The sequence below is a fragment of the Eleutherodactylus coqui genome, chromosome 3, assembly GCF_035609145.1.
Source record: "Eleutherodactylus coqui strain aEleCoq1 chromosome 3, aEleCoq1.hap1, whole genome shotgun sequence".
In the NCBI taxonomy this organism is placed as follows: domain Eukaryota; kingdom Metazoa; phylum Chordata; class Amphibia; order Anura; family Eleutherodactylidae; genus Eleutherodactylus; species Eleutherodactylus coqui.
In genome coordinates, this window is record NC_089839.1 from 62,096,073 (window position 1) to 62,989,715 (window position 893,643).

At 43.0% G+C, this 893,643-nt stretch overlaps 2 protein-coding genes across 2 annotated transcripts; both read right to left on the bottom strand.

Moving 5' to 3' along the window:
* Positions 1-194,785: 194,785 nt before the first annotated feature.
* PLCB1 (phospholipase C beta 1) lies at positions 194,786-825,199 on the bottom strand. The gene is made up of 32 exons (XM_066595662.1): positions 824,952-825,199; positions 796,063-796,140; positions 640,344-640,412; positions 493,719-493,859; positions 477,760-477,839; positions 453,528-453,581; positions 446,092-446,167; positions 433,508-433,608; positions 430,067-430,233; positions 393,217-393,363; positions 383,601-383,758; positions 378,861-378,943; positions 370,311-370,395; positions 368,169-368,346; positions 341,472-341,545; positions 323,404-323,500; positions 320,477-320,561; positions 319,116-319,240; positions 317,235-317,389; positions 315,028-315,192; positions 314,050-314,149; positions 312,832-312,936; positions 303,278-303,390; positions 289,960-290,092; positions 289,614-289,676; positions 286,119-286,338; positions 283,236-283,416; positions 273,364-273,440; positions 273,185-273,274; positions 269,762-269,819; positions 251,341-251,427; positions 194,786-196,998 (listed from the first exon to the last, which is right to left on the bottom strand). Exons 1-32 carry the CDS (start codon positions 825,048-825,050, stop codon positions 196,762-196,764), a joined length of 3,681 nt encoding a protein of 1,226 aa, XP_066451759.1. The 5' UTR covers positions 825,051-825,199; the 3' UTR covers positions 194,786-196,761.
* Positions 692,476-696,065, bottom strand: LOC136620720 (uncharacterized). Its single transcript, XM_066595663.1, has 2 exons — positions 694,830-696,065; positions 692,476-694,184 (listed from the first exon to the last, which is right to left on the bottom strand). The coding sequence occupies exons 1-2, from the start codon at positions 695,443-695,445 to the stop codon at positions 692,590-692,592; spliced, it is 2,211 nt and encodes a 736-aa protein (XP_066451760.1). The 5' UTR covers positions 695,446-696,065; the 3' UTR covers positions 692,476-692,589.
* Positions 825,200-893,643: the final 68,444 nt, after the last annotated feature.

The following is an 893,643-nucleotide window of genomic DNA, read 5'->3' on the forward strand; positions in this document are numbered from 1 at the left end:
GGCTCAGGTCAGCAGCTTCTAATGACTGTTCTCTGGAGAAGAGTTGTTTCATTACACTGCAGTGTGAGCACCTGCGGCACATGAGCGTCCGCGGAGTTCACGAATAGATACCTAATCCAAATAAAAAGACAATAACTGAATCTCATTAGTGTGCTATGACACAAGTGTTAATGGCCGCTGCTTACGCTAATTTTCAGCTGCGCACTCCCATAGCATTGTTAGGCCACAAAGTTTACCACAGGCACCCGGGAGCCTTTGTTAGCCCTCCAACTGCCATGGTAACCCATCAGCACCCGGCTTATGAACTGTTGGTACTGAATATCTGCCTATTGATCCGTGCCATATTTGGAATTGCCACAATTGTAATGAGCTGTAGAATAAATATTATTTATACCCCACGGCGTAAAAAAACAAAATAATGGTGGATTTGGTATTTTTTTCCACTAGCCTCTTAAAAAATAGTTAGAAAAAACCCTTAACGTAAAACTGCAGGAGGCACAGTTGTGGCACACAACCAAGCCAGCCCTATGCCGTAACACCGCGAGCTCTGGTTTAGCTAAACAAACCTTTGCCTAGTTAGGGAGGCTAAAGGGTAACTACCGTAGAGAGCATTAAATGATGAGACATGTAAGGGTTGGTCACTTTCTTGCTACTATTCATCAATAAATGAATCTCTCCTTTACCTCCTACATCCAACCTCCTGCCTGAACAGGTCAGCTGACCATATAGGTGCACTCCCTAAGGAGAAAAGATAGATGCACCTCAAGAACATCGCAAAAATACGCCCTTTCCTCACCGTCGACACGCTAAAAACGCTCACTGTTGCCCTCATCCACTCTCAGCTCTATAAATGCAACTCGCTGCTGATCAGCCTCCCCTGCGACAGACTCTCCCCCCTCCAATCCATCCTGAATGCGGCAGCCAGGCTCATCTTTCTGTCCAGCCGCTCCTCAGAGTCCTCTTCCCTGTGCCGGTCACTGCACTGGCTGCCCGTTAAATACAGAATTCAATTTAAACTCATTACCTTCATCCACAAAGCTCCCCATAGCACCGCCCCACCCTACATTGCCTCCCTCATCTCAATCCACCACCCAGCCCATGCCCTCCACTCCGCTAACGAAATCAGATTAGGCGCCCCTTTAATTCAAACCTCTCTCCCACCACCAAGACTTCTCCACCTTCTCCTCTGGAACGCGCTACCCAAAACTATCCGAACAATCCCTGACTCACACAACTTCAAGCGTCATCTAAAAACGCACCTCTTCAGGGAGGCATACCATATCCCCTAAACCAAACTCCTCTGTACTCCTCCTGATAACATGCTCCCTGACCTACTGACTGCAATCCCTGCTAGCTGCAATCAACCGCCCCCTGCAGTCATACTGATTCAGTCACTATACGGCCTGACCATTATCTATGTGTATAGACTCCCTCACTCTCCACCTCGCCATACGGTGCACATCTCCAGCCCTTTACCTTCTGTATCCCCCCATTATCTGTAGTATGTAAGCTCATTGGAGCAGGACCCTCACCCCTACTGTCTCCATCAACGGATTGCTTCATGTAACCGTGGTTTTTGTATCTTTGTTTTTTGTATCTGCTCTCCCCTGTATTGTAAGCGCTGCGGAATATGTTGGCGCTATATAAATAAAGATTATTGGTAATAAATGAGGATTATGCGCCACACGCTAAAGCGTTTTTGTAACCACGTTATTGCTGCAATGTACCTGAAATAAAAAAAATATATATAGCCCTGATTAAAAGTCTCCTGCTGTTTCATATCTACAACTCCTGGGCTTTGCATATGTGCGGTATGTACGGTCTAAATCAGCTCTTCTTTGTATTTTAAACACATTGACTTTCCTGTTTCATTTTATTAGAAAGGTTCAACTGCAGCAACAAAACAGCAATGTGTGCAAAGTACTGGCTTCTGCTAAGTGGGCAAATGTCAGTGATTACCCCCAGGCAGAAACTGCAAGATCACCTATAAATGTAGAAATGAATTCTAATCTTCCATTCGGAATGAGAGATACAATTAGACTGTTGTGACTGTTTAAAGGGGCTTCTGATGCTATAAAAGGTATTTCAAAACATGCTTTCTGCAAGGTAAATCTTCTAATAAATAACTGTGGTACCTCCATTCACCGTAATACTTGCCCTGCCTTCTCCCACCAGTACCGACGGGATTGTTTACTACCTTAACTTCCATCGCTGCTTCCTGCAATTAAGTATGCGCAGTTTGAAGTTTGACTGTTGTGACCGCGCATGCTCACGACTCGCTGCAGTCTCCATCGCTGTTCCCCGTTCATCTCACCAGCATTCAGACCAAACATACAACAGGACCAGAAGTTTGCATGGACGTGATATCAGCGGAAACAGTGATACTGCGTGGGACCTGAGTCACCTGAGAAATACTCAGAAATGTAGAATACCCCTCCAAGGGACATTGAAGATAAACCCTTTCCAATCCACTGTCTCAGGTCTAAAGACATTCTGATTGAAGGCTATACAGCTCTGATGTCGGAAGACATCCGGCAGGGTATTTTTACTGTATGTTACTGGCTGCTCTGTTGTCGTGGGCCTCTCCAGCATGTCCCATACGGCAGTACTGGCACTAGCCAGCAGATGGCGCCATTGTATAATGGCAGAAAGAGAAAGCCCCCTAGGAAACCCTGAATCCAAAATTGGATTGGATTGCAAAAGGCTAAGGCTCCTTTCAGACGGCACAATCTCATTTACACGAGCGAATGACATCATCACTAGCTTGTTCGCTCTCGTGCAGCCTGTTTAGACAGGCAGATGCATTGTTGACTCATCCAATGAGATTCATTCACTTCTTGCTCAGTGTTCACATTCCCTATGTGAAACGAGAAGTGTTTAACCCCTTAACGGCACAGGGCGTAAGTGTACGTCCTAGCTGCAGGGTACCTAACGCAACAGGACTAACATTTACGCCCTGGGGATAGCATCTGGCAGCGGGAGCCGACTGTCACCAATAGCCAGCCTCCTGCTGCAAAAGCATGGTGCATCGGGACAGTGACCCCTGCTGTTAACCCCTTCCCTGCCGCAATCTATGTAGATCATGGCATGTAAAGGGTTCGCAGAGGGAGCGCGCTCCCTCTGTGACCTCATCAGACTCTCATGATAAAATCGTGGAGGGCCGACGGGTTGCCATGGCAAAAGAATGCCAGATACAGGCGTCCTGCTTTGCCATTGCCTATGATCGCTAATACAAACGATAAGGCATTGCAGGAATGAAGTCCTGCAATGCTTTATCATAGCAGCTATGCTACAAATCCCCAACAGGGATATGAAAAGTGTAAAAAAAAAATTAAAAATAGTGTAAAAAAAAAAAAGGCTTTTTTTGTGCTTTTTTTTCTCTATTAGTATAAAAAATCCTGCACAGCAAAATGTGTAAAAGAAACGGAGGCAAAATGCTTATTTTTTTATTTTGGCTCCCAAAAAATGCAATAAAAGTGATTAAAAAAGCCATATGTACCGCAAAATGGTACCCATAAAAATTAAAACTCGTCACACAAAAAACAAGCCCTCATAGCGCTCGGTCCATGGAAAAATAAAAAAGTTATAGGACTTTGAATGCAGCGATTTAGAAAAAACAAATAATTTTTAAAAAAAGGGGTTTTATTGTGAAAAACTGGAAAAACCTAAAAAAATTAAGAATTTTGGTATCTTTGTAATCGTACCGACCCGCAGAAAAAAATTATTGTGTCATTTATGCTGCATGATTAACATTGTAAAAAAATAACAACCTAAACAATAGCAGAATTCATGTGTTTTCTCTCCCTGCTATCATAAAAAAATTAATAAAAGTTTTACAATATTGTCTATGTATTCAAAATCGGCACCAATAAAATCTATAGTTCAACATGCAAAAACATAAGCCCTCATTGGGCCGTGTCAACGGAAAAATAAAAAAGTTATGGCTTTTGAAAAATGGAAATGAAAATCCCCCAAAAGTCGTTGCGTCCTTTTTGAAGGATAATCGTTACATAATAAAGTACCTTTAGTGGTTAAAGAAAATAGTAGGGCGGAGAATCCCTTTAATTACACACATCCTTAAAGGGGTTGTCTCGCGGCAGCAAGTGGGGGTATACACTTCTGTATGGCCATATTAATGCACTTTGTAATATACATCGTGCATTAAATATGAGCCATACAGAAGTTATTCACTTACCTGCTCCGTTGCTAGCGTCCCCGTCTCCATGGCTCCGTCTAATTTCGCTTTCTTCTGGTGTTTTTAGACGCGCTTGTGCTGTGCGGTCTTCTTCCTGGTGAATGGGGCCGCTCGTGCCGGAGAGCTGGTCATCGTAGCTCCGCCCCGTCACGTGTGCCGATTCCAGCCAATCAGGAGGCTGGAATCAGCAATGTACCGCACAGAGCCCACGGTGCACCATGGGAGAAGACCCGCGGTGCATCGTGGGTGAAGATCCCGGCGGCCATCTTGGTGAAGGAAGAAGTAGGAAGAAGGAAGACGTCGCAGAGCGGGGATTCGGGTAAGTAATATAAATTTTTTTTATTTTAACACATCCCTTGGGGTTGTCCTGCGCCGAACGGGGGGCCTATGGAAAAAAAAACAACGTTTCGGCACGAGACAACCCCTTTAAGTTTAGTGCTGTTAAGCTATCCTTCCGCAGATTGATAATTCTGCCTGATGGGACAATCAGGCTGTGCATAGTCAGTTATGTGCCTTTGTCAATCCATTTAGTGTTTCGGTGTCGGGTCTCATTGACATGGGCACCATTGTGGATACCACATTTGATTGTGTCCATTAGTGATAAGCGAGCACCCAAATGCTCGGGTCTGCGTTATTCGAGTCGAGCTTTTTGTAAAATTCGAGAGCTCTACTTGCGTAACGAACCCCATTGGCTACAATGGGAGACTCGAGCATTTTTGTATGTGGGATGCCGGGTGCACAGCTTTTTTTTTTTTTTCTAGGTAGGTTCGTCCGTCTCTCTCTCTCTCTCTCTCTCTCTCTCTCTCTCTCTCCCCCCTGCCTGCCAGACAGTAAATTTGCCATTGGCGCTCGCTGCGTTGCGGCGGGGAGGGGCCAAAACAGGCACGTCACAGCGGGGAGGAGCCAAAAACTGGGGCGGGGTCGAACACGACTTGATGCTCGTTCGAGTAACGAGCACCATCGAGTACGCTAATACTCGAATAAGCATCAAGCTCGGCAGAGTACGTTCGCTCAACTCAAGTGTCCATCATATAGAGGATTCTGCACTCTATTTATTTTCATTATTCTGCGCCTACAATGGTGTTTCTACCATAAAAAGTACCTTTCTCATAATTTTTGTTTCCATATGTGCTCTTTAATTCTGCTGCTAATCTGTGCCGCTAGTGATGGGTGGGGGACAGAATCAGTCTCCTTCCCTCTATGGCAGCTGACAATATGGTCTCTTCTCATCTTCCCCATTAAAAGAGTCTTCTCAGCTATTCTGTCATGTACCTCAGAAACTTTGCTCCTTCTCTGACAAGCAGAGCAGAAAGTTATCTCTTCGCCTTTCTGCAGTGAACAGACGATCAACTATATACAGACCTGTATGGGGAGAGTGACTGAGCATGTGTGTCCTCCAGCGGTCAGCTCATAAGTTGGATATGCACAGCTATACACTTTCAACACCAGATGGCAGCACACTATGTAGGTAAATTTCATAAATCTTCAATGGATACTGTTTTAACAGCATGTCATTTTTAATGACCCGTACAATAAATATGATATCTAATGTTGGAACAACCTTTATAACTAATATACAAAAACTGAATTAGATATGGCTTTCTACTATATTAAAAACTGGGAATTTAAATGATCACTGTCTTTTTACAAACTTGTGCTTTTGTAATAGCCAATGTGGTAAGTAGCAAATATGCAAATCACTTGATTTACCTGAAGAAAAAAATGCTGGCCACTAGGGGTCTCTCTTCCTGCTAATTTTCTGTCCACTGCCTGTTGTCATGTGAAGCCTGTCTCTAGCAACAGAGACACAAATATAGATTATAGGAAGCATGACTGGACTGAGTGTCATCTCATGCTGTCCATAAGTTTTTACTGTTTCACACCTACTGGAATCAAATCTATGCTGCTCAGAACTTCTGTATAATGTCCTCTATGATGCTGTTATTTATGTGTGTGCAACAGAGTTAGAGACGTGGCAGCTTATTCTGAAAAGTCGCTTGAAATGACAGGTGCGCTTTATAGCTATTTTCTGGTAAATGTTGTATATTCTAAGCGTATTTTGGCATTTATGTAACAGGAGGCCGACGCTTTCAACACGGGTAATATTCCAAATAAAATAATTTGCTTAACAGATATTTCAGTTTTTTGTTCTTTATAAGAGTTTAAGAGTTCAAGACCAAATAGCTGCTTCCACCGTCCGCTATTCATTCTGGACAAACATTGGTAATTCAGTCTTCCTTTGTAGGTGGTAAATATATGTGTGCCCACTGCCTAGGTAATCTCGGGTACCATTATATCATGCTCAGAATGTGTTGACAGCTAAAGAATAATAGGTTTAGATCTGAAGCTTTTGTTTGTCTCTAGTCTAAAAGTGATACAGAAGAGATATTGATTTACATAGTCAATGGGTGTAGATGGAGAAAAGAAGAGGTTCAAGGACAAAACACTGAATGATATTAATCCACAGGCATTGATATACAGAAGAACATGGAAAAAAGGTTTGTGATGAGTGGGGGAAAAAATGGAATAAGTAAAATGTGTCCATGTGATCAACTGCAGCTGATATATGAAGAATGGAAAATTATGGACGATTTAAAGGTACATTTTTGTGGTTTATGGGAAGGAAATTAGAGTTGGTTAGGAAGTAGTCGAGATGAGAATTAAACAAGGATCAGAAGGGAATACAAGTGAAAGTGGGAACAGTGCAGGACTGTGCAAAAGTTTTAGGCAGGTGTAAAAAAAATACTGCAAAGTAAGAATGTTTTTCAAAAATAGAAGTGGTCTAATTGGCTCCAAATTTATTCTGCAGCAGGACAACGACCGCAAACGTACAGCCAATGTCATTAACTATCTTGAGTGTAAAGAAGAACAAGGAGACCTGGAAGTGATGATATGGCCCCACAGAGCCGTGATCTCATCATCATCCAGTCGGTCTGGGATTACATGAAGAGACAGAAGGATTGGAGCAAGCTACATCCACAGAAGATCTGTGCTTAGTTCTTCAAGATGTTTAGAACATCCTCACTGCTGAGTTCTTTCAAAAACTGTGTGCAAGTGTACCTAGAAGAATTGATGCTGTTTTGAAGGGAAAGAGTGGTCACACCAAATACTGATTTGATTTAGATTTCTCTTTTGTTCATTACTTTGTATTTTGTTTTCACAAAATAAACTATTAACACTTATATTTTTGAAAGCCTTTTTACTTCGCAGCATTTTTTCCACACCTGCCTAAAACTTCTGCACAGCACAGTATTAGTGGATAGAAGACCTCTTCATAAAAAGATTGTATCAACTATCTCAGAATGGAATATCAGGCGAAGGGTTGCAATGCTGTTAGAATTTTCACTGCATTCGAAGAGAGTTACTGTTTCTAATTGTGGATAGTGCAACAAGGGTGTGGGGAGTCTTGTAGGCCATGCAGTGCTTCCTGGGTAAAAGGTATGCAAATCATAAAATGGAAAAGTGCCTCTACAGCACAACCTATTGGAAAGTATCTACCCTACAAGTCAATGCCCAACCTTTTCAGATACCTTGCAATAGGACTATGGATGTAAGCGGAACCAATGTAAACACTGCTGTTTCAGGGATCTTGTGCACCATCAGTGCAGGATAGGGTCCTGGTTGTCTGGGTCTGTAACGAATACTGTTTCTCCTAGTGGAGAGAGCGCCAAGTAGGCATAGAGAGATTAATAAGCCATGCAATGCTTCTTGGGAAAAGATATGCAAATGTAGAGGAAGAATGCCTTCATAGCGCCACCTACTAGAAGGTAGGTGTGACCTAACGTGCAGCTAGTTTCTAATGGTAAGAACCCCAAACTAACCTATTAGAGCGGCTGCACACTCATGTATTTGATGTTTTTGCGCACACAAAATATACTCTTGCAATACACAGAGAATAGAACCCATTGATGTCAATGGGTTCGTTATCATTTCCTTTTTTGCGTGCACATTTATCACATACAAATAAATAGAACCTGCTCTATTTTCCTGCATATTTGTGCAGTTCTATGGGGATGCACAAATGCGTGCACAGCATGCAATGTTATATGTGAAATGCTGCGCAAAACCAAGGGAAAAACAACACATCTGGACCTCATTAGGCTACATAGCCTTTTAAATCAAGGTGTGTGTGTGTGTGTGTGGGGGGGGGGGGGGGTGCAGCACGTGCAAATGAACATGTCCTGTGTGCGCAAAAAAATACAGGACTATGCGCCAACACACACGCAAATCAACCTAGTTCACTGCGCTGAGACGAGCGTATTTGCGCATACACTCGTCTGAGACCGCCTTTTGGGCCTTAGATGAGACTCTATGGTCCTCCATATGGATGCATATGTTTATGGACCTGGTGCCAGAGGTATAACATTAGTAACAGATGCAGAGCGTGGGTTACACCCAGGTCCTGGAATCTTATGGCCCCACGAGCTTGCTCTTCCCTATATGGGGAGACCAGTACTATAAACGAAGCATTGCAGTGGGTGGCACTATTACAGATCTTGCATTGGGACCCCATAGCTTATAGTTACATCTCCGCCTGCTGCATCCATCTCAGCTTCAAATTATAGCAGCATGCAAATTAGAAAGTTTCAGCACTTTTGATGAGGAAACTAGCGGCGGAGTCCAGAACACTCGTACCATATTACATTTGCTTCTCATATGCATTTCCTGTTCTTTTATTAATGTTCTGATTCCAATGTTCTAAAATAGTAATATTGTAACACTCATTTCTGAGAAAACTCTCTAAACCTCTGAATAATAGGTCAAATGAGAGGAGTTTGAAGATTGAGTTCCGCAAAAGCTTTTTATGCTATTAAAATGGAAAATTGGACAAAAACATCAGTAAAATGCTTTGGGCAAGGCTTAATATCGTTAATGATTCTATAAGAGCAAGGTTTGCATGTAAATCCTGTCATTAATTTGAGTGCTGTAACTGCGACAACTTCTTTACAATAATGCATGTGTCATGATAAATGTCTCCCGTTCTGCAGGTTAGAAGCTCTGCTCCGCATCTGGTCACATGGCTCTGCTCCGCATCTGGTCACATGGCTCTGCGCTGGTCACATGGCTCTGCTCCACGGCTGGTCACATGGCTCTGCTCCGCATCTGGTCACATGGCTCTGCGGCTGGTCACATGGCTCTGCTCCACGGCTGGTCACATGGCTCTGTTCCGCGTCTGGTCACATGGCTCTGTTCCGTGGCTGGTCACATGGCTCTGTTCCGCGGCTGGTCACATGGCTCTGCTCCGCGGCTGGTCACATGGCTCTGCCCCGCGGCTGGTCACATGGCTCTGTTTTGCGGCTGGTCACATTGCTCTGTTCCACGCTGGTCACATGGCTCTGCTCCGCGGCTGGTCACATGGCTCTGCTCCGCGTCTAGTCACATGGCTCTTCTCCGCATCTTGTCACATGGCTCTGTTCTGCAGCTGGTCCCTTTGTTCTGTTCTGCGGCTGGTCACATGGCTCTGCTCCACGTCTGGTCACATGTCTCTTCCCCGCGGCTGGTCACATGGCTCTGTTCCGCGGCTGGTCACATTGCTGTGTTCCGCGGCTGGTCACATGGCTCTGCTCCGCGTCTGGTCACATGGCTCTGCCCCGCGGCTGGTCACATGGCTCTGTTCCGCGGCTGGTCACATGGCTCTGTTCCACGGCTGGTCACATGGCTCTGCTCCGCGTCTGGTCACATGGCTCTGCCCCGCGGCTGGTCACATGGCTCTGTTCCGCGGCTGGTCACATGGCTCTGTTCCGCGGCTGGTCACATGGCTCTGCCCCGCGGCTGGTCACATGGCTCTGCCCCGCGGCTGGTCACATGGCTCTGTTCCGCGGCTGGTCACATGGCTCTGCTCCGCGTCTGGTCACATGGCTCTGCTTCTCTAGGTCACCATAGTATATGGTAGACATTTTGAACTACAAAAATTGAAAAATGCCTTAAAGTACCTTATCCCCAATGCACACCACACCACAGAGGTGTTTCTAGGGCCTTAACCCCTTCAAGACCAGGGACTTTTCATTTTTTTTACTTTCATTTTTTTGGCCCTGCCATAACTTTTATATGTGGTGAAGAGGAAAAAAAAGCTATTGTGCCATTTTTTTGGGGTGTTACAAGTAGTTTTTGCATATTCATGTTGCAGTAAAAATTACATGTGCCCTTTATTCTATGGCTCAGTACAAACATGGTGATACCAAATTTATAGTTTTTTTTATGTTTTACTAGTTTAAAAAAATGAACTTTTGTTTACAGAAACATTCCTTTTCCTCGCCACATTCTGAAAACTTTTTTTGATTTTTTTCGTAAATTGGACTGAAATAGGGCTTGTTTCTTTTCTGGCAAGCAGTGGTTTTATTGGTACTGATTTTCGATGTACATACATTTTTTTGTAATAGCTTTTTTATTCAGTTTTTTAGGGGAGAATGGGTGAACAAAACTAACACAGCTCTGGCATCCTGTTTTTTTTTTTTTTAATAGATTGCCTGTCAAAATGTGGTATAATTAGAGATGAGCGAGCATACTCGTCCGAGCTTGATACTCGTTCGAGTATTAGGGTGTTCGAGATGCTTGTTACTCGTAACGAGTACCACGTGATGTTCGAGTCACTTTCATTTTCTTCCCTGAGAAATTTGCGCGCTTTTCTGGCCAATAGAAAGACAGGGAAGGCATTACAACTTCCCCCTGTGACGTTCAAGCCCTATACCACCCCCCTGCAATGAGTGGCTGGGGAGATCAGGTGTCACCCGAGTATAAAAATCGTCCCCTCCCGCGGCTCGCCACAGATGCATTCTGACAGTCAATGATGTCATTGAATGGCTGTGATTGGCTGAAGGCACGTGTGTTTTCTGGAGGCGGGGATTTCAAGCCCTGCGTCCAGAAAGCAATGCTCTGCCGGGGACCAGGATGGAGCGACAGCCTGCAGCAGCGCCGCAGAACGCCGGGGGAAGTGAGTAATGATTTTTATTTTTTGCTCCGCTGTATTCCCGGCGTATAAGGTGACAGTTGGGGGGGTCGTCTTATACGCCCCGTCGCCTTATACGCCGGTATATACAGTATATATTTTTATTTTTACACATTTCTGGATAAATTGCAGGGAAGGGCTTATATATTTAAGCCCTTCCCGACAATTCATCCCGCGCACGCCGGCAGCCCATTGCTTTCAGTGGAACCTGCTGTACTGCCGGCTCCATTGAATTCAATGGGCTAGCGATCCTTATGCTGACAGTGCGGGGGGGGGGCACTCTTGCTGCTATTGTGGCTTAATAGTGGGACCTGTGAACTTGAGATGCAGCCCAACATGTAGCCCCTCGCCTGCCCTATCCGTTGCTGTGTCGTTCCCATCACTTTCTTGAATTGCCCAGATTTTCACAAATGAAAACCTTAGCGAGCATCGGCGAAATACAAAAATGCTCGGGTCGCCCATTGACTTCAATGGGGTTCGTTACTCAAAACGAACCCTCGAGCATCGCGAAAATTCGTCCCGAGTAACAAGCACCCGAGCATTTTGGTGCTCGCTCATCTCTAGGTATAATGCGATACTTTGGTACGGCATTGCATTTTACTGTATGAGTTATCAAACAATTGCAAGTTCAAGTCCCCCGCTGAATGTGAAGGAACACACTCAAATCGATGGGTTCTATTGAGCCAAATTGCCCGTGTGCAGAAGCCCTTACTGAAGCATTCTGGATTGTATAAGCAAATTTAGAGCTTAAAGAGATAGGCGTGATTTTGTCCCGTTTTGCGGCTGTGAACATCAAGGCCACAAAACGGGCGAAACGATACCATTAGGGTCAATGGTTTAGTTTTCACTAGCGGGATTCTCGTGTGTTAATATTACGTGTGAGTAAAGATAGGACTTGCCCTATCTTCCCGCTTTTTTTTTAATAGTAATGGAGAAAAAAAACTGGTTCTTGGGCTTATACGCTCCGTAGCGGTAAGCGTATTAACTCATACACCCATTAGTTCAAGCCCTCAATATTGGAATGGCACTGTTTCTGAGTAAGAGCTCATTCACATGGGCAGTTTGGTTGCATGAAAATCGCATTGTTTTCACTGCATGTATTTGTACATATTTGGTGCATATGCATTTTTGCATTCATATTCATTGCATTTTTCATGCATGAACAAAAATGCACAAAGGACCGATTTATTTATTTAGACTTTCTCTTGGCTTCATGCGTAACAACCCTGTGAAACACATGTAACCTGCGTATTTGCTGTGTCTTTTTTATCGCTCCTATAGATTTAAATGGGTGATTTTGGTCCATAATATAGACTGAAATAGGACATGCTGCAATTTTTTTTTTCAAAAACGCATGTGAGAATTCCACCAAATGGAAGCCAATGGTGTGCTATGCTGCCCGTAAAAATATAGTCGCGAAACGGACAAAGAAATACGCCCATGTGAATGAACCGTAAGGGCTATACAAAAATTTTAAAAATTCTGCACGTTTCATTTGTTGTACAACCCAGTTTTAAATGCTGGGAAAGAGAACATGGGACAAAAGCCTCTGCGGTGCCGTACCCTCCCTCTATATCCTCCTATTTTGCATTGTTACATTGAGGTTGACGCTTCCTGGTATTTTTCTGCTGTTATTTTTGAATATTCTGAATAATAAGTGTTACTTCTGTCGAATTTTATATGCTAATTCATGAAATCGCTGTCAGCATCTGGGCAGCGCCAAGAGATGGTATCAAATCCTTTAGGCCTCCTTCACACTGGCGAGTGTGACATCACCGCTAGAGAATCTTGGCAATATTGCATTTTTGTTAATGCAATGTTTGTGCTTCAGATATGCTTTTCCCTGTAACAACATTGGGCATCGCAGCAGCCTGCGTTTTTCTCGTGCGATAGACGACGACAGGTGTTGCTAATGTTAACCCTTTGCAATCCAATTTTGGATTCAGGGTTTCCTAGGGGTTTTTCTCTTTCTGCCATTATACAATGGTGCCATCTGCTGGCTAGAGCCATTACTGCGGTATGTGACATGCTGGAGAGGCCCCGGCAACAGAGCAGTCAGTAATCTACAGTAAGAATACCCTGCCGGACGTCTTCCGACATCAGAGCTGGACAGCCTTCAATCAGAATGTCTTTAGATGTCAGACAGTGGATTGGAAAGGGTTAAAATAGCATCGCACGAACATAGCAAGTTCGTGTGTTCAATGCGATAAATCGGAGACTCCATAGGGAAACATGGGTGAGAAAAAATAGCAAAACGCAGAAAGATAGGGCAGGCTGCAATTTCCAAATCTCATAACATCGCATGATAGAAAAGATCGTGTTTTTTTGCATTCTCGAATCGCTCAAAAATCGCGCCATTTTCTCGCCAGTGTGAAGGCGGACTTATCTTTTTCACTAAGACTTTTATGACGTCAATCAAACTATAAAGTCATATCTCTGGTGGCTGATTGGCACAGAAAATGGAGAACCTGGAGAATAGAACCCATTGATGGGTTCCTACTCATATCTTTTTTTGCACACGCAGTTCTAGTGCACGCAAAAAATAGGTCCTGCTCCACTTTGTGCACATTTGCGCAACAAAAAGCCCCATAGAGTTCTATGGGAGGTACACAAATGCACGCGTAGGAGCGAGCATATTTTGCAATATGCTGATGTGAATCCGACCTTACTGATTATTGTCATGCTGTAAGGTTGCATTCCCACACAGTAAAAACCTCTTGCAAATAAAGCTCCGCCCCATCGCGGCGGCCAATAGCCCTACAGCCCTTGATTTTATGCTGCACTCCAGGGTCACTTGTCTAATTTCCATCCAAGGAAGCTCTCTAATAAAGTGGCCATTCAGTGTAGATACTTTGTTGATCATTTTGTTCACTATATAGAAATGATGACTGTACAGATTTTAACCCCTTGAAGGGGTTGTCCCGCGAAAGCAAGTGGGGTTATACACTTCTGTATGGCCATATTAATGCACTTTGTAATGTACATCGTGCATTAAATATGAGCCATACAGAAGTTATTCACTTACCTGTTCCGTTGCTAGCGTCCCCGTCTCCATGGTGCCGTCTAATCTTCAGCGTCTAATCGCCCGATTAGACGCGCTTGCGCAGTCCGGTCTTCTCCCTTCTGAATGGGGCCGCTCGTGCCGGAGAGCTGCTCCTCGTAGCTCCGCCCCGTCACGTGTGCCGATTCCCGCCAATCAGGAGGCTGGAATCGGCAATGGCCGAACGGGGGGGCTATTAAAAAAAAAAAACGTTTCGGCGCGGGACAAACCCTTTAAGGACACGGCCTATTTGGGCGTTGGGGACCCAATGACTTTTGGTATTTTTTCATCTCCATTTTTCAAAAGCCATAACTTTTTTACTTTTCAGTCGATGCGGCCGTATAAGGGCTTGATTTTATTGGTGCCATTTTTGGTTGCATAGACTATATTGTAAAACTTTTATTATTTTTTTTATGATCGTAGGGAGAGAAAACGCATCAATTCTGCCATAGATTTTAAATTTTTTTTTAAAGCGTTAATTATGCAGCATAAATGGCACACTACATTATTTTCTGCGGGTCGGTACGGTTACAGCGATAACAAAATTCTTATATTTTTTTCAAATGTTTCCACTTTTCCACAATAAAAACCCTTTTTTTTGAAATTATTATTTTTTTCTGAAATCACTGCATTCAAAGTCCTATAACTTTTTTATTTTTCCTTAGACGGAGCTCTGAGGGCTTATTTTTTGCGAGATGAGCTGTAGTTTTTATTGGTACCATTTTGGGGTACATATGTTCTTTTTCATTACTTTTATTTCGTTTTTTGGGAGGCAAAATGCTAAAAATTAGCATTTGGCTCAGTTTTTTAGTGTTTTTTTAATGCTTTTTGCCGTGCAGGATAAAAAGCATGTTTAATTTATTGTACGCGTCGATACGGACGTGTCAATACCAAATATGTGGGATTTTGCTTATGCTAATATGAGAAAAAGCATAAATAAGGGTTTTTTTGACTTTTTTTTTTTACATTTTTATTTTTTGTACTTTATTTTTCTCTTTTTTTTTTACACCACTTGTGTCCCTCTGATGGACTTACACTGCAGCACTAATGATCGCTACGATAAGGCATGGCAGGACTTCTCTTCTGCCATACCTTATTGCTTATTATAGCGATCTTAGGCAATGGCAATACAGGATGCCGGCATCTGGCATCCTGTTGCCATAGCAACCAGCCGGGCTCTCGCGATGTTATCGCAAGAGCCGTCTGAAGTCACAGAGGGAGCGAGCACCCTCTGTGAACCCTTTCCCTGCCGCCATCTGCTTAGATCGCGGCAGGGAAGGGGTTAACAGCGCGGGGGGGGGGGGCGCATCTCCGATGCCCCCCGCTGTTGCAGCGGGAGGCCGGCTACTAGTGACAGACAGCTTCCGCTGCGGGATAGCGCGAGATCTGCTATGATCTCGTGCTATCCCTATGACGTAAGGGTACGTCATTTTGCGGAAAGTACCCTGCTCCCATGACGTACCCTTACGTCATGGGGAGGGAAGGGGTTAATGGAATATTGAAGGAAGAATATGAAGTTACACAAGTTAGGGTGCGCCCAGACCTGCGCCCGAGGTTCCGCTTTCCTGCTCCGTTCTGTTTCTGCTCAACAGCCTGGCTTTTTGGATGGAAGACAAAGCGGTATCTTGAAACGGAGAACCTCTAACCGGAGGTTCCAACGCAGATGTGAAACCCGCCTAAGGCCGCCTGCAGACGAGCGGGTCGGATCCGGCGGTAAGAATTCTCGCCGCGGGACCCGACCCGAGCGCCTGCAGGGATGAGCGCGTACTCACCCGCGCCCGGCGGCCCCTGCTCTTTCATGTGCCGGCTGCTGGGCAGCTGGCGCATGCACAGACCGGAGCCGCCGGCTGCATGAGTGACATTTCTGTCCGAGGCTCTGCGAGCCCCGCACAAAAATAGGACATGCCGCGGTTTGTTTGCCGCGCGACATTTCGCGCGGCCAAACCGCGGCCGTCTGCATAGGATTGCGTTTGTTAACGCAATCCTATGCAGGCTTTGAGCAGCGGAAATCCCGCGGGAAATCCCGCCGCGGGATTTCCGCTCATCTGCAGGCGGCCTTAATACATAATTTTCTTGCCCATTGTTTATTTCGAGACTATTTAAATGGAACTATTATAACACCTGTCAGCAAAGCTTAACGACTGGGTGAATCACGGTGAATCATTTTGGATGGGCCTCAATGTTACTGCCTACTTTCTTCCTGGGAAATTATTGAAGTTGCAGCAAAGTCAGTGAATCTGCCTCAACTTGCAGTTGCAACTATCACATGTCAGCTATATCAACAAGACATATCATATCAGTGAGGAATATAGGACTAAGAAAAAGAATCCCCACAAACCTCAGCTTGTTTAGAAACTTCTTTGGTCAATACTAACTAACAGACTGATAAAAGACACACATTGTAATAATGCAGCACACTACACAAAACAATTCACACGTACAACTTTTTCAAACATTTTAAGGTTATTTAGGAAGACCTACCTTTTTGATTGAAATTATAATAATGTAAGTGGATGATAGAGGAAATACTCAGGAAGCATTGCTTGCTGTTGGATGTTAGTTGCCTATAGGGATCAGGTCCACATTCACAATAACTCCCTTTGTTAACTGTCACAAGTAATCATTCAGATATATGTTATTAGCCTGAAGGTCCATGACGTCTCTGCATGCACTGAGCTGACACAAGGTTCTTCAGGAGCCAGAAGGCAGGTTATATTCTTGCTGGGTGTTATTTTCTGTAACAGTTGAGCTTTTGAACACTTTATCAGTATTGCCTTTACCAAAATTAATTTACTTTAATTTTTGGTGTTCTGTGGCATCGATAGAAATGTGTATATGATCACAGTCTTCCTTACTTAAATGGGAAACTCTTAAGAATAATGTTTTTCATTTTTTAATATATACATTTTTTAATGCTATAAGGAAGATGGAACAATACCTCTGCAGTGCCACCTATTGGATAGCATAATTCCTTCAAATCAATGTACGATTTTTTAACAAGTCTGTAAAACAATGGTTGGGAATAGGAAACCAAGCCAGAAAATCATGCACAGACAGCTGTTTCAGGGTGTTTGCCCCCAAAGTAGGTTTCCGGCTTGGCTGGTGAGAGGCCTGTGATGTGGGTCAAGAGGGGTGTCATCTCTCCTTAAGGAGAGCACCCAAAAAGTGTGTGGAGACACCTAGGGGGTGAGTGGGTTCGGGGATGGCATTGTCTCTCCCTAAGGAGAGCATCAAGAAGGGGTGTGAGAAGACAACTGAGAGGTGAGTGAGGAGACTTATATGGCCATGCACAGTCCTCTGGGTAATTTATGCAAATAAGAAAGATGGAACAATACCTCTGCAGCTCCACGTTCTGGATGGCAGCATTCCTTCAAATCAATGTCAGACCTTTATACGGGTCTTTATAACAATGATTTTTAAGTATAAGTTAGCAGAAAGAGGCTTTATTAAGTTTTCCCTCCCATTACAAATAACCCATTTCAATCCATATCTCTCCAGGTTTCATATAGAGCAAAGTAGTAAGCTCTTATGGAAAAATAGTTATCAATAACAACATGGCTATTAAGAGGAAATATGACTTGCCTATCCACGGCGGCATATCTACCACTAAAGAAGGCCACTCCACTGATATGAGGCCCAGGTGTTGTGGCGTGACAGCTGCAATCAGGGAGTAGAACCAGGATGACGTCTCTATGGCCGCCTGGACCATTGGATTTCACCTTGGGTGCTTATAGAAGGCCTCTTTCCAGTCCCTGCAGAAGGTCCTTTAGTTGTCATCTGTCAGAAATCCTTCTGGGTATCCTGTCATTGCAGAGCTTCCCTTAGGAGTTGTCCTTTGGGAATCCCTCAGTGTATAATGTTTTCTTCTTCTCTTCTTTAGTGTCTTAATTAACCTGAAGGTCCATGACATCTCTGCATGCACTGAGCTGACATAAGGTTCTTCAGGAGCCAGGTTATATTCTTGCTGGGTTTGATGTGTATTTATTCCAGCCCTGCCCTCATAAGGGTATGGGTTATACTGCAGTGTGCATGAATGCTGTTTGAACGTTTGTCTGGTCTTATCTTTGTTTAGTCTAATAGCCCTTTTACACAGGACGATTATCGATCAGATTCTTGTGCTTCTGCGGGAATTTGAACGATAATCATCCTGTGTAAATGCATGCAGCGACTGAATGAGAATTGTTTAGTCATTCAGTTTCTACATGCAGAAAACTGAACAACAAGCCATTCAATGTAATCAGCAGTCATTCACTTTTGAACAACTATCTGCTTACTGAGAATGGAGGCGGGTGGGGAAAAGACTCCACGGCCCGCTTCGCCTTCATGACGGCAGCGCTGTGAGCAATGTTAGCGATACTCGCTCCTGTGTAACAGCACAGGAGCGAGTATCACTGGGACAAGTGTCAGGCATTGTTTGCTCCACAGCTTATCCGTTGTAAAATTACCCTTAGTCGTGTCTTAGTTTTTCCACCCGTCCAATGGTGTTTGGACATCTGATTCTAATTCTGTCTGTCTTCCTCTGTCCAACGATGCTCGAATGTCGGAGGAATATGTCTTGTCTGAATCCCCTCCGTCTGTGCTTAGATGCTTGAATCCCCTCCATCCATTGGTGCCTGAGCTATGTTCTGTTTGTTGTGTCTGGTGTAATTGTGGACTCCTGTCTGTTATGTGTCTTTTTTTAGCTCTTTTGGCATTTCCATCTGCTGTACATCCCTTCCCATCCTCCATCTAGAGATAGGCTTAGGTTGGAGATGGGAGGATTGCATTCACATTCCTGTCTGTTTGTGTATCCCTTGTTTTGGTAATGTTATATGTGTATATTTTGGTCCATTATGGATATCATAGGATCATGGTTTGTGGAGCGTATCATAGTTGTGCCCTGCATGAATGTAACACCAGGAAGTGACATCACAGAGTAGCTGAAGGGGAGTATAAGTATTGAAAAATGTCCCTGAACACACCCCTAAAATATAACCTTTATTATAACTGTCTAAAATATCAAATAAGGGCTGATAAATACCAAATAAATACAAAAGTATAGAAATGTACCACTAGACGGACAGGGGTATCGGTATGGAGGCAACCCCTGAACCTCTAGTCACAACTAAATTGGACTAAGGTGCAACGGTATGGGTCAGCCAAAAATGGCCATCAATGATGATGTTTGTGGGATGGAAAAATTGCTGACCAAAGTCGTGCCCCCAAAGTAGATGGTAAAAGGACACACATTGTGTGAACCTAAGAACGTTTGTAATAGATATTGTGGAAAAAACACCTATTCCTCAGAGGAAAAAAGATACAAATGCTTTAATAACTTAAACCACTCCAAGAGAAGGCCCAGATCCTAAGACAAATTTACTGGGTCCCAAACTAGGTGTGGAAAACACCAGGAAGTGGAGGGCCAATGATGTCATAGTACCCATTCACCTTATACAATTCTAAGTTCCCAAACCCGTCATAGAGGAGGACAATTTGTTCCCTATCCTGCCTCTGTCTTGGTTTTTCATGCGGCAAAGCATTTGTGACTGGATGAAAGATGACAGTATGGACATGAGGTGGTGACAGCACATATGGAGGAGAGATATGAGTGGGCTGATCTACGGTTTACATCAAAAGAGAGGCAAGATTTTTATTTGCCCAGCAGCATGATGGTACAATTGCCATCACACGTAATTTAATGATGTTCCTACTCAGGTCTAAGGCCAGAGTCACTTGGAGACTTTTTGTAGTGCAAGGTCCAAATTTTAAGCAAATGACAGCTGCAGGCTACAATACTCAAGTATTCAAATAAAGAGTGTCCCTGTCATTCTGGCCTAAGGCTTCTTGTACATAACACTTCTGCCCATTCACAGACTCCTCTTGCACAGTAACACTCCTGGCCACCCGCTGTGCTGAGAACTACAACACACACTATTCACAGTCCCCTGCACAGGTGGTGGCCACGAGAACTGCTGTGTAGGGAATAAGGGGAAGGGATCTCAGTCCTTTGTACTTGTAATTAACAGGGGTCTTACAACTCGGACCCAAACTAATCATAATGCTATGACATATCCTAAACATATGCCTTACCATTATAAGGGCTTCTACCCACTAGCGCTTTTTTTAATGCTGCGATATCGTTGCGTTTTTTAAAAGAGACTTTTTAATGTTAAAATTGCATCGCACAAAAATCACAAGTTTGTGCTTTTGCAATTTTTGTGCTATGCGATTTTAACATTAAGGCCTCATGTCCACGGGGAAAATCGGGCCCGCTACGGATTCTACATGTAGAATCTGCAGCGGGTCCCTCCTGCCCCGCGGACATGAGCGCTGAAAATACAAATAAATGACAATAAACTCACCTCCCATCCGCTCCGTTTCTTCTCTTCGCGGCGGCGTCATCTTCTCTCGTCGCGGCCGGATCTTCATTCTTCGGCTCGGCGGATGTGCACGATGACGTCGGTGACGTGCCCCGCACATGCGCCGGGCCGAAGCAAAATGATCCGGCCGCGGCTGAAAGAGGATGGCGCGGCGCCGAAGAGAAGAACCGGAGCGGGTAAGTAAAATGTGATTTTTGTGTCCCGCGGATCCGGACGGCTTCCATAGGCTTCAATAGAAGCCCGCGGGAGCCGTCCCCGCGGGAGACCCGCATGAAAATGGAGCATGGTCCAGATTTTTTCATGCTCCATTTTTTTTAAAATCACTTTTATTGACGATCCGCGGGTATTTATCTACCCGCGGGTGGTCAATGCATCCCTATGGGGTGCGGATCCGCGCGCGGGAGAAGAGTTAAAATCCGCTGCGGATTTTAATTCTTCTTTTCCCCGTGGACATGAGCCCTAAAGAGTCACATTGAAAAAACCGCAGCGATATCGCAGCGTTAAAAAAAATCACTAGTGGGTAAAAGCCCTTAGAGGGAAATAAATACCCCTTTTATGTTGCAGCCTATTTGTACTGTTTGTATCTCTGCTATGCTTACAAGTTAAAATCTTGGAAAGGGGATTTCCAAGATTTTACTATTGATGACTTATGTTTGGATAGGTCATCAGTCTCTTGCAAAGTCTCTCGATATCTTGTCATGGTGCTGAAGTTAGAACACCTCAATGACGCCATGAGCGAAACCGTGAATGGACACCCAAGACGGGAAGGTCACGACGGAGAGGTCAGAATAAATACAATCCGTGGGGAAGGTAATGGCAACCCACCCCAGTATTCTTGCCATGTAAACTAAATGGATCAGTACAACCAGAGATATGTTGGTATACCATCAGAAGATGGGACTCCCAGGTCAGAAGATGGTCAAAATGCTACTGGGGAGGAACAGAGGATAAGTTCAACTAGCCCCAGTTGTGATAACGCAGCTAGCTCAAAGCCGAAAGGATGACTAATGGCCGACAGTGCTGGTGGTGAACGATGATGTTAAGGAAATTGTAGATCAATATATCATTTAATTGCTTTTGCATTCTGCTAGGTTAAGTAGTGAAGGGGTTAAATGTAACCATTTCTATATACCAGTGAGTGTATAGGACAGAGATAAGATAGTCCTCCAGACCCCCTCCCTTCCTAATGAAATAATAACGGTTTCTTTGTCTGTTATAGTTACACCTTAAAAGGTGTGAACTTATGTAAAACATTTCAGTTACAGCCTATCATGTATTCTTATTAGTTTTGGAGGTATTTACTTTTCCTGTGATGTCATTTATGATATATAAACATGCAACTTTGAATACGTTAGAAATCATTTGATACCGCAACAAGGCTCGTGTGATTTGTATTTCAGACGAATTTGATGTTCTAAAGATACACTATAGGAACCTGGAATGTAAGATCAATGAACCAGGGCAAATTGGACGTGGTTATTGGTGAGATGTCAAGATTAAATATAGAAATTCTGGGTGTCATCGAACTAAAGCGGACTGGAATGGGCCACTTCACAAGAGATGACCACCAGATCTACTACTGTGGACAAGAGGACCACAGAAGAAACGGAGTAACCTTCATAATTAATAATAAAGTGGCTAAACCAGTGCTTGGATACAATCCAAAAAAAGATAGAATGATCTCAATTCAAGTTCAGGGTAAGCCATTTAACATCGCAGTGATCCAAAAATACGCCCCGACCTCAGCTGCTGAAGAAGCAGAAGTATATCAGTTCTATGAGGACCTGCAGCACCTACTGGATAATACATCAAAAAGAGACATTATTTTCATTACATGAGATTGGAATACTAAGGTGGGAAGTCACATGACACCTGTGATTACAGGCAAGCATGGCCTGGGACAATTTTGCCAGGACAACTCACTGTGCATAACAAACACTCTCTTTCAACAACCAAAAAGAGGGCTTTATACATGGACTTCACCACATCGAAATCAGATTAACTACATTCTTTGCAGCCAACGGTGTTGGACATCTATTCAGTCAGTGAAAACAAGACCTGGAGCTGACTGTAGTTCAGATCATGAACTTCTTGTTGCACGGTTTAGAATCAGACTAAAGAGAATAAGGAAGACACACAGATCAGTTAGCTACGATCTCACTAATATTCCTAATGAATATGCAGTGGAGGTGAGGAATAGATTTAGGGGACTAGATTTAAGAGATAGGGTCCCAGAAGAACTTTGGACAGAAGTTCGCAAAATTGTTCAGGAGGCGGCAACAAAGAACATTCCAAAGAAAAAGAAAACCAAGAAGACAAGATGGTTGTCTGCTGAGAAACTGGAAGTAGCCCAAGAAAGAAGGAAAGCAAAAGGAAACAGTGATAGGTGGAGATATGCCCAATTAAATGCACAATTCCAGAGGTTAGCCAGAAGGGATAAGGAACTATTTCTAAACAAGCAACGCATGGAAGTGGAAGAAGACAATAGAATAGGAAGGACAAAAGACCTCTTGTAGAAAATTAGAAACATAGGAGGTAAATTTCAGGCAAAAATGGGCATGATCAAAAACAAAGGTGGTAAGGATCAAACAGAAGCGGAAGAGATCAAGAGCAGGTAGCGAGAATATATGGAAGATCTGTATAGGAAGAATAATAATATCAAGGATAGCTTTGAAGGTGTAGTGAGTGAATTAGAACCAGACATCCTGAGGAGTGAGGTTGAATGGGCATTAGGAAGCATTGATAATAACAAGGCAGCAGGAGACGACGGTATGCCAGTTGAACTGTTTACAATCTTAAACTTTCAAGGTAATGCATGCCATATGCCAGCAAATTTGGAAAACACAAGAATGGCCATCAGATTGGAAAAAATCAACTTATATCCTAACTCCAAAAAAGGGAAACACTTCAGAGTGCTCTAACTATCACACAGTGGCCCTTATCTCACATGCCAGTAAGGTAATGCTCCAGATTCTGCAAGGTAAACTCCAGAAATTAATGGAGTGAGAGTTGCCAGATGTACAAGCCGGGTTTAGAAAAGGTAGAGGAACTAGAGACCAAATTGACAATATCCGCTGGAGGCAGGCCGGGAATTGCAGAAAATCGTCTATTTCTCTTTTATTGAATATTCTAAAGCCTTTGACTGTGTGGATAATAATAAATTGTGGCAAACTCTTAGTGGCATGGGGATACCAAGTCACCTTGTATGCTTCCTGAGGAATCTGTATAACGACCAAGTAGCAACGGCAAGAACAGACCATGGAGCAACAGATTGGGAAAGGAGTACGGCAGGGGTATATACTCTCACCCTACCTATTCAACTTGTATGCAGAGCACATCATGCAAAGAGTGCGGCTTGATGAATCCAAGGCTGGAGTTAAAATTGCTGGAAGAATCATTAACAATCTTAGATATGCAGATGATACAACTTTGATGGCTGAAAGCGAGGAGGAGCTGAGGAGCCTTATTACCAAGGTGAAAGAAGAAAGCGCAAAAGCTGGTTTGCAGTTAAACATATAAAAAACAAGATAATGGCAACCAGATTGATTGACAACTGGCAAGTAGAGGGAGAAAATGTGGAGGCAGTGACAGACTTCATATTTCTAGGTGCAAAGATTACTGCAGACGCGGACTGCAGCCAGGAAATCAGAAGATGTTTACTTCTTGGGAGGAAAACAATGACCAATCTCAATAAAGTAGTCAAGAGCAGAGACATCACATTGACAACGAAGGTCCGTATAGTTAAAGAAATGGTATTCCCCATAGTAACCTATGGATGTGAGAGCTGGACCATAAGGAAGGCTGAGCGAAGGAAAATAGACCCTTTTGAACTGTGGTTTTGGAGGAAAATTCTGAGAGTGCCCTGAACCACAAGAAGATCAAACCAGTCCATACTCCAGGAAATAAAGCCAGACTGCTCAGTGGAGGGAATGATATTAAAGGAAAAACTGAAGTACTTTGGCCACATAATGAGAAGACAGGATACCTTGGAAAAGATTCTGATATTGGAGAAAGTGGAAGGCAAAAAGAAAAGGGGCCAACCAAGGGCAAGATGGATGGATGGTATCCTTTAGGTGATAGACTGGACCTTGGTGGAGTTGGGGTTGGCGACAGCCGACAGGAAGCTCTGGCATGCTCTGGTCCATGAAGAGTCGGAAGCGACTGAATGAATAAACAACAACAGGTCATCAGTACTTGAGTGGCAAGGGTTCGATGCTCAAGAGTCCCGGTGATCAGCTGATATCGAGCCAGTTGTCAGTTGGGATGGATTTAGAAGCTGACAGGTCCATCTATATGCGTTGCAGTGGCTTGGGTTGGTAATTGCAGGCACAGCTCCCTTTCAATTCAACAGGAACTATGCCTGCAATTTCCAATCAGGTGAGGTTGCACCTTGAGCGCATAAGATCTTTTTTAACTACTTCCTCTCTGTTCTCGCCCGAGATATTGCATATCTTGTGATTTTTCATGCCTGCTGTCCTCTGGACATCCCCAAGACAGGGTATTACCTTCACCAACGTCTTCTTCTTCCTTTTTGCGAACCGGAGGTGTAACGGCTAACCTCTTCAGTATGAGCTGTTCACGCCAGGTGAGTCCTTCCCTATTTCTGTACATCTACATCTGGTACCAGCATCCCAAACCAATGGCAGAGGCGCTGTCCGGATAACCTGTCATTCTGGGCTGCTGCAATGTGGAGGGAGCTGAGCTTATATTAGACCCCTGCAAATCAAGCATTTTCTGAGTTAGGTCATCAATTGTTAAGTCCCAGAAAGCCTCTTTAATTTTGTAGAGGCAGCAGGAGGTAGTCTGTCTACTGATAAGTCCTGTCCAGTGTCTCCCTACCTCCATTGGATGAGGAGACAAGCATGTTATCATTGGGAAAGGTGGTGGGGCGGGTTGTTAAGTCTTCCAGACCATGTGATTAATTTGCTGGTAAGGCATAAAGAGATGAGCTACAAGCTTGAGAACAAGTACAGTAAATGCATTCTTTGAAATATTAGCGTTGTTAATCATTTTGACTGGAGAACCTCATTAACTTGTTTCTCCCATTAAACAAATAACTAGAATTAATACTATGTGCCAGGAACAAGGATTTCTAGAACTGTTTCTTGGAGGATGTTAGTATATTGCATATTCTGCAAAACTTTGTTACTAGGTTATATTTTGCATACAAACGAAATAGAATGCTAATATTTCCATCTCGACTTCTATGGCATATGCCAAGTCAGATTGCTGAAGGTCCCACCCCTTGGATCGGCACTTCGAGTTGTGAACCTCACTGCTCCCAGTCAGGCTGTATGTGGTGGTCTGGGGTGGTCAGGAATTATAGAGAGAACCAAGCCGGCTTCGCTACGCTGTTTCCATACCTCCCACAAGAATCACTGGGAGTTGCTCTCACAGAGTAGCTATGCTCATACGGGAACTCATGAACTGCTGTAGAAACAGTTAGTTGTGCTTTACAGTTTGCATAACGCCTTCAGACTTCTATGGAAGCTATGGAAACAGTGTAGCCCAGCCATGATCGTCTGTTTCTGCCCTCCTGGCCACCTCCTATTCAGCGATGTTTCTATTGTGACCATGTATTGTAGAACAAAGGTAAGCCTTAAAGGGGTTGTCTCACGCCAAAACGGGTTTTTTCTTTATTCAATAGGCCCCCCGTTCGGCGCGAGACAAACCCAAGGGATGGGTTAAAAAAAAAAAAAAAAAAGTTTATTACTTACCCGAATCCCCGCGCTGCGGCGACTTCTTTCTTCCTTTACCAAGATGGCCACCGGGATCTTCACCCACGATGCACCGCGGGTCTTCTCCCATGGTGCACCGTGGGCTCTGTGCGGTCCATTGCCGATTCCAGCCTCCTGATTGGCTGGAATCGGCACACGTGACGGGGCAAAGCTACGAGGACCAGCTCTCCGGCATGAGCGGCCCCATTCACCAGGGAGAAGACCGGACTGCGCAAACGCGTCTAAAAACGCCAGAAGACAGCGAATTTAGACGGATCCATGGCGACGGGGATGCTAGCAACGGAGCAGGTAAGTGAATAACTTCTGTATGGCTCATAATTAATGCACGATGTATATTAAAAAGTGCATTAATATGGCCATACAGAAGTGCTAAACCCCACTTGATTTCACGAGACAACCCCTTTAAGTAATTACTTTTTGATGATAAGGAGGGGGTTTCCAAACAGTGAGGCCAAGAGTTGATATTGGTACTGTATTTACAGAAGGAAAATTGTTACAATGACTGTCTGGTTTATGTTCAAAAGATTTTTATTGAAAGCCTTGGAATAAGTACATTGAACATAAATGTAGATACAATAAAAAAGAAATGGTACAAACTGTCTTATCATCTCTTTCTGTATATTGTATCGGCATATTTGTAAGAAATTAGCAGGTATCATCACCTCAGGGACGCCATCTAATTGATCCATAAAGTTGTGAAGGTCAACTTCAAGAAGAAAGTCTATCAGATGTAGTATTAGTCCCTGTCATGGTAGCGACACCTGGACAAGGTATAGAATTGAACCATTGAACTAGAAGGCGTAAAGAAGTAGAGCAGGAAAGTAGGAAAGAGAAGAAAGGAGGTAAGGAATGTAAGGTGCCCTGTGGACGTACCTCCTCGATTTAGAAATAATCAAGTCTTCTATGGGATAGAACCATTCAGCAGCCAGTCAGGGAGAGAGGAAGAGTCTTGAAAGTCTATCCATACTGACCAAGTGGAGTAAAAACTCTATGTTCTCTGTTCCTTCATGTCTGTCTGGATTGTTTAATAAAGACCAGGTCAGGGATCGAACCCAGGACCTCCTGTGCTCCAGTCGGCAGCTCCCTTGCTGGACCTTAGCCTGGTTCCCGCATCCCTGATTCCGTTCCCAGTCTTCGCTCTGCCCTGATCTTGATTAGCCCCTTGAGTGGCACGCCCGGAAATTTTCCGGGACGAGCTCCACTGCTCATAGCGTCATAGCCCGGAAGATTTCCGGGCTATGTATCACTATGGGAGCTGCAGAGCACAATGCCACAAGCTGTGGCAGTGTGCTCTGCCTGCACAGACCCACATAGAGCAGTGCAGGACTTTGAAAAACCAGCAGAAGATATTGCCGGCATGCCGGCAATCTCCTGGTTTGTTTACAGGTTGCCATAGAGACCATCGGCTTGTCAGAAGCAAGCCGATGGTCTCTGTGGCAGGGAGAGCTTGGTGCTTGGCTGTGAGAGGACAGCTAGGTACCTGCTCTTACAGCAGAGATCAGAGAAAACCTCCGATCTCTGCTGTGTTAACCCTTTACATGCTGCAGTCTATGTGACTGCAGCATGTAAAGGGCTGTCACTGCAGCATGTAAAGGGCTGTCACCATCGGACCCCCGGAATGTGATCAGGGGGTCCTGATGGGTCCCTGTGGAAGTCCCCTAAAGGGACAAAAAATTAAAATAAAAAAAAAAGTTAAAAAATTATTTAAAAAAATAATAAAAACACTTGTCTCCCTTTACTTTGTAAAAAATCAAAAATACAATCACACATGTGGTATCCATGCGTCGTAATGACCCAGAGAAGGAAATTAATACATTATTTAACCCCTTAATGACATGGCCCCTTTTTTTCTTTTTTCCCCATTTCTTTTTTTCCTCCCCCGTTTAAAAAAAATCACAACTTGTCCCGCAAAAAACAAGCCCTCATATGGCCATGTCAATGGAAAAATGAAAAAGTTATGGCTCTTGAGACGCAACTGCAAAATTAGTTGAAATTCAATGATTAGACCATTTTAAAAAACCTGCCCTGGTGGGCACAACAGGGTGGTAGGAAACCAGCCACTCAAGGGGTTAAGCAAACTATAAAAGTCTGTCCTTCACTCCTTGCATGATTATTGTGCTCCACAAGCCTTGATCAAGCGCCACTTCTGCCTGCTCCTCAGCTATCAAACTGAGACCCCCTGATACTGACCTCTGGCTTACTTCTGACAACGCTACCTGCCTCCTCCATTTATCCGTGACATGAGAACTCCTGATACTGACCTCTGGCTTCCTCTCTCACAACACTACCGACCTCCTCCATTGTACTCAAACTATGACTTCCTATTGCTGACTCCTGGCGTTTCTGTGACTACTCTCCAGACCTACGGCTACTACATCCAAGGCTCCAACCCGGTGTCTGAAACTGCAACAGACTGAAAGCTTTTAACCCAATGCTGGACTTTCTCCATTTTCCTCTGCAGTTAAGTTAGGTTTGGGTGCAATGGTGTTAATATAGCTGCATAACTGAAAAAAAAGTGACCTTCTGGTTTCATGACAAAATTCTGTCACGGCACTGAAGGAGAAGGGGGATATATTACCTTCAGTTTGTCTTCTCTGCCGCCCCTCCAATCTGGTTTCAGGCCCTGTTTTTGGCTATCCAAGATGGCTGCAGCAAATTTCTAACTACCTTGTGCACATTGTGCACTGCTCTCTGATTGGCCAATGCTGATCACATGAGCAACTCTGGCCAATCAGAGAGCAATTATAGTGCATTAGTAGTCTAACACTACCAATGCACTGTGGGGAGTAGTTAGTCTAAACACTGTGTTGACCATCTTGGATGGCCAAAAGCCGGCGAACAAGAAAGATGACAGAGAACAACTGAAGGTAATATACCCTCCACCTTCTCCCATCTCAGAACAGAATTTTGTCCTAATAGCGGAGGGTTGCTTTAATTAAAAGACATCTAGATGTAGCAGAGTTGACTATATCATTTAAAGGTAAACCCCAGTAAAAAAACATGACATCATGGAGTGTCAACAAATCCAGCCTTGTACATTGACTCATCTGTCAATGCATACAGTACTGCTATATGGGTGACCTGCATGTGAATTGCTTTCTGTATATTGACCACGTTTATATACGTCCTTAAACACATTTCCTCTTTACACAGAGTGAATTTTCTCATAAGATATGCCATATTTTTCGCTTTATAAGACACACTTTTCTTCCCCCCAAAAGTGGAGGGAAAAGTCAGTGTGTCTTATAGAGCGGACGTGCCGAAATTCAAGCTGGCTGTCATGATCACAAGTTTAACGCGTGACTGTGAGCTTAGCGTGAAATCACCTGAACTAAATCGCGGTTAATGGAAACAAACTCATGAACGCACGAACAAACGCGCAATCATTTACTGGTTCTCTCACCTCAGCATTGCCACCGCTTACGTACTACTGCTTGGTGTTGAGCGCTGGCGGGAACTGCAGCTGCTCTCCCACCTCCACCAATTGGCTCCTTCCCTTCCTCACCCCGTACAAGAACGCCGCTGTCACGGAGATCCCATGTTTCAACCCTCTGCTGCTTCTTCTGCTCCGTCACCCAGTACCATCCCATACACTCTCCCTGGATGAGTTCAAAATATTTTTTCCCTATTTTCTTCCTCTAAATTGTGAGTGCATCTTCTAAAGCAAAAAATACGGCATGTGAAATAACAGAACCACGTTAACATTTGTTATTTTATAGTATTTTGCGCACTCCAAAAGATTTCATTTTGATTCTATGATAACAGTTAGCAGATTGAACAGATTGAGGAGTCAGAAAAATGGCTAAAAGGCTTAAAGGAGTTGTCCATTTTAAGACACCCATTGTCATACAACCTATTTGTGAATTCTGAGTTAATAGGCCAGAGGGGAGAACAAAAAGCATCTCTGACTCCGGAGGACCCGTCCTGTCCTGCTTTACACAGAGAATCCATTGATGTAAGTGAACACTGTAATTTCACCTGTAGGGGTGCTGCACTGCAATTGAACACTTACTGCCAGGGTTTCCCACAGATTACAGCTGATTGCTTTGAGTCCCAACAGGGGATACTTTGCAATCAGCTTATTTTCAAGAGTGCCCATTTTTTCCTATGGTAGACGAAAAATAAAATTTCTGTGGTTATTGCTGAAAAAACATGAGATTTTCATTTTCGTGAATACCAGGCATAAAATTCACAAGTGCTGCGATGCCATGCATTTTTCTTATGAAGGGCATTGCACTTGCAGGCAAAGATCGTAAGTTTGTCATTGCGGTATCAGTCCGTGTTTCTCAGAGCAGTATCGCACGTTTGAAAGCATCTTAATCTTTATGTAAGTGTTGACCTTTCAGTGTAATCCTGCCTGTGATCATAGTGAGTAGTGTTGCTTGTCGTCATCGGCCAGGCGATAAAATGAAACTACTTTTGCAAAATCGGGATGAGCAGATCTAATTTTCTGCAAAAATCACTATAAAATCATTTTATAAGAGAGGTGTGGATGTTCTTCTATTAGGGCGGCCTCACAGTGGAGTAAGCAAGCGATTGCAGGCTATTGCACCCTTATCGGCGCATTTTACCATACATTATTGCGCTGCGCCCACTTCGAAGTGTGCCCCAGCAGCGCCATGTTTGAGTAGGTCAGGGCAGCCTACTTAGTAGGCGGGTCAGCTGACTCGGTAGAAGGGTTAGCTGACCTAGTAGGCCCAGATGATATCATTTAGCCCCACAAAATCCCGTGATTTCGTGCAAATGGGGGCCTTCGGTGCTTCTGTGCTCGAAATGCTGTGCATTGCAAATGCAAATTTTGAGATATGTCTCAGTTGTTAATACTGCTGCATTTCAGTGCTGGGGTCCTAGGTTCAAATCCCACCACAGATAACATCTGCATGTACTTTGAAAACCCCCACATGGAACATCCAGATGGAGTTTTTCAAAGTCCATGCAGATGTTATTCTTGATGAGATTTGAACCCAGGGCCCCAGCACTGAAAGGCAACAGTGCTAACAAAACATAGAAACAAACACACATGCGCACAAGTGCACATTAGTGCAGCTAATTTATGCTCCCATTGATTGCAATGGAAGTCGGAATTGGCCACCAGTTATTTTTTGAAAAGTAGATCGGACACTGTTGGATATTTCAATAACCGCTCAACACTAATAGTCAGAAGACTGCTGAGAAGTTTTCTCTACACAACAGGATGTGTCAGAGTATTATTGGTCCTTTTACATGATTGTCGGGTGCTTCAGTGCTTGACAGTCATCCCAGCAACAAATGCTCCTGTGCTTTCACACAAGGGGGAATGGAGGCAGAGCGGGCCGTAAATCACTTCCGGACACCCGTCTCTATTCAAAGTAAGCAGGACTTCATTCATAGATGAAGAACATCCCATTTACACAGGTCGATCGTCTTTGTTTCAGTGTAAAAGGGCCCCCCAGTGTGAAAACTGCAGAATTTTAGCAATTTTTTAAAGAGGTTTTTCCGAGTTATGTTTTTTCAAGTTTTTTCTGAATGCAGTAAAAGAACAAATTGGCATATACTCACCTCTCCCCTTACCACCACTGGGTCCTCCACTACGTCACAGACACTGCAGCCAAAAACAGAGTTCAGCGATCGATGGAGAGAGCCGGAGCGGCGCACTCAGGACACAGCAGGAGTAGGGAGAACAGGTGAGTATATTTTTATTTGGTGTTTTACTAAAAAAAAAGAAAAGCTCAGGACCCCCCTTTAAGTATAGATCGTGATGTTGAAATTAAAAATCACCAAAAACTCTTAAAAAATGTTTAAAATAAAAACTTGATTTATACAAAAGGTAATTTTCTGCTCTCCTTATACAACTGTAATTTGGAATTATCATCAATGGAAACTACTGGTTTATGGTAGACGGTGCCTGCTGTGCTATAGGACGATTACAGTCCACTGTTTGCCCCCATTTATAGAAGGTGACCTTGTGCTTTTAGTTCTGTTGTTACAGTGTCAGTCACATTAACAACAGAAACATCTTAATAACGAGGAATGTAATCCTCAGGCATTCTACAGAAATAATGGAAAACGTAAACGATGAGAGCATATCCACTCAACGTGTCAACACTGGATTTACATAACTATGCCATGTGCCATTCTCTTACAGCTAAGCTTTTAAGGCAGTCGCGATTGTGTGCTACTCGTTTCAACAGCTCTTATTGAATTACTTAGCTACTGTCAAATCTTTCAGCACTTAGTGGCCGTTCTTTCATTTACGAGTCCTTTTCTGATTTAGCATAAACAGCAACAAGCAAAGTGTCCCTGCCAATAGGGGTGTTCCCCCCAAAATTGCTAGTCGCAGTGCTTTGAGCCAGTGCCAGTGCCTAAAAGGAAGTATTCTCTGCCCTGTGTGTTGAGAAAGGAAGTGTGACCAGCACTGTATGGAGTATTTGCAGTTGGTACTGTTGTTGGAGAAGGGCAGGGCGGTAAATTGTAAATGTCAATATTTGGTGCCACTGTGACAGTCATTGCGATGATCGCTGTGAGATGCCATGCACGTGGGTGTGGGGAACGTCCCAAAATATAAGAGCAAATGGTAACCTAACATAAGAGCAAGTGATAACCCAACATATGAGCAAATGATAACCCAACATAAGAGCGAATGATAAAAGCCTGAAAATGTTTAGGAGGGCATCCCTCCACACCTTCCAAGAGTCCAGAGGAAATATAGCCAGCACTGCATGGGACATTGGCTACTTGAATTTGACACCATATGAGGGTATTTTTGACTTAGGTTATGTTCAAAAGTAGAAGAAATGCTGCAAATTTTCCACAGCATTTCAACATCAAAAACCTCATCAAAATCTACATCGTTGGTGTGGATTTTGACCAAAAATTAGTTGGGAATCATCAGCTGATTTTCACCTGCTTTGTGCTCCTCTCACCACACAATACTGCGCATTGCTGTAGCCAAAAGACAGCACACACCAGTTACAGATTCTGAGCACCACTGCTGGCGTTCATGTGATGTGTCGGTTATGTGATGCCACTTCCAGATGGCTCTCAGTAGTAGTTGCTGGTGGGAGAAGCGAAGCACAGCACAGGCTGAAATTAGCTGGGGAGTCAAAATCAATGGGGTCTCAGCAGCAGTGGCGTAGCAAAGTCAGGTGGTACTCGATGCAGAATTTTTTTTGTCACCCCCACAGTGATAGCACCCAGGGTGGCTGGCACCTGCTGCACCCCACATCCTACACCACAGCTCAGCAGTGAGATGAGGGATAACCTTAGATTTTGGGATAACCCCTTTAATAACCACTAGCTGCTGAATAGAAATGTGCAGATCTCGTTAAATCACTGATTGATCAATCGTCATTCATTCAACTCCACTTTTTCCAATCCCAACAGCTGTTGCAGGGGTGCAGCCATACCACATTTGTGTTTTTGCCAGGGATTGCGTGGGCACAGTAACAGTGCATCAAGGTGCTTGAACTTTTTTTTAGGTCCTCTCCATACTGTTAAAGCAAAGTGCATGAGTAGAGATGAGCGAGCACCAAAATGCTTGGGTGCTCGTTACTCGAGTCGAACTTTCAGTGATGCTCAAGAGTTCGTTTCGAGTAACGAACCCCATTGAAGTCAATGGGCGACCCGAGCATTTTTGTATATCGCCGATGCTCGCTAAGGTTTTCATTTGTGAAAACCTGGGAAATTCAAGAAAGTGATGGGAACGACACAGAAACGGATAGGGCAGGCGAGGGGCTACATGTTGGGCTGCATCTCAAGTTCCCAGGTCCCACTATTAAGCCACAATAGTAACAGCTGTGGCAGAGAAGAACGATGTTAGCCCATTGAATTCAATGGAGCCGGCAATACAGCTGGCTCCATTGAAAGCAATGGGCTGCCGGCGATCGCGGGATGAATTGTCGGGAAGGGCTTAGTATATAAGCCCTTCCCTGCAATTCATCCAGAAATGTGTAAAAATTAAAAAAAAATATACTCACCTTGTCCCGGCAGAACGATGTTAGCCCACTGAATTCAATTGAGCCGGCAATACAGCTGGCTCCATTGAAAGCAATGGGCTGCCGGCGATCGCGGGATGAATTGTCGGGAAGGGGTTAAATATATAAGCCCTTCCCTGCAATTCATCCAGAAAAGTGTAAAAATAAAAAATATATATATACTCACCTGGTCCGGGCAGACGGAGTTCAGCGTGGCCAGCGGCAGTCCTCCTGAACTGCTCTGAACAGCTGTGAGTAGTATTCAGCAGCCGGGGATTTAAAATCCCCGCCTGCTGAATGAGCTGCCTCTAATTGGTCACAGCCTGACCAATCAGAGGCAGATTCCACTCACACACCCATTCATGAATTTATGAATGGGTGAGTGACTGCTGCCTCTCATCTGATTGGTCCCGCTGAGCCAATCAGAGGCAGCCGGCTGTATTGCCGGCTCCATTGAATTCAATGGTCAGTGCTCGTTTAATCGAGACGAGTACCGCGTGGTGCTCGTCTCGAGTAACGAGCATCTCGAGCACCCTAATACTCGAACGAGCATCAAGCTCCGACGAGTATGCTCGCTCATCTCTATGCATGAGGTTACTCTGTCCGTACTATGACTAGATGAATCCCCAGCTGCTTCACACACAGGTCATTGTACGAGAAAAGTTGGATGACTTGAAATCAATTACATCGTTCCGTTTACGTGTGGGTAGCCACACGTTAACATCGGTCTCTGAACTTCGGGTTTAAACATTTAGAAAACAGAGGTGGCGGTGGTATTTTTTGGGTCTGGGTTCCTTGGGCTTAACCTGGACTTTCTCTCAATTTGCCCCTGAATCTACCACACCACCTTGCTTCAGCCAACTATAGGCAGAATTTCTGGGAAGACTGGAAACTTTGCTCCTCAGCACTATTCAGCGACGTGTGTCACAATGCCTCCACCTGTCTCACATTTGCTCTGTGGCCCTATACTATTTGCCTTCTCTTATAGAGCCTTTTTTTGTTCAAGTCCACCAATTATAGGGATAATTTGCATCCTCAAACATCTCCTCCATTGGGGAGATACAGGCTTATGATAGGCCTTCAAAGGATGAACACAATAGTGCTTTGCCTCTAGCATATAGCAAAAGATTCAAGGCTTGGTAGACGTCTTTAAATAATTTAGACATATCTATCTTGTTTTTGCTAGACTATATATAACTAAACTGGCCTGCCAAGGTTTACGGAATCATCTAATGTCAACTCACATTTCCTTAGGCAGTAAATGCCTGGAGGACGCCTAGCAGATATGTAGAGCCGTTTGCTCCATGAGTATATGTTCAGTACTCATGCTTGTCCCCTATGCTAACATTTCCTTCCCCTCTTGTGTTCAGTCATTAGTATATCTATAAACTATAAATAGTGCTAACTTATGAAAATGAATTACCTTTGTCAGAAAATGGTATTGTCATGTAACCGAGTCTAAGTCATTGTAAATTATATTAGCCACCCACTGCAAATTAAGTAGTCGTTAACTGTTGTCGTTGTCATTTGAGTAATGAGTAAGTACATTTATTAATCCATTCAAACCAAAATAAGAATGGATACTTCCGCAGGAACATATTACGGTTTTCAGTATTCTTTGAACTAGAAGATATTCTTGCTTCCGATGGGGAATAAAATGCAGAAGTCTATGAACTCGTTCTTACAAAGGTGTACAGTTACAGGAAAAAACTAAGGCTGCTTTCACATCTGCGCCAGGGTTCCGTTTTTCTGCTCCGCTGAGGGAAGAGGGAAGGGGAATCCTCTGGCCCCTCTTATGGAACCGAACAACATTGAACAGACCCCGATGGCTATAATGGGATCTGTTTGGTTGCCACTCAGCTGTCTGGTATTTCAGGGTGGGCTTACATGGGGCGGAATTGCTGCAAAGTTTTTGTGCGGATTTTCAGCATGGAAATGCTGCAAAAAATTTCCGCCTGCCCGAGATTAAGCAGCAAAGTGGACGAGATTTGCGAAAAACCCGTCCATACGCTGTGAATAGTCTGTTTTGGCCAAGCTGTGCTTAAACTGACATGCTGCACAAAAATCAAAGCCGTGGCATGCCAATTGTATCGTCGTTTCTGCAGCGGGCTCTATCATCTCTTTCAAAACTCACTGGACTTCAGCTGTCGAAATCTCACGGAATTTCCGCGTGGTCCCGCTCCGGACGTTCCATGAGATTTTTGCAGGATTTTCGTCCCATGTGAACCCTGCCTTACAAGCATGCAGCGCTTTTTCTTCCATTTTTTTGTACCAGATCTGTGACGGAACCTCTGAACAAAGGTTCTAGTGCAGGGGAACACAAAAACATATTTCACTAGAAAAGAGCCCAAAATGCAGTACCTGATAAGGTGCAGAGCAGGCACAATCGCCATAAGGCTGGCACAATGGCCGTAGACCCTAACAATATGCAGCAAGCCAGCCTATAAACCAGGGGAGCTAAATTATCCACTGCAGACTTATATGCAGTCACCCACTCAGCCCAGCCCAGATTGGGGAGGAGCAACTGCAAATAGTCTGGCTTGCTGCATATTGTTAGGTTCTACGGCCATTGTGCCGACCTTATGGCGATTGTGCCTGCTTAGCGGCGATTGTGCCTGCTCTGCACCTTATCAGGTACTGCATTTTTGGCTCTTTTCCAGTGAAGGAGGTTCTAGTGCAGATGTGAACCTTTGGCGTTACTTTATGCATTGATTACTAATAAAATGTGGTCTGATTGTTATCTAAGTCACAATTATAGACAAACGCAATCTAACTAAACTAATAACACTCAAAGATTTATACCACTCATGTCTTTTGGTATCGCTACATCAGTAAAAGTATGATCTATCAAAGTCATGCATTACTTATCCCACCTTGTGAACGTCAACCCGGAAAAAAAATACATACCGCCAGAATTGCGTTTTTTTTTTGGACACCTCTTTTTCAAGAAAAAATGTAATAAAAACTGATTAAAATGTCGTATGTACTCCAAATACAAGTACTAGTAGAAACTACAAGAGGTCATGAAAAAATGAGCCCCCATACAGCTGTGTTGATGGAAAAATAAACAAGTTAGAAGAAAATAATTTTAGTTTTTTTTTTTAAATGTCAATTTTTAAAAGTTTTACAGCAAAAAAAAAAATAAATAAAATCTGATATTGTAGTAATCGTACCGACCCACAGAATAAAGTTATCAGGTCATTTTGCTGCAGTTTGTATGCAAAAACAAGACCCAAACATGGTGAAATGTTGTTTTTTTCCATTTCACTCCACTTAGAAATTTTGAAAAGCTTTTTTGTATATTTTATGGTACTTTAAATAGTACCACTGAAAATGCAGCTCGTCCTGCAAAAACAAGCCCTCAGACATCCATGTCGATGCATAGACAAACGTGTTATGCTTTTTTGAAAGGGGGGTGGAAAAAACGAAAATGAAAAAATGGACGCGTCCTTAAGGGGTTAATGACTACTCTGAGAAATAATTGCCAAAAAGTGTTTAAAGGGGTTGTCCGGCCATAAACATTAGGTCTCATTACTTCTGTTTGCCCAATACAATGCACTTTGTAATATACATTGTGCATTGTAAATTAGGCAAACAGAAGTTATTCTGGTTGCCATGGTTCCTGGTTCCGACAAGTCTCTTGTCCTCTTCTTGTCGGGATGACGGGGACAAGCTTCTCCAGCACAGCTCTGCGCATGTGCAGAAGAACTTCAGCCACTGGGAAGCTCAGTTCTGCCTGCAGGGGAGGCGTGGCTGCTGGCTCTTCATCTCCAAGGTAAGAATGAGTGGAGGGGCGGGCTCTCGCGGGGGTGGGGGTGGGGGGTGGAGAGGGAGAGATGGATGGATGGATGGATGTGTGCAGGGGGGGTGCAGTGATGTGTGTGTGCTAGTGGTGTCTGGAGACCCGGCTGTCAGAAGTCCCGGGGGAAGGGGGGGGGGGGAGAGGGAGAGATGGATGGATGGATGTGTGCAGGGGGGGGGTGCAGTGATGTGTGTGTGTGTGTGCAGGGACCCGGCTGACAGAAGTCGGGGGGGGGGGGTCATTGTGAGAGGGGTCGCTGTGGGAGGGGCACTATGAGGGCATGTGTGTGTGGGGAAATGTTTTGTTTTACTTTACTTTAGCAGGGTGGGGGGGGGGGGGGGGGCAGTAGGTAGCTTTGCAGTGGGGGGCTGCAGGAGAGTTCTCTCTCGGCTCTCCCCAGCCCCTCTCCATTCACTATACACTCATGGTAGGATTTTATCGTGAACCATGAGAGTATAACAGTCTCCCCTGGCCACAACCCCTCTGATTATAGTATGCAGCGGGGGGGGGGGGGGGGGGGGGAGAGACTGCAGCGGGGAGAGACTGTAGATCAGTTCAATAGAGGTGGGCGTGTCGTGGGCGGGGCTAGGACGTGAGCTGAGGGAAATCCTGCCTTTTCATGTCTCTTACTACCATCAAGAGTGCGCACACAGAAGAGGGAGAGCGCAGAGCATTGTGGGAAGGCAGCACAGAGGCGCCATCTTTGAAAGCTGCAGTGAAGATCAGATTCTAAGGTAAGAAACTGACATTGCAGCTGATCTGCCGGCCGGCTTGAGCCCCTGTATGCTGTCTGTTACTATCCTTACTGAAAGGGAAGCAGCAGCATTATAAAAATTTTTACCCTGTGTGGCCGGACAACCTCTTTAATTTAAGGAGATGACACTGGAAGCTTGGGATCATATGTGATTTTTCATTAAAGTGACCCTCCAAGCCTGGACAAATAAAGATGGCCACACCGCTGCTCTGACTAACTGATGCATACTGTGTATTAGTATGCACTGGTACTATAAGGCTAATTTCACATGGGCGAGTGCGCTTTTGGACCGTGAATCACAGCCCAGTATCGCGCTTGCCAACATGTGGATGCAAGATGTTATTTATATCAAAACTGCCTCACATCACTTTAGGGAAGTAGCGATCCTCCGGAGGACCGCAAAGTGTCTCCCATTGTTTTCAGAGGGGAGACATTGCATCCCACTTGCATGCACCAAGCACGCGGTGCGATGCTATCGCTTGCCCCATTGGAGACAATGTCTACCGCATTGTGGTGCATTGGTTATGTGTATGACCCCATTCAAAAGTATGGGGTTCATATTTGCACGAGATTTGTGAGTCTCACAATGTAAAAACGATTTGACTGGTCAGCAACACTCATGTGGTCAGCATTCAAAACAGGTGTAGTGTCTTATACTAATGATGCATACTAATACTCAGTATACACCAGGTAGTCAAGGAGGTTGGTGTGGCCATCTTTGCTTGACCATGCCCAGAGGGTCGCCTTAAGGCCTCCTTCACACGGGCGACACCGCATCGCTGCACCGTGCGATATCGCTGCGATTTCCTAGCAGCAATACCGCGATTTTGTAGCGCTACAATGTCGCATGTGACGCTACAAAATCGCGCTACTTTGTAGCATCACGTGTGAAGATTTTCGTGGGGGCTTGAAATATAAGCCCTACCCCGAAAATAAGCTGTAACTAAAGGGAAAAAAAAAGTATACATCACCTGTTTCGCGCTGTTCGGGGCGCCGCTTCTCCCCAGGTCCCGGCACTGATCTTCTTCTTCATCTTCTGGTCGGGGATTGAAAAATCCCCGGCTGCTGGAAGAGCTGGCTGTGATTGGCTGACACTTAGCCAATCACAGCCAGTGCTCAAAGAATGACTGTGATTGGTTCAATCACTGCCATTCATCGAGCACTTGCTGTGATTGGCTAAGTGTCAGCCAATCACAGCCAGCACTTCCAGAAGGCAGGGATTTTTGAATCCCTGGCCAAAAGAGAAGAAGAAGATCAGTGCCGGGACCTGGGGAGAAGCTGCAGCTGGGCTGACAGCTTGTCTAAGGTGATGTATGTGTTTTTTCTTTTTTTCCGGCAGTTAGGGCTTAGATTATAGCTTTGATAGTAGCATTTGCTACTGTCTAAATTGCATCGCATCACGTTTTCGTGCGATGTGATGCAACAGAGAGGAATGGTCCATAGGGAAACATGGGCTACAAAACCTCGCATGTCGCAGTCATATCGCCGGACCTGCGAGGTTTGTGTGTCGTTTTCTAGTATGCTACAAAGCATCTCATGTGTGAAGGAACCCATAGGAAACCATGGGCTTCACATACATGCGATTTGTAGCATTGTAGCAATGCTACAAAATCGCGCGACTTTGTTGCCCGTGTGAAGGAGGCCTAAATAAACATACAGTATACAAAGCTACTGGAAAATTTCTCCATCTCAGGAAAGATTGGGGAGTGTGAACCGACTCAATTCCCAAAATTTTTCATAAGACCTGAGAAGACGTGTCATAGAGATGCGTGAAGCTGAAAAGGGCTAGAAAAGTATTGCTAAAGCCCTGTGTGTACATCAAGTCATGGGTAGACAAATAATATACAAAAGGAGAAAATTCAGGACTGTTGCAACTCTCTCAAGAAATGGGCATCCTTTTAACCCCTTCCAACTAAAGCACTTTTTTATCCCCCCCCCCCCCCCCCACACACACCTCACCCCTCACCACCCCCACTTCCAAAAAACCATAGCTCTTATATTTTTCCAGTTACATAGCTGCATGTGGGGTTGTTTTTTTGTGGGACCGCACCTCTAGTCCCTGTATGCAAACAGAGGAAGCACTTGTAAGACCTCAAATATCCATAGAAAGGGGAGAGCGTCTGGGAGGGTCCAAAATGCAAAGTAAATGGCTCAGTATAACGAGAAATGAATATAATAAATAAAAAAATCCCCTGCGCCCCGGTCAGTGCGGTGTATGCAATATACTGCTCCAACAATAGAAATTTAAAAAAGGCACTTACTAAAAGGAGGGGTCTGATGTAACTACAGATCTCCCCCAATGTGGAAGCCAGAGGTAGAAGGTACTGATGTAGATTTACGTCAGGAAATACTTTAATAGCCACAGGCAATGTACAGCCAGACAGACATGATGGGAATGCAACACGTTTCAGGGTGCAAATTCCGCTTCTCACACATTTACATGTGAGTGCGGCACGATTTTGTTTTTCCTTCCATAGGAACTAATGGGAGATTCCTGAACAGAGTAACCCAAAAATAGGACATGTGATTTTTCTGTCTCAGATCATCAGTCTGATAGTAACATTGCTCACATAAAATAATACATTGTGACTCTTTCACATGTGAGTTTTGTCCATATCACTATCAGACAGAACTTGTGCTTGAATCTCGCCTGTGAACACACACCACCTAAACAAATGCAATTTTTGCCTGTTTTTCCTTCTACTATTACCTTGGAGGCACTGCTGATGTTCTTTGGCTCTCTTTTCAAAAGTGGAAACCAATTTCAGTAACTCTGTCATAAAGAGACTGTGGAAATCCAATTGGAGAGAACCAAAGTTATTAAAAAACTTGAAAACACATCCCGTTACATATGTGAAGAAAGAAGTATGACTGTTTTGTATGGAAATCCTATTCACCCCATCTTCATAACAGTTCCAACAGTTCCAATGTGAGTTTATGGTGGCTCAGTGGTTAGAACTGTTACCTTGCAGTCCTGAATTCAAATCTGCCAAAGGGCAACATCTGCATGGAGTTTGTATTTTCTCCAAAAACATACCAATATGTGAACCCCAACACTACATTTAGGGACATGATAGCTAATTTTTAGTAGGGCAACCTTTCAGCCAAATATTTGAGTGACCGAATAGCAATCTAATCGAACCAGTTCTGTTGGTAAAGATATTTTACACTTCTCTTTGGAATTATGTGTTGCTACTTGTAGTTGTTGTGAAGTTGGATGGTAAGAGGACTTAAGAGTTGTTTAGAGAGGCTACTTCAAGAAAGGCTTGAAATACATTGTTGCTCGCACTCGTCAATCTGGTTTAATTAGCATCTACTATAACTTTTTTCATCTATTGATTAAAAAGGTCTTCTGGGCCTTTGATTCACTCTCCAGACATTATTGGTACAGATCAGAATTTAGTATTACATAAACTATTCTGGAACCCCCAACCTGTTAAAAATGCAATCTCTAAAATATACAGAGCCCTGACACAGAATGATCAACAACCCACCTTCATCCACCGATGGGAGACAGACTTTAATACCACTGTTACCGCAAATGAGATAAAGAAAATTTTATGAAATTTGCACTCGTCAACTTCCTATAGATTCCAAGAACTAAACTATAAAATTGTATCTAGGGGGTACAATACTCCGGTAATGCTAAACAAGATTAATCCATATTATTCCCCTCTCTGTTGTAGATAACCAAGCATGCATGGCTTTCATGCCCACTTATACGACTATTCTGGGAGGAGATACAAAGAATACTCTGCCTTTGTCAGGTTTGTGCTGCTGGAGTCTGTTTTTCTTCAGGGTTCCAGGAGCCCCCCCTCACAGGTGAGGGATAGTTTAACTGGTAGGGTGGGGTTTGCTCTTGCCAGCCAATCCCCAGGGTCTGAGCTCATATATAAATACAGGCCTCTTTCAGTATCTGTTTGCTGTCCAGGGTGAGCAGTCTTGTTTCCTTGTGTGTGGCTTGTGTTGTGTTACCTTTGTGTGCAGCTTGCTGTATGACTTGTGTCCTGTTACTTTGCTGTTGCAGCTTGCTGTGTGAACTGTATCATGCGCTGCTGGATCATGTGTTTCGTTAGAGTAGGGATCGCGAGACCCGAGGACCCTTGACTGCTGGGCTCTCAGCTTAAGTGTCTTGGCCAATTCACGAACTAATCCCTCATTTTTTTATTACAGCTATTCCATCTGCTTTAGTGTGCGGGAATATTTGGTAAGTGCAAGGGTCATTTTTCAGTTCTTTCTTGTGTCTGTCCGTGAGTCCAGTCCGCACTTTGCAGTTCTCTGTCCTGTTTGGTGTTTCTGCCAGTATGTCCAGTCTTTGTTCGTTTTCAGTCCCTTGGTCCTAACCCATGTCTTTGGGTCACATTCGTGTGGGCCCAGTGCCTATTTGCTCACACGAATGTAACACTTATCTTCAAAACTAATATCACTCTATCCCCCAACATCATCCTCCTAAACTTGGATGCACGGGCTCCTTAATTAAGAACAGTTCAATTTTTTTTGTCTCTTATGAACGCAGTTAAAAACCTTGATCCTCAGATATTGGAAAGATAGTACTATCGCCTCTGTTCTAGAATAGTATAATAAGGTCAACACTATCTGCTCCTTTGAAAAGATCAAAAATAGGCGAGAAGGGGACATAGAAAAATACCAGAATCTTTGAAATGTGTGGCTTACCTTCTTCTATGGAAATCAAGGTTCATCACCAAGGATTAATAATACCCCATAGCCAATGGATTATTTCCCCTCACCATTTTACTTGATCTTACTAATTTTAAGGGGCATAGCTAAAGCTCATGGGCCCAGCTGCAAAAGTTTATCGTGGGGTCCTCCAACTTCTCTCAACCCCTTAACACAGAGGCGTAACTTGAAGTTCCTGAGCCCCAATGCAAAACCTGTAACGGGGCCCCCAACTATAATGCTTTATGCATAGTACTGAGCTCCCTATATGGAGAGAAGAGGCCTTATGGGCCCTCTAAGGCTCCTGGGCCCGGGTGCAACTGCATCCCCTGCATCCACTATATTTATGCCAGTGCCCTTTAGCAAATACAAGGGGAATGGAAGATTCTAGTTGCCTATTTTTTTAAACATGTCCAGTGGGAGGAATGACAAAACACTAAGGGGAAGATTTATTAAGACCGGTGTTTCAAATCCCAGTCTTAATATGATCCCCACCGATGCACTAGGTGCCTAACGTATGGAAAGGTTGACTTCTCTTCATACATTAAACACATCTTGGCACCTCTGTATGTCAACAAAGAAATCTACACCGGCTATGAGCTATGTAGTTATGTAGCATAAATACAGGATAAGTTACTGTAGTATAAGTACAGGATGGGGTTTCCTATAGTTTCTCTCAAGATAATGAACATGTACATGGGGGGAGCAACAATTTTAGCATCTCCGGCTATGGTAAATGCCTAATATTACTAACCATTCCGCTGGATGGTTAGACTTGATAAATTGGGCACAAATTAATTGTCTTCTGCAAAAGCAGAAATGGAAATACAAGAAGTCTGTGAATGTAGAATGCATCCTGTACCTGGACTGCTTTTGAAGCTCTGGGAAGAAATCTGACCGTTAAGGTTAATAAACCTTCCTAAATATGTAGTGAATGTTTAATGACTCTCTGGCTGTGACGTGTGTGGCAGGGTCAGGATCATGCGATGCTGGAGAGCATTTAATCAGAATCATGATCAAAATTCAAATGTATGCAGCATCAGTTTTCATTTATCAAGAGCAAGGCCTCCAGGAGCTATCGGTATAATGTGAACAATATTAAGCATGATCTGTGCAGGATCATCCATCTCAGAAGCCTTTCCTTTCCTTACAAGAAGTAATATTACACCTACTGACAGCGCTTAACTTCCCTGGACTTTCAGAATAATAATGTTTTCATATAATGCCCTGATATTTAGTGGATGCCAAATGCAGGCCAATCTTTAAAATATCAATATAAGTGTATAGGTTATATTTTTTAACCTCTGACATGATTGGAAGACTTGATATGATATGAACACATTCATATAATTTCGGTAGATTTAGTACAATGCATTGCATGTAATAAGGTATGATAAAAATGAATAAAAGCAATGCAAAAAAAAAAGTATTATATCCTACCTGCTGATCTAAAATTATGACACAATGGGAGGTATTTATCATCAAGAGAATTTTTGATGTTTTTTGGCAAATTCTCTTCCCTTCAGCATTTTAAATATGAAACAAATGTACCAAATGTTGCAATTCAATGAATGGCCGAGCGCTGCTTGTGATTGGCTGAGTGCTGTGACCAATCACAGGCAGTGCTCAGCTGTCATTCAGTGAATGGCTGAGGGCTGCCTGTGATCGGCTGAGTGCTCAGCCAATCAGACACAGCCCTTTTAGGAGGCGGGGATTTAAAATTTCCGCCTGCTGAAAGAACTTTATTACAGTGCTGGAGACCAAGCGGCTAGACGCGCCTGAGCCCTGGCAACGGCGGAGAGGTAAGTATATATATTTTATTATTTTTTACTACAGCTAGGAATGATTTTCAGGGAAGGGCTTATATTAAAACCCCTACCGAAAATCACTGCAGGGGGTTCCGGCATACTATTACTTCATTCACGCGTGTTTTGGCACATTCATGGATGCGCAGACTTGTGCACACACACGCACGTGCAAAACAATGCTCATGTGAACGAGGCCTTATGATATGGAGACATTTTGTACACCATTCAGCTACTAAAGTGAGATTACAACAAATTTTGTAACTTTATAAAAAGTTGCATGTAATAAATGTCTCTAAAAGCATCACTTCTCTCAAATCGCACCTCCTTTTGAAAAGTGAGGTGAGAAGCATAACAATCATTCTTATTTGCACAAATCAATAGTAAATTTGTCTAAACTGCTTTGCAGAAAACACCAGTAATAAATGTGTCCCACCTCATGGAGCCCATAATAAAGAGGCTGTCTAGGACTTTGGGGATTTTTTTCTATAGATGACCTTCAGGAAAGGTCATGATTAGATGATTGGTGGAGCTCTGCCACTCAGGATCTCCACCAATTAGCTGATTCTTGGTGCCACTGTCGGTATATGGACAGCAAAAGAAGTAGCTAGTGCTATCTGTAGTGCAGTGGCCTAGGTTGGTATTGCAGGCACAGCTACTATTGAATTCAATGTAATATTGCCAAAGCTATCTGCTTCCAGCACTGACCATATTAACAGTGGTGCTGGGATTCAATTGAGTAGTGGAGATCCTGAGTGTCAGATTATCTATCGATGATCTTATGACTAGAGATGAGCAAGCACCAAAATGTTCGGGTGCTCGTTACTCGAGTCGAACTTTTCGCGATGCTCGAGGGTTCGTTTCGAGTAACGAACCCCATTGAAGTCAATGGGCGACCCGAGCATTTTTGTATATCGCCGATGCTCGCTAAGGTTTTCATTTGTGAAAATCTGCAAAACCCAAGAAAGTGCTGGAAACGACACAGAAACGGATAGGGCAGGCGAGGGGAAACATGCTGGTCTGCATTTCAGGTTACCATGTCCCACTATTCAGCCACAATAGTGGCAAGAGTGGCCCCCCCTACCAATTTTTACTTCGGACAAACCCTCATTAGCAAGGCACACCTTAGCTAAGCACCACACTACCTCCAACAAAGCACAAGCACTGCCTGCGGGACACACCCCTGCCTCTTCTCTTGGGTTACATGCTGCCCAACCCTCCCCCCCCCCCGCACGAACCAGTGTCCACAGCGCACACCAAAGTGTCCCTGCGCAGCCTTCAGCTGCCCTCATGCCACACACTGGCCTCACAGCCACACCACCCTCATGTCTATTTATAAGTGCGTCTGCCATGGGGAGGAACCGCAGGCACACACTGCAGAGGGTTGGCAGGGCCAGGCAGCGACCCTCTTTAAAAGGGGCGGGGCGATAGCCCACAATGCTGTATAGAAGCAATGAGAACTCCAATCCTGTGCCACCGCCATCAGGAGCTGCAAACGTGGGCATAGCAATGGGGAATCCATGTGCCACCCAGTATTCATTCTGTCAAGGTGTCGCATAGCTCAATCCACACTGCAAGGGGAAAGCCGTCAGCGCTCTACCCTCTACCCAAGTCAGTCAGTGCCTTTGTGCCAGACAGGTCAAACACCGCGATGGGAACTAAGTTTGCACCAACAGCATAGGGGGGTCCTAGGAAGCCCAAGACATGAACCAAAAATTGATCTGAGCGGCCAAACATGGCAGACTTGCACCACGCCCACGACATAGACCTCGGCCCACAGCTTCAGCAATCCTAGGCAGGAAGCGGACTTTCACTGCATCAAGGACATAGGCCTCTGCACAAACCCTCAGCAATTGAGGGCCTACAGCGGACTCCTATGCTAGCGTAGCTGTGCACGTGTCATTAGCGCTGTATTGCTCCTGTAGTTTGTCCCAATGCAGTGCCCCGGATAGTAGAGCTGACGTCAGATTAAATACAGGTGGGCTTCGGCCCACACTGCATTCCCCAGTCAGACAGGGGTTTTTAATACATAGACACATGCAGGTACAACTCACTAATGTGAAGTCCGTGTGGACCGACAGCATGGGTGGCTCCCTGGAACCCACCGGCGGTACATAAATATATCCCATTGCAGTGCCCAGCACAGTTGAGGTAACGTCAGGTTTAATGCAGGTGGCCTTCGGCCCACACTGCATGCCCCAGTCAGACTGGGGTTCTTTATAAGTAGACACATGCAGTTACAACTCCGTGTGGACCGACTGCATAGGTGGGTCCCAGGAAGCCACCGGCGATACATAAATATATCCCATTGCATTGCCAAGCACAGCTGAGGTTATGTCCGATTAAATGCAGGTGGGCTTCGGCCCACAGTGCATGCCCCAGTCTGACCAGGGTTTTTAATACATAGACACCGGCAGGTACAAATCCCTAATGTGAAGTCCCTGTGGACCGACAGCATGGGTGGCTCCCTGGAACCCACCGGCGGTACATATATAAATCCCATTGCAGTGCCCAGCACAGCTGAGGTAACGTCAGGTTTAATGCAGATGGGCTTCGGCCCACACTGCATGCCCCAGTCAGACTGGGGTTCTTTATAAGTAGACACATGCAGTTACAACTCCGTGTGGACCGACAGCATAGGTGGGTCCCAGGAAGCCACCGGCGGTACATAAATGTATCCCATTGCATTGCCCAGCACAGCTGAGGTTACGTCTGAATAAATGCAGGTGGGCTTCGGCCCACAGTGCATGCCCCAGTCTGACCGGGGTTTTTAATACATAGACACTGGCAGGTACAAATCCCTAATGTGAAGTCCCTGTGGACTGACAGCATGGGTGGCTCCCTGGAACCCACCGGCAGTACATAAATAAATCCCATTGCATTGCCCAGCACAGCTGAGGTAACGTCAGGTTTAATGCAGGTGGGCTTTGGCCCACACTGCATGCCCCAGTCAGACTGGGGTTCTTTATAAGTATACGCATGCAGTTACAACTCCCTGTGGACTGACAGCATAGGTGGGTCCCAGGAAGCCACCGGCGGTACATAAATATATCCCATTGCATTGCCCAGCACAGCTGAGGTTATGTCCGATTTAATGCAGGTGGGCTTCGGCCCACACTGCATGCCCCAGTCTGACTGGGGTTTTTAATACATAGACACTGGCAGGTACAAATCCCTAATGTGAAGTCCCTGTGGACCCACAGCATGTGTGGCTCCCTGGAACCCACCGGTGGTACATAAATAAATCCCATTGCAGTGCCCTGCTCAGCAGAGCTAACGTCACATACAATACAGGTGTGCTTCAGCCCACAGTGCATGCCCCAGTCAGACTGGTAATATGTACCTTAACAGTGACCGCGTTGGTGGGAATGTGGTGGCGACTGCGGACCTAGTAGCGCGGTTTTATTTAGTTGGTTTTCGGAATGTGGCCAGGATTAAGTGGGTCGTGGTGGGGGAATGGTGGGGGAGGCTCTCTTGTTGTGTCGGGAAATTCCTGGACTGCCACCAGACGGACCAATGCAAAGGTATTTGTCAAGAATGTTTTCATTGTTGGAGAAGGAGGGGGATGTTTTTGAGGCACTACGTGTCCTCTCCACGTGTCCGTGGTTATATGCACCTTAACAGTATCCGCATTGGTGGGAAATGGCCTCGCCACCATCATGTCTTTGGGAAGCCTCCATTTCCACACCCCAGTGACATAGCATTAGCAGCGGTATAGGCAGAGCCCAGAATAAGTAACATTTCAGCGGTAGCATTAGGGACAGGCCCAGTAACATATCACTAGCAGCATTATAGGGGGCGCACAGTATTAGTTCCATTTCAGTAGTAGTAGCAGTCCAGACAGGCCCCAGTAACAATTCCGAAGCAGCAGTATAGGGGGAGCACAGTCTTAGTTTCATTTCAGTAATAGTAGCAGTCAAGACAGGCCCCAGTAACAATTCCGAAGCAGCAGTATAGGGGGAGCACAGTATTAGTTCGATTTCAGTAGTAGTAGCAGTCAAGACAGGCCACAGTAACAATTCCGAAGCAGCAGTATAGGGGGAGCACAGTATTAGTTCCATTTCAGTAGTAGTAGCAGTCAAGACAGGCCACAGTAACATTCCCGTTGCAGCAGTTTAGGAAGATAACAGTCTCTTTCACATTTCAGTAGTTGCAGTATAGACAAGGCCCCAGTTACATTTATGTAGCAAAAGTGTGGGCCAACCCCACACACCTTGCTGTAGCATGAGTGCAGGCGAAGCCCATAAAAATTACTAGGATTACACTGTAGGCGAGGGCCCAAAAAAATTGGTGTACCAGCAGTAATAATGTACCTCAGAAAAATTGCCCATGCCCAACCAAGAGGGCAGGTGAAACCCATTAATCGCTTTGGTTTATGTGGCTTAATTTGTAACTAGGCCTGGAGGCAGCCCAGTTAAAATAAAAATTGGTTCAGGTGCAAGTTTCAACGCTTTAATGAGAATTGAAACGTATAAACATTGTTTACAAAAGTCATATGACTGAGCCTTGTGGGCCTAAGAAAAATCGCCCGTTCAGCGTGATTACGTGAGGTTTCAGGAGCAGGAGCAGGAGGAGGAGGATGAATATAATACACAGATTGATTAAGCTAAAAGGTCCCCGTTTTTTATGGTGATAGAGAATGATGCTTCCATCCGCGGGTGCAGCCTACGTATTGTTTAGGTACCGCTGCTGTCCGCTGGTGGAGAAGAGAAGTCTGGGGAAATCCAGGCTTTGTTCATCTTTATGAGTGTAAGCCTGTCAGCACTGTCAGTTGACAGGCGGGTACGCTTATCCGTGATGATTCCCCCAGCCGCACTAAACACCCTCTCTGACAAGACGCTAGCTGCAGGACAAGCAAGCACCTCCAGGGCATACAGCGCGAGTTCAGGCCACGTGTCCAGCTTCGACACCCAGTAGTTGTAGGGAGCAGAGGCGTTACGGAGGATGGTCGTGCGATCAGCTACGTACTCCCTCACCATCCTTTTACAGTGCTCCCGCCGACTCAGCCTAGACTGGGGAGCGGTGACACAGTCTTGCTGGGGAGCCATAAAGCTGGCAAAGGCCTTGGAGAGTATTCCCCTGCCTGTGCTGTACATGCTGCCTGATCTCCGCGCCTCCCCTGCTACCTGGCCCTCGGAACTGCCACTAGCGCTGTCGGATGGGAATTTTACCATCAGCTTGTCCGCCAGGGTCCTGTGGTATAGGATCACTCTCGAACCCCTTTCCTCTTCGGGTATGAGAGTGGAAAGCTTCTCCTTATACCGTGGGTCGAGCAGTGTGTACACCCAGTAATCAGTAGTGGCCAGAATGCGTGTAACGCGAGGGTCACGAGAAAGGCATCCTAACATGAAGTCCGCCATGTGTGCCAGGGTACCTGTACGCAGCACATGGCTGTCTTCACTAGGAAGATCACTTTCAGGATCCTCCTCCTCCTCCTCCTCAGGCCATACACGCTGAAAGGATGACAGGCAAGCAGCATGGGTACCCTCAGCAGTGGGCCAAGTTGTCTCTTCCCCCTCCTCCTCATGCTCCTCCCCCCCTCCTCCTCCTCAACGCGCTGAGATATAGACATGAGGGTGCTCTGACTATCCAGCGACATACTGTCTTCCCCCGGCTCTGTTTCCGAGCGCAAAGTGTCTGCCTTTATGCTTTGCAGGGAACCTCTCAAGAGGCATAGCAGAGGAATGGTGACGCTAATGATTGCAGCATCGCCGCTCACCATCTGGGTAGACTCCTCAAAGTTTCCAAGGACCTGGTAGATGTCTGCCAACCAGGCCCACTCTTCTGTAAAGAATTGAGGAGGCTGACTCCCACTTCGCCGAACATGTTGGGGTTGGTATTCCACTATAGCTCTACGCTGCTCATAGAGCCTGGCCAACATGTGGAGCGTAGAGTTCCACCGTGTGGGCACGTCGCACAGCAGTCGGTGCACTGGCAGATGAAACCGATGTTGCAGGGTGCGCATGGTGGCAGCGTCCGTGTGGGACTTGCGGAAATGTGCGCTGAGCCGGCGCACCTTTCCGAGCAGGTCTGACAAGCATGGGTAGCTTTTCAGAAAGCGCTGAACCACCAAATTAAAGACGTGGGCCAGGCATGGCACGTGCGTGAGGCTGCCGAGCTGCAGAGCCGCCACCAGGTTACGGCCGTTGTCACACACGACCATGCCCGGTTGGAGGCTCAGCGGCGAAAGCCAGCGGTCGGTCTGCTCTGTCAGACCCTGCAGCAGTTCGTGGGCCATGTGCCTCTTCTCTCCTAAGCTGAGTAGTTTCAGCACGGCCTGCTGATGCTTGGCCACCGCTGTGGTCCACGCCGCACGACACCGACCGCTGCCGACGTGCTGCTGCTGACACATCTTGATTGCGAGACAGAGGTTGCGTAGGAGGAGGAGGAGGAGGAGGAGGGTGGTTTAGTGGAGGAAGCATACACCACCGCAGATGCCAGCACCGAGCTGGGGCCCGCAATTCTGGGGGTGGGTAGGACGTGAGCGGTCCCAGGCTCTGACTCTGTCCCAGCCTCCACTAAATTCACCCAATGTGCCGTCAGGGAGATATAGTGGCCCTGCCCGCCTGTGCTTGTCCACATGTCCGTTGTTAAGTGGACCTTGGCAGTAACCGCGTTGGTGAGGGCGCGTACAATGTTGCGGGAGACGTGGTCGTGCAGGGCTGGGACGGCACATCGGGAAAAGTAGTGGCGACTGGGAACCGAGTAGCGCGGGGCCGCCGCCGCCATCATGTTTTTGAAAGCCTCCGTTTCCACAAGCCTATACGGCAGCATCTCCAGGCAGATCAATTTGGCTATGTGCACGTTTAATGCTTGAGTGTGCGGGTGCGTGGCAGCGTACTTGCGCTTGCGCTCAACAAGTTGTTCTAGCGACATCTGGATGCTGCGCTGAGAGACATTGCTGGATGGGGCCGAGCACAGCGGAGGTGAGCGTGTGGGTGCAGGCCGGGAGACGGTCGTGCCTGTGTCCTGAGAGGGGGGTTGGATCTCAGTGGCAGGTTGGGACACAGGGGGAGAGTCAGATGTGCAAACTGGAGGCGGTGAACGGCGTTCGTCCCACCTTGTGGGGTGCTTGGCCATCATATGCCTGCGCATGCTGGTGGTGGTGGCTCCCTGGCTGATCTTGGCGCGACAAACCTTGCACACCACAGTTCGTCGGTCGTCTGCACTCTCAGTGAAAAACTGCCACACCTTTGAGCACCTCAGCCTCTGCAGGGTGGCATGGCGCGAGGGGGCGCTTTGGGAAACAGTTGGTGGATTATTCGGTCTGGCCCTGCCCCTACCCCTGGCCACCGCACTGCCTCTTCCAACCTGCCCTGCTGCTGCCCTTGCCTCCCCCTCTGAAGACCTGTCCTCATTAGGCTTAGCAAACCAGGTGGGGTCAGTCACCTCATCGTCCTGCTGCTCTTCCTCCGAATCCTCTGTACGCTCCTCCCTCGGACTTACTGCCCTTACTACTACCTCACTGATAGACACCTGTGTCTCATCGTCATCGTCCTCCTCACCCACTGAAAGCTCTTGAGACAGTTACCGGAAGTCCCCAGCCTCATCCCCCGGACCCCGGGAACTTTCCAAAGGTTGGGCATCGTTCACGATAAACTCCTCTGGTGGGAGAGGAACCATTGCTGCCCAATCTGGGCAGGGGCCTGAGAACAGTTCCTGGGAGTCTGCCTGCTCCTCAGAATTTTCATGGAGTGAGGAGGCTGGGAGGAAGGAGGAGCAGCAGCCAGAGGATTCAGAGTTGCAGCAGTGGACGGCGTAGAAGACTGGGTGGTCGATAGATTGCTGGATGCACTTTCTGCCATCCACGACAGGACCTGCTCACACTGCTCATTTTCTAATAAAGGTCTACCGCGTGGACCCATTAATTGTGAGATGAATCAGGGGACCCCTGAAACTTGCCTCTCTCCTAATCCCGCAGCAGTCGGCTGCGATACACCTGGACCAGTAGCCCAGCCTGTGCCCACACCCTGACTTGGGCCTCCGCGTCCTCGTCCCCGTCCACGTCCTCTAGGCCTACCCCTACCCCTCAGCATGGTGTATTACGACATTAGCAGAAACAGAACGCTGTAATTAAATGTGCCGCTTATTGGCCTGTGGTTGGAGGCTGACTTCGCGTACGTAACGCACTGCAGAGGCAGGCAACAATTATGCGCAAGGCTGGGTATTAATTCACCAACTACTACCCCCAGCAGAGACGCAGTAAACTGAAGGCAGTGACAGGCAGGCCTAATATTGTATTTTTTTGAAGTTTTTGGGAACAACCACACTGCCTGTGATATACACTGTAATTCGATTTCCCTGTTGGAGGCTGACTTCGCGTACGTAACGCACTGCAGAGGCAGGCAACAATTATGCGCTAGGCTGGGTATTAATTCAACAACTACTACCCCCAGCAGAGACGCAGTAAACTGAAGGCAGTGACAGGCAGGCCAAAAACAGGTTTTTTTTTACGTTTTTGGGAACAACCACACTGCTTGTGATATACACTGTATTTCGATTTCCCTGTTGGAGGCTGACTTCGTGTAAGTAACGCACTGCAGAGGCAGGCAACAGTTATGCGCAAGGCTGGGTATTAATTCAACAACTACTACCCCCAGCAGAGACGCAGTAAACTGAAGGCAGTGACAGGCAGGCCTAATATTGTATTTTTTTGAAGTTTTTGTGAACAACCACACTGCCTGTGATATGCACTGTATTTTGATTGCCCTGTTGGAGGCTGACTTCGCGTACATAATGCACTGCAGAGGCAGGAAACAATTATGCGCAAGGCTGGGTATTAATTCAACAACTACTACCCCTAGCAGAGATCGCAGTAAACTGAAGGCAGTGACAGGCAGGCCAAATACAGTATTTTTTGGAACTTTTGGGGAAAAAGCCCACTGCCTATATAGCCAGTATACCTCTTTCCCTGTACCACTGTCCCTGCCTCACCAGTACTGCCCCTATACTCAGTAAAATGACTGCAGACTGAGGACGCTATGGTCTGCACGACCGATATACAAAAAAAAAAAATTGTGCAACACTGCTAAAATCAGCCTCAACAGTACTGCACACGGTCAGATGTGGCCCTAAGAAGGACTGTTGGGATTCTTGAAGACTAAAATCACTCCTAACACTCTCCCTATAGCAGCAGCAGCATCAGCAGCACTTTCCCTGATCTATGTCAGCATGCATCTGTGGCGAGCCGTGGGCGGGGCAGATTTATATACTCGGGTGACACCTGATCTCCCCAGCCACTCACTTAAGGGCGGTGGTATAGGGCTTGAACGTCACAGGAGGAAGTTGTAATGCCTTCCATGTCTTTCTATTGGCCAGAAAAGCACGCAAATTTCTCAGAGATGAAAGTGAAAGTAACTCGAACATCACGTGGTGCTCGCCTCTAGTAACGAGCATCTTGAACGAGTATCAAGCTCGGACGAGTATGCTCGCTCATCCCTACTTATGACCTATTGAAGATAAGGTGATCAAAAGAAAAAAAATTCCCAAAGTCCTGGACAACCCCTTTTAAAAACTATCAGGATACATAAAGAATAATATATCTTTCTAGTTTTCTCAAATTTCCATAATCAGCAATGCATTCACATTTTACAATGATATAAGATTAGGAACAGCACTGAGATATAGTTATATCCAATATATTTGAATAAAGAAGGGGGGGGGGGCTCACCTAGTGCCCACAGTCCAACCAAACTCATGGACGTCGACCACCGCACCTTGTGAACGCATGTCCTTCCCAGATAGAACTTGCTCCATTTAAACCAAGATATGGCAAGCAGCTGGACGCCTTCACTGGATGCCTTCTGGAAAATGTCCTAGACCTCCTGTGATTGCCGGTGAAAGTCACCAGCATGAGATAAGAAAGCCTGTATTCCGGGATTTGGGGGGTCTCCATAGAGGGGGCCTCCCAAAAAAGTAAGTGATGTATACATCTGCAAATGAAAAAGCTATAACTTGCTCCTTGAGAAGCGCAGCATCTTTTTTATATTTGTTTTTGTGTCAGTTTTTACAATGGCCGTTCATAATGGTGTTTAATTTGGCATATTGTGAGAGTCTCCAATGACTCCATCTGTTCAGAGTCTCCATCGACAGTCACGGCAGACTTCATGGCAAGAATAGTATGCAGTGCTATTCTTTCCATCCAGAAAATATGGCAGCCTCATTTTAAGTCAGTGGGGTGCATTGCACACTGGTAGTTGCCGTCTTGTGAAGGAGCCAACAGTTTCTTCCTATATTTTGATTAGTTAGAAAGAGGTTTGAATTTAGCAGAAACAACAAAAATCCAAAAAAGACTTGTCCAAATTTGTTTTTGGCAAAATACATATGGAGGGAACACAGAACACAGGCATATATGGGCATACTGTATAACACAAGTTTTGGAGATGGGGTAGACACCATAGTGGCCCATAATGGAAGAGAAAGCAGAGGAGCTCTTCTGTTCTTTATACAGTACATGAGTAGAGCACACAGCGCACTCATGACTGACCATTAAGGCTGATTTAGACACAATGATTCTCGCTTAAAAATCGCTTAAAGCCATCTTTTGAGCGATAATCGTTATGTCTAACTGCACTGACATCGTGCAGTTTTCGTTAAGGAGTCACTGATCATTCTCTTTCAGCATGCTATCCAGTTGTGTTTTGCATACCCCGCTCAGAGCGCTCAGCTGTATAACAGCTGGGTGCTCTAAGCAGAGAACAGTTGGACGCAGAAGACAAGCGGCGCCACTTGTCTTCTACATCCCCTGCTCGGAGTGCTCAGCTGTATACCAGCTGGGCGCTCCAAGCAGAGAACAGCTGGATGCAGAGGACAAGCAGCCCCACTTGTCTTCTGTATTTCCCGCTTAGAGCGCAAAATGATTGCTCAACGTTTGAGTGATCACCTTGCGCTGTAAAGGCACACAATGATTATCGCTCAAGTCGCTCAAAAGACATCTTTTGAGCGATAATAATAGTTGTGTCTGAACCAGGCTTTATCCATCATTGGCCATATGGATTTTCCTAGTGGGCTTCACTGTTCTGTAGCATTTCCTTTATTATGTAAAGAACTCAATGCAGTCATAGTTTGAGTTACAGGTCCCCAAGACCGCAACATTGAGGTAGCAAAAAACCAAACCCATCAAGACCTCTCTCACCATTTTGATGGAATTTAGATCTAAGCTTTGGCTCAGCTATTCAACAATCCTAAAACTCAATTTTTTTAATCCATTTCTTGGTTTTGTTGTGTTATTATATTACATGGTCTGTGTTTTGCTTGGTTTCAGTCTTCTGAGAGATACAGTAGTCTTGCATTATTCTTAATATCTCTGTGGTACAGTGAAGAATTTGTAGTGGACTCCATGCTGGTGTGCTGCCCATGTGCTGATGCAGTAAAGCAGTTTCCAACATTTCCACCACTATGCTTTACAGTGGATATCAGGTTCTTCGATTGAAATGATGTCTGCAACCAGTAGGCCACTTTTTGAGTGATGACACTTTAGTAGCATGTTTGCAAGTAGTGTAAACCTATGTGTATGTTTGCATACCAATCACCAACATGCTATTGCTAATGGGCTGTATTTAATGTAGTAAGCCCGAACACCCCCTTTCCCATTAAGGGCTTGTTTACACTCTGCAATCATCATCAGGATTCAATGGCTCTAATAACCGTAATGATAACACTGGGAAACACAAATTTTGGTGACTAAGATGTTAGAACATTTTTTGGATATTTCTGGGTCGTAGATTCTAAAAATGGCATTTGTTTTTCCCCATCTGGTTTCATTTTCTCCGCAAACTATTTTATTTCAATATTATACCACCATTAAGGATATTATTTTAAAATATATAGTATTGGAAGGATATATTTAATGAAGCTTAGAAAAGTAACTACAAACAGAAGTTTCTTCATTGGGGCACACCACTGAACCCTCAGTACTTCCCTGCTGAATCCAGCATTGAAGATTGTGCTGCTGGCACCCTATTTGTTTTCTGCACCTTCATTTCCATGATTTCCTATGATGCAATGTTCCTGGACATTCGCAATGTATACTCCGACAGCAGTCTGCCATCATATGTGTATCCCATCGTTCACAGTACTGTTCTTCATTGGTCCTTATTCTGTTGAAATCATTCCCCTGTTCATCACTTACCAAGACACAATGGAAATCGATCCAAATGACTGTACAGATAGTGCAACTTGATACTCATGTTGCAACCAAGTGTACAAAATGTAGTGAGCATATTCTCTATGGGGGCACTGTAGTTAGCGGCCTCCTCGTTTCCAAGAAAATACTTTACAACGCTACAGACTGATGACCACGCACGGGGGTCAATATTGTTCATAGAATCCTGAAAATGCTTGTCATTCATGAGTTCTCTGATTTGCGGTCCAGCCGTTAAAATATGGTATTATTAAAGGGGTTGTCTGGAGGCCACAGTGATTTTTTTTTTGTGCCCAGTCCCCCTTCTTATGCATACATTACTATGCACCAGTGTAAATGGCTTTTAAAGCTGGTTTCTACTCACAGTTCTTGTGTTTCATCAACTTATAAAACGTTTCCCAAAGATGGCCGCCGGTTCTTTTCCCAAGGATGCACTGCGGTTTTCTCCCATGGTGCACCGCGGGTCTTCTCCCATGGTGCACCATGGGCTCTGTGCGTTCCATTGCCGATTCCAGCCTCCTGATTGGCTGGAATCAGCACACGTGACGGGGCGGAGCTACGCGATGACGCTTAGAAGGGGGCGGAGCCAGAACGCCGCTCGTGCCCGGACGAACCAGAAGAAGAAGACCCTTCTGCGCAAGCGCGTCTAAAAAAGCAAGCAGACAGCAAAATTAGACGGAGCCATGGAGACGTGGACGCTAGCAACGGAGCAGGTAAGTGAATAACTTCTGTATGGCTCATATTTAATGCACGATGTATATTAAAAAGTGCATTAATATGGCCATACAGAAGTGTATACCCCCACTTGCTGCCGCGAGACAACCCATTTAATAGCTTGCAAGCCTGCATGGTGCACTACATGTATTGTGTGGCCTGACACCCTGTATATGCATTTTTGTATGCAAGAATAGTACTAAGCAGCCGCCCCCCTTCATTTAAGGAAGGTGTGTGAGTGGCTGTTCATCAGTACCTTGTACCAGTGAGTTGGCTTCTCCATTTAGCAGTTTTGCTGTCTGCATGTTGAGGAATGTGGTGTTTCTACCTGCCCACTTGTATTAGTATATCAGTACATGCATGGCCGCTTTCTGAGATTTTTTTTCCTGTTTAAATTTTTCTCTTTTGTGATTTTATTGATGTTAGTGTAGGGACTCACAAGTAAGTGAGGACCCTTGACGTGGGTTGTGAGCTTATGTATTTTGGCCAAAATATTAACCAATACCTCATATTTATCAGTAACATGCAGTGCGGTTTTGAATGCTGCGGGAGCCCAGGGTGCCAGTGTGATTCACTTATGGGGTGCAGGGCAGCCCGCTGGAGTGAAATATGGTGTCATGAATAGGTTTCAAGCCTGCATGATGCACTACACGTACCATGCGGTCTATCACACTGTATATGCCTTTTTTGTGCAAAAATAGTACTAAGCAGCCGCCACCCTCAATATAAGGAAGGAGTGTGAGTGGCTGTTGATTAATACCTTGCACCTGTGCAATGCTCCTCTGTTTAGCAGTCTGGCTGTCTGCATGTTGAGGGATGTGGTAGTTTTACCTGCCCTCTTGTATCTGTATATCAATAAGTATATTGCCACTTTATGTGATTTTTTTGCAAGTTTATATTTCCTTTTTCTGTGATTTTCATCTAATATTGATAGACAATTCTAAGTATAGACCATTAATTTTAATTTCAATCTCAGATAACCCCTTTAGTAAGTCCGAACTCTAAAATAGGGGTGAATGGGTAGAGTCATCTAGGGAACAGTGTAGCAAGGAGAAGTTGGCATCTAAAGATTTTTTCTCCATTAGGGATATCATCCACAATATTAGACTATATGAAATGTACAATGATGCTTCTAGAAGAAAATATTTCCATAATTTGTCATGTAATGTGGCATGCTACAATTGGGAACATGAATTCAAAGGCTTAGTATGTGCCCATAGTAGGCTGCGGGCACTGTATAGTTAGGGTGCTTTTACACTGGATGACCTGTTGGATGCACATGTCCAACAGGTCGTCTCAGCAATGATTGTTGCTGTGCTTTTAGACAAGAATGATCATTGCTCAGCCCGCCCGCCAACATTCACAGCAAACAGGCAGTTGTTCAAAAAAGAATGCCTGCCTATTTACATGGGCCAAAACATCCTTCAGTTTTATGCATGCAGAAATTGTAGGCCAAAGAGAAGCAATGCAAGGGTGAAATTCCCAGCAAATCTACACCATTAGGTTTCCTGCAGATGAGCAGTTTTGCACACATTTTCGCGCCCGCAAAATCACTTGCGCAAACCGTAGAGAGTAGAACCCATTGATTTCAATAGCTTCCCTTAGATTCAGCATTGTTGCGCTCGATTTTTGCATGTGCAAAAATATACGCGACATGCATTTGCACACCTAAGGCACCATAGGAGTCTGTGCAATTTTGCAGTGTTAACCCTTTGCAATCCAATTTTGGATTTAGGGTTTCCTAGGGGGCTTTCTCTTTCTGCCATTATACAATGGTGCCATCTGCTGGCTAGAGCCAGTGACACAGTATGTGACATGCCGGAGAGGCCCCTGACAACAGAGCGGACAGTAATATACAGTAAGAATACCCTGCCGGACGTCTTCCGACATCAGAGCTGTACAGCCTTCAATCAGAGTGTCTTCAGAGGTCAGACAGTGGATTGGAAAGTGTTGAATGATAACATTGGGGACTAATTAGACTGCTCAGCCAGTTCAATCATGGTACGGGTGTGTCCCGCGCTGATGTGAACTGGCTAAACAGCATGGAAAAATACAGTAGAACGTACTGATATGCACACAATAGCCATCGAGACCGATCCCTCCATAGCGCAATTAAGTCACACTGTCCCAAGCGTGTCTACACATATACTCGTCTGATGGAGCCCTGAAGGAGTTTTTTTTTGCACCCGTGCCTATGCAAATACTAAGCGTATTTGCCAATTACTCAGCCAATGACAGGCAGCACTCAGCCATTCATTGAATTCAATGAATGGCCAAGCACTGCCTGTGATTGGCTGAGTGCTGTGACCAATCACAGGCAGCACTCAGCTGTCATTCAATGAATAGCTGAGTGCCGCCTGTGATTGACTGAGCGCTCAGCCAATCAGATACAGCCTTTTCAGCAGGTGGGGATTTTAAATCCCCGCCTGCTGAAAGAGTTTCAGAGCAGTGCAGGGAGAAGACAGGCTAGACACACCTGAGCCCCAGCAGCTGAGGAGAGGTGAGTATATATATTTTTTATTTTTAACACATTCTAGGAATGATTTTCAGGGAAGGGCTTATATTTGAAGCCCTTCCCTGAAAATCCCTGCAGGGCTTGCCGGCAGCCCATTGCTTTCAATGGGACTGCAGAAGTGCCGGTCCCATTGAAAGCAATGGGAGAACAGTGCTGTCACAGTGTTCAGTGACAAGGGGACTCCCTGCAAGGAATATTGACACACACTACGGACCTATGGTGCACGCATGTCCTATGTTTTGCAGTTGCACGCTTGTAAAACATGGACATGTGAACAAACCATAGGAAACTAATAGGTGCGCCTTTTTGTGTGCACAATTGTACACACATAAACACGCTCCTCTGTATCCACCCTAATACTGTGTTTTATTACATCCATGTACACTTTCCCCATCCCAGCAGCTCATGGCCCTCAGGGAATATCTGGCTGCACATTTCACACCATGTTTCATGTGGCCTGCTTTCCAAAACAATGATGATTTTAATGGCTTTTAGCACCAAGCTAGCGATGCATTATTTAGTGTGTGTTCAAAATCTGCTAAAAACAATAAAGGTCTTTGCATGGTTTTGTATGTTTATTTTCTTTGCAACATTGTTTAGGCCTGATTTAGGAATTGGAATATAGGGGTAAGCCATTGTTTAAGGTTTTTGTGCAACTAGTCGGCAGGGGGCTTAGTAATTTTCTTATGTCTACTTTGCTCGTTCAGCTATTTTTTTCTCATTTTTCAAGAGAATTGAAAATGATAAAATGGAACAAAAATGCTAACCGTAAGCATCTAATAATGTATGAGTCTGAAAGAAGTTCCCTTATGTTCTAGTACTTTGGGACAGTTACCATGTCATGGTGCTATAACTCACATTCTACATTATAGTATAGCAGGCAGTAGAGGTGGGGGAGTCTATTAGAAATAAAAAAGAAAAGACCGAAATACATGGAAAAACTATTTTTAACCCATTCCCGCTGCAGGGCGTAAGTTTACGTCCTGGGAGCGGGGTACTTCCCGCAACAGGGCGTAAACTTACGTCCTGGAGATAGCGCTGGATCATATGTGATCCAGCGCTATCCCGCAGCGGGAGCCGGCTGTCAGTCACAGCCGGCGTCTCGCTGCAGCAGCGGGGGGACATCAGAGATGCGCCCGCCACTGTTAACCCCTTCCCTGCCGCGATCTAAGTAGATCGCGGCAGGGAAAGAGTTCACAGCGGGAGCGCGGCTCCCTCTGTGTCTCCGGCCAGAACTCGCGATGTCATCACGAGAGCCCGGCCTGTCACCATGGCAACAGGACGCCAGACACTGGCGTCCTGTATTGCCTATGCCTGAGATCGCTGTATGAGCGATAAGGCATGGGAGAGCAGTAGCTCTGCCTTGCCTTATGACAGTGATCATCAGGGCAGTGATTAAAGTCCCTCAGAGGGACACAAACCGTGTAAAAAAAAGAAAGATTTAAAAAATGAATTAAAAAAAATGTAAAAAAAATGAGTAAAAAAAACATTTTTTATGCTTTTTCTCAGATTAGCATAAAAAAAGGTTAAAAAAAAATAAAACCCCACATATTTGGTATTGTCGCGTCCGTAACGATGCGTACAATAAGTTGCACATGCCTTTGACTGTGCACCGAAAAAAACGCTAAAAAAAAGCTAAAAAACTGAGGCAAAATGCTCATTTTTAGCATTTTGCCTCACTAAAAACGCAATAAAAGTGATCAAAAAAGTCGTATGTACGCCAAAATGGTACCAATAAAATCTACAGCTCGTCTCGCAAAAAATAAGCCCTCATAGAGCTCTGTACATCAAAATATAAAAAAGTTACGTGACTTTGAATGCAGCAATTTAGAATAGAAAAAAGATTTCCAAAAAAAAGGGTTTTTATTGCAGAAAAGTGGGAAAACCTAAAAAAAATGTTAGAATTTTGGTATCGTTGTAACCGTACCGGTCTGCAGAAAAAATGGAAAGTCTCATTTATGCTGCATGATTAACGGTGTAAAAAAAAAAAAAAAAAATCTATGGCAGAATTGATGCGTTTTCTCTCTCTGCTATCATTAAAAAAAAAATTAAAATTTTACAATATAGTCTATGTACCCAAAATTGGCATCGATAAAAACTACAGTTCGCCACGCAAAAAACAAGCCCTTATACGGCCGCGTCCACGGAAAAATAAAAAAGTTATGGCTTTTGAAAAATGGAGATGGAAAAATACCAAAAAATCGCTTGGTCCTCAACGCCAAAATAGGCCATGTCATGAAGGGGTTAAAGACCATGAACACCTTTGTACTCTATTTTTTCATTCAATGTGTTTTTGAAAATGAAGACTATTTGTAATTGCTTTTCATGAAAAATATGTGATTGCTTGGTTTCTATGCTTGCATTAGTTTTAAAGGCACTGCAGACTGGAGGACTGAAATCTTAAAGGGGTTTTCCAGTGAAATACTATTGGTGACCTATCATCAGGATAGGTCATCAATAGTTGATCGGCTGGGGTCCGTCGTCTAGGACCCCGACCAATCAGCTGAACCGGCGCATGCTGTCAGGCCCGCAAATACATAGAGGTCGGAGTGGAAGCAGCAGAAGTCTCTGCGCCGACCTCCGTGTAGTGACGGTGCTTGTAACTGCAGCCACGACTCTCACTGAAATCAACGGGAGCGATGCCTATAGTTATAAGCGCCGGCCACTACATGGGAGGTTGACATGGAGACTTCAGCTCCAAATACACAGAGGTCCTGAGCGATGAACCCTGGCCGATCAACTATTAATGACCTATCCTCATGATAGGTTATAAATAGTATTTCACTAGAAAACCCCTTAACCCCTTGAGTGGCACGCCCGGAAATTTTCCGGGACGAGCTCCACTGCCCATAGCGATATAGCCCGGAAGATTTCTGGGCTATGTATCACTATGGGAGCTGCAGAGCACAATGCCACAAGCTGTGACAGTGTGCTCTGCCTGCACTGTCCCACAGAGAACAAAGCAAGGGCTTTGAAAAATCAGCACAAGATATTGCCGATCTGCCGGCAATCTCCTGCTTCTAAGTCCCCTGCTTTGTTTATAGGTTGCCATAGAGACCATCGGCTTGTCAGAAGCAAGCCGATGGTCTCTGTGGCAGGGAGAGCTAGTGCTTGGCTGTCAGAGGACAGCTAGGTACTAGCTCTTACAGCAGAGATCAGAGAAAACCTACGATCTCTGCTGTGTTAACCCTTTACATGCTGCAGTCTATGTGACTGCAGCATGTAAAGGGCTGTCACTGCAGCATGTAAAGGGCTGTCACCATCGGACCCCCGGAATGTGATCAGGGGGTCCTGATGGGTCCCTGTGGAAGTCCCCTAAAGGGACAAAAAAAAAAAAAGTAAAAAAATTATTTAAAAAAATTATAAAAACACTTGTCTCCCTTTACTTGGTAAAAAATCAAAGATAAAATCACACATGTGGTATCCTTGTGTGTCGTAATGACCCAGAGAAGGAAGTTAATGCATTATTTAACCCCTTAATGACATGGCCCCATTTCTTTTTTTCCTCCCCCCTGTTTAAAAAATCACAACTTGTCCCACAAAAAACAAGCCCTTATATGGCCATGTCAATGGAAAAATGAAAAAGTTATGGCTCTTGAGACGCAACTGCAAAATTAGTTGAAATTCAATGATTAGACCATTTTAAAAAACCTGCCCTGGTGGGTACGACAGGGTGGTAGGAAACCCGCCAATCAAGGGGTTAAATCAAATTAAATTCTGACAGCATCCTTTATATTTCCAGAGTGGACTTCATGGGTCCCGAATGGCCCCTCGCAATTAGATTGCAGGGTGCTGCCATGGCAGCCAGGGGTCTTCTGAAGAATCCCAGGTCTTTAATTGCAGATTGCCTATGAAGCTATGCCGATGGCATGGCCTGATAGACTGCCTGTCAGATCACAGAAAAATGTATACTGCAAAAGTGATCAAATGATCGCAAGTTCAAGTTCCCTATGGGGACTAAAAAATAATGTATAAATTAGTAAAGAAAAGTTGATGAATAAATAAAAAAGTTATAATTTTTTTGTAAAGTTGGAAGGAAAAATTGAAAATGAAAAAAAAAAAGGTTTGCGTCCTTAAGGGGTTAAACAATTAATTTAATAACTGAAATGAATTGCTGAATATAATTGCTTTTTATTAGTTGACATCTACAACTCGCCAAACCAGTTGCACAACTTTTTTTTTCAAAACACAAAAGAAATAATCTCTGAAAAGCGAAGCTCACCGTGAGTCACCAACACATTTACGTCCCTCGGCTCCAGACGTAAATGAGGGCAGGAGCTGCTGGTTATTTTTGCTGCGCAGTAATCCTACAGACAAACCTGTTTCCATTGCGTCTTCTTTTACCATGCAATACCAATGACATGATATTTATGTGCTGCTGTTTTTCATATAAGCACGGTATAATGAGACCAATTATTCAAGTACAATTAATTTTCAGAGCTGAAATTCATGGGAAAGCTGTTCACTTTCACTAGCAGATACATGATTTTGCTAAATCCATTAAAAGTGACTGAGCTCGATCCTTCTTGAAATCTAACATGACAGATGATAATAGTTTTGGTAACAATAAGAGAGCAGAGATGTTGTTTGCAGCATGGTAAAATGGCCCACCAGCTGTATACTTGATTACTTGACTGTGTAAGTCTATTACAACAGAGAGAACTGCGACAGCATGGTACTGCTACACTGTTGCCTCCAATATGCAACATACACCAATTAGCCATGACGTTACTTAATTGTGTAGGGCCCCCTAATGCATTCAAAGCAGCTCTGACTTGTTTTTTCAGTACACCCCACAGACGATCAGATTGAGATATGCAAACTTTTGAGGCCAAGTCAACACTCTGAACTCTTTGTCATGTCCCTCAATCCATTTTTGCAGTGTGGAAGGACACATGATCCTGCTGAAGGAGGCCACTGCCTTTAGGGAATACCACTGCAGGGAAAGAGTGTACTTGTCTATCCTTTTTTTTATATAGGTAAGTGGTACATGACAAACTAACTTCTATATGGATGCCAGCACCCAAGGTTTCCCAGTGGAACATTGCCGAGAACATCACACTGCCTCCGCTGACTTGTCTCCTTCCTACAGGGCATTCTGGTGCCATCCCTTCCCCATGTAAGTGACATACACACGCTCAGCTGTCCACATAACATAAAAGAAATATAATTAATCAAAATAACCTTCTTCCATTGACCAGTTGTGATGCTTACATGCCCATTGCAGGTGCTTTTGGTCGTGGACAGAGACACAGATTGGCCTACGGCTATGCAAGGTGTCATTCATAATGTGTTCTGAGATCTTTCTATTATAGCCAGCAGTAACTTTTTTAGCAGTTTATGCTACAGTGGCTTTTTGGTTGGATAGGACCAAATGGACTTGCCTTCGCTCATCAAAGAGGGGGAATAAGCCCAGGGCTACATGTAACAAGTTATGCACCCAGACATTGTAATATAGCCCTGCCAAGACATAGAAAGCTCAGAATGCTCTGTTGGGACAGGCTCTGATGGAGAGATTAAGAGAATGATCAGGAGTAACTAGAATAACTTCAAAAGTTTATTCGTAAAGCAACGCATTTTGATTTTGATTGTGAATCTTCATCGGGTATATATGAAAATATGTTGTCTTGTGAATAAGCTTTTTAGATACTCTAGTTACTCCTGGTCATTCTCTAAATGTCTCCAGCAGAGCCCATACCCAACAAGCATTTTGTGTCTTCTATGGCTTGACTCTACACCAAGTACTTGGCAGGAACGGCGGTGGATCTGTAAATTGCTGCAGCAGATGATTACCACGCAGAATATATAATCAAAAGCTCACACTAGTATTGCTCCTGATTAAAGGGAACTCGCCACATCTTATAAGCACCATAAACTAAACTATGGTGCTTATAAGTCTCAAGAAAAAGCTCACCATGTTGGGATTCACAAAGGTACTTCAGCCAGAGTATAGGTAGGGTACACAAGACAGCTGTCGGTGATCAGCTTGACAAACACAGGCAGATGAAGAAAGTTTGAAACATACAAAGTTCCATAAAAACTTCTTCCTTTATTATAACATGTTAAAATCAGTCCATGAGAGGTATCATGGTGCAGTGATCAACACTTATGTGCTGTAGACCCTCAGGGTCCTTGTTCACAGCATAAATGATCATAAAAGCAGTACACTATTTAAAACAAGGCTAACCAATCACAATGTAATGATTTACATATGAAACAAGTGCATACTAATTAGCAAAGTAATTAGCATACTTAATCAGCTAAAAAAGTGGTAAGTTACATAAAACTAAACTAAAATGAACCCAATGAAAAAAACTAAAAATAAATAATTAAATATAAAACATTAAGAAAAACAAGTGGTAGGGGACATGGTGGTGGTGGAGGTGGTAGACGACGGGCCAAATTAGCACTTCAAGCAGCTCACACTCAGGCAACAGCTTCACGTTCTTCAGAAGGCAAGGCAAGCTCAATGCCATAAGTACTGGTTCTGCCTATGTGTTTCAACTGCAGAACACAGAACAGGTTGTAGAGATGATGACACAGCATGCCTCATGTACCACCACATCCTGTTCCTCCTAGTCGCAGACACACAACAGTCAGGGCTCAGTCACACGGGCGCATACGGACGTTGATGCGCCCATGTTACTGCAGGATAAGATGGCCGCACTGCAGGTGTGGACAACTCTTCGCACCGCCGGAAGAAAGAACACATGACCGCCTACATTGCTGGTCATGTGTTCTTTCTTCCAGCGCGGAGAGTCGTCCTCACCTGCAGTTCGGCCGTCTTCTTCGTGCAGTAACACGGGCGCATCGGCACCCGGATACGCCCGTGGGACTGAGCCCTCAGTCTGCACCAGTCAGCCATGAACATCCCCCCTCTACTTTACCCTGTGCCAAATCTCCCACACCCTCTAAAGCAGTCCACATGGATCAGTCTGAGGAGCTATTTGATCATTCAGTGTCATAGATGTGTAGTACACCAGAGTTGGGTACTACCGCACTTCTGTGGTTATGCAAAGATTTAAATCATGTTTATTGTCATGCATTGTAAAGTTAATGTTTTCATGTTATTGGGATCTTGTTTTATGCCTCACTGTATATTTGCCACATTCTGCAGTCACCTGGTGAGTTCAGGTCACCTAGTAATAGCCGGGGAAGTGCTTAGCCAGGCTTAGCAAGAATAGAAGGCCTGTCGTTGGTAGAATAGCATCCCCTTTACAGGTTGAGCTGGTGTGGTATAAAAGTGAGGAGTAAGCAGAGCTAAGTGAGTGTAGCCAGATCAGGGGAGTCTGAAGGAGACCGGGGAGAAGGAGAAAGCCTCTCCTAAGTCATCACAAAGCAGCCAGTGCTGTGGGAAGGAAATAACATCTCAAGCATGGGTTTTCAACATTCAGATTTTTCCTCAGGGAAAACAGAGGGAAAAGGAGAATAAAAAAGAGAATAAGCTAAGGAAAGGAACTAAGTTGGCCAAACATAGGTCCAGCCAGGGAGTGAAGCTGGAAGAGCAGAGGGTACAAAGCAGAGGGTACAAAGGTAGTTTTCTTGTACCAGTTTCCTGAGGAAAATTCAGAAGAGATAAATGCCTTCAAATGTAACTGTTTATCACAAAGTCATCTTATGTGAACTGTGGAAAGCAAGTAAATCTGAACTCTCATCTGCTCTTAAGGAATAAATCTGTTTTTGGTTTACTTTGCAACCTGCCTCCTGGAGTCCCTTTCCACCAACTTAACACCTGCACTGAGGTACCACACTACATGCTCCAAGGGAATAGAAGTTCTACTGTTATATTTATTTCTCCATTTTTTATCATTATTATTTTGTCCGAAATGGGTCCCTACCTGTAAACTGACTGGTGTCATGATAAAGTCACATCTTCCCCTACCCGACTACATGGGAAGCACCACACTGGGGTATCACCATCTTACCCTGTCCAACCCTGCGGGCAGTGCGCAATAATAACTGCCAAATTTACCACAACAGCCGTGCCACCATGACTACCACCATTCCACTGCCCTCTTTTTGGTCTGGCCCACTGCAGATGTCAACTTGTCAGACCAAAAAACCTGAAGGTGAAGACTAAGACATCGAATGCACTGATGTCCAACCATTTTTTTCCTCTGAAGAAAAAGATGAGGGTGGGTCAGTGTGCATACGGTCAGCCCCCCAAAGGGAGTATGTAATCAGGGGCATGTGGAAATAGAGGTGTCAGCTCCCAGTGCTCACTGTGAAATACAGTCCACTCAGGAGGGAAATGATGATGTACTTAATTGATCCAACGTGGACAGACAGAGAGTCATTATAGCAGCTTACAGGGGGGGAGGAAAAGGTAGACATTGGGGGCAGCACCATACTAAGACAGGGAGTAGGGTGTCGCAGACAAACATAAGTTCTGTACGTTTACCTAGTACGAGGGGGTGCTGATTAGTCTTTGGCTTTACCCAGAAAGAAACGAGATAGGAAGACGAAGCTTTACATTTATTCCACATACTCTCCACTGATGTCAACACACTTCTTCCATTGATATTCCAAGTTCTGTAAGCCTGGCAAAAAGAAGGATTTCGGTTGTGCCTCAAACCAGTCATCCGTAGCAGCCATGGCATCAGAAATGGGGTGAAATCTGGTACCCTTGAGTTGTTTCTTCAGGTTTAGAGACATATGATAATCGGAGGGAGCTAGATCTGGTGAATAAGGTGGGTGGTCAACCAGTTTTGCCGTGGTCGCTTGTGCAGTGTGAGCGGAGGCGTTGTCTTGCAGGAACAAGATTCCTTTGGACAGCTTGCTGCGCCTTTTGGCATTCAGAGCTGCCAAATAGGTCCAAAAGTTCAATGTAATACCTTGCATTGATGGTGGAACCATTTTGAAGGTAGTCCACTAGCAGCACGCCCTCCTTATCCCAGAACACAGATGCCATCACCTTAGTGGCTGATTTTTGCACCCTGAACTTCTTTGGACAAGGAGAACCACTGAGCCTCTTCTCTTTTGACTGCTTCTTGGTTTCAGGGTCATACAAATAAATCCAGGTCTCATCCATAGTGACCAGTCCATCCAGGAAGTTCTTATCAGTCCGGAAACGCTGACAAATGGATCGGGAAGTTTTCACTCACATGCTTTTCTGATCTGTTGTCAAACATTTGGGGACCCACTTTGCAGATAGCTTCTTCATGTTCAAATGTTCATGGATAATGACACAAACACGTTCACAAGAAATCCCCGTGATGTCTGCTATTCCTGCAGCTGAAATTGCCCTATTCTCCAGTATGTGGTTGTGCACAGCATGGACGATCTCCAGAACAACAACCTCTCTCGGTCATCCAGGACGTTCCTCATCATTGGTGCTGAAGTGGCCCGCTTTAAATTTGGCAACCCAGTTCTTAACTGTAGAATATGAAGGGCATTGATCCCCCAATGTTTGCGACATATCACCATGAATATCCTTTGAGGACTTTCTTTGCAGAAACAAGAATTTTATCACTCCTCTGCTCTCATTTGCTGTAAATATCGCCTTAGACTCCATGCCGCAAAACTTTATTAATCAAGTAGAATGTACACCAGCGACATTTCGGCTCAACACTTAGCCTTTTTCAAGCAATCAACAAGGGCACAAATAAAACTATGTATACAGTAGCAAAGACAAACATACATCATAAATGCATGAACAAATGTATCATTCCACAAATCATTATCACCTGGTGAATACACACAAATATTAAATCATAGCCACGATCCATTATACGATTGGACAACACCTAATCTCTGCGTCTTTGTGTCTACAAGCTCGTGTTTGAGCTCACACTGTTCACTTTCGGATCCCATGACATCATGGTATTTCCACCCTCTATCTCTGCGGCTTCATCGATCGCTATTTGTGCATGTCTTGCCCGAAATTTGATTGGAACATAACTCTCAACCTCCACATATCTACTGCAAATAAATTACATGCTACTCAATATCAATATAAAATACCTACATCCACAGATATCAAATGGGCAATTTACTTAAGATGTCATGTATACAATATATATCTACATCTAAAGTGGGATAGAAAAAAGGGGAAAATTCCCCAACTATCCCATGTGCAGAGCCAAGAGAAGGTAGAGTCCGATTGTTCAGAACTCCAGGCGAAGACAAAAATTTCCATAAACATCCATACAGATTAGATAGAATTTAAAACCATATCAAAATATACATATCAAAATTAATAAATTACAAAATCCCCCCAGAATGAAGAAGTACAAATCCTTGTTTCCCCTTACATGCCTATATCCCACTCAAGTTAAATTCTACATTTAAACCCTTGGGATACAATGTCTCCAGTGTATGGATCCATTTCAGTTACTTTTTCCTTAACTGCTTTCGCAATCTCCACTTCTCCCAAGGGGTGCTACATGGTCACTCACTCTGACAAAAGAAATGACCAGCTTCCAAAAAATGTCTGGAGAGGGAAGTGTGGCCTAGCCAATGGCCAGATAAGCCACGACATTTTGCTCTTCGGAACACCCCGGCAAATAACTATAAGACATCTTCTGCCCCAATGGCTGAGGTGGATGAGGATCCCATCGGCATAGTGGAGTATTTCAGACCCATCAGCAGAGTCTCTGGCAAATTTACAAAATAATGCTGGCCACCTCACCTGCTGCAGCTTCTGCTGCACCTCGGGGGCCAAATGCCTCAGTGGAAAGAGTCTCTCCTCCCGGGATGGTAGAGAGGCATGACACCCCGCCCAATCTTCTGCTGGAGGGCCAGCGAGAACTGTGGTGGTGGGCAGCCTGCACTGTCCATCAGCCTCTTCTCCAGAGTGACATGGGACCTGGGGGACTGAATCAGCTGAACTCTCTGGTATATATCTGGTGCCTGGAGGGAGCCGGCAGCTGTGTCATAGGGGGATTTCCTGTCAGCTTCTCCATGAGGACAGCGCAAGGTCCAAAGGTCCAGGAGAAGGCCTCATCAGGCACCATCAGTCCAAATTCAGGAGCAGCATTGACAACTGCGGCCTTATTAGATTCTCTTGCAGGGTGAAAGACAGATCAGGAGACTCCACCACCAGGGATCACAGGGCCTACAGCAATGGAGGGGGTGAGCATGAACTCACCATGCTTTAATCACACACAGGATAGTCCACTTTCATCATCCCTACAGAAGTCTCTATCCTCCTTAGCTAGCTACTTGTTACCATCTCCTCAAGTTAGAGGGAATCACATATATAATTCAGCCCCACCGGTTATGGACGATTGGGACTGGAAGACTCATTTAAGGGCCATACCTACAAAATTAGAACTAAACTGCCTATTTTTCCAGTTTGAAACGTCTCATAAACGGGCCACGTCATCCCTACAGAAGGAGATTCAACATATAGGTCACTGTATGTCAGAGGCTGAAGAGGCCCAAGACCAGATTTTGGAACATATTAATGTTCATCATAATATTCTACAGGAGTACTCCAACTAAATAAGGGACATATTAACACATCTGGACGACATTGAAAATTGAAATAGGCAAAATAATATCTGTATTAGAGGACTGAGCGAGGAGGTCAGCGAGGAGGACAGCGCACAAAAGTGCTTTAGGGAACTCTTACAGCGCCCTGTGGAAAAACCAGTGGAGATAGATAGGATCCACAGATAATTGGGCCTGAGATCTGAGGACCCTGCCCGGCTGTGGGACGTGATTTGTAGGATTCACTTTTAAAGGAAAAAAGAAGCCATATTGAGAAAGATTAAGGACAAAGGTCCCTATTAACTTCAAAGGAAAAACACTTACCATCCACCTTGTTTTGGCTAGAAGGACTCTCCAGTTACGTAGGGCCCTTAGTCCATTTACTCTTTACTCTAAAAGAGAAAGAGATCCCATATCGGTTACCCCTTTCAACTAAGCGCCAGACGGGATGGAAAATCGGCAACTTTTAAGAACTTGGGTGACCTTCCTAAGTTTCTAGCTACATTTGTATTACCCATGATCTCCCTGTTGGAGTGACCGAGGCCATTGGCTCCGCCTTCCCTGTCACTAAGGGTGCTATGGTATACTACAAATTCCACTATAAAGCATAACACCAAAAAAGTCCATTCTAATTCCACTTAATAGCCCCCAACCGATGCCCAAGAAAGGGCCCACAGGCTGACTTATCCTGATCCAAAATGTTAACTTCTTAGCCATAGTTATAAGATGTTCATATATCATGGGATGATTCTGATATTTAAATTATATTTGAGTATCTATACATATTCTATATATTTGCTGTTTCAGAATGCAGTTTACTGCTTTGGGTTTTGGTTGGGGTGGATCTGGCCTAGGCCTGGGAATTCTGGATTACTGATCCTCTCTCTTCTCTTAAGGAATGAGGGGTCCCAGGGAACCACCTCACTGGAACATACCTACTTCCCCCCCTCTTTTATTTTCTTCTCTATCTGACGTCATTGCACTTAGATGAGGGTGTGAGGTCCTCAATTTACTCTTTTGCACATCCTTGGAAGCCAGGGTCAGTAGGCAGATGTGGCAATAGTTATTGGCTTCTTCTTAGGGTTTACAACACAAGCGTTGTAGAGACATGAGTCACATATTAAGGCCCATCTAGATGGGACGAGTGTCGGGCAAAGATGCCTGACACTCATCCTTGCACATACTAGCTCCCGTGCACCTCAGTTTGAATAGCAGCCATTCAGTACTGAATGGCCGCTATGTTAAGGCAATGGAGAGGGGCAGGGGAGCACGTTGAGAGAAATCTCCTGCCGCCCCGCTGTGAGCCAGCAATACTAGCTCCCGTGCAGGTGCCTGACACTCGTCCCATCCAAATGGACCTTGAAATGGGGCTACATCACTTTAGCTCACTGTTTTGTTAAGTTAATTTGGTTTGTCACTTACTTATTTTCTTTCTCGCTTCTTTTTTACTCCCCACTTTCTACCTTTTCACTTACTCTTTTATGTTTCTATCATTCTAAGTTTTTGGTGTTCTTTTGGAGATGGTCCACTTATTATATAATCCATTCTTTGACTAGGAGAAAATGGAGTCTCTGACGTTTTGTACATGCAATGCTAGAGGCCTTAATAAACCAGAAAAACTAAACCAAATTTTATATAGTTTCCACCAAAAGATAATTAAGATAGTTATGTTCCCAGAAACTCACTTTGTGGCTTCTGGGATTCCCTGTTGTAATAATAAATATTACACCTCTTGGCATCATGCTTCTAATCCATGCTGTGAACTATCAATAGCATTCCACAAACCCTTCAATATTAGACCCACAAGTTGATACAGAGAGGAGCTATATTTTTTCTAAAAACTACGATTTCAGGTTACATACCGTATATGCAATTGCTAACCTTTATTTTTTCAATCAGGGGCAGATTTCTTTCAAGTCCAGAGTTCTCCAGGAACTCAAAAAGGTTTGTGGAGGACTCTAGTATTATACTAGGTGGAGACTTCAACCTTGTATTTGACCCTGACACATGTCCACAGGCAGATCATCGGTTTCTAATTCAGCAGTTCGATGATTGAGGAGTTCCCTGGTAAGTCTAAAGCTAATACATCTCTGGTGGGTATTACACCCTAATACCAAGGACTATAGTTTCCACTCTCTAGTGCACAACTCTTATAGTAGATTAGACTACCTTTTCATTTCCCACAACCTTTTAGATGCTACCCCCCAGGGTGCTCTCTAGATAATTTCTTATGGTCTGATCATATCCCGGTATATGGGTCTTTCGGATCTAGGGCCAAGGATCAAGATACTCGAACTAGCGTTTTAATGACAATTTACTGAAAGGCACAGCCTGTATGGCCGATATTAAAAAAACTATTACTAACTTCACATAAGATCACCAGTCAGATTCCACTTCCTCTCCCATCCAACAGGAGGCATTAAAATGTGTCTTAAGAGGGATATTCATCTCTCACTGAATAAGATTAAAAAAAGACAAGTCTCACAAACTTTCGCAATTATTACTAACACTAGAAGTTCAGGAAGCAGCTAATGAAGCACATTTCTCTGTTGTCCTGGCAGCAGAGATATCTTCCATCTGCTTTAAAATTTTATTACTCCTAGACCAAAAAACACTTTACTAATGGACTCCTGCAAATGACCGTAGACATATGTACTCTAAAAAAGATCATGACGTGATTGTGCTGTGAAGGGAGCGAGTATCCGCACATTCTACAGTGCCTTTCCCTCTGACCCCCTTGGTAGGCAACCCTCAGTTTCCATCTACAGTGACACACTCTCACTTATTATCTCTTCCAGCAGTAGATTTTCCTAGGGTCTGGGATGTGGTTGGGGCTGCTAGGCTTCATGCTGCTCTTTGACATGGGGGAGGCGAGTGGGGGAAGTCTGTTGCCCATATGGGTTCATGGTTGCTGTATTTCTAATTCTAAATAACCTTACCCCCCTATTGAACTTAAATGCAAAACCCACTGTCTGTGAGAGGCTATGCATTTCTCTTGAGCCCCCTAGACATGTGGTGTCTTTAGTCTATGGACTATTATTGAATGGACAGCTGATGGGATCTGAGCCTGGTTGGATTAGGTCATGGGAGAATGCTCTGGGCAGGTTATTTCCTGGGAGCTCTGGTCCAAATCCTATGTACTTACACATGAAATGTCCAAATCCAGTAGGTTGCAGAAACTGAATTATAAAATTCTTTTACAGTGGTATAGGACCCCCGCTAAACTACATAAAATACATCCTTAAACCCCAGATACTTGCTGGAGATGCTCTAGAGTATCAGATTTGATGCTAGACATATGGTGGGAATGCCCACTAATTTTGCAACTATGGGAAGATACATCTAGTTCATACAAATCGTTGTGCAGATGTTCATTTAACATTACTCCAGAGATTGCAATTCTATGGATGTTCCCTGGTTCACTATCTACGTGCAAAAAGGGCCTATTACGCCACTTTATAATGGCCAAGCGCCAAGTCATTCCTAGGTTCTCGAAACAGAGTATTGCAATTCCAAGACTAGCTTGGGTGGAGAATATGGATCATCTGAAATATATGGAGGAACTCAGATGTTTAGGCTTGAACGAATATGCGGGGAGATTTTTGTCTACTTGGTTAGCATGGATAGATTTTAGAGGCTCTTCCCCCTTCTCTGGTTGGATTCTAAATGGTTCTTTGCCATAGATGGAACCGATTGTTCGAGGGCCATGAGCTGTCTCCAGTGGGTACACAATTATGTTTCTTTCTTTTTCTTTACCCTTTTCTTCTACTTACTTTACTATGTCTCATTTCTTTACTTTTATTCTTCCTCTTCCTACTCTTCTGAGGTCCTCCATTTTCATTTTTGTTCCAAGTCGGTTAATTTCAATGTTATGGTCGGGTGTCACCTTCCATACAGGAATGGACCTTTCTCCCGTATTTGGATGCAACTTAGATGCAGGGATGGTGATGCCTGATCATGTTATGTGTTACTGTTGTATGAAGAAAGTTGATAAAGGTGTCATGACAGAGGAATCGATAATATGATAATTTACACAATTTTTCACTTTATTGTACTTTACATACATTTCAATTGTGTATAATAAGCTTTCAATAAAAATATTTTGAACATAAAAAAATGTCTGGAGACTGGTAAAACCATAATTTTCCTCCTAATAAATCTATCTTTGATTCTATACACTGAATCTTACATACACCACAGCAGATAGTTAACTCACAGATACATCACTAATAGAGATGAGCGAGCATACTCGATAAGGCAAACTACTCGAGCGAGTAGTGGCTTAATCGAGTACCTGCCCGCTTGTCTCTAAAGCTTCGGGTGCCGGCAGGGATCTCTCCCTCTCTCCACCCCGCTCGCTCCTGCTCACCGCCGCAACTCACCTGTCACCCGCGCCGGCAGCCGAATCTTTAGAGATCAGCGGGCAGGTACTGGAATAAGGCACTACTCGCTCGAGTAGTTTGCCTTATTGAGTATGCTCGCTCATCTCTAATCACTAAGCTTAACACTTATTTGGGGCCCTGATCATCCTTTCTCCTCCTTTCTTTTTGGTGCGGCATTCTGAGCCACCGGAAAGCAGATTGTGTCATCAGAAGTCACCAAAGTTGGAAGTAGGATGTGTAGGACATGTTCCATACTGTAGAAAGCATTGGAAGTATCTTATGTTCCATTGCTGGAATGCCCATATCATAGATGCAAAAATCTAACAATAGACAGACTCTGCAGCACGGAATGAATAGAGAATGCACAGCGTTCCCTGACTAAAATGTGAGCCACCTAATCATTAATAAAATATATGCATCATCAAAAACAATATACATTTATGATAAATTCTATATAATAAAAAAAGACTATAATTGTTGTAGTTAGCCGTTTAGTCGTTCACGACCCTAAAGGCGAGCTTCCTCAATGTTTTTCCGTTTTGCACTTCTTTCAGTTGTGTCATATCCCTGCCAGTATCAGCTCTGACAGTATCAGCCATCGTGTTCTTTGGCATCTGAGTCTTGCTGTCCAAGCAATATAAATTTTTCTAGCGACTCTGCTTGCATTACATGGCTAAAATATTACTACTAAATATGAATTACATATAGTAAGGAAGACATTAAAAATATTGAAAATTCATAAAATAGAACATTCAGTATATACAAATAATAATTACTCGAGCGAGCATTGTCCTTATCGAGTACCTGCCCGCTCGGAAGAAAAGGTTCGGGTGTCGGCGCAGGTGAGCGGTGAGTTGCGCGAGTGAGCAGGGGGGAGTAGGGGGGGAGAGAGGGATCTCCCCTCTGTTCCCCCCTGCTCTTTCACGCCGCTCCCCACCCCCCGCCGGCACCCGAACCTTTTCTTCCGAGCGGGCAGGTACTCACTAAGGACAATGCTTGCTCGAGTAATTGTCCTTAGCGAGTATGCTCGCTCATCTCTAATGTATATATATATATATGTATATATGTATAAATACCCTGAATATAGACACTGTATATTCTAATGCAAAAATATGAAATAAATTTAATTCATTCCATACTAATCAAATATAGATAAAAAAGCACATCTTAGCCCATGACCATTCTAGCTATCTTTATCTGCTTAGTCAGGGCGGACTCTCGGACACTTTATGGATCAGCCCTCCCCTGGTGGTTTTGTTTTGTGCCGCTTCTTTCTGTTTAATTAATTGCATGTTGGTGTCGGCTTTGATAGTATCAAGCCAATGTGTTCTTTGGCGACCAGGTCTTCTTTTGCTGCTGACCACTGCAAGCATTATCGATGTTTCTAATGAATTAGCTCGCTGTATGTGGCTGAAGCATGAGAATCTCTGTTTCATAATTTTGCCCTCGAATGAAAACTTTGGCTTGATGCGGTCTAAGACTGTTTTGTTTGTGATCTTGGTGGTCCAAGGAATTCGTAGGAGTTTGTTCCTGCACCAAAGTTCAAAGGCATCAATCTTTCTCCGTTTTTTTCAGCATCCGACTTTTTCAGCTGTAAGAAGTGATTGAAAAGATGATTGAGTTGACTATCCAGTTTTTTGTTGCAATGCTCATGTCTTTGTTTTTCCAGATCTTATCCATACTTTACATTGTGCTGAGAACTGGCACAATTCGTCATTTTATTTCAGGTCCTGATTCGCCATTGCAGTTGATTTTCGATCCGAGGAAGATGAAGTCTTGAACTGCTTCGATTTCTTCATTGTTGAGTTTGACTTTTGCTGTACTGTTACCGACTGTTGTCATGATCTTAGTTTTCATGATATTCAAGTACAGTCCTGATTTTTCACTTTCTTCCTTAACTTTTAGTATCAGTGGTTCAGATCTTCCTGACTTTCTGCCAGCAAGGTTGTTTCATCTGCATATCTGAGATTGTTGATGTTTCTTCCACCGATCTTGACTCCGATGTTGGATTTGTCTAAATTGCATTGCTTCAAGATAGTCTCTGCATACAGGTTGAACAATGCAGGGGATAATGACCATTAGTCATTCAAATTGGCCATGCATGTTCAATGAGACTAGGCGAAGGGCAAACGATCTTTCACTGTGGCAAAGTTCTTTCACAGAATGATTGTTCGTGTAATGTAACGGTATACATTGAAGTACTAGTGACTACCTGCAATAATTTTATAGCGAGCTTCGTTCATTGTTAAAGTTCACCTCAAGATTGTGATTGAAATCATCCAATTTAATAATAATAATCTTTATTTGTATAGCGCCAACATATTCCGCAGTGCTTAGATAGACAGAGGATACAGAAAGACAAAAGTACAAAGATTACAGAGCCCCAGTTACATAGTAATCAGCTGATGGAAACAATAGGGGTGAGGGTCCTGCTCCAACGAGCTTACATACTACAGATAATGGGGTGATACAGAAGGTAAAGGGGCTGGTGTTGTGCACGGTACGGTGAGGTGGAGAGTGAGGGATTCTATACACATAGACAAGGGTCAGACATTTAGCCGTGTGATGGCAGAATCGGTATGACTGCAGGGGCAGATCATGGTGGCTAGCAGGGATTTCAGTCAGTAGGTCAGGGAGTATGTTATCAGGTGGAGTACAGAGGGGTTTGTTTAGGGAATGCGGTATGCCTCCCTGAAGAGGTGCGTTTTTAGAGCACGCCTGTAGTTCTGTGAGTCCTGGATTGCCCGGGTATCCTTTGGTAGTGCGTTCCAGAGGACCGGTGCTGCTCTGGAGAAGTCTAGGAGGCTGGAATGAGAAGTTCGATGAAGACTAATGTGTATGACCACCTTAAGTTAATTGGTACGTATAATCAAAATGTGAAAGCATATTCATGAATAATTTAAGTCTATGGTTTATACAAGTGTAATATATTGACACATTTCAGGTTATAAAACTTCATTTGGGGGGACCTAAACTGTTACTAGAACCCAAAAAATTGTTCCTTCAGAGCTGTCTTATCTGTTTTCTTATTTATTAAATTGTTGTATATCATGCAATGTAGTCCGCACTTATCAATCATTATAAAAGTGTAATTTTTTTCAATAAAAGTTATATTCAAGCATCATTTTTATATTAGATTTTCTCCTCTATCACAGCTCTTTTTTGAAAGTTTGAAGCTTTTATTTACTCTGTTCATGAAGTGTAATAAATGTATCAGTCTGCCACAAGGAAAGGAGACCTTGAGGGAAAACACAACACAGCATTTAATGACGCCAAGTACTCCCACTCCGTCATACAGTAGCTGGCTCGCTCACGTGGACCAGGAATGAATTGGATTGCTGCCAGTTATTGACAAATGGGACAAGTGCAATTTAAAGACAATTTCTATTTTATGCTTAATGTCAAAGGGATCCAATTGTATAATCGTTCATTATCTCATTAATTGACTTCCATCATCATATCAGTTATTGGCAAGATGGCTCGTTTTGGCATGTGGGTTGTTGTTGGAATACCTTGTATCTATCTTGTATCATTTATAATCAAAGTTGTGCCATGTGCCTTATCTGGAGGAGTTAGCTTAGGGGTCAATTACATTAAGGGGATTTTATAGCTAAAGACATTTATCTCCTATCCACAGGATTGGCAATAAATGCCTGATGGCTGGGGATCCCAAGACCAGGACACTCATATGCCCCATGTGGACAGAACGGCGGTGAACATGCACACTTACTTCTGGGGTCTGGAAGCAGAATGCTGATCATGTCAATCTCCACTTATTCCATAGAAGTGAATAGGACTAATAGCCCAAGCATGTGCACCGCCGCTTCATACAGATGCTGCATTCAGGTGCACCGCTCTCAGGATTGTGGGGGGATACCTGCAATCGAACCACTAGTGATCGGACATTTATTCCCTATCCTTGATAGGAAAACCCCTTTAAGGAAGATCAATTTAGATAAGCCCCTTTCCACACTGCTCTTGTTGGATCTGACGAAGTATCCATAGAGCCACATTTACCATCAGGCTGGCATATACATTCAAATAACGTTTTCAGCTGTGTAGATTAGTTTGGTAGACTGTACTATGTCGCACAGAGGCATTTAATTAATAAAACAGTACCTCAGCTTTCAAGTGACATTTCAGAATAAGCTGCTATGAGTGTGTACATGAGGAGTAGCACTATTTCTGAGCATTATAGGACTTGTATCCTGCACTTATCACCAGTTTTCCCCATCTGCAGGCTCTACATCTAAGTCTCTGTTTTCCCTGAGCTGGTGTGTGAAGACTAGCGGATATGATGTCTTCCATACACTGCATACAAAGAAGATGAGATCCTGCTCACCCATCTCTCTGTAGCACACCAACAGCAGCAACAACATCAGCAGATCATTATAAACAGCAGTATTAGCATTGTGTATATACATAAATCTGACACTGGGCTGCTAGAAACTGCAGCCATATGTGTTTGTGTCGTCGATTTCCACAAATGCTCTTCATAATTTTTTATGGGCAGCATTTTATCTGATCTGTCAGTTAGGTGTTAGTCTGTCTAGCTGAATTTTAGTAGGTTTCCAGAGTCCCTTACATTAGTTTAAGGCCTCATTCACGCAAACACTGTGTTCGCGCAGTATAGGTCTGTGAAAATATTGCGGCTATACTGCACTAAAGATAGCTATTTTAATTAGCCCGTTCACACAATCCGAGGTGCACGGTGCATGTTTTCCAGCACCTATAGGAGTCTATGGAAAGAACGCACAAAAGATAGGTTGGGTCCTATCTTTTCTCGCACCACCAACCTTAGATGCAAGCTTTGCAGTTGCATGTTCTATCTTTGATTGGTGCGAGGATTTAGTGTGTCTAAAATGTCTTCATGTGAACGCATCTCGTGCTCGCGTAAACGAGGCCTTAGTGAGACCTGCAACATGGTAATTGGTTTAAGGTAGTCGATCTCCTCAAAACTATAATTGATTTACAGTTTGTCCCTATCTTAAAAAAGGGGAGAAGGGGGATCCAGAAAACTACAGGCCTGTGAGCCTGACTTCTATACCGGGAAAGATCTTTGAACAAATTATTAAATAGCATGTATGCAAGTACTTGGATAAAAATTGAGTAATTAATCAGAGCCAGCATGGCTTTCGTCAAGCCAGACAAATCTAATTTCCTTCTATGACAGAATCACCGACTGGGTTGATCAGGGAAATGCGGTGGATATAATATATCTTGACCTTAGTAAAGCATTTGATAAAGTATCTCATACCAGCGTCATTGAAAAAATGACCAAATACGGGATTGACAAGGCAGCTGTTAGGTGGATTCACAACCGGCTGAGTGATCGTATTCAAAGAGTGGTCATAAATGGCTGCACATCCAAGTGGAAGAATGTATCAAGTGGGATACCACAAGGCTCTGTCCTAGGCCCAGTGTAGTTCAACATTTTTATAAATGATCTGGAGGAGGGAATTGTTGGGAAACTGATCAAATTTGCCGACAACACAAAGCTAGGAGGGATAGCTAACACTAGGGAAGAGGGAGAGTATTCAAAAAGAAAAGCTTGAACAGGGGGCGGCAACTAACAGAATGGTATTTAACAAGGAGAAATACAAAGTCCTACATCTGGGCAAGAAAAATGAAAAAGCACATACAGATGGGAGGAATTGGGCTAAACAGCACATGTGAAAAACACTTGGGTATACTAATAGATTATAGACTGAATATGAGTCAACAATGTGATGCAGCAACCAAAAAGGCAAACACAATTCTGGGATGTATTAAGAGAAGCATAGAGTCTAGATCACATGAGGTAATTATCACCCTCTACTCTGCCTTAGTCAGACCTCATCTGGAATATTGTGTCCAGTTCTGGGCACCCCACTTAAAAAAAAACATAGACAAACTGGAGCAAGCTCAGAGAAGAGTTACCAAGATGGTAAGCGGTCTGCAAATCATGTCCTATGAGGAACGGTTAAAGGATCTGGGAATGTTTAGCTTGCGAAAAAGAAGGCTGAGAGGAGACTTAATAGCTGTCTACAAATATCTGAAGGGTTGTCACACTGCAGAGGGATTGACCCTATTTTCATTTGTACATGGAAAGGCAAGAAGTAATGGGATGAAATTGAAAGGGAGGAAACAGATTAGATATTAGAAAAAACTTTCTGACAGTGAGGGGGATCAATGAGTGGAACAGGTTACCATGGGAGGTGGTGAGTTCTCCTTCAATGGAAGTCTTCAAACAAAGACTGGACAAATATCTGTCTGGGAGGATTTAGTAAATCCTGACCCGATGACCTTGGAGGTCCCTTCCAACTCTACCATTCTATGATTTCTTTCTTAAATGCCTTTAAAGGGACGATATCATGTACTTTATGCTTTCACCATATACAGCATAAAGTAGTAACACTTTGCTCTACTGACTAACACGGTACCGAACTTTTTTCAAAGTAGTAACAGACATGCAGATTCCAGCATTTTGTCACTTATGGGGTAATATACATGTACAAAGGTTTGTAAGACCTTAGAGCTTATTTATGCAGCTCCTAGTAAGGAATAAGCCACACTTATTCATGAAATGTTGCTATGCCCACCCCATCCCTCTCATTATGCAGTGTAATAGATAGAAAACTGTCAATCATGTTGGATGGGTGGGGGTAGCAAGACCTCATGTATAAGTGTGACTCATTTCTTGCTGGGAGCTCCAGGAACAAGCTGTAAGTTCTTCAAGGCGTTTTCCCGACAAATTCTATTGATGATCTGTCCTCAGGATAGATCATCAATAGTTGATCAGCTGGGGTCCGTCACTTGGCACTCTGACCAATCAGCTCATTGAGCACCTGCTGTCAGCACCCCAAAACAGACGGTACAGAGCGAAAGCAGATCGCTCTGACCCCTGTTTAGTGGGCAGCGCTGAAAATTGGAGGGGCAGACTTAAAGGGGTTGTCTCGCGGCAGCAAGTGGGGTTATACACTTCTGTATGGCCATATTAATGCACTTTGTAATATACATCGTGCATTAATTATGAGCCATACAGAAGTTATTCACTTACCTGCTCCGTTGCTAGCGTCCCCGTTGCCATGGTTCCGTCTAACTTCGGTGTCTTCTTGCTTTTTTAGACGCGCTTGCGCAGATGCATCTTCTCCCTTCGGCTGGTCTTGGAAGCATCGGCGTTTTGGCTCCGCCCCCTTGTACGCATCATCGCGTAGCTCCGCCCCATGACGTGTGCCGGTTCCAGCCTCCCGATTGGCTGGAATCGGCACGTGATGGGGGCGGAGCTACGCGATGATGCGTACAAGGGGGCGGAGCCAAAACGCCGATGCTTCCAAGACCAGCCGAAGGGAGAAGATGCATCTGCGCAAGCGCGTCTAAAAAAGCAAGAAGACACCGAAGTTAGACGGAACCATGGCAACGGGGACGCTAGCAACGGAGCAGGTAAGTGAATAACTTCTGTATGGCTCATAATTAATGCACGATGTATATTACAAAGTGCATTAATATGGCCATACAGAAGTGTATAGACCCACTTGCTGCCGCGAGACAACCCCTTTAACAGTAGAAGCATGTGAAGGAAATTTCAGAAATCTCCTTCACATAGTATGGAAATTTTCTGCAATGAATCCTCAGCGTTTCTGCAAAACGCTGCACATTCTAAATCCACAGCATGTCTATTTATGCTGCAGGATTCATGATGCAGAATTCTAACCTTGAAATATATGAGTTATATTACAAGCAGTCCCTTACTTCAACTAAGGCTGCCTGCCAACGGCCGATAGTTCATTGCGTTATCCGCTGCGATAATCCGGCCGCGGGTAACGCATTGAATGCTTTCCATAGACTTACTATGGAAAGCGCAGCCCGGACGTCCACAAGCAGAAAATCATAGCGATTCTCCGGAGTGAGCCTAACAGCTCTCCCCTTTGCTCCCCCATGGCGGAATATCGCTAGCGATATTCCGTCACGGCTGTGGACAGGGGGCCTAAAGGGACTTCAGTGCTCCATAAATGTTACTTTTTCTGCAACAGTGCTTCCATATATTGCATTGATGTAAGTAGTCCTCCAGTGATTTTCTTGCAATTGCAAACAGACAGATATCCAGGTGGAGGGATATACAGCTGCATTTCCAAAGTTGATCATGTTTGTGGGTACAAGGCAATGCTCATATAATGTTTAAGTGCTGAAGAGGTTAATAAAAGCTAATTGCTTCAGAAATATATTTGGTAATTTTTCACAATGCACACAAGTACTATATAACGGCAAGTTCGTTCTGTTATATTTTCATAAGCAACTGCAGAAGTAGAAACATCCATAAAATCTTCATAGAGAATACATAACATTCAGAAAAAAACTATTTTTGCTATTAATATGTTAATTTCTGTTTTATGGTACTATGTTTTATACAATATCTTTCCATGTTGTGCATCATCTTCCTCTACATCTATATTTGCTCTGTAATTATCCCATCTACAATAGTCACCTCATGCAGACCCATACATTGCAACAATTCAATGTTAAATGTAGCAATTAGCTTCCAGCAGATTTTCCGTGCTACTCCAGTACTCACACATCGCTTCCTGTTGAGACTTCAAAATCCCCTCCTGCACTTAATTATGTATATGCTATGCTGCATTTTATAGCATTCTGAAATGTGTGCTTTTCCTCCATTACAGATCTGCATTATTAGAACATTTTGTTAAAAGAGGAACAGACGCTTTGAAATATAGTATCTTAAAGGGGTTTTCCAAGCAAAACCTATTGATGACCTATCCTCAAGATAGGTCATCAAGATTTGATCGCCAAGGATCCACCATTCGGGATCCCCGGGGATCGGCTGATCACCAGGCTCACTGTCAGCGCAGCAGGGCTGGACGTCATTATTGGGGTCAGAGCCGAAAGCGTAATAGACAGCTTCGCTTCCATTCAATGATTTCATTTTTATTTAATATTGCCCCTAAAGCTATATGTGCTTTGTATGTTTCCTATATAGAACCTATATGCATTCCTAGTAACTGCAGAGATATAGCAGTGACTGTAGCTATGGTTTCCCAATATCAACCTTTGGAGTTGCTGCAAATGATATATTACAAATAGAGATGAGCGAACGTACTTGTCCGAGCTTGATGCTCGTTCGAGTATTAGCGTGTTCGAGATGCTCGTTACTCGAGACGAGTACCACGCGATGTTCGAGTTACTTTCACTTTCATCTCTGAGACGTTAGCGCGCTTTTCTGGCCAAAAGAAAGACAGGGAAGGCATTACAACTTCCCCCTGCGACGTTCAAGCCCTATACCACCCCCCTGCAGTGAGTGGCTGGCGAGATCAGGTGTCACCCGAGTATATAAATCGGCCCCTCCCGCGGCTCGCCACAGATGCCTGCTGACCGTCCTGAGTGTACTGCGTCTCTGCTGGGGGTAGTAGTCCTAATTAATACGCAGCCAGCTAAGTGTTACAGCAGGCTTGCGCAAAATTCTTTCCTGGCTCTGCGTTGCCCGTCACATCACCGCTGTGCGTTACACATCACCGCTGTCATCCCGTCCAGAGGGAAACAGTCTGCAGTAATTTTACATAGTCCAGGGCCAGTAGTGGTGAGCCAGGGACAGTAAAAGAGATATACTGTGTATATAGGCAGTGGGCTTTTCCAAAAAAATTTGGGAAAAAACATTCTATTTGGGCTGCCTGTGACCGTCCTGAGTGTACTGCGTCTCTGCTGGGGGTAGTAGTTCTAATTAATACGCAGCCAGCTAAGTGTTACTGCAGGCTTGCGCAAAATTCTTTCCTGGCTCTGCGTTGCCCGTCACATCACCGCTGTCATCCTGTCCAGAGGGAAACAGTCTGCAGTAATTTTACATAGTCCAGGGCCATTAGGGGTGAGCCAGGGACAGTGAAAGAGATATACTGTGTATATAGGCAGTGAGCTTTTCCAAAACAATTTGGGAAAAAACATTCTATTTGGGCTGCCTGTGACCGTCCTGAGTGTACTGCGTCTCTGCTGGGGCTAGTAGTTCTAATTAATACGCAGCCAGCTAAGTGTTACAGCAGGCTTGCGCAAAATTCTTTCCTGGCTCTGTGTTGCCCGTCACATCACCGCTGTCATCCTGTACAGAGGGAAACAGTCTGCAGTAATTTTACATAGTCCAGGGCCAGTAGGGGTGAGCCAGGGACAGTGAAAGAGATATACTGTGTATATAGGCAGTGGGCTTTTCCAAAAAAATTTGGGAAAAAACATTCTATTTGGGCTGCCTGTGACCGTCCTTAGTGTACTGCGTCTCTGCTGGGGGTAGTAGTCCTAATTAATACGCAGCCAGCTAAGTGTTACAGCAGGCTTGCGCAAAATTCTTTCCTGGCTCTGCTGTGCGTTCCGTAAGCGAAGTCAGCCTCCAACCACAGGCCAATAAGCGGCACATTTAATTACAGCGTTCTGTTTCTGCACTACTGGTAATACACCATGCTGAGGGGTAGGGGTAGGCCTAGAGGATGTGGACGTGGATGCGGGCGAGGACGCGGAGGCCCAAGTCAGGGTGTGGGCACAGGCAGAGCTCCTGATACAGGTGTATCGCAGCCGACTGCTGCGGGATTAGGAGAAAGGCACGTTTCTGGCGTCCCCACATTCATCTCACAAATAATGGGTCCATGTGGTAGACCTTTATTAGAAAATGAGCAGTGTGAGCAGGTCCTGTCGTGGATGGCAGAAAGTGCATCCAGCAATCTATCGACCACCCAGAGTTCTGCGCCGTCCACTGCTGCAACTCTGAATCCTCTGGCTGCTGCTCCTCCTTCCTCCCAGCCTCCTCACTCCATTACAATGACACATTCTGAGGAGCAGGCAGACTCCCAGGATGGGCAGCAATGGTTCCAAATCCTCTCCCACTGGAGGAGTTTGTCGTGACCGATGCCCAACCTTTGGAAAGTTCCCGGGGTCCGGGGGATGAGGCTGGGGACTTCCGGCAACTGTCTCAAGAGCTTTCAGTGGGTGAGGAGGACGATGACGATGAGACACAGTTGTCTATCACTCAGGTAGTAGTAATTGGAGTAAGGCCGAGGGAGGAGCGCACAGAGGATTCGGAGGAAGAGCAGCAGGACGATGAGGTGACTGACCCCACCTGGTTTGCTACGCCTACTGAGGACAGGTCTTCATTGCGATGATTGCGATGCTGCAATCATTAGTGTCACCATTCCTCTGCTATGCCTCTTGAGAAGTTCCCTGCAAAGCATAAAGGCAGACGCTTTGCGCTCGGAAACGGAGGCGGGGGAAGACAGTATGTCGCTGGATAGTCAGAGCACCCTCCTGTCTATATCTCAGCGCGTTGAGGAGGAGGAGGTGGAGAAGCATGAGGAGGAGGGGGAAGAGACAGCTTGGCCCACTGCTGAGGGTACCCATGCTGCTTGCCTGTCATCCTTTCAGCGTGTATGGCCTGAGGAGGAGGAGGATCCTGAAAGTGATCTTCCTAGTGAGGACAGCCATGTGTTGCGTACAGGTACCCTGGCACACATGGCTGACTTCATGTTAGGATGCCTTTCTCGTGACCCTCGCGTTACACGCATTCTGGCCACTACGGATTACTGGGTGTACACACTGCTCGACCCACGGTATAAGAAGAACCTTTGCACTCTCATACCCGAAGAGGAAAGGGGTTCGAGAGTGATGCTATACCACAGGACCCTGGCGGACAAACTGATGGTAAAATTCCCATCCGACAGCGCTAGTGGTAGAAGGCGCAGTTCCGAGGGCCAGGTAGCAGGGGAGGCGCGGAGATCAGGCAGCATGTACAGCACAGGCAGGCGAACACTCTCTAAGGCCTTTGACAGCTTTCTGGCTCCCCAGCAAGACTGTGTCACCACTCCCCAGTCAAGGCTGAGTCAGCGGGAGCACTGTAAAAGGATGGTGAGGGAGTACGTAGCCGATCGCACGACCGTCCTCCGTGACGCCTCTGCCCCCTACAACTACTGGGTGTCGAAGCTGGACACGTGGCCTGAACTCGCGCTGTATGCCCTGGAGGTGCTTGCTTGTCCTGCGGCTAGCGTCTTGTCAGAGAGGGTGTTTAGTGCGGCTGGGGGAATCATCACGGATAAGCGTACCCGCCCGTCAACCGACAGTGCCGACAGGCTTACACTCATCAAGATGAACAAAGCCTGGATTTCCCCAGACTTCTCTTCTCCACCAGCGGACAGCAGCGATACCTAAGCAATACGTAGGCTGCACCCGCGGATGGCAGCATCGTTCTCTCTCACCATCCAAAACGGGGACATTTCTGCTTCATCAATCTGTGTATAATATTCCTCCTCCTCCTCCTCCTGCAATCCTCCTGAAACCTCACGTAATCACGCCGAACGGCAATTTTTCTTAGGCCCACAAGGCTCAGTCATATAATTTTTGTAAACAATTTTTATACGTTTCAATGCTCATTAAAGCGTTGAAACTTGCACCTGAACCAATTTTTATTTTAACTGGGCTGCCTCCAGGCCTAGTTACAAATTAAGCCACATTAACCAAAGCGATTAATGGGTTTCACCTGCCCTCTTGGTTGGGCATGGGCAATTTTTCTGAAGTACATTAGTACTGCTGGTACACCAATTTTTTTGGGCCCTCGCCTACAGTGTAATCCAATTAATTTTTTGCCCATCTGCATTAAAGCTGACGTTACATCAGCTGTGCTGGGCACTGCAATGGGATATATTTATATACTGCCGGTGGCTTCCTGGCACCCACCCATGCTGTCGGTCCACACGGGTTGTAACTGCATGTGTCCACTTCTAAAGATCCCCAGTCTGACTGGGGCATGCAGTGTGGGCCCAAGCCCACCTGCATTAAACATGACATTACCTCAGCTGTGATGGATAATGCAATGGGATATATTTATGTACCGCCGGTGGGTTCCAGGGAGCCACCCATGCTGTTCATCCACACGGACTTCACAATAGGGAGTTGTACCTGCCTGTGTCTACTTATAAAAAAACCCAGTCTGACTGGGGCATGCAGTGTGGGCCGAAGCCCACCTGCATTTAATCTGACGTTAGCTCTGCTGTCCAGGGCACTGCAATGGGATGCATTTATGTACAGCCGGTGGGTTCCAGGGAGCCACCCATGCTGTGGGTGCACACGGAATTCCCATTGCGGAGTTGTACCTGCCTGTGACTATTTATAAAAATCCGCGGTCTGACTGGGGCATGCAGACACCTTGACAGAATGAATAGTGTGTGGCACATAGGTTCCCCATTGCTATGCCCACGTGTGCAGCTCCTGATGGCGGTGGCACAGGATTATATTTCTCATTGCCTCTGTACAGCATTGTGGGCTATCGTCCTGCCCCTTTTAAAGAGGGTCGCTGCCTAGCCGTGCCAACCCTCTGCAGTGTGTGCCTGCGGTTCCTCCTCATGGCAGACGCACTTATAAATAGACATGAGGGTGTGTGGCATGAGGGCAGCTGAAGGCTGCGCATGGACACTTTGGTGTGTGCTGTGGACACTGGGTCGTGCGGAAGGGGGGGGGGGGATTGGGCAGCATGTAACCCAGGAGAAGTGGCAGCGGAGTGTCATGCAGGCAGTGATTGTGCTTTGTTGGAGGTAGTGTGGTGCTTAGCTAAGGTATGCATTGCTAATGAGGGCTTTTCAGAAGTAAAAATTGTTGGGGGGGGGGCACTCTTGCCGCTATTGTTGCTTAATAGTGGGACCTGGGAACTTGAGATGCAGCCCAACATGTAGCCCATCGCCTGCCCTATCCGTTGCTGTGTCGTTCCCATCATTTTCTTGAATTGCCCAGATTTTCACAAATGGAAACCTTAGCGAGCATCGGCGATATACAAAAATGCTCGGGTCGCCCATTGACTTCAATGGGGTTCGTTATTCGAAACGAACCCTCGAGCATCGTGAAATTTTCGTCCCGAGTAACGAGCACCCGAGCATTTTGGTGCTCGCTCATCTCTAATTACAAACCATTTCAATAAACTATATTAGTGTCTTGGAGAATAATGCTACTGCAAGAGATATAGGGGATGAGCAAAAATATTAGCTAGCAAGGTTGTAATAAACCGCGTCCCTAGGGACTTTTCACACAGGGCAGAATTATTCGCAGGACGCAGCGTAGATGTGGATTTTGTTCTTAACTGCAGAATGCATTCTGCGGAATGTCTTCCAGAACTTCTTGTTTTTTTACCCAGACTTTAATTGCGGAATTACAGGTCCTGTATGTTAGAGATCCGCAACAATAATTCTAGTAATTAAAGGGGTTGTCTCACGCCGAAACGGGTTTTTTTTTTACTCAATAGGCCCCCCGTTCGGCGCGAGACAAACACAAGGGATGGGTTAAAAAAAAAAAAGTTTAGTACTTACCCGAATCCCCGCTCTGCGGCGACTTCTAACTTACCTTACCAAGATGGCCGCCGGGATCTTCTCCCATGGTGCACCGTGGGCTCTGTGCGGTCCATTGCCGATTCCAGCCTCCTGATTGGCTGGAATCGACACACGTGACGGGGCGGAGCTACGAGGACCGCTCTCCGGCACGAGCGGCCCCATTCACCACGGAGAAGACCGCACAGCGCAAGCGCGTCTAAAATCACCAGAAGACGGCGAATTTAGACGGATCCATGGCGACGGGGACGCTAGCAACGGAGCAGGTAAGTGAATAACTTCTGTATGGCTCATAATTAATGCACGATGTACATTACAAAGTGCATTAATATGGCCATACAGAAGTATATAACCCCACTTGATTTCATGAGACAACCCCTTTAAGTAAAGACGCAAGGATTTTATAAGGTGCGGAATTCAAGCACCATAGGGATAATGTTATAGCGCAAAAATGTCTGCACAGACTAATTCTGTCCCGTGTGAAGGCTCCCTTACTAGGAATTATTCTGCAACAGATATAATGGCATAACTGGTATTACACTGCAGAGTCAGGGCAGTTTCTAGAGAGTTTGGGCAACAGCGCAAACATCAAAAAATCCCCCCCCACATTAAATAAGGTTGACAATGTCAATAGTAATATTTCATAATTGAATCAATGCAATGGGACTAGAGATGAGCGAGCACCCAAGTGCTCGGGTCCGCGTTATTTGAGTCGAGCTTTTTGTACATTTCGAGAGCTCTACTCGAGTAACGAACCCCATTGACTACAATGAGAGACTCAAGCATTTTTGTATGTGGGACGCCGGGTCCCGAGCTTTTTTTTTTCTTTTCTTGGTTTGTGTGTGTTTTCTCTCTTTCTCTCTCTCTCTCTCTCTCTCTCTCTCTCTCTCCCCCCCTGCCTGCCTGCCAGCAAAAAAAAAAATGCCATTGACATGCGCGCTGCGTCGCGGCCGGGAGGGGCCAAAATAGGCACGTCACAGCGGGGAGGAGCCAAAAAGTGGGGCGGGGTCGAACACGGCGTGATGCTCATTCGAGTAACGAGCACCATCGAGTACGCTAATGCTTGATCGAGCATCAAGCTCGGCAGAGTACGTTCGCTCAACTCTAAATGAGACACAAAACCATCATATCACAAGAATATGGTAACAATAAAGTAAAGTGTCAATCTAGTGTAATTGGCCACACAAATATCAAAAACCACCCAAAAAAATGTGCACAAAAATGTCATACTAAAACAGTATTTTATTGTAAACACATAAAAAATAGGCTTAACAAAGGCTCCTGAGATAGGAGCCGAAACGTTGCACTCTCCAAATAGGTTGTGGGAAGAATTAAGTTTCTAATTTTACCCCGTCTACTGTCAGACATCTTTCATAATAGTTAAATATCAGATGAGATGCAGAGTGATAATGTAAACTCTCCACTAAATATCACCCATTCCAAACAGAGGAGGATCAGAAACGCTACAGCTAAGTGCTATATTAATCTTAACCTAAGTGAGCATGCAGGTTGAGTGAGTGTGCATGGCTGTCTTATAACTGCACTTTGTTCTAAGTATACTGTGTCATACATGTGTGACTTAAGATTAGTGACTTTGGAGTCAGAGATTTTGAAAGAGTAACCTATTTAATTACTGCTTATTTGGAATTTTTGCATACATATATTTTTAGTTTTTTTTAAATTTAATCTATCTGTACGATCTCCATTTGGAATGTGCTTCATGATTGACAATACCGTCCAATGTCCATCTTGTGCCATGTATTCAGTCCTTAAACAGCCGGTCAAGGGTGCATACTGCTATACAAGATGTTAACGTGTTGCAGATTTGGAATCCCAGATCCTGGATCTAAATGAGCGACTGGCAACACTGGGATCCATTGACAGTATGGAAATGAGTTTGCTGCTCACTGAGCAGGCACTCGCTGGGGTAGATGTGAGGGTGGATGATAGTTTGGGATTGCAGGATGAGCAGGCAGTAAGCTGGATGACAGAGTGGGTAGAGGGAAGAGATCCAAGGAGGCTAGTACTAAACTGGCACAGCCCAACAAGTATGCAAAGTTGCCAGATGAGGGATATGCCATTACAGGGTTAGCACTGCTGCAGCACGACATGCTCTTTGAACGCCAGGGGGTGTCTGCTCCAGTAAAAAGGGGCATTGGAGCACAGTGCAGGCTAGACAGGTCCTGGAAGTGGGAGACTTAATTATTAGGGGACAGATAGGGAAATCTGCTACAAAGACTGGGATCGTTGAACTGTGTGCTGTCTTCCTGGCGCTCGAGTTCGACACATCGCGGATCGGATTGACAGATTACTAGTAGGGGCTGGTGAGGATCCAGCGGTCATAGTACAAATTGGCACCAACGACAAAATTAGAGGTAGGTGGAAGGTCCTTAAAAATTATTTCATGGAACTAGGATGTAAGCTTAGAGGAAGGACCTCCAAGTAGTACTTTCTGAAATATTACCTGTACTAGGTGCCACACCAGAAAGGCAGCGGGAGATTAGGAAAGTAAACAAGTGGCTCCAGAGTTGGTGTATGAAGGAGGGATTTGGTTTCCTGGAGAACTTGGACGACTTTGCTGTTAGCTACAGATTCTACCATAGGGATGGACTGCATCTCAATGGGGAGGGAGCAGAAGTGCTGGGGGAGAAGATGGCTAGAAGGTTAGAGGAGATCTCATTAAGGTAACAACTTTCTGTCGATTACTAAAAATAATTACCTTACCCAACTTGTACAGGATCCGAGTAGAGTGACAGCCATTTCGGACCTAATATTAACCAACAGATCTGTCAGAATAATGGGAGTGTAGGTTAGGGGACACCTCGAAAATAGTGACCATAATATAATACATTTCAAAATGTCTTTCAAGAGTTGTATAGGGGAGCTGTAAAAATACTGAATTTTAGGAAGGCCGAGTTCCATCAGCTTAATGATGCCTTTAACCTTATTGATTGGGATAATGTCCTCAAAAATAAGAGGACAAAAAATAATTGGCTTAATTAAGATGTAAAGGGGGCAATAAATAGGAAAAATAAAGCGTTTCAACTACTAAAACAAGAAGTTATGTACAAATCGGATAAAAGCAGCAAAGATGGAACCAGAGAGACTTATTGCCAAAGAGAGTAAAACTACTCCTAAACTGTTCTTCAACTATATAAATAGTAAAAAGATTAATATTTAAGGGGTGGTCCTTTAATAAATAATGTAGGAGAGATTTAAGAGGGCGATGAGTAGAAAACAAATGTATAGCTTATTCTCCAGTGTATTCACAGAGGAAAATGAATTGTCAGTGTGATAAGGTAAACTCTTCACTAAATGTCACTAGTCTAACCCAGAAAGAAGTGTAGAGCCGTCTTAAAAAGATTTAAAAAGACAAATCGCTGGGTCCTGATGGCATACAGCCCTTGGTTTTAAGAGAATTAAGTAATATGGTACACAGACGCTTGTTTCTTACATTTAAGGACTCTATAATGATGGTGTCTGTTCCATTGTATTGGCGCATAGCCAATGTGGTGCCTATATTCAAAACTGAGTCACAAAATGAAACGGGAACTTACAGGGCGGTAAGACAGGGAAGCTTGTGTACGGAGATATTCTTGTCAAGAGTACCTCTATATATACAGAGTCCATATAAAATCAAAGGCATGTAACAATACAGTAGAGGAGCTCATGAACCTCTATGGCTTCCTATACCAACTGGATCCCTAATATAGCTGTGTGCTTGAGTTGTCAGGGTATAGGCAACTGTGCTTCCACCGTGCCACGCAAATAATTGAATAGATATAGTTGTATTTGCAAAACATATCACTTTAGGTTTGCATTTGCCAATTAATATCTCAAAATGCCCAGAATTATAGAGCTGGAAGTATTCTACTACCATATAATCAGCAGTCACCATAAATGAACAGGGATACGCAATCTCCTTCCTCCACTGCACCGTTAACAAGTCCACTGACTCTATCCTTTGTTGTTGGGGGCTAGGATTATCTCCCTCTTGTACTCACTAATAGATTACAGTGTGCGGTTTCTATTTAAGAACACTATTGTTGAAGATTCTCATCACTCAGTGACTTAGTGGTTGTATTTAAATCCTTCCACATCAAAGTAGCTGAAGACTAACGTCAGATGTGAACAATGACTGTAACAAATGGCTGTGAGGGGCTAAAGAATAGATGGCTTTGTAAATGTCATCATTGTCCCTTAACTTCATCACTGACTATTGAAAACCCAAGTATACTCTGAGCGTGTAAAGTAAATAACTTAACCTCTTGTGAAGATCATGGATTAGTAATAGATAATATAGAAGTAATATTGTACATGATTTAATATGAGTGTTACATAATGCAAGGATTGTAATATACTAAAAATTGTATCGTTTTTTCCTATTCAAAAGGCCACATTAATCACAACAAGCTCTAGCAAAAGTGGCCAAGGATCATCAAGATAGTTGTTACATTAGGGTTAGGACATTTTAGCTGAGAAGGATTTGATTCATTTTAATTAGTGTTAAGTGAACCGAACTAGTTGAATTTACTAAAATTTTGGTTCATGGTAAATCTGAACCTTAGTCAGTTTGTGGATCTCCTTTGGCTAAGCAGTTAGCACTGTTGTCTTGCAGCACTGGAGGGAACATATGTGCAAACTCCATGCAGATGTTGTCCTTAGTCAGATTTGAATGCAGGACTCCAAAATGGCAAGGCAACAGTGCTAACCACTGAACCACCATGCTTCTTCTACACCTTTCTATTCATTCTCTCTCTCCTCCTTTTTCCTCCCTTCTTCCTCCTGAAGTGATCTCCAGGGTCATCAGATCTAACCTCTTGCTCAGTGCAGGATCACTAAATCATCCCAAACAAATATTTGTCCAGCCTCTGTTTGAATACTTCCATTATAGGAGAACTCACCACCTCCTGTGGAAACCTGCTCCACTCATTGATCACCTTCACTGTCAGAATTTTTTTTGTAATATCTAATCTGTGTCTCCTCCTTTCAGTTTCATCCCATTGCTTCTTGTCTTTCCTTGTACAAATGAGAATAGGGCTGATCCCTCTGCACTGTGACAGCCCTTCAGATATTTGTAGACAGCTATTAAGTCTCCTCTCAGCCTTCTTTTTTGCAAGCTAAACATTCCCAGATCCTTTAACCGTTTTTCATAGGACATGATTTGCAGACTGCTTACGATCACTGAGCGTGTTCCAGTTTATCAATGTTTTTTTAAATTAATATGCCCGAACTGGACACAGTATTCCGGATGAAAAATGACCAAGTCTGGAGTAGTGTATTATTTAGTTGTTGCGGTAGGTCTTTTGTGGGTTTAAACCAGACAGACTAGCCTTTGCTCCCATACACTTCAATGGACCTTGGAAGACCATGACCTTGTTGTTGGATCATCGGTTGACTTACCTGTGACCACTTTTGATAGGTACTAACCACAGCATACCAATAACTCAAGACCGGCTGTTTTAGAGATCCCCTGACCCAGTCGGTTAGTTATCACAATATGTCCCTTGTCAGAGTCCCTCAGATCTTATACATCAACTTCTAGAACTATCTGTTCCGTAGGAGGAGGAGTAGGAAGAAGCACAATGGCTCAGTAGTAAGTATTAGCATTGTTACCTGAGCGAGCACCCAAATGCTCGGGTCCGCGTTATTCGAGTCGAGCTTTTCGTAAAATCTGAGAGCTCTACTCGAGTAACGAACCCTTATTGACTACAATGGGTGACTCGAGCATTTTTGTATGTGGGACGCTGGGTGCCGAGCTTTTTTTTTTTTCTTGGTTCGTGCTCTCTCTCTCTCCTTGCCTGCCAAAAAATTTGCCATTGACGCACGCGCTGCGTTGCTGCAGGGAGGAGCCAAAACAGGCACATCACAGCGGGGAGGAGCCAAAAACTGGGGTAGGGTCGAACATGGCTTGATGCTCATTCGAGTAACGAGCACCATCAAGTACGCTAATACTCGAAGGAGCATCAAGCTCGGCAGAGTATGTACGCTCAACTCCATTGCCTTGCAGTATGGGTGCCAAGGTTCAAATCTGGCCAATGACAACATCTGCATGAAGTTTGTATGTTCTTCATAATAATAATCACCTTTATTTATATAATGCATGCATTTATTGAGGAGAAGAAAGAAGCAGCATGGTGGCTCATTACTGTTGCCTTGCAGCGCTGGGGTCCTAGGTTCAAATCTGACCACGGGCAAAGTCTGCAGGGAGTTAAATAAAGATGACTATTATGAAATACAGGGGGAGCATACAAACTCCATGGAGATGTTTCTAGATTTAGAATTAGGACCCCAGTACTGCACGACAAGCCGGTGCGAACTGCTGAGCCAAGGTAGAAGAACCACCACTCCTGTCCTTAGGCTGAGATCATTATCATTGGTGAAGCTAATTCTGGCAGAAGTCAACCTTTTTTATGAAATTTGGTGAACCAGCCAAACCGAGCTTTTCAAAAGTTCACACATCTCTGATTTTAGTATTAGTAAATTATATACATTATATGTTTTTTCACTCAGAAGGTTATATAAAAATGTTTTTAGCTATGTTCCTTTGTCAGTTATATGGAAATACTTGAACAGAACCTGTCACTCTCAGTTGTTTTCCTTAATTATTTACATCAGCCTAATATCCATAATATCATATTGTTTTTTCCAAAAGTACTATCCTTGCAAATATGTTCTTTGTCAATCACAAATATTCGAAGGCTACCAACATTTTCAATGCTTTACAGCAACCGTCTGGGTCTGGAGAAACAAAGATGGCCATACTAGATTCTCTGACTACCTGATGCACACTGTGCATTAGTATGCATTATTAGTCTAATGACTCTTTTACAAGGCACAATTCCTCTTTACTGCAGCGAATGAGCTAGTGACGTAATCATCAACCCGTCCACGCTGGGGTAGTGTGTTTAGACTACACGATTCTCGTTCAGTCGTTGCCTGTGTTTAAACTGAATGATTATCATTCAGTTTCACTAGGTTGAATTATTTTCTGTACTAGTCATCTAGTCTAAATACAGCATAAGGGCCCCATCACATCAATGTATTTGCGTAGTATTTGCATGCACAAAATTTGCCCGCACAATACACAGAGAATAGAACTCATTGATTCCAATGGGCTCATTCTCACTACCTTCTTTTGCGCGTGCAAAAAGAACACATCGCATTTGTGCACCAACGGTCCCCCTGGGGCCCTGGAATAACTCCCAAATTGTACTCCAATTTCATAACACCCAAGGACAAACTCCCCTACATGTGGAGATGGGAAGGGGAACTAGATGAGGAATTGTTATTTTCACAGTGGCATAAAATTGCAATATCAACTGCAAAACTTTCTATTAACGCATCAATTACAGAAGCGGGTTCTAAACTTCTAATGCCTTGGTATCCTGTTCCTAAAAGAATCTCCAGTATGTTTCCAGGGACCTTAGGCCTATGTTTTAGGGGATGCGGAGGGGAGGTTACCTTTCTACTAGAGTTGAGCGAACGTACTCTGCCGAGCTTGATGCTCTTTCGAGTATTAGCGTACTCAATGGTACTCGTTACTTGAACAAACATCACGCCGTGTTCAACCCCACCCCAGTTTTTGGCTCCTCCCCACTGTGACGTGCTTGTTTTGGCTCCTCCCCGCCACGACGCAGTGCACGTCAATGGCAAATTTTTTGTCTGGCAGGCAGGGGGAGGGAGAGAGAGAGAACACGAACCAAGAAAAAAAAAAAGAGCTCGGGGCCCGACGTCCCACATACAAACATGCTCGAGTCTCCCATTATAGTTAATAGGGTTCGTTACTCGAGTAGAGCTCTCGAATTTTACGAAAAGCTCGACTCGAATAACGCGGACCGGAGCATTTGGGTGATCACTCATCTCTACTTTCTACGTATCTGGTGGAACTGCCCTAGGCTCCGCAGGTTCTGGATTGAGGTATACATCCTTATATATTCCATTACTAATATTTTGTTACAAAAATTGTCCTGGGAAGCGTTACTGGGCAAGCGTATTCCTAACATCCCCAAACACACTCAGAAATGGATATCTTATTGTTTCCTAGCTGCGTGTATAGCAATCGCTCGCTCCTGGAGGAAAACATCAGTTACTGTTGATTTAGTTAATACAAAATTGTCATGGATTATGGTCAATGAGAAACTAGCGGCTTTCCCTGCAGACCGAGAAACGGTATACGAAAAAACCTGGTCGTTCTTGTATCAATACTCGCTCACTATGCGTCTATGGAACCCAACGGCCACATCTTTGACCCTCCTACGGGAGTCTAGCTTACCATCAAGCATATTCTCTACTCCTCCAACAAATTTGTGAGGTACATATCAACAAAGCTAATCATCAGAAGAGTTCACCTTTTCAACACAGGTGCACCGAAATGTCAAGCTACAAACATGTGTTTTCCCTACTGTCTTCTATAGTCGTCTTTCCCTAAATGTTACTTTTGTTACTGGTTTACTTATGCTGATCCTATTTTATTTTACTAGGGGCTTATCTAGTAAAGGAACAGAACCTGGTATTTTACTTTAGTCTATTCTATAAGAAGTAATACCTGGTATGTAAGTCTGGGCATTTTGCTCAACTTTGTAACCCCCTGACTATATGCATGAATGTAATGTTGAAAGTCATAATTAATATGTTTTGACCTTTCCAAAATCGAACTGGCCCTGTAAGCACAAAACGTACAGTAATATGCGCAAAAACACATGGAAAAGCACACCAATTACGGCGTAAATGTGTTGCGCTTACACAAGCGTTTCAGCGCACGCTTATGTGAAGGGTTCCTAAGACACTACACCTTGAGAGACTATTATGCACTTGTGTGGTGGGCTGCTCGAACGGAATAGTGCACGGTTTTAGATGGATGTAATTAGAGATAAGCGAGTATACTCGCTAAGGCACATTACTCGAGCGAGTAGTGCCTTAGCCGAGTATCTCCCCGCTCGTCTCTAAAGATTCGGGGGCCGGCGGAGGGCGGGGAGCGGCGGGGGAGAGCAGGGAGGAACGGAGGGGAGATCTCTCTCTCCCTTTCTCCCCCCCGCTCCCCGCCGCAACTCACCTGCCACCCACGCCGGCCCCCGAATCTTTAGAGACGAGCGGGGAGATACTCAGCTAAGGCACTACTCGCTCGAGTAATGTGCCTTAGCGAGTATACTCGCTCATCTCTAGATATAATGTATGATTACTATTACTAATAGCAGTTTGAGATGTTTCATTAATCACTATTCTTGTTACCATATTTGTTACAAGACAGAGCTCTAATAATAATCGTACTGTAACGACTTTTGCATATTATTTGTGCCCCTGATTGCATGAGCCGAGGCTTTAATCCCACACTGTACATCTGCTATCAGATTAGATTGGTTGTCCCACCAGTACATAGCGCACACAGTGGTTTAAATATGTTATATCCCGTTTTTCTCAGTCAGGCTTCCACAGAAGAGATATGCAGCTTCTCAACGTGCTATGTTTGACTTGTCTGAAGTAAGAAGCAAACTTTTATAAGAAGGCCAGATCAAGTTTGTAAGATCTTCAATGCCTCCAAGCATATTCTCAACCACGAGGATTTGCGAGGCTTTGCAACTTTACATCACCAATCCTGGTAAATCTCACTTATTTTCTTCAACTCTGTTTAGCTTGTAATTTAAATGTATACAAAGTAACTAAATCCATTCTGTGATTTTAACAAAACCCCAGCTACACCAACAATCCCTACACCACCGCTTTCTGAGACAATGAGCAACAAGCAGAAGCACAACCAATTGCAAAAAAAACACACCATAGTCATTGTAATAAATAATTATAAGCAATTAGAAAAGTAAGGGTGATTTCATATCTGCGTTGGAACCTCCAGTTGGAGGTTCCTCTACAGATCGGGCACAGAATACCGGAAGCAGATGCACTGTATGCAGGGCTGTTTCTTCCTGCTGAGAGCCAGGTAGCTGAGAAGAAAGTGAACGGACCCCATTACAATCAATAGGGGCCAAAGACAGAGCCATTTGGCCACGGGGATTCCTCTTTTCTACTTCTCAAGAAGGAAACCGGAATCCCCGACGCAAGTGTGAAACAACCCTAAGGCCATGTAGTTACCAGAGAAATTGTAATCATTACTCACTAGCTAAAGAGATATTACATTATCTGCAAATAAAGATTATGCTTTGTTTAATTACATTTTATCCAATTTACCAATGTATTTCTGTATCAATTCCTTAGAGTTTTCAAGATTTCTACTTGCTGTCACTGAGTACAATGTACACTGAATGGGCACTTTATTAGAAACCCTTTGTCTTTCCCTATTGGGAGTTCCCTGTATGGAAATTAGACACATGACACCGGAGTGCAGGACAAAATCAAGTGAGCTAGTTTTCTGTGGATCCATTTCATATGAGGCTGCATTCAGACGAACGTATATCGGCTCGGTTTTCACGCCGAGCCGATATACGTTGTCCTGGTGTGCAGAGGGGGAGAGGATGGAAGAGCCAGGAGCAGTAACTGAGCTCCCGCCCCCTCTCTGCCTCTTCTCCGCCCCTCTGCACTACCGCGTTTCCCCGAAAATAAGGCACCCCCTGAAAGTAAGACATAGTAAGAAATTTGCAGAAGTCCCAAATATAAGGCACCCCCCGATAGTAAGGCATACTAAAGTGTGCAGGCAAGTCAAGAGGCCTGTTCCCTGCTGCCATCCCCGTTGTCTCCTACCTCCAGATGTATAGGTAGATCTGCAGACAGTCTGCTGTTATCCTGTCCCTGCTGTGCTGTACGAGTGTGCTGTTGTGAGCTCCCCTTGCTGGCTGCAAAAGTCCATACTGTACGTTCTGTTCCTGCTGTACACGTCTGCTGTGATGAGCTCCCCCTGGTGGCCGGAAGCTGCAATACCATCCCTGCTTACAAGTGGTACAGGAACTTCTGTCTGCAGACAGGTACGTTACTTTACAGCCCTTATTTTTTTATGGCTCTGTGTGTGAGTCAGGCACCCTGTGTGATTCTTAAGGCTGGGTTCTCACAGAGCGTATTTCCAGCGGAAATCTCGCGGTTTGGCCACAGCGATAAACAGCGAGATTTCCGCCGGGAAAGCGCTGCTTCAAAACCCACGACACTTAGCCGATTTTTTTGAAGCGACCTGGCCGCACGCTTTTCCGTTTCTGTGGCCGCGGCAAAATAAGACACCCCCTGAAAAAAAGACGTAGCGCATATTTGGGAGCAAAAATTAATATAAGACGCGTCTTATTTTCGGGGAAACAGGGTATTTGCAATGGGGAGAGGCGGGACAGGGGCGGGGTTAATTCTCAGAACTTAGCCCCGCCCCCATCCCGCCTCTCCCCATTACAAATAGTGCAGAGGGGGTGGAGAGGAGGCAGAGAGGGGGCGGGAGCTCAGTTCCTGCTCCTTGCTCTTCCATCCTCCCCCCCTGCACACGAGGACAACGTATATCGGCTCGGTGTGAAAACCGAGCCGATATACGTTCGTGGGAATGCAGCCTAAGGGCGCCCACCCACTGGCGTTTGCGATTTTCGTGCGTGAAAAACGCAGCATTTTCGACGCGTTTTTGCCGCGTTTTCCGTGCGTTTTTTGCGGCGTTTTCGCGGCATTTTCGCGGCTTTTCCATTAATTTCCATTGACATTCATGGGTGCATTAGGAGAAAAATAAGGACACATATGCAACTGACAGTTCCTATGTTAAAAATCGCAACGCACCGCAAAAAAACCCGCCAGTGGACAGGAGTACATTCAATTCTAATTGCTCTTGAGAAAAAACGCAAAACGCAAAGAAAAAAAAATCGCCAGTGGGTGGGCGCCCTTAGAATGTGAAAAATTAGCTATTTCAAATGGCTCATGGTCATCAGTGCTAGAGTAGTCAGGGTGACTATTTCAAAAACTGACAACCTTGTGGGTTTTTCATATGCAAAGGTATTGGAAGTATACTGAGATGCAAACAACTCATTGACAAAAGAGGTCAGAGGAGAATGTCAAGAGACGTTCTGATGAACCAGTGGAAGAGAGTCAAGAGAATTGCAGCAGAATCCAGTGCTAGTTCTCCAAATACCATGTCCAAATGTGTAACTCATCATTTATTAGCCAGGATGGGCTATAACAGCAGACAACCAGTTTGCGTGCCATTGCTATCTATGGGCTGGTTGAACCAAAGTTTTGATGTGAGGTCAACAAGAGTTGATCGTAAGATTAGGTAGAAAAACTTTGCAAATTTAGGTTTAATTTGATCCCCTGATTTTATCGCCTCAAACTAGTTCATCTAAGTTCAACTGGAGAAATCGAGCACTAGGGTGGCCTGATGAGCTATTTCTGGTGAAATTACATCCATGTTTGCCCCGTTTTTACTATCACTATGAATCCTGGGAACATCGCTATGAATATTTAGAAGATTGCTAAGAAAGCTGGTAAGATCACCTACAGTAAACAATCAACCTGTGCAATACATTTTGTCCAGGTAGACGCTTTGATCTTAGATCAAGTGAACTTGGTTTTGCTAAACTTAGGTCAAAAAGTGTTGGTTCAACACCTTTTCCTTAAACCAAGTTCAACAGCTGATCACAGTTTAACTAATCCAGGATCAATATCATATTTGGTACAACTTACCCTTGGAGAAACACAGGTAAGACTCCAGAGGGCAAAAAACTGATTAGGAGAAGAAGAAGGAAGTTGAGGAAGAAGTAGTGGGAAGAGGAAGAAGAAGAAAGAGGAGGTGAAGAAGAAGTATAAAGAACAGGAGGAGGAAGAAAAAGGAAGAAGAAGGAAGAGGAGGAAGAAGAAGGAAGAGGAGAAAGAAGAAGAAGGAAAAGGCACGTGCCAGGGGGAGTGGGTGCTCAGCTGTTGGATAGCAGCCTGGCACTAGTTCAAACACTGTGGACTAGAGAAATCTCTGATCACTGCTGTTTAAAAAGTTATGGCTCTAGGAGTGCGACAATGAAAAAAACAGAAAAATTAGTTGGTCATTAAGGTGCAAACAGGCTTCATCACTAAGTGGTTAACTAGTGTTGCACACATGGACAGTCCTGACTTGTCAGAGCAGCACATAGCATCTTAGATTACCAATGCACAATGTGCACCAGATAGTCAGAGAAATAGCTCGGCCATCTTTGTTTTTCCAGGCTCGGAGGGTCACTTTACAAGTTAAGCACTGTATGTATCTTGGAAATACAGTAAACAATGCATCCTCATATTGTAGCAGTGAGGGATGACCTGGCCCAATCTTGTAGAAGTTTCCTTTTCCAATGCTCATATAGCAAATTGGACAACACTGATTCCTATGGTAACTTAAGCTCTTCATTTGAATGTCTCAGGATATACTACAACTATTTCTTTTAAACTTGCCCTAAAGTTTAAAGCAATTAAGGGGTCCGTCTGTTACAATAATGATAGCTGTAGGCCATGTATGTTTTCTAAATGAGTTCTGACAACCGCTGTTATTTTTTATATATACAGACAAATAATGAAGTCAATTCAGATATGACCATGTGTAGTGGGGAGCATTGCATGTATTTCATATCATAGCCACAGACTTCAGTAATACTCCATCCAAAGTGCAAAGACAAGGGAGTTTCAAAAAAACTGGAATTTGTTATGAACTGAATACAAAAAACAGAGTAATGGGCCTCATTTATCAAAACTATCAAAACATTGTAACTTTTATTCTTCAAACTGCTCTGCTACTTTACCTTAGTTGGTTGCAATGGACGACGACATTTTTTTCCTCTTAGACAGCTTAACCCTTTGCAATCCAATTTTGGATTCAGAGTTTCCTAGGGGTTTTTTCTTTCTGCCATTATACAATGGCACCATCTGCTGGCTAGAGCCAGTACTACGGTGTGAGTCATGCTGGAGAGGCCCCCGACAACAGAGCGGCCAGTAATATACAGTAAGAATACCCTGCCAGACGTTTTCCGACATCAGAGCTTTACAGCCTTCAATCAGAATGTCTGAAGACGTCAGACAGTGGATTGGAAAGGCTTAAAAGAGTTCCGCACTTTGGACACTCCCTACCTGTTATAAGAGTCGTTTGACTGTAAGCCGATTCACGGTGAACAGCTGTTATTTCTGTGGAACTTGTGCAGTAGGTGTTTAATTTTTCTGCAGCACCACTACTGGGGAAATTAAGAATTACACAGTGCTCATTGGCTGCCCATGTAATGCAGGACAGAACAGGTTCTCCATAGCAAGAGATGCTGCTTATAACTACTCTCTACTGTGTCCAAGAGATGGGGATCCTGAAAAGAGTACCCTCTCTAGTACCCTACCAGACACCATTTCTGGAAGCATATGATCCATAGCAAGAAAAAAGGAATGGGAATGTTAAAATCTAGTATTGAAGATCACTTATGTTGCATTCGCCCTGAACATAAGATGCACCATGCCTCTACCATGCCCAGGTAATGTTCACACAGGGAGAGAGAACATGCGTACATAACAACACAAACACCGGAGCACAACAACAGACTATACTGTAATGCTACGGGTGAATGCACACGGACGGATTTTGATTGCGATTTCCGGAAATTCTGCTGTGGCAAGTGGTAATAGAAGTAAATAGGTATCCTTAGCTCAATGTAGACAAGCAGACTTGTATCGCGGAAATCTCGAGCAAAAAATATATCATGGCATGTTCTATTTTAGGGCGATTTCCGCACGAGAGGGCTCCATTGATGTCAAGCGATTGGTTTAGATTTGAAGCAATTTTATTGAAGTACATCCACTGTACATTGTGGATGTACTGCGATTTTGTAGGTGTTGACTTGACCCGTTGCTAGGAGAAGAAGGCAGGGAAGTGGAAGTGCTGAGCTGTAAATAGCAAGGTTACAAACATTTTGGCAAAATGATGAACATGGGGAGCTTGGTTGTTTTAATGCAAGATTTCCCAGCAATCTGGGATAGGAATAGCCAGGAGTATCAGGACAGGAACCTGATGGAGCGAATGTGGGAGCAGCTGGCTCGCCAGATATATGGGGAGGAATGGGCATCTGGCACACTTCAAGCTAAAAAGAACCCTAGAAAGTATTGTTGTCTCTTATATTTTGCAATTGATTGGCATTGAGTTTTTTGCATGCTGTTTTTGAACCTCGCACCCACAGGCAAGACAGATCTATGCAGCCCCATCTACAAATGGACCGAGTAGGCGGGCTACATATGACAGGTAAATTGCTGCCACATATGCCTCTCCCAGTTCAGAACCAATAGCAAGGTTTTAGAACCTTTAGTTTGAATTACAAACTGTTTAATTTCTCAGTTCTCAACAAGTTTTAAAAAGTGTTAAAAAGTTCTATACAAATGTACAATTCCTTAGTAAAGTTATTATTGTTTATACATATCTTGTGTTGTTTTTGATTTTTCCTGATGCATTACACACAGGCAGTATCCACAATGGGTACACACGCTGAATATGCACTATTGTTACTACACCCTATTCCCGTATCCTTGTTGCCTTCCAACAAGGATACTGGAATAGGGTGTAGTAACAATGGTGGATATTGACCGTGGATACACATTGGGGTTGTCCATTTGCCGAAGAAATACATGAATTGTAACTTCTTTATTTTTTAAGAAAAGGTCAGCCCTGCATAATATCAGTGCATGCATGGATGTACACTGCTACCATATGCATCCATATATCCCATGGTACCTCCTTGTTGACCTTTCCTTAAAAAATATTGAATTACGAAATCACTTAAATTGTTTCACAAATTTACCATATGGCGTGTGTAAACGCAAATGACAACCCTTGTTTCCACCAACCAGTAAAATAAAACACAGCACACGGTTTTGGTCCAAAATACATTTTAATATATTGCCTTTTGGCATAGGAACACAGGATAATGAGGTATTAGTTTATAATCTGGCCACATTTTGCAAATGCAAATGTACGTCAGCTAATTGCGGCCATTTTATGTAAGCCCGCAACCCACGTCAAGGGTCCTCATTGTCTTGCAAGTCCCATAAAAAAAAAATACTAACTGAAAAATCAATTTGAAAGCTGGAAACAAAAAATCAAAATGCGGTTTAGAATGGCTTCATGGATAGAGGCCAGCTGCCACAGAATGTTTCCCGAAGATGTAGGCGTATTCGTTTGGTTCAGATCAACGCTTGTAACTGGTGTGGTTGTGGGCAGTGGATCATCCACAAACATCTAACCCTCATCATTTATCTGGCTAAAATTATGCAGAACCACAGAGGCTGAGCATGTGCTTTCGGTTTCCATCAGAATAGTGCCCAGAAAAACTTGCCATTTACTGGTAAGAATTCTGCAGGCACATTCACCAGAAACGCTGAGTCAGTCGGAAATTAAAGACTCTCCATTTAGTGTCCAACTTTCTGCAGCTAAATGGCAGAACATGGGTTGACAGGCCAAAGCCCTCATATGTGACATTTACGAATGGGGTTTTTGGACCTGAAGAACCAGGAAGCAACCGTGGCTCTGGTAGGGCTAGCTGGTTGGAAAGAAGCCACCTGCCCACTCTGGAAGCACTGAAAATGTGGGCATCTGCAGTGCTTTCATGGGCCCCGATATCAAGCAGTAGAAATTGGTAGTCACTGTCAGCTACCGCCAACGGGACTACCGAAAAGTACTGCTTGTAATAAAAATATCGGGACCCTGAGTGTGGCACTGTGCTTACCATCCAGGGCCCAATGCAGTTAGGGAACTACACCGCTAACTCAAAACCTGCAGCAATCTGCAACCATTGCTGCACAGAGGGAGGCAACATCATGAACCACCGCAGGTGCACCCAAATGACGTTGCAGGTCCTCCTCATGATCCCACTGACAGTGGTATGGCCCAACAGGAACTCAAAATGCAGTGATGCAAATGGGTTCCTGGTGGCAAGGAATCTGAAACGACAACAAAAACAATAATTTAGACATTCCTACAGAACAAAAGGGATAAGCAATGTACAGAAAGAAGGATCAAGGTACACACAGACAAAAAATATTTGGACATTCCTGAACAAAGGGAAAACAGGAAATAAGGAGCAAGGAGCACACTGCGATACAAAGATTTTGAGAAACTCAGAAAAACACATTCTAGTACAAATGGAACAAAATGTTAATAAAACCATGGTAAAACACGAGAGCTTTCCATTGGGTGACCAGCAGATGCTCCTCGGATTGATGCAACACCTCATATTCATTTTGGCGTAGGTCATTCTGGGTCACAACTCCCCCTGCATCTTATCAAAAGCTTCCACAGATGTGTGTGAAAGCTGAAAACTTTTCTGGGTGGGCAGCATATAGATGACTGAAGTGTCCTTTTTGTTGTCACTGTGACACTATAGGGTGCACCTGGAACCTTCTTGTCTTACTTACCAAAACACCAACTAACATCAGCAGATGGAATACTAGGTATTAGTTAGTACTTTGACCAAAGTATGAAAGCTCACGAGCCCACGTCAAGGGTCCTCGTTATCTCATTAGTCCCTACACTAACAAGACAAGTTAAACCTCAGGAATCCTGTCTACAAGCAGGGGGATTTCACCAATAGGGATAGCCACAAAAACCTAGGGCCTGGCTCATCATAGATGGTATACAACATATAAGCTGAACAGAAAAACTGCACAGTCAAGGGATATGCACCCTGAACGGGTAACTGTTCACACCTAATGTCTGGTCACCTCACTTTTCACACCAACAGGCAAGGGAATCTCACCCAGAACTTCATGCATGCAGGCAACACCGGAGCAGAACATGCGTGACTACAAAAAGCAGAGTATAGAGAGGGAATGAGGAAAATAGCAAAAGGGGTAAATGACCAGCACACTCTATAAAGAGGAGCTAGTATTTTCATGCAGAAGACTGGTGGTGATTGCCTGGCTTGAGTACTCCATGCCCTCAGCCAGTCAAATCAACCACACCTGAAAAAATGGAAGAGATTACTTCAATAAGTGTATTTTTTATGTATTTGTCACATTTGATTTCCATTTTATACCTTTCTGGAAAAATAGTAACAGCCCCGAGCAGGTAGCAGAATGATGAAATCTCACTAGAGTTGCTCTCTAAATAGATCAGGCAGTCTTAAGTGTATGTTTTACTTTTCACTTAGGCTACATTTACTTTCCAAGTTTGTTGTATGTGCTTCTTTGCCTACACCCACAGTCTAAATATTTACTGGGAACATCATATTTCATTGCATTTTGCTGCTAACTGAAACAAGCTACAGTATTTGTGCATTCAGATTCAGTTTGGTCTCCTAGTTCTGCAATATATCCATGTTCCCTAATGACTGTGATTTTGTTCACTAACACATCTTAGACAAAGTGCAGGCCTTTGTAGGGCTGAAACACAAGCTTTTGTAGATGTACTTCAGAAGCACCTACAAACCCTGTAACATACAACTTGCATCACAACATCTACCGTCAAATCACCACAGGACATCAATACAATGGCCCCGAATAACAAAACCATTTCGTCCTGAAGGCTGGCATCCAGGAACTCTATTTCTCGTATTGTCAACTTAAACAGGAGATGGCGACACCAAGGATGTACAAAAATTCCTGGAAAGTCCGAAAAAACTGGACTTTTTTCCAGTGTTTATGAAAATTATTAGATGCATCTATGAATTTTTTAAAGTTTTTGATACTGGAGCAGGTTATTATGAAAGTAATTATCATTTTACAGCTCATAGTAAATGCTGGTGATGAGTTCATATCAGTATCTGACCTTTAGATATGTATTACTTCTAATCTTTTTCATTCAATATCGTTTTTCCCATGTGCCTGTAGAAAATGTTGGTTGTCCGTAATTTTTGGATAAGCTGCGCATTGCGGCAGAGTAGCTTCAATTATGCATCACAAACTAGTTTTCCTAATCAACAACAAATACAAAGCACACATTCACTAGGGCCAATTCAATAGAATTCCAATTAACTTATTAGAAGTTTAGAACCACTTGGTCTGTTTTAAAGGCATTATTGCCACAGGCTTGTATGGGAAAGTGCCCTCATAGGACTCTAAAATAAGTCAGATTTTTGTGCCTTGTGCAGACTTTAGCTGCGGGCACTGCAGGAACCAGGAAGCAGGTGAGTATTAAAAAATACATCACCTGGCTTCCTGTCACCTTGTCTCCAAAGGTTGGTGCCATAAGTTAGGTAGATGACTGGTTCCCTTTAATGTTCACCATCAGAAGGACACTAAACAACAATGGTGTGCATGGATGGTAGGCTTGCAAGGAAAAAGCTGCTACTCTCCAAAAAGAACATTGCTACCCATCTGCAGTTTGTTAAAGATCAACTGGACAAGCTAGAAGGCTATTGGAACAATGTTATATGGACGGATGAGACCAAAAAACAGCTTTTTGACTTAAATGAGAAGCGTTAAGTTTGGAGAATGAAAAACACTGCATTACAGCATAAAAGCCTCAAGCACCACTGTAAGTCTGCAACACCTACATGTTTATAAGGGTTAGGGTTTACTGGCCAGAACTTTGCTCATAATGTATAAGCAAAAAAGAATGCATCTAATCCACTATAATGCACAGTAGACAAGCATTTGTTAGTAATATGTGTTGTACTGGACAGCACAATAGGGATAATTTACTAAGCCCAGCATTTCCTGTGCCAGGCATAGTAGGATTTTCCCCAATGCATGGTGCCCTTAATGCATGAAGAGGCGCACGCCTCTTCATGTATTCAGCGTAACCCTGGTATCTCCATGCACCACCACTTATATGCACACCCGATCTTGACCAGCCATACATATCTGACATAATTTACACTAGTTTTCGTCTTAAATTACACCTAAATTGGTCAGTTCTGGGTGGTCATGCCTCCTCCAGATAAGCAAGCCCACTTTTTGAAAAAGTCTGGTTTGCACAAAAAATTGTGACTTTTCTACAGCAGTAGAACACATAGTAAATGTCCACCCATGTCTTTAGAGATGTATTGAAAAGCACAATGACTTTCCACTTGGCACTATCATAGCATGTCACCTTTGCCACAAGTCATTTAATTTCTATGCTGTTATTGTGAGATGACAGCATTTATGAATAGTAGGCGTTTTTCTGCCAGCAAACAGTCAGCTATGCGCACTAATTTCCTGGTGTTGAAGCACTTGGTATAGAAAAATTGCCTATTCTTCATTATATCACTCTCTTGAGAAACAAACTGCCTCTAAAAGTGAAATTAGCGCAAGTACTGTGCATCAAGAACTCCATGTGGGGGGATACAGCTTGCGGAGAGTGCCAAGTTGGCATATGTAGGCCATGTCATTCTTCCTGGGAAAAAAAATATGCAAATAAAGGATGGAAAACTATCTCCAAAATGCCACTTATTGGAACGTACTTTTCCACCCATATTTGCATAGTTTCATTTCCAAGGGAGCATTGGATGATTTATATAAATCTCCATACGCCAACTTGGGCTCTCCATGACTTCATTCCTCAGACTCACATCAAAGGCTTCTCACACTGCATTTGGTATCCTACCCTGCACTAATGATAGGGGAAAAGTCCCGAAACAGCCCGTCTATAGATGGGTACATTTTCCATCTGGGGAAAACTCTGGTTTAGCTTATAGCTTTAGTTTTGTTGCAAGGTCAGACATCGACTTACAGGAAAGCCACATTTTAAGAGCTACATGAAATAGATTTTGATGGTTGAGCAGCTCCATACAAACCTCATACCACCATGTGATCCAGCACTGCAAGACAATAGTGCCAACCAATGAGTCAATGAACCAAGAATCATTGACATGTCTGGGATCCAGGGCTAGCCTGTCTGATCCAATTCCAAAAAAGAGCTACTGTAACACAAATGGGTCTAATGGGTGCTTAAATAGATGTATAGATGAAGTAGCCCCTCTTACCGTACAATCCCGCTTGATAGCCAGCTAGAGAGAGATGGTGAGTCTTGAAAGGCTATCCTTACCGCCCACCTGGAGTAGAAATCTGCACATTCCTCTGCAAGATCAGAGCTAAATATTTGTCTGGCTTTTAATGTAATTTTTTCTACACAAATATTCATATATCATGAAATGTTCCAGTTTTCACAGTGACCGCTCAAGGACAGACAATAGGCTGACATTTACTGCTTTTTTGCAGATCACTTTTCAGTTTTGCTATGTAGACTGAAACTGGGTCAGCAGAGTCATCTCATTGTTATTAGAGGGTAATGAATTTAATGACAGATGAGAGTGCAGATAGGAAGTATAATATTTTGCCTCCCCCCCAAAAAGCAATAAAAGTGATTAAAAAAGCCGTATGTACCCCAAAATGCTACAGATAAAAACTACAGCTCGTCACGCAGAAAAAAAGCCCTCACAGAGCTCCATCCATGCAAAAATAAAAATGTTATGGGATTTTGAGTGCAACAATGTGAAAAAAAAATGTTTCCCGAAAAAAAAAGAGTTTTCATTTTGCAGAAGTAGAAAAAAACTAAAAAAAGAAAAAATGTTGGTGTCCTTGTAATCATACCAGCCCACTGAAAAATATCTATAATGTCATTTAGGGCTCATTCAGAAGGACGTATATCGGTCGGATTTTCAGGCTCGGCCGATATACGCTGCCCTCTCTGCAAGGGTAGGAGGCAGGACAGGATGGGAGCTAGTGCACTGATCTCTCGCCCCCTCTCCGCCCCTCGCCATTGTTTGCAATGGGAGAAGTGGGATGGGGGTAGAGCTAAGTTCTGCCCAGTTCCGTCGCTCCCATTGCAAACAGTGTTAAGGGGCGGAGAGGCGGCAGGAGCTCAGTGCACTAGCTCCCGTCCCACCTCCTCCCCTTGCAGAGAGGATCGGCGTATATCGGCCGGGTGTGAAAACCTGACCGATATACGTCCGTCCCCCAAAAAAAAGATTCATAAAAGTTCTACAATAGATTCTATGCAATCTATAAAAACTTCCATGATGACAGACAAATAAAAACGTTATGGCTTTTTGAAAAGTGGATATGGAAATCCCCCCCAAATCATTGCCTCCTTATGGTGAACAATAGGCCCTGTCCTTAAAGAGTTAATCAATAGCTGCAGTATTTAAATAACACTTAGCAGACTTAAGTGTAATTAAAGAAAGTCAAATGAGCTACATTTCACGATATTATCCAAGCTGTGTGATGTGCTAGGGAGGTCAGCAGGATTTATTGGATGCGGTGACTATTCTGTGTTTGAACAGGGTTAGCGGTTCTATTTGTACTCCCGTATAATATGTACCTGCGCTCTGCTTACACTGCACACGTTTGTTGTGCTAACATTCAATGCTAATCCTTGGCTACACAGGTGAAGCAGGATATGGGTTGTAAACTTACATTTAAACTACCCTTGCCATGTGTTGCATAAGGGAGTTTTCCGGTAATGTTTTAACAATACCTATAAAGAAGTCCCTTCTATTTAACCTACATACTTGTATCGGTTGTAGGGCTGAAAAAGGGCACATGTCCGTGAAAACATAGGTTCATAGGCATGGGAGGAGGGACCTCTGAGGGCTTAGACACATGGGTATATTTAAGTCCCGTTATGGGGCCGTAATAACCATCACCGCATAAAGGGACAAAACAAAGCCACCGATCTCAATTGATTTCAGTGGTTTCATTTCCCTATCAGAATTCTCGCCCGTTAGTAGCACGGGCAAGAAAAGATCGGACTTGCCCTATCTTTCCAGCACTTAGTATTAACTACTTGCGGTAAAGATGGGGTAGGACCTATCTTCCCGCAATTGTTTTTCAAACTCATGCACCTTTTGAATGGCCGGCGAGAAAAAAAAAAAACCGTGCACAACTATGCTCGCTGGTATAGAGTGTGGTTGTGCATGAACAAGGTTTTTTTTTACTTGTTGGGCTTTTCAAACTCCGCACCACTCTTCTATGGGACCTTTTGGTGTGCAAATATATAGGAAAATAGAGGTGGTCCTATTTTTTTCGCACAACCGAATTGCGCACAAAATAAAATGTTAGTGTGAAACAACGCATTGGCTTCAATGCGTTCTATTCTCTGCATATTGCACGCATATATTTTAAGAGGCATGCACATAGGTCTGTCTGAAGGAGCCCTAAGGTCAGAATTACATGAGGGTAGTGCTTTTGCGCAAAAAGCAATATTATTTTGTCAAGCCTTGGCGTATTTTACTGTACTTTTTCCTTGCGCAAGCCAATTGAAATGGCTGATTAGTGTAATAAGATGTGTTATTTTTCCTGTACACTTACGCAGTGTTTCATGCATCTCCTAGCAAATATTGCACACATTTCAGCATAGCTATTATCTTTTATGGAGACTTTTGGTGCGTGAGAAAAGTTGGAAAATAGAGCAAGCTGCGTTTTTTTTTCTTTACACGACCGAACTATGTAGATACAATGTGAACAAGTCCTTTGACATCAATGGGTTCTATTCTCTGCACAAATTTTGCAGGTGCCAATACGCCCATGTAAATCCGACCTAAGGGTCCACCTGCAATGTATATAAAAACATCGTATTGCATGTGCAGCTTTGCAGTTATTCTACTTATAATTAAAGGTCACACTAAATATTTTCCAGGAGTAATGAGGAATGGGGTAAGATTCCTTAGGAACGTTGTCTGTATATTGTTAGCTACAGTTATAGCAGCGAAAGGTGCTCTGATATGTACTAAAGACGCTTGTTGTGAGGAGTGCTGAATAATTGTGAAACACGGTAGCCATTAAATGTGGTATTTTGTGTTGAATTTTTTTATAGAAACCACTTGTTATATTGGTTGTGTGTCACTTGCAACTGGGATTGCTGCCCGAAAGAGTAGTCTCCTTAAATACTCAACAATCACTCTTCATTCTTTCAAACTCGGCAACGCAGTCTTTAGAAGTTGGCAACCCTACCACCACCTCACAGCCCATGTGGGCTCCTATACCAGTCTCTATATTTGTGAGACCTTGATCTTCCCAGCAGCAGAGCGGGTCATCAACCAGACCTTCCTCAACTCCTCAATCATGAGGCTCCAGGGCTCTTTCGCGGCACAATGCTTCTTGCTGGATCCAACCGCTTGAGGGTCCACTTGATGGTTGCATGCAACCTCTTCTTCCACAGACCTCCCATACTTCCTTGCGTTCTCCACATCAGTGACTCACATGACCGTCTTGACAAGATCAACAACCTTGCGTGTCACTCCATCTTTTTTTGGGCCTTTGTTGCTCTCTGGTCAGGCAAATCACTGATATTTACTTGCTCAGGCCTCCCCTGGCTCCTCTCACCTGGCACACATGCCTGCTCTGAGCCACACTGTAGCTTCTAGTTTCATCTGCATAGCAGTCGTTGCACTGACCTTACACAGAAGCCTTGCTTTTATGCCACCTTGAGACCCCCTGGTTAGTGATGACAAAGGCAGCCCTATCTGTACATACGAGATGCAAAGATGGAGAAAAAAGAAAAGTTGGAGCAAAACCTATATGACTATAATATGACAAACGAAAATCTAGGGTTTTGGAAGTTTTACTAAGGTGCATCTAGACACAAGAATGATCGCCCAAAAGATGGCTTTTGAGTGATCATTTTGCATAATCTACTAATTGGTACTAATGCCTATTAGTACCAATTAGTAGCATGTGAGCCTCTGGGAGCTGAATTTATTCAGAGGACCGCCCGCTATTCTCTGAAAAAATTCTCTTTGTTCGGCTGCACTGATTACAGCTGAGACAATGTAATCAGCTGTTATCAGCACTCCCCGGACAGAACATAGCGTGCTATCCGTCTTATCAGTGGTTCTACTGAAAGATGGATTTCAAGCCGAACAGAAGTCCATCATTCGGCAGAGAACTGAAAGACAGGCACATTGACATGCAACGATTATCGCTCACAAGACGGCTTTTGAGTGAATTTTGAGCGATAATCGTTGTGTCTAAATGGGCCTTTAGTGCTCAGAATAATAGACATGCTGCCGTCAGCGCTGTGATTGGCTGTGAATGATCGAACGCCAGCTGTGATTGGCCAGCGTTCAATCCAATCACAGCGCTTCCTTCCACAGCGCTGTTGGCGGGGGATTTGAAAGCTAAGCAGGGAGATGACTGCGAGGAGAATTCTAAAGCAGCTTGTCGCACCGCCGGGCACACACACAGGTGTGCAAGGAGGGTTTTTTTTTACCCAGCATATACTTGAGCATAGCTGCTTTAGAATTCTTCCCGCTGTCATTTCCCTGCTTGGCTTTCAAATCCCTGCCGTCAGTGCTGTGAAAGGAAACGCTGTGATTGCATCGAGCGCCAGCCAATCACAGCCGGCTTTCGATCATTTACAGCCTATCACAGTGCTGATGGCGGGGAATGACAGGGCAGAGCAGAGAGGACAGCGGGGAGGATTCTAGTAGCTTGCCGCACCACCGCCGGCCATACAGACACCGGCTGGGAGATGAGCATGGAGGTTTTTTTTTTTTTACCCAGCATATACTCGAGTATAGTTCGGCTTATACTCGAGTCAATAAGTTTTACCAGTTTTTTGTGATAAAACTTATTGACTCGGTTTATACTCGGGTCGGCTAATACTCGAGTATATACGGTAATATTTGGTGCTATATCTAGATATTTACATATATTTCTCCTTCCGACGAGCAAATGTTTTTGGTACAGGAGGTGACTCAGGTAGAAATAAAACCCATGGAGGAAGGTAGAAGTTGACAATTTAATTTGATAAAGGGACAGCATTATGTCCTTCTTGTTGAGTAATGTCAGAAGAGCAGAGGTTTTCAGCCATAATCAGAAATATCATTTGGAGTGTTATATTACATTGCACCTCCATGTTCCGCATTACACCCACACACAGGAAAGCTAACACTAACACGATACCGTTCCAGAGACAAAAGCAGATCATAGGATATTTCTCCTGCAATCGTATTAGCATTCTCCTGCCTACTGACTCTTACAATTAGGCAGAATAATTGCACTTGCTGGTAAACCAGACTGAAGGAGCATATTATGCCTCAATCTGTGTTGTAGTCTCAGCTGACATCCTTCCTACCCGACTGTTTCCATACAGAATGAAACAACAGATGGTTGCTCTTACATGTATATGAAATGATGATCAAATAAGAGGATAATATTGTTTATTACTAACAGAAGAAATGAACACAAAAACATACTGGTCATTTAAAACAATTGCGCTTTTATTTAGGGTTACGCTCTAGCAGTTGTCCGCCAGTTTTTAAAAAATGTTTAAAAGCAAGAAATGTGACAAAAATAAAAAATAACCATTACTCATATGTTAATCCCTCTAGCAATGATACTCTGTTGCTCCCTGCCATGTCTTTCTCATTTGTCCTCCAGCAATGATGCCCATGTGACTGTTGGAGGCAAGCATTGACCTCGGCATTCTTGTGCCATACATGCAACTATCACCGCTGAGGTCAGTGGTCTCTGCTGGCCAGGGATCGGCGAGGACCACCGGAGCATTAGATCTGGAGCATTGGGAGATTTACGTAAAGGGGATTTCCGGGCATTTCCTATTGATGACCTATCCTCCGGACAGGACATCAATAATTGCTTGTGATCCATGCAATTAGCTGATCCTTTGGCTTGCTATCAGTGCCGCTAGAAATCTACATCACTAGACAAGGCTGGAAGTGTAATTGACGATGCCTTCCATTACAGTTCTGGACCCTCAGTGTGTTCCGGAAGTGTAACAAAAGGCATCCCTCCCACTGATTTCAATGGGAACAAAGCCATCTATTATACTTCCGGCCTGGACTACCGATTTGCTTCAGGCCCCGCTGCATTGACAATTTGCTCCACAAGCCCTCAAACCGCCGAATTGTCAAAAAAAAATATATTAGGTTTTAGAATATTGGCTGTCTCACATGAGCATATGGTAATAATTAGAGATGAGCGAGCACCAAAATGCTCGGGTGCTCGTTACTCTAGTTGAACTTTCAGTGATGCTCGAGAGTTCGTTTCGAGTAACGAAGTCCATTGAAGTCAATGGGCGACTTGAGCATTTTTGTATATGACTGGTGCTCCGCTAAGGTTTTCATTTGTGAAAATCTTAGCAAATCACCAAAGTCATGTAAAAAACACAGAAATGGATAGGGCAGGCGAGGAGCAACATGCAGGGCTGCATTTCGGGCTCCGAGGTCTCACTATTAAGCCACAATAGTGGCAAGAGTGAGACCCCCCCCCCCCCCCGCACTGTCTGCATAAAGATCATTCTCCTCTGCCACAGCTGTAACAGCTGCGGCAGAGAAGAACGATGTTAGCCCATTGAATTCAATGGAGCCGGCAATACAGCCGGCTCCATTGAAAGCAATGGGCTGCCGGTGAGCGTGGGATGAATTTTCGGGAAGGGCTTAAAAATATAAGCCCTTACCTGAAAATCATCCTAAAATGTGTAAAAAAAAAAAAAAATGTATACTCACCTTTCCGCTGCAGCCGGAGTTCAGCCGCGTCTGGCTGGCAATTCTCCTGAACTGCTTTCTGTAGTATTCAGCAGGTGGAGATTTAAAATCCCCGCCTGCTGAATGAGCTGCCTCTGATTGGTCACAGCCTCACCATTCAGAGGCAGCTCTCACTCACCCATTCATGAATTCATGAATGGGTGAGTGAGTGCTGCCTCTGATTGGCTCAGCGCAGGGACCAATCAGAGGCAGCTCATTCAGAAGGTGGGGATTTTAAATCCCCGGCTACTGAATACTACTCGCAGCAGTTCAGGAGAACTGCCGGCCTGCCGCGGCTGAACTCCGTCTGCCGGGACCAGGTGAGAATATTTTTTTTTTTTACTTTTTACACATTTCTGGATGAATTTCAGGGAAGGGCTTATATTTTTAAGCCCTTGCTGAAAATTCATCCCGCACTCGCCGGCAGCCCATTGATTTCAATGGAGCCGGCTGTTATTGCCGGCTCCATTGAATTCAATGGTCAGCGCTCGTTTAATCGAGACGAGCACCGCGTGGTGCTCGTCTCGAGTAACGAGCATCTCGAGCACCCTAATACTCGAACGAGCATCAAGCTCGGACGAGTATGCTCGCTCATCTCTAGTAGTGATGTATAATGTGCTCAGGTTTTGCACGCGTAATATGCGCCCATGTTGCCATTTATATGAATTGCGTAAATTGTGCATGCAAGAAAAATCGCAGCATGTTTTATCTTGGCACATTTTGCGCACGCATACATGACAAGATAGTACATGATGATGGGTGGCATAAAGCCAATACACAATGTCACTTCATACTTTCTGCATGACGCGTATGTATATCTCGCAGTCCACACGCTGCTAGATTCGTTGGTGTGAGCCCAGCCTACGGGCACTGGATAGCAATCTTTGTTTAAAAAAAAAATCTTTACTTTTTAAAAGTAGCAAAACATAAAAAACTATGTAAAATAAATATTGCCTTACAGAATAAATTGCAAATGTCATTTTTACTGCAGTGTAGTTATAGCCTACAGGGCGGATTTCCGTCGGAAATCTCGCGGTTTGGCCGCAGCAAAAACCGCGAGATTTCCGCCGGGAGAACCGCCGCGGTTAAAGCTGCGGCGGCTTTGAAGCGGCTCGGCCGCATGCTTTTCTGTTGTGGCCGGCTCTCCCATAGAGGAGAGCGCGGCCGTGACATAAATAAACAAAAAACCGAAAGTAAACAGACATGCTCAATCTTCGGAAACCGCGGCGGCCGCAGTCGCGGTTTCAACCGGATTTATCGCTGCGGATTAGCCGTCCCGTGTGGAAACCTCGTCCACATGGCTCGCTAATCCCGAGATTAGCGGCCGCGGGCGGTTTTGCCGCGGGCGGATCTGCTGCGGCAGAACCGCGGCAAACCCGCCCTGTGTGAATGCAGCCTAACTGGCCCAGAAAAATGCTCATTGGCAGTGGTTAAAGATGAGCGAACGTACTCGGCCACGCCCCTTTTTCGCCCGAGCACCGCGATTTTTGAGTACTTCCGTACTCGGGCGAAAAGATTCGGGGGGCGCCGTGGGTGAGTTGGGGGTTGCAGCGGGGAGTGGGGGGGAGAGGGAGAGAGAGACGGCTCCCCCCTGTTCCCCGCTGCTACCCCCCGCTCCGCCACGCCTCCCCCGCCCCCCGAATCTTTTCACCCGAGTACGGAAGTACTCGAAAATCGCGGTGCTCGATCGAGTAATTACTCGAAACGAGTAGGTTCGCTCATCTCTAGCAGTGGTCCCTTGCAATGGATTCCCATCAATCTCTCATTGATGACCTATCCTATGGATCGTCCATCAATAATTTACAACTAGACAACCCTCTAACCAGTAGACCACAGGAACACTGGGAAAGTAAACACGCTCTATGTAGATATTGCTCTTGCTTGGATTTGAGCCTGGCACCTCAGCACTGCAAAAGCAGCAGTGCTAACCACTGAGTCACTGTGCTGATACCATGGTATCCGATTGTACATGGCTCAGTTTTTGGCATATAGGAAAACCTTTGTATGCTTCCATATGAAATTGCAGGAATACATAGGTACATTTGGGCCCCATATACGCCTATAGGCACCGGTCATGGCTTCATACAAGAAGGCTTGGTTTTCACTTTCCCTAACTTTACTACATGTAGTTAATACTACGTGCGGGAAAGACAGGGCAGGACCTATCTTCCTGCTACTTTTGAAGGGTCGGCAAAGTAAAAAAAAACCTTGTTCATAGAATCATAGAATGGAGTTGGAAAGGACCTCCAGGGTCATCGGGTCCAACCCCCTGCTCAGTGCAAGATTCACTAAATCATCCCAGACAGATGTCTGTCCAGCCTTTGTTTGAATACTTCCATTGAAGGAGAACTCACCACCTCCTGTGGTAACCTGTTCCACGCGTTGATCACCCTCACTGTCAGAAAGTTTTTTTCTAATATCTAATTTGTGTCTCCTCCCTCTGAAACCGCCATTAAACAGATCAACGTGTTTTAGTCCTGTTATGTGGCCGTGTTAATCATGGACGCATAACAGGACAAAACCAAACCATTGATTTCAATTGATTGATGGTTTCACTTTCACTATCAGGATTCTCGGCAGTTAATTGTACGGGCAAGAAAAGATAGAACTTGTCCTATCTTTCTTGCGTGTACTTAATACTATGTGCGGGAGAGATAGGGTAGGACTATCTTTTCAAGCAATTTTTTTCAAGCTCCTGCGCTATGGGACGGAATTTCAAAGGCCCGAGAAGGGGAAAAAAAGTCATTCATGTGAAACTATGCTCCATACTGGTAAGCACAGTTGCGCATGCAGCTGTCTGAAACTGTCCTCAGTTGCAGAATGGAAAGTGTTGGGTGGCCATTTAGGGCTAATGCCAACGGACGGATTTCTGGCGCGTTTTACGCGGTGGAAATCCACAGCATTACCCCAGAGCTATTAGGTTCTATTGAACCTTATAGCTCAATGTCCACACTGTGGAATTCCACCGCGGAGTTCCACAGCGTGAAAAAAAACGCGGCATGCTCTAATTGCTGCGGGAATACGCGCAACCAGCTTCCATTGTAGTCAATGGAAGCCGGCCGTCACGCTATACTTCCACTGTAGCACAGCGGAAGTATCGCTTAAAAAAGCGTCCCCGCCCAACGCTGGCCGCATCATCCCGCACTGCCGGCGCGTCATGCGCTGTACTGCGCATGCACACTGGCTTGAGGGATGGGAACAGTGTGGCGGATCTGGAAGGTGAGTATGAGGGTTTTGGGGGCGCCATGGCAGACTCCGCTGCGATATTCCACTAGTGCAGTCCACCACAGCCGTGGGCATACGGCCTTAGGCACTTACACACTGAACAACTCATGGAAGAATACATTGTTAGATACTATTTCCATTCACTGCAACCTATTTTAGAAGTATGTGAAATATTCAAATGATATGTATATATAATCTTCTTAACCATGTATCAGAAATCTCCATAATTACAGCTATGACCTTCGGTATTTTATATGTAAGCATTTGAGGTGTGAATACATATGCATGTACCTAGAATCTGCATACATAGGAACCATAATTTATCACTTCTCATACTGAAATGACATGGCGTGTGTTATTAATAGGACACTTAGCAGATTCAGATTACTGTTGTTTAGATTCACATTTCACATCCACTCAGACAAAAGAGGCAATAATTCTTCGTAAATATCATCTCTATGTAAATTCTAGGTCCCAATTTGAATTGGCCATTTCTATTTGTATGTGCAGAAAGTAAAGTGAATAATGTATTACTGCATCATTCCCCATGTAAAATATATTTTATTCTTTATATCTGGCTACTGGGAACTACCTGGCCATGATTTGTTTCCTGAACATAAAAATTATAGTATAAAACATAATCACAAGCTGCTAAGAAAAAAACTACAGACGTGCCATTCCCTAGCTTTTCTCTTCTAAACAATTTTGGCGGGGGAACAGAGCAGGGGGGTGCAGAGGGACAAAGTAGGGTTAAAAATTAATATATAGCATCATATGGGAACAGCTGTGCAGGCTCAGCAGGAGCGCCCTTTTCTGCTATGCTGCTAGCTGAATATGGATTTCCCTAGCAACTTCCTAGCAGCGTCTTCACCTAGCTGCATAACAGAAGATGGGTTTTAAAACAAAAATGTACAGAATAGGCTGATAAAACATGTAGCAAAAATGCTTAAAATTGCCTATTCTGTACATTAAAAAAGAAAATTAAAGTTAAGTGACAATTACACTTTCAGGGTGACTACCCACTACAGTTTTTTTTTCCCTGCGAAATTTGCAGCATTTTTTTTTCTGCAGTGGTCTATGGGACTTGTAATGTTAACCCTTTCCAGTCCACTGTCTGACCTGTGAAGACATTATGGTTTAAGGCTGTACAGCTCCGATGTTGTAAGACGTCCGTCAGGGTTCTCTTACTGTATATTGCCAGCCTCTCTGCTGTCGCAGCCTATCCAACATGTCACCCCATGCAGTACTGGCTTTAGCCAGCAGATAGCACCGTTGTATAACAGCAGAAGAAGAGTAAGCCCCCTAGGAAAACCAGAATACAAATTGGATTGGAAAGGGTTAAAATCGCGATCGCGCAAAATCGCAATTTACCGCAAAATCACGATTTTAACATTACAAGTCCCATAGACCCCTGCAGAAAAAAAAGCAAATTTCGTAGTGAAAAAAAACTGTAGAGGGTAGTCAATCTAAGGGCTCATTTAGATGAGCGTGTTTATGTGCGTACAATAGTACGCACATAGCCACGCGTCTTTTAGAACCATTGGTTCCCTATGCCGTGTTCACCTGTTCTTTTTTTAACCCCTTCATGACATGGCCTATTTTGGCGTTGAGGACCAAGCGATTTTCTGGTATTTTTCCATCTCCATTTTTCAAAAGCCATACCTTTTTTATTTTTCCGTGGACGCGGCCATATAAGGGCTTGTTTTTTGCGTGGCGAACTGTAGTTTTTATCGATGCCAATTTTGGGTACATAGACTATATTGTAAAATTTTTTTTTTTTTTTAATGATAGCAGAGAGAGAAAACGCATCAATTCTGCCATAGATTTTTTTATTTTTTTTTTACACCGTATATCATGCAGCATAAATGAAACTTTCCATTTCTTCTGCAGACCGGCACGGTTACAACGATACCAAAATTCTAACATTTTTTTTAGGTTTTCCCACTTTTCTGCAATAAAAACCCTTTTTTTTGGAAATCTTTTTTCTATTCTAAATTGCTGCATTCAAAGTCACGTAACTTTTTTATTTTTTGATATACAGAGCTCTATGAGGGCTTATTTTTTGCGAGACGAGCTGTAGATTTTATTGGTACCATTTTGGCGTACATACGACTTTTTTGATCACTTTTATTGCGTTTTTAGTGAGGCAAAATGCTAAAAATGAGCATTTTGCCTCAATTTTTTAGCTTTTTTTTAGCGTTTTTTTTCGGTGCACAGTCAAAAGCATGTGCAACTTATTGTACGCATCGTTATGGACGCGACAATACCAAATATGTGGGGTTTTTTTTTTTTTTTTTACCTTTTTTTATGCTAATCTGAGAAAAAGCATAAAAAATGGTTTTTTTACTCTTTTTTTTACATTTTTTTTAATTCATTTTTTAAATCTTTCTTTTTTTTACACTGTTTGTGTCCCTCTGAGGGACTTTAATCACTGCCCTGATGATCGCTGTCATAAGGCATGGCAGAGCTACTGCTCTCCCATGCCTTATCGCTCATACAGCGATCTCAGGCATAGGCAATACAGGACGCCAGTGTCTGGCGTCCTGTTGCCATGGTGACAGGCCGGGCTCTCGCGATGACATCGCGAGTTCCGGCCGGAGACACAGAGGGAGCCGCGCTCCCGCTGTGAACTCTTTCCCTGCCGCGATCTACTTAGATCGCGGCAGGGAAGGGGTTAACAGTGGCGGGCGCATCTCTGATGTCCCCCCGCTGCTGCAGCGAGACGCCGGCTGTGACTGACAGCCGGCTCCCGCTGCGGGATAGCGCTGGATCACATATGATCCAGCGCTATCTCCAGGACGTAAGTTTACGCCCTGTTGCGGGAAGTACCCCGCTCCCAGGACGTAAACTTACGCCCTGCAGCGGGAATGGGTTAAAGTCATGCAAATGTGCATACCTGCAAAACATAGAACATGAGTGCACCATAGGTCCGTGGTGAGTATCAATATTCCCCAGCGGGGAGTCGCCTTGTCACTGAACACTGTGACAGCACTGTCACAGTGTTCAGTGCAAAGGGGATGTCCCGCAGGGAGTAAAGAATCCCCTGCCATAGCTGTTGTGACAGTTGTGGCAGAGGATCGCAATGTTTGCAATGCAGAAGATTGCAATGCAGGCAACCACTGCAGTGATTTTCAGGGAAGGGCTTTAAATTTAAGCCCTTTTCTGAAAAATCATCCCTGGCTTGTTTAAAAGAATAAAAAATATATATACTCACCTTTCCACCACTGTAGGGGCTCAGGCGCATATTCTTTACTTGGTCCTCGACAGTGTAGTAAAATTCATTCAGCAGGCAGGGATTTTAAATCCTCGCCTGCTGAAAGGGCTGTATCTGATTGGCTGAGCGCTCAACTAATCACAGGCAGCGCTCAGCATTCATTGAATTACAGCTGAGCACTGCTTGTGATTGGTAACAGCACTCAGCCAATCACAGGCAGTGTTCAGCCATTCATTGAATTCATGTATTCATATTCATATAATATAAGAAGTACTAAGGGTGCACTGTGTAGCCATGTCTGGGTCCTCTATATATTAGGATAACTACTAAGGGTGCAATGTGTAGCTATGTCTAGGTCTCCTATATATTAGGATAAGCACTAAGCATAGGCGTACTGGCAGGGGGTGCCGGGGTCGCAACAGCGACCCGGCCCCTGCGCTTGAGAGGGCCCAGAGGCCGCCCTCCACCACACACTTCGCACTGCACTGTCGGCGGCCGCGTGCTTAGTGCGGTCCGGCCGACAGCACCAGCCAGAGAGGAGAGTAGGAGAAGGGAGGGGGGAGGACTTAGACACAGACTCACCGGCTCAGCACAGCACAGCATCGAGTGGACCAGGGATGATAAGGTCATCTCCCTGCTGCTTCCCTCCTGCTGACACAGCTGCTCTCCTCACCAATGAAGTAGTTCGGGCACTGTGGGTATATATCTATCTATCTGCTTGTCTGCCTATCTGTATGTCCTTCTATGTGTCTATCTATCTATCTATCTATCTATCTATCTATCTATCTATCTATCTATCTATCTATCTATCTATCTATCCATCTCATATCTATCTATCTATCTATCTCATTTCTATCTATCTATTTCATATCTATCTATCTATCTCCTATCTATCTATCTATGAATCTCTCTAATATCTATGTATCTATCCATCTATCTATCTCTCTCACTCCTAGGCCTCATGCCCACTTGCACGCACGGATTTCACTGCTGAATCCTGTAGTGAAATCTGTGCATGCCCGCGGACATGGAGAGAGAAAATACATTATATTCACCTCTCCGGACGCTGGGGGGCTCCCCTCTGTGCTGGCCGGATTCTCTTTCTTCCGGTCGGTAGACATGCTCGGCACGGCGGCAGCGTGCCACGTGCATGCGCACCAATTTTTAAAAAAATCTCCTGTTTTCCCACTTATCCGCGGCACAGCACAAAACAGCTGCGGTTGTGCCGCGGATATGAACGGCTTCCATAGGCTTCAATGAAAGCCACGGGAGCCGTCCGTTTGGTAGATCCGCAGGAAAATGGAACATACTGAGATTTCTTCCTGTGCGTGTGACCCGCACGCCAAGAAGGAATCCCATCTGCATGCTTTTAGCTGCCCTACTGATGCTAATGCATCCCTATGGGCAGCAAGACGCATGGATCTCTTGTATGGGGACCACGCACGGATTTTATAAATAAAATCCGCACGCGGACATTGGCCCCCAGGCATAGGTATGGGGCGAGGGGGAAAAAGGGGGGGGCCCAAGCTGAACTTTTGCACCTGGGCCCCTGAGCCTTTAAGTACACCCCTGGCACTAAGGATGCACTATGTAGTCATATCTGGGTCTCCTATATATTAGTATGAGTACTAAGGGTGCAATGTGTAGCTATGTCTGGGTCCCCTATATATTCGGACAAGTACTAAGTGTACACTGTTTAGCCATGTCTGAGTCCCTTATATATTAGGACAACTACTAAGAGTGGACTGTGTAGCCATGTCTGGATCCCCTATATATTAGAAGTTGAGCTCTAGACGGGCAACTTCCATATACTACAACTAGCTGATATACCCGGCTTCGCCCGAGTTAATTTGGTACTGGTGTTTATCTGGTGGTCACACGGAAATCTTATAAAGTCGTGGTTACTTTAGAGATACCGGAAAAACATATGTTCACCATTTTGCATAGTTCTCTGCGTTACCCAGGAAACACCACGGGAGGTAACCATGCGACGTTTCCTTTATATAAAATGACATCAGGAAGTGAGAGAATTAGATTTCATACGTAAAATGTGGACGCTAATTCTTTTGCGCTTAAAATTGAATAATCGAGGTGGGACCCATTAGCTTTTCCTATGTATGACATAATCAATGCTCGTGCCAAATTTCACGTTGTTATGACACTGGAAAGTGAGAAAAATACATTCTGTACGTAAAATTTGGACGCTAATTCTTTTGCGCATAGAATTGAATAATCAAGTTGGGACCCATTAGCTTTTCCTATTTATGACATAATCAATGCCCGTGCCAAATTTTAAGTTTCTATGTGAGAAAATTACATTCCGTACGTAAAATTTGGACGCTAATTCTTTTGCACATAGAATTGAATAATGGAGTTGGGACCCATTAGATTTTCCTATTTATGATATAATCAATGCTCATGCCAAATTTCACGTTTTTATGACACTGGAAAGTGAGAAAAATACATTCCATACGTAAAATTTGGACGCTAATTCTTTTGCGCATAGAATTGAATAATCGAGTTGGGACCCATTAGCTTTTCCTATTTATGACACAATCAATGCTCCTGCCAAATTTCGAGTTTCTATGACACCGGGAAGTGAGAGAATTAGATTCCGTACGTAAAATTTGGACGCTAATTCTTTTGCGCATAGAATTGAATAATGGAGTTGGGACCTATTAACTTTTCCTATTTATGACATATTCAATGCCCATGCCAAATTTTAAGTTTCTATGACATTGGGAAGTGAGAGATTTAGATTACGTACGTAAAATTTCGACGCTAATTCTTTTGCGCTAGAATTGAATAATCGAGTTGGGACCCAATTACTTTTCCTATTTTGGAGATAATCTATGCTTGTGCCAAAATTCATGTTTCTACGACATCGGGAAGTTGGAGAACTTTTGGCGAGTCAGTGAGTCAGTGAGTCAGTGAGGGCTTTCGTCTTTATATATATAGATGAAGGGTAAGTTTCATCACAGAAAATCCTGGTCAGGATAAGTCTTCTCAAAGTTTCCTTGTATATTCATAAGACCATTCTATGTAGAAAATTAGCATTTGGGTGATGTTTTTCACAGAAGCCTGCATGTTGTCTATGAGAAAGAGCCTGCTTATAAAGAGGGGAAATTACTAAGAATGAAGATATTTTGATCACTTGGTGTACTCCATTGTCCAAAGCTTATATTCTGCAGGCATATCCAAAGAGCAAGTTCAAAGGATCAAAATGTGGTATCATTGTCTGTAGGGAACAACTCTACTATACCATGATATTAGGAAATTGCTGTTTAAATGTATGTAACGGTGGCTCCTAACTGTAAATACAATGGACAAGCTATGCTAAATATCTAGAACGTCTCCGTGCAAAAAATAATAAATCTGTCATAACAGAGAATGGTGGAGAGCAAGAAGAGTAGTTACACATAAATGTTACCATTAATAATTAATACTGGTGCTTATAAATAGACGGGATGGTTGATAGGACGAGAGAAGAGATCAATGAGTGCATTGAACCCAATCAAACCCAAAACCCCACACATTTCATTCCTATAGAGATATTTTTTTTTATTCCGTACTATTATTGCATTTTAGATGATAGCATTTCAGCTGTTGACAACCCATGTCAAGGGAATGCATCAGAGGAAAGAGAGGAGCAAACCTGAAAACACACACTACTTGTAAAAGACTATTCTTTAATGGTTCAAACAGCAATGGAAAATTGCTGCTCAAAACAGCCATGAAAACCAAAACCAACATAGCAATTAAGTGTTCTGCAAAGATGAAGCTGTCATAATACGAAGAGTATATTATCTACTGCTCTGACAAACTGTGTGATTAAGATTATACAAATATGTTGGCAAAAATGTACAGGTACATACAACCTTGACATAAAAAGAGTGAAAGTATAAAATCAACCCCAGGCATTCACAATACATCAGTGAACTTCTTAAAGGGCCTCTTTAGGGAAAACACTTTTTGCATTACTGATTGCCTGGCACGCTCTGGAAGTCTTCTTTGTGTATTGCAGCCATTTCCATGCAGTGCAGCCTCCTGTTTGATGTTTATCAGTCACCCTCTTCATGGTGAGGTTTTTTGGTTTCACTTTCACATACGTCTCATGATACATCAACACAGCATTAGCAATAGGCTATACCATTTCTGCCTGCTAGAGGACATTTAATTATCATTAGCTTCTATATTCGGATAAATAAGCTACAGGCCATAAGTATACAGTCAGGAAGATGAGCTGTGATCTCCTCTATTATAAATGTGTGACAAGAGCTGTGTGATCATGATCAGTAACTGTGAGTGTCTGTTTCCCCTTCTAGGTAGTTTTTGTGGTAGGGTCCATATAATATCACACAAGCTGAGAAATTGACTAGTTTCACAAAGTAAATCTGAGCTGGTCAGAATTGAGAAAAGATGACCTTCAAAGGAGAAAGAGGCTGGGAGTTTGATATACAGGATGGTGCAAAGGTATGGAGACACCTGAATAAATGGAAAACGGTGGTTGGAAATGCCATCCTGTGTGTGACATGTTCCTAAGGGGAAGGCAGCAAATCTGTTAGGAGTGGTGTCCAATATGACAGCCATTTTTCCAGCTGCCATCTTGGAACCAAGTTGATATTTTCAAATGGGACGGGGTACATGTGACATATATATCATCAAGGCTCTCCCCTTCTCCCGTTCACGGTGAGAGCAACACTTTAGCAGAAATGCTTGCACAAGCATCCAGGATCTACTGCACTATGGATTTTTACTGCACAAACCATGGACCTGACATCACCCCACAGGTAGAGAGCGAGACCCAAGGGGGTGTGATTCAGCGAGCGCAGGGGTCACTCCACTGTGCCATGATGTCCAATCCACTTCCCTGGAAACTGTTAATTCAAAAACTTGCTAATATCACATCCATAATATGAGGGTGCGAAGGGGGGGTGGGGCAGCATCCTGATGAAAAAACACTCGGAATCTGCTATCTTCATTGCACAGAGACAGGAACACCTCATCATGTAACAATTGAAGATACTTTGCAGCAGTAAGATTACTGCCAATGAAGAATGGGCCTACTATTTTAATACCCCACACACCACACCATGACTTTCTGTGCACCAACCATCTTGGACGGAATGATCTACGCAGTGTAAGTTTGTGTCCGACCAGTAGTGAAGGTTTTGTTTGTTCACCTCCCCGTTCACATAGAACTTTGCTTTATCATTGAACAGTAGAGTAGCTGTAAAATGTGAGTCTCGTTGCTGTGACACCCATCGTGCAAATTCAATATGGTGATTGGGATCGTCCTTATTGTGATGATGCAACAAATGGATCTTGTACGGGTGCCATTTGTGTGTAGCAAGTATTCACTCAATGGGGGTTTGACTCACCATGCTCTTCTGTGATATAAGCCAGGTGCTATGATGTGGGCTCCTACAGAAGGATGTCAGGACGCCTAATGCTTTGTCTGTGGCAGTTTTGTTACGTCCACTATTTGGCAGGTCCAACATGAACCCTTTCGCCAATGGTGCCATGGTGGATGGCTGGTCTGTTAAGGTGTCGGCTGTTGAAAACTTCTGCAAAGACTCTGGTAATGCACTTCCTGGAGAACAGCACAATCTCTGTTAACCTCACAGCCATATTTGTGTCTGTGATAAAAAGAAAATTTATAGTACCTTTGACAGGAATAGAGGTACATCATATTTAGGTAGATATTTGTATTTGTCATCAAATTCTCTATCAGATACATATAATACATGTGCCTCTTCCCATTTGAAAATATTGAATTGGTTTCAAAATGGCGACTTTCAAAATGGCCACAATGTTGGCTACTGCCCCTCATAGATTTGCCCCTGCCCGTTAGCAACATGCCACACACAGGATGACGTTTCTAACCACTATTTTCCATTTAATCAGGTGTCTCCATCCTCTAAAAAGGAATAACTAAGCAAAAAAACACAAGCTCACTTATATATACTCTGGGAATAGCTACATAGAGAATTTTTAAAAAATCACCGGCTTTTTAAGGTATAATTTAGGTCTCAACATATTGTTAAATCACAGAAAAATGTTAAGCAATTACATAGAGAGCAATTCCCTCATATATTAACAATATAATTAGAGCTGTTAGCTGTAAGAGAGGTTCTAAACTTAAGCCCCTTGGGAAGTTTAATATAAGAAATGTAGAGGGACAGCTGGATATCTAGTCTCTATTCAAATCTGTCGGCTTTGGTTAAAGTTCCGTAAATGATTATTTCAGGGATATCATTTATCATCTCTTATTTTTATTTTATACCTATAACCCTTTTTGTGCAGAATTTGTTCCCACCTGGACATTAGGGGCAGTTTATGCAGATGACCATCTCTTTTTTTCTTACATCCCCACGGACCTCCCTCCCTAGCCTTAGGGTGGATTCACACAAGCGTGTGCGTATGCGTACATAAGTGCGTACAAAACCGGGCACCCACGTACACCCTGTGAATGCAGGTCCATGCCCATTGAAAACAATAAACTGCTGGCAACCCCTACAGTGATTTTTGGGGAGGGGCTTGAAATATAAGCCCTTCCCTGAACACTTTTTTTCTCGGTTCGTTAGATGTGGCAGTAAAATAAACATACTTCCCCATATCTTTATACCTTTTTCAAGAACTACCAATTAATATTCCAAACTCCTTTTTCAGGTCTGTGTATTAAATGTTTAATACGTTTATCTAGAAGGGTAAACCGGCATATATTGCTTGTCACATACTACCCCTAAAAAACAGGGGGGTAATAGCTTTACCAAGCATAACTACTTATATCATCAAGCCTCTATCTTCTGGGGATTGTTGATTGGTGCAGACACGCTGGAAATAAAATGGCTAATGCTCGAACAATCATTTCTTTGCATTCTTTTAAAAATGCTACCTTGGGTTTTGGACTATACAACCTCAAAGACCACCTACATCTGACCAGAGACCCAACAATGAAGGTAACATCTAGAGTATTTCCCAGGGCAGATATCTCACCAACACCATCACTCTTATATCTTATCTTAGGTATCCCGTTTTTCACCCGCGGTCGGAAAATGGCCCATTCCATTCTTGTATTTTAGACAATGAGTTTAGAGCTTTGAATTTTATTCAACATGGGTAACTGAGTTAATTCTGTCACATATTTCTGAACCATGTCCCCTCACAATTTAGCAAATCAATCAAGTTCATCACTCTTTTATGCCCATTGCCTCCGGCTGAGAATTCTGATCAATCAGAGCTGCAGTTTGAAGGTATGTGCTCAACTTCAGGTTTTATTTTACATGCAGTCTTTGAAATTAATAGATTACATGTCTCACCAACAAATATGGCCGATCCAGCTTTTCTTTCTAAATGGGAGTGGGCTTTAGGACTAGTATTTCCTGAAGATGAGGAGTAGAGATGAGCGAGTATACTTGCTAAGGCACATTACTCGAGCGAGTTCTGCCTTACCCGAGTATCTCCCCGCTCGTCTCTAAAGATTCGGGGGCCAGCGGTGGGCGGGGAGCGGCGGGGGAGAGCGGGGAGGAACGGAGGGGAGATCTCTTTCTCCCTCTCTCCCCCGCTCCCCGCCGCAATTCACCTGTCACCCACTCCAGCCCCCAAATCTTTAGTGATGAGCGGGGAGATACTCGGGTAAGGCACTATTCGCTCAAGTAATGTGCCTTAGCGAGTATACTCGCTCATCTGTAATCAGGAGATTACCTTATATACAGTAACTCACAAATTATCCATTTCTAGTAATATACATGAGGCAGGTTATAAGGTTTTATCTCATTAGTATAGAGTATCTTCTAGAATACATGTAATTTTCTTTCATCCCATCAATGTGTTGGGCAAGAGGAGGATACGCTATTACACATATGTGATTTCATTTAGTTTTGTGGCCGTGAAAATCAAGGCCGCAAAACATGATGAAACTTTTTGACTAGCGGGATCCTTGCATGTTGATACCACGCATGAGAAAATAGAGGACTTGCCCTATCTTTTTCGCACATAGTCTTTCTCTGTGCAAGAAAAGATATGGTAGGTTCTGTCTTCCTGCTTTTATTTTTTTTAACTCACGAGCAGTAGCACAGGGTTTGAATAGTCAAAAAAAATCACTAGTTCATGCGCAAATACACTCTATAGCGGCAAGTATATTTGCACATCACTTGAATGAACTACAATACCAGACACAGCTCATAGTCAGAAATGGCGCTGTTTCTGGAAAACAGCAATCCATTATTCCTAGTCCTGGAAAATCCTTTTAAGGCTGAAGTCAGGCAAGCGATTTTTTGTGTGCACCTATGTGCGCAAAAAAAAAAATCACATCTATTAGTAACATTGGTTCCCTATTAAGTGTTCACATGTCCATTTTTTACAAGCGCAAAATACGTGCAACTGCAAAATATAGGACATGCGTGCACCGGAAAGGTCTGTGCTGCGCGTAATATCTTGTGATGTTACAGGGAGTCCCCTCATCCCTGAACACTATGACAGCACTGTCACAGTGTTCAGTGATAAGGGGACTGCAGTGAGGATGAAAGAATCCCCTGCCACAGCTGTGACGGTTGTGGCAGAGGATCGCGATGTTCTACCATTGCTTTCAATGGGGCTGGCGCTGCTACTGCCCCATTGAAAACAATGGTATGCAAGCAACCCTCACAGTGATTTTCAGGGAAGGGCTTCAAATATAAGCCCTTCCCTGAAAATCATCCCTAGCTGCTGTAAAAAATAAAAATAAATATATGCATCCCCTCTCCGCCACAGTGCAGCTCCGGCACGCCTTCTCCCTGGCTCCCTGGCACTTTTCTGAAGCTTTTTCTGCTGGCAGGGGATCTAAAAATCTCCGCCTCCTAAGAGCGCTGTGTCTGATTGGCTGAGCACTCAGCCAATCACAGGCAGCACTCAGCCATTCATTGAATGACAGCTGGGCGCTGCCTGTCATTGGTCACAGTGTTCAGCCAATCAGAGGAAGTGCTTAGCCATTCATTGAATTCAATGAATGGCTGAGCGCTGCCTGTGATTGGTTGAGCACTGTGACCAATCACAGAGGATTCGGCAAGTCTTCTCGCTGCCTCCCTGACACGGTTCTGAAGCACTTTCTCCTGGCCGGGGATTTATAAATCCCCACCTCCAGAAAGTGCTGGGTCTAATTGGCTGAGCGTTTAGCCAATTACAGACAGCGCTCAGCCATTCATTGATCACAGCACTCAGACAATCAGAGGCAGCACTCAGCCATTCATTGTGCGCAAAAAAAAACGCTTGTCTGACTGAGACCTTAAGGGGTTGTCTAGGGTTATAAAAACATAGCTGCTTTCTTCCAAACACAGCACCACCCTTGTCCATTGAAGTAAATGGGAGCTGAGATGCAATACCAGACACAAGCTATTTTTTTCACAACCTCCCCACACCCTTTTTATGGTATTTGTTAGCCCAGTTGATACTACAGACTTTTAATACAAAACGGTGCAATATATTAGGTAATGAGAGTGGAAAGTATTTTTTCAGACCAGCATTTTAAAAAGTAGTAAAAGCAACATTCAGGAAATCGAGCATCAAAGGGGACTGAAATATTACATTATGAGATGGACATAGAAAAGTATATAAAACTTACAGAGGAAATTTGCTTTATAGCCAGTCATTTCCAGTTGGTCATCTTAGCTCTGTTTAGTCTTTTCTTCTTGTATTGGAAACAAGTGCTGGATTAACAAACCTTGTGGAATATCAAATGCTAGCTTAAAGAATACTTAATGTATTAGTATTAGTCTTAGATTAAGATGAAATACAAAATCAATGCAGGATAAAAGCCTTAGTTTCAATTCCACATTCTCTGCCAAACATAACCCTGCAGTATAAAGATTTACAATCCTACCATGGGATAATAAATATGGATGTGTGATGCTTTCCGTCCATTTAGGCGTTATGTGCAGCACAGTGTATATTTTAATTTCAGCATTTCTACACATTCTTCTATGAAGTTATGATCTCTCAGATGCTGCTAACAATGCCAAATAGAGGAAAATGTACTTTGTGTCTGTCTACTTCCACATGTAGATACATGATAGTTAAATATTAATGACTCCATCCCTGCAACACTGTAAATACAGAAATATTGATCTGTAGCATACACAACTGCTCCTACCAGGCACTGAATACGGTGGATGCTCTTGATTGTGCAATTAAAATGAAAAGAAAGTCATTAACATGCTATCCGCATACACTTGGTGGTCAATTTAAAGGGCTATATTGTATATGAAACCAAGATACACAGAAACTCCCAAATGGGATCTCTTACCTCCACTGTCCGAAGATCTGTGGCTTGAGGATTGGAGCTCTCAGCCATGATAGGATGCACAAATAATCTTGTGACTCACAAGGTCATACTGTATTTATACAGGTCTGATGTCCTTCATTTGCGGACAAGCTAGATAACTGGGTAGGAAGCCATTTGCACAGTAGGCTCTCTGATGGAAGAGTTTACTGCAAAACTGCAATAATAATGTGACCGGTGGAAAGCGCCTAAGTGCCACCTACATTACCCCTGGGCGTTGGTGTGTATCCCTTGGGTTATGTGCACCATGGGTTGAGAATCACTTAACTAGATGACTGGAGATGGGTATTTGATAAAAGGATTTTTCCGACTGCCATGTTTGGAGTTGGGAAATGGGTCCAAATAGCTGAGCAGTGATGCCAGTAGAACGGCATGTGACTGCTGTGGCCTCTGATTGGCTAAGGGTTCAGGTGGTATCTATTCCAGAATAAATATACCAGTCAACAGAGCAAGTGACAAAGGATAATTGCCATAAAGCCCACTGCACACCAAAACAATAATGCAGTATGATAGGTCCATATAACACTGTATAAACAATTGGTAATAACATAAGACATAGAAGAGCTGCCATTGGGTTTATAATATATTTACATACCAAACATATAATGAATGCATTTTCCAACCAGAAAAAGAAGAACTGTAGACCAGATAGGCAAAGAAAATGAGAAGAGGAGGAGAAAAAAAAAGAAAAAAGAGGCGAAGGCAGTCTTCAATCAAAATTTGCAGAACCTATCAACATTAGCCAATACTACAGCATTAATTCCTATCCGGAGATGATTTTATGGCTACATAAGAAAGCTTTTGCCTATTGTTCCAAGGAAAATGGGAATCCAGTTGATGTTCCCAGGCATCTATGAACCAAGAAGCGGACATGTCAGAAGCAGATTGTTTGGCGCCATAGAGCTTAGATATAAACCGCTGTGGGTATGAGTTCTGTAAGAGGAGAGATTCAATGGGGGAAAGTTTTCAGGAAGGAGTGCAATTGTAAGTAGTAAAACCAAGAAAAAGACTCCCTCGGGCAACTATTTCAAAGATCAGCTAATGTGAGCGAGAGAGAGTGAACTCATTAGGATATTGTGAATATCAAATAAAGTGCGGTATTCAAGCCAAAAAAACGAATTACTCCCATGGTGGCTGGGAAAGTCTGGGTTATCGAATAATGGAATGAGTGGGCCTAGGGTTTGGGAGATTGCCAGTTCATTGACTAAACAGTCCCAAATTGTTAGCAGGTCAACTATAAAAAAGGGCAGAGGCTCTCTATTAGAGGGATACACTTTTCCAAGCCATGGCAAGGAGTGAAGGGCTAATGGGGAGAGAGAGGCCTCAATTTCAACCCTTTGTTTCAGACCTGGTCCTGCTTTTGTTATTTTAACACATTTGAGCCTACACTTAAAAGATTATCTGGCAACCGAACAACCCCCTTAAGTTTCTTGTGGAAATTGCATGTTAGAATTTTCACCTCCACAATAATATTTATACAGAAATGTATTCTATCAGTTATGATATTTGTATTAACAATTCAGAAGCACAAAAACCAATCAAGTGAATACCAGGGCCCAGAACACAATAAGCCAGGAGACCATTCTTATTGTCCTCGGTGATCATGTAAACGCACTATCACTGCTCCAGAGACTTTGTGTTCTTATGCAAGAACCAAAGAAATCTACAAAAGGTTAAAAAAACAGCTTTGTACGTCTTTGTGATTCCAATCTTTTCTAGGCAATTTTAGTAAAGCCCAGCTGACTTTTGAGAAAATAGAAATATCAGAAGTAGGAAAATATGTCTAAAATGTTTTTCTTGGCTACAAACAAAGGTTTCCCTATGTGTAGCGTCCTGACGTGTAAAGATATATGTAGCTGTGAGGTCATTACTGTGAAAGGCTAAGCAAATATTAACAAATATATATGATTTCTGTGCTGCATACCTTTTTTATTTCTCTGTCATCATGGCCAAATGAGGGCTTGCTTTTTCGTTGGACACATTGTAAGCCCTACGCCACCATGTTATTCATTTTTTGGGGGTGGAAATGGGAAAAAAAACTTCAATTGCTCCGTTTTTTCTTTAAAAGTGTTGGTGTGTTTCTATGGCATGGACTATGCGGTATGTATAACTCAATACATTTATTCCCTGGGTCAATAATTATGGCAGTTTCACATTTTTATAGTTGTTTTTATGATTTATTGCTCTTGCACAACTTAGAGACTTAAAAATATATTCCAAGACCAAAACTATTCTTTTGTTTTGAGGGAGCTTCACAAGAAACTGCTTTTTTTTTCTAGGGGGTTGTAGTTTTCATTGATACCTATTTTGGGGTATATGGAACTTTTTGTTTGCTTATTATTCCAATTTTGGGAGGCAATCTGATGTTTCTCTCGTGAGATCTCTCTAATCAATATGAAATCTTATGGTTTGACAAAAAGACTGCTAATTGCTGCCTTAATAAAGTTGTAATTGATCAATAACAATTAATTAAAAGATGTCATCACTTGTCAAAACTATGACAGGGGCTCAAAGTTGAGAAAACGGGAAATCTGGGGAGTTGCTTTTCATACTCACCAGGTTCCCTGTTCCTGCAAAGTTGGCACACGCACACTGAGTGACTCTTTTCGCATGGCTGTGTGCATGCGCTGTCTGTTGTCTTTTATTGATTTTTTGGACTTTTATTTTTTTATTTTCACTTTTTTTTTAAGTCCCAACAGGGGACTGGAACTTGCAATCATTATTTATACAGTACAGTGCAATACTATGGTATTGTATTATACTGTATTATTAACGGGATTCCTATCAACATCTTAATGGGATCTCGTGCAGTCTTTAAAAGGGCCTAAGTTGCTATGACACGCAGACTGCACCCCGGCAATTTTATTGTCAAAGAGCCCATGAGATAAACAGCATATGCCATTGACCTCTATATACATCCGTACTGCACAGGGCATATGCAGTCAGGACATATATAGCCATATGGCTGTCAGGAAGGGGTAAAGCAAAGCATGGTGTCCATTGAAATGAGGAGGATGACTGTGTAATGTATGGACATGTTGGGTCCTCCAAAGAATGAGATGGATGCTTTTAGTATGTCTCCTTCACTTTGACCGATAAATGGACATCCTTAATGAGGGACGTCATTGTTTTAACTCAGAATTTCAGGCTCTGAGGCCGCCTGCACATGTCAGGGCTCTATTCCGCAGCAGAATCCAGCGCTGGGAGCAACGGCATCCACGCATACCTGTATTTTCTTTTTCAATCTGTACTGTGATTGGTTCGCACAGCGAGTTGGACATGCGCAGTATGGATTTTTTTTTAAACTCCTGCTTTTCCGCATCATCGCCTAGCGATGACGCGGAATCCGCAACCTTTCTGCAATGTGATTGCGGAAGGACCACAGATTGGACGTCTTCCATTGACTTCAATGGGAGCCATCCACATGGAATCTGTAAAAAAAAAATAGAGCATGCTGCGATTTCCACAGCAAATATCCACCCATGGGCAGGAGCCATCAGGCTTTAAACACAGTGATGCGCGGTCTGTTCTGTCCACTATTTGATTAAAACAGATTTGAAAATCTTTTTTACATTTTACATTAGACTTCATTTACATTTCAGAACTTTTACAATCAAATTGGCGCATTGTAAAGCTACCTCGCTTGCCCTCAGATAACAGACTCTGAAATTACAAAGAAATCTGTAATTACACACGTGAGTTGGGCAAATTGCGCTGCCAGTAAGTACTAGGCATTCATGTAAACTATATGAATTACCATAATAATGCCAACAATATGCATAAAATAGAGCAGAACCATTATAGGTACGAATATAGATCAGTAAAGCATTGCCACATGATTGCGCAGCAATCACAATGACTGACTACTTATCCCTTGACGTAGATCACGGTTAGAGATTGACTTTAGCACGGCCCGTGGTGAGTACAACATTTGTACAGTCTTCATTACCTATTTTGGAAGCGTACACGGTAGGTGCATTCACTTCAAACCACATTGTTGCCTGGAAACAAAAAATAAATACTTGCTGGAAAGTAATAGACTATAATTTGACAGACATCCATTTAATTTGCATTATATTTTGCAATTTGTTTTAAAATAGAAACAGAGAAAATTAAACTCTGGAGTCGGAGAATATATATCCCCGGGGTCCTGCTTTGTGATGCTGTGGCAAATACACATACATATGTAGTAGAAAATAGTTACAAAAAGCTTCATTGTTTTATCAATTCTCTGTTCAGACTAATATCATCTTCTGTAATGACATGACTCATGAGAGCGCAGATGGATCCAGTGCGCAAATGATCCCAATGGATCCAATGCACAAATGATCCCAATGGATTCAATGCGCAAATGATCCCATGGATCCAATGCGCAAATGATCCCATGGATCCTGATGGTCTCTTGACTTAGAATGGGTTGTTTTGTTTCTTTTCTCTACTAGAGGTAATAGCACTGTACGCTATTCTGAGTAATGGAAACCCAATGGAAAAGACCATAATGCTGGTGGAAATGGAACCTTATATATAATATTGCAAAGAAATGGCTGTAATGATGTTCTAAGCAACTTAGAGAGCTTTACTCAGACCATCTGCAGACTTTCCTTTAACCCATGTCATGGGAGGGAAGGGGTTCCCGCATTATGCCATACATTTACAGCATGTAGAGGGCAGGGGCTGAAAAGCTAAGCTTAAGCCATCCACAGCAGTAGCCGGATCTAACTGACAGATACTCATACTGTTGCAATGGCAGGGGTCGCAGAGAACTTTGATCTCCTGCAATTAACTACTTAAATGTATGGAGTTACCAGAGATAGGGAGCACCCTGTGTGACTTGACCACTATGTATTCGCAGAGGACTGATGGGTTGCCTTGAAAACCAGACTCTAGTCAGTGGCCTCCAGGTTTGCAATAGCACGTAATGGCAGGGAAACCAGAGAATACAGTGCAGTACAAAAATATTGTAGTGTATTAGCTAAGCAATCATAGATCTGCTACAGGAACATTTAAAAAAATGTAAAAGAAAAAACATTCTTTTGCATTTTTCCTTTAAATAAAAAGATATAAAGAAAAAAATATTTTTGGTATCGCTACATGCTGTGGCAAGTTGAGGTTACTTGCCCGGGATCTCCTGCTTATTTTCCCCTGCCCAGGAGTGTATAAATAAGAACAAAGTATGGAATTCACTACAAAAAATAATATTAATAGCAAAATATGACTTCCAATATCAAGAAAAATGATATAATAGACCTCAGCCAAACCCCATGATAAGGGCTAAGGATGCTGCAGGGGAGAGAAATAATAAAAAAGAAAATATACAAAGATAGCACAGTGAAAAAGTCTCCACGATGATCACTATACTCAGGTAGCTTCCTCAGGGGTCAGGGGCGTACATCTGTTTTCTCATTCTGACTGCCCACTTTTTGCATATTGTGTGGCTTTGTCTTTTTTTTTGCTCACCCATAATGGTACCAGCCAGCATAGAAAATTTTTTCATGTCATTTATGTCGTATACTGAATGCTCTGATAAAAAAAAAACAATGGCAGAATTGGTGTTCTTTCACCTTGCTCCACCCAAAAATTTAAAGTTAAACATAATATATACCCCAAAATGGTACCAATGAAATGTAGGCCAAGGGGTGCCATTTTCCTGTTCCCTGAATGGAGCAGGATAACTCAATCCCCTAACGGAGATGTGACTATTTACTTAGATGCTTTGTGATTCAGCATGGTGAATAATTTAGATGTTTGGTGGATCTAGAATGCCCCTGAAAAATGGGCACCCAACAGACAAGTCCAGCCGAAACAAAGGAAGTAAAATTACTGCGAGTGAGTGAGACAAGCGAACAACATGACCAATGACTAAAGAATTAGAAGGAAAGAAACACTATATGAATGGCTGCAGAGTCCTTGATATACCATGAGGCCAGAATAAAAAAAAACGGGAAAAGCCAGGACATCAAGGGCTGCAGAGACCTTGGAAGAGCATTCTGTGTAAATTTAAAAAGAGAGGGGAAAAGCCAGCTCATCAAGGGCTGCCCAGACCTCGGAGGAGCATGATGTCCAAATTCAAAAAGAGAGGGAAAGAGCCAGTGCACTCCGGGTATTAGAAACCACAAAACAGAGTGAGGCCCAAGTCAAGTATTGTGGGAAAGAGCCACTATATCATTGGCCAGAGAGACCCCAGATCATTATAAGACAAGGATTTAGAAAGAAGGGGAATGAGCCAGAACATCAAGTGATACCCAGGCCAGGTATGTAAAGTAGTATATGCTGAAATGGCATTTATTTGGAAAACACCTTGGTCAATTTCATCACACATAAAGTGAGTTATTACTGAACCGCTCAGCTGATTTCTAGTTACTGTATAACAATATCATTATCAACATCATTCTTGTTTTTTTACCTTTAAATAGGCTTTTATTTTTCTGCAACTGGTGAATATTATTTTTTTCTGTCTTATGAGATCCCAGTTCTGCAACCTCATCCCCCATAGTTACCATCTCTGACTAAAGCTCTTTGCAGATGGTCTAATTATCAGATTTTTCTTCTTTATATTGCTACATTCAAAAAGATTTGTATTGAATTGCAGCGTATTGCTTGCTGATAGTGCTATCTTTAATGTCATGGAAACATCTAAAACCTTTTATCGTCAGAGCAGCCATAGCACTCCAGTTTCTGTGTTTATTCCATCCCTTTTTGTATTTCTACAGTTGGCTCAAGTACTAAATATCCTGTTTTAATGACTGGCTTCAATTCATTCTAGGCTTGTGGTGACAAAAAAAAAACTATCTCTGATGCTAAGAGTGGGGAGGCTTTACAGATCAGACATAACCTTGCATTGACCATCCAGCAATGTCTAGATAGATATTTGTGAGGGCAAAGTTCACACAATAAAGGAAGACTGTAGTCAATGTAATTACGCTGCCTTCTGACTGTGTCTGATTCAGCCTCACTCATTATTGATCTACCAGGCGGCTCCATAACGACCCAACTCTGCAGGTTTAAAATATATATATTGAAAAGGAAGTTAATGACCTCTCTCCTTCTGATATGAAGGTAAAGTACTCAACACCAGTCTTGTCATCTAGTTATCCCAAAACGTTGAGAGTCAATTATGGAGCTCATCAAAGTGTTGCCACTAAATGGAATTACGTTTTAGTAAAGGACGGTCTTACTGAGTTGTAAAAACTCTTGCCAACTGTTATAATGACTTTTACTAAAAACTTCATACATAAACGTTTGCGGCATCAGTTGTTACAAAAGCAAAATACAATAGAACACACAAATATGTTACATAACAGAGATGGAAAGAGCGGAAATGAGAAGAACAGCTATCTTCCAGAACAAGAGGTTGTATTGATCATGACACATGAATAGTGCTTACCCTAGAAACGGAAGTAATGAGTATCCCTCTCTTAGACAATTTCTGACATCACAAATCATCTACCCTTGATTCCTTCTTTAATATTTTCCTCAGTTAGGCCCAATGTCCATGGGTGGATTTAAATTGCATAATCTGTGCGGGGCAGTTCAAGCTGCTCATAGGGAAGCAAGGGTGTCCGCAACTGAATTATAGCATGCAGATTTGATTTGCGAACCTTAGGGTGCGGAAATCAAATCGCAGTATGCTCCATTTGAGTGCGGTTGAAGTCCAAAACTGGTTACAAACAGCCCAACACCATAATACCAGTAAGGCGGGACCCAGTCGTTACATGCACGCCGCGGAAGGAGTCCGAATCCAAGGCTCCAAAGGAATAGCAAGCAAAAAATGAGTCCACGGCAGCATAAGCGGATGCAGATAAAACCAAAGTTTTATTTCTCCATGAAACAAATAGCTGCAACGTTTCGATCTACTCTGAGATCTTTGTCAAGCTTTGTATCATGGAGGAATAAAACTTTGGTTTTATCTGCATCCACTTATGCTGCCGTGGGCTAATTTTTCGCTTTTGAGTGCGGTTGAAGTCAATGGAAGCCATCCGATCCGTGGCCCATCCGCAATCGACATTGTGGATGGCCCGTGGATTCTGCAGGAGAGCAGGAGTTTGAAAAAAACCAAAACCCTACTGCACATGGACGCTGGCGTGCCAGTCGGCGGTTCTACACATATCTGCAGTACAGAAAAAAGAAGACCCGGGTGGGTAAGCAGGGTTCTTGGCTGCGGGCAGGGTCGGATTCTGCTACAGTCTCCCGCATGCGGAATCCAACCCTCCCGTGGACATGAGCCCTTAAGGTGGCTAGAGAAAGATTCATGCTTCTAACTAGTGATGAGTGAACTTTGGTAAGTTTGATTAAACTAGTTTGTTTAATCTCTGCAAAAAGTTCAGTTAGGTCCGAATTAGTTTTAACTGAATCAGAAGTTCACTAAAAGCCCTAAAACTGGTGTATAGCACTGGATAAGGGTGGCTTCACACGAGCATGTTTTTGTTTTTAAAATCCCCACCTGCTGTTAGCTCTGATTGTGATTGGCTGTTCGCTTCATCCAATCACAATCAGAGCTACCAGCAGTCGGGGATTTTAAATCCCCGCATGCTGATAGCTCAGCACAGCAGTGCAGAGCCGGGGACAGTGCGAGGAGTCGCGGCTGAGCCCCTGCAGCTGAGGGGCTTTCAGAGAAGGGCTTTAAAGATAAGCCCTTCCCTAAAAATCCCTTTAAAATAGTGTAAAAAAAAATAAAATACTCACCTGCCTTCAGCTGCCGGGGCTCAGCCGCGACTTCTGGCGCTGTCTCCGACTCTGTAGTTCTGAGCCTCAGCAGCTGAAGGAAGGTGAGTATGTTTTTTCATTTTTTTACACTACTTTTATTGGATTTTCAGGGAAGAGCTTATGTTTAAAGCCCTTCCCTGAAATCTAATGACGACAGCAGAATCCTCTACCGCAGTTGACATGAGTGACAGCGGCGGTAGGGAATGGAAGAATGGATCTGCCACAGATGTGGCAGATGTAGCAGCAGGGAATTCTTTTAACTAGCGGGGGTGAAGGAAACATCTGCCGCATGCGGCACATGTGTTCTCCATCCCCGCGGGGGACATGGCAGCGGCGGAGGGTAAGTTTTTTTTTGTTTGTTTACACTAAAATGATTGCTTTTCAGGGAACGGCTTACATGTAAAGCCCTTCCATGAAAAACAAGTCAGGGGTGCCTGCAGAGCCTTGCTTTCAATGGAGCCGCCAGCAGCAGCCGCGGCTCCATTGAAAACAATGCACGCAGCTGCATACACGCGTGTTTTTGCTCATACGTAGGTGGGCACCTATGTACGTGCAAAAACACGCTTGTGTGAAGCCACACTAAGAGGCATAAAAACCCTGTACAACACTCTGGATCTATAACATAATATTGTTACACTCAAGATATGTGTCCAAGTCCTTCAAACTTTTTTAGTGAATTCACCTTACACAAATCTGATATTTCCAAACAAGGGCAGATTTTCCCATGTAGACCATTCATTTATTATCACATGCATTGAACTTCCAAAATATATTACTAACATAATCTTCAGTGTTTGGAGAACCGAAGCAGTCCAAACCTATTATGGGTTTAACTTTGCTAAAGACTCGATTTGGTGTGAACCCGAACCTCAGGTGGTTCACCTCAGTCAAACCCTCTAAAATAGTGTCTGGTAGCTGAAACTATGCAGTCAACTTGCACAGCTTTCAAACAATGCCACAAGCCTGTCTGACTGGGGGGACCAAGCTCTGCTTCCCACTGAGTCAATGCTCCAATGCCTCTGCTAGCGATACAGCTCCAAAACATAGCAGCAGTGGCCTGTTCAGTTTGGAGAATCTGATTTGCCGACCTGACACTATGCATTAAGCCAACCTGACACATCATCATCATCAACATCACTAAGAGGATGTTCACCACCACCAGAGAGGGCATGCAGCGAAGCAGGTGGCATCATCACCACTAAGTGAACAAAATTCTCTGCTAAAAGCTTGGAAAAGTGTTGCTTATGAAAATGATTCAGGTGTGGATTGCTAAGGATATTAAAACCCCTGTGTCTTATGCCATTGATTAGATCTGCTATTGCAGCTGTTGAGTCGCTACTACTACCACCACCACCCCTGCAGCCTCCACTACTAACAGACCTACACAAACACTGATCTGTCCTGTTCCTTGTTTAATACTGTGCTGCAGCTGATGCAGCTACTTCTCTCACCACTTCTGCTCCCTGCTGCTGCTACTACCAGGCCTACACTAGCGTAGGTCAACCAAATGATCCCAAAATAGGGATCATTTTTTCAGCTTTTCATTTGTAAAGTAAGTCATTTCTTCTTCACCTTCCAGGATGTCAATCTTATTCCTACTCCCTAAAATGGGATATGTTTGTGACAGCTTTCTTTTCACTTTCAAACATGTTTGCTGCTCCCAAGACGGGATAAGCACCAACAGGCATCTGCCACCAAAAAGTGTTAAAATTTGGACATTTTTTTTACTTTTAAAAAGCACAAAAAAATCCAGTAGTGCAGTGTGTTTTTAAGCAAGCTGTTATTTACCACTGGGTGCCTCCATTTAAACATAGCCAATACATGTGGCCATAACTTTGACATTAAAACCAGCTCACAAGTACGTAGATACACTGCTAGGTGACCTAAGAGTGTTATACAGCATTTGTATGGCTCTTAGACAGTGTTATGCACTAGTTGTAGGGGCATTGCTGAAGTTCGGGTTCCGTGCTAAGGCCTCATGTCCACTTGAAAAATACAATCCACACAGAATCTGCCGCAGATTTCCGCGGCAGATTCCGCGCAGATTTGCTTTTCATGGTATTTTTTTTGCATGCAGATATCCACACACATTGCTATCAATGGGATAGCAATGTTGCCGATCCGTGCGGAATCCGCGGCAGAATGGAGCATGCCGCGTTTTTTCTCCCGCGCGTGAAAAACGCAATTCTTTTAAAATGCCATCCACGGGTGCAAAAATCAATTTAATCGACCGCGGATGGCCAATGATTCCCTATGGGCAAAAACTGCTGCGGAATCTGCAATTCCATTTAGCTAGTGGACATGAGGCCTAAGTAATGCAGACTGAACCAAACTTTTTGCCATAACTTTTTTAAAAGTTTGCGCTTCCTAGAGATGAGCGAACGTACTCGGTAAGGGCGATTTTGCAATTGAGCACCGCGATTTTCGAGTACTTCACTACTCGGGTGAAAAGTACTCGGGTGCGCTGTGGGTTGCAGAGGGGAGTGGGGGGTAGCAGCGGGGAACAGGTGGGAGCCCTCTCTCTCTCCCTCTCCCCCCCACTCCCCGCTCACCCACAGCGCACCCGAGTACTTTTCACCCGAGTAGTGAAGTACTCGAAAATCGCGGTGCTCGATTGCGAAATCGGCCTTACCGAGTACGTTCGCTCATCTCTACGCTTCTCTATTCAATAATAAAGCATTAATAATTATATTGTGTTTTTGTTATTATCAGCTTTATGTTGGGAAAATATACTCACATAATGTAGCTGTTAATTACCACTGGGTACCTACCGTTTACCAATAGCCATGCATGTTACTGTAACTTTAACATTGACGTTGCATTAAAGTGAACCTCCAGAAGCCTGAATGACAAATGAGCATTTGTTTGCTATTCATTCGTCGTTCTGTTCCTGGATGTAGAAAACCGAACAACAATCTGTTTACTATAAATGGAGATGTGGGCTGAAACGATCCTCGGCTCACTTCACCTCCATTCACTGAGCGACGATGGTTTCTGTGTAAAAGCACAGGAACGTTATCGCTGGGACAACCTGTTGAGCATCTACACCTGACATGGCACCGCATGCAAAAGGGCCCTAAGACACTACACCGGCTTTACCAGTACTGCCTGAACGAGCAGTGCTGACCAGTCAGAGGAGCATGCAGTGTCCTAGACTACTGATGCATACTTTGTACAGTGTGCATCAGTTAGTCAGGAAAGTGTGCAGCCATCTTTGTTTCTCCAGGCCCGGAAGGTCAGTTTAAAAAAGCTTGAAATTACTGGGTGATCTAAGGCTTTCATGGCTCTTAAACAGTGTTATACACCAATTTCAGGGATATTGATGAAGTTTCTATTTGATTTGAACTAATTCAGACCGAACTTAACTTTTTGTGAACCAGTTGAACCGAACTTTTGAAAAGTTATCTCATCATTAATTCATATTTCATCTCTCTCATGTGCTATTGGACATAAAATTGATCTACTTTCCAACTTAGAAGCTGCTTTGAGGTTTAGACTACGCAATTCACACTTATTAGATGTGTTATACAAGAAAGCCATTCATTATTTACTGAAGTCAATTATGTAACGATGATAGGATAGTGTGAACTCAGAGTATGGACTACATAAAGCAGAAGAGATATAACACGCTTTAAAGTGGTAGAAATATGACTAGGCACAAATCACTGGCACCTTCCAAACATTCTGCATGAACAGGTCCATTACGGTTATACCCAATGATGTTTTAAAGAGATATTTTCCAGTTGATTAAAGTATTTTTTCGCCTAATTTTAGAAAATGTGCTTTTTGTTTTTTTAGAAACCATATCTTTATTAAATGTTGACAATTTTTGATACAGAAAACAAAATAATACTTGAGTTTAGGCATATAAATTAATACAGTCTCAAGTTTCAATGCTTAAATTAAAACAGAACAAACATTCTTAATATAAAACTAAGTAAAAGTGAACGGGTCAAGTTGTGGATTCTCGAATCTTGTATAATAATTATATCAATGGGACAAATGGAAACTAAATATCATTACAGTATCAGATCAGGGAAACAGCAGTAGGAGCTCTGGAGGCAAACTGACCAATCACATCTGAATCTCCTTTTTTTTATTGAAAGCACTGGAATGCATGCCCTCATGCCAACAAGGACTGGAATGCATGCCCTCATGCCAACAAGGACTGGAATGCATGCCCTCGTACCAACAATTATTACCTGCTTTAATTATGTCAGAGATAGAGAAGATGGAGTTACCATTCCAGTGTTGGGTGATACTTGATCTACAGGCAACCAAGATATGCAATGTTGCGGTGTGTAAAGAGCTTGGGAGTTGGTCTGCATCTAGATTTAGTAGAGCCAAAGCTAGGTTAGGTAACATTTGAATGTTGGTGAAGTTTGTGATAAGCTGGCCCAGAGACTAGAGATGTAGTCCCACCACAAATGCAGCATGGTGCCATCCGTTGCTCCACACCTCGTGTATGTAGCCTATTTTAAGCCTATTTCCAATGCAAACTTTAGTTCTCATCAAGCTGAAGTGATAGGTGTGAACAAGGACTAATGCTTTATTTCTCCTGTACCACATATAAAGATCAGCGGAATCACCTTATGATCAGCCGATTCTGAGGCTACTTTCATATTTTAACTATTTAGATATTGAATGGTATGTCTCTTTGGACTCGTCTATCTATAACTGACTGAAAAGTGACTACAAAACCTACATTAGTAATCTCTTGTATTCCAAATCCCACACAGACCATCTACTGAAGAGGCATCACTAGCTTTTTAATGGGACAGCCACAACCAAATCTGTGGCACTGTGCCTGGGTTAACAAAATTGTTGATCGGTGGACCTACAGATGGGGTAATTTTTACTTTGATTGCGATAGGAAGTTATCTTATCCTAAGTCATTTAAAAGAAACACAACAAAACCCACTGCAAAGTAATTAAAAGTGTAAAATAAATCAAAGTGTGTGTGTGTGTGTATATATATATATATATATATATATATATATATTCCTCTTAGCATTAACCCTTTCCAATCCACTGTCTAGCGTCTGAAGACATTATGACTTAAGGCTGTACAGCTCCGATGTTGGAAGACGTCCGTTGGGGTTCTCTTACTGTATATTGCCAGCCTCTCTGCTGTCAGAGCCTATCCAACGTGTCACCCCATGCAGTACTGGCTTTAGCCAGTATATAGCGCCGTTGTATAATAGCAGAAAAAGAGTAAGCCCCCTAGGAAAACCAGGATACAAATTGGATTGGAAAGGGTTAAAATGACTCAGAAGTGGAGTGCATAAATTTAATTATCCTGTTTCAATGGCACCTGACAAGGTGTAGGGCAGATAGTTAACTTGTAAGCAGTTAGTTTTTGAAGTTGATGTGCTGGAAGGAGGTAAAATTGTCAAGTTTGAGTAAGTAGGGACTTTTGGATGTAACTTCTCAGAGAGCCAATATTTTGCTAATAGTGTGTCCCCATGAGAAGTCTTAACTCTGTTTGAGTTATGTAGTGTTCGGCCTGCAGGGCTCTGAGATGTGTCACTTCCACTTTATAGAATTATTTCTTAATCACTGAATTCACACCATCAGGCAGCTCTGCATCCCAGTGGAGAAACGGCATGAATATTGCATTACGGGATTGCTTTGCAATTTTTGATCTTGCTTTCATGTACAGTATGTATGTTATAGTAGCAAGCATGCATGTAAGAGAACCAGACTGACACATGCTAAATAGTGATACAGACAGACAGATGATAATTAGTTGCATTCGATTGCTATGCTGTTTGCACACTATGCTGCATAGCGCCGTGATGAGGAACAAACAAAAAGCCCCTCTATTGGAAATCCATCATGCTAGGTCTATAGACCCGTTCAGGGTATGTGCTAGGAACATCTATCAGTGCACACGCTGGACATACGCACTGAACACATTGTGGGGTCATCCAAACTAGGTTTTCTTTTTTCATATCTTCTTAAATAACACTGGTAAGCAAAGAAACTAATTTACTTCTCTAGCAGGTAAAGTTAGAGCCATTCTAGACTAAGGCCTCCTGCACATGGGTGGATTTGCATTGCGAAATCTGGAGCGGGATTCCGCCTCTTGATTCTACAGCAAATCCAGCTCATAGAATGCTATGAGAAAGCGTGATTTTCTGCCCATGAGCGGAAATCGATTGCGATTTTCCACTTGCGGGTGAGAAATCGCAGCACGCTGCGATTTTGTGCGGGCTACGCACGCCAACTTTCATGGAAGTCAATGGAAGCCATCCGTCCGGCAGCCATTCTGCAATTATAGTTGCAGGGGCCGCATCATTGCCATAGCAACGGCACAACATCCTCTTTACTTCGCATGTGCCATGGCGCCTCAGCTGGCACATTTGCAGTAGAGGAGAAGATGGCGGAGAGGTAAGCTGAGGTCACCAGCTGGGCACTGGGTCGAACTCCACTGCCATGGCCTAATATTGGAGTGCTGAATCCAAATCTGATTTCTAATTTGTTTTATCATATTATGTTTTTGCGCTTTCAATTTATCCCATTTTCATGGATTTTACCAGTAATATTATCTTTTCGTTACTCGTGATTGCAAGTTATTATTGCATAGCTCAATTCATAGGATTTTTTAATTACTAGCTTTTCTGAAGGACATGCAGAGATATGGTGACACCTGGCATTTTGTTGTGTTTTCCAATGGTTCAATCGCTGTAGGGCGTTTGGTAAAATCAAAGAAGAATATGCCAGCTTCAAGATTGTTCTGGAGAGGATGAAATATTATGTATCTGGATGGGTAAATTGTGCGGATTTGAAAATGGGGAACTTACTGTTGGACCAGCAGGCAGGTTCCACAAAATACCCCCTGTTTCTTGTGCTATTGGGTCAGTAGGGCTACAGCAGACCGCTGGGTGAAAAAGGAATGGGCACCAAATATAACTTTGACACTAGGTGACAAAAACATTTTTGATAATCCTCTGGTAGACAAAAAAAACCTTTCCCCCACTGCACATAAAACTTGGTTTGATGAAGCAAGTTGTCAAAGCCCTTGATCACAGTGGAGACTGCGTCTACCACAAGTGTTTAACCTTTCCAAGTCTGAGTGATGAGAAAAAAAGGCAGGAATATTTGATGGCCCTCAGATAAGAACGCTCCTCCGGGATGCCCTCTTGGTTACAAGAATGAATGTGGCACAAGCCAGAGCTTGGAAGGCTTTCCCCAATGTGGTGCGGAATTTCCTAGGGAACAGCAAAGCTGACAACTACCAAGAGATTGCGGAAGAGCTGCTCTTGAGTTTTCAATCTCTTGGATGTAAAATGAGTATCAAGGTGTACTACTTAGATTGGCACTTGGGCGAATTTCCAGAAAACATGGGGGATGTTAGTGAAGAGCAAGGTGAACGCTTTCATCAAGATATTAAAGAAATGGAAGAACGCCACCAAGGCCGATGGGGCTCCAATATGATGGCAGATTACTGCTGGAGCTTGATGAGAGATGTTCTAAACGCTGTGCACCACAATGTCAAAGAAAAGGAAGTTTATACAGTTGTAGCGTGACCAAAATTAATAAACTTTTTGTACCTCTCTATTTTTACTTCTTCCACTAAAATTACAGTTTCTAGCGAAAATGCAATATCTCATATCTTGAAGACGTTATGTGATGGCTGAAATCCGATGACATATTTGGATTCAGCACCCCAAAATTAGCTAAAATCTGTTGGAAAACCTTGTGCCAGAAAAATTGTGTTGACAGGTATAGAAAAACACATATTGATAGCTTTTTCCTTTTAGTTGGAAATTAATGTCAGCGATGGTTGTTGCTACTTCCCCAGCAAGGTGAACTATTGCATTACAGGGAATTTCAGCCATTAGCTGTTCTATTTATCAGTTACAATGAGATCATGTCACACATGTTCCAGTAAATTCTTCCTAATTGAATATTCTACTTTAAGTCTTCAAAAGATCATGCCCTTCTAGAGCAATCTTTTACCCATAATGAATTGGGGTTGAAGAAAATTCCTTAATTTTATGAATCTTTTAGAGCTATTTGGCCTTCAACACAGAATCAAATAAAACATCACAACAGTTACATGAAAAATGCATCTTCTTGAACAACAATGTACTGGTATTACAAGCCATGCACAATAATGTGTAGAGAAAATGTTCATAGGCTGACACCACCCGGAAGAGAAACAAACCTTATCTAGACTCTACCCCAGCCACAGATGTTGTCTCTTTAACATGTAGCATCAATCCATTTCCTTCCTGACTTTCTCTTTATTCACTCTCAGCTTTTGACTAAATAAGAGTTGCTTCACACCTGCACCCGGGTATTCTGGGTTTTCAGGTATTTCAATCCAGACCTGCAGTGAAACCTCGGACGAGAGGTTCAAATGCAAATATGAAACCAGAATAAGTCTCCAGATACTCTTCTAGCCCTACTACCTGCATTAGTGACCCTACTTCCTCACACCTCATTCATTCTCTCTCCGTGACTGTCATTACCTCACTACAATATTTAAGCTCTCTCTTTTTTCTGCTATCTTTCTTCCTCTTCTTAAAATGCACTCATATTCCCATTACTTAAAAAAAACATCTCTTGACCCGTCCTGTGCTGGTAACGACCGACTCATCTCTAAGTTCCCCATCATCTGTAAACTTCTGTAACGCTTGGTCTACTGCCACCTAATCAGCTGCCTATCTGCTAACTGTCTGTTTGATCATTGATGGTCTGGTTTCTAAGAGTCTTTTTACACCAAACGATTTATCGTTTGAATGAGCAAACTCTGATATTGTTCGCTCAGCCAGCCTCTTTATACAGGCAGATACATCGTTGGCTCGTTCAAACAAGAAATCGCTGAGTCGTTCATATTTACTGTACTAGTATTTATTCTGGTGGCACATCACACTCACAGTAGCTTAATTACCGCAAAAGACAAACACAGCTTGGCTCCTCCCACAGCAGTTATATCACCACAGGTCCTTCGGCCCACCGGATCTCTGTGTTGGTGGCAGGTCAGTGTGTTCAGTCAGGACTGCTGAGTTGTGTAGGAAATTCTAGTACCAGTGTTTCTGGTGGCGCAATGCACCATATAGCTCTGCTACATGGTAAATACACACACACAGCTCTGCTGCACCCCACACATCACACACACAGCTTGGCTTCTCCCACAGCAGTGACATCACCACAGGTTCTTTAGCCCATCGGACTAGTTTTCATTTAGTTTTTTTTGTCCTCCCCTTCCAAGAGCCCTAACTGTGTTGTTCTTCTGTCGGTCAGACTCTTTACTTTATATATGTTGTTGGACCTTTGATGGTGTCACCAGGGGGCGGAGCAATGACGTCACCAGGAGTACAGCATCAGAAGTACTCACATACTCACTGACAAGTGGTCGTTAATAGTTTGATAAGTGACTGAGAACGACTGGACGATTGGTATTTAAACTAAAAGATTAGTGAATGAGCCAACGATGGTTTTTATGATTAAGAAAGATTAAAATCTTCAAAGAAAGATGAAGGATTATATCGTTCAGTATAAAAGGGGCCCTTAACACTCTACAGAAACTGCTCTCACTAAAGCATCAAATTATTTCTCGTCAGCAAAACACAACAATTAATCTTTTCTGATTATTTTGTCTCTCTTTACAGTATTTGACGTTGTAGATCACCAACTCCTCCACTCTATTGGCCTTCAAGACACTGCTCTCTGCTGGTTTTTATCCTATGTTTCTGCACATTTAGTGTATTGTTTACTGGCTCTATTTCTTCTCATTGCTGATGGGTTTCTTTGGAGTTCGGTCCCATTCTTCTCCGCCTTGCTCTCAACACAACCCTTGTTTGACAAACTATCAGCACATCTGGCTCTTAGTACAATCTCTACACTGATGTTACCCAATTATATATGACTTCCCGTAACATCAACCCTGCACTACTACAAAACACCTGTGATCGTCGATCCGCTGTCTCTAACTTCTTGTCATTTCTCTATCTGAAACGGAATCTTCGAAAAACTGAACTTCTTGTGTTTCTCCCATCTACTGTCTATCTTAACTTGATATTATTATTTGTACCCACTGGAGGAGAAAAAATGGCTAATTTATTTGGCTTCAAATTCAGACTGCACAATCAACACAAAATCCACGCATAGTTGGCATGATTGAAAGAAGACATACTGTATACCTGTCTAGTTCAACAAGAGAGGAGACGGATATGGACAAGTATATGTAGTCTTGATTCAAGAAATAATCTGTCTTTCTTGAAGTGCTCAACTTTTTCTGCTTAAACTTTCTTCTAAAATGACTACGTCAGAGATCCACAGCATTTACAATAAAGGTCCCTAGACACCTAAGAAGAGTGAATCTTTTTATAAAATTCAACTCGCTTTTTCTCACTAGGAAGAGTTCTGCCAGGGGTGGAATCCATGAGGCCATGGCTGGAGTAATAGAAGCTGCATCTGTATGAGCAGGGATGTGACTGCTGAAAGGTACGCCATCAGTCATGGCTGATAAAGTTAGTCACCTGGTAGCCTCTCAGTGATCTTGATCTCCTCCTGAGAGATTGATGCCTTCTACATAAATGTGCTGTCCCATGCAGGCATGAAAGAGTTTCCACAGGTGCCGGGAAACAGCTGTTCCAGAAGGAGAACAAGGATGGTGTCAATGTGTAGTACTCCAGAGTTGGGTACTACATAACCTATGAGGTCACTTCTTAATGGGCTGTATATTACTTTAAGAGGTTTATTGGTTATTTGTTTATACCCATGTTTTTCCTTCCAACCTAACTTAGTATAATTCTGGTAAGCCACCCTAGCATGCTCTCATACCTGTCAATTACCCAGAACCAGCGTAGATATTGGCTAGCCAGTTAACAAGTTGTTAGGAGACCTATGATTGAAGAATCAGCCCTCCGCATTGGTTGACTGAGAGGATGCAGATAAAAGGTAGAAGGGGTGGAGTCTAGTCAGTCTGAGTCCAGAGATGGAGTAAGCCTAAGGAAGATCAGAGAAGCTGGTGCGGTGGCAAGAAAGAAGAAGTGTGAGTACTAACGTCAGTTTATGTTTAACGCTCAGAAAGTCAGCAGGACTGAAAGATATCAAGTAAAGAAGAAGATAGCAAGAAATTGACAATCAGGAAAATAGTGTAAGTAATAGAGAAGGAGTAAAGAGAATCTTTATAATTGAAACCAGAAAACAAAGCTGGAGTATAAATCAATGTGGACAAAGGTGTGTTCCTACCATTATTTCCTAAATGTCTAAAGAAGTGAACCTTGCATTCAATTGTAATCCCCTATTTTAAGCAAACATAATGCAAACTGTATAACTGACACAAAGTAAAGATCTCACTTTGCAAATAAAACATTCCATTGTTTTACTGTTTAGCCCTGTCTTCTGGAGCCCCTTCCCACCACCGAACCATGTGCACTGAGGTACAACACTACTCTCCAGGAAGATAGGACAATTTCCCCTTTTTATTTTTACATTTTGCTTATTATTTTATCCAGCACAGGTTTCGGCCTGTGTACAGACTAGCATCACGAACTTCACACCCTTACCACCCTACACATCCCAACTTCACAGGTAGCACCAAATGTCAAACTAGAACACCATTCACACTGCAGCATTTTACCGCAGGCATGGTTCATGCGAGGGGGAATAGCAGAGACACCGCCGCTGCTATTGTTGTCACCTGAACCCCTCTGTGGTCCCGCCATCCGGTGGGGTGCTACACATGGAGCTGGCTCTGTCATCAAAGCAGGCGTGCAAAAGGACGATGCCTGTAGGGTAAATGGTGATGGTAACCTGTAAGGGCCAGGCTGCAGTTGCAGAACTTCAGGTCTGCGTCTTCTCTCTTCAGCTGCCTGACTTGCTCTGCTCTCCAGTTGAATACCAACCAGGGGTTGCAGGAAGGGTGGAAGAAGCACCCACAAGAAGCAATACTCTCTCCCCTTCAGGTCCCCCAAATTCTATTCCTCTTAAAATGATGCAATCTTATACAAAACAAACATGCCCCAAGCAATACCACCTTACAAAAGAACTGCTCTATTTGCTACGATGTGATACTATGAAGTTATATTGTATCTCTTGCGGAGTATATACTGTAGAGTGTCATAGTTGTTGGACTGGATACAACCTATTTCACAAATAAGATAAATAGTAAATGAATGTTGCATCTGGGCAGCTCAGAGGTTGGTGAATCTGGATCAGGATCTTGCCAGATGTTATTTTTGCCTGTTTGTTGTGTCCCTGGATAACACGATACTGCATTATTTTGGAGGTTTTCCATGAATTTATTTAAACTCAAACCAAATAAATCTTTTTTAGTTCTTATAAACTTCTTAAACTATTCCGCTCTCTGCAGCCAGAAGGAATGTCCTGGGGTTTTTGTTTCTTTTTTTAACATGTCATTAACCCCGCGATTTCAGTGGGAATCCTTGTCAAACTTTTATTAAATGTCAGATTACAGGCTATTATCTGTCAAGGTCTAGACAATCCTCCCAGCATTTTGGAAATAAAGCTAAATTTAGTTTTAGCTGATATTAGGTGGATTATTTGCATCATAAAGAGACTGAAGGGCAAAAAACAAGGAAGAGTTATGTAAGAATTACTGACATGAGATAAAGTTCAATGTATAAGTAAATAGTAGAGAATGGTGTGATCTAATAGTATGGGGAATGACTCTTGGCATCTCTGGGGATTAGTTTTGTCTGATGTTCTTTCTTAGTTATATCCCATATAACTTTCTTCTTCACTCAGAGCTGCAAGAGGCTTGACAAAGGGCATGTGTCTCCGAAACACTGTATGACGTAGGGTATCAATGCGAAAGCTTCAGCAGTCTCTGCTTGCAAAATGCAAATGCTAAATAACGGAAATATGCCAATAAAAAAGGATTACATCCTGGTTGAACACATCCATTCACAAACTCATTTATAAGCCTTTTATTTGAACATGATGGATTTTAACCATGAACTGCGAGCTCCAGGCATAGCCTGAGGCCAGGATATTGTGTGCTTTATGGATTAGGTGCCCAGTTTGTATTCTTTTTTTTGTATCCCATTGCCCAAAACCTAATTTCTTGAATTTTTATGATCACAATAGGATAAGTAAAGTCAAAAATTACTGGTGCCTTCAAATATTTCATATTTTATACTACAAGCTGAATTTTTTAACCTCTTAAAGACATGGCACTTTTGTTTCTCATTTTGGGTTTATTAATCTTATGTGAACTTTTTTTTCTTAGTCCCCACAGGGGACAACAACTTGCAATGCTTTGATCGCTCCTGCAGTATGATGTAATGCCATAACATTACGTGATACTGCAATCAGGCAGGCATTTTACCAAGCCACCCCATGGGCATGGCTTGATCGGCATTCTGCTATGACAGCCCTGGGGCCTTTCAAAAGGCCCCTGGCTGCCATGAAACCCGCACGGCTCCTGTGATCTCATCGTGGGGGACCGTATGGGACCCCCGGAAATTAGCTGGAGGATTTAAATGCCGATGTCAGAGTTGACAGCAGCATTTAAAGGGTTAACAGCTCTGATGAGCTGCGCAGCTTATTAGAGCTGTTGCCAGTGGGTGTCAGCTGTAAGAAACAGCCGGCGGCCGTGTTGTATGGAGGGAGATGGCCGTGCGATCTTACTTCATACATACCCCAACACTGTAGGGCATAAATGTATGCCCTGTAGCGTTAAGGGGTTAATATTCTAATCTGTGACCATCTTTTTGTTTGATATATTTTCTAAATACTTTAAATTTAATAATCAAATAGGCAAAGATTTTCAATTGGTGATTTTTTACTGACTTCTATTCTCGTAGGCTAGTTTTTTATTGCAAAAGTCAATAGGACTCTCAAATGTCAAAATTGCATCACAACACAAGTTCGTGCATCGCGATAAAAAGGAGGCTCCATAGGGAAACATGGGAGATAAAAAATAATAAAAATCGCACATCACAGAAAGATAGAGCATGCCGCAATTTTTTGTTGTTGCAAACATTGCATCAATGAAAAGATCGCTAATGGAAAGGAAACCATTAAAAAGCATTGGTTCCATAAATCAGATTTTTTACTCACTCTCTCATCATGCGAAAATTGCTGCAAGAGTCAGTGAAAATGCATGATTATTGAACCAATGATTTTCAATGGTTTCATTCTCATTTGCGATGTTTTTCTCCGGTGATGCTTCGTGGAAAAAAAAGACCGCAGCATCTCCTTTCTTTTTGCGATATCGCTCATTGCTTTCAATGGGATCGGTGACAGCAGTGCCGGCCCCATTGAAAACAGTGGAGAACATCGCGATCTCCTCCGCAGCTGTGACACCATCGGCGGGAAGGAAGGAAACCGCCACTGTGATGTGAGGCGCTTTCCTTGTGAAAACACCTTACATCCAGCGGTTTCCAGGACTGCAAGGGCAAAATTGGGCTGTGATTCATATCACTCTTGCCAGTATGCAGGAGCCCTTAGGGTGGTTTCACCTACAGCGTTTTTAAGATAAAAATGTCAAATTGTAAGGAGTATTTTGGCTGAGTTTTTTTAATGAAAATAAGCAGAGCCATATGTTACCTGGAAGTCAATAGGAAAATATTACATGTGCTACAAGCAGTTCCTTTTTTGGTGGCATTTACGGTACTTTCACTTGTTGTGTGCTTTTAGGCATTTTTTTTGCAATATCAGCAGGCTGTAGGTTTGGTATTTTTTTAATTCTGCTTTTGTATGAGCTTCTTTATACAGAATGAGAAAAACAGGTTAAAAATCTGTGAAAAAAAAAACACCACCCAACAAACACGCTGGTAAAAACAGCGCGCACCCTTTCGAAAAAAACACACCAGCTATTATACATGCGTTTTTGAGCAACAAAAAGTCACAAAAAAGTGTGTGGGAAGGAAGCCTTATTTGGTATGCCCATATTCTGATATTATGGTATGTCACCAGGATAGCATTGTGATCGGTGAAGGTCTGACTCACCGATCTCAAGAACGAAGATACAAAAGTTGTAGTTGGTTGGGAGCTTGATATTGCAGAAGACCACAACACAGCTCCATTTATATTCTTTGTACAGTGTGTACAATGCTTGTAGTGGGTTGTTAGGTACCTGCAAAAGGTTTTCACGCTCAAGGGCTGAGTGCTCTGGTTCAGTCAAGATGGCCATTTTGTAGTTAGGGGTTACATACCCTGCATAATATTTTCCCCCAATCGGGGTCCAAGGTACTAGCTGATGTATAAGAATGATGATGTATTATAACAGAATGGATTTACTTCTCAACTGCAAAATAGAAGGTATAGTCTCTTGTGGTACCCTCAGAGTTTCAGGCCTAATGGCAATGGTGGTGGCAGCAGTTCAGTCCCCTCTTTGAAACACTAACTCTTGTGATAAGCTGTTTCTGGTAAATCAGTAGATACTTTGTAGTTTCAAGGACTAACATAGCTGACTACTAGTTCCCTACAATTCTCTACTTGGTGAAGAGGTCTTCTCCATACCCAACAGATATTTGTTCTTTATCCCCCTCTCGACTATGATCACTACTTCGTGCGCATTTCTCTTTACCATTTGGGGCTGTTCACAAACTACCAACCACTCCCCTCACTAGGATCATCCCCGTAGACATGCAGCCTTAATGTAGCTGATCTTTTTTTCCATGGTGAATTAATTACAGTTTGTCAGGTACTTTGGCATACATTTTCCATTCTAATGTTGTTGATTGGTTGCAGTGTCCCATAGGGAGACCCCAGATACCTTACATACGTGGGGAACCGGGAGAGTAAAGTGATGGCTTGTCACGGCAGCACTTACCAGGCTCCTTCCTGGAGGGAGAACATGCAGCCAAGGCCAGAGTATCACTGCAGGCCACCAAAGACACCCCTAGGATAGGGAATGCCAATCACACAGGAGGATGGGGGTTGCAGTTGTCACGGGTGATGCCACCATTCCTACACACACCGGTATGACCCTCGGCAGGGAATAAATACAGCTACAGTTAATTCTTGAATACCATGGGTCTCTAGGAATGACTAGAGCCTGGTATGAACTTTACTTGAAAACCTTAAACAGGAAATTCAAGGCAGTTCTATTAAAGACTTCACAGTGCAGGCAAATAACTTCTGAACATATTACCTCCACACGGCTCTCATAGGCTCAAAGACGTGAACACAGCTAGTTAACTTGCAGTACTTCCACCCCGACTTGAAGACACGTGGGTGTGAAAATTTAAAGGGTGTACCTCTACGTGGTGATCCAGGCTCAGGACAGCCGCGTAGGAAACGTAAACAATTCAGATAGTACCTCTGCACTGGCCTTGAGAAGAAGTAGTTACTCACAAGTGCTCTCTCTCTCTTAGGGGGGCTCACTCCTCTTACATCCAGCACACAAGCAACACCGGAAATCTCTGCTCCTTTTCCATCTTCACCACAAGAAGACTAAAGGTGTCTCCATGCGGCTCTGTGTTAGGTGGAACTCAGGTGGTAGACAAGATGGAACTCGTGATACTCCAGAAGATGAAACTCTTTTCCTGCTCTCAATCACTCCTACTTATACCTTCTCTCATACCACTTAACCCTTCTAGCTCTGCAGCTGTGCAACACACATACTGGAAATGACAAGACAGCTTTGCACAGTGCATCTACATAAGACAAACTGCACTTTTCTGACTACATAAGACAAATATGTATGACATTTATGGAGGGGACCAGGATGATGTTCTGGGACACTACATGGTCATAATGACTACAGATTACAGGTGATCAATAGAGGTCACAGCAGTGGGACACCAGCTGATCAGTGTATCTTCTGGGGACCCTTGTAAAAAAAAGCAATTCTCTAAAGAGAACAAGCTCTTTAAAATATTGGATTGTGGGTTTAGATTAGACAACCGTTATCTAATGCCATTGAGTTTCACTCCACATGACCCTCTTCTATAACCGCTGAACCATGCTCATATAAACGTTATGTCTTTTTCCACATTATAAAGCTAACACCCTCCAGGCTATAAAATATAGGTGCAAAGGGACTCCTATGTATGGTCTGATTAAGAAATGTTACCATCTCTATGTTACAGTTTGTTTCCTGAAAAAGAATAATGTATTGTGTACCAGCCAAGGAAAATGGCATTTGCAATACTCCGAAGGTCCATGGTGAGTAAATTGCTAGGTCTAAAATAAGAACAATACAGCTCTAAAAATACAAGGATCTAACCTTTAGACACCACTTAACTTTTTTGATACTCTGATATACAGTCCAATATCTGTCAAGTTGCCCTTTGTTATATATGTGCACAGTTTAATATGATACATTTCTAATAGATACAAAGTTTAATTTGAATATGTTAAGGAATAGAAATGAGCGAGCGTACTCGGAAAAGCACTACTCGCTCGAGTAATTTGCTTTATCCGAGTATCGCTGTGCTCGTCCCTGAAGATTCGGGTGCCGCTGCGGCTGACAGGTGAGTCGCAGCGGGGAGCAGGGGAGAGCGGGCGGGAGAGAGGGAGAGAAAGATCTCCCCTCCGTTCCTCCCCGCTCTCCCCTGCAGCTCTCCGCTCGGTGCCGGCACCCGAATCTTCAGACCTGAGCACAGCGATACTCGGATAAAGCAAATTACTCGAGCGAGTAGTTCTTTTCCGAGTACGCTCGCTCATCTCTATTAAGGAATATTAGATTAATTTACATTACATTTTTATTTAAACAGAGTCCGAGTGTTTAGAATTAAAGGGGTTGTCTGAGTTATGTAAGGTGCATCTTAAATGTTGTAAAATAACAAAGCAGCTGATACTCACCTCTCCCTGCTCCCCAGCTTTGGGTCTCTGTTTGCTTACAGACTTAAGTCAGCCTGTGACGTCCCATAAACCCGCTGCTATAGCTTTAATTGCTGAGCGCTGTCATTGGCTGCAGCAGCTTGTTTGAAGATTGTTCAGGATGACTGCAGCCTGCAATGATGACATCAGCATTGATACAAGCGGGGAGCGAGGAGAGGTGAGTATCAGCTGCCTTGTTATTTTACACCATGGGGGACCCGTTAAGATGCCCTTCACATAAATCAGACAACCCTTTTAAAGTATCTCTACTAGAGATGAGCGAACGCGTTCGTCCGAGCTTGATATTCGTGCGAATATTAGGGTGTTCGGGATGTTCGTTATTCGTAACGAACACCATGCGGTGTTCTGGTTACTTTCACTTCCTTCCCTGAGACGTTAGCGCGCTTTTCTGGCCAATTGAAAGACAGGGAAGGCATTACAACTTCCCCCTGCAACGTTTAAGCCCTATACCACCCCCCTGCTGTGAGTGGCTGGCGAGATCAGGTGTTCGCCTAATATAAAAGTCGGCCCCTCCCGCGGCTCGCCTCAGATGCCTGGTGAGTTAGATGAGGGACAGTGCTGTTTATACCAGAGCTGCTGTAGGGAAAGAATTGGTAGTTAGTGTAGGCTTCAAGACCCCCCAAAGGTCCTTATTAGGGCCACTGATAGCTGTGTGTTGGCTGCTGTTAGCAGTGGCATTTTTTTTCTTCTCAAAATCGCCTCTGCAGACCGTTGCACCTGGCATTAGGGACAGAAGTGCTGCATAGGCAGGGAGAGTGTTAGGAGTGAGTGTAGCCTTCAAGAACCTCAACGGTCCTTTCTAGGGCCATATTTATCCGTGTGCAGTACTGTCCAGGCTGCTGTTAGCTGTGCTGCATTTTTTTGGGGCTTCTCAAAATCGCCTCTGCAGAGCATTCCACCCTCCATTGATACTGCAGGGAAAGAATTGTATAGGCAGGGCCACAACACAGTTATTATTCATAGAATATACGCAGTGCTGCCTTTTGGTGGAAAAACAAGTGAAAACAAATCTATTTGTCCAGCCTCTGTCCGTCCTTACGGGCGGTGGACACGTGTGAGCTGCGTGAAAAACATTGCTAAATCATACGCACCCAGCTACGCTTTACTGCTGGCTTCGCCATTTGCTTTCCTTAATTGGGAAAAAAAATACCTGCTCTGCCAGAGTTATAATAACTCTGCTACCCTCACGTTCTGTGACACATTAGCAGGGACACAGCACAGTTATTAAACTTCTCATGTTCATTGAATATACGCAGTGCTGCCTTTTGGTGGAAAAACAAGTGAAAACAAATCTATTTGTCCAGCCTCTGTCCGTCCTTACGGGCGGTGGACACGTGTGAGCTGCGTGAAAAACATTGCTAAATCATACGCACCCAGCTACGCTTTACTGCTGGCTTCGCCATTTGCTTTCCTTAATTGGGAAAAAAAATACCTGCTCTGCCAGAGTTATAATAACTCTGCTACCCTCACGTTCTGTGACACATTAGCAGGGACACAGCACAGTTATTAAACTTAGATTATTCATTCACTAGAGGCAGTGGGGCCTTTCGTTTTCCAAAAAGGGAAAAAATTATATTTGGCCTGCAGTCTTGCGCCAATTTATTTCCTGCCTGTGAAATCAAATCACTGGTAATACAGCATGCTGAGGGGTAGGGGTAGGCCTAGAGGACGTGGACGCGGCCGAGGACGCGGAGGGCCAAGTCAGGGTGTGGGCACAGGCCGAGCTCCTGATCCCGGTGTGTCGCAGCCGACTGCTGCGCGATTAGGAGAGAGGCACGTTTCTGGCGTCCCCACATTCATCGCCCAATTAATGGGTCCACGCGGGAGACGGTTATTAGAAAATGAGCAGTGTGAGCAGGTCCTGTCCTGGATGGCAGAAAGTGCTTCGAGCAACCTATCGTCAACACGCAGTTCTGCGCCGTCCACTGCTGCAAATCCGAATCCTCTGTCTGCTGCTCCTCCTTCCTCCCAGCCTCCTCACTCCACTACAATGACACCTGCTCAGGAGCGGGAACACTCCCAGGAACTGTTCTCGGGCCCCTGCTTAGATTGGGCAGCAGCGGTTCCTCTCCCACCAGAGGAGTTTATCGTCACTGATGCCCAACCATTCGAAAGTTCCCGGGGTCCGAGGGAAGAGGCTGGGGACTTCCGCCAACTGTCTCAACAACTTTCTGTGGGTGAGGAGGACGATGACGATCAGACACAGTTGTCTTGCAGTGAGGTAGTAGTAAGGGCAGTAAGTCCAAGGGAGCAGCGCACAGAGGATTCGGAGGAAGAGCAGCAGGACGATGAGGTGACTGACCCCACCTGGTGTGCAACGCTTACTCAGGAGGACAGGTCTTCAGAGGGGGAGTCAAGGGCATCAGCAGGGCAGGTTGCAAGAGGCAGTGCGGTGGCCAGGGCCAGGGGTAGAGGCAGGGCCAGACCGAATAATCCACCAAGTGTTTCCCAAAGCGCCCCCTCGCGCCATGCCACCCTGCAGAGGCCGAGGTGCTCTAAGGTCTGGCAGTTTTTCACAGAGACGCCTGACGACCGACGAACAGTGGTGTGCAACCTTTGTTGCGCAAAGCTCAGCCGGGGAGCCAACACCAACAGCCTCACCACCACCACCATGCGCAGACATATAATGGCCAAGCACCCCACAAGGTGGGACGAAGGCCGTTCACCGCCTCCGGTTTGCACCCCTGCCTCTCCCCCTGTGCCCCAACCTGCCACTGAGATGCAACCCCCCTCTCAGGACACAGGCACTACCGCCTCATGGCCTGCACCCACACCCTCATCTCCGCTGTCCTCGGCCCCATCCAGCAGTGTAGTTCAGCGCACCGTTCAGCCGTCGCTTGCGCAAGTGTTCGAGCGCAAGCGCAAGTACGCCGCCACGCACCCGCACGCTCAAACGTTAACCGTCCGCATAGCAAAATTCATCAGCCTTGAGATGCTGCCGTATAGGGTTGTGGAAACTGAGTCCTTCAAAAGTATCATGGAGGCGGCGGCCCCGCGCTACTCAGTTCCCAGTCGCCACTACTTTTCCCGATGTGCCGTCCCAGCCCTGCACGACCACGTCTCCCGCAACATTGTGCGCGCCCTCACCAACGCGGTTACTGCCACGGTCCACTTAACTACGGACACGTGGACAAGCACAGGCGGGCAGGGCCACTACATCTCCCTGACGGCACATTGGGTGAATTTAGTGGAGGCTGGGACAGAGTCAGAGCCTGGGACCGCTCACGTCCTACCCACCCCCAGAATTGCGGGCCCCAGCTCGGTGCTGGTATCTGCGGAGGTGTATGCTTCCTCCACTAAAGCACCCTCCTCCTCCTCCTCCTCCTCTGTCTCGCAATCAAGATGTGTTAGCAGCAGCATGTCGCCAGCAGTTGGTGTCGCGCGGTGTGGCAGCACAGCGGTGGGCAAGCGTCAGCAGGCCGTGCTGAAACTACTCAGCTTAGGCGATAAGAGGCACACGGCCCACGAACTGCTGCAGGGTCTGACAGAGCAGACCGACCGCTGGCTTGCGCCGCTGAGCCTCCAACCGGGCATGGTCGTGTGTGACAACGGGCGTAACCTGGTGGCGGCTCTGCAGCTTGGCAGCCTCACGCACATGCCATGCCTGGCCCACGTCTTTAATTTGGTGGTTCAGCGCTTTCTGAAAAGCTACCCACGCTTGTCAGACCTGCTCGTAAAGGCGCGCCGGCTCTGCGCACATTTCCGCAAGTCCCACACGGACGCTGCCACCCTGCGCACCCTGCAACATCACTTTAAGCTGCCAGTGCACCGACTGCTGTGCGACGTGCCCACACGGTGGAACTCTACGCTCCACATGTTGGCCAGGCTCTATGAACAACGTAGAGCTATAGTCGAATACCAACTCCAACATGGGCGGCGCAGTGGGAGTCAGCCTCCTCAATTCCTTTCAGAAGAGTGGGCCTGGTTGGCAGACATCTGCCATGTCCTTGGTAATTTTGAGGAGTCTACCCAGGTGGTGAGCGGCGATGCTACAATCATTAGCGTCACCATTCCTCTGCTATGCATCTTGAGAAATTCCCTGCAAACCATAAAGGCAGCTGCTTTGCGCTCGGAAACGGGGGCGGGGGAAGACAGTATGCCGCTGGATAGTCAGGGCACCCTCCTGTCTATTTCTCAGCGCGTACAGGAGGAGGAGGAGGAGCATGAGGAGGATGAGGAGGAGGGGGAAGAGACAGCTTGGGCCGCTGCTGACGGTACACCGGCTGATTGCCTGTCATCCTTTCAGCGTGTATGGCCTGAGGAGGAGGAGGAGGAGGAGGAGGAGGAGGATCCTGAAAGTGATCTTCCTAGTGAAGACAGCCATGTGTTGCGTACAGGTACCCTGGCACACATGGCTGACTTCATGTTAGGATGCCTTTCTCGTGACCCTCGCGTTGCACGCATTCTGGCCACTACGGATTACTGGGTGTACACACTGCTCGATCCACGGTATAAGGAGAACCTGCCCACTCTGATTCCCGAAGAGGAAAGGGGTTCGAGAGTGTTGCTATACCACAGGACCCTTGCGAACAAGCTGATGGTAAAATTCCCAGCCGACAGCGCTAGTGGCAGAAGGCGCAGTACCGAGGGCAAGGTAGCAGGGGATGTGCGTAGATCGAGCAGCATGTACATCCCAGGCAGTGCAACAGTCTTTAAGGGCCTGGCCAGCTTTATGGCTCCCCACCAAGACTGTGTCACCGCTCCCCAGTCACGGCTGAGTCGGCGGGAGCACTGTAAAAGGATGGTGAGGGAGTACGTAGCGGATCGCACGACCATCCTTGGTGACGCCTCTGCCCCCTACAACTACTGGGTGTCGAAGCTGGACATGTGGCCTGAACTAGCGCTGTATGCCCTGGAGGTGCTTGCTTGTCCTGCGGCTAGCGTGTTGTCGGAGAGGGTGTTTAGTGCGGCTGGGGGAATCATCACAGATAAGCGTAGCCGCTTGTCAACCGACAGTGCCGACAGGCTAACACTCATCAAGATGAACAAAGGCTGGATTTCCCCAGACTTCTGTTCTCCACCAGCGGACAGCAGCGATACGTAAGCAATACGTAGGCTGCACCCGCGGATGGAAGCTACGTTCTCTCTCACCATCCAAAACGGGGACATTTCTGCTTCATCAATCTGTGTCTAATATTCCTCCTCCTCCTCCTCCTGCTCCTCCTCCTGAAACCTCACGTAATCACGCTGAACGGGCAATTTTTCTTAGGGCCACAAGGCTCACTCAAATAATTTTTCAGAACAATTTTTATAAGTTTCAATGCGCTTAAAAGCATTGGAACTTTAACTTGAACCAATTTTTCGTTACACTGGGCTGCCTCCAGGCCTAGTTACCACTTAAGCCACATTAACCAAAGCGATTAATGGGTTTCACCTGCCCTCTTGGCTGGCCATGGCCAATTTTTGGGATGTACATTAGTACTGTTGATACAGCAATTTTTGTGGGCCCTCGCCTACAGTGTAATCAAATTAATTTTTAGCCCACCTGCATTACAGCTGACGTTACCTCAGCTGTGTTGGGCAATGCAATGGGATATTTTTATGTACCGCCGGTGGGTTCCAGGGAGCCACCCATGCTGTAGGTGAACACTGAGTTTTTAATACATCTGTACACTTCTAAAGAACCCGTCTGACTGGGGCATGCAGTGTGGGCCGAAGCCCACCTGTATTACGCACGACATTACTACCTCAGCTGTGTTGGGCAATGCAATGGGATATTTCTATGTACCGCCGGTGGCTTCCTGGCACCCACCCAGGCAGTGGGTCCACAGGGAGTTTAACCTACATGTGTCCACTTGTAAAGAACCCCAGTCTGACTGGGGCATGCAGTGTGGGCCGAAGCCCACCTGCATTAAGCACGACATTACTACCTCAGCTGTGTTGGGCAATGCAATGGGATATTTTTGTGTACCGCCGGTGGGTTCCAGGGAGCCACCCATGCTGTAGGTGAACACTGAGTTTTTAATACATCTGTACACTTCTAAAGAACCCGTCTGACTGGGGCATGCAGTGTGGGCCGAAGCCCACCTGTATTACGCACGACATTACTACCTCAGCTGTGTTGGGCAATGCAATGGGATATTTCTATGTACCGCCGGTGGCTTCCTGGCACCCACCCAGGCAGTGGGTCCACAGGGAGTTTAACCTACATGTGTCCACTTGTAAAGAACCCCAGTCTGACTGGGGCATGCAGTGTGGGCCGAAGCCCACCTGCATTAACCCTTTCCAGTCCACTGTGTGACCTGTGAAGACATTAGGGTTTAAGGCTGTACAGCTCCGTTGTTGGTAGACGTCCGTCGGGGTTCTCTTACTGTATATTGCCAGCCTCTCTGCTGTCGGAGCCTATCCTACGTGTCAGCTCATGCAGTACTGGCTTTAGCCAGCATATAGCGCCGTTGTATAACAGCAGAAAAAGAGTAAGCCCCCTAGGAAAACCAAAATACAAATTGGATTGGAAAGGGTTAAGCACAACATTACTACCTCAGCTGTGTTGGGCAATGCAATGGGATATTTCTATGTACCGCCGGTGGCTTCCTGGCACCCACCCATGCTGTAGGTGCACACGGAGTTTTTACTACATCTGTACACTTATAAAGAACCCCAGTCAGACTGGGGCATGCAGTGTGGGCCGAAGCCCACCTGCATTAAGCACGACATTACTACCTCAGCTGTGTTGGGCAATGCAATGGGATATTTCTGTGTACCGCCGGTGGGTTCCAGGGAGCCACCCATGCTGTGGGTCGACAGGGACTTCACAATAGGGAGTTGTACCTGCCTGTGTCTATGAATTAAAAAGCCCGGTCTGACTGGGGCATGCAGACACCTTGACAGAATGAATAGTGTGTGGCACATAGGTTCCCCATTGCTATGCCTACGTGTGCAGCTCCTGATGGCGGTGGCACAGGATTCTATTTCTCATTGCTTCTGTACAGCATTGTGGGCTATCGCTCCGCCATTTTTAAAGAGGGTCGCTGCCTAGCCGTGCCAACCTCTGCAGTGTGTGCCTGCGGTCCCTCGTCATGGCAGACGCAATTCTAAATAGACATGAGCGTGGTGTGGCATGAGGGCAGCTGAAGGCTGCCCAGGGACACTTTGGTGTGCGCTGTGGGGGGGGGGGAGGGGGGGCGGTTGGGCAGCGTGTAACCCAGGAGAAGTGTCAGTGGAGTGTCATGCAGGCAGTGATTGTGCTTTGTTGGAGGTAGTGTGGGGCTTAGCAAAGGTATGCCATGCTAATGAGGGCTTTTCAGAAGTAAAAGTTGTTGGGAGGGGGGGGGGGCCCACTCTTGCCGGTATTGTGGCTTAATAGTGGGACCTGTGAACTTGAGATGCAGCCCAACACGTAGCCCCTCGCCTGCCCTATCCGTCACTGTGTCATTCCCATCACTTTCCTGAATTGCCCAGATTTTCACACATGAAAACCTTAGCGAGCATCGGCGAAATACAAAAATGTTCTGGTCGCCCATTGACTTCAATGGGGTTCGTTGTTCGAAACGAACCCTCGAGCATCACGGGAAGTTCGTTCCGAATAACGAACACCCGAACATTTTGGTGTTCGCTCATCTCTAATCTCTACTCATACAGACATTAGTAAACAATTTGGACACCATTTACATGAATGGATACACAAGAATCATACACTGAAATGCAACTTTATTGGAGGCGCTGGACCATAATTGCAGCTTGCATGTATGGAAATTAGACATGAGTGCAGCATAAACTCAACTAAGTAATTTTTCTGTGGATCAGTTTCAGTGTGAATCCACATTAGAATGGGAACATCAAGGAATTTGAATGACTTTGAATGAGGCCTGGTCATCAGTGCTAGACTAGCCTGGGCCAGGATTTCATTCACTCTCAACCTCTTGGGGTTTTCTCATGCAATGAGAATGGGGTGATCGAGGAAAAAAATTTAGTTAAATCTTGGGGCCATACCTAACTCCTCAACGAAAGGGGTCAGAGGATGAAATCAAGAATCATTCTGAGGAACAAGTGGTGCACAGTCAAGCACATAACATCCATATACAAAGCTGGTGCTCTAAATATTGTGTCTGAAACGGAAAGGGAAAACTCCAGTTGGAAAAAGAGCACAAACATCGGACCACTGAGCAGTGGAAAACATCACCTGGGCAGGTAAGTCCACATTTCTGTTGCACCGTGCTGATGAGAGGGTGAAAATTTGGGGCAAGCAGCATGAATCGATGAACCCTTTTGTGTCAGCTGGTCAAAGCCTGTCAGGGCTTCCATCTAATTTGCAACCAGAAGCTCTCCTGTCCGCAGGGGCCGATATTCCTGCAGAACCATTTTAACACTCAATGGAATCTATGCCGCAATCAATTGTTGAGGATCTGATGGCCAAAAGAGATTCAACACACTACGAGATGGGTGTATATAATAAACCAGCCATTCATTGTTGTAGCAAATCTCATAATGGAATCCACTGAAAGCTACCACATGCAAAATGTTACACCTTTAATACAATTAATATAACTAATGACCACCTTTCTGTTTTTAGATCTATCATTCTATGCTAAATAGTTTCAAAAATCAAAATAGGACAACTTTGTTTTTTCCAATGATAAATTATGTAATTCTGGTTTCCTGTAGCACCGCTAGCAGGAGATAATGGGATATGTATTTATACAGCTACTATGTGTAGGGATCTGTATAGCATGAGCTTCTCCCAGTGTTGGCTGCAAGTGGCCACCATGACAGTAGGTAGGGGATACAGTTAAGTGCACACCCACCATGTGCCCCATAACAGTTGTGTGCCTTGTCTTTATTGTAGGTATGCCATTGTATTTAAAGGGGTTGTCTTGGACTTTTATTATTGATGACCTGTCTTCAGGATAGAGCATTAACAGTTGATTGGCAGAGGTCTGACGCTCAGCATCCTTGCCGATCAGCTAATCCCCGAGCCAACTGTCAGTATGGACAGTGTTGGAAGCAGATAGCGCTATCAACATTGCAGCTGTTCGGGTTGGTACTACAGACACAGCTCCCATTGAATTCAGTTGTGTTGAACTACAACTCTCACCTTATCCTGAAAATAGAATGCTTATATAACATACAAGGAAATATTTGCTGACCGAGGCCTTTTATAGAAATTTGAGGACTCTTCTACTGCCCTGTTTTTTCTTTTCTTTTCTGGAAGGATGATTAATATTCCCAGTAAACAAAAGACGAAACCCAAGGCATCTTCCTTGGAGTGATGCTCTTACACATGTACACAACATAAAAAGTTCTTTAGTGAATAACACTGATAAGAAACAATTGCACCGAGTTCATCCTGTTATTTTTAGGCTGCGTCTTTACAGAGGAAGGCAAAACAAAATCCTTCTAGTTTAAGACAGTTGCCAATGTTTCCGCATATAAAGGGCAAATACTTTTTCTACTCTAAATATAGAAATCACAATAAATCCTTGGAACAGTTGATCATATTATTCAATCTAATATAAATATGTTATATCATAGTTTCCAGAAATCCATCCAAACAGAGGTGTAGCTTAGGTGATCTGGTCGCTGGTGAAAGAGTTACAACTGACATACGACAAGCACAATGACATGAAGGGATGGAAGAGCCCTTCAAGTTTTTAATGCACCTTACAGATATTCGATGTGGGTGTGCATTGTGGCCCAGCAAATGTCAAGTCGGTAGTCCATTCTGCTCAGATGTGTCCTGGCATATTCTTTGTTAGTAATTCTATCAGGGAGAGAGAGGGGGGACCCTGACCGATCTTGCCTCTATCAGCGATTTGTCACAGATTGACTGCTCTGACCGCTATAACTTCTTGTCACGACAGAACCTCAATCGATCACTCTAGCAGGGCTGCAAGCCTGGAGTCGTTAGCATACAGGTAGATTTGTACCAGCTTTCCCAGATGTCTGCATGCATGCAGAACGAAAGCTCAAATCACCCCCTGATCCAGTCCAAACGCCTCCAGCACTCTACAATACCCCCACACACTGCCACCACCAGCTTTTTGTTTCCCAGGTAAACTGCAACCCATACTTATAAATTGTTAACACAATCTTTGGAGCTATGGTTCGTTTTAAAACGGAGAAGGTTTGACTAAAAAATTGCAGATGTAGTCTAAAAAAGACTAGCAATGCAAAATATTTATATATATATATATATATAGAAAAAAATGTTAGAGTAAAGATAAGGTTTACAGATATATACAACAGGCAGTATTTAAAATAAAACAAGTAGAAAATAAAATAAAGATACCAGATTTGGGATGATCGGCCCACGGTTCTGTTTGTGTGGAGTCACGGGAAGCAAACAGGAAAGTCCTTATGCTGTGGCGTATCTTTGAAGGTCTGACAACTTGGTCTCTCTGAGCCCTTAGTTTTAAAGGTTTCCCCAGAACACACCTCCCCTGCCCCCTCTGAGGTCATTCAGAGAAGGAAGGGGTAAATGCATAGGTACCTGTGAAAAAAACATATTTCCCAATTTTGGCCATATCTCTGCAGGAGATATCCTGATCGGGAATATATGCCTAGCAGATTTCCGGTCATGATTTTCAACTATTCATTGGTACACCATTTGGGCCCTGCACCCCAATGAGTTTAGATGCGTTTTGTTCACCTGGCCCGCCTGATTCTGAAAATATAAAACATATCGGGCTAGGACCTTCACACGACCAATAATCCTTATTAAAAGATTTTTCCCTAATTTGAATGTCGGAGCCAGCATGCCTGTGATAGTCCAGCTCCTAGGTGAATCATTTTCCCTAGACTTCATTAACAAGTAAATGGTCACACAATTTGGTATCCTCATGCTAATTATAAACTAAACAGACAGGTGAGGACAGGAGCAAAAAAGAATGAAAGGGGCTTATTGACATCACAGCATTTATCCAAGGTAAGGTGAGCCCAGTTGCCTTTCTAACTGCGAATATTCAACAGGCAGGAGTGAGGAAATGGGTGAAAGGTTGACTGAAAACTACCAGTGCAACCTAATTACACACAAAATGGATGGCACGCATCAAAATGGTTGACGCTCCACCAGTCTCTATATCACAGATTCCACTGTAGGGGAGATGCATTGTTTTAGGACATCTAGTGTCACCAATGGCACCCACAACAACATCTGTAGGGTGCAATAAAAACGTGAAGAGTTCTTCTATCTTTTCATGTCATTCTGACTGTTGTATGTCACTTCATGTATGAATAAATCAGCTTTATTTTTGCACCATTCTTTTTGTATCGCCCTGTATACAAAATGATTTGTATTGTGTGATACCTCTGTGCAGAATAATTGCATTGGTTTGCAATGATAGTAATGTTTCTCATGTGGTTGAGGGAGCTCTGGGCCCTCATGATTTTGGAGTTAGTTATTGCTGCTGTACCTCCGCGCTGCCTGCATCACTGCATCCAAACTTTTTGAAAGGGGTTATCAAGGAAGAAACTTTTTTCAAAAACTCGCTAAGCCTGCTGTAGTAAAGCATCAGAAGACATATTCACCTTCCCCGTTCCCATGCCGCTGCCATTTCACTGCTGCTTGGTCCCCACTTGATCTCGCAATGCACAAGTCGTGCATAATTTTCTTGCCCGTGTTAAGTGGGCCTAGGTCACATGAGCACCTCAACTAATCACTGGCTGGAGGGAGTTGCTAATTGGCTTCAGCAGTCACATGGATCTTTTGTCTGGAATCTTATCACCGGCTCCCTGCACCCGGAAGTGTACACCAGCAGGTAAGTCCTATATTTTCTCGCCTGTACTATTAACCGACAAGAATACCGCTAGTGAAAACGAAATCATTGAATTTGATGGTTTTGTTTCGTCCCGTTATGTGGCAGTGATTATCACGACCGCATAACGGGACAAAATCATGTCCATCTGTTGAAGCCCTTAGGTTTATTATATTGTAAAGGAATGCAGACAGTGGATTTGGGGGCTTTCCTGGTTTTCTGGGTCAATGTCAACCTGATGGGCATAGGACACAGGAGTTGCCATTGCTGACCAAGCAATGTTTTATTAGCTGTGAAACAAGAAAATGGCAACTGTAACGGGGTATCTCAGTCTGCCAATAAAGTTCAAGAATCCATGAGAACGAGAAACGTGGAAGGAGAGGGAGTCTCATTTCCTGCACAGAATTGGTCCCTGAAGTAGCAGACATCGCCACTAGGGCTTACACAGCATGCGCTCGTCTGTTTACACCCTCAGCGGGGATTTGATGATGATGCCATGGACGTAGATGCAGCAAAGCTGCACGTTACGCAAGTCTGGTCCAATGATTGTTAGCTGTGCGCACACGAGGAACTATGGCAGAGCTCCACTCCTCTGTAAAGAGAACACACCAATGCTGGCTGTGTGTCCCCAGGAAGAGGCGCAACGGCCCCGAAATGCGTCTATTACTATATGCTGGAATAATTCTTAATAAAAATAGGGGAGTTAAGCTTAAAAACATGTCTTGTTCTTCTTTGTGAAAAGCGATTGCGCCCACAACCACATTTCTTCCTACATTTATTTAGTCTTCTATGGAGTGTAACCAGTTGACCTCTACCAGTTCAGTCAGTAAAGGTGGTATTTTTGTAAACAAATGCTGCCTCTGCCACTATGCTTCGCCATACACAATATCAGCACCGGCTTTAAATCACCAGAGGGTAGGAACAGAGGAACTGCACCTTCAGTTGCTCTCTACACACCCTGCAATCTTCTCAATGGCCTTATCTCTTTCTGCAAAAAGGGAACTTCCTTTAGGATTGTATCTGCAACCCTACAGTACACCAGGAGAGACTCCTGCTTCAACCTCTGTCCTCCAACGAGCACCTCTCTTAACAACTTCTTGTCTTTTCATCCGGCTGGGCTCTGTTCCCCTGTTGCCGCCTCTCTTAAAGAGACAGTACCATTACAAAGAAAACAAAATCCTACTATTATTAAGCAGTGACAAACCTTACCCATCTTAAAACCAAGTGTAGTTGATTTGTAAAAATGTTTACAGGTTCCAAAGCGATCAGAAACTTTTATCTGTTCTAAAAGAAAATACATTACTTCATAAAAAAAGCCAAGAACACCGTGCAATTATCTCAGACTTCAGAGTTACTGGAATGTCAAACTGATAACTGACTGAAGTAACTAAGTGCAGAGCTTAAATGGGGCCTATCACATCCTCTAATATGGGGGCCTCTACAGCCGCATCACTGCTGACTCCATTACTGGTTTTCTTTTTATTCTAACCCGTCTCCCCTGGTTTGCTTGCTCCAACTCCTGTTACGTATGGAGCCCACCACGAGTATGCGGTCATACAGGCAGTCTCCACTGCTCTGTGTCAGTGGCTGAAGTCATGTTTGATTGACACTGAGTGGTAGAGAGTGACAAATGATAGAATGCTATTGCTGGGCTATTTAATAGGACTTGTTGCAGGTGAGCAGGGGGGGTGTAGAACAAAAAGAAAACTGGCCTAGGAGTCAGCAAGGGCGTAGCTGTAAAGGCGTGCACCTGGACATGGAGATCTGAGGATGTGTCAGGTCCCCTTTAAAACTTTTAGAATCCCTTTTCTTACCCTCAAAGAAGCAGACCTTTGCAGAATGTTTACAGATGCTACAAAACTGTAATTAATGCAAAAGAGGATAGACTGCGGTTATAAATGGATCCAGATAAGTGGAGGGCTCGAGCAGAAAAGTGGCAGATGAAGTTTAGCACTGATAAATGTAAGGTTCTGAACATGGGCAGAGGATATACATGTCACCATTACACACTAAATGGGAAACCACTGGGGAACACTTACATGGAAAAGGACATTTAACTGTAAATGTAACTGGAGCAACCAGTGTCAGGCAGCTGCTGCTAAGGCAAATAAGGTCATGGGGTGCATCAAAAGAGCTCTAGGGGCACATGATGAGAACATTGTTCTTCCTCTTTACAAGTCACTGGTCAGACCACACATGGAATATTGTGGACAGTTTTGGGCTCCGGTACTCAAGAAGGACATATCAGAGCTTGAGCGGGTACAAAGGCGGGCAACTAAAGTGTTAAATGGAATTGACGGACTACAACACCCAGAGAGACTATCAAAATAGGGGTTATTTAAAGGGGTTGTCCCGCGAAACAAAGTTGGGGTATACACTTCTGTATGGCCATATTAATGCACTTTATAATGTACATTGTGCATTAATTATGAGCCATACAGAAGTTATTCACTTACCTGTTCCGTTGCTGGCGTCCCCGTCTCCATGGTGCCGTCTAATTTTCAGCGTCTAATCGCCCGATTAGACGCGCTTGCGCAGTCCGGTCTTCTCCGTGTTGAATGGGGCTGCTCGTGCTGGAGAGCTGCTCCTCGTAGCTCCGCCCCGTCACGTGTGCCGATTCCAGCTAATCAGGAGGCTGGAATCGGTCATGGACCACACAGAAGACCTGCGGTTCACCGAGGGTGAAGATCCTGGCGGCCATCTTCGCAAGGTAGGTAAGAAGTCACCGGAGCGCGGGGATTCGGGTAAGTACTATCCGGCCTTTTTTTTCAACACATGCTTCGGTTTGTCTCGCGCCGAATGGGGGGGGCTATTGAAAAAAAAAAAACCCGTTTCGGCACGGGACAACCCCTTTAATTTAGAAAAAAGACAGCTCAAGGCCGACCTAATAACTATGTATAAATATATCAGGAGACAATACAGAGATCTCTCATATCATCTATGTATATGCCTTTCTTGAGTGTCACAATATTACATGCTATGGTCATTGATTATTTCAGAAGGGTCGGTGATCCAAGAATTATTCTGATTGCCATATTTGGAGTCACAAAGAAATTTTTTTCCCTAAGATGTTGTTTTTTGCCTTCCTCTGGATCAACATTGGGGGGTAATAGGCTGAACCAGATGGACATATGTCTTCTTCCAGCCATACACACTATCTTAGCTCAGAGCAAAAGATATTTAGCAGCTGTAGTAGTACATAGGCGTACGTGTAGCAAGAACCCAGATAAACTATTGGCTGGATCAGACTTGTGTTACACAGTGTAACACATGATGTAAAAACTGTTACTAATAGTATGGGCACTGACAGGCAAGAAGAACTATCATGGATGGTAGTCAGAGGGTAAAATAACTGAAAAGGCGTCATAACCATGGTCAGTAGCAGCTACCTATATAGTGTTTCTTCTTCCTGACATCTCCAAATGTTAATATCAACCAAGTTAGGAAGACGTGAACTAATTTTTATGACCTTTATTCCCATACGGTATATAGCTAGGAGTGTGCATTATGATTCTGTATGCTCTTTTCAATGTTATTTCCACCATTTAGTCCTTCGTGAGTCATGGTGACTCAACTCCTTATTTACAAACTGTCAAGATCTCAGGACAGATCCTCGTGTTTGTTGATCTATTCAAATCTTCACATTTTCTTAAGCTGTACCTCTCCTTGAGCTTTAATATCGTTATAATGTTACAGTGTCATTGTATAATAATTGACCATTTCAAGTATGTATAAATAGGTTCTATTAACATTTTGCTTCATGCCAGAGAGTCTCAAAGAGGCCTTTTGAGAGCAACAATCAAACACAAGTCCGGATTTAGTAAAAATCTGATTGTGAACACCTGGGATTCAATTAAACTAACTAATTACTCAAGTCTTATGAATTATGTATGTGATGGCTCTTACATGATATTCATAGATGAAGCTCTGGTGTATGAGATGATTTTGTATAGGTTATTTGATATTAGGTTCAAAGACCTTTTCCAGGAGCCCTCAAAGATTACAGGAGATGCAGCATTGCTAAATGATAATTCTACGTCCTCTGCTTAAAGAGAACCTGAGATTTCAATAGGTTTTCTAAAATATACCAGGTTCTCCTTGCCCACTCATTTGCTGGTGTTTGTACCCTGTTAAATGTTTTTAAATTCTCATTTTCAGGTGTTCTTAACCATTTTCTGTTGCCCTGCTTTTTACAGTCTACCTTTAGGCAGGGGACATTTGCAAGTCTACTATTCTGCCAGTAGTTCACTGTCCTTTAATTCCTTTCCCTTACTTCACTATTCTTTTGCTGAATTGCTCGGTCACTGGTATAATCAGCAAAATCTGATTGCCTACCCCTCTGCTGTCCCAGGATAAACCCAAATTAATGTGCACACACATGTGCAGTAACAGCATGGGAGGCAGATAATGTGGAGATTGTTTACACAGTGTCTGCAGATCTGTTTGCCTATGAGTGTACACTAGCAGCTAAGAAAATGGCCATGTTACTAAAGAAGTTCAATGCCTAACAACAGGCAATGGATTGCAGAGGAGCTGGAAGAGAGACACCTAATAGCAGTCACTTCAACCTAGATTTACAGCGGTAAAGCCAAAAAATAATAAAAAGCTCTTTGTTCAAGGCAAAACAATTTCCCAATTAAATAATACAGTCACAAAATGGTATGCTGTAGATATCTTCAAGCTTTCATTCTATAAAAATGGGTATGGCAGCATAGGCATACAACATATCACCCATGACCACAAGGGATATCACTGTACACTTTGATGTTTCTGATGCATTAATGTAGTGTTAGAATTTGTAAAAAGGTTCAGTTTTTTATGTATAGCCCTTGACCCATGCGAGGATGTTGCAAAATTAAGGTGTTCGCCAGCAGGATCCGAAGAATGCTTTATTTCATAGGAGGTGCACAGCTTCATGGTTACAAAGACTGCAAGCTTGGCAGTTACAAGACTTTAAATGGTACGAAACATGGTGGTTACAAATAGATCACACAATATCATGATTACAATCATTAATCAGGGCACACAGCTTGGTGGTTACAACAAGAACACAGTCTCCCCTTGAGGGCATACAGCTTAGTGGTTATGATCTCAGGGCACTGAGCTTGTTGGTTACAGTCTCTGTTATTTTCACAAGACACTATTTGGGACAGAGCAAAAACATAACAACAGTTTATGCCCAGAAACTTGGTCCACTTGGTTGCTCTATCAGGATAGACTATCCCACAGTGTAGAGTTCCAATTAGCGCCCCTTGCTGCCCCACTTTATGAGGAACTCTTGCTGAAAGGGACGTTCTTCTGGCTGTAGCTCCATGCAAGGCTGCAGTACAAGTCCAAGAGGCTGGTACAGTGGATCACTACCCACAGAATTTTATTCTCTTTGGTTTAGTTTTAACTTCCCTTGACCCAACCCCAATTTCACAGGAACATGTATATATATATATATATATATATATATTCAGTGCCAAATGAGCATCCAGCGTGCCAGAGCAGGGTTTTCAATGTGTCGAATGTTCAGTGTCTTATATAGCCCATTGTAATCTATGAACTGCTGAGGTACTCAAATAGCTTAGGCGTATAATGATAATTAGGTAGCACACCACAGCAGCTACGTTGGAGAAAAATACATCTTTATGACTCTCACATTGTAGTCAGTCTTGGGCCCACTGCCACTGCCACTGCCATACAAACTGCCACTACATCACAACCACAAGAAACACAAGGCATGTAATGCAGCCCCAGTTAGGTCTCATGTCCATAGGCGGGTCGGCCTGCAGCGGAATCTGACTCTGCCCACGGCTGACGACCCTGCGTACCTGTAGGCGGCGGAATCCGGGCGGATCTCTATTTTTCCAGGACATCTGTACTGTAGATGGTTTGCACGGCTCGCCGTTGGACTGCTCTAAACATCGCGTGAACGGGCTAATTCAAGCTACTTGATCCGAGGTGCGAGCTGCGTGCTTTCCAGCTTCCATAGGAGCCTATGGAAACTACGCAGCAAAGATCTTATCAGGTCCTATCTTTGCACGCATCACAGGGATTACATGCGACCTGCAGTCACATGTCCTATCTTTGCTAGATGCGCTAATTTAGCGCGCCTAACAATCCTTCCTGTCCTGTGCGCGCCTCTGGTGCAGGCGGACAGCGTTCATCTGAAAGAGCCCTAAGGGTGGTATCACACGGGCGAGAAAATAGCGCGATTTTTGCTTGATACGAGAGTCAGTAAAAATGCAGATTATGAAACCAATGATTTACGACGGTCTCCTTCCCATCTGCGATGTTTTCACTGATGCGATGTTGAGAGAACAAAAAATTGTGACATTCTCTATTCTCTTTCTGCGATGTGCAACTTTTTTTTATCTCCCATGTTTCCCTAAGGAGAATTTTTTTATCGCATCGCAACAAACTGCCCCCCATGTTGATCTAGAGGAAGGCAAAAAACTCCAATGAGGTAAAAGCCAATTTTCTCCATTTAAGGGGAAGAAATTCCTTCCCGGCTCTAATCTAGAAATCAGAAGAATCTGGATCACTGACCCTTCTGAAGTAATCAGTGATATAACATGTAATATTGTAACGCTTTTGAAAGACATCCAGGCCCCTCTTAAACTCTTTATTGAGCTCATCATTGTCTAATGCAATTTTCTAGCTTCCTGATGCACACTGTGCACTACTCTATGATTGGCCAGCAGTGATCATGTGAGCAGTGCTAGTCAATCAGACAGCATGTATAGTGCATCGGTAGTCTAAAACTACCAATGCACTGTGGGGAAGTGGATAGTCTGAAGATTGCATCAGCCATCTTGGGCAGCTGGAAACGGGATCTGGAATTGGCAGATCAGTGTCGCATCAGCACAGAAGACCAGTTGGTAGTGTAACTGCTCCCCCCGATCCTGGGACAAAATATTGTCCTGAAACAAGACAGTCACTTTAAGATGAAGACATAGGCTGAATACAATATTGAAATATTTTACACAAGCGGAGACTTTAGGGCCGTATGTAAAAGGGTTTCTTTTATATGTTTTTAATTTGGCTTCATACTACTGTATGATTCTGCTAGGCCAAGGTAAACTTTTAACCCTTTCCAATCCAACTTGTATCCTGGTTTTACTAGGGGGCTCACTCTTTTTCCGCTGTTATACAATGGTGCTATCTGCTGGCTAAAGCCAGTACTGCATGAGGTGACACGTTGGATAGGCTCCGACAGCAGAGAGGCTGACAATATACAGTAAGAGAACCCCGACGGACGTCATCCAACATCGGAGCTGCACAGCCTTACATCATAATGTCTTTAGACGTCAGATAGTAGATTGGGAAGGGTTAATGGAATTGGACATAAAATCCAAGTAAGCTCTCTTTATATGATACTGTGTCAACAAAACTAGAAAAATCAACTGATTATACATCAAAATGCAATGATTTTTACACAAACGGTAAAGGAATTAACCATGTGGAATTGAAACACTATGTTATGCCCAGTGCAGGCCCTGAGGGGGCGCTGTACAATTCAGAGACAATGCCATGCATCCCTCCTTCAGGCCCTGCACTGGAAGTCTTCCTTCAAAAGGTATAAAACAGGCTCAAAAATAATTCAAAGTGGCATCTTAGAGGGATGACATGAAAAATAAATATTTATTTCTCTGCCAAACAAAAGGAAAGAACATGTTTGTCCAACTGTTTACATGAATGGCTTTGTATAGATAAAACTCATTCCCCAGATTGCATCTATGAAGCTTCCATAATAAGCGCACATCACCTGAAGGACACTTAGTAGGAGACAGCAACAACAATGTGATATGCTGATGGCTCATACAAATGTTATCTTTGCTTTTATGTTTGTGTTTATCCAATGTCATTGAGTTTGATGTGCGGCCTCACTTACCTGAATGTCCTTCGACTAGTGAACAAGAAAGAGAAAAGTAGTAAGTAGAGGTGCAGTTTTTATGCTAATTTAACCTGTTTGATGGACCTATTCAAAGATGCTTTCAGTAACAAATGCTGGCAAACCATGTACAAGCTGTGTGCCACCATATGGTAAGGATGCCTCTATAATATACCGTGTTGGAACTTGACATGAGTAAGTACAATACGGCCCCACAGCATTTTACGAGCAGCATATCAAAATACTAGCGACCATTTGTCCGTGAGTGAGTTACATGCTCCGCCCTTGATCACATGATGGTGATGTCATTACAGGTCCTAAAACTTGAAACATGCAGAGCCTGACAGCAGCTAGGTGCTTGCAGAACCTGTAATGATGTGACCGTCATGTGATCAGTCACCTGAGCTCTGACCTCCGCCCCTGATCACATGCCAGTGACGTCATCACAGGTCCTTCACTTTATTAACAACCTGCAGAGCCAGACAGCAGCCATGTGCTTACAGGACTTGTGATGATGTCACCAGCATGTGATCAATCATCTGTGTGGGAGGAGTCCGGGGTCACATGACAAGGGGGTGATCAGTGTGTGCAGGACTCTGCTGTGCTGGTTGTAATCCCTAACCTACAATTTACACAGAAATATTTTGACCAACTCCATTGCCTTTCACTATATCATATTAGTAAGTGGTGTATTGCATCACCAGAAACACTGGTACTATAATTTCCTAATAATTACTAGTCACATAATAAGGCGCTCATATTTGTCAGGTTGACACATTGTTCATTATCTTTTATTGGATTTATTTATTTTATCTACTTTATAATGTTACATCAGTAATGAGCACCATCTATACCAGTGGTTCCCAACTCCGGTCCTCAAGGCACCCCAACAGGTCATGTTTTCAGGATATCCAATAGTAAGAACACTGTGGCAATGTCTGAGGCTCCAACAATAATTACATCACCTGTGCAAAACTGAGGAGATCCTGAAAACATGACCTGTTGGGGTCCCTGAGGACCGGAGATGGGAATCACTGATCTATACTAATGGATACAGAGTACTGCAGGAGTTGGTGAAAAGGAAGAAACCAGATTATGCCTTCTTGAACTTTGACCCAGGCTTCTTTCTTCTTCTTTTTACTTTTTTAACTGTATTTATACCTTGCTATGTATAGGTATGTTTTACTGTGTGACAACTTGGGGGCTGTTAGCTCATCAAATCTTTCCTCCACCAGATGGATGGTCGCACACCGGTAACCACATCCAAGCCAGAAGTTTAGTAAAACTTTATAAATCCATCCTTTTGTGGCAAACATAACAGTCTTCACACTGTTGTTACTCGTCACAATGTACATGAATACATGCAGGTCCCTGGCCGCTACGTAGCATTAAATTGATCAGGTCTACCATACAGGGTTAGTGCCTTAACATATAGTGTGAAACTCCATAACATCATACCCATCAAGGGTGTCAACCTTGGGGCGGTCTATCCCTATCAAGTTTGTGGCTATTCAACTGCCGGCAGGAGCTCATCCCCCCCCCCCCAGTGATCTTCCAATGGACCTCTCTCAGAGACCAAGTGGACAAGGATAGACCCTAAGTTTAGCAACTCAAAGGTATTTCTGCCTTGCAGATACACCCACACCTATGTCTGCCATTAATTAATTAAAATCTTCTTGCTGAAGATTTCTTTCTGAAACCTGTTCATACGCCCACTACTGGCCAATACTGACACTGCATGGCTACAACAGTTATGAACTTCTGAAGCTGCTTGATCTGAGCACAAAACACATGTAGGCCCATTTGCATGGCTCTGTATTCGGATTGTGTATTGTCCATGCAGTCCATGGACTGCACACTACCCCATAATAACTTATGAGGCTATTCAGATGGTCGATTTTTCACAAGAACCAATGGTCCTTGTAAAAAATATTGCTGCATGCCTTATTCTCCGTTCAGGTCTGTGCTGAAAGTTCAATCCTGTACAGACCTGAACCAAATTTTTTGCAAAGTTCTATCTGAAACAGGGTTCTACTGGCTCGGCTCACTCAACACTAGTCCTGAAACATGGTGTAAAACATTATCTAGGAGCCTTAAAAGCACAGCATAACACTCTCAGGGTGGACACCGACTGGCGTTTTTTTCTCCACTGCGCTGCGAGAGTGAAGTTAAAGTCTCGCAGCGCAGTGCGAGAAGAAAAACGGCATCACGCCGGGATATCGGCATCACGCCGGCATATCGCCACTCTTTTCAATGGGGCCAGCGGCAGCAGCGCTAGCCCCATTGAAAATGCCGGGGACTTCTGCCACAGCAGGGATCCCACAGCGGAATCCGGCCCTGTGCCCAGCCGGTGACCCCAGCGTACTTGTTATTCTTCCTTTTCTTCTGTGGTGCAGATGTGCCGGCTGTCATACATGCGCAGTACAGATTCACCCGCACCATCACTAGGCGATTACGCAAGTCTCGCGACCTTTCCGCAATGATGATTGCGGAAGGGCAGCAGGATAGACGGCTTCTATTGACGTCAACGGAAGATGTTTGTGCACAAAAAGAGAGCATGCTGCAATTTTTTCCCCGTGAGCAGAAAATCACCGTTGCTTCCGCTCTTGGGCAGGCAAAAGCGCTTTTCCGTAGCATGCTATAGGCGGTATGTGCTGCGGAATCCGGAGGCGGACGCCCGCTCCTGATTCTGCAATGCAAATCCGCCCAAAAACTTTTTAGCACCTTCATCACAAGTATAGATGTGCAAGAAAACATTTTTTTTGTCTGGAATTTAATTATCCAGCAATTTTTATGGGCGACCATCTACAAAAATGTGATAGTATGGTAGATGCTAATTCAGATTTGCCTAAATTTTCAAGATTTTATTGGAGTGGGAATACAAATCTAAGTGGAACAAATGAGGGTGAAAGGAGATATTACAGGTCAATTAAAGACAGTGCTCAGAATGACCAATAAAACCACTAACTGTACAGTAGCCACCAGAGGTGTAACTTCCTGAAATAACTGAATAAGCAGTCGGATTCCCTTGGACATCCAACATTTTGATTTATGAAAATTCGCCAGTTTGGAAGGGAGATCTTTTTTATTCCAGATGGGGGCGTTATCTAATGGGCATCCTATCTTTCCACTATCAATATTTTCCTCCATACAAATGTGTTATTTCTTAACTTGACTCTAAACCCCACAAATCCCGAGCTTTATGGTGTAAGATGCTAAACAAACATGAAAGAACATGTATGTCTGACGGATATCATCCATTGGACATCCATCAGTATTCTGTAGGCTCCCAAGTTTACAAAAGCATAAGCATTTAATGTATAGTGTATGTTTTTATCCTAGATGGCTGTGATGGACGCTATCTATCACACATGTTACCCATAGGCTCCCATGTTTAAAAAAAAGAAAGTATACGTTAAAAATGCTTTTTTACTGGGTGGTGCAAGATTGTATTGAATTGATATAAAATGATGTATGACTTTATGCAATTCAAGAAAAGTTAAGGGTAGAAACATCTGTATTAAGGATGTCAAAGCAGCAGTGAGAAATCAGCTAAATGCAGCTTTGCTTAGTTTTCCCAGATTCTACTTTTCTAGATTTTCTAGTTCGAATAGATTAAGAAATTCCGTTTGAATATACACCAACATTCCAAAAGTCCTGGGACAGCAGTATGTAAATCGATTATGAAGTGGTGTTATCTCAGGTGACAACTTGGGAACACCCACTGCCATGTAAGTTGTGAGGTGTTATCTTGTGGGCAAGGTTGAACACTGGCCAGCATACGCATGGCAAGGTGACATGAATTGGAGTTTGAACCAGGCATAATGAGTGCCAGACGGATGAGACATTCAACTTCCACAGTTGTATGGGCATTTAGCATTTTTTTGAGCCACAGTGTCACATGTGTAGCATCAATGAAAGGCATTACCACCCATAGTGGACAGTGCAGTGGTCAACCATGGGTGCTTAATGATCGTGACTGGCCAGCAACAATTGACTTGAATTGTCAGTATGAACAGAGAAGTAACTCTAGCAGAAATCACTTCCTTATTTAATGCAGTAGGCCTAGATGCAACAGATCATTGCAGTGTTCTTCAGCTTCCATAGAATATGGGAGCAGAAAATACACCAGAATGTATCTGTTAACACCACATCACTGGACACAGTGCCACACCTGGGTTCTTGAGGGTTCTAACTTGACCCTAGAGAACTGGTGATATGTGGTGTGGTCCGATGAATCACACTACCAACTGTTTCTTACTGATGGTAGAGTTTGTGTGCGGCACAGAGTCCATGAAGCCACGGACTGCAGTTGTCAACTTTGCAGGCTGGTGGTGTCTCTATACTGGTGTGGGGTGGGTTCTTGTGATTTGGGTCGGATGCACTGGTCTGCCTTTACACGCCAATGAATTGTGCCTGCCGTATTTCATTGCTTGGTGACTATTTGTAGCCCTTCATGTACTTCATGTGATGGAATATTCCAGCAGGATAATGCATTGTGCCATTGAACGCAAGTTCTCCAAAATTGGTTAGAGAAGTATTCTGGAGAGTTTCTATGAATAGCATAGCCTGCATATTCACCTGACATGAGCTCAACTGAGTATTTATGGGATGTGGTGGAGATGTCCATTTGAACCTGAGCACCTATAAATACCACAGATCTGTGGGTGACCATCCAGATGGCATGGCTCAACATCGCTCTAGATGCCTATTGTCCACTTGTCGAAGTAATGCCCCATTGAGTTGCTGCACTTTGCCAGGTTAGAAAAGGTCCTACACAATATTAGTTCCTATCCCATAACTTTTGACATGTCAGTGTATGTAATAGAATATGTATACGATCCTTATGATTTATTATGTCAACTGACCAAAAATGATAGCTGACAAGCAAAGATATATGGCCTAGAATCTGAAAGAGCAAGACCACCATCTTTCTAGGAATAGATAATATACGAGGGGGTAGCAAAAAGAAATAGGAAACTTCTTCTGGTGGTCAGGGTGTTACTAGTAGAGGCTTCTGTTACTAGGTGAATGTATGCAAAACCCTTCTGAAGCGGTGTACAGGCTAACATTGTTGGAGAAGGTTGCGTTTGGCTCCAGTGATTTTTTTTTATCAAGTTATTTCGATTTTTGCCCATTTTATGATAGCTGATTCATATGAACAACGTACAGCTGTAAAATTTAGTTTTTTTTCCCCCTGCTCAAAGTACTAAGTGAGATGGGGTGAGTACAGAAGGGCGGTGTGTCATGTCGTTTTTCGTTAAAAACTGCTTAACACTCGGCTCTATGTGGGCAGTTGCATTGTCATGATGGAAGAACAGGATAACGCCCTCGCCTCACCTTCCATATTCATCCATTTGTGCTCTACGTGACTTTCTTTTACAAGTGCTTTGTGCAGTGGGAAAGGAAACAAAATTTCACAGCTGCACGTTGTTTGTATGAATCAGCCATCACAAAATACACCAAAAGCTAAACAACTCGTTAAAAAACAAATCAATGAAACCAAACGCAACCTTCCAACGTCGGCTGGCATACCGCCTCAGAAGGGTTCTGCAGACATTCACCTACTAACAGAAGCCTGTATTGGCAATACCCCGCCTACCAGAAGAAGATCCCTGTTGCTTCTGGGTATCCCCTTGTATTTCTATTTAATTCTAGGTTGTTTACCTTTCCATATTAAGTCCTTATTATAGGATCTATGTAAACTATGGTGTTCTATAAAATCTAGGGTAAAAAGACCTTTTTCGAAAAAAATAAATAAATAAGTGATAGTTAGGCCGGTCTCACACGGACGGGTTGGATTCCACATGCGGGAGCCAGCAGCGGAATCTGGCTCTGACCCCAGCCGGCGACCCCGTGTACCTTATTTTGTCCGTACTGCGGATGGCCGTGGACGCTTGCTTTCAGTCATGCGCAGTAGAGATTTAAAAAAAAAAAGTTGGTCTTTCCAGCTAGGCAATGATGCGGGTACCCGTGCCCTATCCACAATGTCAATTGCGGATGGGCCGCGGGTCGGACGGCTTCCATTGACTTCAATAGAAGTTGTCCATGCAGAGTCTGCACAGAAATAGAACAGATTATGATTTTATTTCTGTCCACGGAAATCGCATTCGCTATCCGCTGATCTGAACGAATATGGGAATGTTCTATTCTTTTAATTGGTGTGGAATACCGCAGATCGTCAGTGCAGATGACAATCGCAGATTCTGCAATAGAAATCCAATCGTGTAAAACCGGCCTTACTTGCGAGATTTGACTTTATCTCACATTTTTTTTTGTATGAGGAATTACATTTTAAGTTGAAAATTCAACAGGTTATGACTAGAGATGAGCGAGCACCAAAATACTCAGGTCCTCGTTATTCGAGTCGAGCTTTTCATAAAATGCGAGAGCTCTTTTCGAGTAACGAACCCCATTGACTTCAATGGGGGACTCGAGAGTTTTTGTATGGGACCCGCAGGTTGCCAAGCTTTTTTTTTTCCCCTGTATTTTTTTTTCTCTCTCTCTTCTCCCCAAGCCAGCCACAAACTAATGTTGGTGTGCGCAGAGTCGCAGCGGGGAGAGGTCAAATCTGCACATCAGCGGCGGGAAGGGGCCAAAACTGCGGCGGGGTCGAACACAGCGTGATGCTCACTTGAGTAGCGAGCACCATCGAGTATGCTAATACTCGAACGAGCATCAAGCTCGGAAGAGTACGTTTGCTCAACTCTAGTTATGACATGACCACCTCTAAATATCCACCCCAACATATATAAAGTTCTCTAAAACATTTATGTCCAAGTCAGTTGCAATATATTTAGCTACTGTTAAGAATATAGACTTTCCTATTTCATCTTCACTCCGAGCAAGATGCAAAGTTCTGGAAAGATGAAAGGGGTTTTGTCATTTAGAAAAAAAAAATCAAAACTTACCTATTCCTCCCCAGGCAGTCTTCTAACCACATTCTACTCACCGATCTTCTCCAGTCGTCCGGGACACCTAACCTCCCGCCAGCTGAATCCTCTTCTTCTTGTTATAATGCATTCATTACTGGCATTCTTCCTCCTGCTGGGCAATGTATGTCACTAGTGATGTAATGTTCATAGCCTAGCAGGGAGAGCTGATCTATTGCACAGATTGTGCATGCATGCAGTCCCTGCAATAGCTTGGCACTCCCTGCTAGACTATGAACACTACGTCACTAGTGACCGAGTACATTGCCCTGCAGGAAGGAGACTGCAGAGAACGGACGCTTCATCACTGGAAGATGAAGAATCGGCCAGCTGGAGGTGAGGTGGGAAGACTGATGGGTGAGGAATAGGCAAGTGTATATTTTTTGTTTTCTAATGAAAGAACCCCTTTAAGCAATGATGTAGGTGTACCTCTTAGAATGAAAATGAAAATCATCAGACATAAACAGATTTTGTCTAGATTATTTTCAGTATTTACTCTGTTGATATCTACAGCTCTGTACACAATAGGAAGTCAGTTTTCTGGGGCAGTATAACGGAAAAAGATCTTCTGTTAGTTAATCTTCTATGATTAAGGATGGCTTCACACCTGTGCCAAGGGTTCTGCTTTCTATTCCATTCAGGGGAATAAGAAAGGGAAATCCCAGCTGTCGAACAACGCCAAATGGACCCCATTGACTATAATGGGGTCCATTCGGTTTCTGCTCAGCAACCAGACTTTTAGATGGAAAAATAAGTTCTTCATGCTAAAGGTTCTATAATAAGGCAAAAAGAGCGTTATAGCGAGTATTGCATTTGAAGAAGGGAGATAATAAAAAACTGACTGAAACTCTTGCACAGGGGTTGGCATATAGCAGGTGGGTCCATGCTTTAAATTCAGTCTTTGGAAATTACACAATTGTATCTTTAGATGCAGCTAATATTTTTGATTGCGTACAGATGTAGCAAAGTTTAATTTGACAGTAATAACGGTATGTGACAAGTTTTCGTAGCCATTGACAAGCTATTGCTCTCTTGTCTTAACACAACCAAAACCATTGTAAAACATTTGAAAGAACAAAAAACTGTGGTAATTTATTTTAACGTGTTACGTCTTAAGTTACATTATGATTAGAGATGAGCGAACACGTTCGGCCCCGCCCCTTTTTCGCCCGAACACCGAACTTTGCGAACACCTCGGTGTTCGGGCGAAAAAGTTCGGGGGCCGCCGTGGCAGCGCGGGGGGGTGCGGCGGGGAGCGGGGGGGAGAGGGAGAGAGAGAGGGCTCCCCCCCGTTCCCCGCTACTGCCGCCCGCGCCGCCGCGCATCTCCCCGCCCCCCGGCGGCACCCGGACACTTACGCGCGAACACTCCAGTGTTCGCTAAAGCCGGTGTCCGGGTGCGGATGTGTCCGTTACGGACACGTTCGCTCATCTCTAATTATGATACATATGTACATGTTGGCACACTTTTGTTGTGAATAGCATAGTTGACACTTCTACCATTTTTTTTTCACAATGGAAACCAACAGTAGACAGTTGCAAGCACTTCAAATATGTACACCAAATGTAGAGCCAATATAAAAGGGGAAATAAATTGTTGCACAGAAAGTTATCTCAATGCGTTAGGAGTCAAGTTAAACATTGCTACATCTGTAGAATGGAATTACCTGTACAAGGTGTTAGATTTCCATCCTTTTAAATTCAAAAACTAAACATTCCACTAAATATAATTTTCATATTCTGATAAAATAATCATCATAAATCATACTTGTGTTAACATTTTTATTTGTCCTTTGGATCTGTGTTAAAAGCACAAAGTTACAACTGGAAGAAACACCATGCCACAAAATTGCATAGAATTTTTACCCCAAAGTAGAATTAAAATTGTGTACTCTAAACCAATTGGAAATAAACCATCTAATTACATAGGTAACTTTTATTCCTATGCCTTTTGACATATAAATCACAATGTTCATTAAACCACAATATTAATACTTTGTTGAATATAACATTCATTTCGCAGTTTTTTTAGACAATGTCCCTTTCAGTGAGTGAGTATTTTGAAATGTAAAAAAAATGAAGAACAATAAACATCAATATGGCGGCCATTGGTTAAGAGATTAGTGTCAAACTGGTTTTGACTTAGAAAACCCAAGCTAATTTCAGTAGTTTTCAGATAACCAAAGTATACAATCTGGAATATTCACTGTATATATGTGTACATGACATAAAATTCACAATAAACAATTTCAAACATTCAACACATAACAAGGCAAACACAGAAAGGCACAAGACTAGTACATCAGAAAGACCTTCCATAATTGTTTAAAATCTAATTCAAGTATTATTAAAATATACTGACCCTTACATACCAAGAAGGCAGCCATCTTGTTTTCCGAAGCAATATATATGCTATCATCTCAATAATGTCATGAATTTCCTGCCTATAGATAGCTATGATCTTACATACAGATGTAGAGGTGAAGAATTTGTCATTGCAGAAGAGCTCAGAATTTGTCAATGAAGAAGAGCTGAGTTTGGCCCTAACCCATTGTGTTTTTCCTTAGGACTAAAGATAGTTTACTGTATTGCCTTGTCATGGTGTTGGTAGACTGTAGCACCATGGCACAGTGGGGGAAGTGAAGGATATAGACAAAACTGAATCCAGTGATCATTAGTGCCACAAAAGAGAATGACAAATGGCAAATTCAACACTACTACATCGGTACACAACCGGCATAATGGCTGCATCGATCCTTGTAGGTGCCAGGAGTTCTTGAAAATTGTTACTAATCTTTGTTACACGGTCATAACCAAATCAATGTAAGATGTGTAACACATTACATTACTATTGCAAAAAAAAGTGTCACTTCATAGATATAGTATAAAAGTTTATGTACAGTTAATGACTTTTACGTCTGCTTTTTTAAAATTACAGTCAAAAAACACGTCTCGTGTAGTATTTGCTTAGAATTAAAATAATTGAAATTTGCGTAAGTTGAACAACTGTTACATTAGAAACAATTCTGTGTCCAGCAAATTGCTTATACATCAGACATTACTAAAAACCAAACCCTGCTTCATTAGACTTGCCAAAAACATTGTAACAAACATACCCAACTTCCCCTATTGTAGATCCTGTATTGTATCAATATATTACAGAAATGTTCCAAAGTAAACAACTTCTGGAACAGAAACACGATCAATGTCGGAAGTAGACAAAGACATCAAGCTACTAATGTCGCTATTCCTTAATGGGAGAACAACATTTCCAGGAATTACTGTACAGTCACAGGAGAAGCAAATCTTCTGCACTCAATTTTTGCTACTGAAGATCACTGTTAGGGTATTATGAGCATTTACATACTATACAACATGATTGAAATGCACTTCGCCATTTTTTCTTCATGATCTCCATGGCCGGTGTCAGCATCAGGCAATGATGAACAAGTGCCAGAGCCCAATGAGCTGGGGGAAAGCATGGAACGTTGGGTAAACCTGTTCTAAGGTGGTTAACGGGTTGAGCAGGGCTAGAAAAACATGGCTTTCTTCCAGAAACAGTAGCAACACATGTCCACAGGTTGTGTCTGGTTTCACAGCTCACTTCCATTAAAGGGAATGCAGCTGAGAGATTATTTTTTTTGTGACTATTGGCCTGTATAAAAGTACCCTAAGCCTAGGGAGTAGATAAGGGGGCTTGTTAGGGTACTTTTACACACCGCTGCAACAATTATTGCTTCTGTGTTTTCACACAGGAGGGGTGATCACTCATTGATCGAGGCAGGGCATTCTGGAGATCTATTTCAGCCGCCCGCCTCCATTCAGTGTAAAGGGGCAGTTGTTCATAGATGAGCAGCAGCTTGTTTAAATGGGCTGACATTTGCTTAGCTTTTAATTGAGTTACACCCAAGTGGCTTTGACATCAAGATACAGGATGATGACCTAAACAGCGTTTTTCCATGCTAGAATATATAAAGACTTCCAAAACTATTTGCATGATATATAGAGAAAGTAAAGCAGTTTATGCTTTGAGAACTCTATCATTAAGTTTTGCAAGGTCCGCTATATTCAAGATGTAAAAAAACTGTGCCACAACCACATCAGTGCCACATGACATACAAGAATATTGGTTACTACTATTTTTGGAGGCACTGTGACTGTTACTTTGGGGGTCATGAGGTATCAATTTAAGTGGGTAGTGTGTCTGTTGATAAGTGCTGTTGCACTGTGATCATCAATGAGGATACCATGCCCATTTATCTATTAAGGAACTGCTATACTGTAGCTGTCATAGTTTGGCACTGTGATTATTGTTAAGAGGACACACTGGCACTATCCCTTAAACTCAGAACTAACTCAGTCCACTCCATAATCATTAGTATAATTTTATAGCATGACTGTGACTAGGAACTGTGTGGTGCTCTCGATTTATTGGATAGCAAAGCCTCCCTAATTCTTAAATGGAAGAAGTTTGGAACAACGAGGACTTTTACTAGAGTTGGCTGACCCACCAAGCTAAGTAATTGGAGGAGAAGGGCCTTGGTAAGAGAGGTGATCGAGAACCCAATGGTCACTGTAGCTGAGCTCCAAAGATCCTGTGTGCAGATGGAAGAAACTTCTAGAAGGTCAACAATCACTGCAGCACTCCACTAATCTGGACTTTATGGCAGAGTGACCACGAGTGGCCTCTCCTCAGTAGAAGCCACATGAAAGCCCGTCTGGAGTTTGCCAAAAAGCATCTAAAGGACTCTCAGACTGTGAGAAGAAAGATTATCTGGTCTGATGAAACCAAGATTGAACTTTTTAGACTCCGTTCTCAATTTTTGAAATCTTTGGTCTCAAAAAATGTTATTTCTGGAGGAAATACCATCCCTACAGTGCAGCATGGTGGTGGCAGCATCATGCTATATGAGTGTTTTTCAATGGCTGGAACTGCGAGACTGGTTAGGGTTAAACAAAAGCTGAATGGAGGAAAGTACAGAAATATTCTTAATGAAAACCTGATCCAGAGCCCAAGGCACCTCAGATGGGCCAGAAGGCTCACCTTTCAACAAGACAATGACAACACTCTGTGAGTTTCCTTGAGAGACCCAGACAGAGGCCTGACTTGCACTCAATCAAACATCTCAGGATGCCTGAAATGGCTGTACACAGATGGCCCCCATCCAACCAAGCAAAGTACTTTTGTTTTACTTGCAGGGATATTAATATTTTGATTTATCACGTCTGCCATTTTTCGTAAAAAGACAATACGAATTGCAGCCATACCGATTATTATTTTGTCAACATGTTCTATCAATAACAAAGCGATGGTATTATAATCAGTTATTAAGACGTCAATCCCAACTTTACAGTTCCAGCTTCTGATTTTGTAGTATTTGGCCTATTTTACATTTTAAGGTGGAAAGCCTCTTAATTCTATTGTTACAGAAGACCTTACAACCCACTATAGTTTACTGTGAAAACCTTGTGACAAAGGATAAACCACACTTTTTGAATGGCCTGGAGGAGCTTCCAAGGTGGCAAAAAAACCTACAAAAGACTATTTCACAAGTAATCCTAGTGAAAGTAAAACATATGTAGAGCCCCATGTGGCGCAGCCTCTGCTAAGGCAGCAGAAATGCAGTCCTAAGCTTTTGCTCACGGCCTGAAAGTTGCGAGTTCAATCCCTGCTTGGTTCAGGTAGCCAGCTCAAGGTCGGTAAAATGTGTACCCAGCTTGTTGGGGTAATAAATAAATTACTTGAAAGGGCTGTGGAATAAGTTGGTGCTATACAATATAGAAGTAAATATAGAATGTATTAAAATAACAAGATTTAAATACTTCTATATTAAAATAACCTGATCAGATATAAAGCCACAATCTAGAACAGTGAAATCAATATTTTTGACATCTTTCATATACTATGATCAAATGCATTTTGTTGCCCATAGCAAACAAACAGCTCAACTTTCATTTCTTTAGAGGGATATTCCCATTACTTACAATTGCTTCACAACCATTTTGTACTTCCTGGTTGCTGCTGACCTGGACATGTGACTACTGCAGCCAATCACTTGCCACAGCAATGACCTTTTTTAGGCCAGTAATCTGAAGACCCCTGCAGCCCCGCAGTTTATACATAAAATATATAAGACAGTGTATGATGGGTATTTTGGCAATTTATAAATACATAGTGTTCAGTAATTCTACACTGGCTTCATTTTTTAGAAGCCACGTTTCCTCAATATCCCAGCCACAGTGCTTAATAGCACTGTTACTCCGTCCTACAAATGCCCATGATGGAGAGGTACATAAAGTGATCCAATTTAACAGCACATCCCATCTCCTACAAGCTGTGCCTGATCCAGTTTATTGCTTCCTCAGAGCTGTGTCCAGGAAGGAGACTGTTACAAGTGCAGAGCACCTCAGTGGGTGCTGATGGACAGGTTTACATCATGTGCCCCTCCATCAGTGGCCATGTGTAGGACATGGTGATAGCAGTGTCCAGCAAATTTGGGTGGCAGGGGAACGTGGTTTGCTTAAAAAAAGAACCTAGCAGAGAATTACTAAAGACTCTACAGGGTGCTTCAAAAAGAATTGTGTAAAAGTAAAGCTGATTTATTCATACATGAATTGACATACAATAGCAACAATGACATGAAAAGATAGAACTCTTCAAGTTTGTATTGCACCTTCCAGATATTCAATATAGACACCGTTGGTGACATAAAACAATGTACCTCGACTGCAGTGGAATTGATAACAGAGGATATGTCAGGACCCATCAGGACAGAATAAGACTACAAACTTGATAACTGCAGGGTCAACAACAGCACCCACATCTGCAAGGTGCATTAAAAACTTGAAGAGTTCTTCTATCTTTTCATGTCATTCAGGCTGCTGTATGTCAATTTATGTATGAATAAATAAGCTCTATTTTTGCGCCATTCTTTTTGAATCATCCTGTATATTGAGTTGTTACTATATCCATCATACACTATCTTGTACATTTTAGATATAAGGTGGTCAACCTATGTAATGCTGTATTGACATGTTGCAGAGGTGTGGCCGCAATGAAGCAAAACCGCCCCATATGCAATTCAGCACAGTAACTGAGAACATCTAAAAACAGTTTCATTGTAAACTGCCACACAATATTGCGGGTATTAGCAGCAATATCATGCAGCTCCACTAATAAAGTGAATGGAAACGCAGAGTTGTTAATTTTATTTATACATTTCCAGGAGGGATAACAAAGTTATCCAGAATTGTTCAACCATTTACTAAAACAGACATCTAACTAATAAACCAAGACAAAAAAAGTTATCGTCTTACTTGTTGGCAAGTATATCTGTATAAACCTAGCCATGCACATGGTATCATTGCTAGAAAGCCGCTGGCTCAAGCACAGCTGCAATACCTAAAAAGAGTTGTACCAGTCCAGAAAATAAAATCCAACACTTTCTTTCACTCAATAAGAACAGAATGGTGGCAAACATACTTCAGGTTTACATGTTTTTCCTACGTGTTTCAAGCTTTACTGATGGCATGGTCTACATGTTTCGAGCTAAGTTTTTCTTACAAAGAACAGCTTAGTTTGAAACTGCAGTATGTTTTGCACTATTCTGTTCTTATTGAGTGAAATAAAGTGTTGGATTTTATACATTTCCTGGACCGGAACAACTCTTCTTTTTCATCTAAAACAGATGTTCTCTTTATGCTCCCAATTTTACCAAGAAAAAGTCTGTCAATTCAATGGACAGTGTAGTCACAACGACTAGTAACTTTATTTCCGAATACAGCACAATAGTTTGAACATACATTTCTCCAGGCTTTCCTATTTGCACTGTGTACAGTTTTCAGAAAAGTTTACATAAACTATAATAGTTTAAAATCAATATTTTTGATCCTGCAAAATATATATTTTTATATAGATCTATATTTCTTAAAATTTATATCCAAAGACTGATTTAACAAACATTACAGCACTATCTAATACCACAGAAACACAACGCTGTTTTGTTACTAATTTGCAGAATCTAACCAATACGTTAGAATTCTTTGTTCTGACATGCACACTTGACTTCCTGCTTCCTAGGGAGATCGGAATCCCATAAAAACCCACATGTCCAACACCTTTGTGTTCATGTGATATGCTGTGGGTATAAGTGTACGTCAATAAATATTTGCTCCAATGGTCTCCGACTAGGGACCATATTGCCCCAATAAACATCATTCACTTATATTACAGATACAGAAAATATAAAAAGAGCAAGCAACCAGTGCTTGCAAAGCAAAATGTTTAATCTCTCAGTGCAACATAAAGCAAATATTGAGCAGTTTCGGTACATACAGAACTAAACAACAGGGAATATCATTGAAAACTGTTCCAGTGGTTTCTGTTACCAATGGTAGCATCGTCCATCGAGACCAATCGGATGAGTGAGAGTCCCTCATCAGAACAGACTGGTAGATAAAGGATACGAATGGATTGCTTGATATGGGTGACACGTCATCTTGAACACAAGGTAAAAGAGTCTTCATCACGTCCTTATGTTTTGGCCTTACACAGGGGCTGAGCTACCGGTATATCCCTCAATGTTAGGAGTCTATAGAGAAAGAAGGTCTTTCACCTCCATTCTTTACAGTGTGTATGGCCTGGAAGTTACTTTTTTGTCTATTTAGATACACCAACAAAGAAGCATTATATGGTTATGCAGGTATGTTACGTCTTCACAATAAATGCACCAAGACTCAGAATAATAATAAATACCTAAAAAATTGACAGCTGAGTGCAATAGAAAACTGCTTCTCTTGGAAGTGTGCATTCAAAAGAGCACTGTAAACTTCCGTCGTATAACACTATACAGAGGCAGTATCAGATTGCCAAGGATAAATAACAGGCAACGTGTAAGCACCCCTCTGACAGCACAAAGACATATTGCAACTTCCGAGTCCCAGTTAAAGTGATGTATCAAATGCCTTTACTGGAGCTTCTTCTTCACCTTCTGCTTCATGCTCTGGACTTTTGTGATTTCCCGAGTTCCCCACTGGAGACTTCCCACTATCAGGTGTTAAGAGAGAAGAGCTATGTTCTCCATCTTCACTGAATTTTCCCTTCATGGTCTCTTGGACAAACTCCTGAATTTCCATTGGAAGTCTTTTAAATTTGTCCTGGTATTCCTGATCAAGTTCAACCTGAAACTGGAAAGAAAGAAAGAAAATGTAAAGAACCAAAAGTTTCAACAATTCTATTAGCAATTGTATAGACAAGGATTCACGAAGCAAAGTTCTACATCGGAAGTGAGCAAATATTAACCATATGTATTTGGCATTAGAGATGAGCGAGCATACTCGCTAAGGCTAACTACTCAAGCGAGTAGTGCCTTAGTCGAGTATCTGCCCGCTCGTGTCTAAAGATTCGGCTGCCGGCGCGGGTGACAGGTGAGTTGCGGCGGTGAGCAGGGGGAAGCGGGGGGGAGAGAGGGATCTCCCCTCCGTTCCTCCCTACTCTCCCCCGCCGCTCCCCGCCCGCCGCCGGCAGAATCCCTTTAACTCTCTCACAGTGAACCTACTGTAAAGGTTGCTGGGCACTCAGGCTGTGGGGTGATGATGTTGAACAACCTTGTGCCTGGGCTGAACATATGTCATTGCAGTTAAAATGGAGTAAGCAAGAGACTGCGGGGTTTGGCAAGCTGCATCTTCATCCATCAGTCCATCCGAGAACACATGGGACAATGCTGGTTCATCCCATTGTCCCATTAGTGTGGCCTTCGAAGACAGATAAAGCAAAGGCTGTACAGTACCCCTCCCATAACCCATTCACAACCGTAGAAAATACATCTATGTAAATCGATAGCTTTTATTGCAAAACACAGACCATATACAGAGTAAAAAAAACGCTCTTCTAAAAGTGGCCTTAGGTTAAACTTTGCTACATTTGTAGATAAACCCAAGTGAAGGCATTCTTATGGCACAAAGCCTCCAAGACAAGCTCAGGGAAACATGCGTCAATGTTATATGCATGTGGCATGTCCATTGGATACACTTTATTAGACTGCAGCGAAAGCTGAACTATTATGCAATGTAATGTAGGTACATTTCTCAGTCTCATGAAATAATTACAATCTGCAGTCCTGATTAACTCTGTAGTGCACTTCTCTGCCTCGTCCAAGGTAATATAAGGAAAAGATGCTCCTACTAAATTTAGCTTAATTAAGTATCCATAAAAGGTAACAGTCTGAATGCTGTAAAAGCTAAACTACTTCCCATATGCAACACAAACACAGCTAGTGATAACTGAGAGGATTCCCACGACCGCTCGGCAGTTATCTGCTCATACAGATGCAGCAGAGCTGAAGTTAGTATTTAAAGGGGTTGTCCAGTTACCAGACACCATTGCTGCTGTAGCTCCAACTGTCTTAAAATAACAAAATGAAGTACTTACCGCTCCAATGTCACAGGGATCCAGCTCAGTTTCCCCACCATCCTTCTATCCATCTCCGTTTCCCCGCCATCCTCCTGGTGATTGTTGTGGAAGATAACGTCGATAGAAGTCACCTGATTGCTGCAGCCAATTTGAGGCTACAGTGCCACCACCTGTTCTCCGGGCATCATCGCTCACATCCTGGGTGCCATAATGCCAAGAGTTCAGAATAGTGATACTACAGCCTCTTATTGGCTACAGTGGTCAGGTGACTTCCATTGACATCATCTTCCACAACAATCATTGGGAGGATGGCCGGGCAACATTGATAGATCCTCCCAACAGGGATATTAATATTTTAAGACAGTTGGAGATACAGCAGCAATATTGTCCGGTAACCAAACGGTGCCGATTTTGACATAAATTTTGGAGTGCATTTGCTACAAATTTTGTTCAGCTGTGAAAATACATATCAAATCAGCTAAGTGTGGACACATTCTTAGACTTGATTGTAGCTGAATTTTGTAGCAGATCCTATCCAATAACCTAAAGTTTATGAGAGCCGCCAAATAGTCCAATCAAAATAAGGCCTAGGGGACTAACTGGAAGCTCTAATGGACCTAAAGGAAATATGAAATATAACTTGTTACATATAACCTACAGTATAACAACAACATGTAACCAAGCTGATAATAATTCATGGTCAGATTCTCTTACACAACAAAAGGAAAGAGGACCGCTAAAGAGACAGGGCTGCCGAAGTTCTACCAAGCTTGCCTACAAGCCAACAAATGTCCAGAATTATGTATACCCTAGCATAAAACATAAATCTTTATTGTAGATAGTATAAAATCAGGCATTCATGTGATGTAAAAGCCCAAGGATGCTGGGAGTTCAAGTGTCCAACAAGTTCCATATAGAAGGGTTAGAGCCTGTACTGTATTCATACGTATAGTTAGTATGATACTAGTATCCTAAACTAGAAGTAGAAGAACGTGAATCTAGTCTGCAGCACAAGAGTCAACTAGATAGTGTGTACTACAACTAAGGCCTCATGTCCACGGGGAAAATCAGGCCCGCTCCGGATTCTCCATGGAGAATCCGGAGCGGGTCCCTCCTGCCCTGCGGACATGAGCGCTGAAAATGAGAATAAATAAGAATAAACTCCGGATCTTCTTTTCGCCGCGGCGTCATCTTCTCTGCGTCACAGCCGGATCTTCTTTCTTCAGCCCGGCGGATGCGCAGGGCACGTCGGTGACGTGCCCCGCGCATGAGGCGGTCTGAAGAAAAAAGATCCGGCCGCAACGGAGAGAAGATGGAGCGGGTGCGTAAAATACGATTTTTGTCTCCCGCGGATCCGGATGGCTCCCATAGGCTTCAATAGAAGCCCGCGGGAGACCCGCACGAAAATGGAGCATGGTCCAGATTTTTTCATGATCCATTTTTAAAAAAATCACTTTTATTGACCATCCGCAGGTATTTATCTACCCGCGGGTGGTTAATGTATCCCTATGGGATGCGGATCCGCGGGCAGGAGAAGAGTTAAAATCCGCTGCGGATTTTAATTCTTCTTTTGCCCGTGGACATGAGGCCTAAGCAATCCGTGAAGTTAAAAGATCAACACAGCCCGCTCAACATGTTTCACCACAAACGTGGCATCCTCAGGGGAGGAGGGCTATATGTTCATGAGCCGGTCAATCCCAACAGTTAAATAGACATGAAGTGGTACCCCATTGAATACCATCTGCACTCAGGGGGCCAATACAAATATCTGCAAATACAACATTTCCTACATACACATAAACCCTCACTTCTCTGGGGCCATGCAAATATTTTTCAAATACTTTCTAAAGTAACCAAAGGTTTAAAACCTCTATATACATTACTACACGATAATGCCAAGTCACAAAAAAACAGGCCCTCTGGTTGAGTAGGAAAGGGGGTGGGGCAAAAATTCAGCAATAGGGAATGGAAGCATGATATTATATGTCAATCCATCTGTCCAAGATATACCCTGATTGCTTGGTTGACTGTTGGAGATATTGTGGCAGCCAGAGTTCAGTACTACATATATTGTGGAGCTGGCCTTCTCTCTCTTTACATAGTCCCAATATTAGTTGTTATAATCCCCAGAATCTGAAGTAATGGCATTCCCACCATGGTAACTATTGACATGTCTTGTTACTGGGGTGTCATTATTTCTTCGCACACATACCTGAGATGTTTAGATATACGTTTTCTAAACTCTTGACAAGTTTTCCCACATAAAGTTTGGGGCATGTACGCAGCATCCTGTATATAATGCCCATAGTTTTGCAATTAATGAAATGTCTGATATGGTATTTCCTGTGGTCTGTATGGTTGACAAAATTTTAGATCAGGCAACCACTGTACAACTTGAACAAGTACCACATGGATAACATCCTACACTCAGATCCCGTAACCAGCTCCCCCCACTACCACTGGTGTTATTTGGGTGGCTGTGTACCGAAATATCTTTAAGATTGGATCCCATCTTGTATGTGACATTGGGGTAATGCTGAGATGATTGACTCCAGATCAGGATCTCCCCGTAAAATTGGCCAATATCATCTCATAATTCCTAAGGCCTGGTCAGAGTAACCATCATATATTCCCACATATCTTAAAATTTTGTTGGTATCCATCTGTTTACTATGGTTACCGAGCACAGTTTCCCTGTGTTCAGTTTTTGCCCTACAACAGGCTCTTCTCAAGCAGCTGGATGGATAACCCATCTGTAAACATTCTACAGAGGTTACAATACTCATGTGCAGAGGCGTAACTTGAAGCTTCTGGGCCCCAATGCAAAAGCTGTAACAGGGCCCCCAACTATAAAGCTTTATTCATACCACTAGGCTTACTATATGGAGAAGTTAGGCCTCATGGGCCCCCTAAGGTTTCTGGGCCCGGGTGCAACCGCATCCCCTGCATCCTTTATAGTTACGCCCCTGCTCATGTGCAAAAGATTAATTACTAGAACAGTTTCTTCTAGCCCTTAAGTATTATCCAGTTGGTTTCACCCTTTTAGGTGAGGCCTGGTACCAGCCATTCCATGATAGAGGGCCAATAGTGGTTGTAGATTTTCTAAAGGTGATCGTTTGTATCATGTGTCCTCAGGGCTGATAATGATAGAGAGATTGAGAAAGTCGATAGTAGCGTCATGTATATCCGAAGTGAAATGCAAGCCAATATCCTTGCTGTTTAACAAGGTGATTAGCCCGGTCTAGTTGATTCGTGTGTTGCAGACTAGAGCCACTAGTATCATACTAACTATACCTATGAATGCATTACAGAATCTAAGCCTTCTATATGGAACTTGTTAGACATTTGAACACCTAGCATCCTTGGGCTTTCAAACCACATGTATATCTGTTAGTTCATTCCATACTATTTACAATAAATATTTATGTTTTATGCTAGGATAGACCTAATTCTGGGCATTTCTTGCCTTGTAGGCAAGCTTGCTATAACCTATTGCTGTACTATAGTCTATTCTATTGTCTTTCATTCTGGCAGCTCAGTATCATTGCAGAGACTAATGTGATCTATATATAATGCCAACTACCATAACAGATGCAGAATTGAATAGACTCACCTCAATGGCAATGAGGACCAGTGATCATTATAGGCTTACCTACTAACACAGAGCTGTAACTATAATGAGCTCAGAAGGTGCAGTTGTACCCACGCCATGGAACCTTGTGGGCTTCACAAGGTCTCTCTTTGCCATATGAGGAGGCCAGTTCTATATATTAAGTATTATAGTTGGGGGACCCTGTCACAGATTTTGTATTAGGGCCCAGCCCAGAATCAAGCTGGGGAACACATGCTTTTGCAAAAAAAACTTAAAGGGGTTGTCCCGCGGCAGCAAGTGGGTCTATACACTTCTGTATGGCCATATTAATACACTTTGTAATGTACATTGTGCATTAATTATGAGCCATACAGAAGTTATCAAAAGTTTTTTACTTACCTGCTCCGTTGCTAGCGTCCTCGTTCCCATGGAGCCGACTAATTTTCGCCCTCCGATGGCCAAGTTAGCCGCGCTTGCGCAGTCCGGGTCTTCTGCTCTCTTCAATGGAGCCGCTCGTGCAGAATGCCGGCTCCGTGTAGTTCCGCCCCGTCACGTGCCGATTCCAGCCAATCAGGAGGCTGGAATCGGCAATGGACCGCACAGAAGAGCTGCGGTCCACGGAGGAAGAGGATCCCGGCGGCCATCTTCACCGGTAAGTATAGAAGTCACCGGAGTGCGGGGATGCAGGTAAGCGCTCCGGTAAGCTTTCTTTAGGTCCCCTTTAATGTGTTTTTAAAAAGTCTTACTTTTAATAAAGTGCTAATGACCTGCTCAAGTCAAAGAAGTGTCACCAAGAGGCCGCCGAGTCAGTACATCATTCTTCAAACCCAGGCCATTTTCCAGCCGGCTGCTACTCCCTAGGTCTGTACGTCAGCCCTGATAGCGCTGAGATCCCACTCATGCATGGAACACAAGTACTGCAGTGTCTTCTCCGCAAGAAATGAGATGCATTCACCTTGACTTCACCAGCACACTGTGCATGCATCGGAAGACAAGGCAGGAATAATGCACCATGAATGGGGCCCATGTAAAAAAAATAATAATAAAATACAGCCTAAAAATATCTAATTATTTGCAGTGTTGTGATTTATAGAAATGTTTGTATTATTAGAGGCAAATCCAGATCAAGAAATTATTTACGTAGTTGTTACTGCATACTTGGATCATCACTCAAAGCCAAACTAAGCATATCCTTGTGCTAGACACTATAAAATGTATTTTTGGCGTGAAGCAGTTGAGAAAATAGAAGTTTTGGAAGGATATGACTGTATCTGGCTTGCACAATAGAGCCTACTAGTTCTTCGTAGCCAGTGTTGGCGAGCCGCAGGTGGCCTTTGCTATATATACATGCTATGCTCACCTTGATTGTCTGCTGAAATATGCAGAATCTATGATATAGATAGCACAGATGTTTTAACATACATTATATTCATTCCCTACGTAGCTTTAGGTATACAGGGTGATTCAAAAAGAATGGAGCAAAAGTAAAGCAGGTTTCTTCATAAATGAACTTACATATAACAGCCAAAATGACATGAAAAACTAGAAGAACTCTTCAAGTTTTGAATGCACCTTCTATGTGAGCGGCATTGGTGACGCGGCAGATGTCAAGTCGGTAGTCCATTTCTGCCCTGACACATCCCAGCATATCCTCTGTTATTGATTCCACTGCATTGGAGATGCATTGTTTTAGGCTGTCTATTATTACCAATGGCGCCCACATCCAACATCTGTAAGGTGCAATACAAACTTGAAGAGTTCTTCTATCTTTCCATGTCATTCTGGTTGCTGTATGTCACTTCATGTATGAATAAATCAGCTTTACTTCTGCACCATTCTTCTTGAATCCCCCTGCATATTAGACATAGTGTATCCAGACATGTTCATATACAATTTTCTTCTTCCATGCTTGCTGAGTGGGCAACCTATTCCTTGTTTGATCTCAGAGCTGTTCTCAGGAGGCCTAAGAAAACCGCCTACTGCACCGCTGTGAGTCAGAGTACCTTTATAGAACAATGCATATCTACAGCACTTTCTAAATAAAGAACATTATACGCCTAAACACGTGAAAGGGAAGTGCCGCATATAGTAAATGAGAAAGTCTCTGCAACCACCTTGTTATCCAAGACAACATCAAGAAGGTCGTGAATATGCAGCCCACTAAGGGTGGCCAACATTGTCCTTGACTCTGTCCCTCCTGCGGATATTGTAGTCTTAAAAAGATTGTCTGATTTCGGAACAAATTTCAGAAACATAATACACTGACATGTAACGGCATAAGGAACGTAAAACGCGTGGCTTACCTTACAGCCCACATTGTGAGCGCTCCGTGCCTATGGATACTGCTTGCAAAGCGCAGCATCCATGGATTTCTAAAGGTGCCTTTACACAGGAAGACTGTGGGGTGGATAAGTGCCTGACCGTTGTCCCAAGGGCTACGGCTCTAATGCTTCCAGACAGGAGAGATATTCAGTGAATGGAGGCAAAGTGCGCTGGAGATCTCTTCCGGTCCGCTTGCCCATCTCCATTTAATGTTAATTGAATGACTCCTGTTTATGGTGGCTTCATATGGGCATATGTGGTTTTTGCGCGCGCCTCATTGCAATGCATTAACAAGACACTTTTGCGCGAGTATTGGCGCATTTTACTGTACACCTTTGCGCACGCAATGCATGTTTACATGAGCACGGGACACCCCTCGCCGTGATTTAAAAGGCTATTAAGCCTACTGAGCTCCAGATGTGTTCTTTTCCCCGTGGTTTTGCGCAGTATTTCATGCATCCCGTTGCATATTGCGTGCGCTCCCATAGACTGCAAAATAGAGCAAATATGTGCACCCTTACACTGAGGGCTCCTTCACATGGGCGTATGCGTTTTTGCACACGCCTCAGCATAACATATTTGTGCCATGTACAAGGCTTTTTTGCACGCCTATTGGTGGATCTCAGTTTTAAGAGATTATTTGGGCAATAATGGCCTTATGTAAAGATACCTTAAGATGGTGGCGGCTGCATCCTCAACTGGGCAGCTCTGAAGGTCTTCAGCACACATATAGGTAATGAACATTGTCAGCGCCTGCGCGACAGTGGACACAGCCGATGCAATCTTGGAAACAGAGGGACTTCAAGGTGTGGATTAAGGTAAGCCTTCCAGTGTTTTACCATGTCATATATCATTACACATCAGTCTATGGGGGAAAAAGAAAAAAATGACCCCAGCGCTCACTGGGGAAGAACTAGAAGATTTTACCATATAGAAGAACGTTCTTCCCCAGTGAGCGCTGGGGTCATTTTTTTCTTTTTCCCTCATTGGTGTATATTCCGTTTGGGTCCCCTGACATTGGGAGGACACAAGGATCCTAGCTGCTCTCCATCTAAGGATTGGGAGGAAGAACTTTCCATAATATAGGCACCCCTGGACCTGGAGGTACTAGTGAGGTACCCTCACCCCAACGGGGCCTCACTAAGTACCGGGTAAATCCAATCCTATTATTTATCCATTTCCTATAATTCCATGCCTGTAGGAGCGCTAATCTGATCTCTGCATACCCATTTACATCAGTCTATGGGGTTTCTGAAATTCGCTTGGAAGCATACAGCCCCTTTAATATTAAAGGGGTATTCCAGTCGGCAGCAATTCTCACCTATCAATGGTGCACAGCACTCGGCTATGTTCTTCAGTACTATAGACTTTCAATGAAACTGCAGGGCAAGAGTCTTGCAGATGGGGGAACAGGGGACTGGGGTCAGTCAGTCATGGGAGTCCCAGTAGTCAGACCCCCAATGATCTAGCACAGTGGATACATGATAGTTGCTGCAAGCCTAAAGAGCCCTTTAAGAAGAATCTGTTTCTTTGCTCAGTTATTTAGAACATCATACTTACTCCTACTTTAGTTATCATATGCTGCCAAGTTCAACAACTCTGAAAGAGTCTCATCCACTTCAGAAGTCAGCAACTTGGGCTTCATTAATAAATTCTCCCTTCCCTGCCCGTAATAACAGCTCAGCTCTTATGCTTTTGTCTGAGTGTTTTATTAGCTAGCATTCCTTTCCTTTATCAGGGTGTATGCACTATGTGGCTAATTTATAGACGGACGGTCGTCAAGGCGTTGGAAGAAAATAAGGGTCACTGTAACAATATTCTCCTACCAGACAAGAAATGATGTTTAATGAATCCATCAGGACTCGGTGATTGCATTTCAGTCTATACGGATCAATCTGCTTTGGAAAAAAAGCCAAAAACTATGTATTTTCTCTTGCTACTATACAGAGGTAGATCCTGTAGATTTAAAGTTATAGCATTGTTTCAAAAACCAGTTTGCAAACTCTCTTGCTCAGGAGGACTTAGTATTTCCATTGATTTCAAATGCACATTGTGTAATGCTTCATTATGACAAGGGTGGCGCTGCAGGGATATTGAACACTTACTACCAGTTGCCACACAAATTACAGCTAATCAATGTGGGTCCCAACAGCATGAAATCCTGAATTCAGTGACATTGGAAAGCCTTGAAACAAAAAAGAGACTGTCCAAAGTGAATAATTAAAAATAGCATTTTATTACTATGGTGTGTTTTCCTTTAAATCAGCAGTATATAGTGTAGGTAAAGGTGTAGTAGATGGGCTTGATGTCTATATAAAATACAGGGCTGTATCTGACGATATAATAGGTTATATGCTGCTTGCAATAGGCTTAAATTGTCACTGAGCTTTTCAAAAACTTTCAAAAACTTTGCACAAATCTATATTACTGGCAGATACAAGAAACTTCTGAGGAAAATGCCTTTTTCTCCACTCATCAGGGTTCTTTCCTCCTCCTCCTCCTCCCTCCTCAACTGTTTGCTCACCTGCTAGGATCTATCTTTGTAGGCAATATGGAGTAACAACTCATTGGCATATCAAATAACATGCAGAACATAGAAGTCTATGGGGAAGTGAGGGGAAGAAGAGCCAAGTGAGAAAGAAGCAAAGAGACACACACACAGATGCTGCTGCAATTAATAGTAAATGTTTACTGTCTCACGGCTACTGTAATCACATCTACACTGCTCGGTACTGATCTATAATGTCTTCCATGCTTTTGTTACTTATGGGAGATAGTGATAGGAGACAGTGATTGGTTCTCCTCTTCTCTGTATGGAAGACATCATAGCAGCTTGTCTATACCCACCCACTCAGGAAAACCTGAGAATTACCAGGTTTGGATACTGTAGAGGGGAAAAATTGCTACAAAATGCAAGATATAAATCATATAATCACCAGGAATAGTGTTATTTCTCATGTACACGCACTATAGCTTAATCCATAAGGTTAACCGATCAAGGCTCAGGTTCTTACGCTTGCCTATTTTGTCTGCTTACAACACATCAACTTCAAGAACTGATTGTTCACTTGTTGCCCGTTATATCCCATCCATTGTCAGGGGCTATTGTACCGAGATAATCAATTTTTTTCACTTCAACTGCCAGTGGTTTTAATGTTATGGGTGTTTGATGGAAGTTGTCCTGAAACCTGTAAATCCAGTTTTATGAGCAGAGAAAACACTTAAAAGCAGAAAGCCCGCACTCCCTCTCTGTAAACAACCACACTGCAGTTAATGATTTATTGTGCAATACAGTACAAGCAGGCCTTCATATTAGGCAAGTATTAGGGGAGGGTGAATGTCAATTCTCTGTCTCGTCTTTTTACTTCCATTTGCAGTAACTACATAACTAGGTATAGCTTTATCAAAATATTCCAGTTTTATGTACATTGAAGCATAAATGGGTTGTGCTAAGTTATAAAGCTATCATCTGTCCACAGCGAGGGCTCTATTACTAAATGTGACCATAGCGGGTGCACTATTACTAATTAGGGCTCAGTCACACGGGCGCAAGATGGCCGTACCTCAAGACGGACGTCTCTCTGCACTGTCGGGAGAAAGAACATATGACAGGCTTCATTGCCGGTCATGTGCTTTTTCTTCAGAGCTGCAGGGAGTTGTCTGTCTTGAGGTACGGCAGTCTTCTTCCTACAGGAAGGCCTCAGTCACACAGGCGCATCGGCCGATGCGCCCGTGTGACTGAGCCCTTAGAGTCACACATGGGGAACTATTACTGATAGGGACCCCAAAGGGAGCAATATTACAAAATGGGGCCACAGAGGGTGCACTATTATTAAATTGGACATAGAAGGGGCACTATTACTAGATGGGGCCACAAAGGAGCACTATTAGTAATTGGGGGTACAGAGGGAGCACTATTACTAAGTTTAAAATGAGAACTATTACTAATCGGGGCAACTTAAGAGGCACTGTTACTAAATTGGACTACAGAAGGGAAACTATTACTAAATGTGTTCATAATTAGTAATTAGGGTCATAGAGCCAGATCTATTACATGATGGGTCTACATAGGGGGTATCATTAGTATTGGGGGCCACATACAGCCAATATTACTAAATGGGACCATAGAAGGGGCACTTATTTAGAGTGGAACTATTGCTACAGGGGGGGTTTAAAAAGAGGGGATAGTGGCAGGATGGGAAGAGTCATGGTTGGAAGAAGTCTTCATTGTGGTCTAGGCCCGGATAGAGAAGTACCATGAAACAGACATCACCAAACAAAGAAGACATCTTCTGTGATCTCTGGGGGTAATTGCACTATAATCACTATCACTGGATATAACTGCACTGTGATCATTACCACTGTGTTAAGCTGGGATCGGGGCTGCATTAACCAGAGGGATACTAAAGCTATATCACTGTATTTGAGACTGCTATTCTAAAAGTTATATATATATTATTTTTTTTTTTATTTATTAATTATTATTATTATTTTTTTAAAGGCATCCAGTTCTGAGTTTAGTTATGTAGCCCCATGAGGTCTATGTATGCCTTTGACTATAGTAGGTGATGAGTAGCCCCTGAAACAGCTGTGTATTTTTATGAAGGCATCAGCAGCTAGTGCCCCAATATCACAAGCTGGCAAAACAATACTGGAGGCATTGGTAGCTGGCACCTTAGTACAAGGGGTGATGCAACTGCAAGCCAGGGTGATGCAACACCACCATCAGTACAGAAATTGTTCAAAAGTGCTGCTTCTGCACTTTAAACATCAGTTCAACCTGCTCCCCCGTCTCCTGGACTATCACTCGGAGTTGCACAACACTGAACACCATGGCCATTGGACACTACAACCTGGTGCACCCCAACATTTCACTGTAGTAGGCAATTGGGGAGCAGGAAAAACAACGCCCGTCATGTTGCGGGACAAAGACCAGGTGTGACTCCATCCACCTAATTACCATCTCCATCCCCAGGTATTACATTTCCTAGATTTCAAAACATCAAAATCATAAAAAGTGTCAGGGAACCTCATAACATAACAGGATTTGTATCATATGGCCTATTATAAGGCTCAAACTTGGCTCTCCATCCAGTGCTTTGAATTGTAAATTCATGATACAATTGCCATGACCAATGAACTCATTCCCCATGAGGCACTACAAGGGTACATGCATTCTGCACACAGCACTAAATTCTCAGAAGGAAAAAGTCAAACTCTGTTCCCGAAGGAGAAAGATTTCCGAATCAACAGTTGGCCTTTCCCATGATTATACATAACACACGGTATGGTACAGTACGAGCCCATGTGACTTCAATTAAAAGCAATCATTTATTACTTCATTTCTCATGGCTAAAATAAAAATGCCAAATATCTGTTAAATACACAGCTGCCTGTTAAATATCAATAATTAGTCTGATTTTTCTTATCAGAGAACACACTATGGGAATTTTTTTATAGCAATCCTCAATGTAAAGATCATTCTCGGAACTGCATTAATGTCAAGAATGACATGATAGTATCTTAAAGGGGCATTCCCATCTTGGCAAGTTATTCCCTATCTACAGGCTAAAGTATAAATAGCTGGTTAGCGAGGGTCCAACTGTTGGGACCCCCCACTGATTTAGAGAAATTGCCCTGAAATTTTAACAGTGCCATTCTCTTCAATGGGACTGCTGGAGATAATCAAGTTCAAGTACTCAACAATCCATGATGGTCCAATTGATATGAATGGGACTGGGTGAGATCAGCAAGTGCTTGAATTCAGCCATGTACGGTAGTTCCCTATGGAGAGAATGGCGTGGTGGCAAGCATGCCTGGTCATGGCTGTCAATATTTAGGGATGCTCCAGGGCATTATTTCTGGATCAGTCAGGGTCCCAGCAGTCAGGCCCCATCAACCGGCAAGTTATCCCCTATCCTATGGATAAGGAATAACTTGCCTAGATGAGAATTCCCCTTTTACCACACTAGGTGGCTTCAAGGGGTAGATATCATTTTGATAGGTCAACGTTTTTAGCAAGATGATCAAGGGAGTAAATACCAAAATGGCACACCATAAGTTTGCTATGGGCCCCTTGGAGAGAAGGGAGCCCAGCCGTGGTTGGACCTGTACCGTGGAACTTCACCTTTAGCAAACAAGGGGGTGAAGAATTTGCTCAAGGACCATGGAATGGGCATAAAGGAGGAAACAAACACCAGGTCCTTCTGTTCTGGTTGGTACCATAATAGGAGACCCATTTTGATGTTTGCTATGAGGGCCCTTCTTTTTTATGCAGACCACAGCTTAGCATATTAATAATGTTGTAAAATATATCAGGCCAGGATCCAATAGCAGGTGAGATTTAGTAGGACTAACCTTTGCCCTCCCACCAGCTTTCTCTATGGTTTATTGGTAGCATTTTGCATGTATGGTGCAAATTATTATATAATGTAGAGATCTTGAGTTACAGCTGTAATTCTTTTCAAATATGGGCCTGTCTCGCCCCTGAGTGTTTCTCTCATGTACATTAATTTGGAACACATCATTGCAGTGAAAACCATATTATACATCATATAATGAATACTAGGAATATTTCCTAGAACTGCTTGCTAAAAGATAAAATTAATGATTGAATTTTGAGTCAGTGGAGAAAGAAATTACATTTTATCCTGAAATGCTGCAGTGACAGATACAGATTACAGCCCTGTATGAAAACATCCAGGAGCCAGAACCCACTATGGACCCTGTAACGGCTAGCAATAGGGGTTGCAGCTCAACACCGTTACATGTATAGAAGACCAACAAATAGTTGAATAGACTTGTAAAAGTTTTCACAATTTAGAGACTTGCACTGATCAGCCATAACATGGGTCAAAGTTTTTAGCAAAATGATATCAAGGGAGTAAATACCAAAATGGCCCACCATGAGTTTGCAATGGGCCCCTTGGCTAGACAGCCCCACATGTAGTCAGCTCAGATGGGCTGTGTGTTTGAGACCATCATAACCAGTAGAAACTTTTTTCAGCAATTTGACCTACTGAAGCTCTTCTGTGGGATTGGACTAGCCTTCACTCCCCTCAAGCATCAATAAGCCTTACATGCTCATGACCCTTTTACCAGTTCACCAATAGTCTTTTACTTGGACTACTTTTGGTAGATACTAATCAGTGCATACCAGCTATATCCCACAAGGCCTACTGTATTGGAGATGGCAGATCCTTGCACTTGCCTATTTCTCCTGTTCGAACACATCAACATCAAGAACTGAGTGTTCATTTATGCTTAAAACATCCCACCCCTTGTCATGTGCCATTGTAATGAGATAATCAGCGTTATATACTTCACCTTTAAGTGTTAATGTTATGACTGATAAGTGCATATTAGCTCTAATGTTTAGTATATACCAATCCCCAATTATAAGTTTTAACTGATACTATATATGAAACTTAAAGTGTAAATTCACTTTTATTTTTTTAAATGCACAGAATAGGTGATTATAAGCATTTCTTAAAATAGATTTTATCAGCCTATTTTGTACAATTTTTGTAAAAAAAACCAAAACAATTTAGCCATGTAGCTAGGAGAAGACAGTGAAAAAAATCTATGTTTAGCTAGCTCCCTGCATAGCTGATCATGGAGCTCCGACTGTGCCTGTACTTCTCTCTTTAGTGCAGACACAGCTGTTCTATATAACAGTTTATTTATAACGTTTGCTTTATATAGTATTTTACTATAGTTTGATTTTCAGACACATTTCATCTGTGCCCCTAGAATCTCTCTCCCAGTGCCACTTTTATTCCTCTCCTGTCTACACTGCTCGGTCCTCCTAAGGAAAAGCTATTCTGTGCTGCAGACAGCTTCTCCCCTTCACAGGGCTTATTCTCTGCTGAACCCGAACCACTACCAGGGTCTCAGTGCATTGGATATACAGTACTATAGGCTTTAAACAAAATGTAAGTAAAGTTACTCTTTAACTTTTTTACATTTTTTGGTGGGTCGGAGGGTTTTATTTTATGACAGCCATCTTCTCAATGTAAAAACATAACATAAAAGGACAACGATATGAAGTACAATATACAATTAGAAGCACCAAGGGGGCAATTTACATTAGACTGACATTTTGTATGTAAGTAAAGACAGATTTGGAATGAAGTATTGAAGTTTATTAGGAGGAACGCGCCTCTTAACAAACTTGGCACATGTCTGGCAGTAGATGCGTCAGACTGCAATATACTCCAACTGTGTGTTGGCATAGGCTTAAGATATACTTTACACAAGTTTATGGCATATATTATAGTAAATCTGATGGGATCATGACACCACTCCCCCTTTTTGTTTGGCCCCACCCACTTTTAGTAAAATCGAAAGGACTTGAGCAATAAGTTTGTGAACTCTCACCTCCCCATATGTTTCTGCAGTAAACCTTAATTCGGTAATAGACATCAAAAACATTCTCTTTACATAGTAGGAGTGGCATATAACATGAAGCTTACCATATGATGATTGTTCATTATAAACTTCGCTCAAACAGGATTTTCATGACCCATATGAAAGACAAAACAAAAACACAAATATTATAGCATTTTGTTATTTGGGTTGATTTTTCTTACTTATTATAATTGACAATTGTGTTATAAACCAGTTCTGGATCGTAGTTTCCACCATACATTCCACCATTTATATCCTATTCGTATAGTTGCAGTATAAAAAATAATGTTGCATTCTAACAGCCGGACCAGGAACTATGCATGCAGGCAATAACTATCTCATGTAACTGGAGGCAGACTGACTGAACTATGGCTGGGGCATCATAATAGCTCTTAGGTTACCCACTTACACAGTCAACTTGCTCAGTTCTCCTATCGCCTGGTTCCTGCATTCTGATTTGACCCCTGTATTTCTGTTTGTCTTACATTTTGTGTTCTCATCTTTTATCTATTGTCAGTCTCTGTTTGTTCCTGGTTTTCTGTATTCTGGTTCCCCTCTGACCTTGGACCTGTCCAAGTGGAAGTAGTGGGGCCACCCCTTTCGGCATGGATGCTCCGTTGAGAGTTGGGTTCTGTCGGAGGGGTTCAGAGTGCCCCACTACCTCTCATTTCTGTCTGCTCCTGCATCTAGCCACCTGTGTAGCAAGCTAATACGTCCGTCCTGACTGCTCCAGTGCCACATCACCCCATGGTTTTGTCAGCTGTCTAGGAGAAACATAACATAATAACTGGTCCAATAAAAATACGCTAGACAAAGTATGATCCTGTATGGGGCAGAGTGTTAAGGCAGCAGAATGTAGTCCTAAGCTCTCGCTCACGACCTGAAGGTTGCAAGTTCAAGGCTCAAGGTTGACTCAGCCTTCCATCCTTCCGAGGTCGGTAAAATGAGTACCCAGCTTGGTGGGGGGTAATAAATTGCCTGAAAGCTCTGCAGAATAGGTTGGTGCTATACAAATAACAAGTCCCTTCCTCCTTCCCCCACTTACTAAACAGGTTAAAGCTATGTCTATACAGGATCTAATGCAAGCTCTAGTTCAGCAGACATTACGCAACAGCTGCCTGCATTATTTGACGTTTCTGTGCAATCTGAACTAAAGATTGAGTTACCAGATCGTTTTTCTGGAAAACATATATTAGGGAGAAGTAGCACTACTCCTTATGTACACGGCAGCTTATTCTGAAAAATCACCTGAAAGTGCGGGGCGTTTTTGAGACCCATAAGTGCAGGTGTACTGTATGTATACATGGAGGTTTGGTAATATGTCTTTGTCGATTATGCTCTATATACATGATCTAGTGTACATAGGTCTAAATGGATGGATTCAGCATCCTAAGCAATATGTAAGTGTGGCAGGTAGGTGGTACCATGGCACAGTGGTGATAGGCCAGAGGCGGAAGCAGCACTTATACAAAAATGGAACTTTACTAGAACAGAAATAATGGTTTTATTTCATAGAAGGGCACAAATAGTTAAACATAAACACTGCATTGTAATTATGATATAACATAAAAAATGACATTTACCGACTACATACAACAACGTTACATCTTGGCCATAGGCCAATTTCAACTCCTTTAACGTGTAGTCGAGACCTGTTTCCATCCTGTAGGCAGGGGCTAGCTTGCAAATTTTAGCCTGAGGGGCAAGCACTCAGCACTGACCCATGAATAGAGGCCCATCCTAAAGGTGGAAAAACAGGGTGCGGATGACCACAAAAAGCCAATCAATGCCCACCTACAAGTGGCCACACAAATTAAGCCTCACTTACTGAAGCCCTCCTCGTCACCACCTAAAGATAGGTTCCGGACCTGGGCCACCTTTGTCAGGGCCATCGTCCCACTTTTAGGTAGGGAAAAACTCATTAGAATGTTAGCGTGAGATCCCTCCTTTTTGTTTAGTTTTTGGCACTTTTACTTCTCTACCTTATACACTGTGTGTATATTCGTCCTTTTAGGATAACTATTACGTTTGATTCGGATGAAGTGTTTGCTGTCCAGCTCGAATGTTACAATAATACATTAAATTTGATGGACGTATGACACATATTAAAAGAATTGAATAAAAAGTAAAATAAACTGTAACAGTGAAAAACTCTCTCAAATATATAAAAACTATGTTTTCACAAAAAATACAAAAATTACATATGTATGGAAAGATGCCAAATAATAACTAATAGTAAGGTAAAGGACCAAGTCATGACTGACTCCTAGGGTGACATCACATCGTGACATTTTCTTGGTGCACTGTGTTTGCAGGATGGTTTGCCATTGCCTTTCCCAGTCATCTTTTACCCACCAGCAAGCTGGGTACTCATCTTACCGACTTCGGAAGGCTAAGTCAACCTTGTGCTGGCTACCGTACCCAAGCAGGGATTGAACTCTCAGGTCGTGAGTGAGATCTTAGGACTGCATTTCTGCTGCCCTAACATTCTGCACCACACGAGGCTCATTAATGGTACACAACAAATGGTACAATATATATATATATATATAGACACATGTATATTTTCCTTATTTGTGTTTTCAAGAGTGATATTGTCCGGGTCTATACCGGGTTAAATAGTATTATCTTCTTAGTACATTATTTTACTGCTCTCTTTAATCTCAATAACTCTTATGTAATGACGGTAGCTTTGTTTGCGGCGCACCCTACTTCACTATGAACAAAATGAAGAAGAGTTGGATCACACAGTGTTTTATGAGATCAGATTATGAGGAGCAGCAATGGGCACTTAGTAGGTGCGTGAGGGCTCATATTGTCTTTTCTGATTCTAACACAAATATCCCACAAAGCACTGCCATTAGTATAATTACACGGCAGACAACAGGTTTGTTGTATTAGTTTAGTGATAATGGAAATTTAATTAGACCACAAGATGGGCTACAGTCATCTGTAATCCATCACGAAAGATGGAGCTGACTGTCTCCAATGGTTGTTGTTCTTCTATTTGCAATAATCTTTATTTTAAATCGCTGTCATATCATAGAAGTAATTTATGTATATTGTACATTACATTCTGCCAGTAACTTGAATGTTGCAGGTTAGTCATAGACATGGCAGAATAAACACCTTGGTTTGTGTTACGGGATGGTCTCCAAAACAACAAAGTTTTAGATATCCAACTATAGAAACTCATACAACGTGATTTACTGCCTCGCCCAATCAAATCTCATCCTCAAATCACTAGGAACCAATACGCAGCCCTCACACACAACAAATGGTGGCCCACGTGCTATAGAAATAACCAATAAAAATTACTTGTTGCCTACTCCTTTAATGGACAACTGTGACCAATCCTAGTGGTACATTTTAGCATCATCAAAAGATATTAGTTATCCAATGGTTAATGAATGGTGCAAGGTGGATAATTTTTGGGTGTTTCTCTAAATATGCCGATGCACCAATAATAGGAGCCGGCTTAATGCTCATTTGGATAGCAGCTATTTTTCTGCACTCCCACGTACACATGAATGGCCCATTTACACCAGCAGATGATCGCTCAAAAGTCGCTCAAACGACAGTTTGAATGACAGCTTTGAGCGATCATTTTGCATAAACTATTAAGTAGCTACTCAGCTACTTAAGTGCCAATTACCGTATATACCGGCGTATAAGGCGACGGGGCGTATAAGACGACCCCCCAACTGTCACCTTATACGCCGGTATTCAGTGGAGAAAAAAAAAAAAATTTTATTACTCACCTCCCCCGGCGTCCTGTCGCGCTCCGGCAGGATGTCGCTCGCTCCGGCAGGCTGTCGCTCGCTCCTCGTCCCCGCCGCAGCATAGCTTTCTGAATGCGGGGCTTGAAATCCCCGCTTCCAGAAAGCTAATACACACGCCGGCAGCCATGACATCATTGAATGGCTGTGATTGGCTAAAGCACACGTGGCTTCAGCCAATCACACTATTCAATGACATCATTGAATGGGTGTGATTGCTAACACGTGCGCCTTCAGCCAATCACAGCCATTCAATGATGTCATTGAATAGTGTGATTGGCTGAAGCCACGTGTGCTTTAGCCAATCACAGCCATTCAATGCTGTCATGGCTGCCGGCGTGTGTATTAGCTTTCTGGAAGCGGGGATTTCAAGCCCCGCATTCAGAAAGCTATGCTGCGGCGGGGACGAGGAGCGAGCGACAGCCTGCCGGAGCGAGCGACATCCTGCCGGAGCGCGACAGGATGCCGTGGGAGGTGAGTAATAAAATTTTTTTTTTTTACACTTTTTTTTTTTTTGTATTACCGGCGCATAAGACGACCCCCGACTGCAGAGCAGATTTTTCGGGGTTCAAAAGTCGTCTTATACGCCGGTATATACGGTAGGTGTAGAAATGAAGCCTTCCCTGAATGCAGTTAATAGCCCGAGGCTATTATCTGCACTCAGATCCATTGTTCTTCATGAGGAAACAATGCTATCAGCACTCCCCGTGGAGAACTACTGATAAGAGTGAACAACCATTTTTAGGTTAGCTTGAATTTAACAATCAGCTAACAGTGTCCGAAAAGCAGATGATGGGGTGCGATTAGACGCACCCATTATCACTAAAATGGTCGCCGATTAGCAATTTTTTAGTGATCACCGGCTGGTGTAAATGTTGTAGGTGGGGATAGTGTAGAAAACTAGTCAGACCACTTTGGTAGTAGCTTATCTCCAGGTAAGGCAAAAGTATCATCCATTGAAACTCATCACGCCATACGAGAGTTATCTGATCCCACCTATATCAGTAAGTTCAGACCACCATTGTCTAATGTGAACAGAGGCTTTAAGACAATTAGTTGTCCTTTGGTTTGCTGACCAAGGAAATATTCATTAGTGAAAATGAGCAGGTGAATCCTTCATATGGGGCGGTTGTACCCAACTTATGGCTCTCCAGGTGGTGGAGACAACAACAACTACAAGTTGTAGGACAGTACAGTCTGTTACATTTTTGAGGTGTTGTCTTCGATATTCCAATTAGGGTGGTTCAACATCTGCGTTGTGGATTCATGTTTCCTGCTCCTTTCGAGGAGCAGTAAAGGGGAATCCCTGGCCCGAACAGCCCTGCCTTATCATGGAACTGAACAGCGCTGAACAGACCCCATTGACTATAATGCAGTCCGTTCACTTTCGACTCAGCTAGAAGAAAAAGCGTCGCATGCAGAACTTTTCCTTCTGGTATTTTGTGCTGGATCTACGACAAAACCTCCCACCGGGGGTTCCAACGCAGATGTGAATCCACCTTGACATTAATCAGAATAATCAGAATAATTATATAACATAATAAATATACTAAAAATAAAGATAATTAATCATATTTAATAGTAATACTAATAAATACTACTGCAAACAAGATTTCCCATCTGGACAACTCCATGCTATATGTCCTATGTGGGCATATGCATGCAATAAGGCATGTTCCACACTTAAGATTCCCTACATGATGTAACCTACTGCAAAGAGCATCTCTTAGGGCGCCCACCCACTGGCGATTTTTTTTTCTTTGCGTTTTGCGTTTTTTCTCAAGAGCAATTTGAATTGAATGTGCTCCTGTCCACTGGCGTTTTTTTTTTCGGTCCGTTGCGATTTTTAACATAGGAACTGTCAGTTGCATATGTGTCCTTATTTTTCTCCTAATGCACCCATGAATGTCAATGGAAATTAATGGAAAAGGCGCGAAAAAGCCGCAAAAAACGCCGCGAAAAACGCGCCGAAAACGCGCCAAAAACGCTGCATTTTTCACGCACGAAAATCGCAAATGCCAGTGGGTGGGCGCCCTTACTCTGGAAGCCTCAACACATCTATGCATTACATGCTTGCCCACTTGAATGGATGCTATCATAATTCCACATTTCTCTTGCAATGGCTGCTATAATGGGAATGCATGGCTGCACAAGCTTTATCGGGCACTAGATAGCAATAATTTAATTCATACAGCAATATATTTGCATCTCCTTTTTCAGTTGATAGAAAGATCTAAAGACAATGGTAAAACAAGACCCAGTCATGCATTTAACCCCTTCCAATTTAATCATCATGGCATGCTAACATCATGGCTCACCTGTAGCTGGACCAGTGGTCGGTTGCTACCGTCTCCCTTTTCCTGCACACCGGTCTCTTTCCACACTGCCCTGTGCTTGCTCCTCGTCTGCCACCCGTACGGCACATGCACGTTCCCAGCCCCTGTCTTAAAGGAGCAGCATGCATCTCCCAATTCTGCCCCCTACCAATTCCCAGCTATCTCCTGCTATATTAGACATCCCTTCTCCCATGGAGGATGGCTAATCAATCGGTCAAACTTAGCCATTGCGGCAAAGCTCTATTTCATGTATTCCAGTTTTTGACTCCTGCTCTGACTCTTGACTATTCTGACCTCTATGCTCCTTGACCTTGGCTCTGCTTATCGGACTATGCTATTGCTCATAGCCCGCCCTGACCCTCTCCCTGGATCTTGCTCCCCCAGTTCTGACCTTCACCTGTCAAGCCACTAGGCTCCCGTACAGACCACGCCTCGCCCCTGTGCACATCAGCCAACACACCAATGGGACTATCTGCATGACTAACAGCTTGGGGACCCTGCATCAAAACTGTTTCTTGCTTGGAGGGGTCAAAGCTGAAAACAGGGTTTCCCTAGGTGCTGCCTGCACAGATAGCCCCAAGCCAAAGTGTGTTGCAGGGAAGGTCCACATGCGTCTACCTGGCAGATTGTCATCACATTTGTAAGATATCGAATAAAATAAAGGGTGATGGTTTATAGTTACAATGGGAAACAGGGAGGACGTATTTTACTCGAGTGTCTTTTCTGCTTTTTTGCTTTTATCTGTCCGACTTTGTTTCTGTATTGTTAGGCTTTAATGTGCACCAATTAATATACAACATTATGTCAAACTAAGTTCTGTCAACTCCATCCCTGAGGTCAGCAGGCAAGCAAAATAATTGCCACAATTATTACTAATAGGCAACATGTTTTATAAGATGTTCAAACATACACATCAAAATCCTCGACCAATTGTAAGGGATAAAAGTCTATTTCCTCGCGCAGTCAGTCTTAAAGAAACATCTTTATTCTATGCTGGAACCATTTAAATGCCTACAATAGAAGACATAATGTTCAACCTAGGAATAACCGGCAGGCTGTACATTTGTCATCTCCATGCCAGACAGGTGCGTAAAGCTTTTGTAAAATGTTTCTGTAATCCTGAGAGGCAGCTGTTGTGGATACTACAATACACCGGGGAGGTGATAAATGTACAACTCATTAGTGCAGGCTTGCTCCTGCCTCCTGTATCTATGACATAGCCATGGTCAACTTTCCATACTTTGATTTGAGTTAATCGGATGTTACTTGTGTTGCCAGATGGCAAAAGGATAAAGCACTTTCAGCCTATACAATATGTGACCTACTTAAAAGACCAACAATCTGCCGCTTACTGCAGAGCTGTGAGTAAATGTAGTTTTGATTTTTGATTTAGATGACTTATGCTGCAGTGACTGTAATTTCTAGGTCTGGTTACTTATCACAAAGCGCCGATTATATAACTGTGCCATAAACATTTCATCATCGGCCTCATACGCAATAAGGTGGAAAAGTAAATGTGGCATCATGTAAAATTACATGAATGCATAGTAAAGTATAAATGATCTTTATATATCGGTGTATACATTTATACTGGTATACATAACAGTAGTCTCCAACCATTAGCTTGGGAGCCACATGTGGCTTGCCACTCTTTGCAGAAGTCTCCTAACCACCAAACGGTGCCAAATAGTATTAAATGTAATACTTTCTCCACATGTACACTAGGTCTGCATGGAGGCTTTTGGGCATCATGTGGTTAAAGGTTGTCCTGTAGCCCTGCTACATTGCATATGAATGAAGGGAATGCAGTCATCAGGTTTGAATTTCTTGCAATTGTTGGGTTGTAGTCATGATATGACTACATTTACTTACATTACCTTGCAATGTAGGAGGGTCATGATAAAAAAAATAACTCATTTTAGCGACCTCCAAAGGATGGAAGTCTGAGTTGACCTTGAGACGGTTACCTGAACCATGCGGGGGTTGAACCGCATGGTAAAACTGTAGCCGCATAACAAGTGTTGCACTCAATTATTCCATGTAGCCCTAGCCTAAAAATTTCTCTGCATCTTTGACAAGAATGTAGCTCCTGACCATTACTCAAATTGAATGTGGCTTACATGGCATAAAAGGTTGTAGACCTCTGATACATAGCATACTTGCCAACTCTGCTGAAACGTCAGGTAGGGTCCTAGAAAAAGAAGAGACCTTCCGCACTCCTGGTTGAGGTGGAAAGTTTCTTTACCAGATAGGGGGAAGAGAACAGTCTGAGTTGATGTATAACAGCTTTGAATATTTTTTGGAATAAAATGCCTGAATGCTGTAAAATAAATAAATTAACCTACTTTGCTCTCCTCAATCCCCTGGTCATCATCCCGTTGGTTTCTGCCAACTTCCAGGAATTATGATCCCATGCTGGTACAAACACTGAAGCAAGATATTGGCTGCAGCTTCAGATGTGCAGAAGGCATGTGACGTCCTGCCGCTAAGTGAGCTGAGACCACTGTCCGTTCCACTGAATTGGTGCATAGCCAATGTCGTGCCGATATTCAAAAAGTGGTCAAAAAGTGAACCTGGAAACTAAAGGCTAGTAAGTCTTACTTCTATTGTGGGTACAATGTTTGTAGGGTTTCTAGGAGATGCTATCTTGGAGTACCTCAAGGAAAATAGCTGTAAAACTCCGTATCAGCATGGGTTTGTGAGAGATCACTTCTGTCAAACCAACCTGAGCAGCTTCTACGAGGAGGTAAGTCCCAAACTGGACCAAGGAAGGTAACTGGATCTTGTGTATCTGGACTTTTCCAAAGCGTTTAATACTGTGACGCATAGAAGGTTGGTATATAAAATGAGAATGCTTGGTCTGGGCGAGAATATGTGTAAGGGGGTAACTAACTGGTCAGTGATAGAAAGCAGAGGCTGCTTATAAGTGGTACATACTCTGAATGGGTCACTGTTACTAGTCGGGTACCACAGGAGTCGATTTTGGGTGCTCTTCTTTTTAATATATTTATTAAACTTTTCTACTACTATTATGTCAAGATTGCGACATGACTCCCAGTGCTAGAAATACTAACTCCTCTTAGGGTTTCCGTAGTTCCATAGTGTATCGCTGGCTGGTTGTACATACTGTTGAAGAGATAACCATACAATACTGGAAGGCCATCCTATTTAGTACTGCCAAATAAGTTGAGAGCAACTTTGGAGGAACACTATAATTTTGATGAGTTGGTCAAGCACAGTGTGAGAGTAAGGGCTTATACCCACTAGCGTTTTTTTTAACACTGCGATAATGCTTCGTTTTTTTCAAAGGGGCTTTTTAATGTTAAAATCGCATCTCAGAAAAATCGCAAGTTTGTGCTTTTGCGATTTTTGTGTGATGCGTTTTCAACATTAGAAAGTCCCATTAAAAAAAATGCAGCGATATTGTAACGTTAAAAAAAAACTACTGGGTAGAAGCCCTAAAGAGGTATAACACATGACATGCAGTTTTTAGAACACCTCAATGGATTATTTTGTGCAGCTGAGATCTCCAATCTCCCAAGTTCCTACTAGTAGCAGCTATTATAATTAGAGATGAGCGAGTGTACTCGCTAAGGGCAATTACTCGATCAAGCATTGCCCTTAGCGAGTACCTGCCCGCTCGGAAGAAAAGATTCGGCTGCCGGCGGCGGCGAGCTGTGGGGGAGAGCAGGGAGGAACGGAGGAGAGATCTCTCTCTCCCTCTCTCCCCCCGCTCCCCCATGCTCACTGCCGCAACTCCCCTCTCACCCGCGCCGGCAGCCGAACCTTTTCTTCCGAGCGGGGAGGTACTCACTAAGGACAATGCTCGATCGAGTAATTGCCCTTAGCGAGTATGCTCGCTCATCTCTAATTATAATACGAGCTGTTCTTCAAAATTTGTCATTTTTCATTTTAAAAATTTTGCTTAAATCGATCACTTCTGACACAAATTACAAAAACTAACTCACACATGGGACAATTTCCCTTCAACTCGGAAAATCATTTTTAACTTGACTTACAAAATTTGCCAATGGCCGATTGGGATCTTAGTATCTGGGACCACTATCAGTGTAACTGCCTTGCGCCCCCGCAGCAAAACCCAGATCCTGACTGGTGAGTTGAAAGGGTGAAGATCAGGGTTCCTAAAGTATTGCCTCAGGTATCGCAAACTCGCATGTGGGACATTGGATTCCCATCCGTTGATCCTGATACTATGGGCATTTTCACTAAAAAGTACATAAATGGAGGTTCTGCACCAGACTATATTAGTGTAATGGGTGATGCACTAGAGTCTAGTCAAAAAGGTGGAGCAAAGGCGAAACAGTTTGCCAGCAACATGTATTGGCTATACAGAACTTTGCTTATTCTTTCCACTGTGGTAGATGAAATATTACTCAGCAGTTGTTATAAGCCAAGTCATTGTGAGCTACATTGAAGATGATGTTGTGTGCATAAACCAGGTACATTGACCATATGCCAGTGTATATCCCACCATGCAGTACCATATTCTCCCCTAGGAGCAATACTTCTAGTAGAGAGTGCCTCTATAATACCTGGATGATAATCCATGAGAAATCACTGAGTACTTATTTTCGAAATTGGAGATATGGTATGGGTTCATAGTATGCTACAGGCGCAGTATTTTGTATCCATATCACATAGATTCATACATGCAAGTGCATGAGGCTTTACTCTCAATAAAGTATCCCAAAACTATGAAAATGTTAGAGGCATTTATTAAAAAAGCCTCCTTCTCATTTCCACGAGGGAAGGTTTACCTAAGTGAATGCAATGGAGTCTGCAAGCCGCCTGAATACATAAATAACACTACTTCTAATCTCTCTTTGTATATATACAATGAAGGTGTTAAAAGATTAATTCACAATAATATTCCAGTATTAGAGCTTTTTTCCTTATAGCTTCACAAAGAAGAAGTAACGTGTGTCTACATTACTGTTGAGGTATTGATTAATCTTCCCTCCCGGTTAAGAAGGTGTCGGGGCTCCCTTGCTTCCCTCTTTATGACTATAGTACGTAATGCTAAGTTCAGGCTGCCTGAAGCCTCCCCTAGGCAGAGATTACTTAAAGGTGTAGTCCGAGATTGGGCAAAAGTGGGACATGATGGGATGATGCAGGATAAGAGATGGTGCAAATAAAGTAAGCATTACTTGCCAGCTGAACCCCCACCTGCTGCTCCAGTGCTGCCTCTTGGCTGAACCCTATTGGTCCTTGTTTACGGACATGCAATGGTGATGTCATGTCAAAAACACTGTACAGCTGAGCTCAGTGATTGGCTGTTGTCAACTTGATGTCACCACTGCAGCCCTGTAAACAAAGACCGGTGTGGAGCAGTGGAGAGGCAGCCGGGGATTCAACTAGTAAATAACACATACTTTGTTACATTGCACCAGTCCCTGTCTTTGCCCTAGCATTGTCCAATCTCAAACAATCCTTTTAAGATAGGTTACCACAACTATTATTCAACGGAACAATAATTCTTCCTTGAAGGGGTTTTCCCACTCTAAAAAATGGTAATTTTAACAGACGGGTATGGCAGAAAATAAAAAAAGACTATACTCACCTAACTTCAGCCTCCTGAGACACAGCTGAATGGCTTTGACATCTCTAGCTGCCGGTATGTATGTTCAGTGGAAGTCAAGTGACACCTGCAGCCAATCAGAAGCTGCAGTGTCACCATCCGAATTCCTGTCATCAGCGCGCACATTCTGGGTAATTATTGGAGTTCAGAAAGGTGATGCTGCAGGTTCTGATTGGTTGCAGAAGTCACCCAACTTCCACCAGATAGATGTACATACTTGAAGAATAGCCGGAACCGCTGGAGCTATTCAGCTGTGTCCTGGGGACCAGAAGACCACTGAGTATGGTCTTTTCCACAGTGGAAGATCTGTCCCAAATCCATGTCAAATTCCTCATCAAAATTGGATTTTAATGCATATTCGCTTCTGTGCGCGCAAAAAAACATGCTCGCCTGACTGTGGCCTGAAGAGGCATACCCATCTTGAAGCTTTATGGCACATCCACAGGATGGTGTACTAGCGGGGTCAAGGTAGCATGTCCCAACAATCCATTCTCCCTTGGGTAGGGTATGTAGATACAAAGGTAGCCTACAAACAAAATCATTGCCCCAGCTGTAGGGACACCTATCTACAATTCTGGCGCAATGCTTTCCTGCTTCTCCTACCTTCTGTTCTTTCCTGTTTCCCTCAGGAGAGTTCTCAATATCTCTCTCTATTATTTGACCATTTGAATGACAGCTCAGTATTGTGTTTTCCTTCTATTCACTTATATAGCACCATTATAATTATCTTCTTTGTAACATATAGCCCTGGATGGTTTTGTATTGGTTTAATGCTTGATGTATAGAAAAAAGAGGAAAAAAAACCTTAACAAAAAGTGAAATTTCGAGAAAAAAAACCATTAATTTCCGGCACTGTGCTGATTTTCAGAATATATTTACCATTCCGAGCCTTATCAATAAAAAGCAATGCTCCTATTTAAATGGCTATTCATAAACTAAACAATACGTGGGTAATCTGCTTGTATTCAGTAGCTAAAATACCTACTTTCCCATTAGGAATATATTTCTCCAGCATAGTTGAGTGCATTTTAGAATAAGTTGAAAGCTTTAAAAAGTAGGTCACACAGCACTTTCATTTCCCTCTTTACATAAAGTAACTCGTTTTCATATGAATCACTGGGCAATGTTGTGCAAAAGTCATTATAAATATATTCCTATGGAAAATGCTTTTTAGTTTAGTAAGAAATTGGAAAAGCTCATAAGCAATAGGAGCAGTTTAATAAATCCTACTTATCAAAGATGATTATTTTGTGTTGCTGTCCTCCAAATTTACAAAGTGACCGAGAGTGGATAAAGATTTTGATGCCAGGACATAAGCAACAGTCGAGTTTGTCATTTAGCCCCCGTCATCAAATATGTTAATTGCCAGTACTGCCTCATAAAGCTGCAGGTACACCCTAACGAGTTATCTTTTCTCCGCGGTGCATAACATATTTAGTGCTGCTATAATTGTAGTTGGCCAAATGTACTGTGAAGCAGATTAATGCATTTCTCCCTGTGACAAATTTAAAGGGGTTTTCCTACTGCAAAGTATTTTTTTCCTCTTTTGCATTGTACCGCCAAGCATTACAAATCCCTTTAATACCATTCACACCTTATTTTATCTCCTTGTACTCTCTCTACTGCTTTGTTACTGTCCTGGATGATCAGCCGCTTCACTTCTGGTTTCACCCAGTAGGGTCAATACCTGTGGGCAGGGGCGTAACTAAAGGCTCAGGGGCCCTGATGCAAAAGGTGAGCTGCCCCCCCCCCCCTCTATCTGTATCTGTATCTGTACCCGTACCCATACCTAAACCATGCTGCACAGAGGCAAACCTTGAAGCTTCTGGGCCCCAATGCAAAACCTGTAACAGCGCCCCCAACTATAATGCTTTATTCATAGTACTGGGCTCCCTATATGGAGAAGAGAGGCCTTAAGGCTCCTGGGCCTGGGTGCAACTGCATCCCCTGCACCCTCTATAGTTACGCCCCTACCTGTGGGTACTACTGATAGCACTACTTCTGCCTTCCGCATGATCCTATTGGACGTGTTCTTGGTGGTCCTCTTCGATACTGCGCATGTAACTACAATGATGTAGTTAACCAGTGTGTTATGATTTTTGTTTAATTTTTATCACTTTTGCTGCTCTGAGGCTACTTTTTAACCACTTCACAACCACAAAAAATAAATTTATGTCATGCGGTTATCAAGGGTGTATGGCGCAGGCTCAGGAATCCAGTCCTCTCCATCTCTGGTGGCTATCAGCTGTTCTTCACAGCTGACAGCCTCTAACAACTGCTATGATCAGAGCTGATAACTGTTAAGATGCCACAGTCAAAGATGATTGACCACCTGTCTAAAAAGTTAGAGGCTCACGTGCAATGTGAGCGTGGGTTGGCTAGCATGGTAGACTAGAGCCTAGTGTTAGCTCACAGAGATGTCATGCATGGATACCTATGGCAGGGCTTCACAGATGACATTAAAAATCAGTATATGCTGCAATACTTAGGTATTGCATTAAATAATAAAAGCGATCAAGTGATAGGAAGTTTAACTCTCCTTTGAGGAATAAATAAAAACGTACAAAAAGGTTTTTAAACAGTAAAGAAAATGTTAAAAAGTTAAATAAAAAACCTTTTCCCCATTTTCTCATTAAAAATTTAAATACTTGAAAAACCCACAAATGTGGCAGTGCCATGTTTGTAAAAGTCCAAAATATTAAAATATTTATCCCACATGGTGAACACTGTCAAAAAAGCCCAGAATGCTAAAACTGCATTTTACTTTGTTATTCCAGCTTCCAAAAAATTGAATAAAAAGTGATAAAAACTATGTATTTACCCCAAAATAGTACTAATAAAAACTAGAGCTCACCTTGCAAAAAACAAGCCCTCACACAGCCCAATTGACAGGAAAATATAAGCATTATGGGTCTCAGAATATGGTGATAGAAAGCAAATTTTTAAAATTATTTTTTTTAAACTACTAAAACATATAAAACTATATGAATTTAGGATCACCGTAATTCTACTGACCCACAGAATAAAGTTAATATATAGAGATGAGTGTGCATACTCGAGCGAGTAGTGCCTTATGCGAGTATCTGTCCGCTCGTCTCTAAAGATTCGGGTGCCGGCGGGGGGGGGGGGGGGGGGGGGGGGGTAGCAGCAGGGGAGAGCGGGGAGGAATGGGGGGAGATCTCTCTCTCACTCTCTCCTCCCCCTCCCCCTGCTCACTCCCGCAACTCACCGCTCTCCCCCGCCGGCACCCGAATCTTTAGAGACGAGCGGGCAGGTACTCGCATAAGGCACTACTCGCTCGAGTAGTTTGCCTTAGCGAGTACGCTCGCTCATTTCTATTAATATATAATTTTACTGCATCATGAATGCCCTAAAAACTTCCATCCCAAACAATGGCACAATTGAATTTTTTATTTGATTTCACCCCACTTAAAAACTTTTTCAGTACATTATATAGTACACTAAATAGTAACATAAAAAATATATATAGCTATGTTGATTGAAAAAAAAAAACCCGCTATGGGTCTTAGAAAGCGGAGACGAAAAGATGAAAATACAAAAAATGAAAAATCTCTGGTCTTGAAGCGGTTTAAACTTTTGAATAACCCCTTTTAATCATGAAGTTTATAAAACGAAGAACGCTTTTTACATTGTATTTCCTGGTAAAATGCCCATGATTCACAAAAGTCTTCTACTTAAAAATGTAAGTGGGAAGACTGCAGTAGAAGCTTTTAGAAAAGGTAAAGTCCTTGTTCACTCGCTGGAATGCTCATCGTTTGTTAATGTTATCCATCATACCCACCCTGAATCATGATTGAGTAATTCCACCCGAACACAAATAAAGTCTGTTAACCCTAAATTCTTAATACTAAAGAAGTGGTTTCCCCAAGCTGAAACTTTACTTTAACTACATACTGCACATGGCTCTCTCTATGGGAAGGTTGAGATGTTGAGTTGATACTCTGCTCTATCGTCAGGCTCCTACAAACATCAAGAAGAGCTGAAACATACTGCACTGCACTTGTACTGTTGGCTGTGAATGAGGAAGACAAACCATAAGTTTGATGGGGGTGTCCCGAAATTGTCCTGGCTCTGTAGTTGTATCAGATCCCAGGTCCGCCACATCTCAGTGAATTAGGAACTTGACAAGAGATAACGTAATCTCCACATTTTAAAAAAATTATGGTGTCATGTAATAGTGTATAAATAGTAAATGAGCCATGGAGATAGAGCAGGTTGGTCCACACATGGCAATCTGCTACATTTTCTTCCCATAAAAGACCTTCCAAATCTTCTTACTATACACTCAATAGGATTGAATATATCTTCTACCATTTTACAGCATTTTACAATGGATTTTTGAATTTCTCTTCTCAACCTGCTACTGCTTTTTGCTTGTACTAGACTTTATCTCAGTGCCTGCTCAGCTGTTTCCAGGATTCCCATAGAAGTGAGTGGAGAGGCCTGTGTGCACGGAAGACCACCAGCCTTTCATTCTCCACTAGGATGTGAGAACCAGTATCCACCTTCCAGGTGTAACAGGGTCTGGGGAACCTTAATTTGAAAATAGGCGCGGGTTTCCGATGGTGGGACTGGATCTATCAAACATAAACATATAGGATGGGAATACCCTTTTAAGTCCTGTGACCTTTTATCTTGACTCACACTAAGCTCAACATAATTAAACACAATACTTATTAGACATGATGCTTATTCTGTAGAATTCAGAAAAGACAAACATCCAAAATATGTCCTCATTTATTACGGTACATTAAGCATTAAAGTATACAATGGTATAATTAGATTTGCCCTTAAGGATATAATAGCACCTGCATTAGACTGCATTATTCATGTATGAAATCTGAAAAACATATTTTATATAACACCACGAGGTAATGAAAGCTAAAACATGGCCTCTCTTTTGTTAGTAGACAACTTTTAAAAAGCCTCTGTCACAGATTTTATGAAAATTGGCAGAAAAAAATTGTACAACTATTACGGCTTCGAGGCACCAGTCTGGGGTGACATCCCAGCATCAGCTCTGAAGCACGTGATGCACTGACTGGTGCATGCACAGTGTCATTGGGTGTGGGACATGGAGGAAATAACATCTCTTTTTGGTTCCAGAGCTGATAAGTTGAACAAAGACCATACATTATAGTCGAGACGTTGCTTTTAGTGGCCTGACTAAAGATGTATCTGATGATCTGATGATATACTAAGAAGATTCCCGTGTGTGCTCCTTATAGAACGTCTGCTTTGATGAGTGTTGGTGGATTCCTTGGAGTCGGAGTCCAGATGATGAGCGCGCACCCCTCTAGCTTTCCCATTCATTTTGGATTAATGGTTGTGCTGCTGAATATTACAACTGCTATAATCAGGATAGGTCATCATCAATAGTTGATTGGCCAGGGTCCGACGGACCCCAGCCGATCAACTATTGATGACCTATCCTGAGGGTAGGTCATCAGTAGTATTTCCCTGAAAAAAAACTTTAACTTAGAATAATTTAGTTTTACTGGCGTTTAAAATTGTACTTAATGTCTTGCAAAATTTATCAATGACTGCTAAGAATGTACTTTTTGCACCTGTATGCCAAAAACATTACATACCAAAGCAGATCAAGCATGTGCATCCTATGGAAAATACATTCTTTGTCAAAAAAACAAATGAAGCCCCTAGAAAGAGTTGTCAATTTGCTGCAAAACTCGGCATACAGTTACATCTCAAGCAGATATGCAAATAATTAAAGTTGTAGCCTAATTAGATGAATGGTCTTGCCACCAGAGGCCCTAAAAGTGGTTCCACCCTTGGCCTATAAGGTTTTCAGAGGCTACTTGTGTGTAGCGACCTCATTTTCTGCTTATGTAGAGCTTGTTGATCACTAGACGCCTCTACGATGCAATCAAAGAGCTTTCGCCCAGTTAAAACAGTTTAAGAAGTGGTGCATTATTAGAAAAGGAAAAACTGGATGATCGTATCGGTAAATTGTCCGCCACCTTGGCCATTCTGACCATACTGTTAGAAGGTGTTGGTATCAGTGGATGTGTGAGGGCACATACACAAGGTGATTGGGCTCATAATGCCCTTGATAGATCACCAGTAGAGAGGATCATTTGATAAGCAGCTCCAACTGTTTAGTTGTCCGCCATCCAAAGTCAGGTGGCCCCATTGCTATAGGTCCCTGTGTCTATTGGAACCATTTCCAGGTGCTTCGCTGAAGAATATTTTGTCTCACGGTGTCCATTATGTGTACTGCCTTTGACATCCACCTACCATCACCTCCATGTGCAGTGGTGTCATGAATGACAAAGCTGGACTGCTACAGAGTGGAACCAGGTTGTCTTCAGCAACAAGTCCAGGTTTAGTTTCGGCACTGATGATGGCCGTGTTCATGTCTGGAGACCTAGGAAAGAGCACCTCAATCCTGCCTTTGCTGTGAAACGGCAGACTGTCCGTGCAGCTGGTGTGATGGTCTGGGAGGCATCACATAAGACAGTTGATCACCCCTAGAAATTGTACAAGGGATTATGACAGTTCGTTGATATGTTCAAGACATCCTGAAGCCACATGTGTTGTCTCTCATGACAGGGCTTCCAAGAGGCATTTTTTAGCAGGATAGTGCTCGGCTGCACACAGAAGGGTATCACAGCAATGCCTCCACAACATTGTCACACTGCCCTGTTGCCAAATTTATGGCCAATTGAACATGTATGGAACCATCTGGGACACCAACTTTAACAACTTAAACAATGGGTTTGCATGATCTAAAGGCTCAGTTACAGCAAATGTAGACCAACATACCTTCACGCCCATCCATATTACATCTTGCATCCAAGCTAAAGGTGGCCCAATAGGGTACTAGAGCCTCCCTTCAAGGGATCAGTTTTCTACAATAAATGATCCTTTTGCTCTGATATTGCAACCACTTACTTATATCAACGTTACAACCACCAGAAAAACTTTCATTCCTTTCCAAGAACTCCTTCTAGGTGCTTGATTTTTTTTCTGACAATGAGTGTACATCAATGTAATTACACAAAAGTAAAGATAAAAAAGCATCGTGTCAATGGGAAAAAGTCATCTTGTAGACTCAAGTCAAGCTGCTTGATATAAGGAAGAGATTTGTTGTTTCTCTAGAATAAAATGCAACAGCCCGGTGTGGAAATAATCAAATGCCAGAACCTATTCAAACACCAGGCAAGGACAGGGTGGAGGTTTAAGATATGAAATCTTTAAAAATAATAGCGTATACACTTGGGAGCTAAGTGTTGAAGTAATGACAAGGCAACGGGGAACTTTCTGTTTATTTTCTGCTCCGTTTCCTTTCCTTTGGTAAGTTATTATAACTCTACCTTCAATGGTGGGAAGTTTCTCAACTCACTTAATCTTTGGTCTGCTTCAGCCTTGGCAACACAAAAGGAAAATGCCCATAGAAAAACTAACAACAGAATCTAACTAGAACACATACTGTAATGTTGGGTTCAATTCAACTGTTATTTTCCACTTTTTGAGCCCTATTTTAGATTCTGAACTAATAGTAACATTAACAAGTGTGGTCAGCACAATCTCTGTCCTCTCCTCACATGCTAATCTCGCACCCATATCTGTGACAAGGAAAAAATTGATAATAACTTTGGCAGGAATAAAAAGGTACATAGCACGCCTTCCTATTTGAAAATATCTATTTGGTTCCAAGTGGTGACTTTCAAAATGGCCGATGTGTTGGACACTGCTCCTCACAGATTTGCCCCCTTCCCTCTAGCAACATACCACACACAGGATAGTGTTCCCAACCATTGTTTTCCATTTATACAAGTGTCTCAATATTTTTGGACCACCCTGTACATTGGTATAGCCATATGAATGAGGGTTAATTGCTTTACTGCATGCTTATAATGTTTTTTTTTTGTAGAGCAAATTTTCATTCTTATGCCTAAATCAGATTCTCTTATGAGAAGCGGGTCTCTTGCAAGTTATGAGCAAGGGGGCCTAACAATTTCTCTTCAGTCTACTGTGTAATAGATGCCATGGATGCATTACCAGTATTACCTTATATTGCAGGCATCAAGGCTATGCACATCTTTGTGTAATTTTTATTTCTTCTAAATCAATGTGTTTTGGGAAATGAAGGATTTTTGTAAGTTTTTTCATTTAAAAATGTCTGATTGTTTGATTTCTATGCTTGTATTGTATTTCAAGGCCAAGACTGAAATCTTGACAAAGTCTATCAGTCAGAGTAAACGGACGGGTTTCTTCTCAGCTCCTCCACTAGCCTGCTTCCCTGTTGTGAACATGCATTTACTACCTTTCCATTGAGCTATTAAAAAGGGCTTTATGACAGTGCTAAGGGATAGTGGAGAAGATCAGGACAACATTGAGAAGAGAAAGCCACTATTATAGAGGTCTGTAATGCACTCTGGGTGAATTTTCTGCTCTTTTCAATAGAGAGGGGAAACAGGACCAGCAGCTACTCAGAGAGAGAGAGGATGAGAGACTGAAAGACAGCTGTGCAGTATTGAGTGGGTGTGGTTATGCTACACAGCTTCAGAAAGAGGAGAGGTGAGGGTTGCTGAGCTCATGCAGGTTCCTGAGAAAGACCAGCTGATCAGTGTTGGGAACTTTCCTGAGCCATAAACCTGAATGTAGGACAGCCTTCAAATCAAGTATCCAGCTTTATAAAATGCATGGGAAGGTAAACACAATGCAAAAACAATAAAAAATCAGATAAATACATCATTTTTTCTGCAGGGACTTATTAAGATTTGTGTGTATTGATTTTTCAAGCACAAAGATTTCCATAGCCTTTAAAAGGTTGGAGAAATGGCACAGATTGTAATTGTAATTTGTGGCATTTTACTTAGTTAATCCCCTCCAATGTCAAACATGTCCACCGTTAGGGTGCATTCCCACGAACGTATATCGGCTCGGTTTTCACGCCGAGCCGATATACGTTGTCCTCGTGTGCAGGAAGGGGGGGAGGATGGAAGAGCCAGGAGCAGGAACTGAGCTCCCGCCCCCTCTCTGCCCCTCTGCACTATTTGCAATGAAAGGAGATGGGACGGGGGCGGGGCTAAGGTCCACGAATTATCCCCGCCCTGCCTCTCCCCATTGCAAATAGTGCAGAGGGGCGGAGAGGAGGCAGAGAGGGGGCGGGAGCTCAGTTCCTGCTCCTGGCTCTTCCATCTTCCCCTCCCTGCAGATGGAGATTCCTAGCGGCTTGTTTATTCCCATTGCTATTATCCCTGCAGTTGGCACTTTGTTCATTGCATTATCCATTGCTCAAATGTCTACAAGACTATTACCCTGGTTCTCATCTTTATAATATGACCGATATTTCGACTCTAGGTATCTCAGTCCCATTCATTTGCAATGTGTGTAGGGATGGGTGGCATAGCTATAGGGGTCATAGCAGTTATAATTGCGACCAAGAGTCCGGCAAAGCCCCTGGCTGCTAATACTGCACTGCCGGGTCATCAAAAAACAGCAATGCAGCTAAATACATGATCGCTGAACTTTTTGTACCACAGCCAATGAGTCCTTATCTACATCTCTGATAGGGCTAATCTTCCATCAATGACATATGGATGAGTTTTTTTAAAGTATTCCGCCCTTAGAGTGGGTTGCTTTTAGAGATATTGCAATAATAGCACGTCATTCCCCATATGGTGTACAAAGTACTGTAAGCATGACATAAAACTGATGGGTGCTAGCAAGAGTAATATTTCTAATTTTTATGACAAACTAACAGATCAATATATTTAATTAACCATAATATCCAGACTGGTAACATCATATAACACAATGAGATTGTAATTCTACAAATGTATCATTTTAGTAAATTAAATTAGGGCCGCTATCTGATGTCCTCGCTCTTGTTCTAGTGATCAGAAGGAAATTAAATTGCAGAGTTAAATTACATGTATATCGATTGCTTTGTTAGTTTAGACAGAAACTGGGAAGGAGGAATATGTCAAGGAAGCAGATTGTGTCCACAGAAGGGGGATCATTAGCAATGTATTTAATGCAGTGTGGGATATTACGGCAGGTAGTGCAAGATCATCAAGGTATTGGGCCATTTCAAAGCAAACTGAGATATTAAAAGGTTATTCCCCTTATTGATATTTATGACATATCATACATATGTCCAAAATGGAGGTCTTCCAACCCTTGGTGAGGCGGAACACTTGCTCAGTAGTTTTTGCATAATACAAATGAATGGAAAGAGCCATGCAGAAACAAGGCCAAGTTTACACATTAACGCCTTGCTTTGATGCAGGCTGGACCAGGTCTGTAGTACATTTAGAGCATATCCTGTGAGATAATGGGAATAACCTTTTACCCTTTCCAATCCAATTTGTATCCTGGGTTTCCTAGGGGGTTTACTCTTTTTCTGCCATTATACAATGGTGCTATATACTGGCTAAAACCAGTACTGCATGAGGTAACACATTGGATAGGCTTGAACAGCAGAGAGGCTGGCAATATACAGTAAGAGAACCCCGATGGACATCTTCCAACATTGGAGCTGTACAGCCTTAAATCATAATGTCATAAGATATCAGACAGTGGATTGAAAAGGGTTAAATATGCTCCAACTACAAAATTCTAAAAGTCGGGGAGGAATTTTTTCCCCTAAAATGAGGAAAATTAGCTTAAACCTCATTGGGGGTTTTTGCGTTCCTCTGGATCAACATTATAGGATAATAGGCTGAGCTAGATGTTCATATGCCTTTTTTTGGCCTGACGTAATATGGTACTATGTTAATTATATCTTGAGCTCTTAGTCTAATTATGCGGTAGTAGAATATATATTAATGGAGCCCAATACATTGATACTTTTGATAAATGTACACAGACACTGAATGGCTACTTTATTAGTGACACCAGCCCTTTCATGATTGGAGCTTCTTTGTATAGGAATTAGACACGTGACCTCGGAGTGCAGCATTACATCAATGGAGCCAGCTTTCTGTGGAGCAATGTGGATTGAGCTATCTGAACAAATTTGAACAACTTCAAACAAGTGCTGGTCATGGGTGCTAGACTAGCCAGGGCCAGGATTTCAAAAACTGCCAACCTTGTGAGGTTTCTTGTGGGAAAAAAACATTCAGCAAAAGGGGATCCTATGGAGGTAGAATCATAGAATCATAGAATGGTAGAGTTGGAAGGGACCTCCTGGGTCATCGGGTCCAACCCCCTGCTCAGTGCAGGATTCACTAAATCATCCCGCCTTTGTTTGAACACTTCCATTGAAGGAGAACTCACCACCTCCCATAGTAACCTGTGTTACCAAGGTGAACAACTTGTCAATGAAAAGGGTCAGAGGAGGATGTCAAGAATTCTGCTGATAAACCGGCGGTGCACAATTAAGCCAACTGCAGCCGAATACAATGCCGCTGCTGCAAGTAACATGTCTAAATACGCAAACTGAGGTTCAATAGCACAGAGGGACTATAACTGTAGTATAACAGCAGATGATCAGTACAAACACCATTACTAAGAAAAACAGAAAGGCTAGAATCCAAAGGCCAAAAGAATGCAAAAATTGGATCACTGAGCAGTGTTAAAACATCACCTGGTCAAGTGAATCCAGATTTCTGTTGCGCCATTCTGATGGAAGGGTTAGAGTTTGGTGCGAGCAGCATGAATCGATGAACAGTTTCTGTAAACTGCTCAGAACATGATCTCTATATAATTTATAGCAACTGCAAGAAGCTCTCCTGACCTCATGGGCCTACATTACTGCAGAACATATTCAACACCGAGTGGAGACTTCGCCGCAATTAATTTCTGCGCTTGTGAAGACCAAAGGAAGTCCATCGTGCTACTGGATAGGTATCTCTAATAAAGTGCCCATTCAGTGTATACTGTATATCTTTCTAAATTTCCCCATAAACATTAGTCTACAGTCAACTTAACCCACCAATTACGACAGGAGCAGATGATTATCACATGTATATTGAGGCCACCTGAGTTTCCCTCCACAGTTGACATGGGGGCAAAGAAGGATCGAACATGTTGAATTTCAATGCCTGATCCTGTCATCCTTGAAGATAACCTGCCCAATTGCAGGTTTCTCTACTCTCCCTATGGAAGATACATGAACTGTCAAGCCAAATGTGCATGTATATGGGTATCTAGGAGAAATGGCTGTAGGTTGAACAGTTCTTAAAGGTGTATGGGCACCTTGTGTCAGTCTACTATTTTAAACCACCCATAGTGATACAATAGGGCCATGATACCTTCATTCCTATACTCCACAAATGCAGAGAGCCCATTGCCCACTACTGATGCTGCAAAATAGTCTAAGAGATGGGATGCAGAAGGGGGCTAACGAGCACCAGGCCCTTTTGTCTTAAGGCCCATTTAGACACAACAATTATCGCTCAAAATTCTCTCAAAAGCCATCTTTTGAGTGAGAATTTTTGTGTGTGTAAATGTGCCCATCTTTCAGTTTTCTGCCGAATGATGGGACTCAGTTCGGCTTGAAATCCGTCTTTCAGCAGAACAGCTGATAAGACGGACTGCACTCTGTGTTCTGCCTGGGGACTGCTGATAACAGCTGATTACATTATCTCAGCTGTAATCAGCACGGCAGAACAAAGAAAATTTATTCAATGGACAGCGGGTAGTCCTCTAAATAAATTCAGCTCCTGGCGGTTCACATGCTACTAATTGGTACTAATAGGCATTAGTACCAATTTAAAGATTATGCAAAATGATCACTCAAAAGCCATCTTTTGAGTTCAGACACTTTTTTTTTCTGTAGAGCCGCTTCCACTATATTCATCTCTGCCCGCTGCTAACCGTTACACAGCATTCAAGATGTGAAACAGGTATCACATAATAGTTTATCCCACAGCAAATCCTGTAAACAAGCATTAAGAAGGATTTCTTCTATCTAAAGCTTCATGTAAGACTATCTACTCCGCAATACAGTCTCTTTCCATATAACAAACTCCTGGCCTTGACTGCTGAACAGTAGCAATGGAACAAGGAACGCAGGAGATATCATTTACCGGGCTCCATTTTCCATCACTCCAAATACAATCTGCGGCTCAAAAGTAACAAAATGTTAGCCATACATAGAAATGACCTAGATATTTTAGAGGCGAAGAATTCTACACTTTCCCATCATTGTCACTGCAAAACCTTATTCAAGTAATTCCATTTTCAGTTACATGAAATAACATTTTTGGAATTCCTGTTTCTAACGCTGATGCGGAATAAGTGCAACATATTGTAAGTCCTCACTTGTGTTTACTGCTTTGCCTTGTCACTTTCCTCTCTTGTAGATGAAAGTGTTTCCATTGTAGACTTGTAATTGTCATCCAAAAAGGGTCTTGAACAAAGGTTGCGAAATGTGGCCAAGAACTCCTAAACTGCATATATTTACAGCTTCTATATGAATAATGCCCCACAATGGTTACGTCTACATTGTCAGATTCTGTATTTTCGGATGGTAGAAGTCAAAGTGTTGGGGCATTTCAAAAAGAGAATTTTATTCTCATGAGTCGAGCATACAAATATGTAGTTGAATATGTAAATCAGAACATAGCTGAGCATACTCCTCCCACTGTGTTAGGGGTACATGTGTTGGAACAGAGTTGCATTTCCGAAGTGTGTGCAACTGTCTGTTATTGACTTCCATTGTGGAAAAAAAATCCAAACGGTCAACTATGCTATACAATACAGTTGAAAAATAGTTGTACCAACATAGACCAGTCAACTGCGTCAAAAGGGCTCTTTTTGCATATGGCCAATAGAAATGTATTGGCAGAGTAGACATCTAAGCTGAAAGCACTTCATATGCCAAAGGCAGCGCTCGAACAGTAGGTATGCATATCTTTATAAATATTACAGGTGAATATCAACGTTGAGCCCTCACTAATCAGATATTTATGGCATAGATATGAAATACATGTCTATGATGGGAAAACCACTTGAAGTATTTTCAAATGTTATATCAGTTTTGGTACTCAGCTACTGTTACATACATGGGTGTCCAGTAAATACAGCCATAGACGGTGCAGGAAGACTGTGGAAAAATGATACTAACTGCACTATGTAGCTTTTCCTTTGTATGAAAGATCTGATATATTATTCTACAATGCTTTCCTTACTGCTTTTTGCATTACTACAGTTTGTCACCCAGGCAGGGTCGCCTTAATCATAGATCAAACATGGGTGCATCTGCATCGGGCCCCTCCTCTGTTAGCAGGAGCACCACTTTCAACTGTATTTGCATTCTTGGGACAGAAATACAGTTAAAAAGTATTGAGGGACATAAAAAATTGCAAAATAAGTTATTCTCACCTCTTGTGTTTCCCCTCTTTACCGGTCCCAAAAGTCTTTGCACACTTCTAGGTCCATGTGTCTGTCTCATCATGTGACCACTGCAGCCAATAACTGATCTCAGTACTCACTGAGGCCAGTGATTGGCCGCAGTGATCATGGCCTTGGACTGGTGGTACGTGACCGTGGGTCCAGGAAGTGAGCATAATGAGGAGTGCAACTTCTTGGATTAGGCGAGTATTAATGTTTGTTATATTTTCCCAGCAAAAGGTTTGGGAAAAAAGGGGGACAAGGTGATGTGTGTATGGGGGGGCATGTACTGGGCCTGCTTGGCTATTAAACTAGCCCTGCACCCAGGTGAGAAGTATTTTCCTAAGTTTGCTGTTAAACCCTATTAATTATATTTCTTTGGCCTTGTGGCCACATGATTACTATTGTTATGAGAGTATAGGCGTAGCTTACATTGCCTTCAATGGTGGAGCTTTACTTTATGAGAGGGTTGTGGATGACAAAAATCTTCAGGTAGAGACGAAGTCTGGAGGAATGTCATCTGTGTCAGAGTTTGTGCACTTAAAGGGGTTGTTTGTAGACATACTCAACTCACCTGATCCCCTACTGCTCTCATTCCAATGGTGTCAGGTGCCATGCTGCTCTCTACTTCCTACTGTAGTGATGACACAGGGACATGCGAATTCTGTAGCCAATTATTGGATCGCTTCAGCCAGTGATTAGCTGCACCACTCACATGTCCCACTGTCATGACATCATCATTGTATCAAGCAGTAAGTAGGGAATGACGGGAGCACCATAGGAATGAGTACAGGAGGGGATCTTGTGAAGTTTTTTCCATAATATTCTTGCATCGCATCAGTAGGATTTTCTAAGGTTAAAATCGCATTCCAATGAAAGTTTGTGCGTTACGATAAAAAGGAGGCTCCATAGGGGAACATGGGAGATTAAAAAATTCACACATCACTGAAAGATAGAGCATGCTGCAATATTTTGTTCTCACAACATTGCATCAGTGAAAAAAAATCGCTAATGGGAAGGAAACGATTGAAAACCATTGGTTTAATAAATCAGCTTTTTTCCTCACTCTCACAGCGCTCAAAAATCGAGCAATTTTATTGCCCTTGTGAAACCACCCTAAGGGCTCCCACACACTTGCGTTTGCGTTTTATGTTAGCGCGATTGTCAATGGGACTTTCTAATGTTAAAAACGCAATGCAATGCACAAAAAACGCAAGTTGTATTGCGTTGCATTTTTAACATTAGAAAGTCCCATTGGCAATTGCGTTAACAAAAAATGCAAACGCAAGTGTGTGGGAGCCCTAAGACCTCATGTCCATGGGGAAAAATCAGGCCCGCCGTGGATTCTTCATATTTGAATCCGTAGCGGGTCCCTCCTGTCTCGCGGACATGAGGCCTAAAAATCAGAATAACGCACCTGCTCCAGGCGATGCAGATCTTCCTTCCTTCGCGGCCGGATCTTCTTTCTTCGGCCCGTCGGATGTGCTCGGCACGCCGGCAGTGTGCCGCGCGCATGTGCCGGGCACATCCTTCGTGCCGAAGAAAGAAGATCCAGCTGCGAAGAAGGGAAGAACCGCATCGTCCGGAGCAGGTGAGTTTAATTCTGGTACGGGTCTCCCGCGGATCCGGACGGCTGCCATAGGCTCCAATAGAAGCCTGCCGGAGCTGTCCCCGTGGGAGACCCGCACTAAAATGGAACATGTCCATTTTTGTCCCGCACGCGGATCCACGCCTGACGGGAAAAATGACATCCGCAGGTATTTAACTACCTGCGGGTGTCCAATGCATCCCTATGGGGCGCGGATCCGCGTGTGGGAGAAACGCTGCGGATTTTGAGCCCATGGACATGAGGCCTAAGACTTGCAGTCAGCCCTTCCAACAAATAAATTAAATGTGAAGGTGCACATAAGCCATGACTGCGACAAATACAGTAATAGAAACTCAGGATTCAGCATTCATACACATTTAAAGTTTGAATAAAATTGCACAACTGTTGCTTATACTAACTACATAAAAATGCAAGGTTCATAGCACGCATTTTGATCAAAATATGTGGGCCCATCCACCACGTCCAGGTTATCCTTATTGGATGAGTTCCTAAGTTAACACAAAAGCCATCTTTCCTTTGGCCAGAGGCCTCAAAATGAACTGAGGGAAAACAGGATATCTAAATATACTCTCATTGAGGCACCTTGGACAGATCGGTGAATGGAGTGCACAATAGAAATGCAAGCAATGACTCCTACACAGATGCACATGCAACAAGTCTAACCTCTAAGAAGCTGCATGTAAACCATGGCTGCAACAAAGACAGTAACAGAAACACATGCCTTAGCACTGATATACATTTAATATCTGAAGCCGAGAATCCTGCTTCCCTTTCCCCTTTCCCTTTTTACCCCAACACTGTCGGCACCTCCCTGTCAGTATAGTTAGCATAGGACTGACATGCACGGACCATGCAATCATGGAGAAGCTGAAAGACGACTTGAATCAACCTTACATCATACAATCTGTAAGGTACATTAATATACATTGACTCTAATCAGACTCTCCTTTTCATTCTGCAATTTCCTTCCAGGATGAGTTGTTCAGTCGTTGAAGATGGTCCAATGCCAAAGCCGCAGGTTATGTCCTGCTAGGTTTCCTGAAGAGAATCTATAACCTAATGACATTATAAATACTCAATTTGATTAAGGGCTATAAAGTAGGAAATTAGCTAGTGAGGGCTCTCAGATAGGAAGTAAAGTCTGGCGGTAATATAGCATTTCGGTGCATAGAAAACATCTATTAAGTATAACAGTAATACATACCTTTAAATAGTTGTAGAATATTAAAATAATTTGTGTAAGCCGGGTTTTATCTATGGCAGACATAAGATTTGGGCCTTTCTCTATGTAATCCAATATTTGTATATCATCATACTACAAAATATTATAATACGTTTAAAGGGGAAATTCAGCTAAACCTATTATGTAATACAGCGATTTCGGAAGATAACATCTGTGGATGACCATAAAGTTAATTCCCTTCACTAGCGGATGTATTAACCTCTTAGTGACCAAGCCTGTTTGTGCCTTAATCACCAAGCCAAGTTTTGGAAATGTGTCACTTTAAGGCCTTAGTCACACGGGCGTTTTTTCGCGCGATTTGCGAATCGCATGACGGATGCGCATCCACAAATCGCGTGACCGGGGCCGAAAAATCGCCCGAAAAAACTGCTCCTAGCCGCGTTTCAATAGAAACGGGCCGGAGCTGTCCAGTGCATTAAATTCAATGGAGCCGGCAATACAGCTGGCTCCATTGAAAGCAATGGACTGCGGGCGATCTCACAATGAATTTTCGGGAAGGGCTTAAAAATATAAGCCCTTCCCGGAAATTCATCCAGAAATGTGTAAAAACAAAATACTCACCTTGTCCCGGCAGACGGAGTTCAGCGCGGCCGGCCGGCCAATCAGAGCTGCCTCTGATTGGTGAGGCTGTGACCAATCAGAGGCAGCTCATTCAGCAGGTGGGGATTTTAAATCCCCAGCTGCTGAATACTACTCAGAACAGTTCAGGAGAACTGCCGGCCGGCCGCGGCTGAAATCCGTCTGCCAGGACCAGGTGAGTATATAAATATATATATATTTTTTACACATTTCTGGATAAATTTCCGGGAAGGGCTTATATTCTTAAGCCCTTCCTGAAAATTCATTGTGCGATCGCCGGCAGCCCATTGCTTTCAATGGAGCCGGCTGTATTGCCGACTCCATTGAATTCAATGGACAATCATCATTCTTCTCTGCCACAGCTGTTACAGCTGTGGCAGAGGAGAATGATTTGTCTACTATATGTTCTCAATGGGGTCGGTGCTGCTGCCGCCGGCCCCATTGAGCGCATATAGAGAAGAGAAGAGAAATCGCAGATCGCACCTATCTGCGATCTGTGATTTCTGTTCTATAATTTATCGGACGAGCGCATAAAAAGCGCTCATGTGTCCGATACCATTGCAAAGCAATGGTTTTATAAAATCACCGGACGCATGCGCAAATCGCGCGAAAAAACGCCCGTCTGACTGAGCCCTAATATAGAATAACTCTGTAAAGGTTTTGCATATTCAAGTGATTCTGACATTGTTTTTTCACCACGTATTATACTTCATTTAGGTGGTAAAAATAGACCGATAGAATGTTTGTATATTTATTAAAAGCGCCAAAATTGGGAAAAAAATTTTAAATTGAATTTTTTCACATTTTCAATTGCAATATCCCAAATATGTGCAAACATACTGTACACATTTTTGATAAGATATATATTGCCATCTGTTTACTTTATTTTGGGCGCACATTGAAAAAACTGTAGGTTATTTTTTAACCATTTAGGAGACGTATAACTTTAACATTAGTTATTAACATTTTGAGGAACATTTTGTTTTCCTACACCAAGCCAAGATTGAAAAGGCTCATAGGTGTCAAATGAAAGGAGCAGCCGGTGGCCTTCAGAACAAAAATTTTGCTTGAAGGCGTTTCAGGCCCCATTGCACACTGTTAGAGCCCTTAAGCGGCCAAAACTATAGAGAACCCCCACAAATGACCACATTCTAAAAACTAGACCCCTTAACGAATTCATCTAGGGGTATATAGTGTATTTTGAACCTACAGTTTTTGAATTAATCTAAGCAAAGCAGAAGCAAAAAAGTACGATTTTCATTTTTTTGGCAATTGTGTCTTTTTAAATGAAGACTTGCGCCCCAAAAGGGATACCCCCATTTGTTCTGTGTTCAGAAACATACCTATTGTGGCTCCAATCTACTTAACAGGACACATGGCTAGGGCTGTAATGGAGGGAACATCTATTGGATTTAAGGCACAACTGAATAAATTTCAAGCCCCATTGCTCACTTGTGGAGAAAAAAATTAACAACCTAAAAATAATCCCTCTTTTTGGCATTCCCTAAGGGTTCATGTCCACGGGCAAAATAAGAATTAAAATCCGCAGCGGATTTTAACTCTTCTCCTGCCCGCGGATCCGCACCCCATAGGGATGCATTGACCACCCGCGGGGTAGATAAATACCCGCGTATGGTCAATAAAAAGGATTTTAAAAAAAATGGAGCATGAAAAAATCTGGACCATGCTCCATTTTCATGCGGGTCTCCCGCGGGGACGGCTCCCGCGGGCTTCTATTGAAGCCTATGGAAGCCGTCCGGATCCGCGGGAGACAAAAATCGGGATTTACTCACACGCTCCGTTTCTTCTCTTCGCGCGGCGCCATCTTCTCTCCGCCGCGGCCGGATCTTTTTTCTTCGGGACGGCGCATGCGCGGGGCACGTCACTGACGTCATCATGCGCATCCGCCGAGCCGAAGAAAGAAGATCCGGCCGCGACGCAGAGAAGATGACGCCGCGCGAAGAGAAGAAACGGAGCGGATGGGAGGTGAGTTTATTCTTATTTATTCCTATTTTCAGCCCTCTTGTCCGCGGGGCAGGAGGGACCCGCTGCAGATTCTCCATGGAGAATCTGCAGCGGATCTGATTTTCCCCGTGGACATGAGGCCTAAATCTTAGATAAAAATCTTAGCTTAGCGATAACATGGGTACCCGCAGCCCTTACACAATGTAGTTGCGTATGGGCTGCAGGTATATCCACGACCATAGAGCACAATGGGCTCTATGTCGCAGATATCGACGGTAAAATAGAACCTGCTGCGTTCTGTTTATTGTGAGTGGAATTGTGTAATCCACTTGGATTGTTCTGCGTATTACCGTGAATCAAATGCATGCGGAATCCGCAATTTCTATCCGGCCGTGTAAGATCGGCCTAAGGTAGAACGCTACCTTTTTATCATGTGAACGGGGACTGCTCAATGAGGCCACTGCTCACTGCTTCAGGCTCTTGGCTCTTGGTAGCCGGGAGCAAGGACATTTTAAATTTCCCGGGCTCTCCCCGGCTTCTGGGCTTGTGTCCAGCATTCTACCGCCGGACGCATGCGCAGAAGCTGGGAGGGTCTGTGGAGGAGAATCACATTAGGGTTCAAATGTGGAGGCCTTTCAGCTCCTCTCACTGATCGCATCGGTTAGGAGAGATGAAACTTCAACTTTTTTTTTTTTAACTTTTACGTGATCGCCATTATCCATTGGAGAACGGCAATTACGTAACCAGGAACCGCATACCGCAGCCCCCCTGTGACATCTCCAGGCTTGGTTAGCCTTCGGTAGCCAAGAGTAGGAAGATTTAAAATTTCCGGGGCAACTTTTGACTTTTGTGCATGCGTCCGCCACTTTGCTGACAGGCGCATGGGGAACAAATCCAGGGACCTTAGGTATGTAATTTCATCTCCCCTCACGGATACGATCCGTAAGGGGAGATTAAACTTTAACTTTTTATTTTTACTTTTTTTTAACTTTCCATGATTACCATTATCCAATGGATAACGGTGATCATGTGACCAGGAACCGCATACAGCTATCACTAACAACCGGGTGCAAGAGGATTTTAAATTTGCCGGGCTCTTCTATCAGCGCATGCGTAGAAGCCCACGGGACATCACGGAGGACAGGGGCGAGTATTTTCAGCTGCCCCCATGGATCCGATCCATGAGGGCAGCTGAAACATTTACTTTTTTAAAAACTTTTTTTCCATTTTTCTATTGGATAACGGGGATCACGGGACCGGGGACCACTCACCGCCTTTTTTGGTGACATTTCCAGCCTACCGCCTACCTTCAGTAGCCGGAAGACAGGAGATTTTAAATATCCCTTGTCGATCTGGTCTTCTGTCCATGTGTTGCCATTTTTCCTTTGACGCGCATGCACAGAAGACGACGGGGTGTCCGTTCCAGACCAGATCAACACGGGACATCGAGTCGTGAATAGTTTCAATGCCCCTCATGGATGCAATCCGTGAGGAGAGCTGAAAATCTAACTTTTTTAGCTTTGTATTTAATTTTATGCGATCGGCATTATCCATTGGATAGTGCTGATCATATGACCGGGGGGGGGGGGGGGGGGGCTTCCTGCGGACCCCCATGACAGCTCCAGGCTGTTGGCTACCTCCAGGAACCGACAGCATGAAGCTGTCAGGTCCAGAGCCTGCAGGACTTTTTAATCCCAGCAGGAAGCATGTTTTTACGTCCCTGGGGATTAAAGCCCACTTAGGCAGGGCGTAAAACACTATGGGGTGGTCACTAAGGGGTTAAGTAGAGCCCAAAAGCAGTATGAAGGCCCCTTCATACTGAGAATTGTAGAGGATCTAAGCTGCTGGACTTCAGTTAATTAGACATATGAAAAGATGAATTGTTCTTATCCACTAGGAAAAGAGAGTTGACTAATAAGTCATCCAAACATCAGGAAATCATTTTTTAGCCTGCAACAACAGTTTAATTATAACTTTTTTTTGTTGTAGAGGGCATTCCAGATTATGTGCATCTCAAAGAATGCATACAAGGATGCAACAATTTAAAGAGGTATTCTCATCTTTTACTATTGATGACCTATCTTTTGAATAGGTCATCGATGGTTAAATCGGTGGGGATTTGCAGCTCAAAATCCCTGCTGATCAGCTAATCCTCGAGCCCGCTGTCAGTGCAGTAAGGACAGAAGTGTAATAGATGCCTTCACTCTCTTTGAAATCAATGGAAGTAATGCCTCTGATCGCAGTGAGGAGCCGGAAGTGTAATAGGAGGCATCGTTCTTATTGACTTCAATGAGAGGGAAGTCTTCTATTACATATCTGGCTGTGACCAGCAGGCCTGAGGATCAGCTGATCAGCAGGGATCCCAAGCAGTGGGATCAACTATTGAAGAACTATCCTGAGGGTAAGTCATCAATAATAAAAGCCCAGAATACCTTTTAAAGCTTTGGATATCACCAAACAAGAAAGAAATCTGATTGTCCCTTTGCAACTGGCATTTTGGGTATAAGATTGAAGCTCGGTAACCTATCCTGAACAGGAGTTCGGGAGTGTAAGACAACCAGTGACACATCATAAACTGTGAAATGTTAAGTGTACTACTCACTTCTACTGCAGATAAGAAGTTAAACAAACTATTTCACCCACTATCTACTGTTCGGCCTAAATCATGTTCCCATTTAAGGTCCTTCTATACTGTACAAATATCTGAAGGGCTGTCACAGTGCAGAGGGATCAGCCATATTCTCATTTGTACAAGGAAAGGCTAGAAGCAATGGGATGAAACTGAAAGGGAGGAGACACAGATTAGATATTTGACAGTGAGAGTGATCAATGAGTGGAACAGGTTACCATGGGAGGTGGTGAGTTCTCCTTCAATGGAAGTGTTCAAACAAAGGCTGGACAAATATATCTCTGGGATGATTTAGTGAATCCTGCCCTGAGCAGGGGGTTGGACCCAATGACCCCGGAGGTCCCTTCAACTCTACCATTCTATGAAAACGCTCATTCACCTGACAATCAAGTAAAGAGACCAACAATCAACTGACAAACGAACAAATGATTGTTCATTTTCTGATCATTCAATTTCAGCCAAGATAAAAATGCTTGCTGATCGTCCATCCTTCTACACATGTGAACAGGGAGCTGTGCAGCCGGCCTATGAGGACGAACATATCATAGTGAAATAGCATTGTAAAATATCAGAAATGAAATGAAATGTGTACTGATCAACATGTATGTCATTCGGCGTTCCTTACGTCAGCCCATGTAAAAGGGCTATCACTTTTAGAATTAATTCTTAAAACCATGAAATTAATAATTTACTAATTTATTATCAATTTTACATGCGATTCCATTTCTCACCTTGCTTAATCTAATCAAGTCCAGTATTTCCCATGACCCAATATATAATTAATTTCTTCTAACGTGTGAGAGTTGTAAATATAAAAAAGTTCATCCTAAAGTGCATAATGTGATTTATACTCGTCAAAACTCCTGAGTGAACCAACTAGTTTCATTCATTAGCCTGACGAAGGGGCAAGATATCCTCGAAAGCTCGCTGTAACATCATGTATTTTTGTTAGCCATTAAAAGGTATCATATCTACAAGATTACTTGGTTTCTCTCACTGAGAATGATAACACCCTTCTCTAACTGACTTTCAGAAAGCTTGTTGAGGAAGATCACACAATACTTTAATATTAAGGTTCTAACAATGAGCTGTAATATCCTGCAACGTACAAAAATGTTGTATACCTTTCGCATCGTACCACACTTGTGATAGTAAAATAAAGGGAATCTGTCATCAACTAAAAGCACCATGAACAAAGTTTCACATCTGCGTCAGAATCTCAAAGTTTCATCACAGATCCGACTCAAAATACTGGAAGAGAAAGTGCTGAATGCAGCAATATTTTTCCACCCAAAGGCCGTGCAGCTGAGCGAAAAGAGGACAGACCCCATTATAGTCAATGGGGTCCCTCTGGTGCCATTTGGTTTCATCCAGAGACGGAGCCATTCGGCCATGGGTATTCTCCTTTCTTGCTCCCCGAACGGAACAGGAAAGCAGAACCGCAGATGTGAACCCCCCCTTATAGTGCTTTAGGTGACATGGAGTATGGGGATCCTCTTTTTATAGTCAACTGGTCCCCCTTTCTTGCAGACTCTTTTCAGTCGCCTGTGCATTCGCACCTCCCATAGAAATCCTTCTATTACTTGCGCAGAGACTCATCTGAAGGGTCGCCACATAATACTACATTTCTCCTACAGCAGCCAAAATATTTGTATACTAACTTTAAATTAACTATCTGCAGAAAGGAATAGGAATTTTTCGGACCTAAGAAGCTAAGATGCATGGCTGTACAGTTTTTAGATAGAGGGATTTTTTATGGGCATTTCGGTGCCTGGCAATATGCAATTTATATAGTGCGGATAGTAAATGTTCATTGTCTTCTGCTCACTGTCATTTCATATTGGATTCGCAGTGCAGAGTTTCTGAGTCCAAGTTTTGGCTCAGTGAAGAGTTCATTATTTTATACCACACAAGAGTAGCTGTGACCATAGATCAGATGAGCAGATACAATATAGTCGGCAACTTACAAGTTATATATCAGGAGAGTTAAATGAATTTAGTGAGCAGGCTGTGCTGGCTTAAATACAGCAGCCAGTGCTAAAATGTATAAAGAGTTCAACACGGGAAGGTAAAAGGTCCATCATTTATTTTAAGCTAGTCTCTAACATAAATTTTTGTTATGACGGTGTAAGTTGAACTAAGTAAGTGGGGTCTTTGAGGTCAACAAGCGAGGAAGTTTTCAATGTACGGTTTACTATATGTAGTACTATATTTCTGGTTTACTTTAAAATAGACTATGAAGGCATTTAGTATGAGCATTTTACACAGCTCAGTGCTATACTGGCCAAGTATCCAAAGTTTGTGCTTACTTAAAAGGGTTGTCCAGCCCCAAAGCCTAATGACCTATCCTTAGAATAAGTCACCAATACGTAAAAGACACGGGTCCGCCTCTGAGCGCCATACATTTGGCAGTGGGCTGGCATGCTACTCCAGACACAGCTTCCACTGAAGTGCACTGATTACTCTCTCTAAATTTACTAATAAAATCTGTACACAGAAGTCCATACACTGAGAGATTAGGTTACAGTTGCAATCCATAGAAGTCTATGAAGAAGACAGAAGGTGGAAGAGGAAAGAGCTGATAGGGGCAGACAGGTACAGAGAGATATATAGAGATGTGGTTGCAGCTTATAGCAAGTATTTGTTGATAAACTTCATAAAAAAGTTATATAATGGCCAGAGATAGTGCTACTCATCCTAAACACACAAATATGTTTTCTGAAAAGCTGTCTGAAAATTTAGTTAAGCTATAAGGAAATGTTTATAGCTTACCAAATGTATGAACTAAAATTACAACAACTTAGGGCTTTTGTTGTATAAAGGGAATGTTCTTGACAAGGTTGCCCTTGTCAGGGTGGCTACCCTGTGGTAGGTTGTAGGATCAAGATAGTATTTGGCTCTAGGACATAATAGGGTCAGTTCTGGATCCTGTGTCATTCTTTTGGATTATGTGTACCCTGGTGGACAACCATTGATAATACCCTAGAATATGGCAAAACTGCTCCATTTTTTTAATATAGGACTTATTCAACTTTTGGCATTTAGGTATTTTTTGTCTATGAGAAGCTGCTCTTTTTAATGCATGCCTATTAAAGGTTATGTTTTACTTTATCTCATCTTTTTGTTGGTGGAAATCAATAGCAAATTTGTCTAAATTGTTTTCTGCCAAAAAGAAGGTACAACTTTTTGCAGAATTGAAATGTAACATCAATAGACAATGTGTCTTAATATGTTTATTGTGTTTTCGGATCTGTAACAAATCTGTGTGTAGCAGTTTCAGTGGGTGGTCCGGATGCAAAGCTAAAGGCAAAAATGTTGAAGCAGATCTGTAAGTAGAAGGCGCTGCAATGGTTAATGGTGGCATATTGTACATCCAGGTCCAACACGTTACTAGGAATGAGGGCATAAAAAATATTGCACCATTTTTCTAATAACCCTGTACAATAAATATGTTGGACTCATACGTAAGAGTCTAAAGAATTCTTCAGAAGTCAGATACCGCTCCCCACCTTCTCTCACCTACCTTACAGTTTAATGACAGTAGTCACTTTATAGAGGCAGTAGTCACTTAGTAGTGAGGAGGGAAGATGATGACATTGGAGTGTTCTGCTCATTAATATGTCCGACTCATAAGTATGCGTCCAACGGACAACCTATCCTTTGTACTGGGTTATTATAGTATAGTAGGATATGGTACAATAAATTTGTGTGGGATTTGACTTATTAATCTTTTGGACCTAGACGTCTTTCTAGAGCGCTATGATATTACAGAATATAGACATTAGGTTACCAACGAGTTGTTGATCCGGGTCTACAGACAGGTAGGAACTATCAGAGGTTGATCCAGGGATTATTCTGACTGCCATTATGGAGTCGGGAAGGGATTTTTCCCCAAAAGGGCTAATTGGCTTCTGCCTCTTGGTTTTTTTTGCCTTCCTCTGGATCAACAAGGGGGTTGAAACCGGCTGAACTACATGGACTTTGTCTTCATTCAGCATAGCATACTATGTTACTATATAATAGGTTAGAGTTAACTAGGACAACCTATTACACCAACAGATGCATGCATAGAGATATCTGAAGTAGAACTGATTACAGCAGGCACATATGCATCTGAAAAGCCAACTAGTACAAGACTACTGCATAAAAACTCCTTTAAATAAGCAACGGACAGCAAATCAACAACACAATAAGCATGACAAGTAATAAAATATAACAGGATAAATATAAGTGGTGCAATATATGGAAACTATGGAGCAGAACTTAGAGAGAGACTAGTAAGGACATCCAGTAAGGTGATGATGTGGTGGGATGAGGAAAGGTTTTTGGTTGCCTTCGTTCCATCACACTATGAGTAATCCAAAAACATTCTTTTTGTGGCCCTGGTTGCTTCAATAATATCTACAAGTTGCTTAAAAATAAAGCTGTATTACTTTTTTATAAAGAATATAATAATAAAATGACAACGCATTTCAGTCCCAGTCCGAGGTCTCACACAGCCTCCATCACATCGTGACCTTACTAGATACCCTTACCAGTAAGGATCAGTGTGACCTAGCTCTAAGCCATGATACCAGCTACTATTCTAGCTGTATAAGGCACACCTTTTACGATGATGGTGTAATGTATAAATGACTCAGATATAAAACTAAAACCTTTCTTAATTGTCATTTCTTATCATGTAAAAAAAAGAGCTTCAACTTAGATACAAAACACTTTACCTTCGGCTTTTCATCCAATATTTGCTGTCGAATCTCCTTGTGTTTCTCTATAAGTTTTTCCTGTCTTTTGCTTTGCGCATCTTCTAACTGTTCAATGTAAACAAAGAGAGTTTAGGTGAGTAAAATAAAATCCAAAAACATTTCAGTAACGATTTTTATATTACAAAATCTAAAACAGATTACAATAAAAAAAAACACAGAAAATGGCCGCCTTCTATTTCCTTTTTATTTCCGTCTTAGAATATTTCTATGCTCATCGCATGTATAGGGAGTTGATCTTATTGGACTGTCCCATTCTAGACATTGCTTTTGTAACCAAAGAAAAACTCATTACTGCTTTCAACCAGTCATTGGGTATTTCATCTAACCTGATTATATGTATGCAGTGTAAAAGCTGTCTTCACTTTGAAATAAATGTGAGCGATGCCTCCTATTAACCCTTTCCAATCCACTGTCTGACGTCTGAAGACATTATGATTTAAGGCTGTACAGCTCTGATGTTGGAAGACGTCCGTCGGGGTTCTCTTACTGTACATTGCCAGCCTCTCTGCTGTCGGAGCCTATCCAATGTGTCACCTCATGCAGTACTGGCTTTAGCCATCATATAGCGCCATTGTATAACGGCAAAAAAAAAGTAAGCCCCCTAGGAAAACCAGGATACAAATTGGATTGGAAAGGGTTAAACGTCTGGCTCTGTCCGCAGTGATGAGACAGAAGCGTAATCGAAGACATTGCTCCCATTGATTTCAATGAGAGCAAAGCCTATCTATTACACTTCTGGCTCTGACCACCAATAAAGATGTCTGGCTTAACTGACTGACAGCAGGCTGAAGATCAGCTGATTGGCAGGGATCCCAAGAGGCAAACCCCCACAATCAACTACTAATAACCTACCTTGAGGATAGATCATCAATAGTAAATGCCTGGAAAACCCCTTTAATCCCATATTTTTCTAAGGGTAATGGATGTCACGGTTAGGTTATGGTCACGTCTGCAATATTTTGCCAGAAACTCAACGGACCCCATTTTACTGAATGGAGTCCATGAGGCACTGTTCATGTCCAGCATGTGCCGGATCTGCATATTCCATTTTTTTCATTGCTGAGCTCCTGTGATGAAACAATGGAAACCTAAAGAGCTAGTATGAACCCAACCTTAGGTATCTGCTATTTCAGGATTTTGCTGAGTGAGGTATAAAAGACAGGCTGTGGCACACAATTTGGGTTGCTGTGTTGCCATAGTGGTGAAGATTGAACAAGCATGAGCAGGTGCTACAAGGTTGGTCGTGGCCAAGTCGGGAGTTGCATGTGAAGTGATTGGGAGTAGCAGAGTCATGTGAGTTGTGCCTGGAGTCCCTTTAGCCTCTTATGTGGAAGGGGAGTCCGGACAGTTGATTGTGAAAGCTGAGGTTGCTACAGTCATTTCCCCCTATTTTCCTGAGTCTTCAACAATAAGAACTGTGAATGAAAAAAAGCGGAGTTGCCATATTGAGTGCCTACAGCGCATTGCCTAAAGTTGAGAGACTGTATGTTACGGAAGTGACCAGCAATGTAACTAAGCGATTATGAGCATAACTTGCAATGGGCCGTGTTTGTGCTAAAGCCCGTAACTTGTTCTTGCAAGGGCTAACAAGATGAAACACTGTTGCCAGAGTCTTCCACATTGTGTAACAGACATATGTCGAGCTCAAGTTAATGTACCGCTGATCCCGTTAAGTAAATGTATCACTGATAAAGCCGCCAAGTAAGGTGAATTGTTGACTTTTAGCTTCTGCGCTCCTTCTCTTATTCCACCTGCACCTTAGGGTCCCCCACGAGCTCAATAACAGCTCTATTTGTAGGCAAAATTTGCGATTTTTAACCAAACCATTTCTAGAATGCACAGCTTAGAGGGAAAAGTGCAATAAGCAATTTTGAAATAAGAAAAGACGTCTTGTGAATTTCTAGTTTTAGAAGAATGCAAGAATGTACAGTATAATTCCTTCCAAGCATTGGATATTATGTCCGTCTAGTCTTGGTGCAGTTTAACCAAGCCAGGCCATGTCTAGGAGGTTCTCAGACATTTCCTTCCAAATTGTCCATAGTTACTGATGCTTCCTGTATTTAATTTATTTCCTTTCCTTTACTAGTTTAAGGACATGGAATGCTGCAGCTGACTAATGGTACTGTCAGTGTAATCTAGTTCCTTCCGCTGACTGAACAGAAGATTCCACAAGAAATCAATGTATTTGATTAATATAATAGAATCTTAGCTGTAATCAATCTTGTATAACACAACCTGTTCCAGCTGCCAGTGTCGACCATGCCCCACAGCAACCACTAAAGGTTTCCATCCTAACCACCTATATGTATCAGACAGGCACTCAGTAATAAATCTTGGAAATACAGTGAGCCCTCAAGTTACATTGGCCTCAGGATACAATGGTATAGACATACAATTGTCTTTGCCGGTCGTCATAACTCGAAACTAGACTTAACATACAATTAGACAGGCAGTCCATCTGAGGCACATGCTGGAAAATCCAGCTAATCAGCAAGGGCATTTCACTGGTAAGACTGAAGTGCCTGAAAGTAAGTATCTGTCTATAACAGTACGGTAATACATGTACTGCCCTTTACCTGTCCCAGGATGATCTGCCCCTTTGGACAACAGGTGAGGGCGGCTTCATGTTATTGTTTCTGATGCCCTTTGTGCTCTACAAGATCCTGAAGAAGCCTACGTTCTCCACATAGGAAGTGAATCTTCCAGCAGCTCTTTTTGACTTGCAAGGACTTTTCATATCTGTATGAGTTGTCTGCTTTATTTTCCTCAATTTCATTTTGTATTCTTTGAAGTTGAAATTCTGGAAACTTCAGAACCAATTACCAGTAATGGATCATAAAATAGATGGATTGGATGGCTTCCCGGGGCCGGAGTCTCCCGGGGGTCCCCATAGCCATCCAAATGTCCCATCATTCAGTAGCCTCTTAACTCTTTGAATCAATGAAAACCACTCCTACACACACTACCGCCACACGACCGAGTTTCCCCGATAATAAGACCTACCATGAAAATAAGCCATAACTACACTACAAGAAAAAAAGCAATACTCACCTGGCAGGCGCCGTCCGGGTCCTTACTGCTGGCCTCCGGCGCTCCGGCAGGCTTCTGTGTAGTCCTCAGCACGGACAGAGCATTTCTTGCTGGTAACGGGGCTTGAATACCCCACCTCCAGCAAGCGATTGCTCTGATTGATTCATGAGTGCTGCCTCAGCCAATCAGAGCTGGCACTCGACGAACAAATCACAGCCATTCAATAACAGCCCTGAGATGCTCTATCAGCGCTGAGGACTACATGGAAGCCTACCAGAGCGCTCATTTCTTGTATTCTATGCTGCAAAGAATAATATGGTCCACCACGGCATAGAAGGTATCAATATACTGTAGTAAAGGCATAGACGTACCAGCATTGTTAAAGAATACAGTACTGCATGTTGACCATCTATATTCTTATACTATTTAGACTCGGCAGAGTTGGCACAAGGTATGGCATTTGGTATATGCCCACTGGCCCCTACTTGTAGATTCTACATTCCCTCCGGTGCCTTTGGTTTGAGACTGGTTTATAAGTATGCCGGATTTATTTCCTGATATGCTTTAAATTACAGCCAAGTTATGAGGAAACATTTCCTGGCGGTCTATGCAAATATTAGAATGATTTGGTGTAATTAGAATGCTAAGAAATAAAAATTGGCTTCAAGTACGTTATCTACTTATCAAATTTCATAATTATAAAATGCTAATTTCCCTGGAAAAGAACATAGCACACATTGCATCAAGCCAGGTCTTCCCAGTAGGAGGGATGCGCCGTAAACCCTTCTTAATATATTTATGTCACAGATATAATTGAAGCTCCGGCTTCTTCATGCTAATATCTGATATTGATATCTTCATGTCACAGTTATTCATCTATGAAGAATGAATTGTGATAAGCAATGCCGGGAATATTGGTAAATCAACATCATTCTACCCGTGATGGAAAGCCCTCCCCGCAGCTTGCTCACTACGTTGTATATTCAAGACATTGATGGAAGCCAAAAGAATGAGGCTGTAAGAGCAGGTGGCGGTAAAAGAAATCATGGATATACTACTACGCCTGTTCACAGCCAGTCTACGCAGGGCCCACATGGGTGGAATTTTTACTCAAGGACACAGAGCTGCAGAATTCTGCCCCAACATTTGCAGGTCTATTTGTGGATATTTTTCTAGAATTCTCAACTTCAGGGCTTATTCAGACGGGTGTATATCGATCGGGTTTTCACGCCTGACCGATATACGCTGCACCTCTCTGCAATGGGAGGAGGCAGGACGGGACGGTAGCTAGTGCACTGAGCTCCCCCTCTCTGCCCCTTGTCATTGTTTGCAATGGGAGGTGGCGGTATGGGGCGGAACTTAGTTCTGCCCCCTCCCACCCCTCCCATTGCAAACAGTGGCGAGGGGCGGAGAGGGCGGGTCTCAGTGCACTAGCTCCTGGCCTGTCCTGCCTCCTCCCCTTGCAGAGAGGGGCAGCGTATATTGGCCGGGCGTGAAAACCCAACCGATATACGCCCTTCTGAATAAGCCCTCACAGACATAAAAAGATTAAAAAAACATGGCTGCTTTCTTCTAGAAAAAATGGAGGAAGTTTATTAAAATCGGCATTTTAAACGCCGGTCTTCATATGATTTTTTCCAGCTTACGATAGAAGAAGAGGCGCAAACTCCTTCATATATTAGACGCATCTTGGCACCCCCATGTGCCTATACTGAAATGTAGACCAGGTCCGATCTTCTGTACATTTCTGGTATCTTTTACAGCAGTTTTTGACACAAATTCTACGTAAATGTCACAAATCCACAGTTGCACAAAAATTTGTGACTTGTCAGAAACGGGTGTAAAAGCTTTTATAAGTGCCCCCCGCATCTTTATACCGATGTCTGGTATTACAACTTAGCCCTATTCACTTCAATGAAGCCGAGTTACAATACCAGACACAATCCATGTGTGGCATTACTTCTTAAAGAAAACAGCCATCTCTTTCAATTCCTGCACAACACACAAGCGAGATTTGCCTTAGGCCACCTTCACACAGGCGAGAAAATTGCACAAGATTTGTGCGTTGCGAGATGCACAAATGTCGCACAAATATCAACCCCATTCCTTTGAACGGGGTCATACACATGAGCGATGTTATACTGCATGGCACTGTGATGCGATATACAAATGTTCTATCTTGCATAGATTGTTTTTAACGGGGCTGACGGCAGCATCGCGCCACATGCTAGGTGCTCGTGACAAGAGGTCTTCAATTGAAAATAACGGGAAAAACTCTGCGATCCTCCACCGCGGCTGACAGCCGTGACAAAGGATCGCTACATCCCCGAAATGATGTATGTCAAAACCGCATCTGCAGGGAATTCATATGTTGGCAAACGCTACATCAGGCCGCGATTCATGGCCCTATATCGCACTCGCAAGTGTGAAGTTAGCCTTACAGCAGATGTGTATGAAGAGCGACCATAAAGCTTCTGCACGAGGAGCGCCCATAGAGCCTCTGTACGAGGAGCGACTTATCAGCTGTGTCATGCTCTGATGACAGGGGTTGGTATTTGGTAGGCATCTGATACGACGGCTCCCCCATACAAGGACTTCCCCGGTGCGGCCGGTTTATGTTTAATACTTTTCAGTAAATCATTACAGAGCTACTTCTGTTCCCATTGTGCCTCATTATCTCTCTGTGACAATCCCAGGAGGGCGACTGCTATTGATCCTCTAAGGAATTACCATACAGAAGCTACTGTAGATAACTTGCGCGTTCAAACCAAATCCATAAGAATTTTATTGGAGGGGGTATGCCGAATAGATAGGAACAATGAATGGATTTATTTCTAGAGAGCCGCGTGTACAATACAGAGCAATCTGCCTAATAGAATTATTGCGTATTGTAGCAGATTCCAAAAAAATATGTGCACAAAGCGAAGCTGCCAGGCTGAGGAACAACCTGGTATGAGTATATAGGAGGGAACAGTATAAATGAATCTCACTGTTTTCTGATCGTTGCTGCTTGGCAAAACCCACAGTTCAGTATGTTCGGGGAAAGTTTTTGCAAACTTTGTGAAGTTCACTGTGGATATTACTGTTTGTGTGGGATGAACAAAGTGCATAGTGTGAAAACTAATACATGGTCCGGGGACAAGAAGCCGTATTCTACAGTACATATGAATGCATGGAACATAATGTTCTGTTATGACAGGAGAATTCTCTACAATACATCAAAAAATTAGAACAACTGTCAGTAAAAGTGCAAACATGCATGTAGCATTGTTTCCCAGCCAAGGCATAGCATTAAGCTAATCAAACATTTCATACTGTACTTGAATGGCTTCATATTAGCAAGCAATTAAAAGGCTCATTTAAGCTGTGGCATTCAGGGATATTGAATCTGCAGATGGCATTAACCCCTTCATTTCGTATGCTGCCTGTGCCAGCCGAAGGTTAGAAGGCACCCTGTGCTAATTTTTTTGCCCCTTTCATCATAAGAAAAAAACTAAATATATTGTACTGCTAGCCAGTCTGCCTGTATTTTGCAAAAAAGCAGGATTGCAGAGCACACACACAAGAACAAATACCTCTTTATTTAGAAGCAAGCTCATTACATAAATACAGTACCAGAACTAAGTAGAAGCAAGCTCATTACATAAATACAGTACCAGAACTAAGTAGAAGCAAGCTCATTACATAAATACAGTACCAGAACTAAGTAGAAGCAAGCTCATTACTAGAGATGAGCGAACGCGTTCGTCCGAGCTTGATATTCGTGCGAATATTAGGGTGTTCGGGATGTTCGTTATTCGTGACGAACACCATGCGGTGTTCTGGTTACTTTCACTTCCTTCCCTGAGACGTTAGCGCGCTTTTCTGGCCAATTGAAAGACAGGGAAGGCATTACAACTTCCCCCTGCAACGTTTAAGCCCTATACCACCCCCCTGCTGTGAGTGGCTGGCGAGATCAGGTGTTCGCCTAATATAAAAGTCGGCCCCTCCCGCGGCTCGCCTCAGATGCGGTGTGAGTTAGATGAGGGACAGTGCTGTTTATACCGGAGCTGCTGTAGGGAAAGAATTGGTAGTTAGTGTAGGCTTCAAGACCCCCCAAAGGTCCTTATTAGGGCCACTGATAGCTGTGTGTTGGCTGCTGTTAGCAGTGGGATTTTTTTTTTTCTCAAAATCGCCTCTGCAGACCGTTGCACCTGGCATTAGGGACAGAAGTGCTGCATAGGCAGGGAGAGTGTTAGGAGTGAGTGTAGCCTTCAAGAACCTCAACAGTCCTTTCTAGGGCCATATTTATCCGTGTGCAGTACTGTCCAGGCTGCTGTTGGCTGTGCTGCATTTTTTTTGGGCTTCTCAAAATCGCCTCTGCAGAGCATTCCACCCTCCATTGATACTGCAGGGAAAGAATTGTATAGGCAGGGCCACAACACAGTTATTATTCATAGAATATACGCAGTGCTGCCTGTTGGTGGGAAAAAACTGAAAACAAATCTATTTGTCCAGCCTGTGTCCGTCCTTACGCCTGTGGAGACGTGTGAGCTGCGTGAAAAACATTGCTAAATCATACGCAGCCAGCTACGCTTTACTGCTGGGTTCGCCATTTGCTTTCCTTAATTGGGAAAAAAAATACCTGCTCTCCAAGAGTTATAATAACTCTGCTACCCTCACGTTCTGTGACACATAAGCAGGGACACAGCACAGTTATTAAACTTCTCAGGTTCATTGAATATACGCAGTGCTGCCTGTTGGTGGGAAAAAACTGAAAACAAATCTATTTGTCCAGCCTGTGTCCGTCCTTACGCCTGTGGAGACGTGTGAGCTGCGTGAAAAACATTGCTAAATCATACGCAGCCAGCTACGCTTTACTGCTGGGTTCGCCATTTGCTTTCCTTAATTGGGAAAAAAAATACCTGCTCTCCAAGAGTTATAATAACTCTGCTACCCTCACGTTCTGTGACACATAAGCAGGGACACAGCACAGTTATTAAACTTCTCAGGTTCATTGAATATACGCAGTGCTGCCTGTTGGTGGGAAAAAACTGAAAACAAATCTATTTGTCCAGCCTGTGTCCGTCCTTACGCCTGTGGAGACGTGTGAGCTGCGTGAAAAACATTGCTAAATCATACGCAGCCAGCTACGCTTTACTGCTGGGTTCGCCATTTGCTTTCCTTAATTGGGAAAAAAAATACCTGCTCTCCAAGAGTTATAATAACTCTGCTACCCTCACGTTCTGTGACACATAAGCAGGGACACAGCACAGTTATTAAACTTCTCAGGTTCATTGAATATACGCAGTGCTGCCTGTTGGTGGGAAAAAACTGAAAACAAATCTATTTGTCCAGCCTGTGTCCGTCCTTACGCCTGTGGAGACGTGTGAGCTGCGTGAAAAACATTGCTAAATCATACGCAGCCAGCTACGCTTTACTGCTGGGTTCGCCATTTGCTTTCCTTAATTGGGAAAAAAAATACCTGCTCTCCAAGAGTTATAATAACTCTGCTACCCTCACGTTCTGTGACACATAAGCAGGGACACAGCACAGTTATTAAACTTCTCAGGTTCATTGAATATACGCAGTGCTGCCTGTTGGTGGGAAAAAACTGAAAAGAAATCTATTTGTCCAGCCTGTGTCCGTCCTTACGCCTGTGGAGACGTGTGAGCTGCGTGAAAAACATTGCTAAATCAGACGCACCCAGCTACGCTTTACTGCTGGGTTCGCCATTTGCTTTCCTTAATTGGGAAAAAAAAATACCTGCTCTGCCACAGTTAATAACTCTGCTACCCTCACGTTCTGTGACACATAAGCAGGGACACAGCACAGTTATTAAACTTCTCAGGTTCATTGAATATACGCAGTGCTGCCTGTTGGTGGGAAAAAACTGAAAAGAAATCTATTTGTCCAGCCTGTGTCCGTCCTTACGCCTGTGGAGACGTGTGAGCTGCGTGAAAAACATTGCTAAATCATACGCACCCAGCTACGCTTTACTGCTGGCTTCGCCATTTGCTTTCCTTAATTGGGAAAAAAAAATACCTGCTCTCCAAGAGTTATAATAACTCTGCTACCCTCACGTTCTGTGACACATAAGCAGGGACACAGCACAGTTATTAAACTTCTCAGGTTCATTGAATATACGCAGTGCTGCCTGTTGGTGGGAAAAAACTGAAAAGAAATCTATTTGTCCAGCCTGTGTCCGTCCTTACGCCTGTGGAGACGTGTGAGCTGCGTGAAAAACATTGCTAAATCATACGCAGCCAGCTACGCTTTACTGCTGGGTTCGCCATTTGCTTTCCTTAATTGGGAAAAAAAATACCTGCTCTCCAAGAGTTATAATAACTCTGCTACCCTCACGTTCTGTGACACATAAGCAGGGACACAGCACAGTTATTAAACTTCTCAGGTTCATTGAATATACGCAGTGCTGCCTGTTGGTGGGAAAAAACTGAAAAGAAATCTATTTGTCCAGCCTGTGTCCGTCCTTACGCCTGTGGAGACGTGTGAGCTGCGTGAAAAACATTGCTAAATCATACGCACCCAGCTACGCTTTACTGCTGGCTTCGCCATTTGCTTTCCTTAATTGGGAAAAAAAAATACCTGCTCTCCAAGAGTTATAATAACTCTGCTACCCTCACGTTCTGTGACACATAAGCAGGGACACAGCACAGTTATTAAACTTCTCAGGTTCATTGAATATACGCAGTGCTGCCTGTTGGTGGGAAAAAACTGAAAAGAAATCTATTTGTCCAGCCTGTGTCCGTCCTTACGCCTGTGGAGACGTGTGAGCTGCGTGAAAAACATTGCTAAATCATACGCAGCCAGCTACGCTTTACTGCTGGCTTCGCCATTTGCTTTCCTTAATTGGGAAAAAAAAATACCTGCTCTCCAAGAGTTATAATAACTCTGCTACCCTCACGTTCTGTGACACATAAGCAGGGACACAGCACAGTTATTAAACTTCTCAGGTTCATTGAATATACGCAGTGCTGCCTGTTGGTGGGAAAAAACTGAAAAGAAATCTATTTGTCCAGCCTGTGTCCGTCCTTACGCCTGTGGAGACGTGTGAGCTGCGTGAAAAACATTGCTAAATCATACGCACCCAGCTACGCTTTACTGCTGGCTTCGCCATTTGCTTTCCTTAATTGGGAAAAAAAAATACCTGCTCTCCAAGAGTTATAATAACTCTGCTACCCTCACGTTCTGTGACACATAAGCAGGGACACAGCACAGTTATTAAACTTCTCAGGTTCATTGAATATACGCAGTGCTGCCTGTTGGTGGGAAAAAACTGAAAAGAAATCTATTTGTCCAGCCTGTGTCCGTCCTTACGCCTGTGGAGACGTGTGAGCTGCGTGAAAAACATTGCTAAATCATACGCACCCAGCTACGCTTTACTGCTGGCTTCGCCATTTGCTTTCCTTAATTGGGAAAAAAAAATACCTGCTCTCCAAGAGTTATAATAACTCTGCTACCCTCACGTTCTGTGACACATAAGCAGGGACACAGCACAGTTATTAAACTTAGATAATTCATTCACTAGAGGCAGTGGGGCCTTTCGTTTTCCAAAAAGGGCAAAAATTATATTTGGCCTGCAGTCTTGCGCCAATTTATTTCCTGCCTGGGAAATCTAATCACTGGTAATACAGCATGCTGAGGGGTAGGGGTAAGCCTAGAGGACGTGGACGTGGACGTGGCCGAGGACGCGGAGGGCCAAGTGAGGGTGTGGGCACAGGCCAAGCTCCTGATCCAGGTGTGTCGCAGCTGTCTGCTGCGCGATTAGGAGAGAGGCACGTTTCTGGCGTCCCCACATTCATCGCCCAATTAATGGGTCCACGCGGGAGACGGTTATTAGAAAATGAGCAGTGTGAGCAGGTCCTGTCCTGGATGGCAGAAAGTGCTTCGAGCAACCTATCGTCTACCCGCAGTTCTGCGCCGTCCACTGCTGCCAATCCGAATCCTCTGTCTGCTGCTCCTCCTTCCTCCCAGCCTCCTCACTCCACTACAATGACACCTGCTCAGGAGCGGGAACACTCCCAGGAACTGTTCTCGGGCCCCTGCTTAGATTGGGCAGCAGCGGTTCCTCTCCCACCAGAGGAGTTTATCGTCACTGATGCCCAACCATTCGAAAGTTCCCGGGGTCCGGGGGAAGAGGCTGGGGACTTCCGCCAACTGTCTCAACAACTTTCTGTGGGTGAGGAGGACGATGACGATCAGACACAGTTGTCTTGCAGTGAGGTAGTAGTAAGGGCAGTAAGTCCCAGGGAGCAGCGCACAGAGGATTCGGAGGAAGAGCAGCAGGACGATGAGGTGACTGACCCCACCTGGTGTGCAACGCTTACTCAGGAGGACAGGTCTTCAGAGGGGGAGTCAAGGGCATCAGCAGGGCAGGTTGCAAGAGGCAGTGCAGTGGCCAGGGGTAGAGGCAGGGCCAGACCGAATAATCCACCAAGTGTTTCCCAAAGCGCCCCCTCGCGCCATGCCACCCTGCGGAGGCCGAGGTGCTCTAAGGTCTGGCAGTTTTTCACAGAGACGCCTGACGACCGACGAACAGTGGTGTGCAACCTTTGTCGCGCAAAGCTCAGCCGGGGAGCCAACACCAACAGCCTCACCACCACCACCATGCGCAGACATATGATGGCCAAGCACCCCGCAAGGTGGGACAAAGGCCGTTCACCGCCTCCGGTTTGCACCCCTGCCTCTCCCCCTGTGCCCCAACCTGCCACTGAGATGCAACCCCCCTCTCAGGACACAGGCACTACCGCCTCATGGCCTGCACCCACACCCTCATCTCCGCTGTCCTCGGCCCCATCCAGCAGTGTAGTTCAGCGCACCGTTCAGCCGTCGCTTGCGCAAGTGTTCGAGCGCAAGCGCAAGTACGCCGCCACGCACCCGCACGCTCAAACGTTAACCGTCCGCATCGCAAAATTCATCAGCCTTGAGATGCTGCCGTATAGGGTTGTGGAAACGGAGTCCTTCAAAAGTATCATGGAGGCGGCGGCCCCGCGCTACTCAGTTCCCAGTCGCCACTACTTTTCCCGATGTGCCGTCCCAGCCCTGCACGACCACGTCTCCCGCAACATTGTGCGCGCCCTCACCAACGCGGTTACTGCCACGGTCCACTTAACTACGGACACGTGGACAAGCACAGGCGGGCAGGGCCACTACATCTCCCTGACGGCACATTGGGTGAATTTAGTGGAGGCTGGGACAGAGTCAGAGCCTGGGACCGCTCACGTCCTACCCACCCCCAGAATTGCGGGCCCCAGCTCGGTGGTGGTATCTGCGGAGGTGTATGCTTCCTCCACTAAAGCACCCTCCTCCTCCTCCTCCTCCTCTGTCTCACAATCAAGATGTGTTAGCAGCAGCATGTCGCCAGCAGTCGGTGTCACGCGGTGTGGCAGCACAGCGGTGGGCAAGCGTCAGCAGGCCGTGCTGAAACTACTCAGCTTAGGCGATAAGAGGCACACGGCCCACGAACTGCTGCAGGGTCTGACACAGCAGACCGACCGCTGGCTTGCGCCGCTGAGCCTCCAACCGGGCATGGTCGTGTGTGACAACGGCCGTAACCTGGTGGCGGCTCTGCAGCTCGGCAGCCTCACGCACGTGCCATGCCTGGCCCACGTCTTTAATTTGGTGGTTCAGCGGTTTCTGAAAAGCTACCCACGCTTGTCAGACCTGCTCGTAAAGGCGCGCCGGCTCTGCGCACATTTCCGCAAGTCCCACACGGACGCTGCCACCCTGCGCACCCTGCAACATCACTTTAAGCTGCCAGTGCACCGACTGCTGTGCGACGTGCCCACACGGTGGAACTCTACGCTCCACATGTTGGCCAGGCTCTATGAACAGCGTAGAGCTATAGTCGAATACCAACTCCAACATGGGCGGCGCAGTGGGAGTCAGCCTCCTCAATTCCTTTCAGAAGAGTGGGCCTGGTTGGCAGACATCTGCCATGTCCTTGGTAATTTTGAGGAGTCTACCCAGGTGGTGAGCGGCGATGCTACAATCATTAGCGTCACCATTCCTCTGCTATGCATCTTGAGAAATTCCCTGCAAACCATAAAGGCAGCTGCTTTGCGCTCGGAAACGGGGGCGGGGGAAGACAGTATGCCGCTGGATAGTCAGGGCACCCTCCTGTCTATTTCTCAGCGCGTACAGGAGGAGGAGGAGGAGCATGAGGAGGATGAGGAGGAGGGGGAAGAGACAGCTTGGCCCGCTGCTGACGGTACACCGGCTGATTGCCTGTCATCCTTTCAGCGTGTATGGCCTGAGGAGGAGGAGGAGGAGGAGGATCCTGAAAGTGATCTTCCTAGTGAAGACAGCCATGTGTTGCGTACAGGTACCCTGGCACACATGGCTGACTTCATGTTAGGATGCCTTTCTCGTGACCCTCGCGTTGCACGCATTCTGGCCACTACGGATTACTGGGTGTACACACTGCTCGATCCACGGTATAAGGAGAACCTGCCCACTCTGATTCCCGAAGAGGAAAGGGGTTCGAGAGTGTTGCTATACCACAGGACCCTTGCGGACAAGCTGATGGTAAAATTCCCAGCCGACAGCGCTAGTGGCAGAAGGCGCAGTTCCGAGGGCCATGTTGCAGGGGATGTGCGTAGATCGAGCAGCATGTACATCCCAGGCAGTGCAACAGTCTTTAAGGGCCTGGCCAGCTTTATGGCTCCCCACCAAGACTGTGTCACCGCTCCCCAGTCACGGCTGAGTCGGCGGGAGCACTGCAAAAGGATGGTGAGGGAGTACGTAGCGGATCGCACGACCATCCTTGGTGACGCCTCTGCCCCCTACAACTACTGGGTGTCGAAGCTGGACACGTGGCCTGAACTAGCCCTGTATGCCCTTGAGGTGCTTGCTTGTCCTGCGGCTAGCGTGTTGTCGGAGAGGGTGTTTAGTGCGGCTGGGGGAATCATCATCGATAAGCGTAGCCGCTTGTCAACCGACAGTGCCGACAGGCTAACACTCATCAAGATGAACAAAGGCTGGATTTCGCCAGACTTCTGTTCTCCACCAGCGGACAGCAGCGATACGTAAGCAATACGTAGGCTGCACCCGCGGATGGAAGCTACGTTCTCTCTCACCATCCAAAACGGGGACATTTGTGCTTCATCAATCTGTGTCTAATATTCCTCCTCCTCCTCCTCCTGCTCCTCCTCCTGAAACCTCACGTAATCACGCTGAACGGGCAATTTTTCTTAGGGCCACAAGGCTCACTCAAATAATTTTTCAGAACAATTTTTATAAGTTTCAATTAGCTTAAAAGCGTTGGAACTTTAACTTGAACCAATTTTTCGTTACACTGGGCTGCCTCCAGGCCTAGTTACCACTTAAGCCACATTAACCAAAGCGATTCACCTGCCATCTTGGTTGGGCATGGCCAATTTTTACTGAGGTACATTAGTACTGTTGGTACACCAATTTTTTGGGGCCCTCACCTACAGTGTAATCATAGTAATTTCTATGTTCTTCGCCTGCACTCATGGTACAGAAAGGTGTGTGGGGTTGGCCTACAGTTTAGCTACATAAATGTCACTTGTGCCTTGGCTATACTAAGGCTACTGAAATGGAACGAAGACTGCGCTCCCGCTATACTGCTGCTTCAGAATTGTTACTGGGGCCTGTCTTGAGTGCTACTATTGCTTACATGGAACGAAGACTGCGCTCCCGCTATACTGCTGCTTCAGAATTGTTACTGGGGCCTGTCTTGAGTGCTACTATTGCTTACATGGAACGAAGACTGCGCTCCCGCTATACTGCTGCTTCAGAATTGTTACTGGGGCCTGTCTTGAGTGCTACTATTGCTTACATGGAACGAAGACTGCGCTCCCGCTATACTGCTGCTTCAGAATTGTTACTGGGGCCTGTCTTGAGTGCTACTATTGCTTACATGGAACGAAGACTGCGCTCCCGCTATACTGCTGCTTCAGAATTGTTACTGGGGCCTGTCTTGAGTGCTACTATTGCTTACATGGAACGAAGACTGCGCTCCCGCTATACTGCTGCTTCAGAATTGTTACTGGGGCCTGTCTTGAGTGCTACTATTGCTTACATGGAACGAAGACTGCGCTCCCGCTATACTGCTGCTTCAGAATTGTTACTGGGGCCTGTCTTGAGTGCTACTATTGCTTACATGGAACGAAGACTGCGCTCCCGCTATACTGCTGCTTCAGAATTGTTACTGGGGCCTGTCTTGAGTGCTACTATTGCTTACATGGAACGGACACGTGGAGAGGACACGTAGTGCCTCAAAAACATCCCCCTCCTCCTCCAACAGGGAAAACATTGTTGGCAAATGCCTTTGCATTGGTTCGTCTGGCGGCAGTCCAAGAATTTCACCTTTACCGACACTACAAGAGAGCCCCCCCACCATCCCCCCGCCACGGCCCACTTAATCCTGGCCACATTCCGAAAACCAACAAAATACAACCGTGGTACTAGGTCCGCAGTCACCACCACATTACCACCAACGCGGTTACTGTTAAGGTGCATATAACCACGGACACGTGGAGAGGACACGTAGTGCCTCAAAAACATCCCCCTCCTCCTCCAACAGGGAAAACATTGTTGGCAAATGCCTTTGCATTGGTTCGTCTGGCGGCAGTCCAAGAATTTCACCTTTACCGACACTACAAGAGAGCCCCCCCACCATCCCCCCGCCACGGCCCACTTAATCCTGGCCACATTCCGAAAACCAACAAAATACAACCGTGGTACTAGGTCCGCAGTCACCACCACATTACCACCAACGCGGTTACTGTTAAGGTGCATATAACCACGGACACGTGGAGAGGACACGTAGTGCCTCAAAAACATCCCCCTCCTCCTCCAACAGGGAAAACATTGTTGGCAAATGCCTTTGCATTGGTTCGTCTGGTGGCAGTCCAAGAATTTCACCTTTACCGACACTACAAGAGAGCCCCCCCACCATCCCCCCGCCACGGCCCACTTAATCCTGGCCACATTCCGAAAACCAACAAAATACAACCGTGGTACTAGGTCCGCAGTCACCACCACATTACCACCAACGCGGTTACTGTTAAGGTGCATATAACCAGTCTGACTGGGGCATGCAGACACCTTGACAGAATGAATAGTGTGTGGCACATAGGTTCCCCATTGCTATGCCCACGTGTGCAGCTCCTGATGGCGGTGGCACAGGATTGTATTTCTCATTGCTTCTGTACAGCATTGTGGGCTATCGCCCCGCCCCTATTAAAGAGGGTCGCTACCTAGCCGTGCCAACCCTGTGCAGTGTGTGCCTGCGGTCCCTCGTCGTGGCAGACGCACTTCTAAATAGACATGAGGGTGGTGTGGCATGAGGGCAGCTGAAGGCTGCGCAGGGACAGTTTGGTGTGCGCTGTGGGGGGGAGGGGGTGCGGTTGGGCAGCATGTAACTCAGGAGAAGTGGCAGTGGAGTGTCATGCAGGCAGTGATTGTGCTTTGTTGGAGGTAGTGTGGTGCTTAGCAAAGGTATGCCATGCTAATGAGCGCTTTTCAGAAGTAAAAGTTGTTGGGAGGGGGGGGGGGCCCACTCTTGCCGCTATTGTGGCTTAATAGTGGGACCTGTGAACTTAGGATGCAGCCCAACATGTAGCCCCTCGCCTGCCCTATCCGTCACTGTGTCATTCCCATCACTTTCCTGAATTGCCCAGATTTTCACACATGAAAACCTTAGCGAGCATCGGCGAAATACAAAAATGTTCTGGTCGCCCATTGACTTCAATGGGGTTCGTTGTTCGAAACGAACCCTCGAGCATCACGGGAAGTTCGTTACGAATAACGAACACCCGAACATTTTGGTGTTCGCTCATCTCTACTCATTACATAAATACAGTACCAGAACTAAGCTCATATCATAAATACAACACGAGAACCAAGCTCAGTACAACAATGCAGAACCAGAACTAAGCTCTTAACATATAAAAAGCACCAGAACCAAGCTCAGTACATAAATGCAGTATGAACAATCCTCAGTACATATACAATAGCAGAACCAAGCTCATAACATAAATAAAGCCCCAGAAGCAAGCTCAAAGCAAATATACTGCACCAGAACAAAGCTCAGTACATAAATATAGCACCAGAACCAATCCTAGTATATGAATATTGCACCAGAGCCAAGCTTAGTTTATTAATACAGCACCAGAACCAAGCTCATAAGATAAATGAGAACAAAACTCACAACATAAATCAAGCACCAGAACAAAGCTCAGTACATTATGCACCAGAATCAAGCCTATAGGATAAATACAGCATCAGAACTAAACACATAACATAAATAAACTACCAGAACAAAACTCATAACATAAGTACAGCACCAGAACCAAGCTCAGCACATGAATACAGCACTAAAATCAGCCTCAATACATAGATACAGTCCAGGAACCAAGTAGCAGAACTAAGCGAATTTACTGCAGGGCTGCTGATGGGCTGACAGCAGCACCTTAAAACTGAGTAGAAAAAAGAGGTTCCCAGCAGCACAGCATATATCCTCACATAGAGCCAGGCAAAACAGTGTGCAAAAGCCAGTCAGGAAGCCAAAACCAGAGAGGCTCCAAGGGTGCAGTCAGGAATAAGGAAATAGTGACTGAATGCTGCCAGTCACTATTTCCTTATTCCTAACAGCACCTTAAAACGTCAGGGAGGAGACAAAGCCAGAGCCAGGAGGATGATAATTCATGGAGCTCAAGAAGATGATATGGAGGAAACAAATCATCTTCTTGGCAGCCCCAGCCTACATTTTCCTATTGCCCCCCATACGAGCTGGTAGCTGGCGCCCTGTGTGACCTCACAGCTCATACATAGCTAAGGCCAACCATGTATGATGCAAACAGAAGTTTATACCCCCTATGCAAAGGGAAACTCTATAACAATAAGCCTGTTGAACAAGTAAACTTAGGTTTGCTGCACTTAGTTTTCCGAGTCCTGCATCAGCCCTACTCTAAGAGAACCGGCGGGTTGTGAACCACGTTGGCCCTTGTCCCGTTTCACTTTGGCTATTCCAAACAGTCCACTCTAATGAGATAGACAGACAGACTGAGTGGAAACTGCTCACAATGCAGCACTACTTGTATATCTTAATATCCAGCAATATACACAATATTTCATCCTCATGGTTCTCCGGATACATTTCCTGCTCATTGTCTTCTATTAGATTTTTATCCCATTATTTTTCTCCTGCGACCTCTATTACTTTGCCACTACCTAATGTACTAAAGTCATTATCCAGCTGTAGCTGCTGTAATTAAAACAGAAAGTATAATGTCTATCTGCATTGGATCAGTAGCCGCATATTTATCACTGAGTGGAACATGGATATTCGGTGTAAATGCAATGAGCTCGGATACCGTACCCTTTTAAGATGCTGCACCACTTCCTGGATATAGGTTCTGATCATTTCGGTCTTCTCCCTGTGGAAAAACATAATCACAATGGTAGAGATTGGAGTTTACTCTAAATTATTACTGCAGAATGGACATTTCTCATATGTTACTCCTGACAAGAACAATTAAAAAAAATACTGCAGCTTTAATTTAGGAGGCAATCAACCTCAGTATAAGTCTAGGCAATGTAGCAATAAGCCGAGAAAAAGAGTCTGCAAACATAAAGGCTATAAACAGAGGCGTAACTTTAAGCTGTTGGGCCCCAATGTGAAACCTGTAACGAGGCCCCCAACTACAATACAGTACTGGGCTCTGGGGGATGTAATGGTAGGGGATGCAGGGGATGCGGTTGCACCCAGGCCCACAAGCCTTAGGGGCCCATAAGGTCTCTCTTCTCCATATAGGGAGCCCAGTACTATGCATATAGCACTATAGTTGGGGGCCCTGTTACAAATTTTGCATTGGGGCCCAGGAGATTCAAGTTGTACCTCTGCTGGGCTCCCTATATGGAAAAGAGATGCCTTATGGGCCCCCTAAGGCTCCTGGGCCCAGGTACAACCGCATCCCTTACAGTTACGCCAGTGGCTACAAACATAAATTCTCATTCAAGCCAATATAAAATCTGCATGTGACCTGTTTGCAATGCACAAAAATTCACAATGTAATGAGTAATGAGGAGCAAACTTTTAAAAAGTTTGGTTTGGCTGGTTCGCCAAACTTGCACAAAAATTTCGGTGTTGTCTGAATTAGTTCTAACTGAAACGGAGTTCACCAAAACCCCTAAAACTGGTGTATAACGCTATCTTAGAGCCATGAAAGCCATGTATAACACTTTGAAAGTGTTATACATGCTTTTTATGGCTCTAAAACAGTGTTATACACCAGTGTTGAGAAACTCGAACCAGTAGAACCCTTGCTAAACTTTTCTAAAAGCTTGGTTTGGGTTCATGCTAAACCAAACTTTTAGCAAAGTTCAAACCGAGAAGGGCTCTACTGGTTCAATTTGCTATTAGAAAATCTGTACCATGCCCTAAATTCTAAGCAGATTTTTCTGCTACATGTGGATGGGTTTCTAAAACATGGTCAAAGCATCTAATACTGTACATTGTTGGGAATTTTCAGTGCAAGCGAGCCAAGTAGGTAGGCACCACATTATACCTACCAATGGTAGAAGCAATGCTGCAGAGCACATCTCTAAGACCATGATGTATGCCCCAATTTTAGTGCCACAGCTTTCCTTATACAAAGGTGCAGTATGGCCCATTGACTTTTTTGGGGTGCTGTATTACAGCTTCATACAATTTGGAGCTTGTACAGAGCTGTGTAATAGCTGTATATATGAGTCTTAACCCTTTCCAATCCACTGTCTGACATCTAAAGACGTTCTGATTGAAGGCTGTACAGCTCCGATGTCAAAAGGCGTCCTGCAGGGTATTCTTACTGTAGGTCAGTGTTCCCCAACTCCAGTCCTCAGGGACCACCAACAGGTCATGTTTTCAGGATTTCCTCAGTATTGCACAGGTGATGTAATTATTGTCGGTGCCTCAGACATTGCCACAGGTGTTCTTACCATAGGATATCCTGAAAACATGACCTGTTGGTGGTCCCTGAGGACTGGAGTTGGGGACCCCTGCTGTAGATTACTGGCCGCTGTGTTGTCGGGGGAATCTCCAGCATGTCACATACCGTAGTACTGGCTCTAGCCAGCAGATGGCGCCATTGTATAATGGCAGAAAGAGAAAGCCCCATAGGAAACCCTGAATCCAAAATTTGATTGCAAAGGGTTAAATAAGAAGCAGTACAGTAAATGTCATTCAATGATGTCAATGGGTGGCGATTAGAGATGAGTGAACGTACTCGGATAAGCACTACTCGTCCGAGTAATGTGCCTTATCCGAGCACCGCTGTACTCGTGCAGAAAGATTCGGGACGCGCTGCGGAGCGGGGAGCTGCAGGGGAGAGCGGGGAGGAACGGAGGGGAGATCTTTCTCACCTGTCAGCAGCGGAGAGCCCCGAATCTTTCTGCACGAGTACAGCAGTACTCGGATAAGGCACATTACTCGGACGAGTAGTGCCTATCCGAGTACGTTCGCTCATCTCTAGTGGCGATGGAAATCTTGTGAAGGCCCTCAGGCCTACCATGGATCTCAGCCTACTAAGCCATGCCTGTGGCAAGGCTTGGTAGAATGCTGGAAAAGGTGGGATACTGAACCATTGCAGTAAATCGCACAAGCATTTAGATAATCACAGGCACAAGTCCCCCCTATGGAAACTAAAAAAAAAAAAAAAATAAGCTTAATACATTTTGTTGAAATATTACAAAAAAATATATAAGTTAAAACATACTCCCCTTTCCTATTTCTAACATGAAGGGCAAAACAAAACAACAAAAAAGAAACATATTTGATATTTTCACGTCCATTAAAGTCTGAACTTTTAAAAGCTCACATTATTTATAGCGACTGTTGTAAGAAAAAAATCCGCAATTCCAGAACTGCAGTTTTTTGTCCCATTGCCACTTTTGAATAAAATTTGAATAAAAAGTGATCAAAAAGTTGTATGTACATAATAATGATACCAATAAAAGCTAAAGCTTGCCCCAGAAAAAAATCAAACCCTCATACAGCCCCATTAAAGGAAACAGAAAAATGTTATAGGTGCCAGAATGTGGCACCAGAAAGTAAATTAAAAAATATATTTTTTTATTTAAAGTAGTAAACCATAATAAAAAATGCATAAATTTGTCATTGCTGTAATCCCATCAACCCACAGAATAAAGTGAATATTTCATTTTTACCACACTGTGAACATTGTAAAAACAAATCCCCTACCCTATAAAAATGGCAGAATAGCATTTTTTTCCATTACCCCCTACTTAAGAAAACTTAGTATGTTAAATGGTACCAAAAACTGCAAAAAAAACAACAACCCCATACAGCTCTATTGATGGAAAAATTGAAAAGGTATGATTTATGAAAACGGGGATGTAAAAACAAGAACAAAAAACCAAAAGGTGCTGTCATTAAGGGGTTAAGCGTATAGACAGAACAGATACATAGGTAATTCAAATATAAATACGTCTGCACTCACATTGAGCTGATGCTAAGATGATGCTAAAATATTTCTAATTATCGGGTAAAAAAGCATAAGCCGAAGGAGTTTGATGTCTGATGTTTCCATCAGTGATGGCCAATCATGTCGTTAGCATAGAGACACACGGCAGTGGTAAGAGATCTCATTATCGGTTGAGCTAAAATATCTGCAGCGGAACAATCCGAAATGTTTGCTTCCCCGGCTTTAATTGGTGAGACCACAAGATACAGAACCCAGACGGTGGTTAGTTCTATGATGTCTACGGAGTACATTGACATGGTTTAGTGGACCGTACTTACTCCTCCATTTGATTCTTATCTTTTGATTTAGTTTCTGTAACTTTTTCTTGCCGTTTCTTGTCCATCTTCTTTTTTAACTCTTTCTTTTCCCTTCAGGAATACAAGAAATAATATAAATATATAAATATAAAGAACATTACAATCTACTGTATTCTATAGACAATGACAAGTAGTTATACTTTTCAGATGTTTCCTTGAGCTTTTTCAGCTGGCTGTTCTGGCATTCCTCGGCCACATCTGTCAACTTCTGGATTAGCTGCAATGGAAAAGCATTAATGTCAATAGGGGAGACAATGAAGAATATTGGAGAATCAGCCACCATTTCCTGACCCTGCAATACTATGCTGTATCCTGCGGTTGTACATTTTCTGTAGGTAAAACTTATTTTCTGTATAATACACTATCCTACCAAAAGCGGTTGAACACCTGAGCAAGAATAAAAATCAGTATTTATTTCCATATGTTAATACCTAGTGGGATCCATTTGGCCCTAATGACAATGGATATTCTTCGTGGCATACTTTCTATTAATGTCTAATACACTTTAGCTGGTATTTCCCTGCATTCATCCTGCAAACATCTGGCATGTTTTCTCAAAGAAAATGGACGCTGTTCATATTTACTAACCCAATGTCCCAGTTTGCCCCAAAGATGTTCAGTAGGGTTCAGGGTGCTACTCCATATCCTCAAACTAACGTAAAACAGTATTGGATTTGCGGCAAAATGTGTTTTCTAGTTGGAACTATTGCTGGCCTTTTCCATTGTCAGTATCACATTATTGTCTAGAATGTCAGGGTACACCTATGTGATCATAGTTCTCGTCACCACAACCAACAGACCGAGACCATGCCACATAAAACATCCCCAGACCATAACGAAACCTCCACCGTAGTTAACTGTTGGCTCAGCAAACTCTGACAAAAAGCGTTTCCTAGGCTCCTTCACACCCAGGTACATCCATCTGGTTTAAAGATGGAGTAGTGTGATTCGAAATTCCATGGAACATTCTTCCATTGCTCAACTGTCCAATGACAACACTCCTTGCACCACTGTAGATGAGCCAATACACTGCGCTTTTCTGATGGACAGCTTGTGTGCAGTGGTATAACCTATGTATCTAATAGTATGCAGTTCCCGTCTGTCACAAACTATGTCTGACACCACCAAGGGTCGTATCTTATGTAGCATGGTTTAGGACACATAACATGCTAGTAAGACATGATCCATTCTACTGATGGGGTGTTCAAATACTTTTGGTAGGATAGTGTGGCTATGTGATGATCACACAGGTTCACAGTTCGTTAGATGATACATACAATTATCATACCATAATACCCCTTTCGTATTAACGACGTTTCAGAATTCCAGGCAGACCTTAACCTTGGAAACTATTGTGAGATGCTACTGGAAGCCAGGGTTTCATATCTTGCACTAATGAAGCATGACACAGCAGTAGACAAGTCGGATAAAAAGGTTCAGCACTTAAAGGATTTGTCTGGCTTACAAAACTGACTTTCAAACACACTATAAAGCGTTGTATTAATGGAGAAGGGTCCTCCATTCAAGACCTCAATCAATTAGCTGAAAGATAGAACAAAGAGTGTCTGTCTCAGGAGGAACTGACATATCTATGCATTACACGGATAGCCCATTGACTTCAATAGCTACCATGTAATCTTTCATTACCCCTGCAGTGGCATTTAGCATTACAGGTGATCACTGGTTTCCGAGCAGCAGAACAACCTGTCTTTAGCTTATTTTCATGGTACCTTTGTAACAAAGATGAATTATTTATATAATGTTATCCTATCACTATGTTGGAGAAATCCTTAGCAAACACAGAGAAAGCATACAGACTCCATGTCATTGTTGCCATTGGTTGACATTTTATTACAGGTCAACACTGCTCTTTATTGTCCAATGTACATATCAATTACAAGACTTGAACTTATCTAACATTGTCAATTTCTTCTAAGCTATTGTATAACAGCGCATAATACACTTTTCGCACCTAGTGTGTGACCCTTAGCTTCTGACGTCCCACATCATAGATGCTTTGAACATATCTATCAGTAGCTTTAAACTTTGGATTTGTTTCAAAAATGCTGATTTCTTTAAAAATTCCTATTACGCAATAAAAATTGTGATTTTTTTTTCTTATTTGCATCAAATCAGTAAATCTAATTCAAATCAAGCATCAGTAATATATATTCATATACACATATAAGTTCCGTATCCAGACTCGGCACTTTGGCCTGTCTCAAGGTGTGTTGCACCAGTGTCACCGACCCTCATGGGTCAGCCGCCAACTACATCGGGACTACTGTGTAGTGTCCCAGAACAAGATCCTGGTCCCCTCCATAATTGTCATACATGTATTGTCTTATGTGGATGCACTGTGCAAAGCTGGCATGTCTATTTTCTGCATGTGTGTTGCACAGCTGCAGCGTCTGAAGGGTTAACTCTATTAAAATTATTGCCTGTGAGCTCTGCTGCTGCTGAATGTATCTATTCTACTGTGTCATGTGATGTCGTGTGGATGAATCTATAAATATGAGTGACTGGATTGCAGAGAGGAGTCTAGAGTCTGGAGAGGCGCCCATCTTCCACCTGAGGGTTTGCTATTACAGAGGCGCATGAGGGCACCATTAGTCCTTATGTTGCTGAAGATGGAGGAGAAGGAAAGACCGCCTAACCGTATGTGAAGCGCATGGGAGTGAGTGAGCCTAAATGTTTTTTTTCCCCAAAGAGCCCTATTATCAGAGAGCCTTTGTAAGTAACTGCCTCTTCTAGTGACTAAATAGTTTCCTACAAGATCAGTGCAGAAGTCTACCAAACCTCTGAAAATAATCTTAAGTCTGTTTATGATTCCTATGCGGCCATCTGAGGATCACCATATAGTGGTGCACCTTTAACTGAAACCCACGCATGCTGAAGTCTATGAGAGCGGGGTGATAATTACTGCCATTCTGTGGCATTGACTTTCATGTCAAAATGTCTAAATAATACTAAGTTTGTTGTATCGTGTTAAAAGTCACTAGTAAAGTTTTACCGGGCCTCCAACGTTCCGGAGGACTCGAGGTACTATACACTTGTCCAATGTGATTAATCCGCCGTGTGTGAATGCCGGTTTATGGAACGGTGGCGTCATGAACTGACAACTACTACCCCCTCATCCTGAGGACTACTGGCCCTATTCTTTGCTGCGGTAACTCCTTCCGTGACCAGGAGTTGGTAAGTGCCACCGTGACAGGTCCATGCACTACACCCTCCCAACTCCAGACGTATGCTCGGATAGAGAGCCATATCCTTCCCTCCGGGAATGTTACAATGCTTGGCGTTCACTAACAGGATATATATATATATATATGTTACATAAGATATATATAAAAGTTGCCGTGTTGCAACTCTAAGAGGTAGCGGCTTGGTCGGTTCCCTGCAGCAAAGGCCAGATCCCTGTACAGGGTGAATACTGGGGAACCACCAGGATAACGCCCTCAAGTTTAGCCCAAAGCCAAACTAGTTAATAGGCGCAGTGGGTCTACACCCGCTGGTCATAACAGCTGTGTACACCTTCACAACCATTTAACTTTATTTTGCATTTTTAATTGGGCAAATTTGCATATTATTATATATAGCATCTATATAGGTCTATATGTTTCCATGACAAACAAACCCTGTCTGATCTTGCAGTGAGATTGCTTTCTATATGTCTGCTACTTTTTGCTTACCTACCAAATGAATTGTGTGTTAGTAGGAATAAGGAGATCCAAAGAAATGACTGTAAGGTCAGACTACATGGGGTTTGTTTCCTGTTAACATGGAAACATATTGACCTGAAAACATTTTAATTATGGAGATTTGCAAGTATACGGGGACCTCAGGGTTGCTGGATTGGTTGTATGCTAAAAGGAGAGATGGGATGGAGCCATTAGGTACCTCCAATATGTCTGGTCAGAAAAAGGCAGAGGAGTGACCGGCTAGAAACATAGGTGTTCAAGGTGCAATGGATCTGCATAATCCTCAGGTCTCACGAAAAATAACTTGATCACATCTTACTGTCTGAACACCAACTTTACCAAATGGTAACAGCTGTGGTATACATAGAAGAGATGGGATGCCACAGCAAAAGTTATAAGGCCTCCCATCATGGTGTTCAGTTTTGCACTCAGGACAGGAGGGCCTGGTGTAATTTTCCCATTTTATGACCTTTGGGACAATTCTCTACCTCCTTGCTTATTAGCAATGCAGTTTCTCTGTAGAGGAAGGTCCTGCTTATATTCTCACTACTCAGTAGCTAAAGGGGTGGTGCAAGCAGAGGTGGAGCCCTTTCTATCCAAGGGTCACCATAGCATGGTGTGCTTCTGCGGTATGTACACCCTTGGGTAACAGGAACACTTCAGCATCAGTCGGCACTAGTTTGTGTTCTTGTTTTGAGAGAAGTTACTTCCAGCCAACGCTTCCACCATTTCTTTCTAGAATCTGCATGATAGAATTTGTGTCTTTCTTTTCTTAGATGCCTAATGCCAGAAGCATTGTACTGAGCACTCTCTATAACACCTCAGGTCTATAAGACTCCGCCCTCCTATATCTCTATGGTCCAAATACAGCTCCACCTCCCAGCATGTGACTACTCTCTCTCGCGGTAAACGGTCCTGTGACTACTTAAAGGTGCAGTGCTTAGTAATAAAACTTACAGTACAAGAAACAATATAGTAACAAGCATAAACACTTCAAGAGGGTTAATTCACCCCCATTAGACACATTCTTTTTTTTCTTAATTTAGATCCACTAGAGCAATAACAAAATTGGACATTATCATTTAAGTAGATGCAATAAAAATACAATTATTATGCAGTATAAAGTATATTATCCTAGCAGTCCAATTTCGCTGCTACCTTGGAGCACAGATACACACAATATCCTTTACAATAGAGTACAATGTACCATAACCTTATGATTCACCCTCCACTGTGCCTTGTAAATAAGGCTCAATGGCTTGAGGCTCTGGAAGTGGTGGTGCTTACAATATTGTTTAAACTGACAGCATCCCTTATAGCTTCCACCATAGTGAAAATGGCAGTTATTATTCACGGCATGGATCTCTGCAAGGAAATGTTTCCACATTCCTTACATATGGAAATTCTAAACTGTGCAAGAAAGGTTGAAATGAAGCAATAATTAGCCCAAAGCTTAAACGCATGGAGACTGTAATTGCCATATTGTTATTTGTAAGAGCAAAACCTGTTAAACAATGAACACTTCATCAATGGAATACCTATTTCAGGAACACTTGGCTCATTCATGTGTGAAGTAGATTTCATTCTGAACAAATATTAATTTAAATGGAGCCCTGGGGAAAACTTTAATTGTACCTTATCCCAAGTACATTGCAGAAACACGGAGGATAATTAAGCAATCCGGGAATGTAAATTGCCTTAAAATACTTTTAAATTAATTGCGAAAAAGTTTTGATTGCTTTTTTAGGTAAAAATAATATGTGGTGACTAACATATAGAATATGAACGTTGCATTCCTACTAACCCACAAGAACAGGTGATTTACTTAATATGACTATTATTAAGTCCTAGAGCATCAAACTGTGTCTTTGTGAATGAAGCATGGACGGCCTCATGGTCATAAAATAGCTCTGAGCGCCTAGTCTCTACTGCTCTATATTAGTGTTACGGACTGTGAGTGTGGACGCACTGTGCCAACCTACCGGTTAGGCTTGGCAGCTGTCCCTCGGTGGTCAGAGGGGAAATCTCACCCTTTACTAGTCTTAGAAGGTGGGGGTACCCCTGCCTAAAAGCAGGGTAGCTGCCCATTCAAGGGCGGCCCCACAGTCTTCCTCTTGGGCCTGTCTATCTCTGATAAACCACAGAGACGGGAATGGTGCAGGAACAGAAAGGCAATAATCAAGTGCACACAGACAAGGGCAAGAGACAAAGGGACAGAGACAGGATCTGAGCAAAGACTGGGAGGCAGCAAACAAACGAATACAGATATGAATCCTGAGTAAGTGCAGACAAAGTAGTGGGAGAAAGGACCTATGCAGGGTGTCTGAGACAAACACACACCAACACTGAGGCAATGAGGGAGGATTCCCAGCTCAGAAAAATAGGGAGGTAATGGCTCATGCCCTACAGCTGAGCTGGGAGCACTGGAGAAGGCAATGCCGGTAAGAAATGTGCGGCAGTTCATGTTATGGAGAAAGCAGGATGGAGCCCGCGTCTGCCAGAAACAGCAGAGGAAAAGCGAGTCTGAAAAGCTGGCCTAAGAGCTGGGAGCCACAGTATGGTATGCAGGCAAACACAAGCATATTGTGATTTGTTATGGGGACCTTAAAGCATACCAAACCTTTCATGTGACTTTTCAAAATAAGTGGCCATGTTTGTACATGAGAAATAACACTATATCTGACCATTACATGACACTTTTCACCAGTTTTTCCTTCTGCAGGCTCGAAGTCTAATTCTCAGTTTTCATTCGGCTGGTGGCTGACTGCTGTTATGATGTCCCATAAAAAGGATAAAAGGAGATCCTGCTCACCTACAGTAACTTTAGCCAGCAGCAACATAGAACATAACACAGCTGTGCTAAGCAGTGTTGACCTGAATCAGTAGTGGGGTGAGATAAAATACTTAATAGAAGCTGCATCTTTCTCCCTCCCGGAGCTTCTTCTTCCTCCCCTTATACAGACTTCTATGGGCAGCATGGTCATGAGACCCTCCTAGTGGCCAGCACTTTGTTTTAGTTATTTTTCAGTGCAAAATGTAATTTTAAGTAAACAAGGTGATTTGCACTTTTGCTAGCTATCACAAGTTTATTGAAGAGTTAAAGGGGTTGTTAGAAAAATATTACCTTAAATGGTCATTAAAGAGGTTGTCCAGGGTTAAAGAAACATGACTGCTTTCTTCCAAACACAACACCACCCTTGTCCATAGCATTGTGTGTGGTATTTCAGATCAGCTCCATTGAAGTGAATGGGAGCTGAGCTGTAATACCAAAACCAAAGCACGGACAAAGGTGGCGCTGTGTTTGGAAGAAAGCAGTCATGTTTATTAAACCCTGGACAACCTCTTTAATGACCATTTAAGGTAAATATCCACCCTTGATCCTCATGTTCTTCTATGTTAAACATTCTGTGCTGAGTAATATAGTTATGTATCTTCATAGCTTCAAACTTCCTGCCAAGACACAGACGTAAAACATAATGTTCTGGCTATCTGTTGCCACCAATAGAGGGAGCTTACTGGTTCCTCTATTATCATTGCTTTTAGGCCTCCTTTACACGGGCGACGCAGCATTGCGGCAAGAAAATCGCTGCGATATTGCATATCTGCACTGTGCGATATTGCTGCATCTTCTCGGGGCAATACCGCAATTTTTTAGCGCTACATAGTCACATGTGGTGCTGCAAAGTTGCGCGGCTTTGTAGCACCGCATGGAGGATTTCCGGTGAGGTGGAGGTTGAAATATAAGCCCTACCCCGAAAATATACCCTAACTGCAGACATTTTTTTTTTTAAAAAGCATACATCACCTAGACACACTGTCTGTGGCTCTGCTGCAGCTTCTCTCTGATACACTTGTCTTCTTCATCTCTTCTGGCCGGGGATTGAAAATCCCCGCCTCCTGAAAGTGCTAGCTGTGATTGGCTGATGCTTAGCCAATCAGAGCTAGCGCTCGGTGAATGGCTGTGATTGTTTCATCAAGCACTGGTTGTGATTGGCTAAGCAGTAGCCAATCACAGCCAGCGCTTCCAGGAGGAGGGGATTTTCAATCCCCGGCCAGAAGATGTTGAAGGAGAATAATGCCAGGATCTGGGGAGAAGATGAGGCCGGGCTGACAGCGCTGGAGAGGTGATGTATGTGTTTTTTTTAAAATTATTTTGCAGCCAGGGCTTAGACCAGGGCTTTGACAGTAGGATTTCCTACTGTCAAAGTTGCATCGCATCACACGAAAATTGCGTGTTCGTGAGACACGAAGCATCTTGTTGCATGCTACAAAACATCGCGTGTGTGAAGGAACCCACACAAAATCATGGGCTTCACATACATACGATTTGTAGCATTGTAGCAACGCAACAAAATAGCGCAACTTTGTCGTCCGTGTGAGCGAGGCCTTAAAGTGTAACGGTACGCCGTTAGCTCCCAAGCACACTCTAGTTGAGATTGCAAACCAGCAGAACATTCTATTTCTTCTATCAGTCTTAGAAAAAAAAATCTGAGTGAAATGTTAAAATGCACATAATTCTCAATAAATTTGGCACATGTGTCTGAAATTCAGAAAATGCAATCTACACTGGCTATGAGTAGGCGTAGATTTCAGACTTGGAGACTTCATCTGCCTCCTGAAAACCAGGTCAGCTTTTCTCTACACATTTCAAAAGTGACAATGGCCAAGAAAAGCTGCAAATGTTTGAGCATATATGGTGTGGGCCATGATGTGTGACTTTTTAAAGGCACGGTTTACACCAAAGACTGATTAATTAACCACTATGTCTCACTTTTGAATTTTACAGAGACAGCATTGGTGAAGGTCCCAGCTCACAAAATTTGCATCAAAGTAGCCCTATTACGATACAAAAGCTGTATCTCTAGACTTAAAGGTGTATTCTGGTTACTTATAGTTGCTTTCATATGAATGAATCAAAGGTTATTAAAGTTTGCAATGTGGTTCTGCTTTGGCTTTTTTGTCTGACACTTTGTAATATACATCGTGCATTAAATATTGGCCATACAGAAGTTATACACTTACCCCCTCCGGTGCTGGCATCCCCGTCTCCATGGCGCCGACCAAAGCCGCCTTCTGCCTGGATTAGACGTGCTTGCGCAGTCTGCCCTCTTCTGTCCGGCTCTGGCATGCTCGCGCCGCAAAGGTCTTCTGCGCATGCACAGAAGACCTGTGCGGCGCGAGCACGCCGGAGCGGCCCCTTCAGCGCAAACGCGTCTAATCCAGGCAGAAAGCGGCTTTGGTCGGCGCCATGGAGACGGGGACGCCAGCACCGGAGGGGGTAAGTATATAACTTCTGTATGGCCAATATTTAATGCACAATGTATATTACAAAGTGCATTAATATGGCCATACAGAAGTGCTTAACCCCACTTGCTTTCGCGGGACAACCCCTTTAACTTCTCTTGGCACTTTCAGCATTCCAGCTCTACAGGTCCAGCTTGCTCAGTAGGAACGACCAAGAACAGCTTTTGTTCCAGATTGCTGACCAACTGCAGGAAAGCACTTAGGGCTTAAACTCACTGTCATGGGTGCAACTACTATGAAGGATAGGATAAGAAGGTAAAGGCTGCCCAATTTATACCCATAACTAGTTGTGTATAAACATGGCACAAATACCTTTCATATCTGGAATTTATGAAAATTTGCTTCACAACCGTTATACTACTTTAGCATGCAGTCAACATCAATAGATAGGGACACCCAAAGGCGCTTCATGTAGCTAAAATACCATGAATGTGTTACTTAAAGGCCCCAATGTACATAATACAGCTGCTGTCCACACACATGTAGTTTGACATATGGAAATCTCCAAATAATTACTCAAAGAGGTAAGTTATAAGGATGGGACTACTGCATTCTAGTGATCAGGGGGAGCCCAAGATACAAGACAACCACCAATGTGTATATTCTGACATGATATGGAAGGCAGCATTCCTTCAAGCCAAATTTAGACTCTTTATACAAGCCTTGTAACAATGACTGGGAATTAAAGCAAAGCCAGACTCCAAGTACTTTGCTTTTAATTCCCATTCATTGTTACGAGGCTTGTATAAACAGTCTGACTTTGGCTTAAAGGAATGCTGCTTTCCAATAGGTGGCACTGTGGAGGTATTATTCCATCTCCCTTATTTGCATATTACCCAGAGGAGCATGCATGGCCATTTGAGTCTCCTCACTCATCGTCTAGGTGCTCTCCCTAAGGAGAAAAGAGAGCGCTTCTATTCTGACATGACAATCATAACTGTTAAAGACACATCAGAAAATAAGTCAATGTGGAAGTAGAAGTGTTTAGTGCACACCGCCCTACCCACCTGTTTGATATGCTCTCTTTTCTGATATTTCTCACTGTAGTACTGTTCTTGACGGAGATTTAGAAGCTGCTGTTGTTGTTGATCTTTCAGCTCTACTAATTTCTGGGCCATTTCAGCATCTAGAGAGGCTAAATCATGTTCTACATTCGAGGAATTATGATCTGGACTCCCAGATTCACCCCTGCAAGAAGAAAGTAAGAAATATATCATACATAGGATGATACATGAATCTTTCGAAGTAACTTTCTACTTTCTTTCTCTGCATTCAAGTCCCAAATCAAACGGATCTTACACTCAAAAATGGGGTCATAATAGGGTTAAAAGTTAGGTCAGATATCACATCATGAATGAAGCCAGGGTCAAACTCAGACTAGGAGAACTCTATTCCCCTTCACCAATGTCGCAGTAAGTAGTCTGATGAAATCCTCTGCCACAGCTGTCGCAGCTGTGGCAGAGGAGAGCGATGTTCTCCCATTGAATTCAATGCAGCCAACAATATAGCCGGCTCTATTGAAAGCAATGGGCTGCTGGCAAACGCTGCAGTGATTTTCGGGGAAGGGTTTAAAATATAAGCCCTTCCCTGAAAATCAATCCAAAAATGTGTAAAAAAAAAAAAAGTATACTCACCTCTCTGCAGCTGCTGGAGCTCAGCCGTGTCCAGCCGGCTGTTCTCCTGCACTACTCTGAGGATTTTTCAGCAGGCGGGGATTCAAAATCCTCGCCTGCTGAAAGGGCTGCCACTGATTGGCAGAGCACTGTGACCAATCAGAAACAGCTCTCAGCTATTGAATGAAAGCTGAGAGCTGCCTGTGATTGGTCCCTGCGCTCAGCCAATCAGAGGAGACACTCACCCATTCGTGAATTCATGAAGTGATAAAATGAGTTGAGCACTTTGTGGCATTATTATGTGAGCACTGTATTATTTGGGCTCTGTATAGTATGTGAGTCATATAAGATGGTATTATATACGCACCATGTTCATATCGATCAAATTAGATACCTGTATATGTAAATTTGGGTGTACTTGTGCAATGTCTTAAGTTATGAGTACTTCATTAGTAGTTTTATGTTTATCAGCCATAATACTGCACCTCGCCACATTCATCATCTCCTTTATTGCATCGCTAGAGATCTCTATAATGGAATCCATGAAAGAAATTGTCATGTTTTCATTACAAGGCTCATAAGACTTCCAATTTCATAATTCTCACTGTCAGCAGTTCCTCCTTTCTGAACGGTGGCAATATCACCAACAGAAGCAGTAATAAGCCTTCATTCGTTCCAAAATCCATCAAAATGCTGAGCGTCACATTGTAGCTCATGCTACTTTCTGCTACAAGAATCATTATTAATATCCATTGATAAACTAGAGCTGTACTTTGTATGCAGCTGCCAGGGAGAGATCTATCTAGGCACAAATTGCTTTTTCCACCCTAACGGGAGAACCAACCTGATCTTTTGCTTTACTGCTGGTTTAGATTGCTGCATATTCAACGTCTTGAAGCTCAACGTTAGAAGGTGCATCATTTTAATGTTTGGAACAAATTTGAAAATGGTCTTTAACAGCTGTGAACCTATGATTTGTCTTATTTTGGGAAGGAATTTAAAGCATACCTGTTTCGGGTTGAACTTTGCTAAAAGTTTGATTCGACATAAGCCTAAACTGAGCTTTTAGCAAAGTTTTACCCGAATCAGGGCTCTACTGGTTCGGTTCCCTCAACACTAGTCCTGAACACTGGTGTATAACACTGTCATAAAATCCATGTATGACACTCCCATTGGGCTTTTATGGCTTTTAGACAGTATAATACCACAGTTTTTGGTGAACTTCATGTTCAGTTCCAACTAATTCAGGCCGGACCGAATTTTTTGCAAAAGTGCGGAGAACCGGCTGAACCGAACTTTTCAAAAGTTCACTTAACACTACTCAGTACCAATGAAGTGAGACACCAAGTAGGTCTTGAAGGTAACGAACACAGAAAATAATTTTCCCATGTGTCATATAATGGACTTGAGGAATTAGTGTTCATTGTAAGAGAATAATTGTGTATTCTCTAAATAAAATTATTACTTAAAGGGGTTCAACACGATATGGAAGTAGCACCTCATAGACTACAATCTAGAGAGCACCCCAGTCTCATACTGCCTCTTGGGGGGCGTCTAACGACACTTTATGCCAGCCCCATCCAGGAAGTACTAACTAAAAGCACCCATGTTACAAAATAGGGGGTTCTTCAAACAATACTAACTATATTAGCAGGTTCCTATAGCCTATATAATTGCCATTTAGCATAGGTTCCCTTTAAGGAGGATCTGCCATTTTTCATGTCAGCAGGGACCTGAACAGGTTGTTGCACAAGTTGGCAGCCATGACCCTGCTGACTCTATTGCAGCCTTTCTTTTCTTCACACAACCCATTTTCCCCCATTCCTCTATACCAGTTCTCATTAAATTCAGCTCCTGGCATATGTAATGTGCCGAGTTGGCAGTCTCAATGATTCACTGTCAATCAAACCTGACATTACCCATTGACAGTGAGCACTGGGGCCACCCACCTGACTCAATCCAAGTGTTGGGAGCCAAATCTAAGAAGACCATCTAAAGTGCCATCTTCAGTGGAGAATGTGACCGCGCAGATGGCACACCCTTAAGGCCAGCATCCGACCAGCTCCGACATAGTGGATTCGCTTCGACTATAATATATAATATGTTAAATGCTTTTCATTGCTGGACCAGAAGATGAATCAAGCATCCTATTCCCAGTCTGCCTTATTATGTGGCATCATTTATTGAACACTGTAATTATGCTATTAGAGTAATACCTTCTAACACAACCTCCCCGGACTCCTAGTCAGCTGATTGGTCAGTGCCCGCTTTACTTACTTCTTTTTGCTGTCTCTTCTCGCTGTCTTCTCCAGGATCGCCCGCCTCCTTAAGTAATCATTCTGAATTTCATTGTATTTAGTGGTGTGCTCCTTGATCAGGTCAGTGGTTTTCTTATGGTGTTTTTTCACAAGGTCCTTCATTTCCTTGTAATGTTTCTTCTGTAATTTAACAAAGGACTTCTGCTGCTTCAGTTCATCAATAGTCTGAGCTTCCACTTCTGAAAAGAAAAAGGATTTTTTAGGTACCTTCAGTAGAACGATCGGTGGCATGAACTCTAAGAGCCCTTTTACACGGTCCGATCATAGATCCAGTTCTTGCCAGATCGCAGGAAGCTGCACCATAATCCTTCGGTGTAAATGCCTGCAATCATTGCAGGCATAAAAATTCAAATTGTTATCAGCCCGTGCAAACAGGAAGTCATTCATCTATGAAAGGCGGCCCATTTACTGTGAATGGAGGTGGATGGGCTTCAGATGATTCCGACACCCTCCACTCCCCTTCACTAGGAAATCCTCGCTCAGCACAGCAGCGATTATCGCTGGGATGATTGTCGGGCATGAAAGTGACCGACAGTAATCTCATGTAAAAGGGCCCATAAGAGTAGTGATGTGTTACTTGGCTTTCTATGAGATTGTCCCTAGTGTGTAAGTGTCTAAGATGAGACAATTAGACAATGAGGTCTATTATGGATAATTGATTAAGTGGGATATGGACGAAAGTGGCAGGGCCCTTAGATGAGCCATACAGTACATATTACATCCCTATCAGCAGAATAAGCAGATTTCGATGGGATCGGTTGATCATCTAATGCGTATACGAGCTTCTAGAGTCTCCCCCATGTCAAATACACGGAAGATAAGGATTTGGCATTAGATTTCCACTCCCTGATCTTTTAGTTCTCTGGGAAATAAGCTGGCCTTCTTCCCTATTTGCATTGAGAAAACATGCATATGTATGGGGATGTAGGGAAAGATAGTTGACAGCCCTATTGCAGCTATATATATGGCCACCCTTAGTATCTACTTAGATTTTTTTTACCCCTTAGTGACCAAGCCTGTTTGAGACTTAGTGACCGAGCCAAATTTTGAAAATCTGACATGTGTCACTTTAAATTAGAATAACCCCGTAAGGGTGTTGCATATCCAAGTGATTCTAAGATTCGCCACATATTATACTTCATTTAACCCTTTTCAATCCACTGTCTGACCTCTGAAGACATTATGATTTAAGGCTGTACAGCTCCGATGTTGGAAGATGTCCATCAGGGTTCTCTTACTGTATATTGCCAGCCTCTCTGCTGTCAGAGCCTATCCAACGTGTCGCCTCATGCAGTACTGGCTTTAGCCAGCATATAGCGCCGTTGTACAACAGCAGAAAAAGAGTAAGCCCCCTAGGAAAACCAGGATACAAATTGGATTGAAAAGGGTTAAGTGGTAAAAATAGACCAATAGAATTAGTGTATATTTATTAAAAGTGCCAAAATTGGGAACACTCCAACACTCAGGGGAAACGGAAGAGAACATCACATGCAACCGGAACGTAAGGATCTGGAAACTGGATTCCTGAACTTTGCTAGATATAGAAGATTTATGCGTTAAAGTACAAATCCCACGTCTCTGCTCTGCTGTGAGTGTAGTCGACCTTCTCTTTCCCAGTTCCGTATGACTGAGGGGGCTAGTGAGTCAGGCTCGGCATTTAATAGGTTATAAACACCCGATAGCGTATGTCTAGATGGTCCTTCCCCAGACATATCATCCATTTTTTCATCCCACAAGGTGAACAGGGTAAAAAAAAAGGTAGAATACCAGAATTGTGTGGTTTATTTTTTTAATTACCTCATCTCCTAAAAGTAAAAAGTAATCAAAAAAAATCTATGTACCCCAAAATGGTACTAAAAAAAAACTACAACTTGCCCCACAAAAAAACAAGCCATCTCACAGGCCAATTGACAAAAAAAAAAGTCTGTGCGTCTAAGTCTTAAACAAAAAAACGACTCAATTTTGATATTGTCATAATAGCACTGATATATTGTAGTGAATACAGTTAGTCCCCGACTTACGAACGGGTTCCGTTCCAGGAGCCTGTTCGCAAGTCGATTTGTTCGCATGTCCGAACAAATGGTTGTATGGAGGGGATCGCGGGTGGATCCCGCTCCATACAACGTCGGGTGCAGGCTGTTCTTACAGCGGGCACCCGGCGGCAGCAGTTCCGACGAGCCGCGCCGCTTGTCGGAACTGTTAACACTTTAAATACTGCTCTGACAGCGGTATTTAAAGTGTTAACAGTTTTGACGAGCGGCGCGGCTCGTCGGAACTGCTGCTGCTGGGTGCCAGCTGTAAGAAACAGCCTGCACACGACGTTCAGGGGGCCCGTACAGCGTCACACGATGTGCGGTTGCTAGGCAGCCAGGGACCTCCTGAAAGGCCTCAGGGCTGCCTATGCAGAGTGCCCATCAAGCGCACGGCTTGATAGGCGCTCTGCATAGACAGCCCTAGGGCCTTGAAAGGCCCCCGGCTGCCTAGCAAACGTACAGCGTCCCGCGATCTTACCGGACAGGCTACTATCTGTATTTGTATTCTCTATTAACCCTTTGCAATCCAATTTTGGATTCAGGGTTTTCTAGGGGGCTTTCTCTTTCTGCCACTATACAATGGTGCCATCTGCTGGCTAGAGGCAGTACTGCGGTATGAGACATGCTGGAGAGGCCCCCGACAACAGAGAAGCCAGTAATATACAATAAGTATACCCTGACAGACGTCTTCCGACATCGGAACTGTACAGCCTTCAGGCCTCAGTCACACGGGCGCATCGGCACCCATACACCGGCGCCGACGCGCCCGTGTGACTGCAGGGAGGAGACGGACGTACCTGCCGACGGCAATGAAGCCGGTCACATGTTCTTTCCTCCAGCGCTGCAGAGAGACGGCCGTCTGCAGGTACGTCCGTCTGCTGGTGTCAGTCACACGGGCGCATCGGCGTCGGTGTACAGGTGCCGATGCACCCGTGTGACTGAGGCCTCAATCAGAATGTCTTCAGATGTCAGACAGTGATTGGAAAGGGTTAAATAATTCTTTTCTTAGAATTTTGGGTTGCAATGTTCCTCTGTTATCCCTCCGGGAAATATATTAATAAATTGTCTTATCTTTTCTTAAACAGTCTGATACTATCTAATCAGCGATGGCAGTGTTAAGGTATTCAAGGATATGCTAAATTGGCAAGGGAAATATAGAGACCCAGTTGCCAATTCATACATTTCCAGGAGTAATAACAGAGGGATAGCACAACACAGAGTCTAAGAAATGATGCTCAAGGATTACTTTATGGGAGAACACATATTTACAACAACAGAGCTCACAGGTCCTTCTAAAAAAGGGAAATACTATGGAAATGAGTAGGGGTCAGCGTGTAATATAGAGAATCATGAGATGGTTAACATACTGTTTAGGATGACTTCAGCTCAGGCATTTTGCTGCCATATCAGCTATCATTTACCTGTTAGAATACTCAATATGAGGTCCTCTGCGGGGGCAGTTTTAGCAGGAACTTTTACTGAACCTAGAAGAAAAATACATTTTTGATGTATATTTTCTAAATTAACATCAATATCCTGCAGTCCCCGCCCCCATCTAAAAGTTTACCCCATTATTCCAAAGTTTGAGATTGTATTGCAAAAGGGTTCTTTATGTATCAGTTATCTACGTTCAGGTATTCAGATGTTACTGAGTGCAACATAAGGAGAAAATGGTAAAAACTATTCCATTTTTAAAAGATTTCGCCTTGACATTTTCAGCTATTTTGCAGCCGATTACAAAGGATATGAGACATCGCACTTCTGTACCTGGAGCTGGCTGGCTGTGAACAGACTGAGATGCTGGCTTGGGAGTTAATGTGGAAGCGTGATTCAAGCCGTTTTCTGCTGGTGCTGGCCTGGGTTCACTGTTCGGTTCTGATGGAGCATCACCAGCTTCTGCCTGTAAGAGATGGCATTATGTGTGGTTAATACGTGCCAGATTACCCGGCGTACCCTGCTGGCAATGCTTTCACAAGGTATTTCTTCTCTTTACATTGTCCTTGACTATACTGCAACATTATGTATTAGTACTACAGACTATTTGTTACTACCTGGGCTGCATTGGAAATTGGGCCGAGTGATGCCTGGTGTGAAAGTTAGAAGAAATAATGCAACCTAGGTTGAGTTGAGCTGGGTGGCTGCATGTTAGTCTGTACTGAGCATTTAGCTCGCTCATATGGCAATCTGGCTCTCTGCATACTACCAGGGTCTATGGGGATTGAGCCGCCCTGCAGTTTAGGTGCATTTTTGGCTCCTTTTTCTGTGAGTTGTGTCTTTGTACATGTTTTCTCTCTCCTCTGCAATCTTGTTTGACTCAATAATCACCTGCACATCTGAAAAACACTCTGCATTTCGGCGCATTCGCACAAACGATATTCTCAAAGCGATGTGCAGAAATGGTCCACAAATATGAAATTCATTCTTTTGAGTAGATTCATTCACATGAGCAATCTTTTTTATCGCAGCATTGCTGCAAGGAAAAATAATTGTAGCATGTTCCATTTTTTGGGCATTCCCTTGGAACAAAAATACTCTATGTACAATAAAAAAATAGTAAAAAAAAATCGAAAGGTATATTCTGTCCATAACGGCGAAAAATACATATGTGTTAATAGTAGGAAGGTGGCCCAGTGATTGTGATGCGATAATTGCTATATAACTTGTGTAGAGCAGTGAATGTATGACAGGCGATGATCTTTTAGGTATGCTATGTAAAATATTATAACTGCAGCTGTGAACTTGTACTTTATAACTTCTATTGGAATCATGAAATAAACTTTGGCGCCATCTAGTGGTTGTGACATGCATTTACACATCTGCCAAGATACAGCTCTAGCTCTACAGTCATGGCAAAGTTTTCATTTTCACAAAGTTTACTGCTTCAGTGTTTTTTTCGCTCTTTTAGTCGGATGTAAGGGCACCCACCCACTGGCGATTTTTTTCCTTTGCGTTTTGCGTTTTTTCTCAAGAGCAATTAGTATTGAATGTGCTCCTGTCCACTGGCGTTTTTTTTTCGGTCCGTTGCAATTTTTAACATAGGAACTGTCAGTTGCATATGTGTCCTTATTTTTCTCTTAATGCACCCATGAATGTCAATTGAAATTAACGGAAAAGGCGTGAAAAAGCCACGAAAATGCCGCGAAAAAGCCGCGAAAAACGCACGCACGAAAATCGCAAACGCCAGTGGGTGGGCGCCCTTACTGTGGTATATTCAAGTACAGCGATAAGTAATCCATATGTTTTTAAACTTTTATTGACAAATATGCCAATTTTAGGCAAAGACTAAGTATTTACAGTATTTACCCTTTTTTCAAGACTTCAGCAATTCGCCCTGGCATGTTAGATAGCAGCTTTAGGGCCAAATCCTGACTGATGGTAACCCATTCCTGCCTAATCAGTGCTCAGAGTTTATGACAATTTCTGTGTTTTGGTTTCTTCACCCACTTTTTGAGGACTGACCACAGGTTCCCAATGGGATTGAGATCTGGGGAGTTTTCTGGCCACAAACCCAAAATGTCAATGTTTTGTTAACTGAGCCACTTAGTTATAACTTTTGCCTTGTGCCATGGTGCTCCATCATGTAGGAAAAAGCATTGTTTGTCACTAGAGATGAGCGAGCATACTCGTCCGAGCTTGATACTCGTTCGAGTATTAGGGTGTTCGAGATGCTCGTTACTCGTAACGAGCACCACGCGGTGTTCGGGTTACTTTCATTTTCTTCCCTGAGAAATTTGCGCTATTTTCTGGCCAATAGAATGACAGGGAAGGCATTACAACTTCCCCCTGCAACGTTCAAGCCCTATACCACCCCCCTGCAGTGAGTGGCTGGCGAGATTAGGTGTCACCCGAGTATTAAAATCTGCCGGCCCGCGGCTCGCCACAGATGCCTTCTGACATAAATCAGGGAAAGTGCTGCTGCTATAGGGAGAGTGTTAGGAGTTATTTTAGGCTTCAAGAACCCCAACGGTCCTTCTTAGGCCATAGAAATCGCAGATATCACCTATGTGCGATCTGCAATTCCTGTTCTCTTCTCTTCTCTATATGCGCTCAATGGGAAGACAAATCATTCTTCTCTGCCACAGCTGTAACAGCTGTGGCAGAGAAGAACGATGTTTGCCCATTGAATTCAATGGAGCCGGCAATACAGCAGGTTCCACTGAAAGCAATGGGCTGCCGGACAGCGCTGGATGAATTGTCGGGAAGGGCTTACATATATAAGCCCTTCCCTGCAATTCATCCAGAAATGTGTTACAATTAAAAATATATACCAGCATATAAGGCGACGGGGCGTATAAGACGAGCCCCCAACAGTCACCGGGAATACAGTGGAGCAAAGAATAAAAATCATTACTCACTTCACCGGTGCTTCTGCGGTGCTGCTGCAGGCTGTCGCTCCCTCCTGGTCCCCGGCAGAGCATTGCTTTCTCTACGAAGGGCTTTAAATCCCCGCCTCCAGAAACACACGTGCCTTCAGCCAATCACAGCCAATGACAATGATGTCATTGAATGGCTGTGATTGGCTGAAGGCACGTGTGTTTCTGGAGGCGGGGATTTCAACCACTGCGTCCAGAAAGCAATGCTCTGCCGGGGACCAGGAGGGAGCGACAGCCTGCAGCAGCGCCGCAGAACACCAGGAGAAGTGAGTAATGATTTTTATTCTTTGCTCCGCTGTATTCACGACGTATAAGGTGACAGTTGGGGGGTCGTCTTATACGCCCCGTCGCCTTATACGCCGGTATATATTTTTATTGTAACACATTTCTGGATGAATTGCAGGGAAGGGGTTATATATTTAAGCCCTTCTTGACAATTCATCCCGCGATCACTGGCAGTCCATTGCTTTCAGTGGAACCTGCTGTATTGCCGGCTCCATTGAATTCAATGGGCAAACATCGCTCTTCTCTGCCACAGCTGTTACAGCTATGGCAGAGGAGAACGATCTTTATGCTGACAGTGGGGGGGGGGGCACTCTTGCCGCTATTGTGGCTTAATAGTGGGACCTGGGAACTTGAGATGCAGCCCAACATGTAGCCCCTCGCCTGCCCTATCTGTTGCTGTGTCGTTCCCATCACTTTCTTGAATTGCCCAGATTTTCACAAACGAAAACCTTAGCGAGCATCGGCGATATACAAAAATGCTCGGGTCGCCCATTGACTTCAATGGGGTTCGTTACTCGAAACGAACCCTCGAGCATCACGAAAAGTTCGTCCCGAGTAACGAGCACCCGAGCATTTTGGTGCTCGCTCATCTCTATTTGTCACCAAATTGCTCCTGGGCCGTTGGGAGAACTTGCTCTTGGAGGATGTTTAGATACCATTCTTTATTCATGAAGTTTTCATAGACAAAACTGTAAGTGAGCCCACTGCCTTAGATGAAAGCCACCCCACCCAAGAAATGGTCTCCGGATGCTTTACTGTTGGCATGACACAGGACTCATGTAGCGCTCACCTTCTCTTCTCTGGACAATCATTCTTCCAGATGTCCCAAACAGTCTAAAGGGGCTTCATCAAAGAAAATACAGTTCCGGAATTGGACTGCAGAGGACTGGGGTAAAGTTATTTCCTCTGATGAAGCCCCCTACAGACTGTTTGGGAATTCTGGAAGAATAATGGTCCATAGAACTAAAGGTGAGAGCTACCATGAGTCCTGTGTGGGTTACTTTTCATGTGTGTGTTGTTTTTCATCCAAGGGAGCGGGCTCACTTACAGTTTTGCCTAAGAACACTCCATGAATAAAAAATGGGATCTAAACATCCTTCCAAGAGCAACAAAAATTTGTGTCAGTATCAAAATGTTTGGCCACAACTATATACTGATGTATAGCAAAATGTAACGTGTACCGTGCTAGCTAGAAAAATCTATGTAAAGTTAAATAGTCTTGCGTCAAAAGACAAAAGTATTATAGAGGTGATGTCTTTATTGGCTAACCAGAAAACTTATATGTGTAAGCTTAAGAGCACAAAGGCCTCTTCATGAGGAATATAACAAATGAAGAACAGCATTATACATGGGGTGAAAAGGTGATAGAAGGGTAAAAAGTGATGACTTATAGTCACAGATCTGGAGTCACTGATTGAGGTGTGAAGTGTCCATGTAATGTTTCTGCTCAAGATGTTGATCTGAGGGTTGTATGAAACCCCTAGGGGCACCCTACTGTTCTCTTCTTTCTGTACGGTGGGTGGACAAAATTATGGAAACACTGTACAAAATGCATGCCTTAAAATCGTTCTTTACATGTTTTATTGAAATATCCCGGCTCGATTACTGCAACTCGTTGCTGATCGGCCTCCCCTGCACCAGACTCTACCCTCTCCAGTCCATCCTGAATGCGGCAGCCAGGCTCATCTTCCTGTCCAGCCGCTACTCGGACGCCTCTGTCCTGTGCCGGTCACTGCACTGGCTGCCCGTTAAATACAGAATTCAATTCAAACTCGCTACCTTCATCCACAAAGCCCTCCACAGTGCAGCGCCACCCTATATAGCCTCCCTCATCTCAATCTATCACCCAGCCCGGGCTCTCCGCTCTGCTAATGAAACCAGACTGAGTGCCCCTTTCATTCGAACTTCTCATTCCCGCCTCCAAGACTTCTCCAGAGCAGCACCGGTCCTCTGGAACGCACTACCAAAGGCTACCCGAGCAATCCAGGACTCGCAGAACTTCAGGCGTGCTCTAAAAACGCATCTCTTCAGGGAGGCATACCGCATTCCCTAAACAAACCTCTCTGTACTCCGCCTGATAACATGCTCCCTGACCTACTGACTGCAATCCCTGCTAGCCATCATAAACCGCTCCTGCAGTCACACCGTTTCAGCCGTCACACGGCCAAATGTCTGACTATTGTCTATGTGTATATCACCCCTCACTCTCCACTTCGCCATACCATGCACATCTCCAGCCCCTTTACCCTCTGTATCACCCCATTACTTGTAGTATGTAAGCTCGTTGGAGCAGGACCCTCACCCCTATTGTTTCCATCAGCTGATTACTATATGTAACCGTGGTTCTGTAATGTTTGTATTTTGTCTTTCTGTATTCCCCCCTGTCTATGTAAGCGCTGCGGAATATGTTGGCGCTATACAAATAAAGTTTATTATTATTATTAATCCCATGTAACTTAAGTGGAGGCAATATGACACAGATGCTGCAGGGTAGAAGTGACCATCTTCCCAAGCAACAAAGTTTCATTAGTTAGGGGTTTGAACCACTCAGTTGCTGTTACCTGATGTCTCCAAAAACCACCCAGAGCAGGGCAAGAGGTGAAGTAAATACAAATTTGGCAGAAAATATCTCAGTCAAGCAGGGGTCAAAAGGGCAGCTCAGTGCTAATGATTAAAATCCTATGCATTTCATATGGTGTTTCCATATTTTTGTCCATTCCCTATACACACAAATATTTAACTATTTTGTCAGACTACCTGATATAACAATTGAATATATTATGTAATTATCTGTGAAGGGTTGTTTTTACCAAAGTCTATTTAATGGAGCTTAGCGTGCATTATTATATGACTGAGTAGAGGAGTTATTCTGAAACCGGTAAGCAGCCAGTTCTAATGACATCGTGTGCATTTGATTTATTTTTTCAAGCCTTAAAAAAAGACCACAATTTTCGCAAATTTTTTTTAATGTTTTCTTGAACTATAACATTTTTTACTTTCCTGCTGACACGGCTGTATGGGGCTTATTTTTTGCAAGATAAGTTGTATTTTTTAATAATTCTATTTAATTATCATATATTGAAAAACTTTAAAAAGTTGGGTAAAATAGAATTAAAAAACACACAAAATGGTTACATGGTAACTTTATTCTCTGGGACGGTATAACTGTGGTGGTACTAAATGTATACAGTTTTTAAAAGTGTAGTTTTACCTCTAAGAATACAAGATCCTTTAAAATAAATTGCATCTGCTGCTATAATCTGAGACTTTTTGCTTTCCCTTTCATGTGGCGGTGTGAAGGCTTGTTTTCTTGTTTGACAACTTGTAGTTTCTATTGGTACCATTGTGGGATACATGTGACTTTTGATTGCTTTTTAAGGAGATAAAATGCAATTCTGGAATTATGTATTTTTTTTTAAGACATTAACTATGTAAGACAAATAATTATATAATTATATATTTTAAATAGCAATTATATTTATTTATTTATTTTTGACTTTTTTTTACATGAGAAATGGGAAAATGAGTTTGTTTTTAACTTTTTTGAATTGTAATTTCAACAATAGCCTGTTAAGGCCTGCCTGTGGCATAGCTTAATAAACTGCAATACATGACAGCTCTAAGAGCCTTCCCTAGGCCACAGGCTGCCAGGTGACCCCAACATCACAACACACAATTGCATTGTAGGGAGTGCAATGGGGCACTAAAGGGGGCCTCCTTCCATCCGGCTGCTTAGATGCGCTGTCGCGTTTGACAGCAGCATGTAAACATTTAATTGTAGCTACCTGCAGTTGCCGGCAGGCATCAGCTGTCAGAAACAACCGGCACCCACCAGGAGTGGAGTGGGTTTAGCTCTTGAGTCTGCTCAATTTACTAGCGGGGACCGCCCACCATATATTTAACGGGTGAATAAATAGGAAGTCTCATTGCCAATGTGTTCCAGTGCTGTAGCATATTCTTCTGCTGTACTTCTGGATCCCTAGCATTTTGGGCCTCCCCATGCATGTTACTCTGATGTCTCCAGGTGAGCTGATTACCATTGGACTTTGCAAATATATGTGCAGTCTTTGGATACGTCCACATGAAGTATATATGCTGTGGATCTTCCACTGTGGCTATATATGCAGAAAAATCCATTGGGTTTACAGTACAAGCCATGTGATTTTCAGAAATCGGGAGGGGTATTTAGGAGAGCACCTAGAAGGTGAATAAGGGCATTTATAAGGCCAAGCATGCTCCTCTGGGTGATATGCAAATAAGAAAGATGGCAGAAGCATTGTTCCATCTTCCTCATTTTCAGAAATGTAATTCACAAATTACGGAAAAAATGAGTTTGGAATGCATGTATTATGGCCATATGCTTATAAACCTACTTATAATACCCAGCAGTCCTGTGCGAACACACCTGCTGCATCTCTGGACATTCCAGTTTCATTGAATGGCTCAATATCACACAGAAGGTCCATGCTGATGGCAGGTTGCTATATAGAGGCATTACCAGCATATCGTGCTCCATATTTACTGCACATCAACAAGTTCTCATTGTTTTCAGCAAAGAAAGGTCAGCGATGAATAATGTTCTCCTAATACAGTATCTGCGGTGATGGATGTCCTAGATAGGGTGGTCTTCGGAGACCAGTGCAAGTCAGGTTTAGTCTTATGCCCTCATTCACACTAATGTTCCCGCTTGGAAGGGCGGCATTTCTTAGAATAGAACGGTTCCGGTGTGTATATCTTTACATTGCACCAAATGTAGGTCAAACTTCGACAAGTCATTTATAATTTAAGGGAAAGTTAAGTGTATTTTTATCCTTATAATTAATAGGAGTCAATCCAGTGCATGGCTGCTATGAAAACTCTTCTTAAGAGCAAAGCTCCATCTCCAGCAGTGTGTGGGCGGATGAGAGCTCAGAATACATTATTTAGTAGGTTTTACACTAAAGCACAGTCATGCAACTTGCATCTCTCTAGCCATTGTAGAAGGGGTATATACTGCTAATAGGTGGCTCACGTGGTGGGGTACTTACTGTACCATACTGCTCCATGTACCGCTGGTAGGTGGCTACTATAATAGGCTAGCACACAATATACTGCTGGTAGGTAGTTAGCATGTATGCAAGTGTATCATATACTGCTGGTTGGAGACTAGTATGGAAGGGTATTGTATTATAGTCTGCTGCTAGGTGGCGTTCATAGTGGCACACTGCACCATATACTTTGGGGTGATGGTTAACATAGAAGGCCAGAACAAAGGTTTTAGACAGTTGTGGGAAAAATGCTGAAAAGTAAGAATGCTTTCAAAAACAGAAGTGTTAATAGTTTTTTGCTCAATTGACAAACTGCAAATTGAATGAACAAAAGAGAAATGTTCATCAAATCACTATTTGGTGTGACCACCCTTTGCCTTCAAAACAGCATCAGCTCTTCTAGGTACACTTGTACCAGTCAGGGATTTTGTAGGATTATAGTCAGTTGTATGATTAACCAATTATATCAAACAGGTTATAGTGATCGTCATTTTCATACACATGTAGCAGTGGCATCCTTAAAAGATGATGCACTACATCTATAAGCCGTGCTACACTAATTGTATAGCATGGTTGTAGTGACCCAGTTTGGGCAGTACAGAAATTTGGTAATCACTTTATGCAATCAAGAGTGTATAGACTTTAATAGATAAAAAGTGTGTGTATGTGTCTTTAAATGGTCAATAATGTGTTAAATAGGTGTGCTAATGCAATCTACCCCTGCATGACTTTGCAGAAGACACCCTAACCCTAACCTGCTCCTATCTCTGTCAATCACCCCTAGCTAGTACAGGAATTGGATAGTTAGCTTTCTCTAGCCTGGGATTGATAGCTTAGATCCCTGTCATAGGTTTAGCTAGCTGGGCAGTAAAGGTTAGAGAGTGGGTGGAGTCAAGCTAGTCTAGTCAAGGGAAGCCTGAGATAGAGACTGGGGAGGAACATCTTTACTGAGACTTCCAAGTGCAGAGCTAAGCTTCAGCTTGAGAGAGGCCAGACATCTGGAACATCTAAAGTATAATTACTCAAGGGGAAGAACGTTTTAGTCACAGAAGAGAGAGAGAAGAGGAGAGTAGAAAGAGATCTAAGTCAGTCATTCCTAAACTGGAAGTAAAGCAAGTTGGTTAGAGTCAGGCCCAGCCAGGGAAAAGTGCTAAAATGCAAACACACAGAGGATAAATATATTTCACTGCATTGAGTCCCTGAGGTACTGGAGAAATCAATGCCTGCAGCTGTAACCGTTTCTACTAAAGTCTGTCAATGTGAACTGTATGCAACAAGTCAAGTTTATCTCTCAATTGCTCTTGAACAATAAAACAGTTTTGGTTCACTGTACGACGCGACTCCTGGAGTTACTTCCCACCATCTATTCCATCTCCACCATCTGCACTGAAGGTACCACACTATACACTCCAGACAAGCACTTCAGAACCCATTTTTTTGTTTAGTTCTCCAAATTTTTGTATTTATTTTTTTGATCAGAATGGGTCCCTACCAGTACATGGGTTGATATCACGACAAACAACATCTTACCCTGCCCGACTCTGCGGCCAGCACGCAGTGAGAACTACCTGATTTCACCACTGTGCACAGCCAAGCCAGAACAAGTTTTACCTTCTGAGAAGAGCAGCAGAGCCACCGTGACTACAATCTCGTCTCCCCGCTGTCTTCCCGCCTAACGTATGCGCCCAGTCACCACGTGGTCACTGCCCACACTTGGAAAATAGCTTAGCAGCCGAGTTACACTTAGCTACGACTCATTAACTCAGTAGTTCTCTAAAATTGCTGCATTGATATATACACTGAAACATGGTAATTAACTGAAATAGAAACAGCTGTGCAGGAGGCTTAAAACTGGATGAGGAACAGCCAAACTCTGCTACAAAGCTGAGGCTGTGGAAGACAGTTTCCTAGACAGGTCATGCACCATGGCAAGATTGAGTACAGCAACCAGACACAAGATAGTTATACTGCATCAACAAGGTCTCTCCCAGGCAAAGTCTTCGAGGCAGACTGGGGTTTCAAGAAGTGCTGTTCAAGCTCTTCTAAAGAAGCACAAAGAAACGGGCAATGTTAAGGGTCATAGACACAGTGGTTGACCAAGGAAATTTAGGGCAGCAGATGGACACATCATGCTTACTGCACTTCAAAATTAAAAATGTCCAGCAGCTGAAAACTGGCAGTAACCAATGGGACCCAGGTACACCATCTATTTTTTGGAGGAGTCTGGCCAGAAGTGATCCTTACAGAATAATTGCAGCCAAAAAGCCAAACCTTCCCCGTAGAAACAAGACCAAGCGACTCAATTACTGTATGTACAAAAACATAGGAATTTGGGTGCAGAAAATGGCAGCAGCAGGTGCTCTGGACTGATGAGTCAAAGTGTGAAATATTTGGCTGTAACAGAAGAGTTTGTTTGCTGAAGGGCTAGAGAGCTGTACAGTAATGAGTGTCTGCAGTCAACAGTGAAGCATGGTGGTGAGCGGTACAATAATGAGTGTCTACGGGCAGCAGTGAAGCATGGTGAAAAGTGGTACAATAATGAGTGTCTGCGGGCAGCAGTGAAGCACAGTGGAGAGCAGTACAATAATGAGTGTCTGCAGGCAACAGTGAAGCATGGTGCAGAGTGGTACAATAATGAGTGTCTGCAGGCAGAAGTGACTCACAGTGGAGAGCAGTACAATAATGAGTGTCTGCAGGCAACAGTGAAGCATGGTGGAGAGCAGTACAATAATGAGTGTCTGCAGTCAACAGTAAAGCATGGCGGAGTGCGGTACAATAATGAGTGTCTACGGGCAGCAGTGAAGCATGGTGGAAAGCGGTACAATAATCAGTATCTGCAGGCAGCAGTGAAGCATGGTGGAGAGCAGTACAATAATGAGTGTCTGCAGGCAACAGTGAAGCATGGTGGAGAGCGATACAATAATGAGTGTCTGCAGGCAGAAGTGAAGCATGGTGGAGAGCAGTACAATAATGAGTGTCTGCAGGCAGAAGTGAAGCATGGTGGAGAGCGGTACGATAATGAGTGTCTGCAGGCAGAAGTCATGCACAATGGAGAGCAGTACAATAATGGGTGTCTGCAGGCAACAGTGAAGCATGGTGAAGAGCAGTACAATAATGAGTGTCTGCAGGCAGAAGTGAAGCATGGTGGAGAGCAGTACAATAATGAGTGTCTGCAGGCAACAGTGAAGCATGGTGGAGAGTGATACAATAATGCGTGTCTGCAGGCAGAAGTGACGCACGATGGAGAGCAGTACAATAATGGGTGTCTGCAGGCAACAGTGAAGCATGGTGAAGAGCGGTACAATAATGGGTGTCTGCAGAGAACAGTGAAGCATGATGGAGAGCGGTACAATAATGAGTGTCTGCAGGCAGCAGTGAAGCATGGTAGAAAGCAGTACAATAATGATTGTCTGCAGGCAGCAGTGAAGCATGGTGTAGGGTGGTACAATAATGAGTGTCTGCAGGCAGCAGTGTAGCAAGGTAGAAAGCATCATGCAATACCATCAGGGACACATCTGACTCCACATTCATTCTGCAGCAGGACAACAACCCCAAACATCCCGCCAATGTCATTAACTGTCTTCAGTGTAAAGAAGAACAAGGAGTCCTGGAAGTGATGATATGGTCCCACAGAGCCCAGATCTCCTCATCATCCAGTCTGTCTGGGATTACATGAAGAGACAGAAGGATTGGGGCAAGCTACATCCACAGAAGATCTGTGCTTAGGTCTCCAAGATGTTTGGAACAACCTCCCTGCTGAGTTCCTTCAAGAACTGTGTGCAAGTGTACCTAGAAGAACAGATGTTGTTTTGAAAGCAAAGAGTGGCCACACCAAATAGTGATTTCTTTTAGATGTATTTTTTGTTCAGCCACTTAGCACTTTGGTAATTGACAAATATAAACTATTAACACTTCAGTTTTTTATAGAATTCTTACTTTGCAGCATTTGTTCTACACCTGCCTAAAACATTAGAACAGTACTATACAATACACTGTACTGCTGGTAAGTGGCGAGTATAGCAGGCTAGTGCACAGTATATTGCTAGTAGGTGCTTGGCATATATGCCAATGTACTATTTATTGCTAGCAGGAGAACGGCATGGCAGGGTATTATATAACAGCCTACTGTTAGGTGGCTATCATGGCAGGATACTGTATCATATACGTCTGGTGGCTACCATGACAGGTGCATGCTGTACAACATGCTGCACTGCTGGTAGGAGGCTAGCATGCCATTAAGAGCTTACTTAAGAGGCGTTGAGGCTAGAGTCTCCAGCAATATGCAGCAAATCCACAGCATTGCCGCAACTCACAAGCGACTTCAAAGTTTCCTTATGTGATAAAAGAGTTGCAAGCGACCTTGTAAATGTTGGAAAAAGTTTGACTTGGGCATGGAGTATGTTTACCTATGGTGTATACGCTGTGAATATTGCACCACCATTTCCATGTGGAAGGTATGCAGCAGATTACAGTACAGGTCCAGTAGACGGCAGCTGAAGACATCAAATCCATGTGCGACTGGAAACAATCTGCAGCATAGTTTGCCCTGGGTTGCAGCATTTGAATCTGTTCATTTCTACTGCAGATTTTCCCAGTGGATTTCATCGCTTTATATGAGACTGTGAAATCCATGTCAAATCTGCACCAAAAGCCGAGGCAAATTTGCATGGAACGTGTAGATTTTGCATGGCATAATCAACAATGGATACAATATGTCCCGTGTATGTTCCCTTAGGGTGCCCATATACCCTAAATAAGTATACGGTGAACAATCATTCATCCAAGAGTTGCTTCCTTTGGCTGCCCAATACACATGAACTTTGGGCTCAGCTGAATGATCCGTGTTTAGGCAAGTTAGCTGGCAGCAAGGCAACTCTGGCAGCGGAAAAAAGGGTAGGGCGTTGAAATCCAATGTCCCCGATCCTTCTTCTCCCTGATGAAAGTTGAGCACCCCCATACACATTGGAGAGCCATCCAACCCAACCAATCTACTGTCTCCATTACATATATCTGGACCCAATTCGGGAACTTTCACACAGGATGGAATATTCTGCAGCAGCATTGTGTAATATGCCCTCCCGTGGAATATTCAGCACCATAATCTGCCTTGCTAACACACGAATGCTGGTGTGGAATTCAGGGACGGCATATACTGTTGCGGATTATTCCTTCCCGTGTGAAAGGTCCCATGCAGATGTTGCAAAGTTTAACCCAACACTTAACGAGTGACAGAACTTTTTCGTGCGCCTCCAATAGCTTTTAAATGGCTCTTGCTGTGGTTAGATCATTGCTAGCAGCGTTGGGTAACACCTTGCTACATCTGCACTAGTAGTACAGTTATTGCATAGATGGACAGTAATGTGCTGTCACTGCTGCTGACATAATTAACCCTTACTCTACCTCTTTCTTCACTTCTTCTTCTTCTTCTTCCAGTGTGAGTGCAGCCAGCTGTTTGGATCTTTGTTCCATCAGATTGACATATTTAATTGGATTTGACAAAGCTTCGATCACATCTGCAAGAACCGAAAATAGGTAAAAGTCGCATTAAATGAAATACATCAGGGAACGTTAGCAATCTGAATAGGCCAAAAATTGATGTAAATATGGCGGATTGGACAAATTGCAACAAAGTGGCTTATTTACTATTAAACATTTGACAGTTTTGTGGCACAATTCATGCCACCAAACTGTCACACATGCTTTGCCATGTGTTTTAGATATTTTTTGTTGTGTTTGACAAAGGGGCGTTTCTCTATAAAAAGGGTCCGGTGCAGAGTCGTGTCTCCTTAAGAAAAGCACCCAAAAAGTGTGTGGAGACATATAGGGGGTGAGTGGGTGGTACAGGTTTTCCTAAGGAAAGCACCCACATCATAGGCCTCTCACGAACTATGCCAGAAGCCTGCTGCACACTGAGGAGGTACAAGCACCCCGAAACAGCTGTCTGTGCATGGTTTTCTGGCGTGGTTTCCTATTCCCAATCATTGATAAGACTTGTTATAAAGTCACTTTGATTTGAAGGAATGCTGCTGTCCAATAGGTGGCGCTGCAGAGGTATTTTTCCATCTTTCTTATGTCTGCAAAATGGAACGTGGTCTAAATTGTGGTATTAATTTAGCCAAAATTTTTTAGCAATTTTTGGCATAGATTTTTTTTTTCTTTTTTTAATCATTAGATTTTTTTATTGAAAATGTGCTACGGTACATACATTAACAACATCCAGATACATTTCCAAGGAGGTGGAGTTTATACATTCAGATTTGTAGATTGAGATTAGGATGAAGGAAGTACATTTTAACTAAAAGCACATGTCATAGTTTTTGATTTACATTGAACAGAACATAATGAAAAGTGGGATGAGGAAGGTTGTAGAGGGAAGAAGGGGATTGGTAAGGAGTGGGGGAGGGGGGGGGTAGATTTAGGAAAAGAATATGGTGAAAGGGGGGAGGGTGGAGGGGGTACATTTTCTGCAGAAGAAAATCTAAATTGTAGGACCCTAACGAGGTCCTACATTTTTTATATAATTGTCGAATAAGTGATTAACATGGAAACATATTTAACTACGGACTCCACACATCATAGTAAAGTTGGATATCATTGTTTCGAAGTGCCAGAATCTTTTCAAACATACTGTGTTCTGATATTAATTGGGTCAATTCTGTTAAATTCGGGTTTGTGGTTGATTTCCACCTTCTGGCTATTAGATTTTTGGCTCCTAGTAATATGTGTCCTATGAGCATTTTAAGAGGTGGGTGTATTTCCCCTGGATCCAGTAGTAATAGGGCCAGTTTTGGTGTGGACGGTAATTTGATGCCTAATAATTTGTGGATGAGACTATATATGTCTGCCCAGAATGGGCGGATCATTGGGCACGACCAAAATATATGGAGTATAGATCCTGTCATTCCACATCCTCTCCAGCAGAGATCACTTGTTGATAGGCCTCTTCTAGCTAGGGTCGTTGGGGTATAGTACCACCGTGTCAGAATTTTTATGTGTGTTTCTACCAGTGAGACTCCCTGTGAGGCTCGTCCCACCCATCTGAAAGCTTGTAGCTAGTTTACAATAGGAATTTTTTGTTTTAAGTCTTTCTCCCAACTGATAAGGTGACACTTTCCCGGGGTTTTTAAGTTACCCAAAAAATTGTCGTAAAATAGTCTAGTTGGAAATTTTTTGTTGGAGGGATTTAAGAATGAATATATCACTTCAGGAAGTTTAAAGTTTAAGAGATTTTGAGTACGTAAAAAGGAGGTCACTTGGGTGAACCTGAAAAGTTCACTTTTTGGTAATTGGAATTTTGTCGCTAATGAATTGAAGGTGTGGAGTTCTTTTTTTGAGTATAGGTCAGAGATGTATTTTATATTGTTTTTTAACCATGAATTTAGGTTTAATTCGGAATAAAATATTCCAAGGTCTCCGAAGGGAATGTTTAAAGAGTTGTTTTGTGAGTCTTGATTTACGTTACGTATTAGGTCTGTCCATGCTTCCACCGAAGCCTTCATTGGCGGTGATATAGACAAGGTCTTCAAAGGCCTTGACAGAGAGGGTATATAGGTGCCTATAGTAGCTGCCATCAGGAGTGACCTTAATGGCTTTTGTTTATTTAATTCCGTTTCTATTGATAGCCAACTAAGTTTTGGATTTTGGCTTTTCCATGGGAGCAGATGGCTTAGTATAGTGAATTTATGGTAGGATTCTATATTAGAAAGTCCCAGGCCTCCTTGATATCTGTTTAGAGTCAGTATAGATAGAGCCAATCTCGGTCTTTTGTTTTGCCAAATATATTTTGACAATTGTTTCTGAAAGCTATGTAAAGTTTGCTTTGGTATGGATATAGGGAGTGTGCGAAAGTAGTGGAGGATCTTTGGTAGAATTATCATCTTATATAATGCAACTCTTCCTAGCCAGGATAGCGAGTATGACTGGTATTGATCTAGGTCTTTTTGAATATCAGCAAGGAGTTGGGGGAAGTTAGCCTGTATCAATTCTGAAATTGGAAAGGAGAGATTGATTCCTAGGTAGGGGATGGTTTTTATTTGCCATTGGAATGAGAATTCAGTCTGTATGTCTTTTTTTAAGTTTTCGTTCAAATGTATTCCAAGAATTTGGGATTTGCTTGTGTTTAGTTTATAGTACGAGATTTGTGCGAATTTGGTCAGAATGCTTTGGGTGGATCTTAGTGAGTGAAGGGGTTTGGCTAGTATAAGTAGAACATCATCAGCAAACAGACTGATCTTGTGTTGTCTATGTGCTGCTGAGATGCCATAAATGTTTGTTTCAGTTCTTATTTTTTCTGCTAGAGGTTCCATTATTAGTGTGAATAATAGGGGGGAAAGTGGACACCCCTGCCGAGTTCCATTTGTTATTGGGAAAGGGTTAGAAAGCATGCCATCCCCCAAGACCCTTGCCGATGGGTTGGTGTAAAGCGCTTTGATTGCATTAAAGGGGTTGTCCCGCGCCGAAACGGGTTTTTTTTTTTTTTCAACCCCCCCCCCCGTTCGGCGCGAGACAACCCCGATGCAGGGACGTACAGAAAGCTTACCGGAGCGCTTACCTTAATCCCCGCGCTCCGGTGACTTCTATACTTACCTGTGAAGATGGCCGCCGGAATCCTCTTCCTCCGTGGACCGCAGCTCTTCTGTGCAGTCCATTGCCGATTCCAGCCTCCTGATTGGCTGGAATCGGCACGTGACGGGGCGGAGCTACACGGAGCCTGCATTCTGCACGAGCGGCTCCATTGAAGAGAGCAGAAGACCAGGACTGCGCAAGCGCGGCTAATTTGGCCATCGGAGGGCGAAAATTAGTCGGCACCATGGAGACGAGGACGCCAGCAACGGAGCAGGTAAGTAAAAAACTTTTTATAACTTCTGTATGGCTCATAATTAATGCACAATGTATATTACAAAGTGCATTAATATGGCCATACAGAAGTGTATACACCCACTTGCTGCCGCGGGACAACCCCTTTAAGAATGTTCCCTGAGAAACCAAATTTATGGAGGGTGGCAAATGCATACTCCAACTGCAAACGGTCAAATGCTTTTTCAGCATCAAGTGTGACCAATACTGCTGGGTTTCTATCCTGTTCAAGTTTGTATAAAAGATTTAGAATTCTTCTGGTTGCGTCAGAAGCTTGCCTACCCCTCGTAAATCCGACTTGATCAGAATGGATTATCTCTGGCAGGATCTCCAAGAGTCTTTGTGCTAAGGTTTTGGCGTAAATTTTAATGTCACAATTTAGAAGAGAGATGGGTCTAAAATTGGATGGGGTAGTGGGTTCTTTCCCTGGTTTGTGGATTGTTACAATTGTTGCTTCCAGTGTTTCTTTAGGGAAGAAGCCCTCTGCAATTCCTTGATTAAATGCTTGGGCCATATGGGGGGCAAGCAGGGTAGAAAATATTTTATAATAGTCATTTGAAAACCCATCGGTTCCAGGGGCTTTTTGTGGCTTAAGGGTTTTGATGGTTTTTATGACTTCAGAGTGAAGTATTGGGGAACTTAAGGAGTTCAAGTGGGTTTGGGAGAGAGATGGGAGTTCTATATCTTTCAAGAAATTTTCAATAGAGGCGGTGGAAGGTTGGGGGTTGACTCGTCATTTTTCAGATTGTATAAATTTTCGTAATACTGTCTGAAAGAGTCTACGATCTGAATGGGGTGAGATATTTTCATTGAGGGGTTTTGAGGATCTAGGATGTAGGGAATTTAGGGTTTTTGGACCCTTTTTTTTGTCATTTTGGCCAGCATGCGGGATGGTTTGTTATTGGAGGCGTAGAATGTAGCTCGAGAGGACCTTAACTCATTATCATAGTTATCTATTAGGGTGTGTCTTAGAGATTGTCTCAGGTTAAATAGTTGTTTATGTAAAGAGTCAGAAGGGTTTGCCATGATCTGCGATTCCAAGGTGGTTATTTGATTTATCAACTTGTTGATAAGTTGAGTTTTTTCTTTTTTGTGTTGGGCGCTTATTTTAATTAGGATTCCCCTAATAACTGCCTTGTGAGCATTCCAGATAGTTAAGGGAGAGACATCAGTAGTGCAGTTGTTTTTAAAATAGTCTTCCAAAGCTGATGATATAATGCTGGAGCATTTAGGATTTTTCAGTAGAAAAACGTTGTTTTTCCATTTTTTGGGTTGTTGTGGCCTTTCGGTTAGTGAGATAGTAATCTCAACTGGTGCATGGTCAGACCATGTAATTTTGCCAATCTTGGCCTCTCTGACCGAGGAAATTGTAGATTTATTAACTAGAATTAAGTCTATTCTAGAAAATGACCTATATGTCTGTGTGAGTAAAAAGAAAATTCCCTAGAAGAGGCGTTAAGACATCTAAAAGAGTCTAGTAGTGCTTCTCTGTGTAGCCATGGCACTAGGGGAGGAGTCGATCTCAGGGAACCCCTTGTGGCATCTAGTAAGTTGTCGGGAGTGCTATTGAAGTCCCCACATACAATAAGGTTACCCACCTCGCATCTTCTAATCTTTTTGATTATTTTGTTCAAGAAACATATTTGGCCCCTATTGGGGGTATATAGGTTTACCAGCGTAATTGGTTTTTGATTCAAAAGGCCAGTCAATATCAGGTATCTGCCCTTCGAGTCTGTCTCTTGATGTTTGATATCAAATTGTACTGTGTCTTTAAAAGCGATCAGTACACCTGCTTGTTTTTTAGTTGAAGAGGCTCGAAAAATTTTGGGAAAATTTTTGTGGGTTAGTTTTGGGGTGGCTGAAGACGCAAAGTGGGTCTCCTGAACACATATAATGTCCACTTTGGATCCCATGGCTTCTTTCCACAAGGAGGATCTCTTATACGGTGAATTTAGTCCGTTGGTGTTCAAAGACAATATTCTAGTCGTCATTCTGATGGTTTTTGTCGGAGTACGGATCTGTGGAGGTTTCCGGGCCAACAAGAAGTAACTTGGTTGGATTTCAGGAGGTTTTGCTTCAAGACCAGAGGTGAACTGAGATTTGTCTCTTGCAGTAGGCTTAACTTTTTCTTATGGCTCGGTCTTGGTGCGGGAGGGGGGGGGGTATGAACAGTTGAAGTTTAGAAACTGTTGAGCGATTATAGATAAAACTGTGAAGTAGAGAAACAGAAGGAGTGACGGATTGTCAGACCCGTTTCGTCTAGTAAAGGAGGGGGGACGAAAAGTTCGCCTGTGAGGAAGTCCTCTCATTCACCCATGTATATTAGCCTTGAGAGTGATTCCGGGGGTAAGGTTCATCTCTGCATTCAATCTTTGGGTTGTTTTCTTGGAGTTTTGGAGGTTCTCTGCGTACGAGGAGCAGGAGGCATACCGACTCCCCATGTTTTTAGTAGGTGAGCTGCGTCTTCTGGTTTAAACAAAGCATGGGTCTTCTGGTTTAAACAAAGCATGGGTAGAGCCATCTTTGTGAATCAGGAGTTTGATAGGAAATCCCCATCTGTATGGGATATTGGCTTGTCTCAGTGCAGAAGTAATTTCTGAGAATTTTCTTCTTTCAGACATGGTGGTTTGAGATAAATCTGCATATAGACGTATGTCTGAATAGGGAAATGGAAGTTGTTTTAATTTTCTGGCAGCGGTCATGAGCGCATCCTTAGTGTGGTAGAAGTGGATTCGGGCTATTATATCCCTTGGAGTCGTCTCGGCAATAAATTTAGGTCTCGGGAGTCTGTGTGCCCTGTCGGTAATAAGATCTTGTAAAGGAGCTTCCGGCAGAAGTGTACGCATTAGTTGGTTTAAATATTTAGGGATTTCAGGTGTTGTGATAGATTCTGGGATGCCACGAAACTTAATGTTATTAAGCCTGCTTCAATCTTCTAAGTCTGCCAGTTTTGATTTAAGTTGGGTGACTTCATCCGCCAAATTATAGTGGGCATCTATGAGGGAGTTATGAGATTGGGTGAGTTCGCCCATTTTATTTTCTGTATGAGCCACTCTTTCTCCAATGGACTCTATTGTGGCTGTTAGAGAAGAGTTGAGAGTGGTAAAGCTAGTATAGATTGATTCACTTAGAGCCACCATCATTTTCTTTATGAAAGCTTCAGAAGCCGGCTGGGCTGAAGACGGTAAAGCTTTGATATAGTCCTTCATAAATGGAGTATGAGGGGGTGAGTGGTTCACATCTCCCTTTCTGGATTTTTGTTTAAGAGGGCTATCTGATGGAGAGGGAGCACCTCTATTGCAGGAGGATGTTAGTTTAGGAATTGCTGAGGGTGAGCATGGGTTGTGACATTTCCCTCCTGTGTATCCCTGAGTTAGGACATCGGGGTGACCATCTGCCCTCTCTCCTGCTTTATCTTTTGATGGGGAGCTGCTAACCTCACCACGAGGATCTGCAGGGGTCGCCAACTTGGGGCTTACATTAGGTGAGTGTACGCTGCGCGGTAGCCCTTCTGTGTGGCCATGTGTCTGGGTGTTCATTTGTACACTCACCCCTTCTTCTTCTCCCTTCTCCGGAGGTGAGCCAGCTGTCAGATCTGGAAGAGCGCTGGCAAGTTCTTCTTCCTCCGCGGTTGTAGCAGAGCCGGTCGGGCTGTGAGCGCGCGGGATCTCGGGCGCCGAGAAAAACTCCTCCAGGCGCCGCGGCTGTGAGCGGGAAGGTCTGCGGCGAGACATCGCTAGATGCAGGGAAGGTAGAGGAGCTGTTTCGGAGTGGTAAGGGTCCCCGGAGTTGTTGTGGAGTAGCGGTGGGTGTTAGAGGTTAGCGGAGCTTGCAGATTACGCCGCCATCTTCTCTCTCGGCCAGGCCACGCCCCCCATTTTTGGCATAGATTTAAGCCAATTAAAAGGTGGTCTAAACTTAGACAAGGCAGTCTTAAAATGTGACTAATTTATCATTCTGCAGAGCTAATGTGATAAATCTGGTGCATTTTAAGTCTGTCTATTCTAATTTGGTGTTGTCTCATTTTTAGAGAGTATTAGTAAATAAGTCCCAATGTGTCTCATCGACTACTGTTGATACATATGAAAACCCCTGTGTTTTAGACTGCATTTACACGGACGATTTTCCTGTGCGAGTCCCGTCCGATTCCGAGATGGACACAACGTGCACGGGAGAAGAACCCGTTCATTAGAATTGATTAATTCACTCAAGCATCTTTTCACACAGAGCGATAATCCAAGTTTGAAAAATTGCTGCATGTCCTATTTTTGGGCGACTCCTGTTCAAGGACCACGCATTATTTTCTACGGAAGAGTTAAAAATCACATTGCATGTGCATACCATGCGATTTGCATGTGAGTGTGATTTGCTAGTAAAGCAGTTTACTCTTGGAACCACATTCGATTTTTCTTTTTTCAGGCGTTTTTATTACACAAACCATCCATGCATGAAAATCGCAGTGAAGTCTCAGGTAAAACGATCCGTTTTTCACTAACCTACATCGCACTCACATGTATGAATACAGCCTCAGCGATATACTAGCTCTGCTGAGAAGCTGAGCAGCAGCTGCCACCTTGTGGTCGTGGGAGGGAAGTTAAAGAGACAATGTCATTCTGTATAACTAGAGAGTTTTTCTTTTGTGGGGCTAATAAAACATACCGCGAAGTTACATACAACCACTGAAGACCTCACATACATGTTACATCCATGAATGCTCATGCAGATCTATGTGCATCACACATGTGCTCATGAGAAATGTTGCTTGAGCCAACTGATGTATGTGATGTCGGTGCTTACAAGTACTATACATCTGGGGAGGAAACCAGCCAGCAAAGATCAAGTGTCGGATGTACGGCACAAGTGAAAGTGGAGGGATGGCGTCACGTGAACACGATTAGAATCGGTGGACCGGTTAGAATATTGCAAACTTCTAGGAAACTGGGCTTGGAATTGCTTTACCAAAAGAATGTAAGACTCCTGAACTCCTTCAAGATCAAAGATATGAAGAACTTTTAAACATTTTTAGTGATTTGAAATACAAAAATTCACTTGCACCATTTTTGGGGGGAGGTGTGCGTGTGTGGTGTGTGTGGGGGGGGGGGGTAGTTTCTACAGCATTCCTGTTACAGTAGAATTACATATGAATTTTCTTGTTGTTTTTTTTTAATTTGTAAAGTTTTTTAATGTTTTACTACTCTTAAAAAGCAAAGAAATTCTTTTTTAAACCATGGCTTGCTTTTGCAGGGCGACCTATTATTTTTATTAACACATCTTTTTGATCACTTTTTATGCAATTTTTGGGGGGAGCAGAAATAACAAAAGATGCTATTCTGACATTCTGTACTTGTTTTTTAGAAAATACCAAAATACCATTGAATAAGTCAAGCTAATTTTTCAGTATTTATTAAGTGCCAAGTTAACAATTGACACTCAAGATTGGGACCAAAAGCTCGAATTCAATGGGCTCCATATATTAGTGATAACAGATGGACCTTAAGGTGCATTCACACACAGATGATCGCCCAAAATCTGTCAGAAACTGACAGTTTTGAGCGACCATTTTCAATTAGGTACTACTGGGTTAATCAGCCCTTTAGTAGCTAACTAGCTTCATTTGCATGAATTTAGAGAACAGCAGGTGGTCTGTTCTCTATATACATCGCTATTGTTCTCCAGCTGGACAGCTGCTGAAAGAATGTTATCAGCGCTGATTTCAAGCAGACCTGAAGTCAGCGATGGACGAAAAGTGGACAGTAAGTGCACGATGGGCACATATATACACACAACGATTATTCCTCAAAAGATGGCTTTTGAGCTATTTCTGTGCGATAATTGTTGCGTATAAAAGGGCCTTAATGTGGCACCCCATGATTAATTGTAAGCTGGGAGGCCTACCACATGTGCAGGGGTTGGTCGTTCTATTTAGGTGCTGTATGGGGAAATGGAGGCAACAAAAACTGCAAGTGTTATTTTATCAGGAACTGTGGAGTTGTCACCTTCTATTTCAGGTCCTGAATTCTAGTTTTTGATTGTCCGGTGTTGCTCCATAATATTCCTTTTTTCTTACCTGAGTGCAAAAAGCAATAGAGGAACTGTACCTGCGAATGTGTCGGGGACGTAATCCTTCACCACGATGTACACGAAGATCGCTGGTAGAGTGAGCGCCACGTTCTTCTCATTTCTCAAGGAGATATAGCGATAGCCTGCGAAGGAAAATGATAGATGTCTCATCAAGTGTGAAGAAAGGGCAGAGCTACCGGGAGAGATCATTCTTTCTGAATGAAGAATAGCAGCCGGTAGCTTCATGCTTCCAGATCTTCAGAAACATCAATCAAAAATGAGTCCAAAGCACAATACTTTGTGCTTTCTTAACCCCTTGTACTTTAAGCACCAGACGCTTTTTAGGGGTTTTACCCAAGTGGTGGTTTTACTACCCTATTTCTTTTCCTACAGCTACCAAAATCATTTTTGCTGCTTTTTTTTACCGTGACATATAAGGTTATTTTTTAAAATATCTTTTTTCACTTACTTTTTTTCCTGTTTTTTTTGTAAAAGAAGGGATAAAAAGCTACAAAAAAAGATTTTTTTTCATTCAGGGTGGCTTCACACGAGCGTGTTTTCGTGCGTACATAGGTGAGTACATAGGTGCACACCTATGTACATGCAAAAACACGTGTGTATGAAGGTCCGTGCATTGCCTTCAATGGAGCCACAGTTGCTGCCGGCGGCTCCATTGAAGGCAATGGTCTGCGACAGATGCAGCAAAGGATTTCTTTATTCCTGTGGGGAATAAAGAATTCCCTATGACAGCTGTCACAGATGATAGCTTCGGTAGGGTATCCAGCTGTGGGCATCTTGTAATTGTTTTTCAGGGAAGGGCTTTAAATATAAGTGGTGAATTCATGAATGGGTGATGCTGTCTCTGATTGGTCACACTGCTCAGCCAATCAGAGGCAGCCCATTCAGCAGGTCAGGATTTTAAATCCCCACCTGCTGAATACTCCTCAGCAGAAGAGCCGGCAGATGTGTTCTTTATCCCCGTGAGGACACAGCAGCGGCGGACAGGTAAGTATTTTTTTACACAAAAATTCTTGTTTTTCAGGGAAGAGCTTATATGTAAAGCTCTTCCCTGAAAAACAATGCAGGGGTGCCGGCAGACCATTGTCTTCAATGGAGCCGCCGGCAGCAGGTGACTAAATATCAGCCTGACTAACATATCTCGTTATGTATGCATATTTTAGATATACCTAAATTTAGTTAATTTATTATCTTTATCCTATTGTTTGATTGGATATTTTAATCTATATCATCCTTACCTGGTCGGATTGCAGAGACTGGTAATATCCGGTGACCGATAAATTTTCCTCCTTCTTCATATGCACTTATTCTCAGACATGCAAGAGAGGGAAGGACTACCTAAAGAAAACACGAAAAATACATCGAAGTCAGTAGGATACTATATAAATGTAAGGATCACATTACTCTTAAATGAAAGGGGTTCTTCAGTTTCTGGGTCCCCACAAGAACAGGATATCTACACCAGTCTCTAATATAAAATACATTCCATTCCATATGATACTCCATGTGGCTCCATACATTAATACTTCCAGAGGAGAGTCAAAATACTAATGACTAGCTGTTTGTGAGTGACTGTGTGAGTTACATGTGATGATGTCACCATCATGGGATCAGTCACCAGGGCTCTGAGGCCTGCCCCTGATCACATGACAGTGACATCATCCCAAGTCCTAAAACATGCAGAGCCTGAAAGCAGCTGTGTGCTTACAGGACCTGTGATGATGTCACCATGATGTGATCAGGGGAGATCTCAGAGTCCGGGTGACTGATCACATGACAGTGACATCATCATAAGTCCTGAAAGCACACACTTGCTGTCCGCCTCTGCTGGTTTAGGATCTGTGACCAACTCCAATCCCTTTCACTATATTATATTAGTAAGTGGCATTGCGCCACAAGAAACACTGGTACTAGTACTTCTATAAAAGGCATGAGATGGAACATGCCACAATATTTTTTTTCTGTCTACTTCATATGTAATCCCGTAGAATAAAAAATTTCTGTACCTCTGTATAACTAGAACATGTAGGGAGGTACAATACAGGTCTTATACATTTCTATTGCACTGGATTACAACTCAGTTCAGCTCCTCGGTAGTATGGGGTATCATACAGCCATGTGCATGAAGTCCCAAGAAAATACTACATGAAAATGCTGCATGATTTGCATCTTTGAAAAATATAGACTTGTTGAATGTAAAAAATCCAGTGACTAACCTTCTTAAAGACAATGGGCTCCTCTTCCCATACGGGGTTCACCGCATTGCCTTGTGATGTCTTCGTTTTGAATGCTTTTCTCCGGGTGTCAACTGGTAACCCAAACATGTCCACCTCCACATAAGTGCCAACCTTCTTATCTGACAGGAACTGTCCGGAAATGATCTAAAAGGTAAAGCACATCAGAAGGTGGGTCTAAGACAAGATACTATAGAACAAGCCCCGAGGTTATCAAAAACACAAGAAGAATTTTCAGCTATCAAATTACATTATTCAAGTGAAATAGTGAAAAATGCAATATAGCATAGAACAGGGGTGCACAACCTGTCGCCCAGGAGACATACGCGACTTGCAATAGCATTCTATGCAGCCGACAACAATTTGGTCACAGATATGATTGTCTGACTGATGGCTGCTCACTTGTTTTCCATGTCAAAGGCATGTACAGCGGGAGCAGAGACGGGCAAGGACTAGTGGTGCACCATGTAGCCATCTCTGGGAGTCCCATGAATTGGCAGAACGGGGGTCTTATGACACCAGCATAGCACTACAGAAAGGAGTAGATGTCCATATTGAGCAGGTAGGTGGTGTGTGTTATGGCACTGTGGTGACAGATAGAGCCAGATGCAGCACCCATTTTTACATAAACCAAAACGTTACTTAACGGTAGTAATTAAATACTTCCGCTCCATAGGAAGGCATGAATTACTTGACCGTCACTTTTTAACAATTGTCTTGGACTGTCAGTAACAAATCACCTGATCTACTCAATCTGGCAGACAACGACCCTGCTACATGTAGGGACCGTGTCCCTTCTTCCAAGACGTACAATGTCATAGAGGTCAATTATTCTCACAAGGTTCCTCTCCAGCTTCGACACACTTCCTAAATATACTTAAAGGTAACTTAAATTTTATCATACTAAATGGCATTACAACTCCTAGCAGAACACACACAGTCCATGAATAAGGAATAGTCCTCTGCCTTTTGTGGTTTCTGTTAACCGTTTACTTAATGATAGTCCCCTTGCAATCAGCTCTGACAGCAGGCCTGCTGATTACCTAACAAGTCTCCCGTGGTGTGAACACCGAACAGTTTTTAACAAGGCCGACCTCACTTACGTCCACTGTGTGGCAGTAATGGCTTCATCCAGTTCTGAATGGTCCAGATTGGAAGTGTTCCTTAACCGTGAGCCATCAAAAATCCAGATGGTCATCATGTCTTTGAAGCCACAGCGATGACTCTTTCTCTCTTGCATCATCGATCATTGCATTTCTGTAGACACTGCACCGCAGATCCTGGCATCTCTGGTCTTAGACTTCCCAGTTATCATGTCCTTTTTGCTCTCCAGCATGGAGACAATGCAGCTCTAGCCGCTCTCCTGACACAGTGGCCACCACCACTTCAATAACAGTCCTCTGCGGGTGCCTCTGTCTCTCTAAGCTGGTGCTGCAGCTTCTCACATACTGCTGCGGCAACACCTTTTCAATGCCGGGCTGAGCTGTGACGCAGATCACAGGCTTTTATACGTCTGAGGAGCTGAGAACTTTCCTGAACATTTCTGGGATGGTGGGGCTTTCATCTAGCGCTGAAAGCACCAGAATAATTGCACATGCAACTAAATCTTCGCACGTGTGCCTAAATATTCGCCCATGCATTTGCATCTCTCCGCAGCTCCCCTCTTACACATGCAGGAGAGCGGCTGCTTCTATTGTAGCTTATGGGAGTAGTGAAACATTTGACTGTTTCACAAGTCATATAAACTATGATGAAGAGAGACTAATGGATGGTCTCTTCCCATATGGAGTACACTTATGGCATATACTTTTGATATGCCATAAATGTCTCGGATAGAAATGCCCCTTGAATTTTTATTGCGTCTCTGAGATAGATAGATAGATAGATAGATAGATAGATAGATAGATAGATAGATAGATAGATAGATAGATAGATAGATATGAGATAGATAGATAGATAGATAGATAGATAGATAGATATGAGATAGATAGATGTATAGATAGATAGATAGATGTATAGATAGATAGATAGATAGATATGAGATAGATAGATAGATAGATAGATAGATAGATAGATAGATAGATAGATAGATAGATAGATAGATAGATAGATATGAGATAGATAGATAGATAGATAGATAGATAGATAGATAGATAGATAGATAGATAGATATGGATAGATAGATTTACCTTCACAGACAATGTGTTTGCAACTATCCCATCTACTGTTGATTCAGTAAATGGATCAAAGTGTTTATCCGGTCTTCTCATAAACTCTGGCTTCAGCCTGTATCCACATTTCCCATTAGATTCATACATCCCCATATTAAGTTGCATAGAAAAATCTGTAAATGAAAGCAAAAACATCAGCATTTTACCAATACTCATAAATCTATATTAGGCTGGAGGGCTGTGGACTCTACTACACTAATGACTGCAATGTTGGAGGGATGATTTCTGTCCTACTTATTGCATTCACTCTTTGTATAATGCTTTGTGTTTGGTTTAGACCATTCAATACTTCATGTTACACCATTTAATATCACATTTTGCCCCCTGTCTGGAAACACATTTTGTCCTTGTTGTACTATTTTGCTATAATTAAGCAGATTTTACTGTAAAATTCTATAAGTATTGGGAACATGTGGCTTAGGCTGCTTTCACACCTGCGTTAGGCTTCAGTTAACAGTTTCCGTCAATCTGCTCTGTTCTTGGAGGACAGAAACTGAAATGAAATGGATTTCAATAGAATAAAAAAAAAAAAAACGGTAAGCTAGCAGAAAGGCTTCCACTTGCTTCCATTCAGTGAGGTTTTCATTTTTTTTTACGGAAATATAATGCTGCAGACTACATTATAGTCACATCCAAAAAAATCAGAAACCTAACGGAAGTGAACTGAATCCTAGCACAAATATATGCAGATGTGATACAGCAGATAAAAAACATGACATTGTATAAAGCTGTAATGAGGACTCATGCAAACAACAGTGAAAACCTCAAGAACAAAGTTCTGTTTCTTATAGTATTGATAGAAGTCTGTCATCTTGGAGCACCAACAGATTTGTAGAGGGAAAGAAATCTAGCAATGGTGGTGATCTGATGGAAAGAACATCATGGTAGTGATAGATGATTACACTGCAATCCAAATGTTTGCACAACAGCAGTTTCCTGGTGGCATCTACTGGTCACTGCTGATGCTTCTACTAGTGTTGGCTTTGATTAACAATTCTTAGGTTGTGAAAGCAAATAACACAACAACCATTGTACCCGTAACCCCTAATTCTGTCTTCCAACCTCTTCCCGTTAACAGTCATGGTTCTTTTTCACAAGTCGACTATCGGGTCCGAAAGTTCCCCCAAACACTTGTTAACCCAACCATTGGGCCATGTAAAGTGACCAACAATCAGCTGATGAATGAGCGAGCGCTCGTTTGCCGTCTGATCAGCACTATTTATGTGAGCATAACAATGCTCACTGCTCAGTTGCACATCTCCCTACATAAAAGATTGGTCATCCCCGCAGAGCAGATAATCTACCTGTACGTGGAGTAACGACTGCTAGCAGACATGCTCATAGTCAGTCAGTGGCCGTTAGCAGTCGGTCAGTGTGGATTGAAGTCAGAAGATGGTAAGGCTACATACTTTATTCTTCACAACCAAAATGATGTCCAGCGTGACTGAACTCAACAGACCTTAGTTCAAGTCAGCGAGGTCCATTGGCAACCATTGGTATCAACTCTACTATAAATCCAGCAATTCATTACAGTTTCTGTTATAATCGGAAACCACAATAAAAGTGTGAATAGAGCTTTAGAAACAAGTCATGGATAGCAGACGATGGGCAAAGGATGAAGTAAAGTTTCTGGCAGGGTGTTTTATCTTCCATTATGAAATGTAAAAACAGATGCTCACCGTTAGCAGAATTGACTATATCATTCCTCTCCATGTTTCTCTATGAAATATATAAATAAAATGTGCCATATAACTATAACCCTCCCCTATACTGATGCCCACAGCTATATATGTCCATAGACTAATGACGCCAACATACAGTACCAGCCTTTCCTCTTACCTATTGTTTGGAAGTTAAGAGCTACCAATTGACAACCAGCGTTCCAAAAGACCTGAGGCATGTAGTTCGATGAATCCACTCGGGTTCCTTTTGGATAAATTCTACTCAGCTGCATTTTGTTATATCTGTAAGTCCAAAGTTAAGAATACTAGACATGCTAGTATCATCGCTGAAACCAAGAATTGCCAACAGTGGTCACTAGTAAGTAGGACACATCATGGCTGTAGGGAAAGTAAGCAAAGACTATTGAGGACCACCGGAGCATCAGCACTAGAGCAGAAGTAGTACAATAAAGTAAAGGGCTGGGGGAGGTTAGGGGTTGAATCTCAGATGCACAGGTCATACTCCCCTTATCTTCTTTCACTGGTGAGAGGGTCATTAGCGACTTATGCCAGACCGGTTCCAACGACGGTCGTATGTAAAAGTTAGCTCGGTTGCTTGAGAAGTATTGGAGTGTCCAAGGATAAGAGACAAAACTCTGATGTGTAGCCATCTCTGTTTGATAGTACTAGTCTCTATTTCAATGGCAAACGACAAGCCTGTGTCTCAAGCTCTGTGCTCATTGTTACGAGTTTTCTAGGATGAGGGAGAGGAACAAAGGAACCAGTTCGAGTATCTGCACTTCTATCCGATATCACCATAGGAGTAGGAACACCATTTACATGGCCTTGCTATCCAACCTGTTTCCAGGAGGGTCACAGTCCAAAGGGCTATGGGTCCTCTTACACAGGATGATTGTTGGGTATTTAAGCACATGTAAATAGACCCGTTGAAGATAATTGGGTCTAACTTCGCATGAGTTTTGTGCGTCTCACAACGCATAAAACTTGTGTTAGAATCTCATCCATGTGAACGCACCCTTATACACTCACACAATCCCCTTTAATTTTTTTTTCAGACAAATAGGCAATTTGGTAAATCCCTCTCTTACCAGAAGAGCTGTGCTTCCGGTAATCTATATAAGTGCACATGTACATCACCACATAATGCTACATTCACACGGGTGGGTTTCTCAGCCCAATGTTGCACTTGCCATCATATGATTTTTAAAGAGGTGTGAAGTGTTTTTGATTAAAAATCACATTACTTCTATGAAATTGTGATCCTCAAGTATGTGCTTTATGCACGTGATAGCATCACAAGTCTTTCCCATTCACTTCAATGGGAAACATTGCATTGCAGGGCATGTGAGTGCCATGCGATGTTTTTTAAGGTTCCATTGAAAGCAATGGGCGAGGCGTTCCGAGGTAACGCCCAAAGATAGATTTCCTATTCGTACAAGTTTTGCGGGCATCGCATTGCTAGAATATCACTGGTGTGAATAAGCTCTAGGAGTCAGAATCCACTTATGAAAAGGATACTCTACAAACTCTACCGGAGATTTTGTTAGCTGCTCAAGACCCTTCGTTTCCACAAAGGAGGACATTTCATAACTCTTGTTTCTTTCTGCAAATGAAAAGAGAACAACTGATTATATTACTTGACATTACATTATTACATCACATTCAATGACATTAATATAATAGTTATTTTTCAAAGACCTTAAAGGGAACCTGTCATCAGTTCTAGCGCTATTACACCCCTACCTTGAAAAAAGCTATATCATTCACATTTACGAAGTTATGTTGCTAGTAGAGATGAGCGAGTACGCTAAGGCACATTACTAGAGTGAGTAGTGCCTTAGCTGAGTATCTCCCTGCTCGTCTCTAAAGATTCGGGGGCCGGCGGGGGGGCGGGGAGGAACGGAGGGGAGATCTCTCTCTCCCTCTCCCCCCTCTGCTACTCACCTGTCACCCGCGCCGCCCCCCGAATCTTTAGAGACGAGCGGGGAGATACTCGGCTAAGGCACTACTCGCTCGAGTAATGTGGCTTAGCGAGTATACTCGCTCATCTCTAGTTGCTAGCCTACCTGGGCAAAGTATACCTAAAATTAAGGTATTTGCATTTCCTGCCCTGCATGCAAATTCCTGCTGAGCAGTCCAATGGGTGGGTTGGACCGTCTCTGCAGGCCTGTGTTCCTACCCTAACACTGCCCCTGTCTGATACTGGGATATGGACGTCCTCCACATTATCAACGTCACGATTAAACTGTCAAGCATGTGTTGGGATCTCTCGGATCGGGGCATGCACAGTTCATCTGTCCTCTTAATGGGCAGATTCATTAGACTCAACTGCGCATGCGCCGTTCCCGGAGTATGTATGAGAGTATGATCATCATGTTGATGACCTGGATGACATCTCATCTAGTACTATTCTGTACTATAAAATATTACCTATATAGCCAATAAAAAAGCAAAATGCCAAAATAGACATTTCCTAGTTATCTCGCTTTCCCAAAACAGGAAAAAAAGTCATGAAAAAGTCATATAAACCTTAAAATGGTACCAATAAAAACTACAAGTCATCCTGCAAAAAACAACCAGCTCTGTTAACGGAAAAATAAAACTGGTGCCACACAGAAAGTCTATTTGTATAAAAAGAAAGATGTTAAATTGTGAAAAGTGGTAAAATATATTAAACTATATGATTTTGGTTTGGTTAGAATCTTAATTACGTCCAGAATACAGTTTTCCCACATGGTAAACCCCCCCCCCCCAAAAAAATCAGTAATCAATGCTGAAAATGCTTTTTATTACCATTACTCTGCAGCGAAAACTAATAAAAATTAATCAAAGTTATTTAATGCATTCTATAGATCCAAAATTGGTTCCTATGAAAACTCGAACTTGGACCTTAAAATACAAGGTGTCATACAGCTACATCGATGAAAAGCAATTCAAAACTTATGACGTCTGGAACACAAAAGGGGAAACGATTTACTGGTTCTTAAGATTACTTAGATCACAAAGAGGTTAAATATTAAGGCGATCGAGTTTTGCATCAAATATGTTTACAATTGACATAAATTCAGAATGTACATAAAAAACTGACATTTTCGGGAGGGTTTTTCCAGTCAATGATGACTGCAATGGCTGATTATATGGAACATTTTCGTAGGAGAACCCCATAAAATAAAACTAAGGCCTCATTCACATGAGCAATGCATTTCTATGATGGCCACACTGTGGCCGAAAACTGCAAGGATGGGAAAAAGCCGCGACTGAGTTGTGGCTAAAATTAGCGTTTTCTCGTCTATTCCAGTTTCTGCCATACAGTTTGCCAAGTGTGACAGCTGTCTGCAGTCATGCCCCCCTAATGCTTGGCCACCCACTTTTTGAAAAAATGTCAGGGTATGATATAAATGAACAAAAAATAAGAACTTTGGTGTGCAGGGTATAATAGATATGCTCCAAAATTCCTTGAAGTGATGTTTCAAATGTATGAAAAGGTATACAAGTGTTAATAAATGACACATCTGATCAGTCCATGTGTTAGAATGTCCGATCTGCGCCAGCTATGAGTAGGTTTCCATCATAACTTGCGTCAGTGTCTGACATTAATTATACTAAATATACTGTGATATGGTAGGCAATGCCCAATTTTGCTAAGTCCACCCACTTTTCAAAAAAACGGCAAGTGGAGAGCAAAAAAGTCAAAAAAAATAAGTATAAGTTGCTCAAAAATCTGAAATTTTTTATACCAGGAAACTGACATAATTTAGCACATAAATTCACCCTAATATGTGTGAAGGAAGCAAAAATGTAATTATCGCCTAGTTCTCAGTCCTCTGCCTAAGCTACATGGAAAGCTGAAGCAATCAGACCGCCAACAAGGCATGCGTGCCAGTTTTTTAGTACAACTTGAGCTAGAATTCTGATGCATTTAGCTTAGTAAATCTCCTTCAATGTTTTAGCATTTGATGTTCTGACATGTATCATTTATTAGTATCAGCAAAGAATTGTTTTAGAATTAGACTCAAATACAACAGAAGATGCCCTGACATACAAGACAGTGGCACTTGGCTAGCTCTAATACTAACTGGACTACTTGATTAGCCATATTTCCCCCATACACTTCTAGGTGTCATGAGTCCTAGCGGGATTGCCATGTGTGAATCAGCCTTGTACACTGTATACATTATATGTTCTGGTTCACTGGCTCAGTAATAGGACATACAGTCCTGTGAGCCGCAACAGCTTCGACCTTACCAGATGTAATTAGTCTGACATTAAAATAAAACATTCCCCTTTATTATGTACAAATGACGTATTCCAGAAGTGACATTGGGCTTGTACTAGGAGTGCTTCCTGCATAATGGATGTGCGCTACTGCTATTTGTAAGAATCCCACCTCGGTCCCCCAGTGTCCTGTTCAAGGCAATGATCTGTCATCTGAATTTGTCACTTACTTTTAGAACTCTCGAAAGACTCAAACTTCACAGGCTGAATGTAGTTCACCAGGTTAGACATTTCCTCCGTAGCGCTGGCTTCATTTCCAGCTGTGCCCTACAATAGCAAGGAACAAATCGTGTTAGCTTAGAAGAAAAAAATTGCTTGTGAAAACATGTATTTCACCTGTAAATCCCCACAAAGAAGAGGAAAAATAGGGAGGGGTAGGCAAGGAAGGAAAGAAAGAAAAAGGGAAGAAGGGAAAGAAGGAAGGAAGGTCGGTACCATGAGGGAAGGGAAGGAAGATAGAGAAAGAAGGAGGAAATGGAAAAAGAAAGAAGGAAAGGAAGGAGGGAGAGAGAAACAAATAAAAGAGGAAAGGGAAAGGGGGAAGGCTGGTGGAAAGAAGAAGGATGATTGAAAGAAGTGGAATGATGAGAGTGGGGAAGGAATAAGGGGAGTCAAAAAGAATGGAAAGAGTGTAAAAGAAAGGTGAGAAGTAAGGAAGAAGGAAGGGGAGGGAGAGAAGGAAAAAAAGTTAAAAGAAAGAAGAAAAGTAGTAGAAGGGAAAGAAGGAAGGTGGGTGGAAGAAGAAAGGAAGGGAAGGATGATACAAAGAAAGGAAAGATGATAGTAAGGAAGGAGTAAGGGGAGTCAAAAAGAAAAGTGGAAAGGAAAGAAGGGGGAAGAGAAGAAGGAAGGAAGGGATGGAAGGAAAAGAGGAAGAAAAGAGAAAAAATGAAGAAAATGAGAAGAAGGGAAAGGAGGGAGATGGGTGGATGGAGGAAGAATCAGAAAGAAGAGTGAAAGGAAAGAAAAGAGAGGAAGGAAGGAAAAGAAGGTCAAGAAGGAAGATGGGTGGAAGGATGAGTGAAGGGAAGGAAATAGAAAAGGAAGTAATGAGGAGAGTGAAGGAGTAAGGAAAAAGAGAAGGAAGGAAAGACTCAACCAATGACTTCCATTCTGATAGTGACAGAGATAAGGACAATACTCCAGCACTTTGTGTTTTATTAATGTTTTATGTATTTTGTTGGTACTAAAAAAATAAAAGAAAGGATAAGGAAGGGTGAAAGCAAAACAAAGAAACTACAGTGTGTGCAATATTAGAACCAAATTGCATATCCTGTAATATCACTGCCATATACAAGTCATATTCCTTCAGATCATTTGCTGCTGGCTACTGCACATAATATATGGTTGCCTACAGTTGCTCTGGGGCAAAAAAGATGGGGGAGGGGTTAAGTACCACCTCAATGTAGTCCTATCTACCTTGTCCAATTCATAAAACTAGATGCTCAGAACATCAGCAGATGTCATACCAAACATTCTCCATTCTGAAGTGTCCTAATGCTGGTCATCACTGGGATGAATGCACTGTTTAGCATGCAGAACGCCTCGGAGAGGTGTCCAAATTAGTTCTGTACTGTTCAGTGGTTTCACAGAGGTAGAGGAATCAACTTCAATTTAAACAGAACTTCCACTGGACTGATCCCTAATACTTAACTTTTAATAATAATATAATAACATAATTTATTTCTGGGCTTCATATAAGGACTTCAACAGACATATAGAAAACCACCACCCGTGTCAAAATAGAACACAACCGTGTAGCAAAGAACAAAGTAGGTTTACTTGAGGTCATGAATAAAACAGAGAATAGGTTATACTCTGTCTACTTTCAAAATACCCATAGGAGAGAGTGTACCTATACCCCTACACAGTGTCGCAATTCAGAGTGTAAGGGCTTAGGTGGACCCATTCCCTTTAGTTTAAAGTTATGGGTCAGTTAGCATGTTATGCCCAGGATAGTTACAGCCGCTCCGGATCCAGGTGTTGGCTATGTAAAGTTAGGGGGTCCCACCTGGGGAGGTAGGGATTCCAGCCGTTAATGTGGTAGAAGAATAACGCTCTCCCCTTATTTCATTCAGTCACAATAAATAGATGACTGTAGGATAGATCACTGCCTGCTTGGTGATGATAGGTTGGTGGTAAAGGTTCACTGGTAACCACTGTATAGTGTTGTTACACCAATCGTGACTCCTCAACAGATGCAGGAAGCAAATTAGTCCCTGAACTTATCAGGTTCTAGAGTCTCCTGCCAGAAGGCCTAATCTATGGTAGTATAAGAGTTACTTGGGTTCCAGATCTTAGACTCCAGTCTGGATTCTGAGTAAATCCTGTGTTCGGGAACAATAGTAGTTCCTGGATAAATCTTAAGATACCGGTAGTCATATGCTGAATTTAGAGGATAACCATAACTAGAAAAAGTCTAGTTAAAAGAAGAATCTCCTACAGAAATTCGTAGAGCAGACCCATCAATTTTTAGAATATGCCCGTCTATGTATGGGAGTACCTTCAAAAATAGCCAGAAAGTGTCTATCTGTTGCTAAACCCTAAAGTGATCTTTGGTTTAATAACCTAGGCTCAGTAAAGCTACTCTCTAGAGAGCAATGAATCTGGACCAGAGAGTCCAGAGCCACAACTACAAAATAAAATAAAGTAAATGTTAAAGGAGCTTAGCAAAATCCCTAGCCTTGATGGTAGGCTGGAGTCTAATGGTCTGTCACACAAACAGCATGCTCTTAAATAGCCCAGATTGCTATCATCCCTCCAGAGAGCTTGACCTATAAGCACCAATTGTCAGGATTTACGTCACAGCACACATCCCCATACACAAAGTGGGGGCGTGCCACAAGGTACCATGGATTCAGCCAATTACAATGATCCATCCCAGATCCCAAGGTAGAAATAGAAGCAATCTCTTCAAGTATACACATCAAGCCACATCCATTTGATGTGTCCGATCGTCAAAGGAGATGACTATACACCTGTTTGGTCAAGTCCGTGCTTCCGTAATAGGAGGGGTCGTGGCCTCGTTTGCCAGATGTCACGTGACCACAATAGCGTCATACGACACGCTGCTCAGGACGTGGTTAGTGCCGTCGCGTGTACTGTACTGTCTTACTAAGGGCCGCGTCTGTTAAGCACACCTGATCACGTGGTACAGTGATGCAATTGGTAATGCTTCGGGACATAGCTACAGAGGTATTCCCATAAAAGTTATCAAGGACATAAACAACCCTAATACTACCGGATAGTCGTAATCGGTAAATGTTAAGTAGACATAGCAGTATTCTGGCCACAGAACATATACCTAAACATGAAAAATATGTCACTGACTCGATGCCCTGAAATGGAATCTGATCTACGTCCCTGTTGTGGTACTGGTTGGCAAGGGGGGTACTGTCTCCTCTCCTAATATTGCCAATATGCACCAGTATTCATCTCCTAAACTGTTGAGTGGGTTTTCCCCCATAAGTTTTAGGGTAAGAGCACGTGGCAACGTAGACCAGATTTGAAGAACAACAATTCAGGAACTCTCAGGTTTTGTAGCATATTTTGGTGTAGGCGCTTGTAAACATCTCCCCTTTTTTGATGAATTTACATGCCAGGCAATAAGCGTATGGGAAGGTACCACAAATCTGGAAGCGATTCAACTATGTCTGAGTCCTGCATGGGTGGGTGCAAGTGACTTTTAGCAACTCTATCCTTTATGTTCCATCCCCGTCGAAAAATTAACAGGGGGACATCCAGGAAGAAATCTTTCAGGTCCTTGTCCTCTTTTAGTCTGTCTCTCTTTTAGAATATCCCAATACCTAAGCAACAAACTCCAGAAAAGTTCAACATGGGCCCCCCAAATTTTCCACTGCATGATTGTATTTCTCTTAAGAAGCCCATCAATGCATCTCTATCAGCTGGGGACATTCCTAGAATCTTAAACGATTAGGCAGAGGTTAAATATAGGGGGCCCCAATGCAAGGTCTGTAACGTGGCCCCCCAACCATCCATGTGCCATTTATAACACTGGTGTTGTCTTGTATGATAGAGGGGCCCTTGGGCCTGGTAGCAACTGCGACCTCTGCACCCTCTATAGCTACACACCTGTGCACCCTGTCGAAAGCACATTTAAGAAATGTCCTAGTTCATAAAGGAACGTCATACGACAGATCCCCTTTGTTTTCTCATTGCATGAAAAAGTCCTTTCAGTGTTTCAAACCCTTCAGAAATGAACCTGGTTATACGTTAAAAACTAACTGACTTTGTACGTGTTTTCCATAATTTTCAATTTTTGTGACTGTACGTTGGAAACAATTGGGGAGATGTTATTAATATTGATGCACTATATGATTAACAGGGTATTTTCTACCTAAGGGCTAATGCCCATGGCCAGATTTCTGCCATGTTGTACGCGGCGGAGAGCCGCGGTGTTGCCCTGCAGCTATTAGTTTACCACAGCGTGAAATAAACAGCAGCATGTTCTAAATGCTGCGGGAATCCGGCCGTCACGCTATACTTCCACTGTAGCACAGCGGAAGTATCGCGTGAATACGTGGCCCCGCCGGCCACATCATCTGACACTGCCGGCGCATCACGCGCTGTTCTGCGCATGCGCGCTGGCCCTCTATGCGGGACGTGTACGGAGGATCCGGAGTGGTAAGTATGGGGGTTTTGGGGGTTGCCGTGGCAGACTCCGCTGCGATATTCCGCTCGTGGAGTCCATCACGGCCGTGGGCATGAGCCCTAAGTGTGATTTAAAGGGACACACACTGCTCTGGGGAGAAATCGGTGTAGTCTTTAAACAATGTCAGGTTACAAACTATCAGAAATGTTTGATAAATGTCATATTCACCAATGCTTCCCAAGACTTCAGTATTTGGCAGAAAAACTGGCGTGGTATGTGGCAGATTTATAATAATGGTGCTTTCCCGAAATACCTATTTTTCAATTAATTCAGACCGGGAAACTGAGCTTTGCAGTGTGATCATATTGAGGTGCGGTGACTGCAGCATGATAGCAGGCAGGTAAGTAATGTATAACTTAGGGAATCACAGAGCAGCCGGTTGGCCGAGCAAAGGATAGTGTAGAAACTTGCAGCTAAGTAGTTGTCTGAGATTAAGAATACATGAAGAACTTGCGGAAAGTCCAATCTTACCGAAAATTGGTCATTTTTATTTGAATGGTTCAGAACTCGTCAGCCGATAGTATTCAATGAAATGGAATATTGATCCCTGTAATTACGTGTAGAACACTTGTAAAGGTGAAGACATGGCTGACAGTTCTATAATAAAACAAACCATTTTTAGCCTTTCCTTAGTCATCATCTGGAATATTGACCGATTGTGGTAAATTGTCATATTCCATTGTCAAAATCTGCTTCAGGGTCTGCAGATCATTGTCCTCCCAGCCACCATGTTTTCTTGCACGGCTCTGGAACGGACTATGATTATTTTATTGTTCATCTCCCTTCACCGACGCATTCTACAACATGAATCTACAAAATGGCAGGTTCTGCTTAAAAGCACAAAAAAAGTGGACTTTGATTGTTCTTTCCCCGAGCCTGTCATATATAATTGTACAAGCAATTCATCTCTGCACTCAAACACCCTTAGGAGTTACTAGTTTACTGTTCCCATGAAATAGGGGGAGAGGTCGCACCTACAAGCCCCTCTGCCATGTATGATGACACCAATATTTTTTGTACCTCCCAAGTGTTTCTCTTTTGGAGGGACAGTGCCTAGTTTCGACCCAAGTCCCTTTCGACTCTTAAGGCTGGTGTCATACAGACGTAAGCGCACTTACAATTACATGTGTTATACTTTTGAGTGTATGTCTGTGTGTTTTACTGTACTTTTGCAACCGCAAAAAGAAGCACGCAACCATGTTCCCATTCATTGAGCAATTAAGTTAATTAGTTCATTATGTGCTATTTTCAGGTGCAAATATGCAGGAGAACAAAGCATGCTGTGTATTTTTTCGCATGAATGAATGCGCATGCAAAATATGCTAATGTGAACAAAGCCATTAAAATCAAAATCAGTGAATGACAGCTAAATGCTGCCTGTAATTGGTCACAGCGCTCAGCCAATCAGAGGCGGCGCTTTCTGGAGGCAGGGTTTTTTCAATCCTCAGCCACCAGAATACAGAAAAAGACTGCTGGGGACGAAGAGAAGAGCGCTCCCAGGTAAGTTTTTTTTTTTTGTTTTGTTTTAACAGCGAGGGATGATTTTCGAGGTAGGGCTTATATTTCAAGCCCCTCCCTCCGAAAAATCATCGCCGGCGAGGTTGCCTTCATCCCATTGCTTTCAAAAGGGTGGCCCTTTTGAAAGTAATGGGAGAGCATTGCGGTTCTCTGCCACAGCTGTGGCAGGAGATTCTTTAATTCCCGCGGGGAATCCCATCATCACTGACATCGTGTGATGTTCCGTTAATTCCTGGAACATCATCCCCTGGATAATGTTCTGGGGATTAACGGAACATCACATGATGTCTTTACGTGCAGCAGGGACGCTACCAGCGTGCATTATAAGGATGCATGTCCTATCTTTTGCAGGTGTGAGCATTTTACACCTCTAAAAAAACGGACATGTGAACGAACACTTCATAGGAAACTAATGGTTCTAATAGACGTGATTTTTTTTTTTGCGCACATAGGCATGCAAAAAAAAAATCGCTCGTCTGACCGCGGCCTTATGTAGAAGACACATATTCTGCAGCGCTGCACAGCGATTATATCAGTCTGCTCCCCAAGGAGGTTCACTAAAGTTACAGGCAGGTGTGGAAACAATTCTGCAAAGTAAAACATTTTCAAAAAAAAAAGGCATCTGATTGGCTGCAAATTTATTCCACAGCAGGACAGCGACCCCAAACATCCATATGGCTTTTTTGGTCACTTTTTATTACATTTTTTCTTGGAAACGGGGTTGACAAAAAAAAGCTAAATTCCAAGGGCGCCTACCCACTTGCGTTCCCGATTTTCGCGTGTGAAAAACGCTGCGTTTTTGCGCGTTTTTTGCGCGTTTTCCGCGCATTTTTGCAGCCCTCCATTGACAATCATGGGTGCATTAAGAGAAAAAAAAGGAGACATATGCAACTGACAGTTCCTATGTGAAAAAACCCCACGAAACAGAAAAAAACCCAGATAGACAAGAACACATTCTATACTAATTGCTCTTGAGAAAAAATGCAAAACATCACAGGAAAAAAAATCGCAAGTGGGTAGGCACCCTCAGGCCTTAGTCAGACGGGCGATTTTTCGCGCGATTTGCGCATGCGTCCGGCGATTTTATAAAACCATTGCTTTGCAATGGTATCGGACACATGAGCGCTTTTTATGCGCTCGTCCGATAAATTATAGAACAAAAAATCGCAGATCGCACCTATCTGCGATCTGCGATTCCTGTTCTCTTCTGTATATGCGCTCAATTGGGCCGGCAGCAGCAGCGCCGACCCCATTGAGAACATATAGAAGACAAATCATTCTTCTCTGCCACAGCTGTAACAGCTGTGGCAGAGAAGAACGATGTTTGCCCATTGAATTCAATGGAGCGGCAATACAGCGGCGTGCGCGGGGTGAATTGTCGGGAAGGGGTTAAATATATAAGCCCTTCCCTGCAATTCATCCTAAAATGTGTTAAAATAAAAAAAAATTGTATACTCACCTATCCGCTGCAGCCGGAGTCCAGCCGCGGCCGCTGTCAGTTCTCCTGAACTGCTTCTCGGCACTATTCAGCTGGCGGGGCTTTAAAATCCCCGCCTGCTGAATGATCTGCCTCTGATTGGTCACAGCCCTGACCAATCAGAGGCCGGTTTCACTCACACACCCATTCATGAATTCATGAATGGGTGAGTGACTGCTGCCTCTCAGCGCTGAGCCAATCAGGGGCAGGTCTGACTCACACCCCCTTCACACCCACTGCAGGACGGCCGCACGGAGCTCCGGCTGCCGGCAGGTGAGTATACAATTTTTTTTTATTTTAACACATTTTAGGATGGATTGCAGGGAAGGGCTTATATATTTAAGCCCTTACCGACAATTCATCCCGGGCTCGCCCGCAGCGCATTGCTTTAAATGGAGTCGGCTCTATTGCCGTCTCCATTGAATGCAATGCGCTGGACAGCTCCGGTCCGTTTCTAATGAAACGCGGCTAGGAGCAGATTTTCGGGCGATTTGCGGGCGACTTGCGCGCACCGGTCACGCGATTTGCGGATGCGCATCCGTCATGCGATCCGCAAATCGCGCGAAAAATCGCCCGTCTGACTAAGGCCTCACATTGTTGTTTTTTCTGATGATGTTCACTGTGCGGTGTTAATAAAGTATTAGGCTTCTTTCATAGGAGCACATATCGGCCGGCCATGAAAAAGTTTGTGTGCCCGTTCATATGGCCTGGCGAGGCCAGCACAAATGCGCCAAGCTCACCAGGTCATCGCCCACTTCCCCTCCCTCCCCATCGTACGCTCACCTCCCTTCCTCCCCGCTCGTTATATGCAATGAGAGGGGACAGGGCAGAGCTAAGCACCGCCTCCTCCCATTGATGGCTATGAACAAGGGGCTGGGAGAGGGCGGGGGCTTAGCTTCGCCCCCACCCCTTATCCATAGCATCAATGGGAGGAGGCGGGGCAGACCGGAGCTTAGCTCTGCCCCGTCCCGCCCGAGCAGCATGCAGGGGGGTGGGGGGCGGCGTGAGATTGAGAGAGATCTCTCTCTATCTCCCCCCGCTGGCCCCACCGCATGCTGCTCGGGCGAGTACACAGCTACTCGATCAAGCAGCAGCCTTAGGGCGCCCACCCACTGGCGATTTTTTTTTCTTTGCGTTTTGCATTTTTCCTGCAGAGCAATTAGAATTGAATGTACTCCTGTCCACTGGCGTTTTGCGTTGCGTTGCGTTTTTTAACATAGGAACTGTCAGTTGCATATGTGTCCTTATTTTTCTCCTAATGCACCCATGAAAGTCAATGGAAATTAATGGAAAAGCCGCGAAAAGGCCGCGAAAAACGCGGGAAAAACGCCGTGGCGTTTTTCACGCACGAAAATCGCAAACGCCAGTGGGTGGGCGCCCTTAAACGAGCGTGCTCGCTCATCTCTAATAATAAAACTTTTTAAAACTGATTTATACATTTTGTTTAGTTTTGGGAACTTGCGATGGTTTGATCGCTCATGCAGTATGATATAATACCATAGTAGCACATTATACAGCTATTTGACAGGTAATGTGCAATGGCAGCCATGGGGGCTCTCAAAAGATCCCACAGCTGTCATGGCAACCAAATGGCACCCCCTAGATCCCCCTTCATACAAACCCTGAACCTTCATGGCGTAAATGTATGTCCTGGAGCATTAGGGGGTTGAGAATTATCTTCAGTGTAAAGAAGAACAGGGAGTCCTGGAAGTGGTGATGTGGCCCACAGAGCCCAGATCTCATCATCATCCAGTCTGTCTGAAGAGACAGAAGGATTTGAGCAAGCTACATCCACAGAAAATCTGTGCTTAGTTCTGCAAAATGTTTGGAACAACCTCCCTGCTGAGTTCGTTCAAAAACTGTGTGCAAGTATATGTATAAGAACTGATGCTGTCTAGAGTGGTCCCACCAAATAGTGATTTGATTTACATTTCTCTTTTGTTTAGTTTAGGAGCTTCCAGTTACGTCTCCACATACAGTTCTTCTTTAATGAAATATTTTTGGAAAAGTGTCATGAAATGAAGAACCTTGGAGACATTTTCACATCTTTAACACTAGATGGCAGTATAACACAACTTTTAACACTACAGTACCGTTCTGCCAGCCAGTAGATGGCAGATAATGTTCATGTTGTTATTTTAGTCATATGTACAGATGAAGCAGGGTTGAGTTTGTGCAGTACAGCAGACATGAGTTTGTCATGTATTACACTCAGATGATGTAGAACAGTATAGCTGCGGTATCTCTGATTTCACATGTAGTCTGACTGAAGGATCTTACTGTAGCTCAAATCCGCTATAAGATGACATAATAAACTCTGCTACACCTCTAGTAAGATCCACTAAGATGTAAGAGCTGAGGTATAGCAGTGTGTTCTTCTACAAAAAGTGTTAGAATTCTCACATCTATAAGAAAATTAGAAACGTATTTCCCATTATCGGCACATAAGAGATTCATTAGTTATTGGTAGGTGACCGGCGTTCTTTACATGAGTGCAAAATGCAAATAATCCAGTATATCAGTGCCAGAATTAAGTGCGGATACACTGATTATAAGTCAGCAGTAAGGGGTCACTATGAGGCTTTAGTATGAAATCAATGCTTCTCAAAAGCCACAATGTAGTTTCATAACTGCCTCCTTCCCCCTTAGGTCATGTGAGGTGAAGGAGCTATAGGGGTGTCTTAATATGGCAAGATCTCTGATCTCAGATGCCTAGGTCTTGTAGAGGACTCATCCCTCCTCCTCATCATATAACCAACACTGAATAATAAAGCCAGGTAATACCTAAAGACAAACTATGGCCATAAAGTGCCTACATAATGCTGGACACAAAGCTCAAAATTAATACCGCCATATACTGCCCATTGGATCAGTATGTGTGCACCATGCAGTCTTTGGAATTAGAGGTACTTAATACGTAGGTGATACAGCTGTTCAATTAGCGAAAACAGGAGACGCCAAAGCAAGTATATGGTCCATGCAACTGTGTGATATCATGTAAAGCTGGTTCCACATCTACGTTGGAACCTTCGTTGGGAGGTTCCGTCGCAGATCCAGTCAAAGTACTGGAAGAAAGAGAGCTGCATTATAGTCAATGGGGTCCGTTGGGCGGCTGTTGTGTATATAATTTCTAATGTATTGTGATTGAATGTGATACTGTTAGTCAATAAACCTGTTACATTGTAACCAGTTGTTGTATCACTGTACACACTAGAAGATAAACAGTAACAGAACTAGATAAAAGGTGGTAGATACAAAGTAACAGAATAAGGGTGCGGGCAGACGAGCGTAGGCGTATTTACGTTCGCACGAGCGCAACGTATAATCGCCCGAGCGATCGTTTTTCACCGATCACGACCAGAGCTAGAAAGCGTATTTTCGTTTGTTCCTACTTTGCAAACGGTCTTTTCGGCGATCGAATATGCGTTGGCGCGTATTTCGGTCGCATATGTTCCGTTTTTTTTCGAATTGCCGTTTTTACGCGCCGTAAAATCGCCCATGTGAACGAATACATTCGAAACCATTGCCTCAGATGGTCACGTATATACGTTTGGTCGCAAAAAAGCGCCGTTTATGCGCTCGTCTGCCCGCACCCTTACATTAATACAAGAGCGGGTGTGGGGGGAGGGGGAGGGCTAGGTAACCTAAAGTGACCCTAATAGCCAGTTGTTATTATTACTTATTAATACTTAATAATCCTCCTGGCCCTTTAACCCCTTCAGTGGCAGGTTTAGGTAGTCTTCAGCACATTTCAGTGCAGCAAGCCCCGGAGATTTTCTGGGCGTGGCACTAAAAGGGTTAACAGTGCAAATCTTCTAAACTGCATATATTTTATCAAAACTACAGTATTATAATACATTTTTAATTATAATTATTGTTTTTACTCATGTAAGAGACCGTAAGTGTCTTAATTTTCCAGCGCTATAACTTCAGTGTTCTGCTTCAGCTATGCATCAATTTCCATAACCGTCTATTTGTTACTGGATTATTCAGCAAATGCATTGTGGTGGAAAGCTCTCTTTAATTTATGAACATTGCACAGTAGATTGAGACGCGGTAACAATGGATATTTACTATTCACTTATTTCCCAGCTCTGACCGATCCTCTTACTTTGCCGCCAAGAACACCCTACGTTGCACCTCATTGGCACCACTACTGGTATGGGGAGATGATTGGGCAATCCCTAATTAAGGATTGACAGGTGTATAGCTAAGTTGAGATGGCTGAAGAGATGTGTGATGGATGCAGCAGCGTCTGACATTGTGATGTGTCTGAGGAGGGCGAGGACCTGGTATTGAGGCCAGCACTCTTGGTCTACAGAAGAACGAGACATCTGGCATTCACAGGAACAGTTGTGTGGCAGTGATGCCCATAGGAGCGTATGCATCCCAATGCAGCCACAAGAGTGGCACACAGCACAAGACTATGACAGTCGTTTTGCAATGGAAATGACTGCGTAAAATTGATACTGGAAGTCTAAAAGGATTTGGAAAGAAACTGAAATGAAAAGCAAGCTCTGATCAGTGTGACAATTATAGCAATAATGCAGGTTTTCTGGGGCAGAAACGTTTTCACCATCTTGGATTTACTTGGGCTTTGCTTTGAAATAATTATCCTATTTAAAGGGGTTGAACAAAAAATTGCAAGTCGTCCCCTATGCATATCACCGCTGAGCCCCCTGCCGATCTGCAGAATGGGACTCTCCCACCGTAGTGATGTCACCGTGAATGGTGAGCTGGCCGAGCATTCGCTGATGGCACTATATTTATTTCAACGAGGCTGACTGAGATACCCAAGTGGGCGCCGCTCTGGTATCTCAGCAATTCCAGTGACAGTAAATGAGCACTAGTGCGCTTGCGTGACTAACGCTCATTTCAGTCCCAACCTCACAGCAGGAGGTGCAGTAACCCTGCAGTGAGGAGGATGGGGGACACAGGAGCCACCATTCTCAAGATCCTCGGGGGTCTCTGCAGTGAGACCACCGTGGATCAGCAAGTTAAATTAATTTATTGTGCTTTAAGCAGGTGACAGTTTCTCTTTATATCTCTTTAATCTACCTTCATCCACAAAGCCCTTCACAGCACAGCGACACCCTATATTGCCTCCCTCATCTTAATCCATCACCCAGCCCGGGCTCTCCGCTCTACTAACAAAATGAGACTGCGCACCCCTCTAATTCGAACTTCTCACTCCCGCCTCCAAGACTTTTCCAGAGCAGCACCAGTCCTCTGGAACGCACTACCATAGGCTACCCGGGCAATCCAGGACTCGCAGAACTTCAGGCATGCTCTAAAAACGCACCTCTTCAGGGAGGCATACCGCATTCCCTAAACAAACCCCTCTGTCCGCCGCCTGATAACATGCTCCCTGACCTACTGACTGCAATCCCTGCTAGCCATCATCAACTGTCCCTGCAGTCATACCGATTCTGCCATCACACGGCTAAATGTCTGACCATTGTCTATGTGTATAGCATCCCTCACTCTCCACCTCGCCATACCGTGCACATCTCCAGCCCCTTTACCTTCTGTATCACCCCATTATTTGTAGTATGTAAGCTCGTTGGAGCAGGACCCTCAGCCCTATTGTTTCCATCAACTGATTTTGTCTTTCTGTATTCCCCCTGTCTATGTAAGCACTGCGGAATATGTTGGTGGTATACAAATAAAGATTATTATTATTATTACTTCCTGTTCTCAGTTTTTAACCAACATAGCTTTTTAAATGTTCTATAGGTGGTGTTGTGTGAAGGCTCGCATTGTTAGAGGGGACCTGTAGACTTGTACTGGTACCATGTTGTGGTACATACACACTATTTGATTGCTTTTTATTCAACTTTTTCTTGGAGATGGGTAGCCAAAAAGCAAATGTTGCCACTGTGGGAAAAATAATAATTTAATAAACTGGACTTTTTACAAATGTAGCAAGTCTATTTATATTATTAACTTTTTTGATGTGATGACTTGGAAAGGTGTTTCTTTTAACTTTAAGCAGTTTATAATTGTACTAATCATTAAAAAACTTTTCTTTTCTTAAATCCCCATAAGGGACCTGCACTGGCCTGATCACATGTACAATATACTGCAGTACTTCAGTCCTGCAAAATTACAAGCATCCTATAAAAGGGGTTGCCTGACATAAATGATTATCTTAAAAGCCTGTCCTCCATGCATTAACATAACAAACAGTCATATAATCACTTGTTCCCGTTTCTTGCATCTCAAGCACTGCTGCTTGATACTCTGTGCCGGTGTTTGCTTACAAGCTACAGCAGCCTATCCAAGGGGTGTCACAGGCTGCTGCAGCCAACCACAAACCTCAGGCCTGTGATTGGCTGCAGCAGCCTGTGACATCCCATAAAAAGGCTGCTGCAGCCTGTAACAATGATATCACAGCCAAGACTGGAACTGCCAGTGCGACATTCCATAGTAATTAGTGTAGAGTGAACGAAACAGTAGAACCTTGTTTCAGATTGAACTTTGTTTCAGTGAGAACCCAAAGCTCAGGTGGTTCATTTCTGCTGAATTGGTAGTTCAGAAAAACCTCTAACACTAGTAGTAAACACTGTCTAATAGCCCTGAAACGGTGGTGGTGGTTCAGTGGATGTGGCTCAGTGTTTAGCGCTGCTGCCTGGGTTTACATCTGAACAAGGACAACATATTCATGGACCTTGTAAAACTCCATACAGATGTTGTCCTGAAGACCCCCACTGCAGTCATTTCAGGGCTCTTAGATAGTGTTCAATACTAGTTTCAGGGTTTTTTATTGAACTTATGGTTCAGTTTGAACCACAATTTTTGACGAAATTCACCAAACCGGCTGAAGCAAACTTTTCAAAAATTTACTCATCTCTAATAGTATTTATGAAATTGGGAAATGCTTTACCAAGGTACAACTTTATCCAAAAACAAGAATCTGGGCGAAAATATGGAGTGAACTACTTCACTCTTCAGTTATAATACTCTAAGGTTGGAAGCTGGAGATGACGGGGTTTGAATAATTGGAAGTATCGCATCTTTGGCAGACATTTCCTCTTCTTGGCTGCAGCTGCAGGTCACACATTTCACTGTTCTAGAAGACACAGTACTTCAGTTTATTGATAATAATTCTTGATGCACTTCAGTCCATTAGATGTCTGGAAAGTAGCTGCCTAAGGTAGAAATCAGCGGACTTCACTTACTGTATATGGCAACGACAATACCTCTAAAATTGGAAATAATGAAGATGCTTCTGAATTACACTTGACGAAATAGAATTACTATTTTGTGCAATTTGAACGAATAACTATATATAGCATAATAATATAAAAATAATCCTAATACTGATACTATTATACCGATGATCGCAATTGTGGATTCATTTAAGAGCAAATCTAAAAGACCAAAGCATCCACTAATCTCCAATATCTTTATTGGTCACCCGTGTAAGAAGTTTTGGCTCTTCTTCACCACTTCAGCACTGCCCACAGACTATAAATGTCCAGGCAGTTCCTATCTATATCTGCAAGGACGTTTTAATATGGTTACAGCTAATTTTTCCAAATTTTCTCTAAACTTTCGATTTTTCTCCCCAAAATGCAAAACTTACCAAACAGAATTTACCATGGATATACATTAAATGAGTCGCGAAAAACAATCTCAGAGTTACTTGAATAAGTAATGGCATTCCAAAGTTATTAATTACCACATTAGTCAGGTTTGAAAAACTGGGCTTGGTCACATGGGCCAAAACGGGCTTTGGGGGTAAGGGAGGTTGTGGTTAAGAAGCCGAGATTTACATACTTTGATTATATAGCACAGCTCCTCAGCCTTTCATACAATTTCATGTGCCAACTTGTCTGTGAAGAATGGGTCTTGAACCATATTATTCAATTCAGTAGAAGGGAACCATGGTAAAAGGTGAAGAAACGCAAACTATGCAAAACGTCAAAGGGATCCAATACTGAGTATTCAGCTCACAAATGGAGGAAATGAAGCTTTAGGATTGATTCACACAGCCTGCATATTGTGTGCTTTGGATCTTTCAGGTCAGAGCGTGTTAATATTCCCCAAGCGGGGATTTACGGGAAACATTACTATGTTGTCTTGGTGGGAGTCAATGTCATTTTTAGAGAAAAATATCCAACTGACCTGCAATATGTCAGTATCTCTTAAATGTCGAACCATTAAAACCAGGATTAAATTACAGAAAGTAATTGGAAGCAAAAGGGGACATCATACACCCATTGATGAGGGATGGTTTCCCAGCTGTACACAGGAAAACTTGGCTCAGACGTTTTTATGTGCCTTCTGTGTGACAAACTCCCTGGCATCATCTCAATAGCACTAAAATTTGTGTTCTGCCGATGAGCCAGTAAAAGCTTACTAAACAGTTAAAGGGATTATCCAGCCTTTTAAAATTGAAGACCTATCCTTAGCATAGGCCATTAGTATTTGATCAGTGCAGGTCTGCTGTCCAGGATCCCCAGCGATCAGCTGATCGAAGGGACGCAGCGATCATGCAAGTGCTGCAAACTCTTCAGTCTGAGCACAATGATGTTTGTACTCCAAAAGCTGTTATTTATTGTCACATTCACTTCAATGGGACAAGCCTGTAGTAATCAGAACAGGCGCTGTAAATAATACGATGTTCTGAGTATGAACACAATCGTGCTCAGATGTAAAGACTAAAGAGGCTGCGTCACTCGCAAAAGTGCCACCGTCCCTTCGATCAGCTGAGTGGCGTTGATGCTGAGTAACAGACTCCCACTAATTAGAAGGAGGATAGGCCATCAATTTTTAGAGACCGGATAACCCATTTAATAGTTTTAGCCTCCTTGTATCAATAACTGGCAACAAAGGATCAGGCAACTAAGATATATGAAAATGTCTGGCACTTATATTACAGGTATAAATGATCTAGAAAAATCTTTAAAACCAGAATTGCCCAGGACATGATATTTGGATTGCAGTCCTGTACAAATAAGAAGAGAAAATAGAATAGGTCAAGTAAATTGCAAAAGACTAAGCTTCCCATAATGACCAAAATAAAGCTTCATAAGATAAAATGCAACATGGCAAAACCCAATAATTAGGAAAAAACAAATATGCTGCAAAGAACTACCAACAACAGTATGACTGAAAAACAATAAGACCCATGCGGAGGACAAAAGGCCTTCTGAAGAAAAAGACTCATTGTCATATCTGACCAGGCCTAAGCTGAAACAAAGGCTGAGGTCAGAGAAAGTCTGGAAGACACCACTTATACAAGAAGGTTAAGTGGAAGCAGGATGTGTGAGACAATGGATATAGGGAAGCAATGATCTGTCCCTGTTCTTATTGTGGGAAACCTGCCTATTTGGCAGAGCACCTGCCCTTACAAGAGTGACCCTGCAACAAGAACATAGAGGACTTCCCTGCACTACTCAAGCTGGATTAAGGAAGAGAGGGAAAAACAGAGAAGGACTGAAAAGGACAAACAGAATGACTCACACTATAGATAATATACAGAGAAAGCTAAGACAGTACTATGAAATGGGGCAAACAGAAATGTACCGGAGATAAAGCTGGCTATGACCTAAGTTATACCTAAGTTATACTAAGAGATGCAAGGCAATGCCACTCAACACTGAATATGGCCAAGCATACAAGTGTAAATCCGGTATTCTCTGACAGGAGGAACCTGAATAAGAACCCCCAGCAGGACACTGGATGTTTTAATACGCACAATATTAGCAATACATCTGTTAATAATAGTAATAATAGTCTATACTAGGGTAAACATTTTCATATTTGACAGCTAGAGGCAATGTCTCCAATAGCCTTCCATGACTACAACTTTGTTAAAGTCAAGTAGGAAATGCTACATTATAGTTATTGGTGCTTAATTTGACTTAAAATGTTAAAATCTAATTTTATTTAGTAGCTCACATGAATGGCTGAGGATCTGTCAGAGAAGTCTACTCTTATGTGAAGGGGTAATCCAACCATTGCCATCTATGGTGCACTTTATATGGGATGAGTGATAAACGTCTGATAGGTGGAGGTCCTAGTTATGGGACTCCCATCTATGTTGTGTCAAGTAAAATGGCCGATCAATTATTATGCGCACTGCTTTCTCTCCATTCTGAGAGATATAGAAAAATCAGTAGACTTGGCTGTTTGCTCTCATTGACTACAATGCAAAGAGCTATGGCCTATAGCAAACAAGATACAGGTGTATGCTCCTTGTTGTAACTGCCTGCATTGAGCTAGCAGTATAAGTGCCAGACCCCAAAAATACTAGCGCTAACACACTGAGCCTTATGTAATGAAAATGTCTTGGAGACAATTGATTTTGGTGCCCACAGCAAGATGCGGTCAAACATTACATTTATCCAATGAAATAGAAAAAAAAGTGAATTGGTTGTATAACACTAGCCTAATATAAAGAGACTTCATAGGTTTCAGATTTCATCTTTGACATTAAGACATTGAGACAATACATGCCAAGCAATCATCAGCTAATTCCCGGAATTCTTTCTGAGGAAGCAACGGGCACTTGAAGTGTCAATAATAGTTATTTTACAAAAAATATATACAAGTGCTCTTACTTCATCCATAGAAGATTTCTTACAGTCATCATCATCGTCATCATCATCTTCCTCGCTGTCAATGTCGGCCTCACCTGTAACAAATATGGAACAAAAAGACAAATTAACAACTTTCTTTCCTTTCTTTACTTTTAGAGCTCTAGATATATGTATTCACATAAGTGCTGAGGAAGAAAACTTAGAGCCGCATCTATAAATACATTTATTTAACTGACCTGATTAAGACTGTGTTCACACTTGCATTAGGGCTTTCTGTCTCTCTGTTCCATTTCTGGAGCAGAGAAACGTTACTAAAATAAGTTTTTTTTCTCCATTATTTCAATGGGTTTTCAAAAAACAAGAAAGCTGTCTGTTGTGGCACACCAGCCACGACACGAAAGGAGGTCCGGTGTAATGTCATGGCCATCATTATAGTACATATTGTATATTCTGTCCCTTCCTCTGCCAGTTGGAGTTCTGGTTTAAACAGTCTAGTCAGTGGTGTAGGAAGGGGGGTGCAGCAAGTGCGGGCAGCCCCAGGTGCTGTCACTGAGGCAGGCAACAGCTCAGCTGCAGTCTTGCCCACTGTCCAGGAGGAGCAGTCCATAGAAGTGCACATTGAGTCCTTGTCCTACACGCTCTGGACGGAGGCGGCAAGGCTCAGGATCTCCCCCTTGGACAGGAATCCCAGTTCCGTCTCCCGCTGCAGAAAGACCCACAGCCCTTCAGGACCCCGGACAGCAACTCCTCCAGTACCATGCGATAGGCTTCACTGTACTAGTTCGGAGTGTGTGTGTGGGGATGACAAAAATTTTTTGCACCAGGTACCACCTGATCACTTAGTTTAGGCACTCCCAGGTTCTAGACATGGGTCACCCTTGTCAGGACCATCACCGTGCTTCTAGACAGGGTTTTCCCGTACTTGTATGATGATTTTCCAATCGCCCATTATTTAGTTTTGTTATTGATAGTCGTGTTATTTGAGTTTTCAAATTAAGTGTATATCTGTCCTTTGGGACAACTTTTACATCCGTCCGGATGAGGTCTTTTGGGCGTCTGGATCGCACGTAACACTTTCAGTTTGCTTATGTTCTGTTGTGTTTTGGTTTCTTTAAGGCCTCATGTCCACGGGGAAAATAAGAATTAAAATCTGCAGCGGATCACCCGCACGCAGATCCGCGCCCCATAGGAATGCATTGACCACCCGCGGGTAGATAAATACCCGTGGATGGTCAAAAAAAGTGAATTAAAAAAATTCTGGAGCATGAAAAAAAATGGACATGCTCCATTTTAGTGTGAATCACGCGTGCGGGAGCTCATAGAGCACATAGCTCAATTGATCTCCCGCATGAAAAATAAAAGACAATTACAGTGCATCCGCAGCCCAAATCCGCGTTACAAATCCGCAGCGGATCTGATTTTCCCCGTGGACATGAGGCCTAATAGAATTAATAGTGCAGTTTGCAAGTGGAGCAGAGAGATATAAAGCCCTAATGCAAGTGTACGCACAGCCCAAGTCCGGCTTCACATGAGCATATGCGCAATTGTGTGCACCTCAGCATAACGCATTTGTGCACCGGACAAAGCTTTTTTGTGTGCGTATCGGCATATTCCACTATACTTTTTTCTGCCTGCAGAGGATGCGAGGGGGACACAAAAACACACCAGTTGAAATGGCTAAATCATCTAATGAGTTCCAGATGTGTACCTTTTCCAGCGGAATTAATTCTCCATCAAGAATATACCTATTGTGGTGTCTACAGCTCATATGCAAGTCTATATGTATCCATAGTAACAGACTACAAACAAGCCGCGTGTAGTCTGATCCTGCAGTCATACTCAGTTCCATTTGTCCCCTACATTTTACTAACCAACCAAATGATATATAAGCAATACGTTTATGACTGATGGAAGTGAATATAACTGCAGAGTCAGACTACACATGGCTTGTTGCCGGTTACCATGGATACATATAGGTCAACATATGAGCTTTAGACACAAATGTGGTATATTTTCAATCAAGACTAATTGCAAAGGTGCTTCATTTTTCTTTTTTAGATGGGCCGGAACAAGAAAAAAAGGTTTCAAAGGTAGAAATACTTTACTGTAAGCTCCTAGGCTGATGATTGCTATGCCTTAATATGAGATAAAAGTAGGATTACTAATAAGGGATAAACTTAGATCATTTACAATTCCAATTATCATCTGAAGATTACAGATGTAGCAAAGTTTAACTTAAAAAGTTACACTCTGTCACAGAACTCCTTTGCACCTTTTCAATAGTTTTTCTGCATTAAAGGGGTTTCCAAGCGATTTTTATTGACCACCTATCCTGAAGATAGGTCAATAACAGTTGATCGGCTGTGGTCCACCACTCAGGACCCCAACCGTTCAGCTGTTGAGGCACCCTCTACCCAGGAAAACACACGAGGTCCGGAGTGGAAGCAGACAGCTGCAACTCCTATGTAGGTAATTGAATTTAATGGGAGGTGTACCTGCAATTACCAAGGATCCCAAGCGGCGGACCACAGCCATAGTTGATCGGTTGGGCTCTGCAGCTTGGGATCCTGGCAAACCCCTTTAACCCTTTCCAATCCACTGTCTGACGTCTAAAGACATTCTGATTGAAGACTGTACAGCTCCAACATCGGTAGATGTCCAGCAGGGTATTCTTACTATAGATTACTGTTGTCGGGGGCCTCTCCAGCATGTCACATACTGCAATACTGGCTCTAGCCAGCAGATGGCGCAATTGTATAATGGCAGAAAGAGAAAGCCCCCTAGGAAACTCTGAATGGTGGTGGTGAAAGTTTCCACTGAATATATAAACTGTAAAGTAGTATTCAGAAGTGAATATATGCTGTTAATATTAGTCCTTCATTATCGTAGTGATAACAACTTCTTTTCAGTTCAATCTCAGTTACTATCTTATAGTCGAATGCCACATTTTAGGCAATTTGGTTACCACAAATGTTCATGCCAAGTCAGTAACAGATAATGTAATAGGTGCTTTACAAAAAGTGAGAATGAGACATATTGTAACATTGTTTATGCCAACAGAGCAACATATGAAAGGTGCTCAGACCTTGTGAGCGCTAGGAACCATCTATAAATCACAGCTCTGGTTTTCTGCTTCCAAGTTTAGATGTAAGCCTGACATGTAACTCTGGGAAGATGTAAACATTTAGACCTTTGGTAAAACCCTTAAATACTAGAAGAGCTCCGTAATGTGTTACAAGATACTTTAAAGGAGAAAAAGGGACTATTTGACTGATACTCTAAAAAAGTCTCCATCCCTCCCCGTTGTCACCACAACAGCTGCAAAGGACAGTCATGTATTGTACAGTAAAGTCATTCACAGTGGTTTATAGGGTTTGTCATATGGATGCCTTTTGGTGGTATTCCAAGCTTGGGGCCCTCCTTTATGAACTGGAGCATAGAACAGCTAACACACAGGATCACATCCATCCAGTCTTGTCGAAAGATCCAACAGATTCAGACAAAGGAGGGAAGAACAGGGTCAATGATATGTAGAATACAGGTGGCTGCTAGGTTGCTAGATGTCCGAGACAGGATAACTGACAAGGGTAGAAATGGAGGTGAGACTAGGGATCTTTCTCTACTCTTCCCTGATTGGACATACCGAGATAGGATAACTGACAAGGGTAGAAATGGAGGTCAGACTTAGGACATGCCATTGAAGCAGAGCAGCACCCGCCCAGAAAAGGGTGATACCACATTCGGAACCTACAGTGATTCCCTACACAACCTTTAGTGGAAATATGGAGGAGAGAAAATATATGGGGAGGGTAGAATAGTCAAATAGAAAAGCTGAGAATAGAGTTGGAGAGTGACAGTAGTCAGTATCAGAGAGTGTAGCCCACTGTCATAGTCTGAAGTCCAAACTCCACCAAAAAGAATAGTACCAAGAAACACTCAGAAGCACAAAGGCAAACACACATAAGCACTGCAAAGAGGAGCCGGAATAAATACCCCAACCAACCACGGATATGTTGCCTGAGAAGATAGACAGGTTAGGTAGCCTTTCAGTCATATAACAGAATGGAGATGTTTCTCCCCCGCTGTCCAGCGCCAAATGCCACTGCGCTTGTGCCTGCAAAAGCATCACATGGTTTGGTGCTGACATCACACTGGATCAGCGCATGCGCTTAATCCTCGTTGGTGCCAGTGGCGCTGTAACAAACAGCAGGTCTCGCTCTGACAGACTTGACTTATTCATGTATTGCATGGGCAATCATTCGAATGGCTAACATTTAATAGCTGATGGAAACTTCTCCCTGCAAAAGTAGTAGAAAATGAAAAGCCTGACCTGATATAATGCAATATGGCCGACTCCAAAATGACACGTGTCTACTTTGGGATAGTTGTCTAGCCTGTACAGTTGTCAGGTACATCTCTCCCTGAAGAATATGCTCTTATGATTGACAGGTCATGAAGGTGTATGACCCAAAATCGCCTTTAAACTCCCTGAGGGTAAATGATATTTCTCACACTGAGAACAATGGTAAATTGATTGATACCAGAAAGCCGCAGTCTGTTATTATAAAATAATGGTATCTAATTATGGGAAGGAAGTCAGACGAGGCCTGCTGGAGAATACAGAGGAGCAAGGATTGCTTCGAGCAATGATGTTGTGATGAAGAGTTCAATAACTCTAATGTCTGCACAGTGATAAAACCCTCACCTAGAACATGGGTCATGCTTCCACAAAATGTGTTTGGATATCTCTAGTAACAACTCAGTAAGTAAACCCAGTAAGAACCTTGGAGGTTCTCTATTTAAATTACTTAAGAGGAATAACGCCCAAAGAGAACCAGTTATCAAAATTGGGGTTATTTGGTTTAGAAAAAAAGATGTCTGAGGGGCGACCTAGTAACCATGAATAGAGATATCAAGGAACAATACAGAGATCTCTCCTATCATCTATTTATACCAAGGACTGTAGCAAGGGGGTGTCCTCTACGTCTAGAGGAAAGAAGGTTTCTACACCGACATAGAAATGGGTTCTTTACTGTAAGAGCAGTGAGACTATGGAACTCTCTGCCTGAGGACATGGTGAATCAGAACTCAAGAGGGACCTGGATGTCTTTCTTGAGCATTACCACATTACATGTTATGGTCACTGATTACTTCAAAAGGATCGGTGATTCAAGGATTATTCCGATTGCCAGATTTGGAGTCAGGAAGACCTTTCGTTTTCTCTAAAATGAGGAAAATTGGATTCTACCTCATTTGTTTTTTTCGCCTTCCTCTGCATCAACACTAGGGAGAAATAGGCTCAACTGGACGGACAAGTGTTTTATTCAGCATTACACACTGTTACTGTGTTACTGAGGCCTCCTTCACACGGCCGCAGGTGTTTTTATGTGCGCCATAAAAACGCATGAACAGGCGCACAAATCTTATGTTTGTGCGCCTGTTTAGACGGCATGGGCCCCGGCGCATATAAGCCGAAGCTGCAATGCCATTGGGTGTGGTGACTCCCCCTTCCCTCTCCCTCGCTGGCTCACTTCCTCTCTCCTTCCCTCTGTCTGTTTGCAATGGGGGTGGGCAGGGCGAGGGTGGAGCTAAGCACTCGCCCCCTCCCCGCCCCTTGTCCACAGCCAGAAATGGGAGGAGGCAGATCTTAGCTCCGCCCCACCCCATTTCCCATTGCAAACAGCTGGAGGGGAGGAGAGAAGAGAGAGTGACTTTAGCAGTCACACTGCTAAACTTTCTCCCACCTCCCTTCTCCAGCCGCTGTCATTGGCTCCAATAGGAGCCCATGCAGCGGCAGACGTATTCCAGCCGGAAAGATAGTTGCAGGACCATCTTTTCGGCCCGGAGTGAAAGCGCCTGGTGCTATATAGGCCTGGCCAGAGGCTATTTCACACTGCGAGAATACAGCCATGTGATCTGATGCATTGGAATCCAATCCATCAGATCGTAGCATGTATCGGCCGGCCGTGAACACGGCCGCCGATATACGTTCGTGTGAAAGAGCCCTTCAAGAGGTATTCCATGGCTTCTCTAGCCTTCTCTATTGATGACTAACAGGTCCCTGCCGATCATTTATTGATCTGTCAGTTACAGAAAGCTAGCGAAGTCCCTTTAAGAAATTGCATCATTTTGCATTTAAACTTAAGGAGATAAGTGCATATCTGGATGTTTCTCATGTGGTTAATGTAATATAGCTAGATTTTCCAAAAACATTTGATACTGTACTGACCCACACAACAGCCTTGTATGGAAACTTCAAATGCAGGGACTAGGGGACAGTGTATGCACATGAGTAAAAAACTGGTTGGGATACAAAAAACAAAGTGTTGTAAATGGTACATACTCAAAGTGGACTAAAGCCAGTAGTGGGGCTCCACAGGAACTGTTCTGGGCTCAGTTGTTGTTTTTAATTGCTTTATTAATGACCTTGTGGATGGGATCGAAAGTAAAGTATCAGTTTTTGCCAATGATACAAAACTTTGTAGGATACTTAAAACTCAGCATAACTGTAAAATCTTACAAAAAGACCTGGACAAGCCGTCAGCGTGGGCAAGGACATGGCAGATGTGCAAAGTAATGTATCTAAGCCGCAGTAATCTAATTGCTGCATATACATTAAATGGCGTAGAACTGGGACAACAGAACAAGGCAAGGACTTGGAACAGAACAAGACAAGGGCATCCTGTTCAAATTATCTATGTGACCATTTACATTTGCGTTGGAAGTTTTGTTCTGAGCCTCTAGCGCAGATCCAGCAGAAAATCCTAGATGAAACAACATAGCATGCTGAACTGGTTTATCCGGGAAAATGCCGATCAGATTGCCAGCATGTAGTCAATGGGGTCCGTTCAGTGCCATTTGGCTCTGTGTGTGCCGGTACCCATGGTTCGGGTATCTTCGCTATTGGGCTCTGAAGACAAAGCTGAACAATGGAAATCAGCCAGAGCCCAGGGCACAGATGTGAATGGAGCCTAAGGAGCAGTACTCAATGTCAGGCTGCAGCTGCAAAAGCAAATAAGATTTTGGGGTGGTCTCTACAGTAAAAGGAGATAAAAACCTGTTATCCCAATGTAATGTTACCCCTCTATAAGTCTCTTAGTATGGGATTCAGTTTTGGATTTCACATTCTAAAAGGATGTAGGTGAGCTGGGTGGAGTTCAGAAGTTGGAATAACTAGATTATTAAATGACAGTGACAAGAAAAAGATTATTAAATGGGACAGAACGTCTCTTTTATTATGAGAGGCTATAAAAGTCAGGCTTGTTCAGCTTGGAAAAGACACATCTTAGAGGTGATCTAATTTACATTAATAAATATATGTGTAAATGAAAAAAAAGGTTCGGTACGGTGTTAGCCAGTAGAGCAAAATGTGATGGTTCCCAGTAAAAAGCAACAAGTAGTCTTGTAGATATGATACCTTTTAACGGCTAATAAAAATACATGATGTTATTGCGAGCTTTCGGATCCTCTCAGAATCCTTCCTCAGGCATAATGAAACAGATTTGGATGGGACATGTATAAATACAAATGTACACACATGAAAAGGCACAGAAATCGGAGACTAAAGGCCCATTTAGACACAACGATTATCGCTCAAAAGCAGTCTTTATAGCGATAATCGTTGTGTGTAACTGCACTGACATTCTGCAGTTTTCGTTAAGCCGTCTCTCATTATTGTCTATCAGCTTGCTGAAAGACAACGATGAGCCTTATCAGGGATTCACAGCGGGATACAGCTAATACTATTGTTTCAGCTGTATCCGGCTCCCTGATGACAACTGAGTATGAAGAACAGAGCGATCCAGCTCTAATTTCCATACTCCGCTCGAAGTGCCTGCTGTATAACAGCCGGGCGCTCCGAGCAGAGAAAGGCTGGATGCAGAAGACAAGGGGGGACACCCCGCTTGTCTTCTGCATCCTCCGCTCGCAGTGCAAGGTGATCTCTCAATGTTTGAGCGATCATCTTGCGCTGTAAATGACACAACGATTATCACTCCAAAAACATCTTTTGAGCGATAATCATTGCGTCTAAATGGACCTTAATTTGTACTTTAAACAAAATCAGACAAGATGAGCAGAGAAATAAATACTTAATCAGTCCACTGGCAAGGAATGTGACAGTTTTAAGATCGCTACATGGGTGCAAGGATGTGATAGGCCTGTGTGTTACCTCTCCTTCAGACCTGCACATAAGGAAGAATAAACAATTCCTCTGCAGTGCCACCTATTGGATGCCAGCATTCCTTAAAATCAATGTGCCCCCTTTTCTGTCTCTTCTGCACATAACAACGCCAATTATGTGTACTCCGATTAACTCATCATCACTGGAAGACCTGGGAACAATGGTGGCCATAATTATTGTTGGTTCACCTGTCATTAGCTGGTAATTCGGCTCGCTTTGACCGCTATGTTCATCACTCTTCATTTATGAGAGCCGGTCATTATAACCCCCTGTCACTTCATAGGGCCTTATTTCTATGGGCTGTATTTATTCGGAATGATAGCACACCTGCAAACAGCAAATTTTCCCTGCGATTGCGATGCATTATGCGAGAAAAACACATTGCATCGCATCTCTGTACGTGTGATTTTTACGTGTGATTTTCACATGTATGAAAATCGCATGTTATTTCAATAGGAAAACGAAAAAATCGTATTGCACTCACATCAAAATTGTATCTGTATATGAGTGTGAGGCCGTTTTCTTCGCTCCCATAGAAATGGACAATATCTGCCAAAAAGTAGGTCGTGTTATGATTTTTCTATCTCGAGAGAAAAATTGCGCATGTGTAAATACACTCATATACTCATTGTAAATAATGGGTTATTATTAGAGATGAGCGAGCACGTTCAGATACAGCAGTTACTCAAGTGAGCGACGCTCTTATCTCTCTCTCCTCCCCGCCGCTCACTCAGGCCCCCCCCCCCCAAAGCATGCTCACTCCAGTAAGCAGTTACTTGAGAAGAGCAATGCTCGCTCGAGTAACTGCTCTATCTCTAGTTATTATATCACATGAGTGCTGCGCATCTCACAATCGTCCAGAACTATACATGTAACTACATTTTTTTCACACCCGTGTAAATACGGCCTTAGAGTTGAACTGATAAAGTGCCGGCCCAATCTCTTTACTGTCTGAGTGATATACAGTGAGACGTGCCAGTAAAGGACTTATATACACGTCCTAGTTGCATGGTGCAATGACAATTAGGCTGTATATATACAGATAGTGGACATGAAGGGGTTATTGACAATCCTTTGCACACAGTATGGCCCTCATTGGGGAATGTGCACAGGAAAATGGTCCAGTGTGGGGTAAAAAACTCTTTTCTCTTTATTGAAAAATCCAGACAGACATAGAGGAACAAGAAGCGTGTGCCGTTTTACATATTTCAGGCAAGCATGTCTATGATTAAGGACAACATTTCTGCCTGAAACATGTAGGATGGCACATGCTTCTAGTTCTTCCATGTCTGTTTGAATTCTACAATAAAGAGAAAGAGTTTTTACCCTACACTGGACTTACTCCCTTTTTTTTCTTGTGCATCTGTTTTCCAGCCAGTCCATAGTCCCGGGTCAGGTATCTCCCCAGTTCAGCACAGAAGCTGGTCTCCACTGTCCTAGTCATGTGCCATTCATTGTACATACAACCACTCAGGCAACCACAGGTTTCGGCAGGAACATGTCAATTCATGACATTTGACCTGTGAATATAGCTTATTGTTTTTTTTTAACCCATTCCTTGCCCATAGAATTTATTTCACTGTTGGAAAACTTCTTTGAACACTGATGCGCTATCCTTAGGATAGGCCATCACTTTTCAACCACTGGGGATCCGACTTCATGAATACCTCTCAATCAGTAGAATGAAAGAGATGCAATGCCTCAGCAAGTGAAGACACAGGAGCTTGTCTGTATGGATGACTTTCACTGGTACTGAAGCCCAGTCCCATTCTAGTTTTTTGTAGGGACACTAGGGTTCAGTTTCTATGCAGTACCACAGAAGCATTGTCAACCTTCATTACAAATAGCTCAATGAGGCATGGGGGGGGGGGGGGGGGTAGTGTAATGTATCTCCTTGTGGAGAGCACCACAAAAATGTAGGGAGTTTTAGGTAGGCCATGCAATGCTCCCTGGGAAAAAAAAACAATACAAATGAGGGATAGAATAATCCTCGACACTGCTAACTATTGGGATGATAGCTACTCAGAGTCAATGAGTCAAGTTGGCCTTTTAACAGGTTTGGCTTACATTTCTAGTCATTGTGCAAGACCTGCTGTGTCATCAGATATTGACTCATAGGGTAGCTACCATTCCAATGGGTGGTGCTGTGGAGGTAGGGTACCTACCATTCCAATGGGTGGCGCTGTGAAGTTAGGATACTTCCCATTCCAATGGGTGGTGCTGTGCAGGCAGGGTACTTACTATTCTAATAGTTGGCACTGTGGAGGCAGGGTACTACCATTGCAGTGGGTGGCGCTGTGGAGGTTTATCCCATCACTCATTAAAAAAAAATCCCAAGAGATCCTTACAAGATGATGTGGATCCTATGCTACAACTTCACCAACATGCATCATGACGAAGAAAAAGGTGAATAATGACAAGTATAAAATTTGTCAAAATCCAGCCAAATGGACAAATGCCAAAAAAGGACATTGCTAATTGTCACATGTATAACACCATAGCACATGTATGAGGAAACAGATCTACAGAACAGCCATAAGAAGATGAGGTATGGCACAACATTTAGTGATGCTAAAGCTGATAATAATGATGGTAATAAAGATGGATCACCCTATGATGTGTATTGCTGGCTGCCAGCAGGAGTTTCCTCTTCAGGACCGGCAAAACTATCCCTAAATATGCCTAGTAGCTAAATCACCCCATAAGGTGAAGATGCTGCCCCTTTAAGGAAATCAGACATGCATGGATTAGTAGTATATAACAGCATTGCCTAAAGTTATATGAAATTCTTGAAACTAGTGTAACATTTGGAATATAACTAAGAGCAATAGGAAGCTGAAGAACTGAAGAGAAAGCGAACCCAGGAATACAGCGGGGAAATAACACAATATACATTCCCTGCAGCAGCACAGAGGAGTTTAGGTAGTTTAGACAAAGAGCACAACTGACAAGTAAAATGCTTTCTCCTTAACCGAGCCGCCAAATAAAGGGAAGTGTAAAATCATCGGAGGGTCCGCCGCCGCTGAGCATTTCAATCCTCAAAAAGGAAATGCCAGAACAATGGCCTCTTTCTTGGCACTAAGATTTATTACATCAAACCTCCTGTCTATAAAACAATGTATAAAGAAAAATAAGAGGAGACGCTACATTTGTACAATTACTTCAGTTATGGCTCTGAAGTCAACGGGCTAGAAAGGACATTGGAGGAAAAAAATGAATATTGCACTATTGGGACTATAATACATTCGTCATATTGACGGGATAGACAAAAAGAAAGATGATGATTAAAGAGGTTCTCCGTGTAGGACAATCTCTTCTTGCTGGAAGGGCCACTTGACAATAAGCTCACTACAATATGTCCCCCTGGTGGGAACGCCAACGATAAACTGTAATCTGTAGGAAAGTTGGCAGTTTTTAATTCCTCTCCAGTTGCTCCAAAGGGGAAAGTAAGTATCACACATTGCCCATTCAAATAAATGAGATGTTTGTGTAATACAGGATTGGACAGGCTCTCCATAAGCAGAAGAGACTGACCTGGGAAGACTCAACCGGCTCCTCTAGACATGCTCCAGTCCTGCCCTGACTTCTGGGGCATTGGCATCTTCACAGGCTTGCAGGACATCATCCACATCGCTCAGAGGCAGAGAGGTTGGATTAAGCCTCTGGGTGGCTGGAACAGTTCGGGTACGCCCTCTGGACTATTCAAATCTAATTTGCGTATGGCAAAGGAATTTTAAAACATCTTATCTACAGCTATGAAAACATAACTTGCGGTAACATATACATGATTAGAATGATGTCACCGAACCAATTACGCCGTGACTTCTGGGTTGCCGGCACGAGTCCAGAGTGACGTCGCTACATAAAAACCAGGTGATGCACCAAGGTGGCGCATGCACAGTATTATTCTGTGCTTGACACCAAGGGAATAGCATCTCTGGTGCCAGCATTGACAAGCCGGCTGGGTTGTCTTTCATCCTAGTCAGCCTATTAGTTTCTACTGGTAATTATTAGGAAATTATAGCACCAGTGTTTCTGGTGGCACAGTGCGCCACACAGCTGTGCTACATAGTACATCCATTATGATTCCCACACATCACACACACAGTTCTACTACATCCATCCTGATTTCCACACATTATACACACAGCACATTACACACGCAGCTCTACTATATGCCACACGCAACTCTACTACATCCATCCTGATCCCCACAGATCACACACACAGCATCCATCCTGATTCCCACACATTACACACACAGCTCTACTACATGCCACACACAGTTCTACTACAGCCATCTTGATTTCCACACATTACACACACAGCTCCACTACATCCTGATTCATACACAGCTCTGCTGTATGGTGCATCCATTATGATCCTCACACATTACACACACAGCTCTACTATATCCATCTTGATTCCCACACATTACACACACAGCACATTACACACACAGCTCTACTACGTGGTACATTCATTATGATCCCCACACATCACACACAGAGCTCTACTACATCCATCCTGACCCAACACATTACACACACTGCTCTGCTACATCCTGATTCATACACATGACACAGACAGCTCTACTACATCCATCCTGATTCACACACATTACACACACAGCACATGACACACACAGCTCTGCTATACCTGATTAACACACATCACACACACATGCAGCTCTGCTACATCCACATCCATTCTGATTTCCACACATCACCAGACTCGTGGATACAGTGATGAGCCGCTTGTCATGTGATCTCAGACTTCCCTGTCACAGGTGATCACACTATGGGGACGTCATCCAAGGTCCTGGCTGCTGTCGGCTTAAGGCCCATTTAGATGGAACGAATGTCGGGCAAACGATGCCCGACACTTGTCCCCGCACAGTCTTGCTCCCATGCTGTTGCACAGGAGCTAGTATTGCTGGCTCGCTCACAGAGCGGCCAGCAGGGGGGCTGTAGGAAATTTCACTCCTCGTGCTCCCACGCCCCTCTCCATTGACTTAACATAGTGGCCGTTCAATACTGAACGGCTGCTATTTACACTGAACAATAATCGTTTAGCTCATTGTCCATCGTTTATGCAGCATAAACGATGGACGATGAGCGGATCGCTCAGTGTAAATAGCAGCCAATTTGCATATACTCCAAAATGGTACCAGTAAAAATCACAAGTTGTTATCGGCATAACAAAAAGGAAAACGTGATGGGAGTCAATAAAGGGTGGCAGAAAGCAATTTTTTTATATTAAAATGATATTTTGTTTAGGTAGTACTACATAAAAAATGATTAATTTGGTATCGCTGTAATCGTACTGACGCACAGAATGAAGATAGCAAGCCATTTACTGCACCAAGAATGCCATAAGATCCCCTAAATGGTGAAAATGCCTATTTTTCCTATTTCTCCCCAAGTTTTCCAATACATTACATGGTAGGTTACAGAGTACTATTGCAAAATACAACTCGTTCTATGCAAAACAAGCCCTCATGTAGATATGTCACCGGAAAAATTTTAAAAAGTTATGATTTTTTGAAAGCGGGAATACCAGAACTGCAGAATGTGAGCCGAATACAGGAGCATCAATGACTCCTGGCCATGAAAGGGTTTAAAGCATTGCTCCACTTCGGTAGTTGGGCAAATGTTGCATGCCTCTAGCTCACAGAAGTACCAATATCGTTCATTCATTCAGATGGTTTACACTGTAATGCAAACCGAAGTTATTTGCTCATTTTATTTTGCAATACTTCAAATTGTCATATATAATGAACTTAAAGTCCATCACAAAATATTGGAATATGTGTGAAATATATATGTGTGTTCCCATTAGAGCTGAGCACATTTTGATATTGTCTGGTTAAGAATTCCTTTCCCCTCTATGAACATGAGTGTCATCCTACATTTTCACCACCGGGTGGCGACCTCACATAGCTATTGAGACAACTTCAAATTAAAGCCAGCTTTACAGATGGGACGAGTTCTTCGCCTGTTTATAGAGGAAATGATTAGGAGACATAAATAGTTTGCGGTGTTACATTATGACGTTACATGGGGCGCTTGCTCATATCTTACACAACTTGAGAAGGAATCTCAAACTTTAACGATCAAAAATAGAGGCGCGACAATTAATGATTACTGATGTACCGCTGAAAGATTCGGAGCGATGGATCTGTTTATGCCCATAGGAATTGGAAATAATACCCCTTTAACATCTTCTTCAGCGATTTGTAGATGTACATTACAAAACATTCGGTTGCTTTCTGCTGCTTCTTGACATCATCATATTCAACAGAAGGTCCTGTTCGTGACCCGAAAATATTTTGCCCCTCTGTCTGTGGACACTACATCCCTGAGCTGGTTCTTAACGCCCATTTAGGGACAAGACTAATGTCCCTTGAATGAAAAGTGAATGGTTATCATTCGTTGTTTGGCCGTTGGTTTGCGTTTCAGCTGAACGATTCATTCACTTTCACTCGTTTGAATGATTTTTTTTGATAATCGTTCCATCTTAAAAACACCTTAAGCCATGCCGTTTGTGTCACTTCACAGTAATAGTGCCCCTCAGTGACCTCCTCACCATAATGGTGCCTCAGCCACTGATTGGCCACATGATCACATGGTCCCACTACCAAGAAGGGAGCGGGGAGTAATAGGAACGGCGTAGACCAGTGTGGCAGCGAGCGAGGTGAGTATAAAATTGTTTAATTCACTCCATCCATGGTGCCAAACAGGTTTCCTACCTCCCAGGAAGGTAGGACAGCCTCCAAAATCTGGGACTATCCCTCTAAATCCAGGATGGGTGGGAGAAATGGATTTGACTTTCCAGGAGCCTCATAGCACCTGCATGGACTGTCTCTAGGGTACATATGCCCTTGAAGTGCCAGGATGTTTTTGGGTCAGAAATGCTATCTTTTCTCCTTAGGGAGAGCACCTCGACGGTGCGTGAGAAGACTCAAAAGGCCATTCATGCTCCTCTGGGTAATATGCAAATAAGGGAGATGAAACAATACCTCCACAGTGCCACCTATTGGAAGGCAGCAACACCTAAAGTCAATGTAAGACTCTTTATACAAGCCTTGTAACAATGACCAGGAATTGAAAGCAAAGTCAGCGCCCAAACACAGACAGCTGTTTCAGGGGTTTTGCCCTTCCTCACTGTGCAGTAGGAGTCTGACTTTGCTAGAGAGAGGCTTTAAAACTTGAATGCCCCTTAGTGTCGTCATAGCATGACATATGATTATCTCCATATGCAACCAGGAAAAATGGCAGTATGAGCTGTAACACATCTGTAGATGAGCCCTAAGCCTATAAGCACTTGTGTCAGGGAGCACAACCCCTTTGAGAATGCAGGGCTCAGGGTGATCAAGTGATCGGCCCCAGTCCTGCTCTTGGCACCCCAGGCAGACAGCTAATGTTATAGACCTTATAGGCCTTCACATAAATGGCTGTCCAGTAATAGGAAGTGGACCACCCTATCAGCAGCCACTATTACTGAGTGACATAGAAGAGGGTCTCGGGGGGCTACCGTCCTCTATGATGGTCATATGCCCCAATAGAGTGTATGAACAGGGGATGACATCTTGGCCCAACCCCTTTAAAGGGAGACTCTTAAGGGGTCGTTCACACAGATTTAAGCGCATTTTGGAAGCGCAAATAGTTATGTGTTTGCACGTCCGAATTATACTTATGCCCATGTAAATGAACGCTTTGAAATCAATGGGTTCTATTCACTGCGTATTACGTGATACGCTTGTATGAATGTGCCCTTATTGGGTCACCCTGGGTGTTCAGGCATTATGAGCATGCCTGAGGCCTTAGTCAGACGGGCAATTTTTCGCGCGATTTGCGGATCGCATGACGGATGCGCATCCGCTAATCGCGTGACCGGTGCGCGCAAGTCGCCCGAAAATCTGCTCCTAGCCGCGTTTCATTAGAAACGGGCCGGAGCTGCCCAGCGCATTGCATTCAATGGAGACGGCAATACAGCCGTCTCCATTGAAAGCAATGCGCTGCGGGCGAGCCCGGGATGAATTGTCGGTAAGGGCTTAAATATATAAGCCCTTCCCTGCAATCCATCCTAAAATGTGTTAAAATAAAAAAAAATTGTATACTCACCTTCTGCCGGCAGCCGGAGCTCCGCGTGGCCATCCTGCAGTGGGTGTGAAGGGGGTGTGAGTCAGACCTGCCCCCTGATTGGCTCAGCGCTGAGCCAATCAGAGGCATGCCTCACTCACACCCATTCATGAATTCATGAATGGATGTGAGTCAGACCTGCCCCTGATTGGCTCAGCGCTGAGAGGCAGCAGTCACTCACCCATTCATGAATTCATGAATGGGTGTGTGAGTGTTTTCAGCCTCTGATTGGTCAGGGCTGTGACCAATCAGAGGCAGATCATTCAGCAGGCGGGGATTTTAAAGCCCTGCCGGCTGAATAGTGCCAAGAAGCAGTTCAGGAGAACTGACAGCGGCCGCGGCTGGACTCCGGCTGCAGCGGAAAGGTGAGTATACAATTTTTTTTAAATTTTAACACATTTTAGGATGAACTGCAGGGAAGGGCTTATATATTTAACCCCTTCCCGACAATTCACCCCGCGCACGCCGGCAGCCCATTGCTTTCAATGGAGCGGCTGTATTGCCGCTCCATTGAATTCAATGGGCAAACATCGTTCTTCTCTGCCACAGCTGTTACAGCTGTGGCAGAGAAGAATGATTTGTCTTCTATATGTTCTCAATGGGGTCGGCGCTGCTGCCGCCGGCCCCATTGAGCGCATATACAGAAGAGAACAGGAATCGCAGATAGGTGCGATCTGCGATTTTTTGTTCTATAATTTATCGGACGAGCGCATAAAAAGCGCTCATGTGTCCGATACCATTGCAAAGCAATGGTTTTAAAAAATCGCCGGACGCATGCGCATGCGCAAATCGCGGCTAAAAACGCCCGTCTGACTAAGGCCTGAAGGTGCATTTAGCATGTTACTAAGCCAATCAGATCGGTGGTCAGGAGTCGATCCCGCTTCATGCATTCCGGATGCGGGCTGTCCTACAACTAACACCTGCCCACAACAGCTCCAATCAGCACCACTGCTGATCGCTGCTGTTAACCCTTAAATGCCCCAATGATGTTCGGGGTTCCGACTGTCCACCTGCGATGAGATCACAGGGTGTCATTCGGTTGCAATGACAGTCAGGGGCTTTCCAAAAGCCCCTAGGGATAGATTTCCTGTCAGATCGCAGTAGGATGTAATACTATGGCATTACATCATACTGCAGAAGAGATCAAAGCATTGCAGGTTCTTGTCCTCTATGAGGACTAAAAAAAAAAAAAATTAATTTAAAAACTTTTTATTAATTATTTTAAAAAAAAGGTAATAACAGTTTTGCCATACTTAGAATTTTAAAAATCTAAAAAAAAAAATAAAAAACATATTTGCTATCGTTCCGTCCATAAAATCCTGATCTATTAAAGTAATGCATTAGTTACCCCGCACGTTGAACGTTGGCAGAAAAAAAATACTTAATGTCAGAATTGCGCTTTTTTGCTCAAGCCGTCTCTAAGAAAAATCCAATAGAAGGTGATTCAAAAGTCATATGTAGTCCACAAAAAATGAGCCCTCACACAACTATGTCCACGGAAAAATAAAAAAAAGTTATGGCTGTCAGAAGATATACTTTTTCCCCAAAGATATTATTTTAGTAGTCCCGCAAAAAATAAAAAAAACTATACAAGTTCGGTATTGTAGTAATTGTACTCATAGAATAAAGCTATCGGTGTGTACATCGTAGACGGACCCAAAGATGGCGGAATTTGATTTTTTTCCATTTCACTCCACTTTGAAATTTTTTAACGTTTTGCTGTACATTATACGGTACATTATATAGCACTATTGAAAAATACAAGTCGTTCCGCAAAAAACAAGCCCTCAGACAGCGACATCGATGGGTAAATAAAAGAGGTATGATTTTTTTTAATAGTGGGGATGAAAACCCAAAAATGAGAAAAAAAAATAGCTCTGCGCCCTTAAGGCCTCGCTCACACGGGCGACAAAGTCGCGCAATTTTGCAGCGTTGCTACAATGTTACAAATCGCATGTATATGAAGCCCATGGTTTCCTGGGTGTTACTTTACACATGAGATGTTTTGTAGCATGCTACAAAATGACACACAAACCTCGCAGGTCCAGCGATATGCCCGCGAGGTTTTGTAGCCCATGTTTCTCTATAGAGCCTTCCTCTCTATTGCATCACATCGCACGAAAACACGGTTTGCATGCAATGCGATGCAACTTTGACTGTAGCAAATGCTACTGTCAAAGCTATAATCTAAGCCCTAACTGCCGGAAAAAAAAATACACATACATCACCTTAGACAAGCTGTAACTAAAGGAGAAAAAAAAAAGTATACATCACCTCTTCCGCATTGTCTGGGGCGCCGTGGCATCTTCTCCTCAGGTCCCGGCACTGATCTTCTTCTTCATCTTCTGGCCGGGATTGAAAAATCCCCAGCTGCTGGAAGCGCTGGCTGTGATTGGCTGACATTTAGCCAATGACAGCAAATGCTCGATGAATGGTAGTGATTGAACCAATTACAACCATTCTCCGAGCACTGGCTGTGATTGGCTAAATGTCAGCCAATCACAGCCAGCGCTTCCAGCAGCCGGGGATTTTTCAATCCCGGCCAGAAGATGAAGAAGAAGATCAGTGCCGGGACCTGGGGAGAAGATGCCGCGGCACCCCAGACAATGCGGAAGAGGTGATGTATACTTTTTTTTTTCTCCTTTAGTTACAGCTTATTTTCGGGGTAGGGCTTATATTTCAAGCCCCCCCCCCCGAAAATCCTTGCACGTGATGCTACAAAGTCGTGCGATTTTGTAGTATCACATGCGACTTTGTAGCGCTACAAAATTGCGATATTGCTGCGAGAAAATCGCTGCGATATTGCACGGTGCAGTGATGCGGTGTCGCCCGTGTAAAGGAGGTCAAAGGGGTTACACTTTCCGTTTGTCTAGATGACCTGCACAAGGTGGGTGACGTTTTGTTGCCACTTCTGTGCGTTCTAATTTTCGGAGTCACATGTGGCTGAATATTTATGGGGATATGAATAGGCGCGGGCTCCTAGGCACTATCATTAGTCGCCACCCTCTGATAGAAATACAATGTCCTTGGCTAGGATGAATGATCAGCTTCGGCGTGTGCCGCCACACCAGTGTTTGCTTTCTTACATGTGAAGGGAGTCGCCTGCATTCTCAAGTACAAACAGTTCCTGAAGTCTTTAAGTAGAGCTTGGCATGCAGCTCCGCACTTACGGGCTGACGGTCACGTCATGTTAGTTACTACAAACTGATTGCCCTTTAATTACTCTCCGAATGACTTAACGTGCTGTTCTCTCACGTCCATCAGGATTTGGTACGGCCAAACGTGGCTGACTAATATTCTGCACAATACCCTATCGTATCAAGAAGCCAATTTGTAAAGCCTAAGGGTGACTACCCACTGGCCTTTTTTCTTCTGCTGCAAATTTGCTCCTATTTTTTCTTCCAATTGTCAATGGGACTTTCTAATGTTAAAAACGCAAAGATGCGTTGCGTCGCGATATGTCGCATTGCGTTGCGTCGCGTTGCGGCTTTAACATTAGGAAGTCCCATTGACTTGAATTGGAAGAAAAAATAGGAGCAAATTCGCAGCAGAAAAAAAAACGCCAGTGGGTAGTCACCCTTAGTCCGGCGTCACATGGGTATATTTGCGCACGCAAAATGTACACATCCAATACGCAGATAATACAACCCATTGATTTCAAGAGACTCATTCACATGTGCGGATTTTCCCTGGGCAATCTGGTAGCGCAAAAAAAACAAACAATGAAGCATGACGTATTTTCTTGTGCAGCTGCGCATCAAACGTTCCCATTGAAGTTAATGGGGATGTGTAATTGTGCACAAAATCTACTAGGAAATGCGTGAAACACTGCGCAATTGTGCAGGAAACAGAACACATCTGGAACTCATTAGACTAATTAGCCATTACAATTGGTGCGTATCTTTTTGCGAGCGCGAATGCACATGCCAATGTATAGTAAAATATGCCAACATGTGCGCAAAAAAATAATTCAATCCGCAAAAACGTTACACTCATAAGAACGCAAATGTGCTTATGCCCGTGTGAATCTGGTCTGAAATTGTAAAAGAGTATGATGATCCTACACGTTTGCTACATTGTATTTTATACACTGAATGCCACTTTATTAGAGACCCCAGCTCTCCCATGATTGGAGCTTCCCTGTACGGCCATCAGACCTGTGACCACGAAGTGCAGCATAAGATCAAGTGAGCAAGTTTTTCGTGAATTATACATAAGAATGGAAAAATCAAGCAATCTGATCAACTTCAAACGAGGGCTGGCCATCGGTGCCGGACTAGTCAGGGCAAAGATTCCAAAAGTTGCCAACAATTTTCTCGTACAAAGCTGAGAATGGTGAAGTGGGAAAAACATCCCAGGGAATAGGATCCAGTGGCAGATGAATATCCAGCGCCTTCCAGGAGAAGGGGCTGGGGAACATGCAGTTCCATTCTGGTTGTCTGGCCAACCCAACCAATCCCCACAGCAGCAGATAACGGTGTACATGTTGGCGCCCAGTGCTGAATGACAAGGCACATGCTCTCGGATCCCATGGGCCAGGGATGATGTTGTGATACCCCCGTGGCCCCGATCCCGAGTTGCGACAGGTATGCCATAACAGAGATCTGTCTATAGTTACTATGTTACTACATTATAATGCATACACTCGTGTGAAGGGGCCCTTAATGTTAAAATTAGTAAGTCAGTGCATATACACACGCTCACGATGGATCTAAGCTGCTCTACCGACCTCAATAGTTCCCTTAGGATTTGTGATAATTATCACTACACTGGGGGGCAACGAAAGTTCCCGTTATCTTCATTCTCATGGAAGAAGACAAAAAGTTCCTTCCACTAGTCATATAGAGCTGAAGAGACTCTTATGGATCCACTTCTCCCATATATCTCACAGTGGCCTGATATAGATGGCAGATATCCCACATACCTCTTCTTCATCCTGCCGGGCTCTCCGTACTCACAACACGCTATTCATAAAGGCATTTTATTCTACATGCATTTGAAAGCACTCATGGACGCGGGATCATTTTCTGGTTCACCAGGCCCCTCCACCAGTATGTGACACCCACCATGGTGCCGCTCTTCGACTCACTTAATAGCTATTTGACGCTGATGTATGTGCAGCGCCGTACTCAAGCTGCCTACTTTAATCTGGTCATATTTCTAGGCTTTTAAAGGCAAAAAAAAAGCCATTAGGCAAACTGAATGGGAAACCTAGGAGGAATAAATTGTGAAATGATGATTATCATTTATTTATAACCAGGAGAGCGCAGATGGCGAATAATAAATACATGACTATCGTGGCTGGTCTGGCATGCACTTACAGTCACAGCAGGCATTCTTCAGTGCCGTCTATGTTATATATATACACACACACATATATACATACATTCAGTATTATACATACAGTACTATCACAAACTAACCTATTTGAATAGTTTCATACTTCTACAATCAGTTCTACCATACATACGATATATATATATATATATATATATATATATATATATATATATATATATATATGGCAGAGCTGATTGTAGAAGTATGAAACTATTAAGATAGGTTAATTTGTGATAGTACTTTATGTATAGTGTGGCAATCTGGGGGTCTCTTGCTCCTGGGGAACACCATCTTCTTCCTTAAGCTGGTTGGCACCACTCTCATAGAGATACGGGACAACCGACTTCATGAAATCTTTGGCTTTGCCCAACTTTATTGCACTCACAGCAACGGAATACAGCATCAGCATACTGGAAGCTAACACAAAATTCAGGCTTTCCAACCATCAGTGTCCTTGCCACCCTACACAACAAGGGCATCTAGGGGACGTCCTTCCCTGTCAGACACATGATGAACACAGTCTGGTCCACAGCGAAGCGCAGGCTGTGCAGCTATGAAGCTGTCTCCACAGCCTCTTCCCCTGTCTTTCAGCAGGGAACTCAATGTGTCTGGAGGTTTTAACTCCTCCAGACACACCCACACGGCTGTCCCTGCTGATTAGCACACAACATGCCTGTCTACAGCCCCCTGCAGGCCATTCTGTGCACTACCTTGCCACAATAGTGAGAGTGAGCTGATAGATCAGACATAACCTAACATAATAGACATAAGGACAACGAGTTGTGTGATTTGTATACCGACATTCCCTCCTGCTCCCTGGGCAGAGCTGCAGATAAACTATTTGCAGAATGTTGATGCATAGAAAGGACTAGTCCTTTCCATTCTCTGCGCATGTTCAATAGTCCATGCTAAACAAAGAAATCCTGGCAGAGAGGAAACGGTAAGGGATATACAAATAACTGTACCGTTACACAGGGCAATTATTGCATGAATAGTTGCTGGAACTTGACTATCAGCTGGAACCAAGAGACTATCAGCCCTTGTATACAGGCAGTCCTTCATCTTAGAATGACTGTCTGTTTGCAGTGAATGGAGGTGAGCGGCTGGAAGAGATCTCCAAATTGCTCTGCCTTCATTTGCAGAATGGCTATTGCGGAAGTCGGTGGGACAGTTGTTGGGCACTCATACGCCCAACAGCCGTTCCGTGTAAAAGTACCTTTACAAATTTGAACCCATTTGGGCCTCTTTTATCATAACAGGCTAACAGTAAAACTGTCTTTGTTGCCCTAAGCAACCAATCAGAGCTCAGCTTTCATTTTCCATAGCAGTTTAAGAACTAAAAGCTAAGTTCTAATAGGTTGCTACAAGCAACAAAGACAGTTTTACTGTTAGCCAGTTTTGATAATTGAGGCCTGAAGTCTCTTTCTACTATTCACTCATGACATCCGGTTCCAGGGACCATCTAAGGTGATAGATTTCCTTTAAAAACTAGGGACACCTTTTAGGGGCAATTATTTCTTTCACTTAAATGCATGTGCTTTGAGCTGACCATCATTTTTGCAATAGGGTTTCCTTGGAATTTTTGCATTGTTTGTATTTTGAGGCTTCTATGTATCACTGTATATAGAAACTGCAGTCTAAGGCTTTAGTCAGACGGACGTTTTTTCGCACGATTTGCGCATGCGATTCGCGCATATATAGAACCAATGGTTCGCTATGGTATCGGTCACATGTCCGCTTTTTATGCGGATATGCGATAAATTATAGTACACAACGATTCGCAGATCGCGCCTATCTGCGTTCGGCGTTTTATGTGCGCATTAAAATCATTTACTGCAGCTAGCTGCGTTTTTTCGCCGGCCAGTCTAAGCTTCATGCGCATTTTGATGCGCACGGCGATTTTACTCCGGTCAGACGGGCGTTTTGCTGCGACCATAAACGCGGCTAGGTGCTGATTTTTCCCGCGATTTTTCGCCCCCGGTCACGCGATTTGCACATGCGCATCTGTCATGCGATCCACAAATCGCGCGAAAAAACGCCCGTCTGACAAAGGCCTAAGTGTGGACACCCACTGGTGTTTTTTTCTCCACTGCGATGCGAAAGTAAAGTTAAAGTCTCGCATCACGAGAAAAAAAATCGGCTTGACTCCGGGATATCGGCATCACGCAGGCATATCGTCAGTCTTTTCAATGGGGCCAGCGGCAGCAGCACTAGCCCCATTGAAAAGAGATGGAGAATGCTGGGGACTTCTGCCACAACTGTGACAGCTGTGGCAGGAGTTTTCTTCATCCCCACGGGCACCGTGAGGATGAAGAATCCTCTGCAACAGCTGTGACAGTTGTGGCAGAAGTCCCCGGCATTCTATTCCATTGCTTTCAACGGGATCGGCACTGCTGCCGCTGACCCCATTGAAGAGTCATGCCGATTTTTTTTCTCACACTGCGATGCGAGACTTTAACTTTACTCTCGCATCGCAGTGGAGAAAAAAACACCAGTGGGTGTCCACACTTATTGATGATTATTGGGGAAGGGTCTATATTTCAAGCCCTTCCCCAATAATCATTCAGCGGGGCTTGGCAGAAAGCATTGATTTCAATGGGATCGGCAGCAGTGCCAATCCCATTGAAAGCAATGGAATAGAATGCCGTGGACTTCTGCCACAGCTGTCACAGCTGTGGCAGAAGTCCGCAGCATTCTCCGTATGCTTCCAATGGGGCTAGCGCTTCTGTCGCTGGCCTATTGAAACTACTTGCGATATTCTGGTTCTATACCGGCGTCTTTCTTGCGCTGCGAGGCGATAGTTTTCTTGTGCTCTCGCAGCGCAAGAGAGAAAAAATCAGAAGTGTGCGTCCACCCTAAGTCTCCTCTCCTGCATCTTCTTATCAGCTAATTGATGACCACAATAATGTTTATCTTTGTTGTGGTCATAAATTAGCTGATAAAAAGTGCATGAGAGGAGAGCCTCACTGACAGATCTCCTATTGTGACTAATGACCCATTTAGGCACAATGAGAATCGCACAAAAATCGCTCAAAGCCGTCTTTTGAGCGATTCTCAATGCGTCTAAATGCACTGACATCATGCAGTTTTCGTGCACGAGTCGTTGATCCTTCACTTCAACTTTTCTTGAGTTGAGTGATCAGCTGCTATCAGTGCAGCCAGCTGTTATCACAGCTGGCTGCACTGATAAGATTCTCTGTGCCTGTGTCCTGCTGTGAATTCACAGCAGGGCATGGGCAGTAAGCTTGCAGAACAATATAGCTGTTTGCTTATGCAAAACAGCTGTATTGCTCTATTAGAGGCCGCGGCTGTGTCCCGCTCCAGCTGCATAATTGTATGGTAGCTACTTAGCTACTATAAGGTATGCACAGATGATCACTTAAAACTGTCACTCAAACTGTCGTTTGAGCGACTTTTGAACGATCATCTGTCTGTGTAAATGGGGTCTTAGACTGCAGTGTTTACATACACTGACTGATCTCCTGCTGACACTCAGGGCTTCTTCACACGGGAGTATGAGCAACTACTCTCGCCACTACGGAGCATAGTAGCACATGAACAGTGTTTTTTTCTTGGAGTATTCAAACTCCACGCAATAGCCAGCGAGTTTGAAAAAAAAAAAAAAAGCGGGAAGATAGGTCTGTGTACGAGCGACTAACAGAATCAAATTTGGTAAGACAGTCTGCAGTTACAGTAGTGGATATGTGAATACAAGACAGAGTAAATAACCAAATCAATAACTGAGTAAATAAATACTACTTTCTTTTTTTTATGTTTGGTAAAACACTATTGCTCTGATTTTTACTTTTTTTTAGTCCCCACAGGGTACAACAACTGGCGAAGCTTTGATCACTCCTACAGTTTGATGTAATGCCACAAGATTACATCATACTGTGATCAGGCAGGCAGTCTATCAAGCCACCCCACGGAGACGGCTTAATAGGCAGTCTGCTAAGACAGCCCTGGGGCCTTCCAGAAGGCCCCTGGCTGCCATGACATCCGCACGACTCCTTGTGATCTTATTGTGTGTGTGTGTGTGGGGGGGGGGGGGGGGGGGGGGTCATACGGAACCCCTGAAGATCATTCGGGGGATTTAAATGCTGCTGTCAGAATTGACAGTGGCATTTAAAGGGTTAATAATAGCGCCGATTAGCTGCAAGGCTGAACAGAGCAGGAAAGTGGAACCACGGGTGCAGATGTGTAACAGCCCTTACTTACCCCAAAGTGCATTTTTTTTGCTGGTTTTGTCAATAACAGAGACATTTTGCATTTTGTCTCAAATTATCCACATTGGAAATTTCTGCTGCTGCCTGTTTTTTTCTCGTTTTACATCTGATGGCAGCAGGAAAAAGCAAGGCTCAAAAAATGCTAAAACACAAGACTTATACAGGCCGGGCCACAGAAAGTAGCAGGCACCACATTCTTATGAAAGTTATCAAAAAGAAAATCTGTCTCTATTGCCCTTCTCAACCAATCACAGCGCAGCTTTCATTTCATATACTGCTGAGATACAAAGAAAGCTGCGCTGTGATTGGTTGTGATGGGCAACAAAGACAGATTTTCTTTTAGAAAGCTGGCTTGGTGCCGGCCTACTTTTTTTGCGGCCCAGCCTCCTGGCTGATGCCTATTGCTGATTAAGCCTAACAGAGAAGCAGCGCCAGCACAAAAAGACCAATTTGCTACATTGTGTTTCAGTACAGATATCCTTTAAGAGCCTTCTGTCCCATAGACTGCTTGTTATAAGTTCATTCCTAGTAGTGTATATAAAATGTGAGTCAGGAACGCTATGTTTTCTTCTTAGGGAGAGCACCCAGGAGGTGAATGAGTGAGGAGACTTATAAGGCCATTCATGCTACTCTGGGTAATATGCAAATAAGGGAAATGGAACAATACCTCTGCGGCGCCACCTATTGGAAGTCAATGTTAGACACTTTATACAAGCCTTGTAACAATGACTGGGAATAGGTGGCGCTGCAGAGATATTGTTCCATCTCCCTTATTTGCATATAAAATGTGAGACACGTGTAACCCCTACCCTAGCTCCCAACTTACCTGCACCAGGTGATGATGGTTCGAACACACTAGAAGAGTCGCTACAAGCATTGGATGCCTGTTCTGAGAGCTTCTTCTTTCTACTTCCATCAGCAGACTTGTGAGATTTCTTTTTATTTTTCACAAGAATTTTATACTTCAGTTCCATAGGGCTGGGAAGAGGGACCCCAGGCTCAAGCTGTATTAAAGAATAAATCACATCAAGCCCTCATCAATGACAAAAAAAAATATGAAAAGTGAGAGAGCTAAAAACAAATACTGTAATAACATGTGTGGCCAATAGATGGGGATAGAGAGCCAAATCATTCTCCATTCCTCTTCTATCAGACCACTACTGACTGCAAACTTTGAAACTGTGTTCGTATGGAAGCAGAGAGATCATCACTGAAGTCTATGGATGCTCTATTGTGGCTCTATACAACTCTGTCATAGAGCCATGGGTATTGTCAGGATGTGCTGCTGGGATCTGTTGAACTACTGTGCTTCTAGCAGTACAGCCCCTCAGGTGGTAATTGATTGAGCTAGCTGGGTGTGGTACTTCCTGCTAGCCAAACCTCTGGGTCTGTGCTCACATATAAACCCAGCTCCTGTCAGTATCTATCTGGGTTCCAGGGTGAGCAGTCATGTTATTTCTGTGCAACTTGATATCTGTTCTGTGCAGCTTGCTCACACTCAGATCTGTGTTGCATGTAGGTCTGTTATGTCTCTCTGCTTCCCCAAGACAGTCCTCTGTAGTCCTTGTCTGTAGTACATATAGTGCCCCTTTTCCCTTCCCCTGTCAGGTGTGGCCTCCAAACGTCTTTTGTCTTGCTCTGTGTGTCATTTGGTGGATCCCTGACACAGTTCCCTTTGTCAGTTCTGTGGCGGACTGTCTATTCCCCCTGGTATGAAGACACATAGACTTGCTGTGAGTTTCATCTGTGTTCATGTGAGCTCTGGGTGGAGTCTGTCTGGTTTGCACTATATGTTTGAGTCTGTGCCGGTAGAGTCTGTGCCCTGGTTGTCTGTCCTGTTGCAGCTTGCTGCGTGACCTGTGCTCTGCTCTGTCCTGTTGCAGCTTGCTGCATGATCTGTTACCTGTGCTCTGTTCTGTCCAAGTTTGGTGTGTTTTTGTGTGAGACTCACAAAATTTGTGCGAATATGAACTGTATTCTTTTGAATGGAGTCATACACATGAGCGATGCTTTCCATCACTGCATTACGGTGAGGGAAAAAAAAAACACTGCATGTTCTATCTCTTCACTTTCCTTGGAATACACCGCCCATTGTTTTCAATGGGACAATAAGACACATTGCACGCCGCACGATGTGCACGCGAGTGTGATGCTTCTGTTAAAAATAATGGGAGACACTTGCCGTTCCTCTACTTGTGCTGGTTGATTGCTACTTCACAGAAGTGATGGGAGACGTTTTTTTACCCGAAAAACGTCTCGCATCCACATAAAAACTCACATTGGTGAGTGCGATATCAGGCTAAGTTTCTCGTGTGTAGGTAGCCTAAGGGTTATAATTAGAGATGAGCGAGCATGCTCGGTTAACCCTTTCCAATCCACTGTCTGACGTCTTCCTACATTCTGATTGAAGCTTGTACAGCTCCAATGTCAAAAGACGTACGACAGGGTATTCTTGCCGTCTATTGCCAGCCACTCTGCTGTCGGAGCCTCTCTGGCACACACACACTGGCTATAGCCAGCAGATTGCACCGTTGTATAACAGCAAAAAGAGAAAGCCTTTTAGTAAACCCTGAATCCAAAATTGGATTGGAAGGAATTAAGAAAATTACTCGAGCGAGCTTCGGCATTTTCGAGTAACTGCCTGCTCAGAGCGGGGGGTGGGGGTGGGGAGATCTCTCTCCCCCCCCTCCGCCCCCTGAATCTTTTTGGACAAGCAGGCAGTTACTCGAGAATGACGATGCTCGCTCGAGTAATTTCCTTAACTGAGCATGCTCGCTCATCTCTAGTTATATAATCTATCTGTCTGCTTTGGTTAATTGCCTTTTTATCGCCACTATGATAGTAATGTTCTCTGTCTTGAAGGAAGCCCAACAGGGAACCCCATCAACTAGGGTTGTCTACATAATACAATCCCATTATTTACTGGAAGGACGCAGTAAAAGTACTGAAAACTGAAACATTTACTTACCTGGTACTTCTCCAGCACTTCTGTCAATAGTCCATCCCCGAAAATTTGCTTGCAGTATTCAGCCATCTTTGCCTGTTGCTTGGGCCTGTACAATAATGCAACATGGACATCGTCAGAATAAAGTTCATATTTGTTTGCGCTGCATTAATATAACTTTAATTCAGTGATCAGATGTGAACATTATACTTCAGTCCTGCTTTGTGATCCTTAGTCTGGGCAAGGAGGAACTAACCTGTGTTCAACTCTAACCCCCTAAAGGGTTTGTCCAAGTTGTAAGAGCTCAGGAAAACCGCTTCCCCAATGCCAAATAGCGATATACTCACCTCCTCCCGCTGTATCCCATGCCAGTGCCTGGTCCTCCAGTCTGGTATGCATTATAGGGGCTGCAGCCAATAACAGCTCAGCGATCAATCTCTGACCTCTATGACTGGCTGCAGCCCCTGTGACATCCCGGGCAGGACTGCAGGTATAAACACAGACCGGCACAGAGAGAGCAGGGAGGGGTGAATATATATCGTTATAGGTTATTTTACTGCACGGGGAAGGGGTTTTACTGAGATGTTACAACTTAGACAACCTCTTTAAGGACGCGGCTCTTTTATTTCTATTTTTGGTTTCTCCTTCCCACTTTCAAAAGTTCATAACTCTTTAATTTTTCCATAGCTGTCTAAGGCTTAATTTTTGTGGGACAAGTTTTATTTTTCAGTGGCCCTTTTTAATATACCATATAATGTACTGAAAAGCTTTTAAAAATTTTTAAGTGAAGTGAAATGCAAAAAAATGCAATTTCGCCATCTTTATGAGAGGAGGTGGGGAGGCTGCAGGGTACACACTGCAGCAAAAATGACAGTAGTTTTTTCTGTGGGTCAGCACAATCACGATGATACAAAATGTATTTAGTTTTTTAAAAAATTATGTCGGCATTTTCTGACTGCCAGAAGTTTTTTATCCCTCCCTCAATAGGGTTGTGTGAGGGCTTGTTTTTGGTGAGATGACCTGAGGTTTCTATAGGTACCATTTAGGAGCACATAAGATGTTCTGATTACTTTTTATTACATTTTTTTCTTGTAGACAAGGTGACCAGAAAAAATTCACTGTGCAGGATAGATTCTGCATTATTTTGATAGTTCAGACTTTTATGGACTTGGCAATACCAAATATGCTTTGATTTTTTTCATTATGAATACAGGAAAATGTTTTTTTAAAACTTTTATGATAATAAAAAAACTTTATTTCCCACTTATTTTAAGTCCCCAAAGAGGACTTTAACTTGTGATCCTTTAATCGCTTATTCCATATACTGCAATACTTAAGTATTGCAGTATATGGTATTTCTATAAAAGACAGAAATACATGGTAGCCCTGGTGCCTTTCAGAAGATTCTGAGCTGCCATGATAACCAAACAGCACCTTGCGATCTTATGATGAGGTAGCCGTTTCAAAACCCTGAACACTGATTGGGGCATTTGGGCTTAGTCACACGGGCGCTGATCCGCCCGTGTTTCTGTACAATTCTGACCGCTGCACTGCAAGTGCGGGCGACTCTCCGCACTGGATGGTGAAAGAATACATAACCCACAATGGAGTTGGTCATGCAGAGAGTCGTCCGCAAACAGTGCGGCCGTCTCATTGTGCAGAAACATGGGCAGATCGTCGCCCGTGTGACTGAGCCCTTAAAGAATTAAGATTAGCGATCAGTGTAAACAGTGATCATGGCTGTTATGGGCAAGTCTTAGCTGTTAATGACAGCCAGCATCCACTGTGTTTGGAGCGGGTTCGGCACCCAATCCTTCTCCATACAACCTCTGTACCTGAAGGCTATACATGTAGTTTCTTTAGGACAAAGGGGCTAAAGAAAAAGTGCAATCACTGAGGATTTATGATAGATAAAAATATATTACGACTACTTGTATCTATAGGAACCTACACCACCATACTTTATAAGGCGGTGGGCTGTAATCTGCGCCTGTTCACAAAATTAGGAACTACAACTCTCATCATGCCCTGACCTTTTGTAATTCAAGATAAGTAGAAATGTTTCCAAATATACAGATTTGTGTTGCACCATATTAAAAATGATGAGTTTCATTCTATCATGTCAGACACATTACAGGCAGCTTATGAGTTTACTATCCCCTCCAGGCTCCATAATCTCCAGTCCAGCACATTGTGAGCGCTACATGAAACTGACACTGTTTGGCTTGGGGATCAGGAAGCACGTCTCTCTGCTGACCACATAAGACTACAGTATATGGTAGGCAGCTGTGCAAAGTCATTCTGACAAAATCCTCCAGGGAAGTTCCACTATTCATGGCTGCTAAATCAACTTCCTGGGAGAGTACAGATGGATCTCAGAAATTCTGCAAATAGGTTCTTTTTAAGTCCAAAAGTCCTCTCCAGTCGCCTCTCCTCTGCTCGGTCTTCCTGGAAGAATGACTGAAATGACATGAGCTCAGACTCAAGAGGAACAATTAAAAGATGTAACTCGGCTTTGCTTTTGTAGCTCTTGGCTTTATGCAACTAATCCTGATGAACAGACAGGTTGTCCCATCGGAAAGTAGGCAGCAGATGGGCACATATCTGAATATTACATAATATGTATGCACATACAATATGTTTAACCACTTGTGTCATCTGAACTACAAGTCATCTTATTGGCCACAATTTGTAAGAAACTAGAGCCTGGGGGAAAAACAGTATTAATTGTGTATAGAATCAATATGGGGAAGTAGCAAACAACCATTGCTCAGCTTTTAAGGGGGTTTAACAATATTGCAAGTTATCCCCTATCCTAGGCTGATCTCTGGGGGCATTGTTTTAAAACAAAAGAGCCATGTTTTTCTAATCTTGGACGGACACTTAAAATACAGCTAATTTATGATAATATTAGGGCTACTGTTGAGTGAACAAAACCAGTAGAACCCTGTTTCTGGTTGAACTTTGGTGAAGTTGGGTTCGGTGTGAACCCGAACTTCATGTTTGTCACAGCCAAACCCAATAAAAGACATGGTGGTGGTCCAGTGGTTAGCACTGTTGCCTTGCAGTGCTGAGGTTCAAATCTGACCAAGAACAACATCTGCATGGAGGTTTATTAGTGAAGTTCTGGTTCAGATCCAAATGATTCGGACCAGCAGGGGTGTAGCTAAAGGCTCATGGGCCTGGGTGCAAAAGTTTATCTTGGGGCCCCTCAACTTCTCTTAACTCCTTAAAGCAGAGGCGTAACCTGAATCTCCCGCTTCCCAATGCAAAATCTGTAACAGGGCCCCCAACTATAATGCTTTATTCATAGTACTGGGCTCCCTATATGGAGAAGATAGGCCTTATGGGCCCCTTAGGCTCCTGGACTTGGATGCAATCGCCAGTGATTCGGACTGATCCAAACTCTTTGCCAAAAGTTGGCAGACCAGCCGAACCAAACTTTTCAAAGTTCGCTGATCTCTAATTAGGACATTAGGACAGTCCCAGTACCCTATACCAAGGGTCACAATATTGAATAGAGATTTACAGTTCAGTCATCTCATAGTCAGTATGCTGATCTCCTTCTTTATTTCTATTGGTATTTGTCAGTCTGTGCAATGTATCTGTCGGTCTCTGCCTCATACCTATTTCCCAAGGTTACTTTATATGCGTGACACAGTACAAGTGAAATGGAATATTTCAGAAAGGCTTGGAGCCTCCGGAATAAAACATCAAAACAGTCTGATGTACAGAATGGTAAAGTTTTCATTTATTTTTACATTGTCTTCTCATTCTCTACCAAAAATAAGAGGCATATGGCATCTCGACGCATTTGGCAGTTTAATTACCTATTCCTTCACTTCACAAATTTAAGACGCTCTCTAAATATACTCACAGCACAAATACGTCATAGAATGAAGCATATGCTCTGATGTATAGCTCCAAACATAAATCATACTGAAAAATTCCCAACTAATACCGATGCCAAATTAAAAGAAAATGGTGAATGTAAATACTTATAAAACTAGCAGAGTAGAGAAGATCTATTTGACATGAAAGCACCATTTCTGAATAAAGGCAGCGACTTGTTAGATTCATTTCTTTGAAGCCACTGAACTTGGCTTGTAGGAACTTGTTAGAAGCTTTTGATTTCTAGTCACTGAAAGGCAAAATGTCATGGACTGGTAGACTTGACAAGCAGCATACAGAAATGTCTCCAAAACAAGAAAAACGTAAATGAGTTTTTTGTGGCTTAATTACTGATGGCCTATCCTTATGATAGACCATCAATATAACATCAGTTAGGGTCCAACTCCCGGCAAACCCCATATCAGCTGTTTGGAGGGTCTGCGGTGCTTGGATAAGTGCTGTGGCATCTTTGGCCTTGGAAGTCATGTTCATCAGTCACCTGGCCTTTCTGAAGCTTAGTTCTATTCAAGAGAAGGCAATTGCGTTAGAAAACCAGCCATAGCCACTATGTAATTTATGGCTCTGTGTCTGCTACACAATGAAGAGGCACCTTCAAAGAGTTGATCGGCGTAGTTGGGTATCTACTTTTCTGATATTGATGGTCTCTTCTAAGGAGAGATATTGATATTTAATTAGATTGTTCCACCAAAAGAAGTTATTGTCTATCTACAGAATAGGGTATAACTATTTAACTGATAGGGATCCAACCATTGAGACCACCACTGGTCATGAGAATGTCCACAAATGACTTACATTCAGAACCCCAGGTCTCGTGATTAGTGGGAGTCAAAGCAGTTGGACGCCCACCAATTAGATATTTATTTCCTATCCTGTGGATAGAGGATAATATCTTCTAATGGGACAACCCATGTAAGTTCCGGAAAACCCTTTAAAAAATGCTAAACTTATAAAAGTGACTTTTCTCTAAAAAAAAAAAGGTGTTACAAGCCCATAATTAATATTTGAGACAGTTATTTGGGGGTACCTAATGATATGATTGGAATAACAATCCATGAAATGCCATTCAGGTTGGTCATTTCCTTGTATAGAAGAGACAGGAAAAAACTGAAATAGCTTCATATTTGTCCATGGAATGTTTTGGGTATTGCAGCACAGCCCTATGGACTTGAATGGGGATGAGCTATATTTCCAGACACAGACCTTGGAGACACGAAAGGGATAGTTTCTTGAAAAAAAAACACTTCTTTATAACCCTGGCCAACCCCTATTAAGTATCTTGTGATATGTCACAGTGAAATGTCAGAAGATGACATCAGTGAAGTTTGTTCACTGCCAATTCCAAAACTGAAGAGACTGTGCTGTTCTGGGAAGGAAGAAGACTATAGCATTCCATCCAAACTTCTATGCATTTGTCCAAATTGCTTTAAATAGTGCAACCTTTTAGCTGTCTCAAGCCCCTATCTGTATTATTCACTTCATAAAATTGTACTATGTGAAACAATTTGGATGAATTGTAAGTTTGGATGGGATGTTGAGTACTTGATGGCTGACATTGGCCCTTAAAAGAGCTTGTGCCAAGAACACACCCCTGTGAATATGTCCTATTAGTGAACGTTACAGAACAGGGTCCCCTGCTTGTGACCTCTCTCAATGACCCAGAACTGGCAGATTTTGAGTCATCCTTATATTTCGAGATTGTCATTCAGTTTCCATATATTTTAAGATGGTGTTGCAGCCGTTTTGAGGTTCCCACCTTGCTTTCAGGCCAGACCAGGGTTTAGCAGCATTCCTACCTCTCCTGGAGCTGAGAGGTGTGGTGGTTGCAATATTAATGTCAGTCAGCACCTCGTGCTAAGTAGCTCTGCTCCTATTTAAGCAGTGCTAACTGTGACTTCTGTGCTGGTCAATCACTTCAGTCCTATGTTGGACAGTGGCGGAGCAACACAGAGTGGTGGAAGCTCGCCATTATAAGCTAAGTTCTTTGCTGTTTGGTTTGGTTTTGTTTCTCCTTTTGTTTTGTGCTAGGGCTCCCAGATAGGGACTGGTTAGTGGCCCAGGCACGAGTGCAGGCTCACACTTATCAGTGCGGTCAGTCTGCCGAGCAGGCAGGGCCCCCCTCCCGGGCTAGGGGAGTATAGGGAGAGAATTCCCCCATTTATTTTGTGTTTTCTTTGCACGGTTGTGCCTTTCATTTATGTTATTGAGGTTGCACGTTCATTGGACGCAACAGATGGCCATTCAACTGAATGGCCATCATGTAATATACAGAGTGTTTCATTTGAAGCACAACCCTTATTTCGGTTTGTGTAGACCTGGACTCATTTCCTGGCATCTACTCTTTATCGATGATTGATGTCCTGCTTCCCATCCTGGTATATCGTTCATCAGCGGGCAGCAGCTTCTGGCATGCAGTTCGCATTTCCGAAGCAAGTGGGCTTACTTATAAAACTATCAATGGTAGGACTGTCATCAATGCAGGTTCAGAAGTGCTTGGAGGGTGGTGATAGACACTTTCAACGTCTTCTGTGATGATCTGAGCGCACCAAGAACCAAGATTGGCGTCGGTTTTCAATCTTGTGGGATATCTTTGTGTTGAACACAAGTTTTGCATAATTACTGGGTTGAGTATTGAGTGAAACATCCTGTACATTTTCTCCATAGTGGCTGCTATACATATAAACTGATACAGTGAAGCCAGACCAAATGTCCTGTAACATATTGTTATCACATACTATACATACTGGCCATCTTCTTTGAGACGCACACCCCTTTAGGACAGCATTTTTCCATGCAGTTTTAGGTGGTTGTCTCAAAGAGGTCACACTGTATTCTGTATTTACTATCGGATCACTGGTGAATAAGAGTTGTGAGTAACACTGATTACTACAGTACTTATACCCTACATAGAAATGAGAATCCCAGCAGAAAATCCAATTCTTAAAAAAAAATTCTGCCGCCATCTTCTGAAAACCGTAATGTTTTACATTTTTGTGTCAATATAGCTGTGTGAGAGCTGGGTTTTTTTGCAGGAGATCCTGCAGTTTCCATTGGTAGCACTTTGGGGTCAATAATTCGGCACTTTGATGGACAGACTTTTATGGCCGTGGTAATATCAAATACATTTTAGTTTTTTTTCTTTTCATTTTTTTTTATTATAAATACTAGCTAAACCTTTAATAGCCTTTATTTTTCACAAGAGTAAAAATCTTTTTTTTCACTTATTTGTACTCCCCTAATGGGACTCCAACCTGCGTTTAATTACTTATGCTATATACTGGGACAGGGGGGTGTTATATTCCTGACATTCTGTGAACTTTATGCTAAATACTGCAATACTTAAGTATTACAGTATATGGTATTTCAGCCGGCATTGTATTAAAAGGGTTTTCCATGTAGCACCTGTGATACACTGTGCTGGGATACAACGGGGTTGTAGTGAAAACCACAATGGCTATAGTAAAAGCCACTGCTCTGACTCCTGTCTGTGTAGTGACTGGTGCTTGTAATTGCAGGTACATCCTTAATAGATTTTAAAGGAGATGTCCCGCGCCGAAACGGGTTTTTTCTTTTTTAAACCCCCCCCCCGTTCGGCGCGAGACAACCCCGATGCAGGGGTTAAAAAAACCACCCGCACAGCGCTTACCTGAATCCCGGCGGTCCGGTGACTTCAATACTTACCGCTGAAGATGGCCGCCGGGATCTTCTACCTTCGTGGACCGCAGCTCTTCTGTGCGGTCCACTGCCGATTCCAGCCTCCTGATTGGCTGGAATCGGCACGTGACGGGGCGGAGCTACACGGAGCCGCTCTCTGGCACGAGCGGCTCCATAGAAGAAAGCTGAAGACCCGGACTGCGCAAGCGCGGCTAATTTGGCCATCGGAGGCCAAAAATTAGTCGGCTCCATGGAGACGAGGACGCCAGCAACGGAGCAGGTAAGTAAAAAACTTTTTATAACTTCTGTATGGCTCATAATTAATGCACAATGTACATTACAAAGTGCATTAATATGGCCATACAGAAGTGTATAGACCCACTTGCTGCCTCGGGACATCTCCTTTAATGAGACCCTAGCCTGCAATTACACAGGAGTCAGAGCAGTGGCTTTTGCTCCAACTCCACGGTATACCGGCTCTGACAGCGGGTGCTACCTGGAAAGCCCCTTTTGGGCAAGATGCAGGCCTATCTAAACAGGCAGTAATACATGACAGCCTGGGGCCTTCAAAAAGCACCCAGCTGCCATGATAACCAAATGGCACCTTGAGATCTCATCGCAGAGAAGGAAGGAGGGGGTTGTGCTTGAGACAGTGAATGATGACTGGGGCATTTAAAGAGTTTACAGCCCCAGAGGCGTATATGGAGTGGGCTCAGCTCCCTATCCCGCTCCATACAAATCCTGCCCACACAGTATGTACACACACATCCTGGGACGTGAAGGGACTATAATTAAGCCTTATTATTTTTGATGCAAATTTAAAGTTCTCCTAATGTTTCCTCACAATTTAGATTGCCGCACACTGAAATATAATTTCCTAATTCAGTTGCACGTATAACATTGTACTATAAAGTAGCTAAGTGTACGCAGCACCACAATATGTATGTGACACAGAACGAAGCATAATTCCAGGTCAAGTTATAAGTATCTGACGGTAATTGTACTACTTACGAGTCCACGTGATTTTCAAAGGACAGGAGGATTGGGTACGGAGAGGTCTTAAATGCACATTCAGCAATAGCTTCAATAACTTCCTAAAATGAAAAGACATGGTGAAAACATTTGCCCTAAAGCATTAAATGTTAATTTAGATCATTCTGTCTGTGCTACAAAAGGCAATGGCAGGAGTAGAAATTAAATGAAATCCAGGTACATGCACTGTAGATAAACAGAAGAAACAGCACGGTCAGTGACTTTCAGAGGAATGAGCCAGAGGCATCCTATCATAGAACATGAACTTGTAGTTTATTCCAAAAAAGCTTTTTTTCTAAGGCATCTGAAACCACCGTTTATGACTTTTACTGAGAAAACATCCACAATGCGGGGAGCAAATGTAAGTGAACCTCTGACATAATGACTTCTCCAAGAACCCCATGGCAAAGGGTGTTTCAATGAAGGAAATGAGATTAAAAGTGTGGGTTTTACAGGTGCTTTGCCCATTAAATAAAGACACACAAAGTCTGGTTACTGACAAATTGTCATGGCGCATAGTCGCTACCACTCTCCCTGCTTAACTGTTACTGGGGTTGCAGTTTGGCGCTGTTACCGTCCACACGCTGTATGCAGTGCTTTGTCCTTCTCTGTCTCCTCGGTATCTGGACATAGGGCTCATGTGTGCTCCCACATCCTTTTTAAAAAAGGCCAATGAACATTCCCCTATTCTCTTCCCCTTCAATCACCAGCCAGCCCCAGATATATTAGGCATCCTCCCAATTTTGAGAAGAAATCAGTCTCCTATAGCCATTGTGACAATGTCCCATTTAGTGTATTCCAGTTCTGACCTTTGGCTGAGTTCTTGACAATCCTGTCTACTAAGCTCCTTGACCATGGCTCTGTATTCTGGACTTCTTTATTGCTTAATTCCTGCCCTAGCCACCAGCCTGGACCTCATTATTACACCTGTGCCACCAGCCCTTACCATAGCCAGTCCTTTGGATATGCACCTGTTCATATAATCACATATTGGATTCTTGCCTTTCTGTTTTTCTTAGACAGTAATGGTAATCGATCTGGTCATCTGCTATTATAGTCCATTCATGCTACGGAATGGCAAGTTTTGTGTTCTGGCATACTATTTGCAGTTCTAGCATTGTGTTTCACTGCAATTTGCCTTACTATGACCCATTTTATCGATTACCTATTTATGTTCACAGGATCCTTATCCTTGATCACACCATTCTCAGTGTACACTCCACACCATTGCGTGAGAAAACTTCACTAGATTGGTAGAGTATGAAATCCTGGTCCCAGCTAGATCAGGCCACATTCAAGCTTGCTCAGATCACTGGATTTTCCCACTCTAGTGTGAATTCACAGTGAAACTGATCCATCAAAAACTTTCTCCCTGTTAGGTTGTGCTGCTGGGACCTATTGTTCTATGGGTTTCCAGGAGCACAACTTCACAGGTGTGGTATAAATGAGCTGGCTGTGTGTGAATTTCTCCAGCCAGCCAATCCCCACTGGTCTGCTGCTCATATATACCAGCCCCTCCACTAGAGGATGCTGGATTCCCAACACCCTGGAATTTTGTTTTCATGCAGGATGTGTTGGGTGTCTGTGCAGGTGTCTGCATATGTATGTGAATAGTGATGTGTTCTGTTTGGTCTGTGCTGGTGGCCAGACATGTGGTATGAACAGTCCTGTCCTGTGTTGCATGCAATCCCTGGTGTGTGGGTGTGAATGGTGTCCTGTCCTGCTTTAGATTGTTTACCATCTCTGGACAAGTTAGGCCCCAAGGTTCCAGCGTGGGCAATCGCCCCGCTTACAGGGAGGACTCCTGGGGAAAGTTGTCTTGTAAGAGTAGGGACCCATGAGACAATGAGGACCCTCGAAGTGGGCTCGTGGGCTTAAATATCTTGGCCAAAATACAAACTAATACCTTGTACATTCTATAGTTATTTTCTTTGGCTATGTGTGCAGGTATGCTAGTCAGTGTTTTGAGTGTTTGGAAGTCATGATTTTTTGTGCGTCCAGTTCGCAGTTCACTACCTATCGGTGCTTAATGTGAAGATTTCAGGTTCCAGAGCCAGGGCGTCCTTGGTGAACGTGACACTCCCTCAATTTTATGCTGCACTCACGTATCTAATTTCCATAAAAGAAAGACCCATTTAGGAAAGAGCCTCTAAGAAAGTGTCTATTCAGTTTAAATGTCTTTATTATATAGTACTACTTCGATGCTAAGAATTGATTGCTTATGGATACAAGATTGGATTGCACAACTGAAAGACTTCTATAATAAACCTCTATACAGGAAGATAGCCTATGGGTACAACCAGTGAAGCTAGGATGAAGAAGCAAACAGTAACACTGATACTGAATATCCCTCTGTTCAGTAGGTATAGAAAGACATCACCAATAACAGCTGTGAAATGATAACAGACACGTGTAATACAATCCACATAAACCAGCTGATGAGACGCAGAAACACATCATAGAAAAAGTGCACGCTGTAATCAATATTCAAGGCCGGTGTTGTTCCGATTGCTCCTGCAAGAATCGTAACAAGTAGCTCAAATGGAACCATGCGTGACAAATTGGTTGAATCTTTTAGCTGTTTCTTAAAGCTCCAATTATGTTTGAACTTGAAAGGAAGAAGTATATAATGATTTTTGGAATTCAGAATATATTGTTTTATATTAGCTATTGATGTGCTTGTCGTGGTTTGAGGCGATACTGAGCCCTCTACATCTTCACTGAAATGAAAATGTTCCGCTTCACGCGATTTTAGCAAAACGCCATGCTATTTGCAGCTGCTAACACAGAACAAGTGGAAATGTGTTTCATTTCTTGAAAAGCCCGTTGTTTTTCAAACTTAATTTTACTTGGCATGCTGGGTGATGCCAAACCGAGGATGCTTCATTCATTCTACGTATCCGCTACCTACAAGGGATTTTTGCAGGAGGTGTTCATTTTAGTTGCCTTGACTAGTCTACTGGCAATACTTACACATAGACTTGGATTTGCTATGAAAAATATAATAATAGGTGGCGTTTTCCTTAAAGGGGTATTCCAGGACTTTTAAAAAACATTTTCTATTAATGACAGACAGGTCATCATTAGATGATCAATGGGGATTGCCGCTTGGATCCCCACCAATCAGCTGATTCCTGGGGTTGCTGTCACTGTGGTGAGGAAAGGAGCAGAAACGCTGACTGTAGCACAGCAGTCTGGGTTGATAGTTCAGGCATAGCTCCCATTGAATCAATGGGAAACGGGTTGTGTTCTTGACACAATCCAATTAAAGGGGTTATCCAGTTACCAGACAACATTTCTGCAATAGCTCCAACTATGTATGCTCCATTTTTGACGGTCTGACGTATTTACGTGCCGTATATTCACCCATGTGAACGAATACATTGGAAACCAATGCCTCAGATGGTTGCGTATATCGGTCAGGCGTAAAAACGTCGCCGTTTATGCACTTGTGTGAATGAAGCCTAAATGTGGTACTGTAATAATATTCCCTATTGTAAGGCAAGCTTCACACGGGCGTATATACATGGCCAATACACAAAGAATAGCACTTATTGATTTCAATGGGTTTGTTTAAATTTTCATATTCTGTGAGTGAATTTCAGTTACGTTAAAAAAAATAAAAATAGAACATGTTCTATTTTTCTGCATATTTGCACAGTAAAGATCCCCATAAAAGTCAATGGGGAAGTGCACAACTGCAATACACACGGACATGCTTGAAACACTGTGTAATTGTGCAGGAAAAAGAACACTCATAAGACTAATTAGCCATTTCAAACATGCAAATGAACGTGCCTGTCGCGGCTTGTCAGTCAAAACAGCGTCGAGGCATGGTGGCCTCGACGCAGGTCAAGACCTGTCACCTTGTTATGCATGTCAAGGGTTAATGCACTATGTGCAGAGACTGCTGGTTGCTGTCTCTCTATGTTTCATGGGTGCATGCTGACTATTAGTCATTCCCAGGAGAAGGTTGGGGGTGTGGTTCTCTAATTGCTCTGCCAATCCTCAGGTGTGGGAAGCCTTTATATTCTTACCCCTACCTTTCAGTTTCATAGAGGAGTAGTTGAAGAGTTCCTCTGTGCTGGATTTATTGCTACTTATCCAGAAAAGTGCTGCGGTTTTCTATTAGTTGTATTTCCGTGTTCATTTTTATATTGCTTTGCTGTGTCGGTTCATCACTTCAGGGGTTCCTATAGGGATAATCAGGGCCCAGGAAGAAGACAGTGGGGCCACCTTTATTGAGGCGATGACTCCACTTTTAGGCAGGGACACTTCATCTCCCTGATAGCCTAGGGCCAGGTTTTCTTCTTCCTGGAGTGCTGCTACTGACCAGCATAGCGTGGTGTTTTACCTTTTCCAGCAGTGTGTACATTATCCTGCGACGTTCTGTGCTTGGTCCTTTTGTGCCGCACAGGCTTTACATACTGGCTTTCATATTTCTGGTGTGGTGCGCACTGTTCTACAGCGCATAGTGTTAACAACTGCAGTAGTGTGAACATCACCCTGCGTCTGTGATGAGCATTGTCCTTGTGTGCCACATGGACATGACAGTGCCCTGCTGAAGCAAAAAGTCAGTAAAATGCGCAAAAAAACATAATTCATTCTGCAAAAACTCTACGCTCAACGCAACGAGCATCTGCTCTTGTGAAGGGCGCCTCAAAGTCAGAGCCAAAAATCAGTTTGGTAAATATTCTCATTCCATAAGAGTTCATGTACCTTAAAAGATATTTCAGTGGTCATGGTGAATCCATGTGTGATTACCGGTTCTTCCTCCGCAGTCCGCCCCTTCCAACAATCCAACTCTACACAGCGGCAACCGGCTAACAGCACTTGCCGATACATCTCCACCGAGGAGTTACCGGCCAGCTGCCCCGCTGAAATACAAAGGAAACAAGAAAAATTATAATATTTTATGAGACTTGGGTCATTTATTTGGTACATATTTGGTATTGCTGTGTTTAGACTGACCAGTAGAATAAAATTAGCAAGTTATTTATACCATGCACACAAAAAAAATCAGTAAAAAAATTGTGATGAGATTGTTGTTTTTTTCCATTTCTCCCACATTCAATAAAAGTTACATTGATAGGAAGATGAAAAAGCTCCGACATGTTTTTTTTCAATGTGGCAATGAAAGAAACAAAATACGAAGGCTTGGTGCTCAAGGCCTAAAACTGGCCAGTTCTTAAGGGTTATATCATCAAATTACTGCCAGAATTCTCATTATCCCATTGCTTTAAATAGAATTACACATGCTGAAAGGATCTGTGAAAATTGTAATAAAAACCAGCCCCGATCTACAAGTCCCAGCTCTGATTTCATTTTTATTACCATGATTCTCATCTATTTATGGAAGAACACAATCTATTTCTGACAATATTAAAATGTTCGTTTTTCACCTATTCATTTCCTCCAATTACATGGCAGCTGACTGGTGTTCGCCGGCCGGGTGTAGAGTACGCTCAAGAAATAATTTGGGAGAGGTTTTGCCCAAAAATGTTATGTTCTACACAGGATAAATGTGACTACAAGAGCGCCAGCTAAAAAGCGGGCAGATTAGTCTATACCCTGATGAGATAGCTGCCCGCTACAAACAAGATGTAACATGCTACCACTTAGTGATCTGGATGGTCATTATTCTAAAGAGATGAATCATTGACCACGAGCCCTAATGGAAGAATATGTTGTAATGGATGCCCTGATTACTTGTCTGTGACTGAGGCCTTATTCACATGAGCGTTTTATCGTGGCGATTTTGCCGCGATAAAACACTGGCTGAAAATCGCGACCATCTGAAGCATTGGATTCCAATGCATTTGTTGGATGGGCAATTTTCCGGAGTGTAAAATCGGCCATCTGGCAATGATAGCGCATATGGTGCGCATTCTGGACGGTCGCTTTTACGCCATCCAGAAAAGATAGGACTTGTCCAATCTTTTGCCGGAATACACCAGCCATTCTCATAGGCTCCTGTAGGAGCCTATGAGAGCCATCAGGAAAGGGAAGGCGGAGGGTGTTTAACATCGGCTCGCGTTGCTAAAGTCCCTTCCCTTCCGCTTGCTGGCAGCTCTGATAGGCTGGGGAGGGAGAAGAGGTGGTTTAGTATGCTTAGCTCTGCTAAGCTCCTACGCCATCCCACTCCCTCCCCTGGGTGGAGAGAGGGAGGGAGTTTAGCAGAGAACGATTTTTAGCGGCGATCAGCTGAGCGTAAAGACACATACGTGAAAGAGGCCTTAGACAGGTTATTGAGCTAATATGTCATTATACAGTACACTTGTGAACATAGATAGATACTGGAAATCTGTTCTCTCTCTGTATATATTTAGATAGATAGATAGATAGATAGATAGATAGATAGATAGATAGATAGATAGATAGATAGATAGATAGATAGATAGATAGATAGATAGATAGATAGATAGATAGATAGATAGATAGGAGATAGATAGATATGAGATAGATAGATAGATATGAGATAGATAGATCGATAGATAGATAAATAGATAGATAGATAGATATGAGATAGATAGATAGATAGATATGAGATAGATAGATAGATAGATAGATAGATAGAGATAGATAGATAGGAGATAGATAGATAGATAGGAGATAGATAGATAGATAGATAGATAGATAGATAGATAGATATGAGATAGATAGATAGATAGATAGATATGAGATAGATAGATAGATATATACATACAGTCACATTTCTGAAGCTGTGCCTGAGCTAAATTTAAATGCTGAGCGAACCGATCCAGTAGAACTCTGTTGCAGGTAAAACTTTGCTAAAAGTTGAGTTCAGCATAAATACAAACCAAGCTTTTACCTGAAACAAGGTTCTAATGCACACAGATGTAGAATGTAATGCTCTCAGTGTGCCATACAGGGCTTTTATGGCTTTCGGACGGTGTTATACATTAGTTTTAGGACCTTGGTGAACTTCTGGTTCAGTTTAAACTAATACGGACCAAACCAAAGTACTTGCATAAGTTCAGCGAACCGAACTTTTCAAAAGTTTGCTCGTCATCACTAATTGTAACACTCAGAATCAATGACTGTAGTCTTACGGATAACCACAGAATATTAAAATGATTTATACCCAAAAACAAAACCGGAATACATAGTGTTGCTGGGTAAATGTAGCATTACATGATGCTACAATATAAGGATGGGTCCAGTCGGCTGGCCTCTCCATTTTGGCTCATGAATGGGGATCCGGGGCAGAGGATTCTCATCTATAACAACCATATGCCCTCATTATAGGATAACCCATCTCATGAATATGAATCACTAGTATGGACTGGAAGCTCTTCTGCTGTTAGTTTTATTAGGGCAGTTGCACTTAAAGGAATTTTGTCACCATGAATCTGAGACCAGTATGTTAATTACCCCTGTGAAACTCTGTGGCATTTCAGAATTCAAAAACTTTGAAGTTTGACTTGTTATGGAGGCAGGTGGCACCGGCTAAAACCCCGCTGCATGAAGAGCAACAGCACACTACCTATACACAAAAGGGGAGTGAACTGTCACTCTACAAGGTGCGGGCGGGGAGAGGCTGGCGCTCAGTTCCGAGTCAAGCTTTAAAGTGTTTTTATTCTGAGACGGTGCAGCGGGGTACAATGGGGTAATGAGCATCCCTGTCCTGGGTTCACGCCCCCTGTGGTCCGGGCAGCATGAGCCTGGTGATAGAATCCCTTTAATAGTCAGTTTATTCCAAGTTTTCGGTTTACAGAGGAGTTACTGACAGGTTTGAAGTTGTTGATTTCGCTGTGTTTACGATATATTTATATACTGTTGGTATTTTTAGCGTGTCCCCGAGGAGATATTACTGTGAAAGTGTTTGCTTATAGGCAGCCGCAGACCTATTAGACCTCTCCAGTACCACAGAAGCTTTTTGTAGGCTGTGCTTATACATAGGAGCAGGTGGGCTGGCTTTATATTTTGCTTTTTCTTTTAAAGTGTTACTTTCGTTATATTGTTTTATTATGTAAATGAATAGCCAGTAGAGATGAGCGAGCACGCTCAGATAAGGCAGTTACTCGAGCGAGCATCGCTCTTCTCGAGTAACTGCATTCTCATCCGAGCAGGCTCGGTGGGACAGCGTGGGGTTGCGGGGTGAAGAGAAAGAACTCTGTCACTCTCCCTTCCGCTTCCCCCCCGCTGCACCCCGAGCCTGCTCGGGCGAGAATGCAGTTACTCGAGAAGAGCGATGCTCGCTCATCTCTAATAGCCAGGTTTATATAATGCTATAGTGTAACAGTTCTCAGATCTGCTTCTTTTAGGGCATATCATCCATTCTTTTCTAAAAGTGCAAAAAATAAAATTGCATCGCATTTGCATGCAGATGCGATTTTCATGTGAGTTGGATGCAATTTTTATTCTTCCTATTGAAATGACATGCGATTTTTACATGCATGACAAATCAGCGAGAAAATGTGGCGATGCAATACGTTTTTTTTGCAGTTGCAAGGTAAATCAGAGGTTTACATACACGATATCAGTCCAATATCGCGCTTGCCCATGTGAATATACCCTTAGGCTTCATTCACATGAGCGCATAAACGACACGTTTTAGCGGCCCACCGATATACGCGGCATTCATTTCCAATGCATCTGTTCACACAGGCGAATATATGCCGTGTAAATACGTCGGACCATGAAAAATGGAACATACGCGACCGAAATACACGCCAACGCATATACAGCGGGCAAAAAGATAGTTCTGGAACTATCTTTTGCCCAATATATGTTGACGGCTCCCTATGGCCTCATGTCTATGGGTATAATACGGCCCATGCGGATACTTGATTGGGATATCCGCAGCGGATGATCTTTTAAATTGTCTTTTTTGGGCTTGCAGGAGATCGCGGATTGTGGTTTTTTCACACGTAGATGCATTGTGGTTCATCCACGAGTGAAAAAAACACCATCCCACCTCCCAGTCTTTACCCCACCTTCCTAATTCAATTCAACCTTCAAATCCACAGTACATCTGCAAAAGTGTTTGCGGATGGACTGCGGATCTCCCGCACCCATAGAGATTAATGGGGCCCATCCACGCGTGATCCGCGTTAAAATGCAGCATGCAGCATTTTTTTTCCCGTGCGTGAAATCCGCAAATCGAAATAAATTACATCCGTGGCTGTTAAATTAACCGTGGATGGTCAATGATTCCTTATGATCTGCGGATTTCACACGCAAGAGACACACCCGGATTTGCTAAATGAATTATGCCCATGGACATGAGGCCATAGACTCCTATGAGAGCTGAAAAATAAAGGGAGGGGGAGGCATTTAAGCAGCATTATGAAAACCTTACAGGTGCCTCTATATAGGCATTGGAAGGCATTTTGACTGAGCGAGGGTTTTCTGGGGTGCGACGTATTTTTTCGCTAAAAAAACGTTGCTTCCGGTTGTATGAATGAGTGAGAAAACGCTGTCCGTGAGCGCGCAAAAACAGCCGTTCATGCAATTTACGGTGCAGCCGAGAAAATGTAACAACGCATACGGCCGTGTGAAAGAGCCCCTAGATGTACACACAGCTGCGGTAATACAGACGCATCATTCTTCTTCTTGGATATATATATTTTTTGTCTAAGACATTGCTCTTTGTCTATTTTTCTCCACTTTTCCTTCCTCCTGCCCTTTAGCTCGTTTATCTCAAGTATACGTTGATTTATTATTAGCAGTATTCGTTTTTTCTCTGCCTGAATACTCCTTACACGGATGCCACAAAGCCGTCTCTCTATGTAGGCCATTTACATTTGGGGTTATCTGAGATATCGCTGTCAGATGCCAGATGTTGGAGCATATGTTCACTTGATCTTTGGTTTTATACTATTAATGTCATTATTGCTTCAGCTTCGTACCTGAAATGCTTTAATGTTGAACAGTTTGCCTGATTCACAGCGCCATTTTATATAGAGCTTTTCACAGAATTCTAGCTTAGTGGAAGGGTTCTCTATTTGAAGACCCCCGTCTCTAAAGACCCTTTTAAGCGGAATGATTCATTCAAAATATCGTTCAAACTAGCAAAAAACCCCAAATCGTTCAGTGTAAACGCAGCCAACGATCAAACGACGAACGATGAATTGTTCGCTTTTTGCTGGCGGTTCAATTTATGCTGCATATTAATGATTGTTGATCGTCTAGTTTAAATAGCGCTCGTTCGGCCGTCCTCAGTCACTTACACAGCGAAGGGGCACGATTTCTCGTTTGAACGAGGCAACGATGTATCTGCTGGTATAAATGATCAAACCAGTGAACTCTGACATAGTTGGCTAGTTCAAACGAGAAATCAACAGGTCTATACGGACCCATCAGGCTTCTTCACAAGAGGGTGTGCGCAATCGTGCACGACTCAACGCAATGTATTTGCGCCATAAAAGAGTCTAGTTTGCACGCATATCTGTTTTTTCTGTACTTTTTCCATGCGCAAAGTATGTTTTTTTAGATGTGGAATCCTGATTTAAATGGCTATTTAGCCTAATGAGTTCCAGATGTGTTTGTTTTTCCACGAAATTGCGCAATCTATTATACATCGCTTTGCATATTGTGCGTGCATTTCTGCGCCGACTATAGTCTTCTAGGGGGGCTCTTGGTGCACAAACTAATGCAAGCTGCATTTTTGTTTTGCGCATGCTAAATGTATGCACAAAATACAGTATAACGGATGCGCATCCGCAAATCACATGACCGGGGGGACAATTCGCCGAAAAATCAGCACCTAGCCGCGTTTATCGCTGCAGCAAAATGGACATCTGACCTGATTAAAATCGCCGTGCGCATCAAAATGCGCATGAATCTCGGATCGGCCGGAACTTTCTAGAAGACTATGCACTCGCGCAGATGACAGGAGTACAGTGCGGCCTGCTCGCCAGCGAAAAATCGCAGCTAGTTGCAGTACATGTCTTTTGTGCGCACAAAACGCAGATAGGCGCGTTCTGCGAATCGTCGGGTCCTATAATTTTTCGCACATCCGCATAAAAAACGGACATGTGACCGATCCCATTGCGAAGCATTGGGTCTATATATACGCGGATCACATACGCATACGCAAATCGCGCGAAAAAATGCCCGTGTGACTGAGGCCTCAATGACGTTAATGGGTTCTATTCACTGCATAACGTACATGCAAATGTGATGCACATAAATACGCCCATATGAAGGAGCCCTTAGACAGGCTGTTGAGCAGCGAGGAAGAGTGCATCTGATTCTAAAGGAGTTGGCATGCCCTTGCATTGCTTAGATAATCCATTCATTCTAGTGGACACTGTAGAATACCTAAAGGATTATCCAGCCCTCTAAAAAAAATTTCAAACTTGCTCAGGGTGGGGCAAAATTTTTTTTAAAAAAGTCTTAAAGTAAGGCACCTTACCCATGGCAGAACAGAAGCAAAAGGTGATTGGGTGAGGAAGACTTTTTTCAATGTTTTACCATCACTCGAAGGCCAGCTGCACATGAACGGATTTGCATTGCGGAATCCACGGTCGGTGTCCACACCGCAGATCCACGGTTCGTAACATGCTAGGTAAAAGCGCTTCTTCCTGCACACTCACGGAAACCAATTGCGATTTCCCGAGGGAAAATCGCAACATGTTCTATTTTAGTGTGGATTCCGCATGGACAGCTTCCACTGAAGTCAATGGAAGCGGCCCGACTCGCGGCCCATCCACAATTGACATTGCGGATAGGTCACGGGTACCCGCATCATCGCCTAGTGACAGTGCGGGAAAAAGAAACATTCTTTTAAAAAACTTGTACTGCGCATGACTGACGGCGGCTACCCGCGGCCATCCGCAGTACAGAGGAAGGATAATGAACACTGCAAAGTCACAGTACAGGAAATATTAACACAGTGACATCACAGCATAAATATAATTAAGAAAGTGATGTCATAGCACAAAAGTGATGGCCAAATTAAGGTAACAGCAGAGGAATTCTAGTTATAGTGATGTCACAATGTGGGTGTGATGCATAGTGATTATCATGGTCACAGTGACAGGGATAATGCACTAAGTGATGTCACAAAATAGAAATAAAAAGAGAGATGTCACAGTACATGGGTAAATAAACACTGTGAATACATAGGAAAGTGCTATTGTACGCAATGATGTCACAGTATGGGAATAAAACATGCATCGATGTCACAGAACAGGGACAATAAGCATTGTGGTGTCACAGTTAGGCTGCATGCACATGGGCGGAATCCGACCCTGTGCCTGGCTGGCATCTGCGTGTACCTGTATTTTCTTCTTGTTTTCTGTACTGCAGATGGCCCGCACGGCTTGCCGTCAGACATGCACAGTACAGATTTTTCTTTCTTAAGCTCCTGCTTTTCCTGAGAAATCCGCGGCCCGACTGCAATTAATGTTTCGGATGGGCCGTGGGTCAGATGGCTTCCATTGACTTCAGTGGAAGCCGTTCGTGTGTAATATCCATGAAAATGGAGCATGTAGCGATTTTTTTTTACTCACGAGCGGAAACCGCAATTGAATGGTTGAGCGCTGCCTCTGATTGGCTGAGCGCTGTGACCAATCACAGGCAGCGCTCAGCTGTCATTCAATGAATGCCTGAGCACTGCCTGTGATTGGCTGAGCGCTCAGCCAATCGGACCAGCACTTTTAACAGTCGGGGATTTTTAGATCCCCGCCTCTTGAAAGTGCTTTAGATCAGTGCCAGTATTGCAGAGAGAAGACGCCTCAGAGCCTGGACAGCGCTGCTAGGTGAGTAATGTTTTTTGGTTTGTTTTTTCTACACCTAGGGATGATTTTTCACGGAAGGGCTTATATTTAAAGCCCTTCCCTGAAAATCACTGCAGGGTTGCCTGCATCCTTTTGCTTTTAATGGGGCCGGCGGCAGCAGGGCTGGCCCCATTAAAAGCACTGGGCACGGAGCTATGGTCACACGCATTTTGCTAATAGGTGCACAAAAAAAACCCACTCGTCTGACTGAGACCTCGGTCACACGGGCGTTTTTTCCCGCGATTTGCGGATCGCATAACGGATGTGCATTCGCAAATCACGTGACCAGGCCGACGATTCGCTGAAAAAGCTGCACCTGAGAGCTGCCTCTGATTGGTCCCTGTGCTCAGTCAATCAGAGGCAGCACTCACTCACCCATTCATGAATTCATGAATGGGTGAGTGAGAGCTGCCTCTAATTGGTGAGGGCTGTGACCAATCAGAGGCAGCCCATTCAGCAGCAGCATTTTAAATCCCCGCCTGCTGAATACTACACAAAGCAGCTCAGGAGAACTGCCGGCAGAACGCAGCTGAACTCCGGCTGCACGGACAAGGTGAGTATCCTTTTTTTTTTTAATTTTTACACATTTTAGGATGGTTTTCAGGAAAGGGCTTATATTTTTAAGCCCTTCCCGAAAATTCATCCCGCGCTCGCCGGCAGCCCATTGCTTTCAATGGAGCCGGCTGTATTGCCGGCTCCATTGAATTCAATGGGCAAACATCATTCTTCTCTGCCACAGCTGTAACAGCTGTGGCAGAGGAGAGCGATCTTTAAGTATATGTTCTCAATGGGGTCGGCGCTGCTGCCGCCGGCCCCATTGAGCGCATATATAGAACACAGCGATGCGCAGAAAGCAGATAGGTGCATTCTGCGAATCGTTGTGTCCTATAATTGATCGCACATCCTCATAAAAAGCGGACATGTGACCAATCCCATTGGGATGCATTTGGTCTATAGATCTGCAGATCGCAAGCGCGTCTGCTGATTGGACCAAAAAACGGTTGTGTGACCGAGGCCTGAGCCCTTAATGATAACAAAGAACAGTGATGACATAGGATAGGAATAACGGCTCTCTTACTTGAGAGTTTTCCGCGTGCATATCTCCCAAGCGGGAGCACGCAGCAAGTACACAATGAACTACATATTTTCTTTGTGCCAGCAATCCCCATATCTTGGTGTGTATGCGTGTGCAAAACCCGCATACATAATATGCGGCAACATACGCTCGTGTGAGAGAGCCCTAATGAACACACCATTATAATATCGGGATAAGGAACACAAAGTGAAATATAAATATTCCTTTGACATCATTATGTGACCAAGTGGCCACTGGGTCTGCACAGGTGTGACTGTAACGTCTCCACCCCTAATCAGCTTATTGTCAGTAGATTTATCTAAAAAAGTATGGTCTAAAATGGACAACTACTTTAACACAGATATTTAATGCTTGAAAACTTACAAAAATCACCCTCTGAATGTCACCAGTACAAATGATGTAGGTACATAATTAGGGAAAGTACACAAATGTTTATATTTGTCACACACAGTAATGACAATAGGTCACAGAGAGAATAAAACAGCCTCACCTGTGAGGTAGGTGTTGTGTGAGGAATTAATAAAATAGTGAGAGAGGGGTTGAGACATATCTTCATTTAAATCCAGTTTCTCAGGTGGAATAACTCCGTTTTCTTCTCCGCTCAGATATGCCATAAATCCTTCAACTGAAATTTGACCTGAAATAGAAAACATTATTTAACCAAAGTTAATGCCTACCTTCCCAACCAATTTGTATTCTCTCAATAACATCTGAAATGCAATTGAAGCTAGTTTTGCAAATGATTTTTAAAAATACCATTTTGTGTCCTCAGTTCCTATGCAGACCAATGTGTCTCCACGGTAACAGACTACAAACAAACTCTGTGTAGTCTGATCTCACAGTCATACTTCCCTTTATCTGCCTCTTACTTTTTGCTACTTTAACGTCTGTCACTATGAACTATATAAGTGTTGTAGACATAGTAAAATAGTAGGTTAGGCTGAATGAAGACAATGTCCGTCTAGTTCTTCCTATTCCAACCCCCTAGTTGATCCAGAGGAAGGCAAAAACCCCAAGAGGGAGAAGCCAATTAGCCCATTTGTGGGAAAATTCCTTCCCAACTCCATAATGGCAATCAGAATAATCCCTGGATCAACCTTTGATAGTTCCTACCTGACTGTAAGACCCAGGACTACAAACCCGCTGGTCACCTAATGTCTATATCCTGTAATATCCTTCTACTCTAGAAAGACGTCTAGTCCCCTCTTAAACTCCGCAATGGATTTTGCCATCACCACGTCCTCAGACAGAGAGTTCCACAGTCTCACTGCTCTTACAGTAAAGAACCCCCTTCTATGTTGGCGATGAAACCTGCTTTCTTCTAAAAGTAGCAAATGACCTCTTGCTACTGATCCTTAATGACCCTTAATGATATAGTGGGAAATATTTAAATAAGACTATTTGCAAAGAAGTTTCAGTTTTCATTTTAGATGCATTGGGGTTGAAAATGGTTTCAAAAATAGATATAGCTCTCAGGTTTTTCGGCAGATGAACAGTCCGTCCTTCATCAGGACGACTTTGAAGATTAAAAGAATTTCACCTAAAACCCGATTATTTTTACAAGAGCAGTAATGAGTGTATTTAATAGAACCTCTTATTATTGAGACCACCATAAGCATTCTTCTGTTTTTTATCATCCATATACTGTATCTTACCTCAAAGAGTCTATTCTACAAAGACTTTTGAAGTTTCGAGAGCTTAGAATACATCAAAGTGAGAAAGAACGACGTCTTCTATATCAAATTTCAAGTTAATAACGTTATCATAGCAGATCACAGAGATGTTTAACCTATATCTTTCCCATCCACTTTAGAGTTAGGAATCTCTTTCTTCGATTCTTCTTTTAAACATCTCTTAGAACACGATATTTCTGGATAAGAGTCATTTAAGTGATTCTATCTTCTAAACATAGAACCACCAATCAGGTCTCAATAACAAAACTAATCAGGAAAGACTCAACCCCTTCCTGTCACACAAACGGCTATATGCATCCTAACTGCATATGCCCCGAGCAGTTAGGACATCTATAGCCATCTGCAGCATATGCTGTATATGGAGCAGGTTGGGGAGCCAAACACGGTCCATACACATGTGTATCAAATTGACAGCCAACACCTGCCCACAACAGCTGCAATCAGAGATAACTCTGATCCTGGCTGTTAACGCTTTAAACTGGATTGGGATAACCCTTTGGAGCAAACAGGATTTAAATGCCTTAAACGGTCTTGCCATGATAAAATTGCTGGGGTGCCGTTTGGGTGTCATGGCTTCCTGGGGCCTTCTGAAGCCCCCCAGGACTGCCATGTATTTCTGCTTATTAGATGTGCCTATATCATGTCTTTAAGATGCAGCCTGTTAAAATATAGTATAATGCAATTCCATAGTATTGCAGTATACTGTATTAGTGTAGTGGACCAGAGTGGGCACTACATAAGGTTATATATAATTGGATTCAAATATGTGTATGTAACTTTAAATTTCTATTTATTGGTACAAGATTTTGTTTATTGGAGAAGAAAGGTTTAAGAACAATCTGCCTGACAACTCTCTATTTCCCCATTGGCTGTCAGCTGCCCTGGCTTCCATTGGCCATTAAGCTGGATGGCAACAGCTTTATGATTGGCTGGCAGACAGTGGAGTGATTATGAGAAGATGTCTGTGATTGGTGGAGAAAAATAAGGCAAAGTCCCGCAAGGGATGGCAGTTGGGATTCAGTCAGGAAACTTCGCTGGAGTTAGTAGTTAGAATACTACAACCCCCAAAAACCCACTCGCTTACAAACTTTCTTCATAGCGGGACCAGGGTGGGTGAGCGATTACCTAGTAGCCCCTCGCTCAAGCCTTGCTATGGAGTGGCATCACGACCATTAACATCATCATTCATACTCGGCTACGAGTAGCAGTAGCTTTGGCCAACTGCGGTCGCCACCGTTTGGGGGCAAAGCGTGGACTGTGAACATGTATCTGGCCTAAGATTACCACTCGCATAGTCTGTGAAAACACAACCTCAATTCTGGCGCGCATTACATTAGGGATCAAATGGTTACAAGTTTACGTCCCCTATGGGGACTAATAGAAGAAGTGAAATAAAGATTTTTAAATGATTGTAAAAATAGAACATATTAAAAGTATAAAAAAACACTACTTTTCCCAGCCATTGCATATAAAAGAACACAAAAAATGCAATAAAATTATAAAAATCTAAAAATTGGTATCCCTGCATCCACAGATGTCTAATTTATTAAAATATCACAATATTGATCCTGCGTGATCAGCTGTGTCAGAAAAGAAATATGCAATGGCAGAATTGCGTTTTTGGTGACTTTGTTTCCAATAAAAAAATTGAATAAAAAGCGATCAAAAAGCCATACTGTATGTTCCCCAAAATGGTACCAATACAAACCACAGGTCACCCCACAAAAAAACGAACCCTCAAGCAACCTCATCGATGGAAGTGGGGGTCAAAATATGGGGTCAAAATATCTTTTCTCATTAGGGAGAACACCTTGAGGGTGTTTCCCCCTATCAGTATGCAGATCTGAAGGAATGCTGCCTTCCAATAGGTGGTGCTGCAGAGGTATTATTTCATCTCCCTTATTTGCATATTACTCATAGGAGCATGAATGGCCTTTTAAGTCTTCTCACTCACTCATCATCTAGCTGCTCTCCCTAAGGAAATAGCATTTCTGTCCCACATTGCAGGCCTCTCTCTAGCAAAACCAGAAACCTACTGCACACTGATGAGGGGCAAATACCCTGAAACAGCTGTCTGTGCATGGATTCTGGTTTTGCTTTCAATTCCTGGTCATTGTTACAAGGCTTGTTTAAAGAGTCTAACATTGATCTGAAGGAATGCTGCCTTCCAATAGGTGTCGCTGCAGAGGTATTGTTCCATCTACCTTATATGCATATGACCCAGAGGAGCATGAATTGCCTTTTGAGTCTCCTCACTCACCGTGTAGGTGCTCTCCCTAAGGAGGAAAGATAGTGTTCCTGACCCCACATCACAGGCCTCTCACATGCCAAGCTAGAATCCTACTGCACACTGATGATGGGCAATCACCTCAAAACAGCTGTCTGTGTATGGATTCTAGCTTCACTTTTAATCCCCCGTCATTGTTACAAGGCTTGTATAAAGAGTCTAACACTGATCTGAAGGAATGCTGCCTTCCAATAGGTGGCGCTGAAGAGGTATTGTTTCATCTCCCTTATTTGCATATTAGAAAGTAAACACTCAAACAAGGGGGTATCTGAGATTAATTGGGGGAAGATTAGAAACAATGTAAGGAAACATTATTTTACTAGAGGAGTAGTAGATACTTGGAACAGGCTTCCAGATGTGGTTGGAAAATCAGCAATAAATGAATCCAAGCTGCCTGGGATAAGCATAGATCCATCCTAAGAGAGGAATACAAAGGCAGTAATGTAAGTGTAGACTAGATGGACCATGTGCTCTTTTATCCGCCAACAATTTTCAATATTTCTATAAAGACAGTTGTGGATCTTGGTCTCCTAAATACTAGAGGTAATCAGTGCTGGATGACGGCCCGCATTGTCCCAGGGAACCCTGTTTGTCTGTGCTAAAATCAACCCATGCAAAGTATATGCAAAAACAGAGCATGATACATTAAGCTTTTGCTTCATTAACCTCTTTAAGAAAAGTCTGGGTACACACTAATGAAACAGTACACTTTTTTTATACTTTATGAAGATAAATTACACAAATATCTGGGAAATGATCCCAAAATCACTTCTCATCTGGAAAACGTGGTGATATTTAAAAACACACTTTTGTTGCCAAGGTCTGCAAGAAAAGAAAAACTAATTTTGATTCTGCTGAGTTTCTTGTATTTTTTATGTTGGGTCGCGTTACGCTGGAGTTTGACATTTATTCTACTTCTGTTTTTCTTTTGTTTTGATTAATAATCCCATTAATAAATTATGAAATGGAAATTTGTGTTCTGTAACAGTGCAGGAATTAGCATACATATTTATATAGATAAAATCAATGAAGTAACCAAGAGAAGAATATTGAAAAGAATATTACAAGTTGCAAGAAAAGAAATACTGAGGCATAACACTGTAAATATGCCAATCAGTCTTTCTTACTTCTTCCTCGTGCCATGTTAAAGCATCTACTTTAGATAACTCATTTCTTATGTTCTATTACAGCTCTTTTTTTTGTAATCCTGTGGCAGCATTCCCACACAGCAAAAAACCTTTCGTGGCTTAAACCCCGCCCAAATGCGGCAGCCAATGGCCACACGATCTTGCCGACATTGGCAGGCACGACTGGACAGAGTTTCGCTGTGTTGGAACTCAGCCTAAAATACGCATTTACACTGTAGTTCCCCCCAAAATATTAGCAAATCGTAGAGGATCCCAGCATCAAGACCATAATGCTTAGCTGATGGTTTGGTGATTTTAAAGTATGATAAGGGTTTCAAGGACAAGGGCACTGGTCGGGACACTTCAAAAATTGGTCGGTCTCATGAATTTGAAAAGTGTCTCCCCAAACTCCGTGTCACCTAAACAAAAAAGCTTCTCCAGAAAAAAATAAAATGTCTCTCTAGTGCCATTTAGACCCTATATAGAGTTCTGAAACATGACTTGGGTCATCGGTCAATCCAGAAATACCCATCTGTAGACAACACTGTTCAGAGAGGTTGTTCCTTGGCAGTCCAGAACAGGATTCTGGTTGATTGGACAAAATGCCTTTGCAGTGGCTCATGGAATGCACTCATCTTCTTTGAAGAGTCCCAGATCGTAGGGAATCTTAAAGGCAAAGTTTCCTAGGCAAAATAGCTTTCCTCCAGAAGGATGAAGAATGTTGGTCTTCAACAATTCTACAGATTTCGCAGCATTTCTGGACCGCTGAGGTCTAGGGTTCACTGATGGCTCCCTTAATGACTGCAACAACCAGTCCACATACATTAAAGAAGTAAAGAAAATATATACTGAGTGGCCTCTTTATTACATACCCTGGCCCTTTCATAATTCGCGCTATTCTGGATGGAAATTAGACAAGTGCCCCGGAGTACAGCATAAAATCAAGTGACACGTTTCCTGTTGATCAGTTTCAGTATGAATCCACAGTAGTATTGGAAAATAAAACAATCTGATGGATTGTTAAATGGAGACATGGTCATTGGTACAAAACCAGGTGGGGCAAGTATTTCATACACTGCCAACCTTGTAGGGTGGAATGGTGTAGAGAGTAAAGAGATTGATGTGATCAAGGAAATGCATGCAATGAAAGGGGATTCTGTGGACGTAAATAACTCCTCGATGAAAGAGGTCATTGAAAGATGTCAACAATCAGTCTGCCATACACAGTCAAGCAAATTGCAGCCAATTACCAATGCAATTCTTGTACAAAAACTAACGTGTCTGAATGTACATCTCATCACTCCTTAGCATAGATGGGCTATAACAGTAAGTGACCAGTTGAAGTGCTAATACTGCCTACAAGAAAGACACCAATAGGCAAAGGAGTACAACAATTGAAGCACTGAGCAATGGAAAAACATTGCCTAGTCAGGTGAATCCAGACTTGTATTTCACTATGCTTTAGGAGGTCAAAATTTGGTATAAGCAGCATGACTCGATGAACCCTTCCTGTCAGGTGTCAACAGTTCAATAGGTGGAGGTGACGTTATGGTGTTGGGAATGTTTTCTTAGCACACCATGAATCCAATATTCCTGAAGAATATTTTCAACACCCAGTGCAATCTATGTCATTAAGGGAGATGGAACAATAACTCTGCAGCGCCACCTACTGGAAGGCAGGTTTCCTGCAAGTCAATGCTAAACTCTTTATACAAGCCTTATAACAATGACTAGGAATTGATTGAAAGCCAAGTCAGAATCCATACACAGACAGCTGTTTTGGGGTATTTGCCCTTCATCAGTGTGTAGTAGTTTTCTGTCAAAGGCCTCACGCTAGCCAAGCCAGAAACCTACTACACACCGATGAGGGGTAAATACCCCAAAACAGCTGTCCGTGTATGGATTCTGACTTTGCTTTCAATTCCCAATCATTGTTACAAGGCTTGTATAAAGAGTCTAACACTGAGTTGTAGGAAAGCTGCCTTCCAATAGGTGGCGCTGCAGAAGTATTTTTCCATCTCCCTTATTTGCATATTACCCAGGGGAGCATAAATGGCTTTACAAGTCTCCTCACTCACCTTCTAAGGAGAAAAGATAGCATTCCTGATCTATGACATGACACGTGGCAGAAGGCCAAAGGAAGTTCAACGTGTTCCTAGATGGGTGTCCATTCAGTTCATATTTGTTGAACTTAGCTAACTATTCATCCAAATCCAGTTTGATTAATTAATAACGAGGAGACTATAATATAGTTATTATGGGAAGGATTAATTGAGTATCCCCAGTATTAACAACACTTAAATCACAAGTGATGTATCATAATTAGGAATCTCTCTAAATGGCAAACAGCACTGAGGAGAAGATTAATCATTAAAAATGACTGTTTGCTACAGATTGTATTTATGGGTCTGTCCCTGAAGTACAGGCTGAACTTGTACAACACTTGGCACATCCTTTAATTACTAACTTTTACTACCACTGACAACTGATGGCAGCTAACACTATGAAACAGTAATTATCTCATTGGGCTGAAATAAAGAGTCGGGATAATAATAAAGAGTAATAACACATCCAGATCATTTACATTTCAGACCCCCATCATCGTAACAAATCCCGGGGAGATCCATAAAACATGCAGACGGTGGTTCATTACGTAATAACCTACCGTATCATGTGTGACATATGCCAATAGCATAGCCGTAGAGTGGCAATGAGGAGGCAGATATGTTCCAAGGGTGGGGTTTATACTACAATAGGGTCTGACTAAACAGCACAGAAGCAAATAGTTACAAACTATATATCCTTATCCCTAGACGTGTACATAGTCAGAGCCATCTTGTTAGGATAGCTACTAAATGATGATGCATTTCCTGCTGGATGCCCCATTACAGTAACTTCACATTGGCAGACGTGTTTACCAAGATTAATGACTAAAGAAATAGTCAGTGACAAAAGCCGCATCTTACAAGGAGATCTGTGCACAAAGAGAGGTGGAAGAAATTCACCTTGCAGATGTCATTGACTTAACATCTGCTCCATCCTCCAAGCGTCCCTCTTATATGTCTGACCCAATTACCTCCCTAGTCAGTCACCATCCTTACCTCCCTACTATTCATGTTAGCTACTTTTAGTAAATATCCCCTGTTTGCAAATGCTAAATAGGCTATCAGTAATGAATGTACTATTGCATTCTACTCTAGAAAGCGTCTGCATGGTTCCCTACTACATATTAGACCCCAACTTCCAAGCTATTTCATTGATGCAATTTGGAATTTTAGAAAATGTCTGTACTCAAATGATTTTTGTGTTTTTTGTCTACAGGTGAGAAAGACTTTTGGTTTGACAGAAACGTCTCCTTTATTGATGCTGCTTATGCCTTGAATAAAGAAACATATTACTTGCATAAGACCTGAGCACAGGTATATATTGTTACTTTGAAGATCGGACATTGGGGGAACATCCTAGTGATGCCACCAGCTTCTACTAAGAGGCAACCCTCTAATTCTAGCTATCTATCTATCTATCTCATATCTATCTATCTATCTATCTATCTATCTATCTATCTCATATCTATATATCTCATATCTATCTATCTGTCTGTCTGTCTATCAATCTCATATCTATCTATCTATCTATCTATCTATCTATCTATCTATCTATCTATCTATCTATCTATCTATCTATCTATCTATCTAGATATCTATCTATCTCAAAATTGTCAATCTGCTCTAACAGGCAGTTTCCTGGTGGGTCTAGCCACTGAAACCGGCATTTTTTAATTCTATGATTGTTATCTTAACAATTGATACTGTACTAAAAAAGATCTTTTTCCTGCTATTGGTCCTGGGGCCATGGTGCTTGCAAGTTTAAAATCCTCCTCTTGACAAGTCTACGGCTGACCAGCATTCTGAGTAGGCAGAGCAATGCTGCCTGCATCTGTCTGCATTTTGTTGACTTTGCTGGCTGGCTCCCTTCTCATCTGGTCTGCATATGTTGCCTACAGTGATTGGGTCAGCGAGTGACAGCAAGTCAGTCAATGAGACTCCCTAACTGAGTCACTGAGTTCTGATCTGGTCTACCAGTGCAACAATGGACACCATCATCTAGTGGCTGGACTGATCAATCCATAGCTGGTCTAACCAGGCCTGATTAGTGGACTACTAGGCTGACTAAAATAGGGCTTCAGGAAGAGCTGAGATGACCAGTCCAGCGTTGACTAATTATGGGCTGGGCAGACTGAGCTGACACTCAGCCCCTAGTATGATGACTTATAAATGCAGGCCTGGACTGGCAATCTGGCCTAGCAGGCAGATTCCCAGTGGGCTGGGTTAGTTAGCAGGCCACCTGCCATAGGTAGGCGATGGAGACAATTTATTTTTTGACTTTATCTTGATGAAAAATTAACCTCCTAAGTCTAGGTAGGGGGATGTGGCCTAATAGGAGAGAGACTTGTGCTCCAGAAGCCAGAAACCTTGAGTTCCACAGATTGGCGGACTAGTGTCAAGGCTCTCCAGCAGAAACACTGAAGGTGGTGCTTAGCTGGTAAAATCATGGACATGTCTTTGCGGTTAATAGCTTGATCCACAGGATCTTGAGATGCTGGGGCATGAGAATGACCTACCTAATATGCTAGCCTACTTGACTCCTTTTCTGCCCTCCTGTTGTGCAATACTTTCCATCTTCAACTAGAGCAACATTTTGTCAGAACTTTCCTAGCAATGGTGACCCCTGCTTTCAACTTAGCTAGTAGTGACCTATCAAGGACACAGTACAATGGTGGCCTGTAGAGTAGCAGTTCAGCACACTGATGAAGCTTAGGTGACTGACTGTGGGCGGAAAGGCGCATATTCTGGCTTTCAATACCCCTGCAGTATGCTATCAGGGAAGCACTCCAGCCTGTATATCTGTGCTGATCCCTCTTCGGCCTGGTGCTATAGGAACTTCTACCAACCAGAGATGGCATTAGGGGGTACAAGCTGGGCTACTGCCCAGGGTCCCCATTCTCAAGGGGACTCCCAGGCAATCTGCAGCAAAGACTGGACTTGCCAATATGCAAGTGTACAGACACATTGCAGCACCCTTCTTGAACAGTGGCGTAGCAATAGGGGTCACAAATGAAGGGCCCATAAATTAGTATATATATAAACGTAAAGGGGTTGTGATATCAATCAGAGCCCCCTTAAGAATGTGTCTCCCAGCACCTCTGGCTAACAGCTGATTTTTAAGGGCTAAAACCCATAGCCGGATTTCTGCCGCGTTTCACGAGGCGGAAATCCATGGCATTATGCCGCAGCTATTAGGTTCTATTACCTAATAGCTTAATATTCACACTGTGGAATTCTACCAGCGGAATTCCGCAGCATAAAAAAAACCGCGGCATGTTCTAATTGCCGCAGGAATACGCGCGGCTGGCTTCCATTGTAGTCAATGGAAGCCGGCCATCATGCTATACTTCCGCTGTAGCACAGCGGAAATTTCACGTGAATACACATCCCCGCCCACTACTGACCGCATCATCCCGCACTGCCAGCCTGTCATGCACTGTACTGCGCATGCGCGCCAGCTTGCTGGGCGGGACGCACACAGCGGATCCGGAGAGGTGAGTATGGGGTCTTTGGGGGGCTTTGTGACAGACTTTGCTGCAATATTCCGCTGGCGGAGTCTGTCACGGCCCTGGGCATGACGCCTAATAGGGGAACCGTGGCCAGCTAGACAAACTACAATATACTTGATTAAAAAGTTTAGGAGTCTGGTCGAAGGTCGGAATAATTTTCTTTATGGCCTGGAGTCTCAATTTAGATTTGGTCTGGGGTTTTCATTCTATAAAGAGGACAGGTATTAGCAATTTATTTCAGGGTTTGGACTAGTATGTGGTTTGGAAATGTATTTGTGTTTGTGTAACTATACAGGCAGGAATGCCCCATCTACGAGGTGAGATGAGTACTCCGCCTCTGGCAGTATGCCCCTTTTCAAATGCAGGGGAAATTCCACTGACTGCATTCAGGCCTGTACTGGCAATCTGCCAGACCTGGGAGATTGATACTGAGCTGCACTGCCGCCTGATATAAGTGGGCTGCCGGTGAGTGACCTTATTATTTAAATATGGGGGACAATACAGCTACCACTAGAGGGGAAATTATGACTACCTCAGCAGGGGATGTTATGGCTACTACTACAGGGTACATTATGACTACCATAGGGGACATTATGGCTACTGTTATGGGGACATTATGGATACTACAAGGGTCATTATGGGTACTTTTACAGGTGACATTATGGCTGTTACTACAAAGGACATTATGGCTATTGTTACAGGGGACATTAGGCTATGACTACAGGGGATAATATGGTTATTAATATTGTGAGACATTATTGCTTTTCATTACTACAGAGTGACAGTATAGTTATATATTAATACATAAGGACAGTGTGGCTGCTTTTTATTACTACATGGGGGCATTATGGCTGTTTATTGCTACAAAGGGACAATATGGCTATTTATTACTACAGAGGGGCATTATTGCTATTTATTACTACAGGGGGACAGTATGGCTATTTATTACTACAGGGGGGCATTATTGCTATTTATTACTACAGGGGGACAGTATGGCTATTTATTGTTACAGGAGGACAGCACAGCTATTTATTACTACAGGGGGACACTACAGCTCTTTCCTGACAGTGCGGATCATTATTTATTACAGAGGGGTAGTGCGGCTTGTTGTTCATTATTCAGGGGGTATGGTGATTTGCACAGTATTTAGGGATAATTCTGTGTGGCACTATTAAAGGTTTATCATGGGATAATAGATATAAAAATTAAAAGAATCAAAGACTTCTGTGTAGCAACCTTTGAAGAGACAAGTTGTGTCTAGGAGAAGTTGTCATGTCGGTCTGGACTGGATGGAGAAGAAGACAACAACAGTAATTAGAGATGACATGTTACTGGCTGCCTCTGATCAGTCCTGTAGTCACTGTGATCTGTAGAGTGATGATAGGTAGTAGCAATCTTGTTTCTGAATTGACAACATCCAATCATACTTTTCCCCATTGTCAAGGTTATGTTAAGAAATGTGAACCTAATTAGCAGTTTAACCCTTTATTGATCTTGGTTCTGGTGCTGTATTAAGCTTGGTTTTGGTGCTTTACTTGTGAAATGAACTATTCTACTATTAATGATTACAATAATATATATTTGGAGTGTTCTAATTGTTTTATTGGATTACTAGATTAGGGATAATTTTCTGTGATGTGCTATATCATGGGCATTTCACATGCATAATTTAATCACCTCGGTAGGAAATGTGATGTTAAAAACAGAGTGCCACCCTCTTGCTACTTTGTTTGTGTGTATGCACTTTGTCATTAGTGAAGTAATGGTTTTTATTTTTGGAGGGCACTATTTTCCTAAGGCAGCAGAAAGGCTAGGAGCACCCCTGTATACAGGCTGAGGACAGTTGCAGAGGCAAAAAACTAAAAACATCTCAGCACTAAACTCTGCAGTCATCAGGAGATGCCATTATGGAGGTCTGGGTCGGATGCAGAATAACAGTGGCGAACAACCACAATCAGAGAAGACATCATTTGTGAATCACTGAATTTATGTTGACACGTCTCTTGACTTTTCTTTTATAGTAAATCATTGTATTATTAATTAAAACGAAATTCCCTGCAATGTGCTGCTATTTCATAGTGATATCTGAGGGTATGGACAGTATTGTATGTGGGCTGGTGGTATTTGTGTGCCAAGGCTGCTTTACAATCTAATCCGGCCCTGAGTACAAGCCTTATCTGAATTATCAAAGAACTTCAAAATAATTTTCATTGCTGTTTTAAAACTATTCACTATTTCAAAACTTTATTATTGGAGCCTATCCAACGTGTCACCTCATGCAGTACTGGCTTTAGCCAGCATATAGCGCCATTGTATAACAGCAGAAAAAGAGTAAGCCCCCTAGGAAAACCAGGATACAAATTGGATTGGAAAGGGTTAACCCTGGCAAGTGCGGTACATTTTATATGTATCCTTCATCAAACAAATTCTCACTCTAGTCCTGGAATCAATTTTAAAGACATTAGACCATGTACGCTCAGCAATGTACTGTGACTATGTGCAGGCCTCTCTTGACTTGATTGAACAGCCCTCTGCATAAGGAGTCTGATTGACTTCGGCTATGATAAAGCATGAACTGAATATCCTCTTAGTACTTGATTAAGAGAAGATTGAGCTAAATGTACTTTTATAACCCAATATTCAGAGGAAATATACTGCAAACCAGGCAAGTGAGATGAGTCACATGATGTCTTAACTAAACTTGCAAGAGGTAGAGTTGATAAATTATATCATACTCCTGGATCACTTCCTGGGATCTGAATGATGTCTTCGTCTAGAGGATTATGTTCATCTTCTTTAGAAGAGAATTAATGTAACCTGTTTGCTTTTGCTTTACCTTGTAGCTATTTTATTTTATTTTATTCTGGGTTTAATATTCGAGGTACCATACATATTTTTCCCTCTTCTATGGTCTATATATACAGTGCGCATATTTGGTATTTCAGACGCACTTCAGTAGCGGTGAGCGATTCCAGCGACCTGATTGGTCGTTGGGTACACCCCCCCCCCCCCTTTGGAGCTGTGCACGAGTGGCCGGCCCGTTAAATAAGCAGCAGCAGGGCCGTAGGAGGGTCGGCAACTAAGGCCAACTCTAAACCCTAAACCCTAACCCTAACCCTATACCCAAACCCTAAACCTAACCCTAAACCATAACCCTAAACCTAACCTTAACCCTAAACCTAACCCTAAACCCTAACCCTTAACCTAACCCTAAACCTAAACCCAAACCCCTGCTGGTCTCCTGAAGTAGCACTCCTGCACATCTCCAAAGGGGGGGTGTACCCAACAACCAATCAGGTCGCTGGAATCGCTCTCCGCTACTGAAGTGCGGCTGAAATACCAAATATGCACACAGTGCAGCAGAATGGATGCGCTTTATGGCAGCTGAAATAAATGGGGGCCAACTGATAATAGTGTTAAGGTAGCCATACAGATTAGAAAGAAGGTTGGTGATTGAATAACATTTTTCAAAAAATTACTTAGCTAAAACATTAATTAAACCACTTTGCTCCATAGGAAGGTTTGAATACATTAATATTACATCATCACTTTAGTCATCAGTGTGAACATTTTTCTTAAAGAACCATTACTTATTGCCCATTGTAAGTGAAAACATTGTTTCCATTACCCAGTTTCTCACACCAACACATATATTGCCTTATACATCTCCTCCAGTAGGCAGCAGCAAGGCATGTGACTTGCCAAAATTATGCTTTACACTACTGCAGCACAACCATAATACTGAACTTCCACTTCCGTAGACGCGCCCTCTTAACACTCCGTAGGAGTTGCCTCCTTCCTACAATGGACGCCCGACGTTATAGACACAATGTCTAGGTTGTCACATTTGACTTTAGATCCAAAGTGCTGCCCTCTATCCAGTTGGTTGGTGCACCATTACAAATGTCATAAACATCATGCATTACATCATACATATATAATGTGATTGTTCCCAGTGGGAAAAACCAAGTAATCTTGTAAACATGATACCAACAAAAATACATGATGTTAATGCAAGCTTTCAAACCTACGCATGGTTCTTCTTCAGGCTTAAAGCAGAACCCTGCATAGATTAAAAAGCTTGCTATAACATCATGTATTTTTGCTAGCCATTAAAAGGTATCGTATCTACAAGATTGCTTGGTTTCTACTGCTGGGAACAATCACATTTTGCTCTACTGTCTAACATGGTACCAAACTTTTTTCATTATCATATATTTATTATATACACAAATTACTCGTATTAACCCCTACGCAAGGCATTGCAATAAACTAACCAATAACTCCACAATGCTCGCTAGCATCACATGTCCATGAACCCTCACACTGGTTAAGGATTTCACACCCTTTCCTCCAACCATTCTTCACTCCACTTCACTGCTCTTCTTCAGGGCCTCTTGCATTCAGTCACTCGGCCTCCTGGCCTCCACTCAGTATGGAAAAATGGCAGCTCTTGCAGCCTGCACTGCTATTAGTCTTTTCAACGGTTGCAGGCTGCCTCTGGCTGCTCTTCTGGTAGGAAGACTGCGACCTACACTGCTATACTTGACGTTCGGTCTGCACCACTTCTGTTGCTGATGCTGCAGCTCTCTCTGCGCTCTGTGACCTGCTTCTTTTCTACTGCATCACACCCTAAGATGGCTGTTGGCTTTCCTCCACACTATCACATGGGGCTACACACCCAATCAGAGCCCTTTTCTTCTGGAAGTTTCTAAATTTTCTCATATGGTCAAATGCCCACAGACGGATTTTTGATGCGAAATTTGCAGCCAGACACCCGCCACAAATTCCACAGCAATGTCCGTCCATAGACATGCTATGTTAAAAGATTCTTCCCTGCCCACAAGCAGAAAATCAACTGCAATTTTCCGCTTGCAGGGGAAAATCACAGCATGCTGTATTTGGCCAGGAAATCTCATGGACAGTTTCCATTGGAATCAATGGAAGCTGTCTGATCTGTGGCGATTCCAAAATGTCAATTTTGAAATTGGCATGGATCTGCGTTATCTCCGGCGCAACAGCTGAGACACTCGTGGCAGATCTGGACAGGTCAGTATGTGTCTCTGGCTGGGAACCGAGTATGATTTCGCTGCAAGAGTTCATGGGCATGAGGCCTATAGCTTCATTGAGTTATTTTAGCAGCTAGTTATTTTAGGAACTTTGGGCTTCTGCTTGTAGTCATCTCTAATAGTACAGTCTGTAATGTAATTCTAGAGCTATATCCAAAATGCCACTGGTAGAAGGTGGCCAATGGAGCTGTCATCAGTCACTGCTCACCCTTCTGCCACATCTATACATATATTGAATATTACAGTCTTTTAAACTAACCATACATGTTCAATGACGCTATGAAGGATGAAGAAGTTTTCTGGAAATGTTCTTGCAAATGAATAATCTTTTGTAAAAACAAAAGCTCTTTCATCTATTGGACAAAAATTTAATACGTACTGGCTTATTTGTAGACAATAACAGTCAGCTAAAACAATAGTTAATTGTTAAAGTTCACCCAACAAACAATCAATTTTGAATAAATTGCCAATTTTCATAAACTTTAGTCTAATATGCATGGGTACGTTTACTACCTTGTTTTGTCTAGGCCTCCTGTAGTACAATAGTGCCGTCATTAAATCACCCACCCTTTATTGATAATGAAATGACTTTGCTCATTTGTCCCAGTCTATGCAACAAAGTTGACAATTGAGATACAGAAAACAGGAAATGTCATCCTATAGAGTCTGTACTAATGGTCAGTGTGAAAACTGGATTTTTTTGTTTCAAGTACCAAAAAAGTAGTCAATTAATGAAAACCTATGACAAAAATATTACTATGCTACGCTCCCTTTAATATTTTCCCACCTGTCACTGTAGCCATGGTTAGGCACCACCGTTTCTCTTGTCATGCCTGCCAGACTTTGTCTACTCCATGCTATGTGTCCTCTACTCCCTCTCTGCTGTCCATAGGGCGCACATTCGCTCCCGCCCCCTTTATTAAAGGGCCTGCACACACTCCCTTTTCTGGTCCCTACTAATCCCAGTTAACCTCTGGCTATATTTGGCATCCTCCCCTTATAGAGTATACTTAAAGGGGTTGTCCCGCGATAGCAAGTGGGGTTATGCACTTCTGTATGGCCATATTAATGCACTTTGTAATGTACATTGTGCATTAAATATGAGCCATACAGAAGTTATTCACTTACCTGCTCCGTTGCTGGCGTCCCCGTCGCCATGGTGCCGTCTACTTTCAGCGTCTAATCGCCCGATTAGACGCGCTTGCACAGATGGGTCTTTTCCCTTCGGCTCGGTCCGGCAGCAGCGGCGTTCTGGCTCCGCCCCCTTGTACGCGTCATCGCGTAGCTCCGCCCCCGTCATGTGTGCCGATTCCAGCCTCCTGATTGGCTGGAATCGGCACATGTGACGGGGCGGAGCTACGCGATGACACATACAAGAGGGCGGAGCCAGAACGCCGCTGCTGCCGGACCGAGCCGAAGGGAAAAGACCCATCTGCGCAAGCGCGTCTAATCGGACGATTAGACGCTGAAAGTAGACGGCACCATGGCGACGGGGACGCCAGCAACGGAGCAGGTAAGTGAATAACTTCTGTATGGCTCATATTTGATGCACGATGTATATTACAAAGTGCATTAATATGGCCATACAGAAGTGCATAACCCCACTTGCTGCCGCGGGACAACCCCTTTAAGCAATTGGTCTGCATCAGCCATTGTGAAAAAACCCCATTAGTGTTTGCTCTAGTTCTGACTCCTGCTTGACTCCTGACGATTCTGACTTCTGTGCTCCCTGGCCTCAAAAATGATTATTGGCTATAGCTCACTGCCTGCACTTCATTACCGCAACTGTGCTGCCAGCTGTGACCATCGCCTGTCTATATACCAGGTCCACCCCATCAGGTGCCATGCCTTGGCCCTGTGCAGTTTTGGCAGAAAAGTGTAGGTTCACCAGAATATCTTCCATAAGTTTAATATTCTTTTATTACTGAGCCCACAAAACTTTGAAGGATCTGAGAGGAACAAAGGATGAGGCTAAGGGAAGCAATTGTTCCCCAAGCTCTTTAGCATATCATTTCTGTGATCATGAAGCCGATAAAATAGTAACCTGCCCATGTAAGCGTCTACTTATAGTTCCCTTCTGGAAAATGAAAAATTACTGAACACTGTAAAGAAAAGGGATTACAGGCAGATAAAAAATGTCAGGGAGAGAAGGCCTCTTCTAATTATAAAATCCATCTTTGCTGATAATGGTGTAGAAGGCAAGACAATTTACACATAATATGAGTTAGGAGCAAAGCAGCTGTGAGAGCCAGACGCCGGTGATAGAGAAAATGTCCACTGACTGCAGCTGAAATAAAGACTGCGGTTTCATTCACATAAGATGCTTCTTGACTAAAGCAAAATGAAACTCAAGAAACAAGCCAGGAAAACCGTTCAAGCCAGATCTCTGCTGCTAATGCAAGTGAACGGGGTATTTGCTGTCCCAGTGACCACCAGTATTAACATCGATTACGGTCCTTTTACACAGGCTGATTATCAGGTGGAACGTTCCTCAAAATGCTCGTTTGTCTGACAATTGGGCTGTATGAAGGAACCAATGATCAGCCAAAGAATGAGCAAATACTTGTTTGTCTGCTGATCGTTCGAACATAAAAATGCTCACCAATTAACGGTACATCTCGTGTGAAAAGGGAGATGTATGTTAGGTTGGCTACCTTGTGTCTACCACTCTCTTGCTATTCCATGTATGAATGGATTCTTTGCTTCTACTTTCTATAAGTACTGCAGAAGTTAACCGTCCTCTGTGCTCAGAGCCCAACTGTAGCATAATAGGCAATTTCCCTCCTATTTAAGTGAACTGGAAACCCTCCCTCTTTGCCTGAGTGTTGTTGTGTGTTTGTCTCAGACACCCAGCAAACATACGTTGCCTGTCTGCTATTCCATGTATGAATGGATTCTTTGCTTCTACTTTCTATAAGTACTGCAGAAGTTAACCGTCCTCTGTGCTCAGAGCCCAACTGTAGCATAATAGGCAATTGCCCTTCTATTTAAGTGAACTGGGAACCCTCCCTCTTTGCCTGAGTGCTGTTGTGCATTTGTCTCAGACACCCAGCATGCATAAGTTACCTGTCTGCTCGATCCTGAACTTGTATCTGTATCCTTTATGTTTGCTGTCCTACTGTCTTTGCATCTTATCCTGGTGTGAGTTTGCCTCAGTCAACCAGCATAGGTCTTCTGTCTGTATTTATATCTGTATACATTTGTCTGCTGCTAGATCCTTTCTCTGACTTATTGTCTGTTCTTATCCTGTAGTTATGTTTGTCTGCTGCCACATCCTGTTTGAAGCCGGGTCTGTTTCACAGTGGCTTGTACTGATGTTTTTGACTCTCGGGGTTCAGCTGCCAACCACACCAGGACTATTCCAAGAGGTAGCGGTCTGCACGGTTCTCTGCAACAAAAAGGCCAGATCCCTGTACAGAGGTTAAAAGGTGAATTCCCGAGGAACTGGCAGGATAATGCCCTTAGATTTAGTCCAAAGTCAAACCAGTTGGTTGGCACAGTGGGTCCACACTCGCTGTCCGTAGCAATGTACTACCGGCCTAAAGGGACAAATGACTGTAGTAGAGATTGTTCATCCTCATAAGTCAATTCTTGGTCCATGTAAAAAAAAATAAAAAGAGCGCCTATTGATGGGCAGTCAATCGGTGCTCATTACATCTTGCCAAGAACTCAGCTCATCTAAACGAGGCACTAGATAGTTGTTGACCACGGGGTTTACACTTGGTGATAGTGATGTGGTAGGTTGAATCATTAAACTGAGGCATAGCGTGAAGATGTCCCACAGTTTTTTTGCCCAATGGCCTTAGTGTCGAAGGTTGGATTGCCCCTTTCAATTGTCTTCAGAGACATTCACACAATATGTACTCTTCTAAGAACCCATGGCAGGAATCTGAGCCAGAATTTGGCAGATGTGCCAGTGGATCTGCACATGGATTAGTCACTTAATGGGGCTAATCTGCAGCTATATGGAATCCACACCAATGAAGAACATGTTGTGGATTTTAACTCTTGTGTGGTACCAGTTTCAAAGTGCAGGACTGCAAGGAACAAGGTTCGGGTTAAATAGACCCCGTTGTACCATACGAGGTTTAAAATCTATAGCATATTCATTTTTCTGCTACATGTGATTGCGGTAGAAAATATCCCATTCACTTGCATTAGCTGTCAATTTTTAGCAGATTCTGTAAGAATTTAGATGCAGGAAAAACACTGAAAATGCCAATGGAAACAACATAGAAAACACAAGTGCTATGTTTGAACCCAGAGTTTTTCTTAATATTTCCCATTGGGCTTCTGTTTGCAGATTTTCTATCCTGACAATTGGGTATTTTCTATGACTAACTCATCAGAATGCATGGTGCCAGATAACAGGAATCAAACTATGTAAATACATACATCAAGAAAGTATCAACATGGTTTATTTCACTTCTCGTATCTTGACACCACAAATTGATATCCTATTTCACTACGCGTTGCTATCTCCGCACAATGTTTCAATTTCAGACTTGATTGTTCCATTCATCTATTCATTTTTGTCACATATCTTGCAAAGACACAGAGATGATTATTTCAGCAGCTAGGACATCGAATCCTCTTATTGAAGTCTCCATGCCTTTCATACTCGTTCTGTGGTCACATGACAGCTGAATTAGTGCTTGACGCCGATAAGAGTGGTATCAGTGAGTATGCGCAATCTGAGCAAATATATCCATAATATGCTTCTAGGGTGATTAAAACAATTGTAACAAGGAGACAAACCTTTTATATACCTTATTAGGGCATATAACTTTACAGAGTGGGGTCCTCTGACCAGAAACCCCGGCCGTGTTTGCGTTTGCAGACCTCGTGGTGAGTGCCTGTATCCTGCCTTTACTCTGAAGAGGCACACTGCCCCCACTGCTGGTGTGATGGTTTTGGGGGGCATCACATACAACAGTCGGTCACCCCTAGTAGTGGTACGAGGGACAATGACGGCTCAGCGTTATGCTCAGGACATCCTGCAGCCACATGTGTTCCTCTCATGGCGGCTTCCAAGAGGCATTTTCCAGCAGGATAATACTTGGCCGCTCACAACAAGGGTATCACAGGTAGCCCCTACAACATTGTCACACTTCCGTGACTGCCCGGTCACCAGATTTAACACCAATAGAACATGTATGGGACCATCTGGGATGCCAACTTTGACAGATGACAAGTTTGCACAATCTAAGGTCTCAGTCACAGCAAATGTGGACGTATATGCTGCAGGATGTCATATGGAACCTGTATGCCAACAGGGTACTAGAGCCTCCGTGCCCGCCCGTTTCACATCTTGTATCCAAGCTAGAGGTGGTACAATAGGGTACTACAGCCTCCATGCCCGCCCGTTTCACATCTTGTATCCAAGCTAGCGGTGGCCCAACAGGGTACCAGAGCCTCCATGCCCACCCATTTCACATCTTGTATCCAAGCTAGAGGTGGTACAACAGGGTACTAGAACCTCCATTTAGTGGGGATTGTGACCTGCATCTGCAGCAGATTTTGGCGCTTTAATTCAAAGAATGAATTGTGCAGCTTTTCAGAATAGCTCATACATGTGAGCAATGGGCACACCTGTCCCAGCTTTATGCTCTTGGTGGTTCGGGCAGCATGAACCCAGTGACAGGTTCCCTTTCACATATAGTAAAATTTTAGCAACACTAGCTGTGCAGCCATTATTATATCTTAAAGAAAATGTATTTGTAATTGCAGTAATTAAGCTGCTCTTGAACACAAACTGTACAATGTATGACTGGTCACATGTAGTACATTTATTATGTACAAGTAAGCTGAAACCCCCATTACAGAAAAAAGTAATAAACAGGTAAGTAACATAAATGTGCTCCTTCTTCTTAGCGCACGCACCGCCTGCATTATCCGTGCTCGCGTTATGAGGCAGTAATTATATCATAAAGCTGTTGTCATGATCAATTAAAATAATACAAATGCATGCGCTGTGAGAATATTATTTTAGGAGAAGGCATTGAAGTAGTAGCGGCAGAGATTCTTACAGTGATACTGGCATAAAGCCCAGATGAACAAAAGTATTTAAAAAAACATAAATAAAACTAGCAAAAAAAGCGTAACCAGACGACTGGCATCTTCGAAAAGGAAGAGAAATTATCACACAACAGTGGCGTAATTCTTCGTTCTACGGACAAGTATTCCATTCTATTGGGGGGGGGGGGGGGATTTAGCAGTACAGACTTTAGTAATATGAGGCATCCATCCATATGCCATCACTTTGTGACCATTGCCTTGGAGGAGCAACTTTATCTTTTTTGGCTGTAAAGCTTATAAACCTAGAGTTGCATAGTAAGAGTTGTAACGATGGGGGACTCAACAACAATATGGCCTTCCAGTTCAATCCACTAATGTATTTAGTATTTTTAATCAAAAATACACTGTGTTCTGGCCACATACTGAGCACATAGACTTGCTCGCAACTCCCCATTCTGGTATCATACGTCTATGTTTTTGTGGAGGTTGTGTTAATAGGCATTCCATGTATGATATAGTGGTCTTGGCCAGGACACCGTGAGATCCAGCAAGCATGTTTTTTTTTAGTGTGGTAATGCAATGGTTAACTTCTTGTATTTGAAGGCTGTTGCCAGGATGGTCCCTAACTGGCTCATTAGCTCAACTTTTTATACTCTGGGACTTCATTCTTGCTTTGCCTGATTATCAATATAATTTACTCCTACTTGTGTTCATTGGAGCTGCCAAACGAGGCTCAAGTCTTTTCAGCTCTGTTACTACATTGCTAGTAAACTTGCTTGACACTGCTGTATCACAGCCAACCATTGTCCAATGGTCTGTGCTACCAAGCTGCCTCCTGATCATTAGTCAGATTGGGACTTCTAAGATCAACTATATGCACTTACAGTGGATGTCATTATAGCTATCCCTAGTCATTGTTGAACTGGAGTCTCCATCAGAGAACATGCACGACATGTATGCCTCTACTTTTAATTGCATGGTAAGCTTTGCTGATACCATTGTATATTGGGCATATCATCAATAAATTCCAATAGATTATATGTGAATCCATCAAAAAGAAATAGTCATTTGTTCTAAAAGTCATTATTGTTCTAGAGCCTCGGCCCTTTGTAGAATCACATGATAGTTTGGGTGGCAAATCTAATCCTGTGTCTAATACACTACCCAAGGAAGTGCTGCATGACTTAGATCCTCCTTTCGTCTTCTTTAAATCTCGGTGTGTAAAACATATTTACCCACAAGGAAGAAGGCTAGCTCTGTAGTGCACATCTATTAGATAGCAACTCTGTAAAGGGTTCAGTTTAGTTTTGGTGGGGAGCCTGGTAAAGGGTTCAACAAAGGCTTATACAGTTACTATTCACCTGTTCATCCTTCTGGATGAAAGCTATTTTGCATACCCCTTTTCCCAGGGGACACTGTCCGACCTCCATAAAACTCCTTATGGAAATGTTGTGGCCTCTGCAGAGAAACAATACCTCCTAGAGTCAAATTTCTATGTCAGGAGCTATGCTCTTTGGTTCTGAGCTAGGCATAGCAATGACTGTCCTTCAATATCCAATCCATGTTGGCCAAAACTAAAAACATTTTCTCAATTGAACAATAATCTTTTAGGTTGACTGTTAGGATTACTACACTATGTGATGCTTCAATGCAAATTATAATAAGATATTGTATACGACTACGCAGACCTTTAAACAGACTCCTTGGTCTCTCTCTTGTCCCCTCAGAATCTCAGGCTGCTCCCCTTCAACACTTTCCCAGCATGGTGACATGGCCTCCGCCACTTTAAGAGCCTGCTCTGTGCTCCTGCGTCATTCCCCTGTGCTGCATCACTCTATTTACCTATGAAGCTATTTTGCCTTTTAAATAGCACCTGTTGCACCCTAGAAGGTTCAGGCACATTTCAAGCACATAACTCCTTTAGCCCTTTTGCACCCTAGAAGGTTCAGGCACATAACTCCTATAGCCTTCGCAGTGCCCATTCTCCTCTCTCCCCTGCCACTACTGTGCTTGCAGCAGGGCAGGATCTAGTCCAGCTGCCATTGGAGCTGCTCTCAGAGTGGCTTTGCTGGTTTGCCAGTGTGGAGGAAGCGAGGAGCACTCCATCCCCCTTCTTACCTTGTCTCAAGTGGCAGAGAGGCCATGAGATCCAGGGCCAACTGCAATCTATGCTCCCACTATACTTATGTTCAGATATGAAAAGTCCACTGGGCTACTTTATACTGTACTTCTCTTTATTGGAGCATGTTGTAAAGTCTGGAGGGGATTGTCACTTGAAGTAACTGATTTGACTATTCATACCAATGGCCAAGTATGATAGAATAGGACAATCCATAGAGATATTGTCCATTCATTCATATGCATGGTGAGTGAATTAACTAAAATACAAATGTTCTAAAAGATGGTATCTGCTCAAACATGGACCAATTATTAGCAGACTTGGCTAATACTAGCCTTTTCTTGATTCGTGTATAGACTGAGAACTTACTAAGGTTGAATATTGTGTTTCATATAAAGACGGTACAGGTAGTAATTTTGTGGAGAGAACTAATATTCCTAGGAAGTTCGCAGACGGTTTACTAAGAGGCTCAGTGGTGTCTCACTGATGCATGAAGCTTAATTTAAGTATAGGCTTTGAATTCTCTATCATTGATCTCACAGGGACACTGCCACTTCTCATCTCTCAATGAAGACGAGCTGCATTGCTCCAAATATCGCAATAGGCATATATAATGACTCAAATGAAAAAAATTATGAGAAATTTTAATCAAAATACCAATAATACACTTTATTTAAAACATCTTTACTTTGTGATTAACACAACTTATTTTACTACCAGTGCTCCATTGGGAATGTATCACCTATACTTTTTTTACTAGTTAAAACCAGATAGTGATACATATTCCATTGTTCTAAGCTTTTTTATGGTCTGAACATGACTATGGGGGGTACCATCTTGCCTGAGCTGCAGTTAACAGGATTTAGAGATATGCTTTACAGCAGCCTCATGGGCCATTTACATAATGACTAGGACCTGACTCCTGACTCATTAGCTTCTATGGGAGACTGCTGTGGTCAAGCTTTGTGACCTGTGCAGAGGCCATTGTGTGGGAACGGGGAGGAGGGAGTTGTGACAATCAAGTATTGGGAATGGTGTGATCTTATTATTTATATATAGAGTTTACCTTTCATTGTAATCCTGCCTGTGATGATTATGACTACTGAAAAGTTTTCTCTACAGAACAGGAAGTGTCAGACTATCAGTGTCAGACTCAGTGATCAGTGTAAAAACTGCAGGTTTTTTAGAACTTATTGATTGACCCCACTAATGGGCTTGGCTGACTACTGACAGCAAGACTCCTGCTCTAACTGCTAGGAGAGGAGAAACTGCAGATCCTGGCAGTATAACCCTTTATATGTCACAATCAATAGCAAATGCAGCATGTAAGCAGATTACAGGGGGTGGGGGCTCCTTCTATCACCAATCGGCACCACCGCAATGCGATTGTAAGGTACCAACAGGTTCCCATGACAGCCGAAGGCCTGACAAAGGCCTCTGTGTCTGCTATGTAACTACGTCTCACAGGCTACTCTCATAGGTATAGTACTATGCACTACATAATTAATGCAGTGTACTATCCTAGTGATTGAATAATCACATCTTCAAGTCCCTTTGAGGGACTAAAAAATAGTGCCAAAAAAGTTCAATAAGGTTCAATTTTAAGAAAAAATACATGTTTTTTTCCCACAAAAACTCTTTTTAAATGGATAATATATAAAAAATAATTTAAAAGCCACACATAATAGGTATTACTGCGATTGTAACTGCCAATACAATGGAAACATTTTGTTATTTATCTCACACGGTGGATTTTGTAAAAATGCTTTTAAAATTATAATGCTGGAATTGCCCTTTTTCTTTGGTTCGCTTTCCAAAAAGGCAAAAAAGAGCAATGTAAATGTCACATGAATCACAAAATGGTACAAATAAAAACTACAGTTCTTACCACAAAAAGGAACTCACATAGCTCCATTGCCAGAAAAATATAAATGCAGTAATGCAGATTTAGTAGTTGTTCTTAAAAAACATGTTTTTATAGCGTAAAAGTAGTAAAAAAAAAAATAGATCTATATAAACTTGGCATCACAGTAATCCTGCTGATCCAGATACTTTTACGGAATGGCGTATGCCATAAAAACAAAACTTAAAAAAAAATGGAGGAATTTCTGTGGGGAGGGGTGGATTTCAACCCCTCCTAATAAAAAAAATTAAAAGCTATATCACATATTATATATACTCCGGGGTGGGGCCACTAAAAAATACAACTTGCGCCAGAAAAAAAAACAAGTCCTCATACGAATATCTCAATGAGCTATGGTTCTAGCAATGTGACAATAAAAATCATTTGGTTACAGAAGTGACCAAATAGGTTAACTATGGATCCTGACATCAAAAATGTAAAAAAGAATCAACAAAAAATAAGATGAACATGAAAACTTGATTTATGGGGCACTGTCTGATAACACATTTTATTTAATTCATCTGAAGTGACTAGTGACTGTTTTTCATGTGGAGTCTGTGCATGGAGTCTGGCTTTGCTTTCAATGCCCAAACATTGTTACAAGCCTTGTATAAAGAGTCTAACTTTGGCTTGAATAAATGCTGCCTTCCAATAGGTGGCACTGTGGAGGTATTATTCCATCTCTCTTATTTGCATATTACCCAGAGGAGCATGAATGGCCTTTTGAGTCTCCTCACTCACCATCTAGGTGCTCTCCCTAAGGAGAAAAGAGAGCGCTTCTGTTCATGTTTTGTGACATACAATTTCATCTTATGACACAAAGTTTAGTTTTGTGAAAGTTGACTTCCATTAGTCTCCATTCGCGTATTTGGTGTTAAAATGCTCATTACGATCCATGTGCTATTACTTTATATACTGTAAAAGACAATGACATTTTCCAATTTGAAGAGCGTTAAAACTCAGCATGATGACATGAAACGTCTATAGAACCTGCACTTTTGTTCTGCACATCAGCAGGACTAAAACACTTTATTCTCAGATCCAACTTTTCTTTTTCTCTGCAGATTTTACATTTCACATTCAAGTCAACTCTTGCTAAACTCCCTAGGCGCCGGCTTAATGTTCACAATCCTTTCTCAGAACAGTTCATTGTATCTTGACAGTGGAATCCAATGGGAAATAGGCTGAATCAGAAGTAGAATTGGGAATACTGACAAACATCACAGATCTATGTGAGATGTCAAACCTTGTCTAATGGTGCTTTTCATCAGACTATCTCCCCTGGGTTACGCAGCTCACACTCAGTGTGGTGCTCTTTATGCTTTACAGTTCACAGAGTAACATGCAGAGCATCAAAGTGTCGATACTGGCTATCAGGAAATTGGATTTATAAAGAACATGTATGGGGCAACCTGATTTACGTGGCAGAGATGGAAGACTTGCATTAGCAAATTCCAGTATAATGAATGAAATATGAATGTCTACATTACCCCACTGTAGCCTATTATAGATATTATTGTCAACATCTAACTCAGGATGTAACACATACAGACAATCATAATACCAATCACTTGCTTTTTAAGGGTCATATTAAAGCAACTGATTTCAGGGCAAAATTTTGTCCCAGGACTGGAGAAGATGTGCAGTTGTTGTTTTCTGCTGTCCCTCCAATCCTCTAGTTCCAGGTCTTGTTTTCAGCCATTCAAAATGGCTAACACAATCTTCAGACTAGCTGCAGTAATCCCCACAGTGCATTGCTAGTGTAAGACTACAAGTGCACTATATCTGCTTTTTGATTGGCCAGAGAGGCTCACATGATCAGTGTTGGCCAATCAGAGAGCAGAGTGCATTACGTAGTGCTGCAGCCATTTTGGATGACCAAAAGTGGGGTCCGAGACTGGCAGATTGGAAGGACAGCAGAGAAGAATAACCTCAAATAATATACTCCCCTTCCCCTCCTCTCCCAAGACAGCATTTATTTCCCGAAACCCAAGGGTTGCTTTAAGAAGCAAGAACAATGAAAAAGAAAACCAAGCATGGTGGCTTAGTCATTAGCACTGTGGGTTTGCAGTGCTGGGGTCCTAGGTTCAAATCTGTCTATGGGCCACCTCTCAATGGACTTTGTATGTTCTCTTTGTTTCCTCCTCCAGAGAAGGAAGACTAGACATGGTTAGTATTGGAGATCTAGGTTCAAATCTGTCCAAAGGCAACATCTGGTTGGGATTTTTATGTTCTCTTTATGTTTATTTTTGTTCTTATTCCTCTCCTCTGGAGCAGAACAGATAGGTATGGTCGTTCAGTTGTTATCTTTGCAGTGTTGGAGTTCCAGGTTCAAATCTGACATCTGACCAAGGACAACATCCGGATGGAGTTACCTTGATGGGATTTGAACCTAGGACCCCAGCACTGGAGGGCAACAGCGCTAACAACTGAGACACATTCATATAAAAAACACACACTTCCCCTTCTCCTTTTTATTTCTAAAATGACCTTCTGCCAATTTTTGCTAAAAATCAGGTCGGGATGACATAATCCAATTTTGCAAAAATTAAGCTGCCCGGTCAATCAAACACTAGAGCTCGACCCTATGGCACGAGATATGCAAATTACCAAACATTTAGGTAGGTCCCAAAAGACCCTGCTTCCCAACCATTATCTTATGAGAATTCTTTGAACCTCTTTAGGGGCCCCCCGAAATGACAGTAAAAAGAGTTACTATCACTTTAACATGAGATATAGGGTGGCTGTATAGGTTCCATAAGAAAGAAACATTTCTTTAGGGGTTCCCCATGATAAAATAGTTGGAAAGTACTTCAATAAGATGTCAGTTTTCTCTTCCAGTGCACTTTTTGATCAATTATCATCTGATGAGAAATGCTTAAATTGTCCACTCTTATTTAAGAGTGGACAAACCTTCCTACAGCAGTTTCCTAGTTCCCTTCCGCCTAGATGAAGTAAGCCTTAAAGGGGTTGTCCCGCGAAAGCAAGTGGGGGTATACACTTCTGTATGGCCATATTAGTGCACTTTGTAATATACATCGTGCATTAAATATGAGCCATACAGAAGTTATTCACTTACCTGTTCCGTTGCTAGCGTCCTCGTCTCCATGGCTCCGTCTAATTTCAGCGTCTAATCTCCCGATTAGACGCGCTTGCGCAGTCCGGTCTTCTCCCTTCTGAATTGGGCCGCTCGTGCTGGAGAGCTGCTCCTCGTAGCTCCGCCCCGTCACGTGTGCCGATTCCAGCCAATCAGGAGGCTGGAATCGGCAATGGAACGCACAGAGCCCACGGTGCACCATGGGAGAAGACCTGCGGTCCACCGTGGGTGAAGATCCCGGCGGCCATCTTCGCAAGGTAAGTAAGAAGTCACAGGAGCGCGGGGACTTGGGTAAGTACTATGCGTTTTTTTTTTTAAACCCCTGCATCGGGTTTGTCTCGCGCCGAACGGGGGGGCTATTGAAAAAAAAAAAACCCCGTTTCGGCATGGGACAACCCCTTTAAGAAAGAAACTCCACAGAAATACACTGATTTACTATGGAGCAATGGAACTTATGTGATCAACGGTTATAAAAATGTTCATGTTTTTACTATCATAATTAATTATTGTATTAAACTCACTAAAAGCTCTAAATCCCTGTAAAATGATGTCCCCATTCTTTTACGTGTTGATATAGAGATTTATTTTTTGCTTTATTCATGCAGAATAGAATGTTAATCTCCCATCCTGCTGGCAGGTATATATGCATTATAGGATGCAATTAGCACACAGTTAGAAGACTTTGCTAAGCGTGTCGGAGAAATCTACATTATATCTAAAAATATACTAGTACTTATTGTAATAAGAGACCCTGATCGGTTGATAGAAGAACATAAATATATGAATTATAATAAAAGCAAATTAGGCAAGAAAAAAATAGACTAATAATTGCTTATTGCTCCATTGAAGGAGTTGTTTATAAACGATATTAAAAATGTAGCAGGGGATCTATCATGAAATATAATGCTCAAAAATCTGCACACTTCCATAGAGAATAGTAAAATGGGAATTTTTAGATCTTTTCTCAATAGATATGAGCCCCATTGTATTAAACTACGTATTTCATAAATAAAGGCATTAGAATGAGGTTATCAAATGAGAGGAAACTGAGAATTAAAGAGGGGCTCTAGAAAAACCTCAACACATCCTTAGACCCAGAGGTGTAGTTAGGATTTCCTAAATCTGGGGCAAAAAGTTAGTTTGGTGATCCCCTCCAAGCTAAAACGTTCTAAGTTTACTTCTCGAAGAGGAGCTCTAGGTTACCTTTTTCTCAATACCCTGGCCAAGGTAAAGTATTAGAGTCAACATTACAAACGTATGTACTGTATGAAGGAAAGGTGCTTTCATCGATGATATACAATGAGATTTTTATAGTAAGAGTAAGACAAACTATGGAATGACTGAAGAGATAGTAATAATGGCAAAACAACAGCAGAATGTAAAACCCATCTACACATATAGTAGTAATGTGTAATAAACGTTTTAGGCAGGTGTGGAAAATAAGGGCACTTTCATTAACAGAAATGTTAATAGTTTGATGTTGGCAGTAGAGATGAGCGAACGTACTCGTCCAAACTTGATATTCGTGCGAATATTAGGGTGTTCGGGATGCTCGTTACTCGTAACGAGTACCACGCGGTGTTCCGGTTACTTTCAGTTTCCTCTCTGAGACGTTAGCGCGCTTTTCTGGCCAATTGAAAGACAGGGAAGGCATTACAACTTCCCCCTGTGACGTTCAAGCCCTATACCACCCCCCTGCTGTGAGTGGCTGGAAAGATCAGATGTCACCCGAGTATAAAAATCGGCCCCTCCCGCGGCTCGCCACACATGCCTTGTGACTTAGCTGAGGGAAAGTACTATCGTGCTGGAGCTGCTGTAGGGAGAGCGTTAGGAGTTAGTGTAGGCTTCAAGAACCCCAACGGCCCTTCTTAGGGCCACATCTACTAGTGTGCAGTACTGTGTTAGCACAGTATTTTTTTTTTTCTTTCCAAAATTGGATCTGCAGAGCATTGCGCCCTGCAATAGGGACAGAAGTGGGGGTTAGGCAGGGAGAGTGTTAGGAGTTAGTGTAGGCTTCAAGAACCCCAAGGGTCCTTTCTAGGGCCACATCTATCCGTGTGCAGTACTGTCCAGGCTGCTGTTAGCAGTGTTGCATTTTTTTTTTTTTTTCTCAAAACCGGCTGTGCAGAGCATTGCACCCGGCATTAATACTACAGGGATAGAATTGTGTAGGCAGGGCCAGAAGACATACATTATTCATTGAATACACGCAGTGTGGGTGTTCCTTGTAAAAAGCAGGGAAAAAATTCTATTTGGCCTGCCTCTGGCAGTACTCAGGGCTCTGTGTACGTGTGTGCTGTGCGCTGAACGTTCAGAAAAAATCAGACGCAGTCAGCTACGTTTTACCGCAGGCGTGGGCAATTTTTTTCCTGCATGGGAAATCCCTGATATGCTGTAGGTAGCGAATTACTTTGCATCACTGCAGTTCTGGGACAAATTGGCAGGGCCACAACACAGTTATTAAACTTAGTATTCATTGAATACACGCAGTGTGGGTGTTCCTTGTAAAAAGCAGGGAAAAAATTCTATTTGGCCTGCCTCTGACAGTACTCAGGGCTCTGTGTACGTGTGTGCTGTGCGCTGAACGTTCAGAAAAAATCAGACACAGTCAGCTACGTTTTACCGCAGGCGTGCGGCAATTTTTTTCCTGCATGGGAAATCCCTGATCTGCTGTAGGTAGCGAATTACTTTGCATCACTGCAGTTCTGGGACAAATTGGCAGGGCCACAACACAGTTATTAAACCTAGTATTCATTGAATACATGCAGTGTGGGTGTTCCTTGTAAAAAGCAGGGAAAAAATTCTATTTGGCCTGCAGGCTTGCGCCAATTTATTTCCTGGCTGTGAAATCACTGGTAATACAGCATGCTGAGGGGTAGGGGTAGGGGTAGGGCTAGAGGACGTGGACGCGGCCGAGGACGCGTAGGCCCAAGTGAGGGTGTGGGCACAGGCCGAGCTCCTGATCCAGGTGTGTCGCAGCCGACTGCTGCGCGATTAGGAGAGAGGCACGTTTCTGGCGTCCCCACATTCATCGCACAATTAATGGGTCCACGCGGGAGACCTTTATTAGAAAATGAGCAGTGTGAGCAGGTCCTGTCCTGGATGGCAGAAAGTGCTTCCAGCAAGCTATTATCCACCCAGAGTTCTGCGCCGTCCAGTGCTGCAAATCCGAATCCTCTGTCTGCTGCTCCTCCTTCCTCCCAGCCTCCGCACTCCACTACAATGACACATGCTCAGGAGCGGGAAGACTCTCTGTTCTCAGGCCCCTGCTCAGATTGGGCAGCAGTGGTTCCTCTCCCACCAGAGGAGTTTATCGTCACTGATGCCCAACCATTGGAAAGTTCCTGGGGTCCGGGGGATGAGGCTGGGGACTTCTGCCAACTGTCTCAAGACCTTTCAGTGGGTGAGGAGGACGATGACGATGAGACACAGTTGTCTTGCAGTGAGGTAGTAGTAAGGGCAGTAAGTGCGAGGAAGGAGCGCACAGAGGATTCGGAGGAAGAGCAGCTGGACGATGAGGTGACTGACCCCACCTGGTGTGCAACGCCTACCCAGGACAGGTCTTCAGAGGGGGAGGCAGCAGCAGGGCAGGTTGCAAGAGGCAGTGCGGTGTCCAGGGGTAGAGGCAGGGCCAGACTGAATAATCCACCAACTGTTTCCCAAAACGCCCCCTCGCGCCATGCCACCCTGCAGAGGCCGAGGTGCTCAAAGGTCTGGCAGTTTTTCACAGAGACGCCTGAGGACCGACGAACAGTGGTGTGCAACCTTTGTTGCGCCAAGATCCGCCGGGGAGCCACCACCAACAGCCTCACCACCACCAGCATGCGCAGACATATGATGGCCAAGCACCCCACCAGGTGGGACGAAGGCCGTTCACCGCCTCCGGTTTGCACCGCTGCCTCTCCCCCTGTGCCCCAACCTGCCACTGAGATCCAACCCCCCTCTCAGGACACAGGCACTACCGTCTCCTGGCCTGCACCCACACCCTCACCTCCGCTGTCCTCGGCCCCATCCACCAATGTCTCGCACCGCACAGTCCAGCCGTCGCTAGCGCAAGTGTTGGAGTGCAAGCGCAAGTACGCTGCCACGCACCCACACGCTCAATCGTTAACCGTCCACATTGCCAAATTTATCAGCCTTGAGATGCTGCCGTATAGGGTTGTGGAAACGGAGGCTTTCAAAGCTATGATGGCGGCGGCGGCCCCGCGCTACTCAGTTCCCAGTCGCCACTACTTTTCCCGATGTGCCGTCCCAGCCCTGCACGACCACGTCTCCCGCAACATTGTACGCGCCCTCACCAATGCGGTTAGTGGCAAGGTCCACTTAACTACGGACACGTGGACAAGCACAGACGGGCAGGGCCACTACATCTCCCTGACGGCACATTGGGTGAATTTAGTGGAGGCTGGGACAGAGTCAGAGCCTGGGACCGCTCACGTCCTACCCACCCCCAGAATTGCGGGCCCCAGCTCGGTGGTGGTATGTTCGGCGGTGTATGCTTCGTCCACTAAAGCACCCTCCTCCTCCTCCTCCTCAACCTCTGTCTCGCAATCTAGATGTGTCAGCAGCAGCAGGACGTCGCCAGCAGTCGGTGTCGCGCGGCGTGGCAGCACAGCGGTGGGCAAGCGTCAGCAGGCCGTGCTGAAACTACTCAGCTTAGGAGATAGGAGGCACACGGCCCACGAACTGCTGCAGGGCCTGTCAGAGCAGACCGACCGTTGGCTTGCGCCGCTGAGCCTCCAACCGGGCATGGTCGTGTGTGACAACGGCCGTAACCTGGTGGCGGCTCTGCAGCTCGGCAGCCTCACGCACGTGCCATGCCTGGCCCACATCTTTAATTTGGTGGTTCAGCGCTTTCTGAAAAGCTACCCACGCTTGTCAGACCTGCTCGTAAAGGTGCGCCGGCTCTGCGCACATTTCCGCAAGTCCCACACGGACGCTGCCATCCTGCGCACCCTGCAGCGTACTCCTACTGTACACTGATGATGGGCAATAACCCGGAAACAGCTGTATGTACATGGAGTCTGGCTTTGCTTTTGATTCCCAGTCATTGTAACAAGACTTGTATAAAAAGTCCCACTTTGACTCGAAGGAATGCTGCCTTTCAATAGGTGGCACTGTGGAGGATTTATTCCATCTCCCTTATATGAATTAAAAAGCCCGGTCTGACTGGGGCATGCAGACACCTTGACAGAATGAATAGTGTGTGGCACATAGGTTCCCCATTGCTATGCCCACGTGTGCAGCTCCTGATGGCAGTGGCACAGGATTCTATTTCTCATTGCTTCTGTACAGCATTGTGGGCTATCGCTCCGCCCCTTGTAAAGAGGGTCGCTGCCTAGCCGTGCCAACCCTCTGCAGTGTGTGCCTGCGGTTCCTCGTCATGGCAGACGCACTTCTAAATAGACATGAGGGTGGTGTGGCATGAGGGCAGCTGAAGGCTGCGCAGGGACACTTTGGTGTGCGCTGTGGGGGGGAGGGGGGGCGGTTGGGCAGCATGTAACCCAGGAGAAGTGGCAGTGGAGTGTCATGCAGGCAGTGATTGTGCTTTGTTGGAGGTAGTGTGGTGCTTAGCTAAGGTATGCCATGCTAATGAGGGCTTTTCAGAAGTAAAAGTTTTTGGGAGGGGGGGGCCCACTCTTGCCGCTATTGTGGCTTAATAGTGGGACCTGTGAACTTGAGATGCCGCCCAACATGTAGCCCCTCGCCTGCCCTATCCGTTGCTGTGTCGTTCCCATCACTTTCTTGAATTGCCCAGATTTTCACACAAGGAAACCTTAGCGAGCATCGGCGAAATACAAAGATGCTCGGGTCGCCCATTGACTTCAATAGGGTTCGTTACTCGAAACGAACCCTCGAGCATCGCGAAAAGTTCGTCCCGAGTAACGAGCACCCGAGCATTTTGGTGCTCGCCTATCTCTAGTTGGCAGTTAACAAAATGCAAAGTGAATGAACAAAAGAGAAATCTAAATCAAATCAATTTTTGGTGTGATCACCCTTTGCCTTCAAAGTACACTTGCACAGGGATTTTGTAGAATTATAGACAGGTGTATGATTAACCAATTACATCAAACAGGTGATAATAATCCTCATTTTCAGATGTAGGTTAAAACACAGTCATCAACGGAAACAAACGCAGGAGTGCAGGAGGCTTAAAACTGGATGAGGAACAGTCAAATTCTGCTGCAAAGGTGAGGTTGTGGAAGACAGTTCTATGTCAGGCAATTCACCATGGCAAGACTGAGTACAGCAATAAGACACAAGGTAGTTATACTGCATCAGCAATGTCTCTCCCAGGCAAAGACTTCAAAGCAGACTGGGATTTCAAGCTGTGCTGTTCAAGCTCTTTTGATTAAGCACAAAGAAACAAGCAATGTTGAGGGTCATAGACACAGTGGTTGGCCAAGGTAAATTAGTGCAGCAGATGAAAGGCACATCATGGTTACTGCCCTTTGGAATTAAAAGATGTCCGGCAGTCCTATCAGCTCAGAACTAGCAGAAATCAATGGGACCCAGGTACATTCATCTACAGTTCAGAGAAGTCTGGCCAGAAGTGATCCTTATGAAATAATTGTAGCCAAAAAGCCAAACCTTTGACATAGAAACAAGGTCAAGTGACTCAATTACTGTATGTACAAAAACATAGGAACCGTGGTGCAGAAAGTGGCAGCGGATTCAGTCAAAATGTGAAATATGTGGCTGTAACAGAAGACAGTTTGTTCACCGAAGGGCTGGAAAGCAGTACAATAATGAGGGTCTGCAGGCAACAGTGAAGCATTGTGGAGAGCGGTACAATAATGAGGGTCTGCAGGCAACAGTGAAGCATTGTGGAGAGCGGTACAATAATAAGTATCTGCAGGCAGCAGTGAAGCATGGTGAAAAGTGGTACAATAATGAGTGTCTGCAGGCAGCAGTGAAGCATGATAGAGAGCAGTACAATAATAAGTATCTGCAGGCAACAGTGAAGCATGGTTGAGAGCGGTACAATAATGGATGTCTGCCGGCAACAGTAAAAAATGGTGGAAAGCAGTACAATAATAAGTATCTGCAGGCAGCAGTGAAGCATGATAGAGGTTCCTTGCAAGTCTGGGACTGCATTTCAGAAAATGGAGTTGGGATTTGGTCAGCATTAATGGTGTCCTCAATGCTGAGTAATAGATACCCCTAATGCATTGCCATCAGGGAGGTGTCTAATTGGCTTCACATTTATTCTGCAGCAGGACAAAACCCCCAAACATACAGCCAATGTCATTAATAACTATCTACAGCATAAGGAAGAACAAGGAGTCCTGGAAGTGATGATATTCCCCCTCATAGAGCCCTGATCTCACATCATCCAGTCTGTCTCGGATTACATAAAGAGACAGAAGGATTTGAGCAAGACTACATCTACAAAAGATCTGTGCTTAGTTCTCCAAGATGTGTCAAACAACCTCCCTGCTGAGTTTTTTTCAAAACCTGTGTGCAAGTGTACCTAGGAGAACAGATGCTGTTTGAAGGCAAAGAGTGGTCACACCAAATATAGATTTAATTTAGATTCCTCTTTTGTTCATTCACTTTGTATTTTGTTAATTGGCAAACACAAAGTATTAATACTTCTCCTTTTGAGAGCGCTCTTACTTTGCAGCAGTTTTTCCACACCTGCCTGAAGCGTTTGCACAGTGCTGTATATCATATATCTAAGGGTATGTTCACTTGTAGTAGAAACGCTGTGGATTGTCCAAGGGGACTTGTCTTCTTCTGGATCAAACATGCAGTTATAATAAAGGCTGCACTTAGTGAACATACATTTCAACCTGCATAACTGGGGATAAATTCTACTTGGAGATTCAAGAAAATGAAGGACTTGACCCTTGTCAGTAGAGTAGGGGGTTGCTACACTGGGGAAGTATAAACCATTATATACAATGTTATGGCCGTTAGCAACAGCTGGTGTTTCTACCTCTGATCGTAGCCATCAGCATCATCAGGATCTTCTATGCAAATGACGCAACACTGTCCTCCCAGGTTTCTTCTCCAACTATTTCTTAAAGGGCCACAGAACACACCCATTTTTTCTGTCTCTGGCCTATTCATATGGCTCCTGGGTTATTTAAGGCACCCTACCTCCCTGGAAGGTACCTGAGCAATAAGGTCCGTAGTGTTCCAATTGAAGGTTTTCCTGAGTTCTGCTTACTTGGTTCTGACCCTTGCCTATATACCCAGCTTTCCCAAATTCTGCCTATCCTGACCTCGACCTATTTTCTGTCCATGTCTTACATGATTGCCACCTGCCCTGAGCTCCCGCCTGATTTATAAGATCAGAGATTCTTCACATCACAGATGTATTTTCTAATGCAATGCTGCTATCTAAAATGTTTCATACCATAATTACGGAACTGCATGCTGTCTGTTGACATATAATTGTCTCACCTTTTGATGCCAAGCTGGTGTTAGGCTCATATTTCTCAATTAGCTGCTGGACTTGTTCCTGTTTCAGTGGTGGATAGAGAATTTCATTTAGCCGTGGATCCCGCTGCTTGGAGTTAATGAATTCTGTCATCTGGTCAACAGTGAGGTATGATTTACTTTTTGTGCCACTGCAAAACAGCAATATAATTGTATATATAATTGACAATAAGTTATGTTAAGAGATAATAATAATTAACACTACAAAGGCTAATGACAGGACAGGCTGGACATTATAAAAGAAAAGGTTGCGATATGCAAATTCCCAGGTCACAACTTGGCACATTAGAAATACAAACTGAGCAATTATACAAAGATTATATTAACATTAAATTAACACTTAAAAAATGAGAAAGAATAGTAAAAGACAATATAATCTTGCCTCCTGTTTAATTTTATTAATCTGAGATGACAGGGCAGAGACAAAGCATTAACGAGTGTCTAGTTAAGATTTCCTGTTTCAGCATTGATAGGCTTACGTTCCCCATTCATCAACCTCAGGCCTATTTCACCCAGCCGTAGGAATTTTTATGTGTGCCCGCCGGCACAGTAAAAACGCGTGAATGGGCTCAGAAATCTAGCGTCTGCGTGCCTGCTCACACTGCACAAGCCCCGACGCATATACACCGACTCCACAATGCCGTTGCCTCCCCTTCCCTCTTGCTCGCCAGTTCACCTCCTCTCTTTCCTTCCAGCTGTTTGCAATGGGAGTAGGCGGGGAGGGGGTGGAGCTAAGCACCACCCTCCCCCTTATCCGCAGCCAGCAATGGGAGGGAGCGCAGCTAAGCTCCGCCCCACCTCCTCACATTGCAAACAGCCAGAGAGGAGGAGAGAAGAGGGAGGGAGTTTTGCAGTCACGCTGCTAAAATCCCTCCCACCCTCCCACCTCCCTTCTCTGGCCGCTGTCATGGCTCCCATTGGAGCCCATGCAGTGGCCGATGTATTCCGAACAGAAAGATAGATCCAGGACTATCTTTTTGGCCTATCTCTTGGGCTCGGCATGAAAGTGCTCGGCGCCATATTGCCCCGGCCAGGTGCTTTTACAATGCGGTAATACAGCCATGTGATCTGATGCATTGGAATCCAATGCATCAGATCGTAGCGTATATCGGCCGGCCGTGAAAACCGGCTGATATACGCTTGTGTGAAAGGGCCCTCATCCACATAGCACTAAGATATTAGCATCAGATCTGTTAAAGCTGTCCATATAGCTTCAACAACAACTACCAGACAAACAAAAATTTGCCCAACGGATAATTCCGCCATACGCACGAATGTTTGGCTTGGATGAGTGTTTGGATGTTTAGGGACTTAAGCTGTCACCAAACTGCTCTGGCAGCAAAAGGAAGCAAAAGGATCAGGTGTTAAAAATCAATGTCTCTGACCATGTCAGGGAGAAGTTGAGCGGTAAAGAGTCATCCAGCCTTGCGGTTATTGGCAGGTTCAGGTAACTCGAATGTGTATGGGGACTGTAGGTCCTGTAAATTGTGACATCAGTTTTCCATGGTCAGATATGCTTTTCAAGCACATTTCACAGATGTTCAGTCGGATTGAGATCTGGAAATTTTAGGCCAAGTCATGACTTAGGAATATGACAAAGAGTTTAAAGAGTTTCTGAACAATTTTTGCAGTGCGGCAGGGCACATTAATTCTACTGAAAGAGGCCACTACTATTAGGACATATTGTTGCCGTGAAGGAGGGTACTTGATCTGTACAATATTTAGGTAAGTGGTACATATCAGATCCACATGAGTGCCAGGACCTAATGTTGCTCAGGACATTACACTGCCTCCATTGGTATGTCTTCTTCCCACAGTGCATTCTGGTGCCATCTCTTTGGCAGCTCAGTGACACACATCCACCTGACCATCCACAAGATAAAAAATACAACGTGATGCACGAGACCAGGCTGTTTTACTCCATGGTCCAGTTCTGATACTTGCATGCCTGTGCACTCTTGTAGGTCTGTGGCTACGCAGCTCTATACGCACCAAACTGCCATGTCATGCTTGTTCACCTTTCCATTATAGCCAGTAGTAATTCTTTCGGCAATCTGTGCTACAGTATCTTTTCTGCGGTATTGGACCAGATGGGCTAGCCTTTACTCCCCATGCTCATCAATGAGCCTTTAGCATCGATACCCTGTTGTGGGTTCATTAGTTGTCCTTTCTTGAACCACTTTTGGTTGGTACATTGTCCTTTCTTAAACCACTTTTGGTCAGTACTAATCACTGTTACTGGGGATACCCTTCAGGTCCTGCCATTCTGGAAAAGCTCTGGCCTACTCAACTTATGATCACAATTTGGCAAAGTTGCAGAGATCCTTACACTTGCCCAGTTTTCCCACTTAAAAGACAATGACTTCAAGAACTGACTCTTCACTTGCTTCCCAGTATATCCTACCTCTTGACAGTTGCCATTGTCACAACATAATCAATACAATTCACTTAACTTGCCAGTGTTTTAATGTTATGGCTAATCAAGCTACTGCTAGTTCAGTTTCAATTAAGCTTTTTAGGGCGCAGTCAGACGAACATGTTTTAGGTCCGTGGGAAATGAACACTTCTAAAAGAACCAACGGGGTTGTCCTTGTCAGGGTGGATGCTCTGTAAAGCCTATAGGTATAATTCATTCTAGACTTCCCTATATGTTCCACTTTTTCTTCTACCGACTTAGGTGTCTGGACTATTTGCTTGCATCCTAATACATGTGTATTTTTAAGCATCTATACTAAAAGTGAATTCCGCACATCTTTCAATGATATGATTTACAATTAAGAACCTGACAGTTTTGTCAATTTTACACCTTCTAAAATACATTCTAGGGATTATCCCATACTTAAAATGAACCTATCAGGTCCCCTAAGCTGCCTGAGCTGTGGTCAGCAGAGTATAGTGCCAGACACACTGATTCTGGCCATCTGCTACTTATAGCAATTAGTTTAGTGGTTTTGCAAATCTTACTTTTAAAAACTTTGCAGGGCCGGAATGGAGATGAGTCCGATGAAGCTCAGGATAGTCATATATACACCCCCACTTCCCCTGCCCTTCAGATGCTGATTGATAGGTCCTTCTGTTTGCACAGCAGTATAGAAGGACCTTCCAATCAACATTTAGAGGGAGGAGAAGATCGGAAAGGGGAGTGCATATATGAATATGCATGAGCTTCATTGGATTCACCTCCAGTCCAGTCCTGCAAAGTTTCAAAAGTAAGATCTGCAGAACCTCTAAACCAATTAGTATAAGTGACACAATGCTGAATCAGCTTGTCTGTCACTATACTGTGCTGGCTGCTACCTGAGCAGCTTAAGAGACATGGCAGGTTTCCTTTAAAACGAGTTCTGTGTATGTAAAACATCCCCACAGCCACAGACAAGACAGGAAGAGAATGTAAGAGTTCCTTACAACTCTGCGAATATATTGTCAATCTCAGGTCGGTGACATAGGTTATTTACGAAGGCTCTGTACGATTCTGATGTGAAGTCATCCTGAGGGATGGAATCGCTCTGTGGAATAGAAAAACAGATTTAGAACAAAATACTTGTTTTAAAGTATGGATGATTTGTAGATCACATATTATGTTCCCAAAGGTGTGGGTATAGGAGGTGCAGAAGTATTAGTCACATACTACCCCTTTGCCACCTAAGTATTATAAATGGTACATGATAGCATTAGGGCCCAGAGCTTCAAGCTATACCTGTTGCCTATTCTATTTTACATGCAAGCAAGACATCAAGATGAAGTAAACATATCATAAACTCCTTTACAATCTTAACCTAAAGAAAAAACCTTTCGTTACCCCTTTGCAATCCAATTTTGGATTCAGGGTTTTCTAGGGGACTTTCTCTTTCTGCCATTATACAATGGCGCCATCTGCTGGCTAGAGTCAGTACTGTGGTATGGGACATGCTGGAGAGGCCCCAAACAACAGAGCGGCCAGTAATATACAGTAAGAATACCCTGCCGGACGTCTTCCGACAACAGAGCTGTACAGGCTTCAATCAGAATGTCTTCAGACGTCAGACAGTGGATTGGAAAGGGTTAAAAGCTTCCTCTATTACATTTTAAACACTTCATAGAATAATAAAATCCATTATTAGAAAATAAACCCCTCAAAAGCACCATTATAGTAATCACTCGGCGGCCTACCGTATATCAGCTCTTTTTCTGAACTACAAGGAGAAGGATGTATGATTATTACAGGCATTGTCTAGTTAAGAAAACTCAATTTCATACATCCTACAATGGAATTTTTGGTTTAATAGAGGGGGGGAATCTCCTTATTCATGATCCTCATCTCTTAGTTGGAGTGGACAACAGCTACGAAGAGATATTTTTGCTCTGCAGAATGAACCTGTACTGCATTTCATAGACAACCCATTGATGGTTTTGTGATCAGCTGCTTATTGTAACGGTACCCATCTAAAAAGTAGAGCTTGTCCAAAACGAACAAGAAGAAAAATATACAACTATTCTAAATGGCAGCCAAAACTGTTTGTTGTAGATGGAGGACATCTCATAAAAACATTGTTTTTTTTTTCTTTGCCTTATTACTTTTTTGGAAATAAACTTTATGACTGTTTGCAAAAAAAACAGTAGTTTAACCCCTTGAGTGGCAGGTTTCCTACCACCCTGTCGTGCCCACCAGGGCAGGTTTTTTAAAATGGTCTAATCATTGAATTTCAACTAGTTTTGCAGTTGCGTCTCAAGAGCCATAACTTTTTTTATTTTTCCATTGACATGGCCATATGAGGGCTTGTTTTTTGCGGGACAAGTTGTGATTTTTTTAAACAGGGGGAGGAAAAAAAGAAATGGGGAAAAAAGAAAAAAAGGGGCCATGCCATTAAGGGGTTAAATAATGTATTAACTTCCTTCTCTGGGTCATTATGACGCATGGATACCCCATGTGTGATTGTATTTTTGATTTTTTACAAAGTAAAGGGAGACAAGTGTTTTTATAATTTTTTTAAATAATTTTTTTTACTTTCTTTTTTTTTTTTAATTTTTTTTAATTTTTTTTTTTGTCCCTTTAGGGGACTTCCACAGGGACCCATCAGGACCCCTGATCACATTCCGGGGGTCCGATGGTGACAGCCCTTTACATGCTGCAGTGACAGCTCTTTACATGCTGCAGTCACATAGACTGCAGCATGTAAAGGGTTAACACAGCAGAGATCGTAGGTTTTCTCTGATCTCTGCTGTAAGAGCAGGTACCTAGCTGTCCTCTGACAGCCAAGCACCAAGCTCTCCCTGCCACAGAGACCATCGGCTGGCTTCTGACAAGCCGATGGTCTCTATGGCAACTTGTAAACAAAGCAGGACATTGCCGACATGTCGGCAATATCTTCTGCTGGTTTTTCAAAGCCCTTGCTTTGTTCTATGTGGGTCTGTGCAGGCAGAGCACACTGTCACAGCTTGTGGCATTGTGCTCTGCAGCCCCCATAGTGATACATAGCCCGGAAATCTTCCGGGCTATGTTGCTATGAGCAGTGGAGCTCGTCCCGGAAATTTTCCGGGCGTGCCACTCAAGGGGTTAAACCACCTGGGATCCAACATCTCCCACTAGTGCTGCACGAAGAAGCAACCAAGCAGATATAATGAAGTATGCCTGATCTCCAGTGGCTTTCCCTGCACATCACCGTAGTGTGTAGGATAAGCAGAAGTTTAATGAGATGAATGAAATTGTACTGTTTATTAATGTTATACACATTCATTGGGATCACCATTTGTATTCAGCTGTCCACTAGGATGTACAGTAACGTACAATGTTATTATTTTCATAATTTGCAAAGGTTAAAAACAACATTAAAAAGTGCCCAAATCCTAATATTTTTAATCTACTTACCTTTAGAATTCATCACCATTCCCTAGTTCGGGTTCCCACCATGTCCCTTAACATACTTAAAGTGATCCTTTTGATTCAGGACAAAAGTTTGTGCTACTTATATGCCCGTTCCAGGTCCCATTTTCAGCTGTCAAAAATGGCTGAAGCAATTTTCAGACTACCTAATTCCCATGTTGCATTGGTATTATTAGACTATCAGTGCACTATACTTACTCTCTGATAGGCCAGCACTGCTCACGTGATCAGTGCTGGCCCCTTAGAGAGTAGTCCACAGTGTGCATTAGGTAGGTAGAAAATCTTATTGGCCATCTTGGATGGCTGAAAACAGGATCCTCAACTGGTGGATAGGAATGACATTGGGAGAGAAGAAAGCCAGCAGGTAACGTATTCTTTCCACCTTTGGTGCCGTAGCAGAATTTTGTCCCAAAACCAGAGGGTTGCTTTAAAGGATTCTAAAGTATATTGAGAGTTTTATCAACTTTGAATTCTGACTATTTTTTTTCCTCTGGAAACCTTCTTTAAATATTTATTTCCAGGTTTTTCAAATTAAGGAATACGCTATTAATTTTTTACAAATATTAAATTATGCCCCAAGAGCAATAAAGAAGTCCTTGCATATTTCTAATGTGTGTTAGTTGGGAAGCTCTAGAATCTTCTGTACTTTTTCAGTTCTCAAAAAGTAAGATGGTAACAATTAAAAATTAATGACATAGATGCTGTACGCCATATGTAATCCCATATGGTAATGTCATTTCACTACATGAGAAAAAAAAGAACAAGCTGCTATTTTTCCTTTTCATACATTTTAAATGTAACCACTTAAAGAGAAAAGTTACCGCAAGGAAGATGTGCAATGTTAAAACAAAGAAGAAGCAGCTCTTCTTCAAATGTTTAAGAAAATATTGCAATGGAGATCAGATTACTCAAAATACATCCTTCTTAAACTGGACCAATTGCTTCAGAACTCCAGAATTCAGTGTTGATTACTTTCAAAATACTGTTATTTTTGTACAGCGTTTAGCACTGTCTTTTCAGCGCTGCGCTAAATGCTATACAACGCTGCACTTTGAGACCTTAGTCGGACGGGCGTTTTTTCGCTCGATTTGCGGATCGCATGACGGATGCGCATTCGCAAATCGCGTGACCGGGGCCCAAAAATCGCCTGAAAATCTGCTCTTAGCCGCGTTTCATTAGAAACGGGCCGGAGCTGTCCAGCGCATTGCATTCAATGGAGCCAGCAATACAGCCGGCTCCATTGAAAGCAATGCGCTGCGGGCGAGTGTGGGATGAATTGTCGGGAAGGGCTTAAATATATAAGCCCTTCCCTGCAATTCATCCAGAAATGTGTTAAAATAAAAAAATATATATATACTCCCCTTGTCCCGGCAGCCGGAGTTCAGCGCGGCCGGCCTGCAGTGGGTGTGAGTGGGTGTGAGTGAGAGCTGCCCCTGATTGGCTCAGCGCTGAGCCAATCAGAGGCAGGTCTGACTAACACCCACTGCAGGCCGGCCGCGCTGAACTCCGGCTGCCGGGACAAGGTGAGTATATATATATTTTTTATTTTAACACATTTCTGGATGAATTGCAGGGAAGGGCTTATATATTTAAGCCCTTCCCGACAATTCATCCCGCGCACGCCGGCAGCCCAATGCTTTCAATGGAGCCGGCTGTATTGCCGGCTCCATTGAATTCAATGGGCAAACATCGCTCTTCTCTGCCACAGCTGTTACAGCTGTGGCAGAGAAGAATGATTTGTCTTCTATGTGTTCTCAATGGGGTCGGTGCTGCTGCCGCCGGCCCCATTGAGCGCATATAGAGAAGAGAACAGGAATCGCAGATCGCAGATAAGTGCGATCTGCGGTTTCTGTTCTATAATTTATCGGACGAGCGCATACAAAGCGCTCATGTGTCCGATACCATTGCTAAGCAATGGTTTTAAAAAATCGCCGGACGCATGCGCATGCTCAAATCGGGTGAAAAAACGCCCGTCTGACTAAGGCCTGACAGTGATGCATGTTCCATCTTTGGCCGTTTTCAGCCCTGCGTCGCACATTGAAATGAATGGCCAGCGGTTTCAATGCTGCTAAAAACGTGGCACAACTTGGCACCACGTTTTTGGTAGCGCTAAATGGAAGCGCTAGCTAGACTACCTAAAAAAAATCAATACTCACCTAGCTGGCACCGTCCGGGTCCCTGCTACTGCTCTCCGGAGCTCCAGGCAGGCTTCTGGGCACTTAGCATCGCCGACAGCATCTTTTGCTAGTGACGGGGTTTGAAGACCCCATCTCCAGCATGAGATTGCTCTGAGTGGTTCCTTAAGCACTGAGTGAGCCAATCAGAGCAATCTGTTAAAAAAATGCTGCGTCTCTCCAAACGTCTGTGTGAGGGAGGCCTAAGATGCATTTTTTGTTAAAAAAATATTAAAATCCTTTCCTGTCCATAAACTTAGCCAGTGCCTTTTCTCAATTTCCCAACCTGCCGGTCATAGACATTAGCATCCTCCAAGTTTTCCCTTCAGCAGACATCTCACTGTCGATCCATCTCTATCCTCTGCCCATATGGCGCATGCATAAGCTAAGCCTACCTCCTAAAGGGCCAGTCCTTGTTCCCAGCTTTCAAACCCAGCCTATCCAGTTGCTTCCCAGTTTATTTAAGGCACCCTCCACTACTGGTTGTAGTTCCTAGCGATCAAAGTGAAGGTGTTCCAGTACCTGCTTGATGCTTGGTTTGACCCACTGCCTGTGTGCCCAACTTTCCCAAACTCTTCTTATCCCAACTTTGGCTAAACTCTTGACTACAATCTGCTCGATTGCGACTGCCATGACTTCCTGCCTGTTTGCTGTACTGCAAGAACTCCACCAGTTTTGACCTTCTGCTTGTCTATTGTACAGCATAAACTCAGGCTTTCCTAACTTTGGCCAGTTATACCGATGACATCCTTTCCTGTCCCTTCAGTATCATGCTTCAGTTACTTCTAACCTCTCTGGGTTAGCTGACAATGTACTGAGACTACTTCTAGGGAAACAACCCAGAGGTTCCATTCAGCAAAGGCCAGATCTCTCCAGGTTAAAGGATAAAGACCAGGGACCTTTTAGAGCAGCACTCAGGAGCAGTCCAAAGTCGGTAGCACAGTTGGTCCATGCCACTGCATTACAAGGGGTGTCCAAGATTAGAAAAACATAGCTGCCTTGTTCCAAAAGCAGTATGATCCAGAGCAAGTGGCAGAGTGAGACATAGAGCTATAGACACACACTAAGGTCATTTTCATTGGAAGTCACTTAATGTCATAGTTTGCACAATCTATATACTAAAATGAAAATTTGCTTGTTTATTTTGTTTGTTCTTCATAGGCTCATACATGTCTTGATGGGTCTCAACCAAACTTGGAACATACTCTTCATGATCTAACTTAAAGGGGTTGTCTCGCGAAATCAAGTGGGGTTATACACTTCTGTATGGCCATATTAATGCACTTTGTGATATACATCGTGCATTAAATATGAGCCATACAGAAGTTATTCACTTACCTGCTCCGTTGCTAGCGTCCCGGTCGCCATGGTTCCGTCTAATTTCGGTGTCTTCTTGCTTTTTTAGACGCGCTTGCGCAGATCCTTCTTCTCCCTTCGGCTGGTCTCGAAAGCATCGGCGTTTTGGCTCCGCCCCCTTGTACGCGTCATCGCGTAGCTCCGCCCCATGACGTGTGCCGGTTCCAGCCTCCTGATTGGCTGGAATCGGCATGTGACGGGGGCGGAGCTACGCGATGACGCGTACAAGGGGGCAGAGCCAAAACGCCGATGCTGCCGAGCGGAGCCGAAGGGAGAAGACCGCACAGCGCAAGCGCGTCTAAAAAAATCAAGAAGACACCGAAATTAGACGGAACCATGGCGACCGGGACGCTAGCAACGGAGCAGGTAAGTGAATAACTTCTGTATGGCTCATATTTAATGCACGATGTATATTACAAAGTGCATTAATATGGCCATACAGAAGTGTATAACCCCACTTGATTTCGCGAGACAACCCCTTTAAAATACTGGGGGAAGGGGTTCTACTACTTTTTGCTCATAGCAACCAATCACAGCACAGCTTTCATTTAACTTGACCAATTTAAGGAATGATGATTAGTTGCTATGTGCAACAAACTGTTTTTACAGTTTCAATAAATGAGATCTATTATATAATCTTTCTGAAATAAGAAGCTTTGTCATTCAGCGTAGTGAATAATTTACTGCTTCCAAAAAACGAACACCCATTGGATAAGTCCAGCCTAAAGCAAAGAAAGTTAAATTAACATGAGCGAGTGAGACAAGCCAACAACTACTTAACAATGCCCAAGAAAGAGCCAGGACATCAAGGGCTACAGAGACCTAAGAACAACATGAGGCCAGAATTCAAAAAGAGAGTAAATGAGTCAGGACATCAAGGGCTGCAGAGACTTCAGAACAGCACGAGGCATGAATTCAAAAAGAGAGTGAAAGAGCCAGGACATCAAGGGCCGCAGAGACTTCAGAACAGCATGAGGCATGAATTCAAAAAGAGAGTGAAAGAGTTAGGACATCAAGGGTTGCAGAGACCCCAAAAACAGCAACAGTCTCAAATTCAAAAAGAGAAAGACAGAGCCAGTGCAACAAGGGCAGCAAGGAATTCCAATTTGTTGCTGGAAGGTTTTCAATATGATCCTCACAAGGACTATCATCAACATCCAGATTTTATTATTGGGCGAATGGACCAAATATGTTCCTACTGTCACGCCAAGAAACAAGTTATAGGAGTGGAAACACGGGCAATACCGGGTATATAAACTAGTCTATTATAAAACTGAAAAACTTCAGCCCAAGACAAATGTACATTTTCAATACCGAAGTGAAACTTTCAGAAGTATGGGAGTTATTAAATTCAAATAACTAGTGAGATACGATTATAGTATTAAAAGGTCAAAATTTGCACCAAAGGGTTCTGTTCTCTCAGTTATAAAGTGTCATTTTACTCTATTAAAGTTCTATGTGGAGTTACTAGGTAACAGATGACGGTTCAGATGTATATTACCATAGTAATATAAGTAATGTAAGATCTAACCCTGGCAGCTGTGATACGCTACACATCATAAAAGCAAACTATTCTTCAGTTCAAACCATTTAACTTGTTCTCTACAAGCTGCAGGTAGCAATACAGCTAGAATGGCTCTACGTCCCTCTTCACCTGATGTCACTCTCAACGCAGCTGCAGAATTATGCTTTATTTGCTTCTAAAGTTTTTACAAGTGCCTTTGCGGCTGCCTAGAGAGGACGAGTTATAGAGTAGAGTGAAAACAACCCAGAACTGACTTCAAGTAAGGCCGCTTTCACAGGGCCACAAAATAAGTCCAATACTGTTCATTTGAACTGAAATGATGTCATCGTGGAGGCCTATGGTGATCTAACTCCACTTCATATGAACTGTTAGAGGTCCATGTCTTGTGACCATAATAAAAAAATACTGCCTTAAATGGATTTTCTCACCAAAGCCTATATCAGGACTGCAGCCCCAATGGGCCTCGAAGTGTGAGTAGAGAAGTATGTGAATGTACATCTTCGCTCCATTCACTTCAAAGGGACCGCCGGTGATAGCCAAGTCAAGCCTTCGGTTATCTCCAGTGGTTTCATTGAAATGCAGCTGCTCGTCCTTCGCTGCCCACACTTTGTGACATATTGGGCCTGCATTCTCGATATCGGCTTTGGTGAGAAAACCCCCTTAACAGAGGCATAATTTAAAGCTCTTGAGCCTCAATGTAAAATGAGACGTGTAATTTGTAATACTGGTGTCTTCTTATGTGGTAAGGAAACATTAGTGCCTCCTTGGGACAACAGGGGCCTTGTGAGGCGCAGAGTGTTAAGGCAGCAGAACTGCAGTCCTGCTCTCGTTCACGACCTGAAGGTTGCAGGTTCAATCTCCGCTTGGCTCAGGTAACCGGCTCAAGGTTGACTCAGCCTTCCATACTTCTGAGATTGGTAAAATGAGTATGCAGCTTGTTGGGGGAATAAAAGATGACTGGGGAAAGCAATGGCAAACCACCCCGCAAAAACAGACTGCCAAGAAAGCATCATGATGGAATGTCACCCAAGGAGTCAGTCATGATTTGGTGCTTGCTCCAAGGGACTTTACCTTTACCAGGCACAAAGGTGTGGGTGTGACTCTTAGCTCTACCCTCTCTAGAACTACGCCCTTAGGCGCTTACAAGTTACACTTTTAGGATGGATCCACAAATAGCAATTTGGTCATATTTTTTATTGGCGGTAACCAGATGTCTATTGTGACCAAAGGGATAGTACTACTTAATTACTATCTAATACTATCTAATAGCATTACTATCTAATGTTCACACTAGACATTTTTTACTTCTACTTTTTTTATGCCCTTTTCAATACAATGGCTTTTTTCAAAACTATAGCATGCTCTACGTGTTGTATTATAGCAGGTGTTTTTCTCCAATAGAACACAATTTTTCAAAAACATTCATGTGTTTTTGCTTTGTGGTCTTGATGCAGCTCCATTGCCGTATTCTGATGTACAATGCTAAAATGCAGAAAAGAAATCCTTGTTTTAAGGAGGCTTTAGGCCTTAGTCAGACGGGCGTTTTTTCGCGCGATTTGCGGATCGCATGACGGATGCGCATCCGCAAATCGCGTGCCCGGTGCCCGAAAATCGCCTGAAAATCTGCTCCTAGCCGCGTTTCATTAGAAACGGGCCGGAGCTGTCCAGCGCATTGCATTCAATGGAGCGGCAATACAGCCCGCTCCATTAAAAGCAATGCGCTGTGGGCGAGTGTGGGATGAATTGTCGGGAAGGGCTTAAATATATAAGCCCTTCCCTGCAATTCATCCAGAAAAGTGTTAAAATAAAGAATATATATATACTTACCTGCTCCCGGCAGCCGGAGTTCCGCGCGGCCGTCCTGCAGTGGGTGTGAAGGGGGTGTGAGTCAGACCTGCCCCCTGATTGGCTCAGCGCTGAACTCCGGCTGCCGGGAGCAGGTGAGTATGTATATATTTTTTATTTTAACACTTTTCTGGATGAATTGCAGGGAAGGGCTTATATATTTAAGCCCTTCCCGACAATTCATCCTGCGCTCGCCGGCAGCCCATTGCTTTCAATGGAGGCGGCTGTATTGCCAGCTCCATTGAATTCAATGGGCAAACATCGTTCTTCTCTGCCACAGCTGTTACAGCTGTGGCAGAGAAGAATGATTTGTCTTCTATATGTTCTCAATGGGGTCGGTGCTGCTGCCGCCGGCCCCATTGAGCGCATATAGAGAAGAGAACAGGAATCGCAGATCGCAGATAGGTGCGATCTGCGATGTCTGTTCTATAATTTATCGGACGAGCGCATAAAAAGCGCTCATGTGTCCGATACCATTGCAAAGCAATGGTTTTATAAAATAAAATTGAATGTATGTCTGTCTGCGTGCGTGTCTGCGTGTCTGTTTGTCCTTTATGCGCTACTACACCATTCATCCGATCGCCATGAAACTTTGGGAAGTTGTTAAGTACACTCCTGGGAAGATTATAGGCATAGTACAAATATCCTACGATAAATGGCGCGCAAGCGTCGTCGAAAGTTACGCCCCCCCCACGTAGATCGAATAAGTAAGCCACCTGCTATTGTGATGTCATCACTGATGTCATCAACATCGGACGCCCTTGAACATGCCCCAACATGTTCTATAAAGCTGCATTGTGATGTCATTAAGGCTCTATTATGACACGTACAGCTTGGAACCACTAGAGCACGCCAGCCAATTACCATTGGAGTTGGAAGTGGGTAAACAAGTACTAGGATATCTTCCTAAGAAGCCACAGCAGCCGGATAAATTGTATGTTCCACCCAACGGCTATTTTATTCAGCCCGCAAGGGGGAAGCAGCGGTCTACAAAATCTAATTCTCTCATTTCCTGATGTCATAGATAGATAGATAGATAGATAGATAGATAGATAGATAGATAGATAGATAGATAGATAGATAGATAGATAGACTGTATGCAATAACCCTGATAGATAGATAGATAGATAGATAGATAGATAGACTGTATGCAATGACACGTACAGCTTGAAACCATAAATACTAGAGCATGCCAGCCATTTACAGTCAGTCTCCATTGGAGTTGGAAGTGGGCAAACATGTACTAGGCCAGTGATGGCGAACCTTTTAGGGACCGAGTGCCCAAACTACAACCCAAAACCCACTTATGTATCGCAAAGTGCCAACACGTCAGGGGACGGGGCTTATCACAACGTATGATTTTACCCACGTCGTTCTAAAAAGGACAAGGCTGTTTCAGAATAGACCGGGTGCAGATTCTGACTGCTTTTTGGACGCGGAAATACTGCAGAATGTCCTCAGCGGAGATTTCTGTGGAAAATTCTGCAGCATTTCCGCGCTCCCCCGCCAGCGATTCTCCCAGCAGTCAGAATGTCTCCCACCCCCCCACCCCCAGCGATTCTCCCAGCAGTCAGAATGTCTCCCATCCCCCCCCCAGCGATTCTCCCAGCAGTCAGAATGTCTCCGATCCCCCCCCAGCGATTCTCCCAGCAGTCAGAATGTCTCCCATCCCCCCCCCAGCGATTCTCCCAGCAGTCAGAATGTCTCCCATCCCCCCCAGCGATTCTCCCAGCAGTCAGAATGTCTCCCATCCCCCCCCAGCAATTCTCCCAGCAGTAAGAATGTCTCCCATCCCCCCCCAGCAATTCTCCCAGCAGTAAGAATGTCTCCCCCCCCCCCCCCCCAGCGATTCTCACACAACGGCTATTTTATTCAGCCTGCAAGGGGGAAGCAGCGGCCTACAAAACCTCAGTGGTCGCTGCTGCCGTCATCTAGATATATAAAAACGAAGTATGTATGTATGTCTGTCTTCGCAGCAACGCGCGACGGGTACGCTAGTGGTTTTATAAAATCGCCGGACGCATGCGCAAATCGCGGCAAAAAACGCCCGTCTGACTAAGGCCTTAATGTGACTATATCTATTAGTGTTCTTAATATAAATCTTTCTAAATAACTTGCACATTGAAGCAAAATCACAGAACTAATGACTCCCATGTTTCTCGATGGGAAAAAAAACTGGAAAGCGACCTTGTGACGTAAATGACAAATTAGACCACCCCATAGAAAACACTGGGTTTGCATTGTAGTGCTTACAGGATTTTACTGCAACACTAAAATGTGCAATTTTTTTTTGCAATAGTCCAACGTCACTTCCAACTTTTTCCTACAGGGAAACATGAAGGTTGCTTCATGGTAATCTCATGATTTTGCCACTTCTCTTAAGGAACAACATGTTGTTATGAAGTCCTAGCCTTAAACGGGCATTCCAAAATCAGTACCTTCCCCACAGGAGGTGTTGTAGCAGGGAAGTGAAGAAGAACGCATTACACACTGAGGGATTTCCTTTAGACAACACCTTAGGGACCTTCTGCAGTAACACGAAGAAGGCACTCTTTGGCGCCCAGCACTAAATGGCAGGGCATATGTGTCAAAAGGTGCAGTCATTTGGGCTGTCATCCCAGGTCGAGTTTCTGATGGCGGTTGGCACGCCACAACAAAACCCTTGTTTTATCCTTTACATGTGTTTTATTAAATGTTTCTAGGGTTTCTAATTATTTCCGATATGTAAGATGGGAGGGGGAATCATATTCTGCACTCCCTATAAATAAACATTTACCTACTACCGATCTCTATGGCAAATAACAAGAAGCGAGAGCTTGCAAATGTAGATTAGGCTGACGTCTGCTTTACTTTCCCTTTAAATATGTACTTTCAGAGACGGTTAACCATAATTTGTAAAATTGTCTTGTTATATTTGTTTATGTGATCTTATGTAGGCGAACTTGCTTGAACACTTTTCATAACGGCTGAATCGGAGTTTCTTTATTCTAATAGCAATTTCCATTCCCAGACAGAACCACATAGTCCCAAAGCGCGGCTGATAGTATGCTCTATTGTTTCCATATTCACAACTAAACCAGGATGAGAGGAACATTTATGCAATTATCAAAGCCGAGATCATTAGGAATGTTTTATCTTTTACATTTCACTTTATTGTTCCGTTAGCTTCCTTCTTAACAACGCATGCATATAGTATATCGCGTTCTGCGCCTGCCTCTCCGATACTCACTCTGCCAGATGGAAGATTACAAGACTCTAATGCAGTTTCCACTCGTTTTCTGTCTGCAGAGAATAGACGGTATATGCTAGAAAGAAAAAAGAGAAAAAGTAATGAAGTCTTTATATATTGCTTTATAGGAACGAAAATCTATCGGAAAATGAATTAGTTTCATCCCGTCCTAATACGATTCCACAGTTTTGTAGGTATTAAACCAGCGCAGAATCAACAATGCGTTTCTCGAATGTTGTGTGATCTGCATAATACCCTAAAATGCGAGTTCTCTCTCGCTCTATGATAGACTCTTAGTCGATATTCCTACATTATCATTATAATTTCATTTGACCTACTAAAAAAATCCAAAGCTTGCCATGATCTGATTTGCCTGAGACAATTTTCACTTTTCCTTTCATCTTCGTTCCTTGCTTGTTAAGCATATCCTTGCTGGTAAATTCCCAAATGATATTAAAAAATAGATCTACATAATTAATTATTTCACTTTTGCAACACTTTGGGCATATTTAAGTAGCTACCTCCATTTTTTATGTTTTCATAGAATTTATTTTAAAATTTAGTTCAGTTTAACCTAAAGTTGTAGCAATAAAAATGACCCTGAATTCTATAAACAGCTTAAAGGGCTACCCTGCCGAAAAGACATCCATGCCCCCCTCAACTAATTGCCTGTCACACTCTGGACATCTATGTATATTTGGGTCACTTTCATACAGTGTATCGTTCTGTCTGAAACTAATTAGGCACCATCATGATGCTGGGATTTTTCCATGCTCACCATCTCTCTGTTAACACTTCCATGATGCATCAGCACAGCATCACATCACCAGCTAGAACCAGTACCAACTCTGCCTGCAGGGAGGGCACTTCAATTACATTCTGTATTTTACATTTACCTAAATAAACTGCAGAGTATAAGTATACAGTCAGAACAATGAGCTGTGATCTCTTCTATTATAACTGTGTGACACGAACTATATGATCATCATCAGTTACTGTAATAGTTGTTTTTATGTCCCACTTCAAAGAGCTTGTATGGAATTATGCTGAATACAAAACGGACTAATTTGAGAATACATAAATGTAAGTAAATCTCTACTAGTCAGAACTGAGATCATATGACCACCTGAGAAGAAGGACTCAAGGAAGTTTCATATAGAAAGGAATAACTCACCAAGCTAATACTAGTAGACATATATACTGGGAGGGAAAGCTACATAATGCATAATCAGTGGGTGTTGACTTTCAGTAACAGAGATATAAGCTCTCGCTCACAACCTGAAGGTTGCAAGTTCAATCCCTTCAGGTAGTCGGCTCAAGGTTGACTCAGCCTTCCATCCTTCCGAGGTCGGTAAAATGAGTACCCAGCTTGGTGGGGGGCAATAAATAAATTACCTGAAAGCTCTGCAGAATAAGTTGGTGCTATACAAATAACAAGATTTTTATTAAGAGACATGGGGCTAAATATAAGTTTAACTTCAAATGACTAATCCCAACAAAATCATTTAGCATTTATCCACAGGATAGATGATAAATGACTGATTGTTGGGGGTTCAACTGTAGGCATTCCCAAGGATCACAAGAGCGGTGCACCATGCAACTGCTGGATGATTGGAGCAGTGGTGCATATGTGTGACCCCCGCTTCTGGTGGCGGTGATGATGCAATAACCCCCTTAAGGGCATGTGCACACATAAAAAACGCAGGTTAGAGTACAGCATTATTCCAAGTGAGTATATGGACTCAAAATGTAAAATGATCGGCAGATCTGCCACATCAGTGTGCAGCGGCAGGCGTGACAAAGCCATCTCTTTTTCAAAGGAACAGTATAGGCATCTCGGGTGAGTCATAGGATATCACAGTGTACTGCTGATGGGAAGCACACAGTCATTTTTATCTGCAGTTTAATGAATTCAAAATAAGAAAATGCAATCATGCTGCAAGGAAACTGCATTTCTCTATGAGAATAGTTACATTTTTCATATAAATGTTCAAATAAATGACGGGCAGTGAAAGTTTTCCCCCTGATTTAGGACTAGTTCGCATTTTAAATACACCAAAAACCAATAAAGTAAAAAAAAAGAGAGCCAGTTATTTTGTTAAGACCGCTTGCTTCCAAGAGTGGAACAACGTATCGATCGTCAGTTCAAAATGGAAGCTGAGAGAAACGGATTGTTATTTGTTTAGCTTGCTATTCCTTTTTATCAAAGGAGCTGATCTTTATAAACAACCCCTTATTATTGGTGGCCCCCAGAAAAAAGCTGGGTCCAACAGAAAAATTAGTTAACAGTTATCTGCTTGGGAACCCCTTCTACCAACTGAACTTTAAGAGCAGTTTCCATTTTAGCGAACCTGAGCCATTCTTGTATTATAAGGATAGCCATTCATCGGAATGGTTGTAATGTAGTATTACATTTTCTCAGTAGTAGCCACTGTAGGGAAAATACTTGGCTGGCCTTGGATTTCCCCTGCACAATATTTACTTGGGTTACTAGGAAGAGCAGGTTCTGGAGAAATCAACTGATCGCTGCAAGAGCCACATTCTGAAAGGGGTTGTCTCTTATGAGACAACCCGTTTAATTAGAATGGAGTGTGATAGTGAGGTGCATTCTTGGTCATCCCACTGATTTAAATAGGAGATACAGGAACCCTCTTCTCATTATGAGTGGGGTCCCTCTACTAGTGTTGAGAGAACTTTTGAAAAAGCTGGCTCAGTCAGTTTGCCAAACTTTGGCAAACGAAGCTGGAACTTCACCAGTAGCATTAAAATAGATGTATAATGCGCTGAGGTCCTAGGTCCAAATCTGACCAAGGCCAACATCTGCATGGAGTTTGTATATTCTACCAGTATTTTATTACCTTTATATATATATAGCACATACTTATTGTGCAGCCATTTTCATCACTTGATATTTTCTGACCCTGGGCTTAAAAGTGGAGCAAATCCACATAAATATAGAGAGAACATACAGTTTTCTTTGGTCAGATTTGAACATAGGGCCCTAGTGCTGCAAGGCAACAATGATAACCACTAAGCCACAGGAGCAACACCTCCAGCTTCTTCTTCTTCTTGTGGGTTTGGCCAGGATGAATCATTCAGATTTGCTCCAAACTTTTAGCAAAGTTTGACCCAAGACGGTGTTTGACTGGTTCGGTTTGTTCAACATTACTCTCTACCAATCTTCTAAAGGTGCCCAACCATACACCTTCAATAACTGTCAAATACAGGCTGGCTCGGCCAGCTGCTATTTCTCCCAGCTTCCTTAGACATATGAACACTTTGTTTGGTGGAACGTTTCAGTGTTTCACATGGGGACAGTGGACAAACCTGAAGCCAATCAGCTGTGTTGGTTGCTTGTGTCCATCGGGGTTAAAAGGGTTGAAAGCAAATACACCCAAAAACTTGTTTCCCAGGGGAATGTCAGGAGGCCTCTATATACATAAAAGCACTGGCATAACTATAGGGAATACAGGGAATGTGGTTGCACCTGGGCCCAGGAGCCTTAGGGGACCCATAAGGCCTTTCTTCTCCATATAGGGAGCCCAGTACTATGAGTAAAGCATTATAGTTTGGGGCCCTGTTACAGGTATTGCATTGGTGCGTAGGAGCTTCAAGTTGCACCTCTGCATTAAGGGGTTAAGAGAAGTTGGGGGGGCCCCAAGATAAACTTTTGCACCCGGGCCCATGAGCCTTTAGCTATGCCCCTGCATACAAGATTTATACGGTCCCACCAAAATCGGTTGGTTTCAATGACTTTAATCCAATGTGCATGGAGGCTTTTAGATGCCAAAGTTGACTACGTCATGGTTCTGGAAAACCATGTAACATCTATAGGCTTGTCACTGCTGGGCTCTGAACTTGAAAGCACAGAGCCTTCTACTTCTAAAATGAAAATAAATTAGCTGTCTTCATGCTATTGTGTGTTACTAATGAGAAACATTTTCAAAAAGCCTCTACCCTGAATAATTCTGTTTATCTCCAGCTTGCATTGTATAAGCGGTTCACACGGAGAAGAGGTCATCTACTGTACTTCTTATTTATACAAGTACATGACAGGTTTGTCTGCATTTTATCACATCTGCAGATGTTTGGATTGACTAGCACTAATCACATTACAGAGTAATTAAAACTCTTAGTACTGTACGAATCAATTTTACAGATGCAGAACAAATGAAAAACTGGTAAGCAGTAACATAAACTCTAAGTGCTCTTATGAGCATGTCTTCCCTGTTGTAAAATTAAAGGAGTTGTCCTCTTTAGACAATCCTTACTTTTAGAAGTATAACTTGACAATACGTTTATCGTAAAGTGTCCCACCCCAAATGAGACCCCCCCTCAGTTGTTATGGCAGTAAGGTTTCAATATTCCTACAGCACCACCAAAGGAGAAATGAAGCATTACACAGTGTACAATCAAATTAATGGCTTGTCTGTGTAATGCAGAACAGGAAGGTCCTCCAGATGCTGTCCACTCTGGCCAAGAAATGAGGATCCTTAACAGAGGACCATTCTCTGTATTTGCTCCTTAACCTCTGAAGGACCAGGCTGTGTCGTATCTTAAGGACCAGACACTTTTTAGGGTGGTTTAACTGCCCTATTTTTTTTCATTCAGCTGCCAAAATTATTTTTGGGTTTTTTTTCCCATGACATATAGGGCTATTTTTTAAATATCTTTTTCAGTTACTTTTTTCCCCGTTTTTTTTATTTTATTGGGGGTAAAAAGCTAAAAAAAAATTTTTTTAACATTTAGAGTTATTTTTTTTAATTAGTATATTTACGCTAAAATACAGTATGGGAATTTCTTTCTCTCTTCTGCTTTCTTCTTCTTCTATGTCCCCTTTTTTACTTTTATGTCTTTTTTCTGATTCCCCGCTCTTGCTTTCTCATCTTCCTTTCCCGTTCCTTCTCTTTCACCCTACCCCATTCTCCTCAGGAGGATCTCCCCCCTGGGGTTACACCTTATAGGTGGAATAGTTTTGAAAATGTTACAAGCAGTGTTAGGGAATAGACATTCCCCATTTATTTCATGCAGCTCATTTGAGCATGTACCAATTTGAGGATATTGAATTAACCGTAGAGACATCTTTAGAAAACATTTTATTTGACAGTTCATCTGTCAAAATGTTTTACTTGGGTAACGTTATTGATTACACTACAGTGATAAATAATTGTGAAACTGATATTTCTCTCATTGTCTGCACTATACAAGTCTCTAATAAAATACATTTTAAATTAAAATAAAGTATAGGAATGGGTTCCCTATTTTGTTTTGGACATTTTGATATATAATATGTATGGTTTTGGATGTTTCTCATGACGTCATATAAGACCTAAGGGGGGCATTCACATGTTTTTTTTTTTTTATTTGACATCCCCTGTAATGACAATAGTCACTGGCAGAGCTGGTCAGGGTCTGCTAGGACCCTGTAGTCCTGCTGTGCCAGGAAATCCCAGTGGTCACGTGACCACCAGCTTGTGTAGTGGAAGTGGAAGAAGCACTTTCACTTGTTAGTACATAGCTCTCATCAAGTGCTGTGTATTTGAGAAAGGAGAAGGCAGAAGGGGTTAAAAAACACTCCTGCCTTCTCCTTTGGGTTCTTAGCTGTGACTAACAGCTGAGTACCCGACCTTCTTTTGATTGATTGCAGAAGCAGGGGCTTTAATCCCCCCAACGTATTTTTACTATTGGCTGGGATTAAAGCCCAGGACCAAGCGCCGTAAATTTATAGTGGTTTGTACTTACTGGGTTAATAGGGTTTAAGAAAATGTTTTTTCTCAACTTGACAATTCTACTGATATACAAGTTAGTGCAGATTACTTAGTGTCAATGTCAATGCCAATTTGTCAAGGTTCCCTCAAAATTTGGTTAATAGTCTAAGCATTTAAAAAGCCACTATTTTGTTTCTCAGCCTAGACCTTCTAGCGATTGGGCCACAAAGATGAGCATTTATAAGCAACTTTTATTCTTTTAAGTTCCCAATCTGCCTCATTTATATATGGATGCCTAATATATAAATACTTCTAGGGTGTCATTATAGGGAGAAAACTGACTATTGACATTTAGTCTTCCACATACCTTATCGGATCATTAAGTAGACAGGCTCAGCAGAATAATGTAAAGGCAGATCAGAGCCGCTAATGGAGGACGAACATGGGAGTGGTGAGTAACTCCTGATTTTTTTTTAATATCACAGGGAACATAGTGACAGGGTGTTCCGTAACTCGGACAGACCCTTTAAATTTACCCTTTCTCATGGAGTGTTTTTACAGTGTTTTTCACATATGAAAAGAAGAAACCCTAACAAGTGAAGTTTGATGCAGCCTGGGTTCCCAACACATTTGCTTTATTCAGAGAAGTTTGACTTTTATAATGAAGTCTACATGGTGGCTGTTTTGAAAGCTATTGGTTTACACTAAGAAAAGGACCACTAGAGGTCAAAATATCTTTGAGAAGGATCAGGCTCTTAAACTGGAGTGAGACCTAGCCACAATATGGCCCATAAGGTCCACCAGTGGTCATCCCCATCTGAAGTTAACAGTACAGGCAATAGTATGTAGTATCATGCGATATTGTACAGTATGCCTAGAATTCCAAGAGGTCGTCTTCCATCCCAATACATCCCGATTCAATACTAGTTCTGTGCAGGGCACTCAGATACAAACAGGTGCCGTTACACTTCTGCTTCACCTCATTTCCACTCATGGCATTTATTTTACAGACAAAAAGAAAATTTGCTCAAAAAAGTGTATTGTTCAACATTCGTCTCACACCTAAGCTAATTTTGCTTTGGGCCTGTACCCCTAGATTTCGACATATAAAGCATAACCTTATGACCTCCCAGACACTATCTACCACCTAACAGGGATTTGAAAAAATTCATCATCTTTACAGGTTTTAGGATCCCATGGCTTGGGAAAATAATACCAGGGGCCAATTCATCTGTGTTTGGAGCATGTGGGGTGCATTCAGCCAATCATTCTAGTAACTTTTCCATATATTCTATAGGCCTGATATAATGCAAATGTATGGGTATTTTTGATTTAGGTCTTCCTTTACCTTTTAGATGCTTCCTTTTCTAGCACTAAATATGTTATTTTATGATAGTTTGTGTTTTTTTTCTTTTCTGGTTCATAAAGGACATTTGGTCCATATTAATTATGTTAAGTAGTTGTAAAAGGTGTACTTTTGTGCTTTTAATGCTGCGATCTTTCACTGTATACTGAAAATAACCTTAAACATGCATTTGAGAAACTGCAGCAACATCCCCCTTCTCCCTGCTTTTCTCTGTACTGTATTACCTGGGGGCTTAGAGCTATAGAGTTGAGAAAGCTGGCACTTTCCTCTAATGAGATATATTACACTTTCTGGCATAATCATGTACTACTGACTTATACAAACAATATACAATAGTAATGCCTTAGATGCCAAAAACTTACTTTTTCACAGGAATTTTCCCTTCTTGATTGACTTGAAGTTTCAGCTTGGTGTATCTGAAAAGGTTTAAGAAGACAATATTTCTATTATTTTTTTTTCCTTTAGAATGTTGGGTAGTAGATACATTTTTCACAACCAAGGCATACTGAAAAGCAAACCTGAAACATAATACTCAGGGCTCTTTCACACGGGCGTAGGCCTTTTTACGTGCGCCCGCCGGTGTCGTAAAACCATTTGAACGGGCGCACAAATTTAACGTTTGTTCGCCCGTTAGACGGCACGGGCACTGGCGCATATACACCGAGGCCGCAATGCCATTGGGCTTCCCCTCCCTCCACCTTGCTGACTCACCTCCTCCGGTCCGGCTGTGTGCAATGGAAGGGGGCAGGACAGGGACGAAGATAAGCTCCTGCCCCTTGTCCACAGCTCCCTCCCATTTCAAACAGCCAGAGGGGAGGGGAGAGGAGGAGAGAAGAGAGGGAGTTTAGCAGTCACACTGCTAAACTCCCTACCACCTCCCTTCTCCAGCCGCTGTCATTGGCTCCTGTAGGAGTCCATGAAGCGGCCGATGTATTCCAGCCCGAAAGATAGTTCCAGGACTATCTCCACGGGCCAGAGTGAAAGCGCTCGGCGCTATATTGGCCGTCCAGGCGCTTTCACGCTGTGGGAATACGGCCATATGATTTGGTGCATTGAATCAAATGCATCAGATCGTAGGGTATATCAGCCGGCCGTGAAAAGACGGCCGATATTTGCTTGTGGGAAAGAGGCCTCAAATTGTGATTGTTCACAGTAAGAGAAACCAAATAATCTTGTAGATATGATACCTTTTAATGGCTAACAAAAATACATGATGTTATAGTGAGCTTTCAAACCTCACAAGGTTCTTCTTCAGGCATAATGAGAACAATCACACTGGTTAACACGGTACTAAACTTTTTTCATAATACTCAAAGTCATATTATAAGATCAGAGGGTTTTTGTGTGCAAATATTATTGATGATCTATCCTCAGGACGGGGCATTAATAGTTAATCAGCTGGCATCGACCGCTCAGGACCCCGGCCAATCAGCTGATCGGGCACCCCCTGTTGGCACCACAACACACAGGGCTACGAAGCAAAAGCAGTTAACTCCGACCCTATGTACCGGCCAGCGCTTGTAATTCCGCTTTCACTCCTGTGTGTTATGCCTAATCTGTTCATTGGCCAGGATCCCGAGTGGTGGACCCCAGCTGATAGGATAGGTCATCAATTCACAAAGCAACACCCCTTTAACACAGCAAAGCATACAACAATATAGATGTCAATTTAGGAGAGCCCTTCACAGGGTAATACTCAGGCAGCAGAATGTGGTGAGATGGTAGTGGACTTTCTGAGGATGTAACTTACATAAAAGGGTAGACTAATCTACAGCAGGAGTATGATCGAGGCATGCAGGTAAAGTCCAGTGCCTCAATTAAAAGTAAGACTTTATTCTATCACATTGAACCATGTCGGATAGTTCCTTCTACAGTAGCAATTTATTAGTCCAAGCACTAAGCGCAAGATTAGCTCAAAGTTACTTTACACGACTCCCTCCCATACTAGAAGTCACAAGAACTCATAAGATCTAGCAAACGTTAACTTAACCTTTAACTTAACTACAATTTACTGCAATGCCGTAAACTGAGTTATCACAATGCTCCAGTCATTTTAATGATGGCCAAAAAAAAAGCACAATCTATCATTTATAGGTCAAGAAATTCCAATGATCTATGGTAAGGAATACATTATGCTTCAGCTGCTGCAGAATCTCTTTCTGTTCATGGTTAATTGATGCCCTAAAGTTTTAAAGAAAAAACACCCAGAAATGTATAATTAAAGCCATAGGAGCCGAGAATGATGGTTAAGGACAGGACAGTCGCTGTAATTACTGCAGTATTTACATTCCTCAAGAACCCAGAGGTATATGTTATCCAGACGGACTTATTGGTTGGTTTTGACAAGGTGACATTCCATGGCAACTTCATCCTTACTGATTTTATCTATCATAGTAGTTTTCTCTGTAAATATAGTCCAAAAGATTAACTCTTTTCCTTTTATACAGATGTACGGCACAGACCATTAGGACTTAACGTTCAGCACTGCACATTGTAGTTGTGTCTAAATGATCACCCAATATCAGCTGTGATTGTCGACTAAGCTGTTGGGATCAATAGAGATTGGGGTAATTATTGAGCTTTTACTCAAGTGCTGTTCCAAGAATGGCTATACATATCAAACGTGACAGAAGTTGAACATAAGAGATATATACACTGCCCAAATAGTTAACTTAGTTATGTGTATAGGACATTACGTATGGGAACGTTTCTGATGTATTATATTTAGGGTTGGGCTGGCCCATCAGATTATCATAGGATTCTCTGGTAAGGATTCCTTTAGACAATCTGATTCTTGTGGTGCCACAGCTAGCTTATTCACTCTCATGCAACCTGTTTAGACAGCAATTACATCGTTGGCCCGTTCAAACTAAAATCGTTCAGTCCTTCACATTCGCTGTTTAGGTGAATGAGCCAACGAAGATTTTTATGCCTGCAGAAAATGAACGAACTAAAAGTGAATGATTAGTGATCAATAAAGATGAGCGAGCACCCAAATGCTCGGGTCCTCGTTAATTGAGTCGAGCTTTTCGTAAAATTCGAGAGCTCTATTCGAGTAACGAACCCCATTGACTTTAATCAGAGACTCAAGCATTTTTGTATGGGACCCGCCTATTGTCGAGCTTTTTTTTTGTTTTTGTTCTCTCTCTCCCTCTCTCTCTCTCTCCCCCCCCCCAAGCCAGCCACAAACTACCATTGATGTGCGCAGCGTCGCAGCGGGGAGGGGTCAAAACAGACATGTCACAGCGGGGAGGAGCCAAAACTGGGGCGGAGTCAAACACAGCATGATGCTCACTTGAGTAACGAGCACCATCGAGTATGCTAATACTCGAACGAGCATCAAGCTCGGCAGAGTACGTTCGCTCAACTCTATTGTTTAACATTCAATCATTGGCTCGCATTTAGACCAAACAATTATTATCCACTTTTGTCGTTTGAACGATTTTATGAACAATATCGTTCCGCCTGAAAACGCCTTAAACTCTTATCGGACACAATAATAGGATCCTGAGTTTGGCGGTGTCTGTTCTTATGGCAGTGGTCTCCAACCTGTGACTTTCCAGTTGTTGCGGCACTTCAACTCTCAGTATTCCCTGAGTGAGATTTTTAATGGAGGCCAGGACTGATTTTTTGCAGGACTGACAATTTTTGTGTTCCCTGACTTGGTTAACGACGGCACATCAGCTTTTCTCATCCTTTAAATATTTGTTTCTTAGTTAATAGGAGAGACTTAACTATGTTTCAATGGAAATATATATGGCTGAAATAAACCACTCGGCAGCTCTACATTTCCTACTATACTCTCTAGGCCTATTAAAATTTTAGAGCTGACCTTGAATAACTGCAGATCTAGAGAGACGGTTCATGTACAATTGTCCCATTTATATAGATGAGATACACAACTCTATAAACACATCCAAATAGTTTTTATGTGGCTGCATTACACCAGCCATCACTTTTATTAAAACTGGCCATATGTGGGCCTGTTTTTTGGTTTAATAGAACCATTTTGTGGTAAATATACTGATTATTGATTAACTTTTATTTTTTGTGGGACCTAAAAATTGCAATTCTGCTGTTGTTTCTTTTCTTGCGGCTTTTTATGGCAATTACCGTGTGCCTGGAATAACACTAGTTATATAATACAGGTCATTGCAATTCCAACGATGCCATATATGTTACACAAAGTCTAAAGCTAACAAAGCCCCTCTTTATGGAAAACAAATATTTTTTAATGTGAACTCTTTAAAATACATTTTATTAGATTGTATGAGATTAAATTTTTAGTCCCACTAATGAACTTCGCTCTAAGTGACATGTAACAGCAACCATAGAGACCCCAACAAATTGCTCCCTTCTAGACTCTTTTCTTTATACGTAACATCCAGAAGGGATGGGGTCTTTTTTCATGAGACTGATATTCTTCTCTATACCCGGCCGTAGCTAAGAGACCATTTATACTGGTAGACTTTCTGCTAGGAATGATCACCGACTGACGTTTGTGCAAGTGATTCGGCACTCGTTCAGCTCCATTTACATGGAGCAATCAGCACTACTGTATATCGTTAATGCAATCATTTATCCCCATTGACTTCCATTAATGTCAGCAACACGACCTTGTTTACTCCGAGTTGCTGACAATCAATGATTTTTGGTGTTTTCTAAAAGATGCAATCACCCAACAAATCAGTGTTTGCTCATTTGTTAGCTTACGGCAGTTTTTTGATGTTCCTCTAGGGTGTTTATGGCTTCCTCGATGATTTATCACCAAGACCTTATGATAGTGTGGTATGCAATCTACTCCAAAATGATATACAATACTACGATGTAAAACTTTTAGGCAGATGTGGAAAAAATGCTGCAAAGTCAGAATTTTTTCAAAAATAGAAGGCATCTGATTGACTTCAAATTTTTTCTACAGCAGGACAACAACCCCAAACCTACAGCCAATGTCATTAAGAACTATCTTCAGTGTAAAGAAGAACAAGGAGTCCTGGAAGTGATGATTTGAGCCCACAGAGCCCCGATTTTAACATCATCGAGTTACTGGAATTACATGAAGAGACAGATGGATTAGAGCATGGGTGTCAAACTCATTTTCCCCGAGGGCCACATCAGGCTTATGGTGACCTTCAAAGGGCCGATTGTAAGGCTGGGTTCACACAGGGCGGATTTGCCGCGGTTTTGCCGCAGCAGATCCGCCCGCAGCCGCTAATCTCGGGATTAGCCAGCCATGTGGACGAGATTTCTCAGAAACCTCGTCCACACGGGACGGCTAATCCACTGTGGTAAATCTGGCTGAAACCGTGGCTGCGGTTTCAGCCGCGGTTTCAGAATATGCAGTTTTAGAATAAGCAGCATGTCCATTCTTTTTTTCATTCCGCTGCGGCCGCGCTCTCCTCTATGGGAGCGCCAGCTGCAACGAAAAAGCAAGCGGCCGGGCCGCTTCAAAGCGGTTCTCCCGGCGGAAATCTCGCGGCTTTTGCTGCGGCCAAACCGCGAGATTTCCGATGGGAATACGCCCCGTGTGAACCCTGCCTAAGGCTGCCTGCAGACGGCCAGGTCGGATGCTGCTGTGAGAATTCTCGCAGCGGGACCCGACCCGAGCCCCTGCAGGGACCAGCGCGGCACTCACCTGCTCCCGCGGCTCCGGCTCTGTGATGTGCCGGCTGCCCCGCACAGTAATAGAGCATGCCACGATTTGTTTTCCATGCGAGATTTCACGCAGACAAATTGCAGCTGTCTGCATAGGGTTGCGTTTTCTAAAGCAATCCTATGGCAGGTTCCACAGGCGGAAATTCTGCGGAAAATCCCGCCGCGGAATTTCCGCCCGTGTGCAGGGAGCCAAAGACAGTACAGTAAGGACTTGTTCACACAAGCGTATTTGCGTACATAACATGTAGTGAATAGAAGCCATTGATGCATACGGCGCACCCCAATAGGCCATTGAAGTGAATGGGCCGTGCAAATACGTGGTGAATGTGCAGGAAACCTATGTATTCACTGCATATTTGCGCACCATTTCAGAGTGCCCACCTGCGTTCCTTTTTATGTACGCAAATATATAGGCTTAAGCGATTTTTGATTGCGCAAATACGCAGCGCATTTGTGTGACCGAAATACAATTACCCTTGTGTGAACAAGCCCTAATAGTGACCCTGATAGTGGCCCCAGTAAAAATAACAACCTTCACAGTGGCCCAATTAGTAATATTAAGCAATGTTATAATTATAAGCCCCCCTCCCCCCAGTAATAGGCCCCTCCCTCAGTAATAAGCCTCCCCTCAGTATAATAATAAGCCCCCTCAGTGATAAGCCCCCACCTCAGTAATAATAATAAGCAGCCCCCCCAGTAATAAGCAGCCCGCCCAGTAATAAGCAGCCTCCCCCCCAGTAATAAGCAGCCCCCCAGTAATAAGCAGCCCCCCACTAATAAGCAGCCCCCACCCCTCAGTAATAAGCACCCCCCCAACCCATATACGTACCTCTTCCTTCCTGTCAGCGTCGCTCCCTCTCTGCTTGCCCTGAGCCCGGATGCACACTGACGTCAGTGTATAGCCCGGCATGCTTCCTCCCCGAGTCCTCTCCTGCGGAATGGATGAGCAGGGGACTCAGGGGAGGAGGATCCTGGCTGCACACTGACGTCAGTGTGCGCTGGGATCAGCGGTAACAGCGCAATTACCAGCGGGGAGCTGCGGCACCCCAGCTGGTAATTGCTTCAGTGGTGAGCGGCGTCGGCATGCCGCAGGCCACATAACACAAGGCAGCGGGCCGGATTCGGCCCGCGGGCCTTGTGTTTGACACATGTGGATTAGAGCAAGCTACATCCATAGAAGATCTGAGCTTAGTTCTCCAAGATGCCTGAAACAACAGCTTTGCCAAATTGATGTGATTTACATTTCTCTTTCGTTCATTCACTTTGTAATTTAATTGACAAAAAAAACTATTAACACTTCTATTTTTGAAAGCCTTCTTACTTTGCAACGTTTCTTCCACACCTGCCTAAAACTTTTACACAGTACTGTATCTCGACTAGGTTTTTACACCTCTCCCTAATTGCAACTGGTGCTTTTATGTAGTTTTCTCATGGTACAAATATTGTATATAATGCGGACTAGTCATTATGAGGAAATTATAGTACCAGTGTAACTGGTGCGCCACTTACTAATACAATATATAGTGAAAGGGATTGGAGTTGGTTAAAATTAGTCTGTGCAAATAGTAAGCTATTGCCATTATTTGTAATTTTGCTAAACAGTATGCAGTGTCCCATAGGGTGACGCCGAAAACATGGCATACATTGAGGAGCTGGGAGGGCAAGATGCTGGCTTGTCACGGTGGCACTTACAATGCTCCCTCCCGGAGGGATGCACATAGCCTAGGCCATGGCAGCACTGGGCCTCTTCCGGACATCACCGGCATGGGGATGCCCAATAAACTGGGGAACAGGGGTTGTGGTCATCACGGGTGACGCCACCGTTCCGGTACCCACCGGCATGAACGTTGGCGAGGAAATAAATGAGCCTCAGACAGTTGTATAATACCTCAAGTGCCCAGGAACAGTTAGGGCCTGGAATAAACTTTCCTGGAAACTTTAGTGGTACAAGGCACAAATGACAAGTTTAGAACATGCAGGAATGAGATGAAGCAAAGTGCTTCTACATGGCAGACCCAGACTGTAGACGCCGTGTGTGATTCTATAAAGATGCGTACCTCCACTCAGCAGGACTCAGACTTTAAGATGCTTGAGTGTGAACAATGAAACTGAAGTACCTCCAAGTGGCGGTCCCAGACCGTCAGACGCGCAGGTGTGAATTGATTAGCTAAGAGTACCTCTGCACTAGGCCTTGCCGCAAGAACACGCACGCTTAACTCACGCTCTCTCTCTCGGTAGGCTTACTCCTCTAGCAGCATTTCTGGTGGTGTGCGGGAAGTCTCTCTTGCTCTTCCATTCTTCACTACATGAGGACTGAAGATACCCCCATCGAGCCGACACTCTTTTACAGGAACCCAGAAGACATGGACCGACCTTTCCTGCTCTCATGCACTCCTATTTATACCTTCTATCATCCCACGTGACAGGAAAGAATTGTTACATTTACAGACAGACATCAGTTACATTTATAGACAGACAGACATGCACATCACACACACACAGCTCTGCCACATACATCGCTCATCCCATACAACAGGGATCACAACCAGCACAGCAGAGTCTTGCACACACTGATCACTACCTAGTTATGTGACCCCGGACTCCTCCCACATAGGTGAATTGACATCATCACATGTAAGGCACACAGTCACTCATGACTTCGGCACTCACAAACAGGTGGTTGTTAGTAATATGATTTAGTAAAAGGGATTGGAGTTGGTCAAAATATTTCCGTGCAAATAGAAAGCTTTTGCCATTATTTTGCTGACCACGTGATTTATGAACTTCGGCTGCTCACCGAGGAGACATGTTCGCTTGTTGCTTTTGCATATGAGCTGCACTTGATTTACAAGCTTCAGTAGCTTGCTGATGAGACATGTTCGCTTGCAGCTTTTACATATCTGCTGTATGAAATGTACAAACTTCAGCTGGTGGCTTGTCTCTGTGTCATGTAAGCTGCATTAGCTTCACAATGGTGTTGAATTTTCTGTGGTGACATGTTAGCACAATGGCGATGGGTTTGTTTCAACAGTGGACAACGTTTGACGAAGGTTAGACTGGTGTTGGCGGCATTAGCACTTGAGATGACATGTTCAGGAGATGTGCAGATAGTGGGGAAGGACTATGCTTCAAAGTTGATGGTCAATAGGCGTCGCAGGCTATGTATCCACACAGGTGTGCAGCTGTCTCACAACCACCTACAAACTGCCAGACTGAGTACTGCTGTATCCAAAGCAACTGAGGCCACAGGGTTTTGTGTGGGATGTAGTCCGCCCGTAATCCCTCATTCAGTGCATAGGGATGGACTACCTGTGATGATGTCACCGTCATGTGATCAGAGGCAGAGCTCAGAGTTCAGGTGACTGATCACATGATGGTGACATCATCACATGTAACTCACACAGTCACTCATCACTCACAGACAGGTAGTTGTTAGCATTTTGATTAGATCTATTTATAGGAAGGTGAATGAGGTTATAATTCAAAAGTCATTTTCCTCTACGGATCCATTTATCTAATATTAGTTTTTTAAAGGATCAGCCACTAATACAGGACAATTGGAAACCTGTTCAAAAAACTTTTCCCTTAAAGGTGAAAAAAACCCCAACTTTTTAATACCTTTAATACTAAAGGGCGTACATGTGCTCTCCACACGCGCCGGGTGCTGGCTGTCTTTCATAGCTGCCAACTTGTCCCCCCCTCTTCTTCAAGACCCCTTCCTCCAGGATGAGATCCACCAGAACTGCCATGTATTTCTGCCTATGAAGACAGGCCTGTGGTCTCCGAGGAAGAGGCAAAGATAGCCTTGAAACATGTTTGGCATCCCTATAACACCAGAATATCAGAATTCAATCACATTGCAGTATTGATGCAGGAATTATTTACTATTCACTTTTAATATCTATGGTTGATCATAAACGCCTTCTTATTTGGAATGATTATACCTTGGATTACATCCCCATTGTGTTGTATCACCACCACGCTCCACAGTTGAGTGTACTATTTGAGCTACAAGGCTCAGCTAGCCATTTACCGCACGCTTGCAGTGTTATCCTGCATGAGCTCCATACTTGACTACTATTGGAGCTACAAGGCTCAGCTGGCTGCCTGCAGAATTACCGCACATGTGTGGGATACTTGAACTTTTGTAGTGCTAATACAGGTATGGGAGGAGGTGCTGAAGATGGTGAGGAAGGCGAGTGCCGGAGTCCAGCGGTGATCTTGAAATATTTTACATCTAAAAGAAAAGTTCCCCATTTGGAGTTCTCAATCTGAAACGTGCAATAATGGAATAATGGGATACTTGATTATAGGAGATATCACCTGGAATCGAACAGGACATTTGATTGCAGTCTGTGGCCATTGATTGCATAATATACATTACAGCTATACAGCATATACAGAGTTGAGTCACATTATTATGATCAGCAGCTAATATCCATAGTAACCGCCATGTTCTGCACGGACAACAGATAGACAGACTGGGAGAGACTCAATAAGGTGCTGGAAGCTTGTCTCAAGTCATGCTGACTTATAGTCCATCCCACAGAATGTTCATAACACAATGATTGAGGTAGTCCCACAGATGCTCAATTGGGTTTAAGTCTGGGGAATTAGGGGGCCGCAGAATTATTTGGAAGCCTTGGTGTGCTCTCCTAACCATTGTCAGACATTTCTAGCCATGTTGTATTGTCCTTCTGGAAGATCCCATCACCTCCAGTCAAGATAAGTAGCATGTATGGGTATACAGGATCTGCAAGGATGGATTCATAATCAAATCGGTTCAGAGTGCCTTCCACATGAATGCCCAGAGAATGGCACGGAAAAACTCCCCAGACCGTAACTCTTCCGCCCCCAACTTGTGTTCTTCCAGCAAAGGTAGCAGGGTGTTTGTTCTCTGATGTTTCTCGCCTGACACATTAACGTCTATCTTGTCAATGAAGCAGAAAATGTGACTCATCAGAAAAGGTAACCATTTACCCATCAGTGGTGGCCCAATTCCGATACGGCCATGCAAACTGAAGCTTTTTCTTCCAATGTACCTTAGTTAGCATAGGTGCAGTAACCATCTGTCTACTTTGGAGCCCCGTATGCAGTAGGGTTGACTGAACTGTTGTTTTAAACACATCGGGTGGCCCTCTGGTTCATTTTTACGGTGAGCTGCTCCACTATAGCATACCTTGATAAGCTGACGTTCATCTCTTACATCAATGGCATATAGTGCTTTACAGTTTTCATGTGGGTTATTCTCAATAGTGCTATTTGTCCACTCATGATACTTTTATCACAGCAGCATGCGAACAGTTCACAAACTGTGCTGTTTGAGAATTATTGCCACCCTTGACCCGAAAGCTAACAGTCATCCCTTTTTGCAACTCTGATGGTCCTTTTGCCCATGACGAGTGATATGTGAGCCGACAACCTTATATACCCACCAAACCTGCCTACGACACACCACATCCTTCATGGGCTATGTGCTACCGACATCGAAAGTAGAGGGTAGTTATAATAATGTGACTCAACTGTGTGTGAGTTTATCTATTCCTATAGCTTATCTGTATAATTTACTATCGAGGCATACATAGCTTCTACGTAGGCCCTGCTGTAAATAGCCTTTAAGGTATACTATCTGTATTTGATTTTAATGTTATCATTTGGGGCTGTCAATTACTTGTCTTCAAACAGAGACATGATATGGAAGAAGCTACTGCCAAAGATCCAGTATAAGGGTATATTCACACGGCAGATTTAGGGACTGAGTCTGCCCCCAAATCTGTGTCCATTCATTTGGATGGGGAGTTGCATTGCGGATTTCTCCACCGTGGATTTGAGATGAGCGTAGGCAGCCAAAAAAAAAAGTAACATGTCACTTCGTAATGCGGAATCTGCAGCAAAAAGAAGCATGCCACAGATTTAGAATCTATGCAGATTCTGGAGTGGATTTAGTCGGCGATGTGTGATCACATCCTAACTACACTTCCTGTCTCAGGCCAAGTGATCGCCTGAATACTTTCTATCCACTCAATGTCAAGCAGCTGCTTCAGTCTTCTTTTTTTTGTACCCCGAAGTGACTGCCTGTCCATGACTGTGCTCAACTAGGAAAAATTCTTTCTTTCCAGCAAATGATGTGTATTCTCTACACGGCCCTGCCAGACACATTTCTTTGCCTGTTAGTAAAATCACTCCCCACCACTATCCAGCACTGTCAGTCATAGAAAAATGTCTAGCGACACATAAGATTGTCCCTTATATGTTTTCTCTCCAGAGCCCTCTGCACTGACAAGGCACAAATTGCACATAATGACTATGGGCATACAAGGCGAGGGCTGTATACCCAGGAGTGCCAGGCTCTGGCGGTTGACTGTGTATGTAATTATAGTAGGCATCTCCATTGTAGATTCCTCTGCTCGTAATGGGACAGTCTCTCCGTTCTTGTTTAATCTCCTCTTGATATATTGTTTGTGAGTTGAGAATCCCTATGTTCTTCTAAAGCATCTGTAAGCCTAAAGATTCTGGCAGCACACTGATAACGCTCTTCATAATGCAAATATTTACATATAGTCGGCGATTTATGTAAATTACAGAGGGCACAGCAAGTTTATGTAAATTTATGTAAATAAGTAACACAATCTTCAATCACATTGGTATTTTTTTATATCAACCTTCCAGTTTGGTTCATTTCTTTGCAGCGATTTTGTCCATCACTGACCTGCCCAAGAAGGTAACTTTCGATACTACTGCATGTGTCATATGATATTCCACTTTAACATCATATGTATAGATGTAGCAAAGTTTGTCCGGACTGCGACAACTCTCTGCAAAAAAGCTATCTTAAGCCATTTGAAAGCCATTGTGATCATACACACATCAAGGCCATTGAAAAGGTATTGAAAGGGCAAATAAAGTCTAGCACAGAACCTTTTCTTAATGTGTTAAGTCTCAAGTTAAACCCTGCTACACCTGTATGTGTACTTGTTGAATGCCTCGTTCCAGTACCATAAACTTTCATTTGGTGCTAGCCTAAAGTTTTACGTTTCTGAGGACTTGAAAATTCACTACAGAATCATTAGTTTGGTCAAATACTGATTTTATGCAAAAAGAGTTGGTTTACATTCAGAATTTGACATCATTCCACAAGGGTTTAATGGAATTATAGTAAGCGTTCTATATGGGCTGCTTATGTTTTTCTACATTTAACTTGAAAGCTTGCATAGATGTTACCATTAAAGGGTTGTCTGACTTTAAACAACCTTTGCCCATTTAATTTTATGTTACATGCATGGGAACTTTGTAATGTAATGTCCTTGAGTAGAGTGTTAAGGCAGCAGAAAGGTTGCAAATTCAGCCCCTGCATGGTTCAGGTAGCCGGCTCAAGGTTGACTCAGCCTTCCATCTTTCTGAGGTTGGTAAAATGAGTACCCAGCTTGCCGGGGGTTAATAAATAAATTACCTGAAAGCCCTGTGGAATAAGTTGGCACTATACAAATAAAGATTATTATTATGTCCTACCAGTAGAGATGAGCGAGCATACTCGCTAAGGGCAATTACGCGATCGAGCATTATCCTTAGCGAGTACCTGCCCGTTCGGAAGAAAAGGTTCGGCTGCCGGCGGCGGGTGGGGAGCAGCGGGGGAGAGCAGGGAGGAACAGAGGGGAGATCTCTCTCTCCCTCTCTCCCCTCCGCTCCCCCATGCTCACTGCCGTAACTCACCTCTCACCCGTGCCGGCAGCCGAACCTTTTCTTCCGATTGGGCAGGTACTCGCTAAGGACAATGCTCCATCGAGCAATTGTCCTTAGCGGGTATGCTTGCTCATTTCTACCTACCAGCCATTTTCTAGATCTTCAGATCCAAGACATGGTCACATGACTTGGATCTTTCATGATTACAGGCTTTCCGGTGACGTCTCGCATGTCAGCTTCATTCAGTAGTCACTAGTGATGTACGTTCATTGGTCGGCTCACTGCTCTGTTTGGGGCTGTATAATCCCTGGCACACACCCAGCCAGGAATACAACCTGCGCATGGGCATGCCATTATACAATCCATCTTTTGCGCCTGTGCCCACCAAGATGCCAGAACTATCATTGGAGTTGAACTTTGCTGGATCGGGAAATGAAATTGGCAGGAAGCTAACAATGCAAACAAACTGGCTGTTCATCAGAAAAACTGAACAGCTGTGATGGCAGAGATGAAATCTTGCAGTATAGCAATGAAGGTATAAGGTAGATTATTTACGACATGCGGTAACATTATGTTTTTTAGGAGTGGGAAGACCTCTTTAACTGGAAGTTTACAGTTGCTCATTGTTATGGTATATGGTCGAATTAGGATTTTCCTTCATTGGTACCAGACTAAACTCACCAAGTGGTAGAATGGAGATCTCCGAATGATATGTTCCCGCTTGGCCAATGTAAACCCAGAGCTTGAAGATCCCAACAAGCTGTTATTCCAATGTAATTGCTGCCAGAGGTAGTTTAGAACTCAGAGTAAAAAAAGACTAATATTTGTGCAACGCTCTTCCACCACAGATCCGGCACAAAATACTGGAGGAAAAAAGTGCTGGATGCAGAGGATTTCTTCTAACTAAAAGTAGGGCAGCCGAGTGGAAATTGAACAGACCCCATTATAGTCTAAGAGTCCATTTGGCACTGCTTGGCTCTGAGCTGTTCGGCCAGGAGATTCCCCTTTTGCTGCTCCCTGAATGGAGCAGGAGAGCAGAACCCCGGGCGTAGATGTGAAACCTCCCTCTAAATTACTTATTTGTAGATAAATACACAAAGCACCCATGTAAAACACATGCCAAAATTTGAATTTCTTTAAAAAAAATCACCCATAAGGCCACTTCTCATGACTCCAAAATCAAAAGCACTTTAAAATGGCCCCGTGATATGGTGCCTTTCCTCCCGCTCCTTGATTATTACCAGTGGTGCCCTGAAGAGTTACCCATACATTAGGACAATTTTGGCTCCACAAAAATAACATAACGTTAACCCTTTAACAGTGCACAAAAAGTTTTTGGATGCATTGCTCTAAGTTCAATGTAGTTGTATTGGACTTTTTACATTTTGGGGTAAGTAAGTTTGTTTTTCATACAACATGTTTAAATTTTTAGGTATATGATAAAGTATTGTTAAATAATATTTAAATCGTAGAGAGAATTGTATAGGAAAAATAATTGTTATATCCAATGTTTAAGGATGGGCTTGGAGGAGCGTATGGGCACAGCATATTACATGCGTGGGTTTTGTGTACGTAATCCGCTGTACCAATGTCCCATAGCCTCCCATGTTGGCGCTCAAAAAAAATTGCAGCGTGTTCTACCTTGGTGCATATAACGCGTGCATACATGCCAAGATTACGGCTATCTGAGCCCGGCCTTACACAGTTGTAAGAATCCAATAAAGATGTGTTCACATTGTTGTACAGGTTAGGGCTCCTTCAGACAGGGGGATATTCTCACCCAATACGCAGATAATAGAACCCATTAATTTCAATGGGTTTGTCCTAATTTGTTTTTTTGTGCGTGTGCGTCAATAAAACCGCAGCATGCTCTATTTTTGTGCACATTTGTGCATGAAATATAAGTTAATGGGAGGTGCGGAAATCAGCACTCAATTGTAACAGTAATCTACCCTGGATACGCCAGCCCGGGTTACCCTGGATCTTACCTGCAACCCCTATCCCTGCCTACTTGCCTCCACTCCTGATTAACCCCAGAGGAGCAACTGGGCGACGGTCCCTACGCTATCTAGGAACCAAGAAGGAGCGCTGGCGTACCTGGAAGAAATGGGTAGACTACCGACAGGACAGGCAGATGTAAAAGAACCAGCACGAAAAAATACTTGATAGGACCGAGATAGATGGAACAACCTGGCAGATGGAAACCAAATAGCAGACAAGCTGACAGAAGAAGAAGACCTACAGATGAAGACTAGCTATGAACCTGAAGGAAACCAATAACTGACAGTGAATGTACCTCACTGCCAGCCTTATAAACAGAAGCCTCCGCCAAAGGGCGGAGAATGGGAGGCACTACCTCCCAGCAGAATCCAGTATACAGGAGCTCATGAACGGATCGTGATCACAGGCGCGCGGCGCCGCCCGGACCCACGAGCGCGCGCACCGTGCCGACCAGCCACTCGCACAACCGACAGACGGACAACAAGCCAGGGCCACATGGTAACATCAATATGCATGCAAATGCGCAATACGCTACGCAATTACATGAAAAAAAAAATATATCTGGACCTCATCAGGCTACATAGCCTTTTAACTTAAATCATGGCAGATGGTGTCCTGTGCCCATGGGAACATGCCATGCGTGCACAAAAGTACAGTAAAATGCACCAATACGCTCGCACAAAATCCTCGTCAACAGTGCAAATACGTTGCGCTGAAGTGTGCACAACTGCGCATGCGTCCGTCTGAAGGAGCCCTTAGGCTCTCCTAACATCTGCATCTTGTCTCCTGCTTATGAAGAAGGGCACAATGCAGTAACAATACATTATATAACCTATACTACTAGTGCCAAAAAGGCCTCATTGACTTAAAAGAAGGCCCACTTGAGTTCTGCCATGTCCATCGTCTTAATGAAGAACTATGCCTCTAATCCAATGTAATGAAATTGGCAACAAAGCCTCACCATAATGCCTCTGATACCGATGTGCCTACAATCTTACTAAGATTCTAGTGTTTAAATGTAAGTAGACTATAATCATACTATGCTTGCTATATTTTTGGTTTTTGCACAGAGCCGTGTGTACTTTGGGTGCTGCCATATTCTGTATCCCACATAGTGTTATAGAGGTGTTTTCAATGGGTCCATGCACACTTTCACTTGTGTGCGTGCATTTCGCAGGTGCAAAAAGAGGGCCGTGCTTGATTTTTGTGCGCATTTGCGCACCCGATCCCCGTGAAATTGTACAATGAACTACGCAGTTTCACAAAGTAATCAGAGCTAATTAAGCTGCACAGCCTTTTCAATCCTGGCATAGTCCCCATGGAGTTAGGGCTGACGGTCACAGGCAATTTGTCATAGCGTGAACCACGGAGATAAATCGCACGCCTAGCACGCATGACACGCCTTCCATAGGATTACTATGGAAAGCGCATCCCAATATAAACGAGTAGAAAAAATCCCTCGCGACTAACAAAACACGGCATGACGCGATTCTCCATGATAAATCTATCAGTAAGATAGGTTCATCACGGAAAAACGTGCGGAAAATCGCGGTAATATTAGTGATCCCCCGCGGCAGAATATCGTTAGTGATATTCCGTCCTGCCCGTGGACACTCAGCCTGATATATGTGTGATAGCATGCCCATAACAGCGCAAAAAGCTGTGCTATCGTGAGCGTATCTGCGCTTACACTTGTGGGAAGGAGCCCTAACTGTGTGATCAAGGCTTTATGTTTCTTTGGACCGGTCAAGATTTTGGCAAAATCTACCAGGCGCTGATTGAAGCACATGTGGATTGGCGCTCATTTCCTTTTTTTTCATGCGGGCCTAGAAGCGTCCTATGAGGGCAAACGATTTTAATTATGGTCATTCGCCCCCGTAGGCTGGCAGTACATCTCTCCGTTCACATCGGGAACCGTACAGCCGGTCAGAAAACAATTTTATACTCTCTGAAATTGAACAATCAGCCAAAATCAAAGGTTTGCTCAATCACTGGCTGATTGTTGGACCTTCCAAACGTCCTGATTGTTGGGTGAAGAAGTGTTCTAAGAAATGTTTGGGACCGTTAATTGGCCCTTAGAAAAGGACCATTGGAGCTGAATTTTTTATTTAACCGTTTCCATGCGGAGGTTTATTTGTAGAGTCATAGAAGGCAACAGTCATCACACAGTGGTAGCACGGCACTACGGACTCGGCTGTTCGGCATTGATGAACTAGAACTGCTACGTTTGTTGAAGGGCGCTTTCTCATAGTTTGTGTAACCCGCTGACTGTGCCATCTTCAACCTGTTCTTCATAATTGACCTTTTAATCATGTACAGAAAGTAGGACAGGATATGTGTTACAAAGCCCTGCGTTATTTCATTGTGGCAGGGAAATAGTTGAGTCATACTTAGAATGTCACGAAAGCACAAGGCGGCCAGTGTCGGATGCCAGCTTAGATTTCACATTCATGTCATCCTTGAATTCCAGCTTTACTCAATACAATATAATGGTGTAACTATTATAGTCCCCCTGAGAAGCCTGCATCTCTTTATAGTGGTTTTATGTTCGCGTACAATAGACCAGTAGAGTATTTCTCATATTACTGGTCTTCTTGCAAAAAAAGTGCACTTGATGAAATAAAAAAGGGGGAAAAAAATCATGTATGAACATGTAAACCGATCCGCAATAACAAGTTTTGTGATAACTGATAACTGTCACATGTTAATAACTAGAGCCTTGTGTGGCACAGAGTGTTAAGGCAGCAGAAATGCAATCCTAAGCTCTCCCTCACAACCTGAAGGTTGGTAGTTTAATCCCCACGTGGTTACGGTAACCAGCTTAAGGTTCCATCCTTCTGAGGTCGGTAAAATGAGTACCCAACTTGGTGGTGTGGTAATAAATACCTGAAAGCGCTGTGGAATAAGTTGGCGCTAAACAAATAACAAGATTTATTTATTTTTATTGCTTCTTCAGGTCATTTTCATATTTGGCGGGTTTGTTGCAGAAATTTCTACAACTGAAAATCCATTCAATACATAATCAATATGGTCATTATTCAATGAATGGCTGAGATTGGTTAATCGAGCGCCTGCTCTGATTGGCTGAGGCGGTGTTCTTGAACCAATCACAGCAATCTCTTGCTGGAGGCGGGGTATTCAAGCCTTGTTACCAGGAAGAGAATGCTCGCTCAGTGCTGAGAACTACAAGGAACCACCTGAGCACTGCAGCCAAGCGAGAGGGACCCAAGCAGCGCCTGCTAGGTAAGTAATAAGACACCCCTCGAAATTAAGAAACTGTGATTTTTTGGGGGGCAAAAAAAATAATATAACACAGTGTTTTATTTTTGGGGAAACACGGTAGTCCCTCTGTATAAACCCTCGGTCTGAAGTAACTTTGGTGGATATTTATAAATCCGGATTACATATGAGGATATAGATATATGTTTTTTTTTTTTTCTTGAGTTGCAAATGCGAGTGAAAACACACGCCTTGCAGTGCAAAGAAAACTCTGCAATATTGCTAAATGCTTTCGATGGGGCCGGCAGCAGCAGTGCCAGCTCCATTGAAAACATAGTGAGTATATCGCGGACTTCTGCCACAGCTGTGACAGTTGTGGCAGAAGCCCAGGATGCTATCCCATTGCTTACAATGGGGTGGGTGCTGCTGCGGCCCCATTGAAAGTAGTGGGTTGCAGGCAACCCCTGCAGGGAGGATTTTCGGGGAAGGGCTTGAAATATAAGCACTTCCCTGAAAATCATCCCTAGCTGGTGAAAAAAAAATTATATACTCATCTCTCTGCCACTCAGGCACATCCTCCAGCTGAAAGGTCTGTGCTGATTGGCTGAGCACTCAACTAATCACAGGCAATGCACAGCCATTCATCAATTCATCAGCGCCAACCCCATTGAAAGTAATGGGATAGCCTCCTTGACTTCTGCTACAGCTGTGAGGGATGAGGGAATCCCCTGCTACAGCTGTCACGGCTGTCACAGCTGTGGCAGAAGTCTGTGATGCACTCCCTATGTTTTCAATGGGGCTATCGCAGTTTTTTTTTCTCCGCGCTGCGAGGCTGCAGTGGAAAAAGGCAAATGAGTATAAAACCATAGAAAATCATTGGTTTCATAATTATCGCTCTCGCATCGCAAGAAAAAAATATCGCTAGTAGGTAGGCACCCTTAGTATATTCGCCCTTTTTTAATCTTAGAATAATGAAAGTTATATTTTCAATTCTTTTTCAGTGATTTGACCTCTCCATGCCAGAAACCAGAGCAACATGGCAATTTTAGCATATGACTGATAACGTCATACCGCGGTCAGACTCTTGTTGCCGGGTATATTGGTCCTCTTTACAATAAGATATTTAACACTTTCGTTGTATGGGTTGTCTAGAAATTATTTTGATTTTAAGACTTTAATTTTTTTTGTAGCGCTCACTGGCCCGCGTGAGGTACTGAAACTATAGACGTATTCTACATCAATAAAAACTCAAATGCACAAATTGAAAAATTGAAATGAAGAATAAAACTAAACAGCAGATAAACTTCAATCTGTCCAAACTATTTGTCCAAACTTCAATCTGTGGGATGTTTTTCATGTTCATGAAGCAAAGAGTCTTGTAGAAATCTTGCAGAGAACACGCTAATTTCTTGGCAGACACTTTAGAGCTGGCATTCAGCCATGGGTGGGGCTTACTATTGTTCCTCTCTGCTTGCAGGCAGAGCAGTGGGGAGAGGCTCCTTCTGCAGCCACTTCACTTACAGGCAGATAGAGGATCCTGAAGAGGAGAGGGGACATGGCTAATCTCCTCAAACATATGTAGACAGATTATGCATTTCTCTGATTTGATTGCAATATGATACAGAGTAGGAACAAATATAAGAGGGAGATTATACAAGCATTGCTGGGAATATTTTGTCACCCTGAAGTGTATCTGTCAAGGTGCATTCACACGAGCATGTGCATGTGCCGTATATAGGTGCGCACAAAGTCGCACATGCACGTATATGCACAAACACGAGTGAATGCAGGTCCGTACCCATTGCCTTGAAAGCAATGGGCTGCCAGCAACCCCTGCAGTGATTTTCGGGGAAGGGCTTTAAATATAAGCCCTTCCCTGAAAAATCATCTCTGTGTAAAAAATATTTTAATAATATACATATACTTACCTCTCCGTTGCTGCCATGTACATATTCCCCAGCAGGGAGTCCCTTTTTCACTGAACACTGTGACAGCACTGTCACAGTATGCAGTGACAAGCGGGCTCCCCGTGGGAAGTAAAGAATCCCCTGTGACAGCTGTGGCAGAGGATCGCCACTTCTGCAGTCCCATTGAAAGCAATGGGCTGCTGGCAAGACCTGCAGGGATTTTCAGGGAAGGGCTTTAAATATAAGCTCTTCCCTGAAAATTATTCTTACAATGTGTTAAAAAAAAAATATATATATACCCACTGGTCCTCAGTTGCCGGGGCTCAGGTGCGTCTAGCCTGTCTTCCCTCTGCACTGTTCTGAAGCTCTTTCAGCAGTCGGGAATTTAAAATCCGCATCTGCTAAAAAGGGCTGTATCTGATTGGCTGAGTACTCAACCAATCACAGGCAGCTCTCAGACATTGATTGAATGACAGCTGAGTGCTGCCTGTGATTGTTCACAGCACTCAGCCAATCACAGGCAGCACCTGACCATTCATAGAATTCTATGAATGGCCAAGCCCTATTGAAGTGAATGGAAGCCATCCGATCTGCGGCACAGCCACAGCTTTCACTGTGGACGTGTCGAGGATCCGCGGGAAAGCAGGAGATTAGAAAAAAAAGTGCCGTAATGAAGAAAGAAACGGCCGGCATGGAGGAGACCAGTGCCGGATCTGCACAGGTAAGAAAATTTATTTTTCTGTCCATGTCTGCGTGCACAGCTGGTTTCCGCTGTGGGATTCAGCAGATGGAATCAGTGCGTGCCCATGGGCATTGGGCCTAAAGGCTGCTATTAACCACTGCCCTAATTCTGCTTAAGGGTACGTCCACATGTAGTACAATTGGTACAGATCTTCCGCAGTAGAAAATCCGCACCAGAAAGCTCATCAAAATCCAAACAACTGGTGTATCTGTTGAAAGGGTGAAATCTGGCGTGAATCCGCATCAACATCTTAATCAAATGGTGCAGACTTTGATGTGAATTTTGGTGTGGATCTGCATTAAAATGCTATGTGTGAACCTACCCAAATGGCTTTTCTAATTTATTTATGTTTTTAAATTTAACTCCATAGTGCCCCAACTAATAATTCATTAAATAGCTAACTGTTGCACCAGAGCACCCATTCGGCACTCTAACACCACATCATGTGATGCGTGAGGTCAATGGGACTCCTGGCCCTGGTGACATTTTGTAAACAGGGCACATGGGCTTGTAATGTAGAGTCCTAGGCTTGTTTACAGAACATCCCTGATTATGTTCCAACCACGGCCTGTCATTGGCTTCAGCAGTCATTTGGGTAAACAAGCAAATGTCCGCCATAGCCAGAGTAAAGCAAAATTGATAGGAGGATGACAGTGGCAGTGGGAGAGCAGCGGGTCAAAGAATAGGTGAGCATAGTTTTTTAAAAATGTGATTCCCACCCACTGCCCCAATATGTAATATATTGAATAAATCCTTTAAGGACTCATACAGCGATAGGGATCTACTGTACCTTCCTTACTGCAGCCTAGTCCTCTTATCATTGTTGTTCTAACTCTATAAAAGGATTACTTCTAGGACTGCAAGGACCAGGGGGGTAGCTAAAGGCTCAAGGGTCCGGGTGCAAAAGTTTATCTTGGGGTCCCCCAATTTCTCTTAACCCCTTAACACAGCGCCGTAACTTGAAGCTTCTGGGCCCCAAAGCAAAACCTGTAACAGGGCCCCCGACTATAATGCTTTATTCATAGTCCTGGGCTCCCTATATGAAGAAGAGAGGCCTTATGGGTCCCATTAGGCTCCTGGGCCCGGGTGCATCCTCTATAATTACACCTGTGGCAAAGACATATCATGTCTTTCAAAAGAAGCAATGAAGGAAATGCAAAATCAACTGTACTACATTACTAACCTATACATAAATATTGCGCACATTATGACTGCTAAGTATTTTAGGGAAGACACATGTACACCAGAATGTACTAATAAGCCAAAGGGAAGACATCATAGATTGAGCTGGGCAATATAAGTTGACTAATATCTTTTTCTGAGAATTGTACTTGTATTATTTCCCAATGCGATTTTCCATTTCCTCTGGCAGAATATTCTAAAAGACCCTTTAGCCTTTCCCAATTTTACTTAAGAACCTGTAGGCCGTTTTGTACACAAATAGCTACAATGGCCTTAGTTACTTGGCAAGTTCAAATCCAAAGCAAGATCTTCTCTGACATACAACGAAGGTTTGATATTACCTAAATTTCACTTTTGACACTTACATGGGATGCGCACTTTGTGAACACTAAGGAGACTCGCTGATCATTTATTTCAGAAGATGCAGTTACTACTCCATACATATGGTAAGGATATATTTCTGGAAACGGTTGATGTTACATCTTCGCCACTGTCTTCCGTATCACTATGAGTTAAGGATTTTGCATAGAGCCTTTCCTGAGAATGCCCATTATAGAAATTGAGGTCTTTGCTCTGTTGCTGTGAATTATCCCTCCAGGCACTCACACCTTATACAGAAGCAGTGATACCAGAAGCCTATTAAAGGGATCATATCATTTTTCGCAACTTATTTTTGACTCGCCTTGAGGGCATATGTAGCCAGAGAGTAACAGTTTGCACTGCAGCATATTAAAGTAGCAATAATGTAAGCAATAGGCAGCATGATGGCTATAATGTTGAAAATGAATGTACGGCAACATTATGTTATTTCATATTATATCAGCCAGGTTTTTGCTAGGGCAAATATATTTGTGGTACTTTTCAATTTTTTATGTCAAAGTACTGTAAATATTTAATGAAATCCTGCAAAAAAGTCCTTTTTTTTCAAACTGACCACTAGAACACATATAATAGGTTGACATTTCCTGTTTTCTGCAGCTCATTTGTCAGCTTTGCCGTGTAGTCTGGGACACAGTTAGCAAAGTCAGGGCAGAGATTCCAATGACAACTCTATGGAATAGCTGGAGGCCTACATAATAAATGATCTCCTCTGACACTTCCCTGGAGGGCAGTATTTTATTTTCTCATCAACACTACATTAAAATGCTTTTACCTTGTATTAAGGTGCTTTTACAATAGCAGATTTTCTGCCAGGATCGAGTGCCGATCTGCATTTTTGCAAGTCGATAGGCATCAGTTTAGCCCCATTTGGATAGCACAATCAGCACTACTGTATGTTCCACAAAGTTCATTAGTGTAATTGTTGGGGCACATACAGTTGCATTATTGTCCGCAGGGTGATTCACTGCTGAAAACAAATGATTTCTGGTGCCACATAAAATATGTGATCACCTGATAAATGACCATTTATGGTACCACTGGCACCCTCACATGTCAGATAATCAGGTGAACCAATATTTAGATGAATGCTCATCACAATCATTTGACCATGTAAAAGGTTCTTTAGTTTATTGACATTTTAATGACAATTAACCTCAAACATTTTGTGAATTAAATTGGTTGTCCAGCTGTAAATGTACTGATAACCGTCAATAGTAGATAAACAGGTCTGCCACCAAGGAACCTTCCAATCAGCTGTTGATCAAGCCAGTGTGCTTCCACACTGAGCTGATTTCTACAGGAGGCAAACAGCTTTGTTCCCACTGCAGTGGCCAGACTTGGTATTACAGGCAAAGTTCCCATTGAAGTGAATGGCCTGCAATACTAAGCTTGGCCACTACAGTGGAGACAGAGCTGTCTGCTTCCTGCAGCAATCAGTGCATGAGCATACCGGCAGGGGTCCTGGGCGACGGAACCCCACCAATCTACTATTGATGGTCTATCCTAAGGATAGTTTACAACTCTTTTAAGATTGGCCATACACATTAAGCTACTTCCATTTCTACATCCAAAACAACCTGAAAACAGCACTTCTACGTTCGTGCATTAGTAAAGTTATCCATTTCTCAGGCAAATGCTCCATTTCACCATATCTGTCTGCCTGAAACTTCTCAAACTCTCAGATACTTCCAGGAGGAAAAATGATATTTATAAAAGTGACATCTTATTTAAGGATAAACAATGGAGTTTAAAACATTCAACATAAGAACCAGGAAATTATCTTGGAAAGTAGCAGCCTTGCTTGCAATAAATATTGAAGCTACTTACGCTTTTTCCAGAAATGCATCCCGGGACATGTTCTGTGCCAGCAAATTTGTTGCCAGACTGAAAATCTCATCTGTCCACTCCTAAGTAGAAATAATATAAACATGCTTTAACTAAAGTACAAAAGCCATAAGATGTTTAGTTTGATCTGTCCTTGTAGCCAGCCAAACATTTTTATGTTGCATGGAAAGGAGAAAACAGTGCTGTAAACATAAAGTTGGGATGCCACTATTACCTGTGAGACAACACAAATATCCATGATGAAGAACCTGTCATAGAGACTCCACGGGAATACTCACACGCAGCAGATTTACTAGCAGTTTCTGCAACTGTCCCATTCATCTGGATGGAGCTTGGAGAAATCTATGTACACACTGCAGAACCCCATTCAGATGTATGAAATAGATGTCTCAGTTAAAAACTTTTTGCAATAAATCTGCCAGTTGTGAGCATACCCTGATGGTCATTGATTAAATGCAAAATGCCTTGGTTGAAATTCAGTCAAATAAACCCATTAGTAATATTTTAGCTACGTACTACTATTATGCAGATCCTACTTTGTCCATAAATCAAGATGATGGACAGCACTCTCAAGGGTTGCATTTCTCAATGGAACTTTGTTTGGCCACTGCAATAAAACTTGCTGGCTCATACAGTCATGCATCCCATTTAATCAAGAATGTTCTGACTCAAATACCCTTCATCAGGCTCCTGCTGTAGTAGGTAGGAAGAAGAGACTAGTGGAGATGCTGCAGTTGGTCTACTCACTAACTGTCTACATCAGATACTATTAGAAGGGAGATAAGTAGATGGCTGCATTTGGTATGTCCAGTGTAGATTACAAAAAGCTGCTGCTACGTCCGTCCCGGACAGCCAAAGGAAACTTGAGAACACTTGGAATGGGGGCAGCCAGGATGGATGGGTCAGCTTGTTATACAAGTGGCTAGGTGCAGGAACAGTCAGACAAAAAAGGCCCTACATCTGCCTACCAACGGACGAAGGAGACAGGAAAGGCTTGTGCATCTGCCCAGCAACGGACGGGTAGGACAAACTAACAAAAACTAAAGGATGAGTGGATCAGACATAGAATGAAAAACAGACATGAACCAGACTCACAAATGTCCAAAACACACTCCTGGCATACCTGCATGCATAAACAGATGGGATAGATATGGTACAAGATATTGGTTTATATTTTGTCTAAGATACTTAAGCCCACAAGCCCACTTCAAGGGTCCTTGCTGTCTCGTGGGTCCCTACGCTCACATGACAACTTCTACATGAATTCTGCCTGCATGCGGGCCAATTTTTCCAATAGGGACGGCCCCATGGTGGATCCTGAGTACCTAACGTGCCCTGGATGGTAAATGATCCAAGCAGCGCAGGACACAGTTCACACCAACAAGTCAAGGAATGCATGCAACACAAAACAGGACTGTGATGACATTGGTAGGGGTCTGTCTGCAATGAGTTTTCCTGTTCAGCAACTCTCCTGGCCCCCAGTTGAACAGGGAACTGTGGCAAGGCAACATTTACTTGAACCGTGCTGTACTGCAATGTCCTATACAGCCGATGGCCAGAAGCACTGCAGTGCTGAGAAAAGGTGTAAATGGGATTCTCAAAATTGATGGAGATCCCCACAGACAGACCCTTCTAATCACAAAGTGATGGCATATCTTAGTGATATGCTGTTTCTTTGTGTGATGATAGTAACTCTTTAAATTGAAGGGATTGTGCCTACATTTAAAGATATCGCCTAGCCACTTATGATCAATGGGGGTTCAATCTTTGGGAACCTCCATCATTCCCAAGAACAGGGTCCCTGAATTAATAGAACATAGGTCGAGTATGCACACAGATGCTCCATTCATTGATTTTGGACAGCCTGAGAGAGCCAAGTTCTTGAACTTGGTCATGTATGGCAGTTCCAATGAAATGAATGGAGTATCGATTCACATGTTTGACTGCCCTTCCATTCAAGGGTGGACCTTTGGAGCCCCCATTCTTGGGATTGTAGGGGTCCCAGTGATCGGAACACCATCGTTCTGAAAGCTATCCCCTATACCATGGATAGGGATAACGTTACAGTGATCCTCCAATTTCAGGACAAAATTTTGTCCTGGGACTGTAGGGGAATATACTATCTGCAGTTGTTCTACTCTGCCGTCTCCCTCATTCTCTGGTTCCAGGTCCTGTTTTTGGCTGTCCAAGATAGACGATACAAACTTCAGACAACCTAATCCCCACAGTGCATTGGTAATGTTAGACTACTAAAGCACTATAACTGCTCTCTGATTCGCAAGAGCTACTCATGTGATCAACACTGGCCAATAAGAGAGTAGTGTAAAGTGTGCATTATATACTTTCAAAATTGCTACAGCCATCTTTGGCATCAGAAAATAGAGAACAAAACTGGTGAATTGGAGGGATAGCAGAAAAACATCTGGAGGTTAATATCCCCTCTTCTCCGATGCCCGGACCAAATTTTGCCCCCAAACCGGAGGGTCACTTTAAGGGCTCCTTCACATGGACAAATGTCTTTTTTACGCACGCCTTAGCACGCCTATTCTTAGGAGTTAAACAGACGAGCATACAATGCAATAGGCTCGCTGCTGCTTACTTTTTTTGTGCAATAAACAAGTGTATTTTGCATGCATGCCCACGCGAATACAAAGCGTATTTGTGCAGACACCACTCATTCACATGGAGGCGAGGGAATCACCCTGCAGTGATTTAAATAGCTAATTAGCCTAATGCCATGCTGGTGAGCGCGGGCATGCACAGCGTTTAGCGCAAACGCACGCGTCCAGATGTGCTTTTTTTACAATCCTCCCATAGACCTCTAAGGGGCTCTTTGGTGCAAACACACACAAAATAGAGCGGGTGCAAAACAAATGAAATCAATGAGTTCTATTCTTCGCGTTTCATGTTCTGTTTAAGCCCTTATCTATTTTCACGTACGAGTATAGGATGTGCACTATCCATGCTGCCGGGTTTCTATATGCTGTTTTATGTGAGTTGCGTCCAAGATTCTAGAGCGCAATTCGCAATAACGCCCAACAGATTTCTCACTGATGATAGGTAGACACTACCCTATAAGAAGTACCCAACTGAGCTTAACTACATCAAAGCCAGTCAGCTCTTCTATATTTTTACGTAACTGTAAACTGAATGTTCAGAAAGTAGACTTTCTAACGGAACGGTAGAAGTGAGTCACGGAATCTGGACATGTTCTGAACTGGAACAGTTTCAGATGGGATAGAGAAAACCAAATCTTTAATCTTCCCTTTTAATCTGGAAGTAAAAACTGGGAAGTAATTATATGTGATACATTGTTGATAGATACATTAGTGCAGCATACAAACTAGTCTGGAATGAGAAGTAAAGTCGGTCGGGGATTTATGACTCCAAGTTCCCATTTCCAGAAGGAATATTTCTCACCCTTGTTTATTAGACCTTGTTTCTTCCAGACTGGAAATGCAATTCCAAGAAAGCAGAATCATTTTAATAATGAGAAAGCCACAAATTGTCTCTCCATTTTTCTCTAACGGGTTCAGTAATTCAAATTTATGTCCTCTTCAATACAGACTCCGGTAAAGAGCGAAGACAGCCCTAATAACAGGAGCCGCGAGAGGACCGTCAGGTACAGGAGAACAGAAGCCGGGCTGTCATGCAGGAAGACATTAATCATCACAAAAAGACTTTAACGCAGGAGTTTCAATTTCGTACACGGGCAATTTAGAAACTAAATAGCAAACATTTACCATAACAAATATGTGAAATTCACAATGTAAACAGGGGTAATGAATTGAATAATCAGCCGAAAACTTGGCACAATGACTGAGTCTTCGTTAATGATTGCTGGCGTATGGGGAAGTTAATTCACAGCCCTTTCCAGAGCAGTTAATCTCGGGTTATCAAGCCTAAAACAGACATTTAAAGGGACACAAAACTTAGAAAATAATGAGAAAAAAATTGGAAAATACTAATATCTGTTTAGTTTGTTTGTATGAAACAAATAGTTTCTCTGGCAAAGAAAAGGCGAAACCATTCCTTCCAGTCTTGCTCCACATTTGGCTGCAGACAGAACGAAAAGGGTGGGGTTAGCTAAAGAAGCCTTTTATAGTGTATCTTCATTGCAGACAGAACAATGGGGGGAAGGTTTCTGCTGAAGCAAGCTGCCTCCCAGTCCTTGTAGTAACACTGGGAATAGAGGAGATGAAATGGAAAATACTTCACTCATTTTTGATTCTTTAGATAGTAAAAATCATAGCTCAGAAAGAAACTTTGAAGCGTTGGGTGGCAGTGCCGACTTTACATGGGCGCATTTGTGTGCATAAAACACAGCGAATAGAGCCCATTGATTTCTGTGGGTTTGTTCACATCTGCGTATTTTCCCTGAACATTCCTGGCAATAAAAAAGGCAATATGCTCTACTTTCCTGCGCATTCGCGCACCAAAAGTGACTCCAATGGGGATACGCAAATGCACACAAAGTACGTTAGAAGATGCGTGAAACACTGTGTAATCGTGCAGGGAAAAGAACACATCTGGAACTCATTAGACTAATTAGCCATTTCAATTAGTGCACAAATGCACATGCCTTGCGTGCAGAAAAAGTACAGTGAAATACGCTGATGCGCAAATACTGCCAAAAAAAAAAAAAGGTATGGGATAGAGCCGGGAGAGGATCAGCAGGAGCTGACAGATTGCTCTTAGGGTCCTTTTACACAGGCCAATAAATCGTTCAGATTCCTGAATCTAGCGGGAATCTGAACAATTAGCATTCAGCGTAAATGCTGCCCTGACTGAATGATGAATGAGAATTTGTTGGCTTCTCATTCGTTGTTCAGTTTCTGGATACAGAAATCTGAACAACGTATTGTTCCATGTAAAGAGGCAGTCATTCACTTAAGAATGACTGCCTGTTTACTGTGAATGGAGGCGGGTTGGCCAGAAAAATCACGGCCCACTCTGTCGCCATTAAGTCAGTGATGCCCTATCCTGTATACAAGCATAGGATCACTTGGACAAACTATTGGGCATCTGCTCCCGAAGGACCATCCACTTTAAAAGGGCCTTTAAAAGCATATTCCTGTTTCAGCCCTTTCTGGTGGAGATAAGTAACCTGTGTCTGGTTCCTCAACCATCCCCCCGGGTGTTGCAGAAACGGCCTTACGCCGTTTCCAGAACTTCCATTGAAGTTAATGGGAATTATGGAAACAGTGCAGCATAGTGCTTAACATCATTTAATTCAATGTGAATTACAGAAACGGCATAAGGCTGCAACATCGGCTGTTTCCGCTAGGTGGTCAGGAAACCAGCTTCATAGTAACATAGTTCGTTAGGCCGAATGAAGACAATGTCCATCTAGTCCAGCCTGTCTATCCTCCTGTGTTGTTGATCCAGAGGAAGGCAAAAAACCCCAAGAGCAGAAGCCAATTAGCCCTTTTGGGGAAAAAATTCCTTCCCGACTCCCTAATGGCAATCAGGCTAATCCCTGGATCAACCCCAAATAGTTCCTACCTACCTGTATACCTGGATTAACAATTAACCTAAGATTTATATCCTGTAATATCCTTCCACTCTGGAAAGACATCTAGTCCCCTTTTAAACTCCTCTATGGATTTTGCCATTACCACTTCCTCAGGCAGAGAGTTTCACAGTCTCACTGCTCTTACAGTAAAGAACCCTTTTCTGTGTTGGCGATGAAACCTGCTTTCTTCTAGACGTAGCGGATGCCCTCTTGTTTCCGTCGCAGTCCTGAGTATAAACAGATCATGGGAGAGATCCTTGTATTGTCCCCTCATGTATTTATAGATAGTTATTTGATCGCCCCTTAGCCGTCTTCTTTCTAGAGTAAATAATCCCAATTTGGATAGCCTCTCTGGGTATTCCAATCCCGTCATTCCATGTATTAGTTTAGTTGCTCTTCTATGAACCCCCTCAAGCACTGTAACATCTTTCCTGAGCTCCGGTGACCAGAACTGTACACAGTATTCCATGTGAGGCCTGACAAGTGCCTTATATAGTGGGAGGATAATGTTCTTGTCCCTCGCCCCTATACCTCTTTTAATGCACCCCAAGACTTTATTAGCTTTTGCAGCAGCTGACTGGCATTGATTGCTCCAGTTAAGTCTACAGTCCACTAGTACCCCCAGGTCTTTTTCCATCTCACTTTTCCCTAGCAGTACCCCATTTAGTGTATATTGGTGACATCCGTTCCTCCTGGTATGACCATTGGGCACAGATGACCGATAGGTCATTCCAGCAATAATCATTCCCAAGCTTATGCACAGGAACGATTATCGCTAGTGAATGAAGGCAGGGGATTGTTGCCCCCGTCCATTCACAGTAAGCAGGCAGTAGTTCATAAGTGAATGACTGCCTGTTTATATGGGCGGATTCAGAGTTTTGTTTTCTGCATGCAAAACTGAACGACCAACGAGAAGCGAACCGATTCTCATTCACCGTTCGGTTGGTGCTTGCATTTATACTGAACGACATTCATTCAGATTCTCACTGCATCACAGGAATCCAAACAATTATAGACCTGTGTAAAAGCACCTTTAACCCGTTTAGGACCAGCCAAAGTAAAATTACGGCGGTGCTTTAAGTCTCCTGCTTTGCAATCAATCAGAGACAGGAACGGGTTATCAGCTGTTAGTGACAGCTGATAACCCCGAGCGGAGGGCAGGAGGGGTTTTTAACCCGTTTTGCCTTCTGCTTCCCCGATATACAGTGCTCAATGAGCACTGTGTGGGGAAAGTGAAAGTAACAAGCACTTTCACTACGGGAGCCTCGGGGGGTCATGTGACCTCCTGAGATTCCCTGCTACTGCAGAGCTGGAGGGTCAAACTTGACCCTGGCAGCTCTGCAAGTGATTAATGTCACTACACGGGTTGCTTTCCCCTGTAACTGGGGCTCCTATGGATGCATCAGCTACAGTAGGAAAATGTCAAATAAAGAAAAAAAAAAGTGAATGTCCCCCAGAGGTCTTATATGACGTCATGGGGGACATAAATAGTAAAATACACAATTCCATAGATCAGTAAAACAAAATAACAGAATAAACAACAATATATACATAAGAAAGAGAATAACACAAAGCAGACACCAACAAAAACCGTCGCAGTATGCGCCCTGTAAACCAAAGCCATACATACTATATATCAAAATGTCCGAAATAAATAGTGGAACCCATTCCCATACTGTATTTTAGTGTAAATATAAAAATAATTTTAAAAAAACTATAAATGTAAAAAAAAAAAATCTTTTTTTTAGCTTTTTATCCCAATAAAACTAAAAAACGGGGGGGAAAGTCAGTGAAAAAAGACATTAAATAAATAGTCATATATATCATGGAAAAAAAAACTCAACAAAAATAATTTTGGTAGCTAAAGGAAAAAAATAGAGCAATAAAACCATCACATGGGTAAAATCCCTAAAAAGTGTCTGGTCCTTAAGGTACAAAACAACCTGGTCCTTAAGGGGTTAAACATCACAGTAGAACCCCAAGTCACTTAAACTTCAGGGATATCAAATTGTCCAGTAAGCATAAGTGATTGTTAATCACTTTTACCTGCTGTGGTGTAAATGAAATTGATAACAAGAGCACTGGAGAGGCAACAGAATTTCAGCAGGGTTGGTGATCCCGGCATTATTCCGATTTCCAGACTTTGAGTCGGAAGGAATTTTTTTCCCTCAAATAAGAAAAATTGGCTTCTATATCATTGTTTTGTTTTGCCTTCCTCTGCATCAACATTGGGGGGCAATAGGCTGAACTACATGGGCATATGTCTTTTTTCAGACTAACATACTGTCATGGTCTGTCGGCTGTGATTGAGCCATGGCACGGTGGTCTTGGCGCGTTGACGGTCTGGCTGCACTGTCCTAGTCTGTCCGACAGGTTGATGTTTATGTTTCTGTGGTTTCTCAGTTATTTAGTTGTTACTTTGGTCGTTTGTTTGTTCTCTCTCAGTGTTTCCCCTGTCGCTGATTTTGTTCTCTTGTCTCATATGTGGATTTTACCTCGGTGTTTGTAGAACTCTGTCTGTCCAGTTGCATTGCCTTGGTCATTATTTAAGTCTTCAGTCTTCTGGGTTTGGTTGTTGCTGATCATTTTCTCAGTCTTGGGGGGGAGAGGATGTATTCATGGTGGAAGGGTTTTGCTGTAAAGCTAAGTGGCGCTCTTGTTTTCTTCATTCGTGTTTTCCTTCTTTTAGTTGCAAGAGTTAGTGGCTGAGGCATGAGACGTGGGGCTGCCGTTATTGAGGCGATAACCTCGCGATAACCTAGGCAGGGCGGTTCTTGTCCTAGTAGTCAGGGTGTCCCTTCCTCCTTTTGTTTAGATTGTATATTTTACCCCGCTCTGCAGTCTTTTCCCTCTGTGACCACAACCCTACATTCATCATGGGGGTGGTGCGTCTTGTACTCATTGCAAACATGACACATATGTTACTATGTAGTAGCAAGAATTCAAAAAAGGGAACAGTGGTGGCCTCTCTCCTTATCCTTCCTGACTAATTCTTTTTTTTAAGTTGGCATTTGCTAGTGTCCTTGTCATTATAGAAGCATTTGACAGTACCCGCAGCCTAGTCAGGTTGTACAGGTAGATCTACTTCTCCAGGATGGCACATCCATACGTGCCATCGCAAGAAGGTTTGCTGCATCTCTCACACCGTCTCAAGAGCATGGAGTAGATACTAGGACACGGCTGTTACACAAGGAGAGCTGAACAGGCCCATAGAAGGGCATCAATGCAGCCTCAGAACCAGTATTTGCTCCTTTGTATGAGGGGGATCAGGAGAAGCACTGCCAGAGCTCTACAAAATGCCCTCCAAGGGGCTAAATAGTATCATAGTACCATGTTTACCTGGAAACAAGACCCTGTCTAATAATAATTTTTGCCTCAAAAGAGGCACAGGGTCTTATTTTTGGGGGTGTCTTATACTCACCTAGCAGACACCGTCTGGGTCCCTCCTGCTGGTCTCCAGCACTCCAGCAGGCTACCGTGCAGTCCTCAGCACTGATAGAGCATCGTTTGATGGTTACTGGGTTTAAAAACCCCGCCTCCAGCAAGCGATTCCTCTGATTGGTTCTCGAGCACTGCAGCTCAGCCAATCAAAGCCGGCGCTCAATGAATCAATCAGAGCCATTCAATGCGATGCTGTGATTGCTCTTACCGTAAAGAACCTACTTCTGTTTCGGTGTAGAAACCTTATTTCTTCTAGACGTAGAGGGCGCCCCCTTGTTATAGTCACAGTCCTGGGTATAAACAGATGATGGGAGAGATCTCTGTATTGTCCTCTGTATTGTCCCATGATATCAGCCATCCTTTCTCTAAACTAAATGATTCCAATTTTGATAACTTCTCTGGGTATTGTAGTCTGCCTATTCCATTTATTACTTTAGTTACCTACCTTTGTACCCGCTCAAGCTCTGATATATCCATATTGAGTACCGATGCCCAAAGCTGTACACACTATTCCATGTGTGGTCTAACCAGTAAACAGGAAGAACAATGTTCTTATCATGTGCCCCTAGACCTCTTTTGATGCACCTTATAATCCTCTTTGCCTTGGCAGCAGCTACCTGGCACTGGTTGCTCCAGTTAAGCTTACAGTTAACTAAAACCCCCAAGTCCTTTTCCATGTCAGTAATACCCAGTAATTTCCCATTTAGTGTGTAATGGTGACATGTATTTCCTCTGCCCATGTGCAAAACCTTACATTTATCAGTGTTAAATCTAATTTGCCATTTTTCTGACCCAAACTTATCCAGATCCTCTTGCAACCTCCTTGCACCCTCTTTTGTGTTTATTTCTTTACTCAGTACATGAGAGTAGTATGAGGGCCCAACGTCCTGTGGTGGGACTTGTGGTCAAAGCCCAGCACCATACAGCTCAAATGGCATTCACCCAGAGAACACCAGAATTGACAAGTCTACCAGTGGTGGCCCGTTGTCTTCACAGATGAGAGCAGGTTGGCATTGAGCATATCTTTAGTTCATGGAGATCCGATGTGATTTAAGTGTTGATACAGTAGAACCTCAAATGTCTTAACTTCTGCATATAATAAAATAAAGAAATAAAAAGTAAAAACTGGAAAGTTCTAGCTTTACCACAATTACAGTATATGCACATAACATAGCAAAGTGCAGAGAAGTTGAAAATATCACAAGTGACAATAACCCACACTATGTTCAAATCTACTGAGATAAGTGCAAAATTTTACTGCAATTTCCCAGGAAAATACCGCTGACTGTAATTTGAAGTCCTACTTATCCATTACTCTTACATTTCAAATCCTTGAGAGTTGAACATAAAAGACAGTTCTGTCTATTCAACAATCTTACAACAATTTGATGAGTGACTTGAATGTTACTTCCTAATGTCAGACACTGATCTTAAGCAATTTTGATGGCGTATGTCACCCAAGCAGACGTCAGGTTCAACAATATGACATACTGACGACTGGTGCTGCAGAAGATCGAGCTGTCCTAGAAAGCTCTTGAAACTTTCTACTCATTGAGGTTTGATCATAATTGATCATATAGAGGGAACTTGTCTTACATCTTATTACTGAGTTAAGGAGATATACGGAACTGTAAAAAGTAAAAGGCAAGCTAAGAATTCACACTACATATACAATGCCCAGTCACTAGAGATGAGTGAGCATACTCGATAAGGCAAACTACTAGAGCGAGTAGTGCCTTAGCCGAGTATCTCCCCGCTTGTCTCTAAAGATTCGGGTGCTGGTGCGGGTGAGAGGTGAGTTGCGGTGGTGAGCAGGGGGGAGCGGGGAGGAGAGAGGGAGAGAGAGATCTCCCCTCCGTTCCTCCCCGCTCTTCCCCGCCGCTCCCCGCCCCCTGCCGGAACCCGATTCTTTAGAGACTAGCGGGCAGGTACTCGAATTACGCACTACTCGCTCGAGTAGTTTGCCTTATCGAGTATGCTGGCTCATCTCTACCAGTCACCTTACGGTCAAATGCCAAATGATATTCAGGTAACCTCCTACTATTATAGCTATATGTGGTGTAACATTGTTTTTCTTAAGTTATCCTTTATTTTGTTTTGAAGGAGTTGTCCAAGTTTTAAATTTTTTTTAAATGGCTGTGCATGCTATAAAATAACAAAAGAATCAAGAAATCAGCTCTGGTGAAGCTCCCACTGTCAGGTGACCACTGTAACCAATCAGAGGCTGTAGCATCCCATTCCGAACGTCTGACATCATGGCACCTAGGATGTTGAGCGCTGCTGACAAGAGAACGGGACGTGACACTGTGGCCTCTGATTGGCTGCAGCGGTCACTTTACTTTCGGCCAATGCTGACAGTTGGGGTTCACCAGAGCTGCTCCAGTAAAGAAGGGAGGTAAGTATCACTTCTTATGTTATTTCATAGCATGCCCTGCTGTTTAAAGGAAACTTTTTTGTACTCATACAACTACTTTAAACCCTGTTTGCTGACGTGGGGATGATGACAATAGTTCTTTTGAAGTATCTGAATTTATGGTAATAAGGTAAAAAAATCAATGAATACGAGGTTAAGGCCTAAGTGCGCCATTGCAACTGTTTTTCTATAATGCCCCAGTGCATCTGAAATAGAAACTAAGCAATTTTACAAATCGATTTCATTAAAGGAGTTGTCCCACTTCAAGCTGTTTTGCGGCAGGAAGCAGATAGCTCTTTACATTGCACAGAGGCCTGGTTAGTACCTATTGAAATGAGTTGGACTCAGTCTGCAGTACCGACCAAGGCCACCGCACAAAGTAAGGAGCTGTGTGTTTCCTGCCGCAAAACAGCTAGAAGTAGGACAACCTGGTTAAAATACCTTGCGTTATGTATCCACAGCTTCAATGAAGACCTCTGTGTCTCTCTATGGTTACAGACAAGAAAGAAGCCTTGTGTGTAATCTAATTCTGTAGTCAAGTTAAGATGCCCATACACATTAGACTGCTTAGTTGTCCAAACCCGCCAATTTTGGTTGGACCTGACAACTCTCTAATGTTAATGGGATCCTCTCAATTTGCTGCCAACACATGATATCACGGAGAAAGAAAGTTTGGGCAAATTGAATCCTTTTGTCCCCCCTGGTGATAAGCCAACGCAAGAGCTGCGTGGTTATAGCTTTCTCTACTGTCCACATGTACAACACAAGAACCATTGACTTATCTGATCAATCTTTGACAGCTGACACCCTCTGGCAACAGCTACAATCAGCATTCACATTGATTCACTGTTAATTCTGATGGCGGCATTTAAATGTCAAGATTGATATTTGGAGCTTCTGAACGGCCCCCCTGCAATGCTATCGGGGGTGCCATTCACTTGTCATTGCAGCCTGGGGCCTTCTGATGCCCTCCGGGGCTGCCATAAAATAATTTCTTGTGGCACATTTTGATGGACTGACTGTCAGAACTTGGTATAATGCAATACTATGGTAAAACGTACGACCCTTGAAAAATAAAATATCATTCTTCAAGAGTAGTCTTCTGACTACAATAACTGTTTCATTTTTCCATTGATATAACTGTGTGAGGGCTCATTTATAAAATTACCATTGGAGACAGAGTGACCAAAAAAAGCGCAATTCTAGTGTGTGTATTTATTTTTATGACAACATTCATATTGCTGAATAAATAGTTCGATACTTTGATAGTTCAGACTTTTACGGACACAGCGATACCAAATATGTTTAGGGTTTGTTGTTTTTGCTCAGATTTGCTATAAATCTGGAAACAGCGTGTGGGGCGGGGGGGGGGGGGGGGGGTAAAACTTTTATTATCCTGTATTACATAAGCATAATAAAAAATCATTTATTTTTACTTTTATCTTCATCTCCTAAGGGCACTTGAACTTGTTTGATCACTTGCACCATATACTGCAATACTTCAGTGTTGCATTATATGGTATTTCGGCAAGCATTATATTAAGACATATAGATGGCACGTCTTAATAGGCCGAAATAGATGGCAACCCTAGGGGCCTTCAGAAAGCCCTCGGCTGCAATGACACCCTGATTGCACCATGCCATCTCATTGCGGGGGACAAATCAGGACCTTCTATCTCTGATTTAGAATTAATTGTAATTTATAGGAGGGATAGCAGAGAAACGAGTTATAGGAAAAGATACTCCAGAATTGTTATAATACGGTAAATACTAGTATATACTAAAGGAAATATGTCAGGAGAGGTGACTGCTCCTCTTTGAGGGTACATACACAGGCTTTTTTTAAACTCAGGTAACTAGTCCTAGTAAAAAAAATGGCAGCATGTCCTGCTCTTGTCTGATTCTCGCATGACCATAGCACATGCCAATGTGCAGTGTTCAGCACATCGGACAGCCGGTGGATGGGATGTCCATGTGTTGACTGATGCCAGATGTACCCAAGAATTTTGGGCGCCACTTTTTTTTCATCCATGTGCTTGTACCCTATAGGAGTTCTTCGCTTTTCGTAAATAAAGGTAACTGTAACAAGTCCTTTGTACTTTGCATGTTCTCAAACTTGGTGATCTATGTTTCGGCCTATTTCCCTCCCTGAGAGGAGATCTCTGGGACAATGTTTTACCTCCTATATTCGTCATTTTGGACATCACTGTCCCCATAGCCGTAGCGCCCATTTCATTGTCGTCCCTTTAAGTAACATAAAAATATACTGCAGATTACATTCTGTACAAAATGCTGTCTCCTGTGAAATACAATGTAAACATTGGAACGAGCGTCTGTTCTGTGGTTCGTAAACATGTAGTGAAGATTCCCATAAGCCGGCTATTCCTTGACAAACTTAATTACTATAAATCTGCATGTCACCGTGGGGAAAAAGCCATCAACAAAGACGTAAATGTCAGACGAAGTCACTCAGGATTATGGCTTGATTAATAAATCAGACATCACACTGTAAGTCAAACAGTCGATACCTCAGAGGTGTTCGTACCCGATGCATGCAGAAATATTCAACTGGCTGCTAGAATTCTAAAAAAAATAGAAATTGCTAAAAATATAAATATGAGGAGACGAGGAGGTACACGTTATTCTCTTACTGAAGGATAGAGGTTACAATACGTCTAACACAGCCTGTAAACATGGTGGATGCTCACACGTTTAGAATCTCCACGGTTCTTTATCACAGCAAAAAAGTATTAATAGTTGCAATTTTTTTTATTACCTTTATCTGTGAAATATGTGTTATATATTAAAAAGAGATTTTCTGAGACTATAATATTTATAACCTCTCCTGCAGTACCAGGCACAGCCACTACAAGCTGCATGGCACTGTGCCTTGTAAACAATGAAGAGATTTCTGCAACCACCAATCCGCCTGAGGGGTGTAAAGGTTCAGGGGCCCGAGTGCAAAGGTTCAGCTTGATCCCCCACACCTGTACCCTTACCCCTACCTAAACCGTACTGGCTACTCCATTATAGTCAATGGAGTCCGTTCAGTGCTATTTAATGCTGTCCAGAGACACAGCTATGCAGTCCTGGGGATTCCCCTTTTCTGCTCCCCGAATGGAGCAGAAAAGTGTTATCCCCAATGCAGATGTGAAAGCACCTTTACCTGGATATCTCCTGTACATAATTGTAAATGTATGGCTGCTATATGCTATACATCCTGCATATATTGATATAACAGGTTATACCAGTATGGTCAATATCACTATATACAGGAAGATGCACATGTCCTGTATATAGTGATATGGAGGATGCTGGTATAACCTGGGTATCTCCTTATATAATTATATATGTACAGCTGGTATACTTATACTAGCTATACATCCAAGATTACATGCGGTATATACCTCACTGCACTACATGGTTTGCTGACTCCGCTCTACTCTTCCGCTATCAGCCACTGCTGTCCGGAACAATCACATGTTGGGCAGTGCACTGAGAGACTGCATTTGTGACCAATCACAATTAATGCCAAAACTTTTATGGCATTTACATAGCGCCCTTCCACTTTTTAAAAAAAGTGGTTGGGGCCCGCCCATAGTGGCTCAATACTTGGTGCTTTCCAGACAAATACTATTGATGATCTTTCCTAAGGATAAATGTACAAAATCAAAAAAGAGGCTTGGCGCTCCAGCAGGAAAGGAGCGGTAAAATCCAAAAGACTAACAGTTAAGTCTTTTATTCCAACATCAACTCGTACAACGCGTTTCGTCGCGTTAGTCTTTTGGATTGTACAGCTCCTTTCCTGCTGGAGCGCCAAGCCTCTTTTTTGATTTCGCACATTTCTTCTATATACGGACCCCCTTTGGGAAGGGGGTGTGATTGGCTGGGCAGCTCTCCTGTCTTCCTTGCCAGGATACAAGGAAAGGATTCGGGGACCCATCCATTTGTGGATTTAATACACGCCTACCAGGACATGGAGGGGTCAGTGGGGGACCTACTCCTTAGGTTACCCCACTGACACCAGGTAAGTCCTGTTTCTTTTATTGGATACTTCTGTGTTGGAAGGGCTGGAGCGCTGTCCCTTATTTATTATTACTTTCCTAAGGATAGGTCATCAATACTTGATCACCAGGTATCAGGAAATTGGGATCCCTGGCAATCGTCTGGAAGTCTCTGAGGCAGCTTCACTGCTATTAAGATCAGAGGGAGTGAAGCTGCCTATTACTTTTTTGGGACTCATTGCGGTCAGAGACGGAAGTGTAATGAGCAGGTTTGCTCGCATTGATTTCAATGGGAGCAAAGTCACCTATTAGACTTCCTGCTCTGACCCCAATAACAATGTCCGACCCTGCTGCACTGATAGCAGGCAGGATAATCAGCTGATCATCGGGGATCCCGAGTGATGGATCCACTGTTATCACCTATTGACAACCTACCCTGAGGATAAGTCATCAATAATACAGTATTTTCCCGGAAAATCCCTTTAATCATTAGAGCCTTTCCCTTGCAACAAATATTACATACTGCAATATATAAATGAAAGCTAAAACAATAGTGAACACAACCTACCTTTGCAATTTCTTCTTGAAATGCTACTAAATTGAGATACGAAATGTTAACCATATCTGGTCCATACACGATGGTAAACATCCGAAATTCTAATCGACCTCCAAAGTTCCCAATTTCCAATTGCTCTTTCAGCTTGGGGTCCTACAAACACAAAGAATAGCAGTATAATAGGGTATCAATAAAAAAAAAAACATTTAGTGATCTTTATGAAACATTCTAAAAGAGAAACTGTCTATAGTCCATAGTAACCAATCACAGCACATAAAAATAGCAAAACTAATAATGGGGTTGCATAAGTGTGAATGCCTTCTTATATTTGGGGATGTGGTTGTGTGCAGAATTGGCCAATCCCATTTAACCCCATGGTAAATAGTCATCAGTACTAGAGATGAGCGAGTGTACTCGTCCGAGCTTGATACTCGTTCGAGTATTAGGGTGTTCGAGATGCTCGTTACTCGAAACGAGTACAACGCGATGTTCGAGTTACTTTCACTTTCATCTCTGAGACGTTAGCGCGCTTTTCTGGCCAATAGAAAGACAGGGAAGGCATTACAACTTCCCCCTGCGACGTTCAAGCCCTATACCACCCCCCTGCAGTGAGTGGCTGGCGAGATTAGGTGTCACCCGAGTATTAAAATCTGCCCGCCCGCGGCTCGTCACAGATGCATTCTGACATAGTTCAGGGAAAGTGCTGTTGATGCCGGAGCTGCTATAGGGAGAGCGTTAGGAGTGATTTTAGGCTTCAAGAACCCCAACGGTCCTTCTTAGGCCATAGAAATCGCAGATCGCACCTATCTGTGATCTGCGATTCCTGTTCTCTTCTCTATATGCGCTCAATGGGGCCGGCGGCAGCAGCGCCGACCCCATTGAGAACATATAGAAGACAAATCATTCTTCTCTGCCACAGCAGAGAAGAACGATGTTTGCCCATTGAATTCAATGGAGCCGGCAATACAGCAGGTTCCACTGAAAGCAATGGGCTGCCGGCGTGCGCGGGATGAATTGTCGGGAAGGGCTTAAATATATAAGCCATTCCCTGCAATTCATCCAGAAATGTGTTAAAATATACATATATATATATATATATATACTTACCTTGTCCCGGCAGACGGAGTTCAGCCACGGCGGCCGGCAGTGGGTGTGAAGGGGGTGTGAGTCAGACTCAGCGCTGAGCCAATCAGGGGGCAGGTCTGACTCACACCCACTGTAGGCCGGCCGCGCTGAACTCCGTCTGCCGGGACAAGGTAAGTATATACCGTATATACTGGTGTATAAGACGACTTTTGAACCCCGAAAAATCTGCTCTGAAGTCGGGGGTCGTCTTATACGCCGGTAATACAAAAAAAAAAAGAAAGTGTCAAAAAAAAAATTCATTACTCACCTCCCCCGGCGTTCTGCGGCACTGCTGCAGGCTGTCGCTCCCTCCTGGTCCCTGGCAGAGCATTGCTTTCTGGACGCAGGGCTTGAAATCCCCGCCTCCAGAAAGCTACTGTGATTAGCTTACACACGCCGTCAGCCAATCACAGCCATTCAATGACATCATTGTCATTGGCTGTGATTGGCTGAAGGCACGTGTGTTTTCTGGAGGCGGGGATTTCAAGCTCTGCGTCCAGAAAGCAATGCTCTGCCGGGGACCAGGAGGGAGCGACATCCTGCAGCAGTGCCGTAGAACGCTGGGGGAAGTGAGTAATGATTTTTATTTTTTGCTCTGCTGTATTCCCGGCGTATAAGGTGACAGTTGGGGGCTCGTCTTATACGCCCCGTCGCCTTATACGCCGGTATATACGGTATATATTTTTTCTTATTTTTACACATTTCTGGATGAATTGCAGGGAAGGGCTTCTATATTTAAGCCCTTCCCGACAATTCATCCCGCGCACGCCGGCAGCCCATTGCTTTCAGTGGAACCTGCTGTATTGCCGGCTCCATTGAATTCAATGGGCTAACATCGTTCTTCTCTGCCACAGCTGTTACTGCTGTGGCAGAGGAGAACGATCTTTATGCTGACAGTGCGGGGGGGGGCACTCTTGCCGCTATTGTGGCTTAATAGTGGGACCTGGGAACTTGAGATGCAGCCCAACATGTAGCCCCTCGCCTGCCCTATCCATTGCTGTGTCGTTCCCATCACTTTCTTGAATTGCCCCGATTTTCACAAATGAAAACCTTAGGGAGCATCGGCGATATACAAAAATGCTCGGGTCGCCCATTGACTTCAATGGGGTTCGTTACTCGAAACGAAGCCTCGAGCATCGCAAAAATTTCGTCCCGAGTAACGAGCACCCGAGCATTTTGGTGCTCGCTCATCTCTAATCAGTACTCCGCTGCCATTACTTACAGTGATTCTGATTTACCCCATATAAAGTTCGGCTCTTCTAGGAGGATTTTGCTGCCACTTTCTAAGTTGCATTTTTTAGCAAAAGCCGTAAAGAGTTTACAGCACATCAAAGGGATCTAATTGTTGACAGGTATCAGTCCGGAGACAGGCACCAAAAATTTCTTAGGCGTTACATATACCATGGAACACAGTGAAGATGGTCATCAAGAAGTGCATTAAATTTGGCACAACCAAGAACTGTACGTTCCTCGAAAATTGATGAAAATTGGTTTAATAGAGCTGATAGGATGGCTGGACTGTCATTCACCAGAGTCAGTCTATCAGTATATTTCTGCTATTACTTGTTCTGGCGCCTCCTAGCTGGTTATACTCTTGAGTTACTGGAGTTGATCAGTTGTGTGAGGCACTTTGCCTAGTGCACTTTGTTATTCCTTAGGTATGTATCAATTTGCCTTTCCACTTTGATTCATGATCTGTTCCTTTCCGAGTACTTCTTAGGCTTCTCACACACAGGACCCGATATCGCGCTGGTGGACATGTGATTTATCCGCAAAAATGCCTCACATGGCAACAATGAAGTTCTGATCCTCTCATGCGATAGAGGATCAGAAAGGTTTTCCATTGATTTCAACAGGAAACCTCACATACATATTGCACGGCATGTGAGAGCCATGCAAGGCATTAAAGCTCCTGTTACATCTGCACATGATATACTGGACCAGCAACTGCAGATATGCACAATACTTGCTCACAGTGCAGCGGCCAAAACAAACAATAAATGGGAAGTCTTTCCCTAAACACGTAATGAACGAGGGAGAGGGCCCTGCCTACCATGGCAGACTGATCGCATTGATAAGATGTGGGCCTGCACTCTTTCCTGGGACATAAATAACCCTACTTGGCAAACTGATAAAGGACAAAACAAAATAAAACACAGCACTTAGCTGTAATAGAATAAGCCGCAGCACACAGAGCCAGCCGGAGTAAGGAACAGTGGACACCATGCTGTCCACGGGAGCCACTAACTGCCAGCTCAGACAGTGAGCAACTGACAATTTACAGCACCTTTACTTCCTCTACATCCCAGCTAAATACCTAGCTAATCATCCACAGATGTGAGCACATTGCATCACACCTACTCAGCTAGAAGGTGCAGAACCATGTCTAAAACCTACACTTGACTCCGTCAACCCGGCAGCGATCCCAGCCCTACTGCAACAGCTCCCTTTGAAATCAATGGGTGTTACGTTCCACTGTATGCAAAAAGTTAGAACATGCAGTGATTTTTTTTCTGCACTGCAAAAATCGCTCATGTATATGACTCCATTAAAAGAATGGGGTTCATATCCAGATGAAATTTATGAGTCTCGCAAATCTCACACAATTTTCTTGGCTGTGTGAAGCCAGACTTATGCTTGTCTGTATTCTTTGTCTGCAGCCTGTTCATCTGTTTGTCAGTGCTGAACTGTCCACTCTTCTTGTACTCCATATCCCCCATCTTCCATCTAGAAACATACAGGGTCGCCCTTGTCAGGGCGAGTGCTCTGTCATGTAGGCAGATCCTATTATGATAAGATCAGGAATAGGGCCTAGCTCCATTTATAGTCATTGTTTTGTTTTTTTACATTTAGCACTCCATTTTTTCTTGCGTGTCCCCCAGCCAGGCCCTGTCATCAGTCCTTGTTTCAATTGGTAATCAGGTCTGATCTAGAAGTGACAACTTGCAGATGATAATTATACAATAAAATCACAGTATAGCCAAGGGAAGTGTTAAAAGAGGACAAAATCACTTTAATTATACAATAAAGTGAAAGTGCCCAAATGTTTTTTTATCAAATAGATAAAAATATAACTGCATTAAAAAATAACACTTCACCCTCATGTGGCTTACAGGTTAGCAATAAGTGGGGTTTGTTCATCAACCGCGCCACCAATTTTTTTATACTGATTTCAGTCAGGATCTTGTGGACTCTCTTGGAGCAATGGTGTTGTTAGAGAATATGTGTAATTGTGGAGAGGAGAGCACGGCCCCAGCGGAAGAAGAAAAAAAATAAACATGCTGCGGCCGTCGAATCTGCGCCGCAGCGTCGGCTTCTGCCAGCTTTGCAGTCTCATAACCTTTTTATTTTTCAATGGACAGAGCTCTGTGAGGGCTCGTTTTCTGTGTCACGAGCTGTAATTTTTAGTTGTACTATTTTGGAGTACATATGGCTTTTTTGATCATTTTGCAGTTTTTGGGAGGTAAAAGGAACAGAATAAGCATTTTGCCTCCTTTTTTTAAACGTTTTTTGCACAATGAGTCCAGGGTACAGACATGGGTCTGCTCTTACATCAGAGCATCGGCACCGGACCATGTCATGTGCCTGCCAATGCATGCATTGTGTTATTTGGCGCTGTATATCAAGAGAGTAACATCTCCCTTCTGTCATTGCAATGATAGGCTGACTTGAGTTGAACTTTCTGTGGGTATTTAAACTGGTTCTCTGAATAGTTGATGCTGATTATACTTTTGGTTTTCCTTTCTATACTGGCCTTGTGTTCGATGTGACTTTGCCCATGAGCTTAGATGAGCAATACATAAAGTATTTAGGATTTTAGTTTATATTGCAGTTTATCTGTCCTTTTTGTTTTTGCACCCTGTCCTTGGTCTCCTATCTGTCTTGCTTCTTCCTTATATCTACTTCTTTGACTTATTTTATGAAGGGATGTTAAAGAATCCAGCCTGGTTCCAGCTGTGGGGTTGCCCTTTTCAGGGCGGCTGCTCCACTTTTGGCTCTGCTTCAGTTAGGGCTGATATACGGGAGGAACTTAGGTTTTATGTGTTTCCATTTTTACTTTCCTGCGCCCTTGGCATCTCTGTTTTCCTCTGGGTCTTACACATCACTCAGTCCATCTCTATACCTTGCCTTTGTGTCTGTTTGCCAATAAGGCCAACAGGCCTAAAATAGACGTGACACATATATGACCATATATGACCTATTTTGGGCCAGTGAACCGTGCCTTCATATAAATTTGATCTGTCGTCTTGCGTCACAATAGGTTGCATTATTTTACTCGCTAATGAATTATTATAAGTGTTCATTGTGTTAAATTACATGTGTTACGATGTCATGATTGCCAAAGGCCAGGAATCTCTGATAAAGGGAAATGATATAAAAATAGATCAATATTTATAAAGTGGGAGATTCCCACGTTACCTGTCTGAATCATATGGAAATCAGTCAGAGGATCCGTTACCTGGTAGGATTTTATACACATCTGAGAATTTATCTGTCTATATAGCCTGAAGATACCGTCACTGATCACATGACTAAACGTTATAAATGGAAATATCGGTACAAATGCCCTTCGTAATCCGTTTGCTTTTGCGCTGCGTATGTATGAAGGTAATGCTAATCCGATTGCTAATCATATATCTGCACTGTTTAGGCTCTGCGGCTGCACCGTTCCTGATGTAATTTGAAGTCTTCTGTCATGCCGTATGTTTTGTTTCATTCTGTGGATAACAAGATGCGGCTCGACAGTAATAAGTTTATCCCAAACAGCAAAGCAAAGAAGACAGAAAATGATACTAAATATAGCAGTGTTAGAATACAACTATGCCGAATATTAGATAAAATACTCCTATAATCCAAGCCTGTTATATAGGTAGATCTGTTGTACATATTAACTAGTCAGAGGTATAAAGAGACAGATACTGAAATATAAATGGGACTCTTCTACACTTCCTGGCATAGTTCTACCCTTATACTGCTGCGGATGCTAGAACAAAGGCTAAACTGCCCCTTTAACGAATCTCAGGTTCTCCATTCCAAAATGATGCTTGAAGGGTTGGGGTGTTGGCAAGGACATGGCCCAGTGCAATGATTAGGTCTATCTTAGGCAAGAACACTATAGTTACTAGTTTGATTTATTGACTTACAGATGCATAATGTGTTATAATAGCTTAGTTACAATGTACTACAGTGCTGTAAATTGAGTTATCATGATGCACCAGTCATGTTAACAATTGTTACTCCTGTACTATTGGATTTGAAAGTCACTTTTACACTGAGAAGCACAATTTGTGTTCTTGAAAAGAGGTTGGACTTACTTACGGATTTCACAGTATCTCACAAAAAGGTTCGTGGCAGCATCCAGGGCGTAATGCAAAAATAAATAATTTATTCCTCCAAGAAGGAGGAATAAATTATTTATTTTTGCATTACGCCCTGGATGCTGCCACGAACCTTTTTGTGAGATACTGTGATATACTTTGGGGGGTCTTCTGAGGCTCTGACCCCCACATTGCTGGCGTGCACCCGTTGGACTTATTAGTCCCCTTTTCGGTTTGGTTTGAAGAACCCTGAGGTGTGCTGCGAGTTAAACCCGTGTGGATTCTTACTTACGGATTTGACATCCTATTAGGAAGTTATGTTTAGTCATGTTAGCGTATGATTTAGGCCTCGGGCACAGTAGCCGTGAGTGCGAGTTGTGTCCAAGAGGGTTGGGTGTGACTCGCATTGGACAGCACACAGACACCAGTCCAGTTAATATGGACACATCACGTTCACATGTAATGGCATGTTCTATTTCTTATCCGTGAAAGAGACATGAATAGGGCATGGTGTGAGTTTTTTTCACGCAGGCCATGGGTTAAGTGAAAAAAATGCCGATGTGCATAGCATTAAAGGCCTATAATGGAGCTGTGTGCTGTCCGTGGATTAACATGGACAGCACATGGTCCCCAAATACGAGTGTATTGAAGGCCTCAAAGAGCTCGGTGGTTTCTGTCTGCCCCTTTGAAATAAATGGAGCCACACTGCTCTATTCATTTCAATGAATCAGACCGCTAACAAAAGTCGAGCACAGCGCTTGGCTGTCTGCTTGCGCCATCGAGAGGAATGGAGCTGCTGCTGCACTTGTGCGACCGGTGTCTGCATTCCCCACTACACTACAGGAATCGGACAATGTATGTTGAACTGTGAAATGGGGAGGGACAGGTCCTCCATTCTCAAGATCAGTGGGGGTCCCAGCAGTCAGACTTCCGCTGATCTATCAGTTTTCGAACATCCAATGGAAAAAGGGTCCCATCGCCGTAATACTGCTTTAAATTATATCATTTTTGTATAGAATTTTTACTTTCGGTGTATTTTGTATTATTTTTCCACAATAAATTGTATATTTCCATTATAGCGAATATTTGTATTGAAGCTGCTTGCACTGTGGAGCACCCCTCCACTTATGTCTATGTCAAATATTTTATCCCCTGGAAATTGCATTGGACGTCTGAGTGCCAAAGAGTGGCTTAATGGTGTTATGTGAAGGTCTACTGTGCTTTCAGTTTTCTCAAACACTAATATAAGAGACTGGTTGAAATATTCTACCTGCCACATATTATCAGCCACTTTAAGCCTATGGGCTTACAATCAAAAGACTGGAAAGAACGTTTATTCCCCCACCCCCCACACACACTCACCCCCCGCCCCCCCCCCCCATCACCAAATCTCTATATTTTGTTTCTCTTAGCTTTAATAACTCTGGAAAGCCTAGCTAAGCTTTATTTGTTTCTAATCCGTTTTTTATAGACTGAAATAAAAAAAATAACTGCTGCGCTAAATCACCTACAATTGTGGATAAAAGGATTTTATATATGTTTCATTAATGAAGGAAGATTTGTAGCAAGGAGCTCAGAAATATTCCCCAGCCTAAGACAAAAGCTTCCCAGAAACGTTCTATTTTCTAAGTAAAACCAACAAAAAGTAGATGCATAAAATTGGCATCAAGACAGTACTATATTAGCATAAAGTCATTTTCTTCAGCCACTTTTAAAGGTGTTTTCTGATTCGGATAATCAATTTTTGCTAGAAAGGTTTCCAAATAGGCCGTGTACACAGGAGATTCCATTGCCACGAACAGCTGTGATTTGCATGGAACATAACAGCAACTTTTAATTTCCCCTGCAGCACCCCCACGGGGGAAATGTGGTATTGCACGGCCTCAATCGAAATTACAAAAGTGGCAAGTCCTCCAGAATAAGACACTCTTTGTAGCTGCTCTTTGCTCTGGCTATTAAGTGGGGGTTCTGAGCAGGGGACCGCAATTACCATCCTGAATTTCCTAATAGAGTATTTTAAAAATGGGTTTTCTAAGCAAGACAACGCCTTCGACATTCATATTAACATTTTTCATGGTAAACATTATGGAGGGAGCCATTTAGATTCCCAAATAATTATTTATTCCCTCATGCCATGTTTGTTATTCAGCAGTCAAATATATTCAACTTTTTGCTCATGATGAGTGATGAGCAAATTTAGAAAAGTTCAGTTTAGCTGCTTCACTGAATTTTTCTAAAAAGTTCAGCACAGTCCAAATTAGTTCTAAACGAACCAGAAGTTCACAAAAACCTCTAAAACTGGTGTATAACACCAACATAAATAAGGTTTTTCAACTATTGGGCCAACAGCACCAAATAAATACCACAGTGCAGGCCAGCTGAAGTTATAACCCCTCCCATCAGCAGGACCCCATGGTACCCGCTTCATCTTATTGAAGTCATGAGCCCTGTGCGGTTGCACATGACGCACATCCAAAAGATAGGCCATGGTGTAATAGATTGTAATAAAATATGTAAAATGCCTATTGCAATATGTGCCTTTTCTACATTTGCTAACACAGCTGCCTGCTAGAATGCTGACTAACTACTCTCTTCACTCCCTCCCACTGTGCCACTCACGATGGCGCATTGCTCGTCCAGGAATTCCAAGATGATAATGTTAGCTCCTGGAGGAAGAAACCCATATAAGGCAATAACCAATCAGCTACAGATTCGTACTTCATGACGTTTTAACTATGCATTCTATCTATAAAACCTCATGCAGCTTGATTAGAATAAAGGAAGTTTCATTCAGCTGAACAGCATGTGTCACTGTGATTCTTCAAGTGCATGCACAGTCCAAGGAGCTTCTAATCAGGAAGGGGGCGGATATTCATTAGGTACATTCGGTACCAATCCATAACAATGCACAGTCAAACAAAGCAACGCAAAAACAATGGTGGGGCTCCAACTAATGTTTCTGAATGCACAACGATGAGTTATTAGAGCAGACAATGAGTTGGCAGGTCCATTGATGTCTAAGAGAAACAGGAAAGCAAGTACAAAAATTGGATCACTGAGCAGTGGAAAATCCAGATTTCTAGTGCACCATGTGGATGGCAGATTCAGATTTGACACAAGCAGCATGAATCGATGAACCCTTCCTGTCAACTATCATCAGTTTAAGCTGGTGGAGCTGGAATAATAATATGGGAAATATTTTGATGGCACAGCCTGGGTCTTCTGATACCTGTGGATGGACATCATGACAAATTGTTGAGGCTCTGAAGACCCAAGACTGTCCAATACCCTGCCAGTTAATGTAATTATTGGAGATATCTCCCTATTAACAACTTTCTTCTGTAATGTAATTATAGGAGATATCTCCATATTAACAACTTTACTCCATTCTGAAATCTATCATGTATTTTGTTCCTCCTTTGCAGCTATTTTCAAAGGAAAATGTTTTTAAAAAATAATAGGAAAATTGCCCTTGCATACTACTTTTACTCAATTTCTGTATGGGAAAAAGTTTGCTTTAGTTTTCAAGACATCATGAAATGTCAACTGGAAAAACTTTCAGCCCTATTAGATGTGAACTTCATGTGGTGGATTCAATATGATCTCAGACACTGCTTGTCATTTCTTTTATTCCAAAAACTTCATATCCGTGAGCTTCAAAGATTTCGGTTCAGAAATGGTGCTCTTTGTGCAAGTGAACTTCGTAAAGACTTGGTTACTCGGCAACAGCTTCTATGTTCAGTCTTCTGGCTTTGAATTAAAAGTTACTTTTTGTTATCAACGCAGTAAACTATACGGCCAAAACATGGGCGGTTATGTTCAAAAACGTTTGGAGTAAACAAAAATAGTGTGACCAGACCCTTAATTGCATTATTTTCAATAGCTGAACAGGACAAATAATGATATGTGAAATACAAATGATAATGTAGATCAAACACATAGATACAAATATCTGGAATAAGTGAAATAATGGTCTCAAAAAGTTACACTAAGACACAATGTATATTTAAGGTATATTCAAAAATATGGCCATAATGATGATCCCAGCTCATGTCTATTACATGACATATTCTTACCGTATTGCCTACATAATTTACTGTTTAGCGTGTTCAGAAGTATATTTTTCCTGGAGCAGGTGCCCTAATAATAATCTTAATTTAGCAAGCGCCAACATATTCTGCAGCACTGTACAATTCAGATGGAAGGCTTCCATCTTCCCTTGGGGGCCTTCTATAGGCTTGCCTCTTTAGGTGGTTCTTCAGTCTCTTCCTTTTAAGTGCATTGTTCATTTTAGACTACTTCCTCAAGTTAGAAGGGTTTCCCTACCACAAGATGATCATAAGATGTCCTGCTGCTGGGGTACCCAGGGATCAGCCGTATTCAATGGTGGAACTTGGCAGCAAGTGTTCAACTCCACCAGGAATAAAAATGAATTACATAGGAATCAGTGGGCTTGCAGTAGCTTTAAAGAGACATCCCACTGCTCTAACAGGACAAAAGTAGGCTAAGGCAGACATCCCCTTTAAGGTTATATAAACTAGATTCACATTTTACATAAAGAATGAGTTGGAAAAATATGAATCTAGTCTAAACTGTGAAAATTGAAATATGCAACCCCTTATCTGAGTTGAACTTAAAGGCCATTTTTGGGACTGATGGGGGTAAAACTCCCAGCACCCTTGTTGGTCAGCTGAATAAAGGGGCCATAGAGTAAGTGGGGCTGAGCTGTAGTACAAGGCATAGCTGCAACTATATATATGACACAGTTCCAGAAAGCCCATTTCGGCTATGTGCACACAAGTCAAACCTGCAGGGAGACTAGGGTGCAGCTATTAGCGGACACCATGGGCTGTCTGATAAACACAGACACAGCACATTAACATGCATTGGCATGTCCTATTTCTTGTCCGTGAAACAGGAATAGAACATGCTATTAGTTTTTTTTTTACGTGGATCATGTGTGCATGTGAAATACTGGCCATGTATATTGCCCGCAGGCTATAAATCAGCACATGGCCCAAAATATGCTAGTGTGTCTGAGGCTTTAAATATACACTGGAACAGCAAACCTGACACCTCACATCAGAAAAAGTACAGGAAATAAGCAGCATATCTACTGCTCTACTATCTTCCTATCAAGTACCAACAGAATTGTTTTTTGTTAAAAAGAAAAAGGATAATTAAAATGCCTCTCCAGCTTTGGGTCAAAATTGTGTCCCAGATTCACAAGGCAAGACGGTGTATATTATGTGCTGCTGTTCTTCTCTACTGTTCCTCCAATGCACTGGTTCCAGGCCCCGTTTTTGGCCATCCAAGATGGCCAATACAATCTTCAGACTATGTAATCCCCGCAGCGCATTGGGAGTGCTTAATTACCAGTGCACTACATCTGTTCTCTGATTGGCCAGAGCTGCTCCCATGATGAGTGCTGGCCAATCAGAAAACAGTGTACAGTATGCATTAGGTAGTCACAAAATTGCTGCAGCCATTTTCTTTAACCCTTTTGTTAAAGAAATGTGTCCCTACCCAGTGTGATGCTGTCATCCCTCCAACTGGTAACACCCAATTGTCCATATAGCCATACATTTCTAGAAGGAATAACAGAAGAACGGCACAATGTAAAGCTCTAAAAAAGATGCTCCAGAATTGCTATTTAGTGGGGAATACAAGCATTTACTAACACAGACATGTCAGTAGAGGTGACAAACGGTCCATTTGTTTGCCACACGCAAATGACCATGCCCTGAGGGCAGAAAAAGTACAGTATAATACGTTGATACGCACGCAAAAAGCACTATTGCACTACGCCCGTGTGAAGCTGGCCTTAGGAATGACACTAACGCTCTAATGTGTTAAAAGGCAATTTCAAATCCCAACATCAGAAGAATTTAGGAGTACAAATTTAGAACAACCTTTGACATTGTCAAGACCGGAATGAACCTCAGAGGGGGCTTCTTGTGTCAGTGGAGCAGAGATAACACTCAGGCCTGGTGACCCTCTAACACCAATTTAGAGACCATAAAACTTTCACATCCCTTACCAGTGGAATAGTTAAGTATTTACTCCTTTACTCAATCTGTTCTAATATTGTTTTAAGTGTAAATTAATCATACCATGTCAACTTGTCATATGTATGTGTGTTTATATATATATCCTCTGATCTATTCCATTTAAGCCTGAGGAAGAACCCTGAGTAGGTTGGAAAGCTCGCTGTAACATCATGTATTTTTGTTGGCCATTAAAAGGTCTCATATCTACAAGATTACTTGGTTTCTCTTACTGAGAACAATCACATTCAATTACTTACTGACACTGATAATCAGCTTGAATGTATCACTCCTATGTTTTACTGTTTATCCGTAACACGCTATCGCTGCCTCTCATCGTTGATTTGCAGATGTGCTGCAGAGCTGCACTTCCCTCCCTTCTTCCCACCCGCCATCTTATTGCCCTTAAAGAACTGATACATCACTCACAGCCAACAAAGATATGGATCTGACATCCTGCCAGAAGTAAGTTGATTCTAATTAATCTTCCCACGTTGAGTAGGTGTGATGTATACATTTTATTATCACACTGCGCTATAGTCTGGTGTCTGTGAAATAAAAGTGCCACCTGTCCTATATCAAACAGAAAGAAAATCCATTTAAGTTTTATTGTATCCATGGAAACAATAGCAACAGATGGGAATAATGAAGAAGGGGAAAGCGAGATATGTTAAGGTCCCAATCACAGGTTTTTTTTTTCCACTCTACTGCTCAACTGGGGAAATCTGGACACATTCATTTTTAACAAGGCCTTTAATTGCTTGCACTCCATGTTCGGAAATTATGTTATCCACAAGTGAGCTGTATGAGGCTGTAATTACTAAGAAAGCCCTTGATGAATCGCTGAAAAGTTATATCAGCCATGAAAAGTATGTTTACGTCTAAATGCGCTGCATGTTCATTAGAAGCTTTTAGACCGCCGTATTATATGTGAGATAAATAAGAGAAGTGTCCTGATGACAATAAAACGGAGGCCGAGTGACATAATGGCGCGGTCACTGCTGGCTGGGATGTGATACAATGTAAAGTGATGGCATACAGCGGGAGAGAGATCACATTTTATTTCAATTATACGTCATTATATAATGAAAAGTTCTGCAAGTTTGTAATGTACTTTGTTACAATTCCTGGCCATTTTCAGGGTCTTCGCTTGTTGTCAGTGAACAGGAACGATCTGATCATATCCGAATCGGACTGAATCAGAGGCTCAGAGTGATGGCGATTCAGAACAAAATAGTGATATTTGATATTTTGTCCGGTAGAATGATGGAAACCGGGCTCATGAGTCCGGGTTTATCTTGGGGCCCCCCAAATTCTCTTAACTCCTTAACGCAAAGGTGTACCTTGAAGCTCCTGGGCCCCAATACAAAATCTGTAACAGGGCCTCCAACTCTAATGCTTTATTCATAGAACTGGGCTCCCTATATGGAGAAGAGAGGCCTTATGGGCCCCCTAAGGCTCCTGGGCCCGGGTTAAACTGCATCCCCTATAGTTATGCCAGTGATGGAAACCCAACAGACCCCATTATAGTCAATGGGGTCCATCAAGTGCCATTTGTTTCCATCACAGGATGGATCAGTTCTCCACTGCGACTGTAGTTTCATATTCATGTGAAATAAGAAGAGAGCAGAAAGCCACAACCCTGACATGAACTCAACCTTACACAGCGGTACAGCTTGGTAGAATAGAGCATTCTGAAACATTGTAACAATAGACCCCACGCAGTGTACTCTACATGGACACCATGAGTCTGAGATGTGCTTGAGATGCAGTCAAAAACTCCTGATCCCTAATAGTTTTATTGGTTACTGATTGTTTATTGTTAAAGGGGTTGCTTAGGAACATTTGATGAGCTATCCTCATAGTAGCGGAAAATCACAGTTGATTTCCACTCAAGGAAAAAGCGCTTTTCCATAGCATGCTATGGGAGGTATTTGCTGTGGAATCAGGAAGCGAACGACCGCTCTGGATTCCGCAATGAAAATCCGGTCGTGTACAGCCGGTATTACTATCGAAAATGCAATAGTGTTCTGGCGTAAATTCTGCTAGAAAATTGTCTTCCATGCTTTTCACGATATTTATGATGTGTTTTATACACTTTTTTTGCCATGTCCAAAAAAGACGGGGCTTCGAGGGAAATGGGGGCATGTTCTTAATTTATATATTTAACATATATATAGGTATCCATCATGTCCCTCCTCTCCACCTGTAATATATATGTAATATATATTTAAAGGTTTCCATCATGTCCTCCTCTCCCTTCTCTCCCCCTGTAACATATATAGGTTCCCACATGTCCCCCTTTACCTTCTCACCTTCTGTAATATATATATATATATATATATATATATATATTGTGAGACAGTGACTGGCAAAGTGCTGGAGGGCCGTTACATTTCGCCTAGGATGCTCTCCTATGCGGCTTTAGGGAGCACTTGGGCAGATACGTGCCACCGAGCAGCCTGGGCTCGGTGGAGGAAGTTGGCAGTATGGTGTCAGTAACATTAAGTTACTGACACGTTGTAGTGTGTAAGTGGCTCCAAGCCACATAATCCGGGCCGGCTTTTCCTGGAGTGGTCAAAGCGAAGGGTGGGATGGTCACTCCCACGTACCAGGTGAGGCTGGTACCAGGCATTATAAAGCCTGGGCCTACAGGTCCTGGAGGAGAAGAGCTGAGACCTTTGCAGGTCTAAGAGCCTGGCTGGCTGTGCGCAGGAACCATTTGTTTACAAGTGTGTAGACAGGGACGCTCCATGTTTAGTAAGTGCTCAGACGAGCAGGATTTACTTTATGTTGGCCTGAAGTTAAGGCTTGTATTTTGCTTTGTTTGCACAGAAATAATCCCAGGCAAAGCCTGGACTAAAGACTTTATCCCATGTGTCACTGTCTCGGACTGCTTATGTCCAGGTTGCTACCGATCCTAAACGCTAATCCCTCACAATATATATACACATACATACAGGTTTCCATCATGTCCCTCCTCTCCACCTGTAATATATATTTAAAGGTTTCCATCATGTTCCCCCCTTCTCTCCTCCTGTAACATATATATATATATATATATATATATATATATATATATATATATATATATATATAGGTTTCAATCATGTCCCCATTTACCTATTTTCCTCCTGTAACATATATTAAGGTTTCCATCATGTTCCCCCTCTCCTTTCTCTCATCCAGGCTATACAAATTAAGTTCTTTAAATTTTAAGTCCTAAGTTTTGTTCTTGAGACCTTCCACTATTTTTGTAGCCCATCTTTGGACTTGTTCTTTTTTATGAGTGTCTTTCTGAGGTCTCCAGAACTGACCCCAGTATTCCAGACGTGGTCTCACCACAGCTCTATACAGCGGGATCACAATCTACCTCTTTCTACTGGTAATACCTCTAGCTATGCAGCTGAGTATCCTACTTGCTTTATTGCCTCACTGCACTATGGACTCATAATACAGAACAGCCATACTATACAAACTGGCACGGCATCCTGGAACTACAGTAGTCACAGGTTACAGACAGTTCATTGTATATACATTCTAGAAAAATCTGATCAAAATACAAGAACCAGATTGTTTCATGCCAGAAATGAAAAAAAATCTTTTGATTGCTGCAGTCATTGAGACAGTGGAATTTTTTATGTCACTTTTTTAGCAGATTTTTTCCCCTTCTTCAATGTAAAATGTGACAAACTTATCAAATGTTGATCTCTAGAGATGTGGAGTCACTTTGTATGCCGCTCAGCTGTAGGAGTGAAATTGCAACAAATTTTGTAGCTTTTTAAAATGTTGCAATTCTAAAATCTGTCTGCAAACCTCACTTCATTCAAACCCCGTCCCCTCTTCTAGACCTCTAATAAACGTGCTCCAATGTCTTTATCGCGCCCCTATGCTATTTGCTGCATGTGTGTGCATGCCACCTAAGACGTCTTCTTTTTGCTAACCCTACTTAAAGGGGTTGTCTCGCGGTGAAAGCGAAAAAAAATTTTTTTCACTTACCCCCGCATTCTGCCCTGTTAAAAAGACAGCATAGGTTAGTTTTTAAAAAGCACATTGCACTTACCTGCATCAGCGTTCTGCAGCTTCTTCTATTCTTCTTTTAAAGATGGCGCCGCTGGTCTCCCACGGTGGACCACGGGTCTTCTCCCATGGTGCACCGTGGATTTTCTTCTCCTTCCTTGCGTTCCATTGCCGATTCCAGCCTCCTGATTGGCTGGAATCAGCACACGTGACGGGGCGAAGCTACGATGACGACGCGGTGAGCAGCTCTCCGGCACGAGCGGCCCCATTCACCAGGCAGAAGACCGCACAGCGCAAGCGCGTCTAAAAAAGCAAGAAGCCAGCGAAATTAGACGGAGACGTGGACGCCAGCAACGGAGCAGGTAAGTGAATAACTTCTGTTTGGCTCATATTTAATGCACGATGTATATTACAAAGTGCATTAATATGGCCATACAGAAGTGTATACCCCCACTTGCTTTCGCGAGACAACCCCTTTAAGCTCATTCCTCAAGCTGAAGTGGTATTATGGCCTGGGCATGTAGGGAACAGTGGACATCATTTAGCTGCTTTCTGAACAATCCATTCATTTTCCATTTTGATACAATTATATCTATATTATTCTTCATACTTTATAAATAGTCACCAAAATGTTTCAGTTAAAAATACAGTAATGACAAAGTAGAATTCATTCAAGTGCCTGCCAGGAGCTGGAGTTGTAGACTGCATGATGAAAGGGCTGGTGCTATGGTAACAGACCTGACTTTGTTCAGCTGTTTTAAGCAAAAATCTTGAAAGAGACTCTAGTAATTTCTAAAAAATCATCAGAGATTGACAGCGCTAATAGGTACTAAAGGACAGATCATTAATGCAAAGAGCAACCTGCTGTCTGTCTATCTATCAGGTTCACTATTTATCCCACTATCTATTTATCCCACTATCTATCTATCTATCTATCTATCTATCTATCTATCTCATATCTATCTATCTATCTATCTATCTATCTATCTATTTATCCCTCTATCTATCTATCTATCTATCTATCTATCTATCTATCTATCTATCTATCTATCTATCTATCTATCTATCTATCTATCTATCTATCTCATATCTATCTATCTCATATCTATCTGTCTATCTATCTATCTATCTATCTATCTATCATCTATCTATCTATCATCTATCTATCTATCTATCTATCTATCTATCTATCTATCTATCTATCTATCTATCTATATATCTATCTATATATCTATCTCTTATCTCTCTCCATCTATGTCATATCTACCTACCTGTTGGGCTGAATCATATTTGGCATGTGTCAATGGGACTTGCCACCCTTTGTATGCCTTGTCTAAGTGCAAATTTAATACTAAGCAGCTGCTCCTCCGATATATGGTAGGCATGTGAATGGTTGTTCATCAGTATTTTGCCCCTTCACAATGCTCCTCCATATAGAAATCTGCTTGTCTGCATTCTGTTGGAAAATGGTGTATACCTGCCCTGAAGGGGTGCCTTTCCATTGAGGTCTAAAGCAGCTATAAAAAAGCTGATAATTGCTTGCTCAGCTCTTTACATATTTACATAGACTTCAATGGGCCACCTCCCCATTGCAGTCCACGGGGAGTCATTTTTCCAGATTGCTTCATTGCTATTCAGCACATTCTCTAGCATAAGTGTACTGCATGTTAATAGTATTATACATAGTTATGCATCACCATGATGCAATACTTTGGGGATATTACAGGGGGTGGGCATTTTTAATCATTGCACTCAAAACTGGTAATAAATACCAAAGTTCATATGGAGGTAATTAATTATTGCTCTGGGCTATAATCTATGCAGGGAAGCTGTCTGCAAAGACTATAAACCATCTCTTTGCAGTCATTGAGCTCTGCCTAAATAAGCCGAGATTGACACAAGGTAACATTGTAACTATCTTGCTTATCATTTTTGACTGTGTTGTTGTTACTTTATGGCTGAAATGATAGTCCAACATTCACTACATATTGTATTTCTTCAAACACCTTCCCTTCGAACCAGTTGACTATATTTGAGGGTGAACTTTGCTAATAGTTTGGTTTGTCTTAGCCGAGCTCCCTGAGGAGGAGGGGGAAGAAGGCCGTGGTTCTCTTGGGGCTCTGCAGTCAGCACTGTTGCCTTGCAATACTGGGGACCTAGGCTCAAATCTGACACCACCTTCATGGAGCCTGTATGCTCTTCCTGTGTTTCTTATATAGCTCATGCATATTGCACAACACTTTACATTGGGGCTCACAATCTATTCACCTATTAGTATGTTTTTGGAGTTTGGGAGGAAATCCACACAAACACAGGGAGAACATGCGAACCTAGGACTCCAACACTGCAAGGCAGCAGGGCTAACCACCAAGCTATAAGAGAACTACCACCACTTGGCCAGGATCATTATTTTAGGGGTACTGGTAAAGTTCTTGCTCAGTTGAAACTAATTCCTACCTAACCGAACTTTTTTCTGAAATTCGGAAAACCGGCCGAATTGAACTTTTTAAAAGTTTGTTTATCTCTAACCTTTGCATTACTCTAGCTAATTATGAATCATAAACATGCATGACTTGGGAAAATGGTCACCAAAGCAGTTACCAACACACATCTGGTAATAGGCTTGTAGTTGTATCTGCAGTGCGCTCTTTTAGGTGATTTATGTTTTGTATCTTTTAGTAGACCACAGCCTTCAAATGTCACCTAAAGTAAAAATCACGTAGGTTCAAACCTGATCTGCTTACATTGCTTTAAGACTGCTATTCCTCTAAAATCTAATGTCACCAGATAGATGCTCTTGGGAACGTCCTCTGTGTCTTAACACAAATTCTGTTCTGTTTAAGGGCGCCTACCCACTAGCGATATTTGTTCTTGAGATGCGAGAGGGATAATTATGAAACCAATGATTTTCAATGGTTTCATACTCATTTGTGATTTTTACTCTTAAGTCTTGCAGCACAGAGAAAAACTCGCTCAGTGTCTGCAATAGGGCCAGCAGCAGCAGCTCCAGTCCCATTGAAAATATTGGGAGTACATCGCGGACTTCCGTCACAGCTGTGACAGCTATAGCAGAGGATTCCTTCATCGCCACGGGGACCGCAGAAGTTCGTGATGCTATCCCATTGCTTTCAATGGAGTCAGCACTGCTGCAGACCCATTGAAAGTAGTGGGTAGCAGGCAGGCCCCAATGATTTTCGAGGAAGGGCTTGAAATATAAGCCCTTCTCTGAAAATCCCCCCTAGCTGTAAAAAAAGAGTAAAAAAAATAATTATACTCATCTAGAAGAGCCGTCTGGCTCTTCCCTCTGGCCCCAGCAGTCGTTTTCTGTCCTCTGGCGGCCGGGAATTGAAAAATCCCCTCCCCCAGAAAGCGCTGGTCTCATTGGCTGTGCGCTCAGCAAATCACAGGCAGCGCTCAGCCATTGCCCCATCGCCTGCAACCCTCTGCTTTCAATGAGGCGTCAGCAGCAGTGCTGACCCCATTGAAAGCAATGGGATAGCATCATGGACTTCTGCCGTGGGGATGAAGGAATCCTCTGCCATTGCAGTCACAGCTGTCACAGCTGATGAAGGATTGCTTCACCCCCTTCCATAGCTGTCACAGTTGTGGCAGAAGTTCACGATGTATTCCCTATGTTTACAATGGGGCTTCCACCGGCCCTGTTGAAAACACTGAGTGATATTGCAGAGTTTTCTCTACATTGCGAGGCACTCGGTCTCACAGCGCACAAAAAAATATCACTAGTGGGTAGACACCCTTAGTAATATGTGCTATCTTCCTTATGCGGAAGTTAGTGTATAATAATAGCATATTCATAGAACAGATTATTTAGCTCCCTGTACTAAATAAATTAATACATAAAATCTTGTTATTTGTATAGCACCAACTTATTCCGCAGTGCTTTCAAGTAATTTATTTATCACCCCCACCAAGCTGAGTACTCATTTTACCGAGCTCGGAAGGATGAAAGGCTGAGTCAGCCTTGAGCCGGCTACCTGAGCTAAGCAGGGATTGATCTTGCAACCTTCAGGTCATGAGCGAGAGGTTAGGACTGCATTTCTGCTGCCTTAGCACTGTGTACTAAAAAACAATCCATAAAGGTAACCTGTAAGAGGTAACTCACCTATCAAAAAAGTAGCTCCTACTAATCTTCATACTACAGTACACTATCTAAAGTAAGCAAGTAGACATAAAAGGCATACAGTTTTCTAGTGTACAAAAGTGGTTATTTCAGTGTAAGTGTCGGAAAAGTGACTCTATCAGAGTTTACGTCAGGCACTGATACCGAAAAATAAATATCAGGGAGCCTTGCCGTACACAGACTGTCGGATTTGCTATAATTTATACTACACACTGGTCTAAATTAAAGCTAAAACCTACTTCTGTTCACAGAGGTGCCAAAAGATACAACAAATGTATTAAGAGCCTTGTACTTCTTAATACATTTGTCATATGCCAGCGCATTCTTTACATAGACTATCATATGAAACGCAGGTCTGAGTAAATATGCCCCAAAGTGCTCTGCTAACATACCCATAAGGAGGTCAGAAGTAGTCCTCTATTGCCTAAAAATCCAAATGGGTCAAGCAGCAGATGGAAGATGTCCACCTTCCCTCAACCAAGAAAACTCTCTGCCATTCTAGTTTCAGATTTACTGGATAGGGAAAGAAACATACTATATTAAAGCAACAAGAAATTACTGATATCTAATAACAACTGAAACACAGAAACGTAAAGTACAGATGTAGCAAACAATAACTTGACATTTTGATGTGCTGTGCTAACTTAACTATAATGTACAACAATTCTGTAAATCAATTTGGGTCAGTCATTTAGTGATTGCTACATCTGTACATTACAATGGATACACAAGCCGTTTTATTACAATACTGGAATGGCTTATGAAATCAAATTCGCTAAATTAGAGAGATGGAAAAAACTGACCACATCTTCTTTGAATTCTATGGCTTTACATATCAGGATATAATAAAAAAAATGTCTGGTTATTAGAGGGTATTGACATTAGATAACTATAACCTCAGATGAACAACAACACCTAACAAAATTACACCGTGTCGATATGTATCTAACAAAAGCTAAGCCAAAATTCTCAAGTAGTGTATCAAAAAATTACATACACCCTTACTACTTCCATGGGAATTAAGAGGATATGTAGCAGCCAGGTGCTCCTAATTACATCATCTTGATTAACTGATCATCAGCAAATGTGACCTCCTTTGTAAAAGCAGGTCACATTTGCTGATGATCAGTTAATCAAGACGATTAAGTTTGCTGGTCTGGAGCACTCAGTCATGTGTTATCACAATGGTAAGAAGGAAAAACATCAGCAATGATCTCACAGAAGCAAATGTTACTGCCCATCGATCTGGGAAGTGTTAAAATGCTATTTCCAAACAATTTGGAGTCCATCATTCTATAGTAAAAAGGTTTTTCACAAGTGGAAAACATTCAAGATAGTTGACAATCTTTCAAGGAGTGGAAGTCCCAACAAATTTACCCCAAAGTCTGACCATGCAATGCTCAGAGAAACTGCAAAAAACCCAAGAGCTAACCCTCAGACTCTAAAGGCCTCAACTATCATGTTAAATGTTCAGGTTTATGATAGTACAATTAGAAAAAGACTATGGCTTGTTGGGAAGGGTTGCCAGGGGAAAAAAAACCTCTTATTTTTAAAAAGAACATGGCAGCACGACTAAAGTTGGACAGAAGAGACCAAAATGGAGACGTTTGGCAAAAACCAAACACAGAATAACAGTACAAAAACCTCATACAAGCTGTCTAGCCCGGTGGTGGAGGGGTGATGATTTAGGCATATTTTGTAGCATCAGGACCAGAGCACTTGGCAGTCATTGAGTCGACCATGAACTTCTCTGTATACAAAAGCATTCTAGAGTCAAATGTGAGGCCATGTGTCCAAAAGCTAAAGCTTAGCAGAAACTGGGTCAGGCAACAGAACGGTGACCCTAAGAACACCAGCTAATCTACATCAAAGTCACTGAAAAAGAATAGCATCAAGGTGTTGCAATGCCCCAGTCAATGTCCAGGCCTCAACCCAAATAAAACACCATGGCAGGACTTTAAGAGAGCTGTGCATGAGCGAATGCACAGAAACCTCAATAAACTGAAGAAATGGTACTAAGAAGAATGGGCAAAAATTCCTCCAGAACGATAGAGACTGATAAGCTCATACAGAAAACGATTGCTTCAAATTATTTCTGCTAAAGGTAAAGGTCCATTAACACGGGGCAAATGTCAGGGAAATGATGCCCGACACTCGTCCCCGTGTCTCCGTGACCCCATGCTCCTGCATGTGAGCTAGCAGAACAGGCTAGTTCACAAATCGGCCAGCAAGGGGGCGGGGCAGTGCAGGAGATTTCTCTCCTCTCGCTCCCCCTCCCCTCTCCATTGAGACAACGCAGCGCCCGTTCGCTACTGAACGGACGCCGTTTAAGCTGCACAATGAGCGATGAGCTGATGTTCCATCGTTTATGCAGCATAAAAGATCAGCGATGAAGCTCATCATGCATTTTAAACAGCAGTCGTTCAGTAGTGAACGGCTGCTGTGTTATCTCAATGGAGAGGGGCGGGGGAGCGAGAGGAGAGAAATCTCCTGCCCTGCCTCACCCCTTGCTAGCTGCTCCGTGAGGGAGACAGCTCTGCTAGCTCCCGTGCAACAACACAGGAGCGAGGCAACACAGGGACGAGTGTCGGGCATATATATATCATTACAACTGAATGAGATGTAAAAAAATATCACAAATGGCTGGGAGAGAGGTTGTATCCCTTTCTAAAATATTCATAAAAAATAATTAACTAGTTATACAGTAAATTCGACAACATTGTGCTTGTCGCATCTATCATGAACAACACAAAGACCACAATGATAGGGAGGTTGTTCCAAACATCTTGGAGAACTAAGCACAGATCTTCTGTGGATGTAGCTTGCTCAGATTCTTCTGCCTCTTCACGTAATCCCAGACAGACTGGATGATGCTGAGATCAGGGCTCTGTGGGGCCAAATCATGACTTCCAGGACTCCTTGTTCTTCTTTACTCTGAAGATAGTTCTTAATGACATGGGCTGTAGGTTTGGGGTTGTTGTTTTGCTGCAGATTAAATTTGGAGCCAACCAGATGCCTTCTACTTTTCTTTGCAGCATCTTTTCCACATCTGCTTAAAATTTTTTTACTGTATATCCAAACTTCCCAATGCCCCTGGTAATAAGTAGGGCAGATGTGAAGAACTCCTATTCCCCACATCATCAGCAGAATACATCCTTCATATTGTGTTGATGGATCTCTCATGTCTGCTCCTATCTGCTACCTGAATTGCTTCAGCGGAAGCAATCTGGATAATGGTGACAATTCTAATCTTTGCCAACTCTGTTTAACTGAAGAAGAGAGAAAATAGGGACATGCCGTCCAACACTGCAAATCAGCGGTCATTTTTAGAAGTGTCCATTATACTTGATGAATTTATCTACAGACAGGATTTTGCTTTAATTATCTTCTTCTCAGCAGATTGGATGCGGCCGTTGAACAATTAAGGGCCACATGTGATTACATTGAAAAATGATCACTTACAGCATATGGTCCTCGCTAAGAGTGCAAACACTGTGTCTGCATCCAATATGTACACAAACATGTCAATCTTTCTAAATGTTCCCCTGGGACCAGCAATTATTTGTATCTCTTCTGCTTTGATTTATCTATATATGTAAATGCTATCTTGAATAAAACATCTAAAAGCATCGCTAATCAAAATGCACTTTTATCAAAACTTGCTTTCATGTGCAAAATGTTGGTCCCGGCTTATGAGGGGGTTTATTAAAAAAAAAGGCACATAACTCAGATAATCATGTAAGATGCTGCAAGGCAAGGCCAGTTTTCAGATATGCACATCAATTGATTCATCTCAAATCAATTTCTAGCAAGTTGTTGTTTACAGATGTTAGTGTCGGAGGCTTTGTAAGAGTTGGGATGCAAGGGAACATCTCCGTACGTTTTTGCATGAAAGCCCCGAAACATATTGTGAGTCTCTACATTTAAAGTTAAAGCTAAACTCTATTCTGAGAGAAATGCAACCCAGTTGTCCATTGTCACTTCGAGTATTGTGGATGGCCAATAAGCCTTTTTACTGGCCCCAATAATGAGCTTTAAACCTGCACATACATCTTTTTAAGGCAGTGGCTTAGCTGACTACTGACAGCCCAGGCTCCTGCTGTAACTGTCAGGAACAGAAAAACCTCAGAGCCTGCCAGTTTAACCCCTTACATGCCACATTAAATAGCAATAGCAGCATGTAAGCAAATGACAGGGGGAGTGGTCCTTTTGTCAGCCATTGGCACCCTGCAATGTGATCCCAAGGAACTAATGGGTTCCCATGGTAGCCAAAGACCTCATTGTCTGCCTTGTAACTCAGCCTATTGGACCCGCATCCAGCAGACTCTAATAGGCTGATGTAATAGGCATAGTACAATGCACTACATAAGTAATGCAGTGTACTCTCCCGGTGATCAAACAATTGTAACTTGAAGTTCCTGTGAAGGACTAAAAAATAGTATAAAAAAAATTCAATAAGGTGTTATTTAATTAAAAAAATCAATGTAAAAAAAATACACATTTTTCCCCAACAAAATTCATTTCTAAATAGATAAAATACCAAGCGAATTATGAAAAAGCAGCACATAATAGGTATTTGCACATTCGTAATGATGACCCAAACAACGAAAGTAGTTTGCTATTTTTCTTGCATCGTGAATTCCATAAAAATAACTGTTAAAAGGCATGCCAGAATTACTATTTTTCTTTTATTTACCTCCCAAAGAATGCAATCAAAGCAATCCAAAAGTGAGATGTACTCCAAAACAGTACCAATAAAAATTAGAAGGTCGGCTGCACACAGGTGGAATTGCATTGCGGAATCAGGAGCGGGTGTCCGCCTCAGATTCCGCAGCAAATACCGCCCATAGCATACTATGGAAAAGCGTTTTTTCCTGCACATGAGCGGAAATCAATAGTGATTTTTCGCTCGCGGAGGAAAAATTGCGGCATGCTCTGTTTCTAGGTGGATTCCGTGCGGAAAGCTTCCATTGAGGAAAGGTCGCGGGAATTGCGTCATCACCTGGCACAGTAAAATCTAAACTGCCCATGTACGCTTTTATATTCCATCCTGTGTCCATTTATATTGGAATTCTTTCTTAACCCTGAGAAATTCCACCATTTTTTGTGGGGGGGGGGGATTTGTTTTTATGGCATTCACAATTTAGAAATTCTACCATTATTTTTTGTGTTTTGTTTTTACGATCTTTACTATTCTGCACAAATAACAAGATAACTTTCTTATCTCGATGAGCATGATTACTGGATACCAAAGGTAGGACTATAGTCAGGTGTATGACTAACCAATTATACCAAACAAGTTATAATGATCACCATTTTTTATATAGGCATATAGTCACTAACTGAAACAGCTGTGTAGGAGGCTTAAAACTAGGTAAGGAACAATGAAACTTTGCTACAAAAGTGAGAAGACACTTTTATGTCACAGATCATACACCATGGTAAGACTGAGGACAGCAACAAAACACAAGGTAGTTATCCTGTATCAGCAAGGTTTCTCCCAGGCAAAGATTTCAAAGCAGACTGGGGTTTCAAGATATGTTGTTCAAGATCTTTTGAAGAAGCACAAAGAAATAGGCAACATTGACGACTGTGGATGCAGTGGTCAGCCAAGGAAACTCAGCACAACAGATGAAAGACACACCCTGCTTACTTCCCTTCAAAATCGGAAGATATCAAGCAGTGCCATTCACTCAGAACTGGTAGAAAAGACTGGGATTTAGTTACACCGATCTACTGTTTGTAGAAGTCTGACCAGAAGTGATATTTATAGAAGAATTATAACCAAAAAGGTATACCTTCGACATAGAAAGAAGGCCAAGTGACTTGACTGTGCACAAAAATATACGAACTGAAGTGCAGGAAAATGGCAGAAGGAGCTCTGGACTGTTGAGTCAAAATTTGAAATATTTGGCTGAAACAGAAGGCAGTTTGATTGTCTAGTGGCTGGAGAGCCGTCCAATGATGAGTGTCTGCAGGCAACAGTAAAGCATGGTGGATGTTCCTTGCAAGTCTGGGGCTGCATTTCAGCAAGTGACGTTGTAGATTTGGTCAGGATTGATGGTGTCCTCCTCAATGCTATGAAATTCAGTCAGATATTTACCTATAATTCATTACCATCAGAGAGGCATCTGATTGACTCCAAATTTATTCTGCAACAGGACAATGACCCCAAACATGCAACCAATGTCATTAAGATATATCTTCAATGTAAAGAAGGACAAGGATTCCTGGAAGTGAGGATATGGCCCCACAGAGCCCCAATCTTCTCATCATCCAGTCTGTCTGGGATTACATGAAGAGACAGAAAGATTTGAGCAAGCTACATCCACAGAAGATCTGTGCTTAGTTCTCCAAGATTTGTGGAGCAACCTCCCAGCAGAGTTCCTTCAAGTACTGTGTGCAAGCGTACTTAGAAGAACTGAGGCTGTTTTGAAGACAAAGAGTGGTCACACCAAATAGTGATTTGATTTAGATTTCTCTTATGTTCATTCACTTTGCATTTTTCTAATTGTAATAAAATAAATTATGAACACGTCTATTTTTGAAAGCATTCTTACTTTGCAGCATTTTTTTCACAACTGCCTAAATCTTTGCACAGTACCGTATATGTTATAGCTAGAGTTGAGCGAACGTACTCTGCCGAGCTTGATGCTCATTCGAGTATTAGCGTACTCAATGGTGCTCGTTACTCGAACGAGCATCAAGCCGAGTTCGACCCCGCCTCAGTTTTTGGCTCCTCCCCGCTGTGATGTGCCTGTTTTGGCCCCTCCTCGCCATGACGCAGCACGCTTCAATGGCAAATTTTTTGTCTGGCAGGCAGGGGGAGAGAGAGAGAGAGAACACGAACCAAGAAAAAAAAAAGCTCGGGACCCGGCGGCCGACATACAAAAATGTTCGAGTCTCCCATTGTAGTCAATGGGGTTTGTTACTCGAGTAGAGCTCTCGAATTTTACGAAAAGCTCGACTCGAATAACGTTGATCCGAACATTTGGGTGCTCGCTCATCTCTAGTTATAGCTATTGACAAAAGCCACAATACAACAAGTCTCAAATTCGACAGATTTTTATCTAGCATTGATCAGTCGTCGTCACTAAAGAAAGTTGCTACTTTTGGTATACCTTTTTAATTTTCTACTCCATCATAAGAGCCAAACAATGAAAAAACCCTGAAGTGTCAGTTCCCAGACATGATGGACAAGAATGGCACTCAATGGACCACATTAATTATAATGGGATCCATCAGGTTTCTGTCATGCCATCTGGCATTCCATGCCAGATCTGCACTGGAGGCTCTCAACGAAATCCCCAACACAAACATGATGCAATGCATTGGGATGAAAGAGTCAAATGTCTATGGCTACCATAATCAACGACTCTAAACGCAACGTAACAGATGTATTCTGATGTTCACACTATTGGGGTTTGAGACTTGGGGCCCATATCAATGTCCAGTGTCAATGAATCCAGCATTGATTGAATTTAATAGATGATTTCTGTAGAGATGTCTCCTAGAAAACCCATTGATATAACTCTATGGACACATCTCATTGACACATCATTAAATACTAGCATTGGAATAACCCATTAAATCGTATTCATCCTTACTATTATCAGCCTCTGGCTGTAGAATAATACGTGAAACTCTTCAATGTGTTTGAATTATTTTCCCCTTAACACAAAGAATAGAGAAATGGCAATAGTTATACTCCACTAATCTCACTTTACATGAGGTCAGACAGCAGTGCAGAAGAAATCTCATAATAGCATAAGAAGTAACTGGACTTAAGAGAATGGGTGTCTATTAAACTAATGTTTCAAAAGTATTCATGACTTCAACAGGATAGAGACAGGAAACGTATTTCAGGAATATGTTCACAAAGAGCCGCCTAATGTGGGAAGTAAAAAAGGCACTAATATATGGCTGATGTTTAGAATAGGACTATATTATTGTAAATGTTCTGTACAATACTATAGGCAAAAAGCTGAATCGTAGTCACGTCATGGACCCAAAATTCACCACCAGCACCCACTCTACTTTATTGCTGTCATTAAAGGGATTCTCTGGTCTTAGGATGGAATATCATTGTTTGTCCAGTGGTGGTCTAGCCTATGGGACACCCACCACTGAAGGGGTCTTCTTCTTCGTTGCTTATGTAGGCACAATGACTTGCCTGTACCAATGGCTGTAGATGGTCCATTCAAGTGAATTCGATCAGTAGCAGTACCAGGCATATCTAATCATAGGGGCAAGTCAATGCACTTGTGTACGTCCATTCATTGTACTGTTCATTGAACCTCCACTGGTAAGACACTGATAACCTATACTGAGGATAAGCCATCAATTTTGAAGTCCCTAAGAACACATTTAAATGCCCCATGACAATATTGCTGCAGAACCAAGAATGGATACTTTGTCTTTCAAGAGACTAAGAAAGTTAGATTATAACTCACACCCTGGGCTGCTTTAACATAGTGCCAATGGTACATCTTCATCGGGCTCCATGGTAGCGCTAGGCCCATTGGCAGTGGCACCACTTTCAACTGTTTCCGCAACTTCAGGATGTGAATCAGTTAAAAAGTATTGAGAAGCATAAAAAAATAATGAAATAAGTTTATATTCACCTCCTGTGTGCCCCGACAGTCTCTGCTCACTTCCAGGTTCCGCAGTCATATATCTATTTAAGCACATGACCACTGCAGCCAATTAGTGGACTCAGTACAAACTAAAGCCAGTGACTGTCCATAGCAGCACAGGGGTCAAGTTCTTATGTGACTGCTGGATCTGAAAGTGAGCAGAGACTGCGGGAAAGCTGCACAAAGGAGTGTAGCCTGCTGAATTAGGTAATGTTTATTATTATTTTTTTGCCACAAGATATTTGGAGACTGAGTGGGCAAGATGACGGTGGAGGGGTAGGAGCCTGTTTTAGCACCTGTGCACTGGGTCCACTAGTCCATTAAAATGGCCCTGTCCATGTCAGAGCTGTAATAGTAACCATGTTGGTTGTCAGCTGATTTTCTAAGAAACGGCTGTGCTATCCTGTTATGTGCTGCCTCTTTAATGAGAACATAATGCACCGTACATATAAATCCAATTTTTGTTGTTCAAGTAGACCTGTTATGTCCATATGTCAGCAGGGCCAGCTGTATAGCTTTGCAGAAGCGGTGGTATGGACTCCAACAATCTATCATTTGCTTATACCAGGGGTGCCCAACCTACGAACCGGGGCAACATTTGCCCTACAATGCCATTCTGCGTGGCCCGCAACCATCTGGACACAGAAATGCTTGTCTACGTAGTGACTTATGTGTATTTTCCATGTCAGAGAGAAGAGGAGCAGCACATAGCTCAAGAGCATGAGAAGTACCAATGTGCACTGTTCTATTCATCTCTGGGTCCCCCATAGATCAGGAAAAAGGGGGTTCCCTTATGCCCGTTTGACACTCCAAAAAGGAGCATATAAGTTATCAATGAAAGTCTATACTTGTGGCTCTTAATTGCAGTTTATAGGGTTTGTAAAATGCTAAGCAGTTACCACAAAACCCAGCATCTACAATGGAGAGAACCGCATCCATTGAAGGGCCCGCTTTCCTCAAGAGTGTTGACTGGGAGAGAAGGTGACCCCCACTCTCCTGATAATATTAGGGTCCACTTCTAGGACTGCCACCTACAAGGCATTTATGGCATATGCTTTTGATACGCCATAAGTGCCGAAGACAGTAGTATCCCATTAAGTATTTTTGAGGTCCTTTGGAGCCGTTCAACATGGCAGTGTGACCCTCGTACCAGAAAATACTTTACACCTGTGGTTTCTACTCACCTCCATTCCCCTATACTGCCTCTTCTTAGATTTTACTCCTGGCCCTGTGAATGTGTCAAGAGGATGATCCTCACAATTCAATGTCAATTGATTGACTGTGAGCGGTGGGGACCACCTACTTGATACATTCATAGCGCTAAGAGGCAATTTTAAGAAGACCCCAAATGAGTTAATGGGGGTGAGTATGAACAAAAGAAAGATATTGTTGAAGTCAGCAGGGCTGCGGCTGTAAAACTCTGCAGCCGGCCCCGCTGATATGAGGACATGACAGGTCCTCTTTAATTAGGAGCTGTTTTGCTTTTCTTTGTAATGTTACGAAAAGATACAAGAATTGTGAACTCATATTTTGAGCTGACAGAAAAATAGTGAAGCATGGCTTCTTCAGACGTTTCCTCTGACATTGTGATTACATGGCTGACTTTCCTTCTGACAGCCCAAATTTATCACTTGACATCTTCAGATTTTACCTACAGATAGCTTACAGAGCAAAAGAAGGCTGCATGAAGCTCGCAAACACATCAGATGGGACCATGCAGAAAAGAAACAACAATCATATACCCCGACTATTAATCCACTATAAACATTGGAATTACATACAGGAAAAATTAGAAAATTACCTCTGAAAAGTTTTAGTTCAAACCAGAAACACTGTATGAAATGCATTGCAGTGTACAAACTATTGGCAAACTATTTTGAAGTCTCCATTTGTACTCAGTTTTTCCTTATAAGACTTTGTAACTTTTATTTTGAAAAATCCAACAAACTTTTTGGAATTAGAAAACCATGCTACAAAAAAAAAAAAAGCAACTTTCTTAAAATTTTAACTTTCTTGATCCAATTATGGCAATCTCTCTTTATAGGACTTTTGCTTATATAGTACAGAGTTAGTCATCATCACCCATATTTGTCCCTGTCCACTATATTTCCTATCTTCATACATAGCTTGAACCAATTTCATAAAGTTGGAACCCTATTAACCAATTAGTATATATTTAAAATCTGGATGGTAACCCATACAAACATGATGTCATACAAACCAACTGTTGCTCTTGATCAACGTTCAACCTAGGACCCTGGGGGTGCGAGGCCACAGTTCTATCCACCAAGCCACTGTGCTGCCTGGCAATCCAAGCTCTCCTCTGATTGGCTGTGATCACATATAAACACATGAGCTACCGTACGTCCCAGCATGTAAATGGCCTCCTACCAACTGCAAATTGTACGACGCATATGTGCTTGGTAGAAGTAAAAGATTGTGATCTGTGCAAAAACAGCACCAGATCTACTGGATGAAGCACCCATGTAGACGAGGCCATGTACAGGCTTAGCTAAGACTTGTATGCTTACATGTGCTGATAAGTAGCCAGGAGTAAGGCGATTATTTTGGCTTATTTTTTTTATGTCTCTCACCATGGATGGTGTCAATTGGTTTTAGGCTCACAAAAATAATGTGCACGTTTGGCCAAGCTGACAGTTTATGAAGATGTTGATTGTGATTGCCAACTTTCCCAGGCATTGCTTGCTTAGGCCATGATTAGGGACTAGAGATGAGCGAGCATACGCGCTAAGGGCAATTACTCGATCGAGCATTGCCCTTAGCGAGTACCTGCCCGCTTGGAAGAAAAGATTCGGCTTCCGGCGGCGGGCGGGGAGCAGCTGGGGAGAGCGGGGATCTCCCCAGCCGATCTCTCTCTCTTCCTCTTTCTCCGCCGCTCCCCCCTGCTCACTGCTGCAACTCACCTCTCACCCACACCGATAGCCGAACCTTTTCTTCTGAGCAGGGTGATACTCGCTAAGGACAATGCTCGATCGAGTAATTGTCCTTAGTGAGTATACTCGCTCATCTCTATTAGGGACCTATACAAAGCAAAAGTCCATCTAGAGCTGCTCTAATTCTGTGCCCCGTTTACAAGCCAAGTGACTGAACCCACAACCAAAGAATACACTATCAAAAATTTATCATATAGAGAAATTAAAACATTTGTGGTAGTTCACTAGCCTGAAAAATGTAGTTTTTTTTTTTTTTTTTCTTTAATCATTTTCACAATTGGCCTTAGCCATGGGTGTCTGGTGCAGTCGCACAGAGTTCTGGCCATCAGGTGGATGTGGGCTTAGTGTGAATGCCCCACTTAGGTCTTCATCAGTGTGTCAGTATCTTGTGAAGCTGCCTGAATTATCGTTCTCCTGGCTCTGTCTCCTCTCCTCTGATGTTCCAAGGTGCACTGTCAGTCTGTCTGCATCCATGCAACACAATTACTTCATTCTGCTATTGTGTTTATGTTAGTAGCTTAGTTCTGGGGTTGTATTTATGTAATGAGCTTGGTTCTGGTGTTTGTGTTCTGAGTTTGGTTCTGTGCTGTATTTATGCTATGAGTTTGGTTTTTGGCTCTGTAATATGTTATGAGTTTGGTTCTAGTGCTATATTTATGTTTTGAGCTTGGTGGTGGTACAGTATTTTTTCACTGAGCAGTTCTGGTGTGGATATGCTGCTATCCCACTGTGTAATATATATAGTTACCTATCTATAATAAAAGTTGCTGACATTTTTGATGTTTGTCACTCCAGATACCATGTGTAAAATGTTGCTGATTATGTTTAATGCAAATTACACATCACTTACGGAAATGTTTAAAAACTCTTTGAATATACTCTTTGCCCTAATTAATTAGCAGAAAACCTTGCCTGCTTGAAAAAAAATATGTCCGTAGGTATATACTCAATCACAGTCAATGAAATCTCCTCTTTCAAAATTGAAAACTTGTCTTGGAATATAGAAATGTTTGAATAATCTACATAGATCCAGATGATAGTCATGAAAGCTACTGAAGCTTCAAAGTGGTCGTTCCATCATGTTAATAAATAGGAACTGCATCCCTTTGACATGTCCTCCACAGGAACCCATCTGTACTTGAAGCAAGTAGTTATTACTGCCTCTTCACAACTTAGTTCTTGATGCAACCTTTTTTGCACTTCTTACTCAAGAGATAAGAGACTGCATAGACTGTAGTTCATATCTAGTAGTGATAACCTTTCCTCCCAAGTCTGTGCTTTATCCTAAAGCCAAGGCAATCGTACATCATGGCCATACATATAATAGTACTTGTGATTGCATTACTTTTTTGGAAGCTTTCAAGGATCATGCTAATCTGTCCAAAACAAAGTGGAATGGTAGGAATGAGCAAGCACTAAGTTCTCCTTTATTAAGGTGGAAAGAATGTAGTAGGATATACCAATTCAATGAGCAGGGCAGCATTTTAGAGTTTTCTCTGAGACATTTCAAGAATGCGATGGGCCAACAAGGTACCAGAGGTATTAGTGTAATATGTCGACACCGAAAGTGTGGGCGTGCCCAGGCTGAGCTAAGGTATTACCCAGATCACACCCACAGCTACCGATTGGCTGCAGCATACTCAGATTGACTGAGAGCTCAGTGCATCATAGGGATGCCGGTAACTGCTTACATGCTGCGATCTATGTTGATCGCGGCGTGTAAAGGGTATTTCACAGAAGGAGGGAGCGGTACTGGTTTATCTTGATGCTACCAGGAAGCTAGGGGATTGACAGGGCTGACATGGAGGATCGCCCCTGTCACACCCCTAGCTTCTGATTGGCTGCCAACCCAGCAGAGGGCGAAGAGTAGTGCGCACAGATTTTTTCCTTAGGATCGAGGGTTAGGGTTAAAGGTTGTTTCAGTAAGCCTAAAACTTAAAAAGTACCCCTAACCCTCGATCCCATCGCAAAAGTCAGTGCAGCCTCCTGCGACCTTGCCCTGCATTTACTGTCTGCGGACACGCCGCCACCACTACCACCTTGCCGGCCGCTTTAGCTAATGTCACCTGAGGTGTGAAGTCACCCCCGCCAGCACCACCATGCCACCTGCGGCCGGCGCAGCCACTGCAGTGGCACAGACAGCTGAGGCAGAAAGGGGGGTGGGGAGGTGGGAAGCGCTGCACCTGCGATGCCCTGGCCGCTGCACCGTCAGGTAATGGGCCACAGCTGTCAGCTACTGAGGCTGAAAATGGAGGGGGAAGGGGTTGCTGCAACCGGGAGGCCCTGCACGCCTTAAGGGGAGAGAAGAGCAGCCGAGCACAGCCCTTACTCACCGCTGCCACCAGGGAACATTTACTGTGGGCCACCTGAATCCACAGCGGCGAAAGGGTGAGTCCAGCCTATGAGCGACGTGCAGCCAATCAGACACTGGGGGCCCGACATGGCTATCAAGCTCCTTAACTGTTGGCTACACCCAACACTTCCGGTGGCGTCAAGGTACACCAGTACCGGAGGGAGCGTCTTCTGTTTTTCATCATCGAACCCCCGCGATAAAAAAAATAAAGTAAAGGAGGCCAGAGGGGTCGTCATGGCAACAAGACGCCAGATACAGGTGTCCTGCTTTGCCATTAGCCCCGACATTGACGATCTCCGGCAGCAGCAGGAGAGCTGGCTCTCAGTGATAGCCAGCCTCCCACTGCATCAGCTTGGGGGTGTCTCGGAGCAGATACAGGCGTCCTGCTTTGCCATTGACTCCACCGAGCTATCTCTCTACCTCTCTCAGCAGCTCGGTGAAGGCGTATACGTCCTGCAGCCAATCGGAACTGTGGGCGTGACCTAGGCGTTACCTCTAGCTCAGCCCGGTCATGCCCACACTTCCGGAGGAGAAATATTACACTAATACTGGTACCAGATGATCCCCTGGTGGGTCAGGGCTTTGATACAATAATGGGCTCTAAAAGACCAGCAGGAGACAAACCAATCAGTAAACGACTTTCAAGTCAATCACTTCCCACTAGGGTTTGTTTCTGATTTAGATGGATCACAAAAAACCTCTTAGATCTTATTGGTGACTTACATATCTTATGTGTGCAATGATAACATTAAGATTGTGATGCTATTAGAAGTGGATGTGCACATGTTCTGTATAATTTGAAGGTTGGCACTAAAAAATAATTTAATCTGGTGCACTTAAGCACCACTTGTGTCATACTAGGCATCTTCTTTCTTGCCTCTGATTACCCTACGCTGTAGAATCAATGTGTAAACACTTAAAGGAGTTGTACCGAAATCAACTTTTATCATCTATCCACAGTGATAAAAGTTTGATTGAGTCCCCCTGTGGCGAGATGTATCCCGAGTATACTGAGCCATGTGTGCATCCTCACTTAAGTTCACACCAGAGTTGGTGAACTCCTATCTATACTCCTAGGATCCAATCCCTCAGCCCAAGCAGGGTCTCCTCTTTCCTCTATTGACCCCCTTTTCCTGACTCTTTTTCTTTTCACTTTCTTTGGTTTTCTTCTCTAAATGTATGCATATGATTTCATATATATTTGGAATGAATGGGATGTTGAGGGGGGACAGTGTGACTCTCTCTGGGGGGACAACTGAGGGGGCTCGTCGGATGGGAGTTCAGTGGGTGGGATACGGAATAATGTTGAAATGTTTATTCCCTATTTTATATATATGCATCTGAAAGTAAAACATTCGTTGTGACGGAAGACGACATCAAACCTAGTAATGTGAATACTTCTGTAGACAATGTCTCTGTTACTATGAACAGTTCTGTAATTAACATTCTATTTCTAAAATCTGAATGTAATTCTCATATGAAAGTTCAATAAAATCCTTTTGAACATAAAAGCCTAATTGGTTGGGTTTTCACCCCAGAGACCCCCACCAATCCCGATAACAAAGGCCCCATGATTCCTTCTTCTTCTCACTGTGGGCTCGTTGCACCTACCTGCAGTGACATGGAGAATGAATGCAATGGCCGTTCCATTCATTTAAATAGGGATGATGGAAGCAGCAGAGGACGAGCACTCAGCTATCTCTGGCACTGGAAATTAAGCACTACCGTACATGCTCAACCGCCGCTCCATTCAATCTTCTTCTCTGCGGGGCTGCAGTGAGCTTGCAGTTAAGAGAAGAAGGGGACATGGGATCACCATTTACAGGATCTGTGGGGGTCTCAGCGGTGATAACTCCACTGATCAGATTGTATCACTTATCCTATGGATAAAAGTCAATTGAGGAACAACTCATTTAAGTTCTCTGAACGATGAAAAGCCCTCTGGAGAAATGGGGTAAAATGAAAACATATAATACCTTGATGAGGTCCATTTAGATAGTTGCCTCTTGACTCTCCTAGTGTATATACTACATACATGCCATTGTTGTACACTATATATCATTTTCTAGGTTAGTTCCTTTCTTAGTTCCTGTTAGATTTATTTAATGGCTGGGACACTGGATGACGAATCATAACAGGAAGTTTATTCCGATATCCAATATCACAAATGTTCCTCATTACTTTCTGCCATTTTCCTTGTACATTTGTTAGGCAGATGGTTGACAATCTGTGCGTAGTCGAATACAGGAAGCTGAGAATGTCACACGTGTTTCCCTTACGGCTTCAATATTGGCGGGGGATATAAAGGCTGTAAAGGAAGGTCATATGTCCGGGTGGGTAGAGTAGAAGGAGGTTCAAGATGCGGAATCACTGCGTCACTGCCTTCATTTGACACATTATCAACCTTCTACTTATCCAAGGGGATTGGGCTTAGGCTTAGAGTTCTTCATCAGCCACAATCATGGCACATTTCTCATATGACTTTAAGGCCTCTTTCACACGGGGCGACAGCGATATCGCCACGAGAAAATCGTGCGATATCTCATCTGTGTTCAGTGCAATATGGCTGTGTTTTCTTGTGGCGATATTGTGATTTCGTGTCGCTGCAAAGTCATGCATGGCGTTACAGAGTCGCACGAATTGTGGGATTCAATGCAATGGCTGTGATTGGTTCATTGAGTGCTGGCTCCGATTGGTTGAGCTGTGGGGTTCGAGAGCCAGCGCTTTCTGGAGGCGGGAATTTTGAACCTTCAAACCAGAAAGCGCTTGCTGAAAACTACAAGCAAGTCTGCCGGAGATGCAGAGGAGACGTGCGGCGGAGCTGACAGAGCCAGTTAGGTGATGTATTCATTTTTCTTTTTTTTTTTTTTACAGCAGCTAGGGCTTATTTTAGGGCTTTTACAGCAGGACCTCCTACTGTAAAAGTTGGGAGGCGAGCAAATCTTAACACAATACGCAGGTAAATGCTCAATATGCCTGAAAAAAACCACACCAGGAAGAATTAGCCATTTAAATCAGGGCATGACTGTGTCCCGTGCGCAAAAAAAACTTGCCCTGCTCGTGCAAAAGCAGTAGTGGAATACACCGATATGCACACGAAAAAAACCCTCTCGTTTATAGCTCTAAAAATAAAGTAAACAATATTGTTGCTTCAATGGGCAAATCGTAAAATGTTCCTTCGTACTAGTTGTAAAAGGGATGTTCAGTTGAAAATTATTGATGGTCTATCGTCAGAGAGGGTCTGTTGCCAGGAAACCCTGCAATCAGCTGTTATCTGAGCCAGTGTGCTCCTGCACTAAGCCAATTTTTGCAGTAAGCAGACAGCTCCATTCCCACTCAGTGGACAGGCTTGGTATAGCAGGCCAAGTTCCCATTGAAGTGAAATATAACTTTGCCTGCAATACTAAGGCATGCCACTGCAGTAGGAACGGAGCTATCTGCTTCCTGCAGAAATTAGGTCATTACATGTGTGCATTGGCCCATAGAATAGGTGAACAGCAACAGAACCCCAACAAACTGCTATTGATGACCTGATCAGAGGATAGTCCATCAATATTTACAACTGGGCAACGCCTTTAATAAATGTCTAAAAAAATATCCTTTTCAATTTGTAATATTATAATACAGCTAAATCTCTATAGAGACTAGTTTTTATCCTTTGCTGTCTATTTTGAGATATTTCCACAGTATTCATCTCTATAAAAGGCATTCTTAGCATTTCAGGAAAGATATGTAATAGTATTTATAGACATGCTAAGCTAAAATTCAATCGCAATCAAGTATAAAATAATGTCCTTTTATCACATATTAACTTGAATTACTTCTAAACGAGGGCTAATTAAGGGTAAAACAAACTTGTGATGCAGCATGCAATCTTCCGATAGGTTTACAGTCCTAAGTGGTTTTATAGATGTTACAGAGAAGCTAAAGAAGAAGAAGAAAAACCCCTAGCGATACAGGATTTGAAAGATCCATAAATAACAGTTTATAAATTGGGATTTTGGGGGTTAAACGGATTAAATGGGTTGTCCGGGATTAGAATAATGGGTCTACTCTTATTTTTTCAGAAACAGTGTCTATCCAACCATTTGTCCATGTATAGTGCCTGGTAATGCAGTTCAACCCTATCCATTTGTATGGGGATGAGCTGCATACCATACTTCCCTTTTTTCACTTCCTTGACAACCACTTTAACCCCTTGACCCACATATACACCCTCCAGTATGCAACAGAGAAGCTTTCGGGTTCCTTAGTGGCCAGTTACAGACAAGCGTACTACTGAAGCATTTTTGCTTCTGTTTTACAGACTAGTGATGAGCAAACTTTTGGCCGGTTCACTGAAGTTTTACAAAAAGTCTGGTTCAGTCTGAAGGTTCACCAAAATCCCTAAAACTTTTGTATAAGAGTGGTTTACAGGACTTTTATGGCTCTTAGGACTACTGTTGAATAAACCGAACCAGTAGAACTCTTGTTTCGGGTAAAACTTTACTAAAAGTTCGATGCAGGCTTAAACTTTGAGCAAACGTTGACCTGAAACAAGATTCTGCTGATTTGATTCGCTCAACACTATTAGGGCTCAGTCCCACGGGCGCCGATGTGCCTGTGTTACTGCATGATAAGACGGCCGCACCGGGTGCGGAAGTCTCTCTGCATGACTGGTTCATTGCCGGCCATGTGTTACATCTGCCGGCCGGTGCGGACAGTCGTTCGCACCAGCAGTGCAGCGGTATTATCCTGCAGAAACACGGCGCATCGGCGCCCGTGTGACTGTGCTCTCATATGCAAGTGACCTGGCCTGACTGCAGGTCAACTGACCTCAACTCACAGCATTATATGAATATATGAGATTGTGAGTGCAGGTCAGTAGATTTGGGTCAAAAAAGTAAAAATACACTCATAATACTCTCATCTGAAATAGCAAGGCCCTTGGGGGCTTATTTGGTGTGCAAATGCACCTGCCAGCTCACTATAATTAGGCCGTTTTGCAGAATCCTGCTCTAAATAACTCTTTCTTATTCAATTTCTAAGTTATGATTGGGCAAAAATAATACATAAAACATTAAATTAGAGCTGCATAAATTATATTAGAAGAGTAAAAGCTACAATGCAATTAGCAGAATATCCTTTAATGTTTACTTACTGCACATTGTAACGTGAAGCATGATGCCAGAAAGTGTAGAGGAAATTCATGTATATAAACCTTAATCTCCTAAAACGGGCAGTCATGTTTAATTGATGCATTGTATAATGTGCTTTGTTTCTGCCTAACTTCTAATTGCTTTTCTGGCAATTTAAAATCCAAATTGCTTTATGTTTGATTGTTTTCGCCTTCATTTGGAGCCAAGAGGAAAAAAACAACTCGTCACCTTCATAAAAAGAAACATTTTCACGAAGAAACAATTAATGGAGCGATGTGTACTATTCCTCTACTCTACCTACGTACTACACATTCTGCTCACACTAGATAACTCGGTTCAAAGTCATCAAGGATTCAGCTTTCCAGGTCTTTGTGGATTGAACTGGCAAGAGAATAGAATGTTTGACATTTATGGACTCACTGAATCTGATCTTCTCAGCTTGCAACTTTTATCACCACGTTCTCCGCATGGCACAAACACGTAGCATTGTACGACAAAGAAAGAGGGGTCAGCACAGTGTGACAGCAGAACATTCAGCCCAGACACTGACGATCTCGCTGTCCTAATGAGAAGACTAAAAGGTATGGGATTGGTGTCGTCTTGCCATAATGCTTGTCTTGCAGCTCATTGCTTTGTGAAGGACACTACATATGCTTCTCAAGGGCCTCAATCTGTTTTTTTTTTTCTTTTTTGGAGGGGGTGATTCAAAAAAGAATTGAGCAAAATTGAAGGTGATTGATTCATACATGAATTAACATACAACAGCCAGAATGAGCTGGAGAGATAGAAGAACTCTTCAAGTTTTTATTGCACCTTACAGATGTTCGATGTGGGTGATGTTGGTGACACAGCAGATGTTAAATCGGTAGTCCGTTTCTGCCCAGATGCGTCCTGGCATATCATCTGATATTGATTCCAGTGCATGGAGATGCATAGATTTAGGACTTCTAATGTCATCAACTGCGCCCACATCGAAAATCTGTAAGGTGCAATAAAAACTTGAAGAGTTCTTCTATCTTTCCATGTCATTCTGGCAGTTGAATGTCAGTTCATGTACAGATAAACCAGCTTTAGTTTTGCACTGTTATGTTTGAATCACCCTGTATTATGGGAAAAGGCAGTTACTATAGTCTATGCTATTAAAGGGATTGCCTGGTTGTAAACTATTGATGGCCTTTCCTTAGGTTAGATCACTAATAGTAGAGCAGCAGGCATCCACTGTCTGGGACCCTCCCAGCAATCAGCTATTCCCTTGAGCACTGAGCAGATTTCTGCAGAGAGCAGACAGCTCCATTCCAACTGCAGTGGCCAACTTGTATTACAGGTACCCATTGAAGGCAGTAGCAACTTGGCCTGCAATACCAAGCCTGGCCACTGTAGTGGGAATGGAGCTGTATGCTTCCTGCAGAAAACAGCTCAGTGAATGAGTGCACTGCCAAAGAGAACAGTAGACCCCACTGATTTACTACTGATAGCTCATCCTATGAGTAGACCATCAATAGTTTACAACCGGACAACCCCTTTAAACACAAGAGTAAATGTAAAATATCCACTATCTATCCCTTCTATACATAATAAAACTTTTATATGAACATTGACAGATGTTCCAGACAGCAATAAAATCGGCTCGATGGATAACTTGCATAGTTTTATCTACTTGTCAATATTCCATATTAGAGGAGTTAATCTGAAAGATGTTGACCCCTACTCCTACTATCATAGGACCGGGTTATTGGGATCTCCCAGAAAATAACCACATGGTAGTGGAACCTATAATATGAAAAGGGGCTGTCAAAAAATAGACAACTACTTTAAAGAAGTTATCTGAGCATCACAACCTAGTTCTATATTGAAGTTGGTTTGGTAATTGGCTGGTCATTCTGAGGAGAGCTTCAATAGTCCCTACAATCAGCGGTTTAATGAACTGTGCAGGGTTAGAAAAACATGGCTGCTCTGTTCCGAAAACAGCAAAACACTTGTCCACGGGTTATGTCTGGTATTACAGATCAACTACATTGACTGCAATGGAGCTGAGCTGTAATACCAGACACAATCCATGGACAGCTGTGGTACTAGTTTTTGGAAAGAAGCAGACATAGTTTTCTATTCTTCTACAACTTCTTTAATGCCAAGAAAGCTCTGGCTGGTCATATATTAGTATCAAATGTAACTTTACATGCTGGCCATTCAAATATAGAAATGTGTAGAGGGGAACAACAATTACAGTTTTAAAGTGGTTGTCATAAGAAGAATGAACCCCTGTTCATTTTCCCTACTAGGGCATATGGATATCATAGAGTGTGTCCCCACCTGGGATCCACACCATGAGCTAGAACGGAATGACACTCTTTTAGATCGACTGCTATTCTGGCGGAATTGAGACATCCTTTTATTTCAAGGACAGCCATCGAATCAATTTGATCAACTATATTCGAATCAACTATAGGCCATCAATAGTTGATTGGCTGCGATCCACCACTCAGCATCCTGGCCTCTCAACTGAGCAGACATCAGCCGTCAGCATTGCTACGAACAGGAATTGGAGCAGAAGCCACTTCATTCCATTGATTTCAATGAGAGCTGCAATTGCAAGCGTCGACCTCTAGACAGGGGTTGGAGCAGTGGCTTCTGCTCCGATTCCTGTTTGTAGCGGTGCTGACAGCTGGCATCCACTCAGTTGATAGGCCGAGCAGTGGTCCTCAGCCGATCAACTATTGATGGCCTATCCTGAGGATAGGTCATCAATGGTATTTTGCATGGAAAACCCCTTTCAGTATTATGTGCCTGATATTCAAATGAATGATCTATCATGTAGTACATGGATGAGCTGGTTCCAGCAAAGTGATACTCTTTGTGATCATCTCTCCGCTATGGCTAAACACAGAGCTCCCGATTAGTGCCCCCCCCCCCCCCTATGATGTCTACAAGCCCTAATAGGGCATATAATAGAGACTGTCTTCTTGAAATAATCCCTTTAAAGAAATAAAAAGATACATATCCAATGATTTATGTCATTGTGATCTGATAACTTTAGCACATCTAAAATTGACACTAAATTGCATAACTGTCTTAGTCAGTGAAAAACTGATGATAAAATTAGAATGATCATTTAGATTTCTAGTGTCTCATGACATTTATAGATACTGCATCTTGGCAAAACGAAAGGATAGCAAAGGGTCAGAGAAAGCTATGTCAAGCTGATGGCAAATAATCGTTTGCAGAGACGGATTTACATTGCTAAATCTTTTGGATGGACAGACATTCCGGCATACCCCATGCACACACTGGTATGTTTCTGGTTACTTTATAAAGTGGGATATAGAATTACTTCACTAGTGAAGATCTGCGGTGCCAAATTAAAAATTAAACTGTGACATTGGAGAAGTTATTCACACATTTAATCATAGCAAATTGCAGCTATACTTCAGGCCATTATAGGACTTATAGCAGTGATAAAAGATGCGAAGCAGCCCAGTCATTACACTAGGAATGACGCCTTTATTGGAGACACCCACCCCGTAGTGCATTGGACCTTCTTTGGTCTTCCAAACCAAAGCAATAAGTCTACTATGTTATGATCATTAATGACTTCAGAAGGAGTGGTGATTTGGGGATTTTTCCGATTGCCAGATTTTTTCATTAAAAATTTGTTTTTTTTGCCTTCTTCTGGATCAACATTGGGGGCTAATTGGCTGTATTTTTTCGGCCTTACATACTATGTTACTAGGAATTGGAATTGTTCTGCAGGAATATTGCTGCCTGAGGCAGGATAGCAACAATTCATATTGCTTGTGCCAAATTCTGACCCTTTCATCAGCATGGTGCAACAGAAATCTGGATTCATCTGACCAGGCAATGTTTTTCCACTGCTCAGTGATCCAATTTTTGCACTCTTTCGCCCACAGCAGTTTTGTCTTTCTTTTTCTCTTAGAAAGCAATAGCACTCGAATTGGTCGTCTGTTGTTACAACCCATTCATGTTGAGGAGTGCCAAGTTGAATCTTCAGACACGTTAGTTGAAGCACCAGTGTTGTATTCACCTGCCATCTCTTGGACTGTACAAAGCCTGTTCATTAGATTGATTCTTGACATCCTCCTCTGACCCTTTTTGCCAGTGAGTTTTTACATTCACAAGACCCTCCTTTACTCAATCATACCATTCTCGGTATGCTCTTGGCACTAGAAAACTCCGTAAGTTTGGCAGTGAAATACCGACCCTGCCAGTCTAGCAGCAATGATGATCAGGATCATGCCTTGTGGAAAAGTTGCTCAGATCGTTGGATTTTCCCATTCGAATGAGGAGTCACACTGAAATTTATCCACAGAAAATTTGATTTTACATTTCACTTTTGGGTCACATGTTTAATTTCCATACATGAAGGCTCCAATCATGAAAGGGCAGAGATTAAAGTGACCATTGAGTGTAGGTCCATCAAAAGGGCATGAGATATTCTGACAGCTTTAATGTATTATTACCGATAGGATACAATTCTGATGGCAAACTTCTCCACAATCCAACCTAAAGTAAATAAAGTGTTATTTCCTAACAGGATGTCAAACATCCCACCAGATCGGACATAATTTATTGTCCTAAAAGGATGGATATACTTATAAAATACTAAAGTGGAGAAAACAATATATTAATAATGAAACTAAAGAGTGGAGAAATGGGAAATTTGACTCTAATTTACTGATGCGAGAAGATCCTACCTAAAAGTGGAGCACTCGCCCTGATGAGGGAAACCTCACATCAGGAATCTGGGGCAGTCCTTATTCTTCCAAATCGGAAACAGCGATAAAGGTAGTAATAATATGTGCGGAGTACATGTTACACATAATGTTTCAGATATAAAACCAATACAGAACAGCAATAGTCAGGAGATAGATGCTACCCAGGATAGCTTACATGCTAAACACACTTATCTGAACTGTGAGACAGAAAATGAACTGCCAACTTGACCATAAATATCCAGAAGCATAACCGGTGTCCTAAGCAAGGAGGAGCCCGAAAAAATGTCTTAAGACAAGCACTGATTAGCTGGCTGGGACACACACCTCCCAGCTGACCAATTCATCCACGCACCAGCAGAGAAGTGCTCCTGTCAACGTCCAATGCCAGAATAACACTGAGCATGCACCAGTGTGTGGATCACATGGGCTAGGGTTGACGTTGTGTCATCACCCTGGTCCCAATCTGACATGGTTTGCAAGCTGTGATCCAAAGAAGTTAACATGTAATTATTATTTTATGAATACACATAGATACAAAGCCCAAATCAATGAGAATTCAATTCTAAAACATACCCAAGGGACTGATGTTATGAGGTGAGAGCTCCTACCAGACCCAGCTCAAACAATAAAGATGACAGATCTGCTTGCTAATTGATAAGATTAAATAAATACTACCTAACAAGCATCTCCAGATCAGATATTCTAGTCCGTGAAAGGCAAAGAAGCAAAGGTCGCTGTTTACAAAAACTCATCATTTTCACAATGTTTACAGTGGTGTCAATTCGAAAATGTGTCTATACAACCTTTCCTGGTAACGCATAAGGCAACGTAACCTAAATGTCAAAGCTTTATTTTCTAACACATCCAAAAAAACAATTACTGCATTTGTTGAAGATCTATCATCTGTGTTAATCAAAACATTCCCAACTTCATGTAAGCTTTGCTGCTGACTTACATTTTTTATCGAAGCACCAATTCACCCTATCTTTTAGTTAAGTCATCTCGATAAGAACAAAATATTTGTATACTTGCTATTCTCTACATGGGAATGATGGACAAGTTCTCAACCAAGTCAAGGAACTGGTGGCACATGGTTGGTTGGTGGTCATGATATAGTTCAGTTGACAGCATTTCCACCTGTAGGGGAATTTGAGCGTATTTTCCTCAGAATAGGTCATGAATATTTGATGGACGGGGTCTGACACTTAGGATTCCGGCTGATCGTTTGGCCCATTGTCTGTGTAGCCATTGATTTTAATGAGAGTGAAGCCTTTCTATTACACTTCCAGATCTTACAACCATGTGGATGTCTGGCCAGGCTGATCTGGAGGGTGAGCTGAACAGTGCGGATCCTGAATGGCAGAGCTCTACGATCAACTATTGATGACCTATCCTGAGGATAGCAACCTTCTTGATCAGGCCATGTGCCTCTCACAGCGCACGTGGAAGAACAGAAGTTCAGCAAACAATTCCAAAGAATCCAAGAACTTGCTTAATGCTCAAATAGTATCTTTTTTATTGCATCTTAGCAATGTATAGTGTTTAATTCAGGACTTGTTTCAGCTCATCCAGCATTCAATAATGCAAATTACTTTTTTTCCTAAAATTACCTTTTTTGTGCTGAAAGATCAGTCTAAAGTGCTGGCCACTGCGGTCTCCTATACTTCTAATTTGTTGTTCACTGCCTGTTGTCAAATGAAGTCCATTTCTCGTAACAGAGATAACAAGATGAAGTAGAGAAAGGTGAAGACTTGTGCTGCCCATAGAAGGGGAGGGTTAGAATGAGCAGTTGGAGAGAGCCTCACACAGATCTGGCTGCTGGGGGTAATGGTAAATAATATACTGTCCCACAGCTACTGAAATCACATCTCAACTGCTCAGTATTTCTCTAATGTCCACCATCCTGTTATTTCTCCATGTGTGCTACAATTAGTTAGGGAGCAGAATATTCATTTTCTCCATGTTCAGTATGTAGAAAACAGCATAGCAGCTAGTTTCCACCCACCTGCTCAAAGAGAGCTGAGAATTAGAGATACAGCCTGCAGAAGGTGAAATGGTGAAAAAAGGCTCAAGTCAAAAGACAACCAGTGTTATTCCTCATGTATACACACGACAGCTCATGCAGCAATGTCAACTGAAAGTGCAAGTGCACTTTATGTGTTACTATCCTTCCTTATTAAGGCTGCCTGCAGACGGCCGGGTCGGATCCTGCTGCGAGAATTCTTGCAGCGGGACCCGACCCGAGCCCTTGCAGGGACTAGCGTAGCACTCACGCATGCGCAGACCGGAGCTGGCGGCCGGGGAGTGACATTTCCGAGCCCCGCACAGGAATACAGCATGGCGCGATTTGTTTTCTGTGCGTGATTTCACGCAGACCAATCGCGGCCGTCTGCCTAGGATTGCATTTTCTAACGCAATCCTATGGTAGCTTCCACGGGTGGAAATTCTGCGGGAAATCCTGCTGCGGAATTTCCGCCCATGTGCAGGGGATCTTAAGTGTACAAAAAAGCAGTCCTTTAATCCCTCACCCTCTGCTCATTCTGTCCCAGTCTATACAGCAAAACAGGCAAGTGAGCTGCAGAAAACTGGACGTGGGAGACTATTGTGTGTGCTATAGGTGTCTCACATAAAAACTGCAATATTTCAGGATTTTTTAAATATTAAAAGTTGCATAACAAAATCACAAAAAAAGTTTTAAAAGTTGTTTAAAGTTAAGCACCTAATTTAAGTAGCATACAATTTTCTGTTGATACATTTCCCTTTAAGAAACTACACTCTGTGATTTACGGTGAGGTACTTTTGCTACCATTATTTCTTGGTATATATTTCTGTTTCAAAGATAAAAGTGACTCTGACTTCTCTAACTTAATCAGGAAGATCCATAAAAGTTGACCTGTTTGTACTCTTTGAGGTCTCACGTTTCTAAAAGTTCGAGATTTAATTTAGATTGCTGACTAAGTGCGCACTTGATGATTTGAAACAAGCGAAAATGGTTGAATAGACTGATCGGTTTAAAATGACAGGATGAGAAAGCTGCTGTTATCTAAACTAGATATGTGCTGAGAGCAGGAAGGTTAAGAGAAGGTGATAGTGCCCTAGGGGACACATCTTGGATAAAGAAAGACATACTGATACTGCACAGCATATTGCCTGGGAACCATTATCCATCTTTTTCAGTCTCCTGAAGACCTGACAGTTCATAAATGGATGGAGCAGCAGTTCCATATCATCCTTACTCCATATCAGCCTAGCCATGCGGAAAACACATTATATATATATATATATATATATATATATACACACACGTGTATATATACACCGTATTTTTTGTTCTATAAGGCCGCAGTCAGACAAGCAATTTTTTCTCCAGCTTATGTACACAAAAAAATCACGTCTATCAGGACCCATGGTTTCCCTTGCAGTGTTCACATGTCTGTTTTTCAGAGGCGCAAAATACTTGCACCTGCAAAAGATAGGATATGTGTGCTTACAATGCAGACATTGTGTGATGTTCCATTAATCCCCGCAGGGAGTTCCCCATCACTGAACAATGTGACAGCACTGTCACAGTGTTCAGTAATGATGGGACTCCTCGCGGGGATGAAAGAATCCCCTGCTACAGCTGTGGCAGTGGAAAGAATCCCCGGCCACCAGAATGCAGAAGAAGACTGGCGGGGATGGGGAGAAGAGCCAGACAGCGCTTTTTAGGAGCTAATGATGATTTTTGGGGTAGGGCTTATATTTCATCCCCCCCTACCATAAATCATCGCTGCAGGGGTTGCCTTCATCCCATTGCTTTCAATGGGGCGGCAGTAGCGTGGCAGTAGATACCCTTCAGTTTGTATTTCCCTCCATTCATCCTGAAGACGTCTGGCGAGTTCTCTGAAAGAAGATGCATCAGCCTGTCTACAGTGGTACAGGGAACATCAATTGAGCAATCGAAGAATGTTCTATAGAATGATGAATAAAGCTACTTTATCTTCAAATCATATGGATGTACCTGGGTGTGTCGGATGACTGAGGAATGCCTTTTGCCTGAGTGTGTTGGGCCAACAGTTAGGTACAGCGGAGGCTTCCCTTATGGTCTGTTGAAGTTTATGTGGCTTGGTTTAAGTCCATTGGTTGTAGCTGCAGAAACCATGAACACAAAGGTGTACCTTGACATTCTAGATTAGCGTTTCCCAAACTCCAGTCCTCATAGACCCCAACAGGTCATGTTTTCAGGATATTCTATAGTAAGAGCACCTGTGGCAATGTCTGAGGTACTGACAACAATTACATCACCTGTGCAACACTGAGGAACTCCTGAAAACATGACTTGTTAGCATCCATGACGACTGGAGTTGGAGAACATTCTTCTAAAATATAATGTACTACTGCCAATGTGGCAATGCTCTGGGAATGGTCAGCCATACTTTCAACAAGACAACCCGCCCTGTCACAAATCCTACGCTGTTTTACATTGGTTTGAGGATATGGATGTTCCATGATTGGATGGCCTGCACAGAGTCTCGACCTGAGCCCTACTGAATATCATTGGGATGAAGTGGAAAGTTGGGTCAGGAAATATGAACGGCGCTGATCTTCTTTGAGAGAACTAGCCAGACAGTTACTGGATGAATGCACGTTAGTAGAAAGTATGCCATGGAGAGTATCCAATGTCATTAGGGCCAAAAAAAGCCCCTCTTAAGTATGAGCATATGGAAATAAACACTACTTATGATTCTTGCTCAGGTGTCCAACTACTTTTGGTAGGATAGTGTTTTTTAACTATAAGCTTTTCAAAGATTCGCTCTGATATTCTTAAATTATCTACAAAAGTTGAAAAAAATGCCAATTAAACTTGGTGACCACCATTATGGGCTGCCACACATCACACATCCCTTCTGCTGCACTATACATAACACAGTGGATCAGTTTTACCCCGAGTGTTCCTTCAACTACATAAAGTCACCTCCTCACCTCTGCACTCATTTCACATCCACTAACATCAGTCAGCCCAGCTCAATACAGCGAGTAATAAAAGCATCCGATGCCTTTTAACATATTTTTGCAAGCCAACAGAAGAAATGTTGTAGAGGAAGAAACTGATCTCATTAATTCCTCTCCCTATTCCTGACTACTAATTAAAAGCATAAATATCCAGCCGAAGACTTCGGACTTGTGAGGACATTTACAGCTACTTTCATGTGGTTGGCTCAGCGTGCCTAATCTGTTTGGTAATCGGTGTGGGACCAGCACTTCTCTCTATCATTTAACTTCTAATTTTTTATAAGCAATTAGAAAACTTCTGCTCATTTCCTCCACAGTGAGCCACATTTACTGTATAATGGATAATTACAACTTACTGTAACTGTAACCCACACTAATACAGTACTATAAACAACACTTTCCTCATAGAGAATGGTCTTATGATGGCGCATTTGTTACAGTTCATTACTAACATCCTTAGGAGAGTTCCTCAATGGTCCATGGTTCCTTCACTCTGTCGATGGGAAGTTCTGAAGATTGGACCTCAATAGATCAAACATGAATAACCTGACTTAAGTCTTGGAAAACTTCTCAAAATTTACTATACTAATCCTGTTGGGCTCTCACCATAAGTAGCACCAGATATGTCAGGTGGTCCTCCTTGTACTCACACCGGTGATATGCGAACCTTTGAAAAGTTCAGTTTGGTCAGTTTGCTGAACTTTTTGAACAAGTTCAGTGTGGTCCGAATTAGTTCAAAACCAGTCTGAGAGTTAACAAAAACTACTAAAACTGGTGCATAACACTGTCTAAAAGCCATAAAACACCCCTGTAATACTTTAAGATTGTTGTACCAGACTTTTATGGCTTTTGGAGAGTTTTATACACCAGAGCTCAGGACTAGTGTTGAAAGAACTGAAACAGTAGAACCTTGTTTCTGGTAGAACTTTGCTGAAAGTTTGGTTTCTGGTTTGTGCCAAACTAAACGCTTAGCAAAGTTCAACCTGAAACAGAGTTCAACTGGTGCAGTTCACTCAGCACTAACTTTAACCATAGAAATACCACGTTGACAGAGAAATGTTTGGCCATAGTTTTCTTGTGGCTAGCTAAAGTGTCTTTCTTTGAGAAACCAAAATGAAATACTGTATTGTGTCCTATTATTAGCAATATGCCACCATTAGTAAAAAGAGCAATATTATTCATAGTAAACATGTGTCAGGCAGTTACTATTTATGCAGTTCCCTAATATGTTAAAAAAAACTGTGCAATTCAGGCTTCTTTGTACACCTATTCCAAGTTTTTCCTTTTGGAATGGCAAGTTAGGGTCCTGACCCTACCCTTGCTGTAGTATGATCTGAAGAGGGCTGTGTATGCAAGGCATCCCAGAAATATTTTTGAAATGATGCTCTACTACACAACCCCCTTGTACGAAAGCTGCAGGAACTAGAGGACAATGTAAGCGCCTGGGTAAATAATTGGTTGAGGGGCAGAAAAGAAAGACTTGTTGTGTTACATACATAAACAAGGCTAAAGCCAGCAGTGGGGCTCCACAGGGATCTGCACTATTTAATGTCTTTATTAATGACCTTGTGGATGGGATTGAAAGTAAAGTGTTAGCTTTTGCTGATGATACAAAACTTTATAGGATACTTAAAACTCAGCACAACTGTAAAGTAATATAGAAAGACCTGGATAAGCTGTCAGCGTGGGCAAGGACATGGCAGATGATTTTTAATGTTGGTAAGTGGAAAGTGATGCACCTAGACTACGGGAATCCTATTAGTTGGTATACATTAAATGGCATAGAACTGGAAACAACAGAACAAGACAAGGATATGGGTATTCTGGTGACAAGTAAGCTAAGCAGCAGTACTCAATGTCAAGCAGCAACTGCAAAAGCACATAAGATTTTGAGGTGTATAAAAAAAAAGGGGGGGGGGGCTCAGCTCTACACTCAGCTCAGCTCTTATGAAGGGGACTGGAAAAAAATATGGTCCCAGCCATTTAACCCTTAAAGGGGTTGTCCCGCAAAGGCAAGTGGGGGTATACACTACTTCTGTATGGCCATATTAGTGCACTTTGTAATGTACATTGTGCATTAAATATGAGCCAAACAGAAGTTATTCACTTACCTGTTCCGTTGCTGGCGTCCTCGTCTCCATGGTGCCGTCTAATTTTCAGCGTCTAATCGCCCGATTAGACACGCTTGCGCAGTCCGGTCTTCTTCTTTTCTCAATGGGGCCGCTCGTGTCCTCGTAGCTCCGCCCCGTCACGTGCCGATTCCAGCCAATCAGGAGGCTGGAATCGGCAATGGACCGCACAGAAGAGCTGCGGTCCACCGAGGGAGAAGATCCCGGCGGCCATCTTCACCAGGTAAGTAAGAAGTCACCGGAGCGCGGGGATTCAGGTAAGCACTGTCCGGTTTTTATTTTTAACCCCTGCATCGGGTTTGTCTCGCGCCGAACGGGGGGGCTATTGAAAAAAAAAAAAACCTGTTTCGGCGCGGGACAACCCCTTTAACTTCCTGTGGTCAATATAACCACAGTATGTAAAAGGCTGAAAGAAGGAGGCGGCTGACTTTGCTACCCATTGGACCCACGCAATGTAGTCACAGGATCCCCGTGATGTTATGGCATCCAAAGACTTGAAGATGGCCTCCGAGTCTGCCACCTACGATTGCCTATGAGGCTCAGGCTCTGGTTGAGTGTCATAGGAGCATACTGAAGTATTAAACGGAATTATATTTTGTCCTAGTGGGATAAAAATAGAAAGTTACAAAAGTATAAAGAAAAGTAGTAACAAAAATATTAAATAAAGAAAAAAAAAATTAAAAGCTCACCTTTAACCCCTGAGACTTCCTATACACGGCTGAACGTGATATCGAGCCGTGAAACTTGGCCTGATATCGCACTCATGAACGTGCAATGTCCCTGCAAATGCGAGTCATTTTTGTGACAAAACGCCTCACATCACCTCCATACAGTTGTGATGGGAAGCCTTACATGCTGTGCGATGGGTTTTCTGGCCCAATTGAAAACAATGGGTGATATGTTTGAAGGGAACGCCCAAAGATAGGACATGACGCATAAACTTAGTTCATTAGTTATTGTGATGCATGTTGTAAAAAAATATTTAAAAAACCCATAGTGATAATAGCTAGTTTTGCATATCTTGCCTCACAAAAAGCAGAATAGAAAGTAATTAAAAAGTAGAGATGAGCGAACGTGCTCATTTAGGACAATTACTCGATCGAGCAGCGCTTTTTTTGGGTAACTGCCTAATTAGGCGAAAAGATTCGGGGGACGCCGGGGGCGAGCGGGGGGTTGCGGTGGGGAGTGGGAGGGAAAGAGAGAGAGAGAGCTTCCCCCCTATTCCCCCTGCTACCCTCCGCTCCACCCCGGCGCCCCCCGAGTCTTTTCGCCCAAGTAGCAGCTACTCGAAAAAAGCGATGCTCGATCGAATAATTGTCCTAAACGAGCACGTTCGCTCATCTCTATTAAAAAGTCATTAAATTATGCCATTAAGAAGTACAGCTAATCCCGCAAAATAAAACCCTTTGAATGTGCTTATAGAAAAAAAAGACACCTTCTAAAATAACAAAAAATGTGTGAAAAAGTAGTAAAAAATAAAACTACATATGTTTGGTTTTGACATAGCTGCAAAATTAAAGGGGGCAGCAGGGGGTAGCGGGGGGAGAGGGAGAGAGATCTCTCTCGCTCTCCCCCTGTTCCCCTCTGCTCTCCTCCGCCCTCCAATGCCCCCCGAGCATGCTCGGACAAGAAGGCAGTTACTCGAGATGAGCGAGGCTTGCTCAAGTAACTGACCTTACCGAGCGTGCTCGCTCCTCTCTACTGATGACGTATGCGTGTGGTTTTCCACGTGGATGTACACGTAAGGACAGCATATCGTCCACGCGGAAGAATGTTCGCAAGCAGGGAGTGACATCAGAAAGTAGCCGAACATCGCTCAGGCACCGGCCCTGGCGACATTCTCTTGTGCTATCATGGTGAGAGTTGAGAGAGAAATTAAAACTTACGGCTCTCTGAATGCAATGATGAAATAAACTGAAAAATGAGTCGGCCATAAAAGAGCTTTGGTACTAAGGGGTTAAAAGATTTTGCCTTTTCTGTCTTTTTCGACTTTACCTTTGCAGATCATGAGGAACACATACAAATCACAACATAGAATACCCTAAAGCTGCACTCTACTTTGTGACACTGCCATTCCCAAGCAATCAGCTAAACTCCTTCTATCTACTTCGCTAGTAGTCGGAGTCCAAGGTAAGTTAAACAGAAATTACATTCATTATATGACATTCAATCATGGCCCAGTTATAATTATAATTAGGCAAAAATACTGAACTCGTCACTCCCATCACCATTATGGGATGAATTCATTATTTGTCATGGTATAAATGCACAAGGTCAAGAATGAAAATGATACACATGATTTGTTGGCAATCCCCTTGATGCATTCAATCACAGAAGGCGAATTATAAGAAAATCTAATTTCGTGTGATGAATATGTTTATTATAATTAGAGATGAGCGAATGTACTCGTTTCGAGTAATTACTCGATCGAGCACCACGATTTTCGAGTACTTCCGTACTCGGGTGAAAAGATTCGGGGGGCGCCGGGGGGCGGGGGGAGGCGTGGCGGCGCGGGGGGGTAGCAGTGGAGAACAGGGGGGAGCCCTCTCTCTCTCCCTCTCCCCCCCACTCCCCGCAGCAACCCCCCACTCACCCACGGCGCCCCCCGAATCTTTTACGGAAGTACTCGAAAATCGCGGCGCTCGGGCGAAAAAGGGGCATGTCCGAGTAGGTCCGCTCATCTCTAATTATAATGTAAGAATAGGTTTTTGGAAAAGGCAAGAACAATGATTGAGATGCAGAATGTCACATGTACATACGTAGTAACATACTATGTTAAGCTGAAAAAAGACATACGTCCATCCAGTTCATGCTATCCCCCCTCCCACCCCCAATGTTGATCCAGAGGAAGACAAAAAAAAAACCCAGCAGATTGAGGTAGAAACCAATTTTCCTCATTTAAAGGGAAAAAAATCCTTCCTGATACAATATAGGAAAGGACTGTTAGGCATAGTCTGGTTTTTGACCTGGGTCACTTGCATTATCTAGTGAAATATGCTCCATATAATAAGAGGCGACTATAACGTGACCTCTATCAATCCAATCATACAATGCTAATTCACAGATAAGAGATTTCATCTTTTCTCAATCTAAATACAACTATTTTCTTTCTTCCATGTTAAATATAATCAGTACTTTTTGGATAATCAGTTTTATCCGACTGGAAGTGCAACCATAAGAAAAAGCCCATGGTACTATCACAGCACAGGCCTATTTAAAGACCACCTGTCAGGGTCAATAAGCAGTCTGATCTTTGGGCAGCATGTTATATAGAGCGGGATGAGCTGAGCAGATTGATATATGGTTTTATGGGGAACGATTCAGAATATGTTATTCAGGAATTAATTCATTTAAATTCCTGTCCATATTGAGGAGTCCAGTGGGCGGTCCTCCTTAGTGATTATATAAGCCGAGGATCTGTTGTGTTTGTGCAACTCTCCGAAGAAAGGGGGTTAGATAACGGGAAAAAATATCCAACTTCTCTTTTATTTATTCAATTAAAACCAGCAATGAGACGGGAGTCTGCTTCTCCACCAGAATCGCCACTCAGCTTCCCTGCTCTCGGTATCCCTCTCCCATCCAGTGGGTATATATATTCCCTCTACTGAATCGAGTAATGAATCCCCCAGCATGAATGATGAAGGGACTCACCCTGAAATGTGTTTTCTTTCAGCCTTACATACTATGTTACTATGTAATAGTTGAAAAAGAAAAAAGCAGAAGTTGGATATTTCATACTGTTGTCTCACCACCTTTCTTTGGAGAGCTGCGCCAACACACCAGATCCTCCACTCATATATTCCCTCTACCCACCTTTTGGTGGGTCTCCTAGAAGGCAGTACCTCCATTTTTTGATCCTGACACCCATCCTAGAGTCTTATCCCTGGGCTTATGCCTGTTACGGAGACCTTCAGAGTTCATTGGGTTTGCCCCACCCCTTATTTTTTCTATGTTTCTCCACTATTTAGTGATTGACATTCTTCATTTTACAAGTGTACATAGAGAGACAACTATCGATCACTAATTAGGGCAGCAGGGTGGCTCAGTGGTTAGAACTGTTGCATTGCAAGGCCAACATCTCAATTGACTTCCCTTGTATGCGTGGGTTTCCAAAAACATACTAGTAGATGAACTACAGCACAGTTATGGTACTACTAGTTATGAATCCTCATGGGGACATTAAGTGAAGTACAGCACTGCAGAATAAGTATGCACTGAATAAATATATAAAATAAATAAAATGGGACCACCCACTGGACTCCTAAACTCATAGTGAACAGGAATTAAAAGTTGTGTTGATTCTTTTTCAACAAAACTGTATAACAATCTGCTCAACTCTTACTGTTCTAAAGGTGAAGGGTCCCTGCCTAGAAGTGGAGTAATCGCCTCGATAGAGGCGGCCCCATGGTCTTCTTTATGGGCCATGACTGTCCCTAGAGAGACCCCTGGAGAGATGAACCAAACAGCAAAGCAAAAACAAATAAAAACAGAAATACAACTGAAAAGTAAACCACAGCAACCTAACTGGAAGTAGTAGTACACTCAATACAGAGGAACTCCAAACTCAAATACTCCTCTGTGGAGCTGATTAAGCAGCACTGAGCACAAGTAGGGATGAGAATATAAAGCTACTCCACACCTCTGAGGACTAGCACAGCAATTAGAGACGCACACCCCCAACCTTCAACTAGGCATGACTAATCCAGCATGCACCATGCAGCAAAGAGAGACTGCACCAGCAATCTCAACACATTGACGTCAGTGTTGATGACACATATATTCAGGGAGGAAACAAGAAGGCCTACATCATGTGCTGGATATACGGTCTGTGATCAGGCACCACTGCGAAAGAGGGGCGATCGGATCACATGACTGTTGTCAGAAACATTGGATCTGTGGATCGATTGAGAAGCAACTAAATTACAAATATGTTTTAAGTTCGAGGTTATATTGGATTAGTTTTAAAAAAGTCCCCAAAAAGCCTTTTAATTCCAAATAGGAACTAATCAATACGTTACTGTAGAAAAATGCTACAAAGTAAGAAGGCTTTCAAAAATAAAAGAGTTAATAAAGTGAACAAACAACACAGAAATGTACATCAAATCAATATTTGGTGTGACTGCGCTTTGCCTTCAAAACAGCATTGGTTCTTCTAGGGACACTTGCACATAATCTTTGAAGGAACTCAGCAAGGAGGATGTTCCAAACATCTTGGAGAACTAAGCACAGATCATGATGTCGGCTTGTTCAGAGTCTGCTGTCTCTTCATGTAATCCTAGACAGCCTGGATGATGCTGAGATCAGGGCTCTGCAGGGCTATATCATCACTTCCAGGACTCCTTGTTCTTCTTTAAGATAGTTCTTAATGACATTGGCTGTATTGTTAGGGTCATTGTCCTGCTGTAGATTCAATTTGGAGCCAATCAGACGCCTCCTTGATGGTAATGCATGATGGGATTTTTTACACATCTGCCTAAATCTTTTGCACAGTACTGTTTATTCATGACTTGCGTCATCCAAATATTGTAAATTTGGACACAATTCCAGTTTATGAAAACATATTTAATTATCTGCATCTAGAAATGTTATTGTATTCTTGTTGCTATGTGTAGTATTCCTCGTACACAACGCAGCTTCAACTTCCTAACTAATCAGAGAGGCTTTCAATAAACACTGCTGATTATGGCAATTTTTCTCTCTGGGGAAAGACACTTTGGATAAAGACGTTTTCGCATAGAGTGTCAATATTTGGAAATCCTCCAAATGTCAAAATGTTGTTTGCTAGAAAACACTCCAGCATCAGACTGTTAAAAGTTGTCTTAGTTTGGCTCATCAGATGTCTTCTAGTCTATTTGAAATGTTCTTCGCAACTATGACACAATGCAGTAAGAGGTGGAGTGCCTTCCACATACGCAGACGAGTGAGCAGGTATACTAAGGTTGGTCTACGTAGACTCCAAACTGTTGACTAGAAACAAATCTTTGTCCCCAGGTAGCACAAGCTCTTGTCAATCGTGGCTCGAGGGTACTAATTCTGCTGTAACAAGTTGCATTAGTAAATATAGATACCATTAGTTAGACAAGCAGGTACCTGAAAGGGAATCTTCACCATATAATTAATTGGACCCCATGACCCTGGTGGTCCCTTCCAACTCTACAATTCTATGATTCTATAATGTCTATCTAAGGACTCCGTCACACTAGCGTATCTGGGCTGCCTGTATCATTTTATGGACAGCACATATCCCATTACAGCCTATGGGGCTATGCAGATTGATAGTCTATGTGAAAAAATTAATTGAATGGAAGAAAACAAAGTAAAAACGAATCCCGCACTCTGGGCTTGTGTTGAAAGAGGCAGGATGAAAGTAACAAAGCTAGTACTTACTTCGTTGAGGGGCTCGTTGCCACAGTGAACCTCCTCACAAATCCATGTTGGCCTTTCACAATCAAATGAGCAATGGTCCTAGTGTCCAACCTTTATTCCATTCTTGGTAGTGAAATAGGATACAAATGGTGCAGTCAGTGCAACGCGTTTCAGAGGTCTGTGTGGCAAAATACTCCCGTATCTTGGACGTATCCCAAATGCTCATTGCAGACACCAATGGGGATCAGATGTGAAGTGGAAGGTGACCATTATTTTACAGGCGAACTAGGACCAGCGGGGTCCTGTCAGCCGACCGGCTGCTAACGCCAGGTTAGTCCCATTTTTCTACAACATTCTTTACCACATTCTGAGGCACTATCCGTTTTTTCCAATTGCATCAAAATTAATTGCATGTCGTATCTCCAGAGACAGTGAATGGAGAGGTGGTCATGCATGCACAAAAACAGCTCCATTCCCAGAGCTCAGACCCCCAGCGCTCATACTTTTATCACTTGTGGATAGCTTACACTGTATTTCAAGGGTAAAAATCAGTGTTCTTATATATATTCAGGGTGCTGAATCCAAACACAGCAAGCTAAATGGTCTGTCAAGCAAGATAATGAAGTTACCATAAGAAAGTAGCATAATGAATATTCTATCATTTTGTTACAGCATATTGACCATTAAACCATGGCCCTCATTTATCAAAGCTGTCTAACAATAGAACTGTATTTGTTGCCCATAGTAACCAACCACAGCTCAGCTTTCACTTCCGAAACTGCTGACAGTTTTGATAAATGAGGCCCCATATTTTCCCAGTAAAACAATATGGCACCTCATACATGCCGAAACGAACCAGACAGCTTTTGCTATATAAGCGGTGAATTAAGATTTGAGAGACCTAAGAAGAAGATGTCGTCTGTAATATGGAAGGCCTACAAGCGTTACTGTGGAGGTGACGTCGGAGATCAAGCAGTGCATTTCTGTTGTGCCACTTGCTATGCGAAATGAATAAACTGGTGGAACGGTCCAGGTTCATCAATGTCATTTGAGTTATCTATGATATGGAAGGAACGAAAGGACCATGTGATAGATTCTTACTTTTGCCTAACAAACATCAAGCACTTCACAAACAGTAAATCTAAAAGTCGGATTGTGCTTCCCAACTTGCCATCTGCAATGGGGCCTGTAGTTCACTCTGAAACTATTCTTGTCCCGTTACAACTTTCAAGTGAAGACCTCGAAGATAGTGATGATGATGATGAGACAATGCAGGAAGAGGACAAAGTTCCATCAAGTGAAAGAAATTATTCTACAATTAAACCTACAGGACATTCAACTCCGCACTTCATAGAACACGCAGATTTAAATGATTTAGTCCATGATTTAGACCTAAGTAAAAGAAAGGTAGAACTTGTGCACTCCAGGTTGTAAGGATGGAATCTTCTCCAAACCGAAACAAATGTAACAATTTATAGACACAGAGGACAAAGTATTGTGCTTTTCTTCACTTATGATGGGATCCTAACTTTTTGTAATGACCTCTGGGTCACTCTTATGATATCCAAAAGTGGAGACTTTTCATAGACACCTTGAGAACCAGTTTGAAAGCAATTTTGCTTTACAGTGGCAATGTGCTGCGTTCTGTTCCTTTCAGTTCAATCCACCACTCAGCCTGTGCCTTCTGCTCCGCTAACAAAATCAGCTTAAGTGCCCATTTAACTCGAACCTCTCATTCTCGCCTACAAGACTTCTCCAGAGCAGCACCTGTCCTCTAGAATGCACTACCCAAAACTATCCAGGCAATGCCTTACAGAGACACAAAATGTCAGGCGTGCTCTAAAAAAACACCTCTTCATGAAGGCATACCATATCTCCTAAACCATACCCCTCTGTACTCCTCCTGATAACATGCTCCCTGTCCTACCGACTGCAATTCCCTTGCTAGCCACAATCAACCGCTCCCTGCAGTCACAGTTTGACCATTGTCTGTGCATAGAATCTCGCACTCCCCACTTCACCATACCGTGCACATCTCCAGCCCCTTTACCTTCTGTATCACCCCATTATCTGTAGTATGTAAGCTTGTTGGAGCAGGACCCTCATAACTACTGTCTTCATCAACTGATTACTAGACGTAACTGTGGTTTTGCTTCTGTTCCCCCTATTTTGTTATCGCTGCGGAATATGTTGGCACTATGTAAATAAAGATTATTATCATTAGTTATGCCAGTCTTGGAAAGGAACCCTGTGAAATGCTGCAGCATATGCTTCACTCAATTAAATACTCTGAACATAAGTGGAAGATCTGTGGAAACTTGAAGGTCATTGCTGTGATATTGGGAATGCAGACAGGGTTCACAAAGTATTTCTGTTCTCTGTGTGAGTGGAATGGCTGTGACAGGCAATCTCCCTAATGGACTGGCCAGCTAGAATTTGGGGAGTTGGGCACGAAAAAGGTTCAACGGGAAAGTCTTGTGTCCTCTGAAGACATCCCGCTTCATTCACTGCATATTAAATTAGACCTTATGAAATAGTTCGTCAAGGCAATGGATAAAAGCGGCAGAGGATTTACCTATCTCAAGACCAAATTTACCAGCTTTCAGAGATAAAAGAGGGGGTTTTCATAGGCCCACAGATCAGAAAACTGAAACATGACAACAGATTCAATGAATCTAAGCTAAGACACAATTGGTAATCAAGAATGTGACAGACAAAACCAAGATTAAATGACTCTAATACAGATTGTCATCGACATGTTGAAATCATACAAAGATTTGGGACAAAACAAGTCAAAATATGAGCATAAATTTATTATCAGCTCCCAAAACTCTGTAGGAAGCAAACACATTTTGTCCAGAAAAAAATAAAAAACATTTTTTTCTAACACAGTGTTATTTTTATTTATTTAACTCATCTATATAACACTTACATCTTTTACAGCGCTGTATACAGCTTTAATCATTTACATTAGGCCCTATCTAGAGATGAGCGAGTATACTCGCTAAGGCACATTACTCGAGCGAGTTGTGCCTTAGCCGAGTATCTCCCCGCTCGTCTCTAAAGATTAGGGGGCCGGCGGGGGGCGGGGAGCGGCGGGGAGGAACGGGGGGGGAGGAGATCTCTCTCTCCCTCTCCCCCCCCCCCTTTCTCACCTGTCACCCACGCCGGCCCCCGAATCTTTAGAGACGAGCGGGGAGATACTCGGCTAAGGCACAACTCGCTCGAGTAATGTGCCTTAGCGAGTATACTCGCTCATCTCTAACCCTATCCCCTCACAAGCTAAAGTCACAATTAGCTGTTTACAAGTGTTCCTCTGATGGGAACTCCAGTGATGAACTGGAATCTTGTTTAATTTTACTCCAGTGCCATCACAGGGGAAAGTAGGTATTACACATTGCCCATTTATTTATTTATTTTACTCATTTTATGTAGGGCATACATATTCTGCAGTGCTGTACAGAGATTGTTATCACTTATAACAAGCCCTGTCCCCAGTGGGGTCCACAACCTACATTCGCCTATCAGTAGGGTTTTGGAGTGTGGGAGGAAAGCAGAGTACATAGAGGAAACCTGTTCAAATGCAGTGAAAACTCAGGCCTAATGCCCACGAACGGATTTATGCCGCGCTTCATGCGGTGGAAATCCGTGGTGTTATTCCGCTGCTATTAGGTTCCATTGAAACGAATAGCTTTTTGCCTTGCAATGTTCATGCTGCGGAATTCTACCACGGAATTCCGCAGCATGAAAGAAATTGCGGCATGTTCTATTTGCCGTGGAAAAAACGTGCAGTTGGCTTACATTGTAGTCAATGGAAGCTGTCCGTCACAGCGGACGTCGCTGCCCACCGCCAGCACGTCATGCACTACAATGCGCATGCGCAGCGCCTCCCCAGACGGGACTCTGACGGCGGATCTGGAGAGGTGAGTATGGGGTCTTTGTGGGGCACCGTGTCGGACTCCACTGCGATATTCTGCTGATGGAATCCGACACGGCTGTGGGCATGAGGCAATACAAACTCCATGCATATGGGGGGGGGGGGGTTGGTTGGAAAAATAGAGAAAGAGGGGAGAGGAGAGTGGAAAGCAGGTAGGTTTAGTTTTGTTAACCCTATACCCATCGTGCCTAAGAGAACAAGTCTTGGCACTCTGTGGAGGACTCCAATTCTATCCATGGCTGCCGTACTGACAGAAATGTAGTGCCTATATTTTAGAGGGTAAAAATGATTGTATGGCAAGATGGGGAAGAAATCTGAGGAAATCATTTTCACTAGAAGGTTCCAACATCGCTACAAGATATTTGAATAATATTTCTTTATGTATTAATCATGTAAATTGCTACTAAAATGGTAATATAACTCAAGTATTTCCTAACTTCATCCTCAGCTATATTAGAGGAGTGGCAGCGCAGCTACATTAGCACACATGGTGGGAATGATCTAAACTGACACTTTATGGAGATCCGGTTTACGACCTTATATTACAAGCGACAGGTAGGCTGAAACTAGAATTGGCTTCATTGAATATTGAAGTTGCAACACCTGTTCAAAAATGTAGACCTATAATATAGTCCTGAATATGTTTATAGCAACGCAAATATGCATCGCTAAAACGGGGCGAGATACTTCAGTACCAAATTTAATAGTCATTCTATGGATCATAAATCAACGTATGCTTCACAAGACTTCTTCAGTGTGGGATCATAAGATATACCGTAAAAATTGAATAACCGGTGGCCTTCGATGGAAATTGTCTATGTTGCTAAGGATAAAATCTAATGGTCTCCTTCCCTTCCAAATTTTGCGCTTCTGATCTTTTTTTTTTCATTTTTTCCCCTCTTTTTATTTATTTATTACTACTTGATAAGATGTTGCCTTGTTGTATCTGTAGAGGAAAAACCTTTATATCCTATAGCTGCACAATCCCAGCTTATCACTCAGCCTCAGACCAGCTCGAAAGGGCTGAATTTTTACACCGTTTGGGTTAGCAATTGCCAGTCTTGCACGTTTTCTGTAATGTGAGCCCAACTGACATCCAAGCATAATATTTCCTTCAATGACAGCAATTTATTTCTTGGATTACATACAAGCTTGTCAGTCAAACTGATTTAGATTAAACATTCCTGACATTCACACTCATAAACATCTGCTGTGGTCCTGTTGAATCTCATTTATTTGATATGTTTCGAGGTAAAGGGATATTTGCAGGCAAGCACCTGGCTGGACGTGTTCATCAAGAAAGGCATATCATTTAGAAGTGATCTAGAAGACGACTTCTTCTGTATGCAGTGTATATAGTTCTATACTGCATTTAGATGGTCAAAAGGGGAGCACAATATGGTGATCAAAGAAGAGTTCAGTAGAAGTGTTGGACGTCTTGGTTTTGCCCATAGGACATGGACAATGGCAATATTAATAATATGAGGCTCATTATTGTCATTTCATCATGGGATACTGTGCATAGGGAAAGGAGATAATGCTGGAAAAGTATTGCGTCATCCCTAAAAATGCATTTACACGTTCACCAGCTGATCGTGTGCAGCTTCATATGGTCTGATGATCAGGCAAACAAACATTCCTACAGACATTGTTGGTTGATCATCATGCTGTGTACAAGTCCATTAATGGGTAACTAAACTTTTTAAAAAATTCTCACATATCATGGTGACTTCGTCAGACGGTTTAATCGGTGGGGATCCAGATGCAGAGATACCCATGGACTGCTCAAAAGAATGGGCAGAAGCATTCACCTGTTCCCATCACTGTTTGGAGTGGTGTACATTCTCCACAAAAAGTCTATGAAGTCTATACACTGCTCATGATGACAGGTGCAGTGTATGGTTGGGTGCTTCTGCTAAATCACTTTTTATGATCGAAAGGGATCTCAGCACCTTGATCCCTACTGTTCAAAACTTCTCTATGACAAGTTAAAAGTTTTCAAAAAGTTAAGTTGTACTTTAAGCCTTTCTCTCTATGAGGCCAAGATATACTACTGTATCTCCTATGACAGCCATGGTGACTATAATGTCATATGCTACACAATTGTAGAAAAAGACATGGATGATACATCCATCTGTTGCTGCTTAGCAAAAGTTTAAGGAAGGACAGAAGGTTCTTAGTGCACATTTTGATCAAACTGTATAAACCTGGTTGCTACTGCACGGTGATCGCTTTTAAGTGTGTTCCTATGCTATTGGGTGCAGCACTACATGGCAACCACCCCCAAATCCAATACCTACAGTGGAGCCAACCCAACAGCCCAAGATCCCTTGTGTTACATCCGAGCCAGATGACAAAGACCTTGTCTGGATCAGACGTAATACAACAGTTGCCCTTAAAGAATGAATATACACATAATTTATAATGCAAAGAACAAAAGTATGAATAATGAAACAGAAAAGAGGGGAAAGGGAGAATCTAGCAGTAACCTGCTAATACAAGAACACCCTACCTAAAGGTGGGGTGATGGCCCTAACGAGGGCAGCCCGACATCTGGAACATTTGGAAAGACCTTGACTGTCTCTAGGTCGTGACAAAGTGGGTGACAATTGACAGATGTTGCTACAGTTGACAAAACAGTACAAGAATGCAGATATTCTAAAACCAAACTATAGGTAAAGACACCGCAGACTAAGGGCAGCTTCACGTGACCATGTTTTGCACATGCAAAATCGGTGCACGCAAAACACAGAAAATAGAACCCATTGATTTCAATGGGTTCGCTCTTATGAGCGTGTTTTTGCATCAGGGGAAAAAATAGGATCTGCTCTACTTTCCAGCTGCTTGCTCTGCAAAGACCTTAATAGAAGTCTATGGGAGGTGCGCAAATTTTAAAGGGATGCGTCAAACTGCGCTAAACTATGAAAAAAGAACACATCTGGACCTCATTAGGTTATATAGCCTTTTAATCCATGGAAAGAATGTGTTGCACACATATGTGAACTGGCCATGCGTACGCAAAAAGTTCAGTACTATGCCTAGACAAGGGCACAAATGTACCTCATCCAACCTCGTTCATGCACAAATATGTTGCATTGTGACGATCGTTTTTGCGCATATGCTGTTGTTAGAATGACACCGACCCAACCAGAACTCCACCAGGCTGAGTAATAATAGGCAACCTCTGAAAGAAGGGACTGGAATAAGTGTACTACAATCATGATTGATTGGTCAGCTAAAGGAACCGCCTGCCCACCAACCAATCAAACCCTACATAGGCAGATATACATGCACATATCGGCAGGGTGCATGCACTGAGATCCCATGGGTTGCTGTTGTGATGTCACCCCGGACTTGCTTCCAGCATACCATGTTGGGTATGTCCCCCACAGGCACAGCACTTGCCGAAACATACAAGATCCCAAAGGCAAGTCCGAATAGTTCATGAAACAACCTGAGACTTCTTATAAAGAACTTTCCTCTAACTTTGCCTAAAATGATTGCATAAAGTCATCGGAGATGTGGACATTGTAGGAACTATTTTTGGGTCACTCAATGTTCTATATTCCTCCTATTTGCATAACCTGATTACAGAACTGTATGATGTTCTGTAAGAAAAGCAGCCTGTATTCTAAATGCTATCATAGTTGAAGTCGCTGCCGCAGAGTTTCCTCATTTCCATGTGAAGAAAATATTTTCCACTTTATGATTATGAAGCAAATTTCAGAGGCAGATAATTAGATTAACTCTCATGTATTAGTCATCATGCTCGTGGCCATGCCAGGATTGTTATATGTGAGCACGCATATTGATATTGTTAATGAATTCATTATATCTCTTCCATTAACCAACAAATATTGAATATCTCCCATTTTCTAATCAGTTTTCCTAAAAGTAAACATAAAAAAAAGAAGTCAATTCTGCACCAAAATCAAAGCCGAAATGAAGAATTGAAAGTCAACGTAGCATCAAGTGTTACACAATGAATTTCTATTATGCATAACATTTTGCACAAGACTATTTAACCCCTTAGGCCTTGTTCACACCACGCAGTTTAGATTCAGCTTTTGAAGCCAAAGCCACGAGCGGGAAGAAGCAAAGTTCAGTATGTACTTTCTACAGATGTGTCCACCCTTACCCTGCAGAGAATTTCATGAATACAGTGTCCTTATAATTACAACCTCCGCTGCCAGAGTCACATAGCATACTAAGGAAAGTCTCAATCTGATAGCTATTTTTTTGCGTATTGCACATGTTTTGTGCGCAAATGTGCATGTGAATACGTCTATGTGAATCCAGCCTTACTCCGACTCCTGATTGCAAATCTGACAACTAATTCTGATGCCTATGGGCGGCTTCAGACGGACATATGTGGGTGCGCAAAATATACACGTGAAATCCACAGTGAATAGAACTCATTGATGTCAATGGGTTTATTCAAAGTAAAAACATTTTTGAGCACATTTCATGCACTCGCAAAAAAATAGAACACGCTCGATTTTCCTGTGTCCATGCACATCTCCAGGAATCTGCTGACAATCTAACGTGTACCGGGCCTTGCAACTGTTTTCCCGACAGCAAACTTAAAATGAGCATCGGGTGTGTTGGATATTAATCCCTGAAGGAGACGACCTACTTTGGCCATAAGGATGCAGCTATTTTTTGGGCATTTTTCAAAAGCCATATTTTTTTTAGTTTTCTGTCAACAGAGGGTATTATGGGGTTTTTTTAAGTGTTTTTTGCCATGCAGGATAAATAGTATGTTAATTTTATTCTACAGGTTGTTACGGATACAAAGATACCAAATATGTGGGATTTAAAACTTTTTATTTGTACAAACCGAAAAATTTGAGTTATTTTAATTTTTTATTTTACATTTTTTATGTTTTTTTTAGGAGACTTGAACCATAAAAGCTCTAATTACTATGATAATACATTGCAGTACTACTGTACTGCAATGCCTTAACACTTACAATAGCGATGATAGGCTGTAGCAGGCTTGGACACCAGTGGACTCTTTACATGCCATGATGTACATTTATCATAGCATGTAGGGGAATAACAGCGGGGATCGCTGTTCTTATCGATCCCCGCTGTTGCAGCGGGAGGCCATCTATCAGTCACAGCCGATTCACGCTGCAGGAGGCATGGGCTCCATGGACATAAACTTATGTCCTGTGGCATTAAGGGGTTAAAATAACCCATCCTTTTTTTTAAATAAGCTGCTGTTAGTCAAGCCAAAGATGCATTTTTATGGGAAGGTCGGAAGAAATATTTTACCAATAGCTATCTTTAATTACAGTATGGTCAGCTTTAGGAAGTGATGCATTATAGGCTACCAACAGTGATTTTTATACCACGTCTACATAGATGCATTCTTTCTTGGAATTTTTATTTTTTTTGCTCTTTTCAGTACATTGTCCTTGACAGCAATTAATGCTTCGGATGATGTACCTTATGTCTCTCGGTAGAGAGGCAGCTAAACTACTTGAAATTAGAATTTCAGATACACCCAATACTTCACGATTGCCCCATGTCTTAATAGATTCATTTCACATAATGACATTATGTGAAATTAATTAATGCAATGCTCATTAAATACTGAAGTTCACTAATAATTTCTTCATAGTATCTCCAACATTATAACTTTCCTTTAAGCGATTTATATAGAGTTCACTCAAAGACAAGCTTTATTCGTATGTACTCCTCCAGCACTACACTAATGTTGACCTACAGAATACAGAATTAGAAGACAGAGGGTCCTAGATCCCTTCTGCCACCCAAGTGACAGGGAGGATATAATTACTTTAGAAAATATCTTCACTAAATCAATTATTTTACACTCGGAGACATAGCTAATTAGTTTATAGTTACAGGTCAAGGATACAATTGCATAAAATGTCATATTCCTCAAGACAGAGCCAAAATAAGAACTGAATGGGTTCACTTTGGGATACACAGACATTTTGTTCTAATGAAACCCTTCCTTTTGGGATATTTTAGAAGAGTTAATTGTAATGTCATTTGTCTACGAAGAATGTGAAGATTCTCGAAGATAAAACCTGACTATACCCCAGATTGTTAACATAAGAAACCATCAAAGAGACAAATTAACACCACATTGTACCGACACTTGTTTATAGATGTAGTTAAGAGCCTTTCCAAAGCCTTTGCTAAGAATATGTCATTAATAATAGACGACAAAAGGAACATGTTCCCAAACAGAAGACTTGAAATAAGGACGCAGCGTATCTTTAGAAATGCACATTAGACACAAATTCACGGGGTTTGAGGAGGACACTTTCAGTGGACATCCATATAAAATTATCTCTTGATATGTAGTTAAGACACGCCAGCATTGAAGCTAACTGCAAGAGATCCCATCTCAAGGATTGTCTTCACCAACATCTTAAAAAAAGGATGAAAGTCAAGAAGGTACATTTTGTTTTCATGAGTAAAACACATTTATTCATTATGAGAAAAAGTTCAAACACAAGTTTTGAAAATGTACACTATATTTAACACTAAAAACTATATAGAACAAACACATAATGCCCAATCCTCATCAGTGGGGGGAGGGGAGGGAGGGCATGGGCAAGGGTGGCATGGCTGGTATCGGTTTTTACAATTGACTTGATCAAAACACAAAAAAGTCTTTCTGGTGGTCCACTGGTAAGACTAAATTGAAATGGTCAAGGAGATAGAATGACCTTCAAAATCCCAAGAGTTCTGCAGCAGTAGCTTTGTTATTTAGGCTTTGTTTCCGGAATATTTTTGCCTCTGATCTGGGAATCTATCTAGATCAAAGGCATCAAAATGGATCCATGGGCTTTCATTACTCAAATGGAGGCAAACAAGGTCTCCGTTTCAGGAGGTTTCTGTTCTTTAGTTGACACAAATGTCCGACATGAATGGAAACCTGTTCTTGAGTATGAGGAAACTATAGTTCCATCTAGATGCCATTTTAACGGTCCAGACAGATTCCAGGAACAGAAACCTGGGACGGGCTGAAAACATTATATGGACGAAGCCTTACTTGCACTGGCGTAACTATAGCGGATGCAGAGGATGCAGTTGGCCCCTGGGCCTAGGAGCCATAAGGCATCTCTTCTCTCTATATGAAGCCCAGTACTATGAATTAAGCATTTTAGTTGGGGACCCTGTTACAGGTATTGCATTGGGGCCCAGAAGCTTCAAGTTATGCCTTTGTGTTAAGGGGTTGAGAGAAGTTGGGGGGCCCCCAAGATAAACTTTTGCACCCGGGCCCATGAGCCTTTAGCTACGCCCCTGCTTACTTGTACAAATACAGTAGTTCACTAGGGTTTGAATTAACCTACTCTATCTTCATAAACTGGACATAGACAACCGTATTGAATGTTTTTTTTATGTAGGTATGTTACAAAAAATGTTTTTCCTAGGAGACGCATTTGATAAATAGGAGGTCATTTCTTTCAGCGAGTAGAAAAATGATTAAAGAGGGAAATATTAATATGTAATTCCAAAATCTCTAAATGCTTTTTCTAGTAATTGTTAAGATTTTGCAGATGAACAGCAGTTTTACTTGCTGTTTACTTGTAAAACTGAAAGGCGCTTAATAACCAATATAGTTCTCAGCTGCATGTGGCTGTCAGTCCATGTATTTATACCCCTAGGGTTCACTCACACAGGCGTATGCAGCACACGTGTTAATTGCATATTTTTCATGCACGTAATACACGGTGCTAAATGCCCATTGATTTGTACTAGAACACCCAAAACTGTATTTTTTTTTAATGTGCGTGAAAAAAAAGATGCAACACGTTCTATTTTGGTGCGAATTATGTGCAGAATACGCACCAATATTGGCTACGGGGATCTAACATACGCAGCAAAAATTCATATTTTCTGTGTACTGCATATTTTATGCACATGATAAATATGCGTAATACTCAGGAAACATACGCCCGTGTAAGTCAGCTCTTTAAAGTACTGCTAAGGGCAGCTTCACACGAGCATATGCGCAAACACACTTGCTGAAGCACAATGTATTCATATGAACGAGGTTGATTTGTGCACGTATCGTCGGATAGTACTGTCCTTTTTGCGCATGATGGGCCAGGTCCAGATGCGTTCTTCTTCCCAGCATTCTGCAACATGTGTATATATATATATATATATATATATATATATATATATATATATATATAGTAGGCAGTTAAAGGGTGAGGTTGTGGATGGAGTATATCTCCCTCCCATGCTTTTAGTCTGGACAAGGTGGCGGTCCAGTTTACAACTTCACCCTAGTTCTAAGGAAGCTCAACTGTTGGCACTGACCCCATTGCTGGAGCACAATAGACTGCAGCTCCAGGGAGTCAGTGACTAACAGCCTGAGGGCTTAGTCAGACGGGCGTTTTTTGCCGCGATTTGCGCATGCGCATGCGTCCGGCGATTTTTTAAAACCATTGCTTCGCAATGGTATCGGACACATGAGCGCTTTTTATGCGCTCGTCCGAAAAATTATAGAACAAAAAATCGCAGATCGCACCTATCTGCGATCTGCGATTCCTGTTCGCTTCTGTATATGCGCTCAATGGGGCCGGCGGCAGCAGCGCTGACCCCATTGAGAACATATAGAAGACAAATCATTCTTCTCTGCCACAGCTGTAACAGCTGTGGCAGAGAAGAACGATGTTTGCCCATTGAATTCAATGGAGCGGCAATACAGCCGCTCCATTGAAAGCAATGGGCTGCCGGCGTGCGCGGGGTTAATTGTCGGGAAGGGGTTAAATATATAAACCCTTCCCTGCAATTCATGCTAAAATGTGTTAAAATAAAAAAAAAATGTATACTCACCTTTCCGCTGCAGCCGGAGTCCAGCCGCGGCCGCTGTCAGTTCTCCTGAACTGCTTCTCGGCACTATTCAGCCGGCGGGGCTTTAAAATCCCCGCCTGCTGAATGATCTGCTCTGATTGGTCACAGCCTGACCAATCAGAGGCCGGTTTCACTCACACACCCATTCATGAATTCATGAATGGGTGAGTGACTGCTGCCTCTCAGCGCTGAGCCAATCAGGGGCAGGTCTGACTCACATCCATTCATGAATTCATGAATGGGTGTGAGTGAGGCATGCCTCTGATTGGCTCAGCGCTGAACCAATCAGGGGGCAGGTCTGACTCACACCCCCTTCACACCCACTGCAGCACGGCCGCTCGGAGCTGCAGGCAGAAGGTGAGAATGCAATTTTTTTTTATTTTAACACATTTTAGGATGGATTGCAGGTAAGGGCTTATATATTTAAGCCCTTACCGACAATTCATCCCGGGCTCGCCCGCAGCGCATTGCTTTCAATGGAGACGGCTGTATTGCCGTCTCCATTGAATGCAATGCGCTGGACAGCTCCAGCCCGTTTCTAATGAAACGCGGCTAGGAGCAGATTTTCGGGCGATTTGCGGGCGACTTGCGCGCACCGGTCACGCGATTTGCGGATGCGCATCCGTCATGCGATCCGCAAATCGCGGCAAAAAACGCCCGTCTGACTAAGGCCTGAGGAGGAATCCATCTGAGCACCCTGCGTGGTGCAGCATTACATCTGTTTTCTGCATGGACTTTTGTGTTGCTTTTCCTTGTTGCCTGGAGCACACCTTAAATAAAGACCGAAGTAAGTTTTTATGCACTTTTGGAGTCCAGAGTGTCATTGCCGAACCCACCCCCTGAAAGACATTGCCACTATATATATATATATATATATATATATATATATATATATATATATACACACATATATAGCTAAGCACACATACTGCATGACCTCATACACGTGCATGCAAACATATACACACAATGTAGCTATGGAAATATACTGTATATCTGACCCAATATACATTATGGATTTTATGGTGCTGCAGCTCACTTTTAATAATGCACAAGCCACTGATAGAACTGAAAGGATTTGTTAGCATGAATACATTACAATGGGAAAACTGACATTTTGGGCTGGCTGAGTCACAAAAGATTTCCTATGGTAAAAAACACATTATACATTCCACAGATCTCCGGATCTTTTATATTTAAGAACAAAAAGAACTCAAAGAACACCTAAGTATTCATCAAACGGAATAATTCTACTATTTGCACATCAGACATTTCTTTTGAGTTTGGTTTACAAAATTTAAAGGGAAGGTTAAATAATAAATATGACTAATATTTATATCTCTGGGTCTTTGAATGTAAATGATCAGTAGAGAAATTCAGAACAAAAATGGGGGAATTCGAAAAATTCTTTCCATCACTCTTTTATACTAAAATTCCAAAGCAAAATATTGGGCTTTAAGGTGTATTCTGAACTTTTACAGACAGGGCATCGTCATTAGTGGACAAGGGAGGAAATGTACTAGTTGGCTTCACTCCCATTGTAATCAATGGCAGCACTGTGCTTCTATTACACTTCTTTTCTTACTCCTCATGATGATCGGGGCAGGACGTCTTTAACCCCCTTACAGGGAAAGTCCTATTTTATAAACTTAGGGTTCATGTTTAACATATTTTTTTAGAATTTTTAGCATGTTTTGTATTTTTGATATCCCTATCTATAGTTTAAAAAAATCCTAAAGTCTTGCAGTTTTCACTCTGACCATTAAGCCTAATAATAGTCTAATACTTTGTGTTCAGTAGAGAAACCTTTTCAGTGGTCAACTGATTAGTATTACAGACAGGATTACAATGAAAAGTGACAAACATATATACAGTACATCACACAGGATCCACCATTCACAATAATTGATAATCACAGCTCACCTCCTCCACTCCACCTGCCTGCACAGCGTCCTCTGCACAGGTCACAAGTGTCAGGTTGTGCTGCTGAGACATGTTGTTCTATGGGTTTCTATCAGCACAACTCCACAGGTGTGGCATTATTGTGCTAGTTGGGTGTGGAGTTCTCCAGCCAGCCAATCACCATAGGTCTGTTACATATAAATAACTGCCCATCTGGCTAGAGAGAGCTGGTTTCCTCATTCTCCCTGGTGTTTGCATTCATGCATGTAGTTCTATAGGTGTGAACAGTGATGGGTGGTGTGTGTCTGCACAGGGTGCCGGACATGTAGTGTGAACAGTCCTGTTCCGTTTTGGATGCATTCCATGCTGTGTTAGTGTGAACTGTGTCCTGTGCGACTAGATCATTTACCATCTTCTGGTGAGTTAGGGCGTTAGCTTTCAGTATGGGGCCGTCCCTATCAGGATGATCACGCTGCATGCAGGCAGCATTCATGTGGAAGTTGTCTTATCAGAGTAGGGATCTGCAAGACAACGATGACCCTTAAAGTGGGCTCGCAGACTTAAGTGACTTGGCCGATTCACAAACTAATACGCCATACTTTTATAGCTTTTCCATCTGGTTATGTGTGCAGATATGTATGCTGCATGTTTTGGTTGGCAGTTCAGTCTTTCTGTTATATTTGCTCGTGAGTCCAGTTCCAGTCCACTATCCCTCGGTGTTCTGTGTGTGCCTTTGCGTAGTATCTCAGGTTATACAGCCAGTGCGTCCCTGTTGTGGACGTGACAACAGGACATGTTTAGAACACTCTCCTATAGAAGTCAATGGGTCAGGTCTTGTCTATTGTTTCTATGATCCATGTGACTGTTGTAAAGCATCTGTAAATGCTGTTAGCTGCAGCTCAGGCAACATGGCCGCCCCTATAATCATATACAGAAAATAGGATTTAAAAAATCTACAATTAGAAAAGTTTCTCTATCTGGTTTTAATTAGTAAAAAAATTTGGGTGATGCATCCCCTTTAAAACTGACCCTACAAATGGATTTCAATGGTTGATTGCACCATTGGCCACGATAATTCTTCTATGGCACAGGAGAAATGGCTCATATATTGATCAAATTTAATAGTTCTGTAATTAAAGTGTTAAAAATGGATCCCCACAGTTTGAGAGACTGGCGCCACAGTATGAATTCTTAACAAGAGTAATTGTTAAAGGGGTTGTCCCGAGGCAGCAAGTGGGTCTATACACTTCTGTATGGCCATATTAATGCACTTTGTAATATACATTGTGCATTAATTATGAGCCATACAGAAGTTATAAAAAGTTTTATACTTACCTGCTCCGTTGCTAGCGTCCTCGTCTCCATGGTGCCGACTAATTTTCGCCCTCCGATGGCCAAATTAGCCGCGTTTGCGCAGTCCGGGTCTTCTTCTTTTCTGAATGGGGCTCCGTGTAGCTCCATGTAGCTCCGCCCCGTCACGTGCCGATTCCAGCCAATCAGGAGGCTGGAATCGGCAATGGACCGCACAGAAGCCCTGCGGTCCATGGAGACAGAGGATCCCGGCGGCCATCTTCAGCAGGTGAGTATGAAGACGCCGGACCGCCGGGATTCAGGTAAGCGCTGTGCGGGTTGTTTTTTTAACCCCTGCAGCGGGGTTGTCTCGCGCCGAACGGGGGGGGGGGTTTAAAAAAAAAAAAAACCCGTTTTGGCGCGGGACAACCCCTTTAATTGTCAGGAGGCTAAAAGGGTCTTGCCGACAGCTATTCTAGGTGTATGGGCAGCCTAAGGCATTTCAGATGGGACCCCTACACCAATTTAGCCTCTTCTAAAATGAAATAGAAAAAGTTAACAAGCCATTTAAGAATAAAAGAGCCAAACGGTGTGGAAATTACACTGACACCTAAATTCTGTCTCGAATGAAAGGCTGCCATGCAAATCTGTTCCTGTTAATTAGAAGAACTGACAGCCAGCCGTATTTTTATCCCGCTATTACTGATCTGCATCGTTATTTCATCCATAATAAGGAAGCCATTGTCTTCCGCAGAAGCTAATAGTGTAATAACATATATAAATATCAACTGCCTCTCAAAATGCATTGCAAACCGGTTAGCTTTAGAATGTGCCCTTCCCTAGCTTTTAGCAATTCTAGAGCGCTACACAATGCATGCTGACAGCTCTCTGACTACAGGGCAAATGATTCCTAATGGCAGCAATATACAGCCATCTGTTGCAGAATCCATTTGCGCATTATATGGCGGAAAAAGCATAGATGGCACCTCCTGTATAGTGTCTGCACATCTTCACTGTCTGTAACTCTGAACATAGTATGTAAGGCCGAAAAAAGACATATGTCCATCCAGTTCAGCCTATTACCCCCCTAATGTTGATCCAGAGGAAGGCAAAAAAACTAAATGTGAATTTTCAAAAAAATGCTGTGCGAATCAACCCTTAGGCCCCTTTCAAATTAGCCAATTATGCGTAATATTTTGCCCCCGTATTATGGACAAGTGTGACAGCTGGATCGTGAGACTACAGTTCATCATAGGGATTAAGGACAGCTGGCCTACTGGCCCCGAATTCACAGTCTCATAGGGATCTATGTTGCTGTGAATTGGGTTGGGGTCAGCAGATCCAAGATCAGGCCAGGACACTCTGTAATATAGATGCAAAAACATGCGGATAATACACTTGTTTGAAAGTGGCTCCAGACTGGGTTCACACTTACAGTAGTGGCCGTGTACCATGCAGCCAATTACTAGGAATTGCGGCAGCTTTGTGAGGCAGTTATTGGCCAGGAGTTTTTATAGACAAAGCATATAAAAAATGTGTTCCATCTGTAAAAACGACACTGCTAATAACCACATCACAAATCTACACCAATTTTTAATAAAGCGCGTGCAGTTGTGCTGTGATTGATCATACGGCATATTAATACGGTTTGTGAACCCAGTCTAAAAGGGAACATGTCACTAGGACTGATCTCTTTAGGCATGCGTAAAATGCCCTAAATGTGCTAAAATAGTGGTAATAACTGCACTAATCAAACAAATCTCAAATCACCAACTGAAAGAAAAAATGAACTGTACCACATAGATTTGGATATCTGAAAAATCTGATTTGAAACCATTTTCTGTCCACCATTGGGTACTTTTTGTGACACAAATGAGAGTGTCAGATGCTGACCACAGACAAATAGTTGTTGAAAAGCTAATCTGCCTTGCTGGATCTTTTGGTCATTGTCAGATGTTATAGTTGAAAAGTCATTCATGTCAAACAGATCTACTGCTGAGGTATTGTTCCATCTGCCTTATTTGCATATTACCCAGAGGAGCATGAATGGCCTAATAAGTCTCCTCACTCACCATGTAGGTGCTCTCCCTAAGGAGAAAAGATAGCGTTCCTGAACAGATCTACATCACATCAATGTAAGTCCAGACTAGCCTCCTGATCATCACAAAGACTGATCGCTGATTTGTCATTTTAACTTATGACATTGTTGCCCAAATCATCAACTTTCATAGATCAACTATGATCAACAAGTCCATGGGAAGCCCATGATCATTTGTCAGTCTCTGGTGTGGAAACCTCATTTTTGTTTGAAGAGGTCTTCAACCACTAAATTATACCATCTTTTTGGGACCACCTTATCATAAGCTGCCATGGGAAGCTACTATTAATTCTTCATTTCACCTTGGGCATGTCTGAAGGGTAAATCAACTGTTATGCAACATCATTGACATTAAAAGACCGCTGACATAATGTACAGATGCACTTGGTCTTTTCGAGTTAGGGCACTGTGAAGCAAGAAAAGGGCATTAGGGCCCTTGAAAATGGACAGTTAAGTCTGACAGTCCCTTGTAGTAACTGGGCAGTTGTTATATTCTTATTTTCCAAAACCTGCAATGGCAATATTTACTGTATATACTCGAGTATTAGCCGACCCAAGTATAAGCCGAGTCAATAAGTTTTACCACAAATAACTGGTAAAACTTATTGACTTGAGTATAAGTCTAGCTATACTCGAGTAAATACTGGGTAAAAAAAAACCCTCCATACTCACCTGCAAGCCCGGATCTGTGTCTGTGCGGCAAGCTGCTTGAATTCTCCCCGCTGTTTCCTCTGCTCAGCTCTGTCATCTGTCAGCACTGTGTCAGTAAGCACTGTGATTGGATCGAGTGCCAGTCAATCACAACCGGTGCTCGATCATTCACAGCCAATCAGTAAATGTCATTCACTGATTGGCTGTGAATGATCAAGCGCAGGCTGTGATTGGCTGGCGCTTGATCCAATCACAGCGTTGACAGCGGGGAATGACAGAGCCGAGCAGAGAGTACAGCAGGGGATGACAGCAGGGAGAATTCAAGCAGCTTACCGCATCGCCGCCAGGAACACAGGAATTCAAGCAGCTTGCCGCACCACCGCCGGGGACACAGACGCTGGCTGGGAGGTGAGTATAGTGGGGTTTTTTTAACCCTTCCCAGATTCCAGTATAAGCTGAGGGGGGCTTTTTCAGCACAAAAAAATGTGCTGAAAAACTAGGCTTATACTCGAGTATATTTGGTAATCTAGAAAAGTTAATGAAAAAATGGGGGCAGGAAGTAGAGCACTACTAGCTTACAAAAGTTTTTCTATCTGTGAGGAATACCTACGGTATGTTTCCCTAGTTTATGGTGAAACAAGCACTACCACCCCCTGGCAGAACCCTAATTTTATTATCTTCCATTATTCATTCATTAGTAAAAGCAGTTGAAGTAAACTATAAAGAGAGGAATATTTCAAAATTCAATTCCTCAATATAAAAAAAAGTTTACAGAAGTTTATGGGGTCTCCCGGGATTAGAAGACTGTGCCTGCTTTTTTCCCAGAAATTGTGTTATTCTTGTCCATAAGATGTATCTGGTATTGTAGCGCAGTTCAGGCTCAGACTGGCCTACAGGGGAGGAGATGAATCCCTCAGTTGGCCCTGAGCCAGGAGTGGACCGCCAGCCCATCAGTGTGCACAGCACAGTATACTTGTTGCAGTACTTACAGATATGGAGCAATTCAGACATCCTATAAGTCCAAGTTCCAGGTTGTTTTGTACCTTAAGGACCAGACACTTTTTGGGGATTTGTTTCTTCCTGTAGCTACCAAAATAATTTTTGCTGCGTTTTTCTTTCCGTCACATATAGAGCTATTTTTAAAAATCTTTTTCACCGACTTTTTTTCCTGTTTTCTAGTTTTATTGGAGGTAAAAAGCTAAAAAAAATGTTTTTTTTTCAACATTCATAGTTTTTTTTTTTAATTTAGTATATTTACACTAAAATAAAGTATGGGAATGGGTTCCTAATTTTGTTTTGGACATTATGAAATATAATAAGTATGCTTTTGGATTACAGGGCGCAAATGGCAACATTTTTGGTTGTCGTTGTCATTTTCTATTTTTTGTGTACATTTTTATTTTGTTCTGTAATTTTTTTTGTACTTATTCCTGTAACAATTTTTTTACCACATATGACACCTATGACATCATATAAGAACTCTGGGGGTCATTCACATAGATTTTTTTTTAATTACACACTTTGCCACAGTAGCTGGGGCATCCATAGGAGCAGCATTCATAGGAGCCCCAGTTACAGGTGAAAACATCCCCTTGTAGTGACAATAGTCACTGGCAGAGCTGATCAGGTTCTGCTAGGACCCTGCAGCTCTGCATAACAGGGGCCACACAGCGGTCACATGTTCGCTGGGTCGCGTAGTGGAAGAAACACTTCCACTTTCACTTCTTAGTACATAGGCCTCATTGAGTGCTATGTACCTGGGATAGGAGAAGGCAGAAGCGGTTAAAAACCACTTCACCTCTGGGTTCTCTGCTGTGACTAACCGCTGAGGACCCGACCTGCTCCTGCTTGATTGCAGGAACAGAGGCTTTAATCCTGTGTTAGATTTCTGCTATCGGGCAGGATTAAAGCCCAGGACCAAGTGTCGTATATTTACTGCATTTGGTCCTTAAGGGGTTAAGGAGAGCACCTAGAAGGTATGAAGGTATGTGAGGAGACACCTAGGAGGTGTGTGAGGATACTTATAAGGCCATGCACACTTCTCTGGGAAATATGCAAATAAGGAATATGGAAGAATACCTCTGTAGCGCCACCTATTAGAAGGCACCTATTGGATAGACATTTAGCCTGGCTGTGATAACAAGTCAGGATATTGGCAGGTCTGCTAGCATCCTCTCTCCATTGGCTGGACTCGGCTTCTCTTTCCATAGATGTGTATATGGCAGTCAGGAATTTGACTATGGGGATCAGGTAATATCTGTAAGTAGCTTTACCGGGTGCTCCCAGTATGAATTTTAATGGTGGGCCTCAGGCACCACAGTTTGACACTAGCACAGTCCCATTGACCTGACTTGAGCGGCACTATTTCTGGAAAGAAAAGACAAACTTTTCTAACCCTGGAAACCCCTTTAACCGTCACTTTAAATAACATTTGAATATTTGTTTATCAAGTAAGCACTTCTTTATCGTTAGTTCCAATTTTTTTCCATCAAGGCATACAAAGGTGAATTTGAAAATCAGCCTGTATTTGCATATTTGGAAAGACCGGGTTTGACATTCTTGTTGACTGTTTCAAAATGTAAGAAAAATGTTGAAACAGTAAAAATATAAGAAGATTAATAATAGGAATAATAACCTATATTTGCAGAGGTCTTTCGAAATCAATAAACAATGTTGTAATAAAAAAGGCTTCCTCTAAAGAACACATTTAATATCAAAATGAAAATTCTAGTTCTTTATTGTCAGAAGGTATGACTATAGCTGTGCAAGGAATTATAAAGACTCCCGTGGAATCTAGAATAAGAACACTAAAAAGTAAATTTCCACAGAGAAAGCTGGTTGGATATTACACTTCATCCAAAAGCTTTGTTCTCGCTTTTTAATAGAGCGTGAAGCATTTACAGCCCTTTTCTATCCAGACATATAGGACTAGTCCAAATCAGTCAAGTTTAATGGACTATTCTCCTCCAATGAGTAATGTATTGTTGCCATGCAACCAACAAAACCCAACACAACTATGCCCAGATAGAAAGCCAATAACAAGAGTTCTCCGCAAGTCAATGCCAGTCCAAGCAATACATAGAAGAAGCCAACAATGCTGTTGACGGAAGTCTGTAAAGTCCATTGAGTTCCACTAATCATGACCTGTCAATGTATTTGGCATAAACACTGATAATGGTAATAAACTTACATGATTTACCAGCCTCTCCAAGACTCATGCTGATAACATTATCCTAGAGCATTGGGCTGTATCAGCAGAAATCAATCTCTATCATTCTCAACAGAGTTTAGCATACATCATAAAAATAATGCTAATATGTAGAATCAGCATCTACCCTGGTTCATTTATGAAGCCATAAAAATCAGCCTTGTGTAGCCTTGATGCCATAAACCAAGTTTGGCAGAAATGTATCAATTTATATACATGGATCGGTGCATCCAGATGGCAGAGGGGTGCAAGAACCTAGACCTTCTGATAATAGGAGTCGAAAGAATGAATAGACGGATGAGCTCTGATGGGTCCTCAAAATGTTCTTATTTATGGACAGATAATAAATTAAGATAAGAGAAGGAGGGAGGACTTTGAATACTTTTATATTATACTCGTTCCTTGTACTATTTTTACATTGCTGTTGTCCGCACTACACAATCCTTTGTATGTAAATACCTTTGTATCCATGAGAAAAAAAAGCCATCTATTGGATAGTAGCCCGATAGGTCAATGCCCAACTCTTTAACATGCCTTTCCACACGACTCAGGATATAAGCCAAATCAGAATCCTTTCCAACAGCTGGCATTCTTCCTCCTGTATATGACATATGAACTTATTTGCATATTACTTTTTCCAGGAAGCACTGCCTATGCTAACTTGGCAGTCTCCGCAAAGACAAACTCTATTCCCCTAGAGAATCCCATTTTGAAGTGCTTTACTTGGGTATATCACTACTGTCACTCATGTCACGTCAATCCAGTTGTGATCTGTGCTGCACTTTTTCAACTGTTCTATGCACAATGGCTAGCTGTGGTTACCACCATGGCAACTTTCGCTTCCCAATGCCAATAAGTTGGGCTAGTGAACTTACCCTTGTGTTTCAGAGTCTTAATGCTTTGTGCTTGCCTCTGGTCCTAATTTACTGTATGTCTGGCTGTTTATTGTAGCAGCTGTAGCAATTGCTCCATTCCTAGTACCTGTTCCTGCGCTGCTCTTTGGTTGTAATGTCTTGGCACTTGGCTTCCAAATCTGACCCTTCATTTGTGATTTTGACTCTTCTCAGCTATACTGTTCCACTGCCATCTTACCTTCAGAGCTTCAGCAAAGCTAATAGGTCTGTAATGTGGTTAAGGATGAAGAAATTAGCTTTTTTAGACTCCACACCCCAGTTTAGTCTACACCAACCCAATTGTGGTTTAGAGGGTCCATTATGTGTGCACCTCTGACTGGAGACTAGCTTCAAGGCTGGGACCTAAAAAGTACCATGCAGCAAAGTTAATAATTATGTGATATGGTAAAGGGTGAGGACTTGGCCAATCCAGGTTGGCTTGTGCCAGTCCCATAGCAGTATAAAGGGTCCTTCTAACAGTTATCTTTTATTAAGAATTGTTGAGCTTATAGAGTGCTTTCCCTGCTCAAGGTTCCCCACCCCACACAAACACACATTTATTATATGTTTAAACAGCAATGTGCATTACACAAGGTAGTAAGCTGAGACCTAGTACATTGCAATGTATTCTATAATGGTTGTAAAAACTTGCTGGTTGACCATGACGGACAGTCATTGAACAGGCTGGACAGCTAACAATGAAGGCAATGATGATATCTCACTCCGGGTAGGTTTCAGCAATCCCTCAGTAGGCTTGGGCACTTATATCGATACACACTAAATCTGTCTTACTACTTCCATTCCGCCTTGCTATCAGACAGCTGGATCCTGGAACTCTTCAGTAGCCTCCTGTGCACCTCTTTGGATTTAGGACTGCGCCTCTACCCAGTCGAGAAACAAAGTCATCTTACTGCAATGCCTCCATGCTGTCTTAAAAAAACTCTATAGTCAGTAGTCTACTAACACACACACACTGGTGGGACCCTCTAAATATATGATTTCCCCACAACATGGGGGATGCCACATTGTATGTCACTTGAGTTCCTAAGCTTCCCTGACGCCTTGATGTCCCTTGGCAGTAACAACTGGGCTGTGCCTACCCTTATACCCTATGATACCACCATGCAACTAAACAATAGATAAAAAGTCATTGTGAACATATGCGAACATCTGCTCAGTAAAAAAGTTTGTTGTACACACATTATAAGGACATATAACTTTTCCCTGGCGGTGCTACTCACTCCCTTGCAAGACAACTCAGTTATTTGATGCCAGAGAAATCTGGTAAAGGCCCTTTGGTACGGTTGAAAGAGATCCATGGTGCTTTCTGGCCACTTCCACATATACTGAAGGGCTGCTTTCTAAATCCAATGAATACATGTGGCTTTTCAAGGTCATAAATGCTCCCCGTTGACCGGCGGATCACTGATCTTGTCACTTCTATGTCATTTCTACACAAACAAGGACCATGACTGTAGGTATTCTGCATACATCTCAGCATTGGGAATCATTGTGACTATCTTGGAGCAGAAACTTAAGGGATATCTACAGTCAAACCAAATTGTCACGATTTCACTTGAGATACCGTAGGCTTTATTGCTGAACATCTCATCTATTATGTTCCCTCAAAGCAGTTTAATCCCTCGCATCAATACGGTCTCCGAGAGATAAACAGGTTCGGTGTGTTCCGAAGACGACCTATTAATTATTACTGAATGCATTAAAAAGTAAACAATACTAATTTTAAAAAGTGCTAAACAGATGTTTGCCTATGATTTTAATTACTAGAGCATTTCAATCAAATAATCGTAGAGCTCTTATTTGTGAGAATTGCCAAGCAGATTAAAGTCTAAGACGCTGCATGAAAAATTCAATATGTTGATTGTTTTAAAAGTTAGTTTTCCAGGTCCACCAGACAAATGCTTCAATAATTCATGCTTCATTTGTAGTAGCTGCACTAAGTTATTGGATCTCTTCCACTGATCAGATAATTCCATATATTTGTACTCAGAAAACTTTTGGTTATAGAGAGAAATCTGCCATCCAGTATCCATGATACCTCAATGTCAGATCAGAAGTAGGGTGGTAAATTTCCAATTAATTACCTTTTTAAAAAAATAAACAACTCATAGTAAAATGAGCATAGAAAGCTGGCTCAGTGGTTAAGACTCTTGCCTTGCAGCACTGGGTTGAATTTGGCCAGAGACAGCATCTGCATGGTGTTTTTATGTTCTTGCTGTCTTTGTGTGGGCTTCCTGTGCATCAATCCATTTCACGTAACATAAAAAAATACCGTTGACTTTTCTGAAGCTGTGTACATGTATGTGTCTGTAATAGGGATTGGAGATATATAATAATAAGATAAATCCGCGGCACTCTTTAGGGCATCAATACAGGCAATCGACCCTTCAGGTCTCTAATCCATGTCAGTTAAAAGAGTCAGAGCCCATGACTCATATGTACAGTCCACCAAATAAAGTAGGAGTGACAGCATATCTGGCAAGCAAAATCCAATATAGTTTTAATTCTTCTTTAATGCTACGTTTCGACCCTCTTGGGGTCTTTGTCAAGACCTGAAATTTACCACCAGTCATTCATTAAGTAACATACAATTTTTGGATGTAATGATCATCAAGAAAGAAGGGAGATTACACACTGACTTGTTTGTGAAAGAAACCGATAAGAATAACATTCGATTGTTTAACAGTAACCCCCCCAGGAAAACAATTGAATCCCTACTAGAGATGAGCGAGCATACTCGCTAAGGACAATTACTCGAGCGAGCATTGTCCTTAGCGAGTACCTGCCGCTCGGAAGAAAAGATTTGGGTGCCAGCGGGGGACGGGAACCGGCTGGGGAGAGCCGGGGGGAATGGCGGGGAGATCTCTCTCTCCCCCCGCTCCCCCCTGCTCAATCCCGCAACTCACCTCTCACCCGTGCTTTTCCGAGCGGGCAGGTATTCGCTAAGGACAATACTCGCTCGAGTAATTGTCCTTAGCGAGTATGCTCGCTCATCTCTAATCCCTACCTTGGAGCCAGTGCCTCAAAGCCCGGAAAATTGCAGATGACGAATTTGTAGATAGTCGACTACAACAAATGGCGAATAAATTCATGATGAGGGGTTATCCTAAACCCTTGATTGATAAGACAATCGAGAATGTTAAATTAAAACCAAGGTTGGAAGCACGTAAACAGCATAGCTCTAAGCCACGAAGCGATCGTAGAATTCCACTAATAACTACGTTTGGCCCAGATAGTGGAAGGATCAGTAACATTATTAGGAGACATTGGCCATTACTCAGTAGGCGTGGTGACGTAATTGAATTTAAGTCACCCCCAATCATGGCGTATTGGAGATGCCGGAGAAGCTCGCTCCACAGAAAAAAAGAGAGTTCCACGCAACAGGTTTTTGCGCCACCCAAGCAGGGTAATTTCCCATGCTTATCATGTGCGTGCTGCGGGAATTTGGTAAAGGGGGATGAGTTTACAAAATTCAAAATTAAAGGTAGATTTACCTGCGCTTCGTCATACGTGGAGTATCTTATAACTTGTCCTTGCGGTATTGGATACGTAGGAAATACCACACGAGAAATGCGGGAAAGAATCAGTAAACATAAAAGCACAATACGCAGGGCAACAGGGAACTTCTGGTACCAAAACATTTTTTAGAGAATAAACACTCGATAAGTTAGCTACGCTTCAGGGTTATCGACTGGGTACCACCTCTGGAAAGGGGTGGGGATAGAGTCCAGATGTTGAAGAAACGTGGATTTTTATGTTAGACACTATTTCACCTAAGGGTCCTAACCTGGAGTATGATTTTTTGCCACACATATAATCACTCTGCTCTGAATCGATAGAGAATATTGCAGTGGATAAAAATAGGATTATTACCTACTACTGTAAGAGGGATTGAACAAAGACTGAAGACAAAGGGGCAGATTTACTAAGTAAAATACAATAGTTTTATTATACAAATTACACCAATAAACAGTCTTGCATGCTATGTGCCACATTTACTGTGTTTCTAGACACTTTCAGACTCTTTTTTCTGACTTGTATGAAAGAGGGGCGTGGGTTTGGGAGAACGGGGCATGGTTTGAATTGCATCAAATTTTACCAAAATTTTTATTGCAATTTTTTTTTGTGCTTAAACAAAGCCTACTAATAGGTATGGATTTTAACAGAGCTTGGGAACACAGGCTCTGAATAGAACCCCATTGATGTGAACAAATACAGGTAAAACAATCTTCTGAGCAATTTAATAAGCTAGACTCTACACTGAACCATTGTAACAGACTATTTGTGTGGCTGATGTCTTTGTGGTGGTATTGGCATTTTTATCTGCGCTAATAAAACATGCGTTTTTGAAACTGCGCCTGCAATTTGCATTTCAGAGTAATTATCATTGACATTTCTCATGTTTGTGCAATTAAAATGACTCAAAAACACAAAACACATGCACAGATTTTACATGAGGTTTCAATGTGCCTATGTGTTTTTTTTGTGCAAAAAGAAAATGCTAAAGTGTAATTGTACCCTAGGCGAGAGAATTATGTAGACTGGGTACAACTGTAACAAACTCTCCACTGTGAGCAATATTGGTATTGTATGGTTTTCGAGACCATATTTCAACACAGCAAAAACTGCCTACTCCTGAAAATCCACCCAACCACGGGAGCCAATAGGTCAATGAGCTAGCCAATAATGTCGTCAAGATCATGTGGCCATTGGCTGCTACAGCTGGTTTGAAGTTCAGGTGCAAGCATTTTTTGTTGTGTGAAAAACGACCATAGGCCATCAGGCTAAATAGCCTTTTAGATCATGGCAGGGAGTGTCTAGTGACCATGTCAACTGGCCCTGCAAGCGCAAAAAGTACAGTAACATACACCAAGATGCATGGAAAAGCACATAGTTCATGGCACAAATGTGTTGCGCTTAGGAGCGTTTTTGTGGTTGTGAATAGAGATGAGCGAGGATACTCGCTAAGGCAAACTACTCGAGCGAGTAGTGCCTTATTCGGGCACCTGCCCGCTTGGCTCTAAAGATTCGGCTGCCGGCGGGGGGGGGGGGGGGAGATCTCTCTCTCTCACTCACTCCCCCCCGCTCCCCCCTGCTCACTCCCACAACTCACCGCTCACCCGCGCCGGCAGCCGAATCTTTAGAGACGAGTGGGCAGGTACTTGAATAGGGCACTACTCGTTCGAGTAGTTTGCCTTAGCGAGTATGCTCGCTCATCTCTAGTTGTGAACGAACCCATTGAAATCAATGGGTTTTAATTTTTGCGCCTAGTGCCGCAAAACACGTACTCCAAATACGCCTATGTTAGGGGCCCCAACTTTATAAAATACCTAAACACAAACAGCATAACAACATAGCGTCCCATACGTCAATTCGGCATTACATAACGAAGCCTCGTTCCTTGGCCGCGGCGTTCGCTTCCCACACTTTTTTAGCTATTCACTGTTCTGCTACAAAAGCTGCTGTTTTCCATAGCAAAGTTGGACTGCCTCTGTGTTTTCATGGCATCTGAACTTAGCCATTCAGATGCCAACCTGACTCTTCCAGCATCTAAAATAGTGACTCACGTCAAGAGACTTGGCTGCACAAAACTGCAGAAAAAAAACGAAAAATAGAACCGAACAACATTTAATGACTAGAAGCATGCTGCGAAGAAATGTACTATATATTTGTGAGACGTAACTGGAAGTGTATCAGTGTAATCTATCTCTTGTCATAGGAAGATAATAAAGATTCATTTTATACTGTATTTAGTTCCAAAAATACTTCTCCCAAAAAATCAGCCTGCTGGAGGGGAACAGAATTGTTACAACACAGTGTCCCATTGTGTGGCTGTGAATGGTTCTCTGGCAGCCACCCTGCACTTTGGGATATAAAACAGGCCCTTTTCTTACATGCTTTCAAAAAGTTGGTGCAGGAAACATGAGTCATTAGAAGTACAGATGCTTAGAAATAAATGAGAGGGACGGAGATGTACTCTGTAAGAATGACATAAATCATTTCCTCGCAGCAATTACTCAATGAATAGTCTCATAAATACCAGATGATATTAGAGCTGCAGAACCGATGATGGAACTTCAGTTTAAGGGCATAGCACACGTGTGTCAATTATCTTCTTCCACCTCTCTATGGTACGACTGATCCTTGAGTCATGCACAGAGGCTATTGCTATACTATAGAGTCCATAATGCAGTAATAACCTCTGCTCAGAAGGCTGCTTTCACATCTGCATCCCAACCTCCAGCCGAGGAATCCGTCAAAGATCCGCCCCAAAATACTAGAAGAAAAAGCACTGGGCGGAAAGCAGACAGGTCTCATTGCAGTCAATGGGTCCATCTAGTGCTGTTCGGTTCCATCTACATTCGGTCATGGGGATTCCCGAAAGGAGCAGGGAAGTGGAATCCCCAATGCAGGTGTGAAACCATCCTAACTCAAGGAGCAGTGGTACCATGCACAGATGTAAGATAAGAAATGATATTCGGCCCATAAGCCATGAGTTCGACACCACTCAACTTCTGGAATGATTCCATCAGTGTTGCCTTTAACAAAATCCTGCAAATCTCTTGGGAAGACAGGTGGACAAAGGTCAGCATTCTGGAAGAAACGAAGACCACCAGCATTGAAGCGATGATCCTTTGCTATCAACTTCGCTGGACTGGCCACATTGTGCGAATGCCTGATTACCATCTCCCAAAGCAATTACTATACTCTCAACTCAAGAATGGAAAACGGAATGTTGGTGGACAGCAAAAGAGATTTAAAGATGGACTTAAAGCTAACCTAAAAACTGTGGTATAGACATTGAGAACTGGGAAGCCCTGGCCCTCGAGCGCTGAATTTGGGGGGCAGCCGTTACCAACAGCATTGTGAACTTCGAAGAGGCATGAATGGAGGATGAAAGGAAGAAACATATCAAGAAGAAAGCACGTTAAGCCAACCCTTGTTGGGTCCGTTTTCCACCTGGTAATCAATGTCCTACAGCGAAAGAACCCGCAGATCAATAATAGGTCTCTATAGATACCTACAGACCCACCGCAAAGACCCTATACTTGGAAGACAATCATACTTGGCCACGAGTGATAGCCTATGATCATGATGATGAGCATATGGATGTGTAAGAGATGAGGGGGATAAAACTGAGGAAGTATCTGGTTGTACAGTAGATCACCGCAGAGTATAACTAAGTTGATTTGTTCTTCTACAGCAGGTGAGTATAAATCCACATAACCTCTCTTTGAGGACATCAGCAGCAATGGGACATTATATATGTGGCTCCACAGACAGATTAGTGTTGGAACCTGATGAAAGAACCTTTAGAGCTTCGAAACACATTGTTATTTACGACTTTATCCAATAATAAATAAAAATAATTTATACTGTTCAGCTAGTGACACATTTACTACAAACAGGGTCCTAGGAGAAATCAGAAGAAGTATGGTAGTAGCATTCCACTTCTACATTTTCTTATAGAGTAGTTGCACCCAATTTCAATGTCTGACCCCTTAATGGTCAGACATTGAAAAGGTTCAGCCACACGAGAGACGTCTTTATACAGAACAGAAGTTTCTGCTTCATGGGAGATAAAATGGAAAAGAAGAGTTAAAACTATTCAATACACATTATGCTGCAATGTGCCCCAAAACAGAGATCATCCAACCAATCTATGAAGCCATTGCTTGCATGCTAGGGAATGCTCTTAGCGACCTCTCCCTGATATTAAAGAACATGGCTGGGCAACTGTATCATAACATAGTATAATACAATATGTTCTTCAGACCCATTTATCGCTTTTACATGAGATTCTGTGTCAAAAAGTGATATGTCCGCTCATTTCCATGTCGGAATTCCACATATGAATATTGGCCATAGAAAGAGTAAAATCCGTTGCAGATCTGCGCCAAAAAATTAGGTAGAAAACACGTATTCTGATGCTTAGAAGCAGAATTCACCATGGAAAATTCAGCAGTAATTCCACCGTGTTAACATACCCTCAATGGGTCAAATCATTGGGCAAATTGGCATTCACAGGGCAAAATCCACATACGGATTTTGATGCGAATAAACAGGTACCGCCACCATGGAACTCTCCACTTAGCTGTATCCTCTGCTGTCCTCAGTTCTAGAGGACCAACAACCAATGGCTCCACCATGAATCAATGGCTTCCAAAAGAGATTATTAATAACTTTAGTTACAAAACAATACTTTATATTCCAACTGGAAGGAAAACTCTGGGCAATAATAAATTTACAAAATGGGCTTAATATGTGTATGTGACACTATTAGTGTCCCTGTCATCCCATAGCACCCTTAGGCTAGTCGTAGTACCAGCAGCGGAGCTGTGGGAAAGCAAGTCATGCTATGATGTTTACTAGCATAAAAAAGCTTTATTGGTTTCATATTTAATTTTTTTCTATCCGTTCCTTTACTAAGAATTAACCTGAAGAAGGTCTAACTAAGAATTCATCCATAAATAAAGACGTGTGTTTAAGAAAGTTTACACCCTGAACTTTTGTTGAGAATATGTATCATCAAACTTTACAGTGAAGGCTTTGGGGGTGGATACTGTCACAATGCATTTCAAAGAACCTTAAAACACTTAATGCATTTGTGATGTCATCATGAATAAAACATAGGAGTACTTGTTGGACTATCTTTGCATCTGTACCATTAGTAAACTAGTGTTTGCCCTCCAGGAGAATACAAAGACGTTCTTTTTCTCTCTAAAACAATGTTGAGAAACCAGCGGCTATACAGCTGTTTTGGGGACACAAATACCAGCATTCCCTAGCAATTTACCTAAGGAAGAAATTAGGGATAAGTCAAATTAACCCCAAGATTCCCCTTACTCTGGTTCTTTTCCTCTTTTTCTCATTGGCCATTTAGCACCTTGTAGTTTATAAAACTTCAATAGGGGACTTCTATACCTCCGTAGGTCTCTGACAGAGGCATTAAAATTGTGGCATGCGACATCATCGTATTCCTTTTGCGTGAGATCAAACTTGCAATAAGGTGCCATAAAGCAGCACACTGAGAGTCTTGCACAATAGAATGTAATATAATCAGTGCATGAATTCTTAAAGCTTCCTTCTGGTTTCAGGATAAAATTCTGTTCCAGGATCAGAGGAGTGGGGGGGTATATTACCTGCCATTCCTCTGATCCGCCAGATCCATATTCCATTTTTGGCCATCCGAGATGGCCAATGCAATCTTCTAACTACCTAACGCTCAGGGCTTAGTCGCACGGGCGCATCGGCGCCCATGTTACTGCAGGAAGGAGAAGGCCGCACTTCAGGATGGACGTCTCTCTGCAGTGCCGGAGGAAAGAACATGTGACCAGCTTCATTGCCGGTCATGTGTTCTTTCTTCTGCGCTGCGGGGAGTCATCCGTCCGGAAGTAAGGGCACAGTCACAAGGGCGCATCGGCGCTGATGCGCCCATGTGACTAAGCCCTTACAGTGTGTTTCTAGCATTAGACTACTAATGCACTATACCTGCTTTCTGATTGGCCGGAATTGCTCACATGATCAACAATGGCCAATAAGAGATCATCAGTATTAGGGCTCAGTCACACAGGCGCATCGGCACCCGGACACCGGCGCCGATGTGCCCGTGTGACTGACAGTTAGAAGACGGCCGTACCTGAAGACGGCCGTCTCTCTCCAGCGCTGATGAAAGAACACATGACTGGCAATGAAGCCGGTCACATGTTCTTTCCTTCGGCGCTGCAGAGAGACGGCCGTCTTCAGGTACGTCCGTCTTCTTCCTGCAGTAACATGGGCGCCGATGCGCCCATGTGACTGAGGTCTCAGGTAGTTAGAAAATGGCAGCAGCCATTCTTGATGGCTGAAAACAGGGCCCAGAGCCAGCGGATCAGAGGGGAGACAGAGAACAACCACAATAGGCAATATATCCTCTCCGCTCTCCTGTCTTGGAACAGAACTTTGTCCCAAAATGGGAGAGTTGCTTTAAAGGTTTTATCCCTTTTTGCCCTTTTTGGTAGAAGGATCGTAGAACAATAGGCTGATAACCAGATACTTGGCCCACCAGGAGTGAGCTCTAAATTGGGGGAACTTTGCCACAAGTATTCAATTCCCTTCCAACACCAAGACAGAGGAAAGAAGTGTAGCACCACTGACATCAATAGAGTGTCCAAGTAATGGGAGGTCATGATGTCCACCTTGTACCCATTCTAGCTCACTGATGAAGGATCGTGAATGAGGGATTCCGCACTAGATTTCTCAAATAGGATATTCAAAAAATTGGTTCTTTGAACCAGGCAACACCTTAATATTGTGTATGAAATCTCACAAGCATAGATGAAGTTATGGCTGGAATCACATATGCAGGTTTGGGGCCACACAGAAGAGTAGATTCAAAAACACTTCTCTAATAAGTCCATCTTTTATAATTCTCTTTCGGATGCACTCCTGTGCTTGGCTGGAAAAAAAATTACATCAAAATCTGCATGCGTGACTCTGTAACTGCATTGGATGAATCCTCAGTCACAGAACACGTTGTCATACTTAAGACGAATGACCACTTAGACTCCATGCTGGAACGGTCTTCTATTTTCAAACAAATGCTCCAAAACTCAAGAAACAGTCTCTCCACTTTCTGGTTCTTCGGGTTACAAATATCGGCTGTGGTGGTGGCACTTTTGGAAACTTTTGGCAGTTTCCTTCATTTACACTTCAGTTCTATATTCTGCTGCTGTTGCTCATTGATTCTCAAGGCATCTGACTCTGGTTAGAAGTGAACACTACTTCAAGTCTCACAATGCACAAACCTTTTTCTCACCCATGTGAATGCACCCTAACAGCTAGCTAGCAGATGCTTATAGGGGTATACCATCATAGGTATTTGTAGTATTACCAGAGTGTATGCTATAAATGCTTCAAGCATGTGCATATTGACAAGAAGACCAGGTTTTAAAAGAAAGAAGCCACAATAAACAAGACAGACTTGTACTCTGCTGCATGTCCTCTACTGCAAAACAGCCGTAGAGTCCTAGCCCGGATCTGAAATATCAAGATACGGAGTCCAAAACATTCCAATTTTGTTCTTGCCTCTCTTTCGTTATATTAGGGGTTGAATAAAGAGCAATTTCCTAATAAATGGTACAAATATTAGATGAAATGTTCTGATCACTAGATATTGCTTAACTTTTTATGCTACTCAGCGGCAAATGTTGTCCTTGACCGTCAGGCAGCCATCATTTGCAGTCTTTGCTTAAAATTGAATCTTCAAACTTTCTTTAAATGCAGAAGATCTACAAAACTTTAAATCCAATCAAGGTCTTCCAAATTTGACCTTCTTTCACAAATGTGGATAGAAATGTCACTTAGACATTATCATTCAGACCTTTCTGATTATATAAGAGGGATGCTCTGGATTAATTGAATTCCTCAATATAAATGTGCAGTATAATACAAGAGCTGACTTTGTACAAACTGTTACAGTGACCCAGAACGCTGACCCCATTCGTTCTTCCCCGATAATAGGCTGAAACAACGCCGTTAGAATAAGAATCTCAGATATTCCTACAAACTGAAGTTTTGACACATACCATAGGATTTTTCTCTACACATCGTCGAGAGGATAACTAGGTGTTGTGTGGACAGGTGTAATATTTGGTGTGTGGTCTGGAGGATGATAGACAATTAGCTGTGAAGCCTCCTGTGGGGTGTGATATGTGTGTTACAGCTGCCTTCTTATTGTAGACTATCTATCTATAAAAATCTCTACTGAACAGCCTATTGTGAAACGGATAAACTTACATGATGCAACTATCATCTGAATAGTCACTTGAAATAATCACAATAGAGCACAAAAGATTATATTTTGTGTGCAATTGTGATTCACTTGTTCAATAATTGTTGGGAGAATTTACAGAAGCCAAGATATTGTTCATCAACTAGTTGGTGGGTTCCTTGGCAGGTGTGTATTTGAAATTTTGCCACCTCCCTAATGCACCCTGGTTGCCGAGTACACGAAAAGCACATAAATATTTGTGAGTGGTCTTTGAGTAAATGCTTGCTGCTGTAGTCTCTTGCTAGACCTAAACCAGCCAGAGACCTAGCAACCAGCGCTCTTTTGAAGACCAGCATGGACTGTTCAGTTGATGATCACTCATACGGATTTATGTGTCTTTGAGAACCAATGAGAGTTAAGTGGGAGTTCAAAATGTTCAAGAAAAAGGTGGGAGTCAATCAGCGTTCAGTGGATGGTGTGTGCCGAATAAGTGAACAACTCTTTGTAAAGTTGTTGGCTAGATGTTGAAAGACAATGATTGCCACTTTACACCAGACAATAATTATTCAACCAGTGACTAAATGGTGGTGCTGTGGAGGTATTTTTCAATCCCCTATCTGCATACAGTTTTCCTAGGGAGCATTGCATAGCCTATACACTACACTAACATTGCACTCTCCAGAAGGAGAAACAGTAACTTCCTTGACCCACATCAATGGCTTTTCACTCAGCCAACCTGATCCCTACTCTGCACTGAAGAGGGGCAAGTACCCCAAAAAACCTTTTTGCAGATGAGTGCCTTATCCTTCTGAAGAAAATGCTGGTTTGGCTTATACCCTTAGTAGAGATGAGTGAACTTTTCAAAAGTTTGGTTTCACCGGTTCAACAAATTTCTTCACAAAGTTCAGTTTGGTCTTAATTAGTTTGAATTAAATCAGAAGTTCATAAAACCCCTAAAACAAGTACTGAGCACTGTCTAAAAAGAAAAAGATTACAATACCTCTTTAATAGATGTAGCTCAGTGGTTAGCACTGTTGCTTTACAGTGATGGGGTCCTAGATTCAAATCGGACCAATGTGAAGATTTGTATGGCATTGGATAACCCTTACAGATGTTACCTTTTGTCAGATTTGAGCCTAGCACTTCATCACTGCAAGGCAACAATGCTAACTACTGAGCCACCATGCATCTTACTTCTCAGGAGGAGGAGTTGAAGAAAAGGAAACACAAAGATAGCATACAAGCTCAATGCAGATGTTGCTCTTGGTCAAATTTCAACCTAGGAATTCATCACTGTATGGCAGCTGTGTTAACCACTGAGCCACCATGCATCTTCTCTGGAGAAAGAGCAGAAGAAACACAGGGACATCATACACACTCCATACAGATGTTGTACTTGGTCATATTTGAAACGAGGACTGCAGCATTGCAAGGCAACAGTGTTAACTGCTGAGCTACATCCATTGAAGAACTACCAACACTTATTTCAGGGCTCTTGGGCACTGTTCAGTAGTTGTTTTAGGGAGTTTTATGAACTTTTGCTGTAGCAGAAACAAACGGCCCGAGGCTCTGTTTCTCGCCAAACTGGATTTTGGATTCTATAGACTGGGTTCATCCATCTCTAATCCTTAGTCACGTTGCAAGGCCTGTTACAAGGTTGAATACTGACTTCTAGATGGCGCTGTGGAAGCATTTTTCTATCTTTCCATTTGTATTATTAGTAGAGATGAGCGAGTATACTCGCTAAGGCACATTACTTGAGCGAGTGGTGCCTTAGCCGAGTATCTCCCGGCTCGTCTCTAAAGATTCGGGGGCCGGCGTGGGTGACAGGTGAGTTGCAGCGGGGAGCGGGGGGAGGGAGAGAGGGAGAGAGAAATCTCCCCTCCGTTCCTCCCCGCTCTCCCCCACCGCTCCCCACCCTCTGCCGACCCCCAAATCTTTAGAGACAAGCGGGGAGATACTCGGCTAAGGCACCACTCGCTCGAGTAATGTGCCTTAGAGAGTATACTCGCTCATCTCTAGTTATTAGGCAAATCTGTATGATATATTAACTTGAAAGGACAAATACAGCAACTTCCTGAACAACCTTCATTTTTCTGTGAGATACTATGTATTATTGTATTTCACTTATTGCAAAAAAACATGCAGATAATTAAGGTCACTGTAGTAGTTTTACAAATTAATCGTGTTAATTCATGTGATTTATGAAGTTATTCAGTTTTACATTTGCATTTTTTTTGCGAGGATTTTCAGTGTTTACAGAATTTCTTCTGCTTTGTCAGCTCTGGGAATATAACATTTCTGTATAATGATCCCTCACTTGCAGTACATGATGGCATTCATATTAAGTTATTGTTGCTAGGCAACAGCATCAACTCTTCAATATCCCGGGGAGTTGGCATTGCACTCAATAGGATGCTTTCTGCACTATTTTGTTGCGGTTGTTTGCTTATAGTAGAACTTTAAAAGGATCAAGGCGGTAAAATGTGACGAATTCATCAACGGATGCTTGCTGTTGACAAGAAGCTGGTGCAAAATGGAATTAGACCCCCTCTCGGCAACATGAAATGATGTAAATCTGCTACTTGCAAAAAAACCAAGCCAATTGGAAATATTCTGCAGCAATCATGAGAACAGTGCACCCCAATGGAATGGAGCATGTGTGACCACATAGACTTACTGTCTATGGAAATAGTTGAGCACAGCCCTTAGCTATCATCAGTCCCATAGAAGTGAATGGAGCGATGGTCACACATGTGCACCACTCACTCAGAAGACTTAGGGAATGCCATTCTTGTGATCACTGGGAGATCCTGCAATTGGACCACCAATCTATCTAGTGGAGCAACCATTTTTTACAGAGCCATAATATGACTACCGTGTATATATATATATATATATATATATATATATATATATATATGGGCCTTAATGGGCCTTTTCAGGCCTTTGATTTCATAGGTGGCATGCAATACGTGGCATGCTCTATCAGCTCTCTGCTACAGAGGTAATGAGGAATAATTATAAAGATTATTATGTACATTACTAGTATATATATATATACTGTAGTACTGAGCCATAATTACTTTTTATGTCTCCATATAGTCTTCTGGACATAGACCTACTATTTGCAAAAACCATATGCTGAGAAAAAAAAAAAACCAACCCCCCCTCCCCCAGAAAGTATAAAATGACATAAATAAATCCCTTTTATTGACTAAAAAAAAAATATGGGCCAATGTTTTGTAATTTTTCTTGACAGCTGTAACTATTGAACAATCGAAACTATTAAGAAGCTTGAGAATGGGGCTGAGCTGCAATACCAGCTGCAACCACTAGAAAATGTATTGAGCTGATCGGCGGTGGTGCAAGGAGTTGGACCCCACTGATCTGATATTTATGACCTATTCTTCCTAAGGGTAGATAATATCAAAGTCCCTGAAAAACACTTTAATTCATCTTCATAAACAAATAAATGTCATAACATGGATACTGTCAGTAGTGGCGCTGCATCGCACTATTAAACCCTCTTTTTTTGTGAAATACATATCTAAGTCATTCCAGTAAAGATGAATTTTTATGATGAGATATATTGACCCTATCAGTTCTATAAGTAATCGTCTTCAGTCAGTAAGTAAGTGATTGGTCAAGATATTAGGAGGGCGGAGTCATCCAAGTGCTATCACTAGGACAAGTTTAAATCAGATAATGGTACATACAATATGTTTTAGACTTGAACTAAACCGACACGACAATATACAGACCTCCAGGACTAGGATGGGACAGGGAGATGGGAAACACACCAAAGCAAATAACATAGAAGGGAATGAATCTATCCATGATCTAAAACTGGTTTCCTAATAAATAGACCACCCAACCTGAAAGGGGCAACCCAGCGACAAGAACCTGGGGTTTCCTTAAAAGACTTTGGATGGAATAAGGGAGAAAGATAAACCACTGGAATGGACCAGGTGAGATATATCTAGGAAAGCAAAGCACACCAGACAGGACACACACAGAAAAAGCAGAAAAGAACAAATGAAGAAGCCAACCCAAACTGACACAGAGCAAATGTCCGCATACACACAGAACTCCTCAATGAACAAAACCACTGCCTCACAAGACCAGGACACAAAGCAGTATAACCAGTGCCTTCTACTCTCTGGAGTCAGTAAATAACTGACTAACTAGCTGGGCTGCCAATTACCCCAGCCAGCCAATTAATCAATTAACAGAAAGAAGCACCAAATAACAATGAGCATGCACTGGCTTGGTGAATCACATAGACTGGGACTGGCGATGTGTACATGACCCAAGACCTGGGCCTGTCCACCAGTCTTCCCTTGACAAATGCCATAATCATTCTTAAATATCTTCACAGGTTTCCGCCCAGGTCAAAGGGCAGTGACATCATATACAGAGGCTCTGTTTGCAAATAAGTTTATCCACATACATATCCTGGTGATTATACCCGGATGGCTCTATTCACCTCGAATTTTGACAGTTCTGACGTACCCCACATCCTCAGTGGAGCCGGCAGCAGTCTTGGATGAGTTTTCAGCTACTGATAAGCGCTATTGTTGCTGTGATTACACAGTCCTAGTTAGGCCCCGTTCACACGAGCGTGCATTAGCACGTGCGTAGGTGCGCACAAATCCGCACATCCGCGCACATGCCAAAGCACGCGTGAACGAAGTTCCCTGCAGCATTGCTCTCAATGGGGTCGCCGATGCTTCCCACTGAAAGCAATGGCCTGCCGGCAACCCCTACAGTGATTTTCAGGGAAGGGCTTTAAATATAAGCCCTTCCCTGAAAATTATTCCTAGCTCTATTAAAAAATAAAAAAATTACCCTCCTCAGCTGCCGTGGCTCAGGCGCATCTAGCCGCTTGTTCTCCCTGCACTGTAATGAAGTTCTTTCAGCAGACCGGGATTTAAAATCCCCGCATGCTGAAAGGGCTGCATCTGCTTGGCTGAGCGCTCTGCCAGTCCCAGGCAGCGCTCAGCCATTCATTGAATGACAGCTGAGTGCTGCCTGTGATTGGCTGAGCGCTCACCCAATCACAGCCAGCGCTCGGCCATTCAATCTTTTGAACAACAATCATTGCATATCAAAGCACCTTCACTCCTTTAGGAGGACCTACACATGAAGCTCTTTTATTGTCTTCTATTTTACTTCCTCCAAAAATCATCTGTGATAGTTCTCTTCTGCAGAAAGATGCAGAGTGCCTACACATGTGGAAAAGGTTGAAGGCGCATTCAAACGAATGATATTCTCACACGGGTTTTCTGCAATGCTCATAAAACGCGCACAAATATGAAATCCATTGCTTTTGAATGGATTCATTCACACGAGCAATCTTTAGGCAGTATATTCTATCTTTGGGCATTCCTTCAGAATACCTCGCCCATTGTTTTCAATGGGACCTTGAAATACATCCCATGGCGCTCGCCTGCCGTGTGATGTGCATGCTGGTGCAAAGCTATGTTTCCAGCTTAAATCAATGGGAAACACTTTTCGATCCTTGATGATCGCAAATTCACAGAAGCAACACGATTTTTAATCAACAACGCTTCGCATGGCTGTGAAATTGCAAATGGCTAATGCGATATTGAGCAAATTATCTCTGACTTGATTGTGATAACTTTCTGCAACAAGTTATCTTGAACAACTAAAAAGCTATCGTCGTGACCGACTCCTAGGGTGACGTCACATCGTGACATTTTCTGGGCAGATTGTTTTTGCGGGGTGCTTTGCCATTGCCTTCCTCAGTCATCTATACCCCCACCAAGCTGGGTACTCATTTCACCGACCTCGGAAAGATTGAAGGCTGAGTCAACCTCGAGCCGGCTACCTAAACCGATTGAACCCACAACCTTCAGGTCATGAGCAAGAGCTTAGGACTGCATCCTGCTGCCTTAACACTGTGTACTAAAAAACAGTCCATAAAGGTAACCTATAGGAGGTAGCTCACCTATCAAAAAAGTAGCTCCTACTAATCTTTATACTACAGTACACTGTGAAGTAAGCAAGTAGACATAAAAAGGCACACTCTGACATCAGAATGGGATGCCTATACTAATATTACAGTACATGCCAAAGGAAAATTTCAGTTGACATACATACAAAGTAATAATGTACTTGCATACACTACGGAAAGGCAAAATGATAAAGGACACACTTAAGACTAAATTAAATCTTTACTAGGTAACAGGAAAAATAATAGGCAATCCGATATTCATTAAAAAAGGCACATAATAGTAGTTTTCATAAAAGGTGCTCAATTTGCACTTCTCTTTATTTCTCCAAAACCCAATGTAACATTACAGCTATGTAATCAATTATGTTTAATCTCTGTAAAAGCTGCCTAGCCATTACCAGCGCGAGGGTAATGATTGCATTTAATTTCTAAGTTTATCATCTGCTGTCTTCTAACAGGAAGATGCTAATATATCATAGGAGGAAATCTGCCTCACTATTCTCCAGCACATATGGTTTAATCTATTTCACTTTATATTATGGCCTAAATATCTCCCGAGAGACTTGAAACGATACTTACACCTAAAGGCAATTTCTCCTGGTATTACTACAGTAGACGTCTACGAGGCGTCTCGTATAGAATTAGAAGGAGCATGCATGCTGAGTAATGATATGTTGCACTCACTAATCATTCCTTATGACTGCTTTCACATTATTTTAAGGGCTCATCAACTTTAATTATACAAATTACATTAAAAGTGCAAACATAATGTAGCACTTCAATGACCAGGGATCTCACACTCTTCTAATGATGACCTCAGTTGCTGTATTAGACAATATTTGCGGCTTACATCTATATATATCTTCCTCGTGGCTTCATTTTTAGCTCGGGCTCTGCCAGATCCGTTATTCAATGGATACCAATGGTGCTCAATGGACACTATTGGTTCATATTGGGGATCGGTCTTGGTTTCTGCTGGTGACAAGTTTTTGATGTAGCTGTCAGATGGAAATGCAGTTGAAGGAGCTGTTCATATCATCTTCTAACCATCCGTCAAATGTCTGTTATACCATAAAAATTGAATTAAAATGTATTGCTCAACATACCCATTGACTATAATTGGTCAAACATAGTTGAAAACATGCAAATATTTAACTATGTTCGACCTCCGTAACATTTGTGTACTTTTTTTTGTAGAAAAGTATGCTTTTTGTTGTTTTTTTTACATTAGTCAATGGGAAACATGTACAAACACAAAGCTTTACTTTTACGCTTGCAGGGTGCAAATATGTCGCCCCTCAAAGATGTCTCCAGAACATCAGATGTAGATGTAATTAATGTCCACAATGGACCAATATAGACATATATTACATCACTAAAATGTGGGGAAAACACAATTGGGCAAGTAACAGCAACAGAAATACCGGGATGACAACTCTATCCCTAACAAACTTTGGTCTGACAGACTCTGTCTAGAAGCAGGGCGGTCGCCCTGATAGGAACAGCCCCACGTCAGGAACTGAGGGGGCCTAGTCTGCTCCTATATGGAAGATGTTTAATGCAGATGGAAAGAGCAATATATAAAACATGGTATTTGGTAGAAGTGTATTAGCCTGACACAGAATAAAAAGCCACAGATACTTACTGATGGGAGTCGCTGCCTCGACCAATGAGGACAATAACCGGCGCCCATGTAGAGGCAGGCCCAGAATAAATACACATATGACATAATTCTACTTCTCTTCATTTGTTCTAGAATGGGAAGAGGTTAAATCCACAGCAAGTTTGTGTCCTTGATCACACCATTCTCGGTATATACACAACTCTGTTGCATAAGAAAACCCCACAAGGTTGGCAGTCCTTGTAGCACTGGCCTCGGCTAGTTTAGCACTGATGACCAGCCCTCGTTCAGGGTTGCTCAGTTTTCTCAATCTAATGGGGGGTTCACACTGAAACTGTTCCATGAAAACTTGGCTCACTTGATTGTATGCTGCCCCCCCCCCCCCAACCTGGGGTCACTTGGTACAGGGAAGGTCTAAATGTGAAGGGGCCGGTGTCTCTAATGAAGTGGTCATTCAGTGTATACACAGTATATATCATTTGAGAGGATGATCTCTGAATATACTGCAAAAAAAAATTCTGATGGCACGCTGCAGAAGACAGCAGTAGGTATCTTTCGCCTCATATTGTCTGGCATGAAAACCATCACACAATGCCCGTGGGTTTCGACAGCAGGCATGCCACACGGTGTCAGAAGGAAAACTGTAAGTCTTAGGAACTGCAAGAGATTCTTGTACCCTGTTCATAAGTGACTGGTAATTGTGAGGGATATACAGTATAACCTCTCATTTTTGCCATCTGTCTGCTGAAATAATGCCAACTAATTGTATGAGGTCTGAAGGAACTTGGAAAATCTGTTGCCATATATAGTTTATAGCATCGCCAGCAAATGCTTCCATATAGACCCGTGCCTCTGAGTATTAAAATGCAACTTTTAGTTTCTCTTTATTAGATAGCAAGTCTTATGATTTCTGTAGCTGTTTGCAGCCTGCCTGTGCCTGGAATGGAAATGAGGAGGAATTACCCTTTAAGGTACGTATACAGTGATATCATACAAAAGAGCATCATTTACTCTTCCATATCGGACAAATAAGTATGTGACAATTACAGCACTGTGCAAAAGATTTAGGCAGGCGTGGAAAAAATGCAGCAATGTAAGAACGCTTTCAAAAATGGAAGTGTTAATAGCTTATTTTATATCAATAAACAAAATACAAAGTGAATGAATGAAAGAGAAATCTAGATCAAATCAGTATTTGGTGTGACCGCCCTTTGTCTTTAAAACAGCATCAGTTCTTTTAGGTACACTTGCACACAGTTTTTGAAGGAACTCAGCAGTGAGGATGCTCTAAGCATCTTGGAGAACTAAGCACAGATCTTTTATGGATATAGTTTGCTCCAATCCTTCTGTCTCTTCATGTAATCCTGTAATGTAAATGAGGGCTCTGTAGGGCCATATCATCACTTCCAGGACTCCTTGTTCTTCTTTTCACTGAATATAGTTAATGACATTGGCGGGATGTTTGGGGTCGTTGTTCTGCTGCAGAATACATTTGAAGCCGCGTCCCTGATAGTAATACATTATCAGTAAGTATCTGCCTGTATTACTCAGCATTGATGACACCATTACTCTTGACCAAAACCCAACTCCATTTGCTGAAATGCTGCCCTAAACTTGCAAGGAACCTCCACCATGCTTCACTATTGCCTGCAGACACTCATTATTGTACCGCTCTTCACCATGCTTCATTGCTGTCCGCAGACACTCATTATAGTACCGTTCACCATGCTTCACTGCTGCCCGCAGACATTCATTATTGTACCGCTCTCCGCCATGCTTTACTGCTGCCTGCAGATACTCATTATTGTACCGCTCTTCACCATGCTTCATTGCTGTCCGCAGACACTCATTATAGTACCGTTCACCATGCTTCACTGCTGCCCGCAGACATTCATTATTGTACCGCTCTCCGCCATGCTTTACTGCTGCCTGCAGATACTCATTATTGTACCACTCTCCACCATGCTTTACTGCTGCCTGCAGACACTCATTATTGTACCGCTCTCCACCATGCTTCCCTATTGCCTGCAGATACTTATTATTGTACCGCTCTCCACCGTGCTTCACTGCTGCCCACATACACTCATTATTGTACTGCTCTCCACCGTTCTCCACTGCTACCTGCAGACACTCATTATTATACCGCTCTCCACCATGCTTCACTGCTGCCTGCAGACACTCATTATTGTACCATTCATCCACCATGCTTCACTTCATTGCCGGCTTGGCTTTTTAGTCACGATTCTTCCATGAAGACCACTTCTGGCCCAACTTCTCTGAACAGTAGATGGGTATACCTAAGCAACACTGGTTTCTGCAAGTTCTGAGCTGATAACACTGCTGGACATCTTCTGATTTCGAAAGGTAGTAAGCATTATGTGTTTTTCATCTGCTATATTAAGTTTCCTTGGCTGACCACTGTGTCTATGTGAACATTGCCTGTTTCGTTGTGCTACTTCAAAAGAGCTTAAACAGCACATCTTAAAACCCCAGTCTGCTTTGAATCTTTACCTGGGAGACACCTTGCTGATGCAGCATAACTAACTTATATCTTGATGCAGTGCTCAGTCTTGCCGTGGTGTATGACCTGTGGCATGAAACTGTCTTCCACAACCTCACCTTTGCAGCAGAGTTTGGCTGTTCCTCCATGAGTTTTAAGCCTACACAGCTGTTTGTTTCAGTTCCTAACTTTGTTTGATCCTACATATCAAATGATGATCCCTATCACCTGTTTGGTATAATTGGTTAATCATACACCTGACTACAGAATCCCCGAGTTTGTGCAAGTGTGCAAATGTTCCTAGAAAAGCTGATGCAGTTTTGAAAGCAAAGAGAGGTCATACCTAATATTTTTTTTTTTCTTTTTTGTTCATTCACTTTGAATTTTGTTAATTAACAAAATAAACTATTAACACTTCTATTTTTGAAAGCATTGTTATTATGCAGCACTTTATTCACACCTGCCTAATACTTCTGCACAGCACTGTATGTCAGTGTCATTTTCGGTCCATGCAGCCCATTCTCTACACCAAATTATATGCAGTCAGTATCCTTATCTTACACATTTATGGATGCTGCAATTATATACACACTGAATCTGCTTCATCAATTATCCAATTATGTCCAAACCCACCTGGAGCTGTCAACGTACAACTACTTTTCCCTCATCGACAATCTTATTGTGATGTGAGTGTGCTTATGTATAGCGGCTTGCAAAAATCAATTCCGCTAGATGTCTGCATTATTTTTATTGTTTTGATGCTGCCGGAGAATATTGCGCCAGCTGAATCTGGGAGCCGGCCGGCTGTTAATGTGGTAACTAGGTTGCAATAAGAGTCATTTTTATATTTCTTAATACACTTGTTTCTATGGAGCTTTTCTTATCTCTGTATCCAGCGCTGTCTTGGGACTGGCCAAGGATTGCTTGTTAACAATAAAACATTAAAGCGGAAAAGCTTCAGTCACTTTATTTGGCTTCAGTAAACTGTATTATAATTTTTGACATATTAAAAGTGTTTCAGAAAAGTTAATATTAACTCTAGCTAGAAAAAACAGGGTGGAGGATTGCATGCCTGGTTTTGATCTATACTCAATATTCCATTTTTAGGGTTAAACTAAAAACTCAACACACCCTTTGGCCCTCTTCCACATCACTTATTTATTCAGTGGTGCCACCCCTTCTGTCCATCTTCCACATCAATGTATAAAGTCCTCCCAGGGGTACCTCGTCTGGCCTTCTTCTACATCACTGAGATAAGTTCCTTGGTAGTTTCCCTCAGGACCCCTTTACCAGCACTGAGATACGTCCCCTAATGGTACCTCCTATGGCCCTCTTTCACATCGTAGAGCTGTTGCCTTGTGGTATCTCCTTTGGTCATTACCCACGACAAATTAACAAATGACATAAATTACTTAATGGGCTTGTCTGGTCACTTTTTGACACTTTAATGCCAGGTTCAGATGTGTAAAAAAAAAAAAAAAAGCCCAGTAGTACTTATCCATCCTATGATCTGGTGATCCAGTTCTTCTGGTCTCTCTTGACAATAGAAAGTACTTATCCATCCTATGCTCTGGTGATCCAGTTCTTCTGGTCTCTCTTGACAATAGAAAGTACTTATCCATCCTATGCACTGGTGATCAGTTCTCCTAGTCTCTCTTGACAATAGAAGTCAGCTGACTGCTGCCTGCCAATCAGAAGCCACAGCGTCACCATTCCAAACTGCTGACATTATGGACCCCAAGATACCAGAAGAATGGGCAGCGATGCTACGGCCTCTGATTGGCAAGCAGTGGACATCTGACTTCCACTGTCAACAGAGACCGGGAGAATGACGGGCCTGTAGCACTGGATCACTGGGGCCAAGATGGATAACCACTGCTGGATTTGTTATTTTCGCACATCTGCATCTCACATTAGAATGGCAAAAGTAACTGGCAATCCCTTTGGCAAAGCCACAGAAGGCTAGGAGTTACATCCAGATACAGAATGTTAGATGGGTCCTATACCCCCATCTGATTGAGGACCACTAATAGCGGTCATTAGGTGGACTTCAAAAAACTTACACGCACAAAAAAGCCTCATTCAGTGCACAAAAACATTGCGTTGAGGCGTGCACAAATACTCATACGCTTGTTTGAAAGGGGCCTTGGACTAATGATACATACTAATGCAGTCAGAGAAGCTGGTGTGGCCACCTTTGTTTGTTCAGACCCAGAAGGTCACTTTAATCTGGTGATTGATTGTTGAGCCATGTTATTGGCTGCAGCCCCTGTGACATCCCATACACTGGGCGGGACTACAGCTGTAAACACAGACCGAAGAAGGGGACCGAGCACCGGTGCGGGACACAAAAGCAGCAGAGAGAGGTGAGTATATCACTATTTGTTATGTTAGTGCATGGGGAAGGGGTTGTCCCGAGACGATACAACTTGGACAACCCCGTTATGTTTCACTGTACTAGAATGTTACCTTATTATATATTACTGTTATTATATCATTAATCTACATTATACTCATCATGTATAAACTATATTTAATCTGCCTTTTATTTTAAACACTCCCCATAATATTTTCCACTATATACGCTTACTATTAAAATGTCAATTTAACCGTGTCCTGGCTCATTATGGCGTGAAATATGTTGCGGCGTTGATAAGCGCTGGAGCTTTTCTAATACTGTACTTCTGAATACCCTCCAGCTTTGACACACAGGAATTCACAAGATATACTGTGAGAAGGGCTGCAAAGACCAGATTTCTGGGAAGGCCAAACAGGCCTTGGCTTAGAGCAATGAAACTTGATGCAGAGAATAACTTTTTTAATCATTTATTTGTTTTTTTTTCATAGCCAGCATAAAAGTAATATACACTCTTTTGTAGAAGCAACTCTGACCTAACAGTTAACAGTTTCTTAAGGATTTGCTGGATGGGTGGGGGCACTTACCAGGATATCCTCGCCTAAGATCCTGCACTCTCTAATACTGCACATTAAAGGCAACTTGAGCTCCTTAAAGGGGTTGTCCCGCGCCGAAACGTTTTTTTTTTTTTTCAATAGCCCCCCCCCCCCCCCGTTCGACGCGAGACAAACCCGATACAGGGGTTTAAAAAAAAAAACGGATAGTACTTACCCGAATCCCTGCGCTCCGGTGACTTCTTACTTACCTTGCGAAGATGGCCACCGGGATCTTCACCCTCGGTGGACCGCAGGTCTTCTGTGCGGTCCATTGCTGATTCCAGCCTCCTGATTGGCTGGAATCGGCACACGTGACGGGGCGGAGCTACGAGGAGCAGCTCTCTGGCACGAGCGGCCCCATTCAGAAGGGAGAAGACCGGACTGCGCAAGTGCGTCTAATCGGGCGATTAGACGCTGAAAATTAGACGGCACCATGGAGACGGGGACGCCAGCAACGGAACAGGTAAGTGAATAACTTCTGTATGGCTCATAATTAATGCACAATGTACATTACAAAGTGCATTAATATGGCCATACAGAAGTGCTTACCCCCACTTGGTTTCGCGGGACAACCCCTTTAATCTTTTCTAAACTTGTTAAGGCTCTCTTCACATTTGAACAGGTTTAATGGAAGTTATACCCATGTACTAGATCTATCGTATGACGTAGGTGAACCGCACATGACAGACCCCATTAGAAGGGTCGTCCGGGCGTGAGACCAATTTTTAAAAATGGATCCAAATCTGTTAAAACAATAAAAGCAGTGCTACTTACCTGCCCTCTCGCCTGGCGATCAAGAGCTGCAACTCCCACGGTCCTCCCTGTTTTTGTTTAGCAATCGCTACAGTCAATCAGAGGCAGCAGTAGTCAATTGCCGTTCTTCTGGCACCATGGCTCCCTGCACTTGAGCTGTGATGCCAGGAGAATAGCACTGCTGTGCCATCGGATTGAATACAATAGTCAGGTGGTAGGCATTCATAAAACAGAAATAGGAAGACCATGGGAGCTTCAACTCTGGATCGCCAGGGGAGAGAATACAGTTACTTTTATTGTTTTAACAGATTTGGATCCATTTTTTAAAAATCGTTTCACACCCGGAAACCCCTTTAACTTATATTGTGGTCAACCAAGGGTTCTGTTGATATTTACGTCACTTTTCATGGCAAGACTAGACTAGCATGTGGGACCCAGATGGACACCATTATAAGGTAATTGGGACCATCAGGCACCATGATACGGACCCGGCACAAGTTCCATTACAAACAGGAGCCATAGAGCATATGTGAATTAAGACTTTAAAATGGAGGAGTTTATTCTGCTGGCCGGCTTGTCTTTTATCTAATAGGAGATGAAGAAGGCATGAAAAGCAATACCTGTTTTTTTTTTACCTGCCCGATTTTTGCTTGAACATTTGTTTAACACATTACGAGAAATTCCTGCAGACTGATTAATCATTTTGTTTTTGTTCTCCATTTTTTCCTAATTTATTTTTAGGTTTAACGTTCCTGCAAAAGTTCTATCAGAACCCAGAAATAGAAGACCCTGTTACGCTGTCTGCTTCATAAGAATTTAGTGTAAGATACTGTAGGCTGCTTTCTTTTGCAGTCCTCAAAATTAAAGGGGTTGTGCCAAGATTGCAAGTTATCGCCTATCCCTGGTCCCATTCTGCCTGTCACTGCAGGGGGCACTTCTCACCCCACAGTTATGTCAGCTTAAAGAGAGCGCTGGCTGAACATGCACAGTTAGGGCACCATTCACTTCAATGGGGCTGATTAAAATATCTGCACAGGTGCCAGTCTGGTATCTCCAAAGCTCCAATCTAAGTGGAAGGAGCGCTGGTGCACTTGCACAACCAGCACTTCCTTCAGTCTCCTCCTCAATGCGGGGGGTGCTCTAGAGATTGGTGTGATTCTCAGCAGTGATACCCCAACCAATCAGCAAGTTATCCCCTATTCTACAGGTTGGGGATAACTTGCAATCTTGGTACAATCCTTTTAAGAGTAGCTATGCACATTAAAAGATAGATCAGCTGAACCCACTGATTTCGTTGGGACCAGCCAAATGTCTATGCAGAACTTTATAGACCACTCAATACCAGCCAACCTTTGGCTATTGTTCTAGGAAATGTAGTGAAGCTGTTCTTCGAATATCCCAGCACAGCTCAGTATCAACAAAGTGGTAGTCCTTCTCCAACTTTGTCATTGCCTTTTGAATTCTAGCCTCTCCCTACAGAAGGGTAATATTGGGTTCCTAATACTACTCATACTTTACCAATCCTCAATCAACACTGTATGCTTTAAGCTACAATGAGGGTGCATGTTAGGAATATCTTCTGCTTATTTTCATTGGTTAACATTGATCTTTTTGCAAGTATCCGTGGATTGACAATATTTATGAGCCGAGGTGAGAGGGCCGCTTTAGATACAAAGCTGCAACGAAATTTAAATTGATACCTAACATATATAAGCCAATGAACAAGTCAAGTTAATGTTTGCTGAAGTTGTGCATTTTCACATGTTGCAGGGCTTGTTCCAGGATAGAATGTTATCCTCTCTCACAGGACAGAGGGTAACTTGCTGATCAGTGGGGGTTTTACTGCTGAGACCCCTGTGGATCTCAATAATGGCAGTCCTGGGTCCCGTGCCTTTCTCACTGTTGGGGTTACTGCAGCCCTGCAATGAGAAAGGAATGGAATGAAGTGCTGGTCGCACAATCGCACTAATGCTTCATTCACTTTCAATGGGACCATCGAGTACCAAGCTGTATTTTCCTCACTCCCATTGAAATTTATGAAACACAGGGAGAACATACAAACTCCATGCGGATGTTGTCAGATTTGAACCTAATACCCCTTCACTGCAAGGCAACAATGCTAACTGCTAAGCAGTCCATTCACTGCAATGTTATGATAGGTAGAAGCAGCCTTGCATTGAAAAAGAGAGGGGACACGGGTCTACCATTCTCGGGATCAGTGGAGAACCCACCGATTTATCAGTTGGGGTCCAGCGAATGGGTGAAATCTCACGCTACCGCCCGACACTCACCCCTCCCCCCGCCAGCCCCCCCAAGCACGCTCGGACCAGTAAGCAGTTACTCGAGAAGAGCGATGCCCGCTCAAGTAACTGCTGTATCCGAGCGTGCTCGCTCATCTCTAGTAGGGGTTTCTACAAGTTTGGGGACAGTGAACAAGAAAAATTCAACTTTTCCCAGGGGTATTAATATATGTATTTCACTCACATTGAAGAGCCATTTTCATGTATCTCTTCCCGCTTATGACTATTTAACGGCTATTTATAAATCCTGTTTGTTTCTCTTATTCTTTTGGCCACCACTGAAAATCTAAGAATAGTTATTTTCATTGGAAACATTTTTTCATTGGAAAACAATTTTTCAGAATATTACAGAGCAGCGCAGCATACTACAGAAGAGATGAGACACTACATTAGATTCAGCAATCAATAAACCCTGTTAGCCCCTGAAATGAAACCACCAGGGAAATAGGATCTCTACACCGTTGGGTTTTTATGTGAAAAATTGATTTATTGCACTGTAAGGTACAATACTGTAGTAGAATTTGCTCTTCTCTATGGCTTCTGAAACACATAGGAGAGACCTACAGTATAAAGGAAAGTTTCATCAAGAACAAAACTCACAGTCTAGTAGTATGATCCATACACTATGTTGATAAAAGTATTGGGACCCCCCACCAATCCTGTGCTGTCAGGTGAAGGGGTAATGCAAAAAATATGTGTGAGCATTAGGTATAAAGAAGAGGATCACACAGGTGTATTCCAGTACAGAAACTATCAGAATTCCACGGGCTGTGCTGATTACGGGTATGGTGGTAGGAAGACACCTGAGCAACCAATCGGTATGAGAAATCGCAGCTCTTTTGGACCTTCCAAAGTCCTCTGTTGGAAATGTTATTTGGAAATGGAAAACATCTGGTGTGTGCAGTGCAGCCGAACGAGATCCTGTAAATTAACAACATGTGGACAACAAAGCCTTGTACAAGCTGGGAAGGAACATCCATAAGTACCAGAACCATGCGTAGGGAACTGCTTGTGGTTACCATGGACAAGTAGCTGCAAACATGCCCAACATCACAACAATGAATGCACAGAGGTGCCTGAGATGGTGCTTGGAGCATCATTCTTACGAGTGAAAGCAAGTGTTGTGAATAGCTGAATCACGGAGCACCACCTTTTCATCAGATGTCCACATTTGAGTGTGGCGGTTGCCTGAAGAGCAGTTTCTACGCAACTGCATCGTCTCAACAGTGAATAACCTATATTGAGTCCGCAACAAGTATGTAGGAGAACATGTTATAGTCTGATGAGACCAAGGTGGAAAATTTTGGCCATAATTCCCAAAGGTTTGTTTGGTACATGGCCAACACTGCGCATCACCCGAAGAACACCATACTGGCAGTGAAGATGGTGGAGGCAGCGTTATGCTTTAGGGCTGTTGTTCTACTGCTTAAACTGAGGCTTTAGTCAGACTAATCATGAGAACGGGGGTCCAGTGTCCCCCTGTAGGAATGGAACAGTGGCTGAGCTTAATTTATCTCTAAGGAACTGCTAAAATTTGTTGAGTGCTGTACTTAGCTTTTCTTCGGTGGTCCCATGGAGCATGTTCAGCCGCAGCTACATTCATATGTTGGGACACAGGACCACCATTTTTTTAAAATTATGGCAGTCCCAGAAGTTGGAGGCACATCAATCAAACAATTATCCCCTATCATTTGGGCTTTGGAAGGTTTCAGTCCACCTTTGCTGCCTTGTTTCCAGGACAATACGTATTTGATCTTCAGAGTGGAAGCCCAAGTCTTGCCAATTGTTGCTGCACCTCACCACAAATATCTAAATAAAATCAATCACATCACAGAGGAAAATTTAATTTGGAAAATATACTTACCAGAGTCATCAATTTGACTCCACATTACTCTGCACATAATATTGATTACATTTAATATTAAATCTTCACGAAGGAGCAAAGCACTTAGTAGTAAATTAGGCAATGTTTAGACAGGCAAGTAGAACAAGTTCTATGTCATCTTCTGCCAGGCTATAATGAATTTTCTAAACCCAAGGGCTTCTGTACAGAGTTAGCAGCACGGAAACATAAAGAACATTTTACGAGTGAACTGACCAGTGAACTACAAACTTTGCCTTTGCTTAACCCCTTAGTGACCAGCCATAGGTGTTTCTAGGGCAGTCATGAAGGTACCTAAGACTCGGCCACTGTGTTTTTACAGTTACCTAATCTCAAGTTGGCACAGGAGCCTACTGTCTACTGACAGCTGGGCTCCTACACTAACAGTTGAGAGTGGAGAAACCTTCTGTCTCGACTGTTTAACCCCTTATATGCCATGATCAATAGTGATTACAGCATATAAGTGGTTGACAGGGGAATACTCTCTCCACTGACATCCTGCAATGCAATTGTGAATAGGTTTTCATGGCAGCCAGAGGCCTCATCAAGGCCTCCAGATCCGCCTGGTATTCCAGCCTATTAGACCCTGTCCTTTCAGAAGCCTAGACTCAAGTTCAGAGTTACTGGACCTAAAAACAAAAATTAATTTGAATGTGCTCTTTTTATTTCAATATATTCACCTACTGGAATAGATCTGATCGTATAGGATGGATGTCAAGATGGATCGTGCAGACTAGCGTTACCTGTAGAGAGGTCTGTAGAGAGATGACAGGACACATGCCTCAAACACATTACCAATCAGGGTAAAATCCAAGATATTCACTTCATTGGCATATGTCATACCTACAAAGTTCAAATTGAAAGGGTCATAATTTAGGTCCTCTATAAATGGGGGCATGGGTGCCACATCCTAATCCCAAATAATCAAGACATTGTGTATGTAGCGTCCATAACTAACCCTATGCATTCACAAAACTAGATAGAGGGAGAGGAAATCAATAATTCCTCAAATAGTGCAATCACCAATTTTGCCAGCCAGGCTAAAAATTTTGAGCCCATTGGTGCTACTTCTATTTGTAGAAGTAATAAAATCTGTCAAAAATGAAAAACAATTGTAGCCAAAGTGCGGACATCTTTTCAAAAGAAAAATGACTGACACAACCAGAAATTGCTTCAAAGCAGGAGAATAGTTTGTATAATAGCCGACAAAATGTTCTAGAGCTCTGACCCCAACCTCATGATGATTGCATGAATATAGGGATGTAACATCCAACGTTACCCAAGTGGAAGATGGTCTCCCTTTAATCTTAGACATGATTTGCAGAACTTGCTTGCTATCATTTAGATAACCCAGAACATTCTGTACCAAAGTCTGAAGGTAAAAATCAACCCAGGAGCTCAGACTTTCACATAAAGAGCCTATCCCAGATATGATAGGTCTTAAAAGTGGTGGACATCTATTCGTATGAATCTTAGGAAGGCCAAAAAACATTTGGGAAACAGGATGCTCAACCAATGATCTCTAATTTTAGTTGATAGGGTCCCCAAAGCTATACCGTCTTCCAGGAGAGAAACTAGAACATTGGAAAATCCATTGAAGGATTAACATCTAATTTTCTATAGCATTATTAAATATGGACAAAACTAGAGAATAACACAAATCTCTGTCCAAAATAACCACCCTCATCAGAATTCTGAATAGAAATACTAGGATTTTACCCTAGCACACGAATTCCCACAGATTATTTACCCCAACACCATGTGTAGTCCGTACACATTCATTCAGAGCTACAATATCTCTGTCTATCAAACTTTGAAACTGATCCATAGCTGTAACCCTAGAATTAGCTGGATAAAAACGAGGTTAAATGTTGGAAAACTAAAGGCTAAGTGACATTAACCTTTGGATCTACATTAAGACTTCATTTCTGATCATGTAGCAAGCACAAAGCAACCTGGTCTTGAAAATTACTAAAGTCCAGAAGGGTTTGAAACAAGTTAAAAGAAGAGGCATAGACAAAACCTCAAACCTGGAGCTGTTCGTATGTTAAAACACAGGGGGAAAGAACAACAACACTTTCCAATAAGTCACCTATTTGTGGTTCTTTTTGCGATGATTTGGATATCTCTAAGGTCTTGCATCTCCGCCGTCTCCTTGGCTTGATTCGTTTTTTGACACCTGTTGTAAATTAGTGTTAGACATTCTTGCAAGGGTCAGTCTGCTCTGCAGCAAATTTGGCCAGTCACTCTCAGAAAATTCTGGGTTAGAATCCATAGTTTCAACATCTGAGGATGTGAAATTCACATGCAGGTCTGAATTGGCGAAAACCCTTTCTTTTATGAGATTTATTTTAAAAGTAGATTTAGGTGATTTACCGTATTTTGATGTTTTTTATTTCCAGCTATAAACTGAATGACTTCCATAATCTGCAACATCCCATTGGTTTTTTGATTTTTTCACAGCCATAATTCTTTTTTCCACCTCAGAGACATTGGACCGCATCCTCGCCAGCAGCATATTGTAATCTTGTAGAGCAGAGAAACTTTCCACAGCTGAATGGACCTCCTTGATTTCCACCTCTATTTCCTTCAGCTAAGTTTCTTCCTGAGAGATGATTAATTGCATAAGACTTAAGGAACACTGTGTAAGAATGGCATTCCAAGCTTTCAAAAACTCCACAGAGTATGTTGTAGTTGAAAGTTTCTTTACCGTTAAGCCTCTAGGAATCATGTCTCCTTGGATATACTTTTTGACTGTGTGAAAATCCCACCACACCTTTTGTTTATTGCATAATAGCTTTTCCAACCTATGAAGTGAAGACACATTTACACACAAAGATAATCTATCAAACGATTGAAAGATTGAAAGTTTTAGCGATCTTTTTGCATAAAGTGTTAATGGCCACTGATGGCCATTAACACTTTATCATCTTCATTTGCATGTAAATAGGCCTCAAAGAGCTGTTTGCAGAGCACAACGTGTGATTAATCACTACTTTATCTCCAGTAGCCGAACAATGGATTTTAAGCTCACTTTAAAATCATCGTTCAAATGAAAAGTGCCTGATGCCCATGTTTACATGTAATGATTATCACTCAAATTCGGTCATTTGAACACATTTTCAGCAATAATTGTTGCGTGTAAATGGACCTTTAGTCAGTTTAGTCCAAAGATTCTGAGGTGGTTGCACAGAAGGGACCCAGCACTTGTGTTGGTTTGGATTGTTGGTCCTGTTCAGACAGATTTTATTACTTGCAGATGCAGGGAGCGCCAATGAGCTCAAAATGTTTTAGTCTCGCTGGCAAATTTGGTGATGGCACTATTTGAGGAATTATTTATTTTCTCTTCCTTTAACTAGTTTTTGAATATATGCTATGGCATAGACAATTTCTTGATTATTTGGGATTGGCATGACATATGCCAATGAAGTGAATTTCCTGGATTTGACAGGTTGGTAATGTGTTTGAGGCATGCATCCTGTCATCAATCTACAGAAAATCAGCTGCGGGTAACACTATTCCGTATGCTCCATCTTGCCATCCATCCCATACGATCAGATCCCTTCTAGTAGGTGAACAAATTGGAATAAAATCTTCATCTAGGCCAGTATCTCTGATTTTGACTCTAGGCTTCTGAAAAGACAATATAAATTATGGATGATCAAACGTGCTGACAGTGTGGTTTGTAGAAGTTCCTGTGAGTCTTTATTATGAAATGCTCCAAAGGTGCAAAGTAGAGTTTCCTCACAGGGTTACCTTTTTCTACAGCAGTCAGTTGTAATTTTAAGGAGGGTAAAAATAGTTTTTTTCAAATGCTTACCTGTAGTGTTCCAAGATGAAAAACTCCTCTCTTAAAGTCCTGGATAAAGGTTGCCGATATATAGTCAAAAAGATTCGTATTCCTGGAAATATTTTGACACCTTCTGGCTTCTAAGCCAGAAGCCCCCACAATAATTCATCTGCATGTAAATAGGCCTCCATGAGCTGTTTGCAGAGCCCAGCGTGTGATTAATCATAGCTTTATCTCCAGAAGCTGAACAATCGATTTTAGGTTCAGCTTAAACACTTCCCGCAACAGGATGTAAACTTACGTCCTGGGGATAGCGTGGGATCACATATGATCCCGCGCTATCCCGCAGCGGGAGCCGGCTGTCAGTCACAGCCGGCGTCCCGCTGCAACAGTGGGGGGGCATCGGAGATCGTGGCAGGGAAAGTAGATCGTGGCAGGAAAAGAGTTCACAGAGGGAGCGCGCTCCCTCTGTGTCTTCGGCCGGCGCTCGCGATGTTATCGCGAGAGCCCGGCCTGTCGCCATGGCAACAGGACGCCAGACACTGGCGTCCTGTAGTGCCAATGCCTGGGATCGCTGTATAAGCGATAAGGCATGGCAGGGCAGTAGCCCTGCCATGCCTTATCACAGCGATCATCAGGGCTGTAGTGAAAGTCCCCCAGGGGGACACAAATGTTGTAAAAAAAAAATAATTCAAAAATGAATTAAAAAATAATGTAAAAAAACCTTTTTTTTATGCTTTTTCTAAGATTAGCATAAAAAAGGTAAGAAAATTAAAACCCCCACTTATTTGGTATTGCTGCGTCCACAACGATGCGTGCAATAAGTTGCACATGTTTTTGACTGTGCACGGAAAAAAGCGTTAAAAAAAACGCTAACAAAATGAGGCAAAATGCTAATTTTTAGCATTTTGCCTCACTAAAAACACAATAAAAGTGATCAAAAAAGCCATATGTACCCCAAAATGGTACCAATAAACACTACAGCTCGTCTTGCAAAAAATAAGCCCTCATAGAGCTCCGTACATCAAAAAAGAAAAAAGTTACAAGACTTTGAATGCAGCGATTTAGAATAATAAAAAGGATTTCCAAAAAAAGGGGTTTTATTGCAGAAAAGTGGAAAAACCTAAAAAAATGTAAGAATTTTGGTATCGCTATAACCGTACCGGTCCGCAGAACAAATTTAGTGTGTTATGTATGCAGCATGATTAACGCTGTAAAAAAAAAAATCTTTGGCAGAATTGATGCGTTTTCTCTCCCTCCTATCTTAAAAAAAAAAAAAAAGTTTTACAATATAGTCTATGTACCCAAAAATGACGCCGATAAAGACTACAGTTAGCCACGCAAAAAACAAGCCCTTATTTGGCCGCGTCGACGAAAAAATAAAAAAATTATGACTTTTGATAAATGGAGAAGAAAATCCGCCAAAAATCCTTGCGTCCTCAAGCCCAAAATAGGCCATGTCATTAAGGGGTTAAAATCATGGTTCAAATGAAAAGTGCCTGATGCCCGCATTTACATGTAATGATTATTGCTCAAATTCGGTCGTTTGAACAAATTTAAGGCTTTTATAGATGTGCTAGTAGTAATCGGTGTGGGGTTTATACTTTAGCTTTAAATAAAACCGTATTTTTTCCAAACATAGACAGATCAGTCCCTTTTAAAGGGGTTGTCTCGCGTCAGCAAGTGGGGTTATACACTTCTGTATGGCCATATTAATGCACTTTGTAATATACATCGTGCATTAAATATGAGCCATACAGAAGTTATTCACTTACCTGCTCCGTTGCTGGCATCCCTGTCGGCATGGATCCGTCTAATTCTGATGTCTTCTTGCTTTTTTAGACGCGCTTGCGCTGTGCGGTCTTCTTCCTGGTGAATGGGGCCGCTCGTGCCGGAGAGCTGGTCATCGTAGCTCCGCCCCGTCACGTGTGCCGATTCCAGCCAATCAGAAGGCTGGAATCGGCAATGGACCACACAGAGCCCACGGTGCACCATGGGAGAAGACCCGCGGTGCATCGTGGGTGAAGATCCCGGCGGCCATCTTGGTGAAGGAAGAAGTAGGAAGAAGGAAGACGTCGCAGAGCGGGGATTCGGGTAAGTAATAAATTTTATTTTTTTTTAACACATCCCTTGGGGTTGTCCTGCGCCGAACGGGGGGCCTATGGAAAAAAAAAAAAACGTTTCGGCACGAGACAACCCCTTTAAGATTAATATCTATTTAAATCATAACTCAGATCACATTATTTATGAGCATTCACAAACACCTCACCAATATCTCTTAAAAATGTACCACATTCTAGCTCTATGGGATAGAAACAGTTACGCAACCAGCAAGAGGCTGGGACTGGCAACTTTACAAAACAGAAGCTTTCTGGATTCTGCATTTAAACACAAAACGTCCTTTTGATCTCAATTTAAGAAATGATTCATTGTATATTTATTAATGGGTCACTCATTTTATTACTTTTCTACAAGTAGGACTTTTTAATATACTAGACTGACGCGACATTCGCTACACGAACATTAAATGTTTGGAAGAATGGTTGTAAATGTTTTAGGAACTGATGAGCTGAGAATTCGGTATGAAATATTTGCCATCCACGGCTTGGTCTTCCACGTTTTGGGGACATGGCAACAGTCAAACTGGTAAGCACTTGATCTGAATGTTGCTTAGCAATACTTGACTCTCCATAGTGGCGCTGTTGGCTGAAGCACAACTCCGCCACTAGACTAAACATAGGTACTTTCACCTTGTTTGACAGGTTACTCAATGTATCAAACTCAAATTTAATGATTTTACAGCGGTGGTGAAGATGTAACTAATCTAATGACACCAAAATCATCCACCAAAAGTCAGGCAAAGGGGTCAAAGTGTGGTGCAAGAAAGAGCCTGTAAGGTTTTTTTTATAATAGATTTAAACATGTGTTTTGAATTCCTGTGATCTATAAGCTTTCCATTGGCAACTTATAGTTTTAAATTCCCTCCCATTGCCAATTTGTCTCCATGCTATGAGTAAGAACCAGTAGGTTTGAAACGCGTAACCAGGATGAATGGCGGGTCTATCTTTTTATGGACTAAAATAACGTTTTTTTTTGTTATTTCATGACGTGCAAATTTTTCCTGTTTTTTACAGTTGACTACTCCTTCCTGCTACAATTTCTCTCTTCCCTTGGCTTCACCGACTTGGCTCTCTTTTGGATCTCCTCATATCCCACTGACTGAACATTTAGTGTCTCCCACCCACACACCACATCCTCAACTTATCCTCTCTCCTTTGGTGTCCCTCAACGTTCAGTCCTAGGACCCCTACTCTTCTCCATCTAAGCTGATGGCCTAGAACAGCTCATAGAATCCCATCACTTTTCGTACCACCTTCATGACACTCAAATCTACTTCTCTACCTCAGATATTACCTGCTCTGACAGACATACAGGATGATCATAGTTAAAGTATCCCTATTTAGAGATGCCTACTGGGTGTAACTGAACCACATTTGGTAATAATACTATCCAGAACATGAAGAAGCAATCCAAGAGCGTGGATCTGTGAAAGCAATCCATCTAGAATGCTAAGAGAATTACAGTGAATTCTTTCAATGTGAAGAAGCCCAATGACACCAACCGCACTGAGAAGAATGGAGGCGAAATTTGAAGAAACAAGAAGTTTGAGAGTTCGACTTGGAAGAGTATGGGAACCAATGTCTCAACAACAAACAGGAGATGTTGCTAAAGCTGTTCTTGAGAGGTCTGTAGAGGATCTGCAAAGGACAAGCAGTGCACATGCTGTTTCAAGACAGTTAGACATGGCCCAGTCCACAGTGCTGAAAATGCTGTTTTTCATGTTGAGATTTATAACTTATTTTCTTTTTACGTGGATCACTTCCAAATGTCCAGGACTGTATTATTACCAGATTTGGGTCAATTAGACATCTATGAATAGTAATACTTTAACCTCTTAATGATGCTGCCCTTTTTTTTACAGTTTCAGTTTTTCCTCCCAATCTTAAAAAAATCATAATTCTTATTTATCCATCAACGTCGCTGTATGAGGGCTTGTTTTTTGCAGGACATGTTGTATTTGTCAATGGTTCTATTTAATGTACTAATAAATAATGTACTGAAAAACTTTAAAAAAATTTCTAAGTGGAGTGAAATGGGAAAAAAACTAAATTTCGCCATCTTGGGGGATCTTGTTTTTACAACATACATACTGCAGCAAAAATGACATGATAACTTTATTCTATGGACCAGTATAATTACTACGATACACAATTTATAGAGTTTTTTTTGTTATATTACTTTTAAAAAATAAAATATATTTGGAAAAAAATTTAATTATTTTCTGCCGCCAACACCTGACAGCCATCACTTTTGTTATAGCTTCTTTGACATAGTTGTGTGAGGGTTTGTTTTTTGCAGGATGTACTCTAGTTTCTATGTGTACCATTTTGGAGGACATACAACTTTTCTGATCGCTTTTTATTCCTTTTTTTTCTTCGAGAAGGGATGGCCCAAAAAGCGCAATTCTGGCATTGTATATTTTTTTTATTTTTATGACGATGTTCACTATGCAGGAGAAATAATATGTTACTCTGACAAATCAACCTTTTATGGACATGGTGATACCAAATATGTGTTTTTTTTAAAAATGCATTATATATATATATATATATATATATATATATATATATATATATATATATATATATATATATATGAAAAATATTTTTTAAAACTTTTAATAACTTTTATTTTTCCTAATAATAAATGCTACTTTTTTTTTAACTCATATTCATAATTTTTTTTTTCTTGAACTTGCGATCATATTTGATCGCTGATAGAGAATAATGCAATATTGTAGTATTGCATTATACCACATTCTATCAGCCATTTTAGCCCTGGGAACCTTCAGAAGGACCCAGGCTGGCATGGCAACTGAATGGCTCATAGGAAGGTAGCATTTTGTGACCCCGGAATACTGATTGGGGCATTTAAAGGTTAACAGCAGTGATCAGCGTTCACACCGATGGTGGCTGTGGGCGGCAGTCAGCTGTCAAAAACATCAGGCACCCTCATTGCTAGGAGCAGCATTAGTTTTCAGTCCCACTCCATACAAACCTCAACCCCCCATGACGTAACTGTATATCCTGTAGGGTGAAAGGGTTAATTATGATCACTTTGCATATAAACATCTCCTGACAGAGTATCACGAAATATTTTTTTTTTCAAAGCCGGTAATCTCAGGATATATCAACCCAAGAGGAAAGGTAGTAATGGACAAATCTGTACATGAAGCTACCTTGTAGCAGTGGCATTTTTGGGAAACGCAAATTAGTAAATTCATTAAAATCTTATAATCCATTTTCTTAACAAAAGAATTACTTTTTAAAGATTCAACATTATGATAAGAAACGTGGTGTCCGATCTGTGCGCCGCTGGAAAACAATGCAATCAGAAAGAAAACTTCTAGCCATTACCTCGCTGACTCAGCAAGTGACGGAACGCTGGTGGTAATTAGAAGCTAAATTAATTTAGCCCAATAAATTTGTCATGTCACATCTTGATCCTGAGAAGCATTTTTTTCCTCCTCCGTGCCCCTTCCTACTCGCCTTGGATTCCCTTCAAACTTTAATGACAGTATTTCAGCTTCACTGCCAGCTTCTTAGCAAAATCTGTTTTCCCCCTGATTGCATGCAGTGTAAAATGTAAATCATTTTGGAAGCAGAATCCCATAACATAATGTCACTGTACGGGTCTGAGCTCTGTCTTTCTACAATGGAATATATATTATTAATCCTAATATAGTACATGACATGCTTGCAAATAATATTTACATGCTCATCACATAATGAGTGTGAACCTGATGATTATATAGAGATCAGTGGTGTTACATAGGTGCTGCTTATCTCTTCTTGCAGTAGCAGTCTTGGGCAGATTAGTGCAGCAGAAAGTTTCTTCCCTGAGGTCAACTAATGATTAACTGACATACAGTTCAAAAAGAGGTTCAGCAGCAGCTGCAATTTGCATTAAACCGTTATCTATCCCTACTGCTGCAGAATAATTTAAAGGGTTGTCAAGTTAGATCGGAGGGTGTCTAACCATTGAAACCCCATAGGGATAACTATCACCACTGAAACCCCCGCTGATCTCAAGAACAAGGGTCTACTGTCACCCTTCCTTCTCACTATGGCTCACTGCAGTCTAAGGAAATTGAATGGAGCACTGGCTGTGCAAGTGCGCTGACGCTCCATTCACATTCAATGGGACTGCCAGATGTAGCCAAGCGGCAAGTTCTCGGGTATTTCCGTCAGCCCCACTGAAATTAATGTAGCTTCGACTGAGCATGCTTGGCTAGCACTCTATTCGTTCTAATGTCACAGCAGGGGAAGAAGTGACAGGCAGAGGGAGACACGGGATCCCCGTTCGCAGGAGTCTCAGCAGTGAGACCCCCACCGATCCTGTGGATTGGCGATAACTTTCGATCCTGGTACAACCCCTTTAATGGAGCATTGGTCATGCATATGTGCTGCCATTATTAATTTTAATCGAAACACCGTAGATAGTCAAGTTGAAGCTATCGGCAATCTCTTGCAGTCCAACTGAAATGAATGGAGCAGCAGTGCACATGTGCAACCGCCGCTCCATTCATGTGGGAACGTTCGGGAGATTGGAAGGGATCCCACCAATCAGAAACTTTCTGTGGATAGGTGATCAATAGTAAAAGTCCGGGGGAACTTCTTTAATACAAAACCTCAAAGCATCTTTATAGAGAGGATAAGGGTCTTATTTATTAGTGAATCAATGGTAGAAGTGCCTACTATTGAAGAAGAGGTTTAGCACCAGTACTGCGGTTTATTATAAGGGATAATGTATTACTTCTATAAATTATAAGAATATGCAGTAAGCTAGCTTGCAGTTCCTTGACTTGTATACATGCGGTCTCCTACTTTTATATGGTTGTGAAAACTTCTTGGTGACCTCTAACATTCTTAAACATTAGTGGGTGTAATCCCATATACAAAGTACACAGCTCCAAATTTACAGCGTAATGCATATTATTTCCTTCATTCTTCTTATTTTCAGGCATCCATGGTCATTTCACATATCCATCCACATGTTAACAGCCTGCGTCACTTTATAGTGCATTATGCAAACTGCATTGGCAAATAAATATGCCATTGTAGAGTACGCTAACGTCCAAGTCTCAAGAGCATCGTGAAGTTAATGAGGATTATGAAAGATAAGTAGAGCATAAAGCAGGAGCACAGGTACTAGCAAATATCCCTGAATAATATATTCATGAGCCTGGGATGGCACTAACTGGTCTGCCAGGAACACAACTGACCCATTTATTTTTACTTACATGTTACTGATTACAAGATATTATTAGAGTCGAGAAGTTCTCATATAATACTTCTTGGTTTTATTGATTACGTTGAGAAATAATTACCTTTCAATCCCATTTCTAAAGTCTACTAAATTATACTGTATCATTGTGGGGCTTCAAAAGCAGTTTAGATACCAGGAAACATCACACATCACAGTACAGCGGTAGACACATGTATGACTTTTTTCATGCGGTTGCATTGGTGGTTGACTGTCATGGTGCGGTTGGCTCTGAGATGTGGATACGGGTCTTGGGTGATGTCATAGCAGTAACATTGGCCTATATGATGCATGTGCTGGCGAATACTCAGTGTGATTTGACGCTGGATGCCGAGAAATTAACATCTTCCTTCTGTCTACTTACTGATTGGCTGGCTGGGCTGTCTGCTATTCCAGACAGCCTATAAGTAACTTGATTTAGATATTTATATTGGCTCCTTGTACAGAGGATAAAGGTTATAGTATTCCATTTCCCTGTATTCTTGGTCAAGTTAAAGGGGTTGTCTGCCTTGTGACATCCTCTGTAGTTGATGGACAGGGGTTCACCGATTGGACCCCCGCTTATCAGCAGGCCGGATGTTGTCATCAGCAGTCACAACAGGAATAGCCGACGCTGGCTTCATTCCCATGGAAATAAATGGGAGCGCTGCGCTACTACGGCATTTCCTGTTTCTTTACTAGTCATCACATTCAGTCCTGATCAGCAGAGAGGCAGGATGTGCCCTAGTAGCGTGGTTCCATGGGAGTGAGGCTGCTACTCTCTCCTCATCAGGCTGGACGATCAGCTGATGGACGGAGGTCATGTGCGGCGGACCTCCATCCATCAACTACTGATGATCTATCCAGAGCATAAGTTCCCCGTTAAAAAAAGGCAGACAAACTCTTTAGGTGATGTTGTGGAGTTGCTAGGTCACTGTCTTGTTTTGTCTCTTTTTTAGTGTTAGGTTGTACTCTTATCTTCTGGTGTCTGTCTCTTTCCCTTACTCACTAGAGTCATTACAGGGAAGCCCAGGTTCCTGTCGTGGGGTCGCCCTTTTCAGGGCAGGTCTTCTGCTGGGCTACTTTAGGAAACTTTAAGAACAAAAATAGGTTTCAACCCCTCCTCATCCTTTGCCATGGTGTGTATCCCCTCTTCCTGTCCAAACTTGTCCTTGTAGTTCCTGTGTCGCCTTGTCAGACGTGATATTAACATTTATTTATATTTGTTATCCTAAAAACACATTTGGGTTTAGCCTGGGGAGAAAAAAAAAACTAAAAAATATGTTTTCCAGGATCTGTTCTGGTTTTTGGCTAGATACAGACAAAGGGGACATAAACAATATGCATGTTAAATAGCCTATACAGAGAAATATCTACATTATCATGACGTAAATTTTGAAGCTGTAATCAGTACCACAGTGTCACATAACAGAGGCGCTCTTCAGTTCTACATGGTTGGACAGATCTGCGAGTGTACAACAGTGGTAATGTCTGATCTTAATTCTGGAGACAGCAGCTAAACCCTGGTGCATTTTGACACATCAGGCACTTAAGGGTCGCGATCGGCATCTGTGTACTATACAGATATGCCGGTCCTCCAGAGGTACAGAATCTCTGTGTAGCGGCAGTCTGCTCCAGTTAAGACATGCAATGAATAGCGGACTTCCTCACTATTAATTCAGAGTTTCCTAATAGGATATTCTAAATTTTACATTTTCTAAACCAGACAACCTCTTTAACTCCTTCTTGACCACACCATATAAATATTTGTCAAGCGGTCATGAAGGGTGTATGGAGGAAACTTGAATCTACCGAGTCAACTGCACATCCAGGGCTATCAGCTGTTTTTGACAGCTAACAGTTGTCGGCAACCATTAACTATTTAACGTCTGTGGTCAAAACTGACTGCACATCTAAACAGCCCTTCGACATCCCATAAGCCCCCCAGAGATGTAATTGTGGGATGTCTATGAGTTAATATAGCAGCCTGGAGCTTAATAAGGTCTCAAATGAAAAAGCCACAGATATATGATGTTGTTGTGTTTTTTACAAATCCGAACTATTAAAATATCACACTATTTATCCAGAATGATGAATGCCATAAAAAAAAAAGTACAGAATCCCTAAATTGTGGGTTTTTGTTACCCCGGTTCTAAAACAATTTTTAAAAAATGACCAAAAAGATCTACCCCAAATTAATACTAAAAACTACAGCTTGTCCCACAAAAAAACCCAAATCCTTATAAAGGCTAATCAATGAAAAAATAAAAACTACAGATCAGTACATCTTACTTCTATTGTGGGTAAATGCTGGCTGTGTGTCCCCAGCTGAGGAGGGGGCACAATGGCCCCGAAATGCCTGTTTTGCATGCTGGATTAATTCTTAATTAAAACAGAGTCGTCAAGGTTAGAAATACGTCTCATGCCTCTTTAAGAAAAGGGACTCCACCTACAACCACTTTTTTCGTACATTTATTCCATATATTTGCACGTCCTCCTGGGAAGGTGTGACGTTTCGTGGACTGGCTGCACCCTCTCAGACTCGTCAAAAATCAATCTCACTCCCATATATAGAATAAAAGAGGAGAAAATGGAAAAAAAATCCCTAAACCAAAGGCAGAGAAGTGACTGCCTCTTCACCATTAAAAACAACATCAACAAGCCTTGTGTTTAGCTATGCTAGACTGTGCATATTGCCCTGTGGAGCAAGACCGCGTATGCGGAGACATATAGCCAAGTGAGAAGGAACACTGATATATTAAAAAAGCGGTGCTCATGCTCCAATGTATAAGAGCAGAAGTATAGGAGGCCATAAACCAGAACAACTAGGCACTACGAAGCAAACTTCATGAGGACAACTGAGAAACGCTTGTTTTATCATAAGTGATAAAAATTGCAAATATTACATTGGTCAACCAACTTTTTTCATCCGAGTTGGTTGCCGGGGGACTAGGTAGGTTATTTTTTTTTTTTTTCGGGGGGGGGGGGGGGGGGGGCTGATTTCACTTGCACTTTGGAATGATTCCATTCCTGGTACATTCTGAAATATACATAAAATCTGTAAAAATCATGGCTGGTCCTATTTCAAAAACTGAATGTGGTAGGAGAAAACGGAACGCATATTTGGAATCAGCATGAAAAGTTGGTCTAGAAAAATTTATTTTTGTTTGCGATGAAAAAAAAAGTTTTGAGCATTGATTGAGGTTGTGCCAAGTTATTCTATCCAGACAATGCATGATCTTTTTTTTTTTAAGCAGGTCATTTGCCCTTATGTAGATAAGGGGAGGACCTGCTCTGTACGATGTCAAATCTTATTGCCTTTTACAATATTTTCGGCACGGCTCCAATAATGCTCTGAAGTCAACAATAAACAGCATTATAATGAACAGCTGCTAGAAATGTAACAACAACCACGCTTACGTTCTAAGCTTCCAAGTTGAAAGATCACTCAAAATTTCCGATTACTGTCACAAGGCATTTTCAGCCAAGTCACCACAGTGTATTTATTCTATCTTCTTACAATAAAGGAAACGGTCGTGTGAAATCCCAATGTCAAAGAAAACAAACATCAACTCGATGTACTAACCGACCTAATCCCAAATCACAGGCTCGTGGTTCCTTTATCAGGCAGTGCCTTTATTTGTAGCTCTCTATGAATTTATCATCCTGCTACTGTTACGTCTCCCAGAACATGCTGACTTAAGAGAAAACACAATCCAGGACATTAAAGGTTAAGTCCTAAAATACAATTGTATGTAATTATTTAACGTGTTTACGGTAACCTAAATTTATTGTCTCTGTTTTAGACTTTTAAGATAAATTATTAATGCCTATTAGTGTGTCTGAAGACATAATGAATTTGGGGGCATTTTCATTCATTCATTCATTTTTAGGATTATCCAATTCATCCACCCCATTGCAACTCGAAAGTTTAGAGTTTCTACTGCTAAAGGGGGTTATACTACCAAAAACATTTATCACCACGATAGCTTATACCTTTACGCCGCTGGCAGCCTGACTTCCTGGTTTTCGATGGCTCCGGGGTGATATCAGTGTATCATTCCAGACTGTGTGATGTGCTGAGTTGCACATACACAGTATTATTCAGAGCTGGTCGCTGAGAGAGTAACGTCTCCCTCTGATGCCAGTGTTGATAGGCTGGCTGGGTTAGCCTATCAGCTGTAGTTAGAGCATATATGAACCAGCCCCTTGATACTATGGGTGCCGGTTGTACTGTTTAATAAGTGGTCCTGCTTTGCCAGAGGTTTTTTCCTAGTCTCTAGTGTGTTCAGTGTTAATTAGTTAGTATACTTGTATATTTAGTGTCAGTTATGTAGGGTTGAGAGTAGTTGTTGCCAATTTTGTCTCAAATTGGTTTCAGGTCTCTGTTCCATAGTGGGTTCACCATTTTTGAGGCAGATGCTTCACTTCAGGGCTGATCACAACCTATACAGCTGCCATTACAATTATAACAAGGTTTGTCTTGAGCCTCACATCTGCCTACTAAGGCCTCATACACACAAGATTATTAGAACTCCTTATGGCATCAGAGTTGTATGAAGCCATAAAGACTTCTATTAGGCCTTACTTTCCCTTTATACTGGTGTGATTTCATACAGAATTACGCGGGGTGAAGGTTGTGCCTTATGAATCTAATATTGAAAAAAAAACTTCATTGGACATCATGTAAATTTCTGGAGATGGAGATGAGAATAGCTGGATAATATGAGGAGGCATACCAAGACACACAGAGTGTCTATAGCTGTGTTTTGTGGGGTTATAAGGACTCTATGTGCCTCCCCATAACCCTCACGTGGCTCGGCCATATGCATGATGCCCTTAGCCAAGGAACATTATATCTTCAGCAGTTTACATCCAGAAGCATGCAGGGCAGCATTTAACCCAGCTAATTATGGCAAGCCCTTTTATTTAGGAGGATGTAGTTGTAGGTACAAATACTGTTAGGTATGCTCAATATAATGCAGATAAGTTATCTTCTCCAGAAAATACAGATCTCTTGAAATCCCATTTTACATTTCTTAATCGTGTGCCATCACATCCGACCAGACCTGACGTGGCAACAAACTAACAGAAACAGGGAATGAGGACCGCTGCAGGCTTGGTGACGTATATGCTAGAGGAAATGGAAAAGCTTGACATTAGAGACAATACAATAAAGGAGGGAATTAGTATCTATCCCTATTCTTGTCATGATAGAACTTACTTATTAAACAGAGCAACCGCCCTAACAAGGACAACCCCGAGTGGGGAACCTAGAAGGAGTCCCTGCCTGTCCCTGTGGAAAAATGGAAGAGAAAAGCTGCACAAAGGGAAGACTGAATGGGACAGGCAAACAGATGTACAAATGTACAAAGTGGGGACCAAGGAGGACAGTAATGAGCACTAACAGAGTAACACATAGATGTAGATCAAGGTACAAAGTTAAAGAGATCGGCCAGATAATAAAACAGAAAAAACAATATGTTCACTTATCTTCAGCCCCCGGGACACAGCTGAGCTTTTCCTACTACACTGTTCTTGTCCCCATCCACCCACGGAAAGCTGCCAGAGGTCAGGTGGTTGCTGTGGCCAATCAGAGGCTACTGCGAACTCCTGGCATAATGGTGGTCACCTGACAACTGGCAGCTTCCCATGGACAACAATGGGGGAGTGGGAACAGCTCATCTGGGTCCCAGGGGCCAAAGATAGGGGAATATTGCCTTATTATCATCTGCCAAGCATTTAAAAAAAATTCTTATAATCACACAACTTTAACCCTTTCTAATTCCCCGTCTGAAGCCTTCCTACATTCTGATTGAAGCTTGTACAGCTGCAATGTCAGAAGACGTCCAACAGGGTATTCTTACCATCTATTGCCAGACACTCTGCTGTCGGAGCCTCTCTGGCGCACACACACTGGCTTTGACAGCAGATGGCACCATTGTATAACAGCAAAAAGAGAAAGCCTTTTAGGAAACTGAATCCAAAATTGGATGGAAAACAGATACACTATAGAATAATATCCAGGAACACTAAGCATAGAAACTCACACTCCTGAAGCGGACCAGTACACAAAAAGTATAACCGGCACCATCTGTTCAGAGGAGCTGGAATAAGTACCACCATATAGGCACAGAAAGGGTGACTGGGCAAATTATAGCCTATCAGCACTAACACCTGAAAGCAGATGTTTCGCCCTTGGCGTCCAGCACAATATGACAACGCGCATGGTCAAGCAGGTACATACCATGGTTGGGCACTGATGTTGCTTCACAGCGGTCCGTACTTGCGCCCAAAAATCTCCAGTATGGGTGCCGTGATTTGCACAGTGCATATTAAATATAACTGAGATTCCATGAGAGGTAACTTATAAGGGTGCAGAAATGTTCTGTATTCCATATTGCAACAAAGTATGTTCAAAGACAGAAAGTAATACTTTTGATTGAATCACCGGTATACAGTATATTCCATCAGGGACCACTATGTAAATGAGTCAGATCATTAGTCTTCAGATGGAAGGTTATATTCTACTGAGGTAGCATCCCTGCTCTCCCAATATGACATAATTAAAATGCAAAAATAAAAGTGATATTTCATTCCGAAGGGAACCAAATTTATTTCAAAAGTGCTGGGACTTTTCAATATGAAAGCTGCGTTTCCGCAGTTATAATTAAATCCACATTTAATGGTAGATTTCAAGCTCTCTTTAATCATTCTTTACAATTGCCTGTAGCATTGAACGTAAGAGAGAGAAAGAGTCATGTTGGAAATTTTGGTTCCAGCTATAAAGGAGAATTAGGAACAGATATATGTATATTTAAAGCGAACCGTATTTAAAGCTTCAGTTGCTTCAGATGAATGCTTCAAAAATAGAAATCTCTCCGTGACGAAGACGTTGACAGAGCCGATCTCAGGCACAAAAACTTTAATTTTCCTTCAATAATGTTTTAAGCGTTTGTTTATTTTTTCATATATCATACATACAAATGCTCGTTTAAGGCTGATGCTCGATCGAGCATCGGTCTGGTCAAATAACTGATAACTCGAACAAGCACCATGCAGGTGGGCTGTGGGGGGGGGGGGGGAGTGAGAGAGATCTCTCTCTCTCCCCCCCCCCCCCCCCCCCGCATGGTGCTCAGTCGAGTAATCAGTTATTTGATAGATCAGCCTTAAACGAGCGTGCTCGCTCATCTCGACTCAACTACAAAGTACAATGTAACTCAATTACAATAGTGTAAGTTAAGTTATCGGCATGAACCAGTCATGTTAACGATTGCTGCATCTGTATTTGAGACTCATGCATTTTCTTACGTCGCTTAAAAAAGATACATTGGGTCCTTGTCTCAAATTTTTGTTTCTTTTTTTTATGACCCTTTGTACTTTTCCCCCTCTTTTATTTTCTTTAGGTAGTTGTTAGTGTACATAAAGCAGGCTATATGTGCTGTAGGGGCAATGAACAATACAGTATTAAGGCTATGAAGAAGTTCATACAAGGACTTGACCGCTGCCTCCATGATATGGAACCAGGATCAAAGGTTTTATGTTCAGACGTGATGCATAATTAATGAGATGTAGCTAAAGTTGGAAACAAGAGTTAAACATGTAAAAGTAGCCCAGGGAACAACTTCCCCCTTTTATCTATAAAAACGACCATAAAACAGCAGGTCAGGGGGTCTGGGATTATAAGCCTACCGTATTGTATCTACATTGATCCCTGTGTCAAAAACACAAAGTCAAATTCGCAATTACTGGTGGGGCTTCTGAAGAGCTTGGTACTCAATAAATTGTGACATTTGAAGATTTGTGTTTACTAATTTTTTGATACGTCAATTACTGTATTTATAGCCAGTCCTTAGAGGGAATAATCAGCAGAAAATATATTTTTGATACTTAGTAGTTTTAATAGTTTTTTTAATGTTACATACTAATGTAGCAACACTACTTGTCCCTTTTCATCATGCGTTTTATACGCGGAGGCTGAGCCAGCTGTGATTATCAGAGGGCAGGATTACAATAAAAGTTTAACACCTCTTATAAACCTGGGGGTTGATAACACAGAATCAACACCATTGACAATTGATGATCAGGATGGCTAAGCTCCTCCTCTCCCTCCCTGCACAGTGATCACACCTCATGTCACAGAGCATGCCCACAACACTTTCCTATACAAGTCAGTGAGGCATTTTATGATTCTCACTGCTGTATATCATAATATTTATAGTGCATTATCTATCTATCTCATATCTATCTATCTATCTATCTATCTATCTATCTATCTGACAAACTATTTATATATACATAGGATGCTAAGGCCAGCTTCACACAAGCGTATGCATAGTAGCGTGCGCATGAGCACTGAGTTTTTGTTGAAAGAACATTACTTTTTTTGAGTGTGCATCAGTATATTTTACAATACTTTTTGTACATTGATGCTCCCAGCCATTGAAATGGCTAATTAGTCCAGTGAGTTCAAGATATGTTCTTTCTCCTGCGCAATTACGCATCTCCTCGCATATTGCACGTACATTTGCACATCTCCATTGGCTTCTATGGGGACTTTTGGTGCGCAAATGCGCAGGAAAATACAGCATGCGCATGTGAACAAAACACATGAAAATCAATGGATTATATTCACTGCGTATTACGGACGCAGAATTTGCTTGTGCGACCCCCTGTAGGCAGTTTATGTGGTAGGTTTATGTAACAACATCGCACAACCTGAGAATTTGATTAGAAAATGAATTCATAATGGCAAGCAGATCTGAGCTGGTCAGAACTGAGATCACAGGAGCATCTCACGAAGAAGTGGCAATGTCAGAGGAACATTTTCACAGTCATATTTAGCATTACTGGAATTGATGTCTTCTTCCGTCGCAGTAAATGTTTCACTTTCCTGTATATCTATATGTTAAAAAATATATATATATATTTCAATGCTATTCTGTGCTCCGTCCAATGAATATCTGTCCGGCCAGCCTCCCAGCTACTAGGCTGCGAGGACTCACTGGAGAGCACCCCTCATATACAACATTATCCCCTTTCAATTGCGCATTCTATCCATGAACATACCAAAAATGTATGGAATTAGAGAAGAAGCAAAAGAAAATGAGGGAAGAGAATAAGAAAATAGAGAAAAAGCAAGGGGGAGTCAAGAGAAGAATTTAGAGGAGGAAGGGTACCCGGAATCATAGACTGTATTCAGTTATGGAGGTTTCTCCAACTTTCTGCACAGAGCCACTCAGATTATCTCTCATGAGACCAATCCACTTCTCAGCCAAGACGCGAGAAAGGGGGAGTCTCAGAACCCCACCCAGACGGCCCAGGTGGAACAGAATTTTGAGTAATCCATTTCAAGCTCACTACATTTGCACTCCTCCATGTATCTCAAGGAGTCCATGGCCTCCGCCCATACTATTCTCGGCATTGCGACACTCGGTCACCAATATCTGGGAATAATCTGTCTTATTGCCATAATAAAGTGCCGGAGAAGATCCTGTTTGAGCTAAGAGACTGGACCAGGTGGGATAGACAGGAGAGCCAGATCTGGCGTGAAATAAAGTGAGGATACACATATAGCTTGGTATAGTTGGGATACATCCTGCCACGGGAGGCTATAAGAGGACAGTCCCACCATATGTGCAACATGGAACCCATGTCAGACATACACCTCAAACACTGTTCAGAAACTGTGGGTATAATTTGTGCCGTCTGACTGAGGTTTTGAACCGCTATGAGATTATTTTGAAGTTGACTTCCTGTAGTCTGATTGATACATTCATTTTGTCTGATAGGGCATAGGATGTAGACCAGAGCTCCCCGGGAACAGGTCTCCCCAAGGCCCCATCCCAGAAACATCCTTTGTGCATGTCGGATCACTTAGCTCCAGGCATGTTATGCAGCTTTTAGATTACGGATTCTTGGCTGGAAAGCTTGCAAAAGTTTTCTCGTATCGACTTTGTATATCTTATGCACAAATCAGGAATGCCAAAGCATCTGTCTAGTTCAAACAACTATTGCTATTCCATCCTATGAGATACTTTTTTCTTTCAACATTCATGAATGTCTCAGATCTTCCTTTTCCACTGAAGCGGAGGTGAAATCTACGAGACAGATTACAGGATCAGGCAGTGGCAGAGACAGTATGTACCGCAGAGTTTAGCATGCTGAGGTGAAGATGACAAACCACCTAGTGAAAATCATCACTGTCAGGACTGACTATGCAGCACGTTTTCCTCTCCCTATGAATTTTGACTTGAAACATCAGGCAAGAAATGGGTTTATAATACTCTGTTAATGGAATGATTATTACTATTTTGTACTTTTTTTTCAGCCCAGACCATTTATTATCATTATTATTATTATTAGTGTATTTTATGTCTAACAGTCTATATCAGTGATGGCGAACCTTTTAGAGCCCGAGTGCCCAAACTGCAGCCTAAAACCCACTTATTTATTGCAAAGATCCAACATGTCAGGGGGCGGGGCTTATCACGACGTATGATTTTACCCCCGTCGTTCTAAAAAGGACAAGGCCGCTTCAAAATAGACAGCATGCAGATTTTAACTGCTTTTTGGATGCAGAAATACTGCAGAACGTCCTCAGCGGAAATTACTGTGGAAAATTCTGCAGCATTTCTGCATCCAAAAAGTAGTCAAAATCTGCACCCTGTCTATTTTGAAACAGCCCTGTCCATTTCCGCCACGTGTAAACATACCCCAGCGGTAATAGTGAACCCCCCCCCCAGCAGCCCCAGCGGTAATAGTGACCCCCACATCACACCGGCCCCAGCGGTAATAGTGACCCCCCACAGCGATAATAGTGACCCCCACCACACAGCAGCTCCAGCAGTAATAGTGACACCCCCTCCCCAGCAGCCCCAGGGTTAATAGTGACCCCCACCCCACAGCGGCCCCAGCGGTAATAGTGACCCCCCACTCCACAGCGGCCCCAGCGGTAATAGTGACCAGAACCACACAGCAGCCCCAGCAGTAATAGTGACCCCCCCCCAGCACCCTCAGCAGTAATAGTGACCCCCAACCGCCAGCAATAATAGTGACCCCCACAGCGGCCCCAGCGGTGATAGTGACCCCCATCCCACAGCGGCTCCAGCGGTGATAGTGACCCCCACCCCACAGCGGCCCTAGCGGTGATAGTGACCCCCACCCCACAGCGGCCCCAGTGGTAATAGTGCCCCCCACCCCACAGCGATAATAGTGTGCCCCAGCGGCCCCCAGTGCATTAGGGACACCCCCCCCCAGCGGCCCCCAGTGCATTAGGGACACCCCCCAGCGGCCCCCTAGTGCATTAGTGACACCCCCCAGTGCATTAGGGACACCCCCCAGCGGCCCCCCAGTGCAGCAGTGACACCCCCCAGCGGCCCCCTAGTGCAGCAGTGACATTGCCCAGCGGCCCCCCAGTGCAGCAGTGACACCCCCCAGTGCAGTAGTGACACCCCCCAGTGCAGTAGTGACACCCCCCAGCGGCCCCCCAGTGCAGTAGTGACACGCCCCAGCGGCCCCCCAGTGCAGTAGTGACACCCCCCAGCGGCCCCCCCAGTGCAGTAGTGACACCCCCAGTGGCCCCCAGTGCAGTAGTGACACCCCCCAGCGCCCCCCCCAGTGCAGTAGTGACACCTCACAGTGCTACTCTCGAGACCCACATACTTACCTCCTCCTCCCCCTCCTCCTGGAAGCTCAGCTCCTCTTCTGGTCCCGGCATGCATATTAACTTTTTCTTACCCACTTCTGCCTCAATAGGTAATTCCCAGCAACCTGATTGGTTGTTTGGTGATTCAGCCAACCCAAACAACCAATCAGGTTGCTGGGAATTGCTGATTGCTGCAGAAGTGGGGAAGAAAGTGTTAATATGCTCCCGGCACACATTCTGACACACACGCTGCTGGACGCCTCCCCCCTCCCGGCGGAACCAAGTAGTAGGAGACGTCAGGGCAGGGGGGAGAGGGATTCCTGCTGCACACTGAAGTCAGTGTGTGCCGGGATCAGCACGGCTAGCAGTGCCGTTTGTGAATGCCGGCAGGGGAGCCGCGGCCCCTGCTGGTATTCACAAGTGGTGAGTGGCCGATGGGGCGCATGCCAGTAGGGAGGGCTCTGCGTGCCGCCTCTGACACGCGTGCCATAGGTTCGCCACCACTGGTCTATATTATCAATACATACAGATGTAGCAAAGTTGTACACAAGATGACTTTTTGGGCACAGATCCCCGACTGGCCATCCTAGGGATGATCATTCTTCTGCTCTTACACAGGAACGATCATCGCTCAGTGAGTGGCGGTGGAGCGGGCCGGGGATCTTCTAGCCCTCACTCTTCTATTCACAGTAAACAGGCAGTCTTCATAGATGAATGACTGCCTGTTTGCACGGGCCGATCAACATTAATTTTGTATGCATGGATGAACTGAACTATGAATGTTAAGATAACAAATTCCTTCGTGGTTCAGTCTATGCACGCATTTAGACTGAACCAAAAGAGTTCAGATTCTCGCTGGATGCCGAAATCTGAACTATTTATCATCCCGTGTAAAAGAGACCTAACTTGAGACTTAATGTGATAAGATAACTTTCTGTTGGGTTTGTTGTGTTAACCACTTAGTGACAAGCCTACTTAGTTACTAAAGGGCCAAGAGATTTTCATCCTTGCATTGCAAGAGCCATTGACATAGCCGACAGAGGGACAAGTTGTATTTTTTAATGGTAACACTCTGGGATACATTTAATATATTCTTTAACTTTTATTGGTTTTTTCAAGGAAGGAGGAGATGAAAATCCTCCAAAAAATTCTGTCTTGGCTTTTTAGGTTTTGTTTTTACGGTGTTCACCATTCAATAAATAACATGCTAATTTTGTTATCTGGATCAGCATGATAACTGCGATACCAAATTTACAGATTTATAAATTTACACTAAATTTACCAAATTTATACATTTTTACATTGTTTTTTTTACTATTTTTGCACAATATAAACACGTTTATAAAGAAAAACAATTGAATCTGCATCGTCGAATTCTAAAGCCCATAACATTTTTAATCTCCCAGCAATGGGGCTATACGAGGCCTAGATTTTTTGCTGGAAAGTTGTAGTTTTCATTGGTAGCATTTTGTGCTATGTGTGACTTTTCAATTGCTTTTTTTGCATTCTTAGGCCTCCCTCACACAAGTGTTTGCTGAAACGCAGTGTTTTTCAACGCTGTGTTCACTACAGATGCAGCCCGGTTTCAGCAGCGCTGGCATGTGTTATGCCAGTGTTTTGGCTGCGTTTTCAGCACAGCTGAAAACACAGTTAAGGATGCTGGAAAGAAAAATCAATACTCACTTGCAGGTGCCGTCAGGGTCCCCGATGCTGCTCTCTAGACCTCTGGGCAGGCTGCTGCGCACTTGTCAAGGCGGCAGAGGATCTTTTGCTAGTGATGTGTATGGGAAATCCCTGCCTCCAGCAAGAGATTGCTCTGATTGGCTAAGTCGGCTCAGTGATAGCCAGCTCATCCAATCACAGCCAGCGCTGGATGCACCAATCACAGCCATTCAATGGCGATGACCCAGAAATAAGAATACAGTTTACACCTTCCACCTTCAAAAAGCAAACCTATCACAGAGGTTATAAACCTAATCAGAGGATCCACTTTGCGACTGAACCACATTGCCAATCTTTAATTTGGACCTTTTCCAATTCTGGCTGTCTTTAAATATTATTTCTCTCAGTAAGAGAAGCAAAATAATCTTGTAGTTATAATAAAAATGATGTTAACAGTGCAAACTTTCAAGACCACATAGGCCCCTTCATAACCTAAGTAGCCTTGAAAATCTGTACAGTTAACATCATTTTTGTTAGCCATTGAAATGTATCATATCTACAAGACAGTTTTGTTTCTCTTACTGAGGAATAACATTGTCTTCCACTGGCTAACATGGTACCAAACTTTTTTCTTTTTATCAAATCGTTCTCTTAAGGGAATCTCTCTTGGCATCGATCTTTTGCAGAGTTGCCTATTCCATCTCCTAAAGGTTTCTTCTAAACATGGTTGGAAATCGTATGACATCCAGCGTTGACTGAGGAATGCTTGAAGTAGATGAAAGTGATCCATCTATTAACACGGCTGTTCAGGTTTGGCACAATTTATCTAGGTGGGCCTCCATCTATCTGGGACTAGGTGAACCAGGATTATGTTGCCATTTATTTTACTCTATCACTCTATAGAGTCTATGGAGTGTTGGAATCTTTTTTCCTTCCATATTACAATTCACAGTACAGTAGTTACTGGAAAATAAAAGGACATTTGTCCAGTCTCAAAATTCTTATGACACCTTTTAGCTGGAGACAAGGGGACAATGTAAAGATGAAGTACTGTCCCATACTGTACATTCCTGGTTATCAGTCTCATTCTACCTCTTGTGACATTGAGAGTACTGTTGGAAGTGGAAGCTGGAAAGTGAGGTTCTAGTGCTGGCTTCAGTACCAATCTGATCTTCAACACACAGCTCAACCACAGCTCCATCAAAGCTCTCCAGAACTGTGCCTAGCTCCTCTCTTGAATCCTGTACTACTACCGTAACTAGGATCCCTTCTTCAATTGTCATATCAGATACCCAACCACTCACTGTTAATTTGTCAATCACTAAAATTAAACATAAATATATATAGGGAGAGCAAAATCTAATTTGTTTTCCACAAGGTGTGTGCAACGTATTATCAGGTTTGCCCTAGACTCCAAAAATTAACCTCAGGTTCAACGTAAATGGAAAAAAGGGATCCTATATAGGCATCACTTTTGATATGGTCTAATTTGCCTTCCCCCAAAAGATTTCTGTGTGACCCATAGAGTGGACTAAATTAGATCGACAGTCAGCCATATCATTGTATAAAGTTAAAGAGACTTTACTATTGTTGACCAATCCACAAGATAGATCACCAATAGTTGATCAGTTGGGTCCGTCAGTCACGATCACCATTAATCAGTTGATATCAGGCCAGCTGTCATTACAGATAGAGCCGAAAGTACTTGTAGCAGCAGTCCAAGTTAGTACAAGGAACAGGATTGCAGGAACAGCAGCAATTGAATTCGATGGGAGCTGTGCCTGGAATATAACTCAGGGCTGCTGCTACATGTACTTAGCTGTCGGCTCTGTCCGTAATGACAGTTGGCCTGATATCAGCTGATCGGCAGGGATGCTGAGCAGTGAACCCTCAATGATCAACTCTCTTGATGATAGGTCATCAATGGTAAAGTCCAGAAAACCCCTTTAAGTTATCCTTTCTATAAGTTGCTTCAAGAACTTATCCAAACTATTTCTTAAGTAATATTCTATTTCTACAGTACTATACTCAGAGTTAAACTTAGACTGACCCTTTTCTCTGCCGACCACGGAGGGTGGCCTTGTGTCTTTTGAGGTAAAAATCACACTATTACTGTACGGGTCGTGCGGAATAATAACAGAAAGTAGTTCAATGAAGTCCTAGGGCTTCAGAAATGGTCTAACCTTTACAGACCAATGCATTTCAACAACTTTGTTTTATCTCTTCTGGAATTTGCTTTGATTGTGGCAAAATGTTCTTGTATAAACCTTTTGGTGACTGTTTCACCCTCATGCTGGAGTTCAGAGCTTTAGATTGAATCGGGCTGAATGCATTAAAGCCAGACTGCTGAACATACAGTATTTATTAATTCAATTTGGTCAACTGGCTGAATTATCCCTAAAAAGTACACATGCTGTGGAGCATTATATGCATAATGCAGCTTGAAACGCTAATTATGTTGTTCCTACATGGTCAGCAAAAAAGACAAGGCTTCGCTTGGCTCAACATGCAAAACAAAGTTTCACCAGAAGATGTTTTTTTGCAGATGGAACTACAGAATAAATATATATTTTTTTATTTTGTTGTAGCCTTATTCACAAGATGCCTTGAAATATAGCGCCATATTAGGGCATTAATATGGAACAATTGCAGGGACAGAGCATCCACAAGGGAATGATTAACAACCGTATTCCTGCCACTTTGGGCCTCCGTCCATCTGCTGATCATTTGGGCCGCTGTCCAGTGCAGAAGGCCAGATGTTGTCATAAGTAGAAAGAGAAGGAACTGCTGGGGCTGGCTTCAGTCTCACTGAAATCAATGGGGGGGCTGCACTAGTGTGGAATTTCCTGCTTCTCTTCTGCTCACGATGTCACATCCATCCTAATTGGTGGACCTCCATCTTTCTACTACTATCCAGAGTCATCCATGAAACTATTGGCAGACAACCCCTTTAACCCTTTGCAATCGAATTTTGGATTCAGAGTTTCCTAGGGGGCTTTCTCCCATTTTACAATAGCGCCATCTGCTGGCTAGCGCCAGTATTGTAGTATGTGGCATGCCAGAGAGTCCCCTGACAATAGAGCGGCCAGTAATATACAATAAGAATACCCTGCCGGACGTCTTCCGACATCAGAGCTGCACAGGCTTCAATCAGAATACGGGAAGATATCAGACAGTGGATTGGAAAGGGTTAAGAGTAGAGAAGAGCGAGCACACTCGGTAAGGTCAGTTACTCGAGCAAGCCTCGCTCTTCTCAAGTAACTGCCTTCTGAGTCTACTCGTGGGAGGGGAGCGGCGGGGAAGAGCGGAGTGGTGCGGGGGGGGGGGGGGGGGGAGAGAGATCTCTCTCACTCTTCCCCCCCGATCTCCCCCTGCCCCCCGCTGCCTCCCCGAGCACGTTCGGACGAGAAGGCAGTTACTCGAGAAAAGCGAGGCTCGCTCGAGTAACTGACCTTACCGAGCATGCTCGCTCATCTCTAGTTAAGAGGTACAATCAATATTGATTGCTTATTAATGTAATATTATGCAGAAATATCACATGATGTTAAAGTTTAAAAGATTATTTAAAAGTAAAAGTCCTTTAATGGGAGTAAAAAACAGTTAAACAAATTTATGATTAATAAATCAAAATCGTGAATCTGTGTGTATTTATATTAAATATCCCCTTACTTATAATAAACTGCAATAAAGTTATGTCAACTGCAGTCAATGGTCAAAATTGTAAAAGTATATAAAAAACTTAAACAGAATTGCTTTTATTGCATTCTGCCATGATAAAAAAAAATTATAGAAATTAAACGCTAATTTATATGCACTGAAAAATGTTTGCTAATATATCTATAGAAAAACCTTAAATAGCTACGTAATGCAAAAAATAAATAAAAAGTTACAATTAATGGGATGTGAAAAGGGAAATACATAGGGAAATGACCCATTGTCTGAATCATTTTTTTATGTAGGTGTAATATAATGCAATATATATATTATAATTCTTGTAGATTTTTTTTTAGAATTGTGGATGTATGAGGACTTCTTTTTTTGTAGAATTAGTCGTATTTTTTATTTGTATCATCTAATGTACTACGTAATCAATTGAGAGACTTTTAAAGCATTCTGAGAGGTATGAAATAGAAAAAATGCAATTGTACGATTTTTAGGAGGGAAGTGTTGTTTTAAAGGCTTAGTCACACAGGCGCATCGGCACCTGTACACCGGCGCTAGTTCCAATTATGGCTATTGTCAGTGGTTGCAGCTTAAGAAATACCTCCACGTTTTCCTAGCAACCTATAACTGATGTACCCATCAGAAGTCATTAAGAGGTTAAAAAATCCTAATGTCTTGCAGTTTTTACTTTAATAATAGGCTCCCACTTCCTGTTCTGTACAGGAGCTACATGGACCACAGACACGATAGACTGGAGGAGAGTCATTGATTTCTATGGGCGAGTGTTGTGGGCATGCTCTGTTTTCTCTGCAGAGGTCACTGTAGACTGGGGGAGAGGAGGTGAGCTGTGGCATCACCTTTTGTGAATGGTGGATCCTGTGTTATTTATATAGATTATTGCAGTGTAATCCTGCCTGTGATAATAATAAGCTGAATGCTGAAAAGTTTTCTCTACAGAACAGGAAGTGTCAGACTAGTGTCAGGCTTAGTGTTCAGTATGAAAAGTGCAGGATATTAGGTTTATGACAGCGAAAACTGAAAGTAAGTCACTAGAAAAAAAAAGTTTAACAAAAACTGATCTTAACTCATAAGTCACTCTCTGATGACACATTGCCTTAAAAGCTAAAATTTGCTTTGACCTTAATGAGTTAAATTGACGCCAACTTTAGCACAGAGTAGATCACAAACAATGCTGCATTGTTACCAATTTAGGTTTCCCGAATGCTTATTCTTCCCCATGGAATATAATTACGCTTCTGTTTTCCTGCTGAACTGTCTTGATCACATAGGAGATAAGGAGGAGAAACAATGCTGTTTTACCGTACTGTTATTATTTTGCCAAAAAAGGCACAGAAAACCTGACGTAATTGGCTTTACTATTTGAGCAGTCATTGTTCTTTGGAGCATGTGGTGACAATTTAGTTTGTAGGTTGTGACATGAAAATTAGTGTTATCATGCTTTGGAAATTGACAAGAATGAATTGAAGAACGTCCTAAAAACAGGGGATTATAGATATCTGCAGCATGGAAAAGGCTTAACCATGAAATCAGCTTTCTATATGTTGAAGGTAGAAGACAACAAAGCTTATTTGGGAGAGGATTATAACAAAGAACATGAATTGGATATAAATATACCGCTTAAAAATACCATCTGAAGAGAGCGAAACAAGAATTTAGGCCTCGGGGGTTCATTTCCTCCTAAAATATTCCATAAATACAAAGTGATGTCTTAGCAATTCTACAAGCAGATGCTAGAAAATGTTATGCCAAAATGAGCCTATAGTCAGAGGACGCAGCTATATTTTTCACTACACCAACTTCCAAAAGCCGTTTGTCTACTACATAATTGGTGTTACTATTAGTTCTATAAACACAATGTCGCCAAGGGCGTTAATAGCATAGAGGCTTCTATTGAGCCCTTTAAGAGAGGGGCCCGGTCCTGTTTGATCCTGCCCTTCGTGCAGGAGTCCTATGTTTATGGGAACTGCATTATTGGGAAGCAACAAGGTAAGCAATTGACCATAACCCATTAGGGACCAAGCACAGTAAATTTACAGAGCTTGGTCCTGGGCTTTAAACCCAGCTGATAGTAAAAATGCGGTGGGGGTTTAAAGCATCTGCTTCTACAATCAAGCAGGAGCATGTGGGGTTGTCAGCTGCTAGACACAGCCGATAACCCAAAAGAGAAGGCGGGAGGGGGTGTTAAACCTTTCTGCCTTCTCCTTTCCCAAGTACACAGCGCTCAAGAAGCACTATGTACTAAAAAGTGAAAGTTTAACTTCCACTACACGAGCCGGCAGTCACGTGACCGCCAGGATCCCCTGCTACAGCAGAGCTGCAGGGTCCTAGCAGACCCAGATCAGCTCTGCCAGGTAATATTGTCACTACATGTGATGTTTCTCCCTGTATCTAAGGCTCCTATGGATGCCGCGGCTACATTGGAAAAGTGTCAAATTAAAAAAAACACCAAAAACATGTGAATGTTCCCCAGAGATCTTATATGATGTCATGGGGGACATAGATAGTAAAAAACATAATTACATAGATAAGTAAAACAAAATTACAGAATAGAATAAAAACATATACATAAAAAGGAAAATAACCCAAAGCAGACACCAGCCAAAATCATCGCTGTATGCACCCTGTAATCCAAAACCATACATATTATATATCAAAACGTCCAAAACAAAATGAAGAACCCATTCCTATATTCTATTTTAGCGTAAATATGATAATTTAAAAAATAAATAACTTTAAGTCTTTAAAAAAAAACTGTTTTTTAGCTTTTTACCCCCAATGAAACTAAAAAACAGAAAAAAATAGCCCTATATGTCATGGAAAAAAAACACAGCAAAAATAATTTGGGTAGCTGAAAGAAAAAAAATAGAGCATTTAAACCACCACATGGGTAAAATCCCTAAAACGTGTCTGTTCCTTAAGGTACAAAACAGCCTGGTCCTTAAGGGGTTAAAGACATGAAAAAAGTGAGAATGACGAAGCCAACGTCAAGTATTTCTGTAATGCCTGGAAAAACTCAGTACCATAATGGAGGCTTATTTCAATTTTAGCTTTGGGGCCCTCCCTCGTGTATTTATACCACTGGGTGTTACTGAGTAACAAGAGCAATAATGACATGTAAAGCAGCATGTTGTTATTTCCTAAATACATCGAGGATTGTCCCAAACAGGGATGTGAAAGGGTTGTGTCACAGCCGCTGCTCACCTCGCTCACTTGCTGCTTTGATCATGCATCATTGTTATTCACACTTTGCACACCTCTACTCTGCTCGGTGCCAGGCTTCTTCCCATAGGACTCGTGCATGCTCCCACCCAGAGTCTTAAAGAGCCCGCGCGTGCTCCCATTACCCTCCAAACCAGTCCTTGCTAAATTAGGCATCCACCCCCTAGGGTGGGTGCCTAAGCAATTTGGTCACATTCCTGCCAGTTGTGAAAAAGCCCTTGTTTGTGTTCCTAGTTCTCACCTCTATACTCCTTGACTTTGGTTCAGAATCCTGGATTCTGCTATGTCTACTGCCTGTCCTATTAGCCTGGACCTCATTTATGCATCTTCTCTGACTCAAAGCCTGTCTATTTACTACATGTCAATTCAGACCTGCAGGTATCGTGCCTTGGCCCAGTGCAGCACAGGATGGGTGATAAAAGTTTTATCGGTGGAGGTCTGAGATCCCTACTGACCCTGAGAACAGGGGTCCAAAGTTCCCCTCTCCTCCTCACTCACTTCCCCTTTAAACTCATTTAAACACTAAATGGAGTGGTAGTTGAGCATCTGCAGTGCCATGGCATTCATCTCCAACGCCATGGCATTCATCTCCAATGAGACTGCCAAAGATAGCCCAGCTCTTGTATTCACCAAATACACAGTGCTCTTCCTGGAGCACCGAGAGCTAATTGATGTACCCCACCAATCGTATGCTGATAGCCTATCCTAAGTTCATCAATATTTAAGTCCTGAAAAACCTCATCAATGAATACTGGTTTGGCCTTCAAAATGGCGCTCTCTTTGATGCTTAGAAGATAAGTATACAGTAGGGTTGAGACAAATCAGTGGTAAAACTACTGTTAATCAGCAAACTTAGGGCTCAGTCACACGGGCGTTTATTGCCGCGATTTGCGCATGCGTCCGGCGATTTTTTAAAACCATTGCTTCGCAATGGTATCGGACACATGAGCGCTTTTTATGCGCTCGTCCGATAAATTAGAGAACAGAAATCGCAGATCGCACCTATCTGCGATCTGCGATTCCTGTTCTCTTCTCTATATGCGCTTAATGGGGCTGGCGGCAGCAGCGCCGACCCCATTGAGAACATATAGAAGACAAATCATTCTTCTCTGCCACAGCTGGAACAGCTGTGGCAGAGAAGAACGATGTTTGCCCATTGAATTCAATGGAGCCGGCAATACAGCCGACTCCATTGAAAGCAATTGGCTGCCGGCGTGCGCGGGATGAATTGTCGGGAAGGGGTTAAATATATAACCCCTTCCCTGCAATGCATCCTGAAAAGTGAAAAAATAAAAAAAAAGGATGTACTCACCTGCTCCCGGCAGCCTGAGATCCCCGCGGCCGTCCTGCAGTGGGTGTGAAGGGGGTGTGACTCAGGCTTGCCCCTGATTGGCTCAGCCTGAGCCAATCAGAGGCTGATCTCAGTCACACCCATTCATGAATTCATGAATGGGTGTGACTGAGACTTGCCTCTGATTGGCTCAGCGCTGAGCCAATCAGGGGCAAGCCTGAGTCACACCCCCTTCACACCCACTGCAGGACGGCCGCGGGGATCTCCGGTTGCCAGGAGCAGGTAAGTACATACATTTTTTTTATTTTTTCACTTTTCAGGATGCATTGCAGGGAAGGGGTTATATATTTAACCCCTTCCCGACAATTCATCCCACACTCGCCCGCAGCGCTTGCATTCAATGGAGCCGGCTGTATTGCCGGCTCCATTGAATGCAATGTGCTGGACAGCTCCGGCCCGTTTCTAATGAAACGCGGCTAGGAGCAGATTTTCGGGCGATTTTTCGGCGCCGGTCACGCGATTTGCGCATGCGCATCCGTCATGCGATGCGCCAATCGCGTGAAAAAACGCCCGTGTGACTAAGGCCTTATGATGCAGGAAAGCAAAAAGGAAAGTGCAGAGTCTCCCCTCATTTTATAGTATTTTCTTGTTTTTAGCCCTGGCTACAACCATCATCAGGTAAAAGCAAAGATGAACTCTTCTGAAGACAGTGACCATGGTTAAGGGGGAACAAATTGCTAACTCCCTTACGGATGTGTTTCTCTGCTATGCAATGACTATTTATTAGATTTTTGCCGTATTACACAATGATCTTCCTATTCATTGTATGGAGAAATCATCCAAACGGTACCCACAATATGAACTCATGATGTTATAAATATTACATGGTTTAAAGCACTTTTCTTGAGTCTTATCCAAGTGAGAGAAATCCTTCAGGACATCTAAAAACACTTTTCTTTAAACCTTGTAATAACTGGTTACGGTCCTTTGTAAGAGGAACAAGAAAGTATTATATTTCAGAAACCTGTAGGTGCGCAGTAACATATTATTTCTTTAATATACTAGCATTATACCCACCATTAGAAGGGCACATAGGAAAGGAAAAACTAAAATGGACAGAATCAGTGGCAACATTGGAGTGTATTGTACAATATTTGTCCATAATGATATTTACTATATGGTATATGTTATACAGGGTATTTGCATATTTTACGTATTTGTAACTATATGTTTTTTCAGGGGTATTATGATTATTTTTTTATTACTTAAAGTGACCCTTCGGTCCTGGAGGAACAAAGATGGCCAAACCACTGCTCTGTCTACCTGATTGTGGTGCGGCCATCTTTGTTTCTCCGAGATCAGACGGTTGCTATAACTATTAGGATTCACGGCTATTTGGAGATCAATGGTTCCATAACCGGTACTGTTGTATCTTGTCTACACCGGAAGTGATGGGTGGAGACAAGGGTTAGGCTGCTTGACAGCCAGGTAATGCCCCCAGCTCCTGATTGACTGCAGAAGGATCTCACTTTAGCCGATGGGATTCTAGGCAGCTGCGCTGCCTACTCCTCATTCAGCCCTCTGCCGCTATGCCTTGTGAGCTTCCCATGGTGACCCCGAAGCAGTGATGTCAATTGCCTGATTCCCTCTTTGCTCCTGTCACTTGTCCCCGGTGGCTGTGTTCAGTGACCTCGCCGCTGTCGCTTGTCCTCTGGTCCTCCCCTCCCCCCTCACACTTCCTTTTCTAAACGTTTTAAGTGTTTTACCATAAAGATATTTTTCTAAACATCTAATACATGGGGAAGACAACAATTGGAATAGCATTGAGTCACTTCCTAATCCTACCTCAGTGCCAATATAGCTGTGCACTGTAGGTATAACAAACAGTATTTGGACCCTCTTCCATGATCTATGAGTCTAGTGTTATTTGTAGGGCTGTAGCAAAGTTTAACTAGAAACTATGCCACAGTTTATTTGCCTTTTCAATAGCTTTTCAATGGCATTTGATGTGTAAAGAGAAGGTAAGCTTTGCTGCATCTGTGATGGACTTTCAAATGAAATAAAACAAGACATCTCATGGTAAAATAAACAGCACTACTCAAACCTTGGTTCCTAGGCTCAGGTGACCACATACACAGGAATATATCATCAGAATATTGAATTTCATGTCAAAGCCTACTTATTAGTACAGGTGAGCTTTAAAAATAAGCCGTAACGTGTATATACCTGAGTAATAACACAACGGTACTACAATTTCACCTGTTTAATATATTTAACTGCATGTTTCCCGCTCTTCGAGTGCCATTTGTTCTTGAGCTCAGCTTCATAAGGTGCTGAGACTAGTTGCTAAGATGTTGTCCCACCCCGGAGCATTGCGATCAGTACCCCAACCACAATTCAGTGCTATCTTCTAATGAACTAGCAGAGTGTTGAGATCAGGTTCCCGATGAGATCCCCATGTTCTCCCATCCCCAAGACTGAGATCTTCTTCTACACTAGACATGAGAAGAAGTAAGCTTGTTGGTGGACCACCCTTCCTGTCTAACAGAGTGTTAAGGTGGTGTAACTAAGATGTTACACTAGAAATACTGACCAGTATTGGTATGAGATAGTCTAATACATACTAGAAGATTAGCTGTTCAGCAGGATAGTCTCTAAATGTGTGTATGCAAAAAGGATAACTCCCCCCTCTTCTCTTCTCACTTTCCCTCAACTACTCTCTCTCGGGAACTTTGCCCTTCGGAATAAGATCCCTCATAGTTTTTTTCAGTGAGTGCAGAGCCTCTGAGCAGTTACAGTGTAATAGCGAGGTATAAAAGGAATAAAATATCTGCTAAGGGATGAAAGAGGCATTGAGCATGGACTATAAATTTATTGCATACCAGTTAAATTATAAATTGGGTTTAATTATATATTGCTTAAACATTTCTAGCGGTATTGTCTTATTTTGCATGTCTAAATTAAAAAACATCCAAAAATATCCACTGGCCTCTGAGCCCTCACAATAGGTTGAGACTTTGGCTTTCACATAAAAAGTAACATGAGAAACTAGAAAGAAAAAGCATGCTTCAATATTTTGGAAAACGGGGGTCTTGAAGGTTTCGCATTAATGAAACAATGGTGACACATATGCGCCAGGCGCTCCATTCATTCCACAGATAGCGCCAGAGATTGCTAAGTGCTCATACTCGGTAATTTACTGTGATGTCATTGAAATAAATGGAGCACTAGTGCACATGACTGTCCCCTTCTCTATACATATAGGGACCGCCAGGACCCCCATTCTCAGGATTGGTGGGAACCCCAGCAGTCAGACCCCCATTGATCATAGCGTTATCCTGTGGATAGAGGATCATTTTAGATCTTGGTACAACACCTTTAATAGAATAAGCCAGAGTAAGACATACTACAGATTTTCAGTCATGTGACTAAAGCCTTACCTTTGGAGTTCGCGCATGCTTTCCCCATCTGGCATCTTTCACCAAACTGATATCCAAAAGTTCAGTCTCCTGGTAAAATACAAAAGATGCATGATGTTTAAAGTTGGTTCAAATAACAACACTGTATGCTACGACCACTGCCATGCGTTTGTGTTGTGTATGTAACAATTCACAGTATGCAGAAAGTCTAGAATTTACAAAGGCCCTTCACAGACTAGACTTATTAACCCTTTTCAATCCAATTTTTATCCTTGTTTTCCTAGGGAGCTTACTCTTTTTCTGCTGTTATACACAGTGCTATATGCTAGCTAAAGCAAATATTGCATGAGATGACATGTTGGATAGGCTCCGACAGCAGACAGGCAGGCAATATACAGTAAGAGAACCCCGACAAATGTCTTCCAACATCGGAGCTGTACAGCCTTAAATCATAATGTCTTCAGAGGTCAGATAGTGGATTGGAAAGGGTTAAAATATAAAGTATTCTTTATTGAAAAAAAAAGGCCTAAAAACATGTACACCCCGGCTAGAGAATTGGGACAAAGGTAGGTATCCAAGGATTGGACCCCTAGAGCCCAGTAACGAACATACATATATACAAAACTCAGACAAAAAATGATTGGAGAGACACAGCTCTCTGGTATTGGTCACAATGAGGACCCAACCTGCGTGTTGTAAAAATAAACCCAATATAGTTCTGTACCCTGGTGAAAGGGTCGGGTATGGTAGAGAATCTTAAAGACTCAATAATAGGAGTACATTAAAGTTTAGCATATTTTCCCTGCTTTCCGTCGACAGTTGCACTTGAGAATCTTGGGTTCAACTCACATACGGATGTCTGAATGTGGCCATATACGCATGAAAATAAGTGGGCGTTTGAAGGCTGAGGTCTATAATTGGCCACAGGAACATGTAGCATCACATAAACAAGCTGACTGCAGGGAGACTGGAGGATGTGGCTCTGGAGCTGCAGGGAGAGGTGAGTGTAGGGTGTAAGAAAATTAACAACTACTTTAAGGAGATTATCAAAACTAATGCAAATGCACAAACTGAGGTCAAATACCAACAATTAACACATTTTTCTGGAAATTTCTCGCTGAGGAGTTTTTCATTTTATATACAGTATGATGCCTTATTTATAGCTGCAAAGTGAATTAACAACCTGTGAAGGATGCAAATGGAACCGCTGATACTCATAGGTTAGAGCTTATGTAAATTGCCCGTTTCGTGCTGACAAACTGAGAGGATTTTTTTCCGGTGAAGTAGAGGAAGACTCTTGGTTAGCGGCACTCAGGAAATATTCATTTTCATAACATTTTGAATCCTGAAGCTTTTGAAATTCTAATCATCTGACAGAATAACTAAGTTGTGACATATTAAACACCTTTTAGTAAAAACCAGTGAACGGTCGGGTAGAATGGGTTATAAACTCACAATTATAGTTCATATGATGCAGGGGTTGTCTAGAAGGTAAAGAAATTAGCCTAAGAGCAAAAAATATTATACAATTTAAAAAGAATCTGTTAGAGGGGCTTTCTGGGACTTAAAATGGTGTAAAATAAAGACAAAATGTATACTCATCTACTCCAGTGGCTCCCTATCCAGCACTGGAGCTCCAGTCCCTACTGTTCAGAGCCCAGAGAAGCCAGCGGGAAGCCACGTACCATACAGTGCATGTGACCACTCAGCCAATCGCAGGCTTCAGCAGCCATGGAAAAATCACAGCTGAAGCCTGTAACTGGTTGAGCAGTCACAGGCACAATGAAAGGCACGTGACCAACCGCCAGATTTTTCCAGATTCCGAGTGAGGCCTGGGTCTCCACCTCCGGTTGGGGAGTTGTTGGAGTAGATAAGTATACATTTTTTCTTTATTTTACATAATTTTAAGCCCGTATATATTTTTTACGTCCTGGAATACCTCTTTAACATCCATTATTACTCACCTCTCAAACCCCTCCGACCACCTTAGCCAAGATAATCCAGTGGTCTCCACCAGTTAACTGCAGCTCCGGCAAGTCTTTGTTTGCCTGGAGTGATGGCATCCACGTGACTACTATAGCTAATCACTGGTCTTAACAATAATGCTATTGTGTATGGCACAAGACTGCTGAGGCCAGTGATTGTATGCAGCGATCAATGTAGATTTATGGCGTGTCAGTATAAACAAGATCAGCGGGGACCACTAGAGCCTTAGCACCACACTAGCAGAGGTGTTAAAGGGAAGCTGTCATCCGACAATGGTCAGTGGTAAAAATCAAGTATGTTATACAAATTTTTAAGAATTTGCAGTGATTTTCTTTCTTATTTCTTATGTCACAATCTATACTTTTTAAAAAAAATCCTAAAATCCTTCAGTTTTCACACTGAACACTAAGCCTAATAATAGAATAAGACTACCTGTTCTGAAGAGAAAACTTTTCAGCAGTCATCCCCTTATCACTATGGGCAGGAAAACAATAAGAGGCAACAACTATATAAAAGATAATATTGCATGAATAGCTGTGATTGGTTCATCGAGCGCTGACTCTCATTGGCTGGGCCGCGGTGCTCGAGAACCAATCAGAGCAATCGCTTGCTGGAGACAGAGTTTTTAAAGCCCATTACCATTTGTCGGCGCCGAGAACTGCCAAGAAGTGCGGAGACCAGCGGGAGGGACCCAGACGGCGCCTGCTAGGTAAGTATAAGACATCCTCTGAAATTAGGACCCTGTGCCTCTTTTGGGGCAAAAATTAATATAAGACAGGGAAACATGGTATGTATATCTGTGAAATGCATAAGTTTTTGCTGCAGCAGATGCATGATGTTTTATTTTAATGGAATTGACGAAGAAATTGCAGCGGCTCATAACTTAATTAACCCTTCGTTAGGTAGCTATAATACAACAGCAATACAATGATAATAATAACCTTTACTTGTATAGCGCCAACTTATTCCGCAGCGCTTAATGACAATCAGGTATTGTCATTATCCAATGGGTGTTTTCATTACTGCGAGTCATATTATTATTCTTTTTCAATTTGTGAATACATTTTATATATTTTTGATAAAATACACTATATTGTCAGTTGTCACTGAATTTTAGGTCAAGCTCTCTTTACTTTATGACTCCTTTCTTATAAATGGTGACCTAAAAGTAGTCGCATACCAACTGAATAGTTAACATTGGAGAAAGTCAATATATTAAACTAATATTTGCACAAATGCTTAGATTTCTTTCTCCTTCAGAGAGTTCTCCTTCAAGATCTGGAAGCAATTACATTTTTTTATTAAAATGAAGCGACGGTATTACTTCTAATCAGCAAACAAATCACAGCATGAAAGAGCACATTAAATTCTAATTTATAAAATCATACGCCATGCTAAACATTCACTGTCACAAAAGGGCAGAACAGAACTTACGGGAGAATAATAAAAATGATCCATAGAAAACAATGAACTAATAAGCGTTCTCAGCGTATCCGAGCAGCCACTGATTGTTAGGATGGAAGCTCATAAAATATTCAGAGATCGCTCTGCTTTTTGTTTATGAGTTGTTGAAATAAACTAAGTTTCTATGAATTCCAGATTTTTATTATTAGGCTTCATCAAGACATTTTCGCTCCTGAAAAAACCCTTAAAGATATAGCTAATTTTGGCTTTCAGAATGCAGTATATTTTTTTATTTTTTGACACATTTTTCACAGCCTCAGGGCTTATTCAGATGTCCGTATATCATCCGGGTTTTCACGCCTGGCTGATATACGGTGTCCCTCTCTGCAGGGGGAGGAGGCTGAAAGAGTTGGGAGCAGTGCACTGAGGGTGGAGCTAAGTGCACTGCTCCCGACTCTTCCAGCCTCCTCCCCCTGCAGAGAGGGACACCGTGAAAACTCGGACGATATACGGTCGTCTGAATAAGCCCATAAAGTTATTATTTTTCTGTTGACATTACTATATAAAGGCCCCTTCACAATCGCGAGGGCGATATTGGACCATGATTCACGGCCCGATATCGCCCTTGCAATCCATGTAAAACCCCTGGATTTGAGGCGTTTTTATGTGAAAACAGACTCGCATCACTGCAAGGAATCCTTCCTTCCAGGTTGAAAGGGATTCCCCAGCCGAGGCTGAAAGGATTTCCCTGCCACGGAGGAGGGGATTTCCCTGCCGTGGCTGAAAAGGATTCCCTGTGTCACAGCTGTGGCAGAGGATCGCGGAGTTCTCCAATTGCTTTCAATGGGGCTGGCACTACTGCTGCCAATAACATTGAAAACAATGGGCGATATCGCAAAAAGAAAGGACATGCTGCAATTTTTTTCCACCCAACATCGTGTGAGTGAAAACATTGCAAATGGGAATGAAACCATTGAAAATTATTAGTTTCATAATTGTGCGTTTTCACTCACTCTCGCATCGTGGGAAAATCTTGTGATTTTATCGCCAGTCTGAAGACCCAATGAGGGCAGCAGAAAGTAGTGACAGACATGCTGATTCCAGCAGTCTGTCACTTATGTGCTGATGTTTTATAGTACTAAACACAAGTGGTAACACTCCCTAGTTAAAGGAGTTGTGTCAAATTTTGAAGTTATCCCCAATCCACAGGATAGGGGGTAATTTTATCATCAGCGGTGGTCCAACACCAGGGAACAGGAGTCCAGTCAATTCCAGAGTCAAAGGAGCAGAGTTCTGCAGTTGTACTGCTGCTCAATTTACTGTAATGTCAGTGTTAGAGACTACCAAGTTCAAGCACTTTTGCAATCTCCTGCACTGTCTTAATGAAGCAGCGGTGGGGCACCTGTGTGACCTCTGCTCCATTCACCCAGGGACTGACCCCTTTTCTCTGGATCAAGTAGGGTCCCAGCGGTCACACCCTCACCAATCATAAAGTGATGGATAGGGAATAATTTTCCAACTTGGCCAAATTGCTGTAAGGCTTGGTATGGTTCAAATCCAGGGGTTACGTCCTCACCGACTCCTCACTGTAGAACAATACAGGAATGGACAACACACACTTTGAATATAAAGCAGATAAATCTTGAGAATTTATTGGAAAAGCTGCCAATGTATATATAAAGCTTAAGGCAACATGTTGGCCCAGAGTTCTTTTGTCAAGCCAAATTGGATGGGAACTGTTGTATGGCGACCTTTGGTCCCGGTTCACATCTCCCCTGGCTTGACAAAGAGCTCTTGCCCAAAATGTTGCCTCAACTTCTATCGTATAAATCAGGTATTTTCCCATAAATTCTAAAGATGTATCTGCATCATATTCAAAGTTTGTGCTATTTGTTCCCCAATGTTCTACAGTGTCCAAACACTTACATAGTGAAGCTGCTGCAGTTGTAAGAGAGGAGTCGAGATAATTCATTATACTCAGCTAACCCTATGGTGATTGACACTTTTCTTAGTATGCCATGCAATAGCGAGAAAAGTGTCTCTCTCATCTGTGTGTTCGGCATTAGCGGTGCCTCATAAATAATCTAGACTCATCTCCTGCCGGGTGCAGAGGCTTCACCATGTAAGCGCTTGAAAACTACAGAACATTGGAACATAAGCGACAGACTTCTGAAATCAGCATGTCTGACGCTACTTTATGCTGTTCTCAGTGAGGAGAGCATAAGAGTACTTGACAGGTTTCCTTTAAATACCTATGTATATTAATGCATTACTGACTGTCTATGTAAAATACACAAGCAGTAGTTATGGCACACCTCAGGTATGCCCTTCTAGAACCAGCCCCTCTATTGCCCAGTTGCTATGTCTGATCTGGCATCTCAGCTTTTTTCAATTGATGGGGCAGAGCTGCATATCAGACATAGCGCATGGACAAGGCTGGTCTCAATGCTGCATTAGAGGCATTGTCCAGGACTTTTACGAACTTTTACTATTGATGACCTATCCTCAAGATAGGTTAGCAATAGTTGGTTGTAGGGGGCTTGCCGCTTTGGATCTTTGCCAATCAGCTGATTGTGGGGCCTGTTATCAGTGTCGACAGCCCTGGAAATAGATAGCAATGCCAATATTTAATTCAATGGAAGCTCTTCCTGCAGTACCAAAGGGGCTGCTGCAATATGGACATGCTATTAGCTTCCAGAGCTGTCCACACTGACAGCTGGCCTGGTGATCAGTTTGATCGGCGAGGACCCTTGGCGGTGGACCCCTGCTGATCAACTATCCTAAGAATCCTGAGGATAGGTCATCAATAGTAAGTCTGTACAACTGCCGGAGAACCTCCTTAGAGAGGTACCCTATGGCGACACGTAGAGGGCATACTGCCCCATAATCCGGATCCTATGCATAGTATTGCTGTGAAGCCTTAGTGTTGGAATACACAATATTAACTTTGGCCATGTGTCTAAATGAATAGAGGGCACATGTTGATCTCTGTGTGGGCAGATCTCTTAAATCCATAATCATAAAATCAATAGTTTTTTTTAATAGACATTGTTAATATTGACCTGCAAATCTTCAATTACGATAAAGTTGTCAGTTATCATCTATTACCTTATTACATGAGCAGCAGAGCTAGTCCCAGCGCTCGCTATTGTTGGCTTTAGTTTGGTAGTACAGCGTGATTAAAAGCTGAAGCTCTAATGAAAGTGATTGATAGAGTTAGCTTAGTGATGACTGTGATGTTCTCCCGTTCTTTCACTGTTGATGTATATTGCTCTAATAAGTCACTTTATTCTTCGCAGTAACATGAAATATGGCCATTAGTTCGATATACCGTCTCGTCTCTTACAAAAAGAGATCAGACTCTACAATCTAATTCTAAGCGGCTACAGAGAAGGAGATGGCTCATGATAGAAAAGGCCTGCCGTATCTACCTCAGGTTGCGATCATAGTTAGGTCTGATCACTGAACATTAAAGTGTTGCATTACAGTTACCAATTTTTTACTTTTCTTTTTCATATATATTTACTTGTAGCTACCAGCCATAATAAAAAATATAATTTTGTAGACTAGTGTCAGCATCGTACCCTGAACTTTGTGTCATCTTTGTTACAAGCCCTTAGAGCTCAACCACTATATCAAAATACTAACAACGACCTGTCCGTCTGTGCGTGAGTGAGTAGTGAGTGAGTTTGTGAGTGACTTACATGCTCTGCCCCTAATCACATGATAGTGATGTCATCAAAGGTCCTTCCTCCCCAGTGAGGGAGTTACATTCTGTGGCCTGATCACATGATGGTGACATCATCACAGGTCCTGTATGCACACAGCTGCTGTCCGGCTAGGGGTTCATTAGTATTCCATAGCATCTGAGGCCACAGGGGATTTATGGTCAGCCTGTAATCTGCACAAGGATGAAGCACCTTTGATGACATCACCGTCATGTGATCAGGGGCGGAGCATGTAAGTCATTCACTCAGGATGAGCGTCACTGTCATGTGATCAGGGGCAGAGCATGATGGTGACGTCATCACAAGTCCTTCATCTCCAGTGCTGTGCTGCTTCTGATCCCTGTTGTATTGGATTAACAATGTATGTAGCAGAGCTGTGTGTGTGACATGTATGTAGCAGAGCTGTGTGTGTATGACTTGCATGTAGCAGAGCTGTGTGGCTAATAATAACTAGTACACGTATATAAAAACAGATAGGAAGTTGCAAAAAAAATCAAAAAGTTGAGTATCTGATTAGCAAATTTGAGGTCTATATGATTATTTAATGCATTTAGAAAAATGAAGTAGCATTTCCTCTACAGCGATCCAAAAGAAGCTTTCAAGAGCCTCACTTAGGAAAGAGACACCGGATTACTGGCAAGAAACACCTGGTTTTCCTTTTTCAAAGTAAACACGAATATAAAATATTTAGGTCACGCGGCTTTTAAAGTCCTCCAGCCAGCATTTGTTTCCTTCATAACCCCTTCCAGAAGCGGAGAAAATAATATTTTAATATTTATTGCAAATGAAGCAAAGCATGAATTAAACATTAAACATCTAATATATATTTTATTCTGCCAAACTCTATATCCTCCACTAGTGGGGAGCGAAAGCCAAAAACGTCTTCAACTGTGTCACTAATTCCCCATTTTAACACATAATGTATTCGGAAAGTCTATTGAAGAAGGAGAAATTAGGTAGAATATGAATGTGAGAGTCTATCTGGAGAGTAATCATTTTATCCTACAAGCACCTATTTATTAGGCTTCTTCTTAGGTCGGATATACGCGTCCGATATTCTTGCGCGATTTCAGCGCACAAAACTCGGATGAAAATAGTCCCCCTTGTTTTCAATTTACATGGGCGATTTTTCTCGCGCAGCGATGTTGCAACACGAAAAAAAAAATCCCACCATGTGCTATTTCCATGCGAATCTCACACAAGAATAGAACATGCAGATGTGCGGTCTCACGGACGCCGTGCCTATGTTCTGTGTGATGCAAGTCACGCTCGAGAATCTCAGGCGCGACTTGCTAACAGACGTGTAAATCCGGTCTCAAAGTGAATCTTTCTTATTAGTATCACATCATCTTTAGGTCCAAAGGTCTCAGCTGATTAATTTCTTAATAATCTTTATAACAATCGGAGCTCCAAATCCGCGTTGGACAATCATTAACTGTTAGAAGGGTCCCTTGACAATAAATTGATCACAAGGTGTCCCCCTGGTGGCGATCAGTTGTAATTTCTTAGGAAATCTTACAGTAAGCCTGTGCGTATAAGCATTTGCGTACGCATGAGCATAGCATTTCTTCGGAACGAAGATTGGCGCATTTTGCTGTACTTTTTGCGCCCGCAAGGCATGTTCATTTGCACATGGTATAAACAAAGGCGCAGCGATTTAAGTGGCTAATTATTTCAGAGGTGTTCTTTTTCCAGAATTAGGCTGCCTGCACATGAGCGCATTTGAACTGCGGAATCCAGAGCGGGTGTCCGCCTCCGGGTTCCACAGCAAATACCGCCCATAGCATGCAATGCAAAAGTGATTCTTCATGCACCCGGGTGCGGTTTACGCTCGCGGACGGAAAATCGCAGCGTGCTCTATTTTTCTGCTGATTCCGCACAGACAGCTTCCATTGAAGTCAATGGAAGCCACCCGACCGGCGGCCCATCAGCAATTTACATTGCAGGCAGGCCGCGGATTCCGCAGGAAAAGCAGTGGCTTGAGAAAAAAAGCTGTACTACGCATCTCTGACGGCGAACCGTGCGGACCATCCGCAGTACAGAAAGAAGAAAATGAAAGCAGGTATGTGCGGACGCCGCTGCTGCCAGGGCTGGATTCTGCTGCGAGATTCCGTATGTGGAATCTGACCCGCCCGTGTGCATGCGGCCTAACGCAGAGTATCAGATACCTTCCAGCGAATTTCCAGCGTATTCGTGCACCCCCTCTGCGTTTTTTTTTGTGCGACTAAATGCATTCTATTCCCTAAGTATTGCGCGCACAAATACGCCCGTGCAAATCTAGCGTTAGATGCAAATTGAGAGATGTAGAGTTTCCTTTCCATCAACCAGTTCTTCAGATTCTTCTAACTCTACATTGGAAGCCATCCAGCTCCACAGTCTCAGCATTTACATTAGGAGATGCACGATGATGCAGCCCCAAGGAGTTAACCGGCATCTTCAGCTCTGCTACATCTGCCTCCGCGGCGCGGCTAACAGGTGCACAGTAAGGCATTTTTCATTACGTGTAAATCCATACACATGAAATCTGTGCTAAATTACTAAGCAGGCTTGTCTAATTAGGCACGGTCCATAAATATGACAACATATTTCGTAAGCAGCCTTGTACTTCAACGCACTAGAAGAATAATTTGAGACGACTCCACACGCAATTATTTCTGCCTTATTATAGAAACTACAAGAAATTTGCTTTAAGTTATGCAAAGCAGGTGCTTATTAAATATTGGTGGAACAGACTAAGGCTGACTCACATGGGCGTATGCCGGCCGCGTACTAGGGCTTCTGCACACAACCGTATTCGCGCTTGTTTTTACGCATGGAGAATATGCGCGTGCCATGTGCAGAGAATAGAATCCATTGATGTTAATGGATTCGTTCTCATGAGCGTGTTTTGCACGCCTATTTCGTGTGTGCGCAAAAAAAAATAGTTGTTGCTCTATTTTCCAATGTATTTACGCACCACGAGCCCCATAAAAGTCTATGGGAGGTGCGCAAATACGCCCTCAATAGGCTGCAGAATTACGTGAAAAAAGAACACATCTGGACTGCATTAGCCTTTTATTCCACAGTAGGGTTGTGTCAGAATATCACCTGGCCCAGGGTGCAAAGTAATATGCACAGACGTGCGCACAAATCAACTTCCTCAACCTAGCTCATAGCGCAAATACGTTGTGATGCGTTGAGCGTATTTGCACATCTGTTCATGTAAAGCCGCCCTTGTGTACGGAACTACATTATGCATTTTTTTGTTAATACCCGCATGAAAATAAACGCAGCGTGTCCTATTTTGGTAGGTAATATGCAAATAAGGGAGATGGAATATTTGCATATTACCCAGAGGAGCATGCACGGCCTTATAAGTCTCCTCACTCACCTTCTAGATGCTCTCCCTAAGGAGAAAAGATAGCGTTCCTGACCCATATGCAGGTAATACACACCAATATAGGCTATGGGAATTTAACATATGCAGCAAATACGCATGGACGTGAAAAATACGCGAGACACACGCACCCATGTGAGTGCGCCCTAAGGCTTGCTTCACGCGTTTTGGCACAAGCCTTAACGCAACGTATTTGCGATATGAACTAATCATTTTTTCACACGTATCAACGCATTTTTATGTACTTTTTGCACATGAATGACATGTTCGTTTGCGCATGGCGGATGGACATGCTCCGATTTAAATGGCTATTTAGCCTAATGACTTTCAGGTGCGCTTTTTTTTTCAGGAATTGCGCAATGTTTCACGCATCCCATTCATTTAAGCACCCCCAATAGGCTTCTATGTGGACCTAGGGTGTGCCAATGTGCAGTAAGATAGAGGAGGTTCTATTTTTTGTGCGTGTGAGAAATGAGTGCGCAAAATCGGGAAATGAGAACAAACCCATTGAAATCAATGAGTTCTATTCTCTGCGTGTGAAGCCGGCCTTAGTCTGTTTCATCAGTATTTACTAAGCATCTGCTTTGCATAACTTAAAGCAAAACGTGTGCAAATCTGTGTACAACAAACAGATTTTTTCTGGTACGTGAAGAACTTACGAGATGCTCGATGAGGAACCGCCATTCTCAGCCAACAGTATCTCATTATCACACATCACCACAGAAGCTGATATATTGCCACTAATAGGTCGTTTCCCATCTCGGGCTTGTCATAACATCTCCTCTGTAATTTGCCATCTGCAGATTGTGCCTTGACTGGTTTATATACAGTACAGCGGGTGGATATATAGTCTGCGGTGACAGTCCGCGTCCTTTAATCCAAACCCATAATGACCACATTCTATACAAAATCAATTATCCCAAAACTTGTCTTATTTCTCCCCTACCTTCAATTTAGCATCTACTCAAATGATGGCTGCTTGGTCTGTATAAGCACTCACAAGGCCGGAGATACACAATGACATCAGTCACCTTCAGACCAGATGGTAGCATTGTAACTAATGTTGCTCACTTTGATTGGCTGGGTGACAGAGTTGTCCCAATTTTTGCCAAATTGGATCGGGTAAGTCTGAAAGGCACAGATGTGTTGGCTTGGCACTGTTGCCTTGCTAGAGTTCTACATTTGAATCTGACCTTGAAGGGGACTTGCACCTCCGGCCCCATTGCTGTAAGGCAGCAGTACTAACCGGACTGCTGCTGCCACCACTTCCACTGTTGAAGGCCATATTAGAGAACCCAAGTCGGAATCAGGAGTCTCAATTCACTTTTTTTTTTCAATCGGTCACTCCTGACCCTATTATTTCAATAAACACTGAACACTAATTGTAATGGGGTACACGGCATTTGGTAAATTTTTTGTGCAAATGTTGGTGTTCCTCTGTTATACTGTTTCTAAGACTTTGTTTCAGCATTGCTATGTAAAGGGGAAACTATGTTCAAAACACAGCTATGATGTAACAGCAATATTTTACATAAAGTAATGTAATTGCTTGCTAATTTTGTTATAGGCTGCAGTGGGTCATGAGGAGGCAAGGAGACATCGGGATCACACATGCCATATAAAAGATGTGGTTATGTAACACATAGTAGAATCATAGGTCATCCGGTTCAACTCTCTGGCTCCACGGTCATGGGGTCCAACCGCCTGATCAATGCAGGATCAGTGAATCATCCCAGACAGATGTCTATCCAACCTCTGTTTGAAGACTTCCATTGAAGGAGAACTCACCACCTCCCTTGGCAACTTGTTCTACTCATTGGTAACCCTCACTGTCAGAAAGTTTTTTCTAATATTTAATTTGTGTCTCCTCCCTTTCAGTTTCATCCCATTGCTTCTAGTCTTTCCTTGTGCAAATGAGAATAGGGCTGATCCCTCTGCACTGTGACAGCCCGTCAGATATTTGTAGACAGCTATTAAGTATCCTTTTTTGTAAGCTAAACATTCCCAGATCCCTTTTACTGTTCCTCATAGGACATGTCTTGTAGACCTGCTAACCTTTTTTAACTTGTTCTAGTTTGTTAATGTCTTTATAAATTGGGCAGCCCAGAACTGGGCACAGCATTCCAGATGAGGTCTGACCAAGGAAGAGTAGAGGGGGATAATTACTACATGTGAACTAGACTCTATGCTTCTGTTAATACATCCCAGAATTGTGTTTGCCTTTTTTGCTGCTGCATCACACTGTTGACTCATGAATCTCTATGAGTCTGTGATCTATTAGTATATTCAAGTCATTTTTGCATATGTTTTTTCTTAGCCCAGTGGACCTGAGAGAAGGAGGGATTGGCTGACAATGAGGATTCTCTACCAGGCCACCTGGTATGGCTTTGCATGCTTAAGCAGGTATCTAGCCTTTGTACTCCAGCAACAAGTTCTCCAGCAACATGTCAACCCTACTGTTCTTCAAATGTTGAAAGCTACTGACAACCTTAGCACATGCATATGTTCTGGTCCTTTAGCCACATTTGGCTCGGGGTCAAATGCCAGACTGGTGATGCCTCCAACTGAACTTTGGGAGGAGAAGAGTCAGTCCCCACCCCTAGCTGTATCCACTAAGTCGATATTAGTGTATCTTGATGCCACCGGAAGGTAGGGGTGTGACAGGGCTTACATAGAGGGATGGCCCTGTCACACCCCTATCTCTGCATTGGCTGTTAGTGAGCGTGCTTGTGCCATGCCCCCGCAGCAGTGTTAGGCTGCCTGTCCACGAGCGTTGTGGTATCCTGCGGCGGATCTCTGCCGCAGGAGCCGCCGCCTGGGAGCAGGAGATGGCAGACGGATCTCCGCTGTCAGCCTGCTGAGAATTGCCAGCCACAAGCGGAGAATTACATTGATGCTCATGGACAGGGTGCTAGCGCTTTCCATAGCAATGCTATTGAATGCTTCAGACAGCATGATTTGCTGGCGATTTACCGCCGGCAGAATCATGCCCGTGGACAGGGGGCCTTAAGTCCAGTGCTGTAGGCCGCAGCACAGCCGGGAGAGGTGAGCATCGTACGCAGCAGAGGGGGGAGCAGAGCCGGTGGGGGACTGAACCTAGGCTATTTCACTGAGCGCCAGCGGCTTAATCCATAGTATGACCTTCAGCTCTTGACCCATTAGGGAGCTAGTGCTGTGAGATGGGCGTTCCTCCTGTCAAACCCCTAGCTTCTGGTGGCGTCAAGATACACTAATACCCACTAAGTCCGAGGGGGAGCTACCAGCTGTAGTCACTCCCTTTTCTCGATCCAGTCTGAATACCCTGCTTCCACCCAGTGGCCTTGTTCAGCTATATGATGCCAAAAGGTATAAAAGTAGGAGAGTTCTAGAAAGGAATGGTGGTGATGCTATTGAAGTTAGCCAGGAAGAAGACAGTGTGTGAGTAAATCTGCTCCTACGGTGTGCTGTTATGAGATCAGCTGTGTATGCTAGAAAGGGAGACAAAGGCAGAGAGTTCCACAAAGGCAAAGTTTGCTGCAGATTATTCGAAATCGACTAAAGCACCATTAGGAGGTTGAGGCCGATACTGGGAGAACACAAACTAAAAGTGTACTGTTCTAGCAATAAAGAATTTTCATTATTTGTAAAGATGCGGTGTCTGCCTCTTGATGCCAAGTAACATCTGACAAAAGTATAACCAACATCCTCTGTGAGGAGCAGCCCGAACAAATATACAGAAAGTTAGGGCTGATTGGCCGGCTAGGATGCTCATCTCCCAGCCAACCAATCAGTCTATAGCCCAGAGAAGTTTTCTCACCGGCTTACAGCGCTGAAATGATAGTAAGCATGCACCAGCATGAGAATCATGTGATGTCACCCTGGTCCAAATACTCATCAGCTGGTAGCAGGTAGTCTTCCCAAGCCACAGTTGGTATCAGCTGGTACCAACTGTGGCTTGGGAAGACCCTGTGATAAAGCGTTCTCCCAACAATTCCCAGTAAAGGGGAGGCTCTAACCTGAGACTACAGCTAGCCTAGTATTCCCCACGGTAAGAGTAAGTCGATCTCCAGTCTGGTGGGGGCCCTCTATAGCATCCACTCTACATAATTGGCAGTAAGCATTTGTGCTGCAGATGAAGGGTGGCCTGTGAGGTTTCCTTACTCATAATGTCTCCAGCTGTTTAGGAAATGTGCCACCCAATGGTAAAGCTATTGCAATAGGAAAATAATATGGAAAGGGCTAGCATACCATGTCGTTGTGTATCACTATTGTAACTTTATATATTAAAAGGATATTCCTAGTTCCACCTATTGGAAGGTGACTTCCCTGTAAGTCAATGTTCAACCAGCCTTGACAACATGGCTAAGGATATAAGCCAAACCAGAGTCTTCTCTAGAAGGAAAAGACTCCAATCTTTGCTTCACCATGTTTGCCTCTCATTGGTGCAGAGAAGAGTACTAATTGGCTGGATCAAAAGTCTTTAATGAGAGTCTGGGGTGATAAAGTCCCTCCTTATGGGGAGTGCCAAGTTGATGTGGGGAGTCGTATACAGGCCATGCAGAGCTACCTGGGTAAAAAAGTATTCAAATAGGGGATGGAAAAGTAATTTGTAAATGTTTCCACCACAATTCTGGCCTACAGCCAGAGGTAAATGACCACTCTTGTGCATATTCATGCATAGGTTTCTGTATGTTTTTGGTTCTTGTTGTGTATCGTTTTTTTTTCCAAGCTGCAAATCTTACGAAAATGTGTTAGCCATAAGCAGCTGCTGATATTACAACGTCCCTAGGTGAAGAGAAAAGCAGGATTTCCTTTTTAGGAAGGGAAAACAAACAAGGTCAAGATTTTTCCTTGCAGAATTTTCTGTATGCTCCTGAGGAGGCTGTAAGAAAACAGAGGGAAGTCTGGACAAATGAGGAGAGCACACTAGCCTGAACTTACTTTCCTGGCTGCATCATATATATGTTGCACCCACTTTGTTTCCAAGTTCTTTCAACGCAGTTCACCCATCAAGATAAGTAGACTAGAATGGTATACATGGGAGCAATCTGTCCTCTGCGTTCTGTAACATCACCACTCACAAATGGAGAACACAATCAGGGCAAAGACGACTTCTGATCAGAGAGGCAGTGGTCCATTTATACTACCAAGATTACAGGTATATTCAAGCCGCGCGATTCCAATCGATTATAGTTTAGATCAGTTTTATTTCAGAGAGAAACTCTAGAGATACATCAATCATATAGATACACAGATAGAATATAGTGCTGGCGCTGTAACTAATGTGTAAGAACATACAACTCGTCGCTCCTTAGCACTAGTGTTGAACAAACCGAAACAGTCAAATCCTGATAGATAGATAGATCAATAGATAGATATGAAGACAAACAGAAAGATAGATAGATAGATAGATAGATATGAGATAGATAGATAGATAGATAGATAGATAGATAGATATGAGATAGATACATAGATAAAGAGATATCTAATATCTATCTATTAGATAGACAGGGGAATAGAGAGATAGATATGAGATAGACAGATAGATACATATAAGATAGATAGATCAATAGATAGATATGAGATAGATAGATATGTGATAGACAGATAGATAGATAGATAGATAGATAGATAGATAGCAGATAGATATGAGATAGATAGATAGATAGATAGATATGAGATAGACAGATAAATATGAGATAGATAGATAGATAGATAGATATGAGATAGATATGACATAGATAGATAGATATGACATAGATAGATAGATAGGGAATAGTGAGATAGATATGAGACAGATAGATACATATAAGATAGATAGAGAGATCAATAGATAGATAGATATGAGATAGAGAGATAGATAGATAGCTAGATAGATAGATAGATATGAGATAGATAGATGGATAGATAGATAAATGGGTAGATAGATATGAGGTAGACAGGAAGGAAGGGATGGAACCACATAAATGGAAAATATTTATTACAAGAGATGAGCGAACGTGCTCATTTAGAGCAATTACTCAAACGAGTATTGCTTTATACAAGTAACTGCCTACTCGGGCAAAAAGATACGGGGGGCGCTGGCGGTGAGCGGGGGGAGAGCTCCCCCCTGTTCCCCCTGATATCCCCAGCTCCACCCCGCCGCCCCCCAAATCTTTTCGCCCGATTAGGCAGTTACTCAAAAAAAGCAATCCTCTTTCAAGTAATTGCTCTAAACGAGCACGTTCACTCATCTCTATTTATTACAGCTTTGTAATACGCACAACCAACTATAGGAAACTAAAAAATGCCCACACATTGCAAAATCTTTTTCTATACTTTTTCACAAGGACATGATTCGCCTCCATGTATGCGTAATTTCTACATCTGATTTTTAATATCCATTTCCTGGAGAATATAATATCAAGCACGATGACTAGTGTAATATTTCTGTTCCTTTTTTCCTTTCCTCTGAGTGCACTTCTGTTCTTTATTTTAAAGAAATTAGATTATGATTATAGAGGAAACTGCTAATTAGAACTATAGAAGAAGGTGATTACACTATAACTACCAGCGCTTCAATGTAATAAACAAATTTATATAACCCTAGGCCACTTAATGACTCCAAGTGTGAGTATGATCACTACTACTTTAGTGTTTACCAGGAAATGTGCTGTGCTTAATGCATTTTTTATTAAATTGAATGGTACCAAAGCCTCATTCAAAAAATACCATGTGCAATGCTGTCTCCACGGCACTCAACTTATTACATTTTTCCTTAGCTTTCAGTGCTGCAGGATTTATTGCTCTATACTATATGTTGGATTAAGTATATTCTCCCAGATTCTGCAATGTAAAATATAAAATAGTTTCCATTACTGAACATAAGTCAATTGGGGTCCGCCAAGCACTGCTGCTGATGTTCATCGTGTGTGATAATGCAAAGAAAACCTTAACTATTTCTATAGTAACAACTCAGCAATGTGTTTTTTACAAAGGGTAATATATTCTGCTGGGGCAGTTTATTAAATCTGCACCAAATTTGCCACATAGGTAAATCAGGCACTTCAGAAGATTCCAGACTGGGTTTTAGCTCTCTAAGACCTAACACAGTGGAAACACGGACTAAGGGCGCCTACCCACTTGCGTTGCCGATTTTCGTGCGTGAAAAACGTGTTTTCGCGCGGTTTTTTGCGCGTTTTTCGCGACGTTTTTTGCAGCCCTCCATTGACAATCATGGGTGCATTAAGAGAAAAATAAGGACACATATGCAACTGACAGTTCCTATGTGAAAAAACCCCACGAAGCGGGAAAAAAAACCCAGATGGACAAGAACACATTCTATACTAATTGCTGTTAAAAAAACGCAAAACATCGCAGGAAAAAAAATCGCCAGTGGGTAGGCGCCCTAAGGCTTCTTTTACATGAGCGCATATCGGCTGCCGTTTTCACAGCCGGCTGATATGTGTTGCGATCTGATGCATTGGATTCCAATGCATCAGATCACATGGGCATATTTCTGAGACGTAAAAACGTCCGGCCAAGCCAATATAGCGCCGGGCGTTTTTATGTCGGGCACAAAAGATAGTCCTGGAACTATCTTTTGGGCCCGAATACGTTGGCCGCTGCATGGGCTCCTATGGGAGCCTATGGCAGTGGCCGTAGTAGGGAAAGAGTTTAGCAGTGTGGCTGCTAAACTCCCTCCCTTTGTTCTCCCCCCCCCCCATGCAGGCTCACCTCTTGTTCCTCCCCGCTCGTTCTGTGCAATGGGAGGGGGTGGGGCGGGGGCAGAGCTAAGCATCGGTCCACCCCACCTCCTCCCATTGATGGCTATGGGCAAGGGGCGGGACGTGGGCAGAGCTAAGCACTCGCCCTTTGCCGCCCCTTGTCCATAGCCATCAATGGGAGGAGGCAGGGCGGATCGTCACTCAGCTCTGCCCCATCACGCCACCTCCCATTGCACAGAACAAGCGGGGATGAACGAGAGGTGAGCCTGCGATTTGTGCGCCCGTTCACCAGATTTCTCACTCCCAACATAGTGTATATCAGCCGGCTGTGAAAACGGCCGGCCGATATGCGCTCATGTGAAAGAAGCCTTATTGCCAAGGAGAGTAAAACTAACCCTAAACTGTTCTTCAATTATATAACTAGTAAAAAGATTAATACTTTGAATCTGTTAAAATTTAATTTGTTGGCCCTTTAATAAATAATGTAGAAAAAATTGTAGAGGCTGATGAGGAGAAAGCAAATCTGTTAAATACTTTTTTCTCTAGTGTATTCACAGAGAAAAATGGAATGTCAGATGAGTTGCAGAGTGATAAAGTAAACTCTCCAGTAAATGTCAGCAGTCTAAAGGCACATTTAGACACAACGATTAACACTCAAAAGCCATCTTTTGAGTGATAATCATTGTGTCTAAATGCATGGCCATCGTGCACTTTTCGTGCACTATTCGCTCATCGCTAACTTTTGGCAAGCTTAAAATCATCGATGAGACTTATCTGCGCGGTGCACTGAGTTTTCAGCAGGATACCGATGATAGTATTGTTTCAGCTAGTGTCCTGCTCAGACAACACAGCAGAAGTATGCAGAAGACAGTGTTTCAGCTGTCTTCTGCATACCCTGCTCGGAGCGCTCCGATGTACCAACTGAGTACTCTGAGAACACAGCAGCTGTATATGGAAGACAGCCGTCCAGCTATCTTCTGCATACCCCGCTCAGAGCACACAGCTGAGCATTCCGAGAACACAGCAGCTGTATACAGAAGACAGAGCTCCCGCTGTCTTCTGTATACAGCAGGAGCCTTCATTTACACACTAATAAGCTTTTAAGTAGCTAATTTGCTATTTAAGAGCTTATGAAAAGTGAACGCTCAAAACTGTCACTCAAACTACCGTTTGAGCGAATTTTGAGCGATCATCTTGCCGTGTAAATGCACCCAATGATTATCGCTCAAAAGCCATTTTTGGAGCGAATTTTGAGTGATAATTGTTGTGTCTAAATGGGCCTTTACCCTGGCAGAAGTGCAGAGCCCTCTTAAAAAGCTTAAAATATACAAATCGATGGGTCTCAATGCCATACATCCTGGGGTTCTAAGGGAATTAAGTAATGTGATAGACAGATCCTTGTTTCTTATATTTAAAGACTCTATCGTTACGGGGTCTGTTACATTGGATTGGCGTATAGCCAATATGGTGCTGATATTCAAAAACAGGTGGAAAAAGTGAACCTGGAAACTACAGACCGGTAAGTCTTTCTTCTATAGTGGGTATAATGTTTGAGGGGTTTCTAGGAGATGCTATCATATCAGCATGGGTTTATGAAGGGTCGTTCCTGTGAAATTAATCTGATCAGCTTCTATGAGGAGGTAAGTTCTAGACTGGTAAGTAACTGACATACTCTGATTGGGTCACCGTTACTAGTGAGGTACCACAGGAGTCTATTTGGGGCCCTTTTTTTTATATATTTATTAATCACCTGGTAGAGGGATTGCATAGTAAAATAGCAATATTTGGAGATGATACGAAACTATGTAAGTAAATTAATATAAGAGAGGACACAAGGTGATTGCAAGAGGACCTGGATAAGTTGGGGGTAGAAAAGTGGTACATGAGATTTAACACTGATAAATGTAAGGTTAACTGTAAGCTTAACTGGAGCAACCAGTGTCAGGCAGCTGCAGCCAAGGCAAATAAGATCATCTCTTGCATCATCCATTTATACCCAGGACTGTGACTATAACAAGGGGGCGTCCTCTACGTTTAGAGGCAAGAAGGTTTCTATACCAACATAGAAGGGGGTTCTTTACTGTAAGAGCAGTGAGATTATGTAACGCTCTGCCTGAGGATAGGATGATGGCAAATTTCATAAAAGAGTCCAAGAGGGGCCTGGACGCATATCTTGAGAGATACAACATTACATGTTACAATCACTAATAAGTTTTAAAAAAGTTGGTAAACCAGGGATAATTCCGATTGGACTCAGGAAGGAGTTGTTTCCATTAAATGGAGAAAACTGGCCTCCACCTCACTGTTTTTTTTTCCTTGCTCTGGATCAACATTGCCCACATTGTTGAAATCCTCCAGAAATTCAAGTTTGAGGTATTGGCTCCCCCTTTATATAGTTCTTATCACACAATCACACCTATTCCAACTAACACCTGTTTGATCCCCTCAAGGAGACATTAACCTCTTAATGCCACAGGATGCAAGCTTATGTCTTGTCAGGGGGGTACTTAACACCATCCACACTTACATCCTGTGGATGGTGCAGGCTCAGAAGTGAGCCCGTGCCATCCTGCAGTGTGAACCAGCTGCAACAGTGGGAATTGATGAGAACAGCGATCCTTATTGTTCACCCCCTACAGGTCATGATTAATTACATCACGGCATGTATAGGGTACAAAGAGGGTGTGCTCTCCCTCTGTGATGTGGTCGGCTCTCCGTGATGTAATCGTGGAGGACTGATGGATTGCCACGGTAACCGGACGCCAAAAACACTGGTGTCCCGGCCTACCATGGCCTATGATCGCTATTGTAAGTGGTACGGCATTGCACTACAGGAGTACTGCAATGCATTACCATAGCGACTAGAGCTTTTATGGTTCAAATCCCCTACAGGGACAAAAAAAATGTAAAAAATAAAAACAGTGCAAAAAAACTTTTTGCGCACCTTCCTGTTTGTATATGAAAAAAAGTCTTAAAAATCCCACATATTTGGTGCCATCGTATCCGTAATGATAAAATGAACACACCTTCTATCCTGCAGGGCAAAAACCCTAAAAAAATCCCTTAAAAAAAGGAGGCAAAATCCTTTTTTTTTTATTGAAATCTCTATGAAGATGAAATGTATTGTGGATAATTACTGGCGCAGCCTTGTGTGTGTATACAGTATATATATATATATATATATATATAGTCTCATAGCCTAGTTTATAAATATAATCTGTGCCTAAATGGTTGATTTACAATGTATAGGATTGTGGTAGAAGTTAATCAATTCTTCTTAGGTGTCTCCCTTCCAGTCTTTGTGTTTCCACTATTTATAGTTGCTGTAGTTACTTATAAATGGAAAGAAAGCCAAGGTTACCCTTCACACTGCAGCTATTTTCATACCTCCGGCATCTCGCAGGCCTTGACTACCTTCCTCTTCCACTTTCTGGCGTGCAGAACAGTAGCTCCCACCCAGCAGTCTTCCCACGTCTATCCTTGCACGTTGCAATGAATTTATATACTGAGTTCCACAGATGATTAACTATTTCCAACTCCCCCATGTATGTAAGTCTTTAGGCTCCACAGAAGCAGCTTTTTTGCTGCCTATGGGTAAGTTCACATGTAATGAATTTAGCGCTGTAAATTTTGCTGTGGATCCGCGCCCAAATCCGAGACAAAATTCACCAAATTTGGTGCAGATTTTGATGCAGGTCCACAGCTGATTTTACCCTTTCAAGAAAAGGGATGAGGTCTGCTGCAGGTCCAGCTTTTCAATCAATCGCATATCCTAAAGCCGCTTTCACGCGGCCGAGGAAATCATGCGAGATTTGTACGTTGCAAGACGTACAAATCTTGCATGAATATGAACGCCATGCGTTTGAATGGAGTCAGATATACGAACGGCATGCTCTATATTTGCGCATTCCTTGAAACACATCGCCCATTGTTTTCAATGGCGCCAGAAAAAACATTGCACGGCATGCGGTGTGCGCACAGGTGTGATGCGAAGGCTTTCCATTGAAATCAATGGGAAACACTTCCCCATCATCCAACATGGCTGAAAGCCACCCCGGAGGACCACAACCTAACAAAAGTGATGGGAGGCATTTTTGACAGAAAAACGCCTCGCATCCGCCGGTACATTGCACTTGCACGGGAGCGATATTGGGCCGAGTGTCAACGCCTGATATCGCATTCGACCAACAACAGTTGCTTGGTTATGCTACTGTGTACATGTTATGAGCTTGGTTCTGTGGCTGTAATTATGTTAAAAGCTTGGTTCTGATATCTTATCTATGTAGTGAGGTTGGTTTGTGCTATATTTATGTACTGAGCTTGATTCTGGTGCTGTATTTATGTTATGGGCTTGGCTCTGGTGCTGTATTTATGCTACAAGCTTGTTTCTGATGCTGTTTATATAATGAGTTTCTGATGCTATATTTATGCACCGAGTTTGATTGTAGTGCGGAACTTAGTTTGGCTCTGGTGCTATATATGTGTACTGAGCTTGGTTCTGGTGCTACATTCTATATTATGAGCTTCGTTCTGGTGTAGTATTTATGCACCGAGCTTGGTTCTGCTGCTGTACTTTTTTGTTATGAGCTTGGTTCTGGTGCTGTATATGTGTACTGAGCTTGTGTCTGGTGCCGTATTTAAATTACTGGCTTGGTTCTGGTGCTCTATATGTGTACCGAGCTTGTTTCTGGTGCTGTATTTATATTACTAGCTTGGTTCGGGTGCTGTAATTATGTAATGCGCTTGGTCCTCATACAATGTTTATTCTGATATGGTTATAATGCTATCTTGCTGCTTTCTGCACAAGCAGTATACAGGCAGACTAAATATCAGTATAATGCATATCGCTTCTTTCTCATGACATTTGGGGGGGTGGCATCTGCATAGGGTGCCATCTGAGCTAAGACTAGGACTTTACATATACATTTATTGAATTAATCTGAATTTCCCCTTTAGGTCCACAGATTCAAATGAGGCAAAGCAAACATGACTAACATGTGAAACATAAAAACAACCCAAGAGAAAGAATCATAGTGATGTGGAACATATAATTAATAGAATTTAATCCCGATTCCACTTTGTGCCGGTACCACTGTGCCTGCTACAATGTAACACAAGGGGAGCGCTGAGTCATCTGCTATGTGTAACAAGCAGTCTCCGCAAAACAGCTCCCAAGAGGGGGATAAGAAAATATATTTAGAAGGATTGGAGAAAGAAAATCCAAAGCTTTGCTAAACAGATAAATACAACATAATTGTCATTTAAAGGAAAGTTTCCCTAAGGGGGAAGTACAGATGTAGCAGAGCTGATTGTATCTGATGTATTATTACTGGACTGTGACAACTCAGTAGTTTACTTGTAAGGTACATATAAGAAGTCATGGTACCACGAAGAGTTGTAGCAAATGACAACCTCGGCTTGAGTCCATCTATAAAGCCGCAGAATGTCTACAATAAAAGTCAGTGACCATTACTTCTGCTGGCAGGGATGCTAGTGTGCAGGAACGTACATCACATTGGTAAGGGGCATTAGAAAAAGGAGCAGCAGAATTGAGGAAAATACTAGGGCTCTTCGAATGAATTATTATACGAGCCGTATTAAAGTAGGTCCGCTGAAACTCCCTCCGGCTTTGTTATTTTATTCCTCTTCTACCTGGGCTGATATTTTAAGTTTCTATCAGGTGCTCTTGGGATCCCACCATCTGCTGCAGAGGATTAGAAATAGAGTCCTGTTTAACGATATATGTCAGGTTCAACCTGAATCAGGGCTGGGGAGTTGGAGTCAGAGTCCCATTTTGGTGGAGTCGGAGTCAATAAAATGCACACGCGCCATTGACCAAATGACAAAATCGTTCGCTTTTCACTTGTTGTCCATTTTCTACAGACATAAAAATCATCGTTGGCTCGTCCACTTATCGTTCGGTTTAAACAGCGCTCGTTCAGTACTTCTCAGTCACTTATACAGTAAGGCCTCTATTACATGGGCAATAGAGATATTGCCGCGATAAATGGCAGCGATATAGGAACTGTGTTCTGTGTGATATCACTGCATATTCTCGCAGCAATATCACGATTTTGTGCCCCTTCCCCCAAAAAGTATATGCTGTCCCTGAAAACTATGTGTCCCACAAGAAGGATGGCCACTCCCAAAAAAGAATAAGCCTGCCCCTCAAGAAGTATGTGCACCCAAAGTTGCACGTGGGGCTATAAAGTCACAGGACTCTGCAGCGCTCCTTTTCCGGAATTTTCGGGGGTTTGAAATATAAACCTTACTCTGAAAATAAGGCCTATCTGCCTCAGCGCCCCCCACCCCCCAAAAAAAACAAAACTATACATCACCTAAGAGGCGCCGTCTGCTCCGCCGCTTCAACAGACTTGCTTGTAGTTTTCAGTCAGTGCTTCCTGGTTTGGAGGTTCAAGATCCCCGCCTCCAGAGAGCACTGGCTCTGATTGGTTTTCGAGCTCTGCGGCTCAGCCAATCACTGCAGTGGTTGATGAAGCAATCACAGCCATCGCATTGAAAAGCGATAACATACAACTTCATGCAAACATTGTCAGATTTGAACCTGGGACCCCAGCACTGTAAAGCACCAGTACGAACCCCTGAGCCACACCACCAACCAGGATAAAAAGCCTGAGATTCCAGTTTGCTATGAACTGAACTTTTCATAAAGTTTGACTATTTCAGTTTGTTTAACACTAAAAATAAGTCAATTTATGTAAAACAGCCCCGTAAGTACTTATATTAGCCACAGATCTGCCCAGTCTTATAATTTATGGCTGCGGCTATATTATTCCATATATAATCCATCAATGAGAAATCTTCTCACCATGTAGAAGGTGTCAAAAAGGGATTACAATGGGAGTTGCCTGGATTTGGGCCACCTGACGGTAAATGCTCTCCAGCGTATTTTTTTCCAAGGAACGTTGCATGAATTGAGATATTTTTATGTAATGACACAGAGCAGCGAGCACATCACTTGCAGGAAGTAAGAGCCATTCATTTCCAGAATATGTTAGTGTTCCTTCCAGACTCTACAAACAATAAAACAACAGAAGGTGAACCACAGGAGGTGCCTGCAAGATATTTCCTGCCTAATGCAGCAACCGGACAATAAGGATAAACTTTACTGGTGTATGGAAGTGAAGGTGTAGATTAAGACACGTACAACACCGACGAACAAAAAGCAAAGGTCCCTATTACCAAGTACAAAATCATAGTACCCTACTGAACGGTCAGGCTAGATGGGCCTGTTATGTATAGCTCTATATATTGATATGCAAGCAGAGACATTATGTTAAAGGGGTTGTCCAACTTTATTTTTTATATACTTTGGACCCCCCACCCCATGCCTAAAACTATAGAAGAGCATAATACTCTCAGTGGTGAGTATTATGGCCACTTTAGTACTCTGACACCACATCATCTGCCCCCCCCCTCCCCCCCCGGAATGGCAGCATTCCTTCAAATCAATGTTTGACCCTTTGTACAGGTCTGTAGAGCTATGATTGGGAATTGAAAACCAAGATTACCAATCATTGCTCTACAGACCTGTATAAAGGGTTAAGCATTCATTTGAAGGAAGGCTGCCATCCAATAGGTGGCGCTGTAGAGGTATTGTTTCATCTTCCTTATTTGCATATTACCCAGAGGAGCATAGATGGCCTTATAAGTCTCCTCACTCACCTTCTTTATGCTCTCCCTAAGGAGAGATGTTACCGTATCCAACTTCTGGCCCATTGACATCCCGATAAGTTGTCTTGTGAGCTTCTAATGGTGAAACCCTGGCACTTTTATGGGGCATCACTGATGACATCCCATGTTAGGGCCTTCTCTTGGCTGCATTGGTCATGTAGGTAAACAACCATGTGACTTTTGCAGCTAAAGTAAACAGAAGGTTGGCGGTCCGGAGTGATGGCGGGGGAGCAGCGTGGCAGCGGGGAGGTGAATATGTATGTTTTTTTTCATATATGATTCCTCCTCCCTCTGCCAACAATACAGAAAACCCCTTTAATCCTTTATATGTAAAAGGCAAGACATATTAGCAATGCTTCACTTCTTAAAAAGTATATTCTCCAAAAAATATGTGTACCCTCTTCCTGAGATGCACTACCCTAAAAAGTATGTGTTTCGCCTAAAAACTATGTATACTCTCTTACCTGAATAGTATTTGCTCCATTTAAGAAATGCGTATCCCCACCCAAACCGTATGTGTCTTTCCTGGAAAGTATGTTTCTCCTGAAAAGTGAGTGCTCCCTGCAGAAAAGTGTGTGCCCCCTCCCTCAAAAAGTATATGCTGTCCCTGAAAACTATGTGCCCGCCAAGAAGGATGGCCACTCCCAAAATAGAATAAGCCTGCCCTCAAAAAGTATGTGCACCCAAAAATTATGTTCTCTACCCCCTGTTGTATAGAACTCTTTATGAAGGATAAGATCTCCGAAAACATGAGCAAGCATGATTCCAAGAACGGCTGAACGTATTATTGCTCGAGAGGAAAAATAGTCAAATGACGGATACCATGATGGACCCTGATGGACCTCAATGTAAGTCAATGGGTCAAGTGCAAGTGGTATCCGTTGGGCAGTGGAGCTGGCACTGTATCATGGCTTCTAATGGGAACAATGATCTGGATGTCAACAGAGTCTCATGTGATTGTGATTTAAATTGCATTCAACAATGTTTGGCCTTTGGATCCTATTGTTGTATATACAGGAATATATACATAGGGTATATACGCACCCAGATAATCCATCATCCTGATGTGCGGCATTATACAATCACTAGTCTGACGGTTTGCAGCCTCATTACTCTTCACATCTTCCTTTCATACACAAATGTCAAATGTAATTTGTTTGCTATAAATCTGCTAAGCGTTTTGTTTCAATTATGGCATTCTGTAACTTCCAGAGGAATAGCTAGGGTTTAACACCAATTAGCAGAGTGTTATTAGCATGGTAAGAGTTTCCATTTTCATTAAGACTATGTGGCAGCATAGTCTCTGAGTGTTGGGAAGGCGCTGAATGCCTCGTGAAAGAAACAGGTTGACGGCTCATGATGGTAACTTGCAAGCTGAATAATTGACCCTAAATCCAAAACTTGGTGGATGTTGTCCTCTGATTACCTTCCTGGAAGGTTCACAATAGAAGCATATAAATGCCTACTGTCCGGACAGGAAAGGGGACTGTGGCTCAGTAGTTCGTTCTAAACCTTGTAGCACTTTTTAGCTTGGCAGCACTGAGGCCTGGGTTGGCATCTAACCAACTGCAAGGGGTTAATATGTTCTCCCGACCTTCACATGGTTTCCCTCCTCTACCCCATTAGCCTACATTTGCTTGTGATCCAAAAATTAGATCTTGAGGTGACAGATATGTATCTCCCAATTGCTTTATTCCCCTTGCCTATATAGCGCCAACATAGTGTGTTGGACTGTACACAGATTGTCATCACCTCGGCCGGTTTGACATCTGCGTTGGATCCGCTTGTTGGAGGTTCCCTCACAGATTTGGCTCAAAATACCAGAAGAAAAAGTACTGCAAGCAGCACTTTTTCCTCCATCCAAAAGCTGGGCAGCTTGGCGGAAACCAAACATTATAGTCAATGGCGTCTGTTTGGCGTTGTTTGGTTTCATCCTGATAGGGAACTGTTTGACCATGGGGATTTTCCTTTCCTTTTCCCCGAATGGAACAAGAAAGTGGAACCCCCGGGCGCAGGTGTGAAACCACCATTAAGGGCCATTTACATGGGGTGACAATCGCTCAAAATTTGTTCAATCGAACAAAATTAAGTGCTAATCGTGCCATGTAAAGGCAAAAAAAGTGTTTAATATTCGTTTACTTCTCGTTATTGCTGGCCTTCAGTCGCCATAAAAAACATTGTTGGATCGCGGATTCCTCGATGCGTGTAAAATCTCCCCACTCAGTGCTTCGAACATTGAGCGAGAAGCCTCGCCATCCAGCGGTGAACACTGCCTGTATGAATGCTCTGCACAAGGACTAATGACCTTAGCGGTGACATCAGCTCTCATGCAGATTATGTTGGTGCTACATACATAAGGAATGAATACTTGAGCCTCTTGGCCACATCTGCCGTAAATATACAGCGGGCAAAAGAGGAAACAAAAAGGCTGTGTCCTCATGGAGTTAGGCCAATTTCACATGGGCGAGTGCGGTATCACGGATGTACCATTTCCCCACGGATGCGATCCTTTGTCTAAAAGCGGAGGATTGGCAAGTGTATCCAATTGTTTTCAATAGGAAACCTCACACGCCGTGTGGCACTTCTGCTGGCCCCATTGAGGGAATACCAAAGAATAGGGTTCATATTCGAGCGAGATTAGTGTGTCTCGCAATGCACAAATCCTGTGTGAAACCAGCCTTATAGTATCCCCTGTCTGAAATTTCTGAATTCGAAACTAACAAAGGTGTGTGTCTGTGTGAAGGTGGCCCCCCCTGCCCAGCTCCTTAATCAGGACTTTTAGGCCTCATGTCCACGGGCAAAAGAAAAATTAAAATCCGCAGCGGATTTTAACTCTTCTCCTGACCGCGGATCCGCATCCCATAGGGATGCATTGACCACCCGCGGGTAGATAAATACCCGCGGATGGTCAATAAAAGTGATTTTCAAAAAAATGGAGCATGAAAAAATCTGGACCATGCTCCATTTTCATGCGGGTCTCCCGCGGGGACGGCTCCCGCAGGCTTCTATTGAAGCCTATGGAAGCCGTCCGGATCCGCGGGAGACAAAAATCGGAATTTACTCACCCGCTCCGGATCTTCCCTTCGTCGCGGCTTCATCTTCTCTCCGTCGCGGCCAGATTTTTTTCTTCGGGCCGGCGCATGTGCGGGGCACGCAACCGACGTGCCCTGCGCATCCGCCGGGCTGAAGAAAGAAGATCCGGCCGAGATGGAGAGAAGATGAAGTCGCAGCGAAGGGAAGATCCGGAGCGGGCGAGAGGTGAGTTAATTCTTATTTTTATGCCTCATGTCCGCGGGGCAGGAGGGACCCGCTACGGATTCTCCATGGAGAATCCGGAGCGGGCCTGATTTTCCCCGTGGACATGAGGCCTTAGGACCCTCATTTAGCTAGAGTACTAGGCGTTTTAAAGGACCAGGCATTCAATAGCTAGGTATGGCTATTTGATTTTAATGGCAATGCTGTAGTACTTGTTTTATCCTGTGGTGGTGCTGTGATGAAATTTAACACTTGCTGCTGACTGATTGCTGATGGTCATCTTACAGACTTTTCACAAGATGAAATAGTTTAAATGACGTGCCGCAAGTTGCGGTAAATTCTGCACCAAAATCCTCAACTGCCTGCGGAATTGAAAATGCCTTTAAACCTGCCTGTAATTCTGCATCAAAATCTACAGTTAGGGCTTATTTACAGGAACGCATTCGAGTATTGAGCATGCAAAAATTGCATGCACAATACGGAGTGAATAGAACCCATTGATTTCAATGGGTTGGGTCACGTGCATTTCGGTTGCGCAAAAGAGGTCCCTTTTAATCCCTGTATACAGCCCCTTATCCTGTATAGCTGGGGCATACTGACTTATGTGCTAGGATGTTGCAGCTCCAGAATTCCCCGTAGTCCTTTGATTGTGTGAAAGTCATTGAATTATACAATTGTATCAAGAGAAAGCTGTTCTAGAAGTGATATTGTAAGTATTCGATGTCTGACGTAAAGCTTTGGAGCTTCTTTCTCCAATACTTCTAACACTCCTGGAAGCATTCCGTTTGTATAGTGAAGGCTGTTATGTGATTTCCTCCTGCCCTTTAGGTCGTTGAAAATGTACATTTTCTTTTCTACTTTACTGAGAAAATAGAATTCTGTTTCCGACTTCTTGAATGTCAGGCAATTTTATGAAGTGTGTGTTTCAAATGATTGTCAATGCTTCAATGCTGCATATAAATCCATATACTCCTGCCTTGAAAGTATGTAATAGCGGTCCCACAGCAGACACTGCTATCCGCTTGTAATCTTGTTAGTAAATCAAGGAATTAGAATAGATTGTCCGTTTACTGCTATTATATTATCACTATAGCATCGTAAATTACTTCTCAATGATAAGAATACTGTGTTTCCCCTGAAAATAAGGCCCTGTCTTATATAATTTTTTTGCCCCAAAATAGGCATTAGGTCTTATTTTCAGGGAAGGTCTTATCTTACTTACCTAGAAGGCTTGGTCCGGTCCTCCTGTTGCTTTCCGGAGCACCGGCGCGTCCTGCAATCCTTGGCCACCCACAGAAGATCACTTTCTGGTTATGGGATTCATAAATCCTTTCTCCAGGAAGCGATGGCTCTGATTGGTTATGGAGTGCTGCTCAGCTAATCAATGCAGTGCTTGATGAACCATTATGATGGCTATGATTGGTTCATCCAGTGCTGCATTGATTGGCTGAGCAGCGCTCGATGAACAAATCCCAGCCGCCACGTTCTGGAGGCGTGATTTAGGAATTGGCTGAGCTGTGGCATTGATTGGTCAATTCAGAAATCCTGCCTCCACAACGCGATGGCTGTGAATGGTTCTTCGATGGCTGCTCAGCCAATGAATGCAGCGCTGGATGAATCAATCACAGCCATAGCATTGGTTCATCGAGTGCTGCATTGATTGGCTGAGCAGCGCTCAAGAACCAATCAGAGTCATCCCTTCCTAGAGGCAGGATTTGCGAATCCCGTAACCAGGAAGTGATTTTCTGTGGGCGGCTGAGGACTGCAGGACGCGCCAAAGCTCGGGAAAGTGGCAAGAGGACCCGGACCAAGCCTTCTAGGTAAATAAAATAAGACCTTCTCTGAATGTAAGACCTAGCATGTCTTTTGTGGCAAACACTTAATATAAGACAGGGCCTTATTTGGGGGGAAACATGGTGGCAAACTAAAATTTTAGCAAAGTTTGATTCAAAACAGGGTTCTACTGGTTTGGTTCGCTCAACACTATTGATGACCTATCCTGAGGGTAAGTCATTAAAAATTAAACCCCTTGCTGTTAAGTGCCAGAGACCACAGGACACATTCACAGCTCTTGTGGAGTCCATGCTTGGGCGGCAGGTAGGTTGCCAACACAGTATGAGACCAGCAGTTCTAATTTTATAAACATATATTACAATGAACCTCACCCCAGTGTCTGGTATTGGAAAATGTCCAACTTCATTACTGACCTCTTACAATCCCATGAAGTTGGTCCGGGGCAGGAAACTCTAAATCCTTGATAAATCTGCGCATTATAAATATAAATTACACCCACCACTCAGTTGACTATGGCTGCATTGTTGACTATGGAAAAAGCATTCTTCAACCGCTGCGCTCCAGTACAGACGCCACATTTACTAAGCCGGTGTTTGCATGATTTACAAAAATATGTTTATTTTATGAAATTATCTACTGTGCTTTCTGACTTTAGGTAACATTTTATGAAGCCGCTCTACAAAGGAGCCTTTATACTTGGAAGAATAAATTCTGAGAATATTTTACAGTGTGGGATTCGAAAACTGCTCGGCTTTAGGAACACGACAGCCAGATCGCTAAGTAGGCTTAAAGAACATCTCCAGTCACAGTTGATAATACATCAATGATACAGAAGCTTAACAGCCATGCTTTTCATTACCATGGCAGGAATATGGGTTATTTTGTACTCGCTGTATCCCCATGCTGAGTATTGCCATTTGGACCACCTGTCAAGAAGAACGTGGGATCGGGTTTAAGCCTTGTTTTACTCATGTGACTCAATGGAAAAATGGTTGTCACTGTTCCCCCCCCCCCTGCACAATTGTCCTGTAAGCTATAAGGAAATGCTTGCTTCATCGATCATAATGACCACAATACTCTACTTCATTCAATGGGCAAAAATATAGTCCTGAAAAGGTAGGTTATGTCCGTATCTAAATGGATCTGCTCTTGATAGTGATATTTCACCTTGGACCCAAATTAAAGGTGTATTATGGGCATTTAGTTTCTTTCTGTATAGATGACTTAGGCTTAGGATAGGTCATCACTAGTTGATCAGCGGGGTCTGTCACTTGGGACCCCTGGTGATTACTTGATCTTAGCCCTTGCAGTCACTGCAATGGGGCCAGATGGCCACACTGGGGTTAGAGCTGGAAGTGTAATAGAATGCTACTCTCCCATTGAAATCAATAGGAGCTATGACTTCTACAGCAATTCCGTCTCAAACCCCAATGCAGTCAGAGACATCAACATCTCTCAGGACCCCTGTCGGTCAACTACTGATGACCTATCCTGAGGATATTAAATAGCATATAACACATCCCCAATCCCCTTTTGTAAACCCCCTTTTGGAGCCCTCCCCCTACAGATGTGACAGGCATACAATTAGTAGATCAGGTGTATACTACCTCAATAACATATTGGCTTGTCCAGGGGCATCTGAGAAACTAATGTCAACCAGCTAAAACCATCCATGCCCTCCCACACACAGCGGCATCCCCCGGCTCAACAGCGCACGCTCCGAGCATGAAGTCTGCTGTATGCGCCAGTTTCAAGGCCCGTTTCAGTCGAGTGTATTGTAACACATCCATAATAAAAATCCGTAATACAGATGTGTTACAGAGGACATCACCATCAATATTTCATCAGTTTTCCATCAGTGTTTGTCTCCATATTTGCTGTCATTCTATTGGTCCATATTTGCCCAATAGAAAATAATACCAAAATGGGGAGAAAAACTGGCTGCATTTAAAAAAAACAAAAACGGATGTGCAGGGATGTACAGATTATGCATGGGCCCCATAGTGAAACGCAGAATGGGGCCTCTTCCACGAGGAATTAACGCCGCGCCCCAGCAGTTTTTAGAAAACAGGATTAGTAGTTAGCACTGTTGCCTTACAGCACTGGGGTCCTGGGTTGAAACCTGATCAAGGGCAACATCTGCATGGAGTTTGTATGTTTTTCCTGCATGTCTTCACACGAACGCATGCATGCAGCGTTTTTGCAGAACGCACGTTGATATTTTGCGTGTACATGGGCATGACTTCCTGTACTTTCTGCATGCGCAAGTCATGCGCAAATGCGTGCTTAAAAAAACAAATGCACTGATGCACCCTGCCATAATTAGTCTAATGACTTCAAGATGTGTTTTTTCTGAGCAATTACACAGTAGCTTCACGCATCTCCTAGCGTACTTTTCGCATCCCTATTGACTTCTATGGGGACTTTTGGTGTACAAATGTGTAGGGAAGTAGAGCGTGTTGCGGGTTTTTTTTTTTTGCGCGACCAAAATACGGAGAAAAAAATATGTTTATGTGAATGAACTCATTGAAATCAATGGGTTCTAATCTCTGTATTTTGCGCATGCAAACTTTGCATGCGCAAATACGCCCGAGTGAAGCCAGCCTAAGGAAATAAGCTCCCCTGTATTTTGATCTAACCCTAAAGTGTCCAGCCCGTTTAACATTTATCAGCTATCCACAGGACAGTTGATACATTTATGATCAGTGGTGGTCAAAAAAGCTGTGAGCCCCAACTATCATGAGAACATAGGTCCTGTGCCACCTTTTCCTCCTCACAGCACCCCCTGTGGTGTGGAGGAATACAGTGCAGTTCCATTCAACTTTATGGAATGGCCACTGAATAGTCTTCAGGAATCCCATGGAGTAGTAGGGTGGACACCACTATAGGCAAGTCATGCAGTGAGAAGTAAAGGGTAACACAACTCCCCCTTTTATGATCGATGGGGGTCCCGGCACTCTGACAGTTATCACTTCTCCTGTGGGTAGTTGATAAGTTGCTATGATACAACAAGGTTATGCAAGTTCAATGAACTGTGATAAAACGATGCCTTTTCTATCTGTGTATACACATCATTTATATACCTTGACATTTAGTTTTAATTAAATAGCATTAGAAGAAACATTCACAACTGATAAAGTGTTTTGCTGGAATCTGCATCTGTCGGTATTAAATATCCCTCATACGGCTGCGGAATATTAAAATTAGTCATTAGCACGAAGAATACTGTCTACATGACTGATTCTAATTCCTATCAGGTAGTAATATCTCTAGCGCTATATGTTTCAATAACAGGAAGTCAAACATTGGAGCGTCAAATGGGATATAATTAAATCAGGTCTGCTTATATAATGATGCCGGATAGTCTGCGTTCTGAAAGTATAACAACTATGTATTCTGCAAGGAACATTAGTCACACCGAGGTGAAAGAAGCGAGGAACCCGACGATGTACATTCATTATACATTGAATTGTTTATGCCAAAGGAATTTTCGGATGAAAGGTAAAAAAAAACAAAAACCTCACCTTCAAGTTAATAACTTAGGTCGTAGCTGTTAAAATTCACTGGGACTACAATATTTAAGCTTCTGGCTGGGTGAGATAAAGCTGAACTTCACTTACTCATCTCAAATGGCTTTTATTAGGTTATGAGTGGGAACTTCAGTCAACGATGTATTTGTATCATGTCCTCTAACTATCAGGGGGAAACAAACTGTGAACACGGGTTATGGTCCATGAAAGGCCAACATGTAGGTCTGCACCATTGCTCTAACTCTGTAGAAGTCTGACATACTCCTAAAATTAAAAAAAAATCTTCTTATTTGTATAGAGCCAACTTATTCCGCCGCGCTTTCAGGTAATTTTATTTATTACCCCACCACCACCAGGCTGGATACTCATTTTACCGACCCCAAAAGGATGGAAGTCAATCTTGAGCAGGCAACCTGAACCACGTGGGGATTGAACTTGCAACCTTCAGGTCGTGAGCAAGAGCTTAGGACTGCATTTCTGTTTCTTTAACACTCTGCACCACATGAGGCTCCGATGTTCTAACATTTTAGCGTGGACTCATGCACCTATAGGTCTAAACTGAACTGAAAAATGTCCCCTTCTCTGTTGACTGATGACCTTCAACGGCTGTTGGTAGACATCTTGCGTTCCATCTGTGGCACGCCTGTGCCGCAATGAAGAAACGGACGCATACTCTATGTCTACCTCCCATTTGGGAAAGACATCACGTATATGTGCTGTTCCCAATGAGGTGTAGGCATGCCATAGATGGAACGCAATGCATTAATGTCGTTACGTCTGTACAGCGCTCAGTGATACTTATGTTTTAGATCAATGTCCTAGACTGGCTTTATACAAGTGTACCAAGGCCGCATTTACGCATCCGTAATATGGACTAGTGTACCAGCTCGAGTATAGGTCTAGTGACTTGAACTCAGAACATCATAGGGATCTATGATGTTCTGAGTTTGGGTCACCAGACATGCAGTCAGGCAGGGATACTCATCAATATTGCAGATGCATAAATGCAGCCATAACATGCTCATGTGAAATCGGCCTTGAGCAAATCATTACTCGAAGCATATAATACAAGCCAACTTTTGGAGAAAATTAGACAAGCTAGAGGAAGTCGTTAGGTACCCAACTAAATATGAATATTCAAGTCATGACTAACATACGACCATAGATCTAACACATTCCCTGCTACATAGCAGTGCTATCAAAAGCACATCAGAAGCATAGACTTTGATGAATAGACCCAAGGTAGCAGTCAAAGCAACTCCTGCAGGCCAATCAGCTACGGAGGCCATTGACGATTGATGTTCTTCACCACTGGAAGGGAATAGTTAAGTTGGCAGGAGAAAATTGGATATAGACCACAAAGAGACCAAGAAAAGGGGAAAAAGTCAAAGGGAACTAAGCCGTCTGAACCAAGTGTTGCGATGAAGGCCCATGGTTACTTGTTACCTTAGAAACTTGCACTCAGATGATAACAAGAATCAGGTTTTCCTCTTAATTATAGGCTGCTCACGGCATGGTCAGACCAAAGGGAGCTTCCATAGGTAGTTTGCAAAATCAATTTTTACAGACATCACTACCCTCATGGGTCCTGTAGATGCATTCCCAAATTAATAAAATTAGAATAGACCTATAAACTTTCTGTCTTTGCAAGTGTGGTCCTCTAGATGTCGAAAAGAAGATGCAGGGATGTGCTGTTTGTGCTGAGAGCTTCATAACTCAACATTTGACCCCCAGTGATCGCCTCTTTCAGACTGGGGTCAACGTGTATGCATGCACCAATTAATCCACCTGTCACTATAGTTATTAATTATCCCAATAAATCCTGAAATGTTGACCTCATGTGCTCTCTTGAGGAGCCCTGCTAAGAAATCATCACAAGGTCCTGTAGGACTATGACAAGGGAATAATCTGAGAACTCCCTGCAGTATAAAAACCATCTCCTGTAATACTAGAAGAACTTCGTCAATTAAAGGGGTTGTACCATAATTTTTTAGTTATTCCCTATCCACAGGATAGGGGATAATTTGCTGATCAGCGGGGGTCTCACTGCTAAGACTCCTGTCAATCTTACGAACAGGGATTCCGTGTCCTCCCTCCTCCTGCCTGGGGGGGTTACTCCTCACAGTGAGGAGGAGACTGAGTGGAGCTCTGTCCTGCATGTGCAGTAGCGCTCCATTCACATTCAATGGGCCTGTGGAGATAGTGGAGTGGCACCCGCATGGGTATGTTCGTCAGCCCCAATGAAATGAATGGGGCGCTGACCGCTCTTGTGCGGCCAGTGCTCTATTCAGAGTGATGTCACTGCAGTGCGAAGAAGCGAAGAGGGGGGCACAAGACTCCTGTTCAGTGAGCCCCCGACCGATCATCAAGTTATCCCCTATCCTGTTGATAGGGGGTAACTTGAAATTTCAGTACAACCTCTCTAAGCACTCCCTACATACCAACTGACATTAAAAATTAACCCTTACATTACTCAGCCATGTGTCATAGTACAGTATGTATCTAGTTAACAAAGCCAAACGAACAATCCTTCTATGCAGCACGCAGAGGATATTTCTAGATCCCCCAGGCAGCAGTTATTAGTGGTTCCTCAGCGCAGATACTTCATTAACGTTCAGTTGGCTTCATTCCCAGGTGACTCATAACTTGTCTCACCTGTGAAATCCTCATTTCTGCTGACATGTCATATTTCAAGTTCTTTTCAGTATGGCTGGTTTCAAGATCAGGCTACTTTATTTCCCCGGACTATGTATGATTTGATGGGTTTCTGTTTATGGGCTGTTCTCATACATGCGTTCACAAAACGCTGTGTTCAAAATCGCGGCATTTTACTGGATTTCGTGCAGCATTTTCAAATGCATGGTACAGCGGTTAACAGCTTTCTAGTGCACCCATCATTGGGATGAGGTGCGTCAAAAAACGCTGAAACACACAAAAATAGAACAGTACTCAAAAATCGTGGGGCTAGAAATGCTGCATCCGAGCGCAGACCTGCAAAGCCCAATTGAATTTAATGGCGGCGTACCGCGATTAGCGCAGCGTTTCAAACTAATCTCGGTAAGAAGCGGGCTGTGTGAGAGCGGCTTTAGTCTGATAAGAATAAACGCAATATATGGATGGAATTGTCTGCAGGATGCAGCGCAGATGCGGATTTTGCAAATGCGACCTGTCGGAGCGGAAGTCTCCACGCCGACCTAAGTATAGTGGATGGGGCTTGTAACTACAGGCACGGCTCGCGTAGATTTCAATGCGAGCCATGCCTGTAGTTACAAGCGCCGGCCACTACACAGACGTTGGTGTGAAGGCCTCCGCTCCGACCTCTGTGTATTTGCGACGCTGACAGCACGCACCCGCTCAGCTGATCGGTCGGGGTCACGATCAACTATTGATGACCTATCCCAATGACAGGTCATAAATAGTACGGTATTTCCCTGGAAAACCACCTTAATTCTGCAGCAGAAAGCCGTTCCTTTGTGGAATTTAATATTTCGGTTTTGAAGTCAAAACGCGCAAATTTTAACAGGTGCGGAATTCAAGCCCCATAGGGATAATATTGCAACGCAGAAATGTCCAGACTAATTCCATTCTGTGTGAAAGGTCCCTATGGTGGTGGCTGTTATGGTACTATTTTATGAGACCCTCAGGAAGTAGTGACTTTAGGCTGGATTCATACAGGTGTATGCATATTTGCGCATGCATGAGCACAGCGGTTTTGTGGAACGAACATTACTTTTTTGCGCAATTGCGTACGCAAAAAAAAAGTATGCACCAAAGCTCACGGCCATAATGAGTCTAATGAGTTCCAGATGTGTTCTTTTTCCTGCGCCAATATGCAGTGCGTCCCTTATCTGCTAGCGTACGGCGTGTGTATTTGCGCATCCCCATTGGCTACTGTAGAGACTTTTGGAAAAAAAGAGCATGCTGCGATTATTTTTTTTGGAGCAAAAAAATGCGCATATGAACAAATCCATTCAGCTCAATGAGTTCTATTCACTGCGTATTGCGAGCACAAATACGCCCGTGCGAATCCAGCCTAATTCTGATATTTTTTTTTCAGTCCTAAAGCCTGACCATGGAAAAATAATATGAAAAAATCATTCAAAAATCCATCCCTCAAAAAAAATGTACACGACACGCACCGATACACGTGCTCAGGTATTAACGCGTCCCTGTCACGGTGTGTGTAATTATGAACATTATCCCAAACACACAATAATAGCCCCTAGCTGTCGGTTTTATGTTCTACTATGACGCCTTACTGAAAAATGTCAGTACTTGGATGATTCTCCCTCATGAACAGCGGTGGTATCTAGAGGTAAAGGAGATTAGGGTCTTTGCTCTCTTAGTGACGCCACACGTTACACAGCGTAGACGGATTCGGCAATGACACACACAGGAGAATTGTGGGAGAATTTAGTAAATATTATTCATTATACAAACGACTTTAAAATACAACATGAAAATTATAGATTTTTTTTTCTATTTCTGACTATTTCCTACAAAATTAAGTGATATCAGCTCTAATTTTAAATAATCAAAAAGACCCATAAAAGTCATAAAAGGGAACATAAACTTTTGGGGCAAAATAAGAAATAAAAACGATCAGCTTTTGGAATCCAACATGCCAAAAAGTAAAATCTTGCTCTGAACCTCAAGGCCAAAAACATCGCGATCACAAAACGTGTTAGGATTTGGTCGTATCCATATATGAGAAATACTTAGAGGTTTTTGTGGTAGTCTTTGATGCAGTTTATTGAGCCGAAGCCAGAAGTGGAGCCAGCAGGAAGAAGTAGAAGTCATTCCTTAATAGTGACTATTTTTTTTAACTCCACTTCTTATTTTGGCTTACAAAAACCACATGAAAAGTTGTGTTTTTAAAAACGTGCGAAACAGACCAGAAAGCGAATGCAAAATTCTAGGGCTAAGATCATTGATTCTGTAGTAATGGACTGTAAAATGAGCAGATACCCTGGGGCTGGGTAAGTTGATGGTGGAACTTCTTGTTTAAAGCCAATCAGATGACAGTGACGAGCCTTAAGAACATCGGCCAGCAGATCCCATACTCAACCAGCAGTAATTAGAGTCTTTACCGCTCTCAGCATTATCATGTCTAGAAGCTGCTGCAGAAATGAAATGGCAGGTAGACCATAGGGCAAAAAGAGCTCCTGGAAGCGGCATCACTTTCAATTATAAGTTAAAAAGTATTGTAGAGCTAACAAAATAATAAAACACCATATACTCACTCCAAAGTGCCCTCGCCGCTCCAGCATAAAGTCTCGAAATACTTTTGGGTCCAACAGTCACATGTCCATTTAAACGCATGATCACTGTGGCCAATCAGTAACACTGAGACCAGCGACTGCTTGCAGTGGTTACAGGCTCAGAGGGGATTGTAATCGTTCAACTCGGAAGAGAGCAGAGACCAAGGAGAAGCTGCATGGTAGAGTGCATCCAACTGGATTAGGGAAGTTTAACTTTTTTTGTGAGGGGGGTGGAGTCATAAAACAAATTTGGGTATGAAGAAGGGGAAGTGCAATGGAGTGGGTTGGGTGGTGATGTGGGAGGGGATAATTTTTAATACCCATGTACTGGGTCCACTTGGGTATCAAATGGCTTTGTGTGTACATGAGAACATTGGGAAGCTGGAATGTGCTTTTTATACTTATTTATGCTTTTGTGCCTTTTTCTTTACAATTCAGTAGGAATCATATCGTCAAAAAAATAACTAGACTGTTAAGGATAAATAGGAATTAATGCTTATTATAAAGCAGTGACTCAAATAAACTCAGGGGACTACCAGGCTGTATAAATCCCTATTGTTTTACATGCAACATAGCAGGTGTACAATATAGCTAGATGGTTGCAGAAGAGAGGATATTCGGATCTTTTAATCCAACATGGACAGCATACTGCATTGGAAAATTACAGTAGGGGTCATTAAAGTCATCTGCAGGAAAGAAGAATAGGCTACATGGGTGAGGTATCCCCACATCACAACACAATAGGCCACAGATTACAACAGAGTGGTCTCTAGAATTAATATTTACCTATCCTGCACACGGATGGGAAGCTTAATGGGCTGTAATTATTCTGCAAAGAGATGTATGACCGTAGATAATGCCCTTTCTCGTTCAGTTATGGAAAGGAGGTCTAAAGTGAACATGTGGTTAATGACGAAGGGTTCATATAGTTGTGGCATGTCCACATTGTGGATGTTACAAGTATACAGCGCCCAGTAAGATGTTCTTCTAATGTTGACAAAAAGGATTTTACGTCTAATGTGGCTCAGAGTGCTAAGGCAGCAGAAATGCAGTCCTAAGCTCTCACTCATGACCTGAAGGTTGTGAGTTCAATCCCTGCTTGGTTCAGGTAGCCGTCTCAAGGTTGACTCAGCCTTCCATCCTCCTGCGGTCAGTAAAATGAGTACCAAGCTTGGTGGTGGGGATAATAAACAAATTACCTGAAAGCACTGCGGAATAAGTTGGCGCCATACAAATAGCAAGATTAATTTATAATTTTTTTATGTTATCATTTACTAACTGTTCCACTACATACATATTGTATGTCCTCAGTTGTACCTCATATAAATTACAACACATGGGATCAACTATAAGACCTCTAAAAAAAACATTACGGATTCCTCTCATGTTGGTAATCGCAGAATTTCTGCAGTATTATAGCAACACTTTCTGTAAATTTGGGCAATTTTATATCATTTCATTTTTTGGGTCTTGAGAGGGTTAACAAGCCTCGTAGAGGTGGTGACTGGAAGGGAAAATTGAGAACTAGAGAAGCCTTTTGGATAACGGTTCTGGACAGTCGCCATCCTGGAGGTTTTAATTACCGTTCAGATTTACATTACATTTATTGATGTTTTGTGTTAGCATGTGCTAGTATACCACACTGTTGATTTGAGGTCATGTGCATCCTTAGGCCGGTCTCACACTACCGGGTAGGAATTATGGATTCCACAAGTTTGATCCATGGTAATAAGCGGATCACTCAAATGCATTGGATTACACAATTCTGCTCAAATTAGCAGGTCAGAATTATGTAATACGCTCAGCATGTTCTATTTTACCACTGATATCTTTGATAACAAAGTCCATTGTTCTCTATGGTCACAGATATACCCACAGCGCATAGGCAATTACATTATGTATGGGCTATGGGTATCCGCATCCTCGGTAAGTGACAGCGTGGGAAATGTAAGCAAACAAAAAAAATATCATACTGCATATGACCGTCTGCGTGCGTGCATGGTCATATGTAGTACATTATGCGGTCATTATGAGGAAGAGTCCGGGGTGTGAGGCTTGAAACATGTAAAAGAAATCGAGGGCAGGGCTAAAGGGTAGAGATGAGCGAGCATACTCGCTAAGGCAAACTACTCAAGCGAGTAGTGCCTCATGCGAGTACCTGCCCGCTTGTCTCTGAAGATTCGGCTGCCGGCGCGGGTGAGAGGTGAGTTGCGGCAGTGAGCAGGAGGGAGCGGGGGGGGAGAGAGAGATCTCCCCTCCGTTCCTCCCCACTCTCCCCTGCCGCTCCCCACCCCCCGCCAGCAGCCGAATCTTTAGAGACGAGCCGGCAGGTACTCGAATAAGGCACTACTCGCTCAAGTAGCTCGCTCATCTCTACTAAAGGCCTTTCAAAGGGATTCCCCATACCCAGGAGAGTGGGTGGGAATGGCCCAGCAGCAGGGCTTAAAACTTGATCCCCATAAGCACATTTCACATGTCCTGCTGTAAACTCCTGTTAGTCTCCGCGGGGATTAAGGGAGCCCCTGGGGAGATGATGGGAACCCTCGAGGCTTCCCCTCATCCCTGCAGGAGTTTACAGTGGGACATTTAAAATGTGTTTCTGGGTGTAGCGGCACCGTTGCTATTTGGCAGAAATCCTCCTAATAACTTCTAATCTTCTTTTTGGAGCAACAGACACAACTAAACTCCAGCTCCGATAGGAGTCTATGGAGACTCCTGCGCATCACGCACCAGGGCGGTCAGGTCCTATCTTTTCACACAGCACGGACCTTAGATGCGGGCATTGGAGCCACGCATATCCTATCTTTTTAAGGTGCAGGTTTTTTGTACGTCTAAAATTTCATCATCTGAACGTTTCTATAGGAAACCATTGGTTCTAATAGAAGCAATTTTTTTCACGCCTATTCTGCGTTAAAACCACGCCCTTGTGAAAGAGCCCTTAGATTCCAGTATAGTGTCCGGTGTGGGTGAGCTGGGTTTACTTTCTCTACCGAAATTTATGCAACAAATCTGCGGCAAGTAAATTTATCTTAAGGGCATGTTCCCACTGGCATATCAACTGTCAGATCCGTGTTGGATTATTTTGGATATGAGTCTGACAATTTAATCCTCTGCAGAAGTCCATGGTTGAGCTCTGGAGTTCTACCTCGAACTTTCATGCAGATCTGCCTGAGGATTAAGCCCTAGTCAATGCAGCAAATCCGCGTGTGGGCGTCTGACATGGTTTCCACATGGATTTCACACTGAAACTGTGCCAACAATAGACATTTTAATTATTTTATACTGCAAAGCGGATTTCAAAATGTACATTCAGAAAAATCCATGTCACGTGAACTACACGGCAAATATTTATAGCATTGAAGAGAATGCTGATGTCATGTGAACTTTGGCGCATAATTTGCATGCAAATCTGAAACTAAATTCCGATGTTTGAACGAGACCTAAGGCCGTCTGCAGACGGGCGGGTCGGATTCTCGCTGCGGGACCCGACCCGAGCGCCTGCAGGGAGCAGCGCGTACTCACCCGCGCCCGCGGCTCCGGCTGTTTGATGCGCCGGCTTGCCGGGCAGCCAGCGCATGCGCAGACCGGAGCCGGCGGCGGGTGAGTGACATTTCTGTGCAGGGCTCTGTTAACGCAATCCTATGCAGGCTTCCAGCGGCAGAAATTCCGCGGGAAATCCTGCTGCGGAATTCCCGCTCGTGTGCAGGCGCCCTTACTCTACTGAAAGCGCATCATTTTATGAGCAATATTAATTGTTTGCACTTGTGCAATCATACTAAATTGTAACAAATAGTCATTAATATCAAAATAACTCACAAAACTGTTATAGTATTTCACAGTGGGCATCAGTGTTGGCAGGTTGTTCATTGTCTAATGAGCTACCATAAAGGGTTAAAGTGGCACACCAAAAATTGCCCCAGAAATGCATGGTCCAAGAAAACAAAAAGCTCCTCCCATAAACATATATTTTTTACTTTGGATGGGCAGTATTGTTTACAGAACCAGAGTGTGCCAGTAGGGGCTAAATTTTCACCCTCATTGGCAAACCTTTACATGGTATTATGGGAAGAGCTTTCTGTTTTCTCAGACCATCCATTCACCTCCCACAGGGTGGTATGGTCATCCTATAGATAACCTGCTCCTGGGGTTGGATGGTAGAATCACTTAAGTAGAGGAAGTGGCACAATTTCTTAGTAACTTCAATCGTGGGTTTACGTATGACATACAGCAGACTAATATTTTTTTGGGATATCACTCTGATTCCTTCTGAGAACGGAGAGGACATTCTCCCTTGCAGGAAACCTCATTCTGTTAATTCTACACTAATGGCTGATTCTTGAGTGTAATTAAAAATATCCCTGTTGGAGAATTGGTTAGAACTAAAAGAACCTGCTCACGTAATGAGAACAAGTTACCAAGGTTAACACAAACCTCATAAACATAAATATCCTAAATGGTCCCTCAATAGGGCAGAAGGCATTGTTTCTGCCATTGATGAAGCTGATTTAATTCAGGGTAAAAACAAGAACGAGATATGAGTGTAATGTTGGTTTTTCCACTGCTTACAGCAAACAGTATAACCATGTCATTAATATAATTAAATCAAGTAATGGAACAATACCTCTGCAGCGCCACCTATTGGATGGCAGTATTCCTTCAAATCAATGTACAACTTTTTAACAAGCCTGTAAAACAATGATTGGGAATAGAAAACCCAGCCAGAAAACCATACAGACAGCTTTTTCGTGGTGCTTGCCCCCTGCAGTAGGTTTCTGGCTTGGCTAGTGAGAGGCCTGTGATGTGGGTCAAGAGGGGTGTTGTCTCTCCTTAAGGAGAGCACCTAAAAAAAAAATGTGTGGAGACACTTAGGGGGTGAGTGGGTCAGGGAATGGCATCGTCTCTTCCCAAGGAGAGCACCCAGTAGGGATGTGAGAAGACAACTGAAAAGTGAGTGTGAAGACTTATAAGGCCATGCACACTCCTCAGGTAAGGAGGAGTGGAACAATACCTCTGCAGCACCACCTATTAGATGGCAGCATTTCTTCAAATCAATGTACGACTTTTTAGGAAGTCTGTAAAACAATGATTGGGAATAGGAAGTCAATATAACTAACTAATAATAATTAAAATACATTTGAATATCTGGATGGATTCAAAGTTACAGGAAGCCTTAAGTAATAAAGTGGGATTTGTTTCCAGAAGAGCACCAACAATAGGAAGTATTTTATGACCAAGTTTACTTATTATTGACCATAGATCTTTAGGGTCTTGAATAGCCGTGGTGGGTTTTTACCGCTGTGGCCATAAAGTCTGTAAGTCTTCCATGTCGGCAGCTCCAGGTAAAACTTGTAAATCAAGTGTAACATCAAAAGAATATAAAATTACCAACTATATAAACTGCAATACATCTAATTACAGGTCAGATCTACAATTTGCAGCTCATAGGCTGTACTACAGGACCATTAAAAGTTTGTAACCATAGACACATGTCAGATGTTGCTCATGCTAGAACTAGGTACATGTCGGTGGTGTCTCAACACTTTCATAAAGCTCAGCAGGGAAATACGGATGGCTTTTCTTTCCAAGCTATAGTCAGCTCCGCAGGATAGGAGACTGTAGGAAACTGCTTTCAGATGCAGAAGCTAAATGGATAATAAATATGCATAGTAGATATCCCTATGGATTAAATCGCAGGCATGGTATTGCACTACATTATTAAATGTGAGTTTTTCTTCATACTTTTTTAGTTATATTATCATCTCTCAGCATTAAATCACGTGATTGGTTTTGAAGGGATCATATGATGGGGGTGTTTTAAATAAGTAATTATACTGAGCCCAGAGTGGATAGCCAAGATTACGGATGGATAGTCAGAAACAGGCCTATCTATCAGTGGGAGCTTGTATCCATGTGTATGATTTTAAATGTTCTTAGATTTGCAGATCTTCAGCGGTCGTATTCCTTGGGTTTTTGGCAAGTTACTTAATTCCTATTCTGCTCTGGGATTTTATTCTGTGCACAGAAGGTCTGAATTTGAACTGGTGAGCTGACTATTATTTGTGTGAGTGTGCCAAAAATTGTGCTAAATTCCGGCATAGTAGGAATGAGCATGCCTCTTAGATAGTCACTGATTGGCTGGGGCTCCCCGGTTTTCAACCACTACTGCCTTCTTCTTGATGGGCTACATAGCTCTCAGTGAGCGCTATGTTGTAAAGAGAGAAAATGGAAGAATTACTTCCGCTATTCAACCCGGTGATCATTGGACCGCCAGGTGCCCCCTGACACAGCACAGCTGCAGGGTCCTAGCAGGGGATGTTTTCCCCTGTAACTGGGGCTGCTATGGATGCTGCTCCTATGGATTCCCAAGCCATAGTGGAAAAGAATGAAATTGAAAAAACAAAGACCATGTAAATGACCCCCAGAGGTCTTAATGATGTCATGGGGGGACATAGATGCTATAAAATAGAATTACAAATATAAGTCTACAAAATTACACAATTAAAAAAAACAAAACATATATATATATATATATATATATATATATATATATATATATATATATATATATATATAATAAAGGATATATATATATAATAAAAAAGGATATATATATATACATAATAAAAAAGGATATATATATATGATGAACCGCCACTGATGCAAACCTAAACTGTAGCCATATGCACCTTTTAATCTGAGACTATACAAATTAAATATACTAATTTTAAAAATGAAAAACCATGAATTTTTAAAACATTTTTTTAGCATTTTACCCCTAATAAAACTAAAAAAAACAGGAAGGAAAAAGTCTGTGAAAAAATATCTTAAAAAATAACCTTATATATCACAGGAAAAAAAAACGCAGCAAAAATAATTTTGGCAGCTGAAGAAAAAAAATAGGGCAGTAAAACCATCACATGGGTAAAATTCCCCCCAAAATCCCCCAAATCCTGCTCATTAAGGGGTTAAAAGTTTTTGAAGATTTTCACACATGCACACTGTACATTGTATACATCATTGAACACACAATACTAGTTATTTACAATGAACACGTATTTATTTCCCCATACAAAGCACAAAATCATCCCATCTAGAGCCTTCTAGAATATTCTTCATTCCCAAGTGGACAGTTTTTGTGTTGAACTCTTCATTTCCTGTGAAGCTAGTATTCATTACTGAACTACAGCCAGACAGGAATAATATAAGTGCCGGAGCCCACAAATGGTAAATGGTACAATATAAATAGAGATGAGCGAGTATACTCGCTAAGGCTCGAGCGAGTAGTGCCTTAGCGAGTATCCTCCCGCTCATCTCTAAAGATTTGGGGGCCGGCAGGGGGCGGGGAGCGGCGGGGGAGAGCGGGGAGGAACGGAGGAGAGATCTCTCTCTCCCTCTCTCCCCCCCGCTCCACCCTGCTCACTGCCGCAACTCACCTGTCACCGCGCCGGCAGCCGAATCTTTACAGACGAGCGGGAGGATACTCGGCTAAGGCACTACTCGCTCGAGTAGTTAACCTTAGCGAGTATACTCGCTCATATCTAAATATAAACTATCAGTAAGAGTAATGGCCACTTACATACTGTACCTACCATACAGCAGTGTCCTTTTAGAATAGCTTCAATCGCTGATTATATTAAGGTGGTGGCAGGTTAATATTGTGGGTTGTGTTTTATATTCAGGGATATTGATTGGTTTATAGTTAAAGGAAGAAAAAATACACAAGATAATTCTCAAACCAATTATCAAAGCCACTTTAGGCTAACTACACATTGGCGATAAAATCGCGCCATTTTCACTTGATGCGAGAGTGAATGAAAACGCAGAATTATGAAACCAATAATTTCCAATGGTTTCATTCCCATTTGCGATGTTTTCACTCATACGATGTGGCCTGAAAAAAAAGGAACATCCCTTGTGTTTCTCGCAAAAAAAAAAAAAATGGAAAGAAAAATAGAAAAAGAAAAAAAATAATAAAACAAAAAACCCGTTTTTGCACAATTGTTCCTCCACAATTGTTATTTTAATACTTGTGATTAAAATAAGATTTTAAAATGTAAAAACCCACATGTTTGGTATCTTTGCATCTGTAACTGCTGCTACAAAAAACTTAACACACTTTTTATACTGCATGGCAAATGGTATATAAAAAAAAGAAAAGAAAATGGAGACAAAATGCTTTTTTTGTTCACTTTGCCTCCCCCAAAAAATACAATACAAAATGCTTTAATTAAACTATATGTACCCCACTATGGTACTAACAAAAACTACAGCCCGTCACACAAAAAACAAGCTCTATTATGGAAGAATAATAAAGCAATTAGACTTTGAATGCAGCAATGCAAGAAAAAAACAACTTTTAAAAAAGCGTTTTTAGGCCTTACTCATACGAGCGTATATCTGCCAGCCGATATACACTACCGTGTAATGCACAGGGCGGCGTATATGCCGTCGGGCGGGGGTGGGGGACAGCCCTTCCCTCCCCCTCACCAGCTCTCTGCAAGAGGAAGAGGCGGGACGGGGCAAGAGCTAGTGCGCTGAGCTGCCGCCCTTCGCCGCTGTTTGCAATGGGAGGGGTGGGATGTTGCGGGACTTAGCTCTGCCCCAACCCTCCCATTGCAAACAGCAGCAAGGGGTGGGAAGGAGAAGAGAAGGGGGAGGGAGTTTAGCAGTCACGCTGCTAAACTCCCTCCCAGCTTCCTTCTACTGCAGCTGTCATTGGCTCACTTAGGGATCAAACCATCTGCCCCCGCCCTGACCAGGAGCTTTTACGCTACAGACGTACGCCCCTGTGCACTGATGCATTGTAAACCAATGCATCAGAGGGGCACCATATATCGTCCGGGGTGTGAAAACCAGGCCGATATACGCCAGTTTGAATAAGCCCTTATTGTGCAAAAGTAGTAAACGCTAAATATTTTGGTATTATTGTAATTCTAGCAACCTACAAAAAAATTATCATGTCACTTATGCTGCATTATTAACACTGTAAATCTAAAAACAATTAATAAAAGTTATGAAATACATTGTATGCACCCGAAAAATAACAAAGACTACAACTTACCACATAAAAAACAAGCCCTCATATGGTCATAAAAAAAATAACCTTGTGGTTTTTGAAAAGTGGAGATGACCCCCCCCCCCCTGAATGTCATGTCCTTAGGTCCACAATATGGGTTTAAGGGGTTTTCCAGGATGCAAATATTGATTTCCCTTTTCTCCATATTAAATTGGCGGTGATGGACAGCTCCACCAATCAGCTGTTTGAAGGGGCAGACCTCTTCAGTGTACACCAGGCAAAGTGCATAGTGGCTGTGCCTGGTATTGCAGCTCAATCCCATTCATTTGAATGGAACTGAGCAGCACTTGGACCACCTGACAGATGGACGTAACATCACAGGCCAATGAAGAGGCTACAGCACTCACCCGAGTGCAGAGGTCCCTGCAAACAGCTGATCAATAGGGGAATCAGCCCCCGTCCCCACAACCAATCTGATACTAATTGCTATTCATAGGTCATCAATACTTCTGTCCTGGAAAATCCCTTTAATGGAAACATTATCAATTCAAGGGTCATGGGGTTGGTGCAAAAATGCTCCAGGATCACTGTATCAATACACTACAATGCTCAGTACAAAGGAAAATACTTCAATCACCTCAGTTCAGATTTTCATTGCTATACCCTTCAAAGCATGCACACAGGCAGACCGGTACCATGCTCAGAGTGGTAGACACCTGTCCAAGAACATTCTGATACAAGCCGCATACAAGTGATAGGTCTGGAAATTGCTTCTGCTAAATTAGCCTGGCTGTCACCCTCCAGTACAATGAATTAGAGCAGCCTTTAGTATTTCACTTCTTAATTAAACTTCAGATAATGTCAGCTTAAAATTGCATTCAGACAGCACAATCCATATCCTTCACCCTTGCTGAAGACTTCTTGCCATAGTAATTAGTTATGCTAATAGCCAGGCTTAATAGCAATCCACATGGCTCTGCCCTGCATCGAAGGGCAAGGTCATCATTCCAACTAGAAGTGGCATTCTGATCACATGTGACATAAGGAGTAGTTACAAATGGGTTAATAAATATTGACGTGCAAGGGCCCTTGTGTGCAATTGTGTGCAAGGGCCCTTATTCAATATCAGTGTCTACGGACATTAGTACTTCTTTACAGCACAGATGTAGCAAGCAACAAATGAACGTTCTGATAGTGTTTACCACTTGCCACCCAAGTCAATTTGGTCTACATGGCCCAGCCAACTTTTTCAAATATGGCGTTTCACGTAAAAACTTTTAAATGCTATTACTTATTCAAGTGATTACGAGGCTGTTTTTTTCGTGAGACATTTTACTTCATATTCTTCATATATTTTGGTTGGTGTGTTTTGCGTTTATTTAGAAAAAAAATTAAAAATTTTGAGAAAATTTGACAAAATTTCCATTTTTCGAATTTTTACATTCTTGGTACAGATAGTCTTACCACAACAAGAACATTTACCATATGCCCACGTTATGCCAGCATCACTTTTTATTTTTTCCGGACATTACAAGACTTATAAGTATAGCAGCAATTTTTGAAATTTGGAAGAACATACCCAAACTCAGAACAGTTCAGTTTTGAAGTGGGATTGTTGGGCCTGCGCATTAGAAAACCCCTATAAATCACCCCATTATAAAAACTGCCCCCTCCATGTATTCAAAGCCACATTTAAGAACTTCGTTAACCCTTTAGGTGTTTCATGGGACTTAAAGCAAAGTGGAGGTGAAATGCAAATATTTCAATTTTTTTGCAGATTTTCAATTGTAGTTAGTTTTCTCTGCATCACAGATGGAATTAACAGATAAACAATTTTCAATATTTAGTACCCTGATTCTGTAGTTTTCAGAAATATCCCATATGTGGCCCTAGTGTGCAACTAGACTCAAACACAGGCCCCAGAAATAAAGGAGCACATCAGGGATTTCGGAGTCTCCCTTTTATTCGGACATTCCAGGCACCATCTTCGGTGTGTTCACATGGTGGAATTTGAACCAATTTTTTTTGTGTCATGGATTCCACCTCTACAACCGCAGTAGAGATCCGTGACTAAGGCACATATTTCTGCCGCAGATTCACGCATGTATTTAGCCCTGTCAATAGTCAAAATCCATGTGCAGAGTTTCTGGATCTGCACAGAATCACGTTGCAAATTCTGCTCACAAATTTGGCCCTTGACAGGGTTAAATCCGCATTCTAATGAAGTTTTTTAATATATTGTATAAGCAAACAAATACGGAGAAGAAAAAAGTAGGAATAACTTAAATAAAGTTTTTTATTATAAAAATAAAGAATATTAGAAGCTGAAAAAAATATATTCCCATTAAAAAAATTATAATAAGTATTTGAGGTTTTGTCACATTTGTTTAACTGCAATCTATTAAAAAAGCATTATTTCTTTCTCCCAGTGAAAGCCATAAAAAAAACCATACCCAGAGTCAGAATTGTGCTTTTTAGTCAGCATGTCTCCAAGATGAAGTTAAATTAAAAAGGCGTTCAAAAAGTGACATGTGTCCCAAAATGGTACCAATAGAAACTACAGGTCATGAGGCAGAAAACAAGCCACAACTAGAGTTAAGCGAACGAACTCTGCCGAGCTTGATGCTCGTTAGAGTATTAGCGTACTCGATGGTGCTCATTACTCGAACGAGCCTCACGCAGTGTTCGACCCAGCCCCAGTTTTTGGCTCCTCCCCGCCGCAATGCAGCGCGCGCGTCAATGGCAAATTTTTTGGCTGGCAGGCAGGGGAGAGAGAGAGAGAGAGAGAGAGAGAGAGAGAGAGAGAACATGTACCAAGAAAAAAAAAAAGCTCGGGACCCGGCGTCCCACATACAAAAATGCTTGAGTCTCCCATTGTAGTCAATGGGGTTCGTTACTCGAGAAGAGCTCTCGAATTTTACAAAAAGCTCGACTCGAATAATGGTGGACCCGAGCATTTGGGTGCTCGCTCATCTCTAGCCCCAACCCATTCAGCAGAAAAGACAAAAAAAATTCTGGCAGTCAGAAGATGGTGACAGAAAGTAAGCAGAAAACAGATATTTTTGGTATAACTTACCGTAAAATCTCTTTCTCGTCGCGTTCATTGGGGGCCACAGCCTAGACCATGGGATATAGCCACTGCCCTAGGAGGCGACACTAAGCAAAAAAAGTGTTAGCTCCTCCCCGCTGGCTATATCCCCCCTGCAGGCACTCAGCTAATTAGTCTGTCTGCAAGCAGTAGGTAGCCAGTGGGAGTACATTTATACATATTGTGTTATATACATACCAAACATAAATCTGGCGTAATTCTTTGCCACCAAAAAAATGACCGAAGAACAGAGAGTTACGGCAACCGCCTAAATAACAAGGGGTGGGTGCTGTGGCCCCCAATGAACGCGACGAGAAAGAGATTTTACAGTAAGTTATACCAAAAATATCTGTTTCTCGTCCGTATCATTGGGGGCCACAGCCTAGACCATGGGACGTTCACAAGCAGTCCCGAAAAAAACATATACTGGGTGGGCACTGCACGTGCGGTCAAACGACTGCCGCCTGCAGGATTTTCCGTCCAAGAGCGGCATCGGATGATGCGGCTATATGGACTCTATAAAACTTCGAAAATGTATGCACGGAAGTCCAGGTGGCTGCCTTGCACACCTGGAGGGCTGAGGCTCCGTGACGGACTGCCCAGGAGGCCCCCACCGCCTGTGTGGAGTGGGCCGTAACCCGAAATGGTGGCGAGCGTCCCGAGGCTCGATATGCTTCCGTTATCAGGGACCTTATCCATTTTGATAGGGTGACTTTTGAGGCTGCTAGGCCCCTTCGAGTCCCCTCCGGAATAACGAAGAGGGAGTCGGTCTTGCGGAAATCCCTTGTTCTCTTCACATAGGTTCTCAGCGCCCTTACTACGTCCAGGTGGTGTAGCAGTTTTTCCTTTTTGTGTACTGGATTTGGACAAAAGGAGGGCAAAACGATTTCCTCATTAATATGAAACTGAGAGACTACTTTTGGTAAAAACTCGGGTGATGGTCTTAGTACCACTTTGTCCTGGTGAAAGGCCATATATGGTGTTTGTATAGACAGTGCCGCTAGTTCTGAGACCCTTCGGATCGATGTGATGGCGACGAGGAATGCCACCTTCCAGGTTAGTAACCGCATCGGGATTTCCTTGAGCGGCTCAAACGGCTGGACCGTAATAGTGTCTAACACGAGATTGAGCTCCCAAGTTTGGACCGGAGGCTTAAACGGGGGTGTTGTATGGGCAACTCCTTGCAGGAAAGTCCGTACTGCCATCCTGTTTGCAATTGGTCTTTGGAACAGTACCGTTAGTGCTGACACCTGGCCCCTCAGCGACCCTACCCTTAATCCTATTTCAAGGCCTGATTGTAGGAATGCAAGAATCCTGGACACCGAAAATTGCATTGGTTGTAAACGCCTCTCCTCGCACCAGATGAAGAAGCGCTTCCAGACTCTATAGTAGATTGCTGATGAGGCTGCTTTCCTGGCTCGTATCATTGTCTGGATGACATTTTCCGCATAACCTTTCCTTCTCAATACCTCGGTCTCAACGGCCAGGCCGTCAAATGTAGAGACCTGGAATCCGGGTGAACAAAAGGCCCCTGGGATAGCAGGTCTCTTCGCTCCGGAAGGTGCCACGGTGTGTCGTACAGCATTTCTATGATGGCCGCGTACCAGCTCCTTCTTGGCCAATTTGGTGCTACCAATATCGCCGGTCGCCCTTCCTGCTTGATTTTTCCCAGGATCCTCGGTATGAGCGGGATTGGCGGGAATACGTATAGGAGTTTGTACTCCCTCCACGGAATTGTCAGGGCATCGGTTGCCGCTGCCTGTGGGTCCCGGGCTCGGGACACAAATGGGTGTATCTTGCAGTTCAACCGTGACGCCATGAGGTCCACATCTGGTGTGCCCCATTTCCGGCATATCGTCTGAAAAATTTCTGGATGCAGGCCCCATTCGCCGGGATCTATCCTTTCCCGGCTTAGGTAATCCGCCATCCAGTTTTCTACTCCGGGGATGTACACCGCGGATATTGAGCTTAGATGCCTCTCTGCCCATGTCAGTATGGCTGCCACCTCGCTCATTACCGACGAGCTCCGTGTCCCACCTTGCCGGTTGATATAGGCCACCGCTGTGGTGTTGTCCGTCTGGATGCATACGCTTTTTCTCTTGAGACTGGGCCCGAAGTGTTGGAGCGTCCGGTAGATAGCTCGCAGTTCTAGAATGTTTATGTGAAGCCTTGCCTCTCTTTGTGACCACTCTCCCTGAACCGATTGGTCCCTCAGTGTTCCGCCCCAACCCGAAAGGCTGGCGTCCGTCGTCACTACTGTCCATTGCCTGGGGCCCAACGGTCGCCCTGCCTGCAGCCTGCCAGGTCTCAGCCACCATTTCAGTGACCCTCGGACCTGAGGGGTTATCTGGATCTGCCGTTCCAGGGTCAGCCGGGACCCATCCCAGCGTGACAGTATCAGGTGTTGTAACATCCTTGATCGGAACTGAGCGAAGGGGATTGCCTCGAATGCTGCCACCATCTGGCCCAGGATAGCCATGCAGTATCTGATGGTCAGTGGTTTCCCCTGCCTTAGGGACCGGACGCCCTGCCGGAGCTTGTGTGCCTTTGCTTGAGGTAGCAGGATCCGGTGGAGGCTGGTGTCGAATATCATGCCCAGAAATTGCAAACGTTGCGTTGGTATTAGGCATGACTTTTCGTGGTTCACTATCCAGCCGAATTCTTGTAGGGTTTTTATCGTAACGTTCAGGCTCCTGACGTTGTCGTCCAACGATGGTGCTTTTATTAGTATGTCGTCTAGGTATGGAATAGCTTCTATACCTTCCGCATGAACTAGCGCCATCACTGCTGCTAGTACCTTCGTGAAAACTCTTGGTGACGTAGACAGGCCGAATGGCAGCGCCGTAAACTGAAAGTGCCTTCCCTGTGTTTCGAAGCGGAGGAATTTCTGATGTGTTTCCCGGATTGGGATATGAAGGTAGGCGTCCTTGATATCTATCGAGGACAGAAATTCCCCCGGCTGCATGGATGTAATCACGGACTTGACTGACTCCATACGGAAATGTTTTGTCCTGACGAATCGATTCAATCTCCTTAAGTCCAGGACCGGTCTCACTCTGCCATCCTTTTTGGGTACTAGGAAAAGGTTCGAGTAGAACCCCTGCCTCTCCTGGGCTCCTGGCACTGGTTTCACAACCCCTTGTGCTAGTAGGTTCTGTACTGCTTGTTGTAAGTTGGCTACCCCTTCCGGAGAGGACGGCACTCTGGACTTGCAGAAAAAATTCCGTGGGAGGGTTGTGAATTCGATTGAGTACCCGGATGTCACAATCTCCTGTACCCACTTGTCGTTCACGCGCCTCCCCCATGTCTCCCAAAATTGGGAGAGTCTGCCCCCCACCCTGGTGACACTGGGTGGGGGCAGTGCCTCATGCCACGTTTTTTGGTCCCGCCATTTTCGATGTTCCGGGTCGGGGTCGCCACGTCTGTTTTGTTTTAAATGAGGGGCCCCTCTTAGACTCTGCAGGGGTTCTCGTAGAGTGGGACCACTGCCCCGCCCCTGGGCGGGATGGAAAGCGCCGAAAGGGCCTAAAGAACGGCTTCTTTCTTAATGGGGCCTTCTCCTTCCTTGCCGCCATTTGCGGTAGTGACGTGCTCTTGCCGCCTGTGGCATCCTTTATCATGACATCCAGTTTGGGGCCGAATAGCCTGTCTCCTTCAAACGGCAATTTCGTTAGCGCTATTTTGGACGCTGTATCCGCTGACCAGCTCTTCAGCCAGAGTGTTCTCCTTGTCGCTACCGATGCGGCGGACGCCCGGGCCACAAATTTGGCTGCGTCAAGCTGAGCTGTGCATACAAACTTATTTGCCTGTATGATATTATCTGTCAGCTCGAGCAACTCGCTTGGTGGAGCGCCTGCTATGATGTCTTTCCGTAATTGTTTGGCCCAGGCTGTGGACGCCTTACTGACCCATGCAGCCGCAAATATCGGTTGTAAGGCTGTGCCTGTGGCTTGAAACACTGTTTTTGCCAAGGTGTCCAGCTTCCTGTCTTGCGGGTTCGCTAGCGTCGCTACTTCGGCTGTTGGCAATGCTGTGCTCCTAGCTAGTCGTGACACGGGTGGGTCGACTACTGGAGGTACCGCCCAACCCTTTTTCAAGCCCCCTGGGAACGGGTAAGTAATTTCCCAAGTCTTCCCGGGTTGCCTGAATTTTTTATCCGGGTTCTGCCACTCCTTGTTAAGGGCTTCCGAGAAATCCGGGTGGTCCGGAAAGACCTGTCGTGATTTCCTCTGTCGTCTAAACGACACCGTGGACGGGGCCGTCTCTACTGTTTCTTCCGTAACCTGGAGGGTTTCCCTTACGGATATCACCAGGCTGTCCATTAGGCTGGCTAGGCGTGACACTTGCTCTTCGTCTAGTTCAGACATTGACGAGGCATCAGAGCGGTCGTAGTCTTCCGACTCGCTGCCCTCACCTGCCGTTTGGGCCGTGTCATGGGATGCCCGAGAGCACGACGCTCGTGGGGACTCATCGTGAGCCCGGGCCTGTCTTGTAGAATACCGGGATCGCGACGAGTGCCGTGATCTATGATACGTATGCACAGATTCTCTGGAGCCATGGGAGCCGCGAGAGTCCCCGGACCGCCTGGACCTGGGGGACCTACCTGACCTCCTGGTGCGCCGTGACCTCCGGGGGGAGTCCTCGCTACTGCGGGACCTCCTCCTCTTGCGTGTCCTCCCTCGTGCGTATTCCGAGGAGGACGCGTCGGAGCTAAGCTCTAACCGGCGTAAAATTGCCGCAGAGGATGAGGCCAGGCCGGAAACGGCAGCAGCCAGGGACCTTGCCCATTGGGGCTCGGGCCCTGGCTCCACAGGGGCGGCGGGGGGCACCGGAGTCCCTGGGGGAGCGCGTGCCGTGGTGCATCCCGCGCAGCGGGGGTCGGTTTGACCGTACGCAAATTTAACGCTGCATGTAGAGCAAGCGTAGTGCTTCACCCTCCCCTTGGCCGGGCTGGAACCCTCTGATCTGGGGTCAGACATGGTAACACAACACAATTTGCAACTGGTGGGTACCGTTTACAGGAATGCCTGCAGGGGGGGGAGGGGAGGGCGAGGGGAGAACACCGCAAAGTGCCGCCTTGGGCAAGGCTTACCCGGTCTAGCAGCTGTTTGTGCGGTTCCCCCGATCCAGCTGGAGCCTCTGGTCCTGACGTTTGAATGTTGTCGGGAGTCGACGTGGGTACACACACACGACCTTGTAGCGTTGGTGACCCGGCAGGCGTTGTGGCAGGGACTTGCTTCGGCGTTGTCACTGCTGCTGGTGCCCGAAACAGGAGGTGCTGCTGCTGTCCGGATGCTTCTCCACAGCAGAGGGACACTGCAGAGCTGGATGGCTGGACGGCTGCTGCTCAGAAGCGCTGCTGCCCCTCAGGAGGGCTGCTGCTCAGGCGGGCTCTGCTGCTCAGGAGGGCTGCTGCTCAGGAGGGCTGCTGCTCAGGAGGGCTGCTGCTCAGGCTGCTGTGGGCTCGGGGAGCTGCACAGTGCCGGGCTCCGGCATGCGTGTAGGCAAGCTGACACGCTGTGCTGCAGAGAGCGGCCATTCTTTTTCCTGGCTGCCCTTTTTAAGCTTGCCGCGGTCGGAGGGGGCGTGGCCTGGCCGGGAAGCGTCCCCGTGACCCGGAAGTGACGTCTTCCGGCCGTGACGACGGCGCTCCGCCCCCCGGAGCGCTACGCCCGGAAGTGGCTTGCCGGCCGGCGCCCCGGCGTCCTGCCCTGCCCTGCCCCGCTCCGCTTCTATCCCTGCCAAGGGAGAAACTGCCGCCGCTGCTGCTGCCTCTGCCGTCCGAGAGTTTGTGATGCCGCGTATCCCAGGTAACCTGCGTCTTGTTCCGCTGCCGCTGCGAGGAGCGAGTCCCGAGTGACTATTTTCTGGTGCTTCTCATGTGGGGTCCCAGGTGGAAAGCTGCCCTCGCTTAGTCCCAAACAGGGTATTGTTCTGGGGGCCACAGCCTGTCCACACGTCGACAGCTCCAGCAGTGCTGCCCCCTACGCGTCACCGTCAGACAGTGCGCTACTCCAGGGAGGGGGAGCCCTATGGCTGGCGGGTAACCGACTCAGATGCGCATTGCATGGTCGGGCCCCTTTTTCTTCTCTGGGTGACACGCCGCAGTAGTGGTGGAGACACCCCCTGCCTGCGTCTCCCCCGGGAGGCCAGTAAAGCCAGGGAAAAGCCCCGACTCCCCGGATTCCCGTGAATAGCTTTTTCTACGTCTGCCTCCTAGCAGACACTAAGCTAAAGACTAATTAGCTGAGTGCCTGCAGGGGGGATATAGCCAGCGGGGAGGAGCTAACACTTTTTTTGCTTAGTGTCGCCTCCTAGGGCAGTGGCTATATCCCATGGTCTAGGCTGTGGCCCCCAATGATACGGACGAGAAATATATATATATGTTATATATATATTATAACATAAAAAACTATGTAAATTTGGTATCACCATACTGATCCACAAAATGAAATTAATATATCATTTAGTACGAGGTTCAAACAAGACTCCCACCCATCCAAAATGGTGCATCCGCCTTCCATTTCACCCCACTAAGAATTTATTTTTTAAAAAACTACCTTCACTCTGGAGCGCCTATTTTTGTCTCTCTCTGGCAACTGAAGACAGACCCATATGGCTCTATCTGGGGCCATCTTCAGCTGCTGGGAGGAGCCGAAAACAGCCGACAGAGCAAGAGCGCTCCAGCGTGAAAGTGTAGGTACTCTTTACGTTTTTAGTACATCATATGGTACATTAAATTGTACTATTAAAAAATACAGCTTTATTCTAAAAAACAGCCCTTGATATGCTATGTTGACAAAAAAAAAAAATCATGTTTTTTTTGGGGGGGGGGGGGGGTGGGAGTGGGGAGGAGCAAACACAAATGAACAATGGCTGCATCCTCAAGTGGGTAATACTTTGAGATTCAGGCTTTAGAATTTTTCCATGTTTTTGAGATAAACTATCTCCATATACTAACAATACATCTCTCCAACACCAATGGTCAAGACATCATCCCATCTTCTGACTCAAGTGGGGGCCTGAACCCAATCTTTGTGCACAGAAATGGCAACATCATTTGGAAACTCTTTCTATCCAGTTGAGCGTATGGACTCCTAATAAAAGTTTGTATTTAGCCCAGAGAGGGGCAGCATCCATAGAAGCCGATGACATTGGACACATTATACTGACCTCAGTGTTCTTCGAATTGTACAGCACACATTTGCACAATGTCAAGCCCAGGGCTCTGAAATCTGCATATGTTATGTGACATTTAATGAATAATCCCAATTTTATGTATAACTGTTGCTTTACATATTTATAAGTCATCCTACTGGCCACAAATGAAATCAATTTACATAATGTACACGTTCTACAGGAGCAACAGGAACACATTAGATGTTTTGTATCTATTTAGCATCAGAAAATGTTTCACGTGAGCTAATTCTTGTTTTGTAACTGTGAGCAGGGAAATATTAATGGGCATGTGATATAAAACATCCGCCATGAACCTAAGGCTGGTCTCATACGACCGGATTTGTATTGTGTGTTTTCCTCAATCGGCATCCACGCTGACTTGATAGGCATGTAGTTTGGATTTTTTCTTCACACTCTTGGGTCCCATCACTATAATGAGTTTTTTTTAGCAGGCGGGGATTTATATACACCTTTAAACATTTTTTAAAATCAATGTGTTTTTGGAAATGAAGACTTTTTGTAATTCGTTTGCATTAAAAAAAATGGTTGATACAGACTGGATGACTGAAATCTTAAAAAATGTTGTCAATCAGAGTAAACTAACAGTTTCTCCCCTGGCCTGTTGTTAACCTGCATTTACTGCCTTTCCAATGAGCTATTACAAAGGGCTGTATGATAGTGCTGGGTGATGGTGGAGGAGATCAAGAGGACAGAGCAGAGAAAGTTATTATTACAGAGGCTATTATTCACTCCAGGTGAGGTTCCTGCTCTTATCAGCAGTGAGTGGGAATGGAATCACCAGCTACTCAGAGAGAAAATCAGAGATAGCTGTGTAGTATTGAGGGGGCGTTGCTATGCTACACAGCCTTTGAAAGAGAAGACGGGTGGGGGAGCTGAGCTTGTGTATGTTCATGAGCGAGACCAGCATATTAGTGCTGGGAGCACCCCTGAGCTCCAAAAATAAATATAGCACAGCCTGTAAACCAAGTTTGAGACTTTTTTAATGCCTGAGAAGGAAACTGCAATGCAAGAACAAAATAAGTTCATTATATTATCTGCAGGAACATAGTAAGAAATGTGTGTATTAATTTTTCATGCACAAAGGTTTCTATAGCCTTTCAACTTTTATCTTATGTATGGCTTTATTCTGTAGACTATAGTAGTTAAGTTGGCTATACATTGATTTGTCTGTCTGTGGGTGAGCACCACTTAGTTACATGTGGCTTACTGCATAGAAGTCGTTACAGGAAGTTATACTATACATTATAGCTCAGGTTTATTTCATGTCTCTCAATTAGGCAGTAGGAAGCATTCAAGTAAATTGTATATATTGGGTATAAAATACATAAGACAAAGGCTAAAAGTGCAGAAACAAGACTTATTCTAAGTCCTCCGCTATATCTGCTAATTGTGCACTGAAGGGAAGGCATTGAAGAGACATTGGAAAAGCGGTGATAGACTTTATTAAATATTGACTGCTGAGATTGTTCTATTTACTGAGTAACAGGTTTAGTGAGGATGTAAGAGAAATGCTGCCATGTAATAATTTATGATGAACTAACAAATGAAATCAGTGTGGTGCCAGTGATGTAGGGCACAAGGCATTGGTTCAATAACAAAGGCAGGAAAAGCAATGGGAAACCAGACACAGATAACAGGAAATAAAGCAGGCAGACTGCCTGATGGGCTATATTGACCATTAACAAAATGTATTTCTGTGTCATGTTTTTATAGATAATCAAAGCTTTGTGCAAGAGAGTGGGAAAAAAATGGCTGCATTTACAGCTATCCGAGATCTTGTGAACATCTTGCAGGAAAAATAGAAGTGGTTTAAAACTTACCTCCTAAAGTTAAGGGAAAGTCTGGGAGATTTGCTTTCTGTACTGTTCAACAGAGTTCATATGCCATTGGAGATTTATGGTCATTGCTTTTACTTTTACATCAAAGACTTAGCTGGGGGGGCTGGTGAGGCATGTGACCAGGTGGGGAATGGCACCAAAAAGTCATCTTGCTTTGACCAAGTTATTTGACTGGGGAAGAAAACTAAATTTTTGCCCCTAGTGAAAGAAAACCAAAAGCAACCAATCAACATATTTCAATTGATTGAAACATATTTTCAGTTGATCAATTCTCTGTGGGATCGTTAGTATGAATGATCCCACCAGAGGCTTGCCAGACTAAACTGGCTGATGAGGAAAAAAGTACCTGAAAAAACACCCTAGCTGCATTACATAAAAAATAGGGAACACATTACCTAGCAGGCCCGATCCGGGTTCCTCCTGCTGCTCTCCAGAACTCCAACGTGCTTCCTGCAGTACTCGGCCGGACCACTTCCTGGTTACGGAATTAAAAAATCCCACCTCTAGGAGTCGATGGCTCTGATTAGTTTGAGTGCTGTTCAGTCAATCAATGCAGCGCTCGATGAACCAATGCGATGGCTTTGATTGGTTCATCAAGGACTGCATTGATTGGCTGAGCAGCGCTCGAGAACAAATCAGAGCCATCGCTTCCTGGAGGTGGGATTTATGAATCCTGTAACCAGGAAGTGATCTTCTGTGGATGGCCGAAGACTGCAAGAAGCACGTCGGAGCTCCGAAGAGCAGCGGGAGGGACCCGGATAGGGCCTGCAAGATAATGTGTTACCTATTTTTTATGTAATGCAGCTAGGGTGTTTTTTCTGGGTAGGGCTTATTTTTGGGGAACTAGTAATAAAATATACAGTTATTTTCAAAAATATTAATAACCCTATAATTTTTAACATGGGAAAGCATAGGACAACGCAAACTATTGTATTTTCTAGTTCTACTGCATCTACCTTGTTTACTTTTATGCCCGTTAGGCATTTATTATTGTATTTGCAGCAGAAGCCAGGCAATACAAAGTTCATTAAAACAATTCACAAATAATTAATGAAATCTAAACAATAGATTAACTCTGTATAATGCTTAAACACATGCAGGATGAACTGATTCAACTGCAAACAAAAACATTAAAAGTATCCCGTAAACTGAGTGGCACGTTTACCTATTAAATATTTATGGTAAATTAGTTTTCCAAATTGCCCTGAGTTAGAAATTTTGGGCGCAGAAAATTTTAAAGAGTAAATGTTGAAAAGTAAAACTGGCATTTAATGAATTATTATTGTGACCCAGGGTATTCTTTTATTCTATTAGAACCAATGATTCCCTATGGTGTGTTCACATGTCTGTGTTTTACAGGCATGCAAACGCACGTACCTGCAAAACATAGGACATGCGTGCCCCATAGGTCGCGATGTTGGATTGAGAGGTGCTGGCAGGGCCTGTCTTGGTAAGGCGATCTTGGACCGAGAGGTGCTGGCAGGGCCTGTCTTGGTATAAGACCCTGCGCAGTACCGGGTAAGTCCTCATTTAATATCTTATATCTCACTATATATGACCGCAGGAGCGCTACGCTGACCTCTGTATATTCCCCATAGGTCCGTGGTGCGCATAAATATTCCCCAACGGGAAGTCCCCTTGTCACTGAACACTGTGACAGCACTGTCACAGTGTTCAGTGACAAGGGGACTCCCCACAAAGATGAAGAAATACTTTGCCACAGCTGTCACAGCTGTGGCAGAGGATTTCTTTATCTCCGCGGGGAGTAAAGAATCCCCTGCCACAGCTGTCACAGCTGTGACAGAGGATCGTGATGTTCTCCCATTCTTTCAATGGGACTGGCATTTCTGCAGTCCCATTGAAAGCAATAGGCTACTGGCAAGCCCTGCAAGGATTTTCGAGGAAGGGCTTTAAATATAAGTCCTTCCCTGAAAAATCATCCCTAGAATGTGTTGAAAATTTTAAAAAATGATACTCACCTCTCCTCAGCTGCCGGGGCTCAGGCGCGTCTAGCCTGTCTTTTACCTGCACTGCTCTTTCAGCAGGTGGTGGTTTAAAATCCCTGCCTGCTTAAAGGGCTGCATCTGATTGGCTGTGTGCTCAGCCAATCACAGGCAACTCTCAACCATTCATTGAATGACAGCTGAGTGTTCCCTGTGATTGGTCACAGCACTCAGCCAATCACAGACAGAGCTTGGAGATTCATTGAATTCTAATAATAGAGCTATGATTTTTTGAAAGTGGAAAGAAAAGCATAAAAATGGGAAAACAAATAAAAGATGTGGTGGGACGGGGTTAAATAATAATATTAGTATGTATTATATAAAATATCATTTTACTGAGAAGATAAAGAAAAAATAAAATAATAATCTTTATTTGTATAGCGCCAACATATTCTGCAGCGCTTACATAGACGGGGGGATACAGAAAGACAAAAGTACAAACATTACAGAACCACGGTTACATAGTAATCAGTTGATGGAAACAATAGGGGTGCGGGTCCTGCTCCAACGAGCTTACATACTACAAGTAATGGGGTGATACAGAAGGTAAAGGGGCTGGAGATGTGCATGGTGTGGAGAGGTGGAGAGTGAGGGATGCTATACACATAGACAATGGTCAGACATTTAGCCGTGTGACGGCAGAAACAGTATGACTGCAGGAGTGGTTTATGATGGCTAGCAGGGATTGCAATCAATACGTCAGGGAGGATGTAATCAGGCGGAGTACAGAGGGGTTTGTTTAGGGAATGCGGTATGCCTCCCTGCAGAGGTGTGTTTTTAGAGCACGCCTGAAGTTTTTCGAGTTCGGATTGCCCGGGTAGGCTTTGGTAGTGCATTCCAGAGGACCAGTGCTGCTCTGGAGAAGTCTTGGAGACGGGAGTGAGAAGTTCTAATTAGAGGGGTGTGCAGTCTAGTTTAGTTAGCAGAGTGGAGAGCCCGGGCTGGGTGATGGATTGAGATGAGGGAGACAATATAGGGGGCGCTGCACTGTGGAGGGATTTGTGGATGAAGGTAGTGAGCTTATATTGAATTCTATATTTAACGGGCAGCCAGGGCTGGACAGGAAGATGAGCCTGGCTGCTGCATTCAGGATGGATTGGAGAGGGTAGAGTCTGGTGCAGGGGAGGCCGATCAGCAATGAGTTGCAATAATCAAGCCGGGAGTGGATGAGGGCGACAATAAGCATTTTTAACGTGTCCACAGTGAGAAAAGAGCGGATTCTTGTGATGTTCTTGAGGTGCAGCTGACATGTTCGGGCGAGAGATTGGATGGAGGGGGTAAATGATAGATCAGAGTCGAATATGACCCCAAAGCAGCGGGCATGCTGTCTAGGAGTTATGGTGGCACCACACACTGAGATGCAGATGTCAGGATGAGGTCGGTTAGTGGAGGGTGGAAGTACCAGTAAGTCAGTTTTAAAGAGTTTGTGTTGTAGGTAGAGAGAGGACGTGGTGTTAGAGACAGCGGACAGACAGTTGGTGATGTTTTGGAGGAAAGGTGCAGAGATGTCAATAATGTAAATATGCATTGGAAAAGTACCTCCACAGCACTACCAGTTAGAAGGTGACTTCCAAATAAGTCAATTCTCAACGTTTCTGCATGCCTTGATAACTTGCCTAAGGTATTAGCCAAACCAGAGTCTTTTTCAGAAAGAAAAGACACCCATCTATAGACAGACTATTTTGGGATATTTGCCCCTCATCAGTGCAGAGCAGAATATCGATTTGGCAGGGTGAGAGACCTTTGATGTGGGTCTAGGAGGCTAATGTTTCTTCTTAAGGCGAAGCATAATTCCCACATCAAAGGCCTCTCTATCAGCTAGCCAGTACCCTGCTCTGCACTTATGAGGGGCAAATAATTCATGACAGGAATCAGAAAATCATAATTGTGACTAATTATGATGAATTGGGGTATAGAAAGGTTAATGTTTTGTAGTGGCAACAAGCGGGCGGAGCCGGTTAACTTAGGATTTGCAATAATTTGACATGTATTTTAGAACACCCTGGAGCACAGTGCAGTATTTCCAGTATCAACACAGTAGTGTTTGTATAGAGCAATGGAAGCACAGAACGCTGTGCAAATAAGAGCGCTAATTTTTGCATTCACCTCTACAGAGTCAGTTTGCTTAAGAAAAATTGTATTTATTTTAGAAAAGCCATCCACAGTGTTTTACCAGAAATCCTGATTTGTCTTTAGCTATAAAAAGTCAGATGTTGCAGAGACGAATTTATCAAACTAGTCTATTCTACTTCTTTTAGGCTACTTGCATACGGACTGAAAAAAGTGGTCTCGTCAGTTGCTGTTGCGCAAAAAAAATGCCCGTCTGACCGAACCCTAACACAGAAAACTGAACGATTCTGTTTAAATAAAAGGTGTCATTCTTTCCTCCGGCCAACGATTTCTTGCCATGCGTAAATGCGGTGCCGTCCAGAGAGCATATGCTTGAGCATTGCTTATAGAATAATTCTCTAGTAGAGATGAGCGAACGTACTCGTTTAGGGCGATTTTGCACTCGAGCACCGCTTTTTCCGAGTAACTGACTACTCAGACGAAAAGATATGGGGGGCGCCGGGGGCGGCGTAGAGGAGCGGGGGGTAGCAGTGGGGAACAGGGGGGAGCTCTCTCTCTCTCTCTCCCCCCCCCCGCTAACCCCCGGCGCCCCCGAATCTTTTTGCCCGAGTAGTCAGTTACTTGGAAAAAGCGGTGCTCAAGTGCAAAAACGCCCTAAACGAGTACGCTCGCTCATCTCTATTCTCTACCACAAGTTTTAGACACAAAAATGAAAATATATTGCCCTTTTTGTAAAATGTGTCTTTTTCCTCTAGTGCCGGCTTATCTTGTTACTACTTTAAAATCATAACTGTGTTTCACAGCAAAACTAATTTTAGCTCATTTATTCTGCATATATAAGCACAATCCGCCGCATCCCCAACATACCGGCACATATTCTATTTTAGAAATCTCTCTTCTTGGTGTTGATATGAGTCATCTTGGGATTACAGAAGCGAGTAGGCATGGAGAAGGCACAAGAAAAAGTATTGTTACAAAATGATTTCACGGCCAAAGGAAGAAATTGAAAGAAAATCAAATGTGGTCAAATTTTACAAACTGTCTAGAGATTCTTTTTCCCATAAAATTGAATACTAAATACAAAAGCTTTTCTGTAAAGAATAAGAAAATGAAATAAAGTCTGTTAATCATTAACATGGATGGGTAAAACAATTTACAATACAGGACTATTAACTGCCAATGGCTGAAAAGGCAAATATATGGTAAAGTATCTAATTAAAAAGGTTTTCGAGAAGTTAGTATTAATGGTTAATCAATATCTGATTAGTGGGGTCCAATTTCTGTTATCCCAGCCAATCAGCTGTATAAAGGGGTCATCTTGCCCCCTTCGTTGTTTAGAAAGCATAGCACTATATATTAAGATGTGGCTATGCCTAGTACTGCAGCTCATTTCCAGTCACTTGAAGGCCACTTGTTGGATCTTCACTGATTAGAAATGAACAGCATATCCTCCTAATAGATTATAAAAAGCAATCAATGCTAGTGTAAGAGGGTGACAGGGTGACCCCAATTTCCTGGATTAGTCCTCTGTCACCCTTTTGTCACTGTGTAGTTTTGAAACTGTTGCCTTAAAAGAGGGAAGGTTCCTGTATGACAAAAGGAGAGTGAATGCTCCAGCATGCGTTCTGTTCTCATGGTGTAGTTGTAGTTGTGAAGAGCAGCGACAAGCAGCCCATTTCTATGAAACGACCTGGTGTGGTGCCAGGAGCCACGGCATTGTATCAGGACTGAAACTAAGAAGCATTCCCTGAGTTCTCGGATGCTTCTACCTCTGTGACAAGTGGGAAAGTATTGCCGGTTGCAAGGACTCTGTCATCCAGATATCTCAACTCAACCTTGCGAGAGGTCTCTTCTTCTTGACAGTGTTTTGTATTGCACCATTCATGGATTTGCCCTCATGACTATATATGAAAAGACTTTCTTTGTTCTGCTGACATTATGCTTTAATAAATCCAGTTAAGTTGAGTACATTATGTGGTAATTGAGGCCCTTCTTAATAGTATATCAGAAGCTGAAGCACAGGCAAGGCCCAAGGAGTAGCTCTTCTGTCTAAGGACTATGTCTGGACTCCGATTAGTCCTAAACCCAAACCTGCGGCTCATACATCTCAGGTAGGCCCACCACTCAGAGCTGTGTTCTCCAGAATCAGAAATCTAATGAACCCTGGCTCAGCCATTAGATCAGCAGTTCTAGAAAACCCATTTAAAACAAAACTAAAACAGTAATGTCTATGTACCACCAAAGGTTAAAGTGAAGCTCCACCTTTTATTTACATGCATTAGAACTGGGTACAAAGTACATTAGTTGTAAAATCAAGCATTTGTAATACCGACTGAATACACCTTAGCTTAATGTACCTTTATTCAGGGCAATTATCACCTAAATTATCACTAGAATCGGCAAATTCCGGCGATAATCATCAAAATGTGGTGACCACCAGGGCACTAATCAAGAAATTTCTCAATTGTCAAAGTCACTTGGTTTTTAGCAGAACTAAAATTCAAGTGATTGTTGGGCCGTGTTAACAGGAAGTCATTCAACTATGAACAACTGCCTGTTTACTGTGAATGCAGACTGGCCGTCCGGAATGATCCCTGGTCCGCTTCATATCCATTCACAGAACAACTGTCGAGCGATAGTTGGTAGGAAGTTCATGGGACTACCTTACTAGCGTAAGGATACCTTTAGTCACTTATTTTTCAGTTCCCTCTTATTCTTTGCTGCATTAAAAAAATTGCCACTTGCCATATTGGAAACAATCAACAAGTATGATAATAATAAGAATGTGCGTAATACTAAATACCACTACCAGCTTGATATTATTACTCCTTTCACAATCATAGAGCACCAAGAATAAAATGCATGAATTTGCCCTAACGCTAGAGACCACCAAAAATATTATTGTTAACCCCTAAACCCCACCTTAGACAATAACTCTAACCCCTAAATCACCCAAGACCATGACAGAGAATATGTATTACTTCCTAAACTACACTAGCCAACTTGAAGTACTCGTCATTAACCTATAAGAAACCACAGAGCATCTGAAGATTTCTAATTAATACTTAAGTCACCTATGTCCTCTAATCTACCATCCTCAAATAGTTTCATTTGCATCTCACCTCTGATTACGGAAGTTACAGAATAGTAATTTTTTTTTTGCTTTTTTACAAGATTAACATTGCTTAAAGGGGTTGTCCCGCGCCGAAACGGGTTTTTTTTTTTTTCAACCCCCCCCCCGTTCGGCGCGAGACAACCCCGATGCAGGGACGTACAGAAAGCTCACCGGAGCGCTTACCTTAATCCCCGCGCTCCGGTGACTTCTATACTTACCTGTGAAGATGGCCGCCGGGATCCTCTGCCTCCGTGGACCGCAGCTCTTCTGTGCGGTCCACTGCCGATTCCAGCCTCCTGATTGGCTGGAATCGGCACGTGACGGGGCGGAGCTACACGGAGCTACACGGAGCCCCATAGAGAACAGGAGAAGACCTGGACTGCGCAAGCGCGGCTAATTTGGCCATCGGAGGGCGAAAATTAGTCGGCACCATGGAGACGAGGACGCTAGCAGCGGAGCAGGTAAGTATAAAACTTTTTATAACTTCTGTATGGCTCATAATTAATGCACAATGTACATTACAAAGTGCATTAATATGGCCATACAGAAGTGTATAGACCCACTTGCTGCCGCGGGACAACCCCTTTAATTTCTTTAGTTTGAACGAATTCTGAGCAACAATCGTCCCATGTAAATGGCCCTGTAATCAGACACATTCTGTTGTGTCTTATGTCCCATTAGATGGGACGACAGTTGCCTAAATGATTGCACGAGCGCGGATGTCACCGCTAAGACACGACAGGATGTTTCTATTTTCTTGTTTGATTGTTTCAAATAGTTTGCTATAAAATCTATAGATTAACATTAATCAGACAACACATTCGAGGGTCTCACAAATGCTTGTTGCACCATCTCAAGAACAGGTAGGAGGACACATTATAATATATATACATTAAGTGTCTCTGTTAGATCTCTTTAAGATCATTCTGCTGTCAAGTAAAAAGAAGTATTTAAAGATGTTGTCGGGTTGTAAATTATTGATGGCCTATCCTCAGGATAAGTAATCAACAATAGATTGGCCGGGGGTCCACTGCCCAGGACCTCCATGGATCAGCTGTTTTCCAGGCCAAAATGCTTTTGCACTGAACAGATTTCTGCAGGAAGCAGACAGCTCTGTTCCACTGTAGTGGTCAAGCTTGGTATTGTAGGCAACATTTCCATTTGTTTCAATGGGCACTTGGCCTGCAATACCAAACCTGGCACTACAATAAGAAAAGGGCTCTCTGCTTCCTGCAGAATTCAGTTCAGTGCATGAGTGTGAACAGCTATTTGCCAATGGACTCTACCAGTCTACTATTGATAACCAATCCTGAGGATAGGCCAACAATAGTTTGCAACTGGAAAATGGCATTAAGTGGAATCAAAAATTTCAATGTACTTACTTGGCACAGTATTTATGAGTTAAAATGTTCATAAATGCAAATAAAAACAGTTAAAAAAATGGATTTAGTCATAAATTAATTTAGTTGGCACAGAGATTCTCATTTGGCATGTTGAACACATCATACTGCTAATAAGCTCTTGCCTGATTGGTTCCTGGACCTGCACAAGTCAAGTGTCGGGGTACACCCCTAAGCACCAAAGGGGGCGCACTTTTTTCCTTGCATGGGTGTTATATTGTATGTGCAGCCCCGTCTCTAAATGTTTTAAATGTAAACAGAGTCCTAGTATAATGCATTAGAAATAGTCTATGGAAAGTGCAGTTGTCAGATGGCATTGTCAGAACAGATATACAACTGGGGACATGAAGAGAGATATTCTAAAGTAAATTATAAAATAATCTACTGAAACGGATTTTATCATTGACTGGAAGACAGACTAATGTAAGATGTCTTGGAAGAAAGAACATTGCAGCATATGCTTACTGAGCATGAAAGGTGCGAGGAAAGCAATGAACTGCTCCATGGTTCACCAGCGAGGGATATGCACAGCTACTGGCAAGCAAAATTTATTTTCCCTATCTCCATTTATCTCTAGCATTGCTATGAACAGTCTAACGCCTTCAAAAGACACAATATTTCAAAATTCACCATCAAATATTAAAGTCACTTGAAGAGTCTCTAGACTTATTTTGTATTCCCCTTGCAGAAATGTATGCATGCATTAAGAAATTCACGTTTACATGGTTTTTAAAAAAATATATTGAAAGATAATCTTGAGATGGGTTGTCATATGGCACAACATGAGTTCGTAATGGGTAACCTTTACATAGGACTGCAAATAAACCTACTTCTCCCAGAAAGTGATCACAATGCGCTAACAATGCAGCTCTGAGAAGTAAAAGGGAAAAAAAAAAAGTTTATCTCCGCCTCATTGGAATTCAATCTCTATTATGTAAATACATTCACTTTCTTCATCTTTTTACTTCCTCCAATGGGCAAACATGATGACTTTCAGTAACAAAATGTTGGCTGCTACTATTGTTAACTCACCAATAAAAAGGTAACAAGACCAAGTCCAAGCTTCTCTACTAAGGAATGGAAAAATAGTACAGGCAAAAATTATATTCGGCAGATCATTTATACAAAAAAAAATCATAAAAAAAGGACAAGCTTAAATACTTAAAGGGGTTTCCCAGTTCAATACTATTATACTAAATAGTTGATTGGCGGGGGTCTGTTGCTCGGGACCTGACTGATCAGCTGTGCAGGCACAAGCTGTCAGCACCGCAATAACACAGAGGTCGAAGCGGAAGCGTCCTCGCCTCGGTCATGTAGTGGCCGGCGCTTGTAACTGCAGGCATGGCTCTCATTGAAATCAATGAGAGCCGTGCCTGCAGTTGCAAACGCCGTTCACTACATGGCAAAGGCGTGACTTGAAGCTCCCGGGCCCCGATGCAAATGTGTAACAGGGCCCCCAACTATAATGCTTTACTTATAGAACTGGGTCCCCTATATGGAGAAGAGAGGCCTTATGGGCCCCCTAAGCTCCTGGGCCCGGGTGCAACCGCATCCCCTGCATCCTCTTTAGTTACGCCCATGCTACATGGGAGATCAACGCAGAGACTTCCACTCCAAATAGACAGAGGTCGGAGTGGAAGCCTCCGTGCCAACCTCTTTAGAGTGGTCATATGTCCGTAAGCCCTACTGGAGCATGTGTATAGGGATTTCTATTGTCAATGATATCAGAATTCCTATGATCTAACATTGAACATTTCGTCGCTCTTGTACGACAGACAAAATCAGAAGACATTTTTTAAGTATATGAAACGTAATAGAAGATTTTTTTACATTTAGGATAAACAAATTTCCACAAATTGTTATTTCTCCACTAAATATCTAGAATGAAACAATGCATCTCTAAAAATAACACAACACTAAAAAGTAAAAAATAGCCCCAGTAAAATCATATAACAGCTTTGTGCAGGCCAGGGACTAAATATTTACATTAAACAAAATGCCAGTGTGTACATGAGGATTACTTTATAAGGAGAATTAAGAAGCACTTCATTTTTTTTAACAAGACATAAAACATGTTATCTCAACCACGTTTAAAGGGGTTGTCCAATTACTGGGCAAAATTCTTCTGATAGCTGTAACTGCTTTAAAATAACAAAGAGAGCTGTACTTGCCCCTCCTCTGCTGCTGCAATGCAGCCCCACTATGGTCCAGGTTTTTGTTGTGGCAGATGATGTCATCAGAAGTCAAGTGATCACTGCAGCCAATCAGAGACTGGAGTGTCAGTGTTCTGGCATCTTGGATATGAGCACTGATGCCAGGAGAATTGGCAGTAAGGCTGCAGTCTCTGATTGGCTCCAGCAGTCAGTTAACTTCTGATGACATCATCGCTACAAACACTGGGACTACAGTGGGCTTCAAAGCTGGATGACGACAGCAGAGGATGGGTAAATATAGCTATTTTTGTTATTTTTCAAGCAGTTACAGCTATCCAGGGAATGTTCTCCAGTCACTGGACAACCCCTTTAATAACTAAAGACAACAGGATAGTGCATATTATCTTTATCAATGGCGGTCGGACAGCTGAGATCTCACTGATCATAAGAATGGGGGTTCATATGTTCACCTCCACTCATTTGTAAGGGACTGCTGAAGAAAAACAAAGTACAGCTCTCATCTATCTCCAGCAGTCTCATAGTGTAGACACTGCATCAATGTTCGAGTAATCTGTACCCATATCCCCACAGTTTGGGCAATGTATAGAATGCCTGTACACTGTAGCATCTCCTTTTTGGTGTGACTGAGCCAGTACAATTGTATCTTGTATCCACCACAAGTATGGGTGGAGACATAGTGATGGGCTGTACCTGCCCCCTGTATGCCCACAAGCTAGTGATTGGCTGCCTGCAGCAAGGTCCTAGCAGTGTGGGGATGTAGTTATGGCTGGGATGGAGGGTTAGGGTTAGTTTCAGTGTTAGGCTTACATTATTAGATGTCAATGCTTGCATGTGAGAGCGGGCCGGCATTAACATGGAGGCATTGACAGCAAATAATGTAAACATAACACTGAAATGATCCCTAACACTAATCCTCCATCCCAGCCAAAACTCATTCCCGATGCTGCTAGGAGCTTGCTGCCCATCTAACATCATCTCCCTTCCAGCCCCCACCCCCCAAGCCATGGAGAGAGCGTCCACCGCTGACACTTTTGATCCCCCCGCCACCTGCCCCCCCCCCCCCACGACCATAGCAGCTCCGATGCACCGCGTATCCCATGCAGACTGTCCATGACAGCCTGCCATCAGTGCTACAAGGTCTCCGGCGCTTTCAGACTTCCCTGTGCTCATCTTTCACTCACCCCGCCGCTCTGCCTTCAGCCCTCTGTACTCTGCCACAGTCACTCTGCCGCTGTGAGTCTCCTTGCCGACCTCCCATTAGGCCAGCAATCACTGACGGCAGCGAGGGCGACCACACTTACAGCGCTGGAGCCGTCAAGGAGACAAGGCCGAGCGGCAGAGGGGTGATTCACAGCAGCCAGCAGGGGAGATTGAGCCTTTCCCTTCTTCACATATCACAGATAGCAAGAGTGAGGGGTCATGTACAGTCTATAATTTAGTTGCAGTATTTATAAGTGAGCATCATAGAGAGAGAAGTCAACCATTAATAACCATTGACCCACATTTACTAAGACTGCACATGTCACACTAAGTACACAGATTGATTTGCAATAAATATATTAAGCAATATGCAACTCTTAAATTAGGAACATTTTGAAACTTGTTGGCATTCAGAAAATCAAATCTATGCCAGATTTGAGCAGGCCTAGATATTCGCCAAAATGTCTGCGCTTTCTACCTATTGCTCTTAATAATGTGGCCTAAACTACATTTCCTTGGAGGCCACGTCCACTTTTCTTGTCTCTTTTCAAATTTTGTGAGCATTTAGAGAAGTTGTATATTTCACTACTAATTTGTCACTGTTTGTGACTTACTTGGGTGCAGGTTACAAAATAAATTGGTGCAAACTGCTTTGCAAATACTATTGCTTTGCAAAACCATCTTACTCTTTAAGAAAAAGAGATCTGGTATCAGCATGAACCGAGCGTCACTCATCAATATCCGCGCTCCTGTAACATGCCCTTTATAGCGGCCAGTATTGGCGATGGAAGATCATTCATACAATTGTTCGGCCACCATTCACTCCTCTGCAGATTATTTTTTCTGAGGGGCGGGTTGTGCTTATATCCTCCACTAAAGCTAACAGTAGTTTAGGGGGAACACACTCTATCGAGGACTAAACTGCTTCGATCCTGGCTGCCAATCATGCCACCCTGAGTGCTTCCTTTAATCATTGTTGGCAGCACATCCCCTGTTCACTCGAGTAGATGTGCTGCCAAGAATGATTATATTAATAAATACATATATTGTTGGCTGACCGGGTGCCGCTTCCAACAGGCCAACAATTGGTCAAACTATTCTTCTTAGAACATTGATATCTGATTGTTGACCCGTTTAGATGGGCCTTAAAGGGATTCTGACATGAAAAAACAAAAAAATTAATTACGTTGCCTGGCCAGGACCGATCACCAGACATGTCCCCTCCGTTGGGCATCTTCTTCTGTGGCTTCTAGAAGCAGAGCTGGAGCCGTCAAAATGACTGCTTCCTGCACTGCTCTGTCCGTCAGCCACTTCCGAGGTGAACGGACGGGCGCCACATCACAAGCAGTGCTTGCTGTGGGAAGCCCGTCCATCCTGGCTGAACTCCAGAATTCTGCGCATGCGCAGTGGAGAGGCGGCCCGTCCTGACTCCTGTCAGAGGGCACCTGTCTTCTGCGCATGTGCGGATTCCCAGAGGGAGGCGGCTCGTCGGAGGAAGAAGAAGAGCCTGCTAGGAGATGACCCCGCTGCACAACAACACCAGGAGACAAGGTAAGTATTATGTTTTTATGTTTTAGCAGCCATTAATCATGGGTTCTCTGTGTCCATTAGGCAGACCAGGGAACAATGGCTGCTAAAGCCTTAAAATCTGATTCGTGTCAGAACCCCTTTAATAAAAAAGTCCTGGAGAAGAACTTTCATTGGTCAAACTTTAAAATCAAGCAAACTAATGGAATCAAAATTTTCCAATTTAAGCCAATTAGAAGTTACTAAAGAGAATCTACAGTTTAATTTCTTGATGATCTTTGTTCATATAAGGTGGATACAACTGTATCTAGTCTTGTATGCGCTATGAGTAAATACAACAGCAAAGCTGTATAAATCTATAATAGTTTGTTACAATGTATCAGTCTGGGGTCCAAGTTGTTCATCTCAAAGATATTGAAAAATGATGAGCTCTACCTGCTGATAGATACTCTTTAAAGGGATTGTCTCCAGGGGAAAATGTCCCACTCTTTCTGTTCTGGCTAATAGAGGGGGGACCTAGGTGGGGGATTACACCATGAAAATCATATGCATTGATCTTGTGAAATTTCCGGGACTGGTTATAGTACATATATGATATTATAATATGTAATTATGCCCTAAATAAAAGCAACATTATTATGCTTCTGCCTTATGGCCCTAATTAATTTAGGATTTGGGTTTATATCTACAAGTGATAGCTTTCCATATGCCACACACATTCAACCCCCCTGTTTGCTTTACTTATTTTTTAATTGTTCAAAGAGAAGAACAGGTTTTTCAAGCAAATCTACTTTATGAGTCACTCACACAGTAAACACACAAACAGAAAATCATGATTAATAGGAGCTGGCATTGAAGAAACTTGGCTCAGGATTTCCTTAAAGTTTGCAGCAATATGATGCATCCTGGAAGGATCCTGACTAGAGATGAGCAAGCACCAAAATGCTCGGGTGCTCGTTACTCGGGACGAAATTATCGCGATACTCGAGGGTTTGTTTCGAGTAACGAACCCCATTGAAGTCAATGGGCGACCCGAGCATTTTTGTATATCGTCGATGCTCGCTAAGGTTTCCATTTGTGAAAATCAGGGCAATTCAAGAAAGTGATGGGAACGACACAGCAACGGATAGGGCAGGCGAGGGGCTACATGTTGGGCTGCATCTCAAGTTCCCAGGTCCCACTATTAAGCCACAATAGCGGCAAGAGTGCCCCCCCCTCCCAACAATTTTTACTTCTGAAAAGCCCTCATTAGCAATGCATACCTTAGCTAAGCACCACACTACCTCCAACAAAGCACAATCACTGCCTGCATGACACTCCGCTGCCACTTCTCCTGGGTTACATGCTGCCCAACCCCCCCCCGCACGACCCAGTGTCCACAGCGCACACCAAAGTGTCCCTGCGCAGCCTTCAGCTGCCCTCATGCCACACCACCCTCATGTCTATTTATAAGTGCGTCTGCCATGAGGAGGAACCGCAGGCACACACTGCAGAGGGTTGGCACGGCTAGGCAGCGACCCTCTTTAAAAGGGGCAGGGCGATAGCCCACAATGCTGTACAGAAGCCATGAGAAATATAATCCTGTGCCACCGCCATCAGGAGCTGCACATGTGGGCATAGCAATGGGGAACCTATGTGCCACACACTATTCATTCTGTCAAGGTGTCTGCATGCCCCAGTCAGACCGCGTTTTTTTATAAATAGTCACAGGCAGGTACAACTCCGCAATGGGAATTCCGTGTGCACCCACGGCATGGGTGGCTCCCTGGAACCCACCAGCTCTACATAAATGTATCCCATTGCAGTGCCCATCACAGCTGAGGTAACGTCCGATTAAATGCAGGTGGGCTTCGGCCCACACTGCATGCCCCAGTCAGACTGGGGTTCTTTAGAAGTGGACACATGCAGTTACAACTCCCTGTGGACCCACAGCATGGGTGAGTGCCAGGAAGCCACCGGCGGTACATAAATATATCCCATTGCATTGCCCATCACAGCTGATGTAACGTCAGCTTTAATGCAGGTGGGCAAAAAATTAATTGGATTACACTGTAGGCGAGGGCCCCAAAAAATTGGTGTACCAACAGTACTAATGTACCTCAGAAAAATTGCCCATGCCCAACTAAGAGGGCAGGTGAAACCCATTAATCGCTTTGGTTAATGTGGCTTAATTGGTAACTAGGCCCGGAGGCAGCCCAGTTAAAATAAAAATTAGTTCAGGTGCAAGTTTCAACGCTTTAATGAGCATTGAAACGTATAAAAATTGTTTACAAAAATTATATGACTGAGCCTTGTGGGCCTAAGAAAAATTGCCCGTTAGGCGTGATTACGTGAGGTTTAAGGAGGAGGAGCAGGAGGAGGAGGAGGAATATTATACACAGATTGATGAAGCTAAAAGGTCCACGTTTTTGATGGTGATAAAAAACGATGCTTCCATCCGCGGGTGCAGCCTACGTATTGCTTAGGTATCGCTGCTGTCCGCTGGTGGAGAAGAGAAGTCTGGGGAAATCCAGGCTTTGTTCATCTTGATGAGTGTAAGCCTGTCGGCACTGTCGGTTGAAAGGCGGGTACGCTTATCCGTGATGATTCCCCCAGCCGCACTAAACACCCTCTCTGACAAGACGCTAGCCGCAGGACAAGCAAGCACCTCCAGGGCATACAGCGCGAGTTCAGGCCACGTGTCCAGCTTCGACACCCAGTAGTTGTAGGGGGCAGAGGCGTCACCGAGGACGGTCGTGCGATCGGCTACGTACTCCCTCACCATCCTTTTACAGTGCTCCCGCCAACTCAGCCTTGACTGGGGAGCGGTGACACAGTCTTGCTGGGGAGCCATAAAGCTGGCAAAGGCCTTGGAGAATGTTCCCCTGCCTGGGCTGTACATACTGCCTGATCTCTGCGCCTCCCCTGCTACCTGGCCCTCGGAACTGCACCTTCTGCCACTAGCGCTGTCAGATGGGAATGTTACCATCAGTTTGTCCGCCAGGGTCCTGTGGTATAGCATCACTCTCGAACCCCTTTCCTCTTCGGGTATGAGAGTGGAAAGGTTCTCCTTATACCGTGGGTCGAGCAGTGTGTACATCCAGTAATCCGTAGTGGCCAGAATGCGTGTAACGCGAGGGTCTCGAGAAAGGCATCCTAACATGAAGTCAGCCATGTGTGCCAGAGTACCTGTACGCAACACATGGCTGTCCTCACTAGGAAGATCACTTTCAGGATCCTCCTCCTCCTCCTCTTCCTCCTCCTCTGGCCATACACGCTGAAAGGATGACAGGCAAGCAGCATGGGTACCTTCAGCAGTGGGCCAAGCTGTCTCTTCCCCCTCCTCCTCATGCTCCTCCCCCTCCTCCTCAATGCGCTGAGATATAGACATGAGGGTGCTCTGACTATCCAGTGACATACTGTCTTCCCCCGCCTCCGTTTCCAAGCGCAAAGTGTCTGCCTTTATGCTTTGCAGGGAACTTCTCAAGAGGCATAGCAGAGAAATGGTGACGCTAATGATTGCAGCATCCCCGCTCACCATCTGGGTAGACTCCTCAAAGTTTCCAAGGACCTGGCAGATGGCTGCCAACCAGGCCCACTCTTCTGTAAAGAATTGAGGGGGCTGACTCCCACTACGCCGCCCATGTTGGTATTCCACTATAGCTCTACGCTGCTCATAGAGTCTGGCCAACATGTGGAGCATAGAGTTCCACCGTGTGGGCACGTCGCACAGCAGTCGGTGCACTGGCAGATTAAACCGATGTTGCAGGGTCCGCAGGGTGGCAGCGTCCGTCTTGGACTTGCGGAAATGTGCGCTGACCCGGCGCACCTTTCCGAGCAGGTATGACAAGTGTGGGTAGCTTTTCAGAAAGCGCTGAACCACCAAATTAAAGACATGGGCCAGGCATGGCACGTGCGTGAGGCTGCCGAGCTGCAGAGCCGCCACCAGGTTACGGCCGTTGTCACACACGACCATGCCCAGTTGGAGGCTCAGCGGCGAAAGCCAGCGGTCGGTCTGCTCTGTCAGACCCTGCAGCAGTTCATGGGCCGTGTGCCTCTTCTCTCCTAAGCTGAGTAGTTTCAGCACGGCCTGCTGACGCTTGCCCACCGCTGTGCTGCCACGCCGCGCGACACCGACTGCTGGCGACGTGCTGCTGCTGCTGACACATCTTGATTGCGAGACAGAGGTTGCATTGGAGGAGGAGGAGGAGGGTGGTTTAGTGGAGGAAGCATACACCGCCGCAGATACCAGCACCGAGCTGGGGCCCGCAATTCTGGGGGTGGGTAGGACGTGAGCGGTCCCAGGCTCTGACTCTGTCCCAGCCTCCACTAAATTCACCCAATGTGCCGTCAGGGAGATATAGTGGCCCTGCCCGCCTGTGCTTGTCCACGTGTCCGTTGTTAAGTGGACCTTGGCAGTAACCGCGTTAGTGAGGGCGCGTACAATGTTGCGGGAGACGTGGTCGTGCAGGGCTGGGACGGCACATCGGGAAAAGTAGTGGCGACTGGGAACCGAGTAGTGCGGGGCCGCCGCCGCCATCATGCTTTTGAAAGCCTCCGTTTCCACAAGCTTATACGGCAGCATCTCCAGGCTGATCAATTTGGCTATGTGCACGTTTAACGCTTGAGCGTGCGGGTGTGTGGCGGCGTACTTGCGCTTGCGCTCAAACAGTTGCGCTAGCGACGTCTGGACGCTGCGCTGAGAGACATTGTTGGATGGGGCCGAGGACAGCGGAGGTGAGGGTGTGGGTGCAGGCCGGTAGGCACTCGTGCCTGTGTCCTCAGAGGGGGGTTGGATCTCAGTGGCAGGTTGGGGCACAGGGGGAGAGGCAGTGGTGCAAACCGGAGGCGGTGAACGGCCTTCATCCCACCTTGTCGGGTGCTTGGCCATCATATGCCTGCGCATGCTGGTGGTGGTGGCTCCCCAGCTGATCTTGGCGCGACAAAGGTTGCACACTACTGTTCGTCGGTCGTCAGGCGTCTCTGTGAGAAACTGCCACACCTTAGAGCACCTTGGCCTCTGCAGGGTGGCATGGCGCGAGGTGGCGCTTTGGGAAACAGTTGGTGGATTATTCGGTCTGGCCCTGCCTCTACCCCTGGCCACCGCACTGGCTCTGCCTCTGCCCACACCCTGACTTGGGCCTCCGCGTCCTCGCCTGCGTCCACGTCCTCTAGGCCTACCCCTACCCCTCAGCATCCTGTATTACCAGTAGTGCAGAAACAGAATGCTGTAAATAAATGTGCCGCTTATTAGCCTGTGGTTGGAGGCTGACTTCGCTTACGGAACGCACAGCAGAGACAGGAAAGAATTTTGCGCAAGCCTGCTGTAACACTTAGCTGGCTGCGTATGAATTAGGACAACTACCCTCAGCAGAGACCCAGTACACTTGTGGACAGGAATACAGCGTGATGTAAGAGGCAACACAGAGGCAGGAAAGAATTTTGCGCAAGCCTGCTGTAACACTTAGCTGGCTGCGTATTAATTAGGACAACTACCCCCAGCAGAGACCCAGTACTCCTGTGGACAGGAATACAGCGGTGATGTAAGAGGCAACACAGAGGCAGGAAAGAATTTTGCGCAAGCCTGCTGTAACACTTAGCTGGCTGCGTATGAATTAGGACAACTACCCCCAGCAGAGACCCAGTACACTTGTGGACAGGAATACAGCGGTGATGTAAGAGGCAACACAGAGGCAGGAAAGAATTTTGCGCAAGCCTGCTGTAACACTTAGCTGACTGCGTATGAATTAGGACAACTACCCCCAGCAGAGACCCAGTACACTTGTGGACAGGAATACAGCGGTGATGTAAGAGGCAACACAGAAGCAGGAAAGAATTTTGCGCAAGCCTGCTGTAACACTTAGCTGGCTGCGTATGAATTAGGACAACTACCCCCAGCAGAGACCCAGTACTCCTGTGGACAGGAATACAGCGGTGATGTAAGAGGCAACACAGAGGCAGGAAAGAATTTTGCGCAAGCCTGCTGTAACACTTAGCTGGCTGCGTATGAATTAGGACAACTACCCCCAGCAGAGACCCAGTACACTTGTGGACAGGAATACAGCGGTGATGTAAGAGGCAACACAGAGGCAGGAAAGAATTTTGCGCAAGCCTGCTGTAACACTTTAGCTGGCTGCGTATGAATTAGGACAACTACCCCCAGCAGAGACCCAGTACACTTGTGGACAGGAATACAGCGGTGATGTAAGAGGCAACACAGAGGCAGGAAAGAATTTTGCGCAAGCCTGCTGTAACACTTAGCTGGCTGCGTATGAATTAGGACAACTACCCCCAGCAGAGACCCGGTACACTGAGGATGGTCACAGGCAGCCCAAATAGATTTTTTTTCCCAAATGTTTTTGGAAAGGCCCACTGCCTATATACACTAAATATGTCTTCTGTCCCTGCCTCACCAGTACTGGCCCTGGACAATGTAAAATTACTGCAGGACGCAATGCTCTGCACGGCCGATATACAAAAAAAAAAAAATGTGCAACACTGCAAAAAGCAGCCTCCACACTACTGCACACGGTTAGATGTGGCCCTAAGAAGGACCGTTGGGGTTCTTGCTACAACCCATTTCTCAAGCATATGATGTCATATTTATCAGTCACATGGCCTGAGAGAGCAATGTGTGGCAGTGTACCTGGTATGGGCTGAAATGACAGTGGTGCTCACCAGAGGAGAACTCAAGAGGATGATCTGTGGAGATCCCAAGAGGCAGAACCCTGTCCTGAGGAGAGGTCATCAATAGTTTAGTCTAAGAAAACCCCTTTAAACTGTAAACTTCATTCAAGGGTCATACATGAAGAAGAGGGAGCCATGGTAAAATTAAAATGAAGCCCCTACTGGTTAACACCACTGCACCCCTTGCATCAACTGACACAGGAAGACTTCATGCTTGTTGGCCCAATTTCCTTTTCATGAGCCTTGGGTTAATTATCCAAACCAGTACCCTTGTTTGCTTACATTGTAGGGCCTGTGGAGAGGAGATCACCAGCTATTAACATAAGAAACGCAGCATACTGTATCTGTGCTGAGCCATCTGTATGCATGGACCCAACTGCAGCCGTGTAGGCTATCTCTATGATACCGTATGTACACTATTACTCCATTCCTCAACCTTTCTGATCACCTCTTGCAAACTTTTCTGAATCTTTGTGTAATTATATACTGTGAATGTTTTTTAAACTGTTCATCCACAATATATTTTTGTTGGATCTCATTGGTTGGTGCCTTTCAAAGTTTTTATCAAAACGAAAAATTTGAATTTGTTGGAATTTTAATTTACTGAAAACTAAAAATATATATTCTATTTTTAATCTAATTGCAGATAAAATTTGCTTGTCTCTGGAAAAGATGAATCATCAGCTAAGTACATTAAAGGCCAAAAACTGAAAATAAAGGGTGTGTGAAAAGGTTGTCCAAAGTGGAAGGAAGATTATATGTTCTTCATTGAGTGCTGCAAAGCCTTCGTGAATGTCAACCATGTTCAGTTATAGAATGCCCCTCAGAATAGGAATGCTTTAGTATCTCACTGTACTTGTGAAGAACCACTATGCCAAGTAATAAGTAACAGACTGGCAAAAGAGTTAGTCAGGCTTGAACACTTATCATAATCAAAACATTTATGATGAGCACATAAGAGATAAAGGACTAAGTAAGCATATTAACAAGGATCCAAGACTGGAAGGAACATCACCAACCTTCCATATGCAGAAGATTCTGAAGAAGACTTCTTGGACTTCAGTCAGGGGCGTAACTATAGAGGATGTAGGGAATGCGGTTGCACCCAGGTCCAGGAGCCTTAGGGGGCCCATAAGGCTTCTCTTCTCCAAATAGGGAACCCAGTACCATGAGTAAAGCATTATAGTTGGGGGCCCTGTTACAAGTTTTGCATCGGGGCCCGGGAGCTTCAAGTTACGCCTCTGACTTCAGTTATATATGACAAAGTATTTTAAAGCTAATGATGGAGACAGAAGTAAAGCTAACAATACATCTTCAATAGCTGTTGACAATTATTTCTCTTGTTCTCTCCATACACATACATGCTTTGCTAGGTTGAATGTGTTCTCAATGGGGAGACAGAAGTGAGCCTCTGCCAGACACATCTTAAGGCAACTTATCAAAATAATTGTGCATGATGAAATTGGACATGCCTAAATCATTTTGTTCCATGGCATCTACCAAACAAACATGTAGTCTAATACATATTAAACATATGCCCCTTTTACAGGGGGCGATTGTCTTTTGACCAAGCAAAAGATCTGGCAACATTATCACCATCTCCTCCGAGCTCGGGCAGCATAATTAGACTGCCCGATTCTCAATAAGTAAATGAGACGGCGGTGATTTTTTATGCCGGCTGAAACTGAACGACAAGCAAGAAACTCTTGATTGTCGTTCCTCATTCAGTTGTTGGCTGTGTTTAAATGATTTTCTGAAGAATGCTAGTTAGGTCTAGACGCACCTTAAGGTTGAAAGGGTGGGGTGTCAGCTATCTATAGTCCAATGTGTATGGTCACCTACATAGACAACTTGGATCAATTATTAGCCAATATAAGATCCAGTAGAATAGACTTACAACTCAGGTTATCCTATTTACTTTATTGATGCAAAAGCCTATTGAGGTTTTTCAACTTGCATGTATGGAGATGTTGATGAATACCCTGGGTGGCAATGTAAGAAGAACAGAAGTATCATTGATAGACCTGGACTAATCTTACACATTAAGCACAGATACCTAAACCTTTCTTATTTTGGACACAATATTACAAGTATATTAATGGAATATCACAATAATTTAACATGCAATTCAGGGATTGTTCGTATTAGAGCTCAGGGGGCGCCATTTTTTCTGTTCCAACAAAATAGTACCCCCTGGCCAAATGGATCCATCTTATGATGAAACCAAATGGCATTGAATTGAGCCTATGGACTGTTTTTAAATATAGTTCAGAAATGGAAGTTCCAAATGGAACTTCTGATACTGATGTAAATTAGTCCTAAGAAGCTTTATTGTGAAAGATATAAATTTAAAAGTTTGGAAGAAGTGGGCAGAGCTTCTGGCGTAGAAAAGGCATGGAGATTTGAAAATGAAAGGTGCTCTAGTCCTAGTGACCCTAAAGAGCCTGCTGGCTATGCTGGTGCCGGGTGTGTGAAGAAGAAAAAAGCTAGGACCTTGGCGCGAACCACAAAGGGATAGTCGACTTGAAGATGGTGAAATAGTAATGCGTTTTGGGGTAAAACAGCCTCTTTCTAAAACAGCTGGAGTTAGTTGCTGAAAAATGGGCTTTCAGTTGAAGTTATATATATTGCAAATCAGAGGCATGAATTTACCTAATGTAACTCAGATACTTATGGTGTACATACTGTATAGAAGGGGAGGACCTGCACCCCAAGGAAGATATACCTGCTCATGCAACAAAGTGAATAACTCAGCTTAAAGCAATAAATATGTCTTTCTATGCTCTGTGCCCAATAAAATACCATCCCCATGCTGGATGAGACATTCCGGTCATGAGAACCTTTGCAAGTGCTTGATGAAACATGCCTGGAGATAAATCTGTTCCCAGAGGTATACTGAAAAATCCATTACTGATGTCTAACACAGAGAAGTATTTTCCTTTGGAATTCAAACAAGCCATCAACTCATGAGTATCTACAACAATCTTTAAGGCCCAAAGAGTAGACCTTCCAAAGTCTAGCAATCCAAAAAGAGCCCACAATGACTAGCCTATTGGTTACCATCCACCTCCTGAAAATCACTCCGTGGTATTGTTAATGACGGAATTAAATGATTAGTCTCCATTTAAAAGCAGTAATGTGCAAACTTGAGGCCTAATAATTTCATAAGATCCTAGGTAAGCTACCCATACACATTCAACAACTGTCAGCATTTCCCCCCTACCCACCCCCAAGTTTCCCCATAAACCGGAACATTTGGCTCAGCCTAGCATTTGGGGAGGTAAGCCACAACAAGATATCTCTGGCTATGATTTATCTCCTGGGGCATACGAGGATCAGGCGTTGAAATTTAACATCCCCAATCCTTCTTTCCCCCAACATCATTTGTCGAAGGAAAGTTGAGCCCCATGCACATTTAGTAGCCATCCTGTCCTGCCGTTATCGGGGAGTTTGGATGACTAAATGTCAACAACAATATATAGATGAAATGCTCATGATCTTTCAAGGTTGGAGTAGTTTGATGAAAGGAAACATACTGTGCACCTTTTATATTATGAAGAGGCCAAGTCTGTTCAGCTCTCTATCCTCTAAAAGGAATATGTCAGCTGTCCAAATGTAGGCATCATGTTATAAAGTGGGAGGAGCTGAGCAGATTGCTAGTCATTTATTTATTTAAATCCATGCTTCTTCTCAGGTTAGAGGTCCAGTGGGCGGTCTCATCAATGATTGACAGCTATCTCTGCATAACAGTCCATACAGATATAGCTGTCAATCATTGATAGGACCACCCACTTGACCTCTAAGTTCAGAATAAGCGGGGATTTAGAGAAATAAAATACAACTTATAGTGAAATGTGTGTCATAAGATTACATATCATTCTGCTCAGCTTCTACTGCTCTATAACATATAGCAAAATGGACTGACTGTTTAGCTGAAAGCTTCCTTTTAGGGGCCTCTAGTAACATATGACAATGCAATTTGTGTATTTTTAAGGAGTACTTATTTGATGCTATGAGCTGCTCCCAGTCCTGTCCCAAATCTGTCTTCCTGTGTAAACATTCAGTAGGACAGACTGTCTCACTTCACTTGGCTGTCCTGGCTGACCATTCTCAGCTTGTCCAAAGGGGATGGGTTGTGAGACAATTAGAATATTGCACATTTTGGCTTACATTGAGTACACAAACTATGAGAGTCTCATTGTGGCTTAAGGTCAATAATGTTCTACAACTTCTCCTTCCCCTTTCCTAACAGCTCTCTCTTTATCTGCCAATCTTCATGTCCTTCTGCACATCCATTTTTAGAAAAGCCGCTCCATGTAATGTTAACCAGTGTGCAGAGCATGCAAGCGTTTTTATGCCTCATGTTTTATAGTTTAGTTTAATATATATTTATAGTTTTGCATCCAACAGTATAGAAAGAAATTAATAGTGAATCTCAGATGTTACAGCACATATTTTCAATCTGCATAAATGTATGCCAAGTGACATATGTTGCTCTGCTGTCTGTATGTCTAAATAGAAAGGGATATACATACAAGTAGAAATGCTTCAACACTAATTAAGTCTAGACAACCAGGCTGTGGCAGAAAACTAGAGAGAGGAACTCTTTTATATGTAAAGAGTGCCTTTTAGGGCCCATTTAGACACAACGATTATCCCTCAAAAGCCGTCTTTTGAGCGATAATTGTTGTGTGTAACTGCATTAATATCTTGCAGTTTTCGTTAAGCAGTCGCTCATCGCTGTCTTTCAGCATGCTGAAAGACAACGATCAGCCTTATCAGGAATTCCCAGCAGAATACAGCTGTATCCCGCTCTCTGAACACAGCCGGGGTACGAAGAACACAGTGCTTCAGCTGTGTTCTTCATTCTCGGCCCAATGCGCACAGCTGTATACCAGCTGAGCACTCCGTGAGCAGCCAGGGTAAGAAGAACCCAGCGTCCCTGCTTGTCTTTTGCATACCCCACTTGGAGCGCTCAGCTGTATAACAGCCGGGTGCTCCAAGCAAAGAACAGCTAGATGCAGAAGAAAAGCGGTCCTGCTAGTCTTCTGCATCCCCTACTCGGAGCTCTTAGCTGTATAACAGCCGGGTGCTCCGAGCAGAGAACAGTTGGATGCAGAAGACAAGTGGCCCCGCTTGTCTTCTGTATACCCCGCTCAGAGCACTCAGCTGTATAACAGCCGAGCGCTCCGAGCACTGAACAGCTGGATGCAGAAGACAAGTGGCCCCGCTTGTCTTTGGCATCCCCCGCTCGGGGCGCTTAGCTGTATAACAGCCAGGCGCTCTGAGCAGAGAACAGCTGGATGCAGAAGACAAGCGGCCCCGCTTGTCTTTTGCATCCCCCGCTCGGAACGCAAAGTGATCGCTAAACGTTTGAGCAATCACCTTGAGCTTAAGGCACACAACGATTATCGCTCAAATGTTGTGCAAAAGACATCTTTTGAGTGATAATCGTTGTGTCTAAATGGGCCTTTACAATAAATGATAGCACTGGAAAAAATAAATAAATAACACTTATTTTAATACTCTACATCTAAGGCGTAAGCAGGGGTGTAGCTAAAGAGTCATGGGCCAGGGTGTAAAAGTTTATCTTGGGGCCCCCCAATTTCTGTTAACCCCCTTTACCAAGTATAGGGGGGTGCAGAAGGTGCAGTTGCACCTGGGCCCAGAAGCCCTTGGGGGCCCAAAAAGACTCTCTTCCCCATATTGCAAACCAATACTATCAATGAAGCTTTATAGTTGAGGGTCCAGTTCCATATTTTGCACTGGGGCCCAGCAGCTTCAAATTACTCCTCTGTTCTACATGTTTCTGTCTTTGAGTCGGCTTGAGTTTTCTTGACACCGGTCAATGACCCTGAAACCAACCTACCTTTATCTAGGTTCCTCAAGAGAACAATAAAGCTATCAATCTGTCATTTCAATCATCCACCTATTAGTTTAAGGAGATTACTTTGCAGATAACATGTGCTTTTTATAGCAGCAAGCAGTAAACGGACACATGGCTTCCTCTCCATTTGTGCCGAGTGCTACAAAAGGACAACATGTTGTATTTAGTTTTTACTTGCATACTAATGTATAAATAAAAAATAGTCAAAAATTCTAAAAAAAATATGTGTTTTCCGTGAATATTGAATTAAAAAAAAATAACTCTTTTCTAATGGCAGCATCCCTTTAATTAAGCCCTACGCATAGGCATTTGTACAACTCTCAATTTCCATTAAGTGACCTAATTGCAATGCTTTGCTTACTGTACTTTTCTCTTAAGTATTTCACTTACTACACTGCTTGAATTATAATTGATCTCTTTCTCATCAGACCTCTCCATAATGTGGCTTTTTGCATCTACAACTAGAGTATGCCAGAAGATATAATTGCTAAAATTCCTGGACCCAATAATTCCTTGGCGTCTGTGCCAACAGAACAGAATTTAGAACGCCATCTTGTTCTCAGTGCGACCAGGATTTGTCATTGTTGCCTTTTATTCTTTCCTTGACAGATTGCATATTGTTTTCTTCTAAGGAAGAATGTTACAGAAAGTGCGCACTCTGTTTGATAAGAAGGAATTGAGAACCCTTCAAACAATAGATGTTCCTGAGAGCGCACATAATTCTATCAGCTCAGTAGAAGCCTGCTGGAAATTTCACAGCTCGAATACTGAAATGGAATCAGCATTTCAGTAGAGAATTGTCACAGTAAACTCATGTGATCCTCACCCAATAGCTATATTAGGTGCATTTAAATCTATAGTTTAAGAGGCGCATTAGTTGTTTCATGCAAGTCGGAAGCTCTGAGCAAGTCGATTGTTTAAAAAAAAATCAAATAAGCACACAAGCTAATTAAAAGCCATCGTTAAATGGATATATAACAGCAAATTAATTTATAGCCTTACTGCACTGTTCACATTTATGCGTATTTTCAATGTGAATAGTGGTAACCAGTAAAGCAGTGGACTAATCAAAGCAATATAAGCCTTCGTTAAAACAAGGTGGCAAGATAAGGAAAGCTCATAATTCACATTAAGGCCAGTCTCACATGACCGAGTTTAAATTGCGGAATCTGCGATCGTCACCTGCACAGACATTCAAACACATGAGCGGACAATGATTGCGATTTACGCTTGCGGAAATTAAATCGCAGCATGTTCTATTTTTGTATACATTCTGCATGGAGGGATTCCATTAACGTCAATGGAAGCCTTCCAATCCTTGGCACTTTTCGCAATTGACATTGCAGAGAAGTCCCGGATTCCGCCTCATCGCCTAGCAATGGCGTGGGAGAAAAAAAAAGATTTGAAAAAAATAATCTATATTGCGCATGTCCGACAGCGAGCCGTCCGGACTATCCGCAGTACAGATAAATTCAGGTATGTGCGGACAGCGGCCGGGCACAGTGTCGAACTCCGCTATGGGCTCCCAGATGCGGAACCCGACCTGTTCGTGTGAGACCGGCCTAAAGCATACAAAAGACAAAAAGAAAATATGAAAAAGTTACATTTTGTATATACGTACAGTATAGTGCTTGCAGGTAGCGATGTGCAAACTTTTGAAAAGTTCCGTTTGGCGGGTTTCAGAACTTTTCGAAAAGTTTGTTTCAGTCTGAATAAGATCAAACCAAACTAGAAGTTCAGCAAAACCCCTTAGGCTTCATTCACACAAGTGATAAGTAATCACGCTGGCTGTATCACGCCAACAATCACGTGAATGAAGAATAGTCATGATTAAGTTGTGGCCAAAATTTGCGTTTTCCCGTCCATTCACACGAGCGGCTGCAGCGTATTAGTGGAAATATACTCCGCAGCCCAGAAAACCCTCAGTCAGCATAAATCCTTGGAATGGCTTCTAATGCCTAAATAGAGCTAGCTGTAATCATTTCCCAGTGCTGGACGCAGCTAAACTCCCTCCCCCTCCCTTTTTAGCAGCTCCCATAGGAGTCTAAGTTATGGCTGACTACCAAGTGTTAAAATCCAACACAACAGATCAAATTTAAAGACTGGCAGCCCCATTGGGAACTGATGTGTCGTATATGAATATAACCAAGGTGAAGAAGTAAAACCACCTACAAAACCTGCCCACCAAGCATTAACGAGAAGCTAGTGGGCATCTAGCAAATACCACTGATCCCATAAAGAGGAGATGTATGTTAGTTAGAAAACTGCTTAAACTATCACTACAATCAGGCTAATGTTAACTTTTGGTTTATGCTAAATCTAGGAGAAATACTAAGTTATTACATAAAAAAAGACGTCACCACACATTTATGGGAATTAAAACCATCCTTACATCCTAAGAGGAAAGACAGTATCATTATTTGACTCAGCAAGGAAATTAATTGGTATCATTAAATTCAAAGTATCTGGCTCCACATCTTGTCCTTTTTCTAGTTTTCTAAATGGTCTGTAGTACTGGGCACAGCGTTTTTATCGGCCTTTATGGCTTCATTTGAAATTACACTTTTTCTCATTATCGCTTTATAGTCACGGCTCGTGCGCAGAAGCTTCTTCTGATGTGAACAGCAAATTATTACGGTCCTACTAAATTGAAAATTTTTGAGAATTAATGAGGTCTAGTTACAATATTCAACCCAACGAGAAGGAAAACTGATTGGGCAAAACTTGTCAATCAATGTCAGTCTAGAAGGTAATACTACATAATGAATGGAAGAAAGAATTGTGTCTTATGTATATGACTTATGTAGAAGTGGGAAAAAGTGGGCAAAGCATTCTAGACAGGAGGCCAATAGGAGCTGGTGAGCTTGTGTGTTAGAATAGGCTAGGGGTGAAAGGACAAAAAAAGTGTGGATATAAGGTAGAGCAGGTGCTGCCGCCTAGTATGCTGGGGGACCAATGGTCTCAGTAGCGTCTGTGAAACTGGAGAGGAGGTGAAAAGGCAGGACTTAGGTGCGACCAATAGTACTAACAAGTTGTATACTCTATAGAGTCCAAGTTTTTGTAAAATTAAGCCAGCAATGTAAAATATATGAACTGTATAGATTAATGTGCCATAACCTCCCAACTGTGCAGCACCCACCCCGAAAAAGGTGACCCCTCTATGGGAGAGACTGGACACTGATCTGAGACTAATTGATGACAACTACACTAAACCTAACTAGTACAAGTGTAACCTGACTGACGTACTAGCATAACTAAGCACTGAAATCATGGAGTACTTTACTACTCTCATAACACTCCGGCACAGCGAGTGACCAGGAATACAAAGAGTATAACCAGCGGCCTTAGGACCAAGGGGTCGGTTTATATATCATACAATTATCACTGATAGGCTGACTAGGTTAAATGACAATATAGCCAGCCAATCAGATGGAGATGTTACTCCCTCAACACTGCCCGGCATATCACACGGTCCAAAATGATGCACCGATGTCACCCAGGACCCAAGAAGAACCACACAACTACTGGTTGCCCAAATAGGCTCGTGTATGATATACAACTTGTGACAGAGTATTGCAATATTGTGTTTTTTGAAAAGCTAGTCATCATACATTACATATTTTGGGATACAGTATGTTGGACCAAGAGGAAAAGATAAGAAAGGCCACATCTGCATAGCGTGATTTCTTTGAAACCTTTTTGAGAAGACCACCCAAAATTGACTTTGCACCACTTAATACATGTGTTGCACTTATACTAGTGCAAAGTCGACTTTGACCCGTGTATGAAACATAAATATGCTGTAATGTTTTCTATGTTTGAAGAATGTTCCTCATAAATGTTCATAGATTCTTTGATACGTGATGATACACATATAAACGAGATATGAACTCTTACACAATACATCATGATACGAACTGTAAAATAATCTATCTTGGTGGAACCAAACTGTATATCTAAGAAAATGATCACACTTGCCAAGTGGTGGATCCTTCTTTTTTTTCTGTATAGAAACTACAGTGTGGCTTTAGTCACCACCTGTGGTCCTCGTGGGGCAGCAGAAATGCAGTCGTAAGCTCTTGCTCACAACCTGAAGGTTGCAAGTTCAGTCCCCGCATGGTTCAGGTAGCCGGCTCAAGGTTGACTCAGCCTTCCATCCTTTCGAGGTCAGTTAAATAAGTACCCTTGGTGTGGGGTAATAAATAAAAAAAAATCTGAAAGTGGAATAAGTTGTAATAAATAACAAGATTTATTTTTTTAAGCTACGTCTTGACATTTAGAAGTCCTAGACTAAGTATGAAGAAGGTGGAATTGTCGGTGAGATTGGCGAGTAAGAATTCCCTGCAATTTTTGTATTAAAACGGATTACACAAAGTGTACCAAAAAGCTTCATGAGCCCAAATACTACTGTGGGACAATAGCAAAAACGGACCAAAGCTAAAAGATCCTGTGCTTAGGAGTTATGCTAAGCATTTACAAGAGAATGTGCTAAACACAATGGTATTAAAAGCAGACATTCATTTACACACTGTGTGCTACCGACTTATGGAGGAAGAAAAGCAAGTAAAACTGGCAGCACTGCAACCATTTAAAAAGCACATTTCTGGAATTCGTTGCTTGAAAAGAAAACATTATTACGTTCAGGAACATTTCCTTTCTTTCCAGATCCAGCTCTAAAGAAACAAACAAGAAATTACACCACAAGGCCAATAAATGAAGGCACCGGGAGCAATAAAAGGAAAGGCCTTTATGGGTCCAGTGGAACCTAAAATAGCATCCGTCTATAAATACACAAGTAACGGTTTCTGCATAATTAAACAGGTATGTAATCAAACGATAGCGCAAAGACAAATATGTTTCACTCTTTAGAATCCGATTCAAGTTGTTCGATCTTATAACACTTGTTGATGACTGGACAGGGTGCAATGAATCAGTCTACTCTATATCAAGTACATGATATCTTTTATAGATCATTTTTCCCCAAATAATCATTAGTTTTTGCTGTTCTTCTTAAAATTACTAGTCTAGTGGTCACCCAGTCATATTCCTACAAACAGCTAAGTAGGCATTGCTACACTGTTTCCATAATTCCCATAGACGTGAATGAGAGTTACGGAAACAGTGTAACACAGTGAGCTACACTATGTCCGTAACTTGGAAGATGTGGGAATAGTGTAGCTTGCAATTACCATTCACTTTTATTGCAGTATGAGCCTCATGTGGCACAGAGTGTTAGGGCAGCAGAAAGAGCTCGCTCACAACCTGAACATTGTGGGTTCAATCCCCACTTGGTTCAAGGTTGACTTAGCCTTCCATCCTTCTGAGGTCGGTAAAATGAGTACCCATCTTGTTGGGGGGGGGGGGGGGGGCGTAAAGATGACTGGGAAAGGCAATGGCAAAACAGTCTGCCAAAAAAACAAGCAAACTTCCTATTCAAGTGAATTACCTGCAATACCAGGGTTGATCACTGCAGTGAGAACAGAGCTGTCTACTTCCTGCAGAAATCAGCTCAGTGGCTCAGCAAACAGCTGATCAGTGGGGATCCCTGGAGGTGGACCCCCACTGATCTACTAAGGATAGGCCATCAATAGTTTTCAATCGGACACCCCCTTTAAGCTGCCCACAAATCATCAATAGCTGTTGGTCAAATGCTCATTCAGCCAACAGCACTTTCTGAAGACTCCCCCATACACATGAACGCTCCGTTTGTCTTGAGTGTCCATGTGTTTTCAATAGGCAGAGTGGAGCAAACCACTAGCAGACACCTCTGGTTGCGGATGAGGGGAACAAAAGCATCAAGCTCTGATATCCAACATCCTTCTTTTCCCCTACATCATTTGGCAGGGAAGAGTTGGGTAGCCCCTTTATACATAAGAGATTTTCCCAGTCCTGCTGGGACAACTTTTGCCTAACGTATATGGGGGCCTTTAGTTCAACTACATAAGGAAGAAATGCTCAGATAGATAACTGCTCATAAGAGATAATATGAAAAATCTTACTTTAACCCTTTCCAATCCAGTTTGTATCCCGGTTTTCCTAGGGGGCTTACTCTTTTTCTACCATTATACAACAGCGCTATACGCTGGCGAAAGCCAGTACTGCATGAGATGACACGTTGGATAGGCTCTGACAGCAGAGAGGCTGGCAATATACAGTAAGAGAACCCCTGCGGATGTCTTCCAACTTTGGAGCTGTACAGCCTTAAATCATAATGTCTTTAGACGTCAGAGAGTGGATTGGAAAGGGTTACAATTAGAGATGAGCGAACGTACTTGTTACGAGTACTTACGCACCCGAGCACCGCCATTTTCGAGTACAGCAGTACTCGCGCGTAAAGATTCGGGGGGCGCCGTGGCGGCACGGGGGGGTAGCAGTGGGGAGTGGGGGGAGAGGGAGAGAGAGAGGGCTCCCCCCTGTTCCCCGCTGCTCTCCCCCGCACCGCCGCGCCTCTCCCCGCCCCCCGGCGCCCCCCCGAATCTTTACGCCCAAGTACTGAAGTACTCGAAAATGGCGGTACTCGGGTGCGTAAGTACTCGTTACGAGTACGTTCGCTCATCTCTAGTTACAATGTATCAAATATTGAAACAATCTTTGCATTTACCGCAAGAGACAAGAACAATAGCATCACCTATGCCTAAAATACAACGTCACATATGCACAAAACGGTTAATAAATCAGTCAGATGTAGATAACGGATGAAATGTCAACAGGAACAGAGTTTAGAGGAAGTCCTTGAGAAGGCAACCAGACTGATGGCAGTGAGATAGTATATCTGATAAGGCAGAGAGGATGAGAAGAACTGGAACATAAATTACAAAGAACATGAAAGCAAGGCAACCCAACACCAGATACTGAGCGCCGGCGCTGCTCCACCGACTCCACTGCTTACACATTGTCATAGCACAGCCATTAATTCCTTCACTCCACAGTCAGGCTTTATTTTTTGTCGTATTTTTTTTTCATCTCGGACTTTCAAGAGCCACATTTTTTTTTCCATTGACATAGTCATACAAAAATGTAATTTTTGCAGAACGAGTATTTTTTTAATGCACCATATTGGTAAACTTAAAAAAAATGTGTAGTGGAATGGAAAAACCGCAATTCCACATTTGTTTTATGGGTTACATTTTTATAGTATTCAATGTGCTGTAAAAATAACGTGTAAACTTTATTCTGCAGGTCAATCCGATTGCAACATAAAACATTTATGTGGTTTTATTATGTTTTACTACATTTTTTTCATTTGCTTTGTGTCATCATAATCTGAGACCCATATTTTTTTGTTTTTCCATTGACGGAGCTGTGTGAACTTTTTGCACAGTGAATTGTAGTTTTGATTGGTTACCATTTTAGGGTACATACAACTTTTTGTTCTATTTATTAGGCCTCATGTCCACAGGAGAATCTGATTTGCGGGAAGCATGGGAGTCCGCAACAAACATTAAAGCATGCAGATTTGATTTGCGGACCTTTCGGCCCAGAAAACAAATCACAGCATGCTCCATTTTTCGCATTAAAGTCAATAGAAGCTGTCCAGTCCACAGCACAGCTACAGCTGACACTGCGGCCGTAAAGCGGATCCACAGGAAAGAAGGAGATTGAAAAAAACCAAAACACTGCGCATTTGCGCGGCACGCCGGCCGGTGTGCCCGCACACTCTGCAGTGCAGAGGAAAAGAAGACCTGCACCACTTTTGGACAGGTGAGAAAATGTCCCTGGCCGTGGGCAGGGTCGGATCCCGCTACAGGCTCCCGTGGGTGGAATCTGACCCCTAAGGCCTCATGTTCACAATACACGTGGATTTTTCATGCGGATTTCCGCAGCGGATGCACTGCGAGTCATCGTTAAATTGATTTTTTTTTATTACTTGCGGGAGATCACAGATGCACTGTGGATCATCCGCACGGAAAAAAATCCACAACCCCACCTCCCAGCTTTTTCCCCACCTCCCTAATAGATTTTACCCATCAAATCCACAACGCAACCGCAAATGTATTTGAGGATGCACTGCAGATCGTAAGCTCCCATAGAGATAAATGGAGCACATCTGCACATGATCTGCGGCAAAATGGAGCATGCTGCGATTTATTATTCATGCATGGAATCCGTAAATCAAATAAAAACAAATCCAGCAGCGTTAAATGAAGTGCGGACGCCCGATGCTTCCCTATGGGCGGTTTCATTTGCGGATCTCACGCATATGTACCATGCATGGATTCCGCAAATCAAATCCGCTGGTGGACATTGGGCCTTAGGGAGTAGGGGTGGTCAAAAAAACAGCACTTCTGCTATTGTGTATCTTTTTTGAAGGGAATGTTGAAAAGTAGATGATTTGATGCAGATTTTCCGCAGCTGCAAAAATCCATAGAAGAATTCTCAGTAAATCCACACCAATACCCAGGTCTATATTCGCACAATTTGGTGTGGATCTGCAAGCCGATTTCACTCTTTCAATTGAAGAGGTGAATTCTGCTGTGGATCTGCACCAAAATTTGCACCAAATGGTACAGATTTTGACACGGATTCACTGCAGATTTTTTCTGCTGCGGAAAATCCACTGCAAGTCCGCCATATGTGAATGTTCCCTAAGGGACCTGACACACAGGATGGAATTAGTCCATGCAGACATTCCTGCATCATACTTTTTTGAAAAAATGGTTTTCTTAAAGGGGTTGTACCAGAATTAACTTTTTATCACCTATCACTGCTGAAACCTCCACCAATCCCGAGACATCTTCTCATCACTGCAGGGATGTGTTCCTCACCCACAGTATCATCAGATAGAATGCAGCGATGGCAGCACATGCGCTGCCGCCAGTCCATTCATTTCTGTAGGACTGACTGTGCCATTGAAAAATGAATGGAATGGCACCGCGCATGCGTGGCCATCACTTCATTTAATCTCTTCCGCACTGCACGGAGTGCAGTAAGCTCACAGTGAGGAGGAGAGAGGGATACAGGACCCTCGTTCTCAGGATTGAGGAGTAAGACCCCACTGATCAGACTTTTATTGCCTATCCTATGGCTTTTTCTTCTGGTAAAATGGCAAGCGGCCGAGCGGAATCCGAATGGACTCTATTATAGTCAATGGGTCTGTTCGACGTTGTTTGGTTCCATCATAAGATGGATCCGTTCGGCCAGAGGATTCCCCTTTCTTGCTTCTCAAACAGAACAGGGAAATCGAACCCCTGCCTCAGATGTGAAAGCAGCCCTAGTCCCACTAGGAACTTGGACATGTGATTACTTGATGGATTGTTTAATACACTGCAATACTTCTGTACCCATTACAGGCCGGTCGGAGCTGTATAACATAACTGGCACCCACAGCATATGAAACAGAATTAGTCAGAAGAACAAGGAGTGACTAACCTATTTATTATGGGCTGCAGCTATCTCATCTGAGTATTTTGAGTGCACAAGGGTGAACTATTCTAAATGGAATATCAAACTGATGTGAAGAGTTTACTGTATATTCAAGTATTAACTGCATGTGTGGATATATGGCACTTTTTTTTCGTGTTGCACAATATTTTAGTTAACGGAGCTGTTCTTTCTCTTGAAACTGAAACACTGGCTTACACTAACATTGGGAAAGAGATAAGCTGTTAGACTCATAAGGGGAGATATCAAATTTGGCACACACTTTCTACTGCAGAATGAATAGTATTGACATGTGTGAAGGAAATACAGCGGAACTTTGAAGGAAAAAGTTTCCCACACTTATTGCACTTGTAGATTCTAGAGCGAAGTGACACTTTCTTGTACGGCTATAGATACTCTTAACCCTTTCCAATCCACTGTCTGATATCTAAAGACATTCTGATTGAAGGCTGTACAGCTCCGATGTCGGAAGACGTCCAGCAGGGTATTCTTATTACTGTAGATTACTGGCCACTCTGTTGTCGGGGGGCCTCTCCAGTATGTTACATACTGCAGTACTGGCTCTAGCCAGCAGATGGCGCCATGGTATAATGGCAGAAAGAGAAAGCCCCCTAGGAAACCTTGACTCTAAAATTGGATTGCAAAGGGTTAAAATATGTTTACATAAGTGCCCCATAATAAATTAATTTAAAGCGACACTTCGAGCCTGGACAAATGAAGATGGCCGTGCCTCTTCTCTGACGACCTGATGCACACTTTGCATTACTATGCATTAGTAGTCTACATGTTGCTCTGACTGGTCACTACTGCTCACATGGGCGTATCCAAGCAGTTGTAGATTATATGCAAATGATGCAATCTAATGCACAATGGCATCAACTAGTCAGGAAAGCTACTGCAGCCATCTTTGTTTGTCCACCCAGAAGGTTGCTTTAAAGTTCTTAATTGTCCCTCATATTAAATGATAGTAAATTACATTTTAAGGGCTTTTTCTCATGACTACAATGGTCTTCCACAGGTACTAAAGGGCTTTTCTCATGACTACAACCATTTTTTAATTGGAACCTGGCTTGGAGATGAGTTGATTGTCATGGATCCGACTTTTCAATCTCACGTCGTTCAGCTGTTTTTATCAAAGCGGATTGCGTATCGCCATACATTTCCCCTGCACTGAGGGGAAACAGTGCTCTATGTGGCTATTCAATTCAATGGCCAACTAGGTAATGCATGGACACCAGAATGAAAGCCACTCTTACATGGCTGATGTTGCAGTGCGTCGGCTGCAATCAAGAAGTGGAGAAGGGATGATTTCACAACATCGATCCTGGCCCAAGTTACCATGCCTTCGGCACATGTGCCATGTCATTTGGCTCTGGGTGCCAATGAATGCCATTGCAGAAGGTCTCTGAGCTGATGACTGTCGGAAATCGCTCAGTGAACTCAGTGAATAATGTGCCCTCCTTCACAACCCTACTACAACATCTCCTAGCTGACTAATCAGCCATAATGGAAGTGTATTTATCCCAGGCCTGCCTCTACATGGGCGCCGGTTATTGTCCTGCCTCATGCGTTTGGTGATGCAGTGGACTCCTGTCAGTAAGTAACTGCTGCTATTTATTCTGCACGGGGCATATTCACTTCTACCAAATACTGTGTTACATGTATTTGGCTGTTTTCTTCTGCATTAAACTTCTTCCCTATCCTGCATCTATGGACAGACTAGGTCCCCTAGGCTCCTGATGTGGGGTCACCCCTATCGGGGCGATCGCCCTGCTTCTAAGCAGGGTGTGCCCTACCAAAGTTGGTTAGGGATAGTGTTCCCATTTCTGTATTTTGTTACCATTATTTGACCTATATTGCGCTCCCTGCATTCAGGTTATATAAAATATATCTCTATCGGTCCATTGTGGATATTAATTACATCTTGATCTGAGGCATTGGTGATATCAGCGCGGGGTGCCGTACTTGTGCCCTGCATAAACATTACAGCCAATTTCTGTTCTGGCTCATAGGGGGACGACCAGATGAGTAACATCAGAAATAAGCATGGAAGAACCATGGACGTTACACAATGTTTACTGGTCTGTAACTGAAGGAGCTTAAAGCTGCTGACATGGGAATTACATGATTGGAGGAGTCTAAATAGCACATCCAGACTTAGCCTGATAACAACATTGACTCATAATTTACTACAAATGAGTAATGAACATATTATAATATGCTTTTACAGTCAATATTCCATCAGAAACTGTAGTTATGGAAACCACGTTATCTGCGTCATGTAGTTCGGATTGACTTTGAATTTATAGGTTTTTTTTAGCTTTCAAGAATGGATGCAGGTTAACGGGTACATATTCAGTAACTGTGCCTGGAGGCCAAAGTTTGGCATTAAACCATTCCATGAGAAGACGAAAAGCATAAGGCAACTGGGATATATAACAAACAGGAAAGTCCCATTATTTTTGGAGGTAGTTTGAGATTATGTTGTGCCAATAGTTATATTTTTGTCCACTATTGTTCATTTCTTTCAGATCATAGAATAATAATTACTATTACATTAGCTTGCTAAATGTTCCTTTTAGGTCTTCGTAGACTACATTCACATCTGCACTAGGCATTCTGTTTTCCTGCTCCAATATGGGAACGGGAAAATGGAATCCCTTAGATGAACCGATCCATTTCATAATGGAACCAAACTGTGCCGAATGGACCCCATTGACTATAATGCAGACAACTGGTGCCCCAGTGATACACTTGGAGCATCTTCTGCCTGTTTGGTGTAAATATATGCTGTCAATATTTAGGATATTATTAATAAATCTGCCCAAGAAAGTCCAGGAACGTATAAGGTATATAATGTACAGAGGCTGAGATGTAATCTGGGAATATAGCAAGTAACATAGGGAATGTAGTGCTAGCTGCGGGCTCTAATGCCTTTTCGATATGTAAACACTGATTCGGACAGTAGGAGTTTCAAGTAACTCTTTTATTTTTGCACTGTATCTGTTCTGTTTATAGAGCTTTGCTATGACTATTTTGGTACCCAGTAGACTTTTGGAATTTGAGAAATACTTCATTCTCTGGGAAAGCTGAGTAAGAGAAAAAAAAAGAGTTTCAGCCCTCTCTCTGACATGCGTTCAGAAAACGCCACCTGAAATTGTGGCATTTTTACCACAATTTTGAGTGGTGTTTTTGAACGCATTATACAGCGTTGGACAGCGCTTTTCAACGCACCCTATCATTATAACGGGTGATGAGGTGCGTTAAAAACCGCAAAAACATGCAAAAATAGAGCAGACAGCACTCGAAAATTGTGGCGTTAAAAATGCAGGTCTGCGAAGGCCCATTTAAATCACTGGGAGCGTTCTACTGTGGTTAGCGTGCCGCTTGGGATGCCACACTAATTGAAGTATAAAGTGATGGGTGAGAGAGGCCTTAGACTGGCAAAAAGGAAGAATATTTTAATGTCTAGATAAATCTCTCTCTATTATCTATCTGAGCAATCTGTCTTCACCATACTTTCTCATATCAATCTTTCTATGTCATATCTATCTATCTATCTATTTATCTATCTATCTCATATCTATCTATCTATCCATCTATCTATCTATTCATCTGTCTCACTATCTATCTCATATCTATCTATCTATCTATCTCATATCTATCTATCTATCTATCTATCTATTCATCTATCTCACTATCTATCTCGTATCTATCTATCTCATGTCTATCTATCTATCTCCCTATCTATCTCCTATCTATCTATCTATCTATCTATCTATCTATCTATCTATCTATCTATCTATCTATCTACCTACCTATTCATCTATCTCACTATCTATCTTCTATCTATCTATCTATCTATCTATCTATCTCATATCTATCTATCAATCTATCTATCCCATATCTATCTATCCATCTATCTATCTATTCATCTATCTCACTATCTATCGAAAATCTATCTATCTCATATCTATCTATCTCACTATCTATCTCATATCTATCTATCTATCTCATATCTATCAATCTATCTATCCCATATCTATCTATCTATCTATCTCCTATCTATCTATCATCTATATATCTCATATCTATCTATCTATCACATATCTATCTAGCTCTATATATCATATCTATCTATCTATCTATCTATCACATATCTATCTAGCTATATATATCATATCTATCTATCAATCAATCAATATATCTATCTATCTATCTCATATCTATCTATCTCATATCTATCTATCTATCTATCTATCTATCTATCTACCTATTCATCTATCTCACTATCTATCTCCTATCTATCTATCTATCTATATCATATCTATCTATCTATCTATCTCATATCTATCTATCAATCTATCTATCCCATATCTATCTATCCATCTATCTATCTATTCATCTATCTCACTATCTATCGCAAATCTATCTATCTCATATCTATCTATCTCACTATCTATCTCATATCTATCTATCTATCTCATATCTATCAATCTATCTATCCCATATCTATCTATCTATCTATCTCCTATCTATCTATCATCTATATATCTCATATCTATCTATCTATCTATCACATATCTATCTAGCTATATATATCATATCTATCTATCTATCTATCTATCTATCTATCTATCTATCTATCACATATCTATCTAGCTATATATATCATATCTATCTATCAATCAATCAATATATCTATCTATCTCATATCTATCTATCTATCTATCTATCTATCTATCTATCTATCTATCTATCTATCTATCTATCTATCTCATATCTATCTATCTATCTATCTCATATCTATCTATCTCATATCTATGTATCTATCTATCTATCTCCTATCTCATATCTCTCTATCTCCTATCTCATATCTCTCTATCTATTTCATATCTATCTATCCATCTGATCAATCCCTGTCTCTCTCTTTTGATTAGTATATGGGTTTGAATCTCACCACAGACAACACCTACAAGGAGTTTGTATGTTCTCTTTGTGCTTTTATGGGCTTCTTCCAAGTGTTACTGTTTATATATTTTAGCTTCCTATGAAAGTGACTCAGAAGGTTTTTGTTCTTCAGATGTTGCAGGTAGATGTGCAGCCTATTGGAGTCATCAATCACTGCAACTACATTCTGCAAACAAGCCCGCTGCCAGCAGTATATTATCCCTATATAAATATAACACGGCCCCTTTCATGTGGCCTCATCCTGTTCATTCTTTTGCATCAATATTTTTCAAAACCGGGTGTGAAACCTACAGAGAAAGTGTACAGTATAATGGGGCGATCTGCACCTCTTCTGTGTTCTGAAGCTGCTTCTAGTTTAGGCCGTATTCACACGACTGAGAGCGAGTCGGATCCTACAGCATACCCTATCCTTGTGCCATGCAACATACGAGACACCGCATATTACATGTCCCATTCTTACGGAATAGGAATCCTTCAAACTGGAACCACTGGTCTGAGTGACAAATGGCTCATATAAATAAACTCATTCACATGAGCGATGTGACGTTTTGTGAGAGGTCTGTTAACCTCGGACACGGACAGAAATCGTGCGCGAATATCATCCGTGTGAAGGCTTCCTAATGCAAAATACTGACCAAAATACTGCCATGTGAAAGGGGCCTCAAGAAGTCTACTTGTATCTTCTTGCATTTGTAGTTGACACAAAGTATCATTTAAAATGATGTGAATGTGAATCCGTTTCAGATGCCTTCATTTTACTGCAGCAATACATTTTACACCCTAGAGATAAGAATATAGAAAAGACAAAAACGGTCTAATATTGCCTGAATCAAACCTGAGTATTTCTGCTGTAGCGCCAGGAGCACACTGATCATAATCTGTAACTGCAAACTAGCGCAGAATAACGCCGCCGACGGGTCAGAGAACTCCCCCTCTCCAGATTTATAGCTACTAATCTGTTCAGCCCTGACACAAGATCATTCATAATGATGACTGTGATGTAAGGAGAAAACTAGGGGAAAGCAGGGAAAATGGATAGTTTATGACTAATCTTCTGTTGTGTCCGTCCCAGAAAGGGGGAACAACGTAACCAATTGCCTATTTGGAATTTATGTCTCCTTATGCACAAAGTTCACACAAGTTCAGCATTCCGTTTTCATCCAATCTTATGGCAGCGGGGATACAGAATATTACATCTGTCCTATGACAAAAACAAGTGGCACGAGATGGACCCGGGTGACTATATTGGAGTCCAACCTGTCCCCTAGCATTTTGGCCAGGATTTTACTAGAACTGTGCAATGCATGCTGCAAAATGAGACTCTGATGCAGATGGGAACCTAGCCTTACAAGTACATAGGAAAGCAATGAAAATACGCCCGTGGTCAGGCAGCCTTAGTCTGCATATTGGTCCTTTAAGAACATTACATGTAGGCCACGTAGGATAAGCCGAGTATAGATATAACAAACCCTTTACCATATAGTAGGATAGCAGCAATGGCTATGAATCAAAATGTATGCAGCTGCTTGTCAGGAGAACATCACTCAAGTTGCTTCTTACTTTTTGCATCCTTCAAGTCCAATAGCTTTCTGAAGATCATTTCGGCTCAAGAAGAGGCGCTAACCTTCTGTGTATAGAGAACGCAATCACATCTTTTATTCATTTGGCATTTCTGCAGCTCATACGGGTTTAAAGAACAATTATGAGAGAACTGGCTCTTTAAAGGAAAACCAGGGACAAGTTCAATGTAAATGCTGGTTGTCTTGATGGGGTGTAAGGGGCTGCCCTGAAAGGTTAAAAGGGTTGCTATGGCAAAGAACAGAAATGTACTAAAATGCTACATGAGCTGGAAATTGTGCCAAATTTTAGCACCGTAAAATTAATCATTCCTGAAGGATTGTTCTCTGACTGTATGAGGCCCTCAGTATAAAAGGGTAATTCTCTGCTGCACAATCAAGAGAGATCCATGACTGATTAGTTAAGCAGAGGTGTTGCCTCTCCACTGTGGGAAGCATGATAGCCTGCAGAGCTGGAGACCAAGGATTTGTAGGAAGCATAAAGACTGTGGAGTCAAACTGCATTGCTGGCATCACTGCTTGAGAGACCACTGGGATTCAAACTGCTGAGAGAACAGGGAGAGTGTGGGACTGTGCTGGAGAACAACCGGACTAGAACCAGAAGAGGACATCTAGAAATTCATTGTCATAGTGTTGTAAGTGAGGCTAGCCTCAGTAAAAACCTACACGTGTGTACACTTAGAGACGGTGATAGTCGACCTGCTAGTGAAGATAGTGACAATACCATCAACACTAAACCTATTGCAACTTACAATCCCGCAAACCCTGTTGAGAGACAGTGTCATGTGAGTATCTCCTAACTGGCTTTTCTAAGAGATGGAGTTGGGAAATGATCAAAAAGTAAAAGTCTTACTATGTCTTGAAACTAATAGGTGTTAAACCTGTCAAAAGGAATACATTTTTGCTACTATCTTTCTTGGTTATGGTTAATCTTTCACATTGTGTCTAAAGTGTTGGTAGTTCTAGGAGTTGGTAGTTCTCTAGCCATCGCTAGCAAGGGGTGAGTTTGTAGAAACGTTGTTTATTTGTCATTACGACATTATTCTCTGAACTTCCTTTGATCACAAATAAATATTGCGTATTTTTGTAACTCCTTCGTCTGCATCCTCAATCTGCGTCTCGATATCACATCCCACTACAGAGGCAATGCATCTACGACATTCATGTTGTCAGGATAGAGCAGCATGCTCCGTAGTAACATACATAATACAGCAATGCATTTCATATCATTTTAAATGTAAGAAAACCCTTTAAATATTACTCACAAGCTGACATTCCATGATTATAATAGGAAGGTTTATCCAATGAGCCACAAAGTTTCTCATTTCCAAATGTACCAAACATGCTGGAGGTTTGAGTGACATTTCTGGCTAATTGCTACTGAATTAGCCCATAATATTCAGTGCTTCAATTAATTATTTCAGAGCAAAACTGACTGTCTTCCAATATGTCCCAAAATGTGCGTTTTCATCTAAATGTACTTTAAGCACGGCTGTCTTCATTATGTGGTCTGGCACAATCTCTTCTGGTAATTAGCTTCATAACATAATTATTATCTCTGCAAGCTTTAAAGGATACGTCCACCTACAAGGTACAAAGTGATATTTCAACCAACTCCTTCCGTCGCCTCTAGCAGAACTATGACAATACTTAAAGCCAGCAAATCCCGGAACACTCATCTCACCCACCATAGTACCATGTACCCAAGATGCCACCCCTGTCCTTGGTTTTCTTTCAAATCAACAAGTTGAGAAATTCTAACAAGAGACTAATTACTCAGAACTGTTATTCTGTCAGGACCAGGTTTAACTACTAACAAAAAGCGGCATTAAAATCTTTGTTCTTTTGTTGCCTGTACAGAAATCTAGGGCAGTTTGGAATGTTAAAATTTTTTTAAACTAGTAATTGGCAGAATTCAATCTTATAGCATAGTATATGCTATATACTCAGCATTGCCTGGGTATCCATTGATGTCTTGGCTCTTTCACTCTCTTTTTGAATTCTGGCCTTATATTGTTCTAGGGTCTCTGCAGCCCTTGATGTCCTGGCTCTTTCTCACAATACTTGAATTCGGGCCTTGCAGCCCATGATGTCTTCGCTCTTTCCCTCTCTTTTTGAATTTGAGTCCCATGCTATTCTAAAGTCTCTGAAACCTTTGATGTCCTGGCTCTTTCTCTTTTTCCTTTGATTTCTGGAATAATGCTGTTGTGAAAACTCTGCAGCCCTTGATGCCCTGGCTCTGTCTCGCTCTTTCTTAATTCATTGGTTACACTCAATTGTCTTATTCACTAGCAGTAATTTTCCTAGGCATTTTGGGTCCAACACATATCTAAATTATTCACATGCTGAATCACAAATAATTAAATGTTACTATAGATTATGCAATAGGCCTCATTCATAGAAACTGTGCCAAAACCAGTTTTCTGCACATAGAAACACATCATGACTCCTTAAGCTACTTTAATAAAATGAAAGCCTGCGTTTAAGTCAGATAATGAAGAACATGTGTACCAATTTTGGTGGAGATCCATCAAAGCATCTAGGACCCCATGACGAACACACAAATTTTCACTTTTAGATATATAGATAGATTCTGTTGGCAAATATTATTTACTATATATATATATATATATATATATATATATATATATATATATATATATATATTTATTTATTTAAAGTAATTTACTGAGAAATTTCAATACCTGTAATTATCACTATATAAATGTATTAATAGCGGAGGAAGATCAATTCAGTACAATATAAAAAGTAACTCATCATTCAATGCACTGCAGTCAATATATTATGGAATTAACTATATTGATCTGCCACTAAGAGTTGGACAGAACGAGTTAATAAAAAGCAGGAACCGACCTCTTTGATGAATGTATGCAATAACCTTTGCTTGTAAACACACAGTCTATTTAAGCTAATGTATTCAAGGGTCTAGACAAGTACAGCAAATGGTGTAATACTCTATATGCTGTCTATTACCAGCATAGCCCGGCCAAAGACGTTCAATAGGGCAATGTTAGACAATGAGGCCGAAGCATTTGCTCATAACCTTGACATGCTTGCAGTATCAGTTTTTGTAACCTTGGCTAGTAACTTGATCTTTTCTTGGTCAAAGCCTCAGACGAAGACTGTAGGATCTGTGCCTGGAAATACTGGTATGTATGTTCTGTACAAGGGCAGGGCTACATGGAAGGATTAGATAACGGTAGAAATGTTAAAGCATAGAAAGTAATTGGGAATATTTGAAAATCATATCAATGGCATAACGTTATCTGGAGAGACAAATAAGCAAATGTATCAACACAACTAGGCCAGGGGAATGATGTTTAATACCACCTTCCACATTAGACCTTAGTCATCGCAACTTGCCGAAAATGGTGGGGTTGAACCATTCTCTAATATGTATGGGGGCGGCTCAACTTTTCCCAAGCTTTCTGGCTGTGGCTTACTTCCCTAAACATATAAATGTTCAGCCAAGCCAAATGTTCGTGTGTTCGAGGCAGCCAGGGTAAACAGCTGTTGGTCAAAAGCAGCACGGTGGCTATGTGGTTAGCACTGTTGCCTTGCAAAACTGAGATCCTATGTTCAAATCTGCCCAAGGACAACATGTATGTGTAAACTCCATGCAGATGTTGTACTTGGTCAGATTTGAACATAGGATCATGTATAGATCTGGTATTAGGCCCAATGCACACAGGCATATTTGCATTGCAGAATCCAGAGCGTGTGTCTGCCTCCGGATTCCACAGCAAATACCGCCCATAGACATGCTATGGAAAAATGCTTTTCCATGTTCACGAGCGGAAATCAATTGCCATTTTCCGCTCGCATAGGGAAAATCGCAGCATGTCTTATTCCAGTGTGGATTCCACGTGGACAGCTTCCATTAAAGTCAATGGAAGCCATCCAATCCACAATGACATTACGGAAGGGTCGTTGATTCTGCGTCATCACCTAGCGATGGCACAGCAGTTTCTGTACTGCGCATGTGCGCCGGCACGCAAGAATGCAGACAGGTATGCAGGAGTCACCAGCCGAGCGCGGGGTCGGATTCCGCTGCGGGATCATGCATGTAGAATATAACCCAGCCGTGTGCATTCAGCCTTAGGGCGAGCACCCACTGGCGTTTTTTTACCTGCGTTTTGCGTTTTTCCTGCACAGGCATAGAGATAAAGTGTGCTCATGTCCACTGGCGTTTTTAAAATCGCCCCGCCCCGCAAAATCGCATTGCAGCTGTCCTTACACTCTGGCTCCTTTTTTTAATCTAACTTCTCCCATGGTTTTCAATGCTCCTGGAAAAAACGCAACGCAACGCAATTCGCACGCGCCGCGTGGCGTTTTTGCAGACAACATTACTGAAGACTGTGGAAGGGCGGGCATTCTTCACAGGTGCTGTAGGGTGTGTTGGTATAGAAACGCTATGCAACGTTTTAGGATGAGACATTCTCCGCGTTTTGCGTTAAAAAACGCAGCGAAAAACGCGCGAAAAACGCAAACGCGTAGATGCGAAATCGCTGCGTTTTTCACGCACTTACAACGCAAACGCCAGTGGGTGCTCGCCCTTAGTCTGTATATTCGTATATAGCAGGATATCAGCAATAGCTATGAATCAAAATATATGCAGCTGCTTGTCAGGAGAACATCACTCAAGCTGCTTCTTAGTTTTTGCATCCTTCAAGCCCAATAGCTTTCTGAAGATCATTTCGACTCAAGAAGAGGCGCTACCCTTCTGTGTATGGAGAACGCAATCACATCTTTTATTCAGTTGGCCTTTCTGCAGCTCATACGGGTTTAAAGAACAATTATGAGAGAACTTGCTCTTTAATAGGAAAACCAATAAAGGTGGTCTGTAAAAAATCACGTATGCATTCGTCCCTATACTCTACATCCAAACGTTCTCAAGTGAAAGGATTCCGTTGACTCTTTGTACCTGTATATATGGCTGTGAAGCATATTCTTTACATCAGCACCAAAAATTCAGCGATTTTTAGTCAGTTGACATTTAAATGCAGAAACCAAGTAAACGTACAAAATATGTCAGCTCGAAAAAAAGAAAAGAATCCTAAATATATCTCTTAACACAGCAAGACACCTTTAGTGTGACGGTTCGGGTGACATTTCCTTCAGCCGCATATTTTCCTTAGTTTCATATTGTTGTCCATGGAGAAATCTTGACAGTATTCTCCATAGACTAAAACAAGAAATCCTACCAGTTCTCACCTTTGCTTATTACTATGCTATATGTCTGTTTGATGTGTCTAACCCCATTGTTAATGGGCAAACATATGACCTAATCTAGTGATTGAGTGGAAAGAGTGCTACATAAAGGAAACATAAGAAGCAAGTTCAATGGTTGAAAATGCATTGAAGCTAAAAGAAAAAAAAACAATTCTGGTTAATCTTTTCTTAGCGCCAACTGATCAATTGGCTAATGAGAAAGCGGACCTGGATAATAAATACAGGGATGACGTGATTCTGCTACATTAGTGTAAAGCAATGAATCTTACGAGCATTGGGGGTTCTAAATAAAACAGCATCAGCTTGATGAACACATATAATGATGATGAAATCCATAGAGAAAAATCATTAAAATTGTATTGTACAATCAAAGGCGGTGATCAAACGTAAATAAAAAGGGAACAATCTGCTTCTATGGTACACAGACGGATATGTTTGTACTGGAAACAAAAGAACAATTTAATCAACTTAAAAAGCCCGATAGGAATAGGAGTGTAATGAAGAGCCCAGTTCATGAGGTCACAAGAGGCAACAATCATAGCATTCTCTATTATAAATGTCCAATTGATTCCCACGCATCTAAAACTGTCCCTTCCGTACTCTGTATAGTGCAGAATAGACTCTTATGCCTTTCTCCAAATACAGAACTGGCATAACAGATGTGAATTGTTTGGCTACATTGTTTGCTTTTAAAGGTGTTCTCCCACCAAATGATAAGCAAGGGTCCGAAAACTGGGATGCCCACCAATCCCAAGAACAGGGATCCCAATGATTCTTGATTGAATTGAAGGGTGGTCAAACATGCACACCATCACTCTACTCATTTCAAGGGATCTGCAGGAGACATCGGAGTTCAATTGCTTAGGGTATATATAATATTTTGTGATACTGAACAGAACAATTGTAATTGATAAGCCAATATCGTGTGTATTTAGGTAGTGGAAGAGTATAGTAGAGAGTGATAGGGGTTCTACATACATGGAAGTCATACATGCTCCATGGACTTGAAATGCAAATTTACCCTCTTCAAAAAGGACAAAAAGGAAGAAATTTCTCTCTCCAGTGCCACCTATAAGAAGTAGCTGCATACAAGTCAATACTCAACTCATTAAATAACATTGAGACATGACTTGAGATCTTAGCCAAAAAGAAGAGTTATCCATCTCTAGGCTGTTGTTTCAGGGTTTCTTGCCCCTCGTCAGTACAGATAAGAACTGCTGGTTGGCTGAGTGAGAAGCTGTTACGTCTGTGCATGAAGCAACCACAGCGACCTACTCGGACATAAATATAATGTCGGAAAACTACAAGTATGTACATTCTAATATAAACGTGGACAACGCAAATTATACATAAAGTAAATGTAAATGGGAAAAACACGAAAACTGATCCTAACGAACTGATGCCCTACCTGTAGGTGGGGTGATCGGCCAGATGAGGGGGGCCCACATCAGGAACAGGAAGTGACCCTGACTTTCCCAAGTTGGTGATGAGGAATATGGCAGAAGTCAGATGAAATAGAAATGTTGAAACCACAGATGTACAGGGATAAGATGTAACCACCATCAGATAAATGGTAAATTAATAGAAGACTTAGCTTAAGACCCAGAACTTCAAAAAGTGTGACCAGACAAGAAGCTAGACCAGACCAAGTGAATAACTACCTCCTCTAAAGAGAAGGGGCAGGGATAAATTTACACAAGCCAATCAGGCCATACACAAACTAAGAAGTGCTCTTGTCAGTGTCTAACACCAAAATGACAGAGAGCATGAGTCAAGGAGTCGGGGCTGATACTGTGATGTCACCCCAACCAACATACCATGATAGAAACCTTTGATGTAGCACTCAGGTGGTACTGTTTCTCCTTGCAAAGACTGTGAGTGTTACAGGCAATGCTCCCTTGGAAAAGCCATGTAAATTAGCTTTTCTCTTGAAATAAGTATACTGTTTCTCTAATGCTACATATTACAGGTAATTACCCTATAAGTCAATGTCTGACATGTTAATAATGAGTATTGAAACATGACTAGGGACTTTAGCCAAGCTAGAGTCTTCTAAAGTGTATAGACCCTGAGATGTTGGCTCTGGCTCGTGGGGCATGGGCCCTATGGACAACAAAATTCCATACTACTTTGACCAGGTTATTTTATTACAGGGCTAGGGCAGCAAATTGGGAAATCACAAGCCTAGCTGTGAGTCAGCTCAGAAAACCTCTATTTAGTAACAGAGATGGACAATCCAAAGGTCGCTTTATAGACTTAAGTCCTATGGGCATAAACAGACACATTTTACAGGAGTGAAATTTCTTGGCATGATCCATTTTTGAAAGCTTGTATAATCTCTGAAGACAAGATGAAGTCTATAAAGACAGATGAACACGAGTCTACATAAACAATGTGACAGAGATGTATAATTGATTGGGTTTCAAATCAATGCTACTCAGCTTTCCATAATTTAGTGTGTACGTGTGATGTGAATCTGCCAAATAGTCACAGCTAGTCTCCTAGATGGAGGGGATTACTAATCCTATAATTTCTCTAACAGTCACATATAAGAAGGAATTTGCCCTTAATGTCTCTGGATCAAATACAAATAACATGTAATGTATGTTCCAAAGTGTTGCTCAAAAACTTAAAGTGGTATTCTAACTTCTGTCTTTTACTCTTCGGTTTTTCTTCCCTGTGGGACATTTTCTGCAGTAATATGGGGGTCATGGGATTCACCCAACAGGTTCGTAATTGTGGAGATTCGCACTGTGTATAGGCAACTTTATATACTCTCAAACACTATCTTACCAAATGCAATTGGACACCTGAGCAAGAATGAAAAGCAGTATTTATTTCAATATGTTAATACTTAGTGGGGCTCCTTTGACCATAATGACATTAAATACTCTCCGTGGCATACTTTCTACCAACATCTGATACACTTCAGATGGCATTTTTTTCACTTCATTCATCCTGCAAATGTCTGGCAAGTTCTCTCAAAGAAGCAGGACGTTGCTAATATTTCCTGACCTAATGTTTTATTTTGTCCCAAAAATGTTCAGTAGGGTTTAGGTTGGGACACTGTGCAGCCGGTCCAATCATTGAAGATCCATATCCTCAAACCTACATAAAATAGCGCTGGATTAGTGACAAGGCACATTATCTTGTTGGAAGTATTGCTGTCCGTTCCCAGAGGATTACCATTATTGTCTAGAATGTCAAAGTACACCTCCGTGATGGTTCTTGCCACTACAACCAACAGACTGAGACCATGCTATGGAAAGCATCACGACACCATAATGGAACCTCCATTGTAATTAACTCTTGATTCAACACACTCAGGCAAAGGGCATCCCCAGGCCTCCCCTACACTCTGCTACATCCATCTGATATGGAGTTGCACGATTCGTCGCTCCATATACATTCTTCCATTGCTTAAATCTCCAATGTAGATGCTCCTTGCACCATTGTAGACGGACTGATGCATTACACTTCATGATGGCCATCAGCATAACTCGTATATCCAATTGCATGCATGCAGTTCCTATGACAAACTATGGCTGACAACTCCAAGGGTCTGTATCTAATGGCCAATTTAGACACATGATTATTGCTCAAAATTCACTCAAAAGATGTATTTTGAGCGATAATCGTAGCGTCTAAACGTGCGGCAATCATGCACTGTTCGTTCATCGCTCGTTTCTTGCCAGCTAGAAATTAGCAATGAGCCTTATCATTGCTGCCCGCTGATATCTTTCAGCTGGTATCCCACTGGAAGTTCTCAGCGAGACACCAGGTGAAAGCGCCAAGAACAAAGCAGCATATACAAAACTGCTGCATTGTTCTCGGAGCTATCCCGGCGGTATCCAGCTCCGCCTGCATTAACTCTTTAGTAGCTAATTAGTTACTTAAAGTTATGCAAAGATGATCGCTCAAAACTGTCACTCAAACTGTCGTTTGAGCGATTTTTGAGCAGTCATTGTTCCGTGTAAATGGCCTTTATGTAGCATGGTTTAGGGCATGTGATATGCTAATAGGACACGATCCATTCTACTGATAGGGATGTCCAAATACTTTAAAGGCAATCTTCCACTTTAATTATATATTTTAATTGAGGCTGCAACATTTAAAATGCATTTGTTTTCTTCTTCTACTAGAACATAATTTGTGGTGTAATTAATATACAGTGGAATGTCCCATATTGTAGGGAACATCTAATGAAAAGCAGAATACTTCTGTTTTTGCCTTTGACATAAAAATACAAAGCCCTAATATGATTATGCCTGAGTGTGTTACAGAGTGGCCTCATATGTAACCAGTAATCCCCACTAAGCCCATTGTAGAGATGTTTTTATTGTTTTTAAGTAGCAGGCCGCTCTAGAAGTTTGACTTCCATAAATTGAAAATAGTAATAACTGTTCACAAGTGTTAGCAGAATGTGAATATTGACATAATCCATTTATATTACTAAAGCCAGTGCATGCATGGCCGCCTCTAATTCCATACTAACTATATTCCATCTTGTCGTGTCAGTTGCTATAGCTACAGACATTAAACAATGCATAAAACTAAATTTAGAAAGAAGGTAGGAAGACAATTTCCTACAAGGATAAGACGCCTTCAAAGTGGAACATGACAAAATCCAGAATTGATTTAAAGGTGTTATTCAACCAAACACAAACATTTTGAAAGCTGCTCACCGGGCTGTAAAAACAGAAGATAAAATACGCTCAGCTCACCCGATTCCCTGCCCCTACCGTTCTAGTGGTCCCCCATCCACCATAGCTCTTAACTTCCTGCTTCAGCGATGATGTCACTGACATACCGGGGATGGGTAGCCACTGCAGCCAATCACCACCTCACTTCACATGTCATTATGTCAGGATGTCATCACTGTTGTAGCAGGGAGCAGCGGGGCAAGCAGGCATCGTTGGAAAAGTAGAGGCAAAATACCAGGTGTGCTTTTTATCTTATTTTTTACCGACTAGTGAGCAACTTTCAAAGTATTTGGTTTGACTGGATAACCAAGATAATATATAGACACACAACTTGTAACCTGCAACCAAACACAGTGTTACGGGTATATATGTTAGGTACTTTTCAATGGGCCAATAGTGGGCCGAGTGATCACTCAAGGCAGTTCTTATGGACATCTGTCGTCCTGCGTAAATATGGGACCCAACAAGACAAGTGATAGTAGCTGTAAAGTAAAGCTAATACTCTGACTCACTTAATGTGACCATACATCTGCATAAATGTAATATAATAGAAGTCACTGCTGCGGGGCAAATGAGTCACCAAATTAATCTTACCCTGGCAATTATAGCTGATTTCTGGGAGTTAGAGAAGCTGGGCCTGTGTTGATCAGCAGATTCATATACCCCGGAGGTTGCCTAGATAGGACAACCCTATTGAAGGAATCAACCTATCTGATAAAGTGATATTATACCATAATCACTGAATCACCTTCTTTTTAGGATCTGTGGGGTTGGAGTTAACCTCCTGGTATGGCATCTCATTATAAGATTGTACTACCCCTTTAATAGGGTTGTCCCAGCTGGACAACCCCTAGGCTGTATAAATCTGCTGATCAACACAGGTTCAGCTTCTCTAACTCCCAGCAATCAGCTATAATTGCCAGGGAAAGATGCATTGATTGAATCCTTTGCCCCGCAGCAGCCACTAGTACTATATTGCACTTATTCAGATGTGTGGGTAACCTTGTAATACATGGTCACATTAAATGTGAGCTGTTCTTTACAACTACTCTCTGCTGTGGGTCATAGGGGGGCCCCAAATTAGGATCCTTCCATAACCCCCATCTGCTCCAATAAGGAAAAGGACCTCAACATACAACACTTTATATAACATAAAGCTTCCTGATACTAACAAAGAATACCGAGGAGTTGCCATGCTGAATTTATACAACTGGATACAAGTGAAGGCCATCCATTGAGATGCTGGTTCTTTGTTGGATTGGCACACTAGAAAATCGGAGATTCTGACTCAATAATATTGTCCAGCTACAACATGGCCCATGAGGATCACAAGAAAATAGTATCTGAAGCTGACTTTGGAGAACATCATGGCATTTATAAAAAAAAAAAAAAAGGGTCTTGAATGATATAGCATAAATGTACAACGATAAGGTTATTACATACGTTTCCAAACTACAGTAGAATTGCTTAAGGGGACCTGATATGTGCTGGATTATCAGATATTCAGAAATTTCATTATTACGGATCATGATGCTTTGCAGTGAAGTTGCTCATGTTCATTCTCCCTTCCTTCAGTGCAATGTTCAAAGCTATAGTTCTCACTTTTTTCACCCCCTATCCCTTGCTGTTGCTTAGCGGCTACTTGAACTGCAATTGAAAGGGTTGTCCAACCAAAAGAAATTATTCCCCATCTACATCATAAGGGAAACCAAGCTGATTAGTGGGGATCTGATCGATGTGACTTCTGCCAATCAATAGAATGGGGGTCCAAAAGATCCCCAAATGAGTAGAGTAATGGTAACGCATGTACACCACTGCTCCATTCATTTTAATGGGAGTATCTCTAGAAGTCTTACTGTAATGAATGCAGGTATAGTGCACATGTGTGCAATGTGACCAAGCTCTATTTATAAAGGGGCCTGTGGATAGTGGATAACGTCCTTTGGTGGGAAAACCCCTTTAAAGAGATTTTATGAAATTAGAAAAACATGGCCACCTACTTTCAGAAACAACTTCACTCTTGTTCATGGACTATATGCGGTATCGGAGCCCAAACCCGTATATATGGAGCCCATTGACAAGACTAGAGCTGCTTCTTAAAAATCAGCCATATTTTTCTAATTTCATTCAATCCCTTTAAGAAACCGAAGTCCAGATGTTTAATAGTACTTATACTACATGATCAGATTCTAATCAGTGAACCGCGCACCGCATTTAGCACATCGAAGAAGACTCTTTTTACGTTTTTTTTAATTCATTGTTTTTCAGGGCAGGCAGTATAACAAGCTGTCATCCAGAGGGAACTGATGGTAGAAAGTGAGATGGCACCCTTTTCACATCTCAGACACATGAGTCTCTCAACATTATTAAAGATCTATGTGTTATACTCAGAGCCATCGTTATTTCATCTAACGACAGAAGGAAATGCAGAATTTACATTTTGCCTTACAGCACAAATTCTAAACTTCTTCCTCAAAATGATTGTTTGAATACGTAGAACTTCTAATGATTATACATACATAGTGCAAAAACCGACAAAAACAGGGTAATCATACCTGCCCCGTGGTCCAAAAAGGTAACCAGATTGCTTATTGCCCCAATCAGGACATGCATTCTAGTTACCCGGGGCCACATGTAACAGTAAGTTTCCTATGACGTTCGTTACAGTTCCGAAATGTAGGGCTCCTTTACATGCAATTTTTTCAGCATTTTTAAATGCTTTAAAAAAAACATGATTTTAAGGGTTTTCATAGCCTTTTTTAAATTTTGTTACTTTGTAAGGTGCTTTTTGAAGTTTTTTAGAGAAACGTTATATCCATACAGTGCGTATCCCCTACATGGATCTAGATATAGTTTCCTAAACTGGTGAATATACGCACAAGGTACAAACATGGATAACATTAAATATGTGAATTAAGAACAAAACATGGAATAAAGGGAAACTGACCCAAACCTACTAATTCAAGGAGACCCTGCCTATAACTAGGGGAAATACCCTGTTGAGGGCGGCACAAGTCAGGAACCTGGAGTGACGCTCTCTCTCTCTAGATAGTGATAGGGAAATGTAGCAAAGGTTACATAGAACACAAATGTAGTACCCTCTATAACACAGGGAATATGATGTAACCCCATATAAGTAAATGACTTCATTTAGGGCCCTTATACACAGGATGGCCTGTCGGGTGCAGATGCCCAATAGGCTGTCCCAGGGATGATTGGCCCATGTAAGAGGTCCCTTAGCATGAGACCCAGAACAGGCAGGAGTCATACTGACAGGGAGTAGATTTTTCTCCATGTGTCTTTATATCATTAAAAAACAAAAACTGTGCTGGCGAGATGAGCACTGTAAATGACTCAAAAATAAGAATTCCATCCACATACAGGATTTTGCATTAGTCAAGAAAAATCATTACAAAATCTCATAAAACCAGCATGAATTTAGTTAATAGATCATACATTCACCCGCAGCAATTATCTGCCCACTGTGCAATCTTTTGTAGATACAGCAGTGCTGTGATACATTAACTCTACATTTGGCTACTAGAAATAAAAAAGGGGTTGTCAAATCGTGATAATCCATTAAAAAGTAACCCAACATTCAGCTGACTGTTGTGGCAGTGCCAGATTAACCCTTTCCAATCCACTGTCTGACCTGTAAAGATATTATGATTTAAGGCTGTAGAGCTCCAATGTTGGAAGACATCTGTCGGGGTTCTCTTACTGTATATTGCCAGCTTCTGCACTGTCGGAGCCTATCCAACGTGTCACCTCATGCAGTACTGGCGTTAGCCAGCAGATAGTGCCATTGTATAACAGCAGAAAAAGAGTAAGCCCCCTAGGAAAACCAGGATACAAATTGGATTGGAAAGGGTTAAGGTTGCCCACAGTATGGAGCCCTTAATTATAATGGTAGCCTCCATGCCATGGCCCCTCTCAATGTTAACCTCTGCCACAACCTTTTTATGCTAAGACACGCTCTTTGTCACAGTAATAGTGCTCACTGGTGACCACTTCATAACCAGTGTTTAGTGCCCGCTTAGCCCACTGAAGAATAGGCAGTCAGGGGCTCCTCTGAACCATATGGCATGAAGCAAGTAATTCATTTGCACCACGGTTAATCCAACTATGGTGTGTGGGTGCAACTTTAGAAACACCCAGCCACCAGCTGCTATTATTGGGGTAGCTACAGTCACACTTTTATCCACTTCCTCCATTAAGCGTGACAAGCATTCGAGGAAATGACCAAGTATATCACACATGGATGGGTCTACCAGTGCAGGAGCCACCCTTATTATCAAAGTGACAAGAGTTACAGGCACAGACACGGACTATCTTCTTGAGAAAAGCTCTTCAAATGGGTTATTCCAAGATAGACTATTCATAGCATAGGTGATAAAAATCTGAATGATGAGGGTTCTCACCACTGAGACCCCCACCAATCTTGAGAACAGGGGTCCCATTTTTGCCTCTCCTCCTTACTATAGGCTCAGTGAATGCCCTCCTCAGTGAAAAGGAGATTAAATAGAGCAGTCACTGCAAATGTGTGGTGCTATTCCATTCCCCTTTAATGAGGTTGACTGAGATAGCCAAGTGCTTGTACTCTGTTACCTCCGTCAGCCCCAATAAAGTGAATGCAGCAGTACAATACAGGCTAGTCCACCGTTCTATTCAATCTGACGTCACTATGAGTGGATGCAATCACCCCGCAGTACCAAGAGGAGGGGGCTACGGGGTCCCAGTTCTTGGGATTAGTGGAGGGCTCAGCAGTGAGACCCCCCACCGTTCAGACTTTATCACTAATCCTATGGATAGGTGATAAAAGTCTATTTCGGGATAGCCTCTTTAATAAATCCGGAATGTAAAAAAACAAGATAAGTGGCCGAAGTGCGATATATTACATAATAATACAGGGAATATATAATATGGAACATAAGCCTCTTTTCTTGTGTCTGTCTAATAATAGACACTGATAACAATACTAGGCTTGTTGTGTTTGTCGAGTAATTACATATAGCTGAAAACCAGAGGAGGATACAACTAGTGGATGGAAATGGCTAATGAATGTGAGTCATAGACACTGTAGAGCCATTACGGAGAGCTCTACCTTGACCTTTACCACGCGCCAAACTAACTGACAACAAAACTCGTAATACATTATTTTGCTTTTGTGGAAATTTATATGAACTGAAGATGAGCTCAGGAGAAAAATGTGTTCACAGTTTGCCAACACATATGCTTTTTATATGTATTTATCTGTCTTTTGTGATTAAAGGAGAATTGGAATTTGCACAAAAATGCAGCCCTTGAAATCTTGGAAGCCAAGCTTGTGGAGAACAATAGTTGATTTTCCTTCTCCTCGGGCACTGCAGTTGACTGACCACTTTGCCTACAGCTAAAGCATTGAAACAGGGTAGTCAGCCTTCAGTTATTCCCCACTCATGACCTAACTAAAAAGTATTACCTATGGGAGGTCCAAGACCCTTCAGCAGAGCCATTACGTCTCACATGTCTCAATACAATGTTTCCCCGAAAATAAGACAGTGTCTTATATTAATTTTTGCTCAAAAAGATTTAACTTTTTTACATATATAGCTGCCTGGACACTATTTAAATTGACTTTTTTAAATTAACTGTATGCAGCACTTAATTTTGGAGTAGGGCTTATATTTCAAGCATCCTCAAAAATCCTTAAAAATCATTTTGCATCCGCAAAAATCCTGGAAAATTATGCTATGTCTTATTTTCAGGGTATGTCTTATTTTCAGGGAAACAGGGTAGAAAGTGCAAAATCCACATGGTGTTTGTATGAAGAAAAATGACGGATCTACAGCAGAATTTGTACAAAGAAGAAGAGAATAACGTTTATTGAAAAACAGAAAAAGGAAGTGCGGCCATTTTGGAAGGGGCATTTTTCACTATTTTGTACTGTTTTTATTATCCAATACAAATCCACAACGAAATCTGCAATAGGCCGCCTGCACACGAGTGGAAATCCCACGGCGGGATTTCCGTTGCTCAAAGCCTGCATAGGATTGCGTTAACAAACGCACTCCTATGCAGACGGCCGCGGTTTGGCCGCGCAAAATCTCGTGCGGCAAACAAACCGCGGCATGTCCTATTTTTGTGCAGGGCTCGCAGAGTCTCGCACAGAAACATCACTCACGCAGCCGCCGGCTTCGGTCTGCGCATGCGCCGGCTGCCCGGCAGCCGGCACATGAAAGAGCCGGGGCCACGGGTGAGTACGCGCTCGTCCCTGCAGGCGCTGGGGTCGGGTCCCGCGGCGAGAATTCGCCCAGCCTTAAGGAAGAATACATCTGTATGGGTGTGCTGCAATGAGATCAGGGTAATTAGGTGGTGGAGCGGGCACCATTGGGGCCACAGACAACCTGTGGCAGAGGAGGCCCCAACCGGTTGTGGAAGCCCCATTATACGTTTCTTAAAGGGCTCTCTTTTCTTTACAAGAAAGAATAGCACTAATAGAGAGGGGGCAGCATGAGAAAGCGTTGGTCATACTAATCAAGCCCTAAAATCCACTGTACATTATGCACAAACAAAAAATCCATATTTTATATCACTAGTCGCCCAAATAGATGGGTTTATACAACCAATTCTGTGCTTGCAATTAAATGGTTATTATTATACGAGGCAAACTCTGTTATTCTGCACATGTGTATCTTCACTACAGCTGGACTCCGGGATACATCCCCTTTCCTCCTCAGCAGTACTTACACTTGATCACCCCAGTGAGTGGGTAAAAAAAAGTCCTTATTTTATTTTGTGTCATGGATCGCAGGCAACAATTATTTTTTTTCATCTTTTTTCATGAGAAATTATGACATCTTAAGGCCCAATGTCCACTTGCACGCACGGATTTCACTGCTGATTCCCAAAGTGGAATCCAGCTGTGCCCGTGGACATTGGGAGAAAAAAAGTTTTCTTTCCTCTCCGGCTCCAGCATGGATCTCCTCTGCACCGGCTGGCTCTTCTTTCTTCAGCACGGCGGATGCGTCCGGACGTGTCAGTGACGTGCCGGACGCATGCGCAGTGCATTTTTGTTTTAACGTCCAGCTTTCCCATGGATCCAATGACAACTATGGCTGTGCTGCGGATATGATGGCTTCCATTGACTTGAATGGACTCCACACGCTGGGGAAAAAAAATCACATTCACATGCTTTAAATTGTCCTTCGGATGCTAATGCATCCCTATGGGCTTCTAGAGCTGCGGATCTCCCACGTTGGAGACACGTGCAGATTTTATAATTAAAACGTGGACATTGGGCCTTAAGCTCATTATAGACCTAGCCTAAATACTGTAGGGAAAAAAAGCTACAGTAAGATTAAAGTCTACACTTTACCAGGAAATTATGTATACGGTAAGCAAATAAGAGTATTTTACATGGTACGTTTTATGATCTCTCAGAGACCCATTCTAGGAAAAACCATAAAGTGCGGCCATAAAAGCAGCTGCGTACTGGAGATAAATTAATTAATTGTTTGTCTAGAGCGCTTCCAGGGAACCTGCCACTTAGTATGAGCACCATAATCTAATGCCCCTTTTACACGGGACGAGCTGTTGGGCAAAAGATGCCGGTAGTTCGTCCTAGTGATGCTCGCTCCTCTGCTGTTACACAGGAGTGAGTATCACTGGCATGACTGAAACAGCTGTCGGCATGGAGGTCGGGCAGCCGATGAGCGCTCTTACCCTGCCCACCTCCATTCACTTTAAACAGACATTCGTTCAGTCACTACATGCATTTACATAGGACGACTATCATTCAATTTCCTATGGAAGCTGGAAATTGAACAATTCTGCACAATATCGTCCCGTGTAAATCGGCCGCCATAAGTTATGCTGCTTATAGGACAGATACCCAAGATCCCAATATGGTCTCTTTTATACTTCCCAGCCTCCCATGTCCATGGTCAGCCCGGAAGTCGGCACACGAAACATCCGGCATATTAATGGGAGTGCACATCCTGGAGCTTCGAGTGCGATGGCATGGTCTGCCCACCGAGGGCACGGTCTGCATGCTGACTTTCATAGGTGACAGTGCAGACGAGGAAGGCAGGTAAACCCCCTGGGTTTCTTAGTTTATAGCGCTCATAGACGGTGACGGGTTCCCTTTCATTATATCTCAGAACAACCCCGCTCTGTGTGAAGGTCATGGGATAATATGTTACGATGTGAACACCAACCGTATGGAGGGTAGAAACAAGGTGACCATTTAATGGCAGTCATAGGGCCTGGGAACTAGTATTTCTTGGTGACTGGGTCTTCTGAAGAAGAGAATAGTAATTGTTAAATCAACTGCCCTCTTAGTTATGAAAGGCAAAGCATTGGCTAGTCTTTAGAACGCTTATCTTTAGTATACGATAACTTCTTTGCCTAGAATGATGGCATAACATCTGTTACTGGCCATCTGCCCCCCGCTGCTTGCTAAGCAATATAATGAGGCAATATGAAATAAAACACCGAGCATTCATCCTCGACCAGGTATAAAATGCTTATGATATTTGCTAAGTACACATTAGATAACCTGCAATATGCATCTATGCCTGTAGAAACCTACAAGAGGTGAACATCTTATTGCTACCCTTGACACATTTCTCTTCACCTTCAGGCCTTAGTCAGACGGGCGTTTTTAGCCGCGATTTGCGCATGCGCATGCGTCCGGCGATTTTTTAAAACCATTGCTTTGCAATGGTATCGGACACATGAGCGCTTTTTATGCGCTCGTCCGATAAATTATAGAACAAAAAATCGCAGATCGCACCTATCTGCGATCTGCGATTCCTGTTCTCTTCTGTATATGCGCTCAATGGGGCCGGCGGCAGCAGCGCCGACCCCACTGAGAACATATAGAAGACAAATCATTCTTCTCTGCCACAGCTGTAACAGCTGTGGCAGAGAAGAACGATGTTTGCCCATTGAATTCAATGGAGCGGCAATACAGCCGCTCCATTGAAAGCAATGGGCTGCCGGCGTGTGCGGGGTGAATTGTCGGGAAGGGGTTAAATATATAAACCCTTCCCTGCAATTAATCCAGAAAGTGTTAAAATAAAAAAAAATTGTATACTCACCTTTCCGCTGCAGCCGGAGTCCAGCCGCGGCCGCTGTCAGTTCTCCTGAACTGCTTCTCGGCACTATTCAGCCGGCGGGGCTTTAAAATCCCCGCCTGCTGAATGGTCTGCCTCTGATTGGTCGCAGCCCTGACCAATCAGAGGCAGGTTTCACTCACACACCCATTCATGAATTCATGAATGGGTGAGTGACTGCTGCATCTCAGCGCTGAGCCAATCAGGGGCAGGTCTGACTCACATCCATTCATGAATTCATGAATGGGTGTGAGTGAGGCATGCCTCTGATTGGCTCAGCGCTGAGCCAATCAGGGGGCAGGTCTGACTCACACCCCCTTCACACCCACTGCAGGACGGCCGCGCGGAGCTCCGGCTGCCGGCAGAAGGTGAGTATACAATTTTTTTTTATTTTAACACATTTTAGGATGAATTGCCGGGAAGGGCTTATATATTTAAGCCCTTACCGACAATTCATCCCGGGCTCGCCCGCAGCGCATTGCTTTCAATGGAGACGGCTGTATTGCCGTCTCCATTGAATGCAATGCGCTGGACAGCTCCGGCCCGTTTCTAATGAAACGCGGCTAGGAGCAGATTTTCAGGCGATTTGCGGGCGACTTGCGCGCACCGGTCAAGCGATTTGCGGATGCGCATCCGTCATGCGATCCGCAAATCGCGCGAAAAATCGCCCGTCTGACTAAGCCCTTAAAGGGAACCTACATATATATATATATATATATATATATATATATATATATACCAAATAGCAAAACATATTCCAATTTTCTAATCTGTTCTTATTTTTCTGATTGTATATTTGTTATTGCATTGTCTGTACATGACTATAGGGGCAGCCGTCTTGTCTGAGATGCAGTTAATAGCATTTGGAGATGAGCTTTACAGCAGAAATCATGGCCCATAAACACAAAGGTCAATGAGAATGTTCTAGGCATGTTCTGTGAGCCATGCAGAGGTCATTGTGCGGGGAGGGGCAGGAGGTGAGCTGTGACAATCACCTATTGTGAATGATAGATCCAGTTATCTATAGATAGGTGTTAATATTCATTGTAATCCTGTCTGTGATGTTAGGGAGATGACTGCTGAAAAGTTTTTTTCTGGAGAATAGTAGGTGTCAGACAATTAATAGGTTTCACGGTCATCAGTGTGAAACTGCAAAAAAAAAAAAATATATATATATATACACTACCGTTCAAAAGTTTGGGGTTACATTGAAATGTCCTTATTTTTGAAGGAAAAGCACTGTACTTTTCAATAAAGATAACTTTAAACTAGTCCTAACTTTAAACAAATGCACTCTGTACATTGCTAATGTGGTAAATGACTATTCTAGCTGCAAATGCCTGTTTTTTTGTGCAAAATCTACAAAGGTGAATAGAGGCCCATTTCCAGCAACTATCACTCCAGTGTTCTAATGGTACAATGTGTTTGCTCATTGGCTCAGAAGGCTAATTGATGATTAGAAAACCCTTGTGCAATCATGTTCACACATCTGAAAACAGTCTAGCTCGTTACAGAAGCTACAAAACTGACCTTCCTGTCAGCAGATTGAGTTTCTGGAGCATCACATTTGTGGGGTCAATTAAACGCTCAAAATGGCCAGAAAAAGAGAACTTTCATCTGAAACTCGACAGTCTATTCTTGTTCTTAGAAATGAAGGCTATTCCATGCGAGAAATTGCTAAGAAATTGAAGATTTCCTACAACGGTGTGTACTACTCCCTTCAGAGGACAGCACAAACAGGCTCTAACCAGAGTAGAAAAAGAAGTGGGAGGCCGCGTTGCACAACTAAGCAAGAAGATAAGCACATTAGAGTCTCTAGTTTGAGAAACAGACGCCTCACAGGTACCCAACTGGCATCTTCATTAAATAGTACCCGCAAAACACCAGTGTCAACATCTACAGTGAAGAGGCGGCTGCGGGATTTTGGGCTTCAGGGCAGAGTGGCAAAGAAAAAGCCATATCTGAGACTGGCCAATAAAAGAAAAAGATTAAGATGGGCAAAAGAACACAGACATTGGACAGAGGAAGACTGGAAAAAAGTATTGTGGACGGATGAATCCAAGTTTGAGTTGTTTGGATCACAAAGAAGAACGTTTGTGAGACGCAGAACAAATGAAAAGATGCTGGAAGAATGCCTGACGCCATCTGTTAAGCATGGTGGAGGTAATGTGATGGTCTGGGGTTGCTTTGGTGCTGGTAAGGTGGGAGATTTGTACAGGGTAAAAGGGATTCTGAATAAGGAAGGCTATCACTCCATTTTGCAACGCCATGCCATACCCAGTGGACAGCGCTTGATTGGAACCAATTTCATCCTACAACAGGACAATGACCCTAAACACACCTCCAAATTGTGCAAGAACTATTTACAGCAGAAGCAGGCAGCTGGTATTCTATCGGTAATGGAGTGGCCAGCGCAGTCACCAGATCTGAACCCCATTGAGCTGTTGTGGGAGCAGCTTGACCGTATGGTACGCCAGAAGTGCCCATCCAACCAATCCAACTTGTGGGAGATGCTTCTAGAAGCGTGGGTGCAATTTCACAAGCTTACCTCAACAAATTAACAGCTAGAATGTCAAAGGTGTGCAATGCTGTAATTGCTGCAAAAGGAGGATTCTTTGACGAAAGCAAAGTTTGATGTAAAAACAATGTTATTTCAAATACAAATCATTATTTCTAACCTTGTCAATGTCCTGACTCTATTTTCTATTCATTTCACAACGCATGGTGGTGAATAAGTGTGACTTTTCATGGAAAACACAAAATTGTTTGGGTGACCCCAAACTTTTGAACGGTAGTGTATATATATATATATATATATATATATGAGAGAGAGAGAGATAAATATATTTTTTATATAAAAAATTAAACATTCTTACAAAATATGTTCAACCAAAAAATGTGATTTATACCGTAAGTGATTTTCTGTTGATACATGCCCTTTAAGCACATTTGGGCTTGGATATTTACATTAAAATGCACCAATAAATGTTTAAGAACTGTGGTTGTCAAAATTGTCTTGAAATGCTCCATTGTAGGCAGATCTATTTCGCCTGTCTGGGGTCTGATTTGTAGGACAGTCCCGTAAAAAGGGGATATTTGGAGGTATGAAATAAACTTTTCCATTCTGCCCTGTTTATTGTCTAATGGTTAGGCATATGCTAAGGTAACACCCAATCAACGAGCTCATATAAAAAGTGGCCCGATCACCTGTATTATTCCATGCATAGACAGATACGCTGGCTCCGGCTGTGAAAGACGTTGCTGCATTAAATGGGCTTTGGGTTTGGCTTTTTAATGAAATACTCCATAATGGAGCACATTTACTAATACTGCCTTAAGGTTAGTGCAAACTATGACAGACAATATAAAAATGTATCAGATTCATCCCAGCTGGATGGTAAATCTATCAAATATTAAGACAGTGTAGTCTATGTTTACACCACCTAGAACTTGCCTTAGTTTATGTCAAAAATTGGACCAAAACTTTGTTGCAATTTGCAGTAATTTGGTAAATGTAGGCCATCCCCTTTTCATGAAGCCGCACCCCTTTTTCAAAAAGTGTACAAAATGTCTAATAAATGTGGTGCAAAGCATGTAAGACAGTCTGTGCCAGAAAACTGTCAAATTTTGAAAAGTACGTTTGCCATAATGACTTTGGATTTTACTTTACTGCGCTGAACTCTAAACAGGATGGTTAGTCAAAAAAAAAAGGTCAGGCAGACATGACATAGTTCTAAAATCTGGAAGACCACACAATTGTGCAGAACTGCCCCATTTTATTCAAACCCACATAATTTCCACCTCATATTGCTAGTCTCGTATTGCTAGTCTCTTGAGAAATGCAGAAGTTTATATCTGGTACCATATATACACGGTTAGGCCTTAGTCACACGGGCGTAAATACGCGCGTATATACGAGCATAAAAACCCACGGGCGTAAATACGCGCGTATATACGCGCGTAAAAACGCACCTACAAAAGATAGAACATATTGGTGGCAATGGACATGGTCACGCGTTTTTTTTACGCGCGTATATACGCGAGTATATACGCCCGTGTGACTAAGGCCTCAGTAAGAAAAGGCACTGGCAAAAATAAGATTGTGAGCAACATTTAAATGTGATGAGGTATAGTGTTTTGGACCTAATGCTCTGATGGATCCATCAGTCCAATGGACCATCTGGCCCAACGGACTCTGTCAATTTGTAATGAAGTCCATTGGGTGCCATTGTGATATCCATTGTGTTAACCCTTTCCAATTCAATGTGTATCCTGGTTTTCCTAGGGGGCTTACTCTTTTTCTGCCATTATACAACGGCGCTATATGCTGGCTAAAGCCAGTACTGCATGAGGTGACACGTTGGATAGGCTCCGACAGCAGAGAGGCTAGCAATATACAGTAAGAGAACCCTGACGGACGTCTTCCAACATCAGAGCTGTACAGCCTTAAATCATAATGTCTTCAGACGTCAGACAGTGGATTGGAAAGGGTTAATGGGAAAAAAAACAGCACTGTATAATGGAGATGTGAACAACGCCAAACAGAAAAGGGAAAATTAAAGACCATTTCTCCTCCTATATTACTTCTATAGAGAGAAAACCAGTAGAAAACGTTTGTGATTATCTGACAAATTGCTGATTTCTTTCCTTGCCAAGTGAAGACATTTGCGTTAATGCTTTTGGCTAACCGTGTCATCTCTTAATCTGCAGTCCTACATGCAGAATGCTTTATGATCCAGAGGATGGCATACAACGGAATCAGGCTAGCTGTGAGTTATCCGTCACAAAGCAAGCCTTAGAAGCAAATATATGCGGAGATGCATTAACCTTTAAGTACGGCTACTCAGGTTCCTTTATATGTTCTATTCTACGGAGATCCTTCTCTTATTGTGCTCAGATGATTGCACATTATAGGATATATCTTCCTTGAGTAGCAGAAGTAGCGAATGAATCCACTTACTGCATCTCGGAACTAAAAGAAATGTGTGGCTCTGTACCACATAATAATACTTATTCCCTTAAAGGAATTTGTCACCTTATTTACTTGACTAATGTACCATTTCATTTTTTACTATATTGTTAACTTTCTTACATACTGCATTTTTTACTTTGTAGTATTTCCTAATTATTGTCAATAATTGTTAGGTCAGATTTACTAATACTGTCTAATAATTAAATACTGCAAGCTTAGACTGGACAATCTTAAAAGTGACCAGATTCATCCTTTATCAGTGACTATGCGGAATGATAAATCTGGAATATCTTTAGACCAGGGGTATCAAACTCATTTTAGCCTTATGGTTGCCTTCAAAGGGCTGATTGCAAGTGTAAGACTGTACACAGTAATAGTGAGCCCCATACTGGCTGCAGTAGTAGTAGTAACTAGAGATGAGCGAGCATACTCGCTAAGGGCAATTACTCGAGCGAGTATTGTCCTTAGCGAGTACCTGCCCACTCAGAAGAAAAGATTCGGGGGCCGGCGCGGGTGAGCGGTGAGTTGCGGGAGTGAGCAGGGGGAGCGGGGGGGAGAGAGGGAGAGAGAGATCTCCCCTCCGTCCCCCCCGCCGCTCCCCGCCCCCCGCCAAATCTTTTCTTCCGAGCGGGCAGGTACTCGCTAAGGACAATGCTCGCTCGAGTAATTGCCCTTAGCAAGTATGCTCGCTCATCTCTAATAGTAACCCCAATAATAATAATGGTCGCAGTAGTAATAGTGTTCTGCACAGTGACCACAGTAGTAATAGTAGTGGCCACAGTCGTAATAGTAGTGGCCGCAGTAGTAATAGTGTTCGTTATATTGGCCCTATAATTAGTGCTCCCATAGAGGCCCCAGTAGCAATAGTGCTCCCGTAGAGGCCCCAGTATTACTAGTGACCCAGATAGCGACTCAAGTAATAATAGAGACCCTCATAGCGGTCCCAGTAATAATAAAATCTCCCATAGTGGCTGCAGTAGTAATAGTGGCCCCCATAGTCGCCGCAGTAGTAATAGTGTTCTTCATATTGGCCCCAGTAGTATTAGTGCTCCCATAGTGGCCCCAATATTAATACTGACCCCCATAGTGACTCTAGTAATAATAGTGACCCTCATAGTGGCCCCAGTTTTGGTGCATATTAAGACACGTGTTTTTTACACACATTTCTAGTGCCCATTTTTTATGTATCACTTTGCACAAGCCTTTTCTAGGCATAGTTCAAGTTCTATTGAGAATCCTATGAAGAACAATTGCTGAAAATACAACATACTCAATAATTATATAAACGCCACCTAAACATCACAAACCAAACTGCTGTTCATTTTTATGTTTCTGTTGACTTTTAACTAGCATCTGGCCACAGTGTTTTAGATAAGGTGACCAGATTTTCTCAGGGTCAAAGTGGGACAAAGGGGTGTGGTCAGGGGTGGGGCTTATCATGAGGTACGATTTTTACTTCCATGCTTATAAAAAGTACATGGCTGTTTTCAAAAAAAGACAGGGAGCAAATTCCATACTTTATGCATCCAAAAACCAGTCTAAATCTGTACCATTGGTGTGAATTTTGACTGGGAATCAGCTGATGTCATACTATGCGGCACTCCCCTCACTTCTTCCGAAGGCTTCCTGCTATTAGCACTCCCCAGCTTTCAGTTCCCCCTGGCCTGGTCAGGTGTGGCATTGCTGGTCAGGTGATGCTGGTTAGGTGAGGCCGCTACAGGCCGCTGGGAATCGGAAGCTGGGGCCAGGTTTTCTGGTGTGTTCATTTTTATGCCAGGTTAGCTTTTATTAGCAACCTGGAGCGGTTATTTCCTCATTATAGGAAGTATTTGGCAAGCTGTCTTACTGCTTACCGCAGTCCATCTGAGAGTATACCTATAAATTGCTCTCTTTTTTCTGATTGTCCATTTTGGTGTCACATACCATTAGGAATACCTATGTTTATGGTGAGGATGTTGTGAATGTAGTGACCTATTAAGGGTCTGAACATCTAATCTGTACTTTATACCACCATGTAATCTTTGTTGGTACTAGGCTCCTGATGAACTGGGGTTATCCTGGGAAAACACGCATAGCCATTTTATTAAATCACAAGCTATATGTGTGAAGCAATAGATTCAATAATGAGCTATCACAATGAACTATAGGACCTTAGCCATGAGCTTGAAGCATGGATCCAGAGTCATCAAAAGGAACTATTCGCCATTAGAACCAACTCTAAACACTTCATTGAATTCAATAAATGGCTGAGTGCTGCTTGCGATTGGCTGAGTGCTGTGACCAATCACAGGCAGCGCTCAGCTGTCACTCAATGAATGGCTGAGCGCTGCCTGTGATTGGCCGAGCGTTCGGCCAATCAGATACAGTATTTCCCTGGAACATCCTACTTCTTTTCATAACTGGAAGCATGGGAATGAAATCCTTTTGTGGAGCAAATTTAAAATATACAATTAGCTCCAACCCATGTGTATGTTGTGTTGTCTGTGTCCTGTAGCCCCATGTTTTACTATATTACCAATAAACTAATTGTTTTAGGGAGTTTTTCTATGAAGGGCTTTTCTGATATTTAGATACCCTCCCACCCCGGTGATTTCAATGTATACAGAGGTGGCATATGAGGTACTGTTTAAAGTATGCAAACTAATATGGTCCTTCTATACCTCCTCGATCCTAGAGATCTCAGTTTGGGGTTATATCTGATCTTGCTGTCCTATCTGCAGCCCATACTATAAAAAAATCAAATCTGCAATATATTGTATTGGTACAACACCTTCCATAACTGGATTAGGAATCTAAGCAATGTGCATTGATATTATGAATGAAGGTTAGACATATAAGTTCACATGTTTGCAATTAACAGTTGTTGAGGTGAAAAGCAGGGCATATGTAAATGTTTGTAAGTAATGAAGGCCACCAAGGGTTATGTTCTTCATGTAATTGCAAATAAGCCAGAGAGACTGCAGTTCATGCTGTCTTTTACATTCCAATTTCCTCTGTGTTTTTAAGCAATGGTTACAATAATTGTGCATACCTAGAGGACTCCAGTAGCAGATTTTAGATTTCTAGGTCAGGTCTAGTATGAGTTTGTTTGCCTCTATAGGTGCTTTAAAAATATTAATGAATGGTATTTTGTATGGTGCTTAGGATCAAAAACTCAGGCCACACATCAAAGGGAGCAGAAATAGGTTATCTTAAATGTAAGGTGTATCTTCCAAAATATACCTAGAACATGATAAGAATGGCAGGAGTTAATTTATCTCAAGTAAGTCCTAAGACAGAGTATAATAGTTTTGTATACTACAATAGTTGATATATCATGAGTAGCATACTGAAATCTGTATGTCTCCAGTGATCCACTTAGAAACCTCCCAGGATATGCACATCAGAGTGTAAATTGAAGTTTCTAATGTAGAATTAGGAAAATGGATGCACATCTATTAATTCAGTTCAATATGTGGCACTGGAATGACTGCTTCCCTTTAAAGGGGTTGTCTCGCGCCGAAACGTTTTTTTTTTTTTTTTCCATAGGCCCCCCGTTCGGCGCAGGACAATCACAAAAAAAATACATATTACTTACCCGAATCCCCGCTCTGCGACGTCTTCCTTCTTCTTCCTTCACCAAGATGGCCGCCGGGATCTTCACCCACGATGCACCGTGGGTCCTTTCCCATGGTGCACCGTGGGCTCTGTGCGGTCCATTGCCGATTCCAGCCTCCTGATTGGCTGGAATCGGCACACGGGGCGGAGCTGCGCGATGACGCGTAGAAGGGGGCGGAGCCAGAATGCCGCTCGTGCCTGGACCGAGCAGAAGGGGAGAAGACCGCACAGCGCAAGCGCGTCTAAAAAAGCAAGAAGACATCAGAATTAGACGGATTCATGGAGACGGGGACGCCAGCAACGGAGCAGGTAAGTGAATAACTTCTGTATGGCTCATATTTAATGCACGATGTATATTACAAAGTGCATTAATATGGCCATACAGAAGTGCTTACCCCCACTTGCTGCCGCGAGACAACCCCTTTAACAGAGACAGGGAGACAGATAATTTGTATGTGTGTCTGAAAAGAGAACTTGAAGTTACTAAAATTCTGTGATCCCAGCAGCATGGGCAAAGAATCAAGAATATAGCCTCTCTGCAGCATAAGAGGGGTGAGCAGAAGGACGGCCAAATTAATGTGAGCTAACAGTCTTGTATATATAGTGGCTTTGACTGGGTTGCAGCTCCACTGTATTTTTAACATGACAGACAATCATAACTTCTTGTTAGTGAGTTAGGATGGAGAGGTCTGCAGCAAAAAAGGCTGAGTATTGAAGAAACCCTTCACAAATATAAGGTACATGCGGATCTAACAGCTCTGGAGTTTACATCACAGTATACTATACCTCCAGTAAAAATGAAAAGTACACATTTCAGTCTACTAGTATGAGCAAGAATATAGAGCTCCATATACCTCCTGCCTTGACTTAATGGAATAGAAAGAAACAGTCTGATAGCTGCTATTCTAAGCCATTTTACCTCTCCTGGAGATGGGTCACCCACAGGACACCCCGACAATGAATCACTGTAAGAGAAATGACCTGATGGAAACATTTCTGCTGCACTGAAAGTTCCAAAGAGCACAGTGGTTTCCCTAATTCTTAAATGGAAGAAGCTTGAAACAACCAGGGCTCTTCCTAGTGCTGCCGACCACCAAACTAATCAAGGAAGAAAGGCTTTCGTAAGAGAGGTGACCTAGAATCCAATGGTCACTCTGGCTGAGCTGCAAAGATCCTGTGTGCAAATGGGAGAAACTTCCAGAAGGTCAACCATCACTGAAGCACTCCACCAATCTACGGCAGAGTGGCCAGAAAGAAGCCTCTCTTTAGTAAAAGACACATGAAAACCTACCTGAAATTTGACAAAATTTACCTAAAGAACTCTCAGACTGTCAGAAACAAAAGTCTCTGATCTGACTAAACTAAGATTGATTTTTGGCCTCAATTCTAAGTGTTATGTCTAGAGGAAACCAGGCACAGCTTATTACCTGCCCAATACCATCCCTACAGTGAAGCATAGTGGTGGCGGCATAAAACTTTGGCAGTGTTTTTTAGTGACTGGACAGGAAGACTGGTCAGTTTTGATAGAAAACTGAATGGAGCAAAGTACAGAGACATTCTTAATGAAAACCTGATCCAGAGGGCAAGAGACCTCAGATTGGGCAGAAGGTTCACCTTCCAACAAAATAATGACCCTAAGCACACAACCAAAACAACACAGGAGAGGCTTACGGACAACTCTGTGAATGCCCTTTGGATTCAAGTCAGCCAGAGACCGGACTTGAATTCAAATAAAACATTTCTAGAGAGCCTTCAAAATGGCTGAGGTTATATATATATATATATATATATATATATATATATATACATATACAAACATACTATACACACACACAGAGGGTCCATTCTCAAGAAAAGAGGGCCGAGTATCATGACAAATATTAAATACATGGTTCATAAATTGACCTTAATTTGACATACCCTTAAATGGACACTAACGCTACACAAAGCTTAAGCTCATCCAATAGCATATATGTGTATCAGAATCCTCTTATATACTAGCATTACATTTCTTCTGTGTTAACACTGAAAATAACGTTTGAAGCGCGTGCCACTAGGGATCTCTCTTCCAACACCTTTGCAATCCACTGCCTGTGATTAGGCATTTGTCTTCTCTAGTAACAGGGACATGGGAACACTGCTAGTTACTCCATGCAACAGAGGGGTGGGCATTCAGATGCTATCTTGCAGCTGATGGGAGCAAGTCTATGCAAGATATCATGGGAAGTGTGTTAGAGAAATTCCCATCCAGTAAGTCCTGCTTAGGACAAGTCCCCACCTGTAAGTGAATTGTAGGCAGCAGGGCAGCTACCAGATACCAGACCCAGACAGCACCTCTTGTCTCACCTTCCCTTTTTTTCCCGAGCTATTTTTGCCTGGGTATCCCTATTACTTTACTCTTGTATATTAGCTGATAGGTATTGCTGTTGAACGCTATTCACTTACATCTAACGATTGTCATCTGTTTGCTATGTAAGTATATTCTAACTGCAAATACACCAATATATAAACTAAAATCCTGATAAAAATTGCAAAAAAATATAAATTTCAGTACATAGAATTTACACTTTTCATATAAAGCCTGGTATGAAAAATTAAGCATTTTATTTATTAATTATTTTAATACTCACTACATATTATTACTTTTTTGCTCTTCAGGGACTTTTCTGGATGGAGTTATACAACCACACACTGATGGATAAAATATTTGGATGAATTTCATCCATATGCCACTGGGTATTATTTTTGAGATTAATCTCAAGGCCATATGCCACTAGGTATTATATTTTGGCTAGAATATAGAACCATGTTGTAGTACAATGTTTTCAAGCTGGGATTTCTAAAATATGCATTATAATTGTCCTGGGGACGTAAAGAAAATTTTACCATCTCCACTGAGTCAGAACGAGAATAATAAATAACATAACCACCAATTAATTTTTCTTCTGCAATTCAGGGAAAACATTCATTGTGTATTTTCCAATTCTGTAACAGGTTGTACCATACAAACATAATCAGACAATAATTAGACACACTGTAATCTGTCAGACTTGCCATGAATAATAGATGTGTCATGAATAATAGCTTTAACAGTGTATAATATAATCAGTTATATGCGAATGGTTCAAAACTAGCTGCACCCTAAATTTGGAGAAACCCGCTGATCACCGATTTGTCAATTGGCAAATTTCAATAATGTGAATGACCTGAAGGTCATTCTCATTGTTTCTTTCATCTCCCTAATTTTCCCATCGCAATGACCTAAAGTAACGCTACAAGGGCTCCACAGTACAATAAGAATTAACCCCTTCCCGTTTTTCCATTTTCATTTATTCCTCCCAACTTTCAAAAAAAATGATAACTTTTTTTACCTTTTCAATGAGATATCTACATGAAGGCTTGTTTTTTTGCAGGGAAAATTTAACTCTTCAATCGTACCATTTATGTTTCAAATTTATTTATGGACCCTTTCCAATCCACTGTCTGACATCTTCCTACATTCTGATTGAAGCTTGTATAACTCAAATGTCAGAAAACGTCCGACAGGGTATTCTTACCGTCTATTGCCAGCTACTCTGTTGTCGGAGCCTCTCTGGCGCACACACACTGGCTTTGGCAGGAAAATGTACAGCACAACCTTGTATACTGTAAATAGTGAGTATGTGAGGTCTGGATCTAAGAAAATTAACAGGACTCTCCAGCATTTCTAAATAAGATATAAAGGAGAGTATAGAATGGCAATCTGGGTACATTGATGAAGGGTAACCATCAATCTGAAATCTTATTGAAAGTAGTAACTGTATCTAATCGGATGGCCATAAGTTTCTCATATAGCATTATTTTGTTTATGCGATTGATCAATGGTTCAAATGGTAGATATTGTTGACGCCAATGCCGTGCAATACTAATAGGGGCTGCCATTGTAATGTATTGTAGCAGTTTGAAGGAAGCATTATGGATTCCAGCTGACTCATCCCCCATTTGGAGAATAAATGAATCTAAACCATAAGAATGACCAACAACAGAGGGCCACCTTCCTTTAAAGGGATCAAACAATGAGGCAAGCCCACGAAATATGAGGACGGGTACCTACCCCACCATAGCCCTGGAAACAGGAGTCCTGGATCTCGAGGCACATAGCATGGATTCTACTTGGGACCATATAGGCTCTGTGGTGTACTTTTAGTGAAGTTTCAGTCGATGAGACCTGCCAACTGTTTTTACTTAAGAATTCACAAGAGTGATGCCAGAGTTCGAGAGTCAATGAGGGACCAAAATATCCCTCCCATTGAATCATATATGTAAGTTTAGCTTTATTTAAGGTGTTATTCAAAATGTCATATAAGTACAATATATATATAAGTAAAATATAATAATCGGGGGAGTAGCACTATTTTAATACTATGAATCCTACATGTCCAAGAGAGATACAGGCAATCTCATTTCAACTGGTCCTGTTCAAGCTGTCGGAGAAGAGGTTTGTAATCGCATTTACATATAGTGGCTATACTTTTGGTAAGTTTAATCCTGAGCTATGGGATATAGTGGGCACAGACATTGAATCCAAAATTGAGCTCAATATGTTTTAGGGTAGAGGAAGGCATATTGCAGAATAGAATTTCAGATTTAGATGTACTTACTTTAAGTCCAGAGGCTAAACTAAAATTCTCCAAGAAATAAATCAAATTAGGTAGTAAGGTTATTTGGTAAGTAAGCGTAAGCAGAAGATAAAGAACCTAAATTTAGCTTTGGATGTTCTAACATGAACTCCCTGAATGTTTGGATTCTCGTGAATAGCAATGGCCAGGGGTTCCATCACCAATGCAAAGAGAGCTGGAGATAGAAGAAATCTTTGTTGGGTGCCCCTAACTATATGTATTGGAGTAGGGTGGGTAGAGGGGATTTTGAGGTATGAAGTAACATAGTAACATAGTTTGTAAGGCTGAATGAAGACAATGTCCATCTAGTCCAGCCTGTCTATCCTTCTGTGTTGTGGATCCAGAGGAAGGCAAAAAACCCCAAGAGCAGAAGCCAATTAGCCCTTTTGGGGAAAAAATTCCTTCCCGACTCCCTAATGGCGATCAGACTGTTCCCTGGATCAACCCCTAATAGTTCCTACCTGCCTGTATACCCGGATTAACAATTAACCTTAGATTTATAACCTATAATATCCTTCCTCTCCAGATAGACATCTAGTCATCTAGTCCCCTTTTAAACTCCTCTATGGATTTTGCTATCACCACATCCTCAGGCAGAGAGTTCCACAGTCTAACTGCTCTTACCGTAAAGAACCCTTTTCTATGTTGGTGATGAAACCTGCTTTCCTCTAAACGTAGCGGATGCCCTCTTGTTACCGTCGTAGTCCTGGGTATAAACAGATCCTGGGAGAGATCCTTGTATTGTCCTCTCATGTATTTATACATAGTTATTTGGTCGTCCCTTAACCTTCTTTTTTCTAGAGTAAATAGTCCCAATTTGGATAGCCTCTCTGGGTATTCCAGTCCCGTCATTCCATGTATTAGTTTAGTTGCCCTTCTTTGAACCCCCTCTAATACCGTAACATCTTTCCTGAGCACCGGTGACCAGAACTGTGCGCAGTATTCCATGTGAGGCCTGACAAGTGCCTTATATAGTGGGAGGATAATGTTCTCATCCTTCGCCCCTATAGGAAAGAATATAGCACAAGGCATTTAGAAAAGGGCCTGCAAAGCCCATTTTCTGTAGGACTATTTGAAAAAATGACCAAGAGAGGCTATTGAAAGCCTTCTCAATATCTAATACTAAAACTGACAATGGAGTGTTAGAAATGTTGGCTAAACCTAAATATATGATGTTGAGTATTTTCCTGGCATTATCAGGAACTTGCTGCACCACAATAAAGCCTACCTGGTCTTGATGGATCAGAGATGGAAGAAATCAAGTGAGCCTATTGCGAGGATGTACATGAAAATGAATCAATATTAATGAGGATTATGTGTCTGTAGTTAGAGTGAAGCGTCTGATCCTTACCAGGTCTGGGTAGAGTTGTGATAAGCGCTCTAAGGAAGTCGGGGTCAATTGGTTGCCCTTGAAGAATATGATTGAGTAAATCCACCAGAGGGGGAATGAGGATAGGGACCAATATATTATAATGTAAGACCGAAACGTCGAGAGAGCACGGGGCTTTAACTCGTTTAAGTCCTATAATTCCCCATTCCGCATCTTCACTAGAAATTGTGAAGTTAAGTGGGATTGAGCTGCTCGAGAAATTTTTGGTGGATGAAGTTGTGATAAAAAAGAATCAATATGTGATAAAGAAGAAGTCTTAAAGGTCGTATATAATCTTTGGTAATACTTTGGAAAGCTGTATAGATTTTATCAGGATTAGAGGTGAAATGGCTTGGTTTTATCTGGGTTTTATGGATAGAATTGAGAATTTGCCGTTCTTTGAGTCTGCGTGCCAAGAGTCTACCTGGTTTATTAGCAGAATGAAAATAAGATACTTGAATCTAAGCAATCGCCTTTTCGGCGTTATGCATTAATATAGTATTCAGTGCTAATCTGGTATCTCTAATTGTTTTCTGCAGGTATAATGATGGGTGCCGTGAATAAGCAGATTCCAATTTCGCTATTTTGTATTCTAGATTAGATTGTGCCTGTGCGCTCGCCTTCTTTGATTGTGAGGCAATGGAAATGAGAATGCCGTGGATCACTGGTTTGTGTGCTAGCAAGAGAACATCTACTGATGTCAAATGAGATTCCAATCTGGCAATTGGAATAATCCCTGCAGAACTGTGGAGGAATATGGAAACTTCTCTGCTTTATAAAAAAAAAAACATAGAATGGTAGGTGGAATGACAGCATAAGTTAAAAAATGTAGGTTCGGAGTTAGGTGTGAAATGTGATTCTTGAGTATAAATTAGATCAGATTTATGTCTTTCAAATTCCTTGAAGGCTATCCTCCATTTTTATGGGGAATTAAACACCCTTACGTTATGATGCAAAATACGACACATGGTAATGGGAAGCGAACAGCTAAGAGGAAGCTATTAGTTGGAGTTGACCAGGAAGGGAATAGAAGAGTAGCTGAGTCTATAATTAGTAGAACTGGAAAGCATGTAGATATCGGGGAACTATTAAGCAAGGTTGTGTGTCTTTGCCAAGTATATGTTTTGACGAACAAGTGAATAAATCGAAATCTGTTAGAAAACCATAATGTGATGATGACCTAACAACATGGTCATTCAAATTCCACAAGACTGTCAGACAACACGAAAGCCCGATGGTGACAGTGAGCTCATTATAATTGCATGTAATCTAGAGCTATGAATATAAGAGCTATAAAATACATTGAGATAGGCTATACAAAATAGAAGACGATGCCACAGCATGCCAGAGAGTGACTGGCATTGTATGGTATATCCAGAAAAGTGACCAATAGCATCATAAGGGTGGAGTACAATGCCTAGACATAACACCCAGACATAACACAACTGCTTATGTGTCAGCAGTAAGTCTTCTTAAAGGAGTAGGCAAGGAGTAGGAGTATTTTCTTTCATTCACTTAACATACATCCAGTTAAAATGAATAGTAGATAGTTAACACGGATAGGACTTTGCAATGGTAGCAATAGTTTATGGTTATACAGAAATAATAAGGGTTCACACACAAATAATCATGCAATGGTGGAAAGGACTTCGCCCTAAAGTAATGCAGACCTTTAGGGCAAAGATCCTAATAAATTAGGGCTAGGCCCTGATAACAGTTATAAAGAAAGTGACCCTTGTTATTATTATCTAGGATGGGGGGTTGAGGAGTTGAGTGGAGTCAGACCCCTAGTATAGTGATTGTAGCAAAAAGAGTATCTGAGATGGAGTATCACTTCCATAACATAGTCCATACCCTGCTGAGGATAGATGCACCTTGTGAATGCGTGCATGGTATCCCAAAGTTACCTGAGCAAGGTGTCACACAGTTAAGGCTCTAGGATCACTAGGGTACAGCCAGGGTAGTGGGTAGTATTACTCTTCAATGGGCCTCCGTGGAAGGTAAAAATTTTTGAGAGGTGGTAGGCAAATATGCTCTCAGGAAATATGGCACAAATCAGCAGCACGCTAGGCAGGTCAGGGCCCCAAGGATCAGGCCAGCTGGCTAGGGGCCCACAGACCACAGAGCTCCTTGTCCATTGCCTCTGTGGTGCATCCACAATGGCCACTGCAGTGAGATGGGGTTTCCTCCAGGTCCACTAAGGCACCTCCATAAAAAGCCACACACACAGGCAAGGGCTCCAGGCACTGATGCAGCTACATACTAGAACAAGAAAGAGGGGCAGAACCCACTGGAGGACCACAAGCCAGCAAAACCCATAGGTGAAGAACACACTAGATTAGGCAGCTGGGAAGATCTGTGGCTCTGGCTGGTGAGTAGGCCATGACCATCATACCAGTCCAAGACCACTGGTCAACGTAAGTTACCCCTCAAAATGCTCCATTTCACACAGGTGTGGGTAGGGGTATTGTACACCTCAGGATTTAGCAGGATGATAGAGAATAACCGAGAACTTCCCAGAGCTTCTCAATCAGATGACTGCTTGCTATGTCAGCTAACCAAACCTTTAAAGGTACCAATCATTGTTGCACAGACTTGTATAAAGGGTTGGACACTAATTTGCAGAAATGCTGCAATCCAAAAGGGGGTGCTGCAGAGGTATTGTTCCTTATTTGCAAGAAAGATGCTGTCACTATCCAATAATGACAATTTGACATGCATTAAAGCTGGTACTAAGACTGCAGAGTGCAGAATAAAGGCGTAATAATGTTTCCATTCTTCATTAACACTATGGCAGAACAGACATACCATACAAAGACTAGGGCAGGAATAAGATAATATAGCAGAAGGATGATTGTGGGTATTTAAAGGCCTGTTCTATAGCTTCTTTCACACTTTACAGCACAGAGTAGGTAGTCCTTCTAATAGGTATTGCAGTGAATTAGGATGTAGCTGTTGAACAGTTTCCATGGCAACCAAAGTAAGAAAATGGTAAAAGAACACAAAGTAAAAGGTCTAAATTTAAGTTTTTAGTTCATATGAGCCTGACTTGAAGAAAACACTAGGATGCCAATAATTGAGGTTGTGTATGGCAGAAAGCTCTGTACAAATATACATGCAGTTGAATAATAAACTAATGTTTACAAGAAATACATGAAGGGCCGGGGGAATGAATTATCCACTTTTTGTGTTTTGTAGAATAAATATTGTAGAATACATTGCTGAAAGAAGAAACAGAAAAAATGATCATAGTCCATTCTAGAGCCGTGCAATGAAAACTGGTAGACCAATGCGGACAGGACATGTTTCAAAATTACAATGTATTTTTACGTCCATTGTACCTGTGCCCAGGGGCGTAACTAAAGGCTCAGGGGCCCTAGTGCAAAACGTGAGCTGGGGCCCCCCTCTACCTGTATCTGTACCCGTACCCATACCTAAACCATGCTGGACAGAGGCATAACTTGAAGCTTCTGGGCCCCAATGCGAAACCTGTAACAGGGCCCCCAACTATAATGCTTTATTCATAGTACTGGGCTCCCTATATGGAGAAGAGAGGCCTTATGGGCCCCCTAAGGCACATGGGCCAGGGTGCAACCGCATCCCCTGCATCCTCTATAGTTATGCCCCTGCCTGTGCCAGTGTCCTTTGTGCATTCAAAAAATAAGGGAATGAAAAATGACATCTGTAGCGCCCCTTACTGTGCAGCATAGTAATGAGTACAATGGGCATCAGACTTACAAAACTTAATTCCAAAGATGTTGGAACATTCTGTGCTCTACTCTTCTCCCATTACATGTGGACCAATACAATGATTTTCAGCCTCCCAAAACGATGGAATACCGTGATTGTTATAGTAATGTGCCACAATTGATGATGATTAGGGGAACAATAAAAATGGTTTCTTTTATTATATACGTTTCAACCATATATTCTGGTTTAGAAATATTTCATGCATGTATTACAGGCATCAGTATTCCATTTTATTGTATATTTTGGCCTTGACAAGTTGTGAAATGTTCAATTTAAGTAATTTTCAGTAAAAGTAGACTTTGATCATTCTTTCTCCGAGTCCTTCATATTGAAAAGCACAAGTCCAAATATTGACCTCTCTCCACTAGTTAATGTGCTCCAATTTCAATATGTAGTAAAGATGTTTTTCCACCAACAGATTTATATGACATGTCTTGTATACCATGAAAGTTCAGGAACTCTGATCCCAAAAATAGAGATCCCCTGTCAAATGGGGATGGCCACCTTGCAGTGTTCTTCAGAGCCCCATTATGTAGGAAATAGTCTGCATCTGAAGGGCTCAATGAAAGAATGATCATCAATGTCCAATTTTACTAAAAACTAAGAATTTTATTCTGAACATTTCACAACTCGACAAGCTTAAAGTATACAAGGAAATAGAATTTTGAGCCAATGGAATCCCATGATTACTATGATAATTCACCACAATCGGACAATGTTCCAAATGATGATTAAGGGAAAGATAAAACTGTTTTCTTTTCATTATAGAACTTTCAGTCATGTCTTCTTCAGCTTTACAAATGTTCCATGTATTACAGTGTTCATTGAAAAACATTAGTGTTCTACATCAAGGCCATTGACTGCGTCGACCATGACAAGCTATGGCACACTCTACAAGAGCTGGGCGTATCGGCACATCTAGTTAAGTTAATAAAATCACTTTATACCAATCAAGAAGCCACTGTGAGAACACAGTATGGGGACACAGATTGGTTTGGGAACAGCAAAGGTGTTCAACAAGGTTGCATCCTCCCCCCCTTCTTGTTTAATCTACATGCAGAAGTGATCATGCGGAAAATGAACCTACATGAATTGTAAATCAGAGTGAAAATAGGTGGCAGAAACATCAACAGTCTCCGTTATGCGGATGACACAACTCTGCTTGCAGAAACAGAAGCAGGTCTGAAGCAGCTGATATGTAGGATTAAAACTGAAAGTGGAAAAAATGGCCAAATTCAAATCGAAATCGACAACGAGGCTGTAGAATGCATACAAGACTTTATCTTCCTTGGTTCAAAAATTCGCCAGGCTGGAGAATCTATGCCAGAGATAAAACGTAGGATAGCATTGGGGGGAAGTGCGATGCTAAACATGGGCAAAGTCTTGAAAAGTAGGGTTATCGGTATAGCAACTCAACACAGGATAATGCAAACCACTGCTTTCCCCATAGCCGTGGATGGATGTGAAAGCTGGACTGTGAAAAAAATAATAATATAAAAGTTTCACAACATGTCAACCTAAAGTATTCAGCAAAATTTAATTTTGGTCCCTGTAGTAGATGCATGGAACATTGCTAAACTGAAAACGTGGCTGAAAGTTATATAATAAAACAAAAACATTTTTATCTTCCAGTTTATCATCATCTGGAACATTGCCCAATAGTGGTAAACTGTCATAGTAATCATGGGATTCCGTTGCACAAACTGTTTTAGAGCCTGCAAATGACTATCTGTCTACATGTAATGGAAGAAGAGTAGAGGACAGATTATTCAATGTTCCCACATCTTTGGAATTATGTTTTTTAAGCTCTGACAAAGTCCAATGACCATTGTACACATTGTGATGCGTAGTAATTTTTGACCATGTCCTGTTTGCATCGTTCTTCCAGCAACCGAGTTTTCTTCGTATGGCTCTGGAATGGACTATCATTACTTTATCACTTATGTGGCCTTCACCAACCCATTTAATAACATTAATGTACAAAGTGTCAGGTTCTGTTTACCTGTGAACTTTGATTGTTCTTTCCCCCAGCTCTTCAGAAATTTAGTAACTATCTTGTAGATGACTTAAAGAGTAAAATGTAGAGATGAGCGAGCACGAAAATGCTCGGGTGTTCGCTACTCGAGCAGAACTTTTTGTAATGCTCGAGAGTTCGTTTCGATTAACGACCCCCTTTGAAGTCAATGGGAGACTCGAGCATTTTCCATGCTGACCCATGCTTGGTAGCTGCCTGCATTGTTCTCTCTCTCTCTCTCCTCCAGAGCTCCATTTTCTCGAGCAGCCGAGCTCGAGTAACGAGTACTTTGAGTATGCTAATGCTCGGACGAGCATACTCGCTCATGTCTAGTAAAATTCAGACTTTTGCTTTGGCTCCCGAAAGCAGAAGGAATTAGTTCTAAGAGAACATATAGCTCTTTAAACCCAATAAATAAAAGGGTAGTGGGTGACAATGGGCACCTATGTCTTCAGTGCTACGTAGCTACAGACAATTGGTGCGGAGCACTATCTTAGAGGAATTTCAGATTTGCAAACATTACTGCTCTCTCTGGACCAGGTTATTTTTTTCTGCGCAAGCCTACGTGTTTTTGAGAGAGTCTTTTCTAAAAACTTAGCCTTTGTGGGTTCGAAAGAGAAATAATTTGTCCAAGACACGATCAATGACCCAAGTAGATTCATCTTATATATAATTGTATTTATGCCAGGTTTTACTTACTGTAGCAGCCAGTGTCAGACAGCTGCTGTCAAGGCAGATAAAATCATGGCATGCATCAAAAGTCACATAGATGTACAGTGCTTGTTGAGAACAAAGTTTTGGCTTTATACAAGTTAGACCACTTATGAAATACTGCAGTTTTGGATATCTGTGGACAAGGCTTATCTGAACAGGATAACTAGGGTAATTAGGGTATTGGATGGGTTACAGTATCAAGAAAGGTTACCAAAAGTGGGCTAATATAGTTTGTAAAAATGGGGTCACATACCGGAATTACTACGAGCAAATATATCAATACAGAGATCCATCTAATTTTAATACCTTGACCTTTAAAGGGGTTTACAGAGATTTGCTATTGTTGATCTATTTTCAGGATAAGTCTTCAATAGTTGGTCGGCAGGGGTCTACCACTTGAGATCCCCACCGATCAGCTGCTCTGTGTGCGGCGCCAGTGTGGACAGCACTGGAAGCAAATTGTACTGTCAACACTACAAAAGCCAAGTTTGTTACTACAGGCACATGTCACAGGTCACCAGCTGCGTTGCAGGATCGGGACTGGGGTGATATCATAACGTCAGCCCTGGCTCACATGATCTTCATGCCGGCACATGCTCACTGTTATTTTGAAGCTGAATGCTGACAAGAGCACTTCTCTGCATGTGTATGGGCAGATTGGTTGGCTGGGGGGGGGGGGGTGTGACACTCCTGCTAGCCAATCACAATTAGTTTGTGTATATCTATGCCAGCTCCTCCTCATAGAGGACGCCAGTTATTCTTCAGTCTGACTCAGTTGAAGACTCCCAGTCTGAAGGTATTTCTTGTTCAATCGGTGGTTCCTGGTTCTGACCTGCATTTTTCTTAAGCTAAGCCTGCTGGTTATTCATTTTAAGTGTTGTGTACATCATTTTCCCTATACATTGATAGTATTATATTATCTAACTTTTGCAACTATTCCATGTAACCATCTAAGGAAAGTCAGGGTCACCCCAAGTTTCTGATGTGGGGTCAACCTCATCAGAGCTCTCTGTTAATTGGAAGGTTCTTCCAGTATCAGCGAGGTTATGATCAGTTTGCCTGTATCCCCAGTTTGTATTTCCGTATCACAAAGTAAGTGTATTTTGTGTCGTACGCATTTAATACACTGTATATATTTACAGTACATCTGGGTAGGACATTAAGGTTATGGCCTGCATGGACAAAAGAGCACAGCTCACACTGAATTCAAAGGAAGTTGTGCCTGCAATACCCAACTGGGTCACTGCAATATAGATGGAGCTACCTGCTTCCAGCACTCTCCGCTTTATAGTATTTTTGTTACTCATTTGTCATTATCAACCATCCATTTTTCTGAAAAAATAATGAATAAGGGAGTTCTGAAAGGTGAACAAAAAGTTGAGAGTGCACAATGCACAGACTCTAATATAGGCAAAATGTTCTAAAAGGCTTTGGAGTAGTAAATGCTGGAAATGGGTAACAGTAATAAACAGCAATCAGAGGTGCATGGTAATTACAACATTGAGTTTTAAGTCACAGGAGTTAGCCAAGGAGAAACCTGTTGTCTGCCTGGAGTCAGCACGGATGTTTCTTTTTCCTGTCTGAGTCTCCTGGCAAATTCCTACATTTTTGTCTCGCCTTCCTGTAGGTTAAGATTACACAACCTTATAACCTTTGTCTCTAACTATTAATGAACAGCAAATCCAAGTTTGTAGTTCAGATACATATACAATATATATATAACACTAAGTACACTCTCTTTGAACTCTTTGAGTTTTAGATATCAGGGCATAAAAAATCTGATCCTCAGAAGGACTTAAAATTAGGTAAATACAACTTTAAATGAGCAACAACATATGACAAATTACAAAGTGTCATTATTTATTTATTTAACAAAATCTAGACCAAAATGCAGAAGCAGTGTGTGAAAAATTAAGTACAATGCATGAATGATTAGGTTGAAGACTCCAGTATTAGCAGCAATAACTTGAAGTAATCTTTTCTGTATGACTTTATCAGTCTCTCAGATGGTTCTAGAGGAATTTTGTCCGACTCTTCTTTACAACATTGCTTCAGTTCATTGAGGTTTGTGGGCATTTGTTTTTGCACAGATCTCTTAAGGTCCTGCCATGTCATTTTGATTGGCGTTTAGGTCTGGACATTGACTGGGCTATTACAACACTTTGATTCATTTCTTTTTCAGTCATTCTGATGTAGATTGGGATCGTTGTCCTGTTAGATGACCCAGTTTCGGCCAAGTTTTAAGCTTTAGCTTTTGGATAGAGGGTTCACATTTGACTCTAGAATACTTTGGTATACAGAGTTCATGGTTCCTGGTCATCTCAACAACTTCAAGGTGCTGGGCATTATAGCTAAACATCTCCATTTTTGTCTTGTTTATCCAAAGGAGTCTGAAATGTAGGTATTGGGCACCAGTACTCAAGAAGGACATATCAGAGCTTCAAAGGGTTTAAAGACAGGTAAATAAATAAATGGAACAGGCAGATTACAATACCCAGAGAGATTAGCAAAATTGGGATTATTTTGTTTAAGGAGCGACCTAAATCACTGTGTAATTTGACATGTGTTGTTGTTCAATTTTAAGACCCTCTAAGGATCAGATACTTTAAGTATGTCCTGATATGTAAAACCGTAGAATTAACAAAAAAAAATATACATATATATTTAGGACTTGAAAAAAATGTAAGAACCCCAGCAAATGTGATGAAACATAAAAACAAACACTACTCGACTCTTCTCTTTCCCCTAGCCATCCAGCATAGGCCCTCCAGTGGTCCTCCAAGTCTGTGATAACAAGTGGTCCACATGTTACTGCTGTAGCCAATCTGTGATGTTAGCAGTTACATGGTGAACTACAGTACTTGCATCACTGTTCTGTGATGGGAGCCATGATGCCAGGAGTATGGTAGGTGACTGGTGAAGCCACTGATCGTCTGCAGCACTTACCAGCAGAATGTCACTGCTGCTCACTTCTAGAAAGAGACTATTGGGGAACGCAACAGCTTCAGCGCGGGATTACCAAGGGAGAGACAAGGTGAGTACAGTTTCTTTTTATGTTTCATCAGATTTGCAGCAGTTTTTAGAGTTTTTTATGTGTCTGAGATAACCCCACTAACCAAAAGCAGAAGTGCAAAAGTATAACTCGGGGAAGATGATAAAAATCATATAAACATAGAATGCAGCATTTGAACATTTAAATTTCTCTAGCTGCATGCTGATTCATGAAATATCCTGACAAAAAGTGGTCTGAAATAGACTGGGGAAGCTGGATGCCAACACCTGAAATATCAGTAACTTTAGTTCTCATGTAGGCCCAATGCCCACAGCTGTATTTGCACTGTGGGATCCGGAGTGAGCGTTCGCCTCTGGATCCCGCAGCAAATATTGCCCATAGGATATGCTATGGAAAACACTTTTCCATGCCCATGAGCGGAAATCAACTGCAACAAGGGAAAATCGCAGCATGTCCTATTCTAGTGCGGGCCTCGCATGGACGGCTTTTTCCATTGCAGTGAATGGCAGCCGTCCGTCCTGCGGCAAGTCGCAGTGGATCTGCGTCATTGCTGGCACCACTCTCTGCACTGGCATATCCGCAGAGCAGAGAACACAGGTATGCGGGGGTCAATCCTGGGGCACAGGATCTGATTCGGCTGCAAGATTTTGCAGTCAGAATCCGACCCGGCCGTGGGTATTCGGCCTTAGCTTTCCGATACATAAGATGATGGTATTATTATATTGCAACAATATTTGTTTATACAGCTCCAATATCTCCTGCAGCACTTTATACTTAAAAAGTCCTGAAATCTTGCAGTTTTCACTCTGACCAAACCTACTTGTAGGCTTTACACTTCTTGTTCTATAGGGAGCACTTTTCAGTAATCATTTATTATCATCACAGCTAGGATTACAAGGATAAGTAATAGATATATAACACAGGATTCATCATTCACAATGGGAGATGGTCACAGCTCACTCCCTCCCTATACCAATAAGCTCTGCACATGTTAAAGATTATCCCTCCTACCAGAGGCATAACCAGAAGCTTCTGGGCCACAATGCAAAACCTGTAACAGGGCCCCCAACAATAATGCTTTATTCATAGTACTGGGCACCCTATATGGAGAAGAGAGACCTTATGGGCCCTCTAAGGCTCCTGGGCCCGGATGTAACCGCATCCTCTGCATCCCCTATAGTTACGCCAGTGCCTCCTTCCATGGAAGTCAATGAGTCATCTCCAGACTAAAGGTTCCTATTTCAATCTAACTACATCTAAAGCAAATCTCTTAGTAGCTCAGGAGAGATGGCTGTCCTCACAATCATGTACAGAAAATAAAAACATATATTAGAAACAGAGAATACGTTTCCCTATCTGGTTTTGATTAGGTGATACAGTCCCTTTAAATTACAGTGGGCACTATAAAGTCACATGTATTGTACCAGTCATCATCTGAGAAGAACTGTGTCAATAGCTAAATCTTTTTAAAGGGATTTTCCCACCAGTCCAGTAGAGTATGCCATTAATTCCTGATTATGGTGGTGGCCCAACTGTTGAGAATCCTCAGAATGAACAGGCTGCGGGGAGATGCAGCACATCTCAATTTAATCATTGTAGTACAATGCACAGCGAGGACAGGAAGTTCTGATGTGCGAGGAAAAAGTTAAAAAGACTCCATTTCCTTTGTTTTCAGGAAAAGAGAGAGTCCCAGAAGTCAGTCCAATGAATATACCATCTTTTATACAGTATATAAAAGGCAAGGCGTACTGCGAAGACTCACTTTTTAAGAAAATCTGTATCAGAATCCGCTCCTGACATGTATATTTTGATGTGGATTTCATGTCCTCATTTAAAGAGGTGGAATCTTAAATGAAAATCTGCAACGAACTGACATGCTCTAAATATATAAAATCTGCACTGAAGATCCATTTATATTGTATATTCTTCCTGCAGCACGTGAATGACATTTCTTGCAATCCTATCCACACTGCGGACACAGTAAAATGCGATGGATATTCCAAGGCCAATTCTACTGCTACATTAATGTAAGGGGGTAACTGAACCTTACAGTATAAGAGGCTCAGCCAATTGGGATCTGCAGCCGAATGTTGTGCCATAAGTCCTGCCCCCTGCAGTCCGGTACCTGACTGGGAGGAGCAGCAGGGAGATAGGAGACCAACGCCTTCCAGCGTCGGTATGGTCAGCGCAGTGGTGCCGTGTAGGTGCAGTCCGCAGGCCAGAGAGGGGCCACAAACCGCCATTGTACAAGCACTGGACAGTGCCATTTTGCAGCGGCTCCTAGAGGCTGTGTTCGGAGAACAACCTTTATGTATGCCCTCTCCATTGGAGATAGTAAAGAGCTAAGCTCTCCCACAGGGCCTTTCACATGTGCTGCTGCTAAGCCCAATTCCTCCCATTCTGTATGTGTTTTTTTTTTTCATTTTTCTTGCCCAGATTTAGGACTTTACATTTCTCCTTATTAAATACCATTCTGTTAGTCGCTGCCCACTGTCCAAGCTTTTCTAGATCTTTTTGAATACTCTCTCTCTCTCTTCCCTAGTGTTAACTATCCCTCCTAGCTTTGTGTTGTCGGCAAATTTCCCATCAATTCCCTTCTCCAGATCCTTTATAAACATGTAGAACAACACTGGACCCAGGACACAGCCTTGTGGTACCCCACCTGATACATTCTTCCACTTGTATGTGCAGCCATTTATGACCACTCTTTGAATACCATCACTCAGCCAGTTGTGAATCCACCTAACAGTTGCCTTGTCAATCCCATATTTGGTCATAGTCGAATAGTCAATAACTTGACTGACATGGTGCAATAAGTCTACGAACAGGCAGAGCTCTGAAATTACATGAGAGTTAGGCCTCTTTCACACGGCGACAGTGATTTTGCCGCCAGACAATTGCAGCAAAATCATGTTCTTGCTGCCACGATTTTTCGAGTGATATCACTGCTTTTCTTGTGAGAATAATCTTGCATTGTGGTGCTTGCAATAAAATCGTAGGATTTTATTGCGAAAGTCAATAGGACTTTCTAATGTTAAAAACGCATCACATCACATAAAAATCGCAAGTTTGTGTGATGCGATAACCAAAGAGGATCCATAGGGAAACATGGACTACAAAGAAACAAAACAAAACAAAAAAAATCACAAATCGTGGCAAGATAAAGCATACTGCGATTTTGTTTCTCACAAGATAGCATTAAAGAAAACATCGCTAATGTGAAGGAACCCACTGGAAAGCGTGGGCTTCACAAACATGCATTTCCATGCCCTACTGCATCGTGGCAAAATCACGTAAAAGTTTATTTTTGATAAAAATAAGATCCGGCCTCGGCCTCCGTCTGTCAGCTGCTGCGCCATCCTGAACCTGTCATCACACCACCATCCACAACATGAATATACCCTAAAAAAGAAGGCGCAATACAAACCAGGAGAGTCCACTACTCAATACCTCTCTTACGCCTCTACTATTCTGCTACAGTCTTTGCTCACCCATGATCCGCTCAACTTCAATCTCTCTTCGATAACAGAAGAACAAACATTTGTTCTCACCTACTGTCAACAAACATACATACGTGATAAAGAAAATCCGATTCAGACAAAATTTTTACAAAAACAATGTAAACAATACAAAAAATCTAAAATCTAAAAACTAAGATAGTTCAGTATTACGGCTTGCTCACACCAGCGTTTTGCTTTCATTTTTTAATGGATCGTTTTTTAAAATGAAACTGATAGCAAAATGGAATTAAAATGCAACCAGAAGAAACCACAATTTCCATATTTTTTTTAGATCTGGTCAACAGATCTGTCAAAAAAGACTATTTCTATGAGGGTTTCTTTTTCAATCTGTTTACATCTGTTTTGTCTTTCTTCCATTCTGTGCATGCCTACTTATCAACGGACCCATTAGCGCTACTTCTTTTTCGTTAAAAAAGATGGAAGGCAGATGGAATGGAACTGAATGTAGCATAGCTGAAGCTTAGAGAATCGCATGGAAATCAATGGGAAATCAATTTGCTGCTTTTTTGACTGAACAGCAAACAAAAACACTGATGTGAATAGAGATGAGCGAGTATACTCGCTAAGGAACATTACTCGAGCGAGTAGTGCCTTAGCCGAGTATTTCCCTGCTCGTCTCTTAAGATTCGGGGGCCGGCACGGGTGACAAGTGAGTTGCGGCGGGGAGTGGGGGGGGGAGAGAGGAAGAGAGATCTCCCCTCCCCGCTCTCCCACGCCGCTCCCCGTCCCCCGCCGGCCCCCGAATCTTTAGAGACGAGCGGGGAGATACTCGGCTAAGGCACTACTCGCTCGAATAATGTGCCTTAGCGAGTATACTCGCTCATCTCTAGATGTGAACAAGCCCTTAAGTGAGGAATACTAACAATGAATAAAATGCAAAAAAATTAAAGCCATAAAAATCTGAAAACATTAAAAACCGAAAAGCTATAAAAACCATGAAAAAAACTAAATAACTATACAAACTGTGGGGCAATAGATTTTTATGTATTTTCCTGCATTTTAAACAGCATTATCAACACCTGTGACGAGGATAGAAAACAGAGCAGAAGATAGTTTACCATCAACCCTGCCTCATGCAACGTATAGGAAACCAGAACTGTGCTTACACCACAGTAATTAATCACCCTGAACATACAACTCATGAAGCTCACAGAATGAAAAGGAGACATAATGAATAAATTAAATGATTTGAAAGGCCAGAGGAAGAGCAAACAGAATTAATATGATGAAAACTCAGATTCAGTAAGTAAAGAAAATGAATTAAATGTCACATTTGATAAACCAAACAAAACCACAGATTACACAAGTCAACGGGTAGCACCTAGAATCAAAGTGAAGTAATTGAAGAGTGAGATTTGATGTAAATCAGAGGTTTCTCAGGTTTCTCATATTCAATGAATGTTTAATATATTTAGACTAAATGAGGCCAAGTTAGGAAATAATAAGTTGGTATAAATAGAATGCTGAGTGGGGATCCAAACCAGAGTTTTCTTTTGTTGGGACATAAATTGTTGTCCATTTTACTATTGCTAGACAACTAATACCATTTCCCCCGATAATAAGACCTACACCGATAATAAGCCCTCCCCCGGGTTTTGGGGGTGACTTGAAATATAAGCTTTCCCCCGAAAATAAGCCCTAGCTGAAAAAACCACATCAATACTCACCTGGTCTGCAGCGTCCCGATGCCTCGTGATGGTCTCCGGCGGAACTGCGGCAAACTGCAGTGTCCTCCACGCTGACATATCAGTTTCTATCTGGTGATGGGGCTTTGAATACCCTGCCTTCAGCAAAGCAAGCACTGTGATTGGATCGACCACCAGCCAATCACACTCAATCATTCACAGCCATTCAGTGAATGACATCACTGAATGGCTGTGATTGGTTCATTGAGTGTCGGCTGTGATTGGCTGGTGCTCAATCCAATCACAGCACTTGTTTTGCTGGAGTCGGGGTAGTCAAAGCCCCGTTTACCAGAAAGAAACTGATATGTCAGCGCGTAGGACACTGTAGCTTGCCGGAGCACCGCCGGAAACAATCGTGAGGCCATGGACCAGGTGAGTATAAGCCTCCCCCCTCCCGAAAATATGACACTGTGCCTCTTTTGGGGGAAAAATTTATATAAGACAGTGTCTTATTTTTGGGGAAACACAGTACTATTAAAGAGATTGTGCAGTTACTTTGTCGGAATATAATGGCAGGTGCGAATGTTTGAAAATACAACAGTACATACCTGTCCTTGGCCTTGGTGATTTAGTGAAAGTCAGGTGATTGCTGCCTGTCAATCAGATGCCGCAGTGCGACTGTTCAAAACTCCTGGTATGTAAGCACTGATACCAGAACAGGTGGTGACACTGCAGCCTCTGATTGGCAGGCAACAGTCAACTAACTTCCCCTGTCAACAGAGACTGGAATAAACTTGGGATTGCAACTCTGGATCACTGGGGCCAAGAACAGTTAAGTACTGCTGTATTTTTTATTTTCACTTACCGTAGATGCACATTTTCTAAAAGTAACCTAACAAACCCTGTAGCAATCTGCTAAAAACCTCCTAGGGTACTAACCTAGGAGTTAAAAATATGAGTACCATATGCTATTTATTGTCTTCTTTACTGCAGACTGCGCACGCCATTCATTTTAATATGGGGCAGAATAGGATGAGAATTGAATTACTGCAGTCCTTTACTTCCTCCTTGGTGAAACAGAGATATAGTTTAAAGGGGTAATTCCATCCCTTACGACAGGGAGTAGCTTGCTGATCATGGAATTAACGGTTGACGGTTATATTTACTTTATAATACTTTTTGGTGTTAAGGAGAGGCGTAACTTGAAGCTCCTGGGCCCCAATGCAAAACCTGTAACAGGGCCCCCAACTATAATGCTTCATTCATAGTACTGGGCACCCTATATGGAGAAGGGAGGCCTTATGGGCCCCCTAAGGCTCCTGGGCCTGATGCAACTGCATCCCCTGTATCCCCTAAAGTATGGCAGTGGTGTTAAGGATATTTGAGGTGTTGTAACACCCTGACCAATTGTCACTTCTGCCCTAGTATTTCATCTGGTTTGCTGCGTGTTGTCTAAAATCTATACTGCATGTTTTGTTATTTATTGTAGCAAATATTATCCCTGTTTCCAAGTAGGGAGAGTCAGGGTCGCCACAAGTTTCTGACATGGGGTTGCCTTAATCAGGGTGAGTGCTCCGCCTCTGGGTAGAGTCTCATCATATTAGTAAGTTAGGGTTATATTTCCCGCTCCCCCGCTCTATTTTTTTTTTTTTTATGTGCAGCTCAGATGGTACACTCCTGGACCGGCATCGATGTGATCATCTAACTGACAAATGCTATAATTGGAAAACCACATTAAGCAAGAAATGCATCAAGAGATGTCCCAGTATCTCAGATAAGCAATAGAACATCTCTACGTTTCTTCCAGCCGTCATGAACCCCTGTTAAGATCTGATTGTTCTCGTCTTCGCTGTCACATCATATCGTTTTTTTAAGATCTGTTTTATCTTTCTGGATGGTAACAAACACTTGTACAACAACAAGTGCTGCTCATTATATTCCTCTATAAAGCCTTGATTGCACCCGACTGCCCAGACAGGTTAGACTTTGCCTATATATGGTAAGCCTAACTTCTAATTTGAGCTACAAGATACAAACACACAAAGAAGAAATAATTATGCTAAAAAAACAGGATACCATTCAGTTTGCAAAGCAAATGAGAGAAAAACACCAAACCTCACAAATTATATTCACTGTGGCAACGTAGCAGACAAGTATGTATAGATATAGATATGTCCGGTTAGTCAAACAAATCCAACAGTCAAGACAATTGGCGATATAGAAGAGGATAAAGAATGGGATACAAAACATTCCTGTATACATCAGTAGGTGACCTGGTTAAAGGTATATTTCGGGACTTTAATTATTGATAATCTAGCCTTAGGATATGTCATCAATAGCTGATTGGCTGGGGGCCCGCCACTCACAATCCCTGCTGATCAGCTGATTGTTCAGTGCATTTCAGTGGATGCCGTCATTAGTGGTCAGCACCAGAAGTGCAATCAATGTGAGGGATGTCTCTTATTGCACTTCCATAGAAACAGAGAGAGCGAGCGCCTATGTATGTTGATGAAGAAGAACAGATTTTATTACGCAATTGCAATTTTCTTCTAGAGTTGCACAATAAAAATCTATTTTTTTTGCTCAATATATGTGGGTGCACACTCTACGTAACGTAAAGCCATTCCCGCTTGCTCTGGGGCTGCGCCATTTTTTTTACTCCTATTATACTTCTGGCTCCTCACTGTGGGAGATGGCAATCAGTAGATCACTGCTGATCGACTATTGATGACATATCCTCATAGGCTATAATGGGGCTGTGCTTTATCCATGGAATACAAGCATAGCACCTGGTTCAAAACACACCAATGCAAATTGGCCCTAAAGGGTATAAATATGTGCTGCATTCTAAGGGCTCTTTCACATGAACATTGCGTTTTCATACCAACTGCATCGCGGCCTAAAGACACGTGAAAAGGAAAAAGCCGCGATCGATAAAATTTGTGTTTTCTTGTCCATTCACATGGCCGGATGCAACGTATAAGCAAAAAAATACTTCGCAGCCCAGAAATCTCTCAGATTAATCATCGGAATGACTTCTAATGCCTTAAAACAGGCACCTGTTAGCTTTTTGCAGCACTAGCTGCTGCTAAACTCCCTCCCCCTCTCTTTTTTCAGCTCCCATAGGAGCTGAATTTTAACAGTCCTTGTAACATGACTAGGGGTGCCACACCAGCATACCCATGTATCTACAGCTTCATGCCTCTTATCTGTACTGGTTCATAGGATAGCTACCTTCCAATAGGTGGCGCTGTGGATGATTATTCCATTGGTCATTTGCATAGCTTTTTCCCCAAAGAGCATTGAATGGCCTGTATAAGACTTCCTCCACCCCTGCGGTGCTCTCCTGTGGTGTTATCTATAAGGAGAAACATTACACTCCCCTATTTATGTATAAGATGCAAATAAAATTTTGATGAGAAAGTGCAATTGTGCACTGAGACAGTTTCTACTGAAAGCAGACAGCTTCATTCCCACCGCATTGACCCGGCTTGATATTACACATTAAAGTGAATGGGAACTTTGCATGTATTACCAAGCTGGGCCACTGTGGTAGGAATGGAGCTGTCTGCTTCTTGTAGAAATCAGCTTAGTGCATGAGTGCATCACCCTAGAAAAAAGCTATTCAATAGTGGTCCTGGGTGGTGGACTCCTGTCGATCTACTACTGATGGACTACTCTAGCAATAGGGCATCAGTAATTTACAACTGGACAACCCCTTTAAGCAGCCAAGGATGACACACAGCAAATGTGTATGTACCATAGAGGCAGACTATGTGGCTACTAATGGGCTCATGAAGAGAGGGGGCCCAATAACATTTAGTCCTACTCTCTTTCCTCCTAGTTAAACCAATGCAAGACTCCCTTCTCCAGAGGAACTCAATTGCTTGAAAATAAGGAGCTTGAGTATTGTCCTATGGTCTATGGAAAATGCATTGAATGCAAAACCAACACCAGACCCTTTTACCCTGCGTGCCAAAATTCAGCAGCCTAATAAAGCCACATTTTAATCTTTGCTATGTAGGCCGCCGACACAAAGGATGGTGAGGAGATAAAAAAACACAATAACCACTTTTTAAAGAACAACATGTAACAATGCATTTTTTCAAAAACGAATTGTTGGTGTGCTAGTTTTTTATCCATTTTTACACTATTATAATTTTTTGCCCTTTTTTAATCCCTTAGGGACCAAGCACAGTAAATTTACAGCGCTTAGTCCTGGGCTAAAATCCTGGCCAATAGTAAAATATGGTTCAGGATTAAAGCTCCTGCTTCTGCAATGTGGCAGCAGCAGGTCGGGTCCTTGGCTGCTACACACAGCTAAGGACATGGAGGAAAAGGCAGAAGTGGTTTCTAACTGCTTCTGCTTTGAGCTTTACAGGCTACATAGTGCTTAATGGGTGCTATGTAGTGAAGCGAGAAAGAGGAAGTGCTACTTCCGCTATTCGTCTTGGCGATCACGCAACAGAGCCGGCCCCATTGAAAGCAATGGGATAGCAGTGCAGTCCATTGTGATAGGGGATTCCTTCATCTCCTCGGGAAGTCCCACCCTGGTTTGAGAGTCAAGCACACAAAAAAGCTCTTGCAACATTACCAATACCAGAAAATGAATATGAGTTTGATTACCTTATTTTGATCCACCCAGTGCAGGAAAAATCCATTAGGATCCATTTTGAGGACAACGGGGTACACAAGATTCGAGTCCTAGAAATGATATAAAGAATAAGTGTCACACAGACTAAGCATAAACTGAAAGATCAAGTATCTGTGCACTAGTACTTTCCAGAGAACGTTAGCTAGAAAGACAGGGGGGCAGATTTACTAATCTCCTCTAATGGTTAGGGTGCATTTGCACTAGCGACTTTCTCGCATGATTCGTGTGCATTGCGAGATACACAGAAATCGGAGGGGGGGAAAAAACATTATTTTCAATAGGTCCATTTATGTGTACATTTTTTTCTCATGCAGTGATGCTGTAAGAGACAGAAAATACAGCATGTTCTATTTTTAGGCAAAATCGCCTATTACGCCCTATGAGCCTTAAAAAAAAAAAGAAAATTGCACCCCACTCGCATGCCATGTGATGTGCAAGCGAGTGTGACGCAAGTGCGCAGGAAAATAGAACATACTGTGTATTTGTACGAAATCTGCACTTGTGAATGAACCCATTGAAATCAAAGGGTTCTATTCACTGCGTATTGTGCGCGAATAAAGTGGTGTGAATCCGGACAGTGTAAATTCAGGGTCCTTTTTCATGGGATGATTGTTGGTCCTTTTAAGTGCCCAATGATCCTCCCATCGATTATCACTCCTGGACGCTGACATCTAATAAAGTGGCCAATCGGTGTATATTGAATAACTGATTATATAACATGGAAGCCCCGCTATATTTAACCTTTTTGCACCATGTCTATTTTTCCCTCCCACCATGATAATGGAAGCGGCACTGTATATATATTGGAAATCCCACATGAAGACCGCATGCATCAATGTCAGACCGCGGCGAGCACGGTTTACAGAATGATTAAATGTACGTGACATAGATTTGCAGTGACACCAGGATAAATCAGCTGCAGCCGAATGGATACTGTACTACAAAGCACAGTTCTGGGAGAGTCAAGTGATTTATGTATGGAGTCTGCAGTGTTTCCATCCCTACGGAGTATTCAATTGTGCAAAATAACGGCATTGTCAGATACCTGTCCTCACACCTCATAAATACGGACACTTTTCTGCACTTGCTAAGCTGCATACTTTAACCACTTTCTGTGAACCCATATCAATCACTAGAGCCGAGCAAAATCAGTACAGTGCAGAGGTTCTTGTCACCAAACGGCAAAAGAGATGGATCCCTTCTCCCCAAGGGCCTCGTAGCAGATGCATGCTCTAGCTCTACAGTATGACGATTGGGTCCATTTCAAGGGATTCCCCAAGACTTTTAGTATTAGTGATCTATCCTATCCTCAGGACAGGTCATCAATAATTGATTGGCGCGGTCTGACGCTGGGGATACTCTACCGATTAGTTGTCCCCCAGTTGGAATCAGATAGTGCTGTCTGACATTGCAGCAGCTTGGTTTGGTACTACAGGCACAGCTTCCAATGAATTTAATAGAAGCTTTGCCTGCAGTACCAAACTGGGCCACTGGAATGCGGACAGTGCTATCTGCTTCCAGCATTGTCCGCATCGACAGTGGACCCAGGGATCAGCTGATCATTAGGGATCCCCATTGGCAGACCTCGCTAATCAACTATTGATGACCGGTCTTGAGGATAGGAAATGTCATCAATAGTTAAAGTCCCAGAGAACCCCTTTATATAAGTTCTGCAAGAACAACTAAAGTGGTTTTACAATGTAAGCACAAACAGTACCATAGAGCCTAGTTTTTTTCAACCTCTGTGAATATAGTAACATGATGGGGAGCGGGGGGAATGGAAGACTAATGCATCATATTCATTGCTGTATGAACAGAGCCTTTATGGAGGCCCATAGATCCCTATGGCTCTGTATATACACTTTATATGCTGCTGTACAACACTACTGTATATTATGGAGCTATTCTACTCCCAAAGCAGATAGACTTATATGGATGTCAGAGAAGGCTGAACACAAATGTTTTCCAGAGTCGTAATATGAGTGGCTTGAATTTTTTTAGGTTTAATTAAATTGGAGGTATATCTCTACATTGCAAGGGAGAAGACTTAAAAGGCGTTGTCTAGTTGTAAAACTATTGGTGGCCAAATTTCTTATTATTTCAATGGGCACTTGGCCTGCAATACCAAGCCTGGCCACTGCAATGGGAATAGAGCTATCAGCTTCCAGCTGAAATCACTTTTGTGTCAAGTGCAGCAGCCTGGAATACAGCTGATTGGCAGGGTCCCAAGGACAGATCCTTGCCGATCTGCTATTGATTGCCTATCCTTAGGATAGTCAATCAACAGTTTTCAACTGGCTTTAAGGGTATGTTTCCATGTAGTAAACTTTTCTGCAATGAAATATCTGCACCAAAATCCACGATCTATGATGCAGATTTGATGTGGATCTAATTGAAAGATGCAGGAGTAAATCTGCACCAAATCTGCTATGTGTGAACATACTCCAAAGGGGTATTGTGGAGACTGGACAGGTGAAAACGGATAGATCAGAGAGGGTCCAAACGCTGGGATACTGAGAACAAATGTCCCGTTTCTTCCCCTTCTCACTTCAGGATAGCTTCTCTCACCCACAGTGATGTCACACTGAATGGAGTGCTGGCCAGGGATGCACGTCTGCTGCTCCAGCCATGTATTTCAGTGGGGGTGACGGAAGTAGCCATGTGCTTTATACTCAGCTATCCCAAGCAGTCCCATTGAAAATGTATGTAGCGGTCCTGTGCATGTACGGCCAACACTGCATTCCATCACCTGAGGACACTGGCATAACTATAGGGGATGCAGAGGATGCAGTTGCACCCGGGCCCAGGAGCCTTTGGGAGCCCATAAGGCCTCTCTTCTCCATATAGGGAGCCCAGTACTATGCATAAAGCATTATAGTTGGGAGCCCCATTACAGGTTTTGCATTGGGGCCCAGGAGCTTCAAGTTACATCTCTGTGTTAAGGGGTTAAAAGAAGTTGGGGGCCCCAAGATAATATTTTGCACCCGATTCCATGAGCCATTAGCTACGCCCCTGCCTGAGGGGGGTGCTGTGAGGAGGAATGGGGAAACAAGACCCCCATTCTCAAGATGGGTGGGGGTCCCAGCAGTCAGCCACCAAGTGATATATATAATTTCTCACTTATCCAGTGGATGGGTGGAAACGTAAAAAAAATGTCCAGTTTCCAGAATATCCCTTTAATGTTAAAGGCAATGGAAAATAAAAGACTTGTCCCTTCTAGGTGGTCATCTTTCAGTTCACAATTTCCTATTGAACAGGTACAGCTCCAATATAACCTGCTGATCCACAGTGACACCTGCAGACTTCTAACAGAGGGGAAGGGCACCTCAGAAGTGTTCTAGAAGGTGTCAATGCCATAAAATATTGTTATAAAAGGTATAAAGCATGGACGGACAAACAAGCGCATCTCCTGCGGCTTCACCTGCCACTTTACTCGTGCAAATAGAAAAAAATGTCATTGTCTTTGCAGGCTTACGTAACATTGGCTTATAAAATGCAATCAAGCTCTACTGTAGATCATACGGAATATAGCTTACTGCAAAACCCCTATCTCCAACCCAATGCATGCAGACACGTTCTAGCTCTGCAGTTTCCAAGGAAACGGTAAATAAGGTTATATTTGACACCTACTTAGATAAAAAGCACAATTTAGCTGAAATTAAATGCAATAATGAAAGGCCTACAAAGAAACGACACTTGTGAATGGGATTCCACTTTTACGCAGTGACAGATTTCACTACGGCGCATGTCATCAGTAAAATGCGCTCAGCTCAATAGATAGGTTAGAGCAATACGGAAGAATAACAAGAACGATGGCGGAAAAAAACAACTCAATGGAAAGTAGAAATGCCGTTTTGTGTTATTTCATTTTGGTAAACTTTACATGCATCGATCTATATACACCCCTCAGTGGAAGGCTAATCCAGAAGACTCATTTAGGATTAGGAGTCTATTGGAACACAGTACTATACAGGTTATCCAACGGATGATCTCAAATGTCATTTACCAGCAGAAGCTTTCCATCAGTCCCGGTGATGAACTCTCTCGGTGAAATGAGCTAAGAAAAATGTGACAAAGAGAGCTACAATGCTTCGATGCAGCGCAAGAGAAGGCATGTCAATGCCAATACTACCAGTAGGCGGAAAGAGCAACTAAAGTCATGTGGGGCAGAAATTCTAGAGGTAGCCGTGATGAAAAACATATCAATGAAAAAAGCCGGATACTGTCAACAACTTTTTCTGGTCTGAGGGCCACATTGCCAGACTGAACCACTTCCAAGGCCCATAAGGGTATGACCAACTGAGACATTTATGGTATATCCTAAGTACATGCCATAATAAATCGAAGTAAGTTGCACTTCCAGGATTCCCAACTATTGAGAGAAAGGGGGGTCACCTTTTTTCCTTAAGAAGATCCGGCCGCGACGAGAGAAGATGACGCCGCAGCGAAGAGAAGAAACGGAGCGGATGGGAGGTGAGTTTATTCTGATTTATTGTTATTTTCAGCGCTCATGTCCGCGGGGCAGGAGGGACCCGCTGCAGATTCTCCATGGAGAATCTGCAGGAGATCTGATTTTCCCCGTGGACATGAGGCCTTAAAGCCCTTCGCTGATAAACAACTACTGGGTGTCGGCAGCTTGATCCGCTACCGCAGCTGTCATCTGTGACAGCTGTGGTACGGAATTCTTTATTCCCTGCAGGGATGAAAAATCCCTTTGCTGCATCTGTCACAGATGTGGCAGGTGCAGCAGGGAATTCTTTATTCCCCGCGGGGATGAAGAAAACATCTGCGGCATGTGGCAGATGTGTTCTTCATTTCCGCAGGGATGGCGGACAGCTAAGGGTTTTTTTTGGTTTTTATTTAACACTAAAATTGTTGTTTTTCAGGGAAGGGCTTATATTTAAAGCCCTTCCCTGAAAAACTATTTGGGGGTGCCGGCAGACCATTGTTTTTAATGGAGCCGCCGGCAGCAGCCGCGGTTCCATTGAAGACAATGCGTGCATTATTATTATTTTTTTGTTTTTACTCTAAAATTCAGTTTTTTGGGGGAAGGGCTTATATGCAAAGCCCTTCGCTGAAAAACAATTCAGGGGTGCCGGCAGACCATTGCCTTCGATGGAGCCGCCGCCGGCAGTCGCCGCTCCATTGAAGCAATGCATGGACCTGCATTCACGCGTGTTTTTGCATGTACATGGGTGCGGACTTATGTACGTACCTGTGTACGCACTAAAACACGCTTGTGTAAAGCCACCCTGAGTGCAGGTTTTTTTTTCTCCTTTAGTTCTAAAAAAAGAAATTGGTACTGTCGTTAACGTACTGTCTAATAAAATAAAGTTATAGGAGTGTTATTGTTCCTCTTATGATTTTTAGACCTTTTTAATTGGTCGGCGTTTTTTTATGTGTTATTAAATCTGTTACTATTTTATTTGCGTTATTAAAATCTGTTGCTGAATGCCTCCTTCAACTCATATATATATATATATATATATATATATACTTTTAATTGGTAAGTGCTTAAAACACAGCTAGAATCTAAATAACTTCAACACAACATGTATGAACATCCACATGAACTCCCATCACTCGCAGCTTGTGAGAGCCCAGCTGGGCCAGAGGGGAAGGAGTCAGCCTCATCCTGCTCCCTCATCCACTGCTGTAGTAGTCTCTTCCGCCATCTCCCTCCCAGGGCCACATTTAAAGCTCAAGCTGCCCCCATTAAAGTTGTTTTTTTTTTCTTTTTTTTTTTTAAACCCAAAACCTTTTTTTTTTTTTGTCATTTTTGCCACAGTGTGTACACCGTAGAAACGAGACCCCCCAAAGATAGCGAAATTGCATTTTTTTTTTCATTTCACTCCACTTCGAATTTTTTGAGTGTTTTAGTACATTGAAAAATACAACTTTTCCCACACAAAAAAGTCATCAAGACAGCTGTGTTGATGGAAAAATAAAACGCTTTATGATTTTTTTTTTTTTTAAAGCAGAGAAGAGAATCCAAAAATTAAAGAAAATAAAAAATGTCCACGTTCTTTAACCTTTTGCAATCCAATTTTGGATTCAAGGTTTCCTAGGGGACTTTCTTTTTCTGCAATTATACAATGGCGCCATCTGCTGGCTAGTGCTAGTACTGCGGTATGGGACATGCTGGAGAGGCCCCCGACAACAGAGCGGCCAGTAATGTACAGTAAGAATACCCTGTTGGACGTCTTCCGACATTGGAGCTGTACAGCCTTCAATCAGAATGTCTTCAGACGTCAGACAGTAGATTGGAAAGGGTTAAGGGGTTAAAGTATCATTGAATTTCTGTCTTCGGCGTATGAGACATCAGCTTTTGGATATGTCATTTACTTGTAGAGAGTTTAGCCGAAACTAACTTAGTAATGATTTTTTGTTTGTCTGGTGCAGTCGTATCACTCAGCCAAGATTTACAGCGACAAGCGGAGCGTGTGATGTAAGGAGCACAGACTACAGTTTCTGATAAAGCATCTTATTGACCAGTATTATTCCCCATGAGTAAACTGAAGTTGTACAAACACAAGGTCAGTCCCTGTCAAATGTCTGATCATTAATCATTGCCACGAGGCAGCCATTAAATGGCGACACAAAGCGCCCTACTTTCCATGCATTCTGTGCTGCCAACAGTGTTAACCTGGGTGGACACACAATGAGATTTCTTGGTCGATATGTCAGCCATTCAAGTACAACTAAGGGTTACTCTTAAAGCTTTCATTCACTTTGCAGGTGCCGAGTCATATTGTAAGATGGGATCTAGACTCTAATGTAGCTTTGAGTGATTATGGAAATAATCGGGGTCAGGGGTGACTCAAAAATAATTGTGAATCTGGACTCCTGATTCCAACTTACATTAAAATGAATTGGAGTAAAAATGGGGTTCTCTAGTTTGGCCTCCTTGAACAAGAGTGGTGGCGGTGTCCCAGCGGTTAGCACTGCTGCCCTGCAGTGGTGGGGTTCCTGGTTCCACATTAGGGTCAGCTTTGAACCTAGAACTCCAGCACTACAAGTTAACATTCCTGTCTTTTCTTCTCAAAGCAAAGAACCAATATTTTGACGATTTTTGCTAAAGATTGAATGGGGATGATGCAATCTGATTTAGCAAAAATTTGCCCAATTTTATCATGGAGGACCACACTACTCTTAGGGCTTAGTCACATGGGCATTTTGACAGGCATTTTTCCACACGCCTGCGGCGAAAATGATAGGACACCGGTTCGCAGGACGCATGTAACTGTGGCAAACTGGTGTTTTGTGTATGTGAAACCCCTGGATGTGACCACATACCCCGTGGTCAATGGGGCCGGCGGCAGCAGGACCAACCCCATTGAGAACATATACAGTTATATGAGAACACAGTTATATTGAAATGCACATTCATCTATGTGTCTAAATAGAGTTAACATAAAGGTAGACTTATTCTGGTGTATACCAGCCAAATGCATAAAGAAAAAAAAACTATTTTTGTTCTCCAGGCCCGGGCCAGTTCTGGTGGATGTGTATTAAATTGTATGGTTTATATCAGTGGTGGCAAACCTATGGAACGCATGCCAGAGGCAGCACGCAGAGCCCTCTCTGGTAGCATGTGCGCTGGGGGCTGCTCACCATGGTAGTGAATTCCATCCAGGATGTCGCAGCTCCCTGACCAGTATTCACTCAGCAACGCTGAGACGTCAGTGTGCACCTGGGATCCTCCTACCATGACATCTCCTCCTTGGTTCCGTAAGAGCAGACGACAGGAGGCGTCTGGACACACACACTGACGTCCGCAGCAGCGCAGAGCAGAGGAGCAGCGACGTTTCGATGAGGAGGAGGGGGTAAGTATATGGGTCTCAGGGAGGCGGTATTACTACTGGGGCTGTTAGGAGATACAATTATTAATAGTAGAAAACTTTATTTTGACGCTTAACACTTTTTGATAACCTAATTACCATGAACCGTTGCACACATCTGCACACACTTGTAAATGGAGTGGCGGTTCATATCGATGACCCAGGAAGGTCAATCCACTTAGCAATCTTCCTCCATCCCATAAAAGTGAATGGAAAAGTGGTCACTAGAGATGAGCGAGCATACTCGTCCGAGCTTGATGCTCATTCGAGTATTAGGGTGCTCGAGATGCTCGTTACTCGAGACGAGCACCACGTGGTACTTGTCTCGATTAAACGAGCACTGACCATTGAATTCAATGGAGCCAGCAATACAGCCGGCTCCATTGAAAGCAATCGGCTGCCGGCGATCTCAGGATGAATTTTCGGGAAGTGCTTAAAAATCTAAGCCCTTACCTGAAAATCATCCTAAAATGTGTAAAAAAAAAAAAATGTCAGCATAAAGATCCTTCTCCTCTGCCACAGCTGTAACAGCTGTGGCAGAGAAGAATGATGTTAGCCCATTGAATTCAATGGAGCCGGCAATACAGCCAGCTCCATTGAAAGCAATGGGCTGCCGGCGAGCGCGGGAGTGAGACCCCCCCCCCCCTGCACTGTCAGCATAAAGATCGTTCTCCTCTGCCATAGCTGTAACAGCTGTGGCAGAGAAGAACGATGGTAGCCCATTGAATTCAATGGAGCCGGCAATACAGCCGGCTCCATTGAAAGCAATGGGCTGGCGGCGAGCGCGGGATGAATTTTCGGGAAGGGCTTAAAAATATAAGCCCTTACCTGAAAATCATCCTAAAATGTGTAAAATAAAATAAAAAATGTATACTCACCTTTCCGCTGCAGCCGGAGTTCAGCCGCGTCTGGCCGGCAGTTCTCCTGAACTGCTCTCTGTAGTATTCAGCAGCCAGGGATTTATGAATGGGTGAGTGCTGCCTCTGATTGGCTTAGCGCAGGGACCAATCAGGGGCAGCTCTCAGCTGTCAATCAGAGGCAGCACTCACTCACCCATTCATGAATTCATGAATGGATGTGAGTGAGAGCTGCCTCTGATTGGTGAGGCTGTGACCAATCAGAGGCAGCTCATTCAGCAGGCGGGGATTTTAAATCCCCGGCTGCTGAATACTACTCTCAGCAGTTCAGGAGAACTGCCGGCCAGACGTGGCTGAACTCCGGCTGCAGCGGAAAGGTGAGTATACATTTTTTTTTTATTTTTACACATTTTAGGATGATTTTCAGGTAAGGGCTTATATTTTTAAGCCCTTCCCGAAAATTCATCCCGCGCTCGCCGCCAGCCCATTGCTTTCAATGGAGCCGGCTGTATTGCCGGCTCCATTGAATTCAATGGGCTAACATCGTTCTTCTCTGCCACAGCTGTTACAGCTGTGGCAGAGGAGAACAATCTTTATGCTGACAGTGCGGGGGGGGGGGGGACACTCTTGCCGCTACTGTGGCTTAATAGTGGGACCTGGGAACTTGAGATGCAGCCCAACATGTAGCCCCTCGCCTGCCCTATCCGTTTCTGTGTCGTTCCCATCACTTTCGTGAATTTCCCAGGTTTTCACAAATGAAAACCTTAGCGAGCATCGGCGATATACAAAAATGCTCGAGTCGCCCATTGACTTTAATGGGGTTCGTTACTCGAAACGAACCCTCGAGCATCGCGGGAAGTTCGACTCGAGTAACGAGCACCCGAGCATTTTGGTGCTCGCTCATCTCTAGTGGTCACACATGTGTATCCCCTCTCCATTCCCATGGCGCATTCAGCATGTGCAGATGTTGGGATCACCAGGGATAGGACCTCAAGTGATCAGAGATTTATCCCCAACCCTGCTAAATTAGAGATTGGTGTATCCAGAGAAAGCCCTGAACAGCATATAGTCCCTTTGGTCAAAATTGCCTCCCCAGCTGTACCATCAACTAGGGTGTGCCTAATTGAGAAGCACTGATTGAGATTACAAGAAAAAATAAAGAACACAGCTATGCAAAATGGTTCAAGAAATCTTACTTATCTAAAGGAGTACAGAGGATGAAGGCGCCAGCCGTCTAGTGTAACAGGCAGTAATCATTGTAGTAGAGAAGAAATTAAAGGGATTATCCAAATACAAACTATTGATGGCCTATCCTCCGGACAGGTCATCAATAGTACATCTGTGAAGGGTCCGTCGCCAAGAACCCCAGCCAATCAGCTGTTTTCTGAGCTAGTGCGCTTCTGCACTGAGTTGATTTTTGCAGGAAGCAGACAGCTCCGTTCTTAACACAGTGGTCAGGCTTGGTATTGCAGGCAAAGTTCTTACTCATTTTAATGGGAACTTGGCCTACAATACAAAGCTTTAAATCATCTCAGTCCACAAACACAATGGCCCAGATAAACAGTTGTGTCAGGGCCTCAGAAGACAGACCCCTGCCAGTGTACTATTGATGATGACCAATCCTGAAGATAGGCTATTGATAGTTTACAACTGGACAACCCCTTTAATAAATGGAGTGCACACATTTACATTAGACTTTCCTTCACTGTACTCATTGGCAAATCTAATAGGCATCCAACTGACCATATTTACATATAAGGTTCACACAACTGAGACCACAACAATAATGTCACATGTTTAGGTGGACAAAGCTTAGTTAACATTAGTAAGCAGGTTTTAGGAATATCTACGGCTAGTCTTACAGAGATGTGTCACAGGGTGCACATATCTTTCTAGTATACTATTATAGACATTTTCTTGGCGATGCGTCCAGCCGAAACTTCCAGCACTCTTGTGAAAGAGGCCCTAAGCTCATCCCAGTCGGTCTACCTGCAGTCATATGTAAAGCGGCATATTACTTATGGGCAAACTCAACCATGCTGTATTTAACAAACTCAGCGCCACTAAATGCAATTTCCCTATTACGTGTTTGTTGTTCGGATCTCTTTGTAAACCATCATTTTCTCCGTAATCGAATAATCTATGTTTTTTGATTGCTGACTTATTAAAAGCTTCTAGAAACTGGGAAAAATCCCAGATAGTGACACACAGATGAGCGCTTACTTGTACATACAAAGTGATACAAATAAAGGAAGGTGTCCAGAATGTGAATAATTCTAATTACCAGATTGTCGAGAAAACAGATCCACCAACGATCGCACTGCCCCCTACTGTCTGCCCTTTGTACAATCATAACCCTCTCCATGCCATATTTAACTCTCACTGCTCTACTTGTATATCTTCCCTAATTACCCATGATAAGAGTAAGTAAAGTCATTCCTATTAACTACCTAATTATCCCTTATTCTTGCATCAGTAAACTAAAGACTTGGACAAAGATCTCTCCAAGCTCATCCTGTTAGTCTGCCATTTATTTTTAAACCTAGACGATGAAGAGGCCTTCAGTTGCCTCAAAAGCTTGCTGTAACATAATTTCTCTTTGAAAGCCATTAAATGGTATCATATCTATAAGATGATTTCTTTCTCTTACTGAGAACAATTACATTTAAAAAAAAAAAAATATATATATATATATATATATATATATATATATATATATATATATTCTTCAATAACAGCAAGGTTCTAAGAATAATTACTAATGATGAGTAAACTTTTGAAAAGTTCAGTTCGGGGCGGTTTGCCGAACCTTTGCAAAAAGTTTGGTTTGGTCTAAATTAAACGGGAAGTTTACCAAATCCCTAAAGTGGCATAAAAGCCCTGCATAACACTCTGAGAGGGCTTTTATGGCTCTTAGATAGTGCTATACAGTAGTGTTCAGGATTAGTGTTGAGCGAATCGAGCAAGTAGTGTAGTGGCCTGGAGGGTCCTCCAGAATAGTCACAATCATTTGTTTTGTAACACCTTGCTATGGGCTCCTAGGAGATATAGAAAGTGCTGTATGTTGGAGAAGCCCTGCTTCCTCCTTTCTTCTCTAAGCTAAAGCTAACTGCTTGACAACCGCTGGCTACTTATTGGCTGCTTGTCATGCTACCACTGACTGGTAGAGGGGGATGGCGTGAGCACCTGGAAAATATCAAGGTGAAGACAGGAAGTGAAGGAGGAGTTAGGAGGAGTACAGTGAGAGAGTCGGGAGGAGGTAGTCATCAGAGGAGGCCATGTGAGAGGAGTTAGGAGGAGTAAGAAGAGACAACGCGTGTTCTGAGTGAGGAAGTCAGGGGTCTCCAGCTTCCTTATCAACCAACAGTGTGGAGGAGAGAATTTTGGGTCGTTTGCCACTAAAACAGTGAGTTACTAAAAATACCCAGTGAAGTCAAAGCCAGGGAAAGTAAAGAGGCCATCTTATATTCCTCTTCACTACTGCCTTATAATCGGGCAGCAAGCCGAACAGATAACTAGGACTGTGGAAGTTATACTGAAGAAACCTCTAGAGTCAAATAGAGAGAGAGCGTTTAAAAGTAAATTGTATTCTATTGTTGTCAAGTAGCGTGTCATCTCACTACCAAGTCTTAACCTCTGCCAAATTACTGCAAGACTACTGTTGTGTTTTCTGTTGAATACAAATCTAAAATAAACCTGTGCACTTCCAGTTTACTAAAACAAAGCTACGGAGACTCGTGTCTTTTATTCCGTCCTTATATATCAGAGTCCCGGATGAAGTGCTGGCGTCACGTGACAAACCACAGTTAGAAACCATAGGTTACAAAACCCTTTGTGCCACTGTGTGGCGACCGAGCCAGGCCCCTTGCCGCCATTGTTGGGAGAGGTTGCAATGCCACCCATGACAACCATCTTTCCTATCCGTGGTCTCCCCCACTTTGGCAAGCCCCGCTCGGATGCTGCAGTAGTACCATGTTTCTGGTGAAACTTTCCAAAAAGCTCAGTTCGGGTTTCATGCTAGACAGAACTTTTGGCAAATTTCAACCTGAAACGGGGTTCTACTGGTTTGATTCGGCCAACACTAATAATTACAATCTAACTATAATCTATTTACACTGTCGTCTAACCAGTCACATCAAAACATACAAAAACAACACAGATTACATAAATAGCTCTCGGAGCTCCAAAAAGGAGGCAGTTTGCCAACTCTGAATTTTATCCCCAACTACATACCTGGCACGAAGGCAAATAAGACGACATAGGCCAGTGGCACACGAGTGTTTTAAATTGCGAAATCCGCAATCGCTACCTGCTCGGACGATCTACGGTATTCTGTATCCATTCAAAGAATGGAACATTCACATGTCTGCTCACATGAGTGGACAGTGATTGCTATTTCCACAAGTGAAAAAAAAATTGCAGCATGTTCGATTTTTAGTGCGGACTCCACACAGACGGCTTCCATTGAAGTCAATGGAAGCTGTCCAACCTACGTAGCGGGTACTCTCGCCATTGCTAGGCGAGAAACAAACCCTGTACTACGCATGACCGACGGGGAGCAGCAGTACAGAAAAAATCAGGTAGGCAGGGTCGCTAGGCACGGTCAGAATTGTGCTTTTTTTGGTCACCCCGTTTCCAAGAAAAAAATTCAATAAAAAGTTATAATAAAGTCATATGAACCCCAAAAAGGTACCAATAAAAACTGTAGCTCACCCGCAAAAACACACAGCCTTAGGGCTCCTGCACATGAGCGCATGCATTTTTACATTTGCACGTCCACGCTGTACATTCACACATGGATGATTTTTTGCAATCAAGTCCTGAACTTAATTAGCGTTTTCTCGTCCATTCACATAGCTGGGCGTTTCATTTTAGTGAAAAAATACGTTGCACCCTGGAAAACCCTCACTCAGCATAAATGCTCGGAATGACTTCAAATGCCTATATAGAGGCACTTGTAAGCTTTTCCCTGCGTTGGACGCTGCTACAATGCCCCCCCCCCCCTCTCTATTTTTTCCAGCTCTCATAGGAGTCTATGGGAGCTGCTAGTGTATATCGGTCGAAACATGGCATCAGAGCTATCTGTTTAGCCAGCGTATAACAGCAGGAGTGGATTTTGAACGCCTATGTTCCATTTTTTATGGTGGATCGTTTTTACGTGCCGTAAATTCGCCCATGTGAACAAATTAATTGGAATCCAATGCATTTGATGGTCGCGTATATCGGTCGGCCGTGAAAACGCAGCTACATAGCCGCTTATATACACTCGTATGAATAAAGCCTGAAGGGCATAAAAAAATCAAAAGTTGTGATTTTATTTTTGAAAGTGGAAATACCAGAACTGCAGAATATCCCTTGAACACAGAGGCAGTAATGACTCGTGGTTAAAGTTCAAGCTATTAGAATATTTTTCACACATGGTGAACACTATATAATGCCAGAGTTGTTTTTGTTTGGTCAACTTGCCTCCTAATAAGAGAATAAAGTGGGATCAAAAAGTCATTATACAAAAATGTTACCACTAAAAACTACCGCTTGCCCCATAAACAACAAGTTGTGAAACAGCTCCATTGACGGAGAAAGAAAACAACTGACCACAAAAAGTATATAGATATTTGGAATCGTCATAACTGCACAGTCAAAGTTGTAAAAGTTAAACCAACGATGGAAATGCTGGCTTCATTCCATTCCACCCCACAAATAAAGTTAGGTTTCTCGGTACAATAAATGGTAGATTAACATACGGCTTTGTCGACAGAAACCTAAAAACATTAGTGATCTATTGTGGTGAGTAATCTTCCCCGTGAGCCCATCATCATCCACTCTTTCCATAATTTGTAGTTGTATGAATATATATGTCAGTGCAGCAGGTCTCAGAGGAGACATGTAAGGTATCACCTGCCAGAATCAAAGTGTGTCTGAAATCTGTATTCTAATTTTGTCAAGTATATAAACATAGAGTCCGCCAAGTCCTCCGGAGAAACCGCTCACTCATCTAGTTTACACTCGTGGATAAAAAGTGTATTGTACTTGTGGAACTAAAATAGTTTTGCTTGAGGTGGTAAACAAGTTAATCATGCGGCCCGCAGATTCCGTTACAGGACTGTTCACGTAGCATAATATTAGAAGATTATAAAAGCCGCTGGATAGCTTTATTTTCTAGCTAGAAGAGGCCCCTCCACAGCTGGGACTATATCACGATGTTACAGTTCTCCTTTTTGTTTATTTGTTGGCCAATCCACATTGACGTTAAGTTGTTCGGCAGAGTAGACTCTGTTCACTTCACATTTAGTCCTTGGGATGACAATCAGGTGCGAGTGGGAGACTTGTTTTATCTAAAGAACAGGGATCTATCAAAGTCTGATCTTCACAACGCATGTTTATGGAAGTGTGTCAAGGTACAAACAAAGGAGATTCCTGAGGACCTCAAAAGAAGATCTGTTGATGCTCATCAGGGTGGAGAAGGTTAGAAAACCATCTGCAAAGCGTTTGGATTCAACCAACGCGCAGTGAGACAAACTGTGTCCAAAAGACCCTTATTACCCTCTGGAGTGGCCGGTCAACAAAGATCACACTAAAAGCAAGACGAATAATAGTCTGCAAGTCACATAGGTACCCAAGATAACCTCTGAGCAAGTAAAGGTTTTTCTCACATTTGCTAATGTTAATGAATCCACCATCAGGAGGACACAAAACAATAATGGTGTGCAAGGCGGGATTGCAAGGAGAAAGCTGACGCTCTACGAAAAGAACATTGCTGCCCGTTAGCAGTTTGCTAAAGGCCACCTTTATGCTAATGATACTTTTATGCTAATGTCTTTATGAATGGCTTAGGTATGGATTTATTTAAACTACTATACTGTATACTGCAGTATCTTGCAATTCTGCAGGAAGTCTATTAAGTCCAGCCACAGCTACATCATAATAGGTGGCAATACATAGCAGCTCTATGAGCCTTGAGAAAGCCCGAGGCTGCCATGACACCCAAACAGTACCTCGTGATCTCATTGCAGGAGGGGCTGTTCTACAGGCAGAGGAAATTCCCTTCCTCTGTCACGCTATTTAAATGCTGTTGTCAAAATTGATAGCAGCATCTAAATGGTTAACAGCTATAGAGTTATCCCTGATTGTGGTTGGGTATCAGCTATTAAAGTCCACGCACTTCTACCATACAAGTATTACAGATGTTTCAAGGTGTTAAATTCAAGGTTTCAAGGGTTCTTAACGGTGCAACTGTTTGTGCATTCGTATCGTATTTTTCAGCCAATAAGACGCACCCAACTATAGGATGTACTAAGGCTTTAGAAAGCAGAAAATAGGGAAAAATATTTTACACTATTTGTTACTAACTTGTTCAGGGTAGTGTTCTTTTTTTGTGTGTTTATTGTAGGGTAGAAAGGGGGTTAATATTTTATTATAATAGTCTTATATTCTTTAATAATAAGGAGGATGGGAAAGGCTCAACTGACTACCTGTCTGAATGAGCCCTATGTAGTTCTTCAGCACTGATGGATTTTCTCTTTGGATGGCAATCCTATGTTTTTAGGCAATTGTTCTAATAAATGCTTGTTTTTAAAGTTTAATCATGCTTGGGAACCACACACTGGTATATATCTCCCTGCACACTTGTATGTTCACTTGTACCATCTCTGTGTACTGAGAGTTCACTGTGAGACTCGACACATGCATTCCTGACAAATTGTAGCAATGATATCCGGTACTATTGTATTCTGTCACCACCAGAAGTAGTGGTGGAAACAAGATTGACAGGCCGGTGACGCCGCTGTTCCTGATTGGCTGCAGAGCTGGCTCCCGTGCAGGCTCCCGTGCAGCCCACTAACTTTCCCCTGGTCTCCCTGCTCTGTGAGACGGGGCTGTGCTGCTTCTTGGCACCCAGCCCTGATTTCACCTCCCGGCTGCTGCTGTCACTCTCCCTGCCTCCGCACTGTCCATGTCTTCCCAGGCCCTGATGTAACCTCCCTGCTGCTGCTGTCACTGTCCCTTGCTACCCGCTGTCCATCTCCCTTTTCCCAATAACCTCCCCGCTGCTGCTGTCACTGTCCATGCGTCCCCGCTGTCCATCTCACTTTACCGAGATCGGCGCGGAGGCTTCCACTCTGACCTCTGTGTATTTGCGGCGCTGACAGCCGATCAACTATTGCAACGGACCCCAGCCGATCAACTATTGATGACCTATCCTGAGGATAGATCATTAATGTTATTTCCCTGGAAAACCCATTTAACTGCACATTATTAAACAGCTTTATTTCTAACATAACTTAAATGCTCTGCCTAAAAATTAAGCCTCATCTAACTGTGCACTCGGGACCGGAGACAGGATTCAGCAGACTGAAGGAAGAGAGGAATAAGAAGAATAAAAAGAAAGATGAAGAGAAACTTTAGGCAGTACCTGCAGCTGGGGTAGGCTAGGATCAGTTATTCATGGCTCATACAAAGTGATGTATGAGGGGGTCTAGGAGGAAGGAGCCGTGTCATCACTGCCCTGCACTTGGATAGACATGGGACGGACAGGGAAGGGGGGAACCATTCAGACTATAAGGTGCAGGGAAACTTTAGCAATATTTGTTTGTGCTAAACAATGCATCTTATGGTCAGAAAAATATGGTAGTTAGATGGAGTTTGCCTAGTACCATGACTTAGATAACAATCAGAACTAATGGTATTAGCAATCAATAAAGAGATCCAGGTGATTACAAACAGTTCACTGATTTGTTCTGGCAACTGTACATAGATAAATACTACTAATGTAATGCATTTTGGCTGCTGTATGGTGTCATTATGGCTCTGTGTGTCTTCTTTCTCTGTCCAGTTGCCCCTATCGGTGGTGGCATGTGTATGTGTCCTGTCCAGGGTGCATGGGTTCCTATAGGTTCCCAGGAGCAGCAAGGGCACAGATCCAAAGACTGCTGGGCCGCCCTTTATTGGGGCGATATCCCCACTCAAGTAGGTCTGTGTCACTTACCCTAGTAGAAGATAGGGAGAGGTGCTAATCTGTGGTAGTTTCACCTGGTGTTCCCTATGCTTCTGGGTCACGTTCGTGTGGGCCCGGTGCTCACTTGCCTACATGAATGTAACATGCAGTTTTGATAGAAAGGTATTTGTCCCGATTTAACCCTTTCCAATCCACTGTCTGACGTCTAAAGACATTATGATTTAAGGCTGTATAGCTCCGATGTTGGAAGACGTCCGTCGTCGTTCTCTTACTGTATATTGCCACCCTCTCTGCTGTCGGAGCCTATCCAATGAGTCATCTCATGCAGTACTGGCTTTAGCCAGCATATAGCACCGTCGTATAACAGCAGAAAAAGAGTAAGCCCCCTAGGAAAACCAGGATACAAATTGGATTGGAAAGAGTTAAACGTCCTGATAGTGAGGTAGCCAGAGAGGCGGGTTGACGAAGTGGCTGAGCAGAGTTTGAAGAACCAATCAATGCAGAGCTGGATAAACCAATCACAGTCCTCGCATTGGTTCATCAAATGCTACATTGATTGGCTGAGTAGCGCTGGATGAACCAATCAGAGCCATCACATCCTGGAGGCAGAATATTTTCCTGCATACCAAACGTCTCCATAGACCTTTGGTGAGGTACACAAATATGCACTTAATAGTTGTGCAAATGATCAATACGCTGCACAATTCCTTGAAAAAAAGAACACCTCTGGACCTCATTAGGTTAAATAGCCTTTAAATCACGGAAGGGGTGTGTCGCCCACGTGTGTGAACTGGCCCTGTATGCGCAAAAAGTACAGTGCTATGTGCTATTCAACCTCATCAACCTTGTTCACAGCGCAAATATATAGCACTTAGGCGAGTGTATTTGCGTATACGGTCATCTGAAGCCGCGCTAATAGAGAACTTTACCTCGATCTATAAGGGCTGCAAAATGGTGTATAATTTAGTTCTGCCTCATGCATTATATGTGAACCACAATGCGCTTGGTCGAAGGCTCAACACAGAGTAAACATATAAACTTCATGTAAGGGGGGATTCTAATTGCAGAATCTGCTTTCGCTGTCCACACAGAGGATCTGTGGCAAATCACAGGCATTGTAAGGCATGAACGTTCCCTTTTTCATTCACAAATTGCGTATACCGTGAGCAGAAGAAAAATTGCAGCATGCTCTACCTAGCCAAGCAGACAGCCTCCATTGAAGCCAATGGAAGTCATCCGACCAGCAGCCCATACTGCGGGTACCCACGTCATCACTAAGCAATGGTGCGGGAAATACAAACATTGAAAAAAAAACCTGTACTGTGCATAACCGACTGCGGGCGTCCGCGGTCATCCGCTAAATTATGTACGCATGGTGACTGGCCAGGCTCACAGCCGAAATCTGCTGTAGGCCTCCCGACCCGTTTGTGCGAGCCCGGCCTAAATGTTTCCTCTGGTCGGCCCCAGTGCTGCGTAACAGTGCCAACCACCGAACAACATGGAATACTATAAATTACAGCTACAACCACCGAATGGCACAACTTGTAAACACAACAATTATGCAGGAAACATTATTCAGCTATTGTATGTAATGCAGCTAAAAGCATCAGACCTCCAACATTTCAGAATTCCCAGCAGACCTCTGCCATCTGTATGCAACTAGCAAATTGCCTGAAAACAATGTGATTCAAAGTAAAGACAAATAAATAGTAGAAATGAAAAACACATTGGAATTGCTATTGTACTATTTCAGGCTTCAGTTCAATGAAACATGAACATTCTGAAATAAAAGCCTAGACTAGATTCCGCACACTAGGGGGCATGTATGGGCTGCCGCTAGTGTGGGCTGCAGTGCTATGAACGCTCAGCGGTATGGATTATAGTGGTATGGACTTCTGTGGTATAGGCTACTGACTTCTGAACTGTTAAACTGTGGTAAAGCTGTGCATGCGCCAATTTTCCTTTCTATACCAAGTATATGCACTATCCTCTCAAAAGTGATTGGACATCTGAGCAAAAATCAAAAGTAGGACTTATTTCCATATGTTAATACTTAGTGGGGCTCCTTTGGCGCTTATGACATCGGATACACTCCATGGCCTACTTTCTACTAAGGGCGCCTACCCACTGGCGTTGCCGATTTTCGTGCGTGAAAAACGCAGCATTTTTGGCGCGTTTTCCGCGGCGTTTTTTGCGCGTTTTTCGCGGCTTTTTTGCACGTTTTCCGTTAATTTCCATTGACACTCATGGGTGCATTAAGAGAAAAATAAGGACACATATGCAACTGACAGTTCCTATGTGAAAAATTGCAACGGACCGAAAAAAAAAACGCAAATGGACAAGAACACATTCTATACTAATTGCTCTTCAGAAAAAACGCAAAACGCAAAGGAAAAAAAATCGCCAGTGGGTAGGCGCCCTAACACTTATACTTTTCAACTGGTATTTCCCTCCATTCATCCTGCAAACATCTGGCAAGTTCTCAGAAAGAAGATCGATGCTGTTCATATTTTCTGACCCAACGTTCTGGTTCATCCTAAAGATGTTCATTAGGGTTCAGCTTGGGATTCTGTGCAGCCGGTTCAGTTGTGGAACATCGATATCCTCAAACCAACGTAAAACAGCGTTGGATTTGTGACAAGGCGTTGTCTTGTTGGAAGTATTGCTGACAATTCACAGAGTATTACCACATTGTCAGCAGCACATTATTGTCTAGAATATCAAGGTACACCGCCGTGTTCATGGTTCTTGTTACTACACCCAATCAACCAAGACCATTCTTCATTAAACATCCCCAGGCCATAACAGAACCTCTGCCATACTTAACTGGCAAAATGCGCGCAAACAAAAGGCATTCCCAAGTCTCCTCCATACCCAGGTACATCTATATGATCTGAAGATGGAGTAGAATTAATCATCACTCTACAAAACATACTTCCATTGTTCACCTATCCAATGATGACACTCCTTGCACTATTAGAGATGGGTGAATGTGTCTTCTTTGAGAGAACTCACCAAACATTTGCAGGATGAATGGAGGGAAATACCAGCTGAAGTGTATCACAGAAAGTATGTCACAGTGAGTATCCATTGTTATTAGGGCCATAATAGGCTCCACTAAGTATTACCATATATAAAGAAATACTTCTTGCTCAATTACTTTTAGTAGGATAGCGTAGTATGGATAAACTTGTCACACATACATGCGCGCAAATTACAGAAATAATACACAGCTAACATTTACAGAGTCATTGTCATGGACATTATTAGCATCTTTATTAACACATATGTCCAAATACCCAGAAAATAGAGCAATTACAGGAAACATAGTGGGAGAAAAATGCTCCAGTAACCCTTTTTTCCCATTAAAGGCTCTGTACTCCTCAGATTATCTCTTTCTTCTCTAGTGCATCTAACATAAAAAATGAAGCAACTCTACAGTCCTTATCACAAATCTCCTGACGTTCTGTGTCTATAGCTTCAAAGTAAAGCAATGTGTCTCCATGAGCACAACTTGCAAACATCTTCAATAGTCTGATCCTGCAGTCTATCTTCTTTCCAACCCTTTGAATTCATGATAGCAAGAAGAAGGGAATGTATAAACCATAGAGACACATGGGTCTGCACTAGAGCTGTAGACATAGCATCGCGGTTTATTTTTATGAGGACTATTTGCAACGCTGCTTCATTTTTTAATCATAGATGCACTGGAGCAATTATTTGCCAAGGTGAACCTAAGGCTGCCATCACATCTGCATTGGAATCTCCAGTTGAAGGTTCCGTCTTAGATCCGGCACAAAATACCTGCATGCAGCACTTCTTCTGGTAAAGGGCCGGGTAGCTGAGCAGAAACTGAACGAACCCCATTAAGGCCAATATGGTCCACTCGGCTAGGGAATTCCCCATGAGAAGAAAAACAGAATCCCAGCTGCAGATGTGAAGGCAGCCTACTTATTGTTCCAAAATGTATCTATTATGTTTTTAAGGGTTGTATGAAGTGTAACACTTATCCTCTAGTCACATGATAGAGAAGTGTCTCATTGGTAGTGTCCAACTGTTTAGACCCTCCCAGTGATCATGAGTCCTTAAGGAAGCTGAATGAATAGAGTGACAACCAAGCATGCATGCTTCCGCTCCATTCATTTCAATGGAAATGCTTGAAAATGCTGAGTGCAAAAGCTCGTCCATCTCATTGACACGAATGGCGTAGTAGTTATAAGGCTTGTATAAAGAGTCTAACATTGACTTGCAGGAATGCTGCCTTCCAATAGGTGGTGCTGCAAAGATATTATTCCATCTCCCTTATTTGCATATTACCCAGAGAAACATGAATGGCCCTATAAGTTTCCTCACTCACTCACCTTCTAAGTGCTCTCCCTAAGGAGAAACGATGGCGTTTCTGACCCAAGCCCCAGCTATAGTATTCTTTTTCACAGCTTCCCCCCATTCCTTACAGTCCTCTACCACAGTACAATAAATCTAGAAAGCAGTAAGATAACACCATACCCACACCAGAACCACCCAGTGAACAAATACGGTATCGGAACCAAGCTCATAAATTAAATACAGCACCAGAACCGAGCTCATAACATTAATATAGCACCAAAGCAAAGCTCAATACATAAATACAGTATTAATCAACCTCAGTACATAGATATAATACTAGAGCAAAGCTCATAACATGAAATACAGAAGCAGAATTAAGTGATTGTGTATCAGGGGTGCCGATGGGCTAACAGCAGCACCTCAGAACATCGGAGGGGAGGGGACAGAGCCAGGAGGAGAATGATTCATGTAGTTCTACAAGGCTCGGCCACACAACAAGAAGATCATGCACCTGGACCGACCTAAGGGAAAGATCGCCATCAGCTTACATCTGCCTGGTGCCCCCCAACAAGCTAGTGGCTGGTGTTTAACAGTTATATGCTAAACCCCCTCCACAAATTTTGGTATCTAACTGACCCTGTTATTACGATCTCCAATGTATCTTTTTAGAAACTGGTAGAAATATCACTATTACTAGTGCTATACCAACTGGACTTTTAAACTATAACTCTCTACATCTTTACCAATATATCTATTTACTTCCTGGTGTTTGAATGACACAGAACCGGATAACATCATTACTATGTATTGTACAAGGACTGTAACTGCAGTTATTGGATATGAATGTAATGAGCTGGGAGCTGCGTTCTGGGAGCTACAGTATTGTTTTCTCGTATTTGCTTAGTTGTAGTCTTTTATTTGCTTTCTTGATAAAGTAGCTGCCTACAGCCATCCACCTAGCTCTGATCATATGACTGCATTGTGAAGGTCCCCACCTTGGTAGAAAACTCCAGGAAACCATGTCAAAAGGTAGTATAGGGTGCAATTTTCAGCTTGAAAATCATATATCATATGTTGTAAATATACAGGCTGACCAACATTTACATACATTACCAAGGAACTGCCGTACTTTACCACCCACACAATGAAACATACTGTAATGATATGAAGTATTTTACTCTTTGACATGACAAGACTAGTTATAAAAGGGCCACTCGAGATTTTTGTATTGATCCATTATGTAGCTATCTCCCTAATAAAAGTGAGCTAGTGTGACCTTGGTTAGTTATTTCCTTCTATCTGAAGCTCCTAGCCTCTCTCTCTTCTGGCCATGTGAGCTCCATTCTAACCAGCTCAGATCTACTTGGGATCATGCTGTCTGAAATTCTTCAATTTTACAGTTTGTGTGATGCCATTACATGGACCCCACAACAGAAACTGCCTAAAACGGGGACACAGACACTCCTATAACAGTTATTAATGATGATCATACAGCTCCTGTCAAACAGTTATAATAGAGGAGATCACAGCTCATCCTCCTGACTGTATACTTATTGTCTGTAACTTAATTAGGTCATATACACTACCATTCAAAAGTTTTAGAACACCTCCATTTTCCCAGTTATTTTTTACATTAACAGAGTTCAAGTCCAGCAAATAACATGAAATGGTTCAAAAGCAGGTTAAAACTTAAAAATATTATGAAATTTTAACCTGAAACACAACAATTGTCTGAATCTATGATTTTAATCAAAGGACTTTTTTTTTCAAGGAACACATCGAGGACATCTACTCTATCCACAATGCAAATTATGGTTTGAAACTGGATGCAAACTATTCTTACGGGTGTTTCAACTTTTGTAGATTACTTTCAAACCCTTTTGATTCTATATAAGCAGTGTTGGAACAGACTGCATTACAACACACTCTTGGGCAAGATTTGGACAGTTTTGCTCTTCATAACAGAATACATTGCTATCATAATCACAAGAAAAAGACAATTAAACATAGAATACAGATAGACAATTAGAACCCTTAGAAGTGTGGGTCTGTCCTATAGAGAAATTGCCAAAAAAGCTAAGGTGGCAATCAGTACAGTTTCCTATAAAATCAAAAGGCACTTGGAAACTGGAAGAAACTCAGACAAGAAGAGGTCTGGCAGACCAAAGGCTACTTCAAAATCAGATGGCAAGTTTTTGAGTGTCAACAGTTTTTCGTGATCGGCGCCTCACAGCACAAAATCTTCAAGTATAGCTTAATGTAGCAAAAAATGAACAAGTTTTCATTTGAACTGTGAAGAGAAGACATCTATCTGCAGGGTTTACAGGTAGAGAATCAGCAAGAAAGCCACTGCTAAGACTTCAAAATAAAAAAAAAGACTTGCCTGGGCGAAGCAGCACCTCCTGTGGACTACTGAAGAATAGAAGAAGGTCTTATGGACCAATTAATCAAATCAGAGTGACTGGTACACTGAAAAGGGCTACCCCGGCATTTTGAAATGCCATGAAATACTCTCTGGTGTACACCTAGTTGGCCTGGGGTTCATATTACAGCAAGACAATGATCCAAAACATACTTCTAGGTTATGTCAGAACCACTTAAGAAGAGAAGAAGAAGCTGTCAGGCTTTAAAGAATGGAATAGCCTGCACAATCTCTAGAATTAGCTTGCTTTGGATGAACTGGACAAAAGGGTGAAAGCAAAGTAACTTACAAATGCAGCACATTTGTGGGAACTTCTACAACAATGTTGGGAAGACATTTCTGAACAATATCTGAATGCAATTGTACAAAGAATGCTTTGACTGTGTAAAGTTGTTATACCAGCTAGAAGTGGCTTCTTTGAAGAGTTAAAATCTAGATTTAGGGCGCCCACCCACTGGCGATTTTTTTTCCTTTGCGTTTTGCGTTTTTTCTCAAGAGCAATTAGTTTTGAATGTGTTCCTGTCCACTGGCGTTTTTTTTTCTCGGTCCATTGCAATTTTTAACATAGGAACTGTCAGTTGCATATGTGTCCTTATTTTTCTCTTAATGCACCCATGAATGTCAATGGAAATTAACGGAAAAGGCGCGAAAATGCCGCGGAAAACGCGCCAAAAACGCGCGGAAAACGCTGCGTTTTTCACGCACGAAAATCGCAAACGCCAGTGGGTGGGCGCCCTTAATGTGCTGAAACAAAGTCAATCCATTATTTTTATTCATCTTGACCAGTATAAAGAAAAAGACCCCCGCGCTCCGGGACCAGGAAACTCCGTTACGTAAATTAAATAACTTTTATTATTGCGACGCGTTTTAACGGTACACAGCCGTCTTTCTCAAGCATTACATACACAAACATATACACACCTTTATATACATAAATACATCAATCTTAACTCACTACACCCGGCTCGGATGAACGCCGCGTCCCGGCGCCATCTTGAAACCACGTGGAGTGATCCAACATACATTCCACGTGATGATGAACACGTCATCTACTTCATTCATAAAACAAACCTTTTTACCACTATTACAATCTCTATTAAAACCAAATCACATGGTCAATTCATCTTGACTTGTTTATTTGTTCTAAACTTTCATTTCAAAATACATTTTAAACATTAAATGGAGTAAATATCAATAAAAACGGGAAAAATTGAGGTGTTCTAAAACCTGTAGGAGGTAATGATAATTCAACTGTTCCCCTGGCAGGCAGAAATGGTATAGCCTCTAGCTAATTCTGTGCTGGTGGGGAATGGGATTGATTTGAAAGTGAAAGCAAAAAAACTCACCATCAAGATGGTGGCTGATAAGCATCACACAGGAGGCCCCACTTCATGGAGACCTCCAGAGTGTGACAGGCCATCAAGTGAAGGGTGCTGGAATGGAAAAATGTTTTTGCCGGAGCCTTTAAAAGCATTTCAGGTGGATTTATACAAGGAGTTACATAATCCCATAGTTTGCTAAGTAAAGACACCTAATAAAACTGTTCATTTGATGTGCCCATAGTCACATAGAAACAATAAGGGAGATGCCATGCCTTGAATTGAGTAATAGCTCTGACCCCATAAACATTAAGACGTGTCCCCAGGTGTTCTGGAATGGTACAGTGGAGAGGAAGGTGCAGAAGTGCATACATTTACATAGCTATATGAACATGCTTCCACTATTGATATGGCCTTCAGATCCACAATTGCAAAGTCCCATATGTTGCCGGTGGATTTTGAAACAGATTTTGCAGCTAATTGGCTGATGATTTCATTATTCCCATTCAACAGGTGAAAGGAAGAAATCCATAAGAGGTTGGGCACGCTAAAAAAAATCCATGCAGATTTTTGCATGTATGGCGTTTTGTAGAACACTAGTCACTTGCATTGAACTGTACTTTGCCAGAGATTTGGGGTATGGACAATGCACTACAAATACATGACATGTCAATGTGCCCTAATTCTAAAGCATTCTGTAAGATAATATGTTTCATGTCATGACATTGTCTTGCAGCACTATTCTAATATTGTACCAGGAATGTGTAACGCAGTCAGTGAATGGATTCCCAAAGAGTAGACAGATGTGTGCTGAAAGCTCACTGATAGTTCCCAATAGATGTCATTGTATATTATGCTACTATGTAGATGTCATAATATAATAACTTCTGTCTGACAGCAGCTCCTCCCAAAGCCAAAAGTCATGGCCACACTTCACACCTCAAACGACCAATGTCCTAACTATACTCATTCTTTTACTGGTTGATCAATCATGTATATGAGATTCAGCAATGTTTTACCATTTTTTCTTTTTAGTACTATACATACAGATGTAGCAAATGTTAACAACATTCACCACCTTAAATTGCAACAGTTGCAACAAACCATAACTTGGCTTTTTTAATGGTTTTTGTTGTGTTAAGTGTCAATTTAAACTTTGCTACAACTGTATACATAACACATTAAGTATCGAGGTAACATTTGCTACATTTGTAGGAACGGAAAGCATCAGTTGTATATGGTGTAGAGGAGTCTTAGCATCAGTGTGGCAGGGGGATTCTTTATAGATAGAGCGTTGGACTGTATTTTGTTCTACTGCAAGAGAAAGTATTGCACTGTAATGGCAAATGCAATACAAATTCAGTAGTATTAGACATAATTAATAATAATAAATGAATATTAATTATTGCTATTAAATCAGGAAAAGTAAATGAGTACATTTATGGAACGGCATTGATCCAATCACAAATGGATGTCCTGTACCTAGAAGTGGCGACGTTGTCAGCAATATCCTAATCTGTGAGTTACGCATGTCCTTCCAGTATACCGTAATTAGTCATCCTGTATTCATGTAGCAATGCTTTATTAGAGTGCACACACATAGATATTGGGGGGAGATTTAGTGCAATTTGTGTTGCAGACCACCTGTAGGTGGTATAACATTAGACCGGACAATCTTAAAATTCAACAGATTTATCATTGAACAGAGTCCTTATTGCAAATCTGGGGTGTTTTAAAACTGTGTGATTTAAATTTGCACTGTCTAACAATTAGACGGTATTAGGAAATCTGTCCAATAAATATAACATAGTGGACTTCATGGGGACATCTTAAGTAATTAGCAAAGGTCCATCTGGTGTACTTTACTGTAAATGACACTCACTGGAGTTAGCTACATTGGCTATAAAAGCTCTAAATTTATTCTGCAGCAGGACAACGGCCCCAACCATACAGCCAATGTCACTAACTATCTTCAGTGTAAAGAAGAACAAGGAGTCCTGGAAGTAATGATTTGGCCCCACAGAGCCCTGATCTCAGCATCCTCCAGTCTGTCTGGGATTACATGAAGAGACAGAAGGATTGGAGCAAGCTTAGTTCTCCAAGATCTTTGGAACATCCTCCCTGTTGAGTTTTTCCAAGATCTAATGCTGTTTTGAACAAATAGTGATTTGATTTGCATTTCTCTTTTTTGTATTAATTACTAATAATAAACTAATGACACTTCTACTTTTGAAAGCATTTTTACTTGGCACACCTGGCCATAGATGGATGGATAGATAGATAGATAGATAGATAGATAGATAGATAGATAGATAGATAGATAGATAGATAGATAGATAGAGGGATATAGAGAGATAGATAGAGAGATAGAGAGATAGAGGGATAGATAGATATGAGATAAATAGTTGGAGAGATAGATAGATAGATAGATAGATAGATAGATAGATAGATAGATAGATAGATAGATAGATAGATAGATAGATAGATAGATAGATAATGTATGCAACATGTTCCCCTATCAGCTGTATAAGCAACCAACCACCTGTTTGTTGATGCATCAAGCAAAGACGAAGTGCAATTACTTAAAGATCCCTGGGGTATTTTGCCGGCCTCTATATAATGACTGCATGTATAATAGCACTAAGTGAAGTGACAGCTGTCAGTGTCTATGGTGGAAGTGACATAATAGCCCTTTATGGAGGCTTCTGAATCCCCTTTTTGCCTGTGCATAGAATGAAGGAAGCAGCATTTTCCTGCACCCACATCCACTTGTCATTGCTTCCATGTGACAAGATGCCTTGTTGAGTGTGGGCTGGAGAAACCTTACACTCTCTGGAGTAATATTTATATCCTCATTGAGTCATCATGTTGGAAAAAGAAGAAAATTAAAAATAAAGAGATCCTATCTGCCAGTCGATCGTTCCCATTTAACCCCCCATGCCCCGCTGCTGACCCTGCCCGCCACCCCTCGTACATTACATTGTCACCACCAGCTGTGAGGCTCATTCATTTCTTCTGATCGATCCCTTTAAACTCCAGCAGTGATTGCAGCAGGCACATGTGGCCATGCACTACCTGGCACAGGTGCTGGCCGTCACTAGACCCATGCATGCAGCAGAGGGAATGAATGGAGAGGTACTTACATCATCCCATTTAATGCACTTGGATCCTCTTTTCAAGGTGTCACAGACGCAGACACGTTTGAGCTGCAGAGCATGGACCCCTGGCTGTGCCCCTGCCATGTCCACTCATTTATGCTTCCAAGGCAATGAAATAAGACAATTCCCGGACAGGCTGTGGATGCAGAAGACAGCTGAGGGCTGGCACAGGCTGGTCTGGGTGGGTATAGATAGGAAGAAAGGAGGCACAGCTGACAGTAGGCAGCCTGAGATAGCCGGCAGCAGCAGCAGCACAGGGCTCCCAGTTCTGCCTACTCCTCCTGCTGCCTCCTCCTACTCCTCCAGCTAGAACCATTCAGCACTTCGCCCCCCTTTGCCATGGAGCAAGAAGCATACACATGTATCTGCATCCGCCTTGTGTCCTTCCCTGCAATCACAGCAAGCCAACTTCACCATAAGCTGCTATGGCTGATGGAAGAGCGCCACCTACAGGGCGAAGTCCGCACTGCACACAGGCTCTGCGCTGATCAGCTCTACTACAGGCACAGGACGGATTTGCGCAGGCAATGAATAGAACCCATTGATGTCAACGAGTGCTTTTTTATGAATGCGTTTGCGCAGGCATTTAGTGCATGCACAAAAAAATAGGCACTGCTCTTTTTTTCTGCACATTTGCGCACTAAGAGCCCCACAGAAGTCTACGGGAGGTGCGTAAATATGCAGGGCCTTTTCACACAAGCGCTGAAAATTGGCCAATAGAACCACAACCATTAATATCCATAGGTATCAATGGGTTCAGTCACATTGCTCGATTTTGTGCGCAAATTTCAGCTACCGGAGGAAAAAACGTGGTATGCTGTATTTATGTGCACATTTGCACACTAGAGGCTCATGGGGATGTGCAAATACGCACCTGTGTGCATGAAATCGTGCTTTGAGGGCACTATTACTTTGTGGGGCACAAATGGGGGCATTAGTACTATAGGCCGATATAGGCAGGATGGGGGGGAGTGTGCAGCGACAAGTCATGGCTGAAAGATGTCCTCATGGCGGTTTGGACCGGGGTAGAGAAGACAAAGGAAACAGGCGGCATCAGTCAGAGATGATGTGACTTGTGACCGCTGGAGATAACAGCACTGTGATCACTATCACTGTTTACAGCTGCTATCTGTTATGTCATCTAGGTATCCTAGAACTGAGCTGCTGTATCTGAGCCACTGTGCTATAAAAGACGTCTTATAGGCATGCTGCATCCAAGATAATATATATGTATATATATATATTTTTTTTTTTTATTTATTTAGGTTTTTTTGTTGGTTTTTTTTCTTTTTTTTTGGGGGGGGGGGGGTGTTTAAAGGCTTATACTTTAACACCCTGGCTGCTAGTGTTGCATTCATGGGTCAGTTAAAGGGAATCTGAGTTCTAATATGGGAACCAAACTGCAGGCATGATGTTATACAGCAGGAGGAGCCGAGCAGATTGATAGTTTTATGGAAAGATTTAGCAGAATTTGTATTTTAGTCATTTACACCTCTGCTCATTCTGAGCTGAACAGTCCAATAGGCGGAGCTATTAATGATCAAGAGCTAACCCTAACACGGATTCCCTTCATTCACAGACTCGCTTCATTCACTTCAGTGGGGTCGCCGGAGATAACCGAGTTAGGGCTCTACCCACTTGCGTTTTTTTAACGCGACTGTCAATGGGATTTTCGAATGTTACAAACGCATCGCACAAAAATAGCAAAGCAGAAACTTGCGATCGGAGGCTCTGATGCAGAAGTGAAACTGGCACTCCATTGGCAGGTGTTGACCTATTCTAAGGTTTGGTATAGAGGCCACTGGTTACATGTTACCTCTCTGTGGTGTGCATTGTTTCCCTACTTCAGCATCACTTTTTGGATTATTCCTATGTGGCCTCATTATATGCAGAGTTGTAATTAAAATTGCTGGGCCCCAAGTCAAAATCTGCAACCCCCCACACTTACACACATACCCACGCCTACCTTGTGTCATTTCTAGGGGCTTATTCAGACGATCCTGTATTGGCCAGGTATTCATGCTGGCCGATATACGGCGTCCCTCTCTGCAGCAGGAGGAGACTGGAAGAGCTGGGAGCAGTGCACTGAGCTCCCGCCCCGTCTCTGCCTCCTCTCCACCCCTCAGCACTATTTGCAATGGGAGGGTCAGGATGGGGCGGAGCTAAGTCATGCAAATAGTGGCGAGGGGCGGAGAGGGGGCGGGAGCTCAGTGCACTGCTCCCAGCTCTTCCAGCCTCCTCCCCCTGCAGAGAGGGATGCCGTATATCGGCCGGCGTGAATACCCGGCCAATATACGGCCGTCTGAATAAGCAGTAACACTGGTATCTTATTTTGTATGTGTCTTGATTTTCCAAAGCATTGATACTGTGCCGCATAAAAGGTTGGTATATAAGATGAGAATGCTTGGTCTGGTGAGAATGTGTGTAAGTGGGTAAGTAACTGGCTCAGTTATAAGTGGTACATATCATTGGGTCACTAGTTACTAGTGGCGTACCACAGGGGGCAGTATTGGGCCCCATTCTTTATAATATATTTATTAATCACCTGGTAGAGGGATTGTGCAGTAAAATAGCAATATTTACAGATGATATAAAACTATGTAAAGATATTAATACAAGAGAGAACACAAGGTGATTGCTAGAGGATCTGAATAAGTTGGGGGCAGAAAAGTGGTAAATGAGATTTAAGGGCTTCTTGACGTGAGCGTGTTTGCATATGTTTTACACGCAAAATCTGCACGCTAAACACAGAAATTACAACTCATTGATTTCAATGGGTTCGTTCTCATAAGCATGTTTTGCGGCCGCTTTCGTGCACTTGAGAAAAATAGGACCTGCTCTATTTTCCTGTGTTTTGGGCCTCATTCACACGAGCTTTTTTACGCAGCTAATTTAGCCATGATGTAAAATCGCGACCATCTGACGCATTGGTTTCCAATGCATTCGTTCAGATGGCCGATTTGTAGCCGTGTAAAAACATTGCACCAGGAAAGATAAGACTTATATGAATACGGTGGCCGATTTTATATGTAACCGTAAAAGATAGGTCTTGCCCTATCTTTCGGCCGATATGCACTGGCAGCTCCCATAGACTCCAATGGGAGCTGCTGAAAAAGGGAGGGCGAAGCAGTTTAGCAGCGTCTAATGCTGCTAAAACATGACAGGTGCCTCTATTTAGGCATTAGGGCTCAGTCACACGGGCGCATCGGCACCCGTACACCGGCGCCGATGCGCCCGTGTGACTGAGCCGTTACTGCAAAAAGAAGACGGCCGTCTCTCTGCAGCGCTGATGAAAGAACACATGACCGGCAATGAAGCCGGTCACATGTTCTTTCCTCTGGCGCTGCAGAGAGACGGCCGTCTTCAGGTAAGGCTGTCTGCTAACTGCAGTAACAGGGGCGCCGATGTGCCCGTGTGACTAAGCCCTCAGAAGTAATTCCTAGGAGTTATGCCGACCAAGGGAATTTCAGGCTGCAGCGTATATACACCGCACCCAGCCGTGTGAATAGACAAGAAAACGCTTATTTTAGCCACGACTCAATCGCGGCTTTTACCCGTTCATGCAATTTTCGGCCAGGTGCAGCCAGTGTAATTGCCCACGTGAAAAAGGGCTTGAGCAGCAAAAGTGCCGTAAAAGTCCATGGCATGTTTGAAATTACGCAAGGGGAGGAGTGTGACGCAAAATGCGGGAAAAAGATGACAGCTGGACCTTATTAGGCTTAAATAGGCATTGTGCAGTAAGAAAAAAATAGAGCTCACCCTTTATAGCGGGGACCCCACAGCCAGGCGATGATAGTAGACGGAGCCCAAACCAGAAAAACATGGCAGCTTCAGCGGATAACAAGGCAAATGTAAAAAACAGGTAGGTTGGCTGTTGAAAAAGGCTGCGGGACTAGCCAAAACACGTCCAGCTCCTTGACAACTTGTCTTTCATGATGCCTTTTCCCTAAAAAGAAAGATTTTAGACGTAGAAGCCTACCTATCTCTTTTTTACATTTGCCTTAAATAGCCATTCAATTCCGGAGAAAGGGAATGTCACACGCGTGTGAACTGGCCCTTCACGCACAAAAATTACACTAATATGCACAGACACGCACAACACCTTGATTATGGTCCTCTTCAAACCACTCATGCACAAAAGTTTGGATAATCCCCCCAAAATACCCCAGTTCATGCCCTAATATGCCCCGTAGCAGCAAGTATATTAGCTCATGCCCCATATGTTTTTGCCCTAACACTAATACATGTAAGGTTCTGCACAAGGGCAGAGGAAATACATGTCACCATTACACACTACATGGGAAATCACTGACATGGAAAAGGACTTGGGTGTTTTAGTTATCTGTAAACTTAACTGGAGTAACTAGTGTCAGGCAGCTGCTGCCAAGACAAATAGGATCATGAGGTGCATATAAAGAGGTCTACAGGCACATGATGAGAACAATGTTCTTCCTCTTTACAAGTCACTGGTCAGGCCACACATCGAATGTTGTGTACAGTTTGGGGCATCGGTACTCAAGGAGGACATATTAGAGCTTGAGCTGGTACAAAGGTGGCAACTAAAGTAATAAAGGGAATGGGCTGACTACAATACCGAGAGAGGTTATCAAAATTTGGGTTATTTAGTTTAGAAAAAAGCCGATTGAGGGGCGACCTAATAACTATGTATAAATGTATCAGGAGACAATACAGAGATCTCTCTCAATCATCAAACTACTAACAACCACTTGTTTGTTATATGTATGTATTTGTGTGGGTGCTTCTCATGCTCTGCCCCTGATGATGTCATCACTCCGCCCCCTGATGACGTCATGGCAGGTCCTACAACATATATAAAACACAGAGACTGACCAACAGAAGATCAACAAAGTTATGGCTCTTGGAACCGTGTTAGCCAGTAAGCAAAGTGTGATTGTTCTCAGCAAGAGAAACCAAGTAATCTTGTAGATATGATACCTTTTAATTGCTAACAAAAATACACGATGTTATAGCGAACTTTCGACCCTACACAGGGTTCTTCCTCAGGCTTATGGAGTAGATTTAAAGAAACATGCATTTATAAATACATATGAACAGGCACAGACCTGGTGTGATTAATTTGCACTTAAATCAATGCCATAACAGGATGAAAAAGCACAGACATGAAGTGATTAATTTGCACTTAAAGGAACTTATCCCTGCAATTTAAGGAGCTGTAAGACCTGCTCACATATACAGACCACAGACAAGATGCAAATCTCCAACACACAACAGGACTATAAGGTCCCGGGGACATTCAGATGTTCCACGTCTGATGTTGTGTACCTGATCCTGTGCAGTAAATGTCCTGTTGGGGGGCTTCATGTTGGGGAAATAGGACAAAAAATTAGAGCAAGGATGAGATTGCATCGCCACACGATTAAACAGAGAAAGACAGAATTCCCTGTGGCCAAGCATTTTTCTAGTCACTGACACAGCATAGAAAATATGAAAGTTATTATATTAAAAGGCAATTTTGAATCCCAACATCACAGAAGAATTTGGGAGTACAAATTTATTACTACATTTGATACTGTCAAGACCGGAATGAATATCGAAGGGGGCTATCTACACCAGTGGAGAATATGAAAAATCTGTAGCAGAAATATCATGCTGGTGACCCCCTAACAGATATTAAAATTGGGGTTATTTAGTTTAGAAAAAAGCCGGTTGAGGGGCGACCTAATAACTATGTATAAATGTATCAGGGGACAATACAGAGATCTCATTCAATCATCAAACTACTAACAACCACTTGTCTGTTATATGTATGTATTTGTGTGGGTGCTTCTCATGCTCTGCCCCTGGTGATGTCATCACTCCGCCCCCCCCCCTGATGACATCATGGCAGGTCCTACAGCACATATAAAACACAGAGCCTGACCAAAGGAAGAACAACAAAGTTATGGCTCTTGGAAGGGGAGGACAAAAATAACAAAATGAGAATACAACTAAGCCATTATTATCTGAGTCACAACTCAGCAGTCCTGACAGTAGATACCGACCTACCACCACCACAGAGATCCGGTGGGCTGAAGAACCTGCGGTGATGTCACTGCTGTGGGAGGAGCCATTGTGCAGTTTGGTAGAAAATACTGTATACTGGATAAGCCAACAGCAGCCACCAGGACCTGTGATGATGTCACTGACATGTGATCACCTGTGTGAGTGGAGTCAGGGATCACATGACCAGGGGCTAATCACTGTATCCTGGAGTCTGCTGAGCTGGTGATGTCTGTCAGCTGTGGCAGGGGATTCTTTACTCTCCGCTGGGAGTCCCCTTGTCCCTGAACACGGTGACAGTGCTGTCACAGTGTTCAGTGATGAGGGGACTGCCCGTGTGGAATGCAAAGCCGGCTCGTAACCCGAGTTTTTGCTCTTAAATCACAGCAAAAATTCAGGAGAGAGCCTTCTTGCAAGTCAAGAAGCTCGCAAGCAGAGGCACTCGCAAGCCAAGGTATCACTGTACTATGTTACTATGGTAGAGGGACTGCTACCTCTGCAAACTTTTAGCTACAACGCTTAACAATATTCTTTTTTCCTGTATTGTGATGTCAACATTTGTATTATACTTGTTCTGTGATATCACTATGCATTTTCACCCATGCTGTGATGTCACCCTTTACATTTTTGCATAGTATTCTTGTGCCCTGATATTATACTGTACCTCATCCCAGCACTATTAATTCACTATGGGTTGATTTATGAGACTGTCTAAAAGAAAAACTGCTTTTGTTTCCAATATCAACCAATCACAGCGCAGCTTTAATTTTGTATTCCGCTTCTGAAAAATGAAAGCTGCTCTGTGATTGGTTGCTAGGGGCCACAAATACAATTTTTCTTTCAGACAGTTTTATAAATCTGCCCCATGTGTATTATTATTTTGCGGTTCTGTTTTATCCTTGTATTGTATCCCTGTATTATGACATCACTGATAAAAAATATTAATGTTTGGAACCATGTTAGTCAGTAGAGCAAAATGTTATTGTTAACAATAACAGTTTGTGACATCACTGTAAATTATCTCTATGCATGCCTCCAGTTATGTAAGGTCATTGAGTTTATCTCTTTGTGATGTCATTGTGTATAGTATCTCTATGATGTGATATTATTGAATGATTCCTGAGCAGGACGTTCTTTTAGCAGATTATTCTTATACTGTGACATCACCCTGGACATTATCTCTATGCTGTGACATCAACCTGTGCATTATCTCTAAACTCTGACATCACCTACTGCATTATATCAATGTTGTGACATCACCCTGTGCATTATCTCTGCTCTGTGACATCACACCACGCATTATCTCTATGCTGTGGTATAATCCTCATTTCCCAAAAATTGCCAAAGGCAAAAAATAGCCTAATAGTTATACCCTCCCAAAAGAGAATGATATAAAATGATATGCTTTATTGACATATATGTGCTCAAAACAGACAAAGACACTTTAAAATTGAGGAACAGGTGGCTGAACTAAATCCTTACAGAGTCAATAAATGAACTAAATATATATTGCTAGGCAGGCTGTGAGGACAGTTGTCTTTAGCCACTAATATATTCACACAGCATGCAGTGTTTGGGGAAATGACATAACTGTTGGCAACCAATAATGGGATGCACAGGGTGTTAGTTAATAGAGGTGCTATATAAGTGGCCGTATTAATCTCCCAATAAACTGCTATGCCGATTATGCATCAATCTCTGTCAGACCACAAAGGACTGCCTCAATGCCTAGCTACTTATCATTTTTTGTATAGTTGAGCCATCCCTAAACGTCATCTAAAAAACATTTAACACATGCCCTCCCAACATATTTTGCCACATAGGCTTTATCAAGGGAGCTCAGAAAGGCTCAACTATGCAATATATTAGTGACTGAAGACAATTGCCCTCACAGCCTGCCTAGCAATATATATTTAGTTCATTTATGGAAGCATTTAGTTCACAGCATAGAGATAATGCAGAAGATTATATCATGAATTATAAAGAAAAGGAGCAGCCCTAGGGTATACTTGGCTAAGTAAGGACAATTTCTAAAAAATTGCCAAAGGCAAAAAAAAATAGCTTAATCGTTATACCCTCCCAAAAGATAATGATTAGAGATGAGCGAACGTACTCGTCCGAGCTTGATGCTCGGGCGAATATTAGGGTGTTCGGGATGTTCGTTATTCGTAACGAACACCACACGATGTTCGGATGTTCGGGTTACTTTAACTTTCTTCCCTGAGAAATCATTTCTATATGCGCTCAATGGGACCGGCGGCAGCAGCGCCAACCCCATTGAGAACATATAGAAGACAAATCCTTCTTCTCTGCCACAGCTGTAACAGCTGTGACAGAGAAGAACGATGTTTGCCCATTGAATTCAATGGAACCGGCAATACATCCGACTCCACTGAATGCAATGGGCTGCCGGCGATCGCGGGATGAATTGTCGGAAAGGGGTTAAATATATAAGCCCTTTCCTGCAATTCATCCAGAAATGTGTAAAAATAAAAAATATATATATACTCACCTGGTGCCGACAGACGGAGTTCAGCGCGGCAGGCTGCAGTTCTCCTGAACTGCTCTGAACAGCTGTGAGTAGTATTCAGCAGCCGGGGATTTAAAATCCCCGCCTGCTGAATAAGATGCCTCTGAATGGTCACAGCCTGACCAATCAGAGGCAGCCCTCACTCACCCATTCATGAATTCATGAATGGGTGTGAGTGAGGGCTGGCCTCTGATTGGTCAGGCTGTGACCATTCAGAGGCATCTTATTCAGCAGGCGGGGATTTTAAATCCCCGGCTGCTGAATACTACTCACAGCTGTTCAGAGCAGTTCAGGAGAACTGCAGCCTGCCGCGCTGAACTCCGTCTGTCGGCACCAGGTGAGTATATATATATTTTTTATTTTTACACATTTCTGGATGAATTGCAGGAAAGGGCTTATATATTTAACCCCTTTCCGACAATTCATCCCGCGATCGCCGGCAGCCCATTGCATTCAGTGGAGTCGGCTGTATTGACGGCTCCATTGAATTCAATGGGCTAACATCGTTCTTCTCTGCCACAGCTGTTACAGCTGTGGCAGAGGAGAACTTGCTGTGTCGTTCCCATCATTTTCTTGAATTGCCAAGATTTTCACACATGAAAACCTTAGCGAGCATCGGCGAAATACAAAAATGTTCCGGTCGCCCATTGACTTCAATGGGGTTCGTTATTCGAAACGAACACCCGAACATCGCGGGAAGTTCGTTTCGAATAACGCGAACCCGAACATTTTGGTGTTCGCTCATCTTTAATAATGATATAAAATGATAAACCTCATTTAGATATATGCACCCAAAACAGACAAAGAAACTTTTTGATGTGCTTAGGGTGGAAACTGTCTATCTGAGATATGTGGGCTGATCAATCGGTTTCCGGTATAGGGATGTCTGTATTGAGTTGTTTGAAATTTTTAAAGTGGTGTCCAAAAAGTTGATTTCTGCATATAAGTAGCTTAATGTCAGGTTTATGGTGGGGTGGAATCTCTCATGGAATTTTATTAGTTCTTGGCTCTGTGTTGGTCCAGATGATTATGATGTCATCAGTGTAGTGGAAGTAGGCCAGTGGTTTGCTGGAGCAGGAGGCCAGAAAGTCACTCTCCAGTTTTGCCATGAAAAGTTGGCATATTGCGGTGCCATTTTACTGCCCATGACGGTTTCGGTGGGTTGCAGTAGTATCTCTTTGCCAAAGGAGAAACAATTGTGTGTGAGGATGAATCTTGTGAGATGTAACAAGGATTCAGAGGCAACCCCATTGGACTCAAGGTGTGCCTCGCAGGCGGTTATTTCGTCTTCATGTGAGATGTTGGAGTATAAGGATTCCACGTCCATGGTGGCCAGGATGGCGCCATCGGGGAGGGGACCTACAGTTGACAGTTTGTTCAGTAGGTCTGTAGTGTCCCTCAAGTGGATGGTTGTATTTTTCACCAGTGGTTTGAGGGCACCTTCTACGCATCCTGAGATTTTTTCAGTCAGGGTTCCCACACATGAGATAATTGGCCTCCCTGGGTTGCTAGCTTTGTGTAGTTTGGGAAGCATATAGAATACACCAACCCTGGGGCTCTCCGGTATCAAGTCCAAAAGTTTTGAGGAGAACCCAGACAGGCTTCTGATGAAGCTTCTCAATTCCCTCACATATTTCTGAGTCGGGTCTTGATCCAGTTTGGTGTAGTATCTGGTGTCCGTCAGCTGTCTTTCTGCTTCTTTTGCGTAGTCTGATGTATTCATGTGGACTATAGCACCACCTTTATCTGCAGGCTTAAACCAGTATAGTAGATTGCAAAACATGTCTATAGGAGTCTATATATTTATCCAAGGTGGGATTGTGGCCAGTAGGGGGTGTCCAATTAGACTTCTTCTTAGCCCCTAGTTTCTCCTGTGTTTGAGTGCTTGAAAGTCCTGTGTCCTCTTTGTCATGGAAGAACTCTTTTAGTCTTAGTCCCCTGAAATATTCCTCCATGTCACTGCAGAGTTCTGTTTTGTCAAACGTTTTAGTAGGACAGAATCAAAATCCCCTGCAGAGGACATTGAGCTCCACATTACTGGGGTTGTGAGATGACAGATTGATAACACGGCTGATTTTACCTGGGTCCGTGTCCTGTTGGGGGTTCTGTTCTATCCTGCCGGACCCGGGGTGTTCCTGATCAGTGATTGGGTACAGGCTTGCTTTGAGTCAAAGTCTCTGGAGTTTTTTTCCCTTGTTCTTGATTAGGCAGCTCCGTAGTGTTGTGTAAAAGTGTTGAATTTTCAGTTTCAAGTCCTTTGTAAGTGTGTTCCTTGAGCCGGGTATAACAGAGTCGTCACTACTGTGACTCCCTTACCCCCCAACCTACCGTTACCTGAAATAACCATGGACACCATCTCTTTGGATTAAATTTGGCCACAGCAGCCATATTTATTAACAAACAACATTAATACAACTTTTAAAACATTTTAAACATTTTTTAATCACCCGTAGAAGGTCCTTGGAGCCCTCCCAAGAAACTACTGTCGCCTCACCCAACACGGGAAATAGTTGTACCGGTCATCCATCGCAACTTGCCTGACTCGGGACACACTATTTCCCTAACCACTCCTCCCGCCGCAAGTCGACAGACTCGGGAGGCCGACCGCTCAACCAACTAGCCTCTAGTCGCCGACCTCCTGACCCCGAGGCCGGCTATTCATAACCAGGCTAACCACTCCCACCGTCTTTTGAGGGCACCGCCCTGAAAAGCTACGAGGCGACAGCCCACGCACTACCAAATCAAAGGGGGAAGGTAGCTATGCAGCCTCTGCCTTCCCCCCACTATCCTTCTACGCTGACTCCAAGGACCCCTCCCCCCCGCTGCCATGACGAAAAACTCCCTCCCATTGCCTCCCCCCTTTTATCCTTAGGGCGGGTGGGTGGCACTCTTCTTAACTCCGCTGGCTTCTTGCTTCGCTCTGCTGCAATGACCTCTCCTCCTGCTTCTTTGCGCTATTTGTCTCACTTCCCCCCTCCTAGTCGCTCTCCCCCCTTTCTCTCCCAGCATTCCTTTCCTCAGTTAACCCCCTCCTCCCGGTTAACCCTATCATGCTGCCTTTCTCCTATCAGCCCTGCGGGCCTTCGTCTCCGGCAGTCCTTAAAATTTGTATCTCCATAAGGGCCTTTTTCTCGGTGCTGTAGAAGATGTTAATAAGGTGGTACATAGTCTCTCAGAAGTCCTGTAGAATAGCCGTTGTGCATAAAGAGTATTGTAGGTGTGTAGAATGGAATTCCTCAGGCAAAGTCCTTTGTGAATTAAATGTTCTTTTCTGCATCTGGTTAAAAAGAAAATGTTGCTGTCCAGTTGTGCTAATTTCTTCAGAAGATGTTTCAGTTCCATTTGTGTTCGGTACAATCTGGTATCCTGCATTAGGTAAAACGAAAAAAGTTTAGTACTGTGTTAGCCAGTAGTGCAAAGTGTGATTGTTCTCAGTGAGAGAAACCAAGTTATCTTGTAGATATGATACCTTTTAATGGCTAACAAAAATACATTATGGTACAGCAAGCTTTCGACCCTACGCACGGTTCATCCTCGGGCTTATGGAGTAGATCTGAAGAAACATGCATTTATAAATAAATATGAACAGGCACAGATCTGGTGGGATTAATTTGCACTTAAATCAATGCCATAACAGGATGAAAAAGCACAGACATGAAATGATTAATTTGCACTTAAAGGAACTTATCCCTGCAATTTAAGAAGCTGTAAGACCTGCTCACATGTACAGACCACAGACAAGATACAAATCCCCAACATACAATGGGACTATAAGATCCCGGGGACATTCAGATGTTCCACATCCAATGTGTACCTGATCCTGTGCAGTAAATGTCCTGTTGGGGGGCTTCAAGGTGGGGAAACAAGACAAAAACTTAGAGCAAGGATGAGATCGCATCGCCACACGATTAAACAGAGAAAGACAGAATTCCCTGTGGCCGAGCATTTTTCTAGTCACTGACACAACATAGAAAATATGAAAGTTATTATATTAAAAGGCAATTTTGAATCCCAACATCACAGAAGAATTTGGGAGTACAAATGTATTACTACATTTGACATTGTCAAGACCGGAATGAATATCGAAGGGGGCTATCTACACCAGTGGAAAACTCTGTAGCAGAAATATCATGCTGGTGACCCCCTAACAGAAATTCAGAGACCATAAAACTTTCACATTCCTTATCAGCAGACTATTTATGTATTTACTCCTCTACCCATGCTGTACTGGTATTATTTTAATCCCACCTGATCTGTGCCTGTTCATTTGTATGTATAAATGCATGTTTCTTCAGATCTACTCCATAACCCTGAGGAAGAACCCAGCGTAGGTTCGAAAGCTGGCTATAACATCATGTATTTTTGTTAGCCATTAAAAGGTATCATATCTACAAGGTTACTTGCTGTGCACAAATATCACAATCATAAAGTAGTCGGTGTCTCACATCACAGGGTTCATCAAGTTTTTGTATTCAAGTTACAGAGACAAGAACTTTAACGGCTCACTCATAGGGGCGTAGTGTATTCAGTCACATAAAACGCTCCATATTTACGCGATCGAAATGCACAGATTACCTGCGTATTTCAGGTTTTTTGCAGCCGTAGATATGCAGTGATGACTGCATATTTACATATGTGAAAAAAATACACGATGCATATTTTTACCATTCCCATAAACTATTTTGGTCAGATGACTGTATCTGCGCACGTTCTTGCACGCGCCATATTTGCCTGCGCAATATGCAGAGAATATAACCCATTGATTTCAATGGGTTCATTGTCATAAAAGATTTTTTTTGCATGTGCTAAAAAACATGACCTGCTCTGATTTTCTGTGTATTTACAAACCAAGCGCCTTACAGAAGTCTATGGGAGGTGTACAAATGTGAACTCAAGATGTGCAATACACTGCTCAATTCCATGGGAAGAAGAACACATCTGGACCTCATTAGACTAATTAGCCTTTTAAATCATGAAGGTGGTGTGTCGCGCGTGTGTGAACTAGCGCGACACATATGCATGCAAAAAAGACTCATTGCGCTGAAGTGTGCGTGCAATTGCGCATATGGTCACCTGAAACCACCCTAGTACTCACCAAAATAGAACATACTATTTTTCACACGCATCAAAAACGTATGCTTGAATACCCTAATGGGGTTCCGTGTGAGTGAGCCCTAATGCCCCCTTCACTTGAGCGTGTGTGTATTTGCGCACACATGAGTCTAGCGTTTTTGCAGACCAAATGGTGCCGTTTTGCTCATCAGCGTATTTTACTGTACTTTTTGTGTCCACAAGGCATGATCATTTGCGCACGGCAAATAAACACGCACTAATTCAAATGGCTAATTAGTAGAGATGAGCGAACCTACTCGGTTTGGGTGTTTTTGAACTCGAGCACCGCTTTTTCCGAGTAACTCATTACTTGGACGAAAAGATTCAGGGGGCGCCGGGGGGCGGCGTGGTGGAGGGGGGGTAGCAGTGGGGAACAGGGAGAAGTTCTCTCTCTCTCCCCACCCCCGGCGCCCCCCGAATCTTTTCGTCCGAGTAGTGAGTTACTCGGAAAAAGCGGTGCTCGAGTTTAAAAACACCCGAACCGAGTAGATTCGCTCATCTCTACTAATTAGTCTTAATGAGTTCCAGGTGTGTTCTTTTTCATGTGCAATGAGACAATGTTTCACGCATCTCCTTGTGTCCCTGTATTTGTGCACCCGCCATTGACTTCTATGGGCAGAATAATAGAGCATGCCGGGGGGAGGGGTTCTGTGCGACCGACATGTACAGGAAAAATACATGTATGTGAAAAAAAAACATTGAAATCAATGGGTTCTATTCTCTGCGCATTACACTCGCAAATACGCCCGTGTGAAGGGGCCTAACTGTTGCAGTCCCATCAGGTCTCCTAGTGCCTTTTCACAATTATACGTTCAAGGCTTAATTTTACGCAAATTAACACTGTACTTGCTTTGTATTTTTTGTACTGATTCTGAGTTATTTTGTGTCATTTTCTTCATTTTATATAGAATGCTGCTTCCAAAATCTTGCCGCTTGTCCTTGAAATCTGACTGCGGTTCAGCTTCACTCCGCTGTCAGACATCTGAGCTGACAGCTTACTGTAGCTCTAACGGCATCACTGTCACTATACACTGCTGTTTGGTGACATGAAAATTAAGGCAACGTAGCCTGAAACTTGCAAGATTCAGCCATGACTTCATTGTTCTGCATATTTATTGATGCTAGAAGCACTCTTGGCCATGTAGTATATGAGATAGAAATCTCACATTCCTATATGCAAAAATAGAAAGGCTTATGATTAGAGATGAGCGAGCGTACTCGGTTCGGGTGTTTTTGCACTCGAGCACCGCTTTTTCCGAGTAATTGACTACTCGGACGAAAAGTTCCCCACTGCTACCCCCCGCTCCACCACGCCGCCCCACGCCCCCCGAATCTTTTCGTCCGAGTAGTCAATTACTCGGAAAAAGCGGTGCTCGAGTGCAAAAACACCCGAACCGAGTACGCTCACTCATCTCTATTTATGATTTGTAATTAACTACATTGTATTTAATAAAGTTAAATAAAATAAAAAAAAGGTCGTCATAAACTAAAATAGAATTAACAGATTCAAGGCAAAACCATATTTCTGGTCAACCCTTATTTGTCATGGGACCGTTGCACAAGTAGGTGCAGACAGAGATTGGGCTAATGTGAGGTCACGACACCAGTGCCCAATCACTGGCACATGCGCAGTGGCATTTGGCACTGGACACTGAGTGAGAAACATCTCCCTTCTGTTTTAGCGCTGATGGGCTGTCTGAGCTGTCTATTGTCTCAGTCAGCCTATCAGTGCCTCTCTTACGGTATTTATTCTGACTACCCTTTGCAGAGGATGCAGGTAATACTTTTGTATACTGGTCCTGCTCCATGATTTCGGTATTTTGCCTTAGTGCTGCCAACTATTTCTTTAGTGCCTTCCTTTAATGGTCCTTCGACTTTCAGTTTCTCCATCTCAATCTGGAACTTACTATTGTCATTCCTATACTCGGACCTTGGTTAGTTTATTTGTCTTCACTGTCTTGCCCTGTTTTTTATATTCCCTTTCCTCTGTATAACAGCTAGGGACGTTTTAGGGAATCAGTTAGGTTCCAGCTGTGGGGTCACTCTTCTCACGGCAGGTGCTCAACTTTATTTGCAGCTCTACTCAGGGTAGATCTAGGGAAAGATTCTAGGACTCTTCTCCATTTCTACCTTTATCAATTGCATTTTGTCAGACATCAGGCAATGCTGATATTATATGTGCTTTATACATCACTCAGCCTATCCCAGTCTGCTGTCTCTAAATGTTTATTGGTTACCCCAACAGGACTGAATGGGCATGACATTTTGAGAGTAGTAGTTGCTATGTAAGAAAATATATGCATTTTTAGTACAATTTTTTATCACCCAAGTGCTGATAAAAGGTTCACAGGGATGCAGACCATCTCCAGTGGTTTGCAAAAGAAGAAGCCCCAATCTAATTCCAGGACATAAACAAGATGCTTCTGCAAGATGGGTAAATAGAATTTCTTCACAGAAGCTTAGGGAGACCCATCTGTGCTTCTGCATCTGCCCAAATCGCTGTATAAGCATTCCCAAAGCTCAAAGCACCAACTTAGATTCCTGCAGAAGAGGACTGTGGGTGCAGGAGAGTGGAAAACCTGATAGTAACATAATATGTAAGGCTGAAAAAAGACACGTGTCCATTCAGTTCATCCTATTAACCCCAATGTTGATCCAGAGGAAGGCAAAAAGAACAATTTTCCACATTTAAGGGAAAAAAAATTCTTCCTGACTCCAATCTAGCAATCAGAATAATCCCCTCCAACCCTAGTTGTTAATAATTATAATATATAATATTGTATCACTCAAGAAAGGCGTCACATCCTCAGGCAGAGAGTTCTATTGTCTCACTGCTCTTACAGTAAAGAATCCACTTATATGTTGATGTAGTAACCTTCTCTCCTCTAGACGTAGAGGGCGCCCCCTTGCTACAGTCCTGGGTATACATAGATGATGGGAGAGATCTCTGTAATGTTCCCTGATATATTTATACATCGTTATTAGGTCGCCCCTCAGCTGCCTTTTTTCTAAACAAAATAATCCCAGTTTTGATGACCTCTCTGGGTATTGTAGTCCGCCCATTCCATTTATTACTTTAGTTGCCCGCCATTGTATCCGCTCAAGCTCTGATGTGTCCTTCTTGAGTAAACCTACCCTTAGTTACTCACCTGTGCAAAGCAATGAAGATTAAGGCCTCATGTCCACGGGCAAATTCTGATTTAATATCTGCAGTGTTTTTCCCGCACGCGGATCCGCGCCCCATAGGGATGCATTAGACACCCGCAGGTAGTTAAATACCTGCGGATGTCATTTTTCCCTGCAGGCGTGGGTCCCGCGTGCAGGAAAAAATCCGGACATGCTCCATTTAGGTGCGGGTCTCCGGCGGGGGCGGCTCCCGCAGACTTCTATTAAAGCCTATGGAAGCCGTCCGGATCCACAGGAGACCCGCACCTGAATCAAACTCACCTGCTCTGGGCGATGCGTGTCTTCCTTCCTTCGCGGCCGGGAACTTCTTTCTTCGGCCCGGCGGATGTGCCCGGCGCATGCACGCGGCACGCAGCCAGCATGCCAAGCACATCCGCAGGGGCCAGGAAAGAAGATCTGTCCGCGAAGAAGGGAAGACACGCACGGCCCGCAGCAGGTGAGTTTATTCTTATTTTCAGCCCTCATGTCCGTGGGGCAGGAGGGACCCGCTGCGGATTCGGGCCTGATTTTCCCCGTGGACATGAGGCCTTAAGCCCACAATCGGACTATATTGTTTTTTTTTAAATGTAACAATGTTTATCACTATAGCCCACCAATATATTCCCACATGTAGACCCCATAGAGGATAGCCTAAGGGGCACAGCATTATAAGGAATCCTTGTGATATGCAATGTAGAAAGTGAAAAGCTTAAAAGGCTGTGCTGCTTTAGAAAACTCATTTTCATGTATTATATTATGTATATCGGAGTTAATAGATGGGCTTCTTAGTTCATGGTCCCCCTTACTGGCCTTACTAGTCTTTCACTCTGGAGGACCCGACCTGTCATGCTCATGACACAGACAACCCATTGATTTGAATAAACTCTGTGTAATGCTTTATTTTCCCTCTGGGGGCGCTGTAGTGAAAAGTAACTGTTTCATGACCAAGGGTCATTGATTCTCCTGTCCAGGTCACATTCCCATTTTCAATAAATCATAACTCTTTCATTTTTTCAGCAAGAAAGCTACATGAGAGCTCGTTTTTGCAGGATGAGATATCGTTTTATTGGTACCCTTTTGGGGTACATACCGGTATGACTTTTTGAACGCTTTTTATTTAAGTTTTCTTGAGCCGCCCAGGTAAGTGATGGGTCGGGGGTGATGTTCACTGACAGGTGAAGGCCCCGGAGCCCAGCGGTGGGCTCCGGAACCTAGCGCTGGGCTCCGGAACCTAGCGCTAGGCTCCGGAACCTAGCGCTGGGCTCCGGGGCCTTTGCCTGGGCTCCGGAACCTAGCGCTAGGCTCCGCGGCCTTCACCTGGGCTCCGGAACCTAGCGCTAGGCTCCGGAACCTAGCGCTAGGCTCCGCGGCCTTCACCTGGGCTCCGGGGCCTAGCGCTGGGCTCCGGGGCCTTCACCTGGGCTGAGGGTCTAGCGCTGGGGAGCCGGGAGCGTAGCGCTGGGGAGCCGGGAGCGTAGCGCTGGGGAGCCGGGGGCTAGCGCCGGTTACCTGCTGCCTGGCGGTGGGTGACTGGTCGGCGGCTGCGGTGGGTCCGGTGGCGGCTGCGGGGCGTCTGGTTGCCATGGAGACACAGCTGGTAGCGTCTCGGGAGCGCGCACGTCGGGCTGCAGCAAGCGAAGGGAAAAGAGACGGCGGCCATCTTGGGGAAACTTTTATAAGTTGCTGAAACGCTGGAACGGTAAGTACAAACCAGCTAGAAAAGTCATTTACAGGGGGGCTTAGTAATGTATGCTTAATGGGGGGGACTGGGCAAAAAAAAAATTCACTGCTTCCTCGAGACATCTCCTTTAAAGGGCTAAAAGCCTGAGGTCTAGTGTGAACCAGTGGAAGTGATGGAGATGCCGCGTCAGGAACTCAGAGCCTGATCCATGTGGACCAATTTGGGTCCATCGCCTGTCTGACGTGGAGGACACCCTCCAGATGCCCCAAGCAGGGTTAGTGATGGGACCCTGTGAGTTACGTACCCTGTACGGTATGATATGCTGTACTTTGCTGTGCTGTGTGCTGATAAATAAATACTGGCGGGCGCCAGTTTTAAAAGAAAAGCAAGTCTCTTGGAGCCATTTCTATACGTGTGCTGCCCATTTCTAGACCAAGGGGTCAGCAATCCACAGGCAAGTACCCCACTTGCCACAGTGGGTATTAGCTGTACGTCTATATACACCCTAACTGCACTGGGCATGGGCATTTAACACGTATATAGCCATATGTATGTAGGGAACAGACAATCAGGTTGTTTTTATTCTGTTTCTATTGAGGGATGGGGGTCCATCACAACATCGATGAAGAATCCAGTCTTGTAGCCTGTCCCTTCCAGCCATGTATTCTACACTTTTCTTTCAACATTCAGGTCACATGACCAGCACCTATTACATAGGAATCATCATCATCATTACTAACAATACTAATAATAATAGTTTTGTTCATTCAGGAGAACTTCACCGATGTGAATGATGTCTGTGTGCTGCCTTTGTATCCAATGGAGCCATTGGAGGAAATCCGGCAATTGACCCACATGGTCTTCAAATAGACCATTGCAACATGTGTTACTCTGGTCTATAAAAGTCAGACTGAACACAGACAACATCTGTGTGCTGTCCAGATTTTTTTGCATCTGCTTTCTGCAGCACCGCCATGGGCACGCCCGTGTGAATAATCTCTTATAAAGCAAGAATAGGCAAAAGGTCATTTTAAAGCTCCTTTTTGCCTTTTTTGAGTTTGTTCTATGTTTATACTCTGTCTTTACTGATTTATTACCCAACTTAATAACAGACTACTTCTATTCAAAATGCATTATTAACATCCGCTTCCATGTCTTGGATGCTGCTCATCGAGACCCAGGGAAGGGGGGCACTGACAGAAGAACTCGGCTACTTCCGAGGATTCTAATTCCCTTGATGTTTGTACAACAAGAAATCAAATGGAAAGCTATTTCAGAAACTACTGAAGCATTACAACATTCAATATGATTCATGAGAACTGAGTGATGGGAGAAGCATACAGATATATACAAAAATGTATACTATTTGTTATTAAGTCCCGGCTCCAAGATATTATTCATTACATTGTTCATACGACTTCGATGTTCATTTTCTTGTCTACCCATTTGTAAGATTCTCATTAACTTCTTTCCTATTTCCATAAGGTGGAAGGTATCACGAGAGAACCATTTGGAAGGTACTGATAATGAATACACTTTGTACAAGTGATGGTCCTACCTACAAAAATTGAGCAGTTAAAGGGTTTGTCATGGGACAGCTCCTTTGTTATTCTTCAAACTTGTCAATCAGGAAGGATGCTTTTAATTGGCTCAAGAAGAGCAGGATTATGAGAATCAAAGAGATTGGCGCTAGTATAAATGACCTTAATACAAGTCAATGCAGTCTATATGGAGGAAAACTGATCATATGATTGTTCATCCCCCCTGCATTTTCCCTATTGCCAGTAGCACATCCCACATTTACACAGAGAGATGTACTGCTGACAACAATGACTTTTTCGACAGTACAAAAGATCTGGTCAGGCAACAAATCAGTTGCCCCGTTTACATGGAAAAGGTCCATGGAAAAGGGTTAGAATAGGTCTGACCTCTAGCACCATCACTATTGCTTAAGGAGTTCTTCATTCTCTGCAGAAAGATGGACTAGTAAGTGCTGTCCCTCTCCACAGACGTTTCTGACAACTCCATTTATAGTTAAGAAGAGCAAAGGAAAAAGTGGAGTGCATGCACTCAGCTATCTTTATGCTGTCACGTACCTCTATGGAGAGGTACTTATTTGCTTAGACTTGGGTCATCCTGTGCATTTTGGCGCATTAGGTAACAAAAGAATGCCATAGTTGATCATCAAAGGCCGCAGTTTTTTGCATCATCCCATAAAACGTCGACAGTATGCAAGCCCTCTATAAATGTATGCCACCAGGTGATCTTTAGCCTTTGCCGCTGATGCTTTCCATTATTTGGATTTCATGAGATAGAACTTATTGTCTCTGGGAGGCGTAGAATGTGTCCAGCAAAATGGAGTCAGCCTTCAGTGCCACGGGAATGGATTGGCCGCGTACCGGATCAGCAGTAAATTTCTTCCTTTGTAACTCGACCATGGCAAGTGACCCAGAATAGGCAACGAAGGTATCACTGTTGGAAAACATCAAGTCGCTGTTTGCTAAATGTGGTTGCTTTTCATATTTCAGATACTTATAGTATCACAATAGTGTTCAGAAGTAGAGTCTTTGCTTGTAATGCGAGTGAGGATGTAGCCCATATAGGGCGTTGATGTTGGAAAGTCCCCCATGCCTTCCCGATACAACGCTCAGCATCATGTTCGGCATCCCCGTCATTACCTATTGTACTGCTTAAGTACACAAACCGAATGACCTTGAATTGCTACGGAAATGACAGGCCAATCAAATGGAAAGGCACGTTGTTTATTCTTCTAGAATTCTGGCCAAGAATGGGGATTTCCTTCCTGTCAATGATGAGGAACCCAGAAGTTTGACCGTTACTTTCCTTACTTTTAACTAGTCTGATTGACAATTTGTAAAAGAAAAAGGAAGTAGTTCTGGGAAAAGCCTTTCAAAGGGAATTTGTCAAATTCTATGAGCCACAGGTAAGTATAAAACTCACCCCCACGGACTCAGCGGCCCTTCTCTATAGTTTATAGGGCACATAGGATCTGATAGGCTCCTTTAAAAAAAAAAAAAAAAAAATCTCTAGTCAAAAAATTGATATTGCTTAGTGTTTATATGTGATTTTTAACTATTACTATTTTTTTTATATTTCTCCTATTATTTGTAACGATCTCTGCTGTCAGCATGCTTGCTACAGTATATCGAAACTTCCACATTGTAGCTATTCAAAGCCGTTACCTCGGTGACACATTTTTCCCACACCAGGCAATGTCTGCTGAATGTTAACTAACTTTTCCTACACAGTTGGCTGGCAGACATAGTCATGTGACAGCGAAGAACATAAAAAGGAACATAAAAAAGCATAAAGCTCCACCCAAAGTTGAGAAGATTTTTAAAATGTATTAGAAATAATACATCATGTGACCTCAAATAAAAATATGGGATTTACACATTTTCATTTTAGTATGGCTGTTATTATAGGACGTTATGTTGAAAGCTTTGAGAAGTCATTTTCCTGAAGGTGTTTTCTTCTTCATGCGAGGACTGAGAGCTTTTTCTGACCACAAAAGACATAAATTATTTCGGACTTCAGAAGATCCAGAGATTAACGCTGCCTGTGTGCTGACTTACATTTACACTTGTGGGAAAACACATTTTGTTGTGCATTTCCTTTGATAGATTGAAAAGCATAAAACATTAATAGGCGCTGCATGCAATCAAGACAATGCATTTGCCTTCATGGCAGCAGCAGCAAAAACATTGTAACCCCCATTCTCCCAATCCGAGGAGGTCTCACCTGGAACCATCACCTCACCAGCAGAATTACCCGGCTTCGCACAAGTCCATTTCCATTCTTATTTCTTCGAAATCCAAGACAGCACTCTTGGGTAGACTACATTTGCTGCTTTCTGATGCAAGTACGTAAAGGTTTCTGCATTAGCAAAGTCAAGAGAAGCATGGGTGTTTCAAGGTGACATCAGCAATTTTTAAGGAACTGGCCTTGCACCTTTTTAATTGTCATTGCATAAGAATCTCAGACAGGAGATTAAAGCGCCATGGTGAATGTTGGTCATCATGGTTTAGAGGGATCTGAGGAATAAAGACAACTTCGGGGCAAAACCATACTGCCATAGGTCCGTCTACGCTTACCATTATGAAGCATAGTTGCGCCTGAATGAGGAAAATTTCTTCCCCTTTGCCGGCCATTCACAATCCGCACCAGAGCACAGAAGTTTGAAAAAAACTGCAGGAAGATAGTGTCATGTCAGTTAGAACACGGTCAAGTCTCTGCCAGAACACCTTTTTTTCTGTGGGTTCTATCCTGACTAGTTAGGGTTAACATCTCTTGTGTGCACTAGTCGAGGTTAATTAGTCCTGCATCTGTCAGCGGGGTGTGGCTGATGATTGACAGTTCTATCTACCAATCAGCATCTCCCTCTTCCCTATATAATACAGCTCTTCCTGGCTGGGAGTTGCCGATGATTTTCAGTGTTCCCTGAGCAGTCAGCCTGCTCAGAGCTCCTGGGTTTGGGTTTGTTCCCTGCTTGTATCTGTTGTTTGTCTGGTAGTCTACTGTCCTTGTCTTTTAAAAAAACTGTACTTCTGTCAACAGCACTCACCACACTTCCAAATACGTATATGGTAATTGGTGCACGCCTCAGGAGGGACTGGATCCCAAATCCCATGTAATTCCAGGAAAGATAGACGGTGAAGGCAGCACTCCGCACAGCGATAAATAATCAATATGTGACCTTTATTAAGTCCATGGTCCTAAGCGTCAGCAACCTTTCAACCCTTACCGCGTTTTTTTCAAGCTGACAACTCATAAGCAAACATCCCAATATATTTACAAAGACACACCCCCCTCTTACAGAAATAACCAATAAGTGTGGTATAGTCATTACCAGTAGATGTGCAGGTATCCGGTTTATGTGTCAGCAGTTATCACACCTCCCATTGTGCCTCCACACTGATAAGTCTCCTGTTACATGCTGGATACAGCGCCGGTGTCCCCGATCGTGACCGCGCATATGCGGGGTCTCGGAGATCTCACGAGACCCAGTGAGCTCCTGACGTAATAACCATGGGGAAGGCCTGGCTCCTGACGCATGTGCACTACTACAAGCTGTGCAGACAAGCCTCCAGGCAGCGGAACACCACTAGAAACCTCTAATTAACAATTCATGAGCCTAAAATGCTGGTAAAAAGTAAATCCACAGGATACAGTCCCTAAAAGGAGCTACAATGAGCTGCATAAAAAGGCTGATGTACAGAGCCTCCCCTCAATCATAAAATAATTCAAATAAATATATATAAATAGATGGAATAAATATATAATCACTTATAAAAATGAAAAAATTGCATAATTCATTAAAGCTCATAAATGGTCAATAAATAGTAGTAAAAAATGTGATGAGTTGCAATATATCATTTATTAATGCATAACAGCAAATATAATTTATAATTACATTAATTATAGAAAAAAGGGGGGGGGAATTTCATTTAGAAAACAATAGGGCATTTTTCAGGGAGATGATCTGAAAGAATGTCAAACCGAAAAAATACGCGAAACCGGAGACACCCACAACCTTCATAGCAACGAATCCACCAACCTAAAAATACAATAAAAACACTTAATAAAATCAAAGCATATGCAATTAAAAACAAAAGCAAAACTAGCAGTTATGCAGAGAAATGCCAAATACCGTTATGTTAGATGAATGGCGCTGTATTAAATTCAAGGTTAAGGCCACTTGGACACAGCATATCTAGGTCAAAAATCCATCTCAATTCCTTTTTCAATAACAGGCCTTCCCGATCACCGCCCCTGATATTAATAGGGACGTGATTGGTCACCCTAAATTTAAGCTGACTTATGGCGTGACCTGCCGCAACAAAATGTTTTGGAATGGGGAGATCCAATTTTTTGGTACGTATCGTGCTTTTATGACTTAAAATACGTTGACGGATCTCATTAGTGGTCTTCCCCACATATAGGAGTCCACATGGACAGGAAATGAGATAGATCACAAACGTTGACCGGCATGTATACCGAGTAGTAATGGTATACTTTTTGCCTGTACGTGGATGATGGAATGTGTTGCCTTTGAATAAATTGTTGCAACAAGAACACCCTGGACAGGCAAAATTGCCTGCTTTTGGTGTCATTAAGGTCCGTTGGTCATTCAACTCCTCTCTTACCTGGGCACTAACCAACCTATCTCTCAGATTGGGTCCCCCGTTTGTATACCATAAGGAATGTTTGAAAAAATTCACTTATTTGTGGACAATTCTTCTGTAGAATTGTCCAATGTCATCTGACTATACTTGCCACCTGTCTACTCATGGGCCCAAAGGTGGAAATAAAGGGAATCCGAGTCATATTCTCCCTCTTCAGCTTTGGGGCAAGTAATTCATCACGAGATAGCACCCGGGCTTTAGATGCCACCATGGTAACGATGTACCTCGGATATCCTCTCTCGAGGAATCTCCTGGTCATCTCCTCCAATCTCTGATCAATATGTCCATTGGACGCTATCCTGCGTACCCTCAGGCACTGGCTCCATGGTAGTGAATTCTGCATATTGCCTGGGTGGCAAATAGAGTAATGCAGAAGATTGTTCCTGTCCGTATCCTTCTGAAATAAATCCGTATCCAACACATTTCCAACCGTAGTAATCCTTACATCTAAGAAATCCACTTTCTCCTTAGAGTGTGAGTTTTCATTCCGGCATGATGCTATTAAGCCTTTCGTAGAACAGAAGTAGGTCCGCAATGGGGCCCTCCCACAAAAGAAAAATGTCGTCTATGTATCTCCACCAGCGCAAAACTCAATGCCACTGGGGAGACACTTAATGAATTATGCAATTTTTTCATTTTTATAAGTGATTATATATTTATTCTATCTATTTATATTTATTTATTTGAATTATTTTATGATTGAGGGGAGGCTCTGTACATCAGCCTTTTTATGCAGCTCATTGTAGCTCCTTTTGGGGACTGTATCCTGTGGATTTACTTTTTACCAGCATTTTAGGCTCATGAATTGTTAATTAGAGGTTTCTAGTGGTGTTCCGCTGCCTGGAGGCTTGTCTGCACAGCTTGTAGTAGTGCACATGCGTCAGGAGCCAGGCCTTCCCCATGGTTATTACGTCAGGAGCTCACTGGGTCTCGTGAGATCTCCGTGACCCCGCATATGCGCGGTCACGATCGGGGACACCGGCGCTGTATCCAGCATGTAACAGGAGACTTATCAGCGTGGAGGCACAATGGGAGGTGTGATAACTGCTGACACATAAACCGGATACCTGCACACCTACTGGTAATGACTATACCACACCTATTGGTTATTTCTGTAAGAGGCGGGGGGGTGTCTTTGTAAATATATTGGGATGATTGCTTATGAGTTGTCAGCTTGAAAAAGACCCGGTCAGGGTTGAAACGTTGCTGACGCTTAGGACCATGGACTTAATAAAGGTCACATATTGATTATTTATCGCTGTGCGGAGTGCTGCCTTCACCGTCTATCTGTCCTTGTCTTTTAGTTATTGTCATTCTCTTTTTGAACCTTGGGTGCAGGCACTCTTGTTCCCCTTGGACCTCTGTCAAGTCCTTGTGGAAGAAAGTGGGGTCGTCCCTTTCGGGACGAGTGCTCCACTGTGAGGTGGGTTCAGTCTGAGGGGTTCAGAGTGCACCGCTCTGTCCGTTTCCTTACTTTTATGTTCATCCTGTGTCTAGCCACCCATGTAGCTAGTGTACACGTCCATTCTGGCTGCCCTCGTACCACATTCCTGTTGGCAGCCCAAAACGTACGTAACATAGTCATCGGCCCAATAGAATTGTGCTAGATACATTATGGATCCTGTACAGGCACTTATGAATCAGGTCGGTGCCATGTCTGTACAGGATCCAAAGTAAGCTCTGGTTCAGCAGGTGGTAGCAATCTGAACCAAGGCTTAAGTTGCCAGACCGCTTTTCTGGCAAACAGCGATTTTGTTTCATTTCGTGAAGTTTGCAATTTATATTTTTATTTGAGGCCAATTTCCTCAGGGAATGAGATCCAGAGGGTAGGCATTATAGTCTCTCGATTACAGAGAGACCCTCAGGCCTGGGGTATTTTCTTTTCTCCTGCCTCACTTTCCCTGTCTTTAGTGGACAGTTTTTTTCCTCAGCGCTAGGTCTGTTCTACGATGATCTGGATCATGTTGCCCTCACTGAAAGGGAAGTCTGTATGATGCTACAAGGCAATCGCCCAGTTAAGGACTACTGTGCGGAATTTCGGCGCTGGGCAAATGAAACTCAGTCAAACGAGTTCTGTTTCGGCCTGTCATGCAAGGTGAAGAATGCAATGGTTCAGTATGCTACACCTTGCACGCTGGATGATGCTATAGCCTTGGCGATTAGGCTTGATCGCCTTCTGTGGGAAAGAAACCGGTAGATAGTGTTTGAGTCTCCCTCCTCAGCGTCTATGTTCCCTGAAGAGATTTCGGATGAACCGATGGAGATAGGGACAGTTTCTTTTAATAAAGAACATAAGGATATTTGTCTAAAGAAAGATTTGTTTTTATTGTGGGCAAGATGGGCACTTTATTTGCAGTTGTCTAGTGAGATCCAGGAACAAGCAACCAATTATTTGGCTGGATCCACAAGCTGCTGGTTGGCTAAGTCCAGGCAAACTTTCCCAGCTGAAGTAGTTTCAGATAATAACATCATATCTGCTGGTGTTTGTCTGGATAGTGGGTCAGATATTAATGTGATTAATTCTCAGTTTGCCCTAAAAGCCAGTCTAAAGACAGAAACTCTCTCTAAACCAATTACTGTTTCCACTATAGCTTCATCCCCATTACACCTGAAGCACTTTGTTCTGGATGTACGATTAAGAGTTGGGCAGTTTCATGGAGAAACTTTATCACTGTATGTATGTGAGGGCCTGCCTACTGATATAATCCTAGGGTTACCCTGGTTAAAAATTCATAACCTGATAATCAACTGGGTCTCCAGTAATATTTTTGGGTGGAGCACCCGTTGTCTTGCCAGGTGTATTCCTGCAAATACACTAATTAGGGGCTATTAGCCCTCATCCCGATTCATAGTATAGTAATTATCTATCTTACTTTATTCACTAGACCTGGCATGATCTTCCCTGTTTCCAGTTCCCCTCGGGTTTCTTACACTTGTTCCTTACAGACTATTGTGACTGAGGCCGTTTGTGTAAGGCGCAATAGTTCTGTTCAGGGTGTCTTAAATTGTGTTTCTGCTCTTTATTGTGGCATTTATATGGTTGTTTCAGGCCCGTATGAATAAGTCCTGTATGATATTTTGTCGATTGGAGGAGTTGACATACATATTTTTCCCTAAGGGTCCAGAGGCCCCTTTTGTTTGTGGGGACGTAGTGTCACATCACAATCAGCACACGGTCAAGTCTCTGCCAGCACACCTTTGTTTCTGTGGGTTGTATCTTGACTAGTTAGGGTTAACATCTCCTGTGTGTATTAGTCCAGGTTAATTGGTCCTGCAACTGTCAGCGGGGTATGTCTGGTGATTGACAGTTCTATCTACCAATCAGCGTCTCCCTCTTCATATATAATCCAGCTCCTCCTGGCTGCGAGTTGCTGGATATTTTCAGTGTTCCCTGTGCAGTCCTCCTGCTCAGAGCTCCTGCATGTCTGGCTCCTGGGTTTGGGTTTGTTCCCTGTTTGTATCTGTTGTTTGTCTGGCAATTTACTGTCCTTGTCTTTTAGTTATTATAAAGGCAGAGGGGAACTGCAGCACTTAAATTACAGCAAAAGCTGTGGGAGAAAAGAGCTGACTAATTTGTGCACGCCCACCTAGACGCCGGACTCCAGGCATCCACAGCACAATATAATCAATAGATAGAGGAGAGGCAGCACATGGAAATAAATCTTCTTACCAAGTGTAAATCATATATGGTCTTTTAATCGTAGTCCACAGTAAAAAAAAAAGACTCGACGTTTCAACCAATGTTGCTATGGTCTTTGTCAAGCAGTTAGTTATTGTCAGTCTTTGTTTGTTCCTTGTGTGCCAGCACTCTGGTTCCCCTCGGACCCCCGTCAAGTCCTCATGGAAGAAAGCGAGTCATCCCTTTCAAGACGAGTGCTCCTCTGTGAGGTGGGTTCAGTCTGAGGGGTTCAGAGTGCTCAGCTCTGTCAGTTTCCTCACTTTTCAGTTCATCCTGAGTCTAGCTACCCATATAGCTGGTTTACACGTCCATTCTGGCTGCCCTCGTACCAGATTCCTGTTAGCAGTATGTAACAGATAGGTTCTGCCCGATCTTTTCCACGTGTGGTATTCACTACATCCGGAAAAGATAGGGCAGGTCCTACTTTTTCTTGGCCATAGTAGTCACGAACGAGAAAAGAGCTAGTGAAAACTAAACCACTGAACTCCATTTATATCAGTGCTTTTGTTTTGTGCCGTTATACGGCCATGATTATCACAGCTGTATAAGGGGAGAAAAACACGCCCATGTATTTAAGCCCTCATTCTGAGAACAGCCAGTCAGTATTGTAGCCTCAATCACATAAGGCAAAGTCACAGTAAAACTATATTCTGATTTTTTTTTTGAGAATGTTAGGTCCTAGAGAGACAAAACCTGCCCTAACACCTTCAGAAGTGCCTGGTTCACTCATTAGCCAAATTTGGTGCAGATTGGTCCAGTCATTTGGCCAAGCATGAAGAACAGACAACAGGAATTAATGTTGATGTATTTAAAGATTATATAAATAGAGGATTTGGTGCAGAAAATCCACAGTAAAAACCTGAACAAATTTTGCATTGCAGTTCACACCACTGGTTTAGATTTTGATGGGGCACCACAGAAGACTTCACTTCTTGAACTGAAAGAGTGAAATCTGTTGCAGATCTGTGTCGAAATCTGCAAAAATCTGCACCATATGATGAGGATTTTAGTGGGTATCTGCAGAAAAAAACTGAAGCGCAAAATATGCTGTGTTTTTTGGTACACAACTGTACAAAAATCCGCAATATCTGAATTAGAGATGAGCGAGCACCAAAATGCTCGGGTGCTCATTGCTCGAGTCGAACTTTCCGCGATGCTCGAGAGCTCGTTTTGAGAAACGAACCCCATTGAAGTCAATGGCCTACTCGAGCATTTTTGTATGGGACCGATGCTCCGCATAGGTCATGACTTGTGAAACTCTGGAAAACCTCAGAAAGTCATGGAAACACCACAGAAACGGATAGGGAAGGGCAGGGGCAGCATGCATGGTTGCATCTCAGGCTCCCAGGTCCCACTATTAAGCCAAAATGGGGGCAAGAGTCTGCCCCCCCCCCCCCCGCCAACAATTTTTACTTCTGACAAACCCTCATTAGCAAGGCACACCTTAGCTAAGTAGCACACTACCTGCAACCAAGGACAATCACTGCCTGCGGGTGACACCGCTGCCTCTTCTCCTAGGTTACATGCTGGCATTGCTGTCCAACCCGCCTGTACGATCCTGCGTCCACAGCGCACACAAAAGTGTCCCTGCGCAGCGTTCATCTGTCCTCATGTCACACGCATGCTTCATAGCCACACCACCCTCATGTCTATTTATAAGCGCGCACTGGATGAGGAGGAACCGGAGGCACACACTGTAGAGGGTTGGCAAGGCCAGGCAGTGACCCTCTTTGAAAGTGTGGGTGATAGCCCACAATGCTGTTGAGAATTGATGATAAATTGAGAATTGATGATAGATCTACACATCTCCACAATGGAGCAATACTCTGTGTGGGAAGCACGTGAGCGGGCCCAGGGTCAGGCTCTGTCCCAGCCTCCATCTTGTGTGACCCGCGGGTTGCATTGCAATGGGAAATCCATGTGTCCCCACACAATTCATTCTGTGTAGGTGTTAGATAGCTCAACACCGCAATGGAAAGTCTTTGAGTTCCTTGGGCTTGCCTATGCTGTCGGTGCACAAGGATGGTATTACACAAGAAGAAATCAGAGCGCCCAAACATGGCAGAGTTTCACCCCGCCAAGGACCTCAGCCCACATTTCTACCCTAGTCAGTCAGTGTATTTGTGTCAGACAGGTAAAACACCGCTATGGGAAGTCTTTGTGCACTCACAGCATGGGCGAGCCAAAGGAACACAAGGAAAGTATTAAACATGAAGCAATTATAGTGCCCAAACATGCCAGACTTTCTCCCTGATAAGAGCTTCGGCCTACATTTCTGCTCTAGTCAGTCAATGGGTTTGTGTCAGACAGGTAAAACACCACAATGGGAAGTCTTTGAGCACCCACAGCATTGGCAAGCCCCAGGAACTTAAAGATGGTATTATGCATAAAGAAATCACAGCGTCCGAACATGGCAAAGTTTCACCCCGCCAAGGACCTTGGCCCACACCCTCAGCAATCGTGGGCATAAAGCAGACTTCGATGCTAGTACAGCTGTGAACGTCTCATTTAATTATTTGTGGTTGCTTTCACCGCTCCAAAGACTGGATTAACCAGGAACAAGTTCCACAGGCCCAACCTGGCGCAGTTGCATTTCCCCCAGGACATAGGCCTCTGCACAAACCCTCAGCAATCGTGGGCATAGAGCGGACTTCGATGCTAGTACAGTTGTGAACGTCTCATTAATGCAGTAACGCTCCTCTTCTTTGGCCCAAACCAGTGTCTCAGATAACTGTGATAACAAGAGAGAAAATACATGATGCCCAGTGCTGATCCCCTGACCCCAAGCAGGAGTAGGAGGTGGCATTACAAGGCCAAGAAACCATGACCAGGACCCGCTATAGTCTGTGTGGGAAGCATGTGAGCGGGTCCAGGGTCAGGCTTGGTCCCAGCCTCCACCTTGTGTGGCCCAAGGTGCCCTGAGTTACATAGCAATGGGAAATCCATGTGTCCCCACACAGATAGCTCAACACTGCAAGGGGAAGTCTTTGAGTTCCTTGGGCTCGCCTATGCTGTCAGTGCACAAAGATGGTATTACACAGGAAGAAATCAGTGCCCAACCATGTTTCACCCCGCCAAGGACCTTGGCCTCGGCCCACATTTCTGCCCTAGTCAGTCACTGTATTATTTGTGCCAGATAGGTAAAACACCGTGATGGGAAGACTTAGTGCACCCATAGTATAGACAGACCCCTGTAACATTCCTTTAGCAAAGGTATAAACAGACCCCTGTAACATTTCTGTAGCAGAAAGTATAGGCAGACCCCTGTAACATTTCTGTAGCACAAGTATAGGCAGACCCCTGTAACATTTCTGTAGCACAAGTATACGCAGACCCCTGTAACATTTCTGCAGCAAAGGTATAGCTAGACCCCTGTAATATTTCTGTAGCAGAAGTATAGGCAGATCCCAGTAACATTTCTGTAGCAAGAGTATAGGCGAACCCCTGAAACATTGGTGTACCATGAGTGTAGGCGAAGGCCGGAAAAATTAGTTAGATAACAGTATAGACGAGGGCCAGAAAAATTACTGTACCAAGAGTACAAGTGTACCCCTGAAAAATTGCTCAACCGAGAGGGCAGGTGAAACCTATAAATGTTTTTTAAAGATACAGCTCGCTGTTGCTTAATTTGTAACAGAGCCTGGAGGCAGCCCTGTGAAAAAAAATTGGTTTCTGTTAAAGTATCAATACTTTTGAAACTTTGAAAAATTGTAAAAAAAATTGTAAGCAGAGCCTTTTGGGCCGCAGAAAAATTGGCAGTTTAGCGTGATGATGTTTCAGGAGGAGGAGTAGGAGGAGGAGGACTAATATCTGAGAGGGATTGACAAAGCTAATTCCCCCTTTTTTTCTGGTGATAGAGAATGCTTTTTTCTCCGGTTGCAGCGACAAGAATCTTTTGGTTCCGCTGCTCTCCGCCGGTAAAGAAGAGAAGTCAGGAGAAACCCAGCCTTTGTTCATCTTTACGAGTGTAAGCATCTCGGCACTGGCAGTTGACAGGCGGGTACGCTTATCCGTGATGATTCCCCCTGCTGCACTAAACAATCTCTCTGACAAGACACTAGCGGCAGGGCAAGCCAGCACCTCCAGGGCGTACAGCGCAAGTTTGTGCCACGTGTCCAGCTTTGACACCCAATAGCTGTATGGAGCAGAGGCATCATGGAGGATGGTGGTACGATCGGCTACCTACTCCCTCACCATCTTTTTACAGTGCTCCCTCTGACTCAGCCTTGACAGGGTAGTGGTGACACAGTCTTGCTGGGAAGCCATAAAGCTGGCAAAGGCCTTGGAGAGTGTTCCCCTGCCTGCGCTATACATGCTGCCTGATCTCTGTGCCTCCCCTGCTACTTGGCCCTCGGAACTGCGCCTTCTGCCACTAGCGCTGTCAGATGGGAAGTTGAGCATCACTTTTTCCACCAGGGCCCTGTGGTATTGCATCACTCTCATACCCCTTTCCTCTTTGGGAATGAGAGTGGAAAGGTTTTCCTTATACTGTGGGTCGAGAAGGGTGTACACCCAGTAATCCGTGTTGCCCAGAATGCGTCTAACGTGAGGGTCACAAGAAAGGCAGCCTAACATGAAGTAAGCCATGTGTGCCAGGGTACCAGTACGCAAGACATTGCTGTCCTCACTAGGAAGATGACTTTCAGGACCCTTCTCCTCCTCCACAGCTCATACATGCTGAACAGATGAGAGGCAAGCAGCATGGGTACCCTCTGCAGTGTGCCCAGCTGTCTCTTCCCCCTCCCCCTCTGCTCCTCCCCCTCCTCCTCCTCCTCCTCCTCCAAAACACGCTGAGATATAGATATGAGGGTGGTCAGGCTATCAAGCGACATACTGTCATCCCCAGTCTCCTGTTCCAACCGCAAAGCGTCGGCCCTTATGCTTTGCAGCGAACTTCTTAGCAGGCATAGCAGTGTGATGGTAATGCTAATGATTGCAGCATCGCCGCTCACCATCTGAGTAGACTCCTCAAAGTTTCAGAGGACCTGGCAGATATCTGCCATCCAGGCCCACTCCTCGGTAAAGAATTGGGGAGGCTGACTACCACTACGCCGCCCATGTTGGAGTTGGTATTCCACTATTGCTCTGCGCTGCTCATACAGCCTGGCCAACATGTGCAGCGTAGAATTGCACCGTGTGGGCACGTTGCACAGCAGTCGGTGCTCTGGCAGATTAACCCGATGTTGCAGGGTCCTCAGGGTGGCAGCGTCCTTGGTGGACTTGAAATGTGCGCAGACGCAGCGCACCTTGCCCAGCAGGTCAGACAAGTGAGGGTAGTTTTTCAGAAGCCACTGAACCACCAGATTGAAGACGTGGGCCAGGCATGGCACGTGTGTGAGGCTGCCGAGCTGCAGAGCCGCCACCAGGTTACAGCCATTGTCACACACGACCATGCGTGGTTAGAGGCTCAGCGGCGAAAGCCAGAGGTCGGTCTGCTCTGTCAGACCCTGCAACAGTTCGGGGACCTATGCCTCTTGTCACCTAAGCTGAGTAGTTTCAGCACGGCCTCCTGACGCTTGACCACCGCTGTGCTGCCGCGCTGCGCGCTACCGACTGCTGGCGACGTGCTGCTCACACTTCTTAATTGAGAGGTAGAGGTTGCGTAGGAGGAGGAGGTGACGGAGGGTATAGAGGAGGTGACATACACTGCCGCCGATACCAGCACTGAGGTAGGACCCGCTATTCTGGGTGTTGGTAGGACGTGAGCGGTCCCAGGCTCTGACTCGGTCCCAGCCTCCACCAAATTCACCCAATGTACCGTCAGGGAGATATAGTGGCCCTGCCCGCTAGTACTTGTCCACGTGTCCGTGGTTAAGTGGACATTCCCAGTAACTGCGTTGGTGAGGGCACGATTTATGTTGCGGGGGAGGTGCTGGTGTAGGGCTGGGACGGCACACCGGGAAAAATAGTGGCAACTGGGGACCAAGTAGCGCGGGACCGCCGCCGCCATCATGTTTTTGAAAGCCTCCTTTTCCACAAGCCTGTACGGCAGCATCTCCAGGCTGATTAATTTGGCAATATGCATGTTTAAAGCTTGTGCTTGCGGGTGCGTGGCGGCGTATTTGCACTTTCACTCCTACGCTTTTGCTAGCGACAGCTGAACGCTGCACTGAGAGACATTGCTGGATGGGGTCAAGGACAGTGGAGGTGAGGGTGTGGGTGCAGGCCAGGAGGCACTCGTGCCTGTGTCCTAAGAGGGGGGTTGGATCTGAGTGGCAGGTTGGGGCGCAGGAGAAGAGGCAGTGGTGTGACCCACAGGCGGTGAACGGCCTTCATCCCACATTGGCCATCATATGCCTGCACATGCTGGTGGTGTTGAGGCTGGTAGTGGTGGCTCCCTGGCTGATCTTGGTGCGACACAGGTTGCACACTACTGTTCGTCGGTCGTCTGCGCTCTCACTGAAAAACATCCATACCTTTGAACACCTAGCCCTCTGCAGGGAGGTTTGGCGCGAGGGTGTGCTTTGGGAAACAGTTGGGGGATTCTTCGCTCTGGCCCTACCTCTACCCCTGGCCACCCCACTGCCTCTTCCAACCTGTCCTGCTGCTGCACTTGCCTCCCCCTCTGAAGATCTGTCCTCAGTAGGCTTAGCAAACCAGGTGGGGTCAGTCACCTCATCGTCCAGCTGCTCTTCCTCCGAATCCTCTGTGCGCTCCTCCCTCGGACTAACTGCCCTTACTACTACCTCACAGATAGACAACTGTGTCTCATCATCATTGACCTCCTCACCCACTGAAAGCTCTTGAGACAGTTGTCGGAAGTCCCCAGCCTCATCACCCGGACCCCGGGAACTTTCCAAAGGTTGGGCATCGGTCACAACAAACTCCTCAGGTGAGAGAGGAACCATTTTTTTCCCATTCAAGGCAGGGACCCGAGAACAGTTCCTGGGAGTCTGCCTGCTCAGCAGAATGTCATTTTCATGGAGTGAGGAGGCTGGGAGGAAGGAGGAGCAGTAGCCAGAGGATTCGGAGTTGCAGTCCCTAAGCCGGGAGTAGTGGACTGCGTAGAAGACTGGGTGGCCGATACATTGCTGGATGTATTTTCTGCCATCCACGACAGGACCTGCTCACACTGCTCTGTTTGTAATAAAGGTCTACCACGTGGACCCATATATTGGGATATAAAGCTGGGGATTCCAGAAACTTGCCTCTCTCCTAATCCCGCAGCAGCTGGCTGTGATTCACCTGGACCAGGAATTCGGCCTGTGCCCACACCCTCACATGGACGTCCGTGTCCGCGTCCACATCCTCGACCCTTACCCCTACTCCTTATCATGGCAGATTACGAATAGAGCAGGGGCCAAATAAATTACCCCACTGTACATCACTGACAACTGGGCCTTAATTCACCGCACACAGAGACTTGTAGATAGGGGAGGCTCTATGCTGTGTCTAGAAAAAAGTAACCCGCTGTCTTGCGCTGATACCTAGGGGTAATTTACTGCTCGCAGAGACTTGTAGATTATAGAGGCTGTGTGGAGTGGAATAAGTCTGTAAAGCCAGGCGATCTCAACCCCACCAAGGAAAGGGTATTGTGAGATGCTCTGCACAGCAGCTGAGCTGAAATACTTTGCAGTGGCCCCGCTAATATTACAGTACTGTTTAGCGGTGAGACCGCTGTCTAATTCACTGCAGACAGAGAACGGTATAAATAAGTAGGGAATTATTTGCGTACACTTTCACGCTGAGAGCGGTATTTTAACGCAAACTCCAGCCAGAAAAAAAAAATAACGAAAGGCTGCAAACAGGCCTAGCTGCGCAGTAGTATAATGGAAGCACTACAACTCCCAGCAGCCACCCACTAAAATGCACACAGTCAGATGTAGCCCTAAGAAGGACCGTTGAGGTTCTTGTAGACAGGATCCTACACTACCACTTTCCCTTTCTCAGCAGCACTTTCCCTATTCTCTGTATTATAGACTGCAGACTGAGACCGCTATAGCTGTAATGGCCTGCACAGCCTGAGATGAAAAAAAAAAAGGGCAAAACTGCTCCCAGCCAGCCACAACAGTAATGCACATGGTCAGATGTGGCCCTAAGAAGGACCGTTGGGGGTTCTTGAGGACAGTAACCTACACTAACAATTTCCCTATAGCAGCAGCACTTTCCCTATACTCTCCCAGTGTGTGTCTGAGGCGAGCCACGGGCGGGACCACTTTACGTACTCGGCGGTCACTTGATCTCGCCAGCCACTCACTGCAGGGGGGTGGGATAGGGCTGGCACGTCACAGGAGGAAGTGGTAATGCCTTCCTGCATGTCTATTGGCTAGAAAAAGGCACTAAACATGCGGGGAAGGAAATGGAATTGACTCGAGTACCGCGTAGTGCTCGGCTCGAGTAACGAGCATCTCGAGCACCCTAATGCTCGAACGAGCATCAAACTCGGACGAGTGTGCTCGCTCATCTCTAGTCACCACGTTCCAAACACTGGCGACCGCAAGGAGGGCGGTTGAGGTAAGGGGTGCTTCACAGTTGAAGTATAGTTGAGTTAATAGTTGGTGTCCCAGGGAATGGTTGTTTAGCCTGTAATTTTCTATGGATACCCATTCTTTCATGTGATCATTCAGCCACAAAAATCTAAGTTGGTCTAAGATGGTCGCTCTGCAGTATTAAATAATACAGGGGGATCCGAGGCCATCATTTTTCTGATGAATGTATAGAATATCTTTCTCACCCTAGGTTTTCTCTTCCCCTAGATGTAGGCCAAAAGTATGGAATAAATATCTTTAAGAAACCAGGTTTTCCTAAACTTATCTTGCGTGCCTCTAAGAGCTACAGCCACATATGTTCTTCTGTTTAAGCCCCTAGTCTTGCTAAAAACAAGCCCTCATACCGCCATGTTGATGGAAAAGTAAAAATGTTATGGATTTTGAAAAGTGGAAATGAAAATCCGTAAAAAGTTGTTTCACCCTTATGGCCCAAAGTGGCCATGTCCTTAAGGGGTTAAATGACTGATACCAGCGTGCATTTGCATTCAGCTCCATGGAAAATGTAAATATGGTAGACATTAGGATTATTGTATTTTAAAGCCTTATTTACACGTCAGTATTTTTCATCTGTATTTTGTAAGCCACGACCAGGAGTGGAACGTACGGAGAGAAAGTAGAATGGAAAGATTTCCATGTCTAACTATTTTGGATCTGCTCCTGGTTTTGGCTCACAAAATACTGATGAAAAATACGCCCGTGTGAATCAGCCCTAAATTACATGATATATATATTTTCTGTGGGACGGTACGATTATGACAATACCAAAATTATTTATTTTACATTAATTTTTTTTAGGTTTTTCCACTTTTGCACAATAAAAAAACATTTTTTGGAGTTTTTTTTTTTACATCATTGCATCCAAAGTCTCAAAACGGTTTTATTTTTTCATGGACGGATGCGTGTGAGTGCCCTTTTTTGTGTGATGAACTGTAGTATTTATTAGTACCATTTTAGAGTACTTTTTTTTTCAATTTTGCTGCATTTTTAAAAGGCAAAATGAACTAAATTTTGGCTTTGTTTTTTTGGAGGGGATTCTACATTGTTTTTCTTTTCCTTGCAGGACAAAAAGCATGTTCAATTTATTGTACAGGTCGTTACAGATACTGTGATATCAAATATGTGGGATTTAAAAAAAAAAAAATTTGTATACAAACAGAGGAAAGTGTGCCAAAAAGAAGGTTTTGTTTGTTTGTTTTTTAGACTATTTTTAATTTACATTTTTAATATCCCTATAGAGAACTTGAACCATAAAAGCTATGATCGCTATGGCCTTATCACTTACAATAGTGGTCATAAGCCATCGCAGGCTGGGACACCAGTGTCTGGCGTCCATTTGCAGTGGCAACCCGTTGACCTTCTACAATTACATTGTGGAGGGTCAATGACATCACAAAGGGAGTGTGCTCCCTCTGTGAACCCTTTACATGCCACAATGTACATTGATCGTGGCATGTAGGGGGTTAACAGCTGGGATTGCTGTTCTTATCTATCCCCGCTGTTGCAATACGAAGCCGTCACCCACTATAGGATGGCATGGGTTCATTTCTGAGCCTGCACCATACATAGGATGTAAGTTTACGTTCTGTGGCATTAAGGGGTTCATAACTGCACAGTTTTGCAGCTACATGGCAATTTTACCTGCAAAATAGTGCAGCCATTAACAATCAGTATGAATGGCACATGGTTTTGAGGGTAAAACAGCTGCTTTACTTGAAAAATTGTGCAGCCACTGAAATTTGAATACCGTGCTCACCATTTGTAAGTGTGGTTTTTGATCTGCAAGTGGCCAGTACCACATGAGTGTTAACAACCGAGCATTATTGATAGGTAAGAAGTGAAGGTTTTGAATTTCACAATGGCATTGACTCTATCAGGACCCTTCAAACCTATTATCTTTACATCTTAGAAATCACACCATGGTCACAGTCAGGAAGTGGCACCAGGATAATATCAGGACATCGCCCCTGGTCCACATGACCATGCTTTTGGTGCATGTGATTTTGTACTGGGGGCCGAGGAGTACTTTCTTCCTGCCACTTCAGAGGGCCTTTGGGGTGTCTTCTGTCGGAGGTCCCTCAGTGTATAACGTGCCCTTCTTCACATACCTTCTACAACATCTCCGGTGCTGTATGGACTGATTGGTCGACAGATGTTTTCCTTGGCCAGTAGGCAGCCAGTCAGGCATAATGGAAGGGTATTTGTTTGAGTCGGCCTCAACATGGGCGCCGGTTATTGTCCTGCCTGAGGTATTTTGTGAACCAGTGGACTCCTGTCAGTAAGTATCTGTTACTATTTACTTTCTGTGGGGTTATTCACTTCTACCAAATACCATTTTATATACATTGCTCATTCCTGCATTATACATCTTCCCTATCCTTCATCTAGCTTCAGAAATAAAAAATGCTCTTTCCGCGCTCCTGCTGGAGCTCCTCTTAGAACCAAAATAAACTGTCGTGGCAGACAGTATTAATATACATAAATCGTAGATTTATTTCCAGAATAAAATGGCACGCAAGTAAATATCTTGCAGCAAATAATGGTACAACGCGTTTCAGCGTTCTATAAACGCCTTTATCAAGTATAAAAGACAATAGTAATGCAACATTTAAATAGCAAGTCTTACCTTTCTGGAGGTGGGAGTTCCGGGTGCTTGGCGCGCACCTCCGTACCGTGTCGCTCTGGCGTGGTATCTAGGTGTCATAACTGTGTAACGGAGAAGGTGTTACGGCGTAAACATACGCTGATACTGAACGTAAACTCCGTAGTTGTAGAGGGGAGGGCGCGTTGAAAGCGTGCCTCCCGATCTCATGAAAAAAACGGGGGAAATCCAACCTCCAAAAGGAAGAACCTAATTATATCTAAACCAATGGATAGAGGACATTAGAATAGAAATTGTAAAAAGAGATTATAATGCTCAAACAACAAATTGTATAAAAATATTGTAGATAAATATTATAAATAATTGAAGATTATATTATGCATAGTATGGATAATAAATAAATTCATCACAGAAAATTAGATGGAAGCAACGCCTAAAAGGAAAGGGCCCAATGCCAAAAAAATACACATACAGTAAAAACACCATATCATAAGGGGGAAAAGATGAATACCTAAGAATGTAATATAAACTGCAATATAAAAATGAATAAAACGATGGTAGTGGGAAAAAATATATTAAATATCAAAATTTCTCTAAAACTTCGTTCAGACCAAACGGAGTTAGGGTATTTAATCTGAAAATCCAAAACATCTCTCTCGTCCTTAGGTGTGCAAACGAGAGAGTGTGGATATGTTCTACTGGTGTTATTTTCATATCCTTAGGATTTTTATTGTGTTTTTCCAAGAAATGGCGCGAAATGCTGTGTTTAGAGTAACCCGTTAATATATTGAATCTATGTTGATTCACCCTTATGTTTAAGGTTTTATACTTGATAAAGGCGTTTTTAGAACGCTGAAACGCGTTGTACCATTATTTGCTGCAAGATATTTACTTGCGTGCCATTTTATTCTGGAAATAAATCTACGATTTATGTATATTAATACTGTCTGCCACGACAGTTTATTTTGGTTCTAAGAGGAGCTCCAGCAGGAGCGCGGAAAGAGCATTTTTTATTTCTGAAGCTTGTTCATTTTACCCACTGAGGGTCCCTCTCTTTGGGTTCGCTTTTTTCCTGGCGGCTCTCCTTCCCCACCGAAGGATTTCTGAAGTCTCTTCACATACTACGGGCATACCTGGATCACAGGTGCCAGCGGGTCGTTCCCTTAGGATCTAACGGTCTATGGGAACCCCGCAAGGCACCAGGTGAGTTACTTTTACTATTTACTTCATGGTGGCGCGGATCATTACTTTGAACTATCCTTCATCTAGGGACAGACCAGCCCTCTTAGGCCTCCCTCACACAGACGTTTTTTACCGCGATTAGCCCAGCGTTTTCATCACAGCACTAATTGCGGTATAACGCTCTCATTGTTTCAATGGGACTGCTCAGACAGCCGCTCGATCACACCGCTTTCCAGTGCAGCGACTTTTGAACGGTGTCTGTTCTATTTTTGCCCATAGCGCACCTCCTCAATGGTGAGGTATGCTAAACTCTGTCGTCAGCTACAGCTCCCTGTGGGCGAAATCAAAAGTAAAATCGCAGCGCTTACCGTAACGCGTGTGTGAGGGAGACCTGTGGCTTCTGATGTGGCAATCGCCCTAATTCTAGGCAGGGTCTGCCACACCAAAGTTGATTAGGGATAGTGTTCCCATCCCCAAATTTCCGTTACTGTTTTTGCCCTATCTTGCCCTCCTTACGTTTTTGTGATATATGTCTATATTGGTTCATTGGGGACATAGTTATGTCTTGGCAAGACCTGTAGGTGACATCTGTGAGGGGTGCCGTACCTCCGCCCTGCACAAATGTGACACACAGTTGCAAGAAAAAAGTGAGAACAGCATTTTCCCACAATTTTGTGCAAATCTTACTTGGAGCTACAGGAATAATTTGGTAGGAGCAATTGCTGTTAAAGGAGGGAGCAACAGGTTATTAAATTCAAGGGTTCACTTACTTTTTCTTGCTGCAGTGTGGATGTTTACTCCATGTGCTCAATAAAAGAAAATGGTACAATTGCTTATGTTATTAGTTTAGTTAAATTATGCTTGTCTGTAATTGTGACAATCAGCCAGTTTATTAGTAATCAATGTAGAAATCCAGGTAATTCCAAAGGGTTCACTGTTACAGTTGAGACATAGAGAGATTTACTAGGGAAACGTGGACCTGTAGGTTTGTGATTGTTAGTTGAACAATTGCAGTGCAGTAATTAGACAAGCCCTTTCACGCCCATCTGGCTTGATGTAACAACAAGACAATTAATGTAACACCTTTGAAGCTTGTGTTTTTAATCTGAAAAGTAAAAATCTAGTATTTTATATGATCTCGTATCCCATATTCAGTGAATGCGTTTGCAGTCATTAGAGAAACCCTTGAATATCACTATGCCGAAGTTACTGTAATGTAGTAACCTAAAAAAAAGGCATATGTCCATCCAGTTCAGCGTATTACCCTCCAGTATTGATCCAGAGGAAGGTAAAAAAAATTCCTTCCCAACTCCAATCTGGCAATCGGAATAATCCCCGGATCAGCAACCCTTCTGAAGTAATCAGTGATTATAACATATAATATTGTATCGCTCAAGTAAGTAGTGAATTCCCCATCACCACGTCCTCAGGCAAAGAGTTCCACAGTCTCACTGCTCTTACAGTAAAGAACCCCATTCTATGTAAATGTAGAAACCTTCTTTCCCCTAGATGTAGAGGGTGCCCCCTTGTCACAGTCCTGGGTACAATAGATGATGGCAAGGATCTTTGTATTGTCCCCTGATATATTTATACATAGTTATTAGGTCGCCCTTCAGCCATCTCTTTTTGTAAACTTAATAACCCCAATTTTAACCCCTTAGTGACAAAGCCTGTTTGCGCCTTAGTGACGTAGCCAAATTTTGGAAATCTGACATGTGTCGTTCAACGTAGCATAACTCCGTAAAGGCTTTACATATCCAAGTGATTCTGACATTGTTTTTTCGCCACATGTTGTACTTCATTTTGGTTGTAAAAAGAGACCGATATAATTTGTGTATATTTATTAAAAGCGCCAAAATTGGGAACATTTTGAAAAAATTGTCATTTTTTCACATTTTCAACTGTAATATCTTAAATATGTCCAAACATACTGTACAAATTTTTTATAAGATATATATTTCCATCTGTTTACTTTATTCTGAATGCACATTTGAAAAACTTTTGTGTTTTTTTTAACCATTTAGAGGACATACAAATTTAACATTACTTTTCAGCATTTTGAGGAACACTTTGTTTTCCTGCACCAAGCCAAGTTTGCAAAGGCTCATTAGTGTCAGAATAATAGATACCCCCCCAAGTGACCCCATTTTAAAAACTACACCCCTTAATGTATCCACTGAGGGGTGTCATGAGTATTTTGACCCCACCAGTTTTTTTCAGGAATTAATTAAATTTAGAGGAGAAAAAATAAAATTTCATATTTTTGCAAATATGGCATTTTAAAGACATATTTTTTTCCTATAGTGCCCATGAAAATGAGGATTTACACCCCAAAATGGATACCCCCGTTTCTCCCGTGTTCAGAAATATACCCATTATGGCCCTAATCTTATGTCTGGATGCACAACGGGACCCAAAATGAAAGGAGTAGTCGGTGTCTTTCAGAACATAAATTTTGCTTGAAGGTGTTTTAGACCCCATAGCACACTTGTAGAGCTCTTGAGCGGCCAAAACCAAAGAGAACCCCCACAAATGACCCCATTTTGAAAACTAGACCCCTTAACAAATTTATCTAGGGGTGTACTGCCCATTTTGACGCCACAGTTTTTGAATGAATTCAAGCAAAGCAGAAGGAAAAAATTGTGATTTTTGTTTTTTTGTCAATTCTGTCATTTTAAAAACAGCTTTTTTTTTGTACAGCACACACATGAATGAAGCCTTGCACCCCAAAATGGATACCCCTGTTTGGCCCGTGTTCAGAGACATACCCATTGTGGCCCTAATCTTTTGTCTGGATGCACAACGGGGCCCAAAATGAAAGGAGTAGTCGGTGGCTTTCAGAACAGAAATTTAGCATGAAGGTGATTTAGGCCCCATAGCACACTTGTAGAGCCCTTGAGCGGCCAAAACGACAGAGAACCCCAACAAATGACCCCCTAATGAATTTATCTAGGGGTGTACTGTGTATTTTTACACTACAATTTTTGAATAAGTCTAAGCAAAACAGTAGGGAAAAAATTACAATTTTCATTTTTTTGGCAGTTGTATCAATTTAAAAACTGTTTTTTTTTGTACAGCACACATAGGGATGAAGACTTGCACTCCAAAATGGATACCCCCATTTGTCCCGTGTTCAGAACCATAACCCTTGTGGCCCTAATCTACTTAAAGGACACATGGCTAGGCCTATAATAGAAGGAGCACCTGTTGGATTTCAGGGTACAACGGAATAAATTCCATGCCCCATTGCCCACTTATAGAGCCATTGAGCGGCCAAAACGATAAAGAACCCCCACAAATGACCCCATTTTAAAAACTAGACCCCTTAACGAATTCATCTAGGGGTGTACTGCGTATTTTGACCCCACCGTATTTGAATAAATCTAAGCAAAGCAGAAGGAAAAAATTACGATTTTCATTTTTTTGGCAATTTCGTCAATTTAAAAACTGTTTTTTTTGTACAGTGTACAAAGAAATGAAGACATTCACCCCAAAATGGATACCCCCGTTTGTCCCGTGTTTAAAAACATACCCATTCTGGCCCTAATCTACTTACAGGACACATGGCTAGGCCCATAATGGAGGGAACACCCGTTGGATTTCAGGGCACAACTGAATAAATTACAGGCCCCATTGCCCACTTGTATGGAATAAAAATTGACACCTTAAAAAAATATCCCCTCCCCCACACACTCCGCACCCTTTTCGGCGATCCCTAAATCTTAGATAAAAGTAATAATGTGAACTGTGTAATATTTCCAAAGACAGGGGTAATTACGGAGGCTGGTTGGAATGGGTACATGGGGCAATAAAACTGGGTATCCCCCCTCCTCTCATGCTTTTTGGGGGTATTTCGTGACCTCAGTAGTGGGTATGGGGTGTAAAAAATGGTGTTCTGTGAGTCTCCGTAAGCTTGCCGAGGTGCGGCGGTCTCACACAGAAGGCACTGAACAAGCTGCTCCTGGAACTGCATGAAGGCGAGCGTTCCCGGAGCTTTTTGTAAATTACGGATTACAGGTAGCGGTCTGAATAACGCTGGGCTCACGCAGCCGTAGGCGGAATCCACTTGCGGAGGCCTGCAGCGGATCCCAGCTGTGAGCCCGGCTGTGACCCTGCGTACGGCCGCATAATGTACTGCGCATAACTGCCTACTCACACGGGCGGTCATGCGCAGTACTTTTTTTTTGTTTGCATTTCCTGCACCGTCGCTTAGCGATGACGCGGGTACCCGCAGCCCGTATACAACGTAGTTGCGTATGGGCAGCGGGTATATTCGTGACCATGGAGCACAATGGGCTCTATGTTGCGGATATCCGCGGTAAAATAGAACATGCTGCGTTCTCTTTTCTGCAAGTGGATTACACAATTCCGACTCGCTAATGTGAGCAGAATTGTGTAATCCAATGCGATTGATCTGCGTATTACCGCGGATCAGACGCATGCGGAATCTGCAATTCCTATCCGGTCATGTGATACCGGCCTAAGGTGGATCGCTACCTTTTTATCATGTGACCGGGGACCGCTCAACGAGGCCACCCGTCACTGCTCAAGGCTCTCGGCGACCATTGGTCGCCTGGGAGCAAGGAGATTTTAAATTTCCTTGGCTCCCCGACTCCTGCGCATGTGTCCGGTGTTTTGCCGGCGGTCGCATGTGCAGAATCCGGGAAAGTTCACGGAGGAAGATCGCGTCGGGGTGAAATACGGAGGCCTCCGGTAAAAGTTTCATCTCCTCTCACCGATCGCATCGGTGAGGGGAGATGAACCTTCACCTTTTTTTTACTTATACGTGATCGCCATTATCCATTGGATAACGGCGAACATGTGATCAGGAACCGCTCACCACGGCCCCCCGTGAAATCTCCAGGCTCTCGGCTAAGTTTTGTAGCCAGGAGCAGGGAGATTTTAAATTATCACAGCTTTTGAGCATGCGCCTGCCATTGTGGCGACGGCGGCGTGCGCAGAAGCTGGGGTAAGGTCCGCGGATAAATCCGTGGGCCTTAGGTACGTCATTTCATCCTCCCTCATGGATATGATCCATGGGGGGAGATGAAACGCAAGCTTTTTTAACTTTTTAAAACTTTTTTTTACTTTTTACCCTTTTTTTTTTTACTTTTTACACTTTTTTTTTTACTTTTTACACTTTTTTTTTTACTTTACATGATCACTGTCATCCATTGGATGACAGTGATCATGTCCCTGGTGACATATCTCTGCTCCGGGCTACACATGGCAGCCTGGAGCAGAGGGATTTTAAATTTCCTGGGGCTCGAGCCCCTCTGTGCACGCGCCCGATGTCAATCATCGGGCGCGCATGCGCAGACGGGCACTTCGGGTCCTGGGACATCAGAACATCGCAGAGGACCCGAGGTGAGTATTTTCACCTCCCCTCATGGATCCAATCCATGAGGGGAGGTGAAACTTTACTTTTTTACAGCGGTCCCCGGTAACACCTCCTGGTTCCCGGCTACCTTCAGAAGCCGGGAGCCAGAATTTTTAAAATTTGCCGGGGGCTCCCGGGCTTCTGCGCGTGCGTGTGACGTCATCGTCTGGCGCGCATGCGCAGAAGGCCGGTGGCGGGTGCGGGAGGACCAGATCTTCAGCGGGCAGCGGGGAGAAGGCGGGTGAGTATTTTCAGCTGCCCTGGTGGATCCGATCCATTAGGGCAGCTGAATAACTAACTTTTTTCACTGTTTTATTTACTTTTTACTTTCCAATGGATAGCGCCGATCGCAATACCGGGGGGGACTGCCCGCATCCTGGGATGACAGCTCCATGCTGTCGGCTACCTGCGGGCACCAACAGCATGGAGCTGTCACGTCCTCAGGCAAGTGGGCATTAATCCAAAGAGGATGCAGAAAACTACGTCCTCTAGGATTAAAGCCCACTTGCTGAGGACATAGTTTCCCGATGGGGCAGTCGTTAAGGGGTTAATAACCTCCCTAGGTATTGCATTCTGTTTATTACTTCAGTAGCCCATCTTTGAACCCACTGTGAATAGGGTTACACTTCAGTCCACAGGTAACATATTAGTATATGTCCTGTTTGTGCAATAGTAACCCCACAGTACAAAGCAGTTACAAATGGGCTTGTGTATGTTGTATATGTAGAAGACAGGCACACAGAGTCTTTCTTAAGGTGGCACTCATTCGCACTCGTTCAAAAGGGGGCGAGGCATCTTTTAAGAGCGGTGCAGCATTACATGATATAGCCATTAAATAACCAGAAGGGTTGTTGATCTTGAATGTTGATCCAGGGATTACTGTCTGCATAAAATGGTGGATAAAAAGTGAATGATTCTTGTTTGTCGTTCAGTCATTGGCTTGCGTGTAGACCAAACGATTAACATTCATTTTTGCTCATTTGAACCATAATCGTTCCGTCTGAAAGCATCCTCGCTCTGGCGGGCCCAAGAAACCCCTGTCTGACATGGTAACTGTTAGCGCAATTTTTGCTATTCAATATACTGTAGGTGCCATATTACATAAGAATAATGTACAGGCCTGGAGAGCCTTTCAAAGACCACACGTCTACATCATGTGTCCCAAAAGAGTCCATCTTTATTTAGGCGGGTAAAAGTTTACATAAGGTTTCAACACAGGAAGTTAAGTAATTTAGAATACAGTTACATTATTTTGTGTACTGATAGGTCATTCTCAGACAGAGGTATTTGTGAGGTAGCTGTGAGATCATTCACCCGGTAGGAGTTTCCCTTGAGCATGCTCTATTCATTCTTGACTTGTTGTCTGAAGGAAATTCTTCCTGTTTCTCTCTCCAGTTAGCCATTTCCTGTCCCTTTACACAAAGACACTCCTAGATAAGTTCTCTGCTGGTTAGAACCAGTTTGACCAGTTTATGGACACAAAGCACTGCTTCTTCAATTCTTGTGGAGGTTGGGGGGCGATGTTCCCTTCCTCCCTTCCCCCAGAGGATTAGATTAGAGACACAATATAGCATCTTCACAGCTGATATTAATACAGAAAATACAGACAAAATGGCAAACCTCTCAGCCATCTCCCACAGTAACAAATCCTTTCCCATATTGGTCGTTACATTAGGCTACATTTATTACTGGCGTCGGGGCACTTTCTAAAAATTAACAATGTGTCGCAGTCTCACTCCACTGGCTAGGTAACGCTCAAATTGACTTCACAGCTCTAGCCATATTCAAAGATGCAACAAATTAATCAACATTGTGCAATATTTAATGACTGCCGCATTTTAAACTAGAGAAGGGAAAAAAATAGGCAGGAAGACCTTTGTCAAAAATAGCCCTGATGATAAATTCCTCTAACTGTGATCTATAGTAACATAATTTTCTATGGCAACAATTATCAATCAACTAATATTTAGATTTTAATGGGTATCCATGACAACATATGTTCATAGCAACACACGTCTCTATGGCAGCCGGTATTCATAGCAACATGCCTCCCTTGTTACAGGAATTCATAGAAAGTTGTGTCTTTATGGCATCATGTCTCCATGGTAATATATGTCCTTATGGCTCTTGGAATTGTATTTCCATAGCAGCCTGTCACAGTAGCAACAGACACGCATGGCAATATGAGTTTCCATGGTAATAGATGTTCTTCTTACTACAGACTACAACCAGACTGCCCAAGTGCCTTCAGATTTGCACGCGTATTTTATGGTATATCTAACAGAAAGTTCTGTGAGTGTTGAAAGAACTTTCTATAACATACACCGTCAGCGTTCCAGAGGTGTATCCCCAGCAAGTACTGAGGAAGAGGATCATATATCTCGAAATGTGTTTACAGGCTGTTTTGTTTTATGAATAAACTAAGATGTTTTTGGCAAATATCGATTACAGTTGATTATGTCAGAAGGTTGAGCCTTTGGGTATAACGTTATATAGGGTGGGCTGCAGCTTCCAAAAGCCTAAAAAGGCTTTTTCATCTTATCTCTTCAACCAATCTCCAGCTTTCCAATTCATATTTTTATTTTTTCACCACTTCTCCCTTTTCCTCCTATTATTTTACACCAAGACTATATCTGGGGAAGCAGTTTGGGGGTTCCCCACAGCAAAGACCAGATGCCACTTGGTGGAGTGAAAAGGCGAAAACCAGAGATCCACAGGTGCAGCCTTCAGATCTAGACCAAAGTCAAACTGATTAGAGAAAAAGTGGATTGATATCTACTAAGGTCACAATGGATAACTCCTTTAAAAGGACAACTAGGGAAAAAATGATACACTGTGTTATGTCTAGTTGCCACGTGGAGTAATGCATGACCACATTATTTTCACTTTGTTGTTCTTTAACCCCTTCAGTGGCAGGTTTATTATTACAATGTCATGCCTCACAGGGCAGGCTTTTTAAATGAGTCAACAATGCAATTCAAACCCCAGAAGATTTCAGATGAGAGCTCAGTGCTCGGCACATTTCAGCACTAGAGCTGTCCACGGAAATCTTGCGGGGTTAAACTGCATGGTCATTGCAGCAAGCCCAGGAGATTTTCCGGGCGTGCCACTAAAGGGGTTAAGTCTTTGTTTCATTCTCATACCCTGAGGCCCTTGACTGGACATAACCCAAAGTATAAGCTTTGATGAAAAAAAAGAATATTAAAACATGTCCAACAGTCGTTCATTACAATCAATCATTTTCGCACAATACAGCCCCTAATTATAGGTAGAATGTTTTTTTACATGTCTTTGGCAGTCTATTTGATGTGTTCTTGGTATTACTGGAAATATGGATTTACATGTGGTTATCATCTGACATATCATGCAAACAGTTGCAGTAAAATATCTTCATTGTGGGATGCTATTGACTTTCCAAGCCGTAAACAAATATTTGGATTTTGAACAATCATGTGAAGGACAATACCGGTATAATGTAATTCTTTGCGTTAGGTTATACTGTTTTGTCTTTTTTATGTTTACTCAACTATAACCCTGTGTTTGTAGGTTCAACTACAGTATAATCCAGACTTTCTGTTTATGTTGGCAGTATATTGCAATGAAGTAATACTAAAAGAATAAAAATAAACCAAAAATAATTATATAGTAAAACACAATGGTGGCCATGTAAAAATTGCAGATGAATGGTGGAAAATCCCAGAAAGTGTACTTTTTTTGTAACTAATACCTTGTTTTTCTATTCTTCTGTATTTTCTTCCCTTACAGCTTAAATGGGTATTTTGAGCACAGGCTAACATTTTAACATCTAATGTACATCAACACAATAAGTTAGAGATGAGTGAACCTAAACGTCCACGCCCTTTTTTCACACTAGCGCCGCGATTTTTGAGTACTTCCGTACTCGGGCGAAAAGATTCGGGGGGCGCCGTGGGTGAGTGGGGGGGTTGCAGCGGGTGTGGGGGGGAGAGGGAGAGAGAAAAGGCTCCCCCCCTGTTCCCCGCTGCTACCCCCCGCTCCGCCATGCCTCCCCCGCCCCCCGGCGCCCTCCGAATCTTTTCACCAGAGTACAGAAGTACTCGAAAATCGCGGTGCTCGATCGAGTAATTACTCGAAATGAGTACGTTCGCTCATCTCTACAATAAGTCATTGTGTAATACCCTCACTGTACCTGGTCTAGCTACTTTCTTCATTTTTTTTTTATCTGTCACATGACCCTGAAAAATATTTCTCTGACATTTTGTCCACATTTGTAACTTCCTCCCCTGTTCATAGCCTCTAACTGCCTGTGAGCAGTGCATGATGGGAGGAGAGGGGAGGAAGCACAGCGTTTTATTGCTCATGTACAGTTCAGAATGGCAGAAGGTCTGGTCTGTTTTCTTCACCGGGTTTCTCTGACACTCCGAGTGAGAGGGAGGTTGCTGCTAGTAAGTTGTAGGACCTGTAAATGGTGGGTGGAGTTACAGCGCTGATCGGGAGATAAGTTATTTCTTGAAAGTTGTAGGTAACAGTCTGTTGTGTTTATGTTACCATGCAGGGCGGCGCTGGGTCCCGCGGTTGGCGCGCGCCGCTCTTGTGTCGGCTCCGGTGGCATGGGGCAGCCAGAGTGCGGCGGCGTGGGCGTGTCCGCCCGTAGGGTGCCGCCCGCACTCATCCACCTTTCTTATGCAGCAGTGGGAGAGTCAGCTCCTCCCACTCTCCGCCCCTGGGGTGGAGGCTTGCAGTTATAAGGCTGGCAGTGACCTGAGCTTACCGCCAGTTATTGGTTCTGCTAGCATCTAGTCGGTCCTGTCTGCAGCTAAGTCTCAGTTTAGCCTCTAGTTTGCCTGTCAGCTTCCATTTCCAGCTTTGCTTTCTCTGTATGTTCTGTTGGTCATTTCCATCTGCCTTCTCAGTCGGCACTCTGTTCCCCCCATCAGTTAGTCACATCTTGTCAGTCGACAGGTCCCTAGCCAGTGCCGGGACCGCCGTCCAGTTGTCCGCCTGGGGATAGCCAGGGCCGTGGCAAGTAGGCAGGGACAGCGGGGTGCGGGAAGATCAGGGCACCCCACCTGGCGGTCGGGGGGGCAGAGTGCTGTAACAGTTTATCATAGAATCAAAGAATGGTAGAGTTGGAAGGGACCTCCAGGGTCATCGGGTCCAACCCCCTGCTCAGTGCAGGATTCAATAAATCATCCCAGACAGATGTCTGTGTAGTAGAGATGAGCGAGCGTACTCGGCCATGCCCCTTTTTCGCCCGAGCACCGCGATTTTCGAGTACGTCCGTACTCGGGCGAAAAGATTCGGGGGGCGCCGTGGGTGAGTGGGGGGTTGCAGCGGGGAGTGGGGGGGAGAGGGAGAGAGAGAGGGCTCCCCCCTGTTCCCTGCTGCCACCCCCCGCTCTGCCATGCCTCCCCCCGGCCCCTGGCACCCCCCAAATCTTTTCACCCGAGTACGGAAGTACTCGAAAATCGCGGTGCTGGATCGAGTAATTACTCGAAACGAGTAGGTTCGCTCATCTCTACTGTCTAGCCTTTGTTTGAAGGAGGCTTCACCACCTCCCGTGGTAACCTGTTCCACTCATTGATCACCCTCACTGTCAAAGTTTTTTTCTAATATCTAATTTGCGTCTCCTCCCTTTCCCTTCAGATATTTGTAGACAGCTATTAAGTCTCCCCTCAGCCTTCTTTTTTGCAAGTTTACTGCAGAAGTGATGCATATAAACACAGTGGCAGATCAGCGACTGCACGGGATGAAGAAGAGGGTCCAGAGAGGCAGATAAAAGGTTTAGGTTGCTGCTAGTAAGTTGTAGAACCTGTAAACTGTGGGCGAAGTTACAGTGCTGGCTGGGAGATAAGTTCTTTGCTGGAAGCTGTAGGTAACAATCTGTTGTTGTGTTTACTGCAGAAGTGATGCATAAAAACACAGTGACAGATCTGCAGCTGCGTGGGATGAAGAAGAATCAAATGTGAGACATTTTAGCTGCAAAACTCGGCATGCAGTTACATCTCAGGTAGATATACAAATGATTAGAGTTGTGGCATGCTTAGATGAATGGTATAGATATTTGTCCCAGTTAACAGGGTTTGAGAAGGGCGCATTATTGGAATGTTTGAAGCTGAATGGTCGGATTGATGAATTTCCGCAAACTGGGCTTTTTTGACTAGACTGTTAGGAGGTGTTGGGACCAGTGGATGTGTAAAGGGACACACATAAGTCGACTGGGCTCAAGATGCCATCAACAGACCACCAGTAAAGGGGATCGTCTGATTGTCTGACAAGCACAAGCAGGTCCAACTGTTTTGTTGTCTGCCATCCAGAGACAGGTGGCACCATCGTTACACCCCTGTGTCTGTTGGAACCATTTCCAGGCGCTCGGCTAAAAAACATTTGGTCTCACAGCGCCCATTACCTGTATGGCCTTTGACATCCACCCACTATTGCCTCTGTTTGCAGCATAAACAGTGCTTTCACAGATGTTTCTTTAAAAAAAACTCACATTTTTATTATTCCATCATAAAAGAGACAACGTTTCGACCTGTTGCGGTCTTTATCAAGCAGCAAAACCTGTGAAACAAAGTAGAAAATTCATGTTCCTGGACTCATTTTCTCACTTCTTTTCTGGGAAAAATATCTCAATATGTGTATATATGAGTGAACTAGAGTTATTTCTTTGAAACTCTTAGTCTCTTTTTCTTCACATGGTCATGTGATCTCAGTTCTGACCAGCTCAAATCTACTTTGGGTTATACATTAATTTTGTAGTCCTATTCTCAGTGCTATCACATGTTACTGGTGAGGATCACACAATTATAATAGAGGAGATCATAGCTCATCCTCCTGATTATATACTTATGGTTTGTATTTAGAAAAATATAAAAGGTAAGGATAATTAAACTGTCCCCCCTAGCAGGCAAAATGGTAAAACTTTAGCTAATACTGTGCTGATGCATCATGGGATAGATGTAAAGGTGAAAGTAAAAAAATCTCACTCTCAAGATGGTACCTGATGAGCATCAGACAGGAGGCTGTAAGACCTCCAGAGTGTGACAGGCAATCAGGCGAGGGGTTGGGGATGGAAAAATGTGTTTTCGCCAGAGTGGTCCTTTAACAATAGTTTGTTACACCTCCCCTGGGACAAGCTGAGGAATCGCAGATCATTCGCTGCTGTCTGCTCATTCCCCTGCTGCACCCCTCTGCTCACAACCTGAAAAGACAGCTGTAAATTCAGTATTCTTGCTCTGACTTCAAAAGGCTATAATTCCAGTTCTATCAAAATTACAGATAAACTTTTGGTCTGATTTTAAAGCCAAAATTTCCAATGATAGCTGTGCCTGCATTACCAACCCACAGCTCACAGCCAATCCCCACTGATCAACTATTGATGACCTCTTCTGAGGGTAGGTCCTCAATATTTAAGTCCTGGAAAACCCCCTTAAGGCACCTATACATTTTTGATTCCTATCCGTCAAGCTTGATGTTTTCCACCATATCCACCTGTGATCAAATGTTTATAGGATGCTGTTCATTCTGAGGGGTTAGAAAAAGAATAGAGAGTGGCTGTCATTTTGTAATGCTTTTCTGTTTTCTCACTATAGACCATGCTACATCGAATTATGTGTTGGGCTGCTTAGGAAGTGGTAAGGGTGGTTTCACATCTGCGCTCGCGGTTCCACTCTTCTGCTCCATTTGGGGAGCAGGAAAGGGAAATCCCCAGTGCCAAACCGTTCCATCTCAGGATGGAACCAAACAGTGCCGAACAAACCCTATTGACTATAATGGTTTCCATTTGGTTTCCGATCAGCTGCCCTGCTTTTGGACGGAAGAAAAAACACTTCATGCATTGCTTCTTCTTCCGGTATTTTGAGCCGGATCTGCAACGGAATCTCCGAGCGGAGGTTCCAATTCAGATGTGAAACCAACTTTACATACGCTATATTCTATACTTTACAAGCGGTCAACTAAAATTTCTATTGAGCTCACTAGGTTTTTAACTCTACTACAAAGTTACAGATGTGGATGACTCATGTAATTCCTATCTGGGACGTATCCATTAGAGCACTAATAATGTGTCTTGTTGCATAGTGCTACTTCATTGAGGTATTCCACATTGCTCCAGAAGTCCTTTACTCTCTTACAAATGGCTCTCATTTCTGTAACTACTCTAAGTTGTCAGGACTATCACATTTGGCCATCACGCAGGCTTTTCACTTCTACAGAAAGGAATTCATTAACATTTAGAGGTATTACTCATCGTGAAGCAGAACACTGACGTACTTTTAGCACCATGTGCTATATTTTACACTTTTTACAAATACCCAGTAATGTGAATGCTATGCAAAAAAATAGCATATCCTAAATACATCCAAATGATGTATTCTACAGAGTAATGCATGATGCAAACACGTCCTGTAGGAGCCGGGGGCCCATGTACGGAAAAGTATCAATCAACATGGATTGTGCAACTTTTTGAGGGTCTCTCTGCTGGGAGCCTCCATTATCCGCTGTAATCAGACAGGAAAACTCATTATGAGCATTGCCGAAGACCACCTGAGATCATATTTATAGGACATTTGCAGTCCTCCAGATCCTCCCTTTCCCTAATAGAGGATAAAGAGACGTGAAAGAAGACTCAGGCCCCAGCATAACATGTTGGCATGCGTTGACTGTTGGCGAAATAGAGTTGATAGAATGAATCTTCAAAAATGGCAAGCAACACATTTTGGGGTTCTCAAACCTCTTCATACGGATATTACAAATTCCACAGGGAAGATTGTGATCATGGATAGCCAATAGTTTCACGTAGAGCAGCCAAGAACATTAAATGAAACTGCTAACCACCAAATTCGGGCTAATCTTTTGCTGATTAGCCCCAGATGCAATTTCCCAATACCCCCCATCCTGCCTGGAGGCCTATTGATGAAAGGCTCTCTGCCGATTCTCCATTCCTCTGTCTCATTATCTCCAAACTCTCCATGTTTACAAATATTACTAAAGTAATAGGTTACACGTAATACCTTAGAATCTCTGCTACAATTTGATTCCTGAGTACGTTTCACATTACTCATGGCTGCCGCAGGAAGGGAACATGCTGGTTAGAGATGGTGAGACTACTGGTTGTTTATTACATTCTGGCTATGTATTTGGAAGTCATCCACAGACATCTATGTACATATCCCACCCCTTTATAAAATACATGTAAATAAATATTTGGGAAAGGATTTCCTGTTTTCCCAGGGCAGGTCCAATCCTAATCTTGGCACTCAATATACGGCTTCTGGATAGCCGAGTGCACAGACCTAACACCTAGTAAAGTGCAGTCGATATAAGCAATGTTTCTAAATGTACAGCTGGGATAGTTGAGGATTCCAAGGAGCAATATGATTAGTCTTATACAGCTAACATTAATTAGCACAATCTGCAAGTATTTTTATATGCAATCTGCAACAACAGTCACAATAACATGGTAATTCCTAAACTTCACTTACCATAATTGTATACACGCAACATGTAGACTCTCGTCCGGGTTTTGCATACACAGATGTGTCACAGAGGAGCCAATGTAAAGATGGAAAGACAGAGAAGACTACTCAGACTTTGTTCTACTTTTAAGGGTGGATTCACACAAGGAACTTTTTTTCTCTTTTTAAGTCATTTTTTGGCAGTTTTTCATGCTGTTTTTGAGCCAACGCCAGAAGTGGATTCAAAAGGAATGGGAAATATAAAGGAAAGACTTCTATTTCTCCTTCCTGCTGGACCCACTCTTGGCTTTCACTCGAAAAAAAATGTTTCAAAAACAGCAGCAGTGTTTTTCCAATGTGGGAAACTATCCCTATGCATATTTCCTCAAAGGAACTGCAATGGACACTCATTTATTGGCTGATCGTTCGGTTTCAGCAAGTATAAAGATGAGCTGTACAGCCAGCCTACAGGATATGTACAAAATCATAGTAGCGATTGTTCGTCCCCATAAGCCTATTCTCAGAACAGGGGCTGAAGGAGGGGGATGAATCATTATGCTCAATGAAATGTATAGAGAGCAGAGGGGAGGGGGAGGAGAAAAGCAGAGATTCATACAAACGCCATCTGCAAATTAATAGTAAGTCACTTTTTTACTATGTTTTAGCTGCAGATCAGGAGGGTATTGTCTCTCCTTGAGGAAGGCACCTAGAAGGTGAGTGAGGAGACTTATAAGGCCATGCATGCTCCTCTGGGTAATATGCAAATAAGGAAGATGGAACAATGCCCTTACAGTGCCACTTTTTGGATGGCAGCATGCCTTCAAATCAATTTACAACCCTTTATTGCTCTTAACAAAGATCTCTGTTAAGACCTGTCTAAAGGGTTGTACATTGATTTGAAGGAATGCTGCCCACCAATAGGTAGCGCTGCAGAGGCATTGTTCCATCTTCTTTATTAGCTACAGATATCGTATCTCTGCTGCACACTCTTGCTGTACATGTACTAAAGCATATCTTTATGTCTATGTGTGCTACAGACGCTAGAGACCAGAATCTGCAGTTCTCTGTTTACAGTCTATAAAACACAGCACAATAGGCTCCTCTCATCAGTCCTCAGAGAATGAAGAATCAGATACTAAAGAGTGAAAATAGGGAAAAATGCAGGACACAAGTCATTTAATGGCCAGAAATATGATGTTGTCTGCAACTTTTTATTCCAGTCTTCTTTGCCATAAGTTTATCTGCTCAACCACCGCTATAGGCTTAGATTTCTTACCATGTACTACTATAATTCACTGTATTCATTTTTGTCACTCTTTGCCAACTTTCTTTTAGGCTGTTTACATAATATGCATATTTCTACCTTTTCTCTTTTATTTTTTTCTCATAATTTTATGCTTTCTGTTTGCTTCTTTTTTTCCTTTTTTTTTTAAACATCGAATAGCATAGAGGGGTCGGTTGAGGGACATGACATACGTGTTCTTTCTCCAGATTAATGTGTTTGAGGGCGAGTAAGGGATATGTAGGGATAGAGTGATCGGGGCGTGGTCTGACCAGGTGATGTCCCCTATTTCACACCTTGCTACCATCGGTAATAGCCACTTAGTCGTAAGGAACATATCAATGCGGGAGTAAGTGTTGTGTCTGTATGAGTAGAACGTATAGTCTCTCTCAGAAGCGTGATTACATCACCACACGTCGTATAAGTCCTCCCTTTGCATCCACTCAGGGAGATGAGGAGGAGGTCTGACGCTTCTCAATGTGGAGTCCAGATCTGGGCTCTGGATCACATTGAAGTGCCCACAGATTAAAAGTTTCCCTTTAATTAGGTGTGAGATTTGTTTGTGGACTGCGTTCAAAAAGGTGATCTGTTCGGTGTTGGGGGCATAGACATTCACTATGGTGAATGTAACGTTATTGATCTTACATACCAAAGCGACAAACCCCCCTCTGTCGTCCAGTACCTCCTGCAGCAACTGGAAGGCGATCATTTTTTTTATTGCGATAATAACTCCCGCTTTTTTCTTTGGGCCGTTGGCATAAAAAATTTGGGGAAAATCTCTATTAGACAGTCTGGTGGTGTCAGATTTTTGAAAGTGGGATTCCTGGATACAAACTAATTCAGCCTTGGATCTTTTAAATCTCTCCATAGAAGGGACCTTTTATATGGGCTATACACCATTTTATATTAAGAGACATAACCTTCAAAGCCATATGGATTACAATAGTAATGCATTAAGGAAACCGAACACTGGCAATAGCATCCCTGAGATACAAATTAGCATAATGTAAAAATAAACAATTAGGTACCTTTAGGGAAACATAAAACATTTGGATAAATGTAAACAAAAACAAACAGATAATCGTGCAGTGTGTCATACTGCGCAAACTTGGGGAAAAGTCTGCAGGAATAGTGTGGCAAGCCTGTACTTGTAGGACGGAGGAGCAGCAGTGTAGCCGCTTTAACTTGCATGTCTCCATTCTTGAGTGATTTGGGGGGAAGAGCTGTTCCTCTGGGTCTGGTTTTGGTTCGACCGCATTGGACAGGGAATGTTCCACTTTTCCAGAAGCTCCAGACCTTTATCAAGTTTGGTAATTACAGGAGTTTTCCTATTCTTTGTAGGGATGACTTTCGTTGGGAAGCCCCATTTGTATCTTATAGCATGGTTCCGTAGGGCAGAGGTTATGGGGGCCAACTTTTTCCTTGCTGCTATTGTAGCTTGAGAGAGGTCGGCAAAGAGCATAATGTTCTGGAAAGGAGTGGGTAATGCAGGCATTTGTCTCAAAGCCCGCATGAGTTGATTTTTAATATGAAAAAAGTGGATTCGGGCAATTGTGTCTTGAGGGTAGGAAGTCGGAACATTCTGAGCTCTTGGTAGTCTGTGAGCTCGGTCAATGGTGAGATCTAGAGAGGAACATTGTGGAATATTGTGGATCAGGCCCTGCAAGAACGCAGTGAGTTCAGTAGGGGGTGTCGATTCTGGGATGCCTCTGAATTTCATGTTATTCTGGTGGTTTCTACCTTCGATATCCGTCAATTTGTTTTGCAAGGTTTCAACTTCTTCTTCTAGATTTTTATGTGAGTCCACCAAAGAATTGTGGGCCGAGGCGAATTCTCCCATTTTATGCTCTTTGTGGTCCACTTGACCTCCCAGTTCTTCCACTGACGCATTTATGCCAGCAATCTTATTGGCAATGTCTTTTTGTATTGAGGTATACAATGCCAGTATTGCTTCCTTCATAAACATTTCAGAGGCTTCTTGGTTGTGAGCTGGCATATCTTGTAGGGACATTTCGGATGAGTGATCGGGATTAGAAGAGTAGCGAGCTCACTGTTTCCGTGGACTGAAAGAGATTGATTTATTGTGTCTTGTCGCTTCTGTATTGGATGGCGAGTGCTGCGTACCTCTCTTGCTGCTTGTCACAGCGTGGATGGCAAAGGAGATATCGGTATGGTTTCTGCAAGCCTGGTTCGGGTGGCTGTTAGCTACAAATGGTGGTTTAGTCGGAGACTCCTCAGGAGATGCTGCGCAAGGAGAGTCTCGTGCGTCCACAAAAGCTCCATATTCACATGCTGGGTTATTATCATCCCCCAGGAAGGTAACTGGATTCTGGGGCACAACATTTGACTTGGCTTAGGGAGCTGATTTTGTGTTGGTAAAAGCCCCTAATGTCGGCCCCAGGCAGCTGTCGTTGGTTGCTCCAGGTTTTGCTGTCTGAGGGCTGGCAGGAGATGTCCCACAGCTGGGATTCCCCTTGCCCACTGGGGCCCCAGAGGTAGGATGCAGGCGTCTATTGGGGCTTACCAGAGCGGTCCCAGCCGGGAGCCCCACAGCAGAGATAGCCTGGGGGCAGTCTACCATGTCAGCAGGAGTAGGGTACGCCCGATCCAAGCTTCCGGCAGCGTTCATAACAAGCGGCGCAGCCAGAGGAAGCAGGAGAGCCCTCATGTGTCTGGGCCAAACTGTCACTGCTTACCTCCACACAAAGTGCGGCCGGTGATCCCTCAAGTGAGCCAGACATGGCAGGGGAAGCTCCACGATTCTGGTTCCGGTAGTCCTCCGCGCCGATGGCAAGACACACAGCAGGGAGCTCCACTGGTGAGCCGGCCGTGGCAGCAGCGTGGGGGTCTCCTGGCCCCCGGGCCGAGCGGCCGCCCACCACATCATCGACATCTACGGCCAGCGGTGACACATACAGGGAGACAGGGGGGAGATTCCTCCCTCCTGAAGGTAGTTTGGGAAGGCTTCTTCCTCCGCTGTGGCCCACATCTCCCCAGCAGGTCCCAGCATGGCGTCTGATAGCCTCTCCTCTTTGCCTCTCCCCGGCTCTGTGTGGCATAGAAATCGTTAAGCTTCTCGGGGAGTAGTTTTTTCACCCTTCTGGGCATGTTGTAAGAGGGTGGTGGTTTTCTGAGGTAGAATGGAGGTGATTTGAGCTGGTTTTCAGGTCGCTTTTTCAGTCGTTAGACAGGTTAGGAGGAGAACTGTGTTACCGTGCGGCCATTCAGCTCCCCTTCCAGGCCCCCCCCCCTTTTCTTCCTTTTTAATGGTAAGTCCTCATCCCAGCTTAACCAAAGAAGAGGTTCCCCTTCTTGAGACACCTTTAAATGCCTGTTTCCTGTTGATTGATCAATAAAGAAGTTTTTATCCTCCAATTCTTGTCAAACTATTTTCTCTTGAAAGGTTGCACCATGTGACACATTATTTTTTCAAATAGGGGAGATGGAACAATATCACTATAGCACCACCTATTGGAAGGCAGCATTCCTGCAAGTCAATGCTATACTTTTTGAACCAGCCCTATAACAATGACTGGGAATTGTAAGCCAAAGTCAGAATAACCATACGTAAAAAGTTGTTTCGGGGTGATTGCTCCTTATCAGTGTGCAGCAGGTTTCTGACTTGGCTAGTGAGAAGCCTATAGACGGGGATCAGGAAGGGTATCGTTTCTGCTTAAGGAAAGCCCTACTGTCTACACAAGTCATGTAATGGCCAGAAATAATGTTATTCCCCATGTACATATAAGGCAGTTTATTCTGAAAAGTTCGGTGCACTTTAAGAAATTTCTGTATACATGGAAATGATTTCTATATTAAAGAAATAATGCTGAGAAACCTATTAATATATAGTAATCAGTGTAAACGGAGGCTGTCATTTCCATAATAAAAAATGTAACACATCTGACATTTTAATGAACAATTTGATTTATAATAATGAAGCAAGCAGAACTGTACTATGAAAAAAATGACAGTATAGCTGAGTAACTAAGAAGTGTGCCCCCTGTACAAGTCTTAAAATAACAATGTGTTGAGTAAAGTTTGGGAAGTCATCAATAAAGCTGATAAATAGCATAATTTCCCCAAGTAATAACAACCAGGCTGAGGGCTTTCTCTCTATGGTAATGGTTTAAGAATCTCAGGTACGCTGACTTGACTTCTTACTTACAGTAAAACAATACTGAAGAAAAGCTATTATGTAAAGATTATTTAACATATTAGTACCCAATGCTGATGCTTCAGGTATACTGTATTTATGTGAAGCTGCCCCTGTTTGAAGGTTCCATCGCAGATACAGAACAAATACCAGATGAAAGAGCGTTGCATAACGCGCTTTTACGTCAGGTACAATCCCAGACAGCTGAGTGGAAATCAAATGGACCCCATTATAGTCAAGGGGGTCTGTTCTGCGCTGTTCGATTCCATCATGAGACGGATCAGTTTGGCCAGGGGATTCCCCTTTTCTACTCCTGGAATGGAGCAGGAAAACAGAATCCTGTTACCATGTGGCGCTGGGTCCTGCGGTCGGGGCGCGTCCACCCAGCTGGTTGTCCGGCTGCCGGGGGCACGGGTGGCTGGTCAGCGCGGTGCCCGCCCTCGTGGGTCTGGGCGGCGCCGCGCGCCTGTGATTGCGGATCCGTGGACTAGCCCCTGTATATTAGATCCTGCTGGGAAAGCAAAAGAGTGTGATACAAAAAGATACCAGTGCTCCAGTGCTTAAGAGTATTAGATGTTATAATGACAGCAAGGTATATTGCAGGGTGCACAAATGCGAATTACACTATTTACTTTACAGGGTTGCTTAGTGTAAAGCACCCCTGAATCCCGGAAAGCAGGCAAAGGATATGGAATATATGAAGATATTCTTTAATATGCGACGCGTTTCGGCCAAACAATAGGCCTTTTTCAAGCATTAAAATTCATACAAAACAATAAGACATTTATACCCAATGCATACCTTCTATCCTAAGGGCACTTGATTCCCGACAGTCCCATCCCTAAGGGAGCCATTTTCAATTTGTCTGGGCGTGAGCATGAAGCCCCTAAGTCCTATGTCTCAGAGTCTCTGACCAAACGACATATCAGGTCGTCCAGGTCCCCTGCCGGGGCAGGTCTCTTCTTTGTAGAGAAGAAGGGTGGGACTTTGAGGCCTTGTGTGCATTATCGGGCTCTGAATAAAATTACTGTGAAGAACTAGTGCTCATTGCCTCTGATTCCGGACTTGTTGAGTCAGGTGGTAGAGGCCAACTGGTTTTCCAAACTGGACTTAAGGGGGGGCTTACATTTTAATTCGCATTCGAGAAGGAGATGAATGGAAGACCGCGTTCAACACCCTGTTAGGAGATTTTGAATGTCTGGTTATGCCCTTCGGACTCTGTAACGCCTCTGCTGTGTTTCAGGGTTTTATGAACGCGGTCTTCCATGACTTCTTGGGGGTGCTTCTGGTCATATATCTTGATGACATTCTGGTGTATTCCCCAGACTGGGATTCACATGTGCGGCACTTGAGGTTGGTTCTGACCCATTTGTGCGAGTACCAACTGTTTGTCACGTTGGAGAAATCTATATTTGATACCAAACAAGTATTTTTCCTAGGTTATGTGATTTCACCCACAGAGATTCAGATGGAGTCTGATAAAGTAGCAGCAATCTCTCAATGGGTCAGACCAGAAAACCTTAAGGCTCTCCAGCGGTTTTTGGGTTTCGCAAATTTTTACCGACAGTTCATTAAGAATTACTCATTAATGAGTTATTGCTCAACCCTTGACCGATCTTTCTAAGAAAGGGGCCGATTTGGTAAGATGGTCACCTGAGGCCCTAGAGGCTTTTACTCATCTAAAAAGAGCATTTACTACTGCCCCGGTGTTAGTACAGCTGGACGCGTGGCAGTGTTGTCTCAGGAAGTCAGTAAGAGATCCGGGTATTGCCCATGTGCGTTCTTTTCATGGAGGTTTAGCTCGGCAGTATGTAACTATGACGTTGGTAACCGTGAATTACTGGCGATCAAATGGGCCCTTGAAGAGTGGTGACACCATCTTGAGGGAGCTAGACACCCCAAGTGTATACTGATCACAAAAATTTGGTATATCTTGCCAATGCTAAAAGACTCAACGCTCGTCAAGCCAGGTGGGGGTTGTTTTTCACCAGGTTTAATTTCGTCGTGACTTATATTCAAGGAGAAAAGAATGTGAAGGCGGACACCCTGTCACGGAGTTTTGGGTTGCTGGAAAGTGAGATAGTTACTCCTGAGAATATACCTGTTACACCTGCACTTAGGGTGGTGGTGTCAGCTGTAGGAACTAACCTCGTCCCTCAACTACAGAACTGTCAGTAGGATGCTCAAACCATCTGCCGGAGGGCAGATGGTTTGTGCCACAGACCTTACGTCTCAGAGTCTATGACAAATCTCACTCTTCAGTTTTTGCAGGCCATCCGGGGGTACAGGGGTCTCTGGATGTTTGTTCCAGACACTTCTGGTGGCTAGGCATGGCTCAGGAGATCCGTGACTTTGTAAAGGGATGCTCTGTCTGTGCACGCAATAAAAGTCGGCGGTGTCCTCCGGAGGGGCCTCTGAGACTGTTACCGGTACCTTCGCGCCCGTGGTCGCAGGTATCGGTACATTTTATCACCAACCTACCGGAATCTCAGAAGTTCACCACTATTTTAGTGGTTGTTGATCGGTTCTCGAAGATGGCACATTTTGTGGCGTTAAAGAAGCTACCTTCGACAATAGAATTTTCTAGGATTTTTGTAAAAGAAATCAATCGCCTACATGGGGTTCCCGAGAACATTGTATCTGATCGCGGGGTTCCGTTTGTTGCACAGTTTTGCACGCTTTCCTTCTCGTCAGCCTTCCACCCGCAAACCAATGGTCAGACTGAGCGATAGAACCAGGATTTAGTGCAATATCTACGGTTGTTTGCTAGCGAAAGGGCTCATCAGTGGGCAGAGTTTCTGCCATTGGCAGAGTTTGCGCTGAACAATCGCACTTGTTCTTCCACTGGGGTATCTCCATTCCTTTGTGTATACGGTCAGCATCCTCGCTTCCTTACAGCTATTTCTACTCCGTCTGCCTGTCCGGCAGCTGATGTCGCCACAGATACGCTGCAAGGAGTATGGAAAGAAATACAGAAAAACTTGGAAGCAACGGTAGCTCGTGTGCAGTTGCATAGTGGGAGGAGTCTGTTAGTGTCTGGACCTTACAGCATAGGGCAGAAGGTATACCTATCTTCTAAAAATCTCAAATTAAAGGTCCCGTCTTTGAAGCTGGCGCTGCGTTACATGGGGCCCTTTGTTGTCACACATGTAGTGAATCCTCTCGCCTATGAACTGGACTTACCAGCTACATGGAGGGTTCACAGGGTCTTTCATAAGTCTTTATTGAAACCTTTTGTCCCTTCGGCTTTCATGGCTTCTTTCAGTTTAGCGATAGACATGTTGGTGGTGGCTGTGATTGTATATAGCCATCTTGTTCTTTGTCGTCCTGACAGCGCGCAGAAGGGTCTGTGAGCCAGGGATTATTCTGATTGCTAGATTGGAGTCAGGAAGAAATTTTTTACCCTTAAATGAGGAAAATTTGCTTTTATCTCATTGGGATTTTTTGCCTTCCTCTGGATCAACATTGGTGGGTAATGGGCTGAACTGGATGAACATATGTCTTTTTTTCGGCCTTCCACACTATGTTACTATGTTTTAACATAATAAGTTCCACAAATTTTCTGTGCTATCTGTAAACCTGCTTGTGACGAGTCGGCAGTTTTTGGAATCAATGCCAGAATTCACGTTGCACTTGAACAATGAATTAACGCTTAAACTCAAGCACACGTTTCCTCCTGTAGTATCGCCGTTTCCCTATAAACTGTAACCAACAAGAAATAGCGCTGCAGTGTGGAGGAAAATGGAACTTACTGGTATGTCATAAAAAAAACTTTGAACATTCCTCTTTTCACTAATCTGCGGATTGTGTACCCGTCTTTTGTAGTTTATTTGTAATTAAATCACCAAATCTGCTCTTTCTTTTTGAATAACACTGCATTTAGTCTATTCCCATCTGCAGTTGCACAAGTCTGCTGAGCTCAAATTTCCAGCATTCCTAAGGCTGCCTGTCCACGGGCGCTTATGAATTGCATTTCCCGCAGCAATAATCCGGCCACGCGGAACACAGTGCACGCTTTCTATAGCGTTGCTATAGAAAGCGCTGCCCCCCTGTCCACGAGCGGAGAATCATAGCGATTCTCCATTCGCGGGCGGCATTTCGCAGCATGCTGTGAATTGCCGCAATTCTCCGTGGTGACCTATCTGTCAGATAAGCTCGCCACGGAGATCCATCTGCCAGCTTCTGCTCCCGGTGGAGATCTGCTGCGGGATACCGCAACGTCTGTGGACAAGCAGCCTTACTTGTGCAGTACCTCGAAAGTGTAGTATTTAAATCAGGCACCTTTTAGTAAAAGTAAATGATACCACAATATAGTGCAGCAGATTGCAATGTGTAATAAGGTATCAACAAATGCGCCAAGGTTGGCCACTATATTAGAGACCCCTAACCCTTCACCATCAAGTAGCATGTTTTGCTCTTCAGAACTGCAGCAATTCATCATGGAATAGATTGTAATAGTTGCTGAAATAGTTCTGTAAGAATATTTGCCACTGTAGACAGGAGAGCTTCCGAAAATTAGATGAAGGCACTGACGTGCTCTGAGCAGCTGACAGAAGGGGTTCATCAATTCATGCTGTTGTGCCAATCTTTGACTGCCATCAGCATGATGCAACAGAATCTGGATTCATCTGACCAGGAGATGGTTTTCCACTGCTAAGTGATCCAATTTTCCTTTTGTTGTACCCACTGGTCACTTGAATTGGTCATCTGCTGTTATAGACCATCCGTGTCAAGATACGACTAGTTATGCATTTGGACATGTTAGTTGCAGCACCAGCATTCTATTGAGCTGCAATTTGCTTGACTTGATTCTTGACATCCTACTCCAACATGTTAATCGACTAATTGTTTATGTCTACAGGATCTTTCACTGGATGCTTTTCCTCAATCACACCATTCTCTGTATACTCTCAATACCGTTAAATGAGAAAACCCCAGGAGGTTGGCAGTGTATGGATTCCTGGCCCCAGCTAGTCTAGCAATGATGACCAAGCCCAGAGGCGTAACTTGAAGCTCCTGGGCCCCAATGCAAGCCCTATAACAGGGCCCCCAACTGAAATGCTTTATTCATAGTACTAGGCTCCCTGTATGGAGAAGAGAGGCCTTATGGGCCCTCTAAGGCTCCTGGGCCCGGGTGCAACCGCATCCCCTGCATCCTCCATAGCTACCCCAGTGACCAAGCCTCATTTGAAGTTATTCAGATCACTCAATTTTCCCATTCTAACACGAATTAACAAATGTATCGAAGGAAAACTTGTTCACATCATTTTAAGCTGCACTTACCTGGGGTCACATGTCTAAGTTTCGTACATGAAAGCTCCAATCGTGAAAAGACATTGGCCATTTCTTTCAGGATCCAGGGGCAGCATTTGCAGTAGGGCCCAAAATCTTCTAATTATGTCTCTAAATAGTATTCATTTAGCCTTGAGATCAGTGATGGTTCCCAGTGTTTGGACACAATCTTTTTGACACATCAGTGAATGCAGCTTCTACCTAGGAATTAGCTTTGTCTGGTCTAGGCCATATCACAGATGTGTGCATGAGCCATGTATTTAGTGCCAAGGACAGGATCAGATTCAAACCTTTGGGATCAAGTAAACCTTGGCCAAAGCTTTACTTGGAAAAAGCCTTTCTTGATCTCCCCAGAGAGGATCATATCCCATACCTGGCACTAAAAATTCAGCTCATACCTGGGGCCATGATGTAGCTCTCTCTATGTATGTATGTATAATAATAATCTTTATTTGTATAGCGCCAACATATTCCGCAGCGCTTACATAGACAGGGGATACAGAAAGACAAAAAATACAAAGATTACAGAGCCCCAGTTACATAGTAACCAGTTGATGGAAACAGTAGAGGTGAGGGTCCTGCTCCAACGAGCTTACATACTACAAGTAATGGGGTGATACAGAAGGTAAAGGGGCTGGAGATGTGCACGGTACGGCGAGGTGCAGAGTGAGGGATGCTATACACATAGACAATGGTCAGACATTTAGCCGTGTGACGGCAGAATCGTTATGACTGCAGGGGCAGTTAATGATGGCTAGCAGGGATTGCAGTCAGTAGGTCAGGGAGTATGTTATCAGGGGGGTACAAAGGAGTTTGTTTAGGGTATGCGGTATGCCTCCCTGAACAGGTGCGTTTTTAGAGCACGCCTGAAGTTCTGCGAGTCCTGGATTGCCCGGATAGCCTTTGGTAGTGCATTCCAGAGGACCGGTGCTGCTCTGGAGAAGTCTTGGAGGCGGGAATGAGAGGTTCGAATTAGAGGGGCGCTCAGTCTAGTTTCGTTAGCAGAGCGGAGAGCCCGGGCTGGGTGATGGATTGAGATGAGGGAGGCGATATAGGGGGTGCTGCGCTGTGGAGGGTTTTGTGGATGAAGGTAACGAGTTTAAATTGAATTCTGTATTTAACAGGCAGCCAGTGACTGGCACAGGGCAGAGGCGTCCGAGTAGTGGCTGAACAGGAAGATGAGCCTGGCTGCCGCATTCAAGATGGAATGGAGAGGGTTGAGTTCAGTGCAGGGGAGGCCGATCAATCGATATATATATATATATAATTATATAATGTGTGTGTGTGTGTGTATATATATATATATATATATATATATATATATACACTACCGTTCAAAAGTTTGGGGTCACATTGAAATGTCCTTATTTTTGAAGGAAAAGCACTGTACTTTTCAATGAAGATAACTTTAAACTAGTCCTACCTTTAAACAAATGCACTCTATACATTGCTAATGAGGTAAATGACTATTCTAGCTGAAAATGCCTGGTTTTTTGTGCAAAATCTACAAAGGTGAATAGAGGCCCATTTCCAGCAACTATCACTCCAGTGTTCTAATGGTACAATGTGTTTGCTCATTGGCTCAGAAGGCTAATTGATGATTAGAAAACCCTTGTGCAATCATGTTCACACATCTGAAAACAGTCTAGCTCGTTACAGAAGCTACAAAACTGACCTTCCTGTGAGCAGATTGAGTTTCTGGAGCATCACATTTGTGGGGTCAATTAAACGCTCAAAATGGCCAGAAAAAGAGAACTTTCATCTGAAACTCGACAGTCTATTCTTGTTCTTAGAAATGAAGGCTATTCCATGCGAGAAATTGCTAAGAAATGGAAGATTTCCTACAACGGTGTGTACTACTCCCTTCAGAGGACAGCATAAACAGGCTCTAACCAGAGTAGAAAAAGAAGTGGAAGGCCGCGTTGCACAACTAAGCAAGAAGATAAGCACATTAGAGTCTCTAGTTTGAGAAACAGACGCCTCACAGGTACCCAACTGGCATCTTCATTAAAGGGGTTCTGTCATTACAATCTGTATTTTTTTTCTCCAGTAAATCTGCCCCGCTGGCACAACCTGTGGTAAATAACACATATAAAACGTTTTTTTCAGAAGTAGTACTTACCTAGGCTCCATTTTTCACCTCCATGCTCTGTTTACATCTTCAGCCCCTCCTGCTAGGAGGTCATCTCCCAGCACCCCTTGCTGTGCTGACCACTTCCGCCCTCACAAAGCTACTTCCGCCCATCCAGTGCAGTGAATAGTCCTGCCTGCAGTCTACCAAAATCTGCTAGTGTTTCTCCCTGGGTCTCTGAACACCCAGAGTTTCCCAAGGGCCTCCAGATCTTCCCTGCAATCTCACAGTAGCCACTCACTGTAGTCACTCAAAGCAGTCACTCATAGCAGTCACTCATAAAAATCACTCACAGTAGTCACTCCACATGGTAAAAACAGGAATATTCCCCATGCAAT

Excerpts from the sequence above, each read along its gene's own strand:
- LOC136620720 (XM_066595663.1), bottom strand. The coding sequence starts at position 695,445 with ATGGGGGAGGCGCGTGAACGACAAGTGGGTACAGGAGATTGTGACATC. Across the intron at positions 694,185-694,829 it reads TGGACGACAACGTCAGGAGC|CGGCAAGGTGGGACACGGAG; the intron begins CTGAACGTTACG and ends GCCTATATCAAC.
- PLCB1 (XM_066595662.1), bottom strand. The coding sequence starts at position 825,050 with ATGGCAGGGGCACAGCCAGGGGTCCATGCTCTGCAGCTCAAACGTGTC. Across the intron at positions 341,546-368,168 it reads ACCATCATCACCTGGTGCAG|GTGAGGCCGACATTGACAGC; the intron begins GTAAGTTGGGAG and ends TATTTGTTACAG. Across the intron at positions 273,441-283,235 it reads AAAGAGAGCATATCAAACAG|CTAATCCAGAAGTTGACAGA; the intron begins GTGGGTAGGGCG and ends TTTCCATTGCAG.